This window comes from Alternaria incomplexa (assembly GCF_024043165.1).
Source record: "Alternaria incomplexa strain BMP 0042 chromosome Unknown scaffold_12, whole genome shotgun sequence".
In the NCBI taxonomy this organism is placed as follows: domain Eukaryota; kingdom Fungi; phylum Ascomycota; class Dothideomycetes; order Pleosporales; family Pleosporaceae; genus Alternaria; species Alternaria incomplexa.
In genome coordinates, this window is record NW_026249861.1 from 29,958 (window position 1) to 1,106,305 (window position 1,076,348).

Sequence of the window (1,076,348 nt, forward strand, 5' to 3'; positions counted from 1 at the left end):
ATTAACTAGCTACTACAATATCTTAACTAATCTAATATTAAGTATACTTATAAGACTCTAGATATTATAGCTAAAATGCAAGAGGACTATTATTACCTCTTTTAATAAGTAATAGAAGATAAGAAAAATCTTCTACTATACATTATTAATATTATTTCTACCTCTAAATAACTAGACTAGGTCTAGAAAGCTATTAAGAATTATAAGAACTCTATAATTAGTAATAATAAGGTTATTATCTAATACTCTAAAGGATTAGATTTTAAGATTAATACGCTACTTGCGTACCTAGAAAGACCTCTAAAAGAATTTTCTAAATTAGAGAACTTCTTTAAGAAATTTAAAAAGTTTAATAAATACTATAATTTCTTAGAGGAACTTAAGAAAATAGGCTATAATAGCGAGAAGATATATAAGTAGACTATAGACGCTATATTATTATAGAGAGAATAAACTACGTATTATTTCTTAGATAAAGAATAAGAGGAAGCTAAGGCGGCACCTTTAAAGTTAAAGAAGCGACCTATAGATAGGCGCCTTACTAAAGTTAAGTACTAGATAGATTATAGAAACGCCTTACACGATAAATTATTCTAGATAATATATATTAAGAACTCCTGCCTAATCTACTATAGCAATAAGAATAGAGTAGAATAGAACTCTAGACTAAATAAGATAACGCTAAAGTGCAAATAGTTCTAGTTTAAATACACTACTAACGTATGCCTAGTGCATCTATAGAATAAGCGAACCGCTTTCTATTTTTCTAGATACGTTAATCTATAAGAGATCTTCTAAATATAGATAGTATTTTAGAAGAACGTTAGAGAATAACTAGCACGAGAGTATAACTAAGATAACTAGTACCTCTACTTATACTCTAACTGCGATAAATATATAATCGCTAAAGATTTCTATAGATTTAGAAACGCTTTTTTAGACTAAGACTTCTAATAGAAGAAGCTTATAAGAAGATTAATAGTATAAACTTCTTAAAACTTATTTAGCTCCTAGTAGAGCTTAATAGAGTAGAGATATAGGTATTTATAGACTTAAGAGCTTAGGCGAGCTATATTTCTACACGAATAGTATACTAAGCTAGGCTTACACCGCGCAGAAAGAAGGAGAGTTATACACTACTTATTGCTAGCAGGCAACTAATACTAGGTAAAAGAAAGATTACTTATAAAGTTACTAGAGTAATGCTTAATATCTATAGATATTAGAAGAAGCTAAACCTAGACGTCTTTAGATTAGCTATCTATTATATTATATTAGGCTTACTCTAGTTATAAGAATATAATCTATAAATTAACTAGAAGTTAAGAGAGTTCTTATTTAACTGCTATAGACTAGACATAACTATAAGTATACTTACGTATTATATAAAGCTAATAGTAGATAAGAGGAAGATTAACGTAATTGCAGCGAAGTAACTAATCTTAACTAAGAATATCTTTAAGAAATAAAGGTTTAACTTAATAGATATAGAAAAAGAATTACCTAATTATAAAGTTAGAGTTCTAGAGAAATATATAACTCTAAGTATTCTAAAAGAGTATAAAGAATTTAAATATCTCTTTATAGAAGTAGTAGATAGCGATACCTTACTAAAGCACTAAGATTAGGACTACGAGATTATCCTAGAAGAAGAAAAGAAACTACTCTTTAGACTAATCTATTTCTTATTAGAAATAGAACTTAATATTCTAAAGAAGAAGCTAGTAGATAACTTAAAGAAAGGCTATATTAGACTCTCTACTTTACTAGTAGGATTTCTAATACTCTTTATTCTAAAGAAGGAAGAAGAACTACTAAGAATATACGTTAACTACTAGAAGCTTAGTAATATTATAGTTAAGAATTAATACTCTCTACTAAATATTATAGAAGTATAGAATTAACTATTAAAAGCTAAGATCTTTATAGTAATAGATCTTAGAGATAGCTACTACTTTATTAGAATAAAGAAAGGTAAAGAATAGAAGATAGTGTTCTGTATATAATATAGATACTATAAATACACTATTATACTGTTTAGGCTTATAAACGCTCTAGTAATATTTTAGGCACTTATTAATAACATGTTAAGAATACACCTAGATATCTTTATTGTTGCCTATCTAGATAATATTCTTATCTACTCTAAGAATAAAGAAGACTATATTAAACATGTCTGCATAGTACTAAGGTGCCTAGACTAATATAACTTACAGGTTAAGCTAAAGAAGTGTATATTCTATGTAATAGAAGTACTCTTCTTAGGCTATATTATAGGTATTAATAGAGTATAGATAAGCGAAGAAAAGATTAAGCTTATTAAGAAATAGCCTCTACTAACTATAGTTAAGAAGATATAGTCTTTCTTAGGATTTCTAAACTTTAACTAATAGTTTATTAAGAACTACTCTAAGATCGCTATTTCTCTAACTAAGCTAATACAAAAGAATACGCCTTTTATATAGAGTAAGAAAGTAGAAGATACGTTCTAGACGCTTAAGAATATAAGTATTATACTACTATACTTCTATATATTTAAATTAGGATAACTACTACGTTTTAAAACTAATGTATTAGACCTTGCTCTTAGAGGCTGCGCTAGCTAGCTATATAAAGGCAAGTAGTATTCTATTACCTACTACTCGCGTAAGTTCTTAGAGTCTAAAGAATAATATAACATTTATAATAAGAAGCTTCTAGCTATTATTACCTGTCTAGAATATTAGAGAGTATACGCTAAAAGCTACTTAGAACTTATAATATTTATAGATTATAAGAACTTAGTTAACTTTATAACTACTAAGAAACTTAACTACTAATAAGTATAATAGTTAGAGAAATTAAGCTAGTATAAGTTTAAGATCGTATATATACCTAGAAAAGATAATAGTAGAGCAGACGCTCTTAGCCGTAGATATAATATCGTAGAAACTAAATCTATTATAGATACTATAATACTTAAGGTTAATAACGATAGGTTATTAGAACTAGCTAAGACGCTAAACTTAATACTATAAGTTACTAGCGAGGTACTAGAAGAATTGTAAGAAGTAATTATTAAGTAACACTATAATAACTCTATATATAGTTACTCTAGTATTACTAGAACTATAGAACTTATTTAATATAACTACGAGTTTCTATATATAAAGAATAAGATTACTACTTTTATTGCTAAATGCGCAGACTATTAAAAGAATAAGTATAGTATCTATATACTCTATAGAGAAATATAGGCAATAGAGCTGCCTAACTAGCTTTAGTTAGATATCTCTATAGACTTTATTATAGGCCTACTAGTCTTAAAAGACTCTATAATATAAGTATTCTATAACGCTATTCTTATAGTAGTAGATTATTTCACGAAGTAAGCTAAGTATATTACTTTTCGCAAGAACTTTATAGTAGTATAACTAGCATACATTATTAACAATTAAGTTATCTAATACTATAGTATTCTAAAGTTAATTATTAGTAACAGAGATAAGCTCTTTACTTTAAACTTCTAGACTATCTTATTAGCCGCTATTAGAACTAAGAGAAAGCTATTAATAGCTTATTATCCGTAGATAGACAGATAAACTAAGCGAATAAATCGCACGATAAAAGCCTATCTACGTATCTACGCTAACGAATAATAAAATAACTAGGTATTATTACTATCTATAGTATAGATAGCGTATAATAATAAGCTTTCTAAGTCTATAGAATAGACTCTATTCTACGCGAACTATAAGAGATACCTAAATCTCTTTATACGTACTTTTTCTAGTTAGAAGATAGAAGTAGCTATTGCTACTGCTAATAAGCTAAAGATAGTATATAAGTTACTTAAAGCGATACTTAAGAAGGTATAACACTAGAGCATTTTATATATTAATAAGAAACGAAAAATAGTATCTTAGCTAAAGAAGAGAGATAAAGTTTATTTACTTATAAAGAATCTCTACACTAAGCAACCTAATAAAGAGCTTAATAACGTTAAGGTTAGACTATTTTTAATTCTTAACTAGAAGAGGCTAGTTATATTTACACTCGATCTTCTATCTAACGCAAAAATCTACCTATAATTCTATATTAATATATTAGAACTAGTAGACTCTAAAACGCTACTCTAAAAAATCTTTTATTTTAAAATAGAAGAAGATAATATCTTTAAGGTTAAATAAATTCTTAAATATTAATAACGTAATAATAGAATAGAGTACCTAGTTAAATAGTTAAGATATAACAATAGCAATAATATATAGAAACTAGATATAAACCTTATAAACTACTATTAATACTTTGCAAAATACTACTAACGTTAAAGAACTTCTAGTAGTTAAGCGGTAACTCTTTAAAGGCGCTCTAGGTACTAGGCGATAAATTTAATAATAAACTCTTAGACAGTTCTAAGAACTCTATTATTTACCTAGCCTTCTTATATTCTAACTCCTTAATTTTATAAGACTTAACTACTATTATATCTTTAGCGTAATAATCTAATAAATCTATCTATAACCTTAGCTACTCTTTATAGAAGCGCTGCACGCGTAACTCTTCTAAGGCCTTCTTATACGCCTTTATTACTGCATCTTACGTATTATAACTTTCTTTAATGTAAGTACGCAACTTTTTCTTTTCTACTACTAAGCATTTAAATTCTAACTCTATAACACGAACGTTACACTACTAGCTGCGCTGTAGATACTTGCTGCACTTCTCTAAATAAATATAAACCTTATATATATGCTTATTATGCGCGTAAGTAGAGTATTTCTAAACTATAGCTTCTCTAAAAGAATTAATAAAGTCGTAGAGATAGTAATAATAGTTAGTGCTAGTAAGAGGTTTCTGCTTAGGTATAGTAAGATAGGAAATAAGATAGCTAACGCTACTTATAACGTAGAGCTACTCTAGTTATAAGCTAAGCTTCGCTACTATTATATAACTTAAGAATAACTTACTAGAAGAAGAGAGAATAGTATTACGATTTAAAGAAGGAACTTAGAAACTAAAGTTCTATAAGCATTAGCGCATCTAAAACGCTAACCTAATAGCTATAAGTAGTTATATAACTTGCTTAGTGCTTAGTGCTCTTAGTATAACTAAGCAACACTAATTAGACTGCAGAACTACTTAGTGCTTAGTGCTCTTAGTATAACTAAGCACTACTAAGTAGAGTAACACTTATTAAGTATATAGCTTAGACACTAAACCTTTATAGCTTAGTATATTTAACTTTATATAAGACTCTAGTATTTAATCTAAGAATTATACTTCTTTCTTAACTCTTGTAATATTATATTATTCTACTAAACGTGCTATTATACTCTTATACTATTATATTATTTTACTAAACGTGCTAGTATATAACTCTATCTAATGTACTTGCTTATACTCTAAGAACTAACTCTTAGGTTATCTTAGAACGACCTTTACACTTTATCTAGTGTAGAGAGCTTCTAGAATAGAATTTAGTTCTTTTTTATCTTAGTATTCTTACGTTACTAGATTCTTTATTATTAGTAGTAGTAAGAGAGTAGTTCTATTAGGTAGCAGTATTAGATAGGCTAGCTTAGTAGTTAGTTCTAGCGCTGCTAGCTCTAGGCTTTCTATAGCTCTAGCGCGCGTAATAGAGAATAAGTAAATAAGGTAGTTAATAGTAAAGCAGACTCTCTTTTTAGGTTTTAGAGACACTAGTAGTATTAGTAGTATATTACTAAAGTAGGTAGTAGCTAGTATAGGTATTATAGTAAGCGTATCTAGCAGAGTTAGAGGCTAGTTAAAGTTTTTCTTCTTTAGCACAACTTAGCTCTAGTGCTATAGGCGTTTATCTCTCTTCTTAGGCAGATCCTCTAACCTTTTAGTTAGCGCGTTAGGCTTCGCGCCTAGCTTTCTAGAGTAGTACGTAATCTAAAAGTTAAAATAGAATAGAAATTTAGACTAGCAGACCTGTTATTAGTTTAGTAGTTTTATAGTAGTAAAGTATTTAAAGTTATAATAGTTTATAATAACCTTAATTAGTAATAGAGTTCTCTTTAGCTTAGGTATCTATTTCTTAAAGCAGCGCATAATTACAAGTAGTTTCTTATTATAGATCTTATAGTTATACTCTATTATAGAGTACTTCTTAGAGAAGAACGCTATAGATTATAGTATCTTATAGTTATACTCTATTATAGAGTACTTCTTAGAGAAGAACGCTATAGATTATAGTATCTTATTATCTTTATACTAGAATAGTACTCTAGTAGAGACGTAGTTAGACGCGTCTATTTCTAGAATAATCTCTTATTTCTAGTTAAACAGGGCTAGAATTAAAGCTTTAGTAAACGTAGTCTTTAGATAGTTAAAAGCCTTCTAGTATTTATTATTCTAGATAAAGTTAATACTCTTTCTTATAAGAGTAACTAGTAGAGTAATAATTTTTAAAAAGTCTTATATAAACTAGTAGTAGAAGTTACTAAATCTAATAAACGCTTACACGTTAGTTAGATAGAATAGAGTCTTCTATTTCTAAAATATCTTAATCTTCTTTAGATCTATATAAATTCTCTCGCGTTCTATAATAACGTCTAGAAAGGTAGTCTCTTTCTTAAAGAACTTACACTTTTAAATCTTTGCGTATAACCTAGCTTTTCGCAGTATAGTAAGTACTAGGCGTAGGTACTATTTATGTTATCTTCTAGTTTAGCTATAAATTAAAGTATTATCTAGGTAGATAGTATAAAAAACGTCTAAGTATTCTCTTAAGGTATTATTAATAAACTTCTAGAAGGTAGCTAGTACTTCTAATAGGCTAAATAGTATTACTAGGCTCTTATATAGGCTAAATTAAGTTTAGAATATAGTTAAGTACTTCTAGTCTTTCTTTATACGTATGTTATTAAAGGCGGCTATAATATTAATCTTAAAAAAGTACTTTATCTCTTTTAAGTTATTTAGACTTTTCTTTATAAGTAGAAGTAAGTAGTAGTCTTTTATAGATATATTATTTAACTCTTAGTAGTCTATATAGAACTAGAGGCCTCTATTAAGTTTCTTAATAAATAAAATAAGTAAGATAGTAGGTAAGAAGCTTAGCTAGATAAACCTCTTCTAGAGATTCTTTTCTAGCTATTTCTTTAAGGCTTTAAGTTCTTCTTAGAATATTAGATATAGTAGTCTAAAGAGTAGTGTCTTACTCTCTAGTAGATAGATATTATAGTTATATAAGTAGTGTAGTAGAAGCTTCTCTACCTTCTTAGGTAAGAAGACGTTCTAGAAGTCTTTTATCTTAAGTAGTAGTAGAATCTTAGAGTTTAGTAGTTTAGTCTAGTTAGTTTAGAATAGATAGTAGTTAATCTATTTAATAGTAACTATAAATATATAGTAGTTTCTTCGCGTATACGCAGCGCAGGCGTTAAGTAACACTTTTATAATATCTTAATTCTATAGTAGCTTTAGGTAGTCTAGTAAGTTAATAAAGTAGAACTTAGACAGAACTTAGTATAGAGCGTAGATCTTATTTAGTTTTTTTAAGATGTTATAGTGTCTCTAGCAGTATTTGCTTTTAAACGTTAGAGTATAGCTAGCGAAGCTAATTCTTAGATTATACTATTTTAGCTAGAGCATTCTAAGAATTATAGAGTAGTGCGCTAGCTACGTTATATTTAGGTAGATAGTTTCTATATAGTCTTCTACTCTTATAGTAGCCTTAACGTAGTACGTAATAGTACTCTACTCTAATAGGTCTCTATTAAATATTATAATACTAAAGAGGTTCTTTAGTTCTTATAAAGGTAGCTTATAGCTTTTAGCCTAGCTTTAGTCTATAAACCTCTTACTCTCTACACTAGAGTCTATTATTACGTACGTTAGTATTATCTTCTCTTCTATCTCTAGCGAGATAGACAGAATTATTATATTAGACTTCTAGTTACTTTCTTTATGCACTAAAAGCCTCTTAACAGATACCTTAGAGAGGCAAACTATAGGCTACTAGCTTTAGTTATATAACTTTAGAGCCTAAACGTAACTTAGTTTAGACTTATTCTATTTAATAGGTAGTTTAGGCTAGATAGTAGGCTAGCTATTTAGTAAGTAGAAGAATATAAAAAGCTAATAAAGTAGAGAATCTAGAGTAAGAATATACAGAGAGACTAGTAAGTAGTAAAAGAACTTAGAGACTAATAAGAGTTACTTATATAGAAGAAAGTAAATAGATAGATATTAAGTTTAGAGTAAAGAGCTATCTAGTAGTTCTTTAACTTATAATAGAAGTATTTATCTCTCTCTCTATAGCTATTTACTATAAGATTTCTCTATAGGCTAAGGTCTATAAGTTTATACGTTAGTGTAGTATTTAGTATTATAAAGTAGAGAGAGCTTATTTATCTATTAAGTATATTAGGTATAGTAGCAGAGGTATAGGTAGCGTGCGTAGTTCTAATAAGTAGGTTCTAAGGTTTATAGGCAACCTACTACTAGTATTAGTAGTAATAGTTATTAAGCTTCTATAGGTAGCTAGCGTAGGTAGAAAACTCTTAGAACAGAGGTAGGTTATAAAGTAATATATTCTGTAGCTTACAGGATATACCTTAGAATAGTAAGAAAGTAAAAGCGCTTTCTAGCATCTCTCTCTCTAGAGCTAGTTACTAGAATTCTAAGAAGTAGGCACTAAAGTTAAGATTCTTCTATTATAGTTAGAATAGCTTATCCTATATATTCTGCGTATAGTTAGAGTCTCTAAAGGCTTATTCTAAGTATTTAAGCATTTGCAGGTAATTAATAAACTAGAGAATACTATATTAGATTTTAGGTAGTATAAGCGTATAGGCGCTTTCTGTAAGACAGCTAGTAACGTAGATTATTTAGTTAGTAGCTTGCAGAAAGTAGTTAGCATTTATATTTATTTTACTATATATCTATTAGATAAACTACTAAAGGTTACTGCAAGTTCTATTAAACTTCTTTAGATTAAGTATCTTCTTGCTAAGGCTAGTAGTTCTAGAACTTAAAGAAGTAATAAGCGTAAGTAGTCTTATTAGATTATCTATACAAGCTTTAGCTATAGCTCTAGAGAGTAGAAAGAGAGCTTTACAAGAGATCCATATTGTAGAGCTAGTAGTAGTAGCTAGGTAGCGCTTCTTAATTTTAAGTTTAGTAATCTATTTCTAGTTAGTAGTAAGTTACTTCTTCTAGTAATAAATAATTCTGTTACGCTATATAATAAAAGTTTAGTATTTCTACTTAGCAGCACGCGCTGCGCAAAGAGAGCTTTCTAGATTCTGTATATACTAGTAGCTATTACACAAATACAGTAGCTAGGCGTTAAGGTTATTATATACCTCTGCTAACAGAGCTTTAGCTAAGTCTAGAGTAGCTAGTAGTTTAGAGTAGTCTATCTAATTCTATAGAGACAGCACCTATAGAGAAGAGCTACGTAATATTACAGAGTTAGCTAGCAGAGAAGATAAGTATACGTAATTAGTATATTTACTACGTATTGCTAGTAGTATAGAGTTAGGCTAAGATAAGAATATAGCTTAAAGAGTATATAACAGGCATAGTTGCGCAGGAATTTTAGTAGTCGCAGAGCTGCTCGCTTAGCAGCTTAGCGCTATCTAATTAGCTATCTAGGCTAGCGCCGTGATACTCTATATCTTTATATTCTACTTAATAGCTTATAATCTATTGTATACCTATTTAATTGTATCTCTTACACTAGAACTCTAAAATAAAATTTGTTTCTAATATATAGATATCTTACTTCTAGAGTTTCTTAATTAGTAGCTAAGACTCTAATAGACAATGTGTTTTGTAGTGTCTACTCGCTAGAAGCAAACAACAGGTGTGAACAAACATACTACAAATCCAACCTGCGGGACTCCGCGCGCGCTGCCCAGGTGCTTTTCCTAACTTCAGCATCGAACATCTATACTAAATCAGTCACGCGCCTAAAGGACACGCACTACCCATGTCGGCATTACGTGTTCAGACCGCTCATCATAGCGTTGAACGCGCTGTCGTCAATAGGCCCCACGCTGCGCTTCCAAGCCTTGATCTTACGCTTCTCCTCAAGAATTGTAGCGTCATCAGGATTATGATAAGCTAGCATGTCGATAGTCGCGGACGCAAATGGAACCAGCTCTGACTCTCCTGAGAGTCTTAAGATTTTCGCATATCGAAACAAGCTCTTCGTCTCCTGCGCCGGGGAGGGTTTCCACGAGTGCGCGATGCCCCAATAGCCTTCATTGGTGCTACTCTTCAAGTGACCGTAGGCGTCACGGACGCCGGGCAAGACGTCGCGATCTCCTTCTTCCAGCCACTTCAGTCCGATGGCTACGATGTTGAGGTTTGTGGTGTAGAAGAGCTCCGCGACTCTCGCCACGAATGAGGGGCCTCCTTGTTTAACTAGGCGTGCCCATGCCTCTGACTTGAAGGCTTCATTGATCTCATCTCTGACTTTTGACCATGGTTTCAGACAGCCATCGTCGCCTCGCTTGAATAGCTGAGTACCCTCATCCTTTTTCGCGGTCCATAAGGCGATGATGCTGTCAACATCTTCAAATTTGCTCCGTGCGAAATCTTGTCTGGCTGACTGAGCAAGGGATTCATCGACGGTACCACCAATAGTGACCCGAGGCATGTCGCGGAAGCTTTTGCGAAAAGGTGCCTGTAGTTCTTCCTGGGTCTTGGTAGAAGAGAAGTAAGCCGTTGGGCTTTTTAGTTGGAACGGCGGACGCTTGACCACCGGTGCAAGTCCAATGTCTAGGGTCACAAGATTCTTGTAGTTCTCCAGTCGGCCATCGCCTCCCTTGATGGCCTCGCATAGTAGTTCGACATCCCGGAAGAGCATGATGACGTTGCAAGGTTGCAAGAGCTCTGAATGTGGGAGCTCCATCCTCACCGGACATTGCTGTTCCCTATGGTGATATGCAAAGCGTAGCCCCGGAAAATTTATGTTATGGGCTTAATGACCTCTTTTCCGCTTTTCTTCTTCCTCTTAGTGCCGTTGTCCAGGTCGAAAGCCAGCGTGGGAACGCAGTTGCCCTTGAGCATGTTGGCGAGATGTAGACCGCCAGTCGAAGACACGAGCATGAACCGATTGCACTTTATCATGGAATCATAGCTTTCGGCGTAGATCTGTTTGTTGGCGCGTAGGATACTTGGGCTGAAGTCTTTCTTCGAAAGCATCGTCCCCTGCGTGATAGATTCGGGACGCGGGAATGTGCACAGCAGGATGCCATATATTTTGTCGCGAATCTCGCGGGGAGATCGAGGAAGCGGAAAGAGGTCATGTCTGGTGATTCCGATGAACTTTTCGAGACGATGTGTAGAGGTCGTGTTCGGGCATGAGAACGGGATCGTGCGGGGCTTAAATTCAACGGCGGTGAGTGGATACCCTTCAGTCTAGTACGTTGTGGGTTAGTCCGAATACCACATCTTGACGGGTACTTGCGCGGCAACTTTTGCGCAACCACAATACTCACCCCATCGAATTTAGGCCCTATATCGATACGTTAGACATCTAGTAATACCGATTTCTCAAAAGATGTGCAATAGGCACATGTTCAGATCCGTTCACAGCAAGGGTGTCTTTCGCGGCATGACTGATGAGGAACACCGATTTTTGTTGAACTGTATCTATAAGCTTCCCTCCGGTTTCTTGTACACTGGGACCGCTACATCGGGATCGTATGTAGACTGCACGACCTTGCTCCCTGGGGGCAATGCTATTTTGGTGCCATCAGGTAATTTCACTTCCCCAGATCTATCGCTCGCGATCATCCATGCGCTCTTCAAGCCCGCCTCTCTCGCGACATCTTCTTTGATGCGATAGAGAATTTCCGGCCGTGGGATGAAGTTGTTCAAGTCTCTGCCATTTGTACTCTCTTCTAGCTCGTCCGGTATAGCTATGACCCAAGTCGGGTTTGCGTAACGGTACTTGATATGATCGAAACCCATGCAGAATATTTTGTCCTGAACAAAGTTCTCCGGTATGGGATAAGGTACACCGACCGTTTCTAGATCATTTTGGATATCGGTATTGGCGATATTGTAGTTTACATGCGTGATGACAAGGTCGCGAATATCCATGCGAATCTTGTAGAGAGTGTCCAAGTTCTCGGCTAATCCCTTATCGACGTCGAATTGCTCAGCAAAATGGTCAAGATACCAGACACCGCCGTCGGTGGGCGTTTGAGCGTCGATAACAAGTAAGGGATCTGCATCAAGGAAGGCTCTCCTCAAGTCTGCATGGGAGAGGTTTGACAAGTCGCGTTTGTCTTCGATGAACAGCTGCTCTGCAGGATATGGAGAGCACATGTTGGCGCCAATGCCGAAGAGTTCCTGGACTGCATCGAGTTGGGTAGGTGTAAGATCGGCGGTGAGAATGCCAAGAAAGCGCTCTTTGTCGCGGTACAAGTTTGGGTCGTAGACCATGCTTAGGTACGTAGGTAGCCCTTGAGGTGATCAGGGTGCCTCGGAAAGTGCGTATCGCATGGCTTCGATACAAGCAAGCTGTTGGTCGTTATAGCTTCCCAAGGTCTGCTTCTTGGCTTTTAAGATGGCAACGCGCACGCTGATTGCACGCCTAATGACCGTCTGACGTCACACGTCGCGGGACGCGTTCCAGAACGCGTTTTGACATTCGCCACGGCAAAACCGGGACCGCGTGCTGGAGCCTACGAGGCTGAACGCCTCAACTGCCTGGTCACGGTGATTGGAAGCGCAGTGCTGATGTGTTGTTCCCAACTATTGGTCCTATGCAAAGTCAGCGTATGCATACCTGGGTAAGCAGGCGCATCATCGCAGCTGAACTTTGCCCTCGCGCAACACTTCCTTCGGACGTCGCAACTATCGTTTAATTTGATCAGTTGTCTCGCGGTCGCGTTAGCCCGCTGTCTGCCTCCTCACTGTCCGCACGCTGGCGTCTTTGTGTGTCGCAATCGCGATCATCCGACTCGCACGTTCAGCCTTCCACCGTACTACGTGCACCATGTGGCCCATGAGCTTGTTTTTGGCCACTATAATCACCTGTATGCTTCTCTGTCTTTCGCGCTTGACCCTGGAGGGGTTCTCTGTGAGGGCAGCCTTGGTGATGTATATTGGGGGAATCACCTGCATGCTCTTTGATCTTCAGTTGCTGCCAACAGGTACGCTGCCATCAGCTACGTGGTATGAGTATCCATGGTCACCGAGGGATTATGCTAGATTAGCCGATCCGAAGTCATCTATTCGTCTTCTGCGAATGCGCCACGCCACAGGCAGGATAGAGCTCACTTGGGAGGAAGCATCATTCTCGTCGTGGCCGTCGTATACTGCTCTTTCATACACGTGGGATGCTGGACCACACAAGCAATCGATACTCATTAACGGAAAACGCCATGTTGTCAGCGACCATCTATGGGGTGCTCTTCGCAGCATTCGCGATCGGATGTTGTATGGAGACATACTTGTTTGGGTGGATGCAATTTGCATTAACCAAGATGACCCGGACGAAAAGGCTTCACAAATCGCTATCATGCCATCGATATACGAACGAGCACAGGCAGTATATCTTTGGCTGGGCGATCATTTCGAACCACGATGGACAGGGCTGGCGAAATCCTGGAAGTGGGATGTGACGAAAACACTTCGTGAAGCCGAAGAAGAATGGCCGGGAACTGCAACATGGATATTTTCCTTGATGAATGCGGAGTATTGGAAACGTTGCTGGATCATCCAAGAGCTCCGCATGGCAAGTGACATATACGTACTGTACCATGTACCTAGCTGGTCCAAGTCCAAGAGTGAGGCTATACCTTGGGACATTTGGATCCATCTGGTCAGGCTCTTCGAAGCGCAAAATGAGGCCTGGGTTCCTACGCATATTACTCGAAGAGTCCTGCGCATTGAGGACATTCGCCATCCCGTAGACACGAACCAGAACACCTTCACTTCGCTTTTGGAAAGCTTCAACGATTGTTTCTGCTCAAACTGGGCCGACAAGGTGTATGCTTTGATTGGGATTGCAGAGGACCACATTACCGATGTTGTTGCAGCGAACTACTCCCAGTCTCGATTGGATATGTACTCAGAATTGATACATCTTCGAGCGCCCTCAGTGCCACTAGAGGCAAGGACTTTGACGCAACAGAAACATGCGGTGGACATGGTCTATTTTGCGAGCCTACTACGAGCCAGTATATCGCGAAAAGCATTCTCGATGGCCAAATTCCATGGATGGCGCCTTCCCAGACAGGATCCTGGGAGGTGGGAATACATACGCAGGACCAGCTGTAGTCCGTGGTGTTCGTGGGAGGACGAAGTTGTGGCAAGTATCATTGGCTACGTTCACTCATTGCTCATAAGTCTAAGAAACTCGACTAAGGGCCGTCCTTTAGACTTGGAGTGGTTTTGGCACTGTTCCATGCCAGAAAATAGTCAGGACTGGTCACCAGTGGAGTCGACTACCCGATCCGTGAGCGTTTCGGGCAGAATGACAGGAGTGGTGTATCAAGTAGGCCCGACCTATTTGTCGTTCTCCACGGACCCAGGGACAGCGAAGTCCTGGTTCAGGGAGTTAGGCCGCGATGCTCTGAGAGAAAAGGGAGACGTTGATCGACTTATCATGGGCCTACGATACTTGACGGCGGTACTGAAAGGCCGGGTCGGCTTCAAAGTCCGTAATTTTGTTCCGTTCGACGATACAACAAGGTTTGGCTATCTACATTCGAGATTATTCTTGGCCAAGGACCCGGAAGGCGTTCAGTTCGTTGGTATTGGGCCCAAGACGACGCGATCGGGCGATATTATGGTTCAGTTCTTCAAAACGGATGCGGTACTGCTCGTACGTGAGTCTAGTCGTCTGGGATTAGTAGAGACAGTAGGGCGCGCAGGCGTCGTCAAAGGCGAAGGCACGATAAACAGTCCTTCATGGGATAGTCTCTCTGGAAACGACCTGATCCAGAAGGACGATGATCAAGCGTTTGAGACTTTTCTGACACTGCAGCAACTTACGCGCCTCTCCTTTGATTCGACTGTCTTGGACACCGAACGCGTGGCATGCCATCTTCCAGTTCCAGAGGCCGTTCGGTTTTTGGGATCGTGACCGAATATTGGAATCGGACCCTGGCTATAGCATGCGAAGTGGGGAAGCTGCAAGCCACCATGGTGGGAGCCTGGGGTGCATTGGTGCCACAGGTTCGGCCTACGTTGACGCCGAAAGTCGATACAGTCAATGCAAGGTGACAGATTTGACGTGTGCTCTCTTCAGTGGCCAGGAGTGTGATGATGGGCGGCGAGAGTGAAACTAGGTGGTGATGCTCGGTGTGTTGTGCTGGCCGTCTGGGCGTGGATTGGAGCGCTATGAGACCCTGCTTTTGCACTCCCCACATACATGAGCTAGCCCAGCGCGTGAGGAAGTCGCGACTGAGAAGCGACAGCTACGCGATACCATCCTCTGCTGTTTAGATCCATCCCATTAGGCCGGTACTTGCTGCACACCCCGCTGAGAGCGCGATTGGGAGTGCATTGATCAGCAGAGGCCCCTGAATCCGGCACCGAATGGCGACACCACCCCCGGCTCGCGACAGAGCTCCCTCGGAAAGCGTGCCAGTCGGGAGTCCGCAGCCCAAAAAACTGCCCGCCCCCTCAACGCCCACATCCTCAGTCCGCCGCAAGATGGCTGCCAATGCGCCTTCCCCAGCCTCAAAAGATGGCGTCCCTCCACGCCGGCCGACTGCAGCCAGCGGCACCGCTGCGAGCGCCCGTCGTCCTGCAGCGGCATCAACAAGCACGGCGCGAACTGCTACGAGCGCGTCCAAAGCCCCCACCACGGCAACATCGCGCACCAGCACGGTTGGATCCAGCCTGAACAAGCCGCCTACGCGCCCGGCAGCAGGGACGACGGCGCGCAGGACCATCTCGTCGTCCAGAACCGCATCCGATGCCGAGCCAGACCTGTCGTCCGTCACATCGGGCGACGAGAAGAAGAGGACAGCAGTGCGCCGGACGCCCGTCACGTCGTCAGCTACTTCGAGGCCATCTCCTGCCAAACCGACTTCGAGACAATCCATTGCGCCTTCCTCTACGACAACGACTGCCGCCAAGCGTCCTGTAACCTCACGCCCACCTGCAGAGGCAGCGACGACCCGCACTGCTCCACGCGCCTCTCTTGCTGCGTCAACACGCCCGACCGCTACTCGACCCACGGCAGGAACACGGACGGCAGGTGCAACAGCAAAGGCGCCGGCTGGGCCTGCGAAGAAGCTGTCCGTCTCTGCCCCTCCACCACCAGCGCCGGAAACAGAGGATACAGCCGAAGAAGCGTGAGTCAGCATGAGCCGCCAGGATGATTCAATTGCTAACTCGATCACAGAGAGAGTCCCGTCGTCGTCACCCCTCGCCGAGCGCCCCTCAAGGACAAAGCTGCCTCCGATGCCGAAACCGAAAAGCGCAAGAGCGCTCTCGAGCCCATCAGGGCTTCCATGGCGAAACTCGGCGAGGAGCCGCCGCGTCCGGATACTGCGCCGACGGGACGTGCCGAGATGGATGTGGAGATGAAAAGGCGGAGCGCTCAGATCATGCAAGACTTCTTCAAGGAGACCAACCTACGCGACAAGCTTCAAGAGCAATGCGACGACCTCACCCGCGAAGTCGATAACCTGCATTCGGAGAAGGATAAGCTGCGCAAACAGCTGGCGGATGCTCAGGCCGCCATTGTTGAGAAGGACAAGGCCATCTCCGGCGGCTCAGATGCCTCGCCTTCACAGCACCGCGCCCACACGATCCTCGTCGAGGACATGGAAAAGAAGTTTGCGAGAGAGACCAAGCAGCTGGAAGAGCAGAGTCAACAGCTGGAGGAAGAGAAGAAGGCTGCGCAGGAGAGAGAGGCAACCGAGGCAGCCAAGGCTAGCGAGCTGCAGCAGGTCTTGGACGACTTGAACGCTGAGCTGGAACAACAGGGCCAGCAATGGGACGAAGAGAAGAAGAAGCTCGTCGAGCAAGCTGCGCAGATCGAAGGGCTCAACAAGGAGATTTCCACGCTTCGGGATGAGCGTGACAGCTTGTCGCAAGAGCTAGACATCGCCAAGAAGACGCTGGAAAACCTCGAAACAAAATTTGCGGAGCTCGAGCAGACCCAATCCGACAATCTCCGATCGCGCGATGCTAAGATCACCGAGCTGACCAAGACTGTCGATGAGTACGTGACAGAGGTTGCCTCTCGGGAGGAGAGGCATACCAATGCCCTCCAAGAAGCACAACGGTCTCTTGAGTCAAAGTCCTCTGAGTCTTCAGCTGTCGTGGAGCAACTTCAATCCGAGATCCAGACGCTGCATCAGAAACACACCGACGAACTGCGCCTCAAGGAAGAGACCATCGCATCTCACATTCAGGCGCAAAAGGAGCTTCAAGACGATATTGCCAAGCTGCAAGAACGGGCTGATCAGGTCTCTGCTGACCTGGACACCGAACGCAACGCCCATGCAGAACAGATGCAGGCCAAGATCGAGGAGCTACAGAAGAGTTCAGAAGCAGAGCTGCAAGCGAGAGAAGACGAGCTTTCTGGCCATCTCAAATCTATTGATGGTCTCCAGGAACAGATCTTGGCTTTGCAGCAAGGTTCAACTGACGGTGCCAGAGTCGCTGAAGAGCTGCACAAGGAAATCCAAGAACTGAAGGAGGCTCATGAGGCAGCGATCAAAGTCAAGGCCGATGAGAACGAGGAGCTTGCGCGACAACTGGATGCCATGAACGAGCAGCTCACCACTGACGCCGCCGAGCTTGAACAGCTCAAGGAAGAGGCCGCAAGTCTCCGCAGCACCATCGAGACACTCGAGAAAACCTCGCAACAGCAAGAGTCTCAGCACGCTTCCGACATGGCCAAAGTCCAAGCCGAACTAAACGACGCGAACAAGAAGGTGGAAGCCCACAAGGCAGAGCTTGATACGCTGCACGATAGACACAAGCAAGATCTTCGGGTCATTGGCGAGGACTATGAACGCGAGATTGAGTCGCTGCGGGCGGATCTTGAAGGAGACGCAACCAAGCGACTCAACACCCTGCAGGCTGACTACGACTCCCTCGTGGCTGAGAAGAGCAGAACACTGGAACAGCATGAGCAGATTCTTGCTGAGCGATCCAGTGAGCTTGAAGCTGTCAAGAAACAGGCTGAAGAAGCCCATGAGAGTACCGCTCGCGCGACCGAAAATCGTGACGATGCGCTCATGAAGCTCAAGAAGTTCGAAGAAGAGAAGGCGGCTCTCACAGAGGTACACGGCATCTCGCAGTCTCTAGTCGCTGATCTTCAAGCCCGCGTCGATTCCCTCACCCAGGAAGCTGCCACTGTCAAAGACGTCCAGTCTCAACTAGACCGTCTGAAGGAGGAGAAAGCAGCAATAGAGGAGGCGCATGGTATGACCCAGTCGATCATCGCCGATTTGCAAGCCCGTCATGACTCCCTTCTGGAAGACAAGACCGCTGCCGAAGACGCTCATACCCGAGCGATTGAAGCGCTGAAGCAGGACTCTGAAAGTCAGTCCAAGCATCTGCTCGCTGAACTACAAGCGAAGTATGATGCCTTGCTGGATGAGAAGAAGGCTGCAGAGCAGGAACACCATCGTGTGCTGGAGACTCAGAAGCAGGACGCCGATGCCTTTGCTTCTTCGAAAGAACTAATCGAAGAACTTCAATCCAAATACGACAGTCTGCTGCGCGAGAAGACTGCATCCGATGACGGATACGAACATGCGATCAAGGCACTGAAGCAGGAATCCGAGAACACATCAAGACAGCTCATGGACGAGCTTCAGGCCAAATACGACGCACTGCTCGAAGAAAAGAACGCAACCGAAGCAACATATACTCAAACAATTGAGGCTTTGAAATCGGAGTCGGAAAGCACCACCAAGTCGATCCTAGGCGAGCTTCAATCCAAGTACGACGTACTGTTGGAAGAGAAGTCTGCGGCTGATGATGAGCACAACCAAGCTATCATGCACCTAAAGGAGCAGGTCGAGGGCGCGTCCAAAGAACTCCTGAGCGAGCTCCAAGCCAAGTACGACCAAGCTCAGGACAACGTAAAGAGCATGTCCGAAGCTTTAAGCGCTTTGCAAATGAAGCACGATGCTGCCATGGAAGAGATCAACAATATCGAGGCTAACCACAAGGCTGAGATCGATGCTCTCCAGAGCCAGCGTGACGACCTTTCCAAGCGACTTTCACAACTCGAAAAGAGCCACGCAGACGTGCTCACCGGGCAGCTGGTGACCGAGGAAGCACACGCAAAGGCACTCGAAGCACAACAGGCCGAGATTGAGCAAAAGTATGCAAGTCTACTTGAGATCATGCAAAGCGATGCCGATCGACTAGAACAGGAGAAGTCTACGGCGCTATCGAGCAAACAATCCGCTCTCAACGAGCTTGCTGCTCTTAAGAAGGAGCTGAACGCTGAGATTGATGAACTCAAGGCCGGACTGTCAACGAAAGATCAGGTCCAATCGACTGGAACTAACGAGATGACTCTGAAGTACGAAACCCTCCTCGCCGAGAAAACCGCTGCGGAAAAGGATCATCAGGATGCCATGACACTACTAAGGGACTCGCTCACGCAGGACCATGAGCAGACCCTATCGAAGTTGCAATCTGAGTACAACACTTTGCAAGAAAAGATTGCCAAGACAGATCAAGAGCAGAGTGACGCAATTGAGCTACTGAAAGACGAGTTCCAAGCAGGTCATTCGAGCGACATGCAGGCCTTGAAACAACAGCTTGAGACTATGCAGAAACGGCACTCTGATCTCACCGAGCAGAAGGCGTCTATGGACCAGGCACATGAGGAAGCTATCAGCGAATTGATGGTTGGCATGGAGGCTAGCACCTCCGATGCTTTGCAGCAACTGCAGGAAAAGTACGCTGCTCTTGCCGCGGAGCTGGAAGCAGAGCGTTCCCGGCATGCAAGCGAACTTGAAACTGTAAGGCAAGAGACAGCCACACAGGCGACCTCAGACAAGGAAATACCACAGCAAGCCCCAGTCACCGACATCCCGGATGCCTCCGCATCGAACGGAACTGATTACGAAGAAAAGCTTCGTGAGGTGGAGCGACAACGTGATGAAGCCATGAGAGCCGCTCAGGACGCGGAAGACCGCATCGAAACCATGAAAGGCGAGGTTGTTCGCAAGCACCTAGCAAGGGTTGAGCCCTTGGAGAAGGAAAACGCCTTCCTCACCGACAAAATCGACCGCCTTGAAGCCATCATCGCCGCCGGTGATCGCATTGCTCGTGCAGCCGCAACTATAGGCGAGCAGCGTAACATCAACACTCTCGCAGAAGAGGATGAGGACGACGACCAAGCCATAGCGTCGGGCATCCAGGCTCCCAAGACAAACGGCGCCAGTGACCACAAAGATGTGGTAGGAACTGTAAGTAACCCCCTACCTGTATGTGGATATTTTGGTTTGCTCGTCGCACATGAGGTACAGATCGCTAATCCGCCGCTAGCAGTTGGCAGCTATGCAAGAGACCCTGAACCAGCTCGCTGAGCTCAACAATGAGGCCATCTCTGAGAGCACGAAGACCGCCCACAAGCTCACAGTGGAGCAAGACTAGAGGTTTTTTCTTCTTGGGAGGATTGCATGTTGAACATGCTTGCCGTGACGTACGAGTGCGAATGATGCATGTGCTTCTATTTCTTCTTCCAACATACTGTTGTAATTCTTCCTCTCCCGCTCTTCACAGCATGAGTTTGCCTTTTAGATCATGGCACTATACCCACTCAATGTACTATTGTCAATTACGAAGCATTTGTTTGCAAAATGCCCTGCGATGCGCACCTGATGTCTTATTTTCACCCAACGTTATACCTCCAGTCGCCACTCATCCACCCCAACGAATCAGGGACTGGCGCGAGCACATGCAAATAACCTGCACAGCAATCGGCGAAAACAGCTTCCAGTCACGGGGCTCTATAAGCTGGCTTTGCAGTCAGGAGGAAAGCACATCACGTATCGATCGAGCAATGGACTTTATCGTGATGATTTGATTGAACTATACAAAAGGCGCAGCCAACAGAATGTAATATTTATATACAAGAAAACTTTTCTTCCTCACGTCTCACTCGGAGCGTCTCACCAATCCTAGTCCTAGGACTGGTAAGAGTCAATGAAGGTAGCCCTTCCAAGCTTCTGAGCATGGACATGCTCCCTAACAACAACAGGGCTGACGGGCTTGTGACCGTTCATCGCACGCCTGGTCGGGGCGTCGTGACGAAGGGAAACAGGCTCAGAGCGGCCACGCTTGGAAGCCGATCCCTGGAGGCACTGGGAGTAGTAGTCGTTCTGCTTCACGCACTTCCAGCCGGAGGCGCAAGCGGTGGGGCCGGTGAAACCCTGGCCGCCGCATCGTTCGTATGCTCCGGCTGTGCTGGGCTGGGCGGGCTCAGCGGGCTCAGCGGGGGCGGGTGTGGTGGTAGGAGCGGACTCGGCAGGCGCGGAGGAAGTGGAAGACTCAGCGGGCGAAGAAGGGCTGGGAGAGGCAGATGCAACGGGTGCCTCAGACTCGGCAGGTGGTGCTGACTCCTCGGGTGCGGCGGTAGGGGTAGCAGACGATGCCGCGCTGGTGGGCGCTGCAGATGAAGCAGCGGGGGCTGAGGCAGTAGCAACTGGTGCGCCAGAGCTGGCCTCTTCAGGGGTAGCAGGAGTGGTACCGCTGGCGGGGCTACCACCAAGGGCCAGGATGCGCTCGGCAGCGGCCTCGGCGGCAACCATGACGATAGCCTGGGTGTTACCAGTGGGAAGATCGGGGTGGATAGACGCATCGACGACGAAAAGGTTGTCGGTACCGTAGACCTTGGTGTCAGTGTCAACAACAACACCAGCATCTCCCTTAGTTCCCATCTTGGCAGTGCCGACGTAGTGGCTACCAGTCTTGAAGGACTTGATGAGGTCTGCACCAGTGACGTTGGTGACACCGGCGGGCGCTTGAACAGTCAGAGTGGAGTTGCCGCCCTTTGTCATGGCGATCAAACGGTCCATCATCATGGTAATGGCCTCAGTATCGACATCGGAAGTCATGTGGGGGTCGGTGATGAACGAGGTGGCGCCATCAGCAGTGATACCGAGGCTACCAACAGACTGGAGACCGTGGGTGATGTAGACCTTCATCTGGATGGTGTTGTCGGAAGGCGAGTTGCAAGTACCCTGGAAGAAAATCTCGCTGCCATCGGTGGTGTTGACGGATGACCACCAGTTGAGACGCTGACCAGACTGAGCGAGCTCGCCGGAGCCCTTGGCAAACAGATCGATGGTGGTCTGGTTGGGAGTGATGAGCGCATCCTTATCGGTTGCAGCAAGCGGTGTGCTGGTGTTGAACTTGACAGTGAAGATGGGGTGGTCCTTGATCTCAGCACCAACCGGGAGGTCGATCCAGTCAGCCTCGTCGGGGAGAGTGACCTTGCTGCTGCCGCTGGCAACTGTCTTGAGCTGGTCGGCGGGACCGATTCCGGAATTGAAGAGAATGCGGGGAGTAGACATGGATCCGGCTGCGAGGATGACGCTACCTCCTTTGTTGACGTTGTAGATGACGCGCTTGCCATCCGCCGTCTCTACCTCGATACCAGAGACCGCCGATCCCTCACGGACAGCGCGGACGACGTTGGTGTTCATCATCAGCTCGAAGTTGTCGAGCTTCTGGGCGAGGGGAAGGTAGGTCCTGACGACACCGGAACGGAGACCGTCGGCGATGTTCCATGTGGGGTGGCCGTAGACATCGACCTTTGCGTTGGGGTCCTTGACGAAGTCGGTCTCGGTCCAACCCTGGCCCTCGAAGAACTTAGAGAGAACGTCGTAGGCGGCATCGTCGTAGCGGACACCATCTTCGGATCCGTAGGTTTGACCGGGGTTACGCTCGTACAGACGGTCAGCCGCCTTGGCGACATCGGTCCACTTCCAGCCAGCGGGCCACTTGTCGTTGAAGTCGCGCTCCTGGGGCTTGACGTACATCATGGCGTTGATGGCAGTGCTGCCACCGAGCAGGCAGCCAGCCATATCCGCAGTGTCAGCGCAGTAAGCAGGGCTACCGACATCGCTGAGGTAGTATCCGTATCCAGGCACATCGTACATGGAGACAGTGTCGTTCCACGGCATGACCTCAGTCTTGCCAGTGAACGCGTACGATGGGCCACCACGCTCGATCAAGAGGACAGACGCGCCGCTCTCGGCAAACCTCTCAGCTGCGATGATACCGGCGGCGCCACCTCCAGCAACGATGTAGTCGTAGGTAGAGTTTGCGATGGTGGCTGTGGTGTTTCCACCGGCTGGGGCAGTCGAGTTACCACCAGCTCCTGGAGTAGTAGAGTTACCAGCGCCGGGGGTGCTAGGAGTGCCAGCTACCGCGAGGGCAGCCCACTTCTCGAAATCGGGGCTAGTAGCGTTGCTCATGGGTAGTCCGAAAGCTCCGAAACCAGCGTCGTGGTAGTTGAGAACCGCGCCAGCAGTCGAGGAGTCTGCGAGCGGCTTGTCAGAGTAAGCCCAACCCTGAACATTGACGCTTGGGTCCTCATAGATGACAAGGCCAGTAGCTGGGTCGTCGCTTATGCAGTTTGAGCACAAGAATGTGTATGAGAAGGCGGTGTCGTTGACAAAAGTACCGTCTGGGATAGGAGACATGGTGAAGTCACCGGTCTTGACAGCTGGGTTGGTGTAGCCAGTTGCCTCCCGGAAGGATGCAAGGACCTTGTCCTCGTGAGGCCAAGCAACAACTAGCAGGTTACCGGTCATAGATTGTCCCAGACTGAAACCAGCCCAACCTCCATCGTTGGTGATGGGTGCTTGAAGCTGAATGATGACATCCGTAGTAGGCTTCTCAGGTAGAGCATAACCCAGCGTGTAGCCGGAAGAGTGATGGTAACCCTGGAAGGTGATGCCCGTCTTTTCATCTGTGAACTTTCCAGATGTTTGCGCCGATGCGCCAAGAGCCAGAATGGCGGTGGAAAGAAGGAATGAGCGTGCCATTGTGACGCTGTGAGTGATGACTGAAGTGGAGGAAAGAATGGTGTGGCACTGCCGCAAAAAAAGAGTGTGAAGCCGTCAAGGCTGTAAAGAATGACTGGAAAGCAACGTTCGTAGAACGAGCAAGTAAAGCGAAAGAATGGACAAAAGCGAAAGAGCGTGTACCGAATAAGTCGCCGCAAGATGCATCCTTATATGAAGACAATACCCATTGTGGACCATGTTTCCCTCAATCTGCCACTTCCAAGGATGAAATCCTTCTCCGACCTAGCGCCCGTCAAACAAGCTCATGATGCAGCCTCACCACGTTGTCAACCTGGAATCTGGACCTCCGATGCCCAGGAACATGGTTCATAGGTGGCGCTACAGGTGTCAGAACGGTCAACTGGCGTTTGCACCACTGTGCTAAGTAGATTGGGTGGAGCTTGGACGGAAATATGCCGACGCACTGTTCGGTAACACGGTCGCGTTCATTCGTCAATGAGGATGTTTCATGTTTCCATGGCATGAACCTGACGTTGAGGTGGATGCTAGAGCCGTTTCGAAACGCCGCCAAGGCAGGAACCGCTATCCTTTGCAAATTGCGCGTGGGCCTCCAAGCAAAACACCATCTGCCATGGATTGCGCTCGCAGTTCGTGGGCTTGAGTGTTGAGTCGGGTGTGCCTCATCGGCTGTTGCACCCGGTGGCTGCAGGAGTCAGGCTGCTTTGATCACTGTGTGACCCGAAGCCGAATGCGAAAAGCCATGGGTCGTGTCAATTTTCGGCGTCGGTCGTTCTGCAACAATCAAAATCCGGCAGAACGGCATTTTCGAAGAATTGCATCGATGCAACATCGGGATTTTGAGAAGGTGACGCGCAAAGCCGACGGACTTTCGCGCGTGCATGCCTCGACATTGTTGCGGCGACGCGACCTGCGATCTTTCTGGGGATAAGTACGACGTTGTATCCGGATGACGATAGTATGGTGACTGCTCGATACTGAGCCGTGAGCGACGAGATGAAGTTGTGAGGTTGGATGCGCCCAAGTAGCTACCGTGCTAGCGGAATGCCGATTGCCGACCACAGAGGCACGGCGCAGCAGTTGAGGACGTGGACCTGTCAAGCATAGACTAGTGCATCGACAAGTTCGAGAGGTTGTTGAAATGTCTCCAAACTAGGTCGGTGGGTGTGTTCGCTGAGTAAGGAACGAGTCGAACGTGCTGATGCTGCGGAGGTGTACAGGTGGGGTAGTCGAACCTCGGCCCAGGGTGTCGCCTCCCGGTAGCTAACCACCATATACAACATCTAGACATGCCAACAGTCGGATCGATCTACCAGTACAACTTGATTACTTCTGCACGGATTCCATCGCTTTCATCACATCACAATGGCTAAAAATGAAGTTCCAGCATATGTCCTTGGTGTTGGGCTCACCAAGTTCATCAAGCCTCGACAAACCCGCGCATATCCGGAAATGGGCTACGAGGCGGGAGTGAAAGCAATGCTGGACGCACAAATCAACTACGATGAGGTTGAGACTGGTGTTGCGTGTTACTGTTACGGCGACACCACGAGTGGCCAAAGGATCTTCTACCAGTTTGGCATGACGGGGTATGGAAGTCGATAGCATTGTCCTGAAGTCCTAAGGCACTGACAGCCATTAGTATCCCTATCTACAACACAAACAATGCATGCGCCACCGGCTCGACTGGACTGCATCTGGCGCGAACACTCATCAAGAACGGAGCAGTTGATTGCGCGATGGTCATTGGATTTGAACAGATGCAACCAGGATCCATCAAATCTGCATGGAGTGACCGACCCTCTCCTATGGGGCTCTCGATGCGTATGATGGCCGATACCCGCGGTATTAGTAACTCTCCGCCCAATGCTCAGTACTTTGCCAATGCTGGTCTTGAGTACATGGAGAAGTATGGCGCTGAGGCGCGTGACTTCGCCGAAATTGCTAGGATCAGCCACGAGCACAGCCAAAAGAACCCCTACGCGCAGTTCAGGGATGTTTACACACTCGAGCAGATCGAGAAGGCTCCTATGATCCACTTCCCCTTGACCAAACTCCAATGCAGCCCGACAAGCGATGGCGCAGGTGCGGCGGTGATTGTGAGCCAGAAATTCTTGGACGCTAGGCCACACCTGAAGAGCCAAGCTATTCTCATCGCGGGCCAGTCGTTGATGACAGATTCACCGCAGCTCTACTCCAAATCATCGATGGATCTCGTTGGTTACGACATGACCAAGCGTGCGGCGCAAGCCGCTTTGAAGGAGGCTGACGTCAACGCAAAAGACATCAGAGTGGCAGAGTTGCACGACTGCTTCTCAGCCAATGAACTCATTCTACTGGAAGGCTTGGGCTTCAGCGAGCCCGGAAAAGCACACATGATGGTGCGCAATGGCGACATCACATACGGCGGCAAGGGTCCCATCGTCAACCCGTCAGGCGGTCTCATCAGCAAAGGGCATCCTCTTGGCGCTACTGGACTAGCTCAATGTGCGGAATTGACATGGCAGCTTCGTGGCTGGGCCAACAACCGACTTGCTGAAGGGGCCGACGCTGCGCTGCAGCACAACCTCGGCTTGGGTGGAGCTGTTGTCATCAACGTCTACAAACGTGCCGATGGCCAGAAGAATGCGAAGATGAGTGATGAGGAAGTCAAGAAAGCAAGTCAATTCTCCTACAACCCGGCTGTGGAGGCGCGCTACGTGACCAAGGAGGATGGAGAAAAGGTCAGGAGCAAGACTGTGGCGAGCGAGTACGCTTTAGGCGATACGCTGGAGAAGATTCAAAGTCGGTTGTAGGCTCTATATAGTAGCAATTGGATAGTGTCATGCCAATCGAGCTCGCTTACCATTTCGTGTTGCTGCTAAAACTCTTCGAATTGAAATCTTGTCCTCATTTATTCCTTACTCGAAGGCTTCAGCAGCATAACAATGCTTCTTCTTAATTACCATGCAAAAGACATCACCTCCTCTTCTTGGCAGTACGGCTCGATTGTTTAGTCAACTGCGTCTCTTCAGTTATATATCTAGTCGTTTTAAGAAGAATGTTGTAGGTATCGTACTATAACTATGCTAAGCAAAGATTCCGTCGCCCTAGGAATAATCTTCAAGCCTGTCAAGCATCAAGATATGTCGACCAAGACTTTGCTAGACCAGAACTCTGTAGGCAATGTCTGTCAAAAGTGGTATAATCAGGAGATTCAGGAAAAGATAGCAATAGTGCAACTTTTCGCCACAATCCTAACATTAATGAACCCGTGGTACATCGCGATTGTCAAACAAAAGCTACACTAGGGCCGCTAATGCTCGCCTCTTCATGGGACAAAGCCTTGCTGTCTATAAGACACCGTCGCCTCGCAGAAACAACATCTACACCTTCCTAATCCAGCCCCGCGCAGTGGTTGGCCAGCGAGCTCCACCAGGCAGTCGCTGCGTCTCCTCTCTCACCGTCGGTCCTGAGCGACGTCTATCCCTCTATCACCACCACCTAGCTACAGATCTACCCCACAGAAATCGATGTCACATGGGCGCTAGTGGGTTGCAATCGACCGTGCGTCTTTGTTATCAAGTGAGTGTATATAACCAAGCTTTGTCAGTGACAAACCACCTATCCTCCGCAGCAACGGCCAGTTCGAGGCGACTATTCAGGCTTCCGTCTCACTACATTTGCGGCTTATCATCAAAAACTTCGAGTATATACCTCTTCCATCAACTCCTGATCCCTCCGCTTCATGACTCGCCCGGTTGTCAATATGGATCACTCGTACTCTCCAGAATCGCTTGAGCGGATGTCGAGTCCGGAATGGGGCCTCGACGACGACTCGCCACCACCTGCGCCCAAAGTCGTTGAGACGCGCGTGAAGTCAGAGTCTGTTCTTCCCTCACATCCGGTAAGTGACCCGTCACTGCGCCAGGGGTTACGACGAAACTATCGCGACGACCTCCAGGCTTCCATATTAGCAGCTTGTTTGTATAAGAATGTTGTCGCGAATGCTCCCTCGATAGCTTTCATGTTTACAGCGCTGACCAACCCAACAGTCAAGCGTAGACGCTGAAAACGGCTCAGCAGCCCAGGAAAGCATCTTCGTCTCAGACGACGACGTCAAAGAGGTGACGCCCGTGAAGCGCCAGCCCGCCAAAGTCCAGACAATACCCGACTCGTCAGAAGACGATGAACCCATCGCCTCCACCCGTCAGCGCCACAACCTACGCTCGTCAGCGCGCAAGCCGACCAAGCCGTCGCCGAAGAAGCCCGCTAAGGAGACCGCCGAGAAACCCAGTCCACTACCCACTAGACCGCGACCCATCTTGAAAAACGACCTGAAAGCCAAAAAAGCCGTGATCAAAAGCATCGAAGGCTTCTGGGGCAAGAACTGGGTCAAAACCTACATCCCCAAATGCCACCGTCCACTGGTAAGTACCCACCCACTACCCTACTACTTCCCACCCACCAACATCACGCAGTTCAAAAACGGCACAAAACGAAACTACAACCGCGCCCACGAAAACGACCCCATGAAATGGCTTCCCTTGGTCCTCAAATCCATCCTCATGGTCGCCAAGCTCACGAAGAACCGAAAGTGGCTTGCGGCCACCATGAACGAAGTCGTCCGCTACCGGGTCAAGAACACCGGGAACCGGAAGCCACAGCTTTGCAGCACGGACTTTGATGTCATGGAGGATATGTTGGTCAAAGACTGGGAGGTGGAGTATGCGTTTGGGGTCTGGTATAAGCATTTGCTTGTTAAGGCTAAGGAGATCCAGACTGAAGAGGATGTGGATAGGATCATGAAAGTTAGTGAGGAGGAGGATGATGGGGAGGAGGGCAGTGATGGAGGTCAGGACAGTTCTGGGGGGTCTGATTCGGAGTCGGATGACGATGTGAAGCAGAAGTTCGGCGGAGGTGCTTCAGATGGTCACCGGGTGATGGGTGGTTACCACCAGTCTCCTTCGTCGACACCTCGCGGTAAGAAGCACAAGACACCCAAGAAAGAAGCCGTCAAGGAAGAGTCGCCGACGCCACCTCATCCTCCGCCGCCCGGTATTTACGGTAGCTACTAAGGGCAGCCGCCCGTTGACTATTGGGGTCGTCCGATGATGATGCCTCCGCCGGGTAGTGGGTCCGGTGGCTATGGTGGTTATCCAGGCTTCCCCGGCTACGGCTATCCACCGTTCGGCCAACCCCCATTTCCCAGTCAGGGCCGCCAGGCTTCCCGTCAACCATCAGTCATGTACGCCCCTCACCAACCACCACCCATGGCCCATCCGCCCGGTACCCCAAATCCTGCGCGGGCAGGTCGCAACACCCCGACGGTCAAGCGAGAGTCGCCCGGCCTTGACGGCGAGCAAGTCGACAACTTCGGCAACCCAGGGGTTTTTGGTCACGAAGGAGCCACGGGCGAAGACGAGGAGAGCGTCAAGGCCGCGGTGGCCGTCGCTGAGGCGGAGCTCAAACTTGCACACCTTCGTGCCAAGCAGGCGAGCCTGGCGAGTATGTCGAAGAAGTAGAGTTCGGCGAAGGTACTTTTGGCAACGGTTTTGACTTCCCTTGGGTGAAGAAGTGGGGCTGCATGGTCAGTGAAAACCAGTTACATTCCCTGCTTCAACTTACGACGGGGCTGTGAAGCACTCGAAATGTCACGAAGAGTGTTTGATGTATAGCGAGAGAATTTGAGGTAATCGGCACTAGGCCTTGAAATAATATTGGAATAACGAGGATCTATCTCATGGATCTATGTCATATCAACGTGTCGCCTAGTAAACTTCAAGTACGTAACGGCCATCATCCTTCAGCTTGTCAATCTCCTTGCGTCCATCAATCTTCTTAGCGCCAACATTCTTAACCTTGTGCTCGACTTCGACAGCCTCCTGAAGCACCTCGGTGACATCAGGTACAGGCCATGTCGGTCCACAGAGGTAGAAGCTACCCTCCTTCTCCAGGTACGCCCTGCGGATGTCCTTGAGAGATTCCCTCATACGATCCTGAATGTAGATCTTCTGAGGCTGGTCACGAGAGAAGGCGCGGCCAAGGAGAGTGATGATACCGGCGTCTTGGTACGCCTCCCATTCCTCGCCGTAGAGGTACTCCTCACGCTGGTGACGAGAGCCCATGTAGAGTAGGACTTCACCAATCTCGTGACCCTGCTGCTTCTGGTAGGCGCGCTCCTGGACAAAGGCACGGAAAGGCGCGAGACCAGTTCCGAGACCGGCCATGATGATGGGTGCGGTAGTCTTGGTAGGAAGCTTCATGACAGATGGTTTGACGGACACGGTGACAGGCGCGCCGACCTTGAGGCTATTGAGGTAGCGAGTTGCCTGACCGAAGCGGTCGCGGCCCTTGGGGTCGACCCAGTTGACAGTGACGATGAGCAGAGAGACGGAGTTGGGTGTTACGTGCTGTGCAGAGGCGATGGAGTATTCGCGGCGCTTCATAGGGTTGACAATGCGAACGATGTCGTGGAAGCTTGGGTGGGCAGACGGGAACTCAAGGAGGATGTCGGCGTAGGTGACAGTATCAACCTCAGCACGGCGCTTGAACTCGGTAGCACCCTCAGCACTCAGAAGCTGAAGAAGTTCGCGCTTCTCACGCTCGTCATCAGCGAACTCAGCAAGTGACTCGTAGAAGCGCTTTGGTGGACGACCGAAGATGTCGACGTTTTGCATGAGGGACTGGTAGACGGTGCGGTTGACCAGAACGTTGGGGTCATCTCGAGACGGGACCTCAACGACCTCGTTGGGGTTAAGACCGTACCACTTGATGAACTCTTCAACTTGTGCCTCGTCGTTCTCTGCGTGGATACCGAGAGCCTCACCAATGGCGTAGGTAACACCAGAGTTACCGAGATCGAACTCAATGTGGAATATGTTACGGTCGTAGTTTTGCGGTGTGAGGCGGCGACGCTCCTTGACATGGACGATACTAGTCTTGAAGCCAAGATCAGGACGAACTTGGTTGGCAGTGCCGAAGGCCTCCTTGAAGGCAAAGCCCTTGGCTGCGACTTGCCAGTCCTTGAGCAGTGTCGGTGGCTCAGACTCAATGCGGTCGAAAGGAGCGAAGCTGTTGACGTTGATGTCTGAGGGGAGGCGCATGGGCTCGACATCCTCTTCAACAGTGCCCCAAGCAGCAGGGACTTCGACTTCGCGAAGAGCGCTTTCGAGCTGCTGGGTGAGCTTGTCGAAGACTTCTGAGCTACCGTTGATAGCAGCAAGCTTGCTCAGGCCAGAGGAAAGCAAGTCCTCACGAGCAATCTTCAAGAAGGCGAGCTGGGTGAGGTAAGACTCTAGAGATTCATCTTCAGCGACAGCCTCAGATGAAGCAGGGTCAAGGACGAAGAGCTGAACATCCTTGTCCACAAGGGCCTTGCGGAAAGCAGACGAGAGCTTCTTCTCAATGTCCTCGTTCTTTACACCGGGCAGCTTGACGATGATGGAGCTGTCAGGCTTGACGCTGTTCAGGACGTCAAACTCCTTCAGGATAGCAATGTCGCCAACGAAAGCGACATCGGCTTGCTCAACAGCGTAAGGCGCTTCGATGGTGTAGTCAGCATTGCGAATGTCAGTGCGAGTGACACCGCCCTGAACGAGGTTGTCGTGGCCGCTGCGAACGAAGACGTTCTTTGAAGAGTCACTCGAGAGAAGCTTGCCAACTACAACTGGGGCATTGGCGGCAGATGATTCGTCGAGGTTCCAGAAGCTGTACTGCTTGACGTCGGCAGTGTTCAAGATGTCGACGTATGAGCGAACCTCGGCACCCTCCTTCTCGGCGTGGATCTGGCGGAAAGCATCGAGGAAGTTGCTGGGTGTCCAGACCTGCTCGCGCGAGTACTTGACATCGGTGACCTCGACGTCCCTGTCGTAGGCGAATTGGATTGACGCCAAGACGTCCGAGTAGAGCCTGGAGTACTCCGCGGGGTCGAGCACGGCAGCCTCGTCCTTGACCTGACCAAGAACAGCAATGCGACGAGTGCTCTTGGGGAGTACCTCAAGGAAAGCCTCCTCAACGAACGGTCGGTAGACACGGACGTTGACGACACCGACCTTGTCGCCATCCTTGGATAAAGCGTTGGCGACCTGAGCGGTCAAGGAAGCCTCTACGGTACCAAAGACAACAAGTACGCTCTCCGGCTCCTCATGACCGTAGTAATCGAAGAGCTTGTAGTCCTCGCCAAGCTCATCGTTGAAGGCTTGGAGCAGGCGCAGAACGCGACCAGCGGTGTCGGAGTGCTTCTTGTCAACTTCCGAGACGGCCTTGAGCACCGCCTCGTAGCTGTTGTGTAGCCTAGTCTGGTCGAGAGTATCGACCAGTCTCGCTGTTTCCCTTCCAACACTAATGCCATCGTATGTGTGGATTGTGGGGAGGACGCTCGAGAGGAGGGTCGCGAAGAGGGACATGTGCTGAGCCTCAAAGACAGACGGGCTGCAGACGAGCCCAAGGCCTAGGTCTTCGGCGAGTGTGAGGGAGGAGACATAGTCGGTGACGAGGCCAGCGCTGGAGTTGGCGGAGTAGTCGACTGCGGCGATGTGGGCGGTCAAAGGGTTTGCGACCGAGTAGAGGGCGGAGAGCTGGTCGAGCGAGGCGCGTAGGTAGTTCAGCGTAGAAGAGGAGGCGACGATGGACTGGGGGATATGGCGCTTCTTCAAGTCATAGTCCTTGGAGAACATGTAACCCAGGGCGATGGCACCAGCACCGGTCCTCGTCTCAAGGGATGAGACACCAGTCTGGTAGCCGAAAGCATTCTTCTCGCCCTGTTCTTGCCAGTACTTGACTGCGACATCCAAGTCGAACGACTCAGCCGAGTATGCGAAGATCTTATCTGAGAGGGCGTATGCGACCTGCTGTACGAGAGTTTGGGCCGTGAGGTAGGTGGGGCCACCGATAGATTGGTAGGAGAGGTCCTGACCAAACGGTAGACTGGACGACTTCTTGGAGAAGTCCTTGGGTGCATTCTGCTCAGCACCAGGGCCGGCAGACTCAGTCTGTTGGAAATGCATCTTGATAACAAGTATGCGCCTCAGCAAATCAGCCTCTCAAACAAGGCAGTGAGAGTCTCTCTTTGGGGTATGCGAGAGAATGAGAGGTGCCACAACTCTCCGGAGGCTTCACCGTGGGAGTATATGCGTGTCGTGGGTTTGCCGCCTCGTAGCAGCCAAAAAGTGCCGTCGTCCAGTAGCGACATCGGCAGAAGACCGACCGAGCAAGACGCAATCCTTCACAGACACCATGATTGGCCCTGTCCAGATGCTCTAGCACGTCTTTCGGGCGATAGATTGCAAATGCGCGGAATGTCGCCTTGACGCGACGAGAATTTGGCCTTAGCGCGAATTGCGTGCTCGACACGCCAAGAGTCTGCGCACGTGACGGCGGGGAAATCACGGCTCTCGGAGATCTGATCAGCAACGCCGTCTCGTCTCGTCTCGTCTCGTCATCCGCTGTCCTTCGCGCGAGGCATTGTCGCCCAACACCTGGCAAATTCCCGTTGCGACGCTGGACTTTTACTCCAACGATAACCGGCAGGTTTTTTCATTACTGCATGCTCTGCGCGCCTAGGTGACACTACACAAGGCTGAGCATGAACGACTAGACGCATGAACCGGGCGCGTGCATATGGATCCAATGCCATACTATATGCGCGCAGCGGTGCAACTCATTGCAGGATTGATTTGACCGTATGTGGGTTGTGTATACCTATTGTACGCCCTTGGCGTCGTACAAATAACATTCGACAACTACAGGCCACAGCACTGCGCCTCCATCATGGCCACTTCATATCCCGCTGCTTTGCTTCTATAGAGTTTACTGGGATGAGGCGAGATCCTTCGACTAATCTCTTCACGTTCACAATCTCATAATGGAAGCCATCGGCCTAGTGGCCAGCATAATCACCCTCATCAGCGCAGCCAGCCATGTCGCCTCCCTCCTCGAACGAGTGTTGGGCCTCCGCGGCATCCCACTTTACGTCCTTGGGGCAATCAATGAAGTTACCGACTTCAAGGCAACTCTGACTCTGGTACAGACTGCAGTAGATGGAACTCAGCATCAGCTTCCGCAGGCCTATCGGGCGGAATACAACAGGCTTTTGGATCGAGCAATGGGCTGTATGGACGCCTTCACGAAGTACCTACAAAGAAATATCCTACGCGAGCGAGAAGAAGTAGCCGGCGCTGGAAAAGTCATCGAGCTGAAGAGACGTGTGAAGTGGATGGACGTGTTGGGAAGAGGCCAAGCGCAATGTCAGATCGACGCATTTCAGCAGGAGCTGACTTCCTTGAAACTCAACCTTGTATTGGCGATGAGTGCGACGAATTTGTGAGTTGCGACTCGTCTTCATAGGTCGCATGCCAGGGCCGCGAGAGACAGCTAGATCAGGCATTGTTCATGGGCCAGTTGGCTAATCTTGTGCATCTAGAAAAACTACGACTAGGCTGTCTACCATCATTCAAGATGTTACTATCGTTCACATGGGAGAAGTATCTGGAGAGCCATTAGTTAACGGCAACGCGATCAATCTACCGTACGCGATGGAGAAAGCGGCATGTATGAGCACAATCTCATCAACCACTGATAACACCACGATTGACCAGAACGACTTCACGTCTTATGTCAAAATCGAAACCAAAGAAACTGCGACGAATCGGACTTGCAGGTCATCATGTCCTTGCGACTGCCATGTACCATGTCAGGGTACCACACCAAGATGGCTACGGTGTTTGATAGGTGTCGCATTCTTTAAATTCACTTCAGCACCTTTACTCAACCGCCGGTCATGTAACTACGGCCTCTGTCATCAAAAGTCGAACGGAACAGGGTCACTGTATTTTCGCTACCTTTTCCCGATCTGGCTCTTGCCCCTTGGAATTGAAGTTGCAGCATCTTGGCGTTCACTGGGTGGTGTTGGCGGGACCTGGAGTCTCAAAATACCGCGAGTCATCACAGATTATTGGCCGGGAAGAGAATTGCGTCGAGCCATAGCTTATGGAACTGTACTGGATATGCAGCGGGCCATGCAGCTTTATGGAGTCAAAAGCATCGACATGTTATTGTCCGGTCAAGAGCCTGAGTCATTCCTCGAAGTAAGCGCGTAATCACCCATCTGTGGGCCTGCTAACATCTTTGTGAAGTTCGCTTTGAGGCGAAGATGCTCCGTGCCTCTCATTACGATGCTCTTGGATGAGGGAGTGAACGTGAATTATGTGGCGCGCGTAAACAATATGTAAGCCTCGCTGAAGCCGTCTCAATATATGGGCTGATGACTGTAGAACTCCTGCCCAGTTTCTAGGCGTCTCTCGTCGATCGGGTGTGTTACCCCACGAGCTAAATAGTAGACCAGATCTACATGACATCTGTGATGCGCTTGATCTCGCTCCCGCTACAGAGCTGTTGCTCGAAGGGTCCATAGAACACCTAAGGGACCTTCTCCGACTTCAACCGAGCGCTGCGCTTGTCCGAGATTCGATGAGAAAGACTCCGCTTCATTGGGCTGCGTTTCTGAAGAATGATGAGGCCGTAGATGTGCTGATCGAGGCTGGCGCGGATTTAGATGCCGTCGGGGATGATGGTATGACCCCATTTTATGATACGCTTGGCGGTCCAGCCCCATCACGCGCGATTTGCATCAAGATGATCCAGGCTGGCTCAAACGTCAATCATACTACACCTTGGGGAGTAAGCCCTCTCGAAACTGCCGTTGAGTTAAGTTCTTGCGTTTCGGTTGTCGACATTTTGATAGACGCTGGATCGAATGTGCACCATGTTCGAGATGGTTTGAATCTTCTACACACCGTGGCTATGAGTGGTACATATATCGTCTGCGAAGACCTAATACGCGCTGGCGCCGACATTGACGCTCACACTCCCACCGGCGAGACAGCAGTTATGAAGGCAGTACAGCACAACAATCATTCGGTACTCAGTATGCTTATATATCACGGCGCTCAGCTTAACAGCCTTACACTTACAAGTTTCTCGATCCTGCATTGGGCAGCCTTACAGGGCGATATCGAGACTATGCAGATACTCGAGCAAGCATGCATAGAAGGCCTGCGAATGGATGAAAGAGACCTACAATTGGTTTGGGGGTGTTTTGATCGTCGCGACCGGTACATCTATCCACAACATCGAGCACTTCTAGAGGTCGAAGAAGCCGCTTTCCAGGCTCTCATCAATAGCATTACCTTCGCAGAATGTGCCACGTCGGAGGCTGAAGATCATAAACTCTCTGATGCTATGTGTATGCCCGGGGCGTTTCCAGTCGATCTAGACGACACCGATTGCGACAGTCCGGTCGCAGAGGCCCTTGAACAGGATGATGACTACGGACAAGAAGAAGGGAGAGACAGCGACGATGAATTGTGGGTTACCCCCTACGATAACCATCCAAGCGGCGAAGAGCGTTTGGAAGCTGCAAGCGATGATGGGGACGACACATTAATTGAAGACTAAAATCACTTGGGCAAAGTCGACAGGGAATGCTACATGCGATTTGTACCTTTAATCATGTTTCGATAATCGTCTATTAGGAGCACGCGCTTCCAAACTCGCTATCACAACTCCTATTTCTTATTGTGTGTCACGGAGGACTTGATCATGTTCCAACAATGCGCTGGAAATGTTGAGGGTATGCATTATGGTTGCTCGCGATTCCCTTCACGTTCCGTTTGGCTATTTCATCATCTGCAATGACCATGACTTTTCTCATCATCCTTCTGACACCTACTGTATAGCTGGATCGACAAGACACATGCACCTTCAAGATAAGCCTCACCAAGCAACACCGCTCCACATCGACGCGAACTACCGCAGTTGGCAATAGCCATGGGCGATCTTTGATCTCCCCAGTGATCACGATCGTCACAATGCCTTACTAGATCGCATGTAGCTTTTGTCACATAAAATGGCGAATAAGAATGACTCTCCAATGTTGCGATGATGTCAAAACCTCCACGCGGAAGTGAGGTGCCGACGCGAACGAGTCGCGATGTTCGTGATCAGCACGCGGAGACCTTTACCGCGCCACGCTTATCGTCATAACATCGTAACATGCACAACATCACGATCCTGAGTCTAGTCTCCACTAACCGTGCGATTGCATCACAGCAATAGGGTCGCCGACTGTTCGAAGATGAAATAGCTATTTGATGGCTTGTCGCACCTTTCCAATACCCTAAGTAACAAAACAAGGCACCCTAGTATACCCAGGTATCGTGACCATCTAGAGGTCTTGACCACCATCCTCCTCTCTCAAGGCCTCCATAACAAACACACCCCAAAATGGCACTCCACGCCGCCTCCTCACCCAAAAAAGTCGACCAAACCCTCCAACAAACCCCCGGCATCCAAATCTTCCTCCAACCCATCGCCCCGCCCGCCGCCCTCGGTCTCGCCGGCTTCGCAGGCTCAACATGGATAACCTCATCCTACATCGCCAACTGGTGGGGCAACCCGGAGTCACCAACCATCTTCTTCCCGTTCGTGGGTCTGTTCGGCGGACTAGCGCAGTTCATCGCAGGACTATATGGGTTCAAAGCGAGGGATACGTTGGTGACGGTGATAAATACCATGTGGGGAAGTTTTTGGATAAGTATTGGGATTTTGTATGCTTTTGTTGTAAGTGTTGATGGTTTATGAGGGGGGTTTGAACTAGGGTAGGGGATGATGGGCTAACGACGGTAATGACAGGCGGCTGGTGCATTGGAACCACATGAAGTGCACACGCACTTCCCCGAACTCGCGTCCTGGTTCGTGATACTTTGCGTCTTCACCTGGTCGGGCGCGCTCGCAGCGACGGCACGCGACATCGTGCTCAGCGTCTGTCTCTTCTCTCTGGCTATCGGCAGTACGATCGCTTGTTGCATGTTCGCATACAATGGTCGTCCCATCACCACCGCGGACACTAGCGCGTCGGGTGATAGTCTCACTGGCGGAGTAACGATGGGGATGAAGGCTGCAAGCTACTTCTGGATGTTGTCCGCCCTCTGTGCTTGGTGGAGAGTGACGGTGTATCTCGTCGAAGAGGCATATGGACCTGATCACACGATCACGAAGTTCTTCCCTATTGGTAGGACGCCGATGGAGAGAAGGGCTCCTTTGGTTATTCCGGGTCTGGGCGAGCCTGGTGTTAAGAGGGGTGTTCCGAAGCCGTTGCCGGTATGATGGAATGTGCATCAAGCTGAGGCTGGTGTTTGTGGCGGCCGTTTGGCGTATCCAAGACCCGTGGCCCATCGCCAGATGTATGACATTGTTAGATAAGCATCCACATACAAGTTTGGAGAGTTTGTATCTGCTACACCTCGCTTCCAAGGTTGGCTTTGAGGATGTCTTTGTCATGACGTGCAATATGGATGGACGTGCTGCTGTACCCCATGCTATATCGCTGCTGAGCAGGATATTTTGGGGATCGAGTCGTTCTGTCGTGTCGGGCAACGCATGCTGGGACAATTAGCTATCATTGTCCGAGAGAATGTCATTTGAGGTATATGTGAACAGCAAACAAAGTCAAATTCGAGTCCTGGGTATCCAAAAATGCAGCGCATACACGACGGCTGTTTCCAATGCTTCCTCATCTCTTCCAGTAATTACGCCTTGGCAGTCCGCATATTCCTGCAATATTCACAAACTCTTCCTCTTCACAACATAAGTCTGCAGAGTGCCGCACCTCGCAGAGAATCTTGTCAACCATGCGAGCGAAACGAACTCGGTGCGACCCATTCGACAGTAAAGCCGGCTGACGGGTACCTGTTCGCGTGCGAGCTGTACCGAGCACTGGCCAAGCCCATGTAGCCAGTAGGCAGCGGGATCATTGGCTATAATGTAGCACATGGCCGTGAAGAGGTCGCTATTACAGTCCGCTTTCTTCCTGGGAACACAATGAGCTCATACTAGCGCGGTCAGCGAACTGAACCAAGCCAGCGAACTCTTGTGCAGTACTTCGTCACCATCAGTCTCCTTAGAATCGGTATCTGTAGAGTGAGGCAGGGGTAACGTATCCCCGTCCCGAGCCGCATCATCGTACTACTGAAGGTCTGCATCTGCGGGCATGACAAATCCAGTGTCGCCGAAGTCTTGCAAGACGTACTCAGCCAGGGCGTCTAATCTTTTCCGCTGGACATGAAGTGCGCCGCTCCTGAGATCCCTATCGCGCTGGCTCATGTTGCTAAGTAATGAGGGTGCTTTCCCTTTGATGGTCAAATGCTGTTCGTTGCTTGAACTAGGACGTGAAACTGGGTCGTCGGCCTCTGGGTATCGTGGGTCTCCCTGTCCTTCGGCCGAGATCTTGAAGCCCTGCTTCTTGCCGGGGGCGATTCTACCGATGAGAACGAGCAGTAGCTCTGGTTGCAATAGGCGTACTATGATATTACAATCCGGAGTCTCGATGGTGAGTGTCCTGAGTGCAGGTTGCAGCGACTGGTCCTGGGTAGCTCCATTGCGGGTCGATGGCTTTTGACGTCCTTGGCAGTTGTCTTTCCATGTCATAGATATTAGGGCAGCCTGATCGCGAAGCTCCTTGGTCTGGACAGGCTTTGAGTACGCTAATAGTGTGCCATTTGGAGACATCAAGCTACTGAAGTTAGTTGGAATAACAGTGTATGGTACTTGAAACCTACAAGAGTCTTGGGTAGATGTGTTCGTTTGCATTCTGCGTGAGCCAGTCGCTCACTTTAGCGATGTTGATCATTGCGGGATCTGCAGACATGATTAGACGGGGAAGCTGTAGGTGTTAAGAACTAAAAATGAAGAATAGACGGTGCGAGGGAAGCTTTTAGCGACGTGTGAGCATGTAGCGAGTACCACGCGCTGCAACGAATGGATTTGATTTGGATGACGGCGATGTGAAAGAAGGCCCACGTACCTGGTCAATCGTTGGCGCAACCACTTCCGCGCTGTCGTGCTGCTAATTCACCGATCTGCGCCTTCTCTGAGACCAAAAGCGGATACAACGGCCAGCGACGCGTCGCAACAGTAAGGAACGCGTTAGAACACGAGAAGGAACGGATGGGATCACGAGAGAGAAGTTGCGCGTGTCAGTATCTTGATCATGACGATGTTCACGACGAAGTTCCCCAGGAGAGAGCTATGACCACCTGGGCTGGCCGGAGCCTTGTTTTCCGCCGCACGTGCTCTCGTGATCATGCTATGAAGAGCTTGTATTGTTGCAGCCTAGTACCATGTTGCTTGGAGATGCTACCCAGGTTTCGTGCATCTACACATCATGACGGGACTCAGACGCAGGGTATATCTTTGAGCCGGATCACGGGTGGAGTGTGATTCGAAGGAATGGCCCGCGCGCACGCGACACGACGATGTTCTTGGATGACACGCGCGTTACAACGATATCGACCTGACGTACATCTCCAGATCTGAGTAGACAGTGCTCATGTTTGATGTGGACGTCACAGGACGATTCGTCGTTCGCACGCATTCGAGATGCCTTCTACCCCACCGGGCTGATCTCCGAGCAAATGCCGGGTGAGGGGCAATTGGCAGCTCTTCATTGGATCGCAGACGTCATCAGCCTTAGAATCTGTTTCCCCTCAATTGCGCTGCGACACTGCTAGAGAGCTCAATCAATGCTTTTCACGCGTCTCGCAATACCAAGAACATTACGAGTAGTCGCATCATCTGCATTTCGTCCTCTCAAATCAAACAACACACCAAGCTTCCTCGTGCGAACACTAGCAACCATGGCGACAGATCCATCCAAGTACAAGCTCAACCACTCCATGTGAGTACCCGCATGTCATTCCCTGCACCATCCCCATACCATTGGCTAGTTACTAACATATGCTAGGATCCGGATCAAGGATCCGAAGCGATCTGTCCAGTTCTATGAGTTCCTTGGAATGAAGCAGATCAACCAGATCAAGAACCCCGACGCCAAGTTCGACCTCTACTTCCTCGCGTACGATAGCCCGAAGGCCGTCTCACACGGCAACCACTGGACCGACCGTGAGGGAATTGTCGAGTTGACGCACAACTACGGCACCGAAGACGATCCGAACTACAAGATTAGCAATGGCAATACGGAACCACACAAAGGCTTCGGCCACCTCTGCATCTCGGTGGACAATCTACAGGCAGCTTGCCAGAGGCTAGAAGATGCGGGCTACAAGTTCCAGAAGAAGCTCACAGACGGTCGCATGCGCCACATCGCGTTCGTACTCGACCCTGATGGCTATTGGGTGGAGGTCATTGGCCAGAAGCCATTGGAGGAGACCGAGAATGTCAAGGATACCGACACAGGCTCATACCGCATGGTAAGTAGCGTTGGGAAGACATTACGTTGGTATACTGATGATTGCAGAACCACACTATGATCCGCGTCAAGGACAAGGAGGCCTCACTCAACTTCTACCAAGATGTCATGGGCATGAAACTTAAGCGCACCTCTGAAAATGAAAGCGCTAAGTTCAACCTGTACTTCCTTGGATACGGCCCCGATGCATCCGAAAACACCGCAAACGGCGTCAACCCGGTAGCCAACACCGAAGGCCTGCTTGAGCTGACCTACAACTATGGAACCGAGAACGATGCAAACTTAAAGTACCACAACGGCAACGACGAACCCCAAGGATTCGGTCACATCTGCATTGCTGTCGACGATCTCGACGCCGCGTGTGCTCGGTTCGAAGAGAAGAAGGTCAACTGGAAGAAGAGGCTTACTGACGGTCGCATGAAGAACATCGCTTTCGTACTAGGTGGGTCGTTATCTATCCATCGCACGAAGCGACAACTGACAGAATACGCAGATCCCGATGGTTACTGGATCGAGGTAGTGCAAAACGAGAAGCTCAAGACACGTAGCAATTGGTAAACGGGCGGCGCCGACTACCCGCGTGATGTGCATATCCCACTCTACAGCAATTCAGCCTCCAATCGTTGAAGATCACACCATATGTGGTTACCCACGCTGCGCAACATATGCACAGTATAGTACCATGACGGATGCGAGCGCTGGCGGTACGACAACAATAACTGAATAATGAAACACGTTCTCCAATACATCGATTTTCTTTCAACGGTTTCTCTCATGAATATTATTAACATCGTCCCTACAAAGTTCCGAGGGCGTTGTTCGATACCTAGGTAACTCGCCAAATTGACCCTGCAGCAGCGGCGCTCACCCCGTGGGGTAGAAGGAGTGCGGGGTAAACCTAGCCAACAGGTAAGGCTACCACAAAGACATCCCTCTGACGCATGCTACTGCAGTAGACCGATAGCGGCGCAGTCTTACTCTGGATGTACAAAATGGAGTGTACTCCTCCTGTAGGCTTTGCGCTTACATTTCATACAGTCTCACGTAAACTTGAGATCAACACCATAACCGACACATACCCTTGATCAACTCACTGAAACTCTTTCATACCTAGCTACTTGAGTCTAATAAGTGCCGGCAAGAACAGCACAAACCGATACCCGGCAACATGGCTATCGTCCTGCACACAGCGAGACGGAAGATTTTGATACCAGAGAAGGTCTCGCCAGATGGACTGGCATTACTCAAAGACCAATTCGATGTAGATGAGAAGAAAGGCCTAAGTCTAGAAGAGCTCAAGGAAATCATCGGAGAATATGACGCCCTCATCGTACGGTCGGAAACGAAGGTGACGGCCGAGCTTCTGGGTGCCGCCAAGAACATGAAAGTCGTTGCGCGTGCCGGTGTTGGTGTTGACAATGTGGACGTTCAGAGTGCCACTTCACACGGTATCATTGTGGTGAACTCACCTTCTGGAAACATCAACGCTGCGGCGGAACACACCATTGCGCGTAGGTAGCCCAAGCAAGGATATTCTTACATTAACTAACATGTGACAGTGATGATGGCTGTGGCTCGCAATATTGGAGATGCGTCACAGAGCATCAAAGCTGGGAAATGGGAGCGAAGTCGACTGGTGGGTGTGGAGGCAAAAGGCAAGACTCTTGCCATTGTCGGCCTGGGCAAAGGTGAGTTTGATGCTTGAAGTTTATAAGAGCTGGCTAACACCTTCCTAGTCGGTCTCACAGTTGCTCGTATTGCCAATGGTCTGGGCATGCGTCTGATAGCCTACGACCCTTATGCAAACCCGAACTTGGCTGCAGCGGCGTCAGTAACCCTCCGCCCAAGCCTAGCTGAGATCCTGAAAGAGGCCGACTTCCTGACCCTACATACCCCCTTGATCGCCTCGACTAAAGGCATGATTGGAAAGGCGGAACTGGAGACAATGAAACCAACGGCTCGTATCCTCAACGTAGCACGCGGCGGCATGATCGACGAAGATGCTCTCGTCGAAGCTCTAGACGCTGGTGTCATCGCTGGGGCAGGTATCGACGTATTCACCTCCGAACCTCCTGAGCAAAACTCATCAGCATCCCGCCTAATCGCCCACCCAAAAGTAGTAGCAACGCCCCATCTCGGCGCCTCGACCAAAGAAGCCCAAGAAAACGTATCCATCGACGTCTGCGAACAAGTCGTCTCAATCCTCAGCGGCGAACTCCCCCGCTCCGCCGTCAACGCACCCATCGTCCTCCCCGACGAATACCGCACCCTCCAACCCTTCATCAGCCTCGTCGAGAAAATGGGCAGCCTCTACACCCAACACTACTCCTCCGCGAAAACCGGTTCTTTCCGTACGACCTTCGATCTCATCTACGAAGGCAAGCTCGCTACGATCAACACCACGAAACCGCTTTTCGCGGCGTTGGTCAAGGGACTTCTCACGCCCATTACCTCCAGCGACGGCCTAAACATTAATATTGTGAATGCTGAACTGTTGGCTAAAGACCGCGGCATCCTCATAAACGAACAGCGCTCCCGCGAAAACGTAGAAGACAAACCCTACTCCTCCTTCATCACCCTGCGCGCCCGCGCCTCACGCTCCGTATCCCAACAACCCCATTCCCATTCCCGCAACGCATCTCCCTCCGCCGCCCGCGCCCTCCAAAACACCACCACCAACTCATCCACCTCCTCCTCCTCCTCCGACCAAATCATCCAAGGCTTCGTCTCCGGCAACAAACCCTTCATCTCGCGCCTCGACAAGTTCAAAGGCGAATTCGTGCCCCGCGGGACCCTGCTCATCTGTCGCAACTTTGACAGTGTGGGTAAGATTGGGTATGTGGGGAATTTGCTGGGGAAGGCGGGGGTGAATATTGAGTTTATGAATGTTGCGCCGTTGGATGGGGAGGTGGAGGAGAGGATGCATGAGAGGAATGGGGGTGGGGGAAATGGAGGGGGTGGGAATGGGAATGGGGTGGAGGGAGGAAGGGAGGGGAGTAATGAGGCGTTGATGATTTTGGGGGTTGATAAGCCTGTTGGGGAGGATGTGCTCAAGGCGTTGATTGGGGAGGAGGGGGTGCTGGAGGCTAGTGTTGTGAATTTTTGAGGGGGTTGAGCAGGGGATGGGAGGGGATGTGGGTGGCTTCAACATGCTACTGCTTCCCTTATCTCTGGTCTCATCTCATCATTACATGCGCTCGATTCAATTCATATACACAACCACCACCTTCCATCCATCCCTTCCCCTCCCAAGTATTTCCTCCCCACCGTACGTCTTCACCACCACCCTTCCTTCCATCCATCCATCCTCACATCTCCCCCTTCTCCCCCTTCTCCTTCCCCTCCCGCTGCAACTCCTTCATATGCTTCTCATGATCACTAACCTGCTGTCTATCCGCCGCAATGTTGCTCTCGCCATGACTAGCAAGGTCCTCGCGCCATCTGCCCTCGCCCTTTTCCTGCTCCTGGAGCTGTTCCTGCTTTGCGGCTTCGACTTGTTCGGGGGTGCGCGCTGCGTCTTCTTTGATGCGCAGGGAGGGTGTAGTCATGAAGGTGCGGCGCGTGGTGAAAGGTAGCGTGGTGAGAGGTGTGCGCGAGGTGGGGATGGGGGTGGAAGCGCGCAGGGCGCGGGTTGCTGTGTAGAGGGCGCGGGGTGCCATTTTGACGGGTTTGAGGTTTGTGGTTTAAGAGAGGGGGATGTGTGAGGTTTGTGGTTTGTTGAAGGGGAGTTTTAGAGGTGTAGTAGGAGGATTGAAGAGGTGTGAAGTGTTTTGTTATGCAAAGACGGATGTTGCTGCCGCGTTCTTGTGGGCAGCGTCATTGGCTGTGACGTCATTGCATGGGTGCAAGACTGAGGTTGCTCCACGCAGATGCCGCATCCGGTGGAGCTGCAGCATGGGCACGTCACTGGTCGTCGTGGCTTCGTAATTGGCTTTTTTTTTCTCTTTCGATTGTGGGGTATATACAGTTGGATGCTTGAGATGCGACTCCCAATGCTATGATGTTGTGATGTGATGCTCCCTGTACGCCCTGGATTACCCTCGATAGCTACCTGATGTTTATGCACTTGGCATCTCCTTATCATAACTATAGTCTGTCCGCGTGATATCTGCATCTATCCTGTGCTGTTCTTAGGTGCGCTGCCTCCACCGCTGCTCTTCTTGTCCGGCGCGCCGCCATTGCCACCAACGTCTGGGCTGTTGGGTTCGCTGACCTTCTTGTTGCCCGGGCTGGCGTTCAAGCTGTTCTGTGGACCTCCAGCCTCCTTCTCAGCAGTTGCCTCTGCCTCCTCTGGGCTGGTCTGTTTAGGGTCGAAGGCAGCGTCGGAGTGTGCGGCGCCATCGTCGGAGCCAGACTTGGAGTACTCGGTCGACCGGGGCTTCAGCGAGTCTTTGTCTTGCGCATCTTTTTGAGCGAAGCGTGCTGGAGTTGTGCTGAGGAAGCGAGGGCGAACGATGGCTGCGCGAGAGAAGGTTGCGCGTTGTACGGCGCGTGCGGGTTGGATGCGGAACATGGTGAGGTTGCGATGTGCGACAGGTCTTGGTTTCCGAATGAGTAGATTGGATGTATTGAGTTTGAGGTTTGGGAAGTCGAGTAGTTGCGGGGGCACCAGCAATTGACTATCTTGAGATCGCGGTGACGAGTTGATGCTGTAGCTCGGAGCTTGTCCACGGACCCTCACATTGACGTCAGCTCCACCAAACTGCAGCCGAGGCCGCTACCCACGTGACATGCGACGCGTCCATCATCTCAACTCCTATCTGAGCTTTCATTCGCGTCACATCATCTCAAATACCGTTGAAAGGTTTTTGACTCGACGTATGACTTGTGTGTCCGAGCGATTCGACGCGTTCAAGCCCGTGTCGGGGGGTCGCGCTCATCTCCGACCTCCGCCATCTCCCTCGCCTGTAACTCGGCGTCCGCAGGGCTTGTTTGGTACAAGCTTTTCGTTCAACAGGCAACATCCCGCCAGACCCTACACATTGGATCGAACATGAGACAACTCCAAAGTGTCAAATGTACAGAACACCAGGAATCGAATGACATATTGTGGTCTTCTCGTCAGGCCGGTCATGATGCTGGGACGCACATCGAACCTGACTCTTGCATGCTTACCGAATTGTGCATCTAGCTGTCTTCAAGACTCATCGACTTCTCTTGCAGAGTCACAATCTTCCCATACGCCTTCCGAGTCTGGTGTAGCTTACAATCAGTCTAGACTCATCCCAGGGTACTCCGCAGGCTATGGCTGCACGCCTGATGAATGACCTAACACCTTAGGAGTTGTTGCATGAAGTAAAAAAGGACCTTTCTCTTCATTGCACGTTCGTGATCGACGACCCCATTGTCCATTCTCTTTGACCCGACCTGGCGCACGGAGCACCAAGTCTTTACGCCTTACATAAAGAAACGCTTGTAAAGATCGAAGGATTACAGCTGCGCCAACTGGTCTACTTCGACGTACTCAATCGATCCCAGATACAATCCCAAGTATGCCTGTCTCGACGTGGATACCGCCGCCGCCTCCAGACCCCGACACCCTGGTCAACCCAGCGCCTTTCGAGCCCTTCCCGCTCATCCAACTACGCGCCGGCAAGATCAAGAAGTCGCTTGGAAATGGCAAGATCGAGTCTGCCATCTACAAAGGACCGCTGACGGGTCCAATCGAGATCACCGAGCTTGGTATTCCGACAGATGAACATGCATTTCATCTGCACGGCGGCCCAGACAAAGCGCTCCTCCACTATTGCACATCACATTACGATGAGTGGAAGAAAGAGCTACCCGCCTCAGAACACCATTTCAAGCCCGGTGCGTTTGGCGAGAACCTATTCAACACCGAAGTCAGCGAGATGAACCTTTGTATTGGAGATCGACTGGCCATCGGTGACATCGTTGTCGAGGTTAGCGAGCCACGCGGACCTTGCTACAAGCTCAACCATCGCTTCGAGGTCAAAGACATGGCCAAGCGCACACAGACGCTGCTACGTACGGGGTGGATGTACCGTATCATCAAGACCGGCACCATCACTGCAGGCGACATGATCTCCCTACTCGAGCGACCGCATCCAGAGTGGACGATAGCCAGAGTCATGTACTACCTTTTCATCGAAACAAACAACGTGGAAATGATGAAGCAGATTGTGCAGCTTCCGCAGCTTGGATGGGACATCAAAGGAAAATTCCAGAAACGTCTGGATAGAGGTGTTGTTGAAGACCACAATAGCAGACTGTTTGGCGGCGAGGACGAGAAGATGGATACTTGGAATGAATACCGCCTTGTCGAGAAGCGAAGGGAGACGAGCAGTGTTACGGCCTTCATCTTCGAATCCTTTGAAGACACCCCAGAGCCGCCGCCCGTCGAGCCAGGTAGCCACGTGCGACTAAAGCTAGGAGGAAAGTTGGTACGCGCCTACTCCGTCGTTAGCGGTACCTCAAAACGTTTCGAGCTCGGTGTCGCCCTAGACCCAAGCAGTCGCGGCGGCTCCAAATACCTCCACTCACAGACCAAAGTCAGGGACATCCTCACCGTCGGCCGCATCACAGCAAGCTTCCCCCTCGCCAAAACCGCAGACCGACACATCATCATCGCAGGCGGCATCGGCATAACAGCCTTCATGACAGCCTTCACCTACCTCCAAGGAACGAACCAAGACTTCCATCTCCACTACGCCGTCGCAGAAGAAATACCCTTCGCTTCTCAAATCGCCGCACTAGGCCCCAAAGCAACAATCTACAACAAATCGCTCAGCCAACGCCTGGACCTCCCTGCTATCTTCTCAAAAGCCGATCTCCAAACCCACATCTACACCTGCGGCCCCCCACGCCTCATGGACGCCGTTGTCGCGACCGCAAAAACCTACGGTATACCCGAGTCCTCTGTGCACATCGAAGCGTTTACGGTAGCTACGTCTGGCGATCCGTTTACCGCGGAGCTTAAACAGAGCGGGAAGACGGTGGAAGTGCGGGCTACGGAGTCGCTGCTTGATGCGCTGAGGGCTGTGGGTATGGAGATTGATAGTTCGTGTGAGGTGGGTAATTGCGGGACATGTAGGGTGGATGTTTGTGGGGGGAGGGTGGAACATCGGGGGACGGGGTTGTTGGGGGAGGAGATGGAGGCGGGGGCTATGTTGAGTTGTGTTAGTAGGGGGGTTGGGAGGGTTGTGCTGGATTTGTAGGGGGTTAGTTTTTGTAATCATGAAGTGGAGGCATTGTTGTATTGCAGAATGGTGACTTGGTGATAGGTTATGAAGTTTAGAAAAAGTGCGTTTGAACAAAACAGTAATGGTTTCCTCAAGTGGCTTCCAACGGACGAAAATGCGATGACTCGAAGACCCAAACGCCATTCCAATGCAAATTCTAATCAATCATCCCACCGCATATTCAAAATCAAACATTCAACTTCCTTACTACTCAACTCCTTCTTCTTTCCTACAGCCTTCTCCGTCTTACTCCCCTCCCCCTCTCTCCCAGCAACTTCGAGTCACATATTCCCATTAAACCACCACGACGCCGCGACTGGCCAGCCGAAGATGACTGCGTAGAACGGGAAGTAGCTGAATGACTGTTAGCGACATGCTCCCAACGAGAAGGAGAGTTAGAGGAGAGATGAAAGAGACTTACACAGCACTCGTTTTTACTAGTTTCCTTGAGAGATCACCCGCTCGCCATGCGTGAGGCGTCATGGTTATAGGGTTGCGGGCGAAAGGGTGGGGCTCTACCATGTTGCGGGAGAGGGTGCGCCAGAGGAGGCGGGCTTGGGTTGGTGATGGCATGGGTGTGTGTTGGGGCTTGTGTGGTTGTGTGAAGGTAGAGGTTTGGTTGAGATGGACTTGTGATGGAAGTGATGTTATCGTAGTACTGTGTAGACAAAATTGGGGTTGATGTCTTTTGCTGAGTGTAAAGATGTATGAACTGGACTGTTGATACCAGTAGTTGTAGTTATTGTTGTCGTTGTTTGTGAATAGCCACCATACCCCAAAGACGACCATCCTATTTATCACACCTACAACCCAAACCTACATCCCCATCACCCTCACCAACCCGCGATCGTACCACCAAATCATGGCGTGAGCACTCCATCCTCCTCAGCCCTACGCCGCAACCCGAACGGCTGGCCTGACATGTCGGACAAGCCAGGCACACCAAAACCAACAGTCAGCAGCAAAACACGACCCGTATCGGGCAACAGGACTGAGCACCGTGGAAAGCAGTCGCTTGTTCCCGGACACTGTCATTGGTCTGGACTGGTGCAAAACTTTGGATGCAATGACGGTCGCGAGATGGTGGCGTGAGTTCGGTTGGGGCAGGGTCGGCGGGCGCCGACGGCATGAGTCAGGGGTGGTGCGGCGTGCTGGTGACATGATTGTGGTGTGATGCGAAAAAGCAATGTGTATGCATGATGCCGCCCTCACAGGGAGTAGACGAGGGTTTTGTCATGGTTGTTTGTCTTTGCCTTGCTATGCGATTGTCGGATTTCACATGGGAGTCGCGGTTTCAAGGATGGAGCTGCGAGAGACAGCTATCGGGATGACGCACCTCGGTCGGCTTATCAGGGTCGCGGACGAATTTCCGCGCCTACAGACGCGGCGAAACTTTTGACTGACAACACCACGCGCCCACATTCCATGCTAAGAAGCTCGTCCTACTACTAACCAGACCACGATCAGAGTAGCAAATATGGCGGCAGCAGTACTCGCAGGCAGCACAGGCCTCGTCGTAAGTCCCTCACACCCCAGATAACCCCATCACGCACTCCTAACACAACACGCAGGGCTTCAACATCCTCACCACGCTCCTCGCCCACCCCTCCTTCTCCGCCATCCACGCCTACACGCGCCGCGACCTCCCCAACCCAGCAGGCTCCACAAAACTGCAACCCATCACCTCGCCCGACTCCTCCACCTGGCCCGCCCAATTCCCCTCGTCCACACACCCCCGCGTCTTCTTCAGCGCCCTCGGCACAACGCGCGCCCAAGTCGGCGGCTTCGACGCACAGCGTAAGATCGACTACGACCTAAACCTGGATCTCGCCAAGACCGCCAAAGAAGCCGGCGTAGACACGTACGTCCTCATCTCGTCCAACGGCGCGAATCCCAATGGCTACTTTGCGTATCCGAAGATGAAGGGGGAGTTGGAGGAGGCGGTCAAGGGGCTGGGGTTCAAACACACGGTTATTGTGCGCCCGGGCTTGATTGTGGGGGAGAGGAGTGAGTCGAGGCCTGCGGAGGCGGCGTTGAGGAGTCTGGCGAAGGGGCTGAGGGGGCTGACGCCGAAGATGACGGATTGGTGGGCGCAGGATGCGGGGATGATTGCGAGGGCGGCGGTGGAGGCGGGGGTGAGGTGTGTGGAGGGGAAGAGGGAGGAGGGGGTTTGGATGCTGGAGATGAGGGATATTGTTGAGTTGGGGAGGGAGTAGGTGGTGGATGGGATGGGGAAGGGGCTGGTGGTGTATGATACCCTTTGTACAGTTGTTATTTAAGTGAAGTTATGTCGCGTCTTCAGTATTAGGTCTCCATTTCTTGACATTGATGCGATGCCTATAATTGCAGACTACAACGATAAGCGACCCTTTATCACGAGTTGCTTATAGTCAGTCTTTAGTGTATAAAGGCCATGTCAAACAGAAAGCATAGACTACGACGTTGCCTCTTCACACGCCCATTTACACATCCTTCACAACGAAGTAAACACAATACTCGAACATTCAACACTCATAACGACAGTCGGCATCTTTACCCGCTCCAATGCACGCTGGACCCTTACAGCACATGCTAGACTCACTGCGGAAATTCACGCGGTACCTCGCGCTTTCCCCACTCTGCTAGAGGTATCTTCCGAAACCTTATGCTGCCACCCAATCAGCATGAACGAATGAGACTGCGCCGCATGAAGTTCCCAGACTACCGTTACCCCTGTATCCCTCCCTCGTTTACCTCGCGCGAATTCCCTCTTTCACTTCCCGTGCAGAAACAGCCCGGCCTATATAGACGGAACGGAATGCCTCCCAAATCGCAGCGCAGTAGAGCTTGTGCTCAGTGTCGGTCTAGACGTGTTAAGGTATTTTATTCGGTATCTGCAATTGAAGGGTTGAAGACTGATCTATGGTGTAGTGCGATGAAACTCCAGTTGAATGCCAACAATGCAGGCGTCTCGGCCTGGCTTGCTCTGGAGCACTTCAGGGCTCCATTGTCATCGACATGACGGAGCGAGTAGCCAAGCCCAGAGGTCGGAAGAAGAAAGAGACGACGAGAGCTGCGCTGGCAGTCCGCGGAAAGGATCCAACGGAAAATAGCCAGCCATCAGCGATTCCACGTACAATCCTTGCCCAAGACGAAGCCGCAAGCACATCAACACCAACTGGCCAGCCTCCTTCTTCGTCATACCCAGCATTACCGTCCGAAAGCAGAGACAACGAAAAGATAGAGCAAGCCATCGTAGCAATCCGCTACCAGTACAGACCCCCCATGCTAAACCAGCCCTCAAGAATCCTGCCCGAAGCTCTAGATACTGCGTTTCTCTCCCACTACATTGAGCTCAACAAAGGCGGAAGTCAGTACGCACCAGAAATCCAATGGTTGGGTCATATAAACCAGATTCACAGCAACGCACGAAAGCCAGCGGTTCGGCTGTCTCTTCGCGCAGTATCCATGGCCTTTTTCGGGAAGCACCATCATGATCCGAGTATTTTGATTGATTCCTGGAGATGGTATACCGTGGCGTTGAGTGCGCAAAGGACGTCTATAGCGAGGTTGAAGAATGATGCGATTCCTGATGAAGAAGAGGTTTTGGTGCCGCTTATCATGTCGTTGTACGAATTATACGTCGGGGCGACTGCGACAGGTGCGATGTCTCACATCGCGGCTGCGGCTGAGATTATGAATATGCGCGGTCCGAGTAACTGCGGGTCAGGCGCCATTTGGCCGCTCTTCAAGGGTATCCGCAGCTCTGATGTAAGACCAAGGCCAACACTCTCGACATCCACTCTACTAACATCCCCAGGCGCACAAATCCGTAGTATTCAACCGCAAATCCGTCTATGCCTCCCCAGACTGGATGACCCTCCCCTTCATCGGCAAACCACGCGACGCACACCAAACCCTCGCAGATATCGAACTCATCGTCCCCCACTGTTTCGCCATGCTCGAGATACCCGGTTCTATGCGCGTCCTCTTCTCCACGCCAATACCCTCGCACGTCGACGTTCGACCTTGTAAAGAACTCGCGTGCAAATTGATCCGGCAACTGGATGACTGGGCTGCAGCATACCCGCACCTGACTAGCGTGTCCAGGAGCCCGCGTGGGACACCCGCTGTCGAGAGGGGTACGTCGACCCTACCCAAACCACGGCAAGGATCTCCCAAATCATCCGCAAGTTCACCTAATACCTTCGTAGCACTAATAGCATCAAACTACATGGCCGACCGCCTAGTCCTAAGCATGCTCATGTACAAGATGCACACGGAAGCAACAGCACCAATAGAACCATACGAGATGCCCACCAGTCATTACTTCGACGTCGCGACGAAAGCCACGACGGATATCATCGAGGCTGCGGCGGAGATTGAACAGGCCCAAACACCGGGGTTTGACCTCTTGCGCAGTATTGCCCCCGTTATGGCTGTGGCTTTTGCGGCGCCGACGATGGAGCTTAGGAAGGATGCCGTGGATACGATGACGCGGTGGGCGAGGAGGATAGGGGGGCTGGGGAGTATTATTGGGGCGATTTGATGGTAGGATGGGTGTGAGACGTCTGCATACGCCAGTTTAGTCTGGGTTTCTGCGACTTGCATTCCCAGTGCAAGGGCTATACACTCATGGTGGGTCACTCTGATGCGGTGTTCTTCTACCCGCCGCCTTTGGTTGTTCTCTTGGGCCAGCAGTCGATGCATGTCCGTCTTCAGCTGCTTCCTCCTCAGCAACGCAAGACTGAGTCTTTGTTCATGTATAATGGAGGACTCGATTTCATGGTCTCGCCTGTCGCGCGCAACGGAGAGTGCTCGCTGTCGACCGGCTGGACCAGATCAACGCCGATGTCTTCTAGAGGTGGGAAGCTGCTCGAACGCGAGGACCTTGCTGGCGATCTTCCTGGTCCTTGTACTGATTTGCTCCTTAGACTTCGAGGTCTGAGTGGCTGCCAGTCACTTCGAAGTGGCCGCGGTATGATTGTTGGCAGGGAGCCCCCAGTAGCATCCGGGTTGTTACCGATTCCAGGCGATCGCTCACATTCAAGCTCTTTCAAATCGGCCAATATCCAACCCTTTGCTGTTCGCACATCCGCAGTCATCACAGCAGCCTCGTTTGTACCCCTGGACCATGTGCATCGCTCCCTTACTGCGTCGCGCAGCGACGTCTTTACCCACTCGACACGACCTCTTGAGTAAATTGACAAATTAGATAGCGCAATCACGAGTGTGGGGGTAATAAAGGTACCAGTCTGCGGCCGTAAATGGACAGGAAATGCATAGCGAAGCTCCGCAATGGACCAATCTTCCAGGATCTTTGAGGCGATAGTCTGGGCTTGGGATCCATTCATCGCGGCGATAGGGAAGTGTGGGGAATCCGGAGCGGTGTTGCGCGAGGTCTATGGAGATGCGGTACTTCTGGCTTTCGTAGAGTATCTCCCCGCGTATGAGCCGTATGGAATGCGGCAGGTGTGGTTGGCTCGTCGTGGTGGAGGAAGTGTAAGGAAATTGGGATGGCGCTCCTTGCTATAGGCCCATAATGTCAGTACCATCCACTATTGCTGCAGAACCAAAGTATGGAGGATGTTGACCCAAAGTATCTCATGTTTGCCAGCCTTCACATGTAGGTGCACAATCCTATATGAGATGTCTACGCAATGCAAGCGAATTCCGTTTGCCATGTATTGCAAGACTTCAACTCGTCGCTACATTTCTCCAACCCCCATCTCAGCTCATAATGCCGCATCCCCATACCGGACGCCTAACCCTCCCAGGAGCAGGCACCACCACGCTTCGTAACATCAACAAAACCTGGAAGCTCTGCGACGCAAGTCACGCTATACCTTACGACCTCCATCCCCACGGCGAGCACCGTGCGAACAAATGGTCTCGACTCTTCCAAATCCGACTCGAGCGCCTTGTACTGCTCACGAATGCACGGATGAAGGATTATATCCTACAGCAGATGCGAGACGTTGTATACTTTAGACACCAAGGAAAGCAGAATCGGTTGCTGTGTGTGACCGTTTGCGACCTCGACAGACTTTACAGGAGGATTAGACGCGAGCAGATGAGGTTGAACAGCGCGGTGGAGAGAGCTGAAAGATTGTTTTATCGGCAACACATGGAACAGGTCAGGCGATTGGAGCTCGTGGTCCAAGATCTACGTCGAATGGACATGGCCCGGCAGCAACAATTTCAACTACCGGCTCGCACATTCATCGACGACAGCCCTTAGCATTGAATCCAAGTATCAAGCGCGACATGAAAGAACGACAGGTTATCGACAACACCCTACCATACCAAGCGTAGCCATGACCTCGCCTCCAGCCCCATCAACTTCCTTTGTCACCCCATTGTCGTCTTTGTCCACCATCTCACAACGCCATCTTCTTTCACCACCAACACACCCGCAAATACTACCTCCAACACCGCAAACCGTCTCCATACCCATCAAACACCATCGCTAGCGCATAGCCTCACCCTCATCTACATGCTCCTCAAAACAACCGATTTCCATCCTCTGGCCAAGATTGAAGAAAGGACTGCTGGAGAAATCGCACGCGCAATGTCAGGCAATCCACCCTACCCTGCGGGCTACCCGTTTCTCCCTCCCTCGAAAACAAACCAGAGTGCGACTGAGCGTTTGGCAGACGTTAGGAAGCTGTTAGCTCAGCAGAAAGAGGGAGGAAAGAGCGGGAGTGGCTCGAAAAAGATGACCTCGAGAGGTCTTCCTCCCACTCCGCCAAAACACGATCCAGGTGCTTGGGGAGGTCTGGAAGAGGCAAGGAAGCTCATTGCTCAGCAGATGGAAGGGCAGAGGAGGATGCATGGCAGCGAGACGCGGCCGCGGAAAATAAGATGTCCGTCGTCGACAGTGTCGTCGGTTTCTAGCGAGAGTTCACTGGGGTCCTTGCCGGGGAGCTCACGACCGCAGGGCCCGTATCCTCCGAGCTTACCGTCGCCGCTTCCGAGGCATCATCCTCGGAGTCATTATACGAGACGGCCTTCACTGGATGAATCATCACGCAGTCCATCTCCGACACACGCGTCACGACGACCTTTGCAATCAATGTTTGATAAAGGCGATTATGAGCGGAAGTCACACCAACCGCCGCACCGAAGAGACCGAAGTTGCACTCCCATGGACGAGGTTTTCGTTCAGGATATCACGTGGCCGCCATTTCCTGAATGGCCATCTGATGTGTCTAAAGATGAGGAGATGAAGTTTATTGAAGGTGAGATCGAGCTTTATAGAATTAGAGAGGCGTATGAAAGATCTGTGGGACGGAAACTTGTGGCGAGTTATAGGAAGAGGGTGCTTAAGTATGAGAGGGATGTTTTGACTTGTAAGCTTAGTGGTGCAGGGAAGAAGAGGAGGATGGGGCGGTAGAGGGGCAGAAGTATGCAGGGATAGTCCAATATACACGCAAGCTCTAAGATGGTCTAGTAGTAGCATACCACATGGATTGAGGCGCTTTCTCTCTTGCTGGCGAAGCATGGTTGTATTGAAAAATCCTTTGTTTGGGGGGCTCTATCAAATTGTGCTGTGTCTTTGTTCGAGCACAAAAACGCGACTTTCTTTCATATCGCACTATTTTGCAAAGGCTTTGGCAACGCTGAGACCGTATCAACCACAAAAGAGCCGTCGCAGGAGTACATAGCGATCGATCCAATTCCTACGCACGACTAATCCGTCTCAGCGCCGCCAACATGTCTGAGCTTCAAAGTGCATACGCGCCCAACAGTCTTTTCGCCCCAATGGACGATCTGCAGACATACATACTCAGTACCTGGGATCTGAGGCACCCGCACGACTTCTTCACACCACCACTCCCTTATCAGGAAGTGTACAGGTTCTCAGACCCGTGGCTCATATTCGCCTTATTCTCGCTTGCCAAAACAACCTCAATCGATACGGCACGTAAGGCATTGCGTGAAGTACTTACACGCGATGAGCATGAAGGTGAAGTCACGGCTAGGGATGTCCAGGAGGCGCGAGATTATGTCATCAAAAACATGAAGCCGGAGGATTTGCAAAGATACAACAATATCACTGTACCGGGACTGAGAAGAGATGAAGTGAGGTGGAATAGATACAAACATGAGTATGAGGAGGATTACCATGACTTGTTGCGAAGGCATGGCAGGCAGGGGAATGAGTGGGGTACGAGGTCTATATCAAGACGTGACAGTCGAGATGACAGGCTATGTAGCCGTCTAAGAAGTCCAGCGGGTAGATCACCAAATCGTTACCGGCCGCGAAGTAGGAGCCGACCTCGACCACGCGATCGTGAGAGACGTGCACCAAGCGTCAATAAGCGATCGAGCCCACCACCGCATCCTTCGCTGCAGCGAAGTCGTCCGGTCGAGCAGCCAGCCTATCGCGGCGCAACCACTGAACACTTCAGTGGATACGCCATTGAGACGCCCGATCTGGTTGCCGACCCACCCGGTGCCACTTTCGACGAGCAGCTTGAATTACGGGATGAGGCAGTGCAATTGCTTGGTGCGCAAGAGGGATACTACGAAGCTGTGAGGAGAAAAATGCTATCTCGATACATGGCGAGAGTGCAGATGTATGAGATAAAGGTGATCGAGACTAGGAAGCGTGTCGCTGGCGAAGAAAGAACTAGGTACAACAGAGACGATGAAGGAAGAGGTAGGGGAAAGAGAGGTCGGGAGAGGGAGACAAGGGATAGCCGGCGACGATTTTGATCGCTACAGCACATGTAATGTTTCCTTTCTCTCATTTCCAAGTGCGAAGGGTGAGCTTCGTTTGTTAGCGGGCAGATTCGATCAACGTTCCAGAAGCTCATGCATTGTCATTAGTAATGAAGCACCATGCTCATCAGTTTGCTTTCACTCCAAACATACCGAAATCGCGAACACTTAACTGCACTGGCTCGGAACTAGCCCTGGAGCGCTTAGGTACGCGCATACTTTCCATTCGTAGTCACCGACCGCGTTCAACCTCTTCAGACCTGCCCAGATTTCACAGTATGAACACCGATGCCGATAGCGAGGACACCGCACTTGCACATTCTCATCAACGCGCGCCGTATGCAGCTCCGACGATCATTGATGACGAGACTTGTCAACTACAAGGCGCTCGCCTGGACGTGTTCAGCGGTATCCCGAAGAACTTACACTCCATGCTAAACCTGCCTCTACGTCCGGCCCCGAAGCGCCCTGCCGACGCACTCATTGCTCGCGAAGACCGCAACACTAAGCGTGCTCGCGAAAGCCAAGACTCAGACCAAGCGAAACCGGCAGATACTAGAATGACTGGAAGTATGGTGGACCGTACGCTAAGCCCTGAGATGAGTATGCGTAACCGAGATATCTTCCGATCCGCACCGCGCTCTCAAAATCACCGTCGCCGTTCGACCGCATACGAGCCTCGTAAGTTCAACGCAGAGCCGGTTCCGCACACTACCTCCACGCGTAAGCGAAAGGCCGAAGACATCGGAGACCGCATCGACTTCCTGAACTTCGGATACGATGGAATAGAGCCCAAGACGCCGGAAGACAGACGAATGAAGTACCAGGCAGATGTTGAGATATCCAAGTTGCATGCAAAGCGCTTCAGGGTCCAAGAAGAGCGTTATGCCGACAGGGAGGAATATCATCTTGCCAGAGAGAACCAGCTCTTGGCAGAGGGTAGAGCAAGGGTTGCGCAGCTCTTGGCGGATGTCGAAGAATCTCGACTAAAGAAAAAGAACTGGGCCGATGCTGCAGTGACCGCGGAGAAGACAGGGTCGGGTGAGTGAGGAAATAGTAGTGGCAGGGTGAATGGACATGGTGATGCGAGAAGGAGATCTGTAAGCCGAAAGGAGCGGTCGATATAGCTGGTTGACGGCTCTCATGTCATGTGCGAGGCTTTATGGGTGGCTGTATGAACTATAGGAGAAACTTGGATGTCATGTCGAGACCGTGGGATTTTGGTACTGGGTAGTCTATTGTAGTTTAGTAGAACGACTTATCTTAGTAGCAACGACTGTTATTCAAAGATACCACTAACATTTCATGCGAGTCGGTCGCCTTCGTGTGCGATGTTCACATGAACCAGGAACCGAGAAAGACTGCAGTTGTCTTTGTCCATCAGCCTTTGAGTAGACAGCAGGCTTTGTTCGCTTAATTGCTTCTCTTTCAGCTCTCAAGATGAATATTGCTACCCCACTCAAGACGATGGCGACTAAGGGTAGGCGTTACCGAATACCCCTGCTCTTCTCGACCCACGCAACATCTCGCCGTTCTTATCTTTGCTCTGCTCCGTCATGACGTCTAAATGGGCTGACCGCTTACATGAAATCCCCTCTCATTGCGATCGAATATGCAGGAATTGGAAGCTCTCGTCGCCTAGCAGCTTCTTCGTGCCTCCAATCAAATCACCTAGCCCTGAGTCATACCATGATTGGGAGTTCGTCAAAACACTCGCAATTTTTTCTGAAGAGATGAAAGGAAAGCTGTTGCCTGTGGCGCGCGAGTGCTTACGTATTCACATGCAGGCAATGAAGAAGACGGGAGAGGAGCCTGATGCGAGGGATCTGTGGTTCGCAAAGTGTATGGCAGCCAGGAAATTGAAGGAGGCCAAGAACAGAACGAATGAAGATAGACAGAGGGACGAAGTGATCAGGAAAGAGGGTGAATTGATGGCAAAAAGGATCGAGGCAGCGAGGGCGAAAGGGTTTAGCGGCGAGGTACGGGTTGACACCAATGGAAAGCCACCCAAAACCCATAGCCAAGACGCTACCAAGCGTCAAAAGCTATCCAAGCTGCCCCCGCAACAAGATAGTCAACCCGCAGGTGCAATGAACGGAAGATATGATCGGAAAGACCAAGGGGATGGATCCCTGAGAAGCCACGGTGAGCATTTCCAACCAGATGAGGACGCGCTACACGAAGCACCTTCACTCCATGGACAGTTCGCAGGCATCGGTGGAGATGACGGTTTGCTGGAAGAACTCCCTGATGACCCCAAAGGTACCTCTTTCGACGACTTGCGAACTCTACACCTTGAGAAGGATCAACTATACCAAGCGCAAGAAGACTACTACCATGCTTTGAGACTGCAGATACTGGCAAGATACCGAAGAATGCACATGAGCTATTCGAGTGCTGTGCGCGTCGTAGAGAGCAGGATCGATAGTGATCGGAATGGCGAAGTAATCAATTCAAGAGGCAATGGAATTGCAAACAGGAAGAGAAAAGTAGACACCAGTGCTGCGGAAAAAAGGCGGCGCCGCGCCCCAGGCCGACATCGTCAACTAAACGAAGCAGTCGATGAGGCTTACGACGAACATCAGTCCGACATCGAAGACCGTATCAGCTTCTACAACTTCGGCTTTGCACCGGAAGACGAACATTTGACGAGGGAGGAAGAGATCCAGTTGCTGCCTTTCGACATCGACATAGCCGAGATCCACGCGAAACGATACCAACTACGAGATCGCTTCCCTGGTGGGTACAAAAACTCCGACATCTCGCTTATAGCGAGTGGTAGAGCCTTCTATGCGGCTCGCCGGCTGAAGCTGTTGAAGATGAGACAAGATGCTGCGGCCGAGAGTGCTCAAGTCGAGGCTGAGAGTCAGTAGATAGATCGATGTATGAAGCGCGAAGCCGTTCTAGAATAGTGCCATGATGGAAATGGCTGCGCTTTTGGTATCTCTGGACCGATTAGGTCTAGTCGGGGTTTCCTTCAATGAAAGGTCATTATCTTTTGTTCAAAGTCTCCTTTCACTTTGCACGCGCGCAAAGCTTTGTTCGTCGTACCCCGCATTGTTGACGCGCAACTATTGTCGCAATCTTGAGCCCGCTAAGGGAAGACACCGACGCATCTACTTCGTACATTCGTATAGACCTTTTCACGGCCTCTGCGATCATACTCTTGCGCTCGTGGAGGGTAGCGATATCGGTAGATATTGCCGACTCCCGCGTCGCCACCTCGTCTCAAATATCAGGTATGTTAATCTGCCCCACTATCGCTCAACGGAGTGGTTGCTCATATCTGCGTAGTACCGCTACCACCGCTGAACTCGTTGATCACTCCGACCGCGCCGTCGCGATAACCGTTCGATTTCCTTCAACTCGAGATGGCGTCACCGGACCATGAAGATCACCCGCTCATGCTGGAACAACTACGGGAGATCGCGCTGAACTGGCATATGGAAGACGAGACTCAGATCTTTCCGCAGCATCTATGGCCAATGAGGTGGGATGATGATTCCGCTTCGGCGCGATCGATCGTCCGCACTGTGTTGGAGATATCGCGCTACAGGGTCGATTGTGACAACATCTTCGAAGAGATCTCACACAATAGAGAAGTTCGGTTAGGAAGCGCAATAGACCCGCGACATTAGATAACACCAAAAGACGTACAACCAGTACTTGCGCAGATTCAGCAAGAGAAGTTCGTTAGAGCCAGGTACCAACAAGATAATGTGTTACTTAGCGCGTACAAGGAAGAGTTGCTAGAGCATATCAAGACAACCTAGGGTACTAAGCCTATCAATATCCTACCAGACAAGATCAGGCCTCCGGACGAAGAGGACCTACAGCGCTAGTTCCATCATTATATCTCAGCCTTAAGCGCGATAACCAAGGTCGCTATCAATGTCAAGGAGATACAACGGGAGATCGTGACCGCCATCAAGAATAGAAGAAGCAAACGTAGAGGTATTAGACGGCCCAAGAATAAGAACCAGGGCGATAGCATCAGAGTCGTCCGCCCAGGCGATTTGCACGACGCACATCACGCTCTAGTAGAAGCTCATAGACTGTACAACATTAGAAATGGCTTCTCCCCAGACGGAGACGTTCAAAATAAAAAGACTAGCAGAGATTCGAGCGGAGAAAAGACTCCAGATTACGTTCCAGATATGTTGCGAGCGATAAGATCAGGACGTCATCTCTTAAATAACGATGAAGAGCCAATCAATAGCATTCCGGCAGCATCTCATAAGTCGTCTAATATCAAGAACATTCACCAACGTACTCCTGTGCCTTCAGCTTCCTTTCTTAGGCCTAGCAACGCCATCAGCAAGATGCCAGCCGTAGGACTGCACGGCGCTAGCCTAGACAGAAGGATTAACGGGCTACCAAATCCACCTTTCCATTCCCTGCTAGAGAGGATAAGACCACGAGTCCCCATGCCACAAGATCAATTCAAACAACAACAAGTTAGTGGACGTACAAGAGTAAGCAGAAGCCCAGCGGTATCACCAAAGCGTGGACCTAGTACACCAGCCAATGCCCAGGCCAGCCAACATAACCCGTCTCGCCCGCCCTATCTAAGCACCGGCCAGATAAGTCCTCGTAGAGAGGCGCGTGATCGGCCGACACAGGAGCGCCCTCAACCTCCAAGGAGGTGAGAGGCTAATAGCTCCAATGCTGATATTGCGCCCCAACGCGTCGCCAGGCGGAAGCGGGGTGTCGAAGAGATTGAAGATCGCCTCAACTTCCTAGATTTCGGGTTTGACGAAGAATTCAAAACACCTGAGAAGAAGCTCATGAAACTTCAGGCGGAGCTTGAGATGACACAAATGACACAAAAGCGCTTGAAGACTAAAGATGCATGGAGCTTGGTTGGGGGTAGGAGGATTCACGTGCAGCTCATGCTGGACGTCGAAGAGCGCCGACGAAGAGCCAGGGAGGAGGCTGCTGCTGCCGCCGACGCGGATGTTTCTTAGGGTATAAAGCATGTTTCGAGATGTCCTGCTCGCCTTCAGCGAGTTCATGGAAGACGGATACGTGGTTTCTGTCGACGCGAAGTCGCTGGGCCTCGTTGAACAACGCTGCCACACCTGGCTCAGACTTCAGTCCTGCACCATCGCCTACCAAGTCGTCCGAAAGCACCTTCTGCTCTGCTGCCGACTTCGAGCAAGATCGCCGCAGCTCCATTCGACGTACAAGGTTGCGGGAAAGCGAATTACTCAGAGAACTATCTTTCTCGGGATGCATAGGGTATAGTGACATATTGTAAGCAGTGAAATGTTTGTCTTTGTAAGGATTGCGCGAGCAATCCGGTAAATCTACGTCTGTCTCCAATCCGATAGCCAAAAGCTTCATATTATACCCAATGCATGGTCAAGAGCAAAGCTTTCTCTTGAAGAAATCAGCCTGTCGCTTGACGCATTCCTCGAAGTTGGGTTGCGTGGCGTATGCTTCGTAATGACCACCGCGGAACAAATGCAGCTCCTTTGGCTCGAGTGCACGACTGTATGCTTCCAATGTAGTCGCAGTGGGCGTCACAACATCGTTGTCTGCAACAGTCATGAGCAATGGTGTCGGAGAAATGTGGTGAATCCAGGCCGCTCCAGGATGCGCTCTAAGATTCTCCATGCTGACCACGAGTTAGTTGGATGAATTTTCGCTGGCATTGCCAGGTTGATTTTTGCGTAACGAACCTCCTCAAGGTTACTTGGTTTTTGAAGTGAGGAACGACGCCCTCAAGCCCTCCCATGGACGCGTTACTATCTTTTGTAGTCATGGCCGATCGGTTTAATCGATTTGGATCGACAACAGGAATCATCATAGGTGGTTTGCCAGCAGCACGATCAATTCGATCTAGAATAATCAAATTAGTCAAAACTCAATAGCTGTGTTAGACGATTGGGTCGACACAGACCTTTCTGGAAATCTGCTTCCCAATCTGCGATGTCATCTGACCGCAACAAATTGGCAAAAGCAGAGTATCCCTCCACCAACGGCGCCTGCGAAACGACGGCCTTCACTCTTCGGTCCACCGCAGCAACCCAAAGCACATTACCACCGCTGAACGACGAGCCCCAAATCCCGATCTTGGTAGGGTCCACCTCAGGTCGGGTCTGAGCGTATGTAATGGCGTCGGAAATATCACTGATTTGTATCGGTGCGTCAACTTCCAGTCTAGGTCTACCTACTCCAGCATCGCTCTCTCCAAATCCACGATTGTCGAAAACCAAAGCGGTGATTGGAAGGTTCGCCACGAGATATTCAGCGACCGCTGTCAGGCCCTGATCTTTCGTGGCCGAGAAGCCATGTGAAATGACTACGCATGGCAACTTTTGCCCGGAGTAGTTTTTAGGGGTATAGAACAAGCCACGCAGGGTGGTTTGGTCCAGCGTTTGGAAAGAAGCTGGTTGGGTGGACATGATCGCAAGAATGTGCTTCGGATTCAGAGAAGAAACGTTTGTGGAAGAGGGTAATGAGTTTGAGGTGGTTGAGGTGGTTGAAGAGGCGAATCGAGCCATTAGGATGCTTTATATCATAGACTACCCTCAAGCTATCGTGGTTACTCATACGTGTAGGCTACTTTGTAATCCATACTTTAGTGTAACATCAGGTGAATCCTATCACAATGCTTTACAGATTCCGCCCTTACGGCCCTCCGGATGTCTGCGTCAAAGCTTACGTAACTAACTTCGGAGCACGTGCGGGCAATCTCATACGGCCGTAACTTTACAAAGGCCGTAACTTCACAAAATTCGGCACATAACTGCTCCGGTCTATTCACGATCGGCAAAATCGACTCCTGTTTGGTTCAGTCCGATGATCTCACAAACCGTGAAACGCTTTTAGTTCAACAGCCTTTCTTGATCTCTAGTCTGGCTGCGGGGTCCCCCTTCTAGTGGGATCTTCCCTTTGCCCGAATTTCTTCTGGATCACAGCCTTAGATTGAACTTGCAGATGCGGGGATAAGATTCAAGACTGCTTGTCACTTGATACGGGGGGATGGAGATTGTTTATATTGTGGCGTCCATCGCATCAGCTATTGATTTCCAAGCATCCATCTCGACTTACTGAACTCGCAACCTCTGTTCTTACCATTTTACCATAACAACCTACTACACACTCTACAATGCCCCTCTGGCTCGTCTTCTACCCCGAAGGCCATTTCCAGGATACGGCCGCGAGGAAGGCTCTCACTCAAGACATCACCAAGATCTATACGGACATAGGCCTTCCTCCTTTTTACGTTGTCGTCAACTTCATCCAAATGGGTCCGCAGGATATGTGGATAGGCGGGGCGCAGAAAACGGACAAGCCGTTCGTTCGATTCGTCATCGAGCACATTGCCGTCAACCTGCCAGACGACGACATCGCGATGGACAGAACAGCCAGGCGAATTGACCAGGCTTTGAAGCCTCACGTTTCTGACAAGGGATACGATTGGGAGTTCCACGTGGATGAAACGGACCGGCGTTTGTGGAAGGTCAATGGATTGGTTCCGCCGAAGTTTGGAAGTGAGCAGGAGAAAGTTTGGGTCAAGGAAAATCGTGCTGTACCATATCCTGAAGGATTGTAGGATGATAGTGGCGTGTGGAAATCAATTTGGCTTGACCTCCTGATCTGCCAATCTCACAGGAACTAAAAACAAAGCATACTTTGCGAACTCTGTCTACTGCTTGAATTTGGTACATTCTGCATTCGTGCAGTTAAACTACTCTCTCGCTTGGCTTTTTTGATGAGCCTCTGTTAATCGACTTATTGCGACTCAAAAATGTCAGAAACACGACCTGTGAGTACACGGTTGCAGAGCAGGGAAAGTACATGCGGCAAGATGTATTCTCAATAGCGGGTGTTGGTCGTTGCATCCACATCATAGTTCACAACAAGCCTTTGCGGAGTTAGAGATCTCCACATGGACTAAATTAGTTCACACAATGATTTGCTAACGGCAAGTCGACAGGACAATTAACTTTAAACTTTTATTACTAATCACCAAATGTGTGGGGCGATAGCCAAGCCGGAAGTCTACCTAGTATTACGATTAGACTTCCACGCATTTACGGGCGTAAGCTAGGGTATGCAAATATCTATGGGTCTCTCCGCATCCCCCCGATGCGCATATATACGGACGTAAACTAGTTTTGAGATTCTCCGCACCCCACACCTGCATTGATCATCCTACGTAACCAACCAAGAGTTCACATCGTCGCCGGTACCGATTGTCCTCTTATCCGCACAAGCGCTCCTCTATAAAGATCTCACTGAACTGGAGATATTCTATATCTTCATCACAATATTTCCCAGATTACTGCGCACAAATCACAAGATGGGCAACACCAAGCTTCAAGTCGATATCTATATTGCCCCCGTTATCCCAGCTACAACCGGCTTTCCTGATTACGAAAGGGCAGCTTGGTCACCCATCAGCTGTGTACTTGTCCACGGACCCGAGTCAGCCGCCCTCATCGATACTCCCATCACCGTCAAGCAAGGCGAGGAGATCGCCAACTGGATTCGCGAGACAGCTCCGAACAAGAAGCTCAAGTATGTTTATACCACCCACGCACATCCCGATCACTTCGCGGCTGTGCCAGTACTGCAAGAACACTTCCCGGGCCTTGAATTCGTCGCCACGCAAAACGTTGTAGCCGGAATCCAAGAATTGTACAACACAACCTTCGACCATGTTTGGCCAAATCTTTTCCCGAATCAGATACATCAAACCAGGCCGATACCGAAGGCCCTCCCTGACTCAGGCGAATTCTTCATCGACGGCGAGAAGCTGCATGGCGTCGAAGTCGGACACACGGACAATGAGTTCTCCAGCTTTCTCCACGTCCCTGCAGTCGACCTTGTCGTTACGGGCGACATTGTGTACGGCGACTGTCATCAGCATTTTGGCGAGGCCAACACGCCAGAGAAACGTAAGGAGTGGCTGGATGCCATCGATCTCATTGAGGCAAAGAATCCGCATATTGTTGTTGCAGGACATAAGAGAGCTTCACAGGCAGACGCGCCATATTTGATCCAGTCGACGAGGGAGTACATTTACACATTTGAAAAAGAGTTGGCCAGGACAACGAGTGCTGAGGCATTGTATGACAGGATGAAGGAGTTGTATCCTCAGAGATGGAACCTTTTTATTTTGCATTTCGCGTGCCAACAGTCGTTTGCGGCGCGAGAGAGCAAACTTTGAGGAACAGTAGAGTAGAAACCGTTAAGCAGTTGAGTAAGAGTCTTTGATAGTTGGTACAGAACGTGGAAGATGCTTTACGGCTCGTAATCAAGATGCGTCATCACTCCTACGTTTTTTTGTCATTTTTGGGACTAGGCCGGAATCCGGTTAGCGCATTCCCTTATCGATACTGAACGCTGGCCTCACAGCATTGAACAGGGCGCGTCTTTGAACCCCGCTATACTCACGAACTCAGTACATCAACACCCATCAGCAATAGGATCCGGCTTCTTCCTGCAAAACTTTCCTCATCTTCAATCTACCCAGGTATCATACGAAGTCGCTACACTGGCCCGACGTACCGGCCTTCTGAAAGGTCTTTCCTTCGCATCCAACCCGTGCATGACAGAATGAAAGACATCACAGCGCTTGTCTCATAGCATCTATGGGAAGCGGCTGCTTCCAGGCATGTTCAGAGCTTTATTAGAAGCTCTGAAGCTGGAAGTTCAAAGGCCTAGTCCGAGTAGAACGCAAGACATGTCTATCTGAGTGATAGCCTGTCATGGTGCTCACAAAGCTAACTAACTGTTCGCGTGCTTTGGGTCGTAGACGGCTTTACCAACGTCACCGGGCTTCGCTATCGTCTATTACACCCCGAATCTATGCTCTATAAGGTCGCCAAGTGCAAGAGCGGAGCCTCAAGCGGAGCACCAAGCGAGAGCTAGGTTTATCCACCAATGGACCTTGACCATCACGGCTGCGCAACAAAACCACCTATACCAGCGCATCGACTCCTAGATTGACCACAATCATCTTCTTGTATCATCAAGCCCGTCTTCCGGCAGTTTCAAGTACCAAGATGGCCGCCAATGCTCTCGTCGAATCGCTGAAAAGCGCCAACCTACTTCCCTCCGCCATCATCCGCGAGTCTTTCACCCCAGCTCTGGACCTCAGCGTCAAGTTCTCCTCCGGACTTACTCCAGAACATGGAAGTCTCACTCGTGTGAGCCAGGTCAAAGAGCAACCCATCATCTCCATCTCGTCTCCGCCAACATCTTCAGCCGCGAGCTTCACATTCATGATGATCGACCCCGATGCGCCTACACCGGACGACCCAAAGTTTGGTTACTGGCGCCACTGGGTTGTGACTTCTATTCCTTCTCCGTCAGCGACTACCTCACCAGACGACATCACCGCGAGAGGAAAGACAATCACACAATACCTGGCACCTGGGCCGAAGGATGAGAGCGGACCACATCGGTATCTTTTCCTTCTCTTTGAGGAGAAGGCAGGAGAGACTGTGGAGAAGGCGGATGTTGGAGGAGAGGAGTTCGTTGAGAGGAGAAGTTTTAGAGCAGAGCAGTTGGCGGAGAAGAAGGGATTGAAGTTGGTTGGAGTCCAATGGATGCGAGGAGTGGGCGATGGGTGGAAGGGCGAAAAGGATGAGTTGTAGAGAGATCTATTGAGAACTAGGAATCTACGACGCATCGAGTGTCTTGTCAGGTTCCGGAAAGATAACAGTCCAGCCTCTTCTGCTCACCAGCAAGACTGCGGAAGAGAGCGGCGTGCCTTTCAAGTATGGCATATGTACTAGTCCCCAGTGACACGTACTGAGCCTTGCAGATGATATCAATAAAGCTCTTTTTGTATGACGTACCGGATTCTGGTCGATGTGGTGATGGAAATACTGATGTGGATGATGGGTGACAGGCTACACTTCCACTGTTGCTGACTCAGCATCGTCGCGCGCTAGCGCTCGGCGCGTCTCCAACGCTCCAACCCTCGCCTGATCTTCCATGAGCAACAAGGCGCACCGTCACGAGTTCTGCTTGACAACACAACATACGCGAAGATCACAACTACGCTCATTCTCGTGGCAAAATGACAATCCAGTATACCATTATAATGTCACCGCCCCGTTTCGAACGGCACGTGTAAGTCACTCCGTCCGAACTGACCGCAAACCAGCACCACCTTCATGGTCGCCGCGACCCCTTCCTCAATATCTCCATCGCTGTTCGTCTTTCGCGTCCCAGAGGTCGACCTTCACGCAACCGCTCTTTCGCTGCGGCGGCCGCATGCTTCCTGATATCTCGCTGGCGTTCTTTTGCATGCAACGTATTTGAGCGTCCTCGAATACTGTCTCTATCGGGCCTGTCTTTATGCAGCCTGGCTCCTCGATCGCTCGACCGATGATCGCTACGCATCTCGACGGCCTCCGTCCTTCCACGGCTATGCCGCCTCGATGCTTCAGCAGCCCTACGTGAATACGATGCGGTTCGAGGAGCTCGATTTCGATGTGAGCTTTGCTCGCTGTGTTCGTGACTATGACTGCTAGTCTGGTCTATCACGTCGACCTCGCTGGCAGAGGAACTATACTGGCGGTATCCATGATGGTCACGATCATGTACGTTGGTCTGGGGCGCCTCTCGACGCAAGTGCAAGCTGCTCTGTGCCTTCCCCTTCGTGCCAGACTTCTGTCTCATCGCGGCACGTCGAAAGCCCTCAAGTGGCGATAGGCCTACCTCTGAGGGTCTGAGCTCGCTCCGCCAGACCGGCAGTCTAGCTTGCCTCGCTTCCTCAGAGTTACGGGGAGACTGTTGACCACGCTTGGTATAGGGCGCTGCCCTGTACTCATCCATCTCTCGAGAACCGCTGTCCTGGGGCCTTACTGGATATTTATAGATGCTATCCCTCATGTTGTTCGGGCTGGTCACAGAGTGGCCTACGTCACTCCCAAGACCCTCTACTGAAGCGATCTGACGCCAGCCTTGACAAGCTTTCATCAGCTTCAGCCTTGCTGATTCTCCGGATCTCCAAACCCCACACTCGGTAACATTAAAGTAACTGGACCGTATGGATAGGCTGCTCTCAAGTTCCGGGACCAATTCGACAGCACGTAGTTGCGCGGACTTCAGGTCGTCCCGTTTTTGTTCCCACGCCCTGCCCAGCTCTTGCGCTTTCGTAATCCAAATGTCCTGGCGGAAGTCATCGCGAGCTTTAGCTTCATTTTCGTCGTCTGCTGCTACGGATGCAGACCCTCTTGGTCCAGCATTGTCTCCGCTCTTTGATCTAGCTTTTGCCAACTCATCATCGAAGTTATCCCGATACTTTCTGTATAGAAGTTCCGCTATCTTGGCAGCCTGCTGCTTTCCAGACATGTCCGCTACAACTCTTGCCCGCTTTTGCGGTCGGTCTGCTGTATCACTTTGACGATCAACACCGGCAGCATTGACCTGGGATCTACCATCTTCATGACGTCTTCTTGTTGCTCGCGTGATGATAGCGTCCCCTTTCCGCGGCTCAGGGTATGGCTTGAGGAACCCCGATTCTATTAACACCGGATCTAGCATGCGGTCAACGACGAGCCAAGCGTCGCGCCACGCATTTCGCTTTTCCTTGAGTTCGTCTTCTAGCATCGATTTATTATCAAGGATGATTTTCTGGTTATTTCGGCTTCGCATCAACTGTTGCCATAGATCATCCAACTCTTCCGCTTGTCTGTCGCTAGGAGTCCCAGCTTGTTCCAATTCTTTCTTTTTAAGCTGCAACCGAAAGTCAGTGGACTCAGCTATGCCAGCAGCATCTGGACCCTGCGTCTCGAATCGCTGTCGATGAACCTGAGCTTCGCTTTCGAACTTTCGGAAGCTTCTCCCAAGACAAAGCGCTCGCTGTATGCTAGCTGCAAGCTGTCTGGAAAAGACTAAGGCCTTAGCCTGATCTTGATCTTGATCTTGTTGAAGAGCTATGTCAACAACCTTGGGTTCATTGCAGAAGGTCGATTGGTTAATCGCCGTCGTCGCCCATTGCTTGCAGGCCTTCTCAGACGACGTCTCTGGATGTGGCAGTTCATGCGACATCTTGACATGTATCGGTATAATGGTGTATGGTAAGTGAACACGATTATTGGGGAACTTTGACCGACAGACAGTTATCGTGGAGATGCAAGTGCAAGGCCTTGTCGTCTATCTTTGGCTGTGGAAGTCAACAAAGGCATAAAGGCACTCAATCAGAAGACAAAGAGCCACGTTGAGCCCCGAAAACTTGACTGTCAACCATAGATTCAACGTTAATCTTGTTATGCTCGCATGTTGTCAGTACGTGCACGTCTCCTAGTTGTACGGAGGTACTCGAGTCTCTTCGTTAACGTTCCATGTTCATGACTCAACTCTGTTCTGACATCGCAAGCAGTTCGCCCTTCGGTAGCCCCATGGGAGCTGCTAGATATGAGAACAAAAATACCAGGGTAGCTGCACCTGCAGCGTACATTGAGGCAATGCGCTCTGCTTCAGTGCGCGCGTGCACAGATTGACCACATTTGCGGAACAGAGATTGGGTTTCATTACAGGCCCGGCGCTCGACTTGCGTGAATATCAGCGATAGCGTATGCACTCTTCAGGCTACAGCTCATTCATTATCTCTCCATCGCATCCGCCTGACGGGCCCTCGTAAACAAGCTAGTCTCGCCCCTAGCGCTATATCAACCCCAACCCCTTCTCCATGCGAAATCAGTCCTTCCCTATCTCTGCGCGCGACAGTCAAGTGACACATTACAATGGCGGGTCATGGGCTGCAAGGTAAGCTCTACGAGTCCGTTTCACGTATCTGCGATATTAACTTAGACTAGGACGCGAGGTCGGCGAGTACGACTACAAAGACATTGACCGTGACTACGAAGATGTCAGTCGCTGACTTTCGTAATGAAGTCGGATTACTAACGATCGATAGTCCGGCCTTCCTCCATTTGTTCCCGCCTTTAGCACCCCTACTGCTCAGATCGAGAAGCGCAAGTTCTCGAGCAAGTCAGATGTCGCCTCGAGGCATAGCAATATTAGCGAACCGGAGCGCTCCAACGAACAGCCGAGTACGACCCCTGAAGAAGGCCATAGATCGAAGCGACCCAGGATCGAAAAGGATGGTTCTACCGCTAAGACATCAGGGCGTCCGCGAAAGCGTACGCCAGACTCCGCATGGCAGGGTAATCGCATCACCTCCCATCTGGATCGATTTGGTGACATCAGCACCGAAGAAACTTCTGAGATACTGAGGCAAAGGATAAGGACCAAGCAAACTGAACTTGGCTCTCGTATCTACGGTCTTGAAGACTCCATGAACGAGTCTTTTCGCAACCGCGTGTTCATGGTTTTGAGTGAGGAGGCGGTGAGTATTCCACGTCGCCCCGAGATTCCTCTTGGATTCCGAGTCAAGGTCGGTATGGCGTTTTGGGAACGAGCAGTGGGGTTCTCACATGACGAAGATACTCCTATCGGAGACCACGCCGCTGGCTCTGCACTGGGAAAGACCACCACAAAGCGGCGCTTGCATATCGTTCGTGCTATTCTAGGCGACGACAGGTTTCTGACTACGTGTGTGGAGACTCATGGTGAGCGAGGGCTCCACGCTCCGTACATATCGCCGGATACATACTGGCAATGGCTACGTATAGCTGATGCTCGCGAACGAAACCCCACCAACCATGGCCCTCACGGTGTTCTCAAGCTGGACACAAGCCAGGCGACGAAGCCAGCTCGCATCTCGGATATGTCATACGTGTTTGCCGGAGTTTCCACTCAATGCACGCTGACAGAGCACTGGGATTTCGCTGGATACCTTGATGAAGACAGTGTGACTCTGTTGGAAGCGCTTTCAAAGCGAGTCACAACATCGCAACGAGATGACAAGATGGATCACGATGTCTACCACTCTATGGACTGGCGAGCTATAGACGATGGTCGAAAGGCCAAGGGCCTCGCCGCATACCCCCGGCCTGAACGGCGGTCATCCCCTCGTCGCACCAAGACTCCCCAACCTCTCCTGGATGATGACGAGTCCGACAACGATCGTAGGCGTTTCGATCATCGCCGCCGCTCTCATGATCGACGAGGTCGAGACCACCGGGCTTCATCTCGAAAGGATCGTGGTTACTCAAACACCGCATCTTACGAGAAAGATCGGCCACAGCGCCCTCGTGATTCAGACACCAGGAGCTCTCGACCGCGGTCAGGCAAGGGAAGGAGGGCCGATCAATATGACGACATTGACCGAAGCAAGGCTGATGGCCCTCGCGGAGACCACGCCACAGAAGGTACTCAGTCCTGGAATGGTGCTGTTCAAGGTATCAGGGCCGGTAGTGTGTATGTTGGCCCCAACTATTACAGCTGAGAGTCTACAGGCCGGACCGACCGCCTGAACGACGACGAAGGTCCTCCTGGATCGCGTGACCTTGGTGGTTATTACGATCGCTCCTAATGCTGCGATTCAGTACTTCCTAGAGGGTTCTGGCGAGGAGAAAAAGCGCGACGGTATACGGAGAAGAGTAGACAGAAGGATGGTGGAGAAGCAGGACGAGAGGAGGTGTTTTTAGCACCCCGTCTCTGTGCCCTTGTGGTTCATACCCTGCATTAAGGCGGACTCAGCTGATATGAGCTTTCCAAAAATGTGGGAGCCAAGTTGATCGGATTCATGTAAAGTATCATTGTTGCCAATGGAAGATGACATCTAACGTTCTCGTGAGTGAATGTTAAGTTGCTTGCTTGGATGTGGAGATCGGGCAGAGAAGAGCCAGTGGTGACGTCAGTGCACGGGCCATGACGCGAAAGTCACGCGTAAGCGAGAGTCCAGCGTCCTTTCACCACTCGCGCTGTTACTGCACCCATGCACCCTACGTTCACAACAGCAGCCCTACTTCACTGGTTTCTCGTGTCTTTGATCGGATGCGATGACTTCGTTCTGCACATCATGATCCCCTAAACGCGATGAAGAAACGCAAGTTTGCGCGCCCGGCATGGAGGCTCGCTTGCATCGAAAGTCTCCTAGAGATTGGTGTCGTGCTGAGGCACCTGGGCATAGACTTTTACTAAGACGTAAGTTCTTCGTTCATTTCATTTCATGTTACTTTGACTGCTATCTGCTTTCAGTAGAGCTCTGAATGGAGGTATCAATTTACTTGTGCTGATCTCTCCCAGGAGCTCTCGCTATCTCCTACCAGCATGATGGTCAAATCCTAGTCCGATACTTCATTCAAGTCGCACACCGTTTCATAATAGACTTGGACCATCCTGTCACCAACGTCGCTCCTCGTAGAACTCCACCGCTCGGCCACGACCTTCGTACCGCATCACACGTGATAGTAGAATACCTTGGAAGTGCATTCGGTGGAATACATGGCGATGAGCTTCTGCTGCGCTTGACAGTTTGCGTAGTACATGATGCATTTGCTACACACCATATGCTAATGACTCTCGTGTTTGGGGGCTGTCCTTTCGCCTCCGCGTGCCCACAACTCCGCTGGCGCTGATTGCTATCGTCTATAGAGCGAAGCCCATCTCTGTCACTCAGGTCATGACTTGAGCGCAGTTTCGGGCTGCGTTCGTCTCTCGGGTGGCGAGTGACAAGGGATTGGATGGGCTATCTACGGTGATCGCGTGAGAGACGCCTGCGTTCACCGGGGATAGCGTCGGATCACGCCGTCGCGATCGCGATACTCTCCCCTCTCTAGTCCAACACGAGAATTTCTTCGACCACGTTCTCGTCTCTCTCGATTCTGATCCAAGGAGGGTGATCCACTCCGACTTCGACTCTGACTTCTCAGCCTCGGAGAATCCCTCCTTCTTTGCCCGGTCTCCCCTCGTCGATCTACAGCTTCTCGCGAGCGTAGGCGTGGACTGCTTCTTCTTCCACGTTCAGACTCTGGCCTAGCAAGTCGTTCCTCTCTTCTCCTCTCCACAGTGGGACCGCTTCTTCGACGATTTTCTTCGACTTGATCGGAGCTATTATCTCGTTCGTCTGAGCGGTCGCTGTCGTACACCATCCACGTCCGGTCCGCGTGTCTATCTCTACGACGTGTCGCAGCTTCCGTCGATTCTCTGCGTCTGGACCGGAGTCGATCTCTTCGTTCCCCGCAGCTTCTGCCATTCGTCCCATCGCCGTGGGTCTGGCCCTGTTCATCATTGGTTCGATTGCCAAAAGTGGCCGCCGGTCTTCCAGTTCGATTCTCGCCGGTGTTTTCATATTGCTTCAATATGCCAGCTTCCATCCATACGGTATCTAGCAGCTTATCCACTTCAAACCACGCATCCCTCCATCTCTCTATCTCTTTCTTGTCACCTTCGTCGAGGATGACGAGATTCCTCTCAATTACGTCCTTGTTGTTGCGCATGCGATGAAAGTCTTTGGCCAAAATTCTAAGCTCTTCCCTCTGCTGGTCGCTTGGCACAAGAGCTTGCTCAAGCTCCCTCTTTTTGAGCTGCAGCTCAAACTCAAGTATTTCGGCCAGACCTGCGTTGTCAAGTCTTTCAGTCTTGAGCTCCTTCAGCTTGGCTTTAGTAAATTGAGCAGACAACCTGTGCTGCCGGCCCAGGCAAAGTGCTTGTTGAATCTTCATTGCCAAATCACGACACAGTGTCAAAGCAAGGGTGTTGTCATCACCTTCTTTGATTTCTGTCAGCTTTGGACTTTTTCTCGTGTAGTTACGGGCCACGGTTGGTGCCGCCCAACGGACGACGCTAGCCTCTTCTTTCGTGAGCGGATGTCCTGCATGGTAAGGCATCTTCGCTGGTTCTGTCTGGCCGTAAAGATGATGATGAGATTTCTTTCTCCCGTTGATCATGATGAAGTTCTTCGACGAAAAAAACAAAACGGACAGCCTTTTATATACGGCAATAGAAGTTCAAAGAAGCGAACAAAGGACTACGAACAAGACAAAGCATGCTTTCATGGGAGCTATTTCAGCCTCGATCTTGCTTACATGCGACATTCGATGAGGGTGCCTCGAGGCACTCCCGCTGAAAGACGCAAGCAAAAGTCAGATGCAGCGTTAGCGACCATTTGTATCATAAATATGCTCCTGATCTGGGGGGCACTTACCTCGGACGAGTCATATCCACTTATTATGAATGGTTGTCGGAACAGCGCAGTAAGGCTGTTACAACTTTCACTGCAGCCTCGAACACTGTCGACTCTGGTCACGTGCGCTGAACGCTCGATTTCATTACAGGGCACAGGTGCTCTTGCGCCACACCCTGTTCACGGTGGTCCACTCTACTGCAGAAGAAGTTCCATACGGGTCTTTTTGTTGACTTTGCGCTCTGCCTGACTACTCAGCCAACACCGGCCAAGCACCACCTCTCAACCAACTTCTTTACAAGACACAAATACATAGAAGACAGAGTCTCCAGCTTGGCACAGAACGAAGACGGTGACACTGCACATCTGTCTCGTTGCTTCCTTCCAGATACCATGCAGTCTCCTGGGCACGGGTCTTCGGTACGTACAACATGTTCATTCCACATTCGATTGTATCAATCTCTTCTCTCCACAAACATTTCACAGCATATTCGCATTGAGAGCGACTAACATGATACAGGCTGATACTCCAGGTGATCATGCCGAGATCACGTCTGATGAGTTCACCATTCAAGAGGTTTTGGATAGCGAAGCCGCGTGCAAGGGGCCACCTCGCGGCACAGACAATTTCGAACCGAAGCCTACCAACGAGAAGAATCAGCCAGACCTTCAATTGACTTCCACCAAACGGCCTCACGAACACACGTCTGACGAAGACGAAAGAAGAGTTCGCGTCAAAACCAACAGCACTCCACAAAGCCCATCAACATCGGATGGCCTGCTTACACCACCTTCAGCACACGTCGGCGGACGAACTCCGGATATTGTGCGGATTATGGACTTCGTTGCAGCGGTCACTGGTGATATTGTTGCAGCTTTGGAAGATAAATCTTCGACCACCAGTGACCTTACACGCAAGACCGTTTTGAGTCAGTTACAAGAAGTGCTTGGTATGCTTGTCCCTTGTGTAACGAAGGTCCGCGACATAAGAGTCCTTGGCATTGAGATCGTCGGGCTTGCAGCTTTGGTAGATCCCTCGCTCGAGTTTGAGGGAATATTCACTATCATCTCGTCGCCCTATGCTGGCAGTATCCCGACGCCACTGAAACCAGATTACACCTACTTCCTCTCTATCGGAGATATATTCTGGGATCGCGCGACGGAGTTTTCGGCCGACAAAAACTTGAAACCTGGTATAAAGGCCGCCCCAAGTCCACAAGGATTAGTTTGTGCTGCTTTCCGTCTGCACATTGTCACAAAAGTGACGCCCCGAAATGTGTGGGCAACAGTCTGTCGACTGAGTAGCGGCAATGGGGTGTCACGCCTGAGCAAGGAGGACCTTTGGATGTACTTCCATCTTCACAGTGGCGCACACGGGAGGCTGCCACGAAGCAGGAAAGCTGATCATAACGATACCCCACACGCATCGCTGACATATACCCCGGACCGTGATTACGAAGGCCCCAAGGTCGGTCAACACACACACTTCTGTGCGTTAGATGCAGTACCGCACTACCCTAGCGAGGAAATGGTACCTGTGGGGAGTCTTGATGATGATAGTCGCAACCTCTTCCTTGGGGTCAAGGCCAATGCAAACAGTCCAAGTGGAAACCTCGTCGCACGTCCGATAGGCATGGACCAAGCTGCGGTGGAGCGCGGCCTTGGGCTAGTAGACCGCTCTCCTCGCAAGGCTATGCCTCTTGCACAGGCTAAGCGGACACGTGACAAACTGTTCCATCAACTGCGCATTCATCCCTCCAAAGGGCTACCCCGAGAGATTTCGTGACAAACTCCGCGAGAGATCCCGCAAATCTCCTCACAAAGTCAAGCGCGTTCAGCTCCGCGTACTCAGCGACAATTCCCAATGAGGAACAAACCAGGTCCTCAGTTGATCACCCTCGAAACCAACCCGTCAACAAGGTCAGTCCATTCAACGTCATGCCTCACATTCTTTTCAGCCCAGTATCGCATCCACACCAGCAAACATCAGCGCATGCTGCGGATGCGGTGAGGGCAGGTCGAAGATTTGGGGACGAAAGGGCCGGTACTCCAGCCACCGGCCAACGGGAAGCTCCTTCTCATGCTAACACAATGCCCAAGATCGCTTCGATTGCCAACCAACCTGCCATGGCACAAACTTTACATCAGCACGATGGAGTAATGACCAATGCCATCCTCAATGTGACAGAGCATAACCAGTCCCTCAATCTCAACCACCCGGTATCGAGCCCGCAATCCAGTCCAGAGAGGAAACGTACCGATGGGGATGATTAGCTCTGCTCGTAGCTACGGAGTGGGCTTTGAAGGTGAGGTACATGGTTGCTTCGTAACGCAGTGACGAACTCGTTCACCGTGCGTCGTGGAATAGCTAGTCTTCGGATTTCTCTCCTATATAGTATCCCGCCAGTGTTGTCTGGGCGCGCCGCCGCCTAGTATTTCATGGTATGATGCATGACAGCTTGCATTCATCAACGAGAGCATCAATTAAGTCATATTTGCAGGTCTCATCTCGTCAACAAGAGGCTGGTCTAGATCACAGTGTGATTGAACTTTCACGAAACTAATCAAGTAACGATACTGGCCTACTACACAATGTTTTACTTCATACCAAACACTACCCTTTTCACAAAGCACCCTATCTACCACAACCCCTGCCTTCATCTTCAGGCGGGTTTCGACTTCTTATACTCCGAGCGCTTTCATCGCGAGTCCTACGCTGCTGACTTTCGCGGTGATCGCGTTCCCGATATCTTGGTGCGTCTCTAGACGTACCTTGTTCGCGTCCTGGGCTGCTTGATCGACTTCGGTTCCGTCGTTCGCGATGCGCATCATGATCACCCGCTTGTTGTCGCGCGTGGCTAGGCATGGAGATATCGTTGGCATGACGTGGTGGTGCCGGCGGCGGCGGCGGCGGCGGCGGGCGCGACGGATATGCCCGATACGGTCTTCGCAGATACTCATTAGAGTCTTGGGACGAGCTCGGAGATGTTTGAAGATCCCCATTGTTATAGGGTCGTCCTGTGGGATGCCTGTGATGAGTATTTACACCTTTCCCCTTGTCGAGGTTCGTGGGGCTTTGGGGTTGGCCACTGTTTTGCCATTCCGAGATATCGCTTCTTCGCCTTCCTGCCTGCCTTTGTCGAGCGAATTCTGCCTCCGGTGCAGCTAACGGCACGTCGTCGCCAGGTATAGTCGCCCGGCCTCCGCTTCGTCCGACTTCCTTCTTTGACTCAGTCGCTCTAGGTGGCCTTTCGTTGTCCGCATCAGAATCGTCGTCCGCCACTAACCGTCCTGCATCTTTCCATACTTTGGCTAGAATCTTGTCTACGTCAGTCCAAGCCTTCCGCCACCTATCCAAGCCGCGCGCAACATTTCTATCCCAAGTCGCTATCCTTTCGTTCCAGAGGTTCTGATTGGCTTTGAGTCGTTCGACACCTTGGGCCAAGTTCGCCAATGTCTTCTTTTGTAACATAGTTGGCTCTTTGTTCGGCTGTATCTCTGATCGCTTGACGTTCAAGCGATGCGTGATCGCCTCCAAAGATCCAGTGTTGTCAGCTTGCTCCAGGAGCAATTCGTACTTCCATTTCTTGACGTTCTTGACTCCCTGGATATAACTACGTCCCAACGCAAGAGCCGTCTCAATCTTTCCCTCGAGCTCTCCTGTTAGAACTAATGCCCAAGTTTCGCGCCTACCGTCTCGTACTCTCTTAAGTCGCGGACGCGCACTGTTCGATGTCGAGATATTTGCAGTCGAATGAATCCAATTCCGACATGCTTGTTCCGAGTGTGTCGTCTCTAATTCTGCGTTGTCGTACATGACTCTACTTTTCTTGGGAGGTGAACGTGAACTCGACAAGATGCGCGAAGCTTCCGGACTTTTAAGTACAACGACAAAGCTAGCAAGTTTCTTTCACCACGATGTCGCTTTGTGATTTTAAAACAAAGGTTTTTTTAGTCCGACCAGCCACGCAATGATCACAAGGTTGAAGTGGAACGCTCTACAGGTATGACTACGCAATCTGATTGGCTACCACCCGCTCTTGTGTTGAAGTTGCTTCCCTTTTCGAGAGGACCTGATACACCACGATCTAGCTACCACTTGAAGCTCAGAAGCGAGACTTAGATAAATTCAAAACCATCGAAACCCACTAGGTGTATCAAATTCGGATGTCAATTCGATCTGTTCCATCTAAGCGGCAGTGGCAGACACAACTACACGACGATCATGCAGCATTCACTGACGCGTTGCGCGGATCGGGTTCTGCCAATTGTGCACTACGTCAGAAACGCGCTGACTACAATGAATTGAGTCTTCATGGGAGCACAGAGCTCTGCTGATGCACCCATTGAGAGTCAGTGCACCGCAATCTACTACATCAACTCCGCATTTCACTATTCCTTCTCGGAAAGACTTTTCTAGACAACCAAGCTCTCAATTAAACTATCACAACCCCTTCGAACATTGCATATACACAAGCCGCTTACACGTTTCAAGTCCGCTGAACATGGCGGATCGTCACCGTCAACAAGGTAAGGCTTCATGTCTCTACATATTTCAGCACTTTACTAATTAAAACAGACAAGGATAGCCCACAGGCATCGCGAGGGGCACGCTCCAAGGTCTTTGAGCAACGCGACGATGAGAAATTCGCGACAATCGAACTCGAGGAGGCCGTAGTCACCGAGGCGGAAAGCTCGACACTGAGCCCGGCCAGCCCTCCCCCGCAACCTGAACAAGACATCGAGCGCGTTCCGCAGCCGATTCACGCCCCTTCTCCACGACCACAACGGGGGGCACGCGAAGCGAGTGTTGATAGCCAAGACGGGTATCATACACCTTCGGAGTTCCCTCAAGAAGAGCGCGAACCTGCTGCTAGCTCGCGAGAGCAACCTACACGCCCTCACGATAGGCAAACAACCAACCATGCGCCAACCGAGCCGCAGTCTCGTCCGGGTACGAACACAGCTCCTGCACTATCTCCCCAGGAAGAGCGTAGCTTGGCCGCCATTCCCCAAGACCAGAGCGCACTGCTTCATGAAACTGGTAGACATGTCGTCAACACCCCACCGACCGGCCCGCGACCTCGTCTGGGTAACAGTCTAGCATATCGGCTTTTCGAAAGCTTCCTGCTTGCCCAAGACGAGCCCATTCCACCTGTTGACATGTCCACCAATGAAGGGAAAAACCGCTTCATTCAAGTCCTACAAGACTTTTTCCAGTACGCAGCGCGTCGACCAGAATCAGATGGAGGTATCGTCAGGCGTGGGGGACTTGGACTAGACATGGGCAACATCTTGACCGTCCTCTTTCCTGGATTCGCTGGCTTTACAGCTCTTGTCCTTTCCCAGCGCGCCAACAGCGTTCCTAAACAAGTCCGACGACCGCTTGGAACCTTCTTACGCAAGGGCGATCTGTTCTGGGCAGTCACCAACGAGTGGGTTGCTGATAAACACCAAGAACTTGGAGACAAATCCGCACCAACCAACTATGGACCCATCTTGACAGCCTTCCGGCTTCAAGTAGTGGTAGACTCCGATCCAGACATGCTACATGTCGTCTACGGTCGCTGCAGACAGTTCAGTGGGCTGGAAAAGATTCCCGATCGTCAGAAATGGAAGAATCTTCGACTGCTTGACGAATCGCTACCAGATAACCAGCCTGGGAATGACAGCCCCCACGGCAACGCCCGAGTTCTGGTAGGAGATCAATGGGACAATTGTATGGCTATCAACTCGCTTTGCCACATCAATGTGGTCGAAGTGCAGTCAATCACAACCATGCCCTGGGGGTGGATCTATGCTGGCCGTCTATCGGGCGACGCACTTGCCATGTTAGACAACCTTCGGAAAGCGTATTTCAACAAGAATGCTGACATCGCTCCGGTGCCTCAGGGTATATGTCATCAAGCAGTATGTGAAGGACTTCGCGGATTTGCTCCGCCTATCCACCCACCGAGGGAGAGCGAGTTTAAGAGGGCGAAACACAATCCGCGTCATCTTTTTCCAGACTACAAGGCGAGTGTGGAACCCGATTGGGATGCTCAACGCACGACTAGAGCTCAGCGTTCTCGCAACCCGTATCAAGGATACGGACAACAACGCCGGCCCGGTGATCGAGCACAGGATAGGGGCCGCCAGGATCAGCGTGACACCTATGGCCGAACCCGTCCAAATTCGCATCCGCGTCCGCGTACCCGTAGTCGTTCACCCCGTCCAAGGGACGACCATCGTCGAGCACGATCTCGCGATGACCGTCACTACCGACCAGAAAACTACGAAGGTCAGCATCCGCGCCGCCATCAAGACGATCGCCCTGCTGAGACGCGTCTCGGCGATCATGTCCACACTCGGCCCGTGTTCCATCCCGTGAACAACGTGATGCAAGATGGGCGATATCAGCCTCAGGTTTACCATAATCATGCATCGCGCGATCCCGACGACGACCGCAATCGCGAGCGTGGATACTACGAGGACGACCGTGGCCGTGACCGAAATGAATAGGGTGGCGCGTACCAGAATCCTGAGCCGCGCGATCACGACGACAACCGCAATCGCGAGCGTGAACACTACGAGGACGATGGTGGCCGTGGCATGCATGAGCAGGGTGGCGAGTACCAGAATGGAGATTTACTCAACTATGGTTGAGCGTACAAGAGGCCTCTCGTACGAAGAAGCCTCTTTGTTCCCCTGGTATCCGGATTCGGAGCGCGTAGATGGGTCGATGTCGGCATCTCATCTCAAGAGGTGTTCTCGATGTACGTTACAGTGAGCTTCAATTGAGGAAATGGGCTTGTTACCGCCGAAATATAAAACGAGGCTTTGTTCATTGTAAATCGTGTAGAACAATGAAGTATAGATTTCTCGATGGCGCGATGTGGTTTGGTCAAGCTTTTGTTATCGAAATTCCTTAACAACCGAAGGACGAAACGATGTCTACATGGTTCTTTGTGTGGTTTCCTGACTGCAAAACCCTATGTGAAGTGACCTCATTGTTCAAATTGCAGTATATGCGAGCTGTAACAAGGGTATCGCAACGTGATAGCCTCAGTCAATGCTCGCTGTTCGTATGATAACTGCGTTGACGATGGTCCGACAAGCCTAATTGCTGCGGCCGCAACATGGGCCGACAGCTGTCGGGTGCTAATCACAACGTAATTGTAGGTCTCGCCGCATCTCGAGTAGTGGTCCTTATTGATTCGCGAAGGCTGTAGCACAGGATAAGTGAAGTCTTCGGAGTCTGCTGGCGCAGCGGACTCGGGGCACGAAAGTCCCAACAAAGACATGTTTTCGTGTGCTTGTATCCAAACATGTCGCATGCGACGAGAACTGAGGCGCAGAGAAATTAATAACCGTCTAACGAGCGATGGACTGTGCGATAGCCGTTTCGATTTTGATACAATAAGAGGAAAAGGGAGTCGAGGGGCGGAGGACCGAGAACTCCGAGATGATCTCCTGAAGCTAATCCAAAAACGCGGCGCACGGAGACACTAAGCACGTGTCATGACATCACTCGTCGCCTTGCAATGATCATGTTCTCTTTTTCCAATTCTACGATCGAATCTAGATGCGCATCAAAATGATTGCATCAATGGTCTGCAACTACATACAATGACTTAGGAACGATGACACGCCGCACAAATTCCTCTCATCATTGCTTCCGATGTTCGCTGGGGCGCGTTGTGTGCATCACGGTGCGACCTGCACCTAGATCGATACTTGAGACATATCATTCTCTCTGGAACCAAGCATCCTGAACAACCTCTTTCGCTGATGCCCTAGCGGAAGTCTCCATTCGTAGCATGCTTCTGATAAGTGCGCCGACATGCAAAATGTCTTCTCGACTCAGATCCGCGCGTCTCTCTCCATCAAAGTACATTTCCTCTAACCATTCTTGAAGTGAGCTAGTGGGATCGCTCTCATCCAATGATTTTTCCATGGCATGCCAATCCATCTTCCAACGCTCCGGCAAATCGTCGCTGACTGTCTCGAGCATCTGACGCACAAGGCTGGCAGGTGTTGTCATGAAGCTGTCAAACGGTGGCTGTCCGACAATGAGCTCGAAAAGCTTAATACTTTATCAGCTATCCATCGAGACGCTAGGGCTCACATGGCAGAAGTCGGACTCACCAAACAACCCATACTCCAAAGATCTACGCGATAATCCACCTTATCTTTGAAGATAATCTCCGGGGCACGCACGGGAAGTGGAGTACGTAGGGCGCCGGGACACTCGTTGTGTAAGAAAGATTGACCAAAATCAATGATCTTGATCGAGCTGAAGGATGACTTGATGTCTATAGGGTAGGAGGTAGGTCTGACGAGATATCGGGGCATATTAGGTCCTATTGGCCGACCATGCCTTCTTTGCACAGTGCCTGTTTCGGGCCGTCCCAGCTTTTGGAGGAAATCTTCTTCTCGCAAGGCTTGGAGCGAAGGGATCGTGAACGCTAGGTTGCGCGTATGCAGATCTAAGGACGATGAGTAGAGTTAATTTGAACACCGGCATCATACTGTACCTGCATGCGCAATTCCTCGCTCGTGAAGGCAGCACAAACCAAGCAAAGCTTGTTTCGCAATGGTTTTCGCAAGCTTTCCAGGAAGCCTTTCCATGAAATGCGCGTCGAGGTAATCGGCCACACTTGGTCCTAAGAACTCCAACACAAGACATGCATGGGTCCCATTTGGACCACTAATCTGGAAACAATCTGTTATTGTCATGAGACGCTGGTAGCCAGGCTGATTCGATTGCGCTGCCGTTATTGTACGCAAGACTGCAGTCTCTCGATTTTGATGGATTGTCTCGGATACCGATATCTTTAAAGCGACATAGGTTTGGTTCCTAGTAGCATCTCAGCTCAAGTCGTCGATGTTTCGTAGAAATCGGGACCTGATATCGCGCGCGGCCCAGACAGTCGAGTATCCACCCCAGCCTAATTTATGCAGGACTTTGTATCTGCCATTGCTCAAACGATCGCCAAGGTGGATGGGGTGATAGCCACCCTTTTTGTAACGATGCAAAGGCTCGGCATCAATATCGCAACCATGTGTGGACCAGTCCATTGATGGACCAGGCTGAGAAGGACGCGCAAGCGTAGATGAAAGTGAACGTCTAGGCGCGAGTGCTGCCCAGGGCGATTTGTCTACCAGCCATTTCTGAGCTGATATTGTGTGAACTCGAACGCTTGTCCTAGCGGCATTCATGTTTTCGCTCACACGCTTGCATTGAGGTGTGAAAGATGTCTAGCTACCTAGGTACTCTATGGTGGGGTGGAGATCAGACCCTTGAGAAGGGACCCGTGGACGCCAAGAAATTATGTACGGTGCCGGGCCGCAAGTTGAGCCGGCGCGCGTTTCGAGCCACCCAAACATCCTAATCATCCCAACTCCTACGCGCCATAACTCCAGCAACATGCACCCAATTTAGAAAGCAATCGCGGCAACCGATTCGCGCGAAAAGGTTTCGAGTCATACTGAACGTCTGGAATAAGCTCACGATCGCACCTCCTACCCGTGATCGCTCCTGCTGCGCCGCGCCTCCAACACACATAAAAAACAGATAAGACTCGTCTGGGGTTCAGACTACTGTTCGCATCCAATAACTTAACTAAATTCAACACAACTCTCCCCACGACCTTGATACGGCTTGAAAAAGTCGCGAATCGACATTCTCATGGACTCTGGAGTCCTTCCCGCGACTGCCTGCACACATGGCTCTTCCTGAGCCCACCCAAGGCTCTGCACTTCACATGCCGAGGATTCACTCTCATTCGTCGAAGACTCGCCTACTTTTCGAGCTTTCCTTTCGCTCACGTCGTGATTCTCCCGCTTTCGCTTATTGCCACTGGGGCGATGAGGCAAGCCTTCACACGGTTCGGTCGGCTTCGGAGATGGCGTCTCTCTCTTGTTGTACTCTAGCGCTAATTGCCTCAGGCCATCTCTGAAATCCTGAGCCTGTTGCGACATTGGTACGGAGGGGTTTGTAGCTTGGCCTGTCCATGCTTCGACGCTGTCGTCGATGCTTATATCGCTAAACGGATGCTCGACGTCATCTGCCATGATTGCTGCTGGCACAACGTCGCGCACAGAGATTTGGCTATCTTTGTCTCGATAGTCATCTGGTCTATTCCAGTCAAGTGACGGTTTCGCTGTGATCTCTAGACGAGCTGGGGTGATGTCGCATGTATCGCAATTGGATCCCGCCACACGCCACAGTTCCGGATCACTCTGAACATGGGAATGAGATGAAGCCGGCGAACGTGGACTCGCAAGACCATCATGTGAATTCTCGGATTGAGCTCGGTCATGGTGTTGTCCATGGTGTTGTCTACGGGCATGTCTTTGCGACCATGAGCGGGACTGAGATCGATAACGAGATTGTCCACGACTTCGCCCACTCAATCCTTCCTGCCTTCCATGGTCATGGGTATGAGGCTCTCTTCTACGATGCCTGGACCTGTTGTCTTGTCTTCGCGATCGAGAATGAGACCTGGACCGAGACTCAGTGCGAGGACGTTGGGCATGATTAGTACTTCGCGATCTAGCCTCCCGCCTCTGTTCGCGGTGTGATCTCCGATGTCTTCTGTCCCGGGATCTTGACCGAGCGCGCGGCTCTCGATGCCTGGGTACTGAATCATCCCGGCTAGATGCTCGATCAGGCTCATATCTATCGATCTGACCATCACGCACCCACAGGCGATCGAGTTCTTGTTGCACCGCAAACCAGGCATTTATCCATCTCTCTTTGCCTAACTTTACCGAGTCTTCTGCGAGTCGACGGTAATACTGGTAGTATTTCTTCGTCCTATGACACTTCTTTCGCTCTTCTAGAAGGTCTTGCAGCTTATTTCTTTCCTGATCAGTTGCTTGTCCAGTTTTTCTAACCTTCTTTTTCATAACTTCTATCAGGTGTTCCAACTCTTCCTCCCAAGCCTCGGTTCTGGCTCCAGCCTCGAAACGGCCCTTGTCTTCATCAGCCACGCTTTCGGGGGTTCTCCAGTATTGGTGAGCGATGCATAAAGCTTTGCGTATCTTTTCCGCCAGTGGTTTGGACAGAACCAACGCATCAGGCGACTCTCGCCCGTCCTGAACTCGTAGGAAATGTGCTGACCTATCAGTGCATTCTATTCTCTCTCTGTCTTTCGACGTCCAGCGACGATATATGCCTTTCAATTGATTGACGTGATATTCAGGGTCCCAGTCATGATAAAAAAGGTGATTAGGCTCCATCTTGGCAGGTTTCTAGATAGCATGATGGCAAAGCGAGTCGTGATGATATAGGCTCAAACAAAGGAGGCTTACAGATCCACGTATATCCGGATTCGGTAAACGTAGTGCAACTACAACAAAGACATCATTCTTCTTTCATGTAGACAACGGCCTTTCACACTCGCTAGCTCTCGACGGCCCAGCTCTGTCAGAGAGATTGCGAGACTAGACTGGATCGAGCTTACACAACACCACTGGGCACGTACCTCAGCTTGCGACTAGCAGATGCAACGACTTTTGACATTCACTGAAGCCAAGACAACCACGATGCCTGCCCCTATTTCAACAGAGCCCCCTCTGGGATTACAGTCGCTACCACTCCATGGGCACCTCAACTCGCCTGGACCTTTCATCCTCGCCTCGACAATTGAAAGGGATTGACCTCCATGCCTCGCGGAAGCCAAACCCCAAAGCAGCCTCCGGGCCTTGAACGTGCACAGGTTCCACAGGAGGTTGCCAAAGGGTCACCATACGATTTGCGCAATGATCGTAGGCCGGCAGAGGAGCACGATGACAGTCGCGCGGAGGAACAAGATCACCGCGGCCGCGACAGACAAGGCAATGAGCCCTCCAAACACGAACCAGATGAGCCTCCTCGTCGACAAAAACGATCACGCTCACGCACGCGCTCTCGTGACCGAGATCAAGGCCATCCTAGGAGCCCATCCAGGGTTGCAAAACGAGCGCGGAAAGGTAAACCTTCTCGGCCGCGGCGGGAACACCCAGCCAGAGAAGGCGATCGACCTTCCAGGAACGAGCATGCTCGAGGTCGCGATGCCCACCAGAAACAATCGCCCTCCCCTGAGCGTACTCCAGCTCCCCCCAAGCGCAATCCAGATTCCACCAAGCGGACTCCAGATCCATCCGACCGCACTCCAGATCTGCTACGCCTGTCTTCAGCTCCCGGCATAGGCTACACTGTGATAGACCACAGCAAGAAGACACGCTTTCAATGGGGACCGGCGTATGGACAGCCCCAGGATACGTGTCAGGAAGATCTGACGAAGTTACTTAAAGCCGGGACTGTGATATCCGTTCGACATTGCGATTTTTCGTCCGACCCTGATGCGGAAGTTGGAGAGAAGTTCACGCTGTCTTCGCAAGGACTGATATACACCAAAGAAGACGTCCCTTTTGTGGTTTGCCGAGTTGAACCTACTTACGTCACCGGCTGGTATTGTCGCAGCGTCGGTGATCGCGGCTTAGGAGTGCCTTGGATATCGGAGTCGGAACGCGCAAAGTACATGGGAATGGCCACGAAGGACGACCCAAATGGACCTGGAGGAAACAACAGTCCGCACGCCCAGCTCCAAATGACGCGAAGGGGACTAACCAGATTCCTCAAGCCAACAACTCATGTCTTCGCTGGCGAGATGTCAAGGGCTAAGGTTCCACCAAACTTTTATATCTGGGGCTGGCTCGCGGCCGAGCAATTCTACCGTTTGATGAAACTGCACGAGTTTCTCACGGCATCTCCTGGATCGGCTGCCGGAAGAATCGCTTCGGTTCCAACAACTATTGGCTTCGATATCAATGCGCTCAGCCTGTTACGGACTGCGGAGCAATCTTTGCTCGTAGGTTTCGAAAAGAAGATCGCGGCTCTCGAGGCTCAACACAAGCCGAAGCCACCCAACGACGACACGGACGCAAACACCCGTCCGCCTCGGGTTCAGACAGCGCCGGATGGGCGTAATCCAGCTCCTATCACGCGCGCCGGTGCCGGAGACGTTAGCACGACAAGGACGCCGCCGCCACCACCACCACCACCACCACCACCAGCGACTACGCGGGCTAACCACAAGACGACACGGCAAAAGCAGCGGCAACAACCACGGGCTGCGGATAGTACGTGGGACAGCGGGTTTCAGCCACCAACGGGGCCGAGGAGTATGCGCAACCGCGAGCGTCAGCCTCGTTCGTCAACAAGGCCTCGTCAACCACCAAATCCTTAGGGCCGCGTCATTCTAGGAAAAAGCTGAACACCCTGGAGCCTACGTTAACGTTGTGTCAGACACTTTGCAGGTCTTTGTCTTAATGTAGTCCGCAGGCCGGTTCAATCTTTTTCTTGTATGAGGTGGGGCGGCGTAACAAGTCTTTCAGACAGTTTGGGAGGAACAACGGGTGACATTGGTCCACACCAATCTTCAGTGCACAATGAGCAGCGCGATGTGCTCAAGGAACAAAGCGCGGAAGGTTGTTCGTCGGCTTTAGGCGATAAAGAGGTACGAAGAGGGCCTGTCAGGTATACTGTTGGTGTCAGAAATGAGATGCGCTCATGTTATGAGTTTGTATAGCAAGGATGTCGTTGCGAGGTTGATAATCTGCTGTATATAGGGGTCGAGATGACATCTTGATTCGAGACCAAGTCTGTTTTGTATGGGAGAGAGGCTTGCTATATGAGGAAAATAAAATAAGAAATAGTCTGTTTGTACATAAAATGTAACAGGATCACAACGAATGAGGCTGAATAGCGCAAAGCTTGTGAAGGAAGGAAGGATGCGTAGATGCCCAAGTGACGATGCGGCTCCTTGCCCGCCAAGACCCCGGAGATTGCCGGCGCCGATCATCACAACTCAAGGAAGCATCGCTCGTGAACTTCGACAACTGCGCCAGCTTCTCGTCTACGGGCTATACAGCATGCTCCGTGTAGTTGCTCGTCACCTTCCCGTCGCTTTTATTTAGACCGTAGATCGCAGTTCACACTAGCGCGTACACAGCTCCACCGCTTCCGCCAGCCACCGTCGCGCGCATTCGATGGGTATCTGCTCGTCGTGCCTGGGAGGGCGAAGGACTTCTGAGTCTGATGTACGTCCTCACAGATGACGTATGGTGTTATACCAGTACTGACGTACTTCCACAGAACTCGGACGCCTCGCACCTACTCGGAGACCAATACCAGCCCAACTATGGAACCGCCAGCAGCACCCACAACGCGCCCCAGCCAGACCCAGAGGAGCTTCGACGTCAGCGAGAGAATCTGGAGCGAATCTGCGCTGAAACCAATGAGTGAGTACCACCTTCCTCATCTCCGAGCGTTCCTTCCCACGAAGTCGCTCGCACCTTCCCACAAAGGAGCCCGCACCTTCCGAGTTACGGACCACAGAGTCCTCTGAACGTTCTACAAATCTGCAGTAGGACATAACGCTGATCACATACAGGCAACTAATCCCCGTCTCTCAACCGAGCGCTCTCCCCGAAGTCACCGAACAGCCCTCCAAGAACGACGAATACGCACATCTCTTCAACGAGCGCTTCAAGTCGATACGAAGCCAGCGCCCATCCTCCGCCGGTAACGACGATGATGACGAAACAACATGGCTCGAGAATGCCATGGGCAACCAGGGCGAGGATGAGCTGGAACAGATTAAGCCAGCCAAGGGGAAGCTGACGATTCAGTTCGGTCAGCGGTAGACACCTACACTATGGGCCTCGAGGACGGCGATATCCTGCGACCCTGTACGGATTCTCCGGCTGAGGCTATACGTACTTTTTCATTGTTTGTCTTGTTCTGCATTGCATCAGCGCCATTACGGATACCCATAATCTTTTCCTTCTGTTGTTCCTACGCCTCGAAACGAGGTCGTCTACGTACGTCTTCAAGTAGCATAATCATGTCTGCATCGAACGTCTTCTCGTCTCCTTTCGTTCATGCGTGTCAACAGTTGGCTTGGCAATGCCGTTATGCGAGGCACGTTCTTCTTCATTACTCATTTGATGCAATTGGTTTCTAGATACATGCTCCTACGATAGTACTTCGCTATCCTAGGCGAATGCCAAGCTGTCCAAACGAAGCCAACCAATGCCGACTCGCTACCCATGTGAATGGACTGATGAAAGTCCCGACAACTCTGTCTATCGCTGAAGATCTATCAATGCAAGAAGGAGGCCAAGGTAATCATCGCTCGGGCCAATGCAATGCCATCAACACCATAACCTACCCTAGACAGCCTTGAACAACAAGTCAGGAGGACCAGCCGCAGGCTTCTCGTCACTCACACCCAGCTCCGCAAGCATACTACCAGCGCGCTCATCCATCAACCTGGCCAACTCCTCCCGAAACTTCTCGTCGATGAAGTCAAGGCGCAACTTCAAGCCTGGCTGCACCATGCGCTGCTTCTCCGGGTCCAGCTTCTTAAACGTCTTCTTGCCCCAGACCAACGCGGCGCTCTCCATGGCGTTGAAGAGGGCTTTGTTATCGTCCCCGTCCATGGTGTCGGCGTTGAGGTACTTGGTTGCCATCTGCTCGACGAATGCGCCAACGGTACATTCATTAGCAGCCTGGTCAGCCTCGTTCTTCGTTGTGTCAGCTTTGTCGTCGTCGATCACAGCTCGATACCCGTTACTTACACTCTGTTCAGCCAAGGAGGCTACAGTCTCTTCTCCAGTTGTCTCGCCTGTCTGATCTAATCCCATCTTCTCACGGAGATGCTTCTGGATGTACTTGTACGTCTCGCCCTGTGGCCTCGGTACACCACCTCGCTTGATGATCTCGGGGATCCTCGAGGCAGGGTTCGACAGGACGGGGTTCTGGCGACTCAACAGCGGCTCTTCGTATGGTCCGATGGCAGCGTCGTAGAGGGCCTCGTCGCCCTTGTACTCGCCGCCTAGGTAGCCGTTCGACCGACCACCACTGCGTACACTGCCGTCGACCGGGTCCGAGTGCGGGGATGGTGGGTCTTGATAGGTTGGAGCGGTGGTTGATCGTCGAGTCGCGCGTGTGGCAGGTGGTGTCCGGGTAGCGGTAGCAAGGGCGCTCTCGGCGAAGGTGAGTTCAGTTTTGCGCTTCTTGCTGGGTGTGGGTGAGTGATCGTCTGGCTCGAAGTCGTCTTCGGAAGATAACTCGTCGACCTCACTGTCAAGAACAACCGGCTTCTTCCTAATCGAGCGCTTCTTCGCCGACGATTTCTGGACAGACGCACCAGCCTCCTTCGGCGCGGACTCAATCTCTTTCTCCTCTTCCTTAACTTCATCATCCTTCTTCTCTTCGCTCTCACGTACGGGTGTGCTGCTCGCCACCGGCCTACGTCTCACCGTCCTACCCGCAGGAGTAGTACCGACACCAACCCCAGCCGCACCTGGCGTCGCCATATTACCATGAAGCAGACCTTTGTTATTCTTCACCCGCTTCTCATAGCACGGCTGGCAGACCTGGAACGTACAGCCAGGGCAGCGGCGCATAGTATCCATATTCCGCTGATCGCACTCAGTGCACTTGGCTGTGTGGACAGTCACCCGGCTAAACAGCGTCTCGTCGACAGTGCAGGGCTGGATTGCCGATGATGCTCCTGGAGTGCGGGGCGCGCGTGTGGGGAACGGGCTGCTGGAGGAACGTGGGGTGTTGGGGAGGAGCGGCCGGTTACGTCGGCCTGGTGTGGACGGTGCGGGTGAAGGCGCGGGTACGGGTGTTGGTGCAGTTGGCACCTTAGCGTGAAGGCCCGCATCTGGACCTGGTGTTGCTGGAGGATCCATGGCGCCACGTGGTGAGCCTTGCTCTGCTTGCTCTGGTGGGGGTGGGTCGGGTGCTGTATCGCTCATGTTGTTTAGTTGCCTTGTCCTTGCGGAGGATGAGTGTACTGAGGATTGTATCGCAGGACTTTGAACTGTTGATGTGGACGCTGGAAGAAAAACACACGGTGGGGGATATATACTCCCAAGATCTGAGACTGAAAAAGGGTCTCAGTAGTCGCCTGAGACTTGTCGGTGACTCGCCGCTTGGACCGTTATATCCTAATCCAGGTCTGTAGGAGAGAGACTGATTCAAAAAGGTATTGAGTACAATAGGTGTGGACGGTAGAAAGTCGATGTTGAAACAAGGCGCAACTTCTGATCAATCTGATAGAAGTTGGTGCTTTACGCTCGGACTAACGCGGGGTATAATGACGCGAGATTCAGGCGCCAGGGTTGTAGAAATCGAACCGGAATGGAATGTCGGATCCGGGGCGAGCGGGTTCAAACGGGGGTGACTGAGGGTTATGGGTGGCGAGATCCGAGGGATCGAGGGGTAAATGTTGCTCGTTCGAGGGAGTATTCACTGACTGGAACTGGGACTGTTTGGGGCCTTGGGCGTGACCTTGGGTGTGGCTTTGGGATAGACGGATAGAGACGGGTGGAGAGTGGAATGTATGTACAAGTACAGGTGCAAAGAGCAGAAAGAAGACAACCACCGCAACCACCACCAAGCTATATACAATCCTTCCGACGCGCTATGTGAAGAGAAGAATAAGAGATAGCCAGCCGGCTCACATACACGACGGAAGCGGACTGCAAAACGAACAAGAAGCGGGAGGCGAACGAAGGACCAGTCATTGTTGATTATGTGAAGAGGAAATAGTTCTTTATAGAACGTGTGACATGTCACATCTGTCACAAGTGGTATTGGAGTCATGGAGTGTTGCGTAGCATTCACGTCCAGGGATCGAAGGGAGCTGCGTGCGTTGGTGGTACGGTGGCAGGTGCAGTGGGGAGATGGTGACAAACGGTGGGGATGGGAGTTGGGGCTCGGGTTACTGGATGGGGTAATCGTGGTCGTTGCAAGGCGTAAGCGGGGATGAAATTGTTGGTTGTGCGTAGTGAGCTCTGGATTTTGTGTCTTTGATCTGTGGGTGGAGTTTTGTGACTTTGCAGTGGTTCGTGGTGCACTTAGATGTCTCGAAGCGATGAGCCACTCACAGCTTCCGTAACCTAACCAATAGGCATATGGGGAAAGATTTCGAATAGTAAGCGTCGCTGCGATGAGATACTGGAGTTTCTTTGGAGTCTTTGTATATGTGTTGGGTGGGGTGTGGTACGGTCCCCAAAAGACCCTGGGCCGGGTCGCTGTTGGATGGCCGTGGTCGTTGGATGGCCCCATCTTTGCCATGCGAACGTGCGGATCCTGCGGGCCGATCTCGCAGTGGATCTAGATCTGTTGGATGTCGTGCCACATTGCATAATCGATGGCTTTGCGATGCTACCCTGGTACTGACAAAAGCGTGCTTGACATCTGGACCAGACTTCGGAACCGAGGATGCAGATATGCTCGGTGGATCGCAGCAGCATCAGCGACGCTTCTGAGCGCTGTGAACAGTCAGTTTTCCTATATCAAACGCGGTGTCGTAGTCATGACGTGGCGACGAAAGCTCGGTACAGCATTCTCCCAGACCAACGGCGTGAGGCTCCTGCTAGTCACTAGTGAGGCTCTCGTGATGACTAGCAAAGCTGCTAGAGGACTGGGCGGTGTGCTTGTCTGATAAGAAAGCTAGATCAAACGCTAGGGGTGGATGCCGTTGATGGTATTCAAGTCGACGTGTCGTGCATTGCGGATCTACAGAATGCATGCACGGTACCTGAGGAAGTGCAGCCTCGCTTACCCAATCCGGCGCAGAAGGAACTCGCATCTTGCAGATGTGACACCTGCAAGGAGCCGCATCGCCCATCAAGTCCAACCCCGCTATGGGCCGTGAACCATTTTCCCGAATCTCTTTTGCCGCCTCGAGCGCCGACGGTCGCTCTGCCGCCATGGCTGTTGTGTTGGGTGCTTGCTTCTGCCTAGAGCGGGGTCTCGCCGCTTGATGACGGCTCTAGAGAAATTTGGGGGTGTGCGGCCTCACCGGCGACTCTCTTGGAAAATGCAGCGCTATATATACATCGTTGCCGCTTCTTCAGCAGCGGCGGCACCGGAGTGTCGTCGTACGCTGTACGCCGCAGAGAGCAGATAGCTGGAGACGGCGGTGAGTGGACTGCATTGTGATTGCAGTAGACCTAGCAGCGGGCACTAGCCACACCGACTAGGCTAACAAGGGCGCGCAGCTTCTTCAGTTCGGAATGCGCAAAGCGCGACAACCAAACATCGCGCGTCCATCAACAGACCGCCAAAATCATCAAGCGCGCGTGACAGTCGTCTGCGCGGAAGTTTGCGCCGCGCAATCATATAACTCTGGAGGCTGTCGCAAAGTACGCGTCGCGGGCTGTTCGAAACCCAGCCCTTAAGCGAAGACAACCCTGCCCATCACGACAGCATACACATACTCGAATCCTCCTGGCTGAGCTCGCCGGGTATTCTTAAGCGGAGAAGAGCGTTGTGGCGGTGCGGCTGAAGACCATATCACCAAATCAAAAGCTTGGGGCTGCAGCCTCTGCCTCCTCGCAGCGGCCGGATTCGCACACCACCAAGCACCTTCCTCTCGGCGGCCTGCCCTTGCCAGTTCGAGACCTGGTGTGCGACCTACCCCCAGGCCTCCAACAACCGTGTGAGACGATAAAGTCGCCTCCCACGACCTTGCACAGACCGTGTATCTGTGCGCAGCCATAAGTGTCTAAGACAGCCGCTACGAGAACAGGAACATCAACGAAGAAACGAGCTCACGATCACGACCACGACCATGGATCAGCCAGAGCCCGCGACACCGCTTTACCCGGCCATGGCCCTCCTCAACTACATGCATGCGCCCACAGTCGGCTTCTACTACATGGGCGCTTGCGCATTCAGTTTGTGCATATTGCAAAAACCACGATTAGTATCAGCAAAGAGGCGGTGGAGCATACTCATCGCCATGCTCGCGATACTGGTCGCATACATCACAGAGGTACTTTACTACTTCAGTCGGTCAATGGGCGATTGGGACTATGAGGCACCACAACCTGCAGCAATCCGCTGCTTAGGATCGATACTGGTCTGGAGTCCGCTCGCATACATACTCTGGTCGAGTAAGGCGTTACGGTGGCACGCCTACTTTGGCGCGTTTGTCCTGCAATTCGCTTTCGAGACTACGACATGCCTGATAACGGCATTTTCCATCCCGGAGAAGGGTCGGCAGAAGAATGCGCCTTTCGTGATTGACTGCGTCAGGGCGTTGGCTTCGCTCATAATGCTTCTTGACGCCTTCATCATTCTGGTCACCAAGCAGGCGGTGATCAGCACGGACGAGGAACGCCAGTCTCTGCTAGGAAAGCAAGCGAATGGTTCATCAACACCCAACGGCAACGCTGGATATGGCACCATACCTACTGGAACGTCGAGCGACGATGAGGAAGCACCGCCGAAAGATGACGACAAGGATATCAAAGAGCAACAGGCAAAGCGTCTCGAAGAGGAGGGTGGCTGGTTCGGATATCTCAAGGGTTTCGCCGTGTTCTTGCCTTACCTATTCCCGAGAGACGACTGGAAAGTCATGACATGCCTGGGTCTACGACTCATTCATATGCTGACAGAGCGTGTTCTGAACTTGCTTACTCCTCGCCAAATCGGTATCATCACCAACAAACTACAGCACTCTTATGAGACCCAGAGTGGCGTCATGCCGTGGAGGGATATTGGCCTCTGGATCTTGTTCTCATACATCAACAGCTATGCTGGGCTCGGCATAATCGATGGCATCGCAAACTTAGTCATCTCGAACTCCGCGTATCGGCGCATCACCTTGCTCGCATATGAGCATGTCCTCGGTCTATCCATGGACTTCCACACCTCGAAAGACTCCGGGGAGGTTCTCAAAGCTGTTGAACAGGCGTCATCTCTAAACTCGCTCATCGAGATGGTTCTCTTCGACATTGCGCCCATTCTGTTGGACCTCTTCGTAGCCATGTACTACGTAACGCACTTGTTCGACGCTTACATGGCCTTCATCATCCTTTTCATGGGCGCAGCATACATCGTAATCGGATTCTACTTCACGACGCTCTCTCAGCCGAAGCGAAGAGACTATGTCGAAAAGCAGCGTACTGAAAGCTCTACAGTCAATGAGACTGTCCACAACTGGCAGACGGTCGCTTACTTCAACCGATTGGTGTTTGAACACAAGCGCTATGCCGAGAACATCATGAACACCATCTCCGCTCAATACGCATACTACTTCCGATCTATGGGCGGCCATGCGGCACAGGACGTTCTGACAACTCTCGGGTTTGCCGGTGCTTGCGTCTTTGGTATGTCGCAGATTGTCACTGGCCGCAAGCCAGTCGGCAATCTTGTCACTCTGATCATGTACTGGCACACAATGACATCGCCCCTATACGTTCTCTCCTACAGCTATCGCCACATCTCCAGCTCGCTTATTGATGCTGAGCGCCTTCTGCAGCTACTTAATACTAAACCTACAGTTGCCGACCAAGACGGTGCAAGAGACATTGTGGTTTACGCGGGTGAAGTCGAGTTCAAGGACGTCGACTTCCACTACGACGAGCGTAAGCCCATTATCAAGGGCGTGAATCTGAAGGCGGAAGGCGGACAGACCATCGCCTTCGTTGGTGAGACAGGAGGCGGCAAGTCGACAATGCTGAAATTGCTGTTCCGCTTTTACGACGTGACCGGCGGCTCAATCATGATCGATGGTCAAGATCTACGTTCAGTCACGCAAGCCAGTCTCAGGAATGCTCTCGGTCTTGTGCCGCAAGACCCTGTCCTCTTCAACCAGACCATCCGACAAAATATTCGCTACGCCAAACTCGACGCAACGGACAAGGAGATCGAAGATGCCTGTGCCGCTGCTGCCATTCACGACGACATCGTTGGCTTCCCCGACGGCTACAACTCCAAGGTTGGCGAACGTGGTGTTCGTCTCTCAGGCGGTCAACTCCAGCGCATAGCCATCGCACGCGTACTCCTCAAGAACCCCAAGATCGTTATGCTCGACGAAGCCACGTCAGCAATCGACTCTTCCATCGAAGCGCTCATCCAGCAAGCGTTCCGCAAGCTGAGTCAAGGCCGCACGACCTTCGTCATCGCGCATCGCCTCAGCACGATTGCTGATGCGGATCAGATCCTCGTTGTGGAGAAGGGCGAGATTATCGAGAGGGGCACGCATCAAGAGCTGCTGAAGAATGAAGTTGGCAAGTATTCGGAGCTTTGGTCGAAGCAGACTGCGGGGCACTTGTCGAAGACGCCGTCGAAGGAGGATGTGAAGAAGGATGTAGCGACAAAGGAGACCGAAGACACGGTGACCGAAGACGAGGACACCGAAAACAAGAAGACGAAGCAAACAGATGAGGCAACTGCAACGGCCGTAGAAAGGAAAAGCGATAATGAGGACACGACAACGAAGCGTAAATGAGCATAGCTTGCTGTCTAGGGAGGAACGTAATTAGGGCTTTCGGCCACGTAGTATCGCGATACAGCAACGCGAATCGCATTAATCACAACACACACATCAGAAAAGATTCCCAACGTCATCCCGTAAAACTCGTCCGCTTGCTTCTGCAGTTTGCGACCTCATGATCCGTATACATTCCTGCTGCCTTGAAGCCGCTCAGCCAACGCGGGACAACAAACCCGCCAGCCAGTCGCAAATGTGCCCTAAACAGGTGGGCGTTCTCGGGAAGACAACATGCCGACTCTGACGCACGGACTTTTGCGGACCAGCTACGCGCAATCGAAACGATGCATGTGCGGGCGAGCAGCTGAATGTTTAAGACAGCTTGCTGAACCTCAATTCTCTCTTCTTACGATATATTATCTGTGCTGGTTTACTACTTGGCATTACAGTACCACGCCGCTCAACAACCCCCGTCGTGGCGCAGACACAACTTCCTTACGTCATCCATTACCGAAACACCTTGATTCGCCGCTTCGCCACATCCACGCAGGTCGAGCGACCCAAACAGTCAATCCCTTTCGGACATCTGCAACCGCGCCCCTTGCGCAGAATTCCTCTTATGGCGGTGCCGAAACGCTTCCTGCTGCTTGCGGCTGCGGCGTGGACGTGGTTTAGTCAGCGGTATGCGCCTGCCGTCGCTGTCTCGCAGGGCTACATTAAGAACACCATTGCGCTTTTCGCAATCGCAGTCTTCGTTCAACTGGCATGGTCCATCGTTATCTACCCATTATTTCTGAGTCCGTTGAGGCATCTACCCTCGCCGCCAGACAGCCATTTCCTGCTCGGCCACTTCCGACGCATTTACAAGGACCCGACGGGTGAGCCGCAGCGGGATTGGATTGACAACGTGCCGAATGACGGTGTGTTGTATTATCGGTGGTTGTTCAATGAGCCGAGGATACTGGTGACGAATCCGAAGGCGATTGGAGAGGTGCTGGTGACGAGGAGCTATGAGTTTGTTAAGCCGGGGAGGTTGAGGAAGGGGTTGGGGAGGTTGTTGGGCGTGGGGATTCTGTTGGCGGAGGGGGATGAACATAAGGTGCGTATACATGATGGGCTTAAGAAGATGGTAGCTAATGTGTCTGCGATTGTAGCGCCAGAGAAAGGCACTTATGCCTGCGTTCAACTTCCGACACGTCAAAGACTTGTACCCGATTTTCTGGAGTAAATCCCAGGAATTTACCGAGAAGCTCGCTGAAACCATCAAGAACAGCCCCGATGAATCATCCGTAGTCGAAATCGGTCATTGGGCTTCCCGCGCCACTCTCGACATCATTGGTGTAGCAGGAATGGGCAAAGACTTCGATGCCATAAGCAACCCGTCCAACGAACTCAACGAAACCTACCGCAAGATCTTCGCCGGCGCGCGTGGTGCTCAACTCATCCAAGTATTGCTGAATCTGCTCCCCCACTGGGTCGCTGTCAATCTTCCCTTGGCGCGCAACGACATAATCGGCAACGCCGTCGACACCATCAAGAAAGTCGCCAGAGATCTCATCCACGACAAGCGCGAGAAGCTGCAATCCGGCGAGGCAAAAGGCATGGACATCTTAAGCGTAGCCATGGAATCCGGCGGTTTTAGCGACGAAGACCTCGTAAACCAACTCATGACGTTCCTCGCCGCGGGCCACGAAACTACCGCTTCAGCCATGTCATGGGCCGTATACCTGCTGTGTCAAAACCCTGATGTGCAAACACGACTTCGACAGGAGATCCGCACCGAGCTGTCTGAAGCACTGCAACCAGGTGGCCAGATCTCTTCGACCGAAATCGACCGACTCCCCTATCTAAACGCCGTACTGCAAGAAACAATGCGCATCTACCCCCCCGTCCCCCTCACCCTCCGCGAAACCGCCCACGACACCACCATCCAAAACCACTTCGTCCCCGCGGGTACAACCGTCGTAATCTGCCCGTGGGCCATCAACACGTCCACCCATCTCTGGGGCCCAGATGCCCGCTCCTTCAACCCCGACCGCTGGATGCAGCCCGGTACTGCCAACACGGGCGGCGCGGAGTCGAACTATGCCATTACGACGTTTTTGCATGGGCCAAGGAGCTGTATTGGCATGCAGTTTGCCAAAGCGGAGTTTGCTTGTCTCGTGGCGAGTTTGGTGGGGAGGTTTGAGATTGGGTTTGAGGTGGAGGGGCATGTGGCGGGGATTCAGGGGGGGATTACGGCGAGGCCTAAGGGGGGGTTGAGGGTTAGGTTGAGGGATGTTGGGGTGGGGGAGAAGGTGTAGATGGGTTGTGTGATGTGAGCAGTACATTGTCGGAGGTCATGAAAATTCCCAATGTGCATAGCCCATGTTCCTCGCGACGAGCATCGAGCACGAAACATCAAAGATCAATGGTCATGAGAATGGGTTAGTCTGAGTTGCGTGTGAAGCAATGTTGTCCTGTTTGGGTTGAACGGCATCAGTAATCGGCTCGCGTCCCCTGCAGGCGCTTGGTCCAGCTGCCACACAACATACCTCTGGTACTATTGTCATACTTGGATGATCTTACCTTCCTTACGAGTTCTACGTGGGGTAATTGAAGACCTTCGCCGACCAGCAAGGGCCATCCTAGACGTTCGCTGCGAGACGAGCCGCCGGTGGGGGTGGGAGCGCGCGCTATTGGGTATTGAACCGTCGAGAACACCCTGGAGTAACAACCCGTTTTGGAAAAGCTGCAATCTCCGAGTTACTGCATCATGTACAGAAAATCAAGGTAATCTTAACGATCATGGAAGCAGTTTAGCGTGCCATACTTCGTGGCTGTCCAAGGTTTTCGTTGGGCGAAGTCGGCGGCATGCGATCGAGGCAGAATGCCGCTTCTGGACTCTGATTGGTCAAGCCCTTGGCGAAGAACGTACCACATTCGCATGTCCTACAAGGTCTGCATAGGCTATGACAGGCCTTGCATCGAACGCAATACATCCTTTGTCGCCGTGAATACTAGTCTACACTTGTTTTTGGTAACACAGATCTTGGGACGGCAGCCTGGACGTTGGGTGTAGACTGTCGATGGGTACAGTTGCTGCGACGATAAGACAAGAAAACGTTGAAAGCAGTTGAAAGCAGGATCCAACTGTGAACCTCAATGTTGTCATGATTGGCGCGGGACACGTAGTGCGTCCGTTCCGATATGCAGATAATATGCGGGAGCGCTATGGCAAGCAAGATCGACCCAAAAGGGTAAAGTCGCTATGCGCAAGGCTTGTAGCGACGACGAAAAGAGCAGGATGAATGAGCGTCAAGCGGTACGTATCGCCAGTACATGCAACTTAGTTAGTCGCCCACTACCGAACTGTAGCGAGATGAGAGAAGTACTGGGTTGGTTGCCCAGCATATCCAAAAGTGCAGTCTCGCGATATCATTGGTCGAACCGGTGCTTTACATGTGTTCCGGCTATGCACACAAATTCAACTGCAGCCCAATACATCCAAAATGCGGCTTTTAGACATGCCTTCTGTCGTAAGTCATGTACGAACCATGTCTGAGTGGTCCTGCTGACAACACGTCGAGCTGGCTCATTGGTCGTCGTGCTGAACGTATGCCCCTCAGGTGTCCACCTAACCGCGTCTTTCAGCCCGAGGGAGGAGCGGTAGTACACGAGTGATAACCTGTCGTATGTGACGAGCGCTTAAACCTACTCGCCGTGGTAGGGCTCCGGTCGCAGCATACTCAAGAACCTTGGGCAGCCCCATACGCTCTTGATCCTCTCGTCTGGACGACCCGCGCTCTCCTTCGCACGAACGCACATCGGGTGGTGAGTCACCAAGTCTGGAACACGATACGGGTAGCGGATGGCGGAGAAGAAACGTGGTGGAGTCGAGCCTTGAAGACGTATGAAGGCGATCGGCCGCTATTCAGGCCACTTAGCGTTCGCCACGTAAGTCGACTCTTCTAACCTTCCTTCCTGGCTCTTGAGACTGTTGCAACCTACTACGACCACTGTATAGCTTAGCTGACCTCGAAAGCATTTTTCTCAACTGGAAGAACGAGAAAGAACACCGTGCAGCCCGCACGAAAAGCACGATGGAACACACGGAACACGACAGATCACCCACGAGAACAGATGATCATCAGAGCGACGCCGACAAAGTGGGCGAAGTACTCGCAGACCACTGCGCATACCCACCTGATCAACGCATCGGTTCACGCACCTTCCCTTCGATAATCCAGAACGCACACATATCTGCGCCGCATGAGCTCGGCCACACAGGGGGATCGATCGACGGTAGGCCATGCGGGTTGCTGTCAGGATAGCTTTACGGACGAACGAACATGTCGTGGTGTCCATCGGCAACGCAAGCCAGGTCAAAGACGTGGAAGAAAGAGTACACAAGATGACAGTGTGAGTGCAGGCCGACCAGCTGACACTATGGGATAGGCAACTAAGCCCGGGGCATTATCGGCACTACCCGCTCACACCATCCGAGTGAGCACTAGCGTCGTCACGTGTTTGCCAAGCTGCGAAATTTACCCCACCAGCCGTCCTCCGACACAACAACACCACCGAATCCGACCCTCCGCCCGCTTCATCTCACGATGGTCGACCTTGCTGCATGGCGCAAATTCTTCGCCCGAACACCCGACCAGCCTTCCCTGACTGAGGGGAAAGCGCCGTATTGTCTCTCGCCGGGCCGTGCACCATGAGCTCTCCACTTCTATTCGCGGCTACGCGACGGTCACGGATTGGACAGCTTCAGCCCCCAATTCAAGCACAGCGGCTACAATCACCACAATCGAGGACGCAACCAATCATATAAACTGGAGACGGTCATTGCATCATTAAATACTGAGAATCTCAGGAATAGAAAGAAGCGACTGTAAGAGGTAACGCCCGGCCTTCCCTGTTCCGCATGCCATCGCTCAATGCCAGCTCTGCGTGCATCATTCCGCCTCTGGACCCAAAAAATGAATGGCCTCAAACTAAAAGAAAATACCGAAGCGGTACACATGAAACGAAACCGCAGACGCCCGCGCCATGACCGCTGTAACCTCAGTAGACTGCTTGCAGTCTACGGTTGCGCTCGCAAGACAGCTCATTGATTTCTCCATCCAGACTGCGAATCATCTCCATCGACTTCTCGATCGAAGCACCGAACTTGTGAGGCTCTCGCTGCCAGCGCCCGATGCGGTCCACCTCAGCGGCTCGACGGCGCATCTTGGTGTTGATCTTCTCACAGAGCTTGCAGTATGTTCCCGTAGGAATTGTCTGCATGATGAGCTTCATGCCACATGTCTCGCCGATTCGGTACTCCTTGGCGCAGTGCTGTCGGAAGTGGCCCCACTTCCAGTCGCCGCAGACGAACCTGTGTTGGTCGTAGAAGCACATGTTTCAGGCTGGAAGAGCTTGGACGTCTGATGTTCGGTAACACGTTAGTCTTGTTCACGAACCGCTTGGATATCAGCACTCGAACACCTACATGTTACTGTTGGTTCAAACACTGGACCTTTTTGATAGGGCCAGCGATCGCGTTCCTGGAAGTGGGTCAGCTCAGGGGTCACCTCAACCTTGAGCCTCAAAGACACATACAGAATGGTTGGATGGTAGGAGGGCTTTGGCAAAGACGGCTATGGTCTATACCCAAGAGAGGTGTTGTTGGTCAAGCCCGGTGTTGCAAAAGTTGGCTGAGGATCAGAGTCTATGGTCAATGACTGGAAGAGATCTTTGGACTGAGTGTGAAGAGACTGATATTCTGGCAGCAGCGTACCGCTATTTATCCTTCGAAACGAACTCCTCTCGCCGGCCTCGCCGGCCATCCATCGAACCCGAGCCCGCTTCGCTGTCAGGCCATAAATTGATGCCGTGGCCTATCCTTTCATCGACGTGGTAGCACCCCACCCGGTTCCATCCAACGATATCGCTACGATTCACGGATCCCTCTTACTCTGACGCTAGAGTAATGCGGAGACGGGCTGAAATGATACCCTAGGCCGTGCCGGCGTTTCCAGCTGCAGACAGTTATCACATTTGCTAGGGGATCAACGTGTCGTGGCTTCCTCAACCACGTAACCCTTTGTTCCAGATGCGAAAATCCCGCATGTTCCTTGTCAAGACGCCTTAGTTGGCGCTTGGGGTCGTTATGGTGTGTCCTTGTCGAGCAATCCGGGCCTCTCATGCCATATGAGATGGAGCATTCGTGAACCGAGATACGATCACGTGCTGCTTGGTGTATGCCGAGTTACAGTCCGGTTCAAGAATATTTTCCTGGGTCCAGTAAGCGATTGGCCAATGGCTCCCGCTATTGGTACCTCAGTGGAAATGCCACCAGGCAATACACGGGCCAACCTTGAGAGTCTCTAGGTTCCACTCCCTTCACCTCGAGCTATGGTCAACCGTTACAAGATGCACTGACCAGGCCCTGGAGAATAAGCAGTATCGTCGCCTGCGGTTGGGCATCGCTGTCTCCTTACGCACTAGTACGCCATGTGGTCACGGTACTTCGGGCATTTCTCATTTCCTACGCTACATGCTCGACCCCAAATTTTCCGTTTGTGGTCACGCTAATCAACCTGTGTAGCATCACTGAGCTTCACCGATGGTGCTCGGCTGTTTTTTGCGTCCACTAGAGATCCTCACCTTTACCGCTTGGCTGACACACAACATGCCGGTCTTTCCACTATGGTCTCGAAACGCTGTTGGCCAGTCACCTTATCTTGTTCTGCTGCAGACATGCGTCTTCGCCTTCGCACCTGGTCACCCAGCATCGCCACTGGGATGGAACGCTAGCAACATCCGCATGCATGTTGCATAGCACGGACTGGGTCCTTCATTCAGCTGATCGATATCCCCACTCAACGGCTGACTATGCCCGTGGCCGGTCCGTTGTTGACTGACTAGGCCCTGCACGCTGACAGGCATTCCTATCCTAGATAACAGGATGGCGTGAAGTTAATGCGGAACCTAAGCCGCCATCGCATATCATGGTAATCATCTGGGCCCCCGGACACACACTAGAACCAGCCAAAGCATGCCCCATCGGAGATCCTCTGACGTGGCGAGCGGTATATGGTTGAGTAAAGGAGAAGCCGTATCCCTGGCGTTGTCTCGCCATCTGTCATAGCTTTTACGAACACATCCGCGTTGGCTCGCCTGCCTTTCCGCTCATACTCAGCGAGGGATGCTTCCACCGGGCCTATGGGAAGGTTTTCTTCACTAGAACCGTCTTTACCGGTGAGCCCAAAAGGATGGCAAACAAGGCTTGAGCTATATTGTGTAGTCAATGCAGTGGCAACATGATGCAGTGTGCTTTCGTAAGTCGACTCAACCAGTCTGCCTTGCCGTCGAACAAGGCAACATTTCCTTATTACCGAGCCAATTGCTTCCTCTCAGTTAGATTGAGCTGTAAATTCATAACCATCTTCTTCAACTGTGCTCTGGGCATCCATGGCATGAGTGCGGCAAAGTGAGCGTACATCGAGTGATGCAGAAAGCGAGGTGTCCTTGTGGTGGCATCCGGCCCAACGACGGACTTGCGTCGTGCACGGAACCACACACCAGCCATCACAATTAACATGACAACTGCGGCCACTGCTGCGACCATAAGTAACCTTGCAAATAGTTGCGCAATCAATCGACCCGATGCTGATTCCACCTCTTTTGGGTTTCTCTGACGCTGTGACTTGGCCTCTTATGGTCCTGGCAAGCAAAAATGCCCAGAATTGCGCTCCTTGAGTACGCAAACCTCAGTCTCATCAAGGCTCGACGTTGGAATTTGCTACGCGGCACTCCGCGCATACTTCTCGTCATGTGAGAGCAAGGCGATGCTGGGTACGCCGCGAGTACATGGGCAGCGATGGAACTAGATGGCAAGTCGCACGCAATTTTGATCCCGAGACGAGCGAGTGCTGTGCTTGTGTGGGCCGGAGCTGCGGTCACCGGCGCTCTTTGTGCATGACGAGGCTAAGCTATATGGAGGCGGATTGGTGGGCGCCGCTTCACGGTGGGTCAAGTCGTTCTGGCCAGCCAGGTTACATGTCCCCGCGTAAGAAGAATATGGTTGGTCAAGGCGGATGAGAACGTTCATGTATGCCGAGACCAGCGCAAACTGGATGACGAAAGATTGCCTGGGAGGACATCACAAATCACTCCACGGGTCACACGTCTTAGTCACAGCAAGGTATTCGATGACGGAGACAGAGTGAAAACATGAAATGACGGATAAGCTACGACAAATACCTGAAGCAAGTGTGGCAGTAGATGGCGGCCACCCCGTGCAAAAGGTGAAAAGACCGAAGTGGCGGGACCTCAGGCTGAAAGCCCTGCCTTGTCTTCGCTTGACCACCGAGAGAGCATGTGCATGGCACTGGCAGGTTTCGCTCGAGCACGGGAAACTGTTGCATGCAACCAACCTCTAGCCGCATATGCACAAAGGAGGAGGGATCAGGGGACAAGCTCAAGGTCTGGCTGATGCCGTGGACATCCTTTGGCTGGCCACTATACGAGCAGCCTGTCAGACCGATGAAGGCGTGCAGACACTGAGCAGAGACAAAGAAAGCAGAACTTTAGCGACGATGTGTTCTTCATGCGAAGGATGCGGAAGGATGGTGTTACGCATGAATCTGGCTATCGTAACCGTGTTGGGTCGCTGATATGGCCGGACAACAATGTGCTGATCCGGAAAAACATCAACAAGCAGTGATTGGGGCTGCCAAAGGCTATATGCCGTGCACGTGGCTTCCACAAGAAAAGCGCCGGCAACAAGGCATACGCAAACGAGTATTCGAGAACCTACCTTTGCCTGATGACGCAGAAAGAGGGGTATGCTCAGGCGAGCCTCCATGCATTTTTCAGTTTCAGATGGCGGCAGTTACTGCTGATATGGTCGACCAAAAGCGGCTGAACGTCGCACGCACTGAACATGACACTCGGTACCAGCAATTGGAGACATACAATCTAGGCATGTGGGGCGAAAGTGACCTACGACATCGCACCTTACTCCATATTAGTGGCCTATCCGCATCAGATAAATGGCCGCCGGCGACATAACTCTGAAGCAGTATGATGCTCGCAAAGCTACACCTATAACAAAGGCAAAAATCGCCGCATTGATCCAATTGGCAGGAGTTACTACCATGACAAGGATATGCCCACACGATCGGGGTGTAAGGTGCGTTGGTCGCATCGTCCTTCAACCGAATGAGCGGTGACGAAACCGTAGCAAAAGGACCGATATGACATGCACGGTAAGCTCAAACCCACCAGTGTAAGTGTGGGGAACAAGGAAACGAGAACAACAAAGAAATAGCAGTAGAGCCTATGGAAACAGAGGGATAGCACACTTTGTGCGACAACCCCGTTGCGGCCGTCATCGCGACCCAGCGCTTGACGAAACGTCGTTTCCCTACGCGCCCATAACACTTTGACGTAAACAACAACAACATCGGCGGAGAGGAAAATGAACAAGCACTATCATGCTGCAAGTAGTTGAGCCATTAGTTCGGAAGAGAGTCCGCACTTGTCAATTGCGTGCGCAGCAGCGTGCGTCATTAGCTTCATGCTCAACATCTAAGCGAGCGAAGGAAAATAACCTAGCCCGATTACCGGCCACTGGCATGACAATGAGCGACGGTGCCACATTATCAGATCCAGAAAACCCGAGTGCGAGTAGAAAGTGGCTCTCGCGGGGCTTCTGTAACGTGCAGCTAGCCCTATTAGTTGGCCGTAAGGCGGGAAAAGTCGGATGATGGTGATGTGTAATTAGCACTGTGGGAGAATTCCAAGGCCTGTGCATGAGAGAGGCAGTGCTTTCTAGGTTTGCGATACACCCTCAGTTGCTAGTCAGCTCGGAGGGCGTTCTGGTCTTTCACGTGAATAGCCGTTGAAAGGATGAAAAGACTGGAGGCGAGGATCCGAAAGAAGGCTGGGAGAACAGAGTGGAGTCAATCTAGAAGCGTGTTCATGTACGATGACGGTCTGTGGGTAAGGCCTCAGAGGAGTCCGTGTTCAACAACCAAATCTCAATGGGTTAAGCTTGATGTAACGATGCCTGCTGGAAGTCATACACCGCAAAACACACCCAGAAAACCTGGATACAATGCCTGATTGCAAAGTGCTCCATTGCAGTCTAAAGCACCTTGAACGATCATGTCTACCACGACTCATGATCGCAAACATTGACTCATCGACCAGCATGTCTTTAGAAGGGTATCTCCCTGATATGCCTGTACGTACGTTTCTCTAAAGAAAAGACCCGGACATAAACGAGCGGTGAAGATAACCACGTACCATCTTTTCAAAAGAGGTTGGAGATTGGGCGTGTGTATGTCTTGGCACCGTCTTGCTCCGCGTCAAAGCGGTGTTCTCCGACCAACCACCGGCTTGCGATGTGCTGCTGGCTTCTTATCCTGGATCCCTTTGCCTCTGTGTTGTTCAAAGAGACACCAAGGCATATCCCTGACCAATTGCCAGCTTGACATTGTACGCGTGGAGCAGTCGCGCAAGCTTTCTATGCGACGCGTCGAGTCTAGGGAATTCCTAAAGTCGCCATGCACCCGGCTTGTAGCTTGCCGATTATGCCTAGTTTTCTAACCTCATGATCACCTAGACCACACGATCAGACAGTGTACGTTGTATCTGGCAATCGAGCAGCGAGTATGAGAGGTCGATTCGGGAGGTGAGTGGACGCGTTGTGAGGTCAAAGGTCGGGCCTAACTAAGGTAAACTCGTGAAGATGTGTGGAGCCGCTCAGGCAAGACATATAGGCTTGCATCGGTAGCAATGGCAGTAGGCAGTACGGTTGCTTGAGCGATGTTGTAGACCGCGTTCGCGTAGGAGACAGGGGGCGCGTTCGATGATCCAATGTCATTGATGACTAAGTGGCCTGCGGCTCTATCTCGGCCCGGAAATAACTTCATCTCCGGCGTTCAGATCGTCTTCCATGAAGCCAACTAGACAACACTTTGAGGGAAACACCTCAAGATCAGCGATAAACAGCATGAGAAATAGATACAGATGAGTTATAAGTTCAGGAATCGTCAGCTCAAAGCCTCCAAAGCTACAGCTGGTCTGCCTTAGAGCTCGTCGTGGCCGTCCGAATTCACCTCACACAACCGCCCATCCTTGGTCTCCACCAACGCCTCACTCCCAACGCATCGGCGGCACCAAAGTACGTTCTTTGGATCGGCCCTCCTCTTCACTCCCCTCAACATCCAATACCTTTCCCCCCAGAACGCTTCCTGCCATTCCGGCTCATAGCTATCACCCTCGTTGAAGTATGCGCCAGTGTCGGGGCTGAGTTGCCGCAGTGCCTCGGTTTTTCTGCGTGTGATATCTGAATATACATGGTTGATGGTGGCCTGGGATGCGTTATCACCGAACGGCGATGCGACGATAAGGTGCGTGAGAGTGTTGCGCCATGCAGGGTTGAGAGCGCTTTGAAGAGGGTAGTAAGCTGGTTCGTTCGGTGCACCAATCATGTGGCCGATGAGGAGTGGGTTAGTTACTGGTCCCTATGGGTATGTTAGCCAAGATCACAGATGTCAACCAGAGCTGAGGTCCTTTACATTTGGCTCAAAGGCATCATCGGTTGGGCCGATCTTCGAAAATACGATCGCCGTCAGGTGTGGGTTCGCCAGACTCTCAGCACTGAGCAATCTCGACCCATATGCCGAGCCACCATTTGCGACTTGCTCGTTCGTGAAATTGGCTTTGTGCATCTCCAGGTACGTATCCGTGTGCGATATTACCGACTGCCATTCAAAAACCTGCTTCCGCTCCTGCAGATATGCTTCAATGGGTTCCATGAGTAGCTCAACCGCTCCGCTTGGAGCGTTGTAAAGTAAGAATGTCCAGGAGAATGATAGAGTGGGAACACTAGGCGGTCCCACAACCAGGTAATACCCTTGCATGCCGCCTTCTTTCAGCCGCTGCATCTCTGCGTGCAGGAAGCCTAAGAACTTATAGAAACCAGTGCTTCTACCTGGGTGTTTGGAGCGAACTTGGAAGGTATGCGCAGTAGTTCTTGGGGTTGGAAAAGTGCGAACAACGACTTCAGTGATAATGCCGAATGTGCCGCCACCTCCGCCTCGTATAGCGAAGAACAATTCTTGGTTCTGACATGGGTTTGCGAGGACGACTTCGCCATTGGGTGTGACAATGGTGGCCTCAAGCAAGTTGTCGGCCCCCATCCCGTAGCTTGTCGAAAGCGGTCCATGACCACCGCCTGTGAGCCACCCAATGAGCCCGACGCTGGGATTGGCACCTGTTACAATCGCCATTCCATGCTGAGCTACTTCTTCTTGTACTTCAATGTTCGTGTGGCCGGCTGAAACACGCACAGCGGTCAACGGACTCTCGGAAGGGCAAGACGCTGGACTAAATGATGCGACGTAATCGATGCCGCGCATATGGTGCGTCCATATACTTAGGCTGCCATAACCGGTGCTGCGACCTTGGTATGAATGTCCAGTCGCCTTCACGACAACGCGAATGTTCCTTGCGCTTGCCCAAACCAGGGCTATGCTGACTTGAGAAGCAGTGGTGGTATTCACTACGTAGGCGGGGTAGTTGCCGATATGACATCCCTGCACTTCAGCATGTGGGTTACCAGTGATGCTAGTTCCATTTGGAAAGATTGGATTGCAAGAGTCGTTTGCCCATATAGGGTAGTCAATACTGACGGGATGTGCAGCGTGATATGACGAGTTAAACCATTGCGACGTAACGTACTCACAGGCTTCTCGATCGAACTCCGGCCTCGACGGGTAACAGACTGCTCCCGGTGGAACGCTGCGCATGAGTGCGCCATCAAATGTCTTGTTGAGGTCGCTCCATTCGTTGATTGAAGGCCAACAAGCATCACCAGGTGCCTGGTATATGCATCAGCCGTACTCAATGGATGCGCGATCCCAACTCACACATTTGCACTCATGGCCAACCGCGTCGCTGTGCGATGAAATGCAGAGAAGGCAGAGAAGGGAGGTATATAATCGCATGTCTTTAACGCTCTGAGCAGGCAGGGTAGCGTATGTCGAGCTTCAAGTTATTCGGTAAGTCCTTCTCAAAAGCTGAAAGTCGTATAGCAATTGCATTAAATTTTGCCAACGGAAAAGTCAGCGGGTCAAGCAGATCTAGTTGGAAGTACCGCGTAAGATGATGGCCAAAGATGAGTGAGAATTTTCCGTTGCTATTAGGGTGGTCAATTCTTGAATTGCGGAAGAAGATAGTTGATAGCAGCTAGCGCTGCAAAGGTGTCGATAGCGAGACAACAAAAGAAGGTGATGAATGTTGAAGAAAGGAAGACGAAAAATCCATATCCATTCCGTGAACCTGGAATGCCTGACAAGCCAAGCCTCGGTGAGGGGCAAAACACGTGACGAGCCCCGATTATATCGATCCTTCCTCTCATCCAAAGGAGGCTATCCTTGCGAGCGGATGGCGAGTATGCTAGATGGACGATGAACGTAGAGGATTTCATCTGGAACAGTATGATGTAGAAATCCTTCCATCTGCCTCCACCACCGTGCGTAGCTGGCCTGCCGGGCTTTGTCGGGGATGCTACTATCATAGCCATTTCCATCATGGCACGATCCATCGCATTGGAGGATGTCGCTCGTGCAAGATTACATGTCTCCTTTTAGCTCCATATTGTCGTACTTCCATCATGCCAGCATGTGGTCGTAACGACGTCGCGATGAACTTCTAGAGAAACGTGTCAGCATGGAGCACTTGATGTCGCATGTGAGATACACACCTCCAACACCACTTCAAGCAGGCCTTCGATGCTTCTTGCTAAGTCTCCTCCGCGCGCGACTCGGCTTGCGCACTGGTATTTGCTCGTGGCTCGGTGCTAGAATAGGTCGTTCGGCGGCATGCATGTCGCTACCGGCTACACTTGCCCCATCCCTCAACGCACGGCGCTCCTCATCCTGAACCTGAATATCGAAAAACGATGTTCTCCAGTTCGTCTGTTCCTCTGGCATACCCCCCGAGCTCCTCACCAGCACGCGCCGCGATCGCTGCATGTCGTTGACGTCCGGCTCTTTCCGGAACAAAGCATCGCTGAAGATGCGTTTAAAGAACTTGGGCATGTTTATTCGCTGTTACTTTGCAAGACAAAAGATATAGCCGCAGGAAGGATATTATGCAGGGACTCGCGGGATGCGACAGGCCTTATCAAGCCCGTGTTGATGTTTGGGTGGCGAAGATGAGGGCGGCAATTGCGGGGGCCGATACCCCTGTTGCGAGAGGATGGGCAGCGCCATTGGCCAGTATAAGAGGGCCGTAATGTTGATCTTGAACGGGCGTGACCAACTCTCTCCTGGACGCGTCAACGGAATTTCACTTCCCGTGCCTTCGCCCGCTCTACTGAAGATAACTGCCTTTCCATAACGCGCATCCAGCGTCTCGCGCCTAGTCGGTCATATTCAGCTCACGATACATGCGCCCAGAAGCGCCGTTGCCGACAATTCAATCAACGCGCGCATTCGGTTCGTGAGCTAGCTGCAACGATGTCACAATGATCGGCACAACAGGGTGTTTACTAGGACTTATGGTTCTAACATGGCGTCTAGATGCGGATGAACTTCAGTTCATGTGACGATGAAAAAGCCCGAGCACCAGCCATCCCGTTTCCCGACTGGCTTCATGCTCCAAATACACTTTCCGTTCGTTGTTTCCTATCACTGACGCTTACTCATTCCTGTGTCTTTTTCTCTCCTCTTCTATCCTCTCCATACACTCCTCCTCCGAGCAGTCGAACCAATCATCGATACCGCTACCGTACCACTCAATGTCTCCAAGTCGCCAGGACTCGCACGAACAGCCGGCTTCGTAGCACTTGTGTCGAATATACTCTCCATAATTTTGGCTACCTGAAACCAAGAAGCCTTGGGTCTTCAAACGATAAACCACTGGGCAGACTGCCTTCAGGTAGTCGGACCAATCGTCGGACATACCCCATTGAAAGGTAATGTGCAGCCTGAACCCCTCCTTCCGTGCAACACTTGGTTCTTCCAAAAAGGTAGAGAGTGGCCGACATGTCTGTCGGATGTGTACTGCTCGACTTGATGGCCTACTTTCTCCTGTGTGTAACGGTGGCGACGCGGGGCCGATGGCGACGTCCAGCTTCCTAAGGAAATCGCATGTCCGGACCGAAGGCGACCAGTTGTCATACAAGACGCCATCGTCGTCTTGCAATAGTGGTTGTAGCAGCTTTATATCGACCAAAAGATCTGCGCACTTGTACCAAATCTCCACAGCTTCGCGCGCGAACTCAGGGCCGACCTCACGTTCCAGCATCCAATATGGCGGCTCATATGCTTCTATCATAGGCGCAAACTCGTACAAGGGGTCGTATGGGTGCTTAGAGTTGTTGTCGACAATCTCGTACGGTTCGTCCTGACTTCCGCGATACAGCTCTGTGTAGATCATGTCCCGGAGCTCACGTGGTAGTTTCTCCAAGACCACATTTGGCAGCTCCTGTGTAGCCTCTCGACACTGCTGGTCTCTCTTCGACAACAAGAGTCTATAATTGTCAGTATAGATGATTATGCCTCTCCAAGCTTGTATAGCTTACATGCGTATGGCAAGACGTTTCGCGCCCAGCAACCGTAAATCATCATCTGCTAAGCGGGCTTGTTCGCGTTCCCTATCTTCAGTACTGTGTATGCTGGTAGCCAACGTCAGTCAGTCGTCCAATTAATTAGATGTCGCGTCGCTTACTCTTCATCGACGTTGCTAAGAGCCGCTTGCAGACCCTCAACGGTATCGGGTATCTGGAAATCGGACAGAGGCATGACTGATCAGCGTCGTGGGCTGGCTGTGACTTCAGTGGGTGGCGTGCAGAGGTGGTGAGGCTGCAAATGAGTCCCTGCGAGAGAAGGTCGGGCGGGATCCAATCACGAGCCTGCACTAACCCAGAAAGGCAAAGCGTGTCCGGATTCGGTGCATCCATGATGGATGAATGCCTCTTCACCGAAAACAGTCTTATCTCGTGGCACAATCCTACTAATATTACTGCCTTATCAGTGATTGTCAGATCATAGCCTTGACATCACCTCATGGGACGCAAGCCTATCGCCCCCGTATCGGCCCCTACTGGTACATGGTACGGCAACGATCAAACTGGGCGCCTTTTGAGCTTGCGAATGTGAAAGATGTATGACGGTACGGCGCAGGCACAATATCCGTAAGGAATTGCGTGAGACAGAAGGGAGAAAACTTGTCATTCGAAATGCAAATTACTGGCCCTCCACCGCGCGCATTCCCTTTGCCAAATATCAATCTTTTGTCGTTTGACCCGCATATCGACGACACTAAAGCTGTCATGTCCTTGTACCTGAACCCAGAACTTACGCTTTTCCACCACTTCAGGGGAAGCTGCGCCATCTATTGTAGACGCTAATTCGGTAGACGAGCCGGAATATTGACTTACATCAGGCTTGCTCAATTGGACCGCCTGCTCCAAGGTGTTTTCATCCACCAGATCAGGCTCGGGTTCTTCTTGAGCCGGTGTTGATACGTTGGTATCAACATTGATAATGGCGGATGGTGCTGATGGTTGACTGTCTTCTATTCTCCGAACCCCAACGTCCTGAGCGCTTACAACAATCTCAGTACTGTCTTCGTCGTCACTGGAGCTCGCATCGTAGAACGTATCTATCGTATGGATAGACGGCGGAGTGAGCATACCAGCTTCAACATGACGCCATCTGTAAATAGGTTGTTTGTCGCCCACGGTATTCCTCGCGTCCAACTCGTCAAGATCCAGGTATGGGTTAACATCCGGTTCGATAAGTTCGTCCGGAATTAAGAAGATGTTTGCATCGAGAGCGCGTCTCTCTGCGTCCAGATACGCATCCTCTGCATCGCGTAATTCGCCTATCAGCTTTTGTCCGTTTTTGAGGAAGAAGCCTGGAAATACAGTGACTAATTCGCTGTAGGGTTTAGTTGGATTTTGTGCGCAGAATCTGGTGAGTTCGAGGTTGTAAGACGATCGATGGCTGTCGTGTGCTTTGTCGGCTTCGCGGAAGGCTTTTCTTGCTGCGTGGAGTTTGCTTCTGATATTAGCCTCCTTCAGTAGTTGGGCCTCGCTGGGTTCGTTGCTTTTGTCGTAAAGTACAAGCTCTTTACCGGCCGGTGTTTCTTTTCTTGCGACGGTCTTGATGGCGGGCGCTGTAACTGGCACACCTTCGGCTTCCACTCCTTTTGTCTTTTTAGCTGGATTTTTGTGCAGCTTTCCAGCCTCTATGGAAGCACCAGCGCGCTCGGGTTCTTGTTCTTCTGAAGATCTACTACTTGTTATATCTTCACCCTGGGCTTTGGCGTAGTCCGGTAATATCCCGGCCTTGATGAAAGCGTCGTCATGACCCAAAGAAACAGCCTCCATCCAATTGTACCACTCTTCTTCCAATTCTTCCTCTTTCTTTTTGATGGCCTCTTTCTCCCGCTGAAGCCGTGAGATATCCTCTTCTGTCTTCGATAGTCTCTCCCTCATTCTCATGATTCTCGTACCCGACCCATCTTGGTGCTCCTGTTCAGAGGTATGCTTTGCCATCTTAGCCTTTGCTAGTGCCGCGCTGGAGGAGTAGACGAGTCGTTGAAGTTCTGAGATCTTCTTATCGATACGTGTAATATCAATTTTGGAGCTGAGCTCGAGCTCTCCGTGAGCGCGCTGAAGCTTTACGCAATTTAACATCCTTTGACCGAGTTGGAAAGACAGTAATAGCGCCATGACTGGCGTTCCGTCTACAGGAACCGCAATGAACGCAGCCGAGCCCGTCTTGTAGCTTGTCTTGGAGTCTTCATCCATGTGTACCGTCTGCCAAAGTTTGAAATGGTCTTCAGCCTGTTCACCCGCCGCCTTTGAACCTGCATCGTGATCCTTTGGACTTGCTGGTGGCTCCGAATGCGAGGAATTCTCCTCCTTCGCGGTGTCTTTCGACTGGTCTCCCGGCAATTGGCCGCCGTCATGCTGCGACATTGGTACGCTGGCAGTGCTAATAGTTAAGGCTATCTCTGGGCGCCGCTGGATGACATACGCGAGTTGATTGAGATATGAGCCAGCTTGGGGTCGAGCTGATGAATTGAAACGGAAGACAAAGACGGTACCACGAGGGTTCCGGCAGCTTTGTCGAAACCATCAAAGAGCATACCAACGTCTTTGTCCTTAGACATCGTTTCCTATTCGCTGCGACAGCCGGGAATAATTCCCATGAGATCAGACTATTTTGCTCTACGGAGGAGCTCATCTGTCTTCCAAGTCATTCACCAAAGACACGAAACTGGATATGATCTTTTGCATCTTTAGGAGGCACTTTTCTCTTTGTATCGTTGCGTACTGGACTCGCTTTGTGGCTTCGTCAGTCATGAAACCCGAGACTTCGCCATTTACCAGTCGTCTTGTGAACCAGCCTTTAAATGCTATTGGGTGTAGTTCGGATCAGGACGACTACTGGTAAAATGTATCACGAATTTATACGTAGTGCTTTCGTCGTGGTTTTATATCGAGTCAGCAGATACCCGAGTAACGATGCGAATTGACGAAACTAGAGGGGTCAACAGCGCCTGCGCAAGTGCAGGGTAGAGAGACTCAGGAGTCAGGTATTCACCGATCTGAGCATCTCCCCGTGATGTGCGGGCGCTATGACCGATGTCTTTCTTAAGGCCTTCATTTCGAGCCCTAGTCGCCCTGGGTCCTCAACTACTGGTAGAGGTAATAACTTCTTCTCCACACCGATTGCCTTACACTCAACCGCGCGCCGAGTGTTCTTTCCACCACCCGTTCATAAGGTCTACCGCCCGAAAGACCTACCGCCCGCACACCGCGGATTGAGGAACTTGAACATCCACTGCACGCTGAAGCCCCCCTGTCCACTGAACTCTCTCTGACGGGCCACTAGCCTCCGTCCGGCTCGCTACCCTTGGGTTCATCAGTCTCCAAACCCCCTTTGCCGCTCCCACCGAAGTCGCTCGTCCTCTGCACAGTGTGACCAACACTCAATACTCAATCTTCACAACCACGACGCGTTGACTCGACATGGCGGGCCAAAGCAGGAAGAGGAAGGCTGATGACGAGGATGCGCCGCGCGAGATTGGACGCAAAGTGGTCAAGATTGTAGACGGACAAGCGCCACTCCGTAAGTAACTCAATCGCATGATGTCACAGTTCGACTATGCGAGCCAAGCGGTCTTGACTGATATCATATCAGAGTCAGCAAAGGGCAATCGTGTCTTTGTGTTCAAGAAAGTCGACACATCTAGCGTCGCTACTCCGGAGAGCAACGCATCTTCAATCGCACCGGATACTGTATCGGCGGCTGGAAAGATGGCTGCCCCACCAACTGTCTCACCGTCCTTGCTCGACCGCATGACAGGCCATCGTATTGCCAACCTATCTGATTCGTCCGAAGAAGATAAAGGCAGGCCCGACATGACAGAGTTGATGGAACAGATGTCACGTCTGGAAGAATGCGTTTGGGTAAGGGAGAAGATATCAGAGGAGAAACTCAAGAAGATCAAGACCGGCACGATCATTTGGGAGGTTACTGCTGACAAAACAATGAACCCTAATGCCAGCGTCGCCAGGTCAGACTATTTGCCAACTTTCGACGGTCTTTATTGTGTGAAGGGCGCGCCCTGGATGGTTCTCTTCAAGAACGAAGAGGAACCGAGTCTCGAATGCTTGCGGATGACCCGACACGGCGGCGACGGCGATTCGAAATTGACACCAGGACAGCTTGCCCAGACACTGCGCGTGCTGTATCCGGATGGAAAGGACAACTCTAACGTCCATGGGCTTCCTGTCGTGCATGTCCAAGAGTGCCAGGACTCGCAGGCAGGCGACAGGGTGTCGCTCATCAACATGGCAGAGATAAGGACTTTCCGCGCTACGCAAGATACAACCATCTGGGGCACGCTGTATCCGGGCTCGGCATCCTTTTTCTTGAGAGAGTACATGCGCCGTTTTGAGGCGAAGACTGAGGCTGCACTAGAAGAGCTTCAAGCTGAAATCGATGCATCAGCTGCTGAGGCAGCCCTAGCTAGGGAGCGACAATGCGGACAGCTTGAGGTAGAGCATGGACCCCCATCGGTATCTTTGCTGGAATCCATCTTCGTTGTCAAGCTTACTAACCATCTTAGACCCAATCTCAACACGCCTGCTGCAGTGAGCCCGGTCCTTGCAACTGCACCAGCGACAAGACAGCCTGGGTACCATCGGACAAGAGCATGCTAGGTGTGCGACAAGAATCGATTTAAGACGAGCGAGGCAGGATGACCTCGCGATAAGGGGTATATGGGGTGTTGGATGTTCACGGTAAACATTTCTCCCGTTTTGTCCGGGATTGCGCTATGGGTAGAGTGGAGTACAGACACGCAAAGCTCTTCGCGAGCTCGTGAATAGCTGCAAATTCTTGTCAGCAGATTCTTTTCGCATGCTTATGCATTGAAATATGGGAGTAGAGTAGCACACGGTAACGAGAGCGCTCAACGGGCTTACAAATGAAAAACCGATGTGGTCAATGTATCTATGTTTTGCACACACTTTATGTGTAGAGCATGACACGTAACCTCCACAGGCCTTCGAATTTCTAGAACTTTACCTAAAGATGAAAGAGCGCCTGTGACGAATGTGATGATGGAAAAGATGGAGGTTGATGGTTTGAGGATGGCGGCAAGAAGCCCCTGCCCACATGCAAGTGCGCTAACGCGGACGGAAGCCACGATGACGTTGATCAAGCTAACCCGCGCATCCGTCGCGTCGCCGCTGCCAGATGCGCGACGCGTCTTTGTTCCCCTCGCAAGCATTCGCTATGCTACTGTGCTAGCTCACTTTTTTTTAATCATCACTGAAATCACACCCACAGAAAAAGACTGTCTCACAAACTTCTGATTCTCCGGTTATCGCTACTAGTCTAACAAAAGTCCAAGAAGTTCATCAGATGTTGCCCAAGGCGGGTTCCAAGTGTCTCAAATCCCTCTAAAGTCTGCCCGATGCAAGACGCCGGCTTTCCTCCCATCCCCAGGATAGACTCTGCATCTTGGTGCCCATCTTCACGCTTATCGCATTCCTTCTAAGAGCGATTACGCATCTGACAAAACACACAGTCCCGACAATGTCGTTGCCGAATCCGCGCTGTAGTATCCATAGGCTCTACTTCCTGACCTGGCGATTGGTAACCCACGGTCTCGGTCGCCCATTGTGCGGTCGCTTGCCAGATCGCAATATCGCTAATCATCCTGTCGCGCTCTTCTGTCTCATCGGTGGTGTCGCTGCCACTGTCGGTGCTAACGGCGCTGACGGTCGGCGGGATGGGCAGGGCTTCGGGAGTGCTGTGTCCTAGTGAGACGGCTGCTGGGGGTGGTGAGCTACCTGGCTGCGGTTGACCGGGCGGGAGCTTCTGTGGGACCGCTATTGGCATGCGAGGTGTGAAGTTGGGTGTGGATGGTACAGTGGCTGGGCTGTCTGTTCCTTCTAGCTTGCCCGTGTGCTTGACCGGAGCAGCTCGATTGCCAGCGATGTCAGCCCACGTGGTACCCTGCGGCGCGGCAGCGGGATCTCTAGCAACATATGGTTCCAGCGGTAGTGTGAAGACCGGTGCGTCTTCTTGCGGTGGCTCGTCGAAGTATCCTGATTCGTCCTGCTCCGCCATTCCCAGCGGCCGACTCGCTTGCCCTTGATCCCGCAGGTATCTCACCGACTGTCGCTGATTGTACATTTCCACTTTGAGAATGACGTTTGCTATGCGCGTCTGGTCTGTCTCCTCTTGAGCTCGCGCTGCTTCGGCTTTGGTGCGGAAACCGACGACGATTGTGGTGACATTGCTATTTGGATAGACGTTCTTGAGGCTTGTCGGATTGTAGCTTTCGTACATTTTTTTCAACTCGTCTGTCTCGATGTAGCCGGGGACGTTCTTGACGAAGATGAGGTGCTCGTTCGCCGCTTTGGCGCCATTGTTCAGAGGCATCGCGACGGTTGCGCAGTGTGGGCGGGATTGTGGGGCTTCAAATTGTATCTGCGGAAGTCTTTGGTGTTGTAAAATCTAAGTCTGTCTACAAATGTAAGCGATGACGAAAAGCCGAAGTGAATGTGCTGCTAAGAATCGAGATGGTGCGTGTGTGTAGGGTTGAGGTGCAGTAGTACCCTGAAAGTTCTTCTGACGTTCGAGTGTCAGATTAGCGAGTAGATAAGGGTCATCGACTGCTGCAGTTTTGCTTCCACAAGTGGTTCTATCGCTGTCGCGGCAGATGTAGTGGTGTAGGTGAGCAAGTGATTATAGATGAATGACGCAGAGCATATCGGGCCCATAAAGCCCCGCGAGGATGTGTTCGTCCTCATGGTACGCAGGCAAACGGAAAGACCGACGAAAGAGCAAGTGACTGGGAATTGTAAGGACGGTAACGAGACATGTGAGCCCAGAAAGTGATTAGTCGCGTCGTAATAGGCTCAACAATGCTCGACAAGGGTCCAGAGCACCAGAATGAGGAAGGCACGATCTAGGTCTTGTGCTGAATGCTATCACACATCCCATGGAGAAATTAGAAAGCTCAATACGATGTAACATACAGTGCAGGCGTGAAGTGCGCAAATGCAGCGCAGTGAAGCGCGTTGGTTTCGAGACCAATACTACGTCATGCCGCCTAGTCTAGCCTACCCGCGTGCTCATCCCTGCACTTTCGGGTCATCGCGCTCGCTCCCCGATAACCATACCTAGGTATCCTGTTTGCGCTCGTCTTGTAATGATCCGATTGCATCGACTGTGAATGGGATTTTGGGTGTTTGGGCATGGCATGATGCTGATACTGAAAGCCATATCGACGTGCATCCATTGCGCTGACACAGATTTCCAGTAAATCTACATCTTTTAGCTTTTGTCGTGCTCGAATCCCTACAAATAATCATGCATACCCAGCCCTGTTAGACCGGATCTGTGAAGACCATAGATTCGAAACATGGGTAGGTATGATAAAGTATCTAAATCTAGCATGACCAGCTTACTCGTGTCTACAAAAGACACAGTGGTAAAGTGGGTATGAAAGATACGACTCTGACTTGCCTATTAGAGATTTATAAAGAACAAGGAAGGTAAAATGCTAGGTTAGGAGCTGTAGTTGGCGCTGTACATGAGAACGAAATACAATGGCAAAGATTAAGGCCAACACGACACGAAGGCTCTTCGAATAAGCATGCGCAAGCCATCGACTTCACAACTCAAGGTATGATATGACTGAGGGTATTGTTCTATTATTCATTTACATTTTTACATCAACGAATAGACGATCCCTGCATCACCTAGACCTTGATCACAACCTTATGCGGCGCATCCTTCTCCTCAGGCTCACCAAAGATGTTAACCGGCCACCTCGGCTTGTTAGCCGTGTAAGGAATGTTGAAGCGACGCGGCTCCTTCTTGCCAATCTCCTCGACCTTTGCGAAGTCGTCTTCCGACAGATCAACCTCCTTGAAGTTCTCTTGGATGCGCGATGCGGTGACGGACTTGGGGATGACGGAGTGGCCGCCGACCTGGGCCCAGGCGAGGATGACTTGTGCGGGGGAGGCGTTGATGCGGGTGGCGATCTCCTTGATGGTGGGGTGCTGGACGAGGAGGGGCTCGCCGACCATGTTGTTGCCGAAGGCCTGGGGGGTGGTGTTAGTAAGTGTTGGATTAGGGGGATGGAGGGGAGATGGCTTACGGAGTACTCGGTGATGTGGATGTTCTTCTCCTTGCAGTACTGGATGAGCTCTGGCTGGAGGAGACGGGGGTGGCGCTCGATCTGGTTGGCAGCGGGAGTGACGCCGGTGCCGTCGATGATGGCCTGGAGGTGCTCCTTGGTGTGGTTGGAGACACCGACAGCGCGCGCCTTCTCCTTGGGCAGCTGTGTCATGGCCTTCCATGTGTCGACGATAGAGACGTCGTCGAGCATCTTGACGTCCTCGCCCTCGAGAGGGAAGAGGTTGTTGTGGACATCGCCGCGCTCGTCGAAAGCGACGGGGAAGTGAACGAGGTAAAGGTCTAGGTAGTCGAGGCCAAGCTCAGCCAGGCAGTCGTCGAGAGCGCCGGGCACGTCCTTGGGGCGGTGCTGCGAGTTCCACAGCTTGGATGTGATGAAGACGTCCTCACGCTTGAGGTTAGGGACCTCGCCGCCGAAAGCCTTCTTGAGGGCCTGGGCGATCTCCTTCTGGTTGCCGTAGACCTTGGCGAGATCAAGGTGGCGGTAGCCAGCCTTGAGGGCCTCGAGGACGGCAGCGCCGACCTGACCAGGCTCAGCTTGCCATGTGCCGAAACCAAGTTGGCTGGAAAGGTTAGCAATTGCTACGTAAGTCTGCGGGGTGTTTGTTTGGGTACTCACGGAATGGCAGCGCCAGTGTTGAGAGTAACCTTCCTTCCGAGAGACATGATTGCTATTGGTGAACTTGGGGTATCAAGAAGAAAAAGTAAAGAGTTTGTGAGTGCTGGAATGCGGATGTTCTGGACCTTTAAGCGTTGTCTGGGGAAAAAGTTGTCGGAGGTGGGATGGAGGGGTCGGAGACGTCACCGAGCCCCAGACGGCACCATCTCCATGTTTGGCAGCCGCCTCCGCGCATCAACAATGTCCGACGGTCCACCTTACAGACTTCTGCGTCATGCATTGGTTCGCCTTCGCCAAAGTCGCGGTAGTCGTGTCTCAACAAGCATCATCCATCGGCGCTACGGTGTTGCAGAGGCTTAGGAGTATCTGCCGTCGATCTACCGCGGACACGTCGCGTCGCCATTGGTGGATGAAATGTGGCAAACGCGAAGTTTTTGTAGGCGGCCTTCAGGGACCGGGTCGCAAACGCCTATTGTCTTGTGTAAGCGCGGGCATCATGCGGAAGAGCTATGGCGGCTGCATGGCAAGATGGGGTTGGCTTGGTGACATCGATGGCGGCATGCGGATGGGACTGACCTCGGCGCATCAGACGGTTATATAAGCGACCCACTCTACAGCCACGTCGCCTTTCCATGGCGTTCCAGACATGTGAATTCGTGCGTCTTTGACATTTGCATCGTTACCTGTACTGTAAAGAGCAGGAGTACGTTGATGGAATGCCTAAATGTGGGCGTAGCATCGATCCAACACTATCTTACAAAAGAGAGAAACTAAACACCCTATAGCCTACATTAACATGAAAACGTGCAAAGTAGGGGACCTAACGTCAACGTCGGCTCTAGGGTTTTCAGTTTCTCCCTTGTATCAGGTGGTCACCACCCCATTCATCTCATAATCCTCTCCCAAAATGTCAGCCCCTCCCGTACATCCACTGCCTTAACCCTCATCTCCACCCCCTTCTCCTCCCTCCCAGGCATCGTCAAAAACCCCATCCTTTGATTCCCTTCCACGATTAAGCTACACACCGAGATCGTTACAGTCTCCAATTCCGGCGCTCCGAGCCCGGCGATCAAGCTCGTAAGACTACCCTTCGGGCCTAGCTGTAAGCACAGCTCCAACATATCCTGTGCGTCCGTGTAGTCGATATCGATATGCTTGACCATCTCCCTGAGGTGCTTAGGTAGGATAGCAAAAGCGGAGAGGACGGTGTATTTGTAAGTTATTTCGCCTTTGATGTTGATATGTAAGGTATCTGTGTCTGGCACGAAGAGGACGGGTTTGGTCGCGCCGGATTTGATTCCATCCTTTGAGTTGGAAACAGGGAGGTGGAGGTGATGCGGCGCGGCGAGAAATTTGCACTCGGCGGAGAAGAACTTGCTGGTTAGGTGCAAGGTGATGTCCCGATTGACAGAGGCGTGGACTCGGTAATGTACTGAGCAGGGAATGCTTGCTGCTAGTACGGAGGCTGTGGAATTGGGTCGGCGAAATTTGATGTCGGCGTGGAGATGTCGTGGTGATGCGTGTATGGCATTGTTCCAAGCGTATTTGATGATGCGGGCTTGGAGTTCTGCGGGAAGGGAATTGAAGGAATCGAAGACTGATGCGGGTTCGTCTACGGGAAGTGTTGGCTGTGAATTTGGCTTGCCTTGCATGATGTTGGATTTTGGCATGTTTGAAGCGGTCTTTATAATCTTGATGGTATGAAAGCGGTGATGATAGAAGAGTGAAAAATGGTTATTAGGTAGTATCCTGTGAGATTTCAAGAACGAAAATGAAAGGCGAGGGCAAGACTTGGTGTTTTTAATATACACAGCATTAATTGAGGAATTAACGTACCTTGGTTAAGATGTGGCAGTCGCGCTGGGTTTAGACGAGACAATACGCCCAAAGACGATACACGACACAGCCACCTCATACAGGACATGTTTGAACAGGTCTGCAGCCTACACCAACGTAGAAACATACAAAATAGATTACCCAACATAAAGGTAGGCTCCAGAGTGTTCAAGTTTTTCCTTATTTGTGATGCATCAAGAACATGAACAGACCGAAAACGATTGCTCACGCATATTTCTTAATGTTTTGTGATTACAGTACATAGATACCATACTTCATCGAAAGCCTTGCCCCAGCGATCCAAAACATGGAAGCCAAGGACCACATAAAGCGCCGATCCACCCATCCTGGTCCCATCTAAACAGGGACTTGAAAAGGAAAACCCGCACAACCCACGCCCGCTACGAAGAAGGTATGGAAAATCGCTCCCAGAAAACATGATAAAAGCTAGAGCACATGGTTGCGGATGTCGCCAGAGACGAACTCGCCTGGAACAGACCGCGTCATGTTTGCTATGGCAGCCATTAGCACGGAACCGAAGAAGAAAGAAGGGGTATCAGAGTCGGTGAGGATGTGGAGGTGCGGTCAGGCAGTGTTTATGACTCGCCTCCTGTTGATGCTGCGGGAGCACCTTCACCACCTCTGAATGATCCCCTTCCTCCGCGGCCTCCGCGTGCGCCTCGCTCGCCACCTCGTCCACCACGAGAAGCACCGCCACGGCCTCCGCGACCGCCGCGACCACCCTCGCTGTCTGAGGCACCTCCACTTCGGTAGCCGCCGCCTGAGACGCCACCACGGGTGCTGGCTTGCCAGCTGCCGGCTCCGTACCTAGGCTGGTTGGGACCAGGGCCGCGCTCGTTGTACACCTTGACGGTCTTGTTATCTGGGCCGCCCCTAGCGTTCCTGACGTCGTCCGCAACACGACGAAGCGCACCGTGCATGTCCTGCGAGGTGGCGAAGTGGGCGACGAAGAAGTGCTTGATCTTCTCCATCTTCTCGACCTTGGACCTGTCTTCCTCTGCGAGCAGACCCTTGGCTTCTTCCTCATCCTTTACACCGGCGATAAAGAGACCCTTGCTCTCCTTGCGCTCGACGGGTTCCCGGGGAGCGGGAGATGTAGCCTTCTCCGGTGCGCCGGTGCCATTGGGCTTGACCTCGCTTGGAATGGACTTTTCAGCAGCATTTACTGCTGTGTTGTTGGCCGGAGGCTGGGGTGTAGCGGCCTTCACGGACTCCTTGGGTGCAGCAGCAGGGGCGGGCGAGGGTCCGGTTCGTGCAGCCTGGCCGGCATTCTGCTTCTGCTGTTGAGGAACCGGTGGGGTCGCAACGGCAGGGCGGGGCTGCTGAGGAGCGTTCGCTGGTGGTCCGGCTGAACGACCTGGGGCAGGCGATGGCTGGGCGGAGGGGCTGGGGTTCACGGCAGCTGGGGGACCAGTGCTGGTGTTTGCAGCTGCGGGCTGAGTCTGGCCAGGTGCAACCTTTCCGCCTCGGTGAGCGAAGTTGAAACCTTGGGCCCTCATCTCAGTACCGATTCTGCCATTGTCAATGTCCAGTACGAGCCAACCGTAAGCCGCATCCGCAAGGTTGAAGTTCCACATGTTCTTGAAAGCGCTCTCGTCGATTTGGCCGCTCTGAGGACCAGGAGCAGGGCCACCGAATGGGTTGCCGCCGTTGGCTACGGTTGGCATCTTGTTTACTATGTCAAGTGCCAGTGCCAGCAGGCGTTGTTGAGATTCGCTGTCAGCGACCGCGGGCTCGACTTCAGTCTTGACTGTGTCCCAAACATCGTTGAATGAGGCCTTGGATGCAGCGAGCTTTCCGCGGTAATGGTCGAGGGTGGGGTTGACACTGAACTCGTTGTAGGAGCTACCGTAGCGGAAATGCAGACCCGCGGAGACGGAGAAGTCGGCCTTGAGCGTGACGGACAGCTGGTTGAGCAGGCCTTCGCGAGCAGGAGATGCGTGGGTGACGAATATGCGGGTTTCGGTCGGGTCGTATACGCGGTTGGCTGTGTCGACCAGTTCGCCCATCTGTAGCAGGGTAGTCCACATGGTGCCCTGTCCACCTGCAATGGTCGTCCTGCCCTCGCCGTTGTCGAAGAGCTTGTGCATGACGACAGCGCCACCGAGACCGAGCAGGCGCAGCTTGACGCCACCTACATCGAGCAGCCGCGAATGCGCCTCATCGATGATGTGCAGGTTGTCCACCTTGTACTCGCCCGATCGCAGCTTCTCCAGGACCTGAACATCCTCGCAAGCACCCCATACGGTGTATACTGGCACGTTCAGGGTGTATGTCTTGTTGAGGAAGAGGGGCAGTTCTGAGAGTGGCAGGTGCTCCCGTGCGAAACGCTCCTTGATAGGCGGTTGCGGAGGGGCTGTGGCAATGGAGCGCTTAACTGCATCTGACAACAGCGGTGAGTATTGTGCCACGTGCTTGAGAGTCTTCTCGGCGATGCGATCGAGCGAGCGGTCGTCGTAGAAGCCAAAGTCGCCGGTGTGGATGATGTAGTTTGCGCGGGCGTCGGCGGCGAGCTGGTTTAGCGATTGCAGGTTTCCTGACCGATGTTAGCGATGAATTTGATGCTCGGGTATTGTTATCGCCCTCACCTCGGACATCTGCAATGCACAGCACTCGTACGCTTCCCTGCTGGATCACGCGGCCCTGGTTTGGGAGCAGCGGGACAGCTCCAGGCGCTGGGCCTGAGGGACCACCGGGAGCGCCGCCATTAGGGAGGTAGTTGCCTGGGTAGGGGCGCGGCTGGTTGGGAGCTTGCTGGATGAGGTCAGTATCGATGTCACATGTTGTCAGACTGGAGCGGCAATTGCCAGACATACTGAAGCCATGGAGTCGGAGGCGGAGGGGTCGAGCAACGTGTCCTGGTGAGGTATGCAGATGGCTGGGGTGGGCGGCGGAGATGGGGTGGGGTATTACAATTTCGGAGTAAGAGAGAATGTAGTGGAAGAGCCTCCTCTTTAGTGATGGCAGCGGCGAGTTGTCTGGTCTGCCGTTGCTCCTTCTGTTTTTGCTAACAGCTTTCCGCCGCACAGACCCTGGCCTAGCGCGTCCTATCAAGTCTCGTTGGAGCTGTCTGGAACCTCTACATCTCCAGCTCCCCCAGCTTCCTCCATCCATTGAGCTTTGTTTCCTCATGGTATCGCTGTTTCTTCATCTCATTTCTGTCATGGAAGCTTCTGACAAGATGGCTTTCCTCTGCATTACCTCCCGGCATGCACATGGCCTCACTGCCAGCCATCGCGGTCTCGTTTTCTAGCTACCTGAAGAGCTGTCACCGACTTCAGGTGATGGCATTTGACACACTACTTCCTCCATATGGCTTTTCTTCGATCTCTCTACGAGCAGCTTCAATGCTCGAGCTCAAGAACCTCTGCCAGCTCGCACAGTCGATCCCCAGCGCAGTCTACCAACGCACCAGGTCAGACTCTACGACCACTAGCCAACAGGGACACCGAAAGGAGAGTCCCCACCGAAGGCTTTCCGCGCTGCTACGTGCTCGTGCAGCGTTTGCTTCTCGAGTTTGCCGCGCTCGTTTGCCATTGGTCGGTGAACCGGCTTACCTAACTTTTGGACCCTAATTTTTGGACCCACTAAAAAAGTTGAAATCCCACCTTCTTCTATCGAGCGGCGCTCTTTTTCACAACTGTAAATATCAAAGGTCTTCGCTGCCCCGCGATAGATCACCACAGCCTTGCTTTCTACACAACCACACCGTGAGAGCATCGCCATGGACGAGCAACAGTTTGTCCAGCTGCTCGAGGGCCTCATGGAGCGTATGTTACCCAACCCCGCTCTACCACAGAACCTGGACTGACTTTCTCCAGCCGACACCGAGCGTGTCAAATCCGCTACCTCTACCCTCAACAAGAACTACTACAACTCCCCCGCCTCTCTCAATGCCCTCCTTCAGATCCTCTGCGGCCACCCCAAGCCTCAACTCCGCCAACTGGCGGCCGTCGAGGCTAGGAAGCTGGTGACGAAGCACTGGGCCAACCTGCCTGCGGACCAGAAGAACTCTCTTCGCAACCAGCTGTTCCAGTTCACACTAAACGAGGACGTGACTCTCACACGGCACTCTGCTGCCCGCGTCATCTCGGCTATCGCGTCGCAAGACTTCGAAGATGGCGAGTGGGCTGACCTACCCGGCTACCTCCAGCAGGCTGCCACCAGCAACGAGGCGCGCCACCGTGAAGTCGGTACCTACATCATCTTCACCACACTTGAGTCAGCGGGCGACTCGTTCCCCGGCAAGCAAGCCGATCTGTACAAGCTGTTCAGCTCCACCATCCAAGACCCCCAGAGCGTTGAAGTCAGGATCAACACCATGCTTGGTCTCAGCCGCTTAGCTATGTTGCTTGAGCCTGACGAGAGCCCCAAGGAGCTTGCTCTGTTCCAGGAGTCTATCCCTGGCATGGTCAACGTTCTGAAGACTACTGTCGATGAGGGTGACGAGGACCGCGCCATGCAAGCTTTCGAGGTCTTCCAGACTCTTCTTGGCTGCGAGTCCGCGCTTCTCGCAAAGCACTTTGGCGATCTCGTCCGCTTCATGCTCGAGCTTGCGTCAAGCACCAACGTCGAAGACGACTACCGTTCCCAGGCGCTCGCATTCCTCATGCAATGCGTTCGCTACAGGAAGCTCAAGGTGCAGGGTCTGAGGATTGGTGAGGAGATGACCTTGAAGGCTCTCCACATCGTCACCGAGCTCGGTGACCTCTCCAGCGAGGAGGAGGATGTCACTCCTGCCCGTTCCGCTCTTGGACTTCTCGACATCCTTGCCTCAAGCCTACCTCCCAGCCAAGTTGTCATTCCTCTTCTCAAGAACCTTGGCAACTACTTCCAGTCCCAGAACCCCGACTACCGTCAAGCCGGTATTCTGGCTCTTGGCATGTGTGTCGAGGGCGCGCCTGACTTCATTGCTACCCAGCTCAACGAGATCATGCCCATGGTCCTGCACTTGTTGGAGGACCCTGAGCTCAAGGTCCGAGCTGCCGCTCTCAACGGTGTCGCTCGCTTGGCTGATGACCTGGCCGAGGACGTTGGCAAGGAGCACGCTCGCCTGATCCCCGCCATGATCAAGAACTTCGACCTCGCCGCCAACAACATGCAGGGTTCGGATGACGAGCGCAACCTTTCTATTGTCCGTGGTAGCTGCCATGCCATCGATTCTCTCATCGAGGGTCTCGAGCCAGAGGACGCTGGCAAGTACGTGCCTGAACTCATCCCACGCTTCAGCAAGCTCTTCCACCACGAAGACCTCAAGGTGAAGAGCGCAGCTATCGGTGCCGTTGGCTCCATCGCCTCTGCCGCTGAGACGGCCTTCATCCCCTTCTTCGCCCAGACCATGCAAGAGCTTTCGCCATACGTAAGGATCAAGGACAGCCAAGACGAGCTCGATCTCCGCGGTGTCACTTGCGATTCCATGGCCAAGATCGCGTCCGCTGTCGGCCCTGAGCCTTTCGAGCCATACGTTATGCCGCTAATGGAGGCTTCCGAGGAAGCTCTGCACTTGGACCACCCCCGTCTCAGGGAGACCAGCTACATCCTCTGGAGTGTCCTGGCCAAGGTCTACGAGGAGGGTTTCGCTAAGTACCTTGCCGGCATCGTCAAGGGACTCAACGACTGCCTTGAGCAGGAGGAGACCAACCTTGATCTCGAGTTCGGTGAGGAGGCAGCAGACCTGGCCGGCCAAGAAGTTACCATCCAGGGCCAAAAGATCAAGGTTGCAGCTGCTAGCGATGACGACGACGATGACAGCGATCTGAACGAAGCTCTCATGGCCGGCGATGACGACGATGATTGGGATGACCTCGAGGGCGTCAGCGCTGTTGCCATGGAGAAGGAGATCGCGGCTGAAGTCTTCGGAGACATCATCACGCACACCCGCCGTGAATTCATCCCTTACATGGAGTCGACTGTCACCAAGCTGCTCGAACTTGTCGACCACTCCTACGAGGGTATCCGCAAGGCTGCTATCAGTACGCTCTGGCGCACCTTTGCCTGCCTCTTCGGCATGGCCGAGGGCGATGGTATGGGCAAGTGGCAGCCTGGTCTTCCTCTGAAGGTAGACATTCCCGATGAGCTGAAGAAGCTGGGCAACCTCGTCATGACTGCCACCATGACAATCTGGCAAGACGAGATGGACCGGTATGTACCCTCAACTTTCTTTCCTGACACACGTTGCAAAGATGACACAACTGTCGTTAATCCCAGCTCACTCCGATGCCAAAGTGCACTTGAGGTGAAAGCGAAATCACGACTGAGCAACTCTCAACACTACTACATATACATGATGTATAACTGAGAATCTGGCTAACGTTCTCCAGTGGCACTGTCACTGACATCAACCGTGATGTCGCGGCTACCCTCAAGGTCTGCGGACCGGCTATCTTGTTGACCGACAACGGCACCGTTGTACCTGATCTTTGCCAGCACCTGCTTGCCGTTATCACGAAGCGTCACCCTTGCCAGCAGGATCTCGGGGACGAGGCTGAGGAGGAGATCATGGATGAATCCTCTGAGTACGACTGGCTCGTGATTGAGACAGCCCTTGAGGCCGTCACCTGCCTCTCTGTCGCACTTGGCGAGCAGTTCGCTGAACTGTGGAAGATGTTTGAAAAGCCAATCGTCAAGTACGCCAGCAGCCAGGAATCTACTGAGCGCAGCGCTGCCGTTGGCGCCATTGCTGAGTGTGTCGGCAACATGGGTGCCGCCTGCACTCCCTACACCACTAGCATGTTGAAGCTCTTCCTCCACCGCCTCTCAGATGAGGACCCAGAGACCAAGTCCAACGCTGTCTACGGTATTGGCCTCCTGTGCGAGAAGACGACGAATGACGACGAGATCCTCAAGTCATTGCCTACCATCTTCTCCAAGCTCGAGCCTCTGCTCGATGCTCAGGACCAAGCACGTCTTCTTGACAACACGGCTGGATGCGTCAGCCGGTTCATCGCGAAACACCCCAGCAAGCTTCCCATTGCCGAGGTACTGCCCCGCTTGGTGCAGCTCCTGCCTCTGCGCGAGGACTACGAGGAGAACAAGCCTGTGTTCGGCATGATTGTCAAGCTCTACCAACTCAACGAGCCCACGGTGCAGCAGCTCACGTCTACGCTGATGCCCGTGTTCGAGAAGGTTCTCGGCCCGCCTGAGGACCAGCTCGAGGACGAGACGCGCTCGCAGCTTGTTGAGCTGGTGCAGCATCTGCGCAAGTAGGAAGGTTTCGTTTTGCTAAAAGAGAGGGATACCCGTCGAAAGACACACGTGATGGATTTAGGCATGGGATGGTGGGATGGGATATAGATACGGATTTACGATACCATGCAATGAATGAATGTTCAATATAGAGACTGCACTGAACTTGAACGTATTGAAAAGTGACAATCTTGTGTTGGGTGGCTGAGACGCGTGACAAGGGGCCCATGCTTCCTGTTCCTGGGCCGGCGCGCGCCATTTATCCAAGCTGGAGCAGTGACGTCTGCACCCCAGACACTTGCGGCTGCCTGTGCGCCCACGCCTCACAACAACACCTACACTCTCTACGGCGAGCTGTTCCCATATAACGCCATTCGATCCCACGCGCATTCCTTCACTCACTTCATGACAGCGCGCGAGTGCTAGACGCTCCTGGATCGCGTTCGCCTCGTACATAGCTTCCGACAGCTTCGCCCGCCACCTCGGCTCGAACGTGTAGTCTTCACCACCCACCGTCCACCATCGCCCTTACATCGTCCGTTCCTTCGCACTCTTCCATATCCAGTCGCATATAGCTCTTCTCACGATATCGCATCGCGACCGGCCCCAGCGCCCAGGCGCATCGCATAAGATGGTGCAGCCAAGCACGCGAGGATGGAAGGCCATGACGTTTGGCCTGCTCTCCATCCTCACCGGATCAGCTCTCGCAGGGCCAGACCTGACGTCCAAACACGAGAAGGGAAGGTGCGCGATCCGCGGACAATGCGGGAAGCAGAGCTTCTTCGGGTCAGAGCTGCCCTGCCCTGACAACGGCCCGGCCAAGACGCCGGACAGCGATGTGCGGAAGAAGCTGGTCGACATATGCGGCAGTCAGTGGTCAGACACGGACATTTGCTGCGACGAAGACCAACTCGACGCCCTCAAGACGAACCTCGACCGCGCCACGCCCATCATCAACGCCTGCCCTGCCTGCAAGGAGAACTTCTACAACCTCTTCTGCACATTCACCTGCTCTCCCGACCAATCCACCTTCATCAACGTCACGCGAACCGAGCCCAAAGGAGACAAGTACCTGGTCACCGAACTAGACAACCTGGTATCTGACAAGTACGCGTCAACCTTCTACGACAGCTGTAAGGATGTCAAATTCGGTGCGACGAACGGCAAGGCTATGGACTTTATTGGAGGTGGCGCAAAGAACTATACACAATTCCTCAAGTTCCTGGGCGACAAGAAGTTTTTGGGTTCGCCCTTCCAGATCAACTTTCCTCGGCCCAGCGAAGACGAGTTCCCTGGAATGGATGCCATGAACAAGCACGCCTACCCATGCGACACTGACGACGAGAAGTATCGTTGCGCCTGCCTCGACTGCGGTGGATCATGCACTGAACTGCCAGAAGTGCAAGAGGAGAAGCAATGCCACGTTGGTCTGCTGCCCTGTTTATCCTTCGCCGTCATCGTCATCTACTCGTTCTTCCTCGGCTTGCTCTGTACTGCTGTCGCAGGACACGTCGCTTACAAGAATCACTCGAAACACAAGACCGAGCGTATGCGTCTGTTGCAGGACACGAGCCCTAGCGACGATGAGGACGAGGGCGATATCGTACACAACGTTGGCATGCTGGATCGCCCCACTAAGCACTACTTCATCAACACGTGGTGCGATCGCATGTTCAGCCGTCTTGGTTACATCTGCGCTCGCTTTCCTGCCATTACCATCGTCACCAGCGTCATTGTAGTTGGCCTGATGAGCTTGGGATGGTTACGCTTCCAGATCGAGACCGACCCTGTCAATCTATGGGTCTCTCCTGATTCCGCTGCCGCGCAAGAGAAGACCTTCTTCGATGAGAAATTCGGCCCCTTCTTCCGTGCTGAACAGGCTTTCCTTGTCAACGATACCCACGGACAAGCCGGACCCGTTCTCAGTTACGAGACTTTGGATTGGTGGTTTGGCGTTGAGAACCAGATCCAGCGTCTTAAGTCTTACGAGCACGGCGTCACTCTCGACAAGGTCTGCTTCAAGCCAGTAGGCGACGACTGTGTTGTTCAGTCTGTGACTGGATACTTCCAAGGCGACTTTGCCAATGTTTCTCCCGACAGCTGGCAAGACGACCTACTGCAATGTGTCGACAACCCTTCTCAGTGCTTGCCAACCTTCCAGCAGCCGCTCGACCCTCATCTTCTTTTTGGCGGCGTCAACGAGACCGTTCTGGACGCCAAAGCGCTCGTCGTTACATGGGTTGTGCAGAATTTCCCCAAGGGCACCCCAGAAGAACAGCGCGCCATGGACTTTGAGAACGAGATGAAGAACTACCTCAAGTTCGTATCTGATGAAGCTCACAAGAGAGGTCTCCGACTGAGTTTCAACACTGAGGTCAGTCTTGAGCAGGAATTGAGTAAGAGCACCAACACGGATGCCAAGATCGTGGTCATCAGCTACATCATCATGTTCCTGTACGCATCCCTGGCTCTGGGCTCTACCACGCTCACCGTAAAGTCCGTTCTTCGCAACCCCGCGAACGCGTTTGTGCAGTCCAAGTTCATGCTTGGTACTGTCGGTATCTTGATTGTCCTCATGTCTGTGTCTGCATCGGTCGGATTGTTCTCGGCAGCCGGTATCAAAGTCACCTTGATCATCGCAGAGGTCATTCCGTTCCTTGTTCTGGCTGTTGGTGTTGACAACATCTTCCTCATCGTCCACGAGTTTGAGCGCATCAACATCAGCCACCCCGAAGGCAGCATACCAGAACGTGTATCACGTGCACTTGGACGCATGGGCCCTTCTATTCTACTCTCTGCGCTCACAGAGACCACCGCATTCGCTCTTGGGTGTGCCGTAGGGATGCCTGCAGTACGAAACTTCGCCGCGTACGCTGCAGGCGCTGTCTTCATCAACGCTATCCTCCAAGTCACCATGTTCATTGCTGTTTTAGCTCTGAATCAGCAACGTGTGGAAAACAACCGAGCTGACTGCTTCCCGTGTGTTCGTGTTGGTCGTGCTGATCCTGGCTATCTCAACGGTGGCATGGGATACGGCGCTGGCGAGGAAGGCGCACTTCAGCGATTCATCCGCAAGACCTATGCTCCGGCGATATTGGGAAAGAAGACGAAGGTCGGCATCATTGCGCTATTCTTTGGAATCTTCACGGCTGGTCTCGCCCTCTTCCCAAGTGTGGAGCTAGGCCTTGATCAACGCATTGCTATCCCCAGCGATTCTTATCTCATTCCTTACTTCAACGATCTTTACGACTACCTAGATGTCGGCCCGCCAGTCTACTTTGTCACCAAGGAGCTGAACGTTACCGAACGGAAGCCTCAAAAGGAGCTTTGTGGACGCTTCTCCACCTGCGACCGAGAGAGCTTGGCCAACATCATCGAAGCGGAGCGGAAGCGACCTGAGGTCTCTCATCTCGCAGCTTCAGCCGCTAACTGGCTTGATGACTTCTTCCTATGGCTCAACCCCGAGAACGAGAAGTGCTGCGTCGACGACAAAGGCAAGCCGTGTTTCCAGGGCCGTCAACCACCTTGGAACATGACTTTGTCGGGCATGCCCGAAGGCGAGGAGTTCATCCACTATCTTCAACTCTGGATCGACGCACCGACTACAGAAGACTGCCCGCTAGGAGGAAAGGCTGCTTACTCTGACGCTCTAGTCATCGACTCGAAGCACCTCACCATCCCCGCATCGCACTTCCGCACTTCGCACACGCCTCTCCGCTCGCAGAGCGACTTCATCTCTGCCTACACGGCCGCACGTCGCATTTCGAAAGAGATCTCCAAGGACGTCGACACGGAAGTCTTCCCCTACTCCAAGTTTTACATCTTCTTCGACCAATACACGACCATCGTCCGTCTAGCCGGCGCCCTCATCGGCTCCGCCCTCGCCGCCGTCCTCGTCATCACCACCATCATGCTCGGCTCCCTAGCCACCGGTCTCGTCGTCACCCTCGTAGTCGGCATGACAGTCTCTGCCATCATCGGCTCCATGGCTGTCCTCGGCGTATCCCTCAACGCCGTTTCGCTCGTCAACCTCATCATCTGCGTCGGTATCAGCGTCGAGTTCACCGCACACATTGCCCGTGCATTCACCTTCCCCAGCCGCGCCACCATGGAAAAGGCCCCGCGACACCGCTTCCGCGGCCGTGACGCCCGCGCTTGGACTGCCATGGTCAACGTCGCAAGCAGCGTCATCAGCGGCATTACCATCACCAAGATCCTCGGCGTGGGTGTCTTGGCTTTCACGAGGAGTAAGGTATGTCATCAAGATCCCCGCTTTCCCTTCCGTTCCCCCTTACTAACAACTCCTCAGATCTTCGAGATATACTACTTCCGCGTCTGGGTCGCCCTCGTTCTTTGGGCTTCAACACACGCTCTTATTCTCCTCCCGGTCCTTCTGTCGCTTGTAGGTGGGGGCGGCTACGTCGACCCGGAGAGTGATGGCGGGCTTGAACAAGATCTTAGAAGACGCCAGTACCCTGCGCTGCTCGCTGAGGACGACGAGTATGATAGCGATGACTAGGAGAATCATGGTTTCTTGGGGAAGCATTGGTGTAGTATGTTTTAAAGATGTGGGTTTGGGATAATTGAGGTTTGGAATGCATGGATGGCGTTTTTTTTGTCTGGATTTAGCTTTGCCCGATGAGGGTGGCGGGGGAATGAAGGAGAGGGACGGCGATTGAGAGAGAGGGAGGGGTGATGGATGTAGTTGTCTCTCCGTCTTTCCGGCTCCTGAATGTAGGCTGGTATGATTACGCTATGGGATTAATTTGATCGTATATTGTGCAAATTTAAGACATCCATGTTGAGTTCAATGGGATGTCAACCTGTCCTTTGTAGTTGCCTACACCACCCCACCCCACCGCTAATGAGAGCTTGACTGCTTGTTAAAGCATACGTGTTCTAGCTACTACTACAGTGTCCGTCCCGATAGTGGATCTCCCTATTTCATACCTTTTGTTAAAAGTATTGCTATTAGATACTCCGAGGTAGACAGGCTAGGTTTTCGGGGATTGAAAGTTTACCGCGGGATATATACCAGAGTCTAGTAGCTACGTCATGCGATTTCAAACAGAATGTAAGGTCAACGCTACACCGTCACCGTCTGGCTTACATCTTCTTTAGGTCCAGAGAGAGGATGTTTAGATAAACAGAGTAGTAGCTAATAAGAACAAGATGTTAGTTCTAGTCCGCATTGCTAGATGTCCTAGACCCTAGCGAATACACATGCTATTTTAATCTTGAACACAAGGTAAACGCTACAACCTCGCCGTCGGTCTAGCTTCTATCTCATTTACGTACATGTACATGCCTAGCTATACCTCTAGTTTCCCTTAAAGCCGGACAGATACATATCTGATGCCACCTTCACGTGCACGCGTAACACGACGATGTTACTGCCTGGCTTATGTACGGACTGGTGCGGTGGACTTTAGCGTGGCGTGTACGTTGTATGATTTTGCGAGGTTCATGCACGAAACGCGGCAAGGTCGCAGTCTGACGAGTGTGTGTGTGTGTGTGTATATTTGGGGAGTTGTGGCGTGGCGGATACGTTGGATGGTTTTATACGGTATATGCATGAAATACTACAATGTTGCTATGTAGCTTATGTATGGATATATTGAGTAAGGTATACTATTGCGGATACTTTGTATGATTCCACGTCGTATGAAGACTGAATACTGCAACGTCGTCGTCGTTTGGCCATGTGTGCATGTATCTGGTAAGGTATACCGCGGCGGATACATCTACATCAAACCCTCCACATTCATAGCAAACGCGACAACGTCGCCGCCTAGCTCCCATCCTATCCACATATTCAAACTACACCCCAATGGCTACATGCACATCAACCTCTTCACATCTACATCAAACACAGCAACGTAGCCGGCAGACTGATATATCATTCACTACTAAACCCCCATATTCCATCACTGCATAGGGCAGAACCCCAAGCAAGTGGTAACGAGAGCTTCCGAACAGCTACACACAGTGTCCACATCACATAGATAACAACAGCCGTTAGGGTCGCAGCCTACATACCATCTCTTCTTGTTCGGATCACGTGCACGCGCCGGTACGTTCGGAACCGCCAGATTAGCCGGGCGCTGGGACGACAATGGTGGTAAACTCGTGATTTGGTGCGCCGCAGGAACGGGCTGTGCTGTGCGATTCGAAGGAGTTGGTGGTGCTGTTGGCGCTAGCGAAGGTGAAGGTGAAGGTACTTCCTCAGTCTCCCTTAACTCTTGACTCCCAGAACGCCTCAAACTTTCTGCATACAGACGACTACCGTCCTCGTTCATGAGCTCGGTGAACCTCGAATCACCAGACTTGCGGCCTTCAGTGCGATCTGGGGGCGCGCGTGATGAGGCTGAGGACTCATGTAGGCTCCTGGGTCTCTCATTCGGATCGAGAAGTGTATGGGATGAGCCATTGTGGGCGCCTAGCTGATCTTCTGAGTCAGCTCCACCACGCATGAATATCATGTCGTCTCGAGAGGGCTCTGTTTGGACGTAGTGAGAGTATTGAGGAGCGATGCCTCTGTGGCTGAAATACGCTCGTGCAGTTTCTGATGCTGGCAGGCGACCTGGTGTGACTATCCATGCGCGACTTTGACCGTCTCGGGTTCTCGCTATGGTAGACAGCGTAGGGTTTCGTGGGGGAAGGCCATCTCCAAAGTGAAGGTCGTCGGACTCGCTCTCGGAACCGCTGCAGATGTCATAATCGATTGAGCCTGACTGGCTCATCGGGCCTTCGACTTCAACAACTTCAGCATATCTCCGTTGGTCCCTCAATACCACAGCCGACGCTGAAGATAGAAGGCGAAGCTGTTGCAGTGTTGATCTGAGTCGTGAAACCACGGGGGGAACAACTGGAGCCGCAGGCGAATGTTCAACGAGCGTTGTTTGACCACTGTTCAATTGCGATGGGCTAACATATGCTCCTTGCGGGTGCGATGGGTTCACACATGCTCCCGGTGTATGCGGGGTGGCTGACGACGAGAGAGCTTCGACGACAGTTGCTGGACCACTTGCGACTTGCGATGAATTGTCTAAGGATGCTACGAAGTGTGGGGTTGGCGCGAAGCCAGGCGGAGACGTTGCTGCACGTGTTGCTGACAGCTAATCAGTAATCGAGCTGGGAGGCGACATCGAGCTGAGAGGCGACGGGCGATATGCGGTATTGTAGGCGTTGTTATACTGCACATCCTTCCAGTCTGGCAGAGCCGCAAATTCTGCGTCAGACATGAAGGCGGGATGCGAGCCTGTCCGCTTGTGAGTGAGTTGGACCGGACGCTTCAGCCACAGGCTTTCGACATGCTGTCTCCGATGGCGCTCCTGTAATCGAGTCACCCAGCTTTGCGCTTCTTCCTGCTCTTCCTCTTCTTGCTCTTCCTACGAGCCGACCTCGTCAGCCCAGCTGCGTCCCTTCTCCATGGGCGATGGCAGGCCGAAATCGTCTGTGTCCTTCACCTTCTCCTTCACTTTCTCCTCTGCAGGTGCCTTGCCCTTGGCAGAGGGTAGTTCTGGGAAGTCTGACGCCGAGGGCGGGACGTTGTCGCGCTTTTCCCGAGTGTTTGCCGGCCTCTCGTCGGATCCTCGGTAGTCGCCACGGCCACCTCTGCTGCCACGGCCTCTGCCTCTGCCTCTTCCGCGGCTAGACTGTCCGGCAGGCTCATGATAATCTTCGCTTCCGTTGTAACCGTTGTCGACCGGTCTCGAGGGTGCGATGCCACCGTGCGCGCCACGTGCAGCGCCTCGTCGCTTCTCGTCTCCAGTGCCAGAGAAGCCATCTTCTTTCTCAAAGTCCCACTCCCTGCCCCCTTGCGCATTGAGCTTGCGCTGGCGGTTCTTCTCGCGTTCGCCCATCATCTGTTGGCGACTCTGGCGCTCTGCCTTCTGCTTCTCTGCGAGAGCCTTCTTTCGCTCTATATCCTGCTTCTGCATGACGGCTTCGCGTGCCTCGAAATTGCCCTTGTCGGCCTCGGCGCGAGCATGGGCGCTCTGACGGGCTTCGTTCTTAATGCGCATGTTGGCCAGCTTCGTGTTCAGCTCCTCTTCTGTGAGGCGCGTGCGTGCAGGGCCGCCTGTGAGGCCTCGGTCTCCGCGCACGGCATGTGTGGTCTTCTCCTTGGGTTCGGTGGGTGCAGAAGGCGGGGCTGAGTTGTCTGCGACATCGGTAGGGGCAGTCGCGGTCGGCGCAGCTTCCTTCGGAGCCTCAGGGGCCTTCTTGCCGTTTTCTTCCAGTCGAATGTCGGTGTTGTGCCCGCCGCGGCCCCGTCCACGGCCCCTTCCTCGACCACGGCCGCGACCTCCTCTTTCGGCGTTCCTTGGCTCACGAGGCGCATGGGGTGCGAGGTGCGCCTGCGGTGCGGTCGGCGGTTGTACTTCCTCGGGAACGAACTCGGGGGCGGAAGCTTGCAGCTCGATGGGGTTCTGCTCGACGACTGGCTCGGCGATAGGCGTGATGTCGTCGTCGAAGAAAAGGTCGTCTGTGCTTGCGGTCTGAGCGAATGGATCTATTGACGGGTCGTCGAAAGCGGGGTCGTAGGACGTGTTGTCGATCTGGCGGGGGTTAGTCTTGTATATGAAGCAGATGCCTACTCCAGCAGTAGGAGAGAGGTCAGGGGTAACGAGTGTATAAGTTGACATACCTGTGCTGGCGCTGGTTCGGGTTGAGCGACGGTGACCTCGGGCGCTCCTGATTGCTCCGCCTCGTCAGGCTGGGTTGCCCATTTTGACTTGAGCATGTTGATAATAGCGAGTAGTGCTAGAAATAGTATCTAGAACGAAGTATTGGATTAGAGCGATATGGAAGTTAGCGATGTGAGGAGTCTTTGGTCGTTGCGGCTGGCCGAATTACTTGCAGGAACCCTGGCACCCAAGTCCGTGCGGCAACACCTCCCCGCACCTGCAGTCTAGACCCGATGGGTCCTTCCAGACCCCACGTCCATGGATGGATGGTTCAGTGGCAGCTACTCCGAAGCGTCCTCGCTGCTTCTTACATGATCCTCTGTGCACGCAAATTAAAAGCAATGACCCCTCGAAACCCCTGTGTACAGCTCATACACGGCAGAATTGAACAGGTGCCTTGCAACCTACAACAAGCCCATGAACAACAACTTGCTAGATACCAAGGCAATGTAGACGTCAGGCATTAATATTATACTGATCTTTCTACCGATTAATGAGACCACAACATGAAAATACTCAGCTCCGTGACACATCCCCCCAGCCCATGAACGCCGTCGCTAAGTCGTAGAGATGATATACAAGGCCATCCAGCCAGTAAAGTTACAAACGCAATAAAAGATAACAAAACTCCGCACAACAGCTACTCTGGTTCTCCGCACGAACCAGGAAGCACATCAGAAACCCGAACAACAGAAGCAACATACGGGTACACCGGAACACCAGACCCATGCGTATACCCATCTTGCCCATCCCCCCAAGGCAAGCTCTCCTGCGCAGGCCAAACCTGTCCTCCTTCAGACTCAGACTTTGAACAAAACGTCAGAGCCACGACTCCCTTCCCAGGCTCAAGTGGCGACGACTCCCGGCTCTGCTGCCGCGAAGAACCCGGTGAGAGTTCCGGTGGATCCGTTGGCTGGTCTTCAAGCCAGCCGAGTACCTTTTGGCTCACGGTTTCCATGAGCGGGTTGCCGACGTTGTCGAAATCCTGGCCGTTGAAGGTGTACTTGACGATACCGGGGTCTGCGAACGAGGGGGCGTGGGAAGGGCGTTTTGGAGCGGCGAGACGCATTTCAGCCTCGACGGACTCCAGGGTGCGAGATGGAAGTGGCTGCTTTGTTGATACGGCACCGGGGGTGGGGGACTTGTAACCCGTGGAGATGGGAGCGCTGATTTTGGAGATGCCTTGGGCTTTGACCTTTGCGAACATTACGTCGAGAGCTGATGAATGCGTCAAATCAGCTTCAGTCAGCCCAGTCTTGATCGGCGTGATCTCAAAGCCATTGTCGTCGAGACACTTGCGAACTGGCTTGCCAATCAAGGCCAACGCCCACTCCAAGTCATGCGCCGGCTCCTCCCGATGGAACTCGGCGTCAACAGAAACCCTGTACTTGCAACGAATCAGCCTCTGGCGCGGCGTCTCCATATTTTCGTACAGCGCGGCTTCGAGAGCCTTGTTAAGGGCGACAACGCCGTACGCCTTTTCAAACGCTTTCGCGTTTTCGGTAGGCCATCCCGGGGCGAGGTCTTCCTTTGTGAGGGTGATTTTGGCGGGTGGGGTTTGGGCGACTACGATCTTTCCGAAGAGGAATGCTGGGGCGGTTGGGTTGAGCATGCTGGTTTGTGTGGTGTTGGGTTTTGGAGGAGAGGTGTGTTTTGGAGGAGAAGGAGCGGTCTTGGGATAAGATATAGTATTGGGCTCTTGCTCGAATTTGGTTTGGCTTCTGGCTACCTTGGTTGGAGGGTTGTTCTTGGAGCCAGTAGGGACGTCTTCGAATACAACCACGGGCAAATGTGTGCAGAGGTACGGTTGCGGCGTAGCGGTCTTGGTACCGGTGGTGGTCTGAGTTCCAGTAAGAGTCCCGGCGTTGTTGACGGCCTTCTCTTGACTGGTCGACTCGTCTCGAGAAAGATCAGATAAATCCACGAAAATCTGCGCAGATTCCCTTACCATGGACGCCGGTACTGCATTTCCAATAACGTCTTCTCTTACAGGTGCAGCCTTGTTGATAACGATGGTAGCGACCTGCGGATACGAAGCCTTGTTCGCGGTAATCTTCTCGGCGGCGGCGGTGCGCTTCGCAAGCGCCTTCCCTTTCTGCGCCTTCTTGTGGTCCTTCAGGCCCTTGTTCTTCTTGTATGTAACGTCGCCGGTAGCGTCCTTGGTGGGAGCCATATTTGCGGTTCGCAGTGAGAGTGCGACTAAGTGCTGTCAGGGGTGCTTCACATCACCGGCGCAAGTTCTGACTTACATATATTAATGACAGTAGTATAAGCGAGACTATAGCAGAGTGCTCAAGACCAGAGCGAGAACTTCGGTTCAAGAAGAGCGGATACGCGCAGTAAAGCCGTTGAGTATACAAGGGAGTAGAGCGAATGTGGCGAGCCTTGACCAGTGCTTTCGGGCTGCGGGCGACGGTGTTGCGCGGGTAAGATAACCTGGGGTGGAGCGCAAGCGGGTTGAGCGTACGCGGGCCGCGGTAAGGTATCGACTACTACGAGTGTCGCGCGCTGTATTAGACACTAGTACCGTGAGAGTGGAAGTGATGTAATATTGTGAACAATGGCGTCCGTGCGTTGAGACAAAGTAAGAGTGAAAGGAATGACAGTGTGACTGAACATGCATTGTTTGACAATCACATTGTTCAGGTCGTCTCGGTCATCACGCGGAGTTGGCAAAGGTTAGAAGCGTGGAAGGAGAAACATGATATCATGTGACAGATGTGGTATAAGGTATTTGTAGAATGGCTAGAGCGCTGCAAGAATTCGTGCACCGGTCCAATTCAACAAGGATCCTTGGAGTCAAAACGACTTTAACAACACGTCCTACTGGCTCGACCTTGGCAAAGATCTTGCATTCAAATTCTGAACTTTCGTAGAACGTTTGGCGCTACTTCGTTACATTGCTATATAGAAGCCGCAGTCCATGCGCCGAGCGAGTCCGGTGGGTTGAATTACCTTGCACCGCTCCTGGTAAGCAGGTATCTTGAAGATAAGAGCACATGAGCTAGCTAGGTTCGCCTCGAAGGAGAGTGACGGATGTAACCGCTGCTGATTGATAGGAATCTGCGCCCTCGTGGAAAAGGACGGATGATACCAACCTCTGCTATTGAGTGAAGACGTGAGGAAGAGCGGATATGAATGCATCGAGATTACCTGATGTAGTATGACGCAGATGATTTCATAATAAGGTAGCCCAAACCAAGACATCGCGCGGATACAGGAGCGATCTCTACATAGGTGTTGTGAAATTTCCTGCGGTACGGGAGTGGCGCGGAACGTGATGCAGATGGGACATGATCGCCAGCGCTGAGCCGTGTCAGAGCATGAAGATGAAACGGCAAGCAGTCACAACGAAGAGAGGTGGACGTGCGCGAAATGTAGACCGCGATGTGTGTGGGTGCGCGTTGAAGTGTTGTTATGATGCGTGCTTGCCCAGGTGGAGAACCGCGCATAACGCGATCGTGCACGGTGCCGGTACTAGCCTCTTGGCAGTGCTCCAAAGACACCTCGCAGCGGCAGGTACACAGACTCTATCTTTCCTACTTCCCACATCCGCGTCTGCATCTGTCAGCCTTCACACCGCCACTGTCGAACATTCTATTGCGACATTGAACGGCATCATGGATAAGTTACCACAGGAGCTCATCAACAAAATTGTCTTGTGTCTAGAGCGCTATCCCGGTCAGTCACAGGCCCCGATAATTGAACAGCAGGGGGACCAGTCTAAGCTCCCACCATATGCGACAATTTCTAGCCGCTGGAGAGAGGCTGTGGAATACGTCACTTTCCATCGTTTGTCTATCAAGAGCCATGAGCTGAGTCAGCTCGAGGCCATGGTGACTGGCAATCGTCCCCAATACCTAAAGAGACTCTCTTTCGAGATTACACTACCAGAGTACTCAGAAGAGAGCTGTGGACGTGTTGAGTCGATAGAAGAACAACAATGCAATGACGAAGCCTTCACCCAAGCCATCGCAGACTTGTTTTCCTTAGTGAGAAAGTGGGAAGATGCAGATCTAGTACGTGGTTTACGACTACAGCTACACGGCGCATATTCCCCGACCGATCATCGTGACTGGAACCAGATCACGCTTGAAATGGCACAACACAAGCGTGGGATAGACATTTTCGAAAAACGATGGGTAAACTCCTACATCCATCTCTCCAGACCGGAAAGAATACCCACGCTCTTGAGCATCGTATATCTCCGCATTACGGGCCACATTTCCCGAAAGCTGGCCCCTGTAGTCGGACCTGGTCTAGCTGCATGTCTACCCAACCTACGGAGTTTCTACTGGGAGTTTGGAGAGGTAGACGACACGTCCATCAACGTGGAAAGCAGAGCCTTATTCGCGAGGATGCTCAACCAGACTAAGCTTGACAAATGCTCTGCGGCTGAGATTACCTTCAATCAAGACCCTGCGGCGGACCAACGCGTGGCAGAACCTTCGCGCATACCAATAGGCGCACTCTACGATCCGTTCAGCGTATCTCTGCGTAGCTTTTCGCAGAACCTGACTTCCCTTGTTCTGAACGGCTTTGTCGACTCGACTATTTTCTGGCCTTCAAGCCTTGAGAAAAGCTCTGTGCTCAGCTGGCCGGCCCTCAGGAAGCTGACAATCTTCTTCAACATGGCCGCCCCGTCTGGGGAGTGGTACTTTGACGGAACACCACCAGGTGAGATTGAGGAGCAGTGGGGCGGCAGTATCGTGCAGTTCCGCGACCGTGAGAACGCAAAGGCCTTAGATCCGTTGATCGCGGCTTTCGCAAAGGCCGTCCAACAGATGCCGGCCCTAGAACATTTTCTGCTCGAAACGGAGCTTGGCCACGACATAGGCTACTGGGAGATATCGTACTATGCGCCTGGAATTGAAGAAGATGGGCACGATAATGAAGATGACGCTAACGTGCGGCGACTCTACTATTCTGTCGGGGAAGTATGGAGGCCAGATGACTTCATGGCAGAAGCTTTTCGACGCATCGGGCGGGATAGGCATGGGCCGGAGCTGATTGAAAGGTTCTATGAGCTGGGAAGCAGGACTTGGCCGCTTGATTCTCCATGGAGCTGGTTATGACCTACGCAGTCAACCTATCTGCGCTTTTGCAAATGGCTAAGCAATCTCGGCACCACTTGCCTGATCATTATTCGATAGCGACTACCTAGGTACCTACAGTAGCACTCTCGGTAGCTAAAACGGTACGTGCGGCGACAGGCCTTTCCGACGCTAAACTTCATTGCGACAGTGACGCGCTTACTAAGCATACTTATCACTTTCCCTTCCCTGCATCTCATTCGTCTTGTCAACCCACCCCGCTATATCGACCTTGCAAAATGCCGGATATAACAGCCAACGATGGTATCCATCTTCACTACGAGACATATGGCTCTACCGGTGCCGCTCCCTTGATCTTGGTGAGCTCCCCGCCATCGAGCGCGTACCGCAACCAAGCCTGACATCGGTCGCTAGCTGCATGGCTTCACGGGTTCGGGCGCAGTCTTCAAGCGCAACGTTGCCGCACTCGCAAAAGCTCACCATGTCATCATTCCCGATCTGCGCGGCCACGGCGACTCCGGTAAACCAAGAGCCGGTTACAACGTCGCGCGCCTAGCAATGGATCTCAAGAACTTGATCGAGTTCTTCGGTTTCCGCGACGGTACCATCAAAGCCATAGGAACGAGCCTAGGTGCTGCTATCCTATGGAGCTACAGCGAATTGTTCACGACTGGCGCATTCTCGCACATGGTTTTCGTGGACCAAGCGCCACTGCAGAACTATCTCGAGGATTGGGGTCCTGAGTTCGGCAATCTGGGATGCAACAATGTAGAAGCACTGAACGCGATGCAAAAGACACTGATTGCGAACCCGAAGGCGGCGCACCTTGGTACCATCGCAGCGTGCTTGGGCTACAGATCTCATCCGCGACCCCGCGACCCTCCGTCAGATTCGGCACAGTGGGAAGATGACGAAGCGTTCTTCCTGGCCGAGGCTCTGAAAGGCGATGGGTGGTGGTATGGAAAGCTAATGGCTGACCATACGGCAAACGACTGGCGGCATCCTATCGCTCATGCTTTCGGACCAGAGAGCGGTAGTGAAACCAAGGTGCTGGTAGTAGCAAGTAGCCGAAGTGGATGTTTCCCCGCTGCGGGACCGCTCAAAGTGGTGGAGCTGGTGAATGGAGGCGAGAAGGAAGGACTCGCAAAGGGAGTGACGGTGGACTGGGGTGGTCATTGGTGTTATTGGGAGAAGCCGGAGATGTTCAATGCGCTTGTCATTGACTTTTTCTCGTGAGCGCAATATATGCCGTATTGACTTGATGTTCCTGCGACAGAGTAGCCCGTGTTGTTAGTCATCTCAACGTTCATACCTATAGGTCTTATTTCATAGCCAAAGGAACGAGAGGGGTAACGCTTCAGACAACGAATTCTTCCGCAGGCGCGTCAAACCCCGCAGAGCGCCGCTAATGAGTGGCATATGGGCAAAAAGCTGGCGAAAACGTACCACAGTAAAGATTTTCAAGCATTCATCCACAGAGCCACTTCTAAACCGCCGGCATCCTGCTTGTATATGGCTGAGCGGCCGTAAAAGACCACTATGTGGGGTTCCCCAGGCTAAAGATGCGGCTCCCGGAGGCTCTGGGGCTAGCGCATCTGAGGTGTGGCTCGTAGCGAGCAGGTCTGCCTCGAGACGAGCATGACTCGCCTCGATCCCCGCAACACTGTCACGTATATAGGTTCAGTTGGCTGCATCTTCACCGCATTATCATCGCTCATCTCTTCATTGTGCAAGCAAAATACCCTCAGCCTCTTCGTCGCGTTGCATAGCTCTCAATCCGAGATCGTGACCTCAAGAATCGAAGTCCTGATCACCGCAAACCTGATCAAAGAGATTTGGAGAGCAACCCACCAAAAATGTCGAACAACATCCTCATCACCGGCGGCGCCGGCTTCCTAGGCCCTATGCTCGCCGCGAAGTTGGCAAAAGACCCTTCAAACAACATCGTCCTAACCGACCTTCGCACACCCCAACGGCCAGCCGGCATCTCAGATTCGGCATCCAACCTAGAGCTCACAGCTGGAGACCTCACATCGCAATCAGACATCGACAAGCTCCTTTCCATGCGCCCCCAATGGTCAGCAATCTTCCTCTTCCACGGCATCATGTCAGTCGGCTGTGAAGAAAACCCCGCACTTTCCACCAAGGTCAACCTAGACGCCACGCTTTCTGTTCTCACATCCATCTCAAAACTACAACAAGCGACCAAACCCCGCATTGTTTACGCTTCGACCCAGGCTGTTTATGGACCGCCTTATACGGCGACAGGCCCAATTACAGACGATACGCCCGCGACGCCAATAGGCGTTTACGGCACCCACAAGGCCATCATGGAGAAGCACATCGATGATCTTAACCGCCGTGGTCTAATCGATGCCTTCTCCGTGCGCCTACCCACCGTTGTCGTCCGTCCAGGTGCGCCTTCGCGATCGGCAGCAGCGTTTCTAAGCGGCCTACTCCGCGAGCCACTAGCCGGACTCGAATGCATCGTCCCCATTAGCGACCGTTCAGCACGCCAGATGATCTGCTCGCCACGTGTCATGATCGAGAACTTTGTGCGCGTTATGAAGGCGCCGTCGGATGCCATGCCCTCGCACATCCGCGCGGTGTACATGCCAGGTATCAGTGTCACGCTTGGAGACATGTACGCGGCGTTCGAAGCGGTAGTTGGAAAGGAGAAGCTCAGTCTGTTGAGGGAGGAGGTGGATGAGGAAGCGAAGAGGTTGCTGGACAGTTGGCCGCAGACTGCGGAGTTTGGTAATGCGACAAGAATGGGGCTGTTGTTTGATGAGAGTTGCGAGCAGATATATAGGGAGTATGCTGATAGTCTTAAGGCATAGGCTTTGAAGTAAATGTTTATCACGAGTTTCAACATCCACATCCCAAATAATCATTGCATGTCGCAAGGATACTGACCGCTTACTCATGCAACAGTCTCAAAATATAGGTCCTCCTCAATCCTTTCCACGTCCAAATACCCCAACTTCTCCATGTCTACCTCCCACCTCTTCATCTTGTCTTTTAGCGTCCCAGCCAGCAAATCCTCTTTCTTTCCGTACTGCCACCGTCTAAAGCCCGAAGGCCCACCAACTCGAGCCTTATACGTACGATCAGCCTTTAGCCCTTCCATACTGCGAATATATTCTTTCTCATTGCCCATTTCCTCCAAAGTACATTCGAATCGCCACGGTCTGTTCGTTGAGATCTCGACAAAGTCACCATCGTCCGGGAATACCGGGTGGGGATCGTAATCGTAGCAGACGAAGACGGCACCCCATTCAACCTTCTCCCCAGTGACATTGTCCTGACAGTCAATCAGTTGGTCGATACAGTGCAGGTTTGCTCCGGTGCATAGTGTGGTGACTGAAAGTGGAGAGCGCGATTTATCGAACACCAGAGGCTCGACGCTATCGGTTGTGTATTCGATAACGAGGGTAAATGGGGTTGGACCGTTGAGATGAGCTTTTCTGGGCATCTCCAGCCTGGCGAAGAGTTTTGGAGGCGCTGGGTCGTCGAGGACGGTGAAGTAGTATGTGCCACCTCGCTCACGATGGACGGGCAGCTTCTTCTTTGGCGGAATTTCATCAGGCGGGTTATCGAGCTCATCAGTATAACATGCGAATACTTCGCCAGCGTTCTCAGCCAGCCGTAAACCGTATGTACGCCCAGGCTGTAAGGCCTCTTTCCACGCAACATGCGTTGTTTCAGTCGACACATCAATCGATACTTCCCGATACTGTGGGAATGCCGTAGGGAGTATGTTGTACTGGCCTTTCCGAAGTGACGTGAAAGATGGTAGCATGATAACACCTGCATCTTCCTTGCCAGATTGCACGAGTTCGAACAGTCCAGACCTTAATGCCTGTAGGACAGCGTTTCGCCCCCTTCCAACAACAGTGAGACCATTGCAAAATAGAGTTATCGGGCGCTCTGACTCTGGAGTTGTGACTATGAGGTGGCAAAGGCTACGACGTTGTTTGCGGTTCAACTGGAACTTGTCTTCGGCATCCTGCTCTTCGGCCTCAAATCGGAGGGATAGGCCGTTGATAGGTGTGGCTTTACTTGTCATGGTGAGCGCGCGCTTCGTGGTATGTGCAATGCAGGCCTGATCGATAATCGAGAGACAGATGTGTAATGCTCAAGAGAGTGATCATGTAGCTGACAACGACGCCGAAAGACTTCTGAATAAGAGAAAGCAACCGTGAATGTGTTGGCAATTGTCAAGGCTGTGCCGTGTCGAATTTCCGATAATGATGTGACGTCATGTCAAAGCTAGAACCAGGGAGGACAGCCCTTGCCAAATGACTAATACAGGTTCTCTCCGCCGCTTCAAAGCTTACACCAGTCAAGGATTGTTGCTTGGATACCGCTTCGAAGACAAACCAGATATGTCCTCATCTTTACTCGTCCCTTTGCTATTGCCACTATCGTGGCCACAACAAGGCTTAGTAAAGCGCGCGCACTCTTTCGATTTGATACAAGAATTATGCCCATGTCTACTCCAATAGTTCAATTGCCTCAACTGAACCGAAGGCGTTTAGGCCGTTCGTCTCTTCCGCCATCAGACGACTGTCCATGGCGGCGCTTCTCCACTTGCTGCGCCTTTCGCGAAGTCGCCCGGGATGTGACGTCTGAAGATCTTAACGTTACCGTCTTTGACGGCCCATCGTTACGCGGTCGGTGGTCGTAACGTGATTGTTCTTGGCTTTCCCGATGCTTGATCTCTCTCTGTAGCGCTCCATCGATAGGAGCAACAACATCGCTATGCTTCGAAAGTTCATTGCTTTTCATCCACGAAAGGATTTGATGAAATGTTCCAACTTGGGGTTCCGCCCCATACTGCAGAGAGATAAGGATCATGTCGCGAATGGCTCGGTAGTATTCCAAGTCGTCTGAGCCTTGCTGAATGCCAAGACTCATGGCGTCAAGAAGGCTTTCCCATACGGTGCGGGCGCTATCGGTGGCCATGTTTGGGTCTAAGCCATGTTCGAGAAAGATCCGGTATTGTACGATACAGATAGAGAACAAGGTATAGGTTGATTGACCAAGTAATTCTCGACAAACGCTTCTGAGCCATCCATGACGGGTCTTGTCCTTGTAGATCATGGAAACATCGGCGCCCGCTCGGAGGAACTCGCGCAGGAGTGAGTGATAGATCCCGAAAACGGAGCTAGAGAGACTTGAAGACTTCCTTGTTAGTCTGCATAGGAAATCTTTGATCAGTGTTCCATCCCATGTTATGGCGTTTGGATCCAGTCCGTATCCAAAGAGGCACTTGAAGTATCTCAATGTGTTCCGCAGATTGTCTTCAGAATCAGCATCCTTGCGATCTAGTATTACGAGCAATATCTCAGTCTTTGCATTCAAGTTGGCGCCCTTCTCAAGGAATAGCTCTAAAACAGCCCAGCATTGCTCTTTCTGCTCGCCGTCCATGAGCTTTGTTACTTCGCCTGCGAAAGCGGTCCAGGTGGTTATGCCATCTATGACAGCATTGGGGTCCGCTCCTAATTCAAGCAACTGCTTTACCAATGACGGCAACACGCAGTTGCCGACGGGCTGGGAGATAGGAGGGTCTAACGGATCCTTGGGCTTCCTGGATGAGTTATGACGCTCGATAGTAGATGGCAGGAGGCCGTATTCCTCGTCAAAGAAATTAACTGGGCGAGATACCGTATGTCTGAGGATACGATCGAGGCTTATCTTAGGCCCACTCTTGTTTACTCGATACTCGAGATAATCTGCGTGGCCAATCGAAGCAGCGAACCGAATGATATCACAGTTCAGACCGCAACTTGTATGACGCCTGATGGTACGCCCGTTCTCTACTTCTGCTTGGTTAATTACCTCGAAGCAGTGTTCCGTATTGTCTGTTTCGGAGGCGCCTTGGCTCGCCAGTTCCACGGCTAGCTTCAGCTTGGAGAGATACGAATGCTCATCGATGAACTTGGATTCGGCAATCAGAGCACGACCTATTGCGGTGCACACGTTGAGCTCTCCCAAGGCCCAGAAGTCGAGCTTTTCCCTCATGCGTTTTGTAGAGAGGAAGTCGCTCAAGGTACGATGTAGGAAGTCTACTTTAGTGTGGGCGCTCAAGTTGACCATGGAAGTGACTTCTAACAGACCTTTGAACCGACCATTAAGCCGCCTCTCAGTCTGAACAGCGCGTTTCTGTATGTCAGCTGCTTGCCATCTGTGACTGGGTATAGCAAAGCCGAAAATCTTGTCCTCTTGTTCCAAGAAGTAGTAATGTATCAAGTCTAGTTGAAGAGGGGTCCGCATGGCCGCGAGGAATGTACGAGCCATCCGGCTTCGATATATCCCTTCAACAGATACTAGTATTTGATCAAAAAACTCTTCTAGATCCGATGGTATCGCACGCAGCCGCTCATGTAATAACGAGATTGAATCCTCGTTGATGATGCCGTCGCGTAGCGATCTGACTACCAATCGAACCCAAAGAAATACCCCCTGAGCTCGCTCTCCAATGTCCCTTATCAGATCGTTGAAGACATTGGACTCGAAGTCGACGCATGGGCTGTAGGATCGCAGCAGCGTTTCCTGTGCGAATAACTCAATGTCTGGTCTTGTGAAATCATGGATTCGAAGCGCGTGCGGGTTTGCTTGTCCGAAAGACCTTTGAAAACAGTTCCAAGGTCTACTGGAAAGGCACAATTTGACGTTGGGGGCAGTAGACAGGTCCCGCATGGTCTCAATCACATCCCAGCTGTCTCCGTAATATTCGTCAAGACCGTCCACCTGGAAGTAGAACTTGGTGGTCACAGCAGACTGTGTCCGGAATAATGCGATCGACCTTTGCAGTTCGGGAAGGGTCCATGGGATTGGTGGGATGATGCTATCAGGCTGAGGCGGATACTCAGCATTCCATCGTTCAGGACATATCGTAGGAGCTAACTCCGGACAAGCATGCAGTATGTGGTGAAGGAGGCTCTGGAGAAGTCCTTCTAGAGACTTTTGCATCTGTTGACCCGGTTTCCAAAAGTAGAAGCATGCTCGGACCAGCTGTGCGTTCCCACACCAGATTCCAAGATCTTGCGTAGTGGCGCCATGGTCGTAAACATACTTCATCAAGGTTGACTTTCCAGAACCTGATACGGTATTTAGCTATTCGATCACACAACGATAACAAGCCGCAATTACCTGGCTTTCCTGTAATCCAATAGATTCCATGACCACTTTGCAACCATTGTGTGAACCCGATATCACGATTGTACATCCAATCAAAGGTTCTCACGTGGGCATCTTTGATGGCGCTTTGTCGTATATGCATGCAGTCGTAGCGGAGACTGGCGACGATCATGTAACTTCGGGACACCTGATGAACCTTCGAAGATAGCCGAGAGAAATTATCCTGGAACGCCTTCAATACAGCATCGCTGCAGAAACCCGAGATGTTTTGCTGCGTAGCCTGGAGCTGAACGTCCAATTCATGGATCTGTGCAGTGATCTCGTAGCCCGTCTGGATGTTCTCCTTTTTCCAATTCTCTAACGAGACCATTAGAAGAGACTGATTGTCGCTAGGCGAGTCATTAGTGGAAAGAAAGGCAGACAAGGTCAAGGAAGCTTACTTCGTGTCAGATACTAGATGCACTGTTACCCGGTCTCTAAGTCGCTCCAACCTCGTCATCAATTCTTCAATGTGCGCTTTTCCCCACACAGATTTCAGTGCTTGCCGAAAGGTCTGCCACCTTGTTGGTGCTTTTCCAGACCCCTGTCGATGTTTGTGTTGGAGTTTGGTGATTGCATCCAGAAGTTCACAGGCAATAGCGTCACAGCGACGGGCGACGTCGGAAAGTCGCATAGCTGAACGCACATTCGAAGATATCAGGCTTGTGAATGTCCTGATGTCCTGGGCTATGATATTGAGGTCAACATTTTCGTTCAAGGTGCCCGACGCAGACTCCTGTAGTTCCCTGGTCTTTGATATCAGCACAAAGGTGAAGGAAACGAATTGAACGATATTGCCGGCCAGACCAATGGCAGCAAGTCCTTCTGCCATCCTGACTGCGATCTTTCCACGTAGGCCGTAAAGGCATGAGCGAACGAGGTGCGCCCGACGTCCGTTTCATACATCGAGATTGTGCAGTTATCAAGCTGTGTTAGGCTCCGCCTTCACTAGGATGAGGGCTGTGTCGATCTATAGCGACCTATGATTCGACGGGAGGAAATCAGTGGTGGCGCGAGGTGCATCGTGCATTTCGATAAGGCAGAATGATGCTCTCATGCAGCGTCATTCCGGTCAAGTGTGGCGGTTTTGGTTGGTGAAGATCGAAAGTTAGAAGCTATGGTACTTGGCGATGTCCAGGTGCGCCTGCCACCACAATGGCAAGGCACACCGTAAGTAGTAAGCGCAAGGCTTCATACATTCTAAAATGCCATCCAAGGGTGCCAGTGTTTCTCGACAGTATGCGACAGTCTCAGGTTCTGGATTTGATACGTGGGCAAGAAAGAACAAACTGCGAACGTCTCTATTTGCAGAGCGTTGCTGATGCTATGCGCACTGCACACGCAAGGTTGCGACGAGCCAGCCTCATCTTCCCGCTACCATGCAACTCTTCGCTTCCTATACTCTCGCCTTCAACCACTCGCCCGCCCGCTTAGCCATATTCACAGCCTCCTGGTTAAACCCTAGAAGGTGACCAAGAAGGAGAATGTCATGAGGGACATTCTCCTCAATATCCAACTGAAGATCATTACCCGCCTCCTTCATCTTCTCCGCCCACTCCACGATATCAAAGTACAGCACCTCGCCGCTACCCGTATTCACGAACATAGGCACCTCAGTCTTGAACGTCCGGTTCTTCTGCGACACGTAAGGCTGCGACAGCACCTTGTCCCCACCCTCGCCCGCATACGCGGTTGTGCCCCAAGCCGTAAAGGGTGGGGAGATGTAGTCGGTAGCGTAGTTTCGGTTGTCGTGGACGTAGGAGCCGGAGGTATCGGCAGGGTTGGTCCACGGTGACCAGAGAAGCGCGGAGGAGGGGGCGGCTAGACCGAGTTCGGAGCCGTAGTCGGTGATGTAGCGGAGGAGCGCGATGGCGAGGTTGCCGCCTGCTGAGTCTCCGGACAGGATGATGTTCTTTGGGGAGATCTTGAGGTCGTTCAACAGGTATAGGTATGATGTCAGGCTGTCTTGCAGGGCGGCGGGGAACGGGTTCGACGTCTTCGAGACGGGCAGGGTGGAGAGGCGGTATTGCGGGCAGAAGACGTGCGTGGCTGGTGTGTGCTTGAGGAGTTTCTTTGCCATGGGTCCGCTGGCTGCTGTTCGTCCATCCCCTAGAAAGAATTAGTTTTGGACGCGCCTGAGTTGTGTAATCGGCATGCTCACCTGTGACGAAGGCTCCGCCATGAATATGGAGGACCACTTTGGTGTTTTTATCGCTGCCCGTGGTCAACGGCGCAGGAAACCACGTCGCCCCGATTTCCACGGGCACAACATCTTTGTTGCTTCTCAATGGCCCCTTGTAAACATCGCCCTTGGCCGGCTTGATGACTACGAAGCGCTCCTTCTCTTGTTCCGGTGTCAGGGGCAGCGGCGTGGCAACCTGCACCTTTGACACGTGCCATAGACCAGAGAAGAAGGCATGCACGGTGATAGCCTGTCGAAGAGTCCAGCTGGGATGCTGACGGCCGAGAACGAGGAACTTGATGAGGATGATAGGGAACCGCACGAGCTCGAAGCCCAGGGCGCCCAGCCCATAGACGGCCTTTACGGGGTGTTGCGTGAGGTCAACCATGGCAGTATCGACAGAGATGAAGAGAGCTCCATTGCGGGATTACGACTTATAACGCGATGACGATGGTGTGCCGCTTGCCTGTGATTGTTGAGGGGCGGCTGGTTCTGAGGATCTGAGCCGAGGTCCTTGGCGCTGCTAGCTCACGATCTCGAAAACTACCCCACATCTGCACCTCGACTTTTCCAACACTTTCCCCTATCGACTTAGGACAATCGCATCTTGGTACGCACCGCGTTCGGTCCGGCGACCTCGCAACCTGTTCTCGAGCACGCAACAACAATCCGATGTCACAGAGCTTACGTTCAGGCGACTTACGCGTCCCGGACGACTCTCCGGCGTGCTGGTCTAACTTCATACTCCCAGATCGCTTATAGACAGGCACACATGCTGGGGCACCCTGACGCTTGTCAGGCAGGAATCTAGAAGAGTTACCTCACCTCACTCCTATGTACTGCGGAAACATCAATACGATTGATAGAACACTGCTTTCCAGCCGACACGCAGGATCAGGCAATTATCGATACTCTACTAGGTTGCTACCAGAAAGAGCTTGGGTCTCGCTACGTCACGTTGCAGGTTCACCTGGACAAGTCGCTTTTGAATTTTCTCTTGATTGGGTATCTCAATCCTCTCTTTTTCTTTCCAACATCAGTAAGCCTTTCTACGGCTCAATTTTTACTACCATCAACCAATTGCTGTTGCGTGAGGCACTCGTCTCTTTCATCTCAAGAGAAGCGTAGCATTGACTTGTATCATGAACGCCTGCTCAAAACCGTGGCATTCACACTACCGAAGCCAAGTCGACAGGTAAGAATGCCAGTCGAACCAGACTCGCTTCTGGGCCTATGGATTATAACGACGTTCTTTCTTCGGCACCGGAGGGATGTAAACTTCATCGGTGTCGTCCCGTTCGGGATTCTTTCCACGGGATTTCCTCACATAATACTTGATCAGCGCCAGTATATCCTCTCGCGTAGTGCAAGTGTCGCGACTGAGCTTTGTGTTCCGCCCTTGATCAATACGCTTCCGGATCCTTTCCTGTACTTCGTCCAGCTTCCCTTCCGTAAGCGTTGCTAGATCCAGAAGGAGGACCAGGAATTCCTCGCCCCATATCTCAATGTCAGCTGTGTGTCTGTAGCTGAGGCTATTTGGAAGTGCTTGTTGCACGTGTTGTATATTCCAACGACTGCAGATCTCCTTGATCACGTCGTTGATGACTGGTTCGGGGGTCGGAGACCGTGAACGTTGCGCGTCGGATGGTATCTGCATGGTTGATGTCGATAAAGAGGGTCTTGCGATGGTCTTGGTTGCGGTTGCAATACCTTGCCTGGGTCGTAGAAAGTGGCCGGTTGGTGTAGAGAGACCGTGATCGTATAGGAGCTCGCGGGATTATATGGTGTCGGGGAGAGACGTGTGACTGAACAAGGTCGCCATCCATCGGTTTGAATGAGGAGTGACCGCACAAAAGCTCACATCTCGACTTTCACCCGAATCAAAACGCCTGCGGTTTACCTCGCGCTCGCACTGGTGAAAGCGATAGCCTAGATACATCGCGGGAATGGATGTCGTGCGATTTACGCTTTTCTGGAAGAACTTGGTATATACTGCGTACCTGATGCCATGTATTCGTCCCGGGTGACCAGTGTAGCAGTTGAAGGTCAATATATATGATATACTCAAGGTAAATCTTGTAAGGAGCGGAGGCTGAGTTCCACACCCATCCGATTTGGTGATGAGACGTCAGGTCGGACGATGTGCATCATTTGTACGGATAGCTTGTACATATGTGAAAAGCTTGTTTGATGTTTGTCTCCAAACAGTGAATCATGAATGTTCCATCGATGTCCAATCTGGCTTGCTGTCAGGCGAGCTCTTTGCGCCCTTCACACCTTCAGTGCAAGGACGAGGCGTCGGAATCGAGTGAAACTTGAAACAATTGACTGTGAATGGATACAGACAAGTACAGCAATGCTTCAATCATTCAATCATTCTTGTCTCTTCATTGTGGGCAGATGACAGACCTGGAGGAAGAGGGAGAGATTTGCTTACTCAGCTTACTCCGCCAAGCCAAACCCTGGCGTCCTTCCGCTCAGAGCTCCCACCAGCTTCTTCAATCAAACCTTGTGCCTTGATTTCTGCCACCGGCATCCTTTCACGGTTGAAGAAGGCTCGCAAACTAGCGCCGCTCCTTCTTTTCGCATCGCCATTCCTTGCGAATATACGGGATCGTGATGGCAAACTTCAGCTGTCAGCTGTCGCACCTGCCAGAAGCTGTCAAACATGGAAGGAACAACATTGCACATGCACGCTGATATCCGCCGAACAGTCTTCGCCAAAAACGTCGGACTAGTGCGCTCCTCGTACGATAAGCAAAAGCAGAGAACAATGGGGACGTCGCATGCATAGCCTTGCTAGCTATCATGCCTCGGTATGAGATGATGCCCCTTTTCGAAAGTCAGGCGCGCGCGGAACCCTTTCAATGAACGGTATCGTAAACTATTGATCAGACATACATGCGCAGTCGCAAACATACTTAGAAGCAATAACAGCAAACACCCACGTCTTCCAGTCGTCGCTGTGGTGTTGGATCGACTGTACGCTCGACGGGTCAAGAGCTCCACCAAATCACTGGGTACCTGCATCCGTCGGCAATTCCGCCGAGAGAAGGCGAACCCCGACCACTGCTTGCCGCGTGCACAACCCGGAGATTTTCAGGGCCAATTGGCTAGAAGAAAATGCCCACCATGCATGGGTTTCATGATGCCAAAATTAGATGGCAACGGTCTAAGATCGTATTCTAGACGAAGCTGTCCTTAGCTTCTCGGTGAGAGTAACCGCAACCCCACACCTTCCATGCTCCATCCTACATCGTATACAGAACACGAACTTAGTCGCCGCAACGGGCACTATGGCAGCCTTTCCCGTATGCGCATTGATCATGCGCCGTTTAAGAAGCCCCGTACCGCTACCCTTTAATAGCATTGCGCATTCTAGAGGCCTTATATACCGCTGCTCGGCGCAACGGTCTTCACCATCATCATTTGACATTCGTTTAGTCCTTCGTTAGAACATCCAAACATATTAATTATGAGGAGAATCCAACTAATCAGCCTCGCGCTGCTTGCCCCGAGTTGTCAAGCCTACGTCTGGCCCAGCAAGTACGACCAGCTCGATGACCTACTGTATCTGCAATCTGGATACATCAGGAACGGAGAACTCTCAGATCGTACGTACCTGTTTCCCTCAGTACATACCGCTTAGGACTTACACAACAACAGAGGTCCAGACCTGCTCATTCGGCGCTCGCCAACCAGGCATCCAAAAGGCCGCAGAATGGGTGCGAACGAACTTCCACGACGCCGTCACCCACGATGCCTCAACGGGAATTGGAGGCTTGGACGCCTCGATTCAATACGAACTCGACAGACCAGAAAATCTCGGTGCCGCGTTTAACAACACCCTATCCGATATGGCCAGTTCAGTCAACATCCGGAGCTCCGCAGCCGACGTTTTGGCTTTGTCATTGGTCATGTCTGTGGCTCGTTGCGCTGACATGCGCGTGCCTCTACGACTGGGCCGCAAGGACGCGGCAGAGGCTGGCATCAAAGGCGTGCCGGAAGCGCATACCGACCTCGACACCACAAGGAAGAGATTTGAAACTGCCAGTTTGACGGAGAAGGAGATGATCACTTTGATTGCTTGTGGTCACAGCATTGGTGGTGTTCACTCAGTCGATCACCCGGAGATCGTTTCCGGTCCCGTCACCGCCGAGAACAAGGCGACTTTCGATACAACCAGCGGAGAGATGGACAACGCTGTGGTAACGGAGTACCTCAACAACTCCACAGCGAATCCCTTGGTCGTCAACGCCAACAACACTTTGAACTCCGACAAGCGCATCTTCCTTGCCGACGACAACGCGACTATGCGCAAGCTTGCAGACAAGGCTTACTTCAAATCGCAGTGTGAAGCTGCATTCGAGAAACTGATTCACCTCGTGCCAGGAGATGTCACACTAACGGAGCCCATGGAGCCAGCCGATATTCGTCCTTACATCACAACATACCAACTCAAGGACGGAGCAGTCGAGTTAACAGGACGTCTTCGTGTCCGAACCACACCAGTCACCGGCCGCGACGGCGACACACTCACAGCTTCTCTCATTCCAGTTTCGCGCAATGGCAGCGCAACCACCGAGATCGTCGCCAACCGCGCTACCTACAAGTTAGGAACGTCCTCTGGATACCTAGACGAAGTGTTCCAGTGGTTCGAATTCACCCAGACACTCAACGCGACCGATGTCTTCGACTCCTTCACCATCCGCGTCAACGACAAGACCTACGACAACGGCGGCACAGGCAGCTATCCCATCAACCCCGACGTCCTCTACCAAGAAGCGCAATCATGCACAGCCAAGGACACCACAACAGGCGAGTGGAAGATGACCATCACCGCAGCCGTTTCCAAGTCCCTCCTCCAGACCGGTGCTACACCACAGCTCAACGTCTCGAAGAAGACCAAGGTCCAGGGCCTTGTTATTCCTCGTCTTACGCCAACGATTGTCGAGATGAAGCCCGCGGGCAAGGAGACTGCCGAGTATGTGTATTACACTGCGACGACGGTTCTGAGTGAGAGGGGCCTTGATCCTACGTTTGATATTGAGGTTGGGGAGTCGAAGGTGGAGTTTGTTAATGCGAATGCGCTTACGCAGCAGGAGTGTGCGGCTTTGTAGATACCCATAGTTAATGAACATTTTCAATTTCTTCAACCACCAAGTCTCTCACAGCTACGACAAGATGTGCCTCGAACGGATGCAAGAGACTACATAGGGTAAGTCAATGTCGCCATAACGCCTTGCTACAATTGGAAACCGCTACTCCCGCTCACAACCCTAGCTCGATAGCAGCTTCCTCGATCTGCATCTCTGTCTTGTACAGCTCCCCTTCAGTCTCGACACCTTCCCTTATCTGCTCGGCCCAAGCCAGATGATCTTCGTATTCGACGCAGAAATCGGGATCTGTCAGCCACCAATCGATTAAGACCTCGTCAACACCGTTTTCGATGGCAGGAAAATCATCATCGTATGAGAACCTGAATAATTGATCATCGGGGTTGACAGGATTTATGCGAAAGCAATCGAGTTGAAGCTGCAGAATGATCTGGTGCAGTGGTGAACGAGCTCCAAAAGACCGCGCAAGAAGTCCTAGGTATATACCGACTTCGTGTGCGTTGTCCGATGATTTGAAGATTGCTTTTGCGAAGTCGATTTTCAATCCTGGTATGGAGGTTCCTGGAGATGCGACACTTCTCTCTTTCGTAGATCCTGATATGAAAGGGAGTACAACACCGCCAAAATCGTCATCGACGAGGAATTCGCTCATGTTGAATCCGCGCTTCATGAGCGTCTCCACAGAGAGTTCATGAATGAAGTATTTCTTTGGTATCTCCCATTCGAAAATATACTCGTATCGCAGTCGCCTGGAGTTCTTCATCTTAAATTTCTCGGCTAAATCCTCCGCGTGATGATAGGCATACTCGTCTGCATACGGCACGTAGAAGAACGCGATCCAGATCTGGCTCGCGTCTTCTCCGTCCTTGTAACATTTGTTGAAGGCGCGCCTGAGGGTATCAATCATGCGGCTGCTGACAGAGACAAGGGCAGTCGGCTTCGTTGTGTGAAGAACCAAATGATTGATGAACTCAGGGAGAAGGTCGTCGCCTAATGGACGTGCTTGCCCTGGACCTTTGCCAGAAATGAGGCCGCCAGCGCTGATGTGCGAGTAGCATCGATAAAAGTAAGATCCGCGATCGTTCATTCTGATGTATACTGCATGCGGAGGAGAAACGCTGGGAGATCTATTTGCGAGCAACTGTGAATTTGTTCCCCGCACGAGCAGGGTTGGTGGTATCATCCAGCACCCTGCCTGATTTCGGAGCTACCTAGTTATCGTTATTCCCGGAGCCGCTCCAGAAGTCATATACGCATCGTCTTTGTAGCATCAACAACAATGCGCATGCAATAATGGACGCATTTTCCCGATGGAAGCAATATGATCGGAATACAAATAGTGCAGTCAAGTGGCCTACTCGATGGCACTGCTAGAGGGGTTTAGCGCGAGATCACGGTGCTCAGTAGTATGCGATATATCAACACACATCCCACACTGACAATCCTTATGGCACACGATTTTCTTGAACATCTATGAGACCAAGCCGAGCTCTAAGTCTTCCTAGTCATCTACTAATACATCATCCCCACCGCCCACACCAGGAACGCCGAACCATGCAACCCAACTCTACAACTTCGAAGACAGCTTCCCGCTCTTTTGCGCCGTGTAGGTGGCGATGAGATCCATCAAAGCTGGGCTAAGTACATCGTATGTCTGCAGACCCTCCTTCCGGAACTTCTCTCGTACGGCGTCCATCTCCTTCGGATTGAAACCCTGCTCGATGATGCTGCTGACGAAGGCGGCGAACTGCGGCTCCTGCCATCCCTTCTTGTCACTGAGTTCAACGTGGACGAAGTCAAGGCCCTTGAATGGGTGGTCGACGACGATGCGACCGAAGAGGTGGACGCCGCATTGCTTGCAGGCATTGCGCTGGATGGCCGCTGATTCGTCGATGATGTGCAGCTTGTCGCCGTTGGCAGTGACGGAGACGTTGTCCTTTGGAATGACGCCAACGACGGAGAAGAGCGCGCCCTTTGGCTTCCAGCATTTCGAGCAGCCGCAGGCGTGGTTGTGCGCGACGTTGCCAGCGAGGGTAACTTCGACCTTCTTGGTGGGGCAATGGCAGTAGAGCTTGCCGCCGGAAAAGTTGGGATCGCCCTTCTTGATACCGTTGTCGATGGCGGGGTGGATGGACGGCATTATGAACGCTAATTTATCGATGATTTACTTGTCGAAAGAGGTGGTTGTTTGAGGTTATCTGGAGGGTGACAAAGTCGCAGATACTCAGGTACCTAGGCGCACACTATATACGGGTCCTGCGTTCCACATCGAGACTATCACCCCCTCACGGGACTGCGCAACCGATCAAGAAAGAACCGCCCCAATATGTGGTGCGACCGCACGCAATACTGATGGTATTGTGGATTGGAGGTGCGGAGCCGCATAACGTTGCCGCTTTAGGTCACTCGGCCCTTCCCCGCCTCGCTTTGGAGATTGCCGCGATACAGCTGCCTGCCCTTTGGAGGCGATGCAGATGTTCATATTCACTGCATTTCGCAAACATGAAGAGACGATCCGTCACTACAGCTTCGAGACGAGACCGACGCTCTGATGAGCATTGCATTCGGTGGTGGTGTTGCACGTGCGAAGTAGAGGATGCCTCGCATCGGCGCCCGGCAAGACCCTGACTATGTTCGCAGTGGGAAAACAGTAGCCAAGAGCGGTAGTCCGCCAAAAGAGCACATCCAAAGACACCAAAGCTTGTACATCTGTCGATCCAAACTTCCATCCTGTATACCGACTGCTCGCATAGCCGTACCCACCAAAAGCCCACCAAGACAGACAGAAACCACCGCCGCCTCCCAGCGAGCACCCAAGAAGACCAGCGGTGCATAAAATGTCCAGAAAACGACGGCCACCGCAACAGTCCACAGCGCACGTCTCCTACCCAACTCAATCGGAATGGTACGCCGGCCACGGGCTCGATCGCCGGCTTCGTCGCGAAAGTCTTGGGCATGAATCGTTGTGCCGATGATACCAAGTGTGACCAGAAAGATCCATTGCCATGCTGCGTAGCTCATCGTAGTATCCGGGCCAAGGGCGATGCTTAGAGCGCCGCTGAAAGGGCAGATGAGGCCAAGAGCACAGATGGCATTGCGCGAGATGCCGCTGTAGTCGCTTCCGCCCACATCGTGGTACAAGGTGTTGAAGACAACCCATGCGACGTAAATTGGCACTACATTGGACTGGTAACTGACAAGTGCAAGTGCCAGGTACGCAGCAATCATCAGATTCGTAGTCTGTGCTGCATTGATTCTTCCTGTTGGGATTGGACGCCAGGGCTTGTTGATTGCGTCTTCTTGGACTGAGGATTCATGACGCTGGTTTTGCAGGCAGCATGGCAACAGCATCAGCCAAAGCCACGTCAAGGTTGTTGGTACTCTTCGCAACACCGCGAGACCGTCTTGGGATGGTAAACCCAAAGCTGGGCCGGAAAGAGTGGCGAGCACGCCAAAAACAGCGGGAGGGATGACCACATCTTTTAGGTTGTCGCACGTGAAGAGGATCAAGGTGTGGGCATGATACAGGATCTTCTCTGCGGCCCTTGATGGGCTTGCGACGACTTTGGATATGGGGTGATGTTCGATGTACGTAGAGACATCCATCCTCTCACTCATGGCTGACGACGTCCCCTCCATGGCAGATAAAGTGTATGCAAATTGAATAGGGTAAAGAGGTTGATGTTAGGACTTCCACCAGGATGAGTTGCTGTGTGTATGCCCTTCATAGCTTCTTTGTTCGTCTCTTACAGCACATCTCAGCGAACGCGGGCAAATATTGTCACTCCAGGACTGGATACAGCTTGCTATTGGCTCGCATGCCAGAATCAATACTGCTCGTGCATCCCACGTGTAGCGGAAAGATGAATGAGTGGTACGGTACCATTAGTATTTTGCATCACATCCTGCTTACATGCCTTATCTCGATGCAAGCCCTGCTGTTCGTGTACATCACTCCCTCTATCCAGCCTCGAACATTGCCGTCGCATACTTATCGCACGGTAAACCGGCATCTGGCGACGAACTTGTGAAAATTAAAGCTTTACAAGTGGTTGTTCATGTTGCGTCCCTGTTACGCCCGGCAGGGTGCATATAGATAGCTAAGCGACGTTGTCCGCCTTGTTTTGAATGAACCTTCGGCTAGCAGGTGGAAAGATTGGGTTTCTGGCCATCGTGGGCCTGAGCTATGTAGCGCCATCCTGCGAAGAGAAGGGATCTAATGGAAGATGATGATTCGCATCTTAATGTGTGTTGCTAACGTCCAGAACGCATGTACGCGACATCCACGCTGTGGGCTTTGCTGGTGAACAAGATCGATCCTGTAACTTCATGCATTGGGTACGGGCTTCTTGGTGTCCAGCTTTGGTTCTGATAGCAGCAGTGAGGCCAATCAATGGCCCAGTATTTCGGTAGGTGATCAGTGATCCAGGCAATCTTTCTTGGTGCTGCTGCCCAGCTTGGTCGACAGACGCTCCGTACCGCCCGCGTTCATCGAAGGCGCTGTGTTGTATACGCCATACCACGATGCATTCTGTTCGTCATATCTGGTGAAATTGTCTTGGCTCCTGACAAGTAGCATCGTTACGGCAAGATGCCAGGGTCATGAGTCTTTGATGGCCAGAGAGATGTTGGAAGCGGCCGTTGGCAATTATGGGGTTAGCCGAAATGTCGCAGAACTCTCTCTCAATGCTCTCCCGTTAGCTATGTAGACACTGCTACCAGAGCGGTATGTGCAATAGAATTGTAGAGCCATAGTCCAGACGTGACAATGTGACATGCTGATGCCGCGGAAGAATGCATCCGCGAAGGTAAGGAGTCCTAGCATAGTGCCACCGCATGCGCGCGAAGCCTCCGCCCGTGACCTGCCATATGTGCTTCGCAATCTTACCCTGTCGATACGGATGCTTGCTATACAGTCCTGTATCTTGCGGACGCGTCGTGAAGATGTTGTTTTGATCGAGTCCTGAAGGGTGGAAACTGCAATGATGCGCGCGAGGACGGGGCCACCTTGGCAAAGCGGCACGGGCCTCAGCCAACGTGCCTATCCGAGGTCGCACCTGCCGTGTCTGCTCGCGCACCCCACTCAACTCATCTCTACATCAATCCTTCGTTCGACATGCATGGGTCCTTGTAACTGCTTCGCTGGAATTCCATTGCCATTATGCTTCGAAAGCGTACGACAGGTTCACCGCGCGGGAGGCACCATTGTACCTTCGTCATCCGTCGGCAGCTGTGAACGTGGCCAGCGGCTATCACACTACCAGAGCCGGGGAAGTGATCCTTTGAGTAGGATCGAGACCTCCTTCAACGCGTGCTAATGCACGACTGGAAGCTCGCATTGGAGCCGTTCGCCCAATATCAGTGTATGCGGACTTTTGGCCTACTCACTCGTACATGAGCGTACATTTGCGATCAACTCTTGACTGTAAAAGGGCCAGCTAACCTCGTCCTTGATCCCATCTCGATCTTTCCACCGATCTCTCGACCATGAAGCTCATCGCGGCGATAGCATGTGGCACCGTTGCCGCCACCGTGAGGGTGTCGGCTCAAGATACGTTCGAAGCACCTGATTTCAATGTAACCGAAGCGCTCATCCAGAATGGGGTCAACGTTTCCGCAATGCCTGAATTGGCGCGATTGGCCACCCGATCGTCTTCAAGCGGCTGCTCCGTCGCAGTAAGTTTTGGCGCTGTGCTTCTCCGCAGCATGAGCTAATTCCCGCGACAGTGTGGCTCGCTCGAAGTCGTCTTCGGTAAAGAAAAGACTGCACGTGGTCAAAATGCCGAATACTGGTCGAACCAACAAGCCGCCGTTGTGCCGTATTGCACCTTTACTCCCAAGGTCACTCTTGAAGTGTCATCCTTGGTATTGATATCTCGCCTTACCCAGTGCCCCTTTGCGGTGAAGAGTGGTGGGCATGCCGCGTTTCCAGGTGCTTCCAGTATCCATGGAGGCATTACGGTTGACTTGAAAGACTTCACCGTGCGCAAGCTGTCTGCGGATAAGAAGACTGTTGCTATTGGGCCAGGTAACCGGTGGATAGATGCATACCGGTATCTCACACCGTACAACTTAACGATAGTCGGTGGCCGAGTACGTTCAATCCAAACGCGAGACTACTCTCCATGAAGTGCGCTCACATCTTTTAGGCCGCACACGTCGGTGTTGGGGGTCTAACTCTAGGTGGAGGCATCAGCGACTTGACAAACGAATACGGTCTTGCCTGCGACAATGTCGCGTCCTACGAAGTCGTTACCGCGTCTGGCGTTATCGTCAACGCGTCTCCCAGTCGCTACCCCGATCTATACTGGGCCCTACGTGGTGGCGGAAATAACTTCGGCATTGTCACAACCTTCCACTATGAGACTATTGTACAACCACCCATGTGGGGTGGCATGCGTATCCACGACCCCAGCACCACTCCCGCATTGATCACTGCTTTTGAGAATGCCATCAATAATGCCGACGAAGATACGAAGCTCGCACACGTAGTGTCATTTACAACATACGATACTTACCAGCTCGCATTTACCGAACTCGAATACCTCCTCCCAGTCGACCTCTCGAACCCTCCCGAAATCGCCAGGGAGTATCTCAGCATCCCATTCATGCAAGACAAGACGAGCAACAGTACCCTCGAAGATCTGACGCCACACCGAAGCGACGATATGCCATCTGGTTTTCGCACCTCCATGTGGTCTGCGTCATTCAAAATGAGCGCTGAGCTCATTCAAAAGATGACCGACAGATTCTTTGAGGTGGCACCTGGTCTGCCTGCCGTCTCCGTGAACATTGCATTCCAAGCGTTTTCCAAGCCAGCGCTACAAGCGATGCAAAAGAAAGGTGGTAACGCCCTCGGCTTATACCCTGAGAACGGCCCGTTCTTTCATGTCTTGGTGTATATGGCGTGGAACGAGTCTAGCGACGACACAACGATGATGAAGGCTGCCCAGTCCTATATTGAGACGTCCAAGGGCATGGCTAGGGAACTGGGTGTCGATAACGAGTACTACTATATGCCGTACAGCAGCGGATATGAGCCTGTGGTTTCTGGATATGGAGAGGAGAACATGGCGAGACTAAGGGCTGTATCGAAAAGGTATGACCCGATGCAAGTTTTCCAGAACCTGCAACCAGGGTACTTTAAGCTTGATGGGAAAGCACCGCTTGGTGCGAGTATTTAGACAGCGCGCATGAAGCGAGCTGTCAAGACTCAATACTTTAGGGTTCTGCGGCGTTTGCATTTGTCTGGCTGAGGCTATTCCGGTGGCTAACAAGGGTGAGGCATCCAACGTCGGCGGAAGACCTTCATCCCTTGCAAAAAGAATTGGATGTGCACCTGCCCATGTGCGCTGGATGTTGCGCACGAGCGTAACCCAAGCATTCAACTTCGACTGTGTACGGGAATCTGATCTGAAGGCAAACTGAAAGTTTCGTGGAGAACTTGCGGACAGGCCCGCCCGTCCGCAGACTGCGCCGCATGGCATGCACGATCAATCAATACCTGCATCTAATGTTCAGCATTCAGCCGGCATGATAATAGGTTTTGACTCGATGATGCAAGAACGAATGTATTGTGTATGTGGACCATGTTGTCTAAGTGAGTGTTGAACGCTTCTCTTCGGAGTGCGTATACCCGAGCGTCTCTTAGTTACCCTATCCCCTGCTGACTCCACAGCACCATTTCGCAAGCCCTCTTGATCTTAGCTAGAACCGCGTTTCCCATAGCAGATGGTCTTAAGCAGCTTCGTCGATAGTGATGACACCATCGCCGTTCGTGTCATGCCTTTGACAAGTCAACGTCACACCCAATAGCAACAAGAAGGATCTCAGCACTTACTCGTTAAACCACTTGACCCATACCTCACTATCTCCCTCGACCGCCATATACTTCAGATAGCGGTCCAGAGTGATACTGCCCGTACCCTCTATGTCAGCTTCCATGAAAGCCGTGGTAGTAGCGTCCGAACGATCAGCGAATTCGAATGCCTCGGGAAGGTCCCGTTTCCTGTGACGACAGCCGCCCTTGCAGGCGCAGCAGAATACGTTGCATTGTCCGTATCCGCAGCATGGTGTAGCCGGAGTGCCATCTGCACATTTATAGTCGATGGCACCGTCACAGCACGCGGCGGAGGCCAAAGGAAGGAGAACGGCGAGGCATGCCATCCAGGACAATGACAACATCGTGACTTAGGAGTTGTAGATTGTGAATAGAGATATGTAGGTGTAACAACGATGTTTTTGGGGTGCAGAGTGATTCTGGTCTTTGTGGTGGAAACCGAGCTCAACGACGAACGAAGAGCTTTATGTATCTTCCAGAGTTGGGATCGCCGTGATGTTAGTATCTTGCAGCGACAAGTCAAACACCTAGGTAGCCCCACGCGACAATTTTTCGTTCAAAGTAGATTGTATTTAATTTGTTGCTTTGCAGCGACAACTTTGAACAGTCGGCACGTTGGTACTTCATTTGGAGTAAATTGTGTTTACTTCATGACTTTGCAGCAATGACCTTAGCCGTCAGCACGATAGTACTTCATCTGCAGTCTTCTGTTGGTACATGTAAACAGTGTAAGACCTCATTTGAATAGTAGTACACACAGGAGTAGCACAGTAAGCTATCCGAATGGGATGTCGGTGTTGCAGGTAGCTTCATCTGACGCAACATGATCATCGTGTGGCAGCACTAGACGTCCACGGGTATTCTGAATCCATCGAGTTTGTGTTACAAACAACGGCATACATATATATGAGGATATGTACCTATGAGGCGCAGGCCCCCCGCAGCCTGCTCGCGATTGGGTGGGTTGGATAATTGTGGGGCTCGGGGGCAGCACTGGACGTTCATCTCAAAATCTGCTTGCATACCTGGGTATTAGCCTGCGATGCGGACCATATGCCTACAAATTGTGCTAACATTCAACATCCGCGGAACGTCAACTCCAAACGATTCTTCCCATCGATGGGAAAGAAGAACTGCATAACCACGCTGATGTCGTAGACAGCGAGAAGATATCTAATGCGAACCGAACGCCTTCCATGATTCTCCTCACCTGCAAAGACGCAAGGCGACAGGACATGTGATACGCTTGTCTGGAGCCTACCAAACACGCTTCCCTAGCTTCGCGCATCGCACGCCAGGGTCTTCTCACGTAGCCTATGTCGTCATTGAGTGCAGTCATCCTTCTGCTACATCAAGCGTGGCGCCTCTCACATGTCAGGCACAGCAGTAAGGAACGATAGACGTTCGAATCCGCATGGTGATCGAACAAGGCCGAAAAGGTTCCTGCCCCAAGGTAGCATCCGCGCGTGACCAGAATCTGAGTCTACTCCAACGAGAGCTTCGCAATCTGTCCAGATCAGCATTCAAGACAGCCGTACCCCTCTTCCTCACCCTCACTACCATTGTCGTCATACCACCTCTTTTGTCTCAACCCCCAACTCCCCCAGCCCCATCCTCATACCACCCACGCATTCTACCCCAGCGCCTGCAGCCCAATAAACCGACCCTAACCACGCGTACCTGGCGCCTTCGCACATCTCAGGAACCGAACCCATGTCTGGCAGAAAAGCCAGTTGCGATTGGCTCAGCGCAATGTTTGATGTCGAAACAGACATGGAGGCGGCGCAGCATGCGGCGGCGCATGAACGTCGGGGGCTATTTTTGCAATCGACGGGAGGAAGGAAGGAAGCGATGGCGCGATGGGATGGGGGCCATAAGGCTGGCGCTGGCGCGGCGGCGGTACCTGAGACTAGGCGGCAATACGAGACTTGGCCCCTAGGGAGAGGTCTTGAGATGGTAGTCGCATTTGCCGTTTTGGCGAGGGGAAGATGGGGGGGTTCGTCTTACGGATTACAAATGCGTGTCGGAGGGCGCCGTCTTCGTATGTTTGCTATCGATTTTCATCAGCCGCGGGATCAGGTGCGATGGTGCTTTGACCGGTGGTCATGCATCGAACCAGTGGCTTGACGCCTTGGACGACAATCTGATGGCTCAGCCCTGTGAACGCGGTGCTGCGCCTCACCCACTACCACCCACCGAACGACAGCTTCCCGCAACACGCGGACATGCGACAAACCACCGCGCATCGACCACCGAACACCTACCTCGACGACCAAGCCATTGCCCAATCACTTTCACTTTTTCTGCCAGTACCTGCGACCAGCGTAGCCCTGTCCAGCTCAGCGACGTACCCATCAATACTCGGCTACTGCCCCATAGCAGGCGAAGATTGACCACCAAAGTCCACAGTTGGGCAGGGCCGCTATGACTCCTCGGGGGCAGGACCCCAGCAAGCGAGGTCGACACGTTGACATTTGCACCGGACTACATTAGAAAATACTAAAGTATTGGACTGTGGGGAAGCATATCGGATCGGGTGGTTGGGATGAGGTTGGGTTCGGACGAGGGTGAATATTGGCGCTGGCGGCTGTTCTGTGTGAGTTCGACGAAGACGGGAATCCAGCTAGACACGTTGGCCAGCAAGACCAGCCTCGCCGGATGGGCAAAGGGCAGCTCCTGGTAAATGCGGGGGAGCTGGTGAGCTGGCAATACAGCTTGCGCACTGCTTTTGTCCTGAAACACTGACACGGGCAGCTCCGACGATGCAGGAGCGTGATGATATGGTTGATTCGAGACCGGCGTGCTGTGGGTTTCGTGCAGGTACTCGTTCTGGTTGACCGGTGAGGCTGCAATGCATGCGCGCTGCACCTACTACGACGTGGACTAGAGGGTTAGCTGCATATTGACCGGTGACAATGGAGTCGCGGCCTGCTCCACTGGAGAATAAGAATATGCATATCATATGCAATCGACAATTATCCATGATGGAGTCGCGCATTCGTTGAACTGTCGTTGTTGTGCTGGTCTGGCCAGTTACAATGGTATCCTGATTATAGACAGGGTGGGGCTGGGGGCTGGCTGGAGTGCGGTTACCGGCATCACCCACGGTGTCTGGGGATGTGCAGTCGGGAACGTCCTTGATCAGAACAGATAGCTGCCGCGATATTGGGACAGTTGTCAATGCGCGATAAAGATGGAGAAGTGTTCTGGATTGTAGATGTCGCTATCAGGTCTGGCTAGTATGAGGGGTTGGCGGGGCCTTTGGGCTGGACAGTGCGAAGTGCAGCTCATCAATTCTCCATCTCTCCTGAGGTTTGCAGTCTACTCTTTCCACCATCGCTCGATGACAAACATGTGCTGACGATATGTGACGTCCGATATTGGTAACTCGGTCGTTCTGCGGCGGACGCGCAATAACGTTCGTACATTCTCGTTCGATCTTCGTGTCGCGGGAAGAAGCGAGACAGTTGCTATTATCGTGAGGCTCCTACTATTGAGATCCTTCGAATTGTGGCAATATCGCCGTTGGCTTCAGGGTTGTATTTTTGGTAGTGGCGAGAATTTCTATTGAGTTCTGGTTGTGGCAGACGGCGCTGAGGATCGAGCACAGCCGGCGAGGCCGCTGCCTATCTGCCGGCTGCCGTTCTGCGCAAGTACCCCGCAACACCACATTCCATCGCTACCAGCCATCCAGATCGCTCTTAGTAATCTCCTACCAAGGCAGCCATCACAGTAGACATATTCTCGAACACCACCGATCACGGTACCTCCGTCGCCCGCCCCCAACTTGGCAGACCCTTGACTTCCATCGTCCCGTGTGAGATTCCAAGATTCCTGCCTGGACCCTGACGTCTGCCATCATTGCCCCGCATCGCAACCTTGGAATCCTCCCTGACGAAGATCAGAATTCTGCCGTCGTGAACCTTGACGATAAGACGTCATGGGCGACGACCCCCAGCATCCCGACTGTCATCAGAAACATCCGACCAGGGCCCCAGTCCAGCTGACGATGATGTCGTCCTGGTTTCATTCGGGGGCTGAGGTCATGTATGTAAGAAAGTGGCTTTGTGGCTCAGTATTGCACATTTGAAATCAACCGCGACGAAATGACATCTTTGCGCAACCTTGGAATACACTAGCCGTTGCGCAAATGCAAGTCTCACTTTGATACTCCAGGAGGGTGTATCGAAACCCACTTACCTCGCCGGGCGATAAGGGAGGGTGCTTGCGACGCCAGGCAGACATCAGGGTCCATTCGCACACACGCGCGGAAATCTTGGTAACGAGGGTGTTCACGCACTCGTATCCGGCGCCGGCGATCAATATATTCCTGGCCACATGATGGGAAACTTGGCTAGAGATAAGACAAGGTGTTGCTGGCTGCCCTGGGGTCTGATTGGTTGTGTCTCAGGCGTAACAAAGGGAAGAGCCAGAGGGGAGCAGCCGAGGTGTGTGTCTTGTAGGAGTCATTGTTGGTTCGAGAGGTCTTGTGTGTGACTGTTTCAGAGTAGCGTGGTTCTGTGGGATTCTGTGTGTGTGGAGCAAGACTTGCGCTATCGGAGCGCATCTTGTCGCATTCAGTCGCAAAGGTATGTCCAGGCTGTCGTAGAAGTGATGTTAGCATTATTTTTGGTATTGTGGCAAAGTCACTTCATGATGGCACAGTGATGTTGAGTGATGAGGAGATGTCTCCATTATTAGCCATCTAGCCAGACCCTCTAGTCTAAGCCCATTAACGTCATTCCAAGATTCCTCCGCATCATCCAGGGTCCATTACCCTGGAGCGCATCATCCATTCCCTCCTCAAACACCGCAAAGGTGGAGGCATGCAACTGTGATCCTTTGCAGGTATCATTCCACCGTCGTTCCTCCAGCACCCAATAGCATGTATAAGCAACGCATAAACAAGGCGTGCGATAAAGCATGTATGAACGTGTGTTTGGCGGTGGCGCGCACCGGCGCGGAGCTTTTGCAGCGTCCGCCCGCGGATGTCGTCGTGGGGGGATCGGAGCGGTTGACCGCGTGGCCGCTAGGCCTCGTAGCCGTAGATGGTATTGTGGGTATCGTATTACTCAATAAGTCGTAGTTCATAAGGCGCAAAGAAAGTCTTCAAGTCATCATTCATCGGTAGTAGCCAGACGACCGGTGCTCGCGGATGTCGCGTGATGATGGCTCGCGGACCTCGACAGCGTAGTGCTCAGCAGCTCGGCGCTGCTTAGCCACTTCCTCCTCGTAGAGCGACCCGCGCTTGGAGTTGGGAGTGTTGCTGATCTCGGCAAGTGGACGCTTCGGCCGGCTGGTGGAGTGCTGTGGCCAGTCGACGATTTCGCTGTTGCGTCGTGATGACGACCTCTTGGTCTTTGGCTCTTGCTCGACCTTGACGGAGTGGCTTCTTCGGGGAGAGGCGGGTGCTGTGCGGGGTGCAACGTAGTAGCTGCGGTCCATGGAGACGAACGGCTTGCGGGATCGGTGACGGATGCTGCGCTCAATGGCCTTGAGGAGGCTGCAGACCTCGATGTAGCCGGCGGGGATCTCTACACGGACGAGCTTGTTGTCTTCCTCGACAGTTGAGTAGGTGGCTCCATCGGACTTCTGGTAGATGTAGCGAGCGACCTGCTGAGCGAGACTGTGGCCGACATCGCAGAGCTGCTCGTGGTTGCGGTGGACTTCGTAGGGGTTGTGGCAGTAAGCACACTTCCTGGCGTGCATCTCAAAGTGGTAGGCGGCCCAGCTCTCAGCGGTGTTGACGGGGCGGGAGAAGGAGTCGACTGGGTCCTCGTAGAAGCCGACCACGCGCTCCTTCTTGGCCGTGGAAGGCCGTGAGTGAACGATGGTAGGCTGGTTTGTGCGTGCGGAAGGCATTTTGGGCGACGAAGGGGGTGAGCTCTTCAGGATGGACTTGGGGTAAGCCGTTGTGACGTTGTTGCCAAGGTACGGAATGGTAGCGAAGTCACTCCCGGGTGGGAGGGTGATGTTGGTGTGGTGTTGTTGAGCGTTGGTTGACTTTGGTCGTTATGGGAAGGCGAAGACTGGTTGTTATGTAGATAGCAGGTCGTCGTCGTTTGGAGTGAGTTGGTATGAATGGAGGGGCCATGGTGGGTGCGGGTGCCATGGAATATATGTCTTGTCTCTGTACAGAGGCCGCATGCCCAGGGTGTGGGTGGAAGCCTGAGCTAGGCCAGGGTTGCCTGCGCCCATCAGCAGGGCTAGGTTAGCTGCTCCTAGTGCCCAGACTGGGGGGGCCATGGCCGGCTAGCGAGGGCGGTGACTTGAAATGTTCCTTTCGATCCGTGCATGACGACGATGTCTTGGGAACCGCCGCTAGACGCATGTTTCGTCAGTCAGAGGGCCGCCAACGGCCGCTGCTCGAGGGCGCTGTCATTGGCGATGGTGAGCTGTCGCTTCGCCCACTGCTGTCGGAAAATGGGTCCAGCAGTGCCAGCACCCGCCGCACCGACTCCTGGCGCCCGTCAACGTGTCCAGTCGGGCAGAGAGAACACCTATGCTGTCTCTCCAACGAGGTCGGCCGCTTCCGTGGATGGAGTCTGATTGTTCGACGCTGCGCCTCATGTCGCTGGCCGCGTTCGCAGGGTGTTGAGGGGTGGGCGGGTGGTCGCTGCCTGTTTCTCGAGGCATCAGCCACACCCAATCCGGCCTAGACTTGTTTTCTCCCCACCATCGATTTCTCATTTGCGCAGCACTCCCACAATCTCACCGCTACACAGGTTCGCGCATAGCCACAACCTCCCGCAACCCATCTGTCAACTAATGCACAGCGCAGAGTGGCTGTTGAAGCCCTTGTGCGACTGTGCGAATCGCTGCGAATTTGCACTCTACGTGGCTGGCATGCTACAGACCGGCGGCTGCAACCACGACAAGACCCGCAATACCTCACTTAGGGCTGTGCTAAAGGGTCTACGCCCTTCAATGTGCGCCAGTCGAGGGCGCCGAACATGCAAATTGTTTGCGTGTCTGCGAAAGACTCATCAGACACCCTGTTACTCGACGCTTGCCGAACAACGTGCATAGCGCTACGCACCCACCGATTTATTAGCTCTTCTCATTCTGGTTGACCGGAGTTTGGCACCTCGTCATTCGTCAATTGGGCTCTCTGGTGACTCTTTTCACTATCGGCGCGTTGGTACAGCAGTTCGCGCCCACCCCACCGAGCTGAGCAGGCCCTGGTTACCAATGTATCCTTCGGTGTACAGCGGAAGTGTTTCATCACGAGAAACACGTGGACGGGCCCCGAATAGTCATGTTTCACACCTGGCTGTCGCTCGATTTTACCAACGGTGAGTCAATGTGCCCCGTTTGGCACTTCTCGGTGTCTCTCTTGGCGCTTTCCTATGACTCCGACTGCGACTCGACAGTCGGCTCGCCCCGTATGTCGGAGCAAGCCATCAAACTGCCAGTCCCGCTTGTAGGCATCTTCTAGTGGCACATGATCAAGTCACTGGCCTTGGCCGGAGATTTAATGGCTTCTAGCGCCATGTCGCTCATCATGACAGCCGCAAACACCGGTTCGTCGGCTCTGCACCGCCACACAATGCCGCTAGTTACACGATAGAAACTCCAGTCGTCATTCTCCCATCTCGTAAGCTCCTCCATGCCATACCAAGACCCTCTTCCAAGGCTACCATGCATGGCGACCAGAAGCCACTAGCATCCGATATCCAGAAATACGCCATACCATGGCGCCACAGAGGCGTCTTACGAAGCCTAGGAATTACGGCATCGTTGTCTCCACATGTCGTACTTCGGAGGATGGAACGCTCCGTCTCTCCTTGTGAACTGTCTCAGTTGCCTTGCCGGAATCAAGCTTCGATGCGCACGCCGCCGGAGTATCCTTCCACTGCTTCATTCTCCTAACATGCCCAAGCATCTTCCGTTATTTGTGATCAGCTGATATGAGTAGGTCTGCCGTAGTCTGGATCAAGCCCTCGGTGAATCTGCGTTACCAGAGACTAGGCAACAAGTCGCCGTCATAGCTAAGGATGAGGTACCAGGCGATGGATATCGTCGGAATGCCGGCGTGCCCCATAATCCAGTCGGCTAGCGTGACCTCTCGCTCACTCAATGCTCTTAGAAGCTGGCCTTGACATGTGTCTTCGCGTTCAACGTACCTCGTGACATTAGCAAGTGTATGTCCGTTAGCATCTCAAAGTGTGGAGTCGTATGCAGTATTGGTTCGACTGATTAATAACACTGTCTAGCCGCATTTGAACTGACAAGTGCAGGAGGGTCCAGATAAGATCGTGGGACCACGCGAAGCGGGTCAGTCACGTGCGCACCCTTTCATCCGCGCGACATCACGTACCACTTGACTTTCGGACGTGGCGCTTACTAAATCGACTGGATACTGGCGATAGAGGCGATCAATTCGGCAATACTTCGCGATTCTCTTATCTTGTCCAGATCTGAAGCTGACTTGTTCCCGTAGTAAGCGGCAATGCTTACCAAGTTCACCGGTTGCTGGGCCTTTCATCAGCACAAACCTGTTCTCTAGAACAACGAACACGGTGAACGGCAGCTCCAGGTCAGCTGAAATTGACTTCGCGACATGCGGGCGTTGTGACGATCTCCATGCAGACCAGTAGTGTCGAGCTCGAAATAGGGGTCCTCAATCGCCATCGCGTCCGGCATCACCCTTGCGTTTGGCAAAAGAAACTACTGTCGCGCCAGCGTCGATTGTAGATGAACAGCGAACACTCAATACCTGATCAGCTTGTTGCTGACATGTACACGCAAAGCTTCCACGGGGACCGTCAGCCGCTGACTACCCCACAAACTGGCGGTCTCGCCGTTTCCGTTAATGGGGATGTGCATCGAGCTGCTTGCTTTTCAAACTCAATCGCGCTCCAGACAGTCGGAGATTTCTTTTGCAGATCCCGCGATGATCGGAGCAAAGTCGCGCAACGTGAACTACAACCACCATTTTCAAGCCTCAAAGCACTGCAACAACCACACAATGCACAGAAGATGCAAGAGAAGACCTACGTCCCCAAGATGATACGGTGAATTGATACCCAAGGCTGAGACACATGACCGCGCGTTTCAGCGGAACGGTAAGCCTTAGCCTGTTCCTGGGCTAGTTTGCGATCTGTGCTTCCACACCTCACACCGCTTTTCAGCGAAACTTTGCAGGAGCGCAGCGACCGCATTTTTGCTTGAAATACCAGACATCCCTTCTATTCTCCTAATTCTTTCTTTTCTAGAACACCTTGCCCTTGACCGGTTGCTTGAAAGGAAAACGACGTTGCGAAACAGAAAGAGAAGAGGAAATGCCACCCCGAAGCGTGTGTTTGAATGTGTTTACGTCCAGTCTTGGCGATGGCAATGGAGCGGTGAACACTGGTCGACATTCCATAATGGACAGGAGGGATAGCGCGCAGAGTGGTATGTTGGAGTCCTTTTCGAAGTTGCAATTGTGCACCTTGAAATCGCTATTGCGATGCATGCTAACTTTGCAAACCAGACATTCCGAGACGGTCCTCTGACGGCTCTGTCGCATCGCAAGCCACACCACCAGCAACCACCTCACCACTCCCTGCATTCAACCGACCCGAACTCTTCCATTCCCTGCGTCCCATGGCCAGCACCGAAAGTCTGAACGGCGCATTCAACAGCAAACGTAAGTTCAGACTCCTATCTCCAGCTCCCATGTGGCGCGATGCAGGAACCCGATTTGATTCGCTGGGCTGCATTAGTGCGCATGTGGCGCTCCACTTTATCCCACAATTATCGCCGGCCGCCTTACTGGCCTCGCACTACAACACCACTTCACTTCATACAAAGTTCGTCGTTAGAGATGTCGGACTAACATGCAACAGCGTGCACAACATGCTCCGGCGAACCTGCACGCCGCCGCTGCTCCCGCTGCAAGGCAGCCTACTACTGCGACCGCAACTGCCAAAAGTCAGACTGGAAGACCCACCGCAACGTCTGCGAACCCATCACCCAGACTTACTCCGCACCTGCCACACCCAACTTCTCAAACCCCACCAGCCCCACGAACGAGTCTTGAAGATGCGACTGCCACGCCGCCGAACGTAATGAACGCTGGAGGAGTCAATAGAGCAGAGGCGCTGCTGCGAATGGAACGACGGACGGATGTGATATCAACAGCAATCACCTGCTACGAACTAATGATACGAATCGACTGGACTTGGGAAAACTGGACTGAGGCGTTTTTTTGTTCTTTGTTGTTCGTTTGATTGATGAAGGTGTTTTTGGGTGTTATTACATTTAGAAAGAGCGAAAGCATTCAGTTGCACTGCATAGCGAAACTAGCGAAATCATACTCATTCTTAGCTGTTTTGGAATATGGGACTTTTTTTGCGCTTTGCGATGTTTGTGATGGTTGACGGATCAAATTGCAGTCTTCGGAAGCATCGCTTCGCTTTCTCCGGTGCTTTACCAGGCTTTACGAGGCTTTACGAGATTCATTCCTTTCGGCGCATTCGTTGTGTATCTGACTCGCCCTCAAATATATACGCTCACCGCTCCTTTTCACGGAGTCTCTATCTCAGGCATACGTGGCGCATTCCTTGGTGCACTGTTCATGCAGCACCGTTGTTGCGGTAGATGTTGCATTCATGTCCTGATATGCTATGTAGCCGACTACCCAGTCTCCCAACGCCACGCGCGCCTTTTCCGACTGCCTCTGTATGTTGCTCGCTGGGGTCGGTCGAATCCATAGGTCGTTTGGTTACACGATTGTGATCTCCTGTTCAACGATATCTCCTATCTCATGTTCATGAAGGCTCTCAAACATGCCAATCCTTCGTACGATGCCTGGCCCAGCCGGGATTAAAATGAGACCTCGACAGACTTGCACGCGATCGTTATCCACTGTATGCCAACAGTGTCGTAGCGGCAGAAGTACTAAACCGACAAACATCGGCCATTAGAGTTGTTTGCCAGAAGTTAATAGGGTTGGTGAGAACTCACGAACGGTTAAAGGGACACTGCCGAATTCTTTGTAATCCCAGAAAAAGGTCGCTTGTGCCACTGAGCGCCGGCTGGAATCTACGATTTTGGTGGCTCGGTCAAAATAGGTTTTATAGAACCTTCGCAAGGGTGGTTCTGTCATACCACTATCACCATGGATGAGCGTAACCATCGGGTTGTCCTCCAAAAAGTCCTCCCTAGGTGTTACTGCAATGCTGGCAATTATGATCTTTCCATATATCTTGATAGATGCGTAGACCACTTCTCCATATGGAACTTGAGCGTTCTTAGGGAGTACTACCGCCGATACAACGTTGCAACAGTCTTCTTCTACTTTGTCATACACCGGAAAGATCCCATTAACGGAAGCCCAAGACCACGACGGTGCTCTGTATGGGCTGCCGGCATGTCGTTCTTGTGAATTGATGTCTGACGTCCAACACAGCTGCTTGATGAGATTGTATCGCCAGAGACCTGCATAGTAATGCCCGAGGACCGCAGAAAACGTTTCTGCCAGAGCTGCGATGGCAGGCAACTTGTCGCTTTGTAGGGATATGCTTCGACACGAATAATCTTCAACGATCTGGGACCACTCCAAAAGAGCTTCCTCTGGGTCGGTGCTAAGCTGGGAGATCAACTTCGGCACTGGATCAAACCAGGGATCCACGTTTAATGAGTCGTTCAAACTCATCATACTTGATGCACATCGCCACTCTAACGTATGCTTAGTGTAGGCCAGTATTCGACTAGCCACCATCTGTTCCTGTAATGCCCATGCCCGTGTACTCAGTGGGTTGACATGTTTGAGAATAGACGAACGTTCAACATACGGCCGAGCGATGATGCTCCCGAATCGATTCGGCGCTATTCGGAACGGTATTCGCGCGTTAGGAGCTCTGACTTCGTCACGATGTGCAAGAAAGCCGTGGGTCGCGTCGCTTGCACTGGAAGCCAGGATCGTAATATAAGCATTGCTATATATTTTCGCCATGGACCCGATCTCGCGGGCTTTGTCTTCCGCGTCATCTTGAATTATACATAGCGCGTCTACCTAGTATGGTTTCATTAGACATCCCTAGGTACGACAGGATGGGAGTACCCAACATACCCAAAGATAGCGAATAGAGAGTGCACGCGTGACAAGGACAGCATCCTTGATAGTTTGAGGTAGATCATTGAAGTCCATGTGCTGCATCAACGTCTCGATAGTGTCCGACCGCAGTTGCATTTGCGACCCAGATCCCCAACAATATGACAATGCCACGAATTTGTCGAAAGCTCCGTTCGTATCACAGATCCTTGCTGTCGTTACATCTATGAGACGTGTAGGGAGAGGAGAATCGATTTGCTGAGGACAGCATGGATGTTGAACGCAATCCCTAATCCACCTCGAGATCTGGGAAGACGTTTTCGATGGCGTCACATCTCGGTCCACATCTCGAGCGGTGACTTGTTGGGCGGCAAAATCATCGTGTTCCGTGAAGGCTTCAAGTTCTATGAAGTTCTTAGGCTCCTCGACTTTTCTAAGGCAACATCTGTAGAAGTTACTGCCTGGTGGCATGATGACACGCTTGTGGTCTGCGCTCAAACTCATTTCATAGGTCTGCGTAGACATCTCAAGCCAAGGAAAGTCTCGGTCGACCAACGAACACCACGTGCATCCAGTCCTGCTGCCTGCTTGAAGGTTCTCTTGAGTCATCTAATTTAATTGCTAGGTCAGCAACGCTGCAATCATTCGGTTGGCATTCTTGGGATTGTCGTAATCGCAATCCAAAAACCCTTCGTATCGTGGGAGTCATAGCATAGTATCCGCATACAGCACTCACGCTGTATTTGAACTCAATAATATCACCACGCCCCAGCTTCTCAAACCCCTCTGTATCAAAGCAGTTTACCCAGCAAAACTCGCAAACCAACGCCCGCACACGCTCGAGCGGCTCCGGTTCGCGCACCATCGTGACGGTAGGTAGCACAACGCGATCTGCGCACGGTGTAGTTATAGTTGGTGTGCCATCGTCGAATAAGTCGGGGTGGACGGCGAGAGGCGCGATGAGAAAGGAAGGCTGAACACAATCTTGCGGGGTTTTGAAGTTCGGGCGCGACTCACGTGAGATGTAGCGCTGCCTGATGCGCCATGCATCCGCATGTGGAAAGTGGCGTGTTCAGCAGCTACGTATGAGTATGTCAGATTTAAGCGTCAATACCATCGCGCAAGGACAAGTTTCCGTTCTGCGATTGTTATGAAGCAAATCTTGTACAAAGAAGCGCGGTGATATGGGAAAATAAGTGGACTAGTTGAAATCTCATTAGCATCGAGATTGAATGTCGTTCTTTGTTCAAATATGGCGGAGCAGCACGACTGAGGCGGAAGACATGTGGTAAGGCTGAGACAGCACACACGTGCCGCCCAGACAACATGACCATGCGGTAGTGGTCTGCCAGATGAGGGTATGACAAGGCTGAGGCAGCCAACCCATAGGCATGACAGTATGCATCGTTCAGTCGACACTACTACCCTTATGGGCTTCGCAGAATGAGTGCGCGCATATCATGCATTGTCGATCAGAATGTACTATGGTGTTCCTACACAACCTGGCCGTACGGTGCCCCACCATCAAGCTTAAAGTATCCCGGCTGCAAGTCCTGGAACACCCCACTCGGATCGTATTTTTTCGAGACCTTGTTCAGCCTAGCCACGTTTTCCGCGCCGTAGCCCGAGATGACAGGCTGGTAAGGACTACTATACGGCATGTACATGTAGTCATTATACGCACCCAGCTCCTTCGCCATGGCAACCGATGCGCTCAGGAAGTCTTGCGCTGCTTTTAAGACCACCTTGTCATCCTTCTCGTCCGTCCAAGACAGGTAGAACAGGGCGTGGAATAGAGGGCCGTCTTCTGGCCGAAGACCCAGCGCATTGCCGCCCTTTTTCTGCATGGCTGCAATGGCGGGTTTGCTGAAGGCTTGAAACGTGACACTGGGCGAACCAACGGGGATACCCGGCGCGATCTCGAAAAGATGGTCTGTCATACGCTTCATCAACTCTGTGTTTAACTTGAAGGACTGGGACCACATAGTCGTGCGGAAGCCGTCTGGCATGCTTTGGCTGAGACCAGGGGTTGTGTCGGCCAGACTGCAATTACGGGTGTTGTCGGTGAGTGGAGGCAATGCGAGGTATTCCTTCAGTATAGCGGGTGGGTTCGCTGGGTCGACCGGCTCGAAATACTCGTACTCAGTCGATGCAATCTTGACGCCACGAGAGTAAGCGACGGCAACAAAGTGGGCGGCCTTGGTATCGGTCTCAGCTGCCTCAACTGTGTTTCCAAACGCGTCGAACAGGGCAGGCGCGTAAGTTGCGTTGTACTGGCGTTTGCTCGCAAACATAAGACCTTGAGGTAGGGTTTCGTAGTTGAACGCCGTGATCACGCCGAAGTTGTTTCCGCCGCCGCGAAGGGCCCAATAAAGGTCTGGGAAAGTCTTTTGGCTCACAGTCAGGATGATACCCGAAGCGGTGACGAGCTCATATGAGGCAATGTTGTCACAAGCTAAGCCGTACTCGTTGGTGTGGTGACTGATACCTCCGCCGAGCGTGAGTCCGCCGACTCCGACATATGCCGCCTATTTGGCATCAGTAACGAACTCAAGGTATTGAATTTGATCATTCAACTTACTCGTCCACCAACAATGGCAAGATCGTAGGGCGTCAGGTAGTCGTAAACCTCCTTCCATCGGTTCCCAGGGCCAACGGTAAAAGTCTTCTTATCCGTAGAGAGTTTCTTTTGGTTCAGGTTGACCATATCGACAGTGATGCCACCTTCAATGCTAGATGCGCCGGGGAAGGCCGTATGGCCTCCGCTCTTGACTGCGAAGGGACATGTTGTGAGACGTGCGATCAGTACTAGGCTCGAGACATCTAGGGCGGTACTAGGCTTGAACGTGCAATGAGGTTCTACTTCGAGCTGCTGTATAGACCAGTACGTTGTTGGCGCAGCGCTGGATACCTTGGCCGCTCCAAAAACGAGCTTGAGGGAGTTGCACTTTCCGAAGCTAATTAGCGGAAGATGGGTAAGATTGGGTAAATGAGACCTACGGCAATGGAGCAGCCCTTCAAGGAAGATCTGGCCGCCAGACCAGCCAAGTCGGGGATGGTAGACACGTTGATGCCGTTGTCAATAAGAGCCTCCGTCACCTTGAAGTCAGCCGGCTCGAAGACATCCTGAGTTGATGCTCCAGCTGCCAACGCAAGAGCGCAAACGCATGGTTGATGGAAAAGCTTCATGGCCACTGGATACAGAGCCGCGCACCCAAGGGATTAAGATCGGAACTTGTGCGGCCTAGATGTGAAGGGACAGGCCATCGATCGCAGAAGACAAGCCTTTTGTAGTCGTATCCAAACCCGCGGGGCCCCCAGGGCGAGTAATGAGACGGCTATTACGGGTCTAGAAACGCCGTTGCGCGTTTTCTAGGCGATGTGCAGCGCGTGTTAGTGAGATCATATAAGCTGTCCAATCGCGAAGGTTCAGATCGTTACTTATGTAGGTGGCAGGCGGCAGGCCGCGAACCGAAATGCCCACAGTATGCAAGTCGCACATATTGCCTCGCGGAAGTAAGGAGCAAGCACAGTCCCTGCAGGATCCTGTACCTAGATGGTGCGACTTGTATGCCTGGCTAACTTTGAAGGGATTGCACTTTTGATCTTGGGTACTGAGCCTCTCTTCTTCGAGAGATATCTTGTGGAGCGCTGAGAACGATACGCATCCAAAGTGCATCTCTTCCGCCCATTATCGTATCCAAGACAGTTAGTTGACGCATTTTGTGAGGGGGGCAAGGGATCGGACTGCAAATGTTGATGCAAAGCGAGACGGAAATCGGGTTGAGACGGCTCGGTTCCGTGCTCCACCACTAGCGCCGCTTGGCATTGCGGCACGGTCTGCGGCTGAACCCAACCATCGGTTCTCCACGACTCTTTTAATCTATTATCTATCACTACTAAGACTCTAAGGATTACAATCTCTCTTATTTAATAAGAAATACCTTTGCGTATATAGTAGTTATGTATTTTAGGAGTTATAAGTAGCTTGTCTTGCTTTGTGTTATCGCAGTACTATAGATAGGATAGAAGAACTAAACTTTAGAATTGCACACCAAAGTGAGTCAACCGTGGAGGAATATAAAATGCGCACCTCTCCATCACCACCAAGTTTCTTGTACATACTCTGGGTCCGATCCTTTCGCTACACTCGCACCCATATGATTACAACTAGCGTGTATCAGGCAGGTGCAGATTCCAGCTCTTGTCCCGGGCGGTAAGCTCGTGGCAAGCCTCATTAGCCATTCGATAGCCCCGGCCCTGTCAACGCCGACAAGTTACCCCCTGACATCTGGAGTTGGGTCAGGGTAGGCTTCCAGACATCCACCGACGAACATATGCACTCTGACTGTCGCTTATCGATTCGGAACTTGAATAAGCAATGTGTGCGACATGCCGTCCGGAGAGCATCTTGGACGAGCAGTTCGCATCAAGCTTTTGCTACACTAAGAGCATGGATCCACCAAACATGGCGCGGCGACACGCACTGAGAGTCCGGTCAGCTGTGCCTCTTCCTTCCTGTTATTGCAATCAAAGTTGCCGCGACATGAGACTGCAATCCATGCACCAGGATTCTGGCACGTTGAGATCCACTGTATCGCTGGTACGGTCAAGAAGGATGACGGACGACTCTTATACCTGATGCTGGATGCACTGTTTGTAGCAATAGACCCCATTGTCTACCCGGGGCGTCCCTTCCTTGCCAGTACGTTGCCCTCCAGTTGGCACTACTCTTTCATTCTTCAGATTCACTGTTATGACTCTCTCTACTCACGAATTCAATGACGAAGGCTCGAGCGCATCGTTTCCACAGACAATGGTGCGGGTAGTCGGCTATGTATCCATCTCCATAGTGTCAGTGGCTATAATAGCCCGATGCTTGCTGCAGTATCTGCGACCGAGAAGAATAGCTGCACAAGACTGCTGCATGGCTTTTGCTTACGTTCTTTTTCTTGCGCAATGCATACTCTACATTGTCCTGTCGCCCATACGGAATAAAGTGCAGGAGGTAACGGAAGGCGAGATGCCACGCTACCCTGAGCTTTCTTATCATGTCTATCTCATCGGCAGACTCATTTTTCCTGCCTTGATGTTCTTCTGGGCCATTCTATGGACTGTCAAGTTGGGCCTGCTTCTTCTTTACAGGAAACTAACTGTCGGGCTGCCGAGGGTGTACAATCGGATGTGGTGGTTCCTTGTCGTTTTCTGGGTCATTGTGAGTTTCCCCCTACATCTTGACAAGAAAACCACTGTATGCCGACATGACAAACAGTCACTCATTGGGAACTATGTCGCTTTTCTCACATCTTGCGTATCACTGCACAGCTTCTTCTATGGATCTGGAGGTTGCAACAACAGAGTTAGGCAGTTCGTCAGCATTTGGTACTCGTTCGGTGCGGATACGATCACTAATATCATGCGTAAGCACTCTCGGCATCAAACCGCACGCTTCGAAATCGCTGCTGACGATCCCTAGTCATCGCATTTCCTTTGCGTCTTACGTGGAACCTTCAGATGCCGCGCACGCAGAAAACTGCTATCATCGTCTTATTTGCCAGCGCAGTATTTTGCATCTTGATCGCCACTCTACGCGCTGCCAATGTCACTGCGCATACTATCAGAACTGGCAAGACGATGGACGGTACATGGCTTGCAGTATGGAGTATGGCTGAGACAGCTGTCGGTAAGTCGCCTATGTGTCTTCTAGCTTGATCTGCTCCGTTGATCCAGTCGCTCAATACTGACACGAGTTAGCCATTTTGATCGGGCCCAGATGACTACTAGATCTCCGCAGATGAATCGGCAAAATCACGACGCATTCATAGGCCCTTCGCGGTCACAAACGCGTCCAGGCTGCTAGCCATTTAGGTGTAGTCTCAACCAATCAAGATGCTGCAAAACGCTTCCGTTCTGCTAGTAGCGTGTAGAAGGCATCCACGGATTCAGCGCTGTTCGGGCTAGCGAGAGGTTCTGCACCGCACATACTGGATCCAAGCTGTCACTTTAGACGCCGAGCGCTGTAACAGCACTGTCTTCAGAGGCAACGTATCTCCAGAAGTCTACTCTTCGTCCTCGTCATCGTCAACCACACGTCTCCGCTTCGTCCGGCTAACAACCACCTCATCATCATCGTCATCGTCTGTAGACGTCATGTTTCATACTCTACCGCCGCACTACAAATTCGTATGTGTAATCACCTGAGACCAGGTTCTCTTCATCGATCGTTGCGACTCAGCTCTACGTCTTTTTCACGACATCGAAAAAAGAAGCCAGTCTGACGCTAGTAAGCCACATTCACTTCGTTTCTGAGGTCCACACTTAGCTTGTTTGGTATATCATGGGTTCTAGCGCACTCCGCGAACTGCAAGTGACGCCGACTTCTCTGCAATAGCCAACTTCTCTTGATTCGCGTTTGCGATACAACCTAACGTGCTCTGGTTTCAACCACCCCTTCCATAACCTCTCCAAGCACCTCTCTAAGAACTTGCGGCTGTTCTTCCAGCGCACCTGCATCTTCAGGCTAACACAATCCAGGGCTTTACCTCACATAACCGACAGACTTTCGGTCAGCCGAAAAGATGAGCGCCAATCAGGACTACATGACGCCAAACGACCATCTCCAGCAGTCCCTCCAGAACACCTCCGCATTTGAAGTCCTGGGCCACTTCTGCGGTATACCCGCTGTCGGCTCCCCCCAACGACTCAATGAGGCCGCCGTCGTCTGCATCGACGCAGAGTGGTGGCAGAAAGAGCCCAAACCCACCACCGAGCTCGGGATCGCAGAGCTTATGCAGAAGGGACTAACCCCGACCATCCACGCCGAGAATATCCTCTCTAGCATCCAAGTCGCGCACGCCCGCATCATCGAAAACGCCCACCTCATCAACAGATTTCCCGGCGCTGGAGACCCTGATAACTTTCTTTTCGGTAAAACCAAGTTCGTTACCATGGAGGAGGTGAAACAAGTACTCATCAATACGTTTGTGCGACCGCGAGAATACGGAGACGGGTCGGACCTGCAGCCCATCATATTGGTCGGCCACGCTGTAGAGAACGAGTTCGAGCATATGCAACGCGCGTTCGGCGTCGATCTACTAAGCTACGGTACTGTCGTCAAGGTCATCGACACGCAGCTCATGGCGCAAGAGCTGGGCATCAAGGCGCCACGAGGACCGTTCATCGGCCTCAAGGATCTCCTCGCGCACTTCAACATGGTTGTACCCAACCTCCACACCGCTGGCAACGACGCAGCCACCACGCTCATGGCCGCCGTCTTACTCACCCTCAAGCCTTGGATGTACCCCGACGTCCCCGGCTCGCCACCCGCCATCGTCCAGGGTCGCAGTATGTCAGAGGTGGTGGCTGGAGTCATGGATATGGGACAGTCGTTGTCGCCGCCTCCGTGGGGTGAGCTTGTGTATTGCGTCCGATGCGATCACAAGAGTCATCTCGCCAAATCCTGCTACACTGCTCTGACCTGCCAGATTTGCAGCAACTCGGGTGTCAAGAGACTGTTTGGTGCGCGAAATACACATAAGACTACCAGGTGTATGTACCAGTACTTACCGATTCCGCCAAGGGACTATGCATTTGGTGGACAGTAGAACGAGGAGGTATACGGAGACAGAGGTGAGAGATGAGAGCAAGGAAACGTTTGAGAGGACTACTGGTAGAACACCCAGGTAGCTACGCAGCTACGAATAAAACCATCACACTGGCGTACAAGCCAGACCCCACCTCATGCAATAGAACACTGAACACCCTGGAGCCTGAATTAACCTTGGGCCACCTACTTTACATGTTCTCATCCTGATGTAGGCTCCAGATCTGTTCAAGTTTTCCATTGGTTGACGTGACCCCAGCCTTTTCCAACTTCTGCCTTCATCACCACTACATAGATCAACGGCTCATATCGACACTGACAATATCCACATAGCTACCCTCACACTTCTCCATCTCATGTGCTCAACGGGGCCCAAACGCACACGACCCCTCCATATGCGTCCCAGCATTCTTCCTCCTCCACTCCTGCACAGCAGCTTCGCACCTCCTACACTTCAGATCCGTATTGTGACACTCCAAAAACCCATGCTCACCACTCCCACACCCCCAGCAAAAGACTTCCACACCAACAGGCGGCGCCGGCGTGGGCCAGTTCATCAAGCTCTGCACCACAAACGCCGCAGACTTGGAACTTGACTGGCCCACCAGCCCCGGCTTCGCCTTCGCATTCTGTAGAGATCCATAGAGCTCGAAGCGGAGGGTTGAGAGAATAGCGACGATGGTGGCGTACATAGCTGCGTTACCGCTGTTATCGGAGTGATATACGGGGATGTTGAACTGTCTGAGGAGGTATGCGAAGTTCGCGTCTGCGTGGCGCGTGATCTTAGACTGTTGGGGTATGATTTGCGCATCGAGACTCGCTACGGTGGTGTCCAGAAGGAACGGATCGAAGTCGAACGCCGTCTTGCGCACCCTGCTGATGCTGCTGTTGGAGCCAAAGGACATGTATATGATGGGTCGGTAGCCTGCATCCTCATTCTGCTCGTCCATGGGCTGGCGCCAGATCTGCTGTAGTAGGGATAGAGCTTCTTCTTGGGAGACGTAGACCGTGGTGCCGAAGTGGAAGGGGTCGAGACCGGTGTCTGTAGAGTCGAGGTGCGCAGTGGAGCGGATGACAAGGTGTAGACACCATACTTGGCGTAGCAGGTCTTCTGCGTGCGGGCCAGCCATGATAGGCTGCCCTTGATTGATGCTAGATCGGTCGTAGGTGGTGATTCCAAGTTCGGTGAGGCGATACGGTGGGTGAGCTGACCATTTGCGGTGGAGGACGACGAGGACAGCGTCGCGAAGTAGGTTTGGAGCAGTGGTCGACCTTCCGAGGTATTTGTGCAGGACGTCTTTATCTGGAAGCTGGGCCAAGATGCCGCGGAGAGCTGCTAGCTTTGTTGACGTGGATTTTGACATGGCTTTTGAGCTGCGCGATGTCGATGGGTATCGGAAAATGAGCAGCAGGAAATCTGTGTAGGTGACATTTGCGTCTGTTTGACGCGACGCTTTGCGACGAGTCTAGTGCCATTGAAAATGAAGGTGAAGGTGAAAGTAGATGTGAAGATGAAACTGAGCTCGACTTACTACCTATTCTTCGCGGTCTACTGCTGCTCAGCGTAGCACGTCGACCATTCCCGTTGCCTTCGATTGAGATCATGCCGTCATTGGGCCATTGAGAGCGTAGCTGATCCAAGCCCGAGCACATTCGCGATTCTTATGTATAGTGAAAGCGTATGAACTTTGCGTCTCGTTGTAAGTTGATTGCACGTGCCCTCATACCTAGGTAGCTTGTGGCATTATTTGTTCTGGACCTAATCATCCACACGTCTGCGTGACGTAAAACAAACTGTGACATCAGATAGCAAGTATTAGGTCATAACAATTCATTCATGTGAATGTGGTTTCACCGCTATGATGGGTTCCTTCGTAGAGGCGACCTCGATGCTCTCTCCCGCGGATGAGAGGGGGGAAATTTCGGCTGCATGCTAGCCGGTAGCGCAGCCGCTACCCCGCATAGAGTCTAGCTTGATGTCCTCCCCGGGCCCAGTCCCCAGGCCACATGCAGCGCGTCCCCGTCATAGCTCCGCGAACCCTCAGAATCTGATGTCTCCAGCCTCATCATCGTTCATTGTCAAGATAGCCCGCCCACCGGACCACCAATATGTCGTCAGCGCCGCCCAGAACCGTGATTGATCTTCCGACCGAACTCATCGAGATGATCGGAATGAAGCTCATTGAAGATTCCCCACACAACGATTCGGTCGTACCAGTCATACCGCGATTACTGGTGCAGAGTCGCCAGGCAGTGTACAACTCCCGTTTAGCATGTCGGGTTTTCAACAACGCTTTTGAAAAAGTGTTTCTAGAAATCATACATGACATGCCCTTCCAATGCACCCAGGAGCATCTTGGCCGCTTGACGCGGTTATTGCAACTTCCCTGGGTGTCGCAATCGTTCAAACAGTTGACTATCGGTGGTGCCAAGATAGCCAAACATCGCACACAATGCGCCCGGACTGACTGGATACGAGGACACTTGATGGACACGTTCGAGACAATTTTGAGCCTTGCGCCTCGTTTGGAAAGTATCAGATGTGTTCCAATCTGCGAGTACTATGCGCCACACGATCCTCGGGGCGCTGCCGAGGACGACTCGGATGATGATGAAACACCCCGGCAACTCCCATCATATATACGCTCCTTTCCCTTCATAGACGTCTTTGGAGTAGGTTGAAGCACTCAAAACTTTCATCAACGACCCCGAAAGAAAGGCTGACAAGTCATCATAGCAACTTTACGCAGCAATACATGAAAGCGGACACGCGAAGGCCACGCGGTCTCTTTTGTTGAGATTCGACTACCAGGAAACACACAAAATGGAAGCGCCGTATAAGATCTCAGATCGCCGTGCAATACAGATCCACTCGTTTCTTAAGAAGCCATTGCCTCATCTCCAACACCTCATCCTCGACTTGGGATGTCTATCAGGGGCTAGATGCATTTATAGTTCGAGCCATATGCCAGCCCTCGAGTCTTTGACGATCATATATACCAAGGACATCTGGCTGTGGGAAAACATGGCTCTTTTGGCAAAGACGCAACCTCGACGGCTCGTGCTCACCAGCTACACATACGTGCCGGTCGAGAACGTTTCTTCTTTTATCGGTGCATTCAGTCACCGGCAGGGCCCACTACCGTGCTTAGAGTTGCGTGACATGGATGTCAAATTGGATTACCATCGTTACGAAAAGCCACCACTGCCAACACCCGAAGAGTTCTCGGAGGACTTCCGCATTGCAGAATTGAAGATTGCGAACGTGTCGTGGTATCGGCATGTGTCCAAGCGTCGCAAGTCAGAGCGCCGTGGCTGGTGCAGGACGGGTTGGGATTTGTTTGGTCCAATTTGTGATGCGGCAGATGTTGTACGTGTGAGCGTACGTGACGGGGCGGAGCGTTATAAAGAGGACTTTTTTGAACGACCAGTAGGAGATTTGGATATTGATGGTAATAGCATCACTGGTGAGACCGATTCAGATCGCAGCACCACCGAAGACGGAATCGAATATGACAGCGATTCCACAAACGAAGACGAAGACAAGAACGAGAATGGGGACGAGGATGAGGACGAGGATGAGGACGAGGATGAAGATGAGGACAACGACGAGGACGGAGACGGAGACGGTAACGGAGACCGAGTCGTTGACGAGGTGGCTTGGTCACGGGCTGATATGGCGCTACGTCGAAGCTATGCGACGGCTAGTTGGTCCTATAGGGGTGGCTAAGTCTGACCCAGTTCGGTGAAAGCTTCAACCTCCGCCAGGCTTCTTCAGCGCACCACCAAGAATACTTGGATCAAGCATCTTGGCTTCAGGCACGTCGACACCACATCGCACCCACATGCTGCTCCAAAGCGCACCGACTGCTCTTTCTTCGGGCATGAAAACGACTGTATTCACGTACGATCGTGTCGTGTTATAGCAGTCTGGCATGTTGAATAGTTGCGCCTCGCAGTTGTCGCCTTTGTTCGAATAGAACACGCCGCATCGCGCTTCGCTTGGGAGAGTGATGCATGTACCGTTCTTCCATGTTTCGAGGGGCGGTGGGAAATACGTCTTCTGTAAGAGTTCGCCGCGGCAGTGCTTAGGGCCGCCTGCACCGGAGTATGTGAGAGCGAGAATCGGTATTTGTGGAGTGGTCGGCGGTCGAGGCTTAGGCGCGACGGACGGTTTTGGCGTAGCGATAGGCCCCAAGACACCTTCAGCACTCCAACTCGCGCTCGTATGTGGTTCCGGTGTGAAGCCAATCATCCCGTCCTGTGTTTCGGTCATCGTGGTGGGTACGAGCGTCGCGCCAGACACGATGCTGCTGCCGTTGTACACATCGCCGCGGTCGAAGTCCGTGCCGTTCAACAGCGCCTTCGCCGCGACGATATCATCGCCATCTCCGACTCTTGCAGCTTGCGCGAGGTTGATCTGTATGATTGGTGTGGTAGGTGCGCGTACTTCGATGGCGGTCGCTAGCGAGATTGCGATGAAGAGGAGGAGGGAGACGGACGATGCGATGAGGATGATGCGCCGCGGTATGGACGACATCGCGGTGGTATTACATTACTTTTGGAGGATTTGGGAGGTTGAAGGGGTATGCGACAATGTCGAAGTTCGTGGGCGACGCCAAGGAAGCGTCGGGGGTTGCTACGCTACGCGTTTCATCCCCACGTCCTCCCCAGACATCGTCGCAGGCATGCAGGCAACTTTGCATACATACTTCCTTGACAGTTGTACAAAGATTCTATACTACATTCGGATGTACGATGTTACGCGAGTGTGCAATCTCGATAGAGCAGCGGCTTAGACCCATACCTGTAGGTTCAGTCAGAAATCCATCCCCTGACCTTTATACAGCTCGATATCAGCCTTTATGGGCTTTCTATGGTCATGTAGAGAAAGCTGCACTAACGATTCGATCTTGGCGCTCCAATGAAAAGGCCAACGGATGTGTTCCACTACACGAGAGAGCGAGAGATTCACTGGAATGACAGCGATTGGTCTAAGCTCACGACAATTCTTCCAGGGTTCGACGTGTGTACACAGACCACTCAGTGATAGCCTCCCGACTACTCGCTGTTGCCTATGCACTGCTATGTTCCCTGAGCGATTTGCATCTTGGTTATCTCCTCTGGCGACCATACCTAACCTCCCTCAACCAAGAGACTCATCTACATTAGATCATCACCACCGGTACCGACGAGCGACCTACACCAGACTTATCTCCCCTTCGATGGAATCAGGTGCGAATAACACCCCACCCTCGAATCCAGACATGGCTGCCGAGCTCTTAGACGCAAACCGACGAGCGCTAGCGTTAGCCCTCAAGAAAACTGACACCAACAATTCGAACACATCCGCCGCTCGACTTGAGATGATGAAGGCCGAGTCCAGGTTTCATTCGCTGAAGCGTCGTGGAAGGGCCTTGCGTTATGAAAAGGCTACTGCTGCTAAACAATACGGCCAGTCTTGGTGTCAAAGTCTCTCTCAAGGTCTCTTTGATAAGCGTCCTCGCGAGTTGCGAGATATGATCTACCATCACCTTCTCCCTCATTCGGCAGAAGTATCACTCCTGGGACAGGATTGGCGCGTTTCCTTCTGCCCTAGTCAGACGTTCGGCTCTTGGAACGACAGCGAACTCGATCCCATCCCTCATTATCTAACGAGTGAGTTTATGGGCACTTCGTTCCAGAAAGAGATCATGGAGGAACTTCACAGACACGCACAATTCCATATCTACCACCCAAACGACGTGGAAGAGTTTCTGGAATATGGCCTACCGCTAGCATCACTTCCGCTCCGGGCTTTCGACTTCGTTCGCTCACTCACTGTGCTGCTATCCTTTCAAGCCCATCAGGACGTCGATAAATCCAGATGGCGCAGAACGGGACAGTACGATCTTAGGCGAAACCCTGGAGGAGATCGCCAACACTTGGAATCCGTCGCTACCAAGCATACTTTCGAGAAAAAGGTCAAAGTACTTGCTGCCATCACCAAAATCAAGCAATTAAACAAGCTCGAACTGCACATCTTGATTCGCACCTGGACCCCTGTAGGAGCGAGAGGCTTCGAGCGAGCTCTGGTTCCTTTTGTGCACGATCTGCAAGACCGCGGAGTGAAGGTTGACGGGGAAGTTCAATCATATCGACGTGATTCCCGTCGTAACACTGAGATGTACTCTGGCTGGAAATGTGACTTTACCCGTCCGGGGTCGCGCTAGGAAAGCCACCGACTCATGACTGGTGCCTTCGTAAGTAACTAGCCTCGCAGATGTCTTGCATATGCTTACCATCAGACAGGACCGGATTTTTTCTACGTTGAACCTGTCGATGAAGTCGAAGCTCGATGATCTCGTGAGGTCTCGTGTTCTCTAGAGTTTTTATTCCTATCGCTCCGGCTTCTCAGCACAACAATGTAGTCTCCACGCAGAAATGTATCGTGAGACGGCTTAAGGAGTGTCGTCATGATATGCCACCGTATGGAGTAAACGCGCTCGTGGATCTATGCTCTCGTACAAGAGATGTTCTCACACATGGGACCAGCGATAAAGCGCATCTTTGACACCTTGAACAAGAATTATTTCGATTGCTACAGCATTTATTCTGGTGCGTGATGCCCTTGCTGAAAACACTGCATCATTCGGCGCCTAATTACGAAGTTGTTGTAAAACCGAGCGTGATATTTGGACAAAGACTAATCTCATACAAGGATGGGAAGCCGTGCGCGAGCCTAGCACTATGCAGGACACGGTGATACTACATTCCTCTAGTCTCGCTGACTCCTTCTAGGCTGCACCACACTGCACGTAGAAACACGTGCGCGTATAGCGCTCATACCTCTTGTCTTCTAGATCTACTATGCCGACTTGGGGAAACAGGTTTCTAGAGTAAATTATGAGGAGGAATTTCGAAAGGAGCGGCGATAGCAGCTTCGACCTGGCCTGCTGGCAGCAACATGCTCCGATCATAGGTAACTGTTTCCGTATCCCTCGGCTGGGGGTAAACGTTTTTGCCCCGATTTTCGTACGAAACAACGACGTTGCAATCCTTTTCGACAAGCGTTTGGATATACGGGAGCAGCACAGCTTTATACCTGTAAAGCGCAAACTTCGTCCGCACAATGACATTAAGCGTGACGCTCATTCTGGAAACTTGTGCTGTTGCGGCGAGATCGCCGAGCCAACTCACCTGGCTCTCGAAGGTTTCCTTCTTTAAATTGCCCTCTGCTGTCATATGGCGAGCTACCACATAGCCCCGAGGACGTTGGGAAAACTCCACATAGTCCCGGCCAGGTGGGACAAGATGGTCGGGGATGGATATGTCGACTGAAAGCGTTCGGAGGAAGTCGAGGGGTCGGCAGAGCGCATCTCTGAGAGGGCAAGTACCAAGTAGATAGGGAACGTCATCGACGTGCCAGACATTGTAGGAGGCGTACGTATTAAACTCTTCCGCGAGTTCGACCACAAAGTCCTTTCCCATATACTTCTCCCTGAAATAGTGCTCAAATTTGTTGTCAAGGCCGCGAGCCTGGCCGCGACGGTCACTGTGGTCAACGTGGAAGTAGTATTTATTCCCTTCGTTATAGGGCAGGTCTTTCTCGCGTTGAATGATGCTGACATCTGGAGCGCCACCCATGAGATGGAAGTAAACCATGTCTCGCACTTCGCGGGCAGAGAGACGTTCGAACATCTCGGCGGCGAACTGGCGGTTCAATATGCAGGTGTAGTCATCAGTTGACTTGCCGAAGTTGCTTGAAGGAAATACGACGTCAGTGATCAATCTGTGTTGTGCTGGAGGTTCACACTTACGTATTCAAGCTTCGCTTCTGGCGCTGGAGTTTGCTTCGCGTGCTTTGAAGTGCACTCAGCTTAGTCTCAAGCTCTTCTATCTCTTTGTCATTCGCACTATTCCTGCAATAGCTTCGTGAGCATTTGAGAACTGAGGATGAATGATTCACTTACAGCTCTTGATTATCCCTTCGTTTTTGTATAATGCTGCGCAGTCGTGAGTTACTGGAAAGCTGTTGTGCGCACATCTACGCCGACTTACAATGAAATTGCCTTAGCCTTGGTCTTGAGTGGATTTCGAGGGGCCATCTTGGCGGTCTCGCGTTATTCGTGGTATGGCAGGAGCGATTGGAGTGGAAGAGGTAGTTCAGGCGCTTTGAGTTGAGCTATATAAGAGTGTCACGATACACAGTCGACAGGTACCTGGTGGATAACGTGATGAAGTTGCGAGCTAAGTGGGCGCACGAGTACCACGATCTAGGCAAACACTGAGCTTGACGTACGTGCTCGCGTCGTGAATGATCAGTTCGGTCTAGTCACAATCCCTATCGCGAAAGTTACTAGGCTGGAGAAGGAAATGCTAGCCCATTAATCTTCGGATTGCGTTAAGAAAACCATAGCTCCAGATCTCTTCAAGCATCCCCACCCTCAGCCTTCTCCTTCGCCTTATCCAAATCCAACGGCACCCTAACAACAATCTTGCCCCTCGCCCTCCCCGTCTTCAACTTCTCAAACGCCTTAGGCGCATCCTCCCACTCAAACACCTCATCGACGACAGCCTTGACCTTCCCCTCCTTCATCCATCCTCCAATCTGGCTCAGCGCATCCGACGACGGCTTCGCCATCAACAACTGATAGCTGTTCTTGCCGCCGCCCAAAAACCCGGGTAACAGCATGTTAGACCCCACATTCTTGATGCTAGCAACGCTCATTCCCGCGCCGATTTGGACAAATTTGCCGGCTGGGATGAGGAAAGCGGATGCGGCTTTGTAGAGGTTGGGTGGAGTGCCGATGTTGTCGACGACGAGGGTGTAGGTCTGGCCCTTGGACGAGAGTGTTTCGATCACGTCGCTAGTTTTGTAGTCGATGACTTCGTCGGCGCCTAGGCTCTTGCACAGGTCGACGTTGGGGGTTGAGCAGGTAGTTGTCACGTGGCAACCCAGCGCTTTCGCAATCTGGATGCCGTACACACCCGTTCCGCCTGAGCCGCCATTGATGAAGACTTTGTCGCCGCTTTTGACCTTTGGCGCGATGGCTTGGTATCTGGAGATTGGGGTTAGCATGGCTTTCAGCTTCGTGAGTAGCCTGGCCCCGCCTTACTCGGTCAGCCCCACGATGCCGACGCCTGCTGCGTCTTCGACTTTCACGCCTTCTGGTAATCTTGCCAGCATTTGTCTATCCACGGCTACGTATTGCGCCATGCTTCCTCCCGTCAGCGCACCGACCTTTGCGCCAAACACGAATTCGCCAATCTGGTACTCGTCGACTTTCTTGCCTACTTTGGCGACCTTGCCGCAGAAGTCGGCACCGGGGGTGATGTCGGAGCCTACAAGCCGCAGTGGCATTGGCCCTTCAGTGACTTTGTGGTCGACGGGGTTGATCGCCATGGCGTGAACTTGGACCAGAATCTGCTCATCATGAAGCACTGGTTGTGGCGCGGCCTCATTGATTTGGAGGTTCTTCTCGATGCCGCCTTTGGTGCTGTTGTACTGCCAGGCCCTCATCGTGGACGCCATGTTACTGTTTGATCTGAACGGAGTTTGTCGCGATAAATTTCCGATAGATTTGATGCCGCCGATGCGCGCTGTCCTTGTTATCTTATAGCGTGGAAACAGGCGTGCGTCATGACGATTTGCGTTGAGCGGGGCAAGCGCCACCACCGCCTGTCAGCACGAGCTTTGTGAGTAGACACCCATCTATCGGAGCTTCATTCAGGCGACCGAAGAGATCGCGCAGATGGAGCCTGGGTAGGACACCTACATTGTGGAATCCATCGAGGTGGGTACGCCTCCTTGCCCAATGGGTTGGCTTACTTGCGCTCGGTCGATCAAGGGGCATGCCCACATTGTCACCTAGCCCGATCGGGCGCACTTTGCGCAGCGACAGCAGTCTCATCATGAGTTCCGGAAAGAGATCAATATCAAGATATGGGATATGAGCGCGATCATTGTTTGTGTCACGAAGGTTTTTTCAATTGATCTGTCCTACATATGATACAGGAGCTGGAGGCCTAACAGCCACAGCCCAGGCCGCCCTTTCGCCCTGCATGAAGCCTCTTACGCGTATGTAACGAACATCTGCTCAAAGCCAGTGACGTTCCACACGCCAGTAATTGTGTTGAGCGTCAAGTTGGTTGGAGTGGTTGGACCACGTTGAAGCGCACCGCTCTCGACATGACCGCCTGCAGCAGCTACAGTTCCGTTCGTCCTTTCCAAATGATTGGCACCAGCCTTGACGGTGAAGTTTGCGAGGCTGATATCTAAGGGGTTGCGAGATGCGACAGATGGCGAGCCTAAATGTTGTCAGCACATACGTTTCTCGACATTGCGAAGGTGCGATGGGTATACTTACCATAGTACTGCGCATTGAGCTCCTCAGGAGAGATGAACAGCTCGTAGTACCCTCTGTAGTAGCCTTCAGTCCACTGAAGCTCCCGGTTGTCACGCACGAGCGCTGCGGACCGGTCACTCGAATTCGCAATAGACCTACCAGCGCCATAACCGCTGGATGAAACGGCCGTGCCAGCAAACTCGACGCCGATGGCACCAGCACCAGTCGCCTGGTCGTATGGGGTCTCGTCGAGCCAGACAAGATCAGACACCCAGTTTGCATGAGAATCGCCAGCCAAGAAGGCAGTGTTCGGGATCTCGTTGCTGTAAAGGTGATGAAGAGTGCGGTTGCGGTTGGCAGTGTACCCGTCCCACTGATCGGCGTTCAGCTCGTTGCTGTACACTGCGCTGTTATTCATTCGGGAGAAGATGATCTGGTTACCGATGATCCTCCAGGTAGCACCGCGTTCATGCGACTCGGATAGCTGGTTGTAGAACCAGTTTTCCTGGCGGCTACCCATGAGCGAGCGGCCAGCATCGTCCTTGAGATCCTCGATGTATTCGTCGTTCCAGTTGAGGGTTGTGATAGATCGATCGTAGTTGCGAGTGTCGAGCATGATCAGGTCGAAGAGTTTGCCCATCTTGAAGTTGCGCCAGATGCGGAGATTGTCATCCATGTCGACCTGGCGAATGCTGCGGTCGTTATTAGCCACATCAGGGACGGTCAAAGCGAAACACGTACGGCATCCACTCGAAGTAGGCGCGAACAGCGTTCATCTTCCTGGAGTCAACGCTCACTCCTCCGAACTTCTTGAAGCTTTGTTCAGTGTTGTTCATGCCGCTAAAGCCATCGCGATAACCGTTGTTTGCAACCTCTGCCCATCCGTTAGTGGAGTAGAGGGGTGTCATGCCAAGAAACATACCATGATCATCCCATGTTGGAATCCAAGCAAAGTTCTGGTGAGCAAGACGTAAGTCATCATCGGTGCGGTACTGGCCGATCCTCGTTCGATAGTCTTCGAGACGGATCAGTAGCTGTCAGACCCAATGATCAGTTGCTTACGAACCGTAAAGTGTGACAATCTCCCGCGATGGGTTCGTGGCGCGCGGGTCTTGGCCGAGCTTGCCCTTGGTGGACTCATAGATGTAATCACCAAGATGAACCTTCATCTCCAGATTAACAGAGTCACAAATGCGCGTAATCATCATACTTACGAAGAAGTCAACTTGATCTTTCCTGGCAGCATTGCCGTACGCGTTGAAGTAACCGTTCTGCCAGTTAGAACAGGAGAAGATAGCAAGACCAACTTTGGAAACATCGTCGTCTTCGTCGGGGCTGGTCTTGGTTCTGCCGAGTGGGCTCTTGTTGGAGCTACCACAAACGTTGAACTGGTAGTAGTACTGGGTGAATGGGGACAGGTTCTTTGCTTCAATCTTCTCAGAATTAGCTTATCACCCGACATACCCGTGGCTTAGATCTTACCTTGACGGTGAAGTCGATGTCGGAAGTGGTATATGCTTGGCCTTGATCGACGATGCTGGAGAAGTTGCCGTCCGTACCAACGCGGTAGTCCACGCAAATAGGGTTTGGTGAGGCCTTGATGTACTTCTCTGTCTCGTGGTTGTAGAAGGCTACATTACCCGTAACAGTCACGTTCGATCTGTCGTTCTCGAGAGATGGCGCAATGCGTGTCCAGAGAATGACAGAGTCGGGATAAGGATCTCCAGAGGCGACGCCGTGCGTGAAGCTTAGCTGAGCCGGATCCCACGGAGTCGCCCGCTTGATGAGGCTTCTCTTCGCGACCTTCGGCACATCAATGCCAAGGCCTTCGTGTCGGCGAGAAGGCGAGTGGTAGTTCAGGTTGCCATCGAAAGATGCGCACACGAGCGACGCTAGAGGCGCCGCTGCAAGAAGGATTGAAAGCATTGCGAGGATCGAAGAAGCTTCGGTGACTCTCTTCTTGCATTTCGAATTCGCGAGACTTCAGAAAGCTTAAGTACTTCCATCGCACTTCAACGTGCCGTCCTTCGCGTATAATTTCATCGCCTTCGTACTACTCCGGCCGCCAACATTACCGCATCGTGCATTCAGTACAGTTCTGACAGCAGCTGTGGCCAATCGCATAGAGTGCATTGTAAGTGTGTAAAAGAGTGCCTGTTGATCGTCAACCGCGACATATGCACGATGCGCATGTGCCGGGAGGATGAGCTGAGATTGGCCGAGCGCGACTTCATCCCGCTGGACAGGCTAGCCCGTTGTGGGGATATGCAGCGCGTCGAACGTCGTTGATCCTGGCATGACATACAGTGCGTGAGGAGTCAACGCGACGATGCGGAACTGTAAGGCGCAGTCTTTGGGGTGACAGGAGAAGAGGGGTGGAGGGTTACTTGGCTTTCCAGCTCCCAGTCCGCGGAAAGAGATGGCGTTAAGATTAGAAGGGTTTAGCGCCAACCGCGCCGCATGCTAACCCTGGAGAACTCCATCGTCCATTCCTTCGACATCCACCTCGTCTAGTTTTCCAAAGAACTCCTGGGTCTCTCTATCATTCTTGACCTACACTTGCTGTACGTACGAGTTGCAGTGCGGATCTTGCCTTTCTTTCGATGCCCAATTCTCCGCTTCTAAAGCGCTTGCTTGCTTCTCTATCTTGATTCAACCAATCATTGCATCGTTCACACCCCGCCGTACACGTTCCCGTGTTATCCACGTTGCATCGTCGGAACTGCCATTCGCGCAAGAGCTATCACGGCATCGCTGATGTCGTTGTACCTATGCCGACCACGGAATGTTTAAACACGGAACATTACTACTGCGTGGGAAGCCCCCCGGCTTGCCTAGACCCTTCACGCTATGCAATGCGGTACCGCTTCATAAAAGTCCCAGTCCCTGTCTTCTTCCTGGAGTTCGTATGAAACACACCATCTTCTCCAGGGAGGTGTATCAGCCTTTACCCTTTTCCAACCGGGGTGAGCTCCGGGACTATTACATTACGAAAGAAATGAAGGCCAGAATGATCAACATCTACGGACCCAAATTTGCCATTGAGCAGGATTATCGGCGATTGTTAGAGGATCATGGGTTGAACCCGGGGATGTTTCTATCGACCTATCGCTGAAATGGGCTCATTAGGTCTCACACGGTTTATGCAGTCATGCCTAATGTGGAGGATGTCGCCCGAGCTGTCGCAAAGGTCCAAGGTGCACTCCTATTTGACACCAAAGTCCGCGTTCGACTACCATATCCTGATGAAGGATTATTCTCCAAAGTACCTCAGATCGAGTGGGGCTGGTATGCTACGAATGGGCCAGGCATCGAGAATATACGGTTGCGTGCACCTTTGCTGTCCCCACCGGTCGATATATTTAGGCCGATCAAGGAGGGTGCGTTCTGCCTCCGTTGTGAAAGCAAATAAACTTTGACTAATCTGGTTCAGCCCGCCAGGTACTTGTGAAAAGTTGTCAGGACGTATAACCCCGGGACTTGCGACTAGAAGTTTATAATCTGTTCCACTCTTTTGATGTGGACGTCTTTGAGATGAGCAGATTAAAATCTGGGCAATGGTTTATAGTTCTCCATTTTCTTCATGCTGAGCAAGCAGAGATTGCTCGAACGACGTACAACGAGTATACACTACCGAGCGGCCATCGAATCAAGTGTATGTCTACAAGGGTGCCGAGGCACTTCTTAAAAGATATGCCTTGGGCATCCAGTCGGAGTGAAGGGTGAGTTGTTCACCCGCACAGTTTTGGCCGCGATGCTAATGGTGTCTTCGCTAGGCATGAGTCCCACTCCGAACGAGGTCTAGTCACGGGCAAAAACCTCGAGCATGTAAGCCATCATCCTTTTACTGACACCGCTCTTCGATACAGCGAAGTCGACATTGCTAACCCAAACGATAGCTGCAAGAGGATGTGTTTTCGCAAGTGGTTGTTGGGCAAGAACGATCGAGGTCTCTGGGTTCCTGGGTATGATTCATGATAGTACAGCTGACTTATTCGTGACTAATGGCTGCAACAGGCACAAATATTAGACAAGAATTTATATGATCTCCATAAAGATAACACATCCCATCTAATCAACCTTGTAAACAAGCTTAACACCCGAAACCTTCCCATCCTTCAAATCCTGCAACCCCTGCGGCACACCCTCCAACCCACTCCTCACCTCAATTGGATGCGTCTTCAGCTTGCCTTGGCCAAACCACTCCTCAGCCTGCTTCCAGAACCTAGCGCCAAACTCGTAGTCCTCTTGACTAGCGCCAACCTTCTCACTGTACGCTTCACCCAGAGCCGTGTAGGCGAAAGTGAACTTGGTCTTCACATCGCTCCTCGGGTAGTTGTTCACGGGCAGGAGCGCAGACATGTGACCACCCGTGGAGCTAATAGCCGCAGCTGTGATGTCGAATGAGTTTCCTTCGGCGATACAGTCGAAAGCCAGTTTGAGCTTGTCGTTAGTCGCCTCGCGGATCTTAGCGCCCACATCAGCGTCTTTGTAGTTGAAGACTTGATCGGCGCCTAGTTTGCGGAGGAGATCGAAGTTGTGCGGTGAGGATGTCGCGATGACTTCGCAGCCTGTGTGCTTTGCGTATTGGATGGCGAGGGTGCCTGTTGCGGTGGAGCCGCCGTAGATGAGGACGGGTGTTGGTGATTGGACCTTTGCGGGTGGGAAGGGTAGGCCGAGTTCTTGGTAGAGGCCTTGGGCTACGGTTGTGATGCCGACGCCTAGAGTGGCGGCATCTTCGAATGACATGTTGGACGGGATCTTGAGATTGATTCCGTTCTTGGCTTTGACGTGCTCGGCAAAGGCGCCGTTGGTGTGGTCTGCTGGGTCGCCTGGGATGTGTTAACAACCAGCTTCATTGTTGTTCAGTAGTGTTCGTACCTCCGCGAACGAATCCAGCAATGCGGTCTCCAACCTTGTAGTGTGTTACATCCTTGCCAACTTCCTCAACTTCACCAGCATAATCGCATCCAGCAATAGCACCCGGCGCCGCAGCCCTATCGATGTTCTTCCAATCCGTTGGGTTTAGTGCTACAGCCTTGGTCTTGACAAGCAGCCAGTTCTCAGCCGGAAGCTTAGGAATAGGGACGTCATTGCGCAGTTCAGATACGCCTGGAGAGACGTGAACTACTGCTCTTTGCGTAGACATGTTGCGAATGTGAAAGGATCTTGGGAGTCTGGTATGCAAGTTTCGGAATTCGGTGAGATGGGTGAAGATTATTTTCATCGTTTATAAAACTAGACTGATTGAGATCCATTTCTGCTATGATGCAAGATGTACTAGTGGATTTGTAATGGGAGGGGACTACCGCGTCATGCAGCCTTCTTTAGGACTACCCGTGGACGGGCGGAGCGGAGTATGTTCGGCGAATTCTGTGGAGCATGCTGAGTATACTGGAAGGACAGTGAATGTCGATTACTTGTAGTGTGTCGTGACATGACATGCTATGGCCCGGTATGGCATGACATTTGACACAATATGTGTGTGGTGAGTGCCGTTGTAGCAGTCGCTGACAGGAGTGTGACCTCGGGATGGTCCAAGCTCGGACTGCGCTAACTTTGGTGCAAGGGTCCAGCATCGCGACAGCTCCACGCGTAGCTTTCCTACTCTAACCCCAGCGCATACAATCGTCCTGAAGCCTGCCGAGCGCAAAATTTCCGATTGCGATCATGGACGAACCTCAGCGACCGCCAACACCCGATGACGAAGACATCAAACTCAACTTCTTCCCCGACCCCCCGCCTTTCTACAAACACTTCACGACCGAAAACCTCGCGCGACTCAAAGAAATTGAGAAGGAAGCTGCGCCTGAAGATGACGAAACGAAATCATCGCCCGCGTATGCATCGACGAAGCTCACCGCAGAGCAAATCCTCGCCCTACCGACCGAACTTCGCTACCTGATCCCACCCGAACCGCCCGCCGACGATGCCGAATTCCACGTCTTCGGTACAAAGGAAAAGGCAAAGGGCAAAGATGTCTTCCAGCAAAACATGGACTTCATAGCCGAGCAGCTGAAATGGCAAGACGTCTTCCCAGACTGGTCGTACGAGCAACTCTACCCTTCCTCCTCCACCGAGCCCACGACCGACGACCCCTCCGCGCAACCGCCTACGGCGAACAACTCCGCGTCTCTCGACCGGCAAAACTATCTCTTCCGATTCCTGCGCAGCATACTCATGAGTTACATATCGCTACTCGGCATCGTGGCAGCGAACCCGACGTCAGAGCAGAAAGACCAGAAACTCAAGGATATTATGACGCTGGTCGCGAATATGCATGCGCTTATCAATGAGTACCGGCCGCATCAGGCGAGGCAGACGCTCATTGCGAAGATGGAGGAGCAGGTGCGCAAGAAGAGGGAGGAGGTCGAGGGTGTGAGGAGGATAGGGGAGAAGGTTAAGGAGGTGCTTGCTGGATTCGGTGGGGTTGACGGGGAGGATAAGGCGGGTGATGGTGGTGAAGAGACACTAGAGGATGGTATGAGGGCGAGGGAGGAGGACAGAAGGCGGGTGCAGAGGGGTATGTGGGAGGCTATTGGTGAGGTAGTGGGATAGGACGCGCGATGTCAGGCAATCGTTACGACGAATGGCATTTTCTTCAGAGGCGACAGAAGCTGTTCCTTGTTGTGAAAGCGCAGTCGACACCCTAGCTCACTTCTGAAGCCGGCACATAACGCGTCTCCCGTATCAGCGCAAAGAAGCGTCAGGGTGGCTTTATAAACATCGCATACGTCAGACTTCAGACCCACTGCGCCTAGTATACATCGCAAGCAAGCAGCCGCACTGCCTGGTTTCTGGGATGGTGTTGGGCCTTTATGGATTGCTCCAAGACATACCGACTTCATCTATTTACACGAGGGACTTGTCTTCCTTGGCTGCTTAAAACCAATAGCAGGTTCTATATCTGAAGCTATTTACGAGGTATCAATGATGCGGACGCCGACAAGTTCTCGTTCGCCTTCTCTTCCGTCACGAACCGCACCCGTCGACAATGAACGCCACTATGCTTGTCCCAAACCATTCTGCCTAGCTTCTTATCCTTACCCTTAAGGGTAACCGCATTACACAATCCGTCGCGGTTATAGTGCGATACCGCATCTAAGTCCATAGTCAATGCCACGAGAGTTGGCTCACGGACGACTTTCGATGTAACTCCGGTAATCTTCCAAACGATCGACAGCATCAAGGCGGCGATCGAGAGAAGTGCATTCATAGCGAACCACCCATAGAGTCGTGTTCGATTGATAGAGGCGCGGATCACTGATTCCATTTGTACTGCCGAGGCGGTTTCGTTCGAAGATTTGAGCTGGTATAGTAGCGCGGAATGAGTCGAGTAGTATGCAGCTGTTAGCATCCCGTGGATATATCCTTCTAGATTATTGTATCGGAATTCTCCGCCCACGTTCATGAGGACTAGATCCCGCAAGACATCCGTCATCAGATCTAAAGTCGGTAGTACCGCAAGATCGGGCTCTAGATCAAGCTCTGTCGCTAGGGATCCAATGGTTGGAACTGCGATGTGCATGTTGTCCGCGGCACCGACAAGCGTGATATCGCAATCTTGTCGGTCAACCTTCCCAGCTGTCAGGGTAACCTCGGCAAGTAACCAACAGTCGTACGCAGCCCAGCTACCATCGTAATTCCAGCTGATGCGCAATTGATGGGCCGTGGGTAAATTTCCGAAGATTGTCGTGGTGTTTGGGCATTGGGAATCCTCGGTACCTTGATCTGTCCCTATGGTGCCTACAATGACAGGAACGGTCTGTTTACCCTCGTAAACAACAGCTTTGTACCCGCCCGAATCTTCAATTTGCCACTTTGTGGGCTGCAGGAAACCCAACGAGCCCCCTCTCCTTGCTAACGGTGTCTTGTCCATCATACTTCCATTTTGGAAAGGATCCTCCGTGCTGAATTCGTCTGGCCAAGGCACCCATCTGACATCTACAACCTTGAAGACTGGCATCGACATGCTTCCAAGGCCGCCTTGAGGGAATTGTGGGCTAAGGTATAAAAATCGCCTCGGGGATTCTTGATGAGAACGATTGAAAGCGCCTGCAAAATCTGGGCTTCTGATACCCATGGTAGCAGCCTTGAGGGCGATCTCTTGGATAGTTTCTGGGTACATAAACGCCGGCCAATCATTCTTTGGTTCGATGAGCGGTGGTGCGAGGTCTTGGACTTGTGAAAGTATCATCCGCGTGGAAGGAATCCATTGTATCGATGAGTTCGCAAGGGGTGCCGCTATAGAGGATGGCCAAATGAGGGCAATGACTATGATCGTGAAGAAGGACCTAGAAGATGTACGCATGGAGTCAGCCTCGGCCTCAACTAGTGCAAGTCACTCTCACCAGAATATCTGCTGAGCCGAGTACCAACGCGGCATGATTGGTATCCTCGAGTCTACCATACGACAGAGCTCCACCAGCGTAACGCCAGCCTTCTCAAGAAGGATAAAGACGAGTCTCCAAGTGATGAGAGCCGAGCCCACCGCCGCTATGAGTCGAATGACTACGAGTGTTGCGGATACCAGCGCAGTGACTTCCGCCTGGTAGAGTCCGGATCCATCACGGCTGAAGCCCGATGTCGATGCAATCATGAAGGCGCGCCCATCGACCCAAGTAAACATGACGAGAAGAAAGGCTGCGCAAAGACCAAGATGAAGTGGGAACCAGAGCCATGCTTGGAAGGAGTTCCATACGCCTCGATCGTCGCGGCGAATCTTGCATGCTTGATCGCGGCCCAGAAGACCTTCCATGCTTATGTCCTGGTTCGTCATATCGAGAGAACGGTAACGCAGCCTTTTGATACGAGGAGGTGCTTCGAAGAGTGGAAAGGTAGTCGCGAGGTGTGGTGAGTTCGAAGAGTCGCGAACTTCGCAAGGTTGAGGAAGAGGCGAAATGATGTCAAGAATGGCGGATGGGCCAGGCGTAGACGCATCCAGTGACTATATAGTCGGCATGCAGCTCAGCCTTGGGTAGACAAAGTCGCGCATGCGGCTTCCAAGACGACCTAGGTAACGTACGCGAGCAAATTACGGGATTCAGCTGTAGGGGTGGTTCGAGTAGGAGTTACTGCATTGAGGCGTAGAGTCTTGCACAGTCCGATTGGACAGTATTTCGCATATAAAAAGCGCCACTGTATGATGCGGGGGCGGACGGCATGTCAAGAATAGCTATCGCAATCATACCGTATACCAAAGTACAATCTCAATAATCAGTCCGACCCAGTACCAGACCGTGTTTCGTGTCAAAGGCACACTCTATTCGTTTTGAGCATGTCAAGAATAGCTGATAGAATAGGTGTAGACGCATCTGGCAGACTTACCATTAATCAACCCAGATGACATGCTTCCAGTCCTCTAGGGTTCATTCTCTGTGATCCGTCGCCCACTTTAGACGGTCACTCTTCATCTGCTGTAGGGCTGGATGGGCTTTGTAAATAATACAGGCGGCGGCTTAGGTCCTTTTGCTACTCTGGCCATGACGTCATGGCACCTGCCGTCCTGCAGTCTTCCAGGAACACCGATCCAGAACCTCCCCAGGACTGGCCTACGATCATTCTCAGCCACGCCCAAAGCCACATTTTTTTTATTGATCAGCTGTTCCTCCATCGTTCATCTCATTGTTTCGGAACTTCCCGCTGTCGCATGCGCCGGTTGATGTTGTGCTTGTGACACCGACGTAAGGCTGAACGGACTCCAAAGTTGGCACGCGCTCAGCCCTGGTGCGCAGACCGCCAAATACTCGATAAAAAAGGCAACCACAGCTGATTTTTGGCGAGTTCAGCCTCTGACCGACTGTCCTTCAGCCTACAAACGCCTAGAGATAAGCAAGTAAGACGGGGAGGACTGCTATTTATCCACACGCGACCACTTCGTTACTATCGAATCTCTCCGCGCTTCTTTTATTGATCAATTCACGTTTCGTTAATCTTCTGGTCTGCGCTGCGCTCAACTTTTCCTTACCAACTCTTCGCCATGCCTTCCACGACTTCAACGAGGCCAAGTAAGCGCCTAGCCATCTTCTGTGACGGAACATGGGTAGGTCGCGAAACCCAAGTCGAAGACGCGCCTCCAAGCAACATCCGCCAACTCGCCAACATGGTCGGCGAAGTACAATACTCCACGGACGACAAGACAGCCGCAAAAGTCCACCACATCAAACCGCACAAAACAACAACCAGCAGCTCGACCTCCGACATCATCGCCGGCTACCAGGAAGGCGTAGGTCTTAACAAGACCTTTCTGCAATATATCTGGGACGGCGCAACAGCCTCCACCATCAGCGACGAATGCATAGCCGTGTACCGCTTCATCGTCGAAAACTACACGCCGGATCATGAGATCTGGTTGTTTGGATTTAGTCGCGGCGCCTTCACCGTGCGCTGCGTCGCCGGCATGATAAACAACTGCGGCATAATAAAACGCCTCCCATCATACTCCGACGCAGAATTCCAACGCCTCTGCTACGAAGTCTTCCGCACATACCGCAGCAACCTCCCTGTCGACGCCCCCAAAAGCGAGGAATGCCAACGATGGAAAGGCCTAGGCGACAGAGTCTGGCAAGTTAAACGGCCAATCCGGTTCCTGGGTATCATAGACACAGTCGGCGCACTCGGCATCCCGCGCCTGAATGCCGGAATAGGATTCGACTGGTCCCCCTTCGAGTTCTTCGATCAAACTGTTTCCAGCGTCGTGCAACACGTGTATCACGCGCCCTGTATGCACGACCGCCTCTGGATCTTCCAGCCGTGCCTCGTTTACCCCAACGAAGAAGAAGATGATGATGAGAAGGATAAAGCGGTAGTAAACCAACGCTGGTTCCCAGGTACGCATTACGACGTCGGACGCATGACTTTCCGCTTCGTACGGCAAAGCCCCGCGAACTGGATCGAAGATGCACTGGGCTGGCTTCCGAATCTCCTCTCGCGGACTATCTATCCGAATGAGGTGCTCAGCGATGCGGTGTTACGGTGGTTAGTCCAGGGGGTTCGCGACGTAGACAACGACTCTGCAACGCCGTTAATGCCTAATACCGAGCAACACATCTCCACTCTCAGCACGCGGCTTGGCGAATCTTCGTTAGCATTGCCAAAAGAGCCTGCAGTACCGAGTGCACGCACAGGAAGCGGCGACATCTACGGCGACGTCCTCAACTACGCCCCCGGCGGCGTGCTCTTCAGTGCTATTCAACGGACCTCCCGCTCCATCACTGCTACCCTGAACAACATCTTCCCCCAACTCGGCGACAACCTACAGGGCCTACTGGGTATTAAGACGCTCGTCGGTATCCTGACTGCTACGGCTGATCGCCGGATACCGGGGACGCAGGCAGATGTTTATCCGTATATGGAGGAGGAGAGTGTGGTGGTTGAGGGGGGGAGGGAGGTTAGATTTAAGGTGGAGGAGTTGGCTAGACTGAACGAGAAGAATGAGAGGGGGGTGTTGAGGTATCCGAGTCAGACTCTTGAGGCGTTTTTGTTGTGGAAGAGGGTTTTTGGGAGGGAGGAGAATGAGTGATGGGTAAGGTAGTGGTAATAGAGTGGGTTTCGGTTTTTCTGTAAATAATGTGGTGGTAAGGGTATATATTGTTTCTTAGTTGGCTTCAATATGGCTTCGCTTTACTTGCTCTTGTTCATCTGGAAAGCAGCTTCATTCGCAAACGCCTTCTTGTCAACGACTTGATCCCTAGTTAAATATCTATTAGATTCATTCTATACTCTAAATATATCCATCATCAACGTAAAAGAAACCCTTCATCTTGCACAAACACATTTCGTCCCCAATGAAACACGATGGAGGCAAGACTTACTTCTTGCCACGGCCTCCGAAACCCCATCGAATCTGATTCGCCCAGCGTCCCTCAACACCAAGATCATCAGCACACTGCCAGACGAAACCAGGGTTCTTCTGGAACATGCGACCGATGAAGGCGACGTCGAGGTTATCGTTCTCCAGATACCCGTTCGCTTGCTTGCCATCGGTGATGCTGCCCACGGTGCCGACCGCCATCTTGTCTCCCACCTTGTCCTTGACTGCCTTGGCGAACGGCTCTTGGTAACCTGGTCCACCGTGGATATGCTGTTTCTCGTGGAGACCACCGGATGAAACGTCGAGCAAGTCTACGCCGCGATCGGCGAGTATCTCAGCGAGTTTGACGGTCTGGTCGACGGTCCAGCCCTCGATGCCGGCTTCGTCGAGCCAGTCTGTTGCACTGATGCGGAGAACAAGTGGCATATCCTTGGGAATAGTCTTGCGGGTCAAGTCGACGAGTTCAAGCGTGAGGCGCGTGCGGTTCTCGAAGGAGCCGCCGTATTCGTCGGTGCGGTGGTTGGAGGCGGGGGAGAGGAAGGTGTGCAGCAGGTAGCCGTGTGCGTTGTGGATTTCGATGGTGTCGAAACCGATGTCTACGGCGCGCTTGACGGCGTCGACGAAGGCTTGCTTGAAGGCTTCGATGTCTTGTTTTGTCATCTCCTTGGGTGTGCAGTGCTTGTCGTTGAAGGCGATGGCGGAGGGCGCGTAGACGTTGTCGGGCCAGCCGTTTAGTTCCTTCGTTGCGATGTCGCCTTTGCTGAGCCACGGGGCGACGGTGCTGGCTTTGCGGCCAGCGTGTGCGAGTTGAATGCCGATTTTCTGGCCTTGAGAGTGCGCGAATTCTACGATCTTGCGCAGCGGCTCCTTTTGCGAATCTTTCCAGAGACCGCAGTCTTCGGGTGTGATTCTTCCTTCGGCTTGTACGGCGGTGGCCTCGACAAATGTCAGACCGGGACCGCGCTGGATGATACCGCCCAAGTGTGTGAGGTGCCAGTTCGTCTGGTGACCGTCTTCGGCGGAGTATTGGCAGAGAGGGGAAAGGGCGAGGCGGTTCTGGATCGTCATGCCTCGGAGCTTGAGGGGCTGGAAGAGCTTGGGGATCTTGGAGCTGCCGTCGAGCATGCCAAGGGCTGTTCCGGCGACGGGCTCTTGTGCGGGAGTGAAGTAGGGAATCTGGATGGGTCAGCTAGGCAAAGGTATGGGGCTTGGATGTATGCATACACCAGGAGCGGCCTTGTTCCTCAGCTCATCGTGCTTAGGGACTTGTTCGCTATTCTTATCCTCGGGGATATCCTTTGCGATCGCATGATGCGAGTGCGGCTTGTCGGTATCAGCCTCGATTCCCATTATGGCGGTTGTTGGTATGTAAAATTGGATGTGTGAAGTGTGAGGAGTATTATGTCGAGAGTCGGAAGCTCAATGGATATGGAAAGCGGAGGATGGGTGGACAATGGCATCTTTATATGCTCCTGCCATTCTTCTCGAAAGTACCGGCATGACGTGCATGTTTGGACATTGTTACCATAGAACCCCAGCGGCGGGGCATCTTTGGCGCCCCGCCTTCCTCGTTCGGCATGGTTTGTCACTAGCAGTCCATCATCGCGCTGCGTCCTGATTTGTAAGACGCACGTTGTCGCATTCACCGATAGGCGTCGGGTAGTCGAGTTTGTTGTTGAGGGCGCGCGTACCTGAGCGATGGTTTGCTGTACTTTGGTTGAGCCAGTTAGGAGTCTGCTAGGAAGCTTAGACATGTGCTGACAGAGATAGCCGAGTAACATAAGCAATCCTTTTCATGATCTGCATGCATCCGTCATGCTGTACGCTGGAGCTTGTTCGCGTCTACTTCGGGATACTTAAGCGTTTGTATCTGGTCGCTACTTACTGAGCTTCACGCAGCATGTCTCAGAAGCTTGAAAGGCATTCTTGCATTGCCTTACTAAGCATGCTGATATACCCGGCGGCTACTTGGCCATCGCGACGCGGCTCAAACTCGGCCCAAGCCATGCCGCCGAACTCTACCGCTCCAAGCCATTAGTGCCGTAATCGACTCTGTCTCATCGACTTCCCAACTCAGTATACCAAGTCTTTTACGCTGGTATTGACCCTGCTAGAAATGCGACAAGCGTAGAGCGTAAAGCTTCGTCAACCATGGCGTCCTGTCAAGCTTTCTCTCGAACGTGTAAGCACTATGTGGAACATAGCCTATCCAGCTTTGAGCATTACCCAACCAACGCAAGCGTCGCGCACCATCAAACCTGCCCGTCCAGTCTCGGAGGCCAATTGAGCGCTCGATACCCAGACCCATACAAGTCATCTGGATCCTCATGCTCGATGACTGGAACCATCGGATACATCAGATAGCAGTTGGGCTCAGCTTCAAGATCAGGCCTGTACGTTTCGGTCTCTTTCTCTGGTCGAAGTACAGCGTAGCTTCGTGTCGCGAATCCATACTCAACACCGTTACACTTCATATATATATTCCCTACGCGCCATTCGCTTTCGATATCCGAATCCGCCACATCATACACGTCCTGTGCGAGCTCTACCAGCGGTTGAACGATGCGAAATCCGTTCAGCTCTTTTTCCCTCCGCAAGACCTGCTCCACTAGATCACGGGGATCTTGATTGCGGCGTTGAGCTCGCATTTGGTACCCGTGATCAGGAAACGGTCTTGGGAACCTGACCATCATAAAGTTCAAACTTTTCATATCATGTCGGATGGACCTCAATGACCAACGGATTCGTTGGTATGTGATTTCTGTCGTCAAGGGACCTTGGATGAACACGGAAAGGCGTTCGAGGTTCGGAAGACTTTGGATGGCTCTGGCGATACTAGGGCTTGACCCTAATGTTGTGAAAGTCTCAATGCTCCATGGAGATGGTAAGCCGTCTGCCCCGGCATACAAGAATTGATGCTGGCCAAGCTCGCGGAACTGGAAGTGAATGTGCAATGAGCGAATTTGGGATAGGTGCGATGCAAGAGCAGCCCGACGGAAGTCAATCAGAACCGTGTTGTGAAGCATCGCGAAAGTGTTTGATTCGTAGAGCATATCGATGGTTTCTCGGTAACTAGATGGAGCTTTGTCAGTTGCAAGGCTGGATTCTCGTACGCGCATGTCTCTCTTACACTAGCTGGCATGACTGGAGCACCGCCAATACGTTGGTTCTCTCACGCTTGCCGTGCGGGTTTGCAGCGTGGTTTGTGTGGACTGCCTGGATGACTGCTGGTGTGATGTTCGACACTTCATCAAGGCCCTCATCCTCCAGGAACTCGTAGGCGATTCTACCGTTCTTGTAATACAATGCGATGTGCTTTTCGCCTAACAGATGTTTCCAGATGATAGAACGTAGCTCGGCGGGCAAATTCAGAAGCTTGCTCTGCGATTGAGCACTTGCTGAGTCGTTGCGCAGCAATAGCGGGATGTAGGGAGGTTCTGGGGTCGCTTTCTCCGGAGCGTGACAGTGAGGAGTGCTCGGCCAAAGGCGAACGCAAAGGCAAGCCGTAAGATTCCATGGAAGACAGATAAAGAACCGTGCAGCGCGGCGCCATTGAGCTGCCTTACCCATCCTCCTCGGCCGATTGTTAATGTTGACAATCTGCATAATGAAGATGCGATGCGACGGATGTGCATGCGACGATTTGGAAGCTGCCGTCCAGTATGTGGCAAGTGCGGTCAGCTGGCGGGCTGTCCAGTCACAGCGAGTTACATGTTGCTGCCTGCAGGACTTCAGGGCTCAACCGTGCCGCATGCGGACGTATGAACTTTGCAACACTGTCGCTTCTGATTCTTACTCACCCCAAGATACTGGAGCGGGACAGTACTTCCAATCCGACGTCCAATCCAGATACCACTGTCTGCGCCTACTAATCAACATGCAGTCCCACCACGCGCCGGACCTGGCCATCGTACCAAGCCTGGGAGAAGAACAAGAACATCGCGCGCATTCACTGGTTGCGCGCTGGAAACACGGCATTAGGTGTTTTCTAGATAAGAAAATTCGACTCGCAAATAGAATCCGTGAAGAGCTGGGCGAAATGATGGAAGAAAGACAGCGGAAAAGGGAGGCTGAGAAGGTGCGAAAGTACAAACCTTTGGAGCTGCGCGCTCGCAAACGTCTCACACAGGAGAAGAGCCGTCTTCTCAGTCTACCAGCTGAGATCCGGATCATGATCTGGGAATGTGCCATGACTGGACAGTTCATCGTACTCTATCGAAAGCGGGGCAAAGTCACGTCTAGTGTCTTCGACAGCCATGGCACCACGAGTGTCGCCAATGCAACTGTCTCTATCATGACTAGCATAGCCATGTCGAAAGCGGAATCAGGCGCCATGTCTTTGCCCCTAACTTGCTCGACCACGTAAGTCATCAGACAGAGCGACATTGCGGAAGCCCACGGACTGACGTGTTAGATACCTGGAAACGATGACGATGCTCTATCAGGAAAACACGTTTGTCTGTCTCGATACCACCGTGCTAGTCGAACTGTGTAGGGAAAGATCCCGGTTCAACATGGCTCTCATTCGCTCTTTACATTACTTCGTCGGCACCAGGAAGTTCTCCTGGTATGGAACGTCACTACCAGAGCTCGATATGATTCCGTCTCCTACCCACACCGAGAGATCAGAGAGTGCAAGCAAGGTCTTCCATAAATGTCTACCAAACCTTCAGAAGCTCTCAATATTCCTATATGGCCCCATCCGTGATACCGAGGACTACACCAATATGTTAGAGCACTTGCACAGCGTCTAGCGAGACCGAATTTCCATCAAGATGAATGCGTTGGGAGTGAGCGAAGATTATTTGTTCCACGATCGTTTTATGCACCCACATTCCCACGCGGTACATATCGAGATACTGACCTCTTTCTCATGCATTCCATTACTGAAGGGTACCAAGCGTCCGGCACGTCACACTGGACTTCCGCGTAGGGCCAAAGTTGATGACACATTAGTCGACAATTTTACTTGGAGGGCTGAGAAGCTACGGCTGGGATCTTATGATCAAGCAGAGGGGGCAAAGGCTCTGGTGTATGTGGTACTAAAACCCGAAGATGATACAAGGAGGATAGTAGGGCAGTTTGAACCGTCAATACTCTGGGACGTTATTCCCGACAGCTAGGGGAGTAAGCAATTACATCAATGCTGACTGGTTGTCTGTGCATGAACCTTCAACTTCCTGTTTTGGGCTCGCATACACGTCGAAGGAGAGTTTGACTGCCGAGTGGAGTCGGATGCATCGGCACTCTCCATAGCCCGTCGATCTGTACCCAGCAAGGCGACGTCAATGCAGACATGACGAAGGCGCCTGCCTGGTCAGGAAGCCCAATGATGCGCATCACGCGTGTTTCGTTTCGAGATGGCTGAGGCTTCAAGGCTGAGGCAGCCGATGTTCCCGATGCTTCCCAAGTAACCGGTCCTTCTGCGCGTGACGTTATGTGGGAACTTGCCGGCAAGGCCGAACGCCCTTTTGGAAGCTTTGCATGCACGCCTCGGACAGGGAGTGTGGCATAACACGCCGAAGAGCAGGATGATACGCTTTTGTTGCAACCGCCTGTGCCACAGCCACAGGTGGTGCGAGAAGCCTCTCTGGAGGTCAAGTTTGCGGTGGGGCTGTTGTCTACATGGCGAAGTAGAGGCGGCCAAAGCGGTGATAGGGTCTTCGTTAGATGGGATTGCAATTTACCCCACGGCGATTGCGGCGCATGATGAGAGGAACAGGCTAGCGGGCTGCTATCTTGGGCAAGGTGAAGCATGGGGCCAAACAAGGACGGATGTGGCGCCGGCCAATGGCAGACAAGCCTGAACTCTCCGCCAGCCGCTGCCCTCGAACGCGACCAAGTATTACCTGTTGACGCTCCCTCGACACCACTCGTGGCCGTTTTGTGCTCCATCGACAAACGTAGACGCCTGCGCTGCGATTCACTCACTTGCTCGCGCCATAGCATCTTGTACTCCATTCGTGTTGTGTTCATCTTGCGACTGCCGCTCGACACCCCCTCGCGCCTGCCGCTCCCTGACGCCCGTACCCACTCGTTCACCACAACTATAGCCGTCGCATTCACCACGGCGCAAAGCCAGCAACAATAGCACGAGCAACAACAATACCACTGTTGTCGCTATACATATACGTACGCAGCCATCGGACACGCCTCTTCCGCTGTCACCGCTGTTCAAGCCTTGCGCACCTCAAACACGCAACGCTCCACCCACGCGCACACGTCTCTTGTCATGCGCACGGCACTCTGGTAGCATTCCGAACACCCACCTTTTTGGAAAGCCCTCCGTCCCTGGCCCGCCGCCGCAGTCCTCCGCCTGCTTAACAAAACTATCGCCCCTGTCGCTCTTTCCCTCGCTCGCTAGTGGTGAGCAGCCGGCCTGTCACCACCATATCGCGAATACTCACTCTACAACCGAAATTGCCTCCTCCTTTTGGCTACAACAATCAACCCATGTCCTAGCGACCAAGTCACTCCTTAGACGAACAGCTGGACTGCAGGCCACCGTACCGCTGAGCGGATACTTACATACACACATACGTACATACCGACTAATACCGAATCGCCAACATGGGGTGCTGCGGAGACCGCGAAAAGGGAACTACTGTGACGGAGGAGCAGAAGTGGACTTATATCGTAAGCACTTGAGCGCGAATATGGAAGCGCATCGCTAATTGTCTTAGAACTTGTCCGACTTCAAGTCTACATCTTGCCTCGCGCCTTTCTCTTACGCCTGGCTGTGGATTCTCGTCGTCATCTCATGCGCCGTCTACGCCGCCGATGCCTTTACCGCCGTCAACCTCCTCGCTTTCGACAAATGGACGAGCCAGGTCAAACCTACCGTGCCTTTCGACATTGCCAAATGGATCTTCGCCATCACCATCATCGTCTCCTACGTCTTTCTCGCATACCGATGGATCCGGGCTCTGCGCGTCATGCGGACAGGAAGTGTCACGGAATGCTACCTCGAGCCATTGGCGGCTATACTGCAGAGTATGCGCATCACAAAGACTGGACAAGGCTGGCGCCGCTTCCTGGTCTTCGCTGAGTTGACCAAGAGTAAAAAGGGTGCCAACTACATCGCGCTCTTCGTATACTTCCAGTTCAAGAGCGCTCTTCTCATCATTGTCGCCCAGGGACCTCGCATTGCCCTCAATGCCATGACTTTATACGCCGTCATGCAAGCGCAGCTCATCCCCGTCGGCGAGCACGCGTCAGAAGATCGCTCCAACTTCGAGCAATTCTTCATGAACATCAAGCTCATGGTCGAGACCGGCAACAAGCAGGAAACGGTCATCTACTTCACCATGTTGTTCTCTCTCGTCATCTGGGTCATCGCTGCGCTGGGTCTCATCATCGCTGGTATCTTGTACCTCTTCTTCCTCTGGCACTACATCCCCAAGGCTGATGGCAGTCTTACCAACTACTGCCGACGCAAGGTCGAGACCCGTCTGGAGCGTATTGTGGGCAAGAAGATTAAGAAGGCCATCGAGAAGCAGAACCAGCAGCTGAAGAGGGAGGAGGAGAGGGCCATCAAGAAGGGCGAATTTGACGCTTCCAAGTCCCGTCCTACGCTACCCAAGCTCGAAGGCGACGATGACGATACATCGACCGTCTTCTCGCTGCAACGATCCGACACGATGCAGACCACCGCGACACTGCCCCCGTATACCCTCGCAAACACACCTTCATACAGAACAAACCCGGAGCGATCGAACACCTCGAACTCCGGCCGGAACTTGATGAACAAGCCGTCTCTGCCCACGCTAGACGAGCGACCTGGCATGCCAGAACGGGACGCACAATTCACAAACTTCTCGACTGCCAGCTTCGCTTCAAACGCGCCAATGCTGAACCAGGCAGGAGGTATGGGCAGGTCGTCGCCTGCACCACAAATGCCACCTCTAGACCGTAACGGCACTGGGTACTTTGGCCAGCAAGACAACCTGCCTTACCAGTCCGACCGACCCTTCACACCAATGTCACAGGGCAGAGCGTCCCCACTCCCACCACGTGGGCCCATGCCCCCTGTGGATACAAGCTACAACAACGGGCGATACGAGAACGATCCTCAACTCATCACTCCCCTCGATGCGCGGAATACACCACAACAAGCTCACCCCAACCGACCGTACCAAGAGTTCAGCCCCTACGACAGCCGGGGTCCTCAGATGGGCCCGGAGTATGAGCTGTCACCTGTCGATGTCAACCCCACAGAAGATATCTCGCAGCACTACTTCTCGGACTCAAATGGACAGCCCGACTACCAGCCACCTCAAATGCCCAGCTTATTAAGAGCCGGCTCGCCCGCCCCATCGCAGCCAATGGGCCTACCATCTCAACCACGCTCAGGTACCGCGCCTCCACGATCTGGCACTGCACCACCCCGAGCTGGTGTCCCAGCATCACTACAATCAGCAATCCAGCGTCGCGAAGCCTCGCAACCTTTCCCCAACCGAGGCATGAATGGCTCAGCGCCACCTCAACAACAACAACGAAGTGCAACGGCACCGATTCAACAACCAGGTTGGGCTCAGGGACCTCCTGCCCGTAGCTACACACCTCAGGGTCCCGGCCCCCAACGTAGCTACACACCCGTCTCTGGACCCCAACAGCAACAGCAACAACGCAGTTACACCCCCACTGCGCCTCGTGGCTACGACAACAGCTACAACTACTGATCTCCCTCATTTCATTTTATCTCATACAACGTTTTGAATCACCACATTCATGCATCTCACGGCGTTCACTTCTACTCTCCATCTGTCATCTTTGTGCCTGAGGCCGCCCAAACCCCATTCTTTCCTTACAACTCTTACATTCATACGCACGACGCTTTCCCCCTCCTCCACTTCAATGTGTGTGAGTGAGGGAAATGTTTAACGACCTTTGTTCTGTTTTCTACTTTCGCTCTTTAGCTTGGTTTCGAGATACCCCCCACCCGCATGGCTGGCCTCGGACGTCCGTTCGCTCTTTGATTTTACGCGTTCACCTGGAGGACCTTGGTTGGATGATTTGGTAGGAATGATTTATCTGGTTATGTGGAGGGGCTTGTCTCTTGTGATGGATGAGGGGATGAAGAGATGGATGGGATCTAGGCTCTGGCTTAGACATGTACAGGTAGCGTGGTTTGGACTATGTTGCCCCCCTAAAGTGGGGATCGTTTAAGTGCGGAGGAGACGCGCGCTTATGTGTATTATATACCCACTTCCTTTTGCGGAGAGTTGCGAGCAATGGAAACTTGTGCATACTCATCATCGTCCTCTTCTTCATTTACGCAGATCTTTTCCCACATCATGCATCTATTCGAGACGACCTGCTCTCATTGACAGTGTGACTTCCCCAGCGTATCGTGTCTAACATCATTCTTCGTCCACTTCTTGAACTATATCGAGAACCAGGTTTCTGCTGTTTCCTCGTCTCCATCTGCCCCGTTCTTTCTTCCATGTATTGATAATTAGACTATGGAACATGCTTTCGCTCTCCCACGCTCGTTTCGTTGCCGTACTCGGTTCGCTGATCTCGTGTTGGGCTGGGCCGCTGCGGTTCAACGAACGGCAAAAGTAAAGCTGTTCGCGGAAGAAGCGAAGGGGAGGGCTACCGAGCATTTGGATATGGTTCGCAGTGGCTTCAGGCATATACTCCAAGGTTCGGTGTCTGTTAGTGTGGTGTCACATGCTTTGATCAATGTGTTGAGCAAGACCCTGGTGGCGTTGAGGCTGTTGAGGTGCATTGGGTGGAGTTACGCACGCGGATCGAAACTAGACATGGAGCAGAGTATTGCGCGAATGCGTTTGCGCGGCTTGATGTAAGGTCAAGTATTGCATCGTTGCTGGTAATCAGTTCTTGCTTGAAGTGGGCTTGTTGTACACGCGATAGCACGTGAAGGAAGTAGGTTATAGCTTGAAAGTGTCTGTTGCTGTGTGATGGAGAGATGGGTTGTGCTGTTTTAGTATGGCGGTTGATGCTGGTAGCTGTGGTGTACTGGCGTTGATACATTGTGTTACACATCATATAGTGGGCTAGGTGAGGGGTCGTAGTTTTGGAGGCTTCTCTTCTGACATCAAGTAAGGAGATGTGATCTTGGGGGGGCAAGGTCTGAAGAGGTGATGTACAAGAAGAAAAGCCGCTTCACTCCAACCAAATATCCTCCCTTTTCCGGTCATCCGTCATCTCATTGAAAGCCCGCTCATCCATATCTCGGAACTGCAGCGCTCCCACCCGCCGATACACACAGTCAATCTTTCCTCCCACCTTCATGACTTGCTCTGGCGGCTGCAACACGAGTTTCTCAAATGCATCCAGCCGCCATTGTTGTTCTCGAGACGGTTCTGCGCCTGCTAGTGCGCTTTTGTAGTCCCGATACAGCCGTTCTTGCTTGGCTAACCAGGTACGGCGTGGGATGAGGACGAGGCCTACACCGGAGTACGTCTGGCGCGCTTGGAGGGAAGAAGATTGGGGGGAGTGGGGAGTGTCGGTACTGTCTGGAGTGGCGGATGCGGCGAGGATGATAAATGGGTAATGTTTTCGATAGCTGCTTGTAGTCGCTGGTGGAGTGTCATGAAAGACATCTAGTTCAACGGTTTCTGTACAGGCCTCGCTCGAAAAATGGAGACGGTATTGGCCTTCTTGCACTTCAACCAGTCGCCCAATGTTGATGCTTGTGTTCAGTCCAAGTGTTCTGCTCTCTAATATGGGCTCCTTATCGCCTTGCCTGGTTTCTTCTTTGACTGTGAATCTGACGGCAGCTCCAACGTGATCTGTAATCCTGTATGGTCGTATGGCCAGTCGGTGTCGAGGCATAACAGCACCTTTGATACTCGCCCATGACCAGCTAGGGATATTGACATCGAGCTCCGGTATCCTCTTACACGATTTGGTATCTCGCACTCTCCAAGCCAATTGCTCCTCCAGCGCCTCAGACCACATGCCCACAGCGTATTGCTCGTTCATGAAATCGCGTAGCAACTTCGCGATACTCCAGATTGCTATCGTCTTGTCGCCTTGATTCGTCAGTTCACATTCCGTGTAGTTCTGCACCGCTGACATCCAGAAAGTGTAGGAGCTTTCGTTGTCGTTGACGCCGATCAGCGCGTTGGATGAGATGGTGCTTTTGGCCAGCCGTCCTCGCCAGTGTCGGTCCGTGCTCGCTTTGTGGTCTAGAGGGAAGGGAAGGCCTTTGGGGAACACCTCGCAGGCTGAGAGAGTACCACAGTCCCAGAAGATCTGATGCTTTGTGAAATGGAGGATGCGGGGAGAGAGGATGCGTTCTGTTTATTACCCGGAGTTAGCTTTTGGTGCATCGAAACAGCTTGGCGGCAGGAAAGTTGTCAATGCGCTGGGCTCTGCTTACCTTGAAAGACCCAGGCACGACCATATATGACGGAGCTCAGAAGTTCTTTCTCCCAAAGGTCCGCCGGGACAATCGTCCAAGCCTTCTCCCCCAGATTATGGTGTGCATTAGTCCCCTGGTATGTGACCGGAAGGATTTCGTGAGGATTTCGCGTCTTGAAAAGGCCGCCGTGTGCATCCTTTGAGTCTGCTGCAACGATATTGCAATGCGAGTACCGATACACCCTGTGCATGAGATCGGCCTCTTTTGCAAAGTCACCGAAAGGTTCCTGAACGATCGCGAGACTATCGATCCAAATATATCGCACCTTCAAGAAGCGGGTCACGTGTATTGCGTGTTGGAAGTTACGTGGAAGTTCATCCAGGGAGATGCCTGTGATCAGATGCTTGGCCATGTTCCACACGGTGGTAGTGATGAACGGTTTCTCTCGTGGTCCCCACGCGTGGCTCAACGTGCAGTAAGGGCCCTTGACTTTCGTTGTTTTGGTATCTACTAAGCGAATGATGTCGTCATCTCCAGTGTCAACATCCAGAAGTCGCGTCGGTAGGAAGGAGAGCTTGGATCGCTGGTCGTGCCAGGCTTTGCTGCAGTCTTGATGATCGTGCATACAAGTGTCCATCCATCTGTTGATTTGATCCCCGCCACTGCGTTCTGGATCGGTTGTTCCCTGTAAATCCTCAGGAACAGGTACATGCAGATCGGTTCCTGGTAGCAATCGGAAAGCCTTGGTTGTGAGTTTCGGATGAGAAGATCGAAACCGTAACATCATTGATCCTTTCAACTCTCTGCCACGTGGTAGTGCTTGTAGGGTCCAGTGATACAATGGCCAGTTTTCGGCATTCAATATAAAGTCTTCCACGTTGGCGTAGAGCGAGCTGCAAATTGTGCATTGATACGTAGCACTTTTTGTACCATCAATTGAGGGACGATGTTGTCCGGATGAAGCATCGCAATCTAATACATTGCTGACGCAAAAGTCGCACAGTCTCACTGGCGACTGCGCTGGAGCTGGCTTTGGTTGCGTGACTTTTCCTTCAGGCTTATGGCGGGGAGATATGCCCTGAGACGCTTGCGGTACATATTCAGCGCTGTTGATCCTAGGCGGCGATTGGACTAGCCCTTCGCCCTTGTCGAGGAATGATGCCTTGCCAAAGGTGCCTTCCAGCTCACGGATACGAAGGCCATCTTCGAGGCTCATGAGCGGTGTCGGGGGAGGCCTGTCGCTTGCTAATGTGTCGAATGTGCTTCCTAAGAGATCAGGTGTCTTGTCCGATGAGGATGTCTCTTGGAACTGATGTAATGGAGTAGCACCAGATCTTTCTCTTGCCGTAGATTTGACATGGTGCCTCGCCCGTTCTAGCGAATCATTGTACTTCTCTTTCACGTATAGAGAGAAGGCGGGTTTGCAGCATATATCCACCTTTCGATCTCCAGTGCGTAGATCTGTAAGCCATCCATTTGCTGCAGTAAAGACGTCTTCAACAGACCTGGGATAATCTAAACTCGAACAAGTGATCTGGGCAAGGCGTATACACTGTTCAAGTTCTTCCAGAGAAATCCCATGCGAATAATCTGCAGCGGCACCAATTGCATATAGCGGAGGCAGACGCTCGGGTTCCATTTTGCGTTCGATGAAGTTCATCTCGGTGTCAAAATAAGCAATGACGTCCCTGGGCAGCCTGTCGTCAACTCGATCTTTGCTGAAGGCAGCGATCTGGTCGTGGGTAAAGATATCTTCCAGATATAACAACGCAAGTGTTATGTTTCCACCAGCTTTGGACTCAATATACTCAACAATGCGAATCGTGTTCTCGGAGTGAATATCGCGGTAGTGCACGCTCAGTCTTTCTTCGAGCAAGCGCTCCATGTTGAAGTGACCCAATTTGACGCTGACATGCTGATAGGGTTCCTTGAGACCATTCACCGGGCATATGTGAGGTTCCTGTAGACTCTTCTTCTTCTCACAGTCATAACACAGATCGAACTCATTGCAATGTAAACATTTCCACCAGAGCTCAAGGTATTCCCGCTCGCATTCGTCGCAATATGTATTGATGGACATAGAGAACGCTGGAACTCTTCGTGTGATCATCACCTTGAAGCCGCTCGGTTCCAGAGCGGATAAGTGTGTATCGACAATCGACTGTAATGCATCGTTGATGCGATCGTATCCGTCGAGAATGAGGAACTTGCAAGAACCGGGGGCGAAGCTCTTACAAGCTCCGATCAGCTTCTCAATGCGCTCGGTTCCCGGATCACCGCAGCGACACGCACGCTGATATGCTTCATACTCCGCATTGGGTTCAGCAGCGAATTCGGAGTAGATGAGCTGGAAAAGATCCTCTATAAACGCCAATGATGTCGACCACACATGCTGGGTGATGGATACAGATGCGACAGCAGTTTTCGTCCCGTTTATGCTAGATGGCAGACGTTTGGCAGCGAAAGCAGCTACAGTCGTCTGTCACGGTAAGTACTGTCCTCTACCAGTTCACTGAGAGCTCACTTTGCCACACCCAGGCTCTCCGTAGCAGTGAAGTTGCCATGACCTACTACCTGAAGACCATGCGCAGAAGGCTGGTGATGCGAAAAACTTGTTGAATAAGTTGGGATCATATTCGCTGCCATGTAGCGTGTTTCGGCTCAAGGCTGAGTGTGGAACGTGAGTTTGTGGCGCAAAAGGATCTGGAATGACTCCGGCCGCGGCGTCCGACATCGTCGTAGGCGCCACAAGATTGCGCATGCATTCGCAAGGAAGTTGACGTCCATTAATCACTGTCGTTTGAAGGCTGCAGGTGTTGCTTTTAGGATTCGGGACGAGCGACGGGTTCCAGTGGGTCGGCCCCCGCTCCATCTATGTCCGTGCACATGGCTTATGTCATGCAACCGGTCAATCAGCCTGGCGCGTAATCCACAAATACACATCGTCCCCCATCTCCACACAACCTGCATGTCAGCCGGCGCATCGACAATGTAACGCTGCATTGGTCGACTGTATACACCACTTTCTGTTTCGAGGTCGAGATTCGCCCTTTTCCCGAAGTCGCTGCCTCTTCTCTACTGCCCTCATTTGCCTTCTTCGACCTTCTGCCGTCTCAGACAGTTCCGCTCATGACTGTGCGAATCTTTCGTCGCACTAAATGTGAGTCTCTGCTTCGCTCAATATTGTTCTATAATGCTGTGTTCGCCTTTTGAACTCCAGCGTAGACGAGCGACTTCTATTACCCAGGTTTCATCTAGGTATGGTTGGACGCTCAGCTAAACACAGGGCGATGCAAACTCGCAGCCAGCTTCTCATCAACCTCGGATATATCGAATCAGGGATCAGTATTTCTTCACAGCCTACCGACTCCTTTTACCGCGTGGGACGGACCAAAAGGTCGTCTGGGGGCCAAGTGCGGCTGATATGCAAGATGACTGCTTTGTACTTCACGCATCAACCCACAAATCGACTGACAAGCCTCTGGCGCAATCCCGGGAAAGGCTTAAATTATCTCATGATCTGGTTAACCCCTGCAGTTTCCCGTTCACTATGCCCGTGGCAATTGGTGGCTTCGTGCCTTGGCAGGAGCAGGTGTTCATCCATTCGATAGCAATCGTTGGCGGCTTACCGTTCCTGTAGAATTCCAATTTTATGGAGTCCCGTTGAGGCTGCGCAAACCACCGCCACAAGTTCAGATCCCTGCCAAGGGCGTCCACAGAGCTACACAAGATGCGATCACCCAACCAAGTTAAAAAGTCAAGGAGACCCATTCTATCTACTGACAAGACAACCTGCTTTGGTAACTGATTTCTGGTCGCGCGTCATGTCTCTCTTTAAGATCCTGGCGATATCGTGCCTATTGGCATACGGATGGGCAAAACCTCTGAAGAGCCCTTTCGCTCCTCGGCAAGTTGGACCTCCCGCAGCTTCTCTGGAAGCTATCTCTACTGCGTGTGGAGATATCATTGTCGCTGTAAACAACGGTAAGAATTTATCAACATGATTAGGGAGAGCACGTCGACTAATCAGTGGAACAGACTATACACTATTCGAGGCGTCGTGGGTGTACGAATGCTTGCAGAGCATTCCCTTCAACCCAGCCGTCGCAATGCGTTTTCTAGACTACTACAACATGACCTTACAATTCCAGTCCACACTGGGATATCTCAAAGCGCCACCCGCAGGCTACCAACGAGCACCATTCGACGTCGACGCAGCCCTAGAGGAGATCAAACAGAATGTGACTGCGGCTGTCTACAACAACCAGTACGAGTTCGAAGCACAGGTTCAGCTCTTGGTAAACCAGCTTCGTGACACGCATGCGATTCTCAATGCCGGGGCTCTATCAGCATTCTCTTTCGTCGGCTCATTTGGGCTTGTGACAGCGTCGATTGACGGCAAACAGGCGCCGGAAATCTACCTTGATCAGGACTTGTACGAAGCTTGGGCGATTAACGAATACAAAGCGTCGCCTGTGACCCACATCAACGGGGTGGACGTCATCGAATATCTGGAACACTTTGCCGAACTGAACTCTCAAGGCTTCTTAGAACCACATGCCGACTGGAACGCGATAATGAACAACCCGGCGCTCGATATTCAGGGTATCCCAAGTACATTCCAATCGGCAAAGCTCTACCCTGGGAATGGAGCCTTCTCAGATGCGCTCAACTTCACACTCCAGAATACTACTGTCGTCGAGTCCATCTGGTGGGCACTTTGTATCGATTGTAGGGAAACGGGACCTCTTACTACTGGCGGTGATTTCTACAACTACTTTGTTCTCGGATTCTTGCCAGAAAGCTATCGTGAAGGCGAGCGGTGGTGGCCAACCATCGAAGACGAGGTTCTTCCTCCAACCAACGACACCGATGGTACATTCAACTTTACAGCGGCACTAGAAGACTATTGCACCGAAGGAGCCCCGTCAAGCCAAAATTGGTGCATGGACAGCTTCGGCGCATACCCGAATAACCCCATGACCGTCCAAGCCGATCTTTCCGTCATAGGAGGCGGTATTGTAACCAGCTATACGTTAGATGGGACATCCACCGCCGTCCTCAGCATACCCTCATTTTATCAGAACGGTATCGATACCTCCAACTTTCGGCAAGCGATTCGCGACTTCATCGGCAATACGTCACAGACTCAAGTTTCGCGTGTTATTATCGACCTGCAACAAAACTCTGGAGGTCTTGTATTCCTTGCCTACGACACTTTTAAGCAGTTCTTTCCGAATCTCGAGCCAAATGGTGCAAGCCGCCAACGCAGTCATGAGTTGAGCAATTCTCTTGGTGAAGCCTACACGGAGTGGTGGAGCCGTTCAGGCCAAGACCAGACTGAAAACTACAATTGGGCGTCGAGCGAGTGGATCGTCACCAACCGCATCAACGCCGCTACCGGGAAATCCTTTTCGTCCTGGGACGAGTTCTACGGCCCAGAGGTCAACAACGAAGACCAATTCTCGAAGAGTCAACAATACAATTTGTCTGATGAGAATTTCGACTATTCTGCATTTGGCGACTACCCATATGGATACGATCCGAGCGACCCGATAGCCAACAGTTCACCGCCTTGGGCTGCTGAACAAATCGTCATCCTGACTGACGGTCTCTGCGCCTCTGCGTGCGCTGTTTTTGTCGAGTTTATGACCCATGAAGCCGGAGTCAAAACCATTGTCGTTGGTGGTCAGCCTAAGCCAGGCCCGATGCAAGCAGTCGGCGGCACTCGCGGCGCTGCCGCATACTCTGCTGGCGCTCTGGACTTCGATTTCGACGAAGGACTGGAGTATTCCCCTGTCAGCAAGCCTGAAGTGGTTTCACAACTGCCCAACCGGAACGATACAGGAATATGGATCAACTACGCCGGTTTTACGATCAGGAATCAAGTGCGCGGCACAGAGCTCACTCCCCTGCAGTTCCAATACCAGGCTGCCGATTGTCGCATCTACTACACGCTTGAGACAATGTACAACATGACGCAACTTTGGGATTACACCGCCCGTGCAGCATGGGACGACCCGACTCTTTGTGTACAGGATTCCACGGGGTATCCAACGGCCCGCAACAAGACGTCGGCTAAACTGCCCCCATCAGCCTCACCAGTCGCACTTGCAGTGTACGACTTCTCACCGCCGCCATTCGCTGATAATACAACATTTGAGATTCTTGACGGCGAAAAACCCAATAAAAGGGTAGCCGGTGCGATCAAGCGTTGTAGTGACAATGACGCTTGCGATTGTCTTCCCATGGTGTTGGATTGCTACTACCCCAGCGAGGGATTTGTCGAGACCACTGTCAAAGCTTGTCTGCCAGGGTGCACTGTTGATTCTCGCGACGAACGGAGCGATTGCCCGGGGCTTAACGATTACTGCAAAAAGGCCTCGCCTAAGCAAACGAAGGCTCACAGTCAAAATAACCTTAAGGGCCCCAACTCTGTGCGCTATACCGGTTACTGCAACTCGGTGGATGAAAAGTGGTGCCCGAGGTAAGGTGTAGGTCAAGTAAGAATGCGCATACAACGGCCAAAGGACTTGCCGGATGATGCGGTTGCATGAGATTTTGGAGCAATACCACGACAAGCACATGGCATCTCTGCTATTTCAATTACATGTTGTATCGATATCTCTGGCTTATGTGAATGCAACATTGTTGTGTCTTGCCAACGTGAAGACGCCGGACATAGCTTCGTCACAACCTGAGCAGACAGGGTGTTCCAATATGGCCTCTCTCATCTCAATACACCACCTCGATGGATTGCGGACTGAGTTGGCTGCCATTCGATACTCATGCATGAGGATGTTAGCGTGATATGCAGCAATAGAGAGAGAGGACATAGAGAACATCAAGGATGACATGGCAATAAAACATACTTACTTCGCCGTGCAGAACGCGGTGAAGTATATCAGGCTTTATCATGCGCAATTCAGCAACTGAAACCATGGACATGGAAAGCTGAAGAGGTCAAAATTATGCAAAACACTCACTTCGCCATTCAGATTACAGTGAGGAACATTAGGCTACATCATGCCAGGTGATTCGATTTGATCGAGACACGCCTTACAAATGAGGTACCTTGAGACTCGCCAGTAACAAGTTCACGATGCTGAACAATCCCTCCCCGAGGATCAAACCACTCGCAAGCACAATAATCGGCGTCTCACTCCGACCCTTCCAGCGGCGCCACCACAGACTGAGCAAACCGCCAATTGTACGCGCCAACGTGAAAGAAGGCGTGTTATACATGCCTACGCGAAGAGTTAGTGGACACATCGTGACCAGTAAAAGAGCGAGGGACATACCAACAGCAACAGCAATGCCACCGGGCACAAAGTCGATCCACCACCCACTTAGACCCCTCTGCTTTCTGCTGTTACCCCACACTCTGACCATCGTGCCCATGGCAAAGATGATAGCTGCCCCACTAGCCCATTCCTTGACCATAGGCGGTAGACCCTTTCCAGTCACCAATCGCGCGGTAAAGACCCATACGTATCCCGTCGGCACCTCGAACAGGCCACCAGGAATCGTGTAAACATTAGTATAGAGCTTATACACAACAGCAGATAACACAGCACCAACCGCAGACCCAATCATCTGACCCCAGAACTGCGCATTCGGCGCCGCGCCAAGGAGATGTCCGCATTTGAGGTCCTGCAGCAGATCGCCTGCTTGTAGTGCCGCGGACTCAGAGATGGCGCCTGCGACAAGGTTGATGATGACTGCGTTTTTGGCGCCGGGGCCGGTGGTTGGGGTGACGAGCGCGAAAACGAGTTGGGTGAGCTTTGAGATGCCGGAGACGGGGTTGAGATCGGTTTCGCCGAGGGCGCGGACGCCCATGATGGATAGGACGAGCGCGAGGACGAGGGAGAGTAGGGTAAGGCGGAGGGGAATGAGGTTGGGGAAGGACACGTGGACTGCGATGACGCAAAGGACTAGGGATGTGATGAGGCCGATGATGGTGGTGCGGTTCGAGACGAGGTGCTCGGGCGGCGCGTCGGGCTCGTTGCCTTCAGCTAGGTGCTGTTTGATTGCTTCCAAGGGATTGACGGATGTGCCGTCGCTGAGCTGGGTATACTGTGGCTTGGACGTGATGTTGAGCGTGAAGATCTCCTTCCAGGTATGCGACTGGAAGTCCTCTTTCGCGGTTGGGTAGTAAGCTCTGGCAATCGTGACGACTGGGCGCAGAAGGAGCCATCCTAAGCTGACGAGGGAGTCTGCTAACATGATGGCGAGAGAAATCCAGACGATCCAGCCTTTTGAGCCGTTAGTCCAGTCTGACACTGGCCCTGGTGCCCACTCTTTGTGCTTTGCGAGAGGCGAAAGGATACCCCAGCCTATGATCGCACCGAGAAGCATGTGTAGTGTCGTAGCAGGGCCCATGATAATACCTTGGCCAACGTACGCAGGTGAGGGGTTTAAGGTCCAGAGCCAGTTCTGCGCTAAAGAAAGACCGAATACGGGTATGTCGTGAAGCTGCGGGAGGAAGTACGATACGACAGTATATAGCGCAGATCCGCCAAAAGAGATGAGCAGTAATCTGATTTTCGATCTCCAGTCTCCGTCTTCTCCGAGCTCCTGATCTGGGTCCTTCATGCTGTCGTCCATGGATGGCCTGAGGTCATGCTCTTCTCGCTGCGCGCTTGAACCTTGCAACAGGCCCTGTGTCTCTCCGTCGTTGGACTGATCGTCCCCGTCCTGGACTCCTTCACGGGCCATCATCGTCTTTGATTTCTCGTCTCCATGTAGCACTCTGATCAAAAGAGCAGTCGCAGTACCACTAGGGAACTTCAGCTTCTCTCTGATGATCATCTTTTTCCGCAAGGGCACTGCAAACACTACTCCAAAGAAGCAGATACCAACAGACCACACGATCAGTTTCCACAGACTAATTTCCAGCGGCCCATTCTCTTCAGGCGTCAACAGATAGTTCAGCGCAGGAATTACGCCAACAAATCCGCATCCGAGAGGCATGGTGCCTACCGATCCAGCGACTGATTGAACCAAAACGTTCTCCACGGGCGTGAACGGCAACTTGAGCGTCCTGGCAACGACCTTGAAGTACGCGAATCCGATCAGAGCAGAAGGCATCGCCATGCCGGAAACCCAACCCGTCTGCAGCCCAAAGTACATGTTGGAAAAGCATATCACAACGCCAATCGCCAAGCCCACCAAAACACCCCTCAGCGTGAAGTTTTGCGGCTGATCTGCCTGCTCAGCCAGGTACCTGCGCGCACCCGTGGTACTGCGGCCGAGCGCATGACCATCCACCTCTTCACCATGCCCTGCTCTTTCGTTTTCCAGCGATGCGGACGATCCCCGGTCTGGAGCCATCCTCGAGATATCCTGGAGCTGAATTGACTCAGCCAGCGTGAGAACGAGGAAGGCGCATGCGGGAAAGAAAAGAAAGAGGTCAGAAGGACGCTGATGGGAAGATAACGGAGTCTTGACATGGTATGGCGTGCTTGGGCATGTGCACGCGATGATGCAAGGCGATCTGCTAGCGTGCGCGGATCCACACGTGACAGCCGGCTGTTATTGGCGGAGTGAACGCTTATCTCCGATTTGTCAGATTGCGCCAACATCGACAACGGGCATCGCGAACTGCTAGACAGGGGCGCGTCGCGGGTCCGCAATACGACGTCAAGAGCCATTTGAGCCAGCCCGCAGATCTACAATCCATACAATCTTCGCGATGAAGTTCTCTGCCGCTCTCCTGCCTTTGCTGGCGGTCCCCTTCGTCGCCAGCGAACACACATCCAACTGGGCGGTCCTCGTCTCAACATCACGCTTCTGGTTCAACTACCGCCACCTCGCCAATGTTCTCTCGCTCTACCGCACCGTCAAGCGTCTCGGGATCCCCGATTCGCAAATCATCCTCATGCTGCCCGACGACATGGCATGCAACCCGCGCAACGCCTTCCCCGGAACCGTCTACAACAACGCCGACCGAGCGCTAGATCTATACGGCGACAACATCGAGGTGGACTACCGGGGCTACGAAGTCACGGTCGAGAACTTCATTAGGTTGATGACGGACAGAGTGGGCGAGGACATGCCGCGAAGCAAGAGGTTGATGACGGACGAGCGGAGTAACATCCTCGTGTACATGACCGGGCATGGCGGGAACGAATTCCTCAAGTTCCAAGACGCGGAGGAGATTAGCGCTTTCGACCTCGCAGATGCGTTTGGCCAGATGTGGGAGAAGAAACGGTACGTCCACCCCTCCATCCCTCCACCCCTTCCACCCAAGACCCATCCACTAACACCACCCCACCCAGCTACCACGAAATCCTCTTCATGATAGACACCTGCCAAGCCAACACCATGTACTCCAAATTCTACACGCCCAACATCCTCGCCACCGGCTCCTCTGAAATCGACCAATCCTCCTACTCCCACCACGCCGACAACGACGTCGGCGTCGCCGTCATCGACCGCTACACATACTACAATCTCGAGTTTTTGGAAAACCAGGTCAAAGACCCGACGTCCAAACTTACCATGGGTGACCTTTTTGATAGCTATGACGAGGAGAAGATACACAGTCATCCGGGTATACGGTATGATCTTTTTGAGGGAGGGGAGAGGGCGGCGAGGGAGAGGAGGGTTATGGACTTTTTTGGGAATGTGCAGAATGTGGAGGTTGAGGGGCGGAATGAGACGGGGTGGGTACGTGAAGCGGGGAGCGCGGTTAAGCTGGCGAAGAGTCATGATCAGAGTGTGGGGAACGCGAGCGCGGAAGAGGTATCGCACAAAGCGCGTACGGAGGGGGCTTGGAAGGTGGATGAAGAGCAAGGGTGGACGAAGCAGGCGTACGGAGCTGCGGCTTTGGTGGGTTGTGCGAGTGTTTGGCTTGTGGGGAGTTGGATTGAGTCTATGTAGTGTCGCAGAGACTTGTGGTCTTCCATATTTTTTGACGTTAATGATACCCAGCATCACAAATCTTCATGATCTGAACTATGCTACTGGACGCCAGGGTTTGTTCTGGATGGGATTGTTAGGTTTGAGCTGATGTTTATGTTGGCATGAACTTGAGTGGATAATTCCAAATTGCGTGGCAAGGATAAGCCTGGAAGATGCGTCCTCAAGATCATTTCACGACATCACATTACATCCTGTAAGAAACCGTGATGAAGCGCTCCATTGCTACTTTTCCACTATGCGTAGAACCCGCGAAAAGGAAACTCCATAAGGTATCGTATGCCGTTCTCCGTGATCCATGCTATGCACCGAAACTCCTCTAAAGAACATGAAACCAATCTCAATTCATTGCGATCACATAGCATCGTGTATCGCGCCGTGTCGCGTGAACTCCACATGTATTGCCCGACGATCGAACCCCGCTGAAAGAAATAAGCCCAAACCCCTGCAGTCTGCATTGGCAACATAAACGAACGTTGGCGGGTCCTTGACGCAATGCACACTTCTGGGTTATTCTCATCCGTTATCCGTTGTAAGTCGGTGTTCAATTTTGCCCAGTATGGGGTGGTCAACGGAGAGATGCGCTCAGCCCCATCTCCTAGTACATGGCAGACGCGTTCTCCGCACCACCATAAGCCGTCTCCTTGAAGCCAGCGGGAACAGTCCATCCATGTACCTGGCACGCACGTATATACGCGTCGACCGCCTCCATGACACCGTAGTCTCCAGGTGGGCCTTGTTGTAGACGAGCAGGCTTGGGATCCAGACTGGAGATGGCCATGCGTACTTGGAGAAGAATGGATTCGATGGAAGAAACAGCGCTCCAGCCATCGTTGGTGAGAAGCTCCATGCACATGGCACCACCACCAGTGACGTGACCTCCTCCACCCATGGTGAAGGGTAGGAAGCGAGGTCGGATGACACGGACGAATGGTGGACTCATGGGATAGTCCCTGCCGAATCGTAGCTCCAGTACGACGCTCTTGACTTTCTTTGACTTCATGTCTTTTGCAAGTGGCAGAGTGGGGTCGAATGAGTGCAATTCTACGATCCACTGGTAGATGTTCTCAGTCTTCTCTTCGTCAATGTGCCAACCTAGCTCATGCATCGGTTCCTTGTTCTGGATCTTGACGAGGTCGTTGAAATCCCTCATCAGACGCCTGGTAGCCGCGGTTGTCGCCCATGCAGGCTCCTGGAGTTTAGGAAGCTTATCGTAGTCAAGCTTTCCAGGCTCGTAGTCGGTCAGAGGTTCACTGGATGATGACTTGCCAAAGATCTTGGACGAAAACGACGCGATCGAGGCCGCGACCTTCGACTTGCCCTTGTCGCTGATTGAGTTTGGCGTGGGAAGAGGGTCCGTCTCTTGGAAACACTTGTGCTCATCGTCACCGTCAAAGATGATGCGATCTTCTTCAAGGGTTGCGACACTGGCGGCGTCGTCATCATCGTCAATCTCGATGGGATCGTACTGTGTCTTCCCAGAAGCCTTCTGCCGCTTGTGACCCTGTGCGTCTGTCAGCAAGTGCGCAGTAGCATGTGGGGTACAACTCACTCCAGTAGACTTCGCCTTGGGACGCCGAGAAGCAGCAATAGCGTGGATCGGGATAACGAGGTCGCCTGTCACACCACGAGGCGTGCGGATCGGATCCTGATCAACGCAAAGAAGTGGCTTGCTACCCGGATCTATGGCTGTTACGTTATCCGCGCGTGTCTTTATAAAGAGGTAGCGGGTCTGGATCCAATCAAGCTGAGCGACGACCAGATGCGGAGTCTGGCTCACAAATTCCTGCGGAGCGTTGACAATCTCGTTTAGAGCCAGGGTCTGTTGAACCTTCAGCTCGCTCATTGACCAAGCCGCGCCGTAGGACATCGAAGAATAGCCCAAGCTAGTATTGACATCAGGAGCGTGGTAAACGCCATTTCCGAAAGCGCGTCCGTGAGCGGTCTCCTTGAAGTGAAGACCCTCTCGGATGATGGTGTGCCAGTTGTGGATAGGGCTGCCATGCCACGCGAACAAAGTTGGGAATTTGAGGCTGAGGCGGTTAGTAGTGTCTCGTACTGCCTGGATGAACATTCGCTCTTTATCAGGAGCACCCATTGCGAACCGAAACTGCGCCCAGCCCGCCATGCCATACAGGCGCTCCTCCGATTTGCGACCGTTCGAAGCATCCTCTTCGTTGTCAACCTGCAGGATGCAAGCTCGATTCGAAGCGATGACCCAGCGCAGTATTCCAAGGACGGCAGGGGATAGACGGTCAACCCAAGCGCTCAAAGAAGATTGCGATTTCCGCAAAAGGTACTTCCTCATTTCTTGCACAGGCGGTAGGAGATCGAGAAGTGATGCAATGACTCGCGGCTTCTCGACGTCGGCCAAATCGTCGAAGTTGGTGTTGTAGATGTAGAAGCTTGCGGACTTGAACTCGTTCTCTGGGACTGGCCGCGGGGCTGACACCTTCGGCTTTGATGGAGCTGGCTGTGCCATGCCGTATGCATCTGTCGGTCCCTCGATGGAAGGGATGACAGGATTTGAAACCTTGACTGATGGATACAGAGATGCATCGACCACGCGGCAATGAAGAGCTTTGGTCGGCTCATCATCTGTCCGCATAACGATCCATTGGCCCTTTGATACAGGACAAGCTTCCCTCGCGTTCTCAAACAGCATCTCAAGATTGGCCGCGTTGTATCGCACACTCAACGCAGCTACTGGAGGTGTACTGTCGGCTTGCGGAGGCTGTTGTGCGGGGTCTTGGGTGACATAACGATAGTGGGTACTGATAGGTATGTAATCCTTCTCATTCGTTATCGGAGGTGGAACTGCCAAACTGAGACCGGTTGGAAAGTCCCTCAGTCTACTGGCGCGCGCACTCGCGTAGCAGAAGCTGATTAGGAGGTCGACGACTTTGGGTTGTGAAACGATCTCATGCTCGATACTCGGACCGAAGCCTAGCGACATGTACTGGTACAAACACAGCGGGTTGTCACAGACATAGGGCTTGATAGCTTGTAGGTCATCAGGCATTCTACTGAAACAGATCAGGCAGAACTCGGTACAACGGACGAAATGCCGCAGCACGAATTGCATCCCCACAAGAGGTAGAGAGTGCTCTGGACCATGTGAAGATGTGATGTGATCATCGGTTACAATCTTCGGCCATGTATTGCCGGCACGCTCGTCGTCGTAGTACCTGTCGTGCGAGGCATCGTGATCCGAGTGCGATGCATGAAGCACTTGATCGTTGTAGAATGATTCAGCACCATGCCATGGCATACCCCCGTAGCGGTACTTTAGGAGCATGTGAAAGCGCTGTTCCAATAGCTCGTTCAAAGGCCTTGAGATGAACGTATTTCGGAATCCCTTGGGTAACTCTGAAGAGACGTTTTGAGAATCGCCTTGTTGTGATGCTTCCCGTCGCTTCTCCTCCTCTTTGCTCAAGACTGTGAAGGCAGATATAGCCTCTTGCATGGTTGGCTTGTACGTCGTACAGACACCGATGCGGATCCCAAAGTTCCGTCGAGCTTGGTGGGCGTCGTAGGACCTCAGGTCGTCCATGCTCTTGTAGCCTGACGGGTAATGAAAGACCGCGACAAGGTATTCCGATGGCTCGACCTGCCAGGCTTGCATAGCCTCTTCTGAGATACCGAGTTTCGAAATGCGAATGGACAAGGAAACATAGCATCCTAGACCATCCATCAAACCTCCGAGATGTCCAACCTTGAACCCTTCGCTCTTGGCAATCAAGAGGTCATTTCGGACACGCTGTCGGAAAGCAGATGTAGCTTCTGTGTGACCTCCACCCGACATAGCACCACCGTCGGTGGCAAGTCGCGGCTTCGGCATCATATCGTCGTCACCGGGGAAGTACTCGTCTTCTTCGTCCTCTTCATCGTCGAAGTCTTCAAACTCCTGAGAGTCGAGCATCTGCTGGTCTCCATCCCGGTCGGTGGACTCCAGCCGGGTGGAGACGAGCTCTAAAATCTGGGAAACGGTCTTTGCGTAGGTAGCGTCAGCGATGCTGTCAAGGGCAGTAGCGACGCCAGCAGAAAGATTATCGGCGCCGAAGATCATGCAGGTATGGCCGGTAGGGTAGTCGGATACTTCTGTACATTCTGTTAGCTAGGTTCCGTCAAGGTAATGTAGACATTCTGGGAGTTCCAAGCGGTACGGGCCTCGTCAGCAGGGCGACTAGCATTCGTGGCGCCTGTGTCTGCATACACAATAGTAAACCTCGTTAATCAGACACGTCCTAAGCCAACGCGTGTTGAAACTCAACATAATCTTGTAAAATGCGACACGAACTGTAGCCATCCCTAGTGTCGCGAGCTGTGCATATACCGGAAGTAGCTTACCTGGAACAAGCGCTGAGATCTCTAGCTGCTGGCCGTCTGCGAGGCACATGAAGGTGAACTCGCCATCGTCACCACCAGGGCGCACATTTGAGATGCCCGCAATCGACAGTCCTTCTGCTGCCTTTTGCAGATCGGCTTGGAATTGCCGCCGCGGCATTTTGGCGCGCGTGTTTGACAAGTGTTGCTAGTGTCGCGAAGTGTTTGCGTACTGTAGTGGAGGTTGCTGTTTGCACGTGTAAAGCTGGCGCAGATTGCGATCGGTGGTTGAGCGAGTGGGCTGCGGCGTAGTGCGAATCCGGTGGAGAGGCCGCCGACTTTAATCTTTTGAACACTCCAGGGCTGGAGATCGTGAATTAGGCGGAAACTTCCTTGGTAAGGGCCCACGGGTGACGTCGAACTGCCGTATTCGGCGTGAGGTAGCAAACGCTGGACGGCTTAACCTTAGAAACTAGGTAATCGCGCCCACGAACAGCTAACGACGGACGAGGAGGAGAAAGAGACGAAACAGAAGAGCGAGAGGAAGAACAGCGACTGGCGACCCTACCTTACAGGCTCTTGGCAGACTAGAATCCGTGAAACGCAGTCAGTCCATGGTGGTGGTGGAGGACGGGCCCTGTTGCCTGGGAAGAGTGGGTAGGGACGGAGTAGTGTGGCTCAGTCCAAGCTCCAGCCCGCATCTTGCAGGCGGGCAACCGCAGGGATGATAGCTATGCAATCCATTTCAGCAATTACTACTGATATCATAGATCCCATATCGAACAAAGAGAAAGTGAATAGCAAACACAAAGACGTACGCGGCGCACCCAGGACGTGGAAGATGCCGGCCCCTCCCCCACAATTACCTAGTTTCCCTCTCCCGCATCTAAAGGTCCCGAGCGTTCGGCTTAACTGATTCAGGAACGGCCGCCGCCGCTCCAGTCTTCCTCAGCCCTGCTCTCGCCCTCGCCATGGCTGTGTCGGAGCAAAAGACGACGCCAAAGTCTGCCCACGTCTCCGACCCTGCGCTTGCCCCGTTTCTGGGCTCGCGCTTCGATGCCGCCGAATACCTCAACGCCACGCTCCCCTCGCTCTCGCTAGCTGCCAGGCAGAAATCGAGCAATGCCGCCTCGTTAGCCGACCTCTCCTCCCAGACCCAAGACCTCCTCTCACAGCTCAATGCGCATACGACGCGATTATCGGCGATATTGACACAGCTGACTGATGACATACTACGAAGCGGCGGGCGCTTGGCGTACGAGGTCGAGGTGCTGCGGGGAGAGGCCATTGGGCTCTCGGAAACCTTGACAGATGGGTTGAAGGGCGATGTTCAGAAGTTCCTACCGGACGGCATAGCGATAAAGACGGAGTCATCTGATGACGATGCTAAGAGCGCTGCTGCGACACAGGCAGATGCGCCACATGAGCAACCATCACAGCCAGCACTGGAGGTGCCCGATGAAACCACCCCAGAGTACATCTCCGACCTCCGCACCCTCACCACAGTCCGCTCGCGCCTCGAGACCGTCATCAAAGTCTTCGGTGAGGCCATGCACTGGTCGATACCGCCATCTGAGGTATCTCTAGGAGCCTCCCTTATCAGCGTCTCCGCCCCCGAACCCGGCACAGACAGCGCCTCGCGCGAACAGAAGGGCAAAGAATTCGCTGCCTCCCTGCGCACCGAGATCGCCGACCTCATCACCGGCGACCCAGAAGGTGGCATGGAAAAGGCAGAGGTGCGCATACAAGCTTTGAGAGACCTAGCGCAGGTCTGGAAGGGCACAGCAGAGGAGAAGGCAAGGACCAAGTTCGTTGAAGGTCTGGTCAAGTTAGCAGAAGATAAGCAGAGAGAGCTCGATAGGGAGAAGGAGAGGAACAAAGAGCGTGGTCAGCAGAAGCACGCTCGTAGTGGTAGCGTGCCGAAGCCGCAGCAGCAGCCACAACAGCAAAGAGGCGGGTTTTTGGAGAACCTACAGAGGAGATTTGTGGAATGAAAAACATGCACCCGTCCACTGCATATCATTTCCTGAATCTCATCGTCACGTGAAAGCGCGTCAAGTCGCGATGGAAAGCATTTTCTCTCAGATTAAGTGTAACCTGCCATTGGCTGCGCGTGCGTGTTCATCCTGCAAAGACATATCCGCAGTACCATCCCCAAAGCACCGCCAACATCTCTACTCAGCACTCCTGCTGCATCCTCTCCTCCGTTCTTTGAATCACCCTTTCAGCAATCTTGTCAGTCACCGTTTCGGCGATCCTCTCGACCATTCTTTCAATGACACGTTTGACTACCCACTCAACTGTCTTTTCAATCACTTTCTCGAATAGCCTCTCTATCAACCTTTCGATTATCCGGTCGACAATGTCTGGGCTATCCGACCCACCGGGACGTATGAGACCCATGGCTCTGGTCGATTTCACTGAGGGGGAAGGACATGTATATATGCGGTCGCTAAATGTTACATTGTTGTGACATAGCGTTGTGCCTGCACCGCGCCTTTCTAGCTCGCAAGATAGACATGCGCTCTCTCATTAGGTTTAGGCATCTTCCCTCGATTCGACTGCGCACTACGCTTGTATCTCTCATCTACCTAGGTACGGCGGCCGATCGTTTTTCTCTCGGCTCGAGCCTTCCCATCGCGCCTACTAGCTTCTGCATGCCTCCTCCTCACCCCCCATGAACACCCCTACTACATTAGCAAGAACGTCTTGCTAGAGGAAAGTTTGTTCACATACTTCAGCCGCAGCCTTCCATTCGTTCACATCAACACGCGACCCAACCCCTTCAAGCCTTCCCGGACGACGTTCAGATACCCAGTCGCCACTCAATGGTCACGCGCCTTCGCGCATCTTTATTTTACTTCTCTCATCACATTGCTGTCATCTTCGTCGTCGACGCACTCCTGCATGGCTTCAGTGTCTTACCTTATTCATACGCAGATATTCTTCGCAGGCGGACCTTCGCTACACAGTGAGTTGCCAGCCCCATGCAGCAAGAGACCTCTTTCTCTCATACACTTGTCTTACCACCCCAGTCCTCGGCCATGCCCTCAAGTATGACTTTGATACCATCCGCCTCGTCCACCCCACGATCATCGACATCATACTCCTGTAAGTTGGTACCATCAGATCCCTGTATGCAGCTGGCTAATGTACGACGAACAAGGTTCCTAGCATCTTTCCGCATTATTTCGACTATATTTTGGCCTATCCTTCCAGCCAACTCTGACTTATCCTTCCGGTCCTCCTCTTCACTATCCTTGAACAGCGCCATGCCCCATCTTTGTCCGCTACCGCCACCACCGCCGACACCGCCGTCATCTACTTCCACACCTGCACCTGACGAGGCCGAGGATACCCAAGATAGGATTTGGTGTGTTGGTCAAGCGGGAACACAAGCCTATGTCCCCCGACCGCGCGACTCCCAGCTTGACTACTACCTCCTCTTGCGCAATCGCCACCACCCCGAGCACTCCTTCCCCATCCGTCGTCGCAGCAGCGGCAACAAGGGAGCCAGCTCAAATTTTCGCAGCGACGATCCGACTGGCATGTCATGCAGAGTGGAACTTATACAAGATTGCGAATCCCGCACGTGTGCGACTACCCCAACTGCGGCAAGCAGTTCATTCAGCAGCTCCGCCTTCACGGCTCACCAACGTATCCACACTGGCGAGAAGCCTCACATGTGCGAGCGATGTGGAAAGGTACGAAAATTCTGGTGTTTTTTCCTAATATTTCTCCAACATTCTTCCAACATTCTTCCAGCATTCTCTTACCATTCTTCTATCATTCTTCCGACATCCTTCCACTGTATTTTTTGGGCACTCGTATTGCTTGCGACAATCTTCTCATTTCGGATACCACTGGTTGTTTCAACGAAGTCATGGATCTCAACCGCCAAATATGCGTACTCCCTTTAAGTCATTATGATAGTTTTTCGCTTTTGTAATCACAGGAGGTACTACATACATTGTTCTTGTTGCAATCCATGGCTGTGTTGTGAGGGAACGTTGGCGAAAGAGGACATCCATGGGTACCGGCTCTTCGCATGTGACACAACCCGCGAACGGTTTGCCGCTTTGCAATGAAAACCAGCGACAACACGTTTCCATTAGCATGTAATACCACTCGAATGTCCACGAAGTACCAATCAATCATGTAAAGGTCCATTTCTTCATCAACTCATACAGTACAAAACAAGGAAACACAATACTAAACAATCCAATCCCTCATAGAAACGTCCTCCACAACAAGAATGCCTCGCCTATCCCAGCCCCATCCCTAGGCTAACCAGATCCCCCCACAGGAGCCAGCCCTTGCGGGCGGCTACAACTGTGAGGTTCACCTTATGCCTAAGGGAAAGGGAAGAGGGCGGATGCGGCCACAACAAAACCACAAAACCAAAACACAACAACAGAAACAACCTCGAAAACCAACAAAACCAAACGCCTGTCCATATGCCGGGGTATCATAAGCGACCGAACTCCGAAGTACTCCAATCCTCACCGAACGCGTGGGGAAATCAAATAGTGGGAATGGCCTCCAAGACTGTCATGGCGCGTTGGCCCTCAGCCTCGAATGCCATGATTTGCCTTTCGCAGGCCATGCGCAACTTCTCCTCGCCCCGCTTGGCGTTGTAAAGGACCCATTGCTCGATGGTCATGGACTTTTCGTGGTCTGTGAGGTTTGCCATGACAGCGTCGAAGATTTGCTCGGGTGTCGAGCCAGCAGCCTCGATGTTGTCAAGCCCGGCGTCGATGAGAATGTCTTGCATCAGGCCCTGGGCCTCTCCCTGGGACGCGAAGAGCATGTCCACATTGGCGGGCTCCCAGCCGTTGTTGTCATCTGCCTCGCTCATAGGAGGTGGGGTCCTCTTAGGTGTTCCCACCATCAGGTCGCCTGGCAGGCTGGACATGTCGAAGTCTGATGCGACGTGGTCTTGGGTATGAGTCGGAGTCTTCTTAGGTGTTCCGCCCGGCAAGTCGCTGGGGAAACTTTCAATGCTTGATGATCGAACGCGCTTCGGTGCTGGTTGTGTGACTTCTGACATCTCAGTCATTTCCATCGCATCGCTCATGCGCTTCTTGCCGCGCTTGGGTGCGGGTACAGCCTCTGAGACTTCGGTAATGTCCATCGCATCGCTTGTACGTTTCTTGCTGCGTTTGGGTGCGGGCTGAACGACCTCTGAAACTTCAATGGTATCCATGGTGTCGTCGATCTGCTTCTTGCCGCGTTTGGGTGCCGGGCGCGCCACCTCGGATAGTTCGCTGTCCTCCATTGTGGTGTCGTCGATGTGTTTCTTGCCACGCGTAGCCTTCTTGCTCGCAGTGGATGCGGTAGACGAGCGTGCTGAACGACCCTTGGCTTTTGAAGCGCGCTTGCCCTTCTTTGGCGCAGGGATGGGTGGGTTGTAGATGTCGGACAATGTGAAGAAGAGACAGTCGGGAGAGCGTTTACGGTGCTCTTGCATCGGATCATCGCCAATATCCCAGGCGTCGAGTGCGCGAGCACAGTATGCACAGGTGACACCATCGGGAGTTTCGTCTGTGGGGTCGTAGAACCATCCCGCGGCGACCATCTGCTCGACCGAGGGGTAGCCAGCATTGGGGTCGAGAGGCCACATGTCGCCGAACGTGTCGCGACGCGCCGCGACCATCGCGTCGGAGGTCGGGTCTTCTTCAGTTCTGCCTGGGTCGCCAGAACGCAGGCGAATACACGCGATGACTGCGAAGCCGCAGCTCGGCGAATGTGTCGCGTGTTCATATGCCGGGACGTCTGATTCTTCCCAGCCGTCGAGCTGGCACTCGCAGGAGAAGCATTGCACGTTGTCAGGGCTGGCGGTAGTCGGCCTCCATACGAAACCCGCATACGCGAGATCTTGTGCCGCTGGTGAAGCCAATGGCCAGCCGGCTTTGGACTTTGTGCCTGCCTTTTTCGATCTGCTGCTCGTGCGTCGCGTCTTTGTGGTCGTCGCTGCTCCGCCAAAGGTCGCGAGACGCGCCTGGAATGAAGCCAGCGCGGCGTCCATAGTGCTGGCTGTTGTGGGGGTAGCCGAATCTCTTTTTGGGCGTTCTTGTGTGGTTTCTGTTCAATTGAGAAGAGCAGCGCCTGAGTTACACGCAGTATTGAGAGTTGCTGGTGTGGAGTGTGGTGGGATGGGTGGGATGAGAGGAAGTCGCGTCTCTACGACGCGGCAGGCGGGACCAGCCAAACATCAAATCCACCAAGCTGGTTACGGAAGCAACCGCTTACGTCATCCACCCTCTCACTTTGCGAAACCTCAGGCATCGACTTCTGTACAAGATGTATCGACGCCAACCAGCAGTCCGGATAGCGTGGTGCAGGAGGCCTCTGGTTAATGTCAATCGCCGCTTCATCTCATCCGAAAAGACTGTACCCGCCGACAAGCCACATGCATTCCAATCGCTGCCCCCAGACTGGGAAGATGAGCCTCCCTCGCTGGACGACTTCACGCAGCTGCCACGCGACTTCGGGAAGAACCAGCTGATACAAACGAACGAGGAGTTCAAGCGATCGTTAAGGGGCATACTCCGGCAATTTCCACCGGTTACCTATGCGTTTGCCTATGGCTCCGGCGTCTTCCCTCAGTCAGCTGCGACAGCTTCACGCCCGTCGGAATCACCGCATCCGAACGCGCCCGAGGCAATTCTCAAATGGCAGAAGGGCGGTGGAAAGATGATAGACTTTATCCTGACACCGCGGTTCTCGCAGCACTTCCACTCGCTCAATCTGCGCGAGCACCGAGACCACTATTCTTTCCTGGGCTCGCTCGGCTCAGGCGTCGTCAGCCATGTGCAGGAGAAGTATGGTGCAGGCGCCTACTTTAATCCATATGTTGTAGTGAACGGAACGATGATCAAGTACGCTGTTGTCAACTACGAAACGCTCCTCCGCGACCTCACCGATTGGGACACCTTGTACTTCGCCGGTCGCTTACACAAGCCCGTCAAGATCCTCCACGAAGAGCCCAACCTCCGCGTCGCGAACCAACGCAATCTCCTCTCAGCCGTACGATGCGCGCTTCTCCTACTACCCCAGACGTTTACCGAGAAGGAGCTATACTCTACAATCACTGGCCTGAGCTATCAGGGCGATCCGCGAATGCAATATGGCAGCGAGAACCCCAAGAAGATCGACAACATCGTTACACACCAAATACGGAACTTCAGATACCTCTACCACGACCTCATACTGTCATTACCGAACATACTCTACGCCGACGATTCCGTGGTGCGCACAAGGGGTTGGATCGAGGACCAGACGCTCGATCAGAAAATGTCACAAGATATGGATCCCGAAAGGCGCGCTACCATGATCAGGCGGTTGCCCAAGAAGTTCCGTGAGAAGGTCTACTTCCAATACCGCGGCAAATTCGGCATTTCAGGTCGCGAATACCAGGAGATGCTGGATGCAAACAAAGACGAGTCTTCCGGTGGTATCCTGAAAAAGCAGGTTGCCGGCGACTTTGACAAGCGGATAGCGGGTGAGAAGGACGTCCCGCAGATGGTCACCAAGGCAATCAATCAGACAGTCAAGTGGCCTTCCACTGTGCAGACTCTGAAGGGCCCTTTCACTGCAGGCTTCTCCAAGACAGTGCGGTATTTGCAGGAGAAGAGGCAGAAGGCGAAGATGAAGTGAACGGGACGTTATTAGATGTTGATGCTCGCTTTCTCAAGCATTGTTTCCTTTGTACCATCATCAAAAGCGAAAAGCAAACGAGCGAGCTCTCAATATCTCGTATCGTGATCGCGTATAGCCGCCGTCAAGGCTCACGGGTCAGGCTCTCTGTATAAGCGGAAAAGCGAAGATAGACCTTCAATAAAGTTCAAACTATGAGCGCAACTTGATCCCCCTATGTTCATGAATTAATCATGTTGTTCAAACACGCTCATCACACGTAATTGACCGGAGGATAATTATTAGGCTACATTTGTCCGCTTTGTTGAGCCACTGCTGCATGTAAACGAGTTTCGTCCTGACCGCCCCTCTCCACCGTCTCCACCCACAACTAAATTTGAACCAACGCCCACACCATAATTCAAGATACTAAGTCCAGTCTAATGTAGTTCCTGGTACTCCAGAACTAACTTCAACATTATAAGATTTCCAAATCCCCGATTAGTCATCAAACCCATCCAACGGCTCAATGGTGTACGTCCCCAACTTCACCCATTCAAGTCAAACACCCCGACTAATATCTCTACTAGCTAGTCGCATGATTCCTGCTTTGGGAAAAGCTTTCACAAACTGCAGGAGGTCCCGGGTGTATGTTTGCCAGTGTGTTCGAATTACGGAAGTATCAACCACTAACATGTGTTAGTCAAATCCCGGTTGAGCCCTTTATGGATCTTTCTTTTTTGCCGATTTTTGGCTTTATTAGATGGGGGATAGGTAAGAGAAGATACAGGTAGTGCTAGCGAGCTTCTTGTTTTGGCCTTTACGTTTATCTGGTTGCGTGTTGTGAGTTGTGAAACGTTTTTTGTGTCAAACGCTACATAGGTAAACCTCACACTTTCGATTTTTACAGTTCTTGTCTCGATGAGAGAAACTGTAAACTACAATTTGTTTTGCAAGACGTTCTTGTAACGAATCTTGTTCTACTCGTATAGTTCGATGCAGCAGATACAGGATATCGCAGAAATATATCCGCATGAACGTAAATCAGATAGAAAGTGTCTATCTAATCGCATTCTGTTGCCTTGCTCAGGACTCTTACCTGATAACAAGCATCTCAACACAAAGTAATACATATGCTGTGTCGCATGAACACTGCTAATCAAGAGCATAAATCACTGACTCTTCCACCTTCCAGCAGCACGATCTTGAAGAAAGTTCAATCACATTCAAAAAGACCAAATAAAGGTATCTCAACATCCCCCAAACTCCAACCCCACCTACCCAAAGAGTAAGAAACAGGTATCATAACATTCATATGCGCGTCCAGTCCAACCCAAAACACCAACCCAACCAACCAACCAAAAAAACAAACATCACCGCCTCCCCACCGGCCACTCAACCTCCAACCCCAAACTCCGATCAATAGCTCTCCCCTCCCTCTCATCCCTCCTAACACTCTCCCCCATAACAACAGTCGCGCACCGCCTAAGCACCTCCTGTCCCGTAATCTTCTCGCCAATCCTTCCCGGCGCACAATCCCCCACCTGCAACCTCCTTTGCGTAACCTCGAAATACTCTTTCTCATTCTCCAGCGTGAGTAACTGCATAAACACACTGCACATAACAACCAACTCCTCCGTCATCTCCATTTGGTAGCCCCAAGCGTGGAATATCGCGCCGACGTAAGGTAGGTTTCCGTTTTGGGAGAGGAATTGACGGAGGAGGGTGTGGTTTGTGGCTGAGAGGCGGGTTGGGGGGATGGTGGAGGGGCAGAAGAGGGCGGGGTGTTTGAGGTGGACTGTGTAGAGTTTGTCGAGGGCTTTGTAGTGGGTGCGGGTCCAGGGTTCGATTTTGGGGAGGGGGTGGAGGTGGGAGAGGATTGGGTGGGGGGATGGCGGTGGGGGGCGTGTGAGGGTCGACTTTAGGCGGTCTAAGAGATGCGGTTGCTGGGGTGGAGATGTGGCGGGCTGGCTGCTTGCTTCTGGGCTGGCTTGTGACTCCTCGCTGATGGAACTTTCGATTGACTCGTCGACGACCTGGGGACCTTTGTAACGCGCGGGCGATTGTTGCGGTGATGATGCGGGGACCTCTTCGGATTGCTGCGAGGCTTGCGAGAGCGGCGAAGGCTTGCGGGCAGATAACAAGTTCTGCTGGAACCGTTGCTGCATCTTTGGCGGACTTGATGGAAGACGACTGCGCTCTTGATGCAGAACTCTGCTGGGCTCCTCAGTGACCTCAGTAAGGTCGTTCAAAGTCCGCTCTTGCGGCTCGTAGGCATCCAGATATTCATTCGCTTCCTCGCGTACGCGGACTATCGTAGAAGCTGTATTACCCTCCATCTCTACTCGGAACTGTCGTTGATCGGATGCTGCAGAGATTTTGCTATCGCCATCCACAATAGTATGGAATGGTGAGCTTTGAGCAAGTGGTAGTGTAGACTCTTCAAACTGCACCGAGCTTGTTGAGATGTCGGCGCTTTGAAGTTCTCGCCTCAAAGGACTGCTCTTCTTTGGGGAGCTCATGAGTGCAGGGAAGCGAGGTGGTGTGTCAATGAAAGGATTCGTCTTTGTTGTCGGGGATGGCTTCTTTGTTGCCATGGGCGGCGGCGAAGACTCGGGAACGAAGCTTTCACCTTGGTCTAAAAGTTCAGAAAGGCTGACTTTCTCCTTCTCTTGTCTTCGTTGCCGCCGTTGTTCGAAACGGGATGGTCGCTTTTGATTGAAGACGTTGGGCATGTTCGACTGGAAGAACATGCCGGTGTCATCACTGGCCTCGCTTGCCGGACTCAACTCATCGTCAATCTGGATCGGCTTGTCTTCCTCCAGTGGAGTTACGACATCCTCATCCTGCTCATCCTGTTCTTCTTCGTCTTTGTCTTCGTCATCTTCGGGTTGTTCTGTGACTGCAGGTTCCGCCTGGGCAGGGCTTGGCCCTCGCTGTAACTCAACTTTCTTGTTGTAAAGAGCTTCATTCGCCTTTCTACGACGCCAGGTCCTTGCAGCCGATTTGGTGGGAATGTCCTCTGTGAAGACATCGCGGAGCGACTTCTCTTCCTCCACAGGGGCTTTCTCTTCCTCAACTGAGATCACCGAACGACTGGCCTCTTCTTGCCAGATGTCAGCGAAGTCATCCCATTGGGCAGGTTTGTCTGCCTGTTCTGCAGCATGATCCTGTCGGGGCTCTTCCATCTCATAATCTCGTTGTGCCAAGCCAGTTCGTTTCGCAGGGGGTGTGTCAGCCCGCCAACTCATCTGACCCTCGCTCCTTGCAGGGCTCACCGGTGCGCTCTCCTCTTCAACATCAAGAACCGGGTATTGCACCTCGTCCGCTGTGGCGGTTGGCTCCACTGGTGAGACGGCATTATCCTGGTCTTCAGGGGTAAGAAGGCGTGACTGACGTTTTCGATGCGTTCGAAACACACCTTGTTTGGGAGCTATCGTAGGATTGCTTTTGATGGGACTTGAAGGAGCGGGTGCACTCTCTTCATATGGCTGGCCCGCAAGCTGCTCACCAAGACGTAAACCCGCTTGAAGCTCTTTCCGCGTGCCCTCGCTGAATCCCCGGAACAGATCATCAAGCTCGTCGCGCTTCTTGTCGAGTGCCTGTTGAGGAGGTTCGGGCGTAGAAGAAAGACGAGTAGGATCCAACAAGCCTTGTAAAGCTACGCCAGCGGTAACTACACGGCCAAGCGTCGGTGTTTGAGCTTTGGGTGGACTAGGTTCTATAGCGGGCGGCGCTGATGGAACGTCGGCATCTATGACCGGTGTCACGAAGCGCGACAGCTTTGGCCGTGTAGTGCCCGAGAGTGCTGTGAAGATCTGGGATGGAGGTGATGGGTCTCCGCTAGTCAATGGTCCAGCATTATGCATTGTAGCTGTATTTGGCTCGGAATACTCGTTTCTCAGTGATGATCCGACGGCTGGCGCTGTGGTGTTCTGTGTATCTGCAGGCTTGCGCGTACTCCGCGGTCCGTTACTAAGCAACGTATCGAGTGAAATCATAGTGAAGCTCTCGTTGCCAACTGTGTCGTCACGCATCCTCATCGTCCCCTCGTCAAAAGCGGCTTCTGCGGGTTCGTCGTCTTCGAAGGCTTGGGCTTGGTCATCTTCGGCATCGCTCGCATGGGCGGAGCTTTCGCTGGGTGTGGGGAGGCTGGCATGGCCATCTTCTGAGAAATCGAGATCCTCGGGCTGTATAGGCTCTGCGTCGTCTCCACTGGTCGGCGTAAGAACATCGCTTGCCTCCTCTTCGTGCTCGTCAGACTCCATGAGCACTACTTTGTTCGCGTGTGGGGTGCCCTTGCGCGTTCGCAAATCCTGCCTCATGCTCCTCTGTATCGGCGAGCTCAAGTTGGGTAATTCCTCAGCCTCCATCAGCGCATCGCTCATGGTCTCGGTAGTGGGGCCGGGGAGATCTGCGAAATGCGCGCTCTTTTTTGAGATTCCGGACTTTGAACTCGAAGGGAGTACAGGCGTAGCATCTTGCACCGACCCTTCTCGTGTCCCTGAATCCTCGGCCACAGCGACGACCTTCCTGGGCCGGCCTCTCCGCTTCTTTGGTGGCACATCGGTGTCGACATCGGCTGCGCTTGACTCTCCACCCTTCATATTCAACTCGCGTGATCCGGATCGTGCGCGTCTCTTGACTGGTGTTCCCTTCCGCTTTGGTTTAGGAGTGGCTCCCACGTCAGACTTTCGGGGGCGTCCGCGGGGGCGTTTGACAGGCGAGGAAGTATCGTGATCCTTCAATGGCACCGTCGTGGTCTTCGTTCTCGTGGTCACTCGCTTCACGGATGGGGATGCGTTGACGTCGTCGCTTCCGGGTTCAGCCTGGACGGTGACCTTGATGCGCCAGGGGCTCGCACCGCCGCCGCGTGGTGTGCTCATGATCATGGACTTGGTGGGCGACGAGAACATCATCTCCGAGGCCTCGAGTCTGCGGTTCTGCTTGGTCGGCGAGCCGCCCGCCATGGAGTCACGCGGCCTGGGCTTGCGGGCGGATGTGATGGTGTTGTCGAAGGAGAGAGCCAGCGGATCCGGGCTCGAGTCGTAGCTGCGATCGCTGTGGGCATCGTCGCCTGCCGTTGCGCTTCGGCCGCGGGGCGCCATGTCTTAGAAGGGTCGGAGGGGTGTCTTGGTTGTTAGTGCGAGAGGAATGCATGTGGGTGGGGAACAAACGTACGGCATCCGTCAGAATGCGGGACGGGCCACGCGCTGTCGCCCTAGCAACTATCTTATCACGCGCTGCTACGCGCGACACCACCAACAAGGCAGCCGAGACGACCGAGTGCAGACTATGGAGGCGCGATGGGTATTCATGGGTGAGTTGCGCAGTCTTTTTGCACGCTTTTTATACTGATTCGCGCAGTATCTACAAGGAGATCGGCCCTGGAAAGCGCGTAGCCCTGTCAAAGCTCGCCGTCGAAAAGTTCGAAGAGACCGGACGCCCGCTGCGCATTGCTATCGACACATCAATATGGCTTTTCCAGATACAAGCTAGCAAAGGTAGAACTCTGGCATCACGTACATGCTCGCGCTATGCTGACTATGAATAGGCGGCACCAACCCGGCGTTGCGCACCTTCTATTACCGCCTCCTTCGCCTCATCTCGCTCGCGATCCATCCCGTCTTCGTCTTCGATGGACCAAACAAGCCGCCCTTCAAGCGCAACAAACGCACCGGACCGAACGTCGCATCCATCCCCGAATTTCTCGCGAAGCAACTGTTGAAGCAATTTGGATATCCTATACATCTTGCGCCGGGTGAAGCTGAGGCAGAATGCGCGCTACTTCAGCAAGAGGGAATAGTGGATGCGGTTTTGAGTGAAGATGTCGACACACTCATGTTTGGAAGTGGTATAACCATACGCAACTGGTCACCGGAGAAAACGGGAAAGACGCCAACACACGTCAACGTATACGATGCGGTCGAAACAAAGAACGGGCCGTCAGGATTGGATCGCGAGGGCATGATACTCGTTGCGCTCATGAGTGGAGGAGATTATGTCCCTGAGGGTATACCTGGATGTGGCCCAAAGACAGCATGTGAGGCTGCGAAGGCAGGTTTCGGCGCCGATTTGTGCAGGATTCCGAAGAACGACGCCAGAGCCATCTCCCAGTGGCGAGAGCGACTGCAGCATGAGCTGAAGACGAACGAGAGCAAGCACTTCAAGCGGAAGCACGGTGCGCTGAAGATCCCAGACGACTTCCCGCGTTTGGACATCCTTGGATACTACACACACCCAGCCATTTCGAATCAAGCGGGATTGGATAAGCTGCGCCGATCGATCAAATGGGACCAAGAGCTGGATTTCTCGGGCTTGCGCGAGTTTACACACGATGCGTTCGACTGGGTCAAGCTTGAAGGTGCAAAGCACTTCGTCCGCAGTTTGGCGCCTTCGATGGTTGTGCGCCAGTTACGTATACGCGCTGGAAACCTCGACCGACTACCTACGAACAACATCCAGGCGGTACAAGAGGACGAAGCTCTCCTCATCAAAGGCCTGCATGGCAAGCGACAACATTCGGTCACGGACAACTGCACAGAACTGCGAGTAAGCTTCACGCCCATTGAGCTTGTCAAGATCGACCTTAGTAAGGAGGATCCGGACGATGATGTGGAAGTACCACCTAGCTCTCAGCAAGCCGGAGGTGATGCGGAACTCGATGATGAAGATCTGGAAGATGAAGGCCCTAAGAAGCGTGGACCTACCAAGTTCGACCCAGAGAAGGCTGCGAGAATCTGGGTGATGGAGACTTTCGTCAAGGTTGGTGTGCCGCTCACAGTTGAAGATTGGGAAGCTGGGCGACAGACGAAACTGAAGCCTAAGCGAGCAGCAACTGTGCAAGAGCCTGGCAAAGCTGCACCAAAGGCCAAGGCTGCTCCCAGGCGGACGAAGACAGCCAGTGATCAACCGCAGGCTCGCATCGAAACCTTCGCCAAGGTAACGAAACCGGGCTCAAAGCTCTCGCGAGCTCTCGCAAAGACACAGGACAAGGTTGCTGAGGTCTCTGTACCTGTCCCACAGTTTGCACAACAGCAAGACGATGTAATTGACCTTCTCTCTTCTTCGCCAGTGAGAATTCGGGATATTGCACAGCCGCCACCACCTGAACGCGAGAAGTCGGTGTCTCCCCCAATTGCAGATCTGCCTCCAAGTGTGAGCAAGCGGAGAAGACGAGCCCCGATTCAACGCTCCAAAACACTTCCCGCTGATATTAATGCGGTTCCTGATCGACCATCGACGCCTCCTCTTCTGAACACGATAGAAACATTGGACTTGGTAGATTCGCCTGCCCATCCGTCACCCTCACAATTACCCGCGAAGAAGGCGAGGACACGAAGGACTAAGGATGCACCGGCTACAACAGCGTCGCGAGATACTTCTGTAGCCTTGTCCCCCAGCAAATCGAAGCAGTCGACGCTAGATGCATGGCGAGCATCAGTGACGCCGACCAAGCGACGGGGCGTGACACCAGCAGTCAATGCAGCGCCACCACCCCAACTTCGCTCCCTGTCAGAAGAAGTCGACTCCCTAGACTTGACGCCTTCGTCGCCGGTACGAGAAACGCGACATCAACAGAGTGCCAGCACTAGCACACTACCCACTTCGAAGACGAGTACGAAACGCCCGCCATTAACATCGATATCGTCGAATGCGTCGAATGCATCCACAAACTCGGTATTATCAACAGCCTCCATATCCAACAAGAAGAAGAGTATAAGAGACGTATTTGGCCCATCTCGACCTCGCCGCACTTCACTTCGTCTCAGCAAAACTATATCCGCGCCTCCTGAAGCCGACTGCCTCGATCTCACATCACCACAGCTTGTTCCAGCAAAACCAAGATCAGAATCACCAACGACCGATAACCTTGACCTCACATCGCCAGAACCCATCGCAGTGAGAGCACGATCCGCATCCCCAAATGTCGAGACGCTCGATCTTACTGAACTCTCGTCCCCCGTAGTCGAGCGCGCCCCGGTCCCGACAGCACCTGCCCCAGTATCCCCTCCACCGACCTCGACCTCACCTTCGTCCCTCCGCAGATCACCACGCGACCACAAATCTACCTCACCACAGCCCCCACCTCGTACCTCCCCGCCAGCAGCATGGAAAGCGCGAGAGAAGAAGAAACGCGCAATCGTCTTGCGGAAGAGTGTAGTCGGCGCATGGACCTATGTAGATGTCGATAGTCCGGAGAAGACAGCAGATGGCAAAGCAGGACTTGTGCTCAAGGGCAAGGAGAGACGGAAATGGCGCGAGAGTGCTGTTGAGATGTTGGATCTGACATAAACCTGGCTGGTTGTGTTTTAGGAAGAGGGGACTATGTTTCGGTCCTTTTCGATGCAGGTTCCATGATCCGGGACATGATGGATACGAAGCGCGGAGTTTATTGAATGTACCACGTTGAATTCCTGTCCACCTCATTTTCTCATAATCGTGCAGCTGCTACATCATCCATACCATACCACACAAACTACCCACATTGACGACACCAAGTGCGATACGAAAGTCATACACATACCCTCCGTATCTTGAGACGTTGTACCCCTGCAACAAATCCCAGACCCTGCGCGCGTTCACACCTAAAACCTGCTCCCCACCCCAGCCTCACTCCCAAACCAGCCCATGACGTCATACGCCCAAACCTTCACCACCAAGGCACGCGGCCATGCATACAAAGCATGCGTACCACTTTCATCCGCGGAGTCTGCTCCGCTAAAAACCTCTCTTTTTCTTTCCAAGATACCAAACAAGACTACACATCTCGAATTCTGCATTGCGATACCCGTTGAGCCCATAACCCTTCACGCATCACACCTGGGCACTACATACACCAAGAAGAAGAATCAATTTGGGTTTTCAAGATGACACAAGCGGTATCCAAACAAGACACCTCGTCCCAACAAGTCCAACAGCAGCGTCAAGGCGCGGGAAGTAGAGAAGTGCAGGAACATCATGCTAGTGCGAATGCTTCTGTATGTCCTCCATATCCACTCCCATTTCCATTCCCATTCCCATTCCCATTCCCCTTTCCTTTGCCCCATTCCCCATCACACGACATCACCTACAGTACTGTTAAATGTACTGCCACTAGTAGATGAGTAGATGGATATACATGTAGTATGGATCGTGTGTATAAACCTGTACTAACAAAGCGTAAAAGGCCGGTCTAAACCTCAACCTCTTCGGCGCCCTTTCCGGCGCCTTCTCCTCTAAGCAAAAGAAAACTACGCATCAGAATGCTGATGGGTCGAGTACTACGGAGGAGGATAAGCACGATAAAGGTAACCAATTACCCCTTTATCCCATCCCATCCAATCCCCCAATACACCCAGCGGATCCCTCACCTACCCCGTCTTTGACTCCCTTGTCATTTGACTACAGTCTTACTAATCGGATTGTATAGGTACCGCGAGCGCAGCTGCCGGGGGCAGAGGAAGTGCATACGCAGCAGGAAACGCACAGCAGAGTAGTTTGAAAGCAAAGGAGAGTGGGATGGCGCAGGAACAGAAGCAGGGGAAGAAAGTGGAAAAGGTTGATCATTTGGGGATTGAGGGATAGCAGGATTGATACCGTTACAACTTGAAGAATATGATGATACTGAATACGAAATGACTATGACTATGACTATGACTACATTAAGCTATCCAAAACGGGATGATGCTAGACGTGACAACATTGCAAAAACTGGTACAATGGTAGATCCATCTCTTCATGAAGAATTGTCAAAGACCAAAAACGCCGTATTCAACCCAATATCTCGAAATCCATCCTGAACACCTTAGAAAACATTTCCCAAGAACCATTAAACCGCCCCACCAATCCGACTCAACCCCTCAACCCCCCTCTTAGCAGCAACAACATGCCAAGGCACGGTCCCATTCCTTGTCCCTCTCATCCCCCTCAACTTCGCCAAAACCCCCAACGCCCTAAACTGCCCCAGCACCTCCTTCAACAACCCCTCAGCCGTCGTCCTCGTCTGCGGCGTAGGCGTCCACATAAGACTCGTCGTACTCCTCTGCGCCGAATCCTGCCCGGGACCCGGACTCTGCGGCGTACCCGGATTACCAGCGTAAGGATTAGGCAGGCCAGCTCCAGCGCCGCCTGGACTGGGGAGGTCAGAAGAGGCGGAACTAATACTACCACTGCTGGTGCTGGTGCTACTGGAAGAGGGTGGGAAGGGGGAGGAAGCAGCGCGGGTAGAGCCTACGGCGCCGATCCAGAGGAAGTTTACGGCTATGACGATGGGACCGGATTCTGGGTCGGGGATGGGGTGCGAGATGCTGTTGGTTGTTTGGTAGGTTTCGCCGCGTTTGACGAGGAGGCCGGAGATGAGGGCGGGGCTGAATTGCGTTGTGGAGTGCGTGTTGTGGAGGCGATGGGCGAGGATTACGCCCCAGGTTTCGTCTGTCACGTCGACTAAGCGTGCTTCTGGATCTGCTGTTGGGTCCGTGGCGGAGGGGTCGGCCGAGGGTGTTGCAGCGGGTGTAAGACCTGGTCCTGGGTCGGATGGGGAGACGCCGGCTTGGGAGGTGGAGTCTGGAGGGCTTGCGCCGCCGCCGGTGGTTGTGCTTGGAGCAGCCATGGTGGGTATGAACTTGTACGGTGGATCTGCATCGACTGCTGTGAGTAATGTAACGAACACATTGATCTGTGTTGGGCATGAGATTAGGTAGACCCATGTCTCCAATTCCTCTCTTTCCAGAACTCCGGCTTTGGCAATGCAAACACGCCAGTTGACTCTTCGCGATTGTAAGATTTCGATAGTCGTCTGCCAAATCTCTTTTGCGACCTCTCTGAACACACGCGTACCTAGATGGTACGAGACAACGGCTTGAGATTTGCCACAGCTGTCGGTCCAAGCTGCTGTCACCCAAGTGCCATCGAGACTGATCGCGTACGCAAGGTGCATATAGGTATTCTCTCGAAGCAGGTCCTGCGCTGGCTCGGGTATCAGCTTGAAAGGTATGTTTCGTGGAAGCGTCTCCTCGAGATGGAAAGCAGGTGCCGCGTATATGCTGAGAGATGTCTTGTCGCTGTTGGGTGCACTCGGCGGGCATCGATCGTAAACCTCTCGTGCAAGGCTGAAGTAAGTAGCTGGATCTAGAATGACAGGGGCGTCGAAAGAAGCGATGTACTTGATGGGTATAACCTGAAGCACCAGATCCGGCTTCTGAGGCTGATCTGGACGTCCCGGTGTTCCTTGGCCATACGCTTGGAAGAGCGCCCAGAAGGCCGAGCACAATTCCCAGAGCGCAGACGGACCGCCGAAAGGATCGATCATGTAAATGACGAATGCATCGATCTTTGAATCCTGTTGCTCCCGTATTTTCCCATGCTGTATGGCGAGAAGCTTTCCGAGCTGGACGCAGGTCTCTCTGAGGAGCTTGAATGTCTCTGACGGTGTGATGGACGAGCTGGCCCTCACAGGCACAAGACCTCCTTCAAACTCGACAACCGTCTCGACGCGAGAGTGTGAACCGAGCTTGCAGCTGTCGTAAGCAAGCTGAAGATTGAGCAGGAAGTTCTCAAGGCATGGTCGTAGAGCATCGCTGTGAGGGTATACGCAGAATGTAACGACATTCTTGGGAGGACTGATGGGTGATAATCCCAAGGGCTCCCAGAACGCTACTGCTGGTGGAAGCAAATCCCAATGCGTCTCCGCACGGCGTACCCTCAAGAAGGGTGCGTTGATCTGGTACATGTGGCTCCCGGTAACTGCCGGGCCATCACTCTTCCGTGCAGGTGGCCTCTGCTGCGCTTTTGCCAGGGCAGCATAGTCCTGGAAGACCTCATGCACGCCTGCAAGTGTAGGTAGGTCACAATCCTCGGCCGCTGGGAAGAGCTCTTTGATGACAGCCTGCCAGCGCGTTTCTACCATCTCATCACTTCCGGATTCTTTTTCGAAAGGTACATCCTCTCCCAACAGATCCAGAGTTGCAGACACAATCTGGTCTGTCACAATCTGTGTAATCGAGATGCTGTCCTTGGCACTCAACGGCTTCTCTTCTGATACTTCGTAACTCATCTCAGGCTGAGAGGTGGGAGTGTCGGGCATTTGCGCTGGGTTTGTCTGTAGGGTAGGTAGACTGTAGCGCGCACCAGCTAAGTGCCGTTCCACTGGAGACGGGAAATGGACCAGAGACCAATCCCATACACTTGGCTCGAAATTGTTCAGGTTTGACTGATCAAGTTGAAGACCGTGTAAATCTTGCCAATCGCCTCCCATCGAGTCCGCGAACGACGTCACCGAGAGCGGCGTGGCGTTGCCCTCGCTCTGTAACTTCCTCTTCGCAGGCATGACTAGTCCGCCTATAGTAGCTGTGGGCGTCGCTTCCACTTCCTCATCTTCTCCAGAGTCTTCATCGGATTCGTCTGACGTCTCACTAGAGTCCGAGTCTTCGCTAGCCGCTCGAGCCAGAGATGCTATTTCTGGTATCTGATGCGTAGACGCGGCCCCTACAGTGATACGAAGCTTTGAAAGTAGAGGTATGTCTCTCAGACTTTTCGTCTGGGTGACGGTGGCCCCAGCACCAGGACTAGGGCTGGAGATACTGTTACGGCCATGTTCCACAGAGTGATGTGTGCTGAATCGTCCATCCTGATACTTGGCGTCAGACATGCTCATTTTGCGACTGAAAGCCACCGGGCTGAAGTGTGTATCGTGTGGGGTATCCGTGGGTTGAGTTGATCGAGCACGCGATGTCTTCTTGTTCGGCGGAGATGGCTGTAGTGCCTTGGAAACAGCGCTCGGGCTTAGTGGTGGAGTTGGCTCCTTGGAGAATGATACTTTTGCTCTTGGTGTTGGGAAGGTAGTCTTCTCCTCAAACAGGTCGACGCTTTCGCTCGGCGGTTCTTCCACGGCCATAGGCTGTTTGCCTTTGTCTTCTTTCTTCACGTCCACGGGAGGCTCAGAAGCCGTATCCAACGCACTTTCGAGTGCAGCGAAAGGGTCAGTTGTGTCTTCTTCGGTCTTGGGTTCGACAGCCACTTGAGACTCAGGCTTTCGTGATGTGTTGGCAGGTGCTACGCTCGTATCTGGCAGCTGAGGTGCGTCCATCATGTCAATATCGTTATCGTCCGGTCCGTCAAAGAAGTCGAAATCCGTGTCGTTGATGCGATCCCCTCCGTATCCATCTTCGTCCATATCGTCGCCGAAAAGATCATCGTTTCCACCGGAGGTGTTGAAGTTGTCTGGCGCAGGTGCGACGGGTGACGTCAAAGGCATTTGTTGATCTTCCATCTTGGTGTCGTCTTGTGGAGCGGAGAGGTTGATGGCGGGGTTGCTGCCTCCGGGTGCTAGGATGACGTTGGAGACCGTGCCGGACACGCTCGGTGTGTCGCTATGGGAGACTGCAGTTCCGGGAACAACCCCATCCGGAGGTGTGGGGTAGACACCACCTGCAGGATGCAGGTCCCCGTAGGCACCACGAGCGTTTACAGGTGATGACGCGATCATGTTCTGTTGTTCGTCCTTGAGACGGGCAGCGTCCTCTTCAGCCTTCTTCGCTTTTCGTCTCGCTTCAAGAATCTTGTCACGATCCGGCTTTCCTAGAAACCACTCCTGTGCGGCATCAAGTGGATCCTTGAAACCCGTTGATTCTGGCGTCTCGTACCATCTCAGCATACTGTGGCTTCCAGCTGCCGCCACACTAGCCGGCTCCACAGACTTCATCTCGTGTTCTTCTGATCCGTGAAAGAAGCACAGTGCTCTGGGCCAGAGGACGTCTCGATCCTGACCTGCCAAAGCCGGGCTCGAAACTACAGGGTTATTAACTGAGGTCATGCGTATTCTAACCCATGAGCTTTTCTTCTCAAGGTCAGGCAACGTGAAGCCCTTCCAGCCCAGCCAACGCTTGACACTCGACTTCCAGTTCTCAATACTCTGCTCTAAGGTGGTGAGTCTAGTGCGTTTCCTATGACGGAGGCCTATCTCCTCTACAAGGGAGTCAAGCGGATCTTCAAGGCTCGTTATTGTTGCAAGCAGGCCATTCGGAGCCACTCGGATACATCTACCAACAAGAGACTGCTCTCCAGCTTGCGTGGATACGTCGCCGACGCAACGAATATCAGATTTTTGGTCAGTGAAAGTCGATACGAGGAGCGTGCCCGAGCTGGCCCAATGTACATTGATGCTTGTCATACGATGTACGCAGTCTGGTGGTTCAATCTCATCCTCATCATCGTCTATCTGCTTGTAAGCCTTGGAAACAAACGTGCGAAAGTTCAAGGCAGTCACATTGCAATCTTTGACGATGTTGAACGAGATGAGAGCAATGACGGATGATGTGAAGAGCTCATAGACTGTGAGGCAATCGGGCGGCGCAGGGGCATCAGATGCCGAGGCCTGGCTGTTGCCCTGTGATGATCTCGCACTGCTAGCAGGCAGGCCCCTTTGTGGTGCTGTTGCCGACGGGGAATTGTTCGAGGTCGCGGTGGTGTTGGGGTTGCCCGGGCGCATGGGAGGCCGCGCTAGATCGATGGCCTTGGTGCATCCTGTCTGCTCGCCTAGCACGTGTCAGTCGTAATTTTGGGAAGGTGCGAGAGCGACATACTGTGCAGGCGATAGCCGTCGAGCTCTGGGAGATCGACGGTCGGCTCTATCTTATCGACGGTCGCGGGCTTGAACAGCCATAGCCACGGTCGCGATGCATCCTGCGCAACAAGGTGCAGGTCCTGTCGCAGCTCGGCTTCGACTGCGCGTATGTCGTCGGAAGCATTCCAGTCTCGCGTTCTTGAGGAGGTGGGGGTGGTGGTGCGCGTGATTGAGAAGGCGTGATATGCGACAGCCTCGAAGTCTCCCTGTATATTGTCAGCGTGCCATCGCGTACGAGGATGTTCCGACGTACTATAGCTTGCGCATTCGTAGTACAGGTTTTGAGAAATTCCATTAGAGAGATGGCTCCTTGTTAAGGGACATTCAGGTGGTATGCGCGGCGTATTTTCACTCCCAAGACTGCGCTGTACACTTTTTCCATCAACTCCGCTGCGGTCCGCCCAGCGCGTCACGCGCGACAGTGTCTATCAAAGCGATGGAGGAGTGGTGTGGGCGGGGCGTCGAGGGTCGAGGGTCAGTATATCGGCATGATCTAGACGCGTAGGAGAAGTGATCATGGCTCCGAACACGGGGAGAGAGCCGGATGCAGCTTTCGGCGCCTCCCGATTGCAACGACGTGGTACAGGGTGGGCAGTACAGGCACTTGAGGGACAGAGCGACTGGACCCGGCAGCGAAAAAGCATGTGCATGCGATGTCAGCTACGCGGAAGAGGCAGCCCAGTCGACGGCGGCTGGCTCGCGGTCGCTAGCCCACATCCATGTCGCCCGGGTGCACGCCCGGAGTTGCGCTTAGTACTAACGGCTCCACTCTTTTTTCATCGCGAACTTCCAAACGTTCTCTGCCGCCGCTCTGTCGCATTACCTCACCACGCCACCATGAAGATTTCCTCAGGCGCCGTTCCGGTATATACCATCAGCGGCAGCGAGGCGCGCCCGCTGCCAGAGTGGCTGATTCGGAAAAGAAAGCGCAGTCTGAAGAACGATCCCGAATTCGCCAACCGCGTCGACCTGCTGCAAGATTTCGAGTTTGAGGAAGCCAGCCAGTGTGTTCGTGTGAGCGAGGATGGCGACTGGGTCATGAGCACGGGCACCTACAAGCCTCAAATACACGTCCACTACCTTCCCCATCTGTCGCTGTCGTTTGCAAGACACACCAACACTCTTGTTCGTTTTTTCCGTTCTTTCATTCACCCGCAAGATATACTAACTTTCGCAGAACCAAACCTTCCACCTCCTCTCCCCCGACGCCAAAAAGAGCGTACATCTCCAGCAAGATCGATGCATAGAGTTCCACACCGGTGGAGGCCTCCACTATGCGAGTCGCATACCACGTTACGGTCGCGATCTTATCTACGACCGGAGATCAGCAGAGTGCCTGGTGCCCGCGGTCGGTGTCAACGCGGACGGCATGGGCGAGGCCTTCAGACTGAACCTTGAAGTCGGGCGCTTCATGAGGAGCTACGAGATTGACGTGGGTGGTGACGATGTGACGACAGTCGGCGGCGGCGCTCTCCAGGGTGGCATTGGTGCAGGCGCAGTGAACACTGGTGCTATCGCCGAACATTCGCATGGCCTCCTCGCCTTCGGCACCTCTATCGGCACAGTTGAGTACTGGGACTCGCGATCAAGAAACAGAGTGGGCATTCTGTCGGCGCCTCCAGATGCGTTCGAGGGCAAGTCGGAAATCACAGCGTTGACCTTCCCATCGTCAGGTCTGGAGGTTGCTGTGGGAGACTCCAACGGCATTGTACAACTCTACGATCTCCGATCACCAAAACCACTTCTGCGAAAAGACCAAGGATACGGCTACCCGATAAAGAACATCATCTACCTCGACGGCGCGCAAACTGCCGAGCCCAAGATTCTGACCGCAGACAAGAGGGTCATCAAGATCTGGGATCCAAAGGACGGCACGCCATGGACTTCCGTGGAACCATCAGTAGACCTCAACCACGTCGAATGGGTGCCAAAGACTGGTATGCTCTTGACGGCAAACGAGGGCAGGCAACAACATTCCTTCTTCATTCCACAGCTCGGTCCAGCGCCAAGATGGTGCTCCTTCCTCGACAACATTGTCGAAGAAATGGCCGAAGACCCCAACGACCCCAACGCTTTCGGCAAGGGCGCATCTGGAGATGTATACGATAACTTCAAGTTCCTGACACACGAGCAGCTGAAGCAGCTATCATTGGACCACCTTGTCGGAACTACAAGCCTACTCCGACCCTACATGCACGGTTTCTTCGTCGCCCAGAAGCTGTACGAAGAAGCGCGCCTCATCTCAAACCCAGACCTCTGGCAAGAACAGCGCGCCAAGAGCATCGCGGAGAAGATCAGCAAAGAGCGCGAGTCGCGAATCCGCGGCAACAAAAAGGTGGCCGTCAAAGTCAACCGAAAGCTGGCAGAAAAGATACTGGAAAAGCAAGAAGAGCAAGCGCGCCGACAAGCCAAGCGCGTCCTCAAGCAAGGCGGCGACGACGACATGCTCGACACCACCACCACCGCGCCCGCCGTCTCCGAACCCACCAAACCCGCCGACGGCGTCCTCAACGACCCTCGTTTCGCCAAAATGTTCGAAGACCCCGAATTCGAAATCGACGAGCAAACCCGCGAGTTCCAGCAGCTCAACCCCAGCACCAAGATCCCCAAGGGCCTTACCGCCGCCGAGCAAGAAGACCTCGAATCAAGAAAAGGTTCCTCGGATTCAGACTCTTCAGACTCTGAAAAGGACGCCGTGCGTCCTGCGAAGAAACCACAACAGCAGAAGGAAAAACAAGACAACTCGCGTATTTCATCCAGCGCCTACCGCAAAGCAGGGCACCGCTCTCAACGCAGTGGGCCCGAAATGGTTGTTTCGTCGTCGAACCAACGGAAATCGGGGTCGTCTGCGATGGCGAAAGACAAGACGTTTGGTTCGCGTGTTAGTAAGCTTAAGGACAGGAAACCGGCCAAGTCGGCGAGTAACACGACGGTCGTGGGTGAGCGGGAGATTACGTTTGCGCCGGAGAAGAAGCAGAGGAAGAGGCCCGAGCAGGAGGGGCAGAGGCATGATCGGAGGAAGGAGGGTGGGAGGAGGAATGCTAGTAACAATGTTTTTAGGAATATGTAGGGTTTGGAAAAGTAAATGGACTGGGTGGGAGGGAAGATGGAAGATGCATACTTGGGAGTTGAATGATACCCTTATCAAACTGCAAGACTCTGTTGACTGTAATGTGATAGTGATGATGTTTACTTGCTTTGTTACATGAATTGAGAGGGAAGCGTATGGAGTAGCTTTATCATCCAAAGTTCGTTCCACACCAAAAAAAAAGACGATCTAGACAGCTCAAGCGATGAAAGCTTCTTTCACCAACCTGCGTTGCTATGTTATGGGTGTCAGGACACGTGCGAGGTTTCGATTGAAGAAAGTTAAATCGATCTATTCCAATAGCTCGTCCGCAGCATGATGAAAGCTCGAGACGCAGCCTTCCCCAATATATAAAATATACTCCTCCATGCGATCAATACCACACGGCACCGCCTCTGTATAAATATAACCCCAGTCCCATTGTCATTTCCAAGCGGGACTCCTTCCTTCAGCCCATCCACTCATAAAACCCGAGATCTTGGGCCCATCGTATGTTCGATAGCAGGTGTTTGTTTTCTTCCTTACTAATGAACAGTCTTACTCAGAAGACTGCTTGTTCATCATGGTGTAGGCAGCAAATGCAAGCGCACCGCCAAGCAGGATGATGGCGTAGAGACCGACACCGGTGGATGCGCCATCGGTGGTGGTAGCGGTTGTACCGGGTTGCGCGTAGCTCTTGGGCTTTGGGTCGCCCTCCTATATCACTCGTTAGCATCGCTATTCTGTTTTGTGGATACGGAGAACGGGTTGTTTCGTTTCCGTGCATGGTGGGCGGAATCGTTCCGAAGAAGTTCCTGGACCCGAGGACCGGCATCTGGGCGCGGCATCTGGGGGCGCGGGAAATAGATGTGTGATGTGTTGGGGGGATTTGTTGCGTGTACGTGAAGGGAGGAAGTGGGAATCGGGTTATATGTGCGGGATTGAGGAGTGGAGGGTGTCGTACCTGACGCTTCAAGTTTCCAACAAGCAGCCCATCGAGAATCTCACGGGCTTCATCCGAGTGACCAACATCCTCAAAGGCTTCTGTTGAGTCCTGGCCTCCGACATCGAGAAGAACCTCCTCACCACCTCTGTACATGTGTTAGCAACCGTTGCTTTGACCATTGACCCGACACATGTGAAGGCGGGGCTTTTCGCCATAACAAGTATGAGTATGCGAATGCCGAGGTGCGGTGCATTGCGCGGCGGGTAGGGCAGCGAACGTACGGGTGCTCGTCTACGAAGCTCGATGCGTTGTAGACCTTGTCGTGAACAACAATGTATAGGTCCTTCTTGGTGTTGTGCTCCGAGACGTCGGAGTAAGTGAATTCCTTGTCGGCAGACATTGTGGTGGTGGAAGGGGAAATTCGGGGTACGTGGTCTTAAGGCGGGAAAACCGAGGTCGTGTGCTTGCGTGCGTAGAGGCGGGGAGGGAATTGGACGGGAGACGGTTGCGTTGACGTGGAGGTGTCAGATGGGAATGAACACGGCGGATAAGAAGTTGTGCACAGTTGTAGCGGGTTGATTAGCTAGCTTCTCCCGAGGTCGGTTTAGGCGTTGCAGAGACGCTCGCGCGCAAAGTCAAATTGCTGTTCAGCCATTGGCTCAGACTCTCACCGACCCAAGGCTTCCGAGCTCCGGCCACAACGGGTAAGAAGACCCTGTCGGCGGGGCTTGCGGTCTTTTTGAGTAGTCAATTCCGCTGTCGATGGGAATAGCTTTTGATACAAAGAAAGAACTCAACAGGTGCTCTGCTGTCTACATTAGTATGTACATATTCGCTAAGGCAATGTATACTTCTAGGAGATATGTATTCATTTTTTTCATTGCATGAGATGATAGTCAGGATGATTGTCAGAAAAGTCGCTCGCTATGCTATAATGCTATAATGCTATGATACTGTTTACACCTGCTCCGCCTCCCTGATACACCGTCACGACCCCAAGACCTTGATCTTCATCCACTCGCTCGTTCCTACCCCAAGATTTAATCCGTTCAATGCCCACCATCTTCGCACGGCATCTCCCCGCGCTCCCTCAACACCATCTTCTAATGCTTCTTCGATATCACACGTCTTGTACTCCACCTTCAGGCCGCTGCGCTTCCACCATTCTAGCACACCGGCATGGCCCATTTTGGTAGGTCCTACAAGGACCTGGTTGTCAAAGAGAATTTTCTCACCGCGAAGGGTCCGCCAGTAGTCTAAGATATGTGTGTGGCCGTGGGTTGAGGCGATCTTGGCTATTGTGTCTTCATGCGAAAAGGGGATGCCAGACTCGACCCAGAAGTGGATCGCGGGTAGGCAGCCTGACTGTGTTGCATAGGTGATGGACTTGCCCACCTTGAGAGGTAAATCGTCTTGGCGGGGTCTGCTAGGAGCTTGCTCGTCGATTGGTGATGAAGGTACCGAGGGGGCCGTCCTGTGACGGCTGTGCTCCTTCCACCACTTGAGTACGTGAATGTGGCCCTGCGAGCTAGCTTGCTCGAGCGCAGCTTCTGTGTACTTCAGTGAGAGGCCAGAGTTGTACCACCAGTCAAGGGCCTGGACCGAGTTGGTGCGGCTCGCGTTGTCAATGGCTTCCGCAGAGTACTCCTTGGTAAGGAAGGTAGGCGACGTCCGCCAGTACTCGAGAATCTCCGTTTTGCCAAACACAGAAGCCTTGTGGGGTAGGAAGGTGTGCCCGAATGTGCCCCAGAATAGCTCCTTGTGGAACTTTTCGAGATGCGCAAGAACGGGTACCATGGCAAAGCGCATGATGAGTTCGATGCATACCCGGGAGATGCGTGTGGGGTTCTCAGCGTCAAACACAGCCTTGATCTCTGAATAAGGATAGGTAAGAAGCGCCCATTCTATCTTCTGCATCTGTGTCTTGGGCCCTTCGTCGCTAGCCGATTGTCGCCACTCCTTCGGCACGGGTAGGTTCGTGTGAACATTTAACGTAGTGGCTAGCTCCCAGTCCTTGGTGAATTCCAGGATGATAGACCAGAGCTCTGGCGGCAGCCGAGATCCCTTGCTTCGCGTAGGTGTCAGTGTTGGGAGATGGGCAATAGGTAGTGCGATAGTGCGATCACCAACTGCCATCAAATCGATCTGGGTTTGTATAGATTCATTGAAAGCCTTGTGCCCTTCTACCCATGGGTGGTACTTGCGCCCGGAATGGTCGAAAGACCACAAGAACGGAGGGAGTACGCGGATCCAGTTCCACTTCCGCCGTATCTTGCTGATCTGCTTCCTCGACATGGGGTTCTCCCACATCAGCGTGGACATGCCCGGTATGAGCATTATCTTCTTTGACACATTCCAGCTGCGCAAGATCTTTAGGTGCAGGTTTGTTGTGAATCCATGGAGCATACGGGCGAGATTCTCGGCGTCGAGCGGTGCGAGGACGAGCAAGTCGGCCCATGAGCAGTACTCTGCCACGTTGGTCTCCTGATAGTCGACATGTTGCCACTCGGGCGTCGTGTCGCTCTCGGGGTCATACGTGTACCAGACGGGCTCGAGCTGGGGCGGGACAGTCGTGTGCGTCGTGGTCGGGAAGTCCTTGCATGCGATGATCTTCAGAGAAACATGCTGGAGGCGGTGCAGGCGCGCAACGATGGAGCAGCCAAAGCGGAAGGCCGAGGGGTTAGTGAGGGCGACGAGGACGTTTAGCGTTCGCGCGGGTGTTTGCGAGGACATTGAGGGGTGGCGTGTGGGAGTCTGTAGGTTGCGGTGAGTGCCTACACAGACATCGATTCACCGTTACGTTAGACCGCGATTGGCCGCTGCCCCACGTTGCTGTCAGTAGCTGCCGCCAAGCCCAGGCAGTGTCAGGCACGAAGGGTGCATGGACGTTTGGGGGCATAAGCCATTGATGCCATACTGTCGCGAACGGTGGTGACGGCCGCATTCAAAGGCCCGACCTCGTTACATGTACGCGTCAAACATGAAGATATTCCATGGTGCATCGTTGGGCCACGAATTCGTCAGAGCTTGGCGCGTTGATCGTCGAAACACTTTTGCACGCCACGGGCCGGGATCACGTGAGATCGGCGCATCCTGCCCCCGGGGCCGTCTACCGTGCATGCGTGGGCAATCTCATTATTCTGGGGACAGGACAGTTCCGCGGGAGGCAGCGTACCACTCTTGCTGCGAGAGTGTCTGGAGCCCCCGGAGCCCGCTGACAGCTGTCATGGATATGTTTGTGAGACCCTGGTGTCATTAGCCGACGCCTCTTATGGTGTTGAGGACAATAAACAAGCAGGTGACTGTCGCAATGATGCCGCCGCGTCTCACCAAACACACTCCACGTTCGGCGTCGAGCCAGCCGTGGTGCATCTCACCGATGACGTAGCGCTTGTCTGCCCTAATTCCCGCGCGCGAGTGGGTCCGAGGCCGCTGATGATGGAAAACTGTCGAATATCCATGCTCCGGTCGCTAAGAACTTTCATGGCCTAACCTGCATCTTGCCCCTAACCTACCTGCTCTGAGCTTAGATCGTCGATCGCAGAGATAGAGCGACTTAACCCAAGACGTTCGCGATCGACATCTGGAGGCGCATCAAGCCATTCAAGACGACGCATGGCAGTCATCTATCTCATCAACTAGACGGTGACGCGCTGCCCGTCGTTGTGTCTGCACAAGTGCAGCTAGGAGCCAGCCTGGTCGTTGTGCATCTCTGCCTGTGTCCATCCTTCTGTCGCTTTCCATCCACTCCAACGGTTGCATGCTTCGCACTTGACTGCCCTGGACGGTCCAGATTTCGTTCGCCCCTCCGCACGCCGCCACATCTCCCAGCAGCAGCAACTCTGCCAACTTCATGAGGCTGCTAGGCCCGCCCACCATCCCCCTCTGGCAAAACAAACGAGACTCCTATTAGGGATTGTCCGTCTTTCGCCACCCTCACGCGGTCCCTGCATAACGCCAAGTGACCTTGCCTGCGGTTGAGAGCATCCTCGCAACTATCCACACCACACGTTAGCGACCACCAGACGCCCATGGACGCCTGAAGGCACAATCCCACCGTGTGCGGGTGCCTCTATTCCTACCAACAGCCAGGCCATCGGCGCACTCTTAACCCTGCCGCCGGCGTGCTCGCCTGATCGACGACACACAGCTCCATGTCTCAATCACCCCAGCAAACCCCCAACCTTGGTCCTAATACACCAAGCGATGGCCGCTTCAACTTCTCCACCGTGTCGCCCGTGCCCGAAGAGCCAGCTACACCCGACGCTGCACCAAAGGCCGCCGACTTTGCTCTGCCACCGAACAGCGCTGCGTCTGGGGGCCCTAGTAACGAAGGCGCCATGAGCCCCTCCGCTACCGACCGTGTCTTTCCCATACGGAGCGCCATCAGCGTCGACCCTACTCCCACACCAAAGGGCGGTTACTCCCAGGGCGATTACTTCCACCCATATTCGCGAACAAACGACTCGCGCTTCACAAGCGACTCCCGCCGAGCTTCGCAGGGATCGACTACGTCACAGGCTTCACATGGCTCGCAGCGCGCTTGGGGGTTGCGTCCTGGGAGTACCAAGGCAGACACAGGCTCTGATACACAGCGCTCGTCCTTCCAATCCACTCAAAGAGCTGACGGCTCGAGAAGGGCCGCCCCTCAGATACCCCAACAGTTGTTCAATGATCTGTCGTCAACAAAGTCAGGTGGAAGCGCACAGGAAGGCAGTCGGTCACCGGGGTCCAGAGCCGAACGGGCACCGTCAATTGGGGGTGCTTCCGCTAAAAGTGGTATCAGCAGCCTGGATATGGGCGGACTGATGACACATCGGTTCAAGCACGTCACGACTGAGGGAGGACACATGGTCATAACAGGCCGTGAGGGCGATACCCTACAGCGCTGCGAGGATGAACCCATCCATCTTCCGGGCGCCGTGCAAGGCTTCGGTCTGCTACTGGCACTGCAAGACGACCCGGAAGGAAGTCTGCTGGTGCGTGTCGTAAGTGAAAACTCTAAACGCATATTAGGACGCACCCCGAAGGAGTTATTCGCACTAGAGAGCTTTACGGACATTCTATCTGAAGAGCAAGCCGATAATCTCTTGGACCACATCGACTTCATCAAAGACGAGGACTCCGACGTCACGTCCAATGGGCCCGAAGTCTTCACCATGTCCATCAAAGTGGCAGGCTACAATCGAACGCGCAAGTTGTGGTGCGCCATCCACATCAACGATTCAAATCCTGGACTTGTTATTTGCGAGTTCGAGCTTGAAGAAGACCCTCTATACCCGCTGGTGCCCCCCAACGACCTTACTCCAGAGCTGCCGGAAGATACTTTGTCCAGTCAGCCCACGGCGCAGGAACTACTCGAAAGTACAGAAATCAAGAGCAAGCCCTTGCGAGTCCTGCGTAGCGCGCGGAAAAGGAAGGGTGAAGCTGCTGCGATGGAGGTCTTCAACATCATGTCCCAGGTGCAAGAACAGCTAGCTGCGGCACCATCATTGGAAAAGTTTCTCAAAGTTCTTGTGGGCGTTGTCAAGGAACTAACTGGTTTCCATCGCGTCATGATATATCAATTCGACCAAACTTTCAACGGCCGTGTCGTTACCGAACTTGTTGACCCGCGAGCGACAAAGGATCTGTACAAGGGGCTGAACTTTCCTGCTTCCGATATTCCAAAGCAAGCTCGAGAACTATACAAGCTAAACAAGGTACGGATGCTCTACGATCGAGACCTAACAACCGCAAGGCTCGTTTGCCGTACCGCTGAGGATTTGGAAAGCCCTCTCGATCTCACGCACTCCTATCTTCGCGCCATGTCCCCAATCCATCTCAAATATCTTGCGAACATGGCCGTAAGATCGTCAATGTCCATCTCCATCAACGCATTCAATGAGCTGTGGGGTCTCATTGCCTGCCATTCGTACGGGCCTCGCGGCATGCGCGTATCTTTTCCTATTCGAAAGATGTGTCGCATGGTCGGCGATGCAGCATCGAGAAACATCGAAAGATTATCGTATGCGTCAAGACTACAGGCCAGAAAACTCATCAATACTGTACCAACACAACATAACCCCTCCGGGTACATCATCGCCTCCTCTGATGATCTCTTGAAACTGTTCGATGCCGACTTTGGTTTACTCTCGATCCGTGACGAGACAAAGATCCTTGGCGTTCTAGAAAACTCGCAAGAAGCACTTGCCATGTTAGAGTATCTCAGGATGAGGAAAATACAATCGGTCATGACTTCCATAGATATCATCTCGGACTTCCCCGATCTGCGATACCCGCCCGGTTTCCATGTCATAGCAGGCATGCTAATCGTCCCCTTGTCGGTAGATGGCGAGGACTTTATCGTTTTCTTCAGGAAAGGACAACTGAAGGAGGTGAAATGGGCCGGCAACCCATACGAAAAGTTCATCAAAGAGGGTACCGAGGGTTACCTAGAGCCAAGAAAGAGTTTCAAAACATGGTCCGAGACCGTCGTTGGAAAGTGCCGCGAATGGACGGAAGAAGAGATTGAGACCGCCTCAGTGCTATGTTTGGTATATGGAAAGTTCATCGAAGTTTGGAGGCAGAAAGAAGCTGCGCTGCAGAGTAGTCAGCTGACCCGGTTATTGCTGGCAAACTCGGCGCACGAAGTTCGCACGCCACTGAATGCAATCATCAACTACCTCGAGATAGCACTGGAAGGAGCCCTGGACACGGAAACGCGGGAAAACCTCTCGAGATCGCACTCGGCATCGAAATCACTCATCTACGTAATCAACGACCTACTTGACCTGACCAAGACGGAGGAAGGCGGACCACTCATTAAGGGCGAGTCGTTCGACTTCCGGGAAACAATTAAGGATGCCACCGACATGTTCAAGAACGACGCCAAACGGAAGAACATATCTTACGAAGTTATCGAACACCCGGGTCTGCCTACTCTGTGTATCGGAGATCAACGCCGAGTGCGTCAAGCCATCTCCAATATCACTGCGAACGCTATACAGAATACTACCCAAGGTAGCGTCACTGTGGAGGTTTATGTTGCAGCAAGGCCCAGCAGAGATCATGTCGAGGTTGAAGTGGCAGTGGCCGACACGGGTGTTGGTATGAGCCAGAAGAAGCTTGATCAGCTCTTCTATGACTTAGAGCAAGTTCAGTCTGAGCCTGCATCCATGCTGGAGGATGCGTTGGTACCTGACAAAAATCAGATTGCCGAGCAAGGTAAGAAGTCAACGTTGGGTCTCGGTCTGGCCGTTGTTGGCCGCATCATCAGGAATATGAACGGACAATTGAGGCTTCGATCCGAAGAGGGCAAAGGCACGAGGTTCGTCGTACAATTCCCGTTCGACCTTCCAGATGCCGAGGTAGAAGCCGTGACAACGGCAGAGGCTTCCCCAGCTGGTAGCATCACACCCCAACCGGACAGTACCTTATCGAGCATCCTGCCTGGCCCAGATGAAGGCGAACGGACTCTCATTGCCCCAAGTCTATCGCGCCACACCTCCGACAGCGAGAGGAAGAGTAGCTCGAGTGGCGGGACGAGTGGTGTGGTCATTCGAAGATCTAGTGCTGAGAGTCTGACGAGCAAGACTAGTCTACGCAGCTTCAAGAGTGGGTCGAGTCAGAGGAGTGATGTGGACAGACTTATCGACGCGATACAAGAGCCGCACATGATCGGCAGAGGCGATGCCAGCCCAAGCGCACACTCTCTGAGACCGACCTTAACGAAACGCAATAGTCTTGATCCCGGCGCCGCGCGCATGAGGTCTAGGAGCCTTGAATACATCAGCAGCCAGCCTATCGTTCCTCCACATCAGAGAAGCATGCAGTCCGATCACCCAGGTGAGGCTACCGTACCTGGCTCCGGTGCCCCAATCACGGCCTTGAAGATGCCTGATGAAGGCGGCGATAGTCCGGTGGATCCTCGGCCCAAGACTGGAAGCGTTCTCGGGGAGGTACAGGGTGACACGCCGATACAACCGTCTGCAGAACCGGAGAAATTGACTTCGGACCACATGCGCGTACTCGTTGCGGAAGACGACCCGGTGAATAGTAGGATTGTCAAGAAACGATTAGAAAAGCTTGGACATGAGGTCCATCTCACCGTCAATGGCGAGGAATGTTCGTCGGCATACTGCGACAATTCACGAGACATTGATGTTGTCTTGATGGATATGCAGGTTAGTAGAGTATTCTTGAAGACCTGCCCTGTTTACTGATATTATTGAAGATGCCAATCGTCGACGGACTTACCTCGACCAAGATGATAAGATCGTTCGAGAAACTACACACCGATATCTACTCAGCCCGAGCCGCCCTCTGCGGCCGCGTCCCCATCATTGCAGTCTCAGCTTCTCTGATCGAGCGCGACCGCCAAAGCTACATCGACGCTGGATTCGATGCATGGATCCTGAAGCCCATCTCTTTCGATCGGCTCAACAAACTCATGGCTGCTATCGTTGACACGGACATTCGCCATGACTGCCTCTATCAACCCGGAGAGTGGGAGAAGGGTGGCTGGTTCCACGGGGGCAAACACAGTGCCGGCGAGGCTAACACCAAGCCATCGGGTGAAGCGCCAATGCCCAACCCTTCGGAAGAGGTCGACGAAGCGATCATGCGATCAGAAGAACCAATGGCTGGAGAGGAGAACGAACAGGGCGATATTCCCGACGAACAAGCACGGCTCTTGCAAAATCAGGAGGAGGGAAAGACGGAGCCACCACCGGATGACGCCTCCAAAGATCCAGCATGAAGCAATCGACATGTGTATTATTGATCATGGGGTCTGCCATTACCCTAGTCGACTCACCTTGCCCGCGGTACTGCTGATAGATGCCGCCTGTCGCGGCTGATCAGCTGTCCGCGCCCACGCCGAACACCACCACAGCCTTACTTTCTTTCAGCGCCTCACGACCTCAACCCTGGTTCACCGGTCAGCGCATACCCTTTCACCGTATACATATAAATTTTTCTCCAAGTTTCACCACTCGATTCAGGCGGCATAGTTGGTTGGCAACAGGGCCCTTGCAAGCATCGGAAAGGGGTTTTTGGGTTTTTGTTTTTATCCCAGGTCGTCGGTCCAACATTAGACGTTAGAAAGTCTGCGTCGAGTTTCTTGGATGTCACGCACGTATTGATGACGAGAAGAGGAGTTGTTGTTTTTTTGCTGCTGGCTGTACGACAGCTGGAATGATACGGGATTTTGTCGTGTCCGGGGAACGGAATGAGGAAAAGGGAAGGAGGGAAAGGGGCTAGAGTAGGATAGGTGCGAAGCTCAATTGATGGACACAAGAACATGAGATGTTGCTGTGTCTGTATGCGTGTGTTTTAGTGCTTGTGATCCAAGGTGGGCACTGTGCGGCTGTCAACCTCTTGCGTGCAATTGTTATATTATGTCCATGGAATTTGTGCAAGTGAAATCTTGGTTCAGCGAGGTATCATGAGCACTGATTCCTACTGCTGCATTGCAGCGAATATAAGGTGTTTGGGAAATACACCTACATTGAGATTACTACACAGAGTTACCTGACCGCGTTTTGTTGCTCCGCTCTGCATCAACATGCCACGTAATCACAAACACTGATATAACTCCTACGAGTCGAAAGTCTCTATTGTTGTGGCTACGAAGAGCAGAGCGATAGTAGATGTTGCGGCACATACTACATTTTTTGCGCTTTGAAATATATGCAGCTAACTAAGTGAAGTTGTGCGAGATGCAAGGTAGCGCCTTACCCCAACAATGTTTATAAGAATACTCATTCGTATTATCTCTAGGATTCAGAACAGCACCAGAGACGACTGTAATCGCGACAAACTTCTATCACGAGTTCTCAGATTAGAACTCACCAGATGTAGAATTTCTCTTTACATGCATGTTTCGCATATGATATGTATGTTTTGCCCGATCACGTATCTTACTTATAAATACCACGTCTGTTGTCGCTTATGATCTCCATTAGAAGGCATCTCTTCACTCCTATCACTTTTCTTCTTTCGATTGTTCCGCAGCAGACACACCGTTGTCAGAACCTGAGCTAGTGACTATTTTCCATTTCAACTAGATAGCTACTTTGCTGATGGGATATCATCGAAAGCTTCGAGAATGCAGAAGCGCGAAGTAATTACGGCGATACAGGCGGTTGCGTAAGGGCAGCTACGTGTATCTTAAGGGAAACACAGGCATACACTCATATTATCATCGCACGACTAATCGGTTCAGCTACTCGACTTCTTCGGGGAATGTATGTTTCTCGTCGTGCTACGAAAGATGATTAGAATAATGCAGGCCTTTGCAGGCTCACTGCTAGGCAGGCCTACACTACTCCGCATGTGTTGGTGGGCAACGCGAATCGTAGACGAGGTCTCGCTCCGTAGACTCAATGGATTTACGCGCGGAGCTTGACGGGTAATCGGAGCAGAGACATTTAGCATCTCGATGAACACATATCTGGAAGAGCAGTAGAAGAAGAGGACGAAGATAACAACTACTACGATTCACGAAGAAGAGGATGACTACGAAAAAAGAGCACAAAAACGTAGATGTCCTTGACCTAGCCGTTCCCAACGAAAATACAGGAGAAGTGCACAAGCACAGTTTGCGAAAGGAGTGAGCGCAAAAGTCGGTGGTGCAGTTCATGTGCGTGCCTATACCAAGTCGTTGAGGAAAGGAGTGGAGGATTTCTGTGCCACAGTACGTTGCATTGACTGGGGTGATGAGGCGGCACGGATAAGGAGCGCATGGCAAACGTGAAGACTTGTGTGATAAGGGATGCGCGTTGTGAATTCCAGGCATGCAGATGGATGATTGATCTAACAATGCTACGGTGTATGTTTAGTCGAAGGTTCTTGACAGGTTTCGTGTAGAGTCTAACCTGAACACTATATCTTGCCCTTGAGAGGTCTGCAACCCCCACGAATTAATCTATCTGGAAGAGACAGCAAGGAGTCGAGCAAGCCTCCTTTCTGTCGACATGCATGATCTAGATGCTTATTCAAGAAGCAAAGTCTTCGCAGGATGCCAAGCCTGAGCGCAATGCGGGTTGAATGTGTAGAAGGCTTGTGTTTACGGTGTTGCTGCACCTATCTTAAACAGACGCGCCGTTACAACGCGTCGACTACAAATACGTGTGGTGATGATGTAAAAGCGTGCCGACAACCGAACGTTGAAGCCATGACGTCGAAGAAGCAAAAATAGCACGACCAACTGCATGTTTGACGGTGATCGTCATAGCTCACGATGTGGCTGTTTCGGGCTTCTTCACAGATGAATCCAGACTCGAAGAGTGCCGGAGAGCTGACGTAGATCGACAGACTCGTATCATTTCACGTGGCGTGTGTTAGCCTTGCGCAGTTTTGTGGCGGGCTGATCAAACCCCTAGATGCTCAGAGGAGCGTTGTTGTGCACGGGGGAAAGTGCCGTGGCCGGGTGCGTTAGAAGAACGGGAGATGGGCCGTTGCCGCGGCGCTCGGGGTATGCTGGCTCTTGTTGCATGACCATTACTCGTAGACTCGTAAAGCGGGAGTGAGTTGTTCGTGCAACGTTGGTTTTGGAGCGTCTAGGCGAGCCTGGTCGGAGTTGTTGAGCGATGCCGTGCTCCTTGCCTTGACATTTCATGTTCTTGCCCAGGTGGATTAGTATTTGTTGGCGCATGACTTACTGCTGTCTCGCGTGCTTTGGGCTGGCAGGTTGGATGCTGTATCACGGCGACCTGCATGTGGGAGAGGAGACGTGCGTGGCGTGTTTCATGAGGGTGAAGGTTGAGGCTATCGTGACGCTGTGCTCTGCGGCCGGAGTCGTAGCGACAGATAGCGCGATGTGGGGGGAAAGAGGCTGTCTCGGAGCTCGGGCGCTGCCTTGCATGGCATTACCAGTCGATTTACAAAACGCGTCTGCCCTGCAGTGATGCTTCCATGGTGAGGTAATGATCGCGCGTATTGCCCGGGAGACGCGATAGGATGCGTGGTGTTTTGGGCATCGGTGTTGGTAGCAGGTACCGAGCATGTGAAAGATGCGACGCCGGGAAGAGCCGCACGTCGACCAAGAGCAGGAGCGTCTACCAGGGAAGGCGCGATGGGATGGCAGGTATAAGAATAGACTTTACGGCGTGGCTATGGTGTTGGGTTAGCCGCGAATGGTCGCTGTCAATGGGTCCATCGGTCTTTGAAGAATACTGCGCAGCAAGGAATGCAGGATGCGAAGAGAATAGACAAGCAACTCGACTTGATCATGTACTATGTAGACGTCGACGTGACATGAGCTACTGCATATCGCCACACCTTCTTTGGGCGTCAAATGCGGGCGCGCATGAGTCGGCGGGCTGCGTCGCAACGGGCAGAGGGCGGGCTTCAGTCAGCGGCGGCAGGCCGTTGAGAAATTAGAGGAAACAGGTCCTGAAACAGACGTATTCGGAGTAGGGTGGAGGTATAGCTGGCCTGGTGGAGATTAGGTGGTAGAGTCGCTAGCTAGGACTTGAGCACGGCAAAACCAGCCCTGGAGAGTCGGCCAGATCCATCTGTGCTTCTGCTGCGATCACTTCTGTCTGTACCTGTTTCTGCCGTGCATCCCCTCTCCACGTATCTAGCGACAGCGAGCTTCCACGGCGCCGCCCATCCTCTCTCTTCTCCCCTTCCGGCCTGGCCCCCCTCGGCTGCGCAGGCTCGAGGTGTGACGTTGACTAGGACACTCTGCAGGCCCGCAATGGACGACAAGTCATCAACGCGGCCCACGAGGCTGACCAAGAGAGGGCCGTCGAAAGAGCGAGGCCCGCCAATAGCCTATTTGAACAAGGGCCCGACGACGCTGAAGCGTGCGCCCAGTGCGTGGTGTTCCTGTGTTCCTACCGTGCCTGCGATACTGACCTTACTCCATAGGCGCCGCCTCTTACTTCCAGCCGAATCTTGGCGTAGCACCTGCAGCATCCTCGTCGCAGTCGCCAGCGCGAGGCCTCTCCCGCTCGCCCTCGCACACCCTGCGGCCAGTCTACGAGCCCCCCAACCCGCATGCCTATGACCTGCAACCAGTCCACGTCGGCCAGCCCTTCGACCGCATCGTCGAGGAAGCTCTGAACGCCTCGAGCCAGCCGCGGCCCGCCCTCCAGCACTCGTACACCGACCAACCTGCCCAGAACCGCTACCTGCGCCAGTCGCGCTCCTTCACCTCCAAGATGGACACCACGACGACCCCGCCCTCGACCACCTCGAGCAAGACGAACCGCTACAGCGACGGCAGCGGCGATGCAGCCAAGAAGCGCCTCTCGGGCGGCGCAAAGAAGAAGGGCACCTTTTCCAACTTCATGAGCAGCATGCTGGGCTCGCCGCGCCGCCCGACCATCTCGACGCCCACGAACCCCATGCACGTCACCCACGTCAGCATCGACAACCACACGGGCGAGTACACGGTGGGTAGCCCCTCATTGCTGATATATGTGTGCTAACAGATCAGGGCCTCCCCAAGGAGTGGCAGCGCATGCTCCAGCAGAATGGCATCTCGCAGGAGGAGCAGAAGCAGCACCCCCAGGCCGTCATGGACGTGGTCAACTTCTACAAGGACAATGCCGAGAAGAACGAAGAGGACGCCATCTGGGACAAGATGGGCCCCACGCAGCCTCAGGGATACGCGTACCAGGCCAACATTGTGCCCCAGACTGCAAACTACGGCTCCAACCAGCCCCCGCTCAGTCCCCCGCAGAGCCCGCGATTCCCACGGAACGACCAGTCTAGCTTCGAAAACCCGCGTGCGCCTCCTCCCGTTCCGCGCAGCCTGACCTCCCCCGTCGTTAACTCTCCTCCAGTCAATGTTGCAGCTCTCGTGCCCAGCCGGCCAGCGCCCAAGCCTCCAGGCCCTCCTGCTGGTTCCGCCGCGCCCATGCCAAACAGGCCTGCCCCCGCGGCCCCAAGTCCGATCATCACCCAGCACCAGACCCCCCGCTACGAGAACGATTACCCCCAGGCTGCCTATGCGCACCCAACTCCCTCAGAGAGCCCCAATGGCTCTTCTGCAATGTCCCGCACCCGATCCAACACCACGGGAGGAACGCCGCCGCGATTTGATTCCCCAGCCAGTTCGACCCCGATCTCTCCCGCCCAGCAATACCAGCAGCAGCAGCAACAAGCCATGGCCATGGCAACCACGCAGCAGCCAAAGGCACCTCTAGGGAGGAGCGTCAGCCAAAGAGCCCCGCAACCAAACTACGCACCACCTGTAGTCCCTGCGCCGCAGCAGCAGCCGCAGATGCAGATGTCCCAGCCGACGCCCCAACAGGTCTTTGCCCAGCAATCGGATCCCCAAAACATTCCATTACCATCGCAACAGGCTCGTGTTGGCCCAGCGCCCCGGCCACGCCAAAGGCCGAGGCAGAGCCAGGGACCGGATATCGTGGCCAAGCTCAATGCCATCTGTACCAATGCCGATCCCCGGGAAAGATACCGCAACCTCAGCAAGATCGGTCAGGGTGCTTCTGGTGGTGTTTTCATGGCCTATGAGAACAGCACCAACAAGTGTGTAGCCATCAAGCAGATGAATCTCGAGCAGCAGCCTAAGAAAGACTTGATTATCAACGAGATTTTGGTCATGAAAGACAGCAAGCACAAGAACATTGTAAATTTCATGGACAGTTTCCTGCTCAGAGGCGATCTGTGGGTGGTTATGGAGTACATGGAGGGTGGAAGTTTGACGGATGTCGTTACTTTCAACATCATGTCCGAAGGCCAAATAGCTGCTGTGTGCAGAGAGGTGAGTCTTTAGTTCCCGCTCGGAGAACCCCGCTAATTTTCCAGACCCTCCACGGCTTGCAACATCTTCACTCCAAGGGCGTCATTCATCGAGACATCAAGTCGGACAATATCCTGCTTTCCCAAGAAGGCAACATCAAGCTCAGTATGTTGAATTCGAACCCGCCACCTCCTATCAAGTCTAATACACTTCACAGCCGACTTCGGTTTCTGCGCGCAAATCAACGAAAGCCACAACAAGCGCACGACCATGGTAGGTACCCCCTACTGGATGGCTCCCGAGGTTGTCACTCGCAAGGAGTACGGCCGAAAGGTTGACATCTGGTCGTTGGGTATCATGTCCATCGAGATGATCGAGGGAGAGCCGCCGTACCTGAATGAAAGTCCACTACGTGCACTGTGGCTCATTGCGACCAACGGCACACCGACGATCAAGGAGGAACATGCCTTGTCGCCAGTGTTCCGTGACTTCTTGGGCTTCTCGCTCAAGGTCGACCCCGACAAGCGAGCTAGTGCTCACGATCTTCTGGTGGTAAGTACATTGTAATTGCTTGTCGTCGATAGTCGCTAACAAGTTGCAGCACCCCTTCATCCAGACCGCTGAACCGCTAGGCACATTAGCGCCACTGGTACAATCGGCGAGGAAAGCAAGGGCAGAAGAGAGGCGGAAGAAGGGTGGTCTGTGAAGTTTCTTATTTCATTATGAATGTCTCTTAACACCGGAACTTAGGTACGGGCAATGCGCAGACCAACGGCCGCGATTCGTCAAACACGAGCACGAATTCGTTCGCCGATTGGTATGGCAAGACGATGGAATTATAGGTGACGAAATGGCGCACAACGATGAACAGACGCACGTGGTGGAGGCTCACAAGTTCGCATATCCAGCCCTAGTGGCAGCTCGAAGCCACCCGCCCCTCATGGTCGTGTCGCGGTACCACCCCCTGCTCGGCAGTCAGTATGCAAAGGTCGAAGCCTCATACTGCTGTTCTACACAACGAGCATTGTCGAGCGAATTAGCAAGCGCGTCATATCCTGTTCAACTGCTCATATTCGCGAGCGCATTATTTATGTTGTTTCAAATACTCCGAGTGCCGATGTAGGCATACATCCCATCTCATGATCTGGCAGATTTCTTGGGTTACAGAAGGAAGCGCATCTCTTACGACTATCTCATACAATGTGTGCAATTTTAGTGTCTATACGATTTGGGGTTACAAACTTGGCCAGAGGTGGCAATCTCGGCATATAGAAAAGTCGAATATGAATATTCTTCCTGTCTACCTGCAATCAATCGATGTTCAGGGGCGTATATTGTGATGGGCGTTGACATGTCTTGCTTGGTGAATTTGCGACCCGAGCATTGTGGCTGAGTAAGGGCCGCCACATCGTCGTCATTGGGCGGGGAGCTCTAAGCCCGGTTGCATACGACTGACTGCGACACGAACGACTTTCACTCTCCCTATAACACATAACACGGCCTTTCCCCGAAACTACCCTTACTACCTCGCGCGCATTTGCGACCTACCCGCTGACCCTCTGCCCCTCTCAACTTCACACCTTTACCTCAACTCGCGTAACGACTCCAGGCACCCGCGCCCCCGGAGAGCTTCCCCATACCGAGTCTCCAGACACTTGCAAGCAGACAGACGTCATGTTTCGCGCGCAATCCAACATCTTCGACGATGTTGTCGTAAAAGCCACGGACGAAAATCTTACGAGCGAGAACTGGGAATACATTTTGGTACGGTCAGCACTCGCGATGCCTTGGGCGGCGAGTTGGGCAGATGTCGCAACATCTGTCCAGCCACGACCATGCGCCTTACATTCCAGCATATGTAACAGATGCTAACTTACCACGCAGGATGTATGCGACAAGGTTGGATCGTCCGACACGGGCGCCAAAGATGCGGTCGCCGCCATGATCAGGCGGTTAGCACACCGAAATGCGAACGTACAACTATACACCCTCGAGCTGGCCAACGCCCTGAGCCAGAACTGCGGAATTCAAATGCACAAGGAGCTTGCCTCACGAAGCTTCACAGAAGCGCTGCTGAGGCTTGCCAACGACCGCAACACACATCAGCAGGTCAAGGCCAAGATACTGGAGCGCATGCAAGAGTGGAGCGACATGTTCGCCCGCGACCCCGACCTGGGAATCATGTCTAACGCCTATATGAAGCTGAAGTCACAAAGTGAGTTGGGGAGGTAACGATGCCATGTACAATACTGACAGCTCTTAGACCCCAACCTCCGAGCGCCTTCCAAGCCACAGAAGACGCAGATCTCCGACGTCGAACGCCAGAAAGAGGAAGAGGAGCTACAAATGGCGCTTGCCATGTCGATACGAGAGTCCAAGGGCTCAGCGCCGACAGCCGCCAAGTCCAACACGCCTCAGCAGGGCGGATCGACTCCCAGTGCCCAGCCGGAACAGCCTTCGCAACCCCTACCATCAGGCACAACCGCGGCGACCGTCTCACGTGTACGAGCCCTCTTCGACTTTCAACCATCCGAACCCGGTGAACTGCAGTTCCGTAAGGGCGACATTATTGCCGTACTCGAATCTGTTTACAAGGACTGGTGGAAGGGATCGCTGCGCGGGCAGACAGGTATCTTCCCGCTTAACTACGTGGAGAAGCTGCAAGATCCGACGCGTGAGGAGCTCGAGAGGGAGGCACAGAACGAGGCTGAGGTCTTTGCACAAATAAGGAATGTGGAGAAGCTGCTTGCGCTGCTGAGCACAAGCTCACAGCCAGGCGCAGGCGATGCGCGAGACAACGAGGAGATTACCGAGCTCTACCACTCAACACTGGCTATTCGGCCGAAGTTGATCGAGCTTATCGGGAAGTACTCTCAGAAGAAGGGTAGGTCAATGGTAGGAAGCCTTACAACCAGCGCTAACTCTTCTAGATGACTTTACACAACTGAACGAGAAGTTCATCAAGGCTCGTCGAGACTACGAGTCAATGCTGGAGGCATCTATGTCCCAGCCCCAACAACCTGCATACGGCGGCCGTCCTGGATATGGCGGCTACAATGCACCGCCCCCCTCAAACTACCAAGGATACCCACCTGTATCATCTACCCCACACCAAGATCCGGGCCGCTACGCTTATGGTGGAGGACCCCAGCAACATGGGCCTCCTTCCCAAGTACCACCCGTAGGCTCAAGCCCTGCTTTCTTCATGGTTCCCCCGAATGAACGGACACAGCAAACCCCGAAGCCAGGACCGCCATCAGACCCCTACACACTACCTCCAGGCAGAGTACCAGTAGGAGGCCGACCACAGAGCTACGCACCCCAGGAGCTGGCGACCAGTCAATACGACTCACCAGTCGACAACCGCCACTCTTTCCACGCTCCCAGCCAGCCACCACAAGGCTACGAAGCAGGCGGCTACCCGCCACAGCAAGGCGCTCCCCAAGGCCCACCACAGGGACAGCAAAACCCATACGAGCAGCTTTCATCACCTCCACCACAGCAAGCCCCACAAGAACAGCAGCCTCCGTCAGACCCATACTCGCAACAGCCGCCTCAGCAAGGCTACGGATACCCACCAACACAGCCTGGATACGCACCACCTGCGCCGCCTGGCGCTACCTCTAGCCCGGCACCGCCTGCTCAGGGATACTTGCCATATCGACCTGGAGGACAACAAGCACCCAGCGCGCCGCCTGTGGGTGGAGATGATGCCGCGGGTTTCTACCGTTAGAATCGGTCGTGGGGGTCGATGGGCGGGTGATGGAGATTGTAGTCGTAGTTGTGTAGTATAACAACAGGTTTACAAACGCGAAATACTACCAAGTTGCACACTGGGTTCTTCACATGGTTTGCAGATGACAACAGGTCTTTTATATACACATGTTTCCCCAGTTTTCGGGTTTCAGGATACGATGATATAGCGGCGGTTGTTGCTGCGCCACGTTGACGGTCTTGATTGATGTAAGGCTGTTTTTGGAGGTGGGAAGGGGATGCGAGGTGCGAGATGCGTTTTGTTGGATACGGAAGGCAGATTTTTACGGTCATGGCAAAATACGTTGTGTGATTGAGGGATTTGATAACACTACTTGTAAGAAGTTGGGATAGTGTGGACTTGGTAGAGATGGTAGAGAGGGTATCGTGGATCTTTGTTACTATCGAGTGTTGAGGTTGTGCTGGTGCATTGAAGGACTAGTTACCTAGGTACCCAGGTACTCTTTCTCTCTCATCGGTCTTGCGTCTTCGCGTCTTTTCGTACTTCATCCCTGCATCTCGATATATTAGAACGAGAAGTCGAAGACTGCGATCTTTTTTGATTGCCGGACAGGTGCTGCAATACCTCCATAGAGTGAATACACAGTCGTGCAGGGATCCCATTGATATAGCCTTGAATACTTTGGTCTCATGGCAGTGTTGACTTCGTCGATGCGTGTTGCACCACGACGATCATCTCTTTGTTCCCGAGGTTGTTTGAAGTGACGAGCGGGTCGTTTCTTTATCTTTGCGACGCCGCATCGTGAAACTGTCTCTCGATCATGCCGGGTACAGGCGTAGGGCTTTCCATGGGACATGGCATCGGGGTCATTTCTTTATGATAACCGGAAGGACATCCGAGTCGTCTCTTTGTCCTTGCAACGCCTCCTTCGAACTTCTTGTCTATTGGTTGGCTGGCATACACAAGCAGGGCGTTGAAGGATATAATAAGACAAACTACACGTCTTTCACGTTATGCACCTTTGCTTACCCACGTCCACGTCCACACCCGCGCCCACTCGCAAGGTAGAGTCAGATTAATCCACACCATGCATCTACCCATGGCATTCCTCCTCGCCGCCTTCGCAGCAACAGTCCTATCTACACCATCCACCCCTCCCACCCCGACACATTCCACCAACATATCCACCCTCGTCCGCCGCGGCGACCAATGCAACACCGCCCAGCAACACTACCCCGACGTCGCCGAATGGGAAAAAGCCATGCGCCAATTCTGTTCCATCCACGGCTCCGCCCCCGTCTTCTCCGACAGCGCCACCGTCTTCACCTACACCATCACCGGCCACGACAACAAACCCATCGACTGGATCTTCAAAGTGAACATCGACAATGAATTCGCACACCACTTATGGAGCTGGATACCGCTCACGCAGGAGTGCCTAGACGGGTTCACGCAGCTGACTAGGGATAAGGGGGGCGGGGTGGGCAGGAGTTGGTGTTATTGGAAGGCGAGGACGAGTCAGGATGATAGTGTGGGGTTTTTGGGTGGCAAGTGGACGCAGCATTTGCCCAAGGAGAATCAACCGGATGGGTATATTACTTGGGAGAGTCGGGCGAGGAAGGGGCAGAAGGGGATTTGAGAGGGAGATTAGGAGTAGGAAACCGAGTGAGGACGCGAGACAGCGGGATCGAAAGAGAGGTTGGGATCGACGTTCTTGTTACTACTTCGACATCTGTGATCATATGGGCGGCGATGTGTGAGATTCTCTTCTTGATTATGCTCTTTTCGATGTTCAGCTTACCAGACCCACCTGGTAGTTTCCGGTGGCGATAGTCCATCAGTCATTCTTTCCTGTTTCCTTGGTAAATTATAGATAAACTCACAGTAACATCAACATATACTCCGGGTTCATTCTCGTTCATGTGTGGTTGAAACGAGGATATTCGTGACCATCATGAATTTGTATTTCCCTAACAGCGTCTAGCGTGCGCTGGTCATCCGTTCCGTTGAAAACATGTCGCAGGCGAATAGTATCCAGTCAGTTGCAACACAGATGAACGAATGCGAGGAGTGGATTGCAATTATCGAGGCGTGCCCAGGTGTGGAGGTTAGCGGCTCTCCGGGGCTAGGCTCAACGGGATGGATCCATTGGAATTAGTCGGGTGGGGCGGCTTCGCAGGGGTCCAACACCGACCAAAGGGAAGTTCGAGTACCTTCGAGTAGCTTTCTGGCCACCTGTGCTCTCTCTCCCATTGCACTATCGCCTACGACACCTGCAACCGTAGCAGTCGTCTCCACACCAATTGAACCCGCACCGCCCGTCCAGTCACGTTATGGCCTGCTGAGTAACGGCATCAAGACCCTGTAAGCTATTTCCTGGTAAGCTCCGAGTGACAACAGGCCCATCCCACGGTTGCATTACTTGGTACCCGCACTACCGGTAAAGCGCTGCAGCGAGAAAGCGAGGGCTTCTACACTTCGGCTCTTATTTCTCAACCACCCACTAACTCTCCACCCCCAGAACAAGAAGTACACCGCCCACCGAAATCTCAATCCCAACGTCAACGTCAAGCTGGCTCCACGCTGCTAAGCTGCCCACCCACCGTCCACGCGAACACCCTTTGGTCAACTCGAAACGGTTTATACTCAATCATGGCATCCGAAGCAGTTGCTACCTCTGACGACGGTCTGACCCCGGCGCAGAGGCTCATGCAAAATCATGGAGTCGAAGATCACCATGTCACTGTCGAGGACGTCCCCGACGAGGATGAGCTTGCCCACCCCTCTGCCGAGCTCAGCGAGAAGGCAGCTGGCAAGCAGCCTGCCTCCAAGAAGCCTGCCCTCAACACGTCGTCTGAAGAGGCCTTCCCGGCTCTCGGTCCCGCCAAGCGCACTCAGGCTCCTGTCGCGCCCACCTGGGGCAAGAAGCCTGCCTCGGTCACCTCCAACGGTGTCAATGGCAGCGCGCCTGCCCCGTCTGCTCCCAGCCGTGGCCCCGCCCTCCCGTCCATGAACATCCCCGGCAAACACACCGAGCGCATCTCCCTCGCTGCCCACCAGGTCGCCCCCCGCGGTGAGCTGAAGAAGCCCATCAACGAGATCGTCCGCGACATCAACAGGCGCTCCAAGGCCAAGCTCGACTATAAGCAGGGCCAGGGAGCTCTCATCTTCGAGGCCACCGGTCCGGTTGAAGCAGTCAGGCAGGCTCTCAAGGAAGTCGCCAACGAAGTCGGCTCCAAGGTATGTCACCCATCAATTGTACTTTGACTACACTAACATCTGCCAGCAATCCGTCGATGTCCCCGTCCCCGCCTCCGTTCGCGCCCACATCATCGGCCGTCAAGGTTCCAAGATCCAGGAAATCAGCAAGCGCACCGGTGCCCGCATCCAGGTCCCCAAGGCCGAGCCGGGCGAGGATGAGGATACCGTGGTCAATGTTCACATTGAGGGCAATGCCTTGACTGCTGAGATGGCTCGTCGCGAGATTGATGCCATCGTCAACGAACGCACCTCGACCGTCAACCTGCGTCTGAAGGACATCCCTGCCGAGTTCTATCCTTTCCTCGCAGGTCCCAACAATGTCCACACTGACAGGCTTGTCCAGGGCCGCGACGTCAACATTCAGATCCCGCAGTACCACACTTGGCAGTCCCAGGCACCTCCCCAGGCTACTCGCGGCCAGCCCATCCAGTTCGCTCCCCAGGCCAACTTCCCCATCCAAGTCTCTGGTGACCGCGCCGCTGCACAGCAGATCCAAGCTGAGCTCGAACGTCGCGCTCAGCAACTCCGCCAGCAGTTGGCCATCGAGCAGCGATCCATCGAACGCGGCAGGCATCAGTTCATCGTTGGTGACCGGGGCCACTCTCTCCATGACTTCTTGGAGGAGACTGGCTGCAGCATTGTCATGCCCCCGAGCTCCGACGACAGCGAGACAGTCTACATTGTCGGCCCGCCCAACAAGATCGAGCAGGGTATCAACAAGCTTGAGGACCTTGCTGCTAGCATGACCATGGCTACTGCGGATGCTGCCCGTGAGCACAAGGGTCCCAACGCACAGGCGCACGCACACAACCTGACTCGCTACCTGCGTCAACGCAAGGCCCTTGCTGATCTTGAGCGCATGCACGAGGCCAGCATTGTCGTACCCTCAGACCGTGATGCCCCAACCGGATGGGAGATCTACGCTCGCGACGGAAAGAACAGCATGAAGGCTCGTGGCGACATCATGAGCGTCTTCCAGTCGCACCCTCCTAGCCGTTTCGCGACCATGAACGTCGATCCTTTCTACCACCAGTTCTTGCGTCAGCAGAATGCACCAAAGGTCCGACAAGACCATGGCGTTCACATTGTCTTCCCTGATGAGACCGAGCAATCGCCAGAGTTGATTCTCGTCTACGAGGGTGACGCTCCTTACAACGAGTACGCCATTCCTCGTGGCCGACCCTCCCCAGCTGAGATCAAGGCATACCAGCAAGGTCTGCAAGACGCTCAGCGGTTCATTATGGGTCTGACCAAGAACCAACCACAAATCGATACTCGTGGCCTTGAGTCTAACCCCAAGTTCCATCGCAAGATCGAGCAGTTTGTCAATGAGCAGCAAGAAGGTCTTACACCCGACCAGGTTCCCGTTCAGGCGCTGTTTGGTCAGCGACGACCGGAGCCTCACAGCCGCTCAAACAACAGCTTCGCGATCCGTGGACCATCGAGCGCCGTTGATGAGCTCAACAAGAAGATTCTCGCTTTCATCGAGCAAGCTGAGAAGGACGAGCTTGAGCGCAACCACGTTACTACATTCGACTACCCCCAGAAGTACGCCAGCCATCTTGTTGGCAAGGGTGGAGAGAACATTCAGCGTCTGCGCCAGAAGTACGACGTTGATGTTCAGATCAACGACGGTAAGGTCGAGCTGAAGGGGCCTTCTGCCAAGGCACAGCAATGCAAGAAGGACATTCTTGACATGGCCAAGAAGCTCGAAGATGAGGCCACACACACCCTGAAGGTTGCGCCTCAATTCCACCGCGACCTGATCGGTGCTGGTGGCAAGCAGGTAGAGCGTCTGCAGGACCGCTACGGTGTACGCATCAACTTCCCCCGCCGAGCACAGAACGACGAGGAGGCAGCAGATGCGTCATCACAGAAGAACGTTCGTTCTGGTCAGAACCAGGATGAAGTCATCATCCGTGGACCCAGGAAGGGTGCCGATGAGGCCCGCGACGAGGTCCTTAGTCTGCTCCAGTACATCAAGGACAACTCTTTCAACGACACTGTCTCGGTCGCTCAGAGCAACATTCCTCGCCTGATTGGATCAGGCGGTCGCGAGATGGAGAACCTCCGCCTCGAGACTGGTTGCCAGATCGACGTCCCCGGCGCGCGTGATGCCGCTGATCCATCCGGCCGCGCGGAGATCAAGCTCAAGGGTACTAAGAAGGCTGTTGAGGAGGCCAAGAAGATCTTGCAGCAGCGTGCCCGCGAGTTTGATGATACCATCGTCGAGACTCTGGATATTGACAGGAAGCACCACAGGAGCCTCATTGGTGGCAGCGGTGCCAACATCCGCTCCATTGTCACCTCGGCTGGCGGACCTGACAACTCGCGCGACTTGGCTCGTATGGTGCGCTTCCCCCGCCCCGAGTCTGATGAGACGACTATCCGTGTTGAGGGTCCCAAGAGTGTGGTTGAGAAAATCGTTGCTGCTTTGAAGGCACAGGCCTCCTCGCTGGAGAACCAGACCACTGAGACCATCGAAGTCTCGCCTGATAAGCACCGTCTGCTTATCGGCCGTGGAGGTGAGACACGCCGCCAACTCGAGTCGCAGCTCAGCATCCAGCTCGACATCCCTAAACAGACTACCACTGGTGCTGCTCGTAGTCAGGTAAAGATCACTGGTGAGCCTGCTGCCGTTGAGAAGGCCAAGGAGCACATCCTCGAGCTCGTCAAGGGCCAGGAGGGCGAGACTATCCAGGTGCCCCGTCACCTCCACCACGCCATCTCAGACAACGGTCAGTTCTTCAGGCAACTCCGCAACCAGCACAAAGTTACCGTCGACCACGGCGGTGAACAGGTGCCCGCGAAGCCTGCCCAGGCTGAGGCTGGACGCGCTAGGAAGGGTGCTAACGGTGCTCTTCCTTTGATCACCGACGATGCGACTGCCGGTTCCAACGAGCACTCATGGGAGATCCTTGACAACAACGCTGTGGCAGAGGGCACTGATACCTCCGCCACTATCCCCTGGATCCTGCGTGGACCCACTGAGAGCCTTCCCAAGGCCCGTCAAAGGCTTGAGCAGGCTATCGAGGCTGCTTCCAAGCCTTCCGCCACTGGGTACCTGATCCTGCCCGACCCAAGAAGCTACAGGTAAGCTCAAGCGTTCAATACTTTCAATGCTGCAGTCATACTAACACCTCACAGGCTCGTTGTCGGACCCGGTGGTGCCACAATCAACGATCTGCGCAAGAAGACCGGCACAAAGATTCAGGTCCCCCGCGATCAAGCCAAGGATGAGGCTATCGAGATTGTCGGTACCAAGGATGGCTGCGAGGAGGCCCGCCAGATGATTCTCGACATTGTTTCCAAGGGTGGCAACGGTGGTCGTAGGGAGCGTGCTTAGGCATTTTCATGATCTTGTTGGGGATGCTATGACATTTACTATCAAAAGCTTTGGGCATATATCGGGGTTAAGGTGATCTTGTGGGAGCGATGTTCATTCAATATGGGAGAAGCATCTACTACTCATCTTGGACTACCTAAAAGGGGATATGCTTAGCTGTTGTATACAGAAATAAAGCTTCAAGTTCAAATGTTTTCATTCGAGTGACTGCCGTTGGTTCCGTGCTCCAAAGCAACGTCTGCCTTTATCCTACCGGATGATGATCTGAAGCAGTCGTGTGATGTTTGATAATTGCGAGGGGGTATCTAGCCTCTACTATGATGCTGCCTTCTCTGCCCTTCCCTTCGTCTTCCCATACGCTCCACCAGCCAGCTTCCGCATCTCCAGCGCCCTCTTATACGGCGGCGCAGTAGGCGGCTGTACAGGATCCAGACTAACCCTATCCTTTGGCAAATGATACGTCGCATCCGAATCATACGCCGACAGATCGCCACAAGCCAGAAACGGAGCTATCCACCGCCGACCACCCTCCTCAACATCATCCTCATCATCCGTCTCATCCCCCAGATCAATCTCAATCGCACCATCCTCCCTGACCCGGCTCGTAACCTTCTTTTCTGGTTTCTTCGCATCTGCAGACGTTGGCTCCTCCCTCACAGGCTCGGGCAACACCGTCCCCGCCCCCAACGGCCTCTCCAAGCTCGCCATAAACCCCTCGGGCGGACAAAACCCCTCACAAACCACAAACGCCTCTATACTACTCGCCCGACTACTCCTCGGCTTCGCCACTCTCACACGCTCAAACACTATCTTGAGCTGCGCAAACAGCAGATCTACGTCTTTGCCTCTGAAGATCTTGGCCACGAACTTGCCGCCTGGTTTGAGGACGCATAGGGCGAGGTTGAGGGCCGCCCAGAGGAGTTGCGATTGGACGTAGATGTCGAGGTCGTGCAGGCCGGTTACGTCGGGGGCGCCGTCGGAGATTACGAGGTCGACTGGGGAGGAGCGGGTAGGGTGCGTGGGGTCGTAGGTGTCGGGGTCGAGGGCTTTGAGCATGAGGGGGATGGTGGAGGGGTGGGTTATGTCTGCGCGCATGGTTGTTACGCCTTCGAGGGGGGACATGGGTTGCAGGTCGATGGCTACGATGCGGACGCCTTCCCGCGGTGTGAGTTTTGGTGTTTCCTCTAACTTCTTTTCGCCTTCTCCTTCTACACCCTCCTCTTGCTTTCCGTCTTCCTCTTCCTTTTCTTTCTTCTCCCCACCACCGCCCAAAACATAATCTCGCATATGCTTCTGCTTATCCTGCCATCCCGCTCTCCCAAACTTCTCGCCCTTTATCAGCACGCGCGAGAGAACCTGACTCCAACTTCCTGGTGCGGCGCAGAGGTCTACGACGCGCGTTACGCCTTCGAAGAGGTTGAATTCTTCGTCTAGTTGCAGCAGTTTGTAGGCGGAGCGGGCGCGCCAGCCTTCTTCTTTGGCGAGGCGGTAGTAGGCGTCTCGTTTGTCTTTTGAAGATTTGCCCATTTTGGGTGGATGTTGTTGATGCCGACAAAGGTCGAACTTCTGGTTCTTAGATGTAGGTTTGGTAGGGTGTGTAGTTCTTGCACTGCGGGTAGGGCGATGGGAGGGTGAGAGGCTTCTATCTGGATATGCCAACCACGTCTGAAGCGATTTTTCTGGTCAACGTGTCCCTGCTCTTCCTATATCTTATGCGTATCTCTCATCGTTGCCGATCTAGAAAACGTCAATTAACGAGTGCGAGTCATTCGCACGTGAAGTGTGGGAAAGCGCAAGTGGGCTAGAACAAAAGTGGGGCGAGCGGACTCCCGAAGGCCGACAAGTTTTCCAAAAAGTTCACGGCGCGCGCATCCAACCCACGACAAACCTCAATCGCACCACAGCCCACCATGAAGCGCCCTAATCCCGCCCCGAAACAAGCGTCGCATAAGGGTCACAAACCCAAACGTCAAAAACTCGACGACTTCCCTAAACCTCTTCCCCCGTCCACGAGACCCAAGCGCCGTGTCCAACTCAACGAGCTGGGATGGAAGACTGTGGAGATGCCCGATCGGTTGGAAGATACTGAGGGCTTCTATGGACTTGAAGAGATCGAAGATGTTGAGATTGTGAAGGATCCTGTTACTGGCAATCTTACCTTTGAGACTACAAAGACGGAAGATGAGGTGGCACAGGATGTCGAGGAAGCGTGGCAACGGGAGGAGGACGAGCAAAAGCGCTTGGAGCAGATTACGTTTGACGAGGAGAAGGTGGTAGGACAAGACGAGAGCGTTGGAAAGAAACTGCAGGAAGCAGATGAGGAAGTCGCGTGGGAGGGCTTCAGCGATGAGGAAGATGCGCCGACGGGAATCCTAAAGCAGACGAAGGGTGCAGACGCTAAGGATACAGCTGATGCAAGTGCTACCAATGGCGAGCCGGAGGCCAAGAAATTGACAAAGACTGAGAAGAAGAAAAGGGCGAAGGAAGCAAAGCTTAAGAGGGAGGCAGAGGAAAAGGCCAAGGCAGAGCTGCCGACGCCAGATGAGGTCGAAGAGGAGGAGGATGCCGAGGACGACGAACCCTCCGATATCGAAGACCGCGAAGACGGCGAGACCTTCGGACCTGGCGCTTGGGATATATTGGCGAACCATGCCGATGACGACGATGACGAGACAGATGTGCGCGCATGGGCTAAACTGGATCTCTCCGAAGAGATGCTGGGTGCATTGGCGAAGCTCAAGTTCTCAAAACCTACCAGTATTCAAGCGTCTACTATACCCGAGATCATGTCTGGGCGGGATGTTATCGGCAAGGCTTCGACAGGTTCAGGAAAGACACTCGCTTTCGGCATCCCAATCGTCGAGACGTACCTTGCCGCTCGCTCGACGCCCAAAGACCCCGAGGACAAGGCGCCCATCGCGTTGATCATTGCGCCAACACGTGAACTTGCGCATCAGATTAATGATCATTTGATCGCCCTTTGCGCGAAGGGCGATTTCGACTCCCCGTACATTGCATCCATCACAGGTGGTCTGTCCGTACAAAAGCAACGTAGGCAGCTAGAAAAGGCCGACATTGTTGTTGGAACACCAGGACGACTGTGGGAGGTCATGAGCAGTGGGTCGGGAGTACTACCGAAGTTCAAGCAGATCAAGTTCTTGGTCGTAGACGAGGCTGATCGTTTGTTGAGCCAAGGACACTTCAAGGAAATGGGAGAGATTCTCAAAGTCTTAGAGCCCGATGATGAGCCTAACGAGAAAGACGATATCGAGGAAGCGCCGGAATCTCAACGGCAAACTCTTGTGTTCTCTGCCACTTTCGGAAAGGAACTGCAGCACAAGCTCGCTGGGAAGCAGAAGTATGGTGGTGGGGATCTGATGAACCAACAACAATCGATGGAGTATCTACTCAAGAAACTTCAATTCCGCGAAGAGAAGCCAATGTTCATCGACGCCAACCCGACTTCGCAGATGGCCAGCAGGCTACAGGAAGGACTCATTGAGTGTGCCGGACCTGAAAAGGATCTCTATCTTTACTCACTACTGATGTTCTATACCAAGAAGCGCGCCCTAGTCTTCACCAACTCCATCTCGGCAGTACGTCGCATCACGCCATTCCTGACGAATCTGGCTCTCCCCGCTCTACCCCTACACTCCAACATGCCCCAAAAAGCCCGCTTACGCTCCATCGAACGTTTCAAGGAGCGACCAGGATCAATCCTCGTAGCCACAGACGTCGCTGCCAGAGGTCTCGACATACCCAAGATAGACCTAGTCATCCACTACCATCTCCCCCGCGCGGCAGACACCTACGTCCACCGCTCCGGCCGTACCGCCCGAGCCGACGCATCCGGAGCCAGCATCCTCATCTGCGCCCCCGAAGAAGTCGGCGGCGTACGACGCCTCGTCGCCAAAGTGCACGCCCGCGCCAGCGACGCCCCCAAATCAAAGAAAACCGCCTTCTTCATCCGCACCCTAGACATCGACCGCCGTATCGTATCCCGCCTAAAGCCCCGCGCCACCATCTCCAAACGCCTCGCCGACACTGTCATCGCGAAGGAAAAGAAACACAGCGAAGACGACGTGCTACGCCGCGCGGCCGAAGACCTAGGCGTAGACTACGACAGCGAGGAGTTTGAGAAGGAAGCACCGGGCAAGCGCGGCCGTGGTAGTGGGCGCAAGAAGAAGGAGAAGGAGGCGAGTGAGATGACGAAGGGTGAGATGCAGGCTCTTAGAGCGGAACTTAAACATTTGCTTAGTCAGAGGATTAATACGGGGGTTAGTGCGAGGTATCTTACCAGTGGGGGTATTGATGTTGATGCTCTTATGGCGGGAGAGGGGAATATGGAATTCTTGGGTAATTTGGATGGGCTGGGGTTTGATAAGGTTGTTGAATAGTTGTCTCGCGAGAGGATGATCAATTGTACGCAAGTTTTGGCGACCGGTTTCACGAACCTTCTAGGCTTTGTTTGGCTTCCAAAATAATAGACTGTGGGGTTGCGAGGCGCAAACCAGAGAGCGCTTTGTGCGTTACTTCCGCACAAACACTGCGTTGGTATATTGTCTCCGTCGTTCCGCGACTGTTCGTAGCTCATTATACAGAACGGTCTAATTGGGTAGTCTTCTTGCTGTCTTCTTGATGTCTTCAACTGCAACTATGGACACAGATAATCAGACCCAGCCAAACGCTGACGACAGAGTGACAAGAGACGAGTCCTCCGCCACGGATACCGACGTCCCAACCACCACGGAAGTGCCTCCAAAGTCCCAGTCCGCTGGCCACATTACGCTTGAGTATCTCCAAAGCATTTTTGTGCAGTTCACAATGTGGGCACCCGTCATCTACATCTTACTCCACTTCCGCGCCAATCTCTTCACCAGCGATGTCCTCACCAACGCTCTGGCTTCTGAATCCCTACTACTAACTACGATCATCACTGTCCGCACCATCACAACCGAGTACATGCGAAGAACCATCGACGCACAGACGAAGACTCTCAAACAGAATGCGGATACGGTAAAGCAATTACAAGACGAGAAGAAGACGTTATCGGAAGAGCTTTCTGCTTATCTCCAAGAAAGAAATGAAGAAAATAGCAGGCATCGACAACGCATCAACGAAGCCCGTCTCAGGCACTACACATCCCTCCACAAGCACCAAAGCAGCACAATCAATTACCTAGAACATCTATCCAGAACCCACACCAAGGTCTCCGAGTCTTCCGCGCTAAATATCCCGTTCGATAAGCTCTACATGATGCGATCAAGAACACAAATGCGACTGAACATAGCTGAGAGCATCGAGAAAATTCTGTACTCGAAAACATCACGCGCGTTGAGAGATGAGGGAGTGGATGGCTCCATCCGCGAGGCGGAAGGTGATCTGGAGAAGGCGGCGGTGGTGGATGGGTATCTAATGCATTTGGAAGATCTGGTGAAGAATCCTGCTGCTACTGCTAGGGTCGATTCTGGGTTGGAAGTGAGGTTGACTGGTTATAGGGAGAGGCTGGAGAGGTATTGTGAAGGGGATTGGAGGGTCAGGAATCATTTGAGGAAGGTGGATAGGGATGAGGAGCAACAATAGGTAGAGGGGGAGGAGCAGAGTAGACGTGGTGCACGCGTAGGTAGAGGAGCCTCGGGATGTCATATGTGTGAGAGTGTGTTGTACGCTTTACTCGTCATAACAACTGTTTCTCTTGAAGTCGCGCATCCAGTAGCGGATATTTTCCTACAAGCGCTTGACAGTTGACACCCAGTCGCTGTTTCCCAAGATCTGATGCTGTTTTCTTTTTCGCAAGTGCAAACTACGAGGGGTCATACAACGTGGTTGCCTGATTGATGGGTAGGATGTCAACAACAAATAGCAAATGACGTAGTATAATCCGTCCCACCCCATCGCTTATATGAAGAGGGTTTCATCGTAGCTAGTGACCTTTCGAATTATACTACCACATCACGAGTCATCCCAAGGAAAGATAGCGATGGCAACGAGCGCAGCGTCTACACCTGCCCTATCTTCAAACCCAAAGACGCTTGCCATGGACCCCAACATCAACAAGGACACGCTCATCTCGGAAGCGGAAGCTGAAGAGACGCTTCACGAAATCGATAATACGATGATGGACGAGCTCGACCAGGTCCTACGCACCCTTGCTAACACATCGCCGCGTCGCCGACGCTACTTCTCGCCAGGCGCGTTGTTACTTCTTGTTCTCTACACACTGAGCCACGTGGTGTTCATCCAGCCCGTATCTTCGCTCCTAGGTCGCCAATACCTCATTCCCATCATCTTCATGGTATTCACAGAAGTCACCTCCGAGGCCTATCTGGAACAGATAGTAGGATCGTACGAGAAGATCGTTGACCGAATGAGAGACTTGGCCCGCCTTTCACTCGACATGGCACATACCTGTGACAAAAGGGTGCAAGAGGCCGAGGAAGCGTTTGATCAGACGGCGACGTACAGGACGACCTATTTCCGCACCTTCCACCAAAAATCAAATGAGATGCGTCTAGAATACTATCAAGCATACCTGGATCACTACGGAACCCTCATCGGTAACGCCGAACTCATTACCAAGAAGGTGAAGACCATGGTTGCGCCGCCTAAAGTTAAGGGCGCGAAGAAGAACTGCGGCAACCGCATCAAGAACGATAACAACGCTCTTACGGAGTCTCTGGAGAACTTTGCTGCAGCGCTCAAACAGCGGCAGTCCACGGCGAGGCTACAGATCGCAGTAGCGGAGAAGATCAAGGACATCCTCGATCGCGAGGGCTTGTTACCGGAGGAGATCGATCGAGCACTGGATGAGGCGGAAGCAGATCTTGAGCGTGCGCAGGAAGCTTCGAACACTCAGACTCAATCACCGAGTTCTTGTACCTCCAGCTCTATCGCATTGCCATCACCGGTCGTTGAGAGCGTTGATAGCAAGCTGGAGAAGCATTTCGAGGACTTGGATAAGTGGTTCCAGAGTGTGCGGGATCAGCCTGTTGTCGCAGATGAGAACTGAAGAGGTGGGTGTCGTGGATAGATCGTGGCTACAGTGGGATCGGTCGAGCTGCAGGGGAAGTGGATGGGGATGATGAACTAGAGGCTACGTGCACTGATCCTGAGTATGTGTCCCCCTGCGGCCTATCCTAAGTGCAATCTTAGTGCGGAAAACGTGGCATGTGTCCCTTCTTATCTTTCCCTGTGGCTGTGTGACAGAAATTCGCGATTGATGCTGTGTGTTGTATTCGTGACAGGCCAAGGCCATGTCCCGAAACGACGCGCTGGTAGGTGCATTTAACGTCTTAATAATCGATGACGTAATCACAAGGGCGCTCACCTGGGTGCGCGCGCCCAGCTCTCGGAATCAAAGCAATACCATCCTTTTCACCAGATCTCTCCCGGGTACCTAATCCATCTTTTGTAGCGACAATGTTACCTTCGAGGACATGATAATGCGAATGCAAGGGAAGCAGAAATAACGTTATCTCGATCTCACGCCGCCAAATTCGCGGCTGCGACGCGTCACGGTGGATCATTAGAAGCTGCTGAAAAGCTAACATTCGATCAGGCGATCCAGTTTTGCCTTCTGCATGACAACAATAACATCTGGCGCCATGCCGTAGTGCAGACGATGATCTAGACTGCATCTCGACCGCCACCTTCTCAGCTGCGCTCAGCCTTGCGGGACCAAGCGCCACGAGAAACAACTCACTCGTGCGCACACCTCATACATGAAAAAAACTAAACAGGTCTGCAGACTACATTAGGTTAAAAGCTTGCAAAGTAGCTAACATAACAGCAACGTAGGCTCTAGGGTGTACAGTTTTTTATTAGGTTGTCGTGCGCAGCCCAATAACTGTCTTGATCTATCTACCCTTCATATTCAGCGAAACTCATGTTCCTAGCCTTTTGCAACGCCTGGCGTTGCCGATAGGTGGTATTCAGATGTTATGTCTTCGGTGGTATGGGTCGCAAGTCATTGACCCGCCACAGCCTTGTTCAGCCTTGTGTGCTGACTGCACGAAGTCGGGTTATCAGCCCCTGTGATTCGTCGGGATCCTACCTATCAACATGCAACGGCTTATACTTGTATTTATCCATTGTAAGCTAAAGGCTTCCATCTTCAGCCTGATGCACGCTTACCTCGCGTACTTAACACGTTCTTCCCGCGCTTTGATCGACGCTTTCCCCGCTGATATACATTATCGCATCGTCCAGTGATACTGCGATGGCGGCAGTAGATCATCTTCCATGGCGGTATGAGCACTGGAAACGACACCCAGAAAGGTTGGTACCGCAGGACGAATATGTCATCGTCTCGATATGTGAAGCCAGCGTAAGTGTTTATACAGGAGACTTGTGTTCATTGGTCTAAGGCTATACAGGAGGGGATCAAATTCAATCAAAAGTTAGTGAGCGACATGGATATACCAGCGCTGTGCGCGGAAACGGCCAAATCAACCACGGATACAAAGTGGTCTTTTGAACTGTTAGCATGATGAGTCTTATTGTTCTAGAATCTACTAACATACTATAAGCCTTCTAACTGCCTCTCCGGAAAATCAAACTGGACACAGTTTAATTCCATATTCAATTGAAAGTGTTCGGGCTCTAAACTCACGCTGGCATATCCCATACAGCTACATTCCCTCATATCGCTCATACTCCGAGGTATCGATGGCATTCTCCCCTCTACTTCATGACTCCAATTGGAAAGGTAAGTTTGATTTGGACTGCGCGACGCCATCCAACTACATAGACTGGTACTCACATAATTCCGCAGGGTTTCTCCAAACCTTCGGGGACCATATCACGACTACTTACAATGTCGCAACACGTCAAACTTTTGCATTATGTCTCACATCAGACAACAATCCCGACCGCATCGTAACACGTTTACAGCGCGCCCAGAGCTTTGCGTCCAATCCATTCCTGTTGACAGTAGTTTCACTCTCCATGGGTCAACAATACAAAGAACTCAAGGGATTCGAAGCCGATCAGGATTGCAGGTACATGGAGCTAACGATGGGTTACGACTATGGAACCAACTTTATGCACTTGGACCAAGTGCGAGACTCTTCGCAGACAACCCAGCGTCTGAAGAGTCTCCTGACTCGGATTGCCGACATCGAGAGCGAATGCGCCTCACTACTGGTCGCATTGGACCGTTTGGGGAGCCAGCTCGAGGTATTGCCTGATGAATATTGCCCTATGATCTGTACCGAGCTACGAGAGCAGGTAATGTACTATCAAGGAAGTGTAGCGGATATCAGCTTCGCCGCCAGGAGAGGTAAAGACATCGTCCAAGCCATGGTACAGACGGTAGGCGTCCCTTTGAAGGGTTTGAGAAAATTTCCCATACACTGAATCTTACAATCATAGGTATACGCGAACCTCCAGCAGCATGGTATGATAATGAAACGCACTGCAAGTAAGCCGCATACTGACTTCGTATTTCCACTTTTGCAGACAATCAACTGAACCACCGATACGGCGCCGACATGCGACTCATCACAGCGATCACTCTCATTTTCTTGCCTGGAACCTTTGTCGCAACCTTCTTCAGTACTACATTCTGGGACTTTTCTCCCGACAATGACGGCGCGAAGGTGACATACTGGGTTTATCTGTACTTCGTGATTACGATAGGTCTGACGCTGCTGGTGCTCATTGTGTGGAGGAGATTCAGTGCGCTTAAGCGAGTGATACTGAAGATGGTACACCTAAGCTACCGGATCCCTTGGTTGGGAGGGTTCATACGAAAGAAGAAGGTGGATGATGAAGAGTCGGGAAAGAAAGGTGACTAAGGCATAAGCTGGAAAAGCATGTATTCAATGATATATGAACATGTTGTTCTGGTAGGGTGGATGACGCAAACGTGAACCGTGGTACAGTCTTGTCGCTAGTCTAGTGTTGTTTGCTCGAGCAAAAGTCATCTCGCTCAAGGCCTCACTGCACTCCACACACAACGAAAAGAACTAACGAGAATCTACCGCCATCAGCGCAACACAATGGTTTCCGTATTCCCAGGGAAGGTCAAGTTGGATTTGTTGCTACATACTGCCGTGGACCACGTAAAAGCGCAGGGTGTTGGTATCGGCATCTTACAGCAGGCTAGATGCGCAAAAACTGGCGCCTTGATGCCAGGACTACTGCCTACCGAAGAGCGTAGATACGGCATTACACGCGCAAAATTTCCGACCGAAAACGTCAAGACACGCGAAAGAGCTGAGCTACTTGCTATATTACACGCTCTCGGTCTGGCTTCCAGCACGATCAAGAAACGATGTCCGCCAGATGTCAAACTGCGGACTATACAGATCTTTTGCGAACATCCGTCGGTTATATATACTGTCAAGCATCACCTTCCGTATTCCCCAGCGAGCCTCGAAGACGAAGTGAGTGGAAACGACCGCGCCATGATCAAGAGAGTTGTCCAAGCCATTCAAAAACTCGAGAGAAGATCTTTTAAGGTCTTCTTAACAATCGCAAACATGGAAGACGACGCGCAAAAGAAGGTAGGCTTGGCAGCAAGACAACGAGGCAGGTTCGCGTGTCAACAACGGCGTCGATTGCAGCACGCGCGGGAAAGAGCATCAGCAGTAGTGCGTCGCACCTTGGAGAACGAAACCTCTACAGAAGCGCTCGTAAAGGGGATTCAGCAGCTCAAATTAGCCCATTAGATACGTTATCACCAGACATCGTCGTCCGTAGCGCCTCGTGTGCGGTTTCTCCTCCAACAACGCCTCATCTTGGTCCATCGTTCTCATCTCCTCACTTAATACCTCCCTTTTGTGTCGCCACTCTCGGCACACTCTTCGATCACACAACTTCCACAAAACGTTCGTAAATGGAGCGAGTTGCCACAGAGAAAGAGGCGGGTTACAGCGCCACAGAGAAAGAGGCGGGTTACAGCGCCACGGAGGTGCAACATGATGTATACAACATATGAGGCAATGAATAGGAAGGTCGAAAAGCAGAGCCGTATCTCGCTGTTGACGGCCGACGGGATCGGGGATCTGGCAAACGGTGTTTGAAGGTCTCGAGCTGATGAGATTATTCGTGTTGTCAATGTCGTTTGTTGATCAATCTGAGATCAAGTGATATCGATGAAGGTTGTTCAAATGAAGGGCCCCTTTTGTGTACGTCCGTTTCACGGCGCTACTTCGCCGTAGGCGATGGAGAAGCAAACCCTGGGGCCCAAGAGTCTGATTCATAAGACTCCGATGGGTGCACAGGTATCAGGGTGCACTTCATGACTCAATCTTGCTGACGATAGCAAGAAGTGCCAGCAAAGCTGTCGTGGATCAGCGAGAGACTGACATGTGCAGCGACGTTATTGACTCACAAGTACCAACGGTAAGTATGAAAGCAGCGACTGTGAACGCCGTTTGTACGTCACCATCTCTCACCGTCCATACAACACCCACTATGGTTGCCACTATCCAGGGTAACGATCCGATCAATCCAATGCGGAAGCCGCTCCAACCCTCAACAAATTCTAGGGCATGGCGGCGGTCAGCTTGGCGAAGTCGGAATACCCAGTCAATCCACTCCGATTCTGTCTTGATATGCTCCGGGTGCTGATACGCATAGAAGATCTCCTGTAGAGTAAAATCGTCCAGTGGCACAACTTCTGGGCGAGTCATGGGTGTGAAGGATAAGAGTCGGATCTGCCTAAGCGTCTTGAGTGACAGGTATCGTCGCCAGAAACCACAAATATGCTGTTCATATTCCCGATGAAGTGCCTGGAAAAAGTCTTGGTCGGTTTGTATCATAGCTGGGTACTCTTCCGAAGACTTCCTGGCCACCTGGATTTGACGTCGTATACAGCCCTGGCTACCAGGCCTGTAGCACATGAGATTCAGTGAGCACGTTGGTTTGCTCCAATCGTCAATCGTTGGTGAGGTTGCTGTTTGGGTCGGGGGAAGAGCCGTGGACTGATCAATTGCAGTTGATGCCGGTGGAGATATGTGTGGGTGACGATTGATGGGTGGCAATGTCGCTGAGATGGCAGGTGATGTAGGTCGTGGTGAAATTGAGACGCGATTTGCAGGATCCGGGAAATGTACTAAAGATGTATCTTCATCGGCTGCTGTGCCTGGCCAGTCGGGATATGGTAATGAATTCTGAAAGTCTTGAAAGGTGCCTGTGTTATAACCACCTCTGCCTTCTGACCACGCTTGCTGAGTCATCGCCTCATCGATCGTCTCCAAATCTTGGCTCTCGGATGGAACTCTTGCAGGCCGGTATGGTGGACCAGGATTCGCCTGAGGGCTTTCTGTAGCTTGGTATTGAGCCAATCGAGGAGGATCAACACCGTGCCTTGTTGCTACTGACTCGCTAGACTCGGCATCCATACTGAGGTATTGTCTTGAATACATTTTCTAGAGCCCGTATATCGACCCAATGTTGACGAACAATCGAAAGTCAAGTTAAAATTGAAGATGGGAACCAAGCCAATAATAAGACATTCGCTGCGGCTGTCAGCTGCAGCTAACTCTTCCCTTCGTGCAGCTCAGCCACCACCACGCTAACTGCCTAGATGCTTACGCCAGCCACAGAAAAAAGCAAGTCCACGACTATACGAAATCCATTTGTTTGGGCTAGATCAGATGCAGACTAGATGTTGTGTAACTTAAGTTGCGAAGGCGATCGAATAAGAGTTCGTCAAGAAAGCCGTGCATTCAGCCAATCTTTGAATGAGAAATGGGGCCGTAAGTGCCGCGAGATAGGGCTATCTCACGTACATCCGTTCGATATTGCCACCACGCCACAGTCAACATCATTGCAACATTGCATACAGTTTGCCACAGACCAAAAGCGACCCACCATCTCCAACCGCATCCCTGTTTCTTCGCCATCTCAACTCCTGTCCACCATCTCCAATTGAATCCCTGACTCTTCGCCAGCTCAACTGCCCTATCTTTATCTCTCCGTACCGCATAAAGGTCCACCTTTCCGTCCGATAAGTCACTCCTCTTCATCAACCCAATTTCCGCCTCGTCATCCCCAATTGTTCTTCTCATCCTCCACTTGTCCTTCACTATTTTCTTCCATAGCAAATCTATGATAGTTCCCCCGATTGCAAACAGAAGTGGAGGATAGAGACGACGGACTCCTTGGTGAATTAGGAGGGAACGGAAAATCTGCAGCCAAATGTATTTGAGGAACGTGTCGTAGGTAATAAACCCGAACGTGCGAAAGGATAGTGGCTGATCTTCGTAGCGAAAGCGATCAAGGTCGTCCCACCATTTTCGAAAACCTGAAAGGTTCGATCGAGGGTTGGTTCGTGGCAGACAAGGATCTGGCTGTTTCTCGCTGTAGATAGAGGGCTGTGGCAAAGACTCTTCTTTTTGCGAAAACATATTGTTGCAATAGTGATCTGATGCTGACGAGAAGTGAGGAGATGGTCTCGTACAGGAAACGCAGCAAGGGAAGTTGTGTTTGGAATATATGAGGAGAGGGAGGCGGTGTTCCTGCGCGATGCGGCGCAGTAGCGTACAAGGTACGCGCTAGGGAATCTGCCTTGCTGCGCCACTTGAATCTTAGCGAAAGATTCTTGGCAGCATATGCAACCCGAAGCAGAAGCGAATTCCTATTTTAAGTAGCGTTAAGATAGATGAAGACATTAGTACGACCTCATACAAGGGAAAAGCTGAACACCGTAGAGCCTACAATACTGTTAGGCTGCCTACTTTGCATGCTTTCATCTTAATATAGGCCCCAAAGTGTTTAGTTTTTCTCATGTATGAGGTGGTACATAAGCCAAACATATGATCGATGAGCGTGTACCGCCACAAGCAATACTGTCTCAACACCCTCTCATTTCCTCAATCCAAATTCCTCCCCATCCTTATGCCCGACAGCATGCAGATCCAACCCATCCTCTAGAATCTCGTCAGCATCCAACAACCCAATGACAGCCTCATCATCTGCAATCGTCCTGTTCATTCTATAACGCCTGTATCTTCTCCAAAGAGTAGCAGCCGTGTACACCCACCACGGGAGAAAGAAAAAGGCGAGGACGGGGCTCCAGTGTACGGAGGGAATAACCCAAGGGAGTGTGAAGAGGTAGGTAACCCAAGCGAATGGGATGCCAATGAGGCACATGAGCATGCCTGTTATATTGCGTATGTTCCAAAAAGTGCGTGGTCTGCTGCGACGAGCCCAAGGATGCCGTGATTTATTGGTTTGTTTGCTAGGAGACGGAGGACGCGGTAGAGTGCATGGCGACTGTGATGGTGGACGTATTTCTGGGTTTGGCGTTCGTGTTGGTGATAATTCCCGCGGCAGCGTTATGAGAGGCTCCTTTTCGTAGCTCGCAGATGTGGCCATTGGGATGAACTTGATATGCGCCCTCGTGCTAGATTTTGTGGGAATTAAGCGCACAAAGGAGGTTCATGATCGTTTAGTACATGGAGGTGCGGCTGCGTTGCCATCTTGTCGGGTCGCATGCGGCACAGCGGATGAAGAGTCTGCCTCGCTGCGCCGCAAGAGTTGGGGGCCGGAACTCACACTGCAATCCGATCACAGACTGACCGATCAACGAGGGGCGGAACCGTGTCTTGGTGTTGCTGTTATCTGCAGTGTGCGTCATCCGTTTCGTCCTGCCTGCTCTGCTGCGTGTGCTTTCTTCCATCTCTCATACCCTTGCCTAACACCTGCTCGCTCAAGCCCATCCACAACGTATTCTTCATCATCTCCGTCGCCTTTCTCGTTCTCGTTCTCATCGACTTCGATTTCCCACCCACTCTTCTCCCCTCTTGCAATCACCCTTTTTACCCACATCCGCACCACCCATCTGGCGATCACCAACCCGAACCCACCGACACCAATTATGAAAGGTATCAACTGCCCAACACTCGTCCACAGACCACTCAAACCACTCACGTGATTCCAATGCAGTGTCAACTCGAGCTGCAGGATGACGATGACGTGGATGAGTAGATCAAGGATGGTGTAGTACCACCCAAGCCAGATCTTCTTTGGCGTTGCAGGGTTGGTAATCAAGAGAGAGGAAGCCAATGAAACCGAGGTCCATGGCGGTATGACATCCGGGGTCGAAGTTGCTGATGGATACATTATAGCGGCGTATGTTTGGAAAGGCCCGTTGAGTGGATCGAGAAGATGGGCTTGGCGTAGATGCGAGTAAATGACGAAAGCTTGGGGTGGGAAGCGACATGTCAGAAAGGCTATGTAGCTGTGTAGTTGGCAGTGAAGCCAAGATGGCGGCGCTGATCTCTCAGTAGTTGTGTTGCGGTACGTCTTCGGAAAAAGAATCGATCGTGCAATGACTGGGAAGGTGAGAGGTTTGTCGTCGGCGCTCATCTGGTATGGGCTCGCTGCGACGCAATGTTTGATATACAATTCGCTTTCGTAGACTTCACGGATGATGGAGAGGTCCGGCAAAGGTTGAGAGATGCTTGCGTTGGTGTGAGAAGACGATAGCGAAGTCGGTGTTGTAGGAGAAGGGACCTCTTGAATAGTGACGTGGGATGATCGATTGGAGTATCCCAGGTGAATGATGCGAGAAGGGTATCTCCACTCTACTGTTCTTTGCGCCAGGGGATCTGAACGCGTGCGAACCAGATTGAGTGGGCGGGCGGGCCCAAAATCGACTCTCGCTGGTAGACAGCGTGAGCATAGAGCTTGAGTACATGCTTCGTGAGATGCTCCATGCTTTGAGGTATCCTCCGTGTCCTTCTCTTCAACAGCCTCTTCGCCAAAGTTCTGTCCCCGAGACTCCTCCCATGCCCTGACCGCCTCGACGAACTGCCTTCTCTTTTCGCTGACCTTCCAAGCAGTCCACGGTTTCAGAAACCCCAGAACCATCCAATAAATCGTGCAAAGCAGAACGAACAGACTCATAGCCATCATCACCTTCCTCGCCCAGCCAAACAGATCCGTCTTGACCACATACATCATCAACCACGTGCCACACGGCGTCTCCTTCATATCATCCAAACCTGCCCACCAAAACCAGATATGCAGGCAAATATTCACTAGATTGACAATCTCGCATACTACTCTCCTCAGAAAGCTGCCCCGTGAGAAGGTCGCTTCGCTGTACGACGACTTGGCCCGCACACCTGTGATGCAACTCCATGCCAGTATTTGTAGTAAGACGAATGCCTCTACGGCATACACATCGCCCGGATTAGAAGCGTAGATCAACGTGACGATAAGGATTGCGACGCTAAAGATGCTGACGGAGTCGCGAAGTACCTGGGCTTCAGAGAGGAGGAAGTAGTTTGCGAACCACACAGCGAGGATCTGCGCGTATATACCGATCCGGATCCCGATGCCGTAGATATCATTATTGCCCTCGAAGCCGCATGTTGGGTCTGTAGTTGCGTGATTGAGGATGGGGGAAGGCGACGAGGAAGGTGTGGAGAGGTACATCGACGCTGGCGGGTAGGAAGACGTCGGAAAGCGAAAGCGATGGTGATACAGAGTCGGAAATGACACAACCTACATGTCAGCAATCTCTGGTAGGCATCAGTAGTGCGCTGCTGTGCCGCATTCTCTGTGCTGTCTCTAAGCGCCCAGGTTCAGGCATAGCGGATACCTGAGGCAAGCCATTCGCCACAGGCGCAAGGCACTGAAACATCGAGGCATAGCCTAACAGCCGCGCGACGAGAAATAAAGTCGTGGTAGAGTAGGCATCGCAAAATCTTTCCCTACTCGTTGATGCAAGGTGTGAAGAAAGGCGATTTGAGGTGTAAAAGGAAAAGGCGCAGGATGAATGATCTAAACGTCCTATTGCTATGAGCAGTTACCAACGAGCTCATGAGCTGTCGCTGTATTCCTAAACTCCAAAAGTAATCCTCCTGCTGTGGTATGCTCGCTCAAAATGTCCCAAAACACCGTTCCCTTATCGTACCCGTTATCTGGCGCGTGCCGTCCGTTGCGTGCCGTCCGTTGCGTGCCGTCCGTTGCGTGCCGACTGTTGCCGCTTCCGCTGTCGCACGCGACGGCGCCGTTATGCGTCGAAGCCGTACGCGGCTCTTTATATCGTTGTCGCGTCTACATGACGGTGCAAGGAATGCAGCAGCAACTGCAGTCATCGGTGCTGATGCAGCTGCACTTTCCGCCCTGAGGCTTGACGATAGAGCCGGCGGCCGAAGAGACAGAGTTGGTAGAGGCAGGCATTGCGAAATATGAATATGCGACGATCGAGTGGGTTTACGACGTTGTATGACTCGTAGATGTGCGGTCGCGGGTTCGTGACTGATGGTTCAGAGAGATGACGGAGTTGCGCTGCGATGACGTTAGCGATGTTCGCAGCCACGAGATCAGGGCTGGACTAACAGTTTGTGCGATGAAGGTGCGTGGAACGTGAGGTTTGTAGTGAGATAGTAGACAGTGGTACCGAGGAGGCAAAGGGGAGATTAATACTGTCGCAGAGGGCATCCAGCCCTGCTTCAATGCTGCGCGTGGCGCTAGGCCAATGACAGGCCGACGCTAGGGGCTGCATGACGTCGCCCGCGTGGCAGTGAACGTGGCTAATGCCGCGCGTTCGGTCAGAGGCGCGCGCGGGGCATGCAGAAGATGGAGATGCATGGCAGATGGTGTGGAAATGTTGTATTGAGATCTATGTAGATGGGGACTGTAGAAAAGGGTATTGCTAAACATGAGATGAGGGAAGCCCAACACCGTGCCTCGCCTTGAACATGCAGGTCGTGTCTGTATCGTGTCTTTGATAGCTTAGACGTCTCTCCAGGTCGGTTGGCCCTTCTCTGCGAAGGGTGTTTTGACAGCTGTAGCGCGTTAGCTAGGTTCGAGGGAGAGTTTTGACTTCATCTTACCATTGCTGTCTCCGAAAGGGTCATCCTCATCCTCCTCTGGTTCACTGTCTGGCTCGACGCGCTGCGGAGGCATGGGGATGCTCATGGGCCTCGGCGGCTTCGGAGGGGCGGACTCATTGATACCCATATTCGCCATCGCTGCTTCAGCGGCTGATACGTTGCCCTCCTCGTTATCACTATCACTGTCATCATCGATGCTCTTGTCCATGAGCTCGAATGCCATAAGACCCTTGACTAGCTCGTCGTTGGCGTTGAGAAGACCACCAATGTACTGCTCGGACTCGACCAGGTGGATGTAGCGCAAGATCTGGCGACGCAGTTGCTTGCACGTCTCGAAGCGTCGCATAACTTCTGCGTTCTCGCTGACACGCTGTTGCTCTCGGTTGATGAGTTGCAGGCCATTCAGTAGGTTCGTACTGGCGACATTTGCCGATGCCATTGTCTCAAGCATCTGGCCCTTCTCCTTCTCGAGGTTGAACGGCTGGCCCTTGGTCTTTTTCTTGTCCTTCTTATCCCTTTTGAAAAGTGAGGTTGTTGGAAGAGGGGTACCAGCACCGAGTACAACAGGTGTGGTCGTTCGTGAAGATGACGTGTGAGGTGGCTCCGGTCGCCTGCTTCTAGGAGGAGACTGCGAATGCTCCTCACGCTCGCGCGCAGCTTCGGCATCTTGCTGTCGCACAATCCGAGATTGTTGTGGCTGAGGACGTTTGGTACGGGGAAGCTCTTTGTGTAGCGCAGCTATCCGCTCAAGGCCAGGCGTTCCCTTGTATGCGACAGCCCAACTTCGGAACAAAACGTTGGCCTTCTGCCGTACTTCAGCATCGACTGTGTCGTCCCTAGCCAGGATGCGTAGTCGCTCAAGAAGTGGCTCATCCGCGAACGCTTTCTGGAATCTAGTACCAGCATTCTGAATCAGAGCGTCCATTATGACAAGGGCGCGGATCTGGCGATGTACATTTCCATACTTGCTGCGGACTTATTAGTTCATGTTGTGGATGTGCGAGAATCTGGCTTACAGCTTCTTTCGCAGAGCTCGTGCTGCTTCCGTAGGACCAGATGCCTGGATGCGGATGACCTCGATGAGATCAACGACACCACCGACATCCTGTACTGATTAGCAAAAGACATGCAATCTTAACAGGACAACTTACATTCTCCTCGTATTGCTCGCTCGTCAATCGATCGATCTGGACCGTGACAGCCGAGAAAGCGTGCTTCTACGTTTGATCCATGTTCTTAGTACCGTGTGACAGTGTTCAAAGAAGCATAGCGGGCAGGGGTTCTCGAAAATCGGAAGGTCCGCATAGGCTTTAGGGTCCTTGTGGTGATGAAGTGTTTTGCGAGGGGGTTCGACTGACGCCTCGACTGACGACTCGCTTGACAATGACAGAGTTTTGCGGTACAAAGGAAGTGCTTGCAGTTCAGGAGATGCACTGCTGTACGAAGAAGAAGTTCTACGAAGCGTCTCTCCGTAGAGAAGCGGTTGTCCGTCGTACCAAGAAGCGTGGGAAATCATGACTACGGTAGGAATGGTGATTTGAAGGATGAATGAAACGGGGCTGCTGCGGAAGAGAACATGGTCTTTGAACGCTCTTAAGGAGAAACGAGTCTGAAGAAGAACTTACAGGCATCGTACGTTTGTCGCTTCGTTTGACCCTTCAGGGTAAGACCTGCTATATTTGGGAGGCGAGAAAAACAAAGCACCCCGAACAGGATGTTTGCTTAGCTGTCAGAACGAATCTGGACAGAATCAGGGTCTGATGTTTGCACCACGGTCTGAGAAAGGTCGGAGGGTCGGTCTGGAAGCAGAGAGCCGGTGTTACAGATAAGAATAGAACACTCGGGGTTCAACGGAACATGTGTTGACGAGAGGTGCAAGGTTTGCAGGAAGTCAGAGCTGATGGCAGAGCTTCGTAGCGGAAGTCTAAGTAGTAATGGTTGCCTATGCGCACGCGATAAGATGAAGCTATGGTTGCTTGGTCGGGCGCAAGCCCCCCGCAGTGGGGTGGCTTTGGGCTGAGTAAGGGACCATGGAAGTCGCGACCCACCACATCAACCTTCTTCACCTCATCTCTCACTCCGCTTCTATTCCATGTCGCTTCACTGATAGAGTCAGCATGGATGCACCAAACGCGCTGCATCACGACGGGGACACGGGGACAATGAGAGAACGAACGGGTGATGACGCGTGAGAAGCCCGACGCGCGCTCACTCACCTTTTCTCACCACACGTTGCTTTTATCTCATATCGCTTGAACTAACCTGAAGTATGCAGATGCACTCACATTCGCTCGTCAACTTCTAGTTTCACGGCCATCAATCAGCCCTCGACGCAGTTTCCGACGCCTCCCTCGTCAACCGCGGCACCCGTGCAGCAGAACCAGGCGCGCCGGAGAGCCGCCGTGCACGAGCGACAGCGACACAATTCTACTGTCGCGCGCTATCTTGGTCTTGGTGGCGCGGACGAGCCAACGCATCTCGAAATACGTGCTCCTTCGCCGGCATTGCCGCGTAGCCCGCCTCCAAAACCTCGACGCAAGCGACCTCGATTGGCCGTCCAAGGGAGCACATCAGATGGCAGACGTGTGAATCCGGAAGGAAACGGACTCCTCGATCAACCTCGTGTGTCGGAGGGCTTTCGGACAAAGAAGCCTTCACGCAATTCCGCAGCCTCTAGATCTAAGGCTTCACTATCGATGACAACGCCGCAGTCAATATTTGTTGAGAATGCGCAAACACCACGATCGACAATAACCGGCAACGGAACGGCGGTTTCACACCAGGACCACCTCAGTCAAGCCTGCAATGTGACAGATTATGGTTTCGCGAGTCCTGAAACCATGCGAAATGTTAGCCAAGATACAGTAGCCGCATTACCTATGCAGTATCCGACCGCACTCTGCGAGTTTGATTTCGACGATAACGACTTTGATACCAGTGAACCTGAACAACTTGATGCTCCCCTCGCACCACTTCAGATTGAGAACTCGATGCTTGCGCAAGACGACTTCGACTTTGACATCAACGATGATGACCTGCTCACATTGACATCCGAGATTGACGACGCATGTCCTGACCTTGCAAATGCTGCTTTGAACCGCTCTGTGCAGCCCGGGAACAGGGACGATGACAGACTGCGTCACCCTCCCGGCACCTGTGCGGATGCCCCTATCATACTTGATGGAAGTCCTGACAAGAAGACCTGTCAGCCCGTGTCAAAGCAATTCACTTCCCCGGTCACTCTCACGACGCGCCTGCAAGCCGCAACTGGCGATCTAGGTTCATCGAAGATACGCAAACCATTTGTCAGGCCACCATTTCCAGAGGCTGTCCGTGATCGCTCACCCATCATCGGTCTTTCGTCAAACCTACTGCTCAGGACATGTTTCCGCATCGGTGAAGTGATTAACCAAAGCTGTCAGGCATCCAAATCAGGGAAGCACATCATGATTGAGATGTATGCCAGAGTGCTTGCTTCTGAGCGGACTAGTACAGAGCAGCAGTTCACCTTCTGCGACCTCTTCCACGCCAAGCCACCTTACATCAAGGCAGTGTATAATGCTGCTATCTGGAAGTCGGTGCAGCTCTTCGAGTACGACAGCAGAAGACTGTTACAGCAAGGGCGGATCTGCCGCTGCATTGGCACCATGAAGCGCGAGGATAAGGAATGGACAATGACAGTCCTCAACATCTGGGAAGCAACTTGGGAGGACATTGAGTGGGTGCAAGGAATTGTGGACTCTTAGCAATAGCATGAAAAGAGTGTTCAGGGGTACGAAGGCACGGGTGATCTATGGTTGACCTACGCGTCCTGATCAACATCATACCGAAGGCGTATGGAAGTTGTTAATACGTTTCGTATAGTACTACAGTTGACGCAAACAGCCTGTGCTACAAAAGTTTCAATTTCAGAGACATTCAGAGGGCGTGGTTGTAGGTAAAGCCTCACAGCATGGTTCACCCATGACGGTGGCTTGCACGTGACGAGAGGCCCCGCTTCGTGATATTGACGTTCAACGGACGGGCCATTCACCAGCCCCGACAATTTGACTCTGATCACAGCGCGCTGCTGAGAGAATGCGTTTCAGGTCGCTTCCTGTGATATCAACCTTCCACCTCAATGTTGACGATGACGCCAGACATCGGTAGCGAGCGCAGTACCGCCGAACAGGGCGAGGCAGCCATGATGGAGTCGCAACCTCAACTGGCGACAACGCCGTCAAAGACGAATTCGCCCAAAGCACGGTCGCTCTCGGACAGCACGCCCCGTCTTGAGCCCTCTCCGAAATTCCGCGAACCCGCTCGCATGTCCAAAGATGATCAGACCATCGTCGCCAGCCCCAGCACACCGCGTCGACCCGACTTCCTCTCGCGAGGCCTGTCGCTGCAAATGCCTGCGCGAGAGTCGCCCATGCCCAGTCCCGCCCACTTCGCTGCCCGTGTGCCCCTCTCGCCCCAGCTAGATTCGCGCAACACGTACGCGTCGCCTGCCTCTGTGCTGCCCCGACGGTCGCGCGGTGCCGAGTTCTCGAGAGCCTGCACCAACCTCCACCATTCGACCCTCCCCGACCAATCCTCGCCGGATTCCTCGCCAACGATCACGCAGAAGGGCATCAAAATACCGCCGCGGAAGCCTCGCTCCAACTCGATGCTGCTTGACTCACCCAATGTGAGCATGCAAGGAGGCTGGAGCCATGGCGATAGAACCGCTCCGTCCAGCTCCGTCGGCAGCATCAACATGATGGGCTCGGAGGACTCTAGTAGCTCTTCGGACGAGGTGGATCCACTGGACCCTGAGGACAACGACGACCCCATGATCATGACCCCGCAGGCGAAGACCAACACTCTCTTCCCCGGACTCAATACCGGTAACGCGTGGTCGAACTTGTTCTCGCCTGGTGGACAGCCCAACTTTGCGAGCATGCATAGGGCAAGGTTGCGCAAGGGTCGCAGCCGGAAGAGCTCCAGCTCAGCCAGCGGACACAGCTCCATGGCAAGCCCTGGGCCAGCATCGCCCCCAAACGGCAAAGACACGGGTTACTTTGCGCGAGAAGCGGCTATGCGGAAAGCGGGATCACGACGAGAGAGCCTGTCGCTCTTTGCCAACGACCTTCACATCTCGTCTGGTAATGACAGCGGAGACGAGGGCGGTAATCTGCCCCAGACTCCAGGTGTGGTGCGGCGGGTTGTCACACGGAGAGGCAATCTACTGGTATGGACTTCCGTTGTCACGCAGACATCAGATGCTAACTTTACTAGCCCAAATCGAGGCAATTCGGTCGCATCCGAGCGGAGCTATTCGAAGAAGCCGCACCTGTTGATAGCGAGTTCCGCCGCGAAGCCGAGATCATCCGACAAGTGAGAGAGAGCGACACGGATCTGGAGCGGCCTTCTAATACAGCGCAATCATCGCCAAATCTATTACCCACAGTACCAGGGCTGGACGGTCCGCTCGAGGGTGTCCCAGAAGAGGGCAGCGAGAGCAACATGAGTCTGGACGGATCAACGTCTAAGGGACTTTTCGGTGCATTCGGTAGTCTTCACAGTGGTCGCAACTCGATAAGCAACGGATTCTGGAACCAACGCGCCGCACATACTCCACCGCCATCCTTCCCTCGCGCAGAGTCATCCGCAATGAGCGAGGACATGAACATGGACTCGCCCTCTATGAATGGTGGAGCATCCCGAGCATCTACACCAGGTCCGATGCAGCCTCCCACAGCGGCTGAGGCGTTGAAGAAGTCGAACAAACGCCGACGAGACGACGACTTTGACGAAGCTTCGATCAAACGGCGTGCTGTCTCCCCAGGCCTCAGTGTTCACAACAGCCCGGTCATCTCGCAGTCGCCCGCACAGAGGGACAGCAGTCTTTGGGGCACGAATCCCAAAGCCAGTCGGGAGACATCGATCAGCGGTCAGTCACACGGTGAGCGTTCAAACAGTGGAGGCAGCATGAGCATGACGCCGACACTGGGCCCAAAGCGGATAGGTCTGCAGGGCATGACAGATACCAACGACGGCTTGATGAAGATGAGCATCGAGTGATGGCCATATATGACTTCTTGTAGGATATTGTTAGCATTGATCCAATCTTAGCGCGGCGTTCTAGGGTTAATGAGGCCAACGATGGTTGCTCGATATATATAGATACCCATTGTCAATTTCCAAATTCAATATGAACCAAGAACTGCGAATATCGTCCGCGTGCACTGCATTGTTGACGTAGCTTCCTCCGCAATCGACTATGGGCACATGGATGTTTGACCCCTGTTCGCCCTGCTGGCCCTTGCCCCACTAAGCGGCTGCGCGCCTCGACGTCTGCCCGCAACTCCACGACGCGCCGAACAATTGAGACAACCACAGAAGCATACCCGCCCTCTGCTACATAGCCAAATCGCAGCTATGTCACGCACAGCAGCTCTCTCTTCCTTCATCGACAGTGCGCCGCCTGGCGAGGTACTTTCCCCACCAAAACAGAGCTCCCCTCCCACCAGTACACCTACTAACACCACCACAGCTCGCCGATGTCACCAAGGCAATCAAGTCAATCCTCGGCGACGACGCCGTCCAAAACGAGCTCTCGCCGGCCTTCCAAAAGTACAACGAGGAGCAATTCACCACAACGAAGCTCCCCGGCGGCAGCACCGAGGTCCTAGTCAGCCAGTACAACTCATTAGGCGACGGCCGCTACTACGACATCGACACACAAAGTTCTTTTGACTTTGACCACGCCACGGGCAAAGCCAGCGCTGTGCAGAGTTACGTCGTAGAAAGCGCACAAGAAGAGCTCCTGTACGTTCCGCCCCGCCCCCCGCCAAGCCAATATCTCCGCGCATCCCTCGCGCACACCCATTGGCTACCAACACACCCATGCCGCATAAAAGCTTAACCTAACTTCATCCCAACAGCAAGAGCCTAAACAAGTCCCTCAGCACCCACGCCTCAGAACACTACCCCAAGTCTTCTCACGGCGTGTACCCCGTGCCCTCCTCCCCCTCCTCCCTCGCCATCATCACGGTCGCAAACAAGTACTCCCCCACAAACTACTGGAACGGCCGCTGGCGCAGCTCCTACATCTACGACACGTCCTCCGGCACCATCACCGGCAGCATAAAAGTCGACGTGCACTACTACGAAGACGGCAACGTGCGTCTCCTTACGACCAAGGAGGTTAGCCTCAGTGCGGGTGCCAGTGCGAACGGAAGCGAGGTTGTGAGGAAGATTGCGGCCGAGGAGAAGAAGTATCAGGAGGATCTGAACAGGGCGTTTGGTAGTCTGAGTGAGGGCGCGTTCAAGGCGTTGAGGAGGCAGTTGCCGATTACGAGGCAAAAGATTGAGTGGGAGAAGATTAGTGGGTATAGGTTGGGCCAGGATATTGGTGGTGGCAGGAGGTGAGGGGATGTTGCCTCGTTGTGTGATGTGAGGTTTGCGGGGGTTAGTGGATGGGACGTGTGGTCGTTAGCTTTGTGTACTGAGGGGTCGCTGAATGTGATGGCTGTAGCACGTGGTATGATATTCGTGGCTGCTTACCCCGGTGTCCTCGCTCGCGTGCTTGCTAAACGAGAGATGGTATATTGGAACGTTTCTGGTATATGTGGGCGGCGAGACCAGCTTCTCCGGGCCGCATGGTATCATGATGTCGGTCCTTTTCCTGCTTCCTCTATTGTCACGATTTGCTTGTCTTTCAAACATCACGATGTCGCACGTTTGTGTTGAAGCTGCAGAAGCTACAAGCAGGTTTATCTTCGATGGACTGTCTCTCGTGAACTTCTTCGACTCTCAATTCCCCGGTAAAGATGCTGGTGGCACTAGCCTCAAAATCAAAGGTACGAGATCCATGCGAAACGATTTTTGATAAATTTGAGATCGCGTCACTAATATATACTACTTCCGTAGCTGGTCTTGCTGATCCTGGCAACGACGAAGACAGTCTCGTCAGTCCTGCCTCATCAATGCCTCAACGTTGGTCGCACAGCCTGACAAGGAAGTAGGGCGGGTCTATCAATGGTGCCTACTCATGGGGCCAAGCCAACGAATTCTTTGGTCTATCAGGCGGTTGTCAGATAGACCCTGCGGGCACCTGATGATCTCCCAGTCTGTTGCGGCCCAACGAGGGGAATACATAGGCATTTCCAACAATGACGATGCTACTTGCATCGCGTGGGTTAGCGTCGTTCAATACGACGGCACTGTGGGTGGTGCTTGGACCGGCGACATAGGCCGCTACTGTGACCAGAGGTTTTACTACAGCAAGGAAAAGGCTGGAACGTATCAAGACACCGGCAAAGACTATATCCCTTCGTGCACCGGGTGAGTTCCGACTTTACGGACTGCGATCGAGAGTTAGGCTGAACTCGTACCTCCAACTATACAGGCTTGACGAAGATGTCTCGAACGATATCGTGAACGCAACGCTCAAGTTCAGCCTTGGTGCGTATGGCAAGGACGTCACATCAATTGGTGACAAAGAGGTGGTATGCGCTTCTACTCTCTACGGAGGAGACAGGTGAGTACATCATTCAGTGAATCATATGAGTAAATGGCTACCTAGGTAATCACCAACGCAGCGAAGCCCGCCAAGCGAAGCATCCCCAAACGCCCTATGTGGATGCACGAACATCTCATCGTCTCCAACTGGACCAGCCAAACGGCCCCAGAACTCTGCGACTCAGCCATGTCCTGGGGCCTCGACTTCGTTGAATCTGACGGCCAGTTCTGCGATATGGCCACGAAGACCCTTACTCCACTTTGTTCATCCGAGACCGTCGGCAGCTCGGACTGCGTCGATGTTGACGAGGAGGCCGTCAGCGTGGTGAAGCGCACCAGCGTTGCAAGGCGGGCCGCGAAGGTTACGCACAAGTCTTACAAGAAGATTCAGAAGTGGAATCCAGCCCATTCTAACTTCGCGCACGATGATTGGCTCTCATTCCCACTGGCACCTTTCCTTGGGGAGATCTTGGCGCTCTACCAAGATGGATAAATCGGCAAGGAACGACTGTGCCACACAGTTAGCAACGGGCTCACCGAGCGTATCCCAATGCAGGGTGTGATTAGAGTTCCGTATAGTTATGACATAACGCCTAGCGGACTGTGCCACATAAGCATCTTGGCCCGCGGGGCGAGCGGGAGCTTGGCGACCTCGGGAGGCATCCCCAGGCTTGGCGCCACGTCAAATCATATTAACCGCCAATAGGCGAATGCTGGAAAGGGCATTCCAACTCAGCCGGGCACCGCCCGACGGGTACCGGCTCATGCATCATGTGGTTGGAATTTCACAGATGAGCACTGGGACGATGTCAACTCGGCAGACTGTGGTTCTATTATGCTAGGGCTTCGCGCAACACACATCTCAGCTGCATGTACAATCTGAGACTTCTCCGCTTCTTCTTCTCCGGACGATCGAACTACCTACAGGCCATTACTGACGGAATACGAAATACACTCGAAACGGATATCACTACCAGACTATGCATCAATCTCGTATGCTATCTCTCCTGCAAGTTGCCAGTGGACTGGCATCGGTCGCTCTATTGCTGTTTCCACCCAACGCTCACGCCTACGAATATGACATCGTAAGGTACTTATCACTTACTCTGTGCATACCCACAACCCATGAACTGACTCCAAAGTGGCAACAACTTGACAGTTCGCTTCTTCCAAGAGAGCCAAGACGAAACATGCTCTTTCCGCAACAGCAGTAGCGCATTGACTTTTACGACATCGACCGTCCCCCTCGGCGAGTACTGCTTCGAGATGGAAGACGTCTTTGGCGGGAACACCACTCAGGGTTTTGCGAACACAAGCTGGGCCCTCGGGCAGCTTTCAGGCGAAGCAGGCATTTACTGGGCAGTGGAGAACGCCGAGTTATACAGCCCCGAGGTGAACTACACCAGTGTTCTCTATCATCTACGCCCGGTACTATCCGCTGAGACAAACAAGTACGCGGATCGCTCAGTCTCTATTTATCCTGCTAAAGGCTGTGATACTTGGGATCCTACCAGTGACCTCCCGATAAATCCCCCTGTTCCCTGGTATGGCTTCAGCTGCTGGAGCGAGGAAGAAGGCAATTACAGTACTTCGGAGTACGGTGCACGCAGCTTTCGCATCGCGCCAGCCCGAAAGGAGAGCGATCGAACAGGCAAGTGTATGGTATTCGCGGAACGTGGTGCGGCTATGAGTCTCTATACGTCCCCTCGTGCCATTTTCGGCGCCGCACTGAGTGTTTCTATGGTCGTCTGGTTTATCTTGTAGTCATGATGGTCCTCTGGTAGCTTGAAACGTCACGAATCCCGTCACCTTCGTTATTAGTTAGCTCCTTGGCAGTTGCAATACATCTATGATAGCTCAGACACCTCACAAGACCGCCTCCGCTAAGACTGTGATGACCCAGAGGCAGCGAGCCAATCACCTATTCAGCAATTCATGCGCGAGGAGCTGCTCTCGAATGATAAATGTCCTGACTCCAAGAACCCCACCCTAGCGAAGGAAATGTCAAGTGGCGTGTAGCTAGCTGATCAAGGTATCACTAAGTATCGACACCCAACTACAGCGCAAGACCATTTTTCAGACCTTGAACTCGCGATCCTCATGGAGCGTCACTCAAAGTCACGAAGCATACTCAACTAAAAATCCAGTAGTTGCAGAATCATTGTGATAACAGAAACCCTTTTCCTAACGCGTTACATTGAAGGCCTACTCCAATAATTTCCTCGAGAAAAAATACTCTTCCTAGAATGAGTACAGCCTTGTGTCACGTCGCGATACACACATTGAGACATCCGTATACTGGCAGCATGCGTGCGTGCGCAAACATGGCAGCGTACCATATGCATTAGTCCTGAGCGATCAACGGACGCCTCCGTCGGAAGGATACGTGAATGAACGACGGTTCAAAGAGAAAAGACAATGCCGAGACAACATCAATGGCGATAGCAGCCACGTGTAAACGCCATCAAACCCTCAATCCAAACGCCACATCCTGATAAAAGAAAACAGTCCATCTCATCACTCTTATTTCGTGATGAAGCCCAGGTAATCGGCGACAATAAGCGTCACCATCCTATCACTCTCGTTAGCACACACCCTCACATCAAGCCAAAGGACAACAACTTACGCATGCGGCGCAATACGGACATAGTACGTCCCAAAGCCACGGTAAAACCTCAAAAGCCCCTCTTCCTTCGCAACCTTCCTGAAGCAATCGAACATACCCTTATAAGGCATGGTGCCATCCGGCCCCTTCGTCTGCTTCTGCAACCTCGTCTTCATAAAGTCAAACGGCAACGACAGGAACGACGCAAAGAAGCCCGCAACCGCCGATGCAGTAAGAGTCTGTGTGCGCGACGACAAAGACGTGTTCTTGAGCTGCTGTTTGGCTTCAGAGAAGAAAGCTAATTGGCCGAAGTTGAGGGCCATGGCGCGGACGACGGTCGGGTAGCTGCCGGCCCATAACCGCGTGACGCCTTCTTGCTTGCTGATGCGGACGAGGGCGTCGATGACGGAGGTGTAGTTTGCGCGTTGGGCGACGGGTTTCAGGCCGTCGGATTGCATGCGGATGAGGGCGAGGTCCGCCGGGTTGCCGACGATGGCGGCGAGACCTCCTGCAGCTAGACCCGCGCCTGCGCGCTCTTTGAAGCCGATGGCTGTGCCGTTTTCCTTGGCGCGCGCGCTTAGTTTCTTCATGAATGTGTCAAAGAAGCCTAGGCGCGCAGTTGTGTAGACGGCTTGGCGCAGTATTCCCGCGCTGAGGCCGGTGTAGAGGTCTAGCACTTTGCCTTGGGCGATGATGTCGCGGAAGACTGTGACGGGGGTCGGCTTAGGGCCGGTCTTTACTCCTTCTCCGGCGAGTTGTAGGCGCACTTTAACCATGTCTACGGGTTGGATTACAGTTGTTGCTGTCATGCCTGCGATGCCGCCGTTTACGAAGGGCAGTGCCGCGCGCATGAAGGGTGTGTGTAGGAAGTCGGCGGTGGCCTTCTTGGGGTTCTCGGCGGCTTTGGACATGGCGGAGGATGCGTCGCTTAGAACAGCTTCTGAAGATTGCTTTGCGTTCTCGAGAGCGCGTGCGGCGGGCATCTTAAGGGTTTGCGAAGTGGCAGCTGCTGTTGTCGACATTGCGTTGTCAGTGACAGCTTGCGCAGTCTTGATATGTGAATAGATAATGCAGGAAAGGAAGATCTGTGGGGTATATCGCTGTCGCTATGCTGTACTGGAAATAGACCAAATGTGAAGAAAGACTGTAACTAAGAAAGTAAGAAAGCCCACAAAAGAGACTCCATGACCGGGTCTATATCCCAGCAGCATAGCACTACGACGTGCGTCCGTGAGGTGTTGGCAGAGCCTCAGCCTGAGACGCAGTTCCCATGCGCCTTACACCGCGGCCGTGGACGTCGCAAGCTAGCCGGCTACAACCTAGATGTACAGCTTCGCTCGGCGCACAGGAAAGAATGTTATCGGACATGTGTGCATTTCCGAAGGCGTGCGCACGTGCGATAACCCTTCTCTTTCCGACTGCACCCGCGGCGATCGCATTGTAGATGCTCAAAGACGGTGAAGAGGAAGATGGGACGTTGGGTGCGTACCTCGTGCGCTGACGTCTGTGCGGAGGATCCAGTCCGCGTCGGAGAAGTGGGGTGTGGGTCGCGGGTTTAGTGGGTAGGGTGGTATGCGCTCGACTACCCGCTTCCTAGCATCAAACGACTATGCGACGATGCAACTTGGATTGAAGTAGCAGATAAGATGGAGTTATGGACGAGGCTGTGAGTGAAGAGGCTCGGAGGACAAAAGCAGCACGATGATCTGTTGTTCTTAGTTGTCAACAGGCCCAGCCAGTCGACCGGTGCCATGAACTGAGGGGTGGGCTGCGTTTCCCCGCATCGCAGAGCTGCCCCAGCGAGCCACTGATATGAACTGCTGCTCGTCCTACCTGATGCCAATTGCTGTTGGGCCAATCGGGTTACGCTGATTTCTGGAACTCTGATGCCATTCTTACTTCACAGGCTCCCATGTTGAAGTTTAACGTGCACGGCGGAGCGGGACGAGCTGGGCGCATTGATGTCGCGTGTCCATGCCATCCGGTCTGCCTTGCACCGTTGAGGCTCTCATACCATTGCGCAATGTCTTGCTCGAGTAACACACGATCTTCAGGCACAGAGTATCCCGTTTCCAGTGCGCCACATGCGGAACCGCTTGCATGTGAGCGATGACGTTTGTTGTAACGGCAGCCTTCGGCCAATCGAACGATCGCAACTTCAACGCAGCGCATCCTGTCACATGTCATGGACAATACTGTGAGCGGACCTGTGCTGCAGTACACCACGTTGTGGTTGCGGTACCCTGTTACTAGGCGCAGTGACCTCACTGTGCTTTTCCGGATGAGACTGCGGTTTCCGCGCGCACAACGTGCATCCGTGCGTCGTTCCAACCCGACGTGCGTGTACGCGCATTGCTTTTCATTCGTTGGGTATTGATATACCGCCGTGTCGCAGATCGGAATGAACTGGCGAGATCGCTTTCTTTTGGGCGAGATCAGGGTCCTCAGCGTTGGACGGGGCGGTGCTGAGGCCTTTCGCCCAGGTGCGCGGTTGAAGTTGCAACCACCAGTGACCCGAAGGTATCCGCGGCCGAAGACATTCTGAGTGACGACAGGCTGTGAACTACTTTGTGAGCGGAAGAATATTGTAGCGAAATGTCATGCAGGGCACCAGATCTAGGCCAACACAATGTCCGTGGGTGAATGGTAGGTCAACTAGTCTTCGGCACAGGGTCGGGAATGTGGAGGTGCCCGGCCGGCCTGAACGCTTGCAGAAGAAACGAAAGGGTTGCGCAGGTACTGTTGAGAAGATTGATGCCTGACTACGGGACAAGTACTATGCCGCATAGATTGCGCAGCCTGTCTGTTGTCTCAACATATTCCGCTGAAATGCAACTACGTATTTGCACCTTTGGGTATCATTGAGCCCATCCGAAACCGAAACGCCATTCCCATCGTGCATAGGCTAAACCGACATCTCGCTATCACTCGGAGATCCGAGGTCCTCGATAATGCTCGACTCTGGCGGCTGTTGAGTCCCCGATACCTGCAGTCTCGGTGTCGATCCAGACAGATCGTCGCTCCCATCAACTTGTTGAGCCTCACGAGGAGCTTGCACCTCGTCGTCGGAGTCGTCACCTTCAAGTTCAGCTGCTAGCATGCGCTTGATTCTGCGAGCGATAATAGTGTCCTTGCGCACGTCGTCTTTGGTCAGCAACTAAGAAGCAGTGTCAGCATAGGTCTCTGAGAATATTGAAATGCGGGGGATAGACTTACCTGTGAGCAACCATTGACTGGGCACTCAATGGCTCTCTGACCGTCCACCCTGTGACCGCCCGATCGTATCATATCGAGAACGGCATTCTTCTCGAAGGTATGAGGACACTTTGTGCTTGTGTAGGGGTCCTTGAACTGCTGGTATGTGATGGGGCACCTCGTGCTGATGGTCGCTTTGTCTACTACAATGTCATCGTCGTCGTCGAGGTCGCCTCGGCGTGTGTCCGTAATGCCAGGCGCTGGGGACCCGGACTCATTGAACCAGGTGTCTTCATGACCAAGTGTGGGACCCTCGTCGCCATACTTGGCATCGTGTACCGTGCGCTTGAATTCGCGGTAATCGTTGTTGCGTGCATAGCGCGCTGTGTAGGAGAGTGACGTGTAGGCATCCTTGTCGCGCTGCATACGATCCGCAAACAGCTCACTTGCGCCTGTGAGAGCTACGCGAGAGCCATCGAGGGGTGTAGGACCGGGCGTAGGTCTGTCGTCCATATCCTCGTCGTCACCCTCGTTTTGTGCCCGCTGGCTTGCTGCCTGAGTCTGGGTTTGCCTTTGTGTCTCCCGCTGTGTCATCTGCGTCCGATATTCGTCTGCCGACCGTCCGGGCGCAGTGTTCCTTAACCACTCCAGCGCTTCCTCGATGCGCTGCGCGGCGACACCCGAGTCGATGACAGCGCGCATGCTTTCTTCCAGCTTGGTGGTAGCCCCATCCACATTGGTCTGGAGCTCTGCCATGATACTTTCTTCTTCGTCTTTGTCGTCCAGACTTTTGCCCACGTCCCACTTCTTCTGCCGTCGCTCGATATACCCAGCATGGTCGCGCAGCATGTCGTTAATGTTTGCCGCTGTACTGGTGACATGCTCGGTAGCCTGCTTATTGTGCCTCTTGATGTCATTAATATTGCGACCTTGTAGTTCCCTCAGGGCTCGCGTCGCTTCGGTATCGAGGGGATGCGATGGCTTCTTGTACGGTGGAAGGACGTCTGCGCTGCGGTTGCTACCGGCAGTTCGCGCTGGAGTGGAAACTCCAGACGGGCGACTAGCAGATGGCCTCGTAGTTCGGTGTCGAGAGGCCATGTTGTTCTGTTCAGTGCGATTTTGCTATGTAAATGCGATGTGGTGCTGCCCAGGTGTCGCGTTGGGCAGAAATGGCGCCAGACACGATGATGCGGGGAACGCGTCGGGAGAAATGCTTTAGGACTAGCGTGCTCGCCAGGTCACGTGCTGCAGATTGAGAGGTTGTGGCCGCCCTCTTGTCGCAAGGTCACAAATCGGGGTGTCAATCTCGTAAACATCAACCCATCCATAGTCTACAGCTCTCGATTCTTGGATAGATGTCACAGAGAAGGATTTCGAGTCACCGTGTCCAAGTCACGATCTGCCTCCCGGTCTTCCTTCCGCCTTGTTCAAGGAAACATCCGAACACTATGGAGCTTACATCAAGATAAAAACACGCAAAGCTGGTGACCTAACGTCAACGTAGGCTCTACACCAGTTTAGTCGTTCCCTTGTATATGGTGCTTCCGCGATGTAGCTCTGCGGCACAGCGAACTATTCTCGGAAATTAAACTGCACGAAGCGATCTCGTCACATACCCTGCCCCATCACCGTTATTCTAATCCTGGGTCAGACCTACGGCAGTCATGCAAAGCCGGCAAATAAACTGGGTGCCCAGTCGGGCGCATACCACAGCACCGGGATAGTAGGATCAGGGTCGGATCATCTCTGCATATACCATGCCTTTCCCAAGCCTTTCCCAAGCTTTCTCCAAGCTATCACTGGGCATTTGCCCAAGCTTTCCCCAAGAAATCTCCAAGCAATGGCCAAGTGACGGGCTATTCCTGGACGTTTGGCCAAGCGCCTGTGGTCAGATGGGCGGTCGCTGACTTGGCGTGGTCTCATAATAGGCCTTGGTATTGCCGGGCTCGAGGCTCTTATTTCAGTATTCCCGGGCTCGAAGCCCCTACCTTAAATATGTCGAAAGATAGAGAGAAGTATTGAGATCTTTACAATCGTGGTTATAGTTATATTTGGGTGCTATCGAAATCTACGGTCTACGTCTTGACTCCATCGACGCTGACCGATGCGTCCATTATCCATACGTCCGAAAAAGCGTGGTATCATAATATGTTGACAAGAAAATAATGACGCCCAAAGTGCAAGTACTCCGGAGTCCTAAGCAGCCATCAACCGCTTCCCGGGTGCTGTCGTTACCGTAATATTCGTGTACGCCCGAAAGATTCATGCCCTGCGTGCTATGATAAGCCGCATGAAGGATGCGGTATGCGTGCGCACGTTCCGAAGGACAAAAGTTGCGAGGCGTCCAGTTCCAAACTCTGCCGTCGTCTTTCGTGTCGACGGGTGCCTCGACCCGCGTGGCGGCGCTGGTGTTGCTTCCAGATAGTCTATGCTATGCCTTCGGAGCTTCACCTCATCACGCTCGTGATGGTAGTTGTAGTTTGTGGTGCCTTGTTGGACAGAGGAAGGCCCTTCTCGATATCGCGCATCTTGTTGGCGTTCTTGCCCGGGGGTGGCGAGTTGAGCCTGATGCCTGTCCTTCGGTTTTCGCGGTTCTGCTTGCCAGCGTCGTTGTTCGCGCGGCCAGTAAAGCGACGAGACGCACGGCGAATGGATGCGCGAACGTCCCACTGGCGCTTCTTCGCGAGCCACCAGAGTACACCCGATGCGACTGTGTTGATGTTAGCTCGAGTATGCTGGGACGTGATGTGTAGAACGTACTGGATCCGAGCACGACTAGGACGGCGACCACAATGATCGCTGCGATAGCACCTCCCGAGAGCGAGAAAGCACCCTTCTGTGTTCCCGCAGCGCCAGCATCGCTGGGGTCTTGCGGGTTGTCGCTACCGCCATTGTAGCCGGGAGGAGGAAGCTCGCTGCCCGAGGAGGAGTCCTGAGCAAGGGCGAGCAGAGGGAGGAGGAACGAGAGGAGGAGAGGCCTGCTCATGATGTCGATGTGCCGTGGAATGCGGCGTGGACGGGAGGATGGATCGGATATGAGGTGACACGAGGCTGGCGTGAAGGACGTTCGATCAACTGGAGGAATACCAACAACTCGCTACCAGAACGGAGGGCATGTCTCTATATTTGCGTGGCCACCTGCGAACATCTTTTATCCAAGCCAATACCTTCGCCACCACTCGTCCAATACCCCGCCAGTCTCAGGGCTTCTCGGCGGTTAGCATCGTGCGCTTGGACGGCAGACCAGGTTGGCCGCCGGAGAGTACATCAGGCCATTCTCTTAATATAGCGGCATTGGCGTCGAGTTTTGTCGGCTTGGAAGGATAAGCCGAAAGGATTGGTAGGTCGTACTGGGTAGTGGGCGCGTAGCTGTATAGACGAAGATCACCGTGCAGGAGCTAGCAAGGGGTAAAATGTGATTGGACGCACCCCGGTCTGAAGCGCCCGGCTAGCTATGTCGCCGCACACTTTCGTTTCAGGGGAGCCTGCAAGGCGACGACTCCCATCGTCCACCTCACGGCGCACATGTAGCAGCTGCCGCTTATTGTAGTCAGTGAGCCCGTGGTATCAAGGTATTTCTGGCTCCTCATCTCCGGTGCAGTCCACGTTAGCCACCTACGTTTCGGCGCAAAGTGGACCAGACGAAGTAAAAAAAGTAATCACATGGCAGGCGACATGCCCTTCTCTAATCTAGGGACAATTATCGTACGATGTTAACCTGGGGATTCTGGTCGATGCACGCTATCGGAGGGGTGCACCGCGATGACCAATGTGGTGCGCTGCATGAGGCGACTTTGGAGTAAGTACTCACCCCTCCAGGGCTCAAAGGTTCGCCTTCCAATGTTCTTTGTCTACCGTCACATGCCTGTGGCCGCGCGGGGTACAGAGCAGGAACATGCTGGATGGTTGTAATGGCAGCTGCAGAGCTTCATAGCAAGCTCAGCAAACTGCAGGCAGACACTCATCGATCGAATGGCTGTGGGCAGACATGGATCCGATGCATGATCTGGAAGATGCGTCCGGAAAGCATACTGCAGTGTGAAATATGTCCGCCGTGAGGAGGTGCTTCACTGGTTCTATGCAGGTATGTGATGTGGGTGTTCTTCCTCTTTCCATCGCGCCTTCCACGATGTCTTTCTCAGTTGTCATGACCGAACGTGTGGCGTCATTCTGTTCAGCCGTGACTCCCTCGCGTCGATGAAGGAAAGAACGAAGGCAGGGCGCCGCTGCAAACCTCGTCGCCCCTCACTCTTGTCCCATAACACTTCATCTTCGTCTACCGGTGCAGTCGTCTAGCACGTCGCTTCTCATCTTCTGCCTGCATTGTTTCCACTACGGTTTCCTTGCGTCCGAACGTGCCTGGCAGTGCTATCACTCATCATGGCCGAGTTGCCTCGACAAGGCAAGCAGGTGCCAAGGAGGCAGAAACCTTCACGACTCAGACATGAAGTACGCCCAGAGTCAACCGATGACGAGCGAGATCGCAAGCAGCCTGCCCCCCAAGAACCTAACAGCGATGCAATTGTTCCTGAGACTCAGCCGAATCAGGACGGATACTACGTTCGTAATGACTTCACTCCCGAGCGTGAGCCGGACCTCAGCGACCTGCCTACTAGTCCCGGTACTGCAGAATTATTGCAGCGCACTGCAGTAACGAAAAAGGCGGACATTCATACATCAACCTGGGTTCCATTTGCTCTCAGCACTCGCACCAAAGAAACACCCGGATTGAACAATAACTCTGGACCAGCAGATGTACCCACGTTCGCTTTCACACGTTCGCAACCGAGCCAAGTCCCCAAGAAGGCATCCCCCAAGGACAAGGCCTTTACCGCCAAATCTGTTCCTAATACTGAGTCGACAATATCTGGTGTTCCCAAGCAGGTTGTGCACGCATCTCAGGGTAAGCAATCACGCCATTTCAACCGATCCGACTAACATGCGAGTAGATGCCAGTGTAGCAACAGAGCCTGCGTACGTCTCACCACCAATCTTTCCGGGCAACGACGATCGCCACAAGACAAATCCTGTTACCGATCAGGAAGTACTTCTCTTCCAACAGCCGGCCGCCAAAGAGTCACAGAACGAGTCTGCATATCCTTTGTAAGAGCTCATAGCAAGCGCCCAGAACTCCACTGAATTACGTAGACCTACCCAACCGGACACGCCGTCTAAAATGCCTCCTTCCGCACAGCCCGACGCAAGGCCGGCTCCTGGAGCTAGTAAGGCCCGTGTTGTCAAGAAGAGCAAGAAAGGGAGAAAAGGACAGCTCTCTCAGCAGCGTGAAGGCCAACGACCTCCTCGATCAAACGTTCTGGCACGGCACGCTCAACAGGCCATGACGACGGGCAAACCAGTCGCCGAGACATCCAACAACCCCCTTGCTACCGACGACGCAACAGTCCATACATCGCAATCTCATGCATTGCAAGCACCTGCCCCTATCAATGACCTCAATGGGCATGCATACGTTGAGGAGTCTCCGCTGGTGAAAGAGCATGAGTGTGTCGCCCACGTTGAGGAGTCCTGCAACACCACTCAGACCATTCCGGACACGACTTTCCAAGAATTTCCAGAGTCTTCCGCTCAGCGCGAGTTCCCCACGTCCTCTATGTTTGTGACATCGACTTTGCCTCCGAAAGTGGACGATGCGGAGCGCGAGCAACAGCCGCTCGCAGATGTTCACTATCAGGATCGCGGGCTGGCATCCGCCGAAGAACGTACTCCACTGCCGGCTCAGGACTTTGGTCTCCATATCCCAGACAATGACGAGTCGGTTGCTGCGGCCATCCAGTCCAATCAGCTGCAGCAGCCCGAAATATGTGCAAGAAGTCAACAGTCTGCCCCACTGCCAAAGGATTCTGAAGCTGTTCTACATCGAATCTCCCACCAGGACGCATCTCACCGTGTGGCTAAACCTCGAAGAAAGCTACGACCCAGTGTTTCGGTACCAAACAGCCCCCAGGAGCAGGCCATGTCTCTCAGTGTTGATCAAGCAATGGAGAGCGTGAGAGTGGCGATGTTGGCTGACAAATTCCGGGCCAAGCATGAAAGCATGATCGTCGCTAAGCAGCGCGAGGCGGAAATTGCAGGACTTCAGGGCACGATCAACGATCATGTCCAGACTATCGCAGAGCGTGATGTGAGCATTCGAAGCCTGAAAGAAGCTTTCAGTCAACTCACCGACAAGGCCAAAACCAACCAGAAGTTCGTGCATGGCCTTCAGCAGGACTACGAGAAGCTGCAGAAGTCTGCTGCGAGCTTCCAAAAGCACAGCCAGATGACACTGACAGAGAAGATCACCGAGCTTGAGGATGAAAAGAAGACGTTGTACCGCGAATGCGAGACTGCAATTGACAAGCTTGCTGCAACTCAACAGAAGATGAAGTCCGCGCTCGACGATGTCTACGTGCGGTTCATCATATCGGAGTCAAAGAGGAGAGATCTTATCGAAAATCTGGGCAAGCGGGACGCCGAAATCGGAGAAGAGCGGAGAAAACGCGAACACATGGAAAATCAACTCCTGTCAAGCGTTCAGAGTATTCCCGGTAAGATTTTCGATGCTTCTGATACTCTGGCCAAGAAGTTGGAATCGCTCCAGACTTCGATTGAACAGGCGCCTGCCCATGACGATCGAAATGACCCAATCGAAGAATGTCTGGACGCTTTGCGAACCCTGCAAATGTCGCCAGCCTTGACAGCTAAGGACATCGAGAAGATGGAAAGCACGTTGCGTCTTGTGCACGAACGGCAAGTCATGATCCTTTCTTATTGTGCATCTTTGATGTGCTGACTAGTTGCACAGATTGGACTCAGGTCTTGATACCCTTTCCAGGACCATAAGGAGCGAACCAACTCCTGACACGGAACTCCGGACTTTTATCGGAGAGCGACTGAACAGCCTTCAGGAAGCGATGCTGAGATACGATGAGGCTACTACCGAGAACCGCAAAACGCAGGAGCTAAACGTTTCTCTTAGGGTGAAGCTCGAGGAGCAGCAGCAACATTCCCATCAACTCAACGAGCAAATCAAGGAGCTCCAGCAGTCCGAGGCCAATCTTCGGGCCCAATCCGATCAGCTGGAACGGGATCTGAATGAACTGAGAGTTTCTCCCCCCGTCCCACACGTCGACACGGAGAAGCTCGAGCGAGAAGCTGTTGACCTTCGCCAACAGTTGAAGAAGGTTGAGGGTGACCTGGAAGCTGCAAATAACAAGGTCGAGACGATTGAGCAGGAAAGAGATACGTACAAGGTGAGCGGCGTCAATCTCCTGCCTACTGCGTCTTTTTTTGACAAATGACAGAGCCACTCCGATGATCTCAAGACGCAGCTACAGGAACTGCAGCAGAAGCATAGGGTAGGAACCACCATCCCGTCTCATGGCCTCACTAATTCTGTTAATAGGTTGAAGACGACGTCGCCATACGAGAGGAGATCGTCAAAGACTGCGAGAGTAGATTCATGGAGAAAGAACGCAGCTTGAAGAGCGAAATCGATCGACTCACAACTGAACGCGACGAGAAAGAAAACGCACATGAGGAAGTGAGCTTCAATCTGGACGCCGCGGATACCCAGATCGATGAGCTAGAGGACAAGATCCGCACACTTGAATCGAAGGCGTTGGAAACGACAAACATCCAAGAGCAGCTACGACAGACGACCGAAGAGCTTCACACCAAGAGTAGGGGCCATGCTGAGTTGAGTCGCCGTTGCGAGGAGAACGTCGAGAAGATCTCTGAGCTGCAAGGTCTGCTCGATAAATCACAAGCCCAAGCAGTCGAACAACGTACGACGATGCAAACTATGCGCGAAGAGGCTGATACCACACTTGGCAAAGTACAACAAGATGCAAGCAATACGCTCCAACTTTTACACAATCAGATCTCTAAACTTCAGGAGGAAAAGAAGGATGTGTCGTCCAAAGTTCAGCAAGCCCGGACCAATGAGGGCAAATTGCGACAAGACGTAGCCGAACTACGCGCTGCAAAGGAAGCAGACGAATCTCGATGCCAAAAAGATGCCGATCAAGAGCGCGAGAAGCTGAATGAGCAACATCGCACCGTGATTGATGACTGGAACCGTCGTCTGACCGAGAAGGACGCTGCATTGGAAAAAGCAGAAGCGGATTTACGGCTCGCGGCAGACCAGTTCAAAGCCAAGCTAGCAGCTGATCGCGAAAAGGCAGAGTCGAATATGCAGAGACTCGAACGACAATATCAGGATGTGATCAAGGCTGAACGCGAAAAGGTTCGCCGCAATCAACAAGACGGCTCCCAAGTACAGGGTGGCAAGAGTGTCTTACAGGATCCACGCGATGCTGTACAGGCAGCGAAGCCCCGGAAGAAACTTCAACGACAAAACCACTCGGTGCTCGACGGTCTTCATGGTCAGAGTCCTCACTTTGAGAAGCCATCATGGGCCTTGGACGCCGAGTTCTCACAGACTCAGCTTGACGATGACGACTTGTTTGCAACACAACATCACACTCATGAAGCCCCCAATAACGCAGACAGCATCGATCACGAACCTGGGACGGCTACAGAAACTCAGGATCTTGGAAGTGCATCTATCTCGCAGGATATATTCAATATGTTCCGACCGTCACAGCAAGATCCTAATCGCCAAGTCTCAAGCTCGTTGAATTTGAGTAGCATATCTCTCGACGATTTAGCAGCGCTGGATGAGACCCAACCTGCGTCAGGTGCTATGCTTCGTGGTTACGTTCGTGATTCTTCCAATCATGCTTCAGCCCACGCAAATGCAAAAGCAACGCCGGCAGTCGACAACATATCTGTGGCTGGCTCTCACTCATCTAGATCATCCGGACGACCACGATCGCAAGCCAACACAGCGTCCCGGATGATGCCACCTCCTGGTAACGGCTTCAGATACCCTCAGTCTGGTATTGGTGCTCATACGGAAGAGCGCGGAGGCTCCACCCGACATACTACGTACGGAAAACCTTTGGAGATGCTCGGCGGTAGCGGCACAAATGCCTCAGATCCTAGAAATCAGACTAGACCTTCGTCACAGCAGACCAACAACCAGTATGACCCTCGACGCTCTCCCCAATCCGGATCACAGCAAGGCGTGACGCATCCCACAAAGCAGGGTTACACCGAAAAGCGCAAGAGTAGCAGTGACTTGGCGGAGAAGGAATCGGCTTCAAAGAAGCAGCGGACCAGATCTCAGTCGCGCCCGTTGAACTCCTCTACTGATCTCTCTGGAAAATCTCCGTATGCTTCTGGGAAGTCAGCCTCGACTTCGCGCCCGAAGGCACAAAAGACTCTGTTGTATGGGCAGGCAAGTGCTTCAACTTCGTCCCGATCAAAGACTCCTGTCCCTTCCTCCCGTGTGCGTGGTCGTGTCACCCGTCAGACTCCGTCTTCTAGTGGTGCGTACTCCCCGCGTGGCCAGCCTTCATCGCAGATATCCACTGGTGGTCCTACCCGTCGATCATCGACCCGTCTTACTAGGAGCCAGAGTAAGGACGCTCGCTACGAACTTGTATCGAACTCAGCTAACGCGGTGGTGTAGGCAGGAACGGCACCGCATTCGGCGATGGCTATAACGATCGCTTCCGCCAGGAGCTAGACTAGCTGCATTGTCGAATTGAAGCGCAGTAGGGTTTGTAGACGAAGCGCTTGCGTGAGGGGATCGTGTGCTCTCGAACATTGTTGCGGTCCTCGACATCGGGTCCCGCTCGAGTCGTTCGTGTGTGTGTTGTGTGTCTCGAGGTACGCGGAAGGGGGACAGCGGCGTGCGGAGGATCTTTTCGCGAGTAGTCTTGATAAAAGAATCGATAGGAAAGGAGAAAGGTTCAACACGGCGAGGATTCTGTAGATCTTAGTAGCAGACCTAATGCGAGTACAATATAGCCTGTATTATGTCAAGCTTGGCCTGCTCGCACAAGTGCAGCCGCTCTCTGGAGAGCCATTAACGCCTGGAACGTGCTTCACCAAGTGATGGAGGGTGGTCGGTGCTGCTGCTGGAGGCTTTTGGCGCTAAGGTTTGTTATGTTGTCAGGCCTTTTAAAGCTCCCCTTTGCCACCCACACCACCAAATCACGGCCACCCACAACCTTCTTCTGCAAGGCTGGTGCGCATCTCAAAGGTCTCTTTGCACCTTGCCCATACTTTCTCTCTCGTTTCATGCCCGTCTTGAGCCTTTGCGGCGCCTTGACGATGGCGGCGATGCGGGAGTCCCAAATCGCTCCAGGTCTTGCCCACAACCACGCCGCTCTCAAACACCACCAGAGTTGGTGAGAAGCTGGCCAAAGGTACAAAGAACCAGCTCCAGTTTACTGTACCGTCGTACGAAGTGGTGCTGTCGAGATCGACGCCCCGTTGTTGACCTTGTAGCCGGCAAACTCTACCCCGCCTCAGGCGGCGGCAGCCATAACAGCCTCACCAGAAGGCTACAAGGCCTTGACCAGTAAGTGAGCTCCCTTCTCAGCCCCAGTACACAGCGGCAAGAGAGTCAGGTGAGATGTCACTGCTCAGCTGCTGGCTGTTGACCTCCGCTGTTCGCCTCCGCCGCAACAGCGGCGGCGGTCATGTCCCCCGATGACACACTCTGGCATGCCCTTGTTGACTACGATGGTCTTCGCCATGCGCGCGCTGATACTGACAAGCATTCGTAGCGATGATGCCGCCAACCTCACCGGCGATGTTGGCAGGTCTTGCTCGGACATGAGCGACCTCCGCCATGACCGCCGCATCAAGCGAGTCCATGGTGATCTAGTCGGTCTCCCCTAGGTATGCTCCAGTCAGAGCGGCGTGAGTAACGTCCACCTCATTGGCGCTGAGCGACTCGGTCGTCGCCGAGTCGCAACTCCGCTTTCCGACCTCAAGCGCACAAGACTCATGTGACTTGAGCACTCGGGCAAGTCTTTACCAAGCCTATTCTCTTGCGATGGGTACTTCTCTTTCTCTTCCAACAACTCAAGTACATCAACTGACGGATGTGCTCGCAGGTACTTTCTACCTTCCGAGTCTGCTCTCCCTGGCCGGGCCGTTCGATGGTCATCCACAACCGAATCGCCTATTATACATTGACGTGCCGCCCACCCGGACAGTAAGACCATGTCACAACCCTAGGTAAGTCTGTCTTCTTCCTTCCTCAGACCATACTGACCGACACGTTGGGTGAGCATCTGGCCCCGCATCCTGGGTTGTGGTTCTTCATACCGCATCCTTCTTCCCGGGGCCTATATCGAAGCCATGACGCGGTCAGAGAGTTTGTTGGTCCTTGTTGGGCACTGCTGGAGCAGCGCGTCTCGAGCCCAGAGACAAAGTGGAATGACGATCAGATACCGTCGCCAATCTCTGATGGCAGGGAGGTCGTAGCGATCCATGATTGCGGAGGGGGGCAAATGACCGCGTCGACCCTTGACTGTTCCCCTCGCCGTGGTAGCCATCTACCGGTACGGCCTGGATGGTTGTCAAGCTCGTACATTTCGTCGCTTTCGCACTCTTGTCGTTGTGCTGCTGTCGAAAGGCTACCGACCCTGAGTAAGCTGACACCTTTTCTAGATTCGGCATTGGCATCGACCTTCGCAATCCGTCTTACTCCTTTGACGCCACCACGAGACCACCAAAGTCCTCAGCTTAGCTCCATCAGGTAACGTTCGACTCCTCTCCTACTCCCCAATTCCATATCAAACCCAGGCGCCGGGTGTGTGAGGACGGGTCTTCCATACCCTTCTCTCTCATGACCCTCCGGTGATTCGGGGATCCAGCGCGCCGAGAGCAATTTCACACACGTCAGTCTTGAACGTGGGAAAAACCTTTGAAACGATACGAAGATTAGGCATGACGAATCAGTACCCTGGCGAGGGAGTACACACCCACAAACAAAGAGAAGCTACCCGTTCAAGCATTGTGTAGCGACGCATGACTGTTCCATTCGCGCTGCCCTCGTCGGCAAATGTGCCTATAGGTTGTCATGCTCGTACATTCCGACATCCGGTCTCCATGTTGAGTGGGCGCGAATGAGTTTGCTGACGCAATCGTAGTTTTCGTGGAGCGCACCAGCCGCAGCCATCATGGTCTCATCAGACTTAGGTAAGTCCACCACAACGTCTTCTTTCTTCCCATCTCTTCATATCCCCCTGCAGGCGCAGAGTGTAGGAGGATCGATCTTCCATATCCTTACTCGTACACCCACGCGCCGAGATCAACAAAAGACCTGCAAAACCTCCCGCTCTCGGATATCTGTTCTTAAACTACAACTACCAGTCGACTCGGTCGATTTGCTCTTGGGCAAGGAAGGAGCAGTATCTTCAAAATCTGCAGGTCGATGCGTGACTGGTCCATGGCGAGCTAGCTCCTCCCCGCGAGTGCCGCGTGTGGTTTGTCGCTCTCATACATCTTTTCAGACGATGATAGCCTCTTCAAGAACTTTGATGAGCATGTCCGTGAACACTCTAGTAGGTTTTTCGCGACGAGTTCGCAGACGATAACGACTTGTCGGAGTTGCCGACCTTGCAGTAGGTCGGTAGGTCGCATCGTCATGTCATCCTCGGTACGCATCCCTCATCCGCTCCAACTCTTGCGCATATACCAAGTACCCGATGATGATACATCAACACTCATTCCAATCACCGAACATTCGCTGTCGAAATCTATCGCTGAGGGTTCTTATTGGCTTTTCTTGACCGAGGTTTGAGCTTCATTTTGCTGACATTGAGACGCAGGCAGCTCTAGTCGAGAACATCTCCAACAAAGGTAAGTGCGCAGTCGTTCATGTTACTTGCCCACCTCCCGTCATGATGATCAAAGAGTAAGGTTCAGACCGGACGACGCACGCTCGTCAGTTCCGATGGCGACATTCAACTGTTCTGAAGATCACACTTCCACTCCGTAACTCGTACTGTGTTGGTAGACTCCGCTGACCACGCATGTAGACGTTGGCATGACTGGATGGTCGACACATTTGCGACCCAATTCCGCGACAGTTGAGTAAGTCTTTCTACCTCTTCCCACTTTGTTCATCTTCGTGATGATACTTTCTAAGCACGTCTCGCTCGTTTCGAATGTCCATGAGAACAACGAAAGTTCTGATCTTTCCTTCTCTTTCCATGATCTTTGAGACTCCGATATTGTTCCTGTGCTGACAAGCAACAGGCTCCTGAAGCACCGGCCTTGATGGCAAGGCTATTGGCGACAATGCTAGTAAGTTTGTCCAAGGCCTCCCTCCCACACGCCCCCACTGCAAGGGCCGTCTTCTCCGGGGTAAGCGTGCGACATTTCATCCAAGAATTGGCCAATGATGAGCAACCGACTAAGCATCTCTTCCGACAACCCATGAGGTCATTGTCATGTATCATACTCTGAGGCTTCTCACTCTTCTGTTTGCTACCTGTCGTACATGTCTTGGCTGTGACTGACAATGCAGGAGGCTGGCTCGGTCTTGACCGCGATGCGAAACATCGACCAATGTACTGCACTCCACTCGTCTCCGTATGGAGGCAGCACATCGACATGCTGACGACCAAAAGCAGAAATTGCCGCCGCCAGCAGTAATTCAGGATCGCGAACGTGTATCCGCTGACTCGCAAGTTCCCGAAGTAAGTCCTTCTCTTCCTCTCGCGTTTTGTTGTTGCAATGATGATTTACTCTGCCGAATACCCACATTTAACACTTACTGTAAATGACGGCTTGAGTGGCAACGTCGACAACCAGATGCATGGCCCCCGTGGCAGATGCATCTAGGTAGTTGACATGTCAAAAACGGATCTGAGCAATTTGAACCTCATTCTCATCGCTTTTGTTTGGAGGATCGAGCTTGGCTAAAGAGGTACGAGAGCAGGACATCGGCCCCATAGTGTGGCTTCCAGGTAAGCGCCGCTTCGCAAAGTCGGCGTTTGCAGTCGTTGAGCATCCTCACACGCCTCCAGGTCCGGTTTGGCGCGAGTTCCAGTCAAAGGTATGTACTGCCATTTCCTCCTCTTCCTGTTGTGTTATGATGAACCTGTTTCCCGATATACTTTCACCTTACCCTTATGAGGGCATGACCTTACGAGGACATGAACACGGGTGCGATCAGCCAGTGTACCTCGTTTATCGACTGCAATGCCCTTACTCGCAGCGATTTCTTGTGCCCTCTTCTGTACATTTCGGTTTGGAGTACCCGCCTTTACTGAATACGCGATGCTATCTCCGAATTTTGAAGCCTCTTCTTTGTCAGACTCCGCTAACGAGGCATGAGGCCAGATCGAGCGGTGCGGTTGGGCTTGCGCAGCATTATAGGTATCGACATCGTCTTAGTCGCTTTGGCATGCATCGCCGGGAACGTATGATCGAAGAGCGGTCGATCTCGTGCGTGGTCAGAGAAGCAGCGCGGTTTGAACGACGGTAAGTACCATTCCTCTGCCCTCCTTGCTATGATTAGAAAACCTTTTCCGATTCCTGAAGACCATCACTGTCGACTGAGCAACACATCTCCACTTCGTCTTGAGCATCCGATGATTGGCTGTCACTGAAAAACTAGTTGCTAGGGCGCAGAAGGTCTTGCTAGCTTTTCGGTGGTGGTCTTCAGAAGTGGCTGTCTTCCACGCGTTTGGAGGTTGATTTGGCGTTGCCAATGCGCGTCCGTGTCTTCTCCGCTCAGCGGTCGTTCCATCTACAGCTCGATGGCATCGCAAGCTGCATCATCGGGCCATCTCTTCCGTCGAATTTTATTGTCGTTGTGCACATGATTGTAGATAGCACAAATGGTTGATGTCCGAACATCGTGAGGAAAGTATGGGCGCGCGTCGACGCGTCGACGAGGGACTGAGCGGGGCCTTAAGACGAAAATGGTTTAGCTGAAGTTTGCCAGAAGCACACCTCCAGGGCTCGCCTCATCAAACTTCTTCCATCCTGCATCACGCCCGCCGCCATCCATCGTGGACAACAGCAATGTCGCAGATCGAGGGGATTATGTGAGACCTCGTCATTTGGCCGGCGCGAGTTTCGTGGGCGCTTGCTTCCGATATGCTGATGCCGTGCGATGCGCTTCCTCAGGCAGCGATACACGGCACGCGGTTCAACGCCCCGGCTGCCACATGCTGAAGGTATGTTCAACCCCATCTCCTTGTCTCTCTGCCTTTGCTTGCGTCGGTCTTTGTCTTTACAAATCTTCTTCCTATGTGGTTGTCCGTCTTTTCCGTATCGTCATGCCGCAGGCGCCGGCTGTGTCCGGCGAGATGCTCGCGCGTCGGGAAGAGGAGGAATCGTTCGACGGTGTCATCTGTTTGAAGGCGTACTGTGGCTTCCGTGTCATTCTGTCGCAGCGGTTGGATGCTGGCATCTTCCTGCTTAGTAGTCAGTCCTTGTCATCATGCTACAGTAAACTCTTACCACGTCTTCGCCGGCTTTTCGCGTCTCCTGCAATCCATGGTCCTCCATTGTGGTTGTTCCTTGTCACCAACATCTTGCTACTTGTGCGGGTCGAACTGGGGCGAGGTCAGAAAGAGGCTGGATATGACCACTAGCTGTCGCGTCATGTCCATGTCGCTGAAGAAGCTTGCGGAGAGCTTGATGCTGCGCCTGGCCTTTGCCCGAAAGCCGAAGCGGTCGCGTCCCCTCTGCTGCATGTGGGTCTATCGGCCATGTCCAGCATCGATGTTGCTTGTATGGCTTCGCTCGATTCGATGGCAGTGGCCGTGGGTAGTCCGTCTGCAAGGACGCGATCTGCGGCGGGAGGAAACTGAAGATGCAGAGGCGCCAATCTTCGCTGCTTCGCCTGGACCATGGAGCTGGTGATAAAGCTGGCGGACACCCTGCCGCGGAATTCCATTGAGCCTTTGGAAGTGCCCGCGGGGGTAACAATCAGCTCAGCGTCCAGCGTGAGGCCATTGCGAGCCCGATGGTTTGTACCGCTGCTGGTATCGCTCGACCTCCTCCGTGTCCTTTATATTCCTCCGCGGGGTTCTTGGCGCGCAGGTGCGTAAGGCGGGCGGAGGCTGGGAGGCTTGGTACCGGCGGATAAAGCTGTACATACGGCGCAGCTCTGGGCACTATGATCAGGAGATTAGCCTAAGTTCCTGCAGGTCTTGGAGACTGCTGGCCATCCGGCTGATGATGCTCGGAAGGCTTGTCACAGGAAGAAGGACGCCTCCGCATGCATGATCGGACCGTAGCTCGGTCGGTCGATGCCTCGCCTAGCCAAGGGGTGCCCTCTGGGGCTTGCTTACCTTCGCGTGCATCGTATGAAGTCTTCGCATGGCCGCATCGCCTCCGTAGCCTGGCTGCGCCACGGGTGTCTTGGTCTTCGTCGCTTGCCCCAGGCTTTGCCGCGATGTCGCTGAGGCTTCTTCACCGGCGCTTGCTGTGAAGGAGGCGTCTGCCGTCACGGGGAGCGTTGTGGTGGTTCGATGTGAAAAAGGTATGCGGGGTATGCTCAGGGTGATGGCGCAGGTTCGGCGGAGTCGTACTGCGCGAGGTAAGTCGACAAAGACTTCATTCACGCCCACCGCCCTCATGCAGGCTTTGTAAGTATCGGTATCTCCACGTGGATGTTTCGAGCACTCAGCAAGCTGGAAGCTTGAGACGCTGTTGTTGGTTGGGGTCGTTCTACCGGCGCCGTGCCCGCCCTTGGCCGAGCGGGTCGTTCTTTGCCAGAAGAGCCCCTGTTGTGCCTTCGCCGATGGGTCGCGCTATTCGACGAGGAGAGAGGAGAGGCCGTTCATGTTGGCGCGCCGATGCTCGAGGAGGTGATGGTTGTCATCTAGCTCGTCTAGCTCCGATGTGCAGAGGGCTGTTGGACATGTTCGTGCCGCCGTCAAAGAAGTCTTGCGGAGTCGAGACGCGAGGAAAGGACAAGCCTTTGGTATTCCAGAGGCGACTTTGTGCCGACTAGAAGCTCTATCTCATACAGTATCTCTGCGCCCTTGTGCTGCCCCTGGGTTGTATTCGACCGGACTTGTTCGTGCGCCGTTCGGTATCGCCGCCGTCACTGTTCTCGTCGCCGATTCGATGCCAGAGAGGCAGTGGTGGAGGGGAGTCTTTCGTCCAGCTTGCCGGGCTGGTTGAGGTGTGGTGATGGGGGATGTCTCCGCGCTGGTGCGTGTCGGAAGACGCGTTTTGGTGCTCGCCCTGGGCGATGTAAGTCACAACACTTGTTCATATACTCACAAGTAAGCAGAGACTAGGCTGCTCCTGCCCTCAACGGAGGTCTCTTCGCATGCTCGTCGTCCTCGACTGAGGTAAGGTCGTCGCCGCCGACTGCGATCCCTGAGCTCATAGCTGCCTCGACGCCGCCCCTGTTCTGGCAGAGTTGCTGAGCCTCTTGCCGATGCATGCAGCAGCTTCAGGGGCTTCGTCCGCCTTTGAGCAGCTTGTGCTCAAGCTTCTGTAAGTCTCTGGTCCATCTCAAGTCGGTGCAGGCTTGGCAGTGGTGATGGTGCTGAAGGGGTCCGCGGAGATTATCACTAGCGTCAAAGGCAAAGTAAGGTCGGGATCACCAACACAACACAGTAGGATAGGACTTCAAGGCCTTGCGAGGAGGATGCAATACTATATAGCTATCTAAAATCATCATCGTCGTCCTCCCAGCTCTTCTCTTGGTGTTGCAGTGTCTCAGTGGCAGATGCATCAAGCTGCCGCCGTCTGCCCACCCCTGTCTCATTGTCCGCGGTGATATTGACACTATTGAACAACTCGCCGTCACCGCCGCTCTCTCAGGTAGCTGCCTTAGCATAAACCAAAGCTTTTTGTCTCACTCCCTCTCTCTGTTCTACTCCCACAACCACCACCCAAAATTGCCTCGCAATCGCCCTTTTTCTGCTCCTCGAAGCTTCCTTTCCTCTTTCAACACCTCTACTCTACTTGGCAGTTGCCTCAAGGTATCCTCCCACTGCTTTTCTGACAGCCCGCTGATTTTGATAGCAGTAGCGCTGACTTTGGCTCTCCCCGCCACCTCTTGCCTCGCCTGGAGTCGGTCGCCCATGCCTTGCATGGGGATAAGTATAACCCTTCCATCAGTATCTTCTCCTCCTTGCCCTGAACCATGCTGACGACCACCTCGCCGGCGCTGCTGTCGCGCGTCTGGTCTAGTACCCCGCTCCAAGAGCCAGCTTCAACCACCTCTACAAGTATCCCCTCCCCTCCTCTAACATTGCGACGTCGTCATTGATACGGCGTCGCCCTCGCTATGCTAATGCGCAACCTGTAGTCGCTGGGTCACTTCATGGCACATCTTGCCGTCGCCAGCTCTGACCACATCTTCAGGTATCCCCTCCCCTCCTCTAACATTACGACGTCGCCATTAGCGCGGCGTCGCTCATACTGCTAATCTTCAACTTTTAGTCGTAGCAGCTCGATTGCGGCACGCGCTGTCGTCGCCAGCAGTGTCTTCGTCAAACCACCCAGCTTCATTACCCCGCAATGTTTACCGACAAAACGACTATGTCCACTCATTGGTGTGTTACCTCTTCTACCTTACATCATTAGTTCCTTGACTAACCTTTGCGTAGTGGTGCTTGCCCTTCCACCTCCATCCCCTTATCTCCTCCACCCTCCTCCATCCAGGTTTGTCATCCCCTTCCTTACTGACCCTGCCTCAGACAACGGCGGCCATTGACGAGTACACGATCGACTGCCCCGGCTTGCCGCATTCCGTATTGCAATAGCAACTCGCTGGTTGTCGATCTCATACATGCGGACCCCTCATGACCATTGCGGCAAGTCTTGGTCCACTTTGAAGTTTATTCCCTTCCCTCATTGAGCTCATGGACTAACAAGACCAGTGCATGGCGCCTCAAACCCTAACCATACCCCTACCAAGTACCCCGGGTATCCAACTGAGGTGAGCACTCTGGCTGACTACATCTAGGGTATTGCTGTCGCCTCTGATCGAGCTCAACACCACGAACCAAGACGCCTTCCACAACCAGCTTTCAGCTTTTCCACGACGCTCGACGAGGCTTGCGCACGCCCAAGGGAATAAGTACCATACCGGATGCCACCGCTGTACAACATAACAAGGAACCCTCTGCACGTACGTATCCCCCCTCCTCTGTCGTCGGCTAACTAGTGTTACAGGGTGGGATGGCAAAAATCTGACTCTGGCTCCCCGTCGCCGCCTCCTGGTAACGTCCTTCTCTTCGGAGAAGGGCGGCTAACTGAGCTCCAGTACTCGTGCTTGACCGCATTGAACCTTCTTCCAATCGTTTCGCTTTCCTAAGCATCGTCGACATATTCTCTCTTCTCTTTCCTTCCTCCCCTCCTCCGAGCTCGCCATCTATGCCGACCTACGCGCTGGCCAGCACATCATCGAGCAGTATACTTTTCATCAGCGTCTCATCGACGCTAAGTCTCCACCTACCCCTGGCGGCGACGTCCACTTACTGACATGTATTCAGGCTGTCTCTCACTTATACATCAGCGTCTCGAGATGCCATGTGGTTGAGACAGACGATCCATACGCCCATCGTGGGCAGCAATCGTATTCGACCCCAAGGCTTCGACCGCCTATCGCATGTACGTCGTCCTCAACATTTGCCTTTTGCTAACGTGTCGCAGTATACAAAGCGATGTAAGTGCTTACTCCCCCTTTGGTTGTTGCTAACGTGTCTCAGTGTGGGAAGTGAATCTGTCTCTGTGCGTCCCCGCCGCGCTTCCTGGAAACATCTCACCTTGTCTCAGGGAGATGGCTGAACAGGGCAGTCCCAGCAGGAAAGGTCATTGCCTGCTGGTGTCTTCGTTTGTTTAGGCGACCGCGCCGCGAGTGGTCAATCCAATTCCTCGCCGAGAACGCCTTCCGCCCCTGGAAATTCAAGCAGAACACTTGGAAGCAAAGCAAGATGTGTCACTGGGACACTGAGCAAAAACAAGCTACAATGAAGAGGCGAGCTGGCGCCAGACGAAGTGAGCATCATCTTTCCCCTTCAATCAGTTCCCCTTCATTGACTAACGCTTGCCAGATACCAGCACCCCGACAAGCCCTGCCATCCACCCAAGGCATGGGAGGCAAAATCTGACTCTGGGTCCGCGCCGCGTCGCACCCGCCTCCCGGGCAATGCCCTCACCCACGACGAGAGGGTAGCCAAGTGAGCTCCAGTCGCCAGCAAGACCTCAACACCACTTGCTGGTGTCGCCCCGATACCACCGCCGCAAGCGAGCAAGATCGACGCCCGCTGAGAAACCGTCTCGAACGCCAGCCTTATGATACTTCCAAGGTCATTTGCAATCGCAATGCGACGTCGCTATCTTTCCTACTTTTGCAAGCGTTGCAGCGTTCTTGATTAGAAGATGGAAGGTACTCGAAGTTCACGCCTTTCGCTTCTGCCAGGACATACTCGCTGGTACAAGCGGCGACCCATTGGCAAGTGAAGTACAAGACCGGTGAGTAGCTTCTTGCATCCTACTTGAAACCCTTACTAATTCGTCCACAGGAAATGCTGTCAGACGTCGCTTGTGGTGGTCTCGATAACATCTGCTCCATCTACAACCTGTCGGCTCGGGAAGGCCCAACACGTGTAAGACGCAAGATTTTCTGCTACTCGTCAACAAGCGCACCCTCACATCGCTTGTTGGCATGACCTGTGTTGTCAAGGACAGTCCCAACAAGCTGAGCATCGTCAACATCCCCACATACATCGAGGAGGAGCAGATTCGAGAGCTCGTCGAGACCCAACAAGCTGATCTTTCATCTTCTGCTCTTTGTTGGATTTGGAGACCGGCTCCAAGGTACACGAGTTCGCCGACCAGTCGTCATCGTGACTGAGACTATCTTCATGACCGTCACGCTTGAGTCAACTTCAAGTTCTGCATCGTCCAGTTGCTACGCCATTACTACCTCTGCTACGCTGCCGGAGGCGTCTATCACCGTCGAGGTCCCGCAGAAGGGCGTTCCTGACGTCGCGTCCACGCCTTGGTTTCGCTTCAACCTCCTTGGCTCCTTGGCTCCTCCATGCATATACTACGCTCACACATCACCTCCTTACATGGCCGATATGAACCAAGAAACGATCCAGAGTGAGGGCAATGTTGTTCTCATCGTTGTTGACGAATGTGTTCCAGAAGGTCATTACCATGGTACATGAGTACGTCCAAGGAGAGGACTTTGAGGAGGACGATGCTGGCCCTCAGGCCGGCTTCGAGGAGGAGAATTCGACAGCGACAAGTCGCCTTCCCTAGTGATGGGTCGGTGCCCATGGTAAGCCGCCTTCTCTACCGATAGGATTGGCGTTCATGGTAAGTCGTCTTCCTCAGCGTGGGGTTGGCGCCCGTCTTTGGACGGCGACAGGAGTATTCGGCGACCACGGCGAGGATCTAATGCAGCAAGTCCGCTTCTACCTCCTACGTACGATCGAGACATCCCATCTCCCGAATCAGAACCCGGAGTCGCGAGAAGTCGAAGAGCAGTACGTTCTGCCCAGGGCAAATGTCACCGTTGCCAAGCGTGGCAGCCAGAACGACGTAGCGTCGGCAGTCAAGATGCCCAGCGCCCCAGATACTCCCCGTGGTGAGCAGAGAAGAACTCACACCTCTTCTCATGTCGCACAAGACAAACGTTTGGATCTTGAAGTTGGCGACAAATGCAGAGCATCTCTTCAACAACTACAACATCGACCTGTTCATCGAGTACGTGGACTTCGTTGCGCTTGGTCTTCCGCAAACTTCTCCGGCAGACCTCTCGCCCAAATGCCTACAACGTTGCGCCACAACATCAACCGCTTTCACGCCCCATGCTCAACAACGACAAGTTCGAAATGCATCCCGCACGTTCACGTACTCCTGTCCTTCACGTCCAAAAGCAGAGTCTTGAGGATCGATACGGTACCCCACAGACATTTCCGGGCATCACGAGAGTAAACCTGCATACCAAGATGGCGGAGATGAGCCAACGCATAGTTGCTAGCACTTGGTTTTAGCACTTCCTCTGGCGACCCTCATCGGCAAGAAGTACTTTGTGCTTCACGACACCAACGCGATGGCATCGCAACGCATACTTCATCTCCTCCGACGGCTCGTGCCAACGGCAACCACGTCAAGACCTGCTCTGATGTTCGGCGAGATCGGCCACCATCTCAGCGTCCACCGCCTTCGGGTATGTTGAATATTTCATACCCCAAGCTGTAAGCCGCCTTCCCCATCCTAGGGTTGGCGCTTGTCTTGGGGCGACAGTTCAGAAGCAGCCGACATCTCTTCACCCAACCAGTAGTACGAGCATATCGTCGACAGACGAAGCCCATACATCGCAGTATCCTGTGACGCCCTGGAACACTTCATGCCCGGATGGCGGTCTCCATCTGATACGCCTTAGACTGCTAACTCGCTACTGCTGTATGCTCGTAGCCTGTGCCTAGAGTGCCACGACTTCTCCACTCCATCGCCGCTGCCTCCAGCTCCTGCGGACGGAGTTTACCATCTTGAATCAGCTGAGGAGACGAGCCGCCCACCTGTTTCGGGAATGAACACCACTCCGGATCTGCTACTCGTCAACAAGCGCACGCCTCTTTCGGAGAGGAACACAACTCCGGATCAGGGCGACGGCGGTGACGAGGATGCCGCCAAGCGCAAGCTGTCCAACCAGAACATGATCGCTGTCGTTACGGGACGTAAACTTTCGAAACCTCGCCAGAAGCCCGTCTCGGAGCGGCCCGTCCTCAGGATGCGCGGCGACAGGGAGGCCAGGTACCGAAGCCAATCTACTGGACACTACCAGACGGATTCGCTAGCTTCTGTGCTATCCACCTCGCCATTTCGTGCTACTCGTCAACAAGCGCAAAGAGAAGTCAGCGGTGTGGGCTCTCTGGCGGGCTTCGAGGAGGATCTGTTCGCTGTTATGGCGCTGTCTGGTACCAAGGCTCAGGTCCTTGAGATGCAGAAGGAGTTGGTCTAATTTGAGATGGATATGGATGATACTGGTAACTGGTGTGTAATGGCTTGAGATGATATGGACATGACTGTTACCACTACCCAATCGCCTCTTTCGGGGAGGACGCGATGGAGGCTTCGGCGGCGGACGTGATAGGATGCGTGCGGCAAAAGAGGAGTCCCCGCCCTTCAACAAGCCGCGCGAGGCTACGCCCGACCTCACCAGCTTCACAAACATCCAGAAGCGCGAACGTCGCATGACACAACGGGACATCAAGTCCGCAGGCTACGAGAACATCACCGCCGGATGGCGTCACAACTCACTCCAGTCCCACTGGTCCGCCTATCCCGTTCAGTGGCTCACGCTTGAAGCGCCTCCTCCCCGAGTCTCAGCGTCTGCCCATTCCCCAATGACGCCCCATGGGATGACCGCCAACAGCTCTGTCCTGGACAAGAGCATATTGTGTCGGTGCACAAGGTTTCCTGTACAATATCACCATCGCCAAAGAGCTACCGCAGCGACGACTTTGAGAACACATACAGTCCAGGGTCTATGCTAGATCAATCTTCGCCACGGCTGCGGTCCTTTTGCTTGATTCACTCTTTCGCTGAACCCCAGCGGATGGAGCCAGTTCACTGACCCCAACAACACCACCGTCTTCTTCGGCGGTCTCTCCGGCTACGTCGCCGAGGACAGGCTCCGCTCCTTCTCCTAGGGCTTTGGCGAGATTACATATGTCAGGATTCGCCCAGGCGAGGATGAGTTGGTGGAGTGGATGATGAGAAATGTCGAAGGAAACCCTCCTTGGTAATGCGGTAGATATAGTAAGTCTCCCATCCCTGCTTCTCTTTCCGGTTCCAGTTGCTAACTCTTCGCAGATTTATACTTGTTTGATAACATTCGATCTCATTTGCTTGTGAGATGTGATGCTTCCGCCTTTGATGTCGACATGGCAGCGTATCTTTGCTTCCGGTGAGTACTTCCTTCTTCGCTCCCCTTCGTACAAGACCATAGCTAACTCTTTCACATCTCCTCTGAGCTTATGCTGACACTAGCCCTGCGCTTCTCAAGGTGGTGCGATGATCCTCCGAGACTAGTTCCTCATAGTAGCTTCTCCAGTCCGCGCCGCCGAGATCTGAGTCTTGTCTCTTTTCCCAGCCCTTGATCCGATGGTGGCTATCTCTGGCGTTGTCTCCGGCAGCGGCGATAGCAATCTGTGAGTGTCGGTCAAATTGACTAGATGCCCGAAGGTTTGGGACGGTGGCTGACTTCAAGCGCATGACCTTCGATATCGCGCCCACTTTCGAGCGACAGTCGCATTGCTGTAAGCATTTCCGACCAAATGCTCGATGGCTGTGGCTTATACTGATGTTCTGCATGCACGCCTTCCCGACTGGCGTTGACGATGGTCAGCTTTCTCGAGCCCAATCGTTCGCAACGGCGGATGCTATCTTGTGAGTGTCGTTCAGATTGAACAAGTGTCCGAAGATCCAGCTCCTTCACTGACTTCAGCGCCAGGCATTTCAGTCCGCCTTCGGGCAGGCTTCGGTCTTGGTTGCTTCATCGCATTAAGTACCTTGACCAAATGCTCGGTGGTAAGGCACATTGCTGATCATCAAGATATACACCTCCTCGCCTGGTACCGCCTTCTCGCCTCGCACCACCTTCTCACCTCGCACGTCCTCCTGGTCACATCGCCTAACCGTTTCGCATCTTCCACTCGCGGCATCTCCGCCCGATCGCCAACCAAATCTGGTAGCCTTCTCGAACGTCTTTATCCGCAACGGCCAAGCAATCTTGTGAGTGTTGTTCTCATCGACCAGCTGACCCGAAGTATCCAGACTCTACCGGCGTGTTCTTACGTCCGCATCTTTTTCCTTGATTGATCGCAGTCCCAATGTTGGTTTCAGGAAGTCGCATCAGCCTCTGAGGTAGTGAGACCACTTCCTCATAGTGGCCTCTCACTGAGCGGCTTCCAAGAGCAAGTAAGTCGCATTTCGAGCTGCTATTCAGGGCTTTTGTCCTGTGTAAACCAACAGCTCGATGACCGGACGTGGGTTAAGCATCTTTTCCAATTCATTGAACTGATGCTGTGGGTCGTCCGTACATTGCCCATACTTCACATGAAGTTGAGGACACCTGATTGAATTTGGTAGCTTCTGGTGTCGGCGGCGGCGCCACGCATCCGGTGAGTGTCGTTCGAATCGACCAAATGCCCGAAGACATGGACTTTGCTAATGCGATGCGTGTATTCTGACCTTGTTCGACTCCGCGGCGGACTTCCGGTCTTGACGACGACTTTGAAGGTAAGTACCTCCTCTTCTCCAAGACAACATCGTACTAACCGCATGGTGTCGTATGCGCGCAATGTGCTCTTCCAGCTTCCTCACTTGTACCCAGCGGCGTGGCGGTAAGTACCTCTGATCATCCAAGTCAGCAACATGCTAACCGGTTGGTGTCGCATACGCGCATGTGCTCTCCTCGGATTCGACGGTAAGTACCCCGTTTTTCTCAAGACAGCAGCATGCTAACCGCGGGCGGTCTGCCCTCTTCAGGTTATTCATGCGACAAGCTCTTGTGTACTCTTCGCAAGACACCCAACGCCCTAGTGTTGAGCGTCATCGTCTGCCCTGCTCTTCCCATTTGCGTACATCCAACATCGTCGCAAATACGCTTAAGCATCATCCGCAAGCTGCTACATCCGTCCCTTCTCAACTTTTCCTTTCATGTCTGCCTCCTCCTCTTTTGGCTATCGAATCGCCGGAGTGCGTCATCGTTGGTTGATCGTCAACCTCAACTCCGCGAATTTCGTTCGTAGCTGACCAGATAGCCAAACCAACTTCCGAACGATGCGACGACATCGAAAGCCGACTATCAAGCATTCCAAGGGTATCGCCTTGGGTTCAGGCGCCGTTTTGACGATCCATGGTCGTGGTGCGAGGCTGGGGTCGCAAGAAGCGTCGCACCAAAGGTACGCTCAGCACTCCATCTGCAGGGCATGCTAACATTGACTCCACCTTGACCAACCATCTCGTAACTCCTCTCCTCTCCCCTCGGCTCCGTGTCGTCGCTTAGCGCATGCCACACGCCGCCTGCTGCCTTGTCGCTGCGCACAAGCCCGGGTACCCGCTCGACGCAAACAAACGCCCTCACCGCCCGACCTTGGGTATATAACCACCACAATCGAGCTTGTCTTCGCCTTCGGGCATTTGGTCATCTGAAACGATACAGAGAAGATTAGCATGGCCCCTGCACTAAGGATGACACGCTCAATCAAAGAGACGCTAACATTTTTTTTTGCGAATCTTTTGGCTTCACTTTGCCTTGCGTAAGGTCAGCGATTCGAACACGCAAGGCGACGGCAGCACGGGCCTGTTGCGGCCTTGCTTTCCCACGCTCTTTTTGCTGCCAACGCTGGCGTGCTGGGTATGGACAAGCGACATCAGGGTTCGTCAAGCATCCCTCCCAGGCTATGGTGTCTTGTTATCGACTTTGAAAAGCTGCTGATGTCCAGGTCTGTCAATCCGTGGCTTTTTTTTGCAAGTGCTTTCTGAGCTCATCGTAGGTATCGGTTCGACGCTGATCCTGATGGCCCAAGGGGACACGCGATCTTGGAACATTGCTGTCCAAGCATTGCGACGGCTCCACAGCAAAGGACCTACTGCCTCAGGGCGATAGTAGTGTCCCGAAACTGGAGCCGAGAAGAAACCAAAGTGCATGCCCTGTCTTCCAGAACTCGAGGGGTCGGATCTAGAATGGTGTCATCAAGTATACTTGCTGCGCCCGTTACGCAGATTCGGAAGACAGGTCGCGTATATGCAAGGACGCAGAGCCGTTCCGCTCGCCCGCTACATGGAACGGCATGTCACGTGGGTCTGCAGGTTGCTCTGCTCCGACATTACTAGATAGGTCAATTCGTATCTTTTTCAATATCTCCTCGAGTTCAGATCTGAAGTGAGTGAGGCACGCCAACCATCTTGATGGGCGATTGCAAATCATGTCGTCATTCTTGAGGTCGGTGACGGAGATACCTATGTTGCAAGAGGATGGAACGTCGTTATCACATACGGGCATCGAATCCGGAAACAACGATAGATAATATGGAACGATCGAAGAAACATAAGATGAGATTGAGAGCGGAAGCGTCGCAAAAACGAAGAAGAGTGCTGAAGAAGACACGAGGGGTAGGCGTATTGTGCACTCACGCAATCGCTGTCAGTCATGACCTCAAGGGCCAAAGAAAGAGCAACACTGCTTTTGATGAAAACAGTTCAAAATCGTTCCAAAGGTGAGAGGCGCGAGCAAGATCATGGCCGCGATGGTTGGAACGGAGAGGTTTGACGGGCACAGCTTTTGACGGGCACAACTAAACTCTAGGTGGTGCGAAGACCTCAATCGACGCTGATTGGCTGACCACCTTGGCGCCGCAGAACCTCCGGTCCAAGATCCGCATCTGCAAATCGTCACGCCGCGACATCACCACCGTTGACGTCGGCACCACACATATCCGCCTGTCGCAATGGCGAAGAAAGGTATGCGCTCTTGCTCTACTCCCGTAACAGGCCCTTATGAGCCAAACCAACGCCCCCGCCGCTCCACAATGCGCCCTCCCACGACTCACACATCTGCGGACATGCGCTGACGACGAGCCTCACAGCAAAGTCCCGTACCATTATGGTGCGCCTGATATCGATGGCCATGACGGGGTACTACCGGACGATGCAAAGACCACGTGCGCATCAACCGCTGAGCATGCTCAAATATGATCCCATTGGTACGACGCCATCGCTCCTTTCTCTCCATCGTCCATGGGCGCACCGGCCTTACACACGACATCATACTAGACTGGATGCAATTTTGGGGCAAATGAAGGACCCGCGGGTCTTCGCGGGGCAGGCTAGATTCAGGAATATGGCTGACAACGGACAGTGCGGAAACAAGTACTTTTCCTCGAAGCGAAACGCGGCAAGAAATAGAACGAACTTTCCACCACGAAATGAGCGGGCGCAATAGAGAGCATTGGACGATCACGATGAATATTGGATCTGGGCAGTTATGGAAGTCAGGATGAATAGAGGGAAGCCGCGCACCACAGGTGGAAGCCCCGGCAGCAAGGACTACCATCTGGAGCCAGCGACAGGCATGAAGCAAGCCCCATGCTTGCACGCCTATGTACTATACAGTCAGCATGGTTTGGCGTTATATACGATTCAAAGCAGACATGAACAGCACGTCTGCCACACAACAAACAACTTCTCACTCTCGCCTACTCCAACTTTTCTTACTCTATCTCCCCGACTACGCGGCAATACTCATCTCTGCTCACAGGTACTCCCGTATTCCTGACCCGAACGCCGAGATGAGGATGCTCGCCAAGGTCAAGGCTCCGCCCCGCTGCTTGTCTGGCCTCTTGGCCCTACTTAGTGCATCGGAAAAGCCTCAGCACCTGGACGGGTTGCCCGAAGAGGTCGTTCCGACTGGAGAAAGGCTTGGACTACGTCGCCGATGGGCTTTGCACCAGCCACAAATTACCCCATATATGCTATGGCTAAGACTCTGGGGTTGCAGGTGATGGCGCACGGAGGAGTTGGCTGCAACCTAAACGCGTCTGTCTACCGGCAGGATAGCCGAGTGTGCGGAAGTGCAAAAGTATAAAATGGCGCTGACCAGCAGATGTTTGCACTATTCGTTGGCTAGGACTCTTTCGACCATCTCAGTCTCAAAATGGGTTCCGAAAAGATAGACGAGAAGCGCTCAGAACATTCCCCTGACACGCGCATTGATAACATCAACTATGAAAATCCTTCCTCATCATCACAAGATGCGATCGAACAACAAAAGGCAGCATCACAACCTTCCGGCGTCCTAGGTATCTTCTCCAAGCTCGGTAACCTGCCAGAATGGCACGTTCCCGGCGCTGGTCTCCTCCAAGGGAAAGCGTTAAACACCGCCATAGCATGGTGCTCTTGTCTGGCATTCCTCATGTTCGGTTATGACCAGGGAGTTTTGTCCGGCGTCCTCACTCTCGATGGCAAGTACTCTGACATATGAACTGTATGAGACATACGCTGACTTCTCCACCATCTAGATTTCCAACGCCACTTTCCTCTTATGACACCTCGCGAACGTCAGAACAATCTCTGCTGGCTCGATGCACCGACCAACACTGTTCCTGATCCGAGTATGTGCACGGGTAGCCCTAGTATCTTGTCCGCATGCGTCGCGGTGTATCAGATCGGATGTTTCCTCGGCGCTGTCCTCATCTTGTTCTACGGTGAGGTCTGGGGAAGGAAAAGCAGTAGCTTTTGGGGAAGCTTTATCATGATTGTTGGAACTATTCTTCAAGTGGCTGCAGGAGGTACTCGTGGTGGTGGAGTCGATGGTTACGCCCTCCTATCCATTGGGCGTGTGGTCGGTGGCATTGGCAACGGCATGGTCACAGCAAGTGAGTACCACCTCGACTTGCACGCGTCTTCACTTGCTAACATCCTTTCAGCGATTCCAACCTGGCAATCTGAGTGCGCGAAACCTGAGAAGCGTGGACGCTTGATCATTACATCCGGAGCAGTCATCGTCGCCGGCGTAATGATCTCGTACTGGGTAACTTACGGATTCTACTTCTTGCCATCGGGCGAGGTCTACAGCTCCGTGCGCTGGAGGTTTCCCATCGTCTTCCAGTCTTTCTTCACTATTCTTGTCATGTACGTATACCTTCTCCCGCTTCTACAGAGAATACCACTAACATGATCTCAGGATCGGTCTTTGCTTCCTGCCCGACTCGCCAAGATGGCTCGTAATGCGCGGCCGCCATACCGAAGCCCGACTCCTGCTTGCTCGCCTCGCCGGTACATCTGCAGACTCGGAAGAAGTCGATACGGAGCTTACGAACATCAAAGACGCGCTAGAAGCGCAAAGTATGGATGGGCCATTCAAGATGAAGGAACTTTTGCACAACGGCCCCAGTCAGAACCTTCGGCGCACGCTATTGGGAGTTGCCTCGCAGTTCTTCCAACAGATCAGCGGTATCAATCTCATCGTACGTACGCCTTCAGATATCGCAGTGGTAAACCACAAACTGACCTTGCTTTCACTAGACCTACTACGCAACCTACGTCTTCGAGAACTCACTCGGTTTTGGCCCCGACATGTCCCGTCTCCTGTCCGCATGCAACGGTACCGAATACTTCCTCGCCGGACTAGTCGCAATTCCATTGATCGAACGAGCTGGTCGTCGCAAACTCATGCTCTTTGGTGCGTTCGGCATGATGGCTAGTATGGCTATCATGGGCGGCATGACGTCGACGGCCACCGAAAACGAATTTGGTGCTCCGGTCTTAGAGCCCAAGTACGGCATCACGGCTGTGGTGTTCATGTTCGTCTTCAACACGTTCTTCGCGATCGGTTGGCTAGGAATGACATGGCTCTACCCTGCCGAGATCACTAACCTCCGCATCCGTATCCAAGCAAATGCGCTCTCTACGTGCTCTAACTGGATATCCAACTTTCTCATCGTCATGATTACGCCACCCGCGTTTGCCAACCTTCAGTATAACACCTACACCATGTTCGCGGTCTTCAACGCCTGCCTCATCCCTAGCGTCTACTTCTTCTTCCCCGAGCCCAAGGGTCGCAGTCTGGAAGAGTTGGATGTCATCTTTGCGAGCGCGCATCATGAGGGCATCAATCCGGTCAAGCAAGCGAAGGAGATGCCTAAGCTGATGGGTAGGGAATTGGACGTGGAGATTGCGAGGTATTTCGGTGGTGATGTGGAGGAGGCGAGGCGGAGGAGTGTGACGAGTGCTGGGATTACAGCGTGATTCAGCCCGGAAGATGCGGATGGGCTGTCGTACTCTGGGTAGGAGTAACCTCGGTGTGTGCGTTTCACACATAAACCTCTCAATGTCCGGAGATTAGAGCATTTGTAAATGCCACCAACAGTGTTGCTCATTTTAAGCTAATACCTCTGAAGACGCGAAAAATTGCGGATATGGCCGCGTGTACCCGCCTGTATACTCATCCGCTTGAAGCCTGATTCAACAAGACACCGAGATACCGTGCCGTGTTGCCCGTATGCGATCTACTTGCTGACTGCGATTGTCCCCACCCAGCCACTTGCTAGTGGTCTGTGCAACCAGACACCACTCACCCATCTGAACTAAGCCCTGGCCATCTCCGGTTCCTAATGCAACAAGCCATGCGATTTAACTTCCTGATGCAGGAAAAAGCCTACAGTTCCAGGTACTCGCCTCAGTCGCCAAAGCCACAATTAAGGCCTACCGCTCGGTCGGAGTCAGCACAGGGCTGGGCTGCGGCATGTGGCGGGGCAATGTCCCGGCCTCTTCCCCTCCCTCCACCTCCACACCATCGACAGCGAACGGCTCATCAAACTCAGTGCCAGCCCCCCGTCCAATATCACGCCGAAATCATGACGTCGATAAGCTTTGCCCGCCCGGTAACAAGCAAGACAAGCCTTGGCAAAGGGCCTTGTTCCGCCGCTGTGCATAGCGAGCTTCTTCTTTGGGTAAGGAGCTCATTATGCGCGCTGCAGCAAGCTTTGGGGCTTGTGGATACGAGGCTTCAACGTCAACGCGGTATCGTTATAAAGAACTTCATGAATTGGGCGTGCGAACATCATAGCTGAAGTTGCAGCTTGGAGAAACGAGCGCAAGAAGATGGCACAAGGATTATTGATGGTCGCGCAGGTGAAACAGCTCTACCTAGGTATCCCCCCGCCAGGGACGTGCCGGTACATCCTAGCCGAACTTCCTGAGCATTGCTCCCAGCACACAGCCGGAGGATCTTCAAAGGCACGTTATCCGGCCAATAATTGCACAGAACGTCCGCAGTTGCCTGATCTAGACTACTTTCCTGTGTCCCAACCCGCGGCTCGCAGCATACGACCATGTAGTCTGACGTTGACCCAGCGCTGAAATACGCGAGAAGCATGCGTAGCTAGATGAGCCGGTGTACGCAAAGCCGCTTGGCTTCGTAGTAAGGCCGTGTATATAAAGAGGTGGAGGGCACTACTTTGCTGGGCAAGCATTCGCTGAAGTCTTGGTTGCTCTTCTTCCCGACAAGCTTCCCACCATGGCGCGCTTCGCTCAACTCGCCGCCGTTTTGGCCGCTGCTTCGCTAGCCAATGCTCGCGCGCCGTTCATCAAGGAGCGCCAAGTGCCTGCTGACCCTACTGGCGTCACGACCATTACTTCTGCTGCTGGTGCTAAGATCACGTACAAGCAGCCTGGCAAGGCGGGTGTGTGCGAGACCACCGAGGGTGTCGACGACTATGCCGGGTACATCAGCCTCAACCCGACGACGAACATGTTCTTCTGGTTCTTCGAGGCTCGCGAGAACCCTTCCGAGAAGCCATTGGTAAGTACAGTGTTCGTGAAGCGTTACTACCATGTGTACTAATTATATTGTCAGACCTTGTGGTTGAACGGAGGACCCGGAAGTGACTCTCTCATTGGTCTGTTCCAGGAACATGGCCCTTGCAACGTTACCGAGGACCTGAAGACACAGCTGAACCCTTACTCGTGGAACGAGCGCAGCAACATGCTGTATCTCTCGCAGCCCGTTGGTGTGGGTTTCTCTTACGAAACCACCGAGACCGACGAGGATGGCCGCTACTCGCTTGTCGACCCAGACACCGCAAACACCACCGATGCTGCAGCCATTGGTGCATGGCACATTCTTCAGGCTTTCTTGGAGCTGAGCCCGCAGCTCGACCCCGATATCACCAACTTCACTTTCAACCTTTGGACTGAGAGGTAGGTCCTGTGATGGTCTAGGTATGAACTCAATGCTGACAATGTCACCAGTTACGGAGGTCACTACGGTCCAGGCTTCTACAACTACTTCTACCAACAAAACCAGAAGATCAAGAATGGCTCATGTGCTGGTGTCGAAGTCCAGATGGACACTCTCGGTGTCATCAACGGTATCGTCGACGAGCAGATCCAGGCGCCCTACTACCCGGAGTTTGCGGTGAACAACACCTACGGCATCAAGGCAGTCAACGACACCGTCTACACCTTCATGAAGAACGCCTACTACATGCCCGGAGGCTGCCGCGACCAAATCGACTACTGCAAGCAATCCGACCGCACCACCGAAGAGGGCTACCTTACCTGCGCCGAGGCCACCAACCTCTGCCGGTCCCTCGTCGAGGAACCCTACTACGCCTTCGGCGGCCGCGGCGTGTACGACATCCGCCACCCCTACGACGACCCCACGCCCCCCGACTACTTCGAGGACTTCCTCAACCTCGCCTCAACCCAAGAAGCCATCGGCGTAAACATCAACTACACGAGCACCAACGCGCCCAACGTCTCCTACGGCTTCTCCACCACGGGCGACTTCGTCTTCCCCAACTTCCTCGAAGACCTCGAGGAGATCCTCAGCTACGGCGTGCGCGTTGCCCTCCTCTACGGCGACGCAGACTACATCTGCAACTGGTTCGGCGGCGAAGCCGTCTCCCTCGCTGTCAACTACACCGACTCTGAAGCTTTCCGCGCTGCGGGCTACACGCCTTTCCTTGTTGATGGCGTTGAGTATGGTGAGGTGCGCGAGTATGGTAACTTCTCGTTTACTAGGATTTATGAAGCGGGGCATGAAGTACCGTATTACCAGCCTGTAGCTAGTCTTGAGCATTTTAAGCGCGTGTTGGATCATGTTGTTATTGCGGATGGTAGTCAAGTCGTTACGGATGACTACAGCACAAACGGTACTGCCGAGGCTACTCATACTGAGGAGTTTGTTCCGTTGCCGCCGACTAGTACGCCGAGTGCTAGTGCGGTTAGCAGGGTCAAGAGGGGCTCGGCATAGATAAGTGGTTAATGTAGATGGATATATGTAATTATGCCATCTACCGCGCTTCAAACTTCGTGCTTTGTACTATACCACCTACTGTTATTGCGTCTTTTGCAGCCCAAGTTGACCTTATTACTTAAGTACTCTATAGATGCTACAAAGTTTATAGCTTGCTTTTAATCATTAAATCTTATTAAAGATATATTCTACTGCATGCTATAAACAAAGGTGTTTAGGGAATACACCTGCATTGCAATTATATACTGTGTTACTTAGCTGCGTCGTGCCCGCGTTAGAGAACTAGCACATTCAACAAATGATTACTTGAGTACTCAAACTACCGTGCCACATACCTCCTAAGGTGACAGGCTTCCAGGGTTGCCAAACCCCAGCTTGTCACGTGATATGAAAGCTTATGACTCAACTTTGCCAATTCGAAAAAACTTACTTACCATTGACAGATTTGATGAGATAATTTGCTGCGTTAAACTCCTTGAGTCGTGCGAGATTCAGTACAACTTCGTGCGCACCCATCCATGAACATTTGTTCGATACCGGTGACGTCACATGTCTCAAAGCTACGCCGCATTCTCGCTGCACGCTCCCTGGCGACGTGCTTCAGCCACCACCACCATCACAAATCCAGCTTCCCATCCATGCGCACTCGTGAAAAGGACGAGCATTCAGATGCATATCGTGTATGCGCAAGCCATTCTCGGCAGAAATGTTAAAGTTATAGCCCTGGACGTGTCGTCACGAGAGGTTGTCGACGCGTAACGTTCGCGCATCCTGTTGACGGCAACGCGTTTGGAGAAAAAGAAGTCACACATGCTGACGCCAAGATCACAACGCATTTACCTGCAAGCACAGCCCACGCCACCAATAATGCTATCCAGAAGCCGCTCCAAGCCCTGGGGCGTCACCGTTGAGTCGAGAGTCAAGATATGGTGAGGCTGTGTCGGCCCCAACATAATGTCTTACACCCCAAGCTCTGTGGCCCCTCAGTCCTAGGGATTCATACTCGACGGTCGTACGGCGCTTAGACAGCATGTACAAGCAGCTGCAGGGTCATGAACATTCAAGCGAAGATGCACGCAGCGTAGAAGGGCTCGTAAGGTACGCGTCCACTTTGTGTGACCACGAATCGCACAAGCTGATAAGATGTCATTAGGGCCGCATCCACGAATGCCCAGCGGTACGATGGCTCTAGAATCGAAGGCAAATCGGATACACCAAACGCGAAGCGCCCAACCTACCAGCTGGCCAACGACAAGGCATACCACGATGACGAGTTTCTCCTACTGGCAAGACCGCTGGGGCCTGGCGATCCCGTCCCTACGAAGAAGCGCTTCTTTACGGGATGGCGCATGGGCGCGCTCGCATCGGCTACCTGCGCCATATTGGTGTTTAGCATGAATCTCGCCGTCACAATCTGGGTCTGGAAGAACCCCGATTACGAACATGAGGATGGCGTTGGGACGCTATTCCAAGGCAGCTGCTCTATTGTTCGAGAATCGAACGTCTACATCCACCTAGTCGTGAATGTTCTCAGTACCTTACTGTTGTGCAGCTCCAACTACTGCCAACAGATCCTTGCCGCGCCGAATCGAGAAGAGCTAAGGCGCGCGCACGCACGGCGAAACTGGCTGCACATCGGCGTTCCTAACCTCCGCAACCTATGGCACGTTGGATGGGATCGGTCCGTGTTGTGGATCTTGTTGTTTCTCTCGTCTGTGCCGCTACATTTGTTATTCAACTCCGTTGTATTCACAAATCTGCAGGCAAACGAGTATGCTGTCATACCGACGACGCCTGACTGGGTAATGTCAACACAAGACGTTTACGACACCTCTGGCTTCCTGAATGTCAGCATAAATTCAACAGAAGCAATATCCTCAACGATCAGGGACCAATATAGATTCGACCCCTCTGACGCGGTGACGTTGAGAAATGGCAGCACGATATCCAAATACAGGAACGTCAGCACACCCGACTGTCTTGCAGCATACGGCACACAGTATGTTTCAGCTGTTGGTAACTTGTATTTGGTTCAGGAAAGCCCAACGGTTCTGCGAGGCGCTGATGACTGGGTTGGTCGACGGTATCGGAATGACTCTTTCGAATGGGTACTTAAAACAGTAATCACGATGGAAGAGGACCGCAAGAAAGATGAATATGTTATCGAGGCTCCAAACCAAGAACTTCCGGTGACGAGCACGCCAGAAGTGTATCCTTCTAACGGGTGGCGCTGTCTTCCTCATTCTCCCGTCAACTGTAAGTAAACTCAGCATCCGCCACCTACGAAGATCATGTATTGACTAAATTTGACTCAGGCGATCCTGACGATGAGACCATCATTCCAATCAATCGATCAGCGTGGCAGCCATTCGAAGTACCCGTGGCCTACTGCACCATCGAACAAGTCGAAGAGTTCTGCAAGCTGCAATTTAGCTTTACTATCGCGATAGCGGTTATCGTGGCCAACTTTGTCAAAGCGGTTTGTATGATACTTTTGCTTTGCCTGTACTGGGATCATGGCGCGCTTGTGACCATAGGAGATGCGATCGCGGCATTCCTCGAAGATCCGGATCCCGAAACCTACGGTCGTTGCCTACACACTAAACGAGACGTTGGTCTCCGATGGAACTGGAACGAATACGCTAGCATAACGAAACTAGCACTCAGCAGTGAGCCCGTGAGGTTCACAATGAGAAAAAGGAGGTGGGCTAGAGCTCCGAGCACCACGCGATGGTGGCTGACATACTCTACGTAAGTCGTGTGTAAGCCGTTTGCGATCATCCACTCACCTTTTCAGATACACCATCAGTGCTGGGCTCGGTGGACTCTGCATAGCACTTTCCTTGGAAGGCATGCCGAAAGACCCTGTAAAGCTATGGAAGACAGGGTTTGCGACAGTCAACGGTAACAATCTCATGGACTTCAGCACATTACTGATTCCGGGCGTACTTTTGGCGAACACACCTCAGCTGGTCCTCTCATACTTGTATATCGCGCTAAACGCTCTCTACACAAGCATGTTCGTGTCGGCGGAGTGGGCAAGCTACGTCAAAACACGGAAATCACTCCGCGTTACATCGCCCACTGGCTTCCAACGCGACTCCTACTGGCTCAACGTGCCCTTCCGCTACGCAATTCCCATGACCATCATGTCAGGTCTCTTCCACTGGCTCGCATCACAAAGCATATTCAAAGTGCAGATCTCCATCACAGACATGCATACGCGCATAGTCGCCAGCGAAGTTTCAACATGTGGCTATTCCCCCGTCGCGATCATCCTGACTACAGTCGTTGGTTTCACCATCGCAGCTGGCGGCCTCATCATCAGCAGGTTCTGGTATCCAGCTGGTATACCTCTGGCTAGTAGCTGTTCTGCTGCTATCAGCGCGGCCTGTCATGCGCCGTTGGAAGATGTGAACGCCAGTCTTTTACCGGTGCAGTGGGGTGCTGTTACACATGGGAAAGCGGGCGAGGATGGGGATGAGCCGATCGGCCGTTGCTGCTTTACGAGCTTCCCGGTTGAGATGCCTATTCCGGGGCGGTTGTACGCCTGAAGTATACGAGTAACGCGAATCTCTCTACTCGGTCGAAGCTCTCCTGACTTTGAAAACATCACGACGGTCAATCCTCATGAGAGCAGACAAGGGACGTCCAAGGTAACGATATTACGCTTATGTCAACGGTAATTTTATGTAGGCGCAGCGCCCTTCTTATCTGTGTCTGTCGACCATCCGCCCCGGACCCTTTGCAGCTATATCACCTCCTACCAAGACCTTGATCGCGCTCTTAGAGCTCTCTACCGAACAGTCGTTGGCCTTTTGCTTCGCGCATCGCTGTTGTTTCGCGTCCCCGAATTCCCTGTTCATGGACTATTTTGACTTGTTTCACCATTCCCTGAACTTGGAGATCAGTCAATGAACTGGTATCCCCTTGTTGCCGTAATCTCGCCAAGACCATGTCCTCGGCAAACGGCGCATTGATAAATATTCGAAAGTTGGTCGGTAACGCGACGGCACCGGTGTGTTCGTCTAGACATTCCTCTAGAAGATTTCGCGTACCCGGTATCCAAAACGCTTTCTCTCTCTCAGATAGTGTAATAAGGGATTTGCCAGTAATGACGATCTCCAGGGCTGCCATCCACATCAACACCAACCCTTCCCGATGCGCCTCACATGACCGCAGATCGAACGCCCACTGAATCTCACACAACGGATGGCTTCTGCTATACGCCACCCATGCATTCAGGGAAAGCTGAAACCTGTTTCGGCCCGGCCAGTAAATCATCACCGTCAACATACGGTCCAACTTGCGGTCGTATGGAAACCGGAACGAACAGTCTTCGAATGGGTCCATGGCGATGCACGCCATAGTCCATACCCCTGACGAAGCGCCACATTGTTTCGTTATACGTTAGTCGCTGAGTGTGATCGTCGACGTGGACTATATTGAGTTTCGAAGGGAGCTTTTGCGTCTCTGCGCGGACTTGGCGACAGACGAGTGTGAGGGGGTTCGTGATGCGGCCGTCAGCGGCGTTTCTTGGGCGGAGTGTGATGGAGCTTGTGAAAAGTCGTGTCAAAGGTACAATTGACAGCCCATCTTCGTAGTAGAGAGCGTATTCATATATCATGATGCGCAGCTCTAATGGTAGATCAAGAAGCGGTGAAGGGCCCGTTGGTTCTGGCGAGGGCGAGTTCCTTGCTAGCGATGACAATGAGGAGATGTAACCGCCCATGGTGATGGTGAAAAGTCGGAGGTTGGGAATGCGCGCTGGTAGGACCGAAGGGTTGAGAAGGGTTCTTATCTCTCGAGAGGAGTAATCGGTCGACCAAGAAGCGTAAGAGCCTTGACTGTCGCCACTTCCGAGATCACCGCTACTGTGAATGACCGCCAAACCGTCAAAGCTCGAAGATCTCGGCGCGTGAACGCTAAAGTCTGAACTTTACTATACTTATAACCACATACGACTGCTCCACCAACCTCAACTTTCCGTTCAACGAACACACGCCAAGACTATGCCCACTTCAAGGAACGAACAGCCTCTACGGTTTCGGAGCCACCCAGCCAATACTTCAGACCCCAGCGGCGTATGCCACTATCTGAACCTTCCTCGAGAAATACGAGACATCATCCACACGTACGCTTTGACATACGAAGATGGCCTTGTTGCGACTACAGAACCTTTCCGACATGGCCCCGGGCATTTTCGATGATCGCCGAGTCTCCAGCCTTTCCAGTACAGTGAGCGACCAGCCGAGGACTACCACCGCGCTATCTTCAAACCCGGTGATTGCAACCCTCTTCGCTTAGTCTGCCATCAGACACGCGCTGAAACACGCGGGCTTTTGTTGAGCTTGAATGACATTTCCTTCTCTTTAATACCACAAGGAAATAGTCGCTGGCTCGATAAATTGTACGAGAGAATCTTCAAGGACTTCTACACTCAGTGCAGTCACATCAACCGGAATCGCCTGCGCAAAATGACTGTTCACGTGTCTTCTCACAGAGTCAGAAGCTCGGACTTTATCCGAGTTCGCGATATCCTCGACTGGTATACCTGGAAGTTCTCTTTCCACGACAACATCTCAATCATCCTCCGCTTCAACATGGAAGGTATCAATCCGGAACACTACCTCAAGGAAACCATCAGCTGGAGTCTGCTGCGCCATGAAGCTTTTCCTGACAATCCTGGAAGGAGGGGGCCCTCCATGGACACGTTGCCGTGTTATAAGAAGCCGGTGCCGTTTGCGCCTAATGTGCGTTTCTCGATCTGGCATGAGTTTCCGGAAGATGTTGTGGAGGCGCAGTGGAGGGCGGCTTGTGGGAAGTGTGCCGAGTCTGGTCGGAAGGACGTGATTTGTACCTGTATGGAGGGTCTAGCGGGGTCACGGAGGGTGTTTGAGGAGGGCTTGTAGTTTGCGGTGGAGTGTTGCGTAAAATCAGCGTATGGCGGCGACAGCCGTTCAATGTTAACGTCTTCTTGATCTACCTCTAGTTTGATCACTTGCCATAGAAGCTTTAATTAGCTTTCTATATGTGCTGTTTCGTAACGATACTTGCCATATTATGATTGCACGGTGTTGCAACATACCTACTAAAGTTCATATCCCGAAAACGTATCGTTCCTCCCACGACTACGCCGCCGCGCTATTCTCCGCCAACACCCCATTCGCCGTGGCCAGCTCCCCCATCGCCTTTCCACTCACGTTCTGCTTACTCTTAAAGTACTGCGTGAAATCATGTCGAACCTGATGTATAGTCTCTGCAACGCTCTTCCCCCACACCGGATCATCACTCGCCCTCTCACACATCTTGAAGAACTCCTTCCTCTTCTCCTCGTGCTCGGGGTCCCAGAGGCGGTGGAAGTTTTCGCGGGACATGGGGTCGATCATTTCGCGCCAGATCTTGATGCGGATCTCGGAGTACTTGTCGAGGATGGAGTCGTCGAGTTCGTCGAGGTGAATGCCGGTGAAGCAGTCGTAGAGGGAGCCTACGTCGGCGAAACCGCCTGTGAGGCCCATGCCGCCGCTGACGTTATGTTAGTAGAGTCCGCTCATCATAAACTGGTATACATACAATGGATTGCACAGATGCGCTGCGTCGGCGACTAGTACAATTCGCCCTACGCGGAAGCTGGGCGCGCATCTTTGTTGGAGCTTATAGGGGCTCATGCTCTTGAGCTTGTACTCATGGGGCTTGGGGTGACCGGGTAAGATTTGCTCGTAGCGGAGGGGTTGGCGTTTTATGAGCTCTTCTTTTGAGAGGCCTTCTGAGTCGCCGTATGTCACTCGCCAGAGGCCGTCGTTGGTGATCTTTGCGGCCATGTACCAATCCGTGGGGTGGACGATGAAGTTCGAATCCCACCAATCGAATCGCTCGTCGAACGGTAGGTAGACATTGGTAGCAACAATCTGCGCTTTCAGCGTCTCTCCCGGATATTCCTTCCCGAACAACGCTGTGCGCACACCACTCGATGCGCCATCAGCACCAACTAGATAATCGCCCGTAATCTTCTTCTTTTCGCCATCGATTGTCTCGACAACCGCGGTCGCGCTGTTGTCGTCTTGCTCCACACCGGTCAATTTGTGGCCCCACTTGATCTCGGTGTTCGGGTAGCTTTCAAAATGCTTCACGAGTAGGGGGCCTAATTGATCGAGCGGTAGCACAACCATTGCGTATTTTGAGTCTTCTGGATCGCGGCCCATGCCACCTAGAAAGGTCCCATCTTGCAAGCGCCAGCATACACCTTTAGGATGCAGCCCGACAGCACGTACATCGTCTATGATACCTGCGCGATGGAAGTCGTAGACCGCTGAAGGCGCATAGTGAGCAGCCCGCGGGTTGTCGTTGATCTTGGTGTCCGCGTCGAGGATGGTAACTTTGATGCTGAGGTTCTTCGCTAGAAGAATTCCAAGCAAGAGACCGGAAGGGCCAGCTCCTACAATGACGACCTATCGGTGTTAGCAACATGCACATGCAAGCCATCACGGAGGAACATACGTGATTAATCTTCGGCATTGTGACAGATTTGGTCTACTGCATGCAGATGGTGAGGAAGTATATCTCAACCACATGTCATCCTTTAAGAAACTCAGATGACATGTCCATTATGGTGGGGCTGTCACATCCCCGCCTCCAAACTTCTCCATGCCATCTCGCAGAGTGTCGGCTGAGCTGCAGCTGGCAGGTGCGGGGAACGAGTCGACTGCCCCACATCCATGGATGGTAATCGGCACCGGGACATCGTGGGACCGCCCGGACCGGCACTCGTGCACGTGATGCGCTGAGTAATGATAGCCGTGATAGTGGAGCAAAGGGTCTTGGAGCCGCAACAATGCTTCCTGCAGGGCTGGTGGATCATGAGGTACCTAGGTATGACGTAAGGAAGAGCACGCGTCTCCCCTGATGATCACAACCGCGCCTGAGCCCGACAGGAGGCAAGCAACCGTTGCTATAGCGAGTGCGTCTTACGAAGATGGTGACGAAGACATTGCGATACACATAAGAAGTGTTGGGACGACGTGGCCCACGCTATCGACACCTGGAGGTCGCGAACCTTGTGGAGAGTGGAGATAAGTCGTAGTGGTGGCAGGTGGTGAGATCCTAACAGAATTAGAACGCACCACCCGCGCGCGACGTCATGATCATGGCGTATCGTCGTGTCCGTCACACCCAAACGCCTTAGCATGTGACGATGCGAGCGACACCGAAACATGCGCTCCGACTTCTCTCGCGGCGCATTGTTGTTGGGACCGTGAGATGCGCAGGGACTCCCGGGCTCGCGAAATAAGCTTTACCGGCCTTTCAGAGAATTTGAGCCGCAAGTTTGCGCTCGTTCGCCACCAACGCGACCACACCCAAATCCAACACCATGCGACGACCTAGGTAATCTATCCATCGCTATCGTGTTCAACGCATTCCTTTTCAGTGCGCCTCCGCTGCCATGACTCAACCGTGTGATGAACCTAGGCGCTGGTTAATTCTCGATCATCGCCTAAGAGCCATTGCTCCACCCATGCTATCATAGCACTCCAAGCTCAATCCCACGATGCCCCTAGGTTTGCGACGATTGGGCCGACGCGCGCTGAGAGGCTTGGACGACCCAGTTATACCCACTGTCTCCTTATCTCGGTTTCCCTCAACCAGAATGTCCCAAGCTTTGGCACCACGATGTCCACTTTTCTTGCTGCGCCGACATCCGTCCTGGGTATGGGTGACTGCAAATCTTGGCTGTAGCGGTGTCCGCGCTTTGTCCACTGTCGTCAGTCCAAGAGCTTCATCAACATTGTGCAATCCTGCTGCTAACATGTTGCTTCAAAGTCGTCGTACGCCGACTCCTGACGGCTCCCTAAAAGCTCTGCACCTCCGGCGAATGCAGGCGTCTTTATACTCTGATATCTTCGGCACGCTTGCGGCTCTTTTGCATCGGCCTTCGCGGGTTCCCTAAAATATATTTAACGCCGGTGCAGCCACAACCGCTGCAGCGATCAAGGTTCTGGAAGTTTGGGCTACGATTTCTGGTGCCTGTCGCGATTTTGGCGCTCCCGACGTTCCACGTCCCCTGCACTTTCCGCTCCACCCTCACGCTGTCGAGCTGACGAACCCGACACCGAACCTTCTGGCCGCTGTGTTTCGACTAGGAAAATTGGGTCGGCACGCCACTACAGAGTTTGAGAACCCTTACAGACCCGTTCGGGACTACGCGACACACACCATTGCACTAGAGGCTCTTATCAATCCCACGCAACATCAGGAGTACTCGCCTTCCATCGCGATCCCAGCTTTTGACTCAAAGCAACACTTCATTCGTACCTGATTTCCTGTCATTACGATATTATTATTCGATTTCTAGGCATCATCCACACACAGGCCACAACAACCAGTCATACCCTGTTTGTACCTTGGAACTCACGATACTCGATAGATCCACCTGCAGGCGCATGAACGGGACCGGATATCAACTCGCCTATTGAGTACCGCCGCCTGATTAGCGCACAGTCAGCGCTCACCACGCGAACGTTGTATGCACCGAGTCGCGGATACCGGCGCATTGGTTATTATTGCGAGCGCACTGGCTACTCCTGAAGCGCCCAACTAGCCCACGATAGTGCCCAAACAACACAATATCATCATGAACCCCTCTCAAGACGCCGGTCCCTCTCGTCAGGCCACTTTCGAACTCGAGGACCAGATGTCTACCACTCCCGGCAGGAAACGTGTTGGTTGGCAAGCAGAACACCCCGCAGTACGAGCAACACAGTCACCCGATGACACAGGCTCTGCCGGGCAAAACACCCCTCTCGTGCGGAATGATGTATCACATGATGATCTCCAGAAGATCCGTGCCTCGCTACGCTTAGCTCTTGGGAACGAACATCTACCAGAAGAGGTTATCCAGGAACCTATCACTGCTCCAAAGGATGTACAGAAACCCCGACCAGCCATTCGGAAGCCAGGCCCTCGGACTCCGCCCCCGGAGTTTTACCTCAACGACCAACCAAATCCATTTGACGACCAGAATGCGGCAGCGACGCCTTCAGTGCACCAAGAGCTCAAGGAGAGATCTGGACTCGCTGCTCAACGCCGTGCGGCAAGATTGTCGAAGTCAGTGGGCACTTACTCTGCTCCAGTATCCCGGCGAAACTCCAAGGAGCTGGCTTCTCCACCAGTTGAACTCCAGAACCTGTCCAAGCAGTACGAATCAGTCGGCGAAACTACTGATGACGATGACGAAGACCCGCAGTTCATGAAGCGTGCATCTATGCTCCTTCGTCAGCACACCATACGCGCTGCTAATGGACAGCCCGCATTGAGCGCCGAGGATCTTTACCATACCGAAGCTCCATTACGGTCAGGCCAGGTGACACCGGATGCTATGGAGGTTGAGGACGAACACGTCGTTCGTCCTACCAAGTACCGGACAGGAGTATTGGGTACCCTAATGAAGATGTCTAGTAACGCGGCGCCACCTTCGTCATCTTCTTCATCACGCAAACCCATCCATCACCGAACCCTCAGCACCAGCACGTTCAGCGGAGCTTCGACTGCTGCGAACTCACCCAACCCCTCACCACCCGCTTCCGGATATTCTACCCCGCGCGGAGGACGTCCCTGGTTCAGGAGTCACTCCAACAACCAGTCCGCAACTTCCATCTCGCACTTGGTCGGATCGTCGGCGCACAGCTTTGCGGCGCCTGCACAACAAGAACTAGGTCAGGAGTATGATCAGCAATACAAGAAGACCGCGGCGCGCCCTGGCATGGGAAAGCGATCCAAGTCAGACGAGTCTATACTCCCATTCAAGAAGAACAAGAGGAAGGAAGAGGAGATCAAGATCAAGATCCATCTCGCTGGTACACTCGCGCGTCAGAACTATCTCCGCAAGCTGTGCAAAGCGCTCATGATGTACGGAGCCCCCACTCATCGACTGGAGGAGTACCTGAACATGTCAGCTCGTGTCTTGGAGATCGAAGCACAGTTCTTGTACATGCCAGGTTGCATGATCGTCGCGTTCGATGACTCCTCAGTTCACACCAGTGAGGTCAAGCTCGTTCGAACCAGCCAAGGTGTTGATCTGGGTAAACTGCACGACGTCCATGAGATCTACAAGGACGTGGTACACGACAGGATTGGCGTCGAAGAAGCCACACCTCGACTTGACGCTATCATGGGGCGCAAAGCCAAGTTCAACAAATGGCTTCGCGTACCGATGTACGGTTTGGCATCCGCAACTGTAGGGCCTTTCGCGTTCCAGGCTCGATTCGTTGACCTACCCTTCTGCTTCCTCTTGGGTTGCCTCATCGGATGGCTCCAACTCGTCGTTGCACCCGGAAACGATCTTATCAGCAACGTCTTCGAGATTGGAGCATCGGTCATTACCAGCTTCGCGGCGCGCGCCCTTGGATCGATTCGACATGACGGGAAAGAGATCTTCTGCTTCAGTGCCATGGCTCAGTCTAGTATTGCCCTCATCCTACCCGGTTTCATGGTGCTTTGTGCATCGCTGGAGCTCCAAAGCAAGCACATTGTCGCTGGATCTGTGCGCATGGTCTACGCTATCATCTACTCCCTCTTCCTTGGTTTCGGTATCACCATCGGCACTGTTCTGTATGGCATGATGGATCACAACGCCACCTCGCGCACAACATGCCATGAACCCATGTCAACCAACTTCTACTATCTCTTCGTCCCTGCATTCGCCATCTGCTTGCAGATCGTCAACCAAGCCAAGTACAAGCAGATGCCCTCCATGACTGTCATCGCTTTCATCGGCTGGGTTGTCAACTTCCATAGCTCAAAGTACTTCAAGAGCAACGCGCAGGTCAGCAACACGCTCGGAGCACTGGCTATCGGTATCGCCGCCAACGCCCATGCTCGCTTCGGTCGTCACATCGAGAACTGGGGTCATGACACCTGGGAGAACAAGCTGCGACCTCACTTTGTGAAAGTGCGAAAGATGTGGCAGAAGAAGAACCACGGACCGCTCACTCTCCGCACACAAAAGGTCGAGCGATCGGCTTATGACCCAACCCATACCAGCAGTGGCCACACATCACGAGCTAGCTCAGTCAGCGACTTCACACCTCACACTCGCAAGATTGGCTACGGTCTTGCCGCAGCCGCCATGTTGCCAGCTATCTTCGTACAAGTTCCGTCTGGACTCAGTGTCCAAGGCTCTCTCGTATCGGGTCTGACCTCGGCTGACCAGATCGTGCGCAATCAGACTGGCAACGCTACGACAATCAGCAGCGCCGACGTTGGCGGCAGCACAAGCATCAACTCCATCGCTCTGGACGTTGGTTTCTCCGTCATCCAGATCGCTATTGGTATCACAGTAGGCTTGTTCCTTGCTGCGCTTATCGTTTACCCACTGGGCAAGAGAAGGTCGGGGCTGTTCAGTTTCTAGGGGAGGCTGCACCTACCACCGGCTTTCTCGCACCCATCGCTCATCTCCTTTCTCTCCTTTCAACATGTTATCCGCTGCACTTCCCTCAGCACATCAAAACGCATTTCTTTTGTTGTCGTGTTTTACAAGCAAGCGAGTCTAGCATTTGCAGGAGTTGAGGTTGCTATTTTTACATCTATAGAGGCAGCTTCTGCGAAGCTACGAATAAGATTAGATACACGATTCTCGTATAATGTATTACTATCCTCGCCGCTCGTGGGCTGGGCCTTCCAAACAATGCCGCTCTTCCCGGATGTGATGATGTCATCAGGGTGCGTTACCATATGTGGAATAGCGCTGCTTGGCACCCGTGCCTCAGATCGCCATCGCTGACGGTCTGACGCCTCGGACTCTGGACAGTAAAATATGGCCATTACTCGCGTGATATCAGCGCACACCTCTACCCAATATGTCTTCAGATTCGAGTCTTGCCATGCCGCAACACAGCGTGAGTGTTGGGGTGCCGAGGCGCATTACTACCCCGCATGCTTGCATTTCCAGGACTATTGACATCCAGTAAGATGCCAAACACGTACCCACACAGCGCCTTAACGTGTACTATGCGGCACGCCGTGGCTGAACGCACGCCAAACCTGGTTCATGCCACGTAACGTCGAAGCCAAACATCGGTGTCGGTGGTTGGTAGCTCCAGATTACAAAGCTCGCGGGCTACATGTCCGACCTCATGCGCAACGACTCCATACTACAGTATCGTGAACATATACATCTCATTACGAGCAACTCACCTGACAGCTTTTATAACTCACTTCGCAACTGCTCAACATGACAGTAACACAAATAATCCACTTCCGCGCACCCTCCGCCTCGGAAGCCGACGCAGCAGCCCACGCCGCCGTCAAAGCCCTCAAAGGCGCCAAAGCCCCCGAAAACTACGTCCTGGGCACCCAAACCCAAGACAAGCGCAACCTGCAACTGACATCGGAATGGCACGACCCCAAAGCCGAGTCCTCAGCGGAAGCAAACACGTACCGCGAGACCGTCATCAAAACCCTTGGAAACCCCGACAAGATGTTCCACGTCACTTTCAAAGACGGCCAATCCGCCTTCGACAACAGCGGCCCCATGTCCTCTCCCCTAGTCGAATTCGTGCAGATCTACTTCCCTGCCAGCAAGATCAACGAGTCGTTTAGGAATAAGATTGAGAAGGACTTCAACAAGTTCAACGACATGTGTGCGAAGGCTTTGAAGGGGAGTGGAGGGTTGACGTATGGATGGGTGATGGAGGAGTTGGAACACAAGGATGTGAAGAAGGAGAAGACGAAGTGCTTTTTTGTGGCAAGGGGATGGGAGGGTATGCAGTATTTTGAGGAAGCGGTTAAGAGCGAGGAGTACAAAGAGGCGATTGGGATTTTGTTGGCGTGGGAGGCGCCGTGGGAGTTGTGGCATGTGAAGAGGGAGTATTAGGTGGGGAGAGGACTGTGGGTTAAGATGTGGCGGGGCGTGACGCGCTGGTATGAGCCGAATATATCCCGCGACCCCAAGTCGCAATACCCGTCACCATGATATGATGCGGATGTCGTCTGTGGGTCATTGCATGGGTCATTGCAGTACCATGTGATCGCGTTGCATTTCCTGCGAACATAGCCTTTTGACGTGAAAATTTGGTGTCGTTAGAAGTACACTCACTGTGGTTGGTCGGCGCACCACCCGCCTTCGCTTTGCAGTACCGAAGGTTCACATTTCATAAAACATTTTTTGAGCTAGACATCTACGTCGAGTCAGAGACTATCCATTTGGCATCTTACAACAGTGGGTGTGCAGCAAAGCAGAAAAGTCTGTGTCATATCCCATCAAAAATTCTTGGAGCCAGACGTGTACACTGCCTTAGAAAGTCTCTACTCCCCATGATGTAATGGTATGTATCCGCGAGACATGAAAAATATTTTGGCTATCCCCAGTGCCGATGCATTGTATTCGGAATGGCTTCATTGGATCGTTGCTCGCTCTGCGTCAGCGCAGTACCACTGGGAAAGTGGATAGAATGGACTTTACCAAGGTATCGCATCGGCGCTCAGGTCCGAGTCACAGGCGCAGCAAGACATTACACATACTTTAGCTCTTCCCAGTGTTCGTACGTTGTATTCGAGATGCCCCGATTGGAGGTTGCTCGCTCTTCGTTATCGCAGTACCAGTAGACGAAGTCGATGGAATGGACCCGACCAAGATATTGCATGGGCGTTCTACTATGAGTCAGATCAGGGAATAGTATATAATGGCTGCATTCCTGGCTTTTCTACTTAGACAACTTCAACATCAGACAGTATCGAAGACCTTGACGCTAGTATCAAAACACATCCGCGAACTGCAAATATCTACATTCGCTCGACTAAGACGCGAGAACACAACTACAAAGTACTACTGTACTTCCATCTCGAAGCATCAGATATCATGGCCAACATTAAAGATCTGCAAATGCAGTGCAAGATTACTGAGCTGCGAAGCGCTGAGCTGCAGGAAAAGTCGCATCGAGAAAAGATGTTTTGGACTACTCTGGACGCACGTTTCGGCACTAGCAAGCCAGAAGTCATCAAGAAAGAGGCTAGTAAGGCAGAAACTCCGCAGATCAGGCAGCGCGAGCAAGACACAAGCACAATGCCGCATGCGTCTTCAAGCATTGCCTACATGGGCCTGAGCATGGAATTGAGCGACATGCTTCCACAAGAGCTTCGCGACATCATATACGGGGAAATCATGCCAAGTCATGTCATAGTCAGAAAAGCCGAAGCTAGCGGTATATTTTTCGAAGATAAGGAAGATGGAAAACTCTTCGACCTCGCTCATCACAAGGGCTTAGGCCCAGAGATCTACCTGGAGTTCGTCGCGCGCTTCTATCGCACGACGCAATTTACATTCGAACTTCCAAGTGAAGAAGAGAACATAGCCCTGTTTCTCGCTTCAGACACATCCGGACTACAGCTTGATCTAAGCAAGCTAGTCTCAAAAATCTCGCTTGATATCAACGAGCGCCACTTCAAAAAGATGGAGGAGGCAGGGTATGAATTCGGCTTCGACACTCCGTATACAAGAGCTTCGCCGCCAATCACCGAGCTTTTGATGTACCACAAAACTCCAAAACTGGTTCTCAAGCGGCGCCTTGATTTCCTCACCACTTTGCTGCCGATGGATAGCAAGAGTCGCATCCTCACAGTTGCCGTAGAATACGACGTAAGACATAGGAACTATCTGCTTAATATCCTGCTGCCAATCCTCCAAAAGCTTAAAAGCAAGGGCTGGAGACTACGTCTGGAGCTTGAGGATTACAAGACAGCGTCGGGTCGATGCGCGAGCTTTACTGAGAACACGCTGGACTTCACAACGAAAGGCTGCTTGGAAAGTGTGCAGAAGTGGCTTCAGGTTAGTAAGATGGATGAAGTATGCATGATCAACACGGACTTGATCAAATAGATGAATCATTGAGTTGGAATGATGTATGTACATGCACTCTGGTTAAGGGAGGGAGCGAACGCTTCTAGGGCTACTTCGTATAGGACAATGGAAATCACCCAGACGTCTACATCACCTCCCAGAGTGTGTGGAGCTTCATTTCGATACTGATGTAGACGGCAAAGGATGAGTTCAGAGAGGGCATTGGATATGACCCAGACGTCTACATCGCCCCCCAGAGTGTGTGAAGTTTCGTTTGCACGCTGATGTAGACGGCAAACCATGAATTGATAGAGCACTATAGCCATACGGAGCGCATGCCTTACTCAAGCATACTGACCGTCAAAGACTTATACGTCTCCAACGTCGTCAACAGCCGGTATACGAAACTCCAACTCCTGGCCCCCGAAAACGCCTTCTGGCTTCTGAGCCCAAAAGGCCTGCCTACATTCAAGCAAGTCATCCACACTCATGCTGTCCCTGCTCATGACCCAAGACCACTTCTCTCGGCCATCCAGAATCGTTACGACTTGTCCATTCTTGACCAGATCCTGGAAGAACGGCAGCAACTTCTGCATCAGCACCAGCAGCAGAAGACGTCCAATGAGTTCAAAGTCTTCCGTGTTTTCCCACTCATTTTCTGCTTCGTCGCTCCCTTCATATTTGAATGGGCCCTCGTGGGAAGAGTCCTCCCATGCCTCCATGATATGTTTTGGCAGAAGGTAGGACCAAGTCCTCATGCTGGGTCGAATGTCTATAGTAATTCGAACTCCTTTCTGTGTGAGGGTATGTAGCGGCGCGAGCTCTTTCAGGAGCACATCTCCAGCGACAAGTCCCCATAGGGACTTCGCCGGGCTTTCCCCAAGTACTGAGTCGTACTCTTCAGATTCTGAACCTCCATCCACAGAGTCTGAGAGTGCGTCTAGATATGCTTGGCTTTCCTCCGCAGATTCTGAGCCTTCCGGGCCTATCCATTCCATGTGGCACATATCTAACGGTATCTTGAGATGAATGTTGCGCACGAATTCTTTTGGGACCAGGTGCTCGTATTCCCTCCAACGGTTTTGGTTGAAAAAGCGTGTGAGGTGTACTAACCGGCCGATAGAGAAAACCGTTTCGCGATGGAACGCCTTCAGTTTCTCCTCGGCAAACTCGGGGCTCACGATGTTGGTGTCTAGATACCAGGGCGTTTTGCAATCTTTTCCATTGAACTCTCCGTTCAGAGACTTAGAGGTGTATACTCGTTCCACGACTTCTTGGTTGTTGAATTCGTCTCCCAAAGGCTCTTTGTGGTCGACATCATAGTCGACTTCAAGTTCCTTGGGGTATGGTTCAACATAAGCATAGACTATGTCTACAAGCTCTGTGGGCAACTTCTCGGAGATAAGTTCGCAAAAGACCCTCGCCTCGCTATTGTGCTCCAGAACGAAATCCAGCTCTGCTTCAACGCGTGCCAGTCTTTCTTTAGTAGCTTGAGCTGTAGATTGATGGACTAACAGGCGCTTCTGGTACAAGGCAGCATGCGCAGCATTGTCTGGGTTGTCCGTGTATTCAAGCTTCCGGGCGATGAAGTCTTCGAGTTCCACTTCTTTCGCCTGCTTGGACTGATAATCTTGCCTTAGGGTTGACACAACATTCCTAAGTGCAAGACAGCGAAGTCGGAAGTGCTCTCGTCCATCCTTGGCACACGATGTCCGTCCAGAGGAATCCGTGAAGCTGTCGACCTTCCAAAGACGGAGATCGTCGGCAGTCGCTCTGTTGTGTGCCGCAGACATCAGAGTTTGACCGAGTTGATTGAGAGTAATGATTGGTGTGAATTGTCGATAAGGGTGAAGTTTGGGAGTTTTTATAATGGGTTACAAGCGTAGTGTTCACCTACCATTGTTGTGAAAGTGGCCAAGCGGCGAGATTGCACGACGCAACTCACTCACTCGTCGTGTGGAAAAGGTGCCTTCTTTTACGCATATTACTGTGAAAGTGTTTGACTCAAATTTTCGTGAAATAGCTTGTTGAAATAGCTGCAAAGACGCGCCGTGAGAATGCCGAGGCAATCAACATCATATCCTTCCGACTCCATGAACACCAGAAGAGAACCGCCAAAACCTTGGGGTCTAGAGACAGACCCGTAAACGGAAAGTACAAATACATGTTATACAGTTCGTGATACAATCATGGCATCGTTCAATGCGACAAATTGCTGAAAGAAACCCTCTTAACGCTGCCCAGATGCAAGACGAAGGACATAATGGTACAGAGACTGAAGGATATATAGCTAGAAGGGGTCACAATGCACGATCCTCGGACTATGCCGCACATCGCGTACAGAAGGAATGGTTTGCGATCTGGAAGCTCGGGTGTGAAGCAGGGTGTCTTGAGGCGAACGAAGCGGCGGCGCATCGTGCGGTATGTCTGCACGAGCATGTGAGCGCATATGACTTGGAGGTGGCGATCTTGGGTGAGCGACTGGCCGCATTGGTGAAAGCTCATATTGATCGGTCTTGGGTTGCCAATCCGGTGGGGCCTCCATGGGCGACGATGGCGAAGGATAGTCTGTCTTGGCACTGCTAAACCAGCCATTGATTGCTGCACCCATGGGCGATGTTAAGTCTTGTATCGAACCGGGTCTGATTCCAGTCCCCTCATATGTGGTCATCAGCGGTGGTGTCTGAAGATGCGTTGTGGTACTGAACTTCCGAGGCTGCGCACGGCTGGACGACCGTGCCATCAACGCCCCTGCACCGGAGGGACTCTTCAGGACTGAAGGACCAGGAGACTTTACGCCCGTGGATATCGTTTGCGATCGCATTGCTCGAATTGGTGGCACCCGAGATGGGCTATACTGTGGCTGCGGTGAGACGGAAGAGGAGCTATGAGCCGGGAATAGCGAAAAGCGTTCCGCATGTGGCGTAGTCAAAGCCGGCGTTGGGGTACGACTGGAGTAGCATGAGCTCGAGGAAGTTGGTCTGGGACTGTAGACCTTTGTTGGTGGACTGGGTGCCTTCCTAGAAGGGATGAATGATTGCGGAAGCAAAGCTTGTGGTGATGCGCACGATGGCGAAAGCACGCCCGAGCTTTCCGTCCGTGGACTCGCCCAATCTAAGCTTCGTTGCCGCCGAGGATCTCGACATGGGATGTATATGTTCAAACCGCGAACGCTAGCCTGCTTGCCGAGCGGCGTCTGCGGCCGAGGAGGCGATAAAGGCGATAGAGGTCTTGGAGCGGGAATATAAGGCGAGAGCTGCGGCACGCGATTGTATGGAACAACGGCATCTGCAGTCGGGTTCCAGAGTTCAAGGGCTTTGGTCTTATTGTGTCGGCGAAACCACAGCGAGGACCTTGAGCGCCCTGTCTCTTCATCGATGAGATGGAGGCGGCTCTTCGTCGAGTGAGTCCTTCGCAAGTCACCATCCATACCTTTGAAGAAGGGCACCATGTATGGAATGCTGGCAGTTGCGATGCTAAGACATACGTGGGCTTGCGATACGATCGCCGGCACCCAGAGTCGGTATTGAGGGTTGCCATGGAGCGTAGCCGGGAATAGCAAAACGAGGCGAACAATTGCCAGAATCAGCACCAGCATGCGCGGCGCAAAGCATGCAATGACTGCGAATTTCCTTGAGAGCCGTACTTGAAGGTATGCTACGAGGTGTATGGAAAGCATAATGATTGCGACTTCGGTGGAAATGTCGAGAATACAATAAACGATCCAAAAGATACGCTATTCAAGTCAGCTTTCAGACCGTGTTTGGTTAGGTTCTATGTTGCATACTGAGTTGAAGCATCTCGGGCCTACAATCTGCCAAGGTCGAGGCAGCTGGCACTGAAACGCAATTGCGACAAGCGACGCCGCTGTCCAAACTGACACTACCGCACTGAAAGCTACCACAGCCCGGCGGATGATGCGTTGCGTTACGACGACATTGTAGAATATTACCAAGATTGACAACTTCGCGAAGCCAATGGCTACAATGTAGACAATCTCAGACGAATAGTAGCCTTTCATGAGGAAGATGGTTTGCTCGGGGGTCAACGGACCAACAGTGCCGAGACCTTCGAACGACAGGACAAGGGCTATGATTGAAAGACTGATGGCAAAGGACTGCATGCATTAGCTAAGTTCGAGGATTATGTTGTGCAACTTACAAAAGCGACAAATATCAATAGATCATCGAGCGCCATTCTCCGAAAGACAACAACCTTCATTATCTGCCGTGCTCCAAAAACCATCATCGTGATGATAAGAATGACCCATGATGCGGCCCTGATAGTATTTCCCCGGTCGATGGGGCTGGCTGATGTACTTCTGGGAAGGAAATAACCACTCGGTAACTTCATATTCGACATAAGGGAAAAACGGACAACGTCCAGGAAACCGACCCAGAAGGAAACGATAAGGAAATAGTGAAATGATCAGACCTTCTTACTCCGTATCACCCTAAACATGACGAAAGAGCAGGACATGAAGGAGAAAGGCTGTAGCTGGTGAGGCGAATTATGCGTGAAGAAGAGCCTTGCGTGTGCTTCGAGTTGTCCAGGGTGCGGGCCAAAAACAGTACACGAGGCGATCAATCCTAGAATATCGCTACATCACTTGCTCGGTACTGCTTACCTTGACGTTCAGTTCGGCAGTTCATCTCAAGCTGCTACACTTTTGTCCTGGGTAAATAGGACCTTGGCGTCTCTGGTTCGCTGTTCAGAGCCCCTCTGCCTCTTCCCTAGGATTAGTGTCCTGCGATGAACTGGTAAGCGCATAAGCAACTCGGCAACGCTGCGTCATGCATCTAATCTTGGTGTGTATAGGCGCTTGCGATGATTTGTGCATGCTGCTGATGGATGGCGCGGCTGACATGCGCTACGTTCCTTCCGGCGGGTATGCGCGTTGGGGCGCGGGGCCATCCTCCCGCGCCCTCAACGTAGACGCGCATGAACACTGGTGAACGGTACGAAGTGACCAAATCGCGAAACTTGTTCCTTGACCGATCATCGCTGGGAGGTGGATGTTGGCCGCGGTCTACGCAGCAGCTGCGGATTGCTGGGGCTCAACGCCGGTGAAATCGTACCTGGTTTGTAAGGCTTCTGTACACTCCATCAATTGGTAGTCATTAATTTGCCTCGTAGCCTTGTCGCTGTAGCCTTGTCTCTGAAGTAGAATGCCACACCGGACTTCCTAGAACGGTGAAGACGACGGTTCCGGCTATGTAGGCTGAGATTGGGTGCGGTTGTCTTGGGTTCGCGTAACGTGGCGCGTCTTTTCTTAGGTCTTCGTGCAGAACCCGGAAACCCATCCCAAGGCCAAGCGTGCATCCTCCCCAGGTACCGACAATGTGACTCGGCGCTTGAAGCTGTCTTATCTTGTGATTCGGGGTTTGAAGTAGATAAGGTGCCTATTCTTGTATTCGGTCCACTACTGAGCAGGTGATGCGCTCAAAACTGAGGGCGATCGAGACTATAGAAAATATCAATAAGCAGACCGCTCATGCGAAGAATATCAAAGTGATGTCGATCAAACACAGAGCGCTTGAAGCGTGCTGATGAATCAATAAGATAGAAGGTGGGCCAGAAGTCGTTCGCGAAGAGCATTGTTGTGATGGGTCGCGAAAGCCGCCAAAACCTTGGAAGGATGGGAGGGCCGATCCTTGACCCAGCCTAGCGGATGATGTCAGCACCGCCTTCCAGCCGAAACCGCTCTCACCCACTCGTCTGAACGGCAGCTTCGTCAACAGTGACAACATCAGGCGATCCCAACGCAAGATGAGAAACCCGCCAGCACAATGCATGCCTACTCCTTGCATTACTCAGGACCAGAGTGCATTGATAATCCAGAAACGGTCACTGCGCGGATCATCTACGGCATCTGCCGGCACGCATCTTCGTGTGCGACAGCGTTGATATGTATACTCAATGCCCCCGGACAGGCCTATCGATGCGACAAGGACAAACTCTACCTCGAAGACAGCGCAGCAATTTGGTTTCAGAGGCAAGTGTTTGAGTACCGCAATGAGCCACCAGCAACCACGATGGTGCCGCTCCTGAACATCACCATTCCATAAGCACTTGCCTTCCTTCTGCTTGCGTGGCCTTGAGTTGGCAAGAATGTTTCAACCCACTATCTTTCCAGATCGACCTCCAGGATGAAGCGCACACTGCACTAGTGCCTGAACATGATCGGTCCGAGCGGCGCCTGCCGGCGATCCGGGCCACTTTCGTCTAGTCGCCCCTATTTTGGGCCGATGTCTCATACGATGCAAATACTGAAACCGACAACTCTCACTCCGAACAGTTCACTGCCACACGCAAGTGGCGGCACTCCTCCATCCGGAACGGCGCCACGTACTGTTCGACCCACTTCAAAAGCAAGTGGGAAACAAGCACCACTTCACAAAGCTTGGTTGAGCTTGACAGCATCAATACTCGATGCTTGTTGGCCAAAAGCATGACGAAGCTCGTGGGTCAGACATGTGAAGTCTTGGGCTTGGGCGTCTGAGCGCACGATCAACACAGCAACACCCAACTAACGTTTGATTGCGCTGGGTATGGGTTCTCATAAGGGCCTATTGAGGATGCTTTCTTTTCTATAAGCCTACCGTGTCGAATTGTGTCCTTCGTTCAATTTCCTAGTACAAGTACCGATAACTTCTAATCTTTAATACTGTCCTTACCGCTGTCTTGGCCCGGCATGAATGCCTCAGCAACGATCCGTGCTTCGTACATCCGCCAGGCGCGGATGAGCATGACCCCTCGCCCACATAGCATATCGGAGACGTTATCAATCGATCTTCAACCACGCCCCGCTTCAACCGAGAAGCTCCAATCCTTCGTCCATGTCGACCACATTGAACACCGCGAAAAATGCCACTCCGAGCGTACCTCACAGCCGACCTTTTTCGATGTCGAACGCAACGCCGATAACAGCCAAGCATACATCGACGACCGCTATCTCGACACCACTTCGGTCATGGAATGGGACAATAGCAGTTCCTTTAAAGTGCGGCTAAAATCCATGTTCACCGTCTTTCCTTACCGCGACCCCATCTACCTCGTAGCTATCATCTTCCTCATTGGATCTATCGACCTCGTCATCAACGCCACCTTCGATCTACTACCTCGCATCAATCCCTCCACCGAGTTCGAAACCGAAGAGACTGTCGCCGTTCCTAGTACGATATTGATTGGATCAATCTTCTTCTTCGTCGCAGGCATCTTCGACACCTTCAGTGCTTTGAATGCGGACCGTGGTACACTTGAAACGTCAAAGTTGGAGCCTGAGAAAGTCAGATACCGGCCAGCGCTCCTTGGCACACCGGAGTTCAAGTGGATACCGTCATGGGAGAAGGTTTGGGAGTTGTCGGCCACCAACTTGGCCTTCCAGGCTGGTCTCATCGTTCTCTTTGGGGGCATCATCTTTATGTTCGCTGGCATCGTCGACTTTCCCGGCATTGTTCCGGAAGAAGACCCTCTCTTTGAATACATCGTTTTCGGGCCCCAGGTTGTACACGGCGCGCTGTTCCTAGTCGCGAACGCTATGTTGGCGTTCTCCGAACAAGAGCGCTGGTACAAGCCCAGGTTCTTTCATTCGGATTGGCAGAGTGCCATTCTCAATGCGCTTGGTGGGCTCGGCTTCATGATGGCTGGTTTCTTTCTCTTCCAGGACGGTGAGAACGAGGAACAGGGAAAAGTGCATGCAGCTATCGCGGCAATGGCGGGGAGTTGGGCTTTCTTGGTTGGTAGCGTGATTAGATGGTACGTTGTTTTGGAGTTCTGGTAGTCTTTACGTAGGCGTTACCGTGCCTTCCCCATAGGGAACTCACGACCACATTCGTTAGCGTGGACCCTTTTTCTCTTTGGCAGGCGCTCATTAATCCATTTTACGGTCCGTCCACACCAGTGGATACGCATCACTCTTATCCTTTGCGCATGCACGAACATCGCCTGAATCCGAAGCTTGCTCCCCGTCGCACATCGCTGTCAATCATGGTCTCTACAACTCGATCGCAAGGTAGCCACGGCTCGTCAGGCAAGATCCTGACGGTTGAGGAGCTGCGTGCGAATTGCTATGAGTGAGCATCGTTTGCTAAGAATATTGAGAACACGCGCTGACGAACTAGGACTGCCACAAAGGCTGCGAGGCTGCAAAAGATGGTCGACGACTTCGAAGTGACCACCTGCCCCAAAGGACACGGCGTACGGCGTGCAAGAGCAAAGAAGCAACTGCGCAAGGTTAAAGACTAGCTGTATCGCACTGCAGTCGAATGTTCTCGTCTAGAGTGCCCGCCGTTATTACAAGCCTTGCGAGACCACCTGCCGCGAGAGCTGCGTGACATGGTCTACGCGGAACTCATGGACTTCCAGAACCCAGTGTTTGACATCCGGCTAGTAGGCAGGGAGTATGCACTCAAACCATGCAATCCTCGCTCTACACACTTCTCTCGTACTAGCATGGCCGCTAGTGTCACTGAGAGCCGAGATCCTTACTACGTTGATCCCACCATCGTCGGTAAAGAGGCGGCACTAGAGATTCTACAACTTCGTTACCGACGTAGCCGCTTTGACATCCACCACGACGCTCTCATAGAAAAGGTTCTCAATCAAGATGCATGGAGGCAGGACATCCAACCGAAACGCTGGCTCTCCACGAGTCACATCCACTTGCCAGAGGACATTTATCAGGTTGAAGAGCGTAGAACTCTACTCCGTCAACGCTTCGACCTACTGCAGCAACTCACCAACACCCGAGCACGTATCGAAGTGATATTCCCTAACAAAGAACGATACTGGCATCTCCAGATTGGTCGTATGCGTAAAAGATATCAAGATCCACTTCCCACCGACCAGACCATACGCCAAGCCATGTTAGCTACCACTGAACGACTATCAGCCTCGAATGTTGGGACCGATATCGATGCCGCTGTTCATAACAAGAACGTTCATATCATCATGGAGGCCATATTCCCGAGCCTGACGGCCTTGAAGGCTCGAGGCCACCAGATTCACTTGGACGATAGGATTAGCGGGTGGGCATGGATGGCGGGGGAGGGAAGCGCCACATTCGCTGATGCCTGGACTAATCGAAGGCAGTTTCGTAAGGTATGTCGCCACCCTGAGTCTTTCATACGAGTCTATGGCACTGATCAGATTCAATAGGCGGAAGTCCGCGAGTATATGAGGCTGTCTCTGTATCAGATGTACTCTTCGGGACGTAATCAGGATGCTGGGGAGAAGGCGGAGATGAGGGCGGAGGGTTAGATGATGTGAACTCGATACCAGGGAGGGCTATGATGCGTGTTGAATTTGCTGCATGTACACTGCTAAATCCTAATAAGTGAATAATTCCTAAGACGATGTAACTTTTTGCAGAATGCAATACAGAGTGTAATCACCGCTTGTGCCAAGCGCTGCTTCGTCCAGGACGCGAAACTAGTAGCTTGGCAGGTTCAAATTACGTCAATCGCAAGGCTCGTTATCTGTTGAGCTCTCAGGGTGGTGGTACTTCTTATTCGGGGGCATTCTTTCGCGTGTGGGTCGTATGAAATGCGGAGGATATGATTGGCGTCTAGTTCCCAACCTTGGTTCGTATTGAAGATTGGAGTATCTTAACCAAAGTGAGCGTTAATCACGTACTCACGGTAGTGTGTACCTAGGTAGAGAAATGTGAAAGCATATTCAACTCTTAACGAGTCACTCAATCTTTGTTGACGCGTTCTTTGGAGTACTGGCAACGGAGCCTTTCAAAATTGCCTCTTTGGGACTAGTTTTTCAGCTAGCTGAGTGTCGCAACCCATACCTGGGTCCTTTGGTGTTTTGCGTAACACCAAAACAAATCACTCAATATATTACCCAGGTGTTCGCCATGTTCACAACCCATACCACTGGTGACCAACTCGGCTTCGTAGATGTCTTCGGACGCTGTTCGCTTGCCTCGACGGAGTATGCGCACTACCGTCTCCGAGCTTTCAGGTCAGTCAGGGCTTTCTGTCGTAACGTTGCGTGAATAACCTCAGCTAACGTCCAGGATGCCAGTCTACATGTCATTGCGGAGAGACTGAGAGCTGAGAAGGAAAGATTTGACTGTACGCTGCAAGAGCTGTACTCGTGGAAAGAAAAGCAGCTTTCGATTCTCCAAGGCATCGAGAAACGAAGCGGTTCACCGTCTCTCGCAGACCCGGCCAGCAAGGACGCAGCTACGTTGAAGCTTGGTTTGGCAGAGCGTCGTATCAGTGCAGAGCTTCGGAAGCGTTCCGAAGTTGAACCCAAGGAACTGTACATCCACCAGACGCTCGCGGATGTTCTTGGAGGGTACGCCAGGCTCGTACACCCTAGTCTCCTCGACAGAATGTTCGGATTGCTACCAACAGGGAAGCTACCACGGGAGGTTAGGGACATGGTATACGACCATCTACTCCCAAGGGAGAGCACTTACACTATCAAGTTAGCAGAAGATAACACTGGCTTCTCCATCCACAAAGGAGCACCGGACGGCACTCTACCTACTCCACCAATGGGCTGTCCATACCCCATGATATCAACCACCCACCCACTAGCTGATGAGATCCTCGAAAGATTCCATTGGAGAACGACGTTCATCATTCAGAAGTACATCTGCACGTTGCAGCCGTTGTCTATTCACGATATTCTCGCAAAGCTTCCGTGGTGGTAGAACATCGATGCGGGTGTACTCCCCATAACCATCACCGGCCGCATCACCTTCGCCATGCGTTTTGACAATAGTTGGAGGATTGAGTCAGATATCGAGGAGACTATTGGAGATTTGAGAAAGATCTTGAACTCAGCCAGTCTCGGCGTAACTGTCTCTCTTTCGATTTTTCCTGCTGATAGTAAGCGCGGCGCCGAGTTCCTTGACCGAGCAAAACCAATCTTGCTTGAGTTGCAGGAGAAGGGCCACGAGATTCGCATGATCGACTTGGCTTGTTGGAGAAAGATGCACAGATGCAAAGAGCCACCAACATGATGGCGGAGTGCTGTGTTTCTAGTAGTCTGCTCGGATGCGTCTAGATTCACACGCGACTGCCGTGGGACTCGTGGTGTGACGTGGGGAGAGACTGTAGATGTGGGGTCTTGGCAGGCGGAAGAAGCCGAGGTTGTGGATGAAGTACGTCACGCCGAGCTTGCCGTGTTCACATCATCAATCAATCAATACGAAAGCATGCTTGGCGGAACACAGCCTCTGAAACCACATCTTGTGCAATTCTTTGAGCACTGCCAGCCAGACTGAGCAACTGCTTGCGTGCTTTTTCTGTTTTTCGCAGCCATGTCTCGCCCAAACATCAACGCGCCAATACCCTCATACGAAGAGGCCGTCGTCGCGCCTCCGCCCACCACAGTACCACAACCTCCTCCCGAGCCCGCCGTTGCCGAACAACCTGCTGTCGACCCAGAGCCAACATCCACCATCGTACCAACATCGCCCCCGCCCGAGTTACCGCCCGCATACGCCACCGTCGACGAGAAGGCCACGACCTTCACCATCTACGGCACCTTCATCCACACACCCAACGCGCCCGCCTACCAACTCTCCTCCCTCCTCGATGCGCGAATAAACAAGCTGCGGATACGGCGGTTAAAGGCCGAAGAGATCACTTTCCTCCAATCCGGCGCACCGACCGTCGCCTTCGACAACAGCAGCGTGCTCTACGAAGCCCACGACCCGCCCTTCCTCATCAACGAGTACTACATCCAAGGCAAAGCAGGGAGCACACTACCCGGCGCTCTACAACTCCGCTTCGGACTGCGCCGATGGCATGTCGTGCATATGCCCACGCAGGGCAGTCGACCGAACGAGATTATGACTTGTGGGAAGCCAGGGGGGTTCACAAAGGCGCTTAAGCAGAGGAAGAACGAGCTGGAACCTAGTCAATGGAAAGACAGTGAAGGCCATGTCGTTGCGACGGAGGTGTTGAAGATGGGGCCTGGAGGCAAGATGCCGACGATAGAGCTGAGGCATGATCTAGATCAGACGTGTCGGGAGTTGATATTGGCGTTTTGGGTGGCTCGGCTCTGGGCGGCCTTTGGGGCTGGAAGCGGATATGCGCATTGAGGTTATCATCACAAATCGACTAATTCATGCGCGTGGAACGTTCTCTCCAGATCGAATCACGTCTTCGAACTGGAGCGAACGTTCCACGCGCACGAATTAGTTGGACTTAGTGCACGTTACGAGAAGGAACATCACAGCCAGAGCACAACACAGCCATCGTCAAACCATCTTATCATTGACGCAACAGCAACCTCCATCGAAGCAACACTCTACTCGCTACGAACAACCCTCTTAAACCCCTGCTGCGCAACCTGGTCCTGCGCCGCCGCAATCACCGCATCCGCATTCGGGTCCGTGAATCCACAACCTGTCTTTCCGTTCTGCTGGCTCGCCGCCTCAGCAGAGCAAACACCGTCACCAGTCGCAGCGACCTGACTGCAGCAGGCGGAGCTGCAATCGGCATCCGAGACGCAGCCGCCGGTGATGAACTGCGAACCGTCGCCTGCACCGACGTTCTTGGCGCCCGCGTTGTTGGGCGTGACTTGCGCCATGGAGACGGCGGTCACTGGGGGGTGTTAGTATACGGCATCTCGGGGCTCCTGCCCATGGCAGGTGAAAAACGGTGGTTGCTTACAGGTAAGGAGAGTAGCGATGGAGAAACGCATATTGATAGTTATGGGTATCGAAAGAAACTCGTGGGTGGATTATGTATTGTACGTTTGAACGAATGACACCAGGTCAGGCTTTTGCAGTCACAGACGCAAAGAAAGAATGGAATAGAAGTGGGTTGTTGTAGTGCGAAGAAGATGTTGCTTGATGGTCTTCCAATACAACGGGCGAGACAGCCTTCTTATGCCTTTTCCTCAGGCACCCGCGATGTACACCCCGCAGTACGCTTCCAGTGCACCGTGTCATGCTCTCCGTGGCGCTGAGGCTGTCGCTGTGTGATCGCCTTGTCGCCTGCGTATCCAGGCGCCGGGTGTCGGAGGCGAGGTACCTATAATGAATGCGCATATATCGTGCATGATTCATGCTGTTGGTTGACTTGCACCTGACTTGTACTATTGAGTGGTTTGCTGGTGACGCGTCCTCTGGGTGTTGTGTTCTGGCCTATCAGCGGGGTCAATGCCGTGGCGGCTGGGTCTCGTTGTGCTGTCGCAGGAGGCGTTTCAGAGTGGTTCACGTGATCGGAGGGTGTGCGGAGTGTGTCAGGTGTGTCGGATGTCTTGGCAGAAGGTTTGGGGGGTTGACATCACGAACAGGTATTGATGCGAGTATCTCCTGTAGTTCGCGACTGCCTATTACCACCTATGTTCTCAGGACACAGTGTTGGCGCCGCACCATGTTGCATCATCTTAAGCAAACTGTGCGCTCTCACCAACATCAACAACTTGGTGCCCAGGACTGGGCGGCACATCGCCTGACTCCCACACAGTCTGTTGCTCTCCAAGCCTGAAGACAATCTCGCCTCCCTCCGTCATGATACCACCCGCGTCTTCATGCTCGAACCAGTTCTTTCCCCATTCCTGTCCGTTGATACTCACTCCCTGAACATAGTACCCCTGCTTTCCGTCTCCATCGTCTAGACCCTCGGCCCTGATCCTCAGCGTCTTATCATGATTGACTGTAATGTTGATGTCGGAGAACCAAGGGCTTTCCAGGAGATATACAGGCGTGGTGACTATGGGGTACAACCCCAGCATCTGCCAAATGAGCCAGCAGTTTAGGGCTCCTGCGTCGCTGTTTCCGGGTATACCATTGGTGGTGTTGAAGTAGAAGTCATTGGCAAGCTGGCGGCTTCGCTCGACGCTCTTCCACTGCTTGTTAAGGTAGTTGTAGAGATAGGGTGTTTCAAAGTCGGGTTCGTTCGCGACGTTGTTGATGGTGGTGATACCAAGTCCGTTTACGCCGAGGTCTACGCCAGACGTGTTTGGTTGGAATACGTAGTCGAGACGGTCTTCAAAGTGCGAAGGGCCTCCCATTAGTGTGATGACGCGTGAAATGTCGTGAGGGACGACAAAAGAATACTCTAGGCTTCTGTTAGTGTGCAAGTAAAACAGGATTGGATGCGGGAAGAGACTCACCAAAAGCAGTGCCTTCGTAGCTCTCATCTTCCCAGTTACAGTCGCCACAATCAGTAATGTCGTAGGTCTTGTGGAAAGTGCCGTTCGCGTATCGCGGCATAACGAAACCGGAAAAGTTACGACTCGCAGACTCAGGATCCCAACTCATTTGCCAACCTGCGGACCGACGGAGGTAGAGGTCACGGTCGCCAGGCGCCTCACCAGCTGCGATCTGGCTGACAGCGAAATCGTTGAGTGAGTACTCTACCGTCTTTGACACTGCACGCGTGCTGCGATCAGCCGAGACGTAGCCGAGCTCTACCCAATCTTTCAGCGCACCGCGACCTTCCTTCAGCGACCCATACGGATCGACTGGGTTCTCGTCGAAGAATGGCAAGACATCGGCATCCTTCTTGACCGCTGCATAGCCCTCTGTCCAGTTGATCATACCCGTCAAGCCCTTGACGTAGGCATCTGCCAGGACGTTGTCGGCGTTCGATCCTCCCTGGACCAGACCGTTGTAATTGCCAGATCGACCATCTGGAAGGTAGCCTTCTTGCTTGAACATATCGATCAGAGAGCGGATCATAGACTCATAGTAGCTTGGCTGGATGAGGTGCCAGAGCGAGACCTGGTTTCGGAACAGATCCCACATAGTGTAAAAATCTTTTACACTAAGTCAGTATATGTCTCACATGTATTTCGTACAGCCAGAACTTACCATCCCAATATGGCTCATCCGATTCCCATAGCGGGTTCTCCCCCACACGCTCGCTGGGTATTAGATGCATGAAATACAAGCTGGAGTATAGCAACGCCAGCCTGGTCTTGTTTGCCGACTCCGAAGTGTCAACGCGGATCTTGGAAAAGACATCGCGGTTCCATTCGTCACGCGTCGCTTGCGCGGTATCCTCGATTGACCACGAAGAGAGCTCGGCGTTCTTGTACGAACATGCCTTGTCAACGGACATAAATGATATGCCGACTCGCGATTTGATCTCGGTGGCATTAGTCCAAGTAAATACTGCTCCGACGCGGTCGTTCATCGGCCCTGATCGGGCTGTTGATCCAGTATACGTAGGTCGAGGTGTTGTGCCATTATCAAATGACCGGAAGTGTCGACCGACAGGGAATGTGTTCTTCCCCTTGAAAGCACGTGCTTCATGAGGCGGACTGTCGAACTCGCCGCATACATATACAACGACAGGTGCTCCGATGTTCCACCCTCCTGCTATTGATGTATGTCCAGTGTATGTGCTGTTGTTTGGTTGAATCTCGATCTCGGCACCTGTGTAGAATTGAGAGTCCCATGAGCGTGTCAGATGGGGTAGGTAGTGCGACAGGTCAACCAGAACGTGCTTCTCGGACGAAGACGGATATGTGTAATGGTATAATCCTGCGTGTCGAGAGGCCGCCAGTTCGACCCTGACACCCGATTCAAGCTCGGTACGGAAGTAGCCAACTTGCGCGACGTCTTCGCCAATCTAGAGGCTTGTCAGAAGCTGTCTATGCGTCACACTTGATGACCCTACACGATCTTGCCAGTAAGTCCGATTGTCCAGCAGATTGACATCGCCATCGATGCTTGTCAACGGCATCTGGGACGGATATCCATATTTCGATCCTCCGCCTGTTCCTGACTGGTGCATCAAGCTGATGCCAGTCACATGGCCTTGAGGTGTATATCCGCCGTTGAGCGCACTCTGGTTGATAGGCTCTTCATACGTGTCGATACCCAGTTTAACCATGCCAAATGGTACCGCGCCGCCAACGAAGACATCGCCGCCGCCGTATGCGTAGCCTGGTATCGCGCCTTCAGTCCCGATGAATGGATTCACGAACTGCGAATAATCGACGTCTTGTGCTATTGCGCATGGCGCAAGTACCAGTAGAGACAACAACCTAGCTCCCAACATCTTGAAAACAGTTGATGTAGCTGGGTGCGTCGTAATTCCTTTTACCTCTTATGCGTCCCACCCGTTGGCGCACCACTTTCCAAGGTACCCCGCATGCGCGCATCGCTCCCCAAGCGGGCCTTGTCGGTTGTACACCCTGATTGAGCTCTAAGGTTACATCGTCAATGAATCCTTCGTTGATAAAGCAGTTGCAACGGGCTATGACGTTGACTCTCGGGTCCCTCTTCCCCGTCAGGTACGTGCCAAGATGCAGAGAGAATCACGTGGTCGGGCACGTGCGCATCTTCGGAATCATCTTCCGAGGGAAAGGACGAGTTTCTCATCAATTCTATCGAACTCCCAACTTCGCGCCTGGCGCTCGACAAAAGCGCATTCTCTTCCTTGATGAGACGCATACATTGAGCAATGCACCTCGATGGAATTTGCATGTTCCAGCCACCCCTTCAGGTAGACGATGATCACCTACTGGCCACACCTTCCACACCAGTCCCGACTGATTGAGCCAACTCCATCCAAACCTCAACGTTGTTTACATGACAGCACCGCATCGACATCAATGGTCAAAACACGTCGCCTGTCTGTTTGTTGAATCCTGAAGCCTATCTAGTTGGGCCCATCAGGCATGCGCGTCACTCTGTGTGAGTATCGGAGCTCCTCACATGTCTTCTTCTTTCGAGTTTGATCTACGAGATAAGATGTCGAACCTTATGCATGCGTGTAGGTCATCGCTGCGAAGGCCAAAACTCCGAGGCAAATGCATCGATCGAAGTCGTCTGGAAGTGCCGGCTCTCTAGTATTCTGGATGGTGGGCTCCAACGCATAAGTTTGGGCCCTAGCGCAGATGCCCTACACTACACAAAACATGAAGTTGACGTAGAGAGAATTTAGGAGGGGAGATGGTGTTGATTTAGTCGATGGCGAGTGTGAACCCGAACGAGCTAGGCTGGCCGATCTGCTCCGCAAACTTTGTCTCCGATTCCAGCTGCCTAGTTGCTGGTTGGCCTACAGAGAAAGGTTTAGATCCCGAAACTTAGACATGGAGAATACGCCACCCTCCATGAGAAATCGACGAACGCGGTCAGCGCATAGGGCGCATGCAAGTATCCTGAACTTTCATGCCTACGCCCGGCGGGTAATTCGAGCGCGCCACTCCCTTTGCAACCGCGACGACCTGGTCACGAATAGCTGCTTCTTAGCACACAGGTGACTCGTACGAATGTTCATTCAGGTCAACTGCGGCTGTGTGGACCGAAAACACAGCGCTGATAACAGAGTTTACAAAGGCTGCAAAGCGCTGCTGATGCACTACAGGTCACCATTAGTGTGCGGTCACATATTACATCGCGAAAATGAACCATTACATATCAACTCGTGGTGTAAGCTATCCGACACCTGTACTTCCGCTTCAGAGCGGTATCTGATTCGTCAGCAGTGTTCGTGACGACTAGAAGCGACGAACCAGAGGTGCTCGGTCGACATGTCCAGTAGTGAATCCACTTGCGGTAAGGCAAGCGACAGTTAGCTGTGCAAGGCCGTTCGCCTCGTCTTCGAACCTACACCAAAACCAACACCACCAGTCCAGATCACGATGCGTCCACTCTTGTATCGATTGGCTCACTGCTAACGATGAATGCGGGGTCTTGGGTAGCAACCATCGTGACGACAGGCACATTGCTGCCATTTGTGAAAGAGGTGCAGACACACGCGCAGCCTACTAGGTATGTCGAAGTGGCTGATCTGCCGTTAGCACCTCACTCACTAAACCACAAGCACTATCTCATGTGGGCGGGAACAGACACCCTATGAATAAACATTTTTTTTGAACAGTTGGCCGGCAACTTCGTCGCGCAATATTGCCACAGCATGTTGCTGCCATGCGACTACCTAGGTACGTCTGCAGTACCTGCGATATCCCTACGTCGCTGCATTGGGGGTGTTTGAAATACCTCCGCAGCCCCTGCCAACGTTTGCCCAGCGCATACTCATCAGACTAAGGTGCGATGTTGCTGGGTCCAACCTCCTCCCGTTGCCTTCGTGGTCATAGGTTTACCAGCATCCCCAAGATAAGTCCGAGCGCGGCATGTTCCAGATCGTCCAAAACCGCGGCTGTCGATTACGCACTCGGCATTCATTGAACTTTATCAGAATAAAGGGTGATGACCGAGCATCAGTCTATCCGCGCGCTGGCCCTAGTGCGACAATGGAAGCCGACCCACTCTTGCTAGAGAACAAGATTTGCGACTACAATCGAATGTACCCTGGCATCAATCTACACAAGTCCCGCTCATGACCTGAAAACCGCGATGGTATGACTGCCGGGACAGACGGGCCCGTTGTTAGCGCGCGTACCAAGCGGCGAAGTGGGAGGGGTCTCCGCTCTCGGGCCGTCGTTCACTCAAGCCAATGCGAAGTGCAAAAACCGCGATTGGCCACATACCTGGAAAATGACGAGGGTGCACGCCGACGTGATGCTTACCGGCTCTTGCTTCAGGCCCGAGTCAGACAAGCCTAAAGCACGTACCAGAAACGTTCACACCGAGACGAGGTTTGACCAGCGAATACCCACATCTTTGAGATGGTCTTGGACACATAGGCATAAAACTTCCAGTGAATTGCATACCTGACAAACACCATATCGCGATAGCTTCTGCGATCGAGCTCGGCAGGATCTTCGCCGGACCCTGGCATGCGGAAGAGTCTCAGGCACTAGCCTATTGTATAGTTTGTGCCTTACATTTCGACATCCGCGGAGCATCCTTACCTATAGATTGTACCCTCATCCCGGAGGAACACAGCCCTTTTTGGATGGAACTCCGTGGGACATTAATATACCTATACCGACTGGACGTTCCCATCGTATCCGACTCCTCGGTCCCCCGCGAGCGCGATCAAGATGTCTACCCAATTCGATAACTGGCGCAGTGACCCGAGTGAGTCGCACTCGATGTTGATGGCCGTCTCGACATGGTCACTTGGTGGAGTCTCTTTCGCCTTCCTGGTTGTTCGCTGTTGGATCCGTCGTTCCCAAAAGAAGTTCTGGTTTGACGACATTGTACTCATTATCAGCTGGGTAAGTGAGGCGAAAGGTCAAAGTGAATCATGGATCGCTGATACACCACAGTTTATGCTCCTTGGTCAACTCATCTTAAACCAACTCAGCATCAACCTCGGTTTTGGAAAGCATGCGCTCGACAGTAAGACTTCGCAAAGAAGACTTCATTCAACCTATCTCTGACCTTCTGGCTAGTTGACTTCAGCCACTTCGAACGTATCACGTACTATGGCGCATCCGCGCTCACCTTTTCTATCACGGGCATCATCCTTAGCAAGATCTCGTTCGGGCTCACCTTGCTTCGGTTGACTGACGGATGGCTTAAGGCCTACGTTTGGTTCGCTATCGCTACCCTTGCCTTATTCGCAATACCAGTTGCTGTCCTCCCCTGGGTACTGTGCAAGCCAATAACGAAGACCTTTGTTGATATCCTTCCCGGGACGTGTATCGACAAGGAGCCTTCCGTAATATACGGAAGATTCCAGGCCATATGGGCTGCCATTATGGATATTTCTCTGGCATTGTTGCCTTGGAAGGTCCTCTGGAATCTACAGATGCGCACCGCGGAGAAGATCGGAGTTGGTGTTGCCATGAGTCTGGGTATCTTAGCGGGAGTCACATCTATTCTCCGAGCCAGATACGTCGAACAGCTGCAGACCCAGGATCTTTCCTGTAAGCTATTGAAGCTCTATATCTGAAACGAGCTAACCAAAGCAGACCAAGCGTATAACTCCGTCATTTGGTCAACAGCAGACACTGCCATGACAGTCGTTGCCACGTCCATCCCGGTACTCCGTGTCTTCTTCAAGCAAGCGGTCAATACGGCCATCTCACATTACCACAACTCAACCAATCGAAGCAACAAATCGAAATCTACTGGAACTGGAAGCACTCCTTCCAACCCTTCCAACAACGCAAGCACACTTGCGAATCAAAGTGCACGACGATTGAACAAGAACACATCACGTACATTGGACAACACGAGCACAGATTCATTATTCAAAGACGACGACCTGGAGCGTGGCCCCAAGGAGGGTTACATTGAGTTGGACGATCTCATTGTTGACGAGAAGACTGGAAGGGTTTCGGCTGCAACACCCGAGTCATTGCCAGAGTCCATGTCACGGGCGCACCTACACGGTGACGATTGGCCCTTGGCAGACCACATCCAGACGCACATAGAAGACATACGGAGGTTGTGATGGAGCTTACGGGTAATTGATAATCACGAATAATGCCATAACGAAGATGTTTGCTCACCAATTCTCGGCCGCGAATTGGCATCGCCCTGAATCCATTCTCCATGACTACTATTGAGTCTAGTTAATTATCCTAGCCATCGCATTACTTTCTTCGAATATTTAGAACATGAGTAATGAGAGGCAACAGGACCCTGAAGACCGATTCTCGTCGGAGTCTTCTCATTCGCCTTTGCCCGGTTCCTGGCTCCGCTCCCTTCCGGCTAGCGGCATCTGATCTACAGGCCCGCCTCCACGCTGCGGCAGGTTTCCAGGTAGCGCCACTGCACGCCCACCACCATGACAAACGCCTAGCGTCCCCGGATCCCAAATCGCACTATGCGCGCATCAGGGGCCTTGTCGCCCTTGCGACCGATGGCATCGGAATCATCTACCGACCAATTGAAGATGACGTGATGAGCCGACCGACATTAGTCGATATCTTAGTCGAAGTCTCTAGCATGTCAGGCGCATATTCAAGGCTGCACCACCACACTCTTTTCCTAACTTCGGCCCTTCTGTCGGTCGTTCATTTGTAGAACAGAGTCATTGTTCTACGCTCGCGCAGAAGGTTTGCCATCTCATCAGCGACGTACATGATCTCAGCACGATGATCAGGCACACCACTCCTGAATTAAACTTCCGCTACGAAATTCGCCATGGTTGATTGGTGGCGTTCATGTCATTCGCCGTGAACACCTCAGACTGTTCGCATATAATAGACCTTCAACTGCCAAATTGCTTTTCACCCGTCACCGATACATACGCTCCTTAGTCTTTGTATAGTTCCAGTCGCAAGCATGAAGGCATCCATTCTATGCGCTACGCTCTTTTCATGGGCAGTACTTGCCTTCCCCGCCAACCTCCTCAACAACCTTCCTGCTGATCTCAGCGATGAGGGGCTCGCAGGGATCACAGAGCTGGCGGCAAAAATCACCAGAGCGGTTGAGGATATGCCGGCCAACTTGGCCAAGCGACAACTTGGTGCTAGCATCCTGCCACCTGGTTTCGATGCGGACGCTCAGCGCATAAGCACCACGGGTGAACACCGTTATGTAGGTGGACTCTTGGGATGGAAGACTTGTTCTTGCATCAATTTCTAACACGTCCACCTACAGATTGCACCTGGCAAGAATGACCTTCGCGGACCATGCCCAGGCCTGAACGTCATGGCAAACCATGGCTATCTCCCACGCAATGGAATCGCATCCGTCACGCAGTTGACTACCGCATCGAACGAAGGTACGCATGTTTTCATTGGGTCGTCAGCCAGATTGCTCACAGCGCCGTAGTTTTCGGTATGGGTCTCGAGCTCTCCGCTTTCCTGTCAGTCCTTGCTACGGTTATGGGCGGCGACATTGTCTCGTCTTCCATCGGTGGCCCGCCCAGCGGAGGTCTGCTTGGTGGACTCACCACGGGACTTGGTCTCGTCGGAAAGCCGCAGGGTATGAGCGGGACACACAACCGTTTCGAAGCCGACTGCTCTCCTACACGAGAGGATCTGTACAAGAACGGCAACCCCGTATCGCTGAACCTCCCTCAGTTCGAGGAACTAATGGCCATGCCTATTGGTCCCAACGGTTACGACCTCACTGTCATGCATCCTTTCCGTGGCTCAAGATACAACAACTCCGTCGCCACCAACGGACACTACTGGGCTGGGCCTCTGACCCACTACGCTATCAACACTGCGACCTACCTGTTCACCTTCCACTTCTTCTCCAACCACTCTGCAGAGTACCCATCAGGTTATCTCGACGGAGAAACCCTCAAGTCGTTTGAAGGCGTCACAGGACAGAAAGGCAGCTTCAAGTGGGCTCCTGGTCAGGAGAAGATTCCCGAGAACGTAAGTTTGCTCTGCATGCATCATTAGCGGTCGAAACTTACTGACACCTACCGCAGTGGTACCGCCGCGCCATCGGTGATGACTACGGGATCGCAGCCTTTACACTCGATGCCGTAGGCGCACTGCAAGCCCTTCCCTACATGGCCGTCGTCGGTGGCAACACTGGCGAGCCCAACACCTTCACCGGTGTCAACATCGCCGACCTTACCGGCGGTGTCTTCAACGCCGAGACTCTGCTCGAAGACAACAACCTCATGTGCTTCGCATTCCAGGCTGTCAACTCCGCCAGCCCGGATATCTTGAAGGGTCTCCTCGGCAATGTTCTGCTTGCTGTGCAGAAGTTGACCGATGCCCTGAATCCTATCCTTGCGAAGCTTGGCTGCCCTGACCTTGCCAAGTACGACAAGTCTTTGCTTGCCAAGTTCCCGGGTGCTGGTGCTGGAATTTAGTTGGTTGTGAGATGATGCCTGCTTCATGATACCAATACCTACTTCACTTCATATAGTGTATTAATACATACATAATGAATACCATCAAGACCTAATGAAGCGCAAAGCGAAGTTCCCTTTAATCTTGACTTCCGCGCCGAAACGTCTCACATGCGTTCCGTCTCTTGGCTTCATGATGTCTCTCCTTAAGAGAATGTCGCTGAGGAACGTAGTGAAGTATTCTAGGAGACAGAGATCATGAGCTGAATGTGTCGAAGAATAGAGAAGTCCAGATCCAAGAGAATCATGAAACTGGAGCCGGATCGTGGCTGAAACCGGCCGTCATTACACCGAACCCCTTCGCGGGCGTACATTCGCGTCGAGAAGACATGTCATCGAAGAAGCCGGAGCCTCTGTCCTTAGAACGATGCTCAGATGCTGAGGACGTGTGTTCGTGATGCGCGAACAAGGAAATGTGATGAGACGATCAGAGGTCTCATCGTGGCTCGAGCCAATCTCGGAAGCTCCTCCCAGCCCGTACACACTTCAATCACCATCAGTACGCACAGTCGAACCACCATATTCGAAATGTATGTCAATTAAGTCCTTTAATAAGCCCTAGATCGTGGCCTGGCTTTCAGGCCGCTGCAGCATCGCCCTGTCCTCTGATCCTCTCATCTTCGACAGCACGCGCCCTTGTCTCGAAGAGCCAATCTCATCGGAACAGCCTTTGAAAGAGCGTGAACAGCTTGACAACAAACGGCTTATCATACGTCTTGCTCCTATCGGCAGCGTTGCGAAAGCCGACCGGTTCTTGCCATGCTGTTCACGAAGCCGTGCAGATGATATCTTACTCGAACGGCCACCTCATACAAGGAAAACCCTGAACAGGTCTGCGGACTATATTAAGACAAAGACTTGCAAAGTAGGTAGCCTAACGTCAACGTAGGCTCTAGAGTGTTTAGTCTTTTCCTAGGTTGGCGTGCGGCCTTTCGAGCGTGCCCTTCCTTCCGGACAGCATGGAACCCGAGCAATAGCAGATCAGAGAGAATTACCACGAGAATAGACATCCAATTCGGTCAGGATGCGCTTCGATTCCGTCCAAGACATCGCATCGTATGTTTTGCGCACTTGGCGAACGAAAACCCGCGACAAATTAGCGATGCGTACCTTTCGCTCAAAAGCCTTTGCACCCATGCTCATGCTAATTCGGGATACGCACTTCGCAACTCGATCATTCATTTGAGCTCAATGTTTGCAGTATGCGTTGAGGCCTGATGCTTCCAAGGCGCCGAGTCGGCTGTTGGTGTTGGCCAAGGTGCGCGAAACCCAGCACGCGTTACAAAGGTGCCTCAAATATCGGTAACAACGACTTCCAGCCAACACCAAGCCTTGGTGCTAAGGCATCCACGTACGCTGTATCACCACATTCAGAGAGTATATAACCAGATGGAACCCGCACCAAGGGGAGCTCGGTAGGAATAATTCGCTGTTGACCGGTCCTTTCTCATATACACTCATTCATCCCTTCGCTTCTTTCTCTTCTCTTCCACACGTTCTTTTGACAAGACATTTACCACACACCTTTTTACAATACACGTTTTTTGCAACTTATTACACCATAATGTATACCGCTGCATTCGTCACCATTGCAAGCCTGGCGCTGGGCGCAACCGCTGCGCCAGTCGCAGCATCACCTCTCGACATCGGCAATGGTCACATGCAGCTACAGATCAACATCGACCTGACCGGTAAAGACGCTGTCGCAGCCAACGCTATCGATGCTCAGCAACTGTTCGCTTTCTCCTCAACGCACTTCGTTCATGCTGTCCCGGAGGAGGTCGTCAACGGCACCGAACCAACCGGTGGTCTCGCCGGCGCATCCGGCACCTTCAACTTCGGCATCAACAGCGCTTCCAACATGATCTGCTACAACATCACGCTGCACAACTTCCAAGGCGAATTCGACTCCCCCGCGACTACGGCGACGCATATCCACGAGGCCGCGCGCGGTGCTAGTGGACCACCCAGAATCTCATTCCCAAACCCGGAGTTGGTAGAGGGAAGCGAGACGATCCGAAACAGCGCGGGGTGTATCAAGGGCCCGTTTACGACTGGTGTTATGGTTGAAGGAAAGGATTCGGGCGAGGGCTTCCATGTTAGCATAATCGAAGCCAACCCGGCGGCTTTCATGGCGGACACTCATTCCAGCTTGGCGCTACCTGGTGCAGTGAGAGGTCAGATGGCATGATCTAGTCGTGGATCTTATTTCACATAATGATTGTAATGCAGACTCTTTACATGTTATAATGAAACCTACAGAATGGCAAGGCCCAACTCTTTAAATCATCTATCGTCCGCAGCAATCATGTCTCTCTCGCAGCAGTTTCTGACTCGTCTTCTTTCACATGAATTATGGGAACAACCCTGATACGCATACCCCTGTACTTTCTCGTGAACCAACTTTTGGGGGTTGCCTTGTTCCATTCCGTTATCGAACTTGCAGTGCGCCCCCGTTCCAGTATTGCAGAACTAGAAAGGGCATAGAAGAAGTGATTCAGCGTGATGCCTTCAGGCTCAAGGATTTTGATGACTTTGGGTTCTTGCTGGTCCAGTTGACCACCGTGAAGCATATAGCTGACGTGTAGTTCGATCTCTTTGAGTGGAGGCCACGTTATAAACATCTGTCGCCAAGACGCTTCCGGATTGGGCAATCCATTCCGACGGTTGATGGTGCTAAGGAGGCGCCAGCACGTGATGTAGGGGAGTTTGGGGTTGTTGAAAGCAGTAATGGAGCTAGGCTCTGGTAATCCGAAGAAGCGACTCAGAAGAGGGTGTGCGATACAGTCAGCGAGTACTTCCAATCTGGTGGAACGGCTGTTACCATGATCCAACCATTTCTTTGCTAGGAAGGCATCCCTTGGGCTTGATTCGATCTGCTTTCCCATAGATTGCCTGTACCGGAATAGTGTCTTAGAGGTATTTTGATTGTCCCTGATCAGTTCGCACCAACGCTTTGAGACGCGCTCGCAGCGCAAGAGATCTTCGACGGGTAGCATGGAGAGGGTCCATTCGAGGATCTCGACATTTTCGTGAAAGAGTTCCATGATGAAGGCGGTTATCCGATGTGGAGGACTATTCGTGCGCCACACGGCAGAACTTATGCTTCCAACAATGATTGCTGCAAGCGCTGCCTGGAAGCGACATGAACCTGCCAGCAGTATTATATTCCGGTTAGCTAGTCTGCCTTTTCCAGCACGGCAACCCTTTCCTCCGCTCTCCGCTCGAGAGCCGCTCGTCTTTTCAGATACCAAATCTGTACAGCATATCCCACGACTAATGCCAAACCTAACGCAAGCATGGGAACAAGCAGCCAACGCACGGTTTTCTGAAGATTATAACAGTCAGAATCCAGTCTACCAAACTCGCTTTCTTGAGCTCTATACTTACAGTCTCCACACACGCCAGCCTCCTTGCTGCATCATCCGTTTTCCTGACGACGGGTAGCATAATGCATGTCGCTAGCTCACGCGTGCATGTAAATTCGTTGTTGTATTTCGTTAACACCGTTGGTATCTGGCAACGCTTGGATGATTGGTAATGCAGAATCGACGACCATATCGCGGATGTAAGTGTACTGGCGAACGATATAACTGCGAGTACCACAGTTGTGATGTACACGGTGTTGCCTCGGAAGGGATGTTGCGAGTTCTGGACAAGTTGTAAGCCCTGATCAAGATGCAGCAATCACGAAGAATAGTACCTGTGTATCTTCTTCTATTACAGCTCTGGGCTTCGCTCGCATGATCCATATACTCAGTACACTTACCACGACGCCAAACACCGCTCTCGCAACGGCTAGTCTATCATACGTTTCGTTGTAGTCCACAGCGATCCACTGCTGAGTCGTCTGCTGCTCGTCATACGTTCCATCTGTTCCTCTCCAGATGTACCAAGCGTCAGCGGGGAAGTATTGAACCAAAAGCCATTTCGCGTGACCAGTGAGACCGAGGGTGCCAATAGATGCGATCAAGAGTAGGATGGAGCTTATGAAGAGTATGCGATGAGATAGGCTGGAAGAAGGCATCTTGATCTCTTGGCAGTGAATGTTGAAGTAGGCGGAAGCAGGCGCGCGCGATGAAGAAGAGAAAGCAAAGTCGAAGCAAGAGAAATAGAGTCAACAGTCTCGAAGAAATGAAGTCCGTAGAAACACCTCGTATTGATTGCTAGCATCACCGACTACCCACAGTCTCAAAGACCTGCGTTCGGCCAGACCTCGGTAGAGACGTACGTCCGTGGCTGTACCCTATCATACTGTGAGATATACGTCGATGAAAACCATTGCAGGAAATGAAGGACTACGGCCCCCTATCATGTAGCGCATGTATGGAAAGAATCACAGCAACTGGACAAAATCCGATTCATGTCAGCTGTATGCGCAGCATATACATTTGTCGGTGTTGATGTGGTGAGCAGCCTGGCCTATGGTGCGGCTAAATTGGCGGAGCACGTCAGCAGCGCTTTGATTTGCGGGGACCAGATCGAGGCCTACATAAGCGCAGCAGCACTGCCACTTCGGGGCGCTGACTCGGGGTCAGTAGTGCCAGTATTAGTCGCAGTGCGCAGATGCTGCCTTGCTGACTGTCGAACATAGACTCAAAGTAAGGAGTGCATGCTTCGTGTGACCGGTAGGTGCGCTGGCATTCATTTCCATGGGGCGACTTCGTCTCGAGACATTGGCTGAACGTCTTACCCCTATGGTCTTGGGTCGTGAACTAGCAGCGGTACGTGAGCCAACCAGACGATGCATTACTGCCGACGCAGTCGCATATACAGCGTAATACTACACCGCTGCCCCGTTGGCCACTTTTGTGGCCTTTTCTGCGCTTCCTCCTGCTTTCCTTCCTCATCGACGGCCCTCTACTTCGTGAACCAAGACGCCACCCAATTCGGCGGTGCCATGCTGCCCATCAAGTTCGCCTCCATTTATGGTGTGTCCGTATTTTGTCGCCGCGTGCGTATAAGCTTGCGCCTCAGGGTATCCGTTCCTGGTCATTTCTGGCGTGCCATACGGATCCATAGAATCACCATCGCTCGATGGGACTGGAGTACCCGCGGAGTGGCGCTTGGAGCGCTTGAGGATGTATAAGATGGCGACACCAGCGAATGCGATGACCGCAAGCCCTCCGACGACGCTTCCAGCGATCACGGATGTGTTGTTTAAACGACTGCTACCGCCAGGGGGTTGATCCTGCTCGCCGGCCGGGCTCGAAGTTGGGGACGGGGTAGGTGCCGAGATGGACGGGTTGCTATTCGATGCAGGTATACTGGAGGCTGCCTGTTGGGACGCGACTGACGTTGAGTCCACTACAACACATTAGTAATAAGTCAAATATAGCATTTGCGCAATGTCACGTACCATTGGCCGGAAGCGCTTGGTACAGTGTCGTCGACATCAACGCATGGCTGCCTGTCCAATCGCAGTAGATACGCGTGTACCCGTCGGATGCGCCAAAAGTGGTGAACATGATGTCCGAGTAGCAAAGCCCATAATCTCCATCGCTGTTCAGCTGGTCAACATGGTCGAGTCTACGCGCAAGACATGCAGCTCAGCTCACCAGGTACTAGTTACGCCTCCAGACCCATACACCGTTGTATGTGAGCAGCTTGTCCATGCGTCACAACCTGTCTTCGGTAAAGGGGAGGTCGTGGTGATTCCATCAACCTCGAAAGCGGATGACGCTTTGCACGATTGATACAGGCTGCCTGTTGTAAAAAGGTAGCCGTCGGACTGAGGGAAAGTCTTGATCGACCCTATTGCCAGGTCAGATAAGCGCATCTCGAGATCGAGCGCGCATGCCAGTGTACTTACAGACCGGGTTATCGTCTTGCGTGCCGATGAGCTCATATCCCATAACCACGATGCCATTTGCAGGGCCTTGCCTTGGGAGCATTGCAGGAGCTGTGGGTGCAGGCATTGGGGCATGTATCAGTGCCGCAGCAGCGACATTGATAGAGACCATTCGCAAGAGGAAAGAAAACATGGCGATAGATAGCGAGGGTCGTATGGCACGGAGCACCCAGCACAGCACTGCTCAAGTCGGTGGAGGAAGAGCGACAGAGACGCTCTCAAGGTCCGCGACCTCGTCGCAAAGTGGGTTTTGTCTTTTGGACCCCAACCATCGTGTCATTTTAAGTACGACCGACTATCACGACATCCTGGTCATGTTCGACGGCTGTGAGTGGGTGCATGAGGCACAGGAACACAATTGAGGTTTAGGGGATATGCGGGGCGTAGCCTTCGAGCACGGGCAGCGTTGGGCCGGGGGTTTGAGAGGCGGATAAAGTGCGACTTAGTCCAACCGTGGCATGGTTGGCGCCCGCCAAGCAGGCGTTCCGTCGTGGCTGGGCTGGGAGCCTCCTAAACCCGGATCCTGCATGCAGCGATCTGGAATTCGTTGCAATAGAGATCTCAATGCGCGGGCAAAACTTGCCGGTCGGTATAGGGCTGCCGGCAGTTGTCCCTCAGTGAAATTGCGCAGCGATGCCTTGCGACACTTGGACGTCTCAATGTCGAGCTGATGCAGGTAAAGCCCGTGTCCCTGAGCTCATCCTTCGGCCCCAAATTGCTGTGGATGCTGGAATATTTTTCAGTCTGCTGGCTACGCGCCAGCCGAGGCGTACACTGCAAGAAGCCTTCGACGACACATGAACCCTTGCTCGCACGCTTCTCCAATTATATCGAGTTGGTACTACACCTGGACGTAGCGCAGCGGTGCGTCCGTTTGTAGGTTAGACAGACACAGTCAAAATACATTTGCTGGGACTCGTCTTGTTAGCGCATGAACACGAGATACAGAGAACGCCTCTGGATGCATCCTGTGGAATTTGGGCAAACGGGAATCTTCTTCGTATGTATGTATAGCATAGCCAAAACGCCAGGTCCGATATAATACTGGCGCGCAAGATGGGTCCTCAAAAGCAAAACCAGGTGCCAATTCTCTTGCTCCTTCCTTTCCATCCCTTATCAACCGGCTCCATATCTTCTTTGGTATAGACATCGGTCTCAAGATCCATTTCGCTCGCTTTCCTAAACTTGGTCTTCTTCAGAAGTTTCCAGCCGACAATCATCAATAGGAAGATAGGAAGTTCCAGGTAGAAGCTAACGAAATCCACGGCGGCAAACTTGGGGCTGAATGACGACCATCCCTGCACTAGCACAATAAAGATGTTTAGGAAGACGCAGATGTAAGGGCCCCAAGGGTACATCCAGTTTCGGAAGGGTAGCAGGTGTTCTTTTCCTTGGGCTTTGAGACCTGCGCGGAAACGCAGCGAAGAGATGCCGATGCATATCCAACTCAGTTGGTTCGAGACGCCCACGATGTTCTGCAGCCATGTCCATAGCTGACCCGATCCGACAAAAGAAAGGGAGAATAGGACAATGGACACCAAGCTAGTCGTCAACACTGCGATCCACGGAACTTGGTATCGCGTCAACTTCGTGAAGACTTTGGGCGCATGTCCGTTCGCTCCGAGTGTGTAGAGCAAGCGCGAGCCGGCGTAGAGGGCATGGTTGCCTGCCGATATGACACTGGTGAGGACCACTGCGTTGACGAACGATCCAGCCGCTTTCGAACCGGCCATTTGGAATGCGATGGTGAAAGGCGATGTACGCGATGACTTCGTGGAGAGACCGGGATAATCGTACGGTATGTTGAATCCAATCATGATAGCCGTGAGGATGTAAAAGAGCAAGATGCGCCAAAAGACGTTCTTCACGACCTTTGGAAGCACGCGTGCTGGATCGCGCGTCTCTCCGGCTGTAATTGCGATGGACTCAGTTCCACCGTAGGCGAACGATGCAGTCACGAAAACGGATGCAAAGCCTCCAATGCCACCGACAAACGGCGCATCTCCAGCGGTCCAGAATTTGCCTCCAATATATCCATGGTCGGTATTGGCACCAGCATTGACTGCGATGCTCAGGATGATGAAGATGACGATGGTCACCACCTTCAAAAGACTCAACCAATATTCCAGCTCGCCATAGGCCTTGACGTTGATGATGTTCGCCAACACGATCAACACCCATACGGCTATGCCAACAGCATACCATGGGACGCTATCGCTCCAGTATTGTATCAGCAACTGCAAAGCGACAAGATCGGCCGCCGTGCTGACAGCATCGTTGAACCAGTAATTCCATGTCAAGGCAAAACCAAATGCATCGTCCACATAGCGACCGGCGAATGTGCAGAAGGAGCCTGCGACGGGGACGAAGGCAGCCATTTCGCCAAGAGATAGCATAGTGCAGAAGACGATGAAGCCGACGATCGAGTAGCAGATGAGTAGCGAAGCTGGTCCGCCAGTTGCGAGAGCTTTGCCAGTTCCGAGAAAGAGTCCAGTTCCGATCGTGCCTCCGATGGCTATCATTTGCACCTGCCTGGCACTGAGAGATCGTCGGAGGCGGTCTTCATTGACGAGGTGGGAAGGTATCCGGTCCAGGGATTCAGGCGATGCCGCCGCGACATCATGAGGATCTTTCTCAGGGTCGGTGGTCGTCATGTTTGGAGCGAGGCCTACCGCGGTGATGCGATGCGATGTAAGTGCTGAAGCTCAGAGCTGGCGCATGGAAGCTTTTCATGGCGAAGCTTAGGTACTTCTCGACTGAGCACGAGCGCGATACCCATAATTCGCAGGCGAGTCAGCGATCATTACACTTCTGGCGCATTTCGCACAGCTTGCCACGGAGCACGTCATTTTGCTCGTAGCGGATTGGTGGTGCGGGGGAAACCAGAGGGTCGGAAACATTTTCACTCGAAGTTTGCATTGGGCTACGCCACATACGGTTAGTGCCCTGCCCCGCTCGGAAAGCTTTCAGCGACGCGAAGAGGCTTGTTCTTCCTATGTCCATTTGCTCCCGTACGTCTTCAAGGTGTTTTCCAAGGTCATTCTTCATATCCCACCTTCCAGATCTCAAGTGCGACGACTTTGCCTTCGAAAACCATCGAGCCTGCATTGATCTCTACACCACGCAGTGCATCGCTGAAAGCAAGACTCAGGGCTCCAGCGGTAATCTTCACGCCATCCTGCTCCGCCAGTATCTCTAATGTATTTTCTGGATCATTCGTTCCCTTCTGGAAGACACGATGTACAGGGGAAACTCCAAAAATCGAGTACTTCTCCCTAGGTCTAATGAACCGAACCCAAGGAGGATCTAAGTTGTTAATTTGACGTTCTCCAAGCGCGCCTGTGTACACGCAAATCGTGGTCGATTGATGCGCAGCTTCCGATATATCTTCCTTGGCTTGCACGATTAGTAGGTGATCCGGCGCTCGTAAGATCGTCGCGATTTTGGTGATGAGCCGCATGTCGGCCTGGAAATCAGTGCTGCCAGGTTGCAATTGCACATCAATGGCTTGAATGTTTGGCGCCAGGCTATGTTCGTCAGACATGATTAGGAACAGTTGCGCGAGCTGCTCTACAGCGATGATTTTGGTTGTCGCAACCTCGTTGTAGACGCCCTATCGTGGATCAGTTTCCCTTGTGTATCCACTTGCAGGCTAGGTCCACCTACTGTCATGGCCAGTGAGTATGGCAGCCCGTGCCAAAAACCATGGCTGATGCGGAAGCTCTGCTCGATGAATGCCTCTAGTACCGAAAGCAAATTGGGCTAGGATTTGGTGAGCGCTTGTACAAATTCGGGATGGTAGGAATTGCCTTACGACTGAGGACAGAACAGTGTCACGAAACGCTGGCCAATCGACGGACGCCATATCTCCCGAACTTCGTCTAAAGCCCTTGATGATGCATCCAACGACGGCCTGGTTTAGCGGCCGTCCAGCAGTCCCGAACAGTCTGTTGAACAAGGAAACAATGAGATCGAACAAGTTCTCCAAGTCGTGTACTGACACAGACCCTTCCAAGTTTCTCGAGTACGAACTGGGAAGTCGAGAGGCAGCTGGCACAACGTCTTTACGCATGAAGCCGTATTTGGGAGACCACCGCTGGCGAATTTTCTCACCCAGCCTGAACAGAACATCGATGAGGTCCTCGTCGTCATCCTCCGAACGGAGACCAGGATTTCGGAATGTGCGCGAGTTACCAGTAGCCATGCTCCGAAACAATATTCGCACGTCATCTACTGGGCCTCTTTCTCTGGTGACTGGCTCACCGCCCTGCCACCTGGAAACTTCGTGCGAGAGAACGCGATGATTGTTTTTAGACAGCATATAAATGCCGCGAAGGAAGGTGCCGCTTGTCATACGTTTGTCTTCATCGACGGGGAACGGGAATGATCCGTAATGTACCAATATCCGGTAAAGCAGTGGTCCGGCCCTCTTGATTTCGTGGGGCACATCGGGATTCCGTTGGACCAGGTAGCGAACGAAGGTATCAACCGTCCAATCTGCTTTAGTGAGCAAGCGACCCTGTTGTGAGCGGACTACCTTACATGGAGGCCCGCCTTCGTAATCGCATGTTGATTTTGCTTCAAAAAGTTTGCGCAGCCCGTTCAAGACGTTTTCTGAATGGATATACAGTTCGTCCAATAACAGGCCCAGCACCTGGCCTAATGACTTGCATCAGTACTTTGTTCAAAGTGATGCTAGTGTTCATCACCTTGCCCTGTAAACACGTACAAGGGATCAACCGGTGGGCCGATGGTGCTTGAGGACAGCCCCATGGTAAGACTACGGACACGTAAAAAGGGGACGGAATTATTTAGGGATATCTTCGACTATGGAATGATGTGAGTAGCAGTGTCGAGGCAACGCATGCAGAGCAATGCGGCTGTGGCGCGCTCCAGGCATCCATCTGCCGCCCCCAGCCAGGCGTCCAGCGGCCAGGCGCGACGCACCGGCCAGTCCTGAAGACCGTCAGATGCGCGCACCATCCCTGTTCTATGGCAAGCATCGCGACATCGGATTTCTCTTAAAAAGAACTTTGATCAAACTCCTTTGATGATATCCGCAGCCTTCTCTGCGACAGCATACATCGTTGCCTGCAGGTGCGCCGCCGGTATCAACGGCAAGATCGACGCGTCCACCACCCTCAATCCTTCCACGCCATATACTCTCAACTGCGGGTCCACACATCCACCCAACTCTTCTGGCATCAGCGCACATGCGCCGCTCGAATGCGCATACGTCGGATTCAAAGCAGTCGCCTTGATGCTCGCGTCAAAAATCTCATCGTCGGTCTGAAACTGCGCGCCCGGCACGGCTTCGACGGGCGCATAGCGCTGCAGCGGGGGTGCGGTGGTCCAATGCTTCCTGTTCCAGCGCACGAGCTCACCAAGCACTAATTTATCGACTGGGTTCTGGAATGCGTTCCGGACGACGATCGGATTTGCTGATGGATGCGTGGTGTTGAGGGTCAACATACCACGCGAGAGAGGTTTCTGTACTGCAGTAGCTGCCCGACCCCAGGGTTGGATCGGGTATTCACCCGTGGCCGCGTCGTCGGAAAGGTAGTGTTCGATGAGAATCTTGCGCTGTGCAATGAAGCCCTTCAGCAAGGTATCGATCTTCGAATAGCGTTGTGGTAGATAGGTAGTGGCATTTTGCTCAGAGATGAGAGCGGTTATGTTGGCGTACTTGTCCGAGAAATCCTTGAATGCAAGAAAGAGTACAGCATTGCCTCGTCCAAAGGTCCATGGACCCGTACGATTAGCTTCGTACAGATCGGCAGCTGTGGCGTTGAAGACTGGGTCGGGTTTTGTGACGAGCATGTCGGGATTAGGGATGGACTGATTGGAGAGGTTGAACTGCATGTACAAGGCTTGGTGATCCTGGAAGTTCGAACCAACTGCCGGAAGGTCTTTCTTCACAGCGATTCCGGCAGCGGATAGGTCATCCTTTGGACCGATGCCTGACAGCATGAGCAGATGCGGTGTAAAGACGCTCCCGGCTGCAAGTATGACTTCTTTCTTTGCGAAGACAGATGCGGTTAAGGATCCGGTGTTCGATGTATACTTGACACCACTTGCCGCGAGCGTAGTACCGTTTTTGAAAAGAATCTCGTCCACGTGTGTATTGGTCATAAGATGCAAGTTGCTTCGTGATTGAACTGGGTCGTAGTAGGCTCTGCGAGCATGGCTTCGCTGCTTGGTGGAATTATCGATGGAGTTTGGCGTCCAGAACGTGCCAATCGGTCTAATGAGACCTTCCGGTGAGTGCGGTATGTCGGTCCTGGTCACAAAAGAGGCCATGATGTCGACGTAATCCTCGTACTGGTAGTTCGGTATCGATACTTTGACTGGACCGTCACCATACCTATGTACAGATTAGCTATCACCCAGCTAAACCCTGTATGAGCACATACGCATTGGCATCAAATGTCATATTGAAGTGCTGGCGAACTGCTTCCGAGGGGCCATCAAAATGAGTAGACTTCTTGAAGTACTTCGCGAGGCCTTCATAGCCCCATCCCGGATTCCCTAACTGCTCCCATGCATCGTAGTCTGCATCGGAACCTCTATCCCATTGCATTCCGTTGACCACTGAGCCACCACCAACAACATTACCTACATGCACCATCCAGGTCTTGTTCTGCATGAAAGGCTCTGGCGCAGACGTAATGGGGTAATAGTTCTCAGCGTTGATGTTGGCAAAGTAAGGCACGCTTGTCGTGGGTCTGTTGTCGATGACGCCATTCTCAATGACCAGAACTGAGACTTGACGCTGTTAGTCAGGTGAATCATTCTGCTGAGAGGCGCGTGGTGCTTACCGTCTGCATCTTCAGTCAAGCGATTGGCAACGACGAGCCCGCTCAGCCCCCCGCCCACTACAATGTAATCGTAAGTTCCTGGCTCCGAGGATGTCTGCCGAGCGCTCACTACCGCCGCTGCGGCTGTTGAAAGAAAGCCGATGAGACCGACGAGCGAGCTGAACTTGAGCAACGGCATCGTCGTGATTCGTCAGGCTCAGCGACGGTGGAGTCGATACTGAATCAACTCTTACCGGGGCATCGAGACAATTAAATGCTCAGCAGTACCATGATTTAGCCAGGGTGACGGTTAGAGCTCTCAACATCATTGAACCCGGTCTGCACGTGACAAGCGGTGTGTTGCATCCGAGTCGTTCTGGACCGACAAGTTTCCAGTATCAACAAATGCATTCGCATGGTATTCATCCCGGTGTCGACCTCCATTTGATGTTGTAATGCTGATCGTGCATCCCTCCGATGCGTGTTTCCAGAGGAACCCCACTTTGGCGCCTGCCGAGCAAATCACGAAGAGTTAACGTGTGGGGCGCCAAGCGGCGGCGGCGGCGCGTCTTCCTCCGCGAGAACCAGCCTTCCGAGGTCGCATGCGCCTCACCCAAAACACTATCTTCCGGCAGATGTCTTCCTTGCCTTGATGCAGCTCCATCGATGCCACCTCTAGCAGTCGTATGGCGAAAGTTAAGAGAAGAACGCAATCATCAGCCGCCGGGTGTAATGTAGAAATCGAACTCTTTTCCCAACGCACACGTCCTCGGACTCACGCAGGTGCCAACACAGCGATTGACATCGGTACCTGCCATGCATATGCGGGCTATGCGTGTCTTGGTATCGACATGGCCTACCCACAAGTAACGGTAAAAATATCCGAGATGTCTGCTCCCCTGGAGTGCCTGGCCCGGCAAATGTCCTGTGGCCACTGAGAAACAGTCGACAAACACCATACGCGCCAAGAAAAGGCGAACAAATTGGCCGGGGCGAAGGCTTACGTATGATAGAGATTACTGCTATCATATCAAGAGGTACTGTGCCTCAATGAACCAGTACTCAGCATGCGACGGATAAATCGCTGACAAGGTTTACATAGGAAGAACAGTTGGGGCATGCATGCTTCTAGGCAGAGAAAGACACATGTCCGTAATCTTGAACTCTTGACAATGATTCTCTTGTTTCGTTATGTGGCTGAAGTTGGCTTTCATTTTCCATTCTTCGATCTCACTGCTGTGCATCGGGTGCCAGATAGGCCACCAAGATGGAAGGCGCCGAGAACCTACCTACGACGCACCTCGAACTCATTGTTGTCTCGATCTGCATGGTTATGTTTAGCACCGTTTTCGCTGGTTGGCGAATAACGATCAGGTTCAAAGCATCTCCGTGGATGCGAGCGAGCGACTGGTTGATGATTCTCGGAGCAGTAAGTGAGCAAAAAGCCTAGGTCGAAGTTCATGCGTAGCTAACCAACTCGTACAGGCGATGAACAACTCCGCTATGGCCGTTTCCATCGTTTCCGCCTTTCACGGTGCGGGCCGTCTTTTGAGCGATCCGTTTTGGCAGCCGAATACACTGGAGAAGATGGTCTACCAGAACCGTCTCGTCTTTGCGAGCCAGCTCCTCAATGTTTATGCTATGTGGATTGTGAAGCTTTCCATTTGCACATACCTCCTGGCACTCAATTTCTCAAAGGGATACCGTTGGGTCATATGGGTGAGTGCACTACGACTATATTTGACATGACCCAAGCGCTGACATCAATCGGCTCCGACAGGCGACGATCGTTTTCGTCACTATCTTCAATTTCCTACTACCCGTGATACAGCACTTTGGTCTTTGTCGTCCTCTCGCGTCGAGATGGGACATACGTATTACCGACAAAGAGTGCTGGTCGCCGGTAGTGCGGATAGGTATTGCATATACCCAAGCCATTTCCAACATCATCACGGACTTGGTGTATGCGACAGCACCGATCGCATATCTCCGGTCTTTCCGGCTCAGTAACCGTACGCAGTGGAGTGTGCGGGCTGTCTTTCTTATGTCTTTAGTGTAATTCCCTCGACTCCATGATAGCCAAGAGCAAAGACTAACGAGCAACAGGTGTACAGCCATATCCGTCATGAAGCTTTGGGATTTCCAGCGGCTTCAGGGTATGAAAGAGGCTTACTACGAGTCGGTTACACTTTCTATTTGGTCGATGACGGAAGTTTCCGTGGGCATCGTGGTTGCCAACCTACCGCCGCTGCGCAAATCTTTCGACAGCCTTCTCATTCACGTTCTCCCCAAGTCATCGAATGACAAATCGGCTTCAACTAGATTCCAGAGCTTTCATCTACCAACGTACCATAGGCATCTCGACCCCAGAGCTATAACCGAAGGCATGGCGGGCCGAAGCGCGAGACGGCCCTCCATGACTACGATTCCAGGGGACCATGAGAGCGACAAGGCGATCCTGGAAGATGTTCGATCAAGAAAGAGTAAAGACGGCCATCACATATTGTGCACGACACACATCAGCGTGGAAAAAGGTCATCGAGGAGCTTAGACTATTACGAAACCACAAAGGTCAAACGTCATTATCAGGCTATATATTGTTGGCTCTTTGGATCGTGTTTGGAGACGCTTAAACGATTCATTGTCACGATCTCGTCATAGTCTATATACTAGCCGTCGCGCACGTCCGACCCTCGTTTGCAGTTAGCAGGCCACGGATGGCTCTCAAATGCGCAGCACCTTGCACCTTTTCCCTGATACCATATTCCATACGCTCATACACTATTTCCAGCCGCTTACTCTGTCTGTTCCTGCTCCTGCAAGTCCTGTACCCTCCTGTCGGCCTCAGCATCAGCTCCCTTCTTACTCACAACAGCCTGCGCAATCCACGTGCTGACGAGCACCACCGCGCAGACCAAAGTGGGAATCAACATCCTCCTGCTCGCCTGCGCTTCACTGCATATTTGTTGGCTGTGATCATCGTATCCCCTGGAAAGCATCTCGAATATACTGCAAGCAGCTAGTTCGCGCGTGCAGTCGAAATACGGGTTGTAATACGAGTATGCAGCACTTGGTACGCAGGCCTCGCGTTCCAGACGTTTCTTGGTCTCGAAGGTTATGATGGTGGATGTAAGTGACATGGCGAATGCGGCGAGGCCGAAGAAGATTGAGCAGGCTAGTACCCAGGGGAAGCGTGAGCCAGCGGTCTTGGGGTTCTGGAGCAGTTGTCAGCAGGGCCTCTAGAGGTTGGAGGTAGTTAGGCATACCTTCTCCTTCATCATCATGAACGCCACCGTCAGCCATCCCACGACTCCGGCAACCAACCCAACACAACCGCTCACCAAGACCCAGATGTCGTTGCTCGTCACATATTGCATGTAGACTTTGTTGAAGTCTCTGTTTCCGGCGTCATACTCCTCCCAGTACGCCCTGCGTGCGGGTGAGCCGACGGGTCCGTAATACGTGTAACTGCCTTCTGGATAGCTGGCGTCCATCGACTCGCTGTAGTGTGTGACGAGGGCGACCGTTGCAATCGAGAGAGCGACCAGGGTTGTCGATGCCAGGAGGGATGTGGCTTGCAAGGCCTTGGACAGGATCGACGAGCTCATGGCTGTATCGTATACAGTAGCGTTGAGATGGAGATGTGATAGATAACTTGGAAAGGGTAGAGGTCGGAGTGGAAGGATGATTGCGATATGAAGCGCAAGGCTTGCAGCCCACGACTACTATATACAACCACGATAAAGCCGGGCGGGGTAGCTTTCACCGCGTTACTCCACCTGTACGCCGGAACGGGACCCGAGTAAGACATGCTTGATCGCACGACTGCGCCTCCGTCAGGCATCCCACGTCCGACTTCTACGACCTCAACCCCACCGCCAAGCCTGTGCAGCGCATGCGATGAAGGAAGAATGCGCAGACATCATTCGCGCGGATACACTTGGTGCTGCAGTGTATTGGAGTGGAGTCTAGGCAGATCCTGACGTCGTCATAGCGACTACGCCGGGCACAAGTTGCGACGTTGCATCTTTGCCAATGGTGCCTGGACCCGAGTTCGCTACCAACGCCACGAACGGTTACTTCGACAACGAAAGATTGACTTGTTCTTTTCCTTGCTCTTGTACTCGGCTCTACAGTCGCTTTTACTTCGTACAGTCTATGTGTCGGATTGGAGAATTCTGCCTTGGGGTTGACCTTACAACAATGTGCATTGCAACGAACACGGTCCAATTTGTTGATCAACATTGGACCTCTTATTGATTAGCTTCGCATTCCTTTCCTATCATCCCTTCCATACTTCATCCATCTCAGTATTCATCATCATACCTCTGCTCGTCCCTCCCCTCATCATACGCATTCTCCATATTATCACCAAACTGCTCCACACCCTCCGTCATATTATCCCACCTGTTCTCGATATCCTGCGGTATATCCTCCACAGCCTGAACCTTCTCGCCCGTCCACTCCGCTGCGTTTTCGGGGAAGTCTTCCACGTCCTGGACGCCGTTATCCCATTTCTGCTCGACATCGTCGCCAAAGTTCTCGGCGCGTCCGACTTGCTCGCCGGTCCAGCCCGCTGCGTTCTCGGGGAAGTTGCTGACGTCGTTTCCGAATTCGTCGACGCCGTTGGATACGTTGGCTTTGGCGCTGTCCCAGCCGTCTTCTGCGATGGGGTGTTAGCGATGATGTAGGTAAGCTGGGTGAGTGGAGGGATACGTACCGATCTTGTCACTCTCGTGCATCAGCAGTGCGCCGCCTGCAACACCTGCGACACCGGCTGCGGCGTACTTCCAGCCATTACCGCCGCTCTTCTCTTCTTGCTGCTGACCACTGCGAGTCGGGTCGTATGCGCTCTGTTGGTATGCGCCCTGATTGCTGTACCCATCCTGGCCGTAACCATATCCACCTTGTGGCGGTGGAGCGCCGTAGTTGCCCTGTTGTTGCGCGTAGCCGGGTCCGGGGTACTGGAAAGTTCGCTCGCCGTTCTGCTGGTTCACAAAGACCCAACGGTTCTCGCGTTGATCCCACTCAGCATACCATGGTGATGAGACTGGTGGTGGTTGCTGAGAGTGCTGTGGGGGAGGGTACTGTGAGTAACCCTGTTGCTGTTGTTGAGGTGGGTATTGGCCATAGCCTGACTGCTGCTGTTGCTGTTGCTGTTGATCTTGCTTGCCAGAGCTGGTGAAGTCGGAGATCAATTCGCTGAGGAAACCCATGATGAGTATGCTGTGGCTGTTAGGTAGAGTGAGAAGTTAGTGGAAGTTGTATGAGGACTGTCAATGTGGATGGAGGTGGGGTGAGGTATTTATTCAATGATCTACTTATGCCCCTCTTACGCATCAATCGGTCCACTACATCTGCAGCTAGATCTGTTCGAGATGGCCCACGATGCGTAGCAAATGCGAACGGCCGGACCTTTGAAACGTGGCGCAATCTCGGTGAGGCGGTGAGGCGGTGCCGCTCTCTCCGTATTCGGCAAAAAGCAGCCACAATGGCCAGCAACGAGAAGTCGCTACAAACACGTCCGCTCCAATTCCATCGAATTCAATTCTGAGCATGTCGAACGCCAACAAAACCAGCCTTTTGGATGAGGTGGTCGGCATTCCTTCGCAGGATGTCAAGCTTCTTTAAGCTTTACTTGGCACGCGGATGGTCCCTCCCGGATGAGCTAGGCTCTGACAGCCCCACTTAAGCGATGGTTTTGAGGCGCAGTTCAGGGGCATTTAATGACGCGACGCGTTGCGCTGCGCCACCCGGCTGAGATGACGATGAAAAGCAAAGTGCGAGTCCGATACTACAAAACTCAGCTACGCAGGGATACGTATGTATTGAACGCTCTGATTATCCCATCAAAGTAAACCACCGAAAACTTTCACGGTTGCCTCTGACAACATGCGATATTGAAAGACAGAGGCTTAGAAAGCTACATCGGCGGCCGAGGAGTTCATGAGTTTGACTTAGTATCGATGGAGATTGCGCCCGCTCGTTCAGTTATTTCCTTGCATTACATGCCACTGCCGATTTAGTCGGACACATTGTCAGATCCCTCATCAGATCTCCCATCAGACTCCTAGTCGAATTCCTCGTCAGATCCCTCGTCAGATCCCTCGTCAGATCCCTCGTCAGATACCATCGGACTCTTCGTCTGTATCAAGCCCCAGTGCAGCGTCATTCCAGGGAGCCCATGCGCCCCGTTCGTCGAACCGCCAATTCTCGCACCATCGCGGAAACCCATCACGCCAGAAGATGTAGTACTCTCCAAAACTGTAGACGATTTCTAGGCTCTTTTCAATTTTCATGTCTTTCTTCTCGCTCGTCCAAAATTCGAAGTAGTCAATAATGCTTGCGGGCAGTTGCTGGCCACTGAGTTCGAGATACACAAGCTTCGGTGGCCATGATCCGTCCTCAAGCGTCTTTCTCCTTAGGATGTTTGGTCGATCGCGAGTGGTGGTCAGAGTGATGGTTCGTATATCATCGCATTCCAGCAACGCCGAAAGCGTGAGGTCGGAAACTTTTGGGGCACCATCGATGCGCACATGCTTCAAATTCGGCAGCGCTTCAACCATGGCTGCAACCACATCGTCTGTAATCTCTAGGGCCTCTTCGCGCAGGGGATCGCCAAGATATATCATCTGGATATATTTTCGAAACTCCAGTGGAGCTTCGGTGATGTCCCTTAGCATCCGGCTGTGATTTTCGGTCAGCGGAACGTGCATGCAACGCTGTGAGAAAGATTACCAACTTCGTGACATGAACACAGCGCGGAAAATACACCATCTCTATCCATCTATGATCGAGTATTGCTTCCTCCAAGTCCTCCGCTGAGTGTATTATTGCCGCAAAACGCCCAAGGGGATGCCGGCGCGTTGGCATATCGGGGCCAATCCGTCGACGTTGCTCCTCGAACCACAAGTACGTTCCGCGGTCACACCCGTCCCAGACTACCGGCCACTTGCGCTTTCGTGGATATTGCATGTGTTTGAACCATCTAACCTTACCTAGGTAGTGACGACTTTTTGGATACCCGCGGACATAATCCCCGGAGGTTCCATTCTGTGACATGATTACGACGGGTGTGGTGCGAACAAAGAAACGACAGCATGAGATGGAGAAGCGAGCCGCGGCCAATGGCGGTGGAGCCGATCGACACGCAACATTTTGACCACGTGACCATGCGACAACGACCACGCCATTATCCCAAAGCGACAAGAAACAGCCTCAAAACAACTCGACACGCTGGTCGGACGAACCTAAAGTCTGCACACTGGTCTGAAAAGCGACCTTGCAACCTTAAGAAATGCTTCATCGTATTATGGTCCAAAGTCAGCGCGAGGGCGGAATGGATGAACATCAGGCGGCATTCCACAGCCACCGAGGGCGGTCCTTGCTAATCAATTCTCAATACCCTTTTCCACAGTGACAGACTCAAGACGGGCCAGCAGCCATGAGCAAGTTTTAGACAAAAGCGCGCGACCCTCTGACGTGTTTCGTCGCCTTCACCTCGACTTTGGTCGGCCTACTTTACCGCAGATTCTTCTTATACCTATAGTCAGTAGCTTGTTGTATCGCAATCTCTCTCAAAACTCTTCTCCTCAACATCCTACTCTGCGCATCCCTTACACTACTTTCTTGATCGCGTTCAAGTTCCTCAAACACTTCAATATCATCATGAAGCTCCTCGCGATCTTCCTCCTTGCCCTCATGGGCTTCCTCGAGATCGCCTCAGGCGCCGTTATCACTGGCGTTTCCGACGATCTCACCGGATCTGCCGTCGCTGGAGACTGCCATAACGGCGACGAGAAGTGCTCTATCCTCCCAATCATCCTTCTCGGCCGCCACTCCATCAAGCGCTGCATCAACCACAACTGGGTTGACGTCGAGATCTGCAACGTCGGGGCCATCTGTACCTCAGACCCTTCACCTCACTGTACCCTCGCGACCATCGATGGTGAGATCGCTGACAAGGACAAGACCTCTGCTGTCGCCGCCAACGAGATTACATCCAGGCAACAGGTCTGTCTTGAAGGCACTCAGCAGTGCGCCTACCTCGATCCGATCAAGCGGCACATCATTCAACGCTGCTATGGCCGCAAGTGGGTTAACACCAAGGTCTGCGAAGCCACCGAGACCTGTGTCGGTGGAGCTGCGCCCCAGTGTGTCGCTCAGACCGTTTCGTCTCGCGACGAGGACGCCGATGAAGAGAACACCGACGAAGACAACATCGACGCCGTAAGTCCCTCTTCCACCCCCTCCTAGTCTAACCCGTGTATACTAACAAACCCCAGGACCTCGCCAACAAAACCGACCTCCCCTGCACAAAATGTAAGAGGATGCGCGATGATTGCTTCAGAGTGGGTCAAGCCCACCACTCCCCACTCCCCAGCGCCCTCTACTCCTCGCAGTGACTAACAGTACCCCAGAACCATCGCTGCAGAACAACCTACTGCCGCCACGAATGCCTCAACAGGATGAAGAGGTATCTGGTTGAAGACGGTCGGCACGGACGGTATCGCGGTACTTGTCAGGACTACTGCCCCCAATTGTGTCGGTGATGCGGTGAGCTGGTCCTTGGTGGGTTTTGCGGTTGCGTATCGACGAACATACCGTTGGCATGAAGGGTTCGATGATTGGTCTTAGGATTGAGGGTTGAAAACGATGGTATGGCTGAAGCAGACGTATACCGTAGTATAGCTAGTTCATGTCGCGTAATGCGAAAAGACTCAGCTTCTCGTCCTTCTCTTCATTGAAATCTTTGACATCTCTACACCGAAGCTAAATGATACCTCTGCTAGACACCCATTTTACACGAACAAGATCCCAACGACCTTCCGACGTATCATGCACGAAACAGCCCTCTCATTACCAACCCACTCGCGCCAACTTTTCTGGGGTATCTAACCTAATCAAACACCACCTTCTTCCCAGCCGCAGGCCCCTTACCCCCAAGATCAATCTTCAACTTCTTGCTCTCCTTCGCCAACTTCGCCGCCTGCCAACTAGGATGCAACTCACCCTTATCGTCCCTCTTAACACCCAGCCCCATCTTCCTATCCTTCTTATCATCCTTCCTGCCCAACGGCTCCGCATTACTTCCACTCTGCTGCACGCCTCGGCCACCCAGCGGCTTGCCTCGTCGTTGTCGCTTGTCGCCACCGGCAACGGCGCCTCGTTTGGGATCGAATTTCACATTCTGCTGTTGTTTCTCGAGATGTTTGGCTTTGGCGCCGAATTTCGCTTCGGCGATCTTTTGGCGCGCGCGTTGGCCGCGTCGGTTCTTGCGCGGTGCGTTGTCGGCGTCTAGGTCGGAGGCTTCGGATTCGGAGCCGGAGAAGTAGGCGGCGTGGCTGAGGGCGGGGAGGAAGGCGGAGGAGGTGGGCTTTTCAAGGACGGCTTTGGTTTTGGTCTTCTTTGTGGGTATGGCGGCTTCGTCAGAGGAGGAGTCGGAGTCTGAGGCTGACTCGGCGGACTCGTCGGAGGCAGGGGCTACTGATCGCGAGATGGCTACGGTGTCGCTGTTCTCTTCTTCGTCGTTGCTCGTGTCGTCTGGTTGTGCAACTTCTTCCGTTTCGTCCTCGCTGTCGCTCGCAGCTTCCAGATCGGCGTCAGGGTCGTGTTCGCTTTCGCTGTCCGCGATACTAGGCGGTCGCTCGTCGCCGGATACCGAGCCTTCGTTGTCTTCTTCTCCCGAGGATGGCTCAGCTATCCGCGCGCTGAAGGCCATATACGGGTCGTCCGCCTCGTCGCTCGCGTCCTTCATCTCCACGTCGTCCTTGTCAGCAGCCTTCACCCTCTGCGCCTTCCTCGCCATCTTCTCTTCCTTGTGCTTCTTCATCTCCTCTGTCGTGTATTCCTTAACGATCTCCTCCACCTTTTCGTTGTCCTTTGCTTTGTCTACCCCAAGTATGCCCTTCAGGTCCTCGATAACCTGATCCACGGCCTTCTTCACCTGTACGACTTTGAACATTCTCGCGGTGACATTCAGTGTGCTGGTATCCTTGCTTCCTTCTCTGATGCCCGAGATGTATTCCTGTAGCGGCTCCGCATCCTTCAAGCTTTTGACCCGTGACAAAGTTTTGCGCAAATGCTGGTCGCCCAGCTGCTCCAAGTTGAGCGCCTTGAGGACATTGTACTCAGCGTTCAATCGAAACACTGCCTCTTTCTGTCCCTTCTTGGTCGCATACTTCTTTCTACGACTGTACTTCTGGCGCTCGAGCTGTGAAGCATGGCGCAGAGCTTGGAGGAGCGGCTTTTGCACATCGTCGAGGCGCTTTTGGCAGTACTTGGCTTGTTTCGCGGGGTTCATGATCACGGGAGGGGGAAGGTTCCCGGAGGCAGCGGTCGTCTCGCGCTTTCGTTTCGGCATCGTGGGCGTTGTTCGGCGGTGTTGCTGGTGTTGTTGGTGTCGGACTGCTGGTGGAAATTTTGGAGATGGGCGCGGCCTAATCGATAAGCCCGCGGCCACACCTTCCCCATGTGGCCGCCGCACCAACCTTCCTTCACTCTCACTCTTTCACGTCTTGTCACTGTCATCACACCACGCGCGCTTTCGGGTACTTCTTCATGATGCATTGCAGTCGTTTCGAAGAAGACATATCGACATGCATACTACAAAGAATACTAGTCATAGCGGCTTGAGCGCTCAGCGCGCCTTCCGCTCTCATCACCCATCCTCTTCATTCTATATCCATCACAGATTTTGTCATCATCATTATCATCTTCTTCTCCTTCGCGTCTGCTGCTGATTATAGAACCGCGTCTCTGGCATCCACGGGTGCTGAGGCGGTCCATTGTCAGGCGCACCTCCGCCCCGCCCGCCATCAGGAACAGCGGGTTCAGCATCAGCATACTCGCTTCGGCTCTGCCCTCGTGGCCGCTCACCAAACTCGGTCCGCCCTCCTGGCTGCACATGAGGATCCGCCTCTCCGGGTTGTGGGTCGCGGGCGTTGTTCATAGTGGGCACCTGTAGGAACTCGGGTCGCTGCTGCTGTTGCTGCTGCTACTGCTGCGGCGGCGGCGGCGGTGGCGGCGGTGGCGGCGGTTGAGCATTGCCCTGGCCTTGGCCCTGAAGTCTCGGACCTCAAGCTGGTGGTGCTTGGTTCGGTGCGTTATGAGCACGCTGCGGGGCAGGAGGGTTACCATTGTTGTTCCTATTGTTGTTGTTGCCAACAGGTACGAAGCCTGGCGGACCGCCGGCCGGGTTGTCTGTCTCATAGTCAGCTCTTTCCTATCGGTTCTGCTTACCACATGGCAGATTGTACGATTTGGCATTCCCATCATCTCTTCGCGCGGCCTGGAGTGTTTCGCTCTCTGGTCTATTTGATGAGCTCGCCGACTGTTACTCCACTCTTCCCAAATTGATGGGACATGCTTGCGTACCCAATACTTCTTCGTTCGTCCCATGGTGCTTGGTGAGAATACGTTGGGTATAGGAAGAAAAAAACAACCATGACGATCTCATACTGAGGGATAGTGACTGCTGAGAGCATGGAAGAAGAAGTACTGATCCAATACTGGATGCGGAAACATTTCACGGAATGCCACCTACCACGTCTTCCTGATTCGTTGCGGTATCGTCGCCGAGCAGCACCATATCGATAACCACCATAGCTCTCATCGCTGTCGTAACCGTAGTCGTACGCGTTCCTTCCGCGTCTTGGTTCTTCGTATCCAGGATATCCTCCATATGTAGGATACCCTCCGTATGCAGGGAATCCATCGTATGCGGAATATGAACCTGCTTATTTGGCAGTGAACTAGTAGGCTGTCCTGGATACCTTACCGAAGTGAATGGGAGGCGGCGTCCTACTTCCCCCCGAAGAGTCGCTTGAAGAAACCCATGCTGTTGACACTATAGACACAGGAATTCGATGATGTACAGAAGACGCACTAGTGGGATGTCGAAGCTGGCGTCGGTAGAAAGAGCTGCTGTTTAGGATCGTCGATGAGTGGAACAAGAATGCCTTGCGGCGGAGAAGCGCAGTGGCACTATATGGACCACGGCTGAAACGGTGAAGACGCGGCAAGCTTCAAATATCCTACTAACAATCACAGTTCTTCGTGACATCCTATCCATCGACGATACCCGTGATATAATGGAAACCAGCACAATCCACTCTACGCCAAACGCCTCCGAAATTGAACTGTATTGCGCGAACAACAAAACACAACGCCGCAGAATCCACGATCGCCCATGATAATAACAAGATGCCGAGAATGCCAGCACTCAAGATCCTTCCGCACACCCTCGCGCACCAAGTTGTAGCTATTAGCCAACCCTCTTGCCCGATACATAGTAGTCCTTGGTCTTGAACACCGATTTGATCGCGAATGTTGATCTTTCGTCATGTCTGTTCGCTGGAGGCTTGAACGTATTCTGGCGAACGAAGTCGGGCTTCTGCTCGGCTTCTTGTTTACGCTTCTCTTCGTATTTGCCAACGTAGCTTTCGGTAGCCTGCGAAGCTGCATTTTCCTGTATAGGCTTTTTCTTCTTGTGGACGACTAGGCTGTGTGTCTTGGTCTTCTTTGTAACGACTTTAGGGCGAACTTGGTATCCTTTCCCGGTATTCACGTTGTAGTTCACGACGTGTCCCTTCTCGGATTCCGGCTTCATATATGCGGTTACCATCGTGGTGATGTTCACGAGGGATTTCTTCGATGGATGTATCTGGGTCTTGGCTGATAGTGTAGATCGAGAAAGTGTTTCCAAGAAAAGTGGATATCGAATTAGGGGCTGTATGATGTGTTATGGAGAAAGATCGGGTACCCTCATGTGGCATTTAAAGGTACATGGAGCTGAGTGTGCGCTCTTCGCAGACGGTATGTGACATCGTGCATTCAATGGGTCGACATTGGATGGGCATGTTATTGACAGCATTGGCAGGCCGTGCGACATACGTCGTTCAGAAAGTTCACAGTCAGGGCACTCATGGCTGTTGCATGTATGCTATACTGGGGTCAACTTCAGTGACTGGCTTCAAGTTCTCTATTGATATGCCCCTTCCTATTGCAACCTTGAGTAACATACACGGCGATCTCGATCACAATGGCAGTGATGAGTAGCTTTTTACGCATCACACCGCACTACAATACGTGTTGACTTCGCGAAGTGCAAGATACTCGAGAAGCCGTCCAGAGCATGATATTGAAGGTGAGTTGGTTCCACATCAAACGAGATGCTCTGCATGACTAACGCAAAGTGACTCACAAGCCGGTCAACATACACATCGATGAGTCTACCTGATTACCAACTCTACGCTTTCCTCTACTTCGACATTCCCAGATGGCCCAGCACCTATTTTGCAACTCTCGTTCCTGCTTTACGCAACAGCATACGCCATATCATACTTGTTACACTTGAACCTTCAACCCCTTTAACCACCGATACCCATCAAGCCTAATTATCAAACCAACGGTCAGGGAACTCGCCATCATCGTACTTCGATTCGTATATTTCTGGTGGCTCTTCATACTTTCCCCCTAGGCGAGTTGTCCTCCTAGGCCGCTCCACTTTCTCACGTCGCTTATCCCGGGCCTTGGGCAAGCGACCGCTTTTCCGACTTTGCTCAAGTTCTTCGCCCAAATTTTTATACCCCGTTCCGTATTGAGGCGTAGGTGTCACGTACGGCGACGGATAACTTGCATCCGCAGTTTGATTGTATGATTGAGCGGTGGGCTTAGGATAGGTATATCGTGGGTCTGGGTATGGCGGGTGAGTATACTGCGGGGTTGGATATTGCGGCTGTACGTTTGGATAACCGTAGGCAGGGTAAGGCGGCTGCTGTTGTTGTCGATACTGGGGCGGATACGTATGTATATATGGCTGCGGGTCAGGCTGCGGGTACGGCTGCGGGTAAGATTGCTGGTACCGTCCCCCTCGCTGATACTGCTGCTGAGGTTGTTGCTGTTGCCGCTGCCACTCTTGGTACTTCTCACGATACTGCTGCTGTTTCTGCTGATCTTGGGAGCCAGATGCGCGTCCCGCCTCGCCGACCTCCGAAAGGTCCGGGAGAACTACAGTCACATCATCGCTGCCAACATACGAACGAACATCGATGTCGGGTTTCTTCTTGCGTCTCGATGACCGACGACGTGTAGCATCTTCCGAAGCTTCGGCGGTATGAAGGGCGTTGTCATGGTACACTACCAGCGCGTTGTCTGCGCCTGGTCGGAGTGCTCGGATGGTTTTAGTACTTGATACCGAGCTACTGCGATGCGTGGAAACAGATCTGCTGCGTTCGGAACGAGATTGACTTTTAGTTTTGGCTTCTTCGTGCTCATCGTAAGTTGCTCTCACTTCCGCTGACTCATCGTAGGAACCTCTAGTGCGAGATGCAGTGCTGCGACCACGGTCATCACGAGACAATTTTCGACTACTTTTAGAACTGCTTACTTTACTCAAAGCTCGCTTCGAAGTTGGCGCGCGTTCGCTACTGGACTCATGGTCATCCAGTTCGATATGACTCCTGGCTTTCGGCGCGATGCTACCGCCTCGCTCACTCCGACTAGGTTTGATACTCGAGGCTCGCTTCGAGGTCGACTTGCTTTGGATTCTCGGCTCGGAGTCTTCCTCGCGCGCATGTCTTCTGGCTGTCGACGCGATGCTGATATCCCGCTCATTGCAACCCGATTTGATACGGCTCTTGGTGCTTGCAGCAACACTTGTCGCTCGTTCGCGAACTGGGGCGGCATAATTTTGATCGCAATGGACGACACTTGGTCTGCGGCTTCTCACACTGCTTTCCGCTACGTTTGAACTATTGCCGACCTTAGATATGGCATACACTTCCTCGGCGCGGCGCCGCTCGGCACTGGGGATGCTGACAGTATGTTCGCTTCGAATGCTTGGTGTCACACTAGCGGCGCGCGATACTGGAGGTTGCGAAGATGGAGCTCGTAAAGCCAGGGCTCGCGAAGATGAGGCTCGAGAAGGATCACGCGAGTGGCTCTCTTGCAGGTATCCTGATGAATCTTCGATAACGCTAAGTTCGGTGGGTGCGACACTTGGGCTCCTAGATCCGGATGCCGACAGCAGAAGACGGTCCTCTCTCACCGTACTTCGGCCGGCACTAACAACACTCTGCGAACGAGAAGGCTGAGGACTCTGAACTTCGCTTGGAACTCGCGAGACAGACAAAGGCGGGTGCTGCATAGATGCCCCACTTGAAGCGACGCTGATAACGCTTGGGGCGCGATAATTCTGGACTCTTGACCCAGTCAAAGGTGGGTGACTTTCAGGGACCCGACTTTGAACAGCGGATATGACACTCGAGGTACGAGAGCTATCTCTTGGCGCTGGCAAAGCCGGGTACTTTCCAGATGCCGTGCTCGGAGTGACGCTTACTTCACTCGATACGCGAGATCTTTCTCTCGGCGCGGGCAAAAGCAGAGGGCTCTCGGGGGCCGTACTCGTGGCAACTCTTGCAGCGCTTGAAGCGTAGGAGCTATTCGTAACTTGGGGCGGTATCGAAACAGCTTGTGGAGGATGTGGGTGGTAATTTCCAGGTGCGCTATGTGGCGTGGCACTACCTGTACTCGCATGACTCTTAGCAGCGCTGACTACGCTCGCAGCAGGGGTGCTATGAGTAATATGAGCGATACTTGGGGTACGCGACGGGGTTGTGGTGTTTGCGTTTGTTATCGCAGGATTTCGAGTGCTGCTAACAGCGCTCACAGGATATTGACTGTAAGCCACGTTCCCGAGTAGGGGCCGTGAATAGTGCCTCTCTTGGATATCGCTCGGTGCCACGCTTGTCAAACTCGTGCTATGTAAGCGCGCTGTCGATAGAGGCCCCGGGGTGCCTGATACTGGTCCGATGGCTGCAGGTTGGCTTGGCCTGCCATTCGTGGCATTCTGACCTCCTCTTCCTCGCTCCCTGGCAACCTGTTCCTGGTACTGGCTCGATCCTCCCTGGATAGGCTTCTGACTCAGACCTTGAGAACGCTTGAGAGTGCGGTCCTCGGGGTTGCGGCTATTTCTGTGTTCGCGGATCCAGAACTTCTTCTCAGGGTGGGCATTCGTCGCGGAGAAGCTCATTTCTATTTCAGCAACGGCTCGTACTTCGCAGACCGTCTTTGGATGAGAATTGTTGGGGAAGTGATATCGTAGTTTACGTGAGGAGTGGTGGAGTTTCTCGTGGCATACTTACTGGGCTACATGTGAATTGTCATCATTGAAGATACCCCAGGTCATAGAAACCCATGACCGCTTGGAACCACTGCATCAATACAAATAGCTGACAGCGTCGACATTTTAGTCAGTAGAGGAAGACTCACGCGTGACAGAAGTGACCCGTGAATCATACTACGTGCTAAGTATGAGTAACAACCACGAGATTCCTTTGAGCATGCGTGGAACTTGACCAAGCTACGGCTCCTACCGTCATTCATCTCCAGCATTTCTATCACCTGTAGCCACAAAGTGACATGGTTTGCCGGTATCATCAAGTCTCATTTGAACTTTCGCGGACGAACTCAAGGGGGCATGCGACACGCGCCATTGCAGACATCCACGTTCAAAGTCTACTCTGACATGTTTAGATCAATGGTACAAGATTCTGTCTTCTCTAATACAGCAATCAAATATTCCACTAAGTTCACTCTTCACTCTAATTCCTCTCCCAGCTCGGATACATATGTACGGTCTTGAACTTTTCCTGGCCTTGAGTATACAAACTCTCCTCGGTCGGGACGTACTTTGGAATCCCATTCCTGCCTATCGTTGAGCCGGCCCTTTTCTCCGCCTTTGCTCTCCTCCAGTGCTCTTCGCCCACACTGATTGCCGGATCTGTGGGCCAAATCTCATCGCTGTCGTAGCCTCCATCGAACTCTGCATCGTACTCCTCGTATTGCTCGTGCTTCCTATAGCCATGAGAGGACGAGGCATGACTCGCGCCTGGATCCTCTGATCGATGGCGAGAGCTATAGTTCCGGCTGTTGTCGTTTCTTGGGGCCTTATCGCTGCGGTCGTGACGCCTTTGACGGCTCTTGCTGCTTCCTGCTACGCCGCTATCCCGCTGGGTGGACGTATAGTGGCCTCGTCGTGAGCTACTATGATCAGAATCTGTTGCGAACTTGGTCCATGTACCACCCGAGAGCGGTGGCATAGGTGCTTCAGGATACATTGGCCGTTCGATCGATACGCGGCTTGATGACTTGCGCTTATCCGACCCGCGGTCTCTCGTTGTCTTCTCAGAGGAGCTTTTGGGAAGTTTTGACTTCTTTCCCTCCGCTGGGGCTTTATGGTAGGCTTTCTTCCGGGAGGGAAATAGGCCTGAAAGCATGGTGTTTGATGAATGCAACGCTTCCAGATGCAGATATGACGGTAGATGTATGGTCGATGATTGAGGGGTCTTATCAATATTTTTGACGAGCTTGCAGGCAGGGGAGAACGTTGTATTTTATCGCCAGCACATGTGAAGTAACTTCTCGCACTCCAAGTGCATGCTCCAATGGGCAAGCAGTAAGTTCTTTGAGTCATGGATGGAGTCACACATGGAGTCATATTTGGAGTCATCTATGGAATTATTCATGGAGTAAGTCATAAATGGATGTCGTGGCCAAATTGATGTGCAACTATCCCGTCACTAAAGGCTAGAAGAATACGGTAAACTGTCACAACAAAGTCGCACAGATAACGATTAATGGAGGCTATCAAACAATTCAAGATGCCTAGGTAGGCTTCTATCACTAATGAACTTTGAACCGGTTCCAAGGGTGGAATAAAACCGTGACACGAACATCATTCACCATTTAAGAGCATTTGCCGCGAAGAAGCGAGAGGTCTGGCTTGCTAATTTCAGAACCTGATTGTGGAAACCGCAAGTGGTATTCATGCATGATCACTACCAGCAAAGATGTCTTTGTTTTGGAGTGAATTTGGCAGATCTTACTATCGACGCCCACGCCTCTTGCCACCGCCGAAGCCAGCACCAAAGCCCACACCGGGAATATCAGGGCCCATACCACCAGGTACACGCATACTAGGAGGTACACGCATACCAGCCCCACCTCCAAAACCTCCAGCTCCATCCACTGGCTCGCCTATTCCTTGAGGCATTCCACGTTCTACATTTCCATAACAATCGTTGTCGTCATCGTCATCATCATCATCAAACATTCCCCCCATATTGCGGCGTTCGCCCACCCCGTGGAGGCGAGGCGGTTTGAAGAGCTTGGCCCACTGATCAGCGTAGACTTTCTCCCACTCTTCAGCATCACCATATGCTTCTGTCAGCAACTCGTAGTATTCCGCTTGCGCCGATATTCGGTCTCTTTTGGTGACCCGACGGTTAAGAAGACTGTTGAACAAATCGTTGGACCGATATCGACTGAAGATATACGCCTCCAACTCGCTGGGCGGCTGGACGAAACGTTGTGCCCGGTCGGCTGGCATTGGCTCAAGGCCATGGTCTTTTCTGTGCTCATTGTGCCTCGCAAGTAACCTGTTTCTCTCTTTTACCCACGCCTGGGCTGTCTCTCTCTTCTCTTCGTCCGTGGGGAAAAGATGACTTTTGGCTTGTGCCCTTCCGAAGGAATTACGTCCACCCCAGGGCGGATACATGTTTTCAAGTAAGAGGTATGGGTTTGTGGTGATCCTGTCAAGCCGGAATTGTTGCTAAGTAGCTGTTTCGCTGTAGATCGATGCAGAAGAGGGTATCGTGGGGATTTGCACTAACAATGGGAGAGAGATGTTTTATACGAAGCAGCTATGACTTGTGATTGTGAAGAATGATCATGTGCTGGTGATGAGGCGTGAAGTGACGCCACGTACACTGCTGCGCTCGTCAGCTGGACCAAATGCCACAAACGCCATCAATATCCGATCGCTGTGACAATGCTCATTTATTAATCACGGGTCCGATTGAGTGATGCCACATAGACGTTGCGTAGGGAGCCGCCCACCTCAAACATACAGCCCATGTCTTAGACTTCGTGCAAATGAATGTGATCAGGAAAACAGATAGAAGCCATTAACTTTACTGACTAAATGTGCGTAAAGATGCGTTTGTCATACTATCTCAGCAAGTTCTAGTACTGCTACCGCCGATGTCTCCGACATCTCCCATCTCTGCTCGCCACCCCGACATCAAACCCATCAAGCTCCCCTCAATCATGCATGTTCCAAGCAGAAGCCTTCCCACCTCCAGCGGGCCAACGCGGGCCACGCCCACCCTCTTGACCTCTTCCCCCTCCTCCTCTACTGTTGTCACCCCGCTCAACGCTATGGTCTGGAACAGGTGGGTCGCCACGGCCCATACCCCCTAGTTCCGGCCATCCTGGGTTACGTCTTCCTCCGCGACGACGACCCATGGGCATAAATCCCAAAGCGCGAGGATCATCAGCCATGCCAGCAAATCCGTGGTCTCCAAGGCGAAAATGCCCTGGACCAAGTGACTCGTCGCGAGACCTGCCACTCGCTTCCAACTGAGCCCTGAGTGTTGGTGGTAAAGGTTTGTCGTTGAGTCCAGATTGCTTGAAGTACTCCGCATCTCGACTCATACGTTCACGCCATCTTTTTTCGCTCCTTTCGCTCTTCTACATCTGTGCCTTCCTCCGCTCGATCCAGATTTCGGCATCTACCCTCTCTTTTACGCGCTTCTTGATGGTCTTGGGATCGTTGCCTTGATGGATCGAGGGATCTTGTTCGCTAGGCATTGGCGATAGGTATTCGTTTCCACTTCCTCGCTCGCCGTGATGGTAGAGTGGAGGTGGAGTGTTGCTCTTGAAGAAGTTGAATAGACCCATGGTGTGCTATGCGTACTATGAGCAATGCTGGTTCTCAGAATTGACTCTGAGTTGCTGCGCTTTGCTTGTACGTTTCTCGGAAGTTTAGAACGCGGTATGAGAAGTTGTATCGCAGAAAACGTCGTGGCACTAGGAGGTTAGTATTGCTTTTATATCGAAAGGCTGTTGTGGCGGCGCAGTCTGGGAATATGGAAGTTGAGGATCACAGTATGCTGTTGATGCATGATGGAGACACGTCAGTTTCGTCACTCATCATCTGCACACACGCGGTCGTTTCTGTGATCATCTTTGTGATCATTGCCATGAAATTTGAACGCTGTCATAATATATACATGTTCACAAGCACGACTGGTGACAGCCAACCGCCTGTCAATAGCTATTCTGAGATGCCTCAAAAGAATGCTGTGATTCCCTCCTTCCTCCTCAGAGCAATGTGAAGGGAGATGTATACTGCGATACCAAGTCCCAGCATACCAGAAATGACGCCGAAGCCCATGAGGTACTTTGGCTTATCGTCAGCAGGGAAGAGATATGCGCCGTAGATCTGCGCAAGGTTACCCATCGCGTTGACAAGCGCAATCGCAATGGCCCTAACTTCCGGCTGCATGGATCCGAAAGTCGCACTAGCGAAAGATAGCGAAACGGCGTTGGAAGACCAGAGTCCAGCGGCCATGAGTACAAGCAGCGCGTATCGTGCCTTGAACTCGTAAACGAACAGTACGCAGATCGAAGTTATGAGTGCGAAACCGAGCCAGCCTGCGATGACGAGACCACGGTGGTTGGAGATGGCATCGGCGTAGTAGGTTGTGACTGCTGTGCAGACGAAGGCGACGGCGTAGATGGGGACGGTCATGTATTGAGCGGTGACTGTGTCGGTGTATCCGAGACCGGTCATGAGGGTTGGGTAGAAGTACGAGAGGGTGGAGGAGCCGACAATGACCTGACGTTTGTTAGTCGAATCTTTCATGGTTCGCAGGTTGTGACTTACCATGTAACCAAGGATGAAGGAGATAGTCCTCCAGTCGCAGATAGCCAGGCGGAAGGACTTACCCTTGCCCATTCTCTCATCGCCTTCGGTATGTGTTTGGACACCGCCCTCCTTGAGGCGTGCGATAGCGATAGAGCGCTCGCGGTCGGTGAGTCGCTTGGTGTTGGCGGGGAAATCCAGCAGGATGAAGTATGCGCAAATAGCCCAGACAATAGTCGCAGCTCCCTCGATGATGAAAAGCCATCGCCATCTATTACAGAGTTAGTTATGAGGTTTTGTCCAACATTTAGGGCTTGTTCCTTACCCACGAAGACCACCAGTACCCTCCATACCGCCAGTGATGGCACCTGCAAGAAGACCGCCAAATGCGCCACTGAGAATAGCCGCAGACATGTATACACCGAAGCGCTTCGACTGCTCATCTTTCTTGTACCAGGACGAGATAATGAGGAGGATACCCGGGGCGAAACCGGCTTCGAAAACACCAACGAGGATTCGGAGTGCGACAAGGTGCTTGAAATCGTGGATGACGGCCATGCAGCATGTCAATGCTCCCCAGATGATCATGATGGCAGGCAGGTAGACGGAAGGCTTGAGGCGGACCAACAGCATGTTGGATGGCGGCTCGAAGACGACGTAGGTAACGAAGAATACAACCAATGCGATGGAGTATTGCTCGGAGCTGAGGGAAAGGTCATCAGCCATACCGGCGATTTTCGCATTTCCAATGCTGGATCTTGTTAGCTATCGCTTCTACGTCACTTGAAATGCAACTTACTTCGTGCGATCCATGTACGATAGCAGATACATCAGCCAAATTGTGGGAAGCAGGAATAGGTCGATCTTGCGGACCAACTTGGCCTCCTCATCCTTCGTCCATGTGAAATCCTCAGTGACTTCGACATGCTTCGTGCTGTCCATCTCTTTGAAGTCGACTCGATCTTGAGAGTGGCGTGTCGACGACATGGTGTCCTGATCTGCGGTTTGACAGGTGCGACAGCGTTGTGACAGGAACGAAGCTGCAGTGGAAGGAACCGACTTGCAGTGTTGCGGGAACCGTTGCGGATATCTCCAGATGGGTGCGACACCCGTGTAGCTTTATAGAAGGAAGATACCTCACCTCCACAGGTTTTGATGATGTTGGCTCAAAACAGCTTGGACCTCCCCAGATTGTGTTCGGCCCTTTTCCCTACCCCAGGTGCCCAGGTCGCATACTAGGAGCCGAAAGCCCGCTACAGGCCCGCTACAGACCCGCCTGCACCGATAACTTGACGGTTACGATTGGTTGTGGAACACGACAGAACGTGTTCCATGCATGAACTCGCTGCGCGCCCGGCTATGTGCCTCGAGGCGAACTTTGTGCCACTAAGCGAAGGCAAAAGGTCGGAAGCTCACGTGTTCGTCGCGTCGGCGCGTATGCTCGCCACGAGGCCATCGCGCCTCCGAAGATGGTTTGAGCCGAGTCTCAACAACATCCCGGCCTTGTGGACCTGGTTCGCGGCGCTCTCACCCGTGGGGTGTATTTGGTACCGATCAACAGCTCTCGGTCGCCACATGCCTTTGTGGGGTACCTAAATGCGATGTACTTAAACATGCGGGGTGCCAGCGAAGTGGTGGTGGTAACTCGATTTTCCATTCTCTCGCGAGACCTGCCTCTCCAGATATCCCCAAACCTTCGCAGCCTACCCTTGTAGACCAATCGGAAATGTCTCCCTCTGCCATCACACCGCAATCTGACCAGACAGCACCTGCTGGTCAGGCCGCCAACGCCCAAGTCGAGCAAAGTGTCCCAAATCCCGTATACCTTACGACTGAGCCGAAGGAGGACTTTGACTGGAAGATAACTCTGAAGGGCAAAGTAGTCGCTATTACCGGCGCGAACAGAGGTCGGTGCATGTCGAATCTAGATCGCCGATAGATGCTGACATTTTAGGCATTGGACTTGGTCTCGCGACAGTATGCCTCGCAAATGAAGCCGCTGAGATCTACTCTTTGGACCTCTTCGAGCCCGGCGAGGAGTTCCAGGCACTTCAACAAGCAAACCCCAAGCGCGTACACTACCTGCACTGCGATGTCACCTCTGAGGAGAGCGTCATCAAAGCCATTGACGAAATCGTGGCACAATCGGGCCGCATTGACGGTATGATCGCCAACGCAGGAATGACCAAGCACCAGCCCGCACTCAACTTCGACCGCCCGCAGCTCGAGCAGCTTTTCAACCTCAACGTCTTTGGCGCATACTTTTGCGCGACGGCAGCCGCGAAAAAGTTCATCGAGCTTGGTATCAAGGGGTCCATTGTCTTCACAGCGTCCATGACGTCCTACCGGCCAAACAGGGCAGCGCCATCAGCGCCATACGGAGGAACCAAGGGCGCAGTCCGCAATATGGCACACACACTCGCGATGGAATGGGCGAAGCACGGCATCCGAGTCAACTCGATATCTCCGGGTTTTGTGCGCACGCAGATGACTTACTACGTTGAGCGGGCGCCCGACTGGAACTTGAAGATGCAGTACTATGGCGGCATGCCTAGGTTGGCCGACCCCCGCGAACTTGGCGGCGCGTATGTGTACCTGCTCTCAGACAGTGCCAGTTACACTACGGGTATTGATATTCCTGTTGCGGGCATTGTCGGCGCCTGGTAGAGGTTTTGGTTGCTTCTTCGTCACGCCATATGCATTGGGTGGAGTTCTTAACTGCTGGCTGGCTGGGATATATCTAGAGTCAATTCAACGCATTTTCTTCCAATTCTCATGCCCATTGAAAAGACGAAGTGATGTATACCGGTATTGATGCGGGTGTGGGAGTCGGTACTGATGATGTGGTGGTGCTGACTGAAAGGATGGAGCGATCCGCCTCAAACGGAAGGAACCCGGAACGCGCAACAACCACGACTGACTAAGCACGTCCTGGCATTGTACACAACCAGTCGTTATCATCAAAATACCTCCTTTCTGCATAAACGCAACTTCTTCACTTCTCACAAACAGACTTCAGGACTGTATCATGGCCATCAGGCCTCCCAACTTCTGCCGGTGGTGGACAGTGCTTTGGACTGGCGCGGGGTCCTAGAACTGTATCCGACGCGGGCCTTTTGCGAAATTGCCACAGTTTCCCAACCACCGTCTGATCGCCTTTCCTAGGTTCGCGAGATATCAACAACTGGGCTCCGCATGCGCTGTGTCATCCTGGACTAGTCTGAAGCCTGTCCCGTTGGTCAGAGACTCGTTCCCCACGGCAGGCCTAACCGCCGAAGCGGATCCTCGAGGGCCAAGCGAAGTTCCACCAGCATGCACAACATCATTCGTGATGCAAGCATCGTCAACAGGCAATCCCAAGCCGCGCAAACCCCGTCCCTCACGAGCGCGAGTAAGTTTGCCTATCTCCACTGCATGTGAGACCTTTACTGACTAGACGCGTCTCTTGCAGGGCTTACGTACGACAACTGGATGGTAAGCTGTTCCCCCAGCACGTGTTATCCCGTATCACCCCATGGTAAAGCTCGCTAGCCTGATCAGATCCAGCGTGCAAAGTACCTAGTTGATCACTAGCTAATACAGACAGCCTAACTTGTAGACGAAGGAGGGTGAAATGTGACGAGCTAAGACCGCGATGCGCAACATGCAGCAAATCCGACAGAGAGTGCTTATGGCCATCACCCAATGACCTTCCTGGAGGTGCAGCAAGCAATGCATCTGGCTCTGTACAGTCTGACACGTCGCCGGCTCAGGATGCCTCTTCTATTGCCACTACATCACCGGCGCCTGCCAGACGAGCGATCCCACCTGAGATTGATCCTCAGCTTTGGAACGCTTCTCCCGAGCTCCTGTTTGAATCGCCATCGACGGTCATCAACTCGTTACCTTCTCCCAATTCCGCACCTCTAGCTTACTACGACCTGCTTGCTGAAGATGCCATCAATAATATCGACAAGTACAATCTCAATGTGGACCTAGACAGGAACAATTTGTCCCGACAGCAAAGTCCAGCAACTGATGGAGCAAGCTCTGATCGACACCCGCTTTCATACGAACGAACGGAAGATGCCGACCCATCGGGACACGAGCCGTGGAACTGTATCGATGTCATACCCATGTCGGACGACGAGCTTGTGCTCTTCCAACACTACGTCAATGTAATTGGTCCCATTTTGGACCTGAACGACCCTTCTAAGCAGTTCACATACACTGTCCCTTCTCTAGCAGTCCACAATGTTGGCCTTTTGAAGTCTTTGCTCGCGGTGTCGGCGCGGCACATGGCACTTCTGAACGAGCCACAGCTTCGTCGGCTTAACATACATGATCCGGAACCAGGCGCTGAAGATGGCAGGACCAGACAACTCCATAGCCCATTAATTCAGGTAGCGACGCAGTACTACTATGAGACTCTGCATTACCTATCGAAGAATCTCTTCTATCCGTCCTACAATAAGTCTAGGGAGATTATATCAACCTCCATCCTCATCAGCACATATGAGATGTGGGACTCTGAAGGCCAGTACAGTAATGGAGCCTGGGAGAGACATCTTCGTGGCATATTTTGGATACAACGGAGTCAGAACAACAACGGAGAGTCTCCGGATCCGCTCCGGAGGGCTGCCTGGTGGCAATGGATACGTCAAGATACCTGGGTTGCATTCCGCGAAGGACGACGGGTTCTCACTATCTGGCGACCTACCAAGCGTTTGATGGATCTCACCCCGGATGAACTTGCGTTACGAATCGTGTACATATGTGGAAGATGTGTGGACTTTGCAGCAAACGAAAAGAAGTACGATCTGAACACCCGCATCGAGCAAGCTGGAAAGCTCCTACAAGCGCTAGAGGACTGGCATGCGGCGCTTCCGATGTCCTTTCAACCCATCCATCGCGGCCCTCCACCTGGACCTGGCGCTCTGTTCACACCCATCTGGATCCATCCTCCTTCGTATGCAGCTGCCATGCAAACCTTTCACTTTGCACGAATCATCGTTCTCATCAATCAGCCATCGATGGGAGGCGTGGACGAATTTAGAATTCGACAGCGCACTCTGGACGAAAGTGTGGACATGATCTGCGGCATCGCCATAACGCATCAAGGTAGAGATATCGCGAGCGCCATGATCAACGTCAAGTCTATCTATGCTGGTAAGGTCCTTCACACACGTACCATCCAAAACAATGCTTACAGTCTCTAGCTGGTCTATGCATTCAGAACCCTGTCAAACAAACCGCTATCTTGCATCTTCTTGAGCAAACACTTGACATCACCAAATTTCCACCTAAGACATTACTCACGGATCTTACCAGCTATTGGCGAGCCGAATCATAACCTTCCATTATCGTGCCGAACGCAACTGAAGTCCGATCTTGCTCCATGAGTGCATGTCAATTTCGTCATCGCGGCAATGCGGCATGTGTCGGACCGCAAGAGAACAGACTTTCAGCCGCATGTTCAGCCGCACTTGCCTTGACTCCACTGCGATGCAGGCCTGGTTCCGATGAGTTGGTCGCATGACTCGTATCCGGGCCAAGATCAGGAAAGCATGACAAGGTCGGAGTGTCACGTTGCGAGGCAGAAGTCGGAGGTTGTAGCGGAGCAGGCTCTTATTCAGGTTCGCCTTCCCCACAGACCCCACACGGAGGTGTATGTTCGCCGTCGTGCAATTCCCTGCAGAGATGGAGTAGAAGCGGGGTACGTCTTGGAGGGCCGATCGCCTCTCTGGGATGTTTGTGCCTCGTAACGAGGCACATCGGCTAAGGCCCGTCGGGCGGTTTAATCGTGCCCGCCGTGTCGCTCGCAACTCCGTCAAGGCCATCCAACCTGCTCGCGACGAGCACCAATGATAGCTCTCAAACTCCGCGGCTTTCCCGAATCAATAAGCCGCAGGGACATGATAATAGCTTCAATTCCGAGACGGTTCCGACATAGTGAATTGAATGCGCTCAAATCCTCCCAACACTACATAACAATACAGTAGAACATCAAAGAAATCATCAATATACATCGTTCTACAGCCATCATGCCAGTCAGCAAAGATAACCGTACGCTCGCCATACTCAATGCCGCTGCCGCAGGCAACTACGGCGTCATGGCCGCAATCGCGTACGAGATCTTCCACATATACCAACCGCTATGCTAATCGTAGACCAGCTATAACGTCGAGCAACTCACAGCTCTCGTTCGCGCAGCTGAGTCAAGAAAATCGCCCCTCATTATCCAACTCTTCCCGTCGACCCTCAAACAACTACCCCTCCTCGCGCATGCCGCAGCGCACGCCGTGAAGACCGCGACAGTACCTCTCTCCCTACACATCGACCACGCGCAAGATGTCGAGCACATTCGGGAAATCATCGCGACACTCCCTGTCGACTCAGTCATGGTGGACATGTCACATTACGACGAAGCCGAGAATCTAGAGAAGACGAGGATATTGACCAAAGAATGCCAGGACAAGGGTATCGCAGTAGAAGCAGAGAGCGGACGGATAAATGGTGGTGAGGACGGTATTGCGGATACGGGAGATCTTGAAGGTATGCCATACCAAATTCTTGAAATTGGAGATGAAGAGTAAATACTGACTTTGCCAGCGCTCTTCACATCCCCCGAAGACGTCGACAACTTCATCGCCGCAGGCGTCGACATTCTCGCCCCTTCAATCGGCAACGTCCACGGTGACTACGGCCCAGCTGGACCAAAAGAAGGTCAACTACACTACGACCGCCTCGAAGCGATCGACAAGCAAATCAATAAGCGCGTCTTGGTCGCGTTACACGGTACCAACGACTTCCCGCCTGAGGTCATGCAACGGTGCATACGATCTGGTGCTATTAAGCTCAACGTGAATAAGTTGTTGCTGGAGCCCGGCAACGAGGTTTTGAGAAAGAACGCGGCAACGACGCCGCTAGCGAAGTTGATTGATATGCAAATGGATGTTATACAGGAGGCGACGGAGAGGTGGATGGATATTTGTGGGAGTAGTGGGAAGGGTGTTAAGGCGCCGTAGGGTGGTTACATTGGACTTCAATCGAATTGATCTTAGCCATGGAGCACATATTACCTTCGCATATTGACCAGACCGCAGATCTTGCAGTGAAGCATAAGTTGCGACAACCTAGATGCAAGATTTATTGTGGAGTGCAGAAGCAAGCTGTGCACGTAAGATTCTTCCACTTAACACGATCCGGCGGGGTCGGCCAACAAACCTACCCCTCATCAGCCAGCCCCACATCACACTCAAACACCCACACACAAAATTTCTCAACCAGTGTTTCTGATTGTTGCCTACAGCCGCGAGTAAGTTTAAGCGCAGTCTATATTTTCGTTGCAATTTCCAAATTGCCATCGGTTTTGTAGTGTACGTCTTCACAGATTCCCACTTCCAGCTTGCCCCCGCTAATCACCATATAGGTAGCGGTTATCACTCCGGATTCTGATCTCAAAATCAGTGTCTTCCGGCAACCCCGGTTCGATTCCGGGCAAGACCTTCCTTTTGCCAATCTGTGCGTCATCTAGGGGGTTGGGTGATGCGTGAGAAGAAGATGGGTGTTTTGGGGGATGTTGGCGAATTTTTGCGGGCAGGAGGGATAGCGCAGTGGTCGATGCAGCGCTGTTATTAGACGATTAAAGGGGGTTTACAGCAAAACTCACAACAGGAAAAAGAAGAATTGGTGAGTTATGTACTACATTGGAGAGTAAGTGTGAAAACAGGTGACGTTGACGCGTACGTTCGCTATGGACGCTTCTCCTTTTACAACACCACAATTGTGTAGACCGCTAGCTACAGGAGGTACCACAGAACAATTTTGATGGCTAGCGCGGAACAGAACTGCGCTGCATTCAAAGCTAAAGAATTGTACACTCTTCTTCGTGAAGGTAGTCCAAGCAAGACAGTTTGCACAGATAGGGGTTACTTCTGCCCTGCATGTAGCAGTTGTTCACCCGACAATGAGGCTTTTAGTTCAGCTATAACAGTACATTCCTCAGCTGTAAGATGTGCGGCTTGAACCGGATTCAGAATTGTGACTTGCTGGTGCGTTAGACCGGTTATAAGGCATCGCAAGCAGAGACAACAATCTTGAAATGCGAAAAGAACACGCGACTAAAGCTGCCTAAGATCCTCCCAGCTGCTATTGCGTCTCCGATACTGATGCCGTTGAGCCGGTTCGCTTGCATCCAGCGTCACTACATTATTGCCTCCATCTCCTTGACCATGACGCGCCTTGCTCGGTACCACAACATCCATCTCCCAACTCATGCGCTCATCAATCCGGCTCCATTGCCTCTCAGCCCACTCCATCTGCTTCTCCACATGCGTCGTCGCTTCGTCAGCGAGCGCGTGGTCTTCGAAGAGGAACGCGAGTTCTTCTAGGGTGCGCCCATAGGTTTCGGGGAACATGAAGTACTGTGCAGATGTATCAGCCGATGCATCCCATTCCAAGGATATGTACAGGGCAAAACCCTGCGGAAGTGAAGATGACTTACGATGAAGATAATCTCAAACCCGAGCCAAGCGCAATACATAATCAGCCACTTCCCCTGAACATGCTTCAACCCAATGGGATTAAGTATCGTTGTCGTGAAAACCGCCGTTCGGCTAAAGAACTGAAAGATAGTGATCCCCTTTGTGCGCTGCGCAAATGGGAACAACTCGACCAAGAAAGCTGCGACTCCATTAGCATCCCTTTCCCCATCGAACACGCTCGCGCCGACTTACTGTATGTCAACGCATTATACCCAATATTATAACACACCTGATACAAAAAGATGATCGCAATCGTCAGCCTCGCAGGTTCAATCCTCTTCGTAGCCGTATACCGCTGCATCGCCACCGTCCACGCGACATAGCAACACAACAGACTACTCGCGCAGATGAGATACATTTTCCTACGAGGGAAACGTCTCACCAACAGCGAGATACACACCGCATTCACCAGATTCCAGCTATTGAGCCCAACATTCACTTTGCCTACAAAGCCAGGGTCGTCGTACCCGATCATGTTAAGCAGCTGGTTGAGATAGTAGCTGAGTAAAGTGTTTCCAGACCACTGCGTGAAGAGTCCGAGGAAAGAACCGATTATCACGCGCTTGCGTAGACCGGGAACGGCGATCATTTCGCGCCAGGAGCGTTTTGAGTGTTCGAGTTCAATGCGGATGGTGTGTTCGATTTGGGCCATTTCTGCGGCGGCGAAGGGCGAGGTGGTGGCGCCTTCGGCGTGGTAGGTTATTAGTGTGGCGTAGGCTTCTTCGCGGCGGTCTTTGGAGATGAGGAAGCGTGGGGATTCGGGGATCATGCTGGGGAGGTTAGCTTGGTGGGATGTTGGAAGCAGTGGGAATGAGGCGGGTACAAGATGAAGACGATCTGGAGTAGTGATGGGCCGGCTTGAAGGAGCGAAGGTATGCGCCAGGCCCAGTCGTCTTTTAGGCTCTGGGTGCCGTAGGAGACTCCTGCTGCTATGAGCGAGCCTACGAACCAGAGTGCGTTGAAGAGAGATGTCATGATGGGTCGTTCCTTTGGATATGCAAGCTCGCCCATCAGTGATGAACCTGCGATGATGCAGAAGGGTATGCCGAAGCCGAGGATGAAGCGCGCGCCGACGTACATGCCAGCTACAACGTGTTAGTTTAAAATTCATCTGATGATTGAACGTTCAGTCCTACCGCTAATGGAGAAGGCTTGAACTACAGATCCCACGACCATGATCCAAGAGCCTAAAAAGATTGCCCATCGTCGGCCAAATCTATCGTTCACGTACGGCACCAGTGGAAGAGCGCAGATTGCGCCAAGGTTGTATGCTGAAGACATGATACCGAGAAGCGCCCCTTGTGGGTTATTGAAGTCTCGGTTGTTAGCAACGGCATGTCCTGAGCGAAACCTCGACTTACAGAGCCGCCATGTTGGCGCGATTTGCACTGCGTTGATCATCTGCGAATCAAATCCAGAAGTCATCTCAATCCCAATACACGTCGGCAGCAAGAGTGCATACAGCCTCCTCAAATTCCGCTTTCTGTACCAAGGTATCTGGTCCTGTTCAACAATGCGCGTCAATATCGGTTCCGCCTGCCTCGCAGCCGCCGCAGCGCCAACAGGCGCCATCTTTGGTATCACACTTCAGACTGCAGTTCCAGCAGAAGTCGAGGGAATGTCACTAGACAGATAAACGAAGCAGTGGCGGCTAGCAGTGATGGGCGTCCGGGGCGTGCGGACATGCCCGTTAGTCCTATATACCCCAGATTTGCGTGGCGCATCATGGCTCGTATCACCAAACTGCATGCAGGTGAGGCAACGAAACTGGAAGGGCCGTGGTAGAGTTGTGCTGGGGTAGGGGTGCATTGACCTTTGCCCCGCACCCGGGCGATGTTGGTGGTCATATACGACGTCCAGTAACGAATCAAGGATCGTCCCTAAAGTTGTGGTACGCGGATAGAGTAGTACGCCACGCAGATTCGCTTTTGTGTCGCTGTTCGTATGACTGTGGGCATGAAACACACACGCATCCGCGTAATGTTTGTTCGGCGCTATGCGACAAAGAAATCTGTAAGTCGGAGCCAAACGACGTGCGCATGATACACGATGACATCTCATACTCGATGTAAGTTTCCTCAACCCGAGGACATGCCAAGAGGGGTAAAGTACCCAGTAAGAAGTTGATTGGCGATACCAATTCGACGGCCAGCCTGTTCCAGAATGGTCAGCACGGCACCGCATCCGGAGGACGAACCTTTGGCTCCATGGCATTGGATATACAAGCAGGATATAATGAGCCGATTGCGGAAGATGGACAACAGTGGGCCGTGCGCGGTATGTCTTATGGTAAGCGATGCGGTGTAAGTAAGCGATGGTGTCTGACGGACTACTCCAGACGTTGCGAACGCATCGTACACTCAGCGCTGCCTCTGACCGGCTGTTACACGGACGCAGCGTAGGTGACCGGTGAATGAATGACTGTGTTGGAGGATAAAGTTCAGATCGTATGTATTCACGAGAGCTTTTTCGGACACGAACGCAATATCCAGCTCTAAGTGAAGGAAGGCTGCAACTTTCCCGCGATCCTCTCCAGAATGCGCTCTGGCAGTAAGCTCTCGTACATGTGATCTGTCCACTCACAACAGACTCGTCGTGTATATGCCGGATCGATAATCTCCTCGATACCAAACGCGTTCGCAGTACGAACTGGGTTCATCAATCGCTTGTACTCGTTCTCCAACTCTGTATAACGCCTGTCGCGCGCTTCTTTGCCCTCTTTCCTCTCAATCTCCTTGAGTTCAAACGAATGTCCAACTTCAATGCCACCCTCGAGGGGTAAGGAGCCCCACACACCGGACGGCCAAGCGACGCGCATGCGTGGGTCGCGGCAGTCCAGCATGATGCCTCCAGCTACGCCGTAGACGCGTCGCACAATGACGTTGAAGATGGGCATGGTCGTGCTGTAATAGGTCGCAGCGAGAGTGACGCCATGCCGCATCGTTGCAGTGCGCTCTGCGACAGTTCCTATTGCGTAGCCTGGGACGTCAACGAATTGGACGAGCGGGAGGTTGAAAACATCGAGGAACTTTAGCATGCGTGTGATCTTTTGCGAACCCAATGCATCCAATGCGCCAGCGTTCTGCTCACAGTTCAGAGACACAATCCCGACTGGTCTGCCTGCAAACCGCGCGAGCCCTACTATTGCCGTAGTTCCCCAGAGCGCTCCGATCTCGAAGAACGAGCCTTGGTCGACAACTTCGGTGATGATGGCGCGCGGATTGTACATTCGGTTCTTCGAGCGCGGTATGATAGATCGAAGGTTTTCTGACATTCGGTCGATTGGATCAGAGCAGTCGATTGCTGGAGGCAGCTTCGTACCACAGTCGGGCAGATAGCTCAAAACCGTGCGTATCTGTTCAAAGCAGCCCGCCTCGTCCGGCGCCAGGCTATCGATTGTGCCATTGGTGCAATGCATTGCGGGCCCACCAAGATCTGTGAAGGAAAGACCCTCCTCGAATGTCGCGTTCTTGACAACACTAGGACCAGCGTTGAACAAAGATCCAATGTCTGCAGCCATGACCGAGAAGTGGCAGGCCACCACACGAGCTGCTCCGAGACCAATCGCCGGTCCAACCACAGCGCCCAGATTCGGTATTCCCATATTGAGCTGTTGTACGACTTGTGCGAAGGAGGGTAGCGGAGGGACGTAGGAGAAGCCTGTGGAGCGAATGGTCGTGACGGAGCCGCCGCCGGATGAGCCATCGACGAGTTTGACGATGGGAAGCTTCAACGCGATTGCGAGCTTCTCCATATATATCTGCAGTTGTCAGTACCAGCACGGATCGATGCAATAAATCGAACTCACGGTCTTCTCCATAAGCGCGCCATCAGCGTGTCCAGCGCGTATGGAGAAGTCATCGGCCGTGAACACAATCTTTCGACCTCGTAGTCGTCCGAAGCCTACCCGCCGTCAGTACGTCTCCCCAATGCCGTCCATAGTACATACCCTGCACGTTGTTCGAAGGCACGTAGTCTTCCGGTTCCTCTTTTACCGGCCCTAACTGCTTCCACTTGACTGTCCCACTCACGCTGCCCACCTCCTGGAAGCTCCCCGGATCAAGCAGCTGCTCGACTCTTTCGCGCACCCATAGTTTCCCTGCCTGCTTCTGCCTCACGTAGCCCCTATTGTTCCTGTCTGGCGTCGCGGCACTTTTGCGCAGAGTCGCAATCTGGCCAAGGATGTCTGAGTAATCAGCGGGCAGATCTGAGTCTGCGCCCTTTCGTCGTCGCCGCTTTGGTGTGTTGGGCGCGATGTGGGAGCTGACCTGCGCGAGTCGGTCTTTGGCGGTTTCGGATGACGTCGACGCGTCTTTGGGCGAGGGCTTTGGCCCGGGCTCGTCACCAGCCATGACTGTTGAAGAAGTGTAATGAAGATTGTTTTCGAGCTCCAGTGATGGAGCAACAACGGAATCGTCACATCTCGATGATGCGGACCAAGATGGGATGGTCGTGGTGGAATGTTGGGGTAGAGCTGGGGAACCGAGGCATCTTCAAGCTCCCCGCGCTTGCCCTCCTCCATCGCACTCCACCAAAACGCGACCATGTCATTGTGGATGAATCGAATGTTCAACGAGCGTCCTGCTTTAACATTCGATCTGAATCGCATTCCAGCGCCCAAGAAACCTCCTTGACGACGGACGACGTGATCACGCCTTACCTAATTCCACGACTCGTCCACTCGAGTCATTCCACTGATGGTATAGTGGCATCGGTACCTAGGTATATCCACGAATGTACTGCTTGACCGATCCATACTGCTGGCTGGACTCCAATATGACGCGACCTCCACAAAGACCCATCAAGCGACTTCTTATCGCGAATAGGTTAGTGGCCAAATACCTAGGTACCTAGGTAGTGTCCTGGTGAGCGTGATTAACTGTCTGTAGGGGGGAGATAGCAACACGAACTATCTCTTCAGCGCGAGAACTCGACATTGAGACGTTCGCAATCTACGTATCAGGCGACGACTCGCATGCCGTCCGAGCAAGCCATGCGATCAAACTATCATCAGCTTCATCTTTCATGAGTATTGGTGATCTTGTCGGCATCGTCAAAAAGCACCAAATCGATGCTGTACATCCAGGATACGGCTTTCTGTCAGAGTCAGAAGAATTCTCGAAGAGAGTCTGGCAAGAGACTGGCGCCGTAGTTGTCGGCCCTGGATGGGGTATCTTGAGTAATACTGGAGATAAACTCAAGGCGAGAGAGCTTGCTCAACAATGTAGGACAAAAGCCGCGTTAGAGTCGCGAGATTACTAACACGTAAAACAGGCGACGTCCCAGTATCTCCAGCACTCCAACAACCGACTAACAAAGTCGAAGACGTCCAACGCTTCGCATCCGAAGTCGGCTTTCCAATCATGGTCAAAGCAGTAGATGGAGGTGGTGGCCGCGGTATTCGTCTCATCCGCAGCGAAGACCAGCTTGCATCCTTGGTGAAGAGAGCAGTCGAAGAAAGCCCGTCCAAGCAAATTTTTGCAGAAAAGGCTGCAGTCGATGGATTCCGACATATCGAAGTACAGATCATAGGAGACGGTACTGGAAACGTGAAGCATCTATGGGAACGCGAATGCAGCATCCAGAGACGATACCAGAAGATCGTTGAGCTAGCACCGAGCGTTGTATCTGACCGCAAATTGATCGCAGAAGTCATTGAAAACGCTCTGAGAATGGCGAAACATGTATGCATGAATGCTGCTCACGATTCTGTCTTGCTAATATATGCATAGATCCAATACTTCTCACTTGGCACTTTTGAGTTTCTCGTCAACCCATCAACGAAAGAATTCTACTTCTTGGAGGTCAATCCTCGCTTACAAGTCGAGCACACGATCACGGAGTCCATCTCCATGACCGATATCGTCAAAGCACAGCTACTACTCTCCCAGGGTGCATCTCTGAATGACTGCGGCCTACCAGTCGCCGAGAGAGACCCGGAAGTTCCTCCTCCAGTGCATTCCATCCAACTTCGCATCACTGCGGAGAATGTTCAGAGCGATTGGTCATTATCAATTGGCAAGATCACCTCTTTCCAGTTCCCTTCGGGTAACGGTATTAGGGTCGACACACATCTCATCAGTGGCCGATCCGCCGTGGTTTCTGTAGACTTCGACAGTCTAATCGCAAAGGTCATCGTCACAGCGTCATCATGGAAAGATACCGTTTGCAAAGCCCAGCGAGCGTTGGATGATACGCAGATCGCAGGAGTAAAGACAAACCTCGACATGTTAAAAGCCATCATCGCACACCCTGACTTTCTAGACGGACAATGCGACACGCAATGGCTTGAAAGTAGACAATCCGAGCTCCTCCAATCAAGCCAAATCATCGCTTCAGTCAGCCCAGATACCCTAAACTCAGACATCGCGCCGTCCTCCTCGACAGCTTCGGTCTCAACGGCCAACACCCTCTTCCGAAAAGGCGACGCTTGGTCCATTTCGATCTCCACACCCACCACAAAAGCGAACGAGAAACCACCACTCCACCATCTCGAACTAACCCGCGTCCTGCGCAACGACTTCCCTACCTCCCTCAGCGCAGAACTGCTTTTCACCACGCCCTCAACAGCTTCATCTACCACGCCCCAAACAACACCCTACACCATAACTCTTTCTTCAACGTCCGCCAGCGCATCAGCCGCAACGTCGCATCATAGACGAGGGAACCCGAGCGATCCATCGCACATCAGCATTCCTTTCCCGGGGAAGCTGGTAGAAGTGCTGGTTGATGAGGGTGACGTGGTGAAAGAAGGAGACGTGATTTGTGTGGTCCAACAGATGAAAATGGAACTAGAAGTACGCAGTCCACGTAGTGGGCGGGTGACGTGGGTTACGGAAGCGGAGGATGGGGAAGATGTGGCGGAGGGGGTGTTGGCTGCTATCGTTGAAAGCTCGCAGGAAACTCGTCTTTGAAATCATAACTCATTCGTTAATTCTTTATATCATCTACATCCCATCCCATGCCTTCCTCTTCAGCTACACGTGTCTTACATAGTCTCACACCTGACAGTCGTATAAACATTATCCTTCGTCGCCCGACTATACGGGCAAACCTGCCTCGCCTTGTACACAACCTTCTCTAGATCCTCCTTCGCCAGCCCGCGTACCTTGACGAGGAGCTGCACACGTAATCCCATGTCGAGATCTTTCATGCTACCGACGAGTTCGACGGTGGATTCGACGATCGAGTCTTCGGGGGTGGAGGGCATTTTGACGCCGATGGAGGGGGCGACGGCGTTCATGGCGGATTGGACTGCGTGGAGTTAGTTGGAGCTTTGGAAACGGATTGTAGGAGCGACGCACAGCATGCACCGTAGCCGGCTGCGAAGAGTTCTTCTGGGTTGGTCTTTCCGGCGTCGCCGGGGCCGCCGAGGGCTTTGGCCATTGTTAGATCGACCTTTAGGTTCTCGCCGTCTACATGACTGGAACTTGTTAGCGTAGTTCATTTGCGTTCAATGGCATCGTTCATCATACCCGGTGCGTGCGCCAACTACGTGCGCCTTTGCCGAGTAAAGCTTCGGTGCCGTCTCGGTGTTCAAGAAGCGACGGCATGGTGCAGCAATGCCATTCCGTTGCGAGACGCGAACCGCCTGACGGAGCATTGGTGAAAAGGTTCTGCTAGCCATTGTATGTGAGGTTTGTATGGGGACGATGTGTGAGGATGATGTGGTGTGAACTAAGGCGAGGGATGACGGTAATTGGAGTTTGAAAAGACCAGGTTCAACTGTGTGGTTCACATGCACTACCCAAAAGAAATCTGGAGCTATGACAGCTGTGACGTCCACGCGGCGATCTCGCAGCATTGAAAGTCATGACGTTTGCATCCAGCCAGCTTGGTGGACTCTAGCGCAAGGCACTCCCGCCGCTAGTGAAGCGAGATCTGGGGAGATCGCGCATCGCTGTGAGCCGCAGAGAGAGGTGAGGGCTTGCAAATCTCATGCTTGGTCTGCGCAAAGGTAGTTTGAAGCTGGAGAATACATCCATGATTGAATTGACCAGCTTGTGCACTTGGAAGTCCATCGCCTTACGCAAGGTGTTCCTGCACTGGATTCGGAGCGGAGTGAGGATGAGTAAACACTGCAAAGTCGATGAAGTGTGACACCAATTGCTCCTTTCCTTCATCTTGTTTGTAGACATGTGTCCCCTCCCAACTCTTATTTTCCCAGACCACGATCACTTCTTCCTCTCCTTGACACTCATCCCAACGCCCCTCATCGTACACTGGAACCAACCGCCGATCTCCGGCTCGCCGTTCAGCTCAACGTCACATTCCGTGACCAATCGAGCCAGCGTCTTGACAACGAAGAACCTCGCAAGATGCTGTCCAGGACAGCTCCTACTCCCGCCCCCAAACCCCATCCACATACTGTCCATTCTGCCAATCTCCCTCATATTTTCCTCGCTGCCACCGGATAGCCATCTATCTGGGTCAAAATCATGGGGATTTGCGAAGACTTTGGTGTCAAAGTGCGAAGCCCAGAGGTTAGTCCCGACCGTAGTACCAGGTGGAAGGTAGGTATCGCACAATTTAGCTCCTGAAGCAGGTACAAGACGAGGAATGTACCATCCGAGCGTAGGCCAGATCCTCATGCTTTCTTTCATTACGGCCAGGAATAGCGGTACCTTCTGAATCATTTCGGAGTATTTGGTATGCTCTGTGATACCCTGGCTTTCCATGTCTTTGCGTAAGCGGGCGAGGATGGCTGGCGACTTGTACGTATGGTATATGACCGAAGAAAGTGTAAACATGAGTGTATCGTGTCCGGCGCCGAAATTGGTAAGTGCGATTGAGAGAACCCACGAAGGAGGGAAACGTGCCTCTTTATCGTGATGAAGGCGCATCAAAGTAGCCAGCATATCCGTCTCTTCAATGCCGCCCCCTTGTTGCTCCGATGTCTTCACATCTGTGCCTTGATCATGAAAGAGGCCCGGACGATCCCCTGGAAACTTGACATCCCTCGTGCTTTCCAACGCTTTCAATCTTTGCATGATGTTCGGAGCAGAAAAGCTGAAGACGGGCCAGACCTTCGGTAGTCTAACACCCAACAGTAAGCTAGCTGGTAGGACGAGCAACATGCCGACTTTCGGTATCGCATGCATCAGCTTTGCGAAGCCTGGGAAAATACCAATAACGGTGAAGCACTGCCATAACGCATCACTGGCATCTGCGTTCCCTTCGTCACTGCCCTTCTCTGTGTATCCTGGTCTCTTGCCTAAAGTAAACTGGCTCATGGACTCCAAGGCGAAGATATGAGTCCACTCCGCGAGATTCAACTCTTTTCCTCCAAACTCTTTCAGCCTGTCAACAAACTGATTGACATAGCTATCAAGCAGCTCCTCATGTCTTTCTAGTCCCGCAATGCTGTAAGCTGGTCCAATGGCTCTTCTTTGTCTGCGATACTTCTCCATGTTGGTTTCCGTCAACATATCGAGAACCTCCTCAGCAGGTTTCCGGCTTTTGTCAGGTGCGCCAGCTATGCAGTACCAATCCCCTTTCGTGAACGACGTCGCTGCTCCATAGACGGTTTTGATGGCATCTTCGTCACACACTAGGACTTGGTCGGGTGCTATGCGCACAATAGGCCCGTATCGCGCGTGTAGTCTGGGGAAGTGGACGTGCGATTGTCCTTTTCGGACGTGCCATGCGAGCCATAGTTTACTGAAGCGTGCGAAGAAGGGACCAGGAACGTTGCGTAACGGGTGGAAGAAGACTCTGTAAGTTGTTATATAGACAAAGTATGCTAGTAACAAGGATAGCATCGAAGAGGCGGCGGAGAACATTTTTGCGTTCTACGAGCCCGTAGTGTAGCACGATATTCGCGGGGGGCTGCGACACTATATAGAGCTTGATAAGCATCAATGTAAGCTTCAGGACACCCACGCGATCCTTGTTGGTTGACGAAAATCTTCCCTAATTACCAAGCAATTGTTGGAATACTGCCGGCGGTACCTCGCGATGGCAAGGCTGGTGCTTGAATGGCCATGCCGCTGGGCGCCTTGCGCAATTGCTCGCCTTACGCGGGGCTTGGAGATGACGACGCGAGCTGCGATGTGCAACGTTCTCTTATCGATCGTCACCTACTGTCTTAACTTGGCTGGGCGTAATTATTGTCATTGGAGCTGCCGTGGCTCTAGAACGACGTTGAGGATGTGGTTCGGAGTTCGGATTGTGAAGATTGTACTGAGATGTTGCCCCTAGGTTGGGCGTAACCCGCTCTGAGACCTTTCCTTTTTTGGAATGGCGCGATCGAGTGTCACAACGCGCCTTCCAACTGGCACGAAGGATGCACCCTGATCAGACCTTGCCATCTATGCTCAAAGACGCCTCGGACACATTCAGTACCGGCAGCATCACACGTCCGATGGCCGTGCATTCTGGAACCGCTAAAGCGCCCAGGGGCAGAGCCACCTTCCCCTTCACCAGAACCCACATGGCTCTCTGCGAGCTGGCGAAGCTTTTACATGTGCAAGTTACAGGTCATATCCTTCAAATCGCGAATCTCTCACATCTGCAATGTAAGTCGCGCGTATGAGCCTTGAATCGACGTGGCGAGCACTGAGTGGGCGGGGTAGGCGGGTGCGTCCCCGTGCATCGTTACACAGCATGGGAGCACGAACAGGTATTACCGGCAGCTCAGCCTGCTACACATGGTCCACACTTGCCTCTGAACAGTAAAATCACGGAACTCACATCTACCTTTGCTGACAGTAGCGAAACCTCACTACAATGCCATCAAAAAAGAGCACTTACTCAGCTTCATCAGCATTCAGTTGTACTCCTTGCAAACGAAGCTTCGCTAGTACTGAGGCCTTATCAAATCATTGTCGTGCCAAACATACGATATCCTCCACTACGCATACTAGTACTGCTACTCAAAAAGCCGTCAATGTCCCAGGCACGATTCCAATCGAGAATGTCGAATTTGCAGCACCGGTTGTCGTAAGACAAACCCCCACAGCCTGGGAAGGATCCCTTGCTTCGCATTTTGAATCTGCACTCTGCATTAGCAAACCTCCACCGCCAATGGCTGGGAAACCACCCAGCGTGGCACAGGCAGACAAGTATGCCAAGCTTGGTAGATATCGAGCTATAGAAGCAAGCAAAGCACAAAAGCGGGCAGAAACACAATCGAACGCGCGAACAACCAAGCAGCTGCCACAGTACAGGTCGAAGAACAACTCTACAGGTCAAGAAAAATCTGCGCCACTTACAGCGCTCGCGTCATTATGCCACACCCGAACCACTCTTATCGCAAACAAATACACATTCGACACCAACCGCAACAAAGTCATAAACGACATAACAACACTCATGCGCACATCTCTGCCTACTCCCCCACACAATTCCCACTCGCCAAAGCGAGGTGCCATCTTGCTGAACTGCTCAACGATGATAACACGCATATCAGCCATCGATTACTTCACTAGAGAGATCCTCATCGACGCTGTGATCCAGCCATTCCAACCGGTCGCAGACTGGTACATATCTCATAGTCAGATCGCGCAAGAAGCGAAAACATCAACCACACCCATTGACGCAGAAAGCACACTACGAAGCTGGGCAGAGGCGCGTACAGAACTATGGAAGTACATCGACGCCAACACCATCCTAGTAGGCCACCGTTTACGCCCCTTCCTAACTGCCCTTCGGATGCAGCACACGCGCATCGTGGATACGTCGATTCTAGTCGCAGAAAAACTGGGGCGAAGAGTTCAGTGGGATTGGAGCGTCAAAGTCCTGTGTCATCAACTGCTCAACCTGCAGATTCAAGACGACGACAACGCGGGAAGTAATTCCATCACGCATGCGTTCGCCACACGGAGACTTGTTGAGCGGTGGATCACAAACCCTGTTGAAGTATCGATGTGGGCGGATCGACAGCAGAAAGAGTGGTTTGGTAGGAGGAGATACGCGCGTGACAGGGAAGGTGGGTATCTACCGAACCCGGATGGTTGGATCTTGGAGTTATCGACTTTGACGGGAAGAAACCCTTTTTGCCCAGATTGATGCATGTGCAAGACATCGTGGAGATGTCTTTGTTTAGCTTCAGACACCCTATATATGATTGCCGATACACCTCATACAAGGGTAGAACCAAACAAGCCTGTAGCTTACACTAGGACACCATCAAGGAAATGAGAACATTTAGTTTCAATGTGGGTTTCACTGGTTTGAGTCTTTGCCCTTAATGTGGTGAATGCGGACGAGCTTGCAAAATGTATATTCAAAGCTCACAGACGACACCGATCGTCCAAGAAACGACACACCTTTTTATAATACACTTCTCAGAAATATACCCTGCCTTAACAATGACCATTATTCTCATCCATTTTCCCATTGAACATCGAAGGCGAACTGGAAGAAGAAGGAGAAGACGCCGATGCATGCCAATTAATTTTGCCACTCTCAAAATGACTGAGAAACTTCGCACTCGCATTCGCACCGATTTCGCTCAGGACCTCTGCAGAAAACCGGGATTAACAACATGCTCTGAACGGGTAATGAGGTTACCTGTCTCCGAGTAGAGGTTGTGACTCGTGGCTGTCTCCAGCGCCAACCTTCTTCTTCTTACCTCGCTTCTTCCTCTTCTTTTTGCTTGCGCCTTTGCCTCCGGCATGCGAAGACTCGGCTTCAGAATGCTTTTCGCCGTCTTGACCATCGACTTGGCTGCCGTTCGCTTTCTCTTCCGAGTCGCTGGAGCTTGTGGTCTCCAAGACGATCTTCTTGATGCCATTGACGTCGACAACGTTCTCAGAGATGCTACCGCTTCGAGCAGTGTGTCGCTTTTTCAAGGGACTGCGCGAGCGCGAGCGCATCGAGCGCAGGGAGGCAATGGTGCTGACGGAGCGTGCCCGTGATCTATTTGCCTCGCCGTTCTCGTTGCGGTTGTCGACCAAGAGATGGGTGTTTTCGTCGTCTTCGTTCGCACCACCCTTTGGAGACATAGGTTCGTCGTCGTGTTCCCTCATACCCGATCGACCAGATCTCCACGACATGCGGTCGCCACTTGGAGCCATGGTGCCATATCCCACCGCTACGCTGTGTACGCCGTCGCTAGCTTCGCGACCTGCCGATGCTAGCAAGCCCTCACCAATGCCACCCTCAGGCGCATGAGAATCTTGGGTTATTACACCCTCAGTCGGAGTTGCCTCGGTGGGAGCCTGGGAGTCTTCCGGTATCGTCTTGGGAATGTCAGGGGTCACGGCTGCCTGACCGGGCTTGATCTTGACAGTGTTGATACGAGTCTGCTTGGGCCTGGTCGCGACATTCGAAGGGCCGAGATGCTTCAGGTGCTGCATGACGGTCGGATCGTCACTGCGGAGAGGTGAACCAGCTCCCTTGCTGCCGCTGCTACGGCGACGAAGGAGGAAAGAGGGCTTGGGGTGGCCTTCAGGCATTTCGGGTAGAGAGGTCTTGCGTGGCGCCGGCTTGCCATTCTGCTCCGCGTCTGTTTCGGAGTCTACAGCTTGTGCTTCGGAAGGTTTGCGGGGAACATCGGTGACGACTTTGCCTCGAGGAACGCGGGCGCGAGGGGCGGGGGCCATGCGTCGGATTGCCTTGTGTACGTCGATGAATACGTCGGACTCGTCGATGATTTCCCTGGTCTCATTAGTACAAACTTGGTTGGAAGATCCGGCGACAATGTAGGCGCCAGGGTATTCTTCGAGGATGCACGACTTACTCTCCGATCAATTCTTCGATGACGTCCTCCAGAGTAACGACACCGACGGCACCGCGTGCCTCAGCGGGGAATTCAGAGACTAGCACCATGTGGGACTTGCCCTCTTGGAAGAAGTTGAGGATGTCGAGGCAGCTCGTTTCCGGGCGTGTCTCGGGTAGGGTGGCCAAAGCAAAGTCGCGTACGCGTAGAGCATCCTCTGGATCGTATGTGATGAGCATCTTGACCAGGAGCATACCGACGAAGTTGTTTTCATTCTCGGGGGTATGGATGGGAATACGGGAGTAGCCAGCGGACAGGATGTTGTCCATCATCTTCTCGTCCAAGACAGTGTCGGATGACATGGTAAAGACATCCTTCATGGGCGTCATGATGTTGCCGACAGCCTTGGCCTTGAGGTCCAGCACAGCGGTGATGATGGTGACTTCGTCTTCGTTCAGGCGCTCGTGCTCGAGTCCGAGCGACTGGTGCAGGCTGACTAGTGTCTTCAAGCCACCCTTCTTGTAAACGGTACCGTGGTCTTCTCCGAGGAGGTAATCGAGGAGTTTGGCAGTCGGCCAGGCGACGATGCCCATGATGTACATGAGGCCGAGGACGATGGGTGCCATGATGGCGCCGATTGGCAGACCATAGCGCACACAGATTGATTGAGGCACGACTTCACCGAAGATGACTGAGGACTGTTAGTTGTAAACAGAGTAGGTGAGAGTGGATGCGCGTACCAATAAGGACCGTGGAGCTGACAACGGCAGGCCATCCTCCGCCGAGGGATCTGTCCAGGACTATAGGAAGGGTTTCGTTGGTAATGACGTTACTCAGGAGTAGCGTTACCAGAACCCAGTGCTTGCCTCGCTCGAGCAGCTTCAGCACCTTGGCCGCGTTCTTGCGCTCGTGCTTCTCGCCAGACGAGGCAAGCACTTGGAGATAGATTTCGTCTTGGCCCATCAAGCTGGAGAGGACCTGTTAGCGTGTTGTGACACGATGGCGGGACCGCGATGTACTCACGCAATGGTCAGACCCGCAAACACACCACCGGCCAAGACAAGCGCGACGGCGATACCCAGTAGGAGCCAGCGCTCTCCATCGTTGTCCGTGGGGACCTCCTCTCCGGCAGTCCTGAGGGTCGCGTCGCCAAAAGGCATGGGCAACGCGGTCACCATGGGCGCGAAGGCGTGGAAGAGGCCGATGAAGGCGAGGCGAGCAGTCCGCATGGAGCCATTGGCAGCTGCGCGAGGACGAGGGGCGCTCATTGCCATGGGAAGCACCTCAGTGCGGGAAGATGAAGAGTCTCCGAGTCGGGGAGATGGACTGGCGAGAGAGGTGGACTCCAAGGTTTGTGGTGGGCGCGCAAATAATGATGCGGAAGCAGCGGTTTGGTGGGTCTGCGCACGGCCGGGATCTAGACGTATGATGCAGCCTCCCAAAGGCGACAAAGGCGCGTGCAGTCTTATTGTGTCAGACCTCAACCCTTTGTATACACCCGGCGTAATTAACAGCAGTCTGTCCTTCTATCACGCAATGGCATCTGCCTCTGATCACACTGCACAGCATGTGTACGCGTCTTCGGTACAAGGGGCCGGACACAAAGTTGACCCCGGGGCGAGGCTTCTTCCCGCTAGCCTGTATTGCTTTCCCCAGGCTCAAGACTAGGCGCCAAGTCCAACACGGTGCCGTCTTCCTACCATCGTAGCCGTCTTTGCCATACTCTGCAGCATACCCAAATCAAAGACAATCGCAAGCCCTTCATATCACAATCGCACAGTGATTTAGGAGATTTGTCGCAAACCATCGAAGTTTGGACGCGCTAGTCTCCACCTGCCGTGCGAACCATTCTGGCGTCAATCGTCATTATGCAGCGCCCCTAGCCTTGGCAAGCATCGAGTCACGTTACTTGCGGCCACATCACGTGCCTGCACCTTCCTCTCTCGGCGCTTGCCCGCTAAACTCCGCAACGTTTGAAACCTGGAGAGCCGCTGGTAGCCGGGGCATACACCCGCACAACCGTCGGCTCACATGTTTGTGCCCAGCATGACTTTATTGCATGTACCTTTTCTGGGGTTCTGGGGAAACTCGTTGCTCTCATTTCTATAGACATGGCTGCTAGAACACCGTCCATCCGCGCATTGTCGCGCTATCTGCTTCGCCCGCAAGCACCACTCCGGCCCCGCTGTCAACACCACCTTCAACGTAAACAATACTCCTCGGCAGCACCTGGCGCACGCCTCAATGGCACAGTAGAGTACGATGCAACGCCCATTCTCCACCACACCGCCAAATCCTCCCTTGCGAACCCCGAGTTCCCTGCAGATATACAGAAGGGTCAGACGAAGCGCATAAACCTCTACACCGCCGTCAACGAAGCCCTGCGATATGCATTGCAAACAGACGAACGCGTTATGGTGTTTGGAGAGGATGTGCAATTCGGCGGTGTCTTCCGGTGTACCATGAACCTGGCTGGGGACTTTGGCACAGAACGCGTCTTCAACACTCCCCTGAGCGAGCAGGGACTCGTGGGATTCGCTATAGGAGCAGCTGCAGAGGGCATGAAGCCAGTGGCCGAAGTTCAGTTCGCCGACTACGTCTTCCCCGCCTTTGACCAAATACACAATGAGGCGGCCAAGTACAGATACCGGTCGGGGAGCACTGGCGTCAACTGTGGAGGACTAGTCATCCGCATGCCATCAGGCAGTGTCGGACATGGCGCACTGTATGACTCCAGCAGTGCTCCTCTTCAAATCGACTGACACGTCACTAGATACCACACGCAGTCCCCAGAAGCCCTCTTCACCCACACGCCCGGTCTACGCGTCGTAATACCCCGCTCACCCGTCCAGGCCAAAGGCCTCCTCCTCTCCGCTATCCGCTGTCAAGACCCCGTCATATTCATGGAGCCCAAGATACTATACCGCGCGGCTGTTGAACACGTACCCGTCGACGCGTTCTATCTTCCGCTCGACAAGGCTGAAGTCCTCAAGACTGGCAAGGACGTCACGATCGTTTCGTACGGCACACCGCTATACACATGCTCAGCCGCGATAGCAGCAGCAGAGAAGGACTTTGGATGCAGCGTTGAGCTGATAGATCTGCGGACGATATACCCCTGGGACCGAGAGACGGTTCTAGAAAGCGTGAAGAAGACTGGACGGGCGATTGTAGTGCATGAGAGTATGATGAATGCTGGTGTTGGTGCAGAGGTCGCTGCTACGATCCAGGAGAAGGCTTTCCTCAGATTAGAGGCGCCTGTGAAGAGGGTGACTGGGTGGGCGACGCATACCGGGCTCATGTTTGAGCAGTTCGTCATTCCCGATGTTACTAGTAAGTTGAGACATATTGACATGTGGGTGCTCTATTTTGCTGACATTGGCAGGGGTCTACGATGCGATCAAGAAGACTATAGACTATTGAATCAATCCGCCTTAGACACATTATCGAACGAGGCTGCGACCATTGACGCAATGCTGCTACGCTTTCCAGATAGATGCCTCCCGCTTCTAGCCACTAAAACATTCCAGTGTTAGTCATATCAGGGAGATCATCCCTGCTCACCCAGGTGCAGAGATAGGCGCCTGCCGTCAGACGTGGCTTGGACCTCTCATTCGTTGAGATTCCAGCCTTGCTCATGCACTTTCGGTTCAATTACAGGTAATGTTATATGATCTCTCAGCCTGAGCCCCGCAACTTTCTTTCATCCTTTCTCTTTCCAGTGAAGGTTGAGAGATCTCATCTCTGGTACATAATTTGCACGCTTTAACTTGTCTTGACTGCTCACATCTTTTGCCGTCTGTCAAGCCGCTTCGCAAGGTTCGCAGACGGGATTGTCGCCGCTCAGCCTTGCGGCTTTTTTGGCCTGCGGAATAGCTCAGCTGCGTCTGCCTGCCTTCGAAAAGAGGCCCCTGCGTGTCTCTCATATACTCCAGCTGTCCTTCGTTGCTTCCAGGCTCGTTGCTGGGTACGTCATGCCTCCCACTGCGACCGCCTCTGCCGGAAGTGGCACGCCAACAGCAATACCGATCATCGCTACTCCAACCGGCTCATCAAGTTTCAATGGCGAAGAGTTCATAAATAACCTCGGCAGCGACCTGGCGCCTCTCCTGACGCTATTCGGAGAACAGGTCACCAAACAGTTTCTAAGCTTGTCGCTTGGCTGGGCTGATCACATACTCCTCGCTGTCGGTCCGCTAGGAATAATCACTACTGTGGTCTCGGCGATCCGAGTCTCCAACGTCCGAGTGTTGAAGGCTCTGATCGGTCGGTATGTTCTTCCCATCCCAGGATGGTAACGTTGCTGACGTTGACTAATAGTGCGCGGGAGAAGATCGCGGTAGCGGAGCTAGAGCTACTCTCTTCGACATCAGATGCAACGTCGGAACTCTGGACTGATGAAGGGGTTGTACGTCAACCGGGCCATGCTAAAATCCTCGAGCTAGTCGCGTATAAAGCCAAGTCTACAGCAAAGGCCTCAAGTCAGGATGTAATCGAAATCAAAGCTCCTAGCAAGGTGTGCATCGGCGACCTCCATGAAGCCTGTCAGAAACGAGTTCTCAAACTTGCGAATGAAGGTCATTCGAAGACGTTCACACACGTGTTTGGCAAACTTAGCTTGAAATCGAGGAAACAATCCCAATTCCTCGCTCAACCCAACATCGAGGTATCGCAAACCCCATGGCTTACAGAGAGGCTCGCCAAACAACCACCAAACCTCACACTCAACGTGCACAAGGCCATCCCAACTAGCTGCGAACTATGGACTTTTGCAGTCTTCAGTGTTGCTCTGCAAGTTGTTGCTGTAGTAATACCCGCTCTCATGACTTACCACTGGAAGATAGCCAAGAGTACAAAGCCTGTTCAAAATTACGCGTATCCAACTTTCCTCATGGGAACGAGCTTACTCGTCGGAAGCATAGCACTGTGCTCGTATGTCATCGAAGCAACAACTGCTGAGCATAAGTTCACACCGACAGACGATTACGATGTGAAAAATGTCTTTCGATTACAGCTGCAACAGATCATTGGTGATCAGCCATACGAAGCATACGTCATTTTGAATCATCTTGAAGATAGAGAAATTCGCACTTCCAGATATGGCCCAGGCGAGACGCATGAAATAAGTGGTCCCTACAACCTAGGCACTGGCATAGAAGACGATCCCCGGAACGTTGGTCTAATCAACCGGCTTAGTGGTTGCTGGGAACGTATCAAGAGACGCGTTTTCGAGACATTTCCAGGGTTCGCGGAATGGACTATAAAACGTTCGTTCAAGTCCAGAAACAACACTCAAAAGCCAGTAACTATCGCTGCTGTTGCTTTATGTTTGAGTGGATTCATCTGCCAATTTATCGGATTGAGAGCACTGCACTGGTCCGCTACAGTCACACAGCTTGGTGTCACGCTGCTGATAACTTGTATTCGATCCTGGATCCGCAGGGGAATCTCACGTCAGCCGATATATTTTCGATTGAATAACAACCCGAACTGGATCGCCCTATCCGTCGGTAGTGCTTGCAAAGGTTCATGGCCCGCCAAGGGTGAGTCCTGGCCAGAGCAAAACTGGCACGATAGAGAACGAATGCCTATGGACTTTGCGCCATGGCATTTGCCAGAAAGTATCAATAGGACGCTCAGTAAAGATCTAATAACCATCGACGACCCCAGGATACGACTTCGGCAAAAGTTGCAATCTGCGCAGCCTGAATTCGATGGTGATCTCGTTGCCCTTGCCGAGAGCCTGAACAACGCCATACATGGTGTGTATCGTATCGTCATGCCCTCGACACAATCGATCGCGTGGGTGCACATAGTTGAGAATACTGGTCTCAAGGACTCTATCCCACACTATGCCCGCCTGGAGCTCACAACGGACGGTCGCGAATATGATGGCGGTTCAATGCATGCCTTACTAGCAATGTGGAGGTATTCAGCGAATCTAAAGAACCTCAACATGTGCGTTGCAATGGTGATCTCTGAGAAAGACTGCGTGAACAAGATCAGATTTCTTGAGGCCCGAATCGGCTCAACTGTTTCTTGTCAGCTTTTATCGGTTGATGGTCATGTGAGAAACGTCTCAAAACGCCAGGGGTACCCAGTCAGATATGTGCTCACCGGTCTAAGTATCGAGAACATGCAGGAACCTCACGCGGCTTCTGAAGCTAATCAGAACCGCTTGTATGGCTACCTCCTAGTTCATTTGAGCAATCCAAAAGCTGGATACGCTTATGAAATGCTTGCAGGCTTCATGGATGCGCTGTGGAAAGAGACGGCATTGAGGTATAAATTGGGAAGATGGTACAAGAGAGCCTCGGTCGATTACAAGGAAATCAAAGTGGATAGGATCACGAAGTACCTCGTCAAGACTGGTTTAGTGGAGACCGAGAAAGACGCTAAAATTCTGGTCTATTCATCCCTCATGCGATGCATTGAATGGAAATGCGCACCAGGTTCAGATGAACCTGTTCCCACAGACGACCGATATCCTGGTCCTTTACCACCAGCGGTTGCCACAGCGGTTGCCACAGCTCACGTCAACAGCCAACAACAAGATCAACCAATAAAAGGCGACTCTGCAACCGCACCAGCGAATGAGAGTCCACAAACTGGCGCTGCAACTACAGATGACTCTGGAAGTCAGCCCTCTCTTACACCAAGCATACCAGTACCAACCGTTACTGAGACGGTTCAGGTAGAGAAGAGCTCGAATGCGAGCGCTACGACTGCCGAAGCTTCTATGACTCAGCCTACTCTCAAGCCAAGTACACCAGTACCCAGCGCCCTTGATATTGTACAAGCAGACACAGATAAGGGTAAGTGTGCGGCGACTCTAAGCGCCGGAGAAGATCAATCTACTTCTACGGCAAGAAGACCGGTAGCTAAGGGCGTTAGAGCGCCGGAAAGGGGAGAGAGTTCGCGAACTGGAGCACAGATGACGAAAGCTTCAGGAGAGTAGCTGCAGGAATTGTATAGTCTTACATTCAATGTCACATTACGCCTATTTCTTACCTGCTCAAGCAATAGGTACGCTGAATGATTAGATTCCCGTCATGCTGTATATAAATGAGACGAGCAACAGACCTTTCGAAGTTTTGCTCAGCTCTAGCGCTCACTGCCACCAGGACCGATGTCGGATTCGAGATGTTTGAAAAGGTATACAATATTCATGACTATGCATACATTTTTGTTGAGTGTGTCAATACTCTTTGAGAATGAGACTTCTTTGTAAGCCCAGACACGCACACACCTTAAACAACAACAAAAGCATCAAACAGGTCTGCAGCCTACATTCAGATGAAAGGCTGTAAAGTAGATGAGCTGACTTCAACGCAGGCTCAGGGGTGTTTACTCAATTCTTTCCAACGACACCCTCAGCCAACTGCCACAACCTGTCGAGAACATCCTCAGCCACCTCGCTTTCAAGCCAAGCACGCGCCTTTTCAACAACCAACTCCCAAGTGTCCTCCTCATCTTGCATCTTCTTCTCCAGAAACAGCACCACGATCGCAGTAGCCAGAAGCTGCTCAGGATTTGGCTCGTTAAGCTGAGCGTTAGCTAGGCTAGCGGCGTCGCGGTCGAGTTTCATCGCATCGAACGGAAGCTTATCGATGGCTTCCCATGACCCTTCAAAGGACTGCCGTGCGATGAGGCGCTGGAGGAGGGTGCCGGTCTTTTCCTGTACTTTCTTCCTTTGTGGCGGAGAGAAGGAGGGATCCATGGCCGACCGACTCGACCGTTTCGAACCCGACCGACCCGTTGATTCAAATACTTGCGCGGGAGATAACGTGTGCAGCGCTGACGGCTGACCAGGATGAGCCATGGGTGCTGCACTGGCTTTCTCCAAACATACAAAGCCCATGTCTTCGTCTGAGCCGGCGTCATCCAATAGTGTAGTGCCAGCAGGTATCCTTCTAGCTCGGAATTGCCCGCCTTGTCCACCTCCTCCGCCTCGCCCGCCTCGCCCGCCGCCAGTACGGCCAAAGTGACCGCCGCCGTAGCCTCCACGGAACATAGGGGAGGGTCCAGATCTCGCCGACGCGGATGCAGGTCCACTGCCAAATCGTATATGGCCACCATAAGAAGCGGCTACCGGTGATCTGGTGGCTTGGCCATGCTCCAGGACCTCCCAGTCATCGTCATCCGCTAGATCACTCCGTTTGACTGTCGATTCCAGAGCTTTCTGGCGTTTCTCGGCGATTTCGGTCTCGTTAGACTCTACGGCTACAAATGAACAGTACTTGCCGCCGACCTGGAACTCGACTCCAAGACGAACAGCCTCACGTCTCTGAGACAACAAATAATGAGAGCTGAATTTTTTGAGCAGGACGTCAGTATCGCCAAAGGTAGACTCGGATAGCCATCCATGACCCTCTTCGAGCTCCTGTGTTGCTTTGCGGGCAGCAAGCTGGTGAATCATCTCGTCGGCCTCTTTGCGTACTTCTACTGGAATCTCTAGCTCCAACGGGCCTTGGGGTGAGGTGCCCTTGAGAACAACACTCTTTGGTTGCAAATGTGATGACTCTGAAGACATGAGGAGATAGACACAGGTACGATTGAACGGAAAAAGCGCTGGTATCTCGTGGGGTGTCTGCAAAAGCGTGGGGCGCTTTAGCTCCGGTAGACCCGCGAAGATGTCTTTTGACTCGCCGTCCTTGGGATGCTCTTCTACTACGTCCGGATTGTACAGCGAGATGGGCTTCGCGTCGGCGTCTGGGGCTTCCATTCGCTCTTCGTTGTCATCGTTGTCCAGGTTGAGGTTGATACGAAGGTTGTAGGCAACAGACTCGACGCTGTCATCTTCGTATTTGACTTCGAGACGGTAGTCCTGGATATGAGGGGTGAGTGCACCTTTCAGCATGCGAACAATCTTGCTATCAAGCTTTTCGTTATCTGCAACCATCTGAGCGAAGCCTCTTCCGGCCCTCGCGACGCCTTCAATGAGCGCACTAGACACACCTCCACCTATACCGATGGGGAAGACACGGACGTTGCCATTCTTCGTGTGCTTGGAGATGTAGTCGAAAAGCTGGTCTTGAGCCCAAATGTCGCCATCGATAAGTAGCATGAGCTCGGTAAGAAGTTCGGTGTTGCGAGCTTCGAAACAGGCCTTGACCGCATAGAGTGTCTCGGTCCCGCCAAAATCGGCCCCGAACGTTTCTACATGTCGAATAGCCTCCTCCAGTGTATCTTGGCCATACAACTGACTCTGTTTCCAAAGAAACGAGTGACTGCTGCCGAATGAGCAGATGTTGAACATGCAGCCGATAGGGATCGACTTCAAGAAGACCTTGAGTGCCGACACCAGCGTGGGTATCTGGCCGCCCATGCTACCCGATCGATCCGCAATGAAGATGATCTCGGGCTTCTGCGACTTGAGGTTGAACTTCGGTACGAGTGTGGTCATCAGTGCTCGCTGATTGGGGAGCGTCGGGTGGGTCTCTAGGATCGCCTGAGGTACGCCAACGTCTTTTGCAACTACCTGTAACACGAAGTCCTTGTCTAGACCTGCGGTACCTAGGGAAAGCGTTGCTGAACCTTGCGAGAGCAAGGCGTCCTCATCGATGGGATGGGATGTCGAAATGACCTTCTTGATGGGAACACCTTCTGCCATCTTGACATCCACGGTAATGGAGATGCCCTTCGAATCAACCTCGGCCGATGTCTCTTGGAGCTTTCCGGGATAGGATCCGTAACGGGGCGAGACGGACGCAGGTATGGTAAGACGAATTCCATCGACTTCCGCATCGTGCTTCAGCTCTTGGATATATTTGATGGACACATGCACAGATGCGCCTCCAGGAACGTTGCTGATAGCAGTTGAGAAGACATCCGCCGCCTCATCTAGTCGTTCGAGCAGCGCTGCGGCTTCGCCTCTCTCCTTGGCCTTTTCGTAGGTCTTCTTGGCTTCGTTCTTCTCCTTGACTAGGCCGTAGATAGTACGCTCGCCGATTTGGCAGAAGAACTCGACAACGCTGACGCCATCGAACAACGGAAAGGCATATCGGATCTCATCCACTGAATCCTTGGACCGGTTCACGAAGGTCTGCGTCAAGGTAGTGCGGGCGGCCGTGGAGATGATCGTCGTATGGGCGTCAACTTTAATTTGGGGGAGGTATGTTCGCTCCCGCGTTCCGGGATGGTAGATGTAACAACCGCACACGTGGCGCATCGTTGTTGTTCTTGTTCGAGGATTGATGAGTAGAAAGGAAAGGTTGTTGGGGTCTTTCAAGAAACAGCGCGCACGCTCCTGATATACCTGACCGGCCGGCTGCTGCCTGTTACAACCTTGGGTGGGGAATTTCCTACCGCTGAGGTATGACAGGCCCCCAATGGTCGTGCCAAACTTCGAGCTCATGAGTCACAAACTGCGGGGGCCATACCATCAAAAGGGTCCGGATTATGGTGTTGAGACCCCCGTAACTCGTTTGAAGCTGTTCCCATTGACGAGTCCTTCTCTTTTGGTAAGTACGTTACAGCTGGTACTTGTTTTACCCGAACATTCGAGATTTTCAAAGCTCGCAGAATGAGTCGCATGCCACACTCTTACGGCTACATGCCGCGTAACATCGTTGAGTTGTTAGTTTGTGCTGCGCGGTAGACTCCACGGCTACCTGAACTAGGTAGTCAGGCATCCTAGATTCTGGGGGCGGCCCGGCGCAACCATCAAGCAACGCGAGAGATGACTGGAACAATGACTCCTACACAGCGCGCAAAGATGACCGCGACCGCATTTTGTGATGTCGCGCGTGTGGGTTGACGGAGGAGAGAGACGCCGAAGTGTCGCGTCGCCCGATTTCTCAGACACCAACTGTGTCATGACGTCAGGCATCATCGCACACTTTTGAAACCTCGCGTCTGGCCACGATGATATATACGTCGCCCATTAATTGCTCATATGTTACTCTTACAACAATAATATCTCAACAGGCTCAACACACAAGATGGAAATCCCTGGGTACGACGCGCTGGTGTATTACGCCACACCACCAAACAGCTACATCGGCACCACCATCTTCCTCTCCTACATCGTCGCGGCACTTTACGCGACTATCAAGATCAGCTACTCGCTCTACTCTCAGTACTCGGCCATATTCAACACTTCTAGCCCGTCAAAAGATGAGAAGCTCAATGCAGCAAAGGCAGCGCGAGCGCGCCACATCAAGATCTACGCGTTCCTCGCTTCGATCAGCTTCGCGACATTGTCCTACCACATGCTCATGTTCCTGGTCACGCACTACCTGGAATGGAGCGGAGATAAGAGCAGGAGCTTTAGTAATGTCAGCGCGGAGAAGGTGAAGAGATGGATGTTAGAATCGACCTTGTTCCAAGATTTCGCGCAGGATCTGGTTAAAGATGCGCCGAACGCGGTATGGACGCAAGCTGCGATTCTGGCGACGTGGTTTTGGAACATCTATATGGCGCAAAAGGGTAGGTAATGCTCAATAATCCTGCGTGAGAGGGTACTAACGTGTACATAGCGAGAACGCGCAGATACGACACGTCGATGGTGCGCACGTACATCTTGCTCGGCCAGATCCTACCCATCTCCTTTACAGTTTCGCTGTTCCTGATCCAACTCCATCTATCATCTCCGGATATTGCAGGCCCAAAAGGAGCAGCTAAAACCGATGCTACGCCCAGACGTCGCAAGCCTATAGCAACGCTGCAAATCCCGAACATTCTTCTCAACGCCGCTCTACTCGCACTTCCAGCCCTGCGATCCAACTCAGTCTTCAGCGGTCTACTTCTTGTTACTCGCGCCGTTTTATTACTTCCCCACTTTTCGGCTATGAGCTTGAGGGATGCGGATGTTGTTAAATGTATTACTGTGTCTGGTGGATTTGCGGTTGCAAATGCGGCGATGATGAGGAAGGACCTCACTCCTGGCAGCGTCATGGGGTCTTTGGTAAACGGCGGGTACGCAGTGAAAGCTCTGGGGTGGGATGCAGTATTGGGTCTAATAGTGTATGTTGTGTTGGGTTGGGGCGGAGGGGTCTGAATACACGATCGATTGCCTTCTAGCTATCGATCAAGTGCCGCATTCATGCTAAGAAATACCTTATACAAGCAAAGCCCTACGCAGGTTTGCAGACTACATCAAGATAGAAACATGCAAAGTAGGTGAGTTGACGTTGATGTAAGCTCTAGAGGGTTCATTTTCTTCCTACTCTGACGCGGAAATGTGAATCGTCTGCTGCTGCATACGCGTTTGTATGTCGATTCTATGTATCAATCAAAGACGTCTTCCTCGCTCGCGAACCTTGGGTTGACATCTCCAAACTTGTCGCGTCGGCCACCAAGCCATCTCTCTGAGGGCCCTTCAGATTGTAAAATTAGCGCAGATCTTATATTCAGGATGTGGATGACTTACGAAAGGACTGGCAACTCAGACCATGTCCTTGGACTCTTGTAGAGAATTGCCGAAGTTTCGCTCAGGCATGACAAGTTTGCTTGGTGCATCATTACCCCTTCCCTTCCTGTACCAACCCACTTTCGCACCTTCCGATACCAAATACTGAACTAATAGTGCTGTGGCTTCCTCCAGAAGCGGGATAACGTCATCGTATATGAAGTGGACGATGAATCCCACCTTCAGTCCCTCGAGATGTTTGATCTGACGAAGGTACCACAAGGGTTCAAGCTGCTTGGCGTATTGAGCTTGTGTCTTGGTACCACAGTCAAATTTAAGCTCGATTTGAATGTGGCGTATATGCTCCTTCGGATCGCAGCTAGTCACGAGAACGTCGTAGTTCAGTGTGAACTTGAGCTCATGCATGCTTGCCACCCGGAGAAGTTTGGTACGGTAGAGAGTCTCTGCTAACTCGATTCGGTAGGTCTCGTTGACGTGTTCGTATACTGCGAAATGTGGAATCTCATCGCCTTTGACGGTACGTCTCTTGATACCGAGTTGCGTGGGGTTGCTAGTGAACTCTGCAAGATTCCAGGCCGTGGGATTATCGACCATGAGCACCTGATGCTGACGGTTGCTACACCGGCTCTCGAGGATGTACGTGTAGATGATATCGCGGAGTTCCCGAGGTAACTGGTGCACCATCTTCGAGGTGAGCTCCGAGCACCAGCCTGGGCTGGCGTCGTCACATACGAGTCTCAAGAACCTGTTGTATGTTAGTTCTCTTCCTTATGGATGTAATGACTTGTGTCTTACGACTGGTAGTGGACACCTTTTGGGTACATTCGACGTTCCACATCGTTGCGCGACTCGGCGGCTCGCATTCTTGCTTCTGCAGCTTTGGTACTAGTTCACATCGTTAGGTTCAAATTCATGATGATACCAGCCGCTTCAGTTTCTCCATAATGGAGAAAATGTATGCATGACCGGGATCATCATCGGCATCGCGCCGTGGAATCGATATGCTGAGCATACTTTTGGTGCTTGTCGAGTAGAGTTTTTCTGCTTGTTTAGTAGGCTCAATCTCCTTCGTCACGGCAATTGTCAGTAGTCAGAGGTTCTGGTGTGCGGCAAAGGTGGACGAAAGCTCGAAGACCGTTTGTTTGACAAAAGTCGTCAAGGGGGGTCAGTGCGTACCGAGCTGGGAGCTGTTTGCATTGTCTAGGCAACTAAGTCTCGAGCCACGTGTCTCTTCCGCGACAACTCTCCAGAGGAATTCGCAGGAGGAGAGTGTTTGCCTTTTGTTGAGCACCATATAGAGCGGTCAACATGATGGCTTAGACCGCCTTGTTAAGACCGAGTACTGCGCAACATACGTTTGACGACTCGAGGTAACTTTGCTCTTGGATGACAGACATTGCGCGTGTAGTGCGCTCCAATTCGTGACAATACTTCCTATCATTCGACCAGCGACTTGAAGGCCTCACTAACAGCCTTGAACTTGTCAGGTTGCGACAGCGCCCAGTCACGCACCTTGTCAACACCTTCCAGATCCGCCCGCATATGATCACTCGAAGTAGTCCCATTCAATACAACGACCCCTTGGTCCATGACAAGAGCGTAAAGCGCGACAGGCAGACCGACATCCGCCGTCCGAGCCAACGCAGTGACCGGCTCGGATCTTATAAGAGTGGGATTGCCGGTCAAAGTCCAGAACGACTGGTACATGATGTTATGTTCGCGGCAGAAGGCGCGTAACGGTACATCGTAGCGCGTCTGAGGGTAGAAACGATTCTGGACAACGGCCGGCTTTATCGTGGCATTCTCGTGGATGGCTTGGAGAATGGGGAGGCTGACGTTTGAGATGCCGAGGGAGCGGATCTTATCGGGCACATACGATTCCAGTAGTTTCCAGGCTTGAAGTGTTTGGTCAATGGTGGGGAGGGGAGAGTGCAGAAGTAGACAGTCAACGTATGAGGCATTTTCTGAGTCGTCGTATCGTAGGTTCTTCAGCGAGGATGCGACGGATGTGCGTATTTGGGTGACCAGCGGCGCGTCAGGGTCGTAGGGCATGTTGGTCATATCTTGGCCGGCAGGCGTGGTGTACTTTGTTTGCAACTGTGACGCATGAGCATCAAGTGGGTCAGATCCACGCTTAACCTACGTATAGTTGATCTCGTCTAAGGAGGCCCTCGGAGAAGGCTTCTCGAAGCGCTTCACCAACCAAAGGTTCCTGGTAATGCCGTGGTTGCGCAGCTGTGTCGACGCGACGGAAGCCTTGAGCGAGAGCTTCCTTGACTAGCCTCTTTGTTTGATCTTTCTTCCAAGCAGTACCGTAGATGAAGGCAGGATTACTATCGTAAAGACGTGATGCATTTTGATTTGTTGAAGCAGAGGCCATGTTGCGCGTGGTCGATAACGGAAGGATGTGGCAGGTCTTTAAACAAGATACAGCGACAGAAGTAGTGAGTCTACGAGCAGATAATGGATTTAGACATCTAGATGACATATTGCGAGCCCATCAACAGATAGATGTAGTTAGCTCATACATCCACGTCGAACATTGGGAATCTAGGAACGACCATTCACGATGGTCACAAAATGTGGTACATGACGGAAATTTGAACAATGGAAATGACCTCATGTTCCCACATTTGCCAAGGCGCTATCGCCGACGCACCAATCCGCGCTACTGAACCTTCCATCACGAACACGACGCGTCCAGCCACCTCAGCTTTCTGGGCTTTTGCACAGCCGCCCACCCCAAATCACGTCGCGCGCTTCTGTCTGAGCGAACATGCGATTTGAAATGTTCACACGGTCCTGCAGTATCCGTGACTGACCCATGGTTGTAAGCAAAATTATCCAGATGCCCGCTGATGCCTTCTGGTGCTCGAACAGCACACCTTGGAAAGCATCGCACCACTGCGCTCCTGTGCTAAACGCGAAGTCGCTGAGGCTGTCAATCACGCATATATCTGGATGCGGAGTTGCTGCCAGGAGTGCTGATAACAATTCGAGAGCAGCCGGCCAGCTCTCATCCGAACCACCCAATTCACGTAGCGCGTCCTGAGACACCTTGAATTCGTCTCCGTCGAACCAGAACTGCAACAGTTGCGATATAGGGCTATACGCCAGTCCGATGAGGCCGACCTTTTCCACGTCGCGATCTCTTCCAATGGTCGTGAATCGAGGCCTTTCGCAAAGAGAAGGCGTTGTTCTTGCACGCTTGGCGAAGCCTAGTATAACAAGTTATTAATGTAGCTTTGTCATCCAATAGTATCTTCGAAGGACTGCTTTTCGTTATTGAAAGCTATTTGCAACGTTACGTTGTCTTATACTAGAACATGGATTTGTTCAGACTCCTTTGATGCAGAAATCGGATACAAGCATTGGTGTTATCCATGTTAATTGCATCACCAGGTTTTGACCCGATGGAGATCTCCTGACGCTCAACACCTGCTAGCATCACGACCCTTTGAACGAGGCTTTTACATCGCAAACCTGGCTGAAATCTTTGGAACTATGTCGCACATTCAAATTCGCACCCATCTCATGGCTTGTTCTGAACCCCCACTGCCATCGCGGCCGGTTTTCGCACCCGTATGTTGTCTCGTGCCAAAGACGGACCCGATGAGTCCATTCTGTTATAGAATTCGATTTTTGGAGTTTTGAAAGAGAAAGCAAGGCTCTCGTACATGTTCTCGCTGCGTAACTCTTTGAAAGTGCTACTTACAACATTATAGGAAGAAAGACGGATGTCTGAGAAAGGTGGAAGGGACAGTATTTATACACCCTTGCTCAACCACGTCATGGGAACGCTGCATCTAAGTTTTGATACTGTCGCACTGCAGTACACATGCTTTTAAAAACAAGTCATTTTGGCAGATGCGCATACAAAAATGTCAAAAGAAGCTCTTGCCGAGTCTGGAAACATGGGGTTGTTGACCATGAGTTTTGAAGACATCAAGGTCGCGAGTCAGACTCGCGCACATCGAAGCGATTCCTGGTATTTTTGTAAAACACGAAAATCGGGTTTGAAGAAAGGGAAGCGAGCCCTGTGGAAGCGATGGGGTAGATACTTATACTCACGCGACGCTTCTGATGCCAAGCGGCTTTTCCGCTTTTGGACAGAAGATAAGAGCACTTGAAGCTGTTAGATCATCTTTGGTACATGATATTATGGCTTTGAGATATGGTACCATTTTCGACTCGACTGAAAAGGCCTATATACACCCAAGGTACTTTCATGCGTGACTTGTCGCGCCATCCATACGGATGTTTTCTGCCACCAGGTAGTTATCAGTCTTGCGCGACTGTTTCTCAGCTTTTCTTGCTTTCCTCGCCGCCTTCCTCTCTTTGCGCGACGGAAACTCACTCCCAGGTCCTTTCAAAATGATACCAGGATGTACGGCTGCCAACAATACGAGCGCCAGCACCATCGGTACAGCATCAAGTCCCAACACATACCCTTCCGTGCCCACGAGAACGTTTGTCGCACCCTTGACTCCAGCCGAGAACTCGATCAAACGGAATATGATACGCGTCGTGATGAGCACAAGGACAGCATACAGCGTATACGTCAACCACTTCCAACGCACCGTACCTGCCCTTCGGTCACTTTCCGTATCCTCTCGACCTTGGCGCTCCACCCTCAGCATATCCAAATGGAACCTAACAATCAACGCCAAAAACATCAGAATGAAAATCTGCTGCACACCCACACCAACCATATACACGTTCTTCCCGTACCCATTGGTCTTAGCACCAGCCTGAGGATTCATCATCACTCCACCCGCAGCCTGAACGATGAAGCTGAAGATATCAAGCCCCACAAACCAACCTCCTATCTTGACCGCTTCGATACGCCATAGCTTCTTCCGCGGATGCAAGAAGTACACCAGCCGGCCCGCGGTCATATATACGAAAGCGTTGATCCACAGCGGCGCTAGCAGGAAGAGCAATGTAGACAAGATAACCAACGCTTCGTTCTGCTGGTTTCGCGTACCGAGCGCGCGGAGTATGAAGGAGACAAACTCCCAGATCGCGCCTGTTATGAGTACCCAGCAGAAGCGCTTGCGGTGGAGGACTGCGAGGCCAATGTGCGCGACTGTGAGGAGTCCGAAGAGGAGGGTGAAGACTATAGCGGCGGCGAGGGAGGGATTGTATTGGTAGAGCGCGTTGCAGGCGTAGGGTGGGACGTGACCGTTTGAGTCGGGGATGGCGGTGATGCATGCTGGTGTTATGGAAGTGCTGGACGGGGCTGTTGACGACGACATGGTCGGTAGAGTTACTTGATCGTTGTGTTGCAGCGGACTGTTAAAGACAAAGTCTGTTCTGGGATATCGAAGCGAATGTGTTAGAGAGGTGGCAAAAGCACCACGAGTATCTTTATGTGGTCATGCTCCGCGCATGATACCTCTTTCTTTTCGTCCACGCAGCATTAGCCGGGCTGATGTAACGCTCCAAGCATCAGGCTCCGCGGTAACACGCGTTCGTGCCTAGATAAAAGCCTTTCCAAGCAGAATGGCGTGCGGGTTCCTTTGGCGAACCCTCCGAGGAAGTTTTGGCATCCATTCCGATGTGCCAAGCCATCCGCGGAGGGTTTCCATTCCCTCCGGTGAGCATACACAAAGCTGAAGTAAGTGCTCGTGTTCCCCGATTTCGCTTTGCCACAACAGCATAGCCAATGCTTGGCTGTTGAAAGACCAATCATTAAGTACCGAATGGCTTAGTACCGATCATGGGTGTAAGCGGAAAGTCTCCAAGCATGCTTACGAAAGGAGAAGAAAAGGCTACATAGATACAATTAAGGAATAAGTATTATGGAATTACCGTCATGGTGTGTGTAAATATAATCATGTCAGGGTATCATGCAAATCATCGCTTCAGAACGCCATGTCTCTTCCATCTTTCGTCTTCCTATCGCTTTTGCCGTCGTTTCCACGGGCATCATTCATTATCGCGTCCAGAGCGCCACCGAGTTAATGTCGGGGCCTGCAGGTGTGCTGTGTGTTGTGCTTCTAGTAAGAAGTGTCAGCTGTGATCATGTTGCGGCAACATTAATTGAGACTTACTTTGTGCCATCACTCGCTCCAAAAACAAGAAGTGCATCATGCATGCAAGTGCTCGAAAATCCAAAGTCTTCAAGAACTTTTGAATACCCATAGCATGCCTGACTGTGTCTGTGGAGGATGTGACATCTCCTTCGCCGTCGAAAGGTATGCTGAGGTTCATAAGAACGCTCAATGTCTATTTTCCTGTTCCGCACGCCTCAAACCCATCAGACGAGCCTGCCGATGAGCAAGCTACCATCGCTTTCGCTAGCCCGCAACTCCGGGTTGCGATAAACTGTATGCGCCGGCCTTGGCAACACAGGACCTTGACTATCGCAGCTATCTTGACTTGGGCTCCGTAGCTGTTCGGTCTCAGCATGTTGTATATGGATGGTCGGAACATCTGGTACGTTGTGGTTCTTGGAGAAAGCTGAGCGATATTTCGACCGTGCCGTCATCTTGGGCTGAAAACCGTGTGACGGCATGTCGGGTCGCTCAAGGTTGCTGCATTCGATGAATTCGTCGTTACGGGAGGTTGAGCGGGAGCTTTTCGGGCGGCTGATGCCGGTTATCGAACGGCGGCGCCCTGAGTCATCGCCAGAGCTGAATTTGCGGGCGACGATATCGTCCAGGATAGATTTGAAGTCGTCGAGGAAGATGGTGTCGGATGCGCACTTGAAGACGAGGGCGAACCGCCAGTATGGGTTGATACCGCTACTGGCCGTGACTTTTGCAGCGCTGACGGCAACGTCGGTAAGTAGGAAGACAATGGAGAGTAGCATGCATGCCAGCATGACGCCAAACCTCCTGTTGATACCGACGAGAGTCCACAGACTGAAGGCGTAGGTCTTCTTGATGGCATGTATAAGCTTCCATGTTGTGAAGATCCACCAGGGGTCGCGCAGCAGAGCCTCAAACGGCCGCATGCGAGGGTTGATGTTGGAGCCATTTGCAAGCTGATTGAAGTAGGCGAAGTTAGACCACGCCTCTGCGATCCAGAACGGTTGAACACAAATTAGCGATATGATGAAGAAACGAGATCCCCAGAGTGGTAAGAAGGGTCGGATCTTGAGCCACGAGACGACGTTGTGGAGGAAATATGATATGAAGAGTAGGGTTGCAGTCGCGCTGAGGTACCAGCCATATTTCGGGTCGTCGACGAAGATGAAGGTGCCGTGCCAGATGGCAAGAACAAGCTGAGTGAATTAGTAATTGGTATATACAATGAAGCAATTCGCCTGGAGGCAACACCGAGACTCACCTCAAGTAGAATAAGCTTGTGAAGCCACATGCCAGAGCGGTAGTTGCAGAAGACGATCAAGATGAGGATGATCAGAGCGCCGACATTGTATCCTTGAGCCCATGCCTCGAGAAAACCACCCTCGGTCGTCATGCTCTCTCTGTTTGGTGGCGAAGTACGCGTCGTAGCCGTTCCGGGGAATCGCTTCGCTACGGCCAGCATGTCCATGGTGCTGAGCGGTGCCATTGTTGTTTCTTGTAAATTCTCAGATCAGAGCGAAGCTGAGTCCGGAGCCATGTAAGGCGACTTCACTCACGTCGCGTATGAAGTGAGCGCGCGTCGACAAAGTGGGGCCGATCGTGGGCGAGAAGACGGGTAAGTGGCAGCAAGAGGCGTGAAAGAAACCCGGGGTATTGCTGCCTTACATAGAGTGGCAGAACCGGCTTTCGGGTAGACGTTATAGCAGAATGTAACGTTCATACAAACCTCTGCCGCCCTTCCAATGTGGCGGGACCGGCAACAAGGCGGTTGGGCTGGGTGGGCACAGCGAGGCTTTCAGGGCTGCTGGCCGCAGTAAGCCTCTCGCGCTGGCCACGGAAATACGGAACACATGATCGCATTGCCATCGCGAGGGACATGCCGCCGCTCTAAATTCTGACAAACATATTGCGCACCAAGTCTAGGTTGCGCAGACGTCTTATTGCGCGACGGAGCAATAGGCGGAGCCGGGAGTTGTTGGTGTGATGCGTTGTTGATCGGCGGTGATGTCAGGCGTGGCTGTGGTTGACAGGGCTGCCTTCTCATCTGCCTGAGACGAATGCGAAAACCTTACGCTGACTCGACGCCAAGGTCTGTTGAGCCTCATTTCAAGTAGTACATAGTGGTACATTTGGGCGCGCATTCGTAAGAGCTACTGCAGTAGCGGTCAACTTGACTTCCACTACCTGAGGGCGAGCAGTCAGCGAACCTCGCGCGTAGTATCTGTGTTGGGCGAACTGCAAGCAGCGATCGGTGTAAGCACACTAACTGTACGACGGAGGACGGCAATGAAAGGGCGATCAATACCGTGCCTGGCACCAATGTAAGCCATGGCAATGAGGAAAGATGTCATACTGCGCAAAAGGAACAAAGAGGTTGTTCCGAGATCTCAGATGCGCAGCATGATCTCATCCGATCCTTCCACCAACCTGTCACGCCAACGAGACTGCATCAAAAGTACAGCAAAGCAGAAAAAGCCATGAAACACGCATGCGGATGTCGAAAGTTTCTCTAAAAGTCGTTTCTATATCTATGATTACATTACGGAGGGTGACGTACGATCTATGACCCGATTGGCTGCAAGCGCCAGGGCTCAAACTAAGCCAGGGGCCGAGAACCCTTAGGCAGAGGAACAAAGAAACCGCCCAACCTGTCTAATCTCCCCCCATTTGCATTCTCCATGAAGCCTTGTTTCTACCCCGTGTGCGTCTTCTCTTCTTTACCCGCAACCGCTATGCGCGTCTTGCCCCACCGGAAATCGTCCATCCTCCACAGCGTGTAGAACTGCGTGCAGACGTTGACGTAGGCCGCGGACCAGGTATAGGCAACGCAGCCAATGACCGTCTGGACAACATCGATGAACGAATCGCACGATATGAGGGTGACCATTAAGTCGAAGACGCGTCGGTAGTACTCGAAAGCCACGATATAAAATATGGTCCGATCGTCCAGGTCACCTGTTAATCTCATGTTAGCAGAAGTTCAGTCATCACAGCCGAAGTGGTACGTACGGAAGAACCGCGAGATAAGAAGTGCTGGGTTCTGCACCCAATGCGTCAAGGAAGCCAAAGCAGAAGCTCTCTCCATCCAGCCCGTCGATCTGCGGCTGAGGAGGAGACTATCGCTTGTGAGCGGCCCCAGTGTCCATCTACGGCGTTGACTGACGAACACCGAAGGAGTATTCGGTGCTGTAGTGTACGCTCGCGCACTGAGGTTCACACGCGTCCGGACGTGGGCGTAGTGTGCAATGACGAGACAGACGTGGTCTCTGTCCTCGCTCATCATGGAACGAACTGTACGGAAGAGACCATCGGAAGCTTTGGGATAGTAACCGAATTTCCCCAGGATGAAGTCGCCCATTGTCTCCTCGCAGACTCGCAGGAGTTGACAGCAGCCAGGCAGGCAAGTCACCTTTCCACTTGTGAGACTCTGACGCAGGCGACGCCGATGCTGGCCAACCATGTACTCGGCGTTCTGGTAGAGATACGAAATGGTCCAGCCTCCCAAAGCAATCGGGTCGGGTCGAATGTAGCCGGTTACTCCCACAATCTCATCGCCTTCTCTTGCGGTCTGCATCAGGTTGTGGACGCATTTGGTGTCGAATCGGGTGTCTGCGTCTATTCCAAGAGCGTAGTCCACTTTCTGGATGGATTGGGTCTCGAGGAAGCCTGAGAGCTCGGCAAAGAGCTTGGGCGAGATCATCTTCAAATCGGGGTTTGCCTTGCGCTGATTGAATTTGTTCAGGAACGTCCGGATGAGAATGATGCCATCTCGTTTGCCGCGGTTCTCGTTCTTGATAACGCAGATGATTGGAAGACCTCGGAATTCACCCTTGATGATTTCAATGTCCATTGGGCCGTCGTCCCAGGCCGTGTACGCTTCATTCATGAACGTGCTAGTCGGGCGCTCAACAATATCTTCTTTGAGATGGGCGGAAGTCGTCTTGGTCATGCCCTTGCAGCTAACACGACCATCGCAAACTACGACAATAGCCTTCTTGTGATCATCCAGCGACTGCTGCTCGGCCAGCGAAACTAGCGAATTCATCATCTCCTCATACGACTCGTTGTAGCAGCAAAGCAGGTAGACCAAGCTCTCCGGTGTCGCGGGGATCTTGATTTGAGGCGGGTTCAATCGCTTTCGAATGAGGGCATGGATGACCATGGTGATTTCGATAAAATCCACAACGGCTCGAAAAATTAGGTTCGGAAAGAGGACCCAGGAATACTTTGCCCAGTCTGCGAACATGTACATTATGAAAAGGCTGAGTAGCTTTATTAGCAACTCGTATCTTGCGCATTGAGGAGTGATGGCGTTGATTCACTTACTTGAATGGTATTAAGATGGCCCATACTGCATATTTCTCAATCCTGAGACGACCCGTGTTGACATCTGGTAAATGTTCGATAGCGCTGCTCAAAGCCCTAGAGGAGAAGAAGCGCGACCGTTTCTTGAAACTGCCAGCAATCTGAGCGCCCGAGCTCGCGGTATTGAGGACATCCATCTTCATGGGGAAGATAGGAATTCCCGTGCTGTGATGTGGTGAACGGGGAGTGCTGCAAGAGCGAAAGATGCTATTCTAGTATTTTGTACAAACGCCATGTACCTTTTGGAATTCAGGGTCAAGTGTCAGGGTACGAGCGTCAAACTAAGCATCTCCACCATGAAAGTCTGGTTAATCTCTAGAACGCTGGCTAGGCGATACAGTTTCAGGCGGTGTAACGCAGGGACGCCAGGGACGGTGACAGGGCTGATCACCGAGGTACCTCCAGGCGGCGTAACATCTTGTGCCTGCCTGCGTGGCTTTCCTAAAACGCCATTTTGTGACTATTTTTCATGTTGAACACGCATTAGTTCGGAGGTACACCGGTGAGTCCAAACATACGGACCGCTTCGGAGTACTTGGTAGTACCGAAGCTAAGACTTGGCGCGTAGCGAGACTCGCTGCTAGTGTATCAATACCGGATGAAATTTTGCCATCGCAATACGGTCATGTCTCAGTGGGATTGTGCGTTCAGTAGAGTATCAAGATAGGAGTAATTTAGCGAGTTCAAATATATACCTCGTCCCTAAACCATGTCGCCTCTGGGACTTTCTCGATTACTGAGCTTGTTATTTTGTACATCTCAATTTGTACGACCACGGATTATCACTGGATTACGGAACTACCATGGAGAAGTACGATCAGGATTCCGTTGTTGCGATCATCGGAGTGGGATATGTCGGCGAACATCTTATGGAAGTCTTCTCTTCCGCTTACCAGGTTATTGGATACGACGTCTCGGCTTCCCGGATAGAAAGATTGCGATCGAAGCACTCACAGAGAGGCAATGTCAAATTCTCGACCGATGAGAGGGATTTGAAGGACGCGGCACACTTTCTCGTTTGCGTACCGACCACCCTGGGATTGAGCGGCCAAGTAGACTCATCACATGTCCGCAACGCGATAGACATGCTGCAACGCTACGCAACCAGCAAATCGATAGTAGTCATAGAAAGTACCGTCGCCGTCGGCATGACAAGAGCTCTCCTTGGGCCGCTGGCCGGATCCCGCGGCATCCTTGCGGGGATGTCACCAGAGGTAGGATGACCTTTTCGTCCGCAAGAACCAGGACTGGCTGACACCTACCAGAGGATCGACCCAGGCCGGATTGAGCCGCCGCCTAAATCAATACCAAAGGTCGTCTCGGGGCTCGACGACATTGCCCCGGGCTCGCTGGATGCCATTGTACGATTGTATGAGACGGTCTTCGACACTGTGATCCCTGTCAGCAAACCCGAAGTCGCGGAGATGTCAAAGCTGTACGAGAACTGCCAAAGGACGATAGCAATTGCGTACGCCAACGAGATGTCAGACGCTTGTCAGGGACTGGGGATCGACCCCTTCGAAGTGGCACGCACAGCCGCCAGCAAACCTTTTGGGTATCTGCCGATGTACCCGTCGTTGGGAATTGGGGGTCATTGCATCCCGGTTAACCCGATCTACTTCATGTCGACATGCAATCTTCCGCTCCTACAACAAGCGCACGAGAAGATGATGTCGCGGCCGTCGCGCATCGCCAGCCAGCTTCTCGCAACCATGATGGACGAGTGCCACAAAAAACATGGTTCGACACACCGCCCTAGGCTTCTCGTCGTCGGAGTCGGTTTCAAGCCCGGGCAGTCGGACCTGTCACACTCGCCAGGCCTGCAGTTGCTGAATTACATGCGACAGTCTGGCGAGGTAGATCTCATGTTTTGCGATCCTCTGGTTAACCAGGAGGCGATACCCGAAGTATCAAGATTGGAAGAAGGTTCTTGGAAGCCCGACGTCCTGAGATCGTTTGACGCCATCGTCGTAGCGGCGAAACAACCTGGCTTAGACTACACAGTTCTGGAAACCTTGGCAGATGTGCGGATTGAAGTCTGGAACAGATGATAGCTGACGCGGGCTTCAGAGGCCGACACATCTTCAGTCGCATTCGCAAAGTGGCTCTATTGGTTGTTTGGCTGGCCATCTTCTGTACACTACTGTTTTCGCCTACTTAATGGTAATACACGCCATCTTTCGTAATCGGCCCGAGGAAGTGATCGTCCGGTCTTTGCATTCGGTACCCAAGTCTAAGACCGGCTAAATTTGTCTGCACATTTGGAGATCGGGCCTAACGGGCGTTTATTTAGTCCATACCGGCGCTTTGGAACATTTGGCCCCTGAGATTTGGATGCAAGCGGTGAGCAGTCGCGCCGCTGCGGATGTGAACCTAAACACGGGGCGAATAAGTCGCGAAGCTCGCGGAACCGGCTGACAGCGTCGCTGTGGTCGCAATGGATCTAGATAAGCTGGACAGCGCCGCATCAGTCAGCCGAATATCCAATTCATCATGAACAGTGCGTTGGGAGCTTACCATCCATTTTACTACACACCATTGGGAAATATATGCCCAGTAATAAATCCACTCGTCAACGTTGAGACTATCAACTATGGAAGATGCGGACCAGGAGTTCAGCAACCTGAGTGTAGCCGATGCTGCTCGAAAGATGTGAGTAGTTGAAGCCCTGCGTATCGCCTACCGCCTTACTCATCAATGTGAATAGGGTATTCGCATGACACATCCAAACTTTGCTGGTAAACATATGTGTCTTTGGGACTATGGGTTAGCATGCGATGGCACGCAATGGCCTCCAGGATTCAATACATCAGACACCCCTCGGCCCAAGCTGGGAGATGTTCCCTTTGGAACGAAGATTTTCAACTGCAAAGTGGAAAATACGCTTGCACTCACGTACGATGACGGTCCTCGAGAGTGGACAGCGGATTTGTTGGACATCTTGAAAGCCAACGGCGTCAAAGCGACATTTTATATCAGGACAATCAACCTGTACTGGGAGCTGATAGCTCACAAGTTCGATGAGAGGTCTGCGCTTATCAGAAGAATATACAACGAAGGACACCAAATCGCGGGACATACCTGGGGCCACAAGAACTTGGATAAGATGACCCCGCAGCAACGCAGAGACGAACAGATAAAAGCAGAGATTGTCCTCAATGACATTCTGGGCTTCTTCCCAACTTACATGCGCCCGCCGTTCAACATCTGTGGCCCTCAATGCCAGGAAGAGATGGGAGAGCTCGGTTACCACGTGGTGAGTCCGCAGGAAGCAACGTAGAGGAGCGGGACTAACCTTTTGAAAGACTGCAGCCGATCTCGATGGACGGGACTGGGAAGGTAATTACACCTACACGGAACAGAACTTCATGGAGAAGATCAAGGGCAAGAACCGTAACGGGGTTCGGGCCTGGTTGGGCCTGGCGCACGACACCCACGAAGGTACCGTGCATAGATACACACAGTTCATGATTGACAACGCACGGGCGCATGGATACAAGCTGGTGAGGGTAGGGGAATGCTTGGATGATCCGGAGGAGAACTGGTATCGGGACCCTTTGACGGGTGACAGGCCTGTTGAGATGCCTCCAAGAGACATGCCGTGATCTAGCCTTGCAATTAGACTTTGGAACAAGCAATGATCTGAACCAGGAGTCTGCATGTCAGCAATGCGGGGATGAAAGTCAGGACCGAAAGTTACATGTAATCCATCCATGGATGGGCGGCCTTGATTAGTGATTATGTTCGGGAACGCGATGACGTCCCCGTCGCGTGCGGAAGATTGTCCGTGCCTCCGCCCGCGTAAACAGCTGTACCAGCAAGCCATCACCCTCATATACCAGCAACCATGTCTCGCACCGCTATACCACGTGCCGCACTACGTCTTAGCTCAAGAAGCTCATTATGTACATCTTCGAGGTCAATTGAGGCGCCAAGCCGCAGTCTGTAAGCTTCAATCGCTGCTTTGCGCAAACTTCCCCGCTCACACCACCCAGGCCTATATTGCGCCCAACACCACAATGCTCGTCACGCGCCATCCGGAGCTTCTCTATAAGCACGCAATTGCAGAAGAAGGCCGGTAAAGCGAACAAAGCCCATGCGCGAACCGACTCGGCACCACCCGTCAGCAACCCGGGTCCGCTCACTCCTACCGACGAGGCCTACGATGTCTCGGGCTTGGAGGCACAGATCCTCAAGGCTCTGGAGAAGCTTACGCATGACCTCAGCCAATTGCGCAGTGGAGGAAAGACGAACCCTGAAATCGTGGAGAACTTGAAAGTGCAACTGGGCACAGCAGGAAACAAAGAGACGGTGAGACTGGGAGATATCGCGCAGGTTGTTCCCAGAGGGAGAATGTTTAATGTCATCTGCGGGGAAGATACGGTAGGTAAAGCCGCTACTATAACAACACCAAGTTTTCTAACACTCTACAGCACGTCAAGCACGTTACCTCCGCCATCGCCGCCTCACCGCACTCGCTCACGCCCCTCACACCCGAACCCTCGAACCCACTCACGATCCAAGTCCCGCTCCCACCGCCAACGGGAGAATCGCGTCGCGCAGCCGTCGAGTCGGCCGTGAAAGCTTCTGAGCGAGCAGACAAGCTGATACAGCAAGGACGCCAGGAACACAACAAGAAGCTGAGAAAGTTCGAGCTGAACCGCGATGTGCTGCCGGATGACCTTCAAAAGGCGAAGAAGAAGATGGAAGAAGTGGTGAAGAAGGGACACGAGGAGGTTAAGCGTATCAGTGATGGTGCGAAGAGGGTGCTTGAGAGTCAGTAAATAGCATGGAATGGCATACTGCATTATCGGGAAAGTACAAAAGTATCACATTATCATGCGCAATACTTCTGGTGCACGACGCATGCGATTGAGAAGTGTTGCGCCTGGGCAGGTCTGTGTGGACTCTGCCTCAAGTCTGCCTCAGCAGTTTCCATGTGCTTACACAACTTCTTAGCAAAACGGTGGCCAATCGAGCCATCACGTACTATCTCATACAGATGGCACAAGGTTTCAATTGGACGATGTAGCAGCCGGCATCAACACGAGCAACGCGAGCGGCTCAGCCTCCACAACAGTGCTTGGCGCGACACTCGCGCATCATCTGGTGACCACCAAAACCACCACATATAGGGAGTGGCTAGCCAGATTCACAGGCCAGGCTCCATATGTAGGAAGATGAACATCGCGAGGAAGAGCTATGGCGACTGTCAGAGAGTCAGATGACACTGGTACAATCAGGCTTGGCGGAGCGGACGGCACGAAGGTATGTGTGCTGATACCGACAGCCTCTCGCTGGACGGATGTTGACATGACCAGGGCACTGCAATCAATACAACGTCCATAACCCGGGCTGAAGGTGTTGTGGTTACTCGCCTGCCTATGGAAGACGACCTCGAACTACCATCTAGCACCGATGTAAAGTCGATCTTCCACATCTACGAGAAGCATAAGTGTCATAAAAGCATTACACCAGTCCTCGATCCTACTCTGGAACGACGGTCTGGCCCAACGATCAAAGAACAGAAGGCTACACACAAGGAAAAGAAAGAGCGTCGAGACGCTGGACTACCTAGTGTAAAACCTGACGATAATGCGTTCTTCCTTCACCGACCATACCTCGCCTTCCACGTACCGCCTCGCGTACTTTACACTGGCAGCAGTAATTACACCGCGCAGCCAGCTATCTTGATATACGAAGGTTGTTTCTGGAAAGAGTATAAACTGCAACTCCTCCCATCCACCCCCGGCATACTCGACCCACGCGGTGTGGTCCCATGGCGCCACAACGCTGGCGACAAGAACGCCCTCAAGCACGATCACCACAAGCTCAAAGGGTACAAAGTGCGGACGTGGAGGTTGTGGGGTGAGACGGGCAAGGAATACGTTCGCTCCGTGAAAAACATCCGTAAGACTGGCGGAGGAAAAGATCCCGATGTTATTGCCAGGACGAATGGCAAGTTAGAAGAACCTGCGACAGCCGACGAGGTGGTGTATCTAAGGTGGAAGAGCCCTCTTTCTCGTAACACGAGATGCTATCATTTCCAGTATGTCGGTATTGACTTTTTCTGGAAAGGAACAGGTACTATCAAGGAATCTCGTACGTGTGGTGTCTTGTTGCGGTTCAACCATCTGAAGCTAGTCGCCAGGCTACCAGTCACTGAAAAGAAGAAAGAGGAGCGAGATGAGGTGTGTTTGGGGGTATACACGTCGTCTGTTGCGAGTAGAAAGAGTGGTACTTTGGAGTTCTTCGATACTGTTATCTTGCGTCTCATCAATGAAAACGCGCCCGAGATGCTACTTCGAAGTGAGGAAGGGGCGGAAGAAGAAGAGGCGGAAAGTACGAGGATCTTGCGGATGAAGAGAAGTAGGATCTATCAGGTGTTTTTAGCTACTGCTATGTGTATGATCAAGGGTGAGAAGGAAAAGAGACATACTTTGTTAGATTTGCTGGTGAATGTTGCTGAAGGTGGTGCGGGTGGCTAGTTATAGATGGTTCGCTTCTCTTGAGCACATAACCCAGTTGAAATATACTATTAGACGTCAGTTATGAAATCATGGCAGTGTGTGCATGCAGTTTGAGTGTTGGTGTGTTGATGGAGCCTCGGCTGATTGCTATCGATAAGACTCGCGCTAAACCTGGAGGTCATGACGTGGGAGATGGCCATTTCTAAGAATTCGACGCCGCCACTCCTCCAACACCCCATCTCCCTTCGCCGACTCTCCTGTATGCCCGCATTTGCGTTTCCGAGACAGTACATCTGCGCACGCTGTTTGCGCACGAATCGAAGATCCAATGTCTTCGTTCCATCCCGAACCACGGCGGCAGGGCCTCTGAGGCGATACGGGCAGACGGCAACACAGCGCAAAGACGAGGATGACGGGAAACAGGAGCAGGAAGACGCAGGAAACAATGGCAATGGGTCAGGCGCCGAGGCCGAAAAGGAGGAAGGCGCATTCACGCGGCGCATGCGAGAAATGAGTGAAGACGCGCTGGAGTCGGGAGGACATGGCGCCGTCAAAGCTGTGGAAGAGGCAGGCTTCAGTGCAGACCTCAAGGCACAGCTCGAACAGCGAATCGCATCTGCAAACCTCCGGTCGTCTGAAGCAGAGCTGCCCGCCTTCGCCTCCCGCCACACACGCGAGCTTGCCACCACAGAAGCCTGGACCGGCACCGAGTCCATCCACGATGCGAGCCTGCGCATGCTGAACGACACCCATAAGCCGCTGCGACTCGGGCGACCAGCCAAGATGCCAGGCGTCCCTATACCCCAGTCCATTGATACCGGACATGCTCGGAGCAAGGAGGGGCGGGGCGTGAGATTGGCCAACGCACGCGACAGGAGCACCGTCTACGCTTCCATCAATGAAGACGAGAGTATAGAGGCTTTCGACCGAGAGAAGCGGTTGCAGGACCTCAAAGACCGCTTCGAACCAGGTGCGCGCACCATCGTCCCTGGCTCTATCCAAGGCATCGCATCTCTTGCGAATAAGAGGATTGAAGATGCCATCGCTCGTGGCCAGTTCAAGAACATCCCGCGCGGAAAGAAGGCCAACATCGAAAGAGACTACAACGCATCGAGCCCCTTCATCGACACGACAGAATACTTCATGAACAAGATTATACAAAAGCAAGAGATTGTACCGCCGTGGATCGAAAAGCAGCAGGAGCTCACGTCGGCTGCAAGCAAGTTCAGAACTCGACTACGGGCGGACTGGAAGAGGCATGCTGCGCGCGTGATAGCCAGCAAGGGCGGATCGCTACTCGACCAGATCAAGACAGCTGAGGCATTCGCAAAGGCAGAGCTGATTGCAAACCCTCTGAGAAGGAAACAACAAGAGACCCTCACCACTGTTGACGATGACGGGCACATGTCACAAATTACCTTGTCTGGAGGACTGAAGGTAGACTCAGATGAAAGGTTCAACGCGGAGCCAGTAGTCACGGAACAAGTCGTAGCCAAAAAGGTTACATTTGATGCCTCCCCAGAAGCTGTAGCGCAGGACCCAGCAGCAGCTACCGTAACAGAAACAACCACGGAAACCATGGAAGTACCTGTTCAAGCTCCCGAACCAACAGTCGCACCAGCACCGTACCCTTTCCGCGACCCAGATTGGGAGCGTATCGAAGGCGGCTACTGGAAAGTCGCCATCAAAGACCTCAATGACAAGGCGCGCAGCTACAACCTCCTCGCACCCGAGCTAGCTAAACGACCCTACTACAATCTGCAGCGCGAGCTGAACTCCTGCTTCGCCGACGTCGCGCCCCAACTCGCCGGGGCCATCCTCGAACGCGCACGCAAACCGCCCAAGAAAGCAGATAGTTGGCAGAGCTCCGGCCAGAAGAGCGTGCTCGACAACATCATTGGAGGGCCAGTCCGCGTGCGAGATGAGCGCCGCGAGAAGCAGTATGGGTTCCGCCAATTTTGGAAAGACCTCTGGGCCGACAAGTCCAGCAACCCTTATTGAGCCACTCACCACCAAGCCCGATCCTCGCATCCTCATGCCCGCGGACTCCGAAACCTCTCGTCACCGTGTCCTTTCGAAACCCACTCGCCCACCGTTGTATGTAGCTACCGCGCCCTTGCTGCACGACATCGAGAGAGAGGAACATGATCGACACGCACATACGCTTTCGCCTATCCCTGGCTGTAATCCTTCGTAGCGACCTCGAGGTCAGTGATCAGCAACACGGATTCCAGGTTTTCAAGTTCTTGTTCAGGCTTGTCATGGGCATATGCACGTGTTTTCGAATGGGGACGGATCTACATCCTTTGACCCGGAATGAGCGGTGCCCCCCGCTACCGACGCCCTGGGTCGATAACGCAGGCGTGAGGCGTCGGGAGTGCCGTGACGGGCAGGGGGGTTGGATGAAGTACTACGGCCGTACACCCACCACAACAACACCAACAAGACTCATCTGTGGGGTTTCGCGACTACCCAATGTCCCAATCTGTCGTCAGCTGCATGAATCCGCGGAGCTCGGCGAGACCGCCTTACGTGCGAGAAAGTGAGGCGTTTGTTGCTGCTTCGAACTAGTTTACCGGGAACCACGTTTCTCGGATTCGGATACGCTTAATACGCGACTTTCATGCGTGAATCTCGATGGTCGCGTTTAGCCAACTATTGGTCCTCTGATATACGCAAGGGAGACGGTGCTTAGTTGAGCTGACCGGGTTCAGCTCCTCGGCTCGGATGCATTGTTACTCAACCGGGCAGTACCTGCATATGGTTTCTCGGGTCGCTCAAGCGGCAGTTCTAGGCGGTACTTCCATGCGTTTTCCTACTCTATAGCCAAGCGTTGTAGAGCTTACACGAACCCGACAGCCTGTTAGCGTGTAGACATACGCCGAGGTAGAGAGCAAATTATGTTGGTTATCGGTTTGCATGTCGCTTTCTCAGCACCTCGCGTGTATGTATGTGTATGGGTGGATGACGGATGACAGACGACAGCGGAGTACACCGCTGCGTTGTAGTTGTCATGTCTTGGCGGCTCCAGATACTTGGAGTAGGTCGCCGATATCCGGGTCTCTCTCTTCCAATTACTACGCTTTTAACATAGTGGTCGCAACTTCTCACTGGTTGCTTCATTTTATTCAGCAATATCAACAATACACGTGCGGTGATGCTTGGGTTACCGGCATCGGGACTTGACGCGTTACTCTCGATACGAGTTTGTACAGTTGAAGCTCGCGAGTAATTTGCATTGGTGCGTTCTACTCGCCAGGCGTGGGATGCTGTAACCTGACGTCGGTTGTGATGCTTGAAGTTATCTGCGTATGCACTATCAAGTTGCCGATATGCAGCGCGGCATCCCCTTGGAAGATCAAAGCAAAGAATACGTCAGACCAGTATTGTTGTTTGCTTCTTCCGTGTGGGGTAGTGGAGTAGCCGCCCCTGTCCTATAGCACCATCATGATAGCGTATATGCACATCATTCACACTTCAAAAGAACACATGAACGATACGCAAAAGCAACATCACTTTGCAGTCCTCAGGAAGAACGACTGTCGAGTCATTCGGCAGCACAATTGGTGGAACAACCCATCCCTTTCAGAAAAGAAGTAACATTGTCGATCCCACCCCCATTACCATCCCCACACACACCTCCATCGAGCCAACTAACAACATACGTCTAACCATATCGCGTAATCCTACTTTCCATCGTATCCAAAAGCAGTAACGAATGTGACCACTTCCTTCTTTCGCAAGTTCCCAAAGCGGAACAACCATACTACCAAGCTATACCGCTTCCAGCGACGACCGCAATGCCTGTTTCTGATGAGATGTGACAAGACCCGCTTTCTTTGTGGTACATCGGTACCGAACTGAATAACCACGTACCCGCACACACCTGTGTGGCAGCTGTCACAGCAGATGCGGTCTAGCCCGTCAGCTTAGCCACGCGCGGTAGTGGTGCTGGGTGCCACACCCACGCTGACGGCACTGTCACTGCGCGTTCTGGAGTGGTGATTCGAGCCTGTGGACGAGTGCCTCTTCTCCTTGCGGACCGTGGTGCGCCGGCGTACGGTATTGCTGACCTTCCGTTCGGTTCCGGTAACGACCCGCGCGTTGGGTAAGGCTGCATCCACGTCGACGTCGTTTGCGTTGGAGCGAGGGCTTTCCTTCTTCGATACGCTGCGAGTGTTTCTTGTGTGATTGCTGCTGCTCTTGCCAATGCAGGTCTTGTTGGTAGCGCCGCTGGTTGTCGTCTTGCCTGCGCCGTCGTATGGCTGGCAGAAGCAAATCCGCAGTATGTGCCCGGCAAGCGGTCCGAGGACCCCTACGTCGCGCCGAGCTGTGGGTTGACGGGGGTGTATCCGTTTCTTTCTGGACCTGATTGTAGCCTCACCTGCGCAGCTCCGGGGCATGCTAACGTATGCGGTTGCTGCGGCTCTACGGTTTGCAGCCTTTCGCTTGCGAAGGACCCTTCCTTTTCCAGACGAGGTGCAACTTGCGATGATGGCCGTGATCAATCGGGCTCTGTGAAACCTCGCCTCATATTTGAGGTCCTCGGCGAACGATCGAGCTGATCTACGAGGTTTGTAGCGCGGGCGTACCTTCGGCTTCTCGTACGAATGACGCGGTCTGGAGTAAGGCGCAAGACTTTCGGTTTGCGCTATCCCGTCACAGCCTTGGACTAACGGTGCAGGCAAGATGAACGAGTCTGTGGAGCCAACCGTAGAGTCGATCTGCGACTGCTCAGGGCGTCTGTAGTTGTGATGGAAACGTAGGTGCATAGGGAGCGGAACCGACGATGTGGGTGGTGTGGTCATTGGCCTCAAAGAGGGCCTTGGGGGTGGCAGGCATGTCGTCGTCGGGAACGCACGATAGGTTGCAGGTGTGGGTTTGTTATCGTAGTACGATGTGGTTGCAGTGGGTGAGCCGCTGAAGTCCGAAGCGCTCGTAGTGCCTGGCGTCGAACTACCCTCTGGCTGGATAAGATTGCCGGACGGCGAGAAGAATGAAATCTTGGGTGTGTCGTAGTTGGGGCGAACGATACCCGATGCTGCAGCTATTGGTAGTAAAGACGTCAATGCGGATGAGGTGATTGAACGACGCGTAGGTTCTGTCTCAGCAACTTGATTCGGCTCGGGAGGTGACTCAGAGAGTGAAGCTTGCCGTTCTAGTTCGGCCATCTGCGGAGTGAACCATACTGGCGCGACAGGTGTGGGTGAACGCGAGGAACGCACTGGATGAGGGAAGTCGTGCTGAAGGTCGACATCGACACCGACTACTGTTCCCGAGTAGGAAGTGGACATGGTACTACAGAAGCTCGCATTGTGACTAGCCTCCGTCGAGTGGTCATGCCCTGTGAGTGAATGGGTATTCTTACCTGCACCATAAAATGTGTGTCCAGCTGAGATGGTGTTGTTGACCTCGTTTGACAGCGTTGGTACTCCAGCGCTACCGCCATCGCGCGCCCCATCGCGTGCTTCCGGGTACACAAGACGCACAGAAGAGGACCGTTCACGCGGGCGGGCTGTAGCCGACGGTGGTAGTAGCTTTGACACGGCTCCAAATGCCGTTCGCGACTCGAGCGTATACGGTTCGACGTCAGAATTGGACGCTATCGCATGAGCTGAGGAACTAGGATCAGCCATGGATGACTGCCCATTTCTGGCCTGATGCTCTGAAGCTAACGCTTTAGTCGCGCTTAGGGCCTGGGATGCAGTAGGCAAACGATATGGCATGTCAAAGGTGTCATCGCCCAGTTGAGACATGTCAGATGCCTGCAATTGGCTTTGTAGGCTATCCTCGCTCGCACCCGGCCGATCGCTGTGGTTCTCAACGAGCGACATCTGAGTCGAGGACGACCTAGACCGGGTTCTCGAGGCAGCTCGAACATTGTGTATAACGCCACGAAAGAAGCTTTTGACATTGCTGGTATTAGCGTCGGAGTCGGCCTTGCCATTCCGATGGGTAATAAATTGCGATGGCTTAAGACTGGGAAACGCCGATGGGATTGCGGCATCATCAGCCCGGAACGAGTTGCTGTAATCCTTGCACAAGGGCACATCGTGTGTATTGCTTGGTGGTTTCAACAATTGCCCTCGCTGCACGTCTTCTGTGATGCGCTGGAGAACATGTTCTTCTGGTGTGTATGGAATTCTGTGTGACGAGCGCGTTGGCGAGGCATTTTCCACCACACGGAGTGAAGGGAAGCGGCCCACGCTGAGGAGGGAGCCATGTGAGTTTAGCGTCGAGTAGGAACCTTGCTCCACAATAGTGGCTAGAGGCGCGCCATTGGAGCGATTTGCGAGCCGAACGGCAAGATTGTAGGGAACGCCTCGAGCTCTGGCCTGCTGCTGATATTCCATGTCATGCTGCATATCTCCGGTCCCGGTAATATCGTGGCAGACATAATCATCGTGATCTTGTGCGATGTAATGCCGGTCGCGCCCTTGGCCTTGCGTTTGCGGTTGCATTTGCGACGAGCTCGTATCTAGGAAAGCTCTGTAATAGGCGAACGGATCCGGCTGCATGGCATGAGTCGATCGGAAGGACGGAGTGGCGTAGGTCTCGTTCAACGGATCTGATGGAGCTGGACCACATATTGGTTCCTGGCCGTTGCTGCGGTCTAGTAGACTGACGTCGCGGGGCTGTGCTGTAGGCATCATGCTCATGTCCTGTCATCGATATTGTCAAAGATGAGATCCGATCGATGCTAGATCATAATGTGCATGAGTGTGGGACCCTGCTGATAGCAGAGCAAGTTTGTTTGTGCGCCGCAGGGCATCCTGGGAAGTAGCAGGCCTTCCGCAGCGCCCTTTCCGAGATTGTATTGTTTAGGCAGGAGTAGCCATAACCTGCTCCTGTGCAACCGCCCTGTCGTATCTCGTGGCGGCTCATTCACCACTCGGAGGGCATGACCAAGGCCATGGTATTCGCCGACGCAAGTCTCCCGAATCGTACGACCATTGCAGTCCGCCTAGGAGATAGCTTCAGTGTTTTCTGTCCTAGCGAAGGGAACATGTTCGACGCGGCTGTGTGCGGAGGGCCATCCAATCAAAATGCTCTGTACTCGCAGCCCCTAAGCCCCACGACCCTTCCTGGAATTGGCGATGATGCGCAAAAGCAAAACTGTTGCTGTGCTTCTTCGACCTCAACGTCGGACCCTCCCGTACGCAAGTACATCGCTCCAACTTGCTCGTGGCGGTTTCTCCTGCATGCAGACCCTATGCCCCAGCCTGCCTATCTTTGGCTAGCGCCGCTGTGAGATCATGACCCTTATTCATGGACAGAGCGCTCATCCATAATTGATTGCACAAGCATATGCTTAGCGAAGGATTCGAAGATCACCTACGCATTTCGCAAATGGCTCCATCGAGAATGCTGGTTTTGCATAGCTTCCATAGCCTCTGTTCACAGGCTGCACAATCAGAGCCTAATGATCGGCAAAACAAGCCGGATCGGTACAATCAGGCCGGCGACGGGAACAAGTGGGTCGTGCCGCTTACATTGTATACAATGCGTTGAGCAGACGAAACGGTCCACTAATCCAGATTCGCCAGCACGGAAAGCATACTGGCTAGTTTGACGCAGTCTCCACAGAAGCGACGTACTTAAGGCTGGAGTAGCGATGTGTTGGCTAAGTTCACCATGGAACATGTAGCCTATCGCTGTCGTGACAATCATAGAGCTGTGTTCCGAGCACATGTGGCTGGTCGTACGTCCTCTTCTCCATGTACCTTCATATATCGTCGACAAAATCCCAGGATAGCCTGGTAAGATTGAACTGCAGAAGCGGCTTCCAGTCCACACCATCCACGAGCTCTCAGAGCTACTGCCGCAGCGGATTGGATACGGAGAAGCCGCCGATTCATCCATCACCGATGTAATAGAAGGTAATCAGCGATATGTCACTCATTCGATCCATTCAGTCGGTGCGAGTGCGCTGAGAAGACTGAAAATAGACACGGGATGTGTCTCATTGTCGTCAACCTATGAGCCAGCATGATGACGGTAAGCAAGGGGTAGCTTTTCCAGGTAGCTGACCGGTGTTGACCTTCGGCAAGTTCAATTCGCGATGGGCACCAGCCGTGCGCTCGCTGCAGACTCGTTTGGCTCGGGCTTAGCCGGGCTGGAGGAGGCTGCATGGGCGCGGCAAAACCTTCCATTGCTTCCAGAAGTTGTTGGATTTGGTATATGTTCGATGGACAAGATCCGCCCAGCAGCGAAATGTGCATTTCACCGTCGAAATATACGGTTGTGGGACTGCTCATGCCTGTCCGGTCCATGTAAACTTGCACGCTTCTATGGTGATTCTCATCGAGCCCTCGATGACGCCTTTAAGCCAGGCTTACTGGTTACTTCCAACTTCTGTCTGTTGACCTGCACTTGACGGTGATCTTTACTTTCAGTAGCTGAGGGCGGATACGGCATGTATCACCCTGGTACGTCGTTGACAGCTAGATAGCCTTCGAAAGTGCTGAAAATTCAAGCAAGTTGAATGTCTCGCGTAGGCTGATTCGTGGAGCTGTAAGTATGGAGTGGAGTATTGATCTCATGTCGAGGCGTGACTCAGTTCGGGCCGTGCTGTCTTGCACCTACGCTCCCCAACTCTGATACTTTTCTTCGAGCGCCTTTGGTCCGCAAGAGCTGGGCGTTACGAGCCGAGCTCCATCCATTCCGCCCAATGCGCCACGCTCGTGAGCCATGTAGTCGTAAGCTCCGCGCTTGAGTGGCATTAGCTGGTCCGAAAAGTCTTCGAAGCAGTCATCTCCCTGCCGACCGTGGATGCTTGTCGTATTCATGTCTGACCAGCGCTCAAGTCCGTCGACCTGATTCTCGGGATTGCATCAGGTCCTCGACTCACTGGCCCGATGATCGCAGTGCGGATGTTGTTTTGTCGTTAGGCTAAGCTACACTATCGCTGATTTAGCTAGCGCCAACAGGAGAGTGTAATGATGTGGAGAGATCTACAGGTTATTATGAATCGCTGCACGCCCATGGATCTGAAGCTATGTCCTCGCGGCAAATCAGGACAGCGATTTTCGACGCATCTACCTGCCGTTGCTGCACGGGAGGATACGCGAGACCCATGTGATCCACCCTGTCCACGTCAATAGATCGGCGCTGGCCAGGCATAACACCCAAGATTCGCTAGCTGCATGTGAAGCCACCTCGAGAGCATGGCGCCGGGGCCAGGCGAGTAAGGGTGGGAAATGGATATTTCTCGAATCGGATCTCCATTATCTCATAATGTGGCGTATGCGCCGTGTCACAGCGGAAGGAAAGAGGACGGGACGGACCTTGATTGTCACATGACAGCGACTCCATAAGATCTTCCTCCACGGCTGTCGAACCCAGGTATAAGACAAAGAGACTTGACTTTCTGTTTCTCATATCTAGTTTCACTTGAGCTGCTCTTTTCGTACCATTGGCGTGATGAACGATCCTATTAGGGAACGTCGCCATACCATGACCCTGCCACCTCTTTCCCAGAGCGCCAGCAAGAGCGAGCTTTGCAATCGACTTAAACTCAGTGAGAGTACACACAGACTGCTTCTCGTAAGTCTCCGCCTGACAATAGAAAGCTGTCCGCTAACCCACACGACTTCCGTAGGCCGAAGCTGTGGCTGCCAGAAACGCATTGAGCTCAAACCGCTACAATTTGACCGAGCAATCGAGGGCAGACCCCTCTGTAGCAGAACCATATAGATGGGACGAGTTGTCGGAAACGTCGAAACATCTGCATATTTTGATGATCGTACGCGATGCTTGCGCGGAAACAAGACCGTATTATGACATCGGTCGTTACATGCTCCATGTCAACGAAGAGAACTGGGTCGCGAGATGGTACCTCTGGCATAGCTTCCGTTACAGGTCGGTCGACTAAGGTTATCGTGCAGCTGAGCTCGACACTGATCTTTGCAGAGACAACCGACCGAGGGAGCGAGTTCCTAATAACAATGGTACATATATTTTTGAGTCGATGAATAGATGTTCTGTTACGTATCTGGTGCAGGTTAGCTAACGGATAGTAGGAAACCAACCATACTATGATCCAGCGCGCGACTATTACCGCGGACGACAACCCTAGCTTTCAACCCCGGGAACACGTATACTTGCGACGGCATCTCTTATTGTAGATGTTGTAGGTGTCGCGTAGGTTCGGTCCATGTTGGATGATGTAGGTGTTGCGGTTTCGGTCTACTCAGAGGATCTGTTTGCTCTTCGGGTGTGTTTCATCCAACCTTGCCCTTCGTTTTCTGGTTTTAATACTCGGTTAAGACTTTTCCTTTGGTTTTTCGATGTTTCGGTATTGCTGGTCGCAACAAACGCTCATTCCAATTTCGGTTGTTGTTGGTCGCAGTCGTTCCTGCGTTTCAGGAATTGATGACGTCCTCTCTTGCTTTGTGTGTTTCTTCTGCATGCGGAACATGTCTTCATGTTACCCCAATATCCAAGCCCTCATTTGCTGCATCCAGGCCGCGCAGTATCATACCGCGAAGAAATGAAGTGAGGATGAGGTTGTGAAAGAAATGTGCCTCGTCGAGTTACTCAATAAGTGGGGCCTCTCCCAGGTCAGGGGTCCAGTGCCTGCCGAAGCAGGCCGGGCTGGTAAGAAGACATTCACTTTGGCAGGTGCGATGGACCGGCCGTACTGTGCACTTATCAACATTGCGAGCCTTAAGGTAGCGGTGTAGAGACTCTCCTGATATTACTTCTTGTTAAGGTACATGATCCGAAAATTGTCGGCGTCTATGCACCTTCAGACCCGATGAGGTATTGATCACACATGTGGTTTGTAGCTTTCAGCATCACTTTTGGTCATGGCGGACCATTTTCGTGGGATGCGTGTAGATCATTGCGGATTTGCGCAATAACCGACGTAGATGGCTGTTGGATAGACATGGGCATTCCCAACATCAATTGCCTCACTGACTACAATTATTATGTATCTCCGGAAAGAACATGTGTATTTCAAAGCATGGCCGGCAATTGTTTCACGAAAATACCTAGCGGTCTCCGATCGACACAAGCCATATCTCCCAAACGCCTTCGCTATGCAAATCAGAAGGATCTTCAACTTTTGAAAGACGGAGGCCTGGCATAATATCAAGCAGTCGCAGTCGCCGTATTCCGTGCAACTTGTTCCTGGAGCGCTTTCTTGTATTGACTCCGCGCAGCGTCGATCGCCCGAATCAGGGGATCCACGATCTGCTTGACAGCTTTCGCGCCTCCTCTGATAGCTCCTGGGTCGAACTTCCTCTTCTTCCTCTCTCGCTGGTTGGCAAACTCATTCTCTTTCCGCGCATGCTCGATCCTTGCTTCGCGCTCTGCTTCTGCCATGTCGGCAACCGCCTTGATCCGGTCAAGTGACTTATCCAGCGTCTCGATGAGACGTGCAATTTCACCCGCGCGGTCGGGATCTCCCGAGTAGAACACGGCCCAGAAGTAGTGCAAGAACTCGACTGTCGTGTTGTGGGTCATGGTGAGATTCTCTAAAACCCCTTCTGATACGTGAAGCTCCTTTGCCCGCTCGCTGGTGGGAATGGCTTTGGATGACGTGTAGTCATCGTTGTGCAGATGTCGTTTCCTAACAGCCGCAATGATCTGTGATGAGGCTGCACTTCGTGAGGATTTACTGCCAACTTTAGTCTTCTTGGGAACCGACTCTTCCTCGTCACTACTACTTTCATCATCGATATCGATCGTGGAATGAAGGTCAACGCGCGAAAGCTGGCCGTCGCCGCCGAACTTGCGAAGATCCTGCTGTAACGTCGACAGGGCCTGTGCAGGAGTACGCTTGGTGTAGGTCGCAGCACTGGTTGAGGTGTGCACGCTCTGGCCAGCGGAGAAGAACCGGCTTTGATCCTGTACGCGGAGAACGACCCTGTTGTCGTCATCTGCACGCTGTAGATCCCGCAACTGCAGCTCTTTGTATGTCTCCTCATCGACTCCAACGGGTCCATGCCGACCTCCGTCTGAAGGTGGCACTTCTTTCATCATCTTCTCGCTCATGCGATTCAGGACTCGGAGGATGGGCGCCTTTTCATAATTCGTCGGGTTCATGGTCCAGTCGGGCCGGTTACCTTGTTTCTGGCTGTGATTCTGTTCATTTGCCTCGATGTTGATGAAGTTGGGGATGGCAGCTGCAAGCAGATCCTGGTTGTCTGCTGTCTCATCGTAAGACAGATACTTGTCAAGCTTAGGATCAAGCACGTCTTTTTCTTGGATGCGCTCACCCTTGAGCTTCTTCATCAAGCGACTGTGGAAGAACCTCTCCCAGAAATCACCCTCGCTCAACTGGGGCACGTTCTCATTGTAAGCCTTTTGCACGATTGGATGCTGCCTGAACAAGAGCTCAATCTGCTCTTTGGTCAAGCTTAGCATGAGGGTGCCGTTGACAGACTTTGATTTGATGACGGACAGCACGTTGTAAGTTCCTGTAGCCTGCGACTTTTCCGTTGCATGAGATCTCAACATGTGCACGCGTGTAGACCAAAACTGCATAGAGAACTGCAAGACACCGACGGAATCGGGCTTCTCCGCAAGCGCTCGGTCGAAGCGTTGACGAAGGGCTGGATTTGAATTGAGGAGCGACATCTGAAGCGTTGTATCCGCAAGCAGCTTCGCGTCATCGTAGTTTTCCTCGTTGTCTTTGCCACCAGCAGTCACAGTCTGCGCCATAGCGATGGCAGCTGAGGCGCTGCTGTCCCCTCCATCCTTGCCACCAGCAACAGGAGCCGGAGACGGGGCACTCTGCTGCTTCGAAGCCTCGATCCATTTGCGTAATAGACTGGTTATGTTCTGCTGGTCGTCGCGAGCGGTAGCGGAGGTGAATGTGAGGGTGTGGTTGCCAGCTAGGGGCGCTGGCTCGGGTACGACGATCTTGATGGAGGCTTTGGCAGCGGTCGCGGGCGTCTGCTGGAGGTCTAGACAGTGTCAGTGGTGTATAGCGTCTTTCTCGTGAGGCCTCGACATACTGCCAATATCTGCTATGGCTATGGACCACGGAGCAGGCGCATTGGCCGCGCCACTGGTGGACTTCCAGGACACCGTCTTGCCATCCGCAGACACGGCGACTCTGCCGTTGTCCTTCTTGTACTGGGCAGCGGCGTCGGCCATGATGGCGGGGTGTAATGTCGCGACGATCAGTGAGGCGTGCCTGGCTTGAGGCTGACGCGGTGCTAGCTTGTCTGGGCTTCCCCAGATTCACGCGTCGCACGTGACTACGCATTAGCGAACGGCATGGCAGCCGCTGAGGCTCAGGCAAGGCTGTACCCTACTCCGAAACTCAATTCGACGTTCAGCTAGATGAATCTTTTGTTTGAGTGGTTTGACTATGTGGCCTCTTCATCTCCTCGCCCACTTCAGAACGCGTATCTGCAGAAACATGGCGCGTCGCTCGCATCAGCCAAGAGAAGTAACACATCAGGCGCAACGGATACATATCCGTGCCATGCAGCGTCAGAAGCCGTCAGAGGCTGCATGCGAGTTACATAAGGCCTGCCCTGCTATTGGCTGGTGGTGCGAGAACACTGGATGAGCGACCACTTCGTCATATCGCAGCGCCGCCGTGACCAGCAAAGAGTACCACTGCAAGCCTGCACGGGTCTGTAGACTATATTTGGTGAACAACAAGCAGACGAGAAGACGCAGTGTCAATATAGACTTCACGGTGTTCGGTCGCTCCCTTGAATGTGGTGGGTGGTGACCGGTCAGAAATCCCGCGATCCATGATACGCGCTAGGCCGGAACACGGGGCCTGTCCTGGCTGCATCAACTTCTACTGCGTGCGACGCTTAACTTCGACTGCACATTGCTACAGCTGAGGCTTTTCTTCTCTTCATCGTCGTCCGTTTGGATGTCACCCATCCCTACCTCCGCTTTGTTAATCTAATCCCCGTCATGTTGCGCAACACTCTGCGCCAGTGCTGCTCCCGCCAGCTCCAGTGCGCCCCGGCGAGAGCATCCTTCTCGAGCCTCGCACAGCCCTCACGAACCGCTCTCTCGACATGTCGCCGCCCGCTCGCCGTGACGCAGCGCCGCCAGTATGCCGTGTCGTCGGAAGACACCAACAAGGGCGTTGTGCGTGCCTCCCAGCCAGACCCTCAAACTCTTCGACCCGTAGCTAACAATGACGGCATAGGACCCCAACGACTCGTTCCTCCAGGGCAACACGGCCAACTACATCGATGCCATGTACATGCAGTGGAAGCAAGACCCCGCCAGCGTTCACTACTCATGGCAGGTCTATTTCCACAACATGGAGTCCGGCGACATGCCCGTGTCGCAAGCCTTCCAACCGCCGCCAAACATCATGAGCTCGCCCCAGGGCGGCGCCGCTCACAAGCCTGGCATGGGCATGGCCTCCGCCGAAGGCACCGACGTCATGAACCATCTCAAGGTGCAACTGCTCGTCCGAGCCTACCAGGCCCGCGGTCACCACAAGGCCAAGATCGACCCGCTGGGCATCCGCTCAGAAGCTGAGCAGTTCGGATACAGCAAGCCCCGCGAATTGGAACTGTCACACTACAACTTCACCGAAAAGGACTTGGAACAAGAGATCGAATTGGGCCCCGGTATCTTGCCGCGCTTCAAGACCGAGTCCCGTAAGAAGATGAAGTTGAAGGAGATCATTGACGCCTGCGAGCGCCTCTACTGCGGCTCTTACGGAGTTGAATACATCCACATTCCCGACAGGGAGCAGTGCGACTGGCTCCGTGAGCGCATCGAGGTCCCCACACCATTCAAGTACTCCGTCGACGAGAAGCGCCGCATTCTGGACCGCCTGATCTGGGGTACCAACTTCGAAGCTTTCCTGGCCACCAAATACCCCAACGACAAGCGATTCGGTCTTGAGGGTGGTGAGAGTTTGATTCCCGGAATGAAGGCCCTTATTGACCGCAGTGTCGACTTTGGTGTCAAGGACATCGTCATCGGCATGCCGCATCGTGGTCGTCTCAACGTGCTCTCCAACGTCGTCCGAAAGCCGAACGAGTCCATCTTCAGCGAATTTGCCGGTACTGCCGAGGCCAACGAAGAGGGCTCTGGTGACGTCAAATACCACTTGGGCATGAACTTCGAGCGCCCCACCCCATCCGGAAAGCGCGTACAGCTGTCTCTCGTCGCCAACCCGTCCCATCTCGAGGCCGAAGACCCCGTCGTACTAGGAAAGACCCGCGCCATTCTGCACTACAACAACGACGAGAAGGAAGGTTCCAGCGCCATGGGCCTGCTCTTGCACGGTGACGCCGCTTTCGCCGGTCAGGGTATAGTATACGAGACTATGGGCTTCCACCAGCTCCCCAGCTACCACACTGGCGGTACTATTCACATCATCGTGAACAACCAGATTGGTTTCACCACGGATCCTAGGTTCTCCCGTTCGACTCCTTACTGCTCTGATATCGCCAAGGCAATTGATGCGCCCGTTTTCCACGTCAACGGTGACGATGTCGAGGCCCTCAACTTCGTCTGCCAGCTGGCAGCTGACTTCCGCGCCGAGTTCAAGAAGGATGTGGTTATCGACATGGTTTGCTACCGAAAGCAGGGTCACAACGAGACTGACCAGCCCTTCTTCACCCAGCCTCTCATGTACAAGAAGATCTCAGAACAACCCCAAACACTGGACATCTACACAAAGAAGCTGCTCGACGAGAAGACCTTCACCAAGGAGGACATTGACGAGCACAAGGCTTGGGTCTGGGGTATGCTAGATGAGAGCTTCAACCGCAGCAAGGACTACGTACCAAACTCCAAGGAATGGCTTACTTCGGCCTGGAACGGCTTCAAGTCGCCCAAGGAGCTTGCGGAAGAGGTCCTGCCCCATCTGCCAACCGCCATCGAGGAGACTCAACTGAAGCACATCGCTGAGAAGATCGGCGGCGCGCCGGAGGACTTTAATGTACACAAGAACTTGAAGCGTATCTTGGCTGGCCGCACCAAGACTGTCATGGACGGCAAGAACATCGACATGGCTACCGCGGAAGCCTTGGCATTCGGAAGTCTGTGCATGGAAGGCCACCATGTCCGTGTCTCCGGACAGGATGTCGAGCGTGGAACCTTCTCTCAGCGCCATGCCGTGCTCCACGACCAGGAAACTGAGAAGACATACACCCCTCTCCAGAACCTTGCCGAGGACCAGGCAACATTCACCATCTCCAACTCTTCGCTCAGCGAATACGGAGTGTAAGTTCACACCGTTTTGTTCTATTTTGCCGTAACTAATCAGCTGTAGGCTTGGCTTCGAATACGGATACTCGCTATCATCGCCCAACGCCCTCGTCATGTGGGAGGCTCAGTTTGGTGATTTCGCCAACACTGCCCAGGTTATCATCGATCAGTTCATTGCCTCTGGTGAAGTCAAGTGGCTTCAACGTTCCGGTCTCGTCATGAGCTTGCCCCACGGTTACGACGGTCAAGGTCCCGAGCACTCTTCTGGACGTATGGAACGCTACCTGCAGCTCTGCAACGAGGATCCCCGTATCTTCCCCTCGCCCGACAAGCTCGACCGTCAGCACCAGGACTGCAACATCCAGATTGCCTACACAACGAAGCCGTCTAACCTCTTCCATCTCCTCCGTCGCCAGATGAACCGCCAATTCCGCAAGCCTCTCATTCTCTTCTTCTCCAAGTCGCTACTCCGCCACCCGCTCGCTCGCTCCAACATTGAGGAATTCACTGGCGACTCTCACTTCCAATGGATCATCGAAGACCCCGCGCACGCTACTGGCGAGATTGAGTCGCATGAGGGCATCAACCGTGTCATCCTCTGCACAGGTCAGGTGTACGCCGCGCTCGTAAAGGAGCGTGAGGCCCGCGGTGAGAAGGACGTTGCTATCACTCGTATCGAGCAGCTCAACCCCTTCCCCTGGCAACAACTGAAGGACAACCTGGACTCGTACCCCAACGCCCAGAACATCATCTGGTGCCAGGAAGAGCCGCTTAACGCCGGTGCCTGGAGCTTTACCCAGCCCAGAATTGAGACTCTGCTCAACCAAACCGAGCACCACAACAGGCGTCACGTCATGTATGCCGGCCGCAACCCTAGTGCGTCGGTGGCCACTGGACTTAAGGTGTCACACAAGAACGAAGAGAAGGCCCTATTAGATATGGCTTTCACCGTGAAGCAGGACCACTTGAAAGGCGAGTAAACGCTGGATGAGGCGTGGAAAGGGGTAGTTGGTCATTGATTGCATTACTTTATTCCCATGATATGTATGTTTACAGCGTGTAGTCTCGTGTGCTGTCGTGGAAGCTAGATGTACTTCAATGACAGTCTGAACAAAAATTCTTTACTTCATAAATCATCTTGCCGTCTACATGCGTTGCTGTGATCTTTTCTGGGTAGCTTGTAGAAAGGGTCGTAGCCGGTAACCCCCTACTTCGAAACTCGGCCTGGCGTGGAACAAGTCGCCGTAGTAGGTAAACTTAGTCCTCCTACTTGGGGCTTGGGATGTATATCTCACAACATGATCGGGTTTTGAGGCATACGTTGTATTTCGCATCAATCTTTGCTTAATTAGAGACTTACTGACTACCTCTGGGCTCTACCAGGAGACAACTTCATTGCCACCCTCAGGTAAGCAAATGCGGATTCCCCTGATACACAAAACTCGGCTTCCTGCGCGCCTTCAGCTCAGACCTCTCTCCGTCTTCCCAATGATCCCACACATTCGCATGCTGCGGGCCCTCCACCTCACGGATATAGCCCAAAGCACAGTCCTCGAATTGGACCTTGGGTTGCGCTGCGTAGAAAGCATCATAGCGATGCGATAGTGCTTGTTTGAGTGATTTGACCCTGTTGTCACTACCGTGTAGCACGCCCCAGGGATCTCTGCACGCTTCGCCCTTGCATGATTTGAGGACCATCATCAACGCGTCGATGCGGTCGATGATGGCGGTGAACGAGCGACCTGCGATACGGTAGGTGTCACGTTTCGCTATGAGGTCCGCGTCTTCGCCGTCGAAGTAGTTCTCGAGCTGGCCTGGGTCAAAGCGCATGTCGTAGTACTCCTTGTCGCCCGTGCAGAAGACTGAGTAGTAGATGTTGTAGTCTTCGCCGATGAGGCGAAGGCCTTTGTACGTGTTGTTGCGTACAGAGTGGAGGTATCCACCCCAGTTTTGGTCGGGCGGGTGAATCTCTTTCACCGGGTTGTCGTAGTGGCCCCATATGCCTTCGGGGATGGCTCGGCCCCAGTACTCGATGTTGATGTGTTCTTGGCGTTCCGTAGATTCGGCGAGAAGGGTGTCTTCTTTGGAGAGGGGCATGACTGAGCCATCGAAATCTTCGCGTAGACTCTGCCCAGCTAACTTCATGATAGTGGGCGCGAGATCGGTGTGGGAGCTGACAATGTCTGTGGTGTGGCCCTTCATCACACCAGGCCCACGCACGATGAGGGGGATGTGAATATCAGTCTCATAGCCACATTCCTTGCCAGCATGTAGGCGGTGCTGACTTAGGTGGTACCCGTTGTCAGTGGTGTAGATGATGTATGTGTCTTCAAGAAGGCCCTTGTGCTCGAGAGTCTTCACAAGTTGCTCCACCATCTCGTCTACTGACTGAAGCGCACGAAGGCGGGAGCGTTGAAACTCGTCATTGTAGTCAATGACTGTGTCATTGAGAAGTGGAAGTCTCTTGACCCATCCTGTGCCGCCCTGCTTCTCGGGATTGAAATTGGCATTGCGTGGGATCTTGTACTCGGTGAAGAGATGAGCATGTCGCTCTGCGTATTGAGGCAAATCCGCACTGTACTCTTCGGCAGGCACGAGCTTCACGTTGCTATGGGGCGCGATAGGTGCAATGGTGAGGAACCAAGGCTCAGGGTGTTGCGTTGCCTCCTCGAGAAAGCCATACGCCTTCTCTGCAGTCACATCAGGCGAGTATTGACCCTTGTAGCTTATGGGTGGTCCACCGTTACGACTCATATGTGCGTTGTAGTATTCGTACGTATAGGGGTCGAGGATGAAGTCGGAACCGTTGTATCCGCCGGCGTAGGGTGCGTTGTAATTGTCAACAGAGTGGTGGTTCCACAGCTTGCCTGAGTAGTACGTGTTGTAGCCAGCATTCTGCATCCATACTGGGAGGTAGTCATCGTTGATGCCTTCGCGAACGACCTTTGGGTAGCCACCTGAAACGTGTTAACGAGGCTGGTAGTAACACGCGGCGATGACTACGAACCGTAGGGTGCAAAGACGTCAGTCACATTCGTGTTGTGAGCAGCTCTTCCGGTCCAGAGGTTTACGCGAGAAGGGCAACATAACGCAACCGTACAGAAGTGGTTCGCATACAGTGTACCTTCATGGAGTAGATACTTTTGCAGGAATGGCATGTGCTCCTGTTCTTTGTGAGCTATTGTTACTCGAGACAGCCAGAGATGCACAAACCAATGACTTCATGTGCCAATCTTGATCATCTGTCAAGATGAAGAGAATGTTCGGTTGCTTCGCTGCTGCGCAGTACAGTGCCGACGAAAGCACTGCATAATGGAATAGCTTGAAGAACTTCATGGTGACAAGCCGTTGTCGAAGCTGACAACTGGACCGGGAGAAATGTGCCCTTATAAGGCATCATACGGTTGAACGCGCTCTCCCCGCGTCCAAACAGAGCCATGTTCAGGGTCGATGTTACCGCGTCGATACTGGGCTTCAAGACGAGGCCGGCGCCGTGACGCGTGAGTGCAGGAGGCGAGTGGAGTTCATGGGTCGATGCATTGTCACGTAGTGCGACGCTAAACCTCGAGCACGAGCCTCACCCCACACCTGGCACCAGCCATCGCGGGAAATGTCTCCCTCGTGCTATCGTCTCCGCATTGCGTGCCCGGCTACGACGCAGCAAGCCGCAAACGCCAATCCTCTCGCGGCGATTCCTAGTAAGTCGCCGAAAATGCCGGCGCGCTCCTCTCATGGCTTCCCCATGTGGAAAGTTCGTCACCGACGAGACACGCAGCCATGGACAGGACAGTGGCAAATATGAGTACCGAACAATTGTACCGAAAGAGGACATTCGACAGACTTAACCAAAGAGCTGCGAGAGCGCGGAAGAAGTCGCGTATAGCAGAGCTAGAAGAAGAGGTCGCTGATCTGAAGCGGCGCCTTACGCGCTCGGAAGGCCTCGTCAAACAGCTGCAGAACAATGAAACATGCCTTCGAGAGATCATCAATTCGGCGCGAGTGTCCCTTCAGATGGTCGATCACCACACAGTCTCACCATTTGATAGAGATGCGTCCTCACCATCGACTGGAGCAGTCCCAGACCCATCCTTTGCTGAGGCCGGGCTCGACTTGTCGCAAACCTCAAGATCTCCCCCGACTAGTATTGGGGCCAATACGACGTTGAACTTCGCATCGCATTCACTATCTGCTGGCCTGAGCGATGGCTCAGCGACTATCGATGCTTCAGCTTACGGCGCAACGTCCACCGAGGGCGTGCTTTTGAGAGATGCAGATACTGGGCTGAGCCTAGAGCTGCCTATCAGTGCGGACGAGTCTCTTTTCAATATGTGGGATGGCACTTCGAGTAAGTCTCGCTATCGTGGACTGAGAGGATATCAGCTAAATCCTTAGTCCTGGAACCAGACGCGAACAATACATACTCATTGTCACTATTTGGCGCGAATGCAGCCCAGGACGGTGTCGGCATCCCAAGGGATTGGCCTTTCGCACCAGAGCTCCCGTTGTTAGATATGGTTGGTACAGCTTCACAGCCTCCGCCGTGGGAGCGACTGCCACTTCATGCATCCGCCACCTGTCGGCTCGATTCTGTATTGCTCGAGATCATCGTTACCAGCCGTCAGCACGTGCAATCTTCTGGGCAGCTTCCAGAAAAGTCTTTCCCTAGCGTTCGGTCATTGCTCAACCCTGCTACCCGCAATTCGCAGAATCCGATTTCGGATGCTCTAGGTCAGCACGGTAAGATAAGTATGGCAGTCAAAGGCTCAGCCGAAAGGGTTGCGTGTTTGTATTATATGAGCCTGTTGCTCCGCTGGCTCATATCCCCCACAAAGCGCAATTACGAAGCCATGCCAGACTTCTTGAGGCCCGTAGAAGCCCAGCTAACAATACCCCATCCGATTTGGGTTGATACGATAGTTTGGTAAGCTTACGGTCAAAGGTTGAGTGTCACTACTGACGATATAGTTGAAGGCCTGAAGCACGGAAGCGCATACTCCAGTATATGGACTTGTCTGAGGGGCGGGAGTTCTCCAAGCTACGGGAGATCACGGGCAATTCGCTGTTAATCCATTGGCCTCACGACATATCTAGTATTCTCATCGTCGCATCGAACAGTGAGCTGCAGCTCAATCCGGACTTCGAAAGTCACGTCCGGCAGCTGAAGAACTGGACAGTCGGGCCCGACATGGTGGAAACATTCCCATACTTGGACTGCATTCCGGCGACGCTTTGATCACGCATGCGTCGAATGACTTGGTCAGCGCCGCAGCTGATGCAAGACTTCATTGTACTATACGGTGTTTGTTGATCGTTGTAGCAATTCGGGCTATATGTTTCGGCTACACCATTCAACTACAGGCTGCGCATGGGTGACGTCAAACACCTTGCGCCATCCAAGTTATTGACTCTCACGCGTAGAGAAGGGGTGTCAAGATACGTTGTCTACTCGGCCGAGTTTGCTTTCAACAGGTTCCTCTCCTTCGTGACAAGTGCGATGGAAAATGCGATGACGGAGGCGACTAGCCCAAGCACTGTCGCAAGTTAGCAAAGTCAGGCCTCGAATGTTCTTGACTTACCGAATACTTGCTGCGTGGCGTATATATATGCCGGCATCAGCAGCTCGCGAAGACCGTCGCCCACATGCTGAATGTAGGCGATATCCGAGGTAGCCTTCTCGACTATCTCGGATGCGTCATTCCTCCCCTCCAGGGCATGATTCAGGCCCATCTGCAAAACGATTTGAAAGACTGCAGCAGCCCCGCTGACGCCCGTAACGCCCCCCACGTTCCCACTCAGGTACAAGCCAGAGCCAGCAATGGCTACCTCGTCCTCCGCCACTGCGGATGTCAATCCAACGAAGACGGCCGAATGAGCCATGCCTGTTGCAAAGCCGGCGGGGAATATCAGGAGGGATCCCAAGACTGTGGTATGCCCACGCCAGAATAAGAGCAAGAGAACGAAAGACAACGCTGAGCTGGCACTCGCGAGTATGGTAGGAGCTTTGTAACTTCCGGTCCTGGTTTGTGTTAGCCCGCCATCCCAGATACGTGAACGAAGGACCGTACCGCTTGATCCATGCCCCCGTCAGGAGGCCACCGACTGTATTTCCGACCACAGAGGGTATGAGGTAGGCGCCGGCCTCGCCAGTCGATGCATTATTGGTGACCTGGAAGTAGATGGGGATGATGAACATTAGCTTGGCACTAAGTTAGCCTTCCATCTTTCAGCTACAATTGCTGGGTCTTACTGCGGTCTGAGAAAAGTTCTGCAGGAGAAGGATTCCATAAGACGTGCCAACAACGTAGCGGGTGAGCAGTTGGACTGGAAAGATTGGCTCTTTCGCGAAAAACCGTTCGTATACAACAAACGTTCCAGCGCCGACAACAGCAACGCAAGCGGATGTGACGATGACGGGGTGGTTCCAATCGTATTTCTGGCCGCCAGTATCCAGGACAAATAGCGCAGTGAAGATCGTTATACTCATGCACACCGCTCCGATGAAGTCGATACGTCGTAACTTGTCGCGAGTGGATTCGCAGTGCCCAGGTTTGAAAGTCTTCTGCGGAACGTCCAACTTCCACTGGACTAAGACAATCGAAAGAATGACTGGAGGAACTTGTGCCAAGAAGGCCCTGCGGAGTTCATCAGTAACTTGTGTGCGTAACAAAGGAACTGCCGTCTAAGGACTTACCAGCGCCAGCCAATCGTGGAAGCAAGAAACCCCCCAATTACACCGCCACAGCTTCTTCCTACTGTCTGCACCACATTGACATAGCTTCGGTATAGCGCGACTTCATTGAAGGGCAGCAGATCAGTCAACAAGATCGACACCATGCACACCATACCAGCGCCCCCAGCACCCTGAATTGTACGAGCAGCGATGATCTGAGCCATTGACCGGCCCAGTCCCGAACCGAGCGTTCCGATCGCGAAGAGGACATAGGCCACCTGCAAACACGACTTTCGCCCAAAGATGTCGCTCAGCTTTCCGAAGAGTGGTTGCGATATACACATGGCTAGCATGTAGCTCGAAAGGAGCCAGGAGCCGCTTTCGAGGTCCTGGAATTCTGACGAAATTTTGCCGTAGGTGGCTAATACTAGCGATGTGTCTGCTTGGGAGATGAAGACACCTGCCACGATCAGCGGAGAGCTATGTTGGCAGAATAAAGGCACCCACCGATCAACAAGATAGAAATGGTTGTCAGCAGCGATCGTGTCGGCGTTGAGTGGTCTTTCGCGGACTCATCTCCCCGCTCGGGATCTTGCGAAGCACCATTGACTGCCTACAAAATCTTAGCTGACAAAAAAGGCCATTTTGGGATGACAGGAGCTCACCTCGTATGTTGATGTTGGTGCAGGAAACAAGGGAGTCGCTTCATCGACTTCTTGAACAGCCGTCTGTGCTGCCCATCCTGGTTTGACGGGACTCCGCTGACGGTTTACCATATTTTGTGAAATTTGGAGGTGTACGACTTCGAAGACAACGTAAGGTCGCGATCAATTCCGGAGTAACTCTGAGCTGACTTGAACTCAGGATAGACTTGACTGTCCAGATACATCTCCACTTCAACGGTGCACGCTCTGATCGACATGAACTCTGCAATGCAATGTCATGCAAGTCGATTACGCGGAATTGCGGCACGACCGACATCGTTTGAGCAACGATATCCGTATTCGTTTCATCCAATCGAAAGTATACGGTCGCATATCGGCTTCCGCGAAATCGCTATAACCGCAAACGACATGGTGCCGCTAGCATGACCTTGCATTAGCGCCCGCTTTCGTACGCTACCACACTGACATTGCATATCGCATCATGGGCGGCGAGACTCACCACCGAACTACGTGGCGGAACGAGAACTGTCATTCGACGTGGAAATACCCCGCAATGCTTGTCTATGTACCCTGACCACAGTCACATAGCAGAGTCGTGTTCTCGAATCATCAGACTCTACGAATCTCATGGCGTGTGCTGAGCTGAAAACGATGGCTTCGGAGAAATGTATCCACTCCCGTAATTCTCAACACAGATCGCGACATTGACAGCCACAACGTCGGGAAGGACGGGACTGTGTGATTCGTGTATGAATCAAGTCTTATCCCAGACCATAAGTATTGCTATCAATGCTGTATCCACTTCCGAAATATGCCCTGTTCAACAACGACTGGGGCAACGACAGCTATCAGAATGGCCGCAACCGATAAGACAACGCCCGACATCTCCACGATTGAGGATATTTCGAGCATACCTCTCAAAGACATGAAGGACGAAGGCAAGATTCAGACTGACGCCGATGGCTTCGCTGGCGATGTAGAAAATCTGCCCAAGGGTTACTATCTGAGTTCCTTCTTCCTCGGTACATGCTGCGCCGTGGGCTTTGGGGCTTGGGCTGGGAATGCTGGTAAGTCCGCTACTTGATGAATCACATGAGAAAATGCCTAACGATAGCAATACAGGCTTTGCATATGCTGCGCCTATTTTGGGAACTATCAACGCGGATATTGGACCAGATCCTAACATCCAGTGGGTGGCACTGGTGCATCCAGTTGGACTGTCCGTGGGTATGGTACGTACAACGACGAATCTTGACTTCCACTCGTTCATCACTGACTTCGATCAGACCATCATAGGAAGACTAAGCGACATCTTTGGACGTCGTTATTTCTTCATCGTGGGCGCATTTCTCGCTATGATTGGAACGCTGATCAGTGCTCTCGCCATTAACGTCAACATGTTGATCGTTGGATCCATGATCAAGGCACTCGCAGCTGCGACACAACTGTCCTGTTACTACACCATCGGCGAACTCATCCCATCCAAGTACCGATACCTCATGATTGGCGCAATCAACGTCTGGAACCTACCTGGTCAAGGTTTCGCTCCCGTCGTGGCGCAGAGCCTTGTTGCAACTCGCGTTGGCTGGCGAGCTGTATACTTCCTACTCACTGCCGTCAACGGAGCGTCTTTGATCTGCTACTGCGTCTTTTACCATCCTCCCAACTTCCACCAGAAGCATGGTCAGAGGGAGAAGAAGATGGATTTTGTTAAGAAGTTCGACTACGTTGGCACGTTGCTCTATGCCGCTGGCCTTACTATGTTCTTGCTTGGTCTCTCATGGGGCGGCACCAAGTATAGCTGGACGTCGGCTGAAGTGCTATCTTTCATACTCATCGGTTTCGGCTGTCTTGTTGCTTTTGTATGCTGGGAACTCTTCATGGATCTTAAGGAGCCTTTGGTTCCTATGAGTCTCTTTCGTCATCGCCCGTGGGTCGTATCGGCAATACTCACGGGTATTGGGGCTGGAGTATACTATGCCGGTGCAAGTAAGTGTCTATCCTTCAGTCCTGCTAGGAAGCCGCTAATCTTCTGCAGTCATCTGGCCACAGATTACACAGAACTTCTACGCCAACGGCAACCTGATGCATGCCGCTTTCCTTTCGTCGTTAGCCAATTTGGGCATCCTGATTGGCGGTTTCGTGGGAGGATGCTTAGCGGGACCGATTGGTTATCAAAACTGGCAGATCACCGTGGCCATGGCTATAGGTGGAGGGCTCCTTGCATGTAAGTCTGACTTTATCGCTGCATCTACACTATATCATGTACTAACGGAGACAACAGCCGTGTCAACAGCAAACCCAAGCAACCAAGCCCGATCGTCTGCGTTAATCTTCTTTTCCGCCATGATGATGGGATACGTCGCGGACATCGCGCTTGGAAACGCCATTCTCACCATAACTGATCAACGAGAGATTGGCGCTGCTGGCGGCGCTGCTGCATCAGTACGCACCGCTGTCGCGGGTACATGTCAAGCAGTCTACAACGTCGTCCTGGCGAACAGGCGCTCGACGACGGTGCCTGCTGCAGTAGTACCCGCCGTGCTGGGCGCTGGCTTGCCTAAAGACAGCACTGCTTCGATCCTCTCAGCCTTGTCGCTGGGAACGCCTGCGGCATGGTCCATGGTAAACGGACTAACCCCTGAGATTAGAGCAGTTGCGGTATCGGCCTATCATTCGGGCCTGTCACAAGCTTTCAAGACGGTTTATCTGGTGTCTTTAGCTTTTACTGGACTGGGCATATTGTTGTCGCTGCTTGCGCCGAACACGAGTAAATTGTTGACTGAGAAAGTCGCGGTTTCTCTCCAGACGCGGAAGCCCAAAGGGGAAAACCCAGCATAGCGCAATTAAACCACGAATAGTCTTCAGAAGCACGGGAGTATATAGCACGAGCGTGATGGTGATGTCTCCCCGTCCGCGGTCCGGAAGAAGTCGGGCAAACGTCAGCGCTTCAGTCGCGCCCCGCCAACCCCTCGTGCCCCTCCACTTTTCCGTCTCCGCACCTGCATCATAGCCTGCCACCCACGCGCTCCCGCAACAAAGCGCGTCAATTCCCGCAACACTCTGGAAGCCGTCCTCAGCTCGCGGGCCAGAACCATGTCGAACATCGCGCTCGGGAATTTTTCCACGAAATTCGGGCTTGCTCCGGAGAAACTGGCGCAGTGACACGCGCTGACCGCCGCCCCGGCTGAAGCATCGTGAGCTGCCAGTGACGTCCGGCCAGTTGCCGAGGGCTATAGCTTCCCAGCGGCCTGCCAAACAAATGCCACAGAAGTGTGGTCCGCCTGCCCGACTCTACCCACCCTGACTTCATAACGATAGTCAGCTCCGCTTTTCGCTGAACTTTGAGCTTGATAGCTTTTTCACCATCCCTCTCTCCAAATTTCCCCATTCCCCAGACTGCTTTCCCATCTTCCCTTCCACCGCTGATACCAACTTGTCTTGTCGTTTCGTTCGTCCCTACTGTTACACCTTGTAGATTGAATTGTATCAAAAATTTACACCATGGCTTCCAACGGTAACGAGGGAGGCCCAGTCGCGCAGGAGAAGATCAACACCGACATCATCACCCTTACGCGATTTCTCACTGAAGAGCAGACCAAGTACGCGGAGGCAACAGGAGACTTCACGTAAGTGCAAAAGTCAAGCCATTCGGAACAGAGGCCTAACCATCTTCACCAGACTACTATGCCACGCACTGCAATTCGCCTTCAAGAGCATTGCCTACTACATCCGGAGAGCAACACTCATCAACGTATGCAACTTGTCAAAAGTCAGGTGAAACCACAACTAACACCTCCAGCTCACCGGCCTCCAAGGCACATCCAACACAACCGGCGACGACCAAAAGAAACTCGACGTAATCGGCGATGAGCTCTTCATCTCCGCCATGCGCTCCTCCGGCCGCGTGCGCCTCCTCATCTCAGAAGAGCAAGAAGAAGCCATCGTCTTCAACGAGCACCCCAACGCGCGCTACGCCGTAGCCTGCGACCCCATCGACGGATCCTCCAACCTCGACGCCGGAGTCGCCGTCGGCACCATCTTCGCCGTCTACAAACTGCCCGAGGGCGCCAAGGGCACAAAAGAAGAGATGCTCTTACCCGGCACCGAGATGGTCGCGAGTGGTTTTACCATGTACGGCGCGTCCGCGCAGCTGGTGCTTACAATGAAGGGCGGAAACGTCAATGGCTTTACACTCGACAACGCGTTTGGCGAGTTCATCCTCACACACCCCGATATGCGCGTCCCCAAGACGAGGAGCATTTACTCCGTCAACGAGGGTAACAGCATGTACTGGGAAGAGCCTGTTAAGCAGTGGTGTGAGAGCTTGAAGAACCCCGCTGAGGGACAGAAGCCGTACAGTGCGAGGTACATTGGTTCCATGGTGGCGGATGCGTATCGCACGCTGCTTTATGGCGGTATCTTTGCGTACCCCGCGGATAAGAAGACGCCAAAGGGCAAGTTGAGGATTCTTTATGAGTGTGCGCCAATGGCTATGGTGTTTGAGAATGGTATGTTATGTCCTACACTGACTTTGATGCACGAGTACTGACAATGGTATAGCTGGCGGTTTGGCCGTAAACAGCAAGATGGACCGTATGCTTGAAGTCGTTCCCGAACACATCCACGACCGATCAGGTATCTTCCTCGGCTCGGAAGGCGAGGTCCAAAAGGTTATCGATGCGCACAAGAACTACAAGAAATAGGCGTCTGTGGATAGCTTGGAACGTGGGATGGCGTATAATTGGGCTATCACGGGCATATAAGCAGATACCTTGCTGGTCAAGACTCGAGTTTACGACATCGACGCAGTATTATTGAATGACGATACCAATCTCGACATTTCTTCATTCTCCTTTTGTCATGCTCGTGTAATGATGACGGTGTCTGACCTTGAGATCGTGATGATATGGTTGTATGCGTGGTTACAGAATTTAGGGACACCAGCACCAAGCAGACAGATTGGAAGTCATCACATCAAGAGCCAGTCGTGAATATTGTAAGATCTATTAGGAGTATCGACTACATGCCTAAGATCTTATCTGCTCATCTCTCCCCAGCAAAGCTATCCAGTACGGACTAGATGCTTCGAACCCGTAATCCTATCCACATGTACCATGAATTATCGAGACGCCGAAAACCCGAACATTGAGAGCCAGCTTGGTATCGTAAAGCTGCTCGTGAGGTATCATACTGTTTGCGCAAAGAAAATCCATCCACACAGACCCATATCATGACGTTACGAAGACGGGGCGCCGTCTATGATAACATGCACAAAGCGGGGAACAAAGAAAAAAACATGAGGGGAAAACCAAACTCTGGAGATGCGAGTTTGGGTGCTGTGGGTGTCCGACGTTCCAGTGAAGGAGTCAGTCACCGGGGAAAGAGGTATCGTAGTAGGTAACTGAGAAGAGGACATCGAATCGTGAAAACTTTTTGGGTGCATGGGTCATGAAAGCCGTCCCGTGTCGTGAATGAAAACCGTTACCCGTGCGCCGTTCGCCGTTCAGAAAGATCATGCGACCATCGTAACTTGTTGCCGTTCGAGAGAATCGCGAACCGAATCCTACTCAGTGGCAACTAGAAAGAGATCTAAGCATCTTCCTTGGTCTCCTCCTTGGGGGCTTCCTTCTCAGGCTCACCCTCTTTGTTCTTGACGTATTCGTCGTAGACGCTCATGGCCTCGTCGACCTTGGCGCGGAGAGCAGACTCATCGGAAGTGCTAGGGTAGTCAGTACTGAAGGCTCTGAAATGGGAAGTGGGAAGACTTACAGGGTGATCAACTCGCTGTTGTCCATCTCGAGGAGCATACCGGTGATCTTGCCAGCGAGCTCGGGCTGCATCTCAGCGATCTTGGGGTAGAGAGCCTCACCGAGCATCTGCTTCTGCTGACCAGGAGGAGCGCCGCTCAGAGCACCCATGTCGACGCCAGCACCGGCGGGACCGCCACGGCCGCCCTGAGGGTAACCGGGCATGGGGGACTGACCGGATCGGCCGCTCTGGGGCATACCGCCGCGACCACCCTGAGGAGGGAAGGCGCCCTGACCACCGCGCATGCCGGGAACACCAGCCATTGGGACCTGGGGCATACCGGGCATAGGAGCCATGGGGCCACCACGACCACCGCGTCCGCCCATGGCCTGCTGAGCAGCCTGAGCAAGCTGCATGTACTGCTGGTTCATGTACGCAGGAGGGAAGGCACCGGGAGCCATGCCGGGGGGCATGTACATAGGAGGCATCTGCTGGCCGTTGGGTCCACCACGGCCGCCTTGCTGACCGGGCATGCCGCCGGGGAAACCAGCGCCACGACCACCTTGCTGGCCGGGCATACCGGCGGGGAAGGGCATCTGACCACGACCGCCTGCGGGGAACATCATAGGCTGCTGACCAGGGGCGATGAACATCTGAGGAATACCACCGAACTGCTGCTGCTGTTGTTGCTGCATGCGGAGCTGGTTGCGGGCCTGGATGGTGGCCTCGAGCTGGTTCTTGCGGACATCCTTGCGCTGGGCAAGAGCGACGTAGAGGGGCTTGCCCTCAATCATCTTCTGGTTCATCTCGGTGACGGCCTTGGTGGCCTCGTCGGGGTTGCTGAAGCAGACGAAACCGAAGCCCTTGCTCTTACCAAGGATCTTCTTCTCACCCTTGATGGTGACCTTCTCGCCGCTGGCGTTCTCGTCCTTCTTCTCGTCAGAAGAGTCAGCCTTGGACTCATCCTTGAACTCCTCAGTCTTCTCAGCCTCCTTGGGCTCCTCCTTGGCCTCGTCCTTCTTCTCGTCGGACGGGGTCTCAGCGCGCTCAGCGGGCATGGCATCGCGCATGACCTTGGCGGAGGTGATGGTACCGAAAGGAGTGAACATGTCGCGCAGCTTCTCGTCGTCGACATCGTCGTTGAGGTTCTTGATGTAGAGGTTGACACCCTGGTACTTGGACTGCTTCTCAAGACGGGCGGCCTCGTACTGCTTGCGGAGCTCCTCCTCACGCTCGTGCTTCTTCTGGGCACGACCGACGTAGAGCTTCTGGCCACGGAAGTCAACGTCGTTGAGCTTCTCGACAGCGTCAGAGGCGGCCTCGTGCTTGATGTAGTTGACGAAGCCGAACCCGCGGCTCTTGCCTTGGTCATCGCGCGCGATGGAGGCAGAGGTGATGTCACCGTGCTTCTCGAAGAGCTCACGGAAGTCCTCGTCAGAGACATCGAGGTCGATGTTCTTGACGTAGATGTTGGTGAAGTTGGCCTTCATCTCCTCGAACTTGCTCATGCGCTCCTTCTTGGGGATGTGGTGGCCGACGAAGACCTTCTTCTCGTTGAGCAACATGCCGTTGACGTGCTTGATAGCGTTGTTGGCAGCCTCGGCGGTCTCGTAGTGGACGAATCCGTAGCCCTTGGAGTTGCCGAGCTCGTCCTGAGCGACCTTGCAGCTGAGGATGTTACCGAAAGCGGCGAAGGTGTCGTGGAGAGCCTTGTTGTCGATGGCGTGGTCGAGGTTCTTGATGAAGACGTTGCCCTGGCCAGTCTTGCGCAGGGCGGGGTCACGCTGGGACCACATGATGCGGCAAGGCTTGCCCTTGATGACGGTGTAGTTCAGCTCTTCGAGGGCCTTCTCGCCATCCTCAGAGCTGTTGTAGTTAACATAGGCGTAACCGAGCGAGCGACGGGTAACGGCGTCACGGCAGACACGGATAGACGCGACCTGGCCAATCGACGAGAACAGCTCGAAGAGCATGGCCTCGGTGACGGAGGGGTCGAGCTCGCCAACATAGAGCGACGCGGAGTTCTGGTTATTCGCGGGGGCAGCGGTGGTGGGGGTGGGGGCTTCGCCCTGGGCGGCAGCGACGTTGGTGTCGACCTGGGCGCCGTTGGCGGCAGCACCGTCCTGGACGGGCGAGGTAGAGTTGGCGACGTCAGACATGATGTATATCTGCGGGGTCGCAGGTTAGCGGAGGGGTCCTAATATTGCGGGCACGAGCAGCGTCGACATGTGCCAGTGCGCTCGCTTCGCAAAAAGATTCAGCACTCACCTAAGTTGCAACAGAAGATGTGCGGGGTAACAGAATCGGCGTATGGGACCAGGAGCGCGGGCTGTGCGGGCGCGCTGGTTGCTTCTTCGTGCGAAAAAGGTGAGACCAAGTAAGACGTCTGTCGGTTGCAAGCGACAGTGGGAGACGAAGAGTTGGCGGTGGTCGTCGGACGGGCTTTTCTTGTTGTTTTCTGTATTTTTTTGTTTCTTTTTCTGTTATGAACGGTCCACTGGGAACCGAGGGCTTGGAGAGCTGTGGGTGTAGTTGGGGGTGGTTAAGCGTTTGGGGGGAGGGACACGACGAGGTTGCCAGTCTTTATGCGCAGGTGTGTGATTTTTTGGGTGGTCCGGGCGCCGCGCTAGCTTCTTATAGACGCCGCAACCAGGGCGGTGAATGAAGGAGCCCTGGGCAGGCAGACAATGGCGATGGGTGAGCAAATAGGAAGGCAGTCGGCTGACAAGACCGGGGCAGTGGCTTCACTACAGTGTTCTTGTTTGTGAAAGAGCAGACAAGCGTAACAGCCGCCGCGATACTGGACCCTGACCTTGTGCGTATCACATGTCAGATACGCGAGTAGGCGTATGAGCAGGATTGGAATACAAAAGATTGTACAGTTGCGATCATATATTTTTGTAAGTACTGTGCAGGACTGTACTAATTTGATCAATACTCGAGAAACGGAACAAAGCAAGGTCAGCAAGTGCACATCGAAGCCAGGTTTGGCGCCGCTGACCAGCTATCCTGGGGTAAGGTGCATCTCTGTAAGACGACGCACGACATACATGCACAAGCACTGCAAGCTAGACAACCGTCTTCGGAGACAAGCGCAATCATGCCTCCAAGGCGTATCCATGTCAGATTCGACAACCTACGAGATGGTATTTTGAGTAGATATTCAAACGGGTATCGATACGGTGCGAAAATGCTAAAAATGCCAACCACGTCATCGTCATCAACAAATACTTAAACTACTCCTTGAGAGTATCATCCCACCCTCCTTGCTCGGTCAGGTGGTCTTCTACGCGTGCTTTGCAGTCTTCGAGACCCTGCCCAAGTGCCTCGTTCCACTGGCTTTCGACGAGACCAACCTTTTCTTTGAGGTCGTCCGTCAGTCGCCGCTCCTCGTCTGCCCTGATGGCTTTCATCTCTTGATTCACACCCGTAAGATCCTCGCCTTCCAAGAGTCGTTGTGTCTCGAGAAGTCGGGAGCCTGCGGTCATAACTCCAGTTTTGACCTCATGCAGTAGGCAGAGCAGGTTGATCTGCGACTCGATGAATTGGTACGCCGAGCGACCGGCGTGTGCCAACAAAGTGTACAAATACTGTAGAGGGTAGTCGTGGTATGCTGGTGTCTCCGCATACTCTTGCGGTGGAACCAGAACTCCGAAGCCATGCAGATTGCGGGGTACTTGCTGCACAATTTCCAGTAGTCCAGGCGCAATGTCCCAGAAAGCTGATAGCTGCGCTTCTACGCCCCGAGTCACGTTCTGCTCGATGACGTTCATCAGGTCTTCGTAGCGCTTCAATGTCTCCTTCTCGAAGGTGACCTTGCGATCTTGGCCATCGCGCTGGAAGAAAGTCGTGGCTTCCTTGACCTTCTGCTCGTTCTTGGTCTGGACGTATGGCAAGACAATGATGTCCCTGTAAAGGTCGTTGCGCTCGTCTTCCAAGTCAAACATCTCCTTGTGTAGCTGCTCCCGGGCCTCAAAGAGCCATTTGTGCAGGGTAAGCATCTCCAGAAGTTCTGGTTTCTCGTCGCCCTCTTCCTGCATCTGGTTTGGATTGGGCTCTTGCGCCTCGCTGCTCAAACGTCCTTTAAGATGCTCCATCGATGCCGTGGCTTTGGTGATGCGCTCGCAGAACATGGCGTGCAGTGGGTTGGCAACCTCAGCCTGAAAGCTGTCGAACACCCATTGGACTACGTCCTGAGCTCTTTGGTGCTCTCGCGCTTCGAAGTCCGCTTCTGCTTTCGCCGCCTCCGCAAACGATATGACTCCATTCCGAACATTGTCCTGGATGTTGTATCGCAGTTGGGCTCTTCTGTCAGACAGCGAGGCATTTTCTTGCTCTTTTCGTGCTTCAATCTTCGTCTTGAACTTCGCCTTCGTACTCTTTACGTCATCGAGCTCAGATAGAGTTCGCAGGCTAGTCCGGATAGTTGCCAAATCGGGGTGGCTATTGTTAACTGCGGGATGATGACGTGGGTACGATGGCGGGAGAGTGACTAGTCGGGATACATCCAGCTTATGTGGGTCGGGCGTTGCCGTAGCGGACCTGGGATAGTAACCGTAAGGCTGCTGCTGCGATGGCTGTAGACTATCTTCGTGTAGTCCGACCTTCTCGGGTGGGTATTCATTGGCTCCGTAAGCTGGTCGACTGCTGGATTCGCCTCGTTGCCTTGGAGTAGACAGGTCTTCACCCGTCCACTGTTGGTTCTCGCGGGCCTCCTTCGGTAATAGGCTCATGTATTTGGATTCCCGTTTACTCCGCTCCACCCTTCTGCCACCCCCAACCCCAGATGAGCCGCCATCGCTCTCCCACCAGCGACTGGCTGAGCGTCCCCGCGAATCTTGCTCATCGGGAATGGTACTCATAGCCATACTCGGGATGGGCGAAAGCGAGGGATGGTAGTTGTTCGCCCACGAAGCATCGCGAGCCTTCTGGCTGGATGCACTTGAAGGAGACGCCGGTTCGGTATGCGGAGTGAAGTTGCCAATGGAGGATGCTGGGCTGGCAGCGGTCGTTGGCATCGAAGAGAAGCGTGTATCCGGGGATTCACCAGCTACAGAGCCTTGAGATCTCCTGCTACTATGACCTACAGGCGTGGCCTGAGTGTTCGGTGTAGCTGATCTGCGCCCAGAATTGCCGTACGAGCGCCACAAGTCTCTTGTCAAATCCATAATGTCTCCAGCCATTGCGTCGAAAGCTCCAGAGTACCGATCACGGCGAAGTCGCGACTCAGTGACAATGAACTCGGCAAACAACTCCAGCCTGTCTTGGTCCGTTTCCGCAGCCATCTCTTTTTCAATGAACTGTCGATGCCGCTCCATGGAGGCAGTCGCAAAAGCGTGGACGTTGGCTGGCTTCGGGGTGCTCAGCGTTGAGCTTTGTACACCCATTTTCGATGTATTGGGTGTTTGCGTAGCCGATTCATTCGCAGCTTCTGAGTGTCGCGTCAGATCCACTTCTCTTTCATCACCGTAGATACGTAATGGCGGAGTGGGTAGCGCTTTCGAGGGGATAGAGACGGGTGCTTTTTGTGCTGAACGACTGAGATGTTCCATACCTGGCGAGAAAGGTGGCGTTGCGACAGACAAAGATGCAGCCTTTCCGTTCACGTCCATCCGAGGCGTGGAATGCGACGACCCAGGGTCTTCAAAAAGGTGTCCGCTTCTGGGCGATCGCAGGGCACCTCCACTCCTCGGTGTGCCTTTGGTGATGGCACCACGACGTGTCAACCCACCCTCAGGCGTTCCCAAGTCAAGATTGGCGGGTTTTGCTGACTCTGCTTCCAAATCTTGCGCCCAAGGGTTGTTGCTCGGCTCGATCCGTAGCTCTCGAGCAGCACGACTCTCGCTCCTTCGCTCCCGAATGCCTCTTGTACTAGTTTCCCGTTTGTTCGCGCGGTAGAGGGTGCTGCCAGAACCCGATGTGATAGTCGTTGGCCCCGAAGATATCGAAACGCTTCCGCTTTCTGACGTTGGCGCAGGATCTGATAGATGGACAGCACGAGGACTTGTATCAATGTGTAGGCCGTGTGCAGCAGGGGACCTTGCTCGTACGTTCGGCGGCTCCTCCTGCCAGCCCTGGGGTGTAGGTGGTATCGGCGTTAGTGTTGTTTGACCTGGCCTCCTCGTTGGAGGCGCGGAGGGTAAAGTAGGCGCTCGATTTGCTGGCGGTTCTGTTCCGGGGCCCATACTTTGCGATCTTGAGCTGCTGGGCGGCGGGCCCGGTGGAGGCGGGGGTAATGGGACATTTCGACTCCAGCTCCCTCCTGGTGGGACTATGGGCGACTCGTCAATAGGCGTCCGGGTCTCGTAGCCTGGTACGCCCGCAGATGCAGCTCTGCGAGAGGTTGGTGCTCGGATAGGCGACTGTGTGTCGGGGCTGTACCGCCGTTCTAACGTGTTTGCAATGTAACTGTAACGAGGTCAGTATCGAACCGTACTACAATGTAAACTGACGTACTTGGAAGTAGCCCTCTGTGCGACCAGCCCAGGAGAAGCTGGCGCCCGCTGGATCGCATCGGAAGTGCTGATATGGAGCGAGTCGATGTTGCTCGGAGCAGGACTATGGTCATTGTTCCGATTCCTAAACGATGACAGACTAAACTTGGAAGCCAACTTGTCGCGCGATGCTGACCGACCGGGCCCGTTTCTGGGCGGTGGAGGAGGGAATAGCGGATTCGATGTTATGCTCGTCGCGCTAGAAGGTATGACCATAGATCCGGGTCGGCTGTGATACCCAGAGATTGGTCGCGCCGAGGAAGGGGTGCTACTCGGTGGTGGGGGAGGTGGGGGATGGGGAAACGCGCCGGCCGACATCTGAGGCGACGAGGTATTGCTATGGCTGCTCAGGGACTGCGATACGTTCGGATTCTGGCCAGGGGAGTACGGAGGCGGTGGGGAGGGCATCGACGCTGTTGCCATTAGCATCACATCTCATTATGCGCGGGAGATTTCCACGAAGGGTTTGCGCAATTGACACAAGGCTTCGACACACAGGCATTCATGCTTTGCGAAGACGAAAAGAAAGTCTATCCACTCTACTACGTATGGTATGAGATGAGGAAGAAGGAGGAAGTGATATATACCTTCCATGCCCGTCACATCCTGGAGCCTCGTAGGGACCGACGTCTGGCTATGCTGGACATGCTGCCCGCTGACGTTCCCACCCCGCGTCCATTGCTGGGGATTGTATGGCACGGCTGAACCCGAGCCCCTCATGGCCATGGGAGAAGCAGCGGCGCTGGGGGAAGGCGCATACGTCGAGGGCGTTGGGGAAGGCGTGAAGGGCAGGCTCAGAGATGAGGAAGTGCCCGGCGTGGACGAGGAGCCATGCAGGTACGCGTGGGGGGAGTGATGGGGCGGGGCGAGGGTGGTGTTGAGGAGGGGAGGTTGCACAGCGAAGCGCCGGGGAGATATCTGCGGAGCCTGGAGGTGGGCGGGATGCGGTGAGGGCGGTGGTGGAGGCAGTCGGGGAGACGGCGGCGCGGGACTGTAGGCGTGCTCCATGGCTGCCACTATCAACCTCTGATGTCTCCAAATCAATTAGGCTGGTCAATTAGGGCTGGCGGCTCCCAAGTGGTACGGGCGAATCCAGCAGCGGAGACGCGATGGGGCGGCGTTGGTCGCTGCACCACGCTCGACGTTGTCACCTAGCACGCGAACGCAGAGGCCGAGGCGCGCAAGGATGCTGGGTCATGCTGTGTGTCGGTCAACGATGAGGATGGAAGGGAAGGCGGCCAATTCGACGCCGGGCAAGCAGACGTCGATCATGTCGGGCACGCGGCTTGCACGTCTAGACTCGATGCAGCGTCGACGACGGAGGTTTGGCAAGGTAGCGAGGCTTGACTTTTGCTTGTCCAGCGAATGGGCGCCGCCTCATGCATACGCCCACATGCACCTTATGCACCATCCCTGCCCGCGACCAGACGTCGGCGGCTAAGTAAAGAACAGGCACCACACGGTCGCCATCCTCAGGCCATATCTGCGCCCGTCTAGCATCTCTCGGAACAAGCACTATCAATCCCAGGTGTGCTGCAAACCGCCGATGTATTCCGGGCGAAGTTCGGACAGCCTCGTGACACGTTTATCGTCCTGTCCGACATGCGACCGTTGGGGTGTTCGTCTTGGTATCCAAGAAGAAATCCCCACACGGGGCGATATAAATAGTCGCTGTGGGCCCACTCCAACACGCGCAACGGCCCACCCCAACCCGGACCCTAAATCTCTACACCACCATGCACCGCCGTCTCGAAGTGTCTTGGTGCCGAGTTGCTTTTCGCTGGCCGAGGAGGCAACAGGTCCAATTATAACGCAACACAACATTCGTCTCCAATGTCGCATACGTGGACATTGCTACCGATTATACCCGATGATGCACATTCCTTTACGAGTTGGTGGTTGTGTTGCAATCCTATCATAGACTGAGGTGTGAGACAAAAGGCACACAGATGACCGTGGGAGGAAGCCATTGCTTGCATGCTGATGGCAGTGGTACGGTTTTCGGCAATCGTGCATTCCCAGACCCAGGTCTGACAGCGCGTTAGCCCCAGACGCGGTCATGTATAGTGGCGGCACAGTACCACGTTATAGATGACAGCAGGGCGTTCTCCGCCTGCAAACCCGGCTGATGATGCTTTATCATATTAAATCAGCTTGCGCGCCATCAGATGATCAAAAGTGATATTTAATGGCAAATATGTATATGGGGGGGACAACCACACGTGGCAGCAATATGTACCATGCTGCAAGCGCTGTCTACCGAAAATGCCCATGAACGCCTCGCTCAAGTGCTCAACCCACAAAACATGTATGAGCTGGTCCAACAAACTACCGCTCACGTAGCTTAGTCGTCCTTCTTCGGTTCCGGTGCCGGGTCATCCTCGTCGTCCTTTGACTTCTTCTTTTCCTCCTTCTTCTTGCGGTCCTTCTTGAGTGCTTCCTGGACTTTCTCGTCCTTCTCTTCTTGCAGTTCGTCCCACTCGACATCGTACTCGTTGGCAACAGCCTTGATCTCCTTGCGAAGCGCATTTCCATCTTCAATGAGGACTTCCCACTTGCGTAAATCGAAATTGTGTTGCGCGTACAACTTCTGCTGTCGGCGAGAAACGGTGAAGTTCATGGCAGACCGGTAGCTGACTTCGCGGTTGTGGTAGAGGAACCATACGTAACCACCAATAAGGGTAGAGAGACCGACGAGGTACTGTGCAGAATGTCAGATAGACCCAGAATTGAGTGTTTGACCAAACTTACCGTGACGGGTTCCATGACATCCCAGCCCAGCTCTGTCTGGAAGGTGAGGTAGTAAACAACGCACCACCATCCAGCAATGCCCACGAAACCAGCCCTTGCAACGTTCTTTGCCGCAGCCTGCGCCAGGTCGTCGCATTCCTTCTTTACGCTCGCCATCTCACTGATCTTCTTCGACGTCTTGCGCAGACGCATTCGAAGATAATAGGTCCTGTCGTTGAAGCTGGGCACACCCACCCGGATCTCCTCTGGCGCACCTTCAATCTCAATGGCGAATTCCTGCCCTCGAGCAGCATCGCGAATGAAATCGCCAATCTCGGTGGATGAGGACCATCGCACAAATTTACGCTCGCCTTGCTTGTCTGCTGGTGCTTCCTGGCCCTGTCCGGAATAGGACTCAACGCCTCCCTTGCCAGGCCCACCTCGCAGCTGCTCAGCTTGCTCAGGTGTCTTCCGATCTTGGCTGTTGAGCTTCCCTGTTTTCTGGACCTTTCCGTCGATACGGATCTCGTCGACCTGTTCAAAGTCTTCCTCGCCGTCTTTCTCGCTGAGACTCTCGCTTTCGTTACTGACTGGTGTGCTTTCCACTTCCTCCGGCTCGGCGTCGTGCTGCATTGAGTCCTCGGCGCGAAAGTAGACATTCGGCTGACGATCACGACCCTCCTTGTCCTTGATTGTGGGTAGCTCGGCTTGTATCAGGCGTTCGAGGTAGGATATGGGTTGCTGTGGGTGGACGAGGAGTGCTAGCGGTTCCACGTCTTTGCGATCGGTGTTCATATCGCTCGTCGTAAGTGGCAGGATGATCTTAAGCATCCGCGACGGGGTAGTGAGAAGTTTGCCTATGTCTTGTTAGTGATGAAGTCCTCATACAATGAGAGAGGCATACCCTTGGTCATGGCTCCAGCGCTCCTCTGTCGCGCGACAGGTGGCAGGTCGCTTCCTTCCCTGTGCCATGGTGTTCGTATTTGCTTGCCCTTATCTTCCTTCAGTTTCTTTGCGAAGTGGTCCTTCTCTTCCTGTGTGATGTTCTCATTGAGGTCTGCCGCAGGCCGCGCATTGGAGTTGGTGTAGTCTCCATACTTGTCAGTCTCCTTGTCCACACCTCTGGGCTTGGTCGCATAGCATCTGAATTGGGAGGCTGCCCTAAGCTGTATTGATATGCGTGGAGAATTGCGTGTGAATAGTGGTGCGGATCGAGCGGTCGGGAATGTTGAGGCGCGTGGGAGCGAGGCCAGCGCCGACAGTCGGTGCCTCATTATCGGCACAGGGATGATGCAATGGCCGGGGAGATCGGATCGCGGCGTAATACACGGAGACGCGAAGACGTAGTTGTGTTGACACTTCAACAGATCTCAGGAGATACACACGCGACAAGCAGGGTTCCAGCATCCACATCTTGGGCGACGTCATTGCTGGTAATGAGTGGCTTGAAGCTGTGGCTGCGTGGCTGCGTGGCTGGAGGTCCTCATCAACATCGATGTGCTAGCTGCGGTCTTCCCACATATCTCACCTCTCCCTAGACAAAGCAACTCGTACTAGCTGAATACAATTGCAATAATACCAACAGTCACTTCTGTAAGCTATGCGATTGTGGAACTTACCTGCGAAATTGGCATAGCAAGATGTAGATACTTCAAACCGTCGATGTGGATGTGAGTAGCAACCTCGGCGGTAACGGACATAATGCCTACGCACGCCAATCGAACAACGAGTTGAACATCACGTCAGATTTTTCACCGTCAAACTGTAGCTCTTACTGAGAATACGTGAGATATGAGAGCGTTGCGGCTTTACCGGAGATATTTGACTAAACGACTCTTATCCACGACATCTCATGGGTCCGCTAATGCAAATGGCTGACACTCTCAAAGTCCGTCCCACCGAACGTATTCCGAGTCTGCATGTAGGAACATATAAGAGAGACGTTTTCTCGAGAAGTGAACAGTATCATACCTACTCAACAACTTCCACTTCTACCTCAGAACGTCTCGTCTCTACGCAGCCAACTCCATCAAAATGGTCAAGACATTCCAGTTCCAGGACATCCAAGTCCCATCTCCAGGCTTTGGTTGCATGGGTCTCAGTCACGGATTGGGTAGCAACCTCAGCCTTGAACAAGCCGAGCCCGTTCTCCTCAAAGCCATTGAACTCGGTTGCACTTTCTGGGACACTGCCGTCGTGTACCAGGCTGGTGTGAACGAAAAGCTTCTGGGAGACTTCATCCGAAAGCACAACGTCCGTGACAAGGTGTTCAGTAAGTTCTCCTAATTAGAGATCAAGATCTCGTACTGGCAGTATTGCTGATAGCCTATGTCCAGTTGCCTCAAAGTGCGGCGTCGCATGCTTTGATGGCGAGTCAGGTGTAACGAATAGCCCAGCTCATATCAAGAAGTACATCGATGGTACCATTGAGAGGCTGGGATTTACACCCGACCTCTACTACCTCCACCGCATCGACCCCAAAACGCCGCTAGAGGAGTCCATCCCTGCCCTCGACGAATGCCGCAAGGCAGGCAAAACCAAGTACATTGGCCTTTCCGAGTGCTCAGCCAAGACACTCCGAAAAGCGAACTCAAGTACACCACCCCAAACTTATCAATCTCATACCTACTAACCCCAACGCAAGTCGCCAAAATCCACGCCATCCAAGCCGAATACTCCGCCTTCGAAACCCTCCACGAAACCGACGACCTCATCGCCACCGCCGCTGAACTCTCCATCTCCTACATCGCGTACTCACCCCTCGGCCACGGCTGGCTCGTCGACAACTTCGACTACGCGTCGCCCGACGACTTTGCGCCTGACGACTTCCGGCGCACTGTCCCGAAATTCCAAGGCGAGAATTTCTATCGCAATAAAGCGATTGTGGAGGAGATTAAGAAGTTGGCGAAGAAGAAGGGGTGTTCGACGAGTCAGATTGCGCTGGCTTGGGTAAGTGGTCAGGGGATGATGCCGATTCCGGGGACGACGAAGGTGGGGAGGTTGGAGGAGAATTGGGGGAGTAGGGATGTGGAGTTGACGGAGGAGGAGATGGCGGAGATGAGGAGGATTGTTGATCAGGCGAAGCCGGAGGGGGAGAGGTATGGAGAGGCGCATCGGGCTTGGGTTGGACATTGAGGATCGAACAAGATGACGGTGTGAGCTTCTTCTACTCAGAGATTGCCAGGTCGCCGTTCTAGCTTTCTTCGTCAAAATAGAGGCAGTGCAAGCTGCGCTGAGGGTATATACGAACGTCCAATCCAACCTTACGCAACGCCATCTCAAGGATCGATTCCACTGTCCAACATCCGAAGTACTGGTAGAAATAACCACACCAAAACCCCAAACAACCTTCACTACCGGCTCCGATACGTGTCCAAAAACTTCAACCGTTCCACAATCCCACCCCACCCATCCAACGTATGTTTCTTCTCCAACAATGCCAACTGATACCCATCACCACCCTCAACAGCCTCGTCATCTTCTTTACTCCATATACCCCTTTCCATTGGTAAAGGCTTCCCAACCTTCCACGCATCGAGTACTTTTTCTGCCAAGTCAGGACGTAGACCTGTGCGTTTGAGTGCTCGGCTGATGAATTCGTTGGACCATTTTTGTTCGTTCAGCTCGGTGTAGAAATCGATGATTTCATCGCCTGTGAGGGGTGGGTCGGGGTCTTCTTCGCCTGTGGACGAGGTGGAAGGGGCTGGCGATGAGGATATGAGGAGGGGTTGAGGGGGATGCTGTGAGTAGAGGGTCTGGTCTGGGTCTTCTTCTTCTCCTTCTTCTTGGAGGGAGCGGCGGAACTCTTCCATGGATTGGGTTGTTGATGCGTCAGATGCTGGTTGTTCGGGTGGTGAGGAGAACCGCTGCGGTTGTCGAGGAGCCATGTTGGGGACGAAGTCTTGTGGTCTTGAGAATGTGTCTTGTGTCGGCGATGATAGGATGGCTTGAGTGTCGAAATTAGAAACCTTTTGTCGAGTGGCACGCGGTGTAGGTGTATTTGAGGGAAGATCATCGCCAGATACCAAGTCTTGGTCCGGCGGTGGTGAGAGTGGGTGTAGCTCGTCGATATCAGGAAACTCATTTGACTCTATGCTTCCCACCTCTTCTTCCTTTAGATCTTCGTCTATATTGACGATGGTAGCATCTTCATCCATTGCATCGAGTTCTTGAGACCGGATTCGCTCTTGCATCAGCTCCTCGGCATCTTCTGATGTCGAAGTAGTCTGGGAACTCGCAGCAGAAGATATCTCCACAGGCTGGTTCTGCGTGCCCTCGACTTTGATCGGTTGCATTGGCTCTTCCTGGGTAGGCGTCGCGCTTCCGCTCTTCCGACGTTTGGTCGGAGGAGCTAATTCTTCCTCATCTTCCTGCTTCACAAGGTTGTCTTCCCGTAATCGCTTAGTGTACCTAGCAAGCTGTTCATCATAAAAGTTCGGAGATTCTTGGCGAGCGGTAGATGATGACGGCATCTTAGGCTCTGATGCAATTTTGGGTGGGTTTCGGTTTTGCAGTAGTTCCTCAGAGTGCGCTCCCTCAGAGGCTGACCGCTGTACCGGCTCCACTCTATTTCGTGTTGTTGGAGGAGGTTGTGGCAGTGTTTCGTCTGGTTTCTCGATCTCTGCTGGATGCTGACTGAGCGCCTGACTCCGCCTTGCAATTTCGGCATCGTGCTTTTCTTCCATCTTCTTCCTGATCTTCTGTCTTTTCGACACCGGGTCGCGCAACCACTGTGGGCGGACTACCTTCTCGTAATACTGTCGCCACTGCTCGGCAGTTTGGTTGCCCTGATTCTCAGCCCACCCATCCCAGGCTGAAATATAGTCGTCCTGTCCCTCCACGCCATCGATAATCTCTACAAAAGCATAGCACTCTAGCCAGTCGTCTGTGCTGAACAAAACTTCCAACTCTTCCACACTATAGTCGCTGTTTGCTTGTGCTTTGCCATTGTCATCGAGGGTTGTCGCACTCGGAGCCTGTTCTATTTTAGGTGTTTGCTGTTCTGTAGGCTTGAAGGGGGCTGGAACTGGGGGCATACGTTCGTTCGACTGGTCGGAAGGAGGAGACGGAGGAGCGTTGTCAGGTATCGTGAAAGCCGAGAGCGGACGTTTGCTAAGTGTCTTGACCCATCGGTCGCGCCATGACTGCCATGTATGCCGTGGATACTGTCGTTCGTTAGCGACCACTCCCACACGCGTTTTCTTTGTTGGCGCAAACCTTGGCTTCGAGCTGCTTGTATAGCTCGTTCCCACTGATGGAAGCGCCTTTTGATTGGGCGTCGCGCACCCATTTGTAGAGTATCCTGTCTTCCTCTGCTGTGTACGATGTCCTTCCGCTCTTCGTGGGTTGGTGAATGGAACCAGCCTCTCGCGCCTCACCTAGCGGCGGTCCGGCTGTATAGTCTTCAGGATCTTGGAGTTCTCCCTCCTTGATGGACTTTTCTATAAATTCATACGATGTTGAACCGGGAGGACAGTCTCTCCGCGCGTGGTCGACGATGAGGTAGTCCGCCTTCTTCTCTAACGCAACGATCTCTCCGCCGTTGGCTTTGATGTCGTCCAGCAGCCGTTTCCGTGACGCTACGCGCTGCGCAACCCAGAACTTCTTGCCGGCGAATAATTGGCCGCCTGATGCGAAATCGAAATCCTCCGCGACGTCGGTGTATACGGTCGGCCCAGCCATGGTGGGGTGGTGTTGTCGGGTTATGGTGGTGGTGAATGACGCGTTGGCTCAGGCGCGACGCGTGCTCACATGGGACGCATGATTCACGCGGGGTCGCTTAGCCTCCGCGCGGCTGCTCTATCCGACGCTTGCGCTGTCACCTCTGTGAACTGACATACAGAGCGCGAAGTGATGCCATAGAGCTTCGATCCGCGTCTTCATTCTGTCCCGCCATGCCTAGTGTCGCAGTCTGCAGGTCTCTTTCACCATGACGGTCGCCCGCACCATCATTATCTTCACCATCACAGTGTCGCTGGTGACTTTTGTAGCTTTCTTCGGACGACTGCCGGCTTTTAGGTATCTACGCTCCTCCTCCTCGCATCTTCCATTCTAACATTCCCAGAAACACGCCCATAGGCTTCCTCAACCGCCTCTTCCTCATCCACATCCCTTCCGCATTCCGAAAGCTCGACCTCGCTCTCACCAATGGCCGCATCACCAACGGCGGCGCCCGCCTGGGCAACTACCTCATGCACGACAAGCACCCGCTGGTCGTCATCTTCTTCCTCGGCCTCGTAACCGCATGCGCGACGCTGTTCCTGCCCACCGTTTGGCACCTCATCCGACCGCATCACAAGCTCCTAGCCTTCGTTCTGCTGCCGCAACCGTACATCTTCCTATATCTCAGCGCGAAAAGCAACAGCCAGACATACATCACCACGCTCAATCATGCCGAGCAGATGCGACACTACCCGTACGACAGGGTGCTGTACTATCCAGGCACGCCATGCCGGACATGCAAGTTCCTGAAGCCGGCGCGGAGTAAACATTGCAGTATTTGCAAGACCTGCGTGTCGAGGATGGACCATCATTGCATATGGGTCAACAATTGCCTAGGGCGGGGTAACTACAAGTGGTTCCTAGCCCTGTTGCTATCCACCGGCATACTGATCGCGTACGGCGCATACCTGGCTTACTACAGCCTTTCGCCTTTGGTCCACAGACATTATCTGAAGTACGAAGGATGGTACAGATACAGCCCTAAACAAGGCGTCAACACAAAGAGCTGGTTCGGATACTTTGACAAGAAGACTCACTACTTCCTCATCTACACGACCATCTACCTCGACATGGGTGGCGTGCGCGGGTCTGGGGTCGGGCTGCTAGCTCTGCTCACCTGGCCGCTTCCATTGGGTCTGCTCGCATACCACGTCTACCTGATCTGGGCCGGCATGACTACGAACGAGAGCGCCAAGTGGGCAGACTGGCGAGATGACATGGCCGATGGCGTCGTTTTCCTGGGCCATAGGCAGGAGGATACCATGCAAGAATATCGTTCAGCAGCACCTGCACGGGAACACACACATGCCTCCTCACATTCTTCTTCGTCAACGTCACCTTTCCCGACTCCTCCGGAAACCTCGCCAGAAGACGAAGAGCCGCCAACAACATGGCCGCTGGAAAGCAGACACATTCTCATCCGCACGCGAAATGGTCAACCGCCTAAAACACTTCCGAGCCGCATACAGTCAGTAGCTAGAGAACATAGCTTCGAGCGCGTGTGGAATCTAGCGGCGGTGGAAAATGTGTACGATTTGGGTTTCTGGGATAACATCGTGGAAGTCCTTTCGAACTAGTATACAGTTGTAACAAATTTTGTACTCTTATGCTAAACGAGTGCCCAACACGTACCGTATCCTGTTCAAGGATGCGGCTCGCGATTGTAAGCGACTTTTCGTGTCTCCCATTGTCTTCTTCTAGATGCCGACCCCGTCCAAGGACCGCATAGGCGAAAGGGCTAAAAAGTCTTATCTTTGTAATCCTCGCATCAGTATCAATATCGCAGAGACGTGTTTTTTTCTCGTAGATTTCATCAGGCCGCTCCTTCCGCTCCTTCACCTCCTTCAACGAGTATTCACGCCTGGCCTTGGCATGACTGCCTTCGCTAATACTAGCGCAGGTTGAGCTGTATATCTCATCGCAACTTCCCCGTCCTCTCCAGCTCCCCGCCTTTTCACACAAAACGTAAGTAACCCCCACATTCCGTTTTCGCAGACGTGCGCTGACCTGTATAGTGGAATGGCCGGTCGCGGAAACTTCGGTTTCCAAAACAACTATCCCAACTGGGGCCACAATAGCCCTTACCAAAACAATCCGAACCAATATGCCAATCCGAACCAATTCGCCAACAATTCGCAACGTGGCGGGGCTTATTCTAGCTCTCATCAACCCGGCAATAATACGCGATACGGAGCGTACAATGCGCAGGACTCAATAGGAACGGAGTCGCGAAAGAAGAGGAAATGTCAGTCAGCTCGTTCTTTCAATAAAACGGAATACTAATTCAGATAGTTTACACTCCCAATGCACCCAACAAGATTGACTACGATATGGCTATGGCCCTCGCGCGCGACTATCGTAACACAACTTTTGAGATAATAAGAAATGGTGAAGAACTTATTCCTTTGCATTCTTTGCAAGTCGATAAAGTCAACGAATTCGAGGATTCGCACAACATCTATATGGAAGCCGAGCGAAAGGTGAACGAGTACCTTGCACAACAAGCCAGCGGACCTGTTTCGAATACGACTACTGGCACTCCCCTCGATACGCCGGAACTCCGAACCCTGATCACCTCGATAGTGCGTGAGCAGATTGCAGAGATCTTACAGCAAGCGTCAGCTTCCATTTTGATCGGCAATCGTGCGAACATGCCTGCGGATGAGCACAATCAGACTTCGCCTCTGCAGCAGAGCAGTGCGCAACCTGGCCAGACCTCGACAAATGTTCCATCCAATAGCCAATTCATCAAGCCGGAACCTTGATCCGTCCCTCGTCGATCCGCCCTCCCGAGATGTTCGATTGAAGTCGCAGTATGAAGTTGCTAGGCTGCCAGCCGGCACCTATAGGACGGCTCCATCGACCGAAGACTCCAAGCTTTAGCACAGAATATGTCGAATCCGACAATTCGACTTCACTTCGACGCCTTCGAACGCACAGATAGTTCGGCGAAGACATTTGACCCTACGAAGGAGTTGGGCAATGAATCCTTCGATAGTCTGAATGGCGCTGCTGCTCGGAGCTAAAGCTCGCGTCAGCATCAATAAGCGAGGTTCTGCCGCTGGTAGCGGTGTATACATTGCCTGATACTGGTCTCGGACCAGTCACAATACTAGATTCGTCTAGTCTATCATACCAGCTCTGCTGGTCACCATACTGGCTCTGCTGGTCTATGATACTGCATTCGTGTGGTCTAATTATATCGCTGCTGCGATAACCCATATCAGCTGCGCGCTGATCTTTGATACTACTGGTGTATGCCGGTTTCATGTACTCATAGCTCGTCTTTAAACAATCTCGATACAATCTGTACCCATGCGCCTTCTCCCGTGATGTAAATGCCAAAAAAAAAACTAGCCATGTGTTGGAGAATATCGTTGGGCAGCACTAGCACTCCAAAAGCAAGAGCGAAAGAGAACAACGTGATAATCGCCTCGACATCACGACAATTGCCAACACAACTACGACTGGGATGGATCTAAAGCCAGGCACTTCCAATGGAAGTATGTGTAATTCAATTGTAAAGAGCTACCTGATGGCCAGATACCTTCCGCCTGATGTCCAGCAGGTCCTTGAGGTATCCGTGTCGATGTTGTGGTATGAAAAGAGTTCGCAATAACAGAAGAAATGAAATCTGCCCGATCGTCCTCTCTGCCTTTCCTCGATCAAACACGACGGCTTGAGCCTCGGTATCTGCCACGAGCCTCCACCGTCTCTGCAGTGACATCTCATTGGTTGTTCCCGTTGCCCGGACGGACGCCTCGTGGGTTAGCACCACTGCCGCGAATGCCTCTTGGAACACGGGTCCCTCCGAATGGACGAACAATTCCTGGGATGGCATCTCGTCGGCCGCAAGTTATGCCCGTGCCGATCCTCCCAGGCTGGGCAGCACCATCCCGACGGCAGCCACCTAGTGCAACTCTGAGGGGAGCGGCATCCCGAGGGTAGCCGCTGTGACCTGGGGTAAGGCCCCTCTTAGGAGAACCTCCAGGGTGTCTTATAAGGCCACGCTTCCTTCCGCCCCAACGTGAGCCACGATCTCGCTCGGCCAAGTCGTCTGCCGGCTCCGCGGCGCGCTTACCTCCCCATGAGACGTTGTGACCTCGTTCGGTTAGGACCTCGTTCGATATAGCGAGGCTGTCGGTGTCCGAATCACCTGCTGGGAATCCGGTAGCTCGTTTCATGGGCTCCGCTTCTCGTCGATGGCCGCCAGGGCTGTTGAACTTGAGCCCCTGTGCATCCCGACGTCTTCTTGACGAGCCACCTTTTGGAAACCCGATAACCCGCTTGACGGTCTCCGCGACGGCATTCCGTGGAAAGTTACCTGCTTTACTCCCGAATCTCCCGGGTGCTTCGAGGACTTCAGCCTCAGCCTCAGCTTCGGCCTCTCGTTTCCCTCGTCCGGTGCTGGTATTGACCCTGCCCCGAGCTTCAATAGGCCTCTCTTCGGCCTGGCTGCGTGCTTCCAAGGGCTCGATGAGAGTCACGGGGATTGCATCTTGTTGATGGCTTGCGCTAACAGACGAGATATCATGAAGGGATGTCTATACCCAATTAGCGAAGACCTGGGGATATGAATATGAGATGAATCACCTTGGCGTCGAGGACAGGTGCTCCGAGGACAGCAAGAGAGAAGGAAAGCAACGCGGTGACTGTGTGCACGCGCATGATAGTATGAGTCGAAAGGAAGAGTATTGATCTACGGGAATTGAAGGTCCGTGCAGATCGGTTGCGGTTCAGTTGATGGAGCTATCGTCTACAGCGAAAGGGAATCGCCTGGTACTTTATCCATAGATCAGGCTCACCAAGTACGAGCATATCTAGGATATCGCACGCCGTACTCATTTCCGCTACGCATGTAGTGGCGCTTCGATCGGTGACTACGCCTCACCCTGATGAACACCTTGGAAACTACTGATGCCAGGTCGATTGCATTGTCTAGGCACGCAGGATGATTGTGTTGTGGTCATCCGTATAACGATTGGAAGACAGCCAAGAGAGCATAACGATCGCGGCACAACTCAGGCAGGCTGAAACCCAGTCACGTGAGCCTGAGACCGAAAACGCGTCGCAGTGTAACATGCTGCTCCTCACAACTTCTGTCACACCACATAATCACATTCCGAGCTCCCCGAGGGCTTTTCAAAAGACGATTGTGTAGATTTGGTGTCCATGCGTATCATATAGTCCAGAAGCCTACATCTAGGCATTGCTATCGAGTGTCTACACTTTTGTGCATTGCGCTGTTGCAGGCTCCAAAGTCAACTTCCACTTGCTTGTATGCTTCTTTCCACAGCTTAAGGCAGTGTATGTCAAATCCATCCACGTGGTGTTTGAACAGCAGGATGCGGTATTTGTGGCGACGCACTGAGATGGCTTTGACCAGACACCCTCCAACCCGACTTCGGCAGCAGCCTGATGCGAACCTTCTTCGTATCCCTCGCAGTGTGCCAAGTTGATGGTTCCTGGAATTGACCCTGAGTCTCCTTGGGCAGACTATAGATGAGAGTCGGCATGACCGATGTCTTCCAAACACCCGTTCCTGTGTCTCTTGCGGTTTTGATGATCGTCGAGACCAGAAAGACCAGAGACAGGAGTAGTAACAGGAGTGGGAAACTGAGCCACTCCCACTGTATAGCAATGATGCTTTGTGGAGATAGAGCATCGCCCGAAATCATCTCAACGCTGACAGATGATCGGATGACATTGGTCATGGCGGTTGCCAATCTCTCCATGTGGTGAGTGACGTTGTTGGGAAACAGAAGTGGATTAAATGCCAGCTTGCGTAATGAGGGTCCATCGGGATAGTTTTTGTATCGTAGGGCTGGCTTCTGTCCCTTGATAGCGGTGTAGTACGAAGGAAAGAAATCGTCGAATCCTATCATGATATTCGACGCGGTCGTATTAGACATGCTAAAACTTTCGTATTGCGCAGTTGAGTTGGTACGGGTGGCAAGAGGCGGAGTGATCGTGACGTCTTCATCAAAGATGGTCATGGTGCCATTTTCACTCTCCAACTCCACCGGATAACTCTGCCATGGCCACGGCCACGGGTGATCTGTCGTGTTCAGGTAGACGGCCGATATCGTCTCACTATATTGACCCCACGCATAAGCTGATGCTACCGTCTTGACGCACCAAGCCAAAACGCATTCATGAGCAACAGGAGTCTCGTTCCGATACACACTATCACGGCCGTCGGGCGCCGAGACAATGAGTGTATCTAGGATTGGATTACGAAGATGCCTGAAGTTGATCGAGCCGCCAAAGACCGGCGCCTTCGTCTGCATATCAGTCAATGGCATCACCCGTACGAGCAGAGCTTCATCTGTTGGCTTTTCATCCCCACCACCGACAACGTACCCCGACATCAGTACAGGCGACCTACTTGTTGAGTTCAAAAAGTAGCCACAGACTGTACTTTTGGCGTATGAATCGTCATCGATGGGGCGAACATGTGTGGCGGTCCAGTCGACTTTCGTCTCTAAGCACGCGAATTGCAGTAAATTTGTCGCTTGTACACATTCGCTGCATACGCCTAAAGTTTCGTATGGAGGCCAGTCACAGATGCTAGTAGGACAAGAGAGCGGTATGTCGGGGCGTGTAGTATTGGCAAAAGGCGTAGGGTGGGTGCCATTCCCTGCGAAGTACCGGCCAAAGAGGTCTCTGAAAGCGGGGTCCACGAAATTAGTCTCGAGTCCTTGGAAGGTTTCCGGTGCGTAGAGCGGCTCGTACTGCACTACCCTTGGTATCGAGCCGGCGTTAGACTGTGTCATCCACTCGTCTGGAAAGCTGACAACTTGCTGAAAGAAAGTGTCGATCGCAAGAAGTAGTACAATTAAGAGCGCGCCGAGCGCCGCTAAAGAACGGCCCTTTGTCCGGAATAGTAACATTAGGGCACCTAAAGGTCCCCTGGAAGCTTTGTCGAATATCTCGAAATCCCACATAGCATTGGATTTATGGAACCAATGCCATTTCAGTTGGCCGAGCGCCTCTGATGTTGGAACGATCAAGGCAGCCGAAGAGACTTTCGCTAAGACATTCGTCCAGGTAAGATAGGATCCGTCCAGCGACATGGGTTGGCCGTTGATTCGAAGGTAGATGCAGATGATCGCTATCATGCACGATGCACTGAGCAACCAACTCATCATCTCGAATAGCCATCTCTTGAAGACGTTGTCCGACGAGTTGTACTCCGCTAACTTTCTCTCGATTCTTTGCGTGAAGTCGAGCGCTAATTTCTCGTCTTGTGAAGAGTCTAGCGACCCTGGCGCATGTCGTAATCCATGTCCGCGTTTTCGTGTCCACGAAGGTTGGCGTTGTGTCGCGTTTGTGATGGAAGCCATCTCGGTGGGATTCGCATCGATAGGGATATGACCGTGAATGATACGAATCGTGAAGGTGGGTTGTGCCGCGATAAGGACGGTCGTTCGATCGGTGCTCGAGAGCAAGATGACAGCGCACCGGCGCCTAACAAGCTAAACATCTTGAACTGCCGGCTGCGAGTATGCCTTCAGTCATGGTAGAGTCGTGGCGCTAAGCTGCGCATCTTGATCTTCGACGTTGAGCGTGCGCTTCGTTATCGTGCGCCTATGAGAGCTTTGCTGTTAGCGCTGCGGCATACCAACTGGCTGGCAGCTACCGAGCGCCGGGACCGACATGGCCATATCGCGCAGGCAAGTATAGCGACTTCAGATGCTGTAAAGATCAAGGATTTCCTGGTGACCGAAGACGGAGGATAGCTCTGGGTGATGAAGCTGGGACGAAGAGAAAAGACGCGAGGGCTCAGCGGGACGCGTTGGACGAGCTAGGTTCAGCAAGCGAGATTGGCTTTGCGATGACGACAGCGCGCCAAAACCAGCCTTGGATGTGGCCATTCATCATAGATCATGTATTTTTATAACTATATGCATTGTCTACATGTGTGCTTACGATAAATCTTTGCAGTTATATGAAGCCAGGTGGAGCTGTCGATGTGGGGTGCACCTGTCCCGACACTCTCCAGCCTTGCTTTGGCAAGAGTCTAATTCTAACCTTGCGGGGATCGTGATGTGATGCGCCATCCGAGCTCGTGGTTGAGATGCTGTCTTTCCGCATATTTTGTGGTAGACCATATATCAACGTTGGCATGGCGGAAGTCTTCCAAAACCCCGTCTCGGTATCATTCGACGTTTTGATAATGGTAGCGACCAAGAACACCAGGCTCAGTAGTAGAAGTAGCAACGGGAATATGAGCCAGGGCCAGTTGATGCGAACGAATCTCTCCTCGTTATATGCCTTTCCGTTAAGCATTCTGTTACTTGCAGAGTTCGACCGCATAACATTAGTAAGGGCTGATGCCATTCTTTCCATGTGACGTGTCACGTTGTTTGGCGATAGCCATGGGTTGAAGTCCAGGAACCGAGTAGAAGGCCCATTAGGGTAATTCTTGAACCTCAACATGGGCTGTGAGTCTTTGCCTGCGGCTGTATAGAAAGATGGGAAGAAGTCGTCCCACATGATCAGGATCTTGAAAGCAGTCTCGTTCCATACAGAATAGTGAATGGTTCTATCCGGAGAATCCACCGCTGGAACTTCAAGAGTGATGTTTGGGGAATAGTCGTACATTTCATCATTGACTGTCCATGGCCAAGGAGCAGGATGCGTCGCAGCGTTGAGGAATGTCGACTCAATGTCCTCACTATAAACTCCTCGCTCATATGAAGACCTCATACGTTGAACGCACCAAGACAGTATGCACTCATGAACCATGGGTGGCTCGTGACGATAGACACTATCAATACCGTTTGGCGCAGAAGCGATAAGACCGTCGGCGATTGGATACTGGATGTCTTTAAAAGAGACAGATCCAGAGCCGTAATATGGCTTTTTGGTGTCCATGTCTGAAAGAGGGATTGTGCGCATTAGTAGTACCTCGTCGGTCGAGTTTGTTGATTTATTCCCTTGCACTGTATAACCTGAGAGTAGTATAGGTGTAGTTGAGGTGATATTGAGAAAATGGCCACAGACAGTTCCGGTAGGGTATGGTACGTCTTTCAATGGACCTTCCCATTTGGTGTTCCAATCGATCGTGGTATGCAGGCAGGCGTATGTGATGTCGAGATCTTGAGAAACATCCACACAGCTGCCGCATGTCGCGAGCGTGTCATAACCAGGCCAATCGCATCTACTAGACGGACAAGAAAGTGGTATCTCTGGGCGATATCCACTTCCAAATGGCACGGGCTTGGATCCATTCCCATAAAAGTAGCTCTCAATCACGGGAACTGCCATTTGATCTTTCTGCCCTTGTGCAAGGCCATGCGTGTAGAACGTAGTGACAGGTGGTTGGTACATGTCAACGACTGGTATCGAGCTTGATTCTTTCTGCAGAGCCCAGCGGTCCGGATATGTCACCACTTGTTGGAAAAAAGTGTCGATAGCAAGCAGCAACACAATCAGTAGGGCTCCTAAAGAGGTAGAGATACGAAGTCAGTGTGTTTCTCACATGCAATTCGTACGGCCAAAGCTTACCTAGGGCAGCCAGCGATCGTCCTTTTGTTCGAAAGAGGAGCAGCGTAGCGCCCCATGCACCCCGTGACGCCTTGTCGAAGATTTCAAAATCCCACATCGCGTTAGAATTGTGAAACCAATTCCATTTGAGCTGTCCAAGTGCTTCCGAGGTCGGCACGATGAGTGCAGCGGATGCTATCTTTCCTAGTGTGTTGGATATTGTGAGGTACTGCTCGCTCTTGGTCATCTCCTGGCCACTAATGGTGACATAAATCCCGATGACCGCGCCCATGCACAACGCGCTTATTAGCCAGCTGGCTAACTCAAAAAGCCATCTCTTGAAAACATTCTGGGATGCATTGTACTCGGCCAACTTCTTCTCTAGACGTTGTACCAGATCCAGCGGTCTCTTTCCGTTTTCGTCAGGGTTGGACGATGGCGATGTGTAGCGCTCATTGTTCTGGACGTGTTGCGGTAACTGTCTTGAAGGTTCGTACTGCGGAAGTGTTGTCATTTGGTTGCGTGGGTGAGCTGAGATGGCGGATGGATAACTAGGTGGTCCGCTCATTGGAGATTTGTGGATCGATCGGTGATACCCCAACGACTGGCGAGTGAATGCGGCGCGATATCGTATCGATTGTGTAGTCTTGTATGAGGTCCCGCTACACCAGAGTTCTTGGTGGGAATGAGGGTTGTCCGGCAATTTCACGCTATGGTGTATACACATCCTACAACTGAAGATAACTAGCCGCCGGATACACACTAAGCCTGTCAACCTGAGATGAAGCCACACAAGAAACGGTTCTAGCGCTTAGCAGCTGCGTCTCCATGGTCGTGCAGACTTGTGTTGTCTATCTAGGTAACTATGTTGATCTCGCGTGTGACTTGGCGGTATGAGCCAATGACACTGGTCGATCTACCGCTGGCTTTGACGCCGACTATGCATGCGAGGCTGACGTCGCAACAGAGACGCGCTCATGCCAGACTGGTTGTTACGTTGCGCAGTTGCGCAGACTCGAGCATAATGGCTGCATGAGCGATTGATACCGAGCCTCACGTGCCTTTTACGCAGGACTGGAACACATACCGATCTTGGCGCGCATTTTGGAAAACTTCACCATGTTCATGTGTATAACAAGCAAGACTTTGTGGCTATATAAAACCAGGTGGAGCTGTCGGCACGGGCTGAACTAGACCAGAGACTCTCCAGCCTTGTTTGGGCATCAGCCTGATCTTAACCTTCTTCGACCTTCTATTCAAGGTGCGCGTCGATATTGCCTGTGTCTTGAATTCCTGTTGAAGGTCTTTGGGCAAGCTGTATACCAGCGTCGGCATGGCCGAAGTCTTCCAATTGCCGATATCATGGTATGTGTGTTGTGAAGTCTTGATCATTGTAGCCACCAAGAACGCGATACTTAGGCAAAGCAGAAGCAGGGGAAACGTAAGCCAACCCCAATGAACGACCACATAAGTCTCTGGAGAGGAGGCGCTTCCAACGATGAGCTCATTACTGTCAGCATCAGACCTGACAGCATTCGTTAAAGCATGTGCTATCCTTTCCATATGGTAGGTGACGTTATTGGGAGCAAGCCATGGGTTGAAGCGAACTTCCCGAAACATGACCTGATCAATAAAGCTAGTTCTGATCTTCAGGTATGGCTGGGCCGATGGCTCGGTGACAGTAATCAGCGAAGGAAACACTTCGTCCAGAACAAAGATTGTTCTCATGAACGTCTCGTTTGAGACGCCATAAGTGGTCGTATGGTTGTTGTTGGTAAGTGGGGTTATCGTGATATTTGTATTAAACCCCAATAGCGTGTTGTCAAGCGACACCCGCTCGCTCCACCATGGGTATTCGATCTGTGTCGTGTTGGTGAAGGTCTCGACGACCTCCTCTTTGTAACCTCCTTGTGCGTATGAGGAGCGAAGTGTCTTGACACACCAGGATAAGACACATTCGTGAGCGACTGGGGGGGCTTTGCGATAGACGCTTTCGGAGGAGCCATCCGCTGCGCTTACAATTATCGCATCGATGATAGGATAGTTGATGTGCTTGAAGTTGATGGATCCCCCGTACAGCGGTGACCTGGAAGGGTTTGTGACGAGCGGTAGCGTGCGCATGAGAAGGGTCTCTCCGTAAGGTGAATCCGTGTTGTTTTCGACCCTGTACCCGGACATAAGAACAGGTAATGAACTCGTCGCGTTCAAGAAATAGCCACAGGCAGTACCTACACGATGACAATGTTAGCCTTAGTCAACTATGTCTTGCACAGTTTGGTCGTAGGCCTTGTTTGGTATGGCCGAGACTGACAGTCGATGATGAAAGGCTCATCTCACCATTGGGATATGTATCCTCCGTTCCAGGACCAGTTGAATTTCTAATCCAGTCCATCTTCATGGGAAGACAGTCATATCCAAGCAGGTATGAAACATCCTCGCAGGCACTGCAGACCCCCAAAGACTGATAGGCCGGCCACTCACATCTACTAGTTGGACACACTAATGGTATCTCAGCCTGAGGACCACCCTCAGTGAGAAACGGACGTGTTCCATTTTGATCATAAAAAAATGGATCCAGGGTCCTCTTGAGGTCTTGGTTCATCGTGGCTATGGGATCGTCGGCCCAGGTGCTGTCGTACGTAAGGGCGACGGAAGGGGTATATCGTACGGTCCGTGGGATTGAGCTGTTGCCCTGCAGCCTCCAACGCTCATCGAGGTCGGTAACCTGTTGGAAGAAAGTATCAATTGCAAGTAGCAGGACCGTCAACAGTGCACCTAGTGCGGCAAGTGATTTGCCCTTCGTTCGGCACAGGAGCATGAACGATCCCCATGCACCGCGCGATGCTTTGTCAAATATCTCGAAGTCGAATGCGTCTCTGGACTTCTTCCCGTGGAACCAGGTCCATTTCAGCTGCCCAATAGCCTCCGATATAGGTAGAATGAGTGCTGCCGAGGCGATTTTCGAAAGAACCGTGATTATCGTCAGGCCTGCGGGCCATTTGTTGTGGGCTTGATCGTGGAGATAGTAGAGTAATCCGATGATTGCGCCTGCACTCTCAGTCAACATATGTACATATCAGGCCGAGTTATGCCATCTCACCCATGCAGACAGCACTGGTCGCCACACTAATGATCTCGAACAGCCAGCGTTTGTAGACATTCTGCGAAGAACTATATTGCGCTAGCTTTCGCTCTATGCGCCCTGGGAAGTCGAGACGATGCATCTCGTGGACAGAAGCTCGATAGGATGGCGGAGGAGAGGTGTTGGGCCCTTGAACCGGAGATGACGAGTACGGACGCTGCCGTTGCACGAGTATAAGGGGTAGGAGTCCTCCGCGTGGTCGTGACATTATGCGAATGTTCCTTTGATGAGATTTGGAGCCCACATGAGCGGTCAGGAGGTGACGCTCCGAAAGCAGTGCTGAATTCCATCATTGTTAGCCACCTGTTGTATGTCAGTTCGATCAACAATCGAGCGCTTAACCGCCGAACGTTCTGCAGCTCGCGTAGAAAGCGCAACAGAGCTCTGAGCTCAGGCTCTAGAGCAGTTGGTGATCACCAGGTCTGCATGCGGGTGTGTTTAACGACTTGGGGTTGACGATGGGAAAGTCTCCTATACCCGCTCGGCATCATTGTTAGACCTGTCAGAGCGGGAGATTTAGCGCCCACAGCGGGTTTCGCGGCGATAAGGGACAATCGAATCATGGGGCAGAGATCGTGCCATCGTGGTAGCGCCGAGGCGTGGCATTCCCGCCGCTACTGCGTATTAAACCGTTGAGAGCCACATGGAATGGCAAACACAATGAGTAGTTAAGCGCTCGAGTTGAGCTGTCATCGTGGGGGGACGCTAGGCAGAGCGCAAGGCGGCCTGTTCGGGGCGAGAGGGTGGGGCCTGGAATTGGCGGCCCGATCTTGAGAAGCGAGCCCTGGAGTCGAAGCTACCCCAAAGAATTTGCACTACCTCGGCAGTACTACGACTGAAGCATATCTTCAAAATGATGATTATGTATCTATGACCTGATGATTCCAAACGATTGCGCTCCTATCTCCATGCCTACTCAGGTAGTATGCCGGTAATGTTATGAAGATGGGACGTGATTTTGGTGTTAAAGCGAAACCGCACTGCGCCTGAGCAGCTGGCAGAAACATCAGGGCTCTGGATCACTATGGCTACTACATCTATCCCGGCTCATCAAGGCAATATATGAAGAAGTAACCATGAAATTATATGCCTCTGCAGGTGAAATCCGATCGCGGCACGTTGACCGAGTACAACTTTGCTGAGGAAGTGCGTGCCCAGGTTGAATTGTATGAGATGCTAGAGAGATGTCGCACGCAAACATAGATGAGTCCTTTGACGTAGGAGAGAGTACGGGTTTGCGCATGTCTCGACAGGGCGTTGCTAAGCTCATGCGGCCACGTAGTACTGCCGTTCGTATACCCAGGTACCGTCCATGCCTACCCGAAATTCCATGGTCGGTACTACCAACGAATACACAGCGAAGCGATGACTGTCTCGCGCTTACTTACCGTCAACCCAAAAGACGGTTTGGAACCATATCAGGCGACCGAACATCATGAACGCGGCATCGCTTGGGCACGTTCTGATGTGGAAGTTGAAGTGGTCGCCGAGACCGCCGCGTACATCGAGGCTGTCAGAGAAACCTTGGTATCGGGATGCACGAAGGACTAAGCCCCTGGCGTGGTTGATATCACATTGCATGTGCTGTGTGATTACTTGCGCATGGTAGTTGAGAGCAGCTCACCGAGCGTGTGTTGCATGGTTTCCCTCGCAACACCGCGGCGGAAAAGAAGGTGAAAATGCAGCCGCATCATGGGTGATCTCTATAAGGCAGATGGTAGGGGCTTCGAGATAACGTCAGTGTAGAAGTCGAGCGCTTAGTCGTTGCGTGCGATTGGCCAACCATCACCGTACCTCAGACCATTGGCTATCTTGACGTCGAATGCAGAGTCGTGTTGCAACGGAAGAATTTCGTACAGATCAGTGTCAGTCTATCACGAAATTGGCTTGGGAGTTTTTGGGAGATCGAGCCGAAGTTGTCAACATTGTCAAAACCTTGGTAAATGTACATTGTGTTTCAATCCATAAAAACATAGCAAATGCGAATCCATCTCAGCTGTCAGACAAAAGGATGACGCCACAAAATACAAAGGAGAAGTGAATTCCGTAGCAGTAGTCGAAGATGTGACTTCATCTTGAGAGCCAAACTTCTTGAATATCTATCGATCTCGGCGGAAGAGACTGACGAAAGCGTAACGCTGGGTGAGTCACGTGTACGGACGGTCTGTGACTAGGTCGCGGGAACGGTTGATTGGCGTAAGGTACCAATCGTGTAGGACCAATCGCTTCGACTCCCGGGGTCGGTCCAAAACGCCGCCAAGCCACATCACATCGTCGGAACCCTTCGATTGGTTAGAATTCGTTCTTGCACTTGATGAAAATTAGGGGAATTGCAGGTGATGAACCGTACTTACAGAATTTCGACTCTGTAGAGTCGCCTTGTAGAAAGCCCTGCTCTTTGAGCGCTTCGAATGTGATAGCCCAGTGTGATGAAATCCGCGGAAACTTCCTGATCCATTGCGTCGCGTTCGCACGCCTCCACAGGCACCACGCCTAACGCCTTGTGTTCCAATAACTCGGCCTTTGCGTTTCACCTTGCCGAATTCGTACCCAGCGATCATGCCCATACCCCTTCCTCCCAATGATCGTACAAGATGCGCATGACGCAAACCTTGTATCTCGCTGTCCCATGCATACCGTGTCGTGTGGGTGGCCTCAGAGGCGGTTATCGGCGTGAGGTCACAGCGGGTTGAAGCGCCGTGGAGGGATGGTGGAGATGAGCCTGTCGTGTGATGGTCGGTAGACGGATGTCGTTTTGGGTCCAGGGCGATGGATAAATGCAGCTCAGAGTCCCATGTTTGAACTCATATCCATTGCAGAACAACCACAGGCATACGTTCCATCTTGAAGTACACCTTCGCCCGACCAAGACAAAACGCAGTCAACCATTATCTTTGCAACACATCTTCTCTGGCATCGATCCCCCCGACTGACATCATGCACGCCCGCAACGTCCTCCTCTTCGCGTCGGTTCTCCTTCCAGTCATCGGCGCACCTGTGGCTACGCAGGAGGTAAGATTAATGGTGTGTTCTGATCTGATCATTGCTGACATGTTCAAGATCAACTCTATTCAGCAACGTAGTGCCAATGTCTTGAGTCGACTAGGCTCATATATCTCCAAACGCGAACCGCTCATCGAGAGAATACCCACGAAAGCGCTGCCCGACATCGTCTTCGAGACCAAGCGTGATGCCGATACAGAGGATGCCCCAGCAATTGATGAGGATGATGATGACTTTGAAGAGGACGAGGAAGATGTTACCGATCTTGAAGTTGATTCAAGTGAGGTTGATCCAACAAAGAGAGGACTGCGTGGCACTGGTGGTGCTGGTGGTAACAAACGAGGCCTTCGTACAGTAGGCGGTTCACGCGGTGGAAAGAGAGGCCTTCGTGGTACGGCTGGTGCTGGCGGCCATAAGCGCAGCGTCGATGGCAGCGCTGCGGTCGTTGATAAGAGAGGTCTTCGTGGCAACGGTGGTGCGGGTGGCCACAAGCGCAGTGTCAGTGACAAGAGAGGCCTTCGTGGTACGGCTGGCGCGGGCGGCCATAAGCGCAGCGTCGATGGCAACGCTGCGGTCGTTGATAAGAGAGGTCTTCGTGGCAACGGTGGTGCAGGTGGTCACAAGAGGGGACTCCGCGGTACGGCCGGCGCTGGCGGTCACAAGAGGGGTCTCCGTGGTACAGGCGGTGCTGGCGGTCACAAGAGGTCGCTCTTTGCTCGTTTCTTCGATTCTTTCCTGGCCTGAACAACGTGCTGAGCTGGACTCAGATGGCACCATGGCGACTTTCTTTCTTTCTTCCTTTCTTGAGTGTAATATCCCCAATGTATTGTAGAATTGACTGTAACTAGTAAGACCATTTGTCGAGATGGTTTTCTCGTTTTTTCTTCTTTTGGATACTAGAATGGCATTTTGATGGCTATATCCAACCTGGTGGAGGCTGTGGTTGCCTTGGCTTTTGGACGAAAGGAGAGAACAAGTTGCCAGATACTCTCCAGCCTTGATTAGGCTGTAATTTCACCTTCAATTCCTTTGCCTTGGCTCTCGGGGTCCCTGTACTTGATGATCTGGTAATCTTTTGCTGCATCTCATCCGGTAAGCCGTACAAGAGCGTGGCGTAAGCGGATGTCTTCCATACACCTACGCGATCGCGTTCCACGGCAGACTTCAAGACAGTTGCGGCAAGGAATACGAAAGAAATGCACAGCAAGCCAATAGGCAGAGTAAGCCATTCCCATCTAACATCGACAAAATTCTCCTTGTTGTAGGCTTTTCCGGACACCATAACCCTACTAGTTGAAGATCGCATCACATTGGTGACCGCTGAGGCCATCCTCTCCATGTAGTGTGTAAGGTTGTTTGGAGCTGCCCAAGGATTGGGGTTGAGTACGCGAGTGGCAGGTCCTTGGGGATAGTTCTTGAATCTCAATATAGGCTCTGCTGAATCATTGTTGGCGGTATAAAACGATGGAAAGAAGTCGTCGAATATGGTCATCGCGTTAGATATCGTGACGTTGTCGATTTCGTAAGTAGTGTTGAAAACTGTCTCGTTCGATCGGCCAGGATGCGAAGCCGGTGGTTGCAAGGTAACATTCTGCTCGTATATGATGTACGTTCCGAGGTCTCCAACCGGATAGGCTTTCCATGGCCATGCCTGAGGTTCGGATGTCGTGGGTAGGTAGGTGGATGTGACATTCTCGCTGTACTTACCCCAATCGTAAGACGACTTGATGGTCTGAACACACCACGAGAGAATACATTCCTCTATTACCGGTTTGGCGTCCCGGTACACCCCCTTAGCACCATCAGGTGACGATGCTATCAGTGCGTCGAGTATGGGATTACGGATATGCTTGAAGTTGATCGAGCCATTACCGTAGTAAGGTTCTTTCGTGTCGAAGTCGGTAAGAGAAAACGCGCGTACTATCAGAGCTTCTCCAGGTGTCTGACCGGCGTCCGAGTCTTCCATGACATATCCTGACATGAGTACGGGTTTCCCACTCGTCGCGTTGACAAAGTAACCACATACTGTTCCATTCGGATACGGATCGTCGCTCAACGGTCCCAACCAGTTGGCGCTCCAGTCGATGGTCGTGTTGAGGCAGTTGTAAGTGAGGTTTAGAGACTCGGTAACGTCTGAACAGCTGCTACAGACAGCAAGAGTCTCGTACTCTGGCCAGGTACAGTTGCTTGTGGGGCAAGAGAGAGGTATGTCGGGACGGGTACCTATTTAAAGTCAGTGTGGGTTCCATACATGAGGTCTACATTGGGGAGCGTTGCTTACCATTTCCGAACGGCGTTGGCTGAGTTCCATTCTCATAAAAGAACTTCTTGATGACTGGATTAAAGCCTTCATCTACTTGTTGTTGCTCAAAGCCCTGTAGGAAGTCCGGAACGAAGGGTGGTTGATATCTCATAACTCTCGGAATCGTGCTGGACTCGTTCTGCAAAGCCCATCGATCGGGAAAGTCAACCACTTGCTGGAAGAAAGGGTCGAGTGCCAAGGAGCACAGCATTATCATAGCTCCTAGTGCTGCCAGAGCTCTTCCTTTAGTACGAATCAAGAGCAACAGCGAGCCCCAAGGTCCTCTTGAAGCATTGTCGAAGATCTCGAAGTCCCACATCTGCTTCGAGTGTTCTAGGAACCAGCTCCACTTCAGCTGGCCAAGAGCTTCTGACACTGGTAGGATGAGGGCAGCACCTGCCATCTTGGATAGAATGGAGATGTAGGCATTCAGTGTCAGGCCAGTCTTCTCGGCAAGAACCCACTTCGTCAGTGGCTTGTCTTTGAGCCCAGCAAGTACTCCGATCACTGCCATCATGCATATCGCACTGAACAACCAGCTGAGTACTTCCAATAGCCATCTCTTCAAGATGTTGCCAGAAGCACTGTACCTCCACAAAGTCTCTTCGATACGTTGTGCGATGTTGGCTTCTGGTTCGCGTCTGTCATTGAAAGGCGGCGATATCTCAATGGAGGGAGGCTTAGGCGGCCCATTGAGAATGCCCAGCCCTGGATGGTTGTAGTAGCTGATCGGGGTCTTCTCGTTGATGGAAGGTACCTGTAGGGAATGAACGGTGTCAAGACGGACTCGAGGGCGTTCAGTCGGAAAGAAGCGAAGAGTCGGTCGCCGAGAGTCAGACTGGTGCTGGATCTCTGGTGGCGGTTCTGGAATGGGCCAGATGACTGAGCGGCAACTGGAAGTCTCGATAGTGGTTGTAGGGCTTGGCTCGGCCGGGCTGATGGGTGGCGCGTTGATGTGTGACGGGCTCAGGTGCGTCGGGCGTTGAGGAGGGATGATGTCTGGTGTGGTTGGCGTAGTTGGTGTTGTACCATATGTCTTTGCTGTGATGCGTTCATCGCCGGTATCCAGATAGATTGGAATGTCTGGAAAAGCAGGCGAGCGCATAGGAGTGCGAGGAGAACGGGACATGTTGGGATAGTAACCTGATGTGGATATCGGGTAAGGCATTAAAAGAATACGTGAATACGAATTAGGTACTTCGATAGTGGAGAACGATGAAAAGATGTTACTTCGTACAAGATAGTAGAGCAGTGCCAGACTGGAGAGAAGCAGTAGACTGATACCAGGTACTTACCATCGGTGTCCATCACCATACTATAACAACATCGAGCTGCACTATAAGCCTCCACAAGCCATTTCCATGATTGGAGCCTGCTCGAAACATCAAACAGCACTGTTACTGCGGCGTACATGCAAACTATGCCTTCGTTCTGGAAACCGGTGCATTGCCGAGCAAACGCACCATTCACGGCACGAGCTAGCCGCAAGGACCAGACCCAACCTCCAGAAAAGTATGCCAAGAAAGGCGGCTGAAGGCCGTTTCCACGACACCTACGTGCGGCGCGGGCGTCGGGAGCTGTCAAGCCGGGTCACCGCTGTGGGTGTAGCCGTACAGAGCATGTGTATAACCGCTGGGATGGCCGCATAGCTAAGCTAGCGTATTCTCGTTGCCGCTGTGGTATTAAAACATATGCAGCTAGGCGTATTCTTAGCTTTTGGCCCCTCCATGAGGTCACGTTTCGATGACGATGCATCAATGAGGCACAGTCGTATAAGCGCTTCGAGCCTCATCGGACGCTGCAGCCAATGTAAGGAGCGCGGGTTTGGGGAAACATGTTGGTTTTGCTCGGTGAGCGAATGGCGATGCCGCTTTCCAGCCTCGGAGGTATCGCGTGAACTCGCGCGACGTGGGTGGTTGTGGAGGTGGTGGGAACGACGGCCTCGGGATGTTTCGACGAATTTTTGGGGGTTCAGATAGCGGGGTCGCGCTATCGTTAAGCGCGGGGCCGATAACCCCACTTATTAATAGCCACCTATCAGCGCCGCGGAATATTTAGCCATGCGTCTATTTTTCGAATATTCCATGTCGCGTCTATCGTGCATTTGGCATCTCGGTGCAAAGCAAACAACGCATGCATGCATGAAGCAAGCTTCACGTGACGGCGTCTTTCAGTTGCAAGCAGAAGCGTGACAACTGCCTTCCTCTGGAGTAGCCGAAGCATATCAGGTGTGTTATGATGGACCATCGTCTGACACCTCCCAGCTAGCCCTACCTCTCCATCCAACACTTCGCTTACTGACTTGATACTACGGTGGCTTGAGGCTGAACATGCGATTCGGTGTTCCCTAGTACTGACACGTGTACTAACACCGGCGTACGCTAAATCCAGTCTGCCGGGTCGCGGCTATCAAGGCTGCATTGCGATCGTTGCGTACCCTCACTGGCCAAGCTTATGCCCATCTGTTGTTGTTTCAAAGCCGCCAGATTCCCATTCGTTCGGAAGATACCCCACAGGTCCCGACAAGTCGGAGATCTGTCTTCTGTAGCCGCTGTCGCCTGATCGGTGTCATGGTCGCATAGAAGAGCGGACCATTGGTGCGTTGTGTCGTCGAAACAAACTTATGATGGAAGTGGAGATCCGCGCAACTTCCAGCCTCTTCAGGCGTTGTATGCAAGGCATGGTTTGATATGTTGCTGCGCCGCATGCTACATCGGAACGTTGAACGCGCAGACGGGTAACGTTGCAAAGGTGTTGAGCTGATGTCAGCCATGGCTTCATTAATATTGCATGACCCCAAAGTGTTCATTGCGAGCCACAATGAGTGATGCAAAATCTTACACGGGAACGTGAGGACTAGTTCATGATTCATTACCGGAGACGACCGCGAGCAACACTGACTTGTGCTGAACAGCCACAAATTATGCATCTCCATCTCCACTATTTTCATCCACGACCGTTTCATACCCGCTCGAAGGAATGCGGCTCACTTCCAAGCGGCCTCAAAACCCGCTTTGTGAGCGTCAAATGCAACGTCATTTGCAAGATCCATCGCCCTCATTCCCAGCCACCACTTTACTTGCGACTTAGACCTTCTTGTCTGGCGCTTCGTGAAGCTCGATGGCGTTGCTATCCTGACCCATGACCTTGGCGGTGGTTGCAGCGAGCGCATCCGCATCATCCTTCTCACTTTCAAACAAGAATGTAAGCTCTTCCAGTGTCTTTCCGTACGTTTCCGGGAACAGGAAGTAGATGAACACAATCTCGCAACACAGCAAAGCGATGTAGACGAAGAGGAACTTCCAGTCAAGGTCTTCCAATCCGATGGGATTGGTGAAGGACCCAAGCATGACGGAGCAGCGATTGAAGAGTTGGAACCATGAGAGACCCTTGGTTCTGACGTAGTATGGGAAAATTTCCACCATGTAGACGTAGGTGAGGGCGTTGTAAGCGATGTTGTACGCAGGCTTGTATAGGAAGATCATGACAAGGACGGCATAGCCGGTCTCTTTAGATCCAGTCTGGCGATTACGAGCCTGAGCAATGGTCCACGCGGTGTAAACGCACAACAAGCAACTCGCACACAAAAGGTACATCCTGCGACGTGGGTATCGGGGTGTGATGGTTGCCATGACAAGAGCCATAAGGAAGCCCCATGCTTCAGAGCCGACGTTGTAGCGCACCTGGGTGTGACTGTCTTCAATGCCGATTTTCTCCAGGATAGGCACAAGGTATTGGCTGATGAGGTTGTTGCCGCTGTACTGAACAAAGACGCCAAGGCCGGCGGCGACAAGTGCACGGTGTCGCATGCCTTTGGACTGGAAGAGCTCGGCCCATCCACGTTGTCGCGATTCGTTCTCCAGCTCCAGAGCTTTCCTGATCTCAGCAATCTCAAGGTGAGGTAGCTCAGCCGACGCATCGCCTTCTGCATGGTACTTGATTAAAATCTCAAGAGCTTCTTCGCTGCGATCTTTCGAAACTAGCCATCGAGGGCTTTCCGGGACTGTGAATGCGAAGATGATTTGAATGACAGAAGGGCCTGCTTGGAGGATGGAGGGGAGGCGCCAAGACCAATCGCTTGGGATCAGCAGCGTACGCACGACTATACATCGGAGCCGAGATTAGCGTGCATTCATCTACCTTTCGTGGAGATATTTTGCTCACCTATACCCGCTCCGAGAACTGAGCCTACTCCAAAGAATGCATTGAAGAGACTACCTAAGAACTGTCGCTCTTTGGGATGGCCTAGTTCGCCGAGAAGAGCGGCGCCGGAGATAATTGCATAGACAATACCATGGCCAAGGAAGATTCGACTGAAGATGAACATGGCGACTACATGTATGTCAGTTACAAGAATCTCTGAATGCAATAAGCATGCTGAAGGTACTCACGGTTCTGCGACAAGCCCTGAATTACTGCTCCGATGATCATAATCGTGGACCCCAAGACGATACTCTTCCGCCTTCCAAGATGATCAGACACGATGGAAACGAACGGAATACTCGATATAGCGCCGAGGTTGTAGCAGGCGACAAGCAATCCGAGTTGGCCTCCTTTGGGATGATTGAAGTATTCCTGCCAGTAGTGGAGAGCTTGCACTGATGACGTATACTTGATTAGTATCACATCTCAAGGAACTCCGTAGTAGTATCTACTTACTTCCATTCATCATTGAGCTATCAAATCCAGAAGTAGACTCAATCAAGAAGCAGAAAGGTACCAACAATAGGTAGAGACGTCGGAGGTTTGGCTTGTTCCACCATCGTACCGTATCGGCGGCGACGAGGCGCTCGATGATACCGTCACCAGGGCCTGCAACTGCTGGTGCCATGATTTTCCGCTCGAGATCGATGCTCAACGTAGCGACAGAGTGGCACCTTCGCAACTTACATACTCGAAGCCAAGCACTTCACCGGTTCAAGTAACCGTCGAACCGACTAAGGGATGCTGGATCTGCCTCGCTTTCGTCTTGGCTTTGCGGGGTTTGTGCCCGGTGGGACGGTTGACGCATCCTTCATCATGAAGCATGACCGTTGATCAAAGGAGATACGAATGTCTGTCTTGCGATGATACAACAACCACCAAGTCTGGTCTCTCCGTAATAGGACATATGAGGCTAATTTTCTCTGCCGTGCGGATAAATGCCGTGTTATGATAGTCTGCCTTACTCAACACCGTCAGCTTCAATATCAAAATCGTGTACTCAGGTCCGTGAATGTGTATGCAGGGCTGGACTCAGATGACCCGATGCCCGACGTGGGCCTCAGCACTAGCCATGTCTGGCGCGGTCCGTGGTGCAACGGGTAAGGTTGAATGCGGGGGAAATTCTCCTGTCCCTCCACAAGTTCTTTCGCACTGTATCGCCAACTTCTCGACTGATCTGGGCGACAAAGTGCGAAAGAGGTTGGATTGGCGGGCCAAAAATCCGGGCATTTTTCAGGCGGAAGACATTGTGCGGTAGTGCCGCAACGGCAATCGATTTGCAGGCGGGTCTCAGCAGGAGCTTGCAAAAATCCACGATGCGCATGCTGCTCAGCAGCATTGCTCTTCCGTAAGTATGTCGATTCAAGCTCTGAAGTAGATGCTGTCGCGTCGGAGAGATGACGTGAAGGGCTTGACGCGCCTGCCATTAGGGGCCGGCTCCTCTCGTGGCGCACAGATCACCAAGCCACACCTTCCGGATAGCGCCAGCCTCCTCAAACTCCAACACTTTCCATCGTCATCCCACTATGACTGAAGCGGTGCGCAAATTCGTCCAGCACTGTGGTAAATACACTGACATTGCGATCTGGAGGTTCAGTTGAATGCCATTGCATGCGAGAATTGCAGATCGAAGAAGTGCAAGTGCGATCGGAAGCTGTGGGTAACCCGCATGCCAGCTGCAGAACTTCATCTAACCAACACAGCCCATGCTGTTCTCAATGCCAAACATCATCGCTGCCATGCCACTATCAAGAGGGTGGCAAGCGAGGTCTTCCAGCCGCATATATCACTGCTCTTGAGAAGCGGCTGGCAGACACCGAGGCTGCACTCTCCGCAACACTCACTGTCGTCCAAAACCAAGACTTAATACTGTTGAACGACGTTAGGCTTTCAGAACCATCATCGCACGCACCAAAGCGACAGGGTTCAAAAGCAGAAAAGCTTGAACAATGGAAGCGCCTGCCTTTGCAGACGACCGAGCAGTTGACAGCTTGGCTACAAGCACAGTGTCGCGAGACGGCAGCCCCGGAAGTTTTTCCGCCGAGACACAGCAATTCCGTCCCTGATAACGACGGAGCGCGCAAGACATCCAGGACAGCCGAAGGTCGACCGAATAGTGGTGCGCACGCCTCTCGCCAGATACCCAGCGACACATCCCCACCGGTGTCAGTCTTGCAGCAACTGGAAGACTGCGAAATGCCTATAGCACCGAACATGCAGCGAGCTCCCACTGATCCAGCAAGATGGCAAGAAAACTACTTCTAGAACTCGAGAGGTGTGTCTGGCAGATGCTGCTGCGATGCCAGTGAGGCTGAGTCAGGTAGACGGCTCGTCCTCAGTCACACGAGTCAACCACCAAAGATGCCGATCGTCGGCAGCCGCAGGACCAGCACACACTCGAAAGGCGATGCTGGCCATTCATCACGCTGTGGTCGGCACTGGACGTATGACACGATCGAAAACTTGGAAAATTGTTGCTACGGTAATACATTGTAGAGTTTGGAATACACTGGGAAACGCTCACGAGACACGCAGGCTCTTCTCGTCGCACGATTGATCCTCTACTCGGCTTTGAGAACACTATCGAGTACTCCGCATCTCTTCACCCAACTCCTCGCACGCTTGCCGTAGATGTACATTGGAATCGTGCAAAGTGTGACAGCGACAGTGGTTCCGCCAATGACATAAAACGCGTCCCTCACACCCTGTACCGCGATCCAGTCATTGGCGTAGAACGTCAGGCCGAATGCGAAAAGGTTCTTGACGAAGTTCATGATGGCAAAGGCTTCGGCGGCCTGCTCGCGATGGCAGTCGGAGACGTAGGTTACGACGGCGGTAGTTCCTAACTGAACACCCAGGTTGATCAGACCCATGCAGACGATGACTGGGATGGGCCACGGATCGCGGTTGTGGAGTGATTGGCCCCAAGCAAAGAAGCCGGTCGCGGTAAAGATCAGGTAGGTTATCATAACAGGGAGACGGAACTCAGGTTCTAAAGCATTGTCAGTTGTTTAAAATCACAGCTTGGATCGTCTGCACTTACCGAAAGTGCCCTTATTGCGTGTCGACATCCACTTCGCCACACCATCGATGATCGGACCGGCTACCAGCGTGGCCAACAAAGACGCCACGAACGAGGACAGGTTCGTTGCGCCAACCGCGCTCACGGAGAAACTGTATGGTGGTGCGGAAAAGATCTGCGACAACGTGATGGAAATCAAGACAAGCCAGGATACGCAGATGGTGAAGAGCAAGGTCGCCCACATGACTACCGGGCTCATGATCACCACAAAGGGGCGTAGAAATGTGCGCCAGAAGGAGACATGATCCCAGTAACCAGACCATGGCATGAGAGTCTTGACGTAAGGGTATGGGGCCTCGGAAGAGACGGACGACTGGACCGCATAGTCTTCGACGCGCTCGGCGGACTTCTCCTTCTCAACCGCGTCACTTTCCACAGTTTTGGAGCTCGTGTCGATATTGATGACGTCGTGGCGGTGGTAGGCGGACTCGGGCATGAAGAAGATGATGAGGATGAGCATGATGACAAAAGCACCGCCCATTGCATGCAATGCGATGCGGTGAGAGCCGTATTGGATGACGGATCCAGCGATTGGACTCGCTAGGTTGATACCACCGAGGACACCAAGGTTGAAGATGGCCATTCGAAATCCGCGCTCATGAACGTGCCAGATGTCTCCGACGGATGCTGGGATAAGTGCTTCAAACGGTGCCATGCAAAGACCTTGGACCGCTCGGGCTGCCGCTAGAGAGGGAAAGCTGGTAGCTTCCGCAGCCCAGAAACAGGACACCGCCAGGCCAACTGTGGTTGCGAGGTAGATTGGTCGTCTCCCGATTTTGACGGCTAAGGTGTTGCAGATGAGACTACCCACTGCGATGGCGACGATGCAGGATCCATTGCAACCCAGCGTGAACCTCTGTAATGGGACGTTGAACTGTGCTGCCAGGGGCACGAAAGCTGGTGTGAGCAGCGGACCGACAGCTACAAAACTGCGATTAGCTCAGTATGTGGTATATTGATGTCGCGAGCCTACCTCCTACAGCGCCGCATCCATATGCGATGACGACGGTGAACATCTCCTTCTTCCATCTTGGCCAATTGTAGGGGTCGTTCGGCGAATCAGAAGGCTGCGGCACCAGCACAATCTGCCCAGTAGGATCATGCTTCAGCAGCCCGCGATCAACATCGTTCGTGATCTCGAGATCAATGCGACCAAGCTCGCTTAACGGAGCTGTCCCAGGGACATGTTCGAGCTTGTAGTCTTGGAGTATACCCAGAGGCATGGTAACTCTATGTCCGCGGTGTGATTGGAATGGTAGCGCAAGGGAGCACACGTGGAAGTATAAACGATATGCAAAGAAGCAATCTAGATCGCACAGCAGATAGATGGAAGCAGCGTGGAAGCAATCCTAAATTGTCGAAGATGCGACGGACACTATAATGTGGTGGTGGTGGGGGATGCCTTAATCCCACGGCAGTTGAGCTTGGGCGACTGCATACAGGGGATGATGATTCGGTGGTGTGCGGGGAAGGATGGGTAGGATGCGGGGGCTAGCTCCGGGTTGGTCGCTCAGGTATCCACTGCTTCATGTTGCAGACGGCTAGTGATGCCAGCATGCCTCGGGTTAATGCGACCGATGAAGATGCTGTCAATCGTCGCCTCTTTTGGGTGTGCGACCGCATAGGGGAAACAAGAGATCGGCAGAGGCTCTGCTTTAAACTTCACATAAGGTCCCAACAATGGCTTCGTGGCAGTGGTGGCTTCATGAGAGGTAACGTAGCCACGATCGACATGCGCGGATGTAGACGCGTGTTGCTGATCTCTGAACTTTACAATATGGCGTTTCAAGCTATCGTGATGGCTCGCACATGGCGTTGTAGGCCTAAAGGACAATCGCATCGGCTACGAGTCAGGTTTTGCACCGGACAACGTCCGCTCCACCAGGTTGGAGCCAGCGGCTAACGTTGCCGCATCATCAGGCCCACCCCATCACGACCCTGGCTTCTACTGACTCTTACCGTAGATGCTTTCTAGCTCAGCGCAGACCGCGTCAGTAACCTCCTTTGTCGACGCCTTGCCTCCCAGGTCGCGCGTGGCAATGCCTCGCTCCGTGATAGCTTCCACGCTTTCCATCAATCTCTTTGCCGCTTGCTCTTCGCCTAGCCATGCTAGCATCTCAGACGCTGTCCAAAAGGTTCCGACTGGGTTTGCGACACCCTTGCCGGTGATGTCGAAAGCCGAGCCATGAATCGGTTCGAACATGGACGGATGCTGGCGTGTGGGGTCCACTGGTAACACTTAGCATGGGCAATGGATGCAACCATGTGGAAATGAAGAATACGTACGGTTGCTGGTAGGAGCGATGCCAATGGAGCCTGCCAGTGCGGCTGCAAGATCGGAAAGAATATCCGCATGCTGGACGAGTCAGCAAAAGCCGAGGTGAGTTCTCAGTACATTGGAAGTTACCTACCAAGTTTGTTGCAACTATCGTATCCAAAGATTTCGGATCGAGTACCATCCGGCACGTCATGGCGTCGACGAGCATCTTGTCGCACTTGACATCAGGAAAGTCTTTCGCAACTTCAGCGGCAATCTCATCCCACATAACCATGCCGTTGCGCTGCGCGTTACTCTTAGTAACGACTGTGATCTGTTTCCTCGGCCTGCTTTGGGCTGTTTCGAAAGCGAAGCGTATAAGTCGTTCCACACCATGCCGGGTGAAGATCGAGACCTCCGTAGCAGTCTCCCACTTCTGGCCTCTATGCGATCGGCCTCCTTGTCCTGCATATTCACCTTCGGAATTCTCTCGTACAATCACCCAGTCTAGGTCGCCATGCTCTGCGTTGCGCAAAGGCGATGATGTTCCCCGGAAGATCTTGGTGGGTCGCACGTTGGCATATTGCTGGAAGGTCTGGCAAATCGCGAGCCGCAGGCCCCAGAGAGAGATATGGTCAGGTACATCTGTTCGGAGTTCAGTACCAACATCGATTAAGACTCAGCATCTGATACATACCCGGGGCACCCACAGCACCAAACAGGATCGCATCATGCTTCTTGAGCTTCTCTAATCCCCCATCAGGGATGTATTGGCCTGTCTTCTTGTAGGTCTCAGAACTCCAGTCGTAGTCTTTAAATTGTAGTCCGAATGTGCCGTCAAGTTCTGCCAGCTTCTTCAATACTTGTACGCCGGCATTGACAACTTCAGGGCCAATGCCATCGGCGCCCATTGTCGCAATAGAATGCGTGCGCATGTTGGTGACTGGTGGAGTGTTGGGTTGGGATAGGGAGTAACGGCTAATGAGTGATCGTAACGGCGGTAAGCACTTGGGTTGATATCTCTTGAGGTTCTATGTGCAGTATCTTTTAAGCCTCATAGTCCGGACTAAGAAACCCCATATTCACACTTCGTAGACGATGGGACTGTTGCCGAGCTCGCCACTGGTGCGCTGGATAAGGGTAAGTGCGGGGGGGACGCGGACAAACAAAGTCCGACGCTCCCGAACCATGCCACCACGCCCAGCAATTCGAATTTATCCTGACGCTTGAAACTATGTGAAATCCCAATGTTGTTCTTGATCGAACCAGAATGGGATGTCGAAGCCAGAGAAAGGGTCTAGGCCGTTGGAGTACTCTGTTGATGAAGCGTTGGCACCCTCCGTTCCAACAAAGATGTTCCAGTAGCTGTTGTGCTCAAGAGAAAGAGCATCGTGATTCAGGTCGCCCGTCGCACTGGAATCGAATGCTGCATTATATGGTGGATACTGCGCGTCATGATGAGGATCGATGACATTCCTCCTTTGGCTTCCGACTTGATCTGGATGGTCGTTGCGGGTAGGTAATGATTGTTCGTGCAGGCATGAACGTACGCTCAATCCATCTTTCTGAGAAAGGGCTGCATCTCCAGCGACCTCTGAGTCGTATCGAGAAGCCATATGAGCAGACTTCTGCAGCATTCGAGCCCGTAAGTCGCGAATGGCCACCGAGCTTGCTTCAGGCCAAGCACTGCCGCGTAGCGTGAGGTGTTGAAGTATGTCGAGACTTTTATCTGCGAATCTTGGTACATGTTAGTAGAGGTAATACAATTTCGACATATTGATTACCTTATGACGATGCTGTGATCAATGCGGCCCTCGTGGGCGGCGTAGAACATGATGAATGTGCTAATCCACACAGCCCAGGTGCAGGAGGGCCAAAGGAGAGCCAAGTGGTAATGATATGTTTGAGACCCGTCTTTGCCCTGGATAGCGGTGTGCAAGGTAGTGATGATGCTACGCGCAGAACTGATGCACTGTTGTAACGCGGCATTATAAGCGACATCTTTACTACCGGTAGCTAAGACGGGACGATACAGCGAGATAATCAACTCGTGTCTAAGTAGTGTCAACACTACAGTCGCGTAAGGAGAAGCACCACATCGGCTATCCGGGTCGATGTAGTCCTCAACATCGTTCCACCATTGGCCAAGCTTAGCTATGATTGATGTCGCTCGGTCAGGATCATGCTGGACGTAGTGTAGCGACTTGTTGCGCAATTCGATGATTTCGCCACGCAGCCTGGCTTGCTGGGCAACGAGGTGCAGCAGCTGGAGATCACGACCTGCAGGTTGTGAGATATGGCACAAAAGAAATATTACCTGACTTACGAGGCTCGACGCGCGTCTGCAGATGATGTTCCGCGAGGGGAAAGCAGACGTCGATATCGTCGTCAGGTAGGCCGAGTGGGAGGCCCATGGATTGGGCAAGAAGCCGATCAACAGCATAAAGTGACCAGAAGACGCGTTGTCGAAGTTCTTTCGTGCTTGATGTGAAGGTCGAGAATCTTGCTGGGCAACGATGAAGGCCTAGCTGCACAGCCATCCGCATAATCAGCCCTCCAAGACGGGAGGCGGCGTTCAAGCGAAGCATAGAGACTAAGAAGAGCTGCACACTGAGTGCGGCTTGTAGCGTGAGTATTGTCGTAGGACGAGAAAGTATCGTCCGGAGACTATCTACAGCAGCATCATACGATGGAAAGACGATACAGGCAGGATGTCGAGTACTCGGTAGCCCTGGCGATTGTCGATGGTCTGCAAGCGAGATGGACATGATCGAACGCACTATCACCAGCTGTAGGTCTTCCGAAGCACCATGATCGGGAAAGCCATTTCTTGCACAACAATCGAAGTACTCTAGGACAGTTGTGGCGTGTACGAAGGGGTAGAACGGGTGCCAATTGGCAAAATAGCTTCCAGAAAAAGCGACCAGTTCGCGAAATGTTATGTAAGAGGTCTGACCGTGTGAGATCTCAGCTTCTCGCCATAAGCGTCCGGAGGAATTCGGTTGCACTAGAGAGAGATGGTCGTCTTCGCCTGGTACGATGTCGCTGCCGGGCGTTTCGCCGTCTGTAGGCACTGCAGAGCGTCGGATCGCACCATAGACTGACCTAATGAAGAAGATGCCGCTGGCACTGCCCACGAAGCCCGTGAACTTGTCACCAGGGACGCTTCGCATCAAGCCCACCTCCCGAGCAGGTTGTTCTGATGTTCGCCGTCGCTTTGCAGGCGGCTGTTCGTCCGCGAAGACCTCGGATGGCGCGTCTCCATCTTGACCACGTTCCATGACCGCGATCACGCTCGGTGATGTAAAAAAGCGATATAGTGCTATATCCGATGATTGTTGGTGCTGACCTGATGAGGCTGGTGAAAGCGCTGGATCTGTAACATCAAGGCGGAATGACGGAGAGAATCAGGCGCGCGAGCTGTCTAATACTGCGTATTTCATCATCTGTGAAGCGCCGGCGACACGCAAAGCGATGAAAATGCCATCGGTGGGCGGAAACGACGCGAAAGTGCACTGGCAGCGGCATCGACGGCGACCGTGCAAACTTCGCCGAGCTCCGCAGCTGACTTGGCGTGGCTGACGCGTGCGCGCCCTCACCCGTTCCATCGCAACATCATCCATGGCATCACCCAAATAATGTCTTCGGCAACTCTTGATGCCGCTGTCGGGCGTCCGCTACCCACCAGGGTCAGCAAGGCGTGTGAGAGGTGTCGTCGCAACAAGAGCCGAGTCAGTCACGCCCTCCCACCGCCTGTCACGCGCGCCGCCGACTGAGTATCCAAGTGCGACACATCGCGCCCTTGCGCGCTCTGCATTCGAGCAAACGTCGAATGCATTGTAAGCAATGTCGAAGTTCCACGCGCACCGAAGAGGAGACGCACCCAAGGCCCCTCCAGCGAAGCTTCACATGAGCAACCGCAGGCTCCAATTCACCATCATGAAGGTACGCATCAAAACATAGATCCAGAAAGCAACAGTCGCGATGAGAGCAGGCGTGCCAGTATCGCAGAAGGTGAAGCCAACTCAGCCATGGATATTGCGCACCAGATCTACCGACTGGGAAGTCAGCCAACATTGAGCCGGACTACATCAGCTATACCGGGTGGCAATGTCTATGGCAGAGCCCCAGCGTCTCGTCTGGATCGCACTCAGAGACGCCCTATAACGGCTATTCTCGGTCATTCTCTGCCGCCAATCGACATGATGCGGACACTCTTGGAAGAGTACTTCGACTCTGTGCATTGGTTTAGCTTGGTCATCTATGAGCCAAGATTCCGGCCAAAACTCGACTCTATCAAGGATGGCCTTGCTTATCCGTCGCAGAAGTCATTCCTCCTCCTCTTGTCTACAGTTGTGGGGATGGGAGCATGGTACAAGTCTCACAAGAAGGACGTGGATACGGACTTCCCAGATGAGGATTGGCGCGCCTGGTCGCAGTCCCTCGTTCAAGGCGCGGGTTCCCAATTGGCTGAACTGATGGACCAGAGTACCATCTCGTCTGTTCAGACGTGTATCTTGCTCGGCTCCTACTATGTCTACCACGGGAAGCCTAATCTATCCTTCGCGTTACTAGGCGCAACCATTCGAACGGCACAAGCCATCGGCCTCCACCGCCAGCCGCTACGAGGCGACCCTCACTATGTCGAAGAGAGGAAAAGAGTCTGGTGGACTATCTACACATGGGACCGGTAATGCGCCCCTCCTTGAAGATGCGAAGGACCTCAGTACAGAGTCTGAGCCTCCTCGTATACTGTAGCATCATTAGCTAACTTGACCAGGTTCGCTTCCATTACGTACGGACGACCCATCGGCATCAACGAGAAGGACTGCAATACACACCATCCGATTGACGTATGCGAGTCGCCCTACTTCAGGAGAACGAACCCCCCAGACGCCGACTTAACAATATGTTACTCGTCCTACCAACGAGAGCTCAACAAACTCTACCTTATCGCGTCACCCATCATCGAGACCATCTTCGGGATGCGGGCGGTGGGACCCAACGAACGGCCGAGCGGACCACAATACACTAATCAGATCACGGACGTGACGGAGAAGCTTTGGGCGTGGCGCCGACGTCTGCCGCCTCATCTTCTACTCGACATGGCCTCCGACTGCAGTATGGATCAATCACGCACCGCACGGGTGCACCAGCTGCAGGCGTTGTCCCTTCAGCTTACATTTGACAACCTCCTTATCATCTTCAATCGCCCGTTAATCGCAAAACAAGTGGACCACCTAATCAGGACGCAACCGGAAAGCGGGCATGGTAACGCACTATCTCCAGCAAGCCTTACGAACACCGAATCCTCATTTCATGCGGTTCATGAGTCCAGCCCGCTCAACAGAAGCCATATGTCGAGCACGGAGCAATGGTGGGACGCCGCGTTGAGAACATCGAAGGTGACTGAATTACCGCGGCTTTCTCAACTAGCCACTGATAGCCACCTGGTAGCTTTCTTGGCTATCAATCTGTTCAACTCCGCCATCGTCATGGCTGTGTTGGCGCTGTCTGATCCACTCTCGGACAGAGCACAGGAAGTGAAAAGGACCATCACACGCATCTTTCGCTTGCAAGAGCTACTCGGCAAAAGGACACAGCTCTCGATGCAGAGTAATGCGGTCCTCAAAGACGTCATCCAGATGCTACTGCGCAGAGAAGCAGATGCGATCTTTGGCGAGAGTGATATGACAAGATCGCATACCGGGACTGCGCAGATGTCTGTCGAAGATACCCTTCGTCTGCCGACGCAACTGCCAGCGAGTGGACACAACAGACAGCAACAGAGTACAGTTGACAGCATGCAGCGCGTTCACGAGAGCATGGCGTCAGTACAGAGAGGTAAGACTGATGCATCCCCGAAGCTGCGTACGAATCTAATCACCTACTTTTCACAGTGTTTCCCGCCCCCCTCGACAACGTCTCCCGTGACGACACAGCTTATGTCCCGCAATGGGTCACGAACGACGGTGGCATGAATCACCTGCCTAGCGAACACAATGATTGGACAAATGCTAGCACCGGAGACTTGAACCTCGAAGGCGAGCTGGACTGGATCAGCGATGATAACGGTGTTGATGTTACTGGCAATGGCCTATACTGGTTCTGGGATTCCGTCTGGAACGAGCCACAATTCTAGCTGTCGCATCACAAACACTCTTCGGTGGGCACGCGTCTCAATTCCAGCAATTTCGTGATTGCGATATGTGTTCAGCGCATCATACACTAGAGCCTCGGGAGATCGGACACACGCGTGCGCTGCTCGGTGCGACCCTCTGCGAACACCCTATCGATGCCTGGTCCATATATGAGCGACTTGATGCCGACTCTATCCGCAACATTCTGAAAAGCCTGTTCCGCATTTGAAAACGTGAACTCATGAGTAATAAGACTATCTAGTTGAACACGATTGGACTCCAGTAGCTGGATGGCAAGCTTGTAGTCTCCTGGTCCGTATCGAAAGCTTCCTTTGAGCGTAGCTTCTTTGTCGCAAATCTGGCCGATTGGAAATGCGATCTTGGGAGCGCCCAGCCCAGCTTGAACGAAGACTCCACCGCGTTTCAATGCAGCTACACCACAGTTGATGCATGGCTCTGCTCCTGTTGCATCGATCACAACGTCAAACCCTGCATCCAGCCCAGCCTTCTCCAAAACTTTCTGAGCATTCGTTTCTGGAAACCCAGCTTCCATCATGTATACGTCGTCGGCACCGAAGTCGGTCGCAAAGCTCAGCCTAGGAGCCACTGCGTCAATAACCACGACTTTCGCAGCGCCGAAAGCCTGTGCCACAGCGCAACACAGCAAGCCTATGGGCCCGGCCCCGAATACCGCCACAGACCTGCCCTGAAGACTTCCGGCGAGTCCGCAACAATGCACAGCTATGCTTAGCGGCTCCACGAGGGCACCTTCACGGAAGGATATGTGTGACGGCAGCTTGTAGCAGCACTCTTCGGGTAGGCAGTAGAAGGTCGATAACGTGCCATTGTAGGGAGGGGTAGCAGCGAACTGCATCGATTCGCATAGGTTATATCGGCCGCGTCGACATGTCTCGCAGGTGTTGCATCCTACGCCAGGTTCCAATGCGACGCGATCGCCCACGGACAGCCCTTTGACATCTGATCCGCAAGCATCGACAATACCAGCAGACTCATGACCGAGGGTGATTGGGCTTTCGACTACATATCTGCCTATGCGCCCAAATTGCCAGTAATGTACCTAGATCGCCGTCAACGTTGACGAACACACTGCAGACCACAGCGGGCGATACGTACGTCAGAACCACAAAGACCGGTAGCCACAATCCTTACGCGAACATGCCTAGGAGTTGGAAGACTCGGAACTGGCCCATCCTCGTATGAGAACTGCCTCGATGGGCTCAGGACGAAGGACGTGTTCATTGGCGCTGTGAGTCGGTTCTCAGGCGACGTCAAAGACCCAGAGGAATTCTTGGGTTCGTGAACATCAGCTGAAGACATGACTGTGAAAAACAGTGTACGGCAATGATTAGAATTGATGTCTCTATCTTGAGGCCCTGACTATATCACCGGCCAGGCGTTCTTACCCGAGTGCGAGAGCGACTGCAGTACGGTTCCGGCGGCTCATGCAGGCTGCTGACCTTCCGATGTGCACGAGTCGGAGCCGCCAGCCCGGAGTTTTCTGCCCCAGCACCGGTTCCGCGGCTCGTGAGAAGAGCGCTTCTGATTGGCTGGCAAAGCATCCCTTAGCGCTACAGCGTTGATCAACTTCTCGAGAAACACACTAGCATATGCCGACCAAATTTCGTCGCTGCAGGGCCAACGTTAGGACCGGAACCGTAACATGACCTGACTACATACGATGATGCCGAATGTGCTCCACTACGAAAATCTGGGGACGATAAAGCCGTCAGGCTTCCCCAGATTTCTCCATCATCCCACCGCATCTCCTTCCGTGTGATCCATAGCACGCACTACTTCTCTACTCTTATCTTGCTCTACACTGGTTGAGAATATGGCTGCCCGCAGTAACTCAGTCGCCAGTCAGAGCGCCAACATCCAGCAGCGTGCCTCGCAAATAGCTGGACAGGTCGCTGCTGAACAGGGATGGCTTGAAAGCAAGCTAAAGCCGAAGAAGATCACGGCCAGGTACCCTATCAAGGGCAAGACCTTGTTGTTCGCAACATGTGGCTTTGGCAGTCTTGGTGATGCCTTGTTTGGTTACAACTCAGGTGTGTTCGGGTACTTGCATGTTGATCAACAATACTGATTCCGCTAGGTATCATGTCTGGCCTACTGGTTAACCCAGTATTCGTCAGGCGTTTCTTCAGCGAGTACGGTGGCGCAGATGGTAGCACAGCAGCCGTGAATCCATCCATCACAGGAATTTCCGTTGCTTGCCTACAAGCCTCTGCCGCTGTCGGTGCTCTCATCGCCGGACGTCTCGGAGACATGATCGGTCGCAAGCGCACTGTCCGTCTCGGTGGTCTCATCTACTTCCTCTCCGCCTTTATCCAGATCTTCGCTCCAGGTTTCGCAACTTTCGTCGTCGGACGTACGATCCAGGGCTTCGGAGTCGGCTTCTTGTCTATGACAGTCCCCATCATCCAAACTGAAATTGCGGCACCCCACGCTCGAGGTCTCATGGTCGGCATCGAATACACATGCTTGATTGCAGGGTACATGTTGTCGTGCTGGGTTGACTACGGCTTCCATTTCATGCTTCCAGACGCGCTATCTTGGCAGGGCCCATTCATCATCCAGATCATCCTCTCGTTCATCTTGGTGGTCATGTCATTCTTCCTCCCGGAAACTCCAAGATGGCTAGCAAACAACGGTTTCATGCAAGAAAGCCTTCAAACAGTCGCAGACCTCCACTCGAGCGGCGATACCGATGCCCCGCACGTACAAAAGGTTTTTCTCGAGATCCAGGAGGCCGTCGTTTACGAGGCTGAGCTCGGCAAAGCTGGCTGGATGGAAATGTTCACCCGTTACCGCAAACGCACAATCGTCGGCGTCACAGTGCAAATGTTCGCTCAACTCAACGGCATAAACATCATATCCTTCTACCTCCCTTCAACGCTCTCCAGTGCTGGCTTCTCGGACGAGAAATCCCTTCTCTACACCGCCGCGAACGCGCTCCCTTACACCGCAGCCACTGTCGCAACCTGGTGGCTAGCTGACCGCTGGGGCCGCAAGCCACTCCTCATCCTTGGCGGTGTCCTCATGGCCGCTCTTCTCGGCATCGTGTGCGCCTTCACAGAAGCTTCCATGCCCATTATGACCCGCGCAAACGGACAATTCGCTTTTATCATGCTGTACAACATTGTCTACGGTTTCACTTGGGGTCCAATGCCATGGTTGTTACCTGCGGAGATCTTCCCGCTCCGCAGCCGCAGTAAGGGCATGGCGCTTGCGACGACGTCAAACTGGGTCTTCAACTTCATCATCGGCATGGTTTCGCCAGACGCTTTTGCGGGAATCGGTGGGTACTTTTACCTTGTCATCGCAGGGTTCTGTCTCTTCTCCGCAGGCCTGGCGCACTTCTACTATGTTGAGACAGCGAATCATTCGCTCGAGGAGATCGCAATTGCATTCGGCGATAGGGCTTTTGCGGATGGGGATGGGGAGGTCATGGATACTGTCAAGGCTCATGATGAGAAGATGCATAAGGATAAGGTCTGAAGGGCTGTGGTCATCGAACAAATATGTAGTTCAAGCCAGCTTGGCGATGTATTTCTCTAAGCTCAACCCGAGATTCACAACGAATTGCCACTGCGTGTTACCGCGAAAGAATCTGGACCAGATATTCAACACAGCCAGACCAAGCGCAAACGGCTCGCTGGGTACAGTCAAGAAACCATCAGTCTCTTCAGCATCTTCAAAGTCAATCACCGCATACGCTTCTTTGATGATACATCTCACCCAATGAAGAATGCGATGCTCAGATCGCGACAGTGACTCCTCACGAAATGGACGAGGGATAGAGCACAGCCATTTACCGAGGAAGATTGCGCACTCGAAGCTCGATATGGCATGCTGAACGCTCCAGAAGAACGCTTGGCTGCGCGCAACCCTGTCGATACCTAGTCGGACGGGTATACTGAGTGCATGGGTTGAGTAGAGCAGAGCTGACAGTATATTGTCATTGCGCTCGATGTCTGGGAGGTTTGCTAGACCGTTGGCTATGACGTCGGTGTCGCGCGACTCTAGATGACGGTAAGGTCCTATGTCGAGGGAGAGCCGCACGTAAGCCACCACCAAAAGTGCGCTTGACGTGAAAGGGATAGGCCCGCTCTCGTTGTTGGGGTCGAGCATTGATTCTGGGGTCTGTTGCCAGAGAGACGTCCATGCGCGGAGTGCGCGGCCAATGACTTGCAGCTCTGCAGCTGAGATTGTTGCAGGTGATGTGGCGGGGAAGGAGAGCTCCCTGACTACATGAATCCGCTGAAGCAGTGCATGGAGAAGGATATAGTTGCCGATTGGGCTCGGAATTGGATGGACTAGTTCTGAAGTATGTTAATTCACGTTCGATAGCTCTTCCGATAGTAGCTTACCTTCATTTGTCGTTCCCTGCAAAAGTATCGACAACGCTTGCTGAAAGGGCATGTGATCCTCGCGTCCGTCGCGCTGTAGCGCAGCCCACTGTGCGGCACTACTAGCCTGCCAATCCGGTGTACAGCAAGGGAGTCGCAGATGAAGTTCGCTGCTCCAAAGCAGAGGATGGATGTTATATGCAATGCTATGCACGTTGATGTAACAAAAGGCCACGAGCTTTGTACGTCTGGATGACTCGCGCTGTACCCAATTATCCCACATCGCTGCTCTAGAGGTCGATATGTTCCTGGGCGGCTCCTCTTCTTTGAGACCAATATCTCGAAGTGACTGCACTAGAAGGCCTCGAAGTGCGAACGCTTGCTGAAGTAGGTCTTTCCTTTCCCACGTCGCAAACCCTACCAGGATCAGTAGGGTCTTCGCCATGTCCAAAGGCGACCACGGTCCTGTGCGTCTGCTAATGAAATGCGCTTCTGGCGAGCATATGTTCGTAGAAGCGATGAAGGAAAGAGTTTGTGGCCCGAAATGCGACTCTTCTTGTCGTAGGCGTTCGAAGACAATGGCTTTCGAGACACGAAAGAGACGTTCGGAGCTTCTTCGCTCGAAGCAGTACTGCGCTCCAGCAGCGCACATGGCCAGTGTCAACTCCAAAGGTGAACATGACGGTTTGTAAGTTGGCGCATGTATGAACGGGAAGTGCGAATGAAAGCCACCAAAGAACGCGGTAATATACCTAGTAAGGGTATGTCGGGAAGGGATCTGGAAGTCGGCGATGGGAGGAGCGAAGCTCTCAAGAAGCGACACCAGGAAGTTGCGATGCTCATCCGTTACGTTGTACGTTCCGTTTCTCGTTCTCTTCTCGCCATCCTGTGTGTTGGATCGCAAATGGACCTCATCGTCAGCTGGAGCTGATGGTAGCCATGTGCTGAAAGGCGTGCCGATGTCCTCTGCACCTGGGGAGGAAGGCTGATTTTCTGGTTCTCGGGAGTGTCGCCGAGATTCCTGACGAGGTTCTCCTAGTCGCATCCAGTCAAAGTCGTACTCAGGCGTCCATTGGGCGGATAGTCCAACACCATCGATGAAGTTTACAAAGTCACGGAAATCTTCAAACCCTTCGTCGCGATATGGCGGCGCCGGCTGGAGTTCTTGATAGGTGGGCGGAGGATGTTGCAAATCAAGCTGGCTTGCGTGGACCTGCGGGACGAGATGCGCTTCGACGGCCCCAGCGCTGGGGACGTTCAAAGCCGGTGCGTCTATTGTCGTCGCTGTTTCAGTCGACGTTGTCGACTCTGCATCAGGATTGCCAGCATGGTGCGTGATGCGCCAATGTCTAGTAAGCAGGTCACGCCGTGTGAACGCTTGTCCGCATCGACACGAGTACGGCTTCTCTCTAGTATCTATGCTGACATCAGTTCTGACGACGCCCTCATCGTGGAGTCACTTAGTTGAAGGCACGAACGTGTACGAGTATGGCGAATCAGATGCTCTGCTCGCTTGAAGCTCCTGGAGCAATGGGTACAAACGTGAGCGAGTCCGTGCATGTGGTGTGAGAATTGTTGGAGTTGGAGGTGAATTGGAGCGAGGTGGGTCTTGGTCTTTACTTCAAGGTTTTGCCCTCGGCCAATTATGTCTGCGGGGTAAATAGCGCCGTGGTTAGCGCAAGGCGTATCTTCGGAGTAGGTGGAACGCTTACTCCAAGATAGCGGAACTCGACGGGATGGCCGCCGAACGTCTCGCCGGTAGAACGTCGTGTCGGTAAGCTATCCCTTAACCAATCTTGAGTGCATTCATGCGTGCATCAAATCAATCAGTGAGCGCGTATCTCGGTAGATCACGCTTTCACCGCCACATGATAGCAGTATGGCATCGCTTGCAAGATTGCTCCCAGGTGTAGCCGTCATCACAGGCGCTGGAGGAACTGGTAGGTGGCTATCTTATGCGACGTTGAATTGCCATGCTCATGATGATCAGGCATTGGTGCGGCCGTAGCGAAGGGGTTCGCCCGTTCAGGCTGTTCGCGAATCGCCATCACCGACATCAACCCGAAGACGCTCGACCAGACCAGGGACGCTATCCTGCGCATTAATCCTTCCGCTCAGGTCTTCCAGCGAGCTGGCGACATCGCGGATGAGACGTTCGTCGACTCATTCAACGATGAGACCTTTTCCAAGTTCAAGAGGCTTGACTATGGGGTCAACTGTGCTGGTGTGCTCGGAGGCGATGTCATCAAAGCTGTAGAGATGACGACCGAACATTTTGATCGACTCAATGCTACCAACTACAAGGGGTCATGGCTTAGTTGCCGTGCGCAGCTGCGAAACATGTTAAAGCAGAAGCCGCTTGACGAGCATCCGAAGCAAAGAGGTTCTATTGTCAATATCGCTAGTCAGCTCGGCATCGTAGCAAGGCCGGGTGCTGGTAAGTTGATCGTGTCGTGACATGCAGGATCTCAACTAACGAGCGTTGTACAGCGGCATACTGCGCGTCAAAAGGTGCCATCATCAACATGACACGCGCGAATGCTATCGACTACTCCGATGATGGCATACGCGTGAACTGTGTTTGTCCTGGGGTTATTGAGACACCTATGACTACGACGTCGCCAGCTATGGTGGAAGCTTTGAAGCCTGCTATTGAGATAGCGCCTATGAAAAGGATGGGCACGCCGGAAGAAGTCGCTGATGCAGTGCTTTTCTTGTGTTCAGCGCAATCATCGTTCATCCAAGGCCATGCATTAGTTGTGGATGGTGGCTACACGATAAATTGATCGGAAAGATATCGCGATGACGAGACATATTGGTTGAAATAGCGAAGCCAATTTTCGGATATTTTGAATGACGACATATTCTACAGCTTCGTAGCATGCTTCGACTCTTGGTCTTGTCGCACGCCGATTTGTTTCCAGTCGTTTGCCGACTCCCAGGCAAAAGCCGCATCTAGTATTTTTTGTTCCTGCCAAAGGCCACCGACCAGCTGCATACCAACCGGTAAACTGACCTCAGGATCAACACCCGAAGGAGCAAAGCCTACGGGAAGTGACATGGCCGGATGCCCCGTTACATCAAAAATAGCGGTGTTGATGGTAATGCCCATACTTGGCTTCAGCGCGTCTATTGGCGCATTCTCCTCACGCTTCCAGTCTATATTGGGCGGTGCTACGAAAGGCGTTGTCGGCATAATGATAAGGTCGTACTCCTGAAACAGCTTCTCATACGCGTCGCGAAGCTGTTGGGCCACATTCATGGTTTTCGCGTAGAGGCCCGGGTAATTCTGCATCAGCGAGAGGCCGTTGATCATAGTATTCTTCGTAGATGGAAAGAGCTTTTGGAATGTTTCGTTCGTCCATGGTTGTCGCGCCGCTTCGTAGGCTGTTGAGAATAGTCCTCTCCGACCGTGCGCGTATCCCAACATGCTGAAGGTACCTGCGATCCGCTGTTGGATGGTCCAAATAGCTGGCCCTTCTAGGTGAAGGGGTAATGAGACCTCTTCGACAGTAGCACCTAGTTCTTCAAAGGACTGAACGGCTTTTCTCACGGTTGATTTGACGTCTTGGTTCACGAGACGGTGCTCGAAGCCTTCTTTAAGAATGCCAATCTTCATTGCTGCGACCGAGCTTTGAAGACGTTCTGCGTATCGCTCAGACCCATGGGTTGGCGCACCAAGTGTACGGTCATCATAGTCATCCCTTCCGCCGATTGCGTCAAGACACAAAGCAACGTCGCGAATTGATCTTGCTATGGGCCCAGCATGATCACTGACAGCGTCGCCACTGGATATACCAGTGTAAGGAACAAGTCCATGTGTTGGTTTTAGTCCAATACCTAGTGTAGATTGTCAGCTTCGCACTACATCATGATATGATACGCAACAGTCATGGTGTACTTACACCCACAGAATGATGATGGGACACGAATACTGCCGCCTTGATCAGCACCAATCGCGATATCTACCAAACCGCCACCGACTACTGCACAGCCACCAGACGTACTGCCACCCGCGGAGTACCCTCTCGCATACGGGTTGTGAACGGTACCTTGCGCTGAAGTGAATGACGATGTGGAGTTGCAGAAGTTTTCACATATGGTCGTCCCCACGATGTCAGCACCAGCATCTAATGTGCGGGTAACTACGGTGGCGTCGGAGTCGGGTGTCCATGCAGCGATGGCGTCTGTTCCAAAGAACTGTGGTACTCCGGCTACTGCAATGTTGTCTTTAAGACATACTGTCTTTCCTTGGAGGAGATGTCCTTGTGGGTTACCACGTATTTGGAACTTATGGGCCCAAGCATTGCCGAAATCTTGCTCTTCTGCCGATGGTCGGTGAATTCGTCCTCGCGGATATCTTTCGGTATCGGTAGGTGCTGTATAGTCGGGAAGTTGGAGTACATGCTCTGCCACATCGTGGACCGCCGCTAGCAATTGGTGGTAGTCCCGAGACTCGTGTGCTGGGATGCCATTACTGATGCCAATGCTTTGTAGTACTGATTCTGCGTCCCCAACCCGTACGAGATCCTCACTGTAATACCGTCAATATGCGCACAATCTCCATTTAAACAGTGAAGTATCTGGTACTGACCTTAGAGGCGAGTCGAAAAAGACAGACATGATGGTTACGTAGGTGCGGCTGTGTGAATTGGATACTACGATAGCTAAAGTCAATATAAGAGTTTGCTGAACGGTATACTCTGCCGCAAGACTTTGACCATATTCAGGTAGATGGGATGTCCTTACGTACCGTTTGACCAATGGTGAGCAAGTGGGTCGACGGTCCCACAAAACAAACTAAGAGATTACGCCTGAGGCTCTCCAAATGACCCCAACTCGTGGCGAACTCGATTCGATAACGTACCAGAAAGTACCCAGAACCTCGCGTTTTTGAGGGTCTGCATTGCTAAGTTTCATAATGTCAGACCAAAGTCCAAAAGACACGTAAAAGACACGTAAGATTCCAAGTCTGCTCGTAAGAACAAGCTCATCCCCGGCCGAACGGAGGCTTATCCTTTCATATTGATTACTAGTCGGCCTTTCATAGATGCATGCTGGTATCTTTCTATGAGGCTCGGTATCTCCGTAAAGCTCAAAACGGTCAAATGAGACGAGATGCCGTGCTTGGCTACGACCTTGAGCATGGACTCAACTTCCTCCGCACTAGCGACATAGCTGCCTTTTATGGTGAGCTCATGGAATACCATAGCTTCCGAGTCGAACTTCCAACTGTCTTTTGGTAAGCCGAGCGGAACCATAACACCGCCGTTGCCCAGTTGCTGAAGACACCACGCGTTGGCTGGTATCGAATCTGTGCATACTATGATGCCCGCGAGACCTTCGCCTGAAGTAAACTCTAGTATCTTCTCTTCGGCGTTCTTAGCGCTTGAGTCCATGACTAGATCAGGTCTCAAGTGGTCGGGCAAGTCGAGCGCAAGCTGACGGCCTTGTTCACGGTTGTCCATGGCTATCGTCCGGTAACCAAGGGCTTTGGCGAATTGTATTCCAAGCTGACCCAGACCCCCAACACCTACAATGGCTACGGCATCGCCTGGTTGAACCTGGGGACTAAGCTTTCGCAATGCGCCCCATACTGTCGCCTTTCATGCTATTAGCAATGATGTCGCGCAAACGATTTCGACCAAAGGTGGACCTACGCCAGCGCACATCAAAGGCGCTCCCTGTTCGAAGGAAACTTCATCAGGGAGGTGCACAGTAGTATTAGGATCTGCCAGCATGTAGTCGGCAAATGCGCCGTCGTGTTTGAAGCCAGCTACAATCCTGTTCTGGCAGAAGCGAGGATCAGGACGTTTCGCTCGTCTTCCGTGCTGTCGACATCCTGCGCATTGTCCACAAGGATTCTTGTAGTTGAGAACGCCAACGCGATCTCCAACTTTCCATGAGCCCTGCACTTTCGCGCCAATCTGTACAATCTTTCCAGCCGGCTCGTGCGATGGTATCATGGGAAGGGCCGCCGGAAATTGACCATTCCAAACCTGAAGGTCCGAGTGACAGAAGCCGGCTGCGTAAACTTCGACAAGAAGATCATTGTCTCCGCATTGAGGTACAGCTCGCTCACATAGCTGATACGGTTTCTCATACTGATGGAATTTGTTAGATACGATTCGAGGTGTTTCATGACGTCATCATACCTTTACGATCTGTGCTGCGCGCATCTTATCAGACATGTTCGTAATTGACCATGGATGTACTCAAAGGTGCGCGCCGCGTTACTACACTCAACACCCTGCTCATCGTCATCGCGACTTCATGCGAACGCGTCTTGGAGAGCGTAGGACCGTTTTCGGATGTTGTTGGAGACAAGATTTGGAGGTGGTTGGGGTCGACGATAAGGCCAAGCGAGGGGCAGCTGCGGAGGCAGGGGCAGCTGGCAGCTGGCGCATCCCATGACGAAATAGACAAGCGCGCCGTCGGTCCAGCATCATTCCATCCCACTTACCCCGCCATAGCTCTCAGGTTCGGCATCATGGCATTAAGAAGAAGTAGTCCCGTGCGGGTAGTTTGGTCTGACTGTTCCCACACGAATCCGTCCGACTGATAGCTCTTCGTTTGATCCAATTGACAACCTCATCCACTCATCATTTCCCATACAATACAGCTATCATGGGCAAGAAGCGCGTTCTCATCTCGTACGGTGTTGATGTAGATGCGGTATGTGGATGGCTTGGGTCGTATGGCGGAGAAGACAGCACCAGCGACATATCGCGTGGTCTGTTTGCTGGCACGGTTGGAACGCAGCGCCTCTTGAAGATGTTCAAGAAATACGACATCAAGACTACATGGTTCATTCCAGGTCATAGTCTCGAGACATTTCCGGAAGACATGGCAGCAGTACGCGATGCAGGACATGAAATAGGCCTCCACGGTTACAGTCACGAGAACCCCTCCGATATGAGCATGGAACAGCAACACCACGTGCTAGACAAGACTTACCGCATGTTGACTGAGTTTGCTGGCAAGCCTCCCCGAGGAAGCGTTGCGCCATGGTAATACTCCGAAGACCACCGCTGGAGACAGTACGCTGACTATCTCGGTAGGTGGGAAACAAGCCGCGAAGGTGCCGAACTGCTGCTCTCATACGGTATCGAGTACGATCACAGCATGAGCCACCACGACTGTCAACCTTACTATCTGAGAACTGGAGATACCTGGACCAAGATCGATTATAAGAAGAAGGCCAAGGACTGGATGAAGCCACTCGTTGCAGGTCAACAGACTGGCCTAGTTGAAATCCCAGCAAACTGGTATCTTGACGTAAGTACGACTTACTACGCGCTGATACATCGCTCACACTGAATGTTAGGACTTGCCACCTCATATGTTCATCAAGGCTTCGAAGAACAGCCATGGCTTCGTGAATGCGCGAGATACCGAGGACCTATGGAGGGACCATTTCGACTACTTCTACCGCGAATACGACGAGTTCATCTTTGTAAGTATCCCGAACTGCCTGAAGGACTCGTCTAACACTCTTGCAGCCCATCACAATCCACCCTGATGTTTCTGGACGACCACATCTGCTGCTAATGCATGAGAGGTTGATCGAGCACTTCAAGAAGCACGAGGGTGTTGAGTTTGTGACGATGGAGGAGATGGCGGATGAGTTCAGGAAGAAGAACCCCCCGCCCAAGGGAGCGCTCATGCCATCTGAAGCGGGACTCAAGTTGAAGGAGTCCCCGATTAACTAAACAATTTGATGTCATTTTTTATTTTCCGACTTTGCTTTTTCCGCAGATCGTCTTTTGCAGATGGTAGCGAAGACGCAACGCAGCAGTGCCTAATGCGAACTACGAGCTAGCTGTCACTAGCAGGCCAGAGACAACATCACCACTAGCCCGTGGCATCTACAGTACGGTCAGATCACGAACATGCGCCACCTAGCTCCGCATGAACGCCGTTCTAGAAGCCAGCCCCGCGCAGGAACCGCCGTCATACGCAGCCACCGGCAACTGCCAAACGAGCCACTGCAGGGTGAACGCTAACAACACCCCACCCAGCAATCGGGCATATCCACCGCCTCCAACCCCCTCCCAGCTCCCAAGCTATGCAGCATCCACGCGCCGCACCAAGCCCTCCGCTGCTCATCTCCGCAATCAGTTGGAGTAACGATGATCCCCAGGCGACCCTTCCCTCCAACCGGGGTAACCATTGGAGGCACCCCTGCGCCTGAATCGCGTAGCCGATGGAGACGCCCGCATCGCTCTCTCGCCACTATCAACCTCCAAAACAACGGGGCAGAGCGGGCTGGCAAGATCCACTCCTGCCCCGGATTCTGAGAGATACCGCGTTGGCGTGCTGATTACCACGCGGGTTATCAACGTTCTACCAGGGCACCTGCATCTGGCAAGGATAGGGCCGTTGCGTGGCATGCGTACATGAACGGATATATATACAGTGACCCAAGTACCGATACTTGAAGAGTTGAACAACTGTTCGTTACTCAATCTGGGTCGACAGCACAACTACTTGACGGCATCGCCATCATGTCGGCTGAAAAGCAAGACGATGTCATTGCGCCCGCACCGAGCACCAGCTCCGAGAGCATCAACGGGAAGGTTGACCTCGAGAACGACGGCGAGATCTTCAAGCGAGGAGAAGGATACGAGGACTTCCGAACGGTGTCCTGGGTTCACACCGCAGTTATCTTCTTGAAGCGTAAGTAATGGCCTTCTCCAGTTCACGACCATTCTGCTAACGATCATCGCCATATAGTCATCTTTGCGACAGGAGTCCTTACAATCCCCAGCGCAATGTACACGCTCGGCGCCTTCCCCGGCGCCATCAACGTGCTCGGCTGGCAAGCCCTCAACACCTGGTGCGCCCTCGTGCAAGGCCAATTTCGGAACAACCATCCAGGCTGTCATTCCATCGCCGATATGGGCCAACTAGTCGGTGGCCGTATTGTCAAAGAAATCACCGGCGTCCTTTTCCTCGTCGCGTTCATCATCGTCGCGGCATCAGGTATAGTGGGTGTATCGACAGCACTAAACGCGCTATCCAACCACTCCCTCTGCACAAACTACTTCTCCATCATCGCAGCGATTATGGTGGGCACGTGTGCGAGTGTACGCAAGTTTGAGAAGATTGCTTGGGTTACGTGGGCGGGATTCATTTCTGTTTTCGTCGCTGTCTTCATCGTCGTGTAAGTTTTCCAATCCTTCTCCAGCCCTCAAGACCACATATCTAACCCATCCCAACAGCGTCGGAGTAACAACCCTCGACCGCCCTGCCGCAGCCCCCCAATCCGGGCCCTACGAATTCGGCTACCACGTAATCGGCCACCCGACCTTCGCCGCAGGCATCACAGCCGCCAGCACAATCTTCTGTTCCGGCGCGGGTACCTCCGCCTTCCTACCCGTCATGTCCGAGATGCGCAACCCGCGCGAATTCAGCAAAGCCGTAAACTGGTGCATGGGCCTCGTGACCGCCGCGTACCTCTCCTTCAGCCTTGTCGTGTACAAGTGGTGCGGGAAATGGGTTGCATCGCCTTCTCTTGGCAGCGCAGGACCCATGGTGAAGAAAGTTGCGTACGGCATTGGTCTTATTGGACTTTGTGTCAGTGGCGCTTTGTATGTGCATGTTAGTGCGAAGTACATCTTCGTCCGCATACTGAGGAACTCGAAACATCTTCAGGCGAATTCGCCGGTTCATTGGGGTACCTGGCTTGGTTGCGTTACGGGTATGACGGTTGTCAGCTTCTTGATCGCGTCCGGTGTGCCCATCTTCAACTATCTGCTTAGTCTGGCGGGTAGTGTGGCGTTTGCGCCGTTGGCGCTGGGTCTGCCTGGGTGGCTGTGGATCTACGACCACCAGGGCTACTGGAAGGGGAACTGGTGGCAGAAGATCATGTATGCGCTGCATGTTATCTTGATCGGTATTTCGGTCTTCCTGACGATCGGAGGCACGTATGGCGTCATCGTCCAGATCATGGACGCGTACAAGGATGGGTCGATTGATTCGGCTTTCTCGTGCGCGGACAACAGTAACTCGTCGTAGGTGGTTTTCTATTTGCTAGTTAGACATGGTTTGAGAGATACCCTCGGTCAGTACCGTAATGAAGATGATCATATAATTGCAAACATGTCTACATTTCATTCACTTTCGTCGGTAAACTCTGCTATCTTCGCGCCAAGAGGGTCGATCGTAATGGCTAGGACACTACATCCTACTCAAACGACCGGCTTCTCCTCTGGTATCAGGCCCACCATCTCAAGCATCCAGGCCGTGGAGTTGATCAACCCGTAGAAGAGCATTGGTATCACCTGCGAAGATGTCAGTACACAAACTACGAAAATGCGCTTGGTTGTTGCTTACCCCGAAGAACAAGTTGCCGAGAATGCCTCTGCGAAGAATAGTTTCTGCCAACTCAGTCTTCGTGATACTAGGAGCAACATCACTCTTGAAAGGCCCGACAAGCCTGTAAAACGTAACGAAGCTTGCTCCAAAGCAGTAGACCAGGAGCACCTTCAACCCGTGCGCCATGTAAAGTTCGCGCAACCTGGGAGCGCCACCAAAGTCCTTCGCTAGAGTGCTCATGTACGCGCTGTGATCAACACCGTACTTGATGCGCGATGTCTCTTTGGCCAGGAGATGGTAGTGTGGGGGATCGGTAGGCATGGCCATTTGATTGGTGATGAGCGCTGTCCACCACATGGCCTGTTGTTCAGCGATGGGAGGGATGGCGCCAACACCAGGTCGTACAAAGCCGATGAAGGATATGCTAGGATCTACTGGCGATACGATGTTGCGAATGGTGGCATCGGCTGCTGTGGGGTATGATGGGTCGAGGAAGTAGAAGGACTGCTTGTAGCCGGTGCAGTAGACTACGCAGTTGGGTCGTACTTCCGTGTCCTTCATGCGTCTCCAGTCTTTACGATCGGGGCGCTTCTCGAATATCACTCTTCCGGTCTCGTCTATGCGCTCCGGGAATGTGCATGTGTCTACCCATTTCTTTGACTGCGCGTCTTCGGGTGGGTCTACGTAGCCGTTGCCGAGGAAGGCGAGAGGGTGGCTCTCTTTGTAGGGCCGGTTTAGATATGGCATCGCTTTGCTGCTCTTGTTCAGAAACACAAAAGCTCTGCCTAGTCTGTCGTGTGGTAGTGCGCCGACGTGTTGACTGTATTGGGTTAGCGTGTGCCCATTCGCTATGATGAGATGGAAGCTCACTTCATGCCCGCCTGTGTGCCAGTCAAGAACCACAACACACGCTTGATAACAAAGTCCGATACAAACCATCGGAATCGACTCGCAGCTATCGCGCGATGCACGTAGGCTGTCTCGAAGAGGTTGGTGATGAGACCGTCGATAGGCAGACCTCCTTTGAACTGCTTGCCGAAGACCTTGAAACGTGAGAGAGCCTTTGGGAAAGAAAGGAAGCCCGTTCTGAAGCACATGGTGACTGAATTCGCATCACCCTTCATGGCTTCGTAAGCGATATCTACGCACGTTAGCAGATGCGCATTCTTCTATCCTCGTACAGCATACCCATGGCAGTCTCTCCACAGCCCATGATGAGCACATCTTTGCCTGTTAGCTGTGCTCGCTTCTTGTACTGTGAAGAGTGGAAAGCTTCTCCTTTTACATTCTCGATGCCAGGGATATTGGGAATGTTGGGCTCGACGTGCAGTCCAGTACAGATAGCGACGTGTGAACAATCGAATGTGCGCTCCTCTCCGTCGCTGTTCTTATCGACGTATCTGACACGGTGCTTCCACTTCCGATCGATCGACTTCGATATAGGCTCGATTTTGTTGACTCTGCAGCCCATCTTCATGAGCGGCTGTAGGTCAAACTTGTCCACGTAGTCCTGCAAGTAGTCGACATATTGTGGAAGCGAAATGTGGTCTGGTGCTGACACGGGGAAGCGGTGGTCGGAGAAGGTGGTCAGTTGCTTTGAAGATACCAACTCGGCGTTCTCATAAGCACGGTAGTGGAATGTGCCTCCGATATTGTCTTCGCTGGAGGGTGTTAGGTTATGTGATGGTAAACCCGCTCGGGGCTGAGTGGAGTATGCCTACGCCTCGAACAAAACAGCCTCTATCGGCCGATCAGGTGTCGATGCCTCAAGCAGTGTCTTAAGAGTCGTCAGTCCACCAGGACTTCCACCGTGTTAGCATGTGATGAGTTTTGTTGAGAGAGTGGCGTACCCAGCCCCAATGACGGCGACTCGCATCGCAGGAAGCTTGTCGGTGCCTGCCATTTCCACGATCAATCAAGAAACGATATCTACAACGTCTACAGGAAAGTGATGTTCTAGAGTCTAGAGTTACATCTCGTGTGGCCACTGCTGGATGTCGCATGCAAGGGACGCGTCGGCGATATTCCCTCAACCAATCAAAACGTTCAATCTAAAGGATGACATCAAGACAGGACGCGCGACTCCCGACGGGCACATGTTCTTCCATGCACTTTGCTCCATTTGAGCCTAGCCCCGGGGACGATGCCGTGCCAATTGATGTTTGCTATCAAATTGGGTAGAGACGGACGATGCCTGTTCTGAGACTGCTGCGGGCCTGCAGCCGAGGACATGCGACGATTTGCACGTCATGCCCTAAATATCAACACCATAGCTCCACACCGCTGACGTCCACGACTACCTCAGCATGGAGCAGCCACGCGAGAAGGTCGCAATAATAGGCTCTGGCCTGGCTGGATTGGTTAGCGCGAACCTGTTGTTCCACGATGTGCGCCAGCGATATGCCGTCAGGGTCTTCGAGTCGGTAGGCCGCCTAACACCCACTCTATCCGCGACTGTACTCACAAAAGTAATTCTAGGGCAAAACGCTCTCCCTAGACGCCGCCTCCATCTCCATCCCCGATGCAGCCACCGACGCCTCCACCCGCGTGGACCTGCCCATGCGCGCGTTTGCGGGCGGCTACTACAACAACCTCAAGGCCCTGTACGACTACCTGCGCATCGATTACAACTCCCAGCCCTTCCTCTTCGAATTCGCGAAATGCCGCGATGCGAGCCCCGAGGCCTTAGCGACTGGCCGTCGCGATACGTCGTATTTCACACATGCGTCGAATCTCCACCAGATAGCGCCCCGACCGAGTAGAGTCAGCAGGTCCTCGTACCTGATGCAATGGCTATATTTGACGCTTGCCTACTCGTGGTTCGCGCTCTGCTGCTTCTTCTTCGAACCTAGACGAGGCGAGACTATGCAGCAGTACCTGGACCGCACATATTGCCCGACCTACTTCGTTACCTACTACCTACTCCCTCTCTTATCGAGCGTATCCACCTGTCCACACGAGTCGCTACTCGCCTTTCCCGCCAGCGATATCATCGAGTACAAGCGGAGGAGCCACGGCGCACCGCACTATACTGTATCAGATGGCGTGGGTGGGGTACAAGACCGCCTGGTCAAGGGTATCGACGTTACTCTCGAGGCTACCGTCACGGCCGTAGAACCCTCTGAAAAGGGCGTTCGGATAACCTGGTCTCAGGGCGGGTCAGACGGCCACAAAACGGAATTGTTTGACAAAGTCATCCTTGCAGTCGCCCCAGACGTCGTCGGCCGTGTCTTCAGACCCCTCCAACACCACATGCAGCGCATACCGACTGCAGTCGTAGAAAGTGTAGTTCACACGGATTGGGCGGTCTTACACGGTAGCGACGCCAGGCACGTCCATAAGAAAGGCGCGCAGCTCATCCACCTCAATACGGCAACCTCCGGTACGCACACAACCGAATCGCATCATGTCCAACCATGTGGCGTCGTAGTAACCACTTGCCCATGCACTCCTCTCGATGAGAAATGCGTTGCTCAGCGGAGCCGGTTCACGCGCGTTCTTCGCAGCCCGGAGAGCCAGCGCATCGTTAATGCCATCTTTGATAAGCGCTCGAACTTCGACACAGATGACAAGTCAGTGCCACAGTGGAGGAATGGCGAGGACAATGTGTGGCTCGTGGGCGGCTGGTGCTGGGACGGTATGGTCCTCTTGGAAGGCTGCGTTGTCTCGGCCATGCGAGTGGCTGATGCGTTCGACGTTGCGGTGCCCTGGAGGCATCAGTAGTTCATGAAGACAAGCGTATTCGGACTCGGACTGTGACGCATGAAGCATCCTCTTGCCTCTAGTCCTTTCGTAGCCTTGCAGGCAATCCAATAGAGTAGATACCCGGGCAAGACAACATGCCCATAGCATCCTAGGACTCAGGAAGTGATGTAGGCGATTCAAAGTGTTTGAACGAAAGTGAAAGTATTCGGGATTGAGGGTTCTAGGATGCGACTTCCTGTTGTGTGTATCATATGGCGTCTCGTCATACATTTTCGCCGGAAACGGCTAGCGTCGTTGCCTCGTTGAAGCTTCCCGCGAAATCTCCCAAGCACCCGGCCCTGCGTCGCACCAATCACTACCACACGCCAAACAAATGTCCGCTACCCAGATACTCGGCGCAGGGCTGGCGGCCCTACTGTTTTGGCTGATGATGAGAGCGCGGGGGGCTCAAGAAGACAAGGCTTCAGTTTACGGGTTGCAGCATGGGCGGCTACATCTGCAGCTTCCCACAGCCATGTGGATGAACATGGGGTATTGGAAGAACGCCACCACTTCAACGACATTAAGCGAAGCCTGTCGAGACATGCTGAACGTAATCCTTGCTGAGGCCGGCCTTTCAAGCGACAAAGGCCCAGCAGCACGGAGAAGAGCCTTGGTGGATCTGGGCTTCGGATGCGGGGACCAAACCATCTATCTCATGAGCAAGGAACCTATTCGAGCGTGCGACAAAGACTGGTGGGATGAAAGAGATCGGTGCGCCACATTCCATGATTACATTGGCATCACGAAAGATGCAGTGCAGGCTCGATACGCCTCGGAGCGACTTGCCGAGCTCAAGAAGAATACGACGAAGGCGGTATCTCCTGAGATGGAAGATGGTGGAAACCCCACGATATCTCTCTTCTGTGCCGACGCGTCGAAACCCAAGTCCTGGAACCAACAGATGCAAACAAAGTTGCAGCTTGCGAAGGACGATACAGAAGAGCGTTGGGTGTTGGCACTAGACACAGCATATCACTTCGCCCCCTCACGCTGGCCCATCATTGAGTACGCTCACTCAGAGCTAGAAGCAAACTGGATGGCCTTTGATCTATGTCTCTCTCCTACCGCTACATGGGCCCAGAGGATGACGCTTCGCCTTCTCACTGCCCTCATGGGTGCGCCCTGGGCGAACTTCACCACACCACAAGGGTACCGCGAGAGGCTGGAGCAGATAGGATACAACCCTGAAGCCATCACCACCACTGACATCTCAGAACATGTGTTCGCGCCACTGGCAGCATTCCTGAAAGAGCAGGACGACAGGCTCAAGATGTTAGGATTAGGCTTAGGTCGCTTTGGTGTCGCGAAAGCCATGTTCGGCTGGTGGGGGCGGACCGGAGTTGTGCGTGGCGTAGTAGTGGTCGCGAAGAAATGAGTTGTATGTCGGTTATACGACATCTAACCTCGCCTGGACCCTTTACCGGTGTGGTGGGAGGCCTGAAGTCAGCCCTGTAAGGCTGAGGTGGAAATAAGACACCAGCACTTGCCGCGAAAAGTGTACGCGTTGGGCGACCCTCTGCGAGTTTGCGCCATGATGTCTCATTGACTAATCTTTGGGCTGGCCTTTGAATAGGTTCACAAGGGTTTGGCACTGCGTTTGGTATACAAGCATGCCTCCCTCTGGAGCCCCTGTGCGACGATGGTGGAGGATCGCATTCCCTCGTGCCGACATCCGCTCTTAGCCCCCAACTTCAATACAAACTGCACGCCAAGACAAGAGCCAAGACGGCGCAGTCGAGTTACGCGCTGTCAGACGATAACATCCGCATGCTTTATTAAATCTACGCTACATCCCTTACAGCGGGAATCTTGACTCCCCATCTTCCCTAACGGCGGATCGATCACACCAAACATGGAGCAACGGGAGTCGCATGAGATGCACAGCGTCAGAGAGGAGACCAGACAAGCAAACGCGGGTGCACCCAAGGTCCCGGAAACTACTCACGAGCCCATGTACACGTCCAGGCTGTCGAGAGCGTCTTCCATGACCGTTCGCGAGCCCATCGTCAGGACCCTGCACACTTCGTTCTGGCCGCTGATGGTCTTCATCTTTTATGCGACACTCGCCCTATTCACCTGGATCGTTTTTTGTCTCGCGAGAAACCGGCCGATCGGAAGCAAGCAAGACTATACGAACGCGCAAAAGTATCCAATCACCATAGACGAGTTGCTTGCTACCTTGTCTAAACACGAGAAGGCCCTCAGGGCGGCGCAGATCCTACAAGTGGTAGTCGCTCTACTCACCATTCCCATCACTTCCGCGATATGTTCCATGGCTCTAGCTGCATACGTGCAGGCCGCAAGCCTAAGAACGAAGTTGAACCTCCGTCAGGCTATGGCGCTAGCGGACCAAGGCTGGATCAGCCCACGTACATGGACTAGGTGGTCTAAAGTTGGAAGTCTTCCATTGTACTCCGCCTTTGCATTGACCTTAGTGGGTGAGTCATGCCCAGATCTTGGCAGGAAGCCGGCGTTGACTCGAATACAGGTGCTGTCTTCCCGATTCTGCAGACAACGTTTATCCAGGTTACTCCGACACGAATACCAACTCGCAGCACACAGTCCGGTCTGATTAGGGTCGCTGATATACCTGCTCTAATCAGCAGCACCAACAATGACATAAATACAGCAGTTGTTCGACTCCGTAGCATTCTAGAATCGCGCGCGGAAAGAGAACATGAGCCTTACCTCTGGATCGATGAACAGAAGGATGGACTGGATAATGACATGTGTTACGATACATTCAGTGCGGCCACCAATTGTAACCGCTTCTCGAGAAGTCTTTATCAACTTGATGAGATGAGCTTAGATGCCTGGTTCTCACCCGTTCCCTTGGGCTTCAGCACCGGTGTCTATGTTGACCCTCAGTACGCACCGCGCCTCAATACCACAATTGAATACAGGAACATGACAGACGCTGAGTGGCCAACCGAATGCGTTCGCGACAGAGAAGATGCATTTTTCGCACAATACCGTGGAGGAGAGACGGGATACCGGGAGTTCGATATAATAGCTTGCATACCCGCCAATATCTCTGGCACGCCTTGGCAAGCTACGTACAACCGGCAGGACATTACCGAGGATCTTTTCCTCGCAATTTCGGTGCCTTCAATGTTACGCACTCCTGTTATGTGGAAAATCACCGCCCGTTCGACGTTAGGCTACTTCGAACTTCCTAATACCAAGAACGGCAATCGCGCCGGGCCGTTACTCGATAAGCTATCCTTGGACAGCGCTAGAGGCTCTTCAACCAGCGGATCCAGTCGAGATGAGAAACGAGCAACCAACGAAACATACGCAGGAAATGTGAGACAACCCATTGGAAATCACATCGGTCCGCTGACTGCTATTGGACTGGCACTATTCGGCGAAGGCTCTTTCATCGAGAGAAGAGTTTCAAATCCATCCGCCTTCCTTGTAGATCGGCCTGAGGTCGATGATGAAGTATGGTTCAGAAACTTCGGCAACAACTGCCTCGGGAATATGCCTCTCAACTTTGCCATAGGGGGCCCGTGCCTCCGCGACTACGACTACCAGTCCGAAGTCGACGTCCTTGGCCGCGTGAGACAACTAGCCGCATTCTTTGATTCGGAACGTTCTGCAAGTAGGGCGTTCACTGTGGCCGCTTTCCTCGCCAACAAGGAGTGGCTGAACCCGAGCCAATTCCACAGATGGGGAGGATTCGACCAATCGCGGAATGTATATGTCGATACGGGCGTTCCAACCAAGAAGACATATATCGCGCTTTGGGGGGTCATCACCGGGTCCGTTTTCCTCGGCCTCCACCTTCTCGGGTTACTAGTGCTTGCCCTGTACGCCTTTTGGATGAGGCCATTCACGCCTTGGTTGGGTGCAGAATTCGTTGTCAAGGCTGGTACGGCACATGCCGATATTCTGAGCGCTGCCGAAGGGGACAAGCAGTGGAAGCAGACTGTTGCTGCGTGCCCAGGGTTCGTCGGGGACGAGAAACCCACGGATGATGTGGGTCGTATCGCATTTGGCGCTACTGCTGCCTTGAGCAGAACACGGGGCAAGAAGTTTGAGGAGCTATAGTGTGTGTGTGCGTGTAATTCTAATAGATCGGGTTCATTGTTGATGCGGAAGTTTTGCCCGCACCTCGTCCATGGAAGAAAACGAACAGAAATCCCGCAGCCCACAATGGTATCGAATCGAAAGTCCGCGAAACCTCAGCGCAGTAGAGGCTTCTAGGCTTCCCTGGTATGTGATGAATGCGGCTTTGTTCCATAGGCCCGTCAATGTACTTGAGTCACAGCTGTCTGAAAATCTAAGGTTCGGCATGGCGCTCCGGCGAACAATGCGCGATCATGCGCTCCTGATAGTACGGAACCACCACTCCTGAGGTCTCCAAGGTCAGCAAACCCACTCATTACCCACGGCCAGTGTGGGTCACAGATAGCTTTCCAACTCAATAATTAACTCAGTACCAACGTGCTGTGTGAGTCACAGAGACGCTTCCAACTCAATAAATAGTGCTCTGTCCCTCTCTTCTCTCCATTATCCTTTCTTCATCAAACATCACTTCCAAAGTCCAAATCCGAAGAAAGTTTTACCATACCATCCCAACCATCTTCAAACACTATTACCAACACTGCCACCACACCTACCAACACAACCTCACCACACTACAACAAACATGTCTTCAACCACACCTGTCTACGCCTGCAAGGCCGACTTCATCGCTGCGGGTATGTCTCCTTACCTCCTGCCCGCCAGCGAACAAGACACGTGCAGCATCTGCACCAAAGACTTGGCCTGCGAGAACCCCTCGGCCACCAAGCTCACCGCCGCCGACAAAGAAGTCCTTGAATTGGCTTTACAATACCCAGCCGACACAATTGTCTTCAAGTCAAGTTGGCTCAAATCCACAAAGCCTCTTCACAGCCACCACACCAATGAAGAGCAACTAGTGTCAAAGCTAAACGCCTGCGGTCACGTGTTTGGCACCAACTGCATCATGACTTGGTTTGAGAGGTGCAACACTTGTCCTATGTGTAGGAAAGTACTGTTCCCAACATGGGTACAGGAAGAGATGGAGAGGGAGAGGGTGGAGAGGGAGGAGGAGGCGAGCAGGAGGTTTTGGGGGTGGGTAGAACCTGCTTGGTGAGTACTAGCATTTCACTGCACCGATGCAGAAGAAAGCGACGACCCCCTGGGGTGGTTTTGGCGTTTGGGTTTTTTGGGTGTTGGGGTCGTGAAGGGTGACGCGCACCGTTATGAAGTTTGCCTGGGCTGGGTCAGAAGTCTTTGAATACCTCCTGGGGTGGTTTTGGCGTTGGCGTCTATCGGTTTTCACGGTTGCGAATGCCTCCGCGCATGGTCGTACCGTATAGTTTCTGTAGTTCCGAATGCATTGTCTCTCATTCAAATTACGTTCTCCCCGGTCCCCAATCACATGTGACAGCACCAGATAAGCCCACCCCACGTGATACCACCTCCCTCCCTCCTATTGCCCTGCATATGACACGCAGAGGACCGCATTACTGCCCGAACCTTAGCCCGATGACTTCATCCAATATACAACCTGCGACGTCACCTCTAGGATTTTAGGCCGAAAGAGCTGCAGGATCGTATGATCGGAGCGAGATATACCCCAGATGCGGGTTTATCTCTTAGCTAATTCTAGAATACATCTTTGCGGTAACTCTCCCGTTGCACGCGTGTGCATTTGCGGTGTCATGTCGGAGATTTATTTCGGAGGACCGATCGGGCCGCTGTGGAAAGGAAAAAGAGAGGGCGGCGTCCTTTAATATGTGTAGTGTTGAGCATGACGGCAGGACTGTTGAGAAAGAAGGTTAGAGTATATAGCAGGCATGGATGCTGTCTCAACGTGCGCCGCCGATTTCGAGAAGCAAAGTTACAATCTTGTTAGACTTGTTGGTAGGTGGAGTTTGTGTTCTAGGTCACGATAGAAGGGCGCCACCTCGCTTGTGCCGGAACCATGACCTGGCAGACCACGCGACGAAGAACGGCCGACGCGGCGGGCTTGTTTCAGTTCGCGGTGATGAGCATGGGGGCTGCGTGATCGATAGGGGAAGCCAACCGTCGCCTCGGGGGTGTTCAGCTTCGGCAACCCCGCACGTCGTGATGCAGACATATGCGCGGATCGCCCATAGCGTTGAGTTACTTTTCTTTTGCTAACCGATCGCCTCGAGGGAAGTGAAACTATCATCACGAAACCTACCAGAATACGGCAAAGGATTGCCAGCTTGCTATATTGCTTTTTGTCTGCAATAGCTCATGCTAGCCGCATCAGTGCCCCGGAAGCGCAAGCCCCCATGAACGGAGGGCCTGCTGGTGTGGTAGCTTTCATTGGGTCACAGGTATATGGCTGGCAGGGATGCATGCAGGTTAGCCGTGTTCCGCGTCGGACCGTCAGATGTGCGACAAATCAGCGGCGCACAGCATGAGCCCCGCCGCGCTCCCTGACTAGGTCTTGCTTCCCGAAAGGCCAACACTACACTTGTCGCATGGGCCGCACGGCTGAGGCACCCTGGGTGACGCGAGATAGGCGTTGAAGACGGCGGACTCAACGAGCATAGTGCATGACAGCTCTGTGCTCTGGACCAGGCAATTGGGAGGATCGCCTCTTTCGCTTTATCTACGTTCACTCGCTCCGCTCGGGGCTTTTTAATCCTGGTTCCAGTTACGCCCCTCTCTTTCGACGACTTTGGTTTTGATGTGCGCTCGATATGCGGTGAAGTGAAGAAGAGCTGGATAGTATTGATCATGGCGGGGAAGCAATCGGATCGTTTCGACATTGTCAATGGCAAGCAGCTTGCGTTGTTGATTGCGCCTACACTATGCCTTGCGGTGGCTGCGGCGGCGGTGGCGGCGAGATGGTACACGAGGAGTGTCAGACGGGTCAACACGATCAACGAAGATGCGCTGATGCTGGCTGCTCTGGTAAGACGATGGAATCCTGACGGCGGTACCATGCTAACAAGCGTAGGCTATGAGCTTTGTCGTAGTTACGCTAGTTTACGTGCTGGTGTTCCTCGGCGGAGAAGGGCTTACGAGCTATGAGATTCAGGCGGACCCGACGAAGAACTTTGACGTTGTGGAGCGTTTCTGGCTGCGGGTATGTTTAGCTAATGGCTTCTCGAGAGTTGGCTAACAGGTTTTCAAGATACAATTCGCACTGGATATCTGTTGGGCCACATCGGTTGCAACGGTGCAGGTGGCGTTTGCGAAATCCTATCTCCGCCTGTACGAGAAGAGAGTCTTTGCTCGCATCGCTTGCTATGTGTCTATGGCGCTCATCGCGATCTGGTACATCTGGTCGTTGGCGGGTTGGATCAGCATGTGCCATCCACCGGGAGAGTGCAAGCTGCAGAGCAAGAAGTCGTGCATCATCATCGGATCGCTGCACGTCTTCTTCAATAGTGTCATCCTCTTCGCCCCAATACCTGCCATAGCAGCAGCAGATCTCTCAGGCAAGAAGAAGGCGTGGGTAATGGTTTTATTCCTCCTTGGATGCTTGTAAGTGAAGTTAAGCGCTCGCTCCAAATAGCTCTTGCTAACACCACGCAGTTGTACAATTCTAGCAGTCCTCCGCATCGACTGCGCGATAGACGTCTTCGGTAACGTCAATGATGATCCGATCGGTGCGTCGTGGTGGCGTATTTGCTTTTCCCCAATCGAGGTCGCTGTCGGTATTGTCTGCTGTTGCGTTCCCAACGTCCGTTCGCTTCCTTCGTGGCGCCGAACTCCTCCGCTCCCGACTGAGGATGGCGGTATCGGTCTTCGCCGGATGAAGTTCCGGACACAGAGCAACGGCTCGTCGACATCGAATCTCAACGCACCTCCTTCGCAATGGATGCCAGGCATCAAACCGCAGGCGGCTGCCTTCGTCACGCTGAGCAATGAATCGGCTCCTTCGGAGAGACTGGGCTCATTGGGGCTGAACGAAATCAAAGTTACGAAAGAATATAACCTTGATCGGTTATGAGTGCGTTGTTGGGGCGCAGAGTCGAGATGGCTAGCCACAGCGATGCATGTTGGGGGTAGCGACGTTGATGCACGAAGCAGGCGCGTAGCACGGCGGCTTCTCGGAAAACTTGAGGTGCTACATTGCACGATTTGGGACGACAGTGTCACTTCGGAAATGCGCGCACTTGTCGTCGACGTCCATGTGGCACAGTCGTGCCGCTGCGGGAGGACGCGCATCTGACGTCACAGTCACATTCCCGGAACGTGATCCATGGATCTTTCGCCCAGACGCCTAAGCCACCAACACCATCCTCCTACGAACGCCCAAGCCATCATGGCCCCCAAACCCAATCTTCGCCTCGGCACGCTGCCTCCGCTATATCAAGTTGGACTCGCGACGTGGTACTTGCCAAAAAAATTTCATGAAGAGCCGCCCGGAGGCATGCACCTACAGCGAAGACCCGATGATCCGGCTACTGCAAGTTCGTTCAAACTTGGAGCATTGGTCTGCTCATTCGAATGTCTTGGTCAGGCAAAATTTGAACATGTCTGGAGACTACATCAAGATGAATACATGCAAGGTAGCTGACCTGACGGCGATGTAGGCTCCAGGTGTTCAATTTTTCCTAGGGTGACGAAGCCCGAAACAATGGCCAGATGAACTCAACTCACACTCATCGTCGGCTATTTTTCAAGCAGTTAGCTTCCGGCGGAAGGGGCATTACAAAGAGAAGCGTTGTGGGGACAGGTGGATGAAGAGGCTTTCCGCCAGAAGAGCAGTGGTTACGGCAGGACCGGTGAGGACAACAGAGGGGCTTGACAAGGCTTAAGAGAGCTTGAAGGGCAAGGCAAGAATTAGATGATTAGTCGCAAGACAGGAGAACTGGTGAGCATCAATCACCATGTCTAGTACAAGCGCAGAAGATATGCGCGCATGCATAATGTAATGAGCATAGATGACCGACTTGCTTTGCGATACACTGCGGGATCTGATGATGTTCCCGCGTTCCACCCAACATACACATACTGTTAGTGCATGTGGCAAGCCATTCCACTCACACAACAGGTGAGGTGGCACATGGGAATGGGCGCATATGGGCGCACTTTGTTTTTAAATCGCATTAACTGCGCAACACGATGTTGGTATTATTTGAGGTGTGTCTTCTCGAAAGTCAGAATGAGGCCATTTGCGCAACTTTGCTTGGCGTTCTTCCCTACTGAACAACAAGCTAATGCAAAGAGAACAGGCTAAGGCATTGCTGTCACTGTAGTTCACTCCACATTGCTACCTGTCTTCGGTGCTGATAGGCTTGACGATCGACGGAGACTCGATGTCTCTCTTCCGAATCTTGCCGCTGTCACGACGCGCTCACCTTATACAAAGAAAACACCGAACAGGCCTAGGGCCTACATTAGACCAACGATGAGCAAATATGGAGGCGTAGCGTCCATGTAAGCTCCAGGGTGTTCTATTTTTTCCTTGAATGGGGTGGCGCTGAGCACCTGAGACAACCACAACTGAGCTGACATCGCGCTAGCGCACGTTCTCTGTCGAATCAATCACTGAGTCACATAACAATCCCATTGCACGGATCCTATGTCGTTCGGTGAACTGGCAGTCGGACTTGGTCGCTCCTCAATTATTATCCCGCTCACCATGCTCCGCAATCCCTATCTGATCTTTCTCAGTGCCACGTTATTTGATCTCATCTTAGCCATCGCGCTCGTATCTCTCTTTGCGACTGCATACCCCGATCGCTTCCGCAGCATACTATGGAAAGAAGGCGGCACCAAAGGCTGGAATTCCGATCCTATCCAACGTGTATACGACTATGCGAACTATCGGAAATCACCACCCATACCATTGATATGGGATGAAAGGTATCCTCCCACGTCCTCAATACAGCAGCCATTTGGAGGTCTAACACTTCAACCAGCTGTACGTTATGCAACCTATGCATTGCCATCATAACCCTGTTCATGTGGCTCGTCCGCTTCTCAATCATGTCGTTCAGCAAGCAAACTCTCGACTTCCACTCTACGCTCACGGTCAACGCGTTGTACGATATCATACTGGCGGGGCTGTGGATGTATAGTACCTCAATCCAAAACTCGGGCGACCTTTCGGATCCAGAGCATATCAGTCTCCGGCCTTGGTATCTCGAACGCGGGTGTGCAGAGGCATGGAAGGAAAACCTGTACGGCTGCGAGCTCATGCGATGGTCATATGGACTGTCAATGTTTGCTGCGTAAGTCGATCTTGCGATTCCTCATGGCAGGTGAGACTTGGATTGGAACAGCCTCGCTGACAATGTTCCTTTCGCAGGTTCTGGTTCTTCCTTCGCTTTTCGTCGACCTGCTTATACCGTGCGTACCTGCTCGGGAGAAAGCACGAGCTAGATGATATGGTGTGCGCTTACGACAACCTCCTGTAGCATGGAACGATCTAGCCACATTTTTAGTGCTGATGGCCGCCATCAGGGCACCAAAGCTATTGAAATCGGGAAGTGTGAATGAATGATATACTAGTGATGCCGGAACGACTCCGGTGAATGCCGATCATTCGCTATGAAAACTTATGCTCTCTGCACTCCGAAATGAGTTCGAACAAGTGCGCTTTTCGCATCGCTCCCGCTGTCATCAACGGCACGCAGATTACCTGCGCGCGATCTGACTCGGTCTTACCCCAAGTGTACGTGCAAGCCGAATTGACCAATCCTGCCGTGGTGTGACCATCTAGGTAGGACCTTGCGAGTCTAAACGTTGTGTACCGCAGTTCACGCATGCAAATGTCGCCCAGGACCATTATTACTCGAAATGGGCAACTGCCAAGTCATCTACAAGCGGACACCTCGCCCTAGCCTGGCAACTGAAGGACACCAGACGTTCCGTGGTCTGGGTGATTTGCGGGCTCATGTCGGAGCGGTCCGTCCGAAGTGGGGCCAGCCCAATCCAACCTCAACGCCAGCCCTTTCTTTCCTTCCTCTTCACCATCGCGTCGCATGCGTGAATAACTGGCGTCTTTGTTTGATTCTGCACACGCATCGAACGCTGATATGTCTAGATCATCACTCATGCTACTACAACGTGCATATTAACGTCCCAACACAAACGCCCACCATGAAGGACGAGATAACACAACAGAGCTTTTGGTAGAAGATCCAAGATCCTTGTACTCGGATATCTCTCGTTGTTTGTTTCCATGTATGGGAAATGCTTTCTCATCTTCTCAATGGCATTGCACCATTTTCCTCTGTTGTCCCCAGGCTCCTGGAGGTCCGTACATATGGCATGTAAGCAACTACGTTCACATCACTAGAAAGAGCAGATCTGGTATTACTTGCGGATATATCGGGCAGTCAAGAAACGCACGCGGAGTTTCTCGTGAATGTTTGTCGCATTCTGCGCTTTCGAGGCTTATTGCGTCACCGACAAGCCATACTGATGGACAAACTCTTGGCGGTGAATGCCTCAAAAGTCGGTGTCACCCCGAATACTCGTACAGACCCAATAGATCAAATCAAATCAGACCCAATAGATATTGCTGGTATTCGGCGTCACAGTCTCATTCAGGAGCCAGAATGCTCAGTCGGAAGATCTGTGGTTTGCGTTAGACGTAGTGAAAGGCCTTCAGCGCAAACGCGTCATGGCTAATACCCGCCACGCGCTCCACCCTTTTCTGCTCACGTATACCGCATAGCCTGTGCGATTTTTGATAGCGCTAACAGTTACTCGCACTTGCGTTTCTGTATTCCCCGCCTGCGCTCAAACTTTCCTCTTTTCAAACGTCCACAACCCCCGCTGCGTCCAGCAACAAGTCTCGTCAATCTCTCATAAGTCCACCTTCACCAGTGATACTGCTCGACACCGCCTGCACTAGCACTCTGCGACATCTTCGAGCTTCAGCGACAATACCAGCGTCTGCTATTGTGCAGCGCTACGACTGAGCGCCAAGGCGTAAACACTCCAATTCACTTCGAAGTCACAGCTCCGCATTATACTATATAATCGCACGGTACTGATCTCCATCTTTTATAAACTATCCTTTCCACCTCGATTGCAGAATTTCCGACTCACGACACCAAACAGTCTACCTTTACCTCAGCAATACCAAACCGTCACCTTTACCTCAACGATACCAAACGATCCACCTTTACCCGACGATACCAAGCAGACCACCTTTACCCCAACATACACCATGAGCGACCGCGCCAGCCAAGCGAAAGATCGCCAGAACTATGCGCGGAGAATAGTTGATCTCGTGATTGAGTGTCGCAACAAGGTCCCCAGCGACTGTCCCGAGCCGACGCTCATCCTGTCAGACGCGGCTCTCCGTGCGTACGTCAGGGGACTCGAGAAGTCAACATGGGACCATAGGACGGATATAACAAGTTATCACCAACTTTGTTCAGATCTCATTGAGAGGCTCGAGATAATTCGTGCCGATCTTCCAGGCGAGTGGCGAGAGTTCTCAGAGCTACTAAGGGACGCTACAAAGTACCCGGAAGGCGTTACACCCAACACCACTCCCGCTCGTCCGCTGGCACCTCAGACGAACCTTGCCTTGGAGGATGTCACTGTCGAACCTGTCCAGAACGATAACGACACCCCCAAGGTTGTCGTTTCGCCGCCCGATGATGCTTCCCCGTGCCAGCTTCCTGGTATAGCTACGAGCTTTCCAGCAGTGTCAACACTCGCTCCCGATAATTCAGAAGGTCCAGTGACAGCAAACCCCTTCGTCGGCCCCGATGGTGGGTCCATCTTTGGCAAGATTGATACGGAGGCGAAGCCCGCAGACAAACTTTTCTCGTCGATTGCAGCCAAAGTGCCAGGAAGGAAGATGGCACCCCTGAAGAGAGCCTCGCTCTCCAAGAAGTCTAATGAAAAGTTGGCGCCTGGCCCTCTTGTTGCAAGCCCAATGGTCGATACCGTGTTAGCGGAGAAGACAATATCGCGGGCCCCAGCAACTAAACTCGTCTTCGACTTTGGTGCTTCTTCAACTTCGTTTGCAGCTCCGTCAACACCGCAGCCTAGTTTATCGACAGAGCCCAAGGAGAAGAGATCACGACACATCTCACCTCCTTCACCATCATTACCTCCGAGTTCCATCAGCAAAGACGATTCCCCTCCCAAGGTCGTTTCGTCACTGGCGGTCTCTCTAGACTCCGTCCCATCGAAGTCCACCTCCACTCAGACTGGCCTGGCGCCTTCTCCCGACAAGGGTCAGCTGGAGATGATCTTGAGCATTCTGGAAGAGGAGAGAGCTGCGCGTATCAAGGCTGATACGAAAGTCGAGGAGTTGATGGGGGCCATGAGCCGCCTACAAGCCCAGGTTGATCGACTGGTGGAGGAGGCTGAAGCAAGCCGGGCGGAGACATCAGCTTTAAGCAAGTTAACCGCCATGCCTGAAGAGCCCGTGAAGCCTACAACGCAGGTTTCGACCTCTGGTTCCCGCAACAAGAACGACCCTGAGGGCGACAAGGTCGTGGCGCCAAAGCGCAAGTTCACGAACAAGATCGTGAGGGACCTCAGGAAGGAGTTTCCTCCTGAGACATCCCATGTCGTCTTCAAGCAGCTGAAGCACGGCTCTCTACGCCTCTCTGGGCTTCAGAAAGCCCAGCCTGCCAACCTCCACGCGCAAGTCGAGAAGGTGCTGTGCGCCTTCAAGGTGCCAGCATCTCAGCGAAAAAAGCACGCGTCAATGGTGATCGATTTGGCTAATTTCGGAAATGGTCTTGCTCGCAACGACAAGCAATACCTTCCTGTCGATACCAAGGTTAGGGACGCGGCCATCGGATTTGCGGATGAAAAGCTGGCCAACCACCTCTTCAACGACAAGAAGTGGTTGTGCTTCCGCTGCGTTTCTGAGCAGCATAGGTGCATGCAGGGGTACATGGGTGGACGTGTGGTCTTGTAGATAGCGGTCGTGGAGTTTACACGGGCGGCGTGAGGCATACATAGGCACTAAATGTAAGACCTGCAGAATACAATCAATACGCTCACATTGACATCAACCATTGCAATGTGATGTCTCTTCCACAGTGCCATCACACGACATCACCAAGCCATTCAAAATCTAACGTATGAAGCACAGTAGTAACACGAAACATCACTGAGCCAGTCAAAAGCCACCGTATGAAACAAAGTTGACAAACACATTGAAGTAACTCTATATGGTATCTGCCCTGTCCATCACATTCTTCCTTCCCTATCCTAGATATTTCATTCCAAACCCCATCATTACATCAATCGCGTCGCAACCAAATGGCAACATGAAAAAAGAGGTGCGGGGGTATTAGGTGCATGTGCATGCAAGCAAGCAAAGATAGTTGAACAACTTCTCAACAAGAGACACTAAACCACGTTGTGCGCACGAAACGACGACAACAACAAGCAAAAATGGTTGGGGAAAAAAGGCAATTCGCTGCATATATGGGTATATCCTCATCCCATCCCGCTGAAAACACTGATGTATACGTAAGGAGAAAGGAAACGGTAAAGGAAAAACAAGTGGCAAGAGCTGATGAAGCTGCTTGTGTGGGTACTATCTCCGTTGAGGTGTCGTGTAGCTCGCTTCGTCGAGGGGTGCAGGGCAGAGCCAGGACCCAGGGACGAACAGCGAGGTTCGGAGTCACCTGTTGCGGTGCTTTATTTGTTTGTTTCTAAGGAGAGTGTGCGTGGTCGGGCCAGCCGAGGGTGCAAAAGGTGGTATTATGTGCGTGTATGCGCGGTGGAGAGAGTGCTGAATCAGAGTTATCCCCAGTTGGAATCGTCGCCCCAGGTTCCGCCCATATCGCGGTGCGAGACGATGCTGTGCTGGGAGATGTTGCTTGGGCGCCGTCTCATGATGAGGCGGGAGAAGCGGTTTTGGTGCTCGTCTTTGGGTGGTGGGGGTGGTGGCTGTTCGAGTTGAACGCCGCGGTGGCTCGAGTTGTTCGAAATATTAATTAGTCTGGGGACATAGCGACGAGAGGTTGGCGTGCTGGGCGCCTGTTGCTGTTGTTGTTGTTGGTGCTGCTGCTGTTGCTGCTGCAAGAAGTTTGGTGGGAGGCTTTGGCGGGGGTAGTGCGCAAAGTTGGAGTACTGCGATGTGGGTACAGAGACCATCTCCTTGGGTTGCTGGTAGTCCATGTATGGCGCTGGTTGTTGGTAGCTGAGCAGGTCGGGAGTCGAAGCGAAGCCGGCGTTTGGCCAGCTTTGCTGCTGTGGCTGAAAGCTTTGCGCCATCGGTTGCGAAAAGTCCGTTGGCATCGACGTCATGGTGGTATCGAAAGCACCGAAGCCACCCATGGCGGTTGCCGCGCTCATGCTGTGGTGCATGTCCTGGCTGACCGGCCATTGTGATTGTTGTATATCTTGATGATGCATCTGTGGGGGCTCTACAGAGTCAATGTCCATCATCATATGCTCAGACGGCAGACCGTGCGAGCTGTGGAGCCTGTTATCGGACGGTAGGCCGTGGGAGCTATGCAACCTGTTGTCCGTCATGAAGTCATTCGACTCCAACTTGAACTCCACGATTTCGCCTTGGCTGTTGTCGAGGGACTCCGGAGCTTCGGGCGTGAGTTCAGTCGTGGGTTCGACGACGTCCTTCACCTCGATTTCGGCCAAGTCGTAGGTGTCCTGCACCAATTTCTCAATGTCGAAAACGCGTGTATCCCATTTGGTCTCGAGCTTATACCGTAAGCGGTTGCACTTCTTAGACTCCCACGCCAGCGACGGCCAGTTTGATTCGTCGCCATGGCGATCGAGCATCATTTGGTTCCATGCGCTGGCGAGTTCGGGTTGCTTCAGCAGACCGAGGATGACGTTGGTGAAGTTCCACTTGGATCCGCCCTTCTCTTCAAAGTGAAGAGCGATGTGTTCGCATCTTTCTTCCCAGGTGGTTAGAAGAGAAGCGCAGAAACCACAACCCCAGGCGTCCTTGTCGTGCATGACGATCTCGTACTTCTTGACGCATGGCGATGCTTTCCTGCTCGTGGGTTGACCGCTTTCCCTCGGTTGCTTGCAGTGTTCACAGCCCTGTAAATTGTTAGCCTTGAATCTAGATGAAGGGTAATGCTGACGTACGTGTAGCTTGGTGTGATGCTCACGGAAGCGCTTGCCAGCATGGAAGATCTGCTCGCAGTCGGGACATCTCCAGGTAAGTCGCTGCTCGTGGAACTCCTCCTCGTGCGACTTCCAGTATGGCTTCGACTTGAGAGCCTTGTCGCAAAATGTGCAGGCAAAGTTCTTGGGCGCGGGCGTCGATGTGGTGGAGATTGTGGAGAGACGAGATGATGCGGTCGACAGGCGCGAGGATGCGGCACTGTAGTGTGTAAAGGACGAGTCGGTAGACGCGATGGACGAGCGCGGGTCCGAGAGCATGCTGGGTACTCTGCTGGATGGTACACTCAGGTATGATGACGCGCGGCTTCCGACGGTCGACATGGACGATCGGTCGGCGCCCGACCGACGCATACCATCTGGATACGCGTGAGCATACAACGCGCCGCCAGGGCTGAACGTTGACTGACCTCCATTGCGCGCAACGGAAAGTAGCTGGAGGATCTGCTGGTCATCAAGATGCTTCAGCGCATTGACATGGTCAAAGAGCTGAGGTGCCAACTGGTTCTGGCCAGAGTGACGGGGGGAAGAAGTGACACTCTCGGTCACGCTGCTCAAGGGCGTGGAGCTTTGTAGACTGCGCCGCGCGCGCTTGAACGAGTTGCTCTGCTGAGGGGTGCTGAATTGGTAGAGTTGAGCGTCGTCGGCCTCCATGTTATCTCGATGTATGCGCAATCGCCAGTATCATGCCGGAGATTGGTGGTTCACGGTCCGTCTTGGGCGGGCAGAGCTGTGGTTACTATGTAGGGAGGGCGAGTGCGCGCGAAATGGAAGCGTTCGAGAAGCTTTTGACGGTATACGGATGGGTATAAGCTCAGTTCTTAGGCCGCCAGGAAGACATTGATCGTCCAATTTCCGGGCGGAGACGGACGGCTCTTGTTTAGAAGAGCAACATCCGTGGTCTGTTTCACGGGTTTCAAGAGGGCACTAAGAGGCTGCCTTGGCATGCAGGCACCCAGGCATGCATGCCTCCACACCAGTCTGGTACTAGAGCAAATGACTATTGCACGGAGAGTTTCCGGCGCTGCAGCAACTCCCTCTAGTGATCAATATTGTCCATGGTGATCTCTCCTTTCGCGATCTCAAATTCTGAACGCGTCGAGCCTCACGATGCTCTAAGGGAGATCGCCGCGCCGGCGCTGCAGGGACCCCCAGCGCTACTAACCTAGGGCCGCATTCTCAGGGGTAATTCAGCAGACCACATGAAACGTGCATCTGCTCGCCATCTGAAAGCTGTCGTACCGCTCCACCTCACTGTCGAACGCGTAAAAGGTATCTGGAGCCGTCGCTTGCATCAGACGTGACATAATCCCAACTCCTCACCCCCACCATCTACGATCCATCGCGCTGTAAGAGAAGTTCGCACTCGGCCATTGGCCCGAAATTCGTCGCAGTATGCGTTCCTGCAAAAGTGCCGTTCTGGTGGCAGTGCTCAAAGAAGTAGGGTGGCCCTGTAAGACACATCGAACAACCAACACTAAAAAGCCAGCCTGAGGCGTTTCGCAGTCAGTTCCGTGAGCAACAACAGGTACCATCGCGATGGCCGCATCGGTAGTTCTGTTGCTACAGCACATCGCGTTCGTTTCGGCGGAAAGCCACCAATGGCGCGTTACGCGTGGTAGCGTGTTAGGCGCTTGTTGCTCACGTCTGTCGTCATCTTTCAGACGCATGTGGACGCGAGATAAGGCAAGGAGTTCTGCAGATCCCGCATAACGTCGAATGATCGCTCCAGCCATGCTCGCGAGCAGTCAAAGTGAAAGTGGCCCTTGCAAGATCTGCTTGGCTGGCAACGGTCTTTCTCTGGGGTACGCGTTACCGACGAAGGAACGGGTGCTATTTTTGGCGGAGCACCATGGTCCGATCGCAACAGGTAAGACGCCTGTAAAACGTCGACCTTCCCTCCTGCTATGACCACCGCCTTGCATAAGTCGAAACGCGCCCGCTGTAGAGAGGACTGGCCACCAGTATGATCATCGTGAAGATGAGCTGACCAAGCGGGTGTTCTGCGGCGCAGCTGCCTGTGCGTGCCCAAGGTATCCATCGAGGCTGTGTGCCAGAGTTCATGCAAAACAACTCCTACACCCCGTGAACTTACACCTGCATCAAATTCGAAATCCAGGAGGCTAAGAACCTAGTTGCACGTCTGATTCACGCGCAGAGTCCTTTGTAAGCGACGATGATTCGGCTTCCATGAAACGTGATCAGGCCTCCATCGTGTTTACGCCAAATCGCAGCCTCAACAAAGGAGATACTCAAATTGCATGGAAGTCTGCATTCATGCTGATCGTGTGTTTTGTGGCGGAGCAAACTCCTGCAGTGGATCTGCTACTACTTGGTCAGAAAAGAGGCATAGGGCTGACGCATTCGCACTCGTATGGACATATGATGTCGACGTGCCCAATCAGTCCGCGACACGCCGTCCCGTTGGTTTCTTGCTAACAGAGACGGACTATCACGGTTAGGACAGCGCGATCGAAATCTTGGCTAAATGGATAAACAGAAGTGGTCGGGATGTGGTGGTATCGAATCAAGAAATTCATCTCTTTCGGAGCGCAACCCATGTATCTTGCTCACACAACACACGCGACGACAGTGTCATGTGGGATGGTGGAGGACTTTTTAGCCGAGAACTCAGCGAGGCTTGTGAGTGGCGGGTCACGCGGATAAAGGAAAGCGAGCGGTCTGAAATGAAGCATGTCCTGCTGGTATTCCGGTAGAAGTCGCCAACTGCGACGTTGTCTCAGACGATGCGATGCATCGTGATGTGGAGCGATCTGGTGGTGGAGAGAAAAAGGAAAGGTGGCACTTAAGCCACATTTGGCAAGCGCGAGAAGTCGCGTCGCAAGTCGCGTGTCACGACCTCCAGAATCACGCGTAGTCCAAGCTTGTTCCAACCACGACACTTCCCCGCCATGTGCATGTGCAATTGAACGTATCCAGCCTTGCAAAATTATTACGTCTTTCGATATACATCTTCAGTACTTGCATTACGCGTTTAATACCCCTCCATCTGGGTTTCCTGGTCTACCCCATCTACGAAGACTTCACGCGGCCTCTACTTACGACCACCATCACATTTCAGAACATACGAACCGCCAGCGCCTCTTAACACCCATTTCTACGAGCCCAATCTAGGGACTTCAGCATACACCATGACTTCAGCATCAACATCCCCGACACGCGCAGTCGACGCGTCCGCGAAGCCTCGGCCAAAGCTGCTAGCAGCTCTGCGCAAAACCGTGGACTCTTCAGATAGCGAAGCCGGATCTGATAGTGACGCGTCTGCATCTGAGAATGACACAGCACCCACAATCAGCGCAAAGCCTTCCATAACAACACGTCGGGAGCCGGAGACAACGCAGGTTGACGAGGAAGACGAGAGCGATGGAGAAGACGCATACGAACTCATGAAGAAGAGGCTCGCTGCCAACAAGAGCTCATCAACAGCACAATCGGCCATCCCGCAGCAAGCACAGCAGGAAGCACCAATTGTCTCCACCATCGAAAGTAGCGAAGATGAGGACGCGATGCCTGTACGAGCGAACATCCGCAAACCAGCCACAACCCGGACGAAGACTGTAAGCCCTCGAGCATCCGCATCGCCAAGCGTACGATCACGACGATCCTCTCCAGGTCTCTTTGTGACTCCGGGTCCATCACCGGCTAAGAAGCCATCACGGCGATCAGCGAATGCCGGCTCAGACTCCGACGAGTCTTCGCGGCCCATCCATACTACCGACCTGCAAGAGCGGGTACGACGCATTCGAGAGGAAAGGTTGGCGAAACAGCGAGAGGAAGAAGCGCAGCAGGCACAATCTAAGAAGCTCGCACGACGGCTAGCAGATCAGGGCTCTGGCAGCGAGTCGGATGGCGAGAGCGGCAGGCGACTTACACAACAAGCGAAGCCAACCCGCAAAGCTGGCAAGAAGGCCCTGGAGGCAATGGCCCGCGACCAGCAGCGCATAAGCCGTAACATGCAGCTTACCCACCAAGCCAAGACAAAGAAGCGCTTCACGACCCAGGATCTTTTCAAGAAGTTCAACTACCAAGCGCCTAACGCCGAAGTCGTACCTCTCCCGACGCCAGAGGCCAGCTCAGCCCTTACATCGTCTGATGTAGAGGTAAACCAAATACAGGATACGCCACCGACGAGTCCCCAAAGACAAAATGCTACGGAAGAAAAGGGTGCTTCCTTAGATCAACAAACATCTACTACAGCGCCCGAAAGCAACATTCAGCCACCCGAGTCCGCGAGAGTGGACAAGGGCAAAGGGCGAGCACCCGAGTTCCAACACTTGCCGGTACATCCTTGGATGAAGCAGGCAGAGCCAGTCACTGTGCATACAGCGGCGGTGGAAACCAAAAAGACCTCCGACAGTGACATGGTGGAACTTTCGGACTCGGACGATGATGCAAAGGTGGAACAGCCCAAGAGCCGATTCCCCGTCTTTGACCGATTACCCACAAAGAAGGATAACGAGGCAGGGTCATTCGTACATCTTCGTGCTCTCGCTCAGTTGACCAAGTCACCACCGAAGGGCAAGAAGGGACAGAAGATAGTGACTCGTGGTGAGATGGAATTCGCCCTAGCTCAGAAGGCTCGCCAGCAGACTGCGAAGGCCAAAGAGGAGAGAATAGCCGACTTGATCAAGCGAGGCCACAACCCTGAGACCGAAGAGGAGAGGGAGAAGCGCCAAGAGGAGATCGACGACATGGTAGCAATGCTCGAGAAGCAAAGGCAGGAGGATCTTGAGCTAGCCAAAATGGAGAGGAAGGAGGCGAAGAAGAACGGCGAGACCATCGATGACCTTCCCTCCAGCGATGATGAAGACGGCGACTATGTCGGTAGCGGCGAGGAGGACGCCAATCAAGAAGAGGACGATGATCAAGAAGAAGCCGAGGTTGTTCTATCAGGCTCAGAAGATGAGCAGATGGAAGAGGACGCTGAAGACAATCCTCTCATCGACGGAATGGCTGACGAGGACCACGAGCCAGAGGAGACAGTGCAAGCCCAGAACGCCAACGAAGATGTTGATATGGAAGACGAAGATGCCATCGCTCCTGTCCGAAGGCAAACTATCAACCGTGCCCGCAACCGAGTCGTTGACGATGACGACGATGATGATGCAGAGGCTCCTAGGCCTGCCACACCCACTCAACCAGCAACTCAAACCGACGCAATGGCCGCCTTTGGGTTCGGCAATGCGAACACCGGCATAGGCCTCACACAGATGTTTGCAGGCACCATGGCCGAGTTGGAGTCTGACTCCCAACCCGCTGCCGTTATCAACACCGAACAAGACTCTTTAGAGTTCCTACGAAATCTGCCCGACACCCAGCCCGCCGCAAACTTTAGCCAGGCTTCAGAATTTGTAGTCCCCAACAGTCAGACTTTGATGTCGCCGCAGAAGCAAACACAGACTGGTGACGAGTCTCAATTCAGCATGGGGATCAGCCAAGTCGTCAGGACTTCCCCCGTATTCTCGCGGACCCAGGTCGAAGACTTTGAACCAACACAGGATGCAGGCTTCTCCTTCTCTCGGTCCCCAGCAGGCCTTGCCCCGCCACCATCAACAACCGACACCGTCATGGTGCCCATTGCTGAGTCGCCCATCAAGCAGAAGGGCAAGCTTCAACGTGGACGGCGAGAGGCTGCTGTTGAGCTCTCTGACGTTGAAGACGACTTGATCGATGCTGAGGACGAGAGCGAGGACGACATCCAACGCCCTCCTAAGCTCAGCAAAGATGCTTTCATGAAAATGCAGCAAGCAGCTAAGAAGGCCAAGGCAGCTGAGGAATTCGACAAGAAGAAGAGTATGGCGAGAGAAGCCGTCATGGAACAAGCTGAGGAGTCTGAGGACGAATACGCCGGGCTCGGAGGAGCCAGTGACGATGAGGAAGGCGAGGAAGACGAAGACCTCAAGGACATGATTGACCACAACGACGTCAAAGTCAACGAGCGCCAGATTGCCGCTTTCTACGCGTAAGTTCAACTTCCATCTACATGTTATGTCAATACTAATGCAATGCAGTGACAAGACCAAGAAAGATGACGAAAAGCACCTCGCCGAGCTCTACAAGAAGATGCAGAGGAAGGGTGGCCTTCGCAGAGGTGGTGGCGGCTATGACGGCTTTGACATGTCTGACTCCGAAGACGAGGCCGAGTTGCGCCAGCGCAAGAAGCGCGCTGCTTTCCAAAAGCAGACCAACGCTTTGTTACAGGACCAGAAGGTCAAGGCGCTTGCCGACGATGACAAGAAGAAGGCGTTCTTCAAGACACTAGCTGACTTCGACGACGAAGGCGAGTACGACTATCTCAATATGCCCGAGAAGGAGCCGGGCATGAACGACTCGCAGTCGCAGTCGCAAGAGGAAGTGCAAGGCGACGTCATCGCCGTCCCAGACTCCCAGGCCGCCTCTCAAAACTTATCGGCACCAAACAGCCCACTCAAGCGCAAGTCTCAAGACTCCCAAAAGGAGAACCGACCACCCCCACACATGCGCCGCACAACAGCATCCGAGAGCCTCGCGCGCAAGCCCCTCACGGCCGACGACGTCAGAGACTCCATCTCAGAGCTCATCGAAGACACGCGCATCGTAATCCCAGACTCGCAGCTCTCGGACGCAGAAGACGACCACGAACCCGCCTTCGTCTCCGCAGCGCGCAAACCCATCATCGACCGCCTGACTCTAAGTCGGCAATCCACAGTCGAAGAGTCTGTGAGCGCAGACACCAATCTCGCTTTCCATGCTCCATCGCGCGCAGCTGCGACACCGGGCTTCCGCGTTCCGTCGCTCATACGCCAGGCAACTAGTAATCTGTCTGTCAGTAGCGAACGGTCCGCAGGTAGCAGTGCGCCGAAGGAGAGTGGGGTGAGGAGAGGAGGTACGGGACGGAGCAACATACATGCCCAGGCGCGAGAGGCGGAGCGGAGGGCGTTGCTGGAGAAGAAGGAGGGGAAGCGGAAGGAGGCGCTGAGGAAGAAAGTTGAGGGTGGGAGGAAGCAAGGAATGAGGAGTGTGCTTAGCGATCTTGGTGGTGGGTTTGAGTAGGTGTTGCGGAGGTGATGTTTTCAGCATGTACGCACGTGGTGTTGGGTGTTATGTAGTGCGCTAGATAGGTATCACTTCGCTGTAGCTTTTTCTCTATACTTATCTACCATTTCTAAACTTACCTCCACAGCCTATCCCTACTCTCCTCCTTCAATGCCCTCGCACGCATAATGCACCTTTAATTTCTAACTGCTAACCTCTTGCATCCCGAACTAACTGAGTTCCACCGCCTACACCCTAGCTATACATAATTAAAGTGTCGCTCGTACTACAACATGCAAAAAAAAAAATTAGCAAAAATAACAGATCAATGGAACAGGCCCCTGCCTCCGCCAGTTCGATGATTCACTCTCAAACGTTACTCGAGCACACCCAGCCAAGGGACGTCTCCCTTAGCCGGACGACTCAGGTGCCATATACCCGCTAAGCAAGCCTAGCAGGTACATGATACCCGACGCCCCTTATGGGGATGAATCTCCCATCTGTTATGTGTCACTGAGAGGGATCGAACCTCTAACCTAACCCGAGTTGGGTCGGTTGGCAGTACTTTGTGTTGTGCCGGACATTTGTTTTGATAGAAAATTGTCGAAGTAAGTGGTATATATTAGGAGAGAGAGAGGGAGTTAGTAGAGGTTAAAGTAAATGGGATTGATGGGGTGGTGGGAAGAGTGGGTGGCAGCGTTGTTGTGGTGATGGCGGCGTTGTTGTGGTGGTGAGAGCGTGTTTTGGTGGAGTGGGAGCTTAAGTGAAGGTGAAAGCGAGAAATGGGGAAAATCGCGCAGTTGGCTGAGGGACGTGTGAGGTATGAACATCAACATTGAAATCAGAGGATAGAAGAGAAGAGGAAAGATTGACGTGTTGAAGTGAGGAAGCTGAGTATCAAATGTTTAAGACTTTTGACTAGAGGGCAAAGAAGGTAAAGGGAGCATCGCCAACAGAAGAATGAAACCCTCATCACCCTGACCAGCATCGGTATCAAAGAAGACAAGGAAGAGACTGGCGTATAAAAGCGAGGAAGTTGAGCAACAAATGTGTGAGATGCTTGGCTTGAAAGCGAATGTGGTAAAGGAAGCATCGCCAACGGTATCGCCGACAGAAGAATGAAGCCCTCACCACCCCTCACCTGAAGGAAGAAAGTAAACGGAATAGCCAGGCATGCGTGTCAAATATGTTACAGTATATACAAGATCGTCTCAGTCATACATCACACTATACACGTTCACTCACCCAAATGGCGCCTCTACATCCTCCTCTTATAACTTCATTCAGCAAATCATAGGGCTTCGCGCTTTTGGCATCATTCTCCACCGCATGGTCCAGGTGCTCTAGCTCTTCATCTCTAATGCGCCGCAGCTCAACCACCAACTTGTCCAGCTCGGGCCCCAGACTCTCACCCCGCTGCTCGCACTTGTTCGCCCAGTCGAGCAGCACGCGTACCTGCTCATTGTAGTGGTTGCCGATCTCCGTCTCAACAGCCTCTGTGCATGCCATGGCGGCCTCGCGGCCCATGACAGCGGTCGACCACCCGAGCATGCTGGCGGCGGCGGTCCATATGGGCGTCATTGCGGTGGGTCGTATGCGGTGCTTGGAAATGACCTCGTTGAAGAACTTGTAGTGGCCGGCTTCTTGGTCGTACATGTGTTTCATCAGCGGTCGCAAGTGCGGGTGTGACCGTGTGAGGACGGGGGATTGGGCAGCGTAGATGAGGATGGCGGCGAGTTCACCCGTCTGGTTCACTCGCAGCGCGGAAGAGAGGAACTCCTGCTGCTGCTGTGACAGCGGCCGTATGGGTTTGCCATCTTTCTGCGTCTGCAGTGAAGGCGGTGATTGCGCGGAGTCGGGCTGTGAAGGCGGGGGTTGGGGTGCGGAGGCGGTGCTGGCCAGGCGTGACGTTTGGCGTGGTGGGCATGTAGTACTGGGGGCAAGAAAGTCGAGCACAGGGTATTGGAGGCTGCGACGGGCCACATTGCGCGATAATGCCCGCGGTGAGAGCAATATGGGAGACATGTTCCAGGCCGGGCTATGGTGCAGTACAGGTAATACGGGTGAACAGGTGAAGGGGCGAAGCTATTGTTCTCGAATTCAGTGAGTCGGACAATAGGCGGGTGAGGTATGATGCGCTCAAGGCACGCTAACACGGCCCACTTTTCAACGCGGCATGGCCTGAGCTCAACGAGCGTTTCCCCGACCTTTGGACTTCCCACGTTCTTCTTTCATCCTCTTCCCCCCTAATCACGCCCAAATTCACTCACGGCACCCTCTGCGACACCGGGTCCGTCTCCAACGCGCCTCCACGATCCAGAAATCACCGCGAAATCCTCGCCAATCCCACTCAACATGTCGGCCGATGATATCGACGACGAGCTCTTCGCCCTGGCTGGCGGTGACGAAGATGCAGACGTCGAAGAAGGCGAGGCGTGAGTACCATCTCTCACCTATCATTATCCTCCTCTGCCTCTGCCTCGCTCCTTTCCCTCGCTCCTCTCCTCTCCGTTCCGCTCCGCTCTGTTCTCCACCGACCGCTCAACCCCCTACCGCAACATGGCGCTGACTCCACGTAGCTCGTCGCCCGCAGCCTCGTCGCCAAACTCGCTGGGTTCCGACGCCATGGACGAGTCGGATTCAGATCGTGACGATGACGTACCAGAGCGCTCCGCAGACGTCCCCTACCCCCTAGAGGGCAAGTACATCGACGAATCAGACAAGCGCCGCATCCTGGGCCTATCGCAGCTGGAGCGGGAAGAGATCCTCGGTCAGCGTGCCGAGGAGATGAGCAGCGCCAACTTCAAGGCTGAGCTCGCCAGGCGCGCCGCCAACGTCCAGAACGACAGGAAGCGCAAGGCTGATTCTGAAGACGCCGACGAGCGCAGGAGCACTCGCCCCAAGGTACAACCGCGGAAGAACGAGAAGCTCGAGGCATACAAGCGTGAGCGAGAGCAGCGTGGCCAGCAACGACAGCGCAACGACGACCGACGCAGTGGCCGCAGGCGGTCCAGCTCGGGAGATCGTGACGGTGGCTCAGACGTTGACGCTGATGGTGAGAGCGACGTGGAGTGGGACGACCGAGCACCAGAGAAGGCTCGCGAAGAGCTGCCTGCCACCCTCCGCGATTTCGAGTCGGTTCGTGTTGGTCGCGGGTTCTTCTCAGAAGTCTGCTTCCACCCAGGCTTTGAGGAGGCTCTGACTGGCGCATTCGGACGTGTGGGCGTCGGCCAGGACTCACAACGGCGGACTCTGTACAAGATGGCGCAAATCAAGGGTATGCACGACACCGGCTGTGCTACAAACTATGCTAACATGTTATCCAGGCTTCTCAGCTGGCAAACCGTACGTTTTTGACGGCAAAGACGGTAAGCGCGTCGCGACCGATCAATACGTTATTGCGCAACACGGCTCCGTGAAGAAGGACTACCAGTTCCAATTCATGTCGAACCAGCGCTTCACCGAGAACGACCTCGACACCTACCGGCAATCCCTCATAGAGACCAACGCCAAGGTCCCCACACAATCTTTCCTCCAGCGCAAATACGACGACCTCAAGGCGCTCCAAAACCACCACTGGACCGACGCCGACATCAGCGCGCGCATCGCAAAGTCGAAGAAGTACGCCCACCTCCTCAACCGCCCCAACGCCGACGCCCAGCCCAAGATCGCAACCCAATCAGAAACAGCCGCCGCCCGCATCGCCGAACTGAACCGCAAGAATCGCATCCAGGAAGCCGAGCGCGTGCGCAAAGCGCAGTTCGACCAACAGCGCCAGAAGAAGATGGAGCAGAAGAAGGAACTTGCTAGGCGCAAGGCCGAGGAAGAAGCTCGCAAGGCGCAGGAGGAAGAGGCGCTCAAGAAGAGCAACAACCTGGATGTTGATGCCCTATTCGATGGCGATGGCTCCAGCAGAGCGAACACCCCGAACCCGCAGCAGCCGCAGAAGAAGAAGACGGAGCGGAAAGGTCTGCCCACGTTTAGGAAGCCGAAGATGGATGATGATATCATTGCTAGTATGGATATTGGCATGGATATTGAGATTTGAGCTGCTTGCCAAACGTGGGGTTAGTTCTTGCTTGGGTGCTAGTGTTGGGCTTTGGCTTGCCTTCTTCTTTTCCAGCTTGGTCTTTCTGTTATAGACGATGACACCAAAAGCTTGCACGTTTTGGTTCTTAGCATTGCGTGGTGTTTGAGGTTGCCGGCTGCCCCTGAGACCCATGGGTGAATGAGTGTCTTGGGTATTATGGTGTTTCGTGCCAGTATTTGGTATACATTCTCGAATTAGTATTATATACCAAAGACCTTTATTTTCGAGATCAACTCGCACACTTCATGTCATACCAATAAGACTACATCACATCAAGTCGAACCCCAACTCGAATGCTGAAAACCTTGTAGATTCCACAACACTCTCACAACCGCTACTTCCCCAATATCTACGTCTACGTCTACGTCTCAAAAACCTGTTCCACATCCCCAAAATCGCCGCGCTCCCTACAATCCCAATACCCGTCCTTCCCACCTTTCAACCGCCAAACCTCCTCATCGCCCAACGCCGCCGCCTCGACAGGCCCCACCTTGGTAAACCACCTAGGCTGCCACTCCTGGCCATGTTCCTCCAACACACGCCTACGACTCCGCTGACGCTCTTCCAGCTTCGCCTTCAGCGCCTCGGCTTTATCTACATCACCGTCTTCCAACGCGCGCTGGTCAGGTCGCAAGCGGGAATCAGTGGGCGCCATGCGATCCTGCTCGATGGACGTGACTTGATTCAGTGCAGCAGCGAAAGTAGTAAGCCCGTAGTGTTTTTCTGCTTTGTCAACCAGATCACCTGTTTTCCAGATCGTTTTTCCAGTGGGTTGGCCCGAGGATGTGAGTTGGAGATCTGATGTCCATTTTCCTGTTAGACCCATGGGTAGAACGGAACCTGAAGCATCGAAGACCTGGACGGAGACTTCTTCTGAACGGCCAGCGAACATGCCACCCGCTTTGAATGTGCAGACGGCTTTTGCGCCGGTGGTTTCAGAGATGATGGTCATGGTGCCAGAGGGCTCGAGGTACTTCTCACCCGCGATGACGTTGCGCAGGTAGGATGTAGCGAGCGTCCAGGAGTAGTGTTCGCCTGAGGCGTGGAGGAAGATGCGGACGCGGCCTTCGGTGTTGATTTCAGCGCTCTTGCCCCAGAACTTTTGCATGGGCGTGGGGGATTGCACAAAGGTCCATTCGTTGGCTTCGGCTTGGCAAGCCATGCGGACGGGGCGGTGGACGACCTTCTCGGCGAAGAAGCGGAAGCCTTTGTCTTCGCGGACGAGTTCGTACGTTTCGCCTAGCATGGGGTTGAAGGGCTTGCGGATGGCGCGGTCTTTGACGCGGGCGTTGCTGAAAGCTGATATGGCGAAGGCGGCCATGTAGGCGAGGCGCTCGCCGTTGTCTGGAGTTGCGGTTACTGCGGCGTCGAGCAGCTCGCTGTATTCCAGTTGCTCTGCCAGTCGTTGTAGCGCGGATGTGGGCTCGTTCGCTGAGACCGGCATGGCAATGGTTGACAAGTCTTTGCCGACATTCTTTCTGAAGAACGCGATGAGGCTTGGAGGTTGAACCTTCGGGGCTGGAACCGTCCCCCGACGTTTCACAGGGTCAAGCGGCAGAGGTGTGAGCGACTTGGGTCGTGTAGGGAAGAGCGCTGGAGTAGTTTCCCGTGACATGCGAGGTCGATCCAGCATTCCCACACTGCCATTCTCTGAGGAAGACTCCGACTCGCCATCTGAATCGGCATCTGGTGACTGCTCACGTTCGCGGCTATCCTCTTGGCTGTCACGTCGGATAGTCAGAAGCTGGGACTTGCTCGCGTCGCCATCTGGAGCATCGAAGAACTCATCTACAGACTCGGCCACTGAGTCAAAGCTGTGACGTGATCCTACAGCAGAAAGAGGTGCAGCCGGGGGCATCCGTCTTTGTTTGCTCTCGCTAATCAGATCAGCAAAGTCCCTGACAACAGAGTCTAGGTCTCGGAGTAGAGCCATGCAGTTGTCGTGAACGCTCTCCTCATGTGGAATGCTTGCGGAACTCATCATGGTGCTCGCGCGTCCATTGCGTTTGGGTACGGCAAGAGTGCCATTACCTGCCGCATTGGAGGCACCAGGAGGGACGGCACCAGGCGACGCAACTCCTACTTGCGCTGACACACTCCTCTTGAAAATGCCGGCGGACGGACTCTGAGTGCCGGAACTGCTCGGCTTGCGCTTCCAGAAAGCCATCTTCTCAGGGGCCTTTTGTTCGGGGAAGTAGTCACCCGCCTCGTCGTTGGACGGCGTTGGGGAGAGACTATCACCCATGTTTCTGACGCTCATCGCAGACGATGCGTTGTACTTTGGATCGGTATCCTGAGCTAACCTCCGTACTGCATCTCGTGTACCTGAGACTCTGCCAACCAGAGCCTCGACTCTTGCCCATTCGTTCTCTTCGGCTGAATTCAGAACGTGTGGGAGGCTCTGGTATGGGCTGTTCTTGATTTGTAGGGTCGGAGAAGCAACTGCCCCCCTATCCGAAGCGGTTCTTGAGGCGCGATCGAGCGCGTTCTTCCACATCTGAAAGTCCTTCTCATTGTTTGCTCGCAGCTGCCAGATCTCAGCGCCAGAATCGACGGAGATCTCTCGCGTCTCCTCGTTCGCGCCCACAGCCGCCAGGGACAAGGGTATGGCTCCTCGCAGTGCAGAAGAATGGTCGTTCCGGTAGTAGGAGAGCGTTGAGGATGTGAAGTCCAAAGAGAAGAATCTCCTGGCATAGCCCTGGTTCCTCTTTCTCCTCTTCTTCTGCAGCACTCCTGTGAGGAACGAGGAGCCGGAAAGACTGCCTTGTTTCTGCCCATATTGTGATTTCGGTCGCTCGGCGTAGGCTTGCGGTAGGGATTCGGAGGATTCGATGGGGCCCATTGAGGGGCTCGACTTCGGGAGGCTGATGGTGCTCGCGCCCGCCATAGCCTGCGCGTAGTGCATGTGATGACCAGACTTGGGCGCCGCGTTGGTCGGATATGTCATGAGGACGAAGGTGGCAGTTTTTGACACGGTCTTGGAGAAGGTGTTGTCAAAGACCAGTCCGTACATGCCACCCTCGCCTGGTGGCACGTCGTATGTGCCCATGGATACCAAATCAGCCTCGCATTTCCCATGCCAATGCACTTGCCGCAGCCCAATAGCCGCCAGCTTGTCTAAAACGACTGTTCTGTCATTCCGCGACGTCGAAGCTCCGCGTCCGCGTGTTGTAGGTGGTTCGAGGGTAGGCGTGCCGGGCCCGGATTCGACGAGCGCAGAGGTGGGCAGCTGGGGAGTTGCGCCGGTAGCTGTTCCGGGGTGCTTGAAGATGCCGAAGTTGAGCGACTTCTTGTGGGGTTGGACGCTCCAGGAGATGGTGTGGCCTGACGAGACATTGACCCATCTTACAAGGTACGACTGCCTTCAGTCAGCGAGGAAGCGCGACGTGGATGCTGTACATACCTTGCTATGCACCTCGATGTTCTCCATTCCCGCCATTGCTGGATCTTGCTACTACAACTCTCTTTGTTATGCGTCAAGGTGGTCGTGGTGGTGAATCTTGGTACAAACACGCGGGGTGCAGGCGTGTAGCGCAAGCGTGTATAAATGTCTGGCGGTGGAGCGAATGCAGGGATCGACGGTGACGATGGTGACGATGTTTCCTAGCAGCCGGGCATTTCGGAAGTCGGATTGCTAAGGGTCGGGCGGGTGTTCGGTGCCTTGTCAGCTTTCACGGGCGCGCTGGTGACGATGTTGTCGACTCGGAATGCGGATTGCTGCGAAGCCAAATAGCAGAGCGCCGATCTGGGGGTAATTTGACCCTTTTCTGGTTCCAGACTGTTCAAGAGTACTAAGGGGAACTACCACGTTGCTTCTTTGTAGCAGCTGTACGAAAAAATGCAGCGCAACGGGCAGACGATGTTCCAATGCTTGGATGACATGTGTCGACGCGGGCGGTCTACGCGGGCGGCTGGTAGCCAGGGTCTTCAGCCTTACTACGCCATCTTTTCCTCAGCCACGCCTTTTCCACCCATAGCTACTCGACTGACCGGCTTTCTAGCCACACAGTTTGCGATATTTACCCGTCTTTCTTCCATCCTGTTTCGCATGCGACGCAGCATGGGAAAGCACGTCTTCGCTGCGCCCACGCCCTCTGACGCATTTCTCATGTGCATCCTGCTTCGGCCGATGGATCCTTTCCTGCTTTCCGACTCCCGCATCATCCCGTTCCATCCGACTGATATCGTACCTGACTACGGCCGAATGTTTTCTGGCTTCTGAATCTCGTGACAGAGGTCCGCTGGCTGCCGGTACGAAGTACGCCGGTCGCATTGCTATACGTGTATACGAGCGCTGATTGAGTGCCTGCGCCGCGCCCCACCCTCACAGCCGACCCTCAGGGCCAGTTCTCTGGCAAATGCAACTACACCGCCAGGCGCTTTTTGATACAGTTTCTTCCCTTTTCGCTTCTCTCCCAGAAACACTTTCACTCAGTCTTTGCTTCATCCCAATATTGTTGTCGTTCTGAGATGGTGGGACTGCACCCACTCCCTTCACGCGGACGGGACCTTGGAGACGCACACCATAACGCGTTTACATACCCCAGGAGGACACATTAATTCGCCTACTCTCTCATCTGAGCTTGAACATTCAGGAGTCATGAAGACCGCGCCATGGCATTGTTGCATGCATCTCACAACGTCTACTGCACTGACCTCGCGCCAGAAGTTTCTACCAGCCACCCTGTGTCAAGGTAAGCACAGGTACAAACATCGCACGTGTTTCATATCCATTCAGATCAGTAATCTGGAGTACAACTCCAATATCGCGCGTCGACGATGATGCTCACCGACCCACTATACCCGTTACAACACGGAGCGTCACCCTCTTCGGACCTCGTTCCGGGCAAGCATTCTACGCGCACTACTCACGCGCAAGCCGTTAGTGCATCACAAACGTCCTTCCAAAATTATTCCGCGAGCGACTCAGTGTAGTATGCGCTCTAGTTGCAATATGTGGGGTGTTCGCATACGTCAAGTAATCTCGAGCAATTTACCTCGTTCGCACCTGTAGATCGTCTGGTCGGGGACCCGGATTAGTTGGGTACTGGTGTGATTCTGTCCTTATTATACTTAACATGCCGTGCTCTCTTCAATGTTTACTTCCTAGCTACCTTCATTCTGTGTGAACTGCAGAAAACGGACACCACGATGGTCAAGTCAATTACCCTCGCGCTATCCCTAGCAACTACCACCCTCGCAGCTCCATACACAAACAGTTCATCATGGTCAGACTGGAAAAATGTCAAACAACTCTTCGTCTTCGGTGATTCCTACACACAAACCGGCTTCGACGTAAACGGAACACAGCCCAGCCCCTCAAACCCGTTCGGTAACCCGGCGTACCCCGGCTACACGTCCTCCAACGGACCCAACTGGGTCGGCTTCCTCTCTACGACCTACAATGCCAGCAACCTACTGACTTACAACATGGCCTACGGTGGCGCTACCGTTGACTCCGACCTCGTGACACCATATGCCCCCACCGTCATCAGCATGAAGAACCAAGTCCGCACGGAGTTCCTCCCCACATACGGTGCCCACCCAGATACCGCACCCTGGACGTCATCCTCCTCACTATTCGCCTTCTTCATCGGCATCAACGACGTAGGAAACAGCTGGTGGCTCAACAATGCCACGCTTTACGACACCATCTTCTCCGTCTACGCCGACCTCCTCGACGACGTGTATGAGACTGGGGCGCGCAACTTCTTGTTTCTGAGCGTACCGCCTGTCAATCTTGCGCCGTTGACGCTGAACCAGGATGATGGGGGGTATGCGGTGGAGAACGAGGGGAAGGTCATCCTAGATTGGAACAAGAGGCTGGGGGAGATGGTTGATGAGTTTCAGGCGAATCATAGCGGGACGAAGGTGTTTGTGCATGATACGTGGGGGTTGTTCAACAAGGTTATTGAGGACCCCGCGAGCTATGAGCAGACGGCTGGATTGAAGAATGTCACGGGCTACTGTGCGGCCTATATGAAGTAAGTACTGCTTGGATATGACAGAGACAGTTGCTAACAGATTGAAAGTGGAACGCCAGATTGGTACACTAAGGATGCTTCGTGCGAGTACCCGGTTAACGAGTACTTGTGGCTTAACGAGCTACATCCTACCTTCCCTATCCATAATGCTACGGCGGCTTCGATTGCGGACTTGTTGAGCAAAGAGTAGAGTACGCACAGAAGGAGAGTCAGATGATAGGGTAACTTGAAGTATCATTGTATAAAGGTAAGCGTCACAGCACCAATGGAAAAGATATTAAGAAGGACGATCGATTCAGAAACGCCGTGAAACTATTATTACCAGCTAACTGACTGACACAAAGAAAGAAAAGTGTGAACTTTTGTAAAAACACGATCAAAACCAGTCGATCGAAACAAGCAAGACTTCTTTCATCTCTAACTCAATGACTCAAGGGAATGTGTGAGCAACGATCAAAACGCGCTATTCGAAACAGACCAAATGCAACCTCTTAGTAGTCAATGTGAGTCTTCAACGGAGCAACAACACCATTACCAACCATAGCACCATGCTGTCCCTGACCATGTCCGTGGCCAACAGAGACCAGCTCCTCACTGCCAAGGCTCCAGTCGGCAATGCCGCGGAAGCCACCCTCCTGGCTCTCCGCCTTGCCAGCACCGAACGTCTTCGCATCCCACTTCTCGGTGCCCTCAACGCCCTTCCACTTAGCCTCTGCGCCAAACAGGCGGAACAGCTGAGCATTGAGGTGTTCGTACTCGTTGTAGCTCTTGGGCCAGCCGCCGTAGCGCTGGTACGCCAGCTTGAGGAGGTGCAAGTGCTTGAGCGCAGTGGCGGACTTGTCGAGTGTGTTTGAGTCGACGGCCGCGGGACGGGGGCTGTTAGGTGAGTTCTGGACGTTGACGCCTTCGCGAGCGAGGAGCTCGGCGGTGGTGTCGTCTTCGTCGTCAGAGTCGTTGGAGGCGGAGGTTTGGTCGTTGACGAGGACGCGGAGGATGTCTTCGTGCACGCTGATGGCCTTCTTGAAGTAGTCGGCTGCGAGGCTGGCCGTCTTCTCGCCCTTGGCGGCTTGGGCCTGGTAGGCGTGGCCGGTGGAGGTGTAGAGCTGCGCGAGGAGCTCGTACGTTTCGATGGTGACGGGGGCGCGGGGACCGTGGGCACGGCGCATGTTGTACGCGATGTCTTCGGCGAGACGGATGGCCTTGACTTGGTGGTTCGCCATGTAGCGGGCGCAGATGAGACGGCGACCGAGGTTAAGCAAGACCTCGGAGGGCCATGAGCGCTGGGCATCGCGGGTTTGCCAGAGGGTGGTGAGGAGCCACTCGAGGGTCTCGTAGTCTTCCTGTTCGCCGAGAAGAGCGGACAGGTGGGACAACTCGTAGAGCTGGACTTGAGCGAAGTTGATCTCGAGCTTCTTGCAAATCTCGAAGATCTGCTTGACGATGCGGTTGGAGAGGTCCAGCATCTTCTTGCGGAGAGTGGCGTCGGGACACTTCTCACCGTCACGTCCAACGAGCAGGGAGGCGAGCTTGAAGCCCATGCTGATGGCACGAGGACCATTGTAACCGTCGTTCTTGCGGGCGAAGAGGAAGCCGAGGTTGGCAATGTCGTATGCCTCGTGGAACTTCTTCGCCTTGGTGAGCTTGGCGACGCTGTCATTGCTGGAGAGAATGACGGCGCGGTTGAAGTTCTTGTTGCGTCCGTGGCCGAGATGGTCAAGGATGCCAATGATGAAGATGCGTGGCGACTCCTTGCTGAAGTCCTTCAGGTCCTGGGCGTCACGCTTGACGAAGAGACCAACGGCCTGCTCCTCGACTACCGTGATCATGTCTTGCTGATCGTTGCGGCGCAAGAAGTAGCGGAGAGGAGCGGCAGCGAGCAGGATGTTGGTGAGGCTCTCGTTGTTGTCCAGAGTCGAGTGAAACTGCACCCAGTAGATGTACTCCATGGTTAGATCAGCGTAGATCTCCGAGAAGCCAATGCTGAGATCCCTACGCAAGTTGTACTGGAGGGATGCCAGGAAGGCGATGGCGGTACGGCTGCTCTTGGTCAGGTCGAACGACCACTTGGAAGCGTTGCGAGCATCCTTGGCGCAGATCTGACGGTGAAGCTCTTGCACCATGGCGTGAGCAGTGCTGGTCTGCTCGATGGCCTGGAAGGTGGCGGCAATGGACTTGGCCGATTCGATCTGCTTCTGCGAAGAAGTCTCCTTCGACACAATCTCGGAAACAGCCTTGGAGATCTGCTTGACAGCAAGATCTGACTTCTGCTGGCGCGAGTACAAAGACGCGAGCTCCCTCAAGCTAGTGAGCGAGGACTCGTGGCTGTAGCCGTTCTCGCGTGTAGATTGCTGGAACTGCGACTCAGACATGCTCAGAGCACGCTGGACAGTCTCAGCCTTCATGTTGCTGGAGAGCGAAGAGTGCATCTGCTTGACGTAGAGAGATGACAAAGCTTGGTTGATCTCTGTGGTGCTGGTGGTGGTCGTCACCTGCTTGCCTGACTGTTGCACCGCCTCGTACAAAGCGATAGCCTCGGACATGTGCGCCTCACTGCTCTGGGCAACCTGAGCAAGTGCAAGAGTTGCGTTGATAGCAGTGGTCGACTCAGCACCGAAGACGGCAATGGCAGTCTCACGGTACTCCTTGGTAACCTTGTAGAGCTCAGACCAGTTGGCCTTGGTCTCCTCCAGGCACTGGTAGTATCGCTCGTACAGTGTCTCGACGAACTTGACGTCGGTGAAGACCTTGTGCTGCTTGGTTTGACGGACGAAGGTGTTCCACAAGACTCCGTAGAAGGTAACTGCCTCTGCGTACCTGCGATCTTCCCAGTAGGTGACAGTGACTACCAGCATGGCGTCAAGTGCGTCCTTGTGGCAGACATCAGAGTCCTTGTTGAGCGCAGTAATGATCTGCAGGTAGTAGTCGAGCCAGTAGCCGTGGTTGCGAGGGTGGCTACGGCACCTCTGGGCCAAGATGTACAAGGTCTGGATGGTGAGCTCGTGGGTGTGGCCAAGACGTGCGCGGTACACAACCAAAATCTCCTGGTAGGTGCTAATAGCCTTGTCGGCGTAGCCGTGCTTGTCGTAGAAGTTGATCAACAGGTTCTTCGACCTCTCGAAGGTGGCCTTGTCGACCTTCTCAGTGACCAAGACCGCGCGGAAGAAGCGGTTGTACACATCGTCAACCTTGTCCAGCTGGCGCGTCTGCAGGTAGCACTCAGCGAGGCGCTCGACGAGCTCAATCGACTCTTGAGTAAATACAGTCGCCATTGTGACATCATGGATGGAGTTGGCAAGGAATGAAGACCAAGTGCGCTGCAGAGTCGCGTGAATGACGTTGATGGCAGCGGTGTAGTTCTTCTTTGCCATGTGTTGAGTGACAAGCTGCCTGGCTAGCGACATGGTGCTTGCCTCAATCGTCTTGGAGCTTGCGATGGTCGAGAAGAACACATCTTGGTAGACAGATTCCGATACCGTCGTTGTAGTGGTAGTTCCAGTGCTGTTCAGGCTGTGCTGGACGAGCTCCTTCGAAGTCTCAGACAATTGCTGGCTGACCTCGCGCGACTCACTGTTCTCTTGAGAGCTCATGTTCTTGTGGTAAGAGTGGGCGAACTTGAAAATTGAGAGCGCTTGCGAGTGTGCGTTCATGCTTCGCATCTCCTTGCCAACGGTCAACAAGCGCGAGACGATGCTGTTCGCGAAGGACAGCTGGTGCGACTCGTACTGTTGCCAGACTGACGAAAGAATGGCGGTAGACTCGCTGGTGCGCTTCTGATTCTTCAAGAATTGAGCATAAGAAGTGGCGATCTCAATGTTCTTCTCATGCCATTCCACAGACTGGACGGTGCGGCACTTGGAGGAGACTTCCATCCAAAGCTCAACGTACATCCTTTCAGCCTCCGCGAACTTCTTCATGGAGAGAAGCTTCTGGATTTGAATCAACTGAGCGTTTATAGTGGAGATGGTGAGGGCTTCGATGGTCTCCTCTTCCTCGTGGTCATAATCTAAAAGGTCGTCGTAGACATCCCCAATCTCGCGAGCGCCTGTGTCCTTTCCAAGAGTGACCTTGAAGTATTCATTGATGTCATGGGCCTGGTGCGAGTCCCTGCCGTAAAGCTGGACGGTTGCGTCCTGGATGAGGCGATAGATCTCGATAGACTTATCCTCTTCGTTGATGTGCGTGTAAAGCTGAGCGAGAAGCTTGCGGGTCTCAATGACTAGCTCAGAAGTGCTTCCGTACTGGCGCTCATAAGTCGTGATCAGTACCTTGAGTATTTCCTCACGATGGGTCATGATCTCAGTCCTCGTGGTGGTAGTCTGAGTCTCAGTGATCTTCAAGAACTGACTAGCACACTCCAGAGTCAACGGATGCATGTCAGACAAGACCTTTCGGCTGACGAAGGTGCACAAGTAGAGGTACTTGGTCGCTTCCGGGATGTTTGAGATGAGCAGGTAGCTCGTTGCGATGGACAGGTAAGTCTGGAGAAGACCAGGGTGGTTTTCTGGGAGGGTGCTCTTGCGGAGAACGACCACAAGCTTTTGCAGATCCAAAGCCTCGGGGATGGGAAGTTGAGTGTCCCAGCAGTACGACTCCAAGATGGGGAACATGGTACTGTTGGGGAACACCTTCTGAAGCTCGACTGTAGGCTTGAACTCGCCAGTAGACTTGGGAGCCAGTGGAGACTGTTGAAGATGCAGAACCCAGTACCGCACCGCGTACTCGAGGAAAGGATGCCTCCTGAACAGCCTGTCGGGAGTGGTAGGATCGAACGTGTCGAAGGTAGGTTCGATATTGTGGTCCTTCAGGGTGTGCTTGGTGTAAGCAAGAACCCTGAGAAGCATGTCGGTCTCACTGTCCTTCAGAGGGATGGGAATCTTTCCGTTGGCGGAGAAGTCATGGAGCGTGGAGTGGATGACGGGATGCTTGAAACGAACAATACGTTGGTGCAGAGTAAACAGCGGCTCAAGCGTCCTGAAGATCTCGTTCGTGTTTACACCCTTGTCGGTCACAGTGCTGTGCTGCACGTCGACTGAGAACAAGGTGTTGATCTCATCCATTGTGAGAGGTCGCTCAGCAGCCAAGACCCATGACAACAAAGTCTTTGCCTCGTTGGTGGGGTTGAGGGCGGTAAAGAGCTTGAGAGTGAGGTCCTGAACGGACGGCTTCGACGACTCAAAGCTCTCCAGAGTCTTGATCAACGCATCCGGTGACTTCTGGGTGTTCAGCAACTCGCAAGTCAAAGTGACATGGAGGAAAGATCCGTTAGACATGGTGATGATGCGGTCCAATAGTTGCTCTTGGTCGAAAGGACGCTGACCATGGAAGTGGTGGTTGTGGATCAGAGCACGCAGGGCAACGGCGTGAAGGTCGTCTCGAACGTCCTCCTTGACGATCTGATGCTGAACTCCCTTGGCCGAAGTTGGCATCTTCATGGAAGATGACAATGTGATGAGTCTGACTCCGTGACCTTGTTGAGTCACCTTAGCCAGCCTCTCAAGCAGATCAGCTGGGCTGAAACCACCCATAGCTTGGACAGAGGCGCTGTTGGAGGCTGCGATCTCATCAAGGCCATCAACAACCATGACCAACTCGTTGCTACCAGATACGGGCTGCTGGAGAGCCTCGCCCAGTGCCTGCCACATGGTCTCTTCGTAGGTCTTGATATCATCGGTGCCTCTGCATCGGTTGTAGGCATTGAAAAGAGCGTGGTACACGCCCATGTTACCAATGCGAAGGTTAAGCAGCTGGTACAAGAGCGACTTTACCACTGCCAAAGATGTAGCAGCAGTCGGAATGTCAGGCGAAAGCGAACAGAAGAGTGTGTCGTACTGCTTCTTGTTCATAGGTCGCTGCAATCGCTCGACGATCGATCCCGCCAATGTCGTCTTGCCAGCGCCCGACTGACCGGTAACAAGGAAGACCTTGTTCTCGCTCTGGAAGAACCTGGTCATGTGCTTGTTGAACCAGAGGCAAGTAAACTCGGCTTGGTTGTCTACATATGTCTCGTGATCTCTGGTGATGGCGGCAATGACACGGTCTTGCGAAGCCAACCAGCGGCTCAAGTGCTGAACGTCGATAGCCTCACCCTCTTCAAACTCCCCGCCTTCGATCTGAGACTGCCAGATCAACTCGACAACGGTGTTCTGGCGAGTACGGAAAGCATCAATGGTCTCACCGAAGAGCTCAAAGATGTCAAGCGTTGTTCGGCCGGGAGTCATACCCTTGACGGTCTTGTAGAACTTGATGGCCACATCTACTACGAGAGTGATGAGGTCTGTGTACAACAAGCAGATCTGCTCGCGGATCTCTGAGCTACCTGATGTCAACAGCTCTGAGCGGTGCAGAACCGACTGGAATGACATGGCGAACTTGTAGAAGACGGAGAAGGCCTTGTCAAGAGCCTCGGAGTTGTGGTGGCTCAGCTCGAGAAGGAGCTGCGCATGTCCATATCCGATGGTAGCAGCTGAACTGCTGTCCTGAGCAAATGGCTTAACAGCTTGCTCGAACTTATGAAGCTGCTCAGCGAAGTACAGGGCGCGGATCAAAACTTTGTCCCAGCGACTGCCCTTGTGGGGGAGAGTAGTCAGGCGTTCAGATCTGATCCATTCAAGGAAGGCAACGTAAGAGACGTTGCCGATGCTCTGGAACACACCAGCGCCCAGCTCGGCCATGCTCTTCTTCCGGAGAGAGGCTGCCGAGTCCTGGACCATGGATGTTTGGTACTGGTTGCCGTTTCCTCGCTTCAAGTTGTTAAACGACGACTTCATCATGCTGAAGTTTCCGCTGGTAGCGCGAGAAGAGGTGAATGATGGGAGACGGCCCTTTGTGCGAAAGAGGGCTTGAGGTGACTGTGGAGGAGAGAACACCGCAGATGAACCGTTCGCGCCGTTCGTCTGTTGCCTGGACGAGGTGGGTCTGGGGGATTGCATGATAGGCGATGAAGGTTGTGGAGATTTGATGGTAACAACGGACTCAGATGAGATGCTGGAGCTCACTGAGAAACGGATGGGGGATGGTGAAGGAGGACTGTCTGGCTGCGGAGACAGATCAAAAATTAGCTCCGTGTTACGGCGAGCTGGTGTGGGTGTTGTAGGAGCAACACGAGATGATGCAGGCGAGACTGAAGGTATTGACTCTGCGAGTGGTAAGGTATTTCTTATCACTGGACTGGGTCGTACGGTAGGTTCTGGCAACGGTTGGGGATTAAGCTCAGGTACTGCCGAGGTGGAGTAGCTGATTTGTGCCGGAGAGGGTCGACCTTTGGTGACTGGTAATGACGGCGGCGAAGATGAATACTTCGTGGAGGGAGGGGACGAGGTTACGTCGGTCTCGATAGATGCGATGGAGGCTGAGCGTCTATTAAGATCTTGAGAATCTACGGATGCCTGGGAGGAGCGCTTCTTTTTATGTCTCTCTGGGAAGCTGGATCAGTATGAGGGAATGCTGATGACGGGAGGCCGACTCACTGAAAATCTGTAACATGAGTTGAGAGGAGCATGAAAAATATGCCTCCAATGATACTCAGGTCGTCCCTATATATCCCAATGGCTTCAAAAGCTACGATCAGATGCGGCAGAGCTCACAGACCACGAGCGGGGCACATGTACTTTGATAGTATGGATCAACAGCTTGTCGTCATAGTCTGAGCTTGCGAGTATTCCCGATGAGTATCAACAGCTCTACGCGCATGAGCTAGTCCCTCGAACCAGGATGAGCTCTGTGGATGGCTCAAGACAGCCCTAGAGTCGATAATGCAGGTCGGCGATCATGCATCCTAGCCGAGCTTGACACGTCTGGTACGTCGCTTTTGGCATGAGTGAGTGCATTGACGCGCACGCATGGTGCATGAGCTCCACCGTATGGAGTACGTGGGGAGGCTGCGCTTGCTCCGTAGTCGAATGAACCAAGCCAGTGCAACTAAGGACCCAGCCGGAGTGGGGAAGCTTGAGCTATGGCGATTTGATCTGGACAAATGCCGCAGCGACTCAACACAATCGCTGCAAGGAGCGGGGCTCAGTCAATCTATGTGAAGGTTATCCAAGACCGGTCAACAGGAGTACCGTTTTGGGAGCTTTGTCATCAGCCTGGTATAGCTGAGAGGCTGCACATCGATGCCATGGCGTCCAGTAAAGTCATCTGGAGTCCTCGTGGTCGAGATTCTCCGTCCCTCAGAACCTGCTTCGATCTGCAGTCTTTCAGAGCCCATGCTAGACTGTCGGAGAAGAAGATTCCAATAGAGTGGTAACTGTACCGCATCCACGACATGCATTCTGCAGGAGTGAGATATCACATGTCTCGCGTTTCATTTTCCATGATTGTTTTTGCATCACCACGCCTTGCCCGTCTCCACTCCCGTCAAACACGTTCTCTTTCCGTAGTTGACGAGGCGGCAAGCACAGGCACCGCCGTTGGGGTGCAATGTCGTTCTCAACAGCGTGGGCAAGCCACGATAGCCTGCAAGCGAGCAGCCTGTTAGCTGCTCCATGGATGGTCGGCGACCACGTCTGCCGTGGCTCTAGATGGAAGTACGGGATACCTCGCTAGTGTTGATCGAGTTTAGGAAGTAGGCGGGGTTGACCGAAGTCCTATGGTGTGGATCTCATGGCCCGCGGCGAGAGCTGAACTGTCGCAATTAGGCCAGGTGGATCTGCGGGTGGAGGAACGGTCCTCCCGCTCTTGGGCCAAGCGGCCCACTCACATCGCTGCTCGCCGACATCTGCAAGCCTCAAGATTGATCTGCTCCTAGCATCATCGATGGGCGGCCCGCTAAGGCAGAGTGCAGAGCTGATGGGAGCAGGGCAGACCCACCACTCACGTCGATCGATTGCGCTGCCGGAAATCGGGGCAGGATATGTCCGGGATCTGAGTAGAGCCATTCCTCAGCCTCGGAGAGAGGTCGTCGATGCGTCTTTGGCTTTCGGCATTTTCCTTTTAGCCTTCCCCGTCGATTTACGCTTCCACGGCAGGGCTCGCTTATCGAACCGCGACAGCATCGTTGGATTCGCTTCTCGACGACGCTCAAGACAGCGGCCAGAGATTCTGATAGATGGAAGAAAGATTAGGAGAAATGGGAGAGAGCTGATTTCGCTGCTCAGATTGGCATCGAGCTCTGTATCGACGTGTCCTTCGGAATGTGTGCTTTTTGCTTGTATCCACGCTACGTCATGCGCCAGCCCGCGCCCTAGCCGCAGATCCTGGCCTCCACTCACCTCCACTTCCAAGGCTGTCTGCATCTCCAACTCTAGTTACTTTAGACGATGGCGCGTCCCACCAGCGTCCTTTTTGGCACTTTCTCACCAGCCGTATTCCTTATTGGGAGCCACGAAATTAAGATTCGGCTCGAACGCCGGGTCATCGGGCTTCCCGGCAACAGCTTCCCCCAGCACGGTACGGAAACCGTGCACGGCTAATCGTCGTCGTGTTTTGAAAGCCGGAACATTTTCCCAGCGAATTCTTTTGATTGATTCATCCGTGGGATCTGCAGTTTTATGTGTCCTGTAAGGCAATTGGGTTCGGAGAGCTCAGACAGCGTGTAGAGTACCCGCTGACGCCAACATAGCAATACATGCTTTTAGCAGTAGGCGTGTCGAAAAATCTCAACAATCACGCAATCTCAATGAAAGAGCGTCTCCACAAGCAGTGATGGGCAGCTGGCGTCATTGCTGGTCGTTCTTCAATCACCAACAGGAGGAGATTCCATGTAAAGTGGAGGCAGTGAGCATTACCACCCAACATGGCGCTACACTCAGCGACACTGCAGCTACCCAGATATCGGCGACGTCTTGGACTCGATACTAGCTCGCCAATACGATACATCTGGAGACTGCGACCGACAGGACCCTCGTCCGAAACGGTACGAAGGCGCAGCCATACCCCCAATCGGACGGAAGTTAGAAGAAGCATCCAAGCGTGGGAGGCTGTGGTAACGTAGCATTGCAAAGGTTACCGCGCTGATTTGCACCACCCTCACAAGTGTCAAGTGTGCTCACGACGGCAAACACGCTACTTTTCGGCTACCGTGAACGGTCGAGCGACAAAAGTCTCCGGTGAGGCTTCGCCGGATCACAATACTCACGATAGTCTATTGTAACCCCCACCGGGTAATCATCAACAGAACTACGTCTGTATGACGGCATAATTGCTCCGCGAGTCGTTCGCGAGAAAGGCAATACATGGAGTGTTTGAAGCAGACATGCATGCCACGCGAACGTGACGAGCACAGTCAGTGCGAGGCACTGGGAGCCGTGATTGACATTCTGACATGCCGGATTCCCGTGGCGCCACGGAACGCTCAGCTGAACGTCGCCTCGCTTGTGATGATCTACTTCAAGTGGATCTTTAGTCTGATTCGAAATGATCGAAGATACAATGCAGCAAATCGCTCCACTTTGATCCTGCATCGCAATTTCAGTGTGAGAAGGATGAAAGCCAATCAGATCGGCTGCGCATGAGAAGCACGGCGAAACCGACACAGTGGGGGTTGCGCAGTGTGGTTAGCAAAGTGTTCCTTGGAGAACTGATCGGCAGTCTGTTTCCGGTGGTTGCGAGTCAAGCAGATGTCTGGTGATATCACAGGTCAGGATACGCGCTCTCCATATTGGACGTCACACATGAGGGAGAATGACAATAGACTTATCGCAATTATCCCTAACTCCAAACTACGACTTCTATGGCCAGTCCGGAGCATGAACAGGCCCTGGTCTGAGTCAAAGATGCATCCTCTTCTTCGATAAGGGAATAATGTTACGCCCTCGATGGCAGGCGCAGAGTTTCTCTTGAGTTCCAAACGCATTACAGCTTCTCCGACCTTGTCGAGATGTCACATTGCAATGAGTATGCGTCTAGCACGATTACTAGACAGTTCCGATGATATACCATCTTTTCGACTTCGATCATAATGTTCAAGTTGTCTCTGGCTTCCATGACTGAACATACCGTTGTGACACTGGAAGCCACTGTCGCATTCCCCAAGATTACGGAAGCCACATTGGAAAGGCACATTTACTCGTTCTTTGTCTCTTGTTACCTGTGTTAGAGAGAGAGACCAAGCATCTATATTGAACCCCGACTTTAGGAAGATTTCAAAACAACAAAGAAATACATGAGTAACGCATGACTACCAGCCACTGCCAAATCCTGCTGTAAATCATCTCACAAGCATCTGTGGTTCCATAGTAATACACGGGAACCGACATGCATATCCTAACGCAGTCACCCGGTTCCACCGTTCCACGACATGATGCAGGGTGATGTCGGTACTAGTCTAGTACTCGAAACGCCATGCACAGCTCCAAAACGGGGACTATACTTCACCTGCATAATATGAGCACGATTCTCTCCTACCTGACAGGATTAGCGGTAGGGGTGTATGCTCCTCGCATGCATGGCGCACCTAGTCTGCATACGCAAGCATTCAGATCAGTTCGTGCTAGGATAGATACAGCAGTAGTGGTAGTTCCTAGGCACCTTTTATTTTCAACTACTTCGTGATTGCATGCCGAAAGATGTCATTTCCAGTTCTCACATGTTCCTTGTACATCGCATAGTCGGTCCGCGGCGCTTCCTTGATCTCTATAGGGCATATACGCTTGCGTGTGGTCGTAAAAGCTAGAAATAAGATCACGCGTCGGTTGGAAGTCGTAACACTAGTATATTCGTGTCTGTTCCCGTTGCTTTATAATAATCTGAGTAGCTTGCCTGCTTTGGATATGGGCTATTACTGGTGTGCGAAGGCCAAGTAAAATAAAATCTCACTCTCGTACTGCGGTAGACATCTTACCAACACGTATCAAGAAATTAGAATCATCACAACACAAGATACCTAGTCAACTATCTATATTAACGTAGACCGTAATATGAATGTCCGAACAATTCTTTAGAAGTAGCTTCAATTTCCCCAATCGTGTATACTTAGGTACTAAGATACAATTTTAATGACCAGCTTGAACCAAGACCAGGCCTTAGTCTGAACCAAAGGAGCACTCTATTCTTCATTCTTCGCGATTGTGTCAAGGTTATAGTAATCTCAACACCCATCCACGCAAGATACATGCCTATTCCTCGGACCGGTGTCTTCATTCCATCCACTCCAGCTTCAACCTCGCCTTCGGAAACCTAGGCATACCGAGCTCTCCGTCTCACCTCATCCCGGACCCATAATCACGGAGACATTTCATCTCCGCTCGCCACCGTAAGCATGGAAACTTTCCACTTCCGCCCACCGCCAGAAACCTTACATTGTAGTTGATCATAAAAGCCGAGCGGCGGTAGATACAGTTACCCCGCCCCGCCCATCACGCCCCGCACACGCATCTACCTAGGTAGTTATCGGTCGCCGACCAACCACGCGTTGTTTATTAACGTGCTAAACGCCGGATAAGTGACTATCGGAAGCGTTCCGATAACGCAGGTGATTACTTGGGCAGATAGGGTGCTTACGTTTGTAGTTCCGAGGTAGTGACCGAGGTCGTGGTTGCCTTTGTAGGAGGGGTGGCGGTTCCCAAGGTTGGTCCGTCGCGACTTTTGTTTATTGCCGCACGTTGGAACGGAGGACTCTTTCTACTGCTGTTTCGATACCCGTGCTACTTCCTCTTCGTTTGAAGCTCTTCTTTACCTATCAGACCTACTCAACTAGCTCTAAGAATACAAGCATGTCTCCTCCATCAGCAATCGAGCCTCAAGCAGGCGACGAGACCAGAGCGAACACGGTAGCACCGAACGAGCCTGGTCTGAACCAGAAAGATGGAAAGATTGAGATGTTGAAGTTTCCCAAGCCGCCAAAGTTTGACGATCCGTACAAGGAGCGGGCGTACCTGAAGGGCCGACTGGCTGCTGCTTTCCGCATCTTTGGAAAGTATGGATTTGATGAGGGGGTGGCTGGTCATATCACGCTGAGGGTGAGTCGTGTAGCACATGTTGTGCGCAGTATACTGATTGCTTTAGGATCCTGTGGACCCTACGACCTTCTGGGTCAATCCGTTTGGTGTCGCCTTCAGCCTCATCAAATCCTCGGACCTCATTCTCGTCAATGCAAAGGGCGAGGTCATCGATGGTGGCGAGTGCCGACTGTTGAACACGGCAGCTTATATGATCCATCACGCGGTCCATTCTGCCCGCCCCGATGTCGTCGCCGCAGCACACTCGCATTCGATTTACGGTCGCACATTCTGCGCACTTGGTCGCAAACTCGATACCATAACACAGGACTCATGCGCGTTCCACAACGACCACGTCATTTACGAGTCGTTCAACGGTGTCGTACTGGCCGAGGAAGAGGGCAAGAACATTGCAAAGTGTCTAGGCGACAAGAAGGCCGCGCTGCTCCAAAATCACGGCCTTCTGACTGTAGGCAAGAGCGTAGAAGAGGCAGTGTTCTGGTTCATTAGCATGGAGAAGTGCTGTCAATCACAGCTGATGGCGGATGCAGCGGCGGTTGGGCGGGGTGGCGAGACGGTGAAGATTACAGAGGAGGACGCGGTATACACACACAAGACGATTGGAAGCTCGCTGGCTGGGTGGTTCAGTGCGAAACCGCTATTCGACGTTATACACAAGGAGACGCAGGGAGATTATCTGGAGTAGGCGTGTTTAGTCGAATCAAGATCACATGCAAAATGATGGCGTGCTCCAGGGCTGTCAGGGCTCTACCCGGCCCCACCGGCGTCTTAAGTCCGCCGCCGGACCAAGATGACATATGCGAAGGCGAGACAAAGTTTTTGTTGTTTTGACCTACGCGTTCTCTTGTAGCCAACACGTGCGCGAAGGTAGGGAAAGAAGTCGACATGCAGCAGTGAAACACCAGGCGGCAGTGTGGCGTCAAGCACAAACAGTCTAGCACAGGACCAACCCCTCTCTCGCGCTCGCTCCAGCTGTCAGCGCGAGAGACGATGGTGTCATAGCGTCTGCAGGGTCGCAAAGTTATAGTGAACCCTGGAGCGTCTGCAGCATCACTTGACGCCTCGCAGCTGTAGCCTTGCTTTCTTTTCAAGCCTCTACAATCGCTCTCTCCACCGACTTGCTTGTTCGTATTGAAGGCGCATTGCATACACGACCGTCGCACAGCTGCACGCCAGACGCACGCGAAGCATCTCTAGCGGGGCATGGCGAAGGGTCCTGCAGTCGTAGTTGTCGCCAGGTACCGTCTCACCCAGCCTTGACGGCTCCACATTCCGCTTCTGTAGCTAACTTCCACGCAGACACGGCGCCCGACTCGACGCTGCCGACAAGTCATGGCATCTTTCCTCGCCCACGCCGTATGATCCGCCCCTCACGTATGGTGGATGGTCGCAGGCAAAGGCGCTCGGCCAGCGCATAGCCGCCCTCCTCCATGAGCGAGACATCCAGCAGGCAGAAGACGCGAAGAATGCGACCACCAACGACCCCGCCCATCTCGACTTTAGCAAGCTGAGCATCTCCAAGGACGGCAAGGCGCAAGGCCGGCCCAGGAAGAAGCGCAAGATCATCATACACTCGAGTCCCTTCCTGCGATGCGTCCAAACCAGCACGGCGGTCGCAGCCGGCATCTCGCAATACCACTCGCCTACTACGCCACAGCTCAATGTGCCGACACCTCCCTCCAAAGACACCAATGGCTCGCTGGGAGTCCCTTCGCCGAAAGCGCCGCGCACCAAGTCGACCTCGTCGCAGCCCCGAACCTTCGAGCCGCTCGCCGACCCCAATCTCGAGATACTGCCGCGGCCTCACACAGGCCCTGAGAGGGTGCTTCTGCGCATCGACGCATTCCTGGGCGAATGGCTGTCTCCCGAATACTACGCCGACATCACGGCCCCGCCCAACTCGACCATGATGGTGGCAGGCGCCAAAGCTGATCTGTTGCGGAGGGGCGACTACATACAAGAACAGCCGAACCCGAACAGCAGCAAGGGCCACTTCCCAGGAGGTTGGATGGGAAACAAGTCGGGGACTAGCACACCGAATGGTGGTAGAGGAGCTGGCACTGCTATGAGCAGTCTGGCTCAGTTTGCGCCGCTTCGAGAGCGCTCCAGCAGTTACGCTGGCCCACTGGGTCTGGAACGAACACCATCGAAAGAAGCAACTGCACCACTGGCGATGCCAACTCAGACACCCAAGCCGACCGCGATACCCAACCGCGTCTACGAACCGCCGCACCCCTCCTACTCCATCTCGCCCGCCGACCCGATACCACGAGGCTACGTCGCGCACGCCCAAGAAGCCTGCGTCAAAGTAGACTTCCAATGGGACAGCATGCGTGCACCACAGAACTGGGGTGACGGCGGCGAGTACGGCGACGAGTGGAGCACAATGCACAAGCGCTTCAGGAAAGGTCTTGCGGGCATGATGGAGTGGTATAGGGTCCACGGCACAGCGCCTCCAAAGGATCAGTTCCCTGGCTTCATGTTTAAGGAACCGCTTCGCCTAACGCCACCGCCTATGTCGCACACTAAGTCCGACCCCTTCCCCAACTTCAGCGATGATCCTACTGCGGATGAGGAGGAAGAGCTGGTTCTGATTCTGATTACTCATGGAGCAGGATGCAATGCGCTGCTCGGCGCCATGACGAACCAACCTGTTTTGATGGATATAGGTCTGGCGTCGCTGTCCATGGCAGTCCGGAGAGATGAACCTAGGCAGACATCCGCACCAGCCACAATACACACACGAAGACTTTCCGTAGCAGACCCCGGCATGTCAGATACCTACGATATGAAGCTCTCAGCTTCAGTTGACCATCTACGGCCCGGGGTCGACCCTTCAAAACCGCCATCCGCGCAGACACAAACATCATCCCCAGCCATCACAGCAAGTCCATCGTTGGAGTATCGACGAAGGTTCACAGGATCATCGACGACTAGCAGTCCACTTGATTCCCCCTTCTCACTCGGCGAGCCGTACAGGAACTGGAACAGCTCACTGGGTGGTGTGCGACGGACGATGAGCTCAGGATCCAACTCGAGATTTGCGCAGAGTGCGACAAGCGGTGCTGCATCTCCATCAGGCGGATTGTGGTCAGGCGCAAGCACACCCGCCACAGAAGCCGACATGGTCCTCAACTTCTCAAACCAGCATCCACAGCCGCCGAAGTCGACTTCCGCTGCCGCAGCTGCCCCCAAATCTAAGAGTAACTCTATCGCACACTTGGACGGCGCGTCTGATGTGAGCAACCGCTTGACAAAACTCGATTCGAAAGAAGAGCGTGAAGTCAACGATAAACCCACTCCTCTCGTTAGTGCCCAGACCCGCAAACAGAGCGCTCCGAGTACTTCTGCTGGCGGTCTCTGGGGCGCCAAGGTAGCCCCAAAGGCCAATAACGGACTCTGGGGGCCGCCAAAGTTGGACGACGTTTACGAGCATAGTCAAGGGCCTAAGCGGCGATGGACGGTTACGGAGAGGGAGGAGTAGTTCAGAAAGGGAAGTACTGAGCACCCTGGAGCCTACATCACAATGGAAACACGCGAAGTCAGCGACCTAGCGTCAACGGAGGCTCAGGGTATCCAGGTTTCCCCTCGACTAATGTGGGGTGTTGGCATGCTATTCGTATCTTCGGTATTCAGCGATGGGCTGTTGGGGTTATTACTGTGTTTCATTGATTCATGACTAGCATTTGTAGCGGCGGACTATGGCGTTTGATCAGCGACGGCTACGGCTACGAATGGAATACCCTACCCAAGTGGGAACAATATCTATGAAACACGTGCATGTTGTTTGCCCATGACTGCGGTGCACTCGATCCAATATCGCGCTACGTTTGCCATGCTTCCAGGCCTGGGTTCCACCTTCAACGAGTGACGCAAGCCCGTCTCACGGGATCATCATCAGCTGCATTACCTACCTACATACTGCAGGCACCAGTCCGAAAAGCCCATTCGGAACACGTAACTACCGCATCCGAGCTGCATACGCATATCGACACATACATCTACATATCTTCACCTCTACCCCTCTATACAGCGTTCACAACTCGCCCTCCGCAGTGCACACATTTGCACTCGCGACAACCGCGCTCGCCGCGGCAGACCAGCCCCAGCCGACAATTCTCGACCGTAGCCACCCCACCGTTCGTCTCCACCGCACCACGCTAAACCGATCACTCGCATTTGCGCGGGAACCGCAACGCGAGATCTGATAGGCAGTCGGCAGTCGGGCCGATACAATCAAGGCGGGCGCTTCACGCGCAGGCACAGTTAGCGCATTCGCGGTAAGGAAGGCTGGCTTGCATTGACAGTTGGGGAGTGGGCGAACTATTCACGCTTTATCCGTGAACAAGTCTGCTGCAAGGCGGTTTCCAAGCATGTCTGTCAAGTTAGTATCTTCTCTCCTCTTTCTCTCTCGCTCCGTTTCCCGCTCTGCCTGAACGTCCTGTCCTGGCTTTGTCGTGTGTGCTTGTGTTGCCCCTCGCATTCCTACCCCGCGGATTGTAACAAGGAGCTTTGGGCATAGTCACTTCGGCATTGCAGCATGGGGTTCAAGACACACAAGATGAGGAAGTCGAAGTCTGACCGCAAAACTAGTTGGGTTATGCTCGCTGAGAATGGCGGGTACACTCCTCTGCCTGGCGAACAGACACTATACCAGTCTCCTCCCCGAACCACGCTCTCGCTGCAGACTAGCCATCAGCGTAGTCCGAGCGAGTCCTACTCACAACAATGCAAGTCGGGTATTGTCTACCTCACAAACAGACGGGTACGTACATACTGACCTCATCGTGTGGAATTCGACTAACGTGACCACCAGATGATCTACCTCCCCATCGCCCCAACCCCCCAACTCCAATCCTTCGCCGTCCCTATCCTCAACGTAACCGATTCCCGCGTAACAGCCCCCTGGTTCGGCGCCAACAAATGGGAAGCCATCATCCAGCCCGTCCAAGGCGGCGGCATACCACCACAGCACGCCGAGCTCGACCTCGTCATGGAGTTTAAGGAAGGCGGCGCATTCGACTTTGCGAGCATATTCGAGCGGTTAAAGGAGCGGTTACGGCAGGCTGTCGAGGTGGCGCGGGAGAGCGGCGGTGATGTGGAAGACGGAAGCAGAGGCGTGGGAGGCGTGAACATGAACAACGTACATCTGGAAGACCTACCGGCATACGAGGAGAGCATACAACATGCCCGAGTACCGGATCCGCTTCCTAGTCCGCCGATGGATGGTTCTGCAGCGGGCGTAGGCGGTCCTGTCGTTGCGGCTCCCGTGCCGTCCAGTCCACAAGCATCAAGTCCGCTGTCAAGCCCGCGGACTCAACAAGAGCGCTTCGAGCCACCGTCGGATCCGCCGCCAGGGTATGAGGAGACCCAGCGTGGGAGCATTGTAGATGAGCTGGAGAGACAGATGATGAATAATCCTTGGAAGGAAGATGAGGCGAGGCGGTGAAGAGGAACGTTGTCATGATTAGATGGGTGTGTTTGAGCAGGGCGTTCAGGGTCGTCGGCTTCACATGGCCGCATGGATTATTATCATATTATTCTGATACTCCACTTTGTCTGAGTTACTGAAGAGTATAGATTGAGATTTGTTGAGTCTGTGTGTTTTTGCGAATGCCGTGTCTGCATCTCATCACCTACAGATCCACTGCTCCGTGTAACAAAGCATCTTCCGTCAGCATCAGCAACACGACAGCCAGGACCGCAGAACCGCACATGATGAGCAACCTTCCCACACTGACATGTGAAGCACCCCAAATCGCCCGCAAAGTCGACACCTGGAAGCATGTGAAAGCTAGCTTCCCCCGGAACGGATGACGCGCCCCACAGACGCGCTAGCCGGAAGCGTAACGTACCTCGGCGATTCGCATGCGAATGACCTAATGCTTGCCGCGACCGAACGGTAGTGCTGCTTCATATACTTCACGCCAGAGCTTGTTCTTCAGCTTTCCCTTTACACAGCTTCTATATCGACGACAGTACTCAATATGGCCAATCAAGCTCCTAACAAAGGTATGTTGGGTGAGAGTAGAAGAAGTGGCGTTGGTGAATGATGGATGAGTTAGCTGACGGTTGTACAGTTCAAGAACGCCTTACGCAGGTCGAGGGTCATCTCATGGGTGGAAGTGGGAGTCCTGGGGCTGCGGGCTCCAAGGGAAAGAAGGGGTTGTTGGAGAAGAAGGCTGATGACGTGAGTTACACATCTTGTCTTTGAGCGATGCGACAGTAGTCGAGCCATCAACTTTCGACGCCGTTCAGCTGAAGACGCATTCCTGCCATTGAAACACCATACTAACTACCATCTCCCAGATCGTCATTACCTGCGCCCTCCGCACCGCCTTCACCAAGGGCGGAAAAGGTGGCTTCAAAGACACGCAAGCGTCCGACCTCCTTCACGGCGCCTACAAAGCGCTCCTCCAGCGCTCCGGCATTGACCCCAACCTCGTCGAAGATATCGCTGTCGGCGCCGTCCTTGCTCCAGGAGGCGGCGCAACCGAATTCCGCGCCGCTGCCCTCGCCGCCGGCTTCCCAACCACAACAGCCGTCAAATCGCTGAACCGACAATGCTCCTCCGGCCTTCAAGCCTGCGTCGACATCGCCAACGCGATCAAGAGCGGCATGATCGAAATTGGCATTGGCGCCGGTGCAGAAAGCATGAGCACACAGTACGGTCCTGGCGCCGTCTCTGAGTTTTCTGAACTCCTCGAGTCGCACAAGGAGTCTGCGAACTGCAAAGTCCCCATGGGCGTACTCTCCGAACAAATGGCCAAAGCGAAGAACATCCCCCGTTCCGAGCAAGACGCCTTCGCCGCATCCTCCTTCCAGAAAGCCGTCGAGGCCCAGAAAAACGGTCTCTTCGACGAGGAGATCGCGCCCCTACAAGTCAAATGGACAGACCCCAAGACACAAGAAGAACAAACCATCACCGTATCCAAGGACGACGGCGTCCGACAAGGCATAACCGCCGAGTCCCTCGGCAAAATCCGCCCCGCCTTCTCAAAAGACGGATCCATCCACGCAGGCAACGCCTCCCAAATCTCCGACGGCGCCGCCGCCGTGCTCCTCATGAAACGCAGCACCGCCCAGCGCCTCAACCAACCCATCATCGGCAAATTCGTGCAAGCCTCCATCGTCGGCGTCCCGCCGCTCATGATGGGCGTGGGTCCCGCTGCTGCTATCCCTGTTGTGCTCGAGAAGACTGGGCTCGATAAGCAGGATGTGGATATCTGGGAGATCAACGAGGCGTTTGCTAGTCAGTGTCTTTACTGCATTAATGAGTTGGGGCTGGATGTTAAGAAGGTTAATCCTAAGGGTGGTGCGATTGCGTTTGGGCATCCGCTTGGTGTGACGGGCGCGAGGCAGGTTAGTACCCTCTTGACGGAGTTGAGGAGGACGGGGAAGAGTGTGGGTGTTACGAGTATGTGTGTGGGTACTGGTATGGGTATGGCTGCTGTTTGGGTTGCGGAGTAAGACGATACAATGTTGTATGACATTGGACTTTGGGTTCGGTACTACATTATATGTATGATTGTTTGATGAAAGTCAAGGTTGGGTTGAATGTACGTTGATTACATGATGGTATGATAAGTAAAATGTTATGTGCTGTGAATGATATATACAAGAATCTTTGATTGTCCTTCTTCTTCGTAGCTTGGCTCATACGAGTTGATGTCTGCAGTTCAGCTTTGTGTGTGTTCTTATTGCCCCACTGCCAACACTGCTTTCGCGCGGAATGCCACTCCTGCCTGCGCTTGTCTTCACCTTGACCCAAGAGTCTGGCGCTGTCGTAGCCTTTTCTCTCTCCCTCTTCACGCGGGCGCGTCTTCGCGTCTGGAGCCTTGCGCTCAATACTCATGCTGCCGCGGATCTGACTCGATCCTCCCAGGTATGTATTTAGAATATCAACGTGCTTCCCAGCACGCCTCCCCTTCCCTCCCCTTCACCCAGCGTCAATAGTATATTCGTACGGCAAATCCCCCTCACTGGGGTTAGGATGCAGGCGAATCACACTGCCTCCACTTCCCAGCGAACTCTCGCTCGAATTGGGCAACAGAGTACTCGGACTTCTGCGCGGCCTTTCACGGACTATGACAGAGCCTGTCTCCGACCCAGAATCCGCATGCGAGCGTTGCGAGGGTGTACGCGGTGTACCGTAGAGAGTGGAACTGCGCTGTTGTTGGCGTGACGGAGCGGTGCGGACAGTTTGCGGGGAATGCGTAGTCGAATTACTATCGGCTGATAATAGGGAGCTGTTGAAAGAGGACAGCGAAGCTTGGCGCTCGAGTTGCGGTGTGCGGTAGGGGAGATGGGAGTGCGAGGAGATGCTCGTTTCGGAGCTTGATTCTGTGGGCGCAAGACTGCGTGTGTCAGACTCGATGTCTTGGGCGCGTGCTTCTTCGATAACCGCCGGGTCGACTTCTGTCATGCCGTTCAAAATCTCTGCGAAAGTGGCCATGGTGTCGCGGAATTGTGTCTCGGTTAGGCTTGCGGTGGAGAAGCGTGCGTATTCGTATTGCGCGAGGAACGTGGCGCCGAGGGATGGTGGGTTGAGTAGCCCGAATTCTGCGAGGCGGGCGAGGTATTCGCGGAGGCCCATTGCGCGTGGGCGCTGGAGGAGGGTCACAATGCGCGCGTCTGGGAGAGGCGGCGCGTTGTCGGGGTATTGTTGGGCGCTTTCTTCGAGGGCTGGGTCTGGCGGTGCGAGGGAGACGGCTTTCGCTTCGATGAGGTTCGGTAGTTCGCAGATGACGCCCCAGTACTGGAGGTTTGGCAGATCAGGCGACGAAGGTGACGCCCAGCCTGGATGCGAGACGTTGCCCCAAGGCGGCGAGTTCGCAGACACAGGTATGATTGTCGCATCCGGCGCATGGTGATGGTGGTGGTGGCCCTTCTTCTTGTTCGCCTTGTGCTTCTCTCTTCTGCTCTCTGCGGTATTTGGTCGCGACTCCTCGCCCTTCTCTTCATCCACGTCGACTTCGCCGCGAACGTCCCTCGGCCTGCTGTCCCACGCAATGACCGCGCTCCTCTTAAAATGCTTGACAATCATCCATCGCACACCCTTTCCCACCTCTCCTTCCTCGATTGGCACATAGCTCTTGGGTATCGCAGCAAGCACAGTCCTATTCGTGTAGATGCGCGTCGAGTAGATCAACAGGACAATCAGACAGGTCAACAGGTAGACACCTCCGATGACAAATAGCTTCTGGAGCTCTTTGGATTTGATCGATTGGTATATTGTGTCGGCGGGCGTAACGGCGAGGAGCAGGAGCAGGATTATAAGAAGGGTGGTGTACGTGGTCGAGTACCAGATGCGGAAGAGAGGAATGCGCATGGCGGCGGCGGTGGTGAGGGCTCGGCGTAAGGAATGTAGGCATCGGTCTGAGGATATTACAAATTAGAGCTAGAGAAGTGAAGTGTGGCTACATGGCCTGGCTGCGCTGAGGATGCAGCTATGCGCTCATGGTGGCTGCTGGTGAAAGGAGGGAAGGCGCGCCATGCTACTGACGCAAACGGCATGCATGACGCACGGCCCACGTGTTTGCATCTCGTTTCCCACACAATCAGCGACTACCCTCTAAATTCCAGGGAGCTTTTCTTGAAAATGAGTCCACTGACTTACAGCAGTACGCATGACCTGTATCTTTTACTCTGGCACTTTCTTCGATTCTCTTTGCCCCTCTACATCCATACACCAGCCAGCGCAGAAACGCCGTTCCTCCATCGATACCTTCGACCGTGACGTAGCATAGACGCTCGGAGAATTACCACACCACCCCTTTCAAGGAATTAATTGAACATAGACTCCTCGACAAAGTATGACTCCCGAAACAGGCCTCCTGAAGCAACATTGTCTTCGAATTTTATAAACATATGTTCTAATACTAATGCAAACTTCAGCGCACATGTTCAGTTTCTTCCTTGTATGAGCCTCCTTGTACAAACGTTTCGAAACATCAAAGACTAGGATCCCATATCTGACCACGCGGTCTATTCTCGCTAGCTGAGACACGCAACAGCTCAAGCCGCCTCTAACGCCTGAACTCAATAGAAAACGCGGGATGTCTCACGAGCTTGGTACTTCCCTGACGCTTTAATCGCCAAGGTTATCAGGTTTGTACCGAGTTTCTTAACCACATCTTCATCATGCAGCCCGGAATGTGGTTCAACTCTTCCAGGTACTGTATAGCGCTAACCTTTCCTTATCGTTCACGGCCATGCACGTTCGCAAGGGCTTCTGGAGGTTAGGCGTACCGTTCCAACCCGGCGTGCGTTGGTCTGCACAGTGTTTCTTATTCCCTTTTTCGTTTTTCTCCTGATTATTCACAAGTCCAGCGTCACATCTTGATTTCTTCATCCTTCATATTCTCAGTCATATCCTACTTCATCGCATCGTCTTGCTTAGTGACTACGTTGAACGGTAGGTTTACTGGAGGGCTAATGATAGAAGCTATCATATGGATGTTTTCGCGGAGCTGTGGCCTCGAACCAAGACTACCTATGAATACACCACAACACGGTTTCGGACTGCGGTAGTCGCCGGGCTACCGTGTAGTTAATCTTCGATCAAACCTAGACCGCTCGTAAATGCCACACAGAACGAGCTAAATCGATACCCTTCCACAAAGCCTTCGAGCTACGCGGCATGCCGTTTGCCTTTTTCGACAAACCCGACCTAAGGCCTCACGCGCTGAGACGTGATGGAGCCCCGCAGGACAAAGAGGAACAGGCAGGAAAGGAATTCACTCCATTGGATTTCACTTCCTAAGCACTGGCTTTCACAAGGTCGTCCGAGCTCTGGGGCTATCGAAGAGCTTGGCTCCGCAACCAAGGTCCCCGATCTCTTCCCATTTCGCTCAACCCGGCCCCGAGTTACACCTTCACCGTAAACACCAGGTTCAGCCCCGCATACGTTCACCTTTTCGCCGTCCAGCAAACACTTCGACCACTGAAGCGCTACATCGACCCACGTTCAGACGCCGCAGCGGGCTACCGACTTCGTAGTCAAGTACCTCCTCTTCTACCCCGAAAATTCGCACAGCGCCTCCACTGCCGTGCTTTCGACCACCCATACATTGGCCGCGCGTGCCGTACAGCATAAGGCTATATATGACCCTGGCTGGGTTCGTCTACTACTTCCATCACGACCAGCAGTTCAAGACGATACTCCGCACCTCTTCTAGCCTTGAGGACATGGAGCAAGACGGCTTGTTCAGAGTAGGAGTATGACCCAAGCATAGTATCGCTGGTGCAAATAGGTATCCAGCAGCGACGGTCATACTTCTCGGGTGGGCAGTCAATGATCACATGCAGTCACATCACATCACGAGGGTGGAGAAGACCATTATGATCGTGATAACATTACTGCCTAACCTGTTTCAAGGCCAAGGGTCATGTACACATACACGATGGATGCTTTGAAGCACTTCCATCGATGAGAGCTCTGGTGTCGTATCGTCAACCTTTTCGAGCTCCCGGTGCGAGCTTTTACGGTCGCACTGTCCGAACGTCCTCGCGTTCCTTCCTCCGCCCGTTGTAGCAATCTTTGGGACCATCCCCTCACGCCGCCCGCCGACGTGTTCGTACCCGTAAATGGAAAGAGAAGAGAGTAAAAAGCCTTCGTGACCCGGATTAAGAGAGTTTGAAAGCACCCCGCGTGCAGATGTCTAATCGTGTCGAGGGTAATTTGGAGTTTTGAAAAGGCATAAAGAAGGAAATGCCGCCCACCGTAACACCATGCAATGCCGCAAAAAAGACAAGTTAGAAGGAAAGGGCCAAGTCGTAGCCATGTCACCAATTAAGGTGGTGTGGTCAAGGCTCTTTGAGGCCGGATCCTGGGAAGAAAGAGTGCTCATGACTTGCGGAAGTCCGACAAGACAGGGTAGATGAGCTCGAAAGCCTGGTAGATCTCCTCACGGACCTTGGCACCGGTGAGAACGATCTTGCCAGATACGAAGATCAAGAGGACAATTCTCGGCTTCATCATACGGTAGATGAGACCAGGGAAGAGCTCAGGCTCGTAGGAAGAGAAAGTGTGATGGCGAGATGCAAGACCCTCGAGGCGAATGGGGAAGCGAATGTCGCAGGAGCCAACGATGTTCTGAATCTTGAAGTCCTATGGCAACGTTAGCATTGAATCATACGTACTTAGTCCGATGCGACGTACGGTGAACTTAGCGCTGAACCCGAGCTTCTGGATAATCCGCGCATATTTGCGGGAAGCAAGGCGGCTATCGTCTTCAGACTTGGCACCGGTTACAACCATCTTTCCACTCGCAAAGACCAAGGCCGTCGTCTTCGGCTCGCGAATACGCATAATCACGGCAGCGAAACGCTTGGGGTTGTATTCGGCATTGCGGGCGTGAAGAGCGATGGTCTTGAGATCGAGACGAGCGGACAGGTTGACGGTAGCGACAATGTTCTGGAGAGTAGGCACGATACCAGAGGGCACTTGTCCATTCTGAGTATCAGGAGTAGCCGCTGGGGTCGCAACACCGTTCGCGTTGTCGGCAACCTGCTGAGTGTTCTGCTCGGCGGTTGGCGCGCTCAGGTCGAGGTTCGCGCCCTGGGGGTACGAGAGAGATCCAGGAGCGACGAACTGAGAGCGAACGTTAGAACAATTTGACAAATGGGAGACATCACAAGAGCTTACCGTCTGAGCCTGGGCGGCGGTGGACGGGTGAGAAGTGAGAGAGTTGGGATCCATGATGAGATTATTGATTGGATTTGGAGTGATAGACTCTTGAGGAGAGCGGTATCTTGACAGACTGCGCAGGTCAGAGTGTGTTCTAGAGCGGCAGCGACGGTCAAGTCGGCGGACTACGAGATCGCGAGGTATAGAGCGAGGTCGGTCGACACCGGAGGGGTGTGTCTATGAGATAGGTGGAGACGGTACCGGAGGCAGGAGAGCTACAAGCGAATGTGTCCCTCGCGTTCGTTGACAAGTATGCCGTCGAGTGGTGCTGTCACAGTGGACGGCGGGTTAGTGTGTAGATTAAGTGACCAAAAGCGTAGCCAGCAAGCCTTTGGCGGGGTAAGTCGAGATTGCGACTGAGGATGAGGCTGCTGTTGGGCTGTCGCAGGCTGAATATAGCTAGCGCCGATCGCGACCTCTGAGAGAGTGGATATGTGCGAAAAGGGCACACCGGGATTTCTGAGTCGCAGTATTAGAGAGCGCGCAGTTGAAAAGGTGAGTTTTCGATCTGCGGCGATGGTGGAGTAGAAGGTTGAGGTGTTGCGACAACGGCGGGCTCGGCGGAAATCTCGTTAAAAAAGTTGGGGGGGAGGCCGAGTACTTATAGTAGTGGCTGCCTTCGTGCCAAGCCGTTAGCGCCCCGCTACGTCGCAGGGATTGGGCGGCGATTGGGGCTTAGCCTCAGATTCCCGGTAGCGAGAAGATTCTGCTGTGAGTAAAAGGGGCTCCCAGCGTCATGCGCAACCGTTTCCCTTCACTCCCCCAGCTTCACCCCGCATATGCGACGCTGCAATCACTGAGCCAGTTTGCTTGTGTCGACTGCAGCGCTGCCGACCGCCTCTCCGCGACACTGGAAGGTGCAGCGCGCATGTTGCTGCCTTACTGATGCGCGCAGGTCGGCCGGTGCCTTCCCTCGTTACCAGCGATGACGACGCACTGACCCGGATTGAGCGATGGCCCAAATCCAGCCCGTCCACTCGACCCCGTCGCCTCACTTGCTGCACTCTGGCCACCAGCAACGGCGCAGAACGAAGAGAAAAACTCATCGCGACACCTTTCCTTGGACCCCTTGGATTCTGCTGGTTGACTTGCCGCCCTTTGAAAGGCGTGCGACGACCTGAGACATTTGCGGTACGCTGCGCCTCCCCCGGGCCGGTTTAGGCACGCACCCTGTGAAAGTGCAAACAATAGAACACGCAATCACGGCGACAACAAAGAACTTGATGGGCGAAGGGCGGCCGTATGCGAGATTGTGATCCGGGGATGATCGTGGAGGCATTGGGAGGGTGCAGCCTGGTGCACGACTTTTGGGGTGTTGCATGGATCGTCGGCCTATGACTCACGCCCGCCCTCACCGGAAACCGACACATCTCCCCTTGCCATCAGCCTCCGCCTCCGCGTTGCTTTTGTAGTCTGGACCCCATTTACACGTGTCTTCAACCCTGGAGTAGTTTGGTGCTGAGCCAGTTGTCGACAGTGACAGGATCTTCACGCAGGTATAGTCAAGTGGGTCTTATCAGTTGATTGCGTGTCTAGTGAGCAAGTATATATGTGAGTGAGATTTCACTTCATTCCAATGTGGACTCCTTTTTGCATACAAAAGTAGTGAAATTACTATGTTTGCTACTGCGCCTAGTAAATTATGCCCTCAGACGCCTGTCGTTGCATGATGCTTCTCTTGAGATCAATCATGCAACGAACTAGATGTGCATCGAGCTTCCCAACATGTGGACTTGCATTTGAACCGAATGATGGATCTTTGTGACCTATGGGCTGCCAGATATCCCATCTTTGGAAGCCTAAGTTGCAGTTCACATTGGAATGTCTACAGAGAAGGTGCACGATTTAAGTGTAGACTTCGAGTATATCTTATCAGAACGAGCACATTCTTACCGATTGCGATCACGAAATGTGGATTGATGGCGGGGATCGATGACTAAGGCAACCTGGGAACGGCGACAGTCGGCGCATCTAGACACACCCGCGAACCAGTCCCAGTCCCCTCCAAATTTACCACTGCACGAAGATCACAGCAACTCACGTCAGCGTTGCCTTGTGACGTCTTTTGATGAAAGTGACGCGTTATTAGTCCTGAAAACCCTGGCTACGATGACTATCCTACCTACGGAGCAATTCGCATGACGCGCCGGACGCTGTTGCCAACCAGCAGCACGCGACAGACACCAAATGCAGTACGAAACCAAGAAAAGAGACGACCTAATGACCTCCCCCAGCGATCTCAAAGTCTCAGCTTCGAAATCCTGCAACGCCATGCCTCTCATGACACCCTCTTCTTGAATTGAACGATGGGACCTTCACGAAGCGAGATGTACGCGTCTCTCAACTGGAAGTGACCAGGGTTCCTTTGGCCCCAGCCAAGATCGGGGCGGCCTTCTCCCACGTTCTGCCCAGGAGCCTGACGCACGTCGTATCTCCAGAGAGTCCTACCAACGATCATACAGAGTTGTACCATCGCCATCTTTTGACCTAGGCAACTACCGACGCCCTTGGAGAAAGGATGGAACGATCGCTTCAGATGGTTCACCTACTCTTGTGTGTTGGTGTCCGAGACCATCCATCTGTCTGGGCGGAAGGTGTTATAATCGCCCCAAAGAGCTTCATTTCGACCGAGCGACCACTTCGGAACACCAATTACGATGCCGCCAGGAAGGTGTTCACCAGCGATCATAATGCCACCCGGAAGCACGGTGCGTTCAAGCTCACTTGGGCCAGCCGGTGAGAGGCGCAAGGACTCGTATACCGCTGCTCGGAGATACTCGCACTTAGCCATTAGATCCGGAGCTGAGCCGATCTCTTCGACATCGTTGAAATTGGTCCTGATCTCATGAACGAGCTTTGTATAGACCTTGGGGTTGCGAGTAATGAAGAAGAAGAGCGCGGTTACAGTTGCACTGGTTGTATCCGAGCCAGCAACTGTGAGCAAGTTTGCATCGGCAATCAGATTATCGGTACTCAGCGCGTAATCACCCGTCTCTGGATCCTTCGCCATGCATAGAAAGTGGAACATGTCTTCTCGAGCAACTGGACGTTTCTCGGCCTCATTCCTCCGCTCGGATTCAATCCGGCTTTTGGCCAGACCTTCCGTGAAGGCGAAATAAGCTTTGATCTCCTTCGGGGTGATGAGCTTCATCAACGAATCTAGGCCGCGAGGCTTCAGCCAAAGTAACAAGCTTCGGAACGGGGACTTGGCGAGCTACGGCGGTCAGCACGACGAAGTTCGATGGAGGGGGGTGGCGACTTACGGGATTGTAAAAGCGCAAGTATCTGGTAATGTTGTGTGGGATACTCTTCAGGTCATTCGACCCTGGCTCCTTGGTGTTGTTGGAGCTGCCGAAGCAGATGTCGCCAAACATGTCGAACAACAAGTAGTCAGCCCACTTGGTTAGATTCTGTGGTCCAGACCACCCCTCACCACCGAAGGTCTCGCCCGGCAGTAATTCGTTCCATCGATCGACATGTCGAGCTACGAAGGGCACGGTGGCCTTGACAGATTGCTCGGTAAACGCCAAAGAAAGAGCCTTTCTCCTTCGAGCATGCACGTCTACATCCGTACAGCCTAGTGTGTTTAGGTCATGTTTATTCCGTCTCCAAACCTCATAGAATGGGGACTTTTTGACATTGGCTTTGTGACCAAACATGGCATTGTAAGCTTCCGGCGTCTGGAAGAGTAGGAGATTGGGAGTTGCCCGGAACTTGTCGCCTGCGCACAACGTTAACGATATGACTTCAAGGGTCGAAGCCTGACACACGTACCATAGATCTGGAACTGCCTCCAAGACCAGATGTGGCGGTCTCCTTTACAGGCATGGTAGAAAGAGGGTATGCCGGAGATGCGAGCAAAGAGTGGTCCTGGCTGCTTTGCGAGAGGGTGGAACCACAGGTTGTATATCGTGGAGTACACGAGCTATCCCACGTAAGTTGAGACCGTGTATTAATGTGGAGTATACTGACATAGATGGCAGCTACGCCAAGAACGAGCGGGACGGTGACAGTCATGTTGGAGAGTTCTGATAAATTGTAACGGTTGATACTACAGAAATCAAGACTCCATGAGACTGAACTTTATATCTTGCCGCTCCGAGCCTTCTCAACGGCCTCCAGGGCTTCCGCAAACCCCGCGAGACGCGCTCGAACCGCCTGGGCACACTATCTCGTCCCTCAATCTCCACCTCAGACGGCCCGCCACCATACCAAGATGAAGCTTTCCCATGCGCCTTTTGCACAATTTAGCACAATCTGTCGCGACGTGTCGGGCGTGCCTTCCATCTGACCACCACTCACTCCTTCGACTTCTTTTTATGTCTTCAACGCAGCCCCAACCCGCTACTTTAGACATACTCCCGATGCCATACCATCCCAACTGAGAAAGGCCATCGCCATCAACAATCATCCGAGCATATTGGGCGAACTAGTGCTATATCAGCGGGGCGGGGTTTGACAGTGCGGTAGCCCTTAACGCCACATTTCAATACACCCATACGCACATGGCCCCAAGCCAACGATGGTTTAAGACGTCCCGTCGTCTTGCTTTTGGCGAGGTTATAAGCGCGATGTATGTTTTGAGTATAATGTCAAACTGCACGTAAGCGGATGTGGCTATGATAGTCATTCTTCAAGATTAGGTCTCATCGCGGCATAATGGGTTGTGGGGTTTGCAGTCTTCCAGCGTTCGTTCAACTTCAAGTCGCCGACCTTGACGACGACCAAGTTATACTCATTTTGTAGCTCGGGCGCCTATTGACGGGGCTCATCTTGGGGGCCACCTCATACACCGGACAGGCCTGGGGCCTACATCGACGTTAGGTCACCCACTTTGCATGTTTCCATGATGATGTGCAGACCTATCCAATTTTTTCCCAGGTTGATTTGCTATCATCAGTTGTAGGGAGAATAAGGTCCTTCGCCAAGTCAACTCCAATCTCGCGCTCTAATGTTCGCTACGCATATGGGCCATTCGCACTGGACAACCTCTCCGGTCGCATTATGGCACCACGCGACAGATAAAGAATGCAGCACTCCGGCACAGTCGATAAAACGAGAGGATTTTCGCATGCGAGCGTTTTCTATTGGACCATGGATGAGTTATGCCCAAGCACTCGGTACGGGATAAATACGGCTCCAGGTTCAACATCCAACGGGCGGCTCGCGCCTGCGCTAACACCAGCCCCAATGGTCGCACAGCCCCGCCCCCACAACAATGATCCTACCGGGAAGGACAGGGCAACCCACAGCTTAACTAAGAGCTAACGTACTTACTATCTGCACCAATTCGGACATACCGAGAACAGCCTCACATATGGGGATTTTGATCCTGCTCGCTTATGCATGGGGCCGAAACCAAAAACCCGTTTGATTGCGGCGTTATGTGATACCGTGTTCCCGGTATAATCAGCTTACTTACTATAGACTCGCGCCATGGCACGGCAAATGGAAGGCATAACTTGTTACATCGTCGGGCTGTCAATACTCGAATAGTACTCTTCGCCGTACGCAGATGGAGAACCGCATTTTCACGACCAGTGAATGGCACGGTCTTATCGAAAGAGCAAGGGAAACGCCATGCTTGCATACAATACGTGGCACAGTTGCCAGCCCCTTGTTGAAGCACTCTTATAATCCCATTATCCTTTTCACCTCACACATTTCCATACAAGCTATGCAAGTCGTACCTGACTTTGTGGTTCGCACTTTCCTTGGTCACCCAGCAACAGCAACAGCAGCGACAACAACGCGCCTGCCTCTCTGGACCCTTCACGAAATCTCTTGCGCTCTCACTCCCACACTTCTCTCCCGCTCTCTTTCACTCAAGGCAGGACCATGTCTTCTACTCCGAAGGACGATGCCGTACTGGATAACTCGAGTGTCGAGAAGGCGTCGACAAATACTTCCGCCCCCAATGAAGCTGAGCAGGTGGTAGCGACTGATGAATCGAAGTACATCACAGGCCTGAAGCTCTACCTGATCAATGCCGGTCTTACGATCTCGATCTTCCTCGTTACTCTCGAATCGACCGTCATCAGCACTGCCATTGTGGACATCACCGACGAACTGGGTGGCTATGAGAAGAGCTCATGGCTTTTCACGGCATATATGTTGACCTACTGCAGTAAGCACTTTCTTACCCCCACAGACCGACCACTTCGCTAATCCTGTCCAAGGTCTCCAGATGATCTGGGCAAAGCTCTCAGACACTGCAGGACGGAAATACACCCTCATCGCTTCGCTGCTCATCTTCACCATCTTCTCGGCGCTTTGCGGAGCTAGTCAGACACTCATTCAGCTCATCATGTTCCGATGGTGTCAGGGTATCGGCGGTTGCGGTGTATACGCACTCACTCAACTCATGTTTATGGAAATTGCGCCACCAGGCAAGTTGCCGAAGTACATGGCAGGTGTTAGTATGGTACTCGCACTCAGTCTGATTACGGGACCGCTTCTTGGTGGCGGCATCACCCTGCATGGTAGCTGGCGTTGGATCTTCCTTTTGAAGTATGCACACGTCATTGAAGAACCTTCGTCAACGTACTAACATTGGTATAGCGTTCCTGTCGGAGTTCTTACTGCTATATCACTTTGCTTCACACTTCCGCGAACGCTGTTCAACGAGCCAGCTGCGCAGCAGACACACCCGATCTTCTCGAAGCATTCCCTCAGTCGACTTGACTTCCTTGGAGCGACGTTGATGCTCGGCACTCTCGTGTTACTCGCTACAGGTCTCCAACAAGCGTCGCTGGACTATGCATGGTCTTCCAACAAAGTCCTTCCTCTACTCGTCGTTTCCGCGCCTTTCGCCGTCGCGTTCTTCACATGGCAATGGTACATAACACAGCGTCGCACCAACCCTGAGCCCGTCTTTCCGTGGCGCTTCTGTCAGAGCCGCATACAGCTCGGCATGATCATGTAAGTCCACAATTTTGTATCCTCATCATGCATCATACTGATACAGACATCCAGCAATACCTATCTCTCCGGCACAGTAATGTTCGTATGCATTGCGCAAATCCCCCAACGCTTTATCACGGTGGACGGCCTCTCTCCTCTCGCCGCCGCCGCCCGGCTCCTCACATACGGAGCTTTCGTGCCCTTTGGCAGTGGTATCGCAGGTGCGATGATGGGCAAACCCAGGATACCGCCATGCTGGATCATCCTCGGTGGCTCCCTGATGGAGATTCTCGGTATTGCGTTGCTGTCGCAGATCGATACTTCATCGCATATCGATGCTAGTCAGTATGCGTTCCAGATCATTGCCGGAACGGGAACTGGTCTTGTCAACTCGGGACTCATCCTGCTTGTGCCGTACGCGATGGATAAAAGGGATTTGGGTAAGTTTTTCACAACATTCACACACGCATGTGTTCAAGGTTTTCGTTTACTAACGACCACCAGCCGTTGGCTCAGCAGCTACATCGCAGTTCCGCACCTTGGGCGGTCTAGTCGGTATCGCCATCGTTACATCTATCTCCACACCCTACATTCGCTCCCATCTAACCGATATCTTACCCTTGGAGCTTGCCGAGAGCCTGCTAGAAAAGACGGAGTTAGTGCAGACTCTTTCACCGGAAATGTTAGAGCGTGTGAGGCAGGTGTTTGGTGAGGCGTATAACCTGCAGGTCAAGGTACTCATCGGGTTTGCGGTCGCCAAGGTGCCGGTCACGGGTATGATGTGGACAAACTTGAGGGTGGAGAGTAAGTGAGTGGTCGAAGATCGGCACAGAGCTTGAGCGACGATGATTACATTTGACGAATACATCAAAGTGTACTTTGCTGTGTCCCAACGTCTTAGAAGGCCCCGAAGGTACTGAGTAGCTTCGGATAGATAGACCATTGTGGTCAAGACATCACAGCCATTCACTACGTGCGTGCTCTCCCCAAAGTAATTCCAGATATCATCGGAGGCACTCTATCACACATAAACCTCCGATCGCTTCGCAAAGACTGCCTTGGCTACGCGCACATGCTGACCTTCTCTTTCCATCAACTCAGTAGAACGTGCTAGCTCGAGTCTGAGCCATCATCCTCTGCCTCGAAGTCCTCATCGTCGTTGTCGGCGTCCTCCTCGAAGTCCATGTCCTCATCGCTATCCAAGAGATCGTCGTTGGACAGCGTAAACGCATCATTCCTAGCCTCCGTTTCCTCGGCCTTCATCCTCTCCAGCTCAATCTCATGGGCCTGTCTCATACGCGCATGCTCGTGTTCCTGGCGGGCGACGCGTCGCGCCACGACGGCCATAATCGCATCTTCACCGTATTGCGGGCCCAAGGTGCGCAAGATGTTGTTGATGTCTTGCTGTGTGATAGGGTCGCCAGTAGGTTCGAAGAGTAGGCGCTTGCATGTTGGACATGTGTTACCGACCTCCAGCCAGGCGTCTAGGCATTGTTGACCGATGATGTGGCCGCAGGCGGCGACTCGTACAGCACGGTGAAGCTTGGACTCCGCGGGTTTACTCTTCGCAGGATGGAGGGCGAGAGGATGGCGGCAGATGGTACAGTCTTGCGATGCATGCGCGTGCGACTGTTGGACCTGCTCGAGACCCAGGCTGTTGAACATCTCTTTGCTTGAAAAGACTGTCATTTTGGGTTTGAGAAAGCTGAGGTAGTCGCGAGTGTATTATGAGTCGCGGGGGGTTGAGTTCGGTTTCAAGGCGGGTGGTATGTGACAAGGTGAGAGTGAGAATTGTCGCTGGTCGCACTTTCTCGAAATGGAGCAATCGAGGTGAAGTAGTGCACGGTTGTCGCATCGATTTTTTGCGATTGCTAGAATGGTCTGAACAAGCGCAGGTGCGTTGGCTTGAGCATATACACTTCTTGGAATTACATTATGAGCGTGTCGCATTCGCCAGAACAGTGGGTGTCGCTTGTCTACCATGGTTCAGGACAACTTTTTTCACATTACAGTAGATGACCGATATCTATCAACCGAAACTTGCGTGCAGCCCTCACGGTGTGTGAGTGGGTTAAATAAACCTTTGTAAACGGTAAGGCGCCACAGTATCACGAACATATTTCACTGCACATCTGGAACACAATTGGCTTCTGTGACGACATTAGAGACCAGGGCGTGTATTTGTAGAGACGATCAAAAATTAATAACTATTCTACCAAATCTGGAAGGAATGAGTGTACTTCGTGACGCACATGGCCATCGGCAAAAGCGATGTATCGCATGGGAAAGAGCCTCTCAAACATGCTTTCGCAGTCTTCGTCGGTTTCCATGCAGCCTCAATCAGCTTCTTCACCGATGCCAGTTGATGGGATGCCGACCGGTAGTGCTTTCAGCAGGCTCAATAAGATCTTCTGATATCCATGCCTTCTCTCTTGATCTCCGAAAGGGCTCTGCGTCCATTTGAGCAGCGCGTGTGATGTGGCTTGACAAACCGAGAACCCTGGCTCTCGCGTGGTGATACGCCAGGAACTCGTCTGAGGATGGAACCAGGTTGATGACATTACGTTCATCTAACATATCGACGTTGTCCAAGTAGACACGGATTGTGGGCGCACCAGGTATAGTCCAGATGTCATCAATCCAGTGCGCTTGTTGTATCTCCTCAACGAGCCGGTCAGCGTTCATGAGCCATGTATCCCGAATAGCAGGCAAAGAGTTCTGCAATGCGCCCATGAACTCGTCAACGCGTATACCGTGATCATTACTGACCCTAGCGAGCAGTACGTTACTGCCACATGGCGTATTTCTGCTAAAGTCATGATGATAGATTCCCAACGCTCGGCAGGGTGGGTGCGTGACATGCATAGACCCAATAGCGTCTAACAAAGCTTTGCTTGCGAGGGAGGAATTGAGTAGAAGTGTTTCCGGGCTGCTTGCCGCTTTCCTTAAGCAAATTTCCCATCTACCAAGTAGATGTTTGCTCTAGTGTTCTTCCGCGAAGAGTGCTTCAAGGTATGGGTTCACCTCGAATTGGCTCAGGTCCAACCAAAATATATCTGTTTCACGAGATATACGTACATTGTGGTTCCAAGGAAAGGCCTCGCTGGGCTGGGAAGTGTCCACATGATTGAGGATGTCGGACAAGTGACTGGGGAGGTCACGCCTCTGAGCACACTTTGCGGGAAAGCAGTAAGCCCTCCTGCCCTTCGATTTGCCCCAGCTCTCGTAGGTACGTTCGACATCTAATTCGAATCTCTTCATCTCTTCAGAAGTAGGTGGAAGAGGTGCCATGACGTCTTCATCGACAAGCTTTCCGTGCTCTGCCGGCATGCAAAGCGGTGATGCCCGGAATGGGACAGCGGTACTGCAACTGCTGATAACGGCCATTGCGCTTCTGTGCCAGGGCTTTGATACTCGCAACGCGCGGATCTGCGCCGCAGGTCCTGCGAACTGGAGTATGACGTCTAGTAACTCGGGAATCTGGAATATCCGATGTTCTGTACGGACATAGTCCCGAACACCAAGTTTCACACAGCGAAGAGTTTCTTGTGTGTTTGCCGCCGTGCAGCGGTAGCCGGATATACGTGTCTTCACCTGCCGTTCGAATTGCTGTCTCCATGCTTCGACTGCTGAACGCTCTGTGCAAGAGTAGGGCGGCTCTACCTTCGGGCGTACGTTACAGTTGTCGCGAAGGTCATTCATGAAATTTTGGCTGCCGATTTGTTCGGAAACGGGGCGCTTAGGGTCATGATATTGTTTGTAGATTGACTGAAGTAATAACATTCGAGGTTCTTTGCTCCATTCGAGTGCCCCCTCCGGCGTAAAGCGGTAACGGTGTAAATCAGCCATATCGTTGAATGTATGTGAAATCAGAGCGAGGGTAAAGCGGTACCCCTTCTTATGTACACGCCAGGTATGCAAGCTCAGTACATCTGTCCTTTGTGTGTTCCACGGTCGCTGGTACCGTCGATGAACGGGGCCGACGGCTGCCTTGACGCTACCTAGGTAATCAGAAAGCAGCTAGCGTTCCAGCAAACGTTCGGGCCCGCTCACACATGTGCAGCCCCTTGTACAAGGAAAAGACAAGACATCTACCCCCTAGAAGTCTACATTGCTGTAAGGAGTGTGTAAACTCTAACTTTTATACTATTGTAGGCAGCAGAGCACCTGTTCACCTTTTTTCTTTATATGACGTGTCAGCTCTTCCTACGGCACGACGTCACAGCCTCGAACTTGTCAACGCTTTCACTACCATGACACGTTGCAGTTGACGCGGCGAACTGCGAGCTTGTTTTTTGATTGCATTCAAAGAGGCACACGTGTATGTTATTGTCCCAGTGGACGCAGGACTGATCAACCGTGCGAAGACGCAACTTCACGGTTCCCGTTACATGTCGGAAGGAAGCTTGACGACAGTTATTTGCAGACTTGTAGCCTTTTTGAAGTTATGTGTTGATATTCCACAGCCTATGACGACAAAGGACCTTTGTGAGTACTACCTTCTAACTGTATTGCTGGACGTTAGGGAGATCTGTCGCAGCTGCGCCGGTGGCCGGGATAAGCTCAAGTACGGGAGCTAGGCTGATCTGGGACTAGTGCCAGGCTGCACCATACTTGCGGCGCCAGCAATCGTGGAACGTACAAACAAAGCTCAGGCAGCTTTTGCTGCTTCTCTAGGGTACCAAGCTCACATTACACGCACCGCTTATATGTCAGCGGAGCTATCTAGAGCGTCGAAAGAGGGCGAGTGGCTACCTAAGGAACTGTTTGAGCCTATGAAGACCGAGTGTGGGCGTTTAAATATCAACTGGGATGCGTGAGAGTTATGAGAGTTAGTATGGTTCTTCGAGACATCACTGGCACGCTGTCTACCTTCCTTTATTTCGTTCTCGTATTCAGCTCATAAGCTTCATCTTCACACGCGAGGTGAACATATGGGAAAGCCTCCTTGTTCCAACTTAGTTACAACATAGATCTTCAAAGTTACCGTTTTAATCAATGACCAGGGGATTATCCCTTTTCTCTCCTAAAATGAACAATCATTCGAAATCAAACCTGGAAGATCTGCTATCCTCTTAGCGGTATGCGTGATTTCACTTTGCCACTCTTGACCTTCCCCAAGCCTAGCATCAACATAGCCTCAGTCCGTTGGTAGCTGCAGCATCTCTGATTTGATCGATAGCTGCTGCAAGTCTTAGGCTAATCTCACACCCTCTCCGGCACACCAATTCGACGCTGGAAATACCAGGAAAGCCAAACCGTTGATGCGAACTGGCACTCCCTCCCATCGTCTGGCGCATCTCTCAAAGTCTTCGCGAAAAAAGTCCTTGGGTGGAACACGCTGCAACGGTCGCACCACAGCATCCCAGGCAGATCCCAGCTTTTGTTCTCGAGCATCAGTCGAGAGGCGAAGACATCGCGCCTCATGCGTCGCCAGTATACCAGTAGAGCGGGTTGATCGAAATAACGTCGGCGTTGCAAAATTGCGGTATGCCTGCAAGTACGAACGAGCGTTAGGAGGTCGGCGGGAGGGAGGTACATGGCGATTTGCTCGAGAAGCTCATTAGGTAGACGGTATAGTGCAGACTCTCGATGATTGCGGTTCTCGATACGAAGGTATTTCCTTTGTGTCTTGAGATTGTGCCACCGCCCTATAATCGCTTGCAGACACGAGTTATTTTCCTCCAAGCAGAAGTATCTTTCATCGCGCGATACGATAAGATTGCCGTGGGTCCGCGTTATGGGTGTGACCCTGCCTGACGAGGTGATGGCCGCCCCTGTCGTGATGATGCTCATTGCCGCAAATGCAGCCACCTGCATTGTGTCGAGGCAGATAGTTTTGGGACGTTGATGTTATTTTCAAAAAGAGTTTTTAAGGATCTTGTGGTATGTCTGCCTTCTCATATAGTAGCATCAGATTATATCACTAGCCTGCTTACCGTCACGAGAGGTCTCGCTCGAGAATCCACATCTGTTTCCATGGTTGTGAGGTAGGTTGTGAGATGCCCAGTGGCGGCTAGTTGCTCGCTACCTAGGTACGCATCGTCGACGAACCGCTCCATAATTCTAAGTAGTGCGCGAGAATGTGCGAGCTGAGCACATTTGAGCTGCTATGATCGAGGCTAATGCGAGAGCTGGGATGCGTTATCGACGAAACGTGATCGTGACGTGGAAGATCCATGCCCGTGCGATCACAGCAAAAGCAGGAGTTCGTGGTACCGGCGCACCAGCGCTACTGTCGCCGCACCCGAGCTCACGGTGTTCAACCCGCAGGGTCTTACGCGCTGGGCGTCCATCACCAACACGCCGCTCGCGCGCTCGCGTTACGTGCGGCTTGAGCATCATCGCCGCATTTGCTTTCCTATCCTTTAGGTAATCTCAAGGCCAACGCCATAAGAGTTTAGATCTACCGGCAAGGAGGTGAATCCTCCTATCATCGACGCGCATCCTACGAAGCATTCGACGTGTTAATCGCGCCCAGATGCCATCGTCTTCGGAAACCCATGTCACATCTCGACCAGAGCTCCTTGCCAGCGCCTACATACTGATCCCTCGACCCCGCACTACATCCAGTGCATTAATCATTCCGCTGTCCGTCCGGCTATCCACTGCGTCGCAAAGATGGAGGGCACCCAAGTTGCCTTTGCGCTAAGCCGAATCCCTACAGCGCCCAGGCTTCAGTTCCCGAGCACATGTGCACTTGAGGTCTGTCAGGGCGAGCAATAGCGAACCGTGGAACGTTGAAAGAACAGCTGTACACAGCAACGCTTTTTAAACTCATTCGCGTCTGCTTCTTTTTTTCTACCCTTACTAATATTTGCAACAAGAACGATCTCTGATTACCATGGGTTCCGCAATATCCTGGATAGTGTCTAGCGAAGAGTACATACCAACTTTGGACGCAAGGGAAGATTTCTTGTTCTCAATCTACCAGCCAGGCAACAACACAAGACAACCTGGAGCATGGAAGGTTTGGAACGAAGGGTGGGATCTTGAGAACGAGCCTACAAAGGCATCACCACCTTATTCACGATCGGAGAAACTAGTCGTTGAGTAATGGAGACAGCAAGTCGGCCACCTGGTAAGGGCACGCATAGCCCTTTATCAGACTCGCAAACCGGATACGAGTCCCAAAACACATAATCGACGACCATGCCAACGGCTCGAAGCAAGCGACCGAAGAGCCTGCAAACGTACTGAGCACACCGTGTTTCAGATTTCTGAACTCTTGGATATGATACTCCGATCCGCCGGGCCCGAAGCCCAGAGTCGAGCTTTACACATTTCGACAGCTTGGCGCACCTCCGCGATGTCTGTCATATGTAGTCGCACAAACGTTGATGCATTTCGCATCCTCCCACTTTGTGCGCCAGTAGAATATGGACAAGTCATTAATTGGGAAAGCGAGACACCGCTTCAACCCAGCACTGACGAAGTTGCGCAATTTGGCCTACGTATGGCGCACATTCGCGATACGCCTTGCGATCCGCGAATCCCCAGGTACTTTTATTTTCCAGCGTACTTCACACAGTCACCTGACCTACCGGAGGCACTTGCACAGCGTTTGAACGAGCTGGATGTTGATCAACGCGGCGAACCCCACACGCGCATACATTCAGTCTCCCGCGACGCAGATCTTTACTGGCTCGATCTCAGCCAGTTTCGAATCAACCCGTACTTCAAGTTGTTGTTCTCCGAAGAAGGTCGCTTCGAGCATCACCTGGGTCGATGGGAAATCAGTCTACGCGAGGAGGCTACATTGAACTCCTTGTTGGTCAATAACTCGACTTCGAACCATCTTCTTCTCCAGGCTGTTGGATCAATGCAGATCGTCTACCCCCCGTGTAAGAGTCTGGGTATCTACCACTTCGGCGATGGTAGATTTAAGATCTTCGGAACACATGCGCTGCTGAGAAGACTCCGCAGAGAAGATGGCATTCGTGTGATTGATCTTGTGAGAGCACTGCACGAACTGGCTCCTGCCTTGTTATCGACTTGGATGCGCCATGCGGAGCATCTCCGTGACCAAATCAAAGACGCGCACTGGATAGACGACCTCTGGAAGATTCCCGGAACACCGAGATTCCGAATCTGTCTAGATAACACAGATATGGCCGATGACTGTTCTCCAGAAAGTCTTCCGCGAGTATGGATGGCCTCGCGAGAGTCATCAGCCATGGATAGGCAATTGGGTATGGAAGCTCACATCACTCGTCAGCCATACATGTTCGCCGAGAAATTCAGAGGAACCAGGGAAGGTGAATGGCTTCCGAAGGAACTTTTCGAACCCATGAAAAGCGAGACAGACCGTCATCCGATCGAATGGAACAGGTGATTGCTATCTTAGTTTCTGGTACGTGCAGGAGGACGCCGACTAATGAGTTATCGACAATGTCCACAACGCCTACCTTGTTCACACACGGTATAGTAAGCGGCGTTATCTTTCACCATCATGTAACGTCACTATCTATTGAAGATCACTCTGGAAGCGTAGTGCTTCGAATACGTAGTTTTAATGACAATCATATGCGTCTTCAAAACGAAAACTCACATGTACGGATTAACAACACACAACTTCACTAGACGCGACATGCATGAAGTTCCTACGCGGATTGAGAATGTATTTTAACTCACTACCAACTCCTTCTACCCATCCCTCACCCTTACAGTCACAACATCACGCGTCGTCCTCCAGCATTATCATTACCCGTCCATCACTCGCATACCAATTACCAGCCAATCCCAACCCGCAACTCCCTCACCACCGCAACTCCAACAACCCATACCAAAGCACTTCCCAACCCCCACCCCCGTCAAAACCACACCTCAGTCGACCAACTCGGCACCGCAGCCTTGGTCACGCGCTTCTGCACCGGTCTCACAGCAACCCGCGGGTTCAACACCCGCCGATCAATCGTACCATCAGTCATTGCGCGCCCTTCCATATCCTCTGACGCAGACTTAGGCAGCAACAGCGTTTTAATCCGCGAAAATAGCGACGGCTGTGGCGATTCTTGGCCGTGCTCTCCTTCTATCTTTGGCGACAGGTCAGGTGGTGCCGGGCCATTACTCGGAGGAGTGCGCAGGGGTGAGCGAGACGAAGGGATGGCCGTTGACCCAGGAGTCAGGGCCGTTGACGGTGTTGGCTCAGGTACAGGTGGTGTCGCATGTGGTGGTGGGGTCGTGGGTGGACTGATTGGCGGTGTTGGGGTGGAGGATTGTAAGGGCGGCGGGCTCGTTGGCGGCACGGACACCGAGGACGAGAGTTGGGGACGCGCCACAATGCTTGTGTTGGGAGGGAGAAGCGAGGCTCCTGTAGGTGGGATAGTTGGGACGCGCGGTGATAGGCTTGCATCTTGCGACGGGGAGAGTGATCGCTGCACGGGCGCGGTAGGAGTTTCCTCTTCTGCGGTTGGCATTGGTGCTGGCTTGGTTGACACAGCCGCTGCTATGTCTCTGAGATCTTCGCTTGGTCTAGGGCTTACTTCAGGTATAGACTCCATGTGCGTTATTTGCCGGCCGAGAATGGTTGACGTCGGCGTCGGCGTTGGATCATCATCAATCACTTGCTCAACGACGATCGGACCCTTCTCAGCATCATCCGGAAAAGGCCCATCGTAGACTTTACGTCGTCTGAAGCAACGGCAGCAGCACAGCATTGAAAGTAAACCTCTGTATATATTCATTCAGTAAAAGGTAGGTTTAAGAAGAGAAAGCGCGGCCGTAGCTATAGGGTGATGTTTGTGAAGAGAAATTGCGCGAATGAGTGTGCAAGGCGGTCTATATGACAGATATGGGAAGAGTGCTATGCACTCACAGCAACAGAGCTACCGCTGCAGCGAGACCACCAATGAGACCGTTTCTGATGCTACTGTCCTTGTCGCGCGAATCTTCCGTTTCAGACAATAGATCGCCTGGGATTTGACGGCGCGAACGGCTAAACCGGAGATTGAATCGGAGTGCCGATGCTCCAGAGGTCTGCTTAACCTTCTGGTCGCCGGTAGCGGTGTACACTCCAGTCATAGGCACCGAGTTCGTCGCAGTGGGCTGCGGTTCGGATTCACCCGCGCTAGTCGGCACGTCCCCCTCGGATGGATACCAGATGCCTGCCTTCACAGTACCATTGCCCGCGATGATAGCTGCGTTTTCCTCCTCCGTGCAGGCAAGGACAGCTTGACGAACCCAGCAGATGGATGGAGGGCTCTCTCCTGGGTCATTTCTGTGCTCAGAGGTGCTAGGGCCTTCTGTACTGAAGCTGGACAGGTCCACGTCGCGACCGGTGCTGATATCGTCGCCATGAATGATGCGACTGAAGACGGTAAAGGCGGTCTCTGGCTGAAATTTCGGGACGTAGTGGCCGGAGTCGTAGATGCGGGAAAAGGATAGGTTGCCATATTGACGAACAGCGCCGCCAACGTAAGAGTCGTTCACCTGAATGTCCGCATATCCAGCTTCTTTGAAAGCCGTCTCGTAGCCTGGCACACGACTGGCGATCTCGAGAGAGTTGTTCTGTCCTCCATACCAGTTGCATATGATGTCCGCGTCACCGTAGATGAGGCCGACTTTGATGCCGCGGGAGAGCAGGTCTGCCACGGCCTCCAATGCGCCTCCGCGGGCAGAGTCTCCGTCTGGATATATGGTTAGCAAGATAGATACGTATAGATTCGAGGATAGTGCACGATCTCATACTGTAGCTGAAAGCATCCAAAACCATGTCATTCGTAGAAGTGAAGTTGACTGGAGCACCCACGGATTGCATAATGTGTTCTTCGTTAAGGTACGTCTCAAGCGCGTCACTAGGGCCAACTGTTGGGAGAGCTCGGATGTCGTAGATACTTCTACCTGGAAGATAGGCGGGGCCAACGTTTGTTTGGCATGTTAAGAGCGCACTTATGCAGATGTCGTTCACTTCCTGGACGGTACCCAGACCTTGGGGATCATTGGCAGCAGCCGCAGAAGCGCACTGGTCAACCAAATCTACACAACCCCCTTCTGCGTAGACCTCTGATATCGTGTTTTGATAAGTTGTGAGATCATAGCCTTCGATGCCGTAGGTATTGTTGTATGCGAAGAGCAAGCCCGAGGTTGTTGAAGTTCTGACATCCATTATACCGTTGATAATACCCACTGAACCAACGCGTATCTCCAACGTTTCAGCCGGAAGATCGCCTTTCTTTCGACGATCATTCTGCTCTTCGTAATGATCTGCGAAGACAGGACCATAGATACCCCCATAGCTCTCAGCGAACAGGTTTATCTCAGAGGGGTTGACGTTGTCGCTGTCGGATCGAACACCAGGATTGTACTGGGGAAAGGCTGACAGGAAGCCTTGAAGGAAGTGCCATGAGGAATCCGCGGCAATGACGGTCAAGTTCTCGGTTTTCCTAGAGCTGGCAGAGGGGAAAGTGCCGTTCTTGAAGCGCCATTCCGGGATGTCGGCGGGAAGGGGAGAAGGTTCCATGCGCTGGTCTAGATCCGCCCAATAGCCTTTGCTGAAGTCGACCGAAACATTGACGGGCTCATCGTACGAGAAGCCGACTTGTGTAGGTTGATCGATGAAGAGTATGTTGGAGCTGCGGTCCCATCCCCAAACCCTAGGCTGAGAGACGTAGCTGCCGTTTGGCCCTTCTACCAGCTCGCATGGTCCCAGTTCGGAGAAGAGACCAATCATGCTCGAACTTCCAGGTCCTCCACTGAGCCAGATGGTCAACGGAGCGGTTTCTGGATTCTCACGTGCTTCGAAGAACCAGAAGAAGGTGTTGATTGGGTAGTTTTGCTCGGCCGGCGACAGCGTGAACGGGGGAATGTTGACATATCCAGTATACTGCTTCTGCGTCTCAAACGCTGTTGCGCATACGTGGGCGTCGGGTGATTTATAGGATATGGTGATGCGCGGGTCTGCAGGCGACTTGATAACGGTGTCATAGGTTACAGGTAGTGGATACTGCTGGGCGATTGACGATCCAGCGTGGAGAGCAGACATGAGAACGATGGCGAGTAGTTGGATCTAGTGACCGTCAGTGATTGGTTGGCTTGCGCAGAGCAGTGTGCCTACCATGTTGGCGGGAACCGGTGTAGCGGAAAGCTATCGCGCATGAGAATGAGGATAAGAAGCCTGACAAGGTAGAGCAGGCGGCCGAATTGTTACAATCAAGCGATGCGCAGTGCCACGTCTTTGGTCCCGTGTTGAGGAAGTGAAAAGACGACGGTCGTTCAGAGGCAACCGCGTGTAGTGCCTAGTGGTATTTGTAAGGCGCCTTCCTTCACTTCGGACAAGCGAAGGGATGCGCGAAACGGGCAGTCCCTCGCTCACTGCAGAGCAGCGGCGAAGAGAGCGTTGCGCGGGTGTACACGCCACGAGGACTAGCGAGCGTTTGTACTACAATACTACGCGATGATGTAGACGGCAGGGAAAGGGAAATCCAGTTCGGTATCACAATAGTCGTGCACAATCACTCACAATAATGCAGCTGTACCCTTCCAATACACACTGCATTCTGTTGCTCGCCGAAGCATCTGTCCTGTCGCGCACCACTCTGCCTCGTCATCACAGCGCGTTGTGTAAGACATCTCAGCCACCTTGTGCTATTTACGCGCTACGCCGCGTGCTAGAGGCGTGTAGGAACGTGTCTAGGAAATTATACTTGCCGTACCCTAGTGTCGGGTGCATACAGCCTAAATGCCGACAAGGGCTTGCATGGTCATGGATCCGGCCGCCAGCCACCCTTACGTTTGGGTCGACATCCAGGGCGCGTAAACCGGCTGTGTTGTGAAGCCATGTAGTCAACTATTCAGAGCAGCGTTGGCCAATTGTATCCTTCTGCCGTGGCCCCCATATATCCACGCAACTGCGTCGGCCATGTCGTTATGGTACGGTACCCATCCTGCGTAGTGTGAGCTGAGGACTTGCAGGAGTTGGAATGAGACTTACCTTCGGGGGCGAAGCCGCCTGGCTCTTTGCCCTTCAATTCCTTCCAGGTCTTCTTCCCGGCGAGTCCCAGCTGTACGGCTCTTGACCTCGTGCCTCTTTTTGCTATGATCCTTACTTCACCTTTCATATCCTGGTCCGGCCCTGCGACTCTCCAATTCTCGTTAACTTCGTGCCCTGGCTTCGCTGCCCAGGGCTGCATGATGCGCCCGTCCTCAGTCTTCTCATCACCAGTCGCCGTCTGCTGCGCATACGGAACGATGTACATCTTGACCTCTGCGCCGAACTCCTCTCCATCCCGTTCCTTGATGAGCGCATCCCAGTTCTCAGGTTGTGCCGATCGTTTACGCCGATGATCGTAGCCGGACGCGATAAAATCGGTACACGGGGTGATGTAGGTCAGTTCCTTCCAAGCATCGCTGTTCAGGAGTGTCTCGATATCGAAGTAGGTGGTGACATCTCGCCAACCGTCGCCCATGCCGAAGCCGTGCCAGCAATCTTCGACGACCAAAGTATCTAGACAGAGGCCGGGAAGTAGTGTGAGCGCATACGCTGCATAGTAGGTCGGGTAGTACTGTGAGCTTCCGGAGGAGTACAAGGGGAAAGGATAAGCGCGCACTCGGGCATGGCGCAGACGCGTTAGCACACTCTGGTCCACGGAGAGTAGAGTCTCGAGTAGGTTCTCTGTACCGCGGAAGTGGAGTGTGCAATTGAGCGGGAGATGGCGGTGCGCCTCGGCGAAGATCTGGCGACAACTGAGCAGGAGCGCTATGCGATTAGAAGACTCAGAGTCGTCGCTAGGTGTGCTAGCGTGCTTGAAGCCATGTTGAATAGTGTAGCTGCTGAAGAGGAAGCCATAGATGAGTTCGCGCAACTCAACAGGTATCGTCAGAAGGTTTGGGGTGCTCATGGTGTCGATACTGCTGTCGCGCCGCGATGGTTTCAAGGGCAGAAACGTGCGATTCCCTGCTTTTAAGGGAACCAAGCGATACTAAAGAAGCTGCTATTGATAAGGAGTAGTCTATCCCAGAAGTTGGTTGCCGGACCCAAACAAGTGGTCGTGCTGCGTAAGCGGTGCAACTGGCCGATAAGCAAGATCAGGTTACATGGGAACGATCTGACGGCAGCTGTCAGTCCAGCCCAATCCTGCGGAACGCGCGGATTATAAGTCATGTTCAGCTCACATCCCGGCTGGAGCTCCCTGACAGCGGTCGTTCTTCCGAGGGTGAGATGACGTTTGAAGCTGTTCGGCGCACTAGGCAATGGGCTAGTGCGCGCCCGAAGTGTCGCATGCGCGGTCGCAAACCACGAACGGTCAGGGTATGGGCGAGCGATTAGCTGCGCATATATACACGTGCCACGATAGCGCAAGATCGACATGTATTACAAGATATGGTTTGCTGTGGAAAGCCTACGGCTAGACGAATGGAATGCTCTGTTCTGGGTATCTTCGATGCTCGCTCAAGTTCAGATCTGCCTGCTTCTATGGTCCGCGAGGACTTTGCGCCATATACTACAGCCAACGCCCTCAGTCTGACTTGGACCGCCCACGGGTCCGTTGTTGTTCCTCTTGCAGCTTCTTCTGCTGCCACTGCCACTCTACCAGCACAGGCAAAAACTGCCACAGATCAAACTCGGGCCACAGACACTTGAGGAATACGATGGACGTGTTCTCGTGGGCTTGCCATAGCATAAAATCGCTCAGCCGCTCGACGCCAGAGGTGCGAACTAGCAGATCAAGAGGCGGGGCATCAGCCGTCATCATGTTATCGTTCAACGTCTGAGCGCTGATGGACTCTGGGTCCAGAAACGTCGGCCCGTTATTTGAGTCATCCTTCTCAGGCGAGTTGATGGCGGTCGAAGTTGACGAGGAACGCCCGTCTTCAGCCAGAGCCGTCTCTTTCGAGGGTGACGCTGGCCGCGAATCAGCCTGCTCGGCAAGGCCCTCTGTATCCTCCTCCAACATTTGCTTGCGAATATGCTGGGTGATGTGGGACTCGGAAAAGGTTCGCTTCGAAGGGGTGGGCAGGTTGTGTATCGGCGTGCCGTACGTCTCGACAGTCTTCATCACTGCGGTTGTGATTTCGTGTCGCGAAGTGTAGGGGAAGCAGACGTTGAGGACAGCCCTGCGGGTGGTCAGCGATGTCACGCAATAAGCGGCGGGCAACGTACTTCTTGTTGTGTGCTGTCATTGCAACAGCCTTGTCCACAGCCATTTGTACATCGGGACTGAGGAGCTCGCGCTCTCCCAGCACCCGGATGGATGCGCCGTAACGGTCCAGCAAGGCTCCGTGCTCTGCCATTTGTTGCAGCTTCACCTTGGCCATGGACATGAGGGCATCGACTTCATGCTTGGAGCGCTTGAAGTTCTCTATGCTGAATGCGTAGATGGTGACGACCTTGACGCCAGTCTTGTAGCAGACTTCGAGGATCTGAGCTGGTTAGCATGGCTCAAAAACACTGATAACAGTCTCCCATACCCTCGCTAACGATTCGAATCCTAGGTTGTGCCCTTCTACAGTCTCAATGTGGTGGTTGCGCGCAAACCGGCGGTTGCCGTCCATCACGAATGCAACATGTTGCGGGATGGGGCCCTGCTTCAGTGACCCGATAAGAAGCTCTCGTAGCTGTCTAACTGTCCATGCGACGGGCGGCGAGGTTGCAAACCACTTGTGTATGCGTGAGTCGTGGAGGGAGCCCATAGTGAATATTGTTGAGGTACTTGGCTTAGGGCGTAGGGGTTTCGGAATGTCGAGGGGATGCAACGTCGTGGTTTATGGATGGGTGAGAAGTCGGATGGATGAGACTATGCTACGGGAGTCAGGGTATCATGGTGTAAAAGGATTGATGCCAATGCTAGACGCTACGTATGACTTCAAGGCGCAGCGATGGTCTGGGAGTCGCGTCACTTTGGGGCCCTGCGGCGGTGTGGCTGGGCTGACTGCGTTAGGCGTGGCGCACCCGTCGCTTCCGATTCTCGAATCTCTTTGCCGGCAGCCGACCTTCCGACCATCTTTCTTCTTCACCGACGCAAGCCTCACTTGCCGCGTCATCAACACTGCGCTCATCGCCCTGCTGTAGCATTCCACCCATCTCTCTACTAACATCGCCATGGCTGAACAGCCTCAGAGTAACGTGACGGAGCTCGCCGAGCAGCTCGTTGAAGGCTTTGCAGCTCTGAGTGGAGAATACCAGGTTTTGTTTGATTCACAGAAACAACTCGAAAGCAAGCTCTCGTGGGCTAAGCAACAGGTACGCAATGTCTTTTTACACTCCTTCCCCTTATGATGAACAACTTTAGCTCTAGACCTGAAGCTGCACTCGCAGCTCTGATCGAAAATAATCACAGCTTAGCCTGATACGGACACCATTCTACATTTCAGCACACAATACCTTTGACGTACACTGCTGACAATACCCAGTATCTTGACCTTTTGAAACGCTTCTCGCCCAACACGTTGTCGCAAGACCACCTTACCTTCCTGCAAGATCTTGAGCGCGTGGGAGACGAACAACCGCGGATACATGTGAATTTGGTGGAGCAGTTGGCACATAGCGATGATGTAGAGCGCAAGAGCCGAGCACTGGTCATCCAGAAGGCTGAGGAGGCTGCTGTCAAGCTGCACGCCCATGAAAATACTAGCAGTGTAAAAATATGGAGTGGTCCGTCCGCAGACAAATCCGCCTCGTTACCTGAGATACAGACCAATAGAGCCACATCACCCATTGAGAAAGACTTCACTGTTGCTGGAACTCCTAGTAAGCTCGCCTGTCCCTTCGCATCTGGCAGCGGCAGAGGCAGCCCGCTCGCTACCCCACGTAGCTCGACGTCCCGATTAAGCGCACGTGGCCGAAGATCGAAACGACCCTCCTTTACCGATCCTATTCGAGCCGAAATATGCAGCAACAATCCTGCTGCTTCCGCAACTGCCTCAGTCGCGGCGTCTGGCTCCGCTGCCGTCTGCCCCATACGCTTCCTCGACCAACACAACCCAGAGGAGGTGGCCCAATACTTTGAGAAACACAAGCATGAGCTACCGAGAAGCCATGAAGTCTGCATCAAGCGCTTCCAGAGTAACCAAGAGAGCATAGAGCAGCTAGATCGCAAGTATGGCAATCTGGTTAATATGATCCAGGGCCTCGGTCAGAAACATCAGGAGTGGCTCCCTGAGGATCCCGACGACGCCATCGAAGAAGAGCCCGAGGCAGAAGCCCACTTCAGCACCGACGCAAAGGCGGACACCAAAGTTCAAAACTGGGCCTCAGCTGTCTCGGCAAGTCTCAATGATGGCACCCCACCGCCTGAGGAGGAACCAGAAGAAAACACACTGGATGAGTCGAGAAGCGGTCACTTTGACCGCCCGCTCAAAGAGGTCAGAGTTGGCGAATCTCCAAGTCGGCCCTGGGGCATCTCGATACCTGCCAAATACACCAATGCACACAGCTCGTCCTCGGTTGGCTCAGTACCAACAGCGTCGCCGCAACTACCCCTCGACACTGGCCGTCCAATCGGCGAGACGCCCCAAAAGACTGGCAAATGCCCATTCGATCATCGCGCGATGATGGGACAGACGCCACAGCAGCCTGAAGTGCCACAATACACTATGCCACCGCAGTCGCAACCTCGGGCCCCAACCACACATGTTCCACCGACAGAAACCCCACCGCAGCCTCGAGCTCCTGAACCATCACAACCACCGAGAGAGACGGAAAGCCCGAAAATGGTACCGCAGATGGTTTTCAACGGGCCTGTATTCTTGGGCTACCCGCCCGAGCAGTTGGCTATACTACTGCAAAACAGCAATCTGGGCGCGTCACTGCGGTAGACATGGAACGCTCACTGTACATGTTCTCATTCGCTGGCTGTGTGCTTGCAGGTATGGTATTGTACTCAGAAGGTAGGCTCGAACAGCTGCTTCTTTCACAACTACGCCTCACCTCGTCTTTTTGTATCGTCGTGCTTCTTGTCATGCGCTCGTCATTGATTACTACGCTGTGCCTTCGTCCATCTTCCAAAGCTTCTGCGCGTCGATCTTCTACCTCTCCTGGCCGACCATATGGCACTCATCTTCTGCGATCCGGCTACCGTGCTCATTTCTTCTTCAGATCTGCCATCCACGTCCGTACGCCCTTTGCGCTATCGTGTGCCGCACGAAATACTGCATCGTCGTTAGCTCCTGCATGGCTGAATCACCCAACACCTACGTTGCCGCTCGTTCTCATCTAGGCCTCGCATGAAGTCGGCGCCTTCCCCTAATGCACCTCGTGGATTATGAGCTTGATCAGCTATGAGGGCAGCCCTGGCCTTGAATGTCTACACGGGTTAGCATATACCGTTGCATCGACCAAGCACAGAACTCACATCGCTCAGTACCTCAATCATCTCTTCCTCCTCAAAGAGCTCCAAGATTCGTGCGCCAAGATTGTAGAAGTGCGGGGCGAGAGCTCGCAAATCGACGGTCCTTGGGTCAGCTTTGAGGGCGTTCAAGACGCGCGGAGATAAGGCGGACGGAGGGTCGATGGTCACAAGCGAGGATGTATTTAGACTTTGACTGTAGATATTGTGAATACGGAATGTACATATGATTAGAATCTTCATTTACCTCAGTGCAAGCATCTCGCCAAGCCAAAGTGGAAGCTCGACTTTAGAACCCTGCTTCATATCGCCGCTCATGTTGCCCTCGAGATAGCCGAGGCCAGGAACGGTAAGCTCAAAGGTACATGGTACCTTTTGCGCATCCGTCAAGATGGCGTCGACGTCGTAGTAAGAACTCATCTTTTGACAAGCATTCCAGTCAGTAAGCAGACACGTAGAGACAAGAAAAGAGATGACTATCTTTCAGCTGATGCTGCGGTGCGAAAGAAATGCATCAGAGGCCATCCTTGTACGAGGCAACCGACGTGTCGCGTGTCGTGCCACCAGCCTGGTGCATCGGGACGAATATGCAAGGAGATGAAAGCGCAGGCAGAATGGAGGACGAATGCAGCCCTGCGAGTAGGAACGGGGCGGGAAGAGGCAAAAAGAAGGCGGGTCAGAAGATGGTAGAAACGTGTAGCTTACTGCGTAGTCGCCTCTGTGTGTATTGCGCGTCTTTGAGTGCCTGGCGGAGGTCCGACGATATATAGCGCGTTTCGTCCGAATGTGATGAATCACCGCGCACCTCGCCTTTCAGCAACGCGCACAAGTCTCTTTGAGATTAAACGAGTGGATTAGTTGTTCTGCAAACGCTCGACCGCGACAGCGACTGTTCCCCCACGATCTCGACGCTGTCGCCGCTCTCTCGCCTAAGGTTGCAGGGTTGGAGCTCCAGACTAGATGTCATCAGGACGAGGCGCCGGATACCCACATGAACCACTGCTCGTTAACCATTGCACCCGACTACAACTCCACCCGCACTCACGCTCAACACCCGGAATCTGCTATACACGGCGCATTTGTGGAGTAAGTAGCGCGCACAGCAATTCACCCGCCCCACGTGCTGCGGTTACTCTGCGGTTCACAGCCCGTGACTACGACTACATCTCAACCACTTGCTGACTGTTTGTGTCTGCAGTCAATCCGTCCCGGCTGCCTTCGACTGTGAATTGCTAGCTGTACATTGATGACTGCGCATTCCCAAGACTCGTCCCTCCACTGCGCCCTAGGCACACGCCTCACGACCCCCCACCACAACCTCGACCACCACCACCCGGCACCATGGCGGTCAGCGAACGGATATCACAGCTCATGAGCGCCCTCGATACGGGCTCTGGCCCCGATACCTCGCGTGCTACGTCACCAGGTAGCGACTGGCGGCAGCCCAACGGTGGCGTCAACGGAGCAGACGACCGGCGCCGTCCACGGACATTCCCCTACTTCGAATATCTGCCATACCAGACAGAAGACCAGAGCGATCGCGAAGAGAGCCTCAACACATGTCTGAAGCACCTCTACATAGCCGTCTCGGCCGGCGACTTTGCGCCTGGCGCTGTACATTGGACGCGCGAGATCCGAGGCTGGCTCTCGCTCAAGTTCGACCTCCCCCGCACCACGCGCGTGAAGCTCGTGAAGCTCTACTATGAGCTGGCGCTGGCTCCCGGTCTGGACTACCTGGTCGCAGAGCGCTTCGCGAGCATGTTCATGGTTCTGACCAAGTAAGTGCCACGAGTATTAGAGTTTGGATGACGGGTGGAGACTGACATGACGACAGGCGTAAACATTACCTGCGACCCGGCAAAGACCTCATACTCGACTGGCGACCCCTGTATAGAGAGCTGAAGATGTTCGTCCTGCCCTCAGAATCCGGAGGCTCACACCCGCCAAACGTAAAGCGCAATATCCGTACGTTGACGAAGATGTGCACCTTTGCGCAGTCGTACTTCGACCCCAAGGAGATACCGGCTATATTGGAAGAGCTTTTGCCCTTCTTCAGCACGTCGTTCAGCGAGAACGCATTCGTGGTTGTTGGTCTACTGAACCTGCTCTTCCCAACCCATCCTGCACCCGAGGACATGCAGCAACTACTGCCTCAAGAATATCTTCCGACCTTCTTCCATCTATGGTCGCTCGTCAACCGGTCGCGGCTCTTCGATGCGCACTACATTGATACACTGTCGAGGCTGTCTAGGGACAACCTGACCGCGGCGCATGTACCTTTCTCACAGTACGGAGTGTTTACCGGCGAGCAGTCATCTCAGATCTTCACAGCCATCCTGCGGCTGCTGGAAATCCCAGTCGGCCAAGCCACGTCGCCATACAGTAATACTGTCGATCTCGGTGCAGGACTCGCTGTTATGCTTGACCGTGACCCGCGGAAGCACCCGTCGACTCACCACATCGCCCGCATCATTGCCATGTCATTATCTCCTGCCTGTGCAGAGCATTCTGACTCTACTCTGACTAAGCTCGAAGGACTCATCCAGGCTGTGGAGACTTTCTTCCATCCATCCAATTCGGGTAGCTGGACTAGACCTCTGGCACAGTTTGTTTACTACCTAGCCGACATCTTTGTGTTGCGGTGGAATCGAGAGCACAGCGGGGAGATGGATGTGCCAGAAGAGAGGAAGCTGAACGACGCAGTAAAGAGGCGCTTCGTACTCTGTCTACGAGAGGTCACATTCATGGGCATCTTCTCCAAAAGCGACAAAGCCGTACAATACGCCTTGTCCACCCTACAGAGCCTGGCACACCTCGAGCCCAACCTGATTCTTCCCGGCGCACTACAGCGCATCTACCCCGCAATGCAAGGGCTTGTCGAGGTACATCGCACCATCTCGTCAATACGTGCGTTGCACATGCTTTCCAAGGTCATGGCTAAGACAAAGGGCTTCCGGTGTCACGTTACTTCTGTGCTTGGGCTTGCGCTCCCGGGTATCGACGCCAACGACCTGGAAAAGACTGTGCATACTTTGCAATACGTCCAAGGCGTGTGCTACCTCATTCCATTCCAGGACCTCACCAAGGCTCGGAAGGCGTCGGATGAGACAGCTCGAGATGGAGCAACTACACCTGATGATGCTGGCGGTAACACCGGGCTTGCTTTGGAATGGATCACAGCACAAGTCGAGCGATTAGAAAGCGCCAACGGGAACATCGAGATCAACTACAACGAGGAGCTCAGTGACGAGGATGAGGCAATGATCTTACGGTCATCCACGACTGGTCTCAACGAATTCCTGATTACATTCCTTGGTCGCGTGTTCACGCTCCTGGAAAACTTGCCCGATGCGTCTAGAGTCCGCAGTGGCTCTCCTGAAGAGTATGTGGTTAACCAGCTGCCAGCTGCTTTCACGCCGCTGCTTGCAGCACTCTCTCCCGAGCTGTACGATGTTGCCCTTGATAAGATCGCAAACTTCATCACGAACCATGTCGTTCACCAAGCCAAAGATGCCATCGCATTCATTTGCAACAGTCTTGTCAAGATCAACCCTGAAAAGGCACTGAAGCGTCTGTTGCCACATCTCCTGGCAGGCATCCGTACTGAGATTGATGAGATTGGCGCTGGATCGACGCGGACAACAGGCGCCGAGGTACTTCCCCGCGATCGTGCTCTTGTTTGGAACCTTTGCATTCTTAGCATGTGTGTTGTCCATGTTGGTGACGCAGTTCTTGAGTGGAAAGACGAGCTCTTCGAGATTGCAGAATACATGCAGCAGAAGTGCCGCGGTACCCCCACCGTGCATGTTTCCAACTTCATTCATCACTTGCTACTTAACCTCACTTGCACCTACACCATCGACTACTCGATCTACGAGCAAGATGAGCTTGCACAAGGCTTGTCGACAGAGTCGTGGGGTAGACAGGTCGATATTAAGAAGCTGAACATCAAGTGGCACACTCCGAGCTCCGACGAGATTGACTTCGCTGTCAAGCTTTTCGAGACTCACGCCAACAACTCTATGATGGCACTCAAAGCCCTGACGCAACCAGACTCGCCGATAAAGCGCGAAGGCACTGGCAAAGATTGGTCCGACGAGGTTTCTCGAAATCTTGTCCTGCTGCGCTTGATCATCTCTGGTATCTCCGTCTTGTTTGATGTTCGGCATGATCAGGCTGCTGATGGCGCCACCGAGTCTGATGATGACTCTGACGCTGACGCGATGGATACAGAAGGCATTGATGATGATGCTGGCCTAGGCGAAGCCGAAGATGAAGAAGTCAAGCCTACCTTCCAGTACGAAGCCGGCTACCCGCTACGTCGTGGCGATGACAACTACAATCTCATCCACGACCTTCGCGAGCAAGTTGGCCAGATGCTACACAACGTACATCAATTCTTGATCGAGAAGCAGCCTGACGACGTGCCGTGCTTCAACTCTTTGTACAACGCCTATCGGTCGTGGTTCATCGATGTTGGCATCGAGCGATCTGCCCATGTGCTTGATAGAATCTCTAGGCTGTTAGAGAACGATGAGCGACCTTTCCGATTTAGTGGATTGCGAAAGCAATACCCACGACCTCTACTGGTCCGCCGCGCAAACGTGTATCATCTGCAGCGTTTACGGCACAACGCTAACCCACGACCCAAGACCGATCTCGACATGATCTTGCTGCTTGATCTCGCCGAATCCAGTATCTCAGTCTACACAGAGATCCGGCGCACTGCACAGACAGCCAATGAGTCAGCCGTTAAGTGCGTGCTGGGTGCTAGGCCTCTTGTCATTCCTCCTCTACTGGACGCTTTCGTCAAGGCTGTTGCCGAGAGTGACTACCCTCGCATTAAGGGTGCGATGTTCACTCTTCTGTTCGGTAGCCTGGCGAAGACCATCAGCCGCGACTGGCGATTTACGCCTAAGCTCATCAAAGCGTTCATCGAGGTTACCGGTGCCGACAAGCCTTCGGTGCAGAAGCTAGCAACTAACGCTACTTTCCAAATCATGGACATGGGTAAGGCAATGGAGCGCATGGTTATCCTCCCGAAGGAGGTTGTGGAAGCGATCGCATACGCTATCGACTCTAGCGAGGGCGATAGTGTACATACCAAAGTCAACAAGCGTCGGGACTATATCAAGAAGAAGCGCGCTCGCATCGAAGGCAAGAAGGCTGAACTTTCCAAGGAGCTTGTCGATATTGCCAAGACCGAGCATTGGAAGAAGGTCAGCCGGACTGCAGCCATCATCGTCAATCTCGGAATGCGTTACGACAGCATTGCTTCTGACGAGATGATCGACCTTGTCGCGAAGGGATCCATCGACCAACACCCTAGTCTTCGTGGTCTCTATGCTGGAGCGCTTATCGGCTTATACTCCGTGATCCAGACCCGTGCGATCACAGGACATAACTACGAAAAGTACTTGCTCAGCGAAGAAGAGCTGCCGGATAAGATCTCGGTACCGACCAAGCCAGAGGATCCAAACTGGACCGAGGAGTACCTCGCTTCATTTGCGCAGCCAGAAGCCAAGTACTACGTCGACTTTGATTATCCTGGCTGGCTTGTGTGGAACAAGAGCATGACCGCGTTCAAGCCCAATGCGCCCCAGCTATCGTATGATGAGGTCGAGAATGGCGTCCGCCAAAAGATCGCCAAGCATCTTACTCGATCCTGGTTCTCCAACTACTTTGCCTTCATGAAGCAAGAGCCTCGTGACAACAGCGCCGACAGGTTCCGCATGTCAAGCGCGATGGTTTTGACTCACTCATTCGACCTAGTCTTCGGCGGGTTGACCGAGGCGACGTTCGACGACATCAAGGATTTGACCCAGTCTGTCTACGCTGATGGAAGCGACAAGCATCAGCATCGTGCCACCGCTGAGATCATGGCCGCACTGCTCTCATGCGCCCCAGATCTAAAGGCAGACCAGCGCGAAGCCGTATGGGAATACGTCTTCCCTATCGTTCGTGGCATCTTCCAAGACGGACTGACACCAGAGAACTCCGGTTACTGGACTACTTTCCTACATGTTGTGTTGCAGTCGAAGGATCCACGCCGAGGATGGCCGCTGGTCGACTGGCTAGCTAGCTTCCGCCTTGACATGGAGTCCAACGCCGCCTTCAAAGAGAGCTCCAAAGTCCACTTGCTGACGCAATGTATCTGCGATGCGGGCTGGCACTTCCGTCTAGAGAAGCCGATCTTGGAAGACTTCATGAAGCATCTCGACCATCCGTACAAGGGCGTGCGAGAAGCCATGGGCCAGACCATCGCGAGTATCTTTAGGACACGTTACCACGAATCGTACAAGGATGTCGACACGCTGATGAAGGCGCAAAAGGACGCTTCTTCGATCGGCGAACGCCCTTACCAGCCTACGGAAGAGTTCACTAAAACCATCACCGAGGTCTTTGATCGCCTTGAGGTCTGGCGTGGGGAGCGTCCGGCAGGTCAACAGACACCTTCGTCGTACACGTCAGGTGGTAAGACTGTTCTTCTCTGGCTCGACTCTACGCTCTCCTCGTACGAGTGTACCTCGCTCGTTAGATTCTTCCCCGATATGTTCATGGAGCAGCTGCTACACATGATGGACATCAAGGAGGACCCTGAATTGCAGTCGCTCGCTTACCACGTCTTCCGCCACCTGCCCAACATCCCGCATCGCCAAGGTGAGGACTCAGACTTCATCTCTGCTCTCATTCGCATCGGACGCAACGCGACAAGCTGGCATCAGCGTCTTAGAATCCTCATCAACATCCAAGTGATCTACTTCCGCCGACTCTTCCTCATGAGCGAGGAGCAGCAACAGAGCATGTTTGACTGCGTCTCCGCCATGCTGTCAGACACACAACTCGAAGTACGAATGGGTGCTGCCACCACGCTATCCGGCATGATTCGTTGCTCGCCAATTGCATTCCGCGACCGCCAAGTCTCCACACTCAAGGAACGATTTACCAAGCAGCTCAACAAGAACCCGTTACCGAAGAAGCGCAACCCAGGAACGCCGACAACAGAGCAAGGCAAGCTCGTCCTGACGCGCCACGCAGCTGTGCTGGGTCTTGGTGCGCTTATCCAAGCTTTCCCATACCAGAGCCCCCCGCCAGCTTGGTTGCCCGATGTACTTGCTACACTGGCTAGGAAGGCTGCGGCTGATCCTGGCATGGTTGGCAAGAGTGTCAAGACTGTTCTAGCAGACTTCAAGAAGACTAGGCAGGATACTTGGCATGTTGATGTGAAGGTAAGTTTCTACTCTGATATGATCGTGAACTGTGCTAATCATTACTCAGGCGTTCGAACAAGAGCAGCTGGAAGATCTGGAGGGTGTGCTGTGGAAGAGCTACTTTGCTTAAACGACAGCTATGCGGCGAATGAGATATTACGAACGACGCTCAATGATACCATAAGCGACGGACATGTACAATAAGCTAGATCGGACGGGTCATGACTACGAGCGATATGAACAGGCTCTGCATCAGTGGCGCCTAGTGGAAATAGCATTTTCTAGATAGTCTCTTGCTTACACAATGAACCTTTTTGCTCAGCATGCTTACTCAGTCGCGACCCGACGCGCGCTCCTTCCTGCTTAAAGCCGCTTGCCCCTCCCCCGCTCCGCTGTACCTGCGCCTGCACATGTGACATCATACCCTGGACCTTCCGACCATCAACAATAAAATCACCGCTCGTTGCGCGACGCATGAACAGCACTCATTTTCCGGCACTGCCCCTTCAGCGAATCTACAATGCCATTGACTGTACTTACTGACGCGGATGTGCGCACTCTCTTACTGCAATTGACCAAACAAGACATTCTCGACTTGCAGCAGAACCTCGCTGATGCGCTGCACCATTATTCTACCAGCACGGAAGAAGACGACAATAATGGCTGTTGTGAGAGTTTTCAGTCTGCAGGCACGAGTGTGAAGACTAAAGACGGAGGGATGATGACCGTTGCGCCGGCAAGTAGGTATGTATACTTCGTGCACAAGACCCACGGTATTTGCGTCAACTGACTATTCGCAGCAACGATGGTCTCGGGGTCAAGATAACAACAAAGCCAGAGTCCAACTCTTCAGACACAGCCTCTGTTACTTCGTCAATGAGCTCACTCGCTCTATCCCAGCAGTCGACACCAACGAGTAAAAGCTCAGCTACCACAGCCTCTCTCTCATCAACCCAGACATCCGCATCAAATACTAGTCTCACGCTCTTCGACCGCTCCGGAAACCCTCGCGCCATGCTGAACTCATCTGAAATGACAGCCTTCCGCACCGCCCTCGCAAGCACAATGCTCTTTAAGAAACGAGCAAATGTGCACGACGTAACAGTCTTCGGCGCAGGGAAACAAGCTTACTGGCACATCCGTCTTGCGCTCCTGCTACGCGGATCGGATATCCATCATCTAAATATCATAAATCGGGATTTCGAACGTGTACACCAGTTATTAGAGAAACTATACGATCCCGACTCGGCACCTTCGACTTTCAACCCAGATCCAAACCACGTGCCAACCTACCGCCGCGCATCAGGCCCAGAGGAAAGCGAAGCAACAGGAAAAGAAACCCAACACCAATACCTCCACCGCCCCAAAATCCAAATCCTCACCCCAGGACATGGCGAATACCCACGCCTCCTGCACGCCACCCTCCGCTCCTCAGCCGTCCTCTTCCTATGCACCGCCTCACCCACCCCTCTCTTCCCCGCGCCCATCCTTACGAACCCCGAGGGCAGGAAAAAAGGCCGCTACATAGCCGCCATCGGCTCCCTCTCTCCACTCGCCACAGAACTACACCCAGACATCCTACGACAAAACGTCGCGCCCGAGCACGGCCACCGCCATTTCCACAAGCACGCAAAGCAGAGTGGGGCGGTGGTAGTGGATAGTGTAGAGAAGGCTTTGAAAGAGGGTGGGGAGGTGGTGCAGGCGGGGTTGGGTCCGGATCAGGTTGTTGAAATTGGGGAGTTGGTTATGTTGAAGAGGGATGCGGAGAGGAGGAGGCGGGAGTGTTTGGCTGGGAAGGGGATGATGGAGGCGGAGGGATTGGATACAGGTGGTGTGGAGTTGGGCGAGTGCGAGATGAATCGGAGGGAGAAGACGGAGAAGGCTAGGAGAGGGAGTAGTGGGAAGAAGGAGAAACATCATGAGGGAGAGGATAAGGCGCATAAGAGCTTGATTGAGTGGCTGGTGAAGGGGAATGTTATATATAAGAGTGTGGGACTGGGTCTTATGGACGTCGTGGTGGGCGGTGACCTTGTTCGCATAGCGAATGAGCGCAGTATCGGCACGAGGATCGAGAACTTTTAGGGTGGGTTGTCGCATCCATCGGAACTGGAGGTGGGATCACAGCAGTTCGACTGCGAGTGCAGCTGAGGCGGTAGTCATAATTCAGCATGTATAATCGAAACATAAGCACGAGCAACAAATCATGCGAATGGCGTGCGTTATCGTGATTGATTCCAGTCAATGCAGTCGTTCTCCGACCGCTTTTAACCCTCCTAAACTCCGTTGGTATTGTGAACCGACTATATGCAGAGATAAGAGACACGCCGTAAAGTCATCATGAAATCGAGAAAGCACATCAGAACCCGCTTAGATCTTGATAGCGCTCTCGATGGCCTTCCTCTTCTTCTCCATGCGGGCGTTGGCCTTGGCACCCATGATACCACCTCCCCAGTGACGGGCAGCGTCCTTGTGGTGCGACTCGAGGTAACCGTCGTTGACAGCGGTGACGAGCTTCTGGAGCTCGTTCTTGTCCTCAGAGCGGACCTCAGTGAGGGCGAGGACGGCGGCGGTCTTCTGGTGGACGACCGTTCCGAGACGGGCCTTGCCCTTGACGATAACGTAAGGGACACCTGATATTTGTCAGTGAAAATTCGAAATACAATTTGCGCATTTGGAGTACTCACCCATCTTCCTGCAGAGAGCGGGCAGGTACACAACGAGCTCGATGGGGTCGACGTCGTTGGCGATCAGGACGAGGGAAGCCTTCTTGTTCTCAATCAGGCCAACAACGTGGTTGAGACCGTACTTGGCGACGTAGGGCTTCTTGCTGACGTCCTCCTTCTTCTTGCCCTCAGCGACGGCGGTGGCCTCCTTGGTGAGGCGCTCCTTCTTCTCGGCCTTGGTCTCGGGACGGTACTTGTTGAGGATCTTGAAAGCCTGGGTGGCAAGGTTACGGTCGGCAACGTGCTGGAACTGGGCAATCGCCGGTGGGACCTTCAAGCGCATGTTGAGGATCTTCTTCTGGCGTTGAAGACGGACATACGCGCTGCACATCGTCAGTATCTGCCATCTGGAGTGGATCGGGGTTTGCTTACGGCCAGCGGACCATGCGGCCGACGTTGCGCTGGGGCTGGATGTCTTGACCGATGCCATAGTTGCGAGGACGCTTCTCGATGAGAGGGTTCTGTTCCATTGTGAGCGGTTGCAGTTGAATGTTTGATGAATGGGCAGACCTTTTGCTTCTTGGCGGCAGACGACTTAGAAGTGGCCTGGGGGAAAGCCGCAGGCTTCTTTCCGGATCCTTTGGGAGGCATTGTCGAGGCTGTCATAGAGAACAGAAACCATTAGCGAATGTTCATTCACTATAGGTCTGAATCTCGTAAGAGCGAGAGGGCCTTTCAGCCGCTCTCCACTCTAGCCATCATTTGTATGCGACACGCTCATGTAGAGACGTGCGATTGTGATATGCTACCGAGCATTCATGGCGGATATGCGCTTACCTGGTGTGTTGGCGGCGACGAAGTAAAGATTGGCGACGGTGGACTTGACGAACGTTCGAAAGCGGGCGCAAAAGTTGTCGGCACCGAAATCCAGAGAAGCGAGTGCGCGCGGGTGGGGAGGAATGTTTCGCCGGCGCTAGCGCCTACCCAATGGTAGCGTGGTGTCTCACAATCCATCATCGACCGCGACAACCTTAGAATTTCAATGCGAGACCATGAACGCGATTAATCCCGGCGCGAAAGGGCGTAACGCGCAGCTCGTCGCCATATTCTGCCTATGGAAAGCGCTGCTCCTCTCGCTCGCTGCATTCTGCCCGGGTCCCGGATACGACACCTCTGGTCTCATACTGCTCGATACGAGCGCCCGGCGTCATGCTAAGCTGGATGTCACCTCCCGCTATGAGTGTTTTGTCCTCAACCTGCTCCGCTGGGACGCATTGTACTTTGTGAAAGCAGCTGAGCGGGGTCATGTCCACGAGCAAGCGTGGGCCTTCAGCGGGGCGTATTCGTATCTCCTGAGACTAACCGGTCAATGTGAGCACCAGAGGCCCAGTCATTTGGGTCGGCACTGATATCTCGCAGTGATGGCTGGCGATGCGCAGGCTTCTCTGCACTACTATGCTCTGGCCGGAATCATCCTTTCCAACATATGCCACCTCCTCTCTGTGCTAGTGCTGTATCGCCTATTGACCTTGGTCCTGGAACCTCAACGGCGACAGATCATCCCATTCATCGCCGCGGTCTTGCATATCCTGACGCCAGCTTCTCTTTTTATGAGTGCACCGTATGCCGAAGCCATGTTCTCATTGCTCAATTTCACAGGCATGCTCCTCTATGCTCAATCTCAAACTGCGGCTGAGACTGGAATGTCATGGGTTCGAGCGGACTTTCAAAAGATTGGCTCTGGTGCTTTTTTCGCAGCAGCTACACTGATGCGAAGCAACGGTCTACTCAGCGGCTTGATTCTCCTATGCGATATCGCTAAGTACATGCCCTCTCTGATGTCTGCGCAGTTGCGTATATCAGATGTAAGAAGGATGCTTGTCACATGCATGGCTGGTAGTCTGATAGCCTTGGCATTCTTCGGGCCGCAGTATCTAGCATACACGGAATTCTGCGACCGAGGCAGCGGCACTGGAACTAGACCGTGGTGTGACAAGACCTTCCCGAGCATTTACTCGTGGGTACAAAGCCATTACTGGTAAGTTACCCCAATACGATGACTTACTAGTCTGACCTCTTCCAGGAACGTAGGACTCTTCCGTTACTGGACCATCTCAAATCTGCCTCTGTTCATACTAGCGGCACCAGTTTCGTGGCTGCTCCTCACATCAAGTGTCACCATTCTCCGTAGCGGTGTCCCACGCCCGTTGAGTGGGCGTCCTGTACCCCAGACTGGTGAAACAGCCAAATCCAGGAACGGAACCTCCGCGATATGCAAGCTACCGGAATTGGCACTTCCCCAGTTATTACTGGCTGCAACAGCCGTTACCAGTTTTCACGTCCAGATTGTAAATCGGATTGCTTCCGGCTATCCGATGTGGTATCTAGTCGTCGCTACGTGGTTGGCTGATTCACAAAGTACTCGCCCGATAGCAAACCGTTCACGAACAGCCAAGTGGTGTATCAGAGGTAGCATCATTTATTGCTTGATACAGGGCATGCTTTTTGCTAACTTCCTCCCACCGGCCTAAATCTTAGGCCGCGCAAATACTGTCGCACCCACAAAGTGTTGGCGTAAGCTCTACAACATAGCTCTTCGATTCGGACGCCCAGACAGACTGTACCACGTAGCTTATTACTAGTAAAACGCCATGATCAGACTCCTCAACTCCAATACGAATGTTTCGCAATTACCATACCACTCGGTACATCTAGACGGTTAGTTAATTCTCCGGGCGAGCTGGTGCTAAATCTAGGAATAGCTCAGAAGGACACATCTTACCGAGCTAAGACCTATGTCTTACATGCGAATTTGGGCACTGCGGCAGAAGCTGAACGATCAGCTACGAGGTCGTCATGATGCCAAGTACCCCACAGTCTCACTACTAGTGTTGCTGCTCTAATGCCCCAGCCATCGCAAGTGTTAAGACATGCACCCTACAATGGAACTTGGAGATGATAGATGAACGTCGCATAGAGCGGCTGACCTGTCTTTCTAGCCTATCATGGAGAGCTGAGCTGACGACTTTGTACCTGCATGCGCTACTGACGCCAACCTAGCGATGGAAGCCTAGATCATCGTATAAAAGTTGGCGATGCGACAATATGGCGAGATTCTGTGCCAGCATACTACTACAGTTCCAGTTCAGTTGTATACAAAAACGTCATGATATCGAACCCCTCTGCAAGATGCGACACATTGGGCGAGGCAGAACATTGCATTATCCACTGCTTTCCTACACATGACCGACAGCCTTGCAATGTCACTGTTTTCGCGACGGCAAATGACTTCTTGAACACCAACGCGCCATTTCAGGACACTGACCAATGCCCTAGTTTCTGAGTCAGAAGCCTTCTGTTTGGGAATGATGACCACCGTCAAGTCTCACAGCGACGCCACCTACACCAACTAGAATGTCGGAGCGAAGATGAGGGCCTCGCGGAAAGACAGAAGGAAGGCTTGGTCACGCCAGCTTTGTCACTAGTCTTTGGCATAGTGAGGGCGACTTATAAAGGTTGCTTGAAGCTCCTTTGGTTGGTAGCCGTACTCATCATCTTAGTCCGACCTACACTCGTTACCTGAAAACGATGAAGCTTTCTACCTTCGCCACCTTCCTCAGCCCGTCCGTGGCTTTGGCAGCCGTGCTCGACACTAGACAGCAATGCAATGAGGATGACTGCTTCCGCGCAATTTTCGGCAACGGCGGATTCGGTCAGATAATCAGGGCTGGAGAAGACTGCGATGACTTCCTTACTACAAGTGTCATCTGGTACCCAATGTTTGTAAACCACTCAACATGAACACTACCCCACTAACAGTCTACTTCAGCACCACTATCACGTCCTTTACTCTTACGACATCCACTCTGACAACACCATGCCCTTCGGAGGTATTGCCCGTTCCGACAGAAGTGCCCATTACTACCGACGAAGAAAAATTGTGGATTCGACAAGCTCTACCAACCGGAGCTAACTGGTCCACGACCACCGTCTTTGGACCAGTGCCTACATACGCCACCCAAGCCTGTGCCTCGCAAGAATACAAATCTGTATGCGGTTGCGCGAGCATCACCGAAGATACTGTCACCTATCTTGGAACCGTAAGCTTTTCTCCAGTGTGCAATGGGTAATGGCTGATCATGTTATAGACTGTGACAGATATTGAGACTACAACGTATACCAGCGTCACGATCACTGGGACGTCCTGCCCAACCATTACACCGTCGTCTTCCATGAGTTCTTCAACTTTGAGCATGACTTCCTCCTCATCGGTGTTCAGTACTGTTTCCAGCAGCACAATCTCAAGTACATCGTCATCCACAAGCTCAGATAGTTCGTCAAGCTCGGCTCCTTCGTCATCCAGCACAGGAAGTTCTTCGGTATCGTCGACCGAGTCAAGTAGCTCGTCGAGCACGCCAACTTTAACAAGTTCTTCTACCTCTTCACCCACGACCTCAAGTAGCTCTTCCAGCACGGGAAGCTCTTTAGTATCCTCGAGCGACAGTAGCAGCTCGTCTAGCTCGTCTACCACGCCAGCTTCATCCAGCTCCTATAGCTCTTCAGCATCGTCGACTGAGCCTAGCAGCTCGTCAAGCACACCGACTGTATCCAGTTCCTCCAGCTCTTCATCTGCAACATCTAGTAGTTCGTCTACTAGCTCAAGCAGCTCATCTAGCAGCTTGTCCAGTAGTGCGAGCACATCATCATCTACCACAAGCGATGTATCCAGCACGAGCTCGAGTAGCTCATCTAGTACTTCGACTGAGCCCTCCGCCACTTCAAGCACCTCGTCCACGGTATCAAGCAGCTCCTCGACTTCCTCGGGAGAAGTCCCTGCCACAAGCAGCATGTCAAGCTCTTCCATGTCTCCATCATCCACCATGACACCAAGCTCTTCGTCAGCTACTACGTCGTCCGAAAGCTCCTCCAGCAGCTCTTCATCAAGCACATCCGATATATCGAGCTCCTCCAGCAGCGTCTCGACAAGCTCAGCTAGTAGTACTGAATCCTCATCTTCAAGCAGTGCAACACCTACCTCCAGCGACTCAAGTTCGTCTGCAACTAGTAGTTTGTCATCTTCAACGAGTAGCACGGACTCGTCGTCGTCATTGTCATCAACCACTACTTTGACTCCGACCTCCAGTGCTTCGAGCACTTCTGCCAGCAGTTTTTCGTCATTCTCACTGAGCACCACAGACTCCTCCTCCTCCTCATTGTCAACAATTACAATCATAACTTCAACCTCCAGTGATTCGAGCACGTCTACTAGCAGTCTGTCGTCCTCGTCATCATCTTCTTCGTTGTCATTCAGCACTACACCGATTTCCTCGACCACCGATACATCGTCGACTACATCCACAACGAGCGCGACGCCCAGCCCATCCGTGTGTGGAGGCTTTGGCGTTGGTCTCTGTGACGGCGCCTGCCGCGACCTCGCGACTGACGTTCTTCACTGTGGCCGCTGCAACAACGCGTGCGTCGCGGGCAACCTCTGCAACAACGGAGTGTGCGCGTCTCGTGCATGCGACTCCAACTGCGAATTTGACCGCCTGTGCAACAGAAACGGAACTTCGTCATGCCGGTGCGCAAGGACCATGGATGGCGCTGGTGTCTGTTACGACAAGGATGCGACAAACTGTTCTGACCCAGGAATCCTTCAATGCAGGACCTCAGCCAGCTGTCCGATCGGCACAGTTTGCATGCCTAACGTCTGTGACTGTGCGGATACTACCAAGGGCATCTGCGTTGGCACCACTGGGTGTGGGGACGAAGGATTGTCTGTCATGGGCGGGCTGATCCGAATCGGAGAGATGGAGAAGCGCAGAAGGACCGTCAGAGGGTTGGCGAACCAACTCTAAGGATGGGACGAAAGCATGGTGGTAGCATACGCAGGGAAAAGGGCGGCATCGTGGTTTGTTGTGATTTGGGAATAGTTGGGTGCCTGCCAATGTGCTAGTGGGCGTTGTACAATGGTCTTCACAACACAATATACATCCTTCGCTTCTATACCTACACCGGCAACGGCATCCCGTGTTGTGAATAGCGGTTGGCGTCAGTGCGACATTAAGCTCGCGGTGCATAAAGGCAATTTTTTGTTGTCAAGTGACGCTGCCGTGAGCGGTCAGTGCCTCGGAAGTTAGGTGCTAGCTTCTTTCGCGATGTCAACACACGATAGCGGGTGGTGCCAGTGTAGAGGGTCGCGTGTTTGGAGGCAACAATACGCGACGCGACTGGGGAAACGCAGGTGGTGTGGAGGTGTCCAGATGCAGGCCATCGTGGAAGGGCCTTGGAAACCACGGCGAGACATGACGGGTGCAATGTTTAATGTCTAACGCATGAATGTGGCGTCTAGCGGGTCCTAGCGTGCTCCCCACGCGCTGGTGTCGTTGCCGTGGGGATCGCCCGCCATGTCCGCGACGTAAACACAAAGTATGCCGGCCATGTGCCTCATCGCCTCCCCAAATATGCCCGCCATCCTTCTGCTATAGACAACCCACGTTTCAAGCCTTCTCTTCCCGGCCCCGACCTCAGTCGACGCTTCCCCAATTCCCATCTTGTTGGAGCATCATCATGTCGACGCCGGATATGGCCACCGCCGCACCTTCGCATAGACGGAACAGGAGCGCTGCAGCTGGAGTGCTCAAGTCTATCATCGCGAACAAAGGTCACAAGCGTTCGCCGACCGAGGGCGCTGGGCTGCACAACAATCAGATAGCGAGCCCGCCGTACATGCCTGTCTCCAACTTCCAGGCGCCGCTCCTGCCGCCAGACCACCCTCATAGCCAATTGCGCGCGGCAACCCAGACGGAGAACGTCCCCACCAATCCGCCGTCACCGCGCAAGTCGCGAGACGTCAATTCGAGCCCCAAAAAGAGCCTGCACAAGAAGACGCTCAGTTCCGTCTCGCTGCGGTCACTGGCCAAGAAGGAGAACAAGGAGGAGAAGGAGAAGCCCGCCTACAAAAAGTCATTCGACTCGCGGCGATCTCAGGAAGAGGCCGAGATGGGCGAGAAGCCGAAGAAGACAAAGTCGTCGACCAATCTGGCTGCCATGTTCGGCGGGCGCCGGAGAGACAAGTCACCTGTGAAGGAGAGCAGAGACAAGGAGAACACTGCACCACCCCGCTCTTCTCACGACAAGGCCCCACCTCGTACTCCCATCTGGGCTGAGTTCAGCTCCCAGCAGGAAGTCACCACCACGAGCAAAGTCCCGCTTAACGATCAGCGACGGAGCGTCGAGGAGGAGATTGCCCTCTACACTCCCCAGGACTACTCCCCCACCAAGCAGCGCAACTTCTTCGAGGTCGGCCAGCCAGCCCTCCGACCAGCCCCGAAAGAGCGACCCAAGTCCATGTTTGCTCCCAAGTCGACTTCCACGGCATCCTTGCTTGAGACCTTCTCGCGTAAGCGGAGCAACGAGCGCGTTCCTCTATCAGACACCAAGGGCAATGAGGGACGCACAAGGGAGAGCTCTCCTACAAAGCCGGCAAGACCCGTACTCAGTAGGGCTAGTACCGATACCGGCAGCAAGGACTACAGTCTCAATTCCATGGCGCCGCCGCCGCCGCCAGCCACAACCAAGAAGCAGAACCGAGTCATGGCTGCCGTTGCTGCTTTTAACGGAAAGTCAAAGCAAGCTGACGGTGCTCCGGCGTCTGCCAAGCTCGACCCAAAGGCGGTAGACGCCGAGTTCGAGGAGGTTCTGGTAAGTGCTATCCCAAAATACGAATGAATACCTGCTAATGATACCAGGAATCTCGAAACATCCCCACACATCAACGTGCTCAGATGCGGACACTGAAGCTCGAGGTCAAGGCCGACTTTGTTCGCATGCACAAACTCGACATACCCCAGACCTCGCGAACAAACTCCGCCCAGTCTTCCATTGGCGAGAACACCAAGCAGGCACCACAGAAGTCGTCCAAGTCCCGACACGGATCTGCTGTCGAGGATGCACAAGATGAGGCGGAAGAGGACAAGTCAGCCAACTCTACTAAGCGTGAGCGACCGCGGAGCCGAACGTTTACCTTCAACAGGAGTGACTCTCCCACGAAGAAGCAGAAGGGCGAATCGGGCGAACGAAAGACGAACTCAAAACCAGCGCCTATCCCCAAGTCTCCGTCTATGAGGTCCCTGAGATCCAATGCTTCCGATCGTTCTGTGTCCAATGGAGCGAAATCGGTCAAGGCCGACGAGTTCATCTCCTACTTGAAGAAGACGCCTAAGCCACAGAATGTCGAAGTTGGCAAGCTGCACAAGCTGCGTCTGTTGATCCGTAACGAGACCGTCGACTGGGTTGACAACTTCATCCAGGATGGTGGTATGACTGAGCTGGTCGCGTTGCTCCACCGCATCATGGAGATTGAATGGCGCGAAGACCACGAAGACACACTTCTGCACGAACTCCTTCGGTGTCTCAAGGGACTCTGCACTACTGCCACAGCTCTCAAGCAGCTCAACGAGATCTCGTCGACATTGTACCCAGCATTACTGGCCATGCTTTTCGACGAGGAGCACAAAGGTCCGAGCGAGTTTACTACGCGTGAACTTATCATCGAGATCATCTTCGCTCACATTTCCATGGCACCAGAGGGCGAGCTGGAGACCCGCGCTAAGGAGCTGATGAAGTACCTCAAAGATCCTGTCAAGGAGAAGCAGGCTTCAACTGTTCCGTTCATCCTTCAGATGCACACACAGCGACCCTACCAGGTTTGGTGCAAGGAGCTATCCAATGTCACCAAGGAAGTCTTCTGGATCTTCATCCACCACCTCAACGTCATCCCCGTTCCACCCAAGCCCACAGAGGGGAAGTCGTATGCGAAGACCCACTTCCCGGGTCAACGCGCCATCGTCCCTGCAGCACCCTACGTCGGCGGTGTAGAATGGGACGCGACCAACTACCTCGCCACACACATCGATCTCCTCAACGGTATCATGGCTTCTCTCCCCACACGCACAGCACGCAACGAGTTCCGCTCAGAACTCAAGATCTCAGGCTTCGAGAAACTGCTCGGTCACCTCCGCGCCTGCAACCCCAAATACTACGGGGCTGTTCATGACAGCGTCAAAGTCTGGATCGGCGCCGCCCTTGAAGATGACTGGGACGTCAAGACTGTGCGTATGGGTGCTGGCGATGGAAAGGGCGGTAGCGTAAGCCCAGCCAAGCAGAGCCCAAAGAAGAAGACGGAGCCGCCACCACAGCTTATGGCACCGCCCAAGATGGATGTCGGACTTGGTCTTGGTCTCGGGTTTGAGCGGGAGATTGCCATTGGCAATACGAACAAAGTGGACGATGACTGGATTTGAGGTGATCGACATCGCTATCTGTCCGACATCTACTACCGCTTTGGATATCAGCCTGATATCTCGTACCCAACAGCCACTCTCGGCCATCTCCTCCTTTGGATGACGAACTGCTTCGACCCACTATCAACCCAGCAAACCCATCAACATTGCTTTCACCACCGGCGCAAACACGGATACAACGGCGTTCATCACCTCTCCACTGCATTCCATCTCATATCGTCACATCGTCAAATCAACATCAAATCACAGCATGCATCTTATCCTTTCCATCTCCCAACCCATTTGGATCTCTTTCACGACACTCTCTCTTTGGCATTCCTGGGGTCATGAACGAATATCTCTCCCTCTTTCACATCACGACCTTAGCATATGACATGACTCTCACGACCGACACGACACGGCTGGCTTCCCTTTGCCTGGGGGGCAACGACGTTGTGTTTTACTTCCTTCCTACCTTCTTTCCGACACACAGATACATGAATGGAACGCGTGTATAGTGTATACATATACTTGTTGTTGCGCTCCTTTTTTATTGTTTATGCGCAATGTTTGAGATGCATGGGTATGGGCTGGGGGCGTATAATGTTTGGTTTAGGGAGTTTTGATGGGGAGAATTCAAGGCATCTATCTTCAACATTTGGTCCTTTTGTGATGATGATTGATGATGATTGATGTGATACACATGCCCTAACCAGGACTCTATTCAACGTTCTAAGTGGGTATCTGATGTCTGACAACTCCAACTCCGCTATCCAAGGACCCAGGCCATAGCCATGCCAATGCCGCTAAATGATAAACTCCACACCAATGCCTCAAACCTCACAACCTTCGTAAGTCATACCCCATACTACATCAAGCCTTCTTCTTCCCCTTCCTCCTCCCCTTCTTCTCACCCACCTCCACGGTCCCACCCTCCACCTCACCCTCCTGCAGCCCCATGACCTCATTCCCCTGCATCTCCTTCAGTTTCTCCTGGCCACTGATAAAGAAACTCAAATCCCGATTCTGCTCCTCGAGATCCGCCTTCTGAGCTTCAAGCTCCTTGACCTTATTCTCAGCCTCCTCCGCCTTCTTCTCCAAGTGCTTAATCCGCTCCATCAAGCTCTCATTCACAATCTGCTCTTCTTTGTATTGCTTGGTGAGTTTGCGGGCGAGTTCAGAGGCGGACGTTGCTTTCTGGGCGTTGCGCGCAGATTCGCGGGTAAGGGAGGCGATGGTGGTTGTTGCTTCGGACTGGGAGGTGGAGAGCTGGTCGAGTTTTTGGGAGAGCGAGGCGACGGATCGGGTCGCTTCGTCGGCGGTGGAGGCGGCTTTTGCTGCTTTGTCCACTGCGCGTTCGAGCTGTTCTTCAAAGTATGCGCGTTGGGATTCGAGTTGCGAGGTGAGTAGGTACGCGTACTCCATGCCCATGTTGTCGAGCTTCTCGCGTGGGACGGTGTCGTTGGAGTAGCCGGTCATGCCGGGTGCGCTGAAGGATTGGTTCGAGGCGGGCATGTCGACGAGTTTGCCGTCGGCTTTGTTTTGGATTAGGCGGTGGACGTAGCCGTCGCCTGCATAGTCCCAGACGTGTTGGGTTACCACATCCATTGCATAGGTATGGCTTGTTGCTTCGTAGTGAGCGAATGCGTGTGCTGAGTCGTAGCGGCCACATCCTATGTTACCGCAGATTAGGCAGATCCAGAGGTTTTGTGTGGATCCGCAGACACTGCACTTGTTGTCTGGACTCTCGCCGTCTGCGCCCCGATTTGAGGTAAAGGCATCGTTTTGTGTGTACCGACAGACTGGGCAGCCTGAGCCCCGCCACTTCTCGAGACAGGCGCAGTGGAAGACGTGCTGACAGAGAATGGTGAGGAGGCCAGTTGTTTCGTCCATGCGTTCGAGGCAGACAGGGCAGGTTGGTAGCTCTACCAAAGCAGGTGTAGGTGGAGCGTGTGGTTTCGCGGTAAGCGAAGTAGCGATTGATGGTCCGTCGACTGGTGAAGGTACGGTGCTAGCTGGCGGAAGAGGAGCTGTCGGCTGTTTGGTCGGCGCGGGCGCGAACGGATCGTTCGTGAGGTCAGGATACGAGGTGGGATCGCGGTTTGAGTCGCCGTTCTGGAAGTTGATCGACTTGACAAAGACGACATGACAGTACTCAGGCTGTTTCTGTTAGCTGCGGCCTCTTGACTATAACACTCCTTTGTCTTACCTCCATACTATTGAAGGCCTTGCCATCCCATTCCTTTCTCCACGCCCTCGCTTTCTTGGCTTCTCGGAACTTCATCAGCACCATGTACTTGTTCGCTCTGCTTGTCCGGATGAGCCTAAAGTGCGAGACATCCTCCCTCGTCTGCTCGCCCATGAAGCCGAGAAAGTCGGAAGGTGTCATGTATGAGGGCACCGCCAGTATGCACAGCGTAGTGCAGTCGTCCTCGTTGAAGTCCTTGCTCGCTCCGTCCACCTCATCGTACAAGCCTGGCGTGTCCTGTCCATCGCGATAGAGATGTACGACACCCCAGCCAACATCTGTGTCTTTCAGATCTGAGGGTATGAATTTGCCCTTGGTCGCAAGACCACCGGCATTTGGCGCGTGTGAGGGGTGCTTGAGGCGGGCTCGATCGAGTTCAGTGCCGGTGCTCGGGTTCATGTCGATGCTCAGTATGGAGATGGTGTCGAAGCGCCAATCCCTGTGTGCAAAGCTTTGTGTTCGCCTGTGTCCCGGCCTTTTGGGCGGTTTGACAACGGGTACCGGGCTATCGTGGTGATCTGAGAAGGATGGTCGCGCGCGATGACTGAACCAGCGGGCGGTAGATGTGCGATCACGGGCAGCAGCAGCTTGGCCGGCCTCACTGCTAGAAGCTATGGGTTTCGGGAGGTTATTGTATGCGCGTGATGCCGGGGGATAGGAGCCCCAGGACGCTCGGCGATGGGCTGGAAGCTTCGAGTCGAAGATGTCGCTAGGTAGAAACGTCTTGTCCGGCGACGAGCGCGAGGGATACAGCTCGAAGGTAAGGTGGAAAAAGTACGCCGGCATCAGGTCTTATTGGTAGGTGCCTGCATTTCCAACGAGTATGATTGTGAACAGAAGTTTGGAACGTACGCAACGTGTTTGCGACCTGAGCTACGTGACTTGCAGCCGCGGCAGTGGGGCAAGCGCAAGCGCGTCATTCCCGCATCTCTCCGCAAATGTTAGCGCACCAAGACGCGCACGACTTCACGACAAGGCACATTTGGAGGATTCTAGTGATAAAATTATATTTCATTCTTGCCCTGTACCTATGCAGTGCAAATCCAGCTAATCCTCATAATGGTGATCACCCATGACGTGCCCTCAATGCTGTCCTTCGGATATAGTAAACGCCATAGCTATGCAATAGTAAAGAAAATGTAAAGAAACACGCTATCCCGACAAAGATGTCATTTCCCACACTATGTGTACGGTAAGAGAGACAGCCAAGGCCGAGCCAAAGAAGGGCAATTCATGATGCCACCTGAATAAATAAAATTCGATCGCCGTGTCGTCAAGTCATTCGCCAGAACGCGTAGTGGGTATCGCTTTTGAACATGGCCAAAACATTCGCGCCGGTCCCAAGTGGTGATGGGTGTAACTGTATTTCGTGTAACTCGCAGTGTTGAATGGTAGAACAGAACTAAGCCTGGTCCACGTCGATTAGGTCGCCCTCGGTGATATCTTCGATCTCGTGGCCCTTGGAGTTGACGACAATGCGTCTTCCTCGTTGGTCGGCGGGAACTCCGTCGCGTGAAGCACCAAAATCGAGAACCTGCAATTGTCAGCTAGTAATTCGTGAAGGCTGTCCTTAGTTGCTTACCTCGATGTATGTCATGCTGTTGCGCTGAACAGCAGCAACACAACGACGCTCATTGAACTTGACCTGCCATACGCCGCTCAGGTCTGTCAGCAAGTCCTTGACAAACTCGCCCGTCTTCACGTTCCACATCTTGAGTGTGCGGTCAGAGCCAGATATGACTTTCTGGCCGTCGTGCTGGAAGCATGTTATGGCACCTGTGTGAGCACATAGTCGGCTCTTGCATTGCCCATTCTCTGGATCCCAAATTCGGAGAGTTGAATCAGCAGCCGCTGATACCAAGCGCTCGTGACTCAGATCGAGAAGACCGACGAGCGAGGTATGACCCTCAAGCGTGAAGATGCAGGCCCCTGTCTCCAGAGACCAGACTTTGACCATGTTGTCCATGGAACCACTGATGCAGCGGTTGCGCGCATGGTCGAGAACAACACTGTACACCTTCTGCGAGTGACCTTGAAGGCGTTGCAGAACCTCTCCGGTAGAGATTTTCCACACTCGGACGGTGCAGTCGTAACTGCCACTGACGAGCGTGTCACCGTGTGCAGCGATCGCGCGCACTGAATGATGGTGTCCAGTAAGGGCGCGTATGAAGTACGGATTGTCGTTATCATTGGATGACGCTGCCGCCTGCATGATGCCCCGATCGCCAGGCTTGGGAAGTTTCCAGACACGAAGTGTAGAGTCTCGCGAACCCGTAATAATGAGCTCCTCCTTCGGCATCATGATTGGCTGGCCGTCAAGGGTCTCGCCAATCTGAGTTGGCTTGAGTATGACTAGGCATCGGACGGTGGAGGTGTGACCCTGGAAGACATGCGTGCACTTCCCCTTCTCAATATCCCACACGCGCACTGAGCGATCGGTGGAGCCGGATACAAGCGTGTTACCCTCGTACTGAAGGGCCCACACGCCGCCTTCATGCCCCTCAAGGCGGCTTCGAAGCGCTCCTGTCTTTGTGTCATAGACATTGATGTTCGTATCATCACTGCCTGTCAAGATTTTGTCTGTGTCAAACTGAAGACATGTCACCACGTGGCGCTGATGGGCACGGAACGCAATGTGCTTCGGCTTCGTGTCAGTTGCCATCCAGCTCTTGCGGATGAGATGATGACGTTGATATAGAGACTTGAAGAGATGCATTGCACGAAGACCAGGCAAACCAACATTGGGATCGGAAATGGCAGCCTCTGCTCGCTTGGCAAAAGCATGCGGCCCTTCCTGGCAGTCTGCGGGGCGCGAGTAGAGGGCCATCTGTGTCCTAGTAGAGGGGCGGCTCTTGCGCGCTTTCTTGCCGCTGCCGCTACCATGTTTACTGGTAGCCTTCCTCTTCTGACGTATGGAAGACGATCGTGTCACTGCGCCCTCCTGGTCTAGCAAACCACTGGAGAAGCCCGAGCTGGAAAAGCCCGAGTGGCCTTCGTTGTCAGATCTGGAGGCTACCGATTGAGCTCTGAGGTCGCGCTCGTAGCTGTCAGCAGAATGAGGATATTGCCAACCCCAGCCTTCTTGCACCGCGCGCTCCAACTCGCCATACGGCAGCTTGTAGCCATCCTTGTCCAACAGATCTTTCCATGCAGACTCGTGGGTATCGGTGAGCTTCCTCCAGTATTTCGACACCTGTGCGGCGCTGCACATGCTCTTGACGTCCAGATACCCGATAATCTCAAGACTGAGCTCCGTAGGTAACGAGGCGATGAAGTCGCGTTTGAGGGCGGGATTGACGACATCCGCAACGAAGTGTAAGGTCGGCTTCTTACACCTTCTGAGCATCTGGTATAAGACGTACGACTTCATCTGTTCCGGCAGAGCATCGAACGAGTTCAGCATGTTCGGTATGTCCATGGCGGAGGGTGTGGGTAGTTGCGTATTAGAGCTGTCGGCGTTGTCACGCTGTCGGGAGCCAGGAAACAGGGTGAAATCTCCCACGCGTGAGCTGCTTGAGGTGCCCTGTGACAGGTCAAGCCCAGATACATCGTTCGCGTCGAAGTCCAGGTCTGTGCCCGAGAAGGAAGCCCCGCCATTTGTTTGTTGGGCGAGGTTTGCGGCAGCAGTAATGGGCGACAGGCTTGGGCTGGGTAGGCTCGCATCTTGTGCAGATGTTGTATCGAGAGGTGTGAGACGAGAGGGGGTGAAGGACGCGTCGTCGGCGAAAGGTCCAACTGGTTCCAGATCAGATTCGGCGATTGGGGGTGTAGCAGCTACGCCGGGGCCATCGAATACACCTGTGGGGAAGGCGTGCTCGGGAGAAGGCTCGCGATGGTCCGAGAGACTACCGCTGGAGTGTGATGACCGAGCGCTTGATTCTTGGAGCCGCCATCTGGGCGGCGTTTGGTCTGGTGCAATTTGCTGTGACGTAGTCCGTAGCTTGGAGTTGTGTAGATGGGCGGCGGTGCGGAGTTTTGCCAGTTTGGATGGTCCAGAGCCTGCCATGTCGGTATCGGGTGTGGCCAGCTGCGGATCCTCCATGTCATCCGAGGTGGGACGGGAGGCCGTACGTGTAACGTCCTTATTCTCGTGCTCCAGCCGGGGCTTCTTGCTTTGGCGATGTATGCCGAGAAGCTCGACGGCCTTTGTTATTGACGGTGGCGGCGGCGAATCGTCTGCATTATCCCGTTTTCGACGGCCAGATACCGAGCGTAGGCCGTGGTGAGGAGCGTGTGGTTTCGGACGCGTCGAGCGGCTGGGTGTCGTGAAGACTGGCGGGCCGTCATACGACTCGACCTTTCTGAGGGTGCCGTTGGTCGATCGTAGATTGCGTTGGAGTGATTTCTGCTACAATAGAAGCGTTAGCCGGTGGTTGGCAGATGCGACGTGAAGGGCCTCAGCCGCAGGCATATCCCTGGCATGAGGAATGCGTACCTCTCGCACCTTTTCCGATGCAGCGTCTGCCTCCTCGAAGCAGGCCAGGTTGCCTCCGGATTCAAAGTAAAACTTGCGTATCGACTCGGGTGCCTGGACGTGGGCCAGCGGGTAGTCCTTGGGGTCTCGCTCGCTAAGGCTGCCGGGAGCGTTTACACACAAAGGCGGGAACGTGGTCGTCGTGGTGTATGTGGTCGTGACTACGGTAGTCTTGGTGGCAGGCGCGAAGGAGAACTGTCCCATGGTGGCGTACGGGTCTGTGGCTTCGGTGTGCACCGTCTTAGCCACGCCGTCAGCGCCGGGGCCAGCAGCGTTGGAGGCCATGTTGCACGGACGTGACGAGAGACTGAGGTCGTGAAGGCTCTTTCGGGATCCAGTGATTCGTGGGAGGATGGGCGTGGAGAGCCTGTTCGGGACACTTGCCGAGTGAAGAGGCTCGCGGAAACGTTAGTGGTGCTGTTCCGGGACCTGAGACCTCGGGATCAAAGCGCGAGCTCGGAGGAGCAGAAGACAGGCGGGAAGAGCAGCGACTCTAGTAATCGTACATGTCGCCAGCCGGTACGCTCGACGTGTACGGGCTCGTAGTGGTGGTCACGGGAACCTGGTACTTTGCTATCCGACGTGTCGCCGCTGATGGAGAGATAGGAGCCGCTGGAGACGTGATGCCGTGGCGGAACGCGAAGTGCAAGGTGGCGGTAAGGTCGGCACGCGGTGGATCGGGAAGACGCCAGAAACGAAGATTGGTCGTGTAGTCGTGTAAAAGGCAGCGTGGTGGACTGGCAGTGGTGGTGGGGTCTAAGGTAACGAAGGCACCTGGCTGGTGGGCAAAGCTAGCTTCCTCCATCCATGCAGGTGTCAACCGCCCCAATTCACACATATCACGCGCAGCGGCAAGCTTCTACTCTTTGCCGCGGGGCAAATTATCCCAGCAGTACTCTCTATTGTGTAGAAATCACCTCAAGACATCGCAACGCCCTCTTTCTCTCTATGTCGAAGCTATGGTTCCTATGACATGAGCTATCGCTGCACCTGCGCAGCTTGCGGGCGGATAGTGTTCTCGCGTCACTCGGCTCAGGCGCCTTCGTGTGATTCGATCACTGCCCCATCGACTTTTCCCGCCGTGGCAAAATCACAACAACAAGCGCCGCCCTCATGCTTTACCATCTTCCGCTTTGTCATAGGGAAAAGGCTTCCATAATAAACGATACCGTGGATCCGTTCGATTTTCGAGACTACACGTTGTGTATGCGTCGGACACATAGGCAGCAGTGTTGCAAGAGACAGCTGCACGACGCTGGAAAGCGCCACATTGCATGACACATCTGGACAAACACAATACCCAATGAGCAATGCAGCAGCAGCATCCAGCAAGAGTGACTGTCAAGATGCAGTCGCAAAGACATGGACGGTTGCGTGATTGAAAGCCCGGCTGATGGCCACATCGCCACATTGGCGACTTGCTATGATCAGATGTCTTCTCAATACATATCGAAGGAACGTACGTCCAACATGTGGCGTGACTCACTTGAATATGCCTAGTAACAGGACACCGTCGTTGCCCAGTGTGTTGTATAAAAACACGTGACGACGTTCTTTCATCGTAACGTGACCAGCAAACCGAGACGATGCTTTCCGCTAGAACCGCACATGACGAGCTGTCGTCGTATGATGTGTCTACCATGACCTGCCTTCTCATCTGAGGCAGCATCCTTCATCAAACCCTTTCGTTGCGTTTGCTCCAGCAACGTCGGCGTCTTCGTCCTAGACTGTCTGAGAAAGCGACAGAAAGAGATTTCATTGTCTGTTCGCTGTCGTTCTCTCCGCCCAATATAAAAGGAGGAAAGATATCTTGATACCCAAAGCGCAGTTACTCATCAACGTTCCAGTCGATCAGGCTCCCAGGCTTGGAGTGACTGAACGATAGTTTGAGAGGAATATGTTTTAACTTTTGGATGTGCATCTAGTGTTTCAGCTGCAACTCGAATGTTCATCACAGAGAGTTCGCATTGTCGAGTCCATGTTTGTTGCTCGGGTTCGGGTGGAGGAGCTTGTAAACTCTACTACTCAGACTGCACATGATGTGTGCATCTCCTTCGTACGGCCAGCCAGGACCTGCTCCGAAGTCACCCATAGGGAGCAAACATGAGCGCACCGAGCAAGCTGAAACGACCTTCCCAAGCCCCAGAACCCATAGTACCAGACGGACCTGTCAAAAGTTCGCGGTGCAATCTATATTCATAGTAACACGGCGAAAACTCCGAAAGCCCCTCAACGCCACCAGATGCGTTCGGCTGCGTTCTTTCAGCCTCGTTCTTGGGCCTAAATAGTTTTGTCACGCTGACATGTTGGGTTCGATTGACCCTGAAAGTAGGGCTGTCGTTCACGTCCGGGCCTTCTTTGAACGGCCTTTCAAGGTTTAATGTAGGGAACAGAGCGTTGGACAGCAACGCGCGACAAGCTCTCGCATCAGCACTACGTGAAGTATAATGATTGTGTTCGACGCGTACAGGACATGGACCACCTTGGTATCACAAACTAGCTGTGATGGACTTCCAAGGGGATCGCGCTTTCTTCGCGAGGAGATAGCCGGATCGGCGAAGAGCCGGCTTGGCTTTCGTCCGTCCCCACGAAGATGTCCATTGATCACCGTGGAGCAATCCACACCATATCCTTATAGAGACGACCTGCGACCAGAAGGGAAGGACGCGGGCGCATCACACAGTTCATCTCACATCCCTGAGTATGCTCGACAACCCGAGATACCCAAGATACCCAATGCACCCAACATGCGGACGCCTCAGCGCTGCTACCCGCCTTGTGTCGCAACTCTGTGGATGAACGCGAAGCGAAATGCGACTTGTGCGACATCACCTGCGATGACGGTGAGTCGGAAGTGAACCCGGATGGAGGAGGCAGTATGCAGGTACGAAGGGTGGAAATTGGCGACTTATGGAGGACCACGATAACACGACCATTCTCGACTTCCTCGTCCATATTCGGCATGCCACGAGCTAGAGCCTTGGCAAAGGCTAGCATGTCGCCTACTGAGCATGGGCGATCCTACAAACTTCGGTAACGCGAGCTCTAGCTTTGCTCAACCACTTGAGCAATTTCTTTCCGACAGATCCAGCCTTGTCTGATGCGGTGACGGGCAACAGGCGGATATGCTCGAGGCCGTGCCTCTCCGCACTGCTGCACATTCGGGTCGCGGCGGCGTGCTGTCATCTGACTGGAACCCAGGGAATGCATGTATGCGACGCAGCAGTGTGGCTTTTGGCTCGGAGCTTGTGCCTTGCTGCGGTCCGCACGTCTTGCCGAATGGCATGATACCCCTGAAAGCCTACTACGATGCGGATCCTACCACCACCAGCTCCTCACAAGCGGTAAATTCAATGGATCCTTGGGTTAATACTCGCGGGTTATACCCGCCATCGCCCATCTTCCTGGGAGATCTCGAAAGCTGGTTCTTTACTCCGCCATCCCCATCGCCCCCAGAAGCAGCAAACTCGATAGTCCTGAAGCGGCGCTGCATGACATCGTACTACTTTACGCCGCGCTGCCGTTCCTGCAGATAGCACTCAACCAGTCCACGCCCGATTAGCGCTCAGTGCAGCAGCGCAGTAGGGGCCCGCAGTTGAACCCTTGGATTCCTCAATTGAGGTTGCCGGATCTCTCCTACCGCATATCGGATCGTCATCTGCACCAAAAAGCAAACATCACTTAATGCTGTCAGCGCTGGCCGGGGGTAGCACAAGACGTGCCATTCGACGCAATTACACCCTATGTGGGCATTGACTTCGTAGCGCCAACTGAACTGGTCCCGCGATTCAGTCTCGACTGTCATATCTCTAACTACCCTGAGTCGCGCCCACGCCGGCACCACAGCCACCAATCTTCCACCATCATGGCTCGCGGCGACCGCGCACCCAAGAAGTTTTCCTTCCCTCTACCTCGCCGCTCGCGACCCAAGAACGACGACCTCGACGTCCGCCCTGCACCGTCGATTGCCTCTGGTCCCGACAGGCCCTCTCGTCCCGAAGACACCTCCAGCAAAGCACACCGAATCCTAGGGACGTCCGATGTTCTGCATCGCTCGGCATCTCGGCAGTCGACAATACCACCAAGTCCTGGATTCATGTCCATCACTGTGTCTGAGGCTAGCTTCGGCTCCCACATCGACGAGAGAAACACGGCAACACCCACCGAGAACGACGGATACCTGAAACGTCCCACCATGGCAACACGAGCCTCGTCGAACGTTCTGGGACGCACATATACTGGGGAAAGCAGGCACGGCTCGGATAGCAGTTCCCTCCATCGCCGGCTACACCCTCAAACGTCGAATTCGACCCTTCGATCACATTATGATGCAAAGAAGTCGCCGCTGGCCATCTCCCAGCAAACTTCCGACTCGGCAGTCAGAGACAGGGCTTTGCGAAGAGGGTATCCCCCGGTGTTGACGGATCATGGTTACGACATTCACGAAGCGAGTCCAGTGTCGCCGGTCATCCTGGAGGAAACGAGGAAGAAGGAATACCGAAAGAGTAAGCCAGCCCGGCTAGATCTTACAAAACTGTTCCCCAAGCCGAAGGATGGCAGCGACGGTCATGGCGGTACGCTGCTTTCGCCTGCCAAGATGGTCAACTCGCCGGCCGCCATGTCATCCACCTCTGAGTTCTTTCCTCGCCCAATGACGAGGCAACCGACGCCACAAGTACAGCCTGCCAAATTACAGAAGAAGAAGAGCATGAAGTACCATAATCCTCCAGTAAAGCCTCAACCTCAACCTCAACCGCATATGAGTCCAGTACGCAAAGTCAAGAGAGATCAGTATGATAATGCCAAGATTCACGTACGCCGTCCACCAAAGGGCGTCCAGCACTGGTTCGATGCGCTCGATGAGGATAGTGAAGAAAGTGAGGAAGAAGTGCGCGACTTAGAAGACAAACGCCACAACAGCGTCGCGACTGAGCCAGACCTTGTGCCAGACCTTGTGCCTACTGCTATCGAGGCTTGGCAAGTCAGGAATGCATCTCGTTGCGATAGTCGATCGCAGAATCCCACACCAACGTTTAAGAGGGACAGTTTTGCGCTTGAGGATATCGTCGACATTACCCATCTGACCTCACCCAGCCAGTACTCTTTGGACACATATCGCTCACATACCTCAGCAAAGACCAAGACGTCAGCTATCTCCAAGACTAATCTCCAGGACTCTAGTGTCTTGTCGTTCTCCTCGTCTGAGGATGAAGCTGACGACCGGTCACGATCCCGCAAGGGCAGCGTCCGCAAGAGCATGGATAGCGCCGACTACACAGGGGAGATCGTGATCGGTCGGGCGCAAGCTTACGAGCTTCCACCACATCGCCGTATGCAGTCGTCGGGAAAACTGAGCATACTCTCAACGTCAACAAACGCCACTATCGAAGTTATGTATGCACCAGAACCGCCTTTCCCTTCGTATCATCACCCTCGTGGCAGTACCTACAGCGGTGGCAGATTGTCCAGCCACGTCAGGCAGCCCTCGATCATTCACGAAGACGACGACATCCGTCCAAAGACCGCTGTTACCCAGCCGATTTCACCAACGGCACACAGTGTTGTGAGCACGCGCACGTCAGCCAGCGCACCACAGGCTCAGTCCGAAGGGTCACGCAAATTTATGCAAGTCACGCCAGAAGAGGAGGCTTTGTTGGAGCTGATGAGGAAGAAACGTGCCGCTATGAACAAACAGATCGAATCATCGCAGTCATCTACACCGGAACAAGATCGGCATCAACATAAGTCAACTAAACGTCCTACACCGCCGCATCGCACGTCTGCCTCTCTTGCAGAAGGTATGTCTCCCAGCTCTGCGCGAATGGTTGAGTCACGGACCAAACACCGAGCACCCACGAGTGCACCTTGCTCCATCGCGCCATCACGTGGCAGGTCTTCGACGACAGAGAGTCGTGCAACTACAAGTCGACTCCGCGACACCTCGGCCAGCACCACTTGGTCAGATCGAAACTACTCGCCTGTCAGTCGCGGGAGAGTGTCGCACCAACTGCTCACCCCGTCCGTGTTCTCGCCTCAGGACATGTTGTCTCCCCCGTCTCCACCGCTTGCTGCGAGCTTCGCATCGCCCACTACCACTGGCCACCCATCTCCCCTGCCATCGCCGATGACGCCTGCTCTTTACGCCGACGAGAGAGACGTCGCTGTGAAAGTTGCAAGCAGTGACACGAGCAACGAGCTTGACGAGCTAGCTATGCTTGATCACGGTATCATGCGTATGCCCTCCGTGGGTGCGAAGTCTGAATCCTCCCACCGACGACGTAGGACCGCATCCAGCGATGCCGAGATAACCTTCCCGGTGCCGCCCACATCCACCAGCTTCCGCGATCTGACTCCAGTCTCAGAGGCATCGTCCCGTGCTCCTAGTATCGTCGAACCCGCACTTCCGAAGATGCCGAAGAAGAACGCGCGACACATCAGCGAACTAGCGCTCGCGAGCATAGAGACACGGAGCCGGCAGAGCAGCATTCGTTCTACTGAATCCCGTACGTCGGTTTACTCGCAGTCATCTAGCTACTACAAGCCTGCCAGCAAGGGGAGGGCACGTCATTTGAGCCCAGACGCCAATGTTACGAGCAGTCCCAGGATGACGAGTAATGATCGGGATAGGGACAGCGTCAGTGATGATGTTTTGGCTGCCTGGGGCAGTCTGGGAGGGACGTACTAGACTTGAATATTTTTCTTTTCTTGTCATTTCACCATACTTTCACATTTGGTCACGAACTTCTCTTTCTAGCGGTTACATCATTCCCATTCCAGCGGTATGATACCCCTCCGCTTCTCATCCGCCGCTCGTAGTTCGGTCGGTCTACTTTACCTTAACTTGTAAACCTAAACTCGCTATCTGTTGTACGATTTCTTTTGTCGCATTTTCCACTGCATCGCCTTATTAGGGTTGCCAGTATCAGATGTTTGGGTATCATAACTTCTATTACCATTATTGTATGAGGACGGGGTTTGGTGATGAGGTTGGGCCATCATAGATACTTGCTACGACTCGTCAGTTGAGTCTCAGCATAGACTTGAGTCGTGCTGTCAATTGCGACCGACAGTATAATTTCATGACTTTTCCAGCGCAACTCATGTTCCATGCCATCTTCCATGCCATGTTTTTTGTCATGTTCCCCCACCCCCATGATGCGCCCCCCTTTTTCCTTCCCATGCACGGTTTCTTTTTTTGGTTATCAACAGCCGCCAGCATGTCATCGTGCGTCCGTGCACCCGGCCCTATCTCGCTTCTGCACGTCCCGTGCGACCCCAACGAGAATGGGAAGGAGAATGAAAGTGGCGTTTGTCATGCAAGCATCAAGGAAGAATGCAGGATGCAGCCACCCGTTCAACAACATATTCCGCGTTCCCGCATCGTTGGAAAAAAGCGAAAAGAGGGCTGTCATGCTTTTTTGATTGAGTCGGGTACCTCGTCCACGCATGTTGGCGGTGTGTTGTGTCACATTGGTCGGACATTTTGACGCGTTTGCTTTTTCGATTATGTCCACCGGTTTGTGGAGAGAGGTTGTCGTGGTGGTGTGAGGGTGTCTGCTTTGGGATGATGAGTGAGGGGAAGGTGGGGAGCATGCTGATGGGGGTTACTTGTTTGGGACGTTGAGGTGGGTTCATTTGTTACTTTTGTCGACTGCGAGGATTGTTCTTTTCGGGATCGTGTGAGTTCGCTGTGTTGGAGAGAGTGTTTAGTATGCGAGTTATTGTGGTCGTACTCACGAATACTATGGCGTCTTCTTATGACGTACACGTCGTTGAGGCTCAGTACGTTGTCCAACGGATGATTGCACGGCTTTCCGTCTGTTACTTCTTCGACACGTCTCTAGCCTTCGAATTGTTGTGGTTGAGACTATCAACGTAGTTGCTCATGAAGCGAACAAACATTACTACTATACAGACTGACGATCGAAAATCTGATACACGAACAGGGGAACGCTTATTTATCAAGCACCTTGTTAACTTTCCTCGATACTGTACTTGACATGCCTCTCATAACGATGCAATCCAGCCCAATATCGAGATACTTTCCTGCCGTTAGCAATAAACTCATTCACCTCCCTACTACCCACCACCAGCGCCTCGCACCCCCATCTACTGACCCTGAATCTGCACCGCAACACCCCCCTGAGGAATATACGCAGCCCCAGAAACCGTATTGTCGCCCCTCGTACACCGATCCATGATAACACCAGCCGACCTCGCAATGTCGTTACTAAACGCACAAGTTAGCACACCGTCCACATCATCACCCTCACACTGTTCCAACGAATAGAAGAGATTACAACTCACCAATTCACGCTCTTAGGAGCATCATCCCGTCCCCTTACACTAACCACATCCGCACTTCCAAGTCTACACTGCACCCGCGCAGTATACCCATCAACATTACAATTCTGCCCCGCATTGCCCCTGCCCGCTAGATCATTGATACAAGCCACAGCGTCAGGCACAGAAGGAGGTCGGGAGGAGAGTTGTTGGCAGTTGGCGAAGGCTTGGCGCTTGTCCAAGGCAGCATCGGAGGTGGAGGCTCCGGAGGTAGAGAGGCCGGGGTTGGGATTGGGGTTTGCGGTATTGAAGGCGGCAATCGCTTCCTCGGGGCTCATGGCATGCGCTGGGTCGGCGATTAGGCTGTCGACCCAGGAGGTCCAGGTGAATGTTGAGCGGGGGGTTTTGAGGGCGGTGCTGCTGCCGAGAGTGGCGAGGGTGAGGGCTGTGAGGAGAATTGTGGTCTTCATGTTGGGTGGGTAGGTGGTTGGTGGCGTTGGATGGTGTGGGATGATTGCGGATGTGAAGAACTTGGAAGCGGCGTTCTTCAAGTGATTTATACTCAGCCTCGACTCCCACATTTACATAGCAATCCGTTCGAAACCTTGTCTCAGGCCTCCAAGGCAGCCACATTGTAAAGCTTCCACTCCCACACCGGAGACATTCGGTGTCAGCCCGGGGACCTCTCTGAGTTAATCGGCGAGCATGACGATGGAGAAAAACATGAACCTCTTCATAGTAAAGACAGCGGATAATCAATGAGACATACTACATGCTCGCCGAAGACGTAACACAGTCACTGTGCCAGTTCTTCAGGCTGCCCATGTGGCAAGATACTCGGAGCATTGAAGTCAGGCACCTCGCACAATCCGCCCGGAAGGGTAAATACAAGGCCATCCGTATACAGGGGACTGCAAGTGGAGATGTAGGCTTTCTGTCTTTTCAATAAGGCCGCACTTCGGTAGACGGCACTGATACCGCATGGGAGCCTCAAAAACGTCAGGAGGCAAACTACGGAGGATACAAGAGTTTGTTACTGTAATTCAGCCCTGGGAACAGTTCGTTCGATCGATTGCCAACTCGAATGGCGATGTCTTACGGCTGTCCGTGAGGTTTGTGAAGGGTAGAACCATGATGTGATGCGGTCCGAATACGCGGAGGCATTGGAGCGATGTGGGGGCGCTAGTAACGTCTATTTTGCAAGGCGTCCTATATCTTCTTCTCTGGGCGCTAGGCAGTGGTCAAGTATGTATATAAGAAAACGTTTTGCCTGGATAAATGCGGGTTCTGTCCACCTCAATCTTCGTTCCGTCACTCCATGGACAGCTCATCACAACGGAACAAGAAAGACCAGATTTGTCTGCGATATGATGCTAATGGCATTTCAACTGAGAAGCACAGCGTATACATTACTTTATATGCAGATATGCTTTCCACTATAGCAGCAGCGATGCAACGCCAGTACATGTGTTGCAATGCAAGTCCCAAACTCCGCGTGTAATGCGTGAATGATAACGGAACCAGAAAGGTACAAAGTGGGTATATAGAAATACAAAGTGTAAGAAAGGGAAGAGAAGTTTAAACGTAACATGGCGATGCAAGTCAAGCGACTCGGCGTTATTGTGGCGTCGTCATAGTGCGGGAGAGTTGAGAACGTTGTGGCATGGCGTCTTTGCGTAGCTGCCGAACAACGGCTTCGAGCTTTCGTCGTTCTTCTTGTTCCGCCTGTATAATGTTAGTGATCTGCGGAAGAATCGTGTACGGAAGTGACTTACCCTCAGCGCCTTCAACCCCTCAGCCGTCCTGTCCCTCATCATCTTCCTGAAGTCTTCTCTCAACATGCGAATACTAGTCGCGCCCATGTCAAGCTGTGCAGCAGCTCCATTAGGCATACCGGGGCCGGGACTCCTGACTCCAAGCCACTTGACTTTTTCATCACTGAGCTCGCGCTCCAGAGCTTCCTTCTCATCGCGCAGCTTGTCGATCTGCGCTTCAAGGACTTCGCGGTCCTTTTCGTTTTGGATGGCGTCACGGGTGAGGGCTTCGTACTCGGCAGCCATGCCGGACAGCTCGGCTTTGAGGTTGCGCTCGGATTGCCGGGCTTCGGCTTCGGATTGTGAGGCCACGTCTTGCACTTTGCGGAGCGCTTCTAGTTCGCCAAGCAGCGCTTGGTTTTGCTCGGTGAGCTCGTCGAGCTCTCGTTTGATAGCAGGGTTGGCGGCGGAGTCAGCGGCACGTTGCGCGCGCGTACCGTAAGCGCCATCGAGCTCTGCTTTGGCGAAAGTGAGTTCCGTTGTAAGACGAACGATTTCGCCTTCGAGGTTGCGGAACTCTTCCTCCTTAGCATTGAGAGAGTTGGTTGCGTCCAAAGAGCGAGCCTCGGCAGCTTGTTTCTCGGCAGTTACGGCTTCAAGAGCAGCTGTAGTCTCCGTGATCTTCTCCATGGAATTGGCAAGTTGAGCCTGGATCGTTGCCGCCTCGGTACGAGCCTCGTCCTGGGCATCCCTCAGCTTGGTCTCTAACATAAGAGCCCGTTCCTGCGCGTCCCGAACTTGCGCCTCGTAGCCAGCAGTGCGTTGCTCGGCCTCTTGTGACGAGACATTGTATGCGGTGTTGCGCTCCTGGTGATCCTTCAGCTCTTCCTCGAACGTGGCCGCACGCTTTTCGGCCTCTTGCATCTTGCTCTGGAAGTTTACAGCCTGCTCTTGTACGTCCTTGAGCTGGTTCTCGTACGCGACAGCACGTTGCTTGGCCTGGTTCAGTTCAGTCTCAAATGCCATCACTCGCTCTTGTACGTTGATCAGCTGAGCCTCCAGACCAGCGTTCCGCTCCTGCGTCTCGCGCAAGATCTGTGTGTCAGTCGAGACCTTTGACTCATCGAATTGCTGTAGCTGTTCCATCGCACGCTCGAGCTCACCCTCCATGGACTTCTTCTCAGATCTCGCGCTGAGCAAATTGGTATTGAGTCGCTCAAATTCTGCCTCTTTCTGTGCGTCCGACTTGTTGTTCAGTTCACGTTGCTGCTTGATCTGGCGCATCAGGACTGATTGCTTGTCTTTGAGACTAGTCGCTCGCCTGAACAGTAATTGCACCTTTGAAGAGAAGGCAGGAAGAGAGTAGCTCTCGTTGACGTAGTCTTCGTCTGGCGAAACTTGTTCATTGGCGTCGGGATCTTCGGCAAGCAACTGGCGTCGTTCACGTTTGCGTTCGCGTGCTTCTTCCTCGCCAGTGAGAATAGTCTGCCAGAGGCCCATGATTGTAGTCTCGTACTTCTCAGCCTTCTCAGCGCTCTCGGACTCGTCAACCGCAGGACCCTTAGAACGAAGCTCGTTGATTTGCTCATTCATGGCATACTGGATCTGCTCGAGGTTGTAGAAGGAGTCTTCCATGTAGTTGAGTTGTTCGGTAGCGCCACCACCAGTGATGGCGGGAGGCGGAGGGATCTTGTCGGACTGTTCGTTTTCGGATCGAGATATTACTGCATACAGTTGGTTGTTCATGCCTTCCAAACGGCCCTCGACTTCGCTCAGAGTATGTCTTGAGTTGTTGCGGATGTTGGACTGTTCAGCGGCGATGCTGCGGAGGCCCTGATCGAGGAAATCGAGCTGGCGATCTAGGGTTGACGCATCGGGCGTTCCTTCAAGAGCCAGCGGTGGCAATGAATAGTCTTCGTCACGCTCGGGGTTTGCCTCGATGATGAGTGATCTCAGACGCTCGTTGATCTCCTGGAGTCGCGTGGCAGTCGCATTCAAGGCTTGATCGTGACGCTCTGTGGAGGCTGTGAGGTGCTTGCCGGTTTGCAGCACGTTCATGAGGTTGTCGAGGTTCTCCGGTGTCCTGTAAAAGCTGCGCTCATCGAAAGCGCCGTTGAGTCTGCCGTCTTCGTATGTGTTCAGGCTTGCGGGGCTGTCTGGTCTGCGGAAGCGGTCTTCTGACAGTTCGGAGTCGTCTTGACGCTGCTTTGGTCCCTTGTGCGTAAGCTGCAGTACAGCCGCAGTGTGCATCAGGAGTTGCATGTCGATCATGCGCATGCGAGACTCTATCTCGAGGCACTCCCGAATGAACTCCTCGACCTTCTTGTTGCTTGACTCCAGCCCTTCCTCTGTCTTGGGGTCGTAGTCCTGCACGGGATTGCTGCCTTTGCTGCTCTTGCTGCTCTGCCCGCGCTTGTGTCCGTTTGCCTTCTTCGACGCCAGCCGTCCGAGGGAGCGCGTCGCATCGCGGATCTTCGTCTCCGACTCCAGCTTCCGCCTGACCGTGCCCAGCCGAGTGTCCAGGCTCTTCTGCTCCTGCTTGAGCGCCTCCACCTCCTCGACTGAGAGTATGTCGAAATACTGGCTGTCTCCGATTGCCGTCTCAACAAGCAAGTGCATAGCCACGGGATCGGTATTCAGCGCGTCGGAGTTTCGCTTGCCAGAGTTTCGCGGTGTGTAGACGCCATTCTCGCGGATGGTCTCTCTGCGGCCGTCTACGAAGACCTCTGGGGGCGGTATGAAGGCGCTGGCACCGAAGCGCGGGGAGATCTGGTAGGCCATGGGGAAGAAGCTGGGCGAGGCGGTGCCATTGATGCCGGACGGGTAGTTGGACGTGGGCGAGGGAAAGTCATAGAGGGCGCGGGGACTGAGCGTGTCCCCGACGTAGGGGTACTGGGTGCGCAGGCCATTGGCGGTCATGGTTTTGAATCTGAGCGAGCGACGCGGCGACTCGGGGCGTTGGGGGGTTATAAAGGACCGGATGGAGAAGGCGACGGGAGCGCCCAACAGTAATACTCGCGCAGCCAGTGGGGGTGGTGGGCGCGCTCACGGCGAGCAGCTCAACATGGTTGCAATTGGAGAGTTGGCTCAGGAGACGCTACTCTGGCAGTCTGCTCCTAGCACTCGACTGCGCCCGTCAAGGGGTGAATGAGCCACTAGCCGGCGGGAGTTCACGCGTTCATGCGCGCTTGGCAGGCACCGCCCATCAAGACATTCCCCACCATCCCGCGTTCTCGTCCCGTATTCGCTGCGCAGTCCTGACGACACCATAGCTGGCCTCTCGTAGCGTGCCCCGCGTCAAACATTCTCTGCCTGCAGTGACTCTAGTGCTGGTGCATCTCATGGTGAAATTGCTGCTCCCATCTGATAGCGTCTCAGTTCGCCGCATTCGTCACTCGTCGCCCATGCCAAATTCGGATCTGCACTCCGCTATCGATAACGTCCGTGTCAGTCAACAACATGAGCGCACGCGCAACCTACACCAGAGACCAAATAACAAAGTACTTTGACCGCCTGGGGTTGCCTGGCCAAAAGAGAAAGTACGATGTAGCCGGTCTGGACCCCGAGAGCGCACTGGAGTACCTCGCACTGCTCCAGAAGCTGCAGCTAGCAACCGTGCCCTTTGAAAACATCAACCTGCATTACTCGGCCCATCATTCCATCTCTATCCATCCAGAGGAGTTGTTCAAGAAGATCATTGACGATGACAATGGACGCGGTGGGTATTGCATGGAGAACAACAGACTATTTGGCACGCTGTTGAATTCGCTGGGGTTCACCCTGTATTCAGGCGGCTGTAAAGTTTGGGCTGCTGACAGCTGGACGGGCTGGTCGCATATGGTGAACTTTGTCACTATCGGTAACACCAAATACCATGTCGATGTTGGCTTCGGGGCTGACGGGCCCGTTGTCCCAATGCCTCTCGACCGCTCGGGCACAGTACAAAAGCACATCCAGCCTGCATCGGCCCGTCTCCAATGGCGCAACATTGCAGGCAACACTGTCCCCGACCAGCGCTTCTGGGTTTACGAATACCGGAGGAATGACGAGAGCGACTGGGAAACCAAATACTCGTACAGTGAGCTGGAATTCCAGCCTCAAGACTACGCAGTCATGAGCTACTACACTTCTACTAGCAAGCATACCTTCTTCACGCAGATGGTGGTGGCAGACAAGAAGATACTGGGTGATGATGGGGAGCTAGAAGGGAAGATGAGTCTGGCGGCTGCTTCGTTGAAGTGGAATATCAAAGGTCAGAAAACCAAAGAAATCGAGTTCAAGAGTGAGCGAGAGAGGTTGGAGGCGCTTGAGAAGTACTTTGGAATGAAGTTCCGAGACGTGGAGCGAGAAGGCATTGCCGGACTGCCATCAGAGATCAAGTAGACACCAGTACTGAACATTGAGAATTGTTAATTGCTCGCATGCCTACTATTGCTGTACATGCCGTAGACCCTCCCAGCGCGATGTAGTTACTATTGGGTATGTTGTATGCTGTGTCGGAGTATCTCGCATCGTCTAGAGGAATCGCTTCTCGCACTGCCCGTGGTTAGCATCTTCCAACAGCCCAGCACCTCCATACGCACCCTCCATGGGTTGTTGAGCTCGAAGCCTTCCGGAGCAATCGGCTTGTCTGTCTGTCCGCGCATGAATCCCGTCAGCCGGCGGTCGCGCTCCATCACTGGGTCTCGTAAGTATGTCGCATGAGGTCATTGTGTAGCTGTCGTACTTTGCTGTATACTTGTTAGCTTACTCCTGGTGCGCGTATGTCTCTCGCAACCTACCCTGTCCCATTGGTCGATACCCCTCCTGGTCTTCTTTCCTCCGTTCTGGATCTCCTTGAGCTTTCCGACAGACACGGCGCTGAATGCGAAGAACTGACCCCCGTGTTAGCAGCCTTTCACTCCCAGGCGCGCCAATTACTCACGCCCGTCATAATGGCATAGGGCAGCAGAGCCTCGAATGGGACACCCATGATTGCGGTAGTATGTTCAGGCGCGGTGGTGTTGCGGGGTGGGCTATCAGTGCGGACTGGCTGGAGATGCCGTCGGCGTGAAGTGAGGTGCGGCGGCCGTGCGTCAACTGCTCCTTGGCGGCAACCCCGACTACGACCAAGGGTGTCATTTCGGACGACGACAGCGCATCGCCCATACCATTTCCTGCCGAGCGACAATTATTCTCGGTGTCGCACAGACTCACCCTTTCATACGAGGCGCGAAACCCGCAACCTTCAGCCGCCAGACCCCCCAAATAATTGCCTGCGCCGCGATCGCACCTCCGCCTTCCCCACAGTCACGCCCAACGCGACTACGAGACCGCCGCATCTGCCTCTGGCGATTCACGACCTCTGAAACCCATTACACGATACACCTGAGTCGAAAACACGCGGTTATAAGTTTCACGGGTCACGACAACGCGCTAGGACACAGACACGACGCGCTCACCAACCACTGCATGAGAGAGCCTCCGCGGCTGCTACCGCTCGCGCAACCAATGTTCTAAGGCCTATACCAATCGGACTGCGACAGTGGCTTATCTTGCCTCCAAGGTGGCCTCTGCCGTCAATTTCGCAATGGCGGAAATCATGGGCCAAGCCGCGGCCAACACCGACCCGGACGACATCGATGCGGATGGCGAATACGAGATGGACGATGTAGAGTACGCGCCCGGCCCGCCTATCGAGGACATGCCTGATGCTGAAGGCCAAACTACAGACGCTGAGGGTTCAGACGTGGATGCCGAGGGCGAAGATGTCGATGCTGAGGGTGAAGATGTCGACGCCGAGGGTGAAGAAGTGGACGACGATGAGGACGAAGCTGAACCCGTCGGTGCTGTCAAGATCGCACTGCGTCGACCCAGGTCCGACGATGAGGAAGAGGACTATGACGGCGACGATGTCGCGAGAGAATCCTCCGATGCCAAGTCCAGCGACAGCGACGAGTCAAGCAACCTTGATTCCGAAGAGGAGAACCAATGGCAGGCGAGCGATGGTGGTGAAGAAGATGAAATCATCAGGTCGAACAACCCCAACGTGTGCATGTAAGTATCGCCCCAGTAGATTGAGCCTGTGAAACCATTTACTAACTGAGCAGATATTGCAATTTAGACGAGGACAACGACCCCAGCCCGGAATTCGAGGAGTACCTCTCTTGCGCCCAGTGCGGAGACAATGGTGAGTACTCAGTGGGGAGGTTCGACTTACGATGTGGTAGCTCACACGTTGTTGGTCCAGCACATCGGCAATGCGCGCGTAACGCTAATACGCTTAGTCCCGATGACGGTATGTTCCCTTGTCAGGCCCGAACCGCACCTTACTAACGCCGAATAGATGCAAAGCTTTGGCGCTGCGAAGGATGCATCAACAACTTTCCAACGGAAGCGGAAGAAGAGGCAGACGAGCCTTCTACTCGTCGGAGATGTTCGTCTGCGAACAAATTGACCAAAGAGTTGCTCCCTTCACATCGTGGGGTTGACCCCGAAGGACATTCAATCTTCAAAGAGCTAATTCTTCCCGACGAATCAGCAGGTGGACTACGTTCGCTGCGTAAACGCAAGACTTCGCAGGAAGAGGAAGCGCCGATTCCGTCGAGGCAAACACGGAAGAAGCGGAGACCTTCCGAAGCATCCAACTCAGATGCGGCGCCATCAGTGCCTGCAGTCTCACCCCGGCCACCTTCAAGAAGCGTACGAAGTGCTCGTAGCGTCATGACGGATGGTCACGAGAGTGGAGGCGAGGCAGAGCACACTGGTTCAGATCGAGAGGCAGGTCGCTTACGACCAGCGCGAGCACGTCGTGGTCAGCCTAAGAGGACCGACAAACGACCACTCGCGTGGATCGAAGAGGCCCAGCCTGGAAGCCTGATCATCGCTTTCCATCTCAACAACGAGAAAGTCCAAAGGATTGTCACCGCCAAGCCCAAAGTAAAGACACTCACGCGCGAGCAAGAGCGACAGGAGAGGCGGCGCGAGAGGGATAGAGAACGTCGCGAAAGAAATCGTCGGGCTGCACAGGCTGCACGAGAATCCTCAGAGGTCTTGCATTACCCAACAATCCACATTCAAAATGCCGCTCCGTTCCCAGGCTTCACCGACAGGGAGCCAGACGAGGTCAAGAGCAAGCCCTACGGTGGTGTACTGTCAGAAGCGGATGCCGATACATCCAAGACTTATCCTTCGCCCGCCGACAGGAAGCGGTTCGATGATGCTCGCATCAAGGCTGAAGAAGAATGGAAAGTGAAGCAGGCCGCACTTTACCCGCCCGAACCACTCCGGTCGCACAAGCAAGCAACCACGGCGAGCAAGATCAAGTGCGTCAATTTCGGTGGCTGGGAGATCGACACCTGGCACGCTGCGCCATATCCTGAAGAGTACAGCAAAAATCGGGTGCTTTACATATGCGAATTCTGTCTCAAGTACATGAACTCGGATTATGTGGCATGGCGGCATAAGGTAAGCATTCCGACTTCTTTCCATGATCATATACTAATAATCACAGCTTAAATGTCCAGCGAAGCACCCTCCTGGCGACGAGATTTACCGCGACGGCAAGTACTCTTTCTTCGAGGTCGATGGCCGAAAGAATCCAGTGTACTGCCAGAATCTCTGTTTGCTCGCCAAGTTGTTCCTCGGTTCCAAGACGCTATACTACGATGTCGAGCCCTTCTTGTTCTACGTCATGACAGAAAATGACAACTTCGGGTGTCACTTCGTCGGCTACTTTTCGAAAGAGAAGCGTCCCAGCTCGCTCAACAACGTTTCTTGTATTCTCGTACTTCCCATTCACATGCGCAAGGGCTACGGACAGTACCTGATCGAGTTCTCCTACCTCTTGACCCGCGTGGAGAGAAAAACTGGCAGCCCCGAGAAACCGCTCAGTGACATGGGTTTGGTGAGTTATCGGAAATACTGGCGGCTTGTCCTGTGTGAGGAACTACTCCAGCAAAAGGCTGCGATCAGCATATCGGCCATATCAGATCGCACCGGCATGACACCTGATGACATTGTATCAGCGTTGGAAGGCTTACGAGCTCTCGTGCGAGACCCTGTCACGAAGAAGTATGCGCTTCGTCTTGATTTGAACTACTTCAAGTCATACATTGAGAAATGCAACGCTGCAGGCAACCCAAAAATCAATCCAGAGTGTCTGATATGGACACCATACGTCATGGGACGTCTAGGCCAGTACGAAGATGGACCCGCCCTGCAGACAGTACAACAGCGCGACGAAATCGAAGAAGAAGACAAGCCCGCACCCGAGGAAGGTGTACAGATGGCCGCAGCGAAAGCCAACGGTACAGGCGATGAAGCAGACGGCCCCCACCCCGCCGAAGACTCTGTCAACGGCGGCTCACCAGCCCCCGGCACACCCCTCGCAAACGGCTCCACCGTCGCACTCGCCGGCTCCCACATGGACGAACCCGCAATCCCGCCCTCCCGCTACGAAATCTTTCCTCCCATCCCCGGCCAACCTGCACAGCGCCGCCGCCCAGGCCGCCCCTTCGGCACCCGCCGACGTACCAGCACCCCCAATCGCGTCCGCAACACCTCCCTCTCCATCCATACCGCCCCCGTATCCAAAATGCAACTCTCGCCCAGCCGCGGCGCAAAAGCCCTTATGTCGCCCTCCGCCAACGGCGCCCTCACACCGGGTACTATCTCCCTACGGCGTACACGCAGTCGCCTCGGCGAAAGCGTCACCAATGGCGACGACGTCTCAGACGGAGGCGCGGTCAAGGCCGTTGTTGTTAATGGAAGGAGGAGTACACGGAGCTCTGCTAGCTCGAGGGGTAGTATTGATTTCAAGGGCAAAGGCAAAGCGCTGCCCATTGAAGAGGAACAGGAACAGGAACAAGAGCATGATGAAGACATCGACGCCGATGGCGATTATGATGAGGAAGAGGGGGATATGGATGTTGATGCTGAGGGCGAGGAGGACGATGATATCATCATGCAGGATGCCTGATTTATGGTTACTGAACACTTTTTTCCACTTCTCCCGCTCACGTCTTGTAATATTTAGTGTTGGTGGTGGTGTTGATCTGACACCTAACTACCATTTTCTCGTTCTTCTTTCTATTTATGTTTCAGCGCGGAGAACTAGGGGCTTCGATTCTTTGTAGTGTTACGGTTGTGCGCTGGTTGGGGCTATTGGTGTATATGCATTACGGAGATACCTTGGGATGGGATGGGATGGGCTGGGATTGCGAAGCGGGGCGTTGTTCAATGTATCTGCACATATATCCTGAGTTGAACTTGGTATGTGGTTTTTTCCGAGAAGAGTGTGTGAGGATGCCTTTCTTGGACTCTCTTCTTGGGAAAAAAACACATGTCGAGTTTCAATTCAGGGTGTGTGTTCATCTATGAAATACTCTCGGTGATGCCTGTCGGTTCGAAGTTTCTGAGGCTGTGTCACTCTTTCGCTGTTGTTGCTGGTGATATCTCCAGCGAATGACGAGTATCAATGACGCTGTCTTAGTTCTCTTTCTTCTAAACTCCAATCACAATCCTCATTTATGCTCCATCTTCCACTGTTCTCTTACCTCAACGCACTCGATCCAGCTGACACCCCCAGGGCGCTCGAGCTAGGTAGCAATACGAATCCCAAGAGTGCTGCTGTGTCCACATTCCGCGCACATACTCGGCCAAACACTCCTGCAGTGTATGGAAGCGATGTCATCATGGACACACAGAAAACAACACGGTGGATATGCAAGTAGATGTAGATGCCTGATATTGATCGAATCATCGTTCTTTGAAGTGGAGTAACATGCTGTAGATGTCAAGACTACTGAATAATAAGCCTGTGATTGTTCGGATATTGTTAATGCAGATACCCGCGCGCATAGTTACAGTCTACTTTGATGAACGAATATAGCATATCAACATCACATATCCACTTCTACTCCAGGTCCAATTGTCTCTTTCTGGACACTGTTGTTATACTGGCATATGAATTCATCTTGAAGAACACATTGGTCCCTCAATAGGTGAGTCAGTAGAAGTCCGTATCTGAGACTGAACCTGCTGATGTAGCGCGCCAGTTGTATCTAGGGAATATGTCTAGCGACATCACTACTTGGGGCCTCACTAGAACACTAGTGGATGTGCATGCGACGAAGAATGGCAGAGATGAGACGACAGAAGCGTATGGTACGAAGTTCAACCTTCGGAGTTGGGGACTGGTCGGGCAATTGCAGGATAGAACAACGATATACTGAAATCTCACGCACAACAACGGTGCGTATCGCGAGCATGAGAGTACATCGCTCATCCATTCACACTGAGCTTTCTCCTTTCCTCATCGCGTGGGACGTCTAATTGACCTTCTCGTCATTCAGTCCCGGACTTTCAAACTGTATCCCGTACCGACCCTCGCACCACAGCGGACACAATCTGTTTACCGAACATGTCGTGCTACAGTACACAGCCCGTCACCCACCAGTCTCCATGGCATTTTCAGGTGAGTATGACCTGAGATCTTCTCCCTGCTTCACACATCGACGAAAACCCTATGATATCACCCAGCATACCAACTTCCCATCTGAACGATTGACGCCGAGTCTGATCTTCTCTGCACGCAACGACGATCTCATACGGTCTGTGTAAGCAGAACCCGTTCTTCCGCTCGTCGCTGGTGAAAGATGCCGAACACCGGCGTTCCCCAAGGAAGAACTCCATCTTCAATGTAACTCGCCGCTTTCGCTCCTCCTTGCATCACAGTGCAGCGCGTTGCATTGCATTCCTCTAGTGACTTGTGCGACGTGAAGCGCCGTTGGGGTGCCGATACCGCATGCCAAGGCTGTGAGCACGCGATGATCGTGTACTGTGACACATTCGTCGTCAACCCCTTTGCCAGACATCCACCATCAATCTCGATTCGCGTGTTGAGACTTGAGGGAGGCTGACAATGTTCGTGGCTGGATAGCGACGGATAGGGCTGAGAGCACTAGTCCTGATGCGGTTGGACCGGGTTGCGATAAGAGTGATGTGCTGCGGGGATGTCAGAGTGGGATATCCCGATCGAAGCGGGACAGAGCCCGAGTCTAGCGCTGTCGTTCGCAAGGCGTCGTTGACATCTGCCTTTTCTTTTGCGTTCCTGCATTCTCGAAGACGCCTCTACAATTGCTTTTGAGGTTTGTGGCACGTTACAACACGATGCTCGGCCTGTCCATTTCCGCCCTGGGTATCCTTTTCCCACTTCTGCTCATCGTCCAAGTGCTGGCTAGCTATGTGCGCAATCCACTGCGAAAGGTCCCCGCTGCCCATCCGCTGGCGCATATCACTTCACTCTGGATGCATTCAGTCCGATGGCGGGGTATCGAGAATGCGACACTGAAGGCAGCGCATGACCGCTTGGGCCCAATTGTGTGTTTGGGACCCAGCGAGATCAGCGTGAACTGTGTCAAAGGAGGGATCCGAGACGTCTATGCCGGGGGATTTGAGAAAAGCAGTGCCAAGGATGGGTACAATTGGTATGCTTTCTTTTCGAATTATGGAGGGTGAGCATTGTCAGATGACCGGCCGTGCGTTTATTGACTCATCGTAGAGTCGACAACATGTTCTCCACTGGACGCAATAAGCCGCATTCGCAGAGAAAGCGAATGCTGAGCAACATCTATAGCAAGTCTCATGTCACGGCAAGCGAGGCACTGCTCCGCCAGACGTCTGCCATTATGTACAAGCGCTTTTTGCCGTATCTGGAGACGACGTTCGCGGAGTCTGAGAAGGGTGTCCTGAACGTCTACGCACTACTCAGCGCGACCACGATGGACATTGTGACGTGCTTCATCTTCGGGCTTAAGGCAGGCTCGAACCTAATCGATGACCGAAAGCAGCTTGCGTGGTTTCTTGATTTGTACAACTCGCGTCGATCCTACAACTTCTGGCCGCAGGAGTTCCCACGATTTACTAGCTTTGTGGAGAAGTGGCTTGGTTACCAATTGACACCGAAGTGGGTCGATGAGGCGAACGGTGAGATCGAGAGGTGGACGGTGAGGATGTGCGACGATGCTAGTGCTGTCTCGAGCGCAGGCGATGCACAGATCGAGGATCGACCTGTGGTGTGGCAGCAGCTCCAAAACACCATGGCAAAAGCCGCGAAGGAGGGCGGGGAGAGCGCACTACAGACTCAAATTGCGAGCGAGGTGCTGGACCATCTTGCGGCCGGGTTCGATACGTCCGGGATAACACTGGCCTACGTCGTCCACGAGGTCTCGCGACATCCGGGAATCCACGCCCGTCTTCGCGCTGAGCTGCTTGGTCTCTCGCCACAGCTTATACTGTCATCAGCGCCGACACTGCCTGATGCTAAGGCTGTAGACAGCCTACCATTCCTCCATGCCGTCATATGGGAGACCCTGCGTCTTCATTCGGCCATTCCGGGCCCACAGCCACGCTTCACGCCGCCGCAAGGCTGTCAACTGGGGCCTGAAGAGGCTTCGTACCACATTCCTAGTGGAGTAAGGGTGAGCGCAAGCGCGGGCCTATTGCACCTCAACGAGGAAGTGTTCGAGCGCGCAAACGAGTGGAGGCCAGAGCGATGGCTGGACATGGACAGGCTAGACGAGAAGAAGCGGAGGGATATGGAGAGCCGGTGGTTTTGGGCCTTTGGAAGGTCAGTACTACTTCTCGAAGCACGTTGACCGCTGACACTCACTATCATGGACAGTGGCGGACGCATGTGCGTTGGAAGTCACTTGGCGATATATCGTAAGTGCTGATCCCCCATGGTTGCTTTTGGGCGCTCCGTTCCCAAGACATGGATGCTAGACGCTGACTGAATCCAGAGATGAAGTACATCGTCGCAGCGCTGTATTCCAACTACAGCACCACGATCGTCGACGATACAGGCATCGAGCAGATGGATTCGTATACTGCGCCGCCCAAGAGTGACAAGCTCATGGTAAGACTTGCAAAGGTAGAGTAGGAACGAGGCTTGCTGAGGGCTCTTACCTCAATGATCAGGCATGTTTAGACCCTGATCTCCGACACTGAACAAGGAAGGAAGCATCTGCCCCGCCGCACGTGCAACCAGTCTTAGCGGGGAATCGCCTTGACGTAAAAGCAAGCATACTGTCGGCAGCCGTACGGCGAATTAAGAGTGTGCGGCCGGTTCACGCCGCTGAGAAATGGAACCATGGTAGAGCTGTGGGAACCGCACGTAGTTGAGCCAATCAACAGTCATAACCTCATGCGCTATCGTGGGGAACGCAGCGTTAGAATCCTTCAGGAGCGTTCAACTCGTTTTTGGCGGGCTGTGAAGGCTTCGACTGTTTGGACAGGTTTCTGTCAGTGCGGTGGTATGCTTCTTGTCTCATCTGGGCAAGAGATGATGCTTGTTGATCTGCTTCTTCCATCAATACAAACGCATCAGCTTTGGCATCAGCTGCATTGCACCGGCCACCCGGCTAGACCAACGCAAGTCTTCGTAGTTCTGCCACAGTTTCGTACAGCCAATGGCGACCTGGAAGCCGCGGGCTCGCTCGACGCCGGCTATGCAGCATCCCTTTGTCCAGGGATCATGTCGTTCTGCGCGACCAGTGACCTGCTGCGTACATACATCATATCTTCTTGGCTCACAGGTGGCCAAATTGCTGGTGACAGTTCAATGTATGCGGATCGCCGAATTCCGCTTGCGATGTATCAACTCTCGGTTACAATGTATCATGAGGGACACGTGTGTATGGTACAATGATTCGCGGATTGATCTGGCAGTCGGTGAAGCTGCTCGACGGCAATAAGCTTGCGTTTCTACGCAAAGCGATCCATGTGGAGTGGTATGTGGAGTGTTCGTTGTGCAAGGTGGGGGCGGTCGGGAAGAGCTGTGACCAATATGTACAGCAACAATAACGGACTTGGAAGTGTTGTGGATCTGGACCTGGCCGCATTCGCATTCGAGGGGCACTCGACTCGAGTAGCTAGGGCAGGCGAAGTGCAGCCGTGCTACACTCTGTCAGTCAAGTGCCGTGTAACCCAAGACCGGTGTAGTGATTATCATGCGACAGTATCCTGCTCGGATGGATGATGGATTTCGGGGCCGCCGGACGGTAGTTGGCGTCGAAGCTGCATGCAAGCAGTCCTTATTTGCGGCGGCAGAGAGGGCAGCGCCATATGGCCCTATTGGGAGACTGATAAGAATCCCATAGGTACTGCTGTGAATGCCGATCAACCCGTCTGAGGTGTACGCAACCGTCATGTCTACGGTGTGTGCCGCTGATAATCTGCAATGTACACTCAAAGAATTGTTTGACAAGCTTCACAGTTAGAAAAAGTATGCCGGGATGAATATCTACTGACCGCCTCGACACGTGCTCATGTCAAATCGCCAGCTGATCTTACAGATCAAGGCCGCTGTTACTGACATCTTAGCCCAGACGCACGGTGGTGTAGTTGCAGCGAGCCGTCCGATCTTTGGCACGAGAATGTACTATGGTCGTTAGTGCATTGTTTGTGAACCATGTGTGTTCATTCTTTCGATCATTGCCTTGCTGCGGCAGTTGTAAACATGGCTATGGCGCCTAAGACTCATTGCGTCCACTGCATACGGCTCAACGGAACCAGAAGCCTAGTCGCGATGTGTCCCAAGATACCAACCGTGTTTGTGCAGTAGAGATCTTAGATCCAACAAGATGCAGGGAGAATGTCCACGAGGTCTTTGCGATAGAGGCCATGTCACCACCCCACATCCGCATGAGGGGCCCACAACCGCGAGGCACTGGAAAGGTTTCCGAGCTTGCACAATGCAAATATCCAGATTAAGACGCTTGGATGTAGGCCGGATACCAGAGCAGAAGGGCAACCCTTTTGTTTGGACTGTGCAGGCAGATTTGCGATATCCCAGAGTGCACGCCTGACTAGTATTGCAATATTGAGTGACAGTGAACCACATGGCAGCCCGTGACGGCAGCTGATAATCTCTCGACAACGATGAACAGCCCGAGCCTCCGCCGTAGTAAGCGAAAAGTAAATTAAGCGCATACAAGGTCGATGTTGGGACAATATTTGCAACATATGCAAAGGGCCAATAGCGGGAGGCTCTCGTGTCCTGCAGGAACAGCGGCATGTCGGAGGACGGAGAGAAGACGTGGTGCACGAGGGAAAGCTGCCGAGACAACGAGACGATCTGTCGTAGAGGCGCAACAAGCAAGCAGCTAGCACTCAGATCATCGTGCTTTGACGACAGCGAGTGTTACCTGGTGATGGTGACCCGGCAAGACTTCGCTAAGGACATGGCTGGCTATAGCGCTGTTGTCTGAGGTAGACTGCCGGCCACATGAGGCATCGCAGGAAGTGCGCCGGCCTCTCACTCGCTGGCAGTTTGTGGCTAAAGGGGTGTTGGACGGGGGGTGCGGATGACGGTGTAACATCGTAGAATTTCTTTCATGAGGAGAACGGAGCATTCGGCGGTCTTCGCTTGGAATCGAACCATATCCCTGCAGAAATCCTCCCAGCCACCGCGCGATTTGACGGCGATCATCCTCCCCACATGCATCTTCATAGCCTCCAGACGACATCACCCGCCCTCAGCCCGACGAACGTGAATGCACAATGCGTCATTGCCCCATCGGTCTGCAGCGCCCAATGGGGACGTTTCCTGCACGGTTCGACGCCCGTTCCAGGTCCGATTGACGACAGCGAGCGTACCGGGCACTCTATCGCAGCGTGCGTGCCGTCTGCTGCAGTGATACGCGACTATGTTGTGGGTATCCTAGCCTTGACTGTCCTGTCAGTTTAGCCTTCGAGTCCTGAGGCACGTCCCGGAGCCGCCATCGTGCGCCGTCGGAAAGCGTGTGACAGCCGCCATGTGTGTGGACGTGTTCAGTACCACTGCACTCGCCTGCGAGTGGTCCCGACGGATATGTTGGGGTCCGTTCATCAGCTAACTCGAGCGCTCTGTGTCTCTGGCTACGGATCAGAGGAACCGTAGCAAACAGGCTGTCGAACGGCGTGATGCTGAGATATTGGGCGCCAATGGATCATTATATACGACCTCTCAAGTAGAGTAGTTGCAGTGGCTAAATTCCGAGCGTCTCTGTGAGTGTCTACAGACATGGGGCTCTTCCGTTGCATGCAACCGGGTCCCCCGTTCGATGCCCTTGGACAGTGCCCTACCAACCCCAAACCTGGGATTGCCGTTGAATCCAAGCCGTCTCGCTATCCTTGCTCTACTGCCGCGCAGTCTGTGCAGCCAGGCTCTGCCATCCGGCTGCATGGGTTACCCTCGCTCTGGCAGCATAGTGCGGACGGGCTATCGCTGCATTCTAGCGCCAAACGACCCTTGGGCTCTCTTCGGCTTCATTCGAAAGTGCTGTTGAGCATATAGAACAGTCGCTGCACTACGGCACAGCATCTGCGACCAGCCTGTCTTCTTGTACCTCGTCCCGCCGTGCCGTCCTTGCACGCTGACACATGCGCCAGCGGGCTGGACAAGGTCCCATTTCCATCGCAAACCCGGTATTTCGCTGAGTGCATACCGTCCTGTCGTTTTCGATTGTACCCTCGACGTCATCTGCAGAACGCATCAACCACACTGCAGCCCTCTCCGGACTCGACGAGGTGCAAGAGCAAAATCAACCAGGCCTGTGTCAACAAGCGAGAAACCTTAGCTTCCAAAGCGACCGTGCCTACAGAAGAAGAAAGAAGCCCAGGCGACGTTCGATTGGCTGCACTAGAGCTTGTTCGCATGATTCACGCCGCCGCTCGTTCATCTCTTAGCACGCTAGCTCGGAGAGACCCTACAGCACTGATCGGCCGCGCTCGGCACCAGTTGCACTCGAGACTAGACGGGAAGCGACGAATCACCGTCGAAGCCGCCACGGAAGCACGAGTGTAGAGGAGCCCCGATTGAGACGACTACCTCGAGGTACCCTTGCCAGCTCTTCTATCTTGTGTCTTACTCTTGTGCGTCTTCCTTCATGAGCACTGCGACGTCGTCGCCCTCGACGCTCTTCCTCTGACCTTCACTTCTAATTCCATAATATTACCAGATTACCCTAGACTTACCCCCCGACACGTCATCGCTGCTTGACTGGTCGACCAGCACGACACTAATACCCTCGAAGCCGTTGGAAACGGCCCTCTTTGTTGTAATATTCGGAGCACACCAGGGCACTCTCGACCACGGTTCGGTACCAGACCTGCGTAACCTCAGTTCAATCGCAAACTCCTCTTCGACATCAAGCTGGTGCTATGCCTTGCGGAGACAGTGCGGAAAGTACAGCGTTCTACGGGTTCCACACTGCAGGTGCTGAGCGACGCAGGCGCAGTACACATTTTTCGTTGTTGCTTATATCTGCGCCTATTTCTGTTGGAAGTCACGGTCAAGGGTGGAGTCAACCTTCTCTCCGCAGGCGGGCCTTTAGTTCGGTCCCGTTGCAAGGCGAGCGCCAGATCCACTCCCGCGCGCGCCATTCTGATATCGACGCTTTCCAGAGGTGCCTCCAATTTTGAGAAAGGCAGCGCATACCATACGAGAACACGCATTATTATCGACTGTGCTGGACTGGAACACTGAGAGCAGGCAGCCGCGCTTTGACGGCACTTTCTCCGAAAAGGGTCTTCCACCCATGGAACGGTGATCCACTCGCACTTTCATCGCTCATTACCACTACAATCACTGGTCACGCAGCACCTTCGGACGGCACTGCACTCCGTAGTGACTCAAACCTTTGTTCGATTGGTCACCTTTCGCGTATTTCTCTCAAAGGTCGCTAGCCGAATTTCCAAATTCTCTTATGTTCTCAGTATTTTTCGACCGGACGACTCCATCTCACCACCACATTCTCGGGCGTCTCTGAGACTTGATCCTTGGGTTCCTTACAACACGATTACGACCGCCGACCTCTGCTACAGAGGGCCAGACCATGAACATGAACATCCCAACCATGTATCCGCACCACCCGATGCCGCCGCAGTATAACCAGCCCTACTATCAACAGCACATGCCTGTCACACTACCAGTCGCAAGTCAAGGCCCCGAGCCTTTGAGCCCGAACAATTGTTACCTGTCCGTCCGCCAGCAGCCTAAAGAGGCACTGGTCGCGGTCAAGAGCAAGGAAAAGTTCCGGAAGCCTGTGGATCCTCCACCCATTCTCCAGCTCAACCTTCGGGATCGCGTTGACGCCTCGAACAGCTTCTTACAAAACCCCTACATCTTCCTCAGTGCATCCCTGTACAAAGCGGACAGAGATGAGCCCGTCGAGCACACTCCCAATGAATCCATGGCCGGCACACTGGTGTCGTCCCTGCATCGTCTCAAGGATGTCGATAACAAGGACGGCGGTTTCTTCGTCTTCGGCGATATTTCTGTCCGGATTCAGGGCAGCTTCAGACTGTGTTTCAGCATGTACGAGTTCCACCCTTCACGTGGGGAGGTCCAGAACCTCGGCTCTACACTGAGTGATAAGTTCGACGTCGTACTTCCCAAAGACTTCAAGGGTCTCGAAGAGTCGACGTATCTCTCGCGAGCGTTCTCCGACCAGGGCGTTCGACTCAGGTTGCGCAAAGAAGCTAGAGGGATGATGAACAACAAGCGTTCATTCCAGGCAGACTCAGAGCCTACTTCCCAGACACAGATCGCCCCAAGCTACGAGTTCCAGTCATCAAAGAGAAGAAGGGAAGAATACACTCTACCCTTAAACCCAGAACCGACCACACAGGCACCCATGGACCACCCCGCCTACGACTACGAGCCATCCAAGAGGAGGAGGGAAGACTCTGGCTATATCTTGCCTACCAACTTGGGCTCTGACCCCCCGCCTCTACCAGCGTACCCAAATAGCATGAATTTGTACGCTTCCTCCACTCTCGCACAGCCACCACGGATGCCATTCCACCCAGGTCATCCAGGCCATCCAGGTCACCCAGGTCACCCAAGTCACCAGGTGTACAACTCCATGAACTTTAACATGGTACCCTCGTACGTCGATCATCCAAATGTTGATCCATGGGATCAGAAGATTCAACAGGAGACGGATTATAAGGTCTAGGAAGACCGCGATCGTCTTCCTCCATATCGAGATTTTGCGACCGGCTTGCTCGAGTTTTGCCCCGATATCAAGATTCAGTCATGCGAGGACGAGGCGGAGGGAGAATTCCCCTGGTCGAAATATGATGACCAGGTCGAGTTCATATAATAAGCACACGTCGGAGAAGGCATCGCATCACGCGTCCGTCTCGTTCATTCAGTTTTCGATGGGTATTTGACTTAGCTGTCTCAACCCTTTCTACACTCTCGGTTTGCGCGTGGTTTCGGACGTCGTCGTCCCCACGCTTTTCTTTATCAGCATGGTGTTATGACGAGGGCATTATGCATTTGGGTATGGAGTCATTAATCACGACAACATGATGTCGTCTTTTCTTTTTGTTCCTTTCTTATACATCGCTACGGTACTAGGTATCACACTGTCAACGGAGAGAGTAGTAACCCTACCCTCCTTGGGATCAAAAAAACACACCGCCCACCGAACTCAAAATACAAACAATTCAAAATTACACACTGAATCCCTATGAGTGATGCGCCTGATGATGAGACGTGCCTTTCGCATCGCAACCCCCCAATGCCGTACCTGCAGCCGCAACATACACTACCAGCGCGCGCAAGCCCTGAAAGATTTGGAAGACAAAGACAGCCACTCGGCTCGTTACCACCGTCACATGCGAAAGCGAACGTGTAGCGTAGATCTCATTGCGCACTTCCAGTCTCAGACTCGCGCTTGAACTAGTGATCGACAGCCGCGAAAACCTGCCTGGTGACATCGGGCGATGCCGTGCAGTAGCAACACACCGGGGTTTCCCGTCATAGCTGACGAAAAATGGTACGAGATTCTTGTGCGGGCAAATTTGTGCCTAACTTAACACAGGCCATGCTCATGCGGCGATACGAAGACGAGATCTTGTGCTAGCTGGGTTCGTGGTTTCCGTGTTGGGCTGCATTCTCATCGCGCAGTGAGGATGGAGAAGGTTTGGGGACGGTTGAGTGACAGGATGAACGAGTCGCAGGCTCATCCGGGGACGAGAGGCCCTTCCATTAAGGGAACAGGTCATCGAGACCGTGGAATACATTTCTCTCGAGCCGTAGTCCATCCCGTCTCTCTACCAGACACTCCCATCAATGCAAACACGTTACACTATTCCCACCACAACCCCCATCTGCTTGCCCCAGCAAGAAAAAACTGGTAATGGTTCGGTTCGCTCCAGCCCATACTCGCACCACAACCCCCCCCTCCCTTCACTGCCGGACCCAACCCAAGCTACCCAGCCCCTCGCCTCGCTTCCCCCATCGCGTGCCTCGCGTACATTCGCGCATCTTCGCGTTTAATCCAAGCCACCGCGCCGCCCGTCAAGCTCGAACGCCACACAGCACCCTAAACCCTTCCCACGATCGCCGTTTCACACTCATTGCCTTGGGGATCGTTGGGCCCCACTTTTCGCGTCGGCTGTATGGCTGGAAAGGGCATGGTTGGTGAGATGACGCGCATGAGATGGAGGTAACGTGATTTAGTGCGTGGTGCTAAGGGACGGTTGGGCCGAGAGAGTTTGGGGGCTTGGCAGAGGGGGAGGTGGTGATTGGTGGGGGTTTGATGATTGCTGAGGGGTTGAAAGGGGGTTTGCTGAGGGAGGCGTGGTTGGAGGGGGTGATGGGGTGGTTGTGGCGTGGTGGGCAGGATGGGGTGGTGGCACGGTGGGAGGAGAAGAGGGAGTTCAGGGTGCATTAAAGTTTGTGGTAAGTGCTTGATTTGCTACTTGTGCGATTTAGCAAGACGACCAGCGTGTGGTGTGTTCTCATGATTCGTGTCTTGAGGAAAAGCTCATATGGTAGCCTGAAGGATACGCAACGATCATAGTCGTGCCATTACATCAAAAGCCACCAATGTATTCTCCTACCTTTGTATAGTATGTATTGCTCTGAAGCAGCGGCAATCCCGAAAATCCCGTCTGAAGCCTACAATGAAGTCGCCATCGCTATACAACGCCGAAGTGTCTGCATGTCGACGGCAGACAGCTTGATGCTCAGCTCTACTCATACCTTGCGGTCAAAGATCCGTACTTCTTGCCGTTGACGGTGATGAAGAAATCCAGAGTGGATTGGAGCGAGATGTTGACGACAGAGTTGATCGTGTGGTACTTCCGACCGGATGCGCTAGTTTCTAGCTCGGTGTCTTCTTCAGGCACGTCGCTCAGATCTACGATGAGTGTCGCAACCTGGTATATCGACTAATAGCAGGTCAGTTGTAGCCCTTGACATCAGTTCGAAAGATTCACTGACCTCTTCAACACTTCGCTGTGGAGCAACATCCGCATCGCAGGATAGGAGATCCCAATGTGTCGTTCGTTCTTCCCCAACCCAGAATGTAGACAAGATCTCAGCAGCAGCGTGCGTTGCTTCGGATGCATGTAGATCTTGGCCCTTCTCGATCAACCACTCCATCTGGTTTTCAGCCCGTTTCTCGCCAGTATATTTGTCGCAGTACATGTCGACTTTCTTATGCGTACGTCTCGAGAATTTCTCGGTACAATCGGTCCCATAGTGACGACGGCTCTTCCGCTTCAAGATTGCGTTGTTGCCTCCTTCGAGACCTTTGGCGGCGGCACCTCGCGCGACGGCAGACCACCTTTGCAATGAGTTAGTAAATTTGTGTTTACGGGTAAGTATCCGTAGATGAGTACTAACGCATATGAAGGTCGAATCGCTTTTATATCACGCATCTCGACAAAGCTTTTGATCTTTGCGAACATGTAGGGCGACTCCGAAAACCCACCGACCAGGAAGACATACTGTGAAAATTAGCACAAAAGAGCGATTAAACGAGCTGAAGCACCCCATGGTTATGTTGCTTGTGGATATGGATAGAGTTTTGAGAAGATAACATACCTTGATCTCCACTTCACTTTTACGAGCGCGTTGTAGTTGCTCCTGAATCAGCTCATACGTATGAAAGATACACTTCTCAAACATGGAACGTGTATCCTCCCTGGTCATGTCAGTATATGATGACAAGTCCGTTCGGTAAGACTTACGCCGTAATAGTGAGTTCACCGTCACTAATGCCTCTCTTCTCGTCGTCATCGATGGCGCTTAGCGGATTTGGTAGGAGAAGGTAGTTTGTCTGAGTCCCAGAGAAACCAGTTTTGACCTCCATCGTGAAGTCTTGAAGAAGTTTGGCCGCTTTCTTAGTCAGAGAAGTGCGTGGAATCTCCTCGCTACGGCAACCAGCAATCTTGATAAAGTCTTCGGTTCCTAGACGACGCTCCAGCCACTGGAGAAATGCACGATCGACAAAGCTGCCGCCGCATTGAGCACCGCTGCCTACTGTAGCTTCCTCGATGACTGTCGGTTGAAGACTCGAAACTCGGTATGCGATCAGGTCGACAGTTCCGCCACCCATGTCACATACTATGAACCCATCACCGACTGACAGTTTTGTATCCTGCGCAGTACCGCGAAGTGTGCTGATAGTGTGAATGGCGGCAGCTTCTGGCTCAGTAGTCACAAGCACAGGCATTGAGAGCTGCGGAAACTCCAGCTTGTTGAAGCCAGCCTTCTCAACAGCTTGCATAGTTCGGTATTTGGCTACATCGGACCATACTGCTGGGACTGTGATCACCAGTGTGATAGATAACGTGCGCCACAGTTCTTTGCCATATTTGTCGTCCAAGTTCTTGATGAGATGTGTCTTGATCTGTGCAAGGAAGTCGGCGATGATCTCAACGGGTGGCTTGCGTGGTCCTAGTGGGGATGATGAAAGCTCTCCGATAATTTTGGCGGCTTCGCCATCTCCACGATTGTCGAGCTCCAGTTTGGTCCACATGTGGCGCTTCTCGTGCGGAGGGATGTCAGATCCCCATCGGAGGCCCTCCTTCAGGTAGGCGACTTCGCTGGGTACCTTCTCTTTCGTGCCAATTTTGCCGTGGCGAGAAGGCCAATCGTGTACGATCTCGATATGTTGACGATCAGAGCTGGAATCAGAGACCTCGCAGAACGACACACCTATCGTGGATTGTTAGCACTCACGAAGCTGAAATATACATGCTGAACATCTACCTGTGTAGGTGGTGCCATAATCGAGGCCGATCACCAACCTGCTGTCCTTCATGATGTGTTTCGAATGCTACCTAGGTAGCTGGCTGTGAAACGGGGGTTTGGAAATGGGGAAGTAAGTGTAAGGTTCTACAAGTGGTATCTTGTGAGGCTTTAGTGGAAGAGAAAATTCTGCCACTGTAGCGAAGGTGAGTTGTCATGGAGACGCGCAGAGACAAGAGGTGAGAGCGGGTTGCCCCACAGCGCGCAATAATAAGTGAGGTGAAGGTGAGTCTGTCGAGCAACATGTGTTGGTAGTCCCTCAAGTCCTTCGATTTTACCCAATACTCCATTCTCGCAATACCAGTACATCTCTCAGCCGTACCCGACGAGACTGACCTGCTTGTTCCTCGTCATCGAATGGGTATGAACGGCAAAGACGCCACGAGAACCACAACGAATATCGTAAGTTTCACCTCCAACCACTTCTTCTTAAGCTAACAGCCAATGTAGACAGCGGCCACCACTATGGAGAAAGCGGAGTATCCAATCACACCAACCAAGCCACGTGAAGGCCATGGCTACGGCGGAAGCCCTGCTAATACCGCGCAAAGTGCATTAGGATCCGCACAGTCCATCAACAAACACAGCTCCAACGTTGAAGAGACCATCTCACAACTCTACAAGGCCATAGGCAGGCGCAAAAAGGAAAGTGCACATTGGCAAATCAGTTACAAGAACACGCGCAAAGCCAACCGCGATCTGAAAGATAGGGTCTCGCAACTGACCATCGACAACGCAAACATGGAATCCTCTAAGACAATCTACGAAGATAAATACGGATACATCGTCAACAAGGCTATCCTACCGTACGCGGAAGCTGCAGGTCTACAATTCGATGACCGCACAAAGGCCTCCGTGGATACGGTGATGGAACCTTTCTACAACGACGCGATGACGACTCTCGATGTACGAAACGAGTTGCGTCCAGATGATGTCGAAATGAGGGTTCTCAAAGATGAGCTTATGGCTTCACGGTTATACGGTCAGTCTTTGGAAGAACAGAATCAGTTTCAGGAAACCGAGATCCAGAAGCTGCGACAGGATCTAGAGAGCTCAAAAGCCGCCGTTGAGAACTCCCGCACTCAAACCCAGGTACTGCAAAAAGAGATGCTAGCTCGCGTCCCAAAGATCCAAGCTATTTCCGACGAGGCCTTCTCCAGGAGATTCCATACTCTGGCTTCCATGGTCAAATCGCTGAGTCGTTCCGTTCGAATCACTCCAGAAGTCGATGTACTGGCCATCCTCCAACCGCCTATGCTCAACTCTGATGTACCAGACACTCAATGGAGCAACCGTGCAAGGAAGAAGGCTTACATTGAAGCATGGATCTGGTCTACCCTCCTCGAAATGGTATTTTCGTCCCCGTTCGTTTTCTGCAGGAGGCTTGCCAAAACTCTTCACGACGCGTGGTTTCATTTGTTTGGCGATGTCAATCCCTTGGAATGGCCGGAGCCCTCGCCGGAAAGTGAAAACTGGCGATGCACGACAATCGAGAAACTAATGGATAGGATCGGTCGGGAGACAATAACCGAGGGACAGACACAGGGAAAGAATCGCCAATCAGACGAAAAGACCCGAGACCTGCAGATATCTGTGATCCAATCCCGGGAGAAAGTATCCGAGTTCATCACAACAAATCTCACGGCAATCTATTCGGGGACCGACTTCTCGCATGTCCTGAACATAGTCAATCAAGCATTTGCGCTGTCGTTGGACATGTCACTTCAGCGTTCACGCATTCAGATGACCTGGTCTAACATTGGAACCGACTTTGTTGCGGAACACATGTCTGCAATTCCTGACCGCAACGGCGAAGACATTCGCGAAGGAGTTGTGGCGTTCATCGTCAGCCCTGGTCTGACCAAATGGGGTGATGCAAACGGGAACCACTTCGACAAGTGTCACGATCTCGTGCCTTCGCTCGTCCAGATCGAGCCGCGTCAGAATTTTGTATAAGGAAAGTATCGAGTCCATATGGAGCAGCAGGTGAAATGGTTCATCCAGGAACGAGAAGAGATACTCGGCCTACTGTTATGAGGTCCTGACAGCGATGATGCTTGACTGCGATCAGTTAGAGAGGATCCATGGGGAAGCAAAGCAGACCATCTTGACGCGGAGCATTCCCGGCTGGTTGCGGCTGAGGGACTGAGCGTGCTGTCAAAGGACGAAGGAAGTACTGAGGATAGAACACGAGGAATTCAGAACAGATTGAATGAAGCAATTCCCTACTTATGGTACTCGTGCATTCTGCGCACATGTCATTCGAAGACCAGTGAAGAGAATGTGAAGTCCCGCAAGTATTCGTTGAGGATGAAGGGACAGAATGACGATATGATTATTGATGTAGGAGATGAGACGCGATCGGAATCGAGATGAGGGTCAATGTTCACGTCAGAGGCGCGTCCGAGCGAAGCCATTTCCGCGGCTAGCGCCGAACGCGTCTCGGCCATCCTCGATACCACACGCATACGAGCTGTGCAGGCATCCGCACCCACGCATACCAATTGCCCTTCTGCCGTACTCTTTATTTTAATCACGTCTTCTATTCTTCGCCCCGCAAATGCAGAGCATACCATAAGCTTCACGCCGCCCCACCAGCCCCTCTCAAATCCTCCCAACGCGTCTCGCAGCGCGTTTTCTCGACACCCGCACGCAGGGCAAACCACTCTACCGCCGCCGCCATGTACCTTCCGCGAAACCTCATAGCCCACCTATACCAGAACCTCATAAAACGCACACATGCCGCCGCACCGCCCGTTTTACTCCTCGTCGCCCTCGAGCCAGACGCGCTTTGTGCCTGCCGAATCCTTACCGCGTTATTGAAGCGCGACTACATACAACACAAGATCCAACCGATAGCCGGATATGGAGACCTATCACGGGCGGCAGAAGAGCTGGTACGGCCCATGCGGACAACAGACGGCGGAAGTGGAGGCGTCGTAATATGTTTGGGCGTCGGAGGCATGGTGGACATGGAGGAGATACTAGGCCTCGATGTGGATGAGGATGGCGAGGGTGGCACTGGCGATGTCGAGGTCTGGCTCTTGGACGCGAGACGGCCGTGGAACCTGACCAATGTTTTCGCCGCCCCCATAAGTCAGGACCCCGCAACGGGAGAGTTTGTGCGGAGACAAGCGGGGGTGGACAAGGGCAAGATCACGCAGTCATACCAGTCGTTAAGAGGTGGGATTATAGTCTTTGACGACGGTGACATCGATGAAGAACTGCAGGCAGAGCGTGAAGCATACGCTGGGCTTGAGGAGATGCCAGAGGTGGGGGAAGAAGACGACATCAGCGACGACTCGGACGACCAGGATGATGAGGAGCCGCCATCTGGACAAGCACCGAAGAAGAGGAAATCTTGGGGTGAAGAAGACGACTCTGAGGATGACATGACAGATGATGAGCGGCCAGCACAAAGACGGAGGAGTAATTCGGTATGTATAGTCGATGTTCAGACGGAGGCCATGCTAACATTGCCCAGGGAGGCTCAATACCATCGTCACCCGAACCGAGACGGCGAAGAGGCCTGCTAGCAGCGCAACAACTAGGCGGCTCCTCTGACTTTTCGCGTTCAGACTCCCGCAGCCGCTCCGCATCCCCGTCAGTAGCCGCACCGAAAGAGAAGTCGTTAAAGAGCCTACGAAGGCAGCTGATCAAGAAGCGGAACAAGTACGCATCCACGCTCGACAAATACTACGGACTCGGTACCTCCTACTCAGACCCCGTCTCTTCTCTTGTATACAACCTAGCATCGGAACTCGGCCGCGAAGACAATGATCTGCTATGGAATGCCATCGTTGGTGTCAGCAGTCTGGAACTATACGGGCGGACAGGGAGCGGTGTTGGCTTGAACCCTTTATCAGCACAAGGTGGTTCAGCAGGCTGGAATGGTAACCGCGGAGAGAACATACGCTCCGTCCTGCGAGATGAAGTACGCCGACTGAACCCTGTCACGGATGCCTCAAGTGTGTCCCGCAATGCAACGATGGGTGAAGTGTGGGGTGTCATCCCGACGAGTGCGCTCTCAGCAACAGACAAGTCAATCCGCCTCTCCCCTGAGCCGCGTTTCCTTCTCCTTCGGCACTGGTCTCTCTACGAAAGTATGCTCCACTCGCCCTACCTCTCCGCCAAACTACACATCTGGAGCGACGCAGGGCAAAAGCGACTTGCCAAACTCCTTGCCAAGATGGGTGTTTCACTCACTGAGTGCAAGCAAAGATACACACATATGGACATGGAACTCAAGCGAGGCCTCCGAGAACGCCTTCTGAAGTTCGCCCCACAATACGGTCTCGATGGTCTCGTACCACCAAAGTCAGGTACAGGCGACCCCAAAGACGGATGGGGTTTCGTACGCTGCTGGGGCTGGAAAGCATGTCTCTCCGCCATCGACGCCGGCGTAATCCTAGGAGCCATCCTCGAAGTCGGCGACGCAAAGAACCTGAACCAATCCGCCCTCGACAGCTCCAACTTCGTCGGAGCCAACGACCACACCGAGATGCCCTCCTCCACGCAAGAACAACAAGACCTCGCCCAAGAACACATCACCAGCCGCTTCTGGACCGCCTACGATGCCCTCGGCGACATCGACCGCCTAGTCGAGCACATCAGCACAGCCCAACACCTCCACCGCGCCATCCTGCGCACCGGAACCGCCCTGATCGAAAAGAAACAGATCCGCCACCTCCGCGCCTTCCGCATGGCCGTCGTAAAAGAAGGCCCCGACGTTCAGCTCTTCACCCACCCGGGCGCCCTTACCAAACTCGCTCTCTGGATCGCCGAAGCTATCGTCGAGCTCAATGGCACAAAAGGCAAAAACAAAGGCAGCGAGCTTGTCATGGCGGGTCTTGACGACTCGCGCGGTCTCTACGTTGTCGTCGGCCTCGGCGGCGGCGGCGCAACAGAATCTGCTAAATCCCGCCTACAGAAACGCGAAGCGAAACTCAAAGCTAAAGAAGCGCGTCAAGCGCAGAAAGCTGAAGCAAGGGAATCACGTCGCAAAGCACGTGTTGCGCGTAATCTTGCTGCTGGACTTGAGGAAGATGAAGTCGCTGATGAATCGGAGTCCGAAGCCGAAGAATCTGATTCCTCGGATAACGACTCTGAGGATAGTGAAGATGAAGATGAGGAGAGGGGGTCGGGCAGGAATCGATTCGGTAATGCGTTTCAAGAGGTTGTGAGGGAGACGGGAGCCCGAGTAAGAATGGACAGTTTCGAGGCGTGTGTGATTGAGATTAAGAAGGAGGACCTTAGCGGGTTTTTGGAGAAACTGAGTCAGAAGGCTGTTGTTGGGTAGATGGGTCGATACGGACTGTATCGTCTGTCGAGAGATTTCTTTGCGTCACGTACTGGTTTGGACAGAGGAAGGCGATGATTTGGATTTGGTAAGAAAGGAAAGGCAAGATACCGCTTTTGCAGGAGGAAAGGTTTGATCTGGGCACAGCGCTTTTGCATGATTTGGCATTTTTGGATGGGGATATCCGTAACTTCTTTCTATTGATTCAGGCATATTTGTAGGCAGGGCGAACGATGTACAAGCGATGATATTACAAGAGTACTTAGCATAGCACAACACAGCACAAGAAAGCATAACATTACAAGCGAGCATAGCAAGCAAATCGTATTTCATGCATAACATATCCAATTTTCAACCGCTGAGGAGAAGAAAGGAAAGTGGTATCTTTAGTACTAACGCACAAACAAAACCGACACACCGCTCATCCAAACTACCATCACGACCAAAAACTACTTGGTATACGAGCGCTCTTTCCTTCCTCCCATTGTCAGGCCCTCGCCGTCTTCGCCGTCATCCCAGCTTCCTTCTCCACTACTCCTTCTTTTCCGCGTCCTTTGCTTGACACCATCTGTCAGCCTTCTCTTCACCTCATCGAGGTTGCCGTCAATAGTACTGAAGGGCTTGAGCTGGAAGCCGCCCAGGTTCGCACTGCTGCTATTCCGGCTGCGGCTCTTCTTCGGCGTCTGCGGTCGACTAGAGAAGAAGTCTTGGTTGGCGAGGTCGTGGAACGATTCGTTGCGTGGTATCTCGTTGATGGACCCGGGTGACGCGGGGTAGTCGTAGGTTTCGATGTCCTGGCCTGCTTCTCTTTCGGCGTCTTCGTCTGACTTTTGCGGTGGTGTGTTGGGACGCTCTTTCTTGATGAAGGGATCCTCGACGATGCGTTTGGAGTGGAAGTCCTCGTACATCTCCGGTCCGAGTTCGTTGATGATGTCGTTTACGCGCTGGGCGAGGTTCTCACGGCGCTCTTGGAGTTTGACGAGTTCGTTGTTGGAGAAGGGGTTCATCATCTTCCAAAGGGGACCGAGGGACTTGAGGATGTCCATGGCGACTTCGCCGAATCGGAGAGCGCCGTATGTGAGGGTGACGTAGACGACGAGTTGGGGGATGATGAGCCAGCGCTTCTGGATTCCAGCAGGAAGGTATCCGTTACATTGGTTGTAGGAGTACCAGTAGAGTCCTAAGCAGACGTACCAGGCGTAAGCCGTCGGGGCGGCAGCCATGGCAACGAGAAGTTTCCACGTAGCCATGACATCTCTTGCTTGAACTTTGACGTTTGATGCAGCGAGTGCCTCTCTGGCCTTCTTGATCGAGACAACCTTAGTGACAATGAAGACCAAGCTGAAGAGCAGAGTTCCGGGAAGGACGAGCATGCTCAGGAAGAGCAGCTTTCCAAGACGGTAGAAGAAAAGCCCAAATGCCGTGATAGGATGCATCTTTGCATACTGCACCTGGTGATCCCGGAGGCCGAGCGCCTTAAGCTTGCCGTTGTAGGTGGTGACTTCCTTCTTGAGTTCGACGATGCGAGGATCGTCTTTGTAGCGTTCGTAACCCTGGACGAGGCGGCGATTAAGCTCCACGATCCTGGGGAGAGGAAGCTTCGTGCCTTTGGAGTTGTAGAGGCGGCGCACAGCTTGGATGACCTAGAGGGGTCAGCAATGAGAAAGACTATGTGTTCGTATTGCACATACCATGAGTGTGTCGTAGTCGGGTGTTGTGACCGTGACGGAGATAAGACCCTGACGAATGGTTTCCAGCATCTCGCCGATGGCCTCGCGTCTGCCAGGGCCATCGAACTTCTGGGCTAGCTCAGGTGGGACGTGGATGGGCGTACCGAACTCGATGACGGCCCTTGACCGGAATTTGTGGGCGTGGAAGTAGTTCATGCCGACGGGGATGATGTTCAGATTGCAGTCAGGCTTCGTTTGCACTGTACCGAGCGCCATGATAGCAACACCAGCTGGAAGGTGTTAGTACATGGGAAATTCAAGTTGTGCGATAACTCACCTTTCAGAGGAAGAAGATCAGTTCTGTCGTGACTACCGCCCTCAGGGAAAATACCGATGCTTCCACCGTGGTGAAGAACCGCATGTACCGCGTCGTAAACCTCCGTCTGGTCGAGCTTGGGCGCAACCTGGAAGGGCGTCCCCTCATAACCATCAGCGATACCCTTCTTCGCATTGGCTCCGTCCACGAATGTGCCGTCCTTGGTCATGTCGTTTCGCCCAGTCATCTGCTGCATGGCAACACCTCCCTTGAAGCCACGCTTCAGCCTGATCTCTTCCGGGCCCTTGATCTCGAGTATCTCAGCGGTCGCCGCCTTGTTGTCCACTTTAGGCAGTACGAGAGAGCCGCCGACCTGGAATTTCTTATCTTCAAAGTTGGTGCCCACACCCCGAACAAGCGTCGGGTCGTTGATGGGATCGGGGAGGTATATCTTGCCCTCTGCAGGCTTCGTCATGTCCATGGCTCTTCCTACAGGCACGACACCCGTCAAGCCAGCCATTGCGCCTACAAACTTGCGCTTCATCGATTTATCGGCGATTAGGAATTGGATTCGGCGGTCGGATTCTTTCTTTACGACTCTCATCAACATGAGGGGGTCGACAAACTGCCATCTGTCAGCATACATCCTGACGAGGTAGCGTCGCAACATGTCCTACCTGGTTCGCGTGCGGTGCGCACACAAAGATAACGGGGCCTTCCTTTGGCACCTTCCAACTACTCCTAGGATGCACTTCTCGGAAGAAGAGCTCCACCAGGATCGAGAACGTCCACAAGAAGGCATCGTACACGTATTTATTCATGACGGCGAGCTTCTTGCCCTTCGCGTCTCTCTTCTGGGTCGCCATGGCGGCAACCTAAACCACGATTATGCTGCCGGCGGATGTAAAGAATATGGTATGCGCCGCCAGGAGGGCGAGGTTGGTGTAGCCTCCTATTGCTGATGATGCGTATCCGTCCGCGGACGCGATGGCGGATGCGACAGGAAACGAGGGGTGACGAGGCACGAAATGCGCGCACGGCGAAACAAGGTCGCTGACGATGAAGCTGCGTTGGAAGCTACAGTAATGTCCCTCGTTAGCATCAGAGCGCAGACTCAGACATGTTGTCACGCACCTTCACGTTCTAGCACTTTCTCTATGTAGGTCGCGTGCAGAAGAAGAACATCAGGCCACAGTAAATGGAAGTTCCGAGTCTGCGCGGACCTGGATAGCCGATACCCGACGAGCGCTGGCTCTGCTGAGGAGATCAAGCTTTCAGCAGCGCATATCCGCAGCGCTATTTTCGTTGTTGAGCTCGGATATGTGGAGGGTTGCAGATAGGGCCGGGGAAGTGGGATGGTTGCTATGTCATCGCACATTAATTGTTGGCGGCCCTTTTCTAGTGGGGTAGGAGCCAGCTGAGCCCGCTCCACCAAATGTCACAGCTGGGGATGCGCCACACCGATGAAGGTATCTGGCAGAAGTTTACCTACATTTTTAGCTTGGAATCGCACGTTGATGATTGAGTCAAAATCATGATTACACATGCGGATAGTCAGATGAAAGGACCATTATACATTCCAATCTATCAGAGGGTGCCGTCAAGCGGCCCGGGAATATGGTGGTCTATAAAGCAAGAAGGGTATATATGTACAGTAAAGAAGATGAAGACAAGATGCAATGTGCAGATTAAGGCTCACACCATAGCAAAGGCCATCGCTGCCACCAACACGGTGACAACAGAGGTGCTGACGGTGAGGGCAGAGCCAGCGCCGAGGAACTGCTCTGGGGATGTCGGGTTGGGCAAGCTGGTATTAGCAGCTGGCGCCGACACCAACGTGGTAGTAACAGGAGGTACAACCGGAGCTGGCGAAGAGTCTACCACGAGACCCGTAGTCGCAGATGCTGCCGGCACGTAGACGGTCTCAGTCACGCTGGGTGTGCAGCTGTTGGTTGCAGAAGAGCGCGCGAGAGTCACCGTCCGAGTTACGCTGCGGGCGCAACTGCTGGATGAGCCTCCGTTCGACGGACTAGCAGGCTTGCCTGAGGCCGAGGGTTGAGAGCTTGAGACCGACGTGCTTGTTACGACAACGACCGAAGAGACAACCTGTGTGGAAAGAGGAGCTTCATCAGCCTCCGGGAACTTGGGAACGATGTTTTGGTTGTCGTTCGACGGCGCCTCGGTGGATGGGGCCTTGCTGGGTGCAGGGGTCTCGCTGGTGACGCTTGATGAGGGAGTAGCTTCGCTGGCAGCTGGGACTTGGCTAGACACAGAGGTGGCTGAAGAAGCGGCGTCACTCGTCGCAGGAGCAGGTGATGGCGCTGGCGTAGAGCTAGGCTTCGGGGAAGGGCTACTTGATGGCTTCGGCGCGCCGTTGCCCTTTGCAGGCAGGGTACCCTTTTCGATCATCAAGAGTGCCTGGGTGACTTCCAAGGCCGATAGCTGCTGGCCGACGCCAGAAGTGCCGTCCCAGCTTCCAGTGTACCACTTGCTGCCGCATGTGGCGCCGTCAGTGCCTCCAGAGCAGGCCTTGGCAGCACCGACCGCAGAAGCCTTCAACAACGGCACGATCTTGTCCTTAGTAAAGGGAGCGACCATGGCAGTCTTAGCAATGAAGCGAGAAAGGTATGCCTTGAATGATTGCTGATCGAGGTTGCAGTGTCGGCCAGACTCACCCGTCTCACAAGCCCACTCGTACATGATGTCTGTGGCGTTCTCGTAAGGGCTGAAGAACAGCAGTTCAGCGTGATCCAGGAAGCCGGAAGTGCGATCCTTCCAGGTGCTATCGCCGTTGGTGTAGTCGTACATGAAGGCCGATCCATGGAGATACATGGCATTGTTGTAGCTCCACTGGGTCTTGTCGGCGACTGTGGCGCAATTGGTCTTGTCGTCTGTGCCATCAAACACCTCGTACTGGTCGCTGATAAGTCCAACCTTCTTGGTCCAGTCGTAGATCTTGACAGCCCAGTCCGCGTACTTCTGCTCGCCAGTGTAGCGAGCAAGGCGCGCACCGAGAGCGAAAGCGCAGCCGTTGGAGATTGAGTTCTTGTAGTTGTAGCCGTAGCTGTTCTCAGGGTACACCTGCCACTTCAGTCCTCCACCGCAGCTTGTCTCGTCCCAGCGTCCAACAATGTTCTCGAAAGCGTTGGTCACGACCTCGAGGTAGCTCGCAGGCGCATCTGCGGGATCGGGGAATTGGTATTCGACCGCGCTCATGACGGCAAGCGCCCAGAAAGCCTGGTCATCATTGCCAGTCTCTCCTTTGCGGTAAGACAGGATGAAGTCGTTGTCGGGCCCGTAGTTGGCAGTCAATGCCTGTTGGAGCGTCTTGACGTGTGAATCGTCGCCGGTGAACTGGCTGTACTCGATCATGCCACCCCAAGCGGCGCCACCCTCCCACCAGTAGTGGGGCTTGGGCCAGACTCCGACACCCTCGATGGACGTGCCTGTGGCGTTGCCCTGGTACATCGACATCAGTCCGTACGCATACTGGCGAGTGACGGCGAGGATTGACGCTTCTAAAGGTTAGCTTTGTAGCGCGGTTGCTGCGAATATCCTCACCTTCATCCTCGGGGTCGAACTTGATACCGCCGGCGGTCGCTGTAAGGGCACTGAGGAGCACTGCTCCAGTAGCTGTGAAATACTTCATATTGGTTGAGAAACGAATGAGTAGAGTTCAAAAGAAGGTAACGACTAAAAGTCGGAAGAGAGAAAGGGAAGAAAAGAACGATTGTATAGCGCCGAGGCTGCAGAATGTGAAGGAGAGCAAAGCACGCATGGTGAATGCCGGGAGTAGGGCTTATCTAAGATCGAACTCGCGTGGACCCATATTTCTTTCGGTGAAGGCAGCCGGGGAAGGAGCGCGCGGGTGCAGCAGGGATTGGGTAAGCGGGCGTTTCGAAACGCAGGAACGGATTTGGTGTCGGCCAATGGCTAACTAGCACGCATGTTTCAGGTCGGGCGGCTGCGCTGCTTTTGGGCCTCCATTTTGGCGCCACTGTACGGTCGTCCGGGCGGCTTGTCCTTCATTATTTGGCCTCCTCGAATCCTTTGTGTCCACTGGCCGTACCGACGTGCTGTTACTTTGCTATTGTTTGGCTTCTAAGAAAAGATCGTCGCGTGTCGCAGTGCTCTCACGACCAACACCAGGACCGACTGCACGACTATCTCTTACGCTACGGATGATCAGCTAGAGGTACACTACCCGCACGAATGAGGGGCGATCGGGGCCGTCGTAGTGCTAAGAGCGCGGGGATCATCACAACCATAAGCAACAGGAAAGAATATTGAATAATGAAAGTCAGCTTACGGACCCATGGCTCGTTCATGAGGCGGAGTTTAATCAAAATCCCCCCAACTCATGCCTCGGCCCGTCTGCGATCATGCGCTGAGGCGTCTCGTCCCAGGTCTACCCAGAACGCCCCCATATATGAATAGTACGCGAAAGTAACACAGCCACTCAGTTGACCCCCACAAGCCTCTTCTCCTTCTTCTCCTTCTCTGATTCGCGCAGTGCGGCGATCTCCTCTCTGGTCATGTTATACGATGCGTTGACTTGGTTGAACGGGTTTTCGGGGTGCTTCTCGAATTCCTTGCGGATTTGATCGATCTTCTGCTGCCGGCGCAAGCCCTTCTCGTCCTTCATCTCGTCAAGTCTTCGCTCCTCAAACGCAGCATATGCAGCCTTGAAGCGCCTCTCGGGATGGCGGTCGACCTTGTCCTGGCTGTTGCCCGTGATATCCAGAGCGTCGAGGGCGTTGTCGATACCGGTGGCGTTGAGCGCGCCAGGCTTCGCGTCGAAGGAGCCGAGCGCTGAGTCGATGCCGCCCCCGCGGGGCTTCTTCTCGGCTTTGGGGTTCTTGCCCTTGGGCTTGGAGGGCAGGGAAGCCTCCTCTTCGCGGAGCAGGGCTTCCTTCTCAGCCTTCTTACGGGCTGCTTCAGCGGCCTTTTCTGCTGCGGCCTCGCTATGTTATGTTAGCTACTGCGTAAGTAGGGGCGAAGATGCACATACGCCTTTGCATTTGACTTTGCGCCCTTGTTCCATTCCTCTGCCTCTGCCTTTTCAGCTTGTTGGTTCTTTGCAGCCTGCTTCGAGGCAGCGGCGTCTGCCTTGCGGGCTTGTCCTTGCGCCTTCTTCGAGCCCCCTCCATCGCCGCCGGCTGCGCCCTTTTTCGCCATTGTGTTGTGAGGTATGCGAGATCGTATTTGTTTCCGAAGTAGATGGACGTGGTGCGCGAGTATCTCGATGTGTGGTGTGTAGTTGCGAGTGAGTCAAAGTTTGGTATGCGGCGCCTGACAGCGGCTTGCGGGCATCAGCGGGGCACAATGGCGTCAGACAACACCGACACGCGTGAATGACTAAGCAACACTGAAAGCTCTTTCCACGCGTACAGCAATACTCGCGAATGTCTTCACCCTTAGTGTTCAGATGAGATGCAACTCCCATGAGTCTGCAATCACCTCTACATATACTTCAGGGACAAAGAATACATCGACAAAGAGAGATTGACTGCTTGCAGAGCCTGCATTTCTGTTCATTGAGTATCTACCTTGCCACGCCTCATGGTCGGATGCAAAGAAGGGACTGTTACACAATCCCCTCTTCTTTCTCTCTCCTTATGTGCTCTCGTCTCGCTCGCATCGCGTTACCCGGAGTGAGCTGCTTCAAGCCGAGCCATGGCGAGTTGATAGGACTGGGACCCGTATAGATGAAGATGTCGTAGAGGAAGCCTCCAAACGCGCAGCCAAGGAATGGTGCCACCATCGGGATCTAGACATGGTCAGCAAGAGCTATGAACGCCATCAGAAGACATACCCAGAAGTAGTAGCCGCCAGCGGACCACACCTCATGACCATATCCAACCGCATAAGACATCAGTCTTGGGCTGAAGTCACGAGCGATGTTGATCGCATAACCTGTCTGCCAGCCGAAGCAAGACCCCAATCCGAAGATGAGGAAGAACAGGCAAAGTGGGAACCATTTGTCGGACTAGAGAAAGGTTAGCGCATTCCTGCTGATCACTCTAACGGCCATACCTTAGGAACACCATTGTTGCTCGGGTCCTTCAACGCGAATATGACAAACATCAACAGTGTACTTGCGATGAACTCCGAGAAGAACTGGCTGGTCTTGGTAAGAAATGGCTGTGGATAGGTGCAGAAGATGCTCGCAGTAGCCTTCTCAGCAGGAGGCACTGTTCGCATCTTCCCGCCCTCGAACCAGTCGATGGAGCTGATGTAGTTCGCGTATACGATCCCAGACCCGACGAACCCACCAAGCATCTGTGCGGCGAAGTACATCGGAAACCGCCGCCAGGGCAGCTGACGGAAGATGCAATTGCTGAGAGTAATCGCCGGGTTTAGGTATGCGCCAGAATCGCCTGCTACGTACAGACCAAGCATGACGCCCAGGCCCCAGCTTCTGGGCGTTAGCATACGTTGCCAGTATCTAACACTCCAGCGCTTGACTTACCCCCAGTTGATCGACTGATACTGCCCGAACCCGTTACCGCCCGGCGCCGTGGTCTGCCCCGTCGAAAGCAAGACCTGCGCAACCGCTCCATCACCGAACATAACCATTATAGCGGTGCCCCAGAACTCCGCGAACGGCTCCCTCATCACCGTCCGTATACGCGACCACAGCAACTCCGAGGCCGCGCCGTGATCATGCTCTTCGTCGATGGGTGCTTGAGGATGCAAGCCAAGTACCGATCGCTTTCGTTGTGCGCTCGACGACGTTCGATGGGCCGAGAGTTCAGAGTTGGTAGAATGCGCCGAATGCTGTGTCTGCGCTTGGGTCAAAGGCGTGGCGCTCGTACCAGACGTAACACTGTGTAGACGATCATCAGAGCGGTCGTCTGCCCAATCCCGTGTAATCGACGGCCCTGGGGCCATAGGTCCTTGAGATGTCATGCTGAACACACGTCAAAGCAACACTAAACGAAGAATGAGGGACAGTCTAATCCAAAGCCTGTTGAGCCTCACACCAGTGCCAGGGCGAGGAAGGTACTAGCAAATGCACAAAAAACAGCCTACTCAGCGGACCACGACTGCTTAAGCATGTCTCGTCGCATGCCCTCGGCTCCGTATACCCCGTATGCTAGAAGACGTCACAGCATAACCCCCATCGTGATGCCAACGCCATTGGAAGCCGATCTCGTACTTCCCCTCATTTCTACTAGTCAGATCTCCTGGCTTAGGGGGAGGGCGCCCGCGCCATAAGCTTGGGTCGTGACTGTTGCGCGCTAGGCATGACGTCTGTCAAGACTGGGGGCGTTATTTCCGTGGGATGGGCTGGGGAATGGGGATCTTCATGGGATTGTAGGTTTGTTCGGTTGATTCGCGCTCGAATGAGTACATGTTTAGAAGGGTAGCACTGATGTAGGTGAAATCGGATCGAACCGATGCCCCGATATTCCCGATGGGTGGAAGTGGAGTCTGGGGTGCAGGTGCTGCGGGCGATCGCGATGCTCTCTTAGCGCGAAGTTTATCGTCCACCACCTGCACCGTGTAGTCGCAGTTCGCCCATTGACCACCTATATCGTTCTCCTATCCCGATGTCCTTCAAATGTTCTTTTAACAAGTCCTTCACATGCGATGCACCTTCCGTTTCGTTGATCGGTACACTCGCAAGGCTGAGATATGCAGACAAGCACGCATGATGTCATGAGGCTGCGCATGAGGTGGCAGCTGCCTTCCAAGGTTGTCGCACTTCTGCCTTCACCTACATCCTCCTCACCAAGCCCTCCAGCTTTCGTCTCTTTTCGACTCGGGGAATATTCATGATCTTTGTGTGACACCTGATGCTCTTCCAACTCAGCATCATCCGTATGTCTAAGGAGTCACAGTGCGGCATCGGTCCACAGTGACTAGTAGCCTCGTTATCGGCACGGAAAACCTGGATCGCGTGGTCGCATAACGAGTTCAATATCGCCTGGTACGCTATCGAGACATGGTGCAGTGTGCACTTTGCAAATCAGTCGCGGACACGATAGAGAAGAAGAAAGAACCGTATCCCGGAGAGTACGTGTGGAAATATCACGATGTCCAGGAGAACGCTGGGTGCGTTACATGCCAAAAAATAGCGCGGTTGTTCAATACCCATACACGTTCCGAATGTGTAGGAGAGTGCGGCGGTTTTGTCTCCTACTATAAATACAATGACAGTTGGGAGTTGAGTATTGGCGGTGAGAGAGTCGAGGGCAGAGAGAGAGATATTCCGACCGGTTACACTTGGCACTTTATACAATTCTAAATGCGTACGGATTCATCCTTTTCGACCAAGAAATCAACATCGGGGGCATCAAGAGATGGATCAGTAGATGCGAAAAGGACCACGGGGGCGTATGTCATACAATCACGAACTCGAGGACTACGATGCCGGATGCCACAGACTTGAGGTTCATCGACGTTGAGAAACTCTGCCTCGTGAGGCAATCAGAGCATGACGGCGACTGTCGATATGCCGCCTTGAGCTATGTATTGGGGGCAGCTGGCGATCCTTTCCAGACTGTAAAGGCCAATGCCGAAGCTTTGAGCCAGGAACATGCGTTCAACCTCCCTTGCAACCGCACTCGCCTCCCCAACACCATTGCAGACAGCATATCCTTCACGCGCGCTCTAGGCCTTCGCTACTTATGGGTGGACAGATTCTCTATCATACAGGATGATGAAGTCGCGAAGCCCCATCAGTTGGCCTCCATGGCATCTATATACTCCAACGCGTACGTCACTATAGCTGCTACAGAAGGGGGAGACAGTGCCTATGGGATACCCGGAATCAACAAAGAGCGCCCGAGGAAGCCACCTTCTGAAGTTTATCATTTTAGTCCCAGCTGCCGCGTCCAAGTGTTGACGCCTTTACGCGGAGAACCACCCACAGTGTATCATACCCGTGGCTGGACTTTCCAAGAGTGGACATTCTCACGTCGCATAATCGTTTTCCATGATCAATCAGTGACTTGGATTTGCGAAAAAAAACATAGAGTCAGAGTACAAACAACGGAATTGGCGCACGGCTCCGGTGAAACAGCCACGGGGGACTTGGGATACCTATCCTAGTTTCCAAGGATACTGTACTGCTGTTGAAGTTTACAGCAAACGGAAGTTGACCTATTCCGAAGATATCCTAGCTGCGTTCAACGCATTCATGACTGTGCAGGGACAGGCTATGGACAGCAGATTCATATTTGGTATACCAGAACTCTTCCTCCCTAACATGCTTTGCTGGCACTACGGTGAAAGCGTTTGGGATTATCGTGAAGGATATCTCCAGCAAAGGCGAACAGATCCTCACGGCAACATATTGAAGACTTTTCCTTCCTGGTCATGGGTAGGCTGGTCTGGGCCTGTCAACATGGCTTCTGCGAATGAAGCGTGCGGACAGGCGATAAGAAGACTGGACTGTTCCGCTCTTGAATATCCTCACCTTATTGAAATCACCAAAGTTATAATCGGACCGCACGGCGAGCGCAGGGAGTACGTCAAGGACCTACACTACTACGAAACCCGCGGGTTGACTAGATTAGTGGAGAGCAAGCGCTATCAGTCCTATAATCTACCTTTCAAAATAGTTAACAAGCATCCCGTGGCCCAGGAAGAAGACGTTGCTAGCTTGACAGCTGAAGAAGTCGTTTCTCCTATTTTGGAATTCCGGACTCGGCGACTGATTGCTTCGCTGTCTAAGCACGATCGCGACGACCTGAAAGAACACACGCCTATTTTGACCAGTCCTGAAGGTCAAATGATTGGTATCTTAGATATCGACATCTCGCTCAATTTTCTTCAGTTGCCTCAACACAAGGTCGAGCTTATCTGTATCAGCGTTGATAGGCCTGTGTGTACTGAACATGCTCAGTTGCGTAAGCTTGACCAAAGAAATAGCTTGCAAAAGACCTGTCCTCTGCCGTGTTTTCCAGACTGGACTCACTGCAAAGAAGGGATCCACACACCGGCATCCAGATGGCAGTTCCTGTCTTATCACGTTCTATGGATCGAGTGGGAAGACGGGATAGCATACCGCAAAGCTATAGGACACGTGTGGAAGGACGAATGGGATGCTGCAGACACGGAAGAGGTAGACATTCGACTTGGGTGATCGACTCATGGTGGTACTGTACTGTATTGGTATCTGCCCGGCTGCCCTTTCACAGCGCGAAGTCCAACGTCATCAGGATGTGAGACGACGACAACGACTCACCCCGCCGCAACTATCTACTCCATGCGCTCTCCAGGAGCCAACATCTCCTCCTCGGAGTCAGACTCGACCTTGTCAGGAAGCCTTGTCTTCCTCAACTTCTTCTCAACCCTCTCCATCGCCTCACCCCCAACCGGCATGTCGGTGTCTACGGCCAGCTCGGTGGCCTTCATGTTCTTCCGCTCGGACTGGCGGCGGTCGTTGAAGCCGGCTTTCCGCTTCCTTGCCGGAATGGCGCCTTCCTTGTACTCCTGGATATGATTAGCATATTTCCTATTTCGTCAAAATGGCTTCATAGAAAACTTACCTCTTCGTTAAGAGGATGCAACAGATCCCGAATCACCCTCACCACATCCACCGCAATCACCACACCAAGATTCTTCTTCGTCCTCTTGTCAATGTTCCTCAATTCTACCGCCGAATTGATCTGGCCGCCCATGTAGTCGCCCTGGCCCTGCGTGAACTCCGTTAGAACCGCCAGAGTCGCCAACAGGCGCAAGTCCCAAGTCGCCGCGTCGCCAGCGGGGCGGAAGGTGCGGCCGCCGTACATAGGCGGAGGAGGAGGGAAGGAGGTCATGTCGACGCCCCAGTTGTCGTCGATGAGCGCGAGGGACTCGGAGGCGGGGTGCGTAGTCGCCAACTTGTTGTTGGGGATGCTCGCGAGGGTGTCGAGGAGGTCGCGAATGCTCTTGGGTGCCATGGTGACTTGTACACCATCGAAGGGCTCTCCGCGAATTATATCGCGCTTCTCTTTGCGGGTGAGTTGGGAGAATGTAGACATGATGTAGACAAAAAGCCTTTAAAGTGATAATAGCTTGATTGTGCGTGGGAGGTTAAAGGATGCAGGATTAAGGCTACAAGAAAGTTTTATATGGGCCTACGCTCAGTGCGCAGTGAAGGAGCGAAGAGAACTCATATTCACCTTCTCATTCACTTTCAGTTCTCACTAATTTTCCGCACTCACTGCAACTACAATCGACGTATATTCACGCACTAGTACTGAAACAAGCAGGAGCAAAAATGACGCAATCTGCCAGTCTAAGTGAAGGCGAGTGAAAGACCCTAAAGGGTGCAAAAAAGAGCAAAAACAAATGATCACAACACTGCGGATGACTATGAGAATCGAACTCACTCACCGAAATGGCTGTTATCGACGGTATTACCAAGGTCAACCCAAGGTACACATCCAGGGATTAATAGGCCACTCGGAGTCGTGTTGCGATAGAATACTGCTCAATTGATTAATATATATACACATATCGGAAGTCGTGGGTGATATTGTTGTGGGGAGATATGGGTCAAAGTGAGAGCAAACGCAGTGTTGTGGGATGTGAGTGCGACCACGAAAGTATGACGCAAACTGCGCACACCAACTTCAGCGAGGAGGCTGTCGGTACATTATGGATTGACGGACAAGAGATGTCGATAGAGCGGGGAGTATCTCATCTCAGCCCCAGCCGGTGGAGGCGAGTAGACAACAGAGCGAGGAGGATGTTAGTGCGACTCCCAGTAGTGGAGAGCTAGAACATGGAAGACACTGAGGATGACATGGCAATGAAACATACTCGATTCGCTGTGCAGAACTTAGTGAAGTATGTGAGGCTTTGTCATGAACAGCTTCGGCTATGACTATCCAAGCTAATCTTTCTATTGGGAGAGGAGGTATTGCATTTATCAGTAAACACGAATTCGATATTAACCGACGTACAAAGACTCGATGAGCAATCTCCCCACTGTCTAGTCAGAGATGACCATAATCAACCGCCTTGTTGTCCGGTTTAGGACTGCTATAAGCAACCGCCCTCTTGTTCTGTCTAAGATCAACGTAAGCAATCACCCACTTGTCTAGTCCAAGACTACTATAGGCAATTGATCTCCTGTCTAGACCAAGACTTCTATAAGCAACCGCCCTGGTATCTAGCCTAAACTACCATACATACTCACCGTCTACCAGTTACAGTAGAGTAAGGACAACATGTTCTGCCTCTCAGGGACGTGCTCAGAAACAGATTCATGAATGATCGACACATCTGATGGTTGCGATATCTCTTATCCTAGGAATACCTTTGCGTGTGGGATGGTTGCAGGGGTCATGAATGGCTCGCCGGTCTCTATCACTGCAGCACCAGTGTGAACAATCGACGATGGGTACTTGGTAGAAAAGGTATAAGTATGGTCTTCAAACCTCGCAACAAACACCACTCACATCCTCAACAATATCAACAACAGCCATCCAACTCACGAGAACCATCAACATGCTTTCCATCCAGTCTATCAGCCTGGCGTTCATCGCCATTCTCGCCACGGTACACCTCCCCTTTCCCTCATATCCTCCCAGCGCGCCAAATCAAACTAACATCGACCTCAGACCAAGGCTCAGGTAAGCCTTGACGACGGCGGTACCTTCGGTGGCTGCCCCGGAGGCTGCTGCATCCCTGTCTGCAACTTCATCGTCGGCGACCAAGATTCTCTGGGCGCATACGGAACAGTGGATTTTGCTGGCACATGCAAGCAAAACTTCGATATGAAGAACGGGGGTACTCAAGACTTGGATGACGACTACCAGGCAACTTGGGTCTACGAGCAGAATGGGCCTGGTTCCGTTGCCATCGATCTATTCCGCAAGAGCGACAAGATATACAATCGTTTCGAGGTTTCCAACTGCCAGTTGGCTAGTATTGGTGGAACGCAGTGCGCTCCTGCTGACGGAGGCTGTGTAAGTTGTGGGTCGTGAGAAGTGAGAAGTGTGCTAATGGATGCGTGTAGGACTTGAAGCTGATCCTCACTGAGGCCCAGGGTTAGAGGATTGACTGTACTTACGGCAGTATGTGGACAATGTTGCTATTGGGATGGTGATAGGATCGATGTTCGTCGACTACTCGCCAAAAGCTTCTACTTATTGGGTACAATCTTTTGGCACTACACTCGTTTTATGAACTACTATCAATGGATTGTCACTTCCCTGGCACAGACCTTTGAGATACGTTCATGTCTGCTCGTGTTCACTCGCCACACACCTATCGCTATGCATATAGAATATGCTAAAGTAGCTGGCGAAGCATTTTATTAGTAGCGCTGATGTGCAGTCTCACATCAGACCTGGATCTCACCACCACACCACCACATCCCCATCGCCTCTCCATCTCAAGCATGTCTTCTTCTTCGTATATGTATCACCAGACAGACCATGAAACACGCATATCATATCTGACACACCCGTTGAACCTGTATCTCGGCTTTCGTGGGAAGAAAAAAGCATGTGCGCGGAAAAAGCAGTTTTTAGCTGCCATGCATCCAGGGATGTTTCGCAGCGGCTCATGCCGATGCATATGCAGATTTCGTGGGTTCAGGCGTCTAGATGTGCGTTAGCTTCCTGTCACATGCTTGATCAACGTGTTGAGCGCGGTTGTGAGGGACGTTGAGGCTGTTGAGATGGTAGAGGATCTACATTTCTGTCAATAGACTTGCTCGATATGAATGATGTGAACAACGTTTTCCCACAAGAGTTGATGTACGCGGGTGACCGTGTTGGGGTAGCGCGGTGAAGGAGATGTGCGTTTTGGTTTGCCGGGCACCTAGATGGAGGAGGGATGGTGAAAGGTAGTGCGGGAGCCGAGATGATATGTCGACATGAACATACCTATGCCATATCTCCAAGCAAACGTACTACGTGATCAGTACACATTGATCATACCATATATCTTCCCTCTCCTCAAAGTAGGAGAGAGAAACGGCATGCAAACTCTTACCCATCCGTGACTGACATGTACGTACACCGACATACCTGAACCTAGTAACGATACAGAACAGCTGCATCTAATCCTCACCGCCAACTTACGCTCTTCTCCCGTTTCCATATACCATCTGGGACCTACGTGATTGACAGCAAATGATCATACTTCTAATACCTGGCTACCTCCGTCCATGCCTCTCTTCCTTCCTAATCTGTTCAAGCGTACCGTTACCGGTGCAAGTGTACCACTGAATTCATTTGTTCAGACCCTGAACAGCGCTACAACATCAACTTCCTCCCTAGCCGCATTGTCTGTCGCATATTTCAGTGACAAACTCAACTTGTCAGCGGCTCCCAACGCCACGCGGCGCCCGGGAGATGTCCAACCTGCATACCTAGGCTTTCGCGACACTGGATACGAAGAAGAGTACAACTCCGAGTGGGGCCGCATATGAGCTGAACGATTGGCATGTATGTTCACATGCACGTTTCACATTTCCCTTCTCTTTTGTTCCTGCTAGTGACGGCGGTGCCAGTGGCGGGGACGCGCCGCGGGGGAAACGTGGACGATAAGATAGCGAAGAGCGAATTGTTCTTGTGTGGTACACTACGAGTAGATGCTGGTAATCGGTTTCAGCCACGCTGTCTGCGCGCTTCTGCGAACGTGTGGATAGCTCGGGGACCGAGTTCGGCATTGCGCGTCTCGCGACAGGCGGGAACTGCGAGGTCAGAACTTCTAGAGTCCGTTGACCAACCGGCCACGTGTGACTAAGTTGAACGGAAACTGTAGCATGGGGTTAGTTGTCCGAATGACATGCCTTGACAGGTGTTGCGAGCAAGATGGACGTTGTGGGAGGGTAACGTGTCTGCCTGGCGACGCCGTGGGCTGTGCCTCAACACCGTCGACATGTCAGATGCCTTTCTCATCGCTGCCAAAATGTCGCAACACTTTCCACAACATCAACATTACCAGTCGCATGCAGCGCATAAGATAGTCGCCATAATATCAGGCATGACTGTTGTGTTGTGTTGTGTTGTTGGTGCCGCGAACTCTTCACGCCGCGACACCCAACGCTCGCCCGGCACTCTGATCGGCAAACCTGATCTCCTGCGCTGCGCACGCAGCACCAACCGAGAACGCGTTTGATCGACAGGCACCACATCCGCACCAGCGCAATGGTGCCGACTCATCCTCCGACCGAACCACGCTCCAACACAACTTCGCGCCCGCTGCCAATCCAGACTTTTTCTGACGGACTAGCACGCGCGTACTCAGAAACGTTCGGTGGCTTTGAACTTGTTTCGGCGGCTTAGAAAGAAGAACGTTGAGGCGTTCTTGGTGCCATTTGGTTTTTGCGTGGTAGCGAGATTGTGTTTGGGATTGTTGGGTGAGGGGTGCCTGTGAGGGGGAACCGCTGGTGCTGAGGGGTGTGTACATGGGTCCCCGCTACTATGGCAGATTGTTGTTGCTGTTGTTATGGACGATGATATTTGCAATCAACGCAAATGCGCAGGGCAGGCACTGAGTTCTGCAATCCAACATTCCGCCTCATGGCGACATGATTGAGTCATCACTACGATCGATATGGTCACTTCCGCCTCGATTCGAAGCCAGATGCCACGTCCGTCATGTTGCATGCCTGCTGCCCGATCTGACCGATATCTCCACCCGCTCACGCGTCTCCATGACCTCTGATCGATGATACCCTGTCAACGGATGTGTAGAGCCAAAAAGAAGTTTCTGCCAGGAAGCACTCTTCCATCATCTAGCAGCCAGTCGAGGACATAACCTCGAGGTATGACTGGTAAACACGCTCCACAGCACCACAAATCCCTTCCACAAGCGAAATTACCTGTAGTTGTCTAGAACACATCCGCTTGTTGGTAGTCTTACACCTAGTGATGTCACACCAACCCGGCTCCGAGTAGGTATCGATAAGCGGGCAACACTTGCGAACGTCTTGCATGAGCTTCTCGTCGCCGGCTCCGCAGGACGTTGCGCTTTTCGTATGATTGGTTTGTGTGGAAAATCATGATGGTAGTGTTGTAATGTCCGCCAATGGGAAGTTTTGAACGACAAATGCAGAACTTGTCGGTCCGGCAGATAATAGTAATCGTATGGCTGGCTGAACTAGAGAGCATGTGTGTCGCCTAGAGAACGGCGGCAGGAACAGAAGGTGTCCGCATGCAGTAGTGTTTCTGTGTAGCTCTTGGTTTCGCAATGTCTCAGTTGGCGCATAGAGGCTGTGTTGTTGCTCTGTGCAAGGGCAGGTTGCTCGACCAGATGTACAATGTCGAGGGCGACACGCAGCACAACCATGAAAGAACCAAGACAGATGATGGAAGCACAGAAATGTCCGCGTCACTACTCTCGCTGGCCATGAGAGAAGGTCCAGCGGCCGGTGAGCAGACGGTACACTTGGTTTTCGCTTACCGGTCCGTTTCTGCTCGGAGGAGCGTCACAGGGAAGATCCAGCGAACAGCGACCCACCACGTCGTGTGAGGCTTTTCTGGTCACGGCTGGCGGTGTCGCTGTACACCGTACTAGCAGTGGGTAGTCTTCCAGATTTTCACCATGCATATACCGGCTACCACGTTGCGATAAAGAGCCTTATCGTCCCGCTGACGGCACCGGGGCTCCACAAACGTTGCATCGGCACATCTTGCTGATCCGTGAATGGAGAGGATCCTGCCTAGGTGCAGGTGGGCTGCAGATGTGGAAATGGGCGAGGCAAAAAGTCGTCGTGTGGACGGTTGCGTCACGATCCTGCGGAAGGACTGCATGCCCTGACGGAGTTTGGGAGTTACGCATGCATAGCCGAGGGGGAAGACGTGTCCGGCTCACAGACTGTCGCGGCTGAATGGAGTGTACATTGTGTCTGCACACGGCAGTGACAGTGATAGATGAAGGTTGTGGACTCGTCAGGGCCACGGAGACTAGACTCGTTGGGTGAGAACACGTGCCGGAGTGTGACAGGAACACGCAGGCAACGCGGCGCCGATGTGTGGAAAACGTTCTGGAATCTGGAGGGTCAGTATCCACGGGCGGCTGCCCCAATCACAGCTGTTTGGGTTCCACACTGTGTAGATCGCAATTGCGCGGCCTTCACGTCGTCGACCGCGGGTGCTGAGTCGAGTGCCGCGCCTTGGAATTGCGCACTGTCGTTGTGAAAGTCGAGCAACAACTCTTTGCTTCCTTGCCGCTTGCGAGTCTGGCCAAGGGGGACGCGGCTGCGACAGGCGATGAAGCGACGAAGAGAGATCAAAAGCGGCTGAAACCTCGGAGCGCCAACTGTGCCTGGCTCAGGCACACCAATGAGAAGCGCCAGCCAAGTCAGGATCGCGCGCTATCCAGGGGTGCAACATCCGGTGCGATTGGCCCTGACTAAATTAGTAACGGGGATAGTCCGCAGCGCGCTAGACCAATTCTGTCTCCCAGGAGATGAGATGGGGCAGCCCGGCTGAAGGGCCACTTACCTTTGTGCCTGGCCGCTTGTTTCCCTTTTCCTCCTTCACCCCAACATATAATCCACACATTGTCCCTCTTTTTGAAAAGGCAAATTCGCGCGTTCACTCTTTCACGCCCGTCTTGCGCCTGCTAGCTAGCTCACCCAGTCACTCATTACTCATACCTCAACTACTCGTTGACCAACCACTACCAGCGCATCACGACACGCCGTTGAACGACGTTACGACCTGTCCGCAGTATCAATAACCAGCGCTTACCTCACTCAATCACCCTTACGCAACTTCACGATGCGTTACTCTTCCGCCGCGGTGCTGAGCACCATCGTCGTTGGCCAGGCTGCTGCCGCCAACCTCCACAACCGTCACGCCAGCTTCCACGCCCGCCGTCAAGCGTAAGTAATGCCTTCGAGTCGACAACGAAACCAGTATGCTAACTCTTTGCAGTGAGGTCAAGCGCAGCGCTGCCAACGAAGTTGACTGGAGCAAGGTCGCATACGATCTGAGCGATGTCGACTGGAGCTCCGTCTTCGCCACCCCTACCCCTACTCCTGCTCCTGCGGCTGCCCCCAAGGTTGCTGAGGTTGCCGACTACAAGACTCAGGCCGAGCCCACGCCTTCCTCCACCAAGCAGGAGCCCACTACCACCAGCGCCAAGCCCGCCGCTACCTCCGCAGAGTCTAACGACCCTCTTGGTGACCTCGGCGACGCTTTGGACAACGTCGGTGACGCTATTGGTGGACTTGTCAGCTCCATCTTCGACGATGTCCAGGACTGGGTACAGGAGCTCGGTTGCAAGAAGGGAGTGAACAAGCAGTCGGAGTGGGATGGTATCTGGGTCGGCGGTGACAGCAAGTGGAAGGCTGAGTTCATCAACGACCGTTCCGATCAAGACATGCTCCTGTTCTGCTGGAGGGCACTCGGCTACTCTGGCATGTCCGTCAAGGCCAACCAGCCCGACATCTCAGTCAAGATCCCCGCCGGCAAGTCCCTCGAGCTCTCCTGGAAGGAGGGTGTCCCCTCCGCCTGCGCCCCCGTGTTCCCCGGCTACAAGGATGACGGTTTCCAAATCAACAACACCTGGTGGGAGGTCACCTTCGGTGCTCAGGGTGCCTTCGATGTCTCGCGTAACATCAACATGAACGGTGACAGCATTAGCTCCAAGGGCTCCAAGTGCGTCTCCGACATGAACACCTGTGTCTTCAAGTGCAAGAACGGCATGGACACCTGCGAGCAGGGTTCCGACTACGACCTCTTCAACTGCAACTCCAGCGGTGGCGGTGGTGGTGGCTACGACCCAATCATGGCCGGTACCGGTGGTGGTTGCTCCATGGGCCAGAACGGTGAGACCGTCAAGGTTGTCATCTCCTAAACGCTTCCGACATGAACATGCTTGGAGTTGGATTGCGCTTTGGGTCATTTTGTGTATTACTCTTCGCCATATTCCCCCTTTGTACCTTGTCGACCTGAACGTCTCCTTGCCTAGGCAGTCATCTTGACTTAGTTGCCTGGCAAGATGCCCACGTGCACTTTGGGTAGTGGTCGCAGGTCCATTCGCGTTACTCGTCACGGCTCTTAGCGGTCTATGTGTATTTTGTAAATGTTTATTGTTAGTATCTCGCAAATTCCAAAAGCCATAAAAACTACATCACCTTTCTTGCTTGATTGAGATCTAACGTGAAGCTCGCGATATTGCACGCGTCATCACGTCTAATTGCGTGCTGTGATCGGCATGGTTCCCGTTCGGGACTATCCTGGTTCTTCAATATTGACGCTCAGACATAACGCTTGCTGCTATCTCCAGGGTTGTTGCGTTCCCAGACCAGGGCCAGAAACCAGGACTTCGCAAGCAAATTTCCGGCCGTGGAGCGTATTGCCTGGGGTAGGTATGTATAGCCGTTATTGCTGCACAAGTGGAGCGATTGTCGCTTCACGATCCAAATCTTGCGTGGTCCAGGGTTTGGAGGCCGCTGTGATCAGAGGCCGCGTAGTCTGTTCGTAGCTTCGATGCATCGTTGGGCTATTAGAATATAGCGCTGGCTTAACGAAGCGATAAGGCGACCAGACGGTGGATCGATCGACTGCGACGACACTGCGCGCGTCTCCCGATTCTGTTTTCGAACGACCTGTCTGTTGGTGTGTATCGTGCGTGCCTTTGGTTGGGTGCCGCATTGTTGGTGACGGTGGCATGGTGGTTAGCCAGGCCTGGAGGTTTATCCGCAGCGCGTGTGTTCACCCCCTAGGCGAGGTGTAGGATCCAGCGAGCGACGGCGAGCGAAAGTCGAAGAGCGATGGCCAGAAAAATTCATCAGAAGGTAGGAACGACCCGGTGAGAGTGTTTTGAGCGCGGCAGCCATGGTGTCAAAAGGAGGAAGTCGCAACACGCGCGTAGAAAGAAAACGTAAACACCCGACCAAAGAATCGAACCTCGCGACACTGTCTTGGATTGAGTCACTCACAGTAATCCCGGCAGATGTACAAAAGACATGTCTGGCGTTCCACGCTCTGCTGGAAAAGACGTTGAAGTAAGAACGCTCGCAAGGGGAAAGCGCAACCACAGCACCAAACGAAAGAACCCCGCGTGACAACGAAAGAGAAAGGAAGAGCAAGTATCGAGTAATTTGATGGGCGTGATCATCAGCAGAGTCCTGGAGCATGTTCTTTCCACACGCGACACGCAGACTATGAGTAAGGAAGGAGCAACAAAGACACGATGCACGTTAGCAAAAAGAAAACATGGAAGGGAAACCCCTCACTCAAGTACACGAACGATACGAGAATATGGCAATGACACTATCGAATGTTCAACATTCCTCTAGAACCTCGGTTTCGTTGGTACACCAGACCGCCGGAACTTTCTCCTGGTAGGCTAAGCTGGGTAAAGCGGCACATGCGATACGAGAGCCTCGAGGAAGGAGCCTTCCAGAAGCGGCTGTCAAACAGAAGACACGGGCTAGATCTTGTGTTGCAGTTTGCAGTATACGTACGGTTAGATCTTGACAAGTAGAGATGTTCTAGGGTGGTGTATGCTCTTACGCTATATAGCATCATCTAGCCACCTCTAGGGACAAGGACGAGGCTACAAAAGAATCCTTTAAAACTCGTCACAAATATCACTTTCGCAGGAATCACGAGAGACAAACAAAATACGCATCGTCATCGTCGCTGGTAGATTAGCAAGTCGCGTTTTGTGGCGCGCGCTGGACAGATGACGGTGAAGCACATTGCGGTCTTTGGCCTGGTATTTGCAGGGTTTGCAGTGCATTCCACACCCTTCTTTAACCACAGACTTGTGACCATCTGTGTCGAGGTGTCTGTTGAGAAATGCCTTGGTACCAAAGCTCTTGTCGCAAGGAACGCAAGGGAAGCGGTTGAGGATGACGGCCTGGGTACGCTTAACAAAACTATCTGAGACAGAATATGCCTCCCTGAGTTGGCGACGCGAGCGGTGTATTACCTCGATAACCAACCTAGGAGCCTACATCGGCTTAGGAAGTAGTCATTTATCAACATTCAGCACTACGTATGCAGCAACATGTGACACGAATTCAAACAACACCAAGCATCATTGGAAGGATGAAGTGATCTCATAAGGATTTCATTCCATGTGAATACGCCCATGACTAGTAAAGTGAACTGCGCATATATCTGAGTGCGTCTAAGCAAGATATATCTCCATCGCGAAAAGTGCTTTTCTACTCATACACACATGGGTGCCAATGCAACCAAAATACGACATGAAGGATGCAACATATATGGCGACTCTACTGTCAACCATCTACAACTCGTCGTGGTCCTCGGGCATCTCATCGTCACCACCGGGGCCGCCAGCGCCGTAGAGCTTGGAGGTGATGGGGTAGGCGACGTCGGACAGCTTCTGGAACTGCTCGTCAAAGTCCTCAGCGGCGGCCTCGGCGGCGTTGCTCTCGAGCCAGTCCTGGGTCTCCTTGACGGCCTCGAGGAGAGACTCCTTGTCCTCCTCCTCGATCTTGCCACCAAGACCCTCGTCGTCGTTGACCTGGTTCTTGAGGCTGTAGGCGTAGTTCTCGAGCTTGTTGCGAGACTCAATGCGCTCGCGGTTGGCCTTATCTTCCTCGGCGTACTTCTCAGCCTCCTCGACCATGCGCTCAATGTCTTCCTTGCTAAGACGGCCCTTGTCGTTGGTGATGGTGATGGATTCACCCTTACCAGTACCCTTGTCGATAGCGCCGACCTTGAGGATACCGTTGGCATCAAGCTCGAAAGTGACCTCAATCTGGGGAACACCACGGGGCGCGGGAGGGATGTTGGTAAGCTCGAACTTTCCAAGTTGGTTGCTGTAGACATAGGTTAGCAAATTGATCTTTGTAGTGGACATGCAATGGCGCGGTAGGTACTTACTTGTCCTTTGTCATGGCTCGCTCTCCTTCGAATACCTGGATCAAGACTACGGGCTGGTTGTCGGCGGCGGTAGAGAAGATCTGGCTCTTCTTGGTGGGGATGATAGTACCACGCTTGATAAGGGTGGTCATGACACCGCCAGTGGTCTCAATACCGAGGGTAAGAGGGTTGACATCCATGAGAACGACGTCGCCGGTGGCGGCGTCACCGGTGAGAATACCACCCTGAACAGCAGCGCCGTAAGCGACAGCCTCATCGGGGTTGACATCCTTGCGGGCCTTCTTTCCGAAGTACTCCTCAAGCATGGCCTGGACCTTGGGAATACGAGTGGAACCTCCAACGAGAACAATGTCGTCGATTTCGCTCTTCTTCATCTTGGCGTCCTTGAGAACCTGTTCAACGGGCTTGAGGGTCTTCTTGAAGAGGTCGTTGTTGAGCTCCTCGAACTTGGCGCGGGTGAGGGTCTCGGAGAAGTCCTTGCCCTTGAAGAAAGACTCAATCTCGATCTTGGTGGTCTTCTGGGAAGAGAGAGTACGCTTGGCCTTCTCAACCTCGCGCTTCAACTTGGACATGGTCTTGGAGTCCTTGGTGATGTCGACGTCGTTCTCCTTGTTGTACTTCTTGGTGAAGTAGTTGATGACACGGTTGTCAAAATCTTCACCACCGAGATGAGTGTCACCAGCGGTAGACAGGACCTCAAAAACGCCGGATTCGATAGTGAGGATGGAAACATCGAAAGTACCACCACCGAGATCGTAGACGAGAACCTGGCGTTCCTTCTGGTCGGTCTGTGGTGCGTTAGCTGAGTTGCTTCAACGGAGGATGCTGATATCTTACCTTGTCGAGGCCGTAAGCCAGAGCGGCAGCGGTGGGCTCGTTCACAACACGGAGAACATTGAGACCAGCGATAGTTCCGGCGTCCTTGGTGGCGGCACGCTGAGCGTCGTTGAAGTAGGCGGGAACGGTAACGACGGCGTTCTTGACAGGCTCGCCAAGGTAGCTCTCGGCCACCTCCTTCATCTTGCCCAGAACCATGGCGGAGACCTCCTCGGGGGTGAAGGTCTTCTCCTCGCCGTGAACCGCAACGGAAACCTTGGGTTGACCGCTCTTGTTGACGACCTTGAAGGGGAAGTGCTTGATGTCATTCTGAACAGACTTCTCCTTGTACTTGAGACCGATGAGACGTTTCTACTCCACAGTCAGTATGCCAGCCTTCCAACAACGGTATGCGGGAGTGTACGTACGATATCGAAGATGGTGCGTTCGGGGTTGGAGGCGAACTGGTTCTTGGCGGCGTCTCCGACAAGACGCTCGTCGTCGGTGAAGGCTACCCAAGAAGGTGTGATACGGTTACCTGGAGAGGACACATGTCAGTTTGGATGTGTGGGTTGGTCGAGCACACAGACTCACCCTGGTCGTTGGTGATGATCTCAACCTTTCCGTTCTTCATGATACCGACACAAGAGTAGGTGGTTCCAAGATCGATACCGATGACGGGGCCGGAGACACCATTGGCGTCCTCCTTGATGGGCTCCTGGTCCTGGGCGTGTGCTGTCTTAGCCAGCATCAGACCGCCGACAAGGACGAGGAGGAGGTAGAAGGCAATGGACCATGTTGAGCGCTGGTTGGCGCCCCGCGAGCTTCGTGCCATTGTGATGTGTGTGTAGTCGTCAAGACTGGGGGTATGGCCTAGATGCCAGGTGCAAGTGCGGGCGTAACTCTCTGGGAGCTCGCAATGTGTGGAGTAGACGGGGCTCTCCGGGTATCGCTGAGAAAGAAACAAAAGGCGAGTTGCGGTGGTTGCAGTTGCAAGGTGAGTGGAGGAGGAAGGGCAAGTAGCGGTGGGCGGCTACTGTTATATGGACACGTCGTGGAAGTATTTCGAAAGAACACCTTGCGATCTCGAGGATCTTGCTCCGCAAACGGTCTAGCGCGCAGCTCGCCCATGGCCCGTTCACTTTGCCCCAACCGCCCGCATCAGCCTCAATTTCACCTGCGTTTGACGCAGCTGGCTACAGGACACGTGTAATTCGCTAGCACTGGGCTTTCACGGCTCCCGTGTAGCATGTGTGACTCCGCGCTACGCAAACCTATAGGCCACAGTAGCTTCTTGTGTAGGCGGTGGTGAGGAAGTCGCAGCTCCGTCGTTATCGCTATCGTGCCTCTAGTCCAATTTACCCCTCCAACTAAGCGAACGCGAACACCTACAAACCTCGGTGCTCTACCATCTCAACGTCCAAGTCGCGAATGAACTCATCTGGGTTGCAAAATCGCCGTTTCCACCATGCGCGAAATCCCAGCCAGTCTGAGTCGCTGCGTCGGTAATCCCGGACACGGCCCTCGTTGTCTGTCCCAAGTTCCAGGTGTCCTTTCGGTAGTCTTCCAGTCGCTAGGCAGACAGATCTACACGAGACACCGGCTCCACCGCACCGCCAGCATCATTCACCTCGATGACTCCGTAGTCTACATGCAACGTTTCCTCAATCTTGTTGCCACAGGGTGAGAACACAATGCGCCAGGTCTTCTGACAGTTGCCTGGATCGAAGCATTCTGCCCGCCATTCACGACACGTCAGTTTTGCTTGCAAATGCGAAAGAATTCACCCCGTAGGAACAACTGGCTTCTCTGGCTGGAGAGAAGCGAAGAAAGTCGTACTATGCGGTGCCTGATGCTTCATTGCGGATAGCTTGAGGTGTGCCAAAGAGAATCTTCGCGATCATTCCGCTGTCCCACTCTGCCGATCAGCCGCCGCCACGACCAGCGAAACCCATCACCATGCCTCTTTGAACGTCTTCTTGAGGGCGCTCAACATCGCGTCCCATCGCGCACCAGACCTGCTTCTCAACAACACCAAGCCTAGGATGCCAACACCCAGCGCGCAAGGTATCGCTTTCTTGGCAAAATTCTTTGCAAAGTGTTTGAAAAACATGTCCTGCCTTTGTCTCACCCTCTTCACATGCTCCTCTCTTTTGTTCTTCACAGGAAATGGCTCGTCTGGCATATCTTTCTCCAGAAACTCACACAGCGGCTTCCAGCCATCCTCCAAGCGAAATTCGAGCAAGCGTTCGGCAGGGACCGCAGCCCGAACTTCTGCATAGTGCAACCTATACCGATCCTTGGCAACTCCTCGCATCTCTTGCACATTGCTCACGCCATAGAAGCCCAACATGATCTTACGAATCGTGCTGCCGCCCTTGAGTCCATAGAGAGGACCCAATACGTTGATCACGAGATCAGCGCGAAGGCCCCATGTCGTGCTGAAGATGGCTGCTTCCATACTATCGTACCATTCGTCGATATCCCGCTCTACCAGGATGATCTTCGCCTCGGGATAAGCCTCGATGAGCTGCGTGGCGAAGAAAGAGCTCATATCGGTAACGGCCTCATAAGGACCAAAGATCACATCCCAGTCGGCGCGTGTGAAGGGTGCGCCCGTGTAGGTCGGGAGCGAGGGGTAGAAGGAATCGCATGCCTTGCTAAAGAGTTCCCATTCGATTGGGGAGCTGATGGCTTTAATGCCATGGTGAACGCCTTGATATCCGAGGATCTCGAGAGCTTGAGTGATAGAGGCCGACCCTACCCTCGCTTCAGTCAGCTTCTCCCAACGGTTGTAACAATAGCAAAAGCAAACGTTGGAGGAACTCACCAGTACGTGTCATTCCCAATGAAAGTACCTTTAGCTCTCGCTTTGGGCGTTCGGCAATGGAAGTTGGTGTCGCCATGGCTCAGACCAAAGCTGGTTTCAGTCACGCAGAATGGCTGACGAGAGAAGATGGTCGGGAGTACGACAGAAGGTGATATTTCTCGACCATTGTAAGCTCGGCAGAGAGGTGACTACCCCAAGTTGCTGCTCACCGTGGACCGTGGTAAACATTCCATACTCATTTATTGGACCGCCTACCACGTGGTCAAAGGAGTGGCCATCTTACTTGCCGCTGTCTAACTCGAATGTGAGCGCCGAAGAGCGCCCACTGCTATCAATACGATCTACCGGTAGACCCCATCCTAGTTTCAACACGCTCGGGCCGAAGTGTAATGGGCCGAGTAAAGTGCCACTGCAAACGCATCGCGCATAATTGGTCTACACTCCAAGAGTACAACGGAACACGCGCAACCAACATCCTGGCTTGGTAAAAATGTTATCGGAAAGACAGGCTTTCTGCTGTCGAATCACATGAGGTAAATCAACGATGTCCAGGTCTGATACACGCACACACATCATCACCCGTATTCACCGTATTCACCGTATAGGGCGTACTTGATCGTCATGAGGCCTACGCAAGCGTTCTGTACACTGTTCTGACGCTGCCGGTATGCATAGCCTTGTAGATTTACGTGCTGATACAGCAGATGCTCAATCAAGTTCTGACTACCGCCCCGGCCTGATGGAGACCATGAGCGGCTTCTTCTCCCAGACCAAATACGACTTTTGTGTGATCCACCACTTCTCACTGTTTGGGCTGAGCGAGATGTCAAAGTTCCAGAAGAGCTTAGCCAAAGCCAGTTTCATCTCATTCATAGCCATACTGGAAAACCATGAAGTCAGCGATCGTTCCACCGATACCGAGAAGGGAAAGAGAGATCTTACGTTTGTCCAATGCAATCATGTCTACCATAGGAGAAAGGACGAGATGCACCTCGGTTATCACGAGCAAACTCCCCATCTTTCGTCTGCAGCCACCTCTCTGGGATAAAGTCAAGAGGCCGGTGCCAGTTCCATGGAGCGTGACAGGCTGCGAGATTGTGCACGCCTACAGCTGTCTGTTGGTCGACTAGTCAGTACAAAATCGCCACGGCCGAGACGCGAACAAATACTTACACCTCCCGGTACCCATTTTCCATCTATCTCCTCTCCACCCTCTGGAACCCAGCGCGGCAAAGCTGATGGCGTAGGCGGCGATATACGCATCGACTCCTCGATGCAGGCCTTCAAGTAAACCAGCTCACCAGCAGCAACCATGGTAATCTCCTCTTCGCTCGCAAACCTACCCCGCACCTCGGCAATGACCTTCTTATAAGCGTCCGAATGCCCACAAACGAAGAAGACAAATGCGCTCATCGTATACGTAGTCGTGTTACTGCCCGCCACAATCAACGCGCTCGCCATACCAAAAAGATCCATGTTACTCAAATTCTCACTCTCGTTACCAAGGATGTAGCTCATGAAATCCCGTCTCTTCCCTTTTCGGGTGCCAGCGCGCTCCTCATCAATCCGTCGCTGTACCTTTTGGAGGGTGAGTGTTTGATGCCGCTTCCGCGCCTCCATAGCCGCTTTGGGTGCCGTCCATTTGAGTATCCACTCGATATGGTAGTACGTAGCGAGTTGATACCAAACAATGCTTTTGACGCGCGAACCAATAACGTCAAGCCAGGGCTCGTCGGCGCGGTCGAGACAGCCGGCTGGTTGTCCAAAGGCCAGGTCGCTCATGATGTCGAAACTCAACAGGCTGAACCAACGGAGGATATTCTGCTCTACAGCATGATACTGTGGTTTCCGTAACTGGAAAACAAGCCGATCAGTGTGATCCCGAAAGAAATCTTCTTGATCCCGCAATGCGCGCTCACTGAACGCTGGCTGAAGCGCACGCCGGAGCACAGCATGTCGCTCAGGCGTCTCAGTAACGATACTACGACGTCCGTTCACGACCGCAGGAGCGATACCACGGCCATCCAGACACTTCAGGAACTCGCGTGGTGGGGGCGAGCCGTCGATCTTCTTCAAGGCTGTGCTGCTGGTGTAGGACAGCTCGTCGGGTGCGATGCGTATCACGGGGCTGTTGTAGTAGATGTGCATGTCGCGGATGCGCCATGCGAGGTCGCCGCGGAGGTTAACATAGTGCCAGGGGAGGCGGGAGATGGCCCAGAGTTTTGGGCCTGGAAAGCGTGAAAGGGGGTGGAGGGTGAGGTAGTAGAGGGAGCGGAGGAGGAAGTAAAGTACAGGCTGTGCGCGGTTAGGATGTTGGAGGTTCCTTATGGTGTTGAAGGTGTTGGCGTACACTGAGGAAGATGAGAAGGGCTATAGTGAACAACATCTCGGCGTTGAGCTTGGTGTTCGCTCGTTCTGGTCCTTCTGTCTAGTACTCACAGGACGAGCTTCATGGCCACAGGTTCAAGGTAGTGGCATCGACACATATCTTCTTTCTCGTAAGTAAAGCGGACCAATCACTTCAACTTCGATTGCTGATTCTCCTTCGTACGTAGGACAGTTCTGGCATCGTTGCCATCGTCGCAGATGCAGCAGTCAATGAGCCAATGGAAGAAAATGTATCTCCACGTGGCTGATCGACTTACCGCGAGCGTCTGATCCTGAATGCGACTCCACTCGTAGTCCTCGATACTGTAACCCCACGCGGCTCCTGCTCTCGGCGATACTAGTACTTCGATCCCGCATTCGGTCCGGCCTCGTTAGTGAGGCCTAGTCGCCGTTGGTCGTTGTACTGACTCGGGACTTGCATGGCATCGTTACGAGGTCGGTGGTGATGGAAGAGGAAAGAGTGAGCGCTCAGCGTACATTCTGTCATGAGCATTGGGTTCGAAGTTGAGAGAAGTCGGCACGTGACTGGACTCACGCTCCTACCACCATCGACAAATTGAGCCATATCTGAGTTAAGTAGTGAGAACGACGCCACAGTACAAATCTTTGAAGACTATCGTCACCTACTCAACAGCAACCCTCAACCTACACAACACCGCCTCCTCCCTCTTCACCGGACTCCCCGGGCTACAAACAACCGTAAAATTATGCCAGTCCCTCTCTAAATCCACATCCAACCCCTCAATAACATCAAACCTCTGCACCAACCTCACAATCACGAAACCCGCCTCCGTAAGCGCAAACTGCTGCCCGATGCAAATGCGCGGTCCACCATTAAACGGCACATACTGCCAAGTTGACCCCGGTCTCCTCTTCTCCCAGCGTTCAGGTATGAATTCATCGGCGTCTTCGCCCCAGAGATCTTTTCGGTGGTGCAGGACGTGCGTGCTGAAGTTTACTTCTGTGCCCGCGGGCACGAAGATGGGGAGTGTGCCGGAGGGACCGCCGCCGGTGGGCAGGGCAGTGTCGCGGATGGCGCAACGGGAGTTGAACGGGACTACTGAATGTAATCGTAGTGTTTCGTTCAGAACATGTTGTAGATACGTGCAGCTCTTGAGTTTCTCAAACGTGATACTCTGTCCAGGCGTAGTACTCGTGTAAGATCCAAATTCCGCGAGAATGATTTCACGTAGCTTTTTGTATACGCGTGGGTTTCTTACTAAGCAGTAGAAAACCCATGATGTGAGTGATGCTGTCGTATCTCGACCTGCGGCTAGCAGACCGAGAACTTGCTCGCGGACTTCAGCGCGGTCGGAACAGCGCGATCGCAGTGTTTCGAGGAAGTCGTAGCGGAGGGATGAAGAACCTTGTTTTCTCGCTTGGTCTGCGGCGTCGATTGCGCGGTCGACGAAGGCGTGGAGAGTGTTGATGCATTTATTTAGTTCGGTGTTGCCGTAGAGCCAGTAGAAGCTGCGAAGACGCATTCTGGTTCCGAGGATGGAGAGCATACGCTCGAATGCGTGGTCGAAGCTTTCTTCTCCATGATTCTCGTCGCCTTCCTTCTCCTGTCGCTGCTCCTCAAGCAACTTATCGAGCGACCCCGTACTCATCCCCAAGAAGAACTCTGTCGCCGAATCCATCGTCAGCTTCGGTAACAAGGCCGCCAAACTGACCGGCGCCGACCACGCCCTCCCCTCCTCATCAACCCTCAATCCCCCCTCTTTCCCCTCGATAACTCGTAACAAACTCCCCACATGCCCCTCCAACACCTCCAGCCGACTCACGTTCTCCCTACTAAAAAGCGGCCGCATAGTCTCCCTCGCCCTATGCCAAGCCACCCCATCAACAGCAAAAATGCTGCGCCCCAGCGCCCGTTTCAAATTCGTGCGTCGAGCTGTACCCATGATGAAGTCGTCGAATTGCGTGGCGAGTAGGGCTTGGATGTTGCGTGGCTCGGCCGTGATCAGATTGGTTGTGCCAAGTAGTGATATAGCCCATGTGTACCGGTTCATGGCCATGAAGCGCGAGAAGACGAAATCGGGAGTGCGTTGCTCGCGGTCGGCGAGGAGACTGCGGCGGATGGTGTCGATTCCGAAGGGGAGGTGGTAGGGCTCGACGGGGACGGGACCACATCCTAGTTGACGGCTTTTGAGGTAGTTGCGGAGGGGTTTGATGATGAGCGTGTTGGTTAGATGAATAAAGAGAAGCAAGCTAGCTCCTATGATGAGGAGGTGTGTTTGCATCTTTGGTGTAGGCACTCCTGTATTCGAAGCTGTGTGGATCTAGTAGTGCGCCACTCTCAGTTTAAGTATGCTACCGAGCTATTCATCCTGACGCACCAATCTTGACCCACGTGCATAGCACTAAGCAGGGGATGAGTATCCAGTCAGTTTTCTGGGTTCTGATCTAGAAGTCGCCCGCTTGGCGTTGCTTGTGGGTATGGCCGGGAGCGAGTCATTGCGTTTGCGGTTATATTTTCGATACCTCGCTATCTACATCACTACACGCAAGGCAGATACACCGGAAACACCTCCGTGGCTTCATCTTCGGCTGCCGCTATCCGTCCAGATCAGACACGGGCGTCAGCTGGACCATCAAAGGCAGCTTCTCCCACACCAAGTAAGTACCCTGCTTGTTCCACCAGTCGTTACCAGGATCATTCAGTTCCCAGTCAAAGAATCGTACCAATTTCGCCATCGTAAGCGACATCTCGGCATAAGCCATAGACCGTCCGATACAAGCCCTCTGACCATACGAAAATGGCTGAACAGCAGAACGGTCATCATTCCTGAACTCCTCAGGTGCGTCATCGAGCCAGCGTTCCGGATGGAACTCACGAGCCTTCTTAAAGTTGCGCTCAGAGTGTCCGGCTGCCAGCTGATTGACAGCAACGGCATAACCACCAGGAACCCATTTGCCCTCGATCATTTCGCCCTTACCAGGGACGAAGCGTGGTAGTGAGCCCGGAGTTGGTGGGTAGAGACGCATGCCTTCGTTGAGGCAAGCGCGCAGGTACTTGCAGCTGGTCACTGCTTGGAGGGTCATGTCTGCGCGGTTCTTGAATAGGCTGCGTATCTCTTGCTTGAGCTTCTCGAGTTTATCTGGGTTACGCAGGAGAAGGTATGTCAAGCCGGACATGCCGCCTGCCGATGTGCCACTGCCAGCTACGATGAAGTTGGAGGAGAGCATGACCAGTTCAAGGTGGTTGAGCTTCTCGTCGTTCTCGAGGATGTACGACCTGATCAGTCACTGAGTCAGTAGTGTTTCGACTGGGTAATGAGTCGATCGAGCTTACATGAAATCCTTCCCAGGGTTCTTGGCTTCGACACGCGCTTTCAACTTGGCTTCTGTCATCGCGATGTGCTTCTTCCTTGACTCGGTGACGTATTTAGGCGTCATCCAGTTGAGCAGACCCATGAAGCCGTACTGCACGGCAAGCTGGAACCAGACGATAGCTTTTGCGCGGGCGAGGATAGCTTGGATCCATGGTTGCTCGGGGTTGTTGACGCAGCCTGATGGTTCGCCGAAAGCCAGGTCGGATACGATATCGAATGCGACGAGGTTGAACCATGTAGTCATGTCGACGGGTCCGTCTTTGCTTCGTTCCTTCAGCTTTTGGACGAGGTTATCCGAGTGGTCTTGAAAGTAGCTCTCTTGTTCGCGCCTGGCATTAGATCAGTATTGTCATACCATGCCTGCATTTCGATGATAACACTCACAGCGCTCTTTGACTAAAAGCCGGATCGATAGCTCTTCTCAACCTCAAGTGTCGATCTTGATGCTCAGTCATCAAGCTACGTTGGCCACCTATACTCGCAGGCGCGATGCCTCTACCGTCAAGAGCCTTCACGAACTCAGGGTTTCGCTGTCCGTATATCTTCTTCCACGCTCCCGTAGTCGTGTAAGAGAGCTCGTCAGGAGCGATGCGCACAACAGGACCGTACTTGTCGTGAAGCTCGCGAATCTTCCAGCTGATTCGACCCTTCATGTTTGCGCGATTCCATGGTAGACGAGAGATGGCCCAGAGCTTCGGGCCCGGGTAACCAGCTAGAGGACTGAGGTAGAGGCTGTATACGACCTTGAAGAAGACGTGGAGCAGGATCTGGTAATCTTTGTGAGCTCATACAGAAGCCAAATTAGAATTTACGTAGACTTACAAGCACGAAGATACCGGCGGTGATATTTCGCAATGTCAGCGATGGCATTTGGCGAAATTGTTGCCATAGGCTATCTGGTATGAAAGCAGCCGCCATGATGTTGTGAAGTTGCCAGACTGTGACGAAACTCAAAACCAACGCTTCGAAAGGCGGGGGATGGGCATCTCAGTCTTCTCCAGCTCATCAACCCGTCGAACGCTCAAACTGCCGGAGGCATCTAACCCGACATGTTTGATCCATGCGGCATCTGGCAAGAACCTCCAGTTCCCTTACTATCGCCAAACGTCGCACTCGCCGACCGATGATGCAGACCAGAAGTAACCAATTGCATCCCCTCCATTACGCACGCTCTGCTACAGTTGGTGTTTAAAGAGACTGAAGTTTTCCGCGGTGAAGATACGAAGGTGAGCTCAGGTGACCCGGACTTTCATTCGGCCCTTGGTTGTCGGGCCGATCCTCTCTCCGAAATGGCTTGCAGATAGTCGGCTGTACGCATGCAATTGTGGATACTGGCGGGATACATGGGTTTGCCAACGGTGCGCAAACGATTATGTGCAGCTGGGCCACGTGTTTGGGGTGAATGGTGGAAGCTTGACCACGGGTACGGAGAAAAATGACTCGTGATTACTACACGGCGATACAGTGTAAGGTGGAGCATTTCTATACCCCTGTTGATCTGGAAGAATGCCAGTTCCTCTTGCGTAGCCTCCAGCACGCGGTATCGTTGGGTTACTGGCCTGTCAATGTGTCCAAGAGATGGGCTGTGATGACGAACTGGTGGTCTGCGGGTAGCTGAGCGACTCGAGGTACGAAACACCATCTCTTTTCGGTCTTGACGTGTCTCTTTGGTATCGTCAGTCAACGCGGTAACCTCTGTGTTACCAAAAAACATGGATAACCAACATGGCTCCGACGACGCGCTTGCCTCATTGGCAAAGACAATCCGTGCCGAGCTTCAACAGAAGCTTTCCAGCGAAGCGCGCATCCATCTGCCGTTCGACGAGGACAAGACAGGCTTCGACAAAGGCAACCTTCGCTTTACTCAGTACGAGCGCCCAACATACCTCGCTGTCGTCGATCCAGGTTGTGAGAACGACGTGGTCGAAGTTGTTAAGTATGCGCGGGAGAAGGGTATTCCATTCACACCCCGTGGTGGCCACCATGCAGTCACTACCACAATGAGACAGTTTAAGAACGGTATATGCATCAACATGCGCCCACTCAACTACATGCGATGGGATGCTGAGAAGCGGCATGTTACCGCCGGTGGTGGAGCGATCACTGATGAGTTCGTGCGCTTCGTGCATGATTTGGGTATGGAAGTCAGTAAGTGTAACAAAGCCTCTAGTGCCAGCCAAAGTACTTACAAAGCTGAAAGATGTGGGATCGTGTCCTACGACTGGTGTCATTGGTGTAGCCTTTGGTGCAGGCCTTGGTCGTTTGCAAGGCAAATATGGCTTTCTAAACGACAACATGATCTCGTGTAAGCTCGTACTCGCCGACGGAAGTGTGGTAGTTGCATCCAAGGACTCGCATCCGGATCTGTTTTGGGCCATTCGTGGCGCAGGCCATAACTTTGGTATCGCAGTCGAGGTCACGTTCCAAGTCTATCCGCAGCCGCACGGAGGTATACACCATACTTGGGATCTGGAGTATACATTGGATCAGTGCGATGCGGTATTTGAGACGCTGAATAGCGTCTACGAGACTATGCCCGCGGACTTGGCAATCTTCGTCCTATGGTTGCGCCAGAGCAGCGGTCGCAAGGTAGGGCGCTTAACGAGTAAGGCATCCACGCTGCTAACAAGGCCCAGCACATCATTCTCGTCAATCTAGTCTGGTCTGGTCCAGCTGTGGGTGCAGACCCCTATGTGCAGCGCTTCGAGTCCCTGGACCCAGTCTTGATCACCGGGCGGAAGTCCGTGTCATGGCCAGAGCTACCGTTCACCACCTACAAAGAGATAAACAAGCTCTTTTGTAATCCCGAAGTCTGGCTCCGAGGCCCCTATAAGATGATGGGCGCCGCCTGCGTCGACAAGTTCGACCTCAAGACGACACGCGAGTTCTTTGAGAGTGTCAAAGCTATGAGTGAGGAGTGGGAGGACCGCGGCTGGTTCAGTGCCATGTTTGAATGCCTACCTGATCAGCGTGTTCGCGAGATCCCCGACGATGCGACAGCCTTTCCGTGGCGCGGTGGTTCGAATCATTTTCTGTGAGTGTATCACATTGGTTCCTATACGAAGCAAGTTCTAACGTATGGGATGTAGTATGCTGAATGCGACACCAAAGCGACTGGAAGACCGCAAGGTTTTCGAGGACCATCTCAACTACTGGAAGCAACGCTTCGTCGAGACGTCTGGATACGGCCGTTTGCAACAGTATGTGAGCTATGGTAATGGTACGGCGACCTTGAAGGACCCGCCCGAAGCACTGTACGGCTACGAGTCCTGGAGATTGGAGAAGCTACGGCTTCTCAAGCAGAGATATGACCCTGACAATGCGTTTCGATGGTACCAACCACTCGTTGAGTCATGAGGTACCTACTGTAGATCTTTGGAGCAGCATCCAACGCAGACTTAGCTTATCAATGATGTTGTTTGATGAGATACCATATTAAGCAACATAATCCTGCCTGCACTTACGCGCGGGCCTTTGGACTTGGCGGCGGTACTCTTGGTGTACCTCTAAGCGTTTTGAGAATTCGATAGCTTAGCAGATACGATACCAACTCCCTGCTGAACAGTAAAAGCCCGCGTGCGTACACGTGGGCATGAAAAGTGGCCTATAGATGTTGCTAGAACTCCGAAATCTGGCCAAATCGTGGGCGCAGTAGGGAGTGGGTACTCTCATGCGACGTGGCCCACGCTGGACTTCGAAGCGAGGACCACAGCAGTGCGATCTGGGGAAATATCTGAAGCCGACGCTAATAATTCTCCGATTATAAGGGCCTTCGGTGGGTCGGAAAAGTCTTGGGGAGTCTTGTTTAGAGTGGTGGAGACTCACCTGAGTCGTGGCTTCGGTTACCCTGGTCGCCTTCAGATCTTGGGAAGATAGTCGAACACGTTCACCTGTATCGAGGTAACAACAGGCTGCGTGCTCAAACAACACAGCGGTATTGGATGGTTTGATCGATATGTTCGAGCGGCTTCATATCGCTCCTGCCTAATTGCAGTCGATATGCGTGGGCTTGAGAACGGCGATCGGGCCATTGCGGCGCGAAACCTGTAGGATTAGTAGATGAGAGTCTTATGAGACCTCTGAAGAGGATATGTACCTATAGCCCTCATAGTAGGCTTTCGCACCAGGTCTCTCCATACCTACCGCATCACACAGCTGTGTGCTACTCCCCGTAATTCCTCTTCCTCTCTCCGAGCTGCCACCACACAGCTGTCTACCATCTCTCACAATCCCCCATCCTCTTCAAGCTGTCACAATGAACAAGCCAATCGCCATAATCGGTATCTCTTTCCGGGGTCCAGGCGATGCTCGCGACCCCGAAGCCTTCTACCGTATGCTCGTAGAAGGCCGCAGCGCACGCACCGAGATCCCCAAGGACCGTTACAACGTCGACGCTTTCTACCATCCAGATCCAGAGCGGCTAGGTAGCATCCAACAAAGGTAGGCTCAACCTCTTGCCGTGCGTACGTTGTTGACCATACTGATGTGCTGTTGCGACAGACATGCGCACTTCCTGGAACAAGACTTCAAGGTGTTCGATGCTCCTTTCTTCAGCATCACGCCGAAGGAAGCGAAGGCCATGGATCCGACACATCGCATCCTACTGGAAGCCACGTATGAGGGCTTCGAGAACGCCGGTTTGACCTTGGAGCAAGTCTCAGGCACACAAACATCCTGCTACATCGGAACCTTCACAGCAGACTTTCCCAACCTGCAAGCCCGTGATAACGAAGGGCCCTCAATATACCGTAGGTGATCCATTCAATATGATGTTGGTCCAAGCTAAGCCTTCTCTGCAGACGCGACCGGCATGTCAGCATCTCTAGCCTCCAACAGACTGTCGTGGTTCTACAATCTGCGGGGGCCTTCACTGACAGTCGACACGGCCTGTTCATCAAGTTTGACAGCATTCCATCTAGCCTGCCAAAGCATCCGCACAGGCGAAGCCGAGATGAGCGTGGTTGGTGGTGCCAACCTGATGTTCGGACCGGATATGTCCATCCTCCTGGGCGCTGCTAAGATTCTGTCGCCTGAAGGCAAGAGCAAGATGTGGGATGCAGACGCGAATGGTTTCGCCCGTGGAGAAGGATTCGGCGTCACGATTTTGAAGGTATGTACTAAGCGCTTCCGCCGTGGTTTCGGGATGAGGAATTTGACTGACGAGTGGCGGTATGTAGCCTCTAGACGCAGCAATCCGCGACGGCGACAACATCCGAGCAGTCGTGCTGGCCACGGCCGCTAACGAAGATGGTCGCACACCAGGCATCTCGTTGCCAAACAGCGAGGCGCAACAAGAACTGATCCGAACCGCATACCGGCAGGCTGGTGTGGATCCAGCAGAGACAGGATATGTCGAAGCGCACGGAACGGGTACACAAGCCGGCGATCCACTCGAAGCCCGAGCTATTCTTGAGACCATTGGATCAGTCGAGAACCGGTCGTCAGATCTATACGTCGGATCAGTCAAGACCAACATTGGTCACCTCGAGGGCGCAGCTGGTGTAGCGGGTATCATCAAGGCTGCGTTGACTGTTGAGCGAGGCATGATCCTGCCGAATCTCTGGTCAGTAAATCGCTGAATCTCTCAATCTGCATATACTGATATCCTCCAGGTTCGAGAAGCTCAATCCCGACATTGATTTACCGGAGAATGTCAAGATAGCTTCCAAGCTGACGCCGTGGCCACACAACGGTCCTCGCCGCGCAAGCGTCAACAGCTTCGGTTTTGGCGGTGCGAATGCACATGTTATCCTTGAGGACGCGGCGTCTTTCCTGTCACGACATGGCTTGAAAGGTCGACATGCGACAACGCCACCCCTTCCCAGCCCAGGCAGCGTGCGCGTTGCTGAGCTCAGTGACAGTCCTAGTAGCTCTGCAAGCACTGTTGAGACGACCAGCGGAGACTGCAGCGACAACACGAGTGATGTTTCGAGCGAGATCTTGCGCGACCTTCATCCCACATCGAGGGTGTTTGTCCTGTCTTCCAACGACCAAGAAGGAGTCAAGCGCAACGCCGAACGCCTGCAAGACTATCTGGCCTTGAAGACATCCACGGTACCTTCGTTCCTCAACGACTTGGCATTCACGCTGAGCTCCAAGAGAACCGCGTTGCCTTGGAAATCGTATGCCGTCGCCTCGAGCGTCAGCGGCCTGCGAGAGAAGCTTACGAGCCTTGCTCCAGTGGTCCGTTCCTCCACTTCTGCGATACCACGAATTGCCTTTGTCTTCACTGGCCAGGGCGCGCAGTGGCATGCGATGGGGAGAGGTCTTTCGTCGTACAAGGCCTTTGCTGAGAGCATGCAGAGGTCGGAGGCCATGCTCAAATCGTTCGGTTGCCCGTGGAGCCTTGGCGAAGAGCTTAATCGCAGCGAGACTGAGTCCAAGCTACGTGAGACCGACTACAGTCAGCCGGCCTGTACCGCTATCCAGGTCGCACTCGTGGACCTCTTGAGCAGTTTCGGCGTAAGACCTGTTGCCGTTCTCGGCCACTCCAGCGGTGAAATTGCGGCTGCGTACACTGCTGGCTTCATCGATCAAGAAGCGGCAGTCAAGATTGCTTGGTTGAGAGGACAGGTCAGCAAGACTGTTTCCAAGAACGGTGGCATGTTGGCTGTTTCTGCCAGCGCCGACAGCATACAGCATCAACTCGAAGGCCTGAAGAGTGGTCGAGCAGTCGTGGGATGCTTCAACTCCACCAAAGCCTGCACTATCGCCGGCGACGCTTCAGCTATTAGCGAGCTAGAGACACAGTTGAAAGACGCGCAGATACCGTGCACCCGACTGCCCATGTATGTCGCATACCATTCTTTCCATATGGAATCAGCTCGCGAACAGTATGAAAGGGCTTTGGAGGGCATCCCACATGGCTCTATTGCGACCGTCTCGATGTTTTCCTCGGTAACAGGAAGCTTGGTTGATCCTGCACAGATGAAGCCATCCTATTGGGTGGATAACCTTGTGTCTCCTGTCAACTTTGTTGCGGCTACCCGCTCCCTTCTGAGCCACCCCCAAGAGAACAAGTCGCGCAAGGCCTTCGCCAACCTGTTCGTCGAGCTCGGCCCTCACTCTGCCTTGCGCAGCTACCTTCTAGACATCTTCGCCAGTGCGAACCGTGCTGCTGATACGACCTACACTAATCTGCTTCGCCGCAACCACGATGGCGCTGCTACTATGTTGGAAGCCATGGGCCATCTCTGGGCGCATGGATGCAAAGTCGATTTGAGCAAAGCCAATGACGTTTCTCCCGACAACACCAGCATGTTGGTAGACCTAGCTCCATACGCCTGGAACCACAAGGCGTACTGGGACGAATCCCACCTCAGCCGGCAACACCGCCTTCGCAAGTCGCCACGTACCGACCTTGTCGGCTATCGCCTTACTGGAACGCCAGAGCACACATGGCGCAACTTCCTGCGGTGCAACGAAAATCCATGGATCCGTGAGCACAAGGTCCAGGGCGATATTCTGTATCCAGGTGCGGGCATGCTCGTCATGGCTATTGAAGCGGCGCACCAATTAGCCCAGGAGACCAATGCCGACAAAGTGTATGGTTTCGAGTTGCGCGACGTTAGCATCGACACTGCGCTTCGCGTACCTGATACGGAGAAGGGTATTGAAGTCATGACACAGCTGCATAATCGTCGTACTGGAACACGAGCCGCGCCGTCGTCCACGCTTTACGAGTTTGTTGTCTCTTCGTGGAGTGAGGAGATGAACTCTTGGAGTGCTCATGCTCGTGGTCTAGTCTCCGTCGTCTTCAAAGCCTTCTCTCCTTCGATGGAGCGTGAGCTAGCGCTTGAGAACGAGCGCTACATGTCGTCTCTTTCCAAGGCTAGGGATGTCTGCCAGAAGCCGGCACGAAGCTTCTTATACGACACAGTCGAGACGATCGGCATGCAATACGGACCGACCTTCCGCAACATGACTGAGCTGTATGCTGGTCCTAGCTCCAGCTATGGCATCATTAAGGTACCTGATACCAAGGCAGTCATGCCTAAGGGCTTCGAATACCCCTATGTCGTTCACCCTGCCACGCTGGACTCGGTCCTTCATCTTGTCTTTCCCAGTATATCTGGCGACGATCAAGCACTGAACGAGGCGGTCGTTCCCAGATCGTTTGATCGCATCTTCGTTTCAGCCAGGATCCCAAGCACCGCTGGTTCAGAGCTACATGGCTGCTCTTCCGCGAAGAAACTGAGCTACACAACGTGGACTTCCAGCATCACGATGTCCGAGGCAACCATGACCGACCCTGTCGTCATCATGGAAGGCGTTGTACTGGCATCTGTTGGTGCAACCGAGAACGCATCGAAACAGCTTGAGACGCGTGCGTCTTGTTTCGCGCAAAACTGGCACGTGGATGCTGATCTCTTGTCTCCCTCTCAGATTAAGAAACTCGTTCACAAGCGCACGTTGAAGAGTAGAGACGACGATTCGGTCCTTGATCTCCTCGAGTTTGTCTGCCTTGTTTACATCTATCGCTGCCTTGACTGGTTCCAGAGCGAAGCAGGCAAGGCACATGTGCCGCAGGACGGCTTTTGGAAGTCCTACGTGGAGTGGATGCATGACACCGTGAAGCAATTTCCTCCGCTTCCTGAAGATGTCGAGACCGAGATGCAGGCAGCCCGGGAACGCATCATCAAGTCTGAGAGCGGCGACATCACGGTGCAGATGGTGGACCGTATTGGGCAGAATCTTTCTCGCATCTTTACGCGCGAGGTCGAAGCTCTGCAATGCATGACTGAGGGCGATCTTCTTTACTCGTTCTACCGCGGCGCTTTCGGCACGAGTTTCAACACCAACGTGGCAGAGTACGTCGGTCTGATCGCGGACAAGCAACCCGGACTGCGCATCCTGGAAATCGGTGCCGGAACGGGTGGTACGACATACCATGTCTTGGAACGCTTGCGCAACCCCGATGGTACCTCCAAGGCAGCTCAGTATTACTTCACAGACATCTCTCCTGGTTTCCTTGCTAAGGCGGCAGACCGATTCGACAAGGACGCGTCCATCATGCAGTTCGGCACGCTCAACATCGAGAACCCACCTACGGAGCAGGGGTTCAGTCCTGAGTCCTTCGACCTCATTGTTTGCGCGAATGTACTTCACGCGACGAAGAGCATCCAGGAAACACTAGCGCATTGCAAGTTGCTGCTGAAGCCAGGTGGCCGTCTTGTCTTGTCCGAGGTGACCATCAAGCGCATCTTCTCCGGGTTCATCATGGGGCCGTTGCCCGGCTGGTGGCTAGGAGAAGCGGACGGTAGGAAGGGAGGTCCACTCTTGGATGCTGAAGAGTGGAACGTCGCTTTGAAGCTGGCCGGATTCTCGGGTGTTGATGTCGATATCCGCGGTGATCGAGAAACTTCGAAAGAGCCTGTCTCGCTGCTCATTTCGACTAAGCCCGAAACTACAAGTCCTAGCCTGCCTCCTTGCTTGGTCATTACCACTGGGACTGAAGCGACAGGCAGGCTTGCCTCTGCCATCCAGAGAGCATTCGCCTCCGCCGGCCATGATATAAGCATCGCCCAATGGAATGACATCTCCAAAGCACAGGTGGAGGGCAAGTACTGTCTCTGTCTTGCCGAATGGGATGACGCTGTCCTCGCCAATCTTACCGATGACAACTGGCGCAGATTGCGCGAAGTTGTTCTCTCGTCCCAGGGTGCTTTGTGGATCACAGGTGGCGGTGCCCTTGACACGCCATCTCCCATGAAGAGTCTGATGGTTGGGCTTGCCAGAGCCATACGCAATGAGGATGCCGGCGTTCGCCTTGCCTGTCTCGATTTGGAGGCGCCATTGACCATTGATTTCGAGAGAGCGGCACAGAACACACTCAAGGTCGCTCACGAGCACATCAGCGGTGACGGCACCGAGGGTGAGTTTGCCGCCCGTGGTGATATGGTCTACGTACCCCGCGTAGAGCGAACAATGGAAGTGGATGCATCTTTGCGCAAGTACGAGGCCAAGGGTGATCCCGAGATGGTATCCTTCAAGAGCTGTGGACGTCCCCTCAAGCTGACCATCAAGACACCTGGTCTTCTTGATACATTCCAGTGGGAAGAAGACGAAACGTACCACACGCCATTGCCTGAGGACTGGATTGAGATTGAGGTCAAGGCCGTTGGTCTCAACTTCAAGGATGTGCTCGTAGCGCTGGGTAACCTGGCTGAGAACAAGCTGGGTGTCGATGCCTCGGGTATCGTCACTCGTGTCGGAGCGGCAGTCACAAACATCAACGTTGGCGATAAGGTCATGACTGCATCTTGCGATACCTTCGCCACCTACGTCCGCTTCCCAGCCAAGGGTGCCATACCCGTTCCCTCTAGCATGAGCTTCGAGGAAGCCGCCTCAATGCCACTCATCTTCCTCACAGCCTACTACGCGCTGGTGACGGCAGGTGGCATTGTCTCTGGCGAGAAGATCTTAATTCATGCCGCTGCTGGCGGTGTCGGACAAGCTGCCATCATGATCGCGCAAGCCAAAGGAGCCGAGATATTCGCTACGGTCGGCGCGGACGCGAAGAAACAGCTTCTCATGGAGCAGTATGGAATCCCCGAGGACCATATCTTCAGCAGTCGCGACATCAGCTTTGTCAAGGGAGTGCTCCGTGCCACGGGCGGCAAGGGTGTGAATCTGATACTGAACTCGCTCGCTGGCGAGGCTCTTCGTCGATCATGGACTGACTGCCTGGCCAAATTCGGTCGTTTCTTGGAGATCGGAAAGGCGGATCTCTTCGCCAACACCGGTCTTGACATGAAGCCCTTGTTGGACAACAAGAGCTATATCGGTGTCAACCTGCTGGACTTTGAGAACAATCCGACACCGCGAGCAGTAGCGCTATGGCATGACACGGCGAGGATGATCCATGAGGGGGCGATCAAGCCCATTGCGCCACTCCAGATCTTCACCATGGCCGAAGTCGAGAAGGCCTTCCGCCATATGCAGGCAGGAAAGCACATGGGCAAGGTGGTCGTTCGCGTCGACGATGCAGACTTGGTCCGTGCCGTACCTCGAATTCCACGCGTACGTGTCCAGTTCGACGCGACGTACGTGATTGCAGGCCTTGGTGGCATCACGCGTGAGATTGCGCGTTGGTTGGCAGAGAAGGGCGCAAAGTACCTGGTGTTCCTCTCTCGTTCTGCAGCCAGCGGCATAGACAACAAAGCATTCGCTGCGCAACTGCAGAAGACGTACAGCGTTACGCCGCTGGCATATGATTGCGACGTTGGCAACAAGGCCGCTCTGCAATCAGTCTTGGGTGACTTGAAGGCCAAGGGCTTGCCACCCATCAAGGGCTGTGCGACTGGCGCCATGGTCCTACAAGACTGCCTCTTCGACAAGATGACAGCCGACCATTTGCGTACAACAGTCGGTCCTAAGGTCCACGGTACCTGGAACCTGCACGAGCTACTGCCACGCGATATGGACTTTTTCGTTATGCTGTCTTCGCTAGCCGGTGTGATGGGCCATCGTGGACAGGGCAATTACGGCTGCGGCAACAAGTTCCAAGACGAATTTGCTGCATTCCGGCGCAACCAGGGTCTACCGGCGATGACCATCGACATCGGCTATCTTCTGTCGGTGGGTTTCGTGGCCGAACATGACGAGTATGTCGACCACGTCAAGGCCATGGGGCTCAAGGTCATGCATACGTCGGATCTTCATGGTCTTCTAGCGACCGCCATCGAGGGTCCCTTTCAGCACCCTGGGCAAGTTATGTGCGGTCTGCCCTTCAATGAGCACGACGACGCCTGGTACTGGATGGCCGACGCGCGATTTGCTGCATTGCGCAACGTTGCAGCTGGCTCCTCGGCGAAGGCTGGACAGACCATCTCGTTGCGAGAGGAGTTGACGCGATGCGGCACAGCGAACGAAGAGGCCGTGCAGCTCATCACAGCCGCGATAGTGCAGCGTCTCGCGAGCCTGATGATGATACCCGAGGCTGATATCGATGCTGGTAGGCCGCTGAGCGCGTATGGTGTTGATAGTCTGGTTGCTGTTGAGGTAAGGAATTGGGTCGCGCGTGAAATGTTGGTGGAATGCTCCGTGTTCGATGTTCTGCAGAACATCCCGATGACACAACTGGCGCAAAGCTTGGCAGAGAAGAGTAAGCTGCTCCTTGCGCAGGCTTGAAGCTGTATGTACCTGGGTGGTTTCTAGTATTTGCTTCCCGCTATATCAATCTTCGTTCCTGCCCAGGTGATTTTCGTGATGCTTGCTGACAACGAAGGACGAAGCAGCCACGCAAGCGGCTTAGCCACATCTTCTGATTGGGGCGATGGTTGATCATAACGTCATGGACTCGTGGAACCCTTTGGTCGTCACCAATGCTGGGCCGCGGATTCGAGCTTGATTGATGTGCGAGCTACGATGATGCCCGATCATTCAATACAAGATGTATCCAACGGTACATAAGTTTACCTGCCGCTCCACCTCGCAGATCTACTTGCCCGGCTTTCTTTCCCGATCGACCAGTATAGCCATTGCACTAGTTCATCGTCGGACTTTACTACCAACATGTCGGGCAACGTAGTCGATCCTGAGGCACGCGACAAGTACCTCCTGCAAGGTATGCGACAATCGGTTGAAGTGATCTTGCAAAGCGCTGATAAGTTTCAGTTACCGCCGGACCATCCTACGATGCCTCAAAACACGAACAAGTATCAGTCAACGGCGCTGAACCCACACACGTCGAGAGCGACCTGGTAGAAGCATGGATCCGCGTCCGAATCAAAGACTACCACGGCCTACCTCGTGGTTCGCCAGCTTCATCGTCTTACTTTGATCACCCACAGCATACCTCTGATAGATATTCCATCGCCTACTCATTCGTTCCCAAGCAGAACATGTCCGGCTCCGATCTTGTCATGGGCTTCGATTACGGCCACTCGATCAAGCATCAGCTTCCACCAGGATTCAGGTACGCAATGAAGATAGCCACGAGTATGCTGGATCCCGGGCTTTACTCAGATGCATACTCCGATGAGCCGTATCTCTACGGACCCGCACTATCAAGTTTCTTTGCCTTTCGCATTGGTGATCGGACGAGCGATGTATCAGCACAAGATCAACTCGCAAGTCTCAGTCAAGAAAGTGATGATGTGATTGAAGAAGGTGCATCCGGGAGCGGCAAAGAAGTGCGCAAGGCATCGTCCATGCCTTCGAAATGGAAGAAGCGGCGGAAGTATTATCTCGATGAACAAGCCCTTTCAGCATTTACGTTCGAAAAGGGCCGCATGTACCACGCCGACTTTTTCAATCCACATCTTGACTTTGCGAACTTCTCGCTAAGATTACCCGGGTTCTCTATCAGCGTGGCCAAGTACGTGGATGAAAAGACACACCATCTAAGATATGTACTTCGGAATCGGAAGACGGAGGAGGTACTTCTCGTAGTCTTCTTCAAATTGCTGTTTGGCAAGGAATTGGATGATACGTTGGAGAAAGAGAAGAGGAGGGAGAGTGCGCCGCCAGCTGTGGCTGTAAATGATCAACCAAAGCCAGAACGGACACGCCACGATGAGCTGACGAAAGTACGTGCTGCTGAAGAAGCTGAAAGAAGAGCTTCACAGCCTCCTCGTCGGACGGGTCATGACGAGTTGACAAAGGTTCGCGCTGCTGAGGAGGCCGAAAGACGGGCTTCGCAACCTGCACCTCGCACTGTACAAAACGATAGTACGCCATCTGCTGCAAAATCTACCCGTGAGGAAGGTTCAGCGTCTGGAACAGCCTCTCAAATCGATGGCGGGGCGCAAGAGGATCAGAGTTACATCGGCCAAGCAACGAGCGCTGCGACAAACCTTGCAAGCTCAGTGGTGGCTGTTTACGCAGCCTTGGGCTTCGGCAACTCATCATCTTCCTCGTCGGACTCCGAACCTTCAAGCAGGAGTAGTTCGGCGCAGCCAGCAAACAAGTCGATGGCAGCTGAGATCGACAAGATGGACGATGCAACGGTAGAGCAGTATTTGCGGGGTCGACACGGAAGTGTGTGATGTTCTCTCTATACGCATCGGTTCTTGGGCAATAGCTGGTTTAATTTGTAGTAATCAACATCTCAATGCTGCGTAAGTCTGTCGTCTTGATCTAACTGGTTGAATTTGAAATGAGTAGCACGCTACCTTAGTGTAATTGAGGTCGACCGTGGATCCGGATATGGGAATTCTTTAGCACCGGAGGATTATGATTGTAACTTTGTCCACGCCGTTTCACGGGCTATAGGCAACGCCACAACGCTACCGTATGCAGCGCAAGGGTTCCATGGATTTAGGTTCCGTATAGAGTGGTGATGGGTACGGATGACGGACGACTGGATGATGTTTGGCGAACAGTCTTCTCGCATATCTTCAGTTGCTCCTCAATTGAAGAGGAAGCATCGCGACGGCTTCATCTGCGGCGCGAGCAACAAGCCCTACCACTGTATGCGACGCGTGCTTCAGAACCTTGGAAGAAGACATCCCCAGAAGGGTGGTGAAAGAGTGATTTGAACCGGAGAATACATTGCGCACGCCAGTCGGAACCCAGCCTAGCAAGCACGTGCGCGCTCGGCCCCGCAAGCATCTCGAAGCCGATGAAACTCCGACCTTGTCTCCTTGACACACGCACTGCACCACCCGCCATTCCAACGGCAACAATACACGCCCTCCCAACACGCGGGCGCACTCAACCAGCAAGTGCAGTCGGGCCTAAGCATTTCGATGCGCAAGGGCTTACCCTAGCCCATCGGCAACATGCCTCCACCTGACAGATCAGCGTCTCGGAAACTTGCAGTTCCATGGCACTAGTCACGTTTTGACTCTGGCCTTGGCCCGTTCAAGCAGCCCAAAGCACGTTGCTTTCGCGCAGACACTGTTGCGGTCAGGTACGTACCTGATTCACCCGGCGTCAGTCGTCCCGCTCAGCTGCGGGTATCTGTGTTCCAGTACTCGATACCCTTGCGGCGCCCTTTTAGTGGCGCGGATTCATGCGTTGCCGGTGTGTATAGACTACCTTTATGTAGCTGAAAAAGTCCTTCATTACGCCAAATGGGCTGGCGCCTTTTGTTGTACTACCAACCTTTTCACATGATCAGCTTTTCGACCGTCTAGTGTTTGTCAAGTCGGCCCGGAGGTCAATCTCAGCAACCATGATAAGCACCTGTTTGGACCTTGCGCTTTTGTGCCATCCGGTTCTTGCTTTCCTCTCGATACAACGACCAAAGATGGCGGCCCCGATTTCGAAATGGCAGTACTTTCTTCTCAGCTTTCTTTCGCTGCTTGCTATTCGCTATGCGAGTACGACGAACGCGAGTCCTCAGGTTCCGGTCCTCCATGAAATCCAACAAGCTGTCGAGCAGGCCGTCTGTAAGACGGTTGACCAGCCAAACCCCATTGCGTCACAGTACCCAACAAATGCGACGGGAACGTTGAACGGCACGATCTCAGTCCTACCAATTTCTCTGGATCTCGCACGCAGTCTCATCCCCTCGCAATACCGCATTTTGGAGCACGCATACCGCCATCTCCTCCCTGACTTCCCGGAAGGAATGTACCCAGCCCTTCTCCAGGCAGTCCACGACCACGACGTACAAGCTTTCGGCTTTCAAATACCCGACTTCTCGGTACGATAATGCGCCTAACCTTAGATCGTGATCCGCGGTTGTAGTGCTAACTTTGACTAGCGTGGTGGCATCGAATTCCCATTTCTCGATCTCCTCGGCGACAATGCCACGTCCTTCAAGTGGACGCCATCGCTTGTTATGTCGGCTGAAAACGTCATTGCGTTGAAAGGCGCTGCGGATTACGGAATCAAGACTTACCCGTCGTTGTTCGAGCCTGCTTGCGATGCATACAGTGCGGTACCCGACGCTAAGGAACCGCGAACTACGTCTTTCGAGGCGACGAGCGCTGAGGCTGGTGCCGCATCCATTAGCACGCGGCTGTCACTTACGTCGGAAGACAAGTACCCGCTGGGTTTCTTCATGAACGTCACCAACCAGGTCATGTTCGGCGACGGCAAGCAATGCGATAATATGATCCGTCTCTTCAACACCAGCTTGACGACAAGCCCTAACAAGATCGAGACCGTAAAGGGCACCGTTAAGACCAAGGGTTTCCCATTTGAGAGCGAACAGGAGTTCGAGTGCGCGTATGGAATCAGGTTCAGTTCTGCATTCATCGAGAACAACTACCTGCCTTGCGAGAACTTTAGGAACTACGGCACTGCTTAGACGTTGATGGGGAAGATGATGTGTGGATTGCGTTTTTCTTCGGCGCGAGTACATGTTCTGAAGAAAGTACAGGATGTTGGGCGAATGCCCGCAAATAACGATACCCATTAAGCCACGGTGGCTAGCGAATACCCCCTTGGACTGTATATAGAATTCTAGAGGAATGCATTGGTGTATATATACATATCGCGTGTCTTGTCCAATGGTCTGCTTATGTATCGTGGATGAATTAGATACCTAATCTGACATACTCCATGATAAAGAGCTGACCGAAAACAATCTATACAAAAAGCCTGTGTTCGAGCTGGGCCATGTCATGAAAACGAGCATGAGAGGTGTGTCGAGGTTTGCGAATGTCCATGCCGAATATTGCGGCTGATCATCAAGCAAAGGGGACATACCCGATTGCGTCTACGACTTACCTAGTAATGAGTGCAGGCTACAAGTACAGGCTTGTAATGTAAGTTTACGAAGTCAATAAGCAATTCATATCAAGTGTGTCATGACCAAAGCCAGAATTACGAGTCACATTGCAATAACATACCGCAAAAAAATGCAACTCACCTAAGACGGTGTATGGCAGGTGGGCATGCCCAAATTCCCTAACTGGCTCAGCTGTCGCACAGTTTCCTTGACGTTGGTTAGAAGCATGTCAGGTGCATGTTGGAGAAAAGCGTACATGTTCTGATTGGACTGTCTCAAGCTCATACGCCCGAAAGGGCCTCCATAGTCGCCATTTGTTGTACAAGTACCGCCGAGTCGCGGTAGTCTTCGCATCAATACTGCTGTAAGCCGAACCTTTTGGGAATCGCATAGACACACCTTAACGCCAAATTCCGGGGATATTTACCAAGCGCCTCTTCTGCCTCCGCGACGACCTCCTCGTCCACCACGGAAGCCACCGCCACCGTATCCACCACCACCTCCTCCCCAACCTCCACCGCCGCCTCGGTCCATGTCGCCGCCGGAGGGAGCGTAGGAATTGCGGGGTGGCTGGCGGTCCTTGAGCTCCTTGGTCAGGGCTTCGTAGGACTTGCGCATCTGAGCGTAGCCGAGATGCATCTTTCCGTAGAAGTGGTCTGCTAGACGCCGATCATTGTCAAGACGGCTGAGATACGCACCACATACGTCGCAAACTTGAAGCTTCTGATGTCCAGATGGACCTCCGGTGTCTGACAGAGCCCGAAGCTCCCTCTCGCGCTCCTCCTTCTCGGCTTTCTTGTAACGGACCTTGGTGAACTCTTGGACGGCCATGTTGACCATGCCTTCCTCGCCCATGATTTGGATCTCGAGCATACCGGCGTCGATCGATTTGGTCAGTTCGTTGATCGCTTTGAGCTGTAGCGCGTGAGCAGATAGTGCAGGTCCCCTGGCCGGGATACTTACAAGAGCGTTGGTCTGCCTGATCTCTTCAGGCGTCTTCTCCAGGCGGCGCTGGGCAGTGTCTATCTTGCGATTACAGCTGTCAATGTGATGCTGCATGTCGCGCATGTAGTCAAACTCGAATCCCCATTTGCGCTTCTGTTCCGCGTCTGCCTCCTGGTACTCGGTCCGGAGCGCCTCGTTGTGCACCTTGGAACAGGGACCCAGTTCGTTCTTGGTGTTGGTGAAGAGGTCATGGGGGCAGTTGCCTACAAGGTAGGAGCGACAGACCTTGGTGTCGTTGATGTTTAGTTGGGGCGCGCGCTGGTCGGTTCCGCTCATGAGCTGTTCGCCCATAAGCTGCTCTGTGTCGCGTTAGCATGGTGATGTATTAGTAATAGTGATTTTGGGGAACCTACCAAGCAGCCTGCGCGTCTCTGCGGCGGCCATGATGTGTAGATATTAGGAATGCGCGGTTGGGTCGTGATGTGGAGAGCTGCAAGGTGAGTGACGGCCAAAAGAAATCGCGACCGCGGCAGTGCCAAGTATCCACGCCGGGTGACCAATCACCGGTGGGGCGCCTTCACTCCACATGTCCGCCGCAACCCCAACATCGAGGGCCTATCGTCAGTCTTCCCGCTCACATTTCGCGTAGAGAGCGCTACGATGCTGCGATGCTCTCGTCTTTTTACTTTGTGTTGCTCAATGCCTTGATCGCTTTCGTCTCTGCGGGCGCCGACTACAGCGAGCGCCTCCTCCTGCGACCCCTTCCCCAGAACACCCTTCTGGCCTCTTTCAACTTCCGCAGCAACGAGAGCGCGACTGCATTCGAACAACAAAACTTCCGATACTTCCCGCGATCATTTGGACAGATTCTGCAACATGCGCATACAAGGGAACTACATTTGAGGTTCAGTGTTGGAAGATGGGATGCCGAGAATTGGGGACAGCGGCCGTGGAATGGTGCAAGAGAAGGAGGGACTGGTGTTGAACTGTGGGCTTGGGTAGAGGCTGATACTGAGGAGGAGTACGTTCTCTATAGATGAGAGGAAGGATTGACGCTGATCATAGCAGAGCATTTGCACGATGGCTGAAGCTTACCAACGCCCTGTCAGGCCTCTTTTGCGCCTCGATCAACTTCATCGATGCCACCAAAACCATACGGCCCGTCATGTCGTTTGACCCCGAAGGTCAGCACCGTAACTCGTCCAACCTTCACCTCCTCCACGGCACGCTACCGCATGAAGTCGTTTGCACGGAGAACCTCACACCTTTTCTCAAGCTACTACCCTGTAAGGGTAAGGCCGGTGTATCCAGCCTGCTGGACGGACACAAGTTATTCGACGCTTCATTCCAAACCATGGCCATCGATGTACGTCCGACGTGCGAAGAGGGTAGCTCAAGCTGCTCAATAGAGATGGAGCAAAGCGTAGACATGGTCTTGGACATTGCGCGAGCCAAGCGACCCAGAGACAACCCTATCCCGCGACCTTTACCAATCAACCAGATGGAATGCGATACCTCCAAGCCATACAACGGGCACGATACCTGCTATCCCCTGAACAAGGGCACCGAGCCCGCCTGGACACTGGAGGAAGTATTTGGAAGACCGCTCAGGGGAGCCTGCCCACTCGCAGATCAGGCTGAGGGAGAAGCGAATAACGTTTGCATCAACTTGCCGCCAGAGCGCGAACTCGAGGTCAAGACAACAGGAGAGTTCACAGAGTCTAGACTAGCCTCAGACACCCTCCGATGCTACAAGCTCCCCGTCGGCGAAGACCTCGACCTCGTCCTACCCGAGCAGAAAATGAAAACCGGTCTTGTTCGTCCTGATCCTCTAGTCTTCGCAGCAAGATCCATCAACGGTCACGGCCAGGAACGCGGTAGTACACAGTCCGTCATCAAGAACCCGTCCACCACCAACGCAGTCGAGATAGTATACCTAGAGTCTCTGCCCTGGTTCATGAAGCCATACCTTCACACGCTCCAAGCCCGCGTCGACACCACAGACGAAAGCCCCATCAAAGAGACCTACTACCGACCAGCTGTCGACCGCAAACGCGGCACCCACCTCGAGCTACGCATGGTCATCTCACCAGCCTCCACCCTCACACTCACTTACGACTTCGAGAAAGCGATTCTGCGCTACACGGAATACCCACCAGATGCGAATCGAGGCTTCGACGTCGCACCTGCTGTTATCCGTGTTCTGTCGCCGCAGTCAGGAGATAACAAGGGTATCTACGTCCGCACTACTTCGCTGCTCCTTCCTCTTCCCACGCCGGATTTCAGTATGCCGTATAACGTTATTATCTTGACTAGTACGGTTATGGCGTTGGGCTTTGGCAACATCTTTAATTTACTTGTGAGGCGCTTTGTGGGTGTGGATGAAGTGCCTACTATGGGTGCTGGGGGGTTGAAGGGTATTATTATCCGGAAGGTAGCTAGACTTAAGGGCCTGCTGGGGATGGGCTGAGGATTCGTAGTACATGAAGTTTTTCAACGATGTACGCGGTGCTGTCGCAGGTGCATGTGACTTCAATCTGCATGAAAATTCAAGGTGATCACATATCACGAAGTGCATCAGATATACCAGCTTCCTCAAATCTATCAAATAAACACCTAGCTGAAGTCAGGCTGAAAGCCCGCAAGGTTGACAAGGTCGCAAGGCTGAGCTGATCCCCGCGCCGTCGACTCCAATGAGTGGACGCCATCTGCGGCAGGCTCACAGTTGGTCTGCGCCTTCTTCCAGAACCCCATCGTGTCGGCAGCTTCCAACCTTCACCTTCATCCGACCTTCCACTTCTGGGTCCGCCCGCCATGGCCGAAGTGGCCGGCACCATCGTTGGTTTTACGTCTCTTTCTATCACACTTTGCGAGAAGCTCTCAGAATATGTCAGCAGCGTGAAAGATGCGAAAAAGAAGGCTGTTCAGATCACCCGGGAACTGGACACACTGGAGAACATCCTCGAGTATCTAGACACTGTCGCGAGCAGAATAGACCTTACCCCATCTATTGCGTTGGTCAAAACTATGATTCAGCAATGCGCACTCTCCATAGAGTCGATTAGGAAAAGAGTCAGAGATGTCATGCCCGCCACGACGAAGTCCCGAAGCTTATCCACTCGGTCACGAAAAGTCATCAAGCGACTGTTGTACCCTTTCAAAGAAGGTGATATCAGGTATTGGAGAGAAGTTTTGAGCAGCATGCGACAAAATTTGCAGATAGCATTGCTTGCTGTGGAAATGTGATAGCTTCTCCAATGTGCGAATCAAAGGTACTCCAGCTAATCATTCCTAGGGATCGGTCGCAACGAAACTCCACGATCGTTCAGCTACAGCTCGGCCAGGTCTCGCTCACAATGCAAACGATACTCGACCAGCAGCGACGCGCTCAGGCTGCGCCTAGTTATCACTTCATCGGTCAGAGTCAGAGCCCAGGCGAACAATCATTCACCAGTCGAAGTCACCCAGCATCTATACAGCGACTCATTGGAGAACATGAGCGGATATCCACTCAAGATGCGTTCATCCGCCTTCAGTCGCAAAGCTTACTCGTAGCAAAAGGACGATATGCTCCTGTACCGTCGCAACGTTTACCCGTAGCAGAAGGACGATGGGATCCTTTCCGCCTGGAATCGGCAACGTCTGCTTTAGCAGAGGAAATCTCAACTTTTCGACATCTCACGCGAATATCACGACTCGTGCGATCCGGACTGGCGAGAAGATCGAGATGCACATGCCGCGAGGGCCGACTAGGAAAGCAAATTCCACAGCCGCCGCTCGCCTTTTCGCGTAACGAAGCGCACTACCATAATCCGAGTTGCCCAGTTTGGAAGCCTAGGGGCCACGATACAATATCCGAATTTGGAATGATACTTTGTTCCTTGATCCTCGGACTGAGATTCAGTTTCCTCTTGCGACTGCATTCTGGGAATGACACTTTCTCGATCATGCCAAGCTTATCAATCCGCCGGGTCGTCACAGTGGATTCTTCCCCGTCGTTCAAGTTGATTGAATCTGTAACTGATGGCAGATTTACCTGCAGATCCTCGGGGATCACCGAAGAGCTCTACTTGCTATTCGAAACTCGCCAAGCAACACCGCATGATCGTTTGAAGGACGGAGAAACACTGTTACATGTAAGCCCCAAGTTATATCTTCGGTTCATTTTGGCTACGCTAATTGATCAAAGTTCTTTTGCGAAAGAGTCTCAAGCATGGCGCTTTCGGCTATTGATGATGACCGCCTGGACTGTTACCGATCATTTCTCCAGCTATTCTTCGTAGGCATGACGTACGCGGACGCTGTAAGCAAAGATTATCGAGGAAGGTATGTTGTAAATGATCCAATGATTAGAGGAGCAATGACTAAATGCTACTAGGACATGGGTAGATCTCCTCCTACAGCGCGCAGCTATTGGGACCGAAAAGTATAATGTTTTGAAGGCGCTCGCGTCCGAGTTTGAAGATCATTACCCTGACGATTGGAAGGAGCCGGAGGGAACGGAGAAATGCGAGTAGTGTGATGATATAGCAAATGATAGTAGATTTTCTTGTTTCCACTCGGTGTATCTGCAAATTACCAGATTGCATGGATCTTTCTACGCGGGTTAGTCGAGGGAACATAGTCAATGGAAACATAGTACGCTTTTACGATGTCCACTGTTCCCCGGCAAGCTTCATGACGAACGTTCTGAAGACAAAAGTCTCCTCACCTGGGGTCCCATAAATCTGGCTGCAAGTCATAGACTAGCTCATACGCAAAGACTCCAGCAGATGTGAGTGGTTTTGGCCTGGATCGTAATGATGTAGCGGTGGTGAATTCTTCTTCTACAATGATCCAACACCATCCAGACCACTCTACACCTGGTCTTCACTGCGTCTCGCTCACATGATACCCACATTCTGCTTTGCACACGTGCACGTCAAGAAGCCAGCTACACAGCCCTCACGCTCCTTTCTCGATCGGTGATTCTACCAAACAGTGTACCTTTACCTACTACACGAAATCCTCCCTGCGGGTATACACCGTGCTACATTTCATGGACTAACATAGTACCACACTGTGTATACCCTTTAAAGCATAATATAGTAGCATCAGGCATCTCAGATTCCTCGAACATGTGATGATGCAAGCAGACAAACGAATCTCATTACAAAATGATACAAGCCTACAGTTCAGACCATCACACCAGCTCAAAGCTAAACGGGGGTATATCCACTACAAAAAAAGAAGACAAGCATCGCTCACGCACAACCACGCTCACCACATCTAGTGGAAAAGATCCTGAGCCGCCACAGCAGTCGCCTGCGCCTTAGCAGCCTCATTCGCCGCCGCCATAGCAGCAGAAAGATCATTATCAACCTTCTGCTGCGAAGAACTTCCAGGCCGGTTATTATCGCCCGTTCCCTCCCGTTCTCCCACTGCAGCTGCGGCGAGATGTTGCAGGCCGGCCATGTTGGGTTCTAGTGCGGGGCTGGCTTGTTCGGGACCGGTGTAAGGGGGAGTGGAGGATTTCTTCTTGTGAAGTAGATCGCCGATTGCTGTTTCCCAGCCTAGACCGTCGGAGCTGCGGTGTATGATCTGGCCGTTTGATAAAGCGTCGCTCATTTCTTTGATGGTTGCGCTTGCTTCTGTTTTTAGTTCGCCTCGGTCGTTCAGTTCGGTTAGGGATGTGGCGACTAGGGCAGCGAAGATGTGGTGCAAGGGAGTGATGGCGCCGCTCATGAGGTTACTGAACAGGTCTTTGGTGACTTCGAGGACCTCAGCAGAAGGCAGATTCTGACCTGAAAGTCGCGCAATGAATACTCGGAGGTACTGGTGCGCCAGATGAGGGGGCGAGTTACTCGTCAAGGTGGTCAGGTCGATGGATTGCTTGATTTCATCTAGTGCCCCGTTGAGGTACTCTGACTCCGTGGTTCCGGGTTTGAGCGCGGAAAAGGCGAAAGGAGCTGCTGGGTCAACATTTGGGATGCTTCCTGCGCGATTGACGTAGGCTATGCGGCCAACGAGTAGGGCAACACCTGATGAAGATTAGTCTCGGATAGTCATCAATGGAAAGAGCTTGCACTTACGAGCGAGATAATAAGCGACTTCACCCAGGGCTGAGTAATCGTCTCGCGAAAGTGTTCCAGAGTATCGTCGAATCATCATGTCCGTCGATTGACTAGACGCGTGGAAACGGTCTATGATCAACGCAGTCCAATATACGCGGCGAGCTGTCTGATACACTTCGAGATCTTGTTCTTTCAGTCCAGCCAATGTTCTAGCATCATTTATTCCGACGTCTGCAATGCACGCTGAGACACGGGCGAGCAGTCCAGTAGTACTGCCTATGATGCTTGGGCCAGGCCTGTCAGATGCTGCAGCAAGCAAGATCAGTGACTGGCAGTACACCAAGTGATTGTAGAACCGTCGTGAGCTATCCGTGTCATGAAGACAATAGTTCGCCGCGTCGACTGAAGTAAAGCACTGTTGTAACAGCTGATTAAGGCTGATATCGATAGGTGGCAGAGCCTTCGAGGCGATGGACCGGATACAGCCTTCTAGCACGAGGAAGAACGTCTCTCGCAGCTTCGACGGACAGTTTGTAAGGCGGTTCAGTTGTGACTCGTGATGAGGTAAGACAGGCAGCGTGGGATGAATAATGTTGTAATACCTGAGATATGGTTTAGTGCCCGGCAAAACTCACAAATGCGGGTATACGTACGCTTTGAGAATCTCTTCGTGAGAGCCTGTGATAAGACTGCCGCCCAAACTCATCTCTCCAAAAGAGGTACGACGGTTGCCATTGAGCGACGAGTCTTGATCACCCAGCACAGGCAGACCATGTGCGTCTACAGATCCACCATTACCGCGATCCTGTGCGGACCAGTTGGGCCGGCTGAATGCCTCGTGAAACCCGTCTGTCATGGAGTGAGTGCGCTGGCGCTTGAACTGCGGTGGGCTCTGAGTATCGGGAAACGGCTGATCACCCAACGTTCCGAAATCGAAGTTGTGCGACTGCGCCGGAGGATGGTGAATTTGGCTTTCGAGCGAATTAAGCCGATCTGCAAGTTCTTTGATATAACTGGAAAGTGTTAGCAAGCTCGCCAAACTGCACACAATCGACATACCCTTTGCTCGGGCCGCGCTTCATAGGCTGACGGCTGAACTGACAGCGGGCTCCAGTCCGTTTGCAGCTAGAACAGGCTTCTGGGCCGTTCTCGCTGGTCGCGTCGCATCGAATCTACCCAGCGTAAGCGCATATTGTGCAGGAAGGGAGGCATCGCATACCTTCTTCCTTCGGCATTCGTCGCAGGCGCGCGAGACTTTGGAACGTTTGCGATTCGGGTCGTTGGGATCGTACGGGTCGTGGTGTCCGTCCATATTCATGACATGTTGCGCCATTTGCTGTGGAGAATGCGTAGGGCGCGTTGGACCTGCAAAATGCGGATGCGCGCCCATTGCAGGCCCCATATGAGCCATCTGCTGGTACTGAGGCTGCTGGGGACCGACTGGGTGCATCATGTCTCCACCGTCGCGCAGCTGCTGTAGATTTTCCTGTAGGCGCAATTCGGGATCAGTCAACTGGTGTTGCTGCGCGGGTGGTGTACCATTCTGGTTCGCGTATTGGCCTGGCCCTCCTCCCATTTGCGTATCCGAGTCCCCGTAGCCAGCCATTTTTCAGCGCGTCGTATTCGAGATTGCAGGTAGAAATGACGTTGGTATTTATCCAGGGCACCGGTCCGGTATTGTTGCGCGATCGCGCGCGAGGTTCTGGCGTTGGAAAGCGAGAGGAGCGTGTTGTGTAAGAGGCCGCCGAGGAGAGTTGTGCGAGCTTTGCGATTTTTGCGCTAGCGTGAACCATGGCAAGAGAGAACAGGTCTTCATGGCCTTGGATGAATGGGAAAGTGACAACAACATTATGGTGGTTGTCGTTTTCCTAAGACATGGGAGATGTTATCTGCCTGCAGCGTGGATCGGAAGCTACTAACTGGTCGGTGACGACGTCGCTGTTGGATTATCTTTTCACCGTACGCGCTCCGGGCGGCCAGTGGGAGCACCATGCACAGCCATCATCAGAAATGCCCGCACACTGCAACCGATGATGAATAGCATTATGGACGTCAAGAGACTGCTGAATTAGCCATATTTTTCTGCTGCCTCTGTACTGTTGCTGCGCGATATTGACCTCGTCCTGTCTATCATGCGCTGATCCATAGGTGTTCAGATGATGGTTTTAGTGCCGACTTACCTGGGTCACCACACACTACGATGAGCTCGCCATAAAAAGTCCCCGGTGCACTTGGACACGTTGAGCAAGACGTTCAACAATTTCGAGCCATTGGTGGGTACGCGGTCTGGAGAATCACCGTATCATATGATATACGTACACCTGTTCACGGGTCACGATTATGTACAAGGCCAGTGCATACCGAATCCGAAATCGTTCAATGTCAGATGCTGTAATTACTCCGGCTCTCGTAGATTAGCGCTACCAGAGTTCCACGAGACGATCAACGACTTGACGGCTGGCTGCAGCGTCAAGCGTAAGATCACCAGGATCTCCTGTATAAGAGCGGTGCAATACACCGACAGAGTATACCCCACGGAGAAGCCATGGGGTCCCGTTTCAAAAACATTATGCCAACGCTGTGCCCAGTGGTCCCAAGGGCTAGACGCTCCGTTGGATCTAAATTCCATTTGTCCCACAAAAGGTCAAATTCGAGTCGACGGGCTAGCGCTCCCTGGGCCGGAGGATTCATGTGAGATATACAAGCGGGCACTGTACCTGAGAGTAATGGATAGGCTTGCTTCCGGTTCTATATGTGCTGGACGCTATCGACGCAGACAATAGTGATGATCTCCACTTGGCAACGGGCGACGGATGCTTCGAGTTACGGCCGTCGCGGTAAGGGAAACATGCTGACTCGACAAGCGAATCGCGTCCGCAATGAAACATGCCGTGCGTGGAGTCCCGCATGATTAGAGGCGGGCTGGCGAGGCCAGCGCAGCACAGGAGCAGGCTCCGTCGCAGGCGTCGTAGGCGTCCGGTGTGGATCGCGACGGCGGCGGGCTGGCGGATGGCAGGATTCATGCGGTGAGAAGGTGCTGCTGGCTCGCACCTGCACCTGCGCTTGCACTTGCATGCAAGTGTGGGATTCCTGCGCTAGCCCGAAGGAGCCGCCGTCATGATGGCTGATCGCGCTTGCTTCGAGCGTCGAGGTCTGAGCGCACTTGCCGATGACGCTAAGCCCCACAGCCAATTACACGCCGCGCAGGGCCGTGTGCGTTCCTCTTAACCTGTTCCTCCCGCTCGCTCTCTTCCCTCTCATCACTACCTCACCCGCACAACACCACATAGTATACTGGTCTGGTCGTTCCCAAGGAGCTCCGTCTAACGCTTTCGGCCAGCGCCTCTTGCGCTCGGTTCCCCTTTGATCTCCCACTCCACTCTCCACTCCATCCTGTCGTCCTCGGTCTCATTCCCCGGCGTTCACGGTTACAAGTCAGCATACCATACCATTGCCCAAGATACCCTCTGGCGTTTGAACTAGCTTCTCTTGAATCCTACTATTCTTCCCTGTATCTTTACCCACCCGCTCACACCGCGCGTGTGGCATTATTTCGTCATTTTTCGCCGCTTCTAGCCAGTTGGCTCCCTGGACCGCTTCTACCCAGCTGCTCGTAGCCAGCTGCGACGACCGCACTCGGCCGTTATCGCCCCGGTATGCCTGTTATCGATGGCGAGAAATGGGCTTGCTCGTCCTGCATCAAGGGCCACCGTGTGAGCGGTTGCAACCACACTGGTATGTCGCTCAGTGCGACGCTTCACAACCTTACAGTGCTAATTTCGTCTTGAAGATCGGGATCTCCACCACATCAACCCCAAGGGTCGTCCTGTCAAGCAATGCGAGCACTGTCGCGGTGCGCGCAAGTCCAAGTCTCATCACGCCAAGTGTGATTGTGGCGACAAGAAGGACAAGGACTTGCACAAAGACAAAGGCGACGCGAAGAGTGAGCTCACATCTGGCTTGGCCGTCCCCGACATCTCTGACGTTACTCTAGCTCATGACAACCGCTGCCAGTGCCATTCCGGCGGCAAGTGCTTGTGTGGCACCAAGAAGGAAGAGATCGATCTCAAGATCGACACTACCCGGCAGACGCTCCACGATGCTCGCGCGAAACCCAAGTTGACTGCGACGCACTCGGAGAGTCACTTGACCGTCTTCGCAAACGGCCACCACAAGCCTTGTCATCGCAACAACAATTCGGCCCACGTCTCTGGCCTTCCGTACAAGATTCCTCGTCCGCATACGCTCCACGGCCATGCCGCCTTTTCTGCTCTCTCGCAAGAGAAGAGTGCCCGCAGCAAGCCAGAACCGACCGCTACACGCTCCATGGACACGCTTTCGCTATCGAACAACGACTTCCACACCATGTTCGGCTCTACACAGCGCTGTGCCGACAAGTCGCCGACTCCCAACGTCGGCGGTAGCCTCGACACATTCGGTTTCAACGAGATGTTCAGCAGTCAGCCCGGCGTCTTTCAACAAGACGGCGAGTCTCCCAACAGCAACGTTAGCGACACGTTCTCGAATCAGTGGCCATGGATAGCCAACAGTGTAACACCCGTGAACAGTACGTTCGGTCTGGGCAGCCTGTCCACTTCGCCATCGCAAGATTGCCTTCCAAACATGGATAGCGACTGGTTGACAGCATCTGCTGGGTTCGACCACGTCTGGTCTGCTACTGATCTCCCGCTGGACCCTAGCAAGTTCAACGACGACTTGGCGCAGCCGATCTCACACAGCGGAGAGTCTAAATTGAGCGGTCCCGGCCTTACTGTAGCGTCGTCTGCGCACTCGGAAATTGGAGAGCCAGCTCTCTTCGGTGACTTGGACTTCAAAGCCCCTCAGTCGGCTGCCAGCGAGTCGCTCTTCTGGGAAGATACCCCTGCGTATCGCTTTAGCACTGCCGTACCGAGTGAATCCGTCAACGCGCCCATGCCAATGGCCACTACGGCACCCATGCCGAACATGCTTGGCTTCGATCCTATCTACGCCAAGAGCATGACTGCTGCGCCAGCAACTATGACGAGTACCGCCTCGCCTGACTTTGCCGACACAGCCGCCCTCTCGATGCCTAGCAATTTCGAAGATGTTGTTCCCATGGACCCATGGCCTATAGATCAGACCAACGGTGCTTTCAACGCGATGAACAACTTTGATCTATCTTATACCAACAGTGGTTGGTTTTAGACGCCTGCGAAGGGACAGCCAGCTCTCGCAGCTACTGTCGCTTTTGATGACGCCATGATTGATGACGCTGCTGGTGCGCGATGATACCAACGCCTAGGCGATCTCTATTCATATCTTCTTTTAGTCTTCATGACTACCCTTTTGACTATCGGTCGCCTGTGTATATTTTATGACCTGGCCCGAACCATTCGCTTGATGTGCGTTTGAGGCCGTTCTACATAGATCGCCGCCATCACTGTTTGTTGCATTTGAGTGTTGAACAAGCAAGCATACGTATATACAATGGGATGGATTTGGGTGGTGATTTCAATGCTTGGGCGGTTTGCCCGTGGGGGTTTCGCAAAAGTATAGACGGAGCCTTTGGCGTTCTGACGTCTGGCCCACAATGAAATAAGAAAGTAAAAACAATCCTACGTCTCCATCTGCTTCTCATCGTGAACTCTCACTGTCAACTCTCACTGTCAACTCTCACTGTCAATCGAGGCATCCCAACGGACCCCTCAAGCATCGCAGAGTGACGTCCTTGAGTCGCATCAGGGCGTGCCGCACGGCCGCAAGGTTCGTGTTATCCTCCTCCACCAATTAGCGTCTCTGCCAATCCAATTTTTTCAGGGTTCCCGCCTCGCCCACACGACGTATTCCTCAAGCGGCCAGATGAGACGCCCTGCATGCGAAGCGTGGAGCGCAGAGATTTTCGCTGACCTTCCAAGTTTCCTCTGATCGGTCGACAGGGATAGGCTATCTCCCAGCAAAACCGTGATTAACCTTTTGGACGCGCATGCTCTGTCAAGATCCCACGTTGGGGTCGTCCTGCACCAAAGGACGATGAGGTGCGTCGATGATCGGCGACAGATGTAACACCACTACGTCGTCTCACGGGATGCGCGACGAGAGCGCTACGCCAGCGCTCGCGGCGGCAGCGATTGAATCGACGTGATCACTCGCAATGCGACGCACTGCACAAGAGCATGTGCCGGGACGGCCTCGGTGGCATCCATCAACCACCTTGTCGTAGCTCCAGCTGGAGAGACGGCTCAGTGACCGCTCAGCGACCATCCGCACAGCGCGGCAAAGCCAGTCAATTAGCTAGGCGCACTGCACCGTCAGGAAAGCTAAATCAGCAGCATGACCACGAGCATGTCATCCCACTTACGAGAACTGCTTGCGGTCGCGGATGCGTTCACAATCCGGCGCCCGCTGCACAGCACAAACAAAGAGGAGGGTTTGTGTGTGTTGTGCATGCCAACGCCCAGTGCACAGCCTCCCTTTTACGCTTCTTTACGAACCGCCAGAGTGGGAGGTGTGCAGTGGGCGTTCTGGCGAACCAGATGCGGGTAAGCTGGGTGTGCTCACTCGTTTTCGTAATGGGGGCGGGTGCATACTTCCTCACGATAGTGCTAGTCAGCCGTTTCCATCGCCCCAACAGATAATAAAGAACAAAAGTTGTTGTAGCTATTGTTCGCGAGAACGGAGAGGCAGCTCAGCTTATTAACAATGGTCGCTCGAACCGAGCTTTCGTGATAATCACTCATCGCGAACTTGCAGCCGCAACAGTAGTATCCTCTCTTCCGCCTTCTTAACGAAGCGTTCCAATAGCGAAAATCACGCACGCACGCAATGCATCTATAGACTTTCGCATATGTAACCGCGGACAATCCCGCTTAGCGAACTGAACTTCCTTCTCGAGAGTCGCGGCATAGCGATATGTGAAGGTTGTATGGAATGTCTAGACGCCATGCGTCGCATCGCTTGCATCATGATACCTTTTCCCGCGGGTTTTCGGGCGTTCGCAGACTGCGTGGACTTTGCGGGGTCTGGTCGAAGAACAGCAGCTCATTGGCGCTAAGCAACCCCGTCCAGAATGTCAGAAGACGAGCGCGCTCTGTTGGACACCATCTTGAAGGTTCTGGTGGTTCTCAAATCAATGCAGACGTACGTCAGTCGACCTCAGGGACCCTTCCTTCAGACAAGGCAAGATCGTCGATCCCTGAATCCCCTACCTTCGGCATCGGCCGTCGGTACTGCTGTCTGTCTGCTGTCGCACCTGTCGCACACGCTCTCTATCGGACCTTTCGGCAGGACCCTGAAAAAGTGCCCTTGTCCTTGACCCTGTGGACTCTCTGACACCCGTTCAAAATGATGTCAACGTCTCGTGTTTGTCCTTCGCGTTCTTTGAACCGAGGCAGAGGCAAGCGAAGAGACAACGAGGTTCCACCGTTCCACCGACTTTTTCCCCTTTGGGTAATACAGCCAGTTGGATATCGCGATCGCCAACGCCGACAATGATTCAGTTTTTTGCGCGTTGGAGTTCGCGCGTGTCTGTATTGTGGGGGTTGTGGGGGTGCGGAATCATCTGCTTTTACAGTATCTATTGCGCTGCGGATCGAGTGCAGTTTACTGGTGAGAAGAAGAATGAGGCGGAACATGCCCGGGCAGCTGCCATCGCTGCGTTTCGCGTACAGTACCCAGGTAAGGGTAGTTCGCGATTGTGATTGCAAGTAACACGAGACACGACGTCATCGCCCGTTCAGCCCCATCACGTCCACGAGGTCGGTTGCTAATAACCGTCTCATTTCCGAGCGTAGACGTAGGGATCAGCTGTTGGTAAGCAAGTCCCCGGATATGCTGTGAACACTAGTTCAACGTTATGCTCCGGTGCTGAGGTGCAAGGTTCGGATGTAAGTCATCAATCACATGCACGGCGGAGATTTCCGCTTCACCCTGCATGCAGCTGTCGAGTCGATCGTTGGAATGTGACGGCCAAGCTTCCTTTTGGTTGCACGTTGCACGGCGGGATTGGTGGCGCGTTTACCGCGTGTAGGTGTCGCATGTATGGGACTGGCGGTGTCGATACTAGAAAAGTAGGTAAGCTGCATGGCGCAAACAAAGGGGTGTACGCTTGGTCTTGGTCGAGTATCGATGCATTGAAAGCGGTTTTACTGGCGGTGTGGTGTACTCAGTGTGCGCGTGTGTGTAGAAAAAGAAAAGGAGAATGATTTAGATGATGAGTGTCGTGGAGGTATCGATCAGAAGAAGTGACAATGCGCCTATGAGGAGAGCGATACGTATTGCCGTGAGGCAACGGCGAGCATCGAATGAAGGTTGTGCAAACAGTCAATAATGGCAAGTGTTTCCAAACGACCAATTCGAGAAGTCAACTGTCGAATATCAATACTATATTAGGGGAGAAAAAGCTCATCAATATTATACACAACACACACTGAACCACTTCATCCCTCCTCACACCTTATATAATGAAGACACTGAGTAGGTCTGCAGCCTACACCAGAACAGCAAACAAGCAAACAAGAAGACGTAGCGTCATGGTAGACCCATCGGTGTTTAGTTTTCTCATTGCTCGGCTCGCCTTCTCTTCACCCTAACCATCCCCCTCCACCTCCACTTCTTCATACCCACTCCCCCAATCAATCGGCTGATACCCACTGAATAAGCTATCCCCCAACTGGTACCCCGGTTTACTAAAGTACGTCGACATGCGCCCCATGAAAACGGGTGGTGTATCGTAGTCTTCGTCCGTGTAGTAGGAAGGCTCTTGAGGTATGGAAGTGTAGTTTGCTTGCGATGGCCAATAAGATGAATATGAGTTTTCCATGGGAAGAGGAGCAGGAGGAGGCGATGTTTGGGTTGCAGTGGTCGTGTAGGTGGGTTTTTGCGGGGGTGGAGAGGGGTTCGGTGTAGCGTGGCAGATGCATGTACATGGTGGATTTTCTGGAGTGGGTCTTGGTTGAAGTGGAGGACTCTGTTGTATTGTCGTGGGTTTCGGGGTCAGGGCGGGCTGTGATGATGGTGGCGATGGTGTGCTCTCGACTGATGCTGGAGATATCGTCTTCGTCGACACCGGCTTGCGGTCTGGCTCTATCACTGGCCCGGTGTCTGTCCTCTGATCTAACTTTTGCGACGACACCGTCTTCTCCGAATCGCCCACACCCGAGCTAAGAGCTGTCCACTGCGATATATACGAAGGTCGTCCCGGTTGCCTCATTTGCCCCTCAACAATCGTCTCCCCCAACAGCGAAATATCCGAGTTCGTCCTCGAATTCGTATAACTTAGACTCGTTGGCCGACTCGCTCGTTGTGAACTGATTGAGCTCGACCGCTTACTCCTATTCGTATCGCTCACTCCGCCATCCGATCGCATGCTAGTTTCCGAGAGTGGCCGCAAGAATGACACCGTTCTCGATCTCCTCAGTGCCTGTCGATCAAGCTTCTCTTCATCTTCAGTAGGCGCTGGCTTCTTCAGTTCCGGCTCTTTGTACTCCAGCTTGCCGTTCTTGTCGGATGCGAAGTATTCCTCGCCTCGGCCGAAGACGACTTGAAGGGACGCGAAGTCTCGTGTTGTGCCGTCGGTGGGGTAGAGCCAGTCTTTGAGTGCGGGAGGGAGATCGTAGCCATCTTTTTGGTTTTTAGCATGGAGCGTCCCCATCTATCAGATAACGTATGCGCACCTTGCCTAAATTCTCCTCCTTTTGTCTTCCAGCAAACGTAGTATCGCTCAAAGGCGCCGAATGCGCAGACTATCAGATCGTCCAGACTTTCGGGGTCGTTCGGGTCTTCTGGTATCTCTCCCAAGCGTTTGTATAGCCTTGTCGATGCATCCATGGTGGGTACTCAGTTAAGTGGAAAGAAGCCGTGTAGGAGTTGCGGATCAGTCCCGTACGGAAACGGCCACGGAGTGCGTTAGTCGACAAGATTAAGTAAGTGGACCAAATGCCACAGAGAAGTAAAAGATAACATGAAATGTAGGGCTTAGCCAAGTTCCAGTCGTTAGCAGTCAGTGTTAGGCATGCCTAGGTAGTTACCCCAGCTTTCAACGAGCAATCACTTTACCGCGCCACCTAGCATTACCATATTCTCCATCAAACAGTTCTCGCTACATGACGCCTTGTTATCGCGTGATCACTAGCGCTTGCGACATATTGTCAAAACGTGTCGGAAACCTGACGCACTTGCGATGGGTGAGTCGGTCGATGGTGGGTCGAGTTTCATAATTGCCGGTCCGCATGGACATGCAACGGGTGGATTAGCCGGCAGATCCGTCGTATGCGGTAAAGTTTAACATCAGATCGAATGTGGTGTTCGTTCAGCTCCGGATTTTGGATGTTGTGGGAATCAGTGTTGTGGAAGAGAGAAGGTGGTTTACCGACACTGAGCGAATTATGGGAGGTGGCATTGACGCCTAATCGATTTCGGGCATCAACACAGAACGTGATTACTCAACCGTGCACTACTTACCCTCGAAATAGATAATATGATGTTTGATGGAATCATCGTATTGATTTTGATCTTTCATCTTCGTGATGGTGTTCCAACGCTATATTACTTCGTCTTCCCACTCTCGTCCTCCAAGCCAACCAAGTCATCAATTTCCCTAAACAACGCCGACGTAGTCTTCCTTCCACCCGTTGTCGCCGCCCTGTCCCTACCCCTCCCACTCACAGAACTACCACCAGCGTGCCTACCCACTCCACTCGCACTCCCTCTCCCCTGACCCCCTCCAATCCTATTACTCATCCCCTGGTTCCCCTTCCCACTGGTCATAGTCCTCGCAAGAGACTGGCGACCCGATGCCGTAGTGGATGATCTAAGTGACGAACGAGACCCGGTGGCTCTGGAGGAGGATATCGATGAGAGTTCAGAGACAGAACGATCTCTCTGCCGGCGGTCGGGAGCGGATCTCTGCGTCGACTGCTGTGAAGTGGATCGTCGTGATGAGGGACTCGAGCTTGGGCTAGGAGTAGACCTGGACGGATTTGGTCGACGGGGTAGAGATATTACCGGTCTGACATTTGATGTAGATTGAGCTGCGGATATGGCTGGGTCTTCTCGGGTGGAGGGTGCGCGTTGGCGGGGAGGTGTTATCGGTCGTTGGATTGACGGATCGGATACAGACATTGTTGCTGCTGATGGCTGCGACCGCGTCGCCAGTGCTTTTGCTTGTTTCGCTTTGGAGACGGCGAGTGCTAGAGGGGCCGGTGTTGGTGAAGCTTGGGGCTGTGTACTGACTCCAGGCACGCTCAGTGACGCATCTTCATTGGAGTATACAGAAGACGTGTTACTGTTGGCACTCGATCCGCGTTCACTTGATCGGCGTCTAGCCTCAGGACTAGTCTTTTGCGCTGCTGCCATGGCTTCGAACTTCTGCGCCTGGGCTAGAGCTCGAGAGCCGCTGCTTCTGTTCAGCTTGGGTGTGGTTCGTCTCTCGCTGGAAGACGAGGATTGCTCTTCATGTGACGACGTGGAGTCTACCTTCTCAGGGGTGGTGCCTTGGATCTCATCAACCCGTATCGGTGGTGATTGAGCTTGTGCGACGTTTGCCTCGTTTGATGGACTTTTTGTCTCTTCACCGAACGTTGACTGAGCTTCAGCTGGCCAGGGTTCTGTTACAACAGGAGGCGTTGGGTTAGTACTTTGACCCATGCTGGATACCTCACCAGGCGCTTCCTCTTGTCCCATCGCTGTCCCCGAGGTCTTCTCTTCACCCCTTCCAACAGACTCATACGCCGGCGGCGGTGTCCTTGATCTAAAGACCAGACTCTCCACCACGGGCGGCGGATCCTCAAAGATAGACTTCGGTATCTTCATCGGCCTCCAATCCTCTTCCTTCCCCTCTCCTACTCCAGCACCAACCCCCGGCCTCACCTCCACCTTCTCCCCACCTAACGGCTTCTCAACCGGTGCATCCTCCTCCCTCTCAACAGCCCTCTTAGTAGTCTGATCCGCCATCCTCTCGTCCGCCTCTTTCTTCCACCTCTTCTCCTTACGACTGAGTTCGATCTCCAGTACCCTTGTACCAGGTGCAACCCTAGATTTGAGGCCGTCGTCATCGAGATCAAAGTACAAGCCCCATAGCCCGGGTGCTTGTTCAACCGCACACCACCCTTCCCAGCCATCGAATGTGAGCCGTCGGTCTTGACGCGTGCAATCGAATGGGCCTGTGAGATGCGGTTGTGCATCAGCTCTCACTCCGTATTTCGCTTCTCCCGTGTCTCTATCAACATACACCCAATTCATAATTGGCGCCACATCCGTAATCGTCGTGACAAGCCCTTCGTAACTCGTGTCCGGGTAAGGAAGGTAATACCCAGCATAAGCATGACCTAATGGGCTCCCATCTTCCGTCCCAGTATCGATCCAGAGCTTGCCATTTCTCAGTACGACTTGCCGGCCGTCGATTTCGCGGCTGCGATGTGAAGACTTGACGCACGTGGCGATGAGGTTGCAGCGGCGGGCACGGTGTTCTTCGCGCTTCTCTTTGGATTGCGATTGCCGGATCGCTTCTTGGGAGCCGAGGAGACCGGGGGCTACGATTGTGGCGATGAGGATTGAGAGGACCATTTTGCGTGTGCTGCATCATGGGGATGCGTTTGGGGGTGGAGGTTAGCATGGACATGCACCATGTTCGCTATCGCTTGCAGACGGGATTCGATATGGTCTATGCGCATTACCGTGGTTCCATAGAATCGGGATCGCTTGATAGCTCCGGTGGTCTGATGGTCGCTCGACTGAGAACAAGAGTGTCCGAGCTGAGACGGTCGCCCTGAGCTTCACCAGCCCCTGTGTGTTTCATCGTCACAGCCGCCCCGCCAGCAGGCATAGCTCATCCCCACAACATTCAAGCGACTGCGGTTGATCGTCTTGTCTGGACCCTTGATTCCCTTTCGGTAGTGAGGCTGGTACGAGACTCGGACGATGGCAGCGACTTTGAGACACAGGAGTGCCACAACAGCCGTTTCGAGCGTTCAGCGCGACATCGACTCATGGCAAAGGTGAATGGTATGTGTTGTTGTCGTATCTGATGGCGACTTTGTTTATAAGGCAGAGATATGGCACTTCATCAAGGCCAGTACAGTTGACCTGCATCTCATCCTCACCATCCACCATCGCCAATACCCAGCAACGGCCCGGCGCCTGTCCAGCTTGAACCACTTGTCTAATACCTAATATCGACTTCTTGTTAATCCAACCATCCATCAGAATGTCTACCCTGTAAGCAACACTGGTACGAAGGGTTTTACATGTGCTAACCTCAATCAGCGACTCCACCATCCGCCCAACAGCCTACGGCTCCGACACTGAGAGCGACGGACAAGCCTCCGGTGGCCGTAAGGTGTCTTCCACTTCCAAGGTTGGCCCTGTCCCATCCTCAGCCACACTCAACCGACCGGCCGGCAACATCATCAAGGGACCAGTGGACGACAACGGCAAGCCCAAGGATGCGGCGTTGCTCCTGGGTATCAAGCTAGATTTGGAGGCAGAGATTCACTTGACGGCAAGGATTCGTGGAGATATTACGATTGGATTGTACTGAGCTACTGGCATGGTGGACTACGGACAATTCTCGACGCGTCGCACGAAGATTCCAGGACATTGATTGGAAGACGCTTGGAGCGGCATCGCGAGAGCATAGGAAGACGTTTTCAGTCACGGGATTCATGGAAAAGGGTTGAAATCTGAACATATTGTTAGCGTTTGATGCATCAAAAGTAATCAATATGTGCAAGTTGAGGGTGTTGATCAGACTCATGCCCTGTCACAGGCAGTTATCACCATTGCCGTAGCTCGGTAGACCGTCGTGATAAATTGAATGTTCATCTTGTAAAAGGAGGTGGAGGTGATGGAGGAAGGCTTACCATAGAGGATAGCATCACGCTTGCAACATGAGTATAAGATCCTATGCAACTCATCAGTTGCTGTTGTATCTCATCTTCATAGTGCAACACAGTATAATGTGGATCAGACAGGACAATTCTCGTCGTCGCCGAAGCTTGGACATATGCTTGTCATTGATAAAGTCGTATCATCATTTCGAGGAAGGAGATAGGCGGCGAGCGTACCGATTGAAGTGAGGCAAGCACTGGTGGATCTGGGTAGCATGTTAGCAAAAGCTTCTGCCAGTGAGGAGAAAGCAAATGGTATGCATTGAAGTGGGATCAGTTGACATGAATGGATATTTTGATTTTAAGTCTTCACCGGGCGAACCCGTCGGACTCGTCATCAAGTGTTCATCATTTCCCGGAAGGAGAGCAAGAGGAGTGCGCTTACCTATGAGGATCTTACAGACTGTGGTAGAAGAACAGACTGATTGCGTTGTTAGCCGAAGCTCAGCGACGCTTGTATGATTGTGCGGTATTGGCGAGCGAGGTCAGTCGGCGAGGTTTCTGAGGCCTGCCATAATGAGCGTATCCGTCACGAATTGTCGGTGCCCAGTGCGGAATCATCATATGGTGTTCGAAGAAGGGTCGAGAGGGAGGAATCGTACCATTTGGGTCGTGGGATGATAGTGTCTACAACGCGCGAAATGTTAGCGAGAGCCAAAAGCGATGTTGAGAAGAGCAGTAAATGTAAAGGTCAAAATCAGAAACAGCCATTGTTTATCGGCACCGGCAGAAGCCTTGGTCGGTAATTTCCAGCGTGCCGTAGCACAATCTGATCATCATTGGACGAGGGGAGGTGGAGGGGAGATGTGCTTACCAGTGATATCGCAGAGCTGCGAAGCTACCTGTGGCAGTCATGAGCGCGAAAGCGCAATGCGCTTGTGATGTAGGTGTATATCAAGAAATTCTGAAGCCGGTTAGCTTGACGCTCTCGTCACAAAAGTCGAAGACAATATAATGAGCGCAGTCGCGATCAGACTGACGTGCAAAAGTTTGAGTTTCATTCCCCTAGAGGTCAAAGACTCTAATTTGTTTTTGGCTTTGTGAATCATCATGAAAGCGCAGGATGGAGGGTAGGGTACTTGTACTTACAAGAGTGAGCGCATGCTGTAAGCAGTGCTGTTAGTGCTGGCGGTTAGTCGTAGATCTTGTGCGCACAACAGCAAAGCTTGCTGTATCGTTGATGCGCCATTGCTGTGTGAAGCAGTAATGGTGTAGGAAGACAAGTTGTAGGCCGCTGAGAGAAAAGTTAAGCTATCGGAGGTCTCGCTAGTTTTTCCGCTCCACTAGCGCGTTGGTGACTAAGGCGAAGGTGGACCCCCAGCCTCATAGAGACACGGGCCTCAGTACTGAGAACATCGTAGAATCACATGGTGACAATTGAGTATGGCGCGGGGACATTGCGAATCATTTCAGTTCGCTCTGTGAATGTTTGGTGAAAACACTGATCGCATGTCTCTTGGTGCTCTATCCTTGATCTTTCCACCCATATTGACGCCAACCTGATATGCATGCCCTTCTCCGACTTGCGCCTTTACTATGACGCGTGAGAGACTATCATGGCGCGTAACTTGGGTATTTACATGAAGTCGTAAAAACTGGAACTCATGGAGTCTCGTGTATGGAAGCCCCTTCGCCTGTACATCCAACCTTCCTATGCAGAACACGTACTGGCAACGATGCGAACAAAAGTGGCGAAGCTGTTGTCTCTCATGAGGCAAAGATGCGAACGTTCAAGTCGACGCAGCCTGTCGCAATAACACAACGTATTCCTGCTTTGGCTGCTTCCTCTTCTTTCTTCTTACTGGCACCGTTGGTTGCGCCGTTGGTGGCATCTCCGTTGACTGGTACGTCCTTGATGACGTTGGGGGCCCACCGCATACAGCTTACGAAGTGCCCATGGGCGTCGGTAACAGTCTTGACGCATCGGCCTTCCTGCGTGAGGTCCCAGCATCGGATTGTCTTGTCGTCACTAGCCGATAGCAAGTACTTGCCGCCTGGGTGGAAGACCAGCGACCGTATCCAATTGTCATGGCCAGTAAGTGTTTTGATGAGTGTTCCCCGTCCGTCCCATATCTTTATGGTCTTGTCTCTTGATCCAGTCGCAACGTACTCGGCGGAGCTACTGAGTGGTGGTGGTTTCTTGAGTCCGGCAAGTGCTGCAAGGTTGGCGTACGATACTGGGGGCGCTATTGTGACGCATTCGATAACATGCTCATGGCCGAGGAATGTGCATTTAGGCTCTCCTGAGCTTGCGTCCCATAGCCGGGCAGTTTGGTCGTTTCCTGCAGATAAGAGCCATCGTCCGTCAAAGCTAGGGGCTACGTCTCGTACCCAGTCGGCGTGCCCGCGTATCGTCTTGACGCAGTATCCCGTTGTGACGTCCCAGATGCGCAGTGTCTTGTCTCGAGATGCAGAGACTAGTAGGTTGCCCGACGATGGAGATCCGGCGGCCCCACTAGGAACAAATCGAATCGCAGAGACGGAGTGGTCGTGCCCGGGAAGCGTCCTGATGTTCTTGTATTCGTCCGAAGGATCCCACAGCTTGATGGTCAAGTCGCTTGAGCACGAAGCCAGCAGTGTGCCACCTCTTGGACCACCAAAATCGACATCCAGCACTCCTTTTGTGTGTCCCTTCACCGTCCTTTCAAGCTCGCCTAATTCCCAATCCCAGATCTTGATGGTAGTGTCTTCCGAGCCTGAAGCGAGTGACGAGAATACGGGGTGGAAGGCGACGCAGGTTATGGGCGAGCGATGTGATTGGAGGGTGTGTCGTGCTGGGGCCCGTGGTAGCCAGGCGGTGGGGTCTTGGTTCCTCCTGATAAGTGAGGTCGGCGTTGTGGAGTCGAGCTCGCTCTGGAGGCTCTGGTTGCGTTGCTCGAGTTCCAGAACCTGAAGAGGGTAAGCATATGATTTCGGTGTAGGTATTGACGCCCAAGTACCTTCTTCTGTAACCGCACTACACTGGTCCACTTCTTCTCCAGCAGCCCCTCGTACTTTTTCCGCGTGGCATCGTCGAAACTCTCGGCTATGTTGGCTTCTTCCCGGAACGCTTCCGCCGTCTTTGGCGCGTTTATAACGCCCAGATATGCGATTATGGCCTTGTGCCTGGCTCGTCGTCAGTCATGGCTCTCGAGTCACTTGCTGTCTGCAATGCTCACAGCTCTTCCGCTTGCCGGTCTGTCAATATCGCGCTCATGGCGGAATGGCTAGGTCATACGCGATTGACACTAGACGGGACCATGCACTATCGCGACGTGGTGCGTAGTCGTGTGCGGTCGAGGTGGAGGTTTTTGGTGGGCGCGGGGAATTGCGGTGAGCGGAGGATGTCTGCAGGGGTGGGGTATCTTGGGCGCGAATTAGAGGTAGCGAAATGGCGACGGCGGGAGGATAGCGATTGTCTCGAAGCAATAATGCGGGCGTGTGTTGGAGGTGACGTGTGTGCTGGACGATGTAGGTGGGTTGGGCATTCATGTGGTGCAGGGATCTGTTTAGGAAGGAACACTGCTGTTCGCCCGGACAACGAGCCCTGGAGCGCCCGCCAAAACATACTTGCACTTTCTACATCATCACCTCACACCATACTCGACCCCTCACACTCCGCTGTTATCGCTATCCGAGACTTTGCGATCCAATAGCCTCACAAAAAGCAATCGACAACATTGTCTACTGACATCATCTGGTACGTCTCCGCCGCTCCTACCTCCTGCATCAGTCATGGTCCACTGCACGCGCGCCTATTCGCGCGCATATCACTGTTGTCTACACAGTGTTTGGACTGTTGCGCCACTTTCTATAAGGCCTTTTGACCTTCCAGAACTCCGCGACTTACTCTTTATTAGCTTTTCTGGTTTCTTAGAAGACCCCGCATTACATCCATCACATTCCATAACAGGCCATGGCCGACGCCGCGGAGGAAGATTTCAGTTCTCTGCCGCTTCCGGATCGCTTCGTACACAAGGTCTGGAAGGTGCGGAAAGAAGCATACGAGGCCGCTGCCAAAGAGTTCGGTCTCGCCGCCAGTGAATCAGACCCCATTGTGCGCCAGTTCATAAACGATGCGAGCGTATGGAAAGGTGTTGCGGGCGACTCCAACGTCGCGGCACAACAAGAAGGTCTCGGCGCACTGTGCGCCTTCCTCGAGATAGCAGGAAGGGAGGGCTGCGTACGGTAAGTACTTTGCAAAACTTTGCGCGGCGCATTACTAACGCATCGTTCAGGTCACGCGGAAACACCATCACAGTCATCGCCGAAAAGGGCCTACCCTCGACACGACCGGCAGCGAAGGCAAAGGCGCTGGAAGCGCTCATGCTATACATCGAGACCGACAAGCCCGACCCCGTAATCGAAGAGCTCCTACCAGTACTAGGGAACAAGCAACCCAAAGTCATCGCCGCGACTTTAGACGCCCTTACACAGATTTACCATGCCTACGGCTGCAAAACCATCGAGCCCAAGCCCGTCCTCAAGGCGCTTCCGAAATGTTACGGCCATGCGGACAAGAACGTTCGCGCCAAGGCGCAGGAGTTGACAGTCGAACTTTACCGATGGCTAAAAGAGGCCATGAAGCCGCTCTTCTGGAACGATCTGAAGCCTGTCCAACAGCAAGATCTCGACAAGCTGTTTGAAAAGGTCAAGGAAGAGCCCTCGCCAAAACAGGAGCGACTGCTCCGTTCACAGCAGGCTGCCAAGGAAGCCGCTGCCGCTGCGCCAGACGTCGAAGAGGAAGAAGAGGAAGAGGAGGCCGCCATCGATCTTGAGCCCGAGTACGAAGCCGTTGATGTATTCGCAAAGATTCCCAAAGACTTTTCGGAGAAGTTGGCCTCGTCAAAATGGAAAGACCGAAAAGAAGCGCTCGACGACACGCAAAAAGCTCTGGATCACCCAAGGATCGCCGAAGGACCTTTCGATGAGCTAGTACGCGGCTTTGCAAAGACCTGCCTGAAGGATGCGAATATCGCCTGTGTTGTAACTGCTGCGAACTGTGTCGAGCTTTTAGCCAAGGGCTTAAAGAAGAGCTTCGCCAAGTACCGCAAAGACGTCATGAACGCAATGATGGAGCGCCTGAAGGAGAAGAAACAGACTGTGACTGACGCCATTGGAGCTGCTTTGGACGCCTCATTTGCGTGCACGAGCTTCCAAGAGTGCTTGGAGGAGATTCTGGAGTTTCTAAAGCACAAGAATCCTCAGGTCAAACTTGAATCGTCGCGATTCCTGGTTCGATGCTTGAAGAACACCCGCGAAGCCCCAACACCGGAACAAGCCAAGGCCATCGCAGAGAGTTCTACGAAACTACTTACTGAATCTCAAGAGGTACAGCGAGCTGCTGGTGCCGAGGTGCTGGGTACGTTGTGGAAGATTATGGGAGACCGCATCATGAACGCTCATCTGGACGGACTTGACGAGATCCGCAAGACCAAGATCAAGGAGTTCTTCGATGCTGCGGAAGTCAAGTCCAAATACAAGCCAAAGGCTGCGCCAGCGCCCAAGCCTGCAGCCGCAGCACCAACTAAGAAGCCTATGGGTAAACGGCCAGCACCGGGCGGCGCAAAGAAGCCGGCTCCTGCAGCAAAAGCACCCCCGCCTCCGCCTGTGGAAGAGCCCGCCGCACCTCTCGAGCCGAAGCCGACTTCAAGACCCGCCGCGTCCAAATTGGGTGTCAAGCCCGGTCTTGCTGCGCCATCAAGGCTCGGTGGATTGAAGAAACCAGGTCTCGGAGCTCCTTCGCCACGGAAATCTGTTGTTTCACCTCCTCCCGAGGAAGAAGCACCACCGCCACAGCCCAAGTTTGGTGCCGGACGTGGTCTCGCAGGTCGTCCCCTGGGAAGGCCTGCTGCTGAACCCGTCGCCGCCCCAGCACCACAAGCGCCAACCGGCCTCAGCCTGGTGGAACGTGCGGAACTTGATGAGCTACGAGCAGAGGTTGAACGCGTACGGCGACAGAATGAGGATTTGCGTGGGGAAAGGACAAACCTCACTTCGCAGATCCATGAGCTCCAGAACCAGAACGCTCAGCTCATCGAAGATCACACCCGCGACGTGCTCTCGATAAAGGCAAAGGAGACGCAGCTCGTCCGTGCGCGCTCAGACTTTGAAGCGTCCGAACAGACAGTACAGAACCAGCGCCGCGAGATTGATAGATTGAAGCGCGAACTCCTTAGGCAGGCGCGTTCAAATTCTCCGCCAGCTACAGACGTCGGAGACCAGATATACACTGACAACGGAGTTGGTAACACCAACGGCGCGCAGTTCGGTGACTCTGGCTATGGCAGTCGGGCCATGCACCCAAGGCGAGAGAGGAGTTTTGCCAGTGGGCCAGGAAGCCCGGGCGGCGATGGTAAGGAGAACTTTGATTCTCTATCTCGCCCTGGCAGTAACTTGAGCGGAAAACTAAGTCCACGAGCAGATGGTCTGTCGTCGATGTCGCGTGATGGCAGGAGCCCAACAGAGAACGGAACAGCTCAACGGGTACCTTCTGCAGGAGCATCTGGTGCGGAAAGCTGGAAGCGCGCAGCAGAGGTTACCCAAAATCTCAAGCAGAGGATTGAGATGATGAAGGTCAGTTCCGACACCTCCCACTTTGAAGAAGACCGCCGTCTTTGTTTTACGTTTAACGACGAAGCTTACAATTCCTCAGGCTAAGCAAGGCATCGGACGGCCACAGCAATAGAATAGCGACTTGCCGATTCGACCTCATTTTCTCGACGAGCAGTCATCTTTGCGCTTGCACGAACGAATTGCCGCGCTTCACCCAAAATCGAGACGGGCACACACAGATTTTCTCGAGGGCGTTCATAGGGCTTCGTAGCTCATCGCTTATCTTGGACCCTGCACCCCATACAAGGGAAAAACTGAACACCTAGGAGCCTACGTCGCCGTCAAGCCACCAGCTTCACAAGTTTTTATCTTAATGTAGGCTCTAGGGTGTTCGGTTTTTCCTTTAAATAGGGTGCCTGCATGCGCTCTGCATGCATTTATCCGTGAGCATCTTCAACGGCGTTGGTCTGGCTTGGGGCATGCATTTGTGTAATAGTGTTAGGCAGGGCAGGGCATGAGGCTTAGGATAGACCGGGGAGAAAAGCACGCGTGCAGGCTGTATGACTTGCATGGTCTTGGTGCAGAGGGGAGACATTGTTTTTCCCTTCCTTCCCTTCTTCAGAGATTCCCCACACGCTTTTGTTCATTACCGCGAATATTAGAACTTATGCTCTTCTCTCTACTGCTTCTTTCCAAACCACCCATCCCGTCACCGTATCGAAGCTATGACCCGTCCCTCGCCGCCTGCCCAACCAACAAGACGCGTCGCGTCAGCCCCAGGTTACCACTCCCCTGGGTCCTCACAAATAACTGTGCCGCAGACCGCAGCGACCACCCTTGGCAGCACACCCCGGACAATGAGATCGCAACGTTTTTCATCTGCGACAGCGACGTGCTGCAGGGTCGCTTTCCCCACAGTAGCCATCTCAATTCGTTCTTGTACATCATACATCACGCACCGCATACGGCATCCTGAATGCGCAGCACGCGCCACCTCTCCGTCTCAGCCATGATGGACCCGGGACTGTCGCGACGAGCGCGGAACGCGCTCGACGGGCTTGCGCCTGCGCTTGAGGGTACCGCACCAGCGTCGTTTGATCCTTTTGGCAATACGATTGATCTCAGTTGTGGGGGGAATGAGGTGCTGTATCCGGAGCTACAAAAGTTTCTGGGGGATGTTGTGAGGGATGTGGGGGCGGTTGAGGTATGTTGTTTCCGATTTCGGTCGCGAAGATCGTCGGGATGCGTTTATACAAGTATAGTTTTGCGCATGTACTAATTTGGTATGAATCTACGATAGGCATTTACGTCCCCCACGGAATCTGTTAACGGCAGCGATTTAGGGTTGAGGAGTGCTCTTGCGGGGTTCTTCAACTCGTATTTCAGGCCTGTTCATGCTGTGAGGGGTGAGCATATCGTCCTTGCAGCTGGGACTACGGACGCAATTGAGAACGTGATCCATGCTGTATGCGACGATGGGGATAGTGTGCTTGTTCCTGGTCCGAGTTGTCGTAAGTCTCCCACATTAGTATCCCCGGTCATATCCATAACTTTGTCTAATCCTCACTTACAAAATTGCCCTCTTTGACTGATATAACCACAGCCACCCTCTCGCTCTTACTGAAGCGAAAAGCAAACGTAACACCCATCCCCGTCATCCCACCAACCCACATCCACTGGGACAACTACCTCGTCCCCTCGCTGCAAGCCGCTTACGACTTCTCCGACTACAGAACGCGGATTAAAGCTGTTTTGTTGTCTAACCCAAACAATCCACTCTCCCGATGCTACCCCCGAGAAGCATTACGGGAGTTATTGGAATTCTGTCAGGAGAGGGGGTTGCATTTGATTGTTGATGAGGGGGCCGGGTTGATGGCGTTAGATGGTAAAGACGGGGGTGGGGGTATTGCAGGAAGAGGAAGGGGGAAAAGAGGTGGTGAGACGTTTGTAAGTGCATTGTCCTTGACGGAACCGTTAGTGCCGGAGGGCGCGGTCAAGGTCGATCCGAGTCGTGTGCATGTAGTGTGGAGTGCGAGTCGATTGTTCGGATTGGGCGGACTGAGCATCGTAAGTTCTCTTCTCATCCATCGAAGACATATGTGTGGGAATGATCAGGAGCTGACACGAGTATCCGTAGGGCTGCGTGGTATCCCAACAAAACACCCCTCTCCTCTCCTCCCTGGCACTGACGGCTACACACCCCTCCTCCCTCTCGACCATCTATCTGACCTCCCTGCTTACATCATCCCTCCTCCCCTCCCTTCTCACTCTAATCACATCCCGCTTGTCAGCTTCCTACAACATGCTCGCTTCCTTCCTCCGACGCCACGATATCGAAATCGTGGTACCGACACACGGCCCCTTCCTCGCTGCTAAACTAGCAAAGAAGACTAGGACAGGAGAGGAGGAGAACGCTTTCTGGAGGGAGTTGGAAGGTAGGGGTGGGATTAAGGTTGCGCCTGGGCGGGCGTTCAATGGGGTGGAGAAGGATGGGGGTTGGGCGAGGGTGAATTTTGCGGTTAGGGAAGAGGTTATGCAGGAGGTGGTGGGGAAGTTTGAGGATTTCTATGGGGGGAGTGGATGAGGGCGGTCTTATCGTCTGGAGCGTTTAGCTGGGAGGTGGTTTGCTTGCCTGGCTTCGGCGCGTACTGTGCTGTTCGCAATGGGTGGGAACGTTGTGTTTGCTTTCCATGGTAAAAGCGTGGGCGGAGCTCATTTTCGTCGGAGTGTATAGAATGACATGTGTACGGGTTTTATGGCTTTTGGATAGAGAAGCTTGCGCTGGATTGGAGTATCTAATAGTACAGTATCAGGTGTTCTTCCATGCTGTGACTAAAGCGCATGTATCCTCCAAGTGCGCCAATACCGCCCACGTACATCTATGCCAATTGAATCACCTCACCAATTTTCTTCCTCTCATAATCGCACCCTTACCCGGTCCCTTGCCCGCCTCAAACTATGACGTCGTACCCAGGACCCCATCATTCTCCTCAATATACCTCACCATATCGTCAATCGTACACACCTTGATCCCCCACTTCTTGCCAAAAGCCAAGCAATCATCCCTCCTCATCATGCCCCCACCGATCAACTCCGGCTTACCGGGCACCTCCTCGCCATCGGTAATCAACTCGCAAATAACACCCACAGGTTGTTTGCCCGCCAACCGACACAGATCAACCGCCGCCTCCGTATGCCCTCTCCTTTCACGTACACCACCATCCCGCGCCTGCAACGGCAATATATGACCCGGTCTCCTGAAGTGACTAGCTTTAGCGCTGGGGTCGGCGAGCATGCGGCATGTTAAGCTGCGGTCTGTCGCTGAGATGCCGGTTGTGACGGACGCGTCGGATGAGTCAATGCTGACGGCGTAGGCGGTGCGGTTGGGATCGGCGTTGTCGGCGACCATTTGAGGGAGGTGCAGGGCTGCGGCGCGGGAGACAGGGAGGGGCGCGCAGATGTAGCCGCTTGAGTAGCGGATCATGAAGGAGGCTTTCGAGGGTGTGAGGGCCGAGGCTGCGATTATCAGGTCGCCTTCGTTTTCGCGCGAGGGTGAGTCAAGGACGATCACGAATTCATCGTTTGCTGGAAGGCGCGTTAGTAAGGGTTGTGCGGGGTGAGGGGTAGGGTGACTGTTGAAGCTGATGATGCTCGCAGACACGTACCAAAGGCTTGTATGACATCTGGTATCGAGTCGAAGGCTGGATGTGCGGGTGTGGGATTTGAGAGCTCCGTCGCGTTGCCGTTGACACCATTGGTGCCGTGGGCAGGGAGCCCGTTCTGTAGTTCTGCCGGCATGTTTGGGGTATGACTCTGGTCCAATTACTTTCGCCTGGTATCGCCTTCTCTTAAAGTAGTCGCGTCAGGGAAGAATAACGGAGCTTGGTGGTTCCGCGTGCTTGCAAAGCGCAGAGCTCGCTACCACTTTGCTTAGAAAAAGATCTCGTAAGCCACCGGATGTCGGCGCCTGGAACCTCGAGGTATGCTAAGCTGTAGAATGGTGCTCTTTATGTATGCTGTGAGTCTGTTTGTATGCTGCGAAACAATGCGAGAGTTAATTGAAGGAATACGAGCGGAGTCAAACAGTAGTGATGTTGCGGAACCGGTTCATGCATCACGAGTACATCGAGAGGAGGTACCTAGAGGCGGGGCGGGGCTTGCCTCGGAATCGGAGGCGGCAACACCGATGGCCGATGGCACGTGGTGGCTTGAGGTCGCGACTGCTGCACGACCAATGTCTGACAAGTCTGGATATCCTAGCACATGTACCTGTCGTTTTCGATCTTTTACGAAGAAAGTCTATCCCATACGCCCCCGACGACGCGTCCGAGTCTATGATATCCCTCTCGCGCAGTCCAGCTCCACTTCTGCAAGCGGTAAGCTATCTTCGCACAGCCAGCTATCAACGCATCCCTAAGGATGTTCAGGGCTTGTAAGTGAGCACACCGTTCTTGTGGTATCTGATAACGTCAGTGTCAGATGTACTGATACGGAGAATCGTCAATAGGGTGCATACCTGAAACCATCTTTGCCGTCGAGCTCTCGGCAGAAGGAGAGGATGTCCTGTCGGGCAAAGGTAGCTTGAATTCTCGGATTCAATCCTTGCCATTCGGCCAGCGTAGTATTGTCCAATTCTTTAGCCGTAACAGATGATCTTTCCTTGTGCTGGAACCATTCGACCATGCTAACTTTGAACTCTTCGAAAAGCTTGATGCGCGATGCAGTCGTGGAACTTGTAGTAGCTGCAGAAGCTGTGGGAGATGTGCTGATGATGCTGCGCATGGCAACTTCAAGCTCCTGAAATGTTAGGATCGCCTGGTTGAACTGGGCTCGCATGTGCTCTGGCATGTACGACTGGCAATCGAAAAGGAATCTGACCGCTGCAATACCGGCAGAACGCTCGTCCTCTCGATCAACTCCCGCCGTTCTGGGCAGTTGGCCACCATCGCCAGTGCTTGCTTGCTCTCCGCCTCCTGGCATCTTTCCCGCACCCCCTTCTTCATCTTCCTCGTCGCCAGCAGTGGCTTCTTCTCGGCCCTTGTTATCTTCCTTATCTTCTCCTACTGGCACAGTGCCCATAACAAGCGCCGTGGAAGCTTGGTGTCCGCGGATCGGAAGAACGCCTAACTTAACGCCCTCGGCTTCCATATCCGTCTCCTCCTCGCTGTCGTCTAGCTCAACTTCATCTGCTTCCGAGTCCGTCTCGTCGTCATCTTCCTCTCCGTCTTGTTCAAGCATCCATGCCCTGTATTCCTGGAGATATTGGTCTCGCTGCTCAGCCAACCAGTCAAGCTCCTCACGGAGATCTTGTAGGGCAGCGAGCGAATCGGTATCATTCTTTTCCGTTGCTTTTCGTAATACGTTACGGAAGGTACTCTCCTGAATTGCCACGGTTGAAGTCAGCGCATATTCCACATTCAGTCTGTACATCGAGGGTTTTACCGCGGCGAGCCTCCAGTCATTGCCATCGTCCCAGTTATCCATAGCGGCGGTGAGAAGTATGCAGTTTCTGATGATGTAGAACGGCGGAAGAGCTGTGTCACTGGGAACAATCAGTCGCAATACTGATTCTGGTAGTTGTTTTGTTGCTGCCACTTACGTTATGTTGCGTTTAGCTGCCGATATGCAGCCAGCTACATCGCCGCTGTCGAAAAGTGCTTCAGCGTCCTCGAATTGCTCCCGATACCGTCTTAATGCTGCGTATGGATCAGACATTTTCGCCTTTGTTGTGTGCAGATTTGTGGGAATTTTAGTCTTGGGTCAGCAAGAGTGTAAGGAAGAGCAAACGCAACAATGTAGACACCAGACTTGTGCCAAGCATTGAGTATGGGACAACAACCAACTTGTTTGCTATGCGAGGAGGCAAGAGAATTTTCACTCCGTTTCACTTTACACCAGCATACCCCCCTACTCTACTTCTGCACAGTTCGTTCTGGATCTCGGTCGCGTCTGCAATATCCAGCAGTCGGATCAACAACTGCGCCGCAAGTTTTTCCTCGCGCAAGACGAGGTCCTCGGTCTACACATGACAGTCTGTCCTTGATGATATGGAAGAGAAGACATCGAAGCAGCTCCCGTAGAGCCCACGCCCAGCATCGTCATGAAATCGTCCACCAAGCCTACAGCGCCTCTCCAAGACGACGACCAGCCCGCTCGCAGTCTGCAAAAGTAGAAAAGTAGAAACTTCGACGGTGTTGCAGCCAGTATGTATGCCTCTAACAAGTCGTTGGGCAGAGGCAGTGGCGGATTGGCGTTGTACGACTTCGCGGTGGATGAGGATGAGGACAGGGAAGATAAGAGCGGCAATGATAAGGATCGCAAGCGTGTTTGAAGTGCGACGTATGAAGCACGGTGTCACGCAGCGCCCGTCTAGGCAGCGTATGACTGTGCATCATGGACGTTGTGGTTGCAGTCGGGTAGTAATCTACGTAGTTCTAAAGAGCGATAGTTGAACGGTTATTGACATCTCAAGGTTCTTGCCTCGGTCGGTAACTCGGATGTGGCGCTGCCGATGTGGCTTCAGGTTGCGCCTGCTGCAAGAGCGATGTCTGACAAGTCTGGATATCCTTGTACGAGATGGGCTGAACGTCAGACGTCGTGCGCTGGTGGCTTTAGAACATGGCGTTATCTCACTTTGTGATGATCCAAATGTGATCACATGCGAAAATTCTAAGGATGAAGATGTGAATTTTAGTGTACCATTGTAATAAATCCGATCTATATCAGATACAAGTGAGGGTATAATCGAAGAAAACTACCCGCGTCGGCGCGCATTAAGGCGCCTCGACGTAATAACGCCATGTATACAAAAAGGTCGCAAAATGACTATCAAATTCCCATGTACAATCTCAATATCAAAGCAGACACAGTCTACGACGCTCGCTTATCGGTGACAAACTCCTTGTCATCGTGAGCCGAGCTGCCTCCGCTATGCGGCTCTGCAACACCCATAGTCTCTGGGTCAGATCGCCAAAAGTCCTTCTTTCCGCTGGTGAGCCTCTTCATCCACGGGGGGAGGAGACCACCCTCAAGACGCCAAGTCCAGTGCTCCTTCTCGTCCTTGTTGGGAGGTACAATGCGACCACCAGAAGCCTTCTCGATGAGCCAGACGGTGGTGTTGATGAGGATGTACGAGCAGATACCGGCGATCAAACCGTAGGCGATGGAATATGTGAAGGGCATGACGGCGATAGTGAGGAAAGCGGGGATAGAATCGCCGAGGTAGCGCCAGTTGATGTCCTTGGCCGAGGTTGCCATAAGCGAACCGACGATTACCAAGGTGCAGCCGGTAGCCCAGGGAGGGATGGATGCGAAGATCGGAGCGAAGAAGATGGCAATGAAGAAGCAGAGACCAGAGAACATGGCGGTAAGACCGGTCTTGCCTCCTTCAGAGATACCAGCACCAGACTCGATGTAGGCAGTAACTGGGGGACACCCCATAAGCGATCCGATACTGATACCGAGAGCGTCGATGGAGTAGGCGATGGAGGAGTTTTCGAAGTCCTGGGTGCGCTCATCGATGACACCGCAGAAACGAGCCATGGAGTAAAGAGTACCAGTGCCTAGTGATGTCAGTATATAGCTCAAGAAGTCTTTTTATAACGCAACTTACAGTCCAGAATATCGACGTAGAGGAAGGTAATGAAAGCTAGACCCCATTGACTAGCATGCTCCGAGATGTTCCACTGCTGAACAGCAAGAATCTTGCCAATCGGGTGGAAAGTAACGACCTGCTTGAAGAAATCGAAAGCGGAGTTGCCAGTCTCGGTGTACGGGAAGTAGGTGACGCTTGTTGGGCGAGGCCACGAGATGATGGAAACGAGGAGAATGCCGATGATGATGGCACCCTTGACGCGGTACAGCATAAGCATGACGGTCAAGACACCGCCACAGAAGATACCGATCCACATGGTTGGGCTCCTCATCTTGACACTTCCTGGGCAGACGCCATCAACCTGGTCTGCGGCAACGCAACCGGCGAGTTCGAGAGGGGTCGATTGAGCACCGGTGATGAGACCGATACCAGCGGAGTAGGCGAGACCAATAATAGTCAGGTACAGTCCGATACCGACACCGGTGGCAAGCTTGATACTAGCAGGAATAGCTCGTGCAAGCCATTGTCGGATACCCAGCATAGTAAGACCAACAAAGACAAAACCCTCGACGAATACGGCAGTAAGAGCGACCTCGTAGGGGACCATGCCTAAAAAGCAATTAGCAACGTTCCATGAAGATCAACTGGTACGACCCGTGGCGCCGGTAAGCAGACCCAATTAGGGAACCGCATAACGGGGATACATAAACGGGAACGGGGAATGGCGCATTGGTGCAACGTACCTGTACCATGGAAACCAACTACGGTGTACGCAAAGTAAGCGTTCAGCCCCATACCCGGAGCCAGGGCAATGGGCAGATTGGCGAACAAGCCCATGCAGAAAGTAGTCAAAGCGGAGATGGCAGCCGTCGCGGTAACCAGATCACGTCTGACTTCCTGGACACAGAGGGCGTACTGTGGGTTGGTCTCGCAAATGGGGTCGTCCGGGAGGCCTGGGCACACGCAAGTACCACCAGTGTCTGACACGATGGATGCTACACATGGTCATCAGATGCGGTTCTGTCAACGACATCCCGCAATGGACATACAGTTAACAGAGATGATATAAGCCATGGCGAAGAAGGTGGCTAGTCCCGCGCGGAACTCAGTGAAGAAGTAGCTCCCCTTGCGCTCTTTGGGCTATAGGGCTGTTAGTGCATGTACCGACTATCGACATGCGATATACATACATGCCCTGATCCCTCGAGGCGAAAGTACCGTCCGACGATGGAGCGCGCGACCGCGCCATTGGCCTTGTGAACAAAGCCCGACATTGTGGCAGAATTTTTTCTCGACGGCACCGCGGTTGATAATCGCAAAATTGAGTTGAGTTGTGTGCGATGAAGAGGTACAGTTGATGCGGAGTAGACCGGCGAGAGGATCGACGTCAAGCTCTGCTCGATTTACCAGTGAAGGCGAAGCGAGTCTTTTAAGTCAGGGTGCGTTCGTAGCACAGGGCCTGGACGGCGGATGTGAATGAAAGCGTATCCCGCACCAAAAAGATAAGGACCAGCGGCGACGACCAACCCTGTCGCGTTCGACCTCCCGCGAAGAACCAATGACCCATATCAGGCCGATCAAGCCCTGCTTTAGTTGGACTAGTCGCGCGGCCCATGCGATTCCACTTCGCGGCAAGCTAGGCTGTCTCGGCGTGCTGCGCGTGAAGATGGCCGGCCGCTTCCCTCAGCCTAAGCCTGGGGAACGTCGTGAAGTCCCGGGCACTGCAGCTCGCCTTTCGCGACACCTCATCTTGGCGCATACACATGCTTTTCCCCCTCGAAGCCACGCCAGCCCTGGCGTATCAGGGCGGACGCGCTATTCGGAGGTCGCCGGCCGGCGCCCGCAGCCACGACCTGTGGAAGTCGCCTCTTGTCCACGGGTATCTAGGACCGAATCTCTGTTATCATAGCTGACGAGACGCACACCACGGGCGCACCTCGTCGATTGCAAATGGAATCTTGTCAATCTTCGGAATGGGTCGCTCGTGTTGGAAATAAAGGTGGAGCTAGTCCATGCGACGGTTGACGGAGACTCGCCTAGTCGCGTTAATGAAGTTCTGATAGCACCAAGTGGAGTCCTTGGAATGCCGTCAGCCTTCCACTGCCTGCAGCGCTGTTTCGCCTGCATATGTCGTCTGCCTTCGTCCTCCATTGCGCAACACGACCATCCATATTGACGTTGGTGACACCCGTGTCATCGTTGGGTCGCTTCTCTTCACATGCAGGAGCGAATCCGGCAGCCAGGGCATCGGGGACTAACTGCATGGGGTCGCACATATATCGCAAGGAGCCCCTTGCCCAACATTCACCAACAAACGGCTTTCTACACACCACCTCCGGGGAACAAACACATCGCTCGCTATACATACGATCTCGCATGAACGCTACGAGTATACTAATTGGCACGTTCCTTCTGCTGGGGTAGTCTACGCCCACGGGAAGAACTCGCGGCCATCGAGATTCGATAAACTAATCAAAGACATCTAGCCTGTTTGTTTGTTCTTCCTACCTCGAACACCACCATCTCGACAACTAATCTCAAGAGTCGCACAAGAACGACGTGGCTACACCAATCGCCCTCCAGCCCTAGACCATGCCACCACGATACCTCGCCTCGCAGCATCTCAAAAGCAATTACGCGTCTTCTGGCCTTGTGGGACTCCACTGGGCCACATCTAGAACGCCCCGATCTCAGGTTTCATGGCGCTTGATGCGGTTTGCCATGTTATCCGCGCCGCAGTGGTGCTGTCGCCGGATCTGGTGTAACAAACAATCCACATGGAGTATTCTGAGCGCGGATTAACGCGGCTTTCCCGATGCGCCACGGGCCGTGGTTGATCTGAAACTCGCCGCGGGAATCTATGAGGATAGACATTGTCGCAAGGCCTCCTACTTTGCATAGGCCTGCTGTGGAGATTGTTGACAGCGTGGTCGATATCCTGTGTCAACATCGCCGCTGCCGGAACCAAGCATCTCGGCGTTCGCAGACTGCGCTTCAAGCTGACTACATCGCCATGAAGAGAGCTGAATATTCGAACGCCACGCAACAAGCACAACGATTGTTCTAACCGATATGCACTACGTGAGCTGAACGACGGTGCGGGGATCGTCGCCTCGCTCCTAGCGCTGCCATGTGGCTACCCCTTGCGCTAGCAACATGTATTGGCTGCTAGGGGAAATGCAATATGCATCTTGCTCTTTAGAGCGCCTCGCTCACGTGGCATAGGAGACGTCACGATATAGCAGTGTTTGGGAGCGACTGGCTTAATAAGCTGGTTAACCAATCGCTCCTGTCGTGTCCTTCGGTTACGCGATTTCCGTGTTGTTGGTTCTTTCGTTTGGCGACTTTGGACTCGGCTTCACCTTATTTGCACTCATACAAAAGCTTATGGATATCTTCTCCAACTCCTGCAAACAACCTGCATGGATTTGGGCATCTCACTTACTGGCGATATTTGGGTAGCCATCGGGCTGCTGGTGTCGCTTTCATCGATCGTAGCGCGGCCTAGAGCTGAACTAAGCAGACCTAGTAGGAGTGATCATCGCATCCCGGAGTAAACATGAGCGTGGAGAGTTTGAAATGAGGGGATGACGAATATAGAGTTTGCGGAGTAAATCCTCTGCCGTCATACTCGAGTGCGATCGCGCCGTTGGTCCGCTCCGTATACGTTTGCCATATGATCGCCTAGCTGGGCTGACCGCATTGGCAACTTTATACACCGCAATACAAGCAAATTGTGTAAGATTACTCATAAAAACCACAGTTGCGGCAATGACATACAAACCACATACAGCAAAACGCTTGAGCTCCCTACCTACACCTTTTCCCCAGATACTATCTTCGTAGCCTTCTCCATATCCACCACCCCATCCCCATCCATAATCTCCTCCGCCCTCAAATAAAACAACGACCATGTCTCATTCAACTCCCCTTCCTGCATATGAACCTGAAACATCAGTGCATCCCGATACCTAATCCGCCATTCATACCACGTCCGCGCCTTTGGCGGAAGCACCCATTCGTCATTCGGACCCAAGCGCATAGTCCTCTCACAATACGTGAATGCCAGAAGGGTCTCATCTTTTGCACTACGCGCATCGGCGACGAACATGATGTTTTGGTTTATGAAATTTACCCTATATTGGTTGCGTAAAAGCCAGTCTTTGCATTCTGGTGTGGAAGTGAACTCGCATGGGAAGGAGGGGCTGGAGGGCTTCTTGGTGTAGTCGGTGCGGGCTTTGGGGCTGGCTTTGGAAGAGGCGATGTAGAAGGGGGAGAAGTCGTCGGGCATGTTGTGGGTGGCTTTGTGGACGAACTGGGATGGGTGTTAGGCTTGTGAGAGGGGTGGGGTTGAGAAGAGGTAAGTCTTGCGGGCTTCGCTTCCTCAGCGATGCAGAATAGCATCACGCCTGTCATCGTGAGGGATGATGTAGTCTCCTGGCTTATTTGGAGTGAGACCGCCGGTGTCAGGCACTACCCGCATAGGTAGGTAAGGATGAGGATGTGACTGTGGCTGGCCTTGAGCATGTGAGCGGCCGTGGTGTCACGAATTCTCAAGGGACGCAAGACTCATAACGATGTTGACAACGGGGCGTAAACTTAAATATAAATCCTTCATAGAGCGTTGGTTGAGATGCATCTAAAGAACCGCCATTGGTCGGGTGCCTTTAGGATGTGGGGTCGTGATGACGTACAGGCAGTACATGGACGCCTAAAACGCATTTCAACGATCAAAGCCACCGGGACGGTGTAAGCATGTGATGTGTGTCTGGTATCGAATGGAATGAAATTACAACTACAGACCTCGGGAATCAGGAAAACTCTGAACTAAAGTTGAAGCTGCAACAGGCTGCCCGTCGTTGTCGAAAGCAACATGTCAACCTAGACAGACCACCTTCTGCATCTCCACCTCCTACAGCCCATCTCCTCCCAGATTCTACCTCCACCAAAGCAACTCGCAGTCCATTCAACGCCCCCAGTTCCCCCTATACAGTCCATCTAGGGCCTCGTTCAAGGCGTTCCAGTCATCCCAGTCGCCACTCAGTCTCCCATCCGCACTTACTCCTTTCTTATCTTTCAGATGATCCTTAGCTTGAGAAAGGAGTACAGCTAAGACAATAACGATGATCACCAAGGCCAAAACGATAAAGCAGCAGCCGCAGAAGTCTTCCGAAGGCTCCCCTTTCCGCCTCGGCGTCGTGAGTGCAGTGCTGCGCGTATGAGCTGGGGCCTCAGCCGCTGGTATGGGGGTTGTGCGTTGGGCCTCCGCGGCATTTGACTGCAGCGAGGAGAGAGCGATGTTCGTGGTGTTGGAAGCGTTTATTAAGTGCGATGCGGCTTCGATGTCGTAGTTTGGGTCGCTGGGTGCGGAGAAGTGGTGTGATGAATGGTGGACGTGCTCTAGAGGGGAGAGGATGTGATGGGAAGTGTTGTGTGTTGGTGGGTCGGAAGCCGTGTTACAGAAATTGTCTGATGTAGTATGCGACGTGTGATCATGCGTAGAGTAAGAAGGTGGGCAGTCGAATGACTGATCGTATGACGTGAAGGTGTTGTCGTCCGACATGGCTGCTTTGAACTCGAGAGTTTTGTGTGAAGGCTGTTTTGAGTTTTGTGAGAGGTGTTGTAGTGGTGGAATAATGAGTAAAGAAAGTAGTCTTAAAGTATTCGAGATCTTACTCATAGTGGGTTCTACCATACATTGTATTAGCGAACCACGGGTCTACGGTCATGAGTCGTCCACTCCAGACATCAGCATTGTCGCCAACGGGAATATGAGCACATTACACCAATGTCATAAAACCTAGGCAGAGGCGCAATGACCTCCATCCACTCTGAGGTCGGCGCCAGTCATGAAGCGACTTCCCTCTGCTAGCAAGAAAACTGCTGGCGCTTTGAAGTCGTCTGGTACGCCAAGTTTTCCAAGCAGTGCACCAGCCATCCATGTCTTCTCTACATCTGGGTCTGCTGCGAGAAGTTCGTCGGTCATCGCAGTTCGGATATACTGTAGATGCATTCAGTATGATGTCTAGATAGCGAGATGCAAATAGACTTACACCTGGCGAAAGCGTGTTCACTCGAATGCCATACTGGCCCCATTCTTGCGCTAGCGAGCGACACATTTGGTGTACGGCTGATTTGCTGGCGTTGTAGGCTGTGCATGTAAGACCCTGAGATTGTTGTTAGATCCACTAAATGCTTCAAGACGGAGGCAATATACACACCCTATTGGCGACCTGACCCGACATACTAGCGATAAGCACGATTGAACCACCAGTACCCTTGTCCTTTAGTATCCTCGCAGCTCTCTTGACCGATATGAACGCGCCGACAACGTTCACTCGTAGCATGCGCTCAAAGTCTGATGCTTCGTAGTCGAGCGCTGGCACTCTTTGTTGGATACCCGCGCATGCGACCATGCCATTCAGTGGCGCGCCTTGCTCATCAGCCTCGCGTGATATCTCATCGAGAACTTGGGTGACTTCCGCTTCACTAGTAACGTCGCATCGACGGTATGTAGCTGTGGTACCGAGTTGCTTAGCAAGCTTCGTCAAGGCTTGCCATTCTGTGTTGCTTGGTTCTGGAAGGATGTCTAGGCAGGCTGCGTGTCCGCCTGCTTCCACGACAGCGAATGCAAGGGTAATTCCGAGTCCGCGACCACCTCCTGTGATGGCGATTGTCTTCCCAGCGAGAGAGAAGAGTGCCGGTGTTTGCGCGGTTGATGTTTGAGTCGTGGATGAGGCAAGAGCGCTAGTGACCGTATTGATGGCTGATGGGCTCATTTTGCTTCGTGGGACGTCAGAATCTCCTAAAGATCAAGGACTGGTGTACGAGAGGGTCTGAATGCAAAGTGTTGAAGAACGACGACGCAAGCAGCTTCCATGTATACCGAAGCTCATGGAATATATAGACGCGCATTTTCTCCACATTCGACAGGAAAGCCGCACATGTGGAACTGATTCGCTGGAATTTCATCGTCGCAGATCCAGCGAGGTGTGTACGTGGATGGACGTTGGTGTTGGCAGCTTGGGGTGGGACCGGAGTCTGCACAGGGTTCAAGCAGTTTCCGAGTTGATCGAACGAGCAATCCTAACCGCTGCCAAGAGAAACAACCTCGTTCAAGGTACTGTTTAGCTGCGCATATAGCTGCCGCATCAGGAAAGATAACGTCGAGAGATGTCGCCAAACTCTAATCGTTTCCAGTAAAGATTGTGCTTGGAATGCTCGAACTCAGCAGATAATACATACAGGTACCCGTGCTCTTGCCTGGTGCATTTTTCTACTCTCCCGTCGAAAAGACACCTGGTACAAGAAATCCGCTACATCAATCAGGCAACTTCCAAAGAACCATCGATTGCAGCTGTGCGACGGTGCCCTACCATGCGCGTTGCATGCCGAAGCCACCGCCTTAGGCGACTTCCCGACCACCATGGATCGCTTGTTAATTACTGACAGGCCGTAATCTAGCGGGGTTGTCGTACCCTGCAAGCTCACCACCCGAAACCACCAAGTTGGGCAACTTCTGGTAAAACCATCGATCACGGCTGCCCTTTCGTGCCCTTTCGACGCGACGCCTACCGATCCATCCAATGACCGTCCAACGCCGTCGTGCCCTCTGTGCCCCTTCCTGCACGCCACCGGAACCCTCAAATTACCCTCTGCAGTAACTTCCAGCCCACCCATCGATTCCTTCGGAGCACGTCCATGCGCATGGTCCCCTTTCAAGACACCGCCGCAGGAGATGCGCGTTGTAGCGTCGTACGTCCAGGCGGTGAGGTGGTTCACGAGACCCTCGATTGAGGCTGAATGACGTCGTTTGCTCCGCTGCGCGCATGGAGCTAGCTTATCGAGCACTTGTCACCGATGGGTGTTTGCATCTACGCCCACCGCTTCCACGATATACACAAACTTCCTCTGCCAGCATGATCCCTTTATCCTAGATCTCCTTTTGCCTGTCTCTCTGTGTATTTCCTTCCTGCGCGTTGAGTCCCTGCATTTCCAGCGTCCAGCTTTCAGCGAGTCGAGTCATGTCTTTCCTCCAGCAAGTCCGCAACACGACGCGGCGCTTCCGCCGCACCCAGCTGCACAACATCGAGACGATAAAATCGCAACCTTTGGCTGAACTATCTGGTTCGCTAGGCGATCTAGGCACACTGCTCCCGCTCATGACAACCCTGGTCCTAACGAACTCGATATCGCTCCCCTCAACCCTCCTCTTCACCGGCGCAGCAAACGTACTCACAGGCCTCGCTTTCGGCATCCCACTACCCGTACAACCAATGAAAGCCATAGCCGCAGTAGCAATCGCACGCCAATTCACGCTGGAACAGAATGCAGCTGCGGGGCTAGTGGTCGCGGGCCTAGTCGGTGTGTTCAGCATCACAGGATTGATCAACTGGGCGAATCGCGTTACGCCCATTCCAGTGGTAAAAGGAATTCAAGTCGGAGCAGGCCTATCGCTATGCTTAAGCACAGGGACAAAATTACTCTCATCACTCACCTGGACGGGGCCGTGGTGGGGCGACAACCTCTTCATAGCCATCGCAGCAGTCGCCCTCTTACTATGCACATTCCCCTACCCCCGCGTACCCTACGCGATGATAATCTTCCTAATCGGCATCTTCCTCTCCTTCGCATCCCCACAGGACGACAAAGTCTCCGTCCCACACGCCGCAATACCTATCCTGCATCCCTCAGCCAAAGACTTCCTCGAAGCAACAACAACAGCATCGCTCGGCCAACTCCCGCTCACCTTACTCAACTCCGTCATCGCCGCCTCAGCGCTATCGTCTGACCTCCTGCCCTCACCGCCTTACCCCGCCGCCCCCACCGTAACGGAACTAGGCATCTCAGTCGCAGCTATCAATCTGCTGGGCTGCTGGTTCGGCGCCATGCCCGCGTGCCACGGTTCCGGTGGACTGGCCGGCCAGTTCAGATTCGGTGCTCGGAGCGGGAGCAGTATAATTTTCCTGGGGGCAGTCAAGTTCATGCTTGGGCTTATTGCGTTTTGGAAAGCGGATGCGATTATCAGCACGTTACATGATATACCCAAAGCGCTCTTGGGTGTGCTGGTTCTGGCTGCGGGCGTGGAACTAGCGAAGGTGGGGGAGAGTATTAATACCGATGCAAGGGATTTGAGGGTGCTGGAGAGGGATATGACGTGGGATGGGAAGAGAGTCAAGGAGTTGGATGAGAGGGAGAGGAAGGAGAGGTGGATGGTTATGCTTGTTACGGTGGCTGCGCTGCTGACGTTTAAGAATGATGCGGTGGGTTTTGTGAGCGGGTTGGCGTGGCATTGGGGGTTTGTAGCTGCGCGGCGGATTGAGATGGGTAGGGCTGAGGAGCCGGTTTGGAGGAGCGTGGGGAGTGAGAGGGGGGAGAGGGCGGGGCTGTTGGCGCATAGTGAGAGTGATACTGTTGCGTAGATGGGTGTAGTTATTACATCAGCGTCGAGGCTAGATGCCGCTGGTCTTCATAACATGATATACATGGCATTTCAGAAGTCTCACAACCATAAACACTTCCAGTAAAAACCATCAAGTTCAACATTCTAGTCATATCAACGTAATGGTACGCAAGCTGGCAAGCGGACCATTGTTGGATTAGGTGAGGTTGTATGTACATACATGTAAGAAACAAAACATGCTTGATAAGATATGTGCTCAGCGCTTGAGCGTATGAGAAACAGTAGATCTAAGTCTTGAGAAAAGGTATAAACGATATCGCACCCAAACATGTATACAACTAATGTGTCGTCATGCAGCGAAAACGCCCATCAAAAACGAGAGTACGAAAAGCAGCAAAGCAGAGTCATAAAGGACGATTAGGCTTTTTCTGATATCTCGGTTGCGTGCTGCGGCGGTGTGGTTGTTCCGGTAATGGAAGCGTACCGCGCGGTCTCGGTGTTCTTCTCAGCGTGTTGCTCGGTGTTGGAGTTGAGGCTGCTGCCGACGTGCGAGGGCTGGTCGAGATGCTGTTCCTTGACGGCGCCGGCGTGGGCGCCGACTTCCTTCTTATTCTTCTTCTCCTTCTTGGGCTTGGGCATGCGGAGGAGGTAGTAGAAGGCGAGGGCGGCGACGATGTTGAAGATGACGTAGACCCAGAGGATACTGTGAGGTTGAGTTAGTAACAGGTTCGAAACGCAAGATGTAGAGAGAAGTGACTTACCCAAAGTTGCGCCAAGCGTCGCCGTAGTCGGAAGAGATGCTGCGGAGGAAAACATTGGTGTCCTCGATAGCGCAGAAGTTGCAGTCGGTCATGGCCTCGGGGTTGGTCATCTTACCACCGGCAGATGCTTTCCAGGCCTCGATGTATTGACCGCAGGTTTCGCCTTCGCGAGGGTCAAAGTGGATCAACTCGTTCTGCGCGCACTGCACATTGGCGTTGGCGAGGCCGACAGACAGCAATCCAGACACCATGTACGTAAAGGGCGAGACGCGGTACATGAAGATCCAGAAGCGGGGGAAGGTGGAAGGCTGGGCAAGGACACCACAGAAGATCAAGCAGAGCGAAAACATCAAGTTGGCAATGTTGCCACCAGTCTCAGCGGAGTCGATACCAGCTATGACCATGTGTGTGAACGTCGACGTGAAGATCAGGAACATCCAGACGAAGAGGAAGAATTGGAAACCACGGTAGGTGACCTTGTCGGTTTGCGCTGCGTTGTTGTACAGGCCAATGGGGTAGTACCAGCAGAAGTAGATGATCACGGCCATGAGCGAGTTCCATGGGAGTTCGACAGCGATGTTGGAGATCATGAAGGCCTTCCAAGAGTAGGTCTTACTGGGGCGTTCGCGGACCTCGTACAGAGCACGCTGAGTGACGAAGTGAGGCATGATCTGTTGGACCAATTGACCGAAGATTGTCAGCAACATGAAGATACCGAACATTTGGTTCTGGAGACCAGTCTGCGTGTTGGGCATCTGGAAGAGGGAGAAACCGATGAAGAGGGCCGAGAGCGTGCAGAGGAAGGTCTTGGAGTAGATGTACGAGGGTGTGCGCCAGTACTGCGTCCAGACACGGGACATGGTCTCGCGAAGTTGAACCATGAAGGGTGCGGCGAACTCGCGGTAGGCAGCCTTGTCCTCTCGCTTCTGAGCAGACATGGTGCGTTGAAGAGCCTCAGCTTGACCGCGTTCGGACTTGAGTTCGGCGAGATGGCGCTTGACCTCACGGTACTCAGCGGAGTCGCGCCAGGTCTGGTGCCAGTCGATGTCTGTGTGCGAACCGGGAGCGGCACCAATAACTTCCAACATCCATTCAGCAGGGTTGGCGGCAGGCGGGCAAGGAGGACCACCGTTGCGAACAAAGTAGTCGACGAGGACGTGCGAGTTTTCACCGACATCTCCATAGTAGACAGTGCGTCCACCACGAGCCAAGAAGAGAAGACGATCGAAACGTTGGAACAACATGGCACTAGGCTGGTGGATGGTGCAGAGAATAGCCTGACCGTTCTTCTTCAACTTGTCCAAGAGATCGAGAATAGCCCAAGAGGTTTGCGAGTCCAGTCCAGAGGTGGGTTCGTCCAAGAAGAGAAGAAGAGCAGGCTTAGCAGCCAGTTCCACACCGATAGTAAGACGCTTGCGCTGCTCAACGTTGAGACCTTCACCGGGGACACCGACGATGGCATCAGCGTATTCAGTCATCTCCAGAAGCTTGATAACCTCCTCGACGTATTCGACCTTCTCTTGACGAGAGACGTGTGCGGGTTGACGTAGGACGGCGGAGAAGGTGAGGGCTTCACGGACGGTCGAGGTGGAGAGATGGAGATCTTGCTGCTGAGCGTAACCTGAATGCGAAGTTAGTGTGTGTTCCGAATGTTAGCGATAGTATGGAGACATACCTGTCTTGCGCTGGAAAGAGTCGTCACGAGGCTTGCCATCGACCAGCATCTGACCGGTAATGACACCCATAGTAGTACGTGTAGCCAAGCAATCCAAGAGAGTTGTTTTACCAGCACCAGAGACACCCATAAGCGCAGTCAAAGTACCCGGCTTGACCCATCCATCAACGTGGTCGAGGATACGGCGAGGCTCCTTCTTGATAGTGATATCGTAGCAGACGTCTTCCCACTGGAAGATGGCGGTTTGGCGCTCGATGATGGCGATGTCGTCGGAGCTGTTCTGAACAGAGGCATTGCGTGCAGGTTGAGCGGCTTCCAGATCCTCTTCGGACTTGCTCTTGGGCGCAGGGAGCTTGTGGCTACGCTGGAAGACAAGGACTTCGCCCTTGGACTTCTTGGCGGTGATGAACTCAGTACCAGCGAGGTAGACACCCATGAGACCGAACATGAAGACCCACATGATGCCGAAGTTGCGCCACTTGTTCTTCGCGTAGTAGTTGAAGGCCGAGTTGATGTAAGCATCACCACTGACGAATGGCTGTCCGGGAACAGAGCCGATGGTCCTGCAAGCTTGTTGAACACCAGAAATATCTTCGTAGCCGGGGCCGAAAGGAATGAACTCGTTGCACTCAAATTGCCTGTTGTGGAACTCGTTGACCATGAGCGCCTCGAAACCATAACTGACAGGATTGATGTAGCGGATCCACTTGGACCATCCCAGCATGTAGCTGGGAGGGATAGCGAAACCAGTGTACATGACGAGACCCAGAATGAGGATGGCGGCGGGTGCGAGAGCCTGGACAAGAGAGCGGGACAGAGAGGCGATGGAACGGAAGAACATGGACATGACGAGCGTCAATGTGAAGGAGATGAGGACGAAGAAGAAGAAGTTGCCGGGCTCTCGTCGGAGGTTCGTCATGAAGTACAGGACCAAGTTGAAGGTGATCGAATTGACAATCTTGTATGGCATATCGGTCAACATACTGGCAAAGGCTTCAGCGGACGGGTGGTACAGGGCGTAACGGGAGTGCTTTTCGACAATGGGACGTTGAGCGTAAAGCGTCAAGATCTCGAGGGCGGAACCGAAAGCGTTCATGAGGATAGCGAAAAAGAGAAGGGCGGATCGAGAGTAGAAACTCGAAGTAGTAGGCTGGAGGTTGTAGAAGACGGACGAGATGACAAGACCCATGATGGAGTTGGCGATGAGTTGCGTGATGGTGATACTGGGGTCAGCCTTCAAGCGAACGAAGCCTCGCCACAAGCAAAGCTTAACCTGCTGCATGTACGAGAGAGTGTATGGGGACTTCTCGCGCTGACCCTTGGCCTTCTGCAGCTGGCGCGATTCCTTGAAGCGCTGGCCAGCCTCGCCACCAATGGGGTACTTTTGCTCGTAGGCTTCGATCTCTTGAAGGAGAGCTGCTCGCTCTGCGGACTCGGCCCAGCGCTGCGCGAACTCATCCGGAGTGCGTGGGACACGGTTCTCGAAGCCCTCGCGAACAATACGCTCCAAAGGACTGGTCATGGAAGTCAAGAAATCGGCATCGGTCTGACGGTCAGGGCAGAGGAAACCCATATTGACGAAGAAGGCCTTCGCGTCGGTGGTCTTTCCGAAGAAGATTTGGCGACCCTCGTAGAGCACAAGTACCTTGTCGAAGAGGTCGTAGGCAGCCTGAGGTGCCTGGTAGATGGCGACACAGGCGGTGGTGCCGTTGATCTCAGTCTCCATGCGGAGGGTCTTGCAGAACTCGATGGCGTTGGCGGAATCAAGACCACGGGTGGAGTTGTCCCACGCTTGCAGTGGCGCTCTGCTGAGGGAGGCTTCGGCGATGGTAACACGCTTTCGCTCTCCACCAGAGACACCACGAAGGAAGTCGTTACCGACGCGAGTGTTGACGGTGTGAGAAATTCCATACAAGGCCATTATGACATCGCGCTGGTGCTCGGCGTACTGCTGTACACTGACGCCGCCTGGAATGTTCCTTGGCCGACGAGCTTGAGCAGCAAAGTAAAGAGTCTCTCCAACAGTCATCATAGGGAAATGAACATCGACTTCGGCAGTGTAGATGGCTTCACCGCGGTAGTTCTTGTTCATGAGCTCTGGGCTGACACCCTGGTAGTTGATGTGCGAGCTTGAGTCGACGACGAAACCGTGTGTCTCGCCAGTGATGGTCTTGAGGAAAGTCGAGCAACCAGATCCAGGAGGTCCAAGAACGACCAACATCTCGCCAGCCTCGACCAAACCATCACAGTGCTGCAAGATGTCGATCTTGCGGCCCTTGTCGCCCATGATTTTCTTGACAAGCGCAGGTCCATCTAGCCACACGTTACCAACAGTCTTCTGGTAATCGGTGTCGGTTCCGAAACCGTGGACGTTGAGATCGCGGAAAGATACACCCGCCGTTCGTGTAGGAGGCGCATTTTCGTCATTCAGCTGTAGGTTGAGCATAGCCTTGGTCCATGCTCGTGCGTTGAAGTGCTCGCCATGGGGGTCCAGAGCGGAATTGGGTGCCGCGTTGAAGGGATTTTGGTTTGCTGCGGATTGTTGACTCTGCGAGGTAAGTCTGCGGGCCAATTGGTGAACGGCCTCTTCTCTCCGAGCAGCCTCGGCGATTTCGTCGGCGTCATGTGTGTTGTAGTTTCCATCCTTGCGGTCGATGTGGTTGTTATGACTTTGTGGCGAGCCCTCGGCAGCTGCTATTGTGGATGCATCTGACTCTGCTTGCTCGTTGTCGTTGTAGTGGGAAGGCTGTCTGCCGCCCATCTCTGGTGGTGGAACGCCGCCGGATACAGCCTCGCGGTCCATGTTGGTTGTGAAATTGCCGACTAGACTCATGGTGGGCGAGAGATCGCCACTTGGGGGCAGAGATTAGTCAGGCGAAGGAGAAATGCAAAGAGGGACAGGTATTAAAAAGGTAGTAGAGTTTGTATGGCAGGGACAACAAGGCCAGGCCGGGGGGGATGAGGTAGATGATAATAAAGGTAGCAGCAGCTACTGCTAATGAGGACCCAGGCGCCGCCCCAGTAAAGGATTTGGTCCAGCGGGCGGCGGACTGACGGCTTGGCTGGCGAGCACCAGCGCGCCGGATGGCCTGCCTGTCCGTCTCCGGTTCGCTTGCATCGAGTGGGCTAGTGTCACGCCTCGGATACGGCGTGGATACGGTATCCAGAAGGTCCAACAGCCAATCACGACTAGCACACTACGGCCACGCGATTTCGACTCATTCTACATCCACCACTGTCGTTTCGCGAAGAACGGTCCGAAGAAAGTTACGTCCGTCGTCGATCGCCGTTCGGCCATGCGGCTCTGAATGCTCGCTCTGGTAACCACAGTGGTGGAACCTGCATCGCCCACGGAGTACTGTACACTGTCCTCTGTATACAGCACCACATCCGAGCTAGTTCGTCCGACCAACGCCCGCGGCTGCCCCTAAGCCTTGGCCAAGCTCACATGCAGCCCATTTGCCCTCTGCGATAAGCGAAAGAGAAAGCGAATCCCCGCCAGACCCCTAGAGAAAAAGAATGTCTTACAGTCGACTGTCTCAGGCAATCGAGGGCTGCATACGCCATCGCAACACTGCACGCAACCGACAGAAACAAACACATCAACACTGTACCTCATCTTGACGTCGTGCATCTCCGTTTCCCCTGCGCATGCTTGCATACCGCGCCAATCAAACGCACCCCGGTACGCCCCTCTCAAACGAAAGAGCCCCAGACCCCTCCCTCGCACAAGCACAGCGGACGAAAATCGCAGATCGCGAGATTCAGGGTGAAGGCAGAGTGGATCCAGCCCCCGGAGTGGTTGCGTGGCCATCTGCTCGGTGTTGGCTCTGCATCCGGTTCGACCTGCCGTTTCGTGGTGTTGTGGTGGCTTTTCAAGGTTGCCCGGGTGTTTGTGCTTGCACCATCTTTCTAGCGCGATTCGGCGGCGGATGTAGCGTCTTCCGTGGGACCGGAAGACGTTCAGCCCTACCCTGACACCTGCCATGTGCGCGGCACGGTGATGGTTCAAAAGCCTTCCGGGTCCCGTTGCTTCTCGATACTGATTCTGGAATCTCCACTGCTGACTGCCGCTGCTTATCGTCGTGCCGCGAGAGAGGGTCTGTGAGGCCGTTGGTCCCCGGGATACGGCGAGGGATAGCGGATCTTGGCCTACCCGATCGCCGGGGGCTGGTCTGTCGACATATACCTCAAATGCGCGCGCGGTGTGTTGTTGGTATGTATTGCTGACTGTGCGCGCTTTTTCGAGCTCGTTGTATGCCGTTTAAACGGTGTGCATCTTACAACTGCTTCGTGCCGGTCAGCGTTGGCATGTTACGCCCCGCGTAATATTATGCCACTCACAGTCATCTAGGCAGTCATCAAGCCAACGATCGAGCTACCGAACTTGCGATAGGTTCAGTCAGTACTTGGCCTCTTATCTGCAGACGTCGGGTATTCCTCAACGATCTGACGACTTCCTTGCAGCAGGCCTCAGGTAGCGATTCAACATGACGAGTGCGACCAGCCGTTGCCCAATTTATCGCGAATACAATAAGGTGGCGAAAACTGCGACACAGAAGCCTATATAACGGTAGCATCCTTACTCAGACGTTCGTCAATTCCCACCGGTCGTATGCTGTGCGGCCCGTCGAGACAGCTACCGAAGAATCGACATGGCGATGTTCTTACCCGAATCGCTGAGTGCATCTGGACAGGCAGCGAATGCAGGATCAACCCGCTGGATTCTTCCAAGCCCACCGAGACGTGAGAACCTATATATGTCGTAGCATTCAAAGTCGGGGACATGAAGGGGTCCGGCTTACTATTGCGTCTTCCCTCCGCACAGATCCGTCGGTCCGATTGCCATCCCGATATATCTCTAACGTTGCGGGACGGCCTGGGGTAGTGCTGATGAGCTTATCGAGACAACCGACGGCACGTCTGAGCAATGGCCATGTCATTCTTTCCAAGATTCATTATCTTATAATTACTTGAAGGAAATTGAGTGTAAAACACGCGACATGAATGTGAACAGTATATCCCTCCGTAGATCTAAGAAATATCAACTTACATGCAATCTCCGCAACCCATTTCCCATCTCACAACTTCCCCTTCCCCTTCCCCTCCCCCTTATTCTTCGCCAGCGGCCTCAAAATACACTGCTGAGTCATAGTAGCCACACACCTCCCCCCCTCATCCCACACCCAACCCTCGCCAAAACTCCTCCCCTCCCCCGCAACCTTACACCTCAACTCCCTCAGCAACCACCCCTCATCCAGTTTCAACTCCTCCGTATCCACAAACAGCCTTAAGGAGAAATCCAAACTAGAAACCGCACTCGCATCCCCAAACCACATATGATTGAACGACAGGGGTAAGAACGCGATGCCCAGATCCATGAGAAAAGTCAGGGAAGTCATGTTATCGGTCGCAGTGGGAAGCCGTTCTCGGCTGCGGATCCAGTCTGCGGTGCTGCGCTCAGATGGCGCGAGGGTGTCTTGGGTGTGCGGTGCTGAGGCGGCGATGCCGTAGAGGTTCTGGGTGAAGACGCTGTCGGGGACGAGGCGTTGGTCGTAGAAGTGCGAGATTAGGTTGAAGCTCTTTTCGTGGGCTTGCTTCAGCTTTAATGGGACGGTGCCTTTGTCCACGAGCGCGGTGAAGGCCGCCTCCGGTGTAGGACAGTCACGCCAGTCGGGGTGGGTGTGCGTTTGGGAGTAAGATAGGAGGGACGTGGGGGAGCTGATTATGAAATCGGCGGTTGCGAGGAGACATATTCTGCTCTCTTCTTTTTGGCCTTCTTTGGGAGTGGTCGTTTGGCTTACTTCGACTTGGCGCGTTGCAAAGGTCCGGGTTTGGCGTACAACTCGTACGCTGGCGCGGAGAGGTCTGTCGGTGTATGCTGGACCAAGGTAGTTTCCTTGGAGGGAGTAGAGGTTGTAGCCATCTGGTACGGTGAGACAGGCTGCTTTGCAGGCTACGGCGATGGTGTAGCCGCCGTAGGCAATGTCTAGTGGATTGCCCATTTTCTGTGGTAGGTTGACCATTTCGAATTCGTTTTTGCCGGTTTGGCGTAGGGCCAGTTGCTCCATGAACGGCTTTTGTGGGGGATTGGGTTGGTTGGTCATCTTGGTTGGATGGAGAGGTTTGACGTGTGTTGGGTGTGTTGGGTGTGTTGGGTGTGGCGAAAGTGTCAAATTGGTGTTTGAAGGGTTAGTAGGCAACGCTGATCTAGTGCGTTGATTTTAAGATGGCGGATCTCTAATGATAAAGCTTGTAATCGATGTATATATGTTATTGGGGATGTTGCGGCCGTTGCGGCCGTTACGGATGGAAGTCGTGCCGCTAGCGTGATGCACCAATCATCTAACCTCGGCAGGACTTCCCGCTGGTAAGCAGCCCCTCACCCAGATCAAGGTATCGTTGCGAAGTGCTCTCCAGCAGCAGTGACTTGACGTAGGTAGGGAGAAAGTCTTGAACAATATTTCGATCAGTTGATAATATACAACATGCATTTACCCTACATCACCAAATCCTCTTGGCAACCATAGCATACCGACTAACATGCCCAAAACTTGTCCCTCTCTCCCTCTCCTCCGCCTCCTTCTTCCTACTTTTCTCATCTCTCTCCCTCAACCTCTTCAGCGTCTCAGGGTCGTCATCGTAAATCACCTTCCTCTTCTCCTCATCGACGTCTACAACGCCCCAGCCCCCAATTCTCTTACCCCCTGTTTCCACGTTCATCTTCTCTCGCTCCTGCATACCGTGGTACCGTTTACGGCTGACAGATAGGAGGAGCATACCGAGAATGAGTTTGAAAGCGAGGAAGATGAGGTAGCCGACAAGGAAGACGATGAGCATGGTGGAGCCGGCGATGAGGTCGTCGAGCGTGTAGGAGAATGGATTGTACCAGGCTTGGGAGGGGATGCCGGCACCGAAGGAGGAGCGACCTAGGGCGCGGCGGAAGACGTGGTCGATGTGGGCTAGTGCTGCGGTCGTTGTGGGGGAGGATGTCGGGTCCGAAGAGAGGGATGTTGATGTGGTGTGGAGGGGGGGCGGCATGTGCATCGCAATGAACATGTGGTAGGTTTGGATGGCAGCACGTATGAAGAGGCATGACAGTGGTATAACTGGCAGACCAAGACGTCGTGTCAAGTCCGCGTCAGCAAAAGCCTGTGAAGTGTTAGCTAGCAAAGTATACTAGGATTTGACGGCTTACATTAGAATAGTAGTCCTTTGCCAGAACGTCAAAGAACTTGCTATACACCTCTGGCTTGTACTGATTGAACTTGGTAATGTACGCATGCTTCAGCCAATCGACAAACATCTCGCTACCCAACACCAGCAGGAACGGATTGAGCACCTGTGCAATGTACTTTGGAAAGATAGTAAAGCTCATAGGTATGATACTCGTAGCCTTGAACGCGGTCGCAGAAGACGCATTGGCAGATCCAGTGAACATGGCCGTCCAAGATGTGTCACTGCTTTGGATGCTCAAGCCACCAACTTCAACCACGTTGCGCATTGCAATGATGAGAAGCATGAGCCAGAGCTGGAAGCGCTCTACGATATCTGCGCAGGTAATCTGGAAAAGATTCTCCTTTTCAAACTTCTTGAACACCGTGCCCTTAATCTCGACGAATTGGTTGGACATCAAGAGCGTCAGTAGTGCGTTGGAATAAGAGTTGACGGCCACGTTGAGCGTTATCACTTGATAGAACAGCGCTGTAGCGTGGGCGACGGTGTATACCAGTGCAAGTGCAAACATTCCAAATGGACGAAGGACCTTACTTCTGCCGTCGGGATTACGGTCTAGCGTCTCGCGAGAAAAGAGGCATTCCAGTACATCCTGACCGACGGCTGAGAGCAGGCGATCACAGACCTCGAGGACGTTGTAGATGACGTACAGCTTGATAGCTGACTGTCCACGAATGCCATGGTACATGCGACTCGCGTCGAAACGCATCAAGACGAAGCAGCTGGCAATGACCAATAGACCTTTCAGTATGTCTGCTTTGTGGCTTGGCTGTAGCGTAGAAGGTGTGGACTTGGTACGGCGGTGACGGAATCGGGAGTTTCGAGGCCGGCGCGCCCTGAGCTCGTTCATGTCTGGGAACTTGAATGTCGTCGACATCTGAGGATTCTGCCTGGCCGCGGTATTGGCTGAGGGAACGGTAGAGGATGATGGCTTCCGCGACATGGACGGAGGCACCTCCTCGGCGGGTGTTGGTAATGGTGTAGGGCCATCGATCTGCTTTCTGCGTTGCCAAAGGCGAGGAAGACCGTCGTAGACAAAAGCCCAGAGATCGCGAAACTCTTTCACAATGACCGAGCCCCACCATTTGACCAAGATGGCAATGGCGAGCAGGAAGCGGAGGGGCAGAATCGTCAAGACGTGCATCCATGCATCCAGACAAGCTAGCGCTCCAAACCCAAGTATGCCCTCGATCTTCAGCGGTATCCTCAGGAAGTTGAGCAAGCGCTCGTACTTTATCTCGGATGTTTCGTAGGGAAAGTCTGTCGTCGCGGGCCGGTATATGTACAATGGAGAGGGACGGCTGGCGGAGAGTTCTAGGGAAAGAAAGGTAGGCATCGACATTGGCGGCAGCGGGAGGGCGATTGGTGTCGGAGAGACCTGCTCACGTATCTCGCGTGTCTCCTTATGTCTGTCGTGGCCCTTGGACGTGCCATCTCTGTGGTCCAGACTCAACGGCGGAGGGATATGCCTGCTATGTCCCCGGTCCTCTGTCTCTTGTGTCTGGTTGTGTGTGCGTGATCGCGACCTTGACGTGGTCCTTCGTGGTAGCGAGGGCGTAGTGACGGATCGTGAGGAAAGCACTGGGCGGCCGTGGCGCAATTCGGTTGCAGGTGTCTTGATCAGGACGACTTCCTTCTCTCGCGGCCCGTCCCGCCCTCTTGATCCCTTCTCTCTCCTCGCTTCACCATTCAGCTCCACCGGCCGCTCCAGCACGACGCCCAAGAGCTTGTTGTTGCCCTGGCCGTCCCCATCTTCCAGCGGTGTGACGTCTTCCAGCTCGTCTTCGAGGATTGGTGTGGCTGCTCGGACGGGAATGCTCGCAGGCTCGCTCGTGAGTTCCTGGATCTGGCGGGGACTGAGCTTGAGGATCTTCTCGTGCTCCGACACGCTGCTCCTCCGCCGCCCGTCTCCCGGCCGCTTGATAGGCCGTATCTTCTCGCTGGTGTCGGAGAGAATGGCCTCTTCGTGCACGCTGGGCCTCCTGCTCGGCGCACTGGAGCTGAATGCGCTATTCGGCTCGGCTTTGGCGCCATTCGTCATGTTCTGCAGCGGTTCCTCGCTGTTGGCTTCATGGGCGCGGCGGCCACTCGGAGGTGCCACATCGTCCGGTTCGGGCGTCGAGGAAGGCGTGGGAAGCTGGCCCGTCGTATGCAATTCACCGTATATCCGTATTTCTGCCCCGTTCATGGCGTGAGGGGCTGAAGTTGCTGGTTGAGTGCATCGTGTATTGCTCCTCGTGATGCTGGGCAGTTGCGACGTGTTCGGGTCGAACCGAGGATCGGGAAGCACGAACACTAAGCAGACCCCGGCCACCACCAACCTCGTACCCTCAACAACCCATCTAGGTGAAAGTGCTTCCAACGATTTCATTCTGGATTGAAGTCTATAGGAACAATGCGCCACACCTTCAATGGAGGTCTATGGTCTGATACTCCACTTAGGCGGCCTGATTGCCTTGGGCCAGATGCTTTCGCCTGCCTAGCCTGTGAAGGTCGATACAAATGACAGCGAGCCAGGTCATCGCCAGGATAAGAAGACTCACTGGTCTCGCAGTTCACATATCAAGTGGTAGCGAGGGTAACTCACAGGTACTCATTGGGTGTTGGTGGAAGCGAACGGTACAGCAGAGCTTGTCTTCGTATCTATGACACCTTTGACAGGAACCTGCACCAAATATGGAAGCAACGCGACCTCGACATGCGGAAAAGGGTTCATCCATCTTCAGTGTCATTAAATCCTCGTTTAAAATTCTACTTGTCGACTGGAGCGAGATGAACATCACCACCGCGTTAGTCGTAGTCAAGACAACAGCGGGAAACCGACCCTGGAGGCAGTGACGAAGGTCTTCTTGGTGTCGACAAGAAGAGCAACAAGAGGGTGAATATACCTCATTCTCATAGCCGGATGAGGAGTGCATCAACCCACCCACCGAGTCTACCACATTGCTCGTTGCCGGCCTCAAGGATTTCTTGCAAGACTGACTTCAAAGAAACCAGACAAGAACGTCTGATGCAAACAGCCGGATTACGCCTCGCGCCGTTCCGGCCGACCCCGTCACATCCCTCCCTCCCAGATACGTTGGAAGGGTTCTTTGACAATCCGGAGATGTTTCGGTATACGAAGATCTCGTCAAGGCCTGCATCCAGACCATCTTAGACAGATTTTCTTCCGCAGACCTCGACTGTACGTCGTGCAACATATATGCCTGCTTACGCCATCTGCATGCTCGACTCGACCGCAACCAGATCCTAGTGTATCACCGCACTGCACATCAATATAAAAGAAAGATGGTACAGTTTGGCTACAATCTATGCGATTTCAACGCCGCGAACTGCGCTATCTGATCGACTCACATTCTTTCCAGCTTCAATTGACTGCGCATACAGCCGAATCCATGTCCGCACGCGCCGTACTACCCGAACCTCGTGTTCCCCACAAGCACGGAAAGCTACATACAGCATCAAATTTGGTGCGCCTAAAGTCACTGTGGATATTGCGAGGATCAGCATGTATAGCTTATCGTAAGCAGACTTCTGTAGCTATCCACAGGTTCATCCATGTTACTCACACACCACATGGCATCTCGCACAGCAGCCCGTACTACAACGCTACACTAGACATCAACAACACCAAAACACTTATCCCCAGAGTATAGTCAAACCCTTGCTTTTGCGAAGCTACACCAAACTCATAGTATGCTGCCTTAAAAAAGCAAAGGCAGTCTCCATGGGTGCCCGTCGATCAGCACCCGATCTACGATATCCTTCATGCACGACACCTTCAGCTTCTTCTAGAATCGCCACTGGGGCGCTCGAGGAAGTATTCTTCCGTCCAATACTTTCATGGTTGGGAATCGGCAGATCGCCATGCACGGCACGTGCCGCACAGTTGGCTGATATTGGGCTAGCTAGGGCTGAGAGTATGTGGAGTGTTGGGGGTTTACCCGATGATAACCCGGGTGGTTGTGGTTGTGGTTATGTGTCTTTCTTCTTCGCCCTCATTCTGCCTCCTTCCTGTTCGATCGCCAGAACGAGTGAGATCTAGTGGGACTTGATGTCGATGATGCCTCGACTGGAGGATGTCGACACCTGCATAGAACATACTTCTCTTTTTGTGACGTGCATGAGTGAGGCTGCATTCTGTTCGGTAGAAGTCACATCAAGATAGCTTCCATGAGATCAGCGAAAGCCGTGTTGTGGTGGACATAAACCCCGTATACGAGCAAGCGAATAGACCTGGCACAATGCCTTCACACTCCGTTCAAAACACGGTGAATCGCCACCGCCCTCCTTCGCCCCCCATAGACTCACGCTCTTCGCAGCGGAGATGCGGGTAGTATCTGAGTCTACGCGGGTCCATGCAGATCCGACTGCGCTCGCTACACACCACTATCCCAAGTCTACAGTGCGTCCGTTCTCGCATGGAGAGTGTTCGAGACCAGAAGCCAGTCAAGTGACTGGCTGAGTAGCAAGAGTGCCCCAGGCTGTGAAAAAGAACACCACCTATTCCCTCCCTCATCTTCTGCACACATATGCCGTAGAACAACCAACGGCACCGTTGGCCTGTTCGTGGGCACACAAAGCAACCATGCTGCCTGCTGCCTGAGTCTTGTGGGCTTTGCGCTCGAACTTGAAGTCTTTTCGCGAGAGACTTTGGGTGTGTACATTGGTGGGCTGATGAGTTGATCATGGTGGTTGCTGCCTGAGTCTGGGTCTGGGCCCTCGTTCACATCGCATCACTTGTTCCGTCTTCCTCTGCCTGCACCACTGCATCTCGGCTGCAAGACGACAATGCCTGCGCAGAACCGAGACGCCACTCCTGCCCTCGATGCATCAAACGCTATCCTTGAAACCATCGCTAGCTTGCTCTTCCTCGTTGTTGTTATTTCCTTCTTTGTATTCGTTGGGTATTTCTGCAGGCCGATACTTTTCCGCTGAATACCATCGATGCGACATGTAGGTAATGTCAGTCCCACACTTACTCTACGACATGAGTTCTAGGGGGTTGAAATCACTTGTAGACTACTTATTGTGACACAGGAACCCTTAAGTCGTGAACTATGAGGTAAAGCTGCGTATCGTTGGTACTTGACCTTTTACTCATTGAGTATGGGTCAGGAGAGGTGGAGCTTTGTCGTTTATCAACTAATCTTTTCTTGCTCAAGTCTTGGTCGACGATGATTCGTTCATCCTACTCTCTCATCGTACAGATAGGCTTAGTGAGGGAGATTGCCTGGACTTTCTGAGGGGCCAACCATCTGCCAATGTGTCCGTGCTATTGTCTAAGAAACGATCGGCCCCTATGGGTACGTCGTCCTGGTTTTTCCACCCACCGTTGGAGTGCAGATGTGTCTTAGGTGCCCTATGACTGTCATAAGGTTACCAAGGTCATTGCACATTGTTGTTTACAGTACCTTGTTGAAGACCCTTTTGACCTCGATGTATTGCTCAAAGTGCGATGCAGTATGCTGGCGGATCGTAGTCGGGACGAGAATAGATCACTCCCTATTCAAGGGGAAGACTAATCACCTGGTATGATAGACTGTAGAAGCCTACGTTAATTCCTTGATCTACATGCTCCACCCCGGTGCAAGCTGCAGATATCTGTCCAATCTTTCCCTTGCATGGTGTACTCGTGATCACGTTGGCGGTGTGCTCCACTTATGAGAATATGGACAGGGTATGGGCGATCATCTCATCAATACCGGCCTTGACTTTTTTCTGGCAGTTTTCCGGGGTACATGCAAGCCACAATCATCGATTCTTTTGCCCGTCAATACAGCGATCAGCACGAGTTTTCCCGTCCTGGACCACGCATACTATCGTGGTACAAGAAATCATCTGCACACCCCAAACTCGTGCGTGCTGGGATATCCATAGCTTACGTGCATGAAGTGGAGGTATTGCACCTAAGCGATGTAGGGATGTGAAGACAGTTTTCGTCAGGCTTTTCAGCCACGTTAATGGCGACATAATCGACTCCCCCAATTTGTTTCTGGAGAGAAGGCTTTCAGCATCTTCTCCGCAGCATGAGTCCAGGCATTGCAGGACCACTCTGCGCAGCACGTTATTCAAACGCCACACACTCTTATATGTAGTCTGTGCAAACAGGCTCTGGTCCCGATGGCGCTAAGAATAGGCAAAAGCACTGCTCGCAGGGCGAGCTCAGCTGGAATGTCGAAGATAAGTGCTTCACATCCTGTGGGTGGTCCTCAGATGCATAATAGCGCTAGTACGAGACTGGAGTTTCCGGATGTGATGCATTCGGTAGTCAGCATTGCGGGATGTAGGTCCAGCCAATGAAGGCAACGGAGGACCACCAAGGGGCTCTTGACGCCCGCCTGTTGCAGATTAATGGATCCTTGTATTAAGCGAGAGTCGCAGAGGAGGTAGCTCATCGTGATCCTGATGTTCGTAGTATTCGAGTTGGTTGTGCCGCCCGAGCGCATTTCTGTAGGGCTGGATCCCAAGACACTGGATAGCAGCGATCGATAGCCGTAACACCACTGACTGGACAGACATTGGACTGCTTCGCGGGTGCGAAACCAGCAACAAGGCCTTGGGAACGGGGAAGCTGTGGATAGAGTACCGTTGCTCGAAGATTGGCTGCCAACGCATAGGGGGCTGCGTCAGGAGTTTGCTGTGCCGCATGCAAGCAGGATGGGCGTTCGAAGGGTTGCCCTGGCATTAAGGTACCGACACGAGGTGTATGCGTCTAGGGAAATGAGCCACAACTGTAGCCGGATCCAAAGGTGATTTGGAGAGAGCACTAGGGTGGGCGCACTGCAGCAATAGGTACTGACGAGGCTGAAGAAACCCACCTGGCTGCATGAAGCACGCAGTAGCCGCGTGGTTGTGTCCACATTGCTGCACGTTCGGAGGAAGCGGAAGTCTTCTAGAACGCGACCTCTTTAGCCTGGTGTGGGTGTAGTCAGCCGAAACTTTGTCCCTACGTGCACGCGAACAGACACGTGCAACTGCAGCGGAGTGCATCCGCGAAAGGGTCTATTGTCTGTGCCCACGGTTGATGAGGTGTCGTGCAACATTATGTCAGTGGGAGGAACTGTTCGGGCCGGAGCGGTGGTGGACAGGGATTTATGCATGTCGACTCAGAAGGTCCCGAGAACAAGAATGCCATGACAATGAGGCCGTGGTGTTCGTCGCGAGGAGTGAGAAGTGAGAGTTAGTCCCGGAGAAGGCGCGAGGGGCCGCCAAGACTATTAAGCCTAGGGCATAGAGGAGAGATTTGAAAGTTTATACAATGCGCCGCCGCTCTTCGTCGAGGTCTGCATGTGAGCACTGGCTCCTGCTCTCCCCGCCTGCATTGCTAGGGTGCACATATCTGATCATCTTGGCGACTGTTTGTTCTCTTGGACTTTTCGTCGAGGCTGCGCGAAGGATGCCAAAGCAATTCCGCTTGACGTGGAGTGGACTCGGCGGCTTGAGTACCCGCAGCTGGCTGGAGGCAGAGGTGGTCGCCCGTGGCACGGTTCTACGTTGTTACCTAGTAGAAGAAAGCGGGTCTAGAAAGAAGAAACTAGGAGACGCCAATCGGCGCCGGCTCCGCGAGGGCTCTCTGGGGTCTGTCAACGACGATGAAGGCTGTAGACAGGCTAACATCGGCGAGAGGGCCTTTGCTGCCAGCGTCGACGTGATGGTTGCAGAAGGAAATTGTCACGAACGCCGGACAAATGCATCGCGTGCTATGACTGCGCAGCGTCCTTGTGGTTGAAGATGTGTTTCAGCACATGTCCGAGCTTAGCTAGGTAGTGCAGATCAGACGGGAGCAGAGCAAGACGACGACTTCCGTCTCGCTCCACCCCGGAAACCTTGGGCTCAGATAGAGTACCCGTCCCGTGACAGCTCCGCGTGGGAGACAGGTGGACTGCACATGGCAGACGGGGGGATTGTTGCGTGCTGCAGCTGTACCCCAATAAGGCCAACCCTAAATCTAGACATGCTATGGCGCTCGATTATCGTGCGGTCAGGCGTTGTGGTGTGGCTGGCACGCCATGACTCTAGGGAGCGTCGACGCTTAGCTCTGGGGGGGTTCGGTCGCCTTTGATGGCCACTCGTGTGAAAGCAAGGATGCGACTCAAACGTGTTACCCATGCTAGTTCCTGCCGACGCTAAGGGCCACGCCTGCGAAACGTGCCTCTTCAATCCTGTCGGGCCCTCCTTTCGACGTGCTGCTCACTGCCATCACGAGTCCTCGACCTGTTGCTTCTGCCTTAATAATCCCCGACTACCCGCCCGCCCAAGCCTGCCATCCTGCCCACCGCCGCCCGCAACCACGGCCCCGTCCCCACCCGATCCCCCCGGCCAGCTTTCCCAGTCGCCTGATGCATTACTAGACACGCATTCCCACCTCCAGGCAGTCTGCCATAGAAGCATCCAATGGGTCAGAGCAACGGCAAGCCCGTCGTCTTTACCGACCAAGGTGCGTCCTAGACATACAGAAGATAAGGACATCCGGCATGGACTATCAGACTAACACCATCAGTAAACCTCAACCACTTCCGGCTGCTGCGAGTCGTCGGCAAGGGCGCATTCGGCAAGGTGCGCATTGTCGAGCGCAAAGACACGGGTCTCACCTTTGCGCTCAAGTACATACGCAAAGATGAAGGTTCGTCTCCATGCCCTGTGCATCATCCCAGCACTACTCGAGCTGACGTCGTGCCACAGTCGTACGCTCGGAAAGCGTCCGCAACATCATTCGCGAGCGGCGCATGCTCGAGCACCTGAACCACCCCTTCCTCTGCAACTTGCGCTACAGCTTCCAGGACATCGAATACCTGTACGTCATACCTCCCAGCGATGAGTTAGCACGCGGCTGACAAGAGCAGATATATCGTGGTCGATCTAATGAATGGCGGTGACCTGCGCTTCCACATCTCGCGAAAGACATTTACAGAGGAGGCTGTGCGCTTCTGGATAGCCCAGCTAGGCTGCGCCGTGCGCTACATCCACCAGCAGGGCATCGTACACAGGGATATCAAGCCAGACAACGTGCTGTTGGATTCCGAAGGTCACGTCCATCTGGCAGATTTCGTAAGCTCGGTCCTCATCATGTCTGCGGCCATCACTAACATACCCAGAACGTCGCTTCCGATTTTGTCCCCACCAAGCCGCTGACAAGCAAGTCCGGCACGCTCGCCTATCTCGCGCCCGAGGTCTACGAAGGCAAAGGATACTCATGCGAAGTCGACTGGTGGTCACTGGGCGTGCTCTTCTACGAGTGCATCTACAACAAGCGACCCTTCGAGGCTAGCAGCCACGACTCTCTCGCCGCCAAGATCTCCAAGGGAGAGCCCACATACCCCGTTACCAGTCCCCCCGTATCCATGCCCTGTCTACATGCCATCAGCTCGCTTTTGGAGAAGAACAGGACAAAGCGCATCGGCGCCATCGGATTCGAGTCCTTCACAGACAATCCCTTCTTCCGTCCCATCGATTTCATCGCGTTAGAGCGCAAAGAAATCCCGCCCGTCTTTATCCCGTCGAGCGACAAGACCAACTTCGATGCCACCTACGACCTGGAGGAGCTGTTGTTGGAAGAAGCACCGCTTGAGGCAAGAGCGCGGAGACAGAAGCCTAGAGAGGCGCTCAAGGACGATGCGACCGAGCAGGAGATCAGGGCTGAAGAGCTGCACAGGATGATTGAGACCCTTTTCGAGCCCTTCAACTACACCACCGCTGGTGACCAACGAACGCCTGCCGCGGTCGCAGTCGTAGATCCTCAAGATTCTGTCGGCGGCTCAAGGACGAGCAACCAAAGCGCACCGGATCAACCTCCCACACCGTCAGTAGATCCCTGGGGTCGCCCAGTTGCGAACAATCCCCAGGACGCAGAACTCCATCCCACACGCTCCGCCGCTACTGGCCGATCGACGCAATCTCCCAACGGCAGCCCTCCCCTTGCAACCAACATACTGAACCAGACCGCCAACACCGGCTCACCCACCTCGCAACGTGGCGAGCACGTCGACTATTTCCCCAACGACGGCTCCGAAGTCCCCACCCCCTCCTTCTCCCGCCCGATGAACAACCGCCAGCGAGGCTCGCAACGCAGCATCAGCACCAGCGGAGGCGTACAGGTAGTTCTCAACGAGACCGGTTCTTGGACTGAGATGGCTAACCAAAGTTCCGCCCTCGTACAGAAAGATGCCCAAGCTGAGAAACCCTCCGGAATGCTCGGCTTCCTCAGTCGCAAAAAGGGCCGGGACAGGAGTCCCAAGGCGAAAGAGAGGGGTGTGTTGGGTAAAGAAGGCGCCAGAGTCATCATCAGCAATACTTGAGATGTCTGCTCTCCTTTCCTCACCTTTTTCCGCCTGCCCCGCCTTCTTTCACGTCACGCCCACACAACACGCCCTTTCTTCCAACGAGTTCCCTTGCCGTAGATGATGTCTTCCCAGGAGACTTTTCTTTTCCGAGGCCGATTTCTTCTCTCCTGCCTGGCGTTTTCTGGCGTGTTGTCTTGGACTTCATACATGCCAGTCCCTCCTACATCTTCAGCGACGACGCTTCGAACATCGTGGTCGTCGCTTCCTCTCCTTATCCGACCGCATCGAAGTTGCATAGTTCCACCACCCTGAGAAAAAAGAGGTGTGCGCGAAACGGGCGTTGTAGGCATTTGTTATTTTTCCATAAGAGAGATCGAAGGACACATGGGCCAGCTGTTGCCCCGTAAGCACAACGAACGAAGAACGAGATTAGGGTATAGATTGAGGAAGGCAAGAGAAGAGAAGGGACAGATGAGGCGTCGACTTTTCCACTTCTTCTGAAGAGGAGAGTCGCGCTGTTGTACATTTGGATGTGTGGGTATAGAGATGTCGGGACGCTGAATGCATGGGCTATGGGCAACGCTATGTGCCGCCGCTGCTGTCGCCGCTATGAGATCTTATGAGTGGAGGTTATGCTGGGGATGGATGTTGTATTCGATAATTGTGCGCGAAACGTTAAATACCCATATTCCTACTCTTCATATGCGCTTCCCTCGGACCTTGTTCTTCCTTAACTTCAGGTTCTGCACGCTCTTTACCCTTTCCCTTTCCAATCCGTTTGCGACACCGCTTGATGTGTCTGTTAAAGTTGTCTTTCCGTCTGAAGACCTTGGTGGGTGTGGAGCAGCCTGGGATAGTACATCGGTATATCTCGTCACCGTCGATGCCTTGCTGATGCACATGTTTCTTATGACGCTTTAGGTCTGCTGCTAGGCCGAAGGAGATGCCGTTGCATAGGTTGCATGTATAGCGGAGGTTGTGTGTACGGTTGTAGTGGTTTCTAGGTAGAGGTCAGAGGAGGGGTGGGTAGGGATGAGGACGCGTGTTACCTCATTAGACCTTGCGTGTGGAATCTCCTGGGGCAGTTTGGACATGCGTATAGTAGTCGCCTTGTCTCATCTTCGATGATGATTGGTGTTGGTGCGGAGGCGGTTGACGATGTAACAGGTACAGGTACAGGTGGAGGCGCAGCCGTAGATGGCTTGCTGCATACAGTGTACGACGGGTCCTCTTCAAGATTTGCATGTTCGTCATTCAAATATGACAAAGATACCGCAGGGCTTGAGACAGTAAGAACCTGGAGGAAATCATCTTGGTTTCCGTATAATGAGTAATTTGGGCTTGGTGTCCTAGGGCCCTCATTGGCCTTCCACAAAAGGTGCGGTGCTTGCCTGCTTAATTTAGCTTACGCGCCGAGGTTCCAGGATCTTGACTTACTCGTGAGAAGTATCGTCCTGCTTTTTTGATATGAAGTCGATGGATCGACTATCGATTGATGTTCGGCTTGATCCGGACTCCGAGAGGATGCTTGGGTTGATGGTGTTGTTACTCGACGACGAAGAAGACTCTACGAGTGAAGGAGTACGAATGGTTTCGCTATCGCTCAAAGATCTCTCGTAGCTCGAATCGGCGTATTCGGATAGCAAGGGCCGTAGCGATGAAGAATATGGTTTTAGATGAGAGAATATTACGGGATTGGGTTGGTACTCCACGTCGAAAGGATTGACACCGTATTCCTTACGAAGGTCTGGTATTTTGTGATCATACCGAGTTAATCCAGTGGCAGGGAAGACAGTGACGTGTGATGCGTTATTACGCACTAGAAATGTTGCTGTCAATACTGCTAGAGTGGAATTTGTGCACTGTAGGACTTACGTTCATGATCTGGTAATCCGCTTAGATATGCTTCGTCGTCCAGCCCCAGGACTTGCTTTGGACTCAAGATGATTCTTTTTCTGGGCTGTGTGCGTGGCACATCGAGAGCTCGTTCAGATTCTGGGGATATCTCGCAGGACTTGGCTCGTCGTCTTTGATAAGCTTCCCGTCGTTTAAGACCAATACATGCAATGCAGCAAGAACAATTACTACCACGAATAAAAGCACGACAACGAATAATAACACGACAACGAAAATAATATAGAAGGGAGACGCTTCCCGTTTAGAACAACTCCGTGAAGAAGAAATGATGCTATATACAGCCAATGCGATGCTTACGAACAAGATGAAGTTGACTATTGTGAGAGCCACGAGTTTAGGGTGTCGAGGCATTGTCGCCTGCTTCGAAATCGGAAGTACTTCAAATTATCATGGTAGAGTAATCGGACTTATAATAATACTATGCGGACAAGGAACTGGGACTTCTAGTGCAAAGCAGTGCACACAATCGGCGGCATACTGATTTCCCTTGGCACCGGTGGCCAGGCGACCCAATCATGCACCCAAAGTGGACGGCCTGGAAGATGCGGTCTGCAGGATAATTCTGTGGTGTGATTGAGGTGATGTGAAGAGGTCTGCATGTGGCATGGCACAAGGCTGAGAAGAGCTGGAGGCTTCTCATTGGACAATTCGAATATCGCCGTACTTCAGCCTCGCAGTATCTCAACATGGGCTCCAGCGGGCGCGCATGCCTCCGATCTGCTTCGACAAAGCCGCCAATATCTATTGTCATGCAATTTGCCTTCCGGTTTCGCATTTGACAGGAGGGAAAACCGCAACTGAGCGGGTGACACCATGCTGTGAACTGGCAGCAGTATATCGACGATGCTAAACGCACACATGGGCAGCACTATATGAGGGTGCTGAGTTGTGGTGTGCTTCAGAGGTACCAGTGACAGAACATCACTGTGGCATCTGGAAGGTGCACAGGGAGATCGATGACTAACCCAGTAGCTGCTTCCGGCCAAAACTAAACCACATTGCGTCATGTCACATCGCTTGTTCAAGCTGGGGAAGGAACTAATCGTTGGGTATCGAATATGAACGCCGTCTTTTCACCCGGCTCTCCATAACACGAGCGTAAACTCCTACGACCTAACAAGAAAACCAATAAAGCAGCAAGGAATCAAGCTCCTAGTTTTTCAAGGCCTCGGTTTCCAAGTCCTGAGTTTCCAAGGCCTCTACCTAATGAGGCTTGATGCTGGACCTGGCGAGCCACAAGGCCACGCTCTCCTTTGCGACTTCACTGCCCCATACACCATCGGCTCCTCCTCGTCGCCATTCGTCGCCAGACACGTCTTCGCCGCCACCTCGTGTAGCCTCGCCGAGTAGCACTTCGAGGTCGCGCTTCTGGCTGGACAGCCAGCGCTTGAAGAAGGCCACAGGGTCCTTGGACATGCTTGTGAAGAAGGCGTGTTTCGCCTTCGACTGACCAATAGCACCCATCAACAGCACAAGCTGCTCATCGATCTTCTGAATCTCTTGCAGGGTTTGTAAGCTATCTGGTCGGCGGAGGATGTCTTGGAACAGCGGCTGCATCGGGTCCTCGAGTGCTACCTGGACGTCGTATACGGTCGGTTCGGAGGGGGTCTTGCCGGAGTCGGCAGCGGGCGAGATGTAATCCTTGTCCACACGGATCGTGTATTGTAGTTGGATTGGTGGGAGAGTTGTGAGGTGTTGCTTGATGAGTTGGGGCAGATTCGGGAAGAAGAAGTGGTCCTGGCCACCGAACAGGGCCTTCAGCCTCGCATCGCACGCAAACTTGCGCTCATCGTCTTCTTGTTGTAGGTGTTGCGACCTCGCGTATTCCCAGATGCCCATGAGGACACCAGCGCGATCCTCCTCATCGGTGTCAAGCAGCTCGGCGAGAGGTTTGCTCAGTCGGAAGACTTCGGGGTTTTGGTACCGCTGCAGGTTGATCGTGATGTTGATGTTTTCGTCGCCCTTGCGCTCGAACTCGAGTTCGCTGAAGTTGGCCTCCTTCGCAGTGGGGTTCTCGGGTCGTTTCCATTCGATTTGCGTAAAGTTGTCGGGTTGTAAGCTCTTGGCGCGGTCGAAATCGATGTTGATGGACGTGAAGTAGTGTGAGAACTGCTTTGGCTTCGCGGCTGGCTTTTTCTCGGCTCCGTCTTCATCCCTAGACGCTAGTCAGTTTTGCTGTATGCGGTAAAATCCGACCAGCAGGCGCTCGAACTGGCGCCGCCGCAAGTAGAAGGTCGACATACATAGCATCGGCGTCCTTCTCCTCGTCCTCATCCTCCTCAAGTCCTTCGTCGCCGTCCTCGTCGAGCAGGCGGCCTTGGATCTTCACGCGGTATGTCGCGTTGTTCTCGCCGTCAAAATCGAAAGCGTCTGCGTCGAGGCCGGTGCTCTGCCAAGGCTGGTTCTCGGCGGTGTTTGATATCCATATGCGCATGGTGCCGTAGCGCGATGCGCGCGAATGGTGTTTTGAGTCCATGACATCCAGCTTCTTGCGCATCATGGTCGCATCCAGCGTGCGCTCGACCTCGCGCAATTCTTTGTAGCGGGCTACGGCGTCGCCGATGCACACGTCTTCTACGCCCTCGGGAATGTTCTTGTCGGTCGGGTTCTTCGCGATTCGACGCATCTTCTCGCGGCGTTCAGCTTCGGCGCGCTGCGAAGCCTGCATGTTGGCGTTGTTGTACTGCGGTTGCGCAGCCGGGTGCGGAGCGTGGACAATGGGGCCTGGGTTGCGAAACAAGTGAGCGAGGTCGTTCCTACTAATCATCGTCTTTTACGGAAGGTATGCGCAGGCGGTCGGTGCGATGGGGCGTGTTGGGGAAGCTGTGGTTGGCAATGGGTACTTACCTGGTCGCCGGGATGGCGTAGCTGCATTGTGCTGTTGCGGATAATTATATCCCCGTGCCTGATAGTTCGGTTGCATGTTGCAAAGTGTGCGAAAATGAACGGCAGCGAAGTTCGCGATGAAAGCGCGTCAGTGGAGATGGAAGGTGGATAGGATGGTAACTTCTTCGAGACGCGTCGAGGTTAGGTACGACTACGTGCATGCACGGATACTCTAGCTCCCCCTATAGCCATGCGGGGCATCACCCCCACCCAGCCCTCGACTGCACAAGCTTTTTCATCTATTCCCAGCCTTATCGACATCAGAGACCTGCGTGTGATGTAAAATAGCAGCCTTCAAGAGGTGCTTCTTGTTGCTATTGGGGCCCCGTCTCATTCACTGCCTCAGCATCCCTCTTGGCACTCGTTGACGCTCGTTCAGTGAAGCGATCTAGTATCCTCCAAGTCTATCTAAGCGTCATTATCGCTATTCCCTGTTCTCCTTCTTCCTTTCTTTTTCTCTCATCTGCACCTTAACAGGCAAAACCTGTCGATACCCAGCACCCTAGTCTTTGGCGCGAGTGAAGAGGAGGAAAGCATGGAGGACCAAACGTCAAAGAAACCCCTCAAGAAAATTGCCAACGTGCGTATACCGGATAAACCATCGTCGACACTCTGGGACATTACGATCAACGATGGAAGAATTGTTTCGGTAGACAGTCATGTCAAGGACTCGGACGGGCGCAGTGAGGACACGCTAGATGGAGGCAATCGTCTCGTAGCGCCATCGCTTTGTCATGCCCATATCCATCTTGACAAGTGTTTCCTCCTGCAAGACCCCAAATTCAGCGACTTGCAGATCGAAAGTGGCGATTTCAATGAGGCCATGTCGATGACTGGTGAGGCGAAGTCAAGGTTTGAGGAAGACGATCTCCTCAGGAGGGGCGCGCGCCTCATCGAAGAGAGCATACAGCACGGTGTGACTGCTATGCGGGCATTCGTAGAAGTGGATGGGGTAGTTCAGATGAAATGTTTGAATGCGGGCCTCAAGTTGAAAGAAAGGTTCAAGGACCGATGCGAAGTGCAAATCTGCGCGTTCGCCCAGCTCCCGCTGTTTACTGGCCAGGACGGGGGCGAGGAAGTAAGAAAGCTGATGACTGGTGCTGCCTCGTATGAGAAAGTGGATGTGCTCGGAAGCACGCCATATGTCGAGGATGATGAACAAAAGTCCAAGGATAACGTGAAATGGATCACGCAGTTAGCACTCAAATATCAGAAGCATCTAGATCTTCATCTTGACTACTTCCTGGAAGAAGACAAGAAGCCACTGGTCTGGGATACCCTGGACATGTTCAAAGAGCTCAAATGGAACGAAAAGGCGGGAGACAGGCAAATTACGCTAGGACATTGCACCAGATTGACGAGATTCCGGAACGACGAGTGGACGCATCTGAGACAAGAAGTAGGCGACCTGCCAATCTCTTTCGTAGGCCTGCCGACCTCCGACCTGTTCATGATGCGAACACCAGAGAATGTGCGCGGGACTCTGCCGGTCGTTGAACTCATCAACGAGTATGGATTCAATGCTGCCATTGCCGTGAACAATGTGGGCAACGCATTCACACCGTACGGAAACTGTGATCCTCTGGTAAGACATTTCGCATACAAACTTATGTAGAAATGTAGCTGAAACTGTGACCAGAGTATCGCATCCTTGGGTGTCGGTCTTTACCAAGCTGGTACAAAGAAAGACGCTGAACTACTATATGTAAGCAGCCGTTCAACACCCCGTTTGTTTATGCTAAGCATGCAGGAAACCGTATCAACGCGGGCAAAGGCCGCTATTGGCTGCGATCCGACGTCTCTCGCCCTAGAGCCGGGTCATCCTGCCGACTTTGTGTTGTTCGATCGAATGGACAGTGGCTGGCACTGCAGAAAGAGCGTGGTAGAGGTGGTGTATGATGCCGGCCATACTCGCCAAACGGTATTTAGAGGCCGCTTGATTGCATCGAAAGACACGCGAACTGATGTATGAGGGTTTTCCAGATATGCTGAACGATTTGATGACGCTGAAAGTCAGTTCTTGCACGATGTCACCTCATACCCAGTGTCTCAAAAGTACGTATACAAACTTTACCCACTTCGCGCTTTTCTTTTATAAGTCTATACCGTCGCCTTTTCCAGTTGCTACGGATCGAATTGTTGGGAGAAACGTATGATGTTGCTTTGCGGTCATCGCGACTTCCTTAAGATGCAGCAGTGGGCCTAATGGGGCCTAGCAGACCGTGTGACACCTGATGTACAAACAGCTGGAGCCCACGAAGTCTTCCGCCTGCGCACGTCCACCCACTATACAAACGAGCGATACCTCGTTTCCGCCTCCCCGAGACCGAAAAGCGGTGGGCGACACGCGCTCACGTGTTTCATCTTCACTTCACCGGAAGGTGCAATCACTGCTAACAGACTAGACTCGGCTATTTGAGGACCGAGCGCCTATCCCACGAGGTTCCAGCACCCATCAATTCCGTAAACATATCGCATCAGCGCCGGTACTGGGATTGGACTGAAGGTTGTGGCCAGAAAGAAGTGACCGCGCTACCACCTGGACCAACGTCATCGAAGCTCTCGACAGCGACAACATGCTCAATAGTGCGCAGCAATCGCTACAACCAACCGAGATGGTGCACTCCGGAACGTTCAACGGCAGACACGAGCATGTGAGCCGTAGTCAGCAGCCGACTATCGGGCAGGTCGTTTACATATTCCTGGACAACATCAAGGTGAGTCGTTGCTTCCGCACTCTCTATCGAGGGCCATCATCATCATATACAATTCCGTTGCATCTGATACTAACTTTTGAAGCTCCGATTCGGTGAACATTCGACTGAGGTCATCAGCATCTTGAACATCCTTGGCACATTCCGAGCTGGAGAGATGTCGAAGAAAGACACACTCGTTGCGATCAGGCACACGCTCGGAGATCACGCAGACCTCAAGCAAGATCTCCTGAACATCCTGTTTCACAGAGAGGCTGACTGGGGTAAGTTTTGACTACACGAAATGCACGTGAGACATATACTGACGTCGTGTGTCTACCTCCAGGCGTGGGCGACTTCGACTTCGGATTCCGCCAGCCTCTCGAACGACCTAGCCCTAGCCCTCAATTCCTGCAGCCCGCTCATCAGCCTCAGATGCGCTTACCCCCGATCTCTCCACTATGGCACGAGGATGGTCATGCCTACTATAGCCAGCCTTGGTCTTCCGTCACCAACGGTCCGATGCTCAATCATGCGCGGTCTCCCACTGGTGATCACTTCAATTCGCCAGCAACATCTTACCAAACGCAACTTTCTCCAACTCTCTCTCCAAGGAAGGGAAAGACAGCAACCGCTAGCCCATCTGTGCTCGGAGTACCCGTCGCTGTACCCATCGGCCAGCCCATCGACGAGATGCCCCCTCCATCAAAGAAACGCCGTCGCCGTCAAAGCTCAACAATCCAGGCTAAGGCGAAGGAGGAACCAAGAGTAGAAGATACCGAAATCGCTGATCAACTTTCGGTCCCACCTCAACCGGAAAAGAAGATCAAGGAGGCAGATACTCCGTCGCAAGGAACAGGAGGGCCCTACATTCACAGTCTATGCGGCAAGGGATTTTCCGGCAGGTCAAAGGTTAAGAAACACCATTGGGGCAAGAAGCTTGATGATCTGGAGACAACCAGCGGTTGCTGGGCGAAGAACAACAAGCCAGACGTGAGCTGGAACGAGCATCCGAGCTGCAGAGAGGGCGTGGCGCAACGAAAGCCTTCATCAGCCGTTCTGAAACCGAGGGCGGTGACCCAAGAAGCTCCCTTGGTACCTTCGATGGTGCCTACCTCTGAAGACTGCAGTCATTCCTTTGTCGACACTTCGCGGCCCCGCCAACAGAGTGAGCAGCCTATCGAAGATATGAGGTCATATCATTCTCATCGGCTGCCTACTCGATCAAGTTTCGACGACCTGCTCACTGCTGTCAACGTGGCATCCGAGATCGACGCTCCACGACCACAAGGACGCATCGACTCAGTGGTATCTCATCTCGATGCTCAGGCAGCCGCTGCTGAACTGAATAGGCAGTACATCAACAACTGGCAGAACGCTTCAGATGATCGTCGTGAGGAGTCTCTTGCATACGGTCGCCAGTACCCATACACTACACAGGGACTTGGCCTTCGAGGTGTTCACGTGCCAGTACACATGGCTTTGCCGGTTCTTGATAGATCGTACCAGTACCCTCCTCCTTCACAGTCTTTCGCCGATTCACACTGGAATAACGGGAACGAGTTGGAATTCGACGGTTCAAGGCGACAGTATGCAGCTCTCAGATCGCCGTTCTCACCTGATGCAGATGCGGAATACCGTTAGACCTAGCCAGGGAGCCAGTTTGCGCGCTCTACCGGGATGAAAACGGAGAAGGTCGTAGGAAAAATAACCGCAAGCGGCAGCGAAAGTGGTTGGAGCTACAGAAGGAATGTACGACTATAATCAACGAGAATACCCGACTCATGTATGTAACAGTTGTTCGTAGAACAACAGGACATGATGCGATCTAATTTAATGTCTTCCAACATCATGTTGTATCTGCATGATCAGGGCATGATGACGAATGACGAGCTGCTTCGTAGAAGCGTAGAAGCGTAGAAGGATGCAAATGGCGGTGTCATTGCTGCATGCAGTATACCATCCCGACCTTGCATACACGACATGTGGCGTGGTTCAAGCTTCCGCCTCAACGGGTAAGCTCATCGGCAGGGATACTTCACCCCAGCCGCTCTCCGCGTAAACAACAAGCCATCTCCACGTTGTTCTGCCTGTGAAGGGGGCGCATTTAGTTTTTTCCGCTATTTTCCGCGAATGGCGACTTTTGCCGGTGCCTTTTACTAGACGGATCCTTGTCAAGTGAGATTGTGTAGTCGCGCTTCTGAGAGCTATGACGACCGAGGCTTCGAGCTTGCGACGGAGCTGGATGCCTCACGGTGCAACATGAACGAAGGACAACTGCAATTGAGAGCGACAACCTTGTGCGACAGCTGATCATCGCGCTCCATGGCACAGATGTGACTAGTATGCAGCTTCTGCGAGCTTACGCGGGCCGATTTCGTCATAGCCGCGTTCCTGGGGAAATTGACATGGCCTTCCTGCGGGGAAGAAGCGCACGTTCGCTACCCTCGAGCGGCGACCCGCACTTTCCCCAGTACGAGCCCATTAGCACCATAAACCTGGAGGCTGGAGAAGTGAGAATATGCGGGATGGATCCTAGTCACAGGATCGTGGAACGGTAATTACGCCGGTAGCCTGTTCGTCTATAGCAGTATATAAGAACCCTCCGCCCTTCAACCCCGTACGCTTCTCCACACCACATCACATCACCTCCACTTCCCAACTCGATCGAGCTTGGCAAGTCACGATGCGGTTCTCAAGTGTACTCCCCCTCTTTGCTGCGACTGCCCTCGCGCAGTACAGCACCCCGCCGACCAACTCGAGCTCGTCCGGACCTGACAAGGACGGCAAGTACGAGATCTCGTCTGAGGGCATTCGCGGTCACTTCATCCCATATGGCGCGTCCATCTCCAACTTGTTCGTCATGGGCAAGGACGGTGTTGAGCGCGACATTGTTCTCGGCTTCGACAACGCGACTGCTTATGAGGGCGAGGTTCACCCCCATTTGGGTGGTGTGCCCGGCCGTTACGCCAATCGCATTCGGAACTCTACCTTTTCCATCGACGGCGAGCAGTTTTTCATCGAGCCCAACGAGAACAACAACAACAACACCCTGCACGGTGGACCGGATGGATGGGATTACCGCAACTTCACTGTTGTGGCGCATACCGAGGATTCCATCACCTTCTCCATTGTCGATCCCGACGGCAAGGAGGGCTTCCCCGGTGAGGTCGTGAGCTACGTTACCTACACCATGACCCCAAACACCTGGAACATCAAGATCGTGGCGCTCGCTACCACCAAGAAGACACCCATCATGCTGACTTCTCACGTAAGTAAACTGCTTTTTGATGCATATTGCAATGCTGACCAAAGTAGACCTACTGGAACTTGGACGGATTCGGTAACCCTGAGGATGAGACCATCTTCAACCACACTTTCCACATCCCATACTCTGGCCAGCGCATGGATGTAGATGCCATTCTTATTCCCACCGGTACTATTCTCCCCAACGAGCAATACTCTGTCAACGACTTTTGGTCGGCGCCCAAGCAGATTGGTGCCAACCAGACTGCGCCCGAGCTTCTCGGCAACTGCGGAACTAACTGCACCGGTTACGACAACTGCTATCTCGTCAACCGCGACGAAGCTGAGGCTCTCGACTGGCGCAACTCTGGACCTGTCGCTTCTTTGTGGAGCGAGTGGTCCGGCATCAAGCTCGACGTCTACTCTGACCAAGCCGCGTACCAGATGTACAGCTGCCCCGGCCAAGATGGTATGTGAAACTCACAAAATCTTCGGACAATTGCTAATAGACCTTCAGGTACTCTACCTATCAAGTCTACCCAAGGTGCTGAGGGAAGCAGCGGCTACGTTCCCAAGTACGGCTGCGTCGTCATGGAGGTCCAGGACTGGATTGACGCCATCAACCACCCCGAGTGGAGGCGCGAGAAGGAGCAAATCTTCGGTCCCTCCAGCGGAGCTTACACACTCGAGGCTCAGTACGTGTTCTCTACCACTGAGTAGATTACGAGCTGTTATGACGAAAGAGTGGAGCCTTGGATAAGGCGACATGATACCACGTGCGATAGTATAACTAGACACCTTTTGAGGATGTCGTAATGGTAATCCAGGTTATTTCCTGCTTCACGTCGAGTTTTAACTTTGCTTTGTTTGTTGTGATACTCCTTTTCGTCGGTCACCATGGATTCGCGGTCACCTTGGATTTGCAGTCACCTTGGAGTTGCGGCCACCGCGGATTCGTTGCCGTCGTCGTTGCCTACGTCCTTGTCCATCTCGCCGACTGCTCCTTCCTTTACACCTTTACCCTCACCAAATAACTCGCCATCTTGAGAGCGAGAACTTGCTATCCAAAGACAACCCCAAGGGGTCGTATATACGACTCTAGCTAGCAAGCTGCTCGATCCCATCCCTTCACCTTCACCATGGCTGGTGGCCACAAGAATCGCAGCAAGAACCGCCGCAAAAACAAGAACAAAGGCAACGGCAAAGATGCCACCGAAGAAGGCCTCAAAGCCAGCGATGAGGGTAAGGCAGAAAGCTCACAGCCGCCCGCACCCACTAACCTCAAGTCCCCCATTGACCTCCCCGGGCTCGACACGCCTAACACTACTTCATCCCTGAACTTCGCATTGCGCAAATTTACACCTCAACTGAGCACGACTGACAAAAAGAAAGCGGGCATCGAGACAGGTCCCCAGACACCAGTTGTGAACCCACCTCCACCTCGATCTGGCTTCGATGATTGGACATCGCCAGAGCCTGATGTGCACAACAAGCCCGAGCCTGGTCTCTCCCAATCACGAAAGAGCAAGACGACTCGCGCTTTGGGTCTCGCTCGAGCCACTGATGCAGCAAAGAGGTTGCACCGTGTCTTGGGCATAGCACTGCCAGAGCCGTTCGTTATGCCGCCTGACATGCCGGAGGGTCTAAAGGAAGAGTTCGAGGCTGGATTGGAGGAGTATGGACTCGATAAAAAGATGCAGAACATGGGGTTGAATGTGCTGAGCCAGGCGGCGGACATGCAAAAGCCTCTACCGGATAAGCCGCTGTTCCCTTCTCCTCAGGTTGAGGCAGAGACTTGGGATGAAGGAAAGGGCAAGGGCAAAGGTAAGGAGCCCATGTCTACTCCAACCGCCAAGAGTAAGCAGCCTATGGCACCTATTCAAGCTACCGTCGCCATCCACGCCCCATCAGGAGAAGAGCCTTCGTCAGCTAAGAAGCGTACGCCTCCAGACGGCGATGAGGTCTCCGGCCCGGCACCCAAAGGTTCCCGTGTAGACGGTACAACCGGCCTACCAACCCTTCCTGAGTCATCTTCATGGGATATCGACTTCCCTGGCTACACTCCCGCCCTCCTGACCATCCTCCTGAACTGGTCCTTTACAGTACAGTCATTCTACCGGCGCCTTCCAAACCCCAAGGCATTCCGTGCCCATGCCTCGTTCCCCTTCCCCGTCACCGCTCCGATCTACAACCACCTCATCTCCGTCGGCTTCTACGACACCAGCGTCGTTCCCCACAAGGAGATCCGGTTCTTGGGTCCAGGCGACGCGGCTGAGATTGCCTACGCAGAAGTCGACGTATTCCGTGGCAAGGAGGAGCGCGCTGCTTTCGAGGAGCAAGAGCAAAAGCATACGAAGCTCGAGGAAATGAAGAAGAAGCTGAAGCTTAAGCGCGGGTACCGTGGGCCGGGAGGAGAGGCGACTCGATCCCAGGACCAGATGCATCTTGCCATCCATGGAGAGGGGCGATGGGCGTATGTCCTGATCAAGGGTCACCCCACTTCGCCTGAGGACATCGCGCCACCGCATATCATGCTCGCGTGGCACATCTCCGCCGTCACCGATGTGTCGAGTTGCCTGCACACCGTCTTTCCCGAGAAGGATGCTCCCGCTCCTGGTGACCAGCCCATGACCCCGACATCTTCTAAGCAGCCACTGAAGCCCTTTGTTTCCCTACAGAACCTCGTGAGCGGTAACCGTGGCCAGAAGCATCTCCATCGCGAGATTCGCTCAGCCTCGAGCTGCTCGGAGCTGCCTCAGGTAGATGCATCGAGCATTGAGCCGCAAGAGGGTGCGCTGACGTTGAAGAGGACGGTCGCCAAGATGGAGAATGCTGGGAGTATACCGCTTGTTGAGGGCTTCCGGGTTGACGTTGCGCAGTTCAAGGGATGGCTGGATGCTGTGGGTAGGGGAACAGGCAAGCTCATTGTTTGGAGGAAGTAGTAGTCTACTACTCTACCATCCATGCGCCGGTTGCCTAGAATGTGGCGCCAGTGGCTTGTAGTACGAGTGGGCGAAGAGTTGAAGTTGGGTTGGTCGTTCGGAACAGATGCTTCGAGCGCTGTGAACTTGCTCTCGATTGATACAGCAATCGCTTGAAGCTAGTCATCGTTCTGTCTTGGCGGCTCCGTTCTAACTACACACTATTAGCTAAGACCACCCCAGGCATCGAATTTACTTCTGCCCAAAAGCTATCCCAAGAGACGTCGCGATCGTGATGCTCTTGACGCCACCAGATGTAATGAAACTTGATGTAATTTGCTTACATTGAAGTGAGGCGCGTCACTGCGACACATGGTGGTCCCTTATCCAATGGTTCACGTGTTTCCTGAGCCGATACAACACGGCCTCTTCGTCCATCGTAGGCAGGCCACTTTCATCAAGTCGCCTGTTAACGTCTTCTGCGAGTTCCATTCGAACATCTTCGGGAATATCCATCCAGTAGCGGAGTCCTTTTCTGGGAATCTTTTCCATGTTTGCATTAACCGCCTCGCGAAGTACTTTCTGGGAAGTGGGTTAGAACATGTGACAACGCTCCGTGTCACCGAGTGAATGCATGACATTGTACTTACATAAGGGAATGATCTCTGAGCTACCTTCTCCCAGGCTTCGTACTGATCTGCGACTGTTATCGGTTAGCATCGATAAGCGTCATGTGCCCCATGTATGCATACAGCGCTGATAGTGGCGCAGCTCTGGCAGAACCTTTGATACACGCCACTCAATCCCTTCATCGTCTACAGGTGGAAGCCCTTCCTTCACTACAGACTCCCTGATTGTTTGAATCAGATACTCTTTCTCTTTTGCAGTGAGCTCGGTCAATGTGGAGCGTGTGAAGTCTTTGCAAACTGCGAGTGAGACACGCTGCGAGAAAGTTAGCACTATGAGCGCGTCGCGACAACGGATTGAGCGAGATTTGTACCAGAAAGATTGGCCATTGTTTCTCAGATAGACCCAGAGTTTCTCTGACGGTACTTCTGCTCATGCGCCGTGGGATATGGGTCCCGGTTGCCCAGAGAAATGCTGTGATCCTCATTGCGCGGGTTATCCAACGCGCAAGGTCGGCAACATCGCACGGGCTAGATCAACTCGGAAATAAGAAGATTCAGGTACCGTGGTATCCGGTCTGCTCGTACTTGGGTCCAAGGCTGTCGTGTGGCGGTATGGTGTTGGAGATGTGGGGAATGCATGGCGGCGTTCCATGTCGCGTTTGACAGAGTGCAGACATCATGACCCTTGCATTAGCCTATTTTCGGACCACGCTAGCATCCTAGCGGCAAAAAACAATCCGATCCACCACACAGCGTCGTCGACTTCGCGCGCAACACATGATGGCCCCAATGCGGCGTCAACTTATCTACGATCCTACAGCTTGAGAGCCTCACCGAGAGCCTCAGCCGCTTATCGCGCATGTTCTATCGAACTTAACCCCCGTTCCGAGGCGGGGCGGTGCCCGCTGCAAGGTACCATGCCGCATGTGTGTGATTGGGGCCAAAAACGCAGGTGGCAGGCAGCATATTTCATGCTCTGTTCTTAGAATCCTTTCTAGTACCTGTGTAGCTGCTCAAGCTTTTCTTTCTCTAATTCGTTTTTCTTTACTGCTTTTCAACTTTGGCGACGATACTTGCCTGTACTCCCGAGCGCCATGGCTTATGAACCTGTTGGACCCCAGGCAAAAGGTCCACACGTGTCGGTGGAATATGATGGCGGCCTGAACACCCAATACGATTCCGGGGCGTACAACACCGCCCCGCATGTTCCCCAGGATAGCGATACGGAATACAGTGTTGATAATACTAAGGGCGTATCGCATAAATGGCCTTCGGATTTACGGAAAGTTGGGAGGATTACGCCATTGAAAGCACTGATTCTGGTTTTCGATGTGATTCTGGCTTCAACGCCTATCATGTTTCTGGGTGAGTACGATCGATCTCAGTGTGACCATACTGAGCTGTTTCAACGATTACATCGACCACTTGCTGACATGCTATAGCTCTGGCCCTCATCGCTGCCAGGTTGAACGGAAAAGAAGTGTCGGACTACGGTACCAAACTGGAACAAACACTTCTCCTTTCACCGACAATCTTCCCCCTAATCTTCGCGGCCTTGATGGGAAGGTTTTTCCGACATGTTGGTCTCTTCCTTGCTCAACGAGGCACAACTCTCGGCCGTCTCGAACAGCTGATTGGTTGCCAATCCGTCTTCTCCGCACTCGAACGTCAATTTTGTCTGAGATCTTGGTCTATGCTTGGACTTGCATCCGTATTGATTTGGCTCCTTTCGCCAGTCGGTGGACAGTCTGCACTTCGTCTTATTGACCAAAAGATTGGAAACGTCCAGTTTACCAAACAAGTGCGCTACCTCCATCCGACGACGTTTATGGATTCATTAATGGAGACTGCTAATACCCTTAGTAAGTTTACATGTGCCAAGCTCAATTTAGACGTAAACTGGCTCTATACTTACACTATTCGTAGGTTCAGGCCGTAGCTCCTTCACTCCAATTTTCCTCACATCTATACTCAGCAGCACCAGATACCGTACTACACCTATGGACCTATGGGGAAACGTCAAACTCCCACTCTACCGCACTATCGAGAACAGTACGTCTGACGAGTGGAAGTTTGTGCCTAATGGTACAGCCGACAACGTCACATACGCTTCCCTAATCGGTATCCCCATAGCTGGACCTCCCTCTGTCGGCATTAGCTCTTTCAACATCGAAGCTCGCCAATTTGACGTGACCTGTTCAAGCAACAATGCATCACGAGGAGAACCTATAGATTTTGTGTCAAAATATACGTGGCAAGTCCAGGTAGTTAACAATACAGCGCCGCCGCCCTGCAAAAAGAACGCGACGTCCTGTACGCCTCCGGTTTGTGCTAGTTACCCCTGCCCAATCCGGAGTGAGTCTATCGTCGATTTGGATACAGAGAAGTACTCAGTGGCGAATTGCGGGCTTTCGTTCGAGAAATATGAAGTCGGAGTGCGCTGCAATGGGACGGAGTGTGCCGCTTATAAGATGAGGAAGATGTACTTGTATGACGAGGACTACCCAATAGGCTACGATATCGCCCTAAGGAGGCAGTTCATGGCTACCGCACTCCTCGCCATGACGAGCGCGGACAACTTCAATATGCCTGCTGCAATGGCTCGAGGCGCGACGACTATGGAGAAATGGCTGCAGGACCCACTCGACTTCACCGGCGTATTCTTTGGAAATGTCGAACTCTACAAGCTGTCGCCGCAAGTCTTCGGCGACCGTCTGACTATAATGTACAATACATTCTGGCAATCCACATACGCCAGCAGAGCGATCGGCGGAAATTTACCAGCATCCGTGATGGAAACCGGCGCTATGAATTTCACCCAGGCACAACGTGCAGACGCCAATATTACATTCGTCGCGACCGAAGCCAATGTATCGCAGGATACGACGCCCATGTACAAAACAGATTGGAGATGGTTCGCAGCCTTATTGGTTTGCTCATTCATACTGCTTGCCGCCGCGTACACCGGACTCGTACTCAAGTACATCACGATCGCACCGGATATCATCGGCTATGCATCCTCGCTGACGCTTTCGAATCCTTATGTCCCAACGCCTACTGGAGGAACTACTTTGACTGGACTGGCGAGAACAGCGTTGATGCGCGACTATCCTGTGCGCATAGGAGATGTCTGCCCGAATGAGGCCGTAGGCGCGATAGCATTTGCAAGAGCCGACAGGAACGTAGGAAAGCTAGACAGGAAACGATTATACGTATGAGCCTACAAATTCGTAGAATAGCGGCGTTCCTGGCACTACCTGAAGATTATAGAAGAACAATAATGTACATCACATATCATCAATCGCAGTAATGGCTGATCACGCCTCGGAAGGTCGCGCGTCAGATCTCGCGACACACCGCATACCATCTCATGTACGTCGATCCAACTCACCACAGAATCTTCGATCCATCCAACGACAATCTCGAACACTATAACGTATCACATATTGTCGCGCCGCGGCTATAATCACCACATGAAGCACACCGAGACAAACGACGCCATACCCACGCGGCTCGCGAAATCCAGGATGATGGCTGCAAGCAGCTGTCACCACCTGTCAAACCTGCGTTATAAACAATTTCACTCTTAACAGTAGCTTGAGTGGTGTGGTTGTTTAGTCGCGTAGCCGATTCGAAGATAATGAGGCATTTGGTGTGTCGGCTCCAAGACCTGCGGGGTTTCAGGTGCCTGAGGCAGCACTTTGGAACACCAACACCGGCGGGCACTGGCATTGCAACTCCGCCTAGTAATTTTGCGAGAAGCGCTGAAGATCTGGATGTAGGCGCCGTGGGGGTAGGAGTGCGAATATATATTGACTGAAGATGCCTCTGGGAAGAGTCCATCATCAAGCCAACACTCATTCCGCTCACGTTCACTTTACTTTATTTCATTCTCTTCACTTCTTCAGCGCTCGGCCGCCCCATTCATTCAATACAACATTAAGATACCCATCACTTTAACGCACTTTCATTCCAAATACTTCAATTTGTCAACATGAAGTTCATCAGCACCCTCGTTGTTCTTAGCGTCGCTGCTCTCAGCAACGCACGCGCCATCTACGTACGCCAGAACAACGCGCAGACCTTCACCGGTGCTCTCGGTGGTGTCGCAGCTACACCTATCCTCGACTCCGGCATCGCCAACCGCCCCTTCAGTGTCAAGGGTGACACTTTTGTCAACCTCTCGGGTGCTCTCCAGCGCTCTTGCGATCAGCAGTTCAACGGCTGTGCGAACTTGGCCAATGGTGGACAGGGAGACTTCTCCACTCAGGATTGCCAGGCTCAGAAGCGTGAGTTCGATGATTGATAGTCTCTGGAACGAAGCTAATCATACGGTAGAACAATGCGATGCTGCAGGTGCTGGCAACTAGGATTACCCTTTGAGGCAGTGAACCGGGGTATGCTGGAGGTCCTTTAGCGGTCAGCGAGGGGCTTGATGCTTTGCGACGAGGGGCTTTGCACATACATACTCTTACGATTAAACGTAACGCAATTTATGAGATCCCAATAGAACTTTCACATACGCACCTCTTGTGTCGATGATAGTGACTCAGGGTCATGTCTGCACTAGCCCTTTCTCTTTCTCTGCTTCATCTTTCCCCGTAGAATCTCTCTTCGGCAAGTTCTTGAGGCACGGCGCATTGAACAGCCGACCGCTCCATGCACCGCGTGCTGTGCCAACAGCTACTACGCACCACAGCAGAATGACGGCTACTGCGAAGATCGTCCCTAGAACTCTGAAGAACAGACTCGGGAAGATGTTGCCAAGCTCCATTGTACTAAGCGCCATGACCCCAAGGGGAAACGTGAAACCCCACCAGCCCATGTTGAACGGAAACGGCCGAGACTTGTAGATAGATGCCAGTGCGAAACAGAGCCATGTCAGACCAAACGCCCACATGATGAGCGCTAGGAAGACCCCGAAGACGAAGAAGATGTCGCCTGCCACGGGGATATCTGAGAAGAAATCTGTCTCTGGAAAGACCCGCCTGCTGACCGAACCAAGATAAGTTATGGAATAGCCGCCCATGCCTAGGGGTCCTAGTGGCAAGAAGGACGACACAACAATCTCTCGTGGTGGTAGCTTGTGCAAAGCCAGGCGTGTGTAGTACATGACTAGAACCGTCATCGCTAGTGGTGTAGACATACCCCACATAATGTACGAAGCAATGATCGTACCAAGAGCATGTTGCGGGTTGGTCAAATGCTCTGCGACTCTGGCACCGGTTCCTGCAGCGACTATGGATGCAGCTATAGGTAATAGCTGAGCTGCTGTGATGCGATCCAAAGCCTGACGGTCAGAGGCAGAGATCAGTAGGATCGTGAGCGATATCGTGACTGAGACAGCGACTACAGAATCGATCATCCAGCAGACCCAAGCAAAGGTAACGGCCCAGGGTCCCCAATATGGGATGCAGATTGAGCACCAAGCTGAGATGAGGGTGGCGAATCCCATCGGAATGGTTCCAAGGAAGAGAGAGTTGACACTGTCCGCGATCATGACGGTCCATATTTCAGGGTATACCACATATCGGAAGACAGAGACAGAGAAGGCGCATGCGAACAAGATAGTGTTGAGTCCAAGGAAGATCACCGCAGGCCAGTACAGCCAGCCTGCTTTGAACGGTATAGCGACGAGAAGTAGAGAAACTACGCCCGTGCCCATGGTCACGGAGAACCATGACGGCGAAAAGTTCCTGACAATCCTGCGCCAGCCCACCTATGCTTGTTTAGAGTACATTTCCAAGCCTCGTGTGTTGAAAACGTACATCGTATTTCGTCAACTCCCCAGATGCGACCGTAGTACTGGAACCGGTAGATTGAGCAGCTGACGTCGATGTCGGGCCCTGAGACTTCAGCCGTCGTATGGGAGCCCGCTGGGCCGCGGGCGCAGTCAGAGCAGGGTTATCCGACGCGACGCGATCAAGTTCGTAGTCGTCCATCTATGCGATGCGCTGTCCGTGTTTGCATAGCAGTCAGGCCGGCTGGAAATGCCATCTTGGACAAGACACCACTTTAGCGATGACGATGCAGTCGCCGCGCCGCCATTGCCCGCTCGCAAATCCCAGAGCCCAGATCCAATCACGTGGGTAGCACGGACCGATCAGTTTCACAACACTGAACCTCGTCGAAAAGGCTGAACCTCACTTCAATCTTCTCCGCAAACTTCCTTTGATCACGTCAGCTCCCTGTCGTCACCCCCGCATCCCCATTCTTTGGTCCCGCAAGCAGCGAGTGCAGGCCTGTACCATACTCAATAATCCTTCGGTCTCGCTTCCGAACATCCGTGTGCCTGCCGCTGGACCCTGATCTTCGACAGGCGCATTCGCACTTTTGGTCACCAACACCATGCCCTGCTTTTTGGATCTTCCACTTGAACTCCGAAACCATGTCTACGAGGTTTTGCTTAACGAAGAGCTGGGGCGTTCTTTTCGCGGGGTTATGGTGGTGTCAGAGCATTACGTGAGGAACGATTTACCGCTTCGGTGTTATCGCGGGCTGCTCCGCGTATGTCGCCAGACGCATGGAGAGTTTAAGCAAGCAATCCAACACCTGGTCGCTGCGAAACGCTTAAACTACGAATTCGACATTACCTTCTCACATGGCCGGCCGTACTTCTCGTTGAGCTGGGTTCAATTTGCGGCGCTTTCGCCTACCATCAATCAACTTCTTATCAACGTCGACTTGCGCACGAGAGAGCCCCTGCGAGACGGGCCGCGCGAATCCTTCGTCCCTCATGAGCATGAGCTGGCTCATTTGTTGGAGCACTCGCCAACTTGTTTTGCCAAGCAGCTCTTCGACTACATTGCCATTTTTCTGAAGACGCTAGCGAATCTCTTATTCCAAGGCAACCCTCATTTCAGTGTGCTGTACACTGAACGCATGATATTAAACCTGCGTACGCCAACGAAGGTGGTAGCGCTTGGGGGAAACGGCCACAATCCAATCACCCTGTCGCGGCGGCTTCGTGTCGATCAAGCCGAAGCGCGAAAGTTGCACAACACTATGCGCAACACTCTCCAGATTACATCGAACAACTTCAAGGCATTCGACGCAAACAACTGTGACCGGCTGTTTCCGCTGATACAGATTGGTTCTTTGCGGTTTGCGACGGAAGGGCAGATATGGGGAGAAGGACATAACTTAGTACTTGCGCATGATGATTTTCAGTGGTTGCGGTATTAGACAACTCACGAGTCCTGAAAGTTCGAGACGCTGATGTGACTACATTGAATTGAGAAAATTCAACCGTTATTAGCATGCTTCACTATAATGTCTACATAGAGTTTGGTAGACGTAATCTTGGCTGTCACTGATCACTGACATGCCTACATTAGCTTTGAGACACTTCATTTCTCGCTGTCTATCAGGTACGTAGGCATCTGGCTAGTCCACCACCTCGCTGATCCTTCTAAGTAAGATCGATGTAGTTCTGAGGGCCACCCAGCTGGTCGGCAAGATTGTCGACGTCAGATGGCTCCTTGTCCTTTCCTCCCGTCTTCTGCTTCGCCTTCCAGGCCGTCTTCCGCGCTTTCTCTTTCATCTTGTCCTTCATCGCCTTCTCCTTGGCTAGCGCGATCTTCGCAGCTAGGCTGCCCGCCTTCTCATACAGTGTGCTGATCACGTGCACGACGTCTTGAGCGCGGAGGAGTGGGTCTTTCGTCTCATCGTCTTCCGCACCAGTGACACGGGCCTTGACGGTTTCGACGAGATAGCCGCGTACTAGGCTCGCGGAACCGTGAGTGAAAGAGGAAAGAACGACGAGGAGACCAAGAACCTTGGACGACATGTCATTATCCTTGGCGGGCTTCATCGAAACGGGTAGGAGCTATAGATAAGTCAGTATGAGTCTCAGTTCAGTTCGGACAAGGACTTTACTGACCATCTCCCATTTCCAAGCCCAATTCAAGAAGATCGCAATCCCAAGGTTGCGCTTGCTTTCCATGCCGTCCGGAGCGGCACCGGCGACTTCCTTCAGGTCCTTTTGAACGTCGGCGTACGGGCGCGTGATCCGGATGGTGTTGTCCAAGACGAAACCTCCTGGGCCTTTGCCGAGGCTCAAGACGTGCGCGCACCTCTGATAGTCGTTCAGATCCTATTTGTTTGGTCAGAGCTGGTTGATTGCGCTTCAGTAGACATCACTTACCTTCCACGGTAAGCCGTAACCGTCGACCCACTCGTTGCTAACTTCCTCTTCACCGTTATAGAAGATGCAGTTCCTGGGTTTGTAGTACTTCATGATCTCGTCTTTTGCCGCGGCGACTTGTACAATCTGTCCCGCTTCGCAGGCGCAGATGTCGGAGATCAGTTTCGCGCGGATGTCGTAGACGGCGGCGTAGTCGATACCGAATATGGAGCGGATATCCTGGAGGAGCTTGTCATGGTTTTTCCAGTGACCGAGGCCGAATTCGCTCCTGGTCTTGTCGATGGACGGGCAGTGAAGAGTGACCTTGAGCTCCATGGTGGTGTCGGCGTTATTGTATACTCAGGGGAGCGTGCAGTGATGAGGTGGATGGGAAAGAGACACCAGAGTATGAGAAGAAACAAAGAGCGTGAGGGCAATTCACGAGAGTCTGGGCGCCCTAGAAGATTCTTCAAGTCAAAAGTGAAGGTGAGCGTTTGCATTGTGCGACAGTGCGTCACTGCTGCCTCGCGAGCGCTCTTCCACCGCCTCGCCTTCACTGCGCTCAGGGTCCATAGATCTAGCAACTGATCCACCGTTGCCCCCCACAGAAGATTTGTGTTGACTATAGAATGCTTCCAACAGTGTGAGTTTCCATAAGAAGATTCCGGGTGGCCGCGTGGGAATGACGACGGGTTTGGCATACCCAATACGCAGTTCCTATTAAGTCACAGCTTGAGAGATGACGACGGGTTTGGTATACCTAATACGCAGTGTTGATAGCACCGACCAAGGATTTTCTTTTTGCTGCTGGGTTCGATTCTAGGTTCTAACATTGATTCTTTTGTTTTTGCTGCGTTCGATTCACGAACTCGTCTTGACTCTTTTTGCGCGACTTTACAGGCTGTCATTATACGTCAAAGCGCGAAGTGACTTAAGAACATGTTAAAGCAGATGTAAGGAGCTCTCGTAGATAACTACAAGTAATTAGGGTATGTACACGCCTAGCAATCAATCGCTAAAACCCTCAAACTCATCCGCCGCCTCTTGGGCTTCCTTCTCCGCGACCTTCTTCCTAACCTGGTCAATCATACCCTTCACCCTCTCTTCCTCCTTCCGCTCATCTTCCGTCAGAGCCGCAACACGGTCATGTTCGCGCTTCGCTGCCTTCTTTTCCCTCCGTGATTCCTTGAGCGCCTTAGCGTCCTTCTGCTGCGTCCACGCCGACGCCTTCTTATCTTCCGTGACATATCGCTTCTTGCCTTCTTTCTTCCCTTCCGCCTTGTTGGCTTCGTACTCGCTCTGCTCGACCTGTCGTTGTGCTTCGCGCGCTTTATCTTTGTACGCGTATGTGCTGAAATCCATGACTACGCCTAGACTGCGGTCTCCGTCCCATTTCTTGAGCTCAGGCATGCTGGGTAGTTTGAGGAGACCCCAGGCGTTGCCGTGTTCTGTCCAGTCGAGATCGGGAATGCGGAAGATGGAGCTGGCTGTGTGTTTGCTGTAGGCACGGACCCAGGAGACGAAACCTCGTTGGGCTTTGTCGAATAGTGCTCTGTCGGACTTGACCACTTTTCTTATCCGATTGCTCATGGCTGTGGCTTCTTCTGCGGATACCGTGACTTCAGGTGTTGTTAAAGGCGATACTGGGGTCTGTCGAACACGGAGGAACTCGATGTAGTCTTCTTCTCGGCCTGGACTGAGGAATGTGACGGCTAGGCCTTTGCGACCTGCCCGACCTGCGCGCCCGCAGCGATGGATGAATGTTTTCGGGTCGCTTGGTGCATCAAGTTGAAGGACGAGGTCTACTGACGGGATGTCGAGACCACGGGCAGCGACGTCTGTGGTGAGGAGGATAGATGGTGTGACGCTCTCTACGAATTTGATGAAGTTGCGGTTTCTAACCTTGTCCGGGAGTTTGCCGTGCAGGGGCACAATGGTGTATCCTTTCAGAACTTCAGGTAGAATATGTTGAAAGTAATCGACTGAGAAACATGTCGCCAGGTACATGATGGACTTTTGCGGCTGCGGATCCAATGACTTTAAAACTTTCTTGATGGCGGGTAGCTTGTGCGATGCTGGTATGGTCAGATATGTCATCTGCAAGCTTGCTGGCGTTTTCTTGTCTTCGATGGCGCCCATTTCTCCTGTCGCACTATTGGGTGCAGCTCGCGCCTTGACCTTGACAGCGATACGAACGGGATTCCGGAGACCCACGCGGATCAGCTGGTCGACAGCTTCGGAAACACTAGCACTGAAGAGACCGGTTCGGCGTTGCTTTGGAAGTCGTGAGAGGATCCTTTGTAGGTCATCTTTGAAGCCAAGGTCTAGAAGACGATCGGCTTCATCGAGTACGAGAGCATCGAATGATGACTGTGAGCAATGGACATGTGGTGAGGAAAGGAGTTCGAGGAGTCGTCCTGGTGTGCCGATGAGTACGTTGGTAGATGATTTGAGGAATCTGCTCAGGTCCTGAGCGGGCGTTACTGATCCTCCGAGAAGAAGCTGGGGTATAACCTTCAACGTTCCGGCAGGGAAGGTCGGTTTTGGCGGAGCATCGGCGTCTTCCATGTCGGTATCTTCATCTTCCGGATCCAGTAAGGCTGCAGAGGGCGCATGAAATCTGAGAAGCGATGAAAGTACTGTGTGGATCTGGGTTGCAAGTTCCCTTGTGGGTGAGATGATAATGGCTCCCACGTGATGCTTTTTGATATGCGCATCCAGTCGCAACAAGCGTTCGACAATGGGTATGAGGTAACTGGGAGCTTGTTAGATGCGCATAAAGATTGGCAATCTATGACCTTACGCTAAAGTCTTTCCACTCCCTGTGACGGCCTCAACTACAACATCAGAGTTCTTCATGAACATGGGGATGGCTGCGTGCTGCACAGGCGTGGTCTTTACGAAGCCCATGGAATCCACAGCTTCGAGAATCCATTCTGACAAGGCAGGCGTTAATGCGCTGAATGAACGATCTATCTTAGTTTGGGGCGCCATGATGCACTTTGATATCGTGAAGATGTTGCTGGAGTCGCGATGGCTGTACAGAAAAGTCGCGCGAACTTTGAAAATAAAGTGGAGCACTGCACGGCCACTCTGCGCCACACTGTCGTTCACAGGCAGGTACGCTCGAGAGTTCGCGGGGTCGTCAGCTGTCACAGGGCTGCTTCGAGCGCATCTGACAAAAGCTTGATCACTCAAAACATGATGCATGCAGTTCGCGAGCTTGCAATGACACACTGACACGGTGTCTCCTTTCTCGAACCTGATCGCATCGCCAAGCCTGATCCGCCGCCACGCTGATCATAGGCGCATTCGCGAGACCGGATCATACATGCGTAGCCGTGAGACCAAATTTCCCAGGCTCATGCAGCAAGATTACAGCCGTCACGCCCCGACCCATTCCCTGTTCACCCGCCTATAACAAATAAGACGACCGCTGCTGTCGCCTGCACGCACTGTGGCATCTTCTGCCTCCCCAAACGATGCGCGCCGCCCGGACGAATCCGCGGGCCATGAGCCTCTGATCACGCCTGATGCTGACATCAATGTCGAAGCCACCCTAAGTGCCGCCCTCCCACATGTTAGCTGTGACGCGCCAACCCAGCCTCATTACCTTTATTCCCAACCCTCGGATCGCCAGTCCCTACTGGTAAACATCGCCCTACTCTGTGCCAGGGCCCACTCCACTCTCTCCGGCGTCATCCGGGCTCCTACTTTCCCTTACTTTCCCACCTGCTGGCGCGTTGCCATGGAGTCTTCACGCCAATACCAGATCCCCAACACGCCGCGTGTGATATCGCCGTCACCAACGCCCTCGGAGGCGGGTAGTACGAAAGATGGTTATTTCGGACCCGTGACGCGCTCTTCGACGCGCAAACAACGGGTTACGTCACCCCCACCTATCGATGAGGACTCAGGATCAGATCCCGACAGCAGGGCTCGAGCAAGGAGCCGGAACGCTAGAAGTCGGAGTCCTATCCTGGATGGAGGCGTGGGACGGCGGAGGATGAGTGGCCTGACAAGCCGTAGGCAGATGAACGGAGGCATGAAGAAGGATCTCGCGCTGCCGGGCAACACTTCAAACGGCCACCTGTCACCCGCGCAAGCCAACAAGAACTACTGGAGGGAGATGAGCCGGAGTCCGAGTCCTCTAGGCTTGATTCCCATCCACCAGAAATGGCGGTCATTCGTGAGTACACACAGGGTGACTTCGCAAGCTCATTACTGACATCAATAGATTCACCGACATGAGATCCCTCGCAAGATCCTGCACGTCTCCATCGGCTTCCTCACCATCTTCCTCTATTGCACCGGCACGCAAACGTCGCAAATACACAATGTCCTCCTTACCATGCTGATACCCATCGCCCTTGCCGACGTCATTCGCCATCGTTACTGGCAAGTAAACCGCTTCTACATCCGCTGCCTCGGTGCCTTCATGCGCGAGTCTGAGGTCGATGGATACAACGGCGTCATCTCCTACCTTCTGGGCGCATGGATAGTTATGCGCTTTTGCCCGAAAGACATAGCAGTCATGAGCATCTTACTACTGAGTTGGTGCGATACCGCTGCTTCGACTTTCGGCAGGCTCTGGGGCCACCTCACGCCCAGAGTCAGGAAAGGCAAGAGTCTTGCGGGTTCCATCGCGGCGTGCGTAACGGGTGTCATCACGGCGACTGTATGGTGGGGCTGGCTAGGTCCTCTCTACTCAGAGTACAATCACGGTGAATACGCTTTTGCATTTCAAGGTGCCCTGACGCTCCCTCCCCAGGCGCGGGAAACTTTTGCTCTCACCGTGAAGCAAGCTTCCCTTACTGGATACTGGGCGTTGGGCGCCATGTCTCTCGCGTCTGGCATCATCGCCAGTGCCAGTGAAGCGATTGATGTTTTTGGCTGGGACGACAATCTCACCATCCCCGTGCTTTGCGGAGCCGGGCTATGGGGCTTTCTCCGGATCTTCGGCTGATCCCAGCTTCCTACATGTACGATTTTACGTTTTGTCTCTTCTAGAGTCTTGCAATTTCCAATCTATATCCCCTTTGGATCAAATGATACCCTAGATACGGGTCCTCGGGGAGTGGCATCGCATCTATCATGGTTACGACGGCGTTCTGGGACGTAATGGGAACTGGGCAGACGGAGATGGACGGGTATTGGGCGAGTAGATCGGGACATGAATCGGTATACCTATATAAGCAAATAGTGATCTTCCTTGCAGCCACAGAAGCTACTTTGGTGTGAAGGCGTCGTAGGGCTTATCGAGTTTCAAGCCGAGGTCCAAATTCTCACGTTGCTCATCTACCAAGCACCGAATCCAGCTCTCCCACACGCCTTTAGGGCTGACTATCGGCAAGCACCCGTCCTCAATGCAGAGCAGACGCAAAAGGGAAGGCCTGAATACCCTGAGGGACCCCTGCAAAGCGGTATTCGACTTGGCGCATACCGCCACATGCGACGCGGCCATTGGAGCATGCCGCAAACTTGCTTCTTCATATATGATCACGCTCACTCACGCTCACTAACAAGACTCACGGAGACACTCTGACTCTTGCGCATACTCCCATCCACCCAGTAATCCCCTACCCTCGACTGCCAGCGAGCCCCCTGCCGATCGCCCGCAGCTTGCCCCGCCACACCCGCCGTTAAGAGCCCTCCACGTCCTGCGCCCGAACGCGCCTCTGGAATCTCCACCTACCCTCTTTCCGCAACAGAACCGGCGCACACAAAACTTCCCTCACGCAAGAACAACTGCATCCGGATCGCTGTAGAACGTGTGCAATCTCTGCATCGCAGCTGTTATAACCGTCTCTTCGGCTGCGTTCCCCCACCCGTTCCCGATCTCTCTGCGCATACCGAGGGTTCAACTTCGAGCGCCACTTCACATACACATACGCGAAAAGAAGGGTACTATGGCTTCGTCATCTGCGGCAGCGGGGCTGCTGGCTCGTCAACTCAAGCAAATGCAAAACGACAAGAGTATATCGGGCATAAGCTGTGGATTGGTGGACAACAATGTGTTCGAGTGGGAGGTGATGCTGATGATTGACGACGATACAAAGTTCTACGGAGGTACAGATCCAGACACAGCCATCCCAAGTAGAAGCTCCAGTACTGACATCACACATAGGAGGTTTCTTCCGCGCGCGCCTCACCTTCCCCAGCGAATACCCGCTCCTCCCACCCAAGATGCGCTTCGAGACACCCATCTTCCACCCCAATAGTACGTCTTGTTCCTCACAAACCCCTCATGACTCGAATCGCATAACTAATACCTTCCAGTCTACCAAAACGGCGAAGTATGCATCTCAATCCTCCACCCACCCGAAGAAGACAAGTACGGCTACGAGTCCGCCGCAGAACGCTGGTCGCCCGTCCAAACACCCGAAACGATTCTTCTGTCAGTTATCTCCATGCTTTCGAGCCCGAACGATGAGAGTCCGGCGAATGTGGAGGCGGCGAGCTTGTGGAGGGATAATACACCTGAGTTTAAGAAGAGGGTGAGGAAGTGCGTGAGGGATAGTTTGGATTATGAGTGAGGTGGATGATTAGGGACGGAGGGAGGGAGGCAAGTGTCTTTTGTGATAGCATAAGCGTGGACGGGTATCTGGGTAGGCGATTATCTGATTGTGTCATGGCTTGCATGGCGGTGTTTTTGACTGTTCTCGGGGAGGCTTGAATGCATATGATAACTTCTTCTGTGAGTTTGTTGATGGTATTGGTGTCATCGGATCGTAGCAAGAGTCGGAATCTGTTCTGGTGCTTCATCACAGGCTTTGCGGACTCTGTGATGAGCAAGTGGTTTTAGACTCATCGAACCGGGAATCACATGGAGAGCCAAACTTCTACCGGCGAAAGGATTATAGTAAGTAAACAGGGTTTCCAATCGGATTCACGAGGTGGGGTATAAGATGTAGCTTAGGAAAACAGATTTCTCATTGTATCATACACATCTCTCTTGCTTCCAATCCTCCATCTCCAAGTATATCTACAAATAAGCTGTCCCACCTAAAGGAGTGGTAGGCAGTGACAACAAGAACAGTAAAACCCCTTTCGCTATATCTCAGCAGCGTCTTGACCGCTTATATACATCCACATCTCTGGATGGTTCACTGCTACAGCAGCAGATCTAGCATGCCCGAATACACCTTTGTATTGAAGTCGGAGACAGCTTAAGCAGCAGTGCAAAGCAGTCCATCAGCACCAAGCGGCACAATGCAGCACTGAGCCGTCGTGCCGTCCTCAGCGCAAGCAGCCTGGAAGTCCTCTGTTGTTTCGATACCGGCGCCGGCTGTTATACACATTAGCACTCATTCTTCTCACTTCAATGAAAAGGATGTTTTAACATACCGTTCGCGCAGTTCAAGTTCGCAACACCAAGGACATCAGTCTGGCAGCACAATGGCGTGGCGAGGCCACCGCAGATCTCGCTCTGACGAGCCTGGACGGAGGTGGCAGAGTAGGGGAAACGCTTGGTGACTGCGGTGGCGGAGGTGAGGCTCAGGAGAGCGGTGAAGGTGAAGATGGTGAACTGCATTTTGGTGGCTTGGTGGGTTGGTTTGGTTTGGTTGTGGTGGTGATGTGAAGGTATTGTAGATGATGAGATGAGAACTGTGGTGATGATGAGTTTCCTTTGGAGGAGATGAGGGTGGTTTATATATCTCTGATGGACGAGATGGCGGAGATGATTCCTTTGCCCATGATGCCCTTCTTTGTCTTGCCCCCTTTTGCTACACTGCCTACACTACTCTCGTACGATACTCGATCTTGCTCGATCCCATCCCATGCTCCCACGTCCAAGACCACGACACGACGATCAATATCCCCAATACCCTCCTCCCCATCTCTTTTCCGTCATTACATCCCACAAACTACCCAATGCTCGCCGACCATCCTAGCCTTCCTCTCACTCTTCACTATTCACACTCCACTACCCGCTATCAGCCACCACAACGATCGACATGAGGCTTAGATACCCAGTGACGATCCCCATCCGCCAAGCACGCCCAATCTACCTCCCCGTGCGCCACGTAGTCTACAAGCAGATACGTCACGCCGTTTTGGGTGAAGTTTTCTTCTCTGTTTGGTCACCTACCCTGCGTTACGGTGCAGAAAAGGCAACGACATATGTGGGGACCCTGATAAACGGCAGGGTAGTACTTTGGTGTTTAGTGTTTCGCAGGGAGCTAGGGACGAAGCGACATGTAGATCTGATAAGCTCCTGCTTTCGACATATGCCTAGCATAAGCAATGCTTATGGGAGAGTTTGGGCCGTCGGCGAGAACTAGAAGAGTAATCCAGGTTCTTGGAAATGCTTGGTAGTGATTAGGGGTAGTGTTATCGGAGGTTGTTCGTTTGGTTCTGTCCTGCATAAACGCTGTAAAGAAAAGTGTACAGTGGAGTCGTAGGTAGTGAAGGTCTTGTATGTGAGATTCGGTGGTTGAGGTCATGACAGAGATGGCCAGGTAGTGATCTCTTTCGATACCTTCAGATTTTGAAACGGTACCTGCATACTCAGCCCCAGAAACACCCACAACCTGACAGACAGATTTGGCATGCCTGTCATTGATGTTAGCCACGTTATCTTCCACATCTTCCAATCTCTATGACAAGCGAGCAACGATCAACGATCCAGTCACCTCGGCGATCTTCCCCACCCACCAATACCAGCACTAACACTTCCAATCAACCCATCGATTCCATCGATGTCAACTCCAGAATTCCGTAAAACAATCCCCATCCTTCCGCCCTATCTCTCCATCCTCGCCGTACCCACCGTATCGCGTCACCAGCCCCCACACGCTACCACGGCTTGGCGCGGCTGCAGCGTCGATCATGACGGCAGATAGCTACAAGCCTTCCGCCCTGAGCCTATCTCGCTCGGATGCCCGGGTGCAGTACGTACCGCATGCTATCTCTTGATACCAGGGACCGAAAGAAGGAATTATGGTAGTGTGTATTTCGAGCCCGTAGGATGCAGGTATGGAGCGGACATGTGAACCGAGGGGCGATCACTACCCACAGCCCGCATGAAAGGGGATATTGGCTCGGCAGTGTAAGACAACGAACAGGGGATGTCACTAGAGAAGTGGAGGAATCTGGAAATGTCGATTATCTCATCTCCTCTCTTCATCTACCCCAATAGAAAGATAAAGAAGAAGAAAGCACACGGCCAGCATATACCCTCTTCTTCTTTTCTTCCTTCTCTTACACACGATAATTACCATCTCTCCTTCTACATACATACACATCTCTCTATCTCTCCCACATCATCAAATCGTCAAGGAAATCGGGGTGGTGGGAATAACAAGGAAATCAACAACAACGGCGTATTTACATGTAAACATCCTAGGGTATCAGGCGCCAAAACATCCCGCATCCGTAACAAAACCAAAAAAAGCCAAATAGATCATAAAGAGCGCCAGATTGCTGCCAATCTATAAACGTCGAAGCGAGTGGGTGTGTCTTATCAATGTAGTCGTTTACTCCCTCCAGTCTTATATGTCGTCCCATGGGAAGTCCTGCGGATCGATTCTTGTGCATGTCAAATAGGGAAGTCCGCCCTCTCGTAGGTCGAGTTCGAGGAAATTGCGCATCAGCGGCTTGACTGCGTCTTTGGCCTTGACCTTGATTTCTTCGATCCTGCGTTCGAAGCGCTTCAGGTTGTCGCGGTTGTAATGGTCGGGGTTCAGTCGCAGGAAGCGTTTGCATTCATCGTGGTTGAGGTAACTTGAGCCGGCCTGGCCGAGCAAGCGGAATATGCGGCCGGTGTTGAAGACTGGTGGAGGTGGCAGCGGCGCACCGTCTCTCGAGTTCTGGGGTCGTGGCGATTTGAGGATCGGGGCCGGGGGTGGCGTGGTGTTTTCGGCGAGCCATTGTCGGAATAGGGAGACTGCTATCCAGTCCAGCCAGTTGCTCGATGGGCTCACACGCTCGCCGCGACTAGTTGTGAGGGATAGGCGGAAGAGCTTGACTTCAATCTTGGCCTTGAGCTCGTCCATCTCGTCGACTTTGTCTTCTATCAGCTCGATCACGGGCTCAGCGATCTGGCCGCGTAGCTGATTGATGCCTTGTGGCCACTGTCCGACAACGTGCACCATGGCTTCGGCGAAGATGGCCTTACTCCGTGCCATGTAGCCAAGTTTGAGGTAGCTGGGCGGGTATTTCGCGATCTGCTTCCATAACCGGCCTTGGAAACGCAGCAGATGATGGTCTACGCGTGGTCCGATGACGCCGAGCGCGTCGTACATGTCGGCGAGCTGCAGAAGCGATTTGCACTCTACGTAGGCATTCGCGATGTTGAGAGAGTCGAGCGTGGGAGGGTAGTTGTAGAAGATGCGGAACAGGTTGTCGTAGTCGCGGAAGGTGTCGTCGTCGGGGTCGGTCTCGGGGGTGGCTGTCGCGGGCACGTGGAGGGTGGAGAAGTTGGCCATGCTCCGGAAGAAGCCTGACTGCGGTGCGGCAGGCTTGTTGCGCGCAGTAGGGGGTTGCACAGGTGGACTTGGATCGCCGCCAAACATGGTAGGCTGGTTCTTCTGCACTCTCGTTAGCATGGTCGCCGTCGCGGACGGTAAACAAACACACCTTCTGCACGAGCATGGGCAGGTCGTCATCGCCGCTGCCCCAATCCATCTCGTACCTCCATTTCCGCTTCTGCTCGGGTCGTGATCCTGATGGTATCCTCGACAGGGCGGTGCCGTTGCTGGGGCCGGCGTTGGTCACATCACCAGCAGTCGCCCACTCATCGCTCGTGCCAGCCTCGAAGAAGCCCGAGCACTGCGTCAGAATCAACTTGTGCAGCAGATAACGCATTTCCTTCCGCCCATTGCTGATGACGATCTCGACGTCGCCGGTATGCGTGAACACGGGGAACTCATTCTGGGGTGCTAGCGACGAGCCGCCCACATTGGAGCGGTGCTGGCGATGTCTGCGGACGGTGGATGCGCGCGACGAGTGCGACACAACCGACGAGGGACGCCGTATGGGCAGTGAGCGCTCTGCACTCGCCGAGTCTGGGTAGGAAACCATGCGCCGCGACGTTTGCTATCTCGATATCCGGGTCTGGTGTTGTGGTGCTCGGGGTGGCCGAAGGAGTGGTTTGCGACAATGATGCGTTCCAACAATATTGCGACAGGTCGCGGATGGCTGGAGGCGGGTGACACTGCGAGGGCGGCGGCAGGTGGCGACAGCAACAAAGCTGCGTGGTGCGGTGGTTGCACGCAGCGGTGCAGCTCGCGGTGCAGGCAGGCTGGTGGTGGGCGGCCGGGTTGTTGATGCTGGTGAGCGCTGGAGGCTGGTGCGTAGGCCGTAGACGAGAATGGCCCGCTAACCACCCCACCTCGAATGCGATGGCGCCAAAGGTGGACCTTGGCCCAGAACCGGTTCAGCGCGACAGGGTAGACTCTGCTGCTTTGCGACGCATGTGCGGTCTTGAGAAAATGTTTCAGGAGCCGTGCAGCACCAGACAGCAGTGGCTGTGGCGGTTGTTCACATGGCCGCTATCCAATATGCACCTGGCCTCATGCACCCTGCCACCCACCTCGAACAGGTTGGAGGCTGTGCGCCAATCGCCGGCCATAACCGGGCCAAGCGCAGAGTCAGCCTCGATGGTGGCCAGCTGGGATGTCGCGGCCAAAACAGGGGAGTGCAAGCATCTGACGGTCCGAAGCTTTGAAAGTTGATGCAGGGGGCGAGCAGCGTGGTTTTGTAGACGGCTGTGGCCATAGGATGTGTTGACTGCATGTTTCTTGCACCTCATACAAGAAAAAACCTGGACAGGTCTGCAGACTACATTAAGTCAAAAACTTGCAAAGTAGGTGATCCAACGTCAACGTAGACTCCAGGGTGTTCAGTTTTCTCCTAGGTTGGCGTGCTTGAGTGGTGTCGCGCATCTAGTTGCGGCACCAGCAACACCCAACCACCTGACATCATAGTCTAGATACATGATACATATCGTACAGTACTTCTTCACACCATCAACGACGCTCCGCCTGTATCTTTTCTTGCCCACCCATGAACGGTCGCAGTACCTCTGGTATTGTTACCGTGCTGTCCTGTTCGTTCCAGTGGTTCTCCAGAATGGCTGCGAGGACTCTGGGCACAGCAAGTGCTGTTCCGTTGAGCGTGTACGGGAACTCTAGTTTGCCTCCCTTCACGCGCATGCGAGTCTGTAGTCGTCGGCTCTGGTAGTCTGTGCACATGGACGATGATGTCACCTCGCCCCATCCTTCCTCTTTCTCTCGGGATGGGAAGAAGGCTTCGATGTCAATTTTCCGCGTCGCGCTGGCACCGAGGTCGGTTGTGGGCATTTCGAGGATGCGGCAGTGCAGTCCAAGTGCTTCTAGTATCTCCTTTTGGATCGACAGCATCTCGTCAAAGATTGACTCTGAGCTCGGTGCCGTTGGAGTAGTAAAGTGGTCTTCACCCATGTTGTCGGGCGTCGTCCAGGCAAACATCTCAACCTTGGTGAACTCGTGAACACGGTACAAGCCCTTTGTGTCGGCTCCTCTTGCGCCAGCTTCAGCACGGTAGCATCTGCTCACACCGACTGCCTTGAGCGGCAGCTCCGCTTCCTCCAGGGTCTGATTGGCCTTCATGCCAGCAAGCGGTATCTCTGCAGTCCCGGCGAGCGCGAGTTGCGGCTTCGCCTTGTCCTTCTCTGACTGCTCAATGGCATAGATCTGTTGCTCCCCGTTTTGATCGCGCGGCTGGAACCCGCATGCAGATGCAATGTGTGAGTACACCAAGGATGGAGGTGCGACTGCTTTCCATCCTTTCCTCCTAGCAACACCTAGGGCGTACTGTACGAGCGCCTGTTCCAGCACTGCACCGTCTCCGACCAGAAAGTACCAGCCCCAGCCCGAAGTCTGCGCTGAGCCCGAGAAGTCAAGGATTCCCAATTCCTGCCCAATGTCGACGTGCGACTTGCGATTTTGTGATTTCGACGACTCGTTGATGTAGCCGAGTACATCTGCTTCGGTGCCGACGGGCGTGCATGTGCTGCTTAAGTTGGGCAGATCCTGCGCCAGCCCTTCTATCTCTTCTTGGATCTCTGACTCTTGTGCCTCGATAGAGCTCAACTCTGCCTTCAATGCCTTTGCATCGCTGATCAATCCTTCTCTCAAGGCTACCGGCTTGCCGTCGGCGTCCTTGGCGCGCGATGCTGTCCTAGCTAGAGTGGCTCGTATGCGATTGTTGCGCTCTCGTAGGTCGCGACTGCTTTGCTGGAGTGCGAGCCATTGCTCGTGCAGCTCTATGATCCGCCATGACGATTTGCTGTGTGCGGCATAGTTGCGGTCTATGCAGTTCTGCTCATATAGTCCTGGGTTCTGTCGGATGTGTTTGATGTCGATGGTGGGTTTCGGTGCGAATGCGGGTCGTGTGTATGCTCGGCGTGGTATTAAACTCGTTCGACATGACGTTACGTTGGTGCAGAAGATCTGCCTCTGACATGTTGCATTGGCGCGGAAAGATGGTCGGACAGCTTTCATGGTTGTGACATGAGAACCTCAGTCGAATCTCTTTCTGTGTCCCGCTTTCGCGCCTTCCTAACTTTTGAGCATCCTTGATCCCTGCACGCTGCCGTCGCGTAAGTCGCGTCACGAAACCTCCCCGCACTCTCTCACTCCGCCTTACATGGGTGTACTATTCGCAGCAGGTGTCTGTTGAGGATCGTTCAGACGAGTAAGATGGCAACTGTGTGGGGTAATTCAACAATACCTGAGGGCAGAGTGTCTATTCGCCTGTCCTCTCACCTTGGCCCGCTCACGACCACGGTACCGCGGTGACCCTTTAAAGCCCCAGCGAGACACTCGTAAGTACTCGTAATACATCCTCATGTTCATGCTGGGTCAGGGCTTCAGATACGAATGTAAAAGGCTGCCTGACAGACTCATGTAAAGCATGAGTCCTCTTCGCCTCTCTCTCCTACAACTTACTCACCATGGCTTCCAATCCTGGCAATTGCCCAATTGACCCGGCATGCGACCCTCTGGCCGACCCGGAAGACTCCAAAATCTCCTTCGAAAATGGCTTCATTGCTGAGACTGAGAGAAGACGCAGACCGGGCACGAGTCGGGGCCAAGCACCGCCCGCGACTGTACCATTCCCGCGGCAAGACTTCATTCCATATCCATTACCAGGAATGAAGGCACATGCCACGCAAACTCCAAACCTTCAGTACATGCCATTCTACTGTTGCCCCATCTGCAGAGGGAAGCGTGAGGCGCATGCCCACGTGCGTAAACTTTTCCTAGTCGCCGAGCGACTTATGTGGGAAGAAGGACTGGTGTCGATGAGTGAGAAGCATCGCAACGCATACTTCAACAAGCAGGTCAACGACGAACTCGGCGTCTCAAATCCCACTGTCATTTGCCAAGACTATTTCCCTGGTGGGAGGCATAGCCAGACCAACAGACACTATCCTTTCAACAACGAGCACGAGATGGGGTTCGCTTTTAACGTTGTACACACACATGACAACTTGACAGAAGCTGTGTGGTCATTGTGGATAGGTTCACAGTTGGATATGGAAGGAGGGCTGGCCGAAAACAGAGCAGCAGGTACCCTTCTGCCTGGAGGGAACACAGGAGGATGGACAGGACCAACCAACATGGCATCACATGATCATGCGTCTGCTCAGCCGGACTATCTTTCTGGGCTACCTACGCCGCCAGTATCTTCCATGGAAGAGGCTAGACGCATGAATGCCCTCTTCAACTCACCTATACCGGCCGCACAACAGAGCCAGTTCACCGCCCACCCGGCAAATTTACTCGGTCATAGCAATCGGATCATCAGCTATAGGAGTTTGCAGGACTTCTACTTCCTTCTCGACAGAATCGAGAGCACATCGTACGTTGCAGAGATGTTCCTCGTAGCATACGCTGCGAGGTTGAAGGTGGATAAATGCATCAACTGCTGGCACAATCAGAACGTCAGACTTGATGGGCTCTGAGCGCGGCGTCTTCATCATCATCATCATCACATTATTGCTTTAAGATACCCACTACCACCTCTACGAGGGAAACGCCAGCCAGCTGCACTGCAGTCTACTCTATTATGAAACGAAAGTTAGCCAAGTCAATGAAAACCTCTGAGCTATTTACTTCTATTAGGTGTTCAACTTCTTCCTTGTATGCGGTGATGCGGCCTCCGAAGAGGGTGAGATTTGTCACGGCATGACGCCTCTAGTGGCGGTGCATTGTACCCAAACACCTCCAACAGCGTCCAACATGACGTGGTCCCGTGGCAGTGATTTAGCATTCCACAAAAATGACCCGGTGGACATGAAATCTGTCGTGTGCCTCTGGCGCAGGGCGATGGGTCCTCGGCTCGCTAATCGCATCTCGGCCTAGAACAAGGGACTGCACCAAGCTTGGTCGTCATCCGCACCTTTTCCCAGGCATCCTCGAGCGGCGTGCATCATTGTGCCGCCGCGGCCTTGGATCTTCGTATCTACCCGACTATAAAACCGCTCTTGCTCTGCCTTCCTGCCGAACGCCCCTCCGCTGCTTCCCTGCATAAGAAGGGACCATCGCTCCTGCTCGCGTGCAACCCTTACCGCCCTGACATCACTCTCGCACCTCCACCTCCACCTACCTCCGCGTCTGCTGCACCCCACACTCGACTGCCACGATGCACGACCCGTTCCCTTTCGCGCCGCCGGAGAGCCTGGTCAAATATGTACAGCCCGTCGCCGACTTCCTCAACATGAAGTCGCTGCCGCTGCACTTCCACGAAGTCGCGATAGCCTTCACGTTCTACCAGATTATCTTCAGCTACGGCGCCCCCGCCATCTCACGCTTCTTCTTCCCGCGGATATACGCCAACTTCACCGCGCGAACCAAACTCAACTGGGATGTGCACATCGTGTCATTTGTGCAGAGCACGCTGGTCTGCGGAATGGCGCTATGGGTCATGTGGACGGATAAGGAGCTGAATCAGATGGACTCGACGGAGCGCGTGCATGGATATACTGGAGCGTCTGGCTTGATCCAAGCTATGGCAGGAGGCTACTTCCTATGGGACTTGGTCATCACGTTGCAGAATGTCAAGGCATTCGGTACCGGCATGCTGTTCCATGCTATCTGTGCCCTCTGCGTATTCTCGCTGGGTTTCGTAAGTAGACCACGGTGCTTTCCAGAGCATATGGGAGCTATTCAGAGTACTGATCGTGTGACAGCGTCCCTTCGTGAACTACTACGCGTGCACCTTTATCCTCTACGAACTCTCCTCGCCCTTCCTGAACATCCACTGGTTCTGCGATAAGCTCAACATGACGGGCACCACTATCCAGCTCGTCAACGGCATAATCCTGCTATGCACCTTCTTCTCCTGCCGCATCGTGTGGGGATCCTACAACTCCATCCGCGTCTTTACCGACGTCTACCACGCCTACGCTGCCGGCGCATACAGGCACTCAGACCCAGACGTCGGAAAGCTATCGCAAAACACCACCCTTCACAACGCCGGCTTCAAACACGACATCCTCCGGTTCGCCGAAGGCCAAACTGTCCCTCTCTGGCTCATAACCGCCTACCTCGCCTCCAACATCATCCTCAACGGCCTGAACTGGTTTTGGTTCGGCAAGATGATCGAAACCCTGCGGAAGCGCTTCGACCCGCCCTTTGGCACAAAGACACAAGGCCCCGAGATTAAGGAGACTACACTGGAGATCCCGGATGATGAGAAGGTTCTCGTTGAGGGTATTCACGTCTCTACTCCTGGTGCGGTGGAGCGTGATGCCAAGGATTATATCCAAGTGACTGACCGGGCGGCTGTGTCGCTCGAGAAGAGCAGGACAGGCACGCATTTGGAGGTTGGGCAGACCGAGGTGAGGAGTCGGAATGCGGGACAGAGGGGAGGGCTGAGGGCTGCGCAGGCGGCGTAGGGGAATGAAGATCAGGAATGAGATGGGTGGGTCTGGGGTGTAAGTAACGTGTAAGGCATCATCTACCAAATCTACATATCACCAGGTTCTTTTACAGCATGGAAATCAGCTACTATCAGAGCCCTCATCATGTTCTTCACTTGCCTCCCCAAGATCTGTCCACCCCTCCTCCCGCATAGCCTTTTTAGTCTTCTTCATTAGCGTACGCAAGGCTCCAATCTTCCTACCCTTCTCCTGACCCAGAGCAATGGATATATCATGCACACGATGGAAACGTTCTTCCGCAAGCCTCAGCAGCTCCTTCGCTTGCGCAACTGATCTCCTTGCTGCCACGACTTCAGCATCGGCGTTCACATTGGCGGCGTGGTGATCAGGGTCGGGCATTCCCAACTCTTCCATCATGGTTTCGATGTTATGGACGAGAACGCCGTTGTCTGTGTAAGGATTAGGTTAGATCAGTAGCGTGCTTTGGCTGTGTTGGAATACGCAGGTGGCATGGGGATGGTTACTTACATTCATGTCTATCTTCATACGACAGCTGTGGGAGTTTGGAAAGGAACCATGCTGCTGTTGAGGAGGGGCTGGTTAGCTGGCACCTTTTTATGGCTACGGTAGCGGTTCTGCAAGAGGGGGGAGGGAAGGTTGCCTACTATCGATCTCGATGGTTGCGGGGAGTGGAGCTTCTTCGTCGTCGGACATTTTGGTTTCGGTTTATGAAGAGGGGCCTTGGGATGGAGATGTGGAAAGTAGTTTGGTGGATCAAGGTGCAATAGCGGATTGGTAGAAGAGAGACGGATCTGGGAAACTGCGAATAAGAGAGCGTAGTGTCATGAATGTATAGGCTGCGTGCGGTTTGCTATATAACCCGTCGATTGGTGTCATGACAGGTAGGTCGACAAACCGCAAACCCGCTGAATCCTCTCACTCTACGTTTTTCCGCCACAACGCTTGGTTGACCTTGCTCAGCAACTCCACCAAGCCTTCGTGCTTAGTATCATGTACTACCTTCTCGAGCTCGATCCGTTGCCTCTCTTCCTCTAGTTTCCCCTTCGCACGCTTTAGCTGCTCTTCCAGATCTTCGACACAATCCTTTTCCCGTTTGATGTAATCGTCGGATTTGTCAGTGATTGATTTTCTCTCGACAATGCTGTCTTGGACGTAGGAGCTCAGGGTTCGTTCATCTGTATGCGTATCAGAAATTTCGAGCTCCACGGGTAGCTATAAGGTGGACTGTGTGAGATGATAAAGTGAAGCGAGCGATGTCTAGGTACGGGTAGGTAGAAGAACGAACAGGGTGAGGAAAAGGAGGGGAGCTAGGCACGTACAGGCATTTCGATCTTTGAGAGTCATGTTGGGGAGATTGGAAGTGAACCATGAGCCTGTTTTTTGTTCGTTAGTCTGCTGCTTTGTCCTCGGAAAAGGAAGTTGCGGTAGCACTCACTGGATACGCTTGAACGAATGGGTGGGTTTAGGTGATCCGCATCTGTAATCATGGTTGGCGCTTTTCGCAAGTCGTTGGTGCTTTCCGGATGCCGCATATTAGATGCAGAGGTCAGATGTGAGTTTGTGACTGAGGGAGAGCTGACTGACAGAAGATTGATGGAGATTCTGAGCCAAGGAGTATCGCACTGCCGGAATATATGTGATGGCACTGCTTGCTATTTACTACGTCGGTCAATCAAGACAAAGGGTATGCGAACTGCAAACTCAGCTTGCTCTGTCCGTCTACAAGTGAGCAGCATCGGCCTCATTTGGCACATGATTCTGCACAATCTCCTCAACCGTCTCGACCAACTCCTGTAAGCCGTCATGTCTTGCAGCCTCCACCAACGACTCGAAAAACCTGGTCCCCAACTTCACCGCGAGCTGCACCACCGCACGCTGTTTTTCTTCGCCCTCTTCCATAGCGTCGGCTTGTGATTGAGCGAGTTCTATGGCTGCTTCCTCGCGTTCACACTGCTCAGCAAACTGTTGCAAGCTCTTGGCAAGGTACTTGTTCAGAACGATAAGGCCTATACATGTGTTAGAATGCGTCGATGGCGACTTTGCGAGGAGCGAGACGATATAGGCTGAGTGGTGTACGTACGTTGTTCTTTAGTACGTCGCGATTGGGTCTGGAGGAAATCCAAGTAGTCTGTCACTGTTTTACGGTATCGAGTCAGCAAGTCGTTGGCTTTTCTAGGAAGGGACTTTGGGGGCTTTGTTACGAGAGAGCTTATCCCCCTGGGGCATGTAGATTTGCAGGCCTGGTGGCTGTTCTTGTTCGGCCATGTTGATCGAATTGTTTGGAGATACTTAAGCGATATGTCTGGTATGATGTCCTTTGGGTGTGTGATGGATGGAGTGAAGATGTTGGTAAGTACATGACACTGGTGTATGCGGTCGCATATATACTTGCGATACTTATTAGTTAGTACTGGAGGTGCTTGGTGAACAAACACAAACTCGACCTCATGATGGATTCAATAGGCTTTCTGGCTTGCTACTCGTTACATCGATCTACCAAAACAAGGAGCACGCAAGCCACGCACCCATCGTGCTCATGTGCCTTCTCAATCTAAATTCCCCCACCCTCATCCGTGAGCTCCTCAACCCTCCTAACCAACTCCATGAGACCCTCATGCTTAGCATCACTGACAGCCTTCTCAACTAGCAGCTTCCACCTCGTCATTCTCTCATACTCCCTCGCCGCATCGACCTCGTGTTCCGGGTGTTTACCTTCAAGTTTCTGAAGTTTCTGTAGTACGAATTCGGAGATTGTGGTGTTGCGTGCTTGTTGCAATGCATTCTCTGCAGCGCTTTCTTTGATGTGGAAGCGGAGGATGCGGAGGTCTGTGGGATGGGTGAGACTGGTTTATAAGGACAGAAGGTCGGGGTATAGGGAGGTAGAGTGATAGGCTAAAGGAAAAGAGATGGTGGAAGGAGGGTGCATAGGTGAGCTGGATGGTGGACGTACAATCTTCTCTGTCTTGACGGGACGTCTTCTTGAGCTTGTCTAGAAGCCATTGGCCTGCTTGGTCAGAGAACTGGTACGTCTTGATTGGGAAATAGCTTTGGGGTTGAACTTACTAGAGATGGCGGGTTCTACCGTAGCTTGCGCACTTGTTGGCTGCACACTTGGCGGTGGTTGTCCTGACATTCTCTGGTCGTGTGGGTGGGGAGGAATGTGAAAGATGTGAGGGGGTGTATCGGAAAACATGAGTATACATATCCTGATGTCTCTGCTTGTTGGTAATGAAGACGGTTGTTAGGCAAACACAAACTTGATAGATCCATTGCAATTGTACTCAGTAGCCTGTCTTCCCAGCTACATAGATATCTTCCGTAGTTGATGTATACCGTACAAACCAATGTAGCCGCCTAGGTAAGACCTCTCACCCCCAATATCACTTTCAAAACACTCCGGGTATATCCTCGCTCGCTCAAGTAACTCCATGTAAACACTACACCTGTCTTTTAGCCGCCTCGTCCATCCGTCACTTCACTCAACTCGACATAGCGCCAAGCTTCTTCGGAGTGCCCTTTGAGGGCCGCCTCTTCCCCTTTCCCTTTCCTTTTGCACCCTTGCCCTTGGTCAGCTTAGCCTCAATGATCTCAGCCTTTTCGTAGACAAGGATAATGGCGTTGATGACATCACCCTTCTGCAAAGCGGGATCCTTGTCGTCGCCTTGGTCTTCTTCAGTCCGAAGGGCGACCGCCTCTTCAAGTACCTCGAGGACGAGACGAGATTGGCCCTGAGTGAAGCCTGCGAGGATGCTTAGGACAGCCAGTGTGGACGGGTCGCAGGGCTTGCTGCTGGACTTGGCGGCGGCGGGCTTCATGGACGTAGGAAGGAACTGCTCGACAGCGACGCCCCAACATTTCTCGATGTGGTCCTCGTCTTCGGCAACACTTGACGTAGTTGAAGTTGCGGAATCCAAGGCGTCAATGTCGGCCTCAACAGGCTTGTACTCGCGTGTGATACGCATCTTATTGCGAGATGCAGGCTTCTGCTTGTTCAGGCTGATGATGTGTAGGCACTTGTCGAGATCACATAATTCCTACATCCTGGTTAATAACTTCGCTTCATCGTTGATAGAGATCATTGTATACTTACTTCCCACCCAAGACCATAACACTCAACGTCTGGGTCGACATCGTTGCCCTCCTGGCCGTCATACAACACCCACTCGGATGGCGAATCGGGTAGCATAACCTCCATGGCGCTGGCCGCTACTAATACCCGCTGGTCTTCTTGGAGGGTACTTGGTTCCATGATTCGTTTGGCTTCGGTAGTGTAGAGCGCCGCGTACTTGATGTCGAAGGCAAGTCGTACACTTGGTAGAACTTGCTCGAGAGACTGGAATGGCGTGATGAAGAAGTCCTCGACGGTCTTCTTCGTGGACGGGCAGTGTAGCTGAACGTTGACCATGGTCGCAGAATCGCTGAGGGTATTGAACTGAATGACTATTCTTGTCGAAGAGGAAGCGTGGATCAAGAGACAAGAATCGATGAGGATATATAGCCCAGAGGTCAGTGCGCTCTCTAGGCAGGCGCAGTGAGTTTGCTTTGATCAATGAATGAGAGAAACCATCGCTTACGCTCGGCTGACCCTTTTCACGAGCCAGTGGTGGCTCACTTGACTCTCCTGGAAGCAGACTTGGGTCATGTCGTACTCACTGCAGTCGTAAGATATGGATTTGATAGCCTTATTGAGCAAAATACATGCGGGGAAGTTCGTATATATGGAGGTAAACGATATCAGATTGAGATATGTACTGGCTATTCACGCGTCACTGCGACTTATACACTATCTACTGTTTGCTGTCAGGTACTATCGCAACCGCAGGTGACGACATCACGTACCTTAACAAACGTCCAGCTCACACACCTCCCTTACACGTGATTGAGAGTCTCGATCTCCAGACCGTCCTTGAACTCCGCCTCAAGCATCCCATCGCCACCTGCCGTGGTCGGGCGACAAACGTATCCTGCGATACTGACGCTCCATCGCTCATACTCCTCCGCAAGAACCCAGGTGACCTCTCTCAACGGCTGCCTGCTGACCTCCTTGCCAGCCTCATCCTTGATGATCCAGTAAATCCAAAGACTGTTACCGAGCGCATCGCTCTCCCTCCTCGCCTCAATGGTAGCACCAGGCATAGTACCGTTCTTGAACTCAGGCATGGGTGTAAGCGACCAGTCAGCCCAAGCATCACAGCCAACGGTCGCGACGTAGGGCTTTCCGTAATAGAACTCGATGCCAGTCTTGATCCATTTGGTTTGGTTGTCTGGAACACCTGGCTTGGTGACATGCAGCAAGAGGCCGGCTTGGTCGTATTGGCGGAGTTGGTCGGATGGTGGAAGCTCGAACGACAGCTGCGCTCGCTGAAAGTTCTTCAGAGTGTAGGTTGGGAGCTGCTCTGGGTAGGTCGATGCATTGAAGGCGTTGTGCATGGGAGGCTTGCGCCAGATGTCAGTGTTTGGTGGAGCCGAGAGGCTGAAAGGCTTGATGGTTGTGGTAGTCGTGTTGGACATGGTGACTGCGGCTGTGGCTGTAGCTGCGAGGAAAGAGAGAATGGAGGACTTCATCTTGGTGATGCATGTTAATCTATGGAATCCTGATTGTATTTATACCTTGGCGCAGTGATGCAAGACAGCTCTACGGGTGTGACGACGGCGATTACTGCTAAAGTATGGTAACGCATGCGATTGGCTGGAAGTCGGAAGTACGGTAGAACGTCGGTATGATACAGCTGGATGAATGTGATGGCGGTGGAGCAACCCATGCTCAAGAGCCCACTCAGGATACCAAAGGAGATTACCCCGAAGCCTCCTCATCCTGGGATGTCGGCATGTTGCGATGCAGACGGGGAAAGCGGGGTACTGTTCCGGGTGAGAACGTGCAAGATTTGACTTCCGATGGGTAGCTATGGTGGTTCGTCTTACACATCAAGCCATGCTACGGCAGATCATGCAAGACGTTGTCTAGCGGGTACCGATGTTTACCCGACAAGTGGGAACTGACGGAGGAAGGTGCAGTGCTAGGCGCTTCCCTGATTGGGCGGGGAAATGCGAGATCTGCTTGGCATGAGTATCGAGACTTCAAATACGAAATACGAGACACGATCGGGCTGCAGTAGTCGGACACGTGCCTAGCATGGCTAATTCCATCTGAAAGTCTTGTGAATCTTACTCCGACGTGCAACCTGGATTGTGCAGATTCAAAAGCGCCGACAAGTGAAGCAACTACACCGAGCAGATCATCACAGCAGCTGGTATACGTTGTGGGCCATCGGATGTTGTACAAGCACGTTCATTCGCAGGTATATACAATCCAAAATCTCTAAATCTTCTATTTCTTTTGCTCTCCCTCCTTGGGAGGCTCTGGCTTTGGTGTTGGAAGCTTGAACTACGTGTCTGTTAGAGGTTGAGTCGAGAATGTGGTATGAAGGATAGCTTACGTTCTCCGGCTTGAGATCATCACCAGGACCGACCTGCTCCCATGCTGATGAGCCACCACGGAAGTTCCTGAAAGCCTGTGTCATCTCCAGGGGTTCTACGACAATCCTCTTCTTCTCCTCGTCGTATCGGATCTCAGTGTATCCAGTCATGGGGAAGTCCTTTCGCAGTGGGTGGCCGTCGAAACCGTAGTCGGTCATGATTCGCCTCAGATCCGGGTGTCCAACGAAGAAGACACCAAACAGATCGTAGACCTCACGTTCGTACCAGTTGGCACCATCGTAGAGATCGCACAGACTGGGTACTGGAGTGGCCTCATCCGCGTACGTCTTGACCCTCAGGCGCGAGTTGTGACGGATGCTGAGCATGTTGTAGACGACCTCGAAGCGCTGGTCCTTGGTGGGGTAGTCGACGGCGGTGATATCTGAGATTTGTGTGTACTCTGCGGCGGTGTGGTACTTGAGGAAGGTAAAGGTGGGGATGATGCCGGCGGGCGGGACGTAGATGGTCAACTCATCCTTCCAAACGGAGAATCTTGGGCGTGGTCAGACGGTAGTTACTCCCAGATGTGGATTGACATACTGCTGGACGTATTTCGGCAGACATGACATGATGTACTGGCCATATTTGTGCAGAGCCTCGCCCTTCTCTTTGTAGTGGTCGGCCGGGTTCACAATCGCGCGCTTGAGCGTGACGGTCTCGTCGCGGGGGGCAAACTGCGATCACATTAGAAACCACGTCTTCGCCATATCATGTGACATGCGCACCCTCATGTTTGGCGTTTCCGATTCGGGACCCGCGACTTCCTTTGCCCGGAGAGCCGTGGAGGCAAAGGTGCGAACTGCATGGCGGGAGGAGCCCGAGGCGCGGACGGCGGCGCCCAATGGCCGGCCGACAGCTAGCCGCATAGCCATTGTGTGCGGTGAGAGAGTGGTGAGGCTACGCGATGTAGCAGGTGAGGGCGACTGCGGGTGGTGATGTCGTCGACGTCGTCGAGTTCGCAGCTCCCACCCGCAAATGCGCGCTTATGTAAGTCGCTAGCGTTAAGCGGAACCTGGTGTGCCATCGCGCAGGTGCAGCCTCTTAACCCCCATCACCTCCTGTGGATCCCTCTTCCAGCGACAGCGACACTCCGGCCGGCGTTTATTTGTACTTCCGCGGTTTCCTTACTGACCTCTCGTCCCGACCCCCCAGGTCTCGTCTCACCCCACGTATCTCTACTTTGAGCGCCACCCGCTCTCAACAACACATCGCAACCACACACCACCATGTCTCGACTGCAGCAGGACCAGTTCGTCGACGATGACGAGGAGGAGTGCTGCCCGCTCTGTGTCGAAGAGTTCGACCTCTCGGACAGGAATTTCCGCCCCTGCCCATGCGGCTACCAAGTACGCCTTTGTGCCAAAACTCGGTGAACCACCTCGAATCCCATGCTGACCCACGTGCCAGATATGTCAGTTTTGCTACAACAACATCAAGACGACCATGAACGGACTGTGTCCCGCCTGCCGCCGCCCCTACGATGACTCCACGATCGAGTGGAAGACCATCTCCCCCGAAGAGTGGGTCCCCTGCACCTTCCATCCCTAAACACATCTGACACTGCCCAGGATGGCACAACACAAGCAGCTCATCGCGCAGAAGGCCAAGAAGAACGCGCAGATACGACAGAAGGAAGCACAAAAGGCCGAAGCCGACTCTCTCAGCCGCAAGCACCTGTCGGGTCTGCGTGTCGTCCAGAAGAACCTCGTATACGTGACCGGTCTCACGCCGACGATACGCGAAGACGAACTCCTCAAGACCCTTCGTGGAGACGACTATTTCGGCCAGTACGGCAAGATCCTCAAGATCGTCGTCAGCAAAGCCAAGGAGAACGCGCAGCATCAACAGTCGGTGGGTGTTTATGTGACATTCGCTCGCAAGGAAGATGCAGAGAAGTGCATCAATGCTGTCGACGGTTCTCAGAATGGCGAGAGGACTTTAAGGTATGTGAATCTCTATCCATGCACACGTGTCATGTAACAAGCTCACGTTTCTTGCAGGGCTCAATTTGGTACTACGAAGTACTGCTCGGCGTACCTCCGCGGCGAGACCTGCAATAACCGCAATTGCATGTTCTTGCACGAACCCGGCGAAGATAACGACAGCTTCACTCGCCAAGATCTCTCCATGATGAACTCAATCCAGACGCAACAACCGTCACAATCGTCTACGTCTCGAGCCGCGCCCCCCGCCCACCAGGGTCCTGCTGTCGCTGCCGCGATCCCGATGCATCGACAGGATAGTACCGATACGTCGAGCTCGATATACGAGGCGCCCGGTTTGCCTGCAACCGCTAGCTGGGGAAGTAAGGCGTTGCTGGAACGCCGAGCCAGCCGATCCACCGTCGCTTCGAACAACGCCAGTCCCATGGTCACGAATGCTGTTCCCGCGCAACCACCCAAACCATCGAAGGCAGCTGAGCCACCAAAGAAGAAGGGCAAGGACAAAGAAAAAGAAAAAGAAAAAGAAAAGGAGAAAGAGAGGGAAAAGGAGAAGGCTGCACAAGCATCGAAAGCTGCCACCCCGCCGCCTGCTCCGACCCCCGCACCCGCCGCCCGCCCTCCGAAGCCTCGCGACAATGGTATTCACGATTTACTGAAGGTCATCTGCTCGCCAGACTTTAAGTTCGTCTTCTCGAGCGCCGTTCTGTCGGAGGAAGAACTGAAAGCTGTCACCGAGTTCCCTCAACTCCTGGATCCTAATGGCGGTGCTAAGCGTCGTGCCATCAAAGAAAAGAAGGAGAAGGAACTGGCACTGCAGCGCGAGGTTGAAGCGGAAGCTGTTGCTGTAGCAAAGGCAGCGTCCCAGCAAGCCCCAGCTGCTGAGCGTGAAGACAACGAAGCAACGGCTGGCGGCAGCTTGCAGCTAGGCGGAGAGCCCGAAGACGGTCCCGAGACAAGCACCAACCACCTCAATCAACACGCGATTGCACCACCTGGTCAGCAAGGTTTTGGAGGCAGCCTTTTCGGACAGAACACGCCTTTGGCCGAGGACTTCAGCAGCCTGGGACTGAGCAACAGAGGCCTTACACCACAGCAACAGCAGCAGCTGTTGCTCTCCAACTTCAAGTCTGGCACCCAAGCCACGGGCCTACTGAACAACATGCCAAGTGCTCAGCATCCTCAACAGCAGAATGCCTCTAGCCACACCAGGCACACTTCACGCTTTAGCTTCGCCAACGACAGCGCTTCCGCTTCTGCGAATGTGCAGCCTGTCGCAAACCAGAAGCTGATGAGCCAGCAAAACTCGATGATGCCCAAGAATGCCAATCAATTCAACCCCATGTCTCAGCATCAGCAGTTGAGTGGGCAGTTCTTCACCAACGTGCAGGGACCCCCTCCAGGACTCAAGCCTACTGGCACACCCCCGGTCAGCGGGACTGGCATGTTCGGCCAAGGCCACGGTTTCGCTACTGGTGGTCTACCCTACGGGGCTGGCGCAACGGCGAGAAACAACAATGATGCCATGTATCAGGACCTGCTCCGCAGCCGTAACATGGACGGTGGTGCTAGACTAGCTGATGCTGGAAAGCGTGAGTCAATGTTTCCTTCTTTCCTTAATCAACATCCTTCAACTTCCACACCTGCCCCTGCCCCTGGCCTCCTCAGCTTCCCTTATGGACCTTCGCCTGGAGCTTACCAGGAGTCTGGTTCGCAGAAATCCAAGAAAAAGGGCAAGAAGCATAGGCATGCCAACACTTCCTCCTCTGGGGGTGGCGGTCTTGCCGATGTCCAAGACCCGAGTATCTTGCAGGCGAGGCTGCACCAAGGCGGAATAGCCGGGCAGGGCATGTATGGTCAAGGCCAAGGTGGTTTCTCTTCGCTCTATTCCAACAACAACTACGGCGGCGCTGGACGATGGTAGTCACTTTCATTCTGCACTCGGGTCGGCCTCGCGGCTTGACATTTTGTCTTAGTACTTTACTTCAATGATGGCTGCATGGCGTTTCGGATTTACGGCGAATGCATCGGCACATATCCAGTGCTTCGACACTGGATCGCCTGGCGTTATGATTTGGACTGCACGGATTTTGTCAAAGCATATGGCCCCGGCATGTCTTCACGGCACCTATACCTTCTCATTTCTTTTCATTTTCTGTCATGATTTGGTGGATTGCGCTGTCCTGCCGCTGCAAAGGTTGGCTTCTCTCGTCGTCTTCGTCATGGCCATCGCATGTACGTAACTACCCCTCCTGCCGCATCATGTCGGCATGCTTACTTTCTAATAGAGAGATGGCCTGTTCACTGTTTTCTTGCCCACCAAGTGACGAAGATGTTCGAGAGACGACTTTGCAACATGATGTACCTTACGCTTTTGTCAACCCATCCTGACCATCGTCTGGCGGCCGCCGTACTTAGATCATGACTTCGCTTTTGTCAATTTACACTTTGAAGATTCTAGTGCTGACGTAGTATTGCAGATGATGGATCTTTGAGTGTAGAGGAACAGGCATCTATCAACGTCGATGCACTTGTTAACGACAGCGACAATGAGCCAACACGGCCCGCTCCAAGCACTCCACTAAGCGGCCAATTCTTCGAGCATCCTCGCCGATCGACTCCTACTATACCGCCTGGCTTCACAGTACCAGCAATTCCCAAAGCAGTCCTCGAAGAGTCACGTTCGCGTGCTGGATCTCGACCAATGTCTCGTACTACATCTTCGACCATCATACCGGCCGTGCCTGTTGTACCTGCCACGCCGCTTCCCAACTCAACTCCCAACAAGAATACCAAGGGCAAGCAGAAGAGTGAGATTATCCAACCTGCGACTCCTGCAGCAGCACCTAGTGCGACCACAGTCTCCAAGCCTTCACCTGCGCCTATGACGCCCTCAAGAACAACGACCAGGGAAGCAGTTGTTGTTCCCCAGACACCCAAGGAACCCACACCTAGAGAGGCTTCAAAAGCAGTTAAAGAAGATGTTTTGCAGACACCGAAGTCCACACCAGACGCCAAGAAGTCGATGGCGGAAACGATCAGCAAGGACACGCCAAAATCGAAGGGTGCCTCTAAGAAAACTCAAGCTGCAGTTCAGACCACCCCGAAGAGAGAGCCGCAGAAAGAGACAGCGCGCACTCCTGCGGCGACTGCGACACCTCCAGCTTCGACCAAGCGACAGCCTCCTGGCAAACTCGATATCCAAGCAGCAACGAAATTGCCGGTTGAAGCAAGTTCTCCCGCTCCAAACTCATCCAAAGCAGAGTCTCAGCCAAAAAGCAGTCGTTCTGTGCCAACAACATCAGCCGGTTCTGTACCTCCAAGTCCCGCCGCAGCGGTGACTGGATCGCCAATCAAGCGCGCGGGTGCGCCGAGGACTTTGCGTGTCGTCGCAACACCAAAGACAGAAGTGCCACCGCCTGTTTCGGCGGCATCACAACCGTCCTTGCCTCAGATCCCAACGGTCGACAAGCTTCGGTCTAGGCAAGCGAGTATCGCTTCAGTCAACATACCAGGCACGCCAAGCGAAATCATATCGGACACTGCTTCAGTTACTTCTACATCGTTTTCCAGGGCCAGCTCACCGCCTCCGATCGGCGGTAAGGTCGGGACTGCGCCTGTTAGGAAGAAGACAAAGTCACAAGCCAAGAAGGATAGACAAGAGCGAAAGAAGCAGATAGAAGAAGAAATACTGGAAGACAACAAGTCGGATGTTGAGGTAATGCAAGCTCCAATCATTGGGCGCAAGAAGAAAGCCAAGAAGCCGACAACAAACGCCAAACCTATTGCCGCTGCCTTCAAGAGTCAGCCAGCCTCGCCTAAGCCAGCTACTGTTGAAGAGGAACAACCTGAAGTGCCGACAGTGGCCTCACGGAGAGTCTCGTCAGCGAAGATCTCGGCAACAGCAACGCCTGAACCGGAGCCGGAGCCCGAACAGCCCAAGGAGAAGCGGGAACATTCAGCCCACTCGATCATGGCTGACTTGCAGCGCACGGGCGAGCTCCTTGCATCGACCCTTGAGTTCTTCAAACCGTTGTCTTCGTCACTCGCCCATGCTACCCGCTCGACTCAGAACGGTAATGTGTCTACACCTCCGGATCTGAAGCTGCACTTTTCCCAAGCCGACCTCGAGGCGCTTGCGAAGAAGAAGCCAGTACGTCTGAACAGCCAGGACGCAAAGCCAGACTCCAGGACTCTGATTACACCCAACGGCAAGTTCTTCTGGGGGTTGACTGAGGAGCTTGAGAACAAGGCACTTGAGCTTGAGAAGCACATCGAGGAGCTCAAAGGCCACGCCCGCTTCCACCCTCGTAAGCAGAATGCACACGGTCACAGTGTGCCTACTTCGGCGCATTCAAATGACGTCCTCCCAGCTATCGCCACTGCACTCAAGGAGGCAGGTAAGAAGCTGAACACCAACGGCGGACAGCAGATGCCGCGACTGGACAACTCTTCTGGACTTCTCGGTTCGACGAACCTTCCCTTGCCACCGGTACAGGGACAGGACGCGTCCATGCCCCAGGTCCCTCCCCCACAACAGCAGCAAACACCCGCAGATGCCGGCGCTTACCTAAATCAATACGTTCTCCCGAAGACAGACAACCCACCGCCAAACCAGCCACGTCCCGAGATGGCGGCTGTTGGTGGCGCACCTGGGGCCGGAACAGCGAACATCTCTGTCAACTCGAACCGACTAGCCAAAGCGGCCAAAGCAGTGGTTGAGGGAGGAGCGGTAGGAAGCACAGAGATAGACGGCATGGGATTGATGGCGGCTGACAGGCTTGGCGGCGTGTTTGTGCAGGGTCTCGAAGCGCTCGTGGGTGCTGGACTTGGCTACCAGTCTTCACAAGAGTTCGGCCTTGACGGCAACGGCAACATCACCTTTGGAAATGGAGGCGGAAGCGGACTAGATATGCAGGGGCTGATGAACGCGATTGAGACGACAGCTGGGATGGGTGGATATGGCAACACAAGGCGAGGAAGAGGTAGTGTGCTGACTATGGAAGAGGCGGAGCAGGCCATGCATGCGGCGAGGAGGGAGCATGATGTGTTGGAGAAGAAGCTCAACGCGCTGATCAAGAAGAACAAGAAGCTTGCGACTGGCGTAGGAAAGTAGTGGTGGTATGGAGTCGATGGGAATCCCCAATATGTATACCTGGGTGGTAGGAGGTTTCGACAGGTGATATGTTTAGCAGCTATCACTAAATCCAAATTACTATTTTGGTAGCAGAATTGTTAGCATCGTGACATCGTATCTGCGCGACGGATTTAGCTTGCTCGTATTCCCTCACGGCTGGCGTGTGAAAAGGGATGAAGTCGACATGCACCTGACGATGCGCCGACGCCCCGATTCGCCAGGGCGCCTCACCGCCAACGCCAACGTGGGCTGGATTTCCAGGGTCCACCAACTGGTTCCTGAAGGCCAGATTCGCAATTGTACTCACTGCACCTTTCTTCTGATCTTGAGACATCCCGACAATCTCTTGATTCCAGCTTGCTTTTTCACACCCAAAACTACGCCACTATGAGTCTGCAACCGCCTTCCCTCTCCATGAGGCCCAAGTCTCCGTCTGGAGGCTCGACCAAGGCCGTCATTCTGGTAGATACTGCCCACAACACCGACACAGCCATGTTTACTCACCAGACTAGGTCGGAGGCCCTTCTCGCGGCACACGCTTCAGGCCTCTGTCTATGGAACTGCCCAAGGTACGCGACGACGCGAAATAGAAAGCCCCAGGGCATCCCCGCTAACGCTGCTCCAGCCGCTCTTCCCCATCGCCGGCCACCCCATAATTGAGCACTGCTTCCGCGCCATCACAAACGTCCCCGAGATCAAGGAGGTCTTCATCGTCGGCTACTACGAGGAGTCCGTCTTCCAGCAGTTCATCAACGCCGTCTCGACCAGCTGGCCGCACCTGAGCGTTAAGTACCTCCGCGAATACCAGGCATTGGGCACGGCGGGCGGTCTCTACCACTTCCGCGACGTCATACTGAAGGGCAGGCCCGAGAAGCTGTTCGTGCTCAACGCCGATGTCTGCTCCTCGTTCCCGCTGGTGGAGATGCTCAAGCTGTTCGAGGACAAGGATGCGGAGGCGGTAATGCTGGGTACGCGGGTCGCCAACGACGCCGCCTCCAACTTTGGATGCATTGTTTCAGACGCGCACACGAAGCGCGTGCTCCACTACGTCGAGAAGCCTGAGTCGCACATCTCCAACCTCATCAACTGCGGCGTCTACCTCTTCGCGACCGAGTGCATCTTCCCCGCCATCCGCAGCGCCATCAAGCGACGGACCGAGCGCCCACGGCTGCTGTCGTACCCCTCCTCCGAGAACCTCGAATCCTCCTTCTACCAAAACGACGACGACGATGACAACAAGGAGAATGCCGTTATTAGGTTGGAGCAAGACGTCCTGTCTGACATCGCCGACAGCAGGCAGTTCTTCGTCCTCGAGACCAAGGACTTCTGGCGCCAGATCAAGACCGCCGGTTCTGCCGTGCCAGCGAATGCTCTGTACCTCCTGAAGGCTTTCCAGGCGGGCTCAGAAGAACTCGCCGCCCCCTCCGCAAACATCCTACCCCCCGTCTACATTCACCCCTCCGCGCAGATCGACCCAACTGCCAAGATCGGCCCCAACGTCTCCATTGGCCCCCGCGTCGTCATTGGCGCTGGTGTACGTGTCAAGGAGTCTATCGTTCTTGAAGACTCGGAGATCAAGCACGACGCATGCGTCTTGTACACCATCATCGGCTGGCACAGCAAGGTCGGTGCTTGGGCGCGTGTCGAGGGCACTCCTACCCCCGTTACCAGCCACACCACCAGCGTCATCAAGAACGGCGTCAAGGTCCAGAGCATCACCATCCTCGGAAAGGAGTGTGCTGTTGCTGATGAGGTTCGCGTGCAAAACTGTGTTTGCCTGCCCTACAAGGAGCTCAAGAGGGTAAGTCAATCAACATCTGAGTTCTCAGCGTGTGCTAACGTGTTGTACAGGACGTCTCAAACGAGGTCATCATGTAAATGATCACGGTTGGTAACAGCGTGTTACTAGTCAGCAGTGCGTGATGATGCGATACAGGTGCATCTATAGAAATTAATCATGATGCGATGCATGACATGTGGTCACTGGATAGAGCGATATACCACTATACTTGAAATGAAGCCACGATGATAGCCAGAATGATCTTGCACCTTGTGTTTACACGTGTACAGATGCGTTTCTTTGGGCACTGCTTTCTGCTGCCATGCATTGTTTGGCCGCAAGCTGATTGACGTGCACCATGCGTGTGGTGGAAGATCTTAATCATGAAGAAACAGCGTGTGTAGTCATCAACTTGATCAATTCCTGCGTGGTAGCATGATCTGGATGCATGTCTACCACTATTGCGTCCCGACTTGAACATGCTCAGGTGCCCTAGAAAAACCGCGTCTAGTCTCGATCAGGCATCGCCAACCGAACATCCAACATCTCGACCTTTCCAATCCAACACACCTTTGTACCAACTTGCCAACCTCATCAAACTTTACACGTAGTGCTCATACAGAATCATACATAGTTGCTAACTTCATCTCAGGCCGATTGATTGCGAATTACTAAGACCGCTATCGGGTCTGAGTCAGAGGCAATTCGATCCATCATCAATCTTTGAGTTGACAGAGTGCCTGCAAACCAAGGAAGAGACGGTCATTCGAAAGAAGACATAATGTCAGATATGAATAAAGTCTCCTATTCAGCAGGGGATGGACATCTAAATGGCACCACATCCACATCTCCCACAGACCTCAACCCCACTCCCGACTCCGGCTCCCGCTACAATAAGCCCATCGCCGCGGCCCAAAAAGATGGACTGCCTATAATCGACATATCGCCCTTCATGGACCCCTCCTCCTCGCAAGAAGCTCGTTCCACAACCGCCTCCGCCATAAACGCCGCCTGCATAAACTACGGCTTTTTCTACCTAACCGGCCACGGCATCCCCACGACCAAACTCGACGAAATCATCAACTTGGCGCGTGACTTCTTTTCTCTACCGCTCGAAGAAAAGAACAAGATCAAGCGCTTCGACGCCGGCAGCCCAGAAGGAGGCGACGGCGCACGCGGCTACCAGGGGCTGGGCGAAAACGTGACGGGCGGGCTGCAAGACATGCAAGAAGCCATTGACTGGTACCGAGACTGGCCCGCCGAGAAACAGGAACCAGGCGATGGCGGACCAGGCAGCGTGAAGAGCCTTCAAGGAGTCAATCTATGGCCTGAGAAACCCGAACAACTCAGACCCGTATACGAAGAATACATCTCGCGTGTCAAGAAAGTCGGCGAAGCACTCGTCCACGCTATGGGCGTAGCGCTAGATCTCGGACCACCACCGAGTGAAGGCGCAACAGAATCAACGCAAGACGAAGAGATCTTCCTGCGTAACTGCTCCGACTCCTTCTGGGTCATGCGCATGATCGGTTATCCACCCCTCACAACCCCCATCTCCGGCGACGACAACATCGACCAATTCTCCTGCGGCGCCCACACAGACTACGGTTGCGTGACCCTCCTTCTCACCGACCCCACGCCCTCCTCCTTGCAAGTCCTGCTCAAAGACGGGACCACATGGCTGAACGCGGACCCGCTCCCCGGCGCCTTCGTTGTCAACATCGGCGATATGATTGAGCGGTGGACGAACGGGTTGTGGAAGAGTACTAAACACCGGGTTATTCATAGGGGGGAGAGGTATAGGGTTAGTGTGCCGTTTTTCTATGAGCCGAATTTTGAGGCGTGGGTTGAGCCGTTGGGGAAGTGTGTGGAGAGGACGGGCGGGAAGGGCGGGTATGGGAAGGGGAGGTATGGAGATCATTTGCTGGGGAAGGTTAGTGGGAATTTTTATTATAGTATGAGGACGGATTGGTGAGGGGGGTTGGGGGGTGTGGGGTGTGGGGTAGGGAGGGATGAGTAGGATAGCATTAGATATTGCTGTGTGTATACTGCTAGCTTTGCAATTATCGTTTGCTTTCATTACAGGTGTCACAGATTGCATTGATATGGACTTGGTTGAATGTCTGATGACGGTCACACATCCATTAAGAGGGTTTATCCTATACATGACTATCTATGAGCACGGCCGCAGGTGTACAACCCAGTCAAATTCCCCCATTGAGATAGTAGTCCAGAGGATACCCCAACCAATCACACTGCTCCACATCCGTGTACCCAGCACTTTTGCTCGGCCAATCCAACAGCCTAATCTCATCTCCCGACTTCTTAGTCGCATCTACCTGCATCCACTGACCGTACTTCGTCACGCCTTCAAGCACCTTATAATGCCCTCTCACATCAAGGTACTTCAAGCTAGGATTCGGGTCGCCGCTCCTAATGAAGGAAGCGAAGTAGCTGGTAGTGAGCTGAATACTCCAAAGATCCTCCGGTTCGCGGATGCGATTCAAGACGCCGAAGAACCAAGGCGAATCTGCGCCATGGAAGCGGAAGTACGGGTTATCGGGGTTGTCGTTGGCGGGGCCGCCGAGATTGTTGGGGTCGTAGCCGTCGATGGAACGGTCGAGTTGGTAGTAGTATGTCTTTGAGAAGGCTTTCGATCGCGAGGCAGAGTAGACTGTAGATTGATCGGCACAGCGGAATGTCTTGTCAGTGGCAATGCGCTGCGAGACGTTGAAGGAGTCGAGTGTTAGGTTGCCAGTGCTGGTGAAGGGGAAAAGACCGGACTGGATAACGCGTTCGGCCCATGTGCTGTTGATACCTAGCGCTTCCTGTAGTCCTTGAGAGTGGTTTGAGATGGGGCTTGTGGGGTATGTGGAGAACGAAGCGCCGTCATCGAGGACGGTACCGAAGATGACAGGAATGTGCGCGGTACTGGCATTGCTGGTTGAGATGATGAGTTCGGGCGTGTTGACATAGGTACCGTCTTGGACGACGTATCGAGCTACGGTGTTGAATCCAACTAGGTCGGCAGCAGGGACTTTGTCGAGACAAGCGATTTGGGCTGACACATCAGTGCTGTTGCAGCCAGCGGCCGCAAAGATCTGAGGACCAGCGACGGTGTAGCTCTGATTGACCGTGTAGTAGGTTGAGTATGTTGTTCCGTAGTCACCGTCTAGACCAAGTGTTACTCCTCCTCCAAGGTTGGATAAGGCAACGGCGCCTTGAAACTTTCCGATGGCTTTGGGGGAACCCAACAATGTTCGGACAGAGCCGGCTCCGGCAGATCCGCCAGCGATGGTTATCCTCTCTGGGTCACCACCGAAAGCAGCGATGTTTGCGATGGTCCAGTCAAGTGCAACGATCTGGTCGGCGATACCGAAGTTACCCTTGATGTCTGTTCCGGGGATGGCCAGGAAACCGAGCGTCGAAAGACGGTAGTTGATGTTAACCACAACAAGATCTTCCTTGCTTGCAAGGTTTCCACCATCAGAGAGTGGATCAGCGCCACTTCCTCCGGTAAATCCACCACCATGGATCCAAAACAAGACGGGTCGGAGCTGCTTCTTCGATCCCGCTTTGGGAATGTATGGTGTTTGGATGTTGAGGAAAAGGCAGTCTTCGCTTCCACCACCACCTTGGATGCAGTTTGAGCCGTACTCGGTGGCCTGGATCGTTTGGCCCTTCTTGGGGTAGAGTGAGGAGTACTTGAAACGGGTAGGCGTGTCGGCATATGGAATGCCGAGGAACCTAAAGGACTTCTGATTTCGGTATCCGACGAATGTATTTCCACCAGACGCAACTGAGATAGAACTTCCGTTCACGGGCCCGGCGCTCGCTGAACCGTTGTTTGCCGACTGTGTGCACAAGACTGGGAGTTGCTTGTGGTGTGATGAAACAGACGTGTATTTCACTCGGTTTCCGACTGAGACCACGCCACTGTCGATGTAGTACCCACGTTCAGCGTCGGTGTATTTGGCATAATCTTGGTACGAGAGAGCATCGTTGAAATCAGCCTGATATTTCTGTAGCGTAGCCTTGGAAATAAGTTTCTCGTTGAGCGAGGCACAGGCTGCTGCTGCATTGGCTTGAGGGACCGGGTCGAGGATGATGGCACCGATGTGGTTCTTGTCGTCCGAGCCGTTGAGGTTGTTCTGGTAAACGAGTGTCAAAGATGACTTTGCGTTCGAAACGCCAACGGCAGGTGCTGATCCCACTGGTGAAGCCTGAGAGACAGCAACAATACCAGCCGCCGCAGCGGCAACGAGGGTGGTGATGACTGTCATCTTGAATGTCCAGCTTGGCGCAGAGACTTGACCGACAGCTGGAGAACCATGGTCGTTCATCTTGATCCTCTTATACGGCACCGGTAACCCGGATGGCGTCGTGCTTGCAGATGAACAACCGTAGCGCTAGCCACAAGCAGCTCTCCTCCACATGAGGCTATTGGAAATAAGCATTCGAGAACGGGCTAACCCCAGGAAACGAGGTGTAGATCGATCACTAGGCAGGGGCAGTGGCAGAATGCTTAAGCAGAAGATTGGTACCGCAACGATTCTACCGAACGACGAACGCGTACTAGAACCTCTCGTATCTGAAGCGAATACACTCGCACCAACATGAGGATACGATATGATCCTCGGTTGTCACTTGATATCGCAATGGATGTGAATCCTTCCAGATCGGTGAATCGCTTGGCCTGCAGTTACACCGCACCGAGCGCAGCATCGCGATAGTGGTCTATGCATCTTCATCCGAGGTTCAGGTCCGATGTAATTTAGCCGTTTAGGCACTGCACGTAGCCCGTCGGCCTCGTGGCGATGGCATCATGGATGCTAGATGATGCAGGGGTCGGGGTGGATGTCTTTTGTGTCCGTTCGCGGGGTGTGGCTTGAACTGGAAGCGGAGGAGTGGAAGCTGGAAATTTGATGGGGTCCCGGGGTTCAAGACGCGCAGCTTGGTGCTAGCCATGTTGGGCGCTAGTCGCCATATTCCCCTCACACCTGGGCACAACCTGGCAGGTTTGTTCCTTCCGGCAATCGACTACTTCTTGCTTGAGAGAAGCGACAGGTGTATGTCCACGATATTGACGGTAGTTTCTATGCCCGTTGATGGATTCTTCAACGGTCGCTAAACTCGACGACACGGGGGCGTCGTCCATGAGTACCGCTCAGTATCTTCCATCTCATTGGAGGATTAATCAGAGACCCTTCATCTTGGCAAGTATAACAGCATCATGAACACAGTAGCGGCTATGTTATACTAGACAACCGTGGGACGAAGAGGTAAGAATTTATATCGCTGCCAGGATGAACGAGACCGAACACGCTCCGTCCTGTTCATCGGTCAATAGGTTTGAGCGCGCTCGCACCATGCAGCAGATCGCAATACGAAGAAACGCAAGAAGACAAGCATTGGAGTGGGTCGCGATAGGCAAGATAGATTGGCAGGCGTCATTGCACATCATATGCATGTCAGAATACATGTGTTTGAATAGCAACCTCACCTTCTACACACCTTCCTCTCGGCACTACGTTCGTTCGTATCGTTTTCCCATCATCACTTTCAAGATGCGACTAAAGCTAGTACTTCTCACTCAACTCATTGCGACGGCGCTGGGCGCGAGTACGGTTCCGCCCAGTATCTGGAACTACACCTACCCATGGCCAGTGCAGTATTTTGAGTTCACGTCGCAACGCGCCAACCTCTCAATGGCTTACATGGATGTGTCCCCTCATAACACCACGTACGCCTCGAACAAGACCATCATGCTCCTGCATGGCAAGAACTTCTGCGGTGCGACGTGGGAGGACTCAGCGCGCCGTCTCTCAGCCCACGGATACCGCGTCATCATCCCGGATCAAATCGGCTTTTGCAAGTCGTCGAAGCCGCCGGCATACCAATTCTCGTTGCAACAGCTGGCGCGAAACACACATCTACTACTGCAAAGTCTAGGTGTGAACTCAACATATGTGCTAGGACACTCCATGGGCGGTATGCTAGCCACACGATTCGCCCTCATGTACCCAGAGCAAACATCCCATCTCATTCTCACGAATCCAATCGGCCTGGAAGACTGGATGGCTCTCGGAGTACCATGGCGCAATCTCGACGCCTTGTACAAAGACGAGCTGGCCACCAACTACACATCGATTCGGAAATACCAACAAGCCACCTACTACGTCAATACCTGGAAGCCGGAATACGATGTCTGGGTCAACATGCTAGTATCACTCTACCAAACGTCACCCGAGAACATCGATTTTGCGTGGAACATGGCGCAGACGACGGATATGGTCTTGACTCAACCGATCGCGTATGAGTTCGAGCTGGTGCAGTCTAAGACTCTTCTTCTGATAGGGACGAAAGACACCACGGCTATCGGCAAAGCTTGGAGCCCACCAGATGTGCAGGCCAAAATAGGGAAATACGAGGTGCTGGGTAAAGAAGCGGCGGCGCGAATTTTGGACGCAGAGCTTGTTGAGTTTGAGGACTTAGGCCACAGTCCGCAAGTTCAGGACAGTGAGCGATACCATAGCGCGCTGCTAGGGTGGCTGGAGGGGTCTGACTAAACTTATTACGGCGGTGCAGATGTGTGACGAGTGAAGGATAACGAATTGGGCAGCAGCAAAACAAAAGGAAAAGCTTGCGGGCTTTGACGGCCACAGTCGGTTTCGAACCCAGAGCAAAAATAGATCGCTTCACCGAAACCAGGTATGTGAATGGATCACACCCCGCACGACGAGGTAGACATGCAAATGACATACGCTACTGGTCCCTCAGATTCTATTGGGATATTGCTCAATTTAATATGTATATGTAGTATAATGTGTTCTTATCATCGCTTGGATGTGATGGGTGAGCGCGTTCACTTGTGCGATTGTGGGAGTGGGGACGTGCAAACAGTACCCGCATGGGCTGGCTACGTCACGTCGAGAGATCATTTAAGCAGACTATCCGAGTGAAAGCGATCATAACACTGCGCCATATCCATACTCGCGGGTCATGGGATGAGATGTTTGCTCAAAAGGTATGTCATTATCACAGTATGCTCGACCAAGTAGTCAGATTCTCAGAGTACCCAGAGTCCCTTCAGTGGACTATCAAGAGACCGCCAAAACGCCATAGTGATCCCAGAACACCTTCGCTAAACATGCAAGTAAACACTGAGACATCATACCAGACCCAGGAGGTGTTCGACGTCTTCGCATGTATCTCTCCACTCACCCCCATCTCACTGACATCCTCCAGGCTCCTCCATCAACCTAATCTACGTAGTCTGGATCTTTGTCGTCATCGGCAGCCTCGGATTCGTCGTCCTCGTCGTCCTCGTCGTCCATGACGTTGTCCGGCAACTTGGTCTTCTCGAGACGGCCAGCGAGCTTGTCGACCGCTTTTCCCTTTCCCTTGCCAATGTAAGCCGCCTCAGCAGCCTCTTCACCCATATCTTCGGCCTCGGCATTGGCAAATGCAGTCGCCGATTCACCCGTCTTGCGCGAGCCATACGCCTCCATCCAATCAGCGCGCTTGTTGATGGCTTTGGTGGCCTTGTTGTCGTTCCAAGTCGAATCGATCGCGTTGGCGGCTTCGTCAAGCTTTTGGATAGCGTCCAAAACGTCTCGCTCTAGGAGGTGCTTGGGTTCGGACGACCCACCCGCGGCGACACGCGCATCCATGGCGGCGACGAGGAAGTCTTCGCCCAAGAGGTGTTGACCGGGAAGGGCTTTGCTGAAGATACCGATCATGGCGACGCACCTCGGGTCTTTGAGAAGGTGCTTGGTCTGGTCTGTTGTGCGCACGCGCCAGTTGTTCCGGATGGTTTGTACGGAGTTGGCTATCGAGTAGGTCCGGTCGAACGTGTACTGAGGAACGCCGTCCATCTTCGAGAGGAGTTTCTTGACTTCAGAGTGAGGAAGAAGAATGCGGCAAATGTTCTTCTTATCAATACCGTCGCGGCGACGAAGCTTCTCCATGTGAATACGCTTGTCCTTGGTATCGAGTTTCTAGAAGTAAGGAATTAGCCAGATATCCTTCAGTGCAGGCTTCTTTGACTTCAGTGACATAAATGAAGCGGTTTCCCGTATTCATAGTGCCAAGGTTTGCGAGAACTCACCTGAAGAGTTATCGGAAGCGCGTTAGGATCCTCCTCTTCCAGATACAACACGACCTCCAAATCCTTGCCCATAGTAACACGGGTGTTCTCCCGAATTGTGACGAGCAACACCTCGCGGTCCGCGATGCTGGCCAAGTTGAAGACAGAGTCGGTATCGGTCAAGGGTTCGCCATTTCTATCATGCACCCAAAGCTCTTGACCGTTGCGCTTGAGCGCTGCTTGCATTGACACCACCATGTCGTTCCAAGTCATCGAACGGTAGAGAAGGAAGTTGAACCAGTCCTTGCGGGAGTCGACATCGAACAGGGTGAGCACGCGTAATCCGATGGCCCTTGAGGAAGACATTGTGAATTTGTTTGGTATGTGTATGTGTAGACAGAGACAAGTAGGTAGGTAGAGTGTTGAAGAAGAGAGTAGGAACTGAGTCGGCGATAGACGATATATATGAATGAAGAGATTTTCGCATTTGCAGGTGAGCGTGACTTCGAAACTCACAGTGAGGGTGAGAGAGCGATTGCAAACGCGGATTGCTCTTGCTCACCGCGTCATTCTTTCCCTGCCCACGTGGGCCCTTCGGTCAGGCTGCACGCGAGGGACAAAGCAATCAGTGGGTTCGTGACTTGGTCGATGTTTCTATAGGTAGGGGCTCGCAGAGTCCAGGAGGATGTCAGGAAAGTCCTGGTGAGGTTTTGATAGCTTTCATGCTACCCAGACGTTCTCATACTCCTAGAAGTGTACTACGCACGTTCTGTAATCACGTTGCAGTCTATCTGGCTCTACTACTGACTACTCACCGGAATCATGAGACACCATGGTATTCGGCAACCAGCTCCCACCAAGATCAACCGCCAGCTCAAGTATCTTCCTTAAACCCCTTCGAAGTTCGCGCACAACAAGGTCTCTATTCGGTCTAGTCTGTTAACTCGGTGTGTGGGCGCTCCAAGACCTACATCGCAGTGAGAGTGGATCGCACCCCGCCCTCCGTTTGCGTTTACTTAATGGTAAATGGCGCCTACCGCGGTATTTTCCGCTAGTTCTGATTGAGTGTAGACCCAGATACTGTTCTTCCCAGTCGTCCCTCATCACATCCGTGAGCTCACCTGGGTAAGCTAGATCTTCATCACGATGAGCCGTCCACCGCCACGTCCCCGCCAGGTGCAAGAAGTGCTGTTCATATCCACAGGCCGGTACATGGATATGAAGGCCAAGACTATCTCCAGGAAAGCTCGTCGAGCAGCTGAGATTGCGTAAGGCTGGAACCCGCCCGGTACTTTCCCGTTCACCCGCCTGCCCAGAGAACTCCGCGACTCCATCTACGCGTACGCATTTGGCCCACTCCCTACTATATTCAAGTTAAAGGGTCTACTCATCCAGGCCACACGCAAGGTTCGATCGTTGGAGGAAGACAATGGCGACGGTGACGACGACTTCGACATCCGCTATCACGACACAATCCCCGCGTTCACTCGGGGCCTCGCGAAGTGGGTCCTCGCCAATAAGCAGATCTGTTCGGAAGCTCTCTCTTATCTTGGTGCCTCGCGCACATTCAACGCAATCGATGTTCACCGTCTTTGGGAATTGCAGAAGGAATGCGACATCCTTCGCGGCCTTCCCGGCTGTCCTTATTCTACCCCCCTCGTCTTCAATAGCGAAGTCCTCCGCAACATCATCATCATAAGGATATATGACCAACATATGGGAATAGAAGATGAGTTCATGGCCATTCTTAACCGCGCACATGTGAAAGACGCGTCCGTGGAGCTGGAGTGGCAAGTATCTCGTCACCGAGATTCAAAGGACTGGGAAGAACATTTGGACGCCTGGATCGCCGAATGGCACACCAAGCAATGGGACGGTAATCTACGAAAGGTCAGGATCACTATACCTACCAACTGGACCTTCGAGAACCCGGTCTTTGATACGGTCAGATTCGAGCAGGTGGAAACGTTGGCACGAAGCCTCGTGGGACAGGATGGGATCGCGACATGGGGTGACTTCGACTTTAGGGGCAATTTTCCGGTCCTGGGGCTCGAGGTGGACTGGTGCGATGTGTTCACGAGGAGCCTGGTTGTTGAAAGGGATAATTAGGTGTGCACAACGTTGCCGTGGAGATCAGTGCTAGATGCGACGACCGAGGAAGGGGATTGGGCTCGTACAAGTACGGTGGCTAGGTCTTTTGACTGGACGACATGAGTAGTTGGAGAATATACATGGAAAGCACGAGATACAGGGAGAGAGGTTAATACAATGTATGCTGCTGATAGGAATATGGCGACTGTCGTCGTCATTGCTTGTGAGGTTGTATGCCGCAGATCTCCATGAGATGTACAGTAAGACTTCAATGACTATCCTGACCATGACCAGGGTCTAGTATGAGTCAAGGCGCATGCTCTTCTCCATTGTCGTTGTGCTCGATGTGCATGAATCACGACTCACCTCACACTGGTCTTTGGCGAGTAAGTCCAGATTGATGCTCGGCAACGGGCCCTCAGCCACCCGTTAGTAGTTCCTTCCTCTGGGATGTCGGATAGTCGAGCGTGGACCATCGCCACACGATCTATGATCTAGAAGGAGACGTGGAGGTGGAGGCTTGGATTCGGACGAACGAAGGAACGATTTGTAAGGTGGAGGTGGCGTACTCTCAACATGGCGGTACGCAGTTGCCGTGGAAGCCTTCGGGTGGAAGCCGCGGGGCGTATGTAATTGCCGAGAACGTCTCTTTTCGTACCGCGTATACGACTACGCTCTGCGACATCTTCTGCAGGCCGCGTCAACAATACATTCATCTCCATACACGCATCCAGCTAGCAGCCTAGTACTATGCACCGTCGCGATTCATTGTGTAGCGCGAGGCCATAGCACCGCCGCGACGTTATGTGTCGCCCGTTGATCGTCATGGCGGAGTCCGGAACCTCGGAACAGAACTATTTGCGAAGCTACTCCTCGCTGCGCATGGCGCATATGCTGTAGTGAAGAAAAACACGATCTTCAGGTAATGTCTGGATATTCGGTCGAATGAGATGACCGTACGCAGGCTGCCTAACGGCGAGGACGCGACGCGCTATGGACGGCAATAGTTGCGATCAGGGCCCAACGAAGATGACGACATTGTTTATTGCATAACAACAGGGCAGCGATAGTTACTTTGCGCCAAACGCTTGTCTCGACATCTCAAACATGGAGAAAGTAACACACCACACTCAATGCCAGGATGACAGGGTCGTATCAAGGTTCTTTTCGTACCCTTCGTACCGGCAGCTTGCCGAGTGCCGAAAGCGTATTGTTTCGAAATGAGCGCCAGCCACTCACGGGAGATGACGCGCCACAACGGTGCCCGCTGACCAGAGCCTTACCGCAGAAAGGCGGTGTCAGCTAGCAACTGCTGCAAACGAAGAGGATCTGTCAAGGACCGATGATGGCTGAGGGCCTGATGGTTCAGGCGAGCATGCGACAGTACTTTACAAACCAAACACGGACAAAACCTCGACGAGAAGAGATGGGACTAAAAATAAAGTTTGATCGTCAGGGCCTTCAGCCACGACAAGTGGCACGCCTAGTAGCACGCCTATGAGGTCAGATCCTCCTAGCTCTTCCGGGCGTTTGGTGCGTTGGAGCCAGGAGCATAGCCGCCTGTGCAGTGTGGGTCATTCCGCAGCCTCCCGTCAGCATGGAGCGCATCATTTAACATTGCCATGATTCCGCATTTGTTCGCGATTCATTTCGCGTCTTCTCAGCCTTCTCACCCCTCCTTTCCTTATATCCATTCATTAGGATGAAGTATTCTTCTGTGTTGTCTGCTTCGGCATTGACTAGTTTAGCGACCTGTAAGTGATGCGCCTCCTTGTGTTCCTGCAGGGACCCAGCTGACGCATGACAGCATCTGCGGTTGTTCCTCGGGAAGCTAGAGTCGTACCTCCCAATGGCTTGGATATATTGAAGCGTGCCTCGCCCCAGGCTCCCAATGGCTACGCGCCCGCCGAAGTCAACTGCCCGTCGACGCGCCCGAGCATTCGATCAGCCGACAAACTCTCCCAGCAAGAGACAGAATGGCTCCAGAAGAGGAGGCCGAACACCATAGATCCTATGCGCGAGTTCCTCGAGCGCGTCAACATTGAGGGCTTCGACGTTGGACAATACATCAGCAACCACCGCGACAACACTACCGCCCTACCGAACATCGCGATCTCGTTCTCTGGTGGAGGATACCGGGCCCTGCTGAACGGTGCGGGTGCTCTAGCGGCGTTTGACAGTCGGACAACGAACTCGACGAGTGCAGGACATCTGGGAGGAATCTTGCAGGCATCCACATATGTTTCCGCCCTATCAGGAGGAGGCTGGATGATTGGCAGCATCTACGCCAATAACTTTACCTCAGTTGAAGCAATCATCAACAAGGGGGAGGACTCGGCGATTTGGCAATTCCAGAACTCGTTGTTTAAGGGACCTCCCACGAAGGGAATCCAGCTGCTCTCAACTGCGCAATACTACGACAACTTGGTCAGCACGGTCAAGGACAAGAGTGATTCGCCGGCTGGTGACTTCAACACGTCGATTACCGATGTGTACGGCCGCGGCCTTTCTTTCCAGCTCATCAACGCCAGTGATGGAGCCCCAGGTATGTTCACCGCCATATCGTTCATTCCTACAAACTAACACCCACAGCCTATACCTTCTCTTCCATCCAGGACGACCAAGACTTCTCATCCGGAAACGCACCGATGCCTATCCTCGTCGCAGATGAGCGTTCGCCCGGAGACTTGATCATCTCTTTGAACGCCACCAACTTCGAGTTCAACCCGTTCGAAATGGGCTCATTCGACCCTACAACCTACGGTTTTGCTCCTCTGAAGTACATCGGGTCCAACTTTAGCGAGGGTGAACTTGCTCAAGACCAGGGCTGTGTTGAGGGATTTGACAACCTGGGGTTCGTCATGGGAACCAGCAGCTCCTTGTTCAACCAGATCTTCCTTACATTGAACACCATCCAGGACGTACCTCAGATCCTGGTAAACTTTGTCTCGAACATTCTCAAGGGTATCGGTGAAGATGGTGACGATATCGCCGACTACTCGCCCAACCCTTTCTTCCACTACCACAACGAGACGAACCCCAGTGCTGACAGGGAGCGTCTTACTCTCGTGGACGGTGGTGAGGATGGTCAAAACATTCCCTTCAACCCGGTCATTCAGCCCGTACGCCAGGTTGATGTCGTCTTTGCTATCGACTCTTCTGGTGACACCGTCGAGGAGGACGACCCATCGCAGAACTGGCCCAACGGTACTTCTCTGGTTGCAACCTACGAGCGTGCAAGCGGCACTCTCATGAATAGGACTTCATTCCCTTACATTCCTGGCCAGGACACCTTTGTTGCTCTAGGATTCAACAGCCGCCCGGCATTCTTCGGTTGCAACAGCAGCAACGTCACCGAGGGCGACAACATCCCTCCTCTCGTTGTCTACCTCCCCAACGCCCCCTACGTCTTCTGGTCCAACACCTCCACCTTCAACAAGCTCGACTACAGCATCTCAGAGCGCAACGGCATGATCGAGAACGGCTACGATGTCGTCACCCAAGCAAACTCAACACGCGAGGGTGCTTCAAACTGGCCTACTTGCGTCGGATGCGCCATCCTCTCTAGGAGTCTGGAGCGCAACGGCGAGGCTATCCCACAAGTGTGCCAGCAGTGCTTCACTGACTACTGCTGGAACGGCACCACGGTTGAGAAATCGCAGCCATACACTCCCGAGTTGATCGTTGGTCAGCTCGCCACTACAAACAACGGCGACGACGACAGCGGTGTAGGAAAGTTCGTGCCCAACGTCCTCGGTCTTGCTCTGGCAGCGACCGTGTCTGGATACCTGATGATGTGAAATATTTTCTAGTTTGCTTTTGGCGACATAGGGATTGGATTCAGCGCGGGTTGAAATATGATACCACCTCTCTTTTGTAGATAGTAATTGAGTCATTACACGTATACCGAACGCTCCATTGCCATTCACCTATCACACGTGCGACATTACCATGCCATGCATTGCGGCTCTTCGGCGCCGCCCGTCCCTGCATCACCGAGGTGTGCCCCGCCAGTTGCGCGCCCGTCAAAAAAAAGTTACAACCCCGCCACGCTTCACGCACCCAACGCAGCCCTCCCGCAATCACCACACACAATGGCCGCCGTTCAGTCGCTCGCAGGCGCGCCCGTACTTTCTACACCTGACACGCACATCTTCGAAGACCCCACTCCCGCCGTAGACACATCGAGTCTCCCCAGACTTTCCGATGAGCAGATCACCCTCACATACGAGATCGAGCGGACGGTTAGGGAAATTCGCGAGGGGAGGTGGAAGAGGATCGCGTTGCAGTTCCCGGATCACATGCTTACTGATGCGCCGAGAGTGTATGAGCAGTTGAGTCGTGGGCTGGGTAAGGCGAGGAAGGCGCGGGATGGGGTGCAAGAGGAGAATGGACACACAAATGGGACAACAGGCGTGGATGAAATCAGCGCGGGCTTGGAGAAGACGGACATTTGTAATGAGGAGAGCAAGGATGAGAGTCTGTTTATACTGGGCGACACATCATATGGCGCATGCTGCGTGGACGAAGTTGCAGCAGAGCATGTCGATGCGGACGTTGTCGTACACTATGGCCGCTCATGTCTCTCGCCTCCTTCGAGACTACCAGTCGTATACGTCTTTACCGAACGACCGCTAGATCTCGACCCCGTAATCGCAACATTCCAGGAAACGTATCCGGAGAAAGACGCAAAGATCATCCTCATGGCCGACATACCATACTCGCACCATATCCCCCCGCTCCACGCACGCCTCCAAGACGCCGGCTACACGCACATCCACGCCACAGAAATCGTACACAATCCCTCGTCGCCGCTCCCAAACCGAACGATGCCACCAAACACAACGGAAACAGACGAAGCCCTCCACGACTACGCCCTCTTCCACATCTCCGACCCCCCAACCTCCCTCCTCCTCACCCTCTCCTCGCGCGTCGCCTCAATACACATCTACCCCACAGACACCCCCTCAACCACTCCACCCACCGCCTCCCTAGCCCGCACCCACCAAACCCTCATGCGCCGCTACGCCCTCCTAACCTCCCTCTCCACAACCCCCATCTTCGGCATCTTGATCAACACGCTCTCGGTAAAGAATTACATGCACATCCTCTCGCACGTTCAAAAGCAAATCAGCGCCGCGGGCAAGAAATACTATACCTTTGTCGTGGGCAAAGTGAATGCAGCCAAGGTGGCTAATTTCAGCGAGGTCGGGGGGTGGGTGGTGATAGGGTGTTGGGAGAGTAGTTTGATTGAGAGTAGGGAGTTTTGGCGGCCGATGATCACGCCGTGGGAGCTCAAGGTGGCGTTGATGGGGGATGAGGAAAGGGTTTGGACGGGGAGGTGGGAGGGGGATTTCCAGAAGGTTTTGGATGAGGGGCAGGGGGTTGTGAAAGAGAAGAATGGTAGCAGTGCGCAGGAGGGAGAGGAGGAGGGAGATGCGAATGGCGATTATGATTCCGAAGAGGAATCAGCGCCTCCTGAGTTTGATCTTAGGACTGGTCGCTATGTTTCGCATGCGAGACCTATGCGCTCGAGTGGCGCGACGAAAGCTGTTAATGGGAATGCAACGACGTCGTCGTCCAGTTCGGCACTGACGAAACGGGCGAATGGCGATATTGCGGCTGTGGGGGGCGTCGCGTCGCCTGGTGCAGAGTATTTGCGCTCGAATAGGACGTGGCAGGGTCTGGGTACGGATTACCGGGATGTAGAGGATGGGGAAGAAGGGGTTGGGGGTAAGAGGGCGGCTAAGATGGAAGAGGGAAGGAGTGGAATTGCGAGGGGGTATGTTGTTGGTGAGCAGGGGAGCAGGCATTGAGTAGATGCAAGACGAGGGATTCGATTCTCATCATCTGTTGACAATATTACTATCTCAGAGCTACGAAAGCCATTGAAATAACAGAACGATCCGATGCTATTGAGATACCGTTGCGCCCGTCTCCATACTCTTTACTACGTCCTCTTGAAAAGTCTCGACGAAATTCTCCTGCCTTCACATACTCCTTGCTATAAATCCTCTTGGCCAGCAGTCCTCTCATTGTGTTCCCATTGTAACTCTCGCCCAAGCTGTCTCCATGTCTTGGACGAGCGTAAGGAAGTCGTCGCTTTCCAGGTGGCGGTAGACGAACTCGTTGAGCGCTGCTCTGCGTCCCTCGTCAGACTGCATGGCATATGTCGCCAACTGGTCGTTCTCAGTCACACTTGTAGTAGCACCTGAATTGGACATGCTCACACCACAGTGACCAGCAACAGACGTAGGTGGCGTATCGAGACCACGATACGACATGGTATGGTGAAGATCCTGTGCAGCATTACTTCGTTCGCCAAGAGGTTGCGGTGTCGGGATGGCACTGAAACTTGACCGATTGAAAGACAACGGAGAGGAGATTGGAGACCATGTCAACGGTGACTGATTCTCGATGCCGCCATGTGGAGATGTCTTTGCGCGTGCAGGAATGTACTGATCTTGGTTCGGTGTGCGAGGGGGCTGTTGCATTGGTTGCTTTCCACGTGCGGTCTTGCTAATGACAGTGGGTTGGGGCAGAGGTGGGAGTTCGATCTCCTTGCTGGTTGCGCTTCGGCTGGAACCGGGTCGGTTACTGGCTACGCGTGCTGGTAGAGGAGGAGGCCCCATTGTGCCAGTAGAAGGCCGCACGCTGTCACTGCCAGAGGAGCGCGGCGAAGATAAGCGTGGGAAAGGAAGCTCGCGTCTCGGTGGTAGTATCTCAGTGCTACCAGGGTGATCCGCAGTACCGGGACGACTTGCACTACCAGTGCGGTTGAACAGCATAGCAGTGTCCGGTCGCTCCGTAGACATACGATGAGATTCTTGAAGATCCGGCATTTGCTGATCTGACGTATACGAAGAGTCAACATGCGAGCGTCCTAAGATATCCGAGGTTGCTGAGGTAGGACGAGTGAACAATACTGGAGGAGCAAGAGGACCTGGGAATGGTGCCGGCACACCACCCGCTTCTCTAGCATAGCCTGTGGTGGCAGAAACTGGACGGTTGTATGATGCTGTGGGTAGTTCATGATTCAAGGAAGCAGAGAAGTCATAGCTAGTGGACGGTCGACTAGAGATCTCCGCCAGTCGTGAAGGAGGACATGATGGTCCACCTATGGCAGGGCTCATATTAGGCAGCTGAGGGTATGCAACAGCAGTTAACCTTGGCCGGGAAGACGATCCTCCTCGCGCTGGAGAAAGTGGCTGAGCCGTAGACCTTGGCTGAGACGGGACTGCCTTTTGGCCGCCCATGTAGAGACCGAGATGAAGGAGGTGGCTGAACGCGGTGTCGAAGTCTTTGTCCGACTTGAACCTCATCTGGATGCGCCTGATCTTGTCGTTGGCCACTTGCCATTTGATAGCGAGCAGAGGGCAGCGCACAATGGCGGATATGTGGAGGTGGTCGGGCTGCACCTGCACTCCGCGCTCTTCACTCAGACGCGTAATGTGATTGCCTTCGTTGATCAGTCTCTCGATTTCGATGGTTTGCTGTCATCCAACGGTTAGCTAGCACACCATTTGAAGCGGGTTTCCAATCTGAGTGGGTGAGTAATCAGTCATGCATGCGTCGTACCCGAACCTGCGAGCCTTGACACAGTTTCATGAGCTGAAGACCACCGCGTGCACCATAGCTGTCGATGATCAATGTGAGGTCATTGGTCTCTTTCTGCCAGTTGAACCTCTGCTCGCTGGCGTCGGTGTCCTGTGCTGTTGACAGAGTCTGGAGCGGAAGGGATAGCATGATCGTTAGCAATGCTGTTTGTTAGTCGAGATCAATCAGCTGCCGTCTGATGGCACTTGTGGGATGAAATATGTCGTGATGGAGACATTTGCGCACGCCGGTGCTGAGGGACGTGAGGGATGGTCGAAGGAAGTCGCGACCGGCCACCCAGTCACATGATGTGGTCCGTGCGAATCAACGCAAGGGACCTGGTGCAGTCTGGAGTTCTGGTGTTCGCCCATCCATCATCGCGAACGACGCGCGCCGCGCATTCACGAGCAGATCCACCATTGCGCCTGGCACACAGCTGAATCCACGCATGCGTCGCGACCCGTGCCCGAGCAGTCCCGAGTAAATGCGACAGCCGCACCATGGCCCCAAACAAACCAGAGGAACAATCTGTCGAGCGCACCCAAGAACATGAAGACTTCCTGAATACCTTGGCCGAATACCACGAAAAGCGCGGGTGGGTTTTGTTCTTTGTCTCGCCGCAATGAGCGCATATTGACCCGACGTGTAGCACTGTCCTGGATCGCGAACCCAAGGTCGGGAGCCGGCACATTGACCTGTTGCGACTCTACAAACGCGTTAATGAAGAGGGAGGGTACGATAGGGTTTCAGATACCAAAAACAACAAGCTCGCGTGGCGCAAAATCGCGACTGAGTTCCTGCCCAAGAGCCCCAGCATCACAACCCAGGCCTTTCTGGTGAAGACGGCCTACTACAAAAACCTTGCGTACGTGAATCGTGAAAGACAACTTTGCGCCTACCACTGCTGACGCCTGCTCTAGCGCCTACGAGATATCCACCGTTCATAAGCGCGAACCCCCGCCGCCCGAAATCCTCGAGAACGTATCTGCAAAGGGTGGAGACCTGCTCAACCGGACTGTCGACAACTTCTTCCCCACCAGTAATAGAGAGGCTGAACGATTAAGGGGAGAGGAGGACTCCGACTCCGAAGACGACGTCGAGAAGACACCCAAAGACGACAAGATGGACGTGGACGAGCCCGGTAGCCTTGGGCGGTCGACCAGATCCCTCCGCCATGCGCCGCCGCAGCGAGTGCTCTTCCAGCCCGAGTCTTCAACCCGACAGACGCGCCAATCAACAGGCCATCTGACTTCGGCGCAAGCCAACGGCTACGGCACCAGCGGAGCAGCCATGACGATCGCGAACTACGAGCCACGAACCGCCGTACCAGCCACCATGAAGCCCGTCGTTACCCCGTCCAACTCCCTCGATACCTACATACAGTCGCGCAAGAAGTACATCCTCAACAAGAAGAACAGGCCGGTGCCGCTCAAGGGCATGATGCTGCCCGGTACTGGCTTCTCAGGGCCCAGCATATACATCCGCGCTTTGAACGCGCTGCGGTCAAAGGAGCCTGAGGAGGAGGCATACGCACTGCACCACCTGGTCAAGATCTCGCACGAGCGAGGAGACAAGTACCGCTTCGATCAGTTCCCGGGGCTCGCAGATGCACTAATCGCCAAGGTCATTGACGTGTCCACTTTGTTCTTCGATGTGAACTGGGACATCTCATACGTCGAAGAGGACTTTACTCAACCGCAAACCCTGAACGGACTGACCGGCACCCGCGACCTGTTGCAGCGCATCAAATCTCTCCGCCCACTCGACATGCACGACAACCTCCTACCCGAGCAATCTGCAAAGGCCCTCACCATGATCAACGAGGCTGCGCTCATCATCCGGAACATGGTAATGCTGAAAGAGAATGCTATCTTCGCGGCCTCTGTGCCATCCATCCAAGATATGATCGTTATCGCACTCAGCCTGCCCCGCCACTCCACCATCGTGGAGCTACAGCATTACGCCCTCGAGATCGCCGAGCAGCTGACAAAGTACTGGATATTGGACTCGCAAAGCCCACTGTATCGCTCTTTGCTCACCCAAGTGGATTCCGACGACCGTGGCCGCATCATCACATCTTTGAGAGCACTCGCCCGAATAGCAATGAACCTGGAGGCTACGAACAAGCTCTCTGACGTGCCAGTCAAGACCCTCAAGTCAATCTGCGACTGGCTGCTAGTAGAAGACGAGGATCTGCGCATATCATGCCTGGACTTCCTCTATCTCTTCACTGGGTTTCCTGACAACGTTGAGACGCTTGTACACGAAGTTGATATTGAAGGAGTGGCGAAGCAATTGGTACGCTTGCTACAATACGGCGCAATTGCATACGAAGAACGAAGGAGTGCCGCCAAGACGGCAAAGACCTCTGCACCTCCAGAGAATGCGCCTAAGCTTTCGTCCGCAATCATAGACCATCTTGTGACGCTTGATGAGCCAGAGCGTAGCTCGCAATGGCTCAAGACGTGTTTCGAAGAGGATGCAACTGGCGAGATTACTCAAATTCAGCTCTGGTCGGCCTACAACGCAGCCTTTTCAGAACACATGACGAATAATCCGGCTTCTTTCAAGGCGCTTATGCCAGCGAAGGACTTCATCACGAATGTTTCGACGACGTTCGGTGGCGCCTCCGCTCAGGTGTTGACCGTGGGTGGGCAGCCAAAGTATACCATAAGAGGCATACGGCCACGATCCGTACCAGTCGACCCAAGCACCAAGAGGCCCTATATGCGCTGCTGCTGGCATCCACCGAGCCTCCTGAACGGCCATGCCGACTCCAAACATTCCACCGCCAATATCGAGTGCGGAGAGTTTGCTTCTGGAGCACGCTCCATGTGGGAACACGTTGTCAGTGTCCATCTCCAAGTTCCTCGCGACCAGGAAACCGGACAGTGGCTGCTCGAGCCAAAGCTGGACATCAAGGACATTGTCAATATCGAGAACGGCGACACCCCAGAAGCGACGAAATACTACTGTCACTGGGGCGGCTGCACTCGATTCTCGCCTGACGGCACGGAATCCGCGTTCGAGGCTGGACAGCATGTCAAGACGCATTTGCCTGATACGAGTATCAAGCAGGCCATCCACGCGAAACACAACCGCACGCCTTCAGAGTCACGGCCCTTGACTTCTTCCGCACAAGCACGGCATGAGAACTTCCAGCCCCAATTTGGACAACCAGTCGGGCTGGGTAGCTTAGGTATGGGTGGGCGACATCAGAGTTCAACGACCAGCTCTGCAAGTAGATATGGCGGTCGAGATGATGCAGCGGGAGCGCAATCAGCACCCAACTTCCGCTACTACAACACGGCAACCGACGATACGAATGATGCCGCTGGTCTTCCCCTGTCCTCTGTCCTCGTACTTCGCAACCTTGCCCGGCAGCTCAACAAGATCCCACCACCAACCACTGTCACCGACATCACCTCGCCATCCTCCCCAGCCCACAAGCGGACATTCAGTGCCAGTGAGGGCAGTCCGGAAGCCGCGAGACGAGCCACAGCCGGCGGCAAGAAGCCACGTCTCAGTGACGCAGCAGCGGAACAAAGACGAGAGAACGAAGAGAAGGAGGAAGAAGAAGCCAAGAACGCAGGATGGGTCCCCCGTATCTTTGCTCCGCTGCGAGATCAAATCGCCTTCACTGCGAGTCACAATCTTACTCTCCGGAACTATGTCGGCGGTCTACTCAAGGCCATCGCTGAAGGTGGTGGTTAGATGTAGTAGTATGTGTTTGTAAAGCCCTTGCTGCGTGGCGTTGGTGAGGTTGCAAAAGGCTGTTTCCGCTTTCTTCTGTATGAGCGATACGGTATTGTTCGGAGTTTACTACATTTGTGCTCAGGGGAGTGTACGCTTAGATATCTGGGTAGTTTCATGATACCACTTCGACTGATGAGTCGAGTGTTGGTATGTTTATTACACGTCACTTCAACAGGGTCCATGTTGTTTTCAAATTCTTCGACTATCCACTGTCAGTATGTTGCACTCTATCTCAACACATCCTAGGTGTCGTGTACTTTACAACTGCAGGAAAAGTTTACGTGTCGGAGGGCAAACTTGTTTAAATTGAAGTCTTTTCAATGGAGGTGTATCTTAACGACATGCTCCTTCCAATTCGCCGGAACGCCTTCTCCATCCATCAAGCCATGCACATACGTATCTCCGACGAGCGTATAGTGACCTTTAGTCCCATCCTCAGCTGCTCGGAGGCAGAACGGTACGCGTCCTCCCAACAAGATAGCAACGGAGTCACCAGGCAGCATCTCCGGCGGACCCACACCCATATAACCATCCGTCGTGATAAAGAACCTCCGATCAAAGCCCGAAGTAAACCACGACTCATAGAAAAAGCGGTCGTCGCTAAGATCCTCGCCATGTAGGCTTCCCGCGGCATCAGGATTCACCGCTCGAGCCTGACACCACGTCTGCAAGTTCCGTCCCAAGCGCGTGACATTCGTATTGCCGAATCTCTGTGATTTGTTCCCTCGCGAAGAGTCGTTGGACGAAGTCGCGTGGTTCGACGAAAGCGGTTCCCAGCAGTCAGTCGTCAAGATACGCCAGAGCGCTTCTTCCAACGACTGATTTCGCAAAGCGCGGAAGACGTTTTTCTTCTCTTCCTCGATCATTCGATAGCATGTCTCAAGAGTGTCGATGATGTTTTTCCAGGTAAGTCGCTCCGTATGCAATATCTGTGAGACTTGTGAGATGGTCTGGCGTGGCTCGAAAGCGTCTACCGTGAGTACATCTTTCCTTCTCTCGATGTGGGCTGCCGTTCCGCCCGCCGCTGAATACAGTGCTGAGCGGTGTAGTTTGAGTTGTGCGACTGCGTACTGTGTTGGTGTTTTCGGGCTGATTTCCACGACCCAAGATGGTATGCCAGATACGCCGGCCATAGTTCTACCCATCAATGCATCCAACGAACGGGTACCGCGTATATCCCTGATGGTCGCTTGAATGAAGACTTCTTTTGGGGAGAGACTGTAGTCAGGGATGATGGGCGGTCTACCTTGCCAATCTGTTACGAGGCCTAGTACACCGAACACGTTGTCTCTGATATTCGTCGCTTCGTGCAGGTGTACTAGACGCATAACTTGACTCAGACACAGTCGTTTGCCTCGCTGTCTGAGCCTCTGGAGGGCTACCGCGCCGGTGTGCACGGCGAATGATAATTGACTCCAAGCCAACCTGCCGTTTGTCGGTAGCGACAAGCTAAGGCTTCTGCAGCAGCCTTTCGAGTGTCTGGTTATGGACTGAACTGCCTCTATGAGCGTATTCCATGGCATGGTATTGTTGCAGTAAACCACCGTGGCTCGTCGAGCAAGCACCGTCTCTTGTACAACCCAGATTCGATACCACCATGGATTGGAAATCCATGTCTTCGTAGCTCGAATGACTGCTGACCAACCCTCCTTGCGAAGCAGCCGCCCGTTCTCTACAGTGAAGAAGGGGATTTCGCCTACGTGCTTGTCCATGCCGCAGATTCGTATGTAAACGAAGAAGCCGAGTACGTCCTCTGCCTCCTTTTGCTCTTCTCTTCCCCCATCTCGGATCTTGCTCTGCTTGAAGTAGGCATCCACGGTCGTGGCGTCTCTGTCATCTCCAGTCCAGTCGACGGTGGCTGGTCGTTTAAAGGGCGCTCGCGGGCTGCGTCCGTAGCCGAGCCAGATGAACGTTTCTTCCGCCAAACTGTATATTTCGCCCATAAGCTGTACTTGTTCAGAACGCTCCTTGAGGTCCGACTGGTTGATGCAGGCTGCATCCGCGTAGATGATCAAGGCCTCATCCGTTCTCCGCAATCGTTGCAGCCCATTGCGCAGATTCTGCGTTATCTCCAGCGGCTCGCCATCGATCCTGATGGGTAGCGTTATCGTTGGGTCGCCCCAAACATACGAGATCGCGTAGAATTGTGGGTTGTCGTTCAGCGAGGCAGTCTCGAGGTGGCATTCGATGTCATCATTCCAGGACCCTGGGTGAACATGGAGTAGACGTATTTCTTTCCGGGACGCGTCAAGCTGGGAATACATGCTGGGGCGCTGAATTTGCTAGCAGTTTGCGACGGCTCGCATTGAGTGCATAGTTCAACATCGTTACCTGGAGAGGCTGCTGAACTTCGCGGGTTACGCGTCGCATTTCTCTCATTTATTTCCCCTATAATTGACGTCAACGGTGGCACGGACTGTTTGCTCCTTCCTGATGTTGTTGGCTGTGATGGCATCTAGATATCCGATAAGCTGGGAGCAGAGAAGCGAGCCAATCACCCGCGTGACCTCGTGGGGCTGTGCTGGACGTGTATAGGTCGTGAAATTGGGGGCCGAAACTCAATTCAATCGTTCGCGCCAACAGAAGCGACGCAATAGCAGAACAAGGTATATAATTTCATAGCCATCATAAGCATCATCGTTATATAGCCGCGTGGCCAACATCATCATGTGATCTTCTTTCATACATCTTTCATCTTTGGCTCAATCATCAGACAAAACAGTCGAAAACCAAAAGAGAACATCAAGGAAAAGGTCATCATCGTAATATATGAGAGCAATTTCGTGAGCGCGAAAATGAAGAAGCCAACCCAGGATCAAGGGAAAGGTGGTTGCTGATCCAAGAAGCAACAAGAGGAACAGGTTTTTCGCTAAAAACGCTTCAATGCCGTCGCTATGCAGCCCCGCTGGGAAGGAAGAGCAAGATCAGGGTAAGGAAAATGGGCGTGGGTATGGTGGTCGTTACATAGCCCAGCTCGTTTCGATGGGATAGGAACAAGGCGTCCGGGCCCGATAAGATATCACCGCAGTACTGGATAAGGATAAGCTCGTAGCAAGGCCGTAAGGGATGCAGAGTCGTAGGAATCGTGGTATCGCTGAGCTCGAGCTCTTCAAGTCTTTTGGTTCGATGCGGTCGTCGTAAGGTTTTGGTTTCGTTGTTGCTTGGTGTGGATCCCGTCGAGGGAAGCGAAGTCTATCGATATCTTACACCCTGTATCCCGCCTCTTGGAGACATCCTGAGCATCTCTCGTAAGCACGGACATATCCGCGACCGCAGTAGCATGCCGAGGTAGTCGATGGCGCGACAGAAGCCTTGCTGGGTCGTCGTCCTCCTGCCGCGGCTGCCTGTGCAGCATCGAGACCACAGTCGGAGCTCCTTGGGCTGGTGCCGCCACTGGTGGTACTGGAGCTGTCGTAGTCGTTGGATGAGGAAGTATTGCGTCGGCCCGCTCCTATCGGTGTTGGCAGTCCTTGTGCGCCCTGGCCGGGCCGTTGTCCTGGGTACATTCCATCGTTTACCGAGAAGTTGCGGCAGATCATGTAGGCTCGGGTGGCGGCGGCATTCTTGGCTAGCTCTTCGCTTTCGTATTCAACATCCGTGGAGTACTCTCGGTTGTTTACTCTGACTGTTGATCCGTAACCGTAGCGTGTTCGGTAGGTTTGGAAAAGTGGGTCAGGCCAGTGGCGCCTTTGGCAAAGACCTATATCCGAGGGTCAGCAACCAGTACACACACACATTGAATCTGCTATCGTGCTGCAAAGTCTTGGATATGGTCTTCCACCCCGTTGTGTGGATCCCCTACACTAGACAGGGCTATCACTCATGAGTCTTGCACCAATTGCCATGTCGTCAAGACCTCATTTGGCCCAACTAGATCCGGCCATGTGGTACCAACTGTCTAAAAAGAAAAGGAACAGTTCTAGCACTAACCTGTCAGGTACATAACGTAGAACATGTTGGAGGTGGTCGAAAAGGACTATTGACGTGTAATGGAGCGATTGGAACGACTGATGGCGCTTCGATGGTGAGCTGTCAGTCTGAGGGCAAGACTACTGCTGCGGAGTATTGCTGAATTGGCAAGCGTTCGTTGGTGGCGACGATAGTAGGCCGAGAAGGTATCCGTGGCAGTGGTTGTACGACAGTAAATGCTTTTAGGGTGTGGGTGACAGTTGCCAATAAAGCATTGACAGCTGTACAAAAGAGATGAAAAGCGTTGATGTATGAAGAGCAAGGTAGAGGGAGCGGCTTGCAGTCAGTCGGACGGGGATGGGGGAAGCATATGTGCCTACTGTGGGATGGAGGAATATATTGCAGCAGGCGAGTGTAGCATGTATTCAAGCGCGTCTCGCCCACCAGTAAAAACGGAGGGGCAATTGGGCTTGTGGAAATGGATAATCTGCGGGTCTTGTTGCGGCTCTGAATGAGGGAGACCCATAGTATGTGCTGGCGAGAAGGTAGCCAACGGTAGAGGTTCCAGAATTTTAGCTAGTAAGAGACTCAAACCTCAAAAGGTACAGCCTGACCGGTTCGCTCTTGCCACCGTGCTGCACGCAGTAGCGCAGTGAAAAAACGGCTGGCGATCGGACACAATTGTTGTAACCCGTTTTCCCAAGGCTGGACATGTCTCGATCGGCATTGTGCAGGTTTAGACGCCTAGGATGGGCGCATAAACAACGAGGTGGCAGACGTGCATCCTAACAGCACTCTTTGCTCGTATCTCCCGGAAGCACTGGGCCCACTAATGCAATATGCAAAGTGAGGGGAGAACGCAAATACGTCAGACTCTGCACCCTTTGTCAAGTGTACCGATACCCTGAAGTCTTGGCAACAGAATGCGTGATATCGGCGTATGGTTTGGGAGGCAGGGTCTGAAAGGAATCAGAGACCAGACCAAACGTGCAGCAAAAAAATGGGACTGCTAATCGGCTAGGGTACCAACCGCCAGAGTCGCGACTGGAGAGGAGTTGGACACGATTGTGTGACTGCAAGACAATGCAAAGCATAGTGGCTCGAAGCGAGAACGCGTCACAACAGGCATAGCATGAAGCTACCCGACAGCCCCAGGGGCGAGCGAGACGAGTTGATTGATGCGTTCGAGGGTTCAAGGAGATACCTGGGGTTGGTGTTACCAGAAAGCATCAAGCGTCACTGCCAACGCATACATGCAGAAAGCACGGTCCTCCGAATATCGCTACTGGGAAACGCGCCTGCAGCTCGAATAGGGAAAGGGTCAACGGCTGTTAGCTGTAAGCCGTGTGCATGCAGGCATAAATTGGCATTGCGGAGACTGTCTGATGGCGCTCAAGCACGTTCGCGAGACGTAGTGGAGTACGGTTTGACAGGCGATGATTGACGAGGAGAGGACAGCTGGAGGGGCCAGGCGTTCTCGTGCACGCGATCCCGGTCAATCGAGAGAGACAGAGATGAAGAGTTCACAGACCCTGGGATCCCCATGTTCAAGGCTGATGGTAGGGCATCAAGCAGTCCCCACTTTGCCGAAGTCAAGACATTGAAGATAGCAGGATGCCAAGCTCAGCACGAACGGGTCTGGAGCTTTGGGAGGAAATTTTCGAATCGACACAAAGGGATCATGCGTCGGGCGGCTGCAGAGCGTACTCGACAATTGACCTGCCGCGAAGTGGATAGCAGCAGTACAAAGGTTGAGGGTGCACAGAGCAAGTCGTCGTGGAGCGGAAGCAAAATTCGGACGATTCGATAGGCCGGCGCGGTTCACGACAGGCAGCGGTGCATGGCTAGGTCCCAGGTCCCAGTAAGGACCGCTTCTGTCTGGCGCCGATCCAAGATGGTGGTTGATACATGGAGCGGGACGATGGCGCTTGTGAATAGCGGCAACGAAGCGCAAGGAACAGCCACTGATATATTGGACAAAGAATAGCGTTTGAAGTCCAGACGAGCGCGTCCAAGGCCAGCAGAATCAGCGCGGAGATGAGTGAACGAGCTTCAGAACTATGTCGCACGCGTCGGGAGATCTGTGGATGACGCGAGCGCGCCAGCACGGCCACCCGCCCCAAGCTGCAAAACAGGCGGTGAAGAAGCCAGCGCTGTCAACCATGCGCCCCTCTTCCTGCGCATCAATTCTTGACACTACGCATTAGCAAAGAAGACTGTTCTTTGACCTACTCGACCGCGAGAGAGGGCGGCCATCTGGACCGCAGAGTTGTCGGCCCTGGAGGCGTCCTGTCGTGGACATGTCGTCTTCGAATCGGCCTGATTCCATCAATAGGCTACTGAAGACCCACATGTTCGAGCGCTTTTCCAACCAAGAGCACCCTCACCCTCCTGTTCAGCCTCGCGCGGTGAGAGGTGGTGCTGCAGCCAGGTGTGGTGCAGGGTAATCTAGAGGGGCCGGGTTTCGCGTCCATTACCGATGCTCGATGAGGGACACAACGCACCGTCCCGACCCTCCGAAACTCGACATTGCAGATTGCAGCCCCTCAGGGTCCATTCACCCTTACACAAGTCGAGGATACGGTAAAGGCTCTGGCCAGCTCTTTCCACGCTCCATGTGTGACGTCTAACAGCATATGACTGCCATCCTTCACCGGCATCGGATAGCGGTGTCTGTCGTCTACTGTCAGTAGCATCAGTTACCCCACGATTCAAACCGATATTCCCTCTCTAGTGACACGTTTCAGACTATCGAGACAGGCACGGCTTGCGCATCGAGAATGTACGCCTCGCCATCTCGTAGCAGACAGGCTACGTAATTGCTGTCAGCTCACAAACAGACCACCCGTCGTACAGGCGCCGTACGCGGGGTCAACGGCCAGACTACGGCGTCCGCAAAAAGCAAATGTAATTAGACCGTAGATGGAGTATGTACTACGTCTTGAACGATACGCTGTGCAAAGCGTAGGGGAACCGACGTTGACGTTGACGTTTCGAATGGCTCTCCGCCTACTCCGGAGTCCGACAGAGTACCTAGATATACCAACTTGACAGCCTCATACATAATATACACACATTCATACAACGAGCTGAATCATACAAACCACCACTACAGCTTCTCTCCAATCACCACAACCGACAACCGTCAAGATGCCTAAGATCGTCCGCCTCACCATGTTCAAGATCCCCGACCAGGACATGGTCAAAGAAGCCATCCAGATGTACAACACTCTCGCCCAAGACGCGAAAAAGGTACGTCGAAGCCCTCTCTTGACTCGCCAACATTCCCTCCAAGTCCTCCCATTCCCGTTCCAGATCTCCATACATACCCGCTTTCTCAGCCGAGTTACGGCCAGCACATATCCATCGAACGTGCAGTCCATACCGCCCGCCCCCTGCACGACGGACCATCTCGTCACGTCGGGACCCCAGATTTATTCTAGTCGCCCTCGGGCTATTTCCATCTTGCTCCCTCGATAAGAAAAGAGCGGATAATGGCGTCAACCCTCCTCTTCGCGCGCGCGGAGCAATGTCCCTGGCGGGTAATCGCTGGAAATATTGCCGCGGCTAGGAGAAATGGGGTGGGGGTGACGAGGCTGCAGCAAGCGGGCGACACCAACGAGGGCGCGGAAACAACTCCGAGTCACGACGCACATATCGGCCGCCTTGGACCCATTGAAGCCTCACGATGGACAGACTGACGCTAGAGATATACCGACAGCCTCCGCACCGACTGACTTCCGAGGCTATCGTCGTCCGCCGTTTGTTGTTTGTTGCTGCTTATCGAGAGGATGCATGCTAACGTCATTGTGTTTTTGTGCAGGACGGCAAGACGTACATCCAGCTTGCACAAGCCAATGCCACCTATGACGACTCGCGCAGCCAGGGCTACACGATGCTGGCGCGTTGCATATTCGAGTCTAAGGAGGATATGGACTACTACGACAACCAGGATGAGGCACATGCTAAGATCAAGGCGCACTTTAAGCCGAAGGTCAACTCGCCGCCGCTCGTCATCTACTCGGATATGGCATAGAGGGGCTGGGATGTGGGGTGTTGAGCGCTGTAGTGGAATACATGGAATCGAAAGAGTAACACATGGCAAACTTTGTTTTCTGTTGTGATGCCGGGAATGACGAAAGATAGCGCATACGCCTACGCAACCACAGAAGTCTCTACGACAACATCAGCCAAGTAGAAAAAAGAAGAGTCTTGATCGGCCAGACAAACATATTGACAAAGCAAAGAACGTGATAACTGGGATTGATGGCATCAGACCTAGCTGCAGTCTCATTACTCGGCCCTTCTTTGTCTGGTCCAACATCTTTGTCTAAGACAACTCCGTTGGTTTACGTGCAAACCGAGCAGTACGAGCCCCAGCTCCTCTATCGCCTGGCCTGAAATCTCGGCTCAAGCCAGGCCCTAACTTACAGTCAAAACGACAGTCTCAGATCTTGATCTCAGACGATCTTTGAGCAAAGTCACCCACTACTACTGACAACAAGTATCAAAAGAGTGAGACACATGATGGAGCCGCTGAGCCAGCGCAGAGACAAAGACATTTACACAAAGAATACTTCATGCTGTCATGCATCATCAACACTGGGACACAATGTATAATCATCTTAGATTCGCTCCTTTGATCAAAAGAAAGCGACGGCATCTCCATTGTTTAACAAAAGCTACCTATGTACCGTAAGACCTACCGTAGTCATCTCATACAGCTCTCGATATCATACTTGAACTCGTCTCTATCGCTGTATCCTTACTAACGAAGCTGAACAACCCCATGAGTATAACATCTTCTTCACTACAAGTATCAACACTAGCACCACCCACGTAAAAAGCACCTGCTGGAACTCCACAGCAGGAACCATGTCACCAAAAAAGGGTCAAGCACCATCCTTACCAGGCCTACCAACGTATTCCTCCTCCGGCTCCTCCTCCAGTAGCTCAGAGTCAGAACCAGAAGACTACAAACCAAAGGTCAACGAAGGAGCAGACGCAACCCAAATAGTAACCGCAACCCAAGAAGTAGAGCCAACCCACAAGGTGTACGCAATCCAAGAAGTACGGCCAAAACAAGAAATAGAGCCAACCCAAGAAGCAGAGGCAGCGCCAGGAGTCGTGGGATACACCTGGCCACCGCCGGGCTCACCCACAGAACCCGACACCGACAAAGCCGAACTTGACCAAGATGACATTGAGATAAATTGGGATAGTGACGAAGACCCACACAAGCCCGATGGAAAGGGAGAGGAGCCCAGCGTCGAAGAGCCCCAGAATCCTGGTGTCGAAACCCAACCCACCACCATCGTACAGCAGACTACCATAGAACGCATAGAAAAAACGCCATCGTGGGCAGGCTCTGTATACTCATTCAAAACACCAGCACCCTCTTCAACAGCGTCCTCGCCGCTCGGCCCAAAGAGTCCCACTCCACCTCCTCCTTCTCCAGGTCCACCTGCGAACAAGCAGAAGGTGAAAGGTATGCCAGCGGGCATTGCTCCGAGAGCAGGACACCGACATGCAGAGACGGGCATGGAGGATGACGCGCCGGATGCTGGGGTAGCCCGCGCGGTAGCCGCAGCAAAGAAACGAAAACGGGCGGAGGAAGCGAAGACTAAGCGCAAGGCGCCGCCGCGGAAGAAGACACGGTTTGCGTTACCGGAGAAGGGGGATGAGGATGACGACGATTTGTCTGATGCTCCATCTGAACCAGCAGTAGTTGAAACGGGGAAGAAGCCGAGGAAGAAGAAGAACAACAACAACGGGAAAAAAGAAGGCACAAAGCCGAAACCGGGCAAAGCCCCTCCCAAAAAACCGACAAAGAATACCCCGAAAGGCGGGAAGACAAAGAAGGGTGAGGGTATAGAGAAAGTGAAGTGTAGTGGAAGAACGACGAAGGGCGAGCCGTGTAAGAATGAGAAGAATGTGAAGGAGGGAGATGATTATAATTGTGGGAAGCATAAGTCTGATAAGTGAGGGAAGGTAGGTGATCGTAACGATAATGAGTGTGTAATTGTACGCAAACCTCAAATGGAAAGCTTTGTTTTCAGATTTTGGTATTCATACCTGCAGTACAGTACGTGCACACATGATCTCCGTTTCCATCTCCATCCTCATCCCCATTCTTCCCTGTCTCATCTTGAAAAGGGCAGCATGCCGAAGCACAACCTTGCTTGTATCCCATCGCTAAAGCCAACCCAACCCAAAGCATCCATCCATCCGTACCAAACCAGACGCTTTTCCGTATCGTGAACGCACTCCCCATGCTGAGGAGGGGAGATGTAGAGTGCTTGTAGAGACGCCTCCGTAGAAAATGCACAACTACTACCACGCAGTTCTATATGCCAGCCGGAGTGTATGCAGAAATATACAAGAAAGATACACGTTATTAAAAAAAAGTTGTGTAGAAGATTTGCGTCGACGTGTCGTTCGACCGGGTATCTCGTGGGTGCGTTTACATGATAATCGAAGGAGCTGGAATGTGTTAGTCACTGAAATCCACGTCGCGATGTGAAGGGAAACTTACTGTCAACGTTCTGCTTGATAGACTTGTGCGGCAGAACCGAACCACCATTAACGTAAACCTCATCACCAATCGTAACATCATCACCAAGCACAGTCACGTTCTCGAGACGCGCCCACTTGCCCACGGTGCTGTTCCAGCCGACAATCGACGACTTGACCCAAGCGTGGTCCTTGACGCGGCTGTTCTTGAGCAGCACACAGCGCTGGAGGCGCACACCGTCGCCGATGACAACATTGGGGCCGATGGTCACGTTGGGACCGATGCGGCAGTTCTTTCCTATCTTGGCAGACTCGTCGATGAGCACGTTGCCGCCGTAGACGTAGGGTTCCGAAGCGGGGGTCAGCAGCTTGGAGTTCTTGCGCGCGAGCGAAGAGAGGTAGAGGCATGTTCCCGAGAGGAAGTCCTTGGGCTGACCGACGTCCATCCAGAAGCCCTCGAGGTCGAAGGAGTGGAGCAGGCCGTCCTTGACAATCGCAGGGAAAGTCTCTTGCTCGATGGATGTAGGGCGCAGCTCGATGCGCTTGAGCACGCTGGTGTTCATGATGTAGATACCGGCGTTGATGCGGTTGCCAACGAACTCGACGGGCTTCTCGACGAATCGGTCGATCTTGGAGGCGTGGCCGGGCTTGTGGACTACGACACCGTATTTGGAGGGCTCTTCGACCTTGGTGACGACGATGGTGCCTTCGTCGCCGTGTTGCTTGTGAAACTCCGCGAGCTGCTTGAAGGGGTAGTCGCAGGTGACGTCGGCGTTGAGGACGAAGAAGGGCGAGTCGTCCTTGCCCAGGACGTTCTCGGCGAGCTTGAGGGGGCCGGCGGTGCCGAGGGGCTCGGTCTCGACGGAGAATGTGATGGTCACGTTGTATTGCTTCTCGTACTGTGCGGCCGGTTATTCGTGTGCTCTGGTTTGCCGTGGGGCGGGTATACTCACTGTCTTGAGCGCCTCGGCCATGATCTCGGGGCGGTAGTTGACGGCGAGGACAACATCTGTGACACCGGCAGCGGCGAGGGCCTCGATCTGATGCTGGATCATGGGCTTGTTCGCGAACTCGACGAGCGGCTTGGGGTAGGTGAGAGTCTGCAATTGGCGTTAGCATGGCCGTTGCTTCTGGCATCGCGGGGCTCTCGAGCGAGCGCTGCGCGGGGAGGAGGGCTTACGAGAGGCCTCAGACGGGTACCGAACCCTCCGACGAGAATGATGGCTGCATGAGCTGTTAGCTACATACAACAGAGTCGCAATTGGCCAGGCGTACCTTTCATATTGGCGGTGTTGTAGTTGTGTAAAGGCGCAGGTACTAGGAACGTGTCGCAGCGGAGAATGGAAGAAAACAGTCAAGTCTTCAACACAGCACAAGCAGACAGTGATTGCCGGGTATAGAAGAAGAAAAGAGTCACACGGTCGAGTGAAAGCGCAGGGCAAAGAGCAAGGGAGCTTGTTGGTGATGAGGCCAGCTGTAGGTTATATGCGTCGAAGCACCCGCGTCCACAATTAGCGGAGCTAATGCTTTCCCTGGAAATGTTCTAGCTCACACCGGCGCCGGTTCCCCTTTCTTTCACCCACCACATGCGCAACCCCCGAGTCCCGCTACGCCTCTTCAACCCACTCCCTAACCGCTATCGTGATCGTGGCCTGGCCAGATGGGCCCTGTTCCTGATCGCTCGCCCTATCCGCTTCTAATTCGGGGCGTAGCTTCGTGTTGTGACTGCTAATAGGTTGAGTTCGTATTCCATCACGAGGGAACAATCAGCTCGTCTCATTTCTGGTCATTGGGTACGTGACGCTGGTCACCGCTCTGTTCTCCCTTTTCCAGAGCGAAATTGCACCACGTGCCCGTGAAGCTGTGAATTGGGCGGCGTGGTCATCTCAGAATCTTCTGATCACGCCTCGGTCCCCACGTCGGGACCCTGAAAGCTATCCGCGCCCCTGGTACCGCCGACATGTGGCTAGCTGTGGCTGACCGAGAACACTACCAAGCCTTTGACAAACGCCAATGTATCTGTCGCGTCGCTCATGGTGCACCTGATCAATCATCAATGCACGACGTTTTGGATTTGCAGATCCATGGTACCTCCACTCGGCCCCTCACAGCCACACTCACGATGTTCGCTCCTGCTTCAATCAGCGTTTATGCGACGCGCGTCGTGTGTTGGTGGCGAGATTGCCACGATCATGCGTCCAATGCGCTTACGCAGTTCTGAATACGGGGGATAAAATAGAACAGCGCTTCCTCCGTCTGCTCAGGTTTTCTCGCTGGCGTGATGTTTCCAGATCCCGCAGTTGTTATACTTTCTACAATGTTCGCCAGCGGGACCCTGTCGGCCATTGCAGACCACGGACATGACAAACCGGTACCAGACTGTCTTCTCCGCATCATCCAAGAGCTGGTTCCGAGGACTGCAATTGAGAATGTTATGAATATTCCACGACAGCATTTCATACCAGCCTTATATTACACAACCCCCACCCAAACGCCCAAAATACGTACTATACACAGATTCACAAAGCGTCTAACCCATGCCAAACCCCAGTTTGAATCAAAGGCGCATTCTCTTCTTCACGCATGATCTCAACTCCGCTTCCGAAAGCTCATCGACCTTAACGCATCCCCCACACTACTCCCCCGCTTGAACATGCCCGGTCTCCTCCCGGGCCCATCCGTAGGACTCTGCTCGGGCGACAAACGCTGCCCTTGATTCCGCGGGCTCCCCGTCTTCGTCGGCGTCTTCACCAGCCCCTCACCAAACGCAAACTCCTTTGCGAAAATCCAATTCCCACGTTCATACCTCCACAGATCCAAACCCACGGCGCGACCCTCCTGGTTCCTCTCGCTCAACTCCTGGCGTATCGTCGCAAACGCGCTATCCACTTTCGTCTCCTCATCGACTTTATTCATGACGGTCCAGTGAGGGCGGAAGCCACCTGCGTCTTGCTCGCTGAGGAATTCAGACCATTGGGTTTGTAAGTCGGCGTGGACGTTTTTCATCTTCGTGTAGCCTGAGTCGACGTTGATGCCTACGCCTTTGCGCATCCGGAAGGGCTTGCCGGTTGAGACATCGAAGGGTTGGATGCTCCCAGATACCTGTGCGAGCCCTTGCTCTAGCGCTTCCATGTGCGAATGTGGGAGTGCGTGGAAGAGCGTGAGATGCGCGCCTGTGCGGTTGAGGTGCTTAGGGAAGTACTGGTTTCGCATGTCGTCCATGGGTTTGGCTAGGGAATCTGTGAGTTTGAGCGTGAGGACGTAGACTTGTTCGTCTTGAGAAGCGGTGTTCGGTCTATGTTCTTGTCGGGGATAATGTCCTGATGGTCGACTTTCTTCCACGACATATGGCTCATTTTGAGCTTGCTTAGGACTGGTCTTGCCTTCCTTCTTAGTTGACCAGCCGCGGAAACTCGTTTTGGCACGGATTCCTGCGCCGGGACGTTGGGGTTTTTTGGTCTGCTCTTTTTGTTGTGCTTGCGTTGCTTCAAAAGACGCGCGTAGATCTGGGTCTGAACAGGCTCGGGCTTGGATTTGAGGCTGCCGAACCCCGCCGTTGGGTGTGCTGACTGCGGCTGCGTAGGTAACTGCCATTGTGCTGAATCGTGGTGATGCTGCTGATGTGATCCCGTTAGACGGTGATGATGACAAAGATTGACCCAGCTGCCTGAGGACAGCAATCCTCATCGAAAACGGGAACGTGGCTGGTGATGTGAGTACTTCCATGAGCTGCCCCTTGAAATGTTGTACGGAACTTCGGAAGATCACATACGTCACTCGACGGCCACTAGCGATGCGCCCGCGCTATGTGGAGATGCCTCAAGCTATCGCGTTTAGGTTTATAGGACGGGAGTACCCCAAACCTCGTGATTTGAGGTGGAGATGCATTGAGTCGTAGGCTTCGAAGTATTGTACCGCAGTATAATTAAGTATTTGTAGCAGGCCAGAGCGTTCAACTGCCGCAATGTATGCTTGCTCGTATTCTGAGACCCACAGTTCTCGCTTCTACAGCGACCAGCTGCCTGCAGTCTATGTGAAAAGTCCCCGGGTATCAAAAACTCCCAGACTCCACGGCCTAAAACATGGTATCTGAGCAACATAGGCCCCTAGATCAGCGTCTGCTGGTGGTGCGCCATCTTCCAATCGCCTGACATGCCCTCTGAAGCACCTTCCAGCACCCATGCGCTCGAGCAGATGGCCCTGAACGTCTCGCTGTCCCGTGTCGCCTCTACGCGGTAGTAGATCAGCGCGCTATCCTTGCCCAGGATAACGACTTCATCGTGGCTGAGTTTATATGATTTCCAGGGCGTGAAGTCGGGGCCTTGAAGCATGTCGTGGACTGTCGGGGAAGATACGGAGGTCAGGATGAGGTCGCTCGGGAAGATCATGACGGGATTGCTGGAGAGAAGCGGGACGAGTTCGGCGCCGGAACTACATAGCGCTGCCCAGGCTTTGTGTTCGAGCGAGCATATCGCAGCGGTCAAGGACGGGTTCGTGAGCGTTGGCATCGTCATAGTGATTTCGAATGTCGCGATTACTGAGATTGGTGTCGGGTAAAGTATTCGCGGTTCCTAAGTTACTGCGGTGTTGCAATAGTGAGCCGGCCATGATGATGGCGCCACGTTAACGGCAGAGGCCTACCCCGCGACGCCATTGTGACATCACATTTCTCATTGTCGATGCTTGCCTGGGCGGCGTTTTCGATACTTACCGTCGGTATTGTCGTCGAGATGATGCGACGTTATTCGAAACAGTCTCGCAGCTATGCGTTGTCGCATCTCAACATTGATTTGGTCTACCAGCCAAAGGCGCGCCTTCACAAAGAGGAAGGTTGCGCGCCACGGAACCTACGCGATGGCCGCGCGACAGTCTTGCATCGTCGAAATCTTCTCTACGCGATTTCAAGCTTGCTAGACGATGCTCGCCACTTGAAAGCCAGGAAGGTGAATCGCTCGGCGGACCCATGCCGGGTATGCGGGGTGCTGCGAGTAAGCGGGTCCGTAATCGCAACGTCGTATCGCGCATCCATACTCTGGTGTCCCATGCCGGCCTCTGCCCACGCGATAGGTGAAGACTCAGGATGCAGAGTTTGATCAAGATCTGGATGGCGAGTGTCATGGAATGTCTTCGGCCGTGGAGGCGCCGGTTGAGGACCGCAGATGCAAGGGCGCAGCTGCCTTGGTGGCGTCTACGTCACATGTCGGGCGCATGCTGGTCCAGGCTCCAGGCGATAACGGGCGGTGGGCCAGCGGGGAACCTGCGCGGTGTAGGAGTGAAGGGCGGCCACGACGGTGATGGAGCACAGTGAGGAGTTAATAACAATGGATTAGGCACCGTCGTGAAGAGACAAGCCGAGTGATGGCAAACAGCGAGGTCAAGTACTGGCCCGTAGCCTGCGGTGTGCGTGGAAGCAGCCGGAATGTTCCCGTGCGCAGCTGCTGATTGGCGCACGGGCTCTCGCCGCATCATTACTCACTCACTGCCTCAGCCTGCCTGCATATAAACCAGCCTCTCCCCTCTCTTCCTCCTTCTCACACCACTCTCACACTCCTGCAGCCCACTCATAAGCTGTTCTACCCAACCAACACCACATCCACACCGAGACACCGCACACCGCAAACATGCAGATCTTCGTAAAGACCCGTAAGTAGTCACCGCCACTGCCATGCCTCTGCGCCTCAGCTGCTAACACTCTCACAGTCACCGGCAAGACCATCACGCTCGAAGTCGAGAGCTCCGACACTATCGACAATGTCAAGAGCAAGATCCAGGATAAGGAGGGCATTCCCCCGGACCAACAGCGCTTGATCTTCGCTGGCAAGCAGCTTGAGGATGGTCGCACCTTGTCCGACTACAACATCCAGAAGGAATCGACCCTGCATCTCGTCCTCCGCCTTCGCGGAGGTATGCAGATCTTCGTCAAGACCCGTAAGTTGCCACGTCGCTGTCCATGGCCCAACACCTTTACTAACTCTCTCCAGTCACCGGCAAGACTATCACCCTTGAGGTTGAGTCCTCCGACACCATCGACAACGTCAAGTCGAAGATCCAAGACAAGGAGGGCATCCCTCCGGATCAACAACGCCTCATCTTCGCCGGAAAGCAACTCGAGGATGGCCGCACCCTGTCCGACTACAACATTCAGAAGGAGTCCACCCTGCATCTCGTCCTGCGCCTGCGTGGTGGTATGCAAATCTTCGTCAAGACTCTGACCGGAAAGACCATTACCCTTGAGGTGGAATCCAGCGACACCATTGACAACGTCAAGTCGAAGATTCAGGACAAGGAGGGTATCCCTCCGGATCAGCAGCGTCTTATCTTCGCTGGTAAGCAGCTGGAAGACGGCCGTACTCTCTCCGATTACAACATCCAAAAGGAGTCCACACTTCACTTGGTGCTTCGTCTCCGTGGTGGTATGCAGATCTTCGTCAAGACTCTTACTGGAAAGACCATCACATTGGAAGTCGAGTCCAGCGATACGATTGACAACGTAAAGTCCAAGATTCAGGACAAGGAGGGTATTCCTCCTGACCAACAGCGTCTTATCTTCGCTGGTAAGCAGTTGGAAGACGGTCGGACGCTCTCAGACTACAACATCCAGAAGGAGTCTACTCTCCACTTGGTGCTTCGTCTGCGTGGCGGACAGTAGGTGGTTGATGATTGACGGTTCACGATGATATCTGGGACAGGGCGTTCATGGGATGATCTGCCTGCGGGAGATCTGGTCTTATTCATAGTTTACACGACGGGCTGTTAAAGCCTAAACAATGCATCAAGCATGCCTACGGGCGCTGAGAGTTTCTCAATACTTGTCTTATGTGATTCCCTTGTAGCTTTTCGTTTTTGCGACACATCCATTTGCCATCGACGTAGCTGTCGCTGTCGCCGTCGCCATCTTGGTACTCAGCAACACCAACGGCTTCATTGCGACGCCGAGAGCATGCGCTGCTGCCACGACGCTCATGTACCGCGGCTTCTTTCCGTTGACCCCACTTCTGACGCCATCGACCAACATTATTTCCGCTAACTCCATGAACTACAGTGGCACGTCGCACCAAATCCACATCTTCAAAGAGGAGAGAGTACCTTCGGACCCATTTTACAGCTCCTAAAGTCTAATCTGACTAAACCTGCGGCCTTTCCAGCTACTTCCGCCACCATCTCCGCGACAACCACCAACATATAGCTATCGCCCCGCCGTGCGGAACAACAGCTTCAGAGCTACACACTACGAACGATACGCTCCTCGAAAACACAAGCGATTGCAACAATGGCAGACCAGAAGATGCAATACGTCAAGTACGAATACCTCCATTGTTGGGCCAAGGACCAGCCACGGCAATAACAAAGCTGACTGGAGTACAGCTTGGGCAAGTCCGGCCTCAAGGTGTCCAAAGTCATCCTAGGTGCCATGAGCTTCGGTAGCTCGAAGTGGCAGCCGTGGGTTTTGGACGAAGCCGAAAGCTTGCCACTTCTTGAGCATGCGTACAAGAGCGGCATCAACACCTGGGATACTGTGAGTCGACAGTTCTTCGCCTCATACCACCAGGACGCCGACAAGCTGTGAAACATGCAGGACTAACACGCGACAGGCTGATATCTACTCCCACGGCCATTCGGAGAAGATCATCGCAAAGGCGTTGAAGCAATACAACATCCCGCGCAACAAAGTCGTACTCCTCTCCAAATGCTACTTCGGCGTCGTCGAGGAAGACCCCAGCCTGGGCATCGCCAGCGTATCCACCAATGACGGCGAAATGGTCAACCAAGTCGGCCTCAGCCGTAAGCACATCTTCGATGCAGTGGAAAAGAGCGTCGAGCGCCTCGGCACCTACATCGACGTGCTTCAGATTCATCGGTTGGACCGCGGTACGCCCCGAGAGGAGATCATGAAAGCCCTCAACGACGTGATTGAACGCGGATGGGTTCGTTACATAGGCGCGTCTTCAATGGCAGCGTGGGAGTTCCAGACGCTACAGAACATCGCCGACCGCAACGGATGGCACAAGTTTATATCCATGCAGAACTACTACAACCTCATCTACCGCGAGGAGGAGCGCGAGATGATTCCATACTGTCAGGACACTGGTGTTGGTCTCATCCCGTGGAGCCCAATTGCTAGAGGCGCGCTCACTCGTCCTTGGAGCGATCGCTCCTCCAAGCGCGCTGAGACGGACAAGTTCCTTGAGATGCTTGTGCACGGTCGCGAAGATGCCATTGACAAGAAGATCATCGAGCGTGTGGAAGAGGTGGCGAAGAAGAACAACGTTAGCATGGCGTGTATAGCGACCGCGTGGACGATTAAGAAGGGGGTTTGCCCCATTATCGGGTTGAGCTCCAAGGAGAGGATCGATGAGACTGTAAGCAACAGCAACTTCAAGCTCAGTGATGAGGATGCGAAATATCTTGAGGAGGTTTATGTCCCGAAGGCCAGGCAGGGCTTTTAGATGATGGTGTTAGATATCGTGGTTTGAGGGAAACGCCATGTAGTCACTATCAAAGAGTCTATCTGGTTCACCCCTTGAAGGAAAGAGATAGACACCTAAAAGTCTACAATGCCTTACAGTTTCGTCGTGGTTTACTGTTGCATCAAGGTAGCCTGCGGAGCGCCTCTTAAGTTTCTCCTTTGCACGCGGTGGCTTTGCAGGGCGTCGCGTTTGAGTATGAACAGCGATGTCTCGACATCGCCCAATTTCTCTGTCAACGGCACTTCTACCCACAGCCTGATCGGCAACTTTCACTAACGACGACTTAGTATCACTTATTCACTCACGATCTACTCAAAAACTTCAGTCCCAAGTTCTCAGTATCAACAAGAATAAACACCACGATCTGTCTCCGACTCCATGTCCATCTCCGACACACCGCCACTCCAAACCCTCCAGGGCTCGTTCAACGACGCAAAAAGCAGTTCCAATTCGGCCGTTCAACGACACCAAAAGCAACACCAATTCCCCCAAAACTTCCCCGACACCATTCCAACTTCATCCCCATCGGCATTACAAATCCCATACCTCACTGCCCTCACCTGACCTACTCGCCCTACCTACCACACCGCGTTCGCGCCACTAGTTCACCACTGGCCTCCCACTACACCATGGCCAATGATCCCTCACCGCTAACTCATCTCGAGACGAGCCCCTCGGAAAACCGTTGAGACCAATGTATGTACATCCGGAATGCGTACATGATACATTACCTTGCATGCGCCACCACGCCGGTTTAGCGGGCGTTGTTTGTACAACGCATCAGTACATTGCTTTTTCTCGAGCCGGGCTGTAGGGCTAGCCCCACAGGTGGCGAGGTTTCTAGCTGCTTCTAGCGGGAAGATGGTGTCTGGTAGATGGAAGTTTGGGAAATTGGGGGTCGGGGGTGTTTGTGGTAGCTGGGTACCTAGGCACGAGGAAGTATGGTATGGGCGGGTAGAAAAGGCGCAGGGAAAACTCCCTTCTAGAATTATCGACGGCGCAACTATGTGAAGAAAGAGGTAGCGAGGTGATCAAGCTCAAGATAGTGTACCGAGATCCGTGCATGAAACGTTGAGATGTAGCTAACCACATCACATCAGTACAGGTCCTCGTAATCCCAACGTCGAACTAATTCCCGTACGTTCTCACGCATCCAAGAACAATCGGCTACGAAACCCGGTCCCTCAGACTCGAAACCGCGTGTACTTCAAACCCAGCCAGAAATGAGATCACCATGCGTTCCCTTTCCGGTGAAGGTGGGAACACGCCTTTACACACTTACACGACGCCACACACACTCTAACCCCGCAGTAAGATGGTAACTACTGAATTCTAGCCCTACAAGGTCTAAACTCTGCTTTACACACATAATGATCGCAAGCATACGCCTGTTTCTATACCACCACACGCTTGCACGCTATACAGCAACAAGACAGGCCCATCCCGTCCTCCAAACTCTCGCCTAAGCACGCTCATGACCCGTTGACGGACGGATCGGCTAGCCAGCGGGCGTGATCGTGATCGACAAGGAAGGGGCCGGGTAGATCATTCCAGTCTCCTGCCCATTGCTTAGCTAGACATTAACAAACCTGTTCGAGCCTGTTGGAAACGTTTTGAAAAGAGAGGGACGATGGCGCGCAGAACGGGTAGTGTCGGAAGCGAGGGGCGGGAAAGGCGGTGTGGTGCAGCAGTCTCTTTTTTCCGGCGAGCGAGACCTAGCCGGAGTTTTGCCGGAGATGTAGTCCGGCGATTTCATGGGCTGCATTGAACGTGAAACACAAGTTGCAGTAGGAAGGGAAGTTCCTGTCGTTCTGACTGTTTTGGGTAAGTGGGGTGCGAGGGGTTGGCGATGTAAATGCAGGCACGGAGATTGGGGGTTGGTTTTGTAAAGTCTTTTGCCGTTGCGGTGTAGAAGTGGCTGGGGAGTCGGTGCGATTGAGTCACACGAACCCTGCTCAGAAAACTTCACGTACTGTACGAGTCACGATGTAGAGCATTGTAGATGTGAAGGCAATAGTGATAATACCGATATTGATAATTCCCATGTTTTGATTTTGCTATAGCCTAGCAAAATACACCCGATAAAGACAATGATGGATAGATACATACTCTGTTTTCAGTAGTTAAAAAAGAAATCCGCCTCACTCACAGCTTTCGGCACGCAGGTGCCAAAAGGGCCGGAGGAGTATGTTCGAAGCCTCAAGGAAAGAAAGAAAGCCTGCTCGCTCGCTATGCCAGTAACACAATCGTCAAGAAGATGAAAAGGTGACTTTGTTCAGCTTGCTTGATTGGAAAAGGAGGTTGGCAACACGGTGTTGAACGTCAACAACACAGGAGTGTTGGAGTGCGACACCATACCAGGGACCCCTCCAACAATGTTGCAAGGAACAACTAAAAAGGAAACAGGAAAAAAATAAACAATTCAAAGAACACACAGGACCAGCGGTCCGCGGCTCTGCCTCGCTTGCTCGTGTTGTAAAATCAAGTAGTCGTGATCGTTGTCGTAGATCATACGTGCAGCCGTCTCCGTTCAGAAAGTCAATAAAAGTCGTATGAATTCATTTGTGGTGGTGAAAGAATATTGGTTTCCGGTGTCGCCGGGTAGTGAGCGTGATGTAGTTGGGAGGTTTAGGATGAGCCAGAAGCTGCTTGTAATCGTGAGATCGCGGGCTAACTTGGCATCCATAGGACACCGGGGAATCGCAGGAAATGCAGGACAGGTCGTTCATCATTTTAGGTCGGGTCGTCAGCCGTTATGCGTGCAAACATCGGACACATGAGTCGTGGGTCGTTCTATTTATATGGGTTGTGCCGTGAAAGCAGGCTGCTGAGAGGGTTGTCGGTGGATGAGTCGCGCGTAAACAATTGGTCGTGAAGAGTATGTGCAGCCTGGTGATTAGATTATGGTAGGGCTTAGTTGGCCCTGATGACAAGCTTCGAGAGGAACTTGTTCGACAATGAGTCGAAGTCGGTACGGTCGAACTTGCAGTCACTTCTTGAACGGAGGTACGTTTCTGTAATATTTGTTAGTGTGTGTAGAGAGTAGCAAGGACGTCAGACTTACCATATTTGGTGACGTGCGCGCGGACCTCGGTCATGGCATCGCAGACCGCAGGGTTGGAGGCAAGGAGGTGGTGGTGTTTCCTCGAATCCCACTCGGTGAAGGAAGGAAGCTTCTGGGAGATGGCCGAGAAGAGGCCAACAATGACACCAACAGGAGTGCCCTCCATCTCACCGCAGAACTTGTTAACGGCACCGACGTCGGGGACGCGGTAGTTGCAGTCGAACTGGATCAACTCCCAGACAGCGAGGAGGATAGCAGCGAGCATGAAGATGGTGGGCCAGTTCTTCAACTTGTCGCCACTGTAGACCGACTGGTAGAGCGAAGAGAGCTCCTCAAGAACGTCCTTCTGCAGCTCACGCCACATGTCGGCAAGAGCACACTTGACCTGGAAGTTGATCATGACAGGTGCGATGGTCTTGCCAGAGAACTTGGACTGTTGGTCCTCGACCTTACCAGGCGTGTTGTCCTCATCGCCGAGACCCTCGATCATGGTGACGTGGAGAGTCAGGTTGTAGGCAAGGACAAGCTTGAGCGCCTTGCGGATGACGGGAAGCTTCTCGCGAGTGTAGAAGCGGTAGGCCGTCTTCAACAACTCGGTGACGAAGTAGGTACCCTCAAAGTACTCATCAACAAACTGCTCGAAACCACCGTCGATGTGGCGGTCAAGGTAGTCGGAGAGCATAGCGCGGGAGATGCCCTCCATACCGGCGGACAGCTTGGCGGTGTTGATCTCGAAGTGGAGACCGTTGAGGGTCTCGTGCCAGTCAACGCCGAAGCACTTCTCATCACGGACGTAGACGTCGCGGGCCATGATGGGGAGGTAGTGGCCGTAGCCGTGGGTAACGTAGATCAGACGCTCCGATGTCGAGAAGCCCTTGATGTTGCCGATAGAGAAACCGAGGCTGACATGGCGCTCGTAGTCGGCCTTCCAGTCCTTCATGAAGTAGGCAATATCCTTGATGTCGATACGCGTGCACGGGACCTGCCAGAGACGCGCGTGGGATGGCTGGCAACCAGCGCACGGGTCGCCCTTGTCACAAGTCTTCTTGAGGAACTTACACCTCAGGCATGCACGAAGCTTGCGGATCTCGTGAGCCTGCTGTCGCTGGTCAGGCCTGAGAGGTCCCCTTCTCCTGCCGACGCGCTTCTCGCCCGTAGCATCCTTCTTGGTGGTATGGGCGGGTGTCTTCTTGACGATGGTCTTGGCAGGCTTCGATCCTGTCGCGGTCGCGGTCGCGGGTGATTTCCTGCGACGAGCCGGCGGTGAGCTGACGGCTGACGAGGTTGGCGACGCGGTATTTGACGAGGATTGTTTTATGACAATGGGCTCGACGCGTGCCATGGGCGGGCTGACGGACTGGGTAGGCGAGATGTAGCTGGCGAAGTCATGATCGCTCATCGGGAGCCCGTGGGTGTGATTACAGCTGTCAGAGTGGGAGTGGGAGTGGGAGTGGCTATGCGAGTGCACAAGCTCCAAGTTGTTCTCTGATTGAGGAGAGTGCATGGAGAACTGTATCTCCTCGAAACTGCTGAAGGAATGGGCTGACGGTGGCACGTCGGAGTGGTTCGAGTTTGACGAATTCGAGCCGGTGCGGATGTGGAGTGACTGGGCTGGGTTGAAGATGATGGCAGAGCTATCCGAGTAGTCGTACGAGTTGCGGTGACCGTGGCCGAGGCCGACGTCGACCCAGCCGTTGTCGCTGCTGGAGAGCGAACGGATCTCCATCCAGTTCTCACCAGGTGAGCCAGTGCCAACGCTGGGATTTGAGTGAGCGGTGTATTCGGCGGGCGCGCTGCCGAGGTGAGTGAACTCTTGCTGGAAGTCGTTCATTGTTTGCATTGTAAAGGGCGCAGTAGTCAGGGTGGGTAGCCCGTCCATGCTGGTTGTGGTCATGAAGTTCATGGGCGCCATGGACATTGAGTTCATCATGTGCGGGTTGATGCCGAACTCGACAGGCGACGTCTGCAGAGGCCCTCCGTATGTGCTGAATTCCGTGCCCATTCCCATTGAGCCCTGCCCGTAGCTATCCTGCCCAAAGCCATCCGTGTTGATGTTCATCCAAGTGGCCAACATGGGGTTCATCGGTTGCATGGCCGCGGGAAAGCCGAGACCCATGTGGAGAGGTGCCATGCTCGTCGTGCTCGGGTGCGAGTTGTGCGCGGTAGACGCGGCTGCGTTGTTGATACGGCGCTGCTGATGCGGGTGCTGGTGCTGGTGGTGCGAGTGCTGCTGTTGCTGCTGCTGGCTACCATCGTGCTGCTGTTGTTGCTGTGTCATCGTGCCGGGTGAGATTGGCAGCGGCCACGTTTGGGAGAAGTTGTAGGTTTGTCGGTTCGGGTCGAAGGAAGGATCAAAGGCACCGTCCACGCCGTAAATGGCCCCGTCAAAGTCGATGTGTTGGTTCTCCATGTTTGCACGGAGAGTGAAAATGGGGTTCGAGTGTTCTCAGCCTCTTCGAGCTGATAGTAAGCGGTGAAGGTAAGCGGGCGGGCGATGGGCCGACCAGAGTGTAGGAGGATGATGCCAAGACGCGTACACCGCTTTTTGTATGCAAGTCCCAGCCCCACACACCAATGGCTCGTCTAGTCCTACACTTGGTTAGGATAGCGCCAGAAGCGCTGCAGCGGACCGCGCGATTCGCAATCGAGGTCAAAGAAAACCCTGACCAGCGCCGACGTGCACGAGGGTTCCTAGACGGGCGCGTTGGGTGGTGTGCGGGTAGCGAGAGGGTGCTCAACTATCGTGGAGAGGCGCCTCTAGTGAGCAGATCGTTGAGCGACGACAGAACCGAATTGTGTTCGCCCGCCGAGACGCTCCACAGGTGTCCTTAGCCAGCTCCGCCTCTCGGTCTGGCTGTCGTCTGGCTAACTGAACCCACGCAAGCTGACGCCTCACCCTGCAGCAGCCAGTGAGACGGCGATGCAGGCCAGTGTGTCGCAATATCGCTCTTCTCTCGGATCAGCTGTCGCCTATCGAGCACAATGACCCCTCCTGCGATAGTGCCGATAAGCGTTAGACTCGGGGTCCGGTAGGTAGCATCAGGGTGTGGAGGGGAGCGTTGGGGATGCCGCAACAAGCAAAGACAGCCTATACTCGACGCTGTGGGCTATATCCACCCCTCATGCCCGTGCTGGATCGTCCACCTTCACCTCTCGAACGAGCTGTTCAACATGCAGCCAGGCGAACCGGCCTGCGCTACTGGCGCCCGTCGGTGGATCTAAGAATATAGACTGCGACAAATGGTGGACAAAGTCGCGGATACTACCATGGACCAGGGCTGTCCGTATTTGCCTCACTGGCATGGCCCGGCCTGCGACTCTACAACGGCACTTCGCCGTCGACGTCCAGACTCACCGACACGTCCGAGGATGCCTCGCAACTTGTCCCGCCGTCATCATACATCCCAGAGTCCTCGGCCATCCGCAGCATGAGCGCCACACCTGCCTCCACGCGCGGTGCCCACTCGCCGGCGGTTCCTCGCGTTGGCAAGCGCTCATCGTTACCCTGGCATGCCGAGCGCCTTCTGCGTAACATCGCTTCCGATCGTACTACTGAGCGCCGTGTCTTGCATCCGGATTCTCGTCCATGGCAGCCGTTTCAAGTATTGTGCATCCTGTCATGCCTTGCCCGCATATCGCCGTTTGAGCAGCGACAGCTTGACAGGATAGTGCCCCTGGTCTTACTGGTGGGCGTATTGCATTGGTATCACTCTTGCTGTGGCATGCCGAGATTCGTCATAGTGCTCGTGACCATCTCTGCCATCTGTTTCGTTTTACTTTCGTTTGAAGTATACTGTAGTTGAATGCTTCCCAAGTCTTAGAGATGCTTCCACGTTTTCGGCAAGATCTGCGTGGTTCTGCAGTGTCGCACCCACAATTTAACAGGTCAGTAGCCACGCAAGCCACCCTCATCCGAAGTCATGGGGAGTGGATAGCGTTGTGCTACTGTACGGCCTTGCTGACGTTTCTTTGTCCAACATTCTCAGGGCGTACCATAGGCGAGGCGGCCGCATGTTGGGTCTCCGTATGACGCGAGCAACGTTGTCTTCCTATTGACTGGGTTTGACTTGCGACTTGTGCAGAGTACGAAAGGGAAAGGCGACAGGTTGGGGAACATCCCCGCACTCGATAGGAGAGTGACCGGTTGATCTCTTTAGCTTTGACAGTTGGGGAGATTGGATGAGGCATTTGGGTACTTTGTGGGATGCATTCTTCCCCGTCTCGTGAGTATGGAGTAGCACTAGAAGTGGTGACGGGTGTAAGACCACGCAAGTAGCGCCATGCAGTAGAAACAGGTAGAATGAGAGCAGGGGTTGAGGGAATGAATGGTGAGCACAAGAAGAAGTGGCGATGTAATAACAGAAAAGCAGCGATTGCGACAAAGTTTTGCTCCGTTTGTGATGTGAAGGAAGTCGCGGTGTGCTGGAGCGCTCTTTCCGTACACGCGGCAGCCAGAGTTTGGTCCACCCGATAGAAGAACGTCACGGTCTGTCGGCCATTACAACACCATTCAAGCTTTCACTCCACAAAACTTTGCTGACCAGGTCATGCAAAGTTCTCACCCTGTTTAAGGGGCAGTAATTGCACATCTGAACTATAGTCCAGAGAGTCCTGTGATGTCAGCTCAGCATGAGCCCAGGGCCAAACGACTGGCCTACATCGACACAGCGCGAACGGTCTTATCCAGGCCTAGTTCATTTGTTGCAGATACGTTTGTGCTGCCTGTCACTGAACCATGTCCCACTGGTATCACTGACGGCGCTGTGTAGCGACTTTTGCTTGGGTTGCATTGTTATCTTGGCCAAGACGGATATCTACATACAGCCAGATACATACCAAGAGCTTGCGATCAAGGTATGATTCTGAGCGCGGATTAGTTAACTGAAGTTCAGGCGTGCACTGCGAGGTGGTGGATGCGACATATTCCCCGTTTGAGGAAGTCAAAACCATAGCGGAAGGAAGTCTGAGGATACGTATAATATCGATATGATTCATTCCGTCCTTCTCGGCTGTCCTTGTTCACCATTTGGCCAGCTTACTGGCTTTGCAGATGCCGAAGTCTGTTGCGTATAAACGATGTGGCGGCAATATAGCACACCTTATACATACCGAACCCTGAACTGCAGCGAGACGAAACTCTACATCTCAGGCTATTGTTGATGCAATGACGCCTACTCAAGAGCCGTAGATGGCGGAGTACGGGAAGTTGGATATGTGGATCCGCAGCCGGCCTTCGGCTCCACGCGCATCTCCCGTACCTCGTGTAACCCACAGAGAGAGTGAAGCAGTATATCTGAGACTCTCGTGGGGCATGTCAATTGTCACTTCCATTCTGGCGAGATAGAAGGCGCGACTTAGTCAAGTGTTGTGATTGCCAGATTCACCTTCAACACCATTCTATCATCACGAACGAGCAAACTTCACAGCTCTCCAAAAGACCTCTACTATGGCACACATCGGCGCGCTGCCCAAGATCCACCGCTACATCACGGCCCATGATGATAAAGGCAAAGCCGTCTTCAGCAAAGCCTTCAACGAGGAGAGCAAGATGAAAGCCAACGACGACGGCATCGCCTTCGCCCTCAGCTTCACCACCAAAGGATTCCCCGTCGATATGAATGACGACCAAGATCTCGATGTATACGGCAATTATCTCAAGGACGCCCCAGGCCTCGTCGTCTCTGGTGGCACAGTCCTCCGTCACGTCGACATCCCCCCGGACACAGCGTGCACGATGCACCGGACTGTGAGCTTGGACTACGGCTGCGTACTCGAGGGCGAGGTCGAATGTCTACTAGACAGCGGCGAGAAGCGATTGATGAAGCGGGGTGACGTTGCGATTCAGCGTGGAACGATGCATCAGTGGATCAACCACAGCAAGACCGACTGGACGCGCATGTTGTTTGTTCTGCAGGAGTCGAAGCCACTGAAGCTTGCGGGCGAGGCGGTCGGCGAGGAACTTGCTGGGATGGCTGGAGTGCGTTCTTCGGATTGAATTGTGTGTCGACGGAGAACAAGATGGGATGGTTCCCTATCGATAGCAGATGTCGCCAAGCCAGCTAGCACTCAATCTGATCACTCCCCACGTGCTCCACTCTTTCTTTCCTGTACCTGAGTAGCATTTGCAACAGACAAAGAGCAGTCATTAACTCACGTAATGTTGGCCACACTATGCAAGCGCATACCGTGATACCCATACCATATCTGGACGCTGCACCTGCACTCGAACAATACTAAGCAACCCTTGCTAAAAGTCATCATACGCGCCAGCCACTCACGGATGCCCAATCTTGTACCGCTCAATATCGAGACGCCACGACGTGCAGGTAAAAAAGATGGCTCTGCCACTACGTTCCTCAGCTCCTGCCTCCCGCTTAGAGGAGATTATTCCCGGATCAAAACGGATTGAAGAGCTTTCAGACGAAGAGCTGGACAGCGACTACGAGGATATGGGAACCGCTACTATGGAAGAGCAAGCGAACATTGCTTACCTGGAGAGTGTAAGGATACCAATCAGGGACTCACTCGTGACGGACACATCGGAAGCGGATGAAGAAACGTCCAAGGTCATATTACCTTTCTTAGAAGGCAACCCCAACAATTTCCCACTCAACGCTTCTGGCATACCGAGCTTGCAGCGACGAAAGCACGCCTACTTCTTAGAAGGACAACTTGATGATTGGCCGGCACGCGCTGCCGCACTGGATGCTGCGCGACCATGGATCATCTACTGGTCTCTGCAAGGCCTGACTGCACTGGGGTCTGACATATCCGACTACAATAGAACGTAGGTCTTTCCAATTCGAAAATCCCTTTGCAAAAGGATTACAATACATGACTTCAGCCGTACATGTTCTGATAGCACATAGAACACCACACACCGCCTCCCTGGCCCAACATCCGGACGGAGGATTTGGAGGTGGCTATGGACAATACGCTCATCTTGCCTGTACATACGCTTCGGTACTGTCGCTCGCCACAGTCGGCGGAAAGGAATCATATGAGACAATCAATCGCAAAACACTATGGCACTTCTTGGGCCGAATGAAGCAAGCGGACGGAGGCTTCACCATGTGCGCAGGCGGCGAAGAAGATATCCGCGGTGCCTATTGCGCCCTAGTTGTACTATCCCTCCTCAACCTCCCTCTCGAGCTACCACCCGATGCACCAGTACGAAAACAAGGTTTCACCACCTTCACAGACGGTCTAGGAACGTGGATCTCCAAATGCCAATCCTGGGACGGCGGCATCTCTGCAGCCCCAGGCAACGAAGCTCACGGAGCCTACGCATTCTGTGGACTAGGCAGTCTCGCCATCCTCGGACCACCAAAAGATACCCTTCACAAGTACCTGAACGTCAACATGCTGATCTACTGGCTATCGTCGCGCCAATGCACACCAGAAGGTGGATACAATGGCCGCACAAACAAGCTCGTTGACGGCTGCTATTCCCACTGGATCGGCGGCTGTTGGTCTATTGCCGAAGCTGCGACCACGACAGGACTATGGAACCGCGGCGCACTTGGTCGTTATATCCTAGCCGCGTGTCAAGAGAATAAGGGTGGGCTGCGAGATAAGCCTGGCAAAGGCGCAGATGCATACCACACTTGCTACAATCTGGCTGGGCTGAGTGCGGTACAGCACAAATATGCCTACGATGAGAATGTAAACAAGACTCTTGGTACGGGTACGTTTGGCGCACCTTTCCATTGGAAGATGGAGGGTCGCTATGATGGCGAGGACAAGGTCTGGGATGAGGGTGATGCTGTGAGGGCGGTGCATCCCGTGTTCGTTGTTCCCTTCATGTCGGTGTATGAGACAAGGAAGTACTTTGAGGAGAAGGAGGGCTTTTGAGCATGTCAATCCAAATACCTATGATAACTCTCAAACGCTATAGAGCCGGAACCCAGACCTCTATCAAAGCAGTCATGACCATGACCGCCACAGTAACCCTGTATCATTCAAACGCCTGTCCTCACCCATTCAAGGTGAAGTCTAATGCCCATTCATCTTCATCCCGCCCAGCTCCTCCAAGATCTTCAACTGTCCCGCACCAATATCATAGATAAGCCCATGAAGCGACAATCCACGCTCCACAACCGCTCTCTTGATAGCCGGATGCTGTTTCAGCACCTCAATCGACTGCTGAACATTAAGCTCAGCAAGGCGCGCCGCCCTCGCGTCGTCGTTGGGAAGGCCTTCCAACTCGACTTTGTGCTTACGGCGGAGTCTGTCGGTGTTGTTAGTACGGTCAATAGCTCTTGGATCCCGGCATCCTGATCCTGCGAACACGCGTTCGCCCCACTAGATCCCTCCCCACATGCTCTAAGAGAGCGAGTTAATTGACAGAAAGTGGACTCACTCTCGAACAGGTCCCAACCACTTATTCAAAACACCCCCTAAATCGTCGTCTCCCAAAGCCGCATTCGCCCCTCCACATTTGGTGTGCCCGCAGACAACTACTTTGTTGACTTTCAAATGCACGACCGCATATTCTACTACACTAGCCGCGGATAGATCATCTGGATGCACCGTATTCGCTATATTGCGGTGCACGAAGATCTCGCCAGGCTTGCAGTGGCATACAGTCGTTTCCGGGATGCGACTGTCTGCGCATCCAATCCACAGAATATCGGGAGCTTGACCTTGGGCGAGCAGTGTGAAGGCGTTGGGGTCGAGGGCTGTGGTATCGGTGCGGTAGGTTGCGTTACCGGTGAGGAGGTGCGTGAGGGGTTCTGCGTTGGAATGGTTAGTACCTAGGTAAAGTGGTGTGAGGTGTGCAGGATTGGATCCTTGTGCGGAGCATCTGGGGTGATGCGACCGGGGTGTGGATCAGTCAGGGGATGTATAAAGTCTGTGGTAGCCCCCAGGATCGCGACATGTTTCAATATTTTCTACACATTCGTCTTTTGCGCCGCATAGTCCAGGCCTTGCAGCCTAATCGAAGGAAGGGTACGTACCGATGTAAGTCGCCATCTTTGAGTCGGATAAGCGGCTGGTAAGTCTATACCTATATCTCTGTATGCCCAGCACCAAGTGTATGACAAGCCTTGGCCGGACAACCCACGGCAAGGTTATATACCAAGTATGCAAGAGAAGGGACTTGAATAAGGGATGTGAACCAAGGTAGGCTTCAATGACCGCAGCCGTCGCATACCCTCTTCCCCGGCTGACTGAAGTCGCACACGAGCGCCGCGTGCGCAAACGCTCTCACAATATGCGCCACTGTTTCTCTACACCCCTCTCTTTCGTTATCTAGCTGGCCTATCATTGCGGTCATTGTAACCATCGAAGCCATGCAAACGCGGTGTAATGGGCGCGGAGAAGGTGTGGAGATGGAAGGCGGTATCTGGGTAGCGAACCGTACATTGCACCCAGCTTTACCTAGACTCGACCAGAAACCTTCGCGGAACCATGTACACCAACCAATAGAAGCCAACCTGCCTCTAGACAAAGACTGTACCGATCAGAATTTGTGCAACTGCCGCTACACCACCCAACGTGCCGAGAAAACGCCTCTATGTTGTGAAGCACTGAAGCAAATTCAACCGGCTTGATTGTCCTCAGCACCATTGATCCTTCACTTGAATCTTATCCGCATCGCATCTTGGGGCTACTGTCGGTTCCTCGGCGCTTCGCCTAAGCTTGTTGGTTGTTTGTGAGAGCCCCGATTAGTTGGGAGGTGTCTTAGATTTCAGTGTTGAGAACAGGAAAGCATGACTGTGGAATGGGCAGGCAGCGGCAGCTTTAGCGTCAGCGTGTCACAGATAATATGAACTCACTTGCTTTGTGTCACCACCGACCCTAAAGGTATACACTGTTCCGTCTGTGATATGTCGTGGTAAAGCGCGATGTGCCCTCCAGGGCACATTTCCAGGAATCAATAGAGTGGTGCACGTGGAAAGTAGCGCGAATAGGCATGAAGACAAGACAAGAACAATTAATAACGCGCTTCCCATTTACCCTACACCGCCAACAAGACTCCAAACGCGAAACAAATAGAATTCTCATCGTCTCGACGAAAGCCAATACGCCACCTTCCCAAGTCCACGCTTCTCACTCATACCCGTAATAGCGTCAACATGCGCCAAAGTCGACATGGGCAGTTCACAGCAGCCAGCGCTTGCCGAACTAGCACTCTGGCGACTACGTCGCTGCTCGCGCTTCGGCGCCTCAACCTTCTGATACGTCCTCTCCATCGCTCCGTACGGTTTCCCATAGTTGCGAAAGCGCATCTGGAACGCGATAAGAACCACCGGTAGGACACTGATGAGCTCGCCCAGGCCCGCCCACTGCGGTGTAATCCTTACGTTGGCCTGGAGCTTGACGAATGCACCGGCAGCAAGGATGATGGCGAAGAAATTGTAGAATGCAGACCAACTGAAGTTCCAGCAGATGCGTCGGTATGCCGCATGCGAGATGTCAAGTAGGATGAGAACGTCATGTAGTCGGGTCGTTATGAGGACAACATCAGCCGCGGACTTTGCAACGTCGGAACCATCGTTGAGGTGCACGCCTACGTCGGCTTGTTTGAGCGCTGCAGAGTCGTTCGTTCCGTCACCGAGGAACATCACGATGGATTTCCTGCGCGAGTCCTGGAGATCACGGATGTACTGCATCTTTCCTTCGGGTGTACATCGAGCCTTTGTGTTCGCCTCGTCGATGTATAGGGTTGTCGCCACGTCGCTGACAGCCCCATCGTTGTCGCCACTGAGCATGTGTACATGGATTCCTCGAGCGTGGAGTTCTTTAATTACCATTATTGCTTCAGGCCGGGGTTGATCCAGGAGTTCGAAGCTCATGCGAAGATCGCCGCCGTAGGTGAAGTAGCATGCTGTGTTCTTTCCTTGTCCAATGACGTTGATGTGAAGCCATTCTGCGTTACCTGCGCGAATCTCCACCCCAGTTTTCGCACAATCGCCTTGGACACCTTTACCAGGAATACTGGTGATGTTATTGACCTGAAGAGGTTCAAAGTTCTTATGAGCGAGTATGTCTCGTTCCAGATACTGGGTGATCGCGATGGATACAGGGTGCTTGATGTCCTTCACAAGGCCAAGTAACAGCCCCTTCATGAGTGTGTGGTCCGTATTGCGATGCATAGGGAGACCAATGATCTCAAGTCTTCCTGTGGTAATGGTACCGGTCTTGTCGAAGATGACATCGGTGACGTTGCGTGCGATCTCGAGCTTCTGGGGGTCACGAAAGATGATGCCATGCCGTGCGGCCACACCACCTGCGATCAAGACGACCATGGGTACGGCAAGGCCGATGGCGCATGGACATGAGACGATGAGAGTGGCGATGGCATAGGTAATGGCTGTGAGTACCGCGCTTCTGCTAACACGTCAGTACGCTGATCTGAATCTGCCTCCGCGGAGTAGAGCCTGGCGGACGCATACTGGAAAATAGTTAGCTAGAAGTTTAACACATGCGCGGGGCGGATACTGTACCCTCCAGGATTTTGTGTTGCGGTATCGCTCAACGAATAGCCAGATGAGAAAGACCGTGAGCCCAATGGAAGCCATCGCGGGGACGAACCAACCAGCGACCCGATCAGCCAGTGCTTGTGCTCGCGGCTTCGTCAATTCGGCGTCTTCGACTAGGGCGGCAATCTGCTGGACCGAGTTCTCGTGAGGCAGCTTCGTTAAGCTCACGATGAGCTGACCGTCTCCATTGTTGGTGCCTGCGAAGACTTCCGAGTCGAGTCCCTTCGCGTTCGGCTTGAACTCACCCGTCATCATTGATTCATCGACGTCGGAGCCTCCGTATACGACCACGCCGTCTGTCACGATCCTGGTGTGCGGTGGTGTGCAGAAGTAGTCACCGTACTGTAGTAGTCTGCTGTCGATTTTGCTCGTGGTTGCGTTGGCCCACGATGTCGTTGTCTGCTGCACAAGGATTGCCTGGTCGACTTGGAGCGATCTGAAGGATACCGACTTCGCAGCTGCAAAAAAAGATTAGAAAGTACCCTGGAAACTACATCGCTAGTAAAACTCATAACAAAAACATCTAAAGGCGATATAGGCTCCTGGGTGACAAGATATCCTTTCACTTACCTCGATAACGGGCGTATTCATTGATGAAGCGGCCCAGCAAGAGAAGCGAGACCAACAGCGTAGACGTCTCGAAGAACGACCCAGTTTCTAGTGGCCTACCATCAAGCTGGTACTTGTAGGATACGACGCTGAAAACGTACGCCATCGTGGTACCTATGGAAGTGTGTAGTCAGCAAACGTATTTTGAGGAAGGAGTTTGAAGCTGGCGTACTGAATGTCACTAAGAAGTCCATCTCTAATACGTGAGAATGGTAGAGAGATCTCAAGGCGCTCGGAACGAATTGGTAGAAGGCGATTAGCTGTACGAGGGTTGCCAGAGCCAATGAGATGTGGGCGAAAGTGGGGTTCTCGTGGTTGAGTGGGGCCCATGCGAAGATGAGGACAGGGAGAGTGAGAGCCAGTGTGGGAAGGAACCATTTCAGGGCTCTTCTGGTCTGTTTGGCTCCAAGATCAAGCCCTGGATCTGCCACTAGAGGTGCTAGAGTTAGATCGGGATCGTATTTGAGGTAGTGTTCGTAGACGTCTCGGGCGCCGATGATGTTCGCGTCGTAATATATCTTGGTCGGTGGTATACGTAGCTTCGAGGTTCCGCGAGGGCTGTCCTCGGCACCAGGATCTCCGTTGACGTCGGCCGTCTTCTTGTGCGTCAAGCCCTTCCGCCCACTCAACAAGCCGAAAGGACGCCATGGTGCTCGTTCGGGGGCCTCGACACGTGTGACACCGTGTGGTTGGACGGCATGCTGCAAACGCCTGGGATCGGTGATGATGAACTCTAAAACCTGACCAGAAACCGACACCTGCTCCTCGAATTTGTATCCAGTCCTCGTTTCTAGTAGCTCGATAATCCTGTCAATGGATAGCCGATTGGTATCCAATTCTAGCTCAACCCGAGCTAAGACAGTGTTCACTTGAAAGTTCCTAACGGCAGGGATGCGGCCAACCGCCCGCGAAAGCCCTGATTCGCAGCATCCGCACTTGAGACCATCGATTCGGAGAACGACTCGCTCAAAATTTGAAGGGCCAAGCTCAACGTCCTCTTGTTCGCTCGGGATCGCAATATCACCTAGATGCTTTAGCGAAGAGTCCTCACTTGGGCGGGGAGACCCCGAGCAGCAAATACCCATGGCGTGAGATTGGGTATGTGGGCTCTTCAAGGCTGGGACTTCTGCCTCGTCATGCGCATCGCCGTGTGCATGCACCGTTGCTGTCGCAGGGGGTGTGTGAGGTCGGCTGGTTGAGCAGCAGCTGGAAATCGCGCCAAATGGACGGTGATGTGGCTTCTTTGGGAGATGAACTGAGTCTGGCGCTGGAAGCTTCGTCTCCTCCGCTGCCTCAGAATACTGAGAGCCAGTATATTCAGGTGCTCGCGGCGGGCATGGAACAGGCTGTGGCTCGGCCGTAGGCAAATTCGGAGAGCTTCGGTCAACCGTGAATGGAAGACCCAGAACATGAGCGCGTGGAATGCCATTCTCAGTGGGCTTCATAGACATGGCCATGATGAGTTGCTGTAATAGTGATAGATGCTCCTAGTGTTGCGACTGGTGTCGGTGAAGCTGATAATGCTGATGATTCTGATGATGTTGATGCGTCCGGGAGCTCCACCAGGCTGGGAGATAACAAGAAATCCGGTCACGTAGATGTAGTAGGTGCGACTCCTGTTGAGGGCAGCAACGAGGTACGGTCAAGTAGGCAAAACCTTGCAATGCGAAGGAGCGTGTCGCCAGGCCCGCCTCATATAAAAGCGACTCCGAAGGTAGGCACTGTCTTGTATTCTGTGAAAGTGTAAAGCCGCACTGAATACCTCCAGGGTATGGTTTTGTGGGTACAGCCCGGAGGTACGAGCCTACTCGATCAATGACCATAGATATGGGCTGGTTATCAAGCTGTCCCAGATCCATACTGACAGCTGTAACACGCCTTCCACGAAGCATACAGGTGCGACTGAGGAAGTATGCTGGTCAGGGAAGAGTGACAGTCTCCTGTGTTACGCGCGGTAGTAACGTCCATAGTATATGGGTACCAACCTCGAAAGCCATGGAGGCTGCCGATCTGTACTACATGTCCCAGATACTAGGTTTAGCATGGGAAGTGCCATTTCATGGAGCCACCTCATGCAAGGAAAGACCTGAACACCCCAGAGCCTACGTTGACGTTAGATGACTTACTTGGCGTGTTTCTACCTTAATATAGGCTACAGACCTGTTCCGTCTCTTCCTTGTATGAGACCGAGCGTGGAGTGCCCTTGCGATGCATCTTGAGGTGACTTTGTGGAGCGTGATGTGGATGCGACCTTCCACCTGGGCAGGGTTAGGCTCGAGGCTAGGTCGCCAAACACGTGATAGCGCGCTTTTGGACGATTGCGTCATCACGGTCAGCCTTCACTGAAGCATTCCAAGCAGGCCGCCGCAACGCAGTACACTCACGAGTCGCGCTATCTGCACGCAATCTACTCTTTGCTTATTGCAGCCATGATGGTTGCTGTTGCGCTGTGTAGCTCTCAACCGCAAGCGTCACCATCGAATCCCCACACTTTGCGCCAACTCTACCGGTGACAGCAGGCATGGCAGGCGCGCGAGGGAGGGCGCCTAAGGCGGCGGAGTCGGCTACTCCAAGACGGTCAACGCGGAGGGCCAAGAAGGAACAGGAGGATGCAGGCGTACCAGCCGTGTTCCAGGAAATGCTGCGCGAAGAGCAGGCCATGAGCACAGACGAACCGCCGCTCAAGAAGAGAAAAACGGCGCCTCCACGACGACAACCAAGCCCGGAACACCATGTTGAGCCCGTACGACAACGGCGACCACTGACCGATGTTCCGAAGTCGCCACTACCCGTACCGTCCCAAGCCGAAGATGCTGCATCACAATCCCAGATGCCGTCGCACACGCGATCGCGACCCATCGCTCAGGCCCAATCCGTCATTGAAGAGGAACCGCGTACGAACGAGCGAGTGCGCCAGACTATCATCGACTCGGACGAGTCAGATGACAGCGACATGGAGTGGGAAGACGCGCTTGCCGACGGCGACGAGAGCGATGACCCCGACGAAGGCGTTGAGGCTGCACCCAAGATTGGCGACATCAATATCACCATGGGAGCCAAAAAGACAGAGGAGACTGGGACAAGGAGGAAGGTGCGTCGGCGGGCCATAACCTCGGTAGACAAGAAGCGACGTTTGGATATCCACAAGATGCACATTCTCTGTCTGCTCTACCACGTCCATCGCAGAAATGCCTGGTGTAACGACAGGAGGGTACAAAGCACGCTACGTAAAATTGTGCCCTCCAAGACCCTATCCAATCTGGTACCCAACCCCGACTTGTCGCAGTACTCGGCCTCGAAGCAATTTATAGATGGGTTGAACGAGCTAAAGGTACTATGGTCAAAGCGGTTCAGAATCACGGCTCAAGGCATGTACAAGCCTAGATGGGCTGAAGCCGAAGCCGCCATCCGACCCTTCTCAGACTTTGACGACCTTGATGACCCTATGGACAAGGATGAATTTCGCACCGCAGCGCATACTTTACAAGGGTCTCAGGATGTTGGAACGCAACTGTTTTGCGCTCTTCTTCGTGGCATCGGTATTGAGGTCAGGCTTGTTTGCTCGCTACAGCCATTACCTTTTGCTTCTGCAGCCGAACGTGCTACCCCACAGAAGACCAGCGCCCAGAAAAACACGATAGTTGTCGATCCGTACAACAAGCCGGCAGAGCCCAGTCCAACGAAACCCAAGTCACAGGGCCCGCGTAACAAGAAACTATCCAGACTCGAGCGTGTGATGGGGGAGCGACATGCTGTTCTGAACAAGACAGGTGTAACACCCAAGAAACAGAAAGCCTATCACACGCCGTATCCAGTGTATTGGGTGGAGGTACTCAACCCTTCTTACCAGAAGTGGATACCAATCGACACACACTCTACATTTACCGTCAACTCGCCTGAGAAGCTAGAGCCACCGCTTAACTTTGCTCAGAACATTCTCTCCTATGCCATAGCGTTCGACGAAGACTATACTGCCAAAGACGTCACCCGAAGATACGCGAAAGCGTACAATGCCAAGACGCGGAAATACCGTGTCGAAATTACCCCTGATGGCGATAGATGGTGGAAACGGGCGATGCAATTCTTCCAGCGTGGAACCACCCTCGACAGAGACCAGATGGAAGACGCTACTTTGGCTCGGAAAGAAGCTGCCGAAGGTATTCCAAAGAACGTGCAAGACTTCAGAGGCCACCCCGTTTACGTTCTTGAGCGTCATCTCAGGCATAACGAAGTGATACATCCCTTGAACCAGGTCGGCAAGGTCAACTGCGGCAGTGCCATGAACCCAAAGATGGAACCCATCTACCGTCGTACAAATGTTCATCTAGTCCGGACAGCCGACAAGTGGTATCGTATGGGACGAGACGTCAAAGTTGGCGAGCAGCCACTCAAGCGCGCCAAGCCCAAGAAAGGAAGAAGATCTTCGATTGGAGCAGACATGGATGTCGATGAGCAAGTCGACGAGGTCGGTGCGGGACTCTTTGCAGAATTCCAGACCGAGCTCTACATTCCTCCTCCCGTCGTCCGTGGACGCGTGCCACGCAATGCCTATGGTAATCTTGACCTCTATGTCCCATCCATGTGCCCGCCCGGCGGTACGCACATCCGACACAAGCTCGCATCGAAGGCAGCGCGTATCGTTGGGGTAGACTATGCCGATGCTGTCACTGGCTTTTCCTTCAAGGGTCGCCATGGTACAGCAATCGTTCAGGGTGTCGTGGTTGCACAAGAGTACGCAGATGCTGTCCAGGCAGTCATTGATGGAATGGAGCACCAACAAGAAGAAGCTGAAGCCGAAGCGCGAAGGGTCGAGTCTCTCCGCCTGTGGAGACGTTTCTTCCTTGGCCTTCGTATCGCACAACGTGTCAACGCTATCGAGATTGATGGCGAGAAAGGCCCGGCCATTGATGTTCAAGATGAGATTAGTAAAGAGGACAGAGAGTTAGCGGCACAGGAGATGGCCGGAGGCTTCTTCCCTGATGAGGGTGATGTTGCAAAACCCTCAGCGGGTGGCTATCAACCACCTGAGCAAGATTACGGAGATGGCGGGTTCCTGCCTGAGGATGATAACGAAGACGATGGCGATGGAGGCGGCGGCTTTATCCCAGAAGAACCCGACCGTCCGGCGCCTATCAGTCTAAACCGACATCAAAGCTTCGAAAGCTCCATCCTAGACTCGCAACAACTTCTCCCTCGGCGTAGGAGTAGCTATGGTCAAATCTACTCTTCCGAGGATGACGAAGAAGGCGGAGGCTTTGTCCGTGACGGCTCTCCAGACGAAGCAGGTCCCTCCACTGCTACCAAAGACGCCAATGCTGGGCCTTCGCAGCTTGACGAAACTGCAGAACCCGCCGGAGGTTTCATACCAGAAGCAGAAATCACAAACGACGCGCAATTGGAAAATCCCGAAGAGCCTACACCCCCGGAGCAGTCCGATGGCTTCGAACACAAACCCAATACCGACACCGAAATGCCCTCTCCACCCTCCTCATCCCCCTCAGAAACCGGCTCCCTCATGATGGAAGACCCCGAAGACGAAGACGCTGATCCCGACTGGCTGGTCGATGTTACGTAGTCACCATTATGTCAATCGCTTCGGCGAAGAATTATATTAAATCAGTCTAATGCCAATTAATTTCCAGTACAACACTACACTGGATGAATGTGACGTGCCTGTGCATCACCTTGCACAGCTTTTGACACGTCGGACAGGGCAGCTATCCGATGCATACCGCTTCGCGTGTTCAGGTACCTTGATGGTCTGGTGGAACGGTGTTGCGGTGTGATAGAATGGATTTGGGAAGCGAATGTCGGAGTTGGTGCTACGAAGGGGGATTGACGCCGTGGCCAATTACTTCTCTTACACCGTAACGAAGATGTCATGGTCACAGCAGACAATGTAAAAAGATGGATGAGTTTGAATAATGGCACGTCAGCGAGACTGACATGATCAGAGCCTCAAGATAGTGACCGCCTTGCTAATTCATGTATTCATACAAACATAACACCAATACAACAGCCAAATCTCCAACCCCTAAACCTTCGGCTTAACCCCCTTATGAATAGCCGCAATCCCCATAGTCAAATCCTCCCACCCCTTGCCCGGCACCAAAAACCCCGCCTGCCTGATCATATTGCTAAACTCCTCCTGACTCGGGAACCTCGCTATACTCTCCACGAGATACTGATAGCTCTCCCTGTCCCCGGCAACCACCTGTCCTATCAAGGGTATAGCACCGAAACTCCAGCGCTGGTACACGGCATCAAAGACGGGGTTGTTGACTTTGCTGAACTCCAGACACGCGAATACGCCGCCGGGCTTCAAAACGCGGAAAGCCTCTTTCAGCGCGATTTCTTTGTGTGTGAAGTTGCGGATGCCAAAGGCGACGGTGTAGAGGTCTACGGATGCGTCGGGTATCATATCCAATTTCTCCGCATTCGCTTCGACGAAATCCAATCGTGGAGACCGCGCATATGGCGTTTGCAATGATCGCTTCCGGCCTTCAGCTAGCATGTCGGGGTTTATGTCTGCGACGACGACGCGGGTGTGGGGGTCGTGGTTTATGGTAGAGGCGTGGTCGAGCATGCGGAAGGCGATGTCGCCAGTGCCGCCTGCGATGTCGAGGATGGACATGCCTTGTTGGCTGGTGGGCGAGGTGAGGGGATTGAGGCCCGGGTTTAGGTTTTGCACGAAGTGGTCTTTCCAGAGGCGGTGGATGCCCAGGGACATGAAGTCGTTCATGGAGTCGTAGGAGGAGGCTACGGAGGAGAATACTGCGCCGACTGTAGAAGTTTCCCGTCAGTATTGGGCGTGTAGGGGGAGATGGAATGCAATTGACATACCCCTCTGCTCCTTCAACGCTTCAGATATCGTCTCAAACCCAAAATGCGTCGTTTGCTGGCCGCTGCCGCCATTCTGCGGCGACTTCGGTGGCGGCGTGCTCTGCTGCGCTTGTCGGATGGAGCACGAGAAACATCTGTACGGCTCCCTAGCCACCCTGCTCTTCCTGCCGCCCCGCAATTGCCGTCCTATTCTCTGTCGGCTCGCCTGCATGTTTGCGCTGGTCGTGGTTGTTGTTCGACAAGGCTTGGCGGGCGACTTTCTCGAATTCATGCGCCATGACACGCGCATCTAGCTCCAGCCAGCCGTACCAACCGGAAGTTTGCTAGCGCCCGCCCGCCATTGTTTGACCGCGGTTGAGTCGACTACGCCGACGCTTGCCGCCTACCCCAGGCGCATGCTTCCCCAGAATTATTGATATACCGCTGTCCCCCGCCCGCAGTTTGGCTTTGAAGATGTAGAGTTGCCAATTATGTCGTTCCGGTATACTTCGCGGATATTACGGTTACAGAGGCTTTCGGGCCTGCAGGGAGGGCTTCATGGGTCGAGGAAGGTTGTCGGCACGCCGTTGCAGTCATGTAGGGGTGTTGCTTCGACGCCTACGGCTGAGAGGTGAGTTTTTTGTGTATGAATTGCGTTGGGATGGGAGACTGACATTGTGCTCAGGGTGTTGTTTCCTGGTGCGCTGAACAGCGAGTTCACGAATACTATGGAGTTTATGCAACCAGCTCAGGCCCCGGCTATATCCACGTACCGTGTCATGAACCAGTATGGAGAGATCATAGACAAGGATATTGGAGTGGAGACCTCAGATGAGGAAGCTCTGTCGTTGTACAAGAACATGGTTAAGCGTCAGTGAGACTGTTGCCGAGTGTGGACATCCCACTGACAGGCTACAGTGAGCATAATGGATCTATTGATGTTTGAAGCGCAACGGCAAGGAAGACTATCCTTCTACATGGTACGTCAAAAACCAAACACCTCTCAACTTAATACTAACAGACCCAGGTCTCCGCCGGCGAAGAAGGCATAGCCATCGGCTCCGCGAGCGCCCTCTCCCCCGCCGACGTAATCTTCTGCCAGTACCGCGAATCAGGCGTCTACCTCCAACGCGGCTTCACCCTCTCCTCATTCATGAACCAGCTCTTCGCCAACGCAAAAGACAACGGTCTAGGACGCAACATGCCCGTCCACTACGGCAGCAAGGAGCTCAACATCCACACCATCAGTTCAACACTCGCAACGCAAATCCCCCACGCCGCAGGCGCCGCCTACGCCCTCAAAATGCAGAATGTGCAGAACCCTGAGACAGAGCCACGCGTCGCGGTGTGTTACTTCGGCGAGGGTGCAGCCAGCGAAGGAGACTTCCACGCCGCCCTCAACATCGCTGCGACCCGTCAGGTACCCTGCATCTTCATCTGCCGCAACAACGGATACGCCATCTCCACCCCAACATCAGACCAATACCGAGGCGACGGCATCGCATCTCGTGGTGCAGGCTACGGCATCGCCACTCTCCGCGTAGACGGCAACGACATCTTCGCCGTCAGACGCGCCACAACCGAAGCGCGGCGTCTCGCTCTCCACGACGGCGGCCACCCCGTCTTGATAGAAATGATGGCATACCGCGTAGGCCACCACAGCACCTCCGACGACTCCTTCGCGTACCGCCAACGCGTCGAAGTCGAAGACTGGAAGCGCCGCGATAACCCCATTACCCGACTTAGGAAGTGGCTTGAAGGACGCGAACTCTGGGACGATGCCCAAGAAAAGGAGTTGAGGAGTGCGACGAGGAAAGAGGTGTTGAGTGCATTTGAACAGGCGGAGAAGGAGAAGAAACCTAGTATCCGGAATGCGTTTGAGGGGGTTTGGGAGGAGTTGACGGCTGAGCAGAGGGAGCATGTGCAGGAGTTGAAAGATGTGCTTGTGAGATATCCCAAGGAGTATGATCTTGATGGGTTTGAAGGAGGACTGAAGGGGTTGGATGATTTGTTGGAGGGGAAGAAGGTGAAGTAGAGAGTACCTCTGCTTGCATGCATCACTACTGCGTCGCCCAGGAATTTAGAGTCGAGTACAAAATGAGCGGAGTGATAACATATTCATTCATACTGCAGACGATCCAATCAAGACGTCTGCGCTACCCTGATAAACCGTATCCATACCCATACCCATCCATGCCTATCCGTTCCATCCCAGAAACTCCGCGCCCGCCGAGCATCAAACACTGATGACAATCATAGATAAAGATCCACTCCTTACATGAGAGTTAGATGTCCTTCCCGGGCGTTTGCAAAAAGAAAACAAACACCCATTTGTTTAACGCCGGGACCATCCATTCCGCCATGGTACTCAATCTGATAAGTGAGAAAAGAACGAAAAGTTGGAAATGCGCAACAACGTATGTAAAACGCTAAAGGGATGATAGAAAGATATCCCAGACTCCATGCCCCGGAAACGCCATTGGAAAGGATTGTAATAGAGATCAAGAAGTGCAAAAGCTTGACGTGTTTGTTTTGAAAGTAAAATGCTCAGCGGAAGTACGATCCACGCTTTCCGCCGCTGCCTGTACTGGTGCCACCTCGTGCTTCCTCGAGACTGCGTCGGGAGCCGCCGGCACCAATCTCGCTCATCTGGAAGAGCAGAGGTTCGTCGTCGTCGACATTTGTCGCAGCGCGGCTGTTAAAGTTGTAGCGACTTTGACGCTCAGTCGAGCTCGTACCGCCGGTGCTGAGGCTGGTAGAGGAACTATGCGAGAAGAATCCGCCTCGGCCCCGTACACCAGCCTGGGTGCCGCGTTTGGCCATGTTGGAAGTGGACGACGGGCGGGGCAAGTCGTCGCGAGAATCGTTATCAGCAGTCTGGCTATCGCGATTGCCACTAGCTAGTAGCTCCGTTTGCGCGAATAGTCCACTAGACGTAAGACCTGCGCTGGTCAGACGATGCAGATCGTTAGCGCGATCAACCTCCTCCGATGGTAGACTGGCCGATCGGACGCCGAACACGTCGGGCTCGTCGTCAGGTAGTGTTCTGTTTTGCTGGGAGACGGAACTCGATCGGCGGGTGTAGTGCCACGGCCGTGGTGAAGTTGGTATGGCAATGGCGTTCATGTTTTGGTCTTCGCTCTCGCTCTGCTCTTCGACGTTGACTACATCGTGCTCGCGCGTCCTTCGACCAGGTCGGCTTCGACTGCGTGTAGGTTGGTCGTATTCAGCAATGCTGTTTGCGCTGAGACGGGACGGGATGGCTGGTGTGTGCGGAGTATGGGGTGAGATTGGCTTGCCAGGTGAAGACGCTGTCGATACTGATGTGCCGGCAATCATCGCGGGGACACTAGATAGATGTCGGCTGGAGGATGATGGTGTGCGATGGAGCATGGTGGAAGAAGAAACCGATTCAGCAAGGCCTGTATGTGACTCGCGCATCCGCTGATACTTGGACAGCTGAGCAGTAGTCTTGTGCATGGTGGCTGCCTTTGCGGATTGGTCGCTCCGAGTGAAGCTCTTCAGATCCTTCTTCGATTCAAGAAGCTTCAGGAAGTCGGAAATGTTCTCATCGTCCGTCTTCACTTCGCCTGAACTGCCGCCTGTTCCCTCATTCATTGTGTCAGACCCGCGTTGCGCTGACGACGAGAGGCTTCCTTTCCCACTACTGAGGTTGTCATCCTCTGTTTTGCTGCCGCCGCCTGTGGAAAACTTGCTCCTCCTATGACCGAAGCTACTGCTGTAGCGACTGATGGGCGCAGGCTTTGGCGAACTTGATGCAGAAGAAGTGATGACATTGTCGTTGGGTAACGAAGGTGTCCGAAGCGCCGTTTGAGGGAGGGCAGTCAGTGACGTTCGGTTACGCGGTTGAGTGAGTGGGTTGGGGGTGGCGGTTCGACCAAGGGAGCTGCCGGGTCTTCCTACTGAGCTGGTGGGAGATGGAGGCACACCGAGGGCTGGCGAGGATGAGAGTGAGCCAGCCTTGAAGGGCTGGAAAGAGACCGAGGTTCGTCGCTGGTATGACGGCGTATCCACAGAGCGTAAGGATGACTTGGAGCCTTGGGCGGTGCGATGGTTGGGTGGCAGCTTCTGTGGTGGTGACTCCATGGGTGATGATGACGGCATATCCCGTGCTGCGCGAAGAGCTGAGATGGGGCTTGTCCCTGTTGGTGGACCAACTTGGTGGAACGTTGAGAGGCTGCCGTATGCTTGTCCAATATCGGGGCTCTCTTGCGCATTCATCTTGTTTACAGGAAGTGATCCAGGTAGTTGGCGTGTCTTTTGCTCGAAATAAGTGTCGTCCAGGCCCTGGAACTGCGAACTCAGAAGAGACTCTGAGTCTTCTACGCTGAACTCGCAGTTGGTGCGGTACTCGACTGTCACACTCAGAGGGCCTACAGGCGAGTTGGTGGGCTCGATGTCGTTTATGTCTGTAATCCTTTCGTTTGGGTCGGTTGGGTAGAGCGGCAGATTCAGGGTGTCGAAGTTGGGGCTCTTAAAATCCCCGTTCGAAACGCGGTAGTTGAGCTTCAGTGAGGGTGAGTTTGCGGGTTGCTTGGCGAGCACCTTGTTGTATCTGAACGCAGGCATGAAGCGCAGGTAAGCGAACAGCGATCGGAAAGTGACGACGGCCTTCTTGTAGACGTTGGGAAGCGGCTCGTTCAGCTCTGAAGGCTGCACCAAGCTCTTGTCTCCGACGTGTACCCTCCAACGCTCAAGCACAACCTGTGTGGATTTGCCAGTGCGGCCTGACGATCGCGATGTCGCATCTGCAGAGTTGAGGGCCGCAGCGACGTCCCACTTCTTTCCATCATCATCGTGTATGACAAGCGACTGGTTGTGGCCGAGGCCTTGTATGTCCAGGTAGATGTCGATGCATAGTGAGGGATGCTGGCCGTTCACGGCATCCATGAGTTTCCACTCGGCGAGTTGGCGCTGGAGCACATCGCTATCGGGGAGGACGACATTGAACTATGGCATGTCAGTGAGGAACGTGGAGTTGCGGGACAGGCAGCACATACCCATTTGTTGTGCTTCATCTTGCCATCCTTGTTGTATGCTGGAGGTAGTGTTACGCGAGAAGATACGATGGCGAGGGCTGATTTCGTGAAGAAGTTCTGTTGGAGTGAGTATGCGTCCAGCCACGGATGGGAGGAGAAGATAAGTACCTGGATGACTTGGTTGACCTTGTGGTATTGCCCCCTCGACTCGGAGGCGGGCTCTCCCCTCGACATCATCTCGCCTTCCGACTCTTCAGCACCGCGGTCGCTGTAGGGCGGCGTAGTAGAGTATGCCGTCATGTCCTGGCTGTTATGCCGCTGGTTGTTGGTTCGTGTGGGGTTGGTCTGGAGGTTGCTGGCAGGCGAGGCTGTCCGCGGCGAGGGGCGCGAGTATGGGTGCATGGCGGCGGCCTCCTGCAGGTACGGACGGGAAGAGAGCGTGTCGTGACTGGCAGCGAGGGACTCGGGCGAGTGAAGTAGGACGGTTATGGTTGCGGCGGAAACAGGCGAGGGTGAATGCGCGTAGCCATCACGAGTGCAGCCAGGGTCAGGTTCGCGTAGGAGCCGTCAGATATGTCTCTCAGAAGACTTGGGCACGCGGAGGATGGTTCAACAGGCGGGTAGGGCTCAGGCAGCAGCCATGATATGCAGGGTGCTGGCGCTGTGTTGAATGCGTGCCTGGGGCAATGAGCGGACTTAAGCTGAGCACCCGGCTGGAAGGTAGAAGGGCGCAGTGAGGGTGGCTGCAGCTGTTGGGACGACAACTGCTACGGCGGAGTCCTGGACAGAGGCAGGCAATCAGGCAGGGCAGGCGGATGGCGGATGGCGTATGAAGAGTCAGAGAGGGTTGGGACGCATGCGCCGGGAGTCAGTCACGCGGCCGTGGTGGAATGACGAGGGCGGAAGATAGCTAAGCTCGCGCACGAGATAAACGACGCAGCAGCCGCGCAGTAGTCGGGCGGGCAAGATAAAGCTATCGGGAGCTGCAGGGAGCTAGCAGCAGGTGCTCAATGAGGGAATCTATCTGACTTGGGCCAAATCCGGGGAAGATGGAGGTGTGCAGTGTCCAAGCCGTGACTGGCGTGACTCGTTGTGGAAGCTTCGGCGGGCTCAGGGAGCTGGGACCACTCCTCCGACATCGAGACCGCGGCCACGCCATCATCCACCACCATCATCGTGGCCTGCGCATGCGCATTCACCCTCCCTCTCCAGTCGACGTGGACGGCTATCCTGGCACAGACTGCCTCATTGGTTAGCGAGCCCGGCTATGCACCACCGTTCGACGCCTCCCTTGCCTTTTCACAGCCTCTGGCCTCTGACCGGTCATACAAGATCTGCTTTATCGTCTGTGCTACCGCGTTGCCGGTGAGACGCGCTGTGCCGATTTCATCATGTCATGGCCGGCGAGCCAGGAACAGGCACTCCATCTATCGCACACAAGGTTTAGCTTGCATGTCAACGTCTGCGCAGAACGTCCATCTGCGTAGACTCGTATCTTCGCTGCCTACGACCCATGTCGAACAGACGTGTCGATGCATGCAAGAGCACCTCCTGTGGCTGTTCAGCTGCATATGCACTGCAAAGCATCATCACTTGCTTTTGATATCCACGGCCTGGCCTTGGCGTGTCGTTCAAAGGCACCCATGAACGCGTGGCTATCAAGACGTGCTATCACCTCATGCTCGATGATGTGATTGACGCCGTGTCTTCGGACCTTCTTCGCAGCTCCCTGGTCGTGAACTCATCGCTAGGTCCGAGTAGCTTCCAGAGGCTAGCTCCCGCCCTGCAGCGGTTCACGTTTCTTTTACAACTCAGTCTCGCCCTCCAAGCGCATCCAAAGTCCAAGAGACCCTTCCAGTAAATCCAAGCGCCAATTTGAAGTCTGTCATATAGGGCAGGTTGACCGCCAGTCAGTGTGGAGTAACCGTGCATGGTATATAGTACAGTCGTGCTCGCGCCTTCATCGCGCGCAACACTGAACCACTCCACAGCTCTGCGTCCTCATAGACATGTCATAGCCGAGGTCGGACATCTCATGACTTGGATGCCATAGTCACAAACCACTGTAGTCACTCTAGGAGCTTACGTTGCAAGCAATGTCGACCTCCGAGCACAGCTTGTGGAGAGGAGGGCGCACGTCATTGGCTGGAACCCCATGGCTTCGAGATGGCCATCCCACAACGCGCCCGCAGTGCACCTCCGAAAGGTATTCGCGACTGCCGCTTATAACTAACCCCTCCATCGCGCCTGTCGGAAGCTTGAGGAAGTATAGCAGTCTCATTCTGACTCATCTCACTCTAGCGACTCAGCGACTCCCTTACAATCAATCGCCTCGGTAGTTTCGTCATAGATACCTAGCACCTCAACCCACTCCCATTTCGCGCCCCACCACTTGCGCCTTCCACAACCAACACAAACGCACACATTGTCCAGCAAGCTTGTCGCAATCCATCGTCGAAGTTTGCCACATCGCACCTCTTGCAGGCTCAATCTAACCACCAGCAATCGCTTTCGGACGGCTTGCCACCTTGCCCCTTCCTCGTCCCCCGCGCATTCACACCCGCATACCGATACACGTACACGTCTCAGCTCCACTAACGACTACATCTGCCACACATCCCGCCGACCCGTCGCGTTCGGTCCCCCTACCCGGAGTCGTCCTCAGCTTTACAGCCAGCGCCTTTAAACACGCTTTGACCCCCTGAGGTTGAGGCCAGGTGCTACTCGTAAAAGCTTCGGATCAGTCCTTCCTCCTACCGGCACATGAGCGGCTATCTCTGGAAATACTACCTCGAAGATGATGTCGACAACTTTCGACATGTCCTCGCAACCCCCACACATACGCACCGATCCGCAACACAGAAAAGCTTCACTGGCTGGCAGGGCGGAGGGTTTGCCACTGCAGTGAACGGAAGTCCGGGTAGCTACAATGCATCACCAATAACGAGTGCCAAGGGCCGCAAGATGGGCATGGGCGCGGCTGCGAACCTGAGTCGATTTGACATCAACAGTCGCGATGCTGCCGGAATGACTATCCTGCACCATTCAGCCTCGTCCACCGCGGACAGCGCAGTAGAGTTCGCGCAAGCGCTGCTAGAACATCCCTGGACCGACGTGTACATACAAGATGCGGAGAATGGCTGGACTGCGCTTCACAGGGCCTTTTACTTTGGCAACATCGCCATCGCGCGTCTCATTCTGAACCGCGATGCGCAGGACATCCTCGGCCAAGGATCCAGCGGGTTCAACCAGCACGCGCGGGGCCTGGTCAAGATCAAAGACAAGGAAGGATACGGTCCTTTGGATTTGTTCTCCATGACTATCAAGGATCGCACTCTGCGACCAGAAGAAGCGCCTGCTTTCGACTCTGACGATGACGATGACATGGCTCACGGTGACAGTGGCGATGTGGATGACGAGATGCGCAAGAAGTTGATCACACCGCCCGTACTCCTCGAGGGAGACGAGGTGTACACCTTCGGCAGCAACAAGAACGTCACGCTTGGTTTTGGTGATGAAGATGACCGTCAGTATCCGGAGCGCATCACTCTGCGCAGACCAGATCACCTCCTTCAGCGTTTCTATAGGGAGCATCGCGAGCGCCAAAATCAGTATTGGACTGCGACAGGCGCGCCAATGCAGGATTCTGGGCTCCTCCAAGCGCGCAGTACCGTAGATCTTCCTACTCATATCCGGAATACTCCAATAGTCATTCAAGACGTACGAATGTCGAAACTCCACACCGCCGTCTTGACCACTGACCCAGTTTCCAATCTGTACGTGTGTGGCCACGGTCCAGGTGGTCGCTTAGGCACGGGCAATGAAACGACGAGATATCAATTTACCTGCATTGAAAGCGGCGGACTAGGTCAAAAGAAGGTGGCTGCTGTCGCGTTGGGGCAGAACCACACTTTGGCCATTACTGAAGAAGGCGAGATTTACTCCTGGGGTAACAATGCGTACGGACAATTAGGGTACGCGCTGCCGAAGCCCGCCGTAAAAGATGACGACCCGATATCGACTATTCCCCGCCAGATCTTTGGACCTTTGAAACGAGATGTTGTTACCGGCATCTCGGCATCCCGAATACACTCAGTCGTTCATACTGCGACCTCACTATATACCTTTGGCAAGAATGAGGGCCAACTCGGTATTGTCGACTCGGACGCACGGTCGCTTGAGATGCAGGTCGTTCCCCGGAAAATTGCGGCAGCACTGTTCTCCAGCCCAATCCACTCAGTTTCGGCTATCGACGGGGCTACAGTGTGTTTGTTGGAGAATCGCGAAGTCTGGGTATTTGCCAACTACGGTTATGCGAAACTCAGCTTTCCCTTGGACGGGTTCACTAGTAACTTCCTCAAGGAGAGCTGGCTGACTACAAAGTATGATACCGCACCGAACAGGATCAGCAAGATCACATCGGGTGGTGACACCATTTGTGCGCTATCTACTTCTGGTGAGGTCTTCACAGTTGCAGTCAGTCGACGTTCAGAGGGTGCCCAGGACGCTGGGACATCGACCACCAATCCGAAACAAATCAGAGGAGCACTTTCTGCACCGTTCCGCATCTGGTCGTCAAAGAAGAGCCATATGGCAGCAAGAGATGTCGATGTCGATCAGGACGGTTCCATCATTCTGACTACTGAAGTCGGTAGCGTCTGGAGACGTACAAAACGCGCGACGATTAAGAACGCAAGCATCACCGCCGCTGTAGAATCCAAGCCAAAGGACTACAAGTTCCAGCGTGTCTCGGGCTTGACCCGGGTTATTGCTGTTCGTGCCTCCGCATTTGGTGCGTATGCCGCGATTCGCAAGGATTGCGACGTCACCAGAAACCAGATAGGTGTGGATGAGGCCGGGCTTTGGGACGACCTTGCACCTTTGCTCTCTTTCCATGAGTTGACAAACTATGAGGAGACGTCAGACGATGAAGAGCCGACACCAAGATTCTGGACTCGAGCTTCAGAAGCGCAAGGTCTCCGCAAGCGTGTCTTGAAGTCAAAGGACCTGGAAGCGGAGATGACTGACATTTTGCGAGGCTCGTCGATGACACAAGATCGGACATACAATATGGAAGTCGGATCGACCCTGTCCGATGTCCGGATACCTATTCACGAGTTCATCTTGACTGGGCGCAGCCGTATACTGCGGGATGCTCTGCTCGACTTTCGTGTCAGGGGCGCCGAACACGTGGTGCCTGATCTACTTACTGTCCGCGCAGAGGGTGGCAGAGTCCTGGTACTCTTCCAGGGTCTCGATTTTCTCACCATCTTCAATCTGGTCCTCTACGCTTACACCGACTCCGTGGTAGACTTCTGGAACGTTACTCGGCACTATCCTTCCTTGGCGCACAGGTATCGCTCGGTACGAACAGAACTGATGAAGGTCGCTTCTCGTCTCGAAATGCGACAGCTCGAGCCTGCTGTCCGTCAAATGGTCAAACCACGGAGATCGTTGCATATGGATATGGAGCTCGCCATCAAGGAGCAGTCCTTCTTCGAGAGCGGTGACGTCATCGTTGATCTTGCTGATGGCGAGATGCTACTGCATTCCGATGTGATTTGCCAACGTTGTCCTTTCTTCGAAGGCTTGTTCAGAGGACGTGCTGGTGGTCAGTGGCTCGCGGGAAGGCGGACGGAAGTGTCTTCACTCATCCACATCGATTTGACGCATGTTGAGACGCGTCTCTTTGAGCTCATCGTTCGCCACCTCTACACCGACGCTGGCGAGGAGATTTTTGAGGATGTCACGAGTGAGGATCTGAATGACTTGTTAGCGCTCGACGAGCTGCTGGATCATGTTATGGACGTCATGTCTGTGGCCAATGAATTGATGTTGGACCGTCTGTCACAGATTTGTCAAAGACTGATAGGTCGCTATGGTATGTATCCACGTTGGGTCTTCTTGTACACTCGCTAATTGGATGCCAGTCAATGCTCGAAACGTCTGCTCTCTCTTGTCAGCAGTTGCACCGAGCTCAGTTGCTGAGTTCAAGGACGCAGCCCTTGAGTATGTGTGCTTGAGTTTGGAAGCAGTCATGCAGAATGGCTCACTCGACGAATTGGACGAGGACTTGCTGTTGGAGCTTAACCAGGTTGCCCATGAAAACCAGCTCGCTTACCTACCCTTTGCAAGAAGTGGACGAGCTGAGGCTCTTCTCTTTGACCGTTATCCCGAGCTTGCCGAAAGGATAGAGCGAGGCAAGCGCGCCAAGGTCGATGCGATAGTATTGTCGAATAAGTATGCGGATGGTGACAATCTCTCGTCCTCCTTCAGAGCTCAGAGCCTGGAAGAAGTGGCAGCTTCCCCGCTTCGTCAGCGCAACCGAAGAAGAGTATCGAAAGAAGCTAAGAGTCCAGTGCTTTCGCCAGCACTGAAGGGGCAAGCTTCCACTCAGGACCTCATGTTTGAGATGTCAGACGGGGAAGACGATGACGACGTGCCAAAGAAGATCAAGCCTCCGCGGTTCACAGAGCAGATTGGGGAGGAGAAGGCGGTGGAAACGCCAGTCGGATCTCCTGAGACACCCTGGGGCACGATTCCACGACCATCACCACATACGTTTGACAAAGGAGGAGACATACCACTGAAGTCTGTCAGCCCTCTTCCTCCGCCAGCTGTCAAGGAGACCAGACTACCTGGCCAGCCGTGGGGTACTACACCGCTTGCAGGTCCTAAGCTAGATCTCAAAGATATCATGGCTCAAGACTCCTCGGCTACACCATCGAACTTGTCGCTCGGTCTTTCACGAGGCGAAAGCGAGCGAGTCGCGAAGGCTGCCAGTGCCAAGTTGTCACAGAAGGTAAGTTCTGATTGTACAAAGTGCATGTGAGACATATACTGACTCCTACCTCTGCAGGAGCGCAAACGTCTTCTTCAAGCCCAGCAACTCGGCACACCTATCGCGAAGCCAGAGCCAGTTCCACCAGCTGTGTCCCCTTGGACAGCAGCTGCACATCGGAAACTGAGTAACAGTCCTGTCGTGGCCCCAGTGGCGCCGTCGCCGCCGCCTTCGAAGCCATCGCCTCAGCCTTCTCGCGCATCAAGCACCCCTCAGCTTACCATGCGACAGACAGTCGCAAAGAAGGGCGCTGGTTCAAAGCAAAAGGACAAGCGAGCCGCTTCGCAGAGCCAGGACGCAAACGGTGCTGGGTCGCCCTCCCAACCCCGTCCCGCTGCTTCTGAAAGAGGCATGTCCGTCTCAACCGACCCCATTCCAACCCCTCGATCAGTCCGCCACATCCCCCTCCCACAACACTCCTCAACTTCACCCAGCCAACACCTCAGCATGATGGAAATCCTCTCCCTGCAAGAAGCAGAAAAGACATCAATCCGCGACGCAGCAGCCAAGCGCAGTCTTCAAGAAATCCAACAAGAGCAAGAATTCCAACAATGGTGGGACCAAGAGAGCAGACGTGTTATCGAAGAAGAGGAACAAACGAAGAAGCTCGTCGATAAACTCTCAAAGGGTGCTGGTCGCGGACGGGGCAAAGGTCGCGGTGGTCGAGGTGGCAAGGCGAAGAGTCAGGACAAGGACAAGAAGGACGGTGTCGAGGATGCTGATCGGGGGAAAGGAAAGGGTGATGGTAGTGCTGGGCCTGCTGCCAAGGATAATGCGCCACCAAAGGCGGGTCCAAAACAGGATGCTGGTGGTCGCGCACCTGGTCGCGATAATGCGGCTAGAGGCGGCCGTGGTAAAATCGGTCGCGGCGGTCGAGGTGGCGCAAGGGGTGGGCGTGCCCAAGGGCCACCGAGAGATAGCACCGCTCCATCTGCAACGCAGGCACAGGCTTCTGTTCCACGGACGTGACGCGAAGTGGTGCCATTGTATATAGCATCTAGCATCTTGATAAATCTGTATATTTACATCACACCACTTCCAGCCGTTTTGAATTTCCGCCAGAGCCTGACCCATGGCTATTTGAAAATCAAAGTTCCAAACCCTGCTGCGCTGTTCGTGACCTCAGGTGGCCCCTCCACCTTATACAAGAAAAATAAAATCGGATAGGTCTGCAGACTACATCAAGACAAGAACCTGCAAAGTAGGTGACCTATCGTCAACGTAGACTCTAGAGTGTTCAGCTATTTCCTAGGTTGGCGTGCCTCTTTTCTCTTGACAGTCCGTTTAATCGCTTTTCTGGTTTACATGCCATGGTGTAGCATCATTCAGACATGAACGGCAATACAATCCTTTTCAGACAGCATGAAGGCAAACAGAGCATCGGTCTTGGATCTGCTGGTTTTGTAAAATGTGAGGGTGAGGCAGAAGTCTTTCTCATGGGTGACTTTGTTGATGTTTTCGGAAGCACAGGAAGGCAGACGCCATGTCTGTGACCTCGATAGTTTTGAAGAGAAAAGTTTAGTGAATGTAGTTAATGAGTGAAGAAGGTAGCGATATCGAAGATGCTTATATAGGCGACCGGACTAAGATCGAAGTATCCGGAGCAGCTCAAACATGTCCTCATTATCATGATCTTTCTTTTGGAAAAATAGAACAGACAGGTTCTCTCATAGGATGACCTTGATCCCCTTTCTAGAATAACCCGGCAGCAGACCATCAAATGTAATTGAGGCGTTTTCGTCGAGCGAGAAGCCATTATCCGCTACCATGCACTATTTTAGAAGTAGAACTTGAGAGAAGAGAAGCAGACGGGCCTCATACGAGCGGTCGAAGTGTAGTTTCGTTTTTGGTATTCGTAAAAAAGAGGAAGCAAGGAGACAGATATGTAGAAATCCCCAACAAGAGCTTCTCAGACCATCAATGAAGTGTATGTCCCTTTTGGAAGTCGTAGAAGAGATTTCGGAAGAAGGACTCCACAGAGCCATAGGACTGGTGACTAGTGGGTTTGGTGTGCGCAGGAAGCAGCGCTCTCTCCATCAGAAGGAACACACTTGTTTTTGGAAAAGAACACAGTATGTTGGGGAAGTAGGCTGCAGGAAGTAGAACTGTGTGAGGGGGCGCTTTTATACATCCAACATCGCATGTCTCTAGACAGCGTTCTGATATCGTGGTGCAGAACCAGGTTCACATGTAGTTGTCGTTGCAGATTTTTGAAATACCTCAGAGACACGCGCTACCCACCACACACTCTCCATTTCTGGAAAACGACCGGCATTGAAGTTCTGCCTTGTCTCCAGAAGATATGCAGTGATGTGTTCGGGCAGCGATATACGTTGCGGCTCAAGAGTGCACGTCTCTCATCGATATCCTCAGTATGATATTCTGGTTTCGGGGGCGCGATCCCGTTCTCATGGGAGATTTTTCTTGCGCTTTTGAGTATGATGACGAGCTCAAGCCTTGCTTCACATGAACTCTTTGACGCCGGATTTAGAAAGTCGGAAGAGCGCGCAACATCAGGCTGGCGATCCGGTTTTTGGAAATTTGCAGTGGGAATGATGGAAAGTAAGGAAAGAAGCTTGAGAGTCGTAGCTGAGATTTATATACTCGGACAAGCTAGCTAGGACGGTCTGCATATGTGCTTACCACATGCATTAGTACCACCAGCTCAGACAGATTCACGGCCACCAAGCGTGGAGAGATACGAGTCGTCATATTCTGCCACCTCCATGTTTCGTCCGTCACTACCAATCTTCACTTCGACACCCTTATTTCGAAAAGTCTGGAGGCAACTTTCATGTCTCGGAACTTGAGGCCCGCGTTTCTACAACAAAAGCTCAAGCTCCAAATCCATGTTTTCAATCGGAGCACTTTGACAGGTACGACAAAGCTCAGTATCAGCACCAGAATAAGAACACCACAGAATAACCTGAACGATGCATTAAACTCATTTTCCACACTCAAAACCTATTATACACATGATCGAAGTGAAGTCGCTTTTCCTCCCCAGTCTAATCAATACCCCGACATGCATGCTTCATTCGCGAAAAATCGATTCAGTTATAACCCAAACCTCAATACGCCATGAGCTCTGGATTAATTACACCAGTCAACCATTCCTGTTCGAGCAGATCACGCAAGTCTGATCGCTCGCTGTCGTACCAACCGTATCCACCTGAGAGAAGTTCATGTTCATACCGGATCTACCGACTAGTGACCATGACGTTGCGGTAGTAGCTTGTACTGAGATCGATCGAGTGCTTCAGCCATAGGTCCTCGGTGAGGGGGAGCTTTAGGATGGCGTTGCGGTTGGATTGCTGTATGATTGTTAGTTCAAACGCCACATGAAAATGAAAAAGAGTCTGACTTACCTGAGTCTTTGAAATAAGGTTGGCAACAGTACCAGCGATCTCCATGAGCGCAACACGCTCCTCCAGGCCACATGTACCTAGCCTGTCGCGTCCGGCAATCTCCAGTGCGCGCTGTAGCTTGGTCAGAAGCTCTTTGACACGGTTGTCCAGCTCCTCGTCGACGCGGTAGTTTGAGCGTTGGCCGGTCAGGTCGATCAACTCGATGTAGTCGAAGTAGATCTGACCGCCTTGGGCCCAGCCTTGTAGCGCTTCCTTTGGGCGGTCAGGTGGCGACGTGGACACAAAACCACCCATGAGCTCACGAAGGGCATCGTAGTCGCGAGAGACGATAGCTTCAGGACCGACCTTTCGACAGAGCACTTCATGTGCCTCTTCAAGCTCGTCGGCCTTGATGAGATGAGTCGCCTCGCGTAAGGCATCGCCGCCTGACTTCGCTTGTAGTGCTGCGGCAGCGTGAAGCCATGTTGCAGGTACCTGGAGATTGCATGTGAGGTACTTGTAAGTGGCATCGCCTTCCTCCAAGGTATAGGAGCTTGAGAACTGGTTGACGAGCGAGCGGATGTAGTGCTCCCGCGTCGCTGGAGAAGACAGATGTGTGTATACCCAGATCGCAGTGGTCCAGTGCTCTGATGTATGTAGCGAAGCCGCGTATGTGAGAGTGATCTTATCACCCAACTCGACAAGTGGATTCGCTGCCTGCACATCTTCTGCAGCGCCAGGTGCGGACCATGACTGCAGTGACCGGCGGAAATCGTCATCTTCCTCGTCTTGACCGCGAGCGGTAGGCATAGCGACCTTGCGCTCATCAGCCTCAGCATCATCTTCTTGCCTAGACTTGAAGAGCTGGAAGAGCTGGAATGAAAGACGGGCGTTGAAGGGGTTGCCGGACACGTTTTCGGGAGCGAGAACGTCCTCGACATTTGCAGGAAGACTCATCTTCTCTGCCGCATAGAGCTTGAGGATGCCCCAAAGCAGATCCTCTCGGTGCTCAGCATCCGGATCTTTCCAGCCCATGTCGGCATTGTCTTGAATGAACCAGGGAACTGGTTTGACGTCTTCGTTACCGTCTCTAACGGCGTCCGCAAACTGCGCGACAGCCATCTCGATAGGTTCGTCAATCATCGTACCGTACCACAGACGAAGACCAAAGGCCCGTCGCCAGTCAAGGGCAAACCGGCTCGAGACGTTAAAGGTAGAAGCACGGTTTTCTTTGCCAGATCCCGCTTTGCCCTCGGACTTGCTGCAGTTGCCGGCTAGGAGTTCGTAGAGGGCACGGTGGGCGTCCTCCATTTCGGAAAGCATATCCAGACGCCGCCACTCTTCGATCTGAGCTACCATGCTCTGGCGCATCGTTTCATCACCACCAATCTGCGCGACCATCGTGGCTAACCGGAGGTCGAGCCCGTCCAGCAATGTATGGCAAGCTTCGGCAACGTTGTTGCAACTGAGGTGGGCGATCGCGCGCTCTTCAGGCGAGGCAGCTTGCTGGGCATGCTTCTGCGCATCTTCCCAGACGAGGAGCTTCCAGAAATCAGACAACTTCTCCTTCCGGTAGGTGTTGACGTTCTCCTCTGGCACATCGGCTGGAATCGTGTCGGCATCGTCGAACAGAAGCGAGAGTAGCTGCCAAGCCTGTTGTTCATGAACACCAGCTGGCGTGTCGAGCGCGACGGCCTTTGCCATGCTGGAGAACTCGACTGGGGCGGGATCAGTCACGAGTCTTGCTGAAGGTACGCCTTGGGTTCTGGAGATCTTCGTGTACTGTTTCTGAAGCGACAGAGTTTCCGATGCACACTACAATGATCAGTAACAACATCATAGCCATAGTCATAGACCAAAACTTACATCAGTGAAGGTCGGCATCTTGACGAAGCGCATATCCTTTGTAGCATCGACGAGTGGGTCTTGAGCGGTTGCGAAGACACCACCTTCGAGGTGCGAGGGACCCTTGTTGCCGTAGATCAGGACGTTGGTTTCGCTGAAGTGGGGTTTGCTGCAACCGTGGAACTCTTTGTCGGCATCGGCAAGTTCGTCGAGATCGGAGGCGGTTTTGGGTCGCTTGGAATAGGGTAACTAGAGACAAGAGTTTCAGCAATCTTGCCCCATATCAATTTGTGACTACATACACGGGCGGACGTAAGGTCCTAGCGTCAATCTATGAAGGAGAACCACGTAGGAAACCCGCCATAGAGAACGCCCCATGAATACAAACAATAGGAAGGGGAATTCAAACCTCGATACCGTGTCCACCACGCTTGGGAAACTGTTGCTTCTCAGTCTCACCGAAGAGAGAGTCCATCAAATCCATGGCAGTAGTCATCTGTCGCGCACCAAAGGACTGCGATAGTTTCGTAGGCTGCGCTTCGTGTTCTCGTAGTACGTTGCCCTGGCTTTCGCGGAGAGCAAATCGATCCTGCTTCTTTGGGCTGATTGTGCGCTGGAGTTGGTTTGCCCAATCGTCATCGAATACCGGTTGCGCCTTTGTAGGTGTGCCTGCTCCGAGCTTCATGAGCTGGCTAGGCTTCAAGATCGACTTTGGCTTCAAAGTGCTCCTGAACGGGTCTTCCTTAGCGGTGTCTTGCTCCGTGGTTCGAACTGGTCCTGACACAGAGTCCGCCATGCTCTGGTCGCGTGCCAATTCCGATTCGCTCTCTTCAGAGTAGTCAGCATCGTGCTGCCCATCAAGCGAACCCACGGAGCGCTGCCCTAAAAAAGACTCGCCATGGGTGTCCTCCATATCTTCGTCATCCACATACGCCGTCTCATCGCCGAAGCCACCAGGCACGCTAGTACGGCTACTGCGCATTCCCTTCTTGAAGTCAAAGGTGTCATCAGGGCTAGACTGCGACTGTGGGCTCATGAAGGAGTCGTCTTGGGGCGTGCTGGTCATCTGGCTCGAGCGGTGCTGCTGCTCAGCGGGGGTATCAGGGACGTCGCTGAGGTCGCTTGACGCATCTTCGTCTTCGCCTTCGTCTTCGCTGTAGTCGTCGTAGTCCAGACCGTAAGACGAGAAGTGAGGAACAGAGAAGGTCCATTCACCAGTGGACTGGTTGTACTTGATGAAAGTAGTGCCAGCCACTCGCTTGAGACGCTCAAGATGCTTGACATCCTTCTTGCCAGCCCTGTTGCGAGGCCAAGAGTTACCAAGGACAATCTCAGAAGGCTGGTTCAGGGCGCTACCTAGCGGTGGCTTTGGCAGGCAGGTGCAGCTCTCTCCGTACACGGTAGCGTTACGAGCATTGAGCTGTACAATGTCGCCGAACAGTCTGTCAAGATCGACTTCGGACAGATCGACAGGCTTGCCGTGGTTGAACTTGATCTGACCAATGTTGTGACGACCGACAATGAAGTCGGCTACGCTCTTGAGGTCCTGCTTGCTCATCCTCCTCAGCTGGTCCAGCGAGGGACTTGACCAGTACTCGCCTGGCTTGGGGTCCTGGCCTGGTTGAACGTTGATGGATGCAGAGGACTTGGGGGTAAGTACGTGCTCCTCAGAAACGCGGGCGAGTTCCGTTCCGTTAACTTGCTGCATTGCTGGGCGAGAAGGTTCGCCGTTGGTTTCCTTGTTGGACCGAGGAGAAGCATCTTCCTCATCTTGCCTGACGACCAGCGCAGTCTCTCCGTTAGCACCACCGTTCGGGCTCTCACCACCAGCAAAGCTGACGCGCTTCTGGGAAGGCTCGTCAAACAGTGGGGCCCGGTTGGCGATTGAACGGTTGATGTTGAGTCGCTTGAGACTGCCGTTACCGAAGTTGCGTCCCGTGTTGGAGAAGGCACCTGGTGCTAGTATGCTGTTCGTCTCGGGTGTGAAGCTGTTCCGGAGGTTGCTCGTGGAAAGGCTCTTACCCAGGGATCGAGACAAACTGCCGCTCGCAAACAGGCTGCCGCCGAGTTGGCCACCGTTTTGACTCGCACCACCAACTGGAGTGCCGTACGTGGAGTATGAGAATCCATAACCGCCCCTCTTGTTTTGCGGTGTAAGAAGACGTGTCGAAGCAGCCGGGTTGAGCTTGTGCTGAGGGAGGATGGCGTTCTTCTTGTTCTTCTGACTGCTCGATAAGGGAGTCGCGATTGGGCCAGGGCTCTGTGTTGGGGTAGCAAGGCCAGCGAAGAGGGCGTCGTTGCCGTAAGGGTTGGTGTTCATCGATGTGTTCAGCAGCGAGCTTCCTGAAGCCCCGAATAAGCTGTTGCTGAGGCTCGGCTGCTCCTGTTGCTGGTTTTGGTTCGAGAAGAGTGAGCCACCAAGACCCTGTTGTTGGTTGTTCTGCTGTCCCATTCCGCCGCCAAAGAGACCGCCTCCAGTATTCTGGTTCGATGTAGAACCGCCAAACAACCCGCCGGGCTTTTGTTGGTTATTGTTCTGACCACCACCAAAGAGACCACCTCCTGTATTCTGCTGGGTGTTGTTGTTGTTCCCAAGACCGCCGAACAAGCCTCCACCAGATGATCCGGTGTTAGCATTGTTGCCGCCGAATAGAGAACTGCCGCCAGTAGCAGGCTTCTGCCCGAACAAACCACCTCCAGTGTTGTTGGTGTTGTTGTTAGCAGTAGAGCCGCCGAACAAGCCGCCAGAAGCTGGCTGGGTCTGGTTGGCTTGACCAAAGAGACCGCCGCCGCCCGTGTTGCCAGTGCTTGCACCGCCGAAGAGGCCACCGGGCTTTTGCTGGTTGTTGTTGTTCTGACCGAAGCCACCACCGCCACCGCCGAAGAGACCTCCAGAGGTGTTGTTCTGAGCAGGAGCCTGGTTGTTCTGTCCAAAGCCTCCACCCGTGCTGTTGCCGAAGAGACCGCCGCCGGTGTTTGTGGCGGTGTTGTTGGCTCCGAACGCGGGGGTAGAGGAGGCCTGGTTGTTGGATTGACCAAAGAGACCACCGCCGGTGGTGTTCGATTGACCAAACGCGCCACCAGTGTTCGTGGCACCACCTCCGAAAGGTGTTGAGGTGGTGTTGGTCGCGGCACCGCCTCCGAAGAGACCGCCGCCAGTCGCAGGCTTGTTCTGACCAAACAGACCACCACCAGTGTTTGTGGATGCACCGAAACCGCCGCCTCCAGACCCAAACCCACCTGTAGTGTTGTTTGTCGCAGGAGCGCCACCTCCGAAGAGGCCACCAGTGGTTCCAGTTGTGGTGTTGTTGTTTGAGCCGAATAGTCCACCAGTGGCAGGCTTGTTCTGACCGAAAAGACCGCCGCTCGCAGTGTTGTTGTTTGCTCCAAACGCAGAACCGGTGCTCTGACCGAATGCTGATGTGGTACCGGTGTTGGTGTTGCCGCCGCCGAACAAGCTGCCGCCAGTGTTGGCCGCTGCACCGAAGCCGCCGGTAGAAGCGGTGGTGTTGTTGTTGCTACCAAATCCGCCGAAACCAGTGCTCTGTCCGAACGCTCCAGCTTGGCCATTTTGGTTGCCATACCGCCTGCCCTGGTTATAGTCGGCTACTCGTAGCTCCTCGAGGGAGTAGTTGGTGTACGGTTGCTGGAAGGTGATGGTCTGGTACTGCGACTGCGCGTTGCCTGTGCCATCCTTCTCCTGGAATGCCTGAAACGGAGTACTGGCGGTGCCGTTGTTTGGAGGTGGGGCGTTGCCTGCACCAAAACCGCCAGTAGTGCTGGAACCAAAACCGCCCGTTGTGGTGTTCGTGTTGGTGGATCCGAAGCCGCTGCTGGTATTGCCGCCTCCGAACAGACCTCCGCTAGTTGTTGTTGAAGCGCCGAAGCCCGTCGCCGGCTTGGCCTGGCCAAAAAGACCACCTCCAGTGTTTGTGTTGCTGGCGCCGAAAGCTGAGGTAGTGTTGTTGTTCGAGGCTCCGAAGCCGCCGCCGCCGAACGCGCTGCCACCTGAAGCACCTCCACCGCCAAAGAGACCGCCACCTGTTGTCGAGCTGCCGAAGGGTTGCGAACCGAAAGTGGTTTTGGGTGCCGTGTTAGCGCCGAAGCCTCCTGTAGAGAAAGTTAGTCTTTGGTCCGGGTCGTGAAAAATGGATCCGCGTGAAGGTCGAGGCTATCGCGATGGAGCACCGGAACACGTAGCGTTGTTGGCAACCCTGTAGCACTTCAAATAGCGACCTCGCAAAACGCGGAGTGATCCAAATAGCGACGCGATAGTGAAGCGCAACCGGTCCACGTACCTGAGCCGCCGAAAGGCGAGCTCGAGCTGGCGTTATTGCCGCCACCGAACATTGTACTGCCCGTGTTGTTTGCGCCGCCGCCGAATATGCTCGTCCCGGTGTTCGCGTTTGAGCCGAAGCCTGAGGCGGAGGGCAAGTTAGACACGGTTCGTCGAGGAGGCCGTGGCGATGTCGCAGGGCGCATCGAAGCGGTCGCGCGTAAAGGGATCCAAGAATTCAAGCAAGAGTTTGTACATACCAGTCGATGTGTTGTTGTTGCTTGAGCCAAATCCACCGAAGCCAGTGGACTGGTTGTTGTTGTTGGAGCCAAAGCCCCCGAAACCACCGCCGAAGGACATTTTGAGCGTGTCCGACGGATTGCGCGCGTGCTGGTGTCTAGTTGGCTAGCAATGCGCTGTAGAGTCGTGAGGTTGTGGGGTGGTTGATAGAATCGAGGTGCTGCAGCTCTTAGAGAGGCAGGTGTTGATGAGAGCTTCGCGGAAAACGCGCCAAGGAATGGGCGGACGAGAACAAGGCGCGGTGGGGGTTTGCTGCGAGGAGCAAAAGAGTAAAGAGTGGAATTAGTAAGAAGATCAGGCGCGGCACTGATTAAGTAGTGAAATGGCCGTCATGGAAGGGAAAGAGCGACGGGCGCGAGAGTTTGGAGGGACAAGCAAAGGTGAGGTTGCACTTAGGAGGAAGGCACGTCAAAATTGCGCTAACCCGTCACCGGGCGTCACGTGTGCCTCTCCTAAACACGATTGCCAGCAAAAGACTCTTCGATACGGTTGCAGCCGCTGCACGCATGACAAAGCGAGACAGCAATTGACGAATAATACGACACGCTTTCTGGGCGCGACTTGTGCGAAAAGATGCCTGATGGATACCTGTTGCTACCTACGGCTGCCTGGTGACTGAAGACAGCCTTGGCAACAAATCCTCGCGCAACCGGACTCATATTGCAAGGAAGAGACCGATCTAGCCAGAGATGGATGACTGTGACTCTGGCTGGGACGAAGGTGTGCCAGACAAAGGACTTGTTTTTGCGCCTGGTGAGACAATACGCTCCCTTACTTCACGCCCTCCTCTCAGCCGCTTTACTGCGTCATTCCAAGTGCAGGGTTGGTCGATAAGGCAGGCGTCTTTCAGATCATGTGAAGATGGAAGGTCCGATAGGCAGTCGAATGTGGGTAGCTTACATGCAATGCATATTGCTTGCGCTCTAACTGCCTCGGTGGTTCGATCAGCTGCATGGAGATTCGTGGCAGTAATCGGGGGGTCCTCCGTGATGAAAACAGATCAAACGAAGGAAGATACTGCGATTGCTTTGGGGACGGAGAATGAATGAACAGGCACTAAATTTGATATTGTACCAGAATATACATCAAAATGGTATGCCGGGGACTCTGTCAGCCCTACACGACCTTGGAACTCAATTCCCCACTGCAGGCCAAATCGCGCTAGAGCTGCAGCTAAGCTCGCACGCCCGACGCGCTTCGCGTCCCAAACCACTGCGCATCTTTGTTCACATCGAGAATCTCCAAACAGAGGAGGATTGTCGCAACCCCACGAAATAACTTTACAGCCGTCGTGAACGTTCGCAATTTTCCCTGGGCCTATATCTCGCCTAACAGACCGCGCGCGCAAGTCCACCACCACATCGCGCACCCCACCAGTCCCACAACACACATCCTCAACCACCACCACCGCCTCAAGATACTCCATGGCGACATCCTCCAACCCCCTCGGCCCTGGCCCACGCTACGGCCTAAACCGCACCGCACCACCCCAACAACCCACCCAACCGCAACCCACCTTCAGCAGCACACCGGCCTTCCCGCCCAACCCCAAAAACGCCCAACGCCTCGAATCTGAGCGCCTAGAACGCGAGCGCGCCGCGCGCGAATCCGCCCAACGCATGGAAGCCTCCGGCGCAGCCTCCCTCGCCGAGCTCACAGAAGAACAACGAGAAGAGATCGGCGAAGCCTTCAACCTCTTCGACCTCGACAAGGACGGCTACATCGACTACCACGAGCTCAAAGTGGCGATGAAAGCACTCGGGTTTGATTTGCCCAAGCAGGAGATTCTGGGTATTTTGCAACAGTATGGGACGCAGGGCGGTCAGCAGGGTGGGAAGCAGAGTTCGAGACAACAGCAACAGCAGCAGTATGCGGCGCCTGGAAGACAGTTGCTGAGCTTTCAGGCGTTCCAGACGCTCATGGCACAGAGGATCTTGAGTCGTGATCCGAGAGATGAGATTCTTAGGGCTTTTGAGCTATTTGACGAGGGCGGGAAGGGAACGATTACCCTGCAGGATCTTACACGTGTTGCGAGGGAGTTGGGTGAGGCGCTATCGCATGATGAGTTGGTGGCTATGATTGAGGAGTTCGACATGGACAACGATAACGCGATTTCGAGGGAGGAGTTTATCCAGATCTGCATGGGGACCTAAGAACGAGGGCAAGGGACATACTGTTACTTTAGTTTGCAAGGCGTTTCTGGCGTTGCTGTCATCACTGCGAGAAAGGATGTCATGCGAGTCAATTTCAATCTTGCTTTATTTGCGCCGAGAAACTATTTACAGCTCAGCTCTTCAAAGTAATTGCACGCCGAAATCAAAATTCAAAACACATGGAAAATGCATAGTACAAATCTCCCAGCTCTTCCTCTACTGGCCGGGCGAGACAAGAAGACCCTTCTTGGCGGAATCGTGTGCCCATCCACCTGCCAGCGCCTGACCACCGTTCTTCAATCCGTAGTCCTGCATCCTAGCCTCAAGCTCTGGCCTGAAATGCCTGATGAGACCCTGCAGCGGCCATGCGAAGGCCTCGCCCAACGCGCAGATGGTGTGACCCTCGACCTGCTTGGTCAACTCCTGGAGCATGTCGATCTCACGCTCACGACCCTGGCCCTTGGAGAAGCGGTCCATGATCTGGTGAGTCCACTTTGATCCCTCACGGCATGGTGTGCACTGACCGCAGGATTCGTGGTGGTAGAACTTGGCAAGACGGGTGATGGCGCGGACGATATCTGTGGACTGGTCCATGACGATGACAGCGGCGGTACCGAAACCAGACTGTGAGTCCTTGAGCGCGTCAAAGTCCATGAGTTGGTCGTCGCAGATGTGCTTGGGCAGAACGGGGGTTGAGGAACCACCAGGAATGATAGCCTTCAGGTTGTCCCAACCGCCACGGACACCACCGCAGTGCTTGTCGATGAGCTCGCGGAGAGGGATGGACATCTCCTCCTCTACAGTGCAAGGGTGGTTGACGTGACCGGAGATGGCGAATAGCTTGGTACCCTGGTTGCGCTCACGACCGAAGCCGGCGAACCAGCTGCCTCCTCGTCGGCAAATTGTGGGTGCGACAGCGATAGTCTCGACGTTGGCGACAGTGGAAGGGCATCCGAAAAGACCGACAGCAGCGGGGAACGGAGGCTTCAAGCGAGGCTTTCCGGGCTTGCCCTCTAGTGACTCAATGAGGGAGGTCTCCTCACCACAGACGTAGGCGCCCATTCCTCGGTGGATGTAGACATCGAAGTCGTATCCGGAACCGCAGGCGTTCTTGCCGATAAGACCGGCCTGGTATGCCTCCTGGATGGCGCGCTGGAGTACGGTGGCTTCGTGGTAGAATTCTCCTCGGATGTAGATGTAGGCGGCGGTAGCGTTCATGGCACGGCCAGCGACGAGGCAGCCCTCGATGAGCTTGTGGGGGTCCTTGCGCATAATCTCGCGGTCCTTGCAGGTCCCGGGCTCACCCTCATCGGCGTTGACGACCAAGTAGCGGGGCTTGCTGTCCTTGTCCCAGTCCTTGAAGTTCATAAATGACTGCATCCATTAGCAGAGGTCGCAGTAACAGGTCTTGACGTTGCCTACCCATTTCAAACCAGAGGGGAAACCAGCACCACCTCGGCCACGGAGACCAGAAGCCTTGATCTCAGAGATGATCTATACCCGTCAGCCTTGATTCGTATGCCGTGTATGCTTGTCTCTACACACCCATTCGTGACCCTTGAGCAGGATCTCCTTCGTTTTGTGCCAATCACCGTACTTCTGCGCGCTCTTCAAGTCCGCACCGTGGTGTCCGTACAGGTTCTGGAAGATTCTGTCCTGGTCCTTCAGGCCGCCGTATGTCCTCTTTGGTGGCGCATCCTGGACCGTCGCGAGCGTCCTCTTCTGTGTGCGGTTCTGGGGGGCGGCGGCCGAAAGGCGAGTAGCTGCCGAAGCCGCGGGCAGCGTTCGGTGGGCGGCCGCGCTGAGCGCCGATGAGGCAGGTGCGTGTCGTGCGAGCATCGTGATTGCTTTATGTGTGTTGTCTCGCGCAATTGATGCTCGGGGGTCCAGCGAGCGTTGGGTCTGGCGATGCGAGTGGTGGCGGTCGTGAAGTTCGATCTGGATGACCTACCGTTTTCTTGGCGTCTTTGATTGGCCCGAGCCAACATCGTTGACATCAATCCGCCAGGAAGGTCCGACTCGACCGCACCATCATCATCATCGTCACGGACCATCGACGAGATGCCGCAAGAATGCAATTACACCCTTTTCGTCCAGAATCACTCGCAACATTCCTCTCAGCTCCTACAATGCCGTGAACCACGCTCTTCAAAGATACCTTTTGTTATCGTACAGTGTTCGTGTCGAGCAGTAATGTATTTCTATCGTGGAACCTTTCTCAAGTTTTCCACGTCAATTGCAAGCACCCATTTTAGTCGTTGTGCGGTGTCTTCACAAAGAGCAGCATAGGCCTTTGAGACGAGCTAATGCTAGTCTCGTTGATCGCAGGCCATCGAACATTCAGTTTGTTGTGTGGAATGTCTGATAGCTACGAGCTGTCTTGCTGGAGACCCTGATTATATAGCGCGGCATCTTGTCAACACCCATCATTCCTCTTGTCTAAACCTCGTGGTAGTGGATCATGATGGATTTCAAGGTACGTCTCACCTGCCACGTGGTTACTGGCTTCCGTCTTCGCTGGCAGCAGAGCTCTTGAAGTTCTATATAATACTCCTCTCTCATTTCACGACTCCTCTTCCCTCCCCCATATCGTTCTGACCGAGCTTTCCTTCTTCATCATCATCATCATTATCATCATCATCATTCATTTCAGTGGTAAGTCCCCCTTTCTTTTCCATTCATGATTCCAGGCATCAAATAAGCAGCCCTACAATCCCCAGCTCCCGCAAACCCCTGTATCCGTCTGCATAGGTCAAACTTTTCTGGAAGGTAAGGTAAAATAACACCCAGACGGATACATCATGGTCAAACCTGGGTACATTGCAGCAGCAACCCCCGGCCGGGAGAATACAATGGTCTCCGACGGCAAACGAATGAGAATCCTTTGGCACGATGGCGATGGCAATGGCGACTCCAACAAGGCCTTCGTTATGCGGTCGAAGATTACAGTCCGCGGTCATCCGACCTGGAAGATGTACATGGCAAATGTACCACGTCCCATCATCTATGGCAGAAAGGAGCCTCCAAGGTACGTATACCTCGACGATAAAGCCTGCTACGCAGTCTACAACTCCCAAACATATACCGCGAAGGAGCTCAGCACATTCTGGCCCTACAATTTTGACAACTCGGGTAACATCACAGCCAGCAGGCCAAATCGTGGCCGGCCAGCGTATCTCGAAAATTCTACCACGGTATTTGCCAGGGGTCCACTTCGTCGCTCCAAACTAGCAGAATATGAGTTCTGTGGTCGCCCAGCTTCATCAGGACAACACACCCCTGACTGGCGCGTGAAGAGAGCAGCAGAGGAAGCGCAGGCGAAGAGAATCAAGGCTAGCATGCAAATCTCGCTCAGCGGTACCATGCCGGCTATGTTCAAGCCTAGCCCCTACGTCCCTGGCCCTATCGACGGCAACATCAAGCCACTAAGTATGAGCCCCAACGCTATCCAGGGCTCACCGTACTTCGAAACCCCGGCAGCAGCCATGCGGAAGCGACCCAGACCTAGACCTGGTGATATGGCTGCAGTATATGCAGGTTTCATCTCTAATCGGAACGCTGAGGCCGCTGTGGCGAGCGCCGAATCAGAGCCAAAGAGGATCAAGGTCAAGCAAGAGGCGGACATTCAGAACGAGCTGCTGGCGATGACAGAGAAGCTGGCCAGTAATAAATGAGGTGGGTGATCCAAAAGCGTCTAAAAAGTTTGCATTTGTTTGCTGTTCTGGGTGGGCGTTGACAGGATGGTCGGGCGTTCCAGTATGTCTTAGGGGATGACTGCACGCCAACCTAGGGAAAAACTGAACAGCCTAGAGCCTACGTTGACTTCAGGTCACCTCCTTTGCAAGGTTTTAGGTCAATGTAGTCTGCAGACCTGTTCAGCGTTTCCCTTGTATGAGGTGACTGGGCACTTTCGGCGGGAAGGTAGCAAGCGTGAGCAAGTCGATCGACTGCAATCCAACTATTGTCAACTTCTCAAACTACCCTGAGTTGCTTCCCAACACTATTATTTGCGATCTTGATAATGATAGCGTTACGAAGGCGTTCAAGCTCTGTCTTCAGCTACCATCCTCCATGACGTGCGTTGGTGCGTGACGTCACGCGTTCGCGCTAAACATCGCTGCAGGTGCACTCTTCGCGGCTTCCACTTCACCCAACTTGCACAAAACAGCACGATACGATACCGGGCTGCATGCAGGGCCTCACACAGAAAACACCCTGGGATCCTGGCCGATGTGTCGTTGATGATGTCGGCGAATGAGACCCACTGGTCGGAGTCACACCGACAGGTTAGTCTTCCAAGCAACGCAAACCACAAGCAATGATCGCACTGCTAGACACACCGGGACAAACCCGACATCGCTGCTCAGCCCAATTTCTCTGTCTGCCAATAGGCAAAGCTACAGCTAAAAAGCATCCGTGACAGTGAGCCAGCATTCGGCTAGAACCTTTTGGCACCAACAGGAATGCATCTACCCACCTGGCATGTCTCACTCACCATGCGCGACCGGGATCTTTGTAGAAAGCCATCATGTCTCAGTGGCAGTGAGCCGGGTCTCGCTCGAACAACAATGGTCACTGAGACAAGCCTGGAATTACACATGTCTCTGAGCCACGCTGTTCGCTCTGAGATTTGCTGGGGGAGGACAGTGAGGGCTCAAGGTTCGTCTGCGTACTTAGATCATCTACTCCCTCAAAGCTGAGTTCTTGTTGCATGATCCAGCTTGTGCCTAACATCTCGGACTCAGCACCTCTCTATTTCTACCGACTCGCACAACTCCGACAGGTAAGCGATCTTCACGGATTCGTGGGTGCTTTATGGGAGATGTGACCCTTTCGGGCGTTAAAAGCAACGCGTCCACTATCTGATATATTGACTGACATCCTTCCAGTTTCGTAACTCGCCAACTGCTTTGGCTCCAAATGCTGTTTCTCGGTGCGGGTCCTCACATGGCGACCCCCAAACCACCCGAACCATTGGAAAAGCTACTCGAAGCTACTTCCAAAACAGCCCGAGTTCACCATTACACCGAGCCTTTGGGACTCCGAAAACCCTCTGTAGGCGACAAAGGCGGAACCAAACGAGGACGACCCAGATACGAGGGCACAGCCGGCGACCTCAACAAAGCGACTAAAGAGATTGTGGATCAAATCTCTGACACGTATCTCTCCGTGGAAAAACTATGTGAGGCAATACGTTCGCAACCCACCTTTCTCGATACGAACGTGGAGCCACTCATGAAGAAGTATGGTCCCTTGTTATGGGACCACGATAGTGGCTTTAAGCCACGCGCCAACGACATCGACGAACTGAACCAGGACTATGTTCGTCCCGATTACCTCTTGTATGAAAATGATCAAGATCGCAACAAGTCAGTATTATTACAGAGGGTCTGAGAGCTACCTAACTTATTCCTCACAGCATCAAAACGCTCGTGTCATGCTGGATCCTTCAGCGTGCATGCATGAAAATACGGGGGCGACCTTCACAAGAGATCAAACACTCAAACCAAGTGGCTGAGTCTACGGAAGCCCCCACCGTCTCCACGAATATCGGTCGCACATGGACAGCTCTCCTGCTCTCTTGGTTGACTCTGGCATTAAGATGTATCGTGTGGTCAGTCCGCAAACTCTTCCTTGTGATACTCTTTGTTGGGGCATTCTTTCTTATGGCATGCGGTTTGTTGTTAATTCTGGACAAGGCGATGCGAGATCATTCTCCTGGAACTGGAGATGTCAGCATGTTAACTTGCGAGGCTGTTGGGTTCGATTAGTCCTTTTGCGCCTGTTTCATGTCTATCATCGCGGGTTATGTACGGGTCAGGAGTTTGTGAATTTGCTTCTTCGCTGGAAAATGGGCAGTAGATGGCATGATAGATGCAAGCAGATGTTCTCAATCCATTCTTTCTACCCGATCAAAGCAACGCCACACTTTGACAGATGTACGAACTATCTCTCGGGCCGGTCTACACCAAGGATCGGAATAAACGACCCCTGCATCGGAGCCTCAAGTGTCGGAAAGTCGGTTAAGGCGACGCCACAGACGCAGTCCGGCTCCTAGTCTCCTAATCTCTTTTCGGCTCCAGTGGCGTACGCCACCGACACGTAAAATTAAACGGGGCGGTACGTTGCCGAAATAAAGGAGTCGCTAGTCATCGCTGCGCAGGATCAGCAATGCGGCGCGGTTGGCTCTACGGTTGAATGGAGTTAGCGGCGGTGTTTGTGTATCAGCTACCAAGTGACATGAGGTGCGTGCACACTACCACGCCAGGGAGCAAACGCCATGTAGGATTCCTAGAGCTTCACCGGTAGCCGTGCTCATCACTTTCTTACATTTTCCATGACTCGTCAACGTGTGATTCGGACTCATAACTGCATGCACTCGGCTCGACTAGCCAAAAGCCCCCAGTCGGCCTATGGGCGTTGTCACAACCACCCGTTGAATCCAACTGCAGAATTTGCTTTCTTTTCTTCCCCAGGGGTTCAGGCTTGTGGATACTGTTGCCTACGCTACGTAGGTGTCATCGGTAATGGCATCTGGGCGGCCTGGGCAGTCCTTTATTCCCGATGTCAGGTGGACTGAATGAAGACGCCAGATTCTCGCTCTGATGTGAGCCTATCTCGAAGCATTGGTCTCTCAGATCTTGCACGAAGGATTCAATGCTTGCCTCCAAGGTAGGGCTGACGTACAGCTCATAGAATCCTATGGAAGCACGAAATGCGGCAACGGCTTTGCTACTCCCGCCCGGTAAGGCGCGTATAATTGCTGAAGCACGAGCCCAGCCCTTTCCGTCGGTGCAAAACAGGGGACCTAGAAAGGGACAGGCCATAGCTTCCACGTAACTTTAGCGAACCTTGGAAGGACGCTCTCAGACCAACTCTTGGCCTATCGGATAGCTTACCATAATGTCTTGCTGCTCAACATCATTTTGACCAGTATTTTCATCCTTAATAGCGCTATGAAGGTCCTCCTCGTTGCCGATCGCGCAAAGAGTTTCTACGCTAGGATACGTTCCCCGAAATTGCATATTCTAGATAAGAGCAGAATATCTGACAGTATGGTCAAAACCTGTGGCAGCTTGCTCGTGATGAAGCGAGCGAACTCCGGAATATGACCTGAGCTTTCTCGTGAAGCTAATATCAGGGGTCTTTTAGAGCTTGTGCCCATCCTGTAAGAGGCACTTTGAAGGTTGAAAAATTAGTTATCCTCGAAACTACGTACTTGTAAGCGTAAGATAGTATCCGTGCAGTAGAAAGCGATGCATAATGCAGCCACCGCTAGTGCGAATATGGCATTGAGTATGTACATCTCAAGCCGGACCGGGGATACGTGTCGTACGATGGGATGTAATAGTCCCTGCCAAGCGGAAATCCTCCCCGTCAAATCGCCGTGGTAGCTCTACGCCGAGTCGCCGAAGCCACAGGTCAGTCTTGGTGAGCAATATACAGCTGTAAAGGAATATTACCACCAAGTTATAACTGATAGAATGTGCTCCCTTTTTGCACGCCAGCCTCATGGTACTGCACTCGAGCTTGTCAAATATCGTTCTACGCAGAACTTATACCTTTATCCCCCTTGCTCTGATTTAGATACCGAAGGTGGCGACGACGACGATATTGTTCCAAACAGCATCTGGCAAATAGAGTGTATGTCCAAATCCACACAAGCAAGCGTTGAAAGTCTTGTCTAACCGAATCGAAAAGCCGGCAGCAATAGATTGTCGTCACAGTTCCTGGCTATGCCACCAGAATTTACAGCCCTGATTCAAGAATGCACCAGAGGATCAACCAAGGCTTCATCATACCTTTCTCAACTGGGGCTACTAAACGGGTTCACCGACCCCACAAAGCCAGGACGACCAAGATTCAAGTCGAACGATACAATTCGAAAATTCTGGATAGCCACGAACGACAAGGTTCACGAAATCGCGTTGCTTTACAAATCAAGAAACGCCATACGCGAAGCACTTGTCAGCCAGCGTATCACTCTGGACGAAACTGTCAACGAGTGTCTCGAAGGGGCTGGGCCTAAGATATGGAGTGACGGAGTGGTAGCAGAGTTTCTCACTACTCCTGATGTCACTGGGGCGCTCAGTGAAGCCCTTGATGCCGAGTCTGCTCCCAAATCCAAGAACGCTTCAGAGTCCGCCGAGAACGGGTATCCAAGACATCTCATCTATGGAGATCCTGATGATCGAAACAAGTCAGTTCATAGCAGCTCAGTAGCAGAACGATGAGGACTAACATTCAGCGATTCAGGATCCGACTAAACGTGTTCGGCTATATCATCCAACGTGCCTGTCGTAAGGCCGAAGATGACAGACGCAAAGGGGAAGCCTCTGACGCCGCGCCCGAAACCGAGGATCCCACACCGCCAACAAGCTTCATGGACGCCGTACGGGTCGGTAACTCCAGGCGTATCCGCAGCATGTCGCCATCGCCTGATACCAGTATGGATGAGCTCGCTCGCTTTTCTCCGACTGGCGATTCAAACAGTTCCAAATCCAAAGAGAATCCCAATGTCCCAGCCTCCAAGACCCGATCACTGAAAAATCCATCTTCCACACAACAGGACATTTCACAAACTCGTGTCACACACGGTGCTTCTGTGGTAATACCTCCGAAAAGGCGTGCGGGTACTGGAATCACAGCGTTGGAGAACAGCAAGCGTAAACAGAGCAGATCCCAAGTTGGCAGCAGCTCAGCGAAAGCCAGTGAGTCATCCGTCAAAAGCAAGACCAAATTGACGGAGAACTTTATGGGGGCTCAATTCCTCCATGATCGTAGTGAGCTGGGAATCCAGCTCGACGATCTTCTTGAATCCCAGAATCCAGGACGCCAAGATATTGCAAAACTGCAGAAGGTTGTAGAACACATCGACATGATGGCTGTGAAACATGTCGAGGATCTCAGGAAGGCATTGGGAAGCGAGTACGATGAGCATCAAAGTGCTCTGAACAGATGGCTAGCATGCTTGAGAACACTTGTCGAGTTCCGCGAGGCTACTGGTCTTTCCGGTGAAGGCCAAGCCATACTAACCGGCTACAAAGACCTTCCACTGGAGAAGAAGAAAGCACGACGTCCCTACTCCAGAATGGTTCAAGAGATCCAAACATGGCGTGGGTCTGATGGCATGACGCTCCCCGTCTTTTGTAAAGAGGTGGGTTCCATACTCTTGAAGATGGCTAGCTTTGCTCCGTTGGGTATGGAGCTAGATGAGCTTCTTGAAGATCTGATACCTTACACGGAGCGCCTGATGGAATGCTTCCCGGCTACATCGGCCAATTCCTGATCCCTAAAAGGATCATCAACATGTTGTTTCAGTTTGTAGGGGTGGTATGTTGCGGCAGCTCGGTTCAGAGGGCTATAGAGGATGGGTAATATGTGTCGATACTGTTCTGCAAGATTATTACTACACCACACTTCGGACCTTGAAGCAATGTTTGTAACCGCCTGTGACAACACCTGCAGTATTGACAATCGTTGGATATCGCCAACCGTCTAACGACTGCCTCACTTCGCTTGAACCGATGTTCAGCTGTTCCAGAATCTCCATGACGGCAGCATACAAGACATCAAGATTCCCATCTTCGACTTTAACGGCAATTCCTATAGCACCGTGATTCACCCCAGCCAGATCAGCGTCGGGTAGAGCACGAACTGCTACTGCATAACAAGCATCCGCTCCGATCTTGCCGACAACTTGTCCGTTATAAGGCGTCATGAGCGCTGTGTCGAAGCGGCCTTCGCCAGCGACCAGCCCAGAGTAGCTGGCCATGCACTTGTGGATCAGAGCTAGATGTCGCGTTCTCTGATCGAGTATCTCTTTCGAGGGACCATCGGAAAGGTCAGCGGCATTCGCAAGCCTTGCAAACATGAGCGCGAGGTTCGGAAGAGGCATCGCCGGCGTAGGGAGGTTGCAACCGTCGACAGTCCACAGCACCTCTTTCTTCTTGAGTCCGCTTACATCCTCAACAGCTCGGTACACGCGCTGCTGCATGGGATGCTCATGTAAGTAGTAGTCGTGAGTTGTCACACCCAGACACACCGCACCTGCTACCATACCGACGTGTTTTCCGGAGCAATTGTTGTAGATAGCAGTCGGTGCAAAATCCTCTTTGATCCATGCACGGTTGACAGCAGCGTTCTGAGCGGAGTGTCCGCCGCACGTGAGTACCCCCTCTTTCTCTCCCGTCTTCTCTAGCATCGCTTGTGCTCGTTCGATATGTCGAGGTTCACTACTATGCGAAGCGCACATGAGCGCTACATCTGCGTCATCGTAATCGAATCTCTCCGCAGCTCCAGTCTCCAAGATCGCAAGGGTCTGGATTGGCTTCGTTGATGATCGCGCAAGGGTCATCCTTTGGTAGTCGCCAATTGTGGAGAGTAGTTTGCCAGAAGCGTCGACAATGGCCGCGTGTATGTTGTGCCTATTCTCGATGATGCCACCGCGGTAGCTGATGACTACGTCATTCCCAGACAAGGTGTTCACTCCGTTCCCGATAGTAGCGCTCTGCGTCGAGGGTTTTGTCGCATCTTGTGGCTTCGCATCCGTGTCCGTGGCATGTACCATGACTTGGCCGAGTCCGCTAATTCTGTTCAAGTCGACTGGGACGTGAGCAGCGAAGATCCGAGATACTATACCAATAGCTTTGTTCTTGCTAGAGTTTGAGAGGAGAACCGCGTTGAGGTGAGGCACAACTATGGAAGCCGTAGATGAAGCGCGAGGAAATATTGTTAGTGTAGGACGCTGTCGCGTCCGGCGTACACCTGCCTTTCAATGTCTAGCGCGAGTGTCTTCATTACCTAATCGATGTCCGATTGAGTATGTCATCGCGTATGGAGGGCTAGAGATGCAGCGCATTTTCATGGGAACTGCTTGAGATGCGCCCTACACGTGGCCGATAAGGCGCGCGATAAGGTACCGAATGGGCCTGCGAATAGTGAACGGGCTATGGCGGCGTCACTGATACTTTGCGCATTTTGTTGCTGAGCAGACCACGAATGCTTATCGGACAGCATCTGACGCTCTCTACTCGATGGTTGCGGGCGACTGATATCGGGGGTTGGGATGGAAGCAAGAGTCGTGAGACTGGGCCTCGGGAAGGCGCGCAGCACGCTAAGACACTAGCGTGTTTGACCCTGGAAGGCTACGGACTTGCTTTTTGAACGCGTGAACGCGTAGAAAGTAGCCTCTTTGACGCTTCAAACGTGAGGAGTTGTTGTGACAATACTGACGATACCGCCGAACAAACTATGCTTACTTTGTTACACCTTCCAGCCTCCGCGACAACGGTAAGCCTTATCGTCTATAGCTTTTTGTAGCCTGTTTAGTCGTGATCATAGATTGTGCAGAACGTAACGGCAATTTAAGGTTGAAGAAAGTCTTGATAAATTGTTCGCTAAAAGTATATACATCTAGTTGAAGAGAAGGGAATTTTCGAGCTCCTGCGCAGCAAGAACTGGTGACGTCACCGTCTATACGCTGAAGCTAACAGCAGGAGACTTCCAGTTAACAAACTCTGGGCCGATCTTCTTAAGGTCGGTTACACCAATGTTCGCCGCGTCGTTGATGAGCTCGTACTTGAGCATCTCTGTCGCCCTTGCGACACCCTCAGCGCCGTAGATGTTGGCGTACATGAAGGGCCTTCCGAGACCGACAGCCTTCACACCGAGAGAGAGGAGCTTGAGAACATCGGTTCCGTAGCGGATACCTCCATCAGCGTAAACCTCGATTTGCTGGAAGATCTCAGGGTCTTCGTTGTAGATTTCCAGGGCGACTTCGAGGGATGATGGCGAAGTGTCGGTTTGACGGCCACCGTGGTTAGAGAGGAAGATGGCCTTTACGCCCTGCTTGACGGCTTCGCGAGCGTCTTCGACGGTCTGGATACCCTTGGGGATGATAGGCAGGGAGGTCATTTTGGACAGCTGTTGGTACAGATCCCAAGTCAGAAGACTCAGGTTGACATCGGCGGAACCGACACCGTAGCGGGCAGCACGATGCCTGACACCATCACCGGGAGAGTCGACAGTCAGGACAATGGCCTTCGCACCGAGATCCTCGATCCTCTTGAAGAGGACCTGGGTGTCGTTCATGTCACCGTCAAGGTAGACTTGTTGGAACAAGACTTGCTCTGAGCCGTTGGGACGAGCAGCGTAGATGTCTTCCAAGCTCTTGGAAGAGTAGAGCGAGGTCATGTAAAGGATGTCGCCTTCGCCGGCACCCTTAACGAGGCCAAGCTCACCATCTTCGTTGGCATATCCACCGCGTGCACATGGGGAGATGAAGAACGGGGCTGAGAAGTTGTGGCCGAGAATAGTTGTAGGCATTGAGGCTTGAATGTTGGTGATGTCGCGGAGGACGCGGGGCCTTAATCGGTAGCGCGAGAAGACTTCGAGGTTGTTGCGGTATGACCATTCGCCAGCCGCTCCGTTGCGGTAGTATGTGTAGGCGGAGGTGTTCATGTGCTGGCGGCCGACCCATTGGAAGTCTGGCAGGCCAACCAAAGACTTAAGAGGAGGTAGGGTGTCATTAGCGACGAATCCAGCCAACTGGTCGTCGATACCAGTATCGGGCTCGTTGAGGAAAGGGCGTGCTGCCAGAGCGCAAGTAGCGAAAGCAAGGAGTGAGTAACGCATCTTGAGCGAGTACTGTTGGGGTATCTAAGAGCAGGAAAGATCGACGTTGGGTGAAAGATGGGTTGAGTGGAAGATCCCAAGACTCTTATACCTCCTCAGTCAAGCCTGGGAGACATGGGACGGGCAGAGCTGTGCCTACTCGGCATGCAAGTCACTCTGGGCACAAGATCTTGCATGCCATCTAACCCTTGCCTGCACACCATCTGTGCCAAACTGGACTTCCATGGCGCTACTTGCCAACTTGGGTTTCGAAACCATTTGCGTCATCGGAGAAGGGCCGCGAAGTCCCTTCATCTGATAAACAATCCTGTCAAAACGTCTAAAGTGGAGCACCACTACGTCCCGCTGTGTCGCCAAGCGCTCCAGAGGCGGTCGCGACTGGGTTGTTGTTTAGCATGAATTGGACGCACAGGGCACCGAAGCTGCATCGGACCGATGTGGTTCATGTCAGGATTATCAGTCCAGGCACGCGGGTGACCCACTGCGGAATTTCGCAACAATCGGTGCCGTCGCGGTAGCTTGATTGGTCAGTAGATTGATAATGGCTGCACAGTTCCTGAAATTGAGGTACCGGAACCAGCTCGAAACGTGGAAGGTGGCTTCGGTCACTGCCGTGGGATTCCCAGGTTGCTCGGCACATTGCCGGACCTGGAACGTCACTTATCCCACGAGCTAGGCTGAAACGCCTTCCAACTTCTCGAGTTGGTGACAAAGCAAGCAGCGCCTTGATTCCGCTGCTTCACTAAGCCTTACATCGGTCACCGATGGCGATATAGCGACGGGCTATGCTCTGGCCGATTAATGCTGAATGAATGATGCAGCCAACGTCGTTATTCCCCCGTCAGAATTACGACTATACTGAGTTATTACAACTTTCTGCTTCCTGACGAACCTCAAATGGAAAATATTGAGATAAAAATGAGATAATTCATCAATACGGCAACGTAACGATGATGAAGATCATGTGTCATGTGTGCTCTGGTCGGGCGTTGTGGCAAGGCGGCTAATTGCTGTCCTTGTCCCGAGGTCACAACATCGATCGTACACACATGCTGCATCGAGCCATGTGCATACCGGACTTCCTGAAGAATGCTCGTTATCTCAGGAAATTAGCTGCTCCCTGCGATTGATGTTGTACCTACGGTGCTACCGCATCGGATCGCCGCTCCGAAGCTACGCCTGTACTTCAGTGGGCTGTAATGCAGGTCTTTCAATGTCGGCACAGTCACACGTCCCCTAACCGCCTACTGAAAGAACTTTTTCTCGCGCGAACAGACGTGTGTGGATTATACATGATACTGAGGAACGATGAAGGAGTGAACAGTGGCCCAGACAATTTACAATCTGAATACGCTAGTGGGTTAGCGCGTAACGGCCAAGGCTCTCGTCCACCGGGCCACGGGTTCCTGCTCACATCTGGTCTCTATCCACCGACAGCGAACATTCCAAGTCAACGCTGTGTATCGATTTTACGCCACAGCTCTAGCTGAAAGAGTGGGTGTCAGCACCATCCGCTAGGGAACCGGGCAAGTCCGATTATGCCTAGGTCGCATCTCCGTCTTCCCTTGCTCGCTCCCTGCAAAGCATCGCGTTCGATGCCTCTCAATAGTAAGTCAGCCATGGCTTGGCTGATGAAGCTGTCTCTTCTGGGTGTGCGAAATTAGGGGGCTTCGTGAAGGCAACGCTTTGTGTAAAACCCGTCCGTGAAACGATGCCCCCTCTTGGCGTAGTGACAGCCGCTTGGGAACCGAGAGAGGACCAGAGATCACAGAACACTCCAGTGATGCAGCAGGCTCAATTATTGAATACTGTTGAGCTTGCAGAAGCTCGTGAGGACAACATGAACTGGTTGCGTGGTTCCAAGAGGTGCGGGGAAATCACGCCGCAGACGCGGGGTTGAATGCCTAGGTACCATCAACACTGTCCTCTTTCTTCACTCACAGACACGAGCACAGATCGAAGAAGCCTTCCATGATGGCAAGCAGCTTACGCGTTGCTGCCTGTCACGCATCACCCGTCTTTCTCAATGCACGCAAAACAACAGATAAAGCTCTATCCTTCATCAAACAAGCGGCATCTAACAAGGCCAACCTCGTGGTCTTTCCAGAAACCTACATCTCTGCGTTTCCGATCTGGAGTTCTCTACGACCCCCTACTGAAAACCACTCCCTGTTCCAGCGCATGGTACAAGAATCTATCTATGCTGATGGCGATGAAATGGAGGCGTTGCGCGAGGCGGCTCGGTCGAACAACATCCTAGTGAGCATCGGCTTCAGCGAAAGGTCGCGACACAGCAACGGCTGCCTGTACAATTCGAACATCTTCATTGGAACCGAAGGCGAAGTCCTGGTTCACCATCGAAAGCTAGTCCCGACTTTCTTCGAAAAGCTCACATGGAGTAGCGGTGACGGCTATGGGCTGCGTGTTGCTAACACGCAATACGGGCGTATCGGCGCGTTAATCTGTGGCGAAAACACTAATGCACTTGCAAGGTACTCTTTGATCGCGCAAGCAGAGCAAATTCATATATCAACGTGGCCGACGATATGGCCGACAAGAACTTCGCGTCACACAGCGCAAACCGCCGAGCAAACTACCGACGATAGCAATGAACAGTCGAGTCCAAGCGCTGCGCGTGGAACAAACTACGACAACTTAGCCGCAAACAAGACCCGTGCTGCAGCGCATTGCTTTGAAGCAAAATGTTTCGGTGTGGCATGCTCAGGCCATCTTGGTGAAGATGCCATCAAGACGATCATCGAGGGTGCAAGTCAAGCGGATGTGGTAGCCGAGACCCTACACGCTATGCCTCGCGCCGCGACCTTCTTCCTGGACCCTACCGGCGCGCCATTGCCTAGCTTCACCTACAAAGGTGTGGAGAAAGAACATGTGCACGCATTGCAAGATCAAGAAGACATACTGTATGCCGACATCAATCTTAATGACTGCATCGAGGGCAAACAATACCATGATGTAGTTGGTGGATATCAGCGACCCGACGTCTTTGACCTCAAGGTCGACCGATCCAGAAAAGAACCGGTGCGCTTTATTTGATATCAGAATACTACGGATGTGACCTACCAGTCGTATGTTACTTTAGCCTGCTGTCTCGGAATGCGCCGAATCGACTCACAGTGCGCTGCTCGATCGCGTGCACATCTTATGCACAGGCCGGCACGCCAAAACACTTTTACTCACCACCACCCTGGAAGCCAGCAAGCTCATCATGGCGCAATTGTATTACAGAAACCTTTTTTCTACAGCCGCCGCAGCGGCCCGTCAGTTTTGGGTTTCTTGACCCAAACGTACGGACCCGAGCTGACTGTCAGCAAGCTCTTGCGGGGTGAGAGTTCTCACCAAAGCCTTGGGCGTGGGTTCCGATTCAGATGGCTGCAGATCGAGCAGGGGTCGCGGGTTGTCGCAATCAGAAGCTTAATGTTCGGTCGGTCGTAGCTCGGGGACTCTAGAACCACATCACGTCGCACTGCAGCAAGGCCTAGGATGAATGTTCAGACGCGCAACTTACTCGCATCTCATACGAACAACATACAATTTGCACAGGTCACTTGCCGTCCATTTACCGGACATTCTTCCTAGTTGTTGCCAAATGCTTTCAAGTTGATAGCTTACTACTCGTTCCTATGTCCTGGCATTGGGAAACATGAATCAGCTGGATCTATGATCAGCAGCAGGCCTGAGCGCATTGCCGACTTCGAGAGGGAAGCGCCATCTTCACCGCAAACTCAAAGCTGAACAAGTCTCTGCACATCACCCAGCTATATTGGCCAAATAAAGTGCTACGTTCGCCAATCTTTGGATACGACATGATTACTTTACACCATCACAGTCGTAGTGCTTCAAGACCAGGGCCGAAGCTTGTATGCAGGTTGCGGCGTTAAGCCATTAGAGTGTCAGCAGGTTGCGTTCAGCTCAACTTGAAGATTACACATCAAGCCAAACATCGTCGTACGTTGCGCGCTCAAGGGCGAGGCTTATGCAAATCAGGCAGACAGCAGGTTTTGCGAGAGAAAGATCCTCTTGTTTGCTGCGCAACTAACGTAGCATCTCAAAACTCTCGTACTCTTCTCAATCCATCCCGAAAGACGGTGTTGACCGTCCCCATTCCTCCGTACTCTTCTACCCATCTCTGACGGCTGCTCAGCCGAACAGATCCCCAAATGTAGACCCATCATCCGAGTCCGCGTCGATATCCATACCCTCCTCTCCGTCCTTCTCGTCATCTCCATCCTCTCCAGTTGTCTTTTCGTCGTCCTTGGTATCGGAAGCGGTACCGCGACCGGCTGGTGTGGCCGTGGTCGCAGTGAGGATAAGGTCCTTGACGTTCTTGTCCCTGAAAGCGTTGCTGAAGAGCGTGGTCCAGATAAGCTCGACGTCCTCGATACCCGCAGCTTTGAGTAGTGCTTGCAGCTTATCGGGGGTAATGGCGATGCCTTCGTCGGCGAGAATCAAGGCGGCGTAAGAGACGGCTTGTTCGGCCTTGTTGGTGGTGGTAGACATTGAGATGACGCGGTAGCGTGTGGGTTGGTGATTGGTGTCCAGATGAAGAGTTGAGCCGCAGTAGTTGAGGTCGGCCTTTCGATTAGGTTGCTGCTCTAGCTTGGAGAAGCGAAGTCTTTGTGAAGGTGTTGATTCCAGGTGGTCGATTCTTTATGCGACTCTAGCCGACACGAGTCTCTTTATATGTCACGCGAGAGACACCAGCTCTTCTGAGTCACAACATGCCCTCATCCTTCCAAGCCTGTTCCGGATTTCGACCCATGGACGCGATCCTACTACGGAGTGTGCGATGGTCATGTTCCGAATAGCCAGTCACTCACGCTCCCGCGGTTCCAGACGAGCGAAGACGCGGTGTCGATGAACGACTACGATTGGTGCGCGACATTTACGCCTGGAAACTGAACGGTACTATGGCGATGTTCGAGTCAGCAGAAGGGCGCAACGCCACCCGAAAGAGCGGTTCGCCTCGTTGCTCCTCTGAGTCACCGCCAACACCACCACAAGGGAACGTTTCATCAAGTGGCGAGCTTACAACTCTTGCGTGTCAAATTATTACTCTGCTAGGCACCTCTGATGAGTCGAAAGTCGCAGTAGACACCCCTAACTTCCCCGATACGGCATAACCAGCGACGCAAACGAAATGACACGAGGTAATGATCGGTATGGAAACTGCAAGGTATAAGCAGGCACATGGGATTGCACTGGAAGGTTTCATTAGTTTGTAGCTCAAACTCGCAAGAAATACCATCGAAGCTGGCAAGAAGTAACCATGAAGCTGGCAAGAAATCCCAGTGAAGCTGGCAAGAGACAGTCACGAAGCTCGCCAATACCCGATGTCGTTTGGGCCAAGGCCCCCCCGTAGATTTGAACTCGGAGGCAGGAAGCCTACAAAAGGCAGCTCGCCTTCGACCCCAGCACGGATACTGGCGCACATGTGGCGCTTTTTGACGCACCATTCACAAGCTTCGAGATTCTTGGGGAACAGCTTTCCCGTCTTCGCTATCAGGGCATGGAGAAGGCCTCCATCCACGTCAGTATATTGTCGTACGTGCATAGTGCATTGACTTACATCGGCGTAGGTGCCCCTGTATGTTTGCCGGAAGCAAAAAGCTTGCATACAGCGTAGCTGTTTTGGATTTAATTATCGCCTCGAAGCCCGTCTTCAGCTTTTCGCGTATTTCTGGAGACAAGACGTCCAGCTTCTGCCACCTGCTTTTGCCATCTGATAAGCTTGGAAGCCAAACCCGTAAAGGAAGATCTGCTGGCTTTCGATTCTTCTTTAGCTGACCGCTCGTGGGCACATGCTTCATACGCCCAGCTTGCGAAACCGCAACGAACGCGCCGTCGTTGTCCACTTCGCTGTCCTCTCCGTCTTGCTCATCGAGCTCAGCACTTGTAGGTGCGGCCTTATTGTGGTGAGCTTGCTGAGCTGCAGAGGAAGAGAACGAACTCGGTGGAGTGGAAGCTATCGGGGCTTTTCGAACTGGCTTCGCACCTCGACGGGCTTTTCGAGGTCGGTCAGCTTGAGGGGCGGCTACTACTAACAAGTCAGTCTAGGTCTTTCGCGGACGTCGGGGTGATACATACTAGCTTCGAGCCTCTCGCAAGCACCCGCACCTTGGCTTGTAGCTCTCCCCTCTAGGGATGACAGGGTAGCTTGCTGCTCCACTGCAGCATCTTCGTCATCTGCTGCGAAAGCAGCAACGTCATCATCGGACGCAGTCCGAAGCTCTTGCAAGAGTGGAGGCTTCTCGGCGGGTAGCTGGACCGGAGTCTTTGGACGGGCTGCCGGAGAAGCTGTTCCAAGAGTTATCCCCGAAGCTGACGATGGAGCTGCTGCCGGAGTAGCAGGGGCTGCAAAAGGCGCCGACTTCGCGCCAAAAGCTGCGACCGATGTAGCTGTAGAGAGCGAAGCTGTAAAAGGTGGGACGAAAGGACGAGGAGCTTCGAAAGCAGTTTGTAGTGGAAGAGCTACGAAAGCAGTTTGTAACGGAGGAGCTGTTGCGGAAGATGAAGCTGTTGCGTATGGCGAAGCTGTTGCATATGGCGAACGCGTCGCGTATACAGGAGCTGAGCTGTACTACGCTTTTGTCAGCAGCACGGACAGTCACAAGCAAAACCATTAACTTACATGCGGGCCTAGCCAAGGCATCCGTCCAATCGGAGCTTGAGCTGCTCCAAAAACAGGCGCAATGGAGCTTCCCATGGGTGAAGGACGGGAAGCTTCTACCTGCCTTGGTCGGTACCGTTTCGTACTGGAGCTTTGCTCGTCCGAGGAGGATGCGTCATTAGGGTTAGAAGCTCTTTGCCTCTTGGTGGCTGGCTTTAGAGCTCGCTTTGACTCTTCTAGCTCCTCTTTGGCAATGCGGGTTGCCGTCTCACAAATTGTGATACTCATAGCTTTAAGGTCCTCGAATTCGGCGAAGATGTCATCGGAAGTATCCGGGGGCGTTTGAGCAGCAGCGTCTTTATTCATCGTAGTGTTTCGCCGCGAATAGCGGGATTGCGAAGTCAAATTTGTCTGGTGTTGGTGGGGTGGCAGCGAGGTGGAAGGAGCCACCTGCTGCACCACTTCCGAGCTAATCACGCGCGTACATCGAAAGCAATATCAGCAGGCACAAAAACGTCGACATCGTCGAACCACTCGGGAACATGAAGGAAAAGCGGCGCCCAACCGCGCACGCTGGCATCCAATTCAGTTACGCCAAGAAGAAAGAGCACGAAGCTGCGGATGCTGACTACGAAACCCATCCACGTTTCGTTATCCAGAGATATTACATCTCTCTATCGGGCGCTCGGGCATATTCGGGAATGCTGCTATGTCAGTATGCCGATGTTTGGTTTCCACACGCCACTACAGCTGCAGCTGAACAGATGGTTTGGTCCCGATAGAGGGACGTTAAGGAAAGCCTATTACATCGGCTATGGACACTAAACAGATTGAACATGAATTAGCATGCTGTCAATCAGAGATATTGTCCTGAGGCTTGGTGTGGGTGTCATTAGACGATGCGTCATTTCAGTGGGGTCTGTCCATCACCTTCTCGGGTTCCTGCCCTAACTTATTTCTCACCACAACACCAGACCCCAAATCGCCCCAACGCCACAATGAGCAGCTCTGATAGCGACTATGACTCCCCAATTCCCCGTCGGAGGCTCGAGCAGTTCGACATTACCATCCGGACCATAGCTTACCACACTCCCCGGGCTCCTTCCACTGTTAGCCCGCAGCTTAGGGAGGCTTAGCGTGCAGCCAGACAAGCCATAGCTGAAGCCCCACGAGATCTACAGAGCGTACAAGAAGAAGCCGAGTTATGGAGGTGGGCCTTGGAGCTGATGCAAAGCAAGGACGAAGTCGAAGCTCGGCTAAGTCAGGAGAACCAAGAGCTTACCGACAGCAAAGCTGGGATCGAAGCTGATCTGGATGCAAAAGCCCGTGAGCTCACTGAATACAAGCACGAGGCCAAAACGAAGCTACGCAAGGAGGTCGACCAGCTAAACGAATCCAAACGCAAATCCGAGGCCGGCCTCACAGACGAGATCGAGAAGCTCAAAACCGCCAAAGAGGAAGCTAAATCGACGTTCAACCGGGAGATCCTTCAACTGAAGCAAGACAACAACAGCCGTGAGGAGGAGCTTCGTGGAGAGCTTACCGCCGCCGGCTCCGATGCCAAAACCGCCCTGCAAGCCGCAGCTGATAAGCTTGCATCGCAGCACAACAAAGCTATCGAGACTCTCAAAACGGAACATACGGCCGCTTTGGAGGCTTCGAGTAAGAAGGTCAAGGAGCTTCGAGATCAAGTCCTGCAGCTCACCAATTCGGCCAACGACACGCGAACCGAGCTCGAGGCTAAAATCGACGTGGACGTGAAGACACATGTAGCTATCGTGGAACAGCTTCGTACGGACCACCGTACTGCAATACAGGTCCTGAGGGAACAAAACAAGGACGCTAAAGCCAGATCCAACCAAGAACACGCGGATGAGCTAGAACGAGCCACCTCACAGCTCAGAGACACCCGCGATGGAGCTGCCGCTCTGCAACGAGAAGAGAGAGTCTCTCACAAGCTTCGCCAGGACCTCACACAATCCAAGGAGGACCATGCCGCTGAGATAGCTGGGCTGAAGGAAGATCACGAAACAGCTATCAGCGAGTCATCCGACGCTCTTCGCAAGCTTCAAGAGACCACGCAAAAGCTGAAAATCAACCACGCTTCAAAGCTTGAAGAAGCGACATCAGCTCGTACCAAGCTTGAAGAGGAACACACTGAAGAGCTAGCGCAAGGGAGAGAAGCTTATCGTAAGCTGCAAGAGGATTGCGACAAGAAGATTAAGGATGGCAATGCGTTCTATCGTGAGCTTCAGACCACTATGAATGAGCTAAGAGCTGAGAACGCGAAATATCTCGAGGAAGCTAGGGCGAGTTGCCTCGCGACTGAGAAGACGCACGCAGACGTGCTTAAGAAAGAAAGAGAAGCTTATCGTGAAGTTAAAGGAATCTTGGACGACCTCAGAAGTTCAAGTCAAGCGACGCCTGAAGAGCATCGCAAGTTCGAAGAGGAACACAACCGGGAAAAGCAACAGCTTCAGTGTCAGATAGAAGCTCTTAAGGATGAACATAAAGCTCGCGAGGGAAAGCGTACTGCCACATTGAAGGAAGCCAACGGAATCATAAGGAAGCAACTCGCAATCCTGCAGCTATTCATCGACAATCGCGACCGCAAGCATCTGTAGCTAAGGGCCGGTTTCCATTGATCCGTTATCTTCAAAAGCTCTCAAGCCTTCAGCCACCCGTCCACCAGCTGTTCTGGCTTCCGGGCGATGCGGCACATACAACAACGGGTGACATCCTTAGCTACACTATCACAAATTCAAAATTTCAATAGTTGTATGCAACACACACACGGCGCTTGTAATGCTCCCTGAAAAGGTAGCAGTTTGCAAGGCGAAAAGAAAAACGTTGACATGATGTAAACGTTTTTCTTTTGGGGACCCGGTTGCAGCTCAAGAGTCGCCACGGTGAACTGCATTTTGGGGAACTAAACATGTGTGCCGTCGAGCATCGCCACCAGACAATAGCGGAGTTGAGTATACCTGAGAGGCTGCGGAGGCGGGCGAAAGTTACCCTCCGAATGTACATCGGTTGGGTATGGAGTCGTAAAAGATAATCGTTCCGCACTGGGGAACGATTATCTTTTTCACGATTATCTTTTTAGTCCACCGTATGGAGCAAGGTCGGATGCCGTGCGCAGCCTGTAAGAAGGTGGCAGTGGTCAAAGCTCGCAGTACGCGTATCGCGTATCGCGTATTCGGCCCATGGAGGTACACTACTGCTCACAAGCTTCACAGTACAGCATCCATCTATAAAGCAACTGCTGCAAGACCCACCGTGCATTCGAACTACTTAAGTCGTTATCATGATCAAGGCTACCGCTTACAGTACATTATTGCTGCACTTTTACACTGGTGCAGCTGCCCTCGGCGCAAGCCTACCATCGCCCTATCAAAGCAACCACGACCTTCCAGCCAGGAACAACAACCAACAAGCTGTTCTCAACACCCCGCTAGACATTCCGAAGCCTCTAAAGCCCGAAAAGTTTGACATCGTCGAACTACCTTTACCTCCCATTTCTCCAAGCCAAGACCCTGGCGCATGTCCTAATCAAACCGGGTGCATCGCGAGAGAGCTTACCGAGAAGTTTCAAGCAGGAGACTTCACTCCGGACGGCCGGAACGTCATTGTCACTGTGAGCTTCGTTGGAGCTCCCGCGGCTCCCGACCCCGCAAGCATCTACGATGGAGTTCAGTTAATCCTCATCAAAGCTGATAGCTCAACCTTCAGCAATGGCGATGCATGGAAGTGCCTCACGTGTGGGGTACCGGCTGAGAACGCAAGAGAACTGGATCCACAACGAGACTATCCTCATGTCTTCAGAAGCGGCGACAAAGCAATCTGGGGCCACAACATCCTCGACTGCAACGGAGAGCAGTTGGCTAGCGATGAATGTACGCCTGACAAAATCCACATCTATCCAATTCACTGGTCGGGTGGCAGCCCGCGTGAGCTGCGTGTGCACCCCGATGATGTTCATATTGGTTGGAGTTCGTTTACCAACGACGCTGGGCAGTATTCCTACTTCGGGCGTCTGGAGTTCAATGCGAGACCCTCAGAGTCGGGCCCTGGTGCGCCTCGCTATGACCTGGTTGATGTCGACCTGCTCGTGGACCCAAAACGCCGAGCTTTCATAACGGCTGACGGCGAGGAGTTGAAGCTTCACCCCGACTCAATCACAATTGGCGAACTGCGGGGTTTCAGTGGTTCCGGCGACGAGATACTTTACATCGGTGCGCCGACCGAGTCGACAAATATCGATCTTTATGCGGTTCACATCGAGACTGGGGTTGTTCGCCGCCTGACTAGTCACCCTGATTACGCCGATCCTATTGCCTTCTCTGCCGATGACCAGTGGTTCGTCACTCAGGATACGCGTACCAGCGTACGCCAGATGTGGATGTCGGGTATGCGAGGTATTCCCCCTCTCATCGACATCGTTGCTGTTGCCGTAGCCGCATCGACACGCAACAATGGCCCACGTCGCTTCTTCCAACCGATCTTGATAGATCGTCATGGGGATCGTGAGTCGTACTACGGGCAGCAGGTCAACGGAGAAGGCGATGGTAGCGAGGGAGGCTTTGACGATCCGAACTGGAACGGCCGAGCGGACCCGGCTTTCTCTTTAGACAGCACGCGGATTGTGTACTGGCAGGCCATCGTTACATCGCCAGCATGTGGTGGCACTAATCCGCTACAGTGTCCAATCTCCACTGCGCCAGGTGGGCGTGAGTATCGTATCATGCTCGCTCACATGGTCAATCGCAAGCCTGCGCGTCCAGTCCCAGTTTATAATGTGCCTGGTCGCATATCGTGGGCGACACCATTCCCACCAGGAGCCAAACCCCTTTTGTTACCCAAACTTAAGCCAGGAAACTATACGCTTCATGGCAAGATCTCTGGGTTTGCGAAAGTAAAGCTCATCGGAGACACGGCACATCCACAAGCAGACTCCATCAAGCGTGTCGCTGCCAACTACACCAACTTCTGCAATGACGGCGAGCACGTCATCAACGGCTGGGAGGACGTTGAGCTGACGGTTTCGATTCCGAATGTGTGGGACCAGAAGCTTGATTGGTACTCTGATATCTCGCAGACGGGGTCCGCGATTGGAAGTAAGAAGACTGGTCCGAACGGATTTCATTTAAGGATCGATGTAATGGAGAACATACTCGAAGCAAACGGAACGTTGACCACGACGATCGACGGAGTGGAGTATCACCGACCGGCCAACGGTACCTAGAAAGGATCTAATTAGCTACCTAGGTATAGCTGAATTGATGGGCAGCTTCGCGTCAGCTGATCCTTCCGAGTCGCGCGTTGGTCGCGTGTGTATTGAAGTCGCATCGTTGCTTGATCACCGCCATTCGCTTACCCCCATGATTGATGCGGTCTGATCTGTGACAAATGCACGTGTGAGTGGCGTGGGGATAACGCAGAAGCTGTGCTGGTCATCAGCAACAAGCGGTTCACACCGGAGATCGTGTTCGACATGGAGAAGCGGGGGTTCCCGGCTTATAGCACAATCTTGGATTTTTGGAGCATGATAGGGTGGCAAAAGTGTGATTGTCCCCGGCGGAGCTGCTTTTTGCCAACACGCGGAAAAAGCATACCAGGGCCACAGGCCTGTCGTACATCGTTCTTCATCAATCGACCGATATCTGCAGATGGGAGAGTCTGTCACGCATGTCGTGTGTCGCATGTAGCATGTTGAGCTGTTTGGCGTGACGGTGACGTACCTAGCGGCCGGACAATTTGCCCTTGCTTAGGCTCAGGCACGTGGCCCTCTTGGCGGCGGATACCCGCATCGCCCGAGGCTTGAGTATCCGCATCATCAAACGCAAGTCGCACGTTTGTGACTTGCACCTTTCTCAGCGATCAGTGTTCGGACTCCGACGATGGCGCGATACCTCGTGGTTGTCGTGTGCGAGCGCACATCCGTCATTCACCGCCGCCACCCAGTATGTCGCGACCCGGGATAACCACACAGCGGCACCTCTATGGCCAGCAGGTATGCTCGGTGAAGCCGTCTTGTCCTGCCACCTGCTTCCCCTGGAATGCCCAGATGGAAATCACCGCTTCACGATAGCGTCCGGCCATCCAGCTTTAAACTTTGCCCCAAAGGGCTTGCTTTTCAGGGCCAGTTAATCTATCTTATCTAGTGCTGCACATCACCCAGGGCAGGTCCTCTCATTGCCCATGCATCTCTGGATCTACTTGATCCTCCCGGGCAGGTGCATCTGGAGTTTCAGCGGAGACAGGACGAAAGCAGAAGGAGATCAAGTTAGCGCCCGGCGTAATTCGCGAAGTCGGCCAATCAGCGGCAGGCGACACCATGGCACCTCCGACACGTTTATGCTAGAGTATCCCCTGCCGACCATTAGGAGAAGGTCGATCGTTACACCAAAATGGAAGGAATGTATAAAAACAACCTTGTTTCACGACATACTGAAGAGTACCGGCAACTTCATTCTAACGTTCCCCATATTCTTCACCCCCAGCAGACTCAAGATGAAGTACGCACTTGCCGCAGCTCTGATACTTCAGAGCACTACCGTTCTCGGTAGCCTTCTGCCTGTTCATTTCAACGCCCCTTCTCCAGCACACTTTCTCGACATCGTCAACAATGGCACATACGATCTTGGCTGCAGACCCAAGGCGGTGCCATCGAAAGAAGGCCATTTCGAGCTCCACGCCCTGCTGACCGAGGACCAAATCGCGTATCTTTCCAAAGAGTACGAGAACCATGCAGAGATCAGCCTACACCGTCGGGATCTCAGCAAGAGGGCTGCTACCGCACCGATCGGCACTGGCGACCGTTGGTCGGGCGGCTCTGTCACACCGTCTGGTCTTGGCACCAAGGCCACGGGATCGACCATGAGCAGTATCATGAACCCCACCGAAATCAACTCTGCCATCAAGGGGCTCGTCAACGGATACGGCATCAGCACCGTCACTCTGCCATACAAGACCTTCAATGGCGCTACGCAAACTGCCGGATACGTTGGCGCGGGCACAGACAAATCCAAGTACCGCCTTTATCTCTCCGCTGGAATGCACGCACGCGAACGCGGAGGCCCCGATCAGCTCATCTACTGGATCTCGGATCTTCTCGCCGCCAACAAGGCTGGAAGCGGCTTGAAGTACGGCAGCAAGTCATACACTAATGCTCAAGTCAAGAGTGTCCTTGCTGCCGGTATCGTCTTCTTCCCGCTCGTCAATCCAGACGGTGTGGCATACGACCAGTCATCTGGATCGTTATGGCGCAAGAACCGCAACACGCGATCTGGCACCAGCGGCGCCTCCGTTGGTGTAGACATCAACCGCAACTTTGACTTCCTCTGGAACTTCAAGAAGTACTTTGACCCCTCCACATCCCCTGCTTCCACCTCGCCGAGCTCCGAGGCCTTTTACGGTTCAGCTGCTGCATCAGAGTCTGAGACCAAGAACCACGTCAGCGTCTACGACTCATTCCCGAAGATCAGGTGGTTCATGGACATTCACTCCGCTACCGGCGACATCCTGTACAACTGGGGTGACGATGAGCTTCAGAGCACCAGCACCACCATGAACTTCCTCAACAGCGCGTATGATGGAAAGAGAGGTCGTCTTGGAGACTCCACGTACAAGGAGTACATTCCCTCGGCTGATGCGACAAACATCAAGAACGTTGCTGCCAAGACGGCGGCTGCGATGCGAGCAGTCGGTGGCCGTGACTACACATCCATGCAGTCTGTCGGCCTCTACGCTACCTCTGGTGCCTCGGACGACTACGCTGCTAGCCGTACATACGCCAAGTCTGGCGCGAACAAGATCCATGGCTTCACCATGGAGTTCGGATACAGCACCAACTTCTACCCCACATTGCCCGAGTTCAACACCAATATCCTTGATACCAACGCCGGTTTCATGGACTGGGCGCTTGCCGCGATCGCCGCCGGCCTTGACTAGTCGAGTTGCTTGAATGCGTAGCGAGAGTCCGATTGCAATAGGGGTGTTATGGCGTTCCAGACATGTATAATGTGGGGATGAGGTAGCATGAGCGGCTCAGAGGAAGTGTTCCTAGAGCGAACGGCGTTGACGAGAATACGAGGGTTGATGATAGATGATGACTCTTTCCGACGGCCGTTGTAGCACGTGTAGTAATTTTATATTGTTCTAAACCACCCGCCCATTTCCCATGATACATGACGATGAGGCGAGATGAACTCACTACCCTAACTTGAAGCCACCTCCACAACCACGCTGGAATAATCCTTCGGGATCAACGTCTCGACTAACACCCTTCAAGAATCTCAAATTCTCCTCTCCGTAGCTCTCGAATGGCTTTTGCCACGCTGCGCAGTAGTTCAAGTAGCGATATCGATGACTCATTTCGTGCTCAGTGGCAAAAGCATCAATCTGCTCGATCGCCTCTCTAGTGATAGCCCTCACCACCTCATCATGCTGTTCCAACGCCCAGTTCACTGTAAACTGTACATTGATAAGCGGCTCATCAGACCCCTCATCAAGACCTAGCGGGTTCGCATCGCCCTTCCGCGCCCAAGAAGGTAAACAAGGTTGAAGGACAAGCGTCCAATTCATGCCCTTGATACCATGTTTCTTGACCTTTGGTATCGCATCACGATATGCTTTATGCGACGCCTCCAGCGTCAGTCTATCATTCTTGATCGTCGTAGTTGCAAACTCTTGTCGTCGTCCGGGCGGGTTCAAAACACTGAGTTCGTCTGTCGCACCGACTAGACTGCGGATCTTGAACGTACTCCACACACGCCCAATCTTATGGAATCCAGAGCTACGCCAGCATTCCGGCCAGCCTTTTTCTTTCGTGTCTGGCGCGGTGTGAACGAGATGTACAGAGATTGCTTGGATGCCGACGGATTGGAGGTACGTGAAGCATGCCAACGGGCCCGCGGCGTAGGGGTCGAAGCGTTGGTCTAGCTCGCCGGCCAGTGTTTTCGAGACGGTATCATGGAGTGCTGTGAGCACACCAGGGGCCTTCCATGGAAGGAGATAGATGAATCCGCTCCACACGTTCTTCGCAGCGAAACTACGGACCGTGAAGCTTGTCACGACGCCGAAGTTGTTTCCTCCGCCTTTGAGTGCGCGCCAAAGATCAGGTTTATCATACTCCGAGGCAGTTACGATCCTTCCATCTGCTAACACGACCTCGTATTCAAGGACGTTGCTGCACACGAAACCGTATTGTGGCGAGAAGAACGAGAGACCACCGCCGAGCGTGAGGCCAGAGACACCGACAGCAGAGTTTCTACCGCCAGCGACTGCGAGACTCTCTTTCTCGAGTTCCGAGTACACATCAATCCACTTGCAGCCCGCGCCAATGACCACACTTCGCCCATCTTCAGCAGGAATGACTTGTTTAAAGAGCGACAAGTCGATGAGAACCCCACCTCTGATGCTCGACGCACCAGCAACAGCAGAATGACCACCACCCCGAACAGCAAAAATCGATTCCACCTTTTCTCCCGATTCCTTCGCTCGCTCAACCCTCAAATCGAACTCGCGTTTGAGAATCTTGACCGCCTGCGCTAGCTCCCACACATTGCGGGGTCGCACGACGCATGCGGGCGGCACCTCACACGCTTTCTGGTCCCAATACGCATTCATCGACTCTCTGAATTCCGTTGCTTTGTCGGGTGTGATGACAATGTGTGGAATGGCTGCGACGAGCTTGGCTTTTAGTTGCCGTCCGGATGCTGTTAGGCCATCGTCGAGCCTGAGACGGCCAGGTTTCTCGGCTTCTGTATCGCGTTCTATCTGGGATTTGCGGGCGCTAAGTCGTTTTCTGATGTATACGGTTGCGAGGAGGATGGCTATGCATGAGTAGGATAGCCATGATAGCGCCATCTTTGAGAAGAGTTAGGGAGGCTGGCGCCTAAACTGCGGGCAGACGGGCCAATGCAACTGAGTATTGTCAAACTATCGACAGGAATCCTGGAGACAGCATGAATGATGTGTTTTAGGATGGACCAAGATATATAATGGTTGAGGTAGGGTATATGGGTGTTACTGGCGTGGAGATATGCTGCGGCATCTGGTTTCACATGTGGATGACATAATCACTTGGCGTCAGCGGGCCTGATCGGTGATGACGAAATGCGTCGCGCAATCTACTACATACGTACAGTCCTCCTCTGACAATTGCATCATACTTGTGATGCTGCATGCCTCAGCCTTCAAAGTACAATCAAGTCATAGCAAGCGTACAGTCGGCGTCTGATGCGACCCGAAAGCTGTCATCGCCTGATGGCACTACCAATCAACAGCCATATCACGTCTCGCTAGCTTGTGATGACAAAAAGCTGCGTGTCCGGAAGCTGACCCAACTCGTGCGCCTATCGATCTTCTTGACCACACAGGCGACTTTGGTCAAGGCGCTCGACAATGCGCAGACAATACGACATCCCGACCGTAGCGGCCCTGGAAACTACTGCATCATTTTGCTTAGGTTGCCTATGCGAGTGACTTCCGATGCGGATGTAGCTGTCGGCACAGCTGTGACGTATGGCAGCTCGTGATATGCTATGCACGGATCCTCGGATGATGAGTATGAGAACTCAAAGGTTCGTCAGCGCGCGAATAGATAGTCGATCCTTCATATTTCGATATCAGGATACCACTTCTTTACCCATTGGTCAAGAACCTTGGGTCCTACCGGCTTAGTCAGGAACTCGTCTGCGCCAGCATCGTCTGCGGCCTTGCGATCATTCGAAGAGTCCTGACCAGTGACGATGAACAAGACACTCCGTTCATACCCATGCTGCTTCTCCAATCGCCGGATCTGTCGTGTTGCATCGATACCGTCGCATACCGGCATCTGAAGATCCATGAGGATAAGTCCGACTGGTTGGACGGGCAGATTTTGTCGTAGCAGTGGGTCGTACTTCGGTAGAAGAGCTTCGGAAAAGATATTGACTGCCTGCTGCCCATCCTTTGCACTCCGAAACGGGATACCACGACGACTGCAGTACATCTCCAATAGACGAAGATTGACAGCGTTGTCATCAACAAGGAGTGTCAAGGGTTTGCTCGATGTTGAGATATCCTTCGCGGACGGTGGAGGTTTGGTTTGGATGCGCAAGGTCCGCACTGACTGGACTAGTTCATTCTGAAGCTTGGCGGGGAAGATTGAACCTCGCTCGGATGGGAGTTTGGGGCGCTCGTTCAAGTCGGGCGCAGGATCTTGATGGACTGGTTCGATGACGACCCCGCCAGTCGCACACAGCCCCGTCTCCGGAGAAGCGGCGCGGAATTCGGCAGAGATTGCATCCGCGTGCTTCAACGCTTGTTCAAATGTTTCCGACAAGAATGGTCCTTGAACGTATACAACATTTCCCTGTCGCCGAACGCGCTCCGTATGGAAGTCGAGAAAGCATGCGCATTCTGGAACGAGACATATAGCAACTTGGTCGGCATCGATGTTCGATGTGTGTCGGTAGAGCTCCGCCAGATTCGGTGTATAGTCGACGACTACGAAAGCGCCCTTCGATGTGCTTGACGATGTCCAGCCAGCACTTAAAAGATACTGGGTGAAGTAGTTGCCGAGAGACGACGTTGCTGATTTGGACGTCAGGTGATGGAAGCTTTGCGGAAGCTCATTGAACCTATCCTTCACTGCACGAGACGCAGGTAATGAGCTTGCGCAGACGGGCTCATTGAACATCGCTCTGATATGCGAGCCTACACCATGGGGCGAAGTGACCATTGTGATCTCGCCACCTAAGAGCGTCGCCGCTTTGCTCGCCAACGTCAAACCCAAAGTAGACTCGGTACCACTGAGATCTATCTGTTCGTGTGCGTCAAACACGCGATCGTAATTCCCTTTGGGTGTCTTACGCCCACTGTGTTCGACATCGACGACGAGAGACTGGCAACCCTCCGTGACTGACAGAGTCACTGCTACCATACCGCCAGCGGCATTTTGAGCAGCGTTGACCATGAGCGGCTGGATGCAATCCAGGAATACTCGCTTGTCGATAGCAATCAAGTCGCAGCTTGGTGGTAGATGATGTTGTATTATAATCGAGGGTCGCGTGGATAGATCGTCCGATAGTCCTAGTAGGGTTTCCTTCAGCAAAGCATCTTCAATCTCAGAGACTGTATGCATGGTGAGAACGCGTTCTGCCTGTGCAATGTCTGCCCACTGATTCAACTTGATGAGGCTGTTCACCGTTGAGATCAGCTCTCTTGCCGAAGTCTTGATGGTCTTGATATAGGTGTATGGGTCCAATTGCTCGATGTCTGGGCTGGCAGTGGGTGACGAGGCAGCCGTCGAAGGGACCACGTTTCGAGATTTCAGCTCCTCAGTCAGAAGCTCAACAGAGCCAAGAATGCCATGTATAGGAGTTCGAAGCTGATGCGTAATGCCGCGAAGGAACGTTTCCTTAGCGCTGAGCGCCTCCTGAAGTGCGCGGCCTTGCCAATACCGACATAGTATTGTCTAAATGTCACAGAGTATCAGCAAGAGCCCCCAGAACGAATCTACCATTGCTTACCGCACACATATGTACGAACCAAGAATCCATATCATCAAAGACCATCTTGAAGTCGTTACTGGCTACTACGAGAAACATTGCCGCACGCTGACTGGTACATTGTGCCGCGATGGCCCGTACAGGCCGGGGCGCAGTCATGTCCAAATGATTGAGATTCTCGATGGCGTAATCAAAGTCTGCGAGAGTTAGCGTACGCATCACGCTCGTACCATTCACAATCACCTACAAGCGGTATCTTCCCAGAGGCCCTGCTCCAATTCCGATGTGCGAAAGCTCGTACCACCAGGAAGGGTTATGTGGCTGTCCGTGATCTGATAAATGCTCACTCGCGTATTGAGATAAACATCCTCGAGCATTCTGGGGATCACTTCCTCCATGTTGTGGTGGTTGTCGCACTGCTGCTGAGCTTCGGAGAGCAGTTCCAGCATCCGCCTACGTTCCTTCTGACGGCGAGCTCTTGCACTGTGCACTATGTCCATAACAATCCAATCAGCCAGCCTTGCAAGAGACTGTTGTACTAATGGCGAGAGAGGCTCTTGTGGGGAATTAGAAGCGACACAAAGGGAGCCAAAAGCCACGTGCTCTCCGAATTCAGTATCAAATCTCAACGGTACACCGGCATACGCACGCAAACCGCCCTGCTCGACATGCGGTGACTTCTCGAAGCGCCAATCTTTGGCCATGTTCTGCAGCGCAAAGACAGTCTATAGCTGTTAGTAGTGACCCTGGCAGCAATGATTAACACTTACACCTGGTGGTTGATTGATGGTGTGGGCGCAAGTGCTCTCGCGACGGGGTAATATCGCAAGAGGGAGGTTCACAGTGACCATGCGAGTATAAGTGCTGTGGTTGAGAAGACCAGCAATAACAAACTCCCATCCTACTGTCTCATGCGCGAGATGGACCTTCTCTTGCAGGCGAGACATCAACTCTACATCTTCAAGGGCCCCGCGAGTATAGTAGTAGAGCAACGTCAACCTTAGCCTCTCGTTCCGCGTCAAGACTGGGAAGAGATAGCGATCCGCAGAGCACTGAGGTGGACATAGTGTTTTGGCAGGTATTGGTGCTGGCGTCCAGATGTCGCCATCGTTGGGATACACAGACGTGGCTTGTTCCGCAATCCATGGCTCAAGGGGTTTGTCGGCATTCTCAAGATCAAGTATTGGCGCGGTGGTGGTCGGGCGCTCGGACGATGCCGGCGCAGCATGCCTCGATGCGAGGACGGCCGCATCTGCCTTCGGGAAGAAGGCAACGCGCTGGCCGCCCATGGGATGCATCGAGACTTCTGTATGTCGAATTACTGCCCTGCATTGAAAGCAGAGGTCGCGCAGAGTGTTATGCAGAGGTGTGATACACTGCGGGAGCTAAGGGCTGTCAGAGGGGCGCGCCGGGTGTAACGTTCCAGACTGGTCCAGATGCTCGATCGTAAGGATTCTGGCGACCGCGAAGGATTAGAACTGCGGCGACGATCGCGACAACCGATAGTACCTCAAGAAGAACTGGTATGACGAGGATGAGTTGTTTGCATCTGTTTGTCGTGTTCAGCTCGGAAAACTGCTAGTCGCAATGTATCCCGGCCTGGCGCCTTCCTCCGGGCCGAAGCAATCGGTCGATGAGATGCCTTAGCTGCATTTTCAGAATTCGTTGCCAGACTGTTTGCTCAGCACACAAGCAAACGCCCTTGGACTGTCGTTGCTTGGAAACGCGCTGCGATCGGTTGAGCATAGTCGAAGTGGCAAAGCTCGTGAAGAAACAATGGGAGGCGGGGCGTCAGCGCTTCCGACGCGTCCTATTGGCTGCGATCTGGCCCACTAATTTCCCAAACCTCACGTCCTCCGGCAGATGTCTACTTCATTTCTTCACAACGCCGCGCCTCGTCTTCTCACTTTCGAATTGCCGTTTTGAGGAGCCAAGATGTCACCTCTCAATCGCCAGGGCCTCTCCATCATGGAGGACTAGCTCATTGTAGCTTAATGGACATTACGGCCGAAATGTCAAGCGCGTATGTCGGACGCCATCCGGGACAATCCCCTAGAGCCGGATGTCAGCTTCTGGCCATGTCAACACCAGCAACGGCCTCCATGGACCCTTGGAAGGTTCTATAAGCCTTGAACGGACACCGTAGGTCAGCCTTCGTCTGCTCTGACATGGCCAGCTATCCATCCCGTACACGGCACCTCAAGACCAGCAACAGGGCAGGAAACAGGACGCGGGGCTTAGTAGCGTCGCGAGTCGAATTCTATGAACACTGGAAAAAAAATTCTTCACGTTTGCTCAAGGTAGTATGAGCGACCATTGCCGCCTGTTCTCTGTGTGTTCTATCAAACACCTCATGATGTTCTCATAGCCGTTGTCCAGTTGTCCAGGTGCCCATGTCCCCAGTATCGTCGATGACATGGCCTTACACATGGTCGCTATGTTGGGGAGCAGAAGCAGGTCTTTGCTTTCACTTTCACTTCAAGTTCATCGCGCATATACCACCACCATTCACTCGTCGGTCGCTATGCCCGCTCTTATTGTTGAGCCTGAAACAATAGGCTTCCACTTCAACCACTGCGACCTTTACAACTCATCGCAACTTGCAACTCCGCCTAGATTCACGCAAATACCCCGCCCCTCGTTTCTCCATTTCTCGTCGCCCAATACTACACGCGAAAGGCTCACTACAGAAACAACCTGCAGCTCATCTCAGCGACCTTTCCACGTCTCTCCGCCTCCGAAGCGCTACCATGTCGTCTCAACTGAACGACTCGTCTCGCAGTACGGATCCCGCCTCTGCCCAGCCAGATACAACAAACTGTCCCAAGCCTGGCTTCATTCCGAAATCGCTTCGCGCAAGGAAGAGATTCTACGACCCCAGTCTGACTGCGGGGATGCGCCCACCCGACACAAACATGATAACAGATGCTCCAAGTGTGGAAGCCGCAAAAGAGCGTGTATGGACCGAGGAAACCCAAAACCTCCGCGGAGAAGCTATCAAACTGCTGGCCGCCAAGCTCTCCAGATTCAGGAAGCTCAGCCCTCCTCACGCCGCGATCATGCAACGTCAGCCTGAGGTCTTTGCGAAGCAATGGGAGTCCGACATCTGGACCCGATCGATGCAAAGCTCCGACAGGAAGAAGTACGACGATGAAGTCAGATCAACCTTGCGACTCCTCACCAAGTGCGACAAGAAGTAGTCTGAGGCTTGGCCAGTTGATGATGGAAGTTATTGGACAGGTGAAGAATGGTTCGTTTGGGAGATGGACAGATTGAACTACGACATGCTTGAGAACGAGAGCATCGCATCTGAGTCGCATTCTATGGACACTCCAGCCAGCCTCGGCTACGCATGTGCTCAATTCGACTCCGCCACCGAAGCCACCGAGGCCATGCTCAATACGGACAACCACCAGGAAGGCCTCTCACCAGAGGTGCAGCTGCGCAAAGACAACCGTCGAGGCTTCCGAAGCCACATTCGAGGCATCTGCGAGTTACTGAGATCCGCGAATCATACAACGCACCTTGACGTCGTCGCGCTTGCATCATCTTGGGAGACCGAAATTTGGGCTTCGTCGCTCGAGCACGGAGACTGCAACACTTCATATAACGAGGATATCGATGAGGCACTGGAAGACTTGGATGATTGGAGAACGTACTGGAATTCGTCTGAAGGCGACCCTGAAGGCGGTCGAACCGGTCGGCAGCTCTTCCTCGACCACGTTCAACAGCTTCAGGCGCACAGCGCTGCGTCTGATGGGCAGACTGAACCGCCGACAGGAGTCAAAGCATCGGCGGAGCCCTCCCATTCTCACGAAGATGGTGAAGATGCTTGTTCCTCCATGGAGACCAACAATAGTGATGGTGGCGTCGACGTTGGCTCAGACGATGAGTCCGAGGATGACCAGACTGAGACGCAGTACGTCCCTGACGACACATCTGAAGATCATGACCTTGATTCAGATACTGCCGACGAGCTTTGGGATTTAGCTGGGGGTAACGAAGAACTATCAGATGATTCTACAGACGACGCTGAAGATGACGAACCATCTGATGAGCCTGACGAAAGGGACGGTTCCGAAATCATATCGCGTCGCTCGCCACAACCTTATGAAAGCGATGAGGAGGATGAAAGCGAAAACACCATAGACGGTGTCAGTTCTCACCCTAGTTCTCCCGTCGCAACATCTCCGTTAGCATCGGCTTTCGCTTTCACCTTCAAGCCTTCTCAATGCAGCGTCGCTGTACCTACCATCTCGTCCGGCTTCGACCCTGAAAATTGGACTGGAGCATTCGATTTTACGGCCCCCCTAGGCGACAACATGGCCGTCAATGCGTCTCTATTGGCTGTTTATGATATCGCCAGTCAGACTTCAGAGCCTCAAGACCTCAAGGATCTTGAGCAGATCGACACAGTTGCCGCCGACAATAGCTTGAAGCCTACCTCTTCTTCCCCCGTTGACGACGACGTCGTTGTCAGGATCGGTCAAGAGCACGCAGTGCAGGAAGCCCCCCTGGCCGCTCCAAAGGAGCATGAGACGAAAAGGCCGCAAAAGGCCGTCTCGGAAGACTGCTCTGGTAGGATCAGAGAGCTGACTGCCGCCATCAATGCATGCGAGGCCGAATGGCTGAACGCAAATGCAGGCAACTGCGCTCCTTCCGCTTTCGTCGAACTCGCCAGAAACCTCGATAGCATTGGTGCCAAAATCACTAATGAGGGTGATTTCTCTTCCCTGTCGGCATTGAGCGAGATCGAGGCGTTGTTCGCGAAATGGCAAGCTTTTGTCGACACCATGAAAGCCTTCATCGGCATCAAAGAGTACTTCCATCCCGACAACGACTTCTGCTTCAATCGACTTGTCATACTATATCGCTCAGATGTCGAAATGATCCCCGTGTACGAAACCATGAGTCGCATGCCAGGCGCTCAGGAATACTGGCTGGGTGAAGCAAACAAGCGACGAGAGAGCAGAGATGTCAATCTGAAGAGCATCAACAATGAGATTGCAAAGATGTTTGGTCTCCGCCAAGCCTACCGCCACGAGCTTGAGATGCTGAACGGGCAAGTAGACGACAAGGCGTTCAAGGAGTTTGGCAAGATGACCCTTAATTTGGTTCACGAGCGCATATTGGAGGTAAATGCGGCTTTAGGCCTGGAAGACTTGTAGATACCTTCCAAAGTCCCCAATTCGTTATCTAGATATACCCAGTATAACAATCAAGTCTCAAACCATTCCAACTCATCCTCCTTCCCGAATACCGCTCTATAAACCCTGTCTCCATCCTCCTTGAGCACCTCCTCCGTATGTATACTGTGCAAACTGTACTCCCTCTCGTCAAGACTACTTCCATCTGTCCCATCTTTTGCAGATCCAAAGATGCGAATGTGAATGTATCCGTTGTCTAACGCGGGGAGTTTGATTTTGCCGAGCAGATGCAGACCGTATGCTGTTACGGCTACGCGAACGGATTCGAGGTCGTCGGCGGTGAAGGATGCGAGGTCGCTGTCGGAGAGGTGCGAGATGGCGCGGAAGTATTCGGGTTCGTGCTCTGGATGGGGTTGTTAGAGGAATGAGGAGAGTCGACGGGACAGGGTGGATTTACTGTCATGGTCGCGACGGAGTTTGAGGAGTTCGCTTTTCACGGTGTCGAGGATGGAGGTGAATGCTTCGAGGGATGCTTGCTGGGGCGCGTGCGATGCGCTCAGGTCGACGGTGTCTTCAGTTGCCATTGTGGATGCTGTAACTGTAGGTTATGCAGTAAATAAGCTATGTGTTAATAGGTGCGAAGTGTTAGCAAGCGATCTGGTATACGACAACTCTATATGCTGTCTATAGCACATGCCATGTGCCATGACGTGGACTGATCAAGGATGCGATGTTGGATGAGGCGTGTCGCGTCTCAGCGAGTGGGCACCGAGCGCGCCTAGGCCGGAAAACCGGGCAGTTGAGGGGAGAAACTTGGTCTCACGCCTTGCAAAGCTTGGGAAGCACCGAGAGCTCGGACAGGACGACTACACATGCTGATGGTCTGTAGTTTGAACAATCGCGAGACGTGTAGGACTCAAAAGCGCGTGGTGAGTGCCATAAGTGCTAGACAGTCGATAGCTCGTGGACCCTGGACCCAGGGTAGCTTAGATGACTAATCACGCACTAGCGCACCTCCGCAGCTTCCCCGCTTTGTTCTTCAGCAATCTGGGACAGAGTACCATCCAGCGTGATTATGCGTCGGAAAGCAGTCGTCTACTGATCCGTCCTTCCATGTTTCAGGGTCGCCTTGAGCGATTGCACACGTGAATGCAGCAATGACAACATAATACGTGCGATGCGACAACAGCCCGAGGGAAGCAGATGTAATACATGCTCTGAAGGTATGGGCCGTAATAGACGCATCAGTACAATGGTATCCTAGAGGTACACACATGAACACGTCTGAAAATCCATCGTTGCTTGTAGTTGGAGAGCCCTTTCGCTGTAGGTCTCAATTTCCCTTTCCATCGGAAAAGCCCCTTCTGCAAGAAGCGAGGGCAAATCGGCCCATGGCATGCTGCGCTTACCTGCATGGCAACATTGAGTACCAGTCAATCTGGCGTCTAAGGCGTGTAAACGCGCCCTTCGCAAGACACGCATAAGTTTGTCTGCGTCTGCCCTCCTGTTACGACTCGAGGATAACAGCATCAAGATGTCTACTACTACCATCACAGAAGACCGCATCGAGCTCACGAGCTTCCATGATACTCCGCAACCCCCATCAAGCAAGACCTTTACTCCAACTTCCAGACTGTCGTCTTTGAGTCACATCCATGACGAAACACCGGACAACGCAGCCTACTCCGTCACCGCAGTACCAGCCGGCGGATACGGATGGATAGTAGTCGCAGGCTCCTCAACAACAAGTTTCTGCAACAACGCCATCATCAACTGCTGGGGCGTTCTACAAGCCGCGCTACTCGATTCAACGCTGAAAGACGTTCCCCCATCCACACTCTCCTACGTCGGATCTTTGGGACTCGCGGGCGGCGCTTTGTACGGACTAGGAGCTGTTCGTCTCATGAGATTGATCGGCGGCCGGACAACAATCCTCCTCGGCGTCTTCCTCATGGGCTTAGGCTTGATAGGAGCGAGCTTCTGCACGTCCAATCTGCCTGGTCTGTTCGGCACGTACAGCGTCATCGGCGGCATTGGTATGTCGCTCAATTGGACTGTCTGCAACACAGTTCCCGTGCAGTACTTCAGCGCTAGTCTCGGTCTCGCAAACGGTCTTATCAAGCTGGGCGGTGGGGTAGGTGGCTGCGTCATGGCCGTTGCATTGAACGCCCTGTACGAAAAAGTCGGGATCGAGTGGACTTTCCGCATACAGGGCCTGCTTACCTGGGCTATTGGTCTTCCGGCTGCGTGGATGGTAAAGGATCGTGTGCCGCTCAGGAACATACCTTTTGTCGATCTCTCCATGTTCCGGTCTCTCACCTTCATCGCTACATTCGTCGCGAGCGCTATCGGTGTATTTGCGCTGTTCGTCCCGCCGTACTATCTTCCATTGTTTGCGCAGTCGATTGGTCTCAGCTCAAGCACTGGCGCCGCGCTCGTCGCTGCATTTAATGCCTGCAACGCCATCGGCCGGTTCATCGCAGGTCCACTGTGCGATAAGTTTGGCCCACTCAACACCTTCGTCATCGTCATGGTGCTCAACGCCATAAGCATGCTTGCGATCTGGCCAGTCTCAAATACCCTCGGTCCACTCGTACTCTTCGCAATCCTGAACGGTGTTGCAAACGGCGCTTACTTCACTACCCAGCCAACAGTCGTCGCTGGTATCTTTGGCCCTGGAAGAGCTGCTGTAGCTATGAGTATGTCGGTCACTGGCTGGAGCGTGGGGTATCTGATGGGCGCGCCAATTGCTGGTTCCTTGTTAGAGGCCGCTGGTGGTAGGCGAGACGCGGCTTCGGGTCAGAACATTGATGTATATCGCCCTGCCATCTTCTACGCTGGTGGAACGGCCACTGTATCGGCACTGTGCGTTCTCATTGCGAGGCTCACAGTTACGGGGAAATTGCGCAAGAGGGTCTAAGTGCCATGTACTGGGTGAACGGAAGAGTAGTGGTAACTCGTTGCAGATGTGATTGATCAATCTTGCAGATAGACCTTACCTATAGAATTTAATGGAATTTATGTCGTCCTGCAAGGTACCCTCACATACGCAATGACCGTATGCACATCCCCCACGTCCATCATCTCTCTCTCCTCTCTACTCACAAAATTCTTCAATTCGATCTCCTCTCGTCCCTTCTCTTCGAACCCCAGTCTCCCATACAACTCCCTCGCCTTATTTTCCTCCCCTGTCTCCAGATAAACAACCACACTCCTCTGATCAGCCATATCAAGTACGTGCCGTATAAGCCGCGCAGCTAAACCCTGTTCGCGATGCCCTGGATGCGTCGCCAAATTTTCAAGGAGGAAATGCGGAGCGCCTTGTACTATACGTTCGCGTAGAACGCGAACTCGCATTGTGAATTCCGCGATGAGAGCGGTGTTGCAAGATGCGGGGAGGGAGTTGAGGTATATCTCTTCATCAAACGCTTCTCTTTCTTTTCTCTCTTCCTTTTCCTGACCCGTCTCCTTTGATTTACCTATGTTCTTGCTTTCCCACTTTTCTCCTTTGAAAGGGGGAGGAGGAACAGTCCACTGCGTGACACTGACAGCATTCCCACTTTTCTCCTCATGCGCAACCATAAACAGCATACGTCCTTCTGCTATCTGCTGCGCGATTCGAGGAGTCATTGCATTGGCCAAGTCGTGTGATTCCACGTTGCCGAATTGGAGGCGCGAGAAGGGGGATTGCCATGATAGTGCGAAAAGAGAGGATATTGCGTGGGCGTCTGATGGGAGGGCTGAGGAGATCGTGTAGGAAGGAGGCATTGGGAGATGATGTTGCTGGGCGTGAATAGTGATGTTGAGATGGGGTTTCGTGGGTGAGGTAATGGATGGATAGATGTTCGGCGTGCCAAGATATTAGTCGGTGCTCGGAGGAGCGGAGTTCAAGAATAAACGAGATGGTTTGGGCACCTCATACAAGAAAACAACTGAACAGGTCTGCAGACTACGTTAACCCAAAACCTTGCAAAGTAGGTGGCCCAAGGTCAACGTAGGCTCCAGGGTGTTCAGTTTTTCCATTGTATGAGGTGTGGGTAGGAACGGCCTTGAGAAGACAGGATGTGACGATGAACGGAAGTCAAGGATCGCATACGTCAGGGGATTCTGCAGAACTCAAATAAATCGTATTTCAACACCTACACCCGCCTCAGCAGAACAATCTAAAAGGTACCAACGACTCAGTCCTATACCTCAGACCAAGACGTCCGTCAAAAAGAACAGGACAAAAAAAGTTCAAATTCTCAAAAAACTGAAAGCATTCATTACATCATTCAATCATACCACAACCCAAGCCCACCCACCCTATAGTCTTCAAGTCGAAGAAAGTAAGAGAGAAAAAAGATGAGCCGGCACCGCCTACGAAGCAGCTAAAGAAAACCGGAAGCTCGTGGTATAGATAAGACATGTCTTTCAGAGTATAACAAGCGCAGCACGAGACTTCCTCGTCTGTTGTGAAGGGCAAACGCACGCAGAACAGAACCAGCTGATTTCCTCCAACCAGCTCTGGATCCCACAAATGTGTGTTAGGGTAGGATGATGCGATAGTGGCGTTCGTTCGGTCGGTAGAAGAGAGAAGAGCAAAAAAGAGGTATTTGTGAAGCCAGCCTCCCTCCACATACAGACACGAACCCAAATTTCGCCGGGGCAAGAAGGGTATGTTTGCCCCTAGGATATATCATGGAAGGGGAAGAGAGAGTAAAAGAGCAAGCGGTGTATGCCGAGCACGCCGTGGAAGAACGCCTGAATCAATGCCCCAAATGGTGTAGTAGCGCCCCGTGATGCCGAAAAGCAGTGTAATAACAGAATTTACCGTTGGCAGAACAGTTCAATCTCGCCGAGGCCGCCGCCAGGGTTGAGATTGCTTTGCTGCTCTTTCCAGTTCTCAAACGCCTCTTGTACGTCGTCATCGCATTGAATGCTGACGTATGTGTTGTCGCTGTCCAGGTACTTTAGCTTGACTTGGCCGGAGCCAAGTGAGACGGATGTCGATCGCTGGAGCTTGGCGTCGATGCGATCTTTGAGCGACTGGTAGCTGATGTTGGTGCTGACAACCAGAACCATCGAGCTTCCGGCTGATGGGCAGTGCACCTTGACTTTGAGTTGTGTCGGTATGCTCGAGTCTTGGCCAAGCGGTGGCGACATGTTTCGTGAATCCATAGATGCTGGCGTTAAAGTGCCCTGGCTTCGCTCAAACGATGATGCGGGTGTCATTGTACGTATTGGGTAGTTCGGATCGCGGCGCATGGCATTGTTGTGGTACTCGTTGTTCGCGTTGGCCAACTCCGCGGCGGTTCGTTGCTGTATCAAGCGGTCTCTTTGGATCGCTGGTGACTGGGTTGCAGCGCGGGGCGGTGGGTTGTTGGGCGAGTTACTGTTACTTCGGTTGACAATCGCGGCATTGTAGGCGTAGTGGGTGGGGAAAGGTGGCACATCTGGTACTGGCTGTGACGGCGGCGCTCTTCGTGTTTGTCCTTGGAGATGTGAGTTGATGTCAGGGCTACTAGCTGCCCGCAATCTACCTTGCTGTGAAAGAGTGGAATTGGCCGGAAGTGACGGGCGTTGCATCGCACGGCCTTGGGGATGTTGAACGTTTTCGCCCCTGGATCCGTGGCGCGACTGAGCAGGAGCAGTGTGGCGGTTGTTCTCATCGTGAGAGTATCCGTTTGGTGGGGCTTGACGGGGGAATGGGAATGTGCCGTTCGACGATGAGCTTGTTCGGGCATTGGAGTGTGTGGACATGGGAGTTTGCATTGGTGTTTCTGCCGTAGGTGAGAAGTAGGATTCATTGTTGGAGGCATTCTGTATCTGCTGGGTGCGCAGGGTTAGTGCTGGCTGACCGTTGTAGCCCATAGGAAAACGTGGAGGCGGTACCCTTGAGTCTCCATCTGGAGGGCCGCTTTCACCAGTCGTTGACCGCGAACGCAGCGAGGGCGTGGAGCTGTTTTGTCTGTAGGGATAGCCTGTGACGGGGTCAATGTCCTCGTCGCCATCTTCATCATCGTCTTCCTGGTAGGGATTTTCGAGCACTTGGTCGCGCATGTACGCGAACTGGGTATCTGATGGCTTGGAGGCTGTGGTGCTGGCACTGGTGCGCGCCTGGTCCTTCCACACACGGCGCTGGGTATCGACCTGCATGGCCCACTTTTTCATGGTTTCCTCGGAAGTGAATTTGATGATGAAGTTTTCGATTCCAGGATCGCCCTTCCAGAAGATTTGACATGTGTAGGAGCCTGAATGGTTAGCGGATACAAAGTAAGTGGAGAATGTCAAGCGTACCTGGCTTCTGTAGGGAGATGGTCTCTGTGACGTTTTGCATGAAGATGCGGCCTTTGAGCTGTAACTTGGGCTTTCCGTCTTTGGTGACCAGGGTTCGCGTGGACATTTTGTTCTTTGGCTTGTTGACGTTGATCTCTTTGCAGCAGAGGAGTATCATTTCGAAGAGGTAAATCTTGTACTGTGGGGGATTAGCGATGTACGGAGGTTTGATCCGCGGTTGTGCCTACCTCGCGCTCTTCGTTCTTGGAAGTCATGCTCTCGCCTTTGAGCACCGTGTACTGGCCGTGTAGAAGCAGGTCTCCGAAACCTTCAATTCGGTGGCCCTTCCAGTCTTCCACAAGCGTCTTGAGCTCCTCAACCGCCTCGACGCGTTCTTCCCGAGCAATCGCGTCGTTGGTGCCTGCGAGCACGGAGGAGGCTGCTTCGATGCCCTTGGAGATGTCTTCGCGCCGTCCTTCGTCGAGATCGCCCTTGTCGCGGAGTTGCTGCAAAGTGTTAGAAATGAGATTCTGAGCTGGGATTTTGAGGTCATACCTGAAGTAGGAGGGGGTATTTGGTGAGTCGTTGGAAGGGCTTCAGCAGGAAAGATGCGAGGAGGGTCGGCGATTCCACCATCTGTCGCATCTCTGGCGGTCCACCCGTCTCCTTCAGCTTGTCGAATTCGCGCATGGCGATCTGCTCGCACTTCTTCTGGTTCGCGATATACGGCTCGTAGACCTTGAAGGCATCCTTGTACAGCACGAAAAGGTTGCCCCAATTTTGCTCGTCCGGGTGCTGTGCATTGGTCTGCTCGACGCGGATGAGGAAGCGGCGCTGGAAGTCGAGGAGGGCGTTGAGGTTGAGGAATATGTCGTGGACCTGGTCGCCGCTGATGACGCCCTTCTCTTCGACCAGCTTCTTGAACTCTTGCAGCAGCTCCAAGTGCTGCACGTAGGTGCGCTCCGTCTTGACCAGCTCGTCGATAATGTGCTCGCGCTGGGTGCGCTTGGTGACGACGCCGCCAACGTTCTCGAGGGTCTCGGCAACGCCAGCGATCTTGCCCTGGGCGACGAGCTCGTCGAGCACTTTGTTGACCACGTTGGTGACCTGGGGATCTGTTAGCGCGGGCCTACCCCACAGTCTCGTCGAGCGGGCTCACCTTCACAAAACCAGTTGTGTCGTCACCGTACAGGTCGCCGAGGATGAAGCAGCTCTCCTGGGGGATGCCCAGCTCGGCGACGCAGCTCTGAATGAACTTGTAGCAGGCCATCTTCTCGTTCTTCTTGAGGCTCTTCTCGTCCTGCTTGGAGCTGGGGATGCTCAGCAGCGTGCGGGGCCCCAGGGCGTTGTACAGCTCCATCAGCGGGTAGCCGCGGCGGAAGGTGCGCCAGAGCAGCGTGACGGGGTCGGCATCGTCGTCGGCCTTGCCCTCCTCCTCGGCGATCCAGCGATCGAAGCCCGGGATGAAGCGCAGGCGCATCTGCAGCGTCAGGCAGCGCTGGAACAGCGAGGTGTCCTTGTCCGCCCGCTTGTTGAGGACATTGTCGGAGGCTTCGACGGGCCCGCCATTGACGGGCGTGCTGGCGGTGGGAAAGGCGGGCGGGGGGTGGAAGAGGGTGCTGCTGCTGGTGGCCTGGGTGCTCTGCGTGTCGCGCGCGCTGCTGTGCGAGTAGCTCGAGTAGGTGCTCTGGAAGCTCTGGTGCGACATGAGGGCAGGCGGCCCGGTCGAGGTCATCCGGGCGTGTGCAGTGTGCTGTGAGGGCGACTTGGGGGGTGGATGGGAGACGGCAAAGGTGGTATGGGCTCTCACCAGACCCGAGTGAAACGATAGTCCGCCCTCCATGCTGCTTTCATCGATCTCCTTGCGCTCGCGCTAGCACCTAGGCGGTCAGGGTCGCTGCTGCTAACTGAACAGGGCGGCGATGTGGAGCGTGCGGCGACAGGAGCAAAATCACCGCCGGCCTGCATTCGGGTCGCGATAATCTCTTATTGCTGTAGATGGGCGATAATCGTGTAATCTCGCAGGACGTATCGCATGAGGTGTCGGGCGGCGCACGCCTAAAGGGGTTCACGGCTCGTCGTTTCACCCGCCCATGTAGGCGTTGCAGCCGGCACGTGACTGCGACTACAAAACTCAATACACGCCCGTCACTGGCATCTGCTGGCTGTCCCAGGCTGTCCAGCTGGCCGTTGGGCGCTGCTTGTGCCAACGACGCTGTTTGCAGCACGGCTCGGTGACACCCCACAGCCATGCGGCGCGTCGCCGTTCCACTCATTTCCAGTGCCAGTCCTTTGATCACGACCGAGTCTGCGATATATGACAGCTGACTCACAACGGCGCCTCGCTCATGACTTGCGATGACTTGCCAGGTTAGCAATGTGAATGCACGCGCGTGCCTATCACATCATCTCCAGCATCTGCCGCCTGCGGTTCGTCATGTCGGCACAGGCGCTGCCTTGGGCCGCGATCGCCCCTCTGCCTGCCCGTCGCGGACCCATTTCTCCAGCCTTGCTAGCCCCAAGTACACCACGCGGCTCATGCGAGTATTGCTAGAGAGCGGCAGTCGAGCGGTGTGAGAAAGCAATTCCCAATCTTTGGCCATGAGGTTGCCGGGAAGGCCATGGGAAGCTGGATACGCGCCCGTTCTCACATGCCGTCCGACGGGCACACAGTATTGGTCCACCTCAGGCGAACGCGAGAGCAGGTGATGTTCCCGATCGGCGCTTGAACGCCCGCAGCTACCTGGGCGATATAATAAAAGCTTCAAGACAGCCGTCGGACATCCACGTGAAGTTGTCACATCTGTCAGGCATCATCAGGCATCCTCAAACAGCTGGGCAATCTTGACAGCACAAACTCCCCCACGATGTCCCAACAGTAAAACTCAAACAGGCGATTGCGCAACCGTTGACTAATCGCTGCTTCACGTAGACGGCACACCTTCACATGAAAGCAACGACATCGGGGAATTGTTGCATTTCTTCTAGCCCGCATCCTTCAACTTCTAGTGCATCAGACCGTTAAGCGGGCATCTAGCGTCCCTCTCCTGGTGTGTCTCAGATGCAGCGACTTGGCCGCACGAGTAGTAGTCCGCATGCCCTAGGCAGCTCGGCTAGCGGCAGATCTGGAGTGAATGGGCGCGGGTGCACGGGCGTGTGTCGCGGGAAGCCATGACATGCTGCACCTGGGCATCTCGAGGCTCTGCGAAAGTGGGAGAGCCATCGCGAAGTTGACATTTCCATCTTTGATTGACCTCACCCCGCCGTGATAACCCGAACGCGCATCGCACCCCGTACCTCGCCACCCGTCGCTTTCCGCATCGCCAGTACCCTGATTACCAAGAGCGCCAGGCAGCACCAGCCCGACACCCTGCCAGCGCATGTTGAGACAGCATAACACAATCCCCTCGCCGCAGTCCAGCGCGCTGCAAACGGCCGCAGCATCACTTTCCAGCTAGCGACCTTTGTCTCCACTCACCCACATCCTCGCGTGCACCACCATGGCAGGCCCTCTAGGCAACCCCAACGCCCAATTTTCTGGCCCGCCCTACATGCATCCTTTCCGCCCCGCCTCTGCTATGAGCGCAAACCGCTTCGACGAAGGCTACTCCGAGGACACGAGGAGCCAGAATGAGGGCGACATGGCTATGCGCAGCGACGTGCGCTTGACCGACGCCGAGATGGACGCCGACTCGCCGTTTGCCCTGCCCGACTGGGTCATGAACCTGAGCGAGAACGAACGAAGTGGTAAGTACATATCACGATAGCATGCGCGTCTGCGCTGACATCAGTTAAGAATTCGCATACGCCATACTACGCTCGCTGCGGACCTCCTCGATAGCCGGCATCGTCGAGAAGCTCAACCCACTCCTGCATCTCGACCCTGTCATGTACCTTCCGCCTGAGATCACCTTCCAGATTCTCTCATATCTCAACCCCGAGACGCTATTACGCGCGTCAACACTGTCCCGCTCGTGGAGAGAACGCGTGCTCGACAGCCCCTTGTGGAAATTGCTTTTCAGGTTAGAGGGCTGGAACTCCAACTTCCCACAGGTGCGCGCATACGAGGAAGCGCAAAGACAGAAGCGCGCAGAGTTCAAGGAGAAAGAGCGGAAGACGCGACACAGAGCCGCCGAAGACACCGATTACGGCAAACCATCCCACAAAAAGCGCGTGCGAGAACGGCAGCTGTTTGGTGACGGGGCCGCGTTGGAGAATGGCACACAAAACATATCAGAGCCAATGGCCGTTAGTGGCTCTGCGGGCAATGCTTGGGGCGAACAACATGGTGCTGTAGAGGCTGATGACAGTCCATCTGTCAGGTCTGAGGATAAGATGGAGGGCATCTCGTTCCACGGTGCCTCGCCGACGGCCTCGCCCACCGACGTGGCACGCCGAGAAAGAAGACAAGGCGCGGTCACCGAAGAGGCGTCACAGACGAGCACCTCCGCGGAGACCAACGGGCCTCCGATACACCCTTCGCTCTTGCTTCCCGGCCCTGAAGCAAGGATCAACTGGCAATATCTCTACAAGCAAAAGAGGAGGTTAGAAGAGAATTGGAGCACCGGACGATTTTCCAACTTCCAGCTACCACACCCAAACCATCCCGAGGAAGCTCATACCGAGTGCGTGTATACCATACAGTATTCTGGGAAGTTCCTGGTGAGCGGCAGCAGGGATAAGAGCATCAGGGTCTGGAACCTGGACACCCAACGCCTTGTACACCCACCACTGGTCGGCCACGCAGCGTCCGTGCTGTGCTTACAGTTCGACGAGCGCCCCGAACAAGACATTGTAGTCTCTGGTGGTAGCGACTGTAGAGTGATTCTGTGGAAGTTTTCCACCGGACGCATCATCAAGGAAATCGAAAAAGCGCATTCCGAGTCGGTCCTGAATCTCAGGTTCGACGATCGCTACCTAGTCACTTGCTCGAAAGACAAGACGATCAAAGTATGGAATCGGAAAGAGATGCTCCCAACGGACGATACTTACCCTTCATCGACCATGAAGTCGGGCGCTCGCTTCCCTTCTTACATTATCAACATGCAGGAACACGTCGAGAGCCAACACCTCCATTTCAAACCCCTCCTTCCGTACAGCCTGATCATGACTTTGGAAGGACACGGTGCTGCAGTCAATGCAATCCAGATCCTTGATGGTCAAATCGTGTCTGCATCTGGAGATAGGAGTGTCAAGTGCTGGGACGTTCGCACTGGCGCATGCACTAGAACATTCTCAGGGCATACCAAGGGCATCGCATGTGTCCAATTCGACGGACGACGCATCGTTAGTGGCAGCTCAGACGAAAGTGTACGCATCTTCGATCGCGCAACTGGTGCTGAAGTGGCCTGCTTGAACGGCCACAGTAATCTTGTGCGCACCGTGCAAGCCCAGTTTGGCGACCTTCCTGGCAATGAAGAAGAGCTCGAAGCCGAAGCACGGTCCATTGATCAAATCTATTTCGCAGCACAGGCTAGTGGCCAGCTCACCGGTCAAAATCTCAGCAGAGAGCAGCGACGTGCTCGCAACGCCGGCTCTCGTGACCCATCCAAAGTATTTGCCTACGGGGCCAAACTACCACCTGGTGGCGGCGGCAGCAAATGGGCGCGCATAGTCTCCGGCTCCTACGACGAGACAGTCATCATCTGGAAGCGAGGACCCGACGGAGCATGGGAGAAGTCGCAAACCCTCCTCCAAAATGACGCCGTCCGAGCAGCCGGCGGCCGCCCCCGAAGACCCGTCAACCACGCAGCCAACGCAAACCACCCTGCCCAACCCCCGAACCAACAAGCCAACGCTCAAACAGCCGCACAGCAAAACAACTTCCAAGCTCTCGCACAGCAAGCCCAAGCCCAAGCCCAAGCAGCCCAAACCCTCGCCCAACAAGCCCACGCCCTCCACGCAGCATCCCAAGCAATGCATGGCCCCACCGCCGCCGCCAACGCACCCGCAAACACAGCTGCGACGGCCAACCCAGCTCCCGCAGCGAACAACCCTCCCACCGCAAACGCCGCACCCGCACAGCAAGGCGCCGCCGGCCCTGCCAACGCTGCACCGCACCACCACCACCACCACCATCATCACCACCAGCCTCACCCCCTCGCCGCACCACTCACCAACAACGGTACCAACTCACGCGTCTTCAAACTGCAATTTGATGCCAGGAGGATCATCTGTTGTAGTCAGGATCCGACGATTGTGGGCTGGGACTTTGCGAATGGGGATAGGGATATTATGCTTGCTAGTCAGTTTTTCGGGGACTCTTATTAGGTGTAGGAGAGGGTCTGGTGGAGTCTGAGGGAAGGTTTGGCTGGACTTGGCTCTGATTGACGGAAATTATTTGTGTGATGATTTATGTAAATAGGGACATGTTTGCATCGCATCGGGTGGTGGATTCGGTTTTGGTGGGTTCGTTTGTAGCGCCCTTTCGAAGGTTAATGAAATATCCTATCAACTCCTATGATTATTACTTCTGAAGGCCCATCAACAGCGACTGATCGAGACACCGCAGATTTGAGTGAGTATGCTAGATGCATAAGTCCGGAGTACGGGTATGGGAAAAGATTAACAACACGGGTTGGAAGAGAACAGGAAGTGGGCGGCGAATCAAAAGCACAAGACGGTCTGAACTTGGGTGATATACGAGGACGTACCCCAGAGTACTGTTTCTGTCGCACCGCAGCCAGGTATAAGTCGTTATCTGGTGTCTTGGTCCTGCACTACAGCCGAGCGAATGTCGTGGCGACCCACGAGTGGGATGCAGTCTTGAAGGTCGGCTGCATTGGATGTTGGATGCACTCATCTTGCCTTGCCAGGATTTAAGCCAATTATCACTGGCGTTCATGCATAGAACGACTAAGTCTGATTGGCGGCGTGTAAGCAAAGACACCATCGGGATCGCCATGCTCGTTTCTGGTTTCAGCTGGAACGTCTTTGGGTATATGGCTCCGCCCGCACATTGTCAGCTCCTGCGCTCGCGTTGACGCGAGCTTTGGTCGCCTCAGTAATTATCGAACTCACACACAGCTTCTGTGCCTCTTGAAAATGACGTCTTGGACTCGGTTCTGGCGTTGGCCTCTCATGTTCAACTCTCTGCCCCTTTGCATCGACAAATGGCTGATACCGCTACCGACTGGTTGGAAGTTATCGTTTGGTGTTTGGGTCAGATTCACTGTTGACCCACCAGGGGTTCCGCCCACCGTCGCTTCGGTGCGTCCACCTGAGTCGGGAGCTTTACCAGCAACTAACCTTTTCAGAGCGAGAATGTGTACGTGCACTCGCAACTAGAAGAAAGACACCAATTCCGTTTGCTCGAGCTGCACCCTGGATCACCTGGAGACACGATCAAGGCCACCCTGGTGACGAAAGATCTAAGAGATGCTCCCTCTTACGAAGCAATGTCCTACGTGTGGGGAGATATGAATGACCGCGTCGACATTCTGGTTAATGGTCGCAACTTCAAGATCACCAAAAACCTCCACGACGCTCTCGAAAATCTGAAATCACCAACGTCAATCAGAATACTGTGGACCGACCAAGTATGCATCAATCAATATCACAACACGGAGAAACAAGATCAAGTTCATATGATGGACGAGATTTATAAAGCAGCGGATGGTGTCGTCGTGTACCTCGGTCAGTCCACAGAGCAAACCGAGACAGATATGCAGCATCTGCAGTCTTTCATGGAACGGTATGGCCAGAGAGAAGAGAGCCCATGGTCACATATCGCAGTTCCCGAGCTCGAACAGAGCGTAACTCGAATCCTGGAGAGACCATGGTTTGGAAGAATGTGGACAGTCCAAGAAGCGGTGCTAGCACGGCGAACAACGCTACAATGTGGCAGGCATAAGATTCACTGGACTTGTGATTTGGGTATTCTACGCGCGTTGGTTTTCCGCATCAAAGCTGCTGTCGTGTCGCCAATCTACAACCTCCACAGGCGAGACGAGAGTGGGATGGACTGGACACCTTTGCTCTACATCCTCGAATCACAGATGCGGCAGGCTGCGCGGCGAGAGAACATAATCCTGCAGAGGAATTTACTCGATGTGGCCTTCGACTTTCAGCACCGTAGGTCTACGATGCTGCATGATATGTATTATGCCATTCTTGGGATTATTGAGAACGATCAAGGGGGGAAGCTCCTCGATGTGGATTATAGTATCCCCGCCGAAGAGGTGTATGAGCGTTTCAGGGCTACGGTTCAACAGATCAGTGAGATAGAAGATGTCCCGCTTGCATGAATCTACGAGGTGTGAAATACTGCTGTCAGAGAGTGCGATGGACGCAATTCTATGAATAGTAACTCAGCTATTACTCCGGAACGGTCACGTTAGTCGAGATTGACAGGATTCAGGGCGCTTGAGCGACTGTGATGCTTGCGATTATGCTCTTCCGAGAGTGACTTTGTGCACTGAATTGAATTGGATTTTGGAAATCGCGATTGGCGTGCTACTTGCTCTGCGTTATTGCAGTACCAGTGAAGTGTCCTGCTTACAGATATGTCCTGCTTACAGATAAAGAAAAGCGCAATTGACTAGACAAGACCGAAGTACTGAGCCGCAATACCGGCGTTTTGAAGCGCCTCTACACTGGTTTTGATTATTGGAAACATGTTCTCTCCCTGGCTACGAACTTGAAAGCCGGGATTCAGAAGCAATCTATCCACTCTAGGATCTTCGAACTGTAGTCGTCCTGTATGCTCATTCCAAAGGGCATCTTTATATCCCTTGACGTCGTTGTCATAGTAATGAACTGGCCGTAAATGTTCTGGTAGAGGTCCCAACAGTGCCTCTCCAGCATGGAGACCTGACACGTATGACTCCCCAATAACTTGATAGGTATTATCTTTAGTCTGACGAAGTAGGATGGGACAATAGCAACCCAAAAGTACACAGACTATGTCACCCGGTCTGGCGGCTGGTGGAGCGATGCCAACCGAGCCTTCTGTTGTAACGAACAAATTCCGGTTGCGACAAACAGGTGTGACCCTGCCTCCGTATTTGCGCCATTCGTTGGTGGAGTCCACATCGCCGGAAATGAGCGTTCCTGTTACCAGTCTAGCCTTGAAAGTTTGCATGACTGACTCAAAGTCTGGGAGGTCTTCGCGGATCGGGATCATGGTATGGCGGAAAATACCGGCACAAAGCGCATCACACACTGCAGAAAACTGAGATGTTTCTGTGTCATTCGAAGTAGCCGAGTTGGATATATCCATTTTGCAAAGTACCGTCAGCATAGTTTGGAAGTCATCCTCGCTGCCGAAATGCAAAGGTTGTACATGCTTTAATGTCGCGATAGCCACACCAGCGACACTCAACATCCCTTCTCCTTTGATAGCTGCAATCGACTTGAAACTAGCGCTTGCGTTGGTTGAACCTGTGAGAAATCGTGACACTTTTAGCTTACTTGACCAATCTGGGACCCATGTTGGCATATGGGGAGGAGTGTCTTGTAGCTCACACTGGAGGAGTATGGATAGATTCCTCGTGTGATTTATGAACCGTATAGCGGCGTCTTGGTAGACAAGAGCTACATCCTGAGTATAATCTGGGATGATACCCATGTTTTGTTGTAATGGGTGAAGTAGGCTTAACATGCCATATATCTTGTCTCGGGGGTCTGCGCATACAACATGGGCAAGATCTCTTCGGAAGTGTTGGAGTAAATATGTACGACGTCCGCAAATCCGGTACACCAGATCGATACGGGATGCAAAACTTGCAATCTGATCTCCAAGTGCTTCTGTCATCAGCTTACGACATTCTGAATTGATGAAGAAGATAGCATTCCTAAACAGATGCCAAGGCATGGATAGTTTACCACAACAAATAATCGCTTGAGTAGCCAGCCCGATCTCTTGCCGAATCCAGAGACGTTGAAACCACTGTCGATGCAAAAGACGACTGACAGCATGGGCTTCCTGATTTCCAAACGCGCATTTTTTGAGTTCCTCTATCAGAATGAAAGGCCGATTGTTCATGTCCACCTTAGGCTTGTATGAGAAATTGTTCCAATTCACATCGATGCTCGAACCAATGATGTGCATTTTGGAAAAGGACTGGGAGGAGTCATCGGCTTCGGGTCCAATCCACGCAATAACCAGACATGCCGCTCGGTAGATATCGCTCATCAAGGTGACTTGATAGCTTCGTTCATTCAGATTGTTCTGGTCAATGCAAACCGCATCTACCCATAATGTTCGGGACTCGTTCGTGTATCTGAGATATCGCAACGCTGTCGCTAGGTTTTGCGTGACCGAAATGGTGGTTTCCCGGGAAGGACCGACCAGTAGGGGAACTGGATCGGCCGACGAGCCCCAGACGTAGGATAGCGCCTCGTAGGTGGAAGTGCCATCCAAGAGCACTTCGTCCAGCTCCACGTGAAGGTCATCAGAAAAGTTGCCGGGACTGAGTCTCACAAGCCTTGTGTGTTTGCCTGCTTCAGGAAGCGGAAGAGCTGGATATTGGTACGGAAGCATGATGATTTGAAAGCGAAAGGGCTGAGGCTTCGGAGAAACGTGTACCAGACGGAGGATGTGAGATCGTTGGATCTGTAGCCAAGAGTTCTGACGATGGCGCCAGAGTCCGAATGACGGAACATACGATACGACAGTTCAACAATCTTGACGAGCTCGGGTTTGTTCTTGTAGCGGAGGCGGCGGTAGTAGTGAAAGACGAACCGGACCAGATATGTAGGTCCTGCGGATTTAGCGTTATCGCGGAGGGATTGATCATGAGTGAGATCGGACGGAATCACGGTGATGCTTCGCGCCTCAACTTAAGTCCAGAGGTGTGCCAGTGGCTACAGCGGGAGGCACCAGCGACCGCTGGGTTCCGTGTCAGCTGCACTCTATGCTGTGAGCGAATGATACGGGGAGCTCATGCGTGGGTCGTTGGTGTTGTGAGCGGAACGTCTCCCATATATGGCAAGCAATTGAGTGTTGTGGTGGTCGTGAGGGTGAGAATGTCCGTGACGCGTCGAGATGCGCGTCATCGGAAATTGGCCTGAATGCCAAGCTCGATCGGCAGCGCTAAGTATCCCTGCTCATCGCGCCGGATGCTCGAGCAGCGGAAGCCGCGCCCCATCTCCAGCTGACAGCACTCAAGATGGGCCCAGTCTACATGTCTCGTTTGCCCTGCACCGGTTTGATCTTACCTTCACTGTAATTCTACGTACTGCCCATCGCTACCGGATATAATCTTCGCCATGCGCATCTAGCGAACCTCCCATCATTCCAGCACATCTACGAGAGCGGAGCCCACCATGGTTGTCAGGTCGGCTTCAGGAACTCTGGGCGGGGTGCCCATGAAGCATGTTTCTCTCGTGACAGTAAGCCAATCTTTGTCACTCTCATTGTATACGCAGAAGCTAATCCCTAAACAGCTTATATTCCAAAACTCTGCCCTCATCCTGGTACGATTGCCATCCACCGCGAAGCACTACCCCAACGCGATCGAAGAGCACACAGAACATGCGGATACTGTGGAGAAGCAAGCGGGGAGTGACAGTGGCTGACGCGACCCCAGGTTATGCATTACTCCAGGATAATGCCTCTGACTGGAGAGCAACGATACCACGCAAGCACAAGCGTCTTCCTGAATGAGGTCATCAAGCTCGCTATCAGCTTGACTATGGTACGGCGCCCGGGTGAAGAGGAATGAACTGCTCTCAGGCTCACGACCGTCCTAGGCATTACACGAGATGTCAGGCAACCTTCCTTCAAATACGACGATCCCCACACTGTTCCGTACCTTGACGACCGCGATCTTTACAAACGAGAGCTGGAAGCTTGCGATACCGGCCGTGCTATACACGATACAAAACTCCCTCCAATACATTGCTGTCAGTAACCTGGACGCCGCGACGTTCCAGGTGACGTACCAGCTCAAGATCCTGACGACGGCTATCTTCAGTGTGTTGATGCTGGGCAGAACACTTTCGGCGCGCAAATGGCTATCGTTGTTGCTTCTCATCATCGGCGTCTCTATTATACAGGTACCGCAAGCGACTGCGCCGTCACCACCACAAGCCTCTGGTGCAAAGCCATGGACCAAGACGCTGGAGCAGCTGCACGATCTTGGTGAGAATGTCGCAGGGCGGCTAGGGAGACGATCTGGGTCATACGAGGGCATACACGCGGATCGTGCAGCTCAGATACCCCACATGAATTACCGGGTTGGGCTCATGGCTGTCCTGATCTCCTGCGCGCTTTCAGGCCTAGCCGGGGTTACCTTTGAGAAGATCTTGAAGGACTCAACGAGCGCCAAGCAGACGCCGCTCTGGGTCCGCAACTGCCAGCTCTGTTTCTGGTCGCTCTTTCCGTCGTTGTTCCTGGGCGTGATATGGAAGGATGGGGAGATCATAGCTAAGACTGGATTCTTCGTCGGCTACAACTGGGTGGTGTGGACGGCTATCGGTCTTCAAGCAGCTGGTGGCATTGTGGTTGCGCTCGTCATCAACTATGCCGATAATATCGCCAAGAACTTCGCGACATCGATTTCTATCTTGGTTAGTTGCATTGCAAGCGTTTACTTCTTTGACTTCAGGGTGACGCGATCAGTAAGTCTTCAATGGCACAGTAAGGCTCATAATGCTGACTAGCGGTAGTTCTTCCTTGGCACATGCGTCGTGCTGTTCGCAACCTATCTTTACACAAAGCCTGAGCGGGGCTCGCAATCGTTGCCAGTCAGGATTGCCGACTTCGAGAAGACTACGGTGGATCGCACAATCGATACCAACAAGCCGCGGAGGTCATCAGTGTATGAAGCTGCTCCAAAAGCAGCACCGGAATCGCCCTCTATAGAACGGCATTCTCACAAGCGAGATGCTTGAGCGATAGTAATATATGGACCATGTGATCACAATGCGGACGAGGTGCACGCATAACTGACAGAGATCTACGCGCTCAATACCCTCCTTGATCGAAGTTTGCCGTCGAGTGACTCCGCCAAATCCGGATGTGGCACGCCAGGCCGCGACTTCCTCCATCGTCACTTCCCTCTCATCTCAACTCTCACTTACCGCCCCACTTTAGATTCTGAACTTTTCCCGCCACGCCTTTACTGCCAAAGAGCCTCTGATCAAGCCACATGTAGCAGTCATGGACGACGACCGCTATCAGCATGATGGCTACGAGCAGTTCGGCGCTCCGCGCCGCCCGTCGCAGTACGACATGCTTCGGCCTCAGTTCAAGCAGCCTGGAAGATCAGTCGCACCCTGTGATCGCTATCGCGCCACTCAATATGACGACCCCCAGTATGACGTGGTTGAGGACGACAGCATATACGACCGAGGTCAGCAACTCGACTCATTCGGTATGTGGTCCCCTCGCTTCCGCAACTCCTACGTTCACACTTGCAGATGATAGAGTGCTTCGACAACCATACGCTGACTTTCAGCGGTAAGCTGCACAAGGCACAAAGAGGTTGTCACTTGCACCAGGCCCTTCCACGTTCTACAATCATGCGGCGCCTACTCAATCGCAGCCGTCTTACCAGGCTCGTGATCAAGACATGTACCATGAAGAAGGTACTTTAGCCTGGACTGCAGAGACGCATCTGCTGACTAAGAAGCAGAGTACCATCCGCGTTCTGAGCAGGCTATGCGAGGTCAAATGAGTGAGTAGAAAGCACCTCTGCCGTTGGTGGTTGTGGCCATGCTGATCACCGTCCAGGTCGCTTTGCCTACAATGCCGCTCCGCTTCAAGAGTCCAGTTCTGACATGCCGCTCGGCCCGTCTTCCAGTCCAACACTCAGGGCAAGTCAGCGGCGTGCCGAGCAAGTCAATGATTTCGGACCTCAACACGGCTCACAGGCCCCACCATTCGAAGGCGACGGCCATGTTCTTGCTGAAGAGTACCGACAACAACATGAGCGCTCCCATGGAATGGCTGCACTGCCCAGTTTTCGACCACATGCTAGCCAGCAACGCGCATCCGCCGCACAGCACAGAGGCGAACTCAATCCTCCGCATCATCGACAAGCTCCCCTAGAGCCGCAGACGTACCCAGAAGATGTGTCTAGCGCTGCTCCCATGTGCCAAGGTATCCGCCTGATTCCTGTCACTACCCTACCAGATCGTCTTCGAACGGTGTTTCCTTACCCGACCTTCAACGCCGTACAGTCCAAGTGTTTTGACCGAGTCTTCAGGACCGATGACAATTTCGTACTTGCATCCCCTACTGGAAGTGGTAAGACCGTCATTCTCGAGCTCGCTGTCTGTCGAGCTGTTGCCACCAACGCGACCGGCCAGTACAAAGTGGTCTATCAAGCGCCGACAAAGGCTTTGTGTGCAGAACGCCAACGTGACTGGGAAGCCAAGTTCAATAGGTTAGGCCTTAAATGCGCCGAGCTGACCGGCGACAGCGACCTTGGGGATTTACGCAACGTACAGAGCGCCAACATCATCATAACAACACCCGAGAAGTGGGACAGCATGACCAGGAAGTGGAAAGACCATGAGAAGTTGATGAGACTCATCCGGGTCTTCCTTATCGATGAGGTGCACATACTCAAAGAAGATCGTGGTGCTACGCTTGAGACGGTCGTTTCGCGGATGAAGTCTATTGGCACGGATGTGCGCTTTGTGGCTTTATCAGCTACAGTACCCAACTTCCATGACATTGCGGCATGGCTGGGAAAGAACTCATCGGAGCCAGACATTCCCGCCGCCAATGAGAAGTTTGGTGAAGAATTCCGCCCAGTCAAGCTGCGCAAGCACGTTCGAGGCTTTGCATACAGCTCCAGCAACGAGTTCGGCTTTGAAAAGGTGCTTGATGCCAGAATCCCTGAGGTTATCGCTTCTCACTCACAGCGTAAGCCGCTCATGGTCTTTTGCGCAACCCGAAACTCCACAGTCAGCACGGCAAAGCTGATAGCAAACTGGTGGGTCTCGGCATCAGACCGAGATCGCATGTGGAAGCCTCCGTCTAAGCCACCCCTGCTGCTGAACAAGGAGCTTCGAGATACCGTGTCTTCTGGTGTAGCCTTTCATCACGCCGGACTTGATCTCGATGATCGGACCAAAATCGAAAAAGGTTTCATCGCTGGCGAGATCAGTGTCATCTGCTGCACATCCACGCTCGCGGTCGGAGTCAATCTACCCTGCCATCTCGTCATCATCAAGAATACCATGGCCTGGGGTGCGGAAGGAATGCAGGAGTATTCGGGCCTGGAGATGATGCAGATGCTGGGTCGCGCGGGACGACCTCAGTACGACGATTCAGCTGTAGCAGTGATTATGACCAGGCAGGCGAAAGTCCGACGGTACGAGATGTTGGTCACAGGCCAGGACCTCATCGAGAGTAAACTCCATCTCAATCTGGTAGATCATATGAACGCCGAGATTGGACTTGGAACCATTAGCGACCTAGAGTCAGCTAGGAAATGGCTAAAAGGTACATTCCTTTACGTCCGACTCCAGCAGAATCCTAGTTACTACAAATTGGACGGCGCTCGAAGTGGTCAAAGCATCGAGGAGCAAGTTGACGACATATGCTTCCGCGACATCACACTCTTGCGCGAGACCAATCTTGTGTCAGGGCAAGAGTACTTCCGATGCACCGAGTTTGGCCATGCTATGGCACGGTACTACGTACATTTCGAGACTATGAAAGTCTTTATGGAACTCGGGCTGAAGTCAACTCCCTCGGAGATCGTAAGTCACACAACCTTGGTGCTACTTGAAAAACCTTGTTGACATCCGTACACAGCTCTCCGCCATAGCTCAAGCTGTTGAGTACTCTACGATACGCTTCCGTCAAGGTGAAAAGGCATTCTACAAGCTCCTCAACAAGTCCGCTTCGATCCGCTGGGCTATCCCTGTGAACCTCGATCTACCATCGCAGAAGGTATCTTTAATCGTACAATCCGTTCTTGGGTCTGCCGACATCTCCTGGGAAGGCGAGGCCGGCAAGCATCGTTCTCAGTATACGACGGAGACACAAATCATCTTCAAGAATATTGGCAGTCTAATCCGATGCATCATCGACTGCCAGATTGCCTTAGGTGACTCCATCAGTATCCACAGTGCTCTCATGCTCGAGAGAAGTTTAGGCGCCAGAATTTGGGATGATAGCCCGCTTCAAATGAAGCAAATTGGAAGCATCGGCAACGTCGCTGTCAGAAAGCTCGTCAATGCTGGGCTGAAGTCCATGGAAGATCTTGAAGGATGCGAGCCTTATAGGATCGAAGCACTCGTCGGTCGAAATCCACCTTTTGGCCTCGACGTGCTCGAGAAAGTCCGGTCGTTTCCGAAGCTTCGCGTCTCACTTAATGCTCAACCGTCAACCGTAAGTCTGCGATCTTTCTTTGAAGTGCATATTCTAATGGCTATTTAGGCAATCAAAACCCACGATGGGGTCAAACTCCAGATCAAGGCAGACATTGGCTTCATCAACGAGAAGCCGCCCCAGCGCTTCAACAACAAACTCATATACGTGTGCCTTTTGGTGGACACTTCCGATGGCCGCAAGGTGCATTTTGCTCGCATCAGGTGGGCCATTACGATCTCGATATTGCGCTGTACTAATCTTTGTCGCAGTGGCCCAAAGCTTGGGTCTGGCCAAAGCCTCACATTCCCAGCGCTCTTGACAAACCCCGACCAGTCAATCAACTGCTACGTCATGTGTGATGGCATAGGCATGTACTTCGGCTCGATTATGAGAGCTAAGACTAATTGTTACAAGCTGGCAGTATGCGTGCCGCCGCCGTGAAGCCCCAGGTCGCCGCCTCTATGTTTCCAACCCCAAAACGCTTGGAGTCAGAGCGGCCAGCATCACATCAGTCTAACATGTCAAAGCGCCGCACGGATACTGCAAGGCCGTGCAGAAAGGTGTCCGCCACCAGCGATGACTATGGAGATGGTGATGTGGATGATGATGCTCTTGTCAACGCTTCCTTCCGTGATCTTGATCATGATCACATCGAGAATTATGCCGACCCTATCGATTCTATTACGCGGAAGAATACGGCGAAGAACAAAGCGACCAAGAACAAGGATGACGAGAAGAGCAAACGCATCGTACGACCGATTGATACTACTGCTGAACAAGATGATCTAGAGCCAGTACAGCTAGCTAATGGAAAGTGGGCCTGCAATCACCCGTGCAAAGATCGAAGTGCATGCAAGCACCAGTGTTGCAAGACTGGTATGGATAAACCATCGAAGAAGAAAGCTGTCGCCAAACGCGTTCCATCGTGCGAAGATCGGCCTGAGCCGACGCAGAAACCACCGGTGCCGAAAGGCAAAGAGAAGCAAACAAAGCTTCAACTCACAGCTTCTAAGAGGAAGGTCTCTGCGCCAATTGACGAGCTCGATCTCACGCAGCAAGAAAAGAAGCAGAGAGCCGACTATGGCACCAACGGACCCAGAGACTATCGCGGCCTCCATCAGCTGCATAAGACGATCCAGGGCAAAGAGCTTCCTTCTTCTCTTCATTCCGTCAAGTACAAGAAGCCAGCATATTGCTACTCTCAAGGTGGTGAGCATAGTCTTGACTTTATGGGCAGCTCCGCTCCTGAGCGGCATCCAACATCAAGCGATTACGGTGATTTTCGATTTGATGAGCCATCAGTCGACTCCGGTCATCCGCAGCATCAGCCTGCGCAACAAGACTTAATCGGTGACACACAAGAGCCGGAAGATTACATGGACTATGAGCCTGCAGCTCCTGCAGCCTCTCACGAATCCGACGCCTTTGATGATGACGACTCCGTCCTTCGAGAGGCTTTCATTGGGCTTGCAGATTCTCAGAATCTTCAGGAGATTTGTGAAAGCGACATTAATACCATGCAGCCCTTCGAAAATGTCATCGACGATGACTACATGGGTTACGGAGAAGGTGACAAGCAGATGGACTCTAGTTTGGTCAATACCGAAGATCACGTTCCGCAAAAGCCGAAGTTCAGTCATCGCGATCATCCTCGCAAAGCAGAATTCAAGACCTCTCGATCGCCTTTCTTTGACAGCGAAGACAGTACCGAAGCCAAGATTGCAAACGCCATACCCGCAAAGATAATCACGTCGCCAAATATGCAACAACGGACGGCTACGCCACGCGAGCTGCATACAGCCGGCGACCAACAAGACGCGTGTGTCGACGAAGAGGTGGCAGGCATGTTGAACATGTTCGGCGATGAGCCGGTTGTTGTCTCACTGGTCGAGGAGAAGCTGGTACCCGAAGCTTTCAAGGACCTGGAGCCGTGGCTGTTCCAAGAGTTCGGCGACATCGTGGAACTAGTTGATGACTAGAGGTGCTAAATCTGGAGTCACTGCGGTGTGGGCTGGTGAACGTGGGAAGTGGAAGGGCGAGTTCTAGACACTAGCAATGGCTTCGTCCTCTCAAATCGCTTTGTTTTTTCTTGTTCTGCTCGTCCATGCTGTGAGGGTGTCTTCCATGTTCAGATCCAACGGCATGTATGCAGCACGCTCCCTAGTCATCCCCAGACTCAACAGGCGAGTTGGCAAGGCTAACCAAAGCAGCAACAGCATCAAACTCTTTCGCTTTCATCTCCCTGGCCTCTTCCTCCTTCTTGACCACAGCCTGCATCTCGACATCTGGCAGATGAGACAGAAACCACTGCCACTCCTCCAATCCACTCGCATACTCCGACTCAGCCTCGACGCCCCTCTCCGCCAGATTCCTCTTCATCACCCTGTACCTCTCCATCATCCCAAACGTAATCACCGGCACACACACATCTCCCGACCTCCCAACAACACAACTATTCAGCCTCGCCCTCAACGCCGGAAACATACGATTAAACTTCGACGCAAACGCATTCCCCTCGCGCTCCACCCTCGGCGGCAAATCCTCTCCATTCCTCCCCTTAATCACACTCCCCACAAACGTTATATTAAACGCCTCGCGCACCTGCCTACTCCCCGGAAGCATGATCCCACGCTTCCGCGCCTCGACGATGGAAAGCTGGAAGTACAGCTCGAACCAGAGTTCTTCGGCTTCGTACCATAGGCTTACGGAGCGGGCTTTTAGGCCGGCGCGCCCGTAGATTTGGTTGCGCCAAGCGTTTATCTGGGAGATGTGGTGGGGGTTGTGCCAGTCGATGTGGGAGTGCGGGATCTTGCGGAAGTGGAGTTCGCTTGTTTTGCGCGGGGTGGTGCTGCAGTCGCAGAGCATGAGGAGGAGGGATTCGTCCTTGACGCCGAGGGTGGCTTTTTTGCGGGGGCCGCGGGGGATGAGCGTGGACTTGGACGCGAAAATCTTGTTGGGTGTGGTGGTAGTAAGCTTAGTGGTGATGGCCGAGGCGCATGTTTTTGATGTTTTGAGCTTCTTGGCTTGTGCTGTGAGGGTCGGGTTGGTCTGCTCGTCTGCGCAGCGTCTGCGCTTTTGTGTGGTGATGGAGATGACGGAAGGGTGTGACTGGCGCTCGAGCTTCATTGTCTGGGTTGGGGCATGAATCGAGACGTGAGTTTCGGAAGCGCTTCTGATCCCTTTGCGCAAGGTAGGCATCTTGCTTGCTGTGGGAGCTGACAGGCGAAAGCACCAAATCCAATGGTAAATTCGAATAATCTGCAATCTACTTTCGCAACGAAACGTGAGTTAGTGAACGGTCGGCGCTATGTAGACTTCTGGGTTGTTTACCTCTTGTGGGTTGTGCTAATATGGTCGGAGCGGTGTTGTGTTGTGTGGTTTGGATGGTTGTGAGGAAGAGCCAGGGAAGTCTGAATGAGAGACAAGATGCAACGTAGAGCCAAGCTTGGAAGATTTTGCAATGAGGAGTGGTGACTGGAAGAGTTTTCAAGTAAAGCGCGTGGGTGAAAGAGTGTGAGGGCGCGCAGTGTACGCGTTGTTGTTTACACTCGTCGATGACGCCGCGCAACCACCAACACTGGCTATTGTCGTCCTAATTGGGAAAAAAGTGAACGTAGGATAAGACAAGACCAGGAGACTTAAGCAGCCTGGAACAATAGTCTCTGACTGAGAGATCACAAATCGCGAAGGATGGCTATGGTGACTGCGCGCTTTCGACTGACGTCATCGCAGCATTAGAAATAGTTTCGCTTTCACTTCCAGAAAACAAACACGCGAAACGCGAACTTTCTGCATTCAGGGCTGGAGCTGTATGCGTAATTTTTGGCTCATAGCCCGATGGACACGACGAAGACCACTTGTAAAACACACGTTCTTGATAGTAGCCCATTATGTGACATGCTGACAGTGATGATTGGGGAAAGGTTTCCAACCTAAAAGGCCAGTCCAGGCGTGCTGCGTGGATGCAGTGCTTCTTCACTCCCTTGCTCGTTCGTTTGCAGAACTCGCTTGTAGGGTTCCGCTCGCATCGTATGGCCGCCACCTGCGGTCTCCATATCAAGATGAACTGACGTTATCTCAACGTTGTGGTGTTCAGAACGACGACGAAGAGCATTGAAGGCTGGAGCGCAGCCGATGATGACTGCCATCGAAGTCTCAATGACGGTCCACATTTGCAACCACTTCGGGTCTGGTATCTTTGGCAGACCGTCTTTGACGCTGACTTGAACCACACGAAGCGTGGCGAAGACCTACCAACAGTAGTGTAAGTATATTTATTGGAAGGCGGGAAATGTTTCGTTGAGTACATACGATGCAAATCCAGCCGCTCCCGAACAGGATGAAGATGCCGAGCTTTTGGGCCCTAGGTAGCCGAAGGTTCCACGTCATGCGAAACGGAAGGAACATTACTGCACTTGTCAGTACAATTCCTTAGTCGATAGAATTGGCATACGGACCTGCGAGATCACCAGCTACATCTACTGCGTACGCGAACCATAGGCTGAACTGTGCGCGTTTCTGCTCATTCGGTTTCGCGCACATACCGTAGTTGTACTTCGCCTTCTGGTCGTCACAGACGAAGATGGTTGTCATAACACTTCCCACATAGGACTGTTCGAGTGTTAGTATTGAGCGCTAAACGATGGTCATGCGTCGTACTTACCAAAACACAAAAGGCCAAAATCGTCCACCACATGATGCTATACTTTCGCGAGGCTTTGTTCAATAGAAGCCGGTATAAGGCTAACAGTGATAGCTTTACTGCTGTCAGAGATGAATAGTACAACAATTGACCAGCCGTCAGCCATCGATAGACCATTCCTGCATCGTGAACTGGAGACCGTCAGCATGCCGCTTTGTCTGCGTGTGAAGAGATGGTTGTACGCACGGAGCCCTGGATACAACGGCGCCTCGCCTCTCTGAACACGCTCGGCTCGATAAAGCGGGTCGTTCTCCTTGAAAAACATGATGAGCATTGCGACATAGAACAGATAAGATAGACAGCAAAAGAAGTCTTGCAGCTCGAATGTTCTCCGCTTGGATAATCGAATGACAATGCGCGCGACGAAGACCAAAGACGTTAGACTCAGCATAGCGATGTTGATGCCTTCTAGTTCGCGTCTGCTCATCGTTGCTGGAGGTGCATTCTTGTCCCAAGTGACATCTGCGAGTTGTTGGGACGTCATGGTGCCTGTTCTGGGTATACCGGGATTGTGTTGTCAAACATCCGACGCGTGAAGCGTTCCAGTACTGTATTCCGTCAGGTATTCCGGTGCCCAAGTGTGAAGGGATCGATGAAGTAGCGAAAAGTTTACATCAATAGCACCAGCAGGAACGTGTGGATACATCAGATCAAGTATTTGATATCTGACCGCTTGCGAAACGGAGCCATGAGATCAGTATTCCCGTAAGCGCCTGTCTACCTTGATCCGACTGATCTGCCGTACAGGGTATTTTGCGACGTGGGTCTGTATTACTGCATATCTCACGAAGACCGTTACTGCACAACCTAGCTGCGCAGACACAACGTGCACTGCCATCGTGCTACCAGTCTAGCAAAAGCGGTGGAGCTCATGGTTCCCTCGTCGGTGGCACTCAATAGCGCACCACTTTGGAAGTCTCTTATCGAGGCACTTGAGGATGTCGTCCAGCGGGGCCTGGAAGTACCTGCAGTATCGTTCACGGGCTGGTGGGGGCGATGTTACCGAGAGTAAGGTTCTCATTTCCAGGGTCGTCCCGCCTCCGCCGCTCGGCCGGCACAGCCATCCCCGTTCCGAGCATCATTCTGCTATCAGAGCGCATCGCAGGTCGATTTCGATTCATCTCCTTTTCGAAATCAATGTTGTTGTGGCCTTGAAAGTGCTATAGGCTGCTTGTTCGTGTAAACTTCATAGCGGCGACGGATTGCGCGACGCGACTTCCCCCAAGCCATACTAGGCCAGATTAGGAATAGCCGGTAGCCTGCCCCAGGTGCCCATTCCGTGCAGGATACGGCAAGGCTTCGCTCACAACATCGCCACAATCCCGCAGGATCCAACCGTCTTCTTGCAGGAGGCTTAGCATTGCGCCAATCATCGGACACGTACCTCAAATTAGATGCTTACAGCCAAGCGAGGTGCAGAAGGATGCGGCGCACTGGTATGCTGTTAAAGAGGCCCCCAAGTGAGAGGGCCCCGGGCCCCCCAGACCTCGACGCGCCCTTGGGACCCAAACGCGCAGGTTATTGTCACGAACGCGCTGCCAAGTGACCTAACTCGCACGATTGATTGCAGTCATCAGCAGCGATGAAGGTCACATGTCTTGTTTCCATTGCAGCTCTTGCAGCCGGTGTGGGAGCCCAAGCTAGCGACGCTGCTTTCGAGCCGCAAGACTTCAACATCACTGCGGCTCTCGAAAACCTCGGCGTCGACGTTTTGGCTCTGCCAGAACCTGCGAATGCACTCAATGCCCGTGTCTCAGATGCGCAATGCTCACATGCTGTAAGTTTTGTCACAATACCACGAAGTTAGGGTTGCGCAAGCTGACAGACATTAGTGTACTGCGTTGACGATACTCTTCGGCACCGACAGAGTCTTGGCTGAAGGAGCAACCACATACAGCAACTTCACCGGGGGATACTGGTCTGCTCAACAAGGGTTAGTACGACCTTCTTGTGTGTTCAAACCCACGAAGACACTTGAGGTTTCGACACTCGTGCTCGCGGCTAGATTGTACCAATGCCCCTTCGCCGTAAAAGGCGGTGGCCATGCTGCGTGGGCCGGTGCATCTAGTATCGAAGACGGAATCACAGTATCGCTTGAAAACTTCAAGCAGGCTGTTGTTGCCTCCGATAAGCAGACGGTCGACATTGGTCCTGGACTCCGATGGATAGACGTCTACAATGCTGTTGAGAAAGACGGTCTGAGTGTCGCAGGAGGACGTGTAAGTCTACGCATCTGCACCAACGTCATGGTCCGTTACTGATCATAGAACTAGATGGCTCCCGTTGGCGTGCCTGGCCTTATACTCGGAGGCGGCATATCTCACTTCGCGAGCAAGCGCGGTTGGGCTTGTGATAACGTGGCGAGTTTCGAATTAGTTACGGCTTCGGGTATTGCGATCAACGTCAGCGCGACTACTTATCCTGACCTATACTGGGCATTGAGAGGAGGCGGCAATAACTTCGGAATCGTCACAAACTTCAAGCTTGACGCCTTCCCTCTTGGCCAGATGTGGGGAGGCCAGCGGGTGTACCTTGAGGATGCATACCCCGCTGTGCTTGATGCGATTCATCAGTTCACAGTCTCTGGGTCTGTCAAGGATGAAGATGCCGCCCAGATTGTTGTAAGTGCGCTGAGCAGACTCCTCATGCGCGGAAAATTAACATCCCTAGACTTTCGCAAGCGCGCCCGGGATCGGCAAGGTCGCTTTCGCCAACCTCCACTACGCCAAGCCTATTGCGAACGCGCCTGTCTTCTCGAGTTGGGGTAATATCACTGCCATCGATGACACGACTGGCCTTCGCCCAATGTCCGGCATGGCCGATCTTCTCAATCAGGGTGCTCCTGCTCCTGGTGCTTTCCAGACCTGGTGGGGTATTAGTCTAAAGATGGACAGGCAGTTGCTTAAGTTCATTGTCGATGCGTTCTATACGCAAGAAGCCACGTTCGCCGACGTCGAGAAGATCCTACTCATCATGGCCATCCAGCCCATCACGGAAAGCGCGACCAGAGCCATGCAGAAGAATGGCGGGAATGCGTTAGGCATCGACCCGAAGAACGGTCCATACTTCGTGCTCAACTTCAACGCCGCCTGGAACAACAAAGAAGACGAGCCCAAGTTTCACAGTGTGATTGCCAACATCATCAAACTTGTGAAAGCGGAAGCGAAGCGGAGGAACCTGGACAACGACTTTGTGTATCTCAACTACGCATCCGAGTACCAAGACCCCATCGGCAGCTACGGAGCGAAGAACAAGCAGCGGCTAGTGCAAATATCGAAGAAGTACGACCCGAAACAAGTCTTCCAGTACCTCCAGCCAGGTGGGTTCAAGCTTGTCAAAGGCGCGCCGAACCCGAATACTCCGTACGTACCAGTTGCCATTGATCATGAGCTCTAACACGAGTCATTATTGACGCGTAGTAGTGGCTCTTAGTTGTACAGCACTGCGCAGACGATGGACAGGGGAACCAAGCGGTAGCTGCCTCTACATTTGAAGTGTGGGTGGAAGAACTGTACCAAAACAATCTCTGAGCACTCAGAACTTTACTTTATCGTCTCTTCGCGTTCAGAACGCATGCGATACGATGCGTCTTCGAACTGACGATTGGTGTGCGATGCAGTGAAAGTACAATCTGTCACGTGACCGTCACATTCACGCTAGATCGCCGAAGACTTTGACTGGTACAGCTGGCTTTCGGGTCCGTGCTGAGCATTCGATTCACTAGTGCGTGCTATTAAACGTACTCTGCTAGCGGTCTGTAGCTCGTGGAGCCTCCAAGTGTTGACTGTCCACGGCTTCTACCTTTCCGACAGCCTACCTGCCAAGGCGTGTACCCAGATCAGGACTAGCGTCTCTTCCACGCGGCAGTATCAACACCAGCAGTCTCCATAAGTCGTCGTTTTACCGATAGCTGTGTCAACGCTGAAATCGCGAATATGGCCCTTACGTTCCGTAAAATCATCCTCTTCGCACTCCTCATCGCCATCTTACTCCACGAGCCCACATTCAAGCTCTTCGTCAACCTGCTCGTCAACGCACACATTTTCTCGCGCATAACTCTCGATATCATATCGACCCTAGTCTGTGCGCACTTCCCCACGGTCGCATCCGTCACCACCGCAATGTTTCACGATCTACGAGCATTCGTGTCGCAGCGGTTTGAGTGGGTGATGTCAGGACTTTCGTCACTGGGACATGGTGGGCTGGTACATCTGGCGAGCTGGACGGCTATATGGCTGGATGAGAGCCCACGATGGCTGTGCGATATGAATGAGTTTATTGTTGCTACTGGGGAGGGGGCGATGTGGAGACTACAGGGCGACGATGATGGGAAGACGATGGAAAGCTGGCTACTCGCGGCGGAGACAGTTGCCGGTTTCTGCGTGGGAGTACGGTCTGAACGCTGAACAGGTTTGGACAAGGCTTTCTTCGCTTCGTCGGCTTTATATATTTGAGAACGAGGAGCGCAAAGTGAGAACTTAGAATTGAACTGATAGGCTATCCATTGACTATGATATTGTAGAACAGCATGAGACATTCTACCATTCTGTCGACGGGAACGTGAAGGAAAGGTGCTGGGTATGACACATGCAGAGATGCCATGAGCTTGAACAAACGCGCAAATGACAACATGGCTTGAGAAAGCTAAAGCGCGGATGTCAATGCTAATGCTGCAGAAAGAAGAAACTTAATCGAAGTTGCCCCAGAAATTCGACGTGATATCTGGAAAAGGTAGAGGGAATCATGTAGGAGACGAATCAGATGGATTGGCGCCGGCCATTCTTGAGAGGCTTTTCTTCTGAGTCGACCCTCTTGCGCTTGGTGTTTGCACTGTTTGTACCAGGTTGATCGATTCCGGTGTGCTGCTGCGGAGGGGTACGGTCGTTGTTATCATCTCGAGGAGCAGGGTCTGTCTGGGCCTGGGGAGGGGTAGATGGACGGGGTGGGAGTGGATGTGTGAGAGCTTCTGGAGTTGCTCGTGCTGCAGGCCTCGCTTCGCGCTGCTGACGTCCTGGACCGCGGTAATCTGGCGGTGGTTGAGTTCGTAACCGGTCAGGTCGTCTCAAATCAGCGCGCGGGCCACTGGGCGGATAGAAAGTAGTCGCTTGTGGTACCGCTTGTAGTACCTCAGGTGGTGCCGAGAGGGCGACCCCGGAATTTGATAGTGTACTCTGAGAAGGGAACGGTCCATACGGCTGGGTAGCTTCGAATTCTCGAGCCAAGGTTGATACTCCCACAATGTCTTGCTGGCTCCTTTGAATGACTGCTCTTTCGACATCGTTTATGTGAGCCTGTCCCACATGTCGATCAATTCTGGAAGGCAGGAACGATATCCTGTTTTCGAGATCCACTGCCGATACCTCAAGCCAGTCCACCCAGGAGGTAATATGCAAAATCGAAAGACGGGATGGATTGGGGGGCTCTGGTTGACGCTCGGCATGGATCAGGAAGTATCTGTTGACCTCACCCGTCCTATCAATCTTTTCTTGGAGCTTATTGTTGCAGCTCGTGATCCTGAAACCAGTTCGCAACTCGCTAGACCCGCCGGTGACCAGGACCCTGACAGTCTTCGAGCTAGTCAGACCTCCCGAAGATGACGTGGTCTTCCCATTGCCTAGGTAAGCATTTGGATCGCTGGTCAAACCTACTTCATGGATCTCGTAAATGTTTGCGACCCCTACAACATCTGCATCGGCAGGTCTCATCTTTCGATCTTCTCCCTCGTACACCACTTGTACGCCAGTTGCCCGCTTCCGCGTCCCACGCTTCGCGTAAAAGGCTAGGTTACTCTCCTTAGCGGCCTTCCGGATGCGATATAGGGGATCAGGAGGATCGTCTTCGGGAGGATGTGGTTGGCGCTCTGCAGCATTTGCTAGCGGGTCCCTAGAAGCAGCAAAATCGATCTGCGAAGGCCTCTCGTGCTGGTTCGTAGTTACAGCACTTGGCAGAGAATATGGTCGACGTGCTCGCGGTGGTGATGCAAAGCGATCAGAATCGTTGAGATGTGCAGCATTGTGCTCGACGGACAGTAGGGCCTCATCAGGGTCTGGATCATTGTGAGAATCATCCCGCTCATCTTGGCGATGGGGGGTAGTTCGTCGATCCCATTCCTCGTACGGGAGGTGCTGGCGGTCTTCGTCGCTGTCCGACCTGTCTCGACGATCACGTGGTGTTGGGGAATTTGATCGAGATCTATCAGATCGATCTGGGGAATAATGATCGACCTCTCCGTACTGCTCTCTGCGCCGGCGGCCTTCATCGTCAGCTTGTCAGGTCTGACGCCGTGCAAAAACCATGAAGGGATTCTTACCTCTCCCGCTCCGAGCGCCCGCCATGGTCTTGTTGGTTGGATCAGAGCGCTAGACTCCTTTATTGCCCCAGCTTCGCGTTTGTCTGGCGGGCCGGCTGAGATGCCAAAAGTTGTGTGTATTATTAGTCCAGCGCGTCGGTCGAGAGGCTTTGTTGCTGGAAGGTTGAATTGATGAATCTCGCTAGTATATATGCGTCTATGGGTTTACTGATGGTGTCAGAGCGCGAACGGCAAACCAAAGCCGTACTTTTTCGCCCATTACCTAGGTAGTCATTCCCTATGATAAGGCACTTGCGCGCCTTGGCTCGAGTCTCGCCCTGACTTAGTGAAAGCTCACATGCTTGCATGCGCTACGTTTCTCGAATCGAAGCTGACGATTGCCCATTTTACTGGCATCCCCTGCCGAGTGCTAGGCAAGATGTACCGTGAGAATGACATTATATTGTGGTAGTTTATCAAGACAGCAGGATGCAGCTGATAGAATCGTTAATTTTCTACAATGCGGTGGGCAAGGATAAGTATTACCTTTGAAGACGTGGGACAATCCGCTTTGTCTTTGAAACGCTATGAAAGCTTTGACCGAATCGCTTCTCAAGCTTGCTCTACTTTTGCCTTCCTTTGTCTTTCACTACACGCACGTGAAAAGCATCAATCTTTCTGCAATTCACACAGATCACATGCTCAGAATGTATCGCTCTATGACACGAAAACGTATCTCTTACTTCCTCAAGGCATCTAGATCTAAGCAACAACGTCGGAGTCATGTTAGCAAGGGAACACGAAAAGATGAAGACAGATCTCAGATCAGACTAAGCTCCACCGTAGTTCGCAAGGATGCTGAGCGAAGGCTCGATACCATCATCTCAAGCTGCCAACCAACTAACTCGTACATCCCCGAGGAGTCTGAGCTTAGCTCTCATGCAAAGCAAACGAAGCGTTTCGAAACATCAGCCAAGGAAGCAATACATGCCGCCGCCACACTTGATAATGCGTCCCCTTCCGTACTCGGTGAAGAAGCCCAAGCCACGACGACCAAAACTCCTCGTTCTGCTTGTCAGTGCCAGCGGCCCGGTTGTCTACGTTGTTTTCCCGGCGATGAGCACGGCATCCACTGTGGCTCATCCTCCTGCGAGCAATGCGTAGACCGTGGTCCAGGATTCGACGGATGGCACATCTGCCAAACGGGCTCGGACGATAATATCTTCACGGACGGCGATGCGATCCTGGCGCGGACTTTTGACGGCGAGCAAAATGTATTGGCCCTCGTCCTCTCAAAAAAGGTGTACACAGCCATGCGCAATTCTGTCATCGAGGGCCGCCGGTATCGAAAGACGAAAAGAGAAATCGACGCAGACCTGGATAAGATCAATGAGGACGCCCAACCAGCGTGGAACGAGTATACCGCTGCCATTAACGACCTCAAGGTAGCGAAATGGAACTCGCGTTTCAGATCACCATCGCGAATGCTTGCAGAACGACGCAGTCTAAAAGAGGCAAAAGGAAGGGTCAGACGCGCGCAGCTAGCATATCGGAGATTTAAGACGTGTGAACGACGCCTAAAGGGCAAGCTGCAAAATGCAGAGCAGAGATGGTTCGCTACCCTGACTGATATAGACTTTTCCCAAGCCATGTTCCTGGAGCACGCTGGGGCGTTATCACAAGACAAGGATAAAGGCTGGCCGTTGAAAGCGTACGAGTACCATCATAGGATTCGGTCTCGACACTATGGGGACGGTGACTTCTATGAAGGCGAGGATACCAATACTGATAGCTCTATCTCGGAAGCCACGACGCGCATGGTCGATAACGAAGCGCCGGCGCAGGCTCAACGAACGTACGATGAAGAATTAGCTGATATTAAAGACGAATGGGTGCAATACCTTGCAGGTTTCGAAGCAAAACTCCAGTCTGCGAGGCAGCAACATGACTATGCTCGAGGAACCCACGGACTCTTATTGGAGTTTTACATCCAGGATAACCCTGATCGCGATTCGGAGGAACTGAAGGATGAGTATGGCCCGCAATTTGTGCAGCTTAACCGTAAATATGTGAAAATGATACAAGATGCAGAAGAAGCGCTGGAAGGCAGAAGAGCGGCGGCGAAAGCAGCTGGAATAGATCCATATGCGGAAAATGCATACGACTTGGGTGGCGATGAGAAGTACCTGGATACATTGGTCGCGAAAGACGCCGAGAAGTTGATAGCCAATGTCGACCGCAGAAAGATCTCTCGATGGCTGGAAAACTTCCGGAGATACGAGCCATGGCCAGTACTGAAGCTGGATTCTGACGGCGGATTCGGGTCAGAGACTACTTCCATAGCATCTGCATTATCGACGGGAAGCTCAGACTCAGCGGGAAGCCAATTATGTAATAGCCCAGGCACGAGACCACCTCAACACAGCCGCAAGAGGAACAAGTTCAAGGTAGGCGACATAAATCTGGATAGCATCAGCGTTTTCAACGATGATGACTACATACGGCGTCATATTGATAGTTGGGCGACTGAGAAGCGAGGTGGGTATCTCTGATCTGTACTCAAGCAGCGATCAGGCCTTGTTTTTCGGGTCTAGACGGTTGGGTGGACGTCGCATGATGCGTCGAAACCCGAAATCAGAATGTTGCTACTCTGCCGAACGGCTCGCGAAGCAAAATCATTGATGTGGCCATAAATGCTCGCGAACGGCTGACGGGGAATTTGAACGACCTCTTGCCGGGAATCTGAAGGGAGATCGGCTCCGCTTAGAGGGCGACGAATGAGAAGTAGCGGAGATAGAGGTCGAGTACTGCGAGGTGTAGGCTCGTAACTGAGCCGCCCGACATGAGACTGGGTGATGCTGTTCATGTTGTCTTCCCGTGATGTTGATAGAGGAAAAGGGTTGTGGTGGCAGGACGCGCCTCAAGCAAAGGAATGATGACGGCATCGAGCTAAAACCTTCGTCCGTGCTTTCGGCAAGCGCCGGAATCCCAAGTTCGGCACACGTTCCAAGCCTCACACCACGTCTCACCACTTCAGCCTTGCACTCAGCCTGACGCTACTTCACATTCCAAATCGGTATCGGGTTCTTCGCTAAACCTTCGGGGGTCGACACGTTCTCAACACTCAGGGGATGTATTTACCGCTCAATCCGCCAGCTGTGTTGCATACCCCGAGCTGACCTCGCATTGTCACAGCGTCAAGTGTCGCGTCAAGGCCCGAGTTGGCCAGCAGTTTGTATCTCCTTATGGTTTACTGGAAAAAGTGTCAGCATACGTAGTTGTGCATCCCCGGACGTCACGATAGATTTATTGAAAGAGGTTGGTTCTCTCAAGTAACGTACTCGCGATTGGACGGTCGACCTTGTGTCCGGCGCAAGGGAATTTATCGTTGTCCATACACCAGGTGTGCCTTCGCGTCGCGATTGGCTGTGCGCGTCGAAATTACGGTGAGGTCGCATCCCTGCAAAATCGCAGGACGCTCGCAGCATCGCTCGTAGGGCTGTGTGCTAGGGCTGACATGGAAACCTGACAATTGTTGGTGATACTGTTTCATCCGGGAGCTACGTCTGCCGTTTTTCCCTATCGAGACATCGGCTCGACGAACGCGCAGCCATTACCGCTACTCCTGTCGACTCATTGTGAGCCTTGCTGAACGTTACAGCACCTATGCAGGCACTGCGCGAGCGTTAGTCAGCGTCGTTTCCAGCACCATGGACGCAATGAGACATGCCCGGCGGCTCGGAACCGAGCTACCTGATGCATGTCCCATGCTCGCGGGGGAAAGTTGCCTATCAATGGAGAGTCGGCACACACCTCGGGCGCGCAGAGATACACAAACACCCACTGAAATCATTCTAGCCCGAGCCCATCCTCGCGTGGATCCTAGTACGGCATCAATCTGTTCTCGAACGTCGCTGGTGTTGCGCCCGTGTCCATTGCCCTTCCTGTAAACTGGACCGGGATGCAGAATGACCCATAGGTGTAGGTATACAGCTCCAAAATTATCATCCCATGAGCTGAACACGCAGATGGAACGTTCCACATGTCTGGTTGCTACTCCTGTCAGTCTGCAAAGAAACGCTTGATCAGACCATCGCGAATGCCGCACGGTAATGGTACCGAGATGTGAGAGGCGTCATAGCACCACCACCATATGCAGGCAGATTCGGCGAACATGTTGCTCACCTCCAAACCATCACCAGATGACCGTTTACTGGTAATATGACAAGACAAGAAGTCGGTCAGGCTTCCACCCGTAGTCAGCTAGAATAGGCTAGCCGGCCGCCCCCAGGCTAATCTAGTTGCGCGCATTGGCCGTCTGAGCCGTTTCCAGAGAACGAGAGCCTCCCTACTGCGTCGCGTCCCAACCCAACACTCTTACTCGTCGTCAGTCCTTGTCTGCAGCTGAAGACGCAGGCCAGTGCAGCTGCAGCCGATCGCCGTTGTATCTGCCCCTCCGCTTGATGACGGCCGCGAGCATGGGTTCGGAAGCTCCGCGGCAAGCTGATTCGCAGCGGCATGGCGAGCGGGGGCCCTGCGGCAGCGCCGAGCAACGCCTCGTGTCTGACTGACCCACTTCTTTTCTTACAGGCTCTCGAAATACCACACCATACATGGCAGCTGTATGAAGCTTCGTTGGGGGCTGAGAATTTCATCGTCATCCCAAATCGTTTATTAACGACTGAGCCCCCAATGGACGCCGTACGCCCCAAGAAGCATAGCCAGCCCCTGAGCATTTGGGCCGCGGCACAGAATTGACAATGGCATCGAATGGTACTCACAACGACTTCATCAACATCACCACTCCACACTCTAGGGCGCCCAGCATGGTTCAAGATACGCCTGCTCCTGCGCCACGGCCACGCTTGCCGGTCAGAAAACAAGCTCCTCAGAGGAACATCGACGAGTTCTGGAACAAATTCACGACCAAACACCCCGGTAAGATCTTTACGATCTTACCCGACAATTTGTATGCGAAACGTGCAGCCGCACATGCGCCGAGAGGGTCCATACCCGGGGTCAATGCGCTTGCATCCTACGAGGAGGCCAAGGAAGCCTGCACCAGAAAGGTCGCAAAGATCGTCAAAGAGTGCCGACGACTGAACCAGAAATACAGAGATCCACATTTCGATATAGAGGCCGACTTCAAACGGTCGCAGCTTATTCCAGACACTCCCGCTGACTGCTTGACTGGGCTCAATGAAGAGAACGCTGACTTCCATCCTTTGTCGGTTAAGAGAGTCGAGGTATGTATTATCACCACCACTATCGTCGCATGCCTAACTCGTCACAGGACATCTTCGATGAACCACGATTTTTCATCGAAGGCGCCACCGCGAACGATGTACGACAGGGCAATGACGGTGACTGCTGGTTCATGTCGGCACTGGCGACGATCTCGAACAAGGAAGAATTGATACAGCGGGTGTGCGTTGCGCGCGATGAGCAGGTCGGCGTGTACGGATTTGTCTTCCACAGAGGTAAAGACATGACTATATAGTCGGGTAGCTCACAAGCTGACTTATCTCAGATGGCGAATGGATATCCGAGGTCATCGACGACAAGCTATATCTCATCAAGGAGGACTTTGACGAAGCAAAACTTGAGCGCTCCCACTGGTTGGAACTTCAGAACCGGAAAAGCCCCGAAGATGAATACCGGACTGTCATGCAAACCGGTTCGAGGGCTCTGTACTTCGCACAATGCAGCGATCCTAATGAAACATGGCTGCCACTGCTGGAAAAGGCTTTTGCCAAAGCACACGGCGACTACAGTGCCATTAATGGCGGCTTTGTAGGCGAAGGTATCGAGGACCTGACTGGAGGTGTCACGTCTGAAATCTTTGCAACCGACATCTTGGATAAGGACAAGTTCTGGCACGAAGAGCTCATGAACGTCAATAAGACGTTTCTCTTCGGATGTGGCCAGATGGGCGGTATCTACGGCGCTCGCAAAGGTATCCAGGAGAAACATGCATACTCCGTCATGGAAGCACGCGAGATCGATGGCCAGCGCCTGCTGAAGCTTCGGAACCCCTGGGGCCGCACCGAGTGGACTGGTCGCTGGAGCGACGGTTCAGAAGAATGGACTCCAGAATGGATGAAGAAGCTCGACCACAAATTCGGGGACGACGGTGTCTTCTGGATCTCGTACAAGGATCTTCTGCGTACCTACCAGCATTTCGACCGTACACGACTGTTCGGTCCGGAATGGACGGTTTCTCAGCAGTGGACAAGTGTCAACGTTCCGTGGAGCGTCGACTACCTCGACACCAAATTCAAGATACATCTCGCGAAAGGCGGCCCCGTAGTCATCGTACTTAGCCAGCTTGATGATCGCTACTACCAAGGTCTGGAAGGCCAGTATGAGTTCAACCTACAGTTCCGGCTCCACAAAGACGACGAAGAAGAGTACATCGTTCGCAGCAACGGTACATACTATATGACGCGCTCTGTCTCTACCGAGCTGGATCTTGAGCCTGGTAATTACACCGTCCTGCTCAAGATCAAAGCAACCAGAATTCCCGACAATCCGACACCTGATGAAGTCATTCGTATGACCTGTACCAAACGGCGCGAGAAACTGCTGTCGATCGGGCTGTCTTACGATCTTGCGCATGCCAAAGGACATTTCCGGGAGCAAGAAGAAGACAAGGCCAAACGTCACAAAGAGGAGAGAGTTGAGCGCAAGAAGGCTGAGATGAAGCAAGCTCATCAACGCCGTAAGAGATTACGCCAAAAGGCTGAGCTGCGTGACCTGAAGAAAGCTGCGAAAGAGACGCGCAAACTCAATCAATCTGGCGACATGGCAGAAGTCGAGAGGAAGCTCGAAAGCCTGTCTGGTCTTGGAATAAATGTCGAGGAAGACAACCGCACTTCCGGCGACGAAGACGCTAAGCCTGTTCACCAAGCAGTCTCCAGGCACCATCGTGCATCGAGCCTTGACCCACTCCGTGAGCGCTCGGCTAGTCCAGGTGGCGGTTTTGGCGGCCGGAGTGGATACAACAAAGGTCGTGATGGCTACAATGCATCGTTTCCCGGAGCATTGCAGGGTCGTGGCGGCTACAACCGCGACAGCAATGGCTCTGCAATCCCTGAAGCTGCAATCCTTCAAGGACGTGGTGGATACCACCACAGTCCCCAACCTTCTCCTGCGACCCATAGTCAAGGCTTTCAAGGGCGCGGAGGCTACAATCAAAATATGCCTGGAGAGCTCCAGGGTAGAGGAGGGTACAACCAAAATATGCCTGGTGAGTTGCAAGGCAGAGGGGGGTACAACCAGAATATGCCAGGCGAACTCCAGGGTCGCGGAGGTTACAATCAAAACATGCCTGGGGAGCTTCAGGGTCGCGGTGGCTACAACACTGACTTTCCTGGTGCATACCAAGGTCGCGACGGATACAACGAAGGCCAGATGACGGATTCGCCTATTCCTACGCCATTGCCGACGCCTATCCCCACGCCGCTGACTGATGAGTTTCGCCCTGGAACGCCCGGTCAAAGGACATACAGTCCGCGTCCTGAGCACCGACCATCAACTGGCGTTCGCCGGGCTACACTCACCCCCATCCCGGGTATCCGACCTGGTATTCAGGTCACTCGCGGACGAACTGCTAGCGAGTACTCCCACCGCGCTCAGCACGGAATGCACTCGCCCGACGATATGTCCGACGACTCCTGGGATTCCGATCTCGATGGCCCCTGCTCGCTCGACTCGGATCTCTCCGACGATGAAGACAACATTCCGCGCATCTTCTCCGAGCGCCAGCGCTATGTCTACAACAGCACGCGCTACCCCTACCTCGAAGAAGAAGACGAGTTCGAGCGCGACCCCTGGAACGCTGTGTGCGTCGTCGGTCTCCGCGTCTTCAGCAAAGACAACACCGACGTCACCATCGAAGTGCAAAACAGTGAGGGCGAGACCAAGAAGAAGTCCGATGGCGACGATGCAAGTGTAGCAAGCATGGGCACGATCAGACGCAAGGAAAAGGAACTCGATGTTGATGATAGTGCGGCAGATGCGACGAGTCCGATGCGCAAGAGGAATACTGGTCTGGATGATGCGCTTGATTCTAAATTGAATCGGGCCGATGAAGCGGAGCTGGTGAGCCAAATTGGCACGGCGCCGGCAGGCGTGGAGAGGAGTCGCCAGGGGACATTGAGCTGAGCGAAATGGGAGCGTATTGTCGGGGTTCGATGAAGATGAGAACGTACTATTTGGAGTTCGGTTGCTTTCAGATTGATAACGCTTTGGCTAGACTTTTGTTGTTGATTTGTCGATGGTGGGCATGGTCTTTAGAAGTCACGTGGAGTTAAATACTGTAGCGCAGCAATTTGATCCGCAGTGTTTGACTGCAAATATATATGCTCCTCATGTCTCCCATTTACCTATCATGATATACTCAACTCGCGCGTGCATAAAAAATTCCTTGCGCGTGCTTTCTCGAGGGATTCGTGGCACGAGTGAAAGGGGTCGGTGATGTCATAGCGCTAGGCTTAGCAGCATCCGCCGCAGCCTCACTGTGGCCTTCGCGCTTTCCTCATGCGCGATAAATCTTCACACCATTCAACAATGCACCCTCCATCGATCCTTACCTCTAGTTGTTTCGTGTTGGCCGGCAATATCTCACTACCGGTTCTCTTCATGTCGTCGTAGACCCAGGATACCTTCGTCAGCGTTCGCGATGCCTTCCCCTTCAGCAGCTGAACCACTTTCAGACGTTATTGTCGTTTCGAGGGCTTAGCTTTCAGAGCCGCCTTGGGCGGCTACGCATGCCCTGTCCATCATGTATGGATAGAGTTAGAGCTGCTGTAGGCGTATTGCTGTGCCTCATGCCCGGAATTTGGTGGGGTCGAAATTGCCCCTCATTGCCGTTCAGAGGCATCACCATCGTACCTTCTACATCCTTTTACTCTATATATCATCATGAGGTTTTGCGACGAGTGCGTTAAGCTCAATATAAACCCCGCAAAATTTCTTCCTCCAGCAGATCTCGAGGAGCCGCCGTGGTCGCACAAATGCAATGTATACATAAGGCCATCAGAATGCGACCTATGTCAGCTCATCGCAGAGTTGATCGAAGCGACTATTGCCTACAAGATACCCTCTGTTGTCGACGATCGGGGTGCACGAACCTGCCTGGTCAATTCTCGTACGCCTATAGCGGGGAATACGAAATCCAAATTTCAACCTTGCATCGCACTGGAAATCCATGGTCTGGACAGAATCTATGAATGGGGAGCGGGGATCCGACCAGCCACTAAAGATCTTCTAAGGTACCCTTACTTCAGTCGCATCCTTCCGCAGGGTCCATCGTTTCTGGACTTTGAGCACATCCAACATTGGATCACCCGTTGCGAGAGCGAACACTCGCATTGCCGAGAGAGATCAAAATTGGAAAGCGACATATCCGTCGAGAACGTTCTTGTCATCGACGTCGTAGGCCAACGCATCGTCCCTGCCTCGAAGAACTGCCGATATATAGCCCTGAGTTATGTGTGGGGAAATGCCACTCAGGTGCAGCTAAAAAAGGACAACTTCCTGGACCTCTCCCGCGAGTCTAGTCTATCCTCTCCCACCATTCCCAAGACTATACGCGATGCTATGATCTTAGTAGAGAAGATCGGCGAGAGATACCTGTGGGTGGATGCTCTGTGTATAGTTTCCGACGACGCCGCTGCGAGGCAGGCTGCCATTTCCAACATGGACAACATATACGCAGGGTCGCTTCTTACTATCGTTGCGGGGACTTGCAGTAGCGCAGACGATCCGCTTCGCGGTGTGAGTATAGAACGCTACTGTAAGCAAATCACTCGCGCGATATCGTCGGAAGTGACCCTCCTGGCACATTTTGATATCGAGCACTTATTTAGAGAGACTAAGTATTGCGAGAGGGCATGGACGTATGTAAAGCATCACGGCAATGCCCGAAGAACACTCACTCACGCATATTAGTTTCCAAGAATTCCAGCTGGCATCTAGGTTGCTTGTCTTTGCCCCAAACGATCAGGTATACTTCTTATGCGATGAAGCTAGTTACACTGAAGATGGCCCCGATGATTGCGTTACCAATTCATCAGATAGACTTATGGTCTCTAACAACAAGAGTGAGTTTACATTCTCTCTCAAGCGACGTCTACATGGGCATCTTCCCCATACAAATTACCGGTGGGCACTGGCAAGGTACTCAAAACTCAAGATCACCAAAGAAGAGGACATACTGAATGCCTTCGCTGGCGTGGTGAAACGAATTGGTGTTGGAAGCTGTTATGAGGGCCTACCGCTTGCTTACTTCAATCACGCCTTATTCTGGAAGGGCGGCACCTTGGAGCGACGCAAGTGCTTCTCAAGTTGGACCTGGGCAGGCTGGAGTGGTCTTCAGTTATATTGCAGCGAAGAGATTGACTATCTACATATGTATGGCGACGCAAAGCGATATCCGAATGACGGGCATCGAGAATGGGTGCATAAGGCATCGGAGATGGAACTTATTCAACTTTGCGTCAAGCATGCGACGTGGATAGTATATTATGTCTGCGACAACGCGAGTGCTGACGCCCAACCCCGATGGCTACATGGCGGCGATGAGTATGGCAAGGATGTCGATCTGGCTAGAGAAGCCCACGAGGCGAGATTTCCAGGACTCCCACGCAACTCCCTACCAACTAAGCTATGCTACGAGCGCTCAGACGGCACTGCGGGGTTTCCATTGGTACTACGTTTCTGGACAGTATCGGTTTATTACGAGGTTCGGGATCATCCACCGCGTGAACAGCCTGTCATGGGGGGCGGGGACGGCAACATGATAGATTCGGAGGGCAATATTGTCGGAAAGTGCGAATACGATGCTGGGGTTAACTCAGAGGAAGCGGAGGCGGGTCTATCATGTCGCGAGTTCATCATTATCTCCGAAGAGGGGGATTTGAGCTATGAACGGCGGGAGAGTGCTTCTTACATTCCTTCTCAAAGGTACAGAATCCTCATGATAGAATGGAACGGGGGTATTGCCGAGAGGATTGGATCTGGCTATCTCCAACGAGAAGGCGTGTTCAAGTCGTGTCGCAGACCGATGAAGTGGAAGGAAATTGTACTTGCATAAACTTCTGTCGTTGTTGTTATGGGTCATCAAGTCAACCTAATTGTGAATTGACATTAATCATTGCCATCTTCGCAAAGACTAAAGAGCTGCGCACGCACCATCTCCACTTCCTTGACGTTCGACTCGGCCTTAGATGGTGGATTGGTTTATGACAATATCATGCGCAAGATAACGCCATATTCTAGCGCACGACAACTCTTACAAGCACGTCAACCTAGTGGAAAAAACGAATACCCTGGGGTCTACATCGATCTTAAACACACCCACTTTGCATGTACTCATCTTGATGTAATCCGCAGACCTGTTCACGTTTTCCCTTGTATGAGGTGCAAGTGCCAACGTCGGCTTTTGCGGGGCTCTCAAGAACTCACATCACGTCAAGACAAGCGTGCTTTCAAAGGAGTGACTGGTATTCTTTCTAAATGAGTGGCTAACTAGATATCTCGTGCGAGATGACAAGTCGAAGCAGCGCGGAAATCAGAACGCAAGACAGGGATCGAGACGGTCAAAGGAAAACGGGCATGGTGTGGGCTGGGAAAGGGGGGTGGGGCGGTAAGAGATCGCAAAGGACAAGGAACAAAGGAAATGAAAGGAGATGTGGGCAGGACGGGGCAGGGGCAGTGAGAGCGAGTGAGGCGGTGGATGCGCGAACATAGGAAATAAGGGAGGGTTTAAAGCTGACGAAGAGTCGACAGATCTGGTGGCAGAAAGAAGGAGAGCCAGAAACGAGGTCAAGGGAAGCTATCCTGGTTACTAGCTGCGAAGACCAGCCAGACAACTAGAGGTAGAACATCTTGTCGTCAAGCTGTGTCATCCAAGGGTTCTTTCGATCTGGCTGCGTTTCTACGCGCGCTTCCACTACGCCGTAATCAAGCAGATACTCGTTCATCATATCCGCCATCTTTTGATCGTTTTGTGATGTCTCTTCGTCGGAGAATCTCAATCGTCGCTGCACGCTCGAAAGCTGGTCGTACTGGTTCGTGGTAGCGAAAAGGAAGTAGTCGTACATTCGCTTAGCGAGCTTCTGGGCGTAATGGACCGGAAGTGCGATAGCAATCTTGGCATCCTTCTGCTGAAAGTTCGAGTTGAGACGGCTCGTGAGGGTCTTGCATCGATCGCCAGTGAGAACGTTGCTGGGTGGAGCCCGGACATAATACTGGTACTTGTGTCCAACTTCTCCGGCACTGTCGGCGATGTTGAACTCATACGCAGCCTTCTTGGATGATTCTTCGCTGGAGGCGGTGCGGTAGGGCGAGAAAACGTGCGCATTCTTGTTGACCAGTACATAGTCGAACGTGGCAGCGTTACCATCTTCCCAGGTGAAAGCCCTGCAGGTACGACCGATCGGAGCGGTTTCCTCCATCGCGGTGTTTTCGTTGTTGGACTGATTGCTATGGCGGTAAAAGACGATGTGTGGCGCGTGCGTGCGTCCCTGCTTCGCGATCCAAGCCTCGATACGTTCGAGCATCATGCTCTCAAGATCGACAATCTGTGATTGGACTTCGTACTTCAATTTAGAGGTCTCCCGGTCGTTGTTCCAGTCGGTAGCCTCCAACGTAGCCTGTAGTCGCGCACTACCCGTGTAGTGCATCAGTGCTTCGTCAACACTACCAACAAGAGCGGCGACCGAGGGGCAAGTAGCGGCCGCATCGGATCCAGCGTGTGATAGATGAGCTCCTACGATCATGAATTTCTTGTCGGGCAGGTCCAAACTGGGCAGATTTGGGGCGACGAAATTAGGGTTGCCATGCAAAGCATTCAGCTGCTGAAGAATGCCGAGAGGAAGACGACTAAGGATTCCAGATGTCTTGTCGTTCCGAAGCTCCAGGTGCTTTCTACTAACACAAAGCACGACTGCGCCAAGCTTCCTGTTGCCGAACTTTTGCAGCTCTGCCCGGACGTAGTGGATCTCCTGCTTGCTCCGACCCCGCTCGTCTACCACGGCGATGATCGTGTCAACTTTGCTGTCGTAAAACGCTTTGATTTCCTCGGTAGTGTCTTCAGGCAGCAAAAGAAGCGACTTGATGTCGGGTATTGAAGCGATAGGACTCGTGTGCGACGAATCTATCGCGAGAATCTGCTGCTCCTGGTTGAGTGCCGCATGAGCATCCAGTCGGGTGACAAGCGACTTCGCGAAGCTTTCGAAGCCTGTGGAGCGCATTCCGTTAGGTCGAACATAGATGATACCGCATTTGATCGTGGCGCCAGTCTTAGGTCCTTTCACAGAGTTGCGGTCGACGCGTTTCGTGTCGTTCGAGGGGAGCTTGAGCGTCGCCATATCTCCAATGTTTCCGTCTACAAGCAGCTTCATACCCTGCGAATGCGTTAGCACTTCGTCTTTTTTCACATAGGCAACGTTTTGATGTTGACTTACCTCGTGGCGCTTGCGCATGTCCTCCATTTGACTGTTGAGGAATTCGACCAAGCGCCCCTCATTTTCAGCTAGGTCATATTTCGCTCGATGTCCTTTTAGCGAAGCTATCAGGTGGCCTACAGCTGGAACCTGCTGTACTGAAGCTGCCTCCCCGGCCGTCTTGAGGAATTCGAGTGGTACCCAGGTGTCTTTCCCGATATTGGCGAGCGGCGATCCGGGGAGCTTAGTTTCCTTCAGTTGGGGGTATGCTACAATGATGTGTCAGTCGGAACCGTGTCTTGATCAAAGTCGCGTTACTTACTCTTGAAGAGATACTGAGTAACCGTCCATCTCTCGCCATCCTTCCAGAAGGCCGGAACTCGAGACGCCGGCTGCAAATCGACAATGACGGACTCTGGGAAGCTCGGAGTGGGGCTTTCTGCATTGCTACTGCCTCCCAAGCCGACTCTTGTTGTTGCACGTGAGTTTGTTTGAGAAGTAGACATGGGCGACAAAGCAGCACGCTTGCCTTTGCTTGAGGGACTGTACTCCATGGATCCGCTGTCGTGTGACATACCAGTCGCTTGACCCAATGAGCTGGAGCCTGGTTGAGACCCCGGTTCGTATTTGCGGACGACGGCAAGACCTATCAGCATCGTCCGGACGTTCTGGAAGAGCTGAGTGTTGCCCACATCTAGTGAGCCGGGACAAAGGTTCTCGCGATGAGATCATGTAGATCCATGGCACCCTTGATGCCAGGAACAAGATCGACCTCGGCGCGAAGCTTTCGGTGGTCAGGATCGAGCTTCAACGTTATGCGAAACAGAATCTTGAGTTGCTCAGCTCCTTTGATGGTAGTCTGAAAGTTCGGGAATCAGGCGGGGGTAGCTTCTTTCTCGCGCATTCGTTTGATGGCCTCTTGGAGTAAAGTACCCATCTTGAATCCCGTTGCACGGCTGTCGTCCTTGGAGGAAATGGTGGGGCCAAACTTGCGCACAAGAAGCTCTACCTTTTTCCAGTATCCTGTGCAGTCGGTGCCTTTTGATGATAGTGTCTCTGCATTAGAAAAGTCCAGTTCGCAATAGATAGCGTCTTGTACCGCTGTACCAGCGGATACCTTGACTGTCGCGAACGTATTTTTCAGGGCGTGCTTCGGCTCGTCTTGAAGACGCTCCACGCTACGTTGATCGGATTCGAAGAAAACGAGCTCGTCGATAGGCCAGACTACCCCATCGGCGTTTCCTTGTGTGTCGACGCTGTTTCGGGCCCAAAGTTGAAGTGCGCAGCGATTGTGGAGGTCATACTTGGCGAGGTACTCAGTAATGGCCTTGCGCCGCAATTTCTGGCTTATGATAGGAGATATCTGTTTGCTTGTCGTGTTCTGTCTGCTGATAGTGATCGGGATGATATAGAGCTCCGCTGTATCTCCCAAAGGGTAGTCGACGTGACAAATTGCGGTCTTGCTTGGGGGCTGGACGATCCAGGGAACAGGGTCGATGTTGGAGGCCGGTTCGTTATCTAAAGACTCTGTCATATCGTTTCTGAGATTATCAGGGATGAATGCAAATGAACTGTTGTGGTGCGAATTAGAGGGCGATTCTGGCGGTACTTATGGTAGTTGCGAGAGAAACTTCAGGTTTGCTTGCCCCGTCTTCGTGACCACGCGCTATATCACAGACCGTATAGGCTGGATTTGCGCTATTGCTCACGAGCTTATTGCCAGGCGAGAATCGTATGACGATCGGCATACAGTATGAGACGTGACATGTCTAGCAAGCTATGCAGAAGGCCATGGCAAGCTGGAAGTCGGAGATGCATCGCAATGAGACATTGACGCAGCAGGTGATTGAAGTAACAAGCGTGAGGTCATCATTACACTCGACAGATGCTGGCATACAGACTTTTGATCGTAGTCCGACACGGTCGGCTACACGAGCGGGACGTGAACATGTGTGCTGCCGGAAGCACGACATCCGTTGCTCACGATGCGATCTTTCGTCGACATGGTGAAGGTTTGGGATAACTTGTTCGTAAGTACGGCGGCTAGCAAGTTGGGGGGCTGATGCAGTGATGTGTCTTGAGAAGACGTGAGCTAGATGCGCCGAGAACGCGTCTCTGGCCGCGGTCAAGGGTGACTAAGCATGTCATGACGTCACGCGTCTAGCTCGGCTTTTCGAAGGACTCGCGTTCGCGAAGCTACATGGTCAAACAGAGACTCATCTTTAAACTATTGAATCCAGTCACACGTATTTCGTCCATTATGAGGCCCGACTGCTACCTCTCAAGTCCGCCACTCAACACTCACTACGGCTCTTTGCCTAGGTAGCATCACGGACTACGACATTGGGCGATTAGTACGCTTGCCGGCGTCTAGCGTTGCAATATGTTTCCAAGCAGCCTTCCATGGCAGTAGCGGCATGTGCTGCTAATCATGCACACCAGTTCACGAACTACGACTTAACTCTTCCCATTTCTGCGACACAGCTCCCGAGCGCAGGGTCACCATCCTGACCCCACGCTTCGCTCTTTTTCTTCGTGCAATATGTGCCTTGATCTCATCCTCAATGCTTTTTGGCGCCGTTTTCACCTCTTTGTTTGGCGGAGATGGTGCATGAACGGCGGAGTCTTCCTCAACATCCGCCAACATCTCCTCACTCTCCCCCAATTTCTGCCTCTTACCCTTCTTCTTAGTGCGGATACGCATCCTCTCCGCAGCCACCGCCATCTCAACATCTTCAACACGGCACAGTCCCAACTTCCCCAACACCTCCGCCTCAACCTCCGCTCCGTACGCCTTGCGGAACTGGTCATCTAGCATGCGCTTCACAGCTACCGGATCAACATGCATCATCTTGCATGTCGGGAAGACCGCTAGTCCAAGCTGCTGTCCCATAGACCGCAGAAGTACATCGTCGACCTCATCGCGATCAATGATGGGCAGCTCATCGCGGAGTTTGCCGATAACGGTGTGTTTTTGGTCATCGCTGAGATTGGCAGCTTGATATTGCTCGAATGTGTAGTCAGTGATGCTAGGTTCGCGTTTCGCGACTGGAGTGGTATTGGGTGGCAAGAAGGAAGGCGGGTGTGCCGGCGTGCCGATTCTTATGTCATTCACTCCTCTCAGACGCCCCACGACAACTCTGGGTTCGCTTTTCTTGTCGCGTTTAGGCATACCTTGGTAGATATAGTGCGACGTTCGGAGTTGAGTTGAATCGGCTTCTCTGTTGACGAACGTGATTAAGTAAAGCAACCAAAAGCTATTGTAGCCAGAAGGTGCCTTGCACATGACCTATGGGCTCTGTGATTCACTTCCAATTCGATCTCACCGGAGCGAGACTATGCTTTCCGATGCTCTCGCATCAGTGATTTATACTACGCGCACGCATGTCGCCCGCCGTATTAGGACACTGATAGCGAATACTTGACGAAGGATGAGAACGATTTGACAAGAGTGAAAACGCGACGCATTTGATGAGGGTAGATATTTCATTAATGGTTTTATTATATCATTCACGTCACATCGTGAGCGCCGTGCCTCTGGATCGCTTCAAGCTCATAGCATAAACAGACCGGCAAGAACACCGAAGACGCTGACACCAACGGCGCCTTGACCAAGACGTGCAGCTGCGTTCTCAGTCTGCTGAGGCGGTGCACCAGTCGTGGGTGAAGTGCCGTTGCTGGTACCGTTACCAGCTCCGGGAGTGTCCTCCCTCTGGCCGTCGACCTCCTCGATACGTCCATCGAGCTCGATGTTTACTGGTGTCTGGCTCAAGATGTACGAAGTGAGTACCTCATCCTGAGTGTCCAGGGTGATGAAGTCGGTTGATGGCTCGAAGAAGTTGTCACCGCCACCAGCGATGAAGTCAAGAGTGACCATCTGGTAGGTAGTGTCGTTGTTGAGAGGCTCGTCGCCGATAGTGACAGAGACCAGCTTGGAGTTGTTGGCATTCTCGGGGTTGTATTCGACCTTGATGCCGGTGCTGACCTGGAAGAAGGAGGTGACTTCCCTGCCATTGCCGACGTTGACACCAGTCACGATACCCTCTAAAGACTCCCAGAGGGTCTTGCCATCGATTTCGACCTGAACGATAGCATTACCAAAGGGGAACGAGGTCAAGACTTCGCCGCGGGTGATGTCACCCTGATCAATGGTGGCACGGATACCACCAGCGTTGATGAGAGCAAAGTCGACGTCATCGGTGTTGTTCTTGCGGTAGGCGAGCATAGCATCAGCCATGAAGTCACCGAGCAGACACTCTTGTTGTTGGCATGTCGTCTGGTCGAGCTCTACTTCGCTGGTACCAAGCACCTCAGCAGCGAACTCCTCGAAGGGAATGCGCCACTCCTCAATCTGCTCTTGAAGGTCCTCATCCTGTTCAGTAGTGTTGGTGAGGTGAATCGGGGCGCCATGATAAGCGAGAATCTTGCCCTGAGGATCGTATGTGACATCGATGTAGCCGAGGTACTCGCCCCAGCGGTAGGCAGTAACAATGAAGACCTCATCGCCATCTTGGTTCTCAACAATGGTTGGGTATTTGCCCTCGGCGTCTTCCATGTCACCGAGGAGGGTGTGGCTGTGGCCGCCCATGATGAGCTGGAGACCAGTAGTAGCCTTGGCCAGCTCCTGGTCTTTGTCGTAGCCAATGTGAGTGAGAGCAGCAATCCTGGTGATGTTGGTAGTGGCCTTGATCTCATCGATGGCACCTTGGACGGCCTCAACGGTGTTAGAGAAGACGGTGGTAACATCGGCGTTGCTGAGACTACCAGTTTCCTCTGCAGTGACACCGATCAGCGCCAAGCCGTGCTCCTCGAAGATGGTGTATGGCTTGACAGTCTTGTTGACGTTCTCGTCCTCGGAATGCACGTTCGCGCTGACAATGGGGAACGTGAGGTTGACCAAGAACTCTCCGAGCGCCGCGTCACCACCATCAAACTCGTGGTTGCCGAGGGTCATGGCATCGAACCCGAGCTGGTTTAGGGTCTCCGCAATCTTCTCGCCACCGTAGTAGCCGTAGAACAGAGTGCCCTGGAACTCATCACCGGCGTTCAAGAAGAGACTGTCTTCGTAGTTGGGGCGTTGCTCCTCGATGACGGTCTTCACACGCGCGTAACCACCATAGCAGCCGCGCTCGGGCCTGGTACAATCGGTTCCTGATGAGCTGAACTCATCGAGATGAGCATGCACGTCGTTGATGTGGAAGAATGCTGAATCACGTGAGCTGAAGCAATGTTGGAGTCACCGCATGCTGACTTACAGATGTTGTAGTTTCCATCCGCATCGATGCCTCGCTTCACCATACGCTTGCTGTATAGCGCGTCTTCTGCTTGAGCGATCGCCGCCAGCGCCGAGACGGCGATGAGTGACGCGCTAGATCGAGTGGCGAACTTCATCCTCACTTCGATTGGGCTTGGTGGAGTTTGTGAGAAGAGGCGCGAGCACGACAGTAAGCCTCCTCTTCGGCAGCCTGTCACTATTTGTACCACGCAAACAAAGCGGACGCCGCCGCCTCAGTAGCTGCAGTCACGGCATCTCAGCCTTGGCGACCTTGGCAGTGGCCGTGCTCAATTCTCGGCAACTGCCTCTTGAGGTTTGGCGCCTTGCTGTACCTGATAACAATTCACCAATGAGCAACACACGTGCGACGTGGGCTTACAGGACGCAGGAACGTTGCACGAAGACCTGGAACTCGGCGTTGCATTCTGCATGAATTCGATGGCATTGCCGTCAACACGTGGGCTTGGGGTGTAGAATAACCAATTCAACTGGCGCTTAGAGGAGCGACTACAGTTCCCTGGGAGCCGAGCTGTCCATAGTCGAGTTCATAGTAACGGGAAAACGGACGGACCGATGACGGTGATGATGATACCGGTAACAGACCAGATGCGGCATGCCAACTCCGAAATCCCCAAGACCTGGATCCTGGAAGCCCCGGACTTCAGAACAGGTTCGTACGTAAATGAAGAAGAACATGTATAGTACATTGCGCTACGGCGAAAAGACGAATGAGTGATAAGCAAACAAATACGGTATACAAAATGTGAAAATCGCCCAAACGCAATCCTCCAACATCAAAGCCAACAAAACCGTTATCACACCTGTGCGAGCCTGTCACACCTCCTCCAAGACGCTCGCGTCCCACTGCATCGGTTTCCAAGTCGTAAAAGCGTTCGCGATAAATGCGGGGTCCCACCACTCGCCCCGCCCTGTCGAAAAGGACGCCCCGGCTTTGTTACGTGCTAGTGATCGTCAGCGTAAACCCACTTATCTTACCGGACCTCCATCAATCTTCCCATCATCTCATTCCATCTCTTGAATAGCGCTCCTTTCTCGTCCGTAACCAAAGCCTTGATTGTCGTCGTTAGCGAAGAATATAGAACCGCTTTAGAAGTCTTACCTCCAATAGACCCGTCTCTCAGATCACCAGATCGGCACCCTGAAGACATTTCAGGTGCTCGTCCGCAAACTTCTCTAACCGTGACTCAACCCCAGTGGTCGGCCATCGCAAAGGCTTCTTGTACGCCTTGACACCCTTCGCCGGGATAGTCGCATCTTCGAAAGGCTCCTTGAACGACCCGAAAACCAGCACCGGTGTTGCCAAAGCCCGATTACCGCACCACAACTTGCCAGCCTTGCCGATGTTGCTCAGATCCTGCATCATGCCAATATCATCCGCGGTGATGACATTGGAGGCCCGCAAGGCGATCCTGAAGTCTGCGTTGCCGTAGTCAAGCTGACCAAGCGCTGGTCGCTCGCTGCGAGCCAACGCTACTTGGCGGCGGCGCGCCTCGTACCGCTGGATGCTGGCGTAGCGGTTGAGGAAGCGTCGCTTGATGGTCAGAGCGCCACTGTCGGAGCCTTCAAAGAGTTGAGTTGCACCTCTGCCTGGCGAGGCTGGCTGAGAGTGGAGAAGGCCCGTCAGTGGCTCCCAGGAAAATGACGCTGCGGACCCATCAACTGTAGCAGCGGACTGCTTGACGGTCTCTTCTACGTCGTAGAAGCGTGGCGCGATGGGTCCCTCAACGTAGCAAACGTGCTTCTTGACGGCCTGGGAGTTGGGCTTGCGCATGGCCGACTTCAACACAGTCTTGGCCTTGCGTGATGCCTGTGCATCTGGCTTCCTTGCGGACCTCTTCGTGTTCGCACGGCTGACTCTGCGCTTCGACAACGAAACTGGAGCCAAGTTCCGCTTCGGGAGCGACTTGGCAACAGTGGTTGGCTTGTTCGGAGTCTTGCGCAGAGCTGCCACCGGAGCGACCGGCTTGCGTGGCTTTGACGCCGTGGCGTCGCGATTCGATGATGATGTTGACGTTGTCTTCGAAGTAGTCATCTGTCGTTTCGTAGTCTTCTCGGAGACAAGAACAGATTTTGGCTTGACAACAGGCAGCCGTGAAGCTGGAGCCTTCGCCGAATGTGGCCTTTCGACAAAAGCTAAAACTGAAAGCCGTTAGTTGCGAAAACAATTTGAACTCAATGAACTCACCTCCTTCACTGGCGTCCTGTGTCAGATGAGACTCAGTCGTCACCGCAGTCCTTGATCGCACGCGCTCTAGACCAACCGAATCACCGGTGTAGTCAGGGCATCGAGACAGTCCAACGAACCAATCCCGATTAGTGCGTAGCCCCATGCCGAGCCGCTTCATACTGACCATCTTCCGTCCGAAGAGGTTCATGGCGGAAGTCTGCTGCTCGGGGGTGACGGAGTCATCGAAGCTGTTGTCGTTGAACATGAGCGAAGTGTTGTCCATGTCGTCGTCCGCGGGCTCATCGATCTCCGACGCCGGCTCTTCAAACTCCATCGTAGGCTTCTCGACCTCCTCATATAACTCTTCCTCATCAACCTCCGCCTCCGTAGTGGTCTCGGCAGCGAGTACCGTAATCTTACGCCGAATAACCACACTCGTCATCCTCGCCCAAAGCCTCGACTGCCTCCGTACACTAGCCTCTTTCACCGCCGTTATCGTAGGCCTTGGGATACGCGTCTTACCAATCTTGTTATCCGCACTCTGCTTATAGTCAGCTCGAGCTCTAGCAAGTATCTTGGGTACCCTTGGCGCCGAAGCGGTAGTACTTGTCCTTGACGCCAACACACGAGGTGTTGGCTTAGTTTGCTTCGCCGCCACCGGAGTAGCAGCTAGCCTTGTCTTTGAAGAAGTTGGTCGATGGAGCCGCTGGTACAGCGGCCTGACCGGGTTGGCAGTGACATTAGTGTTGACTGCGGTGTGGCGTATGTCGGGGACGCGGCGGGCAGGAGAGAGCGCATTCACGACTTTCTGAGTAGTGGCAATTTGCATTGTGACTAGTCTGTGATGATGTGAGTGTCTGAATATGAGAGAAGGGACAAAAGGTAGGGGGTTTACTCGAATGTGTGGATGTGGTGAGGAGGCAGAAGTCGGGTGGGATCAAAATATTACATGTGTGGGTTGCGGGCGCCGACCCGCGACTTTGCTATGGCAACGAAAAAATTCTCTCTATCTCGACAGAGATGGGATGAAATTAGTGTTGGAAGTATACGCCATCATCTGCATCTCGTTTTGCGACGACATGGTCGACATGCGCTGCGTTCTCAAAGTCGCGTCTACGATTCAGACGCGCTAGAGCATCAGATCGCAACACCTGATGCGCTGGAATCTTATCAACACTCACCTATTGGCTCAAAGACGTCGATTCGTGAACATACTCGTCCAACGTAGACTTGCCAGGGCAAAGCGATAGTCAACATGTTCGACGCTCAAGCTTAAGATACATTGATGATGCTAACGAATATCATGTAGATTTACTCAGATTGATTGCTCTCATTCATCACGCATTACAGCTAATTAGCAGTAAGAACAACCTTTCCGCCACTCAAACCCTCCGCCTTTGCCTCAACAACAATCTCTCCACTAGCGCCGGCCACACTCCTCACAATAGCCAGCGCCATTCCACCAAATGCCTTCCTCTTCGACTCCGGGAACGGGCTCATATCTGTCGGATCACCATTATCCGTAGCAACGATAACACCCGGACCAGACGAAACCTCAAAGCTGATCTCATCATCCGCCATCGGAACCAAGATACCATTCTCGTCATGCACGGAAACAGTGATGAAGGAGAGGTCATAGCCGTCACCAGCGATCATTGTGCGGTCAGCAGTCACGTTCAGCGACGCTGCTGAACCAGCTGTGAACTGAGATGCCGTGGCCCATTCTTCGCCGTCCTTGTACGCGACGACGCTGATGTTGCCGGGACGGTACTTCACACCATCCCAGCGGAGTCTGTAGTCGTACTTTCCCCTTGACTGACGGCCTGCGGAGATACCATTGACGAAGAGTTCTGCTTCGTCACCAGAAGTGTGAACATGTACGGGTGTGATCTCGCCGATGCGATCTTCGGGCCACGTCCAATGGGGAAGGATGTGGGCCATAGGTAAATCTGGTCTCCAGCGTGCTTGGTAGAGGTAAAAGCGATCTTTCTTGAAACCAGCCAGGTCGATGATACCGAAGTAGGAACTGCGACTTGAGTTGTCGTATGGGGTGGGTTCACCGATGTAGTCAAATCCAGTCCAGACGAATTCACCAGCGACGTATGGATGCCTGTCTTGCTGTTCGAACACTTTATCGGGTGAAGCGGCCCATTCAGGTGCGTACAGATCGTATGAAGACACAATGTTATTCTCCGGGTCTCCGCCTTCCCCAGGTCCGCCGCCTACGATGGCACTCTTGTTTGCGGTGATGGGGAAGAGGTATTTGCCGCGAGTGCTGAGTGCTGATGCAGATTCGGTGCTCCAGGTCATCTTCTCGGGGAATTCTTGTTTGAAACTGGGGAAGGTGCTCACCCAGGAGTCTCCTTTGCCTTCACCTTGGTAGTTCAAACCAATGATGTCGATAACGGCTGCTATCCCAGTAGTGGCGTTAGCGTTGTTCATACCGATGGTCACTTGGCGGGTTGGGTCTTCTTCGTGAGCTATGTCTTGGAGTGTTCTGCAAGTCTCAGTACCAGTAGAGTTCCTTTGTTCAGGAAGCTCGTTGCCAACACTCCATGAGATGATAGAGGGGTGGTTGCGATCACGGCGAATGAACGATCGGAGGTCAGGTTCGTGCCATTCTTGGAAGATGCGATGGAAGTCGTTCTCCACTTTGGGAAAGTTCCAGGTATCGAAGATCTCATCCATGACCATGAGACCGTATCGATCGGCGAGATCAAGGAACTCGGGGGCAGGCGGGTTGTGAGACGTGCGAAGAGCGTTATTGCCCATCTCTTGTAGGATTTCGATTTGCCGTTCCGCAGCCCTGGTGTTGAAAGCTGCTCCGAGAGCGCCCAGGTCATGGTGGTTGCAAGATCCCTGAACGTAGATACGCTCACCGTTGATAAGGATACCTTGGTTTGGGTCGTACGTGACCGAGCGAATACCAAATACAGTTTCATAGGTGTCCATAGCCTCTCCGCCGACTGAGACTGTAGAGATAGCGACGTACTCATTGGGCTTTTGGCTAGGTGGTGGTCCCCAAAGCTTTGGGTTCGGAACTGTGACTGAGCCGTGTACTGCTTGCTTAGAATGGCCTGCAACGTCCGCGTTCGCTGCAGCAAATTTTGCGACAGCTTCACCAGTAGCTTGTTTCGTTGTTGCGTCGCGCTCGAAGACTTCGGTGACAACTTCAACATGTTGAGTGCTGTTACCTTTGTTCTCCAGATCTAGGGCCATCTCGACAGTGGCCTCCGCCTCCGAGATGCTAGGAGTAGTGACGTAGGTTCCCCAATGTCCAACATGCACTGGGTTGACAGTGACAAGCCAAACATTTCGATAAATTCCAGCGCCCGGGTACCATCGTGACGAGTCTAGCTTGTTGTCGAGACGAATAGCAAGTGTGTTCTCGCCAGCTTTGGCGTAAGGAGTAAGATCCAGACGGAAAGAGTTGTAGCCGTATGGCCATCCACCAACGAGGTGGCCGTTCAGCCATACCGCAGCATACGACATAGCTCCATCGACATCCAGAAAGACGGATTTGCCAGAGTGGAGGACTTCCGCATCCATGGAGAGCGTGCGGCGGTACCATCCAATTCCGTTGATCGGTAAGCGACCCAAGCCTCCCTCAACGCCTGGGGCGTCGAAAGTACCGGAGATAGCCCAGTCATGCGGGAGAGAGACAGCCTCCCACGCGGCATCGTCGAAGCTAGATTGAACATAGCTGATGTTGGCGCCGGGAGCGGCACCAGAAGGTCTCTCGTACTTTTCTCCGGTGATGAAGTCGTTCGCGCAAGGTAGCATCCACGGCTTCAAGCCCTCATAGCTTAGACCATCTGGATCTGAGGTGAATCGCTCGAATCGCCAGTCTGCGTTTAGCGAAGTGCGTTGACGGCCTGATGTTGTAGATCGTGGCTTGGACACCACATGAGCGGCTGTACCGTCGAAGCAGAGCGAGAACAAGAAGCCTAGGAGTACGATGCTGTACGAGTTGTACAGTGCTCGCAAGGAACCCGTCATCCTGATGGGTGGTGATATGTTGGGAAATATACCAACTTCAGAACTAGCTCATCTGATGGTGGATGGCTCCGATGCTGTCACTAAGGATGAGCGATAAGTGTGAACGACGAAGACGGTAGATAGACAGCTACTTTGTACCTGAGCAGAACCATACGATGTGATAGAGCACACTACGGGTCATTTCCCTCCGTCCCATGCACACACTCCGTCATAAACGGAAGAAACACAATGGTCGGCCCGTCTGGGCAGTACATAAACCGCTGCCCGTAGAACGTTTTTCGCAGGACATTAGCCTACAGAGGTACTTCCCCGCCATGCAGCGTGCGGGGTGGCTGTCTCGGCGATACTTGGCCGTCGGCTTAAACTGTCTTTGCACAGAACGGATCCACTTGCCATGGTGAAGCTTCCGGATAAGTTGTGGAGGACGAAGATCACGGAGGTTCAGTGGTGAGCTTCGGTGGTAGTGACGTCGCGAGCTAAGCCAGATAGGGGTGTCGGTCCGCTTGCTATCTCCGCACGGTCCCGCGAGCGGGGTCAGCCAACAGCTTCACGCTGGGGGGTCGTGGGAGCAATGAAATGAGTTAAAGTCTAAGGTATATAGCCATGATTTTTGAATCAGTTGATGACTATGCAAAAGATAAAGAGACAAGTGAGACGCCGACCGAGTACCCGAATCGTAAAGAGAAAAGGAGAGGCTCATCGCATCGTTGGACAGGACCGAAAGGAAATTGTGAACAGCGCTGAGAAAGAGAATATCAACGGCGCATCTCCGAAACGCCCCCGTTAGGAGACTTTGACTCCTCAATCCGGTCCTTATAGTCGTCATGGCCGGTGTAAGGCTCAGCAACCATGGGTGCAGAAGGACCACCAACAGCAGCATATCTCTTTCGTTGACGGAAGAAGCTGTGTCGCAATAAGTCAGTATTCGGGACGGTGTAAGAGCTTTCGTGGAAGGTCAGACTTACATAATAGCTCCGATGATAGCAATCAGGATAGGCAGAACCAGGCCAACGCAAACACCAATGATGACTTTGTTGCTGACACCTCCGGTCGAGCCATTAACAAGATCGTGTACATGGTCGCTTCCATCTTTGCCGTCTTCATCGGGCGGAGCGACGTACGGAGTTGGTTTACCGGATACAGCTCGCATAGTCTTTGCCTGCGTGCCGAATGCAACGGTCTCTTTGACGGTATCAGATGCTTCGACTGGCCATGTCGCTTCAACTCCTGGTGCTACTGACGTTGTGATGGTGGACATGAACGTTTTGCTCGTAGTGACTTGCTGCGAGTTGGGGCAGTTGGCAGGCCCTTGAATTTTGCAGCTGACACCGCTTCTGGTGATTTCGGTGCTTATCACGGTTGGGGTGAGATCTTCACGTCTTTCTGAACCAGGTGTGATGGTCGGTGCTGGAGTTGGCTTGCCTTGCATTCCGCATACTTCCGCCAACGTGGTCGTAAAGATGGCGGTAGATGCTTCAGCCACCGGTCCCCATGTCTTGGTCTCGTTGAACCATTCGACAGCGACTGATGCGCCAGCGATCGCGCCTACGGCGAAGTTATATTCTTGAATGACTTTCAACTTGCAGTCTTCTTCGTCTGCACCGTACGTAACATTGGTGTTGAACTCGGCTATGTTTGCGTAGATGGCGACTTCGATACCAGCTTCGACTTTCGGACTCAACTTATCAAGCATACCCAAACCTGGTGGTGGCTCTGGCATCACAACCTCGAGCCCACAGTGAGCACCGATACGGAGGGCTGCCTGCATAGTAATGCTTGCGCTTTCGAGAGTGACAGGCAGGAATTCGAACTGTCCTCCATTGCTGCACAGGGTCAGTCATGTGGACACTCGTCGAATGTGTAGTCAGAGAAGAGACTTACACTGTCATATCGGCAACCTCATTTCCAAACAAGGGTAGATCTATCGCGACACCGTCGTCCAGCTTGACATGGAAGCCACTGCTAATGTCGATGGCCCCTTCCACAGCCAAGATCAGATCGATACTAAGCACCGCACCAAGCATTAGGTTCGGCCCTATCTTCATACCGACAGGAGTTTGTGTAGCAAAAAGAGTGATTTCATATGTCGCTTCGGCATTGAGAACGGTTCCAATTTCTAGGTAAAGCTCCATACCATCGAATTGTAAGTGTAGGTTGGCTGCGTCGATGGTCGGAACGTTCAGGTCGAATGCAAGATCGAAGGTTGGCCACTCAAAGTCTGACCTGTCAATGCCGTCGCTGAGAGTCAAGTTGTCCATGACGTGTTCTACCGCATCGCCTAGTTTCTCTTCGAATCTGTCAGTGAAGTTTTGCACTGCTGTGCTGACTGAGTTGATGGTGTTGTTAAGGAGCTCGCCAGCGTCGAACTCGCCGTCGATAGTGAGCTCAGCAGAGGCAACTCCCTTGACGTAGCATTTCCGGCAGGTGACTTCTATACCAGCTTCGACTGTCGTGGTCCCATTCTCGCGCTCCTGTAGCGGATTTGGTTCGAGTGCCCTGTACGAATAATTAACGCCCGCCGACGTAACGAATACTATAGATGTGTACTCACACGGATAGCAAAGTAGCACCACTCCAGCTTCTCGCTATGTTCATGGGTTCAGCCTTGAAGGAATCTCGCTTCTCTAGACTGGCTAGAGCTAGGCCGCGCTTTATGGCATGGTATGTATCCTCGACAGAGTGGCCTGGAGCATTGCGGACCTGTACGGAGGAGTCGAGTGGAGTGACCGCGGCATGAGCCCAAGTGAAGGCAAGGGACAAGAGAAGATTGCGAAGTGGCGCCATTGTGTCCGCAGAAATAGATGCAAAATCGAAGCGAACTTTGCGTCTGAAATGACCCAAGAAGAATAGCAAAAGCCAGAGACTTGTTACATCATGAAAGAAACGATACCTACTCACTTATACACCACCACTCCTCATCCCACCACAGTACTTCCGGGTATGTACCGTCAAACGGCACGAGGCTTTGCGGCGTAGCACAACCGGGGGCCGAATATGCGGGATGCGACCGAAAATGCTTCAGTACACTGCTTCGCCACCAGCACCATTCCAGAAGCGGCGATGCTGTAAGGAATAGCATCCTTCGGACTTACATCGACTAGGCTCTGGTACATCTGCGACGGTAATCGTGACCTACTTTGTACTTTGTGTGTGTCTCCCGGTAATAAGACATGCAGGCTACGATACATTCCCCGGTAGATTGGGGGAGGACTGTGAGTGGTAAGGATGGTAAGCAGGTTGTTATTGGAGTACTGAGGGGAGTAGAGAGAAGGCAGATCCAAAGCCAAGGATCGAGTACGAGAATTGTATGCATCTCGCAGTTGTTGTGAGACTGTGGATATACTCAGACTGCACTCCCAACCTCAGCCTTGCGGCCCTGGCCTCGCAGATACGATACGGGAGTGCCAGTGTGCGGAAATGTCTCGGCCCCATCATGATGGCTCCTATGAAGAGACCGAACCCGTGGGGAGATAAGCAAGGCTGGCGCAGATAGTATCCGCATACTATTTATGGGCATACACATCCACGGACTCGAAATATCTAAGCCTTCCAAAAGATATAGGCTGAGCGACTTACCATACCTACCCCGCAGCGAGTAGCTGAAAGGCGTCGCTGTAATGGTTGCTGTTCCCCTGGCAAGCGATGCTGCGTTTTGCGGCGCAGTAAATGCATGGCACATATTTTCAGAACACTGCAGCGAGTGAATGACCCCGCAGTATTTCGAGTTGAAAGCCATGCAGAATCGCAGCCTTTACTGGGTTGTCGTGTGTGCATCTCTCATGCTCGAAGACTGCGGCGTGCAGGGACGCGCGAATCGGAGGCGGAAGCTGGATTTAGCCGTATCTTCCAGAATGTTGATCTCCAGGTGCTTTGTCGTTGGATGTAGTGCTACATGACAGTACCTAGGTACGCTGTTCTCCGATGGCGATGGGCAGGTACTGCGCAAGGGGTGCGGAAGTACTTTGCTGCTGCTGCATTTAGGCACATGCATTGATGCACTGGATAGTGGGAGGTCATCGATGTGGCCCATGGGCTTGCGAGGCCATGATGACGGGCAAGACGAAGGAAGATGACAGCAGAAAGTATTCAGACGTTTGGGAGTTGCAGAACAGGCGGAGCGCAGCTTCCCCAGACCCGCGTGGGCACGCGTGAGCCCGCCTATTGACGCTAGCCCCATTGCTTCAGGGTCCCTTGGCGCCCGAACGTCACCCATGGCAAGTCGCGTATGAAGGTTGCCAGACGGTCCCGGAACCGCCTCAAAGACACACTCAGCACCCAGCAAGCCCGAGAAGGAAGCATTACACACCCCGTATTGACGCGACCGCACATACTTCGACAACAGCCTTCTCAACCCCAAAAGACACCTGGAACGAAGACCGGGCGCCCCCGATAAACCGCAACAATGTCGCAAGCCTACGAGCGCGAACAACAAAACAATTCCCGCCTCGATGAACTAGCCTCCAAAGTATCTGCGCTGCGGGGCGTAACGATAGACATCTACGATAATGCGCGCGATCAACATGTCATCGACAGCACAGTACGTTACCTGCGCATCTCCTGTGCATTCACCCAACTTCTTCCCTCACATCACTTCTATTCCCCCAGAAACCTATATTCCCATGAACAATCCAACAAGGAGCACGCGCTCCACGGAACTCCACCCCCACATGTCCCTGCTATACCCCCTCATCCTTCCTAGTAATGGTCCAACCACCCGCCTCTATCTCAACTTTCAACACCCACTACACGCCCGCTAACATCTCATTCTATAGAGCGACACCTTCTCCTCCTTCGGCACATCACTCAAAGGCTCCGCCACACGCCTCACACGCATGGCTTCATCGGGGAACAAAGTCGCGATTCTGAAGTTGGCGGGGATAATAATAGGGACGGTGGTGGTGTTGTATTGGATTTGGCATTTGATTTTCTGAGAAAATCTGGATTGCATGAAGATGAGAGTTTATACAGGAACATGTTACAGGATGGTCGCGGTGCGACGTCGCGGGAGAAGGCTGGAGAGAGGGCATGAGGTTGGGAGCGCAGGCGATCACGATGGGGATACTGATAAGAGTCCTGGGATAGAGTCACAGGAATGATTTGTTACGGGAGGAAACGGCAGGGGCCGTATGCATATCTGGCGTTTTGGGGGCATGTCTATTGCGGTTTCGATTCAGCGGTCTATAAACATCATAGTATGTACATTACGCTCCATCCAAAGCCGCATCTTGTTTCACGCTCTGAAGGATACGAATTAAAATACGTGTAGCGTGCAAGGACGGATCCAACACACCACTTCTATTCCCAAACATTCGAGAAGAGATCATCGCTTCCGCCACCGAACCCTCCTGCAGGCTTACTTTGAGTAGTTGTGGTGTGGGTTGTGGTAGTCGTCTGGGTAGTGGTGGTAGGTGCGGCACTGCTCCAGCCACCGAAATCGTCGTCTTGGGTTACCTGTGGTGCACCCCAGCCGGGGGTTGTAGGCTGAGCGTGTGATGTTGTGGATGGAGCTGCGGGCTGGCTTGGGGCAGAAGAACCCCAGACGTCGTTGCTACCCCACGCGTCCATGTTCGAGAATCCTGAGTAGTTTACGGTCGCAGGAGCGGGCGCAGCTTTAGGAGCGGGTGCTGGTGCTGGTGAAGACAGGTTGAATGCTGAGCTCGCTTGTGGCGATGCGAGCGGTGGGGAAGTGACCCTTGGTGCAGGCGCCGGTGCAGACGGCATAGACAGGTCCAAAAGGTCGTTCATACCGCTTGTTGCAGGAGCTGCAGGCTTGGATGGGGCGGGAGAAGAGAATGCGCTGAAGTCAGCCATACCGCCCGACGGACTCATTGTGCGGCTCTGCGATTGGGTCTGGGGAGCAGGCTTGGAATCAAAGAAGTTGCCGCCACCACCAAACATGTTGGAGGAAGAGGTTGAAGGCGGTGACTTTGCGCTGGAGAAGCTGTCGAGGCCAGAGAAAGGTGAGGGTTTAGCTGCCGGAGCGGGGTTGAAAGACAGACTGCTAAAGGCATCGTTCATGCCACCAAAGGCCGACTGTTGGGGCGATTGCTGTCCTTGGGGTGATGCCAGTCCACCAAATGAGTCTTGACGTGCATGCTGCTGGGGTTGGGGTGGTGCGGCAGGCTTGGAAGCGTATAGCGATAAGA

General features: G+C 53.0%; 343 protein-coding genes across 343 annotated transcripts in view; 172 read left to right on the forward strand and 171 right to left on the reverse strand.

Moving 5' to 3' along the window:
- Positions 1-9,952: 9,952 nt before the first annotated feature.
- On the reverse strand, positions 9,953-10,883 carry J4E90_007909 (uncharacterized protein; the record flags this gene model as incomplete). The annotated part of the gene is made up of 2 exons (XM_051437439.1): positions 9,953-10,851; positions 10,877-10,883. The coding sequence occupies 2 exons, from the start codon at positions 10,881-10,883 to the stop codon at positions 9,953-9,955; spliced, it is 906 nt and encodes a 301-aa protein (XP_051288250.1).
- Positions 10,884-10,926: 43 nt separating this feature from the next.
- J4E90_007910 (uncharacterized protein) lies at positions 10,927-11,412 on the reverse strand (the record flags this gene model as incomplete). The annotated part of the gene is made up of 2 exons (XM_051437440.1): positions 10,927-11,140; positions 11,408-11,412. 2 exons carry the CDS (start codon positions 11,410-11,412, stop codon positions 10,927-10,929), a joined length of 219 nt encoding a protein of 72 aa, XP_051288251.1.
- A 201-nt stretch (positions 11,413-11,613) lies between these two features.
- Positions 11,614-12,411, reverse strand: J4E90_007911 (uncharacterized protein; the record flags this gene model as incomplete). The annotated part of the gene is made up of 1 exon (XM_051437441.1): positions 11,614-12,411. One exon carries the CDS (start codon positions 12,409-12,411, stop codon positions 11,614-11,616), a length of 798 nt encoding a protein of 265 aa, XP_051288252.1.
- Positions 12,412-15,633: 3,222 nt separating this feature from the next.
- Positions 15,634-20,562, forward strand: J4E90_007912 (uncharacterized protein; the record flags this gene model as incomplete). Its single annotated transcript, XM_051437442.1, has 3 exons — positions 15,634-16,280; positions 16,331-20,375; positions 20,455-20,562. The coding sequence occupies 3 exons, from the start codon at positions 15,634-15,636 to the stop codon at positions 20,560-20,562; spliced, it is 4,800 nt and encodes a 1,599-aa protein (XP_051288253.1).
- A 533-nt stretch (positions 20,563-21,095) lies between these two features.
- On the reverse strand, positions 21,096-23,963 carry J4E90_007913 (uncharacterized protein; the record flags this gene model as incomplete). Its single annotated transcript, XM_051437443.1, has 1 exon — positions 21,096-23,963. The coding sequence occupies one exon, from the start codon at positions 23,961-23,963 to the stop codon at positions 21,096-21,098; it is 2,868 nt and encodes a 955-aa protein (XP_051288254.1).
- A 1,365-nt stretch (positions 23,964-25,328) lies between these two features.
- Positions 25,329-26,758, forward strand: J4E90_007914 (uncharacterized protein; the record flags this gene model as incomplete). Its single annotated transcript, XM_051437444.1, has 2 exons — positions 25,329-25,552; positions 25,606-26,758. 2 exons carry the CDS (start codon positions 25,329-25,331, stop codon positions 26,756-26,758), a joined length of 1,377 nt encoding a protein of 458 aa, XP_051288255.1.
- A 932-nt stretch (positions 26,759-27,690) lies between these two features.
- On the forward strand, positions 27,691-29,020 carry J4E90_007915 (uncharacterized protein; the record flags this gene model as incomplete). Its single annotated transcript, XM_051437445.1, has 3 exons — positions 27,691-27,849; positions 27,998-28,372; positions 28,424-29,020. The coding sequence occupies 3 exons, from the start codon at positions 27,691-27,693 to the stop codon at positions 29,018-29,020; spliced, it is 1,131 nt and encodes a 376-aa protein (XP_051288256.1).
- Positions 29,021-29,215: 195 nt separating this feature from the next.
- On the forward strand, positions 29,216-29,467 carry J4E90_007916 (uncharacterized protein; the record flags this gene model as incomplete). Its single annotated transcript, XM_051437446.1, has 1 exon — positions 29,216-29,467. The coding sequence occupies one exon, from the start codon at positions 29,216-29,218 to the stop codon at positions 29,465-29,467; it is 252 nt and encodes an 83-aa protein (XP_051288257.1).
- Positions 29,468-29,713: 246 nt separating this feature from the next.
- Positions 29,714-32,950, reverse strand: J4E90_007917 (uncharacterized protein; the record flags this gene model as incomplete). Its single annotated transcript, XM_051437447.1, has 1 exon — positions 29,714-32,950. One exon carries the CDS (start codon positions 32,948-32,950, stop codon positions 29,714-29,716), a length of 3,237 nt encoding a protein of 1,078 aa, XP_051288258.1.
- A 4,276-nt stretch (positions 32,951-37,226) lies between these two features.
- Positions 37,227-38,108, forward strand: J4E90_007918 (uncharacterized protein; the record flags this gene model as incomplete). Its single annotated transcript, XM_051437448.1, has 2 exons — positions 37,227-37,562; positions 37,635-38,108. The coding sequence occupies 2 exons, from the start codon at positions 37,227-37,229 to the stop codon at positions 38,106-38,108; spliced, it is 810 nt and encodes a 269-aa protein (XP_051288259.1).
- Positions 38,109-38,966: 858 nt separating this feature from the next.
- Positions 38,967-39,648, reverse strand: J4E90_007919 (uncharacterized protein; the record flags this gene model as incomplete). The annotated part of the gene is made up of 2 exons (XM_051437449.1): positions 38,967-39,513; positions 39,560-39,648. 2 exons carry the CDS (start codon positions 39,646-39,648, stop codon positions 38,967-38,969), a joined length of 636 nt encoding a protein of 211 aa, XP_051288260.1.
- Positions 39,649-40,636: 988 nt separating this feature from the next.
- Positions 40,637-41,766, forward strand: J4E90_007920 (uncharacterized protein; the record flags this gene model as incomplete). The annotated part of the gene is made up of 4 exons (XM_051437450.1): positions 40,637-40,677; positions 40,744-41,209; positions 41,257-41,650; positions 41,702-41,766. 4 exons carry the CDS (start codon positions 40,637-40,639, stop codon positions 41,764-41,766), a joined length of 966 nt encoding a protein of 321 aa, XP_051288261.1.
- Positions 41,767-42,376: 610 nt separating this feature from the next.
- J4E90_007921 (uncharacterized protein) lies at positions 42,377-44,314 on the forward strand (the record flags this gene model as incomplete). Its single annotated transcript, XM_051437451.1, has 3 exons — positions 42,377-42,719; positions 42,768-42,896; positions 42,945-44,314. The coding sequence occupies 3 exons, from the start codon at positions 42,377-42,379 to the stop codon at positions 44,312-44,314; spliced, it is 1,842 nt and encodes a 613-aa protein (XP_051288262.1).
- Positions 44,315-44,516: 202 nt separating this feature from the next.
- J4E90_007922 (uncharacterized protein) lies at positions 44,517-45,281 on the reverse strand (the record flags this gene model as incomplete). Its single annotated transcript, XM_051437452.1, has 2 exons — positions 44,517-44,842; positions 45,275-45,281. 2 exons carry the CDS (start codon positions 45,279-45,281, stop codon positions 44,517-44,519), a joined length of 333 nt encoding a protein of 110 aa, XP_051288263.1.
- A 41-nt stretch (positions 45,282-45,322) lies between these two features.
- J4E90_007923 (uncharacterized protein) lies at positions 45,323-45,721 on the reverse strand (the record flags this gene model as incomplete). Its single annotated transcript, XM_051437453.1, has 1 exon — positions 45,323-45,721. One exon carries the CDS (start codon positions 45,719-45,721, stop codon positions 45,323-45,325), a length of 399 nt encoding a protein of 132 aa, XP_051288264.1.
- Positions 45,722-46,700: 979 nt separating this feature from the next.
- J4E90_007924 (uncharacterized protein) lies at positions 46,701-48,386 on the forward strand (the record flags this gene model as incomplete). Its single annotated transcript, XM_051437454.1, has 1 exon — positions 46,701-48,386. The coding sequence occupies one exon, from the start codon at positions 46,701-46,703 to the stop codon at positions 48,384-48,386; it is 1,686 nt and encodes a 561-aa protein (XP_051288265.1).
- Positions 48,387-48,691: 305 nt separating this feature from the next.
- On the reverse strand, positions 48,692-48,983 carry J4E90_007925 (uncharacterized protein; the record flags this gene model as incomplete). The annotated part of the gene is made up of 2 exons (XM_051437455.1): positions 48,692-48,764; positions 48,832-48,983. The coding sequence occupies 2 exons, from the start codon at positions 48,981-48,983 to the stop codon at positions 48,692-48,694; spliced, it is 225 nt and encodes a 74-aa protein (XP_051288266.1).
- A 904-nt stretch (positions 48,984-49,887) lies between these two features.
- J4E90_007926 (uncharacterized protein) lies at positions 49,888-50,626 on the forward strand (the record flags this gene model as incomplete). The annotated part of the gene is made up of 2 exons (XM_051437456.1): positions 49,888-49,926; positions 49,982-50,626. The coding sequence occupies 2 exons, from the start codon at positions 49,888-49,890 to the stop codon at positions 50,624-50,626; spliced, it is 684 nt and encodes a 227-aa protein (XP_051288267.1).
- A 781-nt stretch (positions 50,627-51,407) lies between these two features.
- J4E90_007927 (uncharacterized protein) lies at positions 51,408-52,938 on the forward strand (the record flags this gene model as incomplete). The annotated part of the gene is made up of 2 exons (XM_051437457.1): positions 51,408-52,160; positions 52,210-52,938. The coding sequence occupies 2 exons, from the start codon at positions 51,408-51,410 to the stop codon at positions 52,936-52,938; spliced, it is 1,482 nt and encodes a 493-aa protein (XP_051288268.1).
- A 4,456-nt stretch (positions 52,939-57,394) lies between these two features.
- J4E90_007928 (uncharacterized protein) lies at positions 57,395-58,165 on the forward strand (the record flags this gene model as incomplete). Its single annotated transcript, XM_051437458.1, has 1 exon — positions 57,395-58,165. The coding sequence occupies one exon, from the start codon at positions 57,395-57,397 to the stop codon at positions 58,163-58,165; it is 771 nt and encodes a 256-aa protein (XP_051288269.1).
- A 732-nt stretch (positions 58,166-58,897) lies between these two features.
- On the forward strand, positions 58,898-59,989 carry J4E90_007929 (uncharacterized protein; the record flags this gene model as incomplete). The annotated part of the gene is made up of 1 exon (XM_051437459.1): positions 58,898-59,989. One exon carries the CDS (start codon positions 58,898-58,900, stop codon positions 59,987-59,989), a length of 1,092 nt encoding a protein of 363 aa, XP_051288270.1.
- Positions 59,990-64,233: 4,244 nt separating this feature from the next.
- On the forward strand, positions 64,234-64,680 carry J4E90_007930 (uncharacterized protein; the record flags this gene model as incomplete). Its single annotated transcript, XM_051437460.1, has 1 exon — positions 64,234-64,680. One exon carries the CDS (start codon positions 64,234-64,236, stop codon positions 64,678-64,680), a length of 447 nt encoding a protein of 148 aa, XP_051288271.1.
- A 750-nt stretch (positions 64,681-65,430) lies between these two features.
- J4E90_007931 (uncharacterized protein) lies at positions 65,431-66,300 on the forward strand (the record flags this gene model as incomplete). The annotated part of the gene is made up of 1 exon (XM_051437461.1): positions 65,431-66,300. The coding sequence occupies one exon, from the start codon at positions 65,431-65,433 to the stop codon at positions 66,298-66,300; it is 870 nt and encodes a 289-aa protein (XP_051288272.1).
- An 838-nt stretch (positions 66,301-67,138) lies between these two features.
- Positions 67,139-67,732, forward strand: J4E90_007932 (uncharacterized protein; the record flags this gene model as incomplete). The annotated part of the gene is made up of 1 exon (XM_051437462.1): positions 67,139-67,732. One exon carries the CDS (start codon positions 67,139-67,141, stop codon positions 67,730-67,732), a length of 594 nt encoding a protein of 197 aa, XP_051288273.1.
- A 3,102-nt stretch (positions 67,733-70,834) lies between these two features.
- J4E90_007933 (uncharacterized protein) lies at positions 70,835-72,441 on the forward strand (the record flags this gene model as incomplete). The annotated part of the gene is made up of 3 exons (XM_051437463.1): positions 70,835-70,856; positions 70,907-70,959; positions 71,008-72,441. 3 exons carry the CDS (start codon positions 70,835-70,837, stop codon positions 72,439-72,441), a joined length of 1,509 nt encoding a protein of 502 aa, XP_051288274.1.
- A 1,473-nt stretch (positions 72,442-73,914) lies between these two features.
- On the reverse strand, positions 73,915-74,662 carry J4E90_007934 (uncharacterized protein; the record flags this gene model as incomplete). Its single annotated transcript, XM_051437464.1, has 2 exons — positions 73,915-74,064; positions 74,321-74,662. 2 exons carry the CDS (start codon positions 74,660-74,662, stop codon positions 73,915-73,917), a joined length of 492 nt encoding a protein of 163 aa, XP_051288275.1.
- Positions 74,663-75,516: 854 nt separating this feature from the next.
- Positions 75,517-76,909, forward strand: J4E90_007935 (uncharacterized protein; the record flags this gene model as incomplete). The annotated part of the gene is made up of 2 exons (XM_051437465.1): positions 75,517-75,521; positions 75,610-76,909. 2 exons carry the CDS (start codon positions 75,517-75,519, stop codon positions 76,907-76,909), a joined length of 1,305 nt encoding a protein of 434 aa, XP_051288276.1.
- Positions 76,910-79,628: 2,719 nt separating this feature from the next.
- J4E90_007936 (uncharacterized protein) lies at positions 79,629-81,768 on the forward strand (the record flags this gene model as incomplete). Its single annotated transcript, XM_051437466.1, has 4 exons — positions 79,629-79,653; positions 79,703-81,033; positions 81,182-81,403; positions 81,640-81,768. 4 exons carry the CDS (start codon positions 79,629-79,631, stop codon positions 81,766-81,768), a joined length of 1,707 nt encoding a protein of 568 aa, XP_051288277.1.
- Positions 81,769-85,517: 3,749 nt separating this feature from the next.
- J4E90_007937 (uncharacterized protein) lies at positions 85,518-85,850 on the reverse strand (the record flags this gene model as incomplete). Its single annotated transcript, XM_051437467.1, has 2 exons — positions 85,518-85,786; positions 85,844-85,850. The coding sequence occupies 2 exons, from the start codon at positions 85,848-85,850 to the stop codon at positions 85,518-85,520; spliced, it is 276 nt and encodes a 91-aa protein (XP_051288278.1).
- Positions 85,851-89,142: 3,292 nt separating this feature from the next.
- Positions 89,143-89,799, forward strand: J4E90_007938 (uncharacterized protein; the record flags this gene model as incomplete). Its single annotated transcript, XM_051437468.1, has 3 exons — positions 89,143-89,193; positions 89,249-89,394; positions 89,547-89,799. 3 exons carry the CDS (start codon positions 89,143-89,145, stop codon positions 89,797-89,799), a joined length of 450 nt encoding a protein of 149 aa, XP_051288279.1.
- Positions 89,800-90,327: 528 nt separating this feature from the next.
- J4E90_007939 (uncharacterized protein) lies at positions 90,328-91,923 on the reverse strand (the record flags this gene model as incomplete). Its single annotated transcript, XM_051437469.1, has 1 exon — positions 90,328-91,923. The coding sequence occupies one exon, from the start codon at positions 91,921-91,923 to the stop codon at positions 90,328-90,330; it is 1,596 nt and encodes a 531-aa protein (XP_051288280.1).
- A 2,825-nt stretch (positions 91,924-94,748) lies between these two features.
- Positions 94,749-99,700, forward strand: J4E90_007940 (uncharacterized protein; the record flags this gene model as incomplete). The annotated part of the gene is made up of 3 exons (XM_051437470.1): positions 94,749-97,407; positions 97,847-98,496; positions 98,552-99,700. 3 exons carry the CDS (start codon positions 94,749-94,751, stop codon positions 99,698-99,700), a joined length of 4,458 nt encoding a protein of 1,485 aa, XP_051288281.1.
- A 2,746-nt stretch (positions 99,701-102,446) lies between these two features.
- On the reverse strand, positions 102,447-102,782 carry J4E90_007941 (uncharacterized protein; the record flags this gene model as incomplete). Its single annotated transcript, XM_051437471.1, has 1 exon — positions 102,447-102,782. One exon carries the CDS (start codon positions 102,780-102,782, stop codon positions 102,447-102,449), a length of 336 nt encoding a protein of 111 aa, XP_051288282.1.
- An 8,375-nt stretch (positions 102,783-111,157) lies between these two features.
- Positions 111,158-111,452, reverse strand: J4E90_007942 (uncharacterized protein; the record flags this gene model as incomplete). The annotated part of the gene is made up of 1 exon (XM_051437472.1): positions 111,158-111,452. A coding segment is annotated over one exon (295 nt), but the record flags the coding sequence as incomplete, so codon positions are not given.
- Positions 111,453-112,082: 630 nt separating this feature from the next.
- On the reverse strand, positions 112,083-113,121 carry J4E90_007943 (uncharacterized protein; the record flags this gene model as incomplete). Its single annotated transcript, XM_051437473.1, has 2 exons — positions 112,083-112,882; positions 113,115-113,121. 2 exons carry the CDS (start codon positions 113,119-113,121, stop codon positions 112,083-112,085), a joined length of 807 nt encoding a protein of 268 aa, XP_051288284.1.
- Positions 113,122-113,616: 495 nt separating this feature from the next.
- Positions 113,617-115,268, reverse strand: J4E90_007944 (uncharacterized protein; the record flags this gene model as incomplete). Its single annotated transcript, XM_051437474.1, has 2 exons — positions 113,617-115,212; positions 115,263-115,268. 2 exons carry the CDS (start codon positions 115,266-115,268, stop codon positions 113,617-113,619), a joined length of 1,602 nt encoding a protein of 533 aa, XP_051288285.1.
- A 1,162-nt stretch (positions 115,269-116,430) lies between these two features.
- Positions 116,431-117,627, forward strand: J4E90_007945 (uncharacterized protein; the record flags this gene model as incomplete). Its single annotated transcript, XM_051437475.1, has 2 exons — positions 116,431-116,530; positions 116,603-117,627. 2 exons carry the CDS (start codon positions 116,431-116,433, stop codon positions 117,625-117,627), a joined length of 1,125 nt encoding a protein of 374 aa, XP_051288286.1.
- An 838-nt stretch (positions 117,628-118,465) lies between these two features.
- Positions 118,466-119,359, reverse strand: J4E90_007946 (uncharacterized protein; the record flags this gene model as incomplete). The annotated part of the gene is made up of 1 exon (XM_051437476.1): positions 118,466-119,359. The coding sequence occupies one exon, from the start codon at positions 119,357-119,359 to the stop codon at positions 118,466-118,468; it is 894 nt and encodes a 297-aa protein (XP_051288287.1).
- A 1,325-nt stretch (positions 119,360-120,684) lies between these two features.
- GLD1_2 (mitochondrial glycerol dehydrogenase Gld1) lies at positions 120,685-121,789 on the reverse strand (the record flags this gene model as incomplete). The annotated part of the gene is made up of 3 exons (XM_051437477.1): positions 120,685-121,029; positions 121,086-121,686; positions 121,743-121,789. 3 exons carry the CDS (start codon positions 121,787-121,789, stop codon positions 120,685-120,687), a joined length of 993 nt encoding a protein of 330 aa, XP_051288288.1.
- Positions 121,790-122,626: 837 nt separating this feature from the next.
- Positions 122,627-123,412, reverse strand: J4E90_007948 (uncharacterized protein; the record flags this gene model as incomplete). Its single annotated transcript, XM_051437478.1, has 1 exon — positions 122,627-123,412. The coding sequence occupies one exon, from the start codon at positions 123,410-123,412 to the stop codon at positions 122,627-122,629; it is 786 nt and encodes a 261-aa protein (XP_051288289.1).
- Positions 123,413-124,174: 762 nt separating this feature from the next.
- On the reverse strand, positions 124,175-126,424 carry J4E90_007949 (uncharacterized protein; the record flags this gene model as incomplete). The annotated part of the gene is made up of 3 exons (XM_051437479.1): positions 124,175-126,135; positions 126,188-126,353; positions 126,416-126,424. 3 exons carry the CDS (start codon positions 126,422-126,424, stop codon positions 124,175-124,177), a joined length of 2,136 nt encoding a protein of 711 aa, XP_051288290.1.
- An 899-nt stretch (positions 126,425-127,323) lies between these two features.
- J4E90_007950 (uncharacterized protein) lies at positions 127,324-130,805 on the forward strand (the record flags this gene model as incomplete). Its single annotated transcript, XM_051437480.1, has 3 exons — positions 127,324-127,369; positions 127,421-129,740; positions 129,920-130,805. 3 exons carry the CDS (start codon positions 127,324-127,326, stop codon positions 130,803-130,805), a joined length of 3,252 nt encoding a protein of 1,083 aa, XP_051288291.1.
- Positions 130,806-131,415: 610 nt separating this feature from the next.
- J4E90_007951 (uncharacterized protein) lies at positions 131,416-135,303 on the forward strand (the record flags this gene model as incomplete). The annotated part of the gene is made up of 2 exons (XM_051437481.1): positions 131,416-135,036; positions 135,094-135,303. 2 exons carry the CDS (start codon positions 131,416-131,418, stop codon positions 135,301-135,303), a joined length of 3,831 nt encoding a protein of 1,276 aa, XP_051288292.1.
- Positions 135,304-138,175: 2,872 nt separating this feature from the next.
- On the reverse strand, positions 138,176-139,530 carry J4E90_007952 (uncharacterized protein; the record flags this gene model as incomplete). Its single annotated transcript, XM_051437482.1, has 2 exons — positions 138,176-139,345; positions 139,435-139,530. 2 exons carry the CDS (start codon positions 139,528-139,530, stop codon positions 138,176-138,178), a joined length of 1,266 nt encoding a protein of 421 aa, XP_051288293.1.
- A 584-nt stretch (positions 139,531-140,114) lies between these two features.
- J4E90_007953 (uncharacterized protein) lies at positions 140,115-141,647 on the reverse strand (the record flags this gene model as incomplete). The annotated part of the gene is made up of 1 exon (XM_051437483.1): positions 140,115-141,647. The coding sequence occupies one exon, from the start codon at positions 141,645-141,647 to the stop codon at positions 140,115-140,117; it is 1,533 nt and encodes a 510-aa protein (XP_051288294.1).
- Positions 141,648-143,094: 1,447 nt separating this feature from the next.
- Positions 143,095-144,549, forward strand: J4E90_007954 (uncharacterized protein; the record flags this gene model as incomplete). Its single annotated transcript, XM_051437484.1, has 1 exon — positions 143,095-144,549. The coding sequence occupies one exon, from the start codon at positions 143,095-143,097 to the stop codon at positions 144,547-144,549; it is 1,455 nt and encodes a 484-aa protein (XP_051288295.1).
- A 257-nt stretch (positions 144,550-144,806) lies between these two features.
- J4E90_007955 (uncharacterized protein) lies at positions 144,807-145,764 on the forward strand (the record flags this gene model as incomplete). The annotated part of the gene is made up of 2 exons (XM_051437485.1): positions 144,807-144,887; positions 144,943-145,764. The coding sequence occupies 2 exons, from the start codon at positions 144,807-144,809 to the stop codon at positions 145,762-145,764; spliced, it is 903 nt and encodes a 300-aa protein (XP_051288296.1).
- Positions 145,765-146,384: 620 nt separating this feature from the next.
- On the forward strand, positions 146,385-147,368 carry J4E90_007956 (uncharacterized protein; the record flags this gene model as incomplete). The annotated part of the gene is made up of 1 exon (XM_051437486.1): positions 146,385-147,368. The coding sequence occupies one exon, from the start codon at positions 146,385-146,387 to the stop codon at positions 147,366-147,368; it is 984 nt and encodes a 327-aa protein (XP_051288297.1).
- Positions 147,369-147,451: 83 nt separating this feature from the next.
- Positions 147,452-148,597, reverse strand: J4E90_007957 (uncharacterized protein; the record flags this gene model as incomplete). Its single annotated transcript, XM_051437487.1, has 1 exon — positions 147,452-148,597. The coding sequence occupies one exon, from the start codon at positions 148,595-148,597 to the stop codon at positions 147,452-147,454; it is 1,146 nt and encodes a 381-aa protein (XP_051288298.1).
- A 449-nt stretch (positions 148,598-149,046) lies between these two features.
- On the reverse strand, positions 149,047-150,807 carry J4E90_007958 (uncharacterized protein; the record flags this gene model as incomplete). The annotated part of the gene is made up of 1 exon (XM_051437488.1): positions 149,047-150,807. One exon carries the CDS (start codon positions 150,805-150,807, stop codon positions 149,047-149,049), a length of 1,761 nt encoding a protein of 586 aa, XP_051288299.1.
- Positions 150,808-153,109: 2,302 nt separating this feature from the next.
- J4E90_007959 (uncharacterized protein) lies at positions 153,110-154,283 on the reverse strand (the record flags this gene model as incomplete). The annotated part of the gene is made up of 2 exons (XM_051437489.1): positions 153,110-153,822; positions 153,875-154,283. 2 exons carry the CDS (start codon positions 154,281-154,283, stop codon positions 153,110-153,112), a joined length of 1,122 nt encoding a protein of 373 aa, XP_051288300.1.
- A 3,087-nt stretch (positions 154,284-157,370) lies between these two features.
- On the forward strand, positions 157,371-159,015 carry J4E90_007960 (uncharacterized protein; the record flags this gene model as incomplete). Its single annotated transcript, XM_051437490.1, has 2 exons — positions 157,371-157,509; positions 157,562-159,015. 2 exons carry the CDS (start codon positions 157,371-157,373, stop codon positions 159,013-159,015), a joined length of 1,593 nt encoding a protein of 530 aa, XP_051288301.1.
- A 151-nt stretch (positions 159,016-159,166) lies between these two features.
- J4E90_007961 (uncharacterized protein) lies at positions 159,167-160,099 on the reverse strand (the record flags this gene model as incomplete). The annotated part of the gene is made up of 1 exon (XM_051437491.1): positions 159,167-160,099. The coding sequence occupies one exon, from the start codon at positions 160,097-160,099 to the stop codon at positions 159,167-159,169; it is 933 nt and encodes a 310-aa protein (XP_051288302.1).
- A 480-nt stretch (positions 160,100-160,579) lies between these two features.
- On the reverse strand, positions 160,580-161,152 carry J4E90_007962 (uncharacterized protein; the record flags this gene model as incomplete). Its single annotated transcript, XM_051437492.1, has 1 exon — positions 160,580-161,152. The coding sequence occupies one exon, from the start codon at positions 161,150-161,152 to the stop codon at positions 160,580-160,582; it is 573 nt and encodes a 190-aa protein (XP_051288303.1).
- A 3,347-nt stretch (positions 161,153-164,499) lies between these two features.
- On the forward strand, positions 164,500-166,196 carry J4E90_007963 (uncharacterized protein; the record flags this gene model as incomplete). Its single annotated transcript, XM_051437493.1, has 3 exons — positions 164,500-164,688; positions 164,740-165,105; positions 165,162-166,196. The coding sequence occupies 3 exons, from the start codon at positions 164,500-164,502 to the stop codon at positions 166,194-166,196; spliced, it is 1,590 nt and encodes a 529-aa protein (XP_051288304.1).
- Positions 166,197-171,973: 5,777 nt separating this feature from the next.
- J4E90_007964 (uncharacterized protein) lies at positions 171,974-172,714 on the reverse strand (the record flags this gene model as incomplete). Its single annotated transcript, XM_051437494.1, has 1 exon — positions 171,974-172,714. One exon carries the CDS (start codon positions 172,712-172,714, stop codon positions 171,974-171,976), a length of 741 nt encoding a protein of 246 aa, XP_051288305.1.
- Positions 172,715-180,388: 7,674 nt separating this feature from the next.
- J4E90_007965 (uncharacterized protein) lies at positions 180,389-182,084 on the reverse strand (the record flags this gene model as incomplete). The annotated part of the gene is made up of 3 exons (XM_051437495.1): positions 180,389-181,423; positions 181,477-181,842; positions 181,896-182,084. 3 exons carry the CDS (start codon positions 182,082-182,084, stop codon positions 180,389-180,391), a joined length of 1,590 nt encoding a protein of 529 aa, XP_051288306.1.
- Positions 182,085-185,473: 3,389 nt separating this feature from the next.
- J4E90_007966 (uncharacterized protein) lies at positions 185,474-186,499 on the forward strand (the record flags this gene model as incomplete). The annotated part of the gene is made up of 1 exon (XM_051437496.1): positions 185,474-186,499. The coding sequence occupies one exon, from the start codon at positions 185,474-185,476 to the stop codon at positions 186,497-186,499; it is 1,026 nt and encodes a 341-aa protein (XP_051288307.1).
- Positions 186,500-186,860: 361 nt separating this feature from the next.
- On the reverse strand, positions 186,861-187,862 carry J4E90_007967 (uncharacterized protein; the record flags this gene model as incomplete). Its single annotated transcript, XM_051437497.1, has 1 exon — positions 186,861-187,862. The coding sequence occupies one exon, from the start codon at positions 187,860-187,862 to the stop codon at positions 186,861-186,863; it is 1,002 nt and encodes a 333-aa protein (XP_051288308.1).
- A 2,001-nt stretch (positions 187,863-189,863) lies between these two features.
- Positions 189,864-190,228, forward strand: J4E90_007968 (uncharacterized protein; the record flags this gene model as incomplete). Its single annotated transcript, XM_051437498.1, has 2 exons — positions 189,864-189,868; positions 189,958-190,228. The coding sequence occupies 2 exons, from the start codon at positions 189,864-189,866 to the stop codon at positions 190,226-190,228; spliced, it is 276 nt and encodes a 91-aa protein (XP_051288309.1).
- Positions 190,229-190,252: 24 nt separating this feature from the next.
- J4E90_007969 (uncharacterized protein) lies at positions 190,253-191,038 on the reverse strand (the record flags this gene model as incomplete). Its single annotated transcript, XM_051437499.1, has 1 exon — positions 190,253-191,038. One exon carries the CDS (start codon positions 191,036-191,038, stop codon positions 190,253-190,255), a length of 786 nt encoding a protein of 261 aa, XP_051288310.1.
- A 2,333-nt stretch (positions 191,039-193,371) lies between these two features.
- Positions 193,372-194,585, reverse strand: J4E90_007970 (uncharacterized protein; the record flags this gene model as incomplete). The annotated part of the gene is made up of 4 exons (XM_051437500.1): positions 193,372-194,239; positions 194,298-194,399; positions 194,451-194,483; positions 194,539-194,585. The coding sequence occupies 4 exons, from the start codon at positions 194,583-194,585 to the stop codon at positions 193,372-193,374; spliced, it is 1,050 nt and encodes a 349-aa protein (XP_051288311.1).
- A 323-nt stretch (positions 194,586-194,908) lies between these two features.
- J4E90_007971 (uncharacterized protein) lies at positions 194,909-198,752 on the reverse strand (the record flags this gene model as incomplete). Its single annotated transcript, XM_051437501.1, has 9 exons — positions 194,909-195,539; positions 195,597-196,025; positions 196,557-196,788; positions 196,848-197,518; positions 197,568-197,700; positions 197,749-197,841; positions 197,893-197,989; positions 198,041-198,259; positions 198,309-198,752. The coding sequence occupies 9 exons, from the start codon at positions 198,750-198,752 to the stop codon at positions 194,909-194,911; spliced, it is 2,949 nt and encodes a 982-aa protein (XP_051288312.1).
- Positions 198,753-200,897: 2,145 nt separating this feature from the next.
- On the reverse strand, positions 200,898-201,975 carry J4E90_007972 (uncharacterized protein; the record flags this gene model as incomplete). The annotated part of the gene is made up of 2 exons (XM_051437502.1): positions 200,898-201,658; positions 201,708-201,975. The coding sequence occupies 2 exons, from the start codon at positions 201,973-201,975 to the stop codon at positions 200,898-200,900; spliced, it is 1,029 nt and encodes a 342-aa protein (XP_051288313.1).
- Positions 201,976-202,496: 521 nt separating this feature from the next.
- J4E90_007973 (uncharacterized protein) lies at positions 202,497-203,384 on the forward strand (the record flags this gene model as incomplete). Its single annotated transcript, XM_051437503.1, has 1 exon — positions 202,497-203,384. The coding sequence occupies one exon, from the start codon at positions 202,497-202,499 to the stop codon at positions 203,382-203,384; it is 888 nt and encodes a 295-aa protein (XP_051288314.1).
- Positions 203,385-206,805: 3,421 nt separating this feature from the next.
- On the forward strand, positions 206,806-208,347 carry J4E90_007974 (uncharacterized protein; the record flags this gene model as incomplete). Its single annotated transcript, XM_051437504.1, has 1 exon — positions 206,806-208,347. The coding sequence occupies one exon, from the start codon at positions 206,806-206,808 to the stop codon at positions 208,345-208,347; it is 1,542 nt and encodes a 513-aa protein (XP_051288315.1).
- A 288-nt stretch (positions 208,348-208,635) lies between these two features.
- J4E90_007975 (uncharacterized protein) lies at positions 208,636-209,988 on the reverse strand (the record flags this gene model as incomplete). The annotated part of the gene is made up of 2 exons (XM_051437505.1): positions 208,636-209,814; positions 209,863-209,988. 2 exons carry the CDS (start codon positions 209,986-209,988, stop codon positions 208,636-208,638), a joined length of 1,305 nt encoding a protein of 434 aa, XP_051288316.1.
- A 5,220-nt stretch (positions 209,989-215,208) lies between these two features.
- Positions 215,209-217,319, forward strand: J4E90_007976 (uncharacterized protein; the record flags this gene model as incomplete). Its single annotated transcript, XM_051437506.1, has 2 exons — positions 215,209-215,274; positions 215,322-217,319. The coding sequence occupies 2 exons, from the start codon at positions 215,209-215,211 to the stop codon at positions 217,317-217,319; spliced, it is 2,064 nt and encodes a 687-aa protein (XP_051288317.1).
- Positions 217,320-219,326: 2,007 nt separating this feature from the next.
- Positions 219,327-222,364, reverse strand: J4E90_007977 (uncharacterized protein; the record flags this gene model as incomplete). The annotated part of the gene is made up of 5 exons (XM_051437507.1): positions 219,327-219,406; positions 219,450-219,908; positions 219,992-220,715; positions 220,983-222,334; positions 222,358-222,364. 5 exons carry the CDS (start codon positions 222,362-222,364, stop codon positions 219,327-219,329), a joined length of 2,622 nt encoding a protein of 873 aa, XP_051288318.1.
- A 1,718-nt stretch (positions 222,365-224,082) lies between these two features.
- Positions 224,083-226,464, forward strand: J4E90_007978 (uncharacterized protein; the record flags this gene model as incomplete). The annotated part of the gene is made up of 1 exon (XM_051437508.1): positions 224,083-226,464. The coding sequence occupies one exon, from the start codon at positions 224,083-224,085 to the stop codon at positions 226,462-226,464; it is 2,382 nt and encodes a 793-aa protein (XP_051288319.1).
- Positions 226,465-227,032: 568 nt separating this feature from the next.
- Positions 227,033-229,306, reverse strand: J4E90_007979 (uncharacterized protein; the record flags this gene model as incomplete). Its single annotated transcript, XM_051437509.1, has 2 exons — positions 227,033-227,220; positions 227,275-229,306. 2 exons carry the CDS (start codon positions 229,304-229,306, stop codon positions 227,033-227,035), a joined length of 2,220 nt encoding a protein of 739 aa, XP_051288320.1.
- Positions 229,307-229,667: 361 nt separating this feature from the next.
- Positions 229,668-230,857, forward strand: GPI8 (glycosylphosphatidylinositol anchor biosynthesis; the record flags this gene model as incomplete). The annotated part of the gene is made up of 2 exons (XM_051437510.1): positions 229,668-230,185; positions 230,254-230,857. 2 exons carry the CDS (start codon positions 229,668-229,670, stop codon positions 230,855-230,857), a joined length of 1,122 nt encoding a protein of 373 aa, XP_051288321.1.
- A 637-nt stretch (positions 230,858-231,494) lies between these two features.
- On the reverse strand, positions 231,495-235,403 carry J4E90_007981 (uncharacterized protein; the record flags this gene model as incomplete). Its single annotated transcript, XM_051437511.1, has 3 exons — positions 231,495-232,400; positions 232,449-234,997; positions 235,247-235,403. 3 exons carry the CDS (start codon positions 235,401-235,403, stop codon positions 231,495-231,497), a joined length of 3,612 nt encoding a protein of 1,203 aa, XP_051288322.1.
- A 790-nt stretch (positions 235,404-236,193) lies between these two features.
- Positions 236,194-237,216, forward strand: J4E90_007982 (uncharacterized protein; the record flags this gene model as incomplete). The annotated part of the gene is made up of 1 exon (XM_051437512.1): positions 236,194-237,216. One exon carries the CDS (start codon positions 236,194-236,196, stop codon positions 237,214-237,216), a length of 1,023 nt encoding a protein of 340 aa, XP_051288323.1.
- Positions 237,217-239,744: 2,528 nt separating this feature from the next.
- Positions 239,745-241,250, reverse strand: J4E90_007983 (uncharacterized protein; the record flags this gene model as incomplete). Its single annotated transcript, XM_051437513.1, has 1 exon — positions 239,745-241,250. The coding sequence occupies one exon, from the start codon at positions 241,248-241,250 to the stop codon at positions 239,745-239,747; it is 1,506 nt and encodes a 501-aa protein (XP_051288324.1).
- Positions 241,251-241,525: 275 nt separating this feature from the next.
- Positions 241,526-242,881, forward strand: J4E90_007984 (uncharacterized protein; the record flags this gene model as incomplete). Its single annotated transcript, XM_051437514.1, has 1 exon — positions 241,526-242,881. The coding sequence occupies one exon, from the start codon at positions 241,526-241,528 to the stop codon at positions 242,879-242,881; it is 1,356 nt and encodes a 451-aa protein (XP_051288325.1).
- Positions 242,882-244,233: 1,352 nt separating this feature from the next.
- Positions 244,234-247,968, reverse strand: J4E90_007985 (uncharacterized protein; the record flags this gene model as incomplete). The annotated part of the gene is made up of 1 exon (XM_051437515.1): positions 244,234-247,968. The coding sequence occupies one exon, from the start codon at positions 247,966-247,968 to the stop codon at positions 244,234-244,236; it is 3,735 nt and encodes a 1,244-aa protein (XP_051288326.1).
- Positions 247,969-248,166: 198 nt separating this feature from the next.
- On the forward strand, positions 248,167-251,155 carry J4E90_007986 (uncharacterized protein; the record flags this gene model as incomplete). The annotated part of the gene is made up of 3 exons (XM_051437516.1): positions 248,167-248,180; positions 248,228-248,364; positions 248,415-251,155. 3 exons carry the CDS (start codon positions 248,167-248,169, stop codon positions 251,153-251,155), a joined length of 2,892 nt encoding a protein of 963 aa, XP_051288327.1.
- A 1,673-nt stretch (positions 251,156-252,828) lies between these two features.
- Positions 252,829-257,757, reverse strand: J4E90_007987 (uncharacterized protein; the record flags this gene model as incomplete). The annotated part of the gene is made up of 4 exons (XM_051437517.1): positions 252,829-252,884; positions 252,935-257,374; positions 257,422-257,668; positions 257,716-257,757. 4 exons carry the CDS (start codon positions 257,755-257,757, stop codon positions 252,829-252,831), a joined length of 4,785 nt encoding a protein of 1,594 aa, XP_051288328.1.
- Positions 257,758-258,299: 542 nt separating this feature from the next.
- On the forward strand, positions 258,300-260,532 carry J4E90_007988 (uncharacterized protein; the record flags this gene model as incomplete). Its single annotated transcript, XM_051437518.1, has 2 exons — positions 258,300-258,587; positions 258,640-260,532. The coding sequence occupies 2 exons, from the start codon at positions 258,300-258,302 to the stop codon at positions 260,530-260,532; spliced, it is 2,181 nt and encodes a 726-aa protein (XP_051288329.1).
- A 555-nt stretch (positions 260,533-261,087) lies between these two features.
- On the reverse strand, positions 261,088-261,875 carry J4E90_007989 (uncharacterized protein; the record flags this gene model as incomplete). Its single annotated transcript, XM_051437519.1, has 3 exons — positions 261,088-261,246; positions 261,494-261,620; positions 261,757-261,875. The coding sequence occupies 3 exons, from the start codon at positions 261,873-261,875 to the stop codon at positions 261,088-261,090; spliced, it is 405 nt and encodes a 134-aa protein (XP_051288330.1).
- Positions 261,876-262,462: 587 nt separating this feature from the next.
- On the reverse strand, positions 262,463-264,208 carry J4E90_007990 (uncharacterized protein; the record flags this gene model as incomplete). The annotated part of the gene is made up of 1 exon (XM_051437520.1): positions 262,463-264,208. The coding sequence occupies one exon, from the start codon at positions 264,206-264,208 to the stop codon at positions 262,463-262,465; it is 1,746 nt and encodes a 581-aa protein (XP_051288331.1).
- Positions 264,209-265,629: 1,421 nt separating this feature from the next.
- Positions 265,630-270,215, forward strand: J4E90_007991 (uncharacterized protein; the record flags this gene model as incomplete). The annotated part of the gene is made up of 2 exons (XM_051437521.1): positions 265,630-269,640; positions 269,691-270,215. 2 exons carry the CDS (start codon positions 265,630-265,632, stop codon positions 270,213-270,215), a joined length of 4,536 nt encoding a protein of 1,511 aa, XP_051288332.1.
- Positions 270,216-274,160: 3,945 nt separating this feature from the next.
- J4E90_007992 (uncharacterized protein) lies at positions 274,161-276,879 on the forward strand (the record flags this gene model as incomplete). The annotated part of the gene is made up of 6 exons (XM_051437522.1): positions 274,161-274,278; positions 274,334-274,860; positions 274,905-276,194; positions 276,239-276,338; positions 276,391-276,725; positions 276,775-276,879. The coding sequence occupies 6 exons, from the start codon at positions 274,161-274,163 to the stop codon at positions 276,877-276,879; spliced, it is 2,475 nt and encodes an 824-aa protein (XP_051288333.1).
- A 968-nt stretch (positions 276,880-277,847) lies between these two features.
- Positions 277,848-279,906, forward strand: HSE1 (ESCRT-0 subunit protein hse1; the record flags this gene model as incomplete). The annotated part of the gene is made up of 4 exons (XM_051437523.1): positions 277,848-277,937; positions 278,058-278,388; positions 278,437-279,057; positions 279,104-279,906. 4 exons carry the CDS (start codon positions 277,848-277,850, stop codon positions 279,904-279,906), a joined length of 1,845 nt encoding a protein of 614 aa, XP_051288334.1.
- Positions 279,907-282,540: 2,634 nt separating this feature from the next.
- Positions 282,541-286,495, forward strand: J4E90_007994 (uncharacterized protein; the record flags this gene model as incomplete). The annotated part of the gene is made up of 3 exons (XM_051437524.1): positions 282,541-283,128; positions 283,175-286,242; positions 286,297-286,495. The coding sequence occupies 3 exons, from the start codon at positions 282,541-282,543 to the stop codon at positions 286,493-286,495; spliced, it is 3,855 nt and encodes a 1,284-aa protein (XP_051288335.1).
- A 315-nt stretch (positions 286,496-286,810) lies between these two features.
- On the reverse strand, positions 286,811-288,022 carry J4E90_007995 (uncharacterized protein; the record flags this gene model as incomplete). Its single annotated transcript, XM_051437525.1, has 1 exon — positions 286,811-288,022. One exon carries the CDS (start codon positions 288,020-288,022, stop codon positions 286,811-286,813), a length of 1,212 nt encoding a protein of 403 aa, XP_051288336.1.
- Positions 288,023-288,405: 383 nt separating this feature from the next.
- MAK5 (ATP-dependent RNA helicase) lies at positions 288,406-290,892 on the forward strand (the record flags this gene model as incomplete). Its single annotated transcript, XM_051437526.1, has 1 exon — positions 288,406-290,892. The coding sequence occupies one exon, from the start codon at positions 288,406-288,408 to the stop codon at positions 290,890-290,892; it is 2,487 nt and encodes an 828-aa protein (XP_051288337.1).
- Positions 290,893-291,151: 259 nt separating this feature from the next.
- Positions 291,152-292,078, forward strand: J4E90_007997 (uncharacterized protein; the record flags this gene model as incomplete). The annotated part of the gene is made up of 1 exon (XM_051437527.1): positions 291,152-292,078. The coding sequence occupies one exon, from the start codon at positions 291,152-291,154 to the stop codon at positions 292,076-292,078; it is 927 nt and encodes a 308-aa protein (XP_051288338.1).
- Positions 292,079-292,475: 397 nt separating this feature from the next.
- Positions 292,476-293,504, forward strand: J4E90_007998 (uncharacterized protein; the record flags this gene model as incomplete). Its single annotated transcript, XM_051437528.1, has 1 exon — positions 292,476-293,504. One exon carries the CDS (start codon positions 292,476-292,478, stop codon positions 293,502-293,504), a length of 1,029 nt encoding a protein of 342 aa, XP_051288339.1.
- Positions 293,505-304,195: 10,691 nt separating this feature from the next.
- J4E90_007999 (uncharacterized protein) lies at positions 304,196-305,927 on the reverse strand (the record flags this gene model as incomplete). Its single annotated transcript, XM_051437529.1, has 5 exons — positions 304,196-304,248; positions 304,297-305,264; positions 305,313-305,401; positions 305,448-305,513; positions 305,922-305,927. The coding sequence occupies 5 exons, from the start codon at positions 305,925-305,927 to the stop codon at positions 304,196-304,198; spliced, it is 1,182 nt and encodes a 393-aa protein (XP_051288340.1).
- Positions 305,928-307,136: 1,209 nt separating this feature from the next.
- Positions 307,137-308,042, forward strand: J4E90_008000 (uncharacterized protein; the record flags this gene model as incomplete). The annotated part of the gene is made up of 1 exon (XM_051437530.1): positions 307,137-308,042. One exon carries the CDS (start codon positions 307,137-307,139, stop codon positions 308,040-308,042), a length of 906 nt encoding a protein of 301 aa, XP_051288341.1.
- A 374-nt stretch (positions 308,043-308,416) lies between these two features.
- On the forward strand, positions 308,417-310,341 carry J4E90_008001 (uncharacterized protein; the record flags this gene model as incomplete). Its single annotated transcript, XM_051437531.1, has 2 exons — positions 308,417-309,508; positions 309,556-310,341. 2 exons carry the CDS (start codon positions 308,417-308,419, stop codon positions 310,339-310,341), a joined length of 1,878 nt encoding a protein of 625 aa, XP_051288342.1.
- A 357-nt stretch (positions 310,342-310,698) lies between these two features.
- Positions 310,699-311,691, forward strand: J4E90_008002 (uncharacterized protein; the record flags this gene model as incomplete). Its single annotated transcript, XM_051437532.1, has 3 exons — positions 310,699-310,752; positions 310,814-311,088; positions 311,205-311,691. 3 exons carry the CDS (start codon positions 310,699-310,701, stop codon positions 311,689-311,691), a joined length of 816 nt encoding a protein of 271 aa, XP_051288343.1.
- Positions 311,692-311,992: 301 nt separating this feature from the next.
- J4E90_008003 (uncharacterized protein) lies at positions 311,993-313,276 on the forward strand (the record flags this gene model as incomplete). The annotated part of the gene is made up of 5 exons (XM_051437533.1): positions 311,993-312,122; positions 312,193-312,230; positions 312,533-312,606; positions 312,671-312,770; positions 312,848-313,276. The coding sequence occupies 5 exons, from the start codon at positions 311,993-311,995 to the stop codon at positions 313,274-313,276; spliced, it is 771 nt and encodes a 256-aa protein (XP_051288344.1).
- A 2,030-nt stretch (positions 313,277-315,306) lies between these two features.
- MIC33 (putative mitochondrial 2-oxoglutarate/malate carrier protein) lies at positions 315,307-316,410 on the reverse strand (the record flags this gene model as incomplete). Its single annotated transcript, XM_051437534.1, has 2 exons — positions 315,307-315,355; positions 315,410-316,410. 2 exons carry the CDS (start codon positions 316,408-316,410, stop codon positions 315,307-315,309), a joined length of 1,050 nt encoding a protein of 349 aa, XP_051288345.1.
- A 1,883-nt stretch (positions 316,411-318,293) lies between these two features.
- Positions 318,294-319,681, reverse strand: J4E90_008005 (uncharacterized protein; the record flags this gene model as incomplete). The annotated part of the gene is made up of 2 exons (XM_051437535.1): positions 318,294-318,545; positions 318,605-319,681. The coding sequence occupies 2 exons, from the start codon at positions 319,679-319,681 to the stop codon at positions 318,294-318,296; spliced, it is 1,329 nt and encodes a 442-aa protein (XP_051288346.1).
- A 1,349-nt stretch (positions 319,682-321,030) lies between these two features.
- J4E90_008006 (uncharacterized protein) lies at positions 321,031-321,569 on the reverse strand (the record flags this gene model as incomplete). Its single annotated transcript, XM_051437536.1, has 2 exons — positions 321,031-321,293; positions 321,344-321,569. 2 exons carry the CDS (start codon positions 321,567-321,569, stop codon positions 321,031-321,033), a joined length of 489 nt encoding a protein of 162 aa, XP_051288347.1.
- Positions 321,570-322,963: 1,394 nt separating this feature from the next.
- On the forward strand, positions 322,964-323,690 carry J4E90_008007 (uncharacterized protein; the record flags this gene model as incomplete). Its single annotated transcript, XM_051437537.1, has 2 exons — positions 322,964-323,486; positions 323,533-323,690. 2 exons carry the CDS (start codon positions 322,964-322,966, stop codon positions 323,688-323,690), a joined length of 681 nt encoding a protein of 226 aa, XP_051288348.1.
- A 69-nt stretch (positions 323,691-323,759) lies between these two features.
- On the forward strand, positions 323,760-328,121 carry J4E90_008008 (uncharacterized protein; the record flags this gene model as incomplete). Its single annotated transcript, XM_051437538.1, has 4 exons — positions 323,760-325,312; positions 325,419-325,836; positions 325,888-325,941; positions 325,989-328,121. 4 exons carry the CDS (start codon positions 323,760-323,762, stop codon positions 328,119-328,121), a joined length of 4,158 nt encoding a protein of 1,385 aa, XP_051288349.1.
- Positions 328,122-340,067: 11,946 nt separating this feature from the next.
- On the forward strand, positions 340,068-341,417 carry J4E90_008009 (uncharacterized protein; the record flags this gene model as incomplete). Its single annotated transcript, XM_051437539.1, has 3 exons — positions 340,068-340,227; positions 340,447-340,622; positions 340,884-341,417. The coding sequence occupies 3 exons, from the start codon at positions 340,068-340,070 to the stop codon at positions 341,415-341,417; spliced, it is 870 nt and encodes a 289-aa protein (XP_051288350.1).
- A 5,673-nt stretch (positions 341,418-347,090) lies between these two features.
- J4E90_008010 (uncharacterized protein) lies at positions 347,091-347,444 on the forward strand (the record flags this gene model as incomplete). Its single annotated transcript, XM_051437540.1, has 1 exon — positions 347,091-347,444. A coding segment is annotated over one exon (354 nt), but the record flags the coding sequence as incomplete, so codon positions are not given.
- Positions 347,445-347,714: 270 nt separating this feature from the next.
- Positions 347,715-349,210, forward strand: J4E90_008011 (uncharacterized protein; the record flags this gene model as incomplete). Its single annotated transcript, XM_051437541.1, has 4 exons — positions 347,715-347,838; positions 347,890-348,094; positions 348,147-348,429; positions 348,488-349,210. The coding sequence occupies 4 exons, from the start codon at positions 347,715-347,717 to the stop codon at positions 349,208-349,210; spliced, it is 1,335 nt and encodes a 444-aa protein (XP_051288352.1).
- Positions 349,211-350,480: 1,270 nt separating this feature from the next.
- On the forward strand, positions 350,481-352,220 carry J4E90_008012 (uncharacterized protein; the record flags this gene model as incomplete). Its single annotated transcript, XM_051437542.1, has 3 exons — positions 350,481-350,765; positions 350,820-351,163; positions 351,215-352,220. The coding sequence occupies 3 exons, from the start codon at positions 350,481-350,483 to the stop codon at positions 352,218-352,220; spliced, it is 1,635 nt and encodes a 544-aa protein (XP_051288353.1).
- A 1,033-nt stretch (positions 352,221-353,253) lies between these two features.
- Positions 353,254-355,777, forward strand: J4E90_008013 (uncharacterized protein; the record flags this gene model as incomplete). Its single annotated transcript, XM_051437543.1, has 4 exons — positions 353,254-353,321; positions 353,377-354,479; positions 354,539-354,892; positions 355,074-355,777. The coding sequence occupies 4 exons, from the start codon at positions 353,254-353,256 to the stop codon at positions 355,775-355,777; spliced, it is 2,229 nt and encodes a 742-aa protein (XP_051288354.1).
- Positions 355,778-358,354: 2,577 nt separating this feature from the next.
- J4E90_008014 (uncharacterized protein) lies at positions 358,355-359,738 on the reverse strand (the record flags this gene model as incomplete). The annotated part of the gene is made up of 3 exons (XM_051437544.1): positions 358,355-358,748; positions 358,797-359,671; positions 359,721-359,738. 3 exons carry the CDS (start codon positions 359,736-359,738, stop codon positions 358,355-358,357), a joined length of 1,287 nt encoding a protein of 428 aa, XP_051288355.1.
- Positions 359,739-361,851: 2,113 nt separating this feature from the next.
- Positions 361,852-364,626, forward strand: J4E90_008015 (uncharacterized protein; the record flags this gene model as incomplete). The annotated part of the gene is made up of 1 exon (XM_051437545.1): positions 361,852-364,626. The coding sequence occupies one exon, from the start codon at positions 361,852-361,854 to the stop codon at positions 364,624-364,626; it is 2,775 nt and encodes a 924-aa protein (XP_051288356.1).
- An 822-nt stretch (positions 364,627-365,448) lies between these two features.
- J4E90_008016 (uncharacterized protein) lies at positions 365,449-366,090 on the forward strand (the record flags this gene model as incomplete). The annotated part of the gene is made up of 1 exon (XM_051437546.1): positions 365,449-366,090. The coding sequence occupies one exon, from the start codon at positions 365,449-365,451 to the stop codon at positions 366,088-366,090; it is 642 nt and encodes a 213-aa protein (XP_051288357.1).
- A 440-nt stretch (positions 366,091-366,530) lies between these two features.
- On the forward strand, positions 366,531-368,091 carry J4E90_008017 (uncharacterized protein; the record flags this gene model as incomplete). Its single annotated transcript, XM_051437547.1, has 2 exons — positions 366,531-366,535; positions 366,948-368,091. The coding sequence occupies 2 exons, from the start codon at positions 366,531-366,533 to the stop codon at positions 368,089-368,091; spliced, it is 1,149 nt and encodes a 382-aa protein (XP_051288358.1).
- Positions 368,092-368,420: 329 nt separating this feature from the next.
- On the reverse strand, positions 368,421-369,845 carry J4E90_008018 (uncharacterized protein; the record flags this gene model as incomplete). Its single annotated transcript, XM_051437548.1, has 1 exon — positions 368,421-369,845. The coding sequence occupies one exon, from the start codon at positions 369,843-369,845 to the stop codon at positions 368,421-368,423; it is 1,425 nt and encodes a 474-aa protein (XP_051288359.1).
- Positions 369,846-374,746: 4,901 nt separating this feature from the next.
- On the forward strand, positions 374,747-375,835 carry J4E90_008019 (uncharacterized protein; the record flags this gene model as incomplete). The annotated part of the gene is made up of 1 exon (XM_051437549.1): positions 374,747-375,835. The coding sequence occupies one exon, from the start codon at positions 374,747-374,749 to the stop codon at positions 375,833-375,835; it is 1,089 nt and encodes a 362-aa protein (XP_051288360.1).
- A 554-nt stretch (positions 375,836-376,389) lies between these two features.
- On the forward strand, positions 376,390-377,313 carry J4E90_008020 (uncharacterized protein; the record flags this gene model as incomplete). Its single annotated transcript, XM_051437550.1, has 3 exons — positions 376,390-376,454; positions 376,506-377,154; positions 377,212-377,313. 3 exons carry the CDS (start codon positions 376,390-376,392, stop codon positions 377,311-377,313), a joined length of 816 nt encoding a protein of 271 aa, XP_051288361.1.
- A 604-nt stretch (positions 377,314-377,917) lies between these two features.
- Positions 377,918-378,724, forward strand: J4E90_008021 (uncharacterized protein; the record flags this gene model as incomplete). Its single annotated transcript, XM_051437551.1, has 2 exons — positions 377,918-378,024; positions 378,088-378,724. 2 exons carry the CDS (start codon positions 377,918-377,920, stop codon positions 378,722-378,724), a joined length of 744 nt encoding a protein of 247 aa, XP_051288362.1.
- A 612-nt stretch (positions 378,725-379,336) lies between these two features.
- Positions 379,337-380,122, forward strand: J4E90_008022 (uncharacterized protein; the record flags this gene model as incomplete). Its single annotated transcript, XM_051437552.1, has 1 exon — positions 379,337-380,122. One exon carries the CDS (start codon positions 379,337-379,339, stop codon positions 380,120-380,122), a length of 786 nt encoding a protein of 261 aa, XP_051288363.1.
- A 209-nt stretch (positions 380,123-380,331) lies between these two features.
- Positions 380,332-380,727, reverse strand: J4E90_008023 (uncharacterized protein; the record flags this gene model as incomplete). Its single annotated transcript, XM_051437553.1, has 2 exons — positions 380,332-380,627; positions 380,697-380,727. The coding sequence occupies 2 exons, from the start codon at positions 380,725-380,727 to the stop codon at positions 380,332-380,334; spliced, it is 327 nt and encodes a 108-aa protein (XP_051288364.1).
- Positions 380,728-381,417: 690 nt separating this feature from the next.
- J4E90_008024 (uncharacterized protein) lies at positions 381,418-384,041 on the reverse strand (the record flags this gene model as incomplete). Its single annotated transcript, XM_051437554.1, has 4 exons — positions 381,418-382,091; positions 382,147-382,791; positions 382,847-383,609; positions 383,658-384,041. The coding sequence occupies 4 exons, from the start codon at positions 384,039-384,041 to the stop codon at positions 381,418-381,420; spliced, it is 2,466 nt and encodes an 821-aa protein (XP_051288365.1).
- Positions 384,042-386,991: 2,950 nt separating this feature from the next.
- J4E90_008025 (uncharacterized protein) lies at positions 386,992-388,295 on the forward strand (the record flags this gene model as incomplete). The annotated part of the gene is made up of 3 exons (XM_051437555.1): positions 386,992-387,235; positions 387,289-387,765; positions 387,811-388,295. The coding sequence occupies 3 exons, from the start codon at positions 386,992-386,994 to the stop codon at positions 388,293-388,295; spliced, it is 1,206 nt and encodes a 401-aa protein (XP_051288366.1).
- An 836-nt stretch (positions 388,296-389,131) lies between these two features.
- J4E90_008026 (uncharacterized protein) lies at positions 389,132-390,626 on the forward strand (the record flags this gene model as incomplete). The annotated part of the gene is made up of 4 exons (XM_051437556.1): positions 389,132-389,386; positions 389,450-389,573; positions 389,624-390,177; positions 390,234-390,626. 4 exons carry the CDS (start codon positions 389,132-389,134, stop codon positions 390,624-390,626), a joined length of 1,326 nt encoding a protein of 441 aa, XP_051288367.1.
- Positions 390,627-392,229: 1,603 nt separating this feature from the next.
- On the forward strand, positions 392,230-392,856 carry J4E90_008027 (uncharacterized protein; the record flags this gene model as incomplete). Its single annotated transcript, XM_051437557.1, has 1 exon — positions 392,230-392,856. The coding sequence occupies one exon, from the start codon at positions 392,230-392,232 to the stop codon at positions 392,854-392,856; it is 627 nt and encodes a 208-aa protein (XP_051288368.1).
- Positions 392,857-395,511: 2,655 nt separating this feature from the next.
- On the reverse strand, positions 395,512-396,133 carry J4E90_008028 (uncharacterized protein; the record flags this gene model as incomplete). Its single annotated transcript, XM_051437558.1, has 2 exons — positions 395,512-395,972; positions 396,025-396,133. The coding sequence occupies 2 exons, from the start codon at positions 396,131-396,133 to the stop codon at positions 395,512-395,514; spliced, it is 570 nt and encodes a 189-aa protein (XP_051288369.1).
- A 1,447-nt stretch (positions 396,134-397,580) lies between these two features.
- Positions 397,581-399,170, reverse strand: J4E90_008029 (uncharacterized protein; the record flags this gene model as incomplete). Its single annotated transcript, XM_051437559.1, has 1 exon — positions 397,581-399,170. One exon carries the CDS (start codon positions 399,168-399,170, stop codon positions 397,581-397,583), a length of 1,590 nt encoding a protein of 529 aa, XP_051288370.1.
- A 383-nt stretch (positions 399,171-399,553) lies between these two features.
- Positions 399,554-400,188, reverse strand: J4E90_008030 (uncharacterized protein; the record flags this gene model as incomplete). The annotated part of the gene is made up of 2 exons (XM_051437560.1): positions 399,554-400,129; positions 400,183-400,188. 2 exons carry the CDS (start codon positions 400,186-400,188, stop codon positions 399,554-399,556), a joined length of 582 nt encoding a protein of 193 aa, XP_051288371.1.
- A 1,365-nt stretch (positions 400,189-401,553) lies between these two features.
- On the reverse strand, positions 401,554-403,512 carry J4E90_008031 (uncharacterized protein; the record flags this gene model as incomplete). Its single annotated transcript, XM_051437561.1, has 3 exons — positions 401,554-402,880; positions 402,930-403,281; positions 403,335-403,512. 3 exons carry the CDS (start codon positions 403,510-403,512, stop codon positions 401,554-401,556), a joined length of 1,857 nt encoding a protein of 618 aa, XP_051288372.1.
- Positions 403,513-406,108: 2,596 nt separating this feature from the next.
- On the reverse strand, positions 406,109-406,921 carry J4E90_008032 (uncharacterized protein; the record flags this gene model as incomplete). The annotated part of the gene is made up of 2 exons (XM_051437562.1): positions 406,109-406,528; positions 406,655-406,921. The coding sequence occupies 2 exons, from the start codon at positions 406,919-406,921 to the stop codon at positions 406,109-406,111; spliced, it is 687 nt and encodes a 228-aa protein (XP_051288373.1).
- A 699-nt stretch (positions 406,922-407,620) lies between these two features.
- J4E90_008033 (uncharacterized protein) lies at positions 407,621-408,529 on the reverse strand (the record flags this gene model as incomplete). The annotated part of the gene is made up of 2 exons (XM_051437563.1): positions 407,621-407,976; positions 408,034-408,529. 2 exons carry the CDS (start codon positions 408,527-408,529, stop codon positions 407,621-407,623), a joined length of 852 nt encoding a protein of 283 aa, XP_051288374.1.
- Positions 408,530-409,435: 906 nt separating this feature from the next.
- J4E90_008034 (uncharacterized protein) lies at positions 409,436-409,945 on the reverse strand (the record flags this gene model as incomplete). The annotated part of the gene is made up of 1 exon (XM_051437564.1): positions 409,436-409,945. The coding sequence occupies one exon, from the start codon at positions 409,943-409,945 to the stop codon at positions 409,436-409,438; it is 510 nt and encodes a 169-aa protein (XP_051288375.1).
- Positions 409,946-410,981: 1,036 nt separating this feature from the next.
- On the forward strand, positions 410,982-411,569 carry J4E90_008035 (uncharacterized protein; the record flags this gene model as incomplete). The annotated part of the gene is made up of 1 exon (XM_051437565.1): positions 410,982-411,569. The coding sequence occupies one exon, from the start codon at positions 410,982-410,984 to the stop codon at positions 411,567-411,569; it is 588 nt and encodes a 195-aa protein (XP_051288376.1).
- Positions 411,570-412,212: 643 nt separating this feature from the next.
- On the reverse strand, positions 412,213-413,676 carry J4E90_008036 (uncharacterized protein; the record flags this gene model as incomplete). Its single annotated transcript, XM_051437566.1, has 1 exon — positions 412,213-413,676. One exon carries the CDS (start codon positions 413,674-413,676, stop codon positions 412,213-412,215), a length of 1,464 nt encoding a protein of 487 aa, XP_051288377.1.
- A 1,902-nt stretch (positions 413,677-415,578) lies between these two features.
- Positions 415,579-416,082, reverse strand: J4E90_008037 (uncharacterized protein; the record flags this gene model as incomplete). Its single annotated transcript, XM_051437567.1, has 2 exons — positions 415,579-415,977; positions 416,077-416,082. 2 exons carry the CDS (start codon positions 416,080-416,082, stop codon positions 415,579-415,581), a joined length of 405 nt encoding a protein of 134 aa, XP_051288378.1.
- Positions 416,083-423,447: 7,365 nt separating this feature from the next.
- J4E90_008038 (uncharacterized protein) lies at positions 423,448-425,010 on the reverse strand (the record flags this gene model as incomplete). Its single annotated transcript, XM_051437568.1, has 4 exons — positions 423,448-423,996; positions 424,045-424,294; positions 424,349-424,774; positions 424,823-425,010. 4 exons carry the CDS (start codon positions 425,008-425,010, stop codon positions 423,448-423,450), a joined length of 1,413 nt encoding a protein of 470 aa, XP_051288379.1.
- Positions 425,011-425,749: 739 nt separating this feature from the next.
- J4E90_008039 (uncharacterized protein) lies at positions 425,750-426,690 on the forward strand (the record flags this gene model as incomplete). Its single annotated transcript, XM_051437569.1, has 2 exons — positions 425,750-425,930; positions 425,978-426,690. 2 exons carry the CDS (start codon positions 425,750-425,752, stop codon positions 426,688-426,690), a joined length of 894 nt encoding a protein of 297 aa, XP_051288380.1.
- Positions 426,691-427,335: 645 nt separating this feature from the next.
- Positions 427,336-429,355, forward strand: J4E90_008040 (uncharacterized protein; the record flags this gene model as incomplete). Its single annotated transcript, XM_051437570.1, has 3 exons — positions 427,336-427,414; positions 427,687-429,171; positions 429,222-429,355. The coding sequence occupies 3 exons, from the start codon at positions 427,336-427,338 to the stop codon at positions 429,353-429,355; spliced, it is 1,698 nt and encodes a 565-aa protein (XP_051288381.1).
- A 691-nt stretch (positions 429,356-430,046) lies between these two features.
- On the forward strand, positions 430,047-431,030 carry J4E90_008041 (uncharacterized protein; the record flags this gene model as incomplete). Its single annotated transcript, XM_051437571.1, has 3 exons — positions 430,047-430,129; positions 430,178-430,557; positions 430,615-431,030. The coding sequence occupies 3 exons, from the start codon at positions 430,047-430,049 to the stop codon at positions 431,028-431,030; spliced, it is 879 nt and encodes a 292-aa protein (XP_051288382.1).
- Positions 431,031-432,125: 1,095 nt separating this feature from the next.
- Positions 432,126-434,120, reverse strand: J4E90_008042 (uncharacterized protein; the record flags this gene model as incomplete). Its single annotated transcript, XM_051437572.1, has 6 exons — positions 432,126-432,428; positions 432,509-432,687; positions 432,741-433,318; positions 433,372-433,633; positions 433,685-433,864; positions 433,910-434,120. 6 exons carry the CDS (start codon positions 434,118-434,120, stop codon positions 432,126-432,128), a joined length of 1,713 nt encoding a protein of 570 aa, XP_051288383.1.
- Positions 434,121-435,042: 922 nt separating this feature from the next.
- On the reverse strand, positions 435,043-436,900 carry J4E90_008043 (uncharacterized protein; the record flags this gene model as incomplete). Its single annotated transcript, XM_051437573.1, has 3 exons — positions 435,043-436,308; positions 436,357-436,451; positions 436,498-436,900. 3 exons carry the CDS (start codon positions 436,898-436,900, stop codon positions 435,043-435,045), a joined length of 1,764 nt encoding a protein of 587 aa, XP_051288384.1.
- A 424-nt stretch (positions 436,901-437,324) lies between these two features.
- On the forward strand, positions 437,325-438,905 carry J4E90_008044 (uncharacterized protein; the record flags this gene model as incomplete). The annotated part of the gene is made up of 5 exons (XM_051437574.1): positions 437,325-437,374; positions 437,438-437,772; positions 437,823-438,232; positions 438,281-438,757; positions 438,813-438,905. 5 exons carry the CDS (start codon positions 437,325-437,327, stop codon positions 438,903-438,905), a joined length of 1,365 nt encoding a protein of 454 aa, XP_051288385.1.
- A 631-nt stretch (positions 438,906-439,536) lies between these two features.
- Positions 439,537-440,175, reverse strand: J4E90_008045 (uncharacterized protein; the record flags this gene model as incomplete). Its single annotated transcript, XM_051437575.1, has 3 exons — positions 439,537-439,802; positions 439,853-439,971; positions 440,024-440,175. 3 exons carry the CDS (start codon positions 440,173-440,175, stop codon positions 439,537-439,539), a joined length of 537 nt encoding a protein of 178 aa, XP_051288386.1.
- A 547-nt stretch (positions 440,176-440,722) lies between these two features.
- On the reverse strand, positions 440,723-442,330 carry J4E90_008046 (uncharacterized protein; the record flags this gene model as incomplete). The annotated part of the gene is made up of 1 exon (XM_051437576.1): positions 440,723-442,330. One exon carries the CDS (start codon positions 442,328-442,330, stop codon positions 440,723-440,725), a length of 1,608 nt encoding a protein of 535 aa, XP_051288387.1.
- A 2,727-nt stretch (positions 442,331-445,057) lies between these two features.
- Positions 445,058-447,485, reverse strand: J4E90_008047 (uncharacterized protein; the record flags this gene model as incomplete). The annotated part of the gene is made up of 4 exons (XM_051437577.1): positions 445,058-446,150; positions 446,233-446,902; positions 446,952-447,178; positions 447,235-447,485. The coding sequence occupies 4 exons, from the start codon at positions 447,483-447,485 to the stop codon at positions 445,058-445,060; spliced, it is 2,241 nt and encodes a 746-aa protein (XP_051288388.1).
- Positions 447,486-448,322: 837 nt separating this feature from the next.
- On the forward strand, positions 448,323-453,169 carry J4E90_008048 (uncharacterized protein; the record flags this gene model as incomplete). Its single annotated transcript, XM_051437578.1, has 4 exons — positions 448,323-448,936; positions 448,985-449,544; positions 450,232-450,481; positions 450,532-453,169. The coding sequence occupies 4 exons, from the start codon at positions 448,323-448,325 to the stop codon at positions 453,167-453,169; spliced, it is 4,062 nt and encodes a 1,353-aa protein (XP_051288389.1).
- A 393-nt stretch (positions 453,170-453,562) lies between these two features.
- J4E90_008049 (uncharacterized protein) lies at positions 453,563-456,382 on the reverse strand (the record flags this gene model as incomplete). The annotated part of the gene is made up of 1 exon (XM_051437579.1): positions 453,563-456,382. The coding sequence occupies one exon, from the start codon at positions 456,380-456,382 to the stop codon at positions 453,563-453,565; it is 2,820 nt and encodes a 939-aa protein (XP_051288390.1).
- Positions 456,383-457,154: 772 nt separating this feature from the next.
- Positions 457,155-458,212, forward strand: J4E90_008050 (uncharacterized protein; the record flags this gene model as incomplete). The annotated part of the gene is made up of 2 exons (XM_051437580.1): positions 457,155-457,641; positions 457,692-458,212. 2 exons carry the CDS (start codon positions 457,155-457,157, stop codon positions 458,210-458,212), a joined length of 1,008 nt encoding a protein of 335 aa, XP_051288391.1.
- A 387-nt stretch (positions 458,213-458,599) lies between these two features.
- Positions 458,600-459,268, reverse strand: J4E90_008051 (uncharacterized protein; the record flags this gene model as incomplete). Its single annotated transcript, XM_051437581.1, has 1 exon — positions 458,600-459,268. One exon carries the CDS (start codon positions 459,266-459,268, stop codon positions 458,600-458,602), a length of 669 nt encoding a protein of 222 aa, XP_051288392.1.
- A 753-nt stretch (positions 459,269-460,021) lies between these two features.
- Positions 460,022-460,964, reverse strand: J4E90_008052 (uncharacterized protein; the record flags this gene model as incomplete). Its single annotated transcript, XM_051437582.1, has 2 exons — positions 460,022-460,681; positions 460,728-460,964. 2 exons carry the CDS (start codon positions 460,962-460,964, stop codon positions 460,022-460,024), a joined length of 897 nt encoding a protein of 298 aa, XP_051288393.1.
- Positions 460,965-462,810: 1,846 nt separating this feature from the next.
- On the reverse strand, positions 462,811-463,842 carry J4E90_008053 (uncharacterized protein; the record flags this gene model as incomplete). Its single annotated transcript, XM_051437583.1, has 1 exon — positions 462,811-463,842. The coding sequence occupies one exon, from the start codon at positions 463,840-463,842 to the stop codon at positions 462,811-462,813; it is 1,032 nt and encodes a 343-aa protein (XP_051288394.1).
- A 1,004-nt stretch (positions 463,843-464,846) lies between these two features.
- Positions 464,847-466,105, reverse strand: J4E90_008054 (uncharacterized protein; the record flags this gene model as incomplete). Its single annotated transcript, XM_051437584.1, has 2 exons — positions 464,847-465,815; positions 465,881-466,105. The coding sequence occupies 2 exons, from the start codon at positions 466,103-466,105 to the stop codon at positions 464,847-464,849; spliced, it is 1,194 nt and encodes a 397-aa protein (XP_051288395.1).
- Positions 466,106-467,311: 1,206 nt separating this feature from the next.
- J4E90_008055 (uncharacterized protein) lies at positions 467,312-469,121 on the reverse strand (the record flags this gene model as incomplete). The annotated part of the gene is made up of 3 exons (XM_051437585.1): positions 467,312-467,574; positions 467,629-468,881; positions 468,946-469,121. 3 exons carry the CDS (start codon positions 469,119-469,121, stop codon positions 467,312-467,314), a joined length of 1,692 nt encoding a protein of 563 aa, XP_051288396.1.
- Positions 469,122-469,787: 666 nt separating this feature from the next.
- On the forward strand, positions 469,788-471,035 carry J4E90_008056 (uncharacterized protein; the record flags this gene model as incomplete). The annotated part of the gene is made up of 2 exons (XM_051437586.1): positions 469,788-470,198; positions 470,250-471,035. The coding sequence occupies 2 exons, from the start codon at positions 469,788-469,790 to the stop codon at positions 471,033-471,035; spliced, it is 1,197 nt and encodes a 398-aa protein (XP_051288397.1).
- A 542-nt stretch (positions 471,036-471,577) lies between these two features.
- Positions 471,578-473,768, forward strand: J4E90_008057 (uncharacterized protein; the record flags this gene model as incomplete). Its single annotated transcript, XM_051437587.1, has 5 exons — positions 471,578-471,636; positions 471,964-472,240; positions 472,290-472,385; positions 473,053-473,367; positions 473,418-473,768. The coding sequence occupies 5 exons, from the start codon at positions 471,578-471,580 to the stop codon at positions 473,766-473,768; spliced, it is 1,098 nt and encodes a 365-aa protein (XP_051288398.1).
- Positions 473,769-474,368: 600 nt separating this feature from the next.
- Positions 474,369-475,472, forward strand: J4E90_008058 (uncharacterized protein; the record flags this gene model as incomplete). Its single annotated transcript, XM_051437588.1, has 1 exon — positions 474,369-475,472. The coding sequence occupies one exon, from the start codon at positions 474,369-474,371 to the stop codon at positions 475,470-475,472; it is 1,104 nt and encodes a 367-aa protein (XP_051288399.1).
- Positions 475,473-475,634: 162 nt separating this feature from the next.
- On the forward strand, positions 475,635-477,455 carry J4E90_008059 (uncharacterized protein; the record flags this gene model as incomplete). The annotated part of the gene is made up of 2 exons (XM_051437589.1): positions 475,635-475,639; positions 475,778-477,455. 2 exons carry the CDS (start codon positions 475,635-475,637, stop codon positions 477,453-477,455), a joined length of 1,683 nt encoding a protein of 560 aa, XP_051288400.1.
- Positions 477,456-486,551: 9,096 nt separating this feature from the next.
- J4E90_008060 (uncharacterized protein) lies at positions 486,552-488,564 on the reverse strand (the record flags this gene model as incomplete). Its single annotated transcript, XM_051437590.1, has 2 exons — positions 486,552-488,371; positions 488,423-488,564. The coding sequence occupies 2 exons, from the start codon at positions 488,562-488,564 to the stop codon at positions 486,552-486,554; spliced, it is 1,962 nt and encodes a 653-aa protein (XP_051288401.1).
- Positions 488,565-489,347: 783 nt separating this feature from the next.
- KGD1 (2-oxoglutarate dehydrogenase E1 component) lies at positions 489,348-492,595 on the forward strand (the record flags this gene model as incomplete). The annotated part of the gene is made up of 3 exons (XM_051437591.1): positions 489,348-489,527; positions 489,589-491,630; positions 491,680-492,595. 3 exons carry the CDS (start codon positions 489,348-489,350, stop codon positions 492,593-492,595), a joined length of 3,138 nt encoding a protein of 1,045 aa, XP_051288402.1.
- Positions 492,596-493,019: 424 nt separating this feature from the next.
- On the reverse strand, positions 493,020-494,951 carry J4E90_008062 (uncharacterized protein; the record flags this gene model as incomplete). Its single annotated transcript, XM_051437592.1, has 4 exons — positions 493,020-494,572; positions 494,733-494,739; positions 494,914-494,920; positions 494,947-494,951. The coding sequence occupies 4 exons, from the start codon at positions 494,949-494,951 to the stop codon at positions 493,020-493,022; spliced, it is 1,572 nt and encodes a 523-aa protein (XP_051288403.1).
- A 4,852-nt stretch (positions 494,952-499,803) lies between these two features.
- J4E90_008063 (uncharacterized protein) lies at positions 499,804-501,791 on the forward strand (the record flags this gene model as incomplete). Its single annotated transcript, XM_051437593.1, has 5 exons — positions 499,804-500,017; positions 500,073-500,182; positions 500,237-500,939; positions 500,989-501,177; positions 501,235-501,791. The coding sequence occupies 5 exons, from the start codon at positions 499,804-499,806 to the stop codon at positions 501,789-501,791; spliced, it is 1,773 nt and encodes a 590-aa protein (XP_051288404.1).
- Positions 501,792-502,454: 663 nt separating this feature from the next.
- Positions 502,455-503,656, forward strand: J4E90_008064 (uncharacterized protein; the record flags this gene model as incomplete). Its single annotated transcript, XM_051437594.1, has 4 exons — positions 502,455-502,579; positions 502,632-502,704; positions 502,753-503,461; positions 503,514-503,656. The coding sequence occupies 4 exons, from the start codon at positions 502,455-502,457 to the stop codon at positions 503,654-503,656; spliced, it is 1,050 nt and encodes a 349-aa protein (XP_051288405.1).
- Positions 503,657-504,542: 886 nt separating this feature from the next.
- On the reverse strand, positions 504,543-506,860 carry PAB1_2 (Protein phosphatase PP2A regulatory subunit B; the record flags this gene model as incomplete). Its single annotated transcript, XM_051437595.1, has 2 exons — positions 504,543-504,672; positions 504,723-506,860. The coding sequence occupies 2 exons, from the start codon at positions 506,858-506,860 to the stop codon at positions 504,543-504,545; spliced, it is 2,268 nt and encodes a 755-aa protein (XP_051288406.1).
- A 1,077-nt stretch (positions 506,861-507,937) lies between these two features.
- On the reverse strand, positions 507,938-511,915 carry J4E90_008066 (uncharacterized protein; the record flags this gene model as incomplete). The annotated part of the gene is made up of 3 exons (XM_051437596.1): positions 507,938-511,109; positions 511,158-511,608; positions 511,783-511,915. The coding sequence occupies 3 exons, from the start codon at positions 511,913-511,915 to the stop codon at positions 507,938-507,940; spliced, it is 3,756 nt and encodes a 1,251-aa protein (XP_051288407.1).
- A 1,624-nt stretch (positions 511,916-513,539) lies between these two features.
- Positions 513,540-515,199, reverse strand: J4E90_008067 (uncharacterized protein; the record flags this gene model as incomplete). Its single annotated transcript, XM_051437597.1, has 3 exons — positions 513,540-513,896; positions 513,947-514,782; positions 514,830-515,199. The coding sequence occupies 3 exons, from the start codon at positions 515,197-515,199 to the stop codon at positions 513,540-513,542; spliced, it is 1,563 nt and encodes a 520-aa protein (XP_051288408.1).
- A 760-nt stretch (positions 515,200-515,959) lies between these two features.
- Positions 515,960-517,060, forward strand: J4E90_008068 (uncharacterized protein; the record flags this gene model as incomplete). Its single annotated transcript, XM_051437598.1, has 3 exons — positions 515,960-516,197; positions 516,262-516,519; positions 516,570-517,060. 3 exons carry the CDS (start codon positions 515,960-515,962, stop codon positions 517,058-517,060), a joined length of 987 nt encoding a protein of 328 aa, XP_051288409.1.
- Positions 517,061-517,278: 218 nt separating this feature from the next.
- J4E90_008069 (uncharacterized protein) lies at positions 517,279-519,607 on the reverse strand (the record flags this gene model as incomplete). The annotated part of the gene is made up of 2 exons (XM_051437599.1): positions 517,279-519,069; positions 519,143-519,607. The coding sequence occupies 2 exons, from the start codon at positions 519,605-519,607 to the stop codon at positions 517,279-517,281; spliced, it is 2,256 nt and encodes a 751-aa protein (XP_051288410.1).
- A 247-nt stretch (positions 519,608-519,854) lies between these two features.
- On the forward strand, positions 519,855-521,223 carry J4E90_008070 (uncharacterized protein; the record flags this gene model as incomplete). Its single annotated transcript, XM_051437600.1, has 2 exons — positions 519,855-519,943; positions 519,990-521,223. The coding sequence occupies 2 exons, from the start codon at positions 519,855-519,857 to the stop codon at positions 521,221-521,223; spliced, it is 1,323 nt and encodes a 440-aa protein (XP_051288411.1).
- A 666-nt stretch (positions 521,224-521,889) lies between these two features.
- J4E90_008071 (uncharacterized protein) lies at positions 521,890-522,411 on the forward strand (the record flags this gene model as incomplete). The annotated part of the gene is made up of 2 exons (XM_051437601.1): positions 521,890-521,895; positions 521,935-522,411. 2 exons carry the CDS (start codon positions 521,890-521,892, stop codon positions 522,409-522,411), a joined length of 483 nt encoding a protein of 160 aa, XP_051288412.1.
- Positions 522,412-535,217: 12,806 nt separating this feature from the next.
- Positions 535,218-536,027, forward strand: J4E90_008072 (uncharacterized protein; the record flags this gene model as incomplete). The annotated part of the gene is made up of 2 exons (XM_051437602.1): positions 535,218-535,292; positions 535,341-536,027. The coding sequence occupies 2 exons, from the start codon at positions 535,218-535,220 to the stop codon at positions 536,025-536,027; spliced, it is 762 nt and encodes a 253-aa protein (XP_051288413.1).
- Positions 536,028-540,671: 4,644 nt separating this feature from the next.
- J4E90_008073 (uncharacterized protein) lies at positions 540,672-542,416 on the reverse strand (the record flags this gene model as incomplete). Its single annotated transcript, XM_051437603.1, has 4 exons — positions 540,672-541,687; positions 541,750-541,917; positions 541,977-542,183; positions 542,245-542,416. The coding sequence occupies 4 exons, from the start codon at positions 542,414-542,416 to the stop codon at positions 540,672-540,674; spliced, it is 1,563 nt and encodes a 520-aa protein (XP_051288414.1).
- Positions 542,417-544,349: 1,933 nt separating this feature from the next.
- Positions 544,350-546,093, reverse strand: J4E90_008074 (uncharacterized protein; the record flags this gene model as incomplete). The annotated part of the gene is made up of 3 exons (XM_051437604.1): positions 544,350-544,780; positions 544,832-545,791; positions 545,844-546,093. 3 exons carry the CDS (start codon positions 546,091-546,093, stop codon positions 544,350-544,352), a joined length of 1,641 nt encoding a protein of 546 aa, XP_051288415.1.
- A 722-nt stretch (positions 546,094-546,815) lies between these two features.
- J4E90_008075 (uncharacterized protein) lies at positions 546,816-548,038 on the reverse strand (the record flags this gene model as incomplete). The annotated part of the gene is made up of 4 exons (XM_051437605.1): positions 546,816-547,099; positions 547,157-547,226; positions 547,282-547,772; positions 547,825-548,038. The coding sequence occupies 4 exons, from the start codon at positions 548,036-548,038 to the stop codon at positions 546,816-546,818; spliced, it is 1,059 nt and encodes a 352-aa protein (XP_051288416.1).
- A 3,028-nt stretch (positions 548,039-551,066) lies between these two features.
- Positions 551,067-553,269, forward strand: J4E90_008076 (uncharacterized protein; the record flags this gene model as incomplete). The annotated part of the gene is made up of 5 exons (XM_051437606.1): positions 551,067-551,072; positions 551,117-551,817; positions 551,908-552,853; positions 552,938-552,971; positions 553,028-553,269. The coding sequence occupies 5 exons, from the start codon at positions 551,067-551,069 to the stop codon at positions 553,267-553,269; spliced, it is 1,929 nt and encodes a 642-aa protein (XP_051288417.1).
- An 86-nt stretch (positions 553,270-553,355) lies between these two features.
- Positions 553,356-554,605, reverse strand: J4E90_008077 (uncharacterized protein; the record flags this gene model as incomplete). Its single annotated transcript, XM_051437607.1, has 2 exons — positions 553,356-554,345; positions 554,402-554,605. 2 exons carry the CDS (start codon positions 554,603-554,605, stop codon positions 553,356-553,358), a joined length of 1,194 nt encoding a protein of 397 aa, XP_051288418.1.
- Positions 554,606-555,119: 514 nt separating this feature from the next.
- On the forward strand, positions 555,120-556,789 carry J4E90_008078 (uncharacterized protein; the record flags this gene model as incomplete). Its single annotated transcript, XM_051437608.1, has 2 exons — positions 555,120-555,336; positions 555,384-556,789. 2 exons carry the CDS (start codon positions 555,120-555,122, stop codon positions 556,787-556,789), a joined length of 1,623 nt encoding a protein of 540 aa, XP_051288419.1.
- Positions 556,790-556,819: 30 nt separating this feature from the next.
- On the reverse strand, positions 556,820-559,200 carry J4E90_008079 (uncharacterized protein; the record flags this gene model as incomplete). The annotated part of the gene is made up of 3 exons (XM_051437609.1): positions 556,820-557,613; positions 557,662-559,056; positions 559,119-559,200. The coding sequence occupies 3 exons, from the start codon at positions 559,198-559,200 to the stop codon at positions 556,820-556,822; spliced, it is 2,271 nt and encodes a 756-aa protein (XP_051288420.1).
- A 319-nt stretch (positions 559,201-559,519) lies between these two features.
- On the forward strand, positions 559,520-560,426 carry J4E90_008080 (uncharacterized protein; the record flags this gene model as incomplete). The annotated part of the gene is made up of 3 exons (XM_051437610.1): positions 559,520-559,580; positions 559,631-560,077; positions 560,131-560,426. 3 exons carry the CDS (start codon positions 559,520-559,522, stop codon positions 560,424-560,426), a joined length of 804 nt encoding a protein of 267 aa, XP_051288421.1.
- An 80-nt stretch (positions 560,427-560,506) lies between these two features.
- J4E90_008081 (uncharacterized protein) lies at positions 560,507-562,263 on the reverse strand (the record flags this gene model as incomplete). The annotated part of the gene is made up of 3 exons (XM_051437611.1): positions 560,507-561,480; positions 561,546-562,174; positions 562,235-562,263. 3 exons carry the CDS (start codon positions 562,261-562,263, stop codon positions 560,507-560,509), a joined length of 1,632 nt encoding a protein of 543 aa, XP_051288422.1.
- Positions 562,264-562,652: 389 nt separating this feature from the next.
- On the reverse strand, positions 562,653-563,831 carry J4E90_008082 (uncharacterized protein; the record flags this gene model as incomplete). The annotated part of the gene is made up of 3 exons (XM_051437612.1): positions 562,653-563,243; positions 563,301-563,744; positions 563,796-563,831. 3 exons carry the CDS (start codon positions 563,829-563,831, stop codon positions 562,653-562,655), a joined length of 1,071 nt encoding a protein of 356 aa, XP_051288423.1.
- Positions 563,832-564,267: 436 nt separating this feature from the next.
- Positions 564,268-565,352, forward strand: J4E90_008083 (uncharacterized protein; the record flags this gene model as incomplete). Its single annotated transcript, XM_051437613.1, has 4 exons — positions 564,268-564,650; positions 564,702-564,918; positions 564,968-565,096; positions 565,143-565,352. The coding sequence occupies 4 exons, from the start codon at positions 564,268-564,270 to the stop codon at positions 565,350-565,352; spliced, it is 939 nt and encodes a 312-aa protein (XP_051288424.1).
- Positions 565,353-566,147: 795 nt separating this feature from the next.
- J4E90_008084 (uncharacterized protein) lies at positions 566,148-567,660 on the forward strand (the record flags this gene model as incomplete). Its single annotated transcript, XM_051437614.1, has 3 exons — positions 566,148-566,319; positions 566,377-566,806; positions 566,865-567,660. 3 exons carry the CDS (start codon positions 566,148-566,150, stop codon positions 567,658-567,660), a joined length of 1,398 nt encoding a protein of 465 aa, XP_051288425.1.
- A 173-nt stretch (positions 567,661-567,833) lies between these two features.
- Positions 567,834-569,863, reverse strand: J4E90_008085 (uncharacterized protein; the record flags this gene model as incomplete). Its single annotated transcript, XM_051437615.1, has 6 exons — positions 567,834-567,926; positions 567,979-568,780; positions 568,831-569,101; positions 569,149-569,621; positions 569,682-569,762; positions 569,811-569,863. The coding sequence occupies 6 exons, from the start codon at positions 569,861-569,863 to the stop codon at positions 567,834-567,836; spliced, it is 1,773 nt and encodes a 590-aa protein (XP_051288426.1).
- A 403-nt stretch (positions 569,864-570,266) lies between these two features.
- Positions 570,267-571,683, forward strand: J4E90_008086 (uncharacterized protein; the record flags this gene model as incomplete). Its single annotated transcript, XM_051437616.1, has 2 exons — positions 570,267-570,383; positions 570,439-571,683. 2 exons carry the CDS (start codon positions 570,267-570,269, stop codon positions 571,681-571,683), a joined length of 1,362 nt encoding a protein of 453 aa, XP_051288427.1.
- Positions 571,684-572,179: 496 nt separating this feature from the next.
- On the forward strand, positions 572,180-573,082 carry J4E90_008087 (uncharacterized protein; the record flags this gene model as incomplete). The annotated part of the gene is made up of 1 exon (XM_051437617.1): positions 572,180-573,082. One exon carries the CDS (start codon positions 572,180-572,182, stop codon positions 573,080-573,082), a length of 903 nt encoding a protein of 300 aa, XP_051288428.1.
- A 1,532-nt stretch (positions 573,083-574,614) lies between these two features.
- Positions 574,615-575,760, forward strand: J4E90_008088 (uncharacterized protein; the record flags this gene model as incomplete). The annotated part of the gene is made up of 1 exon (XM_051437618.1): positions 574,615-575,760. The coding sequence occupies one exon, from the start codon at positions 574,615-574,617 to the stop codon at positions 575,758-575,760; it is 1,146 nt and encodes a 381-aa protein (XP_051288429.1).
- Positions 575,761-578,454: 2,694 nt separating this feature from the next.
- Positions 578,455-579,676, forward strand: J4E90_008089 (uncharacterized protein; the record flags this gene model as incomplete). Its single annotated transcript, XM_051437619.1, has 4 exons — positions 578,455-578,631; positions 578,678-578,806; positions 578,855-579,207; positions 579,259-579,676. The coding sequence occupies 4 exons, from the start codon at positions 578,455-578,457 to the stop codon at positions 579,674-579,676; spliced, it is 1,077 nt and encodes a 358-aa protein (XP_051288430.1).
- Positions 579,677-583,855: 4,179 nt separating this feature from the next.
- On the forward strand, positions 583,856-585,574 carry J4E90_008090 (uncharacterized protein; the record flags this gene model as incomplete). The annotated part of the gene is made up of 1 exon (XM_051437620.1): positions 583,856-585,574. The coding sequence occupies one exon, from the start codon at positions 583,856-583,858 to the stop codon at positions 585,572-585,574; it is 1,719 nt and encodes a 572-aa protein (XP_051288431.1).
- An 836-nt stretch (positions 585,575-586,410) lies between these two features.
- J4E90_008091 (uncharacterized protein) lies at positions 586,411-588,417 on the reverse strand (the record flags this gene model as incomplete). Its single annotated transcript, XM_051437621.1, has 2 exons — positions 586,411-587,679; positions 587,728-588,417. 2 exons carry the CDS (start codon positions 588,415-588,417, stop codon positions 586,411-586,413), a joined length of 1,959 nt encoding a protein of 652 aa, XP_051288432.1.
- Positions 588,418-590,915: 2,498 nt separating this feature from the next.
- On the forward strand, positions 590,916-594,816 carry J4E90_008092 (uncharacterized protein; the record flags this gene model as incomplete). The annotated part of the gene is made up of 2 exons (XM_051437622.1): positions 590,916-593,746; positions 593,796-594,816. 2 exons carry the CDS (start codon positions 590,916-590,918, stop codon positions 594,814-594,816), a joined length of 3,852 nt encoding a protein of 1,283 aa, XP_051288433.1.
- Positions 594,817-596,025: 1,209 nt separating this feature from the next.
- J4E90_008093 (uncharacterized protein) lies at positions 596,026-596,823 on the reverse strand (the record flags this gene model as incomplete). The annotated part of the gene is made up of 1 exon (XM_051437623.1): positions 596,026-596,823. One exon carries the CDS (start codon positions 596,821-596,823, stop codon positions 596,026-596,028), a length of 798 nt encoding a protein of 265 aa, XP_051288434.1.
- A 330-nt stretch (positions 596,824-597,153) lies between these two features.
- On the forward strand, positions 597,154-598,846 carry J4E90_008094 (uncharacterized protein; the record flags this gene model as incomplete). The annotated part of the gene is made up of 3 exons (XM_051437624.1): positions 597,154-597,233; positions 597,378-598,075; positions 598,125-598,846. The coding sequence occupies 3 exons, from the start codon at positions 597,154-597,156 to the stop codon at positions 598,844-598,846; spliced, it is 1,500 nt and encodes a 499-aa protein (XP_051288435.1).
- A 403-nt stretch (positions 598,847-599,249) lies between these two features.
- Positions 599,250-602,327, reverse strand: J4E90_008095 (uncharacterized protein; the record flags this gene model as incomplete). Its single annotated transcript, XM_051437625.1, has 2 exons — positions 599,250-602,246; positions 602,292-602,327. 2 exons carry the CDS (start codon positions 602,325-602,327, stop codon positions 599,250-599,252), a joined length of 3,033 nt encoding a protein of 1,010 aa, XP_051288436.1.
- Positions 602,328-604,039: 1,712 nt separating this feature from the next.
- J4E90_008096 (uncharacterized protein) lies at positions 604,040-605,062 on the forward strand (the record flags this gene model as incomplete). The annotated part of the gene is made up of 2 exons (XM_051437626.1): positions 604,040-604,872; positions 604,921-605,062. 2 exons carry the CDS (start codon positions 604,040-604,042, stop codon positions 605,060-605,062), a joined length of 975 nt encoding a protein of 324 aa, XP_051288437.1.
- Positions 605,063-605,363: 301 nt separating this feature from the next.
- On the reverse strand, positions 605,364-612,354 carry J4E90_008097 (uncharacterized protein; the record flags this gene model as incomplete). Its single annotated transcript, XM_051437627.1, has 2 exons — positions 605,364-612,286; positions 612,339-612,354. The coding sequence occupies 2 exons, from the start codon at positions 612,352-612,354 to the stop codon at positions 605,364-605,366; spliced, it is 6,939 nt and encodes a 2,312-aa protein (XP_051288438.1).
- Positions 612,355-617,522: 5,168 nt separating this feature from the next.
- Positions 617,523-618,453, forward strand: J4E90_008098 (uncharacterized protein; the record flags this gene model as incomplete). Its single annotated transcript, XM_051437628.1, has 2 exons — positions 617,523-617,768; positions 617,815-618,453. The coding sequence occupies 2 exons, from the start codon at positions 617,523-617,525 to the stop codon at positions 618,451-618,453; spliced, it is 885 nt and encodes a 294-aa protein (XP_051288439.1).
- Positions 618,454-618,971: 518 nt separating this feature from the next.
- On the forward strand, positions 618,972-621,252 carry J4E90_008099 (uncharacterized protein; the record flags this gene model as incomplete). The annotated part of the gene is made up of 2 exons (XM_051437629.1): positions 618,972-619,006; positions 619,068-621,252. 2 exons carry the CDS (start codon positions 618,972-618,974, stop codon positions 621,250-621,252), a joined length of 2,220 nt encoding a protein of 739 aa, XP_051288440.1.
- Positions 621,253-622,368: 1,116 nt separating this feature from the next.
- On the forward strand, positions 622,369-623,217 carry J4E90_008100 (uncharacterized protein; the record flags this gene model as incomplete). The annotated part of the gene is made up of 2 exons (XM_051437630.1): positions 622,369-622,533; positions 622,585-623,217. 2 exons carry the CDS (start codon positions 622,369-622,371, stop codon positions 623,215-623,217), a joined length of 798 nt encoding a protein of 265 aa, XP_051288441.1.
- Positions 623,218-623,755: 538 nt separating this feature from the next.
- On the forward strand, positions 623,756-625,238 carry J4E90_008101 (uncharacterized protein; the record flags this gene model as incomplete). The annotated part of the gene is made up of 3 exons (XM_051437631.1): positions 623,756-623,780; positions 623,849-623,958; positions 624,078-625,238. The coding sequence occupies 3 exons, from the start codon at positions 623,756-623,758 to the stop codon at positions 625,236-625,238; spliced, it is 1,296 nt and encodes a 431-aa protein (XP_051288442.1).
- Positions 625,239-625,707: 469 nt separating this feature from the next.
- J4E90_008102 (uncharacterized protein) lies at positions 625,708-627,099 on the reverse strand (the record flags this gene model as incomplete). The annotated part of the gene is made up of 1 exon (XM_051437632.1): positions 625,708-627,099. The coding sequence occupies one exon, from the start codon at positions 627,097-627,099 to the stop codon at positions 625,708-625,710; it is 1,392 nt and encodes a 463-aa protein (XP_051288443.1).
- Positions 627,100-629,616: 2,517 nt separating this feature from the next.
- J4E90_008103 (uncharacterized protein) lies at positions 629,617-630,471 on the reverse strand (the record flags this gene model as incomplete). The annotated part of the gene is made up of 3 exons (XM_051437633.1): positions 629,617-629,880; positions 629,932-630,363; positions 630,418-630,471. 3 exons carry the CDS (start codon positions 630,469-630,471, stop codon positions 629,617-629,619), a joined length of 750 nt encoding a protein of 249 aa, XP_051288444.1.
- A 2,533-nt stretch (positions 630,472-633,004) lies between these two features.
- On the reverse strand, positions 633,005-634,476 carry J4E90_008104 (uncharacterized protein; the record flags this gene model as incomplete). The annotated part of the gene is made up of 4 exons (XM_051437634.1): positions 633,005-633,673; positions 633,723-634,180; positions 634,234-634,384; positions 634,432-634,476. The coding sequence occupies 4 exons, from the start codon at positions 634,474-634,476 to the stop codon at positions 633,005-633,007; spliced, it is 1,323 nt and encodes a 440-aa protein (XP_051288445.1).
- Positions 634,477-636,297: 1,821 nt separating this feature from the next.
- Positions 636,298-638,174, forward strand: J4E90_008105 (uncharacterized protein; the record flags this gene model as incomplete). Its single annotated transcript, XM_051437635.1, has 5 exons — positions 636,298-636,586; positions 636,639-636,969; positions 637,021-637,380; positions 637,435-637,802; positions 637,867-638,174. 5 exons carry the CDS (start codon positions 636,298-636,300, stop codon positions 638,172-638,174), a joined length of 1,656 nt encoding a protein of 551 aa, XP_051288446.1.
- Positions 638,175-638,472: 298 nt separating this feature from the next.
- On the reverse strand, positions 638,473-639,051 carry J4E90_008106 (uncharacterized protein; the record flags this gene model as incomplete). Its single annotated transcript, XM_051437636.1, has 1 exon — positions 638,473-639,051. One exon carries the CDS (start codon positions 639,049-639,051, stop codon positions 638,473-638,475), a length of 579 nt encoding a protein of 192 aa, XP_051288447.1.
- Positions 639,052-639,711: 660 nt separating this feature from the next.
- Positions 639,712-640,692, reverse strand: J4E90_008107 (uncharacterized protein; the record flags this gene model as incomplete). Its single annotated transcript, XM_051437637.1, has 2 exons — positions 639,712-640,132; positions 640,538-640,692. The coding sequence occupies 2 exons, from the start codon at positions 640,690-640,692 to the stop codon at positions 639,712-639,714; spliced, it is 576 nt and encodes a 191-aa protein (XP_051288448.1).
- A 4,126-nt stretch (positions 640,693-644,818) lies between these two features.
- Positions 644,819-645,697, forward strand: J4E90_008108 (uncharacterized protein; the record flags this gene model as incomplete). The annotated part of the gene is made up of 1 exon (XM_051437638.1): positions 644,819-645,697. The coding sequence occupies one exon, from the start codon at positions 644,819-644,821 to the stop codon at positions 645,695-645,697; it is 879 nt and encodes a 292-aa protein (XP_051288449.1).
- Positions 645,698-647,175: 1,478 nt separating this feature from the next.
- J4E90_008109 (uncharacterized protein) lies at positions 647,176-649,420 on the reverse strand (the record flags this gene model as incomplete). Its single annotated transcript, XM_051437639.1, has 3 exons — positions 647,176-647,990; positions 648,052-649,369; positions 649,418-649,420. 3 exons carry the CDS (start codon positions 649,418-649,420, stop codon positions 647,176-647,178), a joined length of 2,136 nt encoding a protein of 711 aa, XP_051288450.1.
- A 725-nt stretch (positions 649,421-650,145) lies between these two features.
- J4E90_008110 (uncharacterized protein) lies at positions 650,146-651,200 on the reverse strand (the record flags this gene model as incomplete). Its single annotated transcript, XM_051437640.1, has 2 exons — positions 650,146-650,246; positions 650,294-651,200. 2 exons carry the CDS (start codon positions 651,198-651,200, stop codon positions 650,146-650,148), a joined length of 1,008 nt encoding a protein of 335 aa, XP_051288451.1.
- A 618-nt stretch (positions 651,201-651,818) lies between these two features.
- Positions 651,819-652,992, reverse strand: J4E90_008111 (uncharacterized protein; the record flags this gene model as incomplete). The annotated part of the gene is made up of 3 exons (XM_051437641.1): positions 651,819-652,416; positions 652,463-652,722; positions 652,771-652,992. The coding sequence occupies 3 exons, from the start codon at positions 652,990-652,992 to the stop codon at positions 651,819-651,821; spliced, it is 1,080 nt and encodes a 359-aa protein (XP_051288452.1).
- Positions 652,993-653,401: 409 nt separating this feature from the next.
- Positions 653,402-655,116, forward strand: J4E90_008112 (uncharacterized protein; the record flags this gene model as incomplete). The annotated part of the gene is made up of 2 exons (XM_051437642.1): positions 653,402-653,542; positions 653,713-655,116. 2 exons carry the CDS (start codon positions 653,402-653,404, stop codon positions 655,114-655,116), a joined length of 1,545 nt encoding a protein of 514 aa, XP_051288453.1.
- A 265-nt stretch (positions 655,117-655,381) lies between these two features.
- Positions 655,382-656,066, reverse strand: PSF3 (DNA replication protein; the record flags this gene model as incomplete). The annotated part of the gene is made up of 4 exons (XM_051437643.1): positions 655,382-655,449; positions 655,496-655,604; positions 655,653-655,842; positions 655,894-656,066. The coding sequence occupies 4 exons, from the start codon at positions 656,064-656,066 to the stop codon at positions 655,382-655,384; spliced, it is 540 nt and encodes a 179-aa protein (XP_051288454.1).
- Positions 656,067-656,987: 921 nt separating this feature from the next.
- J4E90_008114 (uncharacterized protein) lies at positions 656,988-662,987 on the forward strand (the record flags this gene model as incomplete). Its single annotated transcript, XM_051437644.1, has 3 exons — positions 656,988-657,424; positions 657,481-662,875; positions 662,925-662,987. The coding sequence occupies 3 exons, from the start codon at positions 656,988-656,990 to the stop codon at positions 662,985-662,987; spliced, it is 5,895 nt and encodes a 1,964-aa protein (XP_051288455.1).
- A 390-nt stretch (positions 662,988-663,377) lies between these two features.
- On the forward strand, positions 663,378-664,939 carry J4E90_008115 (uncharacterized protein; the record flags this gene model as incomplete). Its single annotated transcript, XM_051437645.1, has 2 exons — positions 663,378-663,601; positions 663,658-664,939. 2 exons carry the CDS (start codon positions 663,378-663,380, stop codon positions 664,937-664,939), a joined length of 1,506 nt encoding a protein of 501 aa, XP_051288456.1.
- A 285-nt stretch (positions 664,940-665,224) lies between these two features.
- Positions 665,225-666,171, reverse strand: RPL8B (60S ribosomal protein L8B; the record flags this gene model as incomplete). Its single annotated transcript, XM_051437646.1, has 4 exons — positions 665,225-665,487; positions 665,542-665,903; positions 665,953-666,041; positions 666,091-666,171. 4 exons carry the CDS (start codon positions 666,169-666,171, stop codon positions 665,225-665,227), a joined length of 795 nt encoding a protein of 264 aa, XP_051288457.1.
- Positions 666,172-669,607: 3,436 nt separating this feature from the next.
- Positions 669,608-671,427, reverse strand: J4E90_008117 (uncharacterized protein; the record flags this gene model as incomplete). The annotated part of the gene is made up of 3 exons (XM_051437647.1): positions 669,608-670,069; positions 670,118-670,869; positions 671,409-671,427. 3 exons carry the CDS (start codon positions 671,425-671,427, stop codon positions 669,608-669,610), a joined length of 1,233 nt encoding a protein of 410 aa, XP_051288458.1.
- A 678-nt stretch (positions 671,428-672,105) lies between these two features.
- J4E90_008118 (uncharacterized protein) lies at positions 672,106-674,825 on the forward strand (the record flags this gene model as incomplete). The annotated part of the gene is made up of 2 exons (XM_051437648.1): positions 672,106-673,224; positions 673,272-674,825. 2 exons carry the CDS (start codon positions 672,106-672,108, stop codon positions 674,823-674,825), a joined length of 2,673 nt encoding a protein of 890 aa, XP_051288459.1.
- Positions 674,826-675,677: 852 nt separating this feature from the next.
- J4E90_008119 (uncharacterized protein) lies at positions 675,678-677,838 on the reverse strand (the record flags this gene model as incomplete). The annotated part of the gene is made up of 2 exons (XM_051437649.1): positions 675,678-676,964; positions 677,014-677,838. The coding sequence occupies 2 exons, from the start codon at positions 677,836-677,838 to the stop codon at positions 675,678-675,680; spliced, it is 2,112 nt and encodes a 703-aa protein (XP_051288460.1).
- Positions 677,839-678,454: 616 nt separating this feature from the next.
- On the reverse strand, positions 678,455-681,811 carry J4E90_008120 (uncharacterized protein; the record flags this gene model as incomplete). Its single annotated transcript, XM_051437650.1, has 3 exons — positions 678,455-678,586; positions 678,635-681,400; positions 681,488-681,811. 3 exons carry the CDS (start codon positions 681,809-681,811, stop codon positions 678,455-678,457), a joined length of 3,222 nt encoding a protein of 1,073 aa, XP_051288461.1.
- A 3,580-nt stretch (positions 681,812-685,391) lies between these two features.
- On the forward strand, positions 685,392-688,211 carry J4E90_008121 (uncharacterized protein; the record flags this gene model as incomplete). The annotated part of the gene is made up of 1 exon (XM_051437651.1): positions 685,392-688,211. The coding sequence occupies one exon, from the start codon at positions 685,392-685,394 to the stop codon at positions 688,209-688,211; it is 2,820 nt and encodes a 939-aa protein (XP_051288462.1).
- Positions 688,212-691,426: 3,215 nt separating this feature from the next.
- J4E90_008122 (uncharacterized protein) lies at positions 691,427-694,482 on the reverse strand (the record flags this gene model as incomplete). Its single annotated transcript, XM_051437652.1, has 2 exons — positions 691,427-691,534; positions 691,585-694,482. 2 exons carry the CDS (start codon positions 694,480-694,482, stop codon positions 691,427-691,429), a joined length of 3,006 nt encoding a protein of 1,001 aa, XP_051288463.1.
- Positions 694,483-695,022: 540 nt separating this feature from the next.
- J4E90_008123 (uncharacterized protein) lies at positions 695,023-695,946 on the forward strand (the record flags this gene model as incomplete). The annotated part of the gene is made up of 1 exon (XM_051437653.1): positions 695,023-695,946. One exon carries the CDS (start codon positions 695,023-695,025, stop codon positions 695,944-695,946), a length of 924 nt encoding a protein of 307 aa, XP_051288464.1.
- Positions 695,947-696,078: 132 nt separating this feature from the next.
- Positions 696,079-696,535, reverse strand: J4E90_008124 (uncharacterized protein; the record flags this gene model as incomplete). Its single annotated transcript, XM_051437654.1, has 4 exons — positions 696,079-696,099; positions 696,147-696,241; positions 696,341-696,437; positions 696,488-696,535. 4 exons carry the CDS (start codon positions 696,533-696,535, stop codon positions 696,079-696,081), a joined length of 261 nt encoding a protein of 86 aa, XP_051288465.1.
- Positions 696,536-697,132: 597 nt separating this feature from the next.
- J4E90_008125 (uncharacterized protein) lies at positions 697,133-700,522 on the forward strand (the record flags this gene model as incomplete). Its single annotated transcript, XM_051437655.1, has 5 exons — positions 697,133-697,599; positions 697,653-697,751; positions 697,830-697,840; positions 697,889-699,009; positions 699,056-700,522. 5 exons carry the CDS (start codon positions 697,133-697,135, stop codon positions 700,520-700,522), a joined length of 3,165 nt encoding a protein of 1,054 aa, XP_051288466.1.
- Positions 700,523-702,714: 2,192 nt separating this feature from the next.
- On the forward strand, positions 702,715-704,485 carry J4E90_008126 (uncharacterized protein; the record flags this gene model as incomplete). The annotated part of the gene is made up of 4 exons (XM_051437656.1): positions 702,715-703,058; positions 703,106-704,173; positions 704,228-704,268; positions 704,346-704,485. The coding sequence occupies 4 exons, from the start codon at positions 702,715-702,717 to the stop codon at positions 704,483-704,485; spliced, it is 1,593 nt and encodes a 530-aa protein (XP_051288467.1).
- A 4,957-nt stretch (positions 704,486-709,442) lies between these two features.
- Positions 709,443-710,546, forward strand: J4E90_008127 (uncharacterized protein; the record flags this gene model as incomplete). Its single annotated transcript, XM_051437657.1, has 1 exon — positions 709,443-710,546. One exon carries the CDS (start codon positions 709,443-709,445, stop codon positions 710,544-710,546), a length of 1,104 nt encoding a protein of 367 aa, XP_051288468.1.
- Positions 710,547-712,575: 2,029 nt separating this feature from the next.
- Positions 712,576-714,653, reverse strand: J4E90_008128 (uncharacterized protein; the record flags this gene model as incomplete). Its single annotated transcript, XM_051437658.1, has 6 exons — positions 712,576-712,773; positions 712,826-713,171; positions 713,231-713,334; positions 713,432-713,531; positions 713,578-714,547; positions 714,602-714,653. 6 exons carry the CDS (start codon positions 714,651-714,653, stop codon positions 712,576-712,578), a joined length of 1,770 nt encoding a protein of 589 aa, XP_051288469.1.
- Positions 714,654-715,105: 452 nt separating this feature from the next.
- J4E90_008129 (uncharacterized protein) lies at positions 715,106-716,596 on the forward strand (the record flags this gene model as incomplete). Its single annotated transcript, XM_051437659.1, has 1 exon — positions 715,106-716,596. One exon carries the CDS (start codon positions 715,106-715,108, stop codon positions 716,594-716,596), a length of 1,491 nt encoding a protein of 496 aa, XP_051288470.1.
- Positions 716,597-717,321: 725 nt separating this feature from the next.
- Positions 717,322-719,939, forward strand: J4E90_008130 (uncharacterized protein; the record flags this gene model as incomplete). Its single annotated transcript, XM_051437660.1, has 2 exons — positions 717,322-718,077; positions 718,125-719,939. 2 exons carry the CDS (start codon positions 717,322-717,324, stop codon positions 719,937-719,939), a joined length of 2,571 nt encoding a protein of 856 aa, XP_051288471.1.
- A 449-nt stretch (positions 719,940-720,388) lies between these two features.
- Positions 720,389-722,791, reverse strand: J4E90_008131 (uncharacterized protein; the record flags this gene model as incomplete). Its single annotated transcript, XM_051437661.1, has 4 exons — positions 720,389-721,582; positions 721,631-721,899; positions 721,947-722,550; positions 722,603-722,791. The coding sequence occupies 4 exons, from the start codon at positions 722,789-722,791 to the stop codon at positions 720,389-720,391; spliced, it is 2,256 nt and encodes a 751-aa protein (XP_051288472.1).
- Positions 722,792-723,620: 829 nt separating this feature from the next.
- Positions 723,621-725,574, reverse strand: J4E90_008132 (uncharacterized protein; the record flags this gene model as incomplete). Its single annotated transcript, XM_051437662.1, has 2 exons — positions 723,621-725,440; positions 725,487-725,574. 2 exons carry the CDS (start codon positions 725,572-725,574, stop codon positions 723,621-723,623), a joined length of 1,908 nt encoding a protein of 635 aa, XP_051288473.1.
- Positions 725,575-726,384: 810 nt separating this feature from the next.
- On the reverse strand, positions 726,385-727,103 carry J4E90_008133 (uncharacterized protein; the record flags this gene model as incomplete). The annotated part of the gene is made up of 2 exons (XM_051437663.1): positions 726,385-726,889; positions 726,937-727,103. 2 exons carry the CDS (start codon positions 727,101-727,103, stop codon positions 726,385-726,387), a joined length of 672 nt encoding a protein of 223 aa, XP_051288474.1.
- Positions 727,104-727,512: 409 nt separating this feature from the next.
- J4E90_008134 (uncharacterized protein) lies at positions 727,513-728,837 on the reverse strand (the record flags this gene model as incomplete). Its single annotated transcript, XM_051437664.1, has 4 exons — positions 727,513-727,695; positions 727,741-727,914; positions 727,962-728,343; positions 728,398-728,837. 4 exons carry the CDS (start codon positions 728,835-728,837, stop codon positions 727,513-727,515), a joined length of 1,179 nt encoding a protein of 392 aa, XP_051288475.1.
- A 3,300-nt stretch (positions 728,838-732,137) lies between these two features.
- Positions 732,138-732,901, reverse strand: J4E90_008135 (uncharacterized protein; the record flags this gene model as incomplete). The annotated part of the gene is made up of 2 exons (XM_051437665.1): positions 732,138-732,371; positions 732,428-732,901. 2 exons carry the CDS (start codon positions 732,899-732,901, stop codon positions 732,138-732,140), a joined length of 708 nt encoding a protein of 235 aa, XP_051288476.1.
- A 1,743-nt stretch (positions 732,902-734,644) lies between these two features.
- Positions 734,645-734,922, forward strand: J4E90_008136 (uncharacterized protein; the record flags this gene model as incomplete). Its single annotated transcript, XM_051437666.1, has 2 exons — positions 734,645-734,836; positions 734,887-734,922. 2 exons carry the CDS (start codon positions 734,645-734,647, stop codon positions 734,920-734,922), a joined length of 228 nt encoding a protein of 75 aa, XP_051288477.1.
- Positions 734,923-739,609: 4,687 nt separating this feature from the next.
- On the forward strand, positions 739,610-740,690 carry J4E90_008137 (uncharacterized protein; the record flags this gene model as incomplete). The annotated part of the gene is made up of 2 exons (XM_051437667.1): positions 739,610-739,713; positions 739,766-740,690. The coding sequence occupies 2 exons, from the start codon at positions 739,610-739,612 to the stop codon at positions 740,688-740,690; spliced, it is 1,029 nt and encodes a 342-aa protein (XP_051288478.1).
- Positions 740,691-743,096: 2,406 nt separating this feature from the next.
- GRP78 (78 kDa glucose-regulated protein) lies at positions 743,097-745,349 on the reverse strand (the record flags this gene model as incomplete). Its single annotated transcript, XM_051437668.1, has 5 exons — positions 743,097-743,634; positions 743,699-744,486; positions 744,536-744,886; positions 744,943-745,052; positions 745,109-745,349. 5 exons carry the CDS (start codon positions 745,347-745,349, stop codon positions 743,097-743,099), a joined length of 2,028 nt encoding a protein of 675 aa, XP_051288479.1.
- Positions 745,350-746,468: 1,119 nt separating this feature from the next.
- Positions 746,469-747,420, reverse strand: J4E90_008139 (uncharacterized protein; the record flags this gene model as incomplete). Its single annotated transcript, XM_051437669.1, has 2 exons — positions 746,469-747,274; positions 747,345-747,420. 2 exons carry the CDS (start codon positions 747,418-747,420, stop codon positions 746,469-746,471), a joined length of 882 nt encoding a protein of 293 aa, XP_051288480.1.
- Positions 747,421-748,067: 647 nt separating this feature from the next.
- ALT1 (alanine transaminase) lies at positions 748,068-749,730 on the reverse strand (the record flags this gene model as incomplete). Its single annotated transcript, XM_051437670.1, has 4 exons — positions 748,068-748,224; positions 748,287-748,459; positions 748,518-749,667; positions 749,726-749,730. 4 exons carry the CDS (start codon positions 749,728-749,730, stop codon positions 748,068-748,070), a joined length of 1,485 nt encoding a protein of 494 aa, XP_051288481.1.
- Positions 749,731-750,355: 625 nt separating this feature from the next.
- Positions 750,356-751,975, reverse strand: ALT2 (alanine transaminase alt2; the record flags this gene model as incomplete). The annotated part of the gene is made up of 1 exon (XM_051437671.1): positions 750,356-751,975. The coding sequence occupies one exon, from the start codon at positions 751,973-751,975 to the stop codon at positions 750,356-750,358; it is 1,620 nt and encodes a 539-aa protein (XP_051288482.1).
- Positions 751,976-752,288: 313 nt separating this feature from the next.
- ALT3 (Cytochrome P450 monooxygenase alt3) lies at positions 752,289-753,985 on the reverse strand (the record flags this gene model as incomplete). The annotated part of the gene is made up of 4 exons (XM_051437672.1): positions 752,289-752,970; positions 753,028-753,396; positions 753,452-753,834; positions 753,890-753,985. 4 exons carry the CDS (start codon positions 753,983-753,985, stop codon positions 752,289-752,291), a joined length of 1,530 nt encoding a protein of 509 aa, XP_051288483.1.
- A 794-nt stretch (positions 753,986-754,779) lies between these two features.
- Positions 754,780-756,424, forward strand: ALT4 (FAD-linked oxidoreductase alt4; the record flags this gene model as incomplete). Its single annotated transcript, XM_051437673.1, has 4 exons — positions 754,780-755,215; positions 755,307-755,656; positions 755,704-756,101; positions 756,157-756,424. 4 exons carry the CDS (start codon positions 754,780-754,782, stop codon positions 756,422-756,424), a joined length of 1,452 nt encoding a protein of 483 aa, XP_051288484.1.
- An 898-nt stretch (positions 756,425-757,322) lies between these two features.
- On the forward strand, positions 757,323-765,199 carry ALT5 (Type I Iterative PKS; the record flags this gene model as incomplete). Its single annotated transcript, XM_051437674.1, has 5 exons — positions 757,323-757,507; positions 757,568-757,815; positions 757,867-758,177; positions 758,245-758,630; positions 758,680-765,199. 5 exons carry the CDS (start codon positions 757,323-757,325, stop codon positions 765,197-765,199), a joined length of 7,650 nt encoding a protein of 2,549 aa, XP_051288485.1.
- A 384-nt stretch (positions 765,200-765,583) lies between these two features.
- On the forward strand, positions 765,584-767,058 carry J4E90_008145 (uncharacterized protein; the record flags this gene model as incomplete). The annotated part of the gene is made up of 2 exons (XM_051437675.1): positions 765,584-765,635; positions 765,686-767,058. 2 exons carry the CDS (start codon positions 765,584-765,586, stop codon positions 767,056-767,058), a joined length of 1,425 nt encoding a protein of 474 aa, XP_051288486.1.
- A 1,205-nt stretch (positions 767,059-768,263) lies between these two features.
- Positions 768,264-769,271, forward strand: J4E90_008146 (uncharacterized protein; the record flags this gene model as incomplete). Its single annotated transcript, XM_051437676.1, has 2 exons — positions 768,264-768,662; positions 768,723-769,271. The coding sequence occupies 2 exons, from the start codon at positions 768,264-768,266 to the stop codon at positions 769,269-769,271; spliced, it is 948 nt and encodes a 315-aa protein (XP_051288487.1).
- Positions 769,272-770,117: 846 nt separating this feature from the next.
- On the reverse strand, positions 770,118-771,083 carry J4E90_008147 (uncharacterized protein; the record flags this gene model as incomplete). Its single annotated transcript, XM_051437677.1, has 3 exons — positions 770,118-770,609; positions 770,658-770,998; positions 771,053-771,083. 3 exons carry the CDS (start codon positions 771,081-771,083, stop codon positions 770,118-770,120), a joined length of 864 nt encoding a protein of 287 aa, XP_051288488.1.
- A 224-nt stretch (positions 771,084-771,307) lies between these two features.
- Positions 771,308-773,109, forward strand: J4E90_008148 (uncharacterized protein; the record flags this gene model as incomplete). Its single annotated transcript, XM_051437678.1, has 2 exons — positions 771,308-771,660; positions 771,708-773,109. 2 exons carry the CDS (start codon positions 771,308-771,310, stop codon positions 773,107-773,109), a joined length of 1,755 nt encoding a protein of 584 aa, XP_051288489.1.
- A 2,798-nt stretch (positions 773,110-775,907) lies between these two features.
- J4E90_008149 (uncharacterized protein) lies at positions 775,908-778,298 on the reverse strand (the record flags this gene model as incomplete). The annotated part of the gene is made up of 5 exons (XM_051437679.1): positions 775,908-776,659; positions 776,711-777,294; positions 777,346-777,705; positions 777,752-777,864; positions 777,912-778,298. 5 exons carry the CDS (start codon positions 778,296-778,298, stop codon positions 775,908-775,910), a joined length of 2,196 nt encoding a protein of 731 aa, XP_051288490.1.
- A 2,050-nt stretch (positions 778,299-780,348) lies between these two features.
- J4E90_008150 (uncharacterized protein) lies at positions 780,349-781,879 on the forward strand (the record flags this gene model as incomplete). Its single annotated transcript, XM_051437680.1, has 3 exons — positions 780,349-780,427; positions 780,483-780,635; positions 780,687-781,879. 3 exons carry the CDS (start codon positions 780,349-780,351, stop codon positions 781,877-781,879), a joined length of 1,425 nt encoding a protein of 474 aa, XP_051288491.1.
- A 3,953-nt stretch (positions 781,880-785,832) lies between these two features.
- J4E90_008151 (uncharacterized protein) lies at positions 785,833-786,499 on the reverse strand (the record flags this gene model as incomplete). Its single annotated transcript, XM_051437681.1, has 3 exons — positions 785,833-785,846; positions 786,002-786,292; positions 786,346-786,499. The coding sequence occupies 3 exons, from the start codon at positions 786,497-786,499 to the stop codon at positions 785,833-785,835; spliced, it is 459 nt and encodes a 152-aa protein (XP_051288492.1).
- Positions 786,500-787,628: 1,129 nt separating this feature from the next.
- J4E90_008152 (uncharacterized protein) lies at positions 787,629-789,235 on the reverse strand (the record flags this gene model as incomplete). The annotated part of the gene is made up of 2 exons (XM_051437682.1): positions 787,629-787,701; positions 787,776-789,235. The coding sequence occupies 2 exons, from the start codon at positions 789,233-789,235 to the stop codon at positions 787,629-787,631; spliced, it is 1,533 nt and encodes a 510-aa protein (XP_051288493.1).
- A 640-nt stretch (positions 789,236-789,875) lies between these two features.
- On the forward strand, positions 789,876-790,208 carry J4E90_008153 (uncharacterized protein; the record flags this gene model as incomplete). The annotated part of the gene is made up of 2 exons (XM_051437683.1): positions 789,876-789,886; positions 789,935-790,208. 2 exons carry the CDS (start codon positions 789,876-789,878, stop codon positions 790,206-790,208), a joined length of 285 nt encoding a protein of 94 aa, XP_051288494.1.
- A 2,056-nt stretch (positions 790,209-792,264) lies between these two features.
- Positions 792,265-793,753, reverse strand: PAC1 (protein with putative role during mitosis; the record flags this gene model as incomplete). Its single annotated transcript, XM_051437684.1, has 3 exons — positions 792,265-793,446; positions 793,497-793,662; positions 793,716-793,753. 3 exons carry the CDS (start codon positions 793,751-793,753, stop codon positions 792,265-792,267), a joined length of 1,386 nt encoding a protein of 461 aa, XP_051288495.1.
- A 699-nt stretch (positions 793,754-794,452) lies between these two features.
- J4E90_008155 (uncharacterized protein) lies at positions 794,453-797,224 on the forward strand (the record flags this gene model as incomplete). Its single annotated transcript, XM_051437685.1, has 3 exons — positions 794,453-794,724; positions 794,775-797,112; positions 797,192-797,224. The coding sequence occupies 3 exons, from the start codon at positions 794,453-794,455 to the stop codon at positions 797,222-797,224; spliced, it is 2,643 nt and encodes an 880-aa protein (XP_051288496.1).
- Positions 797,225-800,047: 2,823 nt separating this feature from the next.
- RIB3 (3,4-dihydroxy 2-butanone 4-phosphate synthase) lies at positions 800,048-800,889 on the reverse strand (the record flags this gene model as incomplete). Its single annotated transcript, XM_051437686.1, has 2 exons — positions 800,048-800,676; positions 800,757-800,889. The coding sequence occupies 2 exons, from the start codon at positions 800,887-800,889 to the stop codon at positions 800,048-800,050; spliced, it is 762 nt and encodes a 253-aa protein (XP_051288497.1).
- A 625-nt stretch (positions 800,890-801,514) lies between these two features.
- Positions 801,515-802,806, reverse strand: J4E90_008157 (uncharacterized protein; the record flags this gene model as incomplete). The annotated part of the gene is made up of 3 exons (XM_051437687.1): positions 801,515-801,551; positions 801,608-802,633; positions 802,691-802,806. The coding sequence occupies 3 exons, from the start codon at positions 802,804-802,806 to the stop codon at positions 801,515-801,517; spliced, it is 1,179 nt and encodes a 392-aa protein (XP_051288498.1).
- A 1,155-nt stretch (positions 802,807-803,961) lies between these two features.
- J4E90_008158 (uncharacterized protein) lies at positions 803,962-805,959 on the reverse strand (the record flags this gene model as incomplete). Its single annotated transcript, XM_051437688.1, has 5 exons — positions 803,962-804,653; positions 804,704-805,294; positions 805,429-805,680; positions 805,735-805,825; positions 805,876-805,959. 5 exons carry the CDS (start codon positions 805,957-805,959, stop codon positions 803,962-803,964), a joined length of 1,710 nt encoding a protein of 569 aa, XP_051288499.1.
- Positions 805,960-810,485: 4,526 nt separating this feature from the next.
- Positions 810,486-811,464, reverse strand: J4E90_008159 (uncharacterized protein; the record flags this gene model as incomplete). The annotated part of the gene is made up of 3 exons (XM_051437689.1): positions 810,486-810,686; positions 810,739-810,852; positions 810,907-811,464. 3 exons carry the CDS (start codon positions 811,462-811,464, stop codon positions 810,486-810,488), a joined length of 873 nt encoding a protein of 290 aa, XP_051288500.1.
- Positions 811,465-812,709: 1,245 nt separating this feature from the next.
- Positions 812,710-814,107, forward strand: J4E90_008160 (uncharacterized protein; the record flags this gene model as incomplete). Its single annotated transcript, XM_051437690.1, has 1 exon — positions 812,710-814,107. The coding sequence occupies one exon, from the start codon at positions 812,710-812,712 to the stop codon at positions 814,105-814,107; it is 1,398 nt and encodes a 465-aa protein (XP_051288501.1).
- Positions 814,108-814,505: 398 nt separating this feature from the next.
- Positions 814,506-819,357, reverse strand: J4E90_008161 (uncharacterized protein; the record flags this gene model as incomplete). Its single annotated transcript, XM_051437691.1, has 3 exons — positions 814,506-814,791; positions 814,850-816,470; positions 816,525-819,357. The coding sequence occupies 3 exons, from the start codon at positions 819,355-819,357 to the stop codon at positions 814,506-814,508; spliced, it is 4,740 nt and encodes a 1,579-aa protein (XP_051288502.1).
- Positions 819,358-821,605: 2,248 nt separating this feature from the next.
- J4E90_008162 (uncharacterized protein) lies at positions 821,606-822,631 on the reverse strand (the record flags this gene model as incomplete). The annotated part of the gene is made up of 1 exon (XM_051437692.1): positions 821,606-822,631. The coding sequence occupies one exon, from the start codon at positions 822,629-822,631 to the stop codon at positions 821,606-821,608; it is 1,026 nt and encodes a 341-aa protein (XP_051288503.1).
- Positions 822,632-823,028: 397 nt separating this feature from the next.
- Positions 823,029-825,948, reverse strand: J4E90_008163 (uncharacterized protein; the record flags this gene model as incomplete). Its single annotated transcript, XM_051437693.1, has 2 exons — positions 823,029-823,676; positions 823,723-825,948. The coding sequence occupies 2 exons, from the start codon at positions 825,946-825,948 to the stop codon at positions 823,029-823,031; spliced, it is 2,874 nt and encodes a 957-aa protein (XP_051288504.1).
- A 6,209-nt stretch (positions 825,949-832,157) lies between these two features.
- On the forward strand, positions 832,158-834,058 carry J4E90_008164 (uncharacterized protein; the record flags this gene model as incomplete). The annotated part of the gene is made up of 5 exons (XM_051437694.1): positions 832,158-832,200; positions 832,264-832,386; positions 832,446-832,557; positions 832,607-832,811; positions 832,859-834,058. 5 exons carry the CDS (start codon positions 832,158-832,160, stop codon positions 834,056-834,058), a joined length of 1,683 nt encoding a protein of 560 aa, XP_051288505.1.
- Positions 834,059-837,163: 3,105 nt separating this feature from the next.
- On the reverse strand, positions 837,164-838,727 carry J4E90_008165 (uncharacterized protein; the record flags this gene model as incomplete). Its single annotated transcript, XM_051437695.1, has 2 exons — positions 837,164-838,115; positions 838,204-838,727. The coding sequence occupies 2 exons, from the start codon at positions 838,725-838,727 to the stop codon at positions 837,164-837,166; spliced, it is 1,476 nt and encodes a 491-aa protein (XP_051288506.1).
- Positions 838,728-839,036: 309 nt separating this feature from the next.
- J4E90_008166 (uncharacterized protein) lies at positions 839,037-840,461 on the forward strand (the record flags this gene model as incomplete). The annotated part of the gene is made up of 2 exons (XM_051437696.1): positions 839,037-839,125; positions 839,324-840,461. 2 exons carry the CDS (start codon positions 839,037-839,039, stop codon positions 840,459-840,461), a joined length of 1,227 nt encoding a protein of 408 aa, XP_051288507.1.
- Positions 840,462-841,422: 961 nt separating this feature from the next.
- On the forward strand, positions 841,423-843,183 carry J4E90_008167 (uncharacterized protein; the record flags this gene model as incomplete). Its single annotated transcript, XM_051437697.1, has 3 exons — positions 841,423-841,563; positions 841,646-841,823; positions 841,886-843,183. The coding sequence occupies 3 exons, from the start codon at positions 841,423-841,425 to the stop codon at positions 843,181-843,183; spliced, it is 1,617 nt and encodes a 538-aa protein (XP_051288508.1).
- A 1,042-nt stretch (positions 843,184-844,225) lies between these two features.
- On the forward strand, positions 844,226-845,505 carry J4E90_008168 (uncharacterized protein; the record flags this gene model as incomplete). Its single annotated transcript, XM_051437698.1, has 3 exons — positions 844,226-844,810; positions 844,858-845,254; positions 845,303-845,505. 3 exons carry the CDS (start codon positions 844,226-844,228, stop codon positions 845,503-845,505), a joined length of 1,185 nt encoding a protein of 394 aa, XP_051288509.1.
- A 419-nt stretch (positions 845,506-845,924) lies between these two features.
- Positions 845,925-847,727, forward strand: J4E90_008169 (uncharacterized protein; the record flags this gene model as incomplete). The annotated part of the gene is made up of 1 exon (XM_051437699.1): positions 845,925-847,727. The coding sequence occupies one exon, from the start codon at positions 845,925-845,927 to the stop codon at positions 847,725-847,727; it is 1,803 nt and encodes a 600-aa protein (XP_051288510.1).
- Positions 847,728-850,335: 2,608 nt separating this feature from the next.
- Positions 850,336-851,553, forward strand: J4E90_008170 (uncharacterized protein; the record flags this gene model as incomplete). The annotated part of the gene is made up of 2 exons (XM_051437700.1): positions 850,336-850,387; positions 850,847-851,553. 2 exons carry the CDS (start codon positions 850,336-850,338, stop codon positions 851,551-851,553), a joined length of 759 nt encoding a protein of 252 aa, XP_051288511.1.
- A 776-nt stretch (positions 851,554-852,329) lies between these two features.
- Positions 852,330-852,705, forward strand: J4E90_008171 (uncharacterized protein; the record flags this gene model as incomplete). Its single annotated transcript, XM_051437701.1, has 2 exons — positions 852,330-852,624; positions 852,674-852,705. 2 exons carry the CDS (start codon positions 852,330-852,332, stop codon positions 852,703-852,705), a joined length of 327 nt encoding a protein of 108 aa, XP_051288512.1.
- Positions 852,706-852,890: 185 nt separating this feature from the next.
- On the reverse strand, positions 852,891-854,277 carry J4E90_008172 (uncharacterized protein; the record flags this gene model as incomplete). Its single annotated transcript, XM_051437702.1, has 2 exons — positions 852,891-854,054; positions 854,104-854,277. The coding sequence occupies 2 exons, from the start codon at positions 854,275-854,277 to the stop codon at positions 852,891-852,893; spliced, it is 1,338 nt and encodes a 445-aa protein (XP_051288513.1).
- Positions 854,278-855,746: 1,469 nt separating this feature from the next.
- J4E90_008173 (uncharacterized protein) lies at positions 855,747-856,796 on the reverse strand (the record flags this gene model as incomplete). Its single annotated transcript, XM_051437703.1, has 3 exons — positions 855,747-856,163; positions 856,218-856,430; positions 856,482-856,796. The coding sequence occupies 3 exons, from the start codon at positions 856,794-856,796 to the stop codon at positions 855,747-855,749; spliced, it is 945 nt and encodes a 314-aa protein (XP_051288514.1).
- Positions 856,797-857,468: 672 nt separating this feature from the next.
- Positions 857,469-859,454, reverse strand: SPB4 (ATP-dependent rRNA helicase spb4; the record flags this gene model as incomplete). Its single annotated transcript, XM_051437704.1, has 2 exons — positions 857,469-859,215; positions 859,264-859,454. The coding sequence occupies 2 exons, from the start codon at positions 859,452-859,454 to the stop codon at positions 857,469-857,471; spliced, it is 1,938 nt and encodes a 645-aa protein (XP_051288515.1).
- Positions 859,455-860,208: 754 nt separating this feature from the next.
- Positions 860,209-861,426, forward strand: J4E90_008175 (uncharacterized protein; the record flags this gene model as incomplete). Its single annotated transcript, XM_051437705.1, has 2 exons — positions 860,209-860,649; positions 860,698-861,426. 2 exons carry the CDS (start codon positions 860,209-860,211, stop codon positions 861,424-861,426), a joined length of 1,170 nt encoding a protein of 389 aa, XP_051288516.1.
- A 994-nt stretch (positions 861,427-862,420) lies between these two features.
- UBC15 (Ubiquitin-conjugating enzyme E2 15) lies at positions 862,421-862,996 on the forward strand (the record flags this gene model as incomplete). The annotated part of the gene is made up of 3 exons (XM_051437706.1): positions 862,421-862,529; positions 862,588-862,680; positions 862,740-862,996. The coding sequence occupies 3 exons, from the start codon at positions 862,421-862,423 to the stop codon at positions 862,994-862,996; spliced, it is 459 nt and encodes a 152-aa protein (XP_051288517.1).
- Positions 862,997-863,629: 633 nt separating this feature from the next.
- On the reverse strand, positions 863,630-863,994 carry J4E90_008177 (uncharacterized protein; the record flags this gene model as incomplete). The annotated part of the gene is made up of 2 exons (XM_051437707.1): positions 863,630-863,748; positions 863,808-863,994. The coding sequence occupies 2 exons, from the start codon at positions 863,992-863,994 to the stop codon at positions 863,630-863,632; spliced, it is 306 nt and encodes a 101-aa protein (XP_051288518.1).
- Positions 863,995-865,954: 1,960 nt separating this feature from the next.
- J4E90_008178 (uncharacterized protein) lies at positions 865,955-867,485 on the reverse strand (the record flags this gene model as incomplete). Its single annotated transcript, XM_051437708.1, has 2 exons — positions 865,955-866,992; positions 867,042-867,485. The coding sequence occupies 2 exons, from the start codon at positions 867,483-867,485 to the stop codon at positions 865,955-865,957; spliced, it is 1,482 nt and encodes a 493-aa protein (XP_051288519.1).
- Positions 867,486-868,432: 947 nt separating this feature from the next.
- J4E90_008179 (uncharacterized protein) lies at positions 868,433-869,947 on the reverse strand (the record flags this gene model as incomplete). The annotated part of the gene is made up of 1 exon (XM_051437709.1): positions 868,433-869,947. The coding sequence occupies one exon, from the start codon at positions 869,945-869,947 to the stop codon at positions 868,433-868,435; it is 1,515 nt and encodes a 504-aa protein (XP_051288520.1).
- A 452-nt stretch (positions 869,948-870,399) lies between these two features.
- On the forward strand, positions 870,400-871,413 carry J4E90_008180 (uncharacterized protein; the record flags this gene model as incomplete). Its single annotated transcript, XM_051437710.1, has 1 exon — positions 870,400-871,413. The coding sequence occupies one exon, from the start codon at positions 870,400-870,402 to the stop codon at positions 871,411-871,413; it is 1,014 nt and encodes a 337-aa protein (XP_051288521.1).
- A 680-nt stretch (positions 871,414-872,093) lies between these two features.
- On the forward strand, positions 872,094-873,348 carry J4E90_008181 (uncharacterized protein; the record flags this gene model as incomplete). Its single annotated transcript, XM_051437711.1, has 2 exons — positions 872,094-872,576; positions 872,641-873,348. The coding sequence occupies 2 exons, from the start codon at positions 872,094-872,096 to the stop codon at positions 873,346-873,348; spliced, it is 1,191 nt and encodes a 396-aa protein (XP_051288522.1).
- A 921-nt stretch (positions 873,349-874,269) lies between these two features.
- On the reverse strand, positions 874,270-874,698 carry J4E90_008182 (uncharacterized protein; the record flags this gene model as incomplete). The annotated part of the gene is made up of 2 exons (XM_051437712.1): positions 874,270-874,529; positions 874,674-874,698. The coding sequence occupies 2 exons, from the start codon at positions 874,696-874,698 to the stop codon at positions 874,270-874,272; spliced, it is 285 nt and encodes a 94-aa protein (XP_051288523.1).
- A 375-nt stretch (positions 874,699-875,073) lies between these two features.
- Positions 875,074-875,883, reverse strand: J4E90_008183 (uncharacterized protein; the record flags this gene model as incomplete). The annotated part of the gene is made up of 2 exons (XM_051437713.1): positions 875,074-875,360; positions 875,880-875,883. 2 exons carry the CDS (start codon positions 875,881-875,883, stop codon positions 875,074-875,076), a joined length of 291 nt encoding a protein of 96 aa, XP_051288524.1.
- Positions 875,884-875,905: 22 nt separating this feature from the next.
- On the reverse strand, positions 875,906-876,487 carry J4E90_008184 (uncharacterized protein; the record flags this gene model as incomplete). Its single annotated transcript, XM_051437714.1, has 3 exons — positions 875,906-876,180; positions 876,305-876,358; positions 876,418-876,487. 3 exons carry the CDS (start codon positions 876,485-876,487, stop codon positions 875,906-875,908), a joined length of 399 nt encoding a protein of 132 aa, XP_051288525.1.
- A 346-nt stretch (positions 876,488-876,833) lies between these two features.
- On the reverse strand, positions 876,834-877,759 carry J4E90_008185 (uncharacterized protein; the record flags this gene model as incomplete). The annotated part of the gene is made up of 2 exons (XM_051437715.1): positions 876,834-877,388; positions 877,445-877,759. 2 exons carry the CDS (start codon positions 877,757-877,759, stop codon positions 876,834-876,836), a joined length of 870 nt encoding a protein of 289 aa, XP_051288526.1.
- Positions 877,760-878,223: 464 nt separating this feature from the next.
- Positions 878,224-878,865, reverse strand: J4E90_008186 (uncharacterized protein; the record flags this gene model as incomplete). Its single annotated transcript, XM_051437716.1, has 1 exon — positions 878,224-878,865. The coding sequence occupies one exon, from the start codon at positions 878,863-878,865 to the stop codon at positions 878,224-878,226; it is 642 nt and encodes a 213-aa protein (XP_051288527.1).
- Positions 878,866-879,682: 817 nt separating this feature from the next.
- Positions 879,683-880,703, reverse strand: NUO31 (NADH-ubiquinone oxidoreductase 30.4 kDa subunit, mitochondrial; the record flags this gene model as incomplete). Its single annotated transcript, XM_051437717.1, has 4 exons — positions 879,683-879,739; positions 879,792-880,323; positions 880,372-880,505; positions 880,557-880,703. 4 exons carry the CDS (start codon positions 880,701-880,703, stop codon positions 879,683-879,685), a joined length of 870 nt encoding a protein of 289 aa, XP_051288528.1.
- A 354-nt stretch (positions 880,704-881,057) lies between these two features.
- J4E90_008188 (uncharacterized protein) lies at positions 881,058-883,695 on the forward strand (the record flags this gene model as incomplete). Its single annotated transcript, XM_051437718.1, has 4 exons — positions 881,058-881,177; positions 881,239-881,351; positions 881,400-881,774; positions 881,832-883,695. 4 exons carry the CDS (start codon positions 881,058-881,060, stop codon positions 883,693-883,695), a joined length of 2,472 nt encoding a protein of 823 aa, XP_051288529.1.
- Positions 883,696-883,993: 298 nt separating this feature from the next.
- On the forward strand, positions 883,994-886,887 carry J4E90_008189 (uncharacterized protein; the record flags this gene model as incomplete). The annotated part of the gene is made up of 2 exons (XM_051437719.1): positions 883,994-884,006; positions 884,252-886,887. 2 exons carry the CDS (start codon positions 883,994-883,996, stop codon positions 886,885-886,887), a joined length of 2,649 nt encoding a protein of 882 aa, XP_051288530.1.
- A 408-nt stretch (positions 886,888-887,295) lies between these two features.
- On the forward strand, positions 887,296-888,786 carry J4E90_008190 (uncharacterized protein; the record flags this gene model as incomplete). Its single annotated transcript, XM_051437720.1, has 4 exons — positions 887,296-887,370; positions 887,421-887,477; positions 887,534-888,709; positions 888,760-888,786. The coding sequence occupies 4 exons, from the start codon at positions 887,296-887,298 to the stop codon at positions 888,784-888,786; spliced, it is 1,335 nt and encodes a 444-aa protein (XP_051288531.1).
- A 683-nt stretch (positions 888,787-889,469) lies between these two features.
- Positions 889,470-890,663, forward strand: J4E90_008191 (uncharacterized protein; the record flags this gene model as incomplete). Its single annotated transcript, XM_051437721.1, has 1 exon — positions 889,470-890,663. The coding sequence occupies one exon, from the start codon at positions 889,470-889,472 to the stop codon at positions 890,661-890,663; it is 1,194 nt and encodes a 397-aa protein (XP_051288532.1).
- A 229-nt stretch (positions 890,664-890,892) lies between these two features.
- J4E90_008192 (uncharacterized protein) lies at positions 890,893-893,031 on the reverse strand (the record flags this gene model as incomplete). The annotated part of the gene is made up of 1 exon (XM_051437722.1): positions 890,893-893,031. The coding sequence occupies one exon, from the start codon at positions 893,029-893,031 to the stop codon at positions 890,893-890,895; it is 2,139 nt and encodes a 712-aa protein (XP_051288533.1).
- A 1,224-nt stretch (positions 893,032-894,255) lies between these two features.
- Positions 894,256-895,257, forward strand: J4E90_008193 (uncharacterized protein; the record flags this gene model as incomplete). Its single annotated transcript, XM_051437723.1, has 1 exon — positions 894,256-895,257. The coding sequence occupies one exon, from the start codon at positions 894,256-894,258 to the stop codon at positions 895,255-895,257; it is 1,002 nt and encodes a 333-aa protein (XP_051288534.1).
- Positions 895,258-895,950: 693 nt separating this feature from the next.
- On the reverse strand, positions 895,951-897,143 carry J4E90_008194 (uncharacterized protein; the record flags this gene model as incomplete). The annotated part of the gene is made up of 2 exons (XM_051437724.1): positions 895,951-896,688; positions 896,799-897,143. The coding sequence occupies 2 exons, from the start codon at positions 897,141-897,143 to the stop codon at positions 895,951-895,953; spliced, it is 1,083 nt and encodes a 360-aa protein (XP_051288535.1).
- Positions 897,144-897,923: 780 nt separating this feature from the next.
- J4E90_008195 (uncharacterized protein) lies at positions 897,924-898,886 on the forward strand (the record flags this gene model as incomplete). The annotated part of the gene is made up of 2 exons (XM_051437725.1): positions 897,924-897,930; positions 898,051-898,886. 2 exons carry the CDS (start codon positions 897,924-897,926, stop codon positions 898,884-898,886), a joined length of 843 nt encoding a protein of 280 aa, XP_051288536.1.
- Positions 898,887-900,668: 1,782 nt separating this feature from the next.
- Positions 900,669-902,668, forward strand: J4E90_008196 (uncharacterized protein; the record flags this gene model as incomplete). Its single annotated transcript, XM_051437726.1, has 2 exons — positions 900,669-901,413; positions 901,461-902,668. 2 exons carry the CDS (start codon positions 900,669-900,671, stop codon positions 902,666-902,668), a joined length of 1,953 nt encoding a protein of 650 aa, XP_051288537.1.
- A 294-nt stretch (positions 902,669-902,962) lies between these two features.
- On the forward strand, positions 902,963-904,684 carry J4E90_008197 (uncharacterized protein; the record flags this gene model as incomplete). Its single annotated transcript, XM_051437727.1, has 1 exon — positions 902,963-904,684. One exon carries the CDS (start codon positions 902,963-902,965, stop codon positions 904,682-904,684), a length of 1,722 nt encoding a protein of 573 aa, XP_051288538.1.
- A 216-nt stretch (positions 904,685-904,900) lies between these two features.
- J4E90_008198 (uncharacterized protein) lies at positions 904,901-906,614 on the reverse strand (the record flags this gene model as incomplete). The annotated part of the gene is made up of 3 exons (XM_051437728.1): positions 904,901-905,671; positions 906,107-906,361; positions 906,447-906,614. The coding sequence occupies 3 exons, from the start codon at positions 906,612-906,614 to the stop codon at positions 904,901-904,903; spliced, it is 1,194 nt and encodes a 397-aa protein (XP_051288539.1).
- Positions 906,615-906,964: 350 nt separating this feature from the next.
- On the forward strand, positions 906,965-910,178 carry J4E90_008199 (uncharacterized protein; the record flags this gene model as incomplete). Its single annotated transcript, XM_051437729.1, has 3 exons — positions 906,965-907,059; positions 907,114-907,329; positions 907,385-910,178. The coding sequence occupies 3 exons, from the start codon at positions 906,965-906,967 to the stop codon at positions 910,176-910,178; spliced, it is 3,105 nt and encodes a 1,034-aa protein (XP_051288540.1).
- A 3,245-nt stretch (positions 910,179-913,423) lies between these two features.
- Positions 913,424-914,175, reverse strand: J4E90_008200 (uncharacterized protein; the record flags this gene model as incomplete). Its single annotated transcript, XM_051437730.1, has 2 exons — positions 913,424-913,845; positions 914,151-914,175. The coding sequence occupies 2 exons, from the start codon at positions 914,173-914,175 to the stop codon at positions 913,424-913,426; spliced, it is 447 nt and encodes a 148-aa protein (XP_051288541.1).
- Positions 914,176-917,279: 3,104 nt separating this feature from the next.
- Positions 917,280-918,165, forward strand: J4E90_008201 (uncharacterized protein; the record flags this gene model as incomplete). The annotated part of the gene is made up of 2 exons (XM_051437731.1): positions 917,280-917,381; positions 917,953-918,165. 2 exons carry the CDS (start codon positions 917,280-917,282, stop codon positions 918,163-918,165), a joined length of 315 nt encoding a protein of 104 aa, XP_051288542.1.
- Positions 918,166-919,004: 839 nt separating this feature from the next.
- Positions 919,005-920,114, forward strand: J4E90_008202 (uncharacterized protein; the record flags this gene model as incomplete). The annotated part of the gene is made up of 1 exon (XM_051437732.1): positions 919,005-920,114. One exon carries the CDS (start codon positions 919,005-919,007, stop codon positions 920,112-920,114), a length of 1,110 nt encoding a protein of 369 aa, XP_051288543.1.
- Positions 920,115-920,592: 478 nt separating this feature from the next.
- MPG1 (mannose-1-phosphate guanyltransferase) lies at positions 920,593-921,924 on the reverse strand (the record flags this gene model as incomplete). Its single annotated transcript, XM_051437733.1, has 5 exons — positions 920,593-920,612; positions 920,665-921,541; positions 921,596-921,742; positions 921,823-921,866; positions 921,918-921,924. 5 exons carry the CDS (start codon positions 921,922-921,924, stop codon positions 920,593-920,595), a joined length of 1,095 nt encoding a protein of 364 aa, XP_051288544.1.
- Positions 921,925-923,231: 1,307 nt separating this feature from the next.
- Positions 923,232-924,236, reverse strand: J4E90_008204 (uncharacterized protein; the record flags this gene model as incomplete). Its single annotated transcript, XM_051437734.1, has 1 exon — positions 923,232-924,236. The coding sequence occupies one exon, from the start codon at positions 924,234-924,236 to the stop codon at positions 923,232-923,234; it is 1,005 nt and encodes a 334-aa protein (XP_051288545.1).
- A 512-nt stretch (positions 924,237-924,748) lies between these two features.
- On the reverse strand, positions 924,749-925,150 carry J4E90_008205 (uncharacterized protein; the record flags this gene model as incomplete). The annotated part of the gene is made up of 1 exon (XM_051437735.1): positions 924,749-925,150. The coding sequence occupies one exon, from the start codon at positions 925,148-925,150 to the stop codon at positions 924,749-924,751; it is 402 nt and encodes a 133-aa protein (XP_051288546.1).
- Positions 925,151-927,912: 2,762 nt separating this feature from the next.
- J4E90_008206 (uncharacterized protein) lies at positions 927,913-929,089 on the forward strand (the record flags this gene model as incomplete). The annotated part of the gene is made up of 3 exons (XM_051437736.1): positions 927,913-927,941; positions 928,008-928,158; positions 928,235-929,089. The coding sequence occupies 3 exons, from the start codon at positions 927,913-927,915 to the stop codon at positions 929,087-929,089; spliced, it is 1,035 nt and encodes a 344-aa protein (XP_051288547.1).
- A 2,934-nt stretch (positions 929,090-932,023) lies between these two features.
- Positions 932,024-934,584, reverse strand: J4E90_008207 (uncharacterized protein; the record flags this gene model as incomplete). The annotated part of the gene is made up of 2 exons (XM_051437737.1): positions 932,024-932,124; positions 932,175-934,584. 2 exons carry the CDS (start codon positions 934,582-934,584, stop codon positions 932,024-932,026), a joined length of 2,511 nt encoding a protein of 836 aa, XP_051288548.1.
- Positions 934,585-937,620: 3,036 nt separating this feature from the next.
- On the forward strand, positions 937,621-938,169 carry J4E90_008208 (uncharacterized protein; the record flags this gene model as incomplete). The annotated part of the gene is made up of 1 exon (XM_051437738.1): positions 937,621-938,169. The coding sequence occupies one exon, from the start codon at positions 937,621-937,623 to the stop codon at positions 938,167-938,169; it is 549 nt and encodes a 182-aa protein (XP_051288549.1).
- A 340-nt stretch (positions 938,170-938,509) lies between these two features.
- Positions 938,510-940,028, forward strand: J4E90_008209 (uncharacterized protein; the record flags this gene model as incomplete). Its single annotated transcript, XM_051437739.1, has 2 exons — positions 938,510-938,961; positions 939,044-940,028. The coding sequence occupies 2 exons, from the start codon at positions 938,510-938,512 to the stop codon at positions 940,026-940,028; spliced, it is 1,437 nt and encodes a 478-aa protein (XP_051288550.1).
- A 2,153-nt stretch (positions 940,029-942,181) lies between these two features.
- Positions 942,182-945,357, reverse strand: J4E90_008210 (uncharacterized protein; the record flags this gene model as incomplete). The annotated part of the gene is made up of 6 exons (XM_051437740.1): positions 942,182-943,494; positions 943,530-943,575; positions 943,628-944,121; positions 944,234-944,386; positions 944,445-945,296; positions 945,354-945,357. 6 exons carry the CDS (start codon positions 945,355-945,357, stop codon positions 942,182-942,184), a joined length of 2,862 nt encoding a protein of 953 aa, XP_051288551.1.
- A 1,436-nt stretch (positions 945,358-946,793) lies between these two features.
- Positions 946,794-949,847, forward strand: J4E90_008211 (uncharacterized protein; the record flags this gene model as incomplete). Its single annotated transcript, XM_051437741.1, has 1 exon — positions 946,794-949,847. One exon carries the CDS (start codon positions 946,794-946,796, stop codon positions 949,845-949,847), a length of 3,054 nt encoding a protein of 1,017 aa, XP_051288552.1.
- Positions 949,848-950,306: 459 nt separating this feature from the next.
- J4E90_008212 (uncharacterized protein) lies at positions 950,307-951,326 on the reverse strand (the record flags this gene model as incomplete). The annotated part of the gene is made up of 2 exons (XM_051437742.1): positions 950,307-951,055; positions 951,116-951,326. 2 exons carry the CDS (start codon positions 951,324-951,326, stop codon positions 950,307-950,309), a joined length of 960 nt encoding a protein of 319 aa, XP_051288553.1.
- Positions 951,327-951,822: 496 nt separating this feature from the next.
- Positions 951,823-953,129, forward strand: J4E90_008213 (uncharacterized protein; the record flags this gene model as incomplete). Its single annotated transcript, XM_051437743.1, has 3 exons — positions 951,823-951,964; positions 952,013-952,074; positions 952,122-953,129. The coding sequence occupies 3 exons, from the start codon at positions 951,823-951,825 to the stop codon at positions 953,127-953,129; spliced, it is 1,212 nt and encodes a 403-aa protein (XP_051288554.1).
- Positions 953,130-953,641: 512 nt separating this feature from the next.
- Positions 953,642-956,496, reverse strand: ATG13 (autophagy protein 13; the record flags this gene model as incomplete). Its single annotated transcript, XM_051437744.1, has 3 exons — positions 953,642-956,065; positions 956,116-956,211; positions 956,263-956,496. The coding sequence occupies 3 exons, from the start codon at positions 956,494-956,496 to the stop codon at positions 953,642-953,644; spliced, it is 2,754 nt and encodes a 917-aa protein (XP_051288555.1).
- A 2,361-nt stretch (positions 956,497-958,857) lies between these two features.
- J4E90_008215 (uncharacterized protein) lies at positions 958,858-963,904 on the forward strand (the record flags this gene model as incomplete). Its single annotated transcript, XM_051437745.1, has 3 exons — positions 958,858-961,975; positions 962,025-962,896; positions 962,954-963,904. 3 exons carry the CDS (start codon positions 958,858-958,860, stop codon positions 963,902-963,904), a joined length of 4,941 nt encoding a protein of 1,646 aa, XP_051288556.1.
- Positions 963,905-966,135: 2,231 nt separating this feature from the next.
- Positions 966,136-972,477, reverse strand: J4E90_008216 (uncharacterized protein; the record flags this gene model as incomplete). The annotated part of the gene is made up of 5 exons (XM_051437746.1): positions 966,136-966,249; positions 966,304-968,097; positions 968,149-968,376; positions 968,537-972,237; positions 972,426-972,477. 5 exons carry the CDS (start codon positions 972,475-972,477, stop codon positions 966,136-966,138), a joined length of 5,889 nt encoding a protein of 1,962 aa, XP_051288557.1.
- Positions 972,478-974,127: 1,650 nt separating this feature from the next.
- On the forward strand, positions 974,128-974,856 carry J4E90_008217 (uncharacterized protein; the record flags this gene model as incomplete). The annotated part of the gene is made up of 1 exon (XM_051437747.1): positions 974,128-974,856. One exon carries the CDS (start codon positions 974,128-974,130, stop codon positions 974,854-974,856), a length of 729 nt encoding a protein of 242 aa, XP_051288558.1.
- A 216-nt stretch (positions 974,857-975,072) lies between these two features.
- On the reverse strand, positions 975,073-976,695 carry NUO51 (NADH-ubiquinone oxidoreductase 51 kDa subunit, mitochondrial precursor; the record flags this gene model as incomplete). The annotated part of the gene is made up of 3 exons (XM_051437748.1): positions 975,073-976,230; positions 976,279-976,350; positions 976,402-976,695. 3 exons carry the CDS (start codon positions 976,693-976,695, stop codon positions 975,073-975,075), a joined length of 1,524 nt encoding a protein of 507 aa, XP_051288559.1.
- Positions 976,696-977,708: 1,013 nt separating this feature from the next.
- Positions 977,709-978,530, forward strand: J4E90_008219 (uncharacterized protein; the record flags this gene model as incomplete). The annotated part of the gene is made up of 1 exon (XM_051437749.1): positions 977,709-978,530. The coding sequence occupies one exon, from the start codon at positions 977,709-977,711 to the stop codon at positions 978,528-978,530; it is 822 nt and encodes a 273-aa protein (XP_051288560.1).
- A 4,062-nt stretch (positions 978,531-982,592) lies between these two features.
- J4E90_008220 (uncharacterized protein) lies at positions 982,593-984,145 on the forward strand (the record flags this gene model as incomplete). The annotated part of the gene is made up of 2 exons (XM_051437750.1): positions 982,593-983,056; positions 983,113-984,145. 2 exons carry the CDS (start codon positions 982,593-982,595, stop codon positions 984,143-984,145), a joined length of 1,497 nt encoding a protein of 498 aa, XP_051288561.1.
- A 120-nt stretch (positions 984,146-984,265) lies between these two features.
- Positions 984,266-985,426, reverse strand: J4E90_008221 (uncharacterized protein; the record flags this gene model as incomplete). Its single annotated transcript, XM_051437751.1, has 1 exon — positions 984,266-985,426. The coding sequence occupies one exon, from the start codon at positions 985,424-985,426 to the stop codon at positions 984,266-984,268; it is 1,161 nt and encodes a 386-aa protein (XP_051288562.1).
- Positions 985,427-986,331: 905 nt separating this feature from the next.
- Positions 986,332-987,492, reverse strand: J4E90_008222 (uncharacterized protein; the record flags this gene model as incomplete). Its single annotated transcript, XM_051437752.1, has 1 exon — positions 986,332-987,492. The coding sequence occupies one exon, from the start codon at positions 987,490-987,492 to the stop codon at positions 986,332-986,334; it is 1,161 nt and encodes a 386-aa protein (XP_051288563.1).
- A 2,181-nt stretch (positions 987,493-989,673) lies between these two features.
- On the forward strand, positions 989,674-990,546 carry J4E90_008223 (uncharacterized protein; the record flags this gene model as incomplete). The annotated part of the gene is made up of 1 exon (XM_051437753.1): positions 989,674-990,546. One exon carries the CDS (start codon positions 989,674-989,676, stop codon positions 990,544-990,546), a length of 873 nt encoding a protein of 290 aa, XP_051288564.1.
- A 1,104-nt stretch (positions 990,547-991,650) lies between these two features.
- J4E90_008224 (uncharacterized protein) lies at positions 991,651-994,486 on the reverse strand (the record flags this gene model as incomplete). The annotated part of the gene is made up of 3 exons (XM_051437754.1): positions 991,651-992,105; positions 993,598-993,894; positions 994,267-994,486. The coding sequence occupies 3 exons, from the start codon at positions 994,484-994,486 to the stop codon at positions 991,651-991,653; spliced, it is 972 nt and encodes a 323-aa protein (XP_051288565.1).
- Positions 994,487-995,118: 632 nt separating this feature from the next.
- J4E90_008225 (uncharacterized protein) lies at positions 995,119-996,744 on the forward strand (the record flags this gene model as incomplete). The annotated part of the gene is made up of 2 exons (XM_051437755.1): positions 995,119-995,174; positions 995,268-996,744. 2 exons carry the CDS (start codon positions 995,119-995,121, stop codon positions 996,742-996,744), a joined length of 1,533 nt encoding a protein of 510 aa, XP_051288566.1.
- A 683-nt stretch (positions 996,745-997,427) lies between these two features.
- J4E90_008226 (uncharacterized protein) lies at positions 997,428-999,365 on the forward strand (the record flags this gene model as incomplete). The annotated part of the gene is made up of 1 exon (XM_051437756.1): positions 997,428-999,365. The coding sequence occupies one exon, from the start codon at positions 997,428-997,430 to the stop codon at positions 999,363-999,365; it is 1,938 nt and encodes a 645-aa protein (XP_051288567.1).
- Positions 999,366-1,000,633: 1,268 nt separating this feature from the next.
- Positions 1,000,634-1,002,073, forward strand: J4E90_008227 (uncharacterized protein; the record flags this gene model as incomplete). Its single annotated transcript, XM_051437757.1, has 1 exon — positions 1,000,634-1,002,073. One exon carries the CDS (start codon positions 1,000,634-1,000,636, stop codon positions 1,002,071-1,002,073), a length of 1,440 nt encoding a protein of 479 aa, XP_051288568.1.
- A 261-nt stretch (positions 1,002,074-1,002,334) lies between these two features.
- J4E90_008228 (uncharacterized protein) lies at positions 1,002,335-1,003,990 on the reverse strand (the record flags this gene model as incomplete). Its single annotated transcript, XM_051437758.1, has 1 exon — positions 1,002,335-1,003,990. The coding sequence occupies one exon, from the start codon at positions 1,003,988-1,003,990 to the stop codon at positions 1,002,335-1,002,337; it is 1,656 nt and encodes a 551-aa protein (XP_051288569.1).
- Positions 1,003,991-1,004,738: 748 nt separating this feature from the next.
- On the reverse strand, positions 1,004,739-1,007,915 carry J4E90_008229 (uncharacterized protein; the record flags this gene model as incomplete). Its single annotated transcript, XM_051437759.1, has 4 exons — positions 1,004,739-1,006,583; positions 1,006,639-1,006,814; positions 1,006,865-1,007,342; positions 1,007,388-1,007,915. The coding sequence occupies 4 exons, from the start codon at positions 1,007,913-1,007,915 to the stop codon at positions 1,004,739-1,004,741; spliced, it is 3,027 nt and encodes a 1,008-aa protein (XP_051288570.1).
- A 1,452-nt stretch (positions 1,007,916-1,009,367) lies between these two features.
- Positions 1,009,368-1,009,817, forward strand: J4E90_008230 (uncharacterized protein; the record flags this gene model as incomplete). The annotated part of the gene is made up of 1 exon (XM_051437760.1): positions 1,009,368-1,009,817. The coding sequence occupies one exon, from the start codon at positions 1,009,368-1,009,370 to the stop codon at positions 1,009,815-1,009,817; it is 450 nt and encodes a 149-aa protein (XP_051288571.1).
- A 22-nt stretch (positions 1,009,818-1,009,839) lies between these two features.
- J4E90_008231 (uncharacterized protein) lies at positions 1,009,840-1,011,785 on the forward strand (the record flags this gene model as incomplete). The annotated part of the gene is made up of 2 exons (XM_051437761.1): positions 1,009,840-1,009,845; positions 1,009,881-1,011,785. The coding sequence occupies 2 exons, from the start codon at positions 1,009,840-1,009,842 to the stop codon at positions 1,011,783-1,011,785; spliced, it is 1,911 nt and encodes a 636-aa protein (XP_051288572.1).
- Positions 1,011,786-1,011,835: 50 nt separating this feature from the next.
- Positions 1,011,836-1,012,348, reverse strand: J4E90_008232 (uncharacterized protein; the record flags this gene model as incomplete). Its single annotated transcript, XM_051437762.1, has 2 exons — positions 1,011,836-1,012,167; positions 1,012,222-1,012,348. 2 exons carry the CDS (start codon positions 1,012,346-1,012,348, stop codon positions 1,011,836-1,011,838), a joined length of 459 nt encoding a protein of 152 aa, XP_051288573.1.
- A 950-nt stretch (positions 1,012,349-1,013,298) lies between these two features.
- Positions 1,013,299-1,014,684, forward strand: J4E90_008233 (uncharacterized protein; the record flags this gene model as incomplete). The annotated part of the gene is made up of 1 exon (XM_051437763.1): positions 1,013,299-1,014,684. The coding sequence occupies one exon, from the start codon at positions 1,013,299-1,013,301 to the stop codon at positions 1,014,682-1,014,684; it is 1,386 nt and encodes a 461-aa protein (XP_051288574.1).
- A 1,889-nt stretch (positions 1,014,685-1,016,573) lies between these two features.
- J4E90_008234 (uncharacterized protein) lies at positions 1,016,574-1,019,730 on the reverse strand (the record flags this gene model as incomplete). The annotated part of the gene is made up of 5 exons (XM_051437764.1): positions 1,016,574-1,017,997; positions 1,018,044-1,018,221; positions 1,018,271-1,018,528; positions 1,018,578-1,019,129; positions 1,019,182-1,019,730. 5 exons carry the CDS (start codon positions 1,019,728-1,019,730, stop codon positions 1,016,574-1,016,576), a joined length of 2,961 nt encoding a protein of 986 aa, XP_051288575.1.
- Positions 1,019,731-1,021,522: 1,792 nt separating this feature from the next.
- J4E90_008235 (uncharacterized protein) lies at positions 1,021,523-1,024,292 on the forward strand (the record flags this gene model as incomplete). The annotated part of the gene is made up of 2 exons (XM_051437765.1): positions 1,021,523-1,021,769; positions 1,021,819-1,024,292. The coding sequence occupies 2 exons, from the start codon at positions 1,021,523-1,021,525 to the stop codon at positions 1,024,290-1,024,292; spliced, it is 2,721 nt and encodes a 906-aa protein (XP_051288576.1).
- Positions 1,024,293-1,025,102: 810 nt separating this feature from the next.
- On the forward strand, positions 1,025,103-1,025,840 carry J4E90_008236 (uncharacterized protein; the record flags this gene model as incomplete). Its single annotated transcript, XM_051437766.1, has 3 exons — positions 1,025,103-1,025,231; positions 1,025,279-1,025,776; positions 1,025,823-1,025,840. The coding sequence occupies 3 exons, from the start codon at positions 1,025,103-1,025,105 to the stop codon at positions 1,025,838-1,025,840; spliced, it is 645 nt and encodes a 214-aa protein (XP_051288577.1).
- Positions 1,025,841-1,029,290: 3,450 nt separating this feature from the next.
- J4E90_008237 (uncharacterized protein) lies at positions 1,029,291-1,030,859 on the forward strand (the record flags this gene model as incomplete). The annotated part of the gene is made up of 5 exons (XM_051437767.1): positions 1,029,291-1,029,356; positions 1,029,411-1,029,440; positions 1,029,554-1,029,661; positions 1,029,717-1,030,535; positions 1,030,635-1,030,859. The coding sequence occupies 5 exons, from the start codon at positions 1,029,291-1,029,293 to the stop codon at positions 1,030,857-1,030,859; spliced, it is 1,248 nt and encodes a 415-aa protein (XP_051288578.1).
- A 268-nt stretch (positions 1,030,860-1,031,127) lies between these two features.
- Positions 1,031,128-1,036,277, forward strand: J4E90_008238 (uncharacterized protein; the record flags this gene model as incomplete). Its single annotated transcript, XM_051437768.1, has 7 exons — positions 1,031,128-1,031,341; positions 1,031,469-1,031,555; positions 1,031,603-1,031,644; positions 1,031,701-1,033,682; positions 1,033,738-1,034,316; positions 1,034,365-1,034,519; positions 1,034,855-1,036,277. 7 exons carry the CDS (start codon positions 1,031,128-1,031,130, stop codon positions 1,036,275-1,036,277), a joined length of 4,482 nt encoding a protein of 1,493 aa, XP_051288579.1.
- A 181-nt stretch (positions 1,036,278-1,036,458) lies between these two features.
- Positions 1,036,459-1,037,424, reverse strand: J4E90_008239 (uncharacterized protein; the record flags this gene model as incomplete). The annotated part of the gene is made up of 1 exon (XM_051437769.1): positions 1,036,459-1,037,424. The coding sequence occupies one exon, from the start codon at positions 1,037,422-1,037,424 to the stop codon at positions 1,036,459-1,036,461; it is 966 nt and encodes a 321-aa protein (XP_051288580.1).
- A 1,305-nt stretch (positions 1,037,425-1,038,729) lies between these two features.
- Positions 1,038,730-1,038,994, reverse strand: J4E90_008240 (uncharacterized protein; the record flags this gene model as incomplete). The annotated part of the gene is made up of 2 exons (XM_051437770.1): positions 1,038,730-1,038,909; positions 1,038,962-1,038,994. 2 exons carry the CDS (start codon positions 1,038,992-1,038,994, stop codon positions 1,038,730-1,038,732), a joined length of 213 nt encoding a protein of 70 aa, XP_051288581.1.
- A 1,588-nt stretch (positions 1,038,995-1,040,582) lies between these two features.
- J4E90_008241 (uncharacterized protein) lies at positions 1,040,583-1,042,396 on the forward strand (the record flags this gene model as incomplete). Its single annotated transcript, XM_051437771.1, has 4 exons — positions 1,040,583-1,040,777; positions 1,040,833-1,041,219; positions 1,041,274-1,041,621; positions 1,041,671-1,042,396. The coding sequence occupies 4 exons, from the start codon at positions 1,040,583-1,040,585 to the stop codon at positions 1,042,394-1,042,396; spliced, it is 1,656 nt and encodes a 551-aa protein (XP_051288582.1).
- A 4,049-nt stretch (positions 1,042,397-1,046,445) lies between these two features.
- Positions 1,046,446-1,047,841, forward strand: J4E90_008242 (uncharacterized protein; the record flags this gene model as incomplete). Its single annotated transcript, XM_051437772.1, is given in 2 exon segments — positions 1,046,446-1,046,449; positions 1,046,466-1,047,841. 2 exon segments carry the CDS (start codon positions 1,046,446-1,046,448, stop codon positions 1,047,839-1,047,841), a joined length of 1,380 nt encoding a protein of 459 aa, XP_051288583.1.
- A 2,208-nt stretch (positions 1,047,842-1,050,049) lies between these two features.
- On the forward strand, positions 1,050,050-1,053,455 carry J4E90_008243 (uncharacterized protein; the record flags this gene model as incomplete). The annotated part of the gene is made up of 4 exons (XM_051437773.1): positions 1,050,050-1,050,227; positions 1,050,276-1,050,535; positions 1,050,583-1,050,769; positions 1,050,820-1,053,455. 4 exons carry the CDS (start codon positions 1,050,050-1,050,052, stop codon positions 1,053,453-1,053,455), a joined length of 3,261 nt encoding a protein of 1,086 aa, XP_051288584.1.
- Positions 1,053,456-1,057,165: 3,710 nt separating this feature from the next.
- J4E90_008244 (uncharacterized protein) lies at positions 1,057,166-1,060,274 on the reverse strand (the record flags this gene model as incomplete). Its single annotated transcript, XM_051437774.1, has 4 exons — positions 1,057,166-1,058,701; positions 1,058,762-1,059,009; positions 1,059,063-1,059,434; positions 1,059,674-1,060,274. The coding sequence occupies 4 exons, from the start codon at positions 1,060,272-1,060,274 to the stop codon at positions 1,057,166-1,057,168; spliced, it is 2,757 nt and encodes a 918-aa protein (XP_051288585.1).
- A 909-nt stretch (positions 1,060,275-1,061,183) lies between these two features.
- Positions 1,061,184-1,061,912, reverse strand: J4E90_008245 (uncharacterized protein; the record flags this gene model as incomplete). The annotated part of the gene is made up of 1 exon (XM_051437775.1): positions 1,061,184-1,061,912. The coding sequence occupies one exon, from the start codon at positions 1,061,910-1,061,912 to the stop codon at positions 1,061,184-1,061,186; it is 729 nt and encodes a 242-aa protein (XP_051288586.1).
- Positions 1,061,913-1,062,293: 381 nt separating this feature from the next.
- On the reverse strand, positions 1,062,294-1,064,038 carry J4E90_008246 (uncharacterized protein; the record flags this gene model as incomplete). Its single annotated transcript, XM_051437776.1, has 2 exons — positions 1,062,294-1,063,945; positions 1,063,996-1,064,038. 2 exons carry the CDS (start codon positions 1,064,036-1,064,038, stop codon positions 1,062,294-1,062,296), a joined length of 1,695 nt encoding a protein of 564 aa, XP_051288587.1.
- Positions 1,064,039-1,065,153: 1,115 nt separating this feature from the next.
- On the reverse strand, positions 1,065,154-1,067,032 carry J4E90_008247 (uncharacterized protein; the record flags this gene model as incomplete). Its single annotated transcript, XM_051437777.1, has 2 exons — positions 1,065,154-1,066,169; positions 1,066,222-1,067,032. 2 exons carry the CDS (start codon positions 1,067,030-1,067,032, stop codon positions 1,065,154-1,065,156), a joined length of 1,827 nt encoding a protein of 608 aa, XP_051288588.1.
- Positions 1,067,033-1,067,553: 521 nt separating this feature from the next.
- J4E90_008248 (uncharacterized protein) lies at positions 1,067,554-1,070,202 on the reverse strand (the record flags this gene model as incomplete). The annotated part of the gene is made up of 1 exon (XM_051437778.1): positions 1,067,554-1,070,202. One exon carries the CDS (start codon positions 1,070,200-1,070,202, stop codon positions 1,067,554-1,067,556), a length of 2,649 nt encoding a protein of 882 aa, XP_051288589.1.
- A 961-nt stretch (positions 1,070,203-1,071,163) lies between these two features.
- J4E90_008249 (uncharacterized protein) lies at positions 1,071,164-1,072,986 on the reverse strand (the record flags this gene model as incomplete). The annotated part of the gene is made up of 3 exons (XM_051437779.1): positions 1,071,164-1,072,025; positions 1,072,084-1,072,698; positions 1,072,754-1,072,986. The coding sequence occupies 3 exons, from the start codon at positions 1,072,984-1,072,986 to the stop codon at positions 1,071,164-1,071,166; spliced, it is 1,710 nt and encodes a 569-aa protein (XP_051288590.1).
- A 1,618-nt stretch (positions 1,072,987-1,074,604) lies between these two features.
- Positions 1,074,605-1,075,231, forward strand: J4E90_008250 (uncharacterized protein; the record flags this gene model as incomplete). Its single annotated transcript, XM_051437780.1, has 3 exons — positions 1,074,605-1,074,739; positions 1,074,975-1,075,055; positions 1,075,184-1,075,231. The coding sequence occupies 3 exons, from the start codon at positions 1,074,605-1,074,607 to the stop codon at positions 1,075,229-1,075,231; spliced, it is 264 nt and encodes an 87-aa protein (XP_051288591.1).
- A 266-nt stretch (positions 1,075,232-1,075,497) lies between these two features.
- The window catches only part of J4E90_008251 (uncharacterized protein), a gene marked incomplete at both ends in the record, with an annotated part of 1,726 nt that continues 875 nt past the window's right edge, over positions 1,075,498-1,076,348 (reverse strand). The window contains one exon of the mRNA XM_051437781.1: positions 1,075,498-1,076,348. This exon is cut by the window's right edge and continues 343 nt beyond it. Within this exon, the coding sequence (XP_051288592.1) occupies positions 1,075,498-1,076,348 (851 nt within the window).